Raw genomic sequence first — 1,061,497 nt, 5'->3', positions numbered from 1 at the left:
CGTGCGCCGGAGGGCGAGGAGCAGGAATGTGGTGACAGAGCCAAGGCAGCCCCGAGGTGCGAGTTAACCCCGTCCGTGCGCGCTGCGCTCTGCGGTGCCGCCGCGTTCCTCAGCGCGGTGCGGTTGTGCCCCGTGCAGGGCAGCGAGGGCTGCAGCTCGGCACAGCCAAAGTTTGAGGTTGGCACCTGCTCCTTCTGCCCTTTTGAGAGGCGGTGTGGGATGATGGAGCCGTGCAGCAAACACTGTGAGTTACCGTCAAACACAAGGTCACTTTCCGCTGTTATTAACAGGCGGCGTGATGCGTGTCTGACAGAGGTGTGTTACCCAAGAGAGCACCTTTTTCTCAAGCCTTTGTTATTTTACCGCATACAAGAAGGTAAAAACAGCTTCACAGTTTGCACCCCAGCGCAGGGAACACTTTCCCTGGCAGTGTCTCCTGTGCCCGACACCTGCCCCATCTGCCTCCCTGTGCAAGCCATTCCATCCATCAGCATCCAGAGCTGCAGGGCAGCTTTTCCTCCTGGCCCTCCCTTTGTATCTCCCAGGTTCATCTGTCTGCCAGATTCCCTCCTACGCCAGTCCCTGCTGCTTCTAGTATTCAACAGGTTATTAAGTTTTATGACATCTCTTCTCTGCACACCCTTTATCCCTCTGTGTGCCAGCTCGTTCCTGGGTTCAGTAAGTTGCTGTACTCAAATCCTCCTTATTGTGGCACCTTTTCCCGGTATGAGATACGAGCTGTATTCACCAGCCGCCTCTTCCTTGTGGTAAATAGAGTGAAAATAGCGGTTCTGTTGTGCCTCTCACGTCACACTTTCCTTTTTTTGTGCGTAGACCACATTAATAATTATCTACACATATCAGGACTCAGTGCTTATGATTTTCCCTGCAATACGTCCGTTTTGAGAACAATGCAAACTGAACCCAGATTGTGTTCAGAACTGACCTCAAGGAAGTAACAATCTGTTTGTAACTCCCATTGCACCATTAATAGTAGTTATTTCATTGCAGCATGAAAAAAAAAAAAAAAAACTTTTATTTAACCAGTAATTTTGGGTGGGACTGGTTTGGCTTAACTGGAAATGGAAAATACATTTAATTGTGTGTTGGGCAATTTTGCTTTGGTGTTTTTTTAAGCACTATTAACAAAGAAGCATGGGGCTGCTCATGGAAATTTCGGTTTAAGATTACAAGTTCAGTTTGGTATCTAAGAAACTCCTTGGTGCTTCCTCCTAAGTTCTAAGGGAGGCAGTTTGCAGTGATTATGATCGTGTTGTGAAAAGTGTGCTGAAAGAGTCACTGTCAGACTGTTGAAACCAAGGTGCTACAAAGGAGAAATGCTCATTTCTGTAACGTTGCTCAGTTTCAGTGGAAGTTTGTTTCACTTTGAAATTAACATGTTTTCCTTGTAGATCTTTAAATCTGTTCAGCATGCAAACCATGGGAAACCATGGGAAAGTAACCTAGTAAGGTCTTCATCATAAGTAATGTAGAACAATTACTATTTTTAATTCCTTGGATAGAAGGTATAGAGCTTGTTGGTAGCCCGAAAACAGTTCCATGGGTCATTTCTACACTTCCATTTTCCTTCACTCAAAGGCTTAAAGTGCAAAACTCAGGACAAGCAATTTTATTGACTACCACATGATAGTCCCAGAGGGTTTTTATATTGCCTTTCCTTTTCTCCCAGGAGGGACAGTGCTTTAGAAAACAATGACTTTGCAAGTAGAAAGTAACTTTCTTTCAAATGGGAATGTTTTTCAGCATATTAAATCAACCTGAATTCAATGAACTTTGGGGAGGGGGCTGAAATCTTCCCTAACAAGGGTGTATTCCTGAGGGACAGTAGCCAGCTGCTCTGCTTTTATCGAGTAAATATGCTTCTACATCAATAAAAAACATTGGAAGAGAAGGAAAAAAGTATCCCATTATATGCTGGAAGTCTCAGGGGATACATTAGGCAATGACTTCACCACACTTCTGGAAGCATCTCCCACAGCAAATGCTGTTGCAAGAACAAGAATAACTCCCATTAAATTTTACTGGGCTTAAATAACTTAATATGGTGTCAGTTTATAAAGCCCCCAAACAAACAGAATGACAAATTTTTGTTTTCTCCGTGTGGTTTGAATTTACATAAAAGAAATTAGAATTAGATTTATGTACCTCTTAGGTCTGATTTTAAATTCAGAAATGCAAGCAAATTCTGAGTTAAATTCCTTCACTTGCTGCTTAATACGATTGTGCTCAGGAGTGTGGGAACAGGCGAGGCGCAGTTCTAAGGCACAGCGGTAAAAGTTGAGGGCAGAATGAATATATTGAAATGTTTCATGGCTTTTATGAGCCTGAGAAGGATCCTGCTAGAGCTGTAGCACAGCTGTGTTTCTGCTCAAATACAGTTAAGCCGATGGAAGCAATGTCTGTGCCGTCAGGACAAGGGGCTAACGTGGTTTCTGAATTATCCCATCTCCTGTATTATTCCAAGGTAACGACAGGCTTTTCTCATTTAGCCATCAGAAGAAATTCACAATGACCCAGCCATGTTGCCCTGCTGTGTTCTATGGAGTAGAGAGTTAGCAAAGTAACATAAAGGATCAAGACAACAGGTTCTGCGTTTTTGAAATGTAGACGTTTGAAAACATTCTCAGAGCCTCCCAGAGGAAGTCTACAGGGACTCTAATGATTCTACTCCAGACAAGTTGGGCTAGAATGGAGGGAGAGATCTTCTCTTAAGAAGTCTGTGTCTTCAAACACCAGCGGGTCTGGCTGCCCAGCCATGGGTTGCTGGGATCGCCCTTTCATGATTCTGATGATGCCCCAGGCATGAGTGACCTGAGCACTTTGAGAACTGTCTGAAATTGCCCGTAAATACTGGGGCAGACTTTGGACAAAGACTAAATGTTTCACTTGAACTTAACCTTTGTACTTAGGAATGCCATCTTGGGGACTTCCTCAACTTTCTAGTTGATCAGGAAAAAATAAATGAAGCAGAATCTGAAACCATAAGTACATAAGAAATCTACTGAATTGCAGCTGAATATTACCAGTGAAATGCATTAATGCTTCAGCTTACACTTGATCACACTAGGCAGAAGACTTCCAGAGAATACACCAGATTGTAGGAAGTGCAGTGTTAGTTGTATTCCTTTTTCCCCCATCCCTTCTTCTTTCCTACAACTAAACCAAAACCCATTCACAACAGTAGAAAGTCCTGCTTCTGCAGGACATGTCTCAAGCAGGACATAAAATGTTAAACATTTTGAAATGAGATTATATTTCATGGGGTTATTTTCCATTTTCCAGTAACTTTTATATGAAAACTTCAATAAACAAAGAACCCCACAAAATCCTAAACTGAAGTCCTTGTACCCCATGCAAAATCCATCGTGATTTCTGTTTATTACAATTTTCTGAATTTCCTGATTAAGATGCTGTTATATGCCCATGGTTTCTCCCAGAGAGGATGCTAGTTTAGTCATTAGTGAACTGGTTATTGTCTTTCATATCCTTATTCACAAAGATATTACAAAGACCTAAATGACTTTCCTGAAGTCCCTGAACAGTGCAGAAAACTGTTTTTATCAAGGGTAAGGCTTATTTTCAGATGCAGTATAAACATCTTGTCTTAAGCAAGCAAAGTCGTCCATTGAACACTTTGTGATGGGATTCCATCATTACAGTGAAGAACTGTGTTAAATGTATACATGGATTTCATATTAAAAAAATACCATATTTTTGACATTCTGTAACTGAGAAGGGCAAAGTGCTAGATGTGATGAGTTAGTTCATTATTACAACCCTGCATTTTTCTGACTTGATTGACATGACTCAAGTAGAAAAGCCTTAAAAGCAAAATGCCAGTGTGATAAACAGGTAACAAGAAGGAGGATGGAAACAATTACCACAAGGACTTGAGCAGTCTCACTCACTAGAGGGGAGAAAACTGAACATCTCAGCCATGTTGCTGCAGCCATAGTCTACAATTTGCCTGTCACATAAAAATAAACAGGTCATGCAATGGCAAAGTGAGCTTTAAAGAATAAATAGAAGATATTTGCAGTGATTGGCCACCTTAGCTATAGATTACTTTTTCCTCCATAGGGCATGAATATATATATTGATAAGCAGTATTTTAAATTAGGATTCAAATCCAGAGGAATCTGCCACTATGGAGATTTCAGCAGATACTTTTCTGCCATAATGAGATCATGGCTTGTCTTTTAAGGACATTTTGGATTCATTAATCTTTTGCTCCTGAACACTTGTTTAGCTAAGAAGTTTCCAGATTTATTGATGACTGAAGTTGAGATGTCAGTTTTAGATCTTGTAACTCTGGTATACAAATATAAAAAAATGGACCAGACTGTTGGTTGAGGGAGATAAAGTAAGAGGGTTAATGTGAGTGAGCCACTGTGCCAGATGGTTTTTTACAAGTACTGCTATTTTGGCATAAAATTAATGTTGTTCCAAAATATTTTTCGCCAGATATCTGTGCAGAGATTCTGACCAGCAGGTTCTTGCATTTAGCAGCCAAAATAATTTATTTGTCACCACTGTTCTCCTTGGCTGCATCCTTGTGTACATCAGCTCAGCCCTTCTCTTGCCTGACTGTACTGGCATCTGCTTAGTGTTTCACAGCTTTTTCTAGACTGCTTCTTCTCAGTTCTGTGATTCTTCCTTTACTTATGAGGTTTTTTTCTCTTTTTAATACTTTTTTTTTTTTAAGATGATCAAAAGCAATTATAATATATCTTTGAATCTGTTCAAGATAGGACAAGAGTTCAGATTAGCACTGAAGAGCTTTCTTTTCCATAGGTCTCTTATCATGATTCTGCTAACAGAAATTAATTTTGTAGAAATCCAGGCTTGGGCACGGACAGTACATTTCACCATTCTTACAGCTTTAGCTCAAGGTTATTATTGCTGCTCTGTGCTCAGAAGGGAAGACTGCATACTAATTACAGACATTTTATCTTAATTTTCATAGCAATTAAATGTTATTTTAGAAGGCTAATCTGAAATATTTTCTAAGTGATCCACTTGGGTGACACCCTTGCACCATTTTTAGGAAAGTGATGAAAATGTATTTAAATGTGTGCTAAGGTCTTGAATCCAAATCTCACTTTCCACTATTACTTTTCATAATACAGACAATATGAAATGCATATTCCTTGGAAGAAAACACCCACAACAAAGGAGTTCACAGCCGTGATAAATTTAAACAGCAGCAGAATATCAGGATAGCTTTGACAGCATAGCTGATGTAAAGGAGAAATATTGGAGTAAAAATAAAGTAAAGCAATCTTTATCGAAGAAATTTATGTTTTAAAGGAAGTAGGAAAGCTTTGTGGTTATTTACATAGAAACCATTGATTTTTCTTAACTACTCTGTAATGCATCTATGCAGTAATTTAGAAAGCTTATACTTAAAACAGATGCCAGCATTATTCTTCAGAGAGTGAGTGTGAGACAGATGGATGCAGCAGAATCAATAGTTCAGAGAACTCCATCAGGTGCCTGCATTTCACATAGGTCAAGTTTGATGAAACCCCAGCTTCGTGAATCAACACTTCTCATGTAAATAATTCACAGGAATGGAAAAAAAAACCCCAGTATGCTTATATGGCATGAATATAAATACACTTTTAAAATAATTGTTAGTGAGCTATAATATGATCTAACACTCTTCTAGCTGGCTTATATATAAGTATGATGCTACTAATACAGAGTTTTAGTACAGCTAGAGATTGGAAATTTTTGATTCAGTAATGAGTTTAGTAAAATAAGGAAAACTAACTTTAAACTGAGTGGCATTTGCAATACAATAATGCTGCATCCTCTTTGCTCTTTAATGAATATACTGTAAAAAAATCTATAAATCTACAATTGGGATTTAAATCTGAACTCATTCCTTATTTTGTTTGTGTATCTTCAGGTTTTAAGTATTCCAAGATGACTCTAATATGAAATCCCTTTGGGAGCAGCTCCACTGGGCTCTCATAGGTCCAAGAGGAAACTCCAAAAGTCCAAAACTCCAGAGTGAGGTGACTCTGTAAAGCACTCGGTGATCAGAGCAGGACTCCTGTTGTCTTAACAGTGAAGTAAAGTAAAGCTCAGCTCAGTCTGGATCTCCCTAGAGATGGATCTTAATTCTGATCCAGCATATTTGTTCAACTGCTGCAGCCCTACACAATTTGGTGTCACCACTTCTGGGTTTTACTGGTAAGATGAAAAAAAACCAAGGAAATCATGTTATTATCTTTGTTTTGTTTTTTTTCCCCAGAACTGTAGTGGATTCCAGATCCTGTAGGATGAGCATAAGAGCTATTTTGTTTTGCTGAGAATATTTATCATTGCTTTTCCTGACAGTCTTATAGAAGAGCCTTTCAAGCCCCCTCACAAGGACAAAAATTAAGCAGAAATGGGTGAAACTTCAATATTGAGCTGTAACTTGGATTCATTCACACACAACTGAACTCAGTTATGAAATTTATAGCCTTAAAAGCCTAAATAAAAATAAAGATGGCTAAAGGAACTGATGGGTGGTGGTGTATTTTGTAGAGAAATAGCAATGTATTTTTTTTGCTACCCAAAATTGATGCCTTAAAAGAGTCACCAAGACAAATGCAAAATACCTTCAAATTTATAATGCTTAAGTAATACAAGTATTATTTTATTTTACATAGTGCCTGGATATGCCATGGATTCTTAAAACAGCTGCTGAACAAGTTCTGTGAACTGTCAGTGTCTCTTTAGCAATACAATTTCCAGAAGACTGGAAAGAAAACCCAGTGCTGTGTAAATATTTTAAAGTTAATGACGCCACGAGTAATCCCAGACATATTAATTGAAGATCAGTTCTTATGCACTTAACAGACTGCTTAAGATGGAAACAGTAGAAACAAAATTAACAATCAGTGCTGATTGATCTGTTTTTTATGTAAAACAGATATTGAACAGGAATGCTGGTGCTGTGGATGACATCACAGCCTTGACAGATAATCTCCCATTGCTTCATTTAATGTTCTTTGTTTAGCCATTATGTCTTGTCTGAATATGGTTTTAAAAACAAGTGGGTTGGTTATCTGATGTTCAGCCCATTAGATTGGAATGATAAACTGAAACAAACTTCAGAAAATAATCATCATGTTGAAAGGTGTGTGGAAGAAATGTTTGGGGGAACTTTGTCAGATCTATTTTTAGGCCTGATGTTATTTAGGATCCTTCCTGAAGAATGACATTCTGAGAAATCTTTCATCTGTCAGGAAAAGCATGCTTTGGGACATAAAAAAAGGTTCACAGTTGAAAAGTGATGCTAAATTATTTCAGACCACAAATAAGAGTAGAGGTTGTCAACAGTGAATTTGCATCTCTATGGTGACACTTAAAAAGCTCAGCTGAAGCAACTGAAAGTGTGAAATTAGAGAACATAAACTGAAGAATGATAAATCCCTTTGTGGATGCCATAATTCTTGAGTAATGTGAACTCTAGTGTGCTGGAGTTTGGAATTTAAGGGATTTTTAACATTTGAAATGAAATAATCACCATCAAGTTCAACTGGTTTTCAGCGTTCAGCAGCTTAGATTTCCTGATCCATCCATTCAGACCATTCCAGTTGGTAACTGGTCTTCACCTACACCTACACATGCAATGGCCTCTCTGTCTTAAGAAGATGTTTCTTATTTAGAAAATTATCTGTAAGTAGAATTTTTGCTATTCCCAAGTATATTTTTCTTAATGTTTAATATCACTTTCCAATAGAAATAATATTTATTCTAATATTCTAACTAAAAGAAAAATACGTTGGTGGACTTGATTTAACTTCAAAAATTATGGTGAGTTTGCAATATAAACAAATATTGCTCATCAAATCATAGAGAAGCAGCTGCCTCACAAGCTGGAGTGAAATTCTCACCTTATCTATGGAAGTCTCTTCAGTAGTTTCAGGGAGAAGACAGGGAAAGAAGTTGCTATTGCACAGGGGTTGATTGTTCTTGGTTTCACCTGAATCCAGTGATCTTTGTTGATCATAGTAGCAGCCAAAGAATTTCTTTAATGTGCAAGAAAGAAAACAAAAACACCAGAAAGTGTTCCAAATTCTGAGAGACTTGTCAAGAATGAAATGTGTTAGTTGCTTGGGTGACAAGAACAAAGCCAGCAAGAAAGAATATTTGCAATTAAATCCCTAAAAAAACTTTCCAATTACATTTATTTGTAAAATGCATGGCAAAAAAAAAGGAGTGAGTTTGGAGTCTCCATACTTTTTTTATGTGACAAGAAAAACTTTGCTTTGTGGCATTTATTGAACGATGTCACATCTTGCTTTTTCTTTCTCAACTCTTGACTCCAGCCTCTGAAAAGGAGATTTACACACTGTCTCAGACATCTTACATACATAGATTAACAAGAATTAAATTGGCCTTGGATGTTGGCAAATCTCAAAACCATATGTTCAGAGAGTTCTTTCTTTCAGTTGTAATTAATTTTTTACAAAATTAGTAGCTTTAATCAATTGGATACCTGGATGGAGTCTGAATCCTGCTCTGGGTGTTTGAAGTCTCAGGGAGTTGTAGTAGATCAAGCAAAGCTTTCATAGCTGTGGCCTTTCTCCTTTCACTATATACATCTGTGCTAAATAATACTGAGACTAATTCTGCCCTTTGTCATAATGATATAAATCCAAAATAAAGTCTTAATACTGCAAGGACTTAGTACATGTACTCCAGGCAAGGGACAAATCCTATCTATTACAGCAGTAATATATACATGCTTAACTTGCAGCAGATGAATATCTCTGCAGGATTTAATTTAAGCAGACACTTCTAGTTTCAGTGGATGTCACCTGGAGCAGAGCTTGGTGTGCTGGCTGGAGACATTGTGCCTTGCTTGCTGTTACTGCTTGATCTCTAATAAGTCCCAGGGACTTCCAGTCACTTAGCATTCATTATTTAGGCAAAAACTAATTTCAAGGCATCCTAAAATGCAGTAAATAGTCATTACAAAGCCTCTGAACAAAGAAAGAGCAATACATCTTAAATTGCTGCTTGAAATACCTCAGATGTAGAATTTTTCTGTTACAAAGCATTTTGAATTATTCTGGGTTTAGTTACTTTAAGGATATTTTTAAGTAATATCCATAAATTTGTCCCTAGAAAAATATCAAAAGGGTGAAAAAGAACCCTTGTTTTAGTTGTGCCTCGGTGCTGAATAGTCACACTTTGCATTGGCTCCCTGATAAACATTGCAGTGGAGACTAATTCTGAAAAAGAAAAATGGAAGAGCAGCTTTCCTTCCAGCACATTGCAGTATAACGTCTTATGACACAGCTAAGTATAGCTAATTTATTTGGAGCAAAGGGGTTATTAAGATGAAGATTAATGCACAAATAACTCTTTCCTGGAAGCTTACTGTGATGCATAAACTCACAAAATCTGTTGCATGAGAAGGTTTACAACTGTGCTCAGTGTGGCTGGGATCTTTTTATCAGTAACACTGAGGATGCTCTTCCAGAGGCCACTGCACAGCAGGGAAGAGGGGTCTGCACATTCCTTTTATCCCTACAAACATGTGAGTGTGTATACTGGAAGAGGAATAATTGTATATGGGGTTCAAGATCCATTATGATTCCAAGAGGAGTCAGTACCATGATTCCATGCTGATGGGGAGCCTGGAGAAGCCACTAAGCAACAAATGGGAATTGTTGGGGTTTTGTGGTAATTGTCTTTTATAAATTACTAGACCATCATGGACTGCTTTTGTTTTCTTTTGCCTTTCTTTGCAGAACTGGCTATTAGGTAGAAATAATACTGTGATTTTTAGTAGATCTGGGATCTTGCCCTGAGTCACCTCTCTATGTAACTTCCAACATGAATCTAATGTGTACCATATGTCTGGGGTAATAATTTGCAGGAATATGTCAGAATGTCCCTCTAGTAAGGTTAGGGGTAATAAAGTGTTGTTAGTAGTTCCAAGGTCAAACCTGAGTTCTTTCCATGGAAATAAAAGATAGCACTGCATTACCTTGTCAAGTTAATACAGTGTGATAGAGCAGCTCAGGCAGCACATCCTGGAAGACTGTAAATGTCTAATAGATTTAGGAAAACTGTACCTCAGGGAACATATTAGGAAGGATTCATCAATGGATCAAAACTGTCTTGGAGCCTTACTTATTGGGGACCAGCACAGTTTTAAATTATTGCTTTCTTAAGAAAAGCCTCAAGATAAATTGTATTTCTTAGATTAGCTTTACACCAGTGGTCAATAGTTTCTGTTGGAGAATTTCAAGAGTTTGTGGTGGGTTGTTTTTTTTTTAGCACTGGCATGAGCAATTTCAATAATTTGAACTCTGTAATTAAGTTTTGATTTTTTTTCCCAAATGATTTTCAAATTGCTTAATGTGCTGCTTATAGTCTGTCATTCTTTGCAGATGAAATTGGACATATTTGTGAAGTGTCTTAGCAGTGTGTCTCTAATGACAAAGAACTTTAATTATAAGATATGGGTTTGCAAGTTGTGCATTAATTAGACACAAAATTAACAAAGTGTGAAGTTTGTACACATGTTCACACACACACAGAACATCAGGAAGTTTTCATCCATAGATGTGCCCCAATGTATGTAAGCATTTGGAATCAATACTGGTTTAAGGGTAATAGCAATTAATAAGAATTCTGCTACTCTGTGTGTTTTGAATTGTTCTACAATGCATCTCTATGAAATCAGTTACTCAATTTTCAAATGTGACTGAAGTAGAAACTGGCCCATCTTTATTTTTCATGTATGATTGAATTTAAATCTCCCTGTTATGCTTATGCTGTTTAAAGTCATGATGGACTGTAACTCACAGCTTAAACAGGAAAATTCTATACCAAGGAGCAGATAAATAGGATTAAGTTAATAATTCTGCAGTTCTGGAGTAATTGCTATTTACAAAGCACAAACTGTGGTTTACTGATGACATCATTAGAGTCTTGCTTTAATTAAAGTCTATATTGCCTGTGTTTTACTATGACTGCCTCTTACTGTAAATTGATTTTATAGGGCACTAATTTGTAAACTGGATATTGCTGCAGAATAAGACTTGGTTATATTTTTGTGGCCTAAATGCTACTAGTATTTAAGAATGCATTTAAAGTTGTGTTCAGCAGTTTGGTGTAACTGCTGCTTCTTTTATTCCACTTCATGCAAATTCATGCCTCAAATAGGCATTCTAAGGATCTGATCCTTGTAATCTTATTGATGTTGAGTAATTGCTAGACTGTCATTTTGACATAGACTATTCCAATTTCTGAACAAGAAATAACAAATGCAGGTTATTTAGAAAGCTGTGTTCAAGCCTAGAATTAAAAATGTTATGACAGTATCACCCAGAAGAGGAAATAAGGTTTTAGATTTGTCTATTATCAAATATAAACCATAGTTTGCATCACATGGAAAGGAATGGATGCAGCTTCTTTATTGAGCACCTATTGATTTTTAGCATGGAGAAGAGTGACCAACGAAAATGAATTTGGAGAAAAATGGTGCTTTTTACTGATGCCTGCAATTGTTGGATGTCTGATTTTGTAGTTCCCATAACAACATCCAAATGACTGAGGACTCTGCACTGTGGCTGTCCATTGAACCTCCAGGATGTGGCTGCTATTGCTCCAGTTTCCTCATTTCTCTGAGAAAGGCAAGTGCTTTGGGAAACTGGCTCCATGTTTTGTTCCAGAAAACAAAACTTTACTGCTATTCATTGTCTATATTTTTCCATCTATAGAACCAGCAAAACCCAAGCACCTAGTATTGGGAAATTCTTGTATCCCACTTACAATTCATGTTTTGTTCTCCTTTGAGTGCCCAGAGAAATACAGTACAGCTGTATATTTGTTGTTGGTAAATTATAGCAACCAAGACATGAAAATATTCTCTTTGTAAGTTACATTTTATTTCCAGCTGAGTTGTATCAGCTTAGGCAGAACAATAGCAGAATCCAGCACCTTAAGAGGCTGAGAGACTATTTCTTTAAAATTACTTTAATCCTTTGGGATGCAAATGAATTAAGAACATGTAAATGCCCTACAATAAAAAAGTGCTATTTTTGTGACCTGCAATTTACACTTTGCTAAGTTAGATATTCATTTCACCAAAATTTTTTTTATTTACTTCAGGTAAACCTGAGGCTGCACTCAGATCTGTGTGCACAGAATGGTTTATTCCACCAAATTGACAGCACTCATACTCCACTACCATGTTGACAGTGCAAGTAGTTGATATGTCTTGAATTTGTTAGACTTAGACAGGAGAAGGATTTAAGGGCTGGGGAGCATTATTTTGTTTATCTTGTTGGTGATGAGATGAAACTAATACTCCAGATATCTGATGCCAACCTGCTATTTTAGAGATAAAAAATGCCTGAACTGCCAGTAAAAGAGGGAATAACCTTCTTTGCTAGTAGCCATAATCATTAATTTGTTTACTAAAGTTATTTTCATAGAATATATATGTTAAACCTGTCAGGTTGATTGCACTGGGGTCTTGCTCCAGGGCAGCTATTTGGATACATCATGAACACAGAATATCAACACAAAATAATTTTGCTAGAATAAAAAATCTGTCTATCTTGCTGTCCATTTTGACTGTCTCAAGTGCACAATTCAACAGTTTTGTAAAATTGAATAGTGTATGCTCCAGTTCTCTCTTGGAATGTCGTGATGTTAGGAAACTATTGTGTTTCTGTGCAGAAGGAGATGGATCTTTATTCCACAGCAAAGCCTTGCCTAGAGCATTATGATTTTTCCCTACCCATATGTTTAATGTATGCTCTTATATACAAATTGCTGTGAGGACAAACCTCTTCACAACCAGCTCTCAGCTATCCCTTGCAAACTCTCATTATGTTAATTAAGCAGTTTTTGTTACCCAAAAAGAAAATACGAAGCCTGGAAGAAAACAGTTATAAGAATGTGCTATTAGCACCCTTAAATACACACAAACAGAGGTATGTGTTTATGTCAGGAAAACGTAATAGCTATTCCAAACCCAAAAATTACCAAGCTAGAAAATTGCATTAGTATATTTGGGCTTAAATTGATCTTTGAGGCATGAGGCAGAATTGAGAGACTGAATGGTCTGTCAGCAATTCAGTGCCATTCAGGGAAACTTAAGAATGCCATCAGAGGGGAAAATATATGTAGAGCTCTTCAGGCTGCTTAAGATTGCTGCAGCAAAGAAACAACATCATCACTCTGGCAAAAATTAAAGTTAAGAACTTCTGCATTAAGTTTGTAATTACAATGAAAATATGTTTGTAACACTGATTTAGATGAACCTGAGTTGTAAGCACATTCTTCTTTATTTTATGAATATCATACATTCTCAGACTCTGCCTGAACAGCAGTAACTTGGTGTGCAGGAATTCCCATACAAGCTCTGAGCAACATCTGTGCCTGAAGTTACAAACAGTTCCCAGCAGCCAAGAGCTGTGGCTGCATTGGGAAGGGTTGGCTGGGATGTGCTCAGAGTGTCACTTGGACTAGACAATTGTTGTAGGTCCCTTGCTACTGAACTACTCTGTTCCCAGAGTGGATTGAATCTTTGCAGGCACTGGCAGCTGAAATCAAAGTCCCCATTGAGCTATACAAGCTCAGTTTTTTAGATTTACAGCATCTGAATTTGGGCATTTGCAGAAGAGTGGCAAAAGCTAAATCCCTGAGGTGAGTTATGGGTACCTGCCAGTATCTCAGCCTCATTCCTGGTCCATGAGCCTTAATGTTCATTCTGTCACTGCATTTCCCCTTATATTTTTGTTGTACTGTATATAAATTACTCAGTAATCCTTTCTTTGTCTTTTTAGATCCTTTGGTTTACTTTAAAAAAAATTAACAACCAAGCTCACATCCTGGAAAGAGCAACAAAATAAAAGCTTCAAATATAGAACTATTCTGAAGTTTTTCTAGCTGCAGCCTATTTGGAAAGTTCATTGACAAGTCTAGGTGAAGGAGCAGAGAGAGTGCACCTGACTCTTTTAGCTGACATTGGAATAATTAATTTTATGAAAATGACTTCTATTGGAGGTTAATTTATTTTGGCTGACAGTCACATACATTAATAGACATATCTAATGCTGCAGTCGGTCTGAACTTTATTTAGAATAGTTTATTTATATCTTTGGGTGATTTCATTGCAAAGAGATGGAAGACATTGAGGATCATCAAGCATGAACATTTTTTTCCAGTTTAAAAAAACACATAGAAACAAAACTCCCTAGAATTTTGTCTGCTTGAGTATTTTAGCCTTCTGATGGTTAAGCCTGAAATGGTTTGATTTCTTTCATAAGTGCAGCTTTAGCAGTTCCTTCAGATTACACAGTTGACTTCCTTGTATAGTAAGGAACACCAGGTATCTTTCCTCTAATCCTGCAGTTTGTGACTTCAGGAACAAGGAAATGCCTCACAAACTGAGTATATAAAATAGTGTTTGTGTGCAGCTCAGATGACTTGCCTGTTCTGTTACCATAATTTGATGCTTATAATTGTCTTACTTGTAAATAGCTTACACAAAATGGCCAAGAACAATAATCTCTCTATTTGAAATGGCTCAGATATTGTAGCATGGAATGAGTCCTTAATTTTAAAAGGACAGCAAACCTGAGAATATTTAGTGGGTTTATATACTATTCTATTCTGAAAAATCTAGATGTAGAAAAAAATCTACATGCCCATTTCAATTGCATTTTTGAAAGGGTAATTTCCCAAGAGGCAGTTATGCCTTCTGCTTTTTTATGTGTAAGGATGGAGTCTAATGCAATTTTTAAGGCTTAGTTTTATCCTACTTTATCTTCATGTTCCCACCGACCTCAGATAATCAAGGGAACTAAACTGGTGGATTCTGTATTTATATAATTAAGTCAGTGCTTGGCTTTCTAAGTGTGTATGAAAAGTGGGTTGATAGTATTTATAAAGAGAGAATATGCTTAGAAACATAGTTCTTATAAACTTAGAGACACGGATAAGTTGCCAGTTTCAACCATGTTGCCCAGTTTTCTCATGCACTGTAAACCTCCTGATAATCTGATGTCCTTTGCAAAATATGTTATCATGGGCACTGTGTAGAGTGGAAAACAATGACTCTCCCTACCCTGATATATGACATCTGCTGTATCATTCATTTTCATAACCCTTTTCCGTGGCTAGGGTCCAACTGTTGGATGAAATTTATTAATTTCAGTGACATCAACCTGTTACAGTGTCAGTGGTACAAAGTCAATCTTTGTATGCAAGCTGGATTGAATGATGTTTCCATTGTTCACTCTGCATCCTTGGGAAAGACATTTTGAGTCTAAAAATATTAAATCAGTAAAGGAGAAGCCAGAGAAAGAGCATTATTTAAAAGTGTTGTAGTCACCAGAGACTTAAAGAATCTTGTCTATATATTTCAAGAGAAGAACAGAAGAATTTTTGTACCAACAGAATCACAGGTTCAGAAAATTCCTTAAATTTTGGAAAACTTAAACTTATGCCTTTCTAGTTAGAACCCCAGATTTTATATTGAGGCCAAGTCACCTTTATGTTCTTGAGGAACGTGGAAATAGCAATGTTTGTTCAATTATCTTGGAGCTCTATTGTTAAGCATATATTGAAGTGTGTGCTTGTGGTCCCCAGGACTTCACTGCATGACCTCTGTTGATCCGAAGCACAGCAGAAGCCATCAGGAGGCTGGCTGACAGCCAGGCTGTGTGAAAACAGCTGGCATTAGATTGCAATGGGAGCAGTGGGGATTCACTCGTTTCTGCACATGCCTGGAAGGAAATAAAAATATTAGTTCACACAAAACCCAAACCAGGGCGATGAAACAGAGATAAGTGATGTCAGAGTTCAAGGAGCATCTGGATGCCACTCTTGGTTCATATGGTTTAGTTTGAGGTAGTCCTGTGAGGAGCAGAGAATGGAACTTTATGATCATTATGGGTCCCATACAACTTGAGATAATCCATGATTCTGTGATTGCCTTAGACATAAAGCTGAAAGATCTTTACTGTGTATTGATGAACCTGTGAAACGTGGCAATTTGTGTCATTGATATGTGCTAGGAGTAGGAGGTTTGCCTTATGAGCCTGCTTTGAAACAAGATTGATTTCAGTAAAGAAAGGTTTTCTCTGCCATGTTTCTATCTGCTCTGTATGTGTACGTGCATGTAAGTGAAGAAAATAAGAACTGCAGTGGGAATAGTATTTGCAGATGATAGTAACAACTGAACTAATTACCCAGTCATTGTTGCCTCTTGGTTTTGTAGTCATTCATGCCTGTGTAGAATAAATACATGTACTGAGAGGGAGAGATTCAGTAGGATTCAATGGAGTCCTGGTTTATTTTACAGTAGCAATTTTACAATCCTTTCTGAACCCATGTGGCAAGCAGAGAGTGAGGTCTAAGCTATACATAATCAGATTTATCTCAATTTAGGTACAAATGTATTCTATTTGTATGGAATACCCAAGATATTTAAATGCAGAATGTGTATCCTGACTCTCTTCAGATTTAGAACTAAATATGAGACCCTGAACAGATATCCCTACAGAAAATGAAGCAGAGATATGTATTTCCAATTACAATTCAGTAGGTCAAATGGTGGGTCAGCTGCTCAGTCCCCTCAAAGACAGGCAGGATGAATGGAGCTGTATAAAGTTTGAGTGATGCTTTTCCCTTCAGAGATATTTTATCTGGCACAAGGCTGTGCTTCCCATTGCTCCTGCCACAATGGTAGCCACATAGAGTTAACCTGATTTCTTTTTTTTTTTCTTTTTCTTTTTTTAAGTTATGCTTCATTTTCTCAATTGCAACAGTCACAATGCATCCGTTCATCATTCATTCTCCTTGGTTATTATTCTGAAGTATGAATCCGTTTATATTCAGGGACATTTTCTTTAAAACCCTGGGGATCACAGTTCTCAGTGTAGTCCCCCTTCTATAGATTTTTGCAGATTCTATCATAAGTGTCCAAGGTCACTGGGAAAGGGAGGGTGAGAGACAGACAATGCTAATTCTGCTGATGTTGAAGTGCTATGTTGAAATTGACCTGGAAAAAAATTCCCTGAAGAACAGTAGGGTGTCAGTGTGAACTCCAAAAGAAAGAAAACAGTGAAATTATTGAACTGTTCCAAGTGCCATCTATTTCACCTCCTCTGACTGTTAAAAGACCGAGTAGTGTCCATGAAGCAAGAACCTCTTAACTCCTCTCACTCGAGGTTCCTCATTAGAATGATTATTCTGGTAGTAGTCTAACAAACCTAGTGTTTACTGAAAAACCACAAAGTGTATAGAATCTGTAACAAGCCCATCACCCTCCTTCTGAAAGACTTTTGAAGTCCCCACCCTCCACAGTTGTGCTGTGGTGTCAGCTGGCAGTGCCAGGATATGTTTGGAAAGAGGCTGATGTTATAATACAGCCCATCACACCTGCTGGACTTTGGCTGTTGGAGGACCTATGGAGAAAAACATCCACAGCAGTGGAATTAAATGTTCTTTTTCTTCTTTCAGCTGCCTCCCCCTTTTCACTGTTTTTCTTCCTTATTGACCTAATTTTTCTCTAGGCTTTCCCTGAACTTGTGGGCATATGGGTTTCCAACTGTAATCTTATGTCGGATATGAAAATTGAATATGCCACATGAAAACTCGGCTTTGTGGAGACACAAGTGCTGCCTTACATTGCAGAGCCTGCCAGAATTCTGACACCCTTTTCTCCCAGTAAAACTATGAGGCCTTGCAAGAGCAAGAAGAGAAAGGTGACCTTTGATCCAAGCTAGTTTTTGTCTGGTTTCTGTTAGGTCGTAGAATTTAAGTATAAGGTAAGTGTACCTGCCTTTCAGGAAACAGGTCTCACCCTGCTGAACTGCATCAGCAGCTCTGACCAGCAAGAATATATTCCCCTTGGGTTAACATTTATGTGGACACTGCCTTATAGTCCTTGTACAGGTACAATAAAGCAAGTTTTATGTCTGAATCCCATTCTGCATTTCCAAAGAAGGTGTGATGCTGGCATCATAAAAGCCAGAGCAATTTATACATGGCAGCAGGAGCTTGTGATTGAATTACAGGGTTACTATTTAGCCATGAAACTCTATATTGTTATTGGCCATGTGTGTTAAGAGAATATCAGTAGTTAGCCCTCAGGGACTATAATTTATAATTTACTTTGCAGGTGGGAAAAGTTTATAGTTCAAGAAACTATGTGTGTGTGAAATCATGTTTGTGCCATTGTGTAAGGGGGAGGCAGAAAGAGAGAATCGAGGAACATTTTAGTTTAATGGAAAAATCTGTGAATTATATAAACATGAGGTAGAATGTTCCTCTTTTTTGCTTTTGTGTTTGCACATTACACTGTTGTCTGTGTAATTTTGGAGCCGTCATAGCATTATGCACGTTTGCAGAATAGTTCTTCGTCTGTAGTAAGGCAGTTTCATGCTTGAAAAGATGCAAAAAGGCTTCCTATAAATTTTTCACTCAGCGTTATTAAAATATACATGGGGCTCAAAAAATATACAGCACACTAAAGAACATGTGATGAATGCCATATAAAAAGTTTTGTGTGGTAACACAGTTATTACATTTTAGGAGCCAAGTGAAAGTGAATTAAGTGTGTTGCACACAACTGTTGTGCTCAATAATAAAAATTTAAATCAGGTTATAGATTGAATTATTAACATCATTGATGTTATTACACATTCATTTTAAACAAAAATATAATTACTGTGCTGCAACTTGATTCCAGTTGATTTGGACTTTCACAGAGAATATTGCAAAATCTCTTCTGCATTTTAAGATGGTAAGAATTACCATGGCAGATCAAAGTGCTTGTTCATTTAAGGCTGTATATCTATCAGACATCTGAAAGTATAAAATACATTGGTGATAGGTAGAAAAAAAGCCACCACGAGGAGTTAATCTCCCTGATAATTTTTTTCTCTTCATTGTAATTGTGGGTGTTTCTGTCTAAATGTCTGGTCCTTTATTTGAATTCAGCTGAAATTGTGGGCTAAGATTTAGTGTAGAGAGTTCATGCAGCCAGTGATTCACTGTAGCAATGATTTCCGTGTGTTGCCATTATAAGTCACAATAAGACTAATGAGGGGTTCACAACGTTTTATTGGGGAAGTGCTTTTTAAAAAATTAAAGGACTTTGTGGATTTTATGTGCATACTTATCCCAACAGAATGCATATGTAAAGGTAGCATATTCTAGGCAGTTAGATAAGCATTTAATTTATTTATGTGAGCAGAACACTTCATCATGGGGAGGAATCAACAAGTAGTTTGTGATAAGATAAACAGCATCCACTAGGTTGTAGCAAACTATTGCCCAACTGAAATTCCATTAAATGATTAAAACATGCTTATGTGTATGCCTTGCAGAATCCACAGTTTTAAAATAAGGCAGAAGGTTCAGTGATACACTGAAAGGCAAGGGTTACAATGTCATTTCAAACAGTAAATTATTCATGAGGATCAATTAGGCAATTTGTTCTGTTCTTTGGAAATGCAAAGCTGCATGGAAGTACCAATTCACAGTATTAGGCCATGAATTTTAGCTTTCTGAGGTCTATAAATTTGCATTCTTTCCTTTGTATGACATGATTTTCTATTATGTAGCTCGTTTTTTTAGTCTGTTTTCACAAATACATAGCCAGTGTTTGCTGTAATCGCTACAAGACAACACTGACAAGAAATAATAATACTTAAGTGACTTCTTGCTGTATGTTATAAGCAACCAAATCTCTATTTTCCATGCATTGCTGAGCTGTGTTTTTGCTCGGGAGCCAACATTTCCTGCAGGTGAAGTGGCATTGAATAGTCAGGTCGAGATAACTGTGTATTTGTTGTAGGAATTACAACACTGTGATACAGTACAGTTTGCCATGACACAGTGCAAGCCAGGAAAGTAGGAACACCCCCTCACTCCCCCCCAAACAGTTGTATGAATTTTAGCTGGGACACTGCTGTGGGTTAGGCTGCACAAATACACTATTTGTTCTTTTTTTCTCTGTGTTGTCATTTTAGAGTGGTGGTTGTGCAAAAGTTCAGCATCTAACAGAAAGCCAGGCAGGAGCATATCATCCCCTAAGATCCATGAAATGCAATCATTGTCCTGAAGGCTTGACTAACACAGTCATAAAACCCATTGATGTAACACCTCCATGCAGAAGCTAAGTTGGGAATATCTCAAGAGTACAACCTAGCCCACAGATTTGTTGACAGAAACGTTAAAAACTGAGCCAACCTCTCTTACTTAGGAAGATCATATTTTTAGCCCTTTGTTGTCCCAGATCACCCCTGCACTTATGAAATGACACCAGATGGCTCCTTGTGTTTGCACAGCTGCCAGCACCAGTGCTAAGAACAATGCTGCTCTTGCTTTTGTCCTCCCTTCCTTGTGACATCCCAGAAAGGTGTGGAGGTTGCTCTGTGGGTTTCTGCTCTCCTGGGGAGCATCCCTTGGGGACATAATTAACCAAAGATTCCCAGCAGGTTTTCTCCTTTTCTTCCCTCTGTGCCCAGGCACCAAGGTAGCCACCAGCTTCAGCTCTGCTTGGTATTTTTGGCTTGTTGTTGCCTGGCTGCTTTTTTGCTCTCACACAACCTTCTGATTGCTTTTTTGCAATGTTTTGATCGTAGCCTCTTTAGAGACCTCAGGATATATTAGATGCTGCTGAGATGGTTAGAGGGGTCGACAACAGTGAACAGGCTTATAATTGAAATTGGTGGTTTAACTGTGTCACTGTACTCCATGTAATATGTAGGCCTGGTTTATTATTTGCCACTGCAAAACAGAAAATGCAGGCTGGCAGATCCTTATAAGTTTGGGGGTTTAATGTTGAATGGGAGAACAGTTTCATTTAAAATGTTTTTGTGTGAGGATCTGTGTCTATACTGCAACTGAAAGCTTTGCTATGAGTTTGGTTTGGATTAACCTAGAACAACTTCATGGAATTTGCTAGGATCTTATTTGATCTGTAATACCGAGGTTTGATTATCATGTGATTTCCTTTCTTTCCATTGGCACTAACTGGACTGATTTAATATCTTTTCTGATCTTCCTCTTCTCCCTCTCCTTTTCACAAAAAAAGAAAGTAATTATTTTTGCTCCGAAATTCCCAGACCACTTATCAATTTGTGCATAATTTCCAGTATTAACAAAATTAGAATTTCATAAAAATCAACAAGAAATATTTCTGTCCCTCTGTGAAAAGAGTTTTACTAGTTCTAGTGAGGGATATTGGATGTTCAGAGAAAACTCCAGTGTCTGGCTTAAGAATAAACAAAAGCCTCTAAGCAGGCTTTTATGACACTCTGTAAATGAAAACATGTGGGAGAATGGGTTTTATCATCCACTTTCCTTTTTTCCTATTTGTTCCTCTCACATCCTTCTCAGTTGAATACATTTTCTCTTCAGTGGGCAGGGGACTGGAGTCTTGTTTTGCACAAGTCCAGCTCCAATTTCACTCAGCACTGTAAGCTGAGCATCCCCAGACTTGCTAATTGGACCTTTTCAAAAGAGGCATGCTTGCTTTCCCTAAAACACAATCCTGCTATCCCAGTGTGCAGAAAGCCTCCAAGAAAGAAGCTAAACCCTTTTCCTTCACAAAGAGCAGTTTCATTTTGTTTATTTAATAGGGTTGAAATTAATGCACCTTTATTTTAAAAGTTGTGCACTAAAGCTGTAATCCAACTGTTCTGATATATGAAAATGTTCTGAACAGATCAAATGTGCAGCAAAATCCAGAACCTACCTTTTGCTGAAGCCCCACTGGAAGGTTGTCATGCTGTTATTTCACTTTCTCACTGGCTCTGGGCCTCATAGACATATTTTATTTTTCAGCATTTCCTATCTATAAATAGATACATATAATTAATAAGCAACATCCTATGTACAGAAAGTTATGAAGTGGAAATGGCATAGCTAGCAAGCTAAAAGAGAAGTTATTTTCATTAAAAGTGCACATCCTTTAGTGCAGCTACAGTATCTGTCAATAAGAGGAAAGTGTGACACAGAAAAACAAAAATAGCACAAGGAGGAGGTTAAAGCAAAAGAACTCTGGTTGACAGAATTCCAATTGCCAGTATATAAAAGAGAATGGCACATAGATTCTTTGGAGAGCATGTGCTCTAGGTCCTATTAAAGAAGGAGTGGGTTTACAGAGCTCTTCAATATTCTGAGTTCTGGAGAAGATCCTTTAATAGATGTGTAACTCTTTTCATCCAAAGATCTCCAAGTGCTGTGCAGAGGGATGAACGAGGACTCACAGTAGTATTAATATTTACTCTCTAGCTGAGAAGGATTCTGTGATGCTTTAGTCATCAAGAGCATCCTACATCTATATTTAGACATGCAATGCCTTGATTTTCAAAATTGCTGAATACCCAGTATTTTTCAGACAGAAGTGATTTAGGAGTGTAGTACTTAATTCGAAAAATTTTGGACAATGCCTTATGAAGTCACATATTACAGAGCTATCTGCAAAAAATTGGCAGTTCAGGTTTCATTGGGATTTTTATACCAAGCAAGATTTGCACTTTAATGATTGAATTTACTCTCCAGAATGGTTCTGTTCAAATAAAAATTGAGTTTCCTAGGAATTTTTTTTTTTAAATAAAACTTTGCAAACTTTTGAAGAATAAATGCTTATTTAAAACAGTATTTGAAATATTCTCCTGCTTCATTGCCTTCTTTGTTTCCTGAGCTTCAGTGGTAGCAATTTCCACTGCAGTTATCCATACTTTGTCATGTCAGAGTTGTAGATTTGTAATCTGCATTGGAGCAATGCTAAAAAACTACTCTAAAATCTTAGCTAATGTAGAATCCTGCTGTATTGCTGTTTGGTAAAGCAAATTATCTTTGTTCTTTTTAGGTCTAATTGGCTTCCAGTTTGTTTCTGGGTGCACTTAATCTATACAGTAGCTGGAATGGTCTTAACACAGCCTGGAGAACATCTCTTTTAAGTCATATCTACTCAAGTAAAATAACCTTAGAAGCAAAAAGGTGTTTATCAGGAATCAGAGAGTAGAGCATTATCCATTGAGGGGCAATTAATTTATTTCCTTGGTCCATCAGAGCATAAGTGCATTAAGCTTCACAGCATCCAGTGAACCCCTACATTTTCCCAGGTGCTGGCTAAAAGGCACCACAATGAATGCCATGGATTTGACTGAGTGACTGGAGAGGCTCTGTGTTCAGTTTGTATAAAACACAGGCACTTCCAAACTGTTACAGATTACCAGGGAGTTAATCAGTAAATCTACTAAAAAGTAAGCACAAACTTTCTTGTCAGATGAAGAACTGAGATCCATTAAGTTGTTATGGAAATTCACACCATCCTTCCAGTTTCATGACAATAATTGCAAGCCAGTTTTCCATTGTGCAGTGGAGATTTAAGGGCTGTACCTGGGGTTTCACAAAACCTGAGTGAGAAACACATATCATAATGAACATGGGAAGCAGTTAAAATCAAACGTGATGAGTTTGTTCATTTATTTTTTTTCTTTAATCATTTTACAACTATGTTCTCTGGCATGAAAGCAGTTTGGCAGAAATTACAATACTGGAGGGGGAATGGAAAGCAGTAATCTACAGGATTCTAGATGACAGTCCTGGGCAGTGAAAAGCACACAAATGGTAATTACACAGAGAGCAGGCACAACTGCTGATCAGGATTTATTAGGGCCTTTTTTTGTGGACAAATGAATATTGGTGTGCCTGGAATTGTGCACACATGGGTCCTCTCAGGGTCATGGTATTTCTGGAATCACACTGATCTGTGCTTTGCATTGCACTCAGTTGCACTTCCAGAATTGAATGGACTTCTGCCCCATTTCCAGGGTTCTTTGTCTCTTTGTGTCCTCATGTTTTCTATCTATCTGTCACTTGTAGTGTTGTGATGCCTTTTTATGTTTCCAGAGTGTTTGAAAAGCAGTGATTGACAGATTTACAGGCAAAATTATAAGATGCACATGGAAGAAAAGAGCAGAAGTAACCACAGGTGTGTGTTCGTAAGGATTTCTATAATACATTCTAAATGCTCCTTGTTAAACTGGTCAAGTCAATCCAATGTGATTTCCCACTGGGAATGCTTATGAAATATTTGCAGTCATTCCACATTTCCTGACTTGATGGCAGTTTCTGGTAAAGCATGAATTAACCGAGCACATGTCAGCACTGATAGTAATGGGAGTTTGTCAGCTTTAAAATGTGCAAATCTTCCTTTTCTCAACTCCTTTAACAGATAGACTTCCATGACGTTATTTGTTCTCCACTAACTGAAACATTGCCACATTTGTTTTCAAAATGTGTAAAGTGGAAATTGCTGTCGGGCTAAAAAATTATATTACAAACATCTGCCTCCAGCAAATTTTCGTAAAGTTAAATTAAGCAAGACTTATAACTTTAACACTGATAGACTTTTTATTACAGCCACACCAATGTGTGAATCCCTAGTAGAAGTTTTTTTGAGATATTGCTGCAGCTGAAAGATTTGCTTCTGTCCAGTTTAGCTATTAGGAGCTGATCAGCTGTACAGCAAACCCAACTGGTTACTGGAATCTGTCTCTTGGCTGTGCCCACATCTGACATCGATCTCAGCAGTGATAATTCTCTGTTTCAAAGAGAGCTAAAACCAATCTCTGTATTTTCAAGCATTTACATTGCTTGGGAAAATTAAGAGATAGCAAACATAGACTCTTTCTTCCTTAATTAATCTTTACCAAAGAACTTTTGAAGACCCTTATAGGCAAATTTGCAGAGGTGCCAGGCAAGAACAGCTGACTGAGACAGACCTTTGCTTTCTAAAAGTCTGTCATAATTTTATCCAAATTTTAACCAAAGTGTTCGTGTGTCTCTAGCACAAGTTTTCCCATGTTGTTAGGGTTGGTGAAAGAGAGAGGTAGTACTCCATAACTTCACCAGACAAACACCTGCATTCTGTAGCAGTGGGAAATGCTGAAAACCCTCACACTTTGAATTACCATCCCTAGTTCTCCCTGACATTTACAGGAGCAAGGATATTACAATACTGGTGCACTTATATTTAAGATTTGGGGAACTATGCTTTGTACTTCTTTCAGATTATTGCAGTTAAATATTGAAAATCTCTAAAGTCTATTTGTAAGGGATCTTAGTGGTGTTTTGTTTGGGGTTTTCTTTTGTGTGGACATAGGGCAGAACTGTCCATGTCTGCTCAAAGTTCAAAACTGTTGATTTCCTTGTTCAGTTTGTTTGTGCAGAGAAGGCAACACAAAACACATCAGCTGTAAAATACCAGCTGTGAATGGATAGTGCTTTTTAATGAGTGTGTGGTTCAGATTCTGTGCTCCTCTTTCTGTTCCCCAAACCTACTTTTGTGAACCAATTAAAATTTGAGTGTTTTACAACAGTACAGGTCATCTTTGGTTAGTCAGATTTACAGGAAAAAGTCAAATAGTGTGAGGAGCATATTGTGCACAAATGAGCAACATAAAGATGTCCAGTGAGTGGGACTTTAATATGTACAGCTCACATAATTTTGTTTCTTAAGTAAGCACTGAAAAACAAGTCTATTATTTAAATTGAACACATGAAGCTGACCTCAAGTGCTTCTTTATGTCCACATCAGTTGTGCAATTGCTCCCTGCAACTTTTCTCTCCCAGTGCCTCAGCCACCCATATTAGCACTCTTTTATTGCAGTCATTGATAGTGTTGTTAGCTGTACACAGTGATTTATAAGAGGTTGACTAACAGATACAAAAGTAAATCCTTGCTGCAGGGGATTTGCAGATTAAAGACTTGAGCAGTGCCCATATTCTGAGTTTGTAAGAACCAGAACATAGAATAAGCACTATGTACTATCAAAACTCTTAGAGACTCACGTGTTCTGTGGGATTTCCATGGCTGGAATCAGTTCCTCAGTTTCTCCACTACATCCATTATCACCTTCCCTCTGCAGGGCACATTTGTGTCATGCCCTCCTTCTGCATGTAACTTTCACAACATTATTGTCCTGTGCACAGAGCCTTCTGCAGAACTTGGCCAGCTCCATCTTCTTCCTGGGAATCCTGGCTGAGAAGAATAATGATAATGAGATGAGAATATAGATATCACTTTGCTTTGAGTGACTGCATGGTGACCACTTCTGCCAAGAGCTGATATTGAGCACAGCTCTTGGTCTTTGCAGAGCAGGCTCAGTGATGGCTGACACAGTGAGATCGCTGCCAAGCACAAATTTTGTGAACTAAAACAATGATTATGTTACAATGGGCTGCAATTCTAATTGCAGCTAAATGCATGTTTTCTGAGCCCTCCTTCTGCTCTGTCCTCGCCTCTAATTCTTAAAGCAGTGCTCCATGTGCTGTTGATCCCTCTGAACTGTGCTGAGGGAGCAGCTGCCTATTGATGCGTTTAACTTCTTTGAATGAGTGATGCTTTATAATGAGGGAACAATCCTGGCTACCTTTAATCTCCTTTTGATATTCAGCATGTGAATTAGAGCATAGAGCATCATGGTCTATATGAAATGGAATATTGTGACCAACTTCATCACATTTGGGAGGGAAAAGCCAAGTGGTGGGATTAGAATGGCTGCATCCCAGAGGCTGGTTCAAACTGCCATGGTGTTGTGCTCTCTGTCCCTGATATGTGGTGTCTGGGTAGTGATTTTCATAATAGGCTAATCTTGGTGGAGAGAAAAACAGAATAATGCATTCAAATTGTAATAGGAAGTTATTCACACAGAGCAATTAGCTTTTTATTCTCCAACCCATAATACAGAACAACACAATTTTAGCTATAGCAAACTCTAAATGCAGTGGTCTAGGAGAGAAAAGTGGCCAACTGACAAGACAAACACAACATCATGAGAAAATATTAAAAGTGAACCAGTTTTCAGTGCATCTTCTGAAACTAATATCCATTTATTTCCCCAGTTGCTTTCAAAAAATAGGGATCAAATGCTAATTGATTTGATTTCCCCTCCATAAGGCTGCACCCTTTCCTTGAGGGAGTGTCCCTCACATATGTAGCTGAGAACTGGTGCAAGTCACTTTCCTTGTGTTCCATCCTTCCCTTCTAACATGGTAATGGACCATATTCTCTCTTGCTGAGTATATGAGGAAAACTGGTGTTTAATGTTGCATCTTCCTGTGCTTCTAATGTAACATGAGAGCAAGAGCCACTAAGAGCACCCATCTCTGTTCATTATTATTTTTTTCTTGGAGCTTGCTAATTAAATCATTAAAATTTTATCATCACTTAACCATGGATAAAGCCTTTTGAAACATTTAATTAGTATGCTGCAAGAGATACGTGTGAAACCAAAAGCATTTATATGGTGTGAATGACTAAGAAAGATAGATGGAGAAAAGGAATATATGAGAATGCATTTCCCTGCAACAAAGCTGCCCATGTTCCAAACAGGCTGTAGATAAAATTATACTGTTGTCAGTAGGTTCCAAGTGAGACAGAGGCACTCACAGGAAAATGCCAATAGCTAACTCATGGATTTAAGTACAACTATATTATAAATATGTTTTGCATTACAATGTGTCATGGTTTTCCTTAGTAGAATGGGTTTGTTGTCCAAGCTCATTTTAGGAGTGCCTTAGCTAAAGAAAGGAAATGTGATTTTGGTCATAGCATTTTACTGCCCTGTACAATAATTTTACCATCCATATCATGTCTGTTCTGCAATTCCTTCACCTGTTTTATAAGGAAAAAAAGCCTGGCAGTGCAGTTAGGCAGAAGGGAGGAATTGCAGTCTTTCAAAAACATTTTCAAGGCACTGAAAAGCCAGAACAGCCATTATCAAGGGCAGTGATGGGGTCGTGTCTGACACAGGGATCAAAGCTCATGCTTGAAACTGGAGTTAAATCTGAGTCTCGTAGATCTCCAGTGAGTATCACCAGTTGTGTGGGAGCTGCTGTCTTACACAGGAGAAATGTGGGAAATAGTGCCTAAGCAAGCATGTATTATATTGAAGGAAGCTTAGGGAGACACTGGATGGCAATTTTCAGTTCTGTTCTGAGTGCTGCAAGTTTGACTTCTTTAAGACATTTTTTTAAGTAAGGAGGAAAGATCAAGAAAGGCTTGTTAGTCTATACCTGCTTTTCCATCTCCTCTCAAAGGGGAGGGTTTTTTTATTTTCTTTTTTAACTGCACCTCTGTTCTTTCCATAAATAAATTTCTTTCTGGCTGTTTTGCTGACAGACTGGCCTCCTCCAGGCATTTCTCATGTGTCAGAAAAGTTGCAAGAGTTGTGCAGGAAACAACATTAAATTAGAATGAAGAAGAAAAACATTTTTGGTTTTGCCCTCTTTTTCCATATCTAACCTAAGCACTGCCTTTTCTGAAGTCTCCTAAGGTCTGCAAATATAAAAACATCTTGCAAAACATCACTGCTGTTATTGTGTGAGGTTACAGGACTGCTGTAATAGGGATGTGAGGCTGGCAGCTCAAACAATGCATAATGATGCAGTTCTCAATTTAGAAATGGCAATGACAGCTATTAACCTATTCTGTTTGTTACAGGATAATAGTGCCGAGTAATCCCTTGATTTTGGTTAAGCAACATGAGAGTTTAATGCTGCCCTGGAAGATAGAATCAGTGGATTCATTTAAAGGAAATTACAAAATATGTTTCACTTGCATCTTTGTTTTCAAACATCTGTACTCAGAATTATGATTTTGCAGTTTGGACCAAAATTCCAAAATTTTAATTCACTGGATAAAAAAAGGAGCCATACTTAGTTCCATTTGATCTGTAATTTTCAGTCCTCAGTTCAGACATTGCTTTTCCCTTCAGAAGAACTTGCTTATTCCTGGATTCTCTGCATCTTGCTTAAGCAGTGAAGCTGCAACTCTGACCTAGAAAGACTGTCTTGTCTGAGGCAAAAAAATGCCTACCTTTGTGGGTATTCTCATATTGATGTTAAAGAAGAGTTTCCAAGCAGATTCATTGTTCTTTCCAGTGATCTTGAAGGTAAATCATACATGTGCTAATGCAAACCAGGTAACCCTGAGTTTCCCCTTTCATTGTCTTTCCTTTCCAAAGCTCAGTGGAATGAATGTGAGACAGCTTGCCTTGGATTTTAAAAACCTTTTCCTGTGACAGGGATATCACAATGTAATGCTTTATCCCAATGTAAGGCAGCTTTTCCTTCTCTGACCCACTACAGGCAGGTTTGGGACCACAGATTTCTTCAGGCACAGGGAGCTGTGGCATCAGCTCTGCTCCTGCTCTGCCCTGGCACGGCACAGCCAGGCTGACTCTTCTCCTGGAAGGGCCAACAGGGCAAGAGCCTGGGAACCACAGAAACATCACCACCCCCTGCATGTCCCAGTGCCTCTGGATCACAGCTGGTTCGTTATGCAGCCAGACAAGAACAAAGGATGCTCAGCACACTATTATCTGCAGTTTAGACATGTCCTATATTTTCCCTTTCCATGTATAGAATTAGTTAACGATCCCAGTCAGTGTATGGGACTGAAGTGGAACTGTACCAGTCAGAATTACAAAGAGTGTACTCTGTTCCCATCAACCTGGAGAAGGAACATGGGACCCTATCTCCAGAAATTCCAGAAAAACTCTGCAGTATCCAAAATCTTATTTATAATGGTTTTATTTTGTTTCTGCCACAAACTTAACAACATCTGCTCTTCACAGACAGAATTTGTTACTGTGAGGTAAGTTTAACAATCCTGCAACAGGCTGCTTGAAAACCCAAACTCACAAATACCTAGATGGTATTTTCATGAGGTCTTTCTGTATTCCTCCTCCCAGAAAATCCTTTGTTCCAAATAAAGGAGATTGGAATGATTTAAAAAACCAGTCAAACAAGAAAATCTATTTGCAGTCCCCCTGAGGTTTACACTGCTTGTGAATTCTGTCATTGGTGTATTTATTCATATTGGAGTCAGAGGCTCACAATAGAGCAGCTAAATATCAGCTCAGCACAGCTGCAGACTCCAGCACATGATCATTTATAAATTGCCGATCAAATTCTACCCAGAGTTACATTTTTGCAATGCTATTGACGTAAATAGAGTTGTCTGGAAGTACTAAGGGCAGAATATGCCCCCTCAAATCTCTTATGATGTTAATGCAGTTACCCTTTGATGAATCAATTTACCTAAGTGTACCATGAAAGTATCAGAATCATGAAATCATGAAATGGTTTGGGTTGGAAGGCACCTTAAAGCTCATCTCATTCTGGGTGCAGGGACACCTTCCTGTAGACAAGGTTGCTCCAAGCTCCATCCCACCTGGACTTGGACATTTCCAGGGCTGGGGTAGCCACAGCTTCTGTGTGCCAGGACCTTTCCACCCTCACAGGGAAGTATTTTGTCCATATATCTAATCTAAATCTCATTTCAGTTTGAATCCACTTCCCCCTTTTCCTCTCACTCCATGCTGTTGTCGCATGTCTGTCTCTCTTTAGTCTCCCTTCAGGCACTGAAAAGCTGCAATTAGGGCACCCTGAAGCCATAAGTAAAACAGGACACTATTATACATTTTATTTTGGCACCTAGATAAAAATATTATGTTTATATATGTTTTGTGTTGTAGTTTACTAGAATCACATCAAGAGAACTGGTTGTCCTTTCCCTTGTTTTCCTTCACTAGAGTAAACTCTCAGGATGCATCAGGCTTTTATTTCTGAAAGAGGAACTTCCTGCTGACATCCCTCTGTTTGAAAACTATTCTCTTTCCTTTAATGATCATCCAGTAACAGCTTAATGTGCACAGCTGTGCTCAGATTTCATACCAGGGCTCTGCTGCAAGCAGCACTGAGAGTCACCCCCAGATTTCAATGCCTGGTTTATAGAGACCTGGACTCCTGGAAACCTTGTTCCAAAGCTAGAACAGGGCTGGCCAGGCTAGCTGCAGTGTCTTGGGAGCAGTCTGCATCCCAGGCTCTTCTCAGGACTTGCTGCCAAATATTTCTCCTGCTCCCCAGACACCATCTGCTATTGCTGGGCAAGGAGCTGTCCTAGCTGAGCAGTCACAGCATCCTGCAGCTGAGGGACCCCCACTCACCTGCTGTCTGTACCACAAAGGAGCTATGGGAAGGATGAGTTGAATAGAGGGATAGGAACCTTTAATGCTGGCAAATTGTTGCTGTCTTGGAAGAATTTCTAACACGACTACACATTTTATTGTATTCAGAAATCTCAGTAGGCTTTCCTCTGAACTGACAACGTTTGTACAAGTCAGTGGGGATGGGGCTTTTGCTCTTTACAAACAGTGGCTGCTGACAGAGCAGTGTAGGTGCCATGGGATGTGCACCCAGGCACTCTCATAATGAGAATGAGAAAGGGTTTTCACTTCTTTTTCTATTGGAAGGAAACTATCCAACTATTAACCTAAGATACTCAAGTGTCCTCCATCTGGAAGAATAGTCTTGAAAGGATCAGCAGGCTCAACAAGCACACGGTACAGGATTCACCCTAAAGTGCTGAGATCCTGCTTCTGGAAATGTTTTTTGAGCTTACAGATCACGTTGGGATAAATGATATTTACATTAAGTGTTGTTTACATTAAGAGTGATGTCAAAGTTTACAGCAGCATTCTGTAATTGCAAACTCTGTTCCACTGAGTTAAAACTGGATTATTCAGATAATAAGATTCTTTCTCACTTAAAAGATCTTTGGAGCATGGTATGCATGGAGGAAAATCTACTATTTGTTGTTGATAGGAAGAGCCTGGGCCATTCCCCTGCCTTGGCAGATATGTCAAATTTGAATTATTCACCTGGTTTAGTGACTTACTTTAACTCAGAGCCATCACTGTGCGAGTACCATTTCTTTTTTACATGCTGAAAAACCAATAGGTGAGTATTTGCACTCTGCTTTGCATCAGCCAACATTCTGACTCTGATAAGGAAATCAGATTCCAGCCTCTCCAGCAGTTTTATCTATCTGCAGGTTTTGCAATCCCCCCTCTCATCCCAGTGTGGCAGGAGGACTTGCTAACAACTCCCTACCTAGCTGAACAAAACAAAACAAAATTATACCTTGTGCAGGGCCCATACATATCTTTAGATCTTCTGTTTATTTAATTTTTTCATTTCTTGTTCAGAATGAGGATTTTGCTGGTGAATTATTTATATGACAAGAGGAAATGAGAGGGGGAGTGGTGTGAAAAATTTCCATAAAAACCTTATGTAGTTTGCAGTAGCGTTCAGTGAAAGCGTTGGGGGTTTTTTGTTTTCTTTGCAAGTTTCATTTATATTTCGTCACTAGAGAAAGCTGCCACTGATTTAATTTAAATATTTACACAGAATTACAGTCTTAAGCTATATGCACACATTAAGAGAGCCATACATTAAGGAAGTTTATCTCCACATAAAGTGGGAAAGGCTGTGTCTGCAAACATTCTTTGCTGATCACTGACACCTGCAATGGAGATAACTTTCCACCAAAAGTAAATCCTTTGGTCAGTGCTGGTTGTAAGGAGATATAATAAAAACATCTTCCATATACAAATTTCACAACACAGCAAATAAAGACAGGAATGGGATAGGAGGGATGTCTTGTAGGAAATACTAGAATTGCATGAGCAACAGCCATTCCCATTCCCAGCCATTCCATGTAGGCAGCCATGGAGCAGCCTCAGTTGTGACAAGCACCGTGTATGAACCACACCTTTCCTAAACTTCACTTCTTCAGAAATGCCATGGCCATGAATGCCTGTATTCTTCTTGGTTATTTTCTATATTCATTTTCCTTTTGCTGTGAGATAACATCCTCTCTGTCTGGCAGCCAGGCAGAGAAATGGGATCTGAAATGAAAAGAACCTTCCAGCTCCTGATGGGCAGGGTCAGCTGGCTCTGTGTGGGATTGTCCAAGCATGAATATAGAGAATTGAGGAAAAGAGAGGTAAAACCCCAACTACTTAGTTCTGCCATTTACTCTCACTCAGCTCCTTCTTGCCTCATCCCCCTACTCCTGCTGGTTTACACAACATGCAGAGTGTTCTACCAGCTTCAGCATTATGGCAAAAGAAATCAGAATTTTATAGGAAAAGAGAAAGAAATATTTTCTGTTGCACATCCTTACATCTCTTACCATGGTAGTAATTAGAGTGAAATGGAAAAAGTACACTTTGATTGAGAAATATCTTCAACTTTGATCTTAGAAAGACAGACAAGCCTGTAGGACCATCTCTTCCATTCACAAGGCTTTTTGCTTTGCTGAACATGTTCAGTTCTGTACAGTACAGGCAGTTCCCAGAAGGTTTCTGGAATGGGAATTAAAGCCCATAGAATAGAGGTGCTTCCATCACAATGGAAGGATTAGTTTCATGTTTGCTTGAACATTTGCTGGGAGGTTGCCTCAGGAATAGCATGCTTGGACTAAAGGATATAAATGCATCCTAAAATCCCCATTTTGATGGTTTCCTACATGCATTCCTTTAGTTCCCTTTTCCACTGGAGTTTGAAATCTCCACGTGGCTGGCACATCTTACCAGTAGTTAACAGGCAGCTATAAGCAAATTATAAACAAATCAGGTGACAGTTGCAGAAGTTTAGCTGTGTATTGCAGGGTTTCTAAATACCTCACTGCATAAGGTACCCTAGTTTTCCTTTCAGGCTCAAGCTATCTAAAACCTCTTATCCAATTGTAATGATATAATCTCTTTCCAGAACTGTAATATATTTGTTAGGATTTGTTGTGCTAAACAATGGCTGAAGTTCCCTTGCACCTTGGGTCATGGGTCTGTCAGGAGCCCACCACAGCACAAGCATTTCCTCATTGCTGTGCTTGTGCCACTGATACAGTCAAGACACTTGGTTCAGTAATTACTCCTCCTAAGGCACCAAGTTATGTATCACAGAGATATTCTGTATTGCTACAGCTCCGTAAAACTGATATAATTGTTCTTTATTACTGCTAACATTAGATAAAGAGAAAGCAATCTTGTGGTTTGGATGAATTTATCAGAATCAAAAGGCTCATATGGTTCATCCTGCCTAAAGCAAGCAAGGTGGTGAAGTAAAACTTGGAAAGGAAAGGCACAGAATTCAGGCATATTTGGAAACAAATGGGGTGTTATTATAAGTGATTTCAAAATACATAATGTAAACACTATCTTGGCAGACAGTTTTGTATCTGACAATATTTAGGTTTAGATTTTACATTATTAGTTAATAATAATGGAAAGAGGAAGCATTGAGTACATATGAAAATAATTTGAATGTCAAGGAGTGTTTTCCATCCCTTGTTCATCTGTTGGCACACCGTGTTTATAATAAATCATTAATCCCATGCAAATGTAAGCATTTTCTGAATCTTCTTTTCAAACAGCAGAAAACTGGGACTGACAGTAAGCAGTGTAAACGTAAATCCCAAGCCTCCTTCCTGGTGTTCCATTTCTGAGTATATAACCAAATCAGTAACTCATTTCCTTAATCTACACCCTCTGCCCCACGTTTGTAATGCTTTCTTTTGTAAATTATTACAAAGTAGCTATGCTTCCCTATAGGAAATGTTATATGAATTAATTGCATCTGTATTTCTTTTTTATTCCTTAAGAGTATTTTTAGGTGGGTAATATTTTTAAGAACTTTGCTTGACAACTTCATTAATGTGTGCTACTGTGGTATTTATTTTATAATGGAATTATATTCTCTTTGTATGTATCACCATTGCAAATGTTATTCCACAACTCCTCTATGTAATTTTTTTCCACTGGTACTTCTTAAAGCAAACACTTCTCTTGACTATGGACTGCATTTTAAGGAGATAATATCAGCTAAATTAAGTTTGCCCTCTATAGGCACTTCAACAGATAAATAACACATTCATTTAGCAGGCTGAATCCACTGCTGCCACTCACCACAACTTCACAGGAAATGCTGATCATTTAGCAGTGAGGCTTGGAGGCAGCCAGGCAATGTCCAAGTTTTTGTGCAGCTTACAGCCTGTGAGGTTAAACCTCATGCTCACATTCAAATGCTTATTTATCTCAGCATTCTGAAGTGCCTTAAAGCAATTATTTCATCCAACCTGCAGAATTGCTGGGGAAATGGGGTGGGTAGAGCCTACAGGAAAATAATGATGAAGCTCCACCTCAACAAGTGAAGCAATGCTTTGTTTAGATTTTATTGCTGAACTTGAGGAATCGGTGCATTCCTGACTCCGGGGCCATTAGGTGGCACACTTGGGCTGTGGGTTTGGCAGGGCATGAATTCAGGGGTGGAACCCAAAGTACAGCTGATTAATCACACGTCTTTTAATTTATAGGAGATGAAGCAGGAAGAATGTAATAAAATGACATTTAGGCATGAGACACTGTAATTATTCTGTCAGCTGGAAACCACTGAGCTTTCTGTATCTTTGGGTTTAGGGTAGTAGCAAGGAGGTGTTTTCAGGAGCCTTGTATGGATTTCATTGCTGATTTAATAGAATTCCCAAGTTGTTGTTGCTTAATCCCAGACAGCCCTTCAGCCACATCCCTGGTGGGATTGGAAGAGTAAAAATGAGAATTCATGAGTTAAGATAAAGCAGTTTAGTAGGTAAAGCAAAAGCCTCACACACAGGCAAAGCAACCCCAGGCATTCCTTCACCTCCTTGTAGATCTGCAGCCTCCTCACTGGTGGGCTGGGGTGGGCAGCAGAAAGGACCTTGATTCAGTGTAATTGCAGCACAAATCCCAAAACTGCCCAGATCAGCTCCAGTGAAGAAAATTAGCCTGGCCCAAACCAGCACACAGGTACTCAATGCACAACTTGCAGTGAAGCCAGTGTGAGTTACATAAACATATACTTGTGAAAGCCTCCAAATGCTTAGAAAAAGGCTGTGTTTATGTTCTTTAAAAAAGAAATGGACCAATAAGAAATTAATTTTTTCAGTTTTCTCCACTTAGAAAATATATTTTTGATACGGCTGTGCTGTAGGAGCTATGTAAAACTATGTAAAACTAGAAAAACTAAAATAACCACATACTTGGGATTACTTGTGTTATACAGGGCTGAGTGTTTCTGAAGGTTGTGGACTTTGAGTCAACCTATTTCTGGGGTGAAGAAACTGAGCAGCTGATACAGAATAATGCTTTACTTATGCCTATGAACATTTTGGGCAATCCCATCCCAGTAGATAATGATTTCCAGAGAAACAGCTCAATTTAAATTTCTCTTTCCTATTCTCCCAAGCATCCTTCAGTTGACTAGACAGATTTTTTTTATTCCATTTCCATGGGATGTAGTTGTCATGTGAAGTGCTAATTATAGGTAAATTAACTGTTGTTAATTTAAGACACCTGGGATTTCAAAAACAAGGATATTTTTATTCTCTAAGCATTGCAGCACTAGTAGGAAAGTAGAATGCTGGGATGACTTTGTTGGAGCTGGACTTTGTTTCCAGTTTTCATCAATAACAGAATGAGCTGAGGAAATGACATCTGAAGGATCCATTGTGTTGCTGGCTGTTGGCCTGGGGATGACTCCTAATGAAATCAAAGGAAGTGTATGTATTCCTGGAATGTCTACTGGAGCAAATGTCCCTGGAATGAGAAAGAAGCCCAAAAGCTTTAAGTTTGCTTTAAAAGCATGGAGAAGAAACTTTCCATAATGAGGGAAGTCAGCATGGGCACACAGAATTTTAATTTTTTTAAAATTTTGATCTTATGTCAGATTCACTTTAGCTTTCCTCTGGCTTAATGTTGAGCCAGATGGTCATGCAGCATCTAGAGCAGTGGGGTTGCACCCAGATGTGCCTGGAAATGTACTGTATTTTTAAAAAGTAAAATAAATAAATGAATAGTATTAGGCTTAACATATGAACATGACCAGGACTCTGAGTTTCCATTTTGTCTGGAGAAAGAAGCTGGAGTTACTGTGATTCCTCCATTTGGCCAAAGCTCTTTGTTTAAGCTTTTACATCACCTGAAATTCCACTTGGATATGATTGCACACATATTTTTACCTATCTGCATTCTGATGTGAGAATTAGGTGCTCTGCTTATGTGGATTTTGGGATATTTATTTACATTTAAAATTTCATGGGTTTGGGTGGATGTTTGTGCATGACCAGAAATGCACAAGTTACTTGATGAAGGCACAGTACAAGATTAGTTAGTATAGAAGTTGTATTGTCTTTTCAGATTCTTTTGGTAATAAAAATCAGTTTCCAGGGAATATCTTGATGCCTAGTGTAAACAAACAATAAGTACACAAATAACTCAGCATTGCTTTGCATTGGGAAGGGAAGATGTTTAATTTATGTTCAGGTTACAGCTCCTAATTTAAAGCTCTTAAAACATTTAGAATTAATCCCTTGAAATATTAAAATACTTGAAGAAATAAGCCTAGAAAGTGACTGTTTTACTAATCCACCATTCTGAGCCTCTCTGAGGTTTCTGCCCTCTTTAGAAAGGTGTTATTGGAACTGGGGGTACTGACTCAACTAAGGCAAGGATCAATAAGGACAAGAACAGTGTCTAAATGATAAAAGTTTCCATCTAGCTGCTCCTCTCTCCAATTTCCTTACTGCAAGTAGCCTCTTTAAGAGAGGTAACGGTCCAGCAGTGAGCTCTACTATAAACCTGAAAAAGATGAATGATTCGTGTAATTTCTACTATAAATCTGCTGTGCACAGAAACAGGGAGGAATTCAAGCTCTGTTTTAATGATGACCAAAGAGGGAATCTGCTGGAGTGCCACATGTTTGGGGTTTGCTGTGTTGACAGAGGACCTATGGCCTGAATAAGAGGAAAGCCACAAACATCATTCTCAGAATACACTGAAAAATATAGGAGTTATAAAGAAGCAGTGGGGAAGTGAAATAGGAGTAACTGTTCCAGAGCCAGAAAAAAACCCTTTGCTAAGCACATGGGTTTACTGGAAAGGTGAGTGGTGCAAGATACATTAGCTGAGTTGATGAAGCTGGGACTTAAATAAGTTTAAAATCAGGATTAGCAAGTTTTAGCAGAGCTCCTGAGGCCTAAACAAGTTTTCTAAAAATACAACACAAGTTATTGCATGAAAGACATTTGAAGCTTTCTATTCTAAAAGTGAGAAATGTTACCCTTTCCTCTATTTGTGTGAGAAAAGAAAGAACATTAACTAATTGGTATGCAAATAGGGATTGATCCTGACCCAGTTCTTCACTGTCACTTGTCATCCTCTCAGACAGTCGAGCCATTATTCCAGTTCACAGGGCTAATATTTACACAACCTGGGATGACAGCAGGAGGCAAGTTCACCAGTGAGCTCTTGCCCTCCCCCACCCCTTGCATTTGAGTTAAATGCCTGTTTACACTTCTCCACCTCTGCTTCCCAAAATTTTCCTGTAGGACTTTCTCCCTGCATATGGTCAGCAGGACACCTGATTTCATAGAATTACAGACTTACATGGGCAGGGGCACCTTCCACCATCCCAGGTTGCTCCAAGCCCTGTCCAAGCTGGCCTTTGATATGGACTCAGCATATGCTAAAAAACATGCAGCTTTCTAGGGAATAATAATTGTCACAAAGTGATGGTGTCTGGTGTGTTACAGGGCAGCACAGCTGAGGACACTGGATTTGGTTTCATCCTCTGAGAAGATAAGATTTCAGAGAGCCAGATATTAGGGAGAAGATGATTTATGCTGAATGAGCTTCATTACTTAATAATGCCCTAATTGTTTTGATCAGCCCCTGAGAGTGTCCCTAGCAGTATGAAGATACCTCAGTGCCAAAAGAAAGGTGACAGAAGGTGACAGATTTTTTTTTTTTTTTTTAGTCCTGCCAGAGGATATTTTAGTGGATATTGAGATAAAAGATGTTACACAGACAGAACCAACTGTGTTTTGGATGTGAGAGTTCTGCAATCCATGAGCTGGGAGCAGGGATGCACTTTGCCTGCCCTTCCTGAGAGGTGGCTCCCCTTGGTTCTGTGAGGCAGGAGCACTGCAGAGCTCTGCAAGGCACAGACAGCCAGAGCTGCCTGCTCTGAACATATGCAATTCTAAATATGAAATATTTGTTTCTCACTTTTTTTTCCCCCAGCATGTTAAGAAGGAGGCTTTGTTGATTGATTTCAGTGCTATATTCCTGTGGCATATGCCATGACATTGTTCCACAGATGCTATCACCAGCAGCATGGTATAAAAATACTCATTTTCAGAACTCTGTGACTGCTCACAAGAAGCCTGAACCTCTCATAACTATTCAAAGAGATCTGTAGAGGAAAACCATACTCTTATGCTATATTTGGAAGAAGTCACCATGTGCAACTTCAACTTGTAGTAATTTGATGCAGCAGTTCCTTCTGGTGTGGTTGTCTCTGGACGTGCTGTTGGTGAATTCTGCAGGTTTGTGTAGTGATGGCACAGCATTGCCTTGTCTTGTGTAGCAGCAATCTTCCAACAGGACAAGTTCTAGAAGTGCTTCCTGTCTTCTCTTTGTTCCATGTGTGCACACACATGAACACAAACCCCCTGCAATTTCCCCTTATTTGTACTTTACATGCTGTAGCTGTTCATATTGGGCATCTTAAGACATTTTTAACAGCAGTCTATTAAGGAATGAAACATGAGCAACCATATTTGTAACAACAAGTCTCTGCACAGCAATCCAGTACATAATATTCAAATAATGAATAAAAATGCCTCTGGTGGTATCCAGGAGTAGAGGTGGTGCTGCTTTTTCTGTGCTGTGTTGAAGTGGCAGAGGGCAAATGGTGATGAAGATAAGGATAAAGACTTGTGGCTGTGTGGCATTCCTGATGCACTGTTCCAGGGCTGATAACAGGCTTGGGTTCAGAATTAGTAAAGAGAGTTTATAAATCAGGCAAGTACTTGGAAATTCTGATCTTATGTGTTTGGTCTCTGGGATTTATTTTTGTTTGGTTGGTTTTTATTGATTTACACACAGCTAATGGCTTGCTGAAATTTACTCTTAGTCTGATGTGGGATGTAGGGATATTGGGTAAGGGAGATACCTCCTCCTTTCAAATCCCAGAGTTGCTGGAGGTTAAAACCTTGTAAAAAATGTGCAACAAAGAAGTGCTAGGAACAAATTGCCCTCTATTTTCTGATCCCAGTCACCTGACATAGATCCAGGTTATAAAAATTGAATGTCTTCTGTCACTTGGGGAGATTGTTATCTATGGACAGGAAGGATTGCTGTCACTGTCTGACCTGTGATTTCCTTTTCCAAACTGGCATCACTTTGCCTTAGCAAGTGAAAAGTAAGTGTTTATACTGAACAAAGGTATTTCTACCATGTGGTCCACATATTAATAGTGTGAATAAGCAAGAGACAACATCCACATTTGGAAATCTTATCTCCATTCTTTTTGCCTTTGGTCATTATGTGCCTTCTTAAGAAATGCACATTTTTATGTCTTCCTCTTTTCACTTCTGAGTCCTCTTGAAGTTCCAAAAAGGAAAGTGCTGAGATATGAGGTCGTTTTCTCTCCTGTTTTCAGATATTATTTTAAAGTAAACATCACACCTCATCAGAACAGAAATTCATTACATTCCTGCTAAAGGAAATGGGATTTAAGGATATACTAAAATTTTAAGAACTTGATTACATTTGTTCAGACACGACTTTAGTAAGTACCATCTATCCTTGAGTAAGACAGAAAGGTTGTATAATTAAAAACAGTAAATTATAGTTTTCAACAGTTTTTAAAACTGCATGCAGACTACATTCCTTGGAACTTCAGCGTAATAGGAGCATCTGATTCTCTTAGATACCTTTGAAACTGTGCTAGTGTGGATGAGGGGCAACACACACCTTGAGATGAATTGAGTATGCAAAGGCAACCTCAGCTGTGTCATTCTTGGGCTAGGAGGTGATTCGTTTTACAGCCATTGCTTATGCCAGCCTGGGGAGTGCAGCATTATTCATCACAGTGTTGTGCACACTGCAGTCCCAGAAAAAGCCCTCGTAATTCCTGGGTATGCCTGTGTGCACCTAAATCAGCATTCCTGCTGAAGTTGTGCTCATTGATTGCAAAATGTCGTGTGCAAGAATATCAGAACTCTTCAGAAACACTTGAAGAGGAGCGAGGCTCCGTGGAAATCAGCAGACGTGGGGATGTGGAGGGCACATTGCTGAGGAAGCAGCATAAACAGGAGAACTGAAAGGCTGGGAACTGCACAGCATTTGTACCAATGTTTGTCTGAAATACAAAGAAGATCAGGTTTGCAAAAATGTAATTTATGGTTTGGGTTCTGGTTGCACAATCCACTGGGTTCCCTCTCCCATTGTTTATGATGTCATAAAAAGCCCCAGTAGAATTAGGGTCCTGTAATTCTCAGCACCTTTAAATATGTATATAAACACACACTTTTTGTTTATACTTTGTATAAAATCATAAGTGAAATTAAGGCCCAATCTGAAATCTAATTAAATTCTTATGTGCATACTGGGTCTCACAAAGGCTGTTTTTATTAGCATTGGATTGTTTGGTGTTGGTTCAACCTAACACATACCTTGAGAACTGTGGCAGCTGTAAGTAAGTGACAGGGTCCTTGCTTGTAGTCTCAAATACAAAAATCAGGCACAAAACCCACTCCTTGATCCAAGCATGGGGAAGTGGCCTTTAGGTAGGGAAGGGGGAGATGGATCACTGCAGGTTTGGAGAGCATTGCCTCAGAGGGGAATGGCTCATCCAGCTGAGTGACTGCTGCCGTGGGAAGGTGTCAGTGGGATGTTTGTCAGTCCTGGGGTCAGGATAAAATGGAATAAAACAGCAGCAGTATCAGCCCAGTGCATCCAGCAAGTCAGAAACCCTGCTCTTGGTAGTTCTCAGTGGTTGTGGGGTGAGGTACAAGGAATTTGCTTGGTCATGTGGTGGCAGAAATACGGAAATGTGACCATGGGGTGTGCTGTCACCCAACCTGCCAGTGATCAGCACTCCCTTTGATTTTCACAGCTTTTGTCAGTCTGAAGTCACATTATATGTTATATTATGCTTTTACAGAGTTTTCTAGAAGTAATAGAATTATGGAGAAGAAATGATAGCATGTGTCACATAAACCTGGATATAAGTGGCACAATATTGCATTAATGGGACACCCAGCCTGCTGGGATACCTTTGTAAATGGAAATTGATTTTCTCCAGGATTCTTTACTGGGTGAAATAAATTAAATATGCATTTAGTTTTACCAGTTTAAAAAATGTCTTTGTTAAAATAAGAACGGTGATATAGAAACACATTCCAATAAATTAAAGTGAGATAAATTATATCCGGCAGCTTGCTGAATATCTCAACTTATGTTTTTCCTAAATATGAATAATACAACAGGGACCTCCCAGGAAAAAAAAAAAAAAAAAAGCCAATGAAGATCTCTGGAACACTTTGACTAGTTACAAATAATTTTAGCTTTGATGATGTAACCATGTGTCTAGGTTCTATTTTCCTCTTTCACTTCTTGCTTTTAATTTGATGCAATTCTTCTTGTGAATACTTGAGGTGGAGTCAGTATGGTTTAGGTCAATAGGCCAAGTATGACCTTAGAAATAAGACAGTCAACCTCCAAAAGCTCCACAATTTCTACTCAGACACTTAATAGGTTTTTAGGACACAAATGAAAGCATTGTAGTCATTTTGCTGGTATAATTTACTACATTAATGATCAAAAAAGTGAAAAAACAGAGTAAAAATGTTAATTTCAAGCACCATTACAGAAATACAATACAATAGAATATAAAAAAAAATCAGCTAAATGTTCATTTGCTATAAACTGATGGTTGTTAAGAGCCCATTGCCCTAAAGCAAGCTGTGTTTGGAGCAGCAGCAGACCGAGGTCACTGTCATTTGTGAAATGCAGATTACTTATTGGGGATTTTTGTTAATGTTTTAATAGAAAAAGGGGGTGATTAAAATGGTGTTTCTTCAATAATGAAGACTCATCATTGTTCTGGTGATGGTGTGAATATTCTCCTGCCTGTAGCTGTGGTGGCTCAGGCACCCTTGAACAGACATCCCAGCCTGAGTGCTCGGTGTGTCCTGTACCCAGCCCTGCTCCTGGCCATGACCTGCTGCTGGAGCTGCCCCCTCTGCCTGGCCAGTGTGGGCAGGCAGGGTCTGAGCTGGCCTGGAGGGCACCAGTAATCCCTGCCATGGCCATGGCTGGCTCACTGCCTGTCTGCTCTCCAGATGAAGAGGAAGAATCACATATTCTACTTTACTTGTTGCTGGTTGAAACGTCATAGCATCATTTAACTATCACAGTAACATAACTGTGTTTTCCCAGAACTGCAATCACTGACAAAGTTCATATGTATAAAAAAAATTACAGTGCTCAGGTGATCACTGTAGATCCTTCAGTAGCTGCTTTCCTCGGAGGAAAATTATGTTTAAGGTGGAAAGTGGGAGATACCAAATAGAAGGGGAATTCAGGTTTAAAACTGAGCAGCATTAGCTAAAACGTGGCTCCTTTGAGAAGATTTCAGTCTGCAGCATTATTCAATGCAAAATAGGTTTCAGAGCCATTCCCTTGGTGGGAACTGGGAAGCATCTGAACTGTTCACATTTGTTTAAAACTCAGGGCTGACAGGGCTGCTCAGGTTGAGGCTGTTGTGCATGTTGACATTGCAGTCTGGATCTGAGTCTTATTAATAATTTGGTTTGCTTTACTTATAAATATCTAAAAACCAATGAGTTTTTTTAACTAGTTGTTCAGTACTGAATGTATAGTTAGAGAAATTTAATTTGAAGTAAATATATATTTTAAATAAAAAAAAAACTTCTCCAGTGCTCTTTTGCATGCAAAACAGACCTAGTGACACTTCTGATATCCTTCATGCATTCTGACATTTTTACATTTTCAGCCAAAGAAGCATGCAGTACACAAGAGAAGTGATTGTATTAGCTTCTTACTTTCTGCACGGCCTATTTTATTAAATAATGGCTTAGAAATAAATCCAGCTCATGCAAAGAGGAATGGAGTAGAATAATCATGTGCATAAGTTCAACCCCTTAGTGTGGTTCTGGGAGAACTTGTGCCCATTGGGTGCCTGTTCCCATCCAACTGAACACGAGGGGATTTGTGTGTTTATTAGTGGTGTCTGTCCCAGTCCTCACACAGGATTCTCTTGTTGAAGGATTCAGGTAAGCTCAGCTGCTCATCCTCCAAGACTCTCCCAAAAGATGCTGTGCAGAAGCTCCTCTCTCACTATGAACCAGAGCTGAGGTTCTGCTTCCTCCCCTCATCTTGGACCTCAGCTCAGCAAACACTCAGCACCTCCTGGTGTAACCTGGCTCAGCAGGAGAGCCCCATCCCTGGGAGCACCTGGATTCCTGTCAGTGAGGAATACACTTCTCTCAAAGTCTTTTTAATGCCCAACTGAGCTCATTCTGGACTACAGAGTGTGGGTCTCTGGGAGCAGCACACTTGGACATGGTGGTTTGCCCAGGCTTCAGGAGCTGCTTGTGCTGGGAAACATCAGGAGTGATAGAAGGTTATTCTCAGGATGAAAGAGTACAACACCTAATTCTGCATCCTGTTCGTTTTTATAGGTGTTTTTGCTGTGAATAGGCAGCAAGATTAAATGCTGTAATTTCTGTGGTGCACTTGGAATGCAGGCAGGGATATTCTAGTTTCATGAATAGGGAAACTCCCAGAGAAGAGCAGTGACCTGAGGCTACAAATCTCTCCACTTCCAGTGTTGTGAAAAGCGTAGGAATGGAGCATAGGAATGAACAGCATAGAATAGAATAGTATAGAAAAGATCAGAATAGAAGCAAAACCTTTGATTTCTTACCTGTTCAAATGCATTTTAACTTCTGAGAATGTATTTCCTCTTTAAATGGCAAGAAAAAGTAGCCCAGAGAAGCACATGAAAACCTAAGGAAGGATCAAAAGCATTCCATCTGTGAAACTGTTTATGATTAAAATATTGACACCAAATCAATAAACCTATAAAATTTTACCGAAGATAACTCTGCAGTGGTTGCAAAATTGTGTGGGATAATTAATATTGGAATAGTATGAATTAATTTAAGCATAGTATTAACAATACTTTATTAGAATTGGATATATTTTTTGACATAATCATAAGAAAAGACACTTAATTGAGATAGGCATTCTGCTTTCTCTTGGTTCTCACATAAGTTTGTGCTCTCCAACTTCTTTGGGCATTCTTCCAGCAAAGAAAGCCCAAACAGCTTTTTCTTTTACAGAAGTTGCTCCTCTCAGGGACTGAGCCATAAAGACAAACCCAGGTTTGTGATAAAATGAATGGAATTGGAATTTGCTGCAGGTGCATGTATTTGTCCTGAAACAGCTTGAAGTTGTGGTTAAGCCCATTATAATTTTACTGGGGAATTGTTTCATTGTTTAATATAGGAATTTGTTTATAGATTTAAACATATTTCCACACAGAAGCTCTTTAAAAATAAGTTGGAGCCAAAAAAGTAGGGGTTTTTTATATTATGAGTTCATATTGCAGTAGATCTCAGATTATATGCTTATTTATCCTCTCCTGTGTGAGATCAAAGCTTTCTTTGTGAAATATATCCATGATACAGAAAATAAGAATAGCACAGCAATAAGGGAAGAATGTCTGATCCCCACTACTGTAATCTGGAACCCCAAAGAAATCCTCACCTTGTGAAACTGCAGCTTTAAATAGAAGCAATGTTATTTATGATACTCACAAACAAGCCCACTGGAAGTCAGGGAGCAGCCAACATAATATCAGTCTCTCACAGGGTAGATATTAGCCAGAGCTGTATTTAAAATTATTTCTAATTGGAGTGTGATTCTGCATATTTTGTACCCCAATGCAAATGCAGTGTGCAGATAAGGTTCTTAAAAAGAGATGTTCAGAGCAACAGACACTTGGAAAACACAGACTGTGAAATCCAGGAGCAGTTGGTTGATAATTTTCTGCATTTTGTATGGTTTTTATTGACCCACAATGATTTGATCCTTTATGAGAGAAGACACAACCTCACTAGCTTTCCCTACTGCGTGTGAAACCCACTCTGTGCGGACTGCTGGGTTTTGAGAATTAACAAATGAGCTAAATGAGTGCAATAAAGATAAATCAGGGATGGTGCATTGCAAAATGGGCTTTGTTCATTTATTTCTGACATGAATGGTTTAGTTTTAATTATTTATAATCCTTCACAGTGCATTGTTAAATGTTCTGCAACATATTTTGTAGAAGTAATGAAGTTTTTGAAGTAGCAGAGCACAGTGCAGCTCTCACACCAGCTGGGTCTGGTGGGGACTGAGCACTGCAGGGGGAAAGGGACAGGAAAGTGCTGTTTGCTCCTGTTTCCTTGTGATGTGGAAACAACTGCACTCCCAGACTCTGATCTGGACATCTGGGGTCTCCTGGCACTGTCAGGTGGAAGTGGCACATCAGGTGCAGATCTGACCTGAGCACTGTGAGCTGGCACCGTGCGAGTGTTGCGCTTAGGAGAGCAAAGCTGCTGCTCAACCTCCTGGCCAAACCTGGGAGTTCTCTGCACGACTGAATAAATCAGTGTCACACCTGCAGATGGCACAGGCACAAGTAACACCAAGGCAGCTGAGGGAGCTGCACTGCTGCTCCTGGGGAAGATAAACAGGGACAGCAAAGGCTGCGAGTGACTGAGCACATACGGGAAGGAGAAGTGGAAACTGCAACGTGTGCACATTCTCTGGTCCCACACTTTCACATCACTGCCTGCTCTCTCAAGTTGGCCCTGGCAGACAAATGAGGACCTGGGTTTGGAGGCAAAGATTTCTTAAATAACCACAGATGGCTTTCATAAGATTTTGCATGAGAACTAAGGGATGGAATTGTCTCTTTTCATGCAGGAACAAGGAAAAGAGTTGGGCACTTGGGGAGGAGAAAAAAAAGAAACAAGTGTGATAATTTCATCTACTGTAGATACAAAAGAAATGAGCTGAAGTATGTTTTAATCCATCTTTGAATTTGTACAGAGCCTTAAAGTTCACTTTTATTTCTGACTCTGCTACATCCTGTGAGTTTGTAAACCCTGAAACCATTCCCATCGAATTTTCTGCATTTTATCTTTAGTACTTTCAGTCTGGTTGAAGTCATTAGCTACCTGAATAAAAAACTGATGTATGAGATAACCCTCTCTGCATCTGTGTGGAGGTAATGGAAGATATCTGTTGGGGAGGGGAGTTTGATGCTTGAGGCAGTGAAAACAGTCACAGAAACTCACCATGGAAAGAATCTTTTTACCTTTCATGCAAAAACCACCTGAAACCCTCTCCTTAGCTCTGCATGTGTCATTGTGTTGATAATAACCTGGCTAATGTTTTACCCTTGATGGGATGAAAGGCTGGATTTCACAGCTGTTTATGACATACATTTCCTACTATTGATGGATTCAGCACTGGAAATAATGCAGAGAAATTAGTGTCTTCTTTTTTCCATTTTATGATAGCAAATGTATCAATACAAATGTGGAGATGCTATGCAAAAGCAATCAAATTTAGTCTGGCTTTATATGTATGTAAATGTTTTCTTTTTCTATAGCATTTGTAGCCCTTTGCTGCAGCAATCATAATCATAATCTGATGACTTTGGGGAAAACCAGAAATATTAATGAACAGCACAGCTTGTCTGGGTTCCAGGATCTTAGAATTTATGGAATATGCTTTGTAGTCTACTTTATTCTAATATGTCTCTCATGAAGCCCTTTTCCAGGATTAACACAGGATTGAAAATACAATCCTTGATTCTAATCCTGCAGAGACTTATTAATGGCCTTAATTTTAAGCACTGAAACTTCAGTAGGACTGTGCACAGTATGAAGAACCTACGTGAGACTTTGCAGAACTGAGATCCAAAACACTAACTTTGCCTTAGTCTTCTTCTTAATTATAACAGTGCACTATTTCCAGGGACAATTGCCAGCTGCCTCAATTACAGGGAGCTGCAGAGCAGCAGGTTGTGTTTGTGCATTGATCCTACAGTCTCTGTCTTCACAACCCTGGTACCATCCAGTCACTGAACCTTCAGACAATGAATATTCTGATTTTCTCTTACTCTCTTTTGCTCCATGACAGAATGAGTTACTTTTTGCTTCTGACCATTCCAGCAGCACAGCTGGCTGCTGCCTTCTCTTCCTCTGCTTTTCCATCCACAGGAGTGCTGAGTATTCATTAGAAAAAAGAGCAATACTATCATATCCATAGCTGTCTCCTCCTTCAGAAACCTCACAGTGGGTTAATCTAAATTCTGTAACCAAAAAGAAGCAGTTGGGCTTTGTAGTGCCCCTTTCTCTGCTCTTAGGGTTGTGCCAGAGAGAATCTGATTTACTGCATCACCTTCACCCCCTCACAGCATGTGGAGACATTCTGAATTCAACTGAAAAGGATGTAACATGTCTTATTCTAGAAACAAGATGTGCCCAGTGTCTATACCCTGTGCACATTCCACTGCAGCTCCTGATAGTTCTCCCTATCATCCCTCTTCTCTTCAAGGACAGTGAGTTCCTAGAAGATCTCCTGTCATGATCTTGCTTTCCTCTGGGCTTGCCAGAGCAGACATTGTGTTCCTGCTCCCCTGTTGTAAAGCTGCTGAGAGTTACATAAACAAACAGCCCTGCCTGGTGCACTGCTTCACCCAAGTGATGTGAAGCTGAAGCGTTGCAGATGAGCCTGCAGTGTTTTTGTGGGGGTACCATGTAATGAGCCCATAAACCACACAGTTACTGCCTCCTCACATGGCACTTACTTTCTCCAGGGCAGGGAAAGCCAATCCAGGCTGGGCTGTAATGGTCTCCAGCAACGATAAAAGCAAAATGAAAAGTGACACTTTTCAACTCAGCAAAATACAAAAGTGAGCTCTTCTGCTCCACTCCTCTGAATACTTGAGCTTTTGCTCCCAGCCAGGCCTGTCAGTTTAGACTAGACTCAGCAAAGTGAAAGCCTCTGCTGAAAGCATCGTATCATCATCTGAATCTTTCTCCTCACTTCTTCTTGCTTGTAAATTCCTCTTTTATTAGGGCTTTTGGTACTCACTATCATACTTGTTTCTTATACCTCAGGCATCCACAATGGTTTCCCATATGGAAGAAAGGTTGGACCTCAATTTTAACATAATAAAGATCAAGTTGTGCTAAGTCTTATGAGGCCACTTCTTGTTTGCCTCTGGTGAGAGTGTCTGTGTCTGTGCTGGAAAATTTCAAGTCCTGTTTTTTTCTGCATACATAGGTCAATATTACTGAGCTGCTTCCTTTGGGAGAGATAGTGACTGCTGAGAAGCCAAGATGAAGGTATTGCAGCAGTGTATACTACCATTGATACTGCTATTGATAACATGTGTCTGTTTTGTAGCTGTTACTGAAAGCAGAACACTACTACAATCTTTAGAAATGTAAACTAATTCCTGCTCTGTTTTAAGAAATGAGGACAAAAGCTCCCCTTTCTCTGTTTATCTGTGCTTTCAGCATTACTGATCCTTCCACACCTGCTCAGCAGCCTCTTCCACCAACACTCCATATCCAAGGTCTGTTTTTCCCTTCCGTCCTTTCACTTTCATCATCTCCAGTGCAATATTCATGTATGATTTTTTATTCCCTTCAGATTCAAGCTGTTGTATTCCCTTCAAATTTCAAGCTTTCTATTCTTCCTTGCTGTCATCTCTATTCTTCTCTCTGAAACCATCAGAGTATTTCCCAGGAAGATCTTAGGCCAGTAACTGATGTATAGATTTTGGATCAGAACAGTGTTCTGTGTGTATGAAATCACTTTTGAGACAATTTCATTACCCTTCCATTTCCATTAGGGTTTTATTGCTTCTTTGTCCATACAGAACTGTGGAGAGCTGCAGCTTTTGGCCAGCAGATCTTCACCTGTGGGCCACTAGCAGCTTTTGTACTTTTGTCTTTGTAATAGGTTTTTTACTTTACTTTTTAGGTCTTTGCAATAGTTAAGTCTTCTGAAACTTATGTGTCCATCTTCACTGCCCCTCTCTCATCTTCAAACCCTGTTTGCCTAATTACTTGGATTACATCATGACTTAGTTATTTTGATTTTATTTCCAGACACAGGCTGTGTCCAAATGAAAACACTTTCTAGATCTTCTGTATTAAAAAATAAATTAAATGGGAAAAAATCAGATTCTCTGTTTCAACTTCTCTGACATTTTGTGAGCATCTTGCCTTTAGCACTGACCACTTAGGTTCTGTAATAACAGAATAGGACCAAGATTTCAGAGAATGTTTATAGGAAACCCCTTCCCTGCTGTGTCAGTGGAAGACTGATGGTTTTCCAAGCAGCTCTCAGCCTTCATGACCACCTGCTGTCGATGTGTTCAATCTCTTAAGACCTTCTTGTTCAAACACCTGACTTTTCCCCTGGGAATCTTGCAGGGCCAGAAATGGATTGCTGACCATTCCTGAATGAAGTGTCCTGTCTTGTTCATTAAGTGGGTAATGCTAAAAAACCTTGAATCACCTATTAATGAGTGGTGAAATACAGTGAGAACAGATAGACTCAGTGCATGCTTTCATTTCTCATGCTCAGAGAAACACAACAACCCAGGGTACAAGGCAGGCATGACTTCTGCTCAGGAAAAAGGCAGGCCAGGCCCTAAAAACAGAGAGGTAATTAGCAAAAGGCTGGCTGGTGGTATATTTGGAGAAAGAATTCTTTTGTTGTGGATAAATTTTCAGGATTAGTGTGAGTAGCTGTTAAATTCCTCAGTTATATTGGTGGAGAGAGAGAGCTCAATAGATCCATGATAGAATAGAAAATTTAGTTTGTTTCATGGTGTAAGGGTAAGAATTGGATACAGGAGTTGCAAGGGGAATATATAATTCCCTAAATTCTGATATAAAATGGTAGTTCCCTCTTTCTGTCAATACTTTTAAGATTATTGCTTCTTTGTCTCACTGAAAGTCCAATTTAGGAGTCACTGGGGTTTCTTAAAATTTACAGGTTTCACTCACTGGAATTTTAAGCCTACAAGTTTATAAGCATTTTTTCATATTTTGGTGAGCCAAAAGAGGATAAATGCATAATTTCATATCTTTTCTGAAACAGGCAATATGGTTTCTTTGTTCTCTCCAAAACTTTTTAGACTCTTAAATAAGTCAAAAGCATTATGCAGTGCTGTAAATTTTAGATTTTTTTTCAGTTTTATATGAAAGGATCATGCCTCTCTGTCCCTTCTCTCCTTTATACAAAATATAGTGTAGGCATATTTCTATGAATGAATGGGGGTCAGTAAAGTCAGCAGTGGTCTGGTATGTTTTACACAAGAATCAGTGATTAACACATCAGACCAGGTAATTAGTGCAATGTCTCATAAAATCAGACTTCAGTTTTATTAGATATCATTATCTATTAATGTAATAAATTTAAGAAGTTGTTAAAATTGTGGCAATTTAGATCTACAGATAAAAGCCTAGACTTATGTGTGCTTGAATTAATTTCATTTCCATTACTTATTTTGAGATGGGTTATCTGCATTCTACTACATCAGGTGCATCAGAAGAAACTCCATGAATAAGTGAATTAATATTTGTCACAAATTTCATGGCCTGTAATGAGTGTGGGTATGTGGGCATTGGGGTGAAGTGAAAATCCTATCGATGTAAAAGTATTAAATATTCTAACACAGTGTTGTCATGCAGTGAGAAAACACAGCTTCCAGAAACCTACACTATTGTTTCAAAGAGAAATATTAAAAATTCCAACCCAGCTATTCATTTATGGATCAATAAATAGCAGTCATATAGTTTTATGGCTATGTTTAATCCCACATATGTAAAATGTGCTGTGATATATGACCACTATTTATATGCCTCCTAAGAACTCTTCTACAGGAATGCTCAGAGTCCTTCCCTTGGGAACTACACAGTCAAAAAGAAAAGGAACATGAAATCTTGGGAGAACAAATACACCCAAAGATGAAATAATAATTTATAAGTTGGAAGTCATAGAGAAATCCCACATACTGATCAAGTGGGACATCAAGATTTCTGTCAGTTCAGCCACAGGGGCAGTTCCATCTCACAGGCTGTTTAAAACCTCTGAAGAGCTCTCCACTACCTGCTGCTTCTGCCCTCTTTCTATTGCTTGGAAAACACTCTTGTTCCTAGCCTGCCTCACAATCCTCTGCTTTCAGAAATGATCACTGCTGTTTTGGCAGAATAACTCTGAATGTGATGTTGGCTAAAGCTTGTTCTATTTAAGGGAAACAATAAGGAGAAATAAGGCATAACATGGTAATATCTCACTCTGACCTCTGGGATCTGATAACTTTTCCATCAAATTACTAACTTAGCCCAAGTTGCTCTTGGCAAATTCCTGTTTCATAAGCTTATCTCTGTTCTCCTCTGTAGTGAACCAGCTCCTGTCCCTGCAGTAGAGCCACATTTGTGTAAGGATGGCGTCAGTTCCAGCTTTGGGACCCTGAGCTGCCGTGGTCTGGCAGAGATGGATCTTTGGTGTGACTCAATACAGGAATTCTTGCTTTTCTAAGGTGTACTGATGATGTGCTCACATGGAGTTTCATACTCTAGTTTTGACACATTTATGTAACAGTTTTAAGTTCAAAGGTGCTGTGGTTCTCTTTACAGAGAAGGAGGGAGAAGCACTGGTGGATTCTGTGAATCATGGCAGATGCAGAAGGTCTGTAGTGAAAGGTAAAAATCCTTAACTTCCAGGTCTGTGTTGCATTCTCTGGATATTTAAACTATGGAAAATGTCCCTTGCCATTCAAACTATGTGGGTTAATATTTAACTCTTGGTTTAGAAATTGCATTGTTCATATTATTAATTAACCCTAACTTTGTTATTTCTGTGTGGTGTCTTAGTGCTCTCAGCACAAGTGTTCCTCCTTCTGACCTTTTGAAGAATCTGTATAGATTTTAAAAGATTAGATGTTGAAGAATGTGAGCCATTAAAACTCTCCAGTTGCTTTCAATTTGTCTCTATTAAAATATTCACACTTTTAATTGGAATAAATACTGACCTATAAAGAAGACAAGAAACATCTCCAAATTAAAACAAACAAACAAACAAAAATAAGTAACTCACCTCTCCTGGCATCTACTAAATTTCAAGTTTGATAGATTATCCTTCAGATTCCAGATATGTTAAATCCTTCAGTCTAATATTCAGAATAGATATTGACAGTGCTATTATCACATAAATGGGGAAAGATTACTTTCTGTTTTAAGCAAAAGGTGAGATCTGGGACTGATTAATTTATTTAGTAAAAAATTTTAACAGAAGTTGTTGAACTAATTTTTTTTCCAGTATTTGTTCTGGTGGCAGGGATCTGAATTCTATAAATGCTTTTTTTCTTGTCCCTCTTTATTTAAAAAAAAAAAATATTGTTTTAGAAGTGTCTGCCTTGATCTCTTAACTTTTTCCAGTTGTTGTGGTGGTGGCTTGGTTTTTTTTTTTTAATAGACCAAAATATTGAACTGTATGAAAAAAGTATTTTTGCCACTTATAAGGGAGAGGAAATATTCCTTTTTTACCTCTGCAATACTTTCTCTCATCATCCATTGAGGATGGATATGGATATATTACTCATTGGTTGCTGTGAAAATAAATAATTTGTCTAGAAGGTTTAAAGGTGCTTGGATTTTAAGCCCTATGGACATGGAATTAAGAACACACGGCAGAGCATTAGCACCTGAGCTATGGCTCAAGCCCAGTTTGATGAATCTTGTAAGTGTAAGGAAAAGAGAATAGTTGGAATAACAACTAAATTAACTCTGACTTTTCTGGAGTGACCATCACAGAGTCTGGAGTTTCCCTCCCTTTGGCTTCAAGAAGGGGCAGAATTGGTCATAGAATCTCAGAACTGTAGAGTCCCAGACTGCTTTGGGTTGGAGGGGACCTTAAAGCCCAACTTGTTCCACCTCTTGCCATGGGCAGGGACATCTCCCACTATCCCAGATGGCTCCAAGCCCTGCCCAGTGTGGTCTGGAACAATTCCAGGCATGGGGCAGCCACAGCTTCTCTGGAGGACTGTGCCAGGGCCTCACCACTCTCACAGAGAGGAATTTTTTCCCAGTATCCCATCTAAATCCACCCTCTTTCAGCTTAAAGCTGTTTTTTGTTTTCATATCAAAACCCCAGGTCTGGGTTCTTTGCTTCAGTGGAGAGCTGGTCTTCCATACCATGGATTGTGAATTCAGATCCCAGAATGGATTTGGACCCAAATTTTCCACAATGGCTGAGTGTGCTAACAGGTGACTGGGATAAATCCCATAATACTGTCAAACTTGACACAGACTGTACATTTTGTGCAAAACCACCTAAGCCCCACCACTGTCAAATGAAAGAGGGAATTTTATGCTCTCTCTTCCCCTCTGATATATGTTTGGCTGTCATCTTATTTCATAGTTGAGGCAATTGAAACACTGTTTAAATGTGTATCATAAACCTATAGATGAGAACATTTCCCTGCTGGATTTAAACCATTACCCCCAAAGGTGTTCAAGAAACCACGCTGTGTGTCACTTTTTAAGATCAAGGGGCATTTTTGATGTTAATGCCTAGAAAAGGCAGATGAACACTAACAGCTGCTTATGCACAGGCTGGTGAATTGAATAGGGAAATACTTCTGTTCTGGAAGTCAGATCTCCAGAGAAAAATGATAAATTTTGAGCATCCTTAAGTAAGAGTGATAGTCTCTAAGGATAGTTGAGCAAGGCTGATAATATAAAATATGTAAAATGGGGAAAATATTTAATACTTCTGTTTCTCTGCTCTAAGGAGTTGGAAGGGTTGTGTTAACAATATATACGGCACTGCTGTGCTCAGGCATGCAGGAGAAATGCAATATATTAGTTCTCAAATCAGTAGTTTGTGAAATGCCTTTCTGGTATCCAGGGATTTTCAGGACTGTTACTCTGATAAGGAGTCAAGGGCAGTCTCCTCATGGGCTGGGATGGCTGTCTTGGGAGAAGGGAACAGAAGAAAAAGGAGTAGCAGATTAAGAGCTGGACATCTTAGTGTTTCTTTACTTCCAAATGCTGGTTTTGTTGTTGGTTTTTTGTTTGGTTTTTTGTTTTTTGGTTTTTGTTTTTTTTTTTTTTATTTTGACTCTTCAGTTTGCAATTATTTAAAGCTCTGCAGCAGCTTCAGTTCTGGCTTAGAGATGATGAATCACCTCTTTTAAAAAGCCTTCTGTAGGAAGTAGTGGTGTACAAGGAGAACCTTACACTGAGGGAAGTTTATTCCCATAAGAATTATGTGTGATTCCTGTGGGATGGGCAGAAGGAGAAAGGAGAGAAACTTTCCCTGTGGTCCCCAATAACAATGTTCTGGTCTGAAAGTCACCCATGGGAGAAATGTGTAGGAGGCCAGCAAAAATGGGAGGAATATCTAGGGTTCCAAATCTTCTCCACTGGTTGATCACCTAATAGAATAACCTTGACATTTTACTAGCTTTTTTATGCAAGGAACCCAAAGTAAAAGCCTGGAGGAAGGGAAAGTACAGCACCACCCAAGGATTTAAATGCAGCCTTATTCAGGTTGCACCAGCAAGGCTTAGATCCTGCAGAATTAGACCAATTGGAAGGAACTAAATATATCCTTTTCTTCTGAAGTCTCTGGGAAAGAGGGAGACAGCAAACATACCAGGTGTGTCCTTCCAGATGGGACTTTCAGGTGAGAGGAGTTCCTGTGAAAGCAGAGGTACAATTTATTGTTTCCTGCATCAAGTTTAATGAAAGAAATCTGAGAAGCCATAACCAACACCAATACCAAAAAAAACATATTGTTTATTGTTACCCCTTAACTGGACACCTTGTTACACTGAAAGTTCCCGTGGAATTTTTTTAAATTATCATTATTATAAAAAAGGAAACAGAGGACAGAGATAGGCAATTCCGTTTTCTCACACCCCCCAAAAAAAAAAAAAAAAAAAAAAAATTTAAAAAGGAATATTTCTTGCTTAGAACTCTACCAGTCAGACTTCTAGACCCTGCATTTGGACCAAGAAAGCCCCTGGTTCAAACTGCAGCTTTTTGCTGTATTTTAGGTGATGCATCTAAAATTTTTCATGTTTTCTGGTTGCCTAATAGAATATAATTATTTTCTACACTTATATTGTGTGAAACATAACTTCCGTCTGCCAGCCTCAAGGAACTGCAGCCTCACCATAACAATTCTTCTTATAGCTTGAGAGAATTTTTTACACCTGAAAACTGGGATTAAGACTGTAAATTCTTTTAAAAGAGAGTTGATACTCAGTTACATGTGGCTTTGTGATTGATGACTGTCTCCTGCTCAGCTAATCTCAGTTTGCCAGTAAACCCTTTATGACTATGAGAATTTTAGGTTCTTTGATTTCTATGATAAATTCCTTAAAGCTGCTCAGGCTTTGCTGGATAATTGCTTCATCTCTATGGTGTCACTTTAAACCCAGGGAAATGTGGCATCTTCTTTAAAACAGTTACTGTATTTTTTGATCTGTTTGTAATCTACAGCATTAAACAAAGCAAAAGCAGGAACAGGAACAAATGATACCTAACCCCTTGCTTGGCTCTGTAAGGCAGTTTCAGAGTGTGCTGGCTGATACCCTGTTTAATGAAGAAATCAAGGACAGAAGGAGAAAGATATAATGAGACTTGGTGAGTTTTGATTTTAATTTTTAGCATGTTTTTCCTTGCAGGTTAGGAACCATGTGTAGAAGATCTGTGATTTTAAAATTGAAGTGAAGCCACGAAACCTCCTGCCAGCAGAGTTAGTTTCTCTGGTTGTGCTTAAAATGGTTCCTCTGTTGCATGCACAAATCAGCTTCCTCTGTGAAAGCAGCAGAAAGCTCAAGTCAAAAGTAACTTGTATTGGTTTTGATGGAAGAATTGTAGGCCATGATTCTTACAGCTCTGTTTCACAGTTTTTCCCCAAAGTTTCACTGACTTTCCCCTGGTCAGAAACTTCAGAATATCACCTGTGCAGTTGTTTGCATGGAGAGATTTTTGGCTGCTCAAAGCAGGAGATTTTTTTGCACCTTGTCACATGGAGCTCCAAGTTTTTTCAGCAGTGGATTGTGGTAAAGTTGCACAAGAATACAAGTAACACATCACTGTATAGTCCTCACTGGAAAAAAAATTGGTAGGAGTGAAGCAAGTTCTACTATTACTTTGCAGGAGACAGGAATTCCTGCCTTCCTTAATCTTTGAGCACTTGATATAGAAAACTGGAATGACTTCCAGAATCCCTCTCAGAATAATTCTAATGGATAAACATAGACCCTCACCAGTCCAGGTACAGTTGCAAACATGTGAAATAAGAGAAGAAATAAGAAAGGATTGGAGCAAAACTGCCCATCAAGTTTTGCTGCCTGGAATATATTCTGCACCCTTACAATTTTTGCAGGCTTCAGATTTTCAGTTTGGTAAGAACACTTTATGTGTTATTATAGCAAGACTTTGAGCCATGTGTTTTATTTTCTTTACATTTCTTCTTTTCTCTGTATCACCTCACTTCCTCTATTCTGCTCTTTGACGCTGCTCTATCCTTTGATAGTTTTTCCACTGTCCTTTTGTACTTTCCATTTGTTGTGTTTTTCTTTATTCTCTACTGAATACTTTTTCCTTTCTTATTCTCTCCCTCCACTACTGTCATGCTTTCCCCCTACACACATTCCTAAATTATCTATCATAGCTTTCTTATGCTTTTTTTTTCTAGTGTTTCTGATTTTATTTCTGTTATCTTCTCTCAGGAAATAAACACATGCCCATGCCCATATATACATAGTTGTTTTTTTTTCTAGTCTCCCTCAAAGAAAAACTGAACCTTGCAAAGATTATGAGGGAGCAGAAGGTATTCCAGGCAGCAAAACCTGTGGGTGGCTCTGCTCAAATTCCCCGTTATTGTTCCTGTAATTTGATGTGTTTGCACTTGTAGCTGGACTGGTGATCAGCCTTGCACACTGACATCCTTATTACACTCATCCTTTCTTTAAGGGCTCTTCTCTCTGTCCCTCACACATCCAGGACGTGACTCCAGTGAGGCTTCACCTGTGCACACCTGCCCAGTGCAAAGGTAAAACCTCACGAGTGATGGGGAGTAGAGCTGTGCCTGTGCCTTGTGCCAGAACACCATGCAAAGGGTTCAGTCTCAGGATCCCTCAGCAGGGTGGCAGCAGCACTGAAGGACATTTCTAGAAGTGATGGTGACTCCTGGTCCTGCAAGACCCAGAGAACAGCAAGGGTAGGAACTGACTTCGCTCTGGTGGGTTTGGCTGTAGGAGGCTCGTGGTTGCAGCCTAGAGGTAAATGTCCTCTGTGAGACCCACCAGGGCTGGGTTTGAATGTTGACCTTAAGCCTGGAATCCAGCATTGAAGCAATACAAGGTACTGGAACTTCTTTGTGTCAGCAAAGACTGCCTCTGAAAAACATATTGTTTAAAGCATCCTTCAACTGTAAAGTAATCTGATACATAAAGCAAACCTTGTTGACTACCTTTTTAGCAAAAGAAGCTATTAATAAAATAGATGCTTTCATGAAAAACCTTTGAAACCTTGGGAAAACCCAGAACTCCTTCTGCCTGGAACTGTTGTTCTTGAAACTCTGTTTTCTTCGGTTCATTCTTTTATCTCTCCCACCTGTTTTCTACCAGCAAGTGCCCTGAGACACCCGGGCTGCTGCGCTGTGCTGGGAGAGGCACAGCACCAGCCAGGCTGGCATTCAGCACATCCCCTTGTGCCCGAGGAAAACATGCCCTGGAGGTGTGTGGAGCTGGAAATGAGGCAGTGGAGACAAGCTGCTCTTTGTGCCTGAGCTGGGCGTTTGTGTTTGGGTCTCCACCTCTGCCCACTGCTCCTCCTGGGGAAGGGGCAGCGGTGCCTCCTGATTTGCTTGCCTGGTGCGACAGGGCTCTGCTGTCACCTGCCTGCAGAGTCATTTGCAAACAGGCCCTACCGCTGGGGAGCAGAAATGTGTTTTTTTCAACCCGAAGCAGATTTATAGTCTGGTTTCCTGTCAGATCTTTGCATTTTCCTTCTCCGCCCCTCCCAGTTTCTGACACACTTTTTCTTAGTTTCTGTGTGGCTCTTTGCTCGTTCTGCTACCAGTGCTTCAGCCTCTTTCATTCCTGATTCTCCTGAAACTTTTGTGGTTTGGGGGCCTCATTTTTCCTTTACTTTTTCAATAGCTGCAGAGCACAGATAACCTCTCCAAGACTCCTGGAGAGACACTGCCAATTGCATGGAGGAGACGTAGAGAGTGCAGCGTGCAGCAGCTGCAGCGAGCCCGCCGGTCACTCATGAGCACCCAAGGTAAGGAGAGCAGCTGGCAGAGCAGCTCCACCTCCCTGCTGGCTACCACAGCACTTGCCTCTCATCACTGAAAGTTCCACTTTCACACTTTGTGCGTTCATAGTCAAAAGTTTCTTTGAAAATGGTTCTATTGGTGCTTCCCCTGCCCTCAGCAGCTCTGGTACTTGGCGTGTGCTGATCCTTGGAGCCCAGGGCTCAGGGAGGCAGGAGGCTGCAGCTGGAACTGCAAGTGTGCACTGGGAAAGAGAGTTAATATGGGAGTCTAGAGAGGGGAGATGAAGGACAGATCATCAGCACTGGTCTCTAGGGAATTTCTGGTTCTGCCCATAGTATGTTGTGCTCTAGCCCTCTTTTTAAATCTCTTCACTGAGATTTATGCTTTCTGTTAACTACTAAACTGCTATTTTGTTTTCTTCCTCTTTTTATTTGTTTCTTCTCGCTTCCTTTTTTATATTCTCAACCCTCTCTATTTCTTATTATCTTTTTCACCATCTCTTTCTGCCTTTTTATGCCATCAAGGGTATTTTCTGTGTGACAAATATTTCCCTTCTTCATTCTTTTCCTTTGCCTCTGCCTTCTTTCATGCCTGTGCAATAGACTGTACATCCTCCCTCAAGTTCTCAATCTCTCCTTCCCCTCTGTCAGTTCCTTCTTGCTCTTGTGTTCCCCTTTCCCGTTGTTCCTTCAGCTTTGCACATGCACTTCTACTTCCTGCTCCATTGCCTCTCCTGCTGTGTTTGCTGCCCTGACAAGATCCTTGTGTGTGAGCTGCTGCCTCCCCCCGGGCTGTCCTTGCACACACGTGTCTTTCCCATCATGGACATGTGCAGAATTTGCATATTTACAGTTTTGGGGATGCATCCCAAAATAGGAGACTTTCACACTTGCACAGCTTCCTTGCAGTGCCCAGACTCACATTTAGTCATTCACAGCAAATAACCACTGCCATCCTGTCTCTGTTTCTGTCTCACAAACAGCATTTTCTAACACCTGTAACCCCCTTTGTTTTTCTCTCCACTCTCAAACAGAGCCTACCCTGACTATGTGTATTCTATCCCTTCTCTTTCTGCCATCCCACTCCTTCCTACCTCCTTACCACAACTCTCCACCAGGTTTCTCTATCTGTTTTTATCTTTATATTGCATTCAAACTGGGAGGAACTGCTGATTCAGCTGGGCTTGCACTGCTGCCTTACAATCCCTGCTGCCAGCCTGCAGGGGAACCAGAGGAAGTATTGCAATCTCTCAGCTCCTCTTTCCTCTGCAGAATGTGCAACCTGAGCAGAGGAAGAGCTTAGTGATGGGACTCGGGGTAGATAAAAAAATGGGAGAGCACAATGCAAAATCCCTTTGTAAAACTGTAAAAAAAATAGTTCTTGTTGTTTATAAATCTTTTTACTAAACTTAATAAACTTCTGGAATTCCTGCCTCACAGCAGAATTTCTGATTTGACACTGGCATAGTTTTTGTCCTTTTGATTCCTATGGGATTCCAAGTCCCAGAAGTAAAAGTTCTCAACTCCAATGCTGTGGTGGCAGTTACTTTGCTCCCAGGATGTGGAAAGAGCTCATGTCTTTTATACCACACATATTGGTGAGTCACCAGGATCAGACATGGTTAAAAACTGCATCCAAAGACAATATCTGGGATTATTCCTTGCTTAAATTTGTATGCTTTGAATCAGATATTACAAATAAGTGCATTTCTTTGATGAAGCTTTTAGCCTCACCTTCTTAAGTAGGACTATTGAGACAGAAGATTTATTTCTATGGATGTTCTGGTGTGGTCTTTTGGGAACTGAATAAGGTTCACTTATTAAACTCAGCTGAATTAATAAGAGAATTATGTGAGAGAATTCTCATAGCAATCTGTCTGGTTCTCAAATTGTCCATCTCCTTATGAGTGAAAGGAGCTTAAATTTTTATGTTTGCAATTATAAGATATCCTTTCTGATTCAGAGCTAGAAAACTGTGGCCTTTGAGCTGTGAGCATTCTCTTCTGAATACAGAAATAGGTACATTAAAATATCTTTGCCTTTTGGAACTTGCAAGAAGTCCAGAAGCCTTGAACAATAAAATAAGAGATGCTCATTTTATACATTCAGGTCTAATATGACTCTTCCTTACTCTGTTGCAGCTCATCTTGTGATAGGAACAGCATTTTTATTCCTTTGAGGCATTCTACAAAACTTTTGGATTTTGTGCCTTGTTTTGTCAGTATTTTTTGCCCCTATTGCTCGTTCCTTTTGTAAAGGCTCCCATAAATAAATTGGCTGAGACAACATCTCTTCTCTCTCCCTCTCTCTCTCTCCCTCCCTCCTTTTTCCTTCATCATATAGTTTGTTTGTGTTGAGTTTAAAATGGACATTGTCAAAGGTGTGTTGAGGTATTTGCAAGTGGACCTGGAGACAGAAATTTCATTTTTGTGTCTGTCTGTGTCCAGTTTCTTAAATCGTGTCTGGCAGAGTAGAAATTTCGGCAGGAAAGAACCTGGAAACTTTCTATCCTCCTCAGCAAATTGCTGTATCAAGAGAGCCAAGCCCAGAACAGAAACTCAGAATCACATTTGACTCCCTGTTCCTATGCAAATAGTTACTTCTAATTAGATTTAACTCTTAATTAGAAGTTAAATAAGCTTTAGTACTAAGCTTAGTAAATTTTCAGTGTGGGGGAAAGAAAGAACTGTCTGACTACACATATCTATTACAATTAAAGACAATTTAGACCTTCTCTATAAGGATGAATCCCAAATAACTGGAATATGCTGAAGATACCAGAATGCCATATACAAATGACCTTGGTTTCTATACAGTTGCTTGGTGAAAGTTTTCATCAGATAGATATATGGGATGATTGCTCACAGAGGATGAAATTTATAGAGATCCTTAGCTACCCACTTGTTAGCAGATGGCTCAAGTCTCTCTTTGATATTGAAATACATCTTTCATGAAATACGAATCTTTCACTTAGATATGGTCATTAAGTTGTGTAACTGATGGTGGAGTTTGACCTATGGCAGCTTTCTTTGGCAGTAGCCTCCATAGCAATCTAAACTTGAAAAGAAATATGGAAGTATGCCTTGTGATTTTCTAACTGAAGGGTAAAACCATCAACCCCACCAAGTTTGGTCAAGTTTTGCCACTGATATGCGAGAAAAATTCTTTGTCTCATGTCTATTTTGCCAGTGCTGTCTGTAAGATTTGCATTCGCAGAACACTGTCTGCTTTGCTGTGAATCCAGCATCTGCAGTGAATCTGCAATTTCTTTTTCAGAACAAATGATGGGGTTTTACAGGTCTACAATAATAAGATTCTCCATTTCTACCCTTCCTCCGGATTTTCTCTTAAGTGCTGCCTTCACCCTCTAGTTTGGGTCACTTATTCAATGGCAATGAACATTTTCAGGAAGGTAACCTTTCTGCTTGTGATTTGTTCAAGGACTCTGGAATTATAATGGTTGCTGTCAAATGTATATAATTGGTGTCTGTGGCACACATCCAATGAGTGATAAAAGCTTCGTTGTCTCTGCTGCTTTAGTCTGTATTCTCTCCCTATATCACCCTCTCACTTCTGCTCCTCTCAGGCAAGAGGAGAATGCAGTGCCAGGCTTAAAGATAAAATAGCAGCTCTGCCAGATTCCCTCTCAAGGAGTGTCCCAGCTCTGGGCAGTGGATTCCCTTGGCTGAGGTTTGCACACTGACTTAAGCACAGTCTCCTCTGAACTTTGATTTCAAACACTTCATGACTTCATAACCTTTTGCCAGATATTTGGGCTCTAGGAAGGGTGATAGTTTGTGAGTACCAAGAACTCACAAGCTTAATGATCTACATGTAACATTTTGCCAGGGGGTAAGAACTTTTTACTTTCATATTCAAAAACCAAACACACATTACTAATAGCACCCAAAACTGGCAACATGTTGTTCACTGTCTGTTCCCAGTGCTGAACATGTGGTGAGGAGAATATTCCTGTTATGTTAGTCCTGCAAAACCTGTTTTATCTTCAGGGCTGGATGGGGCATTACTTCCTAATGCTGTCTACTTCAGTGAATCTGTTTAGCAGCTCAAAAGGAAAGAGAAATTTGTCAAATCTCACTGGAAATCTATCAGAAATGTCAAGTGAAATGCTGTAACATTCTGCTTTTGTCAAAAGGATAAATATATATACAGCTGTGTGTGTGATACTATTTGTAATAATTGTTGCCTCAGTGAATTTCTCTGTGTGAAGTAACTCGGTTGTATTAAGGGATGTGTTTGTTCTGGTCCCTGAGGCCAGCTTGGCCTTACACACAGGTACTTGGTATTTACCCAAGTCAGCCCTGGTGTTTGGAGTTCAGGGGAGGAATCAGCTTCAGTGTAGGCAAGGAAAAGATTCCCACTGGCCCTCTGACCACTGGGTGTTTGCTGGAAATTTTTCCTCTTGTTGTAATTGAGATGCTGAGGACTAAATAAGCATAAAGTTTCTGTTTAAAGTGGAATAAGGATTTTTTTTCCATCTGCATGCAGAAGAAGCTATATGGTAGCAGTACATATATGGTTGCCATTAGCAGCTGAAGAATTGTTACAATTTCATTTTTATAGCTCTAAATGTGTAGAAACATCTCCAATCTGGCTGAAATCAGTCTGAGTGTACTTAATCGGTTGTTACATACATTTAATACATTTGAGCACAAAAATAAGTTCCTCCATGATTTGAAATACTAATAAAGACAGCTATCAAATATTTCCCTCTGGAGATTCTGAATCCTGATGAAACTGGGAAAACACCCAAAAGTTGTTTCAAGTCTTTTTACACCAAGCACATTTCCAAACTACAGTGAAAATGTGATTGAAACTTTTCTCTTTGATCATGAACTGAAAAATTACCACATTTGTAAGATCATTTGAAGGCTTTTGGCTTTTAGCAGCTCAATTCAAATACCAGTGACCTACACTGCTCACTGACCAAACTGGTCCATTGCCTGCAATCTGTGTTTAAAAGAACCTTTCCTCCCTGGCTGCAGTTTTGTGTGGATCCTCTCCAAAGTCTACTGGTGCATCCCAGTCTTTTACAAGAACAAGTCACAGTGTCTACCCAGCATCTGCTTCCTGCATTTCATTGCTTGGCTTTTTCTGAATCACAGAGTTATTTAGGTTGGAAAAGACCTTTAAGGTCATTGAGTCCAACTGTTAACCCAGCACTGCCAAGTCCAGCACTAAATCATGAGCACCATGTGAAGGTAGTTTACATTCCATATGGTTTTTGTAGTTTATTATGAGGTAGTTAGTGAGATCATCAAACTCTTTTCACTAATGATTTGCAATGACTGAAAATAGAAAATTCCATCCATTTTTCCTACCTTCTTTACTATTGCTGAGCTGATTTTTTCCTGAGGAAAAAAATACAAGCTTAAGGTATGATTCTGCCCTGCTGCTAAAATGCTAGTCTTCCTTCACAGTTCCTGCCAAAGCAAGTCATAATAAGTCTCAAGATTTAATTGCTTAAGAATCTTTTGTGTGTGCTTCATCCTTCCAGCAACATATTCATGTATTTCCAGTATTTTTCAGAAAGACCCAAGACTAACACATTTTATTTTACAACATTTAATTCCCTTCTGTCTTTTATTCTCTTTTTTTTTTTTTTTCAATTTATGCCATGAAATATATCAATTTATTATGAAACAAAAAATGTTTAAACTTTTGTGTTTGGACTATAAATAATGTGTTTTGCTTTTGCTTGAGTTGTTCAAAAAATTGAAGGAGTTTTACATTTCCCGAAAGGCTGGAAAGGCTGAATCTGTTGGGTTTTTTAATCTGCAAGTCTGTGGCCTGAAGGAAATGTGATACTTGAATATTTTCATATGGAGTGTTACACTGCAGAATGGTGTTTTTGTGACTCATCCATATCCATCCTGAGAGCAGCATCCAGGCAGTTTTGCTGGATTAAACACTATTGACAGCAGCACCTTCACTGAATCACTGCCCAGCAAGGCTGCACACCTGGGAGAGCAGGGCTGGCTCCATATTGGCCTTAGAAGCTATGTGAAAATACAATATCAGGAAGAATATTCCACCTGCAAGGAACAACTGGAAAATGCTTGGTCTGAGGCAGAAGTGATCAGAATTTGAATGCCTCTTTGAAGGCTGTGGGTTCAGTGACAAGCTCCTGATACCTTGTAGTATGTGCTGCAATGCAGAAAAATGTAAACTCATTGCAACTGCATCATTGCAACATATGAATAGTGCAGAAATACAAAGCTACTTGAGCAGGATAGTATTAGAAATCTTGAGTGCATTTAGAAATTTTGACTATTAAATAACCAATGCCATCAGCACTTCAAGTAGAGTCTCTGCACAAAGGAACTGAACAGAAATTATTTGAACATTCAAATATTGTGAGGAAAGAACATGAGGAAAGGCAGAGGGTGGTTTGTTGCTGCTCCTTAGGTTCTCAGAGAACATCCTAAGTCCTCCCTCCCTTCAGCCTGACCAGTTTGTCTGACTCCCCTCACCTGTCTGGTCTCCTTTTCTCCTCCTCCACTCTGATTCTGATTCCCAGCCCATACATGGGAGTCCAGTTGAGTGAGAGAAGGCATCTGGCAAACTCCTCTCTGTCCAGCAGACTTCAGAGCTGAAAGCATCCCTCACCTGCAGTTTGTGACAGAGGGAGGTGAAGCAATGCACAAAGCACAGCAAGTGAAAAACCTGCCTAAAAATGGAGACAGGCCATTGTGTTTTAGCAAGCTCTAAACAAAGTCAGATTTTCATTTGGGATATTCTTGCAGTTCTTTTCTCTTGTGGAGAATGCTTCACACATGCTGTAGTAATGCAGTCTGTTCAAGTTGCTGTGCTGGGTTTCAGCTCAGAGCATCAGTTGTGGGCTGGGCAATGCCACATCCTGGTGTTCTGTATTATGTTGTCTGTGTCTGGAAGTGGCTCCTGCCCACCTCTCCTCTCCCCCCACGTGGAGGCAGCGAACTCTGTAACCTCAGACCAGAAATTTGCTCTACCTTGAATTTGGCCTCACACAAGCCGAAGAGAAACTGAACAGCTTCTGTTGCCCAAATCAACAATCATTATTTCTTCCAGGGAAAAACCAGTGGGTGGTTGAATGTGGATTCTGAGCCACCAGCTGCACCATTCTGTCCTGAAAAGGAACAGCAACATTTTTGGCTAAGTGCTAAAAGTTTGCATATAAGAATCCAAAAGGAGCATATGGCCATTGCCTTAAACTTGCCTTGTTCTTTAAAAATATGCTTTACCAGAATTATCCATTTCATACCCTCTAACTGTGGAGTGAGAAAGTTTAATTCCCTCTTTTTTTCCTTGCTAGGATAAGTGGGCATCATAAATACCAGAAAGAAACAGAGTTATTTCAGGAAATTGTACTGGGTTAAGTCTCGTTTACAGAGACTTCCATCATCACTCCACTGACAATAGCTGGGACTGTGCATCAGTTGTTTGAAGGAAGCTGTTGGTCCTTGTTCAGTTCACCTCAACTCCACCATTCAGCTCAGCAGCAGCTGCTGATAAAATGGGCAGTGTTACCCCAGTCAGCCTTGGTGATAACATGTCTGGGTGTGGCTATTTGCTATTGCAAGTGACTGATTGTATAACAGTGGTATGAAACTGTCCTGACATATATAAATAACCAGGATCACCGCTAATACACTGCTTTTGAACCCAGAGAATGTTGTCATTGAGAGCACCCAGGGGCTTGCCCACTCACAGAGTTACTGCCAAAGCTCTTGTGGCAATCCAGGAGTTATTAATGATTAGTCGCTCTCAGGAAAGGTCCTGTAAACACTTCCTCCCACACTGATTGCTGTGAACAATTTCAGTGTGAGTGTGGGGAGAAAGCACACACAACCTTGTGGTTGCTGCAGTTCCCCAGCCCTTGCAGAGCTGTCCCACAACACTTGCACCCAGTCCCTGTGCTGTGATGCTCTGTGCTCACCGAGGCAGCGACTGGGGCACCAGGAGAGCAGCTGTCCCTGCTCCAGCTCAGGTGACTGTGCTCTGTGCAGGGAACTCATTTGGGAGGGTGAAGCCAGAGCAAGAGCTCCCAGCCTCTCAAGAGCTCAGGGAAAAGGGGACAGAGGATGCTCCCAGCTGACAGAATTCCACCCAGTAATGCCAACCTCAGTGCTGATGTCAGCCTGGGTGGGACACAGCTTGTAAAATTGCTAATAGTGAAAAGACTGGACACATTCCTATTTGAAGAGACTCTTTAAATTCTCCCTATGCTTAGTTTAAAAAAATTCTTTTAATCTTTCTGATGTTTGCAGTACCCTGGAGAATAATGAGAGTTCTTTTCTCATTTGGTGAGTCTATTGCTTTTACAGGATTTGAAACACTTGCTGACCTGAGTAGCTTATGACAAAACAGGATTTTGAGTGCAGAATCCAACTTGCTCTGCCTTGCTTCTTTTTCGAATCCAGAGTGAACCTTATCTGTTGTTATTTCATCTTTCACATGATGGGGTATCATGATAGAGTAATTACTGCCACAGAGAGGATAGAAGGAACTTGCTCTCAGAGAAGGAAACCTGTGAAAACTGCCCATCATTCCCAAAAAATCTGAAACATGAGTGGAGAAAAGCAGGAGTTAAACTGGCTCCTGCATAACAGTTGCTTTGTCTTATGCTTGATGTTCCATCCCTGCACCTAATTCCTCAGTCTTGTCTTCCATGGTGACTTCGTTAGCAATGAGATGCTAATTAAATTTCATATTTATGATTAGAAAATAAAATCATTGGACCTTTTTTAAATAGATTTTTATGAGTTTTGGCTCAGTTAGCTGAGTCAGCAGCATGGATTCTGCAAGGCTGAACTCACCGGCTTTGAAAAAAAAAGATAAATAGAGCAACTAATGATGAAAGGAGAGTCTAATCTAAAACCTCATACAGTTTCTACACTGTATTAGCTTTTGAGCATAAGAAAAATAAGTTTTGTTTTGGTTCCTCATATAAAGTCATGTAGAAAGAACCCTTCTTTTTATGTCTCAGAGGGTTCAAAGCCTAAAATTTCGTTTAATTCTTAAAATCTCAGTTGTGGCAGGAGACAATATGCTGAAAAGAGATTGATGCATCTGCAGTGTTTGTCATCACCTGTTAGCTAGCAAAATATTTATTTCACAGCTTAGAATTAACACAGGTAAACACTAGCACACAGCATCTGCCCTCTTCCCTATAGAATGTGCACTGCTACAGAGTTTATATAACACTAGAGAACCAGAACTACTTAAATACTGCTGCCAGCCAGATTTATAGGTGCTATAGACAGCAGTTCCCTATTCATGTAAAAATTAGCACCTCACAAAGCTTTAAAGGCACATTTTTCCAATACCTGGAATTTGAAGAACATTCCAGTTGTGAGAAGATTTTTGAAAGTGCTCAACTTTAATTTAAGTGTGTACAGAAGCCCTGATTTTAAAAAGTGCTTAACATTCAGCAGCCCTATGATTCATAGCACCACCTAATCCCACACTCCAAGGCAAGGCTGGCAAAAATCTGGCCATTTATTTTGGTGCCTAAATACCACCTGTGCTCTTAGAAAATTTGACCCTAATTACAAGCTGTGCCCTAGAACAGGAATGAGAAATTGGGGAAATCAATCCTCACACGTGGGAGCTGTTTGCTTGTGCTCATCTTGTGTGTAACCTCACCCCAGCCACAAATGCAGCATTGCATTTAAAACAAAGGCTTTTCTGCACATTCTGCAAATTATTTTGTTGTCAGCTTGTGCTAAGGAATTGTGCTTCAAGGCATAAGTTAGAAAAATAAAACCAACTTCCCCTGATTTTGAGTTGGTTACCACCCTTTGAGCTGTTAAACATCTGAAAATCAGGATTTGGGTGCAAATAATCCTGCAAATCTTGGTTTTATAGTAGTTTTTGTAGATGTTGTTTTAATAGCAGTTGCCCATCCTTAAAGGCTGGGGTGCTCACAGGTGGAATGTAATTCTGGCATCACTTTATAGTTGTTATTTTCACAAATATTTATTTCCACAGTCAGCAGAGAATTCAATACAATTCTCATCCTTCTTCTTACTTTGACTCATGGTTAAGAACCACACCAGGTGAAGACAAATAGTCAGATTTATTGCTATTTTAGTACTTTGTTTCTTTGGTCTTTCAAAAAAAAAAAAATACACATTAACCATGAACTGAACCGGACAGAGTTTCCTGATGAGACCAGAGTTTAGTCTCTTCCCATGGTTAGTTAATTCTTTGGGGATGAATTTTCCACATGAAAGCTTTACAGTATTTTATTCCCTATCATCAGAGCAATGGGCTTAGTTATGGAGAGAGCAACAGAAGATGCTTAATTCCTCCTTGCAATGCTTTGAACATAGAAAATATAGAATTGCCAAGCATTTGGCATTATCTCTTCCCCAAGACAGCAGGACAAGGTCAGGGAAACATTATCACTACAGAAATAATGGACAGACAATGTACAAACAGACCATTTTTCCTTTAGATTACTACAAAAGTGACTCACAGGAGCCCTTCTGCAAGACAGAGAGCAAATTCTCTCTCTGTTTTCCAGAGATTGCTTTCCTGCTCTTAATTGCAGGCCTTTGGTGACAGGGGATGGCTAAGGAAACCCAGCTGGGTTCTCTGCAGGAAAAAAATGATGTTTTGAGGTCCTCCTCAGACCCTTGCTGCTCCATCCAGAGCCCCCAGCTCCCCATGGCTGTGGGAGCACTTCCTCTAAGACTTCCCTCAGCAGCAGTGTCACATTTGAAAGTTCTGCCCAGAAGAAAAGGGAAGTAAGGCAGCCCCCAGCACCTTTCTGGCTGCTATTTATAGACTGCAAGTCTGAGAGGGAGGGTGGCGGGCGGAGGTTTCCGGAGCTGCGTGTCACAGTCCCACAACACTGGTGAAAAAGGAGAGGGCACAGAGCAAGAAGAGGAGGTGACCAGAAGGCACAAGAGGGGAGGATCTATTAATAAAACAACCACAACCATTTCCATGTGCAAGGAGTAAAATATCAAGCTCCTCCTGATTCCTGGTGAGGCTTGCCCTTCCTAGAGCAAGTGATTTACTGGAGGCTTTTTCTCATCTAATGGCATGCAGTTGTCCTCTGTGTGTGTTGTGAGCTGCTGGCTGAGATGTTCCTGCAGCTCTGAGCAAGGTGCAAGGATTTGGCCAATGAGCAGAGCACCCAGGACTGTGGCAGGCTGTGGCTGGGAGTGGAGCTCATCTCTTCCAGTGAGGTGTTGGTAGTGTAAGGTATGTATGACTTTGTTCCAGGTACAGTGGGGCTACAGGAGAGCAGCCTGCTCTTTAAAATTAGAGTCTATTTGAAAGTAATGGTTACAAAGAGGTCACAAAAAGTAATAAGGTGTAGATAGGTGTTCTATCTAGATAACGTATGCATTTATTACAATGAGCAAAATGTATGTGTGAACCATGGGAGTCATCACCTCTAGGAGGCTGGCCATGTTTGATCCAAGAGGATATATTGTTGGAAACGAGAAGCTAAACACAAATGTATAAGTTTTCACAGAGCTGGATGGCAGCTATTGTACCTTTGCAGAGTATTTAAGATACTTAAGTAAATCATATTCTCATAACAATCAGTGCAAGCTGTTCTTGTAATAATTAAACAGTTTGCATGGTGGTTGTTTCTCATGTGTTTGGAGCAGTTTGTTAAGGTTGATCTTTAAAGGAGGGTAATCAGAGTTGGTTTCTTATTTATTCCTTCTTTGTATTTTGTGTGTTTTTACTAACTGTGGGATTCTTTAACTGCTGGAGCTGTGTCAGTGGAGGTTTAGGTTGGATATCAGGAAAAGGTTCTTCCCCCAGAGGGTGCTGGGCACTGCCCAGGCTCCCCAGGGAATGGGCACGACCCTGAGGCTGCCAGAGCTCCAGGAGCATTTGGATAACACTCCCAGGGGTGCACAGGTAGGATTGTTGGGGTGTCTGTGCAGGGCCAGGAACCAGAGTGGCTGACCCTTGTGGGTTCCTTCCAATTCAGAAGATTCCACAGTTCTATGATTCTCCATATAGGTTTATGTCTTATTTTCCCACCATGTTATAAAGCCTGATATATGAAATATTATTTTCAAACTTTCCTGGTCTATGGTGAATTACAGTGAGATTATCTGACAGTATTCAAGATTGAAGTGTGACCTTTTCTGTTTTAAGAATGGCCTACACATTTACTGTCAGTTGTTTCCAAATCTGGAGATTGTTTAAGTGAGTGCAGTCCTCTCCTCGAATGCGTTCTGTGTTACCCTTTGACTGGAGATGAGAGTATCACCTAGAGAGGGTCATTATCTGACTAGATGGAAAGTGTTCTTCTCTCTGTTATTTTTTTTAAACTTCTGTAATGTAAGAGTTTGTAGAAAGTGACAATTTTTTCAAGAAACAGACTAAGTAGGAGTTTTGCTTGGCAGAGCTACAATTCTTTCTCTCTTCCTGATGTGAACTTGTATTAATAGAAGTGAAATGTTAACACTGATAAGAATCAGGCTGTCTGTGCCAGGGTTGTGCGGGTTTCATATGTGCCAGTTAATGAACCCTTGTCCTTACCAGGTTCTTGTGTAGCTCATTCTGTGGAGATTGCTAACAAACACTGAATCTCTGTGCCAAATAATGTTCTGGATTTTGTAATTCGAGCACACATTTACTGGGACCTGACCTACTGTCATCAAACCATTTGCATCTTTGAGCAACTTGAATTTTTAATTCAAGACTCCTCCTAAACACACAGGACTTGCCCTCAGCTGTGCCTCCACCTCCTCCTGAGCTGGCAAGAATCTCATTATTAGTTGCAAAAACAAAGTGAGTGAGTCTAAAGAAAAAATTAACCTGGGACCCAGTAATGAGGTCCATTCTCATGAGCCTCATCAGCCTGAGGATGACAGCTTCTTCCTTAGATCTTGGCTTTTAGCACACATTGGTTGAAAGGAAATGCTTGTGTCAGTAGCTGATGCTCCAGAAGAGAAGGGCAACTATATAAACATATTTGTTCTATGTTAGCTCAGAGATTTCTGCTGCCCTCTTCATCACCGTGAGGAACAGGACAGAGCAAGTGTAGATTAAAGCATTTATTAAATGTCAGGCACTCAGCTCTCCACTGCTACTTTGCAAATCCTTTAAAATAGATGCACTGAAATCCTGTGGTAAATTATTTATTTTAATTACTGTGCCATTATCTTGATTTGCATGCTCAGAAGTAATGCTGATTCCTAATGTTTTGGGGTCTGTGGCAGGTCCTTCCCTATTTATTCCCACATTCCTTGCCTTTACCTTTAGTAATGCCTTTCCTGTTCTCATCTCTGTCTCATGAAAGTGTTCCTCACTTTCATTCTGTTGAGTTCCTCTTTCTCTAACTTTCTTTTTCTTTTCTTGTTCCCTATTTAATATTTCCTTTTGCCCTAACTTCATCGTTTTTCACCTTCAAATTTCATCTTTTTCTCCCCCTTCACTTTTTTTTCTGCATCTCTCATTGTTCATATCTCTCATTTCTCATTTACTTTTACACATATTAGCATTTAATAATGGCAGCATGACAGTTTCTGAAACCTGGGTATCAGATTCTCAAACAATATGTGAAAACAGAATAATGCCCATCAAATCACCAGTGTGGATATTGGCATGAGGAGGACAAACCTCTCTCCATGGACCCCAGAGGGAACCCAAGTGATTTGGGGTGGCTGGAAACCAATCTTTGGAGATCATTCCAAGGTGGAAATATAAAATAGTGGAATGAAGAATTTTGAACAGAGTGTTTTCCATTCACTAGAGAGGAACTGGATTCTAAATTAATGCCTAAATCAAAATGGTGAGATGAATCCACCCCCAAAATTTGCTCCTCTCTCAGAAGTGCTTAAACTGTTACTGCCAGAGCTGGAAGCAGCCTAATTGTTTGTAGGAAATAGTGACACACAGAGAAATGACAGTTGTCAAAACATCACTTCAGCTATTTGCAGAGGAGGATTTTTCCATTGTCATTGTTTATTATCAATAATGTGTGTGCTACAACCAAAGCTGATTGGATGCTGCCTGTTGCATGTTGGAGGCAGCACAACCTGCTCTCAGTTGGTCATTGTGCAAAATGAGTCATTTCCTTCCTGTGAGATCAGGTGATGGGAGCTCAGAGGCTCTAAAGCTGCCAGACTTGAGGAAGAGGTAGAGCAGATATTGCCAGCAGGTGGGGTAGAAATGGAAAAGCACCAATCTCAGCCTTTTCTCAAACAGAAATAATTGCAGGATCCTAAGGAATATTGATGCACTGATTGGGGTCTTTGTAACAATATTGCATTGGGCAAAACAAGGTTCTTAATGTGGAAATAGTATTTTCCTCCAGAAAACAATAGGAATTATATAGAATTTCATTTGCAATTTCAAAAGACACAAAAGCTCAAAGTAGTAAGTGTGGAATTCAGTTCATTCATTGTTCAACTCTTAGGCAATATTATCCTGCATCATTGAAAACTTTATAGCACACAATGTTTTCTGGTTTAGCTGGTTCTAAGCAAACTGTTGGGTGTCCTGACTGACAACACCAGTAATTGATCTGTGCTTTATGCTTGAGTCACCCTTCTTTTTTCTGAGATGGGGCTTTATATGGATCTGTTCTTAGGAAAGTAAATAAAGACAAAGAAAGCGATAATTAAAGGGAGTTCCAAGGGTAGTAATTCTTCTGACCCTCTTCTGTTAGGACTGGAATAGTGATTAGATATAAATCTCTGATTTCTTCAATTGCTTGGTTTGTTTGTTTTGTTTTGTTTTTTCAGAAGGGAGAAGTCCTGAGTGAGAGTAACATGATAGACTCCTCCCTTTCTTTTTCTCTCATTTGGTTGTTGAAGTTACAGTTATGAAAATGAAGGGAATTTTCTTTCTCTCTTCTGAAGCCAGATGAAGATGCCTCCAGAACTCTCTGAACCAATTATGGAGTTTGGTTTGCTTCTTCTCCCACTCTTCTGTTCAGAAAATGGGAGTACTACTCATGTTAGCTACTGCAGCCTTGCAGATCTGCTGGTGTTTGGAGTTTCTTTTGTAGGCTGTGGGGAACAGGCAGATTGACTCAATGGAATTGAATAAGACATTCTTGTGCAAAAATAATCCTATTTTGTGTTTAAAGCTTCTTGCTCTTCTATTACTTTGGTATCTCTTATTCTATTTTTTTTTTCTTTTATATTTTGTTGAAATAAGTAAGCTGGTTGAATCTCTTGTATAAAGAAGGAGTTCTGAGATACACAGAATGGTTCTTTTCATGTGCATCACTATGACCCAAAACAGAAACACAACCTAGTCCAGTCAGCAGGGCTGCTGCCTTCAGAAAGTGTTCTGAAGTCTGCAGAGTCTGAAGTAATAAAGCTGCACTAATAATATCTTTATATCTTTCTGGGGGTTTTCCATCTCACTGGTTCTGTGTGCATTGCAGTCACTAATTAACAAATCCTACCTTGTCACAAACATACTCATTGCCAACCTTGTTTTCAGGTGGGGACACTGAGGTAGAAAGAAAGGATATAAAGTGCAGATTCTTAAAGGCAGATGCCTCATCTCCTTTGGGAGTCTGGATTTAACATCTGTATCAAAAAAAATTGCAAGGATAGGTAAGCAAATTTAGTAGTCTTTATCAATGTTTAAACCTTTTAAAAGTGGTTTTCAGTACCACAGAACATCCAGAGAGCAGCCAACATAATTGAAAACTGCTGGTATTCAGCATTTCAGAAAGCCTGGAAGGCACACAGAGCTCTCCTGTCCTTAAGCAAAGGAATATAATTTCCTTATCACACTTTAAACTGTGACTTTCCTCTAAAAGTAAAAATAGCGCTAAATCCCTTTGTGGTTTTGTGGTTCTCTGATATTGCAAATCTGCACATATCCACACAAGCAGCTTTTGAGAAAATCACCCAGTTGTTAGACTTTGTCATGTGAGGTGCTGTACAAACTGCAGGGAGAAAAGATATTGCCCCACGGACTCTGGAGGTGTGCAGAGAAAGAGGATGTAGAACACCCTCAAAATGCTGAGGATAATTAGATGCACAATTTTAGAGTGTTGTTTCCATCTTTATTTTTGGTTTAAAGTATGATGATTTGTATGTAATTCTTTCATACTCAGAATTTAACATAAAATTCTGTTCTTATTAACATATAATATGCAAAACATTTAGTGTGCTGTGGTTTCTTTTTAAATACTGCCAGTCTGCAAACATCTGTGACAAATGCAGAAATCCAAATCATAACAATAGATTACCTCTTCCAAAATAAACTTTCTTCTGCTACTCAGTAGGGAGAGAAAACCCTTTTTTCATATTTCACAAAGGGAATATCAGGAAATCTAAAACCTGAGCTGAAAGCTGCATTTGCACTCAGCTTCATGATAATTCCTGAGTATTGACAGGCTGGCAGGAATTGAGAGCATGGGGATGCAAATAATTAAACAGCTGAAGGGTTAATTTCTGCACCATCATCAAACAAAGCACAAAAAACAAAAATGAAGCTTTAGATGTGACCTGATGATGAACACTTTATAGAACCCCTGGGTCTGAAGCCTGCAGGCTTTATTCCCTTGATCAGTGGAGAGTGTCACTGACATATGAGAGTGCAGAGTCTGACTGAGAACAGAGAGCAGCTTTAACTGCAAGGTGATTTGTTCAGCTGAAAAATACACCACAAAAAAAAAACAGCAAACACCCAGAACGATTCATTTGTGTGTAACAGCCAGCAGAAGGATAGTCCCTGAGAGAGAAAAGGAGACAAGGGGAGCAGAGTGTTCCTTTTAATGTAAAAAGGAATCCTCTCTTTTATTTGTCTGCATCTACAGAGACCTTTGAAATAGATGGACCTAGCTGAGATTATTACTGGATTAAGCTCTCCTGCAGTTAAAAGCTATTTTGTATACTAACTACTGAAAGGAGCAGCAGGAGAGCAATTTTTTAACTGCTGTGGTGATTTCTGATTTCTTTTTGCTTAATGTTTGTTGAAGTCAGTCCAAGTCTGTGAGTTCACACCTGTGATTTGTAACGGATGCCATAGTATTCCTATGACATATCACAACTCATGGATGTGTTAGTTTACAGCTCAAGAGGTGTTGGAATCACAAATTAGATAATGGTAATAAAAATCAGATTAAATAAGTGATTACACATTTGAAGTAATTTTAAATCTGTCATTTTTAATTTTATAAATGAAAACAACTTTTCTGCAATATCATCATAGGAAGGACAGAAGCAGAGAATAAGGGCTATAAAATGCCTAGAAAATGCATGTACTGCTAAAAAACTTCTAAAATTAAAGCCAGTAGTACAAGACCTTTATTGGTTTCCCACTGAGTTTCAGTTGTTACATCTAGGTTTTTGACCAGCACACCAAAATTTCACCCAATGGCAAGCATTTCGTTTCCTATTCAACAGTATATTAAATACTAAATCAAAGAATTATTTCCTCAGTAGGAGTGGTTCTGCACTAATATCATCTCTTCATTGCTATTTTTTTTGGAACAGCTCCACAGGACACTGGAGCTCCATGGGGGTTGTGCTCTCAGATCAGCCTGGCCAAAGGCTCACACCAAAGGCAGCACCTCAAGCTCCAGGAAGGGGAGGAGTGATACCTGTGGCACATTCTGGGAGCTGCTGGGCAGCACAGGCTGTTAGAACAGAGCTGAGCTGGGATTCTGGCAAGGCATTTCCAAGGTGGAATTCCAAAGAAAGAAGCAAAAGGGAGTCTGACATTCCTACCTGGCAGTGAAAGACCACTGCACTAGATGTTAATTTCTCAGAGCTTGCTCTCCTTATTTAGCAGGAGTTTGCTACCAGAAATCTTTTAAAATTCTTAGCCACTCATCCAATATACTTATTACTTTCCCATTAAACATTCTGTCCCCAAAATAACAGTATGGATGTATTATGCCCATACACAAGGGACTATTTGATAAAGATTTTTTTTTTAATGTCAGGTAAAAAAAAAAAAAAAAAAAAAAAGTGTATTCATGTTGAGAATTACGCTGATGAGTGAACTCTTCTTTGAATCATTTAGTGGAGAAATCCCTTACTAATGTCCTGAGGGAACTGCTGACAGTGTGCAATAATTTCTGGTTCAGTGCAGCAGATTGCAAGATATCTTGCATTTTATGAAATTCAGGCAAGTGCTTCTTTTGCACTCTGAGGTTCATCCGTGAGCTCCCTGGTACGCTCCCAGAAATTAAAGGGCCTGTGACTCTCCTTTTTTCAGCTGCAGTGGGTGGCTGTGGCTGTGAGCTGACTGAGGTACTGTGTGACCTTCTGCATCTCTGCCTTCCACTCCCCAAAGTCCAGCTTCTCCAATTATGTAGCGTTTGTTAAATTCACCTTTGAAGTGAAATACAGTGACTTCCAGAGTAATGGTGGAGAGTAAAATACATGAGAATGTGTGAGGACTTCAGATGAAGCTCTTTCACCTTTAGCATTCCTCCCACTGCAACCTGCTTTGTAAGGCTTACTCTCTATTGTTTTACCTTTATTCTGCTCATCGCTTCAGTGTCATTTTTGTCACACATAAATACTGGCATTCTGTAAGAATTTCACCCAGTCAGTGTGGAGTTCATAAGATCAGGGAGATTTTTCCCCTAACTACAGCCTTGCCCCATGATTCTGCATCCCATTGAAGTGCTCTGGTCTTCCTGGCCCTCTGGGGACTGCTGTCTCTCCCAGAATATATAATAGCAGTCAGTGGAATAATGAATCCCCATGCGAGCATCAAAGCAAATATGGAATAAGTGGCTCCTAGGATTTTCTCCTACAAAGAAAAGAACTGCTGGAGTACAGGAGATGAACAAAGCCCCTGCCAATGCTCCCTTTACTTGTCCATAGTGTGAAAAAACAGCCAAATTTTTCTCATAGAGATATTGAAAGCCAGACTAGGATTTTTGACAAATTGGGAAAGCTTTTAAAAGCATCAGAGAGCATGCATTGTTTCTGTAGGAATATTCTGCATTTCATTATGTGAGAACACTGACAAACACATTATTTAGCAGATTAGCACTTTTGGCTTTGGTTTTCAAAATGAGGAATTAATAGCCCTTGGCTATGCAGTTCATGAGCTGGTTTTGCTCAGGAATGCTCGGTGTAACACAGGCTGCTCCCCAGTTGCTAAAACTGGAAGCTGAGAAAAACAACATGTTGCTTTTGAGGTCTTTAGTTACTGATTACCAGCAAAGCCTCATAAAGCAGAGCTCTCATCTCATATGCTCCAGGAACTGCATATTCTGCTTCCACCAGGGTCTCTGAACTTGAAATAGAAGCTTATGTTCCACGTGCCACCTGGATCACAAGGTTTAGAATGCAAAAATAGTACCAGTTGAAAGGTTAATATTTATCACAAAATAAAGAAGGAAAGATTTTTTTTTTTTTACAAAGTTTCTTTAGTTTTAACTTCAGTATAAGTTTTCTTGCCTCACTGTAGCCTGCCATGTAACCTTTTCTAATGAGGTGGGTACAAATTAGGAACTGGCAGGAAATTGCTTCGCAAGCACTCAGAAACCGTGTGACAACATTTGCATGAGTCAAGAACATTTTCAGTCTGCAGTGACACAATGCTGTTACCTGCCCCCTCCTGCCAGGAAAGGCAAGGTCTGAGCTCCCAGGTACCTGCACTCCCACCCCTCAGTGCCAGCTGCACACACAGACCTGCCTTAACTATTCTTGTGTGCTGCCACTTACAGGTGCTGCCTCATCACATCTGTGCAGGTTCACATCAGTACAGCCTGGAGGAGCAAAGGAGGTGAAGATGAAAGCCTTCATTGCCTGCAGCCAGTATTTGTCTTTGCTCTGAGCTCTGCAGGTTCATTCCCTTCTTGCCTTGCACTGTGCCCTTTGCCATTGCCTCTCTCGAGCAGAGGCATCCTCTGACTTGTAGAGAGCTTGGTGGAGTTGGCTGAGTGCAGATTCATCACTGGAGAGCAATGAGCAGTAGTTCAGAGGCTCAAGATAGCATTTATGTGAACTCTCATTTCCCAGATGAGCTGAGGACAGGCTGCACTTCAAACAGCTTCAATATTGGGCAAATTCAGCATTAGTCAGAAGTGGTTCTGAGCTCATCCCATATGACATGGAAGCACAAAAAAAAATACCAGGATTGCAGCTGTCCTGCTTGGTGTTCATTTGCCAATTGTGTCCTTTGTTCAGGGGCAGAGCCAGAGATGGATGACTGCCTGGAGACACTGAAAGATGAAGAGGAGGCTTTGTGGGAGAACGTGGAGTGCAACCGGCACATGCTGAGCCGCTACATCAACCCAGCCAAACTGACCCCCTACCTACGGCAGTGCAAGGTCATCGATGAGCAGGATGAGGATGAGGTGCTCAACTCACTCATGCTGCCCTCCAAAATTAACAGAGCAGGTAATTATCTGCTCTGCTCCACCTGCATCTCTGAATAGCTTTGCTCTGCTAAGTCTGGAGAGAGCCTGAATCAAGTTACAGATTATCAGATGAAAACTCTTTTATCTTATTTACAGGAGGTTTGATGTACCGGGAGATTCTGCTGCTATTTTGATAACAAAGACTCTTTCCAGTGCTGTGCAGACTGGAGCTTGTGGGGTTCAAATTCCCATCAAAGCCTTGGCAAATATTTCAGTTAACACAAGCAGCAGTTAGTGCCATTCCAGGAGTAGCTTTTCAGCTGTCTGGCAGTACTTTGTGATTTGTCACTGGAAGATCTGCCATCCCTGCCTGGTAAAGGCCGCACTGAATAACTTATCCTTTGAAATTTCTGTTCCAAAGACCAATTTGCCCACACTCCTGCAGAATAACGATCAGCACAAACATATAGAATTTGTGGCATTACTTTATGGGTTCAGCTGAACTCAGTTAATCAGCTGGATTTTGCACAGCTCATTGCAGAGATGAACATCAGGGATGTGGTATTTGCTCATGCTGCTCGTGGGGCTGATGTGTCCCTCTCTGCTGTCTGTACCCAGGCCGACTGCTGGACATCCTGCACACCAAGGGCCAGAGGGGCTACGTGGTGTTCTTAGAGAGCCTGGAGTTTTACTACCCTGAACTCTACAAACTGGTGACAGGAAAAGAACCTACACGGAGATTTTCCACTATTGTTGGTGAGTAGAATCAATCACAAAAGAGCCTGTCAAAGTAAGGACTCTCTGGAAGACTGGCTTGTTTTTTTTTTCAGGCAAGAAGTGGAAATAAAAGCTAATCTTGGTGTAGAATGTTTTTCAGTCCCCTTCAAAGCAAAATGTGGTAGGTAATGTATAAAGCAAAGGGACTGTCTGAATGAATGTCCCAGCTGTCTGAATGCAACTGAAGAGCTTCAAATAGAGTGATAGGCATTTCCAGAATTCTCAAGAGAAGCTATGTTGGAACAGTGGACTAAATTACTGTTATGGATGACTTACACATGTACAGCATATTTGAAGCATTCAGATTCATTGTACTTGTAGAGATTCCTTTTACAAAGGTTGTGCTATTTCCACAGGCTCAGCTGAAACAAGACAAATGTAAAGGCTTCATCTTCTATCCAGACAAGCTGTACATGTGTATATTGTGATTCTAATACCAGTGTGCTTGTGTAATACTTGTACTGTTCCCAGTTAGGCATGCAGGTCTACAGGTGTGTGAATTTGTGTAAATTCGGCACCTCTGTACATATTCTGAGCTGTTTGTTCCTTACACAGTTCTGCTGATCCTACTAATTACCTTATTAATAAAGTAACTTAAATAAGTTACTTTACCAGACATTGATAAGCTGCTCAAACATTTTCAGTGGAGGAGGGACATGAAGGTCTTACCCATTTCCTAATGAATGAGATCATCAAGCTCCAGCAGCAAGTGAAGACAAAGGACGTGCAGCGCTGTGAGCTCCTGGCCAAGTCCCGCCAGCTGGAGGATGAGAGAAAGCAGCTAAAGCTGAACAAGATAGAGCTGCTGACCTTCCAGGAGAGATACAACAAGATGAAGGAGGAGAGGAATAACTACAACGATGAGCTGGTCAAGGTGAAAGATGAGAACTACAATCTGGCCATGAGATATGCCCAGCTGAGTGACGAGAAGAGCATGGCTGTGATAAGGAGCCGGGACCTGCAGCTGGAGGTGAGATAAATGCTCTGGGCAGCAATGGAGGGTGCCAGTGGCATCTGGGAAAATGAGACCTCCTCTGACAGCAGAAAGATGTGGGGCTCTCATTTGCTTTGCTCATCCAGATGATTGAAGGCAACGCTGTACAGAAATGCCAACTGTAGTGAGGTGTATTAATGGCAGATAATGAATTAACAGAATAGAATGCAAGTAAAAAAAAATTTGAAACAAACCTGCTTACTAAAAACATAATTTTAGCTTTTTTAGACTCAGTAATATTTTAGTACAGTTATCCAACAGCACTACTGCTGCTGGGGATTTATTCAGAAAGATATCCTGAATTTTCTCCTGTGTTTCCTGATCCAAATAGTCCTTGTGCTAAAAGCACAATGTGTGGTCAGCCTCTTAAGTGTTCATTCTATTTCATATCTATTTATTGGAGGATTGAGAATATTTTTGGTCCAGGTATTCTAAAATTTCACAACCAGCCTATATGAGTTGTAGCTGGCACCTAGCAGGTTTGTACTTGAGACTTCACCAGTTCAGTTGTGGACATTCAACTCCCAATTATTGACTTCTTGTTAGCATTCATGGTTTAAGCTACTTTTCCCCCCTGTGTTTTCCACCTGGAAGCAAGAATTTTTTCAGAGCACAAAATATCAGAGCTAGGAAGAATTCCCTTCCTCCTCTCTTTCTCCTTTTCACTGCTCCCTGGCTGCTTTAGATTGACCAGCTGAAGCATCGCTTGAACAAGGTGGAAGAGGAGTGCAAGCTGGAGAGGAACCAGTCTTTGAAGCTGAAAAATGATATTGAAAACCGACCCAAAAAGGAACAGGTTCTGGAGCTGGAGCGGGAAAATGAGATGATGAAGACAAAAATCCAGGAGTTACAGTCCATCATTCAGGTATAAAAGCAGCTTGCTGCCTTTAAAATCCAAACCCACACATTCTCCAGTTACAGTGCAGGAGGTGTTGGCTGAAACCTCTGCCTGCAAAGCTCCAACCAGCATAAGTGTAAAGTTTGGGCAAACAGAAGGCTGCTTGTACAGCTCCCAGCTGCCTGGAGTGCTCCCTGTACAGACACATGCATGAGGAGGAGTTCTACAAAAATAGACCTCTAAAAAAATCAACTGTACATGAGAAATTGGCTCTTCCAAGAGTGTAGTGTTTAATTGCTGAACATTGTACCAGCCTGTCACTACAAATCTGTGTTAAACAGCCAGCACAGAAATTTCTGACAGTGGCACTGTGTACTCCATGTTAGGCTGTTTCCATATCTTTGCCAAAAGGCTTTAATGAAGCAGAAGATGATAAAAATTCCTGTATTTGAGTGGTCACTAAGCACCAGGGTGCCCTACTGAACCCTGCTATAACCTGCTCAGGAAGCTTCACCAAACTGTGTTTGGGCAGGTAGGGAAAACTGTTGATGTACAGCACATTTAGGACTCCTCTGCGAGGAACTTAGCCAAATACTGGGATATATGTGAGATTACTAAGCACTTTGTTAGAAAAGGCTTGTGGCATTTTGAAATGACACCTAAAAATTATCAATAGAAGGCCTTTCAGAAATGGCTGTAGCCTCTAGCAGTGCCTAACGATTCTTAATTCTAACACAAATCCAATTCAAAGGTTGAGAAAGAGTGTAGGGTAGAAGATTCTGGAAGCTCTGGTTCATGTGAGTTTCTTATATTAATTGAAATGATCTTACAGCTCTTAAAGAAACAGTGAGATAGCTAAAAATAGGATTTAAATTCTCCTAAGTGAAAGTATAAATAAACTCAAACCAGTTTGGTTTAGAAATGCTTAGATATGCTTAGAAATATTGGATAACCCAAATGTCCCTGAAATCTCCATCTCAGCCTAGGTATTTTAAAAATAAATATACATATCTCTTGCTAGCATTTTATGCTTTTTTCATCTTTCATTTTGGATGGCAATTATGTGTTGGAACCTGCTTTGGTAATCTTGTTAATTTTAAATCTGAAATAAATTATATTCCTGGACAGTGTAGAAAAAGAACCTGTGGTACAGGGTACTCCAGGCATGTTTAATATTCTCTGAGCACAGTCCTGCAAAGCCTGTGCATGCCTTAAAAATTCTCCTGAATATTTTCTTAGGTCCTGCTCTTTGGAAAAGGGTGATTTTTGTGCTCAGTGAGATCTGATTAATAGAAAAGAGTTCTGAATACAGGGTTTGGAGTGAAGAATTGTCAGTGCATCCAAACCAGATCAAATTATAGCCAGTACAATAGACCAGTAAAACAGTTCCTTCATCAGACTGTTCTGACAGCAAGACAGATTTTATTCATCTTTTCTGACACTGCTTTAAAATATGAACAAATGTCCATCTCTTCTCCTACTTTCCCATTGCAGTACCTTGTTCATTTGCTATTCTTCTTACTTTTTACTGTCTCTGGCACTTCTCTCACTGCAAAACTATTTTCTGTTTCCCTGGCCTGGCTCTAAAAAATGTCTTTCCTCAGGCTGACAAGAGGGGTTTGCCAGATTCAGACAAAGCCATTTTGGATATTCTGGAACACGACCGTAAGGAGGCACTGGAGGATCGTCATGAGTTGGTCAACAAGATCTTTAATCTCCAAGAGGAGATCCGTCATGTGGAGGACTTGAGAGACAAGGTGAGGAATGGGAGGGTGGAGAGATGAAATCTCAGTGTGGTGCCCAAAATGCCTCTGAGAGCAGTGGTGGTTAACAGTGTGTCATTTTCAGTATCTTGAGGAGAAAGAAGATTTGGAGTTAAAGTGCTCAACACTAGGAAAAGACTGTGAGATGTACAAGCACCGCATGAACACTGTGATGATACAGCTGGAAGAGGTGGAAAAGGAGCGGGACCAGGTAGCTCACAGTTAAAGCAGGGGAAAATCAATAGCAAAAGCCTCTATCTGTTCTGTGTCACTTTGGGGAATTGTAGGTAATTGGCCCCAAAATACCATTATAAAATAAGCAGTTAAAAGAATTACTTGTTGGGATGTGCATTATGGTAATTAAACACAGGGTAATATTGGGTTGTTTCCACAGTGTAGCATCTGGCAGGCAGGACCAGGTTCTTTACAGCAGCTCCTGCAAGGCTTTATGTCAGTGTCAAGTCACCCCATTTGTACTCTGGGACACTTTACCCCATCCCAGAGGGAGCTGTAAATGAACCACCCTCATCATCATAATTTTTAATGGTGCTGCTGTGGCACATCCTGGTCCTGATTGCTGTGTTAATGGGTGCCTGGGTGCCACTTCTGCAGTCCCCATTGCCAACACCTCACAAACAAAAGCAGCAGGAGAGGTTCTGGTGCCCAGGTGCCAGAGAGGTTTCCTGCGCTCGCTGCAGGCGTTCCGCTCGCGCGACGAGGCTCAGACCCAGTACTCCCACTGCCTGATTGAGAAGGATAAATACAGGAAGCAGATCCGGGAGCTGGAGGAGAGGAACGACGAGCTCAGGATTGAGGTGGTGCGGAAGGAAGCGTGCATCGTCAACCTGGAGTGCAAACTCCGGCGCCTCTCCAAGGACAGCAACTTCCTCGACCAGGTACGCCTGAGCAAGACAGACATTGATCTTTGGTTAAGATTTGCTTTTGCAAACATTTTTATCTGGAAGGGAGAGGAGACTTTCTTAATTCCTTCCATCAATTAACTGAAAAAAAAAATCTCCTCCTACTAAATGTCTTGCCCAAGGACAGCAACTTCCTCGACCAGGTACGCCTGAGCAAGACAGACATTGGTTCTTTGGTGAAGATTTGCTTTTGCAAACGTTTTGGTCTGGAAGGGAGAGGAGACTTTTCTAATTCTTTCTATGAATTAACTAGAAAAAAAAAATCTCCTTCTACTAAATGTCCTGCCCAAGGACAGCAACTTCCTCAACCAGGTACGCCTGAGCAAGACAGACATCGGTTCTTTGGTTAAGATTTCTTTTGCAAACATTTTGGTCTGGAAGGGGGAGGAGACTTTCTTAATTCCTTCCATGAATTAACTGAAAAAAATAATCTCCTCCTACTAAATGTTGGCGTTGTGAATTCTTTGCTATAGTGTTTTTCAAGTTGTCTGTCATGAACATGGCTTCCCAAAGGCTGCTGTTCCACAGCTTGACTTGAAATGCAAGAGGAAAAATGCAGAAAAACAATTATTTTCTACAATGGGGTAGAAACTACAAATGTTTTTTAGGTACGTGAGTGAAAAAGAATTCAGTCTGTGACCAGAAATCCCCACAAATCTCAGCCCAAATTACTTATTGGGTCTGGAGCCACATTCTATGTGAGCTTCTGAAGCACTGAGTTACAATAAGTTCAATCAGATTACTCTAAAAAAAGGTTATGAGTTGTACCAAACTGGTGCCAGGAATAAAAGTGTTCCCTTGTGATCTTTAGAGTTTGCCACGGAATCTTCCCATTACCGTTATCTCCCAGGCCTTTGGGACTTCTGGCCCAAAAGCCAATGGTCAGGAAGCCGATGACTCCTCCACTTCTGAGGACTCTCCAGAAGACAACAAATTCTTCTTGCCTGATCAAGTTCGTCTCAAGAGAAGATTGAACCTAAAGGGGATCCAGGTGTGTCTGAATCTGAGGCTGGAATGACACAGAGCAGGGACTTTAAGAACTATCAGATATAACACATGTTGTGTTTGTGCCTCTGAAACTGCTGTAAAGATAAGAATAGATCTGTGTATGATAGTGAGCTGTCAGTTTTTGCCCTGTGGTGATTTGCATCTTGAGGAGCAGATCTAATCAGGCTTCATAGACTGTTTTCTGTCCCTTCCTTCTCCCCACTTTCTGTTTTCTTCTCGCTCGTGCTGTTCATTCGCATTCTTGGAGCGTTGTCAATAAATTGATTCTTTGCCTCCTTAACATTAGTGGGAAAAAAAAATGACATAATGCCTGAGGTCCAACACACACTGAAGGTGAAAAATGAAACGTTGGTAGAAAAGCTCTCAGCAGCTGGAAGGAAAAATAGAAAGAAATGGACACAATCTAGAGAAAAATTAACTATTTAATTTAGAATTAAGTTATGGCAATTTCCTTGCCCCTAACAGGAAGGGGTAGCATGAGTTGGGTTAATGTTTTCTCCAACTAGCAGCATTCACATGGTTATTATCTGATGCTGGACTCATGAACTGTAAAAAAAACCCACAAAAATCTAACATTTGGGGTTTTGAGGTTCTCTTTCCTTTCATCTGTGTTTGAATTCTCCCTGCCCTTCATAACCTTTCTGAGCTCTGACTGTCATTATTACTTATGGCAATAGAGCTGCATTTTTCACATTGCACACTCCAAAAGGATGCCTGTTGTACTAACAGCTGCCTGAAACCAGTCCCAAGGCCCCCACTTCACCTTTTGTCTCTTTGTTCCCTCAGCAGAATCTGGAAATTGCAATGTATTTGGGCCAGACATTCAAAAGGAGTCAGGTAGTTCACCCTCCATCACTGCTGTGGCATTTAGATACCTAAATATTTTCTAAATTTTGGGTCCTGTTGTTTAAAGAAGGGCAAGTATATTACAACATAACAGTAAAAAAAAAAAAAAAAGGTGATGAAAATATCTGGTTTACAGTGTGTGGCAAGTATTCTCCATTTGTACTGATTTTTGTCCCCTTTCTTTTAGATAAGTCCAAGAGCAAAATCCCCTGTCAGCATGAACAAAACATCAGAGTTTCAAGGTCAGAAAGAAGACCCATGTCCTTATTCCTTTTCCATTGCTTTGTCTCTTTCACTTAATCTCTCTAAGTTGTTTTAACAAATATGCCAACCAGGGAAATTCTTAACTAAGTCCATGTCAGTGAAAAAAACCCAGTTTCTCTCACAGTTACAAATATAATAATTTAAAGTAGTCAAGTGTTCTACTTCACTCTCCTCTCCCTCCAAAGATACCTCCCCAGGCACATTATGTGCATCCCACAGCTTACCTAAATTTTCTGTTTACTCAGTTTTCCATTTAGGTTACAAAAGTTGGAAAGTCATTTGTGTAGCATCTGTACTAAAAATCATTATATCATTCTCTTTTTGCTGTTGGAAAAATCATTCAAGCTGAAAAGGCCCTAATCTAGTGATTGTCTAATGAGTTCCTTTGTCCTTCAGCAAAAAGGAATTAATTTTAAATCTAAAGTATTGCAAAGGCTGGGAGAGGGGGATTGACCCATGCTCCAGCCAGCTGCCAAATTACCAGATTTGTTGCTGTACACTCATGTTTGAGCTACTCCTAATTCCTCTTGTCTGTAACACTACCCCTGAAACACCAAACACCATCAGAGGCAGCACTTCAGTAGTTGTGTGTGCCCCTGTTGGACAAAATATCCTGGGACACACAGCTCCTGCTCCCAGGTATTCCATGTTAAACAGCAGCTTTGCTGTCAGGCAATGTGCAACATCAGTACCAAGCAGAGATGCTGAGGAAGGGAAGGAGTCCACACTCACTCTGTGTTACCTGGGGCTGCTGAAGATTTCAGGCTTCTTGGTCCCTGTTGTAAAATTTTTATTGTAAGAAAGTATATTTCAATGAGGCAACCTTGCAGACCACCAGATTCAGGTGGTGAAATTAAACATAAATTCATGAAATAATCCCTCTAATTTGTCAAATAGCATTCACAGATCTGTTAAAACACCCAGGACAGAGCTGAGAGACAAAGTGGGCAGGAGGCTGTGCAGAGGGGTGGGAATTTCTGTGCTCTGTTGAGAATTGCTGGGAAGGAACAGGAGCCAGGGCTGCAGGCAGGAGCGTGCCCAGAGCCCCTGTCCAGTACAAGTCCAGCCAAAATGGACAGAGAGCAGAAGTGCAGTGGCACCTGTGGGAAAGGCTGTGCACTGGAAGTGCTCTGACATGCCTGTCTCTCTCTCTGTGTGTTTTCTCTGTTGTCTCCCCATGAGTGCAGCAGTCAGAGCACAGGATGAAGACGCGGCCGAGGGCAGCACTGGCCGCACGGACACGAGCTCCTCTGTGTCCATCACTAACTCCATCAGCAGCTGTGAAATCACCAAGATTGTAAGGATGCCCCTTGCCTGTCTAAAGACATCTCTCCTAATGTGGTTCAGAGCTTTCACAACTCAGTATTAGCACTTCCCCAGAGTCCCAGCTGTGATCCTATTCAAGGCTCTTGTCAGAAGCTCCCTTAATCCTTTTACCAGTATTTTGTTAGAACTATGTTATTAACCTTTCCCAAAATCACAGAATTGGTTTATGTTTATTTAAAGATATTTCAGAAGTATTTATGATCTCTTGCTGTCTCCTTATTCTATTTAACATTTACTGTTAGAACAAATAGATTTGCTTTAAAAGCTGCTTTATAACTTACTTGAGAAATTTTTAAGGGTTTTTTTGAGTTCTATAATGCTTTTCCTGTCTCTAAGTAATAGTGACTGAGGAAAGGGGTGCAGATCACAGTTGGAAACTTCTGCATACCATAGTCAAACTATTTCTTCCCTGCTTGCTGTATCCCCATAATCTTCCAAGGTAGATATTCCATTATACATATGTGAGCACTGACACAGCAGGACAGGCAGATAGAGAGAGTGCTCTTGCAGAGTGTTAATAACAAAGAACAAAACATCTTTCTAGAACACCGTGAAAAATACTGCCCCCAGGAAATTAAAATTATACTCAAGAATAGCCAGGAAAGAACTTGCTGCCACTCGTAATAAGCTTAGCTGGGTTAGGAATATTTTTTTGAATATCTGTTGGATGTTTAGATGACTTATCCTGTCCTCCCTTTAGTGCAATTCAGGGTTTAGTTTCCAGTGCACTGGAAGATTAATTATTTAATATATGGAGATGGGTATTTTTCTTCCTCATTCCAACTATATATATTTATATAAGTATACATACTGCTTTTCATCCCCCCCTCCTGTGTCAGCTGTGTCACACATACACCACACATCAAGGGTAAAGTTACAATGGCTCAGTAAATCAGGCAGTTATGTGGTCACAGGAGAAGGTGCAGTGGCAGCACACAAGCTGTGCATTGTGCTAAAAACTGGGATATATGAGTGCTCTTGGATTCTGCACAGCTAGAATCAACTCCTCTTCCTTTTCTGTGTGTGCTCCTCAGTGCAGAGTGCAGCCAGAGCAGAGCACCATTGTTAATGCTGCTGTGAGTTAGAAGTGAGAGCACATTTCAGCCAGATAACCTTTCTGACACCCCTTGGTTTCTCATTGCAAGCAAACCCTGCGAAATCGCAATGACAGCATCATGTCGACCACGCCGGAGCCTCCCGGGAACGACTCCATCGTGCGGCGCTGCAAGGAGGACACCCCTCACTGCAGGTGGGTCACACCTCCCGAGCACCACGACAAGGGAAAATGGCTCTACAGCGTCTGCCTCTGCTTGAGGAGCCTCTGTAAGGCACAGCATTAACCTAAACTTAAGGCTGCAGCTCTTCATCCCACATTTTGTCCAGACCACTCAGGGCTGTCTGAGTTCAGCTGGGATGAGTGACACCCTGCAGCACTGACTGTAATGGACAGAAACACCAGCAGGACTGGATGACTCGGCACTGATGCTGTTGGAGAGAGTGCTTTCTCTGCCTTTTACACTGATCCAGATTCAGTTCCTGCCCCTCATCTCCATGCTGCCCACGTGAACCTGTTCTTTCCCCTTCTCTCAAAGCCCCTCTTTTGCTTTGTAAGCTGCTGAAGTGGAGCAGAGCATCTTGCACGTCTGTGAAGAGTGGAGGGGAGAAGTGGAGGAGGGAGGTGATTTTTGTGAATCTCAGAGGCTGTTTCTCAGCAGAGAAGGGAGGGGAGAGAGGCTTTGCCCTTGGCTTCACCTTCTGCTGCAGCTTCCACTTCTGTCAGGTCAGGGCCCCATGGAGTTCCCCTGGCAGTGAAATCACATCAGCTGGTGAGTGGGAAGTTGGTGGCAGGAAGGAGAGAGACCTCTCCAGCCTCACAGTTCCCTAAAGGGCACTGACCCCTTTTCTAAGAGGCTTTCTGCAATGTGATACTCACACATGCTGTATTGGTGTGGTGTCAATAGCATCAGTGTCTGCATCAGAAATGTCAAGAGACACAAATACATTCCCTAAAGGTACCAAGTGGAAGGAGAAAAGAACAGAGCAGACCAATTTAGAAAAAAGCAATATATCTGGAGGGTTTAGATCTTTATTATATTTGTTTTTAATATCTAATATTTATTAGAACTTTATTCAGATTTTTATGTTTTTCAAAACAATCTGATCTTGGGCAGACTGCCACTTCTGCCTCTCTCTCTCTGGACAGCTTTTCAAGGCAGCTTTCCACTGAGGGCATCCTCAGCTGGTTCTCCCACATAATTTTCTAGGCTGCTGAGGATTTAAGCAGTGTTTATTTTAGTCTCCCTTAGCTTCTCCTTCATTGTCCTCCAAGTGCCTTTTTAAAGTGTGTTGTGTCAATTCAAGATGGAGAAAAGGGGTTTTTTATTAATGATTTGAATGTTTTGTGCTTCAGGTGCTTGAGAAACCTTTGGCACACCTGAACTTTTCAATATTTGCAGTATATTACAGAACACAGTAGAGATTACATGGATATTATTCATCTTGTGGAACTATTTCACTGTAACTCTGACTGTGTTCTGCTCCATGTGTTAAGGCATTGGAAGACTGAGTTGTACTGAAATCTGAATTTTTCCCTAATTTTAGATATTCTTCATGTGGAAATAAAAGGTACCCCCCTGAAACAAGGTCTGAATGTGGGCTTACTTTGTTGAGCTGATAATCACCAAAGTCAAGTGTCTCAAGAGCCTGCCCAAAAGTTCACTGTAGTTTATAACTTTATAATTAGCATGATAAATTTTTGGAATTTATTTGTGAACATAATCCAGAATAATTGCTGTTTCCAAGCCAAGTTGCAGGTTTCACAGTTCATCTCTTCTTAATTTGTGTGGAAAAAAAAGGTGAGATCATCATTTAATGTAGGAAAAGGTACATTATTTCCCTGCTTATGCATGATGTAAAAATAGCTGATTCTCTGCAGCCTGGCTGCAAAAATTCACCCTTCAGCTGAAGCCAAATATGAGGAATATCAGCTCCATAGGAGACCTACAAATCATTTTGAATGGAAAAAACAACAAGCTGTTATTTAAACAGCTTTGCAACCAAAGGACATGGTTTAATGAAGTCCTTCTAGTGAAGCTGACAGATCACTCACTTGGATGGACAGCCCCAATATCCCTGTAAGAGCAAAATTTCAGTGAATTTAGAGTGGTTTTAAGGCCAGCCAGCCTAGTCACCTTTGCAGGAATGTCTGTGTCCCTGGGAGCTGGGCTGGGATCAGCTGTGGCAGCTCCTGTGCCAAAGCCTGGAGCACTTTGCCATTCTGTACTGCAGGTACCTGAGTAGCCATGCAAGGTCCCCTGAAACTGCTATAAAATGCTTCAAGTACTTTAAATCAAGCAGATAAATGACTCCTCCTCTGCTGCACCTCAGTAACTTCCCTGGCATTCACTCTGTCCATCAGTGAACTTCTGGCTTTTTGCTCTGTTGTTGAAAACCCCCATAGTGCAGTGCATGCACTACAGACGTGCTTTTTCTCCATGCTGAGGCAAGTGTGGTGTGAGTCACACACCAGACCATCAGTCAGCAGCTTCCTTTTGTCCTCAGCAAAATCCTCATTCCCCCACTGCTGTTGGCAGTTCTTCCTTCTGAACCTTCTTGCTGCTTCACATGCTTCCCATGCTGGCTGACACGTTGTCTCCTGCCCTTTTCTGTATCTTCCCTGGACCCTCAAAGATATTACTTGCTTATTTTTTTTTGCAGCTGCACTATTGCTTGATGCAGCACCTTCAACATCTTCCTTTTTCACAGAAGTTCCTCCTTCAGAACTTAATGAAATCTACTGAAGCTGGAAATCTGCTGAAAGCTTGAAAGTGTTCATCTTTCTTTCTCTTCCATTTTCTCATGCTTTATTTTTTAATTCCAGCCTGGCTGAAGAGGACAATGACAGCTTTGGATGTGATGCTTTGGAGCTGGATGGTAAGCAAGAGGATATCATGTATAATAGAATTATGAGCTAGTATGTGATCAGCTCCCCAGCTACAGAGACTGTCAGATAACCAACCCTGCTCTAAGTAAATGGGACAGCCTGTGAATATTTCAAGAAAACAAAGGGTCAACCAGTGGTGAGAAGGGGAAAGCAGTCATTCCTGAAAAACTAAGTAGGAAAAGGGTTATTTTTGTTCCCATGAGGGTTGTCAAACACTGGAACAGGGTTGTCCAGAGAGTTTTAGTCTATCTCTTCATCCTTGGAGGTGTCAAAATACAGCTGGATAAAGTCCTGAGCAATCTCCTTGAGCTGACCTTGCACTGACCTTTGACTAGACAGTCTCCAGAGGTCCCTTCCATTTTCTGTTCTATGAGAATGGCATTCCTTGTGCCATATCCTGTGGATATGAATCATACCTCTGTATGAAGAATTTCCTACTTCAGCTTTCACTGGGATCAATCAAAATTCATTTCCCCCTTTTCCATCTTTGTCACTTTATCCAGAACTCATTATCATTCATGTTACTCTTTCCAGATGACAGTCATGACAGGCATTCACATGGAGCTCCTTCAGTGCACTCTTCTTCCTCTTCTCATCAGTCAGAAGGCCTGGATGCTTATGAGCTTGAGCATGTCAACTCCATATTTAGGAAGTTCTCTCTGGAAAGGTATTTGAGATGCCAGTTTACTTACCTGAGACATTGAGAGGAAAGGGTGCTGTAGTAGAAATTCTCTATTTATTTATTAGTTACTGAAGTTATAACAGCAGGAGTGATTATGGTGGCAGCAGTGTAACCTTATCTTGGGGCCCTTTCATGTCCTATAAACCTGTGAAGGTCATCCTAAAAATTCAAAAACTTCAAGGCAGACAAAATCTTCTAAAGGCTTCAATTTCTCCTTGTGATCTTGCTGTCTTGCTGAGCAAAGAACTGTTATACACTGAGTTTTCAGAGATGCACAGGAGCAATCCAGATGCTCTTCTCCAGAACTTCTGCAGTAAGGAGGCAGATTTTCTTTAGAGTCCGTAGATTGATAATGCTAGAAGTTTATTAGTGTATCTCTCATTTCTCATGCATGCATTGAACTCAGAGTGAGATAACCCTTTTTCCCTTCCTCTCCTGGACACAGACCCTTCCGTCCCTCCGTCACGTCCGTGGGCCGCGTCAGGAGCTCGTGTCCCACCATCCAGCGCGTGACACTCAACGGGGACAGCCTCAACTCGGAGATCACCCTGCTGGGGGGCAATGACAAAGGCAGCTTTGTCAGCTCTGTCAAGACAGGCTCCCCTGCAGAGAAGGCTGGCCTCCGAGAGGGACACCAGATCCTCCTGGTGAGCATGACACGGTCACCAGGCGGCACGGGGTGTCTGCCCCCACCCGTTTCTCTTTGTTTAGTTTTCCCTCCATTGCCAATATTCCCAAACCATTTTCCTGTTAAAATGCCTCCAAGGGGGAAAAACACTCCCCACAATTTATATTCCAGGGAAGCCTGGGATTGTCCAAATGCTGCAGTTCTGTTAACTGCTAGCATTCCTAATTTGAGGGAAAAAAAAATTATATAATTAGGACATAATCTACATCCTGCTAACAGAGTGTCTGCATTTTTTAATAAGAAAAATATCATGGCACTTTAAAAAAAATGGTTTAATTGACTCAGAGACTGAACCTGCACTGGAGAGTAATACTTCTTTCATATCTAGTTGGAGGGCTGCATTAAAGGGGAAAATCAAAGTGTTCCTTTGGATACTTGCACAAAGGAAGAAGTTCACTGGACAATTCAGAGGTGCAGTGGTCCAGTAACACTCCAGTATAAATCAAATCATGAAGGTAAGACCAAAAGTATTTCTTATCTCAAGTAATCCCAGGGCTTTTACAGCAACTTGTCTGGAAGAGAGTGACAAGACCAGCAAATCCTTTGTATTGGGATAAATCTGGAGCATACCACTGGTGTTAATTACAGCTCCTCTGTGGAACTGCTTCAGCTTTTCTTGTCAACAGGATTCTGAAAAATCTACATGGTGGTCAATAGTAACATGACTCATGAAACATGCTCAAGCTTATTTTTATGTACAGTTTTCTGCATACAATGTGGCGAGCTGAGTGATCTTTATTCAGCTGGTCGATTTAGCATTTACCTGATGGAGTTGCCCTGTTTATTACCTTTGTGGCTTTATCTTATCTCTTACAGCTGGAGTTCATGTGTGGCAAACAGAATTTGATCTTAGTGTTCAGGCTCTATAATGATAATTTCAGGTTATGAATCAAAAAATGCATTCCAAAATCCATTCTTTACTGGTGTGTATAAATGGGTGTTCACGTTCTTATGCTGATTAGAGAATTTCAGCTGCATAGATCATGCAGGAAGTGATGCCTTTGATTTTCTTTGATGTTTTCAATGGTAAGAAAGACTATTGCAATTTTTTGAGCATCACTTAACTGCAGATAAAGCATGTTATAGATTCTGGGAGTGCCAATTAGAGCTAATAATAAGAGAAATAGCTTGTCATTAAAATTGGTGGCAGAACTCACACAGTACTTAGAGGGCAGAGCTGTAGCTGTGCCTGTGTCTTTGCTGAGAAGTTCTGTTTCACAGCTCATATGGGGATTACTGAGAATGGAGTTTCCTAAAGGTAGCATTACAATGAGAATATTCTCACAGAGCTGACAGCAGCAGCATGAGCTGTCCCTGGGTCAGTGTCCCATCAGTGTCTCTGAGCTTGCTGGAGCTACTGCAAGCAGCACTCTGGAAGTACAAACCTCTCTGAGAGAAACTCAGTTCTTGCTGTGGCTGTCCCAGAGGGAATGCAGCAGGAGCAGAGTGTGAGACCCTGCCTCCCCCTTCCCTCCCTGCTGCAGGGTACCGCAAGCTGCTGTGGGAGCTGGAGGAGGGGCTCATCACCTCGGGGGACTCATTTCACATCCGCCTCAACCTGAACATCTCCAGCCAGCTGGACTGCTGCTCCCTGTCAGTGAAGTGCGATGAGATCGTGCACATTCTCGACACCATGTACCAGGGCAGGTGTGAGTGGCTGTGTGCCAGGGTGGATCCCTTCACTGACAGGGACCTGGAGATGGGGACCATCCCCAGCTACAGCAGGTGAGAGACACTGAGTGACCATTCCTGAGAGCAGGGATCTGAAACACAGAACTTGATTACTGCTTTAAGGAAAGAGGTGTCTATGTCTTAAATATTGAGATAAAGTCTGATGTTAAACTGTAGTATGAGCTATAAAACTTAAGAATGGAGATCACAAATGTTACCTGAAAAAATAAAGTGGGTCACTCAAAAAGTATCATATGCAAATATTCCATGGATATTCTTCAATCCTTAACTGCACTGCAGTTCTTCATATTGTTCTTTTCCTGCCTTTACTGCATGGTTCAGTCAGTCCTCACTGCTATTTCTGTTTCATCTTTTCTGTAGGCACAGACCCATTGCAATCCAGCTTTCTTCTGAGTGGTTTCAAAAATACCTTGATCTGTGTGATTTCACCCTTTCTTTCAGAGCCCAGCAGCTCCTTTTGGTGAAGCTGCAGCGGTTGATGAACAGAGGAAGCAAAGATGAGACAGAGAACTCCTACAACACCCTTCGGGCACTGCGGGTAAGTATCTACAACAAGCACCTCACACTCCCCTGCTACTGGTTTTTCATTTTTCATCATCATTTTACAGAAATTCCTGTTTACTCTCTCTGTAGGTTTTGATTGTGTCAGGCAATGGGCACCTTCTGTTTGCTTTAAATTATATTGTCCCTTTGAATGAACCCAGCTCTGATTCACTATTAACCCTTCCAGCTAGGAGGGACTACACTTTAAAAGTCCAAACTCTGTTCTGTGTTTTAGTTACCCTTCTCATGTTTCTCTGCCTGTAAACATTTAATGCATCTTCATGTACACATGAGGAAGAAGCTGTGTCCTTGCAGTTAATAATCAGAATTATTTCTCACCTATTGTGAATAAGCCTTTTAACCACAGAGTCTGTTGTCCCACTTCAGAAAGACCTGTCTCTTCCAGCCTGGATGCTGTGGAGAGAATTGGGATTATCAGGCCTTTGCACACAACAGCCCTTCTCATTTTTCCTTCTCCATCACTTAAAGCAGTTTAATTTGTCTCTCTTTATACCCTAAAATTCCATTTTTACACAATTAAAACTGCCTTCTTGGCGTATTAGTTACCATAAGTTATTTTTAGCATCTGGGATATATTCATGCTTCTAAGTTTTGCAGACAGGTAGACAGTGCTTGTGCTTGATTTCAGTCAAGGTTAAGTGTCAGACATTCCTTCTGTGCTCACGGCCCCACTGATCAAAGGGACAGAGATCACTGGCACAGGTGCTTGTGAAAGCAAAAGCTGTGCATGCTCTTTCTTGGTGCAGAAATTATCTCTTTCTCAGGTGTGGAGAACAGTCTGTGAACACAGGAATGTGAAGACCAGTGAAAAAGCAGTGTTTGCCACCACAGGCCATGCTATGTCCACTGTTTGCTTAGAACATTGTATTTGGGATAGGTATCAATCACTATCCCTTCCCTTGGAAATATAAAATATCTGATTTGGCTTCTTTTGTTTCTCAAATATTATGATTTTTAAAAAAATACAAACATAGAGTGGGAGGAAGAAAAGCTCTGTGTTATTTTTTGGTAGAATACATTGCAGCCAGAGGAGCCTGCCCTGCAGAACGACCCAAAAACCAGCCCTCGCCTATCCAGAGCAAGCTTTCTTTTGGGCCAGATTTTACAGGTAATAAAGTTCAAATCCACAGGGCAATGTCTGAAATAGTGGATCTGAGCAGTAGATATCCTCAAGCTATCCTAATTCACCCAGAAATCCCAGCCCAGGTCTAGAGGTTGTATCAGAATTTATTCCTATCAAAAAGAGATTTAATGCATGAAGGAGAAGGATGGGTTGTGTTTTCTGTTGTGATGTGGGGTGTTTGTTTTTAAGAGCATGGTTTCCATTACTTATGTGCCTTGAGGAATCCCCCACATATGCCATCAGAGGCTGAAATGTGCTTTCTTGGTACCACAAGGACATATCCAATGGGCTGGATCAAATCTCCAAGTCTCTAAGATCAGAAAACAGTCCTTTAATTGTGGGCCAGTGACTGTGAGTGTGACAGAGACTGTGGGGTGAAAGACAAAGCCTTGTGAAGGAAGGTGGTTGGGAAAGGTTAGCAAATACTGGAGGAGGAGTTAATGTTTGGATAGAGGAATAGGCTGGTGGATGAGGAAGGAAAGCATGAAGCCTATTTCTCATGTAAAATGACTGTAAAAAGATGCCATTTGGGAGTTTTTAAGTCTCTCTGGTAGAGCAAAGAAGAGGCAGTTTGGATATAGCCTGGGATACATTTGTGCATATACTCTGGGTATGATGTACACATGAGTGCTTGTACTGGTGATAGCAGGGAGTTCTGTGGAGGGAAAACATGCCTCTTAAGAGCAGAGAACAAAACAACAAATCCCAAATGGGATTAAAACAGGCTCTGAAACAGATCTATGATATTTAAAGAGTCTTAGAATTCAGTTCACAGATCCATGGAGTCCTGTGTTTGATAGACAAAAGTCATTCAGATCTTGTAGGTAACGAGTGTTGGCTGATGAATACATGGGAGGGTAAACAATGCAATAAATGAGGTTCAAAACTCTCTTCTTTTTGTTCACTTTTTAGTTTGTCAGTAGGTCTGAGAACAAATACAAACGAATGAACAGCAACGAGCGGGTCCGCATTGTCACAGGCTGGCCCTCGGGGCTGGCACTCAGCTCATCTGAAGGGAAGAAGCAGCTGCCTGATAAACTGGAAGGTACAAATCTAAAACAGCCTTTGCACACATGGCTCTGACACAAAGGCCTGCATAAACATCTACTGAACAGCATGGCTGCAAAATCTATCACAGGTCTTGCATTTGTGGTCCACTCTGCAAAAGTTCAACAGCAATTGTGACCAAAACTGATTTTGCTAAAAGTGCTTGGAGCATCAAGCCTTCACAGGCAGCTTTAGGACACTGAATTCCCCTGTTTGGCTGGCAGGTCTTCCTGGGTGCTTTCTTGCCTTTTGCTCCAAAACTTTAACTTGGAGTAAGTCAAGCTAACAAGCAGAGAGTCTCCAAGCAAATGTTGTGTTGAAGAGGTTAAGAAATAATCTCTTGAATGCCAGAGGCAGTTGAATTATTTAGTATTATGTTGGACATCATAGTGCTGTGAGTATAGTAAAAACAACCCCAGCAAAAGGCAAGGAGGACCAGTATGACTAACCATGTCATTTCATGTGTGTCTCCTTTTTTTTTCTCCAAATATTGATGGAGAGGAACCCAGAAGATAAATGTCTTGTTCTTTGCTCAGATTTGGATTCCGAGAGTGAGCTGGATAAGAAGCTCAGTCTGATCCCTTATAGCTTGGTGAGACCCATCCACTGCGAGCGCAGGCGCCCCGTGCTGTTCACCCCCACCATGCTGGCCAAGCCCTTGGTGCAGAAACTTCTCAACTCTGGAGGTGCCCTGGAATTCAACATATGCAAGCCAGGTAATGGGATAAGAGAGGGCTGTGACTGTCAGCCCTCAGTGTTGGAAATATGAACATATATATGCGTGCACACGTAGGGGAATGCACATGTGAGAGTTGCTTGAGGTACTTCAAGTCACATCAGAGTGATGTGTAGCTGTAAATCCTGCTTTTTGTGACTATCTGGGATATTTGAATGTTTTTGAGACAGCCAGTACACATGGTTATGAGATTCTGTGTCTATAAATATTATCCATGTGTATGCTGTGTGGTTGCTAGGCTGCCCCTCAGAGACTGAAATGCTGTGAGTGCTCTTTCTGTTTGCATACTGTTTGCATACTGCATATCTAGGCAATGTGAAATTTTGATTAATTTGTTTCTAGTATTTGCTATTATGAGGAATATCTTCCCTAGAGCGACTTTAGGTTTCTGTCTCATCCAAGCTGTGAAGATTGTGCATTTGATCTGCTGGAAAGACTGATTTTCTTCCATGCTAAGTATTTACTATTAAAGCAGTACGCAGTGCCGTGATGGCTGCAGGGCAGGATTGTATACAACCCAGCATTAAACAGAGCTGACGTTTCATTTTTACACTAATATTGAATACCCACAGCATAGTATGCAGCCTTACAGTCATCCAGACAGAGAAACTGAGAAGTTAAGTATTATAATAAATATCCCCTGTCTTGCAACATAAAACAAAAGCTTTGATGTAGAGCTGCAATTCACAAGGGGGCCGGTACCACACATTGCAACCTAAGCCAAATTTTTTTGAAACTTTAAACACAAATGTTGGAACACTAAATCCTTGCTTTAGCATCCTGTGCTGAGAGACCACCTTTTTTTAGCACTTCCCAGCATCTGCCATCCCTGAACTGTTACTATATAACATTAGGTGCTGGAATTGTATTTACTGTTTTAATTTAATGCCTTCACAGTGTTGTAGTAATTGCCCAAGGACTCATTGGTGCAGGATATAGCTGAGATGCTCAGATGTGATCAGATTAGGCTTTAATTGAATTCAATGGAAGAAATGAGGCAGCTGTTAAGACAATTCATTGCTCATCCTCCTTCCCTGAACCATTCTTACATCCCATGTAAAGTACTACTGAATACTTTTCTATGTGTTCTCCTGCTGTAAATTTGATTCTGTCCCCATCCATATCTCTTCCTAGATATTGTAACAAAGGAAGAGTTCTTAAAGAAGCAAAGGACTGAGACTGTCATCTTCAGCAGAGAAAAGAATCTGAACACATATGAATGTATTGTACCTGCCAACATCGAGGCTGTTGCTGCCAAGGTGCTCACAGAGCTGTGTGTCCCTTCTCTGGGCTCTCTGTGAATCTCTCTGCAATGTTTTGGATAACAAACTGACCAATTTACAGTTGCACAGTTCTCTCTCTTGCCCTCCTTCAATCTCAGATTTTTGTTTATTCCCCCAAATGATTTTTATTTGTGCTCTTACTTCTCCTTTTCTTTCCCATCTTCTGCTGTATCCTTTTATATTCTGCCTCATTCCCCGTGATGACCCACATAGATGCAGTTAAATATCCTTTCATTTTCTGTGCTCCATCCTTTATTCATTTACTTTTCATATCATAAGTATATATGAATAGACAAGAGAGTAAGAGATACAAGGACCTAGACAAAGGAAAGAGAAGCCTGAAACCCAGACACAGGTGTACAAAACAAAGACAACAATGCCCAAGACAGAGATCTTATGTCAAGCAGAGTAGATTTGATGTACAGCATGGAAAAAATTGAGAATTAAAGTGATGGGTTTTTGTCTCTCAAGTAGTTGCAGTAGATGTTCTTTCCAAACAAAAAGCAAGTCTGTGTGTTTGTGTCTATATGCAAAACTGGTATTTTATACTACTTTTCATCATTATAGCAATCCATTTCTGTTTCAAACCTTTTTAGAAAGCTGTTAAGCTCAACTGTTATTTGACTGACTAGTTTTAAACCAGTAGGAGGAGCTGGACTTTAAATGTCTATTTGATTAAAAGGTTTTAAATCAGTACAATGGTAAATAGAGAGCTTTCCAAATGACCCCATAAGGGATAGATATCATTATCTTGAGATTCCACAGCAGTAAATTTTCCTTTGTGACACTGTTATGACTTTGTTTTTAGAACAAGCATTGTCTCCTGGAAGCTGGAATAAGCTGCACGAAGGATTTAATCAAAGCCAAGATATATCCTATTGTTCTCTTTATAAGAGTCTCAGAGAAAAACATCAAGAGATTCAGGTAACATGTCAAACCTTTTGCATATTTGATGTTCTGTCTTATTCAGTGAATAATTCTTGAGTCCAATAATGTTCTCACTGAGAGAAATAAAGAACCTCATCCCTCTCCATCTGGTACTTCTATGTGCACTATTTCCTCCCATGACTCCTCCCTGAAATCTTACAACCAGAGAAAGCAGGAATTCCCCAAATCTGGCACTCTTTCACTGTCACTGGTGGCAATGAGCATTGTGGGAGGATGAGACCAAAGAAAATGTGGTTTTCTCCATGCTCAGCACTCCCACAGCATTTCTTTAGGTAATGCAAGCTGGAAGAGAAGAGCTTGTAAACACTTACACTCTCCCTCCATTCAATCCTCTTAAATTGTTTCCCCATAGCAAATATTTCTCCTTGGGGACAGCATGGAGGTAAAGGGATGGTAGACCTGGAGTAGTTGCATTCCTCACTGTTTTTATTGCTCGTAAGTAGTTAGGAGAAAATAAATTCGTGATGGGACAGCTGGGAGTACAGGATTAACTTAAGATGCAAGGCATTTATTTTTGGTCTGCTCATTTGATTCAGGAAACTGCTGCCTAAGCCAGAGACTGAGGATGAGTTTTTACGGATGTGCCGCCTGAAGGAGAAGGAGCTGGAAGCTCTGCCCTGCCTTTATGCCTCTGTGGAGGCAGAGACATGGAGCAGCATTGAGGATCTTATCCGCACAATAAAGGACAGGATTGGGGAAGAGCAGAGGAAAACCATCTGGATAGATGAAGATCAGCTATGAAAAGCCCTAAGTACCACGGAGCTCTTTGGTGAGGAAAGGACACATCCAGGTGGAGCAGGGGCTCACAGAATTCTCTGGTTAGGTGTTCAGAGCTCACTCCTGTTTCACCCTTGCTGGCTGGGCACTTGCTGCTGGCAGGATGCATGTCTGGAACAGGACTGGAGCTGTGTTGAAGAGTCAGAGTCTCAGATGCTGGGATCCAGGCTAAGGGGCCACCACCACTGGTATTTCATAAAGGACAGCATCTGTTTAACACATGAGGACAGAGATCTTGAGAGGGAGCTTGGGGTAATTTATTATGTTCCAAATATGGATATCTTTTGTCTCATTGAAAACTTCTGATGAGACCAAGTAAGTGGAATCTGAAAGGGATAAGGCATGGCGATTGGGCTTCAGGATGGGGAATTGAGCTGTACCTCACACCCCCCCCCCCCAGGTGAGATTCTGAACATTCCCAGCTGAGGAAGCTGGAGGCTGGTTGGGAGCAGCAGAAACACAACTGCTGATGGTCAAAGCAGCTCTGTAGGCCTCTTTGTCCACAGCCATTTTAATCAAAAGTGAAGAAAATAGCTATTCCTCCTGGCCTTAACTAAAATGAACACTTTCTCTTTCTTTTGAAACCCCAGTTTTATTTAACAGTTTTGCAGGTCTCCTTTGTAATCCAGGAAAACAGACTTCACTGTCCCAGTGGCACATCAGATCTTTCCAGATCTGCCAAGGTTTCATTTAGTTTATCCCTGCCTCTGCATCGTATTCATTTGTACATCTCTCAGTTTTTAACACTTTTTTACTCATGGAAAATACCACAGTGCCTTCTTTGGACAACAGGTTTCTCTGTTTCTTCTGAAATATTTCTCTACAACATCATTGTCTGCCAACATGCCTGCTCTCGACAGGAAGGACTATTCTGAGAAGAAAAAAAAAGAGAATTTCATAAGCCAGTAATTGCTGTGAACCACTCAGTCCTTGACCTGTGTGCCGTGAGTGACAGCGAGGAAACTGGCGGGCACCACGCTGTGCTGTGGCCAAGTGGGATAATGCTTCCAGAAGTGTGTGTAGGGCTGAGGAGACCATGTCCCATTTTCAAAAGCACTTAAATCCTCAGAGAGTTTAAGTTCCACTGCTCATGAGTGTGACTTAGACTGCTAAATCTCTTCAGTCTTTGAAATCTTTCCTTTCGACATTAGGCGCTGTACGGAGATTGCCAAATTGATCCAATAAAACTGACCTGATAATAATGACTCGTGCAATTGCTGATCTGAAATGCAATAAAAATTGACCTACAGATGAAGAGTGGTCCATCCCATTGTCCTTAGATCCTTCATTCCTTGCCATATCCCTCCCTTTTAAGATGCATTTAATAACAAATTTCCTTTCCTTCTGCATTCATCTGCAGTCCCCCATCTTGGTGCTGTGGGCTGATGTACAGCAGCAGGCAATAAAAAGCCAATCAGAATCTAAACAAAACATCTGGCCTGGTTGCCTTCACTAGATTAGCTGCTCCCTTGTCTTTGCAACAAACTTCTGCTCTGGGTGTCTCTCAGGTAGACTGGGTCAGCTCATGTTGGCTTGTGGGATTGTGCTTTTCCTTTATGCTCTTTTTTCCTTTATGCTCTTCTCTTTTATGCACATTATTTTTTAACTAATGCAATCTTCGAGAAGTAATTTATGTCACTTTACATCTAATTGCTGCTGCTGTGTTTCTCAAGTTATTAATGTTTGAAAGAATGTTCAGAGCTAGCACTTCTCAGAGAGTAGCTCTTTACCTGCCCAGTGCCATCTGCTTGGACTGTGCAAGCAGGGGGATACTTCCATGTGCAATCTCTTTACAAAAAGGACAGGCTGCACACACAATTTGCAACTCCCTCCAGGGCAAAGAATAACAACCAGTTGGGGTATATATAGAACAAATTGGATGATTCTTCAGAGATCCTCTGTAGCTCAAGCAGAAATAAGAAAGCATCATTTGGAAAAACTAAGCCTTCCAGGACCATTTTGCATTCATTCCTAATGCCCTGATAATGCAACCTTGTGTAACAGCTGCCTGTGGTTTGTTCCTACTCCTCCTGTGAAAGCTTTTGAGTCCACAGCTGAGCAATGGGAGGGACTGCAGGAACATTTCTCAGCTGCTTCAGCAAAAAGTTCAGCCAGGTCAGCATCAGATGCCTCCAGGAGCCAGCAGCTGACTGCTCACCGGCCAGCGCGCCGAGGACACGCGTGTGCCACTGGCTGTGCCACAGGGATCTCCACCATCTGCTGGAATGGCTGCAACAGATGGCAGCTGGGGCAGAGGGGATGCACTGTCTCAGAATGCCGTGGTTGTTTCTGCAGTGATCTCTTCTCCCCATAGCTTTGTGTCTTTTTGCGTGGACAAAGCTGCAGATGTGATTTGTCCCACTTCACTTTTGGCCAAAGCCTGGAGTGCAGTGAGCACAGGTACACCTCCAAAGAGTTCTGTCTCTGACTTACTGGAGATGGCTGTCTAAGGGTGAGATGAATTACCCTCTGAACTGTCTGGAGTTTTCATTGACTACAGCAAGAAATGAGAGAATTAGCCTGGCCTTTAGCATTTAGCACTTTGATCTGTAATTTAGGACAGCTAAACTACCTTATGGGGAAAGTGGAAGTAGAGATTGAAGCAGGGAACAAGAGATCTAATTATTTCTATGAAACAAGAGAGGAATGGATACCTGGAACAGACCTTTCTTCTTATATTCAGGTGCATCTGAATTGGAAGTGTTGTAAATATTCCCTGTAAATATTGCCACAATGGAATCAGATTCTCACCTGATCTTATCAAAGGGTTAAAATGAGACAAGTTTAATGTTGATTTATTCTTTGGTTGTTTCTGTATTTTAGACAGCACTTGGTAGGAGATTTGGGGTCAATAACTAGACTTGCAAGTACCACCAAAATTCAGATATATTCCCTAAATCAGTCTAGAGAGGGAAATTTAAGCTGCAGACCTGGAGCTGGAACTGAAAGATGTGCTTGGATGCAAAGCTCAGGCCCAGCTGCCATGTGTGGATCCCTACCTAAGGTAAGCAACATTCACAGCACAACCCATTTAAAAGTCACTCATGGTTTTTAATTGAAGTCTGGGAACATTTCTTATCAATTTCTATTTTAAGTTAGAAAGGAGGTAACAGAAAGCCCAGAAATTGCCCTCTGTTTGGTCTGCTGCTTTTACTGTAAGAGGTGTAAAACATAGAATAATAACTGCCTTTCAAAATGGATTATTTGAAAACTACTTCTTCTTGACTTTAAGAGCTCACAAGAGCTTGTTGGAAAATTTTTCACATGCAGATTGTTCTTTTGAAAATGTCATTGAAAAATTGCCCACTAGAAAATGCAATTGGAAATTTTTTCAATGGAATATTGTTCTGTTAGAAAATATGTTTTCATCTAAATCAAATGTCTATGGAAATTCTTCCATTCTAACATTTCATTTTTTAAAAATTTAAAGTATTTCAATAATACTGAGGCACTCATTTTCAATATTTCACGTACTTTCAATCTTTTATCTGAAAACATTTTTGGGATTAATTTTTAATTTTTATAGGTGTAATATTTTTTAAAGTCTACATTTAAATATTTGATTTTATTAAAACACTTGTTGTTTAACATATGTTTAACATATTTGATGTTTATATACTACAAAATAATGGAAATAATGGCTTACAGGTCTTACATGTGATATAATATCTGTGATCACAAGAGAAAAATCAAACTGAGTCTGGCTTTGCATTTTGTTTAACTCTGCTGCTGAAATGATGTATTGTATAAGTCAGTATCATGCAGTTCAGCACTTTGGGGAATTGTTGCAGGTAAAAATTTCATGCAAACTTTATTACACAGAATTGGATATTCCTTTGAACCAGAATTCTGGCTGGAGGCAAAGCTGTCAATCGGTCCGGCTGCAGCACAGACAGCTCTGGCAGCACAATTTGCAGGGGGGTAGGAACACACACAAAGCAGACTTGTGCCTACAAACTTGAAGTGGAGATAGATGCCAAAGCTGGAAAAATGCCTGTAAACCTGTTAGAGGTTTCTGTATTCTTTGTGCCAAGTTATTTTCATGGCCCAGGGTTGAAGAGCTCAGCTCGAGGCTGCAGTAGGGCACTGCTGAGCCCTGGAGCTGCCTGCAGCTTCTCCAGCCCTGCCTGGGCTGGGCTGTCTGAGCAGCACTTGTTAAACTGCTCCCTGGAGACTGGGAAAGCAAGACACAGGAGTTTAGGGCTTCTGGGAGAGCAACATTCTAGGGTTTTGCAGTTATTTGTATTGTGTATTCCAAGTCATTCAGCCTTAATCAGCTTAGACCGTGACAATGTGTTCCCCTTTGGTGCAGTTTCCATCTCCTTTGCTCTTGTTCAGCTCTGAGAATTGAACAGTACCTCACAAAGAGAAACACCATCTCAAACAGGAGATTGTGATTCACTGCTTGTAAGTCACTTTGTTTCCCCCCTTTCTCCTGCTTGCTTAGTTTCCAGAGTTGCTTGCTCTGCACCCTGTGTACCACAAGAGCTCATTTGGAGTGTGCAGCCCACCAGAGCACTACAAGGTTCAGGATTCAGGGTGTCAATTGGAACAGTCATTCCAGGAAAACCTTCTGCTTTTCCAGACTCATCTGTGGAAGAAAAATGAGGCTCTCCCGTGGGTCAAGGCCATGTGTCTTTTGGTTTGGAGACCAAATCCAGTGTGAATTTTGGTTCAGGCACAGTGAATAGGGGCTTTTGAGCACTGGCAGCTTGGGTGGCAGCACAGTCATTGCCTGGGACATTCGTGGCACAGCAGGGGTGACAGTGACCCTGCTGTGCCAGTCCTGCCCCCACAGTACCTGTAGCAGTTGGGCAACTGCAGCATTCTGCCCAACTCATTCCTGGGAAGAAAACTTAATCCAACCAAGGCAGTGCTGAAAAACTGTGGCATGAGATTTCATCCATATATATTTCAAGCACTGCAGAATTCTGCCATGCTCCCAGAAATCACACTTGATAGCTCTGTAAAACTCTGTCTAATCCTCAGGGACAATCTCAGACCCTAGCACCGAGGAATTTGTGCTGTTCTTATGGACTTTCAACTGATTCCTTGTAAATTTTGAGGCTGCAGAAGCACACAGAATGCTTGGCACCCCTGCAGATTTCACCTGTAGAACTGATGCTTCCTTAAGAAGAAGGTGCTGTCACTGTCTCTGCAGGGATGCAGGAGGTGCAGAGGGCTGAGGGCACCTGTCCACACTGAGTGGCACAGCCTGGCTCCCCCAGGGCTGCCCTGCTCTCTCTCAAGGCTCTGCTGGGGGGGTGATGCCATCTGGCAGCTGGATCAAGGGTTTGAGTGGGGCTTGCCTTAAGTGGTGAGATTTCTAGTTTGATTTGAGAACCTTACCAGAAAGCCAAGTTAGAACAACAGGAAACTCATCCACCCTCCCTCCCTCCCCCACCTCCTTTTTTCTGTTCCTCTGCTGCAGAAACTGTCTGATGTTCAGATCAGAGGCTCTCCGGGGTTAAATGCACCATTAGTCACTGGAAAAAAAGGGGAAAAAAGACCTTTTAAAAGCAGATGGTAGATGATAGAGAACCTGTTTGAGAGTAACTATCTACAACTGTGTGTCTGCTTCATCAGATATTAGCATCAAAAGCTGTCTGACAATTTAGCAACAAACAACAATATTGATTTTCTTCCAAAGTGCAGATGCAGAAAGACAAAGATGGAGAGGTGGCTTTTTCAAAGGATCCCCATCATGCCTGGGCAAAGACAAGGCAGGAAAGGACCTGCAGCCTCCAGTCCCATCAGCAGGGCAGGAGCAGCCTGCAGGTGAGAGGTTCTGGAGGGAAACACAGGAGAGATGCACTGCAGCCTTATCAGGAGCCTGTGCAGAATGCAGGGACACCAGCCCAGGGAGGAAGAACAGGGGCCAGAACCAGGCTGCTCCCACCAGGGAAAATGAGAAGTAAATCAAAGTAGTGGAGCTGGGATGAAATGTGGAAGAGACATGGGATGCAGTTTGCTTCCCTTGCTGTTTTCAGAGTTTATGTGAATTAATTGCTGCAAAGCAATCTGAGCAGTATCAGCTACCACTCCTTCTGTCTCTCCCTTGAATATAGCAGCCCTCCTGACTTTTCAGGGCACTGCCAAAATAGCCATTTTAACACCTTAGCATCTGAAAAAATTCCACTTTAGAACAAAGATTTCTCCTTATCCCTTGTCCTATTAATTTCTTTTTCACATATTGGTAGAAAATCCTCCTCGTGGTCAGCAGTTGGCTCTTGGAACCATTTCTTGGTGATGAGTGTTGGGTATATCCAGTTCTTTGGACAACAGCTCCCTACTTCTGATTTAAATTCCCTGCAACCAGTGGTCTCACATCAATTATGTACACTGCTCCTCGTCTCTGTGTCTGAAATGTCAGTGAATCTGATAATTTTTGCTCACAGAGGTGGGAAACTAACAAGGATCTCTGGCACAGCCTGCAGTGATAGCATCTACCAAGGCATTAGCAAAACAGCAAGGAGACAGAAAAAGGCACTGACACTTGCTAAAGTTCAACCCCCTGCTCAAACAGCAGCAGTCAAAGAAGTCCTAACAGAGTGCTTAGGGAGGCACCAGGGCACATCAGGACACTGCTCAGGAAGGGCTGCACGAGGCAATCTCCAACCACAGTCATGGAAACATTTGGAAAGAGCAGGAAAGAAATAAACACAGTAAGAAATAAAGAATAACTCATAATTAAACTGATTTACTCCTGGCAGAAATGAACACAATTCCATTAACTTTCAGTTCCATCTAAATACACATCAGAAAGAAACTAAGCTGGATATCAACTCTGACCTAGTTGGAGTTCTTTATACTAACATTACTGTATTGTTAAGATACTGTTTTAAGAGCCAGTTTTGGGCTGTTGCCTTCATTTTTGCACCCTAGAGGAAGCCAGTGGGGTAAACTTCTATTAAATGAATGTGAAAAATTGATGCCTGGTTCTAAGTGCACATTTATAAATATAACATCAAATTCAGTGGCTCACAACAGCTCCTGTCCCATAGAGCTCTGCCCTTGGAGCCTGCCCTGTGCTGGTGGTGGCTGACCCAGCCTCCTGGGCCATCCCAGCACCTTCCAAACACCCTGGGAATATTCAGCTTTGTCATTGTAGCCTGTCTGCAGCATTTGCTTCCCCATATCCTGGTGCTGAGGTGATTTGCTCATTATCAGATTGCTGTTTATTAATCAAAGTGGTAACAATGGGACGGAGGAGCTGGAATACAGCACAGACAGTGCTTCATTTGTTCCAATTGATTTTCCTATCACATTTTATTACTACTATTTACTTTGTATGCCTCAGGAAGATTGAACTGCACTGTGCAGAAGGGGTAGGGATTTGAATTTCTCTTCTCTTTAGCTCCTTCTATTTCTGTGGTGATAGTCAGAACAGAGGGTTCTTCCAGCAACTAAGCCATGACCTTCTCTGCCACAAAACAGCATATGGAGATTCTGTGATAATGAGACTCCACCAGTGTGAGAAGTCCTGCAGGTGGAGTCCTAGGGAAAATCGTGAGAATCATGGATATTGAGCACAAATTATCTCCAAGATGACACCTTACAAATGCTCAGCACTGGCCAGAACCTCTGCTGGAGCTGAAGCAGCTGGAAGGGGCAGACCTGCAGAACAGGCACCTGTGCTTAGGCTGGGAGGAGCAGGTTGTACCAGGGGGAGGTTTTGTCCTTCAGTGAAATTAATGGATCTGTTGGTGATGAGGGGTTTTTTCCCTGCTCCTTCCTCTCTTCTCTAATGTCTTAGGTCCCTGTTGGCAAGCTGGATCTTGCAGTGTCCAGCCAGCACATGCACCCATGAGGGCAGAGCAGATGATCCCTGTCAGCAGCTCCATGGTGCTTACAGAAGCTGACGTGTGGGTCAGCAGGAGAACCCAGGGTGGCACACACTGTAAAATCACATTAATCCTCCCCTTGCCACTAACAGGGCTCACTGAGAACCTAAAGCAACTTTAAAACTGACTGAAAAACTATCAAAATCTGTGGCAAAGCTCCTATTTTCAACACAGCAGGGATTTCACTCTAGAGATTTATAAGTGTTTGAACTATATTTACTCCGAAATTGCCCCATTCAGGGAGTACAACAGGAAACTCATGGTTGGCTGCAGCTGTAGGTGTCAAGTGCAGTTGTGTGGGGAGGTGATGAGAATATATGTTTAACCAAGGCTTTGTTTTCTACACTAATTTTAGAATAAGCCTAGTTGAGGAGTGAGGAGGCAGCTCTCAGGTGGTAGCAAGTGTCATTAATAAAGTTCAAAACACAAACCACAGACAGTCAGCTGAGCTGAAAGCTTCCATGGGCTCTTCAGTGTTACTGGAAATGTGAGAGTCCTTCGGACAGGAATTTCTTTCTTATCACGAGTTTAATCTTGCTGAGATGCTGTTTTGCAATGTAGGCAGAGTGGGTGGGTGTGTGCATGTGCAAACACATGCCTGTGTCATCCCCAGCAGAATGAGTCTATGCAGACATGTGCAACATCATCACATGCCACATGACATTGGGGAGAATTGCTCCTTTTTTCCTTTTTTTTTTTTCCTTTTTATTTCTAGCAGAACTCCTTCTTTTGTTCCACCAGCAGAAGCTTTGGGTTTTAGAGCTGAGCTGTGTGTCCTGGCCCCTCTCTGAAGTACATCCATGCACTTATCACTGGACTAATATTGTCTGAGTGACTTGGACCTTGCCTGATGGCTCCCTGTCCTCCTGCTGTCAATGACCTTGAATTGCACCAAATAATTTTTTTCTCCCTATTTTTTTTTGTTTGTTTTTTTTTTTTCAGCAGCAGTGGGGGTAATTGAATGATTGTGAAAGAGGCCACTGGGCCAGTAGGGGTTAAGTGAAAATGAAAACAATGCCATTGACAGGAACATTTTTGGTCACACTTAAGGTCACAGTGAGATAACGGGTTAGGAAATTTCAGCCTGAGAATTTACCATCACCAATGGCTCCTGCAAGCACAGCCTGGGAGTGAGAGGAGGGGACAAGGAAGGAAGGAGGGGAATGTACAGACACTGGTGGTGGATTTAACCAGGACTGAGTTCAGACACCTGGAGCAGACTCTCTTGAGCAGTATTGATCAGAGTGGAAACATTAAGCATCTCTCTTAATCTGGCACTGTTTCATTCGTGCTGCATTATTATTGTTATCAGAACCTGTGATTTACCGTGGCCAGCCTGGATCAAATTCAGCAGCTGTATTTCTCCAGATTATTTTGCACTCTTCCTTACTCAAATGCTGTCTGGCAGCAGAAGTTTTACAGCTCTTTGAAGGAATAAGGTCTCCCTCCAGTGGTGGCAGGAAACAGCTCTGACTCCCTAAATCAATGAGGGCATGTGAGGCTGGGTGAGTGTGCACCACCATAAACTCCAATGGAAAATAATGTTTTGAAGGATTTTTGAAGACCTTTCACTATTAGACACCTCTTCTTATAACATTGCCCCCAGTAGAACCCCCTGTGTCTTTGAAAATCTCCTCTTGTCTGAAAATCTCCTTTTTATATTACCCTTTTCAACAAAGTAGTTTAATATGGTCAAATAGAACTGAATTCCCACTCAATTTTCCTGTTTTACTATTGCAGTAGTAATAGTTCCTATTGCTGATTGCCAAGTTGCACATGAAATACTGGGTTGGATCCCATCACCCCATGGCATGAGGTGATACAGTTCTTTAGACATTTTGCAGAAAAAAATCCCTTTGGATTAAGCTGTTTTCAGTTCAGAAGAGACATGTCCGAGCCCTGGTCACCTTGTAACAGAAAGCCATATGACACAAGTGCACTGGGGTGAAGAGATATTGATTTACCTTCTGTAAAATGAATGTAAAGTCAAAAGTCTGAGCATTTTTCAGCACCTCTCTGTACTCTGCCTGATTGGTGTGACCCTGCTTGCAAGCCCCATATCTCAGACCTTCCCCTACACATCCCACACCCTCCCAATCATCCCCCAATTGCAGATTCATATCTTCAGTTGCAAAACTTGTGTGGTCTGTGTTATAAGCCACAAATGCTCCCTTATTCATTTATTTTGTGTTCCTCACTCAAGTTCTCTGTTTTTCCTCTCTCTCCTCACATTTCCATATCTGAAGCAAACTTCATAAACCACTTTTCTTAACCTCCCTAGGTCTTACTGTAGCATCAGCAGAAAAGGTGCAATATTAAAAAAGGTATTAAAATAGCAGAGTGATACCTCCAGAGTGATGGGAAGTGGCGAGAAACAGAATTTTATTGAAACCACTATTTAATGTTAATTATGTTTTCCTTTCCAGTAGTGAATAACCACTCAGTGCTGAGATTGGAAGACTTGCTCAGAAAGGGTTCCATGGGATTGATTGGAATATGTCAGTGGTGCTTATGGTTACCATTCTCCTGATTTCATGCCAACAGAATGGGCAGTGATAGCTTGAGAATCAGCTAAACAGTTCCCCTTCTTCTGAGCATCATAAATGGTTTAGAGAAAACACATCTGAGCATTTTCTTTCTTAGCTCTTTCATCATCAGAACTGTGATATAGAATAGCTTTATCCAGTCCTCACTTTATCACAACCATTTCCTTAAATATGAATTTACTTTTGAAGATAAAATTTTATCTTCTCTCTTCCAGAAGAATGCATTATACATCTGTATATTTTGGGTTTCTGTTTGTACTTTTGCCTTGTCACCCCCAAATATTCAGTGTATGTTTCTTTCTTCTTCTAGCCAAGGGTATAAATTAAAATTCAATTTCATTAAAGTTGTAAGTAATCACTCTCTGGCTCTCATTAGTAATGATTCGGTGCAGGGGGATCCCGGCTGCTCCCACAACTGTAATTCAGTTGGACTCATCAGCTCTTGTTCACAAATCGCTTGAGCTGCACTTTCTTCCCAAATTTATGGCATCAGCACTGTCCAGAGGTTGAATTACAGCTGCAGGTTTGATCAGGGACTGCATTATTCTGCATCTAATCCCTGCATTCTGACAGCAGTGGGGGGAGCACTGTTGTTTTACAGGAACTCTGCATTGTTCCTCTGCTTTATGTCAGGGGCTGAATTGCCTCTGGAATCAGGGAACTGTCAGCCCAAAGCTACAAGCAAACAACCAGCTCCAGATGACATGGTGTATAAATAACAAACATGGAGACACTCAGAAGCCAGCACTCCTTCTTCTGCACTCTCCTAAATTACCAGGATGGTGATTGACCACAGCCTGTGCTCCTGCATCAGCAGATGCAATCTGAATATATTGATGCTTTCTGAATATATTGTTGGAATGTGACTCCCAGCTTTTACCCAAAATGAGGAATGCTGATATTCACTGGTGGCACAAAGTCACTTCCACATTGATTAAATATTTCAGCCAGAAGCCATATTCATGCATTCATTCACATCCAAGCCTTTCCTCTTGAGCAGTGACCTGCAGCCCACGGCACTCCTGGCAAGAAGGGCTCTGCAATGGCAGGGAGCAGGCCCTGTGCCATTTTCCACAGAGGTCACTGTCACTCCTCAGCTGGCAGCCAGGACTTTGCCTCCTGCAGGGCAGCATGGCCTCAGACCTCTGGAACCCAGGGTTTAATCCCAGAGGGATACAGAAGCCTTTATCCCTCCTGGAACCACTGTCCTTCAGCTGACAGAAGGGGACTGGCAGCCAGAGTTTGGAGCTGCTCCTCGTTAGGAGCAGAGGAAATGCCCCAGGCACATCTAACCTCAGGTCAGGCCAGGGGGAAATGTTGCATTGTCTTTGGAAGCTTCTCCTGCTTTAGCATATCCATGTCCATGTGCTCCAACAACACAGGGCTTGCCACAGCCAGTATCTACCACTCATTTAATTGACCTTTGCTGTTAAATCATTAATGGAAATCACTGAACACAGGGCAATAAGGTGGTTTCAGCACTGTTCTGCTGCTTGTGGCTTCTGCAAATTTTCTGGTGTAGTTTTTGCTTGTTCTAATAGCAGAATCTGTCATCTTCTAGTTTCTCACAAATCCTGGGAGGCAAATTAAAAGAGATGTGGAGCAAATTCCTGTTGACTTTAACGAGGGGTTGTGGTTTTTAAAAACTACGTTAAGAAGAAAACGAAGATTCTTTTATTTCTTTATGCAACCTTGCCTTTTTTATACACTTTGTGGTTGGAAAGACTCTGACATGAGACAGGCTATGGGAAATGTCTGCTTTCATATAACAACTGAGAGCAGCAGCATTTGGCTGCTGGACTGCAGCTTTCAGAGAGCTGTCGGCATCACCTGTTGTGTCAGTCCCCTGTGGCTGCAGGATTCTCAGTCAGCCTCCCAGGTGGGTTCCAACATGTTTTCAGTGTATTTTAGTTCCTTCATTTGTCCATTTTTTTATTCCTTTTCAAACTGAAATATATTTTTTCCATTCCTAATTAACTCCCTGCCACCCTACTTGTGGTAAAACCTGATTTATTTCTCCTTCTCTGCACTGAGAGGACAGGATACTTAATCTCCTCTGGGTGGACGCTGAAACACTGTCTGAATAAAATGCTGATCACTCATCTGGTTAGCTCCTGCCAGCTCTTCTCTGCATTCCTGCCACCTGGGTTTTGCATCATTTGCTATCGTTTCTTTAAGTGACAGAGCCTATTCCTTCTCCATTTTTGGGAGAGCAGTAATTCCTAAATTAGCTGCTCGTCTCATTTAGGGTGTGGTGTGAGTGTTTATCTTCTGTATTAATTGTAAGACCATGGCTATTCACAGGCTAAAAAGGATTGTTTGAATAAATGCTTAGAAAGGGTATTAAACCAATGTCTACAATTTACTGCATTTGCTGTTCTTTTGGGACTTTTATTTTTTTGTGGATAGGGAGCAGCTTTTTCTACCAATGTCCACTTGGTAGCTGCAGAGGAATAAAGAAGGCTTGGGATCCTTCATTCAGGGAGCAATAAATAAATACATTGTAGAAACAAAGAAATATTAGCATTTTGAAAGGCTCTGTGTTTGACACTCATCTGCAAAGTAAAATATGAATTTCAGATATATGTGCATGCATGCATCCATGTTTGCAGGGGCAAACTCTTTCAGATGGCAAACACTCACTGTAAGTGCCAACATTTTTTGCACATCTTGGAAATATTTGTGTAAAACTGGAAAGAGCAAAGATTGCCCATCTGCAACGTGAGTGGGGAATGCTGCAGGCAGAGCCCACCTGTGCTCAGTGAAGGGAGCCAGAGGGAGGGGAAGAATCAAGGCTTCCCTTCCTCCTGCTGAAGATTTGAGAGGCCCATCCAGTGACATGTCTAATGACACCTTTCAGATGCACCATCCATCCCTTCTGCCTCACCTCTGAAAGCAGCCCAGGCTGAGGAACCTCTCTGTGGATTCAGCCAAGGGCTGGGAGCCTGGCTCTCCACCCTGCCAGTGATCTCAGGCAAATACTGGGAACTCTGTTCCATTTATTCATCCTGAAGTGGAGGTGTTAAGAAATATGAGGCTGGTAAATGGGTGACAGGCATCTGCAAGTGTCACCTCAGCAATTCAGGTTCACAGAGAGCCTTGGAGTAGGATTGCAAAAATTGCATCATTTGTAACCTTTTCAGCACCAGCCTTTTAAAAAACAAACTGTAACCAACAGCTTTCCTTCGGACATGAAGAGAATAACTAAAGAGAACATCTGTTTTCCCTTTAGATGTGAAACTGCAATAGCAAGCCATGCATAAATTTTATTAAGGCTTGCTAATTTCTGACGAGTTTGGGGAGATACATGCTACCCGTGGAGATATTTGGTTCTGCATCACCAGATGAAAAGTCATTTTAAAAACAATGCAGAAAAAATGGACATAGCTTGGCAGCAAATGTGTGAGGTTTTGCTCCCAGGGCTTTGGCTTTGTTTGTACAATTTATAGATTTGTGCCTTTTTTTTCCCCTCTTAATGTCACTCATCTTATTTTTTGATGACTTTTTATGACATAGATGACTCAACAAAATGCACTTGAACTGAGAAAGCTACTTATTGCTGGAGTCTTTTGTACTCAAAATCAGAGATCCAAATGCTTTCAGGACTTAGGTCTGCTTTTCAGTTGTTTCTGCAATGCCAAGTTATTCTGTACCCCAAAAGCACTTGGGCCAGCATGAGCCTATTCTGTCCCTGTGGCTGCAGCAATGTGACTCCAGATTTAGAACTCAAAATTTGGGAAAGCCCCACTCAGGTGCCACAGCCCCAGGTTCTGTGCCCTCTGAGGAAACATCTTGAAGCAGAAACTCAACTTCTGATCTTTCTTCACTCTCAGAACAAAGGTTCATCATCCTGGGGGGTAATCACAGTAGCTTGGGTTAGAAGGGACCTTAAAGACCATCGGGTTCCAACCCCCTGCCATGGGAAGGGACATCTTCCACTGTCCCAGATTGCTTCAAGCCCCATCCAACCTTGGATTATTCCAGGGATGGGGCAACCACAACTTCTCTGGGCATCCTGTGCCAGGGCCTCACAGGAAAGGATTTTTTCCTAATATCCAAGCTTCACTAAGAACTGCAGGATGCTTGGCAGGACATTCCTGGAATTACACAGATCATGCCTCATTGCATGAAATAAGTAGGAAAGTCACAGGCTGGGTTCAAAATATGCTTGTCTTCTCTCAATAATTAATTGTTTGTGGATTAACATGAGGTTTTGTGTTTTGAAAGTAAACTAATCCACTCACTGGCTGGTGTTTAATGAAGGAGAACAGGCTGCTGTCAAGCAGTCTGAAAATAGTGAAAATTAACTCCATGAAGTGTCACGACTCACATATTTTATGTGTATGAGTAATGTGTCTTCTGTGGGACAGAAGATGAAAATACCACATGGAAAAGAAAAAAATAGTGGCTGCCAATTAAATAAGGGAAGCTGGAGTAATTGCTTTGACATAATTTGGTGTTTTGGCTGTTTGGTGGCAGCTGGGCTGGGCCACTGCAAGAGAATCCACTGCAAGAGAACTCACAAACAGCATGAACCAAAAGTTCTGCAGCCTCTGTATTCACAGAGGGGAAAGAAAATATAATTAATTAATTAGTTAATTAATTATAATTAATTTTTCCTGTCCTTTCCATGTGATTCCTGGTAAAGAGGGAGTCTCCATCTTCTTTGTAGCCACTCTTTAAATACTGGAAGATGGTGATAAGGTCTCCCCTCAACCTTTTCTCATGGCTGAACAAACCCCATTCTCTCACACCTTCCAGTGGCATTAAAACGGACAAGGCAAATACCAAGATACAAATTCACTAATAAGTGGATTTTTTCTTGAGATGCCAAACTACTTCAGATTTCTTTGGCTTCACAAGTGTTAAGACTGACTGCAAGCACTTAAAAAAATTGGTATTTCTCAGAAAGAGAGTAGAATAGGGATCATAAAGCCTTGCAGATAACAACCAGCCAAGGGTTCAATACCTACAGCAAAAAACTAATACTTTAGTACCAGAAGGTTCCCATATACTTAATGATGTTGCTAGAAAATGGTTGATCTGTTTGAACTGCTCTTGTTCATTCCTGTGCAGGAGAATGTTATTCCCTTTGCCTCTCTGCACTTTTTCATTCTGCCATGGGGAGTGTGCAGAGAGAAGGCCATTGAAAAAGCCATATAAAACCTGGAGAATGCAATAAGCAGAACATGGCACTTTTAACACGACAAAACTACCAGCTTAGGTAAGGCTTGAAGTGCACATAAACTCCAGCACCTCCTCAGGCAAAGAGAGTCACAGTCTCAACAGAGAAGCAGCAAAAGGAGTTTAGATCATAAATGCTCTCCAGAACTACAAGCTTTGCTGCCTGAATGCACAATGAGCAATTCAAGGGCCCAGACATCTTCAAATCACCCAGGCTAAGCCAGGAGTGCACCTGCCCTGTGGGAGCCACAGTTCAATATCCTGACTCAGTTTGCTCACCCAGCACGGGGTGGGTGATTTATCACTTTGGGTGATTCCAGCACTGCACACCTTTCCTTGCTGTCCTGTCAATATCTTCAGTTTTGTGAGCTTTGATTGCATTTGCAGTAGCTCTGGCATTGCTGCAAGGTGCTACTGCTGCAGCAGGGGCAAATGCTCCTTGTGGTTTATTTCCTTCTCAGTTTCACTGAGCAAAATGCTCCTCATGGCAGTGCTGGTGTCTGGTGGCACTCAGGGAAACAGCAGCCATGTCCCAGCTGTGGGCAAACAGATTTTAGTACAGGGTCCATCAGCTGCACCCTCAGCTCGAGTGGCAGCAGCTCCTTCCCCCTGGGGCTCCTGCTGTCACTCCAGCTGCAGGCAGATCTTCATGCACAAGCAGCCCACTGCCTTCTCCAGCTGCCAGACACCTTCCCAGCTTTCCTCTGCAGATGTTCTCAGGACCAGAACTCCATTCCCCAGCCTTTCCCCCGAGAACCTCCCATCTTTCTGCTCATAATTCAGTTGCTTCGTAGCCTAGGAGGGAAATGGAAATAATGTTTTCCTAATTGGCCCTTTCTTTCCATCCTTCAGTTCTCTGTTCTCTTCCATCTTTTAGTGTTTTCCCTTTATGGGAGACTAAAGAAGAAGGAATAAAAGCAGCTGCAATCAACAGAAAGAGAACAAGTGTTATAGGAAGAAACAGAGATGAGAAAGAGAAAAACAGAATAGAAATAGAAATAGAAAAAAAAAGTTTAAAAAGGGAAACAGAGAAAGTAAAGAAATAGAAGGATGAAGTAATTGCTTTATTTTATGTTGTATCAATATAAGTTGTTTAAATTTCAGTCTAAGCCCAAAGAAGGGAGATGAACTAGGAATCCCGAAGCATGGAGCCAGACAAATAATAAGGGGAAAGGGAATTCTCTGAGGCTGAGAACAAACCTGTCTCATCAGGGTCACTTTCACCTCCTGCTTACACTCATGGCAAAGCCTCTGCAGGGCCATCAAAGGGGTTGTGACGTGTGGCTGTGAGCCCTGCCCGGCCCTGGGCACAGCACCAGCCCGGCTGCTGCAGGAACAAACAGAATTCTGCTTTGTGCTGCTCCAGAGCAGCATCCCAGGGGTCCCATGGGGAACCACAGTGCTGAGGGGGATGCAGGGAGGGAGGGCTGGACCTCTTCCTTCTGACAATTAGATGGGAGCTGCTGAAAGCTGCTTTCATGGATGAATGCATGGAGAACTAAGGATGTCTAGCAACTGATTTATTTGATTAGTTTATTGTACACCACAATTTCCCTCTCCCAGATGAAGCGGGTCTGTCACTGGAGTGGGACTTCACAGTTACTGAACTCTGCCAAAACCCCTGAGCACCTCAGAAGTCTGAAGAGGTCCTCAAGTAGGGCACAGACAAAGCCAGTGGAGCAGGAGAAACCCAGCAAATCAGAAAAAGCCAATCTGGGCACTCCACAGCTCCATGGGGGCTGATTTGCAGGCAGTTCAACATCTGTGGATTGCAGCGGGAGTCCTGAGTGCTCAGCTGCTGCGAAAAGCAGGGATGGGCTCGGGCTCGGGGTGTTTGCTCCATCCCAGCGGCGTGGCTGGGCTCTGGCAGGGCAATCGTGACATCCAGCGGGAATCTCCTGAACTGCAGCAGCACCTGGTGGGTGCAGGGAGCCGCTCCTGAGGCTCAAACCGCAGTCAAAGGGAGCTACAATGGAAGGGAAACTGTTGGAGAAAGCTTCTGTGCTGAATGGATCCGGAGTTAAGAGCTTTGTGCTGGTCTCCTGCAATCTTCAATATCCATATGTGTTTTGAAATGGCTCTTCTTGCTAGGGAGAAAAACACTTTGGGGAAGAAATGACAGCAACATCTCAGTGGGATTAATCCTCACAGAGGATTCTCACTTGCATGAAAGGTTTTCTTTAATTGATTTGTTTCAAATCTGTGATTCCTTGACCTTTAAGATGTCTCAATGCCTACAAGGAGACCGGAGAGGAACTTTTGACAGGGTGGTGACAGGACAAGGGGGAATGGGCTTATGATGAAGAGAGGTAGAGTTAAATTGAATATTGGGAAGAAATTGTTCCCTGTGAGGGTGAGCAGGCCCTGGTACAGGTTCCCAGAGAAGCTGTGGCTGCCCCATCTCTGGAAGTGTCCCAGGCCAGGATGGACAGGGCTTGGAGCAACCCGGCCTAGTGGAAGGTGCCCCTGCCATGACAGGGAGTGAAATAAGTTTTAAGGTCCTTTCCAACCCAAGCTATTCTGTGATTCTTAGCATCCTTAATATTTTATGAAATCCCACTCATTCCAGAAGTTTCCCTAAGCTCTCTATACTTTCCATGTTTGGAACAGAACCGGGGAGGATAAATTATCTGAAACTTAAACTGGAATAGATGTTTGTGGCATAAATAATTGGAAGCACAGACAGAAGTAAGGCAAAAAGGACAAATAATCTCATGGAGCTGAGGACATGTGCTTGTCTTTTATGATTTCATCTGCAGCCAGAAGGTCTGGGATCCCAGCCACCACTCAGTGATCACACACCAGCTGCTTCCCAAAATGTTTTTTTCCCTCCAGTACCTAATCACGAGGCTGAGGGGGATTTCTTTAAGCCTGTACTTTGATACTTTAATCCCCACCTCGCCATCAGCCCAGCTCTGGATTGCCTCAGCGTGTTTACAAAGAATTACACCCGATGTCATCAGGGGCTGAAGTGTCCCTGTCCCACGGCAGCGGGTTCCCCCCGGATGCTGGAATTTGGATGTCAAAGGAGAGGCTGCGTCCACCTGGGATCAGCTCCCGGGGGCAGCCGGGTCTGCACAGTTTAATCTGGCGAATAGGGATCTACGGCTGCTGCAGTGCTACGGACATGTGCTCCCCAATGACGTCAGCAATGACACAATACTTTATGTCACTGGCCACTGGATCGCTCTGGTGAGGACAAACCCCACACGCTACCAACACCGCCCGGTACCGCCGGCTCGGGACTCCAAGAACCCTCTCGGGCCCCACAGTCACGGCTCCCCTGACGACATCCCGGGCGCGCCGTGACGTCACGCCAACAACACGGGCACTGCGTGACGTCACGTCCCGGGCGGTGTTCCCGCCTTCTTCTTCCGCCTCTCAGCCCCCGCCCCGACAGCGAGGCCACGCCCTCTCAATGCTGATTGGTGCTCGTTCCTCTGTCCCCGCCCCCCTCCCGGCACTGCCCGCCCCGCCTTGCCCTGAGCCGCGTCGCTCGCCTGGCCCCGCCCGCGTGCCGGTTCCTCCAATTGAGGAACGGATTCCTTGAGCGACAGCGCTGCCGCCCAATGCGGGCGGCGCGGGCTCCTCCCCGCGCGGGCGGCGGCGCTCGCTGTGAGGGGCCGGGTCCGCGTGTCCCCCGCCCCGCCGCGGCACCGCCGCGACCCCGCGCCGAGGGTTCCGGGCGCCTCCCGCCGCCCCCGGCCCCGCGCAGCCCCGCGGAGCGGCCGCGCCCCCTCCCCGGGCAGGGCCTGCGGGCCGCGCCCTGCCGCCCCCACCCCTCCCCCGGCCGACCGCTCCCTCCCTCCGCCGAGCCGGAGCGAGGAATGGGCGGTCCCGGCCCGTAGCCCCCGGCTGCGGCTGCTTCTCCTCCCGGTCGCAGCGTCTCGGCGGCCTCCGCCCGATGCTGGCGGAGCTCGGGGTCTCGGCGGCGGCGTTGTGAGCGCTCCGGCCGGGCCGCCGCCGCCATGTCCGGCGTGGTGCGCACCCTGAGCCGCTGCCTGCTGCCGGCCGAGGCCGCGGGCCGCGCCGGGGAGCAGCCGCGGAGGGACGGCAAGGAGCGGAGCCGCGATGCCGAGCGGGAGGCGCGGCGGCGCAGCCGGGAGATCGACGCGATGCTGGCCCGGGAGCGGCGCGCCGTGCGCCGCCTCGTCAAGATCCTGCTGCTGGGCGCCGGCGAGAGCGGCAAGTCCACCTTCCTCAAGCAGATGCGGATCATCCACGGCCGCGAGTTCGACCAGAAGGCGCTGCTGGAGTTCCGGGCCACCATCTACGAGAACATCCTCAAGGTGAGGGGCGGCGGAGGGGGGGCGGAGGCCGGCACATCCCGCAGCGCCGGGAGCTCGGGCCGTGCCCGTCGGGAAAGGATGTGGGAGCTCGGGCGGGCCGCGGCTCCGGGAAGGGGTCTCGGTGCAGGTGCGGGGAGTTTTGTGCTGCGGGGGGCCCGGGAATGCGGGTTCCGGCCTTACCCGGCTCAAGGCTTGCGGGAAAAAGCCGCAAAGGAAATTTCCCTGCAAAGGGGACTGAGAAAAGCTTTGTGGAAACGCAGAGGAAAGAGGATATAGGTGTGGCCTGCCTTCTGGAAAAAACATTATGGGAGCATCCTCGAAGTCGGAATTGGAGAAACTTCAAGATTTGAAGAAATGAGGAGGAATTTCTCTGCTTTTGCAAAGTATCCCCAGTGTGTGCATTTCGAGATGGAACATGAAGGGGTTCCTCGTACAGATGTTATGGCAGCGAGTGGTTGTTACTTGGTGCATCTTTAGAAATGAGGGGAGTGTAGGCCCGCAGAGTTGGGCAGTGTGGGCTCTTATCAAACCTGCAGCTGAAGTGGAAATCACTTTGGTTGGGTGCCTTTGCAGGAAAGTTTTAGTTCAGTGTGTGCGGGTTTTATGGTGCTGGCAGTGTGTGTCTCTATTGAGTGGAGACTATAAAAGCTGCTGTGGTAGAGCCCTTGGTCTGCAGACTGGTATTTCCCTAACTGGGGAGAACCGACCCTGAGAAATACTGTTCCTGTAAGGGATACAAACATTGATGCCCCGTGCAGGTAGAAATAATCATATTTCAGAAAATACCTCAAGATGCATAAAAAGCTCACTCAGGATTGTTTCTTTCTTCATCGTCATAATCTTTCCCTAAAAGAAATGCTACTTTTCTGCCTATATTTTTCTGTAGGATTGTCTCCATTCTTTTGTGGGCATAAATTTGTGAGGCTCTGAGATTTCATAGAAAGTTAAAGGAAAGGGAACTGTGCAAGTTAAAGATAACGAGTTACTTTGAGTTTCCAGATTTGTGTTTAAATAGAAGCTTTATGTGCACTTAATAAGTGCACACATACAATGACTCTTGTTTTTAAGAATGCTGCTATTCCATAAAGGGCTTTCACTTCTGTTAATGATCAGGAAAATGGTTGTCTAATTTTCTTTTCCTTTTTTTTTTTTTTTTTTGTCCATTTTCAGGCTGGAGCCCATTAACTGCAAGAAAGTTGAAATTCAGAAGCTTCTCTCTGACTGTAGTTATGTGAGCAAAGAGAGTGTTATGATTTTTTTTGAAATCTATATGCCTAGAAATAAGGAGTTTTATTTTAGCTCTTAATGCTTATTGTGGTCCTGACAGTGATTTATTTTTCTTTTTTACTGCTACTAATTTCAAGTAGTAGTAGAAGCTTTTAGGGAAGTTTGTAAAAGTGGAAAAAATCTGAGACTCCTTCCTCTTTTAAGTTGTCTATGCAGTAGCAGTTATGGTAAAGTGATGTAATATTTTATGTATGCAGAAGGTGTAGAGCTTTCAGCAGTAGAACTTGGTGTGCTTTGGAAAGGAAAGTGTCTCCTTATAGTAGAGGAGACAGTCACACACTTGAAACACTTGTTTGCTGGATGGCTCCAGGTAGATTTGAGAATTCAAAGTAGAATCCTGGTCCTCAAGCAATCAGGTGTTCTGGTGCTTTACAGCTCTTCTTGGACTATGTCAGTTAAACTTTTTAAACTCTTCTAATCCTGAAAATAAAATTTGGAAGCAGCTTTAAAATGGGTTAATATGGTTCAGCAGATTGATTGCCCTTTTGGCCTTGCAGGTGATTTGGGAGTATTAATGTTAGGTTAGGGTTCTCCTTTAGTTATGTGCCACACCCTTCCTTCCCTTGCTTCTCCAGATAACACAGGTGGCTCTTGCATACAAAAATACAATTTATACTCCTCCCTCATAAGTTTTTGGGGAATGGCTTGGGAATAGTCACTGTGCAAAAAGTAGGCAGAAGGAGGAAGGGTAAACAAAGAGAAATGCAAGAAGAGTATTCTGGTGGGAAGGCAGTAGATGATTTGTTTGCATTTTTGCTCATCAGAGATAAACCTGATAACACCTTGATATTCTGCCATAATCATCAGGAAGAAATCAAATACCAAGACAGAATAACAGCTTTCAAAGCAGAGTGATTGTCAGTGCTTTTATTTTAGGGTAATTGTGTAATACTCTCTTGCATTAAACCTTGTTCTGTGGATAAACATCCAGTGTTTAAAGTAAACTTATTTAGCTTCTTTGACAATGTAAATTGTCAAGTGCACGTGATTGCTGCTCTTTCTGTAACAGTGTTTAGACTGCAGGTTCTTTTCACTTTTTCAGGAAGTTCAGTGATCACCCACTAAGACTTAATGAAGCCAAGATCACTGTGTGTTTAACCGACAACAAAAGGTCTCAGATGAATTTGTAGTACTAGATGTGGGCAATGTGAAGTGGAAATGATCCTATCAAAGATCATTTAAATCTGTGTGACACTGTCAAGTACAGCTGCAGCAACCTTAGCCCACACAGTCCTCAGCGTGGTCAGACAATGGTCCTGCTAAGCTCCTGCAACACTGAGATCTGAGTTAGAAATGCAGTGTAAATCTCTGGGATTGAATGGTTGATTTTCGTTTTCCAGCCATGACTAAACTCCTCTCTGAAGAAGGAGCATTCCTACTTTCTGAACAGTGCTGGATATTTCTGAAATGCTTATTGCAGTAGTGTTTAGGCAACTGTACAGCTTATGGAGAATGAAGAAACTGCTTCAGAGAACACAATGTGAAAACTCTTTGAAAATAACAGTGCTAAGTATGAATTGCCATTAGTGTCAGCTGCCACTTTGTGTTTTTCACCTCTTGTTTTTCTGATGTCTTGTTAGTGCTGAGTTCTTTGCTTACCCTGTTCTCTCTGGTTCTCATGTCCCATTTTGGGGAAACCCTAGTCAGAAACAAAATGCTGAAGCAAAATAAACCTATGATACAGGATTTACTTTTCCATTTAGTACAGGTGATGGTTCAGGGCCTTGCTAGCTTTTTCTGGCATTTGTGGGATGGTATTCAAATACAGGAGTTTTGCTTTGGTTTAAGGTAAATAGTCATCGGTTAACTCAGGTTTTGCTTGTTAATCGAGGCTAAGTTTCAAAGTAACTTTTTGGAACTTTTTGATGATGGAAGTGAAAAGCAGTAGTGTTAATGTTCTGGTATGAGTACACAGGCTTCAGGACTTCAGCACACCCACCTGGAAAAGGAAAGTGCACAGGACAGGGCTGTCTGACTACTGAGGCCTGAATTTTAAGGTGACTCCTGGCTATGCAGAAAAACTTGGAAAACTTTCATGTACCTTAAGTCTCAAATCTAAGCAATGTGTGGTGGTATTACAGAGTATTTTGATGCTTTTCAACTGTAGCTACAGGAATCTTTTGATACCTTCCATCCAAAACAGATGGGTTGGCCTTGATAATCTATTTGCTTCTTTTGATAAAAGTTCAAGAGCTCAGACATTCAGCGAGTCACAACTCTGATGTTCCTTGTCTAAATGTTTTTTTGTTTCAAGTATGTGAATATCATGCTGCTTAAAAAAACCCAGTTTAGTTGCATAAGAAAATAATTACAGCAATCTACAAGTGCCAGAGTGGTACTTGCACCAGCTTGTTGAGGAGATTTTGATCTGAAGAGAGAAAAAGTTCAGCTTTTAAAAGCCTGGAGTATAATCTGTTGAGCTCTTTTGGTAATGTTACTTTTCCTGTTGAGAACGGAAAGACCAGCTCAAAGTTTCAGTATATCCATGAGTGTTTTCTTGTTGTTTGTGGCCTGAAGTGTAATGATTGACTAAGGAATTGAAAAGCCTGCAATGACAGAGGGAAGGACTACAGAGGAAATTATGTGTAATTTCATTTGTGAGCTCTAAGTGGGGAAAAAAAACAAGGGAAGATTCTGAACATATAAAATCTTTGAGGAGCAGTCCTTTGGGACTTTTGAGTGCAGCTGCAGTACACGAGGGGATACCTGAGAGCATTTCTCCTTGACAGCAGGAATATGAGTGGCAGTAAAGCAAAATAAGTGGCTTGTGCTGAAGGCAGCTTTAAGAACTTTAGACTTCTGCAATTAATACTAAACCTGGACTGGGACTCTGTGTACCTGAATGTGCCTAAATTCTATTTATGGTAGCTGAAGTAAGTTGGTTTTACCTCCTGTCATCAACAAACGAACCAAGAAAACTCTTTTGCAACTTTCAAGTTTCAACCAGGTACAGATACAAACTCGAGGATGTGAAACAGATTTTTCCTCAATTTGTTTGGGAGCTACTCTTGCAAGTGACCAAGTTGCTGCTCATTTATAATGTAAGCATGTTTCTTCCAGTGCCTACAGACCCAGGGGAAATACATCAGGTAAACCCCAGTTACTCTTTAAATTGTCTTGACTCCACACTTCCCTGGGTTTACATGCAGATGAGTTTGGAGACCCATTAGGAGGTGATGATGGTCACACTCCATCTGTTGCTGCAGAGCTGGGATCCAGCTGTTTGAGTAGTTGGTCTCAGGACAGTGTCAATCTCCTTTCTGCTGAAAAAGCTTCTTTTCAGAGGAATGACAAGGAGAGTATAGGAACTGTGGTTAATTAGAATATTTTCCTTTAAATTTAATATAGAAGTGCTAAAGTTCTGTATTAGAACAGTTTTTAAATTCTGATTATCTTTTTTTGAGCTCTAGTTTATGCAGAAGAGATGGAAAATCCTGATGAGTCTTGTTGAAATTGTTGTTCCAGGAACATTTCATCAATGGATCTCTTACTGACTTCCAGTTGATATATTTTCTATGTCTTAAATGTAAATTCCATCAACTCTGGTGGTCTCTTTGCATTTTGGGTGTCTCTTCATCATGGCAGATACTGGAAGAGGAGTAATGGTCAGTATTAAATGATGAATATTCATAGCTGTTCCAAAATGGAGCTCACAATGCTCTTGTGATGTAGTCATTAGTATTGCAGAACATGACTTAGTCCCTGGAGACTGCAGGCACATACTTTGATGTCTTCCAGACAAAAGTTTAGTCACTGGAGTGACTAAATTTGGGAGCTTACATTATATTGACTTGGTTAACTATACATGTAGTTTTATAATTAGCTTGGAAAGTATTGGCAAAAAATTAGCAAATTGTCCTCTTAAAAATGTTTACAGGAAAACTTTAGAGCAAGCTCTAGTTTACATTGTCTGAAAAAGTTCAATGCAAATTCCAGCAAGGAAAGAGCTGAAAGGAGTAGGAGGCTGCAGAGTTTCCAAATGAGTTTCCACCACTTTGCCTGGGATTTTTCAGCCTAGTGCAAGTCAGGAGCAGGTCCCATCCTGGCATTGAAAATGCTGTCTGAGCACATGTGCTGGCTACTGAATCCATGAGGGCAGCATGGCAGGGATGCATTTGGAACTGCAGATGCTGTGTGTCCTGTATTGAAGGCATAACTAACTGTGAGCTGATATTGGTGGGGATGGTCTCAGGGCAAGGAGAAAGCTGCTCATACAAGTCTGGAAAGCATTAACTGGGATCTTTTTGTGAGGTCTTGCACCACTCATCATCTCTGAGGTCATCATCCCTACCCTGTTACCAGTAAAGTTTGCAGGGAGTATTTTCCTTCTGCTGCATTTATCGTCATTTTGCTGGGTTCACTCAAAGACAAGGACTCTTTTCAGAGTTTCCAGACAAGCAGACATCACTGCTGCTCCCAATCCAGAAACTCGGTGGCTAATCCAAAAGTTTTTTAATATTTGTGTTCCTGTGGACTAGGTAAATGACACTTCCCCTTTGTTTCCATTTTTTATTTGTGTGCTGGGCTGGAAGGTAGGTCATCTTTGCTGTTTACCCTGCTCTCACCTGGGTGGTACTGGAATATGTGAGTGGTGAAAGGACAGGCAGAGCTGGGAAGCCTTTGCCTTGTCTAACTGGGCCAACTGGTGCTGCTCCCACCACTACCCTTGTCTCACCTCACAGCAAACTAAATAGCCACTGGAAATCTCTTTTTATATGAGTGACCAGGTTTTTGGTGATGTTTGCTTGCTGGATTGTGGGCTCAGGCAAATGACAAACATCAAACAGAAGAGAGTGGAACTCCACTGCCAGGAAAGATGCCCCTTTGGATGGTACCTCCTTTGACTGTTCTGTAATGTGAAACCTTATCCTGAATGACATTGGGTTCTCCACTGCTGCTTGGCTGTAATGCTTCAAGGATATAGATCAGAGAAAAACTCTGTTAATGCTTTTATGATAGTGTGCTGCAAAAATCTGATTGTCTTGCTATCACTCTGTTTGTAGTAGGTCACCTTCTCTGCAGTGTTCCAGGCAGCAATTTACAACAGTGCATATGATTATATTTGCTAACACTGACAACATTATTTTTAAAAACTGTGTGATTTACCTGTGTTCCTGTGGCTGCATCACCTTGTATTGTTCCACTGGTTCCAAGGAGTAGCTATAGGCTGAGGTGGGAGCAATCCTGTGGGCAACAGCTCAGATTCATATTGGTCTCTGTGAGATGAGATCCCCAGACTTTTGCCAGTTCCTTGTCAACAGCAGTGAGGAAAAACACACAGTAGGAAACACGTTGGAATCTCCCTGTGCCTACAGTGTTGTGTTGGTTTGCAGCCCTAGGAGAAGACAGCAGTGCCTGCTGGCTGTGACCTGGAGTCCCCCAGGGAGTGCTCAGCAGTGATCAGCACTTCTCACAACAACATGGTCCAGAACTGATATGTAGATATTGGAGATTTCAGGCATTGCTGTGAGGTTAGAATGTATTAATGGTAAAAAGTGTAAAAAGTAGCTGCTCTAGTATTTCATGTGTGACAGTTACTCTCTTGTCTGTGATCTCAGCAGTAGTTCCCTAAAATTATTTTGAGAAAATGCACTGTAGGAGGCTCTTCTATTTGTATACAAACTCTGAGCAGGTTTGCAACAATTAATCAGGTTTTTTGCTTGCTTGACTGTTGTTATGTGCACGGAAAAACCTGGCCTTGCCTTTGAGCAAGTGTTCCCCAAACCTGTTTGGTGCTTAACTGAGGGGTGTTCACTTGGCCTCTGAGTTGGTCCATCTGGTGAAAGGTGTGAGGTTTTAGGGATAATGAATCCTTCAAGTACTGGAGCATATGAATAATTTAAAAAGTGAGTGTTGTGTTTTATGTAGCAGTGTAACTACACATGTAAGATGTGCTTAAATCACGCTGCTCTTTAAATACTGCAACACTTCTTGTCCTGTATTGGCAAACATCTCTGGCTTCAAGTGACATTAGCTCATTACAACCTTTCTAATAATTACCACAAATTCATTTAATCATTATTTAAAAATACAAAAAAACCTGGATTTTTTTCAAGGCTAGGATGCTTTCAAAAGTAAAGGAGAAAAAATACATTTGAGCCAGTCCTCGTAATGAACATTTGTGTAAATGCTCATAAAACCTTCCTGCTGGTGAGTTGCAAACATGCTCCAAACAGCTGTGCTGTGTCAGCCTGAGGAGCTTGGCCTTTGTCTGTGACATGAAAAAACAACCCACAACCAAAATGGGCTACAAGCACAGGGCAATGTGATCCTTTGGTGTGCTCTCCCAGTTATTGGCAGCCTTTGGTTTTGGAAACTTCTGGAGCCAGGATTTGCATCTGGAATGTAATCGAATAGTCCTCTCTGGACTTTGCTTCCATCTATTCTTCTTCATGGCTTTTAGAGTCCATTTATGCTTTTGGCCAACATCCTGTGTAAATGCATTTGTCTGGCTGGGGGTGTGTAGGTTTTGAGTTTGAGCTCTTTGATAACTTGTGTTTGTCTAGCAAGGGGAAAAAGAAAAATGGTCTTTGTCTATTCCCTTTCTGCAAGTCTTTTGTAATTTTTGTACATTTCATGTGTGTTATGCCTTTTTTGGTTGTCTTTTTTTTTTTTTTCAAATTTATGGATTTCTAGACTTAGCTTTTTCTTCTGTATAAGACATGGTGCTTCATGAGATAGACCTCATCATGCTCTTGTTACACCTTTTTCATCTTCTACCCTGATTCCATTCAGGTTTTGTGCATGCCAGGAATTTATACAGTGACTTGAATATATTTAAAGTTATTATGAAGGAATGGAGCAAAAAACTTCCTATTTTTACTCCCTAGCTGGTACTTCCACTATGCTGCTGTTTTTCTATTTTCTAATGCCTGACACTGTCCTTATCTGTGGATTTTAATTATTTCAATCCTTGCTTATTCTGGGTAGCAGAAAATCAGAAAAACTGTGAGGGAAGGGGTAGGAAAAGTGTCTTGCTTTTATTTCCAGTAAGAGGAAACCTTTTGTATGGTAACTTGCTCTGTAGATTAATGAGGCAGGGATTATCTAATGCTCAGTGAGGTTGCAAAATACAATGTTACCAGTAAGTCTGAGATGTGAGAATAGCTGTACATAGGATCTAAATTTAGTGAAGCCTCTGCTTCCCCTCATTTTTCTGACATCTGTTTGTAGCATTTATGGAACTGTTTTGTGGAGATGGAGAAATATTAAGTTTAGATTCACTTTACTGGGGGTTCTGCTGAGTCAGACTTAACTGCTAAGAGCTGAGAGGAAGAAGCATTGACTATTTATTCCTGATATGTTTTAGAGACACATCTTGAAGCAGATATGCTCTAAAATTTTTGGGAGGTTCTGTGGGTATGCATAGGACATTCCTGCTGACCTCTATGCTATATTTTTATTTTCTTCATGGAGTGTGCCTGTCAATGCTGGTGTCCTTCTGAATCACTTTGTCCTAGGTCGGGCTCTTCATGTGACTTGGTGGCAACATCTCTGTCTCTGGAGCAGTCAGAGGAAGGTGCTGATGCCACATGCTCCCCATGGGTGACCTTGCAGTGGTTAATCCACTCCCACAGGGTCTGTGGGACCTAAGTTTAGTTCCCTTTTGCTGCCTCAGGGAGGGTTTAAGCCTGCATTTCCATTGAGCAGCAGCCAGCAGATAAGTGACTGTTCTGGGACTGGAGCAGCCTCTATGCCCTTGGCTGAAACTGCTCTGTGGTTTTCTCCACACAAATAATGAAACTTTCCCTAACAACAAACAGCCTCTTGAGAACCTCTGTGTCTCCAGTGGGAGCAGAGAAATTCAGGACAGCAGTGTGGGGAAATGCACTTGGACTGAGCTCCCAGTGCACTTCTACCCAAGCAGGAATTGTGTGGACCTGCAGCCATTCCTGTGAGATGCTGGGCAGGGCTGTTGGGTAGAGAAGGGTTAAACCAGCCCCAGGGCTGGAGCTGAGCAGCCTGGGGAGATCCTGCAGGGCCCAGGCAGGGAAAGGTCAGAGCTGCGTGGGCTGGGAGCTCTGCAGGGCCAGGGCAGCAGGGGAGGTGGTGACCCACGGGGAGATGGTGAGCACTGTCCCCCACACAGTGCTGATTAACCATTTCATACACAGCATTTCTCACTGAGCAGAGACAAACCTGGCATGAAACACCTGGGAGTAACCCTGACCTGCTGGTCTCAGTCACCACAGTGCTCTGGAAAAATCTCCCAAGTTCTTGACTGGGCTGTGGGGAGCTGACCCTGTCTTTTAGTTGGAGATGGGGGTGTGTGCAGGGGATAGTTTGCAAAAGTGTCTGAAGCTGTGAGACATCATGGAGGCATCTGCAGTTCAGAGACAGAGCCTTATAAGTGGCTATTTCATGCTCCTGTTTGTTAGTGCTGTTCAAATAACCATCGAAAGACTTCTGTTAATAAAGGGATAAACTCTACAACTAGGAATGAGAGTTGGCTTTTGGTCTGTATGACAGAGTTACTGAATAGTTATGTCAGGAATTTGAAGCAGCAGTTAGTAAATATATTTGATTTTAGTGTTTTCATGGTATTGTGGAGATGCATTCTCTACTTTATGAAAAAAGTAACAATCAGTGGAGAATCATAAATATTTACATTTTTGGGAAGCTGCTCTTGAGTAGCACCGTTGGAAAGTGACAACCACGACACTTGGCTTTGAGTTCCTGTTCTGTGACACTCCACTAAGTTGCTTCTCACTTCCCTCCCTAATCTTGGTTGCTATTGGGAAGTTACTGTTGGTGTTTTGTGGTGCTGCTAAAGGACTAGAGAGCAGAAGGGTTCAAGTGTTAATAAAACATGCATGCAGTCTTGATAGCTTAAAGTATGCAGAAAAAGAGATCAGTCCAGTAATGTGGTGGCTCGTGGGTATCTGTGGAACCAGAACCTCACCTTTGGAGATTTTTTTATTTTATTTATTTTCATATCTCTAGAACCGAATACCAACATAATGAGAAAAGTAATCCAGGATAACCCACAGATTTTACTTGTGAATTTGATGATACTTGTGATGCTGAGTCATCATTAGCAGATCTATGCATTACTAAAATAGGGCTTGCTACTGAGAAATAAATATTGGCCATTGGAAGCTATTTACTGCAGGTGAAGTTGGAGTCAAGACTGAAGTTTCAAATCTCTTTAACCTCGTGTTTGGCTTGTTGCCATGAGTATAAAATTAGGTTTCTGTAAAAAGTTAAAAGAATCAGGTTAGTAATCCTGAATTGAATTGAAAACTAGATCACTTTGCTTCAGATTTCCAGTATTAGAGTAGTAAAACCTACCTGTCACACATTGCTTAGCAAATTGTGGCAGGTTCAAAAAGCTGATTCTGAGGGGAAACTGGATCTGCTTTCCCGATCCTGGTAGCTTGGATTCTATTCAGTGTCTTCAGTCCTATAATGCTCTTCTGATCTCCCTAATGCTTGAGAAAGCTGGGATGTCCTTTTTGGTGTCAGAAACCCAAATGCAAGGAAAGAAATTGAAGAATATGGTTTCAAGCATGGTGTTACTTTTAAAACTGCAGCTATGAGGATCACACATTAGTTCCCAGACACTTCCCTTAATTCCCAGACACTTTTCATACTCTCACTGATGTTTACTTTCATTATCTGTTGGTAGCACTGCTTGTTGCCATTAGCTGTTGCTACTAATACTTTTTCCACCTGGGGAAATATTTTGTGGCTAAGTTGCTTACAGAAACAGGCTCTATCTTATTTCTGTTGGAGATGTTGCAATAAACAATGTTTATGATTCCCTCCTGAGTTCAGTCTCACCAGAACAGTGTCAAAAAAATAATCTTCAACTACCTTCAAGTCCTTGTTCTTTTACACTTTAACCTTTATATCACTGACTTTCTTATCTGAATCATTCTTTAGGGCTGCAGGGTTCTGGTTGACGCACGGGACAAACTGGGGATCCCTTGGCAGTACACAGAGAATGAGAAGCATGGAATGTTTCTGATGGCCTTTGAAAACAAAGCTGGAATGCCCATCGAGCCTGCCACCTTCCAGCTCTATGTCCCTGCCCTGGGTGCACTCTGGAGGGATTCAGGAATCAAGGAAGCCTTCAGCCGTCGGAGCGAGTACCAGCTGGTGAGTACGGATGGGAGGAGAAAAGTGCTGCTCTATAAATCTCTCTTCAGCTGAAGGACAGCTTGCTACGTGCAAGATGGAGCCACCCTGTTAGCTGTTTGTAGGAGTGCTGTAAATCTGAGCACTCCAGCAGCAGAAACAAGTGGTAATTGGAGCCAAACTTGAAAAACTACATGGCAGTAAGAGGGAGTGGAAAAGTGCACATGACTGGATAAACTGGAAGAGCAAGAGGAACCAAAAAAGGCAGGAATTGGTTGAACTAAAAATATTTTAGCAGCTCAGTAGGTCTGTTCATAGTAGGTCACTGATGAAGGCACACTTAATTTGTAACTTTCCAGTCCTGCCAGCTTGCACTGTATTGATACTGGCAAACTCTTCCTGCATGCAGCTCTTTTGAAGTGAATGCAACACCCATTCCTGCTGCTGCTCCCTGACTGTTTCTTTTCATCCTGACGTCTGCAAGTGAAACTTGGATAAGCAACTGAAAGATGACAGTGAGCGTAAAAATGTGCTCTCTTCCCTGATTTCTTGTTGTTAGGTCTTCATGCTCTTGTGCCAAAATAGCTGCACTTCTGGTATGGGCTATGTTTCTGACAGCTGTTCATAATCCACTCCTTTTTCTTCATATGCACAAAATGGAGAGGATTTTATTTTCCTTCTCTTTTTCTTCCCTATTCCGTGGAGCAGTGTACTGATCCAGACAACCTGGTGCCATAATTGCAATGTTACCATTGTTTAATTAGTGGTGTTAAAGGACACTAACAAGGTTTTGCATAGTCTCCTTTAGATTCTTTTACAAAGGAAGTCAATACAGCTGAAGGAGAACTAGAGAAATTCAGTAGTGAAATTCTGATTGTTCCCTCATGCTGCTCCTCTGTGTGGGTTCTCTAGTGTCTGGTACTGTAGTTAAACTCATGCTGCAGCCCTTAGGTACTCATCTATCTCCACTAATAAGATGTCTCTTTGAGTCTTGTTGTTGCATATCTTTGAAATCTGTCTCTGAAGTATCATGAGACTGCTAAAGAGGTAAAGAATAAATGAAATGGCAAAGTAAAGCTGTCACAGGATGATTGGATAAACCTCACTTCCTTAGGCTAAAAATGAAACAATTTCCATGTTACAGCGCTGGGGGTGGGGGAAAGGATGTGCAGGGGGAGAGAGGATGGATTAATTGTTCTATTATTCCTAGCATCTGTAGACTTTGCTTTGCTGTTCTAAGCATTGTTCAAATGTGGAATGAAAAGATGGTTCGTGCCATGGGGAACTTGAATTTGCCATGAAACAACTGCTAAGAGAAACCAGTATAGTAAGCAATAGTTGCATCAGCAGCCTGTAAAGACTGTTTGTTTGTTTTTTCCCTGGGAAATGCTGTGCTCAAGCATGGATTTTGTTTGTAGAGGGAAATTCAGATGGGGATCATGTGGGAGGTTCATTCCTGTACTGGTTAGCAATAAAGTAATATCAAACTGGGGGGGGGGGGTGAGGGGAAAAGTCCCATTTGTTGAATAAATAGCGTTCCAAAAGTAGTAGGCCTACCTCTGCATTCCCTGGCTTGGAGAATTAAACAGGAAATACCAAAAAAATAAAAAAGCCTCACAGAAACAAAGCAGAGAGGCATGCAGTGCTCATTTGATATGCTGTCATATCCAGCATCGTGCTACAGTTCCACAGTGCATCCTTTAGGATGCCCTTGGTGTGACCTGTGTAATGTTACTGGGGCACCTGGAACTGCTGCAGGTGCCAGGGCTGTTCTCCTGTCAATGCTGCAGCCACAAAAACTCTGTAACTCTATCCCAGTCCTGCACCTGTGGCACTGACACCATGAAAATCTGGGTGTTGGTGTTTTATTCTGCAGGTTGTATCACCAGGGGATTAGGAAGTGCCTGGCTTATAACTAAAAAAATGCACTTGACTGCATAAAAGCTTTTTAAATGTAACACATTGGTCTCAAGGATACAAATGTTACTTCTGGATTAAAAAAATTATTAATACCTTAACACTTTGGAGAAGTTTCCATATCTTGCTTCTAAATTCAGCAGAAGTCTGATTCCCTGAGTATATGGGAAGAAGCAACTGTACAATTCCTTTAAAAAAATTTAAACTATGTTAACATTTTAAAGAAAGAGGTGGTTTAAGGAGATGCCTAATTTGTAATTGCATATGATATGTATAAACTCATACCTTCATTTAGTTGAAACCCTTGCTGGATATAGACTTGTGTAAATAAATAGAAGCCAGATATGGTGGACTCAGAAAATAAATCTTTTCTGAACTGATTTTAACTCAGGCTAAAGAAAACCTCTGCATCAGCACTCTCTTTCTTCCCTAGTATAAGTGAGCTATTAAATGGAATATGCTTGGTTTAAACTGAATTTATTATCTTTAAAATAGTTCTAAATCATCACCAAAATTTTGCAGCTTTACATTTCTGTGATCTTTCCGAATGTGCCTTGACACTTTGAAAAAACAACCCCACTCAGCACTGACAATTCCTTCACCCTCATCTTGCTGTCAACTGAACCACCAGTGCTTTTTTTAATCATTGTTATTATTTTGGCTTCAAAGCTGTAGGATTATTGGTCTGCTCTTGAATGCTCTGTTTCAAGTTGTGTGACTGCTAAAAAGGAAAACATGTTGGTTGGTTGACTAGAGCTGAAAATTGCAGTGTGCAGGTGCCTTGCTATGGTCTCAATGCCCAGCTCAGTGGCTGACTCAGCACTTACAAACTTACTGGAAGACAATGGCTCTGGCCATAACCCTGTGCAGTCTAAAAGCTGCTTCTCTGGCACCACAGAAGCTGCCTCTGGGCATTTGAGTGTTTTCTGCTTCATACTCAGTGCCTACAAGTGCTGGTTGTAAATCCCTGTCTGGGTCTTTGAGCCTTTCAGAAGTGAGTGGGTGGATTCTACAATAGGCTGCTTTTTTTGCTTTTGTCTTCCCAGCCTTTCTTAAAGCAGAGGAACCAATTTTGCTTTCTTTTCACAAACATCAGCTCTTCCCCTGCCCCAGCCAGTCCCCACCGACCCAAGTTCCTCTGTTCCTTGTATGGGAGCCAAGTAGTTTGGGGACAAAAGCTTCATTGTATGTTTGCTTCCATTGTCACGTCTGTCCTCGTTTTTTAACTACTGGAATAGGAATTCCTTTGTAATCAGAGTGGGATTCTTCTCCCTTCTCCCCTGCCCTCATTATTCCCCCCACCCCATTTTCTGTCTGTGTTAGAAAGGAATACATTGGAGTCTGGGAGGGTAGTTTGGGTAGGGGGCTGCAAATCCCCCAGTCCCAGCAGGGGGAGACAAATCCCACTGGGAATGGTTCCTGGGGAAGGGCAGTGGGATTTCCCAGCAGGATTTGGCTGCAAGGTGGGAGCTTCTTCAGTTTGAGCCTAGTGACAGGTGCTTGGGTGCATTTGGGAGTTGGGGTGTGTGCATCTGCAGGCTTTTTTTCACCCATATATGACATTTCCTTTTGTGCTATAAACTGTGGAGACCAAGGCCAAGATAGGAATTGCTTTGGTCATGTGGTTTCTGTTTTGTTTTGTAGTCTGTGGGTTATTTGGTTTTTTCCATTCTCTCAGGTCTCTACTATGAGAATGTGAGAATCTGTTCTCTTCTTTAATGTATCCAGAGCAAAAAATCTGACATAAGGTTAGATACTCTTTTGATTTCTTGCAGCTTGGCGTGCTTGATATCATTGTGGGTAAAGATGGGACAAATAGGGCTTGTCAAAGGGAAAAAATTAACATTTTTGTCACAGGCAAAACAGATGGATAGTTATGAGCAGATTTGCCAAGGCCATCATATGGCTTTATCAGTTCTTAGAGCAAAATTGACATTGTTGATATAAAGAATATGTTCATGATCCTTCACCAGAATATCAATTGAAATTGTTGTTACTGATGTATTAATATTACTACTGATGTTCCCTACACTGTTAAAAGACTTTCTGGTGTTTTAATAGCTCTTTTTGTAAAAGAAAAAATAAATGTCAGCATTAATGGGAAGTTGTGGTTCCTGAGAGGGAAGTAAGACTCTTGCAAATATAGACAAAAACCTTAGTACTGTGTCCATAGCTATTTTTAGATGTGTGCACAGGGAATTGTATGGAACACTTCCATTAATACTTCAAATACTGAGAGCCTCTGAAGCCCTGGATGTGGGAAGACTCTGGAAAATGTTTTAAAGACCCTAATTTTTATATTCATTCACCATTCTCTGGGCAAGAGGTGAGGGGGAATTGGGGGTTACTTGCAATAGGACATGGGTCAGTCCCCTGATAATTAACTATGGGGTTTGTTGTTTTTCCTTTAAGCAGACCCTGGTGTTGGTGAAATTCTGCTTGCCAGGACAGGCAGTGTGCTGGAACACTGCAGAGGGAACAACCTGCTCCTTGGGGTAGGAGAGCTTTGTTTCTGCATTCTCCCCATGCAAGGAGCTGATGGCTTCAAAGCCTCACAGGCAGTCAGATGTGTGTTCTGGCCAGTGTGCAGGGGAAGCACCAGTTATTCATACTGATTCTTGGTGCAGAGCTGACAAACTGTGGCTTAAATGTCTTTATTTTTGTACAGAAATGCTCAGTACTGCAGTGATGTAATTAGGAGTTGGGCTGTACATCAGCTCCTGAGGCACTAGGAGATTCCATGGCAGCATTTGGCTGAAGCCAAGTGAATTGAGAGATGGGGCAGCAGAAAACTGACTTAATGTGAGAAGTAGGTGACTTTTGAAATGACATATTCAATGGAATTTACAGCAATCGACTGGTTTTTGTTAGAATTCTTCAGTGCACTTTGAGATTTCCTGAATCCTGAAGTCCAAAGTTTCCAGCTGTTTATTTCTCTTTAAGATGCAATGACAGAGTAGAGCTAGCCCTAAAAGCATATTTCTAGGCAATTTGCTCTTTCAGCAGAAATGGCAGAGCCCTGAAATGCAGGGCTACTTGTGCCTGGCATTGCTGTAAAACACTTTACACTTGAGGAAATACAGAGTGTCAAATCAAGCCCAGCTTATACAATTGGCTGTAACACAAAAATGATCTCTTCTCTTTGCAAACTACTGTTTGAATATGAGCTTACACAAGAGACTCTGAATGTTGCCTATTCTGCAAGGGTGATTTTTTTTATTTTTTTTTCCCAGAGCTGTGAAACTCTCATATTTCACCAGTGAAATCCATTGAGGCTTGACCAATGCTGGTGAGATGTACAAAGGCAATAACCACACTGTTCAAAGTGCCAGCCTGGGAAATCTTGTTACCATTTAATGCATGTAATTGGGACTAGGCAGCAACTGCCAAATTACTTTTGAGCTCTGCATGGGTATTTCCTAGCTTGCAGAACTCCTGTGAAACTAAATTATTTCTGGGAAGTTACGTGGTTTTTTGTTTTCTTTTCTAGATCTGGATGGGACATACCACTCTAACCCACAAAATTTTTTACAAAACGAGGGATTGACAGTAGAGCTACAAAGCAGAAACTCATAGTTGCTGTTGCTGAGCCTTAATTTTTTGTATTTGCACACTATTTATGCTGAAAGTCAAGTACATCTGTATCTAACAATATTATATTATTTCTTTTTGAAGCTAATTGTGAAACTGTGGATGGTAAATTGGCTTGTCTGAATCATAGCTAGTACATGTAAGGAATGATAGTGCTGTAGTTTATGTATATAACACAATAATAGTCAATTAGTTTTTTTGTGTTAGAATTTTGAACACAAGATGTGTTATTAACCCAAAAGATAACTGACTTGCAGACTTTGACAAAAGATCACAGGCTTGCTCTGGGCTCTTATGGAAGGGAGACTTATGAAGATGTTTCTTAGTTAAATATCTGAGCAAAGTTTTGGGCCAGTGTCATGGCAATTAAGTGCCAGAGATCCAGATTCAAATTCTTAGTTCTAGTTTTGTTTCCAATCCCAAGACCTCCAAAGTTTATGGTCAGGTTATGAAGTCTGACTCATCTTTGTACAGCAGAAGTTAATTGCTTGTTTAAGTGTAACACTGCAGAGTGTGGTGGCTGCTCTGCAGCAGGAAGGATTAGCAGCTGGAGTCCCTGGCTTCTAATCCTGTCTCTATGACCAAATAGGAAAATTTTTTTCACAGCAAGCTCTCAAGTAAGAACCCTCAAACAGAAGTGGCATTTTATTAAAGGAGGTGAAAGTTAGTGAGCTGTAGTTTAGGTTGTATTAAAGATTAAAAGATAGCAAAGCAAAATGAAGCTGGAAACCTTCACACAAAATTCTGTGGGTACTGGCTAAGGCTGTAGAGTTTGTCAATTTGCATCTGCAGAAGTTCAGTCCTCAGTCTTATATTTGCAATATTCTAAAAATAAATGTTTCAAGGAGATATGTTAATGGGCCTGCTGCCACCAGAGAGCTCCTGGAGCAGTGTGGGGTTTGGCTGTGCTGGTTTGTCTTGACAGGGGTTCAGCCTGAGGACTGAGCTGGAGCAGGAGGCAGAGTTGGAGATGTTGCCTGTCACCCACAGCAAGGAATGCTGCACTTGGTGCTCTCAGTTTTTGCTTTAATTGCCTTTGAACAAGAGGTGAGAAGAACTTGCATTTAAAGTAGGCTGGAGTCACAACCATATAGGAAATCACTGCAAATCATTTTGAATTCTAGCAAAACCTGCTCTTGCCAAATCTTTTTTCAGTGATGAGCTGTTCTCTGAGGCAGAACCAACCTTAGAAAGCTGTGGTGGGTAAAACAGTTACTAGCCATTCTTAAATACTTTTTGCTATTGGAGAGAAATGAGAAGAACCAGTAAGGTCATGAATTATGTTCTAAGACAGTGCAAGTGGAAAAGTCTTGGAGAACATCAGTTTGGGACTGTACCTACCTGAAGCCTCAACCAAGCATTGAGTGCTAAATGCTCTGTGGAAAAATAGGATTCTTGCCATGAATTTCTCCTGACCTTAGGTTATGACAAAGTGCAACAGCTGGGTGAAATGTAGCCTGCATGGAATTGGGAGGATAAGTTGGAAAGTAATGAGCAGATCATACATAATAAATAAGTGGATAACAAGAAATTGATATGCCTACCATATGGGAGCTGAGATGGATCTGAATAAAAAGAACTGTGCTACTGGCTGTCCTGCTATTCTATATAGTGAATTCCCAGCACTCACACTTTTTAAATTTTTTACATTATTTAAAGATCAAAAACTTTGAGAAAAATCCAAAGTGTGTAAAATATGCAATTAATGCACTTCGTTAATGCTCTGCTCTCTGTGGGTACCAAAAGGCTGAAATTCAGACTTGGTGTGGACCTACCTTTAATTCTCAAAGGCAGATTAAAAAGTCTGGTACTATGTAAGGCTTCCTGTAGGAGCTTTTTGCTACTGGCCTTTGGAAGCCAATACATCTTGACTGTGTTTTTGCCTAAGATAAATGAGAGAAACAACTTCATATTTACAGCTCCCATGGTGAAAATTCATTGCAAGCATTTGCCTCTTGACTAATGATTGCCATTTTTCTGGTTGAAAGATTTCTCTTTCCTTATGTGTATTTTACTTACTACAGACATTTTTTGTCTTTACCTCTTAGTGACTGAGCCCCTTAGAGAATTGCCAGGGTGTCCCAAAACGTTTTTTACTCACCCTTACATCTCTGTGTGCATATGGAAGTGGTTATTGTTTGCTGTCTTATCTTCAAAAACAGCACTGAAACACTAAATCTAATGTTCTCAGGCTGGAAAGGTCCTTTTGGCTCTCAGCTCTTGAGAATAAATGCCACCTTGGTTCTGGAAAGAAGCTTTAGTTTTATTATGCATAAAATAATTAGAAAAAATACTCTGTATGTTTGTCTTAGCAGAATTGTTGTTCTAAGCCCTAATTAGTGCTACTCTAAATCTTGCAGGACTGTATTGAATATGAGGATTTGTTCAGAGCAAGTACAGCTGTAATTAATCTTTGCATTCCCATCAAGAAATGCTGGCACATGCTGTGAGAAACAAGGAAGGAAACTTTCAGTTCAGGCTGTCTGAGCCAGTACCCAACTGCAGCTACAAACCACTGGAGTAATCTCTTTATCCCTTTCTAGTGTGCAGGAAAGGTCTGGGCAGAGACAAATCCAGCCCAGTGAGCAGCCTTTAGCTTTGATTGTGCTGTTTAATTTCATACTCAGGAAGTTTCTAATGGACCTCTATCGTTCAGGAGACTTTAAAATTGGCAACTAGTATCACCTTAGAGAATCCCAGTAATGAAAATGTATTCCAGAAATCTGAGAGGTGCTCATTTAAAGGTGCACCTTTTGAATGACAAAGGGAGTCTAATGAAGAGTTCCTTCTGAAATTTAGTGGAAGCAGGAGAGAACTCACATATTCAGTAATGAGCATCTCTGTAAGTTAAAGCCATGGTAGCACAAGCACAACTTTTGAGTTGCTATAAAAATACTTCGTTATGCAGAGACATACATGTTAATGTTTATCTGTCTAAAAACAAAGAATATTGTTTCTGGTATGAGGGCTCCACTTGTCAGACTGGTTTCAGTCTCAAGGATACAATTGAAAATGAGACTTTTATATTTGTGTTCCCATGATATGTAGAGTTCAAAGTTTTTGGTGTATGAAAGCTATGTGCACTACTTGAATATCCAGCTAGGACTGGCTTAGCTGTGTGAAGGAAAAGAGAGAGCTCCTGCTACTTGCTGTGTGCTGTATTAGCAGTTTTCTGACCCTGTGGTTGGTTTTAGGAAACTGGAGGGGAAAAACAGGCACTGCCCAAGAAGAGGTGACTGGTTTTGTTAAGCCTGTCTCCCTGACATGGCTCTGTCTGCTCAGAGCAGCAGTGCTGACAGTGCATTTCAGAAAGTTACAGTTTTACAAGTCAGCCTTTTGTACCTCATTTATATATTCTTTGTAGTGATTCAGCTTTCTTTGGGTACCCATTCAGCTTTTTATTGGTACCAAACCTTGCACTTTTCACCTAGAACTGGGACAGTGAGCAAGAGTGTTTTCAGTGCCTTTAAAAATGTTCTAAAAGGTTCCCTTGAGAAAAAAACAGTAAGAGGTTAAGGCTTGGATTTTTCAAAGGGGCCACTGAATTTAATAGGATAATGGGTAATGAATGCTTTCAGGCTTTCCTGAATATCCTAGTTTATTGTAAGTTATGTAGGATCAAGAACAAGTAACGCAAACAGATGAACAAATAAGCAAAACATTAAAAACTAGGTCTGTTTTTGCAAGAAAGTCTTACTGGCATATGTTCTGCATTTTTATACTTAGCAGATACTTGAAGTTGTTCTTTATTTGTCACAATGGCAGTGAATGTATAATGTTCTTTGAAAGGTGAGACCTGACAGAAAGCTGAAAAAGACAATGCAGGTAGGATGGTTAGGCAGCATTAACCTGCTCAGGTGGTGGTGTTGTACCCTTGCTACCCATCCAAATTCTGACATTTTTACAATGACTTCTCAAAACTATTGTAATATCTTTAACCTACTTTTCTTCTGTTTCTCCCCCTGCTCCTGCTGACTCCCAGATAAGCTTGGTTTGCCTTGAAACATGGAGAGTTTCACTGAATGCAAACCACTCTTGGCTTCAGCTTCTTTTGGGTTGTAGCTCTGGTCAGAGTAATCCTGGTGAGCAATAGGAAGTGGTGGTTTGGGGAGTTCTGCTTTGCATTGTGCTCTTGCTTATCTTGGGTGAATCTTTTGGGAGCTGCTCTTAGAGAAGGGGCAGATGCAGCCTGGGGGTGACAGCACAGCTGGGGAAGGAACAAGCCATGGGCATCACAGGTGGGCACAAATTGCCTTAACCTAGTGTTTGCCAGGGAGTTACCTATCTGCTCCTTCTCCCAAGCAGTGACTCCTTTTCTGATGCTAAAATAAGATGCCTGTAGCCCTGTGCCTCAAAGAGTAGTTTTTGCAGTGTTTGTATTCTGAGTTACTGGAGTATCTGAAGGGTTCATAGACTGTTCAAATCCAGACTCTGTTTCACGGGTATTGAGTGTGGAGGAGGAGGTGGGCAGAGGAAGGGAGGAAACAAATGTTTGACTTCTGACTTCTGGGCTCATGTGCAGTGGTAGCTGTGCAGCAGGGAGGGTTCCATAGATCAGATGACTAAAGATGCATCTGAATGTGATGCTGTTCCAGGAAATATCTCAGTGCTCCAAAGTGCCACAAACCAACCAGTTGATAAGCAGACACTAGTGGGAGAGCAGAGCTGTTGAGTGCCCTTCCCAAAGGAGAAGGGTAAGGTTAGCTCAGTGTTTCACTTCTCCTTTCTCAGCTGCACTGCTGGAAAAGCCTCTGTCACAAAGGCAGAAGGCAGCATGGTCCCCACCTTCTCAGCAGTTTGCAGCTACACCTAAAGCAACTGAGGAATAAACCTGTTTGGCCCTATTATTGACTTAGGATTTGGGGGAGGGCAGGAAAACCTTCTTGGAAACATCATGCAAGATTTTCTGTTTGAGAGAGTGGAAAACATGTTGCTCTGAGAAGTAATTTATTGACACCTTTCAAATGTCTCCTCTGTATACAACACAGATTCCTGCAGTCAGACTGTGGCAGACTTGTGCTTCACTTGGCTTTCCTCCTGAACAAACTGTTGCTGTTTGTCCTTAGAAGGTCTGCTCTCCACCCTGCCCCCAAAGCTCTTAATTTGACTTGCTTCCCTTGATACTCGCTTAATTCTGCTTTGGAAAACTCAGTAGAATCTCAGACTGAAAAAGCCCTGGTGTATTGATGGAACTCTTTCCCATTTAATTCCACCTCTGAGCTCAAGACTTTGATCTGTGTGGTTTCAGTCTGGTCAGAGTACAGTAGTGAATCAGTAATGGTGTTAGATGTGGGCAGGAGACAAAAGAGCCACCTACTATATCCTCTTTTTCTGCCTTCCTTCTTCCAGCCCAGCACATGCATTCCTGGTTGCAGGGAGTTCAGCTGGCCATCCACGTGGCTGGACTGCTGCCCTCTCTCCAGTTCACTAGGATGTGACTGAGGCTTTAATTAGGATTTTTTTATAGGATAGTCTGCTCAACAGCTTGAAAAAGTTTGTTAAACTCACTTCATTTTCCACTGTGGCTTGATTAATTTCTATGTGTAGCTGAGGCCTTAAGGATAGAAGCTGTTGCCTATTTCTAATCACAGATTCCATCTTTAGATTTGTTTTCAGACCTGAAAGAGAACAAATTCTGAAATTAAATTAGAGGTGGTTTAGGTTGCATGAAATCGTCATATTGAAGTATCAATAGGGGGAAGGTTTAAGTGAAGATTTGGAGAATTCTTCCTCCTCATGCTAAAACAGGCATGAGGGAAAGGGAGAGAATATTTAGAATAGCTGATATGTTTTGATTGTGAATAGATAAAAACATTGCAAGGTAATGCCTATAAATACAGTCACAGAGAAAACTTGACTTGATTGTGAATGGAAACTGAAGTTTATTTCAGGTCACCAAAGGTCCTTGGGGGTTCATTCATCTGCTGGAGCTGACACACAGAGCTGTCAGTGGCACTGGAGCAGGAGAAATGAGGTTTTGGAGAGGGCAGTCAGTGCTTGGGTGAATTTAAAAATACCAAATTTTTATTAAAAAAGGACATTTTTTTTTCTGGGGCAATGCTGTTTGAGAATCAGATGTGAAGCTGCCTTGAGAAATCCCTCAGACTTGCAAACCTTGTGTTCTCTGTGGCTGAGCCTGCCAAGCACTGAGGTAATGGGCATGGGGCACAACTTCAGAGTAATGTAAGCAAGATGGAATTTCATTTCTTTCTGCACTCTATTCTCTACACACTTGTTTTATAGGAATCAAACTGTTAAGTAGCACACCTGAGTGCAGCTAAGACTTAGGTTGCATTTTACCTCTGTTGCCTAAAACCTTACATTTAGATACTGAGCAGCTTTCTGAGTTTTGCAAGACCATTGCAAAAACCTCATCTGTATACGTACTGACAAAATGAGAAAATCTTACTTAAAACAAAATTTAAAAAAAATATGCAAGATAAATAACTCCTTGCAATCCTTACAGTCACCATTTAACAACAGACAAATTTCAGTATGACATGTCTGAGCTGATATTTCCCCAGAAAGTGGAGCATTAGCACACTGCAGCAAATCTTTGGTGTGTAAGTGGAGCAGGAAGCATCGTTCTGCAAGATACTCAAGGTTATGCCTCTTGTAAGTGCATCCAAGTTGCTGAGCTTTCCAGCTGGCCACCTGCCATGGAAAAGTCCAAGCTCAACATTCTCTCATGGCTGGTGTTAGCTGCTTTTTCAGCCCACAAGATCTAAGATATTTATTTCCCATCCCTTGATCTGATAAGATTTGAAAGGGAAACTCACTGGTAAACTTGTGATTTAGTCTTGATCAGATAGTCAGTACTGCTGACTAGATTAATTCAGAAGGTACTTTTTTTTTTTTAATTTGGTCACTGTCTGTTTTAGTTCTGCAGATGTCTCCTGTAAACAAAGCAGGTTTCAGGTTTGCATTCTGACCTGCTGGGAACAAAGCATGGGCCTGGGGTCACTGAACAAGGGAATTGTGCATCATTCCAGGGGATGCAAAAAATCCAGTTACTTCTAAATTCTGCCATGTCAGTTGAAAATACCCATTTCTCTGTGGCAGCTGCCCACTGTGAATAAATGGGATAATTTGCTGGTGATGGGCCAGAATCTTGGATCCATCCCTCCTTCAGCTCAGGACTTTGCTCTGACTGTGGCTGTGGTGTTCCAGTTGCCTTTGGGCTGTGCCTGGAGTGAGAGGCTGAGCCTGGTGCACTCACTCAGCTCCAGGCAGAACCTCCAGAGTGGGAGATGAAAGGGCTCTGGCAGCACTTGCAGACAATGAATTCCCTTGGCCAGTTGGCAGGGAAACAGGAAGGAATCCTTCCATGGGATGCTTAGGGATAGGTCTGGCATCCACTCGTGCCAGGACTGAGCCAGCTCACTGCTGATGTTGGATGCAGTCACTGGACTATTTTTGTTGTTTAAACATGACTGTGATTCTTCCATGTGAACTTGGTCTGTGTCCCCTTGCATCCACTCCTCCATTCTTGCTATCAGCTCCTCAGTGAAGGGTAGGACATGCTGAATCACTGTGGCTGATGTACAGGTCTGTCTGCTTAAGGATTTTTCTAGGTTTATTTTTTTTTAAGCTAACATTTAGCATGTTTGTGTTACATTTTGTATTTTGTTTGTGGCCAGTGCTGTTTTCTCTGCTGTTTGCACCTGGTTTTTTTCCAGCCACTGCAAATCTGTGAAGCAGAAACAGCAGTGATTAAAACAGTAAGTATGAGTAAAATCAAAATTACAGAGATCTTTTGTTAATGTTTCTTGAAGCTTTTAGTGTAGGATGGAGCCTGCCTTAGTCTATTAACAGAAAATTCCTTTCTTCCTGGAGGCATTGCTGCTGGTGTGCATATTTGAGACAAATGGACAGAATTGTTAACCTAGTCCAAAAGTAATTTATCTCATCTACATCCTGTTGATGTAGAAATACCTAGAATTTCAGGAAAAAAATGTAACTTTAGTTTCCTCTTGCAGCACTTGGGAGAAAGGATTGCTGCCTTTGATTGCTGGAAAAAGATAACACATGTTAAGAGTTGCCCTTCAGCACAAGATCCCTGCTCCTGCATGAGTGTTTCTTAGCTGCAAGGCTGGAATTTCAGTCACAGGATTCCACAAATCTTAGTACTAATGTGGAAGGTCTGATTAGCATAAAGTTTTTCTGGAGAATTAAATAAATATTTATCACCTATTATTTTCCATATGCTGCAAAGCACAGTTAGGTCATATAGGATGAGTTAATATAAACCCACCCTGGCGTGTGCAAATTTTTCCACTGCCTGTTTAGAGTGAGCTGATAAATAATGAATATTTAAAATATTTTCTGACCTTAACATCTGATACCTACTGTGTGTGAGTAGGCAAGAGAAAGGAGAGGTAATTTTTAGAAGTATGGAACCATATGGTACTCTTTTTTTATAGTTGGTATGTTTGTAGGGTCCAGATAGCAGCAACTTGGATAAGCACTGGAGTTGCTGGATGGGAGCCAGGAGCTCAGTCTCTTGTTAAGGAGGAAGTTAAATAACACTGGAGAGATTTGATAGCTGGAATTCAGTACAGCTTAAATAAGGAGAAGTGGTTGGTCTCTGCATTGGAGCTGATGATTGAATGAAAAATTAATGTTTGTCTTGTGTCAATAAATTTCTATGCCCAGACAGGATGTAGAATATCTGTAGAACAGAATTGCAGTGTCCAATGGGCATCAGCATTTCAGGGCAATTTAGGTTACTTCAGCATCCTCTGGGGGAATTCTTAACAAGCACAGACTTGCTCACCTCCTTGGAAAATAATACTGAATTCATCAGCTGTCAGAGAGGGGAGAACACATTTCTGGCTGCAGTAAATCCATGCCCTGTTAGCTGTGAGGCTGAATAGAAGTGCAGAGTTAGAAGTAATCTCTTGAAGGAGCCTGCAGGCTTGGGGAGGGGGAGTTGTTTGTTTGTAGTTGTCCCTCAGGAGAATTTGAGCCCTTGGACAGAAGCAGGGTGCAGAGCCTGAGCCTGTTCACTTCCAAAGGGTTTGTGTTGTGGTGGCAGGGTGTCAGCCTGCTGCTTGTGTCCAGTCCCTCTCACTAAAGAAAGTATTTTCTGTATCACTTTTTGATGGTGAGGTTTTGGTTCTAATTTCAGTACCCAAAAACTTGGCTGATCTAACTCCCAGACATTTTCAAATACTGGTCTCCTGGTTATTTTGTAACCTTGTTCTTCCCCTGGTGCTCTTGCTTTTATAAACATCTGAAGTGGTGACATTCAGACCCCTAGCAGTCAAGAGGTGATTGACATGCCAGGAAACTTGGAAAAGAGGAGATCTCAGGGTTTGCAAATAAAGATGTTGCTTCCAGGTTTGCTTTTTGTTTGTACATATCTCCAGCAACCCTCATGGAATGGTTCCTTAAATAAAAGCCAGCTTTGGATGAAATTATGTCAATGCTTTAAGTCCATCCTATTTATGAATCCAAGATCTCAGAGCTGGGAGTATTTTTGGATTCTCCTGGATTTCTTCTGTGTTTCTCAGCCCTGCTGCTGAATGTTTCACAGCTCCTGAGCAGAGGGTGAGTGACCAACACCAGCAGATTCTGCTGCAGTTTGTGGCAATTATTTGCAATGTCTGTTTCTCTGGGTTTTTTGCTGTAATGTGGGAATTCTGTTAGATCTGTATTTTGTGTTTCTGTTAGATGTGTATTAGATGCTTCCTTGAAGTACAACATTTCCTTCCTCTGTGGTTTAATCCATCATCTGAAACCAGCTAAGACTGACAGGTCTACCTTAAATTGTGCACTCTAAATTTAGCAGCCAGAGACAGAATGATCAGGAAGGGCTAAATTAATATTATGTCCAAAAGGCCTTGGGACAAGGAAAGGAAAAAAGCCAATTTGGAACAGAGGGTCCCCTTTCAAGTCTTTTAGTTCAGAGCAGAATTTAGAGGAACTAAAAGTTTGAAATGAGCCAGTAGTTTAGGGAACTGGACAATGGGATGTTTCACTGTTCTTTATGGTCTGACCAAGGCTCACTCTGAATAACTGAGGGTTACAGTGACAGGTTGATAAATTCTAGCCTTCCAGAACATGTCTACTGAGTTTCTGGGGGTATTTTAAAGTAATCTGCATATTACTGCTGTGCATTTATTTTTGTGCAATAAATACTGCTTGGGAACTCTGCCCAAAGTGAGGCTATCAATGGCAGAGGAAATGATGCCAGCTTAGTTATAATATTTCTGTATTGAGATTTCCTATGTGCTCTGAACATAGCCTGAAGGGACAGGGATGTTGAATTCAATCAATTATTTTCATGGTGACTTATTTGGAACTCATGCTAAGATGGCATTCACATAGTACAAAGTATGTAGATAAAAAATTTCTTTATTTCATGACTTTAGCCCCTTGGGAATGCTGTGGTCAAAATAATCTAGCATATAAAAAGAGTTTTAAGAGGACTATTTCAGGAAGCAGGAGTATATGTTTACATTTCAACTTTCCTCCCTTTCTCCTCCACCAGTCAGTTTTTAAACAAATTGTACTATTTTCTCTGGTTTCACCAAACTTTATGCTGCAGATAGGCCAGTTTAAAAGAATAACAATTAAAAAAATAATAATCCACTAGTGATACTGCATTGTGGGCTCATTTAAGGCCTTCTGTTTGTGTTTCTTGATTCCCAGTTCCCAGATGTGCAGTGACTCATCCTCCTGAACAATGGGAACAGCATCTCTTATTCCTTCTCTTGGTCCCAATTGGCAAAAATGTTACTCAGAGGGTCTGGATTGCAGAGGGAGGAGAGATCAGCAGTGGCAGAATGAGTCAGCCCAGCTTTGTGGTCACTCCTGTGAGGGGAGCAAGGAATGGTCACTGCTGTGCTCTGGGGTGCTCAAAAAGAACCATCTGAGCTACATCAAATTCATAACTCAGGGTCACTGTTCCCTTCCCCCACAGCTGCCCTGTAAAACACAGTGTGGGTGCAGGAGACACCACTGAAACATCTTGATTTGTTATCAAGGAGGATGAAAATCCATACAAATAGCAAACTGGTTTGTAACTTCCCAATGTGAAATGTACTAATAGAGCACTAGATAAAAATAAAATCATTAAGAAATGTCAGTGTGTAACTGCTTCACTGGCAGGCTCTGCTGGGACTGTGACACAACAGGGCTTCCTATCTCAGTATTGTTCTGGTTGAAATTAAATAGTCTTTCATATTTTAAGAGCTTTATTTATGAATATTAGAATATTTTTAAAGGAAATAGTGTACTATTAGGACAGTGTAAGTTGTGAGCCTTTTTAAATCTGCAAGGCAGAAGCTCAACAACCTTCTATGGATGTCATTGATCTGAGGAAGTTTTTGGAGCTGCCACAGTTTTTCTTGCACCATCAGTCTGTAAAAGATCTGATCTGGATCTTTTTTGTTTGTTTTTTTAAGTGAACACACCACAATTTGATTATATTTAGGTAGCTACACGTAGTATAAATACACATAGAGGGTATAAATATACATATATTATAAATAACTTCAGCTTTCATTTCTACTTTTGCAAGCATAGCTTAAAATAGATTGTGATGTTAAAACAACCTTTTTTTTTCCAATAGAACCATTAAAATACTGAAATTGAAGTCATCAATCTGCATCAAGATATTTTTAGTATCTGATGAATCAATTGCAAATATTTGCTGACACTTTTATAGGAAGTCATGGTCATGGACCTGAAATAACTGCTTAAGATCTGGAGGAGGAGAGCACTTGAAGTGCTAAGGCAGCTTTGAATGGAGCTGAATGTCCAGATGGGTATTGGAGAAACAGTAAATACTTGCACTGAAAAAAACAAGCCAGCTTCTTTATGGCCAGTGTCTTGAAGAGAAAAAAAATAATTCAACACTAAAGGGGCAGCTGATACTTTATTTTGTAATTATTTGCTTTGAATGGTAAATCTACTTTAGTTTAGAAACTGTGTGTATATTTTTATGTAAATCCATTTATATACATAAGCAATTGTTTGTATGCATGTGTAATACCCAAAGCATTTAGACAGCTTTGCATAAATAATTTTTTATGGAATTCAAAAATCCATTGAAGTGCAGCTTGATAAAAAACTCAATAAATTTGACTTCTAGATATAATTAATATTGCTGTCTACTTTCTCTGAATGACTAGGAAAAATGCATATAGAAAGGAATTTTCAGTTAACATAATAGTTCTAATTAAAAACAGCAAGAGCAAGCAGTTGTGAAACCTGGAGTTTCCATATTTTCCTCATTTAAAAAGTTATATGTGTTACTCATCCAGTCAGTTAATGTCCAGTGCATGTGTGTGCTGCTGGCTGGAGGAACTGAATGTGCTTCCCAGAACATCCCAGTTTGCTGGAAATCTCACTAAAATGTAGAACAAGGTTATTCCAGAAGCCTTAGGAGCAGGAACTGAGTCCACACTTCCATAGAACCCAATACAGGAATCATTAATCAGGGAAGTTTTAAAGCAGGAGGCTTTGAGTGTGTGCACTGGGTTTGGGGTTATTACTCTGGAAGGTTTTTAGTAGGTGTTTTTCCTCCTTCAAGTTTGTGTGCTTTCATGTTTTGAGAGTTTTTAAACTTCAAACCCTCTGGAGCTTGTTGAGGATTTGTTGTTTTGGCTGGAAACAGATATTTTGACTTAAGTCCTGAATGCCTTTGGATTCTGTGGCAGAAGAGAATATTCAGATTCCTTCAGATCTGTCAGACCATGCATATGGTGCTCACACCTGTTCCAGCCACCTGACTTGGTTACCCAGCTCTCCCACAGCTTTGCCATTGCTGCTTAAAATTTCCCTGAACAAATTATGTGGCTTAATTGCAACATTAATAAGAGTGGGTAAGAATCTAGAGAAGTTGGTTTTCCCTAAATCAATGCAGAAATGAGCATGTATTTTTTCCCTTTAATCAGTTCATTTTCTTACCTCCCTATCAATGTGCAGAATGTCAGTGATGGATGTGTGGGGTGGGAATTAGGGGATGCAGAAGCTGTAAATCAGATGATGCTGCCTGTGTGTCCTGCATTTCACAGGCAAAGGGCTGTTCCTGCCAGACAGGCAGAGACTCTTCAAGAAACTGGGCAGAAAACTGGAAAATCCTCTATCAGAGATGGCCCCTTTGCAGTGTTTTTGCACATCTGAAGGCACTGTGTGGGATGGAGCACAACAGATAGAGAGAAGGGGTTTTTTGTAGCTTCAGTGTTCTTTTCTTTCTGGGCTCTCCCTTCTCCTGGACATGACTAATGCTGTACAGGAAGCCCTTTTCTCTTATTCATGCAGTCTGTGATATCTCTTCTGATCCACAGAGTGCCAAAAAATACAGGAAATTACTTTCACCTTATGAAAATTCATGATTGTAAGGAAGCTCTTAGAGCAATTGTTCTTTGGAAACTTCCCCTCTCCCCCACCCCACCCCCCCAAAAAAAGAAGTGTATTTTTTTATGCTAGCAATCCCATTGTAAATCTTCTGTTGATACATGGTAGTCTTTTGCAAATCCTTGTGTTCTCTCTCCTTTATGAAAAGACACTTCCAGTTTTAAATGTTAGGAAATAATAAGCTTCAGCTCCTTTTGTGTGTGCCTTATGCTGGGAGCATGTACTTGTCCAACACTGCATCCTCTGATCTCCAGAGTGATTCCTCACAATGAGCTGTTGTGTTCATCTCTTTAGAGTTGTACTGGGGGCAATAATTCTGCTCTGCTGTCTCAGGCCTAGGAGGATGTGTGGTTTGAGAATTTATATTGCAGCTGGAGTCCAGGGTAGTATGTGGAGGAAGTTCCATTCTGAATTAGTGACTTGGTGAGGGTACCTATTGTCATTTGCCCTGCTCTGTGATAAAGAATGGGTTTTCCTGCCTAAAATCACTCAAAGGCAGCAGGATTTTCCACTTTATCATTCTCATGTCATGGCTACAAGTACAAGACACATCCTGAACAATAAAGATTTACTGAATTTCTTCTTCATGAAGGGTGTTTCACTCCAGAGTAGTTTGCATCTGTGCAGGGCTTCTTGTCCCCACTTAATGCAAAAGGGACCCTTGATTTGAGTGGGACACACAGGCAAGTTCTTTCAAAAAAGACCAAATCCTCTTACACAAGAGTAAATTTCCACACAAGAATGAATTTCCCCTGTAAACATTCCTATTTTCTTCTCAATGTAACTGCTAAAGGACTTTGTTCAAGATGAGTAAATCTATTATTAAGTCTTGAGTCCACAAGGGAAGCTATCTATAGAAGAGCAAGTCCTTGAAAATGTTCCTTTTTTTGTTTGTTTGTGACAAGTAAGTCTAGCTTAAATCATCATAAATTGTGGAGGACTTAAATCTTTCACTTTTCTAAAGATATTCCAGCCAGTCTAGGATATGCTTTTGTTCACTGTTATGAATTTTAAACAAAATACACTGATTTCTTATAAATGTGTTTCATTTTTCACACCCACTCAGTGTCAGTTAACTGCATTATCTTACAAGGGGAAAAAAGCCAAATTCTTTTAAGTCAAAGAACTGACTTTAATAACACTTCTCTTTTATTGTAGAGATTTACTGGATAGATCTGAGCACTTGTTCAAATCTCTTCTCAACTTGGATTTTTCCATACCTGGTGATGTTACTCTGTTAGACCTCAGTGCATGTTGGGAAGAAGTCCTTGGTTCTGTTGGATTTGCTGTCCCAGAAACAAGCTCAGTTCCCATGTCTTTCCTTTTCCACAGGGTGAATCAGTGAAATATTTCCTGGATAACCTGGATCGGATCGGTCAGCTGGTAAGAAACCTCCTCCTTCTGCACCAGAGAGCTCCAGGAGACAAGGAAAGCCTGAGTGTGCTGTCATTAGTGGGGTTTGGTTGGGTTTTTTGTTGGTTTATTGAATCAACATTCAATAATTTCAATGTTCTTTCTCTAGAAGTAGTAAACTCCAGTTTTCTGAAACTGAAGCTTAGCATTTGTTTAATCTTTTTTGACAGACAACAAATGGAAATTGTATTTGTGCACATATTTTATCAGCCCTTCTGTGCAGTCTCTGGATGTCATTTGCATTTCCTGATGATCTGACAGCTGATGCTACTTAAGGTAGCAGAATGAAACCTTAGCAAAATAAAAACCATTCCTAGCACTTGTAGGATTCAAAATCTGTAATGAAAACATCTGTCAGAAGACTTGGAGGAGAAAAAAGGAAGATGATTTTCCTAAATAATAACAGTGATAAGGTTCTGAAGAATGAATTTCTTCACAGTTGTAGTAGATTGGGCCACAGCTTGTGGTAGAATCTGTTGCTGTGCTTGCTGGTCACAGAGTGTGAACATGGAACAAGAATTTCCACTGAATCTTTCAAGATGGTCCTTGTAAGAGTGAGGAACTGTGGAAAAGCTAGATTTAAAAAATAAAAATCTTTCAGTGATGATTTGATCTGTTTTATTGAACATTACCTAAGGGGCAAGTGACACTGTAGCTAAAAATTTCATTATTAAAAAATACACTTCAATCTTAAACTAAGAGGATGAAAGTGTGAGGAGTGAATTAGTGCTTGATTTTTGTTCTTATGTCTCAGACTCTTCTGTAGCTGTTTACCAAAGTGTTGAGCTAAATAAGTCAACAGGCCAGTGTTTAAAGTTGAGTATTCATTCTTCATGTGATAATTTTTAAATTTAAAAGCAGCTCCTGGTGATTTTACCCATCCCTTCTGTATTCAGACATTAGTCAGAATTTTTGAAGGACTTTTTTTGACAATTCCATCCTTTCTTTTGCAGAACTATTTCCCCAGCAAACAAGATATTTTGCTGGCCAGAAAAGCCACAAAGGGGATAGTAGAGCACGATTTCATCATTAAAAAAATTCCTTTCAAGATGGTGGATGTAGGGGGACAGAGATCTCAGCGTCAAAAGTGGTTCCAGTGCTTTGATGGAATAACTTCAATTTTGTTCATGGTCTCCTCCAGCGAATACGACCAGGTCCTGATGGAAGACAGGCGCACAAACAGACTCGTGGAGTCCATGAACATCTTTGAGACAATAGTCAATAACAAGCTTTTCTTCAACGTTTCCATCATCCTATTCCTCAACAAGATGGATCTTCTCGTGGAGAAGGTAAAGACTGTCAGCATTAAGAAGTATTTCTCGGACTTCAAGGGCGACCCTCACCGTCTGGAGGACGTGCAGCGTTACCTGGTGCAGTGCTTCGACAGGAAGCGGCGGAACCGCAGCAAGCCCCTCTTCCACCACTTCACCACGGCCATCGACACGGAGAACATCCGCTTCGTGTTCCACGCCGTCAAGGACACCATCCTGCAGGAGAACCTCAAGGATATCATGCTGCAGTGAAGGAGAGCAGCCCCTGCTCTGCTGAAATTCTGCTGGATGGTTCCAGCCAAGTTTTCATCCTTTCTTTATGGCCCTTGCCTGCGGCGTCGGACCCGTGCGAATTCCTTGGCTCAGGAATGCTGTACACTAGCCAGCCCAAACAGGAGCTCTAGGCCGGAGGAATCACGTTGATGTTAGCTACTGAACCATTTGGACTAAAACACTACTGAAAGCTGGCCGTGGTCGGTTCTGTACCGAGTTTGGAACGCCGAGTGACGCAACCACCGTCTGCCTTCTTCCAGAACAGAAATCTCTGACAAACCATGCATGGAGGACACCTTCCACATGAATGAGCTCGTTTTTCAGAGACACTCATTGTACAAACTGCCTTTTTTTCGTAGTTTGGAGGTGCTGAATCGATCAAACTAATCTAAACATGATGAGATTGGCAGCTGTATTGGAGAATGTTAATGGAAGTTCCATTCTTAACCCTTAGGAATATAACCAGGTCTTGTGTTTGTGTTCAGCTTTGCCGAGGGTCTAGATTCCACCTCCCAGGGTGGATGCACAGCTCTTGTCTGAAGGTTTTGCATGAGTCTCCTGAGGCAGAAGTCTAAAACTGTGTAAGGAAACTCACGTTGGAGTAAATGGGATGGGGACTTAAGGCCTCGCTGATCTGGAGAAGGGTTTATTTTGCACTATGCGTGGAGGGTGTTACATCATGGGAAAACTGATTTCCTTGGTGCAGCAGCCTGTGCTGGAGCACCCAGCCATGTATCTGCACAGTGGGTGCTCGAGGGAGATGTGCTCCATGGCCAGCCAGCACTGTCCTCACACCCACAGTGGGCAGCATTTGTGAAGGTTCAGTATCTCACGTGACAGGGCTTCATCTGTACTTAAAAGTTTAATTAAACTCTTCAAGCAAAGGTTTTGGTAGCACAGCAGCTGTTTGATTAGTTCCCAACAGCTGACCTTGTAGGAAGACTGAACACCCTGGAGATCCCAGCTTTCCAGCTGCACTGATGTATTTGGACAGCAAGACCTTGCTGTAAAATTAGCCTTTAATTTGTTATTAATGGGATCTTTAGCCTATAGTGATGCACATGGATCTTGGGGCACAGTCAGTTTGGAGTTGCCCCTTTTGGGCAGTGGTTTGTGTGTAAAATGGCAAGAGGCTGTGAACAGTTTGGAGCTCCAAATTTCCTTGTGCTCTCAATCTCTGCCAGGTGCCTTTTCTGTGTACAGACATTGAATCTTTTCTACTGCAGTGGGGTACATGGACAAACTGAAGATATTGTAGTGCTATCCTTTAGGTGACTCAAACATAGTTTACTGTGCAATTTTTGTCATAGTTTTTATCCAAGAATAAAACCTGAAGGGCTGTTTGTACCCATAAAAAGTCAGCAGATTCCCTGGAGTTCTTATCCCCTTTGAGCCTGTAATGGCATGTCAAAACAAGCAAAGTTTTACTTCAGCTGGTAATCCCATGGGAAATGTGGTCAAAGAAAAGTCCTGTTCCGTTGTCCTTTCATGTTAATTTGGATAAAATCTGGAATCTTTCTTCCCCTCTGAAGCTTGCAGATGTTCATATCAGTATTTTTTTTGTGTAGTTTCCTGATGTAGCAGCCTCCTGGCTTTCTTTGTGCAGGCTCCAGAGTGGAAAAGCTGTGGCTGTTTCAGTGCCTGTAACAGGCACAGGAGTGAGGTAAGAAGCAACTGAGAAGTTGCAGATGGGAAAATCTAACTTAAATTTCAGCAAATTTAAACAGGAATTAGCTTCCTTGTAACAAGTCTTATTTTGCCAGGACCAACTCTGTCTTTTAAATATTTATTAATTTTTAGCCTTGAAGGGGAAGAATGTTATGTGACTAATATTCAGATGGGGGAAAAAATCTTAAGATTATTACATTTGGAAAGGAAAATGCTTCACCACAATGCGATGCAAACCAGTTTACTCATCACATAAAGTTGGTTTCTCTGAGCCCATTTGTTTGGCTGAAGACAAAGGCTGCTTTCAAAGCTTTCAGATGTTTTCTGAGTCCTTGGTGGTGGTCTTCACTTCACACAAGATGCTGGGAAGGAGGAGGCAGTTGTGGGCTCACCTGACTTCTAGGTTGACTTTACTTTAGTTCTTAGTTTGCTGTGAGCTTTATTCTTTCATTGAATTTTCCAAATTAGTTGAACATTCCCTTTCAACTGTATTTTTTCTCAAGAATTACCTCAGTTTGGTGTCTGAATCTACTGTAGTTTTACCTGGGAGACATAGCATGGAATTTCCTGTTCTGTTTTTCTCTTGACACTCCTCCATGGTTTTTTATCCTTAGTCACCTTATGGATTTACCCTCAACAGAGCTAATGAATCAACTTATATTTTAAGTAACTTAAAGTCTGCACCTGGAAAATAAACAGCATGAGAGATCTCACACTGAGCTCTCAAGCTGCATTTTTTTTTTTTTTTTTTTTTTTTATGATATGGCAGTTTTGCACACTAAGTCAGTTTTAGGGAAGCAGTTTGCCCACCTTGGGCCCATTATTGCCTTTCTTGTTTTAATTGATGAAATGGGCCTGAGTGTGGGGCTGCAGCTGCAGGTTAAAATCAGTGGTTTGGCTCTGTGGGCTCAGAGTTCTGTCAGGTTTGGATAGTGATGGATCACACACCAGGAACCCCAGGGCAGGAAACTCTCCTTGCAAAAGTCAAGCACTTCCCAAGTTTGCAGAGGAGCTGGCCTTGTGAGTCAAAAGGATGTTGGGGGTGTTTTGTAAGTGTCAGTTTTCTCTGCAAAATACTCTTCTTGCCACAATTGAGAGGGCTTGGGGGTTTTTTCCAAGGTAAGTTGTAGTATAATAAAGCCAGAAAATCAGGTTATGGTTAATCAGTGAATTACTAAAGCAGAGTTTAGGTAGATGAGGTTGTTCACACATCTCAGGACAGGCCTGGTCTGTTGCTTAGTCCTTTCACCAGAAACAAATAGAAAACTTTATTTTAAGTGACATCCTGGAGAATTTTGCAGGTAAACACAGCTGTAGAGAACATCTTTTTTTGTTAGTTTTATAGGCTTATTGTTCATTTGGCTGGTCAGGAAATGGGTCACAGGCAGGATGATCATCAGATGGAGACCTTGAACAAGTACTTTTTTTTAAAAAAAGAAAAAAGCAGCTTTTTGCAGTCCCTCCTCTGGGGTCAGTGACAGAGTGTTGCAGAGGGGTTGTCTCTCCTGAGGACAAAGAGAGGAAGCTCTTGCAGCCTGTGCTTGGGGCAGAGATTTACATAATCCTGGAGTTCAAGTAGGAAAACTAAATGGGAGTCATTTATCCAACACTACTTGGTATTTGTTGTCCTCAAAGCAAGTGTTAAGCTAATGAAGAGTGTCTGTACCACTCCTGCAGATTGCAGTGCTGTAAGGCTCTGAACAATCCTCATGCATTGCAAGGAGTGGTTTTCTGGAAGTGACATATTCAATAGGCACTTGTCACTTTGAAGGAATGAAACACTTCTTAATGTTGAAAATTAGCTAATGGTGGTTATGGAATTGAAATTACTGGGCACTCAGTTTTACAATGCAAAGATGCTTTCAGTTTCATGCTGAGAATGGATCTTATTTAATAAGCAGAGTAGATTGACTTACTAACTTTATTTTTAATTGTTGCTGTGAAAAACCTAGAACTAGGCACATTACAAAAATGAAGTTCCTGAAGATGACACTTCCCAGGCCTTCTGAGGCAGGTAAAGCTGAGCAGCAGCCAAGCAGGCAGAGTGGAAAAAGTAATGGCCAATAAACTGTAGGGAAATGAAGTAGGTAGAGCTCATTTGTACCTGGCACTGGAGACAAGGACAGCTAAAGTGGCATTTGGAGTGTGTCCCCCCATCCCCATGGCCTCATTGCCTCTGGGAATTCACCCATCCTGGTTACTGTGATCTGCAGAGAAATATAGAATTAGTCAGAAGAACAGATGTGGTACCACTGAAGAAACCAGCAGCTTTCTCTAGTGACAGACAGCTGCCTTCCACAGAACAGCATTTTAGAAAACAGGTCCTCTGCTGCCTTACATGGCTGTCTTTGTATTAACTATGTTTTAACTTATATTAACTTACGTTTTGGAGTCTTTTCTATGTGTGTACTTCTTTATTTCTTGGGGGGAAAATCCTTCTGTGCATGGACCTAGAGGATTTCTCTTAAAGGCCCCTCTGATTTTCAAGCAGTGAGTTTTGATAGCTGATTCAGCTTGGCTTCTGTCACCAAATTTTCAGGAGTACCTGCTGCATTGATGGATGATTTGATGTGTGCCAGCTCGAGAGACAAACACAATATGCAACCTCCACACAGTGCAGTTTGTATGTAAACCAAACACTGATCTCATGGTGAGAACTGTAAGTTTAGCTGTACCCTCTTTTCTGTATTCTCTTTCTAGTATAAAATCACGTGGTGTAGTCAGGGGTTTAATATAGCACTGCCAACTCTTTACCTCATACTCTGTAATTCTGTAACACAAAGTGGTGGGTGGGGTGTTTCAGTAGCAACTATAAAACATCTGTGCCTACTTTTGTAAATGAGCTTTTAACAGTTTTTAGGAGCATCCATTATGGATCAGGAAGACTGGCGTGGTCTGGGCCAGACTTGGCCTGAATTAATGCTGACTCCACACAGTTCTAGGTGAGGACTGTCTAGCCTAGTGAGGGATAATTGGTAATGCAAGACCTAGTGCTTTTTAATAATACCTGTTTTGTAATTAGCTGGGGTGATCTCTGCTTTGTGCTGTGACGTGGGCACTTCTTTGTTTTAACACTAATCTTTCTTTACATAGATGGAAATGAGTAAAGCCAGGAGATTTGGAGCTGAAACTGCCTCTCTGCTATCCAGGTGATGCTGCCTCTTTGCTCATCTTGGTGGTTGGGCAGTTCAGCTCCATCCTAGACATTTTTATCTTTCTAATGGCATTTGGAAAGCAGTGTTGAAGTTTGTCTGTGTGTTGATATGCTTGTGTTCTTACTGGGTGGGGAGTGTGGAGGTTCTAGATTGTCAGTGCTGGTGGTTCTGTGCCTGGCTTGAGGAGCTGTCCCAGCCCAGCTCTTGGCCTGTCACTGAAGGTTGTATCTTCTGTCTGGTGTGAAAATACTCAGAGGGGGGAAAATGAGCAGCACTGACTTCCAAGGTGGGCATTCTGGTAAAAATAAAAAAAAAAAAAGCCAAAGTATGTTGGAGGGGAGCAGGAGAGGGGAGCTAGTTTCTAAACAGATCCCAAAAGCTGATGGTGCTTGAAGACTGTATTGAAATGCCATCTGCACTGACCCAAAAGCTTTGGGTGACTCCAGAGAGCCATTGACTGTGAATTAGGAGCAGCAGGCTGGCAATGCTGGCCCTGCCATTGGAAATCTCTCTATTCATCTGTTTATCACTGGCTGCTAAAACTCAGTTTTGATAAAATACAGTATGCAGATCTCTGGCCAGACAGTGCATCTTACTTCTTCCTGACACCTGCTTAAACTTTCTTCAAGATACCAGAGCACAAGAAGGTAAGAGGCTGTTTCTATTCTTTGAATAAAAACTACAACTGATGAAGAGCAACATTTTTTAATAAGTAGGACCTGAGAGAGCATCTTTTGAGGGAAGTGTCAGGTTTTGAGTAGCACAACTTTTCTGCTGTTACTTCCCATGGATCTCTTGTGCAGGTGGTTGGGCACAAAGGCTGAGAGGAGATAGCAGGGAGCGGTGGGATGTGCAGAGAAAGGATCTGTTGGGAGCTCAAGAGACTTGGGAAGGTGGTTGGTGGATTTAGGTTTGGAGAGGGGTGTTGAGAGTCCCTTTGCATTGAAGCCATGAACCCTCTGTAGGATAGGGAGTGTTCCTCCAGGTTGTGTTGTCTGGAATGTGGAATGGGATTGAATTGATGATATGGATTCAAAAGTATTTCTGGAGACTCCACTGAACAGCAGTGCTGGTGTTTCTCACTCTAGTGAGGAGTTGTTTTGTTTGTGGAATCAAAATGTACAAGATCAAACTGACAAAACACCAGGTTGTCTGTGACAGACCACATAGCTTAGGAAGCCAAGTGATGTTATCTTTTATGCTGCAATGTACTTGCTCTCTGGTGCCTATGCATTAACACACATACTATGCAATATCAGTCTTTTTTTAAACCAGTTCACTACATTGGGCAAGAAAGGCCTGAGTTTAGCCTTAATTTTCTTAACAATTCACAGGAACGTACTTTAAAAACAGTTACAAACTACAAGAAGGTGGAAAATGCAGAAAGTAAAAGCACAGTCCCAGACTGCTCACATAAGTGTCTTTCTAGCACCAAAACAGCATCTGTGATAGAAGCAGCTACTTGCTGTAATAGTTTCAACTTATGAAAACTGTGTACTAGATAAAATTATATTGTGATGTGTAAAAAGTGTATTTTATAGCTTTGGTGACTTAGTTTACTGTTTTGTATATATGAATTTTATAAATCTATTAAAACTTGACTTGTTATACTGTTCTTTATGGGTTTTATCTTTCAACAAAGTTTGAGGTGACTTTTTTCCTTTATTAAATTATTTTCTGTGAGAGTTTTTGAACAAACAACAGCATGGGCTGTATGGAAGTGCAGCTGTCATGCTGTGAAATCTCAGTCTGTAACCTTTAGGTATCTCCCTCTCCTCCACTCCTGGTTGGAATCATTCTTCCTGAGTGTGTCCAGGAGCTCAGGCTGGTGACACATGAACCTGTGTGAAACTTGGAAGTCGTTCATCTGTGGCATTCCTGGGGCTGGCTGGAACATTAGCACTGAGAAGTGGAAGGGAGGCACAGCTGGGCTTTGCTTCTGTGTTTTGAGCTCACCAAGGAAAGATAATTTGGCCTGTTGAGATGGGAGCACCTGTGGAGGATTGCTCAGTGCTGTGTAGGGTGTGATAATAAATATCCATGGGGACTGTGCCTGCTGCTTTCCCAATGCCAGGCCCCTGTCTGGGAGCACAGCAGAACCTTTGGAGGGCCACCAGTGTCCCTGTCACACACCTTTCTTCACATTCCCTCACTTCAAAAGGTCACATCTGGCAGATTTTTGTAGCAAAAATGTGAGTGTGATTGTTTCTTGGGTAAACTACTGGTGCCAAGTCAGTTCCACTTGAGGCACTTCATGGAGCATTTTTGGTCCTTTCTACTCCCAATTGGAAATGCAGCACTGCAGCTGCATCAGGTCTCTGGGAATGGCTGGCTCTGTCCCTGGAGTTGCTGGGTGTTTTCAGGTGAGATGTATTGCCAGTGTTCAGCATCTCTGCTGAGCAGCAATTGCAAATTCAGTGTGCTCCAGTAGAAGGTGCCCAGGTGTGATCACTATAATCTGAAAAGCTCTCAGCAGCTCTCTTGGGATCTCTTTGGTGACTGTGGAGCAAAGTGACCCTTTTGGGGCCCAGGTGTTCCTGTGAGGTGCCCCTTTCCTAACTCAGCTGTGCAGATGTTGCTCCATAGGAGCAGAGCTGCAGCAGTTGGTTCTGCAGGTGGGTTTATCTGTTCAGTGCCAGTGAGTGCTTGTGCCCCAGGGAGAGCCTAAACTCCATATATTAGCTTGGAATTACCTTCCCAGGAGCAGCACAACTCCCTGTTCAGAACCAGAGTATCTCCTGCAATTTCAGTAATTCAACACTGAAGATAAAAGGGAGAATATGTCTGTTTCCCCAGGGAGAGGCTGCTCTAAAATGCAAAGTATAGCTTGTATTTTTGCTCAAGTGTACAAGGTATAAGGTTTGGGATGGTTATTGTAATATTGAAGTATTCTTTAGAACACTTTGAGGAGAGAAATTAAATAAATCCTTGTGGTTTCTAGCTCTAGCCTGGTATCTCATTATCCTTACAGACCTGGGAGAAAGTTTACTCAGTTACTAATCCCAAGTTTCTTGCCACTCTTCCCAAGAGTGACTGGCTTCTTGGGAAGCTGTGTGGTGTTAAGGGAGGAAGAGTTAATTAGGACAAGCGTTCAGGGATTTTTAACAAAAGTAGCTTTCCCTTAAATCCTCAATTTTGCCCAGCAGAAGCAGACTTCAGTGAGAAGTGCCATTTTTAGGGCAGAGAGGTCACAGCCACTGTTAAATCACAAAGTGCTGGATCTTGCTAATGAAATGTCTGTGGAAGCTGCTGCTTTTTCCTCTCCCACCCTTGAAAGCTTCTGTAGGCAATTGCACCCCTAACTAGTAAAAAGCATGGTATTTTTTGTTATATTGGGTTTTTCTTTTTCCTCTGGGCAGTTGCTTTGTCTCCCCTCTCCCTGCAGCCACAGCAAGTCCCTGTTTTCAGAGTAGGAGTGGAATGTTCTGCCTGTTTATTCTTGGGAGAAGATATTTGTCTTTATGAGCTTGTAAAGCTATTAAAAGACTGTTTTTTACTATGTTCAGGATTAGACTTTAGAAGTTGCTTCAAAACAAGTGTCCTTGAGCTTAAGGCAGAAAGGGTGTGACTGAGCTGTTTTGGTGCTGCAGGGTGCTCCAGGTAGCCACAGGATGGTGTGGTTTGGGAGATGCTCTGAGCCAGAGGAGTCTAACATGAGTCTGTGTTGTTCTTTAGGGGTTATATGGAAAACAGCAGCAGCTGCAGGTTCTGCTGGGGGATCTCCTGAAGGTGGGTCATGTGCAGGATTCATGGTCTGCCTGCCACCACGAGGCAGAGGAGCACAAGCAGTGCCTTCCAGGGCAGCCAGGGAGCCTGGGGCTGGCACTGTGTCCCTCTGGGACCTGCTGTCCCTTCCCATCTGAGTGCCCTGTTCCTTCCCCTGCTGCCTTCTGCCAAGGGCTCTCCAGCCTGTGGCTGCACAGGGAGCAGCCAGGTCTCCTGCCCACTGCCTGCCACACAGAGAAACTGTTCCTGGGCCTTCTGCAGCCAGCCCCAATCTTGGCTGCTGCATTGCAAGTGACTTCTGCATATTGGGTTTAAATACTCCTTCTTGCTGATGGTTGATCCACAGCTTGACCTTCTAAAGTGACTCCTAATTATCTCACCTGTATTTCTGTTTCACAGCTTCCTCAGCAGCTTATTAGCTGCAAGTTGTGTTCCCACACCTTTCCAAGTAGAAGGCTCTCCCCTGGAACCTGCTGCTTAAAATGCAGGAAATCTTATTTAGGGGCTTACTTTCAATTTGGCCTACTGCTTATTCCTGTGTCAGCTGTTTTCTGCTCCCCTGCAACTCTGGTATATGCAGAGGAGTAGGAACTGTGCCTTTGTGCTTTACTTGTGGTTACAGCCTTCATTTTTGGTGTAGCCTTGGCCAGTGTTTTTGTTCCTCTGTGGCCCAGGCTGCCTCCAGTCCTTTTCTGGTGTGAACTGTGTAGGCTGGGGCAAAGAGCTGCTCACAGACCCTGTGCTTGTCCTGCTGCTGCAGCACTGGAAACCTTTGCTGGTGTGAAGAGGAGCCCCTCCACATGAATGTCTTCACATGACCAAGCCCTGCAGTGGAATATTGGACTTCCAAGTGTTTTCAGCCACTTTCTGCCTCTCACCACAAATCTGCCTCTTGCCTGTGGGCATTGCTGAGCTGCCCAGGTGAAGCTCTGAGTTGCCATCTCATTTATGTCTTACCTGGAGCACTTGTGGACAAGCTGAGCAGGTAAGTGGTGCTGCTGGCAGTGATGGTGTCAAAAATACCCATTTGCAGTGACAGGAGCTCTTCAGCAATTCCTGCTCGCAGCAGCACCAAGGTAAGCCAAGTGTCACAAGGAGTCTCCCATCTGTGACTTCTGCCAGCCCTTCTGTGCCACCCCACTCCTCTGTTGGCTTTGGAATTTTATGATGGGAAGCTGCTTCTGTTCCCTTAGGCAGGATTGTCATCCTGAGCCTCTTTCTGGAAAGTTTCTAAAGTTCAGCCTAATAACTCAGTACAGAATCAAGGCAGAGCAAACAAGGCTGAACAGAGAGTAATCTCTTGCTTAAAATAGTAAATGTGTTCAGGCAACAACCGAGCGCGTTCGGGGCAGGGCTCGGATTGGTAATTCAAGCAGGGTTTGTTGGGGAAGTTGTTGCTGCTGCTGGGAAAGTCTCGGATCAGGAGCCGTCACCTCTGCGGCTGCCAGGAGAGGGCGGCAGCAGCGGCTCCCCGCTCCCGGCGCGCAGCCTGCAAAATGTTTCCAGGAATTGCCGTCATCAGTCCCCAAGCCAAACTCCCTGTCTCTCCCGGTATGAATCATGCGGATGTGAAATGCTTGTGTTTCCGGAATCCAGCTGAATTTACTGCAAGCCCATCTTTGCTACTCACCTGGCAAAATCTCCGGCGTTTTTCCAGTGTCTTCCCTTTATCCTCTTGCTTCCACTGATGGGGTGGAGGGCTCAAAGTGCACAGAGCAAGCGCTCTGGGAAGCCAAAGTTGTTGCCTTCTCCTCGGGAAACATCCTGTCCCTTCTCCCAGCTGCACTGCATCTGATCCTACCTGCTGGTATTTTCAGACAGGAGCCATCTGGAGCTCAGCCATGGGCTGTGGGAGCCTTATCAGTGCTCAGGGAGCAGGGGATGGAGAGGGGTCAGCCTTCCCCTGGCAGAGCAAAGAACCCATCGGCCTCTTGAGCTCTGGCTATAAATAGCCCGGAGGAACAGAGAGGAACAGCATGCCCTGGCCATGGGAAGGGAGGCTGTGCTGCTCTGGGTGCCTTATGGAGCAGGGAAAAGGAAAGGGACAGGGTGGTGATTCCCCAGGCAGAAAGAGGAAAGCACATGAGGTTCCCTCTTTTAGATTAATAATCAATGAGTCTGTGAATGTTTCCAAAGGTTTCCTCTCCTGTGCCAACCTACAGAGCATGTGAGTTGTTCCAGCTCACGCTCCAAGCCTGGCTTTGTTTGAACTGCAGCTCTGGAGATCCTCTTGAGAATCTGCCAAGAGAATAGTCAGACTAATGCTGCTCTTTGGGCCAGCTGAGCTGCCAGGGGTCTTTCTTCTTTACTCTGTGCCCATCTCCTCCATCTATGAGAGTCCATCAGCTTGGATTGTGCTCCTGTGCTCTGCACAACCTCCAGCTGATGGGACAGTGAGAGAGCATGAGGAGAGGGAGAGGAGATCTCATCTGTGCCTGGGACTGAGGGGCTAAGCAGAGCTGTGTGGGGGATCTGCCCTGGTTTAATTTGCATCTGTTTGTTCAGATGGCCCAAGCTCCTGTATGAGCATGTTCAGTCTTTAGTGGGGACCTGGCTGACCTCTTCCTGGCCAGCTTCAGACCAAGAAAATTAAAGGACCTACTTGTGACTTGAGGTGAGCATGAAGTGGTGGTGTCATTTAGACCAGCACAGGGAAAACCCTTACAGAAGCACTAATCACATCAAAACCGTGTTAGCAATCTCAGAAAACAAAACATCTTTTATTCCTGGGGGAAGTTGCTGTTTCTCTGAGACAGCAACAGCTTGGGGTGAGGAAGGCTGGAAGCAAAGCTGGCCCAAGGCAGTCCCAGCCTAGTTGTCCTCCCACCGCCAGCGATGAGGGGACGATTCCCCTTTGGACAGTTTTCTGGAGCTCAGCTTCCTCCGCAAGGAGGAAAATTTATCTCCCAGAACTTTGCGTAGGCCGGTGCTGTCCCTGGAAAAGGGCAGGTCCTTCCTCATGGCAGGCAGCTGGCCCGTAAACATTTCCCACTTAGCCAGGGCATCCACTGCCTCGTCCACTTGAGCCAGTTCCTCCTCAGAGACGTTCCTCTCCAGGGCAGCAATGCACATCTCCAGCCACAGCTCGTAATCCCGGATGGTGTCGGTGTGTGCCGGGGGCCGGGGCTGGGGCTGGGGCTGGCCGGGAGCCTCGGGCAGCGAGCTCGGCTGCTCGTCCTGCTCCAGCTCCGGCCCCAGCGACACGCCCTGGCTGCAGGTGTCGGGGCTCAGCGGCTCCGACAGCGATGTCACCGCCTCGGAGTCGTTCTCGCAGCACATCCCGGAGTCGGAGCTGAGCGGGGGGATGTCCTCTGAGGCCGACAGCTCTGCTGCCTCCTGCCTTGGCCACGTGGACAGCACGGTCTGTGTCCAAGCATAGAGCTTCTGTGGTGAGAGAGAAAGGTTTTGTTGTGGAGCATGAGACACGCCAGCTACACATTTCCCAGTGCTTGCCAGGTAAACCTGTTTATCTTGGGTGGCTCAGCTGCAGCTGCCATGGTCCTCTCTGCCAGACAATGGGTTCAGACAGCTCCTGGTGACCCTACAGAGCAGGAGCTTTCTCTTGTCCCGTTTTCTTGGGCTGTGGCAGAGCTGCCTCCAGTCAGATGTGGGCTTTATCTGCCCTGTTATTGAAGGTGGTAGGAGAAAAGTGCACCAGATCACTCCCTGCTGTGTGAATGTGGTCTCCAGGAGAGGCAAACCAATGCCTCTGCAGAGGAAACTGTGTCATTATAAAAACTCCTGAGACAGTGGTAAAGAATTGTGTTTTATCATGTTAATGCCTGTGGTAACATGCATTTTATTCCCAAGCATTGCTCTTCCCGAGCTGAAATGAACAAGTGGGAAGGCTGGCTCTAGGAAAGAATAAATGAAAGGAAAATGTCTGAGACAATTTACTTTTTAAATATTAACTGCCACAATGAGGCATATAACAGGTTGCTCCTGGCACATTTGTTCCTTATGCTTTAGGGAATGAACCACAGTACTGCAGTCATCCCTGGGTAAAAGGTAATCTCATCTGCCTTGTTTCCAGTGCTGGGGATTTTGTGTGTGTTTTTTCAGTGTTTCACACTCCTGTGGCCTATATCTTCACCTTTACCTTCTGTAGCTCCCAGTGATCCATTTGCAGAGTTCCCAGTTGCTCAGCTGTGCCAGGATTAGCCTGGGCTGTCCCCATGGTGTGCCAGGCACAGAGCTGGATCTGTCCCTGCTCAGCTCAGGGGAGCTGCAGTGTTTGAGGAGCAGGCAGGAGATTCCCAGCCCTGTGGAGCTCTCTTCTCTCACAGCCCCCCACTGTTCCCTCCCCCTTCCCTCCTCTATTGCTCTCTCTTCAGGCAAGTGACAGAAAGGATAAAGAGCTCAAATTGAGTGGGTGGGAGAAATCAGCCCTGCTTCTCATTTCAGTCTGAGCATGGAGCCTGGGGGAAGAATTTTGTACAGGAATAAAATGGACTCTTTCAGTTTAGCTAATCCACCCTGCCCCCTCCCTCTGGGACAAGAAAAATTGTAAAGGGACAACTTTTCTCCTGCCTCGTCCCACCTCCAGTGGCCCTTCCCTCCCTCTGGGTTTATCCAACAAAGGCAGTGCCAGAAGCTGCAGTGGGAGCTGGGCTAGTGAACAGGACAGCAAAGCTACTGGAAAGCTGCAAGCAGCCGATGGTTTTGTAATGGCTCTAAATTCCCAATAATAGAAATCTGGGAAGGAACCCAATTGCTTCTTAGTCCAATTCCCAAGAAGAAAAAAGGCTGGGGAGATGTGGATTTTCCAGCAGTACATTTGGGTTATTGGAGGCAAAAAAAGGGGATGATCAACTCAGGATCATTACCTGAATTCCCAGAATCTCTTCAGTCTCTCTCATCCTTTGGGTGGTTTAGTCATTTGAACTTTGGGTGGGTTTGAAGGGCTGCAGCCTCTTATGTTCTCCTGTTTAACCAGGAAGGAATGAGCTCTGTGTGGGTTTTGTTTACCTGCAGGCAAGAACAGCTGAAGTGGATGTCCTTCCCAAGGATGTCACTAAGACCTGCTGTCTGTGTGTGTGTGGCCACTGCAAACTCATCCAGCCACCACATGAGGACAGCCTGGGATGCTGCATAAGCAGCAGGTGGAAATGTGGAAATGTTGATCGTGGTGGGGAAACACCAGGACAATTAACTTGCTTCCAGTTTTCAAGATGACTCATGCTGGAAAAAGCAGCTGGAATAAAAAATGGAGTGTGGTTCTGAGTGCAACTCAGATAAATGAGCTGAGGGGCTCTTTCTGCTGCATAAGGACTGATTTCCTGCCCCACGTGCTCCTCTGCCCCAAACCATGTCTCAGCTGCAGATCTGAGCAGTGTTACCTGCTGCTGCTGAGGCACAGCTTGGTTCTGGCATTTCCTGTGGTTGTTATGAGTGTCTGAAGCTGTTTTGTGGCAGGTGGGGATCTGTGATAGTTTTCCAAGAGGAAATGTGACTTCAGACTTGCACTTAACATGCTTGGCAAGTTAACTTTGCCCTCTGTTATTGTCCCTACTGCTTTCTGCTCTATTCTGTCAGGTTCCTTAACTATTTAATTCATCTTTTGTCTCCTCTCAACATTATGGCAAAGCCTCTTACAGACTTTGTCACAGCTCTCTTACACCAGCTTGTACTGTATCTCATTGAGCTTTGCCTTCTTGAGGAAGCAGATGTGACATTTGGCAAGTGCATCATTCCTTCAGGTTTGTGTTCCCTGTCACCAGAGGATGCTGAGCCAATTACAGTATTTGCTGCAGGTGCAAAGGCAAAAATGTTTCTAAAAAATATTAATGCAGTTGGCTTTTATCTTCTAGAAAGCAGTGGCTGGATGCTGACAGGCTGGGTGTTTAAATAAAGCAGAATTTATTCTTCTGGTAGTGACCAAACAGCCACAGAGTCAGAGAAGGGTTTGGCAGCACCACAGATAAGTAGGAAAACCACAAAAAATGTGTGTTTCCCCACACTCTTTGCCATGCTTCTGTGTATCTGATTTCTGTGTATCTGAATGAACTAGAGGCATTTCCTCTCTCATTCAGCTCCTATCTTGTTACAAATGCAACCCACAGACTTTAAAATAGGCAGCCATGGAAAATCCTGCCTCTGAATATGATATGTGTCAGACAGGAATCACAACCAGGGAGAAGATGGGTGCTGAGTGAGAACATTATTTCTATTCCCCCAACCATTTGCCTACTGAATCCTGCTTTTTAGACAGCAGAGGTAGAAAACCCTTTCAAGAGCTAAGGGTGTGTTAGCACTGTTCCTAATCTGTCTAAATGTGGTGTCAGTAATGATATGTGTGGGAGAGAAGAGGCAAAAGATGAGTCTGGGACCCTCCACATATCTGGGGTAAGAAGTTGGGTTCCTTTCTCATAAATTTAAACAGAGGAACTGCATCAAAGTACACACAGTTCCCAGCAGCCCCAGAGAGGCAAAAATCCACAGTGGCACAGGAAAGGGCATAGCTGTGGGAATCCCTGCACTCACTGCTGCTCCTGCTTGTGCAAAGTGCTTTGTTGCTCAGAGCAGGTATGGAACAGGTGTTCAGGTGTGAACTGCTGCCTCAGCACCTTGCAGTGAGGCTCCTGCCAGCTCCTGCCTTCACCACGCTGCTGCAGCACCTGCAGTGCTGGGCTTTGGGCTGAGCCACCCATCCCTGCCCTGCTCCAGGAGGGGCCTGGGGCTCACCCACCCTGTAGCGCTCGATGAGTTTGAAGCCCACGACGTGCTGCAGCTTCCTCAGGCAGATGGGGCAGGGCTCCAGCGGCCGCAGCAGCGCCTCCTCCAGGCTCAGGGCGCCCTGCATGATGCACTGCAGCCAGCGGCACCTCCCCAGCCCCATCAGCTGGCAGATCTCGTGGCAGGTCACCTTTCAGAGAAGCAAAGATCACAGCAGTGCGTGGTCATTCCTGTTTCTGCTGCCCCTCCTCTTCCTGCTCTGCTGTTGCACCTTCCCTGCTCCCTGGCAGTCTGAGCCAGCTCTTGCTCAGCAGTGGCACTCCTCCAGCCTGGGCTTTTCCAGGATGATAGGAGAGCCTGGCTGCCTCTTCCCAACTCCATGTTTTTGTTGTGGAGAAGGAGGGGTGGGTGTGGGTGACAGCAGTGCTGCTCCTCCCCAAGGACAATGTGGTCTTTGGAGATTTTTTGCTGCTTTAGAGTTTGTTTTTTTTTTTTTTTTTTAAGGAGGAAAACCAGTCCTAGTGGGGCCTGAAAAGAGCAACACAGCCTGTGTGAGAAATGTGCAAGAAGCTGTTGGCAATAACAGATCTGGGTCCTTCCAGAACAGACTCCATTAGCTTTTGTGCCAAAACAAAAAACTGAGATGGAATCAGCTGGCCAAGCATGACTGCCTTGGGAGCTGGCAACTGTGGAAAGGGTGAGGATGGAGGATTCCTCTCCTCCTCTCATTCCCACTTAATATCATTTGAACTTACTACAGGAAGAGACCTCAAACTAGAAAATCCTGAGCAAAGGCAAATGGCTTCAAAGATGCTGGTGTGACTGCTCTGTGTGGGCCAGCTTTGGGAGGAACAGTGCAAGCAGAGCTGGCACATGTTTGGATGAGGGAGGACAGCACTCATGAAGAAGATGTGTTGGAGGTGAGGGTGGTTTAAGGGCATCTGCATATAAATAGAAGTGCAGACTTGGCTGAGGTATTATTCTCATCCATTCATGCAACAGGTCTGGCACAGGGACCCCTCCCCTCACAGATGCCAATGTCTAAGGGGACAGTCACCCTTTGCAGCCATCCATTAGTTACACACACCTCCACCAGATATTCTGATTAACCTCCAAATACTGTATCAGCCCTGCTGGGCCTGACAAGAAAAATACTCAGGATTACCCAAGCAGGAGCCTTGGAGCTGGACAGGGTTTATATTTCAGGCCTGAAATATTTAACCCTGCAGAGGAGGAAACACAGGGTGCAGGAGGCTGCTGGTCCTACCTTACAACACTGGACCATCTCCTGGGCACTGAACTGCAAGGTCCGGTCTCTGCCCTCCTTGCTGACTTCACACAGCTCTTCCTTCTGCCTGGGTGGGGTCAAGCTGCTACAGCCAGCCTGGGGGAAATCCCCAGAAAACCTGGCAAAGCTGCAGACTCCCACTTCTGTGAATAGAGGGGAGTACAAGTCAGGCATCTGCTCTTTTGTAACTGTCTCTCACCTTGGGCAGCATGAAAATACAACTGTAGGAGCACAGTCCAGCTGAGCACACAGGGTGTGATGAGAGCCACTCCCAAAAGGTTTCTATCACCTCAGCTACCTCTGCCTGGATCAGGAGCCCTGATCCCCCTAAAACCTAGTTCCTCTTACCAGGATGTTAAGGATAAGACTTGGAGAAGGGCTTTTTTGTACAGTACTGCCTTATTCACACACTGTGCTAGATCACCATGGGACACCAATCCCACCTTGTCCTGGCAGGAATTTGCTGAATGTGAAGCTCCAGGTCTCACATGGGTAAAGGTCCAGCAGAGTAAGTCCAAGGACACACAGGGCATCCATGGGCTTGTTGTTCTTCAGGAAATTCAGGATCCCATCTGGACAAACACAAGAGAGATATTTATTTAAATGAAAAATCCCTGGAAGGCACAGAGCCAGAATTTCTGCTGCTGGTAGGGAGGAGGATGTAATCCAAGCCCACAGGCAGGCAGAGATGCTGGATTCATCATCTCAGGAGAAGAACCATGGCTGTGTAGCCCATCCCTGAAATCAGAGAAGACTTTGGAAGTGGTGCTGAGCAGAGAGTTAAAGCAAAGCAGAGATGCTGATGAATTCAGTACTAACCCATGGAAATGAGCACCTGGGAGCAGAATTTCCCTATAGACATTTCAGAACTGAGGTGGAGCAGCCCCAGGACTGCAGTGCTGGGTCTGTGCTGAGCATGTGCTGCCCATGGTACCTGCAAACATCTCATTCCAGGTGGATGTTTGTGCAGTGAGAGTTTGGCAGCTGGCAAACCCAGTGCCCTGGGGAACTGTGTGTCACTTGAACCCAAATTTCCTATCATGAAAGGCCTGCTCTACCCCTGCACCACCCAGGTCAGTAATTTACTTTGGCTCTGGACAGGGGATGGGAGAGCTCAGACTGCACCAAATCAACAGAGCCTTCCTGCAGAGCTGATCCAATCACTTTGCAGAGCTGCACTTAAACATAACAGCACCGAAAAATACAAACAGCAGAGGAAAATATGATGAAAGCCACTTTGTTTTTTATTCCTGTTTCCAGCCTCAAAGCTCTGGGCTTTCCATGGGAACAGGATTTCTGCCTTTTCACTCCCTTCCTCACCCCCTCCCAGCTCAGGCAATGCAGGGCTGTGTCAGGCATTTCCTAAGGGAGAGCTGGTGCCCGTGTGCCAGGCTGCTCCTGCTGGCAGCTCCTTCCTCACCTGCGTGCAGCTGCACCCTGTCCGAGTCCCGGCTGTGGCGGAAGCAGCAGTGGATGGAGGAGACAGGGATGGAGGGAAGGCACTTCACACGCAGACCCAGGAAGAAAGACTCCACACAGCTCTGGAGGGAGTCCAGCAGCGAGAGCCCGGCAGGCCCTTCCATTAAATCTGGGGAGAGAAGCTGTTACCAGTCCCTTAGGGCCAGGGTGAGCATTAGCTCTGAAGGGGTTTTGTGCACTGGCCACAACAACTGGGGAAGGGGCAGGCTGGTTTATTCTGGAGTTAACTGCTCACTCTGGGATGTGGTGGACACCTCTGGATGGTTATGGAAATACAGAAGAGAGGGTTTTCTTTCTGAAAGGTTGCTCAAGGCATTAGTTAGCTCTCATTAGCAGAGCAGATGTGCTGGAAGGTTGTCTCCTGTTTAAGTTGTGCAGAATGATTAACGTGGGAATGGATGGCTGTGTTTAATGAACCATCAGAGACAGACCTCCAGAAATGCTGGTTTTTCCAGCATTGTTCCATACTTTGATATACATATATGCATAAATTCATAGCAAGCCTCACCCAGGGGCACACATAACCATTTATATGGCAGGTCTGCCACCATGGCTTGTGGCTCTGGTCTGGGGGCATGTCAGAGCCTCGCCTGTTACACTTGTCTTTGCTATGGTCATTGCATTTGCAGGTGAGTCCTCAGGGAGGGGGTCAGCAGCCCTCAACACCACCCACCGCCCTGCTGTGTTTCTCCAGGCAGCCCAGGGAAGATCCCCCATTACCTATAGGCTGCAGGTAAATGTGCTTTCTGCAGAAGTTCTGCTTCCTCCTCAGCATGGCGTGGTAGAAGGTCTCAAAGTCCTCGGGGGCCTCGGGGTGGCTGAGCAGCCAGTCGAAGGCGGTGCGGATGAGCAGCGTGCAGAACAGCGTGCGCTGCGGGTTGTAGGCCTCGGACAGGAACAGCTTCTCCGCCCTGGAGAAGGCCTTGGCATAGAGCTCCTGCAGAGCGGGGTCCGTGGAGATGAGCGCGTCCTTCAGAGCGCGGGGCCCGAAGCTGAACTCCTGCGCCGGCTTGCACTGCAGCATGGCGGGGCTCCGGCCTGTGAGGGGACAGGGCCATCAACAACACTGCAGCATGGCGGGGCTCTGGCCTGTGGGGGAACATGGCCATGAGCAACACTGCAGCATGGCGGGGCTCCGGCCTGTGAGGGGACAGGGCCATCAACAACACTGCAGCATGGCGGGGCTTCAGCCTGTGGGGGAACACGGCCATGAACACACACTGCAGCATGGCGGGGAAACACGGCCATGAACACCCACTGCAGCATGGCGGGGCTCCGGCCTGTGGGGGAACATGGCCATGAGCAACACTGCAGCATGGCGGGGCTCTGGCCTGTGGGGGAACACGGCCATCAACAACACTGCAGCATGGCGGGGCTCCGTCCTGAGGGGGGACAGGGCCATGAGCAGCACTGCAGTGGGGTCACAGCCATCAGTCCCCAGCCTTGCCAGGCTCAGGGAGTTGCCTCAAGCTTGGCCCTCAGCAGTGTGTGCCAATATCCCGGCTGTAGGGTTTGTGGGGTGTTATAAACACTGCACACTGGATGGCTGTAGGGTTTGTGGGGTGCTATAAACACTGCACACTGGATGGCTGCAGGGTTTGTGGGGTGCTATAAACACTGCACACTGGATGGCTGTAGGGTTTGTGGGGTGTTATAAACACTGCACACTGGATGGCTGTAGGGTTTGTGGGGTGCCATAAACACTGCACACTGGATGGCTGTAGGGTTTGTGGGGTGCCATGAACACTGCACACTGGATGGCTGTAGGGTTAGTGGGGTGCCATGAACACTGCACACTGGATGGCTGTAGGGTTTGTGGGGTGCCATGAACACTGCACACTGGATGGCTGTAGGGTTTGTGGGGTGCCATGAACACTGCACACTGCACTGGCCTGGAGCCCTACACTTCATGTGGGAGTGGCTGTTATGGGTTCTCCACATCCCCGAGTGTCACTGGGTCAGGAACCCTGTGCCAGGAGATGGTGCTCAAGAATGCACAGCCCCAAAATGCTGCTGAGTGTCTGGAGTAAACCAGATGGCTTGACTGGCCTGGGGGTTTTTTGGTGCTCTATCCTGAGGCCTCAATAAGATGGGAAAGACCTCTGGGTGCTGTGTAACTGGTTGCTCTGGACCTTGAAGGATGTGAAAAGCTGGTGCTCCTATTTGCTTGGGATAAACCACAATCCTTGCAATAAGTCCATCTCAGGAACCAAAAGGTTGATATTGATCTTTATCTGTGTATCAGAAGCCTAAACTTCTGACTTACCTGACACCAGTGCAAGCAGCTGTTCTCTGGTGACAATTTCCTCAAACACCTTTTAATCCTGGGTATTATCCCAGGGCCTCTGCTGGCTCCTGGTGCTGTTGTCAGGCTGCAGGATTTGGGGAGCTTTGCCCAGCGAAGGTGGGATTTGCTGTGTGAGGCTCACATGTGCTGGTGGTGCCTCTCCAGCAGGACACACTCGGGCCCATTGCCAGCATGTCCCTTTGTGAACAGCTTCATGTCACACTGTGTTAGCATCAGCAGCTCTGGGGATGATGTCAAGTGGTAAATAAAGAGCAAATGAAAGCCCAAAGCACAAAGAAATGAATTTGGAGCATCCTGGAAATATCTTCTCCAGGGTCATTTCTAAGGCTGGCGTCCCCCAAAGTTGCAGAAGTCAAGCACCTATTTCCCAGTTTATGCACTTGGGGATGTGCCAGTGAACACCTTGGGGAGAGGGAAGAAAAAGAGGAAACAAAGCACAGTCTCCATGACTAATCCATGTCTGGGCTTTTCCTTTCTGTAAGGAGATCATGCCAAGCAGAACTGGAGCATTTTGGAGCAGTGCTTTGGGCTTTTTGCCTACCACAGGTAAGTGCTCCACCTGCTCACGGCAGAATGAGAAATTCAGGGGGTATATGAACAAAAGCCCTGGGTTTCTAGGAAAAAATTACCTTCTAGGCAAATTCATAGTAACTTAAAAGGAGTCAGAAAAGGTTTCTGGGTGGACATCAAATGCTTCAGCTTCTGACCATCACTGCTCTAGTAGCAGCATTCAATCACAGGGGAAAAAAAAGAGATTAAATATTTTAAGGAGGAACTGGTTAAGTCTATAATTTAAGTAGGTCTGCAGCCTAGTTCTGCCAGGTAAGTGGCACTCAGTGGCCCCTGAGGACAGCAATATGATTAAGAAAATTCAGTATTTAAAAAAAGTAGTACCAACATGAACCAAAGCCTCTCCTCAGTTATGCAGAGGTGGTTTGCACTGTAACAGGAATGTGGCAGCCCATTAAAATTAACACTGCATTGCTTCTCATCTAACCCTTGGGAAGAGCTGTGTATGTATTGGTAGTCCTTAAAAGGGCTCATGTAGTGTGATCTTTCTTGTCTCTAAGGGTGTGTAGCTTGGAGAGGGAGTGGATAAGCAGTTTTCTTTCATTTTTGCAAGCTTTGTATTTCGCTTGCATTAAAGACTGACAGCATGTGGCATGGGGTGATCTGAAGTGCTACAAGGACCCGAATCCAGTGAAAGTTTAGAAAAAAATCTGTGATACTTCCTCAGCTCTTCTTACTGACCAAAATTATCCAAATTGCTCCAGCTGGTTTTTACAGGGAGCAGCAAGAGTTTACGTGAGGTTGCTCTGCACTCGGCGACCTAAATCTCTACACTTCTGACTTGCTTCCAGATTTGGGAGGACAAAGTGAGAGCCTGACCCCAGCAGGTCATTAGGAGTTTTGCCTTGGATTAGGGTGAAGACTGGCATTTTCCTAATGGACAAGATTGCACTTGTTCTGCACAACCCTTAAATACAAGCATCCTTTTCCTGGCAATTGCAGAACTTTCACTGGGAAACTGAGCAATATTCAACTGCCTGAGGATGTGATGTTGAGAGCTGCTGCCTGCCTCAGAGTGCAAGTCAAGAAAGAGACTTTGCACTTGGTCCAGGTTGAGATTGATCATGTTAAAGGAGTTGAATTTAAAAATTTCTGGAAACATGAGCTGCCTTCATTAATGTTTCGGGCAACAAGTGGAGTGTTGGTCTGGGGAGGAGGAGCTGGTTAGAAAATGAATGGATTTTTCTCTGCTAAATGGGAAGCAGCAAAGAGTGGATGTATGTGAATGCAAATACAATGAGTGCACAGTCTCCTAGTAAGTGTTCCCCCCAGGGTCCCTCATGGAATATAGTGTGAGCTCAAAGCTATGGGATATACAATGTTTCTCTAAACTTCCTAAAAGGGGACATTCACCCAGCTCCAGACATTCCCAGCTGTGACCATGGGTGTTTTGTGATGCTCCCCATGCCCAAGGGTGCCCAAAAGGACTCTTTAGTGGTTCAAAAGCTCAGGCACAGGAATGCATTTGCAGGAATTCAGTCTGGAATGACATGTGCCTCTTTCTCCTGGAGGGTCTGGCTTTTCTTCCAACAAAACAGTAGCAACCCATTACACTCTCCAAATCCAAGACAATTACTTCTCTTTAGTAAGCTTTTCTAAAATACTTCATTGGAGAAAATTAATGTTTCTGAAAAATTTTATGGACCAACTACAATAGTTGAAAAAAGCAGCTCTTTTACCACATTAGCCGCAGTAGATGTTATTTGTCTTAGTCTAATACATGGATATGATGTTTCATTAACTGCAGCAGAGCAACAGGGCTTTATAATTTTTAGCTCTTGTGCTGAGGGTGCCTGGTGTAACTCCCTGAGGCAGTCCCTCCAGAGGGAGTTGTGCTTTGGCTTGGATAGTTTCTTTCCCAAGTCAGTTTTTAAGATGGGTGGGGATGAAGAAGTGGAAACACCAATGCATCTTTCTGCCCTTCAGGTGTTTTGGAAGTCCTGCCTTTAAAGAAGCTCATTTGGCCCCTTGTTCAATGACAAGCTGTAGGACCTGACCAGCAAGTCCCTGGGGAGGAGAAAGTAACTCCTTCTGTTTTAAAGGCCAATAATTTGTAGCTGCACTTAAGAAAATGCTTTAAGCAAAATAATAATGTAGAGATCTGCTACAAGTGGAGACACTCTCCACATCCACTCCAGTGCCACTCTTTACCATTAGGAAAACATCCTATCCCCAATACATATTTTTTTTGTTCCGTCTCACAATCATGTGCTAACATTTTAATTGTTCCTAAACCAGGAGCACCTGTGTTGGACCATAAGAAGTCCATGGAGGCTGGACCTGATGATCTGTGATGTCTTTTCCAGCCTCAGTGATTCTGTGATTTGAAGGAGCAATGTTCCTGTGTGCAGGATGGAACACCTGCCTGTGCTCTGGCACCTACAGGATCCAGGGGCAGGGAGGGAGGCTGTGCTGGGGATCTCATCCAGTCCATGGAGATCCTCCTCTTTTCTCTGTTATTTGCATATTTCATATCGTCCATCATCACCTCCACACAGTGCAGAGGAGACACAAAAACCCAAAGGTTTTGGCACCTGCTCTTTGTCTGCTCCTGGCTCCAGCTTTTTGCAGGATTAAGTTGCAGGACCCAGCTGAGTTTCTCCTTGTGGTGCTCCACAAGGCAAGAGCTTCAACATGCTCCCTGAGTCTGGCTTTCAGCACCACTCAGAGGTTTCAGATCAGATTGAGCACATTACACAAATCTGTTTACTATGGAATCTGACAGATTTTATTTTTGTGGTGAGTGTTTTCACAAGAAACGCCCCAAAATCCAGGCTAAGCACGTGACACCTGAGCAGCCTGTACACTCCCTTTCCCACAGTAACCTGTTAATGTGCCTCATGTGCAATTCAGGTTACTCATAAATAATTCTCTTTGCAAATCAGACATGTATAAATTATTCTCTGTAATTGAAAATTACCTATGAATTATTCTGTTTGTAATTCATAGATATGTCATTTATTCTCTAATTTATTGACATTGCTTTCTTGGATAGATATGCCTGGGGCTGACAGCAACAGGCCAAGGCAATATCATACAGTGTGAGTTCACTTGGGATATTCTGGCTAGACAGACATGGTCTTGTGTGCAGAAATTCTGTGTAAAGGTGCAGAAATTCTTTGTAAAGGTCCAGAAATGGCACTCAGTGCATTACAGATTTATTTGGTATTATATTGAATTTGACCCTAATGTTGCACAGATTATACTTTTTTAAGCTGGTCATTCTATAGTTATTTATTTTACAAGCCAACTTGTAAGTAATTTCTGACTCCCCCACAGGCACTGCAGTTATACAGAAGGAAATTCCCTCTGTTCCTTTCCCCTCTCAGCTCTTGTGAAGTATTTGGAGGCAAACTGACTTAACCCAGCTCTTTGGGCGTCAGAGGGACATTAGCAGGGTCTCTTAACACTGATTAATTACCTCTGCTAGGTGCTGTACTGTAAACAAGCAGTGATAGTGCAGAAAATTCATCGCCAGTCAACAGAAATGAAAAGCCCAGAGCAAACATAATGAGCAATAACTAATTATCAACACATGCTCCAGTTGCTTAATAGCTCTCTCCCTGAGACTTGCACTCAGTGTCTGCTACTGCTGCTCCAGGATCAGCCTCTCCTTCCCAGAATTGCACCAATGACAGCCTGAAAGCAATTTTCTCAATTTATTTGTTGACATGTATAGAAAGAGATTTTTCTTGACTGAGAATCTCTGCTCCAAATAAAATTCTCACTGGTCCAGCTCCATCCTTGAGGAGCTCAACACAGCCCCTCACATAGACCCAGGCTTTGCCTGCTGAGTAGGTTCATCTCCTGGGGTCACACCAAATCTGTTTGGCCAGGTTCAGACCTGGTTCTGAGATACTCAGCAGTTTTCAGAATCAATCCCCTCTGCTCACAGAGAAAATCCACTCTGGACCTTGTCAGCCCTCTATTTGCACATCCATGGAGCTCTGGCATCCTCTGTCCACTTGGCATTAAGTGGTCACAAAGCACTGAGTCAGATCTGTGTGTGTTCCAGCCCATAAACTCAGATAATGCCTTCTGGCCTCACGCAGCACCCAAAAATATTTGTGTGTAATGTCTGTAGAATATGTCTGTGGCTCAGAAACAGATGGTTCTTGAGAAGAGTCATTCCTGGTGCTGTGGAAACCTTCAGGGATTCACACATGCATTCACCAGGAGGAGAATCTGTCTGTCCTATTGGAACTGTGATTGATGTGTTACTGCTGCAAGACTCAATCCTGGAAGTTTGTCTTCCCAGGAATCTGCCTCATTAATTAACTTGGACTGCTGGGCAAGTTAGATGGACAGCTCAACAATATGCAAGAAAGGTTTGCAAGGTGAAAGACAAGATTTGTAAAGGTCATTAAACACTTAAGATGGAGGCAGAAACTACTATTTGTCCTTATTTAAATATTCTTATTTAAGTGTTCTTAAGTATTTAAGAACACATACACATCCACTTTGCCCTTGATTTTGTTTTATGTTAAAACCTGCTCTTTCAGTACACTGTGCTTCATTTCAATATGTACTGAGGACATACATTATTCCTTGTTTCAGCCTTCTCTTCTGCAGATTTTATTTATTCTATGCTCGTACAAAGCGCTACCCTATTTTTCAGCGCCTGCTATTTGAGGCTCTCTAAGTGTCACACAAACATTCATGAACTTCTCTGTGCTACCCTCCAGAAAGTAAGCTGGCAGAATGTGCCTTTCCCCCTCCTCCCCCTCATCACCCATCTATTCACCATTTTCAGAGTTTTCTCTGTTCATTTGAGTCTGGTTCCACTGCCTGTGATGCTTCTCCCGTGCACACATGTGATGAAGGGCTGGCTGTGTTCCTCCTTCCCTGGCTCTGACATGAAATAATCCTCCACAATCCATGTCTGCGTGCTGTGCACTTGCTAACCTGAGAGCCAAAAGCACCGAGCAGCATCTCTCAGAGCTGTATAACAAACGTAGCACTGCAGAGATACCCGAGCTCTAATCACTCACAGCTCCAGGCACTTTGCTCTTCATCATACTTGTCTAGACAGACTAAATGGTCTCTGCGCGACAACCCCGGTGCTAGCCAGGAAAGCGGCTGCGTTTTCCATATGGATGAACTCCCAAGCAGGTATGGCTCGGGGTGGGTATTCCCCGGAGCACGGGCGGTGGAAAAGTGCCTCATCCCCCGGTGAAAAGGCACCGGAACGCGGTGCCTCCTCCTCCCAGCACATCAAGTGCTGTTTAAATGGTGCCGCCAGGTCGGGGGTGTTTGTGGGCATTTCACTGCCCAGAAGGAAGGGGCTCCAAGCTATTGCTACAGCCAGCATGTCTGGGGGGGACAACGACGGACCCAAACCCAAGGTTTCGTAGGGGGCCGGCTGTACCCTGGGCACCAGCCAGCGCTGCCGGCCGGAGGCTGCTGCGTACGAGGCATGTTCTGGAAAGGCTGCAGAAGCAGGTGCTGCTCCTGGGACACCTGAACAGCCCCCGGCCCCGCTGATGGGCAAAAGGATGCTGGTCCCCGGTGCGGGAATAACACCGGTGGGTGTGTAGGGAGGGAACAAGTTCCCCAGCACTCTGGGACGATGCACCAAGCACGAACACCGAGCTCAGCCCCCGACACCGCAAACCCCCGGGAGTGTGCACCAGGAGTGCCCGGGCAGGACCCCTGGAGCCCGTGGGGATGATCCCCGGAGCGCAGTCCCTAATCCCCGGCGGAGATGCCCCGAGCGCGGTCACCAGCCCCCGGAGGGGATGCCCTAAAGCGTGACCCGCCGCCACCGCGGGAGGATGCCCCGAGCGCGCCCACCCTCACCCGCGGAGCGATGCCGGGGCCGGGGACGCGCTGCACATCACCCCGGGAGATCCCCGAGCGCGGTCATCCTCACCCCGGAGCGGTGCCCGTCACCCCGGGGGCGATGTCCATCACCCCGGGAGATGCCCCAGCCCCCGGGGCCGTCCGCACCCCCCTTCCCTCCTGACCGTGCCCTCCCACTTTGGGGAGACCCCGCGACCCCCGCGATGTGCCCGGGGGACAGGACGGGACTCACCGCCCGCCGGGCCGGGGCTGCGGAGCCGGGAGGAGCGGCAGGGCCGGGCACCGGCTCGGGCTGGCGAGGCGGAGCGGAGCCCGGCAGCGGCGGCGGCGGCGTCAGGAGGAGCAGCAGCAGCAGGAGGAGGAGGAGGAGGAAGAAAAGGGGGAGCAAAGGGGGGCTCGGCCCCGGCGCCGGGAGCCCGCGGGATTCGCCGAGCGGCCGCCGGAGCCGCCTCCTGCCGGGAGAGGGGCAACCCCCGGGGGGCGCCCGCGGGGAGAGGGCGGGCCCGGGGACACCGGGACAGGGAGGGGACTGGGACAGGGACAGGGCACGGGGTGCGGGAGGGACACGGAGACAGGGACGGGACACGGGGACAGGGATAGGGACAAGGGGCAGGGGGACGGGGACAGGGACCGGGACAGGGTTAAGGACAGGATACTGGGACGGAGACAGGGACGGGACACGATGCGGAGGGGATGCGGGATAGAGGGACAGGACACGGGGTGCAGGAGAGACACGGGGTGGAGGGACAGGAGATGGAGTGCGGGAAGGGCAGGGGGCGCGGCGGGACACGGGGACTGAGATGGGACACGGGTAGCGGGAGGGGACACGGGGCGCAGAGGGGACACGGGGTGCAGGTGGCAGACACGGGGCGCAGAGGGGACACGGGGTGCAGAGGGGACAGGAGGCGCAGAGGGGACACGGGGTGGGGGGCAGGACGGGCCAGGCAGCGGCGGTGGCAGCGGCGGGTCCCGCTCGGCTGCCGGAGCCCGGCAGCGCCCGCAGCCCCCGTTTGGGGAAGCGCGTTCCCGAAAGGGCCGGGGCTGAGCCGGCAGTGCCGGGGGTGCAAACCCTTTAATCTGTGCTCTTATGAGAGCTGGGCCAGGAGCGGCTGTCTGGGGACTGGTTGTGCCGGTGGCTGGTGCCATCCCCGCCCTGCCAGCCGTGTTTGCATTCGCCTTGATGCCTCGCTCCCACATGACCCGGATGCATCTCTGTGTCCCAGGATGTCCTTTAATTCGGGAATATTATCTGTTCTTGGAAAGGTTAATTACATGAAAGTAGTGGATCTCTGTTCCCATTTCTTCATGGGTTCATTTATCTGCCTTTCATGTTTTGATCCTCTTCGGTGCTTTGATCCCTCATTTCTGCCATCCCTGGATGGGAGGAAAAAGGAATACCCTGGCTGGGACCCAAGCATGTCCCTAAGTGACATAAACGGAAATTATAAAAAAAAAATGTATTTTACAGCCTCAGGAGCTGTAGCAGCGCTGGCAGCCCAAACACCATCTGCACACCCAGCACAACCATGGGCCCTGCAAGGGCCAGCAGAACTCCTGCTGGACCTGTGGTGGCCAAGTGAATGGGCAGATGACCTCATGCCATGCTGCAGGATTAGCAAGCACCAGGATGAGACCATCCCTGCTGCAGCCTGCGTGCCTGGGACCTGCATTGCTCTGAAGGCACTGGCAGCATCACTGGTGAAAAATTGCCCTAATTTGCTGCTCTCATAATCAGGCCAAGGCAAAGCAGCAGCTTCTCCTGGCAGCAGAGGCTGCTCATGAATCTTCCTTGTGGGAAACCTTGCTGAGATTCAGCCTGTGAGAAGGGCAGGAGGGAATCCTGAGGCCTTACAATAGCATCTTCTTCCACTTCAGTTGTAACCCAAAACACAGGAGATGCCCTCTGCGCTGTTTTAATTGGTTGCTGCTTGTAATGAGATTTTATTTGTATTAATTACTTAAATTATGTATTTATGAGTTGCTCTGAGTGCACCATCAACATGTTTAAAACCATAACAAGCCTCAAAGAGTCAGCTCCTACATGAGGGAAACTGTGAACTGGAAAACCAGACACACTGATACAGTCTGCTCCCAAAATGCTCTTTTTTTTTTTTTTTATAAACCTATTGTAAACTTAATAAGTAATAGTTGACTTAGCTGCCAGCCCACTGACTGACCAGCACAGGTAAACAGGACTGGTGTTGTTGTTAAATGTTCTCATAATGATGCTTTTATGCTGGGCAGGCACAGGAGCAGGTGGGCAGTCCTTGCCCAGAGCTGGCAGTGAGGGAGATGGAGGCAGGGACAGACAAGTGATGAGGAAGGAGGCAAGTGGTTTTATTAAGACAAGATCAGTAGAAAAGGAAGAGAAAAGGGAGCAGGAGGTGGTCAAAACTCAGATGAAAAGACAACCAGGAGTTGGAGAGAGCAGTAAATCAGAGGACTGGGGATTTGGGGCCATGGAGGGAGCAGGAGGGCACCGGGACAGCTGCACTCAGCAGCTGGTCACAGCACAGACGTGGTGCTCACCACAAGTGCCCTTTATCTGCAGTGATCAGCAGCAGCCACCACTCTGCTCTGAAATCAGCTGTTTGTGCAGAGCTGTGTTTCCTGGAGTGGCTACAACCCGTCTCCTCCAACAGGAGGATGTAAAATATGGGGGCACGTGCCTTGGGCAGGTGAGTGCTGGAAACTTCATGGGGAGCACATCCTCAGGGAGAAGCAGAATGGGAAAACTCCCAAAACTCCTGCCTGAGACTGGAATCTAGGCAACTGTAGCTATTTAGCTGAAGAAAGTTGTATTGATACACAAATAGCTCAATGGGGAGAAAAGGCAGGTACCCACGAGCTGTGCAAGCCAGAAAGAAGAGACAGCCCAAACCCACAGCTGCAGGCTGCAGCCAGACTAATTGAAATGAGAAAATAGGCATTAATTTTTTAAAGAATGAAGTTGATTAGCTGCTGGAACAAATTACTGAGCAAAGTGAAAGTCTTCCCATGTGATAGTATTTTCTATTCAAGATAAGATGCCTTTCCCCAAGTGGGCTTCAGCCAAGCACATGTTCCTGTGTTCAGCAGAGCAAGGATGGGGTGAAATGTGGTGGTCTCTGCTCTGAGAAGTGAAGAGGTGACTTTGTGGCCCTGCCTTGATTTTAGGAAATTAATTGAAGGCTGTGCTGTTGGCATGGATTTCTAAACCCCTCCTGGATGGTGCTCCTAATTTCAGTTTGTGCTGCTACCACAAAGCATAAATGGATACAAGCAAACTTTCTGAAGTTTGGACCTTAGAGCAGCCCAGACAGAGCAAAGTGGGTTCAGCTTGTGTTGTCTCTTTGCTGGTCAGTAAAAAAACCCTGACCTACATTTAGGCAGCACTATAGGACTAGCAGGAATTACTTTGATGTTGGTCCTAAAACGATTGCTGCCATATCTGTCTCACCTTCAGACTGCTGTGCACAAGAAGGAGAATTAGGGAATCCCTCACACACACAAAAAGAGTAGCTGCTCCTGTGGGAATGAGTAGAGTACAAAATTTGCTAGGAGGAACAGGCTCAAAACCAAAGGGTGGGATCTACATGTTAATGGTGATGGAGAGGAGAGAAGCAGGACTGACTGGTTTGCACAGGAGATTGAGAGTTCCCATCGGGGAGGTTCTGGGAGGATGTAACACTGACCTGTCTGGGGTCAGGTTTGCTGCCTTTGCAAGCTGAAGGTCTGGTGGTGTGGTTCTGGTAGAGGGTCTGAGGCAGGAGATGAGGAGAAATCCTCATTTTTCTGAATTTCCCTCTGGAAATCCTTATTAAAGTAGGGTTTCACCTGCACCTGGAGAGTCTGAGGGACCTCATCTGACAACACTATAGGAGGTTTTTGCTTCCTCACTGAATCAGTCGATCTGGCTTCCTTCCACATATCAGAGGGTGTGGAAGGGGGATGAAATGTTCCTTGTCTCCTCCACAGATACCATGAAAATGCAGTGCATTGTGCTGGTGCTGAGGAAAGGCCCCTCCTTTGCCCAGCTGCTGTCCTGCATTGGGCAGTGCCATCCCTGTGCCAGGACATGCCCTGTGATGCTGCCTAGTGCCCCATCCATCACCCTTCCCTAAAACCCCTATGGACAAACCTCATGGAGGTGTGGGTGAGCAGCCCTGAGTGTGGCACTCGTGGATTTCCAGGATTGCCTTGAGGCAGCTGGGATGGCAGCAGTGAAGGACAGCTTCCTTCCCTCTACAGGAGGTGGCAGAAGAGAAGCAGAGAGCAGCAGGAACCTTCTGGTAGGTGATGGAGTGGGAGCATCAATGTCCCTAAGGCAGAGCCAGACCAGCAAAACTGTCCCTCTCTGCTGTGTCCTGGCACAGTCCAGGCTCTGTTGGCAGCTCAGGGAGGAGCTTTAATGAAAACAAATGTTTGGCTGGTGTTACTGTAGTGCCACAGACTTCAAGGAGCAAACAGAGAGCCCAGCCCCTCTTTGATTAGTGAGTGCAATCTGCTGCTACAGCTGATGCTGGAGGAGAAGATAAGAGAGAGAAAAAGAAAACAGCTCTGCAGTGAAGATGAAAACACTGGACAGAAGATCTGTGGGTGGATGAAAGGAGCCATTTATTTGCAAATAAGTTGCTAGATCAGGCTTCATGTGCATCTGGGCAGCTTCTAATACTGTGGGCTTATTCAGAGCTGAGAGTTTTGACTGGAGTTGGAGACTCTTGAGACATCAGCCCACACGTGTAGCTGGTCCAAGTCTGTTTTGTGCCAATCTCAGGAAAATGTAAGGGTCTTCTTCACTTTTTGCCACTGATTTTGTGTCGCTCTGCAGGAAGTCAGTGTGGCTGCTCCATGATTCATTCCCATGGGGAAGCATGACTTCAGGTCCCCAGATGGCTGCAGAGGCAGAAGAGGGGGCAGATATATATTTTTATAGCCAGGAAAATGCAATTTCAGTTTACAAATTTGGCCTGGCTTAGAAGATTTGGGGAATATACAGAATGATTATTTATTTATTATATATTTATCTATTTTCACAATTGCCTTCCTCTTGGCTCCTGATTAGGCTTTAGGAATACTGAGGAAGGAGGAGGCTGCAGCCTGAGCAATCCATCCCAGGATTTAAACTCAGCCTGGTATTTGGTCTGTGTGTTCCCTGGGATTCAGCAGAGTCCACTTATTGAGTCCAGCAGAAATAGCTTTTTGCTTCCTGGTTTCAGAGGAGGTGTTAAGTAGGACATAGATAAATTTGGGAATATTAGTAAGGGAAGAAGGGCAGCTATTTCTTTTGAAATAAATCTTTGATAATAGATCTTTGGGCAGAGAACTGTGAAGAGCAGCCCTTTGTAGAGAGCTAGAGGATGAGACATTTGCAGATAGGAGATTTTCTGAGTCCAATAAATTATTGGGCAGAAATGGATGTTTGGGAGCATTTCAAGTTTCTTTATATGCAGCCCTGTCTGGCACTGGGTCCTGCAGTGTTTCAGCTCAGGGAGTGTCTAGCTGATGTCAACAGTTCAGGGCTGGGTCGTGTCCTGCATTGGCATCTCAGTCTACAGGAATTTGGGGACTGCTGTGTCACAATCAAGGTGGAGAGGTTTTTGGTGGCACACCAGTTTTAAGGTTTATCAGATTTTTCCCTGAGTTTTCCCTCAGATGTAGAGGCATCAAGTTTCACATGGTCAGTAACCTGAAAGAGTCTCTCCCCACAGAAGGAGAGAGGTCTGTGACTGAGAGGCAGAGCCCTGCAACGCTCTGTCTGCCTAATTAAAACACTGCAGTGAGATGAAACACGAGATGGAGAGCAGAGATAGTTGGAGGCACTGAGAAACTGAAGCATTTTCAAGTATTTTGCTGCAGAATTTACCTGATTTTCCCCCTTTGCCAGGTGGACACATCACTGCCCCGGAGTGCTCTGGCTGCCAGGACAGGTGTGGGCACCAAACCACAGGAGCAGAGGAGCACAGGGCTGCAGGGGCTGGAGCCAGAGCTCATCCCTGTGTCTCACTGGGCTGTGCAGGGCTGTGATTTTTGGCTCAGGAACTGACCACAGCCCAGTTTGCTCCGGGCTGGGTGAGGATCTGCTTGCTCCTGGTGATGCTCCAAAGGCAGCCAAAGGCCAAGAGCTGCCACTGGAACCCAAGTGTGAGTTAATACACAGGGTGTGATTCATGTGCTTTTTGAATGCATTCATGTCCTGTCGCACTGGCTGCTGCTCTTGTGTCACATTTGGTGTTCTCAGAACATTTATTAGCCTTACAGATCCCTTGATTATTGCTTTCTCTTTCATAATTAAGCCATGAAGCTCAGCATGGTGCAGCTTATGCAGTATTAATTCATGGCTGGCATATTCTGCCTGTGCCCCAGGATAAGGCTAAATGCTGGCAGCTGGATTGCTCTCTGCACAGTTGCTATTCTGAATTTTTTTAATATGATTATAAAAATCACATCCTGCTTGTATATGGGCAACTTGGGGCTCTGCTGTGCCTCAAGCAGTGGGGTGCAGTCTGACTTCCTCCAGAGCAGAATCTGTGCCCCCAGCAGTGCTGGGAGAAGGGGTTTCCTCCTGCCCCAGGTGCTGGCTGATGCTCTCCAGGTGGATGCTATTAGCTCTGCTCCAGTGCAAATGCAGCCCCACGTGCTCTCCACTCCCTGCCTACCCTTACTAGGACATGCTTGTGAAAACGTGAGTATTGTAAATGAGTTCTGTTTCACTCCTTTTTGTCCTCCTTTTCTTCACGTGAGAGTTAAGTAGAATTCAGGATTTCCTATGAGGCTGCAGCTCCACGGCCCCTTTCTGTCAGCAGCAGCTGCCATGGATGTCTGAATAGTTTTCCTCCTGGCTGGTTGCTCTTGCCCCCAGAACAACAGTTTAACAGTTTGTGTGGCCATGTGGTGAGCTGAAAAGGGAACAAAAATAGCATTAAACATGTCTGTTTTATTCAATTTTTTTTTTTTATTTTCCCTCTCCTGAGAACAAGTTATAGGAGTGACTGTGCTGGAGCAATTGGAGCTCAGAGCTACTGGAAGGGAAATCACCGGAATGACACAGACCCAGTGCCCCAGCCACTGCTGGCCCAGAGGCAGCAGTTTGAATGCAGAATTCATGAGCTCTTTGCTGGGCTGGGTGCTGGGCCACTTGCTGTTTCCTTTGGGTAAATCCAAGCAGCTTTGCAGCCGCCTCCTCTAAAACATGAGCTGCAGCATAGGGTGGGCAGTGATGGGCTCCAGCAGCTCTGGTCTCCTGGGAGTCCTACATATGGGGACAAAGTGCCAGCTACTGGAGAGCTGTCATGTCAGTGTCCCTCATGTGCTCTTCATGAGATTCCAGAGTGGAATGGCACTTCCACCCTGCTGTGTGTTTTGGTGACACACATACCCACACTGCTCAGGTTATTGATTATTGCTCATCAGACCATTTCTGGAGAGGCCTGGCTGCTGATCATACCAAAGCTTCTGTTTCAAACAAGCAGTGCCAAACCCTACGTGCAGGATGCAAAGGCTGTAGTGCAGAAACTCTTTGAGCTCACACGTTTCCATGGAGATGAATCTTTGATCTCGCTGGAATAAATAAAGGGCGGAGAAGATGCTCCCAAACTAGAGAGGAAGGCAAGGCTGATCCCTACGGGGCAGAAGTTCTCAACAGGAATTAGGGTGACAGGAGGCTTCTCTTTTCATGCCCTCCTGATGCCACGTCTGTGGTGGCAGGGAGGCTGAGCTGTGCCTGCCAGCACACGTGGAGAACGTGCCTTTCATGCAGCCAGCCACTCTGCACCTTGGAGCTGCCTGATTTAATGCTGCTGGAGAGAGGCAGAGCTTTGTCTGCACTGCAATATTCACCCTGTGCTGCAGGATTTGGAGAACAGAGACACAGGGGTTTAACACCGGGGCAAGGCACTCTTGTGTTCTTGAGTTGTGGTGAAGTGATGAGAACAGCCAGGAAAAGTGCTCAGTTTCCAGATAAAATATAGAGGGGAAAAATAAATCCCATTTTACTCTGGTGCAATGTGCAAAACAGAAGTGTTTACTATGCTGACATGGAGATAGTGACCAAAGGCAGCAGTCAGCTTGGCTTTATCCACATGGGTGAGCTTCGCTCTGGCAACTCGTGTGTTCTTGGAGCTGTGGCAGGATCTGTTACTGCTGGCACTGGAAATTGAGGCTTCCATGGATGGAGCAGAAGAGGATTAATTAGGGAAGGGCATGATTAGCAGAGTAGCCTCTGAGAGCCCAGCTCGGGGTGGCTGTGGTCAGGAGCTGTGGCCAGGGGCTTTGGGCACAGAGCTCAGCGCTGGCAGCAGGACCTGGGCAGGGTGTGCAGTGCCTGGTGTGCTGGCCCAGAGCTGCTTTTCCTCCTTTTTAACCTAAATAACCTGCATTCATCTGCCAGATGTACTAATTAGAGTCTCTGGGGGTTTTCACCCAGGTTAAATAGTGCTCAAGTGCCTTGCTCCCACCACTGCTTTCCCTGGAGCAAGTGACTCCTTTGTGCCTTGCTGGTTCTCAGACTCCTGAACCATCATTTCACATAATTTTAAATTTAGAGTTTAAATACTTTATTTATGAGGATAAATATTGTTTACAGCCCTGAAATCTTATAGTCTTTTCCAAATATTGCAGAAAGCTTCAGTGTTGAACAAAGCACACAAGTTCCCTTTAGAAGCCGACAAGGGGGAGTTTTTGTTGATTTTGTTGTTGTTGTTTCACATGACCTCCTTCACTGAAAATACTGTCACTGCTCTCTGTTTTCAGAAATGGGCCATTTATGTGAGAAAGCTGTGTTGTCTTATGCACTACTTCACTGGGAAGAAAATATGTTGAAGGAACATGCAATATTAAAGGTATTTTGAACCAAATTCACTTCAACTGCTTTCAGTGGAAGATTTAGCCTTGTTTTCACAGGGCTCTTTGTCAGAACATAAAGCACAAAATACTCTGTTGGGTCAAAGTTAAGATTACTAGACAGTAATGAAAACAGCATTTTTATCCTCAATGAGATGGACAAGATAGGATTGCTGTGCAGCCACAGCTGTTTGTCTCAGGGCTGTGATGGATGCTGTCACTTAGCAACCACTGCCATTTGTGTTTTAACTGGGGCTTTTTTGTGGTTGGCACATAATGAGAGTTGTAACCACGAGATCAGTCCCATCCAAGGTGTTTGTTATCAAGAGTGATGGGTTGTAGGACTCACCTGTGCCCCAGCCTATAAGGGCTAAATCAGATTTCATGTGTGGTGGCTGATGCAGCTTAATAAGGGCTTGTTCAGGAGCTGGTTTGGCTGGGCCAAGTCATGTTTCAAGATGTACAGCCTGCATTCACCATCTGCCAGAGCTGCACTGAGGCCAAAGCTCTGGGGCAGGAGGGAGGGACCAGCCTGGGCAAGCCTGGATGTCTCTGACACAGCAGCACCAGAGCCCTGCTCCCTCCTGCTGACCCAGCCTGAGAGCTCGGGCAGTAAGGGCTCAGTGGAGACTGGGAATGGGGAGTGAAGGACAATGAGATGGGAGAACTGTAGATTGAAGCTCTCTTAAGGGTAATTCCCACCTATCTTGCATTGACAATGAGAGAAATGGGTCAGACCTACAGTTCACACAGTAACACTCTACTGGTTAAGATGGTGGTTTAACCTGGTCTGATCTGATCTAACAAGAAATTAAAAAAGAGGTGGATGCACCCTCTGTGCTGGACAATTGGGTTCCTGCCTGGCATGGAAGTTAACAACCAGGCAAATGGGGAGTAACTTGGTTTGGATGGGTTTGTTTTGGAGACAGAGGTGTGAAAAGTATCTTTGCAGCCTGTTGTATTGTCATTATTATGTAAATAAACACTTTCAGCTGGTGTGCTCTGAACAGAGAGTGGGTACTGGTGCCACAGATAGAAACACTATTTTCTTCAATTTCTTCTAATGAAGTTGTTGTATAATTGCACCTGTAGCTCTGCAGGGACCCTTGGTGGGGGCTGCTCATCCCCCTTCCACTGGGGGGGATTTAGGAAAACCCCAGGATGTGTTTCCTTGCAGTTGCACACCCTCAGCTCTGCTCTGCCTTGTCCAGACGAACACACTGCTCCTCCAAATCTCATTTCTCTGTTTGCTGGCTCCAAGGTTAAAGGCAGGACCTGTTCTGCCTCTGGAGCAGCAGGGCTGAGCTCTGGCCCTGCTGAAGTGGTGCTTTGTCTCTCAGCAGCAGATAAAACTCACTGCTCCAAGGGGAAATGGCACAGACCACAGAGCTGCTGCTACTGGGACACCTTTCCACTGTAAATTGCTGAGATCTTCTGCAGTGAAGCTTTTTGACAAGTTCCTCTCTAATGCACACCAGTTTTTAGAAGCCTTGATGAATATGTATTGAAAGGTAGAGCAGATTTTATCAGAGGGGGACAGAAGGAATTGCATAGATGTGCACAAATTGATCTGTAATCACAGATCACGTATATCTAAGCTGAAGCAACAGCTCTAGACATTTATGGCTCATTTTTTACTAAGTTGTGCAATTAGTGTAATTAGGCAAAGAATATTCTTTGTATTGTAAATGTCTAGTGTATTAAACCAGAAAATTAACAGCCATTCCTTTGGCAGCTTTCATAAAGCCATTGCTAGTAGGGCTGAGCCAAAGATGCTTATTCTCTCCAGTGTCTGAGCCTGAGCAGTTAAAGGATAAATCCACTCTTCAGAGCTTTGTTGAAATGTGTTGAAAGCAACTCTAGGAACTTCCTACCTGAGTACAGATCAGACAGCACAACTTAACATTCCCCTGTGCAGCTAAAGAGCTAAAATGAGCTTTGAAATTTTCTTCTTTCACAGCACCACCCACCAGAGATACATTTTTTTTAAATCTGTGATTTTTTTTGTCAATACCACTTGTATTTTTCCTACAGGCTATTCACAGCCTGCTTAAAAACAAAGCTCATCCTGAGCCTGGTGTCCCCTTGCATTGAGGGCCATGTCTGCCCTCAGCCTCTGCCAGACTCAGCTCTGTGGTGCTGGAAATACTGGCAGTGGTGCCTGCCTCCTGCAGGAACCAAGCACAGCTACAGCTCTGGTGGGATGAACGCTGGAGTTCCCAGAGAAATCCATCCCAAAAATGTCCATAACAGCCGGCCAGGCACTCCCCTCCTTCTCTGCAGTGTGGCAGTGAGCTGGTGGCAGTTTCTGGAGGCACAGCTGCTGTTGTGCTGTGAAGTGGTGAAATGACAATGGCAATGCTGAAGGGAGTGCTCAGGATGCATCTGGGGGCAGCCAGAGCTGCTCAGGGCTGGTTCCTTGGGAGCCAAGCCTCCCCCCAGTGCAGCAGGACCACAGCTCCCTGGCAAGACTTGGCACTGAGTGCAATCCTTAACCCAGCAGGAAGCTCTGTGGCTGGGATGAGCATCTTGTGGAGGTGCAAAAAAAGCCTGGGTAGGTAAGAAGTGAGTTTAAATAAGTTGTGAGTGTAAGCAAGTGGGGTATGGCTTATATGAGTCCTCAAATGCGTGGAGATGGGATCATAGAGAGGATCCCATCCTAGAGAGGGTGTCCCAGCTCGAGGGGTGATCCACATCAGCAGCTGTTGGTGTGTTCATAAACCTGGGAGCTAAATTTCCAGCTCAAAAATTGTTTTCTGTAGAAAGAATTGTGGAGTTTTTTGGTTTTTAGTCCCACACATTGCTCAGATGTCCATGACCCTTCCAGTATCTCCCAGTTATCAGGTGCAGGGTGGCAGTGAGTGCCAGCACCACTGTCACTGGAGCAGCAGAGAAAAAAAAAGGCAAAGCAGGAAGCTCAGACAGGACAGAAACACAGAGTCAGCACTGTCCCAGACTTGCTGGAGGTAGAGACCTGTTTTTAATGAGAGAGGAACCAACTCCTTAATACCCCTTCTAAAGATAAGCTTGTTGTACATTTGTTTTTTAGTGTAAAAGTATATAAACACGATTTTGGACTGCAATTAGGCAAATGCTACAAACATATCACCCTCACCCCAGCTGATTAAAAAGAAAAGAGAGTTCCATAAAAAATTAATAGGTCTGGGAGTTGGGAGACCTTGGTAATAAGCAGTGAGTTTTCCTTCTGTAACAACTCACTTTTTCAATTTGCTGATATCTGAATAACTCCTTGGAGTCTCCTGAACTGCACAGCCCTGAAATGACAAGAATTCCAGTGCTGAACAGGAGGGAGGTGCTCACCCAGCAACCTGCTCCTCCTCTGCTGGAGCACAGCTGACCTACTGCCAACACACAATGCTGCTTTTGGAACTGCAGTGCCTTCCATAGACAGAGCTGCTGCAGCTCCACAAACACACCACACTTCTTTAAAAGCACATCCCTGCTCTCTCATTAACCCTTTCCATTTCTGACATGAACACAGTGGCAGGAAAAGGCCTGAATTTTTGTATTTTCTGTCTTTTGCCAGGTGTAGATCCAACTCAAGTAGAATTGTGTGTCAGCAGCAGAGCTATTCTCTCCTAAAAACAGCTGCTGGTACAAAACCCAAGGGCTCTGTCACACATAAAGCTGTGCACAGAGCAATAGCCAAGTGTGCTGCTTTCCTCAAAAGGCACAGAGGAAACCTTCAGCCTCAGCAGCAAGAGATCCAAACCACATCTCAGTCCATTGCACTGCTGCAGGGAGCAGACTGCACAACTCCTTTCACTGCTTTAGATGCTTCAGCCTCCACTGCCCTAAAATCAGTGTCATGTTCCTGCCTCTCTTTTATCCAGGAGGATAAAGGATGCTCAGTAACACCTCAGTGCTAGGAAATAACCCACCAGGTTTGATCTACTGCTAAAGGTGCTGTTTGGTTTGGGGCTTTTCCAAGGTTGCAAAGAGATTTTTTAGCAAGATACTGCAGCAAGTTGCAAACTGCACTCTTCCTCAAGTTTTTACAAAACTGGCCATTTTTTTCTCAGAAAATCATGTTGCCATTCACATTATGTCTGCTGGTTTCTAATTGTTACCAAAGCTAATGAAAGATCAAACTCATCTTGAAAAAGCTTTAAGTGTAAGTTTCTCTCAAAAGTTAGAAACTGTCTGAGCACTTCAGGAATGGAAAATAGCAGTACTTGAAAAAAAATCATCAAAATGGACTTGCTTCTGGCTTCAATTAAAACCAAAGTCAGCATGTTGGTGTCACTGCTGAGATCAAACAAGTCTGTGATCTATAGAGAAAATCTGTAATGCTAAGGATGATCAGCTTTTGATTCTTTAAATGCCACCTTCTGCTCTAGACCTCAAAATGCACAAGGGAAGCTGAGAGTTGTGTTTTTAGAATAAATACAGAAAGGTCAAAACAAGTGTCCCTTAAAACCAGTCTCCATCAGCTTTAGCTACTCTGGCTCTAAAAGGAGCCTGCAACAGCTTGTTTTCAGTCACTCTTTTGTTTTTTTAAAATGCTTCCTTATGTAGGCATGGTCTGCTGCTTTCTTAAAAGACAACAACATAAAAAAAAGAACAAATGCTATTCTTAATGTTTTTACTTTGAAAAAGCAATAATAGTTTATTGGAAATGACACTTTTTAACAAAAAAAATCATCAGTATTAAAGCAAAGATTTTCTGACCCATTTAACAGCTTACAAAACCATCCTTCTCCTCCAGAAGAAAGCTACTTAAGCACTGCTCCCTCAGAGCAAAAGCTGTACTCAGTAACAGTCAACTTCATTATCCTCTATGGTCCCCACAGTAGCAAGGATGTCCTGTAAGAGGGACTGAGGGCTTTCTTCCACATGGTCACTACTTTTATTTAGCTCATCATGCAGCTCCAGTAAGTCTATTGCACCCAAAGCTAACATCATGCTCTCTGGATCCTGGAAATCCACCCCACAACCACCATCTGTGGGGAAGTTCTGAGCCAGAGAACCCTGTCTTAGTGTCCTCTGTAACCAGGCAATGCCACGTCCTGCAGGTGAATCTTCAACCTCTTGTGGATTCTCCAAAGTACTCATGGGGTAGAAATGACCTCTCAAGCCAACCAGCACATCACAGGCTCTCTGTCCCACGGGTTTGTCACAGTCACACAAAGCTCCAAACAAAAACCCAAACACCTTTGCTCGACAAAACACCTGCAGCAGCTCCTTCTGAGGGGTGGAACTTGTGACTGCAGAGGAGACAGGAGCATAGGGACACTGGGCAAGCTGGCAAATGGTCTGACTACAGAAAACTTCAACCAGCTCCAAACCACCAAGTCTGACTTCCCAGTCTAAGTCGTGCTCCACAGTCTGGATGGCTCTAGAGACAAACTGCTCTGTATCTTCCAGCCGACCTGTGCAGCCTTCTCTCAGCCACTTGGTGAAGATGCTGATCACAGCCCTCCTTGGAAAGCCCTCTGAGTCTGCTGACAAGATTTCCTGAAGTTTTGCTACAATGCTCTAGGTGCAAAAAGACAAGAGAAAGCATGGTGAGGGGAGGAACACACAAAGAAACAAGAAGAGCAGAGGTGAAAAATCTTGCCATTGCAAGTTGAGCAATCTGCCTGCATGAGCAGATAACTTGTGAAGAAAGTTATTAAGCAGTACAGCAGTGAAGTGATGGGAATTCTGCTGGTGCAGGAAAGGTTATCCTACCTCTTTGTTGTACTGACTGCCTGTGGCAGGGCACTCTGGAGCAAAGCAAGTGATGAGGGCCAGGTGTCCCAGCGCGGTCACGGCGCTCGCTCGCACGTAACTCTCCGGGTCCTCCAGCAGGTTTTCTGTGAGCCTCAGCACCTCTGAGGACAGGAGACACTGCCTGAACTCATTCTGCTCTGTAAACAAGACAGCAATCCAAAGAAGTGGGAGTTTATTCCCTCTGAGCATGAAGTTGTTTCAATACAAACAGTCCTTTGCCTCATACAAGGATTGTCACTGCCTGCAGGGACAGTTCTGGAGAGAGAAGCCATGCAAGGACCAGGCAGATGTTCTGTGTCAGGCTCCCCCTCTCCCAGCAGCTTTTAGTCAAGCCCTGACAGACACTGGAACTTGGAAAATTGCACTTAGAGTTGCTTCAGCAGCAAGAAAAAACTTTCTGCGGGCAAGTGGGGACATGGTTCCAGCCTCATCAAATTCATGCCTTTGTTTAAAATAAGAAAAAATAGTCTTGCTTTCCTGTTGTTAGGCATATGACAGAGAAAACAAAAGTAACTGAAGCACTGAGAGGGGCTGCAGGGTAAAGTGCTAATGCAGCTGAGCGTGCTGGAAAAATCCTTTGTGACCTGGGGACAAGAGCAGCAGACAACATTCCCCTCCCTTCCAACACTGCAGAGCTACTGTAGGAAAATCAGCATTGCCTCAGTGCTACCTGCTGCAAAGCCTGAGCTATCAGTAAAGTAGAAAATCAGTAATTAATCCCAAGCATATAAAGCATGTCTAGGCTTTTAGGCCTCCTAAAGCCCAGCCCCCAGCCTGCTGAAAGAAACCAGACTCCAGTGCAGAGCAAACTGAAAAACAGAAAGTATTATTTGCCATCAAGCAGTGTCTCCTTGACAGATATGTCTCAACACTCCTCAGTTTAACTCACCAAAACTGCCATTAAGGCAGTTACAGCAATCTGAGTTCAACAGAAAAAGCAGGGTAAGTTTATTAATATTTTTGTCAGATTTTGATAATGATCTAAGAGCAAAATCTCAACACTTCTTTCTTTTCTCAGCCCTCCAGTTACAGGTCAGAAGATGCTTCACCAGCCTGAATCTCACAGCATCAAAACAAACACTCCTCAAATCTGAACTGGTAAATCTTTGCACCTACCTCTCAAGCACTTAACCATGGAGGTGAGGAACTCCAGGGAAGAATCTCTGACTTCCCAGCAAGGACTGCACAAACGTTTCTGCAGCACCAGAAACACATCTGTAAAAGGTAAGTGACAAACCTGAATGGACATGAAAGGCAACAAGCCTTACTGAAGCACTCACTGTACAACCTCTACATCATTTAATCTGATACAATCCCTTTTGCTGCTGCTCTGTGCTTCTCCCAGAGTTCTGCAAAGCACTATTTGGGCAACTAAACTTAAATTCAACATAATTTTGAACAAGTGAATCCAGTGTTTTGAGCAGGAAAGGTAGGCAGGAGCAGATTTCATGTGTGCCACTGTTTGTCCCAGTTGGAACAGCTTTGTTACCTTCCAAAATTTTCTCAGTTTGCTGCTGCTGACTGTTGGAGGAGGACAGTTCCTTCAAGTGCACCAACCACTTGGATGTAGCTTGAAAGGTTTTTTTTAGAACCTGAAACAATGTAAAGCAGATCGACTTTACTACAGGAGGAGACAGTGTTGCCTTTATGCCTTTAAAGGTAAAATGTATTTTAGCCTCAAATTTACTGAAAAATTCTGAGAGTAAACAAGTACATTTGCCTCCTTATTAAGAAGCCAGCCACAAATAAATGGAGCTTAAATATAATTTCTATCAAACACCTAGAAAACCCCTGTGTTCAGCTTAGTATTACTAAGTTCTAGTACCTTTAGCTTTGGATCTGCAGCAGCCATCAGAGTAATTCAAACAAAACACAGCAAAAAACCAAATCCCCATAATAAAAAGAATTCAGTGCTTCATGACCATGTCAAGTTAAGTATGACAGTGATGCTCTTAGACATGATGGCTCCTGTCTCCTCAAGAACTCAGTGTACTGGTCAGTTATTGCTCTTGACAATTTTAGTTATTTTCTGCAAGCCACTCAGAACAAGACAGTGTCATACATATTCTAACACAAAGTGTGCTAAGAAACAACTGCAGTCAGACCCTTTCTCAGAATCACACCCCACTGGGGTAAGCTAATAGCCTTGGATCTCTCCCTAGTTCTGTACTCACAGTAGGGCTGGTGTTTGGACTCTGCAGATATGCCAGAAGGACATCAAATAGACTTCCTGTGAGTGTGTCACAGTCTGAAACAGAAAAACAAACCCAGAGGACCAGTACTGAGAGATGGAGCAGCCAAATCCCTGCTGAAATACAGAAAGACACAGAACTGTAAAACTGTTTTGGATAAGAAAGCAAAGATTAAGTCACCTTTTTTCTCTGAGAGTGCTGCAAGGACATCAAGAGCTGACTTTTGCACTCTGAAGCAATTGATCAAATTCCGACTTATTGTGCTTCCCAGAGGAGAAGTTGGGCTCAGGAAGCCATTGCAGAATTGCAGTATTGTCATGAGAGAGTGCAGCAAAGACACACAGGGTAAATCCACTTTTAAATGTTTCTAATGGGTGAGAAAGAAAAGAGTTTCCAGCAACAGTCTCAAGTACAGAACAATTTTAGGTCAGAAGGCAGCATAAAGTGCAACTTTTAGTGGGTTCTTAGAGTACCACAATGTCAATAACTACAAATAAATTATCTTCCTCTCTTCCAACAGCTATTGCACAGATGGAAGGAGATTCTTCTCACTGCCTGGGAAAGCAGTTCAATTTGTGTTTCTTCTTAGGATCAATAATTGCACTACAAGTAAGTAACAAAGCTCATCAAGACAAATTCAAAACTTCAGTGCAGTCCCTCTTTAAGAGTCTCAGTATCTCTTTGTTTTCCTATTTAGAGACTATTGTGCTGAAGTTCCTTAAACTATGGAAACCCTCACTGCCAACTCCTCTCCACATTCAGTTATGTTCTACTGCAAAAGTCTGCCACCATCTCAATACTATCTTTCAAGGACCACTTTGATTCCCAGGCTTTCTTCCCCTCTCTGAATGTTACCAGAGAGAGCAGCTTCTCCAGGTGAGCAAGGGTCTGACACAGGAGACCAGCACAAGATGCCTTGGAGGAAAGAAGACTTTCAACAGCAACAGGATCACTGACAGACTCATCCAGCAAACCTAGAGGACCAAAGAAGGGAAGATCTCAAGTCAACAATGAATAGAAAAGGCTGTAATTTTTAAAGTTAGCAAAGATATTCAGGTGATGTCATATGAATATCCCTTCAAATACAACTGGCAGTAGGATTTATCACAAACACTCCTACTGTCCTTGACTTCTCCTACTCTTTTTCCTCCAGTTTTGTCTGCACCAGGCATGAAAAATACTGGCAAAAAGACTGGCCTCTAACTTTTCTGTCACAACTGTACCTGCACATTCCAGAGGCTGGGATGCTGCTCTCAAAATACAATCCATTGGCTGAAGCAGAACAGTCAGTGCCTGAATCCTGACATCTTGTGGGCTTCAAGGAGGAAACAGCAGTTACCAGCACAAGTAAACTTCAATTCCTTCCCAAATACCTGCCCCCAAATGCTGAGCAGAATAATGACTTTCATGCAGGCTTTTAAACAAACCAGCAATGACAGCAACAAAAGCAGTATCACAATCTGAGACATCTTCCAAGGTCCACTTGCTAACTGAAAGCAGAGGAGAAATGGCTCTGGAATTTAGAAGCAGCTTTATCAAGTTATGCAAATAGAGAGTGGGATCCTGTGTAAGGAGGCTGGGAGAGGGGCATATTTTGTCAAAAAGAGTGTCCTTCTATCTTAGAACAAGAATGTGAGCTTGTAAATTAGTATCTGCATATGCTGTATTCATCTGGTGATTTCCTGCTGCTTTTTCACTACCTAAAGGGGAATTATGGAGCAGAAACACCTGCCTAGTGCAGAAATTTCATTGCATTAAGTCCTACCATTTGCAGAGCTTCAAAAGTCCCACTGCCAGAGGACCTGCTTGTACTGGGGTTAAGTGTTCCAGAGCAGAAGTTACTAATGCCCAGAAGTTGCCTTCAGTGCCACAAAACACAGGGGACCTGAGAAGAGAGAAGTGTAAGTGTAAGCTAGCCCATGGTGGCAAACAGATCCAAGGTGCCAGAAGATCTTTACCGTGCCACGTTAAGCAGAAGATTGGACAGCACAGGCTGTGCTTGAACAGTCTCCTCCAGCAGAAAGGATTCTATCTGCTTTGCTATGCCTAACCAAAGGACTTCAGTCCATGCAGCATAACAACTGCCAAAACAACTGCCAAACAAACTGCTCAACAGCTTCAGTGACTGCTCGATGTGAGAGGCAGAGCTGGACTGCAGTGACTCTTGTATGTGCCTCACAATCATCTGGGCACATGCTGGCCAGTCACAGTCCTTGGCACTGAGAGCTTTTGATGTTTCAGACTCTAGGGAGAAGGTGAGCATGTGCACCAGGAGCTGGCTGGCAGCTGAAGCCACAAACAGGCTGGGATCCCCTTGCAGAGTGAAGATCACATCCATGGCTCCTGTGGGAAAACAAAACGAAGTCACTGGAGGAACAACCAACCATTTATGACTCTAATTCAGTTACCACACAGCTTTAAATGGTGCTAGTGGGGCTTGCTTATACTTTATTTCATAGTCTCTACTTGAAGTCAGTCAGTCCCTTAAGAACAAGCAAATTGAATAAGAAAATAAAATTGTTTTCAGATCCTCAAGGGTTTAGGAACACAAGATCAGACTTCAATATAACATCAGTAACATTAGGAGAGCTGACAGCACACTCAATGTGAATTTATGGACAGAGCCTGTACTATCTCTGGACATAACCCAAAGGAAAAACATCAACAGCAGTATCAATACCACTTTTCCATCACATGGACAACAGCATGTGCTGCACTTTAACACCAATCCAGTCTTTCAGACCCCTCTGTACATGGAATCTAAAGTTGGTGTTAACAGCAGAATTTACATATCTGCATATCAACAAGAGGACTGCACATGTGTGCAAGCACAAAGAGATAAACAAGCCTCTGCTTAGTCTTTCTGCACTAAAACCATGCTGAAAGGCACACTTTAGCAGGAGTTACAAATCAGAATACAGATAGCTCTTCATTTTATGAGGGCAATTTTATAGGATTCTTTCCCCTCTAAAAGAAGCACCACTTCAGTGCTAGGAATAAAAACCAAATGCATAACTAATTCAACAAAAGTTAACAAACTCAACCAACATTTTTCAATGACTTCGGTTGTTTGGCGTTTTTGACAAACGGCTTATTTTACTCTTAAATAAGCAAAGACTCCCACGTTGCTCACTTGGCCCCCGGAATGCCAGCAGGTGTGGGGAGGGGCAGCCCAGCAGCACTCACCCGAGGAGCAGAGGAAGAGCAGGGCAGGCTGGTGGTGCAGCATGCCGTGCACGCCCTTCAGCCAGGCGCTGCGCACCGCCGCCTCCTGCCACGCCGCGCCGCCCCGCGCGCCCTCCTGCCCAAACAGCCTCCCCAGCAGCTTCTCCTCCTGAGGCAGGGCACAACACAGAGCCAACAGTCAGCAAAGGGGCTGCTCTGGCCCTGTCAAGGGTGTCAGTGCTGTAGTGAAAGCTCCTCTTGATAGAAGCATCGCTAAAATGGGTAATCGTCAGAATCTCATGATTTAACGCAATATATGGGCAAACTGGAGTGTTCAAAACCAAAACTGCTTTGTTTTCAGGTGCTAAGGGACAATTTAAGTGTATCAGTTCCATCAGACTGCTTTGTACACCTATACACGTCTCTTCCCTGAGGTTTTGTACTTCCCTTTTAGGTTTTGTACTAAAATGTATCCTGTTGCAGAAAGCGCAGCTTTAAAAAGCTCCCTCATTTTCGCAGGGAATCAAAAATTTCCTGCCAAAATTATGGAGGGAAAATCACACCTCTTAGTCTGTCCTGGGATACAATACTGTGCAGCAACTGCTGTGAAGTAGTGTGACCCCATACATTCTTTTGAACTAAAAATGGGAAGCACTACACACGGTGAGAAGCAGCTTTACATGAGAACTGAACAGGAATGCTGTTTGTAGGTCTTTGTTGTGCATCACTTTTGCTGAGCTGTTCCATGTAAGCCACCAATGCATAAGCAGAATATGCACATTTTCAGGGGCTGTCCATACAGGAGGAGGCAGACACAGCAGAGTGGCTGGCTCACCTGCAGGTGCTGGAAGCGGCTCTCAGAAGAGGCGAGGATCCCGGCCAGCTGCAGGGTGAAGGACAGGATGCCGGGGCTGGGATCCGGCAGGGCCAGCACGGAGGTGATGAGCGCTGGCAGACACGGGTTGTCCTGCACCAGCTCCACAGTGGGATCTGCCAGGAGAGGCCAGCAAACAACAGTCACTGCCAGCACCTCCTGCTCATTACAGCGGTTCCCTGAGCTGAACTGCTAGAACAGATGAATTCGGGTTCACCCACAGCATTCCAGGTGTCACAGCACCGCAGGTAGTTGTGGAGACACTCACATCCCACCTGGACACCCGTTCCCGTGTCACCTGCTCCAGGTGAGCTTGCCTTGGCAGGGGTTGCACTGGACAGTCCCTTCCAACCCGAACCATTCAGCCATTCCGTGTTGGATCTCCGCTCCCCGCGGACCAGCCCCTGGCACTCACCGAACCACGTCAGGCTGCGGAACCAGTCCAGCAGCTTCTCCAGGCAGGTGTCGTCGAGGCCGGGCTGCCGCGGGTCGGCCAGCGCGGCGCACACGCCGGGCAGCAGCGCGGCGCACTCGCGGGTCATGGCGAAGCGGCGGCGGGCGCGGGCTACGAACCGGGACTGGGGGTCGCACATGGCCGGGGCACCGGCACCGGGACCGGGACCGACACCGACCGCGGGCCGGCCCGGCCGCACCGCGAGTGTCGCAAAGGGGGCGTGACCAGTGACACGTGGGGCGTGGTCAGAGGGCGTGGCCCGGGCACGCTCCAGGCGCGGGAAGGTGCCCGTGGAGCGCGCGGTGGCTTGAGCCCTGCCCGGAGTTGTCCCGGCGCTCTCGGGCAGAAGCTCCCGGCCCGGCAGTGGAGCAGAGCGCTCGCAGGGGCCGCTCCGCCGCCCGCCGGGGTTTCGCTCCCCGCGGGGCCGCTTGGTGTCACCCGCGCTCTGCGGCCATGCCGAGCCCGCTCCCCCAGCAGTGCGCATGCGCCACTACTCCGAGCCGCGGGGGGGCGCTGACGCCCCTCAGCGGTTGCCATGGTTACCGCGACCCGGAAGTGCCGCCGCGGCCATGGCCGCCCCCAGCCCCGAGCCCGCAGCCTCGGCCCGAGGGGGCCCCCGCGGCCCCGCCGCCCCGTGAGGCCTTCCCGCCGCTCTCCCAGTATGGCCCGGGGGGGTGGCGAGGCGGCCGCCGAGGGGGAGCTGGTAAGGAGCGAGCGGCGGGGAGGAGGAGAAGGCCCCATGTCCTGGCCTGCTTCGGCCCGGGCTCGGCTCGGGAGACGCTCCCGCGAGGCCGGGACAAAACCTTGGGGCAGCCCGGGCTGGCCAGGCCGGTGGCTCGGAGGGCAGCGCGATGGCTCCTGCTCTGTCCGTGCCGCCCTGACGGGCCCGCAGCTCGGCACGGAGGGGCAAAGGCTCAAGCCGTGCTAAGGAAGGTTTAGGTTGGACATTAGGAAGAATTTCTTCACGGAAACGGTGATTAGGTAGTGGAATGGGCTGCCAGAAAAGTGGCGGATTTGCCGTCCCTGGAGGTGTTTAAAGGAAGACTGGGGATGGCACTCGGGTCTGGTTGGCAGGGCGGTGCTGGGTCATGGTTGGACTCAGTGATCTTACAGGGCTTTTCCAACCCAAATAATCTAGTGATTCTGTGTTCGTTTCCCACTCTCTCAGCAGGCAAACAGAGGTTTTGAGCCCCTTTGGGAGCCCCCACCTGCTGTTGTTGCCAGCTGTAGGTGGCTCTGGTGGCAATAGTGGTGGGGTTGTTTTTGTGTGTTTGTATCCTGGTGAATGTTTCGTTGTTACCATTTATCAAGGCTGAGCATCCTCTATGTTCTCTGATTCCAAACATGATAGCTGCAGTTAGGGAGAGAGATACTCCAGAATGAAAAATAACCTTAAAATAACAGAATTAATCAGTGTGCTGCAGGGAGCATTGCCTCAGGAAATGAAAAACCGTATGATCTGGTGTGTGAGGAGCATCTTTAACCTGCTCTGTTGTCAATCCTTGCTCCTATTATGCCAAACAGAGTTTCCAAAAATACTTCATCCCCTCCCCTGCTTCTTACAGGCATCTTACAGACCAGCATCTGTCCAAAGGTTGGTGCTGAGTGCCACAGAGTCAGCAACAAGTGGATTCTTTCTGGACTCTCCCCTTTTCTGTGAAGGCAGTGTCCACATAATTTGAAAACTAAGTGGAAATTTTCCTTCAGCTTTGGATATGCTTGCATTTGAGAAGGAGGGAAAGTTGTCTTCTTCCTTATGTTTGTGGTTTTTCCCCTGGGCCTGAGCATTTCTCCATTTCAGTACAGGAAGTGAACAATTCCATAGCATAACAGGGTAGGACAGGCAATGGGGAAGGGAAGAGCTGAGTGAGTTGCAGCTTAAATGGTGGAGAAATTCATGCAGAGCCAGCTGAGGTTCAGCTGGTGTAATGCTGGGCACTGCAGTGCCAAGTCTCTGTGACTCAGCTGCAGAGTGTCCCTGCTCATGGCACAAGGGTTGAAACTGGATGATCTTTAAGGTCCCTTCCAACCCAAAGCATTCCATGATGGTTCATTTCTGAAGTGACTTTCACAATATCCCAAAACTGTTTGCATTGGAGCAGATGATGCTGGCTTTTGCAGCAAGAGCTCCACCATCTTTCAGTGGCTTTAGTGTTTTTGGAAAATGGCTTATTTTTATCTTAAACAATTGACATTTTAGCAATGCAATGGAAGAGAAACAAAGGCTTTGGTTCCAGTGTTTACTGTTTGGATTTATTGCACTCCAACTGTGTTGAATTGTAAAGGTTTTCTGGGTGTGTATTACATGCAGTTATTCAGTAGCAAATGTCCTGTCTGTGTTTCCCAGGGAGATGACAGCCTGTCTGTGATAACCTGGGAGTCAGACACAGCAATGGTGAGTTTTGATTAATGCCCCAAAAGGCCTCTGAGTTCCTGCTCCATCTGTGTGGTCCCTGTGCTCACCAAGCACCTCTCAGAGTGGGCTTGAGTCACAAGCCTCTAATTTCAGATGTAATTCTGGTTTCCAAATTCTCAGCACTGGGGCTGCAAATGATGTTTGGCTTTATTTTGCTGTTCTATCAAGTTGTGGGATTAAGTAGTCATTTTAGAGAGTTTTAATGGAATTTAATATCTCCTTTTGCTAAAGGGCTCTGCAGATCAGCCTCTACTCTGGGATCATCTTGAATTTGCTGCTTCTCATCTTTAATATTGATGGGAAAGATCTTATGTTCTGAGCAAGAATTGACAATTTATCTGTATAATCAAACTTCAGTTGGCACCACCTTAATTCTGGTGACCCTTGCTGTGCCCAAATCTACATATGCTTAATGCTACCATTTTCCTTTTCTATAGGAAAGGGTTTGTCTTATTAGAACAGAAGATCTTTATAGAAAATGGATATTGAAGGCAATTTTGAGATTATATGATGAAATCTCAAGAGCTGAGTATTCTCAATATATAAAAAACCCATTTCTCTTTCAGAAGTTAAAGAAGAAGATTATTCACAAGCCCCCAAAGTCACCAAGTAAGTGTTCCAATGATTTTTATTCTTCAATTGCAAAACTGGATACGTTTGTGGGATACAGGAACTGGGAGCTTTACTTGAGACAACATCTTGGTGTTCTTTTCAGAATTATTCACTGCTGTGTGCAGAGCACACCTGTTTGAGATCTCTTCTGTATCCTGTGAAGTCCAATTTGTACACACTAAAATGTTGACATTTATGGCTTGATTGTAATTCTTGATTCTCCAACATAAACTACTTGTTTCTCATGTTATGCTTCCAATGACAATCATTCTGAATTTGTTTTTCTCCTTGTCTCTTTGGAGAAATGCTGATCCTTGTAGTGTAGAGAGGCTCTGGAGCTCTCTACCATCCAGTCATAGGTATCTGTGTGTACATTTAGCAGTTCTCTGTTTCAGTTCTTGTGATGGTTTGTTGGGTTTTTTTCACAGTCAAATGTTATTAGATCTGCAGTTTTAATATTGGGTTTTTCCTTTTTTTGAGGAGGTTTATGTTTTTTTTGCTATACTTTTCCATTTACCTTGCTTCATAGGCTTCCAGTGAATGTTTTAAAGACTTTGCCTTAAAGTGTTGTTAATAACAACATTTAGATGTGCAGGTGTCTTAAGGATGCCTATCCAAACTGTACATGTAAATATTTCCACAAGTTTTGAATCATACTACTGTCACTCTTTTTCTAAGCCTCTTCATTTTTTGGAATTGTATTTTTTTCTTTATAGTGGAGTTTTTGGGGTTTTGGGTTGGTTTTTATGTGAGTGTCCATTGCTGTGTATAAGCCAGTATGAAATATTCTGTCCAATTCTATTTTTGCAAGTAATAGTATTAAGTCTGGAAACTTTGAAGAACAAGACAATAAGAATTTTAGTGACCTTGAGCTTTTGAAGGCAGCACTGAGATATTTTCTTTTTCTGTAGAGTCTCCCTACAGCTCAAGCACACAATTGTATCCCAAAAAAGCTGCAGCTTGGAGATCTCTGCAGGGAACGGGCAGTGCTTGTTTTGAGAATGCAGCTGTTAAAAATCCAAGGCAGATGTGGCTGGGATCTCTGAAACAAGGTATTGGTATAGAAATGTTTGCATTTATTAATAAAATTCATTGTTGTGGACAGCTTAACATATAAACTATTAAAAGGTAGATTTGTATTTGATTAAAGGCTACAGAGGAATTAATTTGGGTGGTTGGAATTATCTGATCTCGAACATTGGCATTTATAGAGGGAATAATTAACAGCATCTGGAGCTTTCCATGTTGCATTTGTTCAGAATAATTCCACAAATTTAATTCACAATTATCCCTGATTTTTGCATTTTTGTTCCACTTCTCTTGGCAGGATTGAGCCATGCTCTGAAATCAGATGGTGACACAGGGCATGTGCGAGCTAACATTTCCAGTAGCACTCCAGAGTATCTGAAGGAAGCTCTAGGAATGAAAAAGCCCAAACATTCTCGTTCTTCCACTAATGGTAAACTCAAATGCTGGGGTAGATAAAAGGGAATGATCTTTTTTCCCCTTTAAAAACACACACTGCTAAAGATCTTAGCTTCAGTAAAGCAAGAGCCATTTTAGTTTACTAAAATATATGTGTCAAAATATGATCCATGAGATACTTCTTGAGATTTCTAAATAGGTTAAGGCTGGGATTTCCAATTTTTTTGAGCAATGAATCACTATTAGCTTTCAGAACTTTTGCAAATTGCCATGCATTTGCAGCTGAAAACGTTGCAAATATAATATGGTTCAATGGGACAGCTGTAGACAATTTATTGTGACTTCAAAACATAGTTTAGGAACCATTGATAGAAACCATCTGCTTGTCTGAAATTCTATGTAATTGACTCCTTTTACTTCTTCTCTAGAAAGTGTTTTATCATGTGGTTGTGACATTAAAATCAAATGAGTTTTATGAGAAGAGCAAACTTTCAAAATTTTGTTCTGCTTTTCTTAAAGGAGAACTGTGATTTTTTAAAATTCCATTTCCATTTAAAATGACACCTATGCTTTTACTGGTGATACACAGTTCTTGGCAACTTTACAAGATTATATATTTATGCATGTTAAGCATAAATAGAAAAATGTGTTCTAGACATTTTTTAGAAACCTTTTGTAAATAATTAATTTATTGGGATGAGAAAGCTGCATTCTTCTGTGAAGTTTGTATCTTTCTTGAGATGGATAATTTAATATAGCACTAGAGAAGTAATTAGGAAAAAATTGGCTGCAAAATCTGGCAGAAGTTTCATACAGTAACACTTCTATTTCACCTCCAGTTTTAAATTTAATTTTCTTGCTGATTTTTCTTCTTCAAGGAAAGAAAAAAAACCTAGTTTCTACTTTGGTGCTGTTCTAGATATTTCTTTTTAACTGCAAGGTTTCTGGTTGGTTAAAAATACTTTTTTTGGATCTACTTATTTTACATACCCCTTTCTATAGGCTACATTCCTGGAACTCCTGACTACAAAGAGAAAGAAGATATGTATGATGAAATTATGGAACTGAAAAAGGTACAGTTTCTCTGATACCTACAGAAAAAGTCATGGCATTGCTCCATCCTGTACATGTCCTGGCCTTAATGATCCAGAATACTTTGATTTCTACAACTTGAGACATTCACCACATTTTTGCACTTGCAATGTAGGGCAAAACTAAAACTTGTGTCTGTCTAAGACAGTTTCCCTGAGGTTATAGGGTTAGAGTGGGTTTTCTGTAGAGCAGTGTATGAAGGATGAGGGCTGGGCTTGTTGAACTCTGGGATTACCTATAGACAAATACCATGGCTGTGGTTGATCATTTGTGTAGACCTTTGTTAGACCTTTTCCTTTTATCTTCCCTCTGTCTCCTCCCTAAACTGTCCTGTCCTGGTGTCTGCCCTGGCCCACTGGGATGGTTTTGTGTTTTGGCTGTTTTTTCCTCTTTTTCCATGCCATCTTTACCATCATAATTGGATTGGTTTTGACATCAAAATATGTTTCCATGTGAAAACCTTGCATTTTCCTATTTCTGAAATGTACTTTAATTTTTTTTCCCCCCTTTTTTAGACAATACAAGCTCAGAAGAATGAGGGAGACCGAATGAAAACAAAACTCCGTCGACTGGAAGAGGAGAACAATAGAAAGGTTAAACAGATTGAACAACTGCTGGATCCTTCCAGGGTGGGTATTTCTTGAGGGGATAAAAGTGGGGCAAAAGAGTAGGAGTTTGTAGTGTGGTGACTCCTAGGAGTGATGAGCTGGAATATGAGAGGTGGTGTGAATCTCTGCATTTCAGATCAGCAGTGCAGCTCAGTTCAAAGGAAGATGATGCCATGCACTACAGAAAAGTTCATTTAGCACAAATGCCTTTAATTTCTGAAGGTAAAATAAAAATGCTGTCTCATTGGGGCCCACTTTCTGAATATTTTACCTGAGAGTAGAAGGGAGTTAACCTCTTGCAGGATGATGGATTCATCAGTCCTGAGAGTTGGTCACTTGCTTTTTCTGTGTTACATTGCAGGGCTCTGAGCTGGCACGAGCTTTGTCAGAAAAGAAGACTGATAATGGATGGGTAAGAGTGTCTTAATGCTTTCATTTGTGCTTTTCCTCTGCTAGGTTGAAACACTACTAAAAATAAAATCAGGTCAGAAAGAATAATCAATTATGGAATCACATAACCTTTGTTAGCAGGTAAGGAGTCAGTAACAAAAATCTAGAATTCACACTATTTTGGGGAGCTTTCTTTGTCATTGTCTTAAGTCTGTTTAGGGAGTATTCTCCCCATTGTTTGCTGCTTTGATATTGGCAAGGTAATGGGCAATGTTTTTATTTTTTGGTTGTGTATCCATATTCTTAAGTTCATTATGAAATCAGGCATCTGATTTCATCAGTGTTCTCTTTTTTCACAGGGTAGCAGATGTGTATGATTTACTAAGTACTGAATTATATAGAAATAAGTATATCTGATTAGGTACAGTTTATAAAGACAGGGCAGACAGGAATAGACCTGTGAAGAGACAGATTATTCAAGGACTCAGGAGCTCTTTGTTCTTTCTGTAGGTGGTTACTGGATTAAAGCAGAAGATTGTCAAGCTTGAAGAGCAGTGCAAGGAGAAAGACAGCACTATTAAGTATGACTTTGAGGGGGCAGGAGGTAGAGGCTTGTATTGGATGAACTAATAAAGAGAACTGGAGATCCATGTTATTTTTCATATGTGTTCTATTCCTTAAAGCATTTTAATAAACTCCCAAGAACGTATTGGCAATTATAAACCAAAAAATGATGAACCACCAGGTTGCAGTGTCTTTGCTGATCTGACTGGATTATTTTTTGTATTATTCTATTTTCAGTGAATTCCAGGCAGACATGAAGACCAGTAATTTGGAAGAAGTGAGGTTAGCCATGGAAACCTACTATGAAGAGGTATGTCTGGCAGGTCCTTCAGTGTGCATGCAGGACAGGAAGCTGGTCAGTTGTTGAGTCAAAGTGTAAATGGAAGTTTAAGACAAATTTCTTGTACCTTAGCAGTACCTGCCATTGGTAGCAGGTTTTCATAGTTATTCTCATAGCTCCAGTTGTATGTACTGAATTTTCCATCAATAAATTGAGTGTGTTGATGAAAAAGGGCAAATAAAGAACCCACTGTACATCCATAAGTGCAATGTTGAGATGGAAGCACATATAACAGTAGCCTGATTTTCAGTGATGTCATCTTTAGCTCTGCCACTACCCAGAGAGTCTTGTGCTGATTTTCACCTAATGAACAAATGTTGCTGTGGAAGTTGACATTGCTAATACTCCTTTAATGGAATCTTCTTTCCCAGGTTCATCGCCTCCAACTGCTCCTGGCCAAGTCTGAGACTATGAGGAAAAAGTATGTTTGATTCTTTTGAGGCAAATGTTTGCATGCATGTCTTTGGCACAGCACTCAAGTCCTAGTTTACCTGGTGGAAGATGACTACCTGGGAACAGTTTTTGTCATTTAGATTGCTGGATTTGCTTTTTGGTGCTGCATTGGTTGGCTTCACAGTCTTGAAACGTGTCTTAGTCACATTTTTTTGCCTGCAGGAGATAATTTTGTGGATGTGGAAAAATACCAGAGCTATTTAAAAAGTACATGATAGATATGAAAATTTATCTCTGTTCCATCTTCCCTCATAATCACACCTATTCTGGCATCACTGGTAATTGAAACAAACTCCCTGGATGGTTGGCATTTCACACTTGAGTCAGTTCTGCATCTTCCTCTGGAGCATGTGCTGCTAAGAAAATTTTCTTGGAATAAACATTGTTTTCTTTTGGTACAGAAGCACAGAATAGTAAATTGGGTCAGAGAAGCTTGTACTGGTGCTTGTCACTGGTGTGGAAATGAGGACATGGTGGTGAAGATGAACAGTTTATAAAGGCAATAAAAGTCAAAGCACAAAAGCAGAAGACAAAGCTCCACTAAGAGCAAATTAAAAGCATTACTGCAAGTGAGTGTTATTTGAGCTGGAAAAGGGTAAGAATGTCTTGTAGGACAGTAAAATTTGTTACCACACCACTTCAAAATATACTTGACCTCCTAGTGTTAAGTACTGACAACTGTCTTAACATTGAGTGTAATTATTTAGATTGATAGAAACATGTGAGAATTCCTTAGGGTCATTATTTATACTGCTTGTGTTCCCTAATTCACTGTTGCTCATGGATTGAAAACTGCAATTTAGTTTGTCACTTTTTTAGAAAAATAAATCTTTTGGCTCAGGCCTGCAGTGACCAGCTTCTTGAGGCTCTAAGCCATCACACCTAATTTATTTAGAGGTGAAAATGAGTCATCAGGTCTCTTCCCTGTCCTCATTTATTCATAGCTTCAAAAAGTGGTGGTCAGGGCAGTCTCTCTCCATTACATGACTGTCAGTCTCTGCTGGAGAGGCTGAGCACTGAAATAATAAATCATGTTGAAGGTCAGGACTCTGGCATATTGAAAGAGTTGTTTGAGAGTATTTCTTTCATGATGCTTGTCTCCATTAGTTCTGGCTGGAGTGAATGGCATTTGGCTTCTCTTTTTCTGTGCTAATACTGCAGTGTGATTATTTATATGTGAAGCTGTAGTATTCAGTTGTAGCTAGAAATTAACTTTTCAAGTCCTCAAAATGGACTGAAATAGATTTTAAATTTAGATTTAGATGGGCCTAAAATGATGTCACTGAGTGGTATGATTATGATTTCTATTATTCCTGTCCCTAACCCATTTTGATGGTGTGTTATGTTTTGGTTTTTACTTCTTTTTTCCCCCTGCTGCTGGGGAAAGCTGTGTAGATAGCCATCCATGACATGTGGACAGCCTTATTTTGTTTGTTTGACCTCCTAAACAGGAGGTCAGCTGAAAATTCAGCCTTTCACTCTGATATGCTAACTGTAGGCTGTCTGCCCTTTTACCTTGTAATTATTCCAGTGGATGGGATGTAAGATTCCTTCATAAGGAATGAGGTTCTGTGGTTGTCACTGGCTGTGGCATTTGTGCAAAACTAAGTCTGTCAGTTACTTCAGGCCTTTATTTCCAGAAGTAAATTTTTAAGAATTTTCTCATAGTAATAAAGAAAAAATTCATCTCACTAAAAATCTGTTAAATCAGAGGTTCACAGAGTGCTGATAAAGCATTATAAGGTTGGTTAACAAAACAAACAGAAAATAAGATAAATAACATTCATACAACTGCTTTTGTTTGTGCATGAATGAAACAGAGTGAGGGAGGAAGTAACAGTAGTAAATGAATTTTCAATGTTTCAAAATACCTTTTTTATTTGACACAAAACTGTTGTGTAAGTGTTGAACAAGATGATCTTTGCATCCTTTTTCAGAAAAGAACAGGTAACTCCTCAAGTAAAAAAAAATTGAGAAATGTAATTAAGGGGGAATTGAGGCTGTCAGCTCAGCCATCTGACTTGAATAGTGAAGCTGCTTCACTCTTTTAATGCTGCTTCTTTGTTATCTGCTTTTAAGTTAACTTTCTGGTTTTGATCCCTTTTCCAAGTACAGAGGGCAGAGACACCCAAAAACGACTGAAGGCTCTGAATGCTGCTGTGCTGAGGCTGTCCAGGAACATGAAGGAATTGCAGGCTGAGAACAGGAGGCTGAAGGAAGATCTGGATCATGTGCTGAGCACTTCCCCTCCTCCCAGTAAAACAAAAAGTAGGTGCTAAAAAATCAATGAACATGGGCAGGGGATTTGGGTACATCTGGATGTGTGATAGCAGGACCCTATAAAGGTAGCAATAAGGGAGTTATTACAAAGGTGAAGATTCAGGAGTGGCACAATTGGAATGAGAACCTTCTTTCAGGAGTCTCTGATTTCTCCAGTCAGATCTGTGTTTTCTCTAGTATTGTCCCTGGGAATTCTAAACTGGAATTTGTGTAGGAAACCTTTTCAATAGCTGAAAACTGGTGACCATGAGTGGCTCATATTGATTTTGGAGCTAATTTGTTTAGCAGTCAGATATTTTAAGCCCATTCTCATTTTTTTCATTGGTAAATATTTAAAGCTGGCATTCAGAGATCTTTAAATGGTCTTTTGATATGGCCAGAAGTTTCAAAAAACAAGAACAATGTTGCCCCATGGATGTAGTTACATGTTTAAAGCTTTGTTATTGTATTTAGATTATAGTGAGTGGAGCAGACAGAGGCTGGTGAGGAAGATTTCAGATCTAGAAAAAGTAAGTGGTCATGGTTAAGTGGCTTTCTTACCTGTCTGGGAGCAGAAAATGCAGAACCACTGCCTTGTGCTCTTGGCATGTTGTCCTTCAATGTCTCAGCCTTTTGCCTTCTGCTTTATACACATAACCTACTGCCTGTAGCATGAGCCCTCCCTCCCTGTTTTCTTTTACCACACTTGTTAGATATAGATGCACATTTTAGAATCAACCTCCATTTGATCTTTTCTCATGGCCTAAATAACACAATTTCTTGCTCAAATTCATTCTTTTTTTGTTGTGTGTTTTCCATGTAAATTTACCCTGCTTAGAAAGTGTGTGCCATGGAGAGCAGCAGGGTGTCCTCAGCTGATAGTGAGGCATCACAAGTTCTTGCTGTGTCATCTTCATCTTCTGTGGGCCTGGATCCTCCAGCATCCCAACATTTAGACCATGGTGAGGAATGCTGTCGCCTCCAAAGGCTGGTGAAGAAACTGAAGAGTGATAAGAAGGCACTTCAGAATCTCCTGCTCAGTAAAGAGTAAGTGTGATTCTTGTCTGGAATGTTCTCTGTAGGTGTGAATTATTTCATCATTTCTGATCCTGTTATGAAATGGTGTAATAAGTATTTCACATCTTCAGCTAGAAAGTTAATTTTGAGAATCCCTTCAATTTTTATTTCAAAAGCTTCTTTCTAATCCTACTCGCTTCATAAAATTACATTGCAGAAAAAAAGCCAAAGAATGGAAAAGGGGAATTTCTGCTTGTTTCTAGCACATTTTTCAGGGTTTATTTTTCTGCCAACCACACTAAAAACCCTTTGAAGGGTTATATGTTTATGCAGCACTTCTTGCTCACTTTATACTGTAAAAATTTGTGTGGTTTTTTTTCCCCAACATGTTTTGTCCTGATCTCTCACTTTCTCCATTTAAAACTTCTGCCCTAGGATGCTCTGTGGCTTCTGTTTTGTCAGAATAGACAGATTTGCAGTTTGTATTGCCTGAACTGTGTGGTGTGTCAGGTTAATCTGAGCACTGTGTGCAGGGACATGCCCACAGGGAGCTGTGTTGGTGACACTCTGCCTCCTGTGTCACTTCTGAACAAAAATGCACAGTGAGCATGTGAGGAGGCTTTTTGCTCCTCAGAAATATGTTCTTGCACTTTGTTTTGTTTAAAGGGAAAATTTAAACATTTAGTAACTACAAATTTGAGAAAACCCAATTGATTTAGAAATTTAAAGAAAAAAAATAACTACTTTATGGAAGTATGAATGTCTTAGGTATCACTTAGATTTCCTTGTGCCTTTTGTAGATTAGATATCCAGCAGTTACTGCAGGCTAAGGCTGAAGTGGAGCTGGAGCTGCAGAAGTGGCAGAGTAAGATGGAAGAAAAGAGTACAAAAGAGCAGACTTTAAGGTAAAGCATTTTATATTAATAGATCCTTTTGGAACCCAAAGAAGAAAAAATCTCCTGGAGTATAATTCTCTTTTGAAGTGGCTTAGATTCAATAGGAGTTCATCTGAACTGCAAGAAGCTGGGGATTCTTTTAAGTAGAAGTGTTTGGAGGGATAGACTAAGTTACTAGGGGAAGAATTCTGTGGAGTGCTTTTAGAGGAAGAGGAAGACTAAGTAATATAGTAAAAATAAGATTTAAATTATAATAAAAATCGATAAAATAAATGGAAAAAGTTTTTATGTTGGGCTGGGCATTTTTTCTCTAGGAAAAGCTTGTACTCTCTTTACCTTAGCCTGTGTTTCTAGACCATTACCTCTTTGTCATTCCATTTACTCCTTGTATTCTGTATAACTCTGAGTGATAATCCTATGTAAGGGAGGCACAGAAAAAAAGTAATTTCAGTATTGTTTATTGAGAGAGGACTTTGACTGACAAATATAAAACTGTAGCAGATATAAATACATTATTAATAGTATCAAGGCTACCACAGTAAGCTTGAGTCTTCTTGCTTTTAACATAAGGTTATGCTATCACAGATTGAGAATTGGTGTTATCTGTTCTATGAAAACAGGTATCATCCTGAGCAGTTTCCCTCTTTGGCCTTAAAAAACAAACCCAAAGCAACCAAGTGTAATGAAAAAGGTTCAGTGCTTTTCATAAAATTTCTATAAGCTATAGATATCTTTGCTTTTCCAACCACAGTGAGGAAATTCAGAACCTGACCCAGAAAGTAGCAAAACTGGAGTTAAAACTGGAGGAAGAGAAAAGACAAATGACAGAAGATACAGTAGGAAAGCTTAATAAGGTACAGCCACATTTTTGTTTATGTTTTTCTTTTTTCCTTGTCCCTGATATAGATTTCAAATGGAGCTGGTAGTCTAAAGAGCTGCTAGTTGTGTTTTTTCAGAGATGCATTAGATGTTGTCATAGAGATAATGATGGTTAACTCCCAATAGTTGTTGGAAATAAGTTATTTCATTAATTAACACAGCAACTTGGGGAGTTTTTGAAGCTGTTCTGTTAGTGATCTTCTGCATTGCTGTTGCTTTTCCTCTTGTTCAGTGTAATGTTGCAAAAGACTTAGTTTCGGGCTTTTCCCAATACCTAAAAACCAAAAAAATTTGTGGTTACTTTTATCTTCTTACAGCATCTGAGACCATTGCCTAATTTCAGTCTGATTTTATTGGAGGTTTTGTAGGAGTTGACAGTTAGATAAAGGATGGAGACACAGGTAAATGTGCTCACTGACAGAATGACAAAGATAAAAATCCCTTTTCAATGTATTTTCTGCTGGCCAGGAGGTCACTTATGGTACAAGTGCTGTCCAGTCAGAAAATACTCACTTGCTTTTCTGTTAGGATGGAAGTGAGATATTTTTTCATGGGAAGATTTACAGGATGTAGAACTGGAGTTATCATGGAAACTGAGGGGATTTTAATTCTGCTGCTGCTGGAACATAATGTTTGAGTCAAGAATTAAGGAATATATCAGTACAATTAAATAAGTGAATTTCACTTTCAAGTGAAGTTTTCCTAGAGTTGAGGTATTCATAACCTCTCCTTTCTTTATTTCTAATACCTAATAAATGTATTTTTCCATCTCTTAATCCTGGACAGTCTTAAGTATGGCTCTGGAATCAGTCTGGGGTTTTGTAAAATATGTCTGAACTTGATATCTCTACAATCTTCTGTTCTTCTTCCAAGTGAGTAATTGGCCAGTAGAGATGGATGGACACTGCCAGAGCTGCTTTCAGAGGCACTGTGGCCATGTTAATCTCATTTCACTAAATACTACTTGGAAATTATTACTGGGGATTTTGATTTGCACTTAAAAATAAATAGACCCTGAAATGCAGGCAGTAAAAAATACTAATAAAGATGTCCAGTGGCTTAAGAGGGTTCTGGTTTCTGATATACTGTGCCATTCTGTAGATTCTTTTCTGTGTGTTACAGGCTCATGGATGCTAGGGGATGTTTTGAATACCAAATAACTGGAGTCTTTAAAAACAGCCAACAAACAGCTCCTTTTTCCCTCTGCAGACTATATATATTCTTGGCCAGTAACCATCCATTTATTGAAATGTTCCCATTATTTGTAATTATCACTAAGTTCCTACCAATTTCTCATTTTAATAGTAGGTTGTCATTTTTAATATGACATGATCCATTTGCTAAACTTAAACCTGGAACTCAGTGGTTTTAGGTTATAAATAAATTCTTCTCACAGAATCAAGAGTTTTTTTCAGAGTCTATAAAATCCCTTGTTCCTCTAGTTAAAATTTTACACCAACAAATTAAATTAGTCTTTTAAACTTACAGTTAGCTTTTGTTTGGCATATGAGATATAGAATAATTAGGGATCAAAAGGATCAAGTGGTGAGAAGTGGAATATGCAACCACACCTTGGGACAAATTGCTGGAAAAAATCTTGTTTTATTCTTGGTTTCTTCCTTTTTCCTCTAATTAACTTCATTAAGATAGAAGAGTAGTTTTATGCCAGTTTACACAAGCTTGGTGTCATACAATGGCCAGCTCTCAGTAAGCTTAAAGAACTGATTATGGGGCCACAGTTGCCAGGATGAGACATAAGAGACCTCCCTGGTTAATTAATGTTTGTCTTTCCTGGAGAAGGACAGCAAAATCAGATAACCTGATTTTTGTTCTCAGTCTGTTGATAAAATACAAATTATTTCTGAGCAACAAAGCAGTGGGTTAGCAGAGCCTTAGCAATGTACAGAGCAATAGGAGTTTGTGCAAATGGAAACTTTTCATTCCCATGCCCTGCTGAGGGCTGAAAGGGGGGACAGGGATGTGTTTCACTCTAAGAGTCATCTCCATGATGAGTTTGAACAAGAGCAGGGTTCAGAACTGAGAGTTTCCTCTTGAACTTCCTCCTGCCCTGCAGGCAAGATGGGCTCTGGAGCTGATTTTCCTGAGTCATTTGTAATCTGTTCCCTCACAGCTCTGAGTCTTCACTGTGCTAACTTAGAGATTCTCCTCTGCAGGCTCCACCAGTTACAGGCAAAGAAAATCACAGGAAAGATCAAGCAGCCAAAATTATCCAGAGATACTGGAAGATTTACAAAACCAAGGTGAGATTCTCTTATCAGGCAACAGCAAGGACATCCCCCTCTGAATCTTACTCTTGTTTTAGCATCTATCCACACATCTTGAAAGATTATGTTGTTTGAGTTTGGCAGGGGCTGGGACATGTGTTTTCTGTGTCTTTTAATTATTGGGAAAATTTGGCAAAACTTTATTAGCTAAAACTTGTATATATTTGTGGTATTAACATGAGCATCTTTCATTTCAGAAAGAAGAAATTGCTCTGGATGAGGTGAGTGTGTTTATGATACAAAACAGTGTAGCAGATTTAATTTGTATCAAAGGGCAAACAACCAAGAAAATACTTTTTCTTCAGGCTGGCTATAATCTTCATTCTGACATCCTGATTTTGTGTCATGTGTTTTGTCAGTGGTTTCGTATTTTTGGTCTCAAATTTTCCATAGTTGGTACCTTCTGCAAGGTGAAAGCATCTGAAAATTCTGAACAAAATCTGATACCAACAGACAAGAAAGTTTTTCTGAACGAGATAATTCTAATAATGATTTAATTTTCATAATGATGAATCTTCAGAAAGACTTGAAATAGGATTTAGAGCTTTTGCTAAGGAGAAATGTCTGTGAGAATCATGAAGATATTGACAAATTTGTCACACAAAGTCACTTCTTGATGAATGTGTTGCAAAAGGGTTTTAATTAAATTGGTTTTATTTCAAATAGCACAATGTAGCATCTTACCTTTCTTCCAGAACACTGAAAATCCCACTTTCAGAAATTATAGCTAATTCTAACCACATGGCACAAACATGCTGTACTGAATGCTTTTTGTTGATTATAACTCAGTAAAATCCCTGAGGGGGGGTGGAAGGCCTTGCATTCAGTGAAATCACCACAAGGTCTGCCTGGTTTCTGATTGTAGCACAGCATCTCAGAGCCCTCTGGGTACCAGACTCTGGTGTGGGAATGGAGCATGGTGCTGTGTTGGTGAAATGCAGGCTGCTGCTGGCAGCTAGAACTTCACTGCATTTGATAGGATCAGTCCTGAGCACCTCCCAGATGGAATTTAAACCCCAGAGCTGCCCCTGGAGGTGGAATGTCTGTGGGTTACCTTTCAGGGGAGCTAATGGCCTCTTCTCTCCATGGCAGGCAGTAGCTCTGCTGCAGGCAGCCTTCAGAGGACATTTATCTCGACAGAAAGTGCTGCTGGATGTTGGGGTGCCTGATGCAAAGTCTCACACTGAGGTAATTGTGGGGGCAGATGGATGTCCAGCATCTCTCTGTGTTTATCTTACAGTGTAAAGGGCTTTACTTCCAGGCTTGATTTGTTGAATCACCTGGTGATTGTTTTAATGTGCTGTTGGCAACACTACTGTAATTCTAGAGAGATACTGAGCTCCTTCTCTGGCTTCCCTTTTTTCTTTCTGTAGTTCACACTTTTTCTTAGAAGTAAAGCTGTAACTTCTCAGCCTTGTGGCCTCTAAGACTGTAACTAAGTCTTTTTTTTCCCTTTCTGTTTCTCCTGTCAGATAACATATCCTTTAACTTTTTAATTTGGAATGCTGTTCAAAACATTACCTGCTCTCGAGTTCACTACTCAATCACTGTAATAGATAAACTTTTTTCACCAAAGTTCAGCAGTTAGAATCTGGAAAACTTCTTTTATTGGATTGGAAAGTAAAGGAGTTTTGGTGAAGCATGCTCAGCCCAAGACTTGATGTCCTATATCATGTCCAGTTTGCTCCAGATTATTTACTTCTGAATATGAAAAAATGTACTTGCCAATTAAACATTCAGTTTCTGTAAATCATTTGCCAGGTTATGTAAATATCCTTTGGACCTTTAGCAGGCTATAGTTAATTTGTAATTCTCCATCCAGGTTGTCCATCTGATTGCACTTTCCATGTTTTTGATTGTGGTAAACTGGCTCAATGTAGGAGGACTGAATACTTGGCTTGATACAAGCAGAAAATAAATCCATTATGAAGGTTGTCTTACCTCCTTAATCTTCAAAAGGCTTCCTTCCTGGAAAATAAATGAACTTTCCTTGCAGGTGTCTGCTCTTTCATTAATTGAATGCTGATGCTTCAAAGCTTATATGATGATCAGATTTGCATTTCCTGCTGATTTAGTCTTACAAAACCTTAAAAACCTCAGACCAAAAGATGGAAATGTTTGTTCTACTGCCAGTTTCACAATCAAGAGTGAGATTGTGAAAGGTTCTGTCAAGCTTCTGTGCAATCTGTAAAATGTCAGTTTTCTTTAATCTGATTGCTTTGCAGAACTCCTGCTCTTCCATGTCAGACTCCTTGAGCTTTTCTTCTGATTGCAAGGAGAGAGATGAGATTGTCACATTCATCCAGTCCATTTTCAGGGCTCACTTAGCACGTACAGGACTGATTCAGGAGAGGTAAGCAAGGACTAGATGTTTCTGCAACATGCAACAGCAAAATCTTTTTTATTACCAGAGAGGAGTAATTTTTTAATAGAATTTTAGTGTGGGCTCCTTGGCAGAGAAGGAGAACAAGGCCATTGTTACAAAATAGACAAGGGAGAGCTTGTTCCTGAGAAGATTCAAAAGATGTGCAACTAAAAGGAGCTTTGTGGCAGCAGGAGTCTTCCCATATCCTGCTGCACATTCTTTTCCATAACAGTGAGTGAAAGTAAAGTGAAATAGTTGCTCTTTGGAACAGAGAGGTTACTGTTGTTATCACACAGATTGCTGATACATTTGCTTAATGTGTGAATCTGAAGCCCTGACATGTGCAGGTGAAGGGTTATGTGGAGGAAGAAGAAGGAGAAGCTAGAATGCCATCAAGTCATTTAACTCAGGCAGGGTGCAGGGGTTTGATTACTGCTTAGGTTTGTGGTGACTGTGTCTTGAAAAATATTTCCTTTCTCTCCAGGGTTTACTGCTCTGAAAGTTTTTAATGTTGGCTGCCATGGTTGCAAGGAGAGTTACATGGCTGTCACCTCTATTTAGTGTCTGGGTTCACTTCTGCAGGTGATAGAGTAGCAACACAAGAAACTTTTCAGCACAGCCTGTGGAGAGAGACTGCAAACACTGTTCTGTGCCTCATGCTCTGAGTGTGTCTCTTTGCAGGCTTTCTGTGCCCAGTGCAAAAGCAGATCCTGCAATTTACATCACAGAGAAGAAACCAGACTCAACAGCACTCCAGAGACCTTCAGTCCTCCCATCTCCTCTTCCTGGTAATCTCCTTCCCCTGTGTTCAAAAGTCTGGGTGTTTTGAGTGGGTGCATGCACAGTTTTATAGAGAACATCTGCACACACATGTGCATCCTTGTATTCTGTGTGTGTGGCTTCATTTGGTGACATGTTGCTTCTACTGGCACGTGCAGTTCCCTATATAAAAAATCAAAGCTTTGACAGTCTCAGCACCAGTTTCTTCAAAGTGCTTTGTCTGCTTGTCCCAGCTGTGGTTTGGAAGGTCTCTCTGGTGTAAGTGGTAATTATTGAGGGAACGTGGTGTTCCCCTTTATTGCCTCTCTGCTTCTCTTTCAGCCCTGTAGCTGAGAGCATTTTCACCACCCTGACTTAGTTTCTGTAGAAACTAAGACATCTGCTAAAAAGAGCCATCCTAGGCAGCCATGTGCATTTAGTCATGTTTTTTTCAGCAGTCTTCAGTTGCTGCAGTAGGGGGAAAAATGAAGTCCTGGATAACCTTGCCAGCAAGTACTACTGTAATACAAACTGAGAAAATCTCTTCTATGGCTTTTGTGCCATTTGGTTTTCTTTTTGGATTCTTTATTGCTGTCTGTGAGAAGATGGAGTTAAAGTCAAAGAGGCTTTTAGGAGGATGTTAGAAGTACTGAGTAAGAAAGTCAAAACAATGCTGCAGATAAAACATACAGCTTCAAAGGAGTTAAATTGAAAAGGGCTGGTTCTGTCCAGATGGGGTATTTTAGGCTTTTATGGACCAGTTGGGGAAAAAATGGAGCAACTTCGAGTGTGACCTGAGAAACACTGATTCAGTTTTTTTTTGTCAATGAAAAGCTGCCAGTCCCTGCAGGCTTGCTCAGAGACACAGAATGCTGCAAGCAGTGAGGCTGTTTCTCTAAGATAGGAGGTGGGGAGTAAGCCAGATTTTCAGGGCTTGTGAAAACAGAGGTAACACTTCAATAGATGAAAATGTGTTTAGGAAACTTCACTATGTTCCATATTCAGAAGCACATTCTGCTTTGTGAAGGAGTAGTAGTACTTGCTTCTGAAGATGTTTGAGTGACTTTAATTATATCTGGTGATAGTATCCAGGAGAAAAGTAGTGCTGCAGCACCCTGTTTTGCCTGAGCTCTACAGCAGTTGAGCATTATTGGTGTGCTCACTCTAAAGCCAGGGAAAATCAGCTGTGAAATTCTACTCAGAGAGAAAAGATCCTTTAAATGTTTAGTCCTTCTAAGACCCAAAGAGAGTGTAAGATGAGCAAGTCCAGTAAACACAGTCATATGAATACCAGCAGAGCACAGTCATTGTCTAGCTATGAAGTCTCCTAAGCTAAGTTTTATTGCAGATTATGATGACAAGTTGATGAGTGAAGAAGTTCTGGAATAGTTTATACTGGAAGAGAAGAGAGAGAGGAAACCATACTTTCAGACTTTTTTCATTGCAGTTCTTTTCTGTTGAATATCAAAAAGAAATGATTGGGAGCAGACCAAGTTTTGTTTGCTGCTGATTTTATGAATGTGGGAGATGTTTTCAAGCTCTGGGGTGAGGACAGAATGTATCCAGGTGCTTTGTGGAGAGGCACAGTGAGAATGTGCTTCTGTAACTGCACAGCTGCCCAAAGGACAGCCTGGCACTGAGGTGCATGAGAATGTTTAACCAAAATCTCCCAAAAGATGAATTCCTCCTAAAGGAAGGAGAGCATCCTGATGTAAATGCATCCCCTCAGTGTTCTGTTTGGTTTTTTGCCATGTGGATGTATGTAGCTTAAGATAAAATTAGCTAAAAGTCCATCCCTGCCATTCTGAGCTCATGACTGGTACAAAAATCCACTGGCAAAATTTGAGTCTGATGGTAAACTGGGATTTCATTGGTCATCCTGCAGCTTGGAAAGGATGAGAGACAAGGAGCTTGTTGAGCAGCTGAGTGGTTTAAAAGCACTCAAATTCTTATGGCTTTAAATCATGCAGCTGTTGAACAAGTTCTTTCTTCATTTGTCCCAAGTCCAAACTTACATTTCATGACCTCTAGGTCTTAAAATGATCTTAAACTTTCAGTCTATATCTGTATCCTAGTAAATCATTTAAATTCACTAGCCTTTTGGCATTATTTTAACAACAATGGGGAAGATGAAAATGTGTTTTAAAAAAAACCTTATACATCTGCTAGAATGAATGTATATAATCCTGGTGCAGCATTGCAGAACTTGTAATTCATTGTTTCCATCAGGTTAGATGTCTCTATTTTCTAGGAAAAGAAAACTTTTCAAAGTGTATTATTCAATACTGCTTTGTTTGTCTTCAGGACCTGGAGATTTTATAAAGCCATTTCTGCTGTTTCCCACAAAATGAAACAGATATTAACAATTCAGCCTGTGAAACTTAGTGTTGTGTTTTGTTTTGTTCTGTCAAGGGAGGGACAGGAAGGAAGAATATGTTCTGTACATGCACAGCAATCTTGATTAAGGGCAATGTTCCTCTTTGTATATTACTGACCACTCTGGCTGCAACTATTAACTTCATTTCAGGCTTTTTTTGGAATCATAATGAATTTACATGCATCCCTTAAGTCCCTTATCAGTGCTTACCCTCCACAAGCACCAAGATAAAGTTGATATCAAACTGAAAATGAGGAGAAGAAAATCTCATATGTCAACAGCAGGATATAATCAAGGGTGATTTGGATAATATTAAGCTATTTAATGTATAATATGTTTATTCTTAGAGTTGCTTCTTCTGGTTCTCATGCCTGGTTTTGGCAGTCCCCTTTGCTCCTCCATATTACCAGTGCTACTGTCTCATAAATCTCCCTGAAAAACACTGACATTATTTTTTGACTGGTACAGAGAAGATTATCACTTAATTAGAAAATCATGTGTTTCCTTGCTTTTTAGGCTGAGGGCAATGTAATGGCCTCCCTGCATCCCCCTTGCCATTCACAGGCTCTGTCAGTCACTCTTCTCCTATTCCTGGGCCAGTTGTGTTCCCTTTTCTTTATTCCATGTTCCACTTTCTGTTTTTGCCTGTTCTTCCATACCAGGATATTTTTTTCCTGTGTCAGGAATCTCTTATTTCTCTACAAGACCTAAGGCAGGTCTGTTCTCCCTGTTCTCTGTGTGCCTTCCAGTTCAGGTCAAAACCTCAGGCTGTGGCTTCTTGCCTGTTTCCTCTTTCTACCACAGGTTGTCTTGATTTGTTTTCTTCTCTGGGAGAGTCTTTTCAGAGAATTTATGTTTGAAACTGAAAAATAAGTGGAGCTGAGGGAAGAATATTGTGCTAGAAGGTATAAATAGCTGAGGGGAGGATATTGTGCTGGAAGGTATTAATAGCAGTCATCATTTGGTTCCTACATCTCTTGCACAGGGGTTATAAGCTGCTGGTTCTGCTCTTCTTGTGTCAGGGACTTTGTACATACTCATTTTATGCCTCTGATTCTCCAGTGTTTACTGGACTCATCAGGAATATCTGTTCACAACCTGAACACTTCTTCAAACATTGGAATGATTGAGATGCCTAGAAACACATTCAGGAAAATAGCAAAGGAACAAAATTAGAAATAAAGGGAAAAACCTAATGGTGTGGTCACTATTTTTATTGTCATTGCAGTAGAACAGCATGTGGATATTATTGTGGGTGTTTTACATGTATAAGGGTTAAAGAGAGTAACTGAGAGCTTCTGCCTGTCTTTGCATCTATTTCAGTTTGTTCCATCTAGATCTGAGTCAGGTTCTCATTGTGACCTCTCTGCATAGTTTAAGCTCAGGTCAGTTTTTCCTTTTCTGGCCATTTAATAAATATTTGCTTTTGACCTGCAATGGCTTCAGTATCAAATGGCTTTGCTTGATGTGTTTAACCTCTTGCAAAGATTTAAAGGCAATAAGAGAGCACATGCAAGGTCAGTGTGCCAGCTCAACACTGTGCACTCTGGTTCATTGAAGAGGAGCAGAAATAGCTTCACACACAAAAAGATCAGAGTTATCCATAGCTGAATGACTCCAGCTAAGGCTGGAAACTAAGAGGCTCAGAGAATACCACCCTTGGCACTTGGTCTGTTTGGTCAGTGTTTGTTGGTGACCCTGTTGCTGGATCATTTCAGGCAGGTGCTGCTCTGCCCCCTGTGTGCCCCTGGATGAGGCTCACTCCGACGACTCCGACGACGTTGTTGTCCCTCCCTTGCTGCAGGTGAAGAAAAGCTGCAGCCACTTCTGAGGTTTGGTAACAGGCTCTGGTGATCTTCAATGATTTGGTTCACCAACTAAACTATTTGTACCAAGAGCAAGCATATCAAAGATGAAACAAGGGGGGATATCACCCCTTTTTAATGGCAGTTCACATGATTTCTGCCACAAATGAATAATTCTTTGATATGTTGTCTCTGCAGACTTTAAGGCTAAAAGCATTGACTGACTGTTAACCTTACCCTCCTGGTACACAGGGTTTGGATTTAAAAACTCAACCAAAACAATTTAATGTTTTGCTTCACAATGAGGATTATAAATTCAGTTGTCAAATTTAAATGAAAGCAATAAAGCCTTAAGATACTTAATGCCAAACAAAGTTTTGTTCCAGGTCAACTAAAATAATTTGTTTAATCAGAAAGTAGTACGTGACATAACTCCAGTTTTTAGCCCATGTATGCAAAGGGGTACAACTGGTATTTATTATCTCTGCTTCACTATTCAAAAATTTTACTGTATAATATTTTAATACCTTTTTTGTTTATTTTTATATTGATCATTTACAGTCTGTGCAAACCTTGTAAAGGCTTTTAGAAAGCCATTTCTTTGTCATAGGGCTATTCTAGGCCCACTGTATCAGCTGGGTTGTCTTATTTATTGACCTTTTCCTTATGTATGTATGATGATAGTGTAGTACTGTTTTGTGTTGAAATGTCTGATGATATAATCAACTTTTGGGATTTGGAAGGGCAGGTGTGTAATTGCAGGAGTGTGTTGTAAAGGGATATCCTGGTGAGGGATATCCTGTCTTCTCTACTGACTGTTCATTTGACTGGATAGTTCCTACTGTTGCACCAACATCCTTCAAAGACATTGAAATGTGTGTGGGGTTTTTTAAGGTGAACTAGATAAATCATGATACTTTTTGGAAGGGGAAATTAATTTTACAAGCACGTGGTGAAGGTTTTCTGGAAACACTAATGGTTTCTTTGTCATCAAAGAGTAATAAAGTCTCCTGTAAACAGAAAGCACACTCTTAAATATAAGATTTTTATCACCTTTTCTAAATTAAAAATCAGTCACCAGTGTTTCTCAGAATACCAATAAGTCAGGGCTGTCTCAATTCTGTGATTTCAATGAAGCACTATCTGAGGCTTATCATAGTTTGTGCCAGTACTTGCAGCCAAAGAGGAAACTGGATGGCTGCAGCACAATGCAGCTGATTTCATTTAATCCCATCGGTGGAAATGCTGCCTGTGCTATTTCCAAAGGCAGTTTTGGGAGCTCTCCATACCCAAAGCAGTCTGAAGAATGTCATTTGCACTCCCACGGGGTAAATTTTTTCTGCTGGTGCTTTGGTCACATGGCTGTCATCTGCAGGAAGGAGAAAAAAATATATATAAAAGAAAAGGGACAGATCCTTCTGGTAGAAGCTGGGATCTATTTCCTTATTTTTCTGAAAGTCCTGTTAAGAAGGGTCATTTTGCTAAATGGAAGCAGTGCTGTACTGAGTTGTTGTGTATAATATTTCAGGTCTGTAACTGTGACTCTGTCATGGATCTCTCCAGAGAGTAACCAGAGATGAAGTCTGACACATTAAAGGGAGGCAGTGTAATGTGTCAGGACCAAGGCTGATACCAAATACCTGCCTGGCTGTCATCCTACAGGGAAATACTGGGGCAGCAAATGCAATAAGAAAAACATTCTTTTACTTTGCTGTAGTGAGCAATACACCAGTAGTAGGAAGTTGATGCAGAGCAGTAGGGTTTGTGTTTGAGCTGAACATGTGACCAGCAGCAGCCCTGTCAATAGACAAATTCTGGGATAAATGGGAGATAGGACCTTGGGATGACCCAGACACAGGCAGAAACCTGGGTAAAAAGGAGCAAGTGTTTTCTGGGGTGAATCAAAATGTGTCTAAAGCTTTCTAATTTTGGGGTTGCTATCTCCCAGCTATCAAAAATCTGATACCAACCTTGAGATGGCCTTCAGACTCATATCTTACTTTGGAAGATAATGATGTGTTCACTACACAGAAGTTTGATACAGTAGGAAGAGAAAGCTTCACAGTATTAACCTTATGTGTTGTTGTTGTACCCTGTGATGAAATGTGTTGGAGGGAGTAGTGATTGACACTAGGTTTGGTTCTGTGGTTGTCTATCTGAATGCCAGCACCCATAAATATGGCACAGAGAAGGAAGAAAAAGTTAATTTTCAAATAAATGGCATTTTTCCTTAACAGGGAGCTGAGAACAGTAAAAATCAGTGTGGCTGAAACCTGCCAAGATTGGCCCAATACAAGCACACTGTTTCTGAAAAACACTTCTGTAGGAAGTCCTGGGAAACTTGTGGGGGTATCAAGGTCTTGAATGAAAATTAAACTCCCTTGTACCCTGTGTAATCTAAAAGCACACTTTCCATTCTGTTGATATGCAATAATGTTTCTGCATTAAAACCTTCTGCAGTTTGCAGCAGTGTTGGTTAGAGATTGTGTGAGTGCAGAGATCTGACTTTAATGGGACGTTATCTCTCTTGATCTCTTTTTGCCCTTAAGTGCCTTTGCCTGTAAATCTTTACTGAGGCATCAAGACCTGAAAACTGTATTGTTTCCTGCATAGCTCTAAAAATAATCCCTACACAGGCAACTTCTAATGTAGTCAAAATGGAAAAGGATTAATCTTGGCATATGAAGCACCATCAATTTTTATGATCTTTTTTAATATTTAGAACTGTGCAAGTATTTTATATAATTTATTTTGAATCTTTGAAAAGGTAAAACAATTACAATGTATTTTGTTTGAACTCTTGAATTTTGAAATAAAGTTTATAACCAGATATTGATGTGTTTTGCTACTGCTGTATTTTCATTGCCCCTCTGGCCTCTGCTGCACACTCGTGTTTTCTCTTTGCTCCTGGGCTGACCTTTTATCCCTGATCTTTTGCATGGATAGTAACAGCAGAACTGAAACATGTAGGGTGTGAAATTTCTTCTTTCTTCTAGTGCAGGTTCAAGGTTGTCTTGTCAGGAATGAGCAGTGTTCCTGACCAAAGCCTGGTGGAACTGAAAGAGCTGGTAGGTTTTTGCTTTAAAAAAACAGCAGCTGACTAGAGCAGACCACATAGTTCAACAGTTTACTGATAGTGTATCCTTTCACCTGGGTTAGTGTTGCTGTTTGTGAAGCTCTGGAAGGAGCTAGGACATGTGAATTCATTTCCAGGTCCTCTGAAAAAGTCTTTAAGGACTCCCTTAAGAAGCCTTATGCTGGTTTATGAAAATAGAAGACCCTGTTAACTGCTGTGAAAACATGGGAATCCTACAGTCATCCTTCTGTCAGGCAGAGTCCTTGGTGTAGGACTACAACAGCTATGAGAGTACAAGATGAGACAATCTTTGTTGGATGATTATATTAATTAAATTTCACTTTTTAAAAATTCTTTCCCTTCAGCTCCACTGGCATATTCTCTGGCTTTCTTTTGAGAAACTTCAATTTTAAATCTTAAACACCAGAGGTAATCCATGAGGCATGAATGGAAAAATTTGGTATTATTTCTTGGAGCAGACTGGTCTTGAATTCAGTTGAAAGCAATTAAACATTCACACTTAGTTATATTAAGCCATATTTTGTCTGCAGCTGAAGTTGGAATGCCCTTGACTCTTGCAAGCTTTGCAGCATCTCTCTGTGGTAGGTTTGTCAGCTAATGAATTTTTTTTCATCATACAAACTTTCTAAGGAGAGGAAAAAAAGTTTCATTCAATGGGCATTATTAAGACCTGCAGAGAGCAAAATTTCCATGTTAGACTCCAGGTTTTTAGGGAAGGATTTTCAGGCATGGTTGGTGGTCAGGTGCTGCATCAGTTCCTCTGATGTTTCCTTCTGTTTGCTGAAGTGCTGCTCTGCTGCTGGAGGCAGTGCTGACATCCCCTTCCCAATGCTGCCCTGGTTTTGGTGTGTGTTCAGTAACCACTCCTGCTGTGCTCGAGGAACAGCCTTGAGCAGCCAGTGTTGCTGTGTTCTCAGGAATTACTCTCTGGTGTAGCCCACTGAGTTGCACCCTTGCCCCTCCCTGCCTGGCTCTCCCAGTGACCCTTTTCAAACCTGAGCATTTGGACTGCCCCTGCTCTCCAGGACAGTGTTTGTGTTGTTCCCCTCACCAGAGCTGTACCTGAGCCAATGTCCCAGCTCAAGATGTTGCTCAGGCTGTCCCAGCTCCCCTCTCTGGCAGGGTTTTGCCCCACAGACACGTTGCACTGGGTACCACAAAACCCCTCTAGGACTTCTATTGCTGGTAGTGTGAATAGAGGTGTCACAGAATCTTGATGATCAAAATGGTCTGGGCAGAAGCAGGAGGGATATCATGCCCATTGTCAAGGGCTGTCTTGTCTCCCTCATGATCAGCCAGACAATCCCACACCTGGATCTCATTCCTTTCCCCTGCTCAGCCCCTCAGCTCTGCAGAGCTGAGCCTCTGCCTCAGCAACGTGAAACAGCTTGAAAGTCTTTGCTGTAATATGACTTTAGGGATGAAATACTGTAAAATCTATCACTTGGTTACAGTGCTGCTGTAAAAAAAGCTGTGCTTGAATGGCCTCTAAGTATATGCATGGAAAATTAGAAGAGCTTTTAATAGGTGGGATTGACCATGAGTGCCTGTAGTACAAGTTACAACGTTCTGCACAAACATTGCATTGCCATTATCGAGCAATAATCCTTATTTGGAACTTATACAAATTGTGGCAGAACCTTCTATTTATCTAACCTGGAAATTTTTCCTGAACAGGCTCTCTATAATCTACCCAGAGAATTGGCAGTTTTCTTTCCTCTCTCGGCAGATATTTAATAGCCACGTATTGCATTTCCATGCTAGTAAACCTTCGTTATTATACAAAATGTACCAGAATGTTGTGAAGAAATACCTTAAATAATTAAATAGAAACGAAGAGTGACAAAACAAATGAACAAAGTGCAATTTGAGCTCTGTTATTCTTTCCTTTTTATGTTCACTTATTTGCTAATTTGCTGAACTTACTGGACTGCAGTGGGTCTTGCTGTGATTAGAGAGAGTTTGCCAAGTTCCTTTGTAATTGTTTCTTTGCAATTAACCAAATAATAGAATGTTCTCTGTGTGGCTCTCTGGGGAAAAGAGTGGGCAGGTGCTTTTGCAATAGGATTTCCACATCTTCCACCCATTTCCCTAGAACTCAGTTTGAAAAGACCAGTAAAACATGAGAGAGAGAGAGAATATTGCCTCGGGTCTGGAAATGAGAGCATTAACCTTTTATTATTATTTCTTTCAGTTGGCTGAAAGGTTTTTTTTTTGCTGGCCCTGGTAGTGGCTATTCTTTGTGTAAACCTGAAAGTCCCTGGCAGGACGTCAGAGGAAAATCATGAAAACCCACATGGATGTTCCTGCCTGCAGATGCTTTTACTGGAGGGAAGTCCCTCCAGGAGGAGAAGTCAGCTGGGAAGGCCCCTGGCAAAGTGGCTTTGCTGGAAGAGCAGAGCCCGGAGCCCCCATGGAGGGAGCAGCAAAGTCTGGGGCAGGCTGGAGAGCAGCCCTGGCTTTGTTATTTCCTTTGACTTTGAGCAGAAAATTACAGAGGAAGCCCTGGGAGGAGAGGAAGGGTAATTTTAATGGAGGCACAGTTTAGCTCAGCGGGAAGGAGGCACGGCTGGATGTAAGGGCAGAGTTTATGGAGCGGCAGAGTCGGAGGTGTGGCCCGGCAGTGGCAGCTGAGTGCCGAGACACGCTGGTCTCGCTGACCTCCCCCTGACCGTCCGGAATTTAGTCCCCGTCTCAAGAGGGTAACTCATCCATCTGCTGGCACTTGGAGTGCAAACTTGCTGCCTCTTTTTTTTTTTTTCCTCTGTATTGTTGGCTAAAACCTTTTGTAGCACATATTAGGTTTGACAGTCAGGGGAAGACTCCTTGCTCCACAGTATATTAAAAGCTGAATTATTTAATTTCATAGTGAATCAGAAAAGCCAGGGGTAGGAGATTGCTGTTTTAAAAGGTGCTCTCATTGCCAGTACCACTTCAGCAGTATCTGGAATCAGAATCTTGTGAAGAGTGAAAAATGCTGCATTTCTCTGAGGGTTTCTGCAGACTGCCTGGTGGTCTCAAGAGGATGGAGGACAGCACTGGCTGCCTTATTTTGGAGGTTTAAACTGGTCTTTTTATCTTTGCTGTCTGTAATGGGGAACATTTCTCATCTGCCTATTTTGTCCAGTGATTCTTTAGCAAAGCCACTGTCAGAGCAAGTTAGCAAACACTAATACAGCTCTTTGGGTTACTTTTCAGCAGGATTACCAGTGAACAAGCTGACATTTGCAGTTTGCTTTGCTTGACTGTAGAACTGCTTTCCATGCAAGGGTGATTTACTGTTAGATTTTATTCCTGGGATGGCACAACAGTGTCTTGTTTGTTAATTTGGCTTTGGCAAAACAGAGTGTATCTATTTGTGTGGGAAGCAAAAAAAAAAAAAGGCTGCTATATTCTAAACATGAGAGCCTTGATAACTATCTTGTCATTTAATCAAGAGTTACCTGAAAAGGATCAAATGAGAGATGCTAGACATCCAAGAATTGCAGATACTTCTATGATGCTGTACAACAAGCTGAAATGGCATGGAAAGGATGGCTAGTACTGGATCCTGTGGTTTGTCTCCTATTCCTCATTTGCTGAATCCATTCTGTTCTTCATTTTCCCGTATCATTATAAATAATTGTGGGGGAGAAATGAAAACTGTTGATGCCTCTGTTTCTCTGTAATCCCCAATCCTCCTTCTACTCTAATTTAATCCAGTTGTCTCAGCAGCAGGAGGCTGAGGGAAGCATGCACACCAGCCCTGCTGAGCTGCTCCCTTTCCCACTCACCCCAGCCCTGTGCGGTGCCTCAAACACCCAGCCCCATGGAACAGCATCCAGCTTTTCCTGTCATTTATTCCAAAACTTTTTGTGCAGTTTGATTTACATCAGCTCCATCTAAAAAGATCTCAGTGTGGCATCCTGGCTGCATCTTCTATCCCCTGTCCATCACATGCTGGCAGAGGTGCTTGGGCCTGCAGGGTGTTCTGTGTCCATCCAGGGGCCCATGGCTGCAGTTACATCTGCAGGACAGATTCCAGCCTTGAGCATTTTTTTTTAATTGCACAAACTGCATCACAAGGGGCTTACACAGTGATCTCTTGCTCCCAGTGAGGTCTCTCTGCTCCTTGTCTTTGAGTTGTTAAAACTAGAGTTGAAATATGTTAGACCATTGGCCCTTGAAATAATTTCTTCTTCATCCTCGCCAGCACTGTGAAAAAAAATGAAAATAATAAGCAAGAAAATAAAATTGGCTGATGTTCAAGCTGTCCTCCTGCAGAAAAAGAAAGCCTTCTCTTGGAGAAAGCTGGAGGGAGTTGAGGTCTTATATCTTGTACCCTTGTATATCTTGTACTTGTGCACACAGCACGTGGCTCTGAACCCTCTGACGTGCATCTTAATGCTATTTGTGAGTGATAAGATTTCTTTTTAGCTGTGTTGATAATACTCATATGAAAATCCTGTCCTAGTCAAAAGCTGTTGATGTTATATTTCAGAACATCAGCAGAAATATGTTTATTTGCTTTTAAGGTGTTAAATGGCCCATTTTAGCATTTTTGCTCTCCTTATTTATGAAATGCATCAATCAGGACAACACAAACCATTAAATCCTGGCTGCATTTGGGAAAAGAAATAAAATTATACTTGCAAAAAAGGTGTCTCTATAACATCTACTGATCTGCCATCCTTTAGTAGAAAAAAAATTGTTGGTGTTACCCTTTTTTTTTTGCCCTAGTGGGCTACAGAGCACTCCAATATTTTCTAAGTTTTCATGCGCCATCACAGTTTCTAATTCTAAACAGATGAGAGTTTCTCAAGCCTGCAAGACCTGGAAATCATTTGTCTGAAGTCTGTTAGAGGACTGGATGGTTCTTTTTTCCCTTTCCAACTCCAAATTATGTTGAGTGATATTTAAAAGATAATGCTTTGAGCAATCAGCCATGGATGAGGTGTGCTGCAGCAGGGCTGGGATGGGGACACGGGGATGGAGAAACTGGAGGTCTGGGAGGTTGTGTGAATAGACCAGCCAGTTTTAAGAGCTGCACTAATGCTGGGCCACACTGCATACTTACAGCAAGAATTAAATTATTCATTCTATTCCTTTTAAAAGAAAGCAGTGAATAAGTTTATACGTTTCCGTTGCAACAGGAGCAGTGCAATCTTTGTAATAAAGTGAATTAACTTGGGATTGCTGCTGCTTATCGTTATCTTTTCTATTTTCACTATCCTAGCATTATCCAGAATATTTATGTACGTTTTTCTGACATGATCGGTTTGAGAAGGTATACTAATCTTTTTTACCTTTTACCCAAAAATACTTTCTGTTTTGTTTAAAAAGAATTGAAAAGCCTTTCCCATTGTGTCAGAGTCATTCTGCCTCTATGAACTGTGAGTTCAGAAGGGCAAACTTGCTGCTTTTGGATCTTAAGACGGGCGTTGAGATGGACTCGAGAGGAACTAACAATAAATGACTTTATGACTGCATTGAGCACTTGCTGTAGCACAAATCGCTTTTACCGCGCTGCTTTTTAGGCTGAATCCAAAACGCACCTTCCGCTGCTAGAACTGCAGAGCCGTGTGAAATTGACAGGAAATTTACCAGAAAACAACCCAACGCCGCGGCACGGGCCGGGGGAGCCGTGAGGGACCGGGAAGGGACCCCCGATCCCGGGGAGCCGTGAGGAACCGGGCAATGACCCCCGATCCCGGGGAACCGTGAGGGGCCGGGCTGGGGGCCGGGCTGGGACCCCCGATCCCGGGGAGCCGTGAGGGGCCGGGCAATGACCCCCGATCCCGGGGAGCCGTGAGGGGCCGGGCAGCGACCCCCGATCCCGGGGAGCCGTGAGGGGCCGGGCAGCGACCCCCGATCCCGGGGAACCGTGAGGGGCCGGGCAGCGACCCCCGATCCCGGGGAGCCGTGAGGAGCCGGGCAATGACCCCCGATCCCGGGGAGCCGTGAGGGGCCGGGCTGGGGGCCGGGCTGGGACCCCCGATCCGGGAGAGCCGTGAGGGGCCGGGCCGAGGCGGGGCGGCGGCGGCGGCGCCAATGGGAGCGGGCGGGCGGCGCCGGGGCGGGCGGCGGAGCCTCTCGGCGAACAAAGAGGGAGCGGGAGCGGGCGGGGGCGCGGCGAGCGGCGGGGGGACACCCGGCCATGCGGGGCCGGCGGCCGCGGCGCGGGTGAGGCGCTCCATGGCCGGCGGCTCGGGGTGAGGCAGGCGCGGGCATGGCGGGCGTGAGCTACTCGCCGCCCTGGTGGGTGAGCCTGCTGCACCGCCTGCCGCACCTCAGCCTGCGCTGGGAGCTCACCGCCGCCGACTTCCGACCGCACGACGCCGAGTACCAGCAGGTGGGTCTGCGGGGGCTGTGCGGGTCTCGGCCCGCTGGAGGGCGGAGGAGGAGAAGGGGACGTGCGGCCCCGCCGTGGCTGCCCGGGTGGGTGTTCATGGTGTCCGTGGTGTCCGTGCTGCCGTGTGCTCCTGCCCCGGAGCTCCGTGGCCGCCGCACGAGGGGCAGGTGTCCCCGCAGGGTCGGGGTGCGGGGTGGGAGGTCACCACCCCCGGCGGGATGCGCAGCAACCCCGAGCTGCCCCCAGCCTGCCCGGAGCCCCAGCTCTTCTTGGGAGAAGGTGAAATTACAGACTGGTAAAATCACTGAGGCTGGAAAAGCCCTCCAAGATCAGGAAGCTCAACCTTCGACCAAGTCCCACCGTGCCCACTGACCCACATCGCCAAGTGAGCCCTGGCGCGGGGCAGGAGCCAGCCGTGCTGGCTGTCCCAGCGCTGCCCGGCCGAAGGCACCGGCCCGGCCCGGTGCCCCTGCCTGCCCGCAGCCCTCCCTGGGCCGGGACAATCCTCCATCGGCTGTCACAGTCCTGTGCAGGCTCCGCTGACCATCCCCATTGATGCCGCCAGCCCCGCAGCGAGGCCAGCAGTGCCTTTCCAAAACCGGCTGCCTGCCTGCTGGAAAACAGATGACTTAATGCACGAGAGTGGCGTTAGCATCAAGTGCACAGGAGGATGCTCGCTGAATACTTGTGTGCAGCCTTTTTTTTTTTTTTTTTTTTTTTTTTTTTTTTTTTTTAATGCTGCTTAGCCTGTATCCTGTGCTTGGTTGGCTAGGCATGTAATTAAAATGATTGTGGAGTGAATCTGTGTGCTCCAACATCTGTGTTCTCTGCTGTCATTTTGGAACAGAGCTGCAGTGACTCTGCTGCTTCATTTTGCCACGGTCTCTGATTTTGAAAACACCATTTTGGCTTTTCTGAACATACTTGCAGTGTCCTATATACACAGCCTGCTAGCATGCACACAGGCATGAAGGCTAAAGCATCTAAGCAGTTCTTGTTTATCCTAGAAGTAGAAGGTATTCGAAATACTTTAGGAAGCAGTGTGTTTTGGCTTTTTGTTCTAAACAGATGAGCAGATCTGAGGTCTGAAGCTAGAGTGAAATGTGCGAGATGTATTTAAAGAGCCATGGGTAGATGCAAAGGAACATCCTTATACCAGTAAATCAAAGGACTTTTGAGCTGACTTTGTATTTTGAGGCTTCAATTTGTTAATTTGTTTTAGTTCCCTTGGCTTAGCAGAGTTCAAGATGGCCACATGCAGATGTAACGCTGCACAGCAGCTGAACTGTATTTCCATGACCTCAGAGGGTAGCTGCCTTTAAAAGCAGGGATATGTGATCCTGGAGATCAGAAGTTAAGAGTTCATTGAAAGATCTTCTTGGGAATGTGTTATCATGAAATAAGCACTCGGTGACCTTTTGAATAGACAGCAGATGTACCAGTTTTCACTTGAATTGCTTGAAAGCATTCCTAGCAATAATCTGGGGTTGTGTTTGTTTGTCAGATAATTTTTCTACAGTAATCATATTCCCACTTAAAGCCTTCTGCTGTTCTCCTCCTGTGTGGCTGCCTCCCCTCCCTTGATAACATTAAGGACTTCTTGCACAGCAGTCAATGGCCTTTTAAGTCTTAACATCAGCTCACAAGAAAACATTTTATCAAATCCCAACTCAAATGTCTGGATTATTGAGGCATCTGTCATCAAGAGAATGATTTGAGCAGCAGCAGCTTTGCTGGTTTTGGTGTTGGTGAGGGGTAGGTAGCAAGCAGGCTCCAGCACTGCAGCCTGTGCTCTCGGTGTCGTGGTTATGTAACGACGCTGCTGTGGCTCTGCGAGTTGACTCTGGAGTTCGTGGGCACATAGATTAATTCTAATGCAGTGAAACAGGGAAACGTAATCCAGGACTGGGAACTGTAATGCTAAATGCTCTCTTGTGCTTTAAGTGCTTCTGAAGGCCTTTTGGTTTGAATTCTAGGTTTTTTTAATGAATTTGCGCCTCTTGCTCTGTTTGCAGCCTGTGCTGGCATTGTTTTCCCTTATCTTTAGAAATCTTTCATATTTAGCAGGTGAGGTCATATACATCCCCAAAATTAGGAAGTCCATTTTTAAATTATAACATTGCCTTATTTTTCTTTATTTTGTAGGTCTCACTGGTGCAAATTGTGTATGTTTTTGTTTTCTATTCCATTAGTGATTGATACTCTGATTCTTAAGTATGAACTGTTAAACTACACACTGCATTTGAATTCCCCAGGTGCTGAGGAGAGGTCAGTGGTGGGTTGCTAGATGAACTTTATGGGGACAGGTAAGGGCAGTAAGGAAGGATTATATTTGCTAAACTGTGTGACTCCATCAGGTGGCTGGACTGTTGTCGTAAATAGCCATACAGCTGGGTTTAGTGTCCAGTCCCATTCTGACGTGTTTTGAGGAAGGAAGCAATGTACCCTTCCTGATTCTTCACTGCTTCTCTAGAAAAGATTTCCCAACCCATGACCATGGGAAAGCAGCACTTTCCTTCTAAAACTCTTTACTTTAGTAACCTTTTAGTAAATACCCACCTGTTTCTTGTACTCATATTTTGATGACAGGCTTTGAGATTGTGCATCAACTGAACATTCCACTCCAGCCAGAAGTGGAATGCAGTGGCTTGGGTTTGCATGTTGTCCTGTCACTTGTTGCAGAGCCACGTGCTGCTGCAGGTGAGGAGGCTGCTGCCTGAAGAGGCTTTGCACCTCTACCTAGTGAGGATTAGTGTAATGCCAAGCCACTATTCCCCTGAAGCAGCAGCTGAGCGATTGTGCCCTGAAACCTCTCTGAAGGCAGGCAGATAAGCACATGCTGCCAGTCTTTGAAGTCTAGGTCTTTGTTAAGTCTTCTGGGACCCTGGGTGATGGGGAATGTCTTGCAGGATGTAGATCCAATGGCTGCTTCTGCTGTTCTGTCCTCACCAGTCCCTTGGCCAGAGCAGAAGGGATGCCTGCTGTGTGCTGGGCTGTCTCAAGGCGGCTGCAGCCATTGTGTACCAACCCACTGGGGCTTCCTCCTTTTGTCTGAGAGCATGAGAAATGCTCATGGCAGTGCTGCTGCCAAGGGCTGAGATCAGTGCAGCTGCAGGTTTTGGCTGCATACCTTCTTCACCTGAGTCTGGCTCTAAAGCACTCTCTCTTGGTATTGCTTTACTGTTTATCTTCTCCCACGGCGTATCTTGTTGCATTAGGTTAGACCAGTGTGTGTGTGTGGAGGAGCAGAACAGATCCCTCCCCTCTGGACTAGATTGTTTAAAAATGTATGTGTATCCTGATGTCCTTCACATGCTCTGCCTCTGCCACAACAAGCAGTACAACCAATTGTTTTCGTTTTCTGGGGGAATTGAGGTGAATTGCCCATGTGTAATGAGCTGGGGTTGTGATCCTTCTTCTGCAGAGGTTTGGCACACTGGTGAGTTCTATCAGAGCTGCCTTCATGTGCTGCTTGCAGGACTTGCTCCATCGTCCTCCCTACAGAGGATCTTATCAGACCAGTTCTTTTCCTAATCCTCCCATGAATCATTGGGGTTGAAAATATCTTGATATGAACAGCTTTGTTCTGGCTGTATTCTCATCTGAGTCATACTGCAGTGCTCTGCAAAGCCTTTTCATTGTGTAGTGAGTCACAAATTCTAGAGTGAAGGGAATGTAAAAATGGAGCAGAGCTCCTGTTCCTTCTGACAGCATCATGCTAATACCAGTTCTGGTGTCCTTGCCTTTTGCTGCTGTTCAAATCATGATGATCTGACCAGTACTGTCCACTTACTTTCCAGTTTAGTTGATTGGCCCAGTGGTATAGTCCTGAGACTGCTGCTGTCACTAGTTTAATTTATTTAGCAATGTAAGTACTCATACTTGTGACTGTCTTAACTGCATGGCAGTGCAGTTTCTTTCTTTCTCAGGATAGAGTTGGTTAAGAGCCTTGAGGTAGTGTGGAGGTCACATTCTGGAAAGAAAGAGAAAAGCTGAATAGCTTTGTAATACAGCACAACAACAGGTAATGGGATACCTGCTCCAGTCAGGGTGTCTGTGCACTGCCAGCAGACTACAGCACTTCAGCTCTGGAGTCTGACTGTGGGCTGAGAAGTGCACTGTGAACAGTGAGGGAGAGAAGAGGTTGGAAAAGCTGAGCCATGGAGCACTTTGGAGTTTCTGCTTTTTCTTCATTGCTGGAAACTGGCGATGTTGACACAAACCTATGTAAACGCATAGGTTGTGTGTGAGTCAGGCTGGAATAAAGAAAAATTCTCCAGTCTTTGAAACTCTACCCTTGCACTGCTTCGTGCCTTCTCAGTACGAGTCAGAACTGCAGATGCATGGTTAGTAGGTGTAATGGCAGCTGTTTGTGCTTTGGAAGATGACTGATGATTGATTCACACCAATTAAGATGCAGAATCGTGCTGAAGGAAGCAGTGATAAGAGCAGGGACATGCTCTAGTCCTTGGCTTTGAGATGCTCTCTTCAGTGTTGTCACCCAGGAGTTTCCTATCATACATCTGTCAGTGCTTTCGTGTCATAATGTTCTTTTTCTCCTTCTGTACGTGTGCTGAGAAGGGATCCAGCAGGGAAAGGTGCTGTGTAAGCCCAACCATCCTTTCCTTTTTTTGGCTTGCAGATCTATCCAAGGCATGTGTGTTTGAACCCATAGCCAAAGGTTCAGCAAAGAATTAATTCTGTCAGGTACTTTCTGGCTCTGTGAGGCTGTTTCCCTACACATAACAGCTAATGTCGACTTTGGACGTATTTCTTGGCTGAAGAAACACGATGGAGCCCAAACTGCCAAAAAACTTGGATTATAGAGATTGTTTTAGAACTTCCTCTACTGTACTGGCATCTTATTTCAATTTTGAAACCAAGAGTCTTTCTGTAAATTGGAAACATGTGTATTAGTCAAGTTGGATGACGTGTTTTTGTCTAGTTGGCTCAAAGTCAGAGGGTAATGTGCCTTTCTTAAAGGGGTTGGGCTGAAGGTTTCTTTCTTTCAAGAGTAGATGGACTTCTTCCAAGATCTGATCAGCTATCCTGCTGTAACACCAGTTTGCTCATATTTCCAGAAAGGTTAAGTGACCCCTGTTAGTAGAATCCAATGTTTTCTGGTGAAATTGAAGTTGTTTTTATTTGTTGAAGAACTGCTATTAAATTGCCTCTTGCCTTTATTCATCAGTGTTGGCTGCATGAGTAAACATGCAGTAATGCCTCCTATCAGCAAACTGGTGCTGTGCTCTGACTCTTGTGTCTTTGATCTGGAAGAGCCTTTACTGACGAGCTGCATCACAATGAATAACCAAAAATGTAGAACCAAGGCAATTTTTGATGGCTGATTTTTACCAAAGTTAGACATAAATGTTGACCATTCATCCAGTTATGCAGCAGCATATGGTATGCAGAGAGGAAAAAAGTGCACCTTTGCCAGCTTTCTGTCTGCAGCCTTGCTTTGTTTTGCTGACCCATGCTGCGCTGCCACGTTTTCAGATGGTCTCCTGAGAACTGCCAGTTTCTGGAAATGCTGCCTGTAGATTACCTTATTCTAGTCAAAAAAAGTGACTGTTCTAAACATATGGTTTTAGCAGAGTACACGGGGTAAAAGGTGTCTTGGAGAAAGGTGAAACACTTTGTGGTGCATGGAGGAAAGGAGATGCAGGTGAGTATGCAAAGATGTAAACCATGATTGCTTCCTCTGGGTAGGATCCTGAAAGTATTCTGCACAGAGAAGATTCTGGTGCCCACTCTGGTGAGTTTCTCAGTCTTAAGACACATTTATGGAGCATGTGGTGCCCTGGAGGTACCATGCTGGTCTCAGCTGGAAGGGTAGAACCAGAGTTTAAAATGTTGTGGTGCTAACCACTGGCACCCTGGTGCTTCTGCACCTACACAACATTTGTCTTCCTGAGAATGCTCCATTTTTATCCACATGAGTGTAACACCATATGACTCCTGGTCTGCAAAACCTGATCTCTAGCAGTCTGGAGAAGGGGGTAAGCAAATTCAGTTCAGCCTTACTGTGTCTTGTCTTTTTGTTCTTTTCCCCTTCATGCCTTTTTGGAGCAGAGGAACATCTGTGGTCTCCAGGTTAACAAAATGCCTGTGTTTAAATGTTGATCCAATACAGCAAGCAGTGTTTAAAGCAGATTTTGTGTGGATTTTTAGTGTTCTTTATTTTTCATTATTAGGGAAAGTGAGAAATTCTCACCCAGAAGAAGATATCCCATTAGGCATGACTCTGGAGATTAAGGGTAGGGAAGTCAGGTGCTTTCTCTGACTTAATCCCAAGGCTCTGAATGTGGATTAAAGGGCTGTGCCACAAGTCTTCTTGATCTCTTACTTGTATTTTGGGATTATATTTATTTTGGAAGCTGTAAACAAAAACCTGTCCATTGAGTATGAGAGAGAGGAGAGTTATGGGCCTTTGTCTCATCAGGTTTCTTGCCTTGTGTCTTCAGAGCAGACAGCTGGAGGATCATGCACCCTCCAATACCTTGGAATCTCTAGCTATTTTCTGTTCTTTCTGTTTTGTTTGGTTTGTTTTTTTCCTCTTCCTTTCTCCTAGGACAAGGCTAATTTTATACCTCTTCTCCTGCTCCCCTTCCCCCACCAGCACTTACTGATGGAAAGGGTGAAGTCCAGAGTTGATGATGTTTGCAGAGCTTGCATGGTCACCCCGGTGTGACCCCTGCAGGGTACACTCCTGTCCCTCTGAGGATGGGTGTGCTGAAGGCCCAGGTGATGGCCAAAACTCCTGAAGTCATCCTTTCACAGTCTTTGATGTCAAGTGAATTTGCTGGGGTGGTTGCAAGCAAGCAGTGAGTAAGGTGGTGCTCACTCTTAATTTTCTTAGGGTGGAAGGGAGTCAGCACCTCGTTTCCATTAACCTCTTGGTGACTGTCAGTTCTCTTCTTGTTTCTGTTTTAACTTTCAGTAGTAACTTTTCCACCAGTTATAGTGAGATTTCCCATTCCCCTGAGTGAGTAGGAGAACTTGGCTTGTTTTCAGCTGAATGTGATTCCCATAGCTGGGGGAAGGGATGTGATGTCTGGGAATTTATTTGCTCTAAGTTTCAGATGAGACCTGAGTAACTTTGGAATATATCAGCATTACTGCCTGTACTGAACCTCAATTCTCACTTTTGAGACATAAATAAGAGTAACAATACTCAGAGACTTATTGATGTATGCTGAGGAAATAATAACAATAATAATAATATAATCTTCCAGCCCGGTGACTTTACTCCTCTCTTGGCAAGACTGTCTGCACTTTCTGGGTATGTCATCCTACCAGTTTTGTTTTTAGCTGATGACAATGATTAACAAAATAGATGAGCAAAAATCAAAGAGGATAAAGTTCATACAAGACTTCTAGTCCTGGGGATGCATTCATATGACAGTCTGAAAAAACAAAAAAAAAGTCATCAATGTTAGAAATCCTCTCCTTTCCGCCACTTCAAGGGGTGACTGAAGTTGTGTTGCCGTGATGAAAAACTGGGAATTGGTTGCATTTGTTTACAAACCAGAAATTATTTTTGCTACATGGCAAAAGGGTCTCCAGTTGTCTAGTGAATAGTGGCTGTGAGGCAGAGCCATGCTGATGCTATTTCTTTTGTTTTCTATATTAGATAAACTAGAAAAGAGCAAAACACAGAGCACTTTCATGTTGGAAAATCATTTCAAACTTTCTTTTTTTTCTTTTTTTTTTAGATTTCTGCGTAATGAGCCACTTATAGTTTTTGAGTCTGATCTTGTAATTGTGGGCTTTAGGGTTTGGTAAGCTGCAAATGTGCACTCCTTTTTTTTAAAGTAGTCATTTGTGTGCTAAGGCTGCAAGGCTATTCTCTTGCAAGAAAAAAGAAAAGTAGGTTAGCGTGCAATCCATGGCCACAGCAGTTGGTGTAACTCAGAATACTTGTGCCATTCCCTTCTCCAGGCACTGGGATATGAGGGTAACATTTGCAATAATGTGTGCTTTCAAATGCTTATCAGGTTGCTTGCTTCAGCAGATGTAATGTGTGCCAGCCCTCTTTTAAGTTATTATTTTAACAAATAGGCGGTTTTTGGTCAATGGTAAGAGCAGCATTGAAACCATCCAGGGAAAGGGCTGACACTCCCCTTCACCTTCACTTAAACTGGAGCTGCACCCTCGGATTGTGATTTCCTCGGTCACTCCTAAATGCTTTTTCTGGCTGATAAGGCTCAGAATGGTGCCACACGTGCATATGCATGAAAGCCCTTTGTAGTGTGAAATTAGGGATGAAAGATATTGCTAATCAGCCCTAACAATGCGGGACTTATTCCTGGACAAGGGGAAAAGGGAATGTGGGGAATGGATGTTTCACAAATGTATAACACATTCAGGCGCGTTGTTATGCCAGTGTTGGTGTCTGTGCACGGACGCCCTTTTCAGGCTGTAAAATGCTGCTGTTCATGCAGGGAATTTAAACAAGCCTTCTATTCAACGCCGAAATTCAAAATAACGCCAAAATCCAAATGGAGGCACTTCAGTTGCATAATAGTGTCTGTTACAAGGAGGCCTTGGTGCAGTAGATGATGTAATGCTCCTTAAGATAAGGCCCAAGCTGGGGTTGGGGAAGAAGAGAAGATGGTGTCAGTGACAGAGCCATTAAAAGTATTGCTAATGATATCAAAGCTATCTATAGGGTGTTAATTAGCACGCCTGAATAATTCCAAAGTTGATTGTGTTACAACTGTACATGTGGAAAAACTGCTCGGTGCTACCTGTTTTCGTTGATTATAATCGCTTTTTCCCTGGGGTGAGCTTTCTTGAAGTTCAACAGTGTGCTCAAGTTCCTGTACCTGATAAATTGGTAATTTTGACACTTGCCATAGGAGCTAAAGCTGCCTCAATCTGCCAAAGAGAAGCTTCTGCTGCTTGCTGAAATTGTAATGCTTCTCATTGGGGCTGTGCCTGTAGCTGTTACTGTTCCGAAGCCTCCGGCAGTTTGTTACTTTATTTCCTCCTTGAGTTTGTGGTTGATATATACTTACTTTCTTTAGTTTAGGAATAGTCTTTGTTGCATCCTCGCTGCGAGTGCCTCCGGTCTGTTTTTGGGCTGGCGTGGTCGAAGGGGTAGCACAGGATCGCTGCCTTACCTATGGCCCGCCCCATCCCCTTTCTCCCTGGTCCTACAGTATTCACTCCAGGAAATGCTGAGAAAGTCGGGAGTAATGGAATTCATGAAATTCAAGCTGTGCTTCAATGAAAACGTGTTTTCAATTTCTGCCTCCTTGGGAGCCTGAGACTGAACTGTAATTGTCGGCGCTGGGTGGGGGCTGGGGCCGGGATGAATGGAAGTGCCGGAGTCAGCGCTCTGCGGAGCCTCTCGCCCGCATCTCGCCGCTCTCCGCATTCAAAGGCTGCTGAGCGCTTTGTGGCAGCTTCAGGAAGCGTTTTTGTATTCAGCTCTCCAAAAAACCCGGCCTTTTTCCTGCTGGGTTTGATCTGGCTGTCGGGGTCTGAATGACAGTGACATGTTGGAGAGGAACGTGATGGGGGAAGCATCAGCTGGGGGTGGTTTATCCCCCCTCTCTGCTCTTGATCCTGCTCACGGTGTCCTCTGAGTGTCCTGCAGCCGATTAAGGGTGAGAATTATAATGGTGACTCAAAAGCCTTTGGTAAAACTCATTAATTCATTCCTCCTTTAATTAGACACCCAGCCATGGGCTTATAATTATCAGAGCCCAGGAACGTTTGCAGCTGTAATAAGCTGTGCTGCATCAATTGCAGAAATCATGGATTTTTGGCAAATGCAGATATGGTGGACTCTTCTCAGGTCTGGTTTTTGGTGAGGAGCATGCAAGGGCATAGAAATGAAAGAAGCAGCTGAATGTGTGTTGTGACTGACCTCTGGCTGAATCTTGCCTTGTGCTGTTGAACTGAGAGGAAAGGGTGGAGTTGTCCTGCTTATAAATATTATTTTTTCCTTGGGAGGTGTAATAGTGCAACTTTCAATGAGAGAAAAGAGGAAGGATAATCTAATGAAAGTATTATCTTAATATGGAACATTGTAATAAACTTTTAGCACCTGAGGGACTTGCTCTTTTGGAATAAGTGTAACAAGAAGAGCTGCAGCCATTGTTGCACAGTACCCATTTTGCTTTTTGGAAGTCAAGGAATAGTTGTGTGTTCTACAATGAAAAGTACCGGGTACTTTTTTTGAGTCTTCTGAGGGAAGAAAATCAATAGTGAACTTCTATTATTTTGTAATCTCTTCTTGTTTCTGAAATGGGAAGCAAGGTAATTTCCAGAACTAATTTTTGCAGCTTACTCCCAGCAACAGATGATTGGGGTCTTCTGAGAGAAGCTTGTGCTGCTTCTGCTACCTTTGAAATGCTCATGGGTCTTTTTCTTTTGCAGAAGAAGAACTAGAGGGGAGGCTGAAAGGATTTCAGGAAAGGACTTGTTATTTCTACCCTATTGCATCTCTGCTTGTAGTTCTGATCCTTGTGAACACCATGGTAGACCCAGATAATATGATCTCCTTTTAGCATTGGACTGACAGGCTGTCAAGTGCAAGCAATCCAGAGAAAGGCACAGAGCTAGGAAAAGGCTGGGGATGGAGATAGCTGGCTGCCACTGGGCTTAGACAGAGATGATTGAAGAGATAGGTTTTCCTTTTTTAATATTTTTCCTCAGGATTTTTAACTTGAGTAATGTTAGAATGAACACTTTGGATTTGAAAAAATGGGAGCTATTGCACAATGATCCGAGGTACTGTTAGGCAATGGCAAGCATTAATGTTCATGTTCCCTTGAGAGGGAAACTGTTTCAATTGGAGTAGGTGGCAAGAGAAAATGGATCAGCTGTGTTTTGGGTCTTTTTCTGTCTGGATTTAGTGGAAAGCACAGATAGTACATCCAGTGAGGATGGAATGATTTGTTTGACACTTCTGTAGCTAAACAGAAGTCTTTACTTCTGATGAGGATGCTATTTTAAAACCACTGTACAACACTTCTTGTGTGCCTTTTTGCATTACAATATGTGGCTGCTGTCTTCAGTTTGTCCTTCCCCTCCCCTCCCCACACAGTCTGAAATTATTGTTGGTTTATGAGACTGAGTAGTACCTGGAACTCATTTGGTACTGGGCTTCATCCCTGGCCTCTGAGGTCAGAAATGCTGGGTCTGCTGGCCTTTCCTTGTTCCTGTATATATTTAGAATTCCTACAGGTTAGACAACAAATATTGGATCAACTTGAGTAGACAAATTAGCTGGAGCAGCAAATTGACAAGATTAAAATTGCCTTTCAATCTCATAGGTACAGTTTTCGGTAGATATCCTACTGAGGTTCTTGGCCAGTCTTGGAGAATATGTTCTGGGGTAGGTTTTGTACTCTAGCAGTGAACCTCTTGATCACTGCAGAGGTTGGTTTTCTGGGGTTGTTTTTTTGAGCTTTTTCAGCCTGACCTGCTGCAAACAAAAAAATCTCTTCAAACACAAGCTCTTCAACATTTTAAATGCTCCAGTATTAAATGGCAAGCTGGAGCTGATGAATATGAAATAGGTCAGATGCTGTTGACAGAATTCTCCGTGTGCACAAGTGGTGCTCTGGGAGGTGCTTCCAAGGTCCCTGTGTTAGCAGGCAGCTCTTGGAGGAGCTGTGGAAATGCTCGTGGATGCTGGGAGCGTTCTGCTGAGGTGTAAATAACAGGGTTGGACAGTTTACTCTGGCTCTGCTATTTTCATTAGTGCAGCTTTGCTTTCGCCTTGGGTGATGTGGAGGTTATGGGAGAAGGAGGAAGGAACAAGCTGTGAACTTGCCTCCTCTCCCAGCAGAGGATGATGAGGTATGGGGATCTGGTTACCCTAATCCTCCCTTGGCATGTTAATTCTTCTTGTCTCTGTACTTGTATCTTATGTCTGAAATTCTTTCTGAGGCAACTGCTTGCTGGGTCACGTGTGCCTCACTGCAATGCCCTTTCAACCTTTTTTGTGTGGTTTTTGTTGCAGCTCTTAAAATTCAGTTGCCTGCTGTAGTATTTCATTGCTGTTAATTGTGTTCTCAAGAAAATTGCTCTGAGAAATGGCTGCTTGTCTTATTCCTGTCCTAAATACATTTGCTACCAATTTGCTACATATGATGACATCTTCTGCCTGTGGTTGACCCACCTCTTAATGTCCTCTGCAGATCCAAGTTCATTTTTGTGGATAGATCTGTATCACCTTCTGCTGATGGGAGGAGATGTACCTCTTGGACCACAGCAGTGACAAATGCCATTGGTGAAATGTTGTTCTGCAGGTGTAACCTATGGGTTGGACTCTCATCACTAACTTAATTATTAGATTTGGTTTACATGTGGTGGCTCCAGCAAGGGTGGTCTTGATTATGTGATGCTGTAAATTAAACACAAGCTTCCAAAGAAAGAACCAGTTTCCAGGACAGGCTTAGAATGCTCATCAAGGTTCAAGTTCAAACCAGGTGTGTCTTTTTTCTCTGCCAAAGTGAAATTTGCTGCTTTGCTACATTTGAGCTTCCTTTCTAACATCTGTGCCTTCAGCTGGGACTCACCAGCAGTTTAGCTCTTTACTTCCTACTCACAAACACATCCATCAGCATCTCTTTGATACTAAAGCTAGTCCTACAAGGCTGTCATCCTTGAGGATGTGATCGACTAGGCTTTTATCCTTGAGTTTATGTTCAACTAGCCTTTGACATGCTATTGCCTTCCAACAAGTCACTGGTCATGTCTCCTGGGGAAATAGAGATCCTGTGTATTTTCTGTCTAGCTACACTCAGACCTTGGTCAGTGTGGGTTGTGGCCTTGTGCTATGAATATTGGTAGCTGTAAACAGGGCTGAGAGCTTCTGGAAACTGCTGTTGTCTTCAGCTTTATTCTCAGTGGGGGATATTTTTTTCCTGTTAAGAGCAGGGCACGTGTGAAATGCAACCGCAGGTGTTCTAACGCTGCAGTAAGGAAGTAATATGTGGTGAAAAGTTGGCTGTTAAATGCTAGTCTTTTTTTTTTTTTAGTCAAAACATTACTGGGATAGAAATCTCGTTCTTGATACACCAGTGGTTTGGCCTCTGTGGCTCTTTGTCAGTATTGCTGCTGCTGTAGATGAGTGAGCTGATGGCTGGAGGAGGAATTCATGTGTCTGCACATAACAGAGGGGGAACGGTGCTGGCCACTGCATGTGGCCATCAATGCTGCCCTTGGGGTGCTGGTTCTTGCACAATCCTGGCTGCAAAGAACTGAAGCTCTTCCAGTGCTGCTGAGTGGGGTCTCAGTAGGTAGGAAAGCATCTCCTGTGGTTCCCAGCTGCTCACAAGGAACAGGGTCTTTAGGCTGTTTACATTACACACTGTGCTGTCATGTATTTACCATCCAGGCAGCAGCCAGATAACCCCCCAAGTTTGTGCCCCTGGAAAAATGGCTTCCAAGGGGGGGTTCCACATTCCAGGCACGTCCTGGCTCAAGCTGAGTTAGTCATGCATCTCACCAAGCGTGTCAAATCTGAGACGATCTGTCTCTCTTGCTTCTGCTCTCTAAATCCATGCACTGTAAAAGACAGTAATCAACAAAAGGACAGTTGGAGTTGTGGAGCCTGGTTACATGATCTTGTCACTTCTTTCACCCTGATCTCCAGAGACAGTGTTTTGAATGCAGAAGTATTTTCAGGAGTCTGGGAAAGTGGCTGGGACTGCACTGTTCAGCTGTAGGGTGCTGTCTCTAATTAAATAGTGGCAGTCAATTATAGGAAAATAAAAAAATCTAATTTTTTAGGAGAAAACCAAATGAAAACTTAATGCCATGCTATTGCTCATGATCATATTCTGTGTCTGGAAGCTACTGCTAAAGCTCCAAGTCATTACGTGTGGGATTGCACTATCACGTCTTTATATGTATGCAAAAACCTGTTCATGTGCCTTCCCTTACATGTTTTCCACCTGAGGGCATAATCTAGTGACAATACAATCACTTCCATGGCAACCAGCACGTGATAAACAGGATTATGGCACCTAGACAGGATGGAGGCACAAAGAATTCAGAAAGGAAGTGCCCCTCATGTAAATACCCTCATTATCATGCAGGGTAAATAGTGAGGTGTGTGTGGCACCCAGGGGCTGTGTCACCAGGGAACAGGGGAGGAGGAAGGGCACAAGTTCACGTGTGTGGTGTGTCCTTAAGCTCATGTGACAAAGCCTTAAGAAGGTGAATCTGTGTCGTTGGCAAGGCAAGGTAAAGCCTACAGAGAGCCTGTTACTGATCTCAAGGTGCAAGTGCACCAGCCTGCACTGTCTCAGCTAATGAGATTAAACCCCTGAAGGCACCAGGGACATATTCTTGCCATCTCTTGCCTTCCTTTTTCCCACTTCCCAGTCATGGACACTCCATCCTCTGGTCTGTAGAGGATAAGGTTTGTCTGCTATAAAATACTGCATTTTCCCCACCAATACTGTCCGCAGAGTTAAATTAAAATACTTTCTCAATGCACATTCAAGCCTGTGCTCCCTTTTAGTACAAACTTGAGCTGTTTTATTATCAAAGATGATGGGAAGAACCAGCAAAATCAAAAGCTTCTCTTTAGCTCCTTCTGCAGAAAAGACAAACAGTGTCATGTAATGTTCTAATGCAGACTCATAAAGGAAAGAGAGCTACTTTACTTGCACACAGTTACTACCAGTGGTATTGTAGCTGCTTTTATGCTGCATACATTTAAGTGAGAACTGTTACAGAGTGCTTTATAAGAGTGTTTGAGCAGCTGCTCTGCTCTACTTTGTTCTGCAGTTTATGCACCACTTGCTTTCGTTCAACAAAAGGCAGCATGAAAACACGGGAGTTATTGCAGATATTTGGTCTGTGGCTTCAGGGTATCTTATCATGGGGCTGGTCAAAACTTCTTTCTAGTGAATTGCTCTCACTCTTTGCAGCATTTGGGTGATGTAAGGAATGACTCGATTGCTTCAGTCAGTCAAAAGCACTGCTTGGCTCTCTCCCAGGAGCTTTAACACCTGCTAAAAGGGTGAAGAATTCTGGGCAACTGCTGCCAGCCCTTAAATGCTGTGAAAAGTCTCTTGTCAAAGATCCAGCTTTCTGTCCAGGTTGGGAGTCAAGATAATGTTCCCCACTAATCTAATGGCCTTGGTCAGAGCAGCTCTACCTCTCTTGTTTTTAGAGAGCTGAGTTTGTGGAAAGGGATCCTGATCACTAGTGGTGATACAAAACTGCTGAGGAGGACATGACTTTTTATTGTATTTTTACTGCTGGTCCTGCAATCAGTGAGGTCTGACAGCCTCACCTGATTAGAAAATAAGCTTCAGTAGGAAGTACTGTGAGTCCTCCACTGGGGCAAGTAGGGTATTTTGTTCTTGATTAGGATGCTCATCCAAAATATATTCACAAATGAGGCTTAAAACACCTGTCTATAAAGAATAGGAAGAAAAATTCCCTGTAGAGAAGGGAGGATCTCAATGCTGAGATATTTCAAGTGCAAGTTGAATGTATGGCTTAAAAATATGTATAAAACTACTCATGCAAAGTGATACACCTGGCTCCCTTTTGTGGCAACCTTTATGGGAAAGTTCATACATAGTCTGGGGTTTTTCTGCTTTACACACTGGTGAATCCCACTTTGGGATAATGTTCCAAACAGGCAAATTGCTTATCTGCACATGTAACAAGGTTCTTGGTGCCTTAGAAAAGCTGTTTGTGAATGCAAAGTTAGCCATGAAGGTAACTGTAGGTATTAGTGCTGAAGATTGCTATATAAAGCTGAGGAATGTGGTTCACTGGTCAAGATAAAGTGGCTGAAAGTCCATCCAGCTGCAGCAGTGAACTGAAAGACACTGAAATAAAAGTAAACATATCAGGCAAATAGCAAATAAGTAACTAAGCACCAGTTTCTGGTGTAGATTTGATGAAAATGTGTTCCAGGAAGCACAGCAGCAAGAAAAGATGGTATCATGTGTTTCTTCATTTGTTATTCTGGAACCTCTCACTGAGAATGCTATGGCATTAACAACTGTTTTTAAGTAGTCAGATTTAATTTTATAATTTGTCTAAGTACTCCCTGCAGGACTGATAAATGCTCTTTGTGTTGTTAGTGGATGTGGCCAGCCTTGGTGATGTTGCAAACATACAAAAGTCATTTTAAGGTCCCACAAGGTGGGTGTTGAATGATAGGCCAAAAGTCAGAGCAACCACAGGGATGGCTCACAGCAGGAATGACCCATTGCTCAGCTGTCAATGGGTCTTGAATGCTGTATGGGAGGCTGGATTAAATAATCCTTCCCAAGAATTTTCAGGCCAGATCTCTCTCCTGACTATGTGTTGCTTCAAAGAGCTGCAGTAGATGGATGCAGAGTAGTAAGTGGAGGAGGCAGCTGGCTGTTGTCCATTGGATTTCTTCTTCCTTTGCTGGATCCTTCCTCGTACTTCAATGTTTCAGTGTTGTGGGCTGTGTTTCCAACCTGAGATGTGAGGCTTAAAACAGCAGACTGAAGAGTCTGTGCTCCTGGGTTTTCATTCTGAAAGGCATTACAACCCAAAGTCTGCCAGTCAGTAGTTGTGAACACATTAGAGAAAGAAAAAGGGTTTGTGGGTTAGAAGTGCAAGTCCCTCCCAAGGCCAGGTGAGGATCTGGTGAGCAGGAGCACTGGAGCCTGTTCCTGCAGGTGCTGGTGCATCCTCCTCTGGTGGCTGCCCTTTTGCAGAGCTGTGACCACAGCAGCTCTTTTGACTGAAGGAGCCTTTCCTTTGAGGTTTGTTGGGTGGTGCTGCCTGTCAAGCTCTTCTGCTGCAGCACTTCTGTCTAGCTGTGATTCTTCATGCATAGAAAGCACTGGTTATTAATCCAAAGGTAGCAGTAAGACACAGAAATACACAATGGATGCAGTAATCCCAGTTTACCTAGGTAGAGACAAGAGAAAAAGGAGTTGGTGGGAAGAATAGCTCAGGGTTGCTTTGTGAGGTGGGGGGAACTATCAGCCGGTTTGGGATGTGAAAGAAAATGTGCTTCCTCCTTTTCCTTCTTTATAGTTTTGGCCTCAGTGAGTAGTGTGGTGGCCTCTCTGAAGGAGGGTTTCGGTGTGTTTAGGGATTTCAAGGCCAAAGGCCCAGGGCTGCTGACTGCTGGGGCAGTCTGTTGGTGGGAGGACATGATGCTTTCAGAAGGCAGAACTGTAGTTGTGAGATGAATTGTCTTTTAGTGGGTGGAGAAGTGGAGAAAGTCTCCATCATCAACAGCAAGTGTCCAAAGTGGCTTAAATTTCCCAGTGAAATACACAGTGAAAAGTTGAAAAGGCTAAGTTTATCACAAGTAGAGAAATCAAATTGCACACAGTACCTTCTATAAAAAGCACAATTTTTGCTTTTAGATTGTGAAGCTCACTTTTTTTCCTAGACAAAAGGTGTTTAGTGCACCTCCCAGCATTATGTAAGGCTTTTCTCCCTGGTCATCAGGTGGGACAGGAACAGGGGAGCTGCCTCTGTGCTAACTCTGGTACCCCAGGCCAGACTGGAGCAGCAGTCCCAAGCAATGGAATCTGCTCAGGAGCTGTGTCCAAGTGACACTCAGCTCTGTGCTGCACTTATTCACAAGGTGTGGGTCTGTGAAGCTCTCAGCAGCTAAAGCTTCCACAGGGCATGTGGACTTTGCATTTCTGCATCTCAAACTGATTCAAGCAGTGTTCTGCTGAGAGGTAGAAGCTTTGCAATAATTTCTTCTCCAGATGTAGCTGCTATGAAAACAAATGTTGAAGGACTGTTTTCTCACAATGGTCCTCTATCAAGGGTGCTTCAGCGTTCACAAGTTACTGGATTAGCATAACAAGGGTGGTTTGAAGCAATGCTGATAAGAGCAGAGTGTTTCCTGCTAGAAGTATGATCCAGCAACTTATAATTCTGCTGTCTTGCACTTTTTTCAATCCTGGACTTAAAAGGAAAGCTTTGGCTGCCTGAAGTGTTACCACTTCCTCTTCTGCATCTGTAAGGATGGAGGATTTGGTGCTGTCCAAGTCTGCAGTGCACAGGCTGGGGCTGGTGCTAGAAGAGGTCACTCTTCTGGGAACTGTGGAGCATTGCAAAAATATTTCCTCCCTTGAGCTGTGTTTGGAAAGATTGTTTTTTCTAATAACCCAGATAAACTGCGTGTTCTCAAGTCCTGTGTGGTTTGAATGTTTTGTTCTTGCTGGTGATTTTATTTGGATTCTTTTTGCAACATGCAGGTGCTTAGATATACTCGAAGAGCCCAGGAGAAAACTTAGTGTTGTTACTTTCTTTACAAGTTAGACTAGACTTTTGAAGTTGTTTTTAAAACCCCCATACAATCAAAGCCAAACATCTTTGTTGTAGAAATCCATGCAAACAAATTGACTCTAGGTTTGTCTGTGTGTACACTGAAACCCCAGGAAATCCCATGGCTGTATGGAGCCCAAACTTTGCTGCAAGGTTTGCACTTGTGATCTGAATCTTGGAAAAATGGGTCTGCTTCTCTAAAGAGTTGCAAATCTCTTTTTTTTTTTTTCTTTTTTTTTTTTTTTTTTTTTATATGGGAAGAGAGATTCTGACCAGCACTTTCTGGCATCGTCTGTAACTGTGTGCTCAAAGTCTCCTTTACTTTTTAATGACAATTAAGACTTTTTTGGTCCTGATTTCCTGTGGAATGGCACTGCTGTATCAGTGCTGCAGTGCCAAGACCTGTGTGTGTTGGTGAAACTGCACCCATTTGGAATAAATGCATTTATATTGCTTGTTGAACAAGTTAAAGTACTGTATTCTGGCACAGTGAGCATGATTTAAAATTAGATTTGGGCTATAAACATGGATGTTTGTCTGTGATAGGCACCTACAGGCTGGACCTCAGCAGAGAAATAGTGAAAAACTGTGGTTTCAACTCTGTGTCTGTGTAAATGGCACCTAAATCTGAGATCCTGCGTGGGGAATTCTAACACTGATGTGACTCTTCCATCCCTAATAAAATTTGCAGCTTTAGACCTTTTAATCACACCTGTGTGAAGTGGAAGTTTGTGGCTCCTGAGGTCATGGTCCAGGAGGGTGGCTGGAACATTTTGCACTCTGGGGCTGCTCAGTGATTAAATCAAGGCACTGGCCAGGCTGGAAACAGGTTTTCACACCAGCTCAGAGGTAGGTCTGGTTCCAGTTATAGTATAACTGGGCACAGGAGCAGCCCTGATAGCCAGGGGCCAGCGTGTTTGAGCAGCTGCCCATTGAACCAGACTGAACATCTGATCCAGGCATGAAACACTGGATATTCATGGGAGATTAATTGTTATAACCCTGGCCTGGCAGAAACCTGGCAGAGAAACAAAGTCCCTGTGCCTTCATAGTGCTTCAGCACAAAGAGTTGGGTGGGAAAGTGTGGGACATGACTTTGTGAAGAATCTCCCCTTTGGAATATCTTGGAGTGCTCAATCAAGAAGCAGAAATCAGGAACCAAATAAAAGGTTATTGGCTGACTTTTGTGTCTTCACAGGCTTTCCTAAACCATAGCTTTTTTTAAACCATCATGGAAAAAAACACACTTCTGGTTTTGGCCTATAGATGAGCTGTTTCCTGCCCTTTATGTATTCTTTCTGGTTTGGAGTTAGAAGCAATGCTGAGAGCAAATAGAGCAACCCACTGTACTGCTGGTGAAAGGATCTGTAATAGCATTTTATTTCTGGTTAATTTGTGACCTGTAGAATTGTAGCTGAGCAGAGAATATTCTTCTTAAAGTGCTAACATCAACCCATCCTTTCCAGAGCTTATTCTTTGTTTTTCTCTGCCCTTAAGACCACACTCTCCATCACTTTAACACTCTTGAGCAGTTCTTGTTGCCACCTGAGCAGGTGATCAATTTTTCCTTTTTATAGCAGTAAATTATTCGTGGTGTGATGCTCTCCTTGGTGGTGTGTGTACATCTGCTCCTCACCAAAGTGCATGAAAGCTCTGGATGTGACCTGTGAAATGGGATGTGGCTGTTCTGTGTGACAGAGTGAGGTGGGGATGTAATGCCACTCCACAGCTGGACAGGCAGTGGCACAGATGACTCTTCTCCAGAGCCCTGGAGCTCAGCTGGTGTCTGTAACACAGCTCCAGTCTCCACCTTCCCTGCAAGCTCCTCTCTTGTAAGTCCATCTGCATTTTTGAAGGCCTCTTCAGAGTTGTACCTCTTTAGAAGAGTAATGAGGTTGAAATCGAGATACAGGGCTGTGTAACCAGACCCATCCATTTTTCAGGGAAATGGTTTTCCACTGCTGCATTCCAATAGGAAGTGTCAAGCCTGATAAATAGGCTCGAGCTTCCTTACTTCTTCATTTTCCCTAGAGCTTAGTTTCTAGAAAGGCATATTGTTATGTAAAATTTGGGAGATGGTCCCTGGTGACTAACCTGGATTAGAGACAGGGCAGAAATATTTTAATTTTGAAGCTGGCTGGATAAACAGTTAAACAAACACTTTTTTATTTTATAGAGACTTTAAAAAAAAAAGAAAGGAAGGGAACCAAGATTGATACACTGAAGTGTCTGGGAGGGAACATCCTTTCAGATGTTTGGTGTGTTGGAGATAAAGGCAGCCTCCCTTTAATCAGTGGCCTTTTTTCCAAGTGCTTTTTTAATGCACTGCAGCCAGTGAGTCTGGGTTTCTGAGTTTCTTATTTCTGGGCACTGGCTGAAATAGCTCTTCCTGCTGAAATCAAAGTCGGAAATGACCTGAGCTACACATTCTGAACAAGAGGAAGAAGGGGAGTGCCTTGCTGGCTGGAAACTTGGTACTTCTGTTTATCTGTTCAGTGGCTGGGAAATAATTATTTTTCAAGTGTTCAGAATTTGGCTAGTGGGGCCATTCATTGTCTTGTTGTCCATGGAAGTATGATGATGGGAAAGGTGGTGTTCTCCTCTCAAGATCTTAGTTATAATAAAGTTTCTGACTAATATTGTTGTGAAAGCATTTTTTTCTTCAACACCACTTTCATAGTGGAATTTGCATCAGATCTATTAGTCTGCATAAGGATTTTTAGGTGCTTGGAGAACAGAAGGAAGGCACTCAGGTGACAGCCACAAGTGGGATATGGCTGGACAGCTTTAATTCTGGTCACATTGGTTTGCAATGGCACACTGGTCATGGAGGTATTTAAGTGTTATCCAGTGATTCCTGAGCTCCATGGATAAAATTTAAAGTTAACTTAAGAACAAAGAGCCACATGAATAATTTCTTTATTACCATATTAACATGCATTCAAAAGAGTTAAGAACTTTATTTTCAAGATCATAAGTTATGTTCATGCTTTTCTATCTTTTAGTCTGGATTGAATAATTATAAAAGGGCTTCTTCTCTCATTTAATTTTTGTGGGAGTAAATTTTTCCTAGTGCCTGTTTGCTGGTGAGTAGCCAAAGAATCTAAATCTTGACTATAGCTTTAATTTGTTTTTTCATTTGAGGGGAAAAGGAAAAGGGTGTCTCCAGAGGGCAGACTGAAGTGACCAGCATGTCTTAGAGGTGAATGATGAGGTCTTCCTCAATGCTTTTATATTTGCTTTGGAATGGTCAGTATCTCCAGACTAGCAGTAGTTCTCAGGGATGCTGATGTTTTCCAGAGGGACAAACTTCAGTTGAAGAACAATTATAATAATGAAGTTTTGTGAATAGCTGTTCTTTCCTGTACCTGTGAGAACCACTTTTGTGCCTGGAGAAATCACTGGGGATTTGAGCAAAAAAGACTGAAGACTAAACCCAGCTTTTCTAGAGATCAAATGCTCCACTAGAGTGAGTATTAAAAATAGTTTGGGGAGCTAAAATGATCTTTGGTGCCTACAGCAATGAACTACATGAAATAATCCTGCTCAAGTCCTGGGACATCAGGGGCTTACTTTGAGCTGACCTCCTGTTAAAGGACTTGAAACGACAGCCCTTGCAATTCAGCTTGTCCAACTTGATTAGATTTTATCTGGAGCTTGATTGAATTTGTGAACAAGATTATAAAAAGCAACATGACTGTCAATGAGGTGAACAGTCTTTGAGGGGAAATTCTCTGGTATCCCAGAGGGTAGTGCTTTTAAGTTCAGTTATGAATATTAGAATTCCTTGATTAAGTTAGTTGCAGGTTTTAATAAGGCATTCTTGCTGCTGTGCATCTGTTTAACACAAAGCTTGTGTGGTGCTTGCTTCCATCTTCAGCATCCTGAAAAGGAAGGGTCTTCTTCCCATCTTAGCTGTTACCAAGCTGGCCTTGGAGACCCTGGGATCTTGTTATTTTAGGGAAAAGCTTTGATCAAGCACACAGCAGAAATAGCCTTGCTTGTTAGTGTGGAGCTGTGTCCTCTGTGCCTCACTGCTCCAGCAGGTCAGATGGGAGATGATGACCTCTGGACAGTTCACCTGAACAGCACATCTTGGTATTTGTGTAGTGGATGGCAAAGTCAGCCTCACTTGAGGATATAGGGATTTGCAGCCTTTTTGTGTAAGAGAAGAAAATAGAGGAAAACATGGCTATCTTCCCTTTGTGGATGGGGTAATGGCAGGTTTTGGAAGCAGCTGTGCTACCTACTGTTTCCTTTTCCTGGCTATTCTAGTAAGAATGGCATTGTCTCCAGCTCAGAGACCACACCAGTGATGTGGTGAGTGGTTGCTTGAGCCCAGGGAGAGTCATACTACCCATCACAAGCTCAATTGTCATGACTTTTCATGGTGGCTTTCTTGTTTTTCTTCTGTTGCTAAATGTTCAGCTGTGATGTTGGAGAAGAGAAAGTCTGACACCTTCATATACAGCAGCAGCTGTTAATGAGGAAAGTAGTGCTTTGTCAAAATTGGGGAGATCTCACTTATTAAAACTATGCTTTTTACCTCTTTTTTTCTTGTTGAAGTAAAAGTCGGTTGATTCAGAAATAACAGTAATTTATAAGCTTGAGAACTCTGCCCATATAAAAGATTACAGACCTTTTTGGCTACTGCCAAGTAATAAAGAAATCTAATATTTAGCTGTCTGCTTGTCAAATGTCTTTACAAGTAGTTTTGCTCAAAGCAACCAACAGTGGATGTGACAGATTTTCAAATGAATTTGTACACTTAGTCTCTAAAAACTTTTAAATTGTTTTAGTTCTTAGTACAGTGGCAAGTACTCTGACAAGAAAGTGTATGAAGGTCCTTATCCTTGTTTGAGACAACCATAGCAGCAATGGGTGTGTGTATGTTTGTGTGCAGGAAATTTGTGGGTTTTGTCTTTAAGATATTGAATCTGCTCTTTGTTCTATCCCAAACAGAGCTGGCAGCATGGATTGCTTCAGGGCCTCCCATTTCAGTGCAGAGTTGGGTTGTCAGGAGCCAAGCTTATCTATTTGACTTCATGCTAGTGCTGCTTATGTGCCTTGGTGCTGTTTGATCAGTTGAGGGGCAGGCAATTTAGGGCAGGCAGTGACACAGAACACAGTTGTTTCTGCAGTGGTTTGGCTTTTGGATTATAAATAGTGGGAAGCAGGTAGGTGTTCCTGGTTGCAGAAACAACTGCTGTAAGTACAGTTGTGCAATGGCAAAAAAGGGTGAGGTGCTGCTGCTTTCCCCTCCCCAAGTCACTGAGTGGGGCAAGCTGAGAGTGAGCAGTGTGGAACTTCACTGTCTGAGAAGTGAACCTGATCCATGGAGACTGCTCAGATGAGCTCCTGCACAGACTGGGAAACAGGGCAGAGGAGTTCATTCTTTTCTTAGCTTTAAGTGCTCCTGGAAGATAATGACTCAGGGTCTGGATAGAAAGAATTTAAGATGTTTCCTGTGCTAGACCCTACAAATCATTGCATTTGAGTTCTGTGTCCTAGATAAATTTTTGCTTGGATCTTTTGGGGATTTGTTTTAGGTTGTTGTGCAAGAGGGAAGCTGTAACAAGTTCTCCTGCTGTGAGCTGTGATGCTCAGGCACTAGAACAAGCTTTGCTCCTCCACATCCCTAGCAGGCTTCCTGCTCTGTGGCAGTGATGGTGGTAAGCCCAACAGCTGGATCAGCTGCATTCCCACATGATACCAGCTTCTGTGCTCTCTCTGCTTGTTCATTGAGAATTCTGTTTTTTTTATGGTAAACTTTGGTGTGGTCTGGAACCCTGGGATTGGAGCCCTTTCATAGGGAAGCTGAGGCTGGGTAGCTTTCTCTGTAAAGACCACTTCCTCCCTTGCTTTTCTAAATTAATGAACTGAAACACCTACAGAAGCAGCACTTGTGCTGTGCAGTGCTGTCTTTGAGGAGCATTAATCCCTTTTGGGTGTCAGCACTTCTCTGAGCTGTGTCAGGCACAAGCACAGCTGCACATCTTACCCCTTCCCCTCCACCCCTTACTTATTTCTGCAGTTCTGCCTTCCCTCTTGTCAAGGAAAACCTGAGCTGTGGATAAAGATAGAGCATGTGATTATCCACTATTCCTGTTGTGATAACTTGATGTGGCTGCTCATTTGTTTAACCAAGGTCCTGTCTCCCTGACTGACCTCAGTTTGGGACAGGCAATCAATACTGGGATGAGCAGGGCAGGATGAGCAGGAGCAAGCACTGCTGGGGATGCAGAGGAGGGGCTGAGCAGGATCTCTCATGCTCTGGGGATGCAGGGGAGGGGCTGAGCAGGATCTCTCATGCTCTGGGGATGCAGGGGAGGGGCTGAGCAGGATCTCTCATGCTCTGGGGATGCAGAGGAGGGGCTGAGCAGGATCTCTCATGCTGTGGGGATGCAGAGGAGGGGCTGAGCAGGATCTCTCATGGTCTGGGGATGCAGGGGAGGGGCTGAGCAGGATCTCTCATGCTCTGGGGATGCAGAGGAGGGGCTGAGCAGGATCTCTCATGCTCTAGGGATGCAGGGGAGGGGCTGAGCAGGATCTCTCATGCTCTGGGGATGCAGAGGAGGGGCTGAGCAGGATCTCTCATGCTCTGGGGATGCAGAGGAGGGGCTGAGCAGGATCTCTCATGCTCTGGGGATGCAGAGGAGGGGCTGAGCAGGATCTCATGTGAGCTGGCAGCCTCCCACCTCCCGGGCTCGTTGCTGTGCAGCTCTGCAAGCAGCAGCCAATGGCCTGCAGGAGCATCGTTTAATAACTCCCGGGGTGCTTTGTTTTCAGTCTGAAGATCTAACTTTTCTATTGCTGCTTTTTCCCTTTTCCTACCTTTCCTCTTCTCTCCCCTCAGCTGTCTCATTGTACAGTTTTGAGCAATAGCATACCTGCTGTTGAGTGTTTCTCAGACTCTGATGGTACTTGCTGTGTTTCTCACACCTGCAGAGCCCTGCCCAGTGTGGGGGAAATCTGTCACCTCTTGGTGACCATATTAGATGAGGTGGGTCATACAGCTGGAGGCAAACCTGAGCTCTGAAGGCCTGTGCTTTGCCCAGCCCTAAAATTGGGTCACCAGCCATTTCACATGCATGGACTCTATTCGAGTTTTGTGCCAGCATAAATGTGTATTAAACAGCCTGGTGGCATGGATGCCCTGGTGCAGGAGAGGTGCTGATGAGCTGGATCATGTGTAGGGGAAGGCCAGAGATGCTCAGAGCCTGACCTGTGAAGGGAGGCTGGGAGACTTGGCACCCTTCAGCCTGGAGAGAAGGAGAAATGACAGATCTGTAAGCACCCTTTGCATACCTGAAGGAGGGACTTGGAGATGATGTTTCCAGGCTCTTCTCAGAGGTGCCCAGCAAAAGGACAAGTGACAACAACCTCGAGCTACAATGGGAAATGAAACATGGGTGCAGTCACTCAGGAGCATTTTTCTTTATAGTGCTGGAGCTGGGTTGTGGGAAACTTTGGAGCATTAGAGACACTCAAAACTTGCCCAGGCAAGATTCTGAGCAACCCCATCTATTAAATTACCCCTACTTTAAGCAGCAGGTTGCACTACAGTGACCTCCAGAGGTCTTTTCCAGCCTATTGTTTTCTGCTATTGTGTGGAATGTGTGAAATTGAGAATTTTCTCTGAAATCTCAATAACATGTCACAGCAGCAGTGACATGTTGACATAGTGGAGTGAATGCTGTAAAGCTGGAGCTTTAAATGTGGACATTTAACATTTATGGGAATTAACCTTTCAGGACTCTGTGGTGCCTATTTTTGAGTTCCTGGGAGAGGGGGTGAAATAACCATGAATGCTGCTTTCCCCCTTCTCTGTGGGGTGCTGAGTTAGGGCTGAATGGTGCTTTGTTTTCCCAGGTACCCCCTCCTGCCCTGTTAGCGTGATCTCTATTTTAAAAATATGCTTCACATTCATGTATTGTCCATACAGTCCTTTCAGAAGAGTCAAGGCTAATATTAAAGACATTCTTATTTTCTCTTTAATAAGGTCCAGTGGTGTGTGAGTGGGTTACAATCTAACTGCAATGAAAAGCTAATCACCAGCCTTCTCTACCCTCTGGGATCCCAGGAGGTTACTGGAACAGCACACTGCCCCAGTTTCTCTTCCTCATGTGTGTGATGATTGCATTTTGTAGTTTTGATTGGTGTTTCAAGCAGGATTCTTGATAAGCTAGGTTGATAGCTGGCTGCTATGTCTAGGACCAGCATTTCACAGATGACTTCAGAGGGGGAAAGCAACTTAAGTAGCTTAATAGGATTTAGTTCTGTCTACACTGTCCTGCCAGAGCATGTTATAAACCACTTTAGTGGGATTCCTTCTTTAAATATAGCCATGACATAAGTACAGGCAGAACCTCTAAGAGAACTCTGGGAACTTTCCTGAAAAATCAATCTCTGTGGTTCAGAAGAATTGCTGAATGAATGAATATCAGTACAGGAACTCGAGGAATCCCACCAGCACTGATCTCATGAGCAGGATAAAAGTATCTCTGAAGGCAGGCTGTGTGTGCATTAAATTACCTATAAAATGTATTGATTTCTAGTGGATATGATGTGTATGTCATGGGAAAGCAAGGCAGCTAATGAAAAATCCTATTAGGACACAGTGGGGCAAACACCTGCTCCTTTTAACTGATGTAACCTCTATTACAGCCAAATAGCCCTGTGTCTTACATATTCCCAAGCTTGGTGGTAAAGGAAGCTAAAAGTGAGGAGCATTTGTCTTTAAATAGTTGATATAAACCAAGTACTTTAAATTTTTTAGGCCAGTAGCCCATGACAACTTTCAGCTTTGCAGGCAAACCCTAAGAGAGTTAAACAGCTTTGAAACAGTTGAAAGGAGACAGATTCCCCTCTTCCCCCAACCCTGTGGGGAAATGAAGAAACTGCAAGAAGAGCCACAGAGTGAGATTGATGCCCTCTGTGAATATGTGTGGGGCATTAGATTTGCCTTGTAATTGCAAGTGTTTTCATCTATAACTGCATCTGCTGTTAGCTGTGCCTCTGTTCACTCAGGAATGGCATTCAGGAGGTGGATTTAAGAAATATGTGCTCCCCCTTTATCAGGATCTGGTGGGCAGCAGCAGCAGAGGGGTGAGGCAGTGACCACTCCCCAGAACGCTGCTCTTGAGGGGGAATTGACTGTGGGTGTGAGAGGAGCATCCAGCTCTGCACTGCTGGGGGAAGAGCTGCAAAGAAAACTCCCTATTCAGATTGCACTTCCCTTCAGGGCAGCAGCCTGAGGAGGCTCTAATCCCTTCTCACACTTGGCCAGGAGCCTGCAGGAGGCCTTTCTTAGCTCCCTGGCCTCCCTTGCACAGGCTGAGGAGAAGTGGTTAATGACGCTCCCAGTGTTGTCAGTGGTGCAGAAACACAGGCTCCAGCTGTGACTGTGGTGGGTCTTGGCTAGCTTGGATAGGTTTCTTTTGATCTGCTTCCTCTGTTAGTCCCTCTATGGCTTTTTTTTTTTTTTTTTTTTTTTTTTTTTTCCATGGGTTTGAAGGTTCTCAATAGTGAATATTGGTAGTCTTTGTCCCTGAGGGGTTTTTTGAGAGCTTTTTTTCTCCTTTAAAGAAAAGGAAAAAAGGCAACTCAACCCAAAATAAAACTAAAGCAGAGTTGATATTGAAGTGTTTCCTGCACATGAAGGAGCCTCTTTTGTGAGAAGGAAAGGTACAGTTTTAAGTTGAAGGAAGAAATTTCCTCCCTTTCTTTCCCCTGTTTTGTTTTTTTTTAAATTATTTCTGTTTTTGAACTCTGGCTGTAGTGGTCTCCGAGGAGGCAGTTTGGAGTGAATTTATGGTGAGAAGTGTGGCACCTGTTTGTCTGTGGCAGTTCAATGGCACGTTTGCATTGTTTGTGCAAGGAGGTCAGTGCAGGTCCAGAGTCAATAGCTGGGTCAGAGGTCTCTGTTCTGCCTTCCCCAAGTTACAGAAGCTCCCTATGGGATATTGCCCCTTCCCAGCCTCTCCACATGACTGACAGACTGCATTGAAGCTGACTTCAAATACTAATTATTTTAAGGAAGATGTCATGTGCTCTGCTGCTGTAGCTCAGTGGGCTGTGACTTTCTGAAGATGTAGGGCAGTGTGCCTTTGATTTTGTCCTTTGTCCCCTCTCAGAGGTCAGTCCTGGGGGCAGCCAGACCCTGTGCTTAGCTAATGTCATCAGGAGTGCTGTTTCTCTCCCCCACAGTAGGCTTGTGGTGTATTATGAACTGCATGGAGTTTTTGCTGTGTAAACACCCTTTTGACCTGCTTTCACTTGTGTAGACAAATGCCAGTGAATCTGGATAGGGTAAATATTATGGGAACTCAGTGCTCTGTTGTTTGCCTGTTGGTTATTTTCACGTTATTCCAAAACTTTTCGCTCATTATTCTGAAGATTGACACCAGGTTGCAAATTGAGCACAAACTGGATGTGGATCTCCCTGTCAAAGACACCTGAGTACACTAAAATGACCAGTTGCCATCACTGACACATAAATGCAGAAGCCCAATTATTGCTGCTTACCTTCCTGTCCATTCAGTGCTAATGAAAGCAGTTTATGAAGCTATTTGCAGTGGATTTGTAATCTTGGATAGAAAGTCCCTTTTTTCCTTCTAATTATTTTTTTTTTTTTTAACTCTGGTGTCTTCAAATGCCAGAGTGTGTGCTAGAGCTTCTCAGTTAGACATTTTCCTAATAGCTGCAGTTTAGAAAAAGACCTCTTCATTGTGCTAATGATATGGAACAAGTTGTATACATTAAAAGAAGGCAACATTAAGTTGCCTTTCAAGTCTAACATTAGTAACAATTTGATGTTAAGAGTTTCCATTCCAATTTGGATTCTCCCTCTGTTATTCTGTATAACTTTTGTGGTTCAGTGCAGCAAATATTATACTCGAGTTTATAGCATGCAGCTGTAGATGCTCAGTGCCAAAACTCTCGAGACATAAATGGGATTAAAATGGTTCCTGAAGACAAACCAGCAAGTTCAAAATAATGCAAAATAATGGCAGAAGGGAGCAGAACCATGTTATCTGCAGTGGTCATGCTCATGGAAACACTGTCATTCCTGTTGATGGGATGGGCTGTTGACAGGTTGGGGAAAGTTTCCACAGCTGGGACAAGGATTTGTTTTCTGTTCCACTTTGGGGTGGCTCTGCTCATTTTCGTGCTCTTTCCACTCCCTCCCTAGTGCCTTGTTTATCCTCTCCCCAGTAGAAATGGCAAAATATTGGTGACTGGTGTGTGCAGCTTGCAGTGACATCCCTGCCAGGACATCAGAGCTGAGGATTGGGCTCAGTGTCTTCAAACTCTGTAGTGGCCGATCAGTTCAGATTTGGTTGTCTGGGTTAAGAGGAGATGATTAAGAAGATCAAGAACTTGTTGTGAGCCTAAATACTGCATTTAATCTGAACTAGTGCCATGTCTCCTGGAAAGGGCAGGGTTTGGGTTCTGCAGAAGAAAGGGAGATTTGTAGATGATGCATGTAATTAGCTGTACTGGAAGGCCAAGTCTTTGTGGAGAATTCTTAAAATTCACAGGGGTAGGATGAACACTTGGGTTTGAAACCCAAATCTAATAAGGAACAGCAATAGCTGAAGAACAGCTAACGTGGAGTAAAGCACAGACTCTGTACAGCTGGGGTCTTGGAAGAAAATCCTTGAGGCTGCTGTCTGTGCCAGAGCATGAATGGCCATCATAGATTTAAAAAAAAGCAGTGTCCCAGCACTTGGCTTGATAGAGTGTAAGGACAGGCAGTTAGGAGAGATCATGTTTTTCCCCTCTAAATGAAGTGTATTGTCTCTGAGAGTGCACATTGTAGGAGGGGGAAGGGAAAAAAGGATGGAAATTGGATTAAATCACTGGGCTTCAGGCCTAAGCATTTCCTGCCTTTTTTTTTTTTTTTTTTTTTTTTTTTTTTTTTTCCCTAAACCACACCAGTGCTGCCTCACTCACGTGCTGGGCTCTGCAACTGTGCCCAGGTCCCTGCCTGCAGGCAGTGCCACGTCTTTCCTTCAGGGAGTTCCAGCCTGCAGGAGCATAGCTGAGCTCCTGCTGGAGCTCTGGGGATGGGGAATTGTCTTGGCCTGGGAATTTATACAGCACTTGAGCACCAGCCAGGTAGTGCAGGCAGTGCTTGCTTAGCCCTGAGTTGTAGGAGCACCAAACTCATACTTCCTTTATAGCATGGGGTTTCTTTCCATTATCCAGTTTGCTGGAAAATTACCTTGTGAGGAGGCTGTGTTTTAAAGTGTTAATGGATGATATAGTTTTCTAACCAAGGAAATGAAGTGGCTTCTAAAAGATCATGAATCGAGCTGCTTTGGGTGGGAATGTGTGAGCTAATCTGCTGTGGGAAAGGAATGTCTGCTGGAATTGTGTGGATCTGCCATGGCTGAGCTGGGCAAGCTGAGTGTGGATGTGAGTGGTGCAGGTGCTGCCAAATTCCTCCAGCTATCCTTTTGGTGCCCTTCACCTTAATATCCCAAATAATTATCTGATTATTGCCTTTTAACAAAAGTAACTAATGGATGTAGCTTTATCTAGCTGGGAATACTAGGAAGAAATAACCTTCTAAAGCTGTAGGCCTGTTCCCATGAGGATTCTTTACACGTTTTGCTGTTCTGGGATTTGGGGCAGAGACCTGCATGAACACTGATGCATCCTTGGTGTTGGGTTTTTTGAGAGTCCTGCAAGGGAATTTGCAGAATCCCCAGAAAGGAAATCCGCCTTTTCAGCGAGAATGCTCATTTGACAAGCTGCCAGTTCTGAGCTAAGCCTCATTTAATAAAGATTTAGTCTGTGGGGACCTGTCAGTAGAAACTGAGTTTGGTAAGAGTGTCTCATTCTTTTCATCACTGTAGTGCAGAGAGGCTTTCAGCCAGCACTATGGAGAAACTAGGGATAAGAACATCCAATTTAGAGGACCCCCTTACCTCTGGGAATGTTTCCTTGCTGTGTGAGATGGAGATTGCTGAGTTGGTAACAACTAAAGGAATAAATGGATTGTTATTTGACTTCAACCCAATAGGACTCCAGTGTTCACTGCTGATTAGCACAGCTTAGATCTGCATTCATGGGCAGACAAAAATATCCAACCCAATTGTTAAGCAAATCCTTTCTACTCTGTGCTTTCCTTCTCTCTTTGGTGTGTGATATGAGCTGCTCTGATGAATTCTAGCACCTGCCCCATGTAATGTGTGGAAGCTGAGGTGTACAGACATACCTGAGCTATATATTATTCAACCACAGCTCTCAAAACTCTAGCAGTGATTATACTGAGTTGGTTGCTACAATAAGCTGAGAATCAGAAAGTTGTCTTTTTGGCTTCCACACTGCTGGCTTCTATGAATTGGACCAAATATAAAGGCAGAGTTGAAAATCTTTTAATTAAGAAATAAGGGGTCACAATGTTAGTATGGAGGAAATTATATGAATCTTTAATCAACCTAGCCTTGTTCTTAGTTGTTGCTTACACTTGAGAAATTAATCTGAATTAACTGGAGGAATAAATTCAAAATAGATTAGTTAAACCACTTTAAATGCACTAAAGTGAATTAAACTAAACTGAATTAAGGCCATTCTAGTTGAACTACATTAAAACCCTGTGTGAACACTCATTTGTAATTAACGTGGCTTTAGTTCATAGCTCTAATACCAATTAACTATATAATGCCCATGCCTATGGAGAGAGCCTTGCAGTGTTGGGGAAACTGGCCTGCTCATTTAACCAACTTGGTAAATGGAACTGAGCAATGGAGTCATGTTAAGACAGGGTTCAGCTGCAGATCTGTTTCTATTCTAATGTCTGCTGTATTCTCTTAAGGTGCTTTTTTGAAAAAAAAAATCAGAAAAAAAAAAGCATGACACAATCCTTGGCATTTCCTGCTTTCTGGAAAGGAAAGCCAATAGCCAAAAAAAGCTGAAGGCAAAGTGTTGGCCTATATTGCTTGCTCCAGTGTGGACTTGCCCTAAATATATCTGTGACTCTTACAGAGAAGTGTCCTTGCTCTGGGAGATGTCTGTAGAAGGGGATGAGACAGTGGAACCTGTGCTCTGTTTCCATGGTGCTCTTCCCTGTTGAGAGGGATCCCTCATGGAAGGGGAGCTCATCTCAGTACCGTGGGAAAAGCCTCTTCCACAGCACATTTCCTGCACAGTGCTGAGCACAGTAATTGCCTGGGAAGGCCAGTGAGGAGATGGGGATGCTTTAGTGCTGACATCAGCAGTGCTTTCCACATCCTCCCCACCTTGCACTGGTCACTCCATGGTTGGCTGTGTTCCCCACCCTCCTGGAGGGGCTGTGGGATGAGTGACATCCCAAGACACTCTGCTGTCTCAACAAACACCTTGTACTGCATTTTGTAACTGAAAATCAAGTCTCTGAACTCACAGTACATTCAGAACAAGCTGATCAGGAGGTCAGAGTGTTCCTTGTGTTGCCAGCATTAAAAAACAAAATAAATTAGATTGGTAGAACATAGCTGCTTATCATCTGTGAGTACATAAGCTTTTTAGAAAGATGTCCTGAAGTCTGGAAGGAAAAAAAAAAAAAAGTGGTGTAGGAAGTAGTGTAGGCATGACACTATCCCACAGCAGTTTCTTTTCTTGCTAAGATGACTTCCGTCCTTCATGGAATAAATAGAGATGAGTGCTCCTTTGGCAGCAGCCCAGGTTGCTTCATTTGTTCTTCTGGGTGAAGGTTTTTCTCTTCCCACACTCCTTTAACCTCTTCTCTCTGTGTTTTTAATCGCTATCTCAAGTTGCTGCATGGAAATGCAGAAAGAATTCTAGCTGCAGATTCAATGGAAAGCTTTCTTTTGGCAAAAGTGAACTTTAAGGTAAACTATTCTCAATCTGGCAATGATTAAGACAGCTGTGTTCTTGAGGTGCTCAAAAGCTGTAGATCTTTTTGTTCTGTAGGCTGAAATAACAAAATTTTAAGGCAAAATAACTTTAAAATCACTAATGGAAAATGAAAAATGAAACTGCAGTGCTTCTCAGGAACCACCTGAAGGCTTCAGTTTTGCTCTCAGGTTTCTTAAGGAGTTTTGGTAGACTTTCCAACTAGTAGTAAAATAGCAATCATCTATTCCATGTGAAGAGGTTCTCACTATTCTGTGGTTTAAAGAATGTGGTAATTGGAAGTTGGATAAATTGAGATTGATAAACACCTGGATTGTTCTGAGCCCTTGTGTATTCTTAAATCTATTCTGCTGCCAGGGCATTTTGTGCCAAAAAATCTTCCTGGCAGAGGGGACATGGTGGTGTGAAGAGTCACTAAGCCAACACTTTCCTGTAAAGTCAGGTGATGAGCAAACAACATTTAATGCAGTGGTAAACCTTGACATTTAACATGGATGCAAGCCAGTGCTCACATCCTGCTCTGTGGTGCCTAGTGGCTTTATTTAGGCTTTCCCCCTGTCTATGGAAATGCATACATCTTTTATATCTCTTTTCTTGTGTTCTTATGTAAATTCCTTCTCTGTGATTTCATCTGTTGGATGGGATGAAATATACCTCCCTTAAGTGCAGTTTCAGCAGCTAAAATCAGCCTTCCAGGACCATAGTCCACAGATATATTCTGTGGATATATTCTAGGATAACTAGCAGTGTGGATTGCCCTTTGGAATTTGCAAGCTGAAAGTGGCTGTTTCATATGGGGATTTTTCATCCAGCAAACATGGCTGTATCTTGGTTTATTTGATCCCCAGTAACATCAGGCAGGGTTTTGGACAGCAGGGATTGAGCAAACTGAAGGCTGATCTGCATACAAATCCTTAGGAATGGTATCAACACCATAACACATGGAAGAGCTGACCAGCCCCTGGGTCTCTTTGTGAGGGATGTTTTGGCTGTGCTCTGTGTTTCCCCTCACTCTACATGAGACTCTAGATGTTTTCTGCCCTTTTTTTGGCTTCATGCTCCCATAGAGGTGGGGAGTTCCACAAATCCTGGCAACCACACTGGAGCTGGGAAACTGTTGGCATTGCAACATCCCTGCACAACACCAAGTGCTTTCAGGTTCCACGGTGCCTCTCCAAGCCAGCAATGCTCCTGTGGTTTCTTGCCTATGTGCAGCTTTTATTTTGAAATGCTTCCTGACACTGGAGCATGTCTCCTGCCAGTCTGGCAAATACCACTTGGATTTACTCTCATTTTCAGGGACTGCTCTGTCTCCACTTCTGCCATTAGTGTCAGTGCAGTGGTAAAATGCTGTTCCTCCAAGTTGTCTCCATTTTCCTGTAAGGGCAGTTCATGCATCATTTGCTATAAAGGTTCTGATAGCTCAGCAAATGTTTGAAGACAAATTGATGCTCTTTTGTGGCAAAAGGCCCAGTGCATAATTTTACATTTACTTGGGATAATGTGGCCTTGGATAACCGAGTCCCAGATTTACTGGTGCAGGATAGAGTGTCTAAGGGTTTATCCAGCCTCAACCCCCCTTTTTTAAATACTGTCATTTAATCCTGACAAGCAGGCAGAGGAATATCTTTGGTTGTGACCAGGTTTTCACTGCCAGCCAGTCCCTGGGTCCTAAACTGACTCATCAGTCAGAAAGATTAATAACTGCTCTGCTGGATGATTTCACTTGTCATGGCACATATCCATTATTGGAAAACAAATATTCTCTGGAAAATGAAATGCAGATTGTGGTATAGTGGCCAGCCAAGTCCTTTTGGCCAGATGCAAATTTAAAGCATGTATTAAGTGTCCCTTCAAAGCAAGGACTTCAGGTTGCTTGCTGGTTGGCAGTCTAATATCCATTTTTCTTTTTTTTTTTTTTTTTTTTTTTTTAATTTCCTTATATTTCCTTTCAATGGGGGTGGTTCCCCTACATCTGGAGCTGCAGTGTGGATTTTTTGCTGATAGAAGAGTTGCTGGGAGGATGTTTTCAGCTGAGTTTGTCTTTCCAGCAGTAATGCCTTTTAGCATGTGCAAGAGGGTTGAGGGTGTGAAGAAAGAAGTGCAGGCGAGCAGGGCAAAGGAAAGCTGTGCCTTACAGCAGCCTGACATGTTTAAAAAATAAAGAATATCCCTGAGGAGCTTTGGTATGCCAAATGTGTTAGTTAAATTAGCATTGAGTGCTTGTTCATGGCAAGGCTTCAGAAATGGGGGAATGCAGGGCTCCATGTGCAGCTCCCCTCTCGGAGGCCCCTTTCTGCTCAGGAGCTCCAGCAGTGCTCACACCATCTGGAGAAAGCATGGGAAAGGGGGATTGGGCTTTTTCCCTTCCACCCCCACTCCTCTGCTAGAGATCCCAGGGCTCACTTTGCACAATGGGGCTGAGTTTCTGCTCCTTAGTTTGGGGGAGCAGCACCTGTGAGCTCTCCCCATCCCAGGGCTCTCCATGGACTTTGGGAGGGTTTTTAAGGCTGGGAAAGCCAAGAGCAAGGGCTGGAGAATCTGTGGTGCAGCACTTGGGTTTAACTGGTGTGCACCTCCTTATGTGTGGCTGATGTTTCTTGGCTGGGAAGGACCTTGTGTGGCTCATTTGCCAGGATAATCAGCAGGGAGCACCTATGGAGCAGAGAGGGGGGAAAGAAAAGCCTACAAAGAGCAAGATCCTACCAGACCCTGTTAGAAACAGCCACTACTTGGGAAAGTTCTTTACTTTAATCTCAGCATTCTTTGTTGTGTTCTTTTTGATCAGAAGGAAGTTATTGTTTCAATCAGGAGGAAGCATATAAATGTTCTTTAAGGAATTTCTGTATGGGGAGGAAAAGAGATACTGGATTGAAAATCCAAGCCTTTGTTCTAGGTTAGCTGATACAGATCTATGTCTGCATTCCCAATATTGGGGCAGCAGCAAGTGACTTGGACTTTTTCCAGATATTTAAATAATTTCTAGTAAGTTGGCATTTGTCACCACTAACAAGGATTCAGCAAAAAAAGAATGTTATGGATAAAATTGTGTCCTTTTACTTGATTCATGCAGGTGGGAAAATATGGCTAAATATGTGTTGGAATGGGTTTATTTTTTTAAATTTTCTTTTATTTAACAAAATTGGTTTGCGTTTTTGGTTTTTCAGCAGGATTTTTCAAATAAAAATAAATTGTGAGGGAGTTAAACTCTTACAACTTCCTTTTCCTCCCAGGAACATGACTAGAAATAGGTATAACTCGCACTCAACTTGTGACTGCTTCAAGAGTGTCTGTAGCATCCATGTTTATTGTACCTATATATGTGGATGGTATTTGGAGGGGGTTTGCATTTATTCTAGGTCTACCTTGAACAGAAGCATTGCATGGAGATTAAGTTTTTAAAAAATCAATCTCCATGCATGTATAATAAATTCCACCCCCTTTCAAACCCACTCATGCACTTGGATTTCTAATTAATAAGTCTGCATATTTATTCATGAAGATTAAAAAACTGTACAGATAGAGGCAGCTGGCTGAACTTTTTTTTAATATTATTTTTGTTCTCTAAATCTGCTGACCTGTGATCAGTAGTAAAGAGGAAACCCTGTGATTAACTTAGGCTGTTTGCAGACTGAGACAAAATGGCTCAGCTATTTACTGCTGAGGGACAGAATGTGGTTTTGTCGAGTGGGATGGAGAGAGGGGAGGAAGCGAGGCAGCAAAAAAAAATTATATTTTAAAAATGTGTCAAACACACAAAATGACTCGTTTTCAAGGCATGCCATGCAGAGCCCTGGCTGGCCTCCCTGCCATGGGCAGGTGTGACACCCTGTCTGTTCCTGCAGGCCCTGCTGCTGCTGGGTGGCATCGCTCTGTCCTGCCTGGCTCTGGACCTGCTCTTCCTCCTGTTCTACTCCTTCTGGCTGTGCTGCCGCCACCGCAAGAGCGAGGAGCACCTCAATGCTGACTGCTGCTGCACAGCCTGGTGTGTCATCATCGCCACCCTCGTCTGCAGGTACGAGGGGACCTCCCCCTCCTTCCCTGTGTCCTGTCTCACACCCCCACTCTCCAAATGCTCAGCCTCTGCTGGGTGAATCTGGCAATAATCCCTCTCTCTGTCTGATGTCCGTGTGTTTTGAAATGCCTGTGATATATTGCCTTCCTTTCTGCTGCTCGAAGAGCTGCCTGGTGGGTTGAGCAATGTGAAAAGGAATAGTTAATGTCCTGCTCTTTGATACTTTTCAAGTGATAAATCAAGGACCCTCTGTCCTTGGGAGCTTATCGCTTAAACAGGATGGATACAGCTGAAATATTTATCAGCTCTAAACGCAGATTTCTCAGGGCCTGGTGTCCAGAAAGGATCACTTTGTGTGGGAGAGTAGATTAGGAAGAAAGAGTCGCAGATGATTCTTTTGGGTTTGGAAGGATTGGTGTTCAATTGAGGGGATGTTCAGATTTTGTAGCTTGGGTAAGACACTGCTGCATTTTGTTATGTGCACTAATGTACCATCTCCAAGGACTGCTAGTAATGATGCCAGGGTCAGCAGTGTTTCCTGTTATGACTGAACAATAGAAGCTTTTGGAGATGAGGTAGAAAAGAAGGATTACTGAAAACCAAGAAAAAAATCAGTAATTAATGGAGAATGGGTGCAGGAGAATTTAAAAGATCATTTCCTAGAAAGTGAATGATTGGATGTCTGAAAGCAGGGACCTGTTTGCAGATATGAAAGGAAGGAGCCTCTGATCTCGTTTTGGCTTAGGCAGAACGAGTCCTCTGGATATGTGCCCTATATTGAGCACTTTCCAATTTGCATTTCTTTCCAATTCCAAGCATCATCTACTCTTGCCCAAGACTCCGGGTGGTCTCAGCTGCCCCTCTGTGGGTCTGGCAGGTCTGGGAGCAGTCCCTTAGTCAGTGATGAGATGATTGCACTTGGCAGTGCCCTGTGGTTCCCTTTTTGCCTTAGCCTGCTGCTAGGTGCTGATGTGCTGTGGGATCCCTCTGGAGCTGAGGTGTTCCTTGAAGGCTGCTCAGGAGCCAGACTGTGCTGCTGATGCATTTGTGTTTGCTCTTTTGAGGCACTCACTTAGGAGAACAGCAAAGCCTTGGAGTGTTAGAATAAGCAGTGCAGAGCAGACATTCTGTGGTGAGTTTAGCAGCTGGGGGTGGATTTGCCTGTAGAAGCAGGAGGAGACCTTGTGTACCAGCCAGCATTGCTGTGATTGCAAGGAGCTCTTCCATGTTTTGCTGATTGCAAATAGGTGCCTGGGGTGGGAAGGCAAACCACAGAACAACTTGTAAAGAAGAAATCTCAGCCTCATTCACCTTTATTTTAGTGATCTTAAGAGCTTCAGCTGCATCCATTCCAATCCACTGAGAGATCTGTGGTCCTAACCCTTTCTTACAGAAGCTCTGGCTGGTGCTATTTATAGTTGTGCTGCTGCTACAGGCCCTTGTTAGCTATTGTTATGCAGCAAATGTGACCCAGGCAGCTGCTGCTGTGTGGTAGTTGTGTTTGTTTTTGATTGTAGAAAGGGTGAGAAGGAGGTATTCTGCACTTCTCCAGAGCTTGTGGGAGAATTTAAAATTGGAAGGGTAGCATATAAATTCTGGTAAACTTGATGTGACTCTGTCAAATCCACAAGCTGGAAAGCTGCTTAGGCTTCCTCAAAATCTGAACAACTGGTTCTCATTCTTGGTGTACAATTTGTTTCTGCAAGTATTAAATGTAGAACCTTAAAACTAAGCTTCATAACATAAGGTTCTATCTGAACCTACAGTGACATTGGATGATCATTTTTCTTGACTTTTTAAATTAATTGTTTAATTTCCTCTCTGAAATCAGTGTGCTTGAGCAAGAGCAGGTTGGTATCATCATGGTGAAGAAGGTGCTGTCCTAGTGCTGCTGTTCTCCTACAGGGCTGAGGTTGGTTTTCTGCCTCTCTGCAGCAGCTGGATGCCACAGTGCCCTCAAGGCTGTCTCTTGGCACTCTATGCTCAGTCTGTGCCTGGGAATGCAGATACAGCTCCCAACAAGCTGACCTCCAACTGCTGGTATCCACCTGAGGCTTCTGCTAGCACTGGTTAAAGATTAGCCCACAGGATATATTCCTATCCACCAATTCAATCCCAGCTGTGTGTCACACAAAGCAGAAGAGCCAGACCAGCTGTCCTAATGGGGTATAAGGCTCTTCTGACCCTCTGCCTGACAGCAGCCTGACCTGGGAGGCAATTTGGAACTTTGGTTGCTGAAGCAGCCAGAGCTTCCTACCAGCAGCAGGTCTGGTCTGTCAGAGTACTTGGAAGGATTCTATTGTGCTCCTAGCTGAGAACTGGTTAACTCTGGCTAGGTCCAGCTGTGCCTAGAATGCTTCCCTAGGTTCCCCAGTCCCAGGGGGCTCTTTGTGCTGTGTGCTCAGCATCACTGTTTCCTAATGACTCACAACAGGGAGAATGCTGAGCTAGCAGAGGCATAACTGGTTAACAGGAGCTCTCCAACAAAATGTCACTAATGAGTCTTCCCAGTTGCTCTAGCCACAAAGCTGCAGGGATGCTTAGCCTAGATTTTTCCATTAATACTTCAGTTCTAGTCTGTACCAATTTTGATTGGTTTCTGTGTATGGGGAGTTGTCCTATAAACCATCTCACCCACTGATTAGGTGACCCTGATTTTCCCAGAAGGGACCTCAGCTCCAAAGGTGGGGAGAAAGCTTTGTGGAGGGGGCATCAGAAAGAAATGGGTGCAAATAAATGGTAAAATCTTGCTTTATCAAGTGCCAGTAATAGCACTTTCCCCTGGTGAGAAAGTGCAAGGTGGTAATTAGGCAGACAAATTAACATTCCTCCTGAGAGCCTGAAGTCTAAAAAGGGTTCTTCTTATGAAGTTCCTGTAATTAAAGATGACTTGGTGTAGTTAGATTATTCATTTCTAAGGATGTGATGTGAATGGCTAGTGCTCATCTTTCCAGACTGATGTCTGGGTTCCCAGAGGGTCACAGTGTGTGTGTGGGTATTAGTGCAGGAGAATCTCATCACTAGAAAGCACTTCTATCCTCTCTGTGTCAGTTTAATGCTCTGATGTTCAGCATGTGTAAATGCAGAAAACTTTGGTTTTTTGCAGGTCACGTTGCAAGCAAATTCAGAATTGCACTTGATTGGTGTTTCTGGTTCTTTACCTAGGTGTCCAAAGCACACCTGATTTTTGTACACTAGCCATGGGAAAGCTGCTCTCCAGACTTGAATTTCTCCAGTCTTGCTGAAAAGTGATACTGAAGTGTGTGTACAACCTGCAGGAGTTTAGATCACACTGCTGTATCTGTAGGGATAGACAGAAATCCTGGTGTGCACCTTTTCCATTTCACTTGTTCAATTCTTTGAAGAGCCTGTGGAGTTGTGTGTCCCTTGTGTGTGTCTGTGGGTGTGCACTGCTGGTGATAGCTTTAAGCTCAAAGTGCAATGTTTTCTTCACTTATTTAAGTGGGTTTCTTAAAACTTAGCAAAACTATTGAGTAGCCAAGTGACTTTTTAAGTGCAGTATTGAATAGCAGAAACGACTTTTTAGACGGCCTGTAAGACCATGATAGATTTTTTTTTTTTAACTATTTTATTCAAAAACATCAGTGAGAGGGAAAGCAGAGGAGTGGTGGTGGTAGTGAAAGTGACAGGAGGCTGACAAAGGTAGGTTTGGGAGGAGGAATTGAGGATGGAACCATGTGGATTTAGGGGGAGAGAGGGGTGTGTGCACTCGAAGGGGATTGCAACAGAAGTAAGAGTGGCAGAAATAGACATGACTTTCCTATAGAAGCACTGAAAATGTGTTGGAGTATCTTCCAGAGGGTGCTAGGGTGGAAAAGAGCTGTGTCTTTCAAGAATGCTGTTCTTGTATCCAGGCTGTGTGACAGAAATACATCCATTGGGTGATGATTTTGTCATCCTGTACTGAGAGATGGATCTGCTCTATCTTAGGCTACTGTGCCTTCCGGGGTTCGTGCAAGAAGCCTTGTGATTTATCATGACCTCAAGGACTTATGCTGTTGGGTTAACATGAGTTGATCTATTTTTATTTTAAAAGAATGCTCCTAAATAGAAGGAGCCCCTGTGTTTCCCTTTAATCATATAAAAGGTAGTTAAAAACTAGTGTAAATCCTTAAATCTGCTTTGAACAATAGCAACTCATATCGGTGTGTGTGGGCAGGGATTTGAAACAACTGTTGGATTTAGATGAAGCCAAATGCTAACAAAGCTAAGCAGCAGCAGTTCCCCCCTGCCTGCCCTTCAGCTCTGCCCCCTCCTCAGGCACAGCTGCCCCCAGCCCGAGTTTGTGGGATGGGTTCCTTCCCCCTCTGCCCTGATTGAAAGGGGAAGAGCCACAACACTGCATGGCTTGCTTCTAGGGGAAGGACTGGCTGTGTCAGTGCCCTTTGCTAGCACGGGGTGGGAATGCAGGGTAGGAATGGAATAATTAACACTTCATGTGTAATTTGCAGTGAATGTGTGAGTCTCTTGTCTAGAGGAGTTTATTACTTGGATTGAATGTCTTTTATCCCAATTGTTGTGCTCTGGTGCTTGCTTTCAGAAGTAGTGACTGTGCCTAGAGGGTCAGGGCAGTGGGAGCTGTGGTTTGTACTGGGCAGGATGGGAAGCCTATGGAAAACTGCCAGGGTAGATCTGCCTCCAACAGGGCAACCAGTTTAAAGTCACTTGTTTGTATTGCCAGCACTTCATGGCTGGTACCTGTGAGTAAACTGGCTGGTCTGTGCAGCATCCCCAAGGACAAGGTGTCTGCTGCTACTTCAGAGTGCTGTTTCTGAGTCTTTCCCACCAAAACTGTGCTGCTGTGCTGGGAATACTGAGAGCCAAGCAGCAGAATTTGGGCACTTACCAAGACTTTGCTGAAAGAATAGGCTTCTAGTAGCTGTAAACAGGCTGAATAGAAATTGCTCGCTAATTAAAGGGGTCAGATCTGCCTATTCAATGTCAAGAATGTTCTGGAATTTATTTGGTGCCTATGGTAGAAACAACTGCTAACATTTTCTGCAGCTCAGGAGGCTGAAAGGGTCTGTGTGAATTTCTTTGCTCTGATAAGACAAGGAGAAATTCAAGCCATGGTTTTGTAATTTCTGTGATGGGGTGCTGAGTTGCTTTATCCTGGGCATAGCTCTGCATCTGTAATCTCTCTGCTTCAGGGGGAGGGGGAGTGTGTCTTTTTTATCCCTTCCACCCCCGTGCACCCCAGGCATGTGTTATCAACCTCTGATAATAGCTGCAACCAGGGAGGAATGCAGAGGGCTTTTCTCTCCTTAGTTATCAGCATAATTTGCATTAGGAAAATGTTTGAGGAATGGTGTTCCTGAAGAAAAAGGCCCGTTTATTTTATTAATGCTAAATATTTAGTTGCATAGCTGCTGCTTCTCTCTCTGTATATGAAGGCTGCCTCTTGTCCCTAGAAGACTCCTCAGCTGAGGTTTTTAAGGGCCAAGCTCTCTATAATTTATGGAGATTCAATTGCTGGAAAAAGCATGAGGCTGACACAGATTTTCCTAGTGGATCTGCTTCCAGATCATGATCTTTGCTTCTATTTCTTGTCACGTGTGAGGAGAAATGTGACCAGGTGAACTACATTGTTCTGCTCACTCTTTTGAAGCAGAGCCCAGGAAAGGAGGAATGGATGTGTCTTCCTGCAGGAGAGGAGCAGTACACAAAATTTCTGAGAAGGAACTAAATGTTTCATCCAGAATAAGTTTAGATTTACAACAGGATCATCACCACCACCTTCCTTTGCACTGCCACAAACACAACCTTGGTGTCTTGAGAACCTTCCTAGAAAAGGTCCTAAATATAACATGGGAACAGAAAAACTGTGTCTTGATAAGATTTGTTTGCCCTGAGTTGAGTTGTGTGATCCTTTCACAAGTTCTTTCCTCCTCTATTATTAGGAAATACAGGCTTGGGAAGAGGAACTGTGAGTTCCTGCAGTGATCTCTTAATAGAAGAGGTATTGCTGACTTGCATGAGATAATCCTCTGGTTGCAACTCATTTACAGGATCTTCCTCCTTTAAGTGAGGCTTAAGCTAATATGGTTTACTTCATAATTGGGGCAGACTGATATGTGTGGACAATTATAGAAAATCAGCTGATAGGTGGTAATTTGCTAAGCAGCTGGAGTTGAATTGTGTCTACAAGCTTGAAATTTGCTTGCTTTAAAAATAAATAAGCCTTTTGTCCCAGTAAGTTATTAAGCCTCCCTTCCCAGTACTCTAAATCAGTGTGGCACAAATGTTTCTAATGGGAAGATAAATCAAGATAATGTTCATAGATATTTCACAGGGTAGAGAAGGGGGCATGGAAAATGTATCTGGAGGAGCCACCACCATGGGCAAGCAGTCAAAGCAAGTTCTTTGTGTCCTGCTTTAAAAAAATGTAACAAAATAATCTGTATTTCATGTCCAGAGAAGGCATGTGTCCCCCAGCACAGCAATGGCAGCTCTCACAGGAGCCACAGCAGAGCTGCCTGGCTGGACTTCTGGTCATCCAGTTGTTGTTGTTTAGGGTTTTAGTGGAAAAATTTTAATGTGGGTTATTAGGTAGAGAGGGTTTATAGTTTGGTTGTATTTAGGAATGTGTATTTTTTAAAAGTTTATGGTATTTAAGAAAGTTTGTGGGGTTTTTTTGTTGCTTGGTGAAGATATTTTGGTTATTTTGTTGATGATATTAGTGGGAATTTGATGTTGTTTGTTTTATTTTTAAGAATTTTATTTTTAAGATTTGCATTTTTTTGTTAGTTTTTTTTTTTATTTTGGGTTTTTTTTTTTTAATGATAAAATTAGCTTTCAGGAGAATTTGGATGGTTTTGGTCCAGCTCAGCTCAAGCTGGACCTGAGCTCTCAAACAGTTCCCTAAGAGATTTTCATTATTTTACCATAAATGAAATAGGCTTGTTGCATTCTGCTTTTGGCCATGTGGATGCTCTATGGAGAGCTGCTGGCTGTGAATGTTTGCAGGGGTATGAATTGAGCAGCAGCAGCATGACCTCGGCTCTTTTTGGGAGGGAGTGCACTTTCCCTTTTTTGTGGAAAGTGCTGGTGTGGCTACCCAGTGCTCTTGTCCTGGTTTGAAAGACAAGGGTCTGCTAAGAAAGGCAGGAACCTCTCTTTGAAATGGAGAATGTAAACCCCCTCCCTCTAAATCATTGTAACTTTGAAATTAATGGGCTCTCAGGAAAAGATATGGAAAATAGGAATAACAGTTCTTTACTAGGAAAACTAAAATAGAAATAGAGTATTACAAATGGCAAACCCAAATCACTGACAGTCAGAAAACATCCTGGCACCCCATGGGTGCAGTACCCATGGGGTACTCCCCATGGGTAGCAGTCCCATTCAATGGTGGCTGCATCCTCCTGCAGTGACAGATGTGGTTCAGCTGAAGCAGTACCCCTGTAGAAGGTGCAGTTTTCCTCCAAAGGTCCAGTGATGGACCTGGAAAGGTCCAATTTTCCTCTGGCTGGAGCATCTCCCAATGGGATGATAAAATTATATCACTCATACAGTGGGACTGAATGGCCCATTAACAGATGATATCTTCCTGGAGAAAGGATGGGTTGTGGAAAAGATAAAGATGACTGCCCTACCTAGTTTTAAAGATGGCCCGTTAGCAGAGAATATCCCCCATGGAGATAGGAATCACTGCCCCACCTGGTTTCAGCAGATAGTGATAGAATACACACTTTTGGTCACATCCTGTATTGCAACAGCACTGTAGCCATCAGCCCTGTGTTACACACTTGCCTTTCAGCTTTACCTCTGCCCTTTGCTGCTTTTCTCTCTCTGCAGTGCTGGAATTGCTGTGGGATTCTACGGGAATGGGGAGACCAGTGACGGCATCCACCGGCTGACGTACTCGCTGCGCCACGCCAACCGCACCGTGGCCGGCGTCCAGGACCGGGTGAGCCCCCCAAAAACGGGGCTGTGGCAGCCTCACTCAGCACCTCCCCTCCTGAATCTGGCTGTGCCCAAGTCTCTTCCTGTGTTCTCTTCCTATCTGGGCTTGGAGATGTGTTAAAATTTCCATTAGTGGCGGGGTGATTTCTTCCGCTCTTCTAAAAATAACAAAGCGAGCACAGCTTGTTAAGTGAAGTTTTCTCTTTGCTGGGTTTAAAAACAGCTTGTGATCAGCTCTCTGTTCCACACCCGGAAGAGGAGGCAGGCCAAAGCAGACAAATCTTAGTAAAATGTAGCATTTTAGTACCATTGGTTTTTTCTGTGCTCTAATTTCATGGGATCACACTGCAATCTTGATGGCTGCAAAATGTGTGCATGTGTTAAGGCTCAGCTGAGGTGCCATCATTGGACTACTTGCAAACTATCTCCTGTATAGATGCGTGTAAGTTCCTTTTGAAAGGTAAGCAGTCTGAGCATCTTAAGACAGAGGACTGGTAATCTGGAAGCTGTCCATGACTTGGTAGTAAGAACCCTTCTACTTCCTTGGCTTCCTGTACTTTATTTTTTTAAAAATTTGTTTATCCCCCTTTTTCTTTCCCGTACTATAGGTACTGGACACTGCAGTGGCCCTGAACCAAACAGTGGAACCAAACTTGCTCGTCCTGGAAGAGATGTTCAAGAAGCAGACAGACTACCTGCATATTGTCCAGAAACTGCAAAGTCTCTTGGATGATCTGGTCAGGCAAACAACTGAGATCCCCTTTTGGAAGAATGACGAGCTGTCTCTGGAGGAGCTGGCAATTCAAATTGACCTCTATGACTGGTACAGGTGTGTAGCATGCTGTAGTGTATTGGTTTAGCATCTGCTTTGGCCTATTTTGCAAAAATTATGTGCATGTTGTGGGTGGCTGAGCCAAAGGCTCTGTATATTGCTGCAGGTGCTCTTGGCCCACAGCACTGATTTGTTTCTTACAGCAGGACTGCCTTCAGTTTAAATCAAAATGCACAGCTTTTTTTCCCTAAGTGTTTTTATTACCAACTGATGAGAAATTTATTCTCAACATACAAAATCTGTAGTTTGTGTTCTAGCACAGGCAAAAAAAGCAGCCTCAGATACAGTTTCTGCTCTGTCCTAATAAGTGCATAAAGAATACATTAAATAGAGTAGAAAATGGCGCTATTTCTGTAAGTTAATACCACAGCCTAACATTCCTTTTTATTAAATATATTTAATAAGATATTGCATCAGTTTTATTCCACAAAAGAAAACCTCTATCCAAACATGTGGAGTAAATAACCAAAGCATTTCCTAACAAGTATCTAGGAAGCTCAAGAAACTGCAATGCCTTTTCTTCCTCTGATGATGACCAGTGTATGTAACATCCCAGTAGAAAACTAGAAAGCAGTCTCATTTCTCAACTGTTTGTGCTGAGGGTGTTGTGTTAATGATTTTACCTGCCTCAGCTTCCAATCCCACAAATACCCAGAGATGAAGATTAGTCTTTGGAAGTGCTTTTGGAGAAGAGAAGGACTGTTTTTTTCCCCAGAAGTCACAAATAGCTTATTGATCTGTGCTTTTTATACACCAGTTTTCCTTTGCAGACCATGTTTTTGTTTGCTGCAGGTGGCTGGGATACCTGGGCCTGCTCCTGTTTAATGTCCTGATATGTTTGCTGGTGCTGTTTGGGCTCATTAGAAACTCCAGGGCCATTCTTATGGGGTAAGTCTTGACCCAGTGACAGGGTATGAGGAAAGTCAGCTGAATGCAAATGCCTGCTAGAGGGAACCTCTACCTGTTGTCAACTGATATCAAGGACCTCTGAAACTGGGCATCTTACCTTTGCTTTTGAGTGGAGAGACACTGTAGAGTGTAGCTCTGTGGAACCAGTTAGGGCTTCATACAAGAGTTATTCACAGGAAGGTTCTAGAGCTATAAAATGCAATGCTGCTGGTGTTCATTGCCTTCTCATTAGAGGTGAGAAACTCATCCTGGCTGGAAATGGAAGCTTCCATTTGCTGGGAGATAATAATGTGAACATCCTTGAAATGACATGCCTTAAAAATCTTTCATTCTCTGCAGTTGGGAAGGCATTTGTTAATTGATGATAAGCATTGCATGTGTCTACACAACCTGCAGCATTGCCTTCTGTGTCACTGTCTGCTCTTGTTACCTGGGGCTGTCACACCTGAGGAAACCTTAAACTGAGAACAAGCAATGGTTTGCACAGTTATGAGAAGGAGTCTTGTTGCCATGGTATTGCAATGTTAATGCATGACTGTTTCTCAAAACTACTGAAAATGCCCCATTAGTGGAAAAAACCCTTCCTTTTCCTATCTTGTATCTTGGCATATTTGGCAAAGGTCCTGGTGTCATAAACACAGTGACAATTTGATAACTGACATGGCCAAGGGTTTACCCTGGTTTGTCTTGGTGCCATTAATAATTAGAATGTGTATCCAGATTTATTATTTACCAGATGATTTCATACCTGGCAGGTTATACAGACAAAAGTCCAAGTGTATGCACAGATGGCAAACCCAGGGTTTAAATTAGAATCTCATTCCCTGTTAGCCAGAAGTTCATATTAAGGCATTCCCTAAAGGGAGCACATGGCATAAAGAAACAAGTGTATCACAGCCAGGCAAGATGGTGAAATGCCAGTTTTAGATCTTTTAGCCAAGCAATCAGTTACTGACCCAGTCATCTTCATTTAAAGTAAAACAACAAATGTGTCTTATTGATTAACATGCTCAGCTGGAGGCAGCAAGCTGTGTTGTCCTTATGTCATAAACCCACAGAACCTTGCTGATCCATGGCTGATATTTTTTGCATCCATTTGGAAAAGGCATAATAATGTCTTTAGTGTCTCATTTCAGAGTGCAGCACAGATGTCAGTCTGGTGAAACTCCCTTACTTCTGCAAGATGAGGCATAGATCCATTCACAGAATAGGGATTATTTGGAATTAAAATAAGTTAGTAAACTGAAGGAATAGGGATTTTTTTTTTTTAATGGAGGTTTATTTTTTAAAGCTCTAGTATTCAGTGAGACAAATGTAGCAGAAAGAAGATATGTCCCTTCCTCACAGAGATAGTTGTACTAGGTTTGAATAAAGAATGTCTTGGTTATGAACAGGTTTTTGTATTGTTCAGGGTGTGGGTGGGAAGGGATCTACTTGTATTTCAAAGCTTGAGGGAAAAAGCATCCCTAAGAGAGCAAGCCAGTGTCTCTTTACTTTGAAGATAGAAACAGATAAAATGAAACTGCTTATTAGTCTGCAGCCCTGTACCTGAGGGAGTTGAGGAGCATTGTAGCCTAAATATCTCTACCACTCATACTGACAGCAAGGGTGAAAAGCTAATGTGCTGGTTGGAAAGTGCAAAAGCCTTTTCCATGAGTGTGTGCTCCTGGGTGTCACTGAGAACACTTCTCTGTCACCTCTCTGCCTTGTGTCTGCTGTCAAGCAGACACATCCTACTATTTCTGTCAGTAATGAGGTCCAGCTGTCAGAACAGAACTTTAAATCTGTGCAGAGATGGACTCACTGCAGTGGTGGGCAGCTTGTAGTTCCAAGCTGTTTGCCTGCAGGTGACTGTCTGTCTCCTGGAGCTGTGTGGGATGCTTGGGTGCTGTTCAGGTGCACCAGCTTGGAACCAAGGTATCCTAGCAGGGGCTGTGTTCCCTCCCACCATCTGTCACCATATAGTGCTTACACCCAGCAGCCTCATTTATTGTAGATACAGGAGAGATTTCTCCAGTTTTAGATCAGTATGGTTTTGTGGAGTTTTCTTTATTTAGCATATTTTTCTTTGGGTGTTTTTGGGCCTGGAAAATGAAGTCCAGAATGGGAACAGTGAAAGTGGTGGGATTGTAGTCAACCTCCTGCCAGTCTGCCTCCCCTACAATCACCTCTGTGTCTTTGTGCCTTTGGTTTCCCTGCTAGAAGCAGGATAATACTTGGCTTCCCTACTCCCTTCCCCTGTAGCTCTAGGTAACCAACAGCTGGGTATGAGCTGCTGTGCATGACATCTAAAATAGGATTGTTTATCTGAGCATGCAGTCAGTGGTTGATAATTTTTTGGGTTTTGTGGTTGCTTTGGACTCCAAATAGTACATCTTGTGAAAGGAATGGCTTGAAATGAGAGCTGCTCCATCTGCCATCTGTCTGTCTCCCACAGGGTGTGCTTGCTTGGGGTGTTTGCCCTGATTGTCAGCTGGGGATCCCTGGGCCTGGAGCTGGCTGTCGCTGTGGTAAGTGGCTCACATCCAAATCCCATTCACCCTTTGCTGCAGGTTTGGCAGACACCAGATTAATGCTGTGCTGTTTGTTTTACAGCATACCCTGATCTAAGTAACTGTCCTAGCAATTTCCTTCTAGGAAAAGTCCAGAGCTGCTCCTTCTCCATGGTGTGGTGTGATAGCTTATACTCCAGCACTGCTGTGGTTGTGTAAAGCAGTGCTGCTGGGGTGGTGATGAGAGACTTCAGCATCTGAAACACCCCTAGAATAGAAGGTTCCCTGATGTTAACCTGGCTCAACTGCTCTTTGATGCTGGTGTGCTTTGATATTCCTTTTGCCTTTTGTCTTCCATCTATCCAGGGCTCCAGTGACTTCTGTATCAATCCTGATGCTTATGTCTCCAAAGTGGTTGAAGAGAATGCAGTGCTCAGTGCTGGTGAGTGCTGGGACTGGCTTTGGCACAGGGTTCTGCAGCTCCAGCTGTCACACAGGAGCATGCCAGGGACTGAGAATTTGAGGCTGTGTTTGAAACAGAGGAGCTGGCATATAGTTGGAAACAAAATTGTGTAACATTCTGTTCAGAAGTGTTCATGTATGCATCAGAACCATCTTCAGAACCTTTCTCCTGCATTGACCCTTAGGTGGAAATAGCTGATAAAATTGAACAACAGAAGTTATTGCATTATTGGATCATTTTTGCTTTAAATGTAGCACCCTTGAGTCTTGTTCTCCTCCCTGACAGAAGGATAAGTGAATGGAAATAGCCACAGAGAAGTATGGATTTCCCTTTCCATTATAAATGCAGTATTGTGACCATTTTGTGTATCCTGCTCTACTTAAACCATGTGTCTACATCTCAGTGGCTTCCACTGAAGCACTGATATATTTGGGGTTTATTGCTCCTAATTTAGACTCAAGTGGTTGGTGAGGTGAGAGATGCTTCCAATTTGAACCTCAGAGAGGCAAAAATGTCATTCAAAGGCATGGCTTGGCAAAAAGGTAGTTGGGTGTCTGCCAGCAGAGATACAATAAGTGCTGAAAAGGATAAGTATTTTTAGGACTGAGTTTGCTGCTTGGTTTACAAAGTTAACTTTTTCCCCTGCCTTCTCTCCCCCAATAGTTCCTTTATGTAGTTCTGTGTATGGTAAAACACAAATAGGCAATGACACTCATTTGTAAAAGGAGTGACTTGTGTTTTTTATGGTTCTGTTTGGTGGAACCAGAGAACTTTTGCTGTGTGTGCAGAAGGTCTGTGCATAGCCAAATGCTGTCTGTCACTGTGCAACTGGTTGAAAATTAGGTGTGTAGCTGTGGCTGAGGATGCAGAGAGGTGGAAACAACAAAAAACATAAATGTCTTGAAGCAGAATGTAGTATAAAAGAATATGCACAGGTTGATATTGCAAACTTACATCTCATTTTTGGAGTGCCTTATTTATTGATTTCGTGGGAAGGAGATGATAGAGCCAGACAGCTCTCTTGGCAACAAAAAAATGTAGTGAGGGAAGAGAGTGAGTGTTTGGCATAAGATGAAAACCTTCTCTTGGCTGTGAAGGTGACAAAGATGTGGCTTCAGGTGCCTAGCTGGGTTCATGGCTCTTCAAGGAGGCAAGTGGGTCAGTGAGGCCAAGGGGAAATACGTGATGCTACTGCCAGCTGTGAGCTGTGATAATTTGGTAACCCAGATTAGCTCTGGAGTGTGTTTGGTAACAATTAGATTGACCCTGGGAAATGAGAGAAAGGCCCCTTTGTGCTGCTTCTCCATTTCTGTTGTCCTGGTCTGGTGGCTCCTGTGGTTGTCCATTGATCAGGAATGATCCTTTGGAGGCTGACAGGGAGTGCAGGGCTGACATTCCAGCCCTCCTCCTTCATTCCCCAGCAGGAACAGTTGGCTCCCCCCAGGGAAAACAGGCTCTGCTCCTGCAGCACCACCATGTAACAGTTGTTAAAGCTCCATAAATAACAGTGAATGGGTCTAAGGAAAATGGTGAAGAAGAGGAAGAGCAGGTGCTGCCACAAGCCTGGGTTGGATGGGTGGCCCCTCCATGGATGCTGAGTGTGTCAGCTCCTGCTGCCAGGCACCCTGGAGCATTGGTGAGCACCTTTTCCTCTCTCCAGAAGGAAATCTGTCCAACTTCTGAGTCTGCCATTGCACCAGGCAGCTGGTTGGGATTGAATCTTGTGTTTTCCCATGTGGGTTTTCACTGCTGTCATAGTTTATGATCAGGAAGTTATGGAAATAGCTCTTGGTCCCCAAAGTTGAGATCTTCCCATGCATGAGGACTGCAGTGTGGCAATTACACTTTAATCCCAATAAAACCTCTTTAAAAGTCTGGAGTAAGTGTTAGTATCCCTTGGCTGCAAACTGTAGCAGCTGCTTTGTGATCAGCTGAGCCTTATGTACAAGAGTGATGTCCCAGGAGACAGGGACAGCCAGCTGGGAGCCAGCATCAATGTTCCTCTCAGAGGAAGAGGCCTTGCTTGAAAGCCCCTGGCTCTAGTGCTTTATGCTCTCTGGGTTGCTGTCTCTGCTTTCTGAATGATGTTCTCCAGCTTTAACAGCAGCATAGACACACTAAAAGAGTGTGAGTGGCTGGAGGGACTCAGGTAGATCATGGAAGAAGAATCCATGGGGAGTTTTCACACATATAGGAATCACATTTGCTGTGAGAATCACTTCAGCTGAAGCTGGGCTGAAAGTCTTGCTGAGGTGTCTGCTTCTGAGACTGGGGTCTGGCATGCTGGGCTGGGTGCTGCCATCTAATTTTAAGAATCAACAAGTAATCCTAAGAAGCTTTGTAGTGCTGGGTCAATTTTTCTCTTTAATCACTATTTTTGGTTCCTGTTGTTACCTACAATGTCTTGTAAGGTTCTCTATGCTCTGACATTCAGACTGGAACTGAGTCATCAGTGTGTTTTTGCTGCTGGTGGTTGTAGTTTTCACAGAAAAATAACCGAGTTTAATACTCTGCAACTAGTATGTTAATTTTCTTGTTTATGTATTAATTGCTGTTTTCAAGTCTAAATTGAATTAATGAAGCTGAGAATAATCTGATTAAGTGCATTATTACTGTCATGTTTTTAGCTAGAGAAGAGATGTTCTTGCTTTGCAGATAAAATGTGCTGCATTAAAAAAATGATGGGGGAGAAAAGGGAGGCAAAGAACTTCAATGCAGGTTTCTGGGAGAAGGAAATACTTAAATAATTTTGCAGTAGAGGCTGATGTATATGCCTAACTCACCCTGTATTCATTAACTGAGATAAAGCCAATGGAATTGAACAGTGCCTGTATAATCAGCTCCTGCTGCTAGTAAAAGAACTTGGTGCAGCCAAGATGTTTATTTTCAAAGCAGGAGGCCATCTTCTAGTCCCATTCTTTTTCACTGATATTATGTTACTATCAGATGACTTGTTGCATAAAATTAAATAAAAAGGCACAATATGTCTAAACAACAGGAAGAGCTTTCTTCAGATTCTCTTACCAGAAATGTGCATGGGGAACAGCCACTTTGTTCATCCATTCAGAGGGAGCTGTGAACTCAGGGGATGGATAATGGAGCCTCTTAGCCAAGTGCTCAGGCTGGGTGCTGGGGCTGAGCTGCTCAGATATAAGCAGGAAGGGTTCATGTCATGCTCAGCCTGCTAACTGACCTCCCATTGATGCAATCTCATCTTAGAAATCCAGAGCTGAACCAGCCAAAGGACTGACACCATTCACCAGCTCTGTTTCCTCTCTAGAAGTAAGATCAAGACAAAAGCTCAGGTGGGGCAGTGGAGTCTGCACAGTTATACCTGATCTCAGAGTACCCTGCAGGAAGGAGTTTGCCCAAAGAAGTTCTCTTGAGAATCCTGCTGAGCTGATGTGGGCATTGAGAAGCTGTTTTCCTGCCTGGTGTTGTTGGATTGCTGATTAGCAGAAAGCTTTGAGTGAAGGGCAAATGGGACAAGCTCTTTGCTTTTACCAAAACAAGAATAGGTTGTATCAGAGAAATTAAAAATTATGCAGATACCTCCATTTGCTGTCAGACTGGTGCCTTAGGGAAACAAAACTCCTGCTGGAGAACATTACCTGGGCAAGAAACTCCAGCCTAAAGAGTTTCTTTGACTTCTTTTGACATCACAGATGCTTTCTCTGATGATTGAACCCACAGAGACAGCCTCATCTGGGTGTATAGGTAAAATGAGCACTGCTAAGAGAATGTTCAATTAGAGATGAAGAAGAGTTGGGAAAAGCTGTTCTAGGTGTGAGAATTTTTTTTTTAGCTAGGATCTTTTTCTCATTGCTCTCTACAGCCCTCACTGCCTTTTGGCAGGTGCATAATACCATTTCTGCATTTTGGCTGGGCTTTGAAGTGAGTAGTAGGTCTCCATGGTTGCAGAAGCAGTAAGTAGTTCTAGCAGCTGAAGCTGTCTTTAATAGGAAGCTCTGCTTTCCTTTCTAGGAAAAACAGACTGCAAAAATAAAGCATTTTAGGTAGTTCCCTTCCTTGCCTTCTGCTCCCACAATGCCTGTGCACCAAGAGTGAGTTTGCTGCTTTGTCAGGAGGATTGCTGCTAGCAACAGCAGGCATGGGCAGCTGCAGATGTGACCCTGCCTAACCTTCTGCTATGAACTGGATTGCCTAAAGGCCAGCTTCAAAAATCAGATCAACCTTTAGGAATTTTCCTTGAGAGGAAAATGCACCAGAAAGATAATTATAGAAAGAAATTGCCTGAAGCTGTTAGCAAAGTGCAGAGGATGGATTAGTGCAGCTGTTTTCTGGTCAGAAATATGAGATTTGGTGATGAACAGGATGGCTTCCACCAGATTTAAAACAGGTGAAGGAGCCTCCTGCTCCTTCATCTTTTCCTGATGGCATGGAGGCAGGGGACATGGTCCTCTTAATTTCCAGGTTTTGCAGTACAGAATCACCTGAAGGCAGCTTCAGTGCCTGTTGTAGTCATGGATTTAAAGCACCACAGCTCGGGTTCAGTGCAGGGGAAAGCTGCTCCTGATGGCTGTGCCATTTTGGGAAGCATATTTTATGTGGAGTGTCACACTTGTCAGCAGCAAAGCCAGCACTACCACAGTGAATCCTTGTTGATCCTGCCTTCCAGGGTGAAGTAAGGCAAGTACTTATTTCACTGTACTGCTTTTTGCTTCACTTGTAACCAGCAATCTTTATCCTGAGCTTACAAGCTGCAGACTATGATATCAGGCACTCTCATCTCTAATCTGCCCACCAGGGATGATCCAGAAGGCCCTCAAGATGCATTTCTAGAGCTCTGCATTAGCAGTGTGTCATGCAATTTATTGCACTTAAAAAGGTGATGTAAACTTGATACCACTGTGGGAGCTTCAGAGAAACTTTTAGTGGTCTGTTGGTTTAAAATAAATAGACGACAAGATCACAGCTCCTTGGGGTCACCATGTGTGATGCTGTGAGTTGCTGTTGCTGCTCTCTCAGTGCAGGTGTGTTTTAATCCATTTTCACACAGCCATTGTGTTTGATTTATGAGCCAGGGAGGAGCAGCCCTTTCCTTGGCTCAGTACTTGTGGACAGCCACTTCTGTGGTCTGCCCAAAGTGAGCACAAAGCAGTTCTTGCTGCCCTCCTGTCTGCCCAGAATTTGCTAATTGCTGTTTAGAGGCTTGGCTGGGGAGATGTAAGTTGTCCCAGAGAAAGAGTCGGTGGGAGGGAGATGGAGCAGCTGGCAGGAGCTGCCCCAGAGTAGGCTAATGAATTATAAATAACAGCTGTCAGCTTGCATTGCCAGCACACAGGGGCTGACAGGCTGTGCTGCAGCACTCGGTCTCCAGCGAGCTGCCTTGCCCAAAGGTGCATTCAATATTTATGGGAAGTATGGCAGAGTCAGGATACAGCCAGGTCTGCCTCCTTCACAGCTCTGCTTGCTTCTGCTTGTGCCTTTTGCTGATTTCTGAGTTGGAACTCATCAGAATAGCTGTGCAGCCTGGAATATGCATTACTGAAAGTCACAGACAGAAGATTAAAAAGAAAGGAGGAAAATATGCTGATGGAGGGGGGAATGCAGAGAGTTTGTGTGTTTTAGGACTTTTGTTGTCTTTACCATGCCAACATCACCCTTGATTTTGCTGAGCTGGCATGCTCATATTCATCTAAAGAGCAACTGTAAATGTTTGAGGAATAATCTAAAGGTATTTGGATGATCAAGTCTTTCAGAGCTTCCTTCCTTGATAACATTATTGAGGATGACAGGGGAAAGCCTGGTGTTTTTAATTTGTGTGTGCTGGCAGTTGATGCAGTGTTGTAGAGGGCTCACGAGGGCACCAGGCTGGTTTGAATGGAGAGGAACACAGCTGTGTCTTCCAGCCTGGAAACAAATGATGTTGTTAGCAGAACACAGTAACAATCTTATCTGGAAGTTTATAAGTATGTTTTCACAAGTTGAACTTGTCATAGACTGATGTCTTTTCTTAGGTTTATGTGATGGATAGTGCCAACTTCTGAATAAAACTTTTTCTGTGTTCCATCTATTAAATGGAACAGACCCATACTGCAAGGAATGATGTACCTGGCCTGACTTTCTTCTCTTGTGTCTTCACAGAGACTCTCCGCTATTACATGACCTGTAGTCCTGGCTACCCCAACCCTTTCCAGCAGGTGAGTGTAAGCACCTTAACTCCTTCCAGCCCTGGGTCTCCTCACCCTGCAGGGTGCAGGTGAGGTGCTCTTGGTGCCAGCATGCAGCCAGTACAGGGTGTTTGCTTTAGGGAGCTCTCTGGATGTTGGGAAAGCTTTGGCAGCTGCTTCCCAGCTGTGCAGGAGGTGGCACTGTGACTTAGTGAGGAGTTTTTTTCCAACTTTATCATTACCTGTACAGTTTCAGGTCTGGGACACCCCCTTAGAAGGGCCTGTGTGTAATGTGGTGAGAGCCATGGCTTTGTTAGTGGTACCTCTGTTTACAAGGCACTTGTCTAAAGAGCAGCAATGTGGAGACACAGCACCACAACTAATGCCAGGTTGGGAAACCCTGTAATTGCTGCTTTGAATTTCTTCTTGAAGTTTCTTTTGGGTTGAACAGTGATAACACTCCACTCCCAAAATGCAGTTGCTTCTGTGGGTGAAGGAGTGTTTTTCACAGATGCTTCTTACAAACCTTTGAACAACCAAGGGGTTTATTCTGAAGTATAAATGTGAGTCATTATTCTTTTCTGTGGGGGCAGAAGAACAGCACCTGGGCCCATTCCAAACTTTGCTGTATGCATCAGAGGCCAGATCAGGCCCACACCACCCACCATTTGGCAGACACCAGCTGCTTCACCTTTTATACTTAGGATTTTTTTTTTTTAAATCTTGTCTTCTTCCGTTTTAAAGGGTGGGGTAAGAACACTTCAGGCTGTGGTTGATGTACCTCTGCCATCTGTTGCATTTCTGGTTTCTCCATGTACTCCCTGACATGCTATTGCATGTGAAATTCCCATGGTGCTTTAAAGGGATGTGAAGGTTGCACGCTAATACAAACAATTTCTACTGTTAGCATTATGTCTTTTTCATCCATCTGATTCAGTAAAAAATTCCAGCTGTGTTCTGTGGTGAGAACTTGAGTGCTTTGGGCCTTTTCTTTCTCCTTCCCTTCTGTCCTAGAGCCAGCCCCAGCTGTGTGTACATTTTTTTTTGTGTATGTATTTTGTTCTTTCTGGGTTTGTGTTTTTTGGTTTTGGGGTTTTTTTGGTTGTTTTTTTTTTTTTGTTCTTCCCTTCTCTTTTCTCTGTCTGTACTTCTTCCAGTTTGCTAAAAGTCAAACTTAACCCTACTGCAGCTGCACTCATGTCAGTTGGGACATCTTTAACTAGTACCATTCATATAGATGATGTTTCAGTATTTGGGAAAAAAGATTTCTCCTTTTCCGAGAAGATCTGTTGGTCCATGTGGCCTGAACTGCTGAAACATTGCATGTTTTGTGTTGAGCAGAAGCTGTCTGGAAGTCACAAGGCTTTGGTAGAAATGCAGGATGATGTGTCGGAGCTCATGAGGTCAGCAAGCAAAGAGCACCCCACCTCCAAGGTAACTCTCCTCAAGTTTGCTCTCCCTGTTCTTTGGGGCTTCCTTCAACTTTGTACAGAACCCAGGATCTGCTCCTGCTAAGCATTCCCTTGCACTAATCACTGGCTTTTTGTTTGCAGGAGTATCTTACTAGGATCCAGGAGGTTTTGAATTCAACAGAGATCAACTTGCAGCAGCTGACAGCTTTAGTAGACTGTCGGAGTCTGCACTTGGTGAGTTCTTGGTAACTGGGCTTCAGCTAAGAAACAACAGAGAGGGTGTAGAGCCTCTGTTGGTTTGGAGTTCCAAATCTCTGGTGGAAGTTTACAACAGCTTTTTACTTACTGATTCTAGCAGAAAGGGGAATGAGAATTTGAATCAAGTTAGCTTTGAGTTTAAAGATCAGCATAGGAAGCTAGATAAAACACCTTCATAAATCTACAAGCTTCAGGTTTGGGTTTTTTTGTGTATAGCAAGTAACTTGCTGCCTTTGCCATGGAGTGCAGTGCCTTAGAGCACTTAGAGCAGTGTAACATGGCCTTGCTGTTGTCCTCACTACCTCTCTAAAGGCAGAGACACAGACAATTCATGCTTCTGTTCTTGGGCAATGTGAGGGAGTTGAAAGGCTTAATGAAAAATGTTGTATCTTCAGTTGGGTGGATAAGTTTGCCTTGGCTGTTTATTTTTGCTCCTCTTAAAGTCTTATTGTGGGTGGCTGAAAATATTTCTGTGTCTAAATCCAAGCTGGTCTTTGTGACGGGAAACAAGGGTAAGATCATTTATGAAAAACACTTGAGTGCCTGAAATTAAAATAGAAATATGCTCTAGAAGAGGGAGTGTGATGTCTCTAAATTGTTTCAGAGAGTGTAGTCTGGAGAAGGGCTTTTGAGTTAGAGCTCAGTGTTAACTCTGCAGTGATCAGGAAACTCTGCTCCTTTCCCTCTGCAGGATTACATCCAGGCTCTGACAGGCTTCTGCTATGATGGAGTGGAAGGCCTCATCTACCTGGTTCTCTTCTCCTTTGTCACAGCCCTCATGTTCAGCTCCATTGTCTGCAGCGTCCCACACACTTGGCAGCAGAAGAGGTACAGAGAGAGTTTAGATCCTGTAGCATTGTAGAGCTCTTTCCCAGTGAAGATTGGCTGTTGGATTTGTGCCTGTGAGCATATGGAGCTCATTCCCACAGGATCCCAGGAGTGTGAGGGATGAGGCTTTATAAGCACAGGTCTAACAGAAAAAAAAAAGGTTGTGTTTTGCTCTGGCTGTGGTTGATACTAACATCCAAAACCTTATTGCACTGCAATACTCTGTGTGCAGAGAATTCAGTACACTGTAGGACTGAGAGTCAAGTCAGATGAATGATTATAGCTGTAATATAGAGGTAATGCTTGAACTATTGCTCTCTCTGTAAAATTCTCGTTCTCTTACATTGTCTTGAGGCATTTGTTCTACTATGGGGAAGAGAATTGGAATAAGAAGCAGTTTACACTTGCCTTTGTAGCTTTGCTCATGCTGAGGTGACTGACTTGCATTGATAATGGAAAGCAGGAACTGTCCAGTTGTCAACAACATGGGCAGGTGAGACACTTGCACATTGGAGGTATTAGTGATAATACCCAGATAAATCAGTAAGTCTTTAGCAAACCTTAGCTTTACTGACTGGCTGCTGCACCACAGGCAGCTGCTCAAATGGCATTGAGTTCTCTACCCTTGCAGAAGAGCAATAGACTGCAGCAAATTCTCCTTTGTGGTCCTTATTTTTGTGCTAAAATAGAATGCCTTGAACAACAGCAGGAAGCCTGAGCTGACCCAGCCTGCAGTGCCCACAGAGAAGTGGCCTTAGGAAGTGTCAGAGTAGTCCCTGAGAAAATGGCTGGTTCCTCACCTCTTCCACAGGCTGCTGCAGAGACCTTACCACAAAGAGCAGTCTGCCTGTTGGGAGGAGAAAGGTTTTCCCAGTGGCATCTCTTGTCTGCCCTGCCAAATCCAGCAGGGTTCTGAAAGGTTCCCTCTTGCATTCTGTGGAGCACCATTTCTCCCCCAGCCTCCCTCTGGGAAGTGGAGGATGTCACAGTTTATTGCCTGGAAGAGACTGCAGGCTGCAATTCCCCGATCTTCAGTGCCACCGTGTGGTGCAGAAGCTGCAGATGATGTTTGGGAGGTTCTGGTGATGTCCATGCTGTGTAGAACCTTTCACTAGCTTTAAGCACAGGTTGAATATATTTCAGACCATTGTGCTGCACTCTCTAATTAGGGAGATGAAATAGTAGTGTATATTATATAGGAGGGGCAAGAGAATACTATGGGAATGCAGAGGGAAACAGCTGGCAAATAGTTCTGCTCTCCATTGGTTTAAAATCCTGGCATTTTTGAGAAGATAAAGCCTTTAGACACAAATTTTGCAGCTTAGTCTCTGTAAAGACTTTTGTGATTTGGCTAGAAGCTGGAGCAGACCTTTTGCAACCAGAATGGGACTTCAGAGAAACCTACAGAGGCTTATCCATAAGAGCTCTTTGGATGTGTCCACAAGAAATGGAAGGACACAGATTGCAGTTTTGAAGGATGTTTCTGTGGGGTGCATGGCACTACATCCCCATTGCCTCTCTTTTTTTTGTTGTTTGTGGGGGTTTTTAGCTCTGTATTTTGGGATGTGTATCCATCCTTTGGTTGTACAGCTGGGCAGTTGCAGACCAGTGCTGTGTGCCAGCCCTGAGAGAAGCTGTAGGGAGGCTGGAGGGGATCACTCAGCGTGCACCTCCAGATGGGATCTGTGGGAGGTCTGAGTCACTGTGGTGTGGGCTGTGTTTCACACTGCCACCCTGAGGCATCCCAAATGGGTACAAACCTGGAGGTGTGGAAGATGACTGGGAGGTTCCTAGGATTGCCATGGTTTCCTGCAAACCCCACATGTGGGGTCACTGTAGGGTTCTAGGAGGAACTTTTTCTCCTTCTTGCAGAGGCTCAGATGATGATGGGGAAGAAGAATCAGCTGCTCAAGGGAGTAGACAGACACATGATAATCTGTACAGAGTGCACATGCCCAGCCTGTACAGCTGTGGCAGTAGTTATGGCAGTGAGACCAGCATCCCAGCAGCTGCACACACAGTCAGCAATGCTCCTGTCACCGAGTACATGTGAGTATCCCCACACCAAGCTTCTCCACATTGCCTCCTCCTCATTTCTGATGGCTCAAGTGCTGCCAGGTTGGCACTTCTGGCCAAGTGGTATAAAGCAGTGAAGGATTTTGGTTTTTCATTGGCATCAAATGGGAGAAGGAGTAGCTTGGAAGTGCTGCACTAGGACGAGTTTTGTTAGACAGCATGCTCCAAACTGTGAATAACTTTGTGCTGCAGGACTCAGGAAAATGGCTAAGGAAAAGAAGTAGGAAAGTATTGTCTGGGCTTCTTACTACACAATGATTCTGTTCTCCAGAAGACTTAATTCTTCAGACAAACCAGGCTTGCCAGAAGCCTCCCAAAAGACTAAGAGCCAAGAAAAAACCTGGGAGCTCTCTTCCTACAGTATTTGCAGTCAGCTCTGACATCTGTTGTAATTTGGAGCTACCTAGACCAGGTGGGATCTTCAGAGCTTTTTCCAGAAGAGCCTAACCCTGATTACATTTGGACTATCATCAGGGCTCATCTTTTTTTGGGCTGCCACATCATTTTGTTTATCCCCTTAGGCGTTGTCCTCATTTTATCTCCACTTCTGCCACTTGGCAGTTCTCATGCTGCAGGGAGGCAGATTTTCACAAGAACCTATTTTTAAATCACTTGATGTGATTCATTGTGGGCCCTTCTGAGTAAAGATATAAAAATAGTGCTCAATCTGAGGAAAATTATGATAGTTTTATTCCCTTGTCTGAAAAAGAGGATCCACCTGGCTTGAAAGAAAAGCTTTGAAGGAGATTGACCTGATACAGTAGTTCTGGGGGTGAGGATGCTCTGTCCTGTGTCCCCAGAGACCTTCCCCAGAGAAGCATGGCACGTGCCCCGTTACCATGTGTGTCTTCCTTTCCTAGGAGCCAGAATGCAAATTTCCAGAACCCCCGTTGCGAGAATACCCCGCTCATTGGCCGGGAGTCCCCACCTCCCTCAGTAAGTCTCTCTTTACTGCTCTTCTCTGCTTCAGCAACTTTGGGGAATACACATTTGCCACTCCTGTGTACTCCCAAGGGAGCTGATTGTGCAGCCAAACACAGGATCTGGCCCATAAATGGCAGCAGCTTGAATAGACAAGCTGTATCTCACCTGCCATAGAGAATAAAACCATGCTATGCTACTTTGGACATTGCACAAGAAAAGACTAAATAAAACTCAATCAATTAACACTGATAATCCTATGGGCCCAGTCCTGCCACCACTGAAGTGCATGAGTAGTACCTTGATGGGTGACTTCAGCAGGATGATTCACTTGCATGCAGTGTATTTGCTATCTGTGCCATTGGTTCCTCAAGTTTAAACTAAGAAACTTGTTCAAACTGTAAATTCAGAGTTATTGCTGAACCTCTCTCCTTAATCTGCCCTAAAGAGATGGTAGGATGAAACCTGTATTTATTTTTTTGTTGAGATTTTTTTTTTTTTAAATCTTTCTTTCACAACTGTTTTACTTTCTTTGAAATCTATTTTTGTATTTAATTTCCTATGGAGGAAAAAAAGAAACTTTCATGGAAGGTTTTGCTATTTGGAGTGGCCTGGTAGCCATTTCTGTATGCTGGGTAAAGCATGGGCTGGTCTTCATGTCTGGGTAAGAACTAAATTAATCTTGCCCTCTCTTGCTGGATCCTGTAAGCCAGATTTACAGCAGAACCTGGAGAACATGCCATCCCAGTGCTCACTAACTTGGTGGTGTGATTACAGAGGATGAGTAGTAAAATCTCTAATGACCAGCCAGTCTTCAGGTATAGGTAAAGAAAATACACTCTGTGGTGCCTGGTTCAAATTGATGGGAAGGGGAGGAAAAGGAGGTTGGTGGACAAAGGAGTAGGAATTGTGGTGGAAATGAGGGCATCACATTCATGGTTTTACTTCAAGGGGACCAGCTCATCTTGTAGAGGAAGTGGAAATGTGCAGAGTTGATCCTTGTCTCTGTCCTTCCACCCTTCCCAAAGAGGTTTCCTGACCCGGTGCTCTGGTCGCGAGCTCTGGTCGCTTTATCCGCTCTCAGCAGAATCCCTGACCTGCTGCTCTGCTGGTGTTTCCTGGGGCACAAGGGCACTGTCCCTCTGCTACTGCCAGGGCACATGTTCCTTCCATGTCCTTCTTCCCCTTGCCCTACAGCTCTTCTGCTTCAGAGAAAGCACATTTCCTTCCACAGGGCTGCAGTGAGGGAAGGAGTTCCCTGGTTCTTCAGTAGCTGTTTGTGCTAATACCCTGAGTCCTGGTGCCCTGGGGTTTGGGAGTATATAAAGAGTGATTTCAGAGTAACTTGTTGGCAGCCATCAGTGTGGGCTATGGGAAAGTGCAGGGGTTGGGGAGGATGAGGGAGCAGCACTGCACCCATAGAAAAGAGCTTCTCCCCAGATGAGAGAAGGAACTAGGGTAAATGTGTTTCCTGGAGGGATGTAGTAGACAGGCAGTGGAGAGAAGAAAAATGCTGTCTATTCTCATATTGGCAGGCAACAGGGAAAGGCTTTTCTGGCACTTCTGTATTTACAGCTCTCTGTAGCAGGTGGCTGAGGCCATACTGAGGCAGAAGAAATGGTAACTTTTCATAGCAAATTGTCTGTGGGAGGAGAGAGATGAGAAGGGAATACCAATGCACACATCCCTGCCTCATTTTGGGAGAGAGAAGAGGGAGATAACCATCCAAGTAGGTTATGTCCAGTGGGTAGACAGAGCTGACCTGTTCCATTGTGAAAACTAAGATGTGATGATCCTGCCTCATTGTTTGTCCGTTACTTTTCCTGGCTTTTTGTTCGTTTGTTTGTGTTTTTCCTTCTCTCATTCCTTCTGTTTTCTCCTTCTTGCCACAGGGATATTCCCTTAGGGTGATAGAGCCCACCTTGTCGCTGACACACACCACGGTTTCACTTGCTTGCACTGTGTTTTTCATGCACGTTGAGGCTGCACTCTCTTTTTCTCTCTCTTTCTTGCGTCATCACAGTTGTATTTGGCTGCCATGGACAGTAGCAGCCATATGAGCTGGCAGCTTAAGCCCTCGGACAGTGCACGGACATACTGGTAACAGCGCCCGCAAATGGAACAGGTACTGCAAAAAAAGGTCCTTGCTCAACCCCTTCTCCACTCCCAACCGCTCCCTTCATCCCTGCACTCTTTATCCCAGGCCAGTGCCTTTTATTTCTTCACATTCCTTCCCTCGGCACCTCCCACCCCATTCCCCCCTGCCAAGGGTTAAAATGAAAATCCGTTTTGGCTCTGGTGCAGACTCGAGGAGCAGTATCAACCTTCTAGAGGCTTCTGGTGTATGTTGTGAGGGTTACAGGTGCCCATGCCTCACAAAAGTTACCTCACAGCAGCTTCAGCTTGGATTCCACACTTCAGAGCAACTTGAGCACCAAGTGCTGAGTGCTGCTCAAATGTAGAAATAATCTTGCACTTCAAAAGCAACGTAGAAGTTCTCCCATCACAAGAAGCCATTCTCTAGAAGTAAAGAGAACTAATCTATCACTTCAGTCAGGAAGGGTTGTTTTAATTCAGCTTTTGGCTCTCCTTGAGCCCTGCTGCTGTTTTGCTTGTCCTTAGTAGTCATAACACCCAAAACCATCAATACCAACGTGCCACAAGCTTTTAGCTCATTTTTAATTTTTAATTTTTAATTTTAAGCTGTCCTGAAGAGTTACTTAATTGCCTGTCAGATCCGTGTGAAGCTTTTCCTTTTATCTTTACATTTAAGGTCAGAAAGGAGCATATTTTTTAAGAAAAGCTTCCCTAAGGGTCCAGATATAATCACTAAGATCTGTTTCATTCTGTTTCAAAACCTTTTGCTGTTTTGTTTGTTCTGTGTGTGTCCAAATCATCCCATCCATGTCCCGCAGACACTGTGAGCAGGGCCCTCCTAGTTCCATTTCACTGTCAGAATTCCTCATGGGCTGTAGTTGCTGGTGTTCTCCAAGACAGCCAATGTTTCCTCCCTCATGACAAAGCCAGAAAGAGGAGGTGGTCTGCATTTTTGGGGTTATTAGCTTGGGTAAATGCAAGGGTATGGTTAGGTCTCAGGTGGTGTGCAGGACAGTGCTCCTTCAAGGGAGCTGCAGCCACACAGTGACAGGAAGGTGCTGGCTCCAGTGGGAGCAGGAGCCCATTGCTTTTGGCTCACACAGTCATATCTTGCATTCTCTTCCCAGAAAAACATGTCCATAAAGCTGCTGCTGTTCCTTCTTCTCTGCTTCTTCTTGTTGGCACTTTTCTCAGCCTTGCACTGGATTCCTTTCTGTTCTGTTGGTGCTTGGTCTGCATCCCTGCTGCTCCTTGCTGTCTGCCTGCCTGGGAAGGGTCTGGATGGGGTGTCTTGATGCCTCTGCCGTGGTGCATGAATGCAAACAACCTTGTCTGGAAGCATGGTGCCAGCACCCTTGAAAGGCTCACAGCTTTCTCCAGTCTTAAGTCCTGTTAAGACTGCTCTTGGGCCTCAGCTTGTGGTGGGTTTTGTGCTTTGTTGTTCCTGTAGGTGGTATAGATGGATCTGTTCCATGAAATAAAATATTGGTGAGGGTGGGGAAGTTTTGGGCCTTTCAATCTAGATTTGAAATCCCTGGGCTGGAACATGACCTGATCCCAGTCTGCACTGTCTTCTGTTTATCTATGGTCCCACCCCTGCTTAATGTGGCTGTCTGAAGGGCTATGGAAAAGGCACTGCATTCTTTCCAAGGCTTTAAAAACAAACAAAACCAACAGAAGCTCTGTTCTTTTGACTTGAAAGACTTAAGTCCCTTTGAATTCATAACCCACTGGCTGGAATTAGCTGTTTCCCTGCATCTTGTACCTCCCATACATAATAACACCAAACCCTCTGTGTTTACTGTGCTCTAGCTGTTTGAGATCAGCCTTTCAGAACTTGAATCCAGAAGCTTTATTGCATTACCTGAACAGCTCTGGCAGGAAATCAAAGTCAGGGTAGCTCAAGAGAAATTCACGTGGGTTTTTAACCACAAATAGTAAATGGCTTGTACTCAGTCATGGTTTCATATGGTAAGTGATCTTTCAGCATAGCTTAGTTAGCTGTGAAGTACTCATGGATTTCACAGAAGTCAGTAGAATTTATGGCCTCTAAAATTAACTGATTACTCCCTTAATTTTTTTTTTTTTTTTTTTTTTTTTTTTTTTTTTTTTTTTTGCAACCAATGATTCCTTTGTGCCCAGGCTATGTGTGTTAAGTGCCTAACCAGTATGTGCTGGCAAATCACACCTATGAAAGTTTATACCCTCAACAAGGTGAATGTGAAGGAGAGGCTTTTATTTTCTTTGGAGAAACACAGAAATAAACCTGTGTGCAATCAGCTGTGTTTGTCAGAGCTGGCTGGTAAGTGACTGAGGCTGTGCTGAATAGCACAGGCCATCAGCAGGATTGGTAACAAAAACTCTTTCAGGTGCCCTTCTTGAGGAAGCTGGCAGTGAGCTGGAGGTATGGGGTGAAATTTGTCCTCTGTGCTGTTTTTGAAAGGTTCAATGGGGGTGTATAGGCACATGGGTACTTCCAGTGAGCATGCTGGAAGAATGACTGAATTGTGTGTGTTCTTTAACCTTCTATGAAAGCTCCTCTTTAAAGGAAACTAAATGCAACTGTGAACCTGACAGCTGTGGGCCTCAGAGTGGAGTCCAAGACCTCCTTGGTCTGAATTGTGCTCAGGCTTTCTGCCTTTAAAATCAGTTTTTAAATGAGTTAAAGACATCGTGATTTTTTTTTTTTTTTTTTTTAAGCAACTGAGGGTTTGATTATTTTAACTCTGGACAATATAGTTTGGTTTCATATCCAAAGTGGCAAGTGTCTGCTGATACATCTTCAACTGCTGGCCTGTTCAGATGTTGGGACCTGTGTGTTCCACAGCATCTTTCCTCTGCTTCCCAGCAGAGGATGCAGAGAAGGACTTGGAGGAAGGACTGGTACCTGGAGGGTGATGCTGTGACTGAGATCCAGAGCAGGCTGATGGAGCTGTGCTGGTGAGAGCTGCACAGTGAAGTGTTGGCTCTCTACTGCCAGGTTTCAGTCATACTTACCATGGTCATTCAAAATACACTTAGAAGGAGTAACTGGTTCAGTTGAACTGGGAAAAGGTACAAAGGTACAAAAATCCTGAGTTAAGGAGAGAACATCAGCCCTAACTCTGACTACTTTGAGTCTTGATTTGTTCCTTGTGGTGGATTTACAGGTAGGTTTGAATGTAAAATACTCTCTGTTTGACTCTCCAGATCTTGTGTTCCTTGTTACTTTGTTTGAGTGACACTTAAACAACTGGTTTTTTTTTTTATTTTTGGAGTAAGGAAGGAATTCATTTCAGTTTCTCACACCATTATAGGTGTACTTTGTGCATCTTTGAAATGCAATTCATTAAGTGTTCCTCTTGATTTTAATGCTTTAAAGAAAGTTTGTTGCATGTTGTGTACTGAACCTATAAGACTTGTCAAGAAAGCTGCACAATAATATTCCATTATCTGAGATATTTCCCCCCCTAAGTACTTCTTACAAAACTTTAGTACCTGGAAAACTTCTCTGTTCATACTCATCTCCTACCACATGTCACCACAGAGAATGCAAATGGGAAATGAGCACTCAATGTGTTTTTCTAAGTTGCTCTTCTTAGCATGAGGCTTGGCTGGTAATTTCAGGATTGCACTACCTGAAATGTGCCCTACTTACACTATGAGAAAGTTCTTTGACTTCTAAACCTCTCTGAGCCTGTTGGGTTATTCTCCTATGCATTAATAATGCCCTCAACTTTATTTCTGAAACAGTAATCACATTTAATAAACTGTATAGATTATTGTCCTTAAAGTATCTCAGCTTGCTATTTTCTATTTTGCCCTTTCACTGACAAAAAATACATCTTAGAAAGAACAGATATACCCTTTGTCTTCTAAATATAGATGCCAGTTCTGGGCCAGAGTTTTATATTAAGATCCATATTCTGAAAAAAGTTTTCCAATTTTGGAAGACACTAAAAGCTGAGTGTGCAAATAAGCCACAGGTGTCTTCATCTTGTGCTGATGGGATCAGCTCTGCCAGAGGAGCGGTTTCTCTCTTCTATTGTGCAGAGGTTCAACCCAGGTCAGTCTTTGAAGGAAAACTGATAAAATACTGTTAATTCTCTGAAAACCCCCATGGACAGCTGAGCTTTTGAGTGCTTAAAGATGCCTCATAATGTTCTTTCCCAGTGGGCATGATAAATCATACCTCCTGGAGTGGAACTGCCTTTCAGTTGTCTCTTTGGCAGCTTAACTGGCTATTTTATGTGGTTCAGTTTAAGAGGTGATAAAAAGCCAGTATGCTGCAGAGTGCTCTTGGGGAGTAAGCTGTGGATATTATAGAATTATTCAAGCTCCAGAGTGGATGAAAAGAGGAATGAAATGTCTGTCCTCATTGCTTGGTTGTTAATACTGTGATAGCAGAACCCAGAAGACATCAAGCACATTGGCATAAAAAGGCAAAGTTCTGCTCTTACTGCTGGATGTTATTTACATGTTTTCAGCTCATTATTCAAAGCTGAATGACACATTACCTCAGTAGCCTCTGGAGCTGTTTTGGATTGCCTTGCTTAGAATAAAAAAGGGAAGAACAGCACCACCACCTTCAGATCAAACTAACCATCATCTTTCTGACTTACTCTTCTCACCCCCACGCTGGAGTTTCATCTGCTGCTGCACAGTGCACAGCTTGGATCCCAAACCACAGTGGGCTATCACCCACCTGATAACTTGCTAATATCATCCTGTTTAAAAGCAGCCTGTTTCCAGCCTGCTGGGGTCTGTTCTTTCTCTGGCATAAATCATTTTGTTATTCCTCACTTTTCTTTCAAGCTGCCCATCCATGGCACATGCAGTCTTCTGATGCCCCCATTGCTATAAAATGCAATGTGAAAATGCAGTGAGCACCCACTTTCTTTTCAACCTCCTTTTCTGGCATGGTTGAAAGCAGCCATGACTAAAAGAGCATAGAAGTGTGGAGTGGGTTTTTACATCTGCATCATTTCCATTTCCTTCTCTTCTCCCAAGCAACATATGTCATGTTTTGACTTAGTGACTACTGGATTTCCTTCTCTAGAGAGCTTGGATAAATCAGCAGCACATCTGCACTGACCTGGCCAGCAGCCTTGCAGCAGACTGGCAGAATGTTACTCAGAGTGAACTACTTGTCAAACTTTCCTCTTATGACTGAGTCAGCAGCTCCTTGAGATGCTTGCTCTAGATACACACCATGTTATGCTGAGAAGTGGTAGAAATCTGTATTCCATCGTGACATTAGTCATTCTGACTTAACTTTCTGTTTGTTTGTTTTGTTTTTTTGTCTTGTCTTTTCTTTCTCCAGTACACCTCCAGCATGAGAGCCAAATACCTCGCCACCAACCAACCTCGTCCAGATGCTGGCAGTGTGCATTAAAATGAAAAAGCAAAAGCAAAAAAAGAAAAACAAAAAAAACAAAATCCACACGTGCAGTCAGACTAAACAGTGTGCCAACTGCTGTGCCCCTGTGCTGTCCTTGTAGAACAATCCTGCTCTTCTGCCCAAAATCTAGTGCAGCTCCTTCTGTTTCTCCAGTCCAGACCACCCTTCCAACCTGGTACCTGCCCACTGAGTGGAAGCTCCTTTTGAATTTAAGCCTTCACCTTGTAGTTCCTGGTGTGCAAGAGAGCAAACCTGTGCAGGCCAGCAGCTGACAGCACCTGGGCAGGAACCTGAGCCCCCCAGCCCATGGGCCAGCTTGCCAGAGCACCTGTCCAAAACAGGGGCTGAATATCTTCTGCCCCCTTCTTGCCCCGTTCTGTTCAAGAGGGACTTGGTGAAAGATGGTGGTAGATCTTCTTCATTTCTGCAGTGGGACCAGCAGCCTGTCAGACACTGAAGAAGCAGGACTGGGTGCCTGTGGCTGGTGTGCAGCAAGGGAGTGCTGAGGGAATGCACAGCAGAGCCTCTCCTGGGACTCCTCTGGTGCACTGGCCTGGGTGAGGGAGGAAGGAGCTCCTGCCTCTTGGTGTCACTGCATATCCACTGGAATTTGCTCTAGAAGAGCAAACTCTTTCACTACCCTGGTTAACTTTTTTTTTTTTTTTTTTAATACCCATTAAGAAAATGCCTTTTTTTGTTCCCTCTATATCTATCATGTGAATTCTTGAGGAGGAGCAGGGAGGCCCAGCACCAGTCAATTACCCTGTCCACTGCTCTGGCCCTGCCCTCTCTGCTCCATCAGGGAAGCCCAGGTATTTGCAGATGGCATTCTGGGTGCTGTCTTTCCTAGGCTGGCACAGATCAAACAGGAGCCAGCCACTCACTTGGTGCCAAATTTTTCTGGGGAAAGACTTCTAAGACTTCATGGGGAGGTATTTTTTGCACTGAAGAGTTTTGGCTCTCTGATGCTAGATCTTATGGGACAGTCAGCTTGCAAAAGCAAGAGAAACTGGAAGCATCGATGGATTTATAGCAAATGCAAGCTCTCCCTGCAGGATTTACCTGTGAACTCTGCTGGACTTTCTTTTTTTCCTTTTTTATAAATCATAATCTACAGCACAGGGTTGCTGAAATGGCATTGAAGGAGGTTTTTGGAGCCTCAGTCCTAACAAACTCACAAGATTGTCAGTCTATCTTCTGTGTTCTAGAGTCCAAAACCTTTGACAACATTGTGTCAGAACAGATTTGTATTTTATTCTATTTTGTTTAGTTTCTGAAGGCACATTGCTAACCACTATCTGACCATACTAATGCACATGTAAGGCATTTTCTAGACATGAGGCAGAACAAGGCTTGCAAAGGGGCAGCTGGATGCCTGCAGAGGGCAACATCCTTCACTGGTGCTGTACTTCCCACTGAAGAGCAGTGCTCCAAAGGGCACTGACAGCTTCCTGCTGGAAGAGGAGACTGCCTCTTGGGAGGTACTGTCAACTACTGCCCTTTCAGTAGGGTAACTATGATATTCCTTTTTGTCTTTTTACCTCTTAGTAAGAGCATATTAGCAGAACTGCTGAGCATTATATTAAATAACTGGCAGAGGAAATTGAGTGGGAAACATCTCAAACTGGAGTGGAGCCTTGGGCAGAGGCAGTTCATCATCACCTCATCAATGTTCAGACAGTGTCTGTTTACCCCAGGTTTGCAGTTTGGGGCACAGAATTACTAACCTGCCTTTACTCAAGTCAGTTGCCTTCTTGCAGTGAGGTGGGAACTGCTCCTGGCAGGCAGCTAAACAAGCTCAAGGGATCTGCTGGGAAATAGTACCAGCTCTGTGGCAGAGCAAGCTTTGAGACTCCTCTTAAGACAGAAACCACTACTAAACTGCAAGGCCAGCTGTTACCATTCAAAGGAGTGAGAGGGAGGAGGCATCACCACACAGACAGGAAGAGAAGGGTTTGGAATAAACTTCACACTTCACCATGAATCTCTGGAAGCAGGATGTTCTTGCTCAGGACTGAGTATGCCCTTTCAGACACATTGGATGGGCTTCACACTGAAACATACCTCTTTTATTGAATAACAAGGGCAGGGAAATGTGGTCACAGGTGGTATGGAGGGACACTGTGGCTCATGAGCCCCAGGGTTTCCATCCTGTCTTAGAGCCTACCAGGAGCTGTGGGTGTGCAGGGTGTGGTGATTGTGCAGGGCCCCAAGCACACAACTGCTCTCTGGGGGGAGCCCCAACCTTCCCCTCACTTAGAAGAAAGAATCAAGAGCCATATAATCCTTATCAAGACTGAGTTGTTCTGCCATCATCCCTCCCTGCAAGGATGTGCTCCAATTGCTACTCGCATTATCCATTTTAGGGGAGCTGCCCTGAAATCTGTGGCCCAGCCCTACTGGTGGAAGGCAAGTTTTGGAGAGTGTGGGGAACCCTGTGAAGACAAGTGCTTCTGTGTACCAACTTCTTTGTGCACAGAATGCATCCTGAACCTGCGTGTGACTGCTCTTTGGGCTGGGTCTGTTCTCACCATGGCATTGTCTGTGCCACACAGTAACAGGAGTGAGCCAATGCCTTTGCTTGCAGCATCTGATGGAGCAGCCACCTCGACCTGCTTCCTTCCAAGGTCTGGCATAGCCACTTCCAACACCCAGAACAACTTCTGACGGTGTTTGGGGCTCGCAGCAAGGCACAGCTGTGGAGATACATGCTCTGTGACTTCAACATATAACTGGAAAGAATGTTATGGAGATAACATTTTGCTCTCTGGGGGCCAGCACAACGTGACTGCGGTGTGAGTGGTGTACCTGTGTCCAGCCAGCACTTCCTTTACTTGACATGGATATTGCACTTTTGTAAAGCATCCTGGAACTCTGCTGCCCCGCTGCATGCTGTGCAGAGCGCTGGATAGGAAACACAGACAAATGGGTTTCTTTTAGTTTATTATTATTATTATTACTACTACTTTTTTTTTTTTTTTTCCTTTTTTAATTTTTCTCAAACCTTGAGCAACAGTGTGGCATTTCTGCAGGCTGGTCTGAATAGATCTGCTGAAGAACAGATGGCCTTTGCCTATTCTTATGGCTGCGACATAATCAGTCTCATCCATATGGTCACATTTTGTCTGAGGAGGGGACTTTGAAAAGACAAGATCTCCCAGACTCTGTGCCTCCCTCTGGGGTGAACAGCAGGTGCTATCTGGCAAAGACTCATCTGTTCTGGATGGCATTCATGGTTGAGGGAGTCCAAACTCTTCAAGCTGCAGGAGGTAAAGCTGTAGAGACTTCTCTCTCTTCCATCGTGTCTCTCTGTTTTTAATGTGACAAAATGCCAAGGCCATATCACTTGATGTGTCCCAGCTGACCTTATTGGACATTTCTCATGTTGCTGGTTGCTAGAAAAAGGGTCCAGAAGTCAGGGGAGCTGAGATTGGCCTCTGGACACCTTGCTGACTGCAGAGTGGACAGCAGCTTGTCTGGTTGAAGGTGATGCATCGATGAAGACACTTCATGTTACTTTTTCAGAAGCACAAATGTGGTCATTGGCTTGTCTGGTTGGCTTGGTTTATTTCCACTGCATCATCATGTGTGAATGACACTTTCTTTTGGAACTGAGAACTCTTCCAAGCACACAAACATCTCCACAATGTGAAATGTAAATAGCATGTTGGACTCTTGTGTCCAGTGTTCAAGACTGCATTGTAATTGTAAAGGAAATCAAATCAAGACTTGGCTGTGAATTTCTTGTGCTGTCTTGGGAATTATAACTGTAGTGTTTGTATCCTGTATGTATTATTAAACTGAGTTCATTTTGTGTGCTGATAAAAGGGTTCAAGCTAAGATTTTTAGCGTGCATCCATGTATCCAAATGTGAAGGATGGAGTGCTCCCTTCCCCTCCTGTCCTTTTTAAGTTTTCTCCATTTGATAGGTGTTGATTTTCCGTGTACAGTCATCTCAGCCAAGATGCAAGGGATGTTCATTCGAGTGCTTTGAGGGGGACACAGTGCATGGGGTTTTAAGTGATCCTAAGTCAGGATTTCCATAGCAGTTCCCTGAACCTACATGAAAAGTTTGGCCTTTCTGAGAGTTAAACCGTTTCTCAGGGAGCTGCTCAACCATTGCTCACAAGAGCTTTGGGTGCTGCAGGGTGATGGGAGACAGGAGGGGGTGGGTGCCCCCAGAGCAAGGTCCAGGTATTTGTGGGAGCAAACCCAGGCTTCTCTTCTGGTGCCCCTTTCTTTTCCTCCCAGCAGCCACTGAACTACCATTCTGAGCCCTTTGGAGAAGAGAGAAGTGTCTTGGCTCATTGATCGCCCCCAGTTCCAGAGGAGATGAGGTGGGTGGGTTCCCCTTGGCTCGGGACAGGAGCTGTCTTTGAAGTGTTTCCTACCTGGGATCCAAGGAGAAGCCAGAGTCTTGTCAGTGCCACTCAGTGAACATCTCTGGGTGGGAGGGGAAAAACCCTCCAGGGAGATACTGAGGAGCAGATCTCATACCTTGAGACAGACAAGGCTTGGTCTGTACCTCCTTCCATCACAGCCTGCTCCCTTTTCCAGAAATTGTGTGCATGCTAAGGATGGCTTCCCTAGGCAGGCCAGGAGGCCCAGCAGAAGTGTGGGATGTTTGTAGCAGTTCCTAGATGGCTGACAAGTGCTTAGTGCTTTCAGGGGGGTGTGGGGTGTCTGCCAAGCCGTGATGGTGAGTGTGCTGCCCAGCTGGGAGACAAGGGATGGGTCACTGGTGGCTTGGGGCTCCCAGGTGCTCACCCAGCCCCTGTGGCCGCATGAACAAAGTGGAACATAAATTGATGTACAACCAGAAAGTTCAAAATGCTCCTTTCCTAAAGAGGAAAACTGTAGCATGAAGCTCTTAGGTGCTCTGCATATTTGATACCACATTGCTCCTCACTATGCAATTCCCAACTCCTTCCTTCCTGTTCCTCTAATCTCACACCAAGACTTCTCCAGTGGCCTCTGCCCAGGAGGCTGCTGAAGTCCCAGAAAAGCCTCATTTCTTCCATGTCCTCTGCACTGGGTGCAGCTGCCCAGCGTCACGTCGTGTGCCTCAGGTCCCTTGGTAATGGGAGGCCCCCCCAGTTTTATTCACATCATTCAGAGGGAAGTTTATTTTCTTGGACACTGTGCACAGAAACCTAATGGTGAACATGTACCTGGCCTTTTTGTAACTTCTCTGTTTTGTTTTCTTTTTCTTTTTTTTTTTTTTGTTTTTTTCTTCTTAACCATAATGGTTGTATATCATACCACTTTATATACATATATAATATATAAATATATATAATTTTTTTTTAAACTTCGGACCTGCTAGTTTCTTTCAAGTGTTCCTGCACTTACCCAAAATGTTTTTAAATTGTGAGGATTAAAGAGGATTGAGCCCATTTTTGTATCTTTACTTTTAATTCTGTAGTTCTATTGATTGTAACGTAGCTATTTTTTACTGTAACTTTTTGGTTTGCAAATACTAAACAAAAAAACCTAAATGTAATTTCTGTGGTTTCTATTCAGCTTGGGTTTCATGTTTTAAAAATAAACGATTTAAAACCACTGTTCCTGCTTATTGATCTGTGTTTTCTCCCCAAGGGGATGTGGGGCTGTGCAGGGATGTGCTTGTACTTGGGGCACAAGATGCTGGAGCAGCCATGGGGCACATCACCTGGGAGATGTTCTCCTGTGCCTGCTATGTTTTAACCCCTTGAGCCCCCTCTGCTGCTTTGATTATCCCCATTGGAGCAGCAATAAACACAAATTATTCGTTTCAACCAACACAAGTACAAGAAGTGTGGAAAAACAGCCTGGGATGGAGGCCCAGCAGCTCAGCCCTGTGCAGGCATTGCTTTTTAGAGAAGATGAAACTCAGCATGGCTCACCTTGCTCAGTGCTGCCCCAGGGCTTTCTTTTCAGTTCTGTTTGTGCAGTTCTCTGATCACAGGCCCACCACCACATCACTATCACATAGTGAACTGAAACCTTTCCCTTCCTCCAATTTTCCTGATCTGTTTTCTGCCAGGTCCTGCCAAAGGAGGCATTGGGCTCCTGCCCCCATCCTGTGCTATTCCTGCCCTGACCTCAGCCCTTCCCTTCCTAGGTGTGGGAATAAGCAATAATTCAACTCTGTCTTTGTAATGCTATGTATTTTTTAAATGCTGTGAGTATGGCTGAAACCACACCTATGCTCTCAAGTCCTTCCCACGAGTCCAGTTCAGAACCACAGAGGGCTCCTTGTGACTTACCCTCATGGCTGTGAATCTCAACAGACACCAGTTTTCCTCTCTTCACTAATAATTGACAGATGTGTCTCTCCCCAATTTTTTTATTCCTGTCTAAAGGAGGAACCCACATTTTCCATCTTCATCCCTGACCTGAGATGATTAAACCTGCTCTTTAAAGCTCTAAAAAAGGCTTGAAGCAGTCAAAAGAATCTCATGGCGTGAAGAAAAATAAAGCCTAGGTCAGAGTCATCAGTGTAAATATTTTACCAGGTTTATGGACTCTACCAGGGATGGGAACATGCAAAGGCCACCTTCCTGCTGACCTCTCCCAGTGTTCTCCAGGAGAACAGCTTTGCTCCCCTCTGCACTGCTCCCAGTCCCAGTGAGAGCAGGGCAGAGCTCTCCACTGAGCCGTTCAGGGCTTGGAGAAAACCGAGGGAAGGGTGAAGTATGCGTTTGAATAAACCTCGCCTTCAGATCAGCCCTCAGTAGTGGTCCCTTAGATCTCAGTGCTGGAGATAAGGCAGGGAGGGGTGCCCCGGGGAGATGCTTTAAAGCTGTTTGCGCTGTGCTCTGCTGAGCTGTGCTAACACGAGCGGTGCCTCCGGGGCTCCCGTGGGTCGGCGGATGGAAAACCAGCAGGCAGAGCTGGTGGCTGTGGAACACGGGTACTGACTGATTGTCCCCATCTGCTGTCACCTCCTGGGGTGGGAAATGCCCAAATTATGGGTCATGTTTTCTGCTGAGCGTGGCGCTGTGCAGGCAGCACCTGCTGCTGATGCTAGAGCCGGCTCTGCCCTGCTCCTTCCATCGGGTGCGTTTAAGAGCTGGGTTTGTGGTTCTTTGGGAGGGTCCCGTGGAGTTTTGTCCTCTCCATGTGTCCAGGAAGGCAGCGGGCAGCTGAAATTGCAGCTCATCTTCTCTAATCGCTCCTGAAGCCCCCTCATGCTGAGGAATGACCCCATATCTCCAACCCACTCCGTGGTGCCTTCAGGAGGTCGTGTCCTCTCCTTGCACAGAGCTGAGTGTCCGCTGGCTCATCCCCTGGAAAGAAAACCCCATCAGGGAGGCTCCGATCGGTCTGACCACACGGGGATGCTGGAGCCCCGCGCTTGGCACTCGGGAGGGTTTGTGAGCAGAGGAATGCTCCATCCAGGGCTCTCCTCAGCCCGTGTCTCCAGCCCAGCCTGCACCAGCTTGCTTTGTCCCGGCACTCCAGCATCTCCCGGCTCTTTGGGAGTGGCCAGGCAGGGACGCAGGGTGGCCTGGCTGTGGTGAAGCAGTGTGGTGACACTGCTGTACCTTCGTGCTGCTGCGTGGCCGAGAGGGGATGTGGTGGCAGGAGCTGAGGACTTTTCCTCCTGCAGCTCCATTCCTGCTGGGACTGTTTGTCTCGGCTCCGCAGGCGAAGAAAGCTTTGCCTGGACCAGGCGATGTTTCTCACCATTACCGCAGCAAAAAATCCCTGCTCAGGGATTTTTTAATCCCTCGCAGTCCGTGGAGGGAAGTGGGAGGAAGCACAGCTCCCTGCTCACTGCGAGGTGCTGCAGATGCTGCTGCTTCTCCCACCCGTTTCCTCTTCCCACCAGCAAACCTCACGGAACCTGGCGCTTGCACCCCATCAATCACCCGGCCACTCACGGTCTGTTCCAAACACATCAGCTCTGGGGCCTGTGCATGGGCTGCTCATCAGGGAGCCAAAACGGCCCCTGCTCCCTAAAGGCTTTCTGACTCAACTGCCCACCCTAAAAACAGGGGGCTCACCAGGCTGGTGAGGACATGGCTGGAGCATCACCCAGCGCTGGCACTGCTGTGCTGTGTCCTTTTTCCCTGTCCTCAGGGTGGACAAGCACAAACCCAGCTCTGTTTCCCTGGTGAAAGCACCGTGGTTTGGTGGGGGCTGGAGGGGGACACATGCACTGAGGAGGTGGAAAGAGGGGCTGGGAGTGGGACTGTTCTGTGATGCTGCAGCTTCGCAGATCTCATCTGGCAGCGCCGTGGGAAGTGTTTCCAGATGCTTTTAAGATGCTCAATTTATCTCCTCCTCCACTCTTGGCTTGCCAAATGGCTACAGCAGCAGAACTGGCCCCATTGGGCAGCTGAGTCAGAACAGAAACAGCATTTGCTGGGAGCTCTGGGGCAAGGGGGATTGGTTTTGATAGATTCAAGGCTGGTCTTAAAAGTCAGGAAGGGAAAAATAAACTTTGTAGGGCTTTGAGGTTATTTATTTTAACCACCTGCATGTTATGCAGGGGTGGGAAACAGTAGAAGGGTGAAAAAAATAAAGGGGCAGTGTTTGAGAGCTGCTGTGCACATCCCAGTGCTGAGTCTTGGCCATCCTACAGCCATCACTCTCTGCTGCAGAACTTTGCAGCCCCTCACTCCAAGGCAGACAGGGCTGGTGGTGGATTAAGTCAGCTCCAGCTGCACAGAGGTGGTGGGATGTAGATTATGCCCCCATGGGGGTCCCAACACTCTCCCACCCAGCACTGGGACAGGCGACTCCCAAAGCTGCAGCTGCATGCACCACTCAGGCCCTAGGATTCGGATCCTTTTATGTTCATTTCCCACAAATATTCCAGTTTTCTGGGCCAAAGCAGCTGGAAGTGGTTCTTGGAGCCAATTCACACAAGTTTTGTTGTCTCCCAACACTGCCCTCCCACCCCAAGCCTCAAGTGCCTCTCGCTGCTGTCAGTACCACGATGGGTGTTTGTCCCATCACCATGCACATTCCCTGCTGAAAGTCCCCACAGCCAGGCTGGGAACATGGTGACTCACATGGAGTCTGGGACTGCAAGTGTCCCAACTGCAAATTAAACAGAAAAAAAAAAAAAAAAAAAAAAAAAAAAAAAAAAAAAAAAAAGGAGGTGGGATACACCAAAAAGGACTAAATCACTGTGTTACACTCTGCCCTCGATGTTGCAACCACCCAGGGATGGGGAAAGCCTTTGGCCAGGCACAGTGCTGGAGCATCCCTTGGGCACAGTGCTGTCAACAGCAGAGGTCCCTCCACAGTGCCAGTGTCCCCAGCAAGCCAGGCTGTCCCCACCCCATCCCCACACACCAGACTCTCCAAAAGGTACAGCTGCCTTATCAGCTGCCTGGAGCAGGCGAGAGTAAACAGGACGTCCCACAGCAGCGCCGGGGTGCAGATGAAAGCAGCCTGGCCTGTGCACTCTGCCAAGTATGCGAGAGCAGCAGGCTTTGCTTTTGTTTTCCTTTTGTTTATTAATGCTTGTATTTATTTACTTTTCAGCCCACGAGTAGTAAGGAGGAGGAGAGGCTGGGAGCCTGGTGGGAGACAAACTGGAAGGCTGGTGAACTGCCTGCCCCCACTCCTGAAGACTCAGAGGGATATTTTATTTTATTTTATTTTATTTTATTTTATTTTATTTTATTTTATTTTATTTTATTTTATATCTTATTACTTTGTTTTAAAATTTGTATTTATTTTACTGGAGGTTGCACCATGCCCAGCATCCCCCCAGCCTTTACCCCTGCCAGGAGCTCCTTGCAGCAGCATCCCAACCCCAAGCCACAGCCCCTGGCTGCCCAGTGCCTCTACAGGCACTCATCCCACACCTCCCCTTGCTGTCTGGGGTGCAGGGGAGGGTCAGGCTCGGTGAGGGTGACAGCACTGCTGCTGGGAAGTGCCCACGCTGCCGAAACCGCAGCCTGTGAGCAATAGGAAAACTGCTGGGGGAGCAGACAGGGCTCAGTGTCACAGCTTCCTGTGCCTGACACAGGTCCCTTCGTTGACCCTGCACCAGGGGAGGGCTGTGGGGCACCAGATCCTGCACCCAGCTCACCCTCCCTGTCCTGGACAGCTGGGGGAAGGCAGCACTGCTGTCCATCCATCCATCCATCCATCCATCCATCCATCCATCCATCCATCCATCCATCCATCCATCCATCCATCCATCCATCCATCCCTGCCTCCCTTCCTCCCGGGCTCAGGGCATTGCTGCTGCTCTGAGGTGACACACTCAGGCACAGCCCCAGCTCACCAAGGGCTGCAGAGGTTGGGGGACTTTTGATTTTTGTGGCTGGCTGAAGGGTGAGCTGGCCCTGGGAGGAGGGGTGGCTGCTTCAGCACACACCGACTTCCTGCCAGGCTGTATTTTTAGCAGGGCCAACCCTTGATAACCCAGAGATTCAAGCGAAACTGTGAAGTAAGTGTGCCTCGAAAAGAAAAAAAAGGGTGCTGGCTCTGGAGGAAGGGGGGAGGAGGGGATGGCACAGGTGGGAGCTGGTACCAGTGGCACAAACAGGACTGGTTTGGGGAATGGGGGTGGGTGGGGGGCAGATCTTAGGCTATGGCCACAGCCCATGAAAGATGGGGCTTGTTTCTGGCAGGTGGATGCTCAGTGCTGGCTGAAACTGTGGTGGAGAGGAGAGGGGAGGGCTGGGAGGGAAGGGGCTCCTCCCCCGCAGCCCCCAAGCTTCCCACGCACACGCCTGGCCGCCGGCTGTTAACAACACCCTGCTAACAACCGGCTCTCACCTCATCCCCACCGCCTCCCTCCCACCCCTGAGCCTGGGAAAAACCAGCCCTGAGGTGCCAAACCCCTCCCGAGCCTTTTGGGAAGGGGAAGGAGGAGAGGACCCTCACACCCTGGGATGCAAATGGCCAGCAGGATCCCAGTACCCGTGGGAAAAAAAGGGATGGAGGCACAGCCCCTCCTCAGGGCATCCCTGAGAGGTGAGAACATCTGCGGGGGATCAAGGGGTGTTGGGAGCAGCACGCCCATAAAGAGACGCCGGAGCCAGGACCAGGTGACTGTGGTCAGCAAAAAAGCCGCTTTATTGGTGACTGCTCCCACGGGAACCCCGTGGCAGCAATCGGGTTCAGGTCCCTGAGAACACACTGTCCATGCTGGTTCCCCTTCCCACACCTATTGCTTTAACACATCCTAGTTACAAAAAGCACAGAGTGATGTTCCAGATACTGGAACATATAAATTAAGTGATAGTTACAAGACATCGCAATTTTTTTTTTTTTTTTCTTAAACAGATTATCAAAGGTCGGGGATTTTTCTTTTTCTGATCCACAGAAAATGTATAAAAAGCATTTTAAACTCTACATATTTCTCAATGTGGTTTTTTTTTTTCCTTAAAAAAAAGGCACAGTAAAAAAAATACTGGCTCAATAACATATTTACAACACACCCATTATGGGCTATTTTCACTCAGCTTCAAGTTGGAAATGTTCAGCTCTGGCTTGGCCCAGCTGGTGTTGGCAGGCAGGGAAGCTCTCAGAGGATGCAGGGTCCCTCTCCCTCTCTGGATAAACCTCTCTCCATCAGGGAGAGCACGGTGGGAGGGTTGGGAGATGCTGCCTGTGGCAGGTGCCTCCTGGGCAGCACCCAGAGCCAGGGCAAGGCTGGAGGATGCTCTGCCCACAGGGGACGGTCACACAGCCCCGGGCAGAGGTGTTCCTGGGCAGAGCTGCTGGGCTGCCTGAGCTGGAGGGAGACCCTGGACAAACACGGTGCCCACCCCACTGTGGCAGCTCTGGAAAAGCCCTCCCCCCACACCCATATTCATAGAAAGTCTTTACAGCAGTCTATAAATGGTTCACCCACCGATGCTGCCCGCAACACTTCACCCACATGGGGAGAGCTCTGGGAAATGGAGTTAACACCAACACCAGCTCTGTCCCCACTGCCTCCCTCCAGTGAGGCTGTCGAGCACCCAGCAGCTTTGCAGGACTCTGGAGCAACCATTGCCATAGCCATAGGCTTCCCCTGCCCACCTCTGCCTGCTAAGCCAGGGAGCAGAACTCCCAGGGACTCCTCATCCAAACTGGGAGCCAGAGCTTTGCTGCTGAGATTTTGGGACTGGAAGACAGGATGGGGTGGGTGAGGGGTTACGGTAGGGGGCTGGGGGGTAGATGCAAAGAAGAGAAGAACACACCAAAAAAAACTTAACATTTGAAAGAAACAAAAAAAAAAAAAAAAAAAAAAGAAGGAGAAGCAAGCCTGGGGTGGGGCAGGGCCCCGCGCTGCGGCCGCTCCCCACGCATGGCGTGGGGCCGCCAGCCGCGGGGTGCCCAGTGGTTAAGTGCTCAGTTCCCGTCCCTCTCCACCATCCCAGGCAGGGCCGGGCTCAGGGGGCCGCACAGCAGCCTTCAGTACACACACACTGTGCAATACCACAGCAACGACGTCCGTCCGTCCGTCCGTCCGTCCGCCCGGCGGCGGCGGGGCCGGACCGACACACCCGCACGCAGGTCCCGCACGCCCGTCGGATACCGGGGAGACTCGGGACGAGGCTGGAGGGCACCTGCACCTCCTAGTAAACCATGTTGGTGGGGCACCACGGCGTGTCGGGGTACAGCAGGCAGTGCACGGAGCGGAACCTGCGGGGAGAGCGGCAGAGCTGAGCACGGGGCGCTGGCGGCCCCGCCGCAGCCCGGAGTGGGGGGACAGGGACCCCATCTCACCTGGATGGGTCCTCCTCGACAGAGAAGGCTCCCTTCATGTGGATGGAGTTGCGCTTGTTCTCGAACATGCCATAGCTCAGTGTCACCTGGGGGGTAAGCACAGAGGGGTGAAGTGGCCGACGTGGCCATAGGGATCCAGCAGAGGAAAGGGGAGCTGCAAATTTCACCCCATTTCCCAAAGCCTTCAGTGACATTGCACCATCCCACAGAGATGGGCTGATGGCCTTTCCCCCTCTGCTGTTTCGGTCACGTGTCAATCAATATCTTAGCTGTGATGCCCAATTTTTAGGTGACAACTTGGGGTACCTGTTTGTGGATCTCCGACTTGGGCACCTGGTGGAGGTTCTCCAGGTGGGAGTGGAAGAGGTTGCTGCGGATGAGCTTCACGCCCAGCACGGACTCGATGATGTAGCCGATGGTGCAGTCATCAGGCAGGCGGATCTTCTCTGCAGTGCTCATGAAGTGACCCCCACTGCGGGGAGACAGAGAGGGGCTGCAGAGGAGCAGAGCCCAGGGGATGTGGCCACCCTGCAGCATTCTGGGGTTGGCCAGTGGGTGCCCAGCTCTGATTAGTTTGGGGGGACTGAAGCCCTTCCCAGCTTGTTTCCAAGCTCCCTGCAGACACCCCCAGAAAGGCAAAGAGAGAAAGGTTGTGGGACAGGATCCAGCACCCATCCCCAAAAATGTCACCTCTCTGTGCCCTGGGGACCATGAGGAGTCCCCATGGGAAAGCAATGCTCTTACCTGGCCCAAGGGCTCATCTTCAGTGCCAGCCCCCGGCTGATACAGAACCCTGCTCCACCTGTGGCAAACCAGAAATGCACAGGATGCTGCAAGAGAGGGGAACCAAGGCAGTGAGACAACAGCTCCTTCTCCACCCAGCCCAAATTAAACCAGCTCCAAACTCTGCCCACACTCACCATCTTGTTCTCACTGATCCTCTCTGTAGCCTGGATGGGCCGGTCCAGGCTGGGCTTCCCAATGTAGATGTCCTGTGTGTGGGGGTAGCTGGAGAGCAGCTTCACCAGCATCCGCACGTTCACGTAGTTGTCATCGTCCACGTGGCAGAACCACCTGCAGTGACAGCAGTGTCACACCCAGCCAGGGCTCTCCCCAGTGCCCACACTGAGATACAGCCCCAAAAACACAGATGGTCTCTGTTTGCACCATCCTGCCCCCCTTCAGCCATCCTGGGCACTGCTTACTTTCTGCCAGACTCGATGAACTTGTCGTACTCCACGGCCATCTTGCAGGACAGGGCCTGGCGGCTGTGGGCAGCTGAGCAGTTGGTGTTGATGACATTTCCTGCAGGGAAAAAAGAGGGCTCAAAACCCAGCACTGGTGTACCCCACACCTCCCCACACACTCAAACAGTGACATTTCACCACCCATGTCCTGGGTGTGCCAGGGGGATGGAAACTCATGGATGATCCTGATGCTCAGTGACCCAAATGCTATGCTGTTTTGGGCAAATGATGAATTTTGGGGGGATGTCTTTTGTGGCCATGTGAGAGAAGGGAAGGGATGAATAAGGAATGTGGATGCACCATAGATCAACCCTATCCATGTTTTAAACATGATGCCACCCCACATCACCTTGCCCAGAGTGCACCAGCCACCCTGGGGGTGAAGGGGTGTCAGTGAGCCCTGAGCTTCTCCAGGACATGGTAGCAAAAAAGTCCTGCCCTATTTTGCTTGCCCAGTTCAAAGGCAATCACTTCCCAGCCTGAAAAGGAGTAATTTGCATGGGGAGAATAGACCCCAGCCTGGAAAATGCTCCCATGAAACCCTGTCCATGTTGCCATCAATCCCAGCTCACCCCAGGGACAAAGTGATGCAAAGGAACCCCACCCTGTTACTGTGATCCCCAGCAGCATCATGCAGGGGATGGGCTGGGCTGACTTGGAAGTAAACCTGACCCCAGATGGGGCTCCTGGGCAGAGGGTGCTTTAAGCATTATCACTGAAACAAATTGTATTATTCTCTAGCCAGGTTCCCGTGGCGAGGGTGTTTTCAGAGTTTCCAGGACAGGCCCCAAGCCAACCATGGTCCACAGGTGGGAGTTTTTTAGAGGACCTGGCTGGTCACACACACAAAGGGACAAGAGCCACAGACTCACGTGCTTGCTTCTTCAGCTCCTCATCCTCCCCGTCAGTGAAGATGAAGGTCTGAAAGACAAGACGAGGCACCTCTGAGGACCGAGGGGCTGAGACTGTGTGGCTCTGGGTATGACACAGCCCCCCTGGGCAGCACCTGGGATCAGCTCCTCCAGGTGGTGATTTCATCCCACTTGTTAAAGCTCAAGTGGCACTGGAGAGTGTTCCCACAGCACACACCCAGCTGCAGAGCAGACGGGAAGGGAGCAAACCCCAGCCCCCGCAGGGGCATCCCCATCCTCTTGCCTTTTGCATGGGGCAGCAGCTGGCAGGGAGATTTTGGGGGCCGCAGGGGCTGTCCCCAGCACGAGAGGAGGAGGGGGCACGGAGGGGAGCAGGTGCAGAGGGCGGCCTGATCTGAGCAGGGATTTCAGGCTGGAGCCGGCGCGTGGCCGGGACGCAGAGCAGGTGTGTTTGCCCATGGCGCCGGCGCCCAGCCGCGTCCCCACCTGTGTCAACAGCACGTGGCTGTCCTTGGCCACTTGCACAACCCCTCCATGACTCCTCTCTGCTCCTGTGTCCTACCCAGGGGGCTGAGGCGGTGCCAGTGAGTGCCACTTGCCAGCCCCCAGGAGGAGATGGTCCCCACTGCCCCATCCCAGCACAGTCCCACGGTGCCAGGCAGCACCCCACCTCCTCCCCCGGCCCTGAGCTGCCTGCCTGGCTGCACTCCTCTATTTACACAGCTAATTCCTGGCATATGTCACCCAGGGAGCAGGACTGGAGGGGCTGCTCCAGGCCTGGGATTTGGGGAAGGACGAGAAGCAGGAGGAGAGAGCAGGGGGTGGGAAAGGCATCGCCATCAATCAGCGGGCAGCAAACAAAGCTGGAGGAGAGAAACCACAACCAGCTGCCAAGCGCTATTAAAAACCAGACGTGCACAAAAGGGCAAAGGAAAAAAGACAAAAGGGCTGGGGGGGAAGGCAGGAGGCAGCAGAGGGGGGACGATGGAGCGCTGGGGATGATGAATTACAAGTGAGCTGGAAATTGGGTGCCACCCCTCAGCCGGCCCCGGGAACGCGCTGGGGTTTTGTGGCTTGTTTGAGGAGCTGGGTACAATAGTGGGGTTGACTTTACTCAGTGAGGAGAGTTAAGCGGGCAGCAGTCATTAGCATACAGCTGCACTGGTTAACCCAGCCCTGTTTGCTCAGGTCCCCAGCCAGGGCTGGTGGGAAGAGCCCAGAACTGCAGTGAGCCTCAATGGGAAGGGACGGGGCTACAAGTGACCTTTGGGACTTGAAAAGGAGAAAAGAAAAAGTGGGGGGAAAAAAAAAATGATGGAGGAGGTGGGAAGGCAAGTTCTCACAAATGCACAGCCTGCCATGCAGCCTGGCTTGTGGGGAGGGACAGAGGTCAGGGAGGCTCTGAGCAAAGGGGATGGGAAGAGCTGGTGAGGAGGGGACAGCTGGGGGACAGGGACCCATCAGCTGCAGGGCCAGAGATGGCCGAGGTTGCTGTGTCTACATGGACACATCACTGCTGGGGTGGGACAAGTGCTGTGTGCACAGGACGGGGTGTCACCCCCAAAAACTCGGAGAACAGCTGCTGGGCCCCCTTTTCCCCACGTGCTCAGGGAGGGGTCAGGCAACTGCTTGGGGTACAAACTGAATGAGGGCAGCAGGACAGCATCCAAGGATGCCCGAGACAGCCCCATCTCACAGTGGGGTTGGCACCCTAGCCCAGGTTCCAGCCTCCCTGCAGGGGCCAGGGAACACACAGCCTGCACACAGGCGAGACAGAAAATGTTTGCTTGATTAGCTCAGAAGCGCCGTCCAGCAACTGCCTTCAGCTGCTCCAAAAATAACCCCACAACTAATCCTGCACTCAGCCTCTATAAATAGAGCACAGGGACAATTGTTTGTTACTCGCCTGCACTGAAATGTTTCATCCCACCGAGGCATCTCCTCTCAGCCTCTCCCCACACACACCCCTGTGATATTCCTGGTGCAGGTGGACCAGGTGGCACCTCAGGGACTGGGACAGGGGCACACAGCTGCAAGTCACCCCATGTGGGCACCTACTGGGGCCTCAGAGATTTCCTACATCCCTCCCACTCTCACCATGACATTCAATTAAAACTAAAACAATTAAAGGCTTAATTTTTAAAGCTAATTTTGTAATTAATTTGTGTTTCCAGAAGGGGAGATGCACCCTGCCTGCGTGGCCCTTCACTTGGCGCTGCAAGGGGAGAGGAGCAAAGGTAACAGCCAAGCCTGGGAGGGGACAGGCCAGGAAAGGATGACAAGTAAAAAACATGAATCCACCTTTGACATCTCCCATGTGGGATGGCAGACTTGAGGGCAGTGTCCAGTTTATAGTGGTGCAAGTGGACACTGCAGCCAGTATCCCTGGGCTGTCACCTATAAACCACAGAGCCAGAGAGCACTCCCAGCCTTACACCCACCTCTGTCCAGCTTGGTCCCTGTGCCAGCCTCAACACCGAGGGCTGCAAGGACCTCTTGGACCCCCCCGCGGTAACTTTTCCTGCAGGGTGCAAGAAAGGAAGGGCTCGCTGCCCTCCCCCCCCTTCAACCCCTGCAGGAAACCTCATTGTTCTCAGAACTGCAGCTTCAAGAAACACAGGATGCCAAATCCCTGCCGAACAATAGCTGCCAGCGCTGCTCGCAGCCCCGCACAATGCACGGCCCCGCGGCCGGGACTGAGCGGCACCCGGGATCCCGCGGCCAGCGCGGGGTCAGCCCCAGGAGCCAGGCAGCCGCCGCAGCCCCCACTGCCTCCTTTCGCCCTTGTGGAACCTTTTTTTTTTTTTTTTTGCCTCCCCTTCATTTCTCCTTTCAGGGTGACTCATTTCCCCTCCGCTGGTGGTGCTCATGGCTGGGTGCTGCACAAGGAGCCTCACCAGCCAGGGCCACCCTGAGGTCATGGTGGGTGCTCTGTGCTGCCTGGCCGAGTGGTTCTGTGATTTCCCAGGGTGACACACTCTCAGCATAGCCCATGCCTGCCACCATCCCAGCAGCACACCCACCAAAAGGGGAACCTCAGCCAGGCAGGCACCCCGTGACCCTGCAGAGCACAAACCCTGACCCTGTGCCACATCTCACTTCCCCATGCTGGGAGAGGATGGAGCACTCCAGAAACCCTTTTCACAGCCACTCCACTTGGGTGCAGAGGAAAGGAGGCAGTGAAGAAGTGCTGGCTGGGGGTCCTCAGTCTCCAGCTGGGCGAGGGGCTCTGGAGCAGGTCAGGATGCTGCCAGAGCTGCCCAGCTTTGTGCTCCCCACTGCAAATATTCTTCTTTTCCCTCCAGCCTCGAGGTTTAGGGGGGAAAATCCCCACCCCTCTTCAACAAGTGGGGAGCAGTGTGATGGCCATGTCCCAGCCATGGCAGCGTGCCACAATGGCAGCAGCCCCAATCCATGGCTTTCCCCAGGACCGGGGGCAGGTCTGTGCTGGCAGAGGATCCCAGGGCTGGGGCCTGCAGAGGCGGGGAAGGGGCTTGCAGGGCCGCGGGCCCTTCCTCCCGCTGCTCCTTCCAGCGAGAGGAAGAATCCTCCACTGTAATTTTAAATGCTATAATTTTTTAATAACCTCCTCGCAAACAATGAGCTCATTGTGTGGCGAGGGTCCCCCACCCTCCCGCCTGGTGCTCCACGCGCCGCTCACCGGCTCCAGGGCTTTTATGGGCAAGGACAGCAGCATCGTTTGGGACCGGCAATTAAGGGGCCCCCACCCCTTAAACCCACACAGGCTTCCCCTGGGGACGGCAGGGAGGGACCCTCACACACGGTCCGAGCTCAGAGCGCTCAGCAGGCCCTGGCACACGGCCCGGGGCTGGGGGAGGCTGCGGAGCCGCTTCGGGATGAGCGGTCCCTGCTCCGGTGGGAGCGCGAGTGAGGCTCGCATGCCAGCACACTGCAGCGTGTGGGTGGGGACCCTGGCCAAGGTGCTAGAGAAATTTGGGAGCCGCCATCAGAGGAGCGTGCTCTCTGGAAGGCAAACGCGCTGCCTTTGCCCCGAGAGCAGGAATTTTTCAAAGGCTGCAATTACCGCCTCGCCGAGCGGGAGCAGCCAGCGGATCCCACGCTGCCGGGACGGCGGCCCGGGCTGGAGCCTCGCGGGCTGCGAGGCGTGTGCCGAGCTGCCTGCATGCCTTGGGGTGCCCCAGGGACACCCAGCCGCCTCCAGGGGAGCCCCAGGGGCAGCAGAGGTGTCCTTGGCAGCTCTGCAGCCGCAAATCACCCGACTCGGCAAGATTTGGACTTGCTCCTGTCCAGGATTTCTGTTTAATGGCCATTATCCTCCCCCCTCTCTTTTCTTTCAAGTACAAAGTTTCTTCAGCCCAGCATCCTATGGATACGGACACAGCTGGAAACTCTCCCCAAATAAAGGAGGGGAAAAGCCATAACTCTCCTCCAAAATCAGCTTGTCTGGCCTGGATTGTGCAACCCAAAGAGGAGATTTAGAAGAGAATAGGGATGTGCTCTCCCTGTGCAGAGAAGCAGGAAGGAGAAGGGGGTGCCCTTTGCAGTGTCTTGGAGGTGACAGAGGGCAGGAAACAGGGACTATTGTGGGCAGAACAAAGAACAGCCAAGGAAGGACACAATGGCTGTTCCCCCTATCTGCCAGGGTCCAGGCAGGAGCTACCTGCTGGATTTAACCCCTTCAAGCCAGTGTCTGCATCACTCCTGTGTGGCTAATGAACAGCCAGAGGCAGGCTGGGGGTTGAGAGAGAGGAGATCAGGAGAAAGAGAGGCAGCATCAGGCGAGGGAGATTGTCAGCCCTGGGCAGGAGCTTCCCCACGCTGGTGAGGCAGCTCACACGCCTGAGCACCGTTAGTGAAACCAGAGAGAGGATGAGCAGAGACAGGCCTGACTCAGACCAAGAGAGACGTTCGAGCAAAGGCAATGCCCCGTTGCCACCAAATCACCCTCCCGGGATGGAAACCAGGGGCCAGGCAAGGAAGAGATGCAGGAACTGCAGGGAAGCAAGAGAGAGGAGTCCCATAGCACCAACCCCACACTCCGCAGGCAAAAATCCCCAAGCTGATGCTAAGTTTGGGGAAGCCCTGGGTGCCTCAGAGCTTCCCAGAGTGGCTGGGTCATTGTGGAAGGAGTGGAGCCGATCACCTCCAGCAGTGCGGGTTCATCCCCTCTGCCTCACATCCCCACAGCCCTGCTTTGCTCCGCAGGAGCCGGTGCTGCCTCCAGCTCTCTCGGCAGCTCCTTGTCCTCAAGTGCTGTACAAGAGCCGTCACTCAGCGGCTTGGCTTGTCAGGCAGGCACCTCTGCGTGCTGCGGCCCCCCTGGCTTCATGGCCCTCATCTCTAGGCAACCTGACCTGGACACGGCCGGCTCCGGCTCCCTCGTTCCCATGGAAAGTGCCACACAAGAGGCTGCGAAGCCTTTTCTCTGCGCCAGGAGAAAAGGGGCTTTGTTAGCTTGCCCAGGGGGACAGCGTGAGAGCCGAGCCTTGGGGCTCTGGGAATCCAAACGGACAAACGAAGCACAACAACAAAAAAAAAAAAAAACTAGAAGAAAGCGGAGCTCACAAGAGGGAGGAGAAAAAAAAAGAGCAGCCATTCCCAGGATCATCTGTAGGTGCTCAAAGAGCGTTTCACTCCACCAGCACTCACCACCCCCTCGCAGTGACAGCAGAGCACAAAAGAGGTTTCCATTAAATAACTGGACCAAGGAGAAGTGGCAGATCCACTGCCAAGCCCAGGAAACCCGAGCAAAAAAACCAAACCAAAGCAAAAAACCCAAAAAAACCCAACACTATTCACAGGGAAAATAAGTAGCAAGATAATTCTTGGGGTGCAGTGCAGGAGCCAAGACCCGACAGGGTCCCCCAGACTTGGGTGAGGAGGGCAGGGGCAGGTCGATCCTTCACCCATGGCCACCACCCTCAGCCACTCCAGATTTCCAAGCAAGAAACTGAGTTCCATGCCAGGAGGAAACACGTGAAGACAGTAGGAAGAAAAGGTTAGGACCAGACATAACTTACTTTCGGGAAGCTGTCTAAGGGTAGAAAAAGTGTCTTAAGAGCAAATGGCAAAGCACATTTCCTAAGGAAACAGCTTTTTTGTTTCCTCTTTTTTTTTTTTTTTTTTTTTTTTTCCTTTTGAATTTTGCTTCAGTACTTGAAGGACAGAGTAAGGGACTGCCAGGACTCTGGGCAGGACATCAGTAAGGTCAGAAACCAGACTCGCTGGAATTGCCCCGGTGTGGATGAGCGGGTGCAGACCCACAAGAGCTCCCAGTCACTCCAGTCCTGCCCAGTCCCTTGCAAGGAAATAGAGCTTCAGCATGAAGTGCTGTCCCGGCACTCTCCCAGCCCTGGGCTGATAAACTGGGTGTCATTTGAGCAGCACAACTGCAGGGTCCTGAGCCGGACTGTGGCACCCACGGGCTGGGCTGCACTTCTACACCGTGCCTCAGTTTCACCATCGGAAAGCTCAGACCAGCTCTGCAATGGGAGGTGCTCAGCGGAAAGGACCCCAGAGCAGAGTTTGGCGAGGATTCTGAGTGCGTGGAGCCAAGGTCGGGCTCTCTCCATCACTCATCCTGCAACGTTGCATTTCACCCTCCCGAAAGCACAGGCTGCAGAACAGCCCAGCCAGCCTCGGAATACCACCCGGCTCAGCCGTACGGGGGAAAAGGGACGGGGAGGTGGTATTTGCTGGGTCACGGCAGAACCCAGATCCCACAGAACGAAGGGCCAGGACCGCGGCGGAGAAGTGCGGGCTCCAGCCCGTCCCGAGCGGCTCCATCCCGGCCAGCGGTGGGGACCAGCCCCGTCTGCATCCCTGTCCCCATCCCTTACCATGTCGCGGTTGCGGGAGATCCAGGTGTCGAGCAGCAGCTCTAGCCGCGCCTTGTGAAACTTCTTGGTGGTTTTGACGGCGATGAAGACATCGCGGGGGGAGATGTCCTCGGCCGGCGGCCGCGGGGGGCTCGGCGGGGCCGGGGGCAGCTCCCGCCGCGCTCGGCTCAGCCGCCCGAAGTAATCGGCGAAGCTGCGGAGCCCGGGCGGCCCCTGCGCCGCCGGGGGGGCCACGGCCGCCGCCGCCCCCAGGCTCTGCAGCGCCCGCTGCGCCCCGCCGGCCTCCCCCCGGGCCAGCCCCGGCCTCCCCGGCGGCTCCACCATGAGCACCAGCAGGCAGGTGAACATGGAGCCCACGAGGGACAGGAGCAGCTTCCTCCCGCAGCTCTTCAGCATCCTTCCTTCCCTCCGCTCCTCGCCTCTCCGCGCCGCCGCCACCGCCGGCCCCCGCCGCGCCGCCGCCTTTAAAGCGCGCCCGCCCCGCCCGGGGAGGGACAGAGCCGGGGCCGCCCCACGCGGGGCGTGGGCACCGCCCGGCCCTGCCCGCGGACCGCCCGCGGCCCTCCGGCCCCCGCGCCCTCCCCGCCAGCCCCTACACGCGTCCCGGCTCCGCCGCGCCCGGCCCCGGGCTCTGCCCCGCGCATCTCTGTGCCCGCGGCCGGGAGCGCACGGCTGGGTGCGGGCAGGGTGCCGGCGCTGCCTCCTCCTCCTCCCTCTCCCTTGATACCCGGGGATGGGGACACTCTGGTCCCCTGTAGCCCCCGGCACGCTGGGAGCATCGTTCGCTGCTCTGTCTGTTCCCCGTCCTGACCTGTCGTTTCCCAAAGCTCTCCACCGAGATGTTCTCACAGCCCTGTCCAAGCGGTTTACAGAAAGCTGACCAGCCTGACCAAATTCTGGGCATTGTCCCATCAGTCCCCTCTGAGGCAAAGCATCATTGAAAACAAACACACCAACCCCCCAAAACCACAGCACTCCTCTCACTTCCACCAAGCTCCATTCTGGTGGGTAAATCTGGGGACAGAGAGCCAGGAGTGTTTGTTCTCATCCCTTCTTCAGGGAGATCTGGAGAGGCTTCCAGACTTGACCAACCTCATCCCGGGCACAGCACTGTGCTTAGAAGCTGATGGAGAGTTCAAAAGTGATGGGATATCTGAAAATAAACGTTACATACGTACCAAACAGCCCCCTCTCCCCACCCCCAGTGATCATTTATCATGATAAAAATCACTAGTTAAATGAGACACTATTTTTCCAGCCAGATAGTGGGAGAAGTGGTGGCTAAAAGAGAAAACTGGGTTGAAATCTAGTCCTGGATGTGCCACCAACTTGATATTTTCCTGGTGCCAAATTCCTGGGCCTCTTTCCCCCCTTATCCTCAGTCTCTGCAAGCAGGGAGCTCTTGGGGTTTTCTTTCCCAGGGAGTGTGCTGCTACAGGGAGGCGGATTTGGGTTTGGGCCTGGGCTGCAATGTAATGCCATAATCAGAGGCTGCTGCATTTTTGGGCAGGGACCTTATCCAACTTGCATTTTTCCTGCTGTCACGTGCTCCATTCATCTCTGGCACTGGATAAACAATACCATAATACCAGGCAGGATGAAGCAGAGAAACTGCTTCCTCAGGCAAGCCCCAGCATTTGCCTCCTCTTGATTTCAGGCTATGCATTCTCCTGGTCAGCACCTGAACCATGATCCCAGGCTAGAAATGCTCAGGGAGGCTTGGGGTTTGGTGTTGCAGGGCATTGCCCACATCTGGAGACAGACCTGGGTTGCCAAAGTAGCCTCCCATAATAAAAGAAAAAAAAAAGGCAGCTAGACCATACAAACACAGGAACCGAATCCCACACTCCCCACTTCCCGCTATTGCTGCCCAGCCTTCCAGTCTCAATTAGTTTGTTTTTTTTTTTTTTTCGGGCGCCCTTTGTGTCCAACCCGATGGCACAGCAACCGCGGCTCGAGAGGCAGCTGAAAAGCCCGAGCAGCAAAACCCTGAATGAAGAAAGAGCCCCTTTCTGCAGGAGCCAAAAGGAGAGGAAAGACACTTTTCCCCCGACCAGCTGCTCTGCCACTCCCGCAGCCTCGGCGCTGGCTGGGGACACGCGCTGTGGCCAGATGTTGGGGTCCCAGGCGGGACAAGTGACAATGCGGGCTCTGTGTGAGCCGGGCTCCGTGTGCGCCGGCCCCCAGAGATGCAGGGGCTCGAGGAGCCGCTGTGCTGCCACCACCGCCGGCACCAAGGGCTGTCCCGGCCTCCCAGCACCGCCGGCAATGCAGCCCGGGTCCGCCGCTCGCCCAGCCCGGGTCCGCCGCTCGCCCAGCCCGGGTCCGCCGCTCGCCCAGCCCGGCTGCCCAGGGCCCGCGGCGAGGGGAAGCTGTTCTTCCAGCAGCATTGTCCTGCCAGAACAAGGCTCCCACGGGATTGTCCAGCCGCTGGCCGCATCCCTACAGACTTCCTCTCCAGGCGCCTCTCCTCCTGGCTCGGGCCTCACCTGCCACGTGGATGGCGGCAGCGAGGCACTGCCTCCCCCGGGGAGTCACCCTGCTCACCCCGCAGTGGGCACAGGGTGGTACCTGAGGGACAGAGAGCAGGACGTGGGCATGGGGAGGATGTGCCAGGAACGTCTGGAACCTGGTTCACTGGAATTCCAATAATTTTTTGCTTGCAAAAAGCCTAACAGGGGTGACTCCAGGACCAGACAAATTCGGGTGCCCCACGAATACAAGGGGGAGGGGAGATGGGTTATGTCACAGCTACTCTGCAGAAGGGATGCCAAGGCTGGACCGGGAGGAGCATCTCACTCCTTCTCCCAAAAAGTATCCCATTTTGGACAGTCCATAACTCCCCCTACTGAGATGAGAGGTGATGCTCGCTATGATTGCTGGGTGCTTGACTCCACAAGGGTGATTCCAAGACACAACATTCTTCTCAACCCCCCCAAATCTCAAGAGTATGCTCACTCCCACTTCAGATTAATTTCACTGAAACTCCAGACTAACTTTCCACTGCAGATAGCTGGATTGAGCCCCGCACCAAACCCAGGGCTGGGGCTGCACGTGGGGCAGAATCTCCCTTTCAACCACACCACGGTATTAGGTCGGTTTAAATTGGTTTAAACTCTCCGCATCGCCCCTGCTCGCAGCCTGACCCCGGCACTCAATAGGTGGTCCCTAAGAGGCTCCCAGGTTCTCAGGGCTGCTAAAAATGGTTAATAAATCCCCAGTAATAAAGTGTTCGGGTCATCCGAGAGAAATGCCGCGCTCGAGCTGCAAAGCTGCATTGTCTGCCCGCAGCGATTTACGCGCTCCGTCGGACAGGGGTTAAAAGCTCTGTCAGGCGCCGACTTCGCCGCTCTCGTATTGTCGGGGGTATTTAACGGGGTTCGGCCCCGACGTGCGGCCACTGCTCCAACCGTGCAGCTCGGGTTTGGGAGGGAGATGTCGGAGGAGGGCGGCCCAGGAGCTGGATTCTGCCCGTGGTCTGCCTCTCACCCCCTGCTTTTTCTTTCTGGGATTTTCTGAGAGCACAAAAGAGACTTTGCATCAATTACTGGTAGGAAAACGGCAGCGCCCCGCGGCAGAACTCTGCGCTCCCGTTCCGGGCTTGGTTAACTTCCCATTGTCTGATAGGCTCCGCTATTCAGGGCCGGGGCAAGGGCTCCGCTTTTTCCTCTATCGCGGCTTTTTAAACCACCTTTGGAACAGAAAACCTTCCTGCTCTTGTAGTAGAGGGTCTGGCAGTGCCTCTGAAGGGTGGAGTCAGCATCCCCCTACCCAGCGCGCAAATCTCTTACAATGAGTGCCTATGATGCATCTCCGATGCTGAACTGTCCCCATGTCCCCATCCCCGATGTGCTCCAGCGCTGGCACCACCGGGTCCTGCTGCAAGCCCCCTCTACCCACCGTGGCCTCAGACCCTACATCGCTTTTCCCCTGCACCTCTGCGGACTGCAGGCGGGGCGGGAGGACACGATTCGATCCGTACGGGGCACTGTGAGATCCCACGGGGCCGGGGGCTATACAAATGCAAAGCGTCATTATTTTCCCGGGGCTGAAGCAGAGGCCTGAGAAAGGTTGAGTGAGAGAGGCAGCGAGCAGGGAACAGCGGGGGATTTAGCTCCTGAAAAGGAGCCAGGGAGAAAAGCTGGCGAGGAGTTTCATTGTGCGCTGGGCAGAGGGGGTCACGAGCAAGTTAAACTGGTTAATGTATTGGAGCAGCTTCCTCTGAGCTGCTGGGAGCAAGCAAAGCCCTGCAACAAAAGGCCGAGGGAGCATTCTTGCGGAGAAAGTGGGCTCTCTTTAAAAGGATTTGATTTCTTTTCTGTCAGTTGAATGGAATTTGGTGGTGACTCCTCCAGGTCTAAGAATTTGGGGCTTTGGCGATGGTGGTAGCGGGAAGGGACGGTCCCTGTCTCCCCCTCCCAACCCGTGCATTTTTCTCCATCTCCAGGCTGGCTGCCTCCAGATTACAGCTCCCGGTGCCGCGGGGGGAGAGGAGCTGGGGGAGCACCAGCGGCCCCAGAGATGCTCTGATCCTGAAAGAAAGCGAGGGGCACGGGGCCGTCCCTGCCCAGCCTGGTTTCTCATGCTCCCTATTCAGCCCAGGGGAGGGCAGATAGAGGTGGGGAGAGGGGAGACTGGTGGGGTGTCCTGTTGATTTAAAGCCTCTCCCAGCTCTTCACGGTATGGTTGATCTCAGGGGAGTTTTGGCAGTGTAAGGTGTGCAAGGGGAGCTTTCCACTCCTTCCTTTAGGGCATGGAATTTTGATGTTAAAACCATGGAGTGAAAGTTTAAAAAAAACATTAATTAGCAAAATCAACTGAATGCAACCCCTCTGTGAGGACTATCCTCACAGACCTGGCTTTGTCACCCCCCAAATCCCTGGGGTGGTGGGCAGGAGCACTTCCTCTTCATGGGTGCAGCTGCTGGGGGGTCACACAGCCAGGGATGCTGGGCTGGATGCAGCAGCCTCTGGCTGCAAGTGCCTCATTTGGTGCTGATCCTGAGAGCAAAGCAGGGAGATTTAGAGTTGCCTTAGGTTGGAGATTTGCTGTTACACACTGCTTAGACTAACTGGCAGTGTGAGTTTGGGGTGCAAAAAGACAATAATTAAATTAGCAGTGACTGTGACTGGTAATATCACTTCATGATATTATTATAGAGCCAGAGCCTTCAGCAGGTCAGGCAGCTGGACAGACAGACAGAGATTAGTGAGGCAGCAGCTTTCCACTGGCTGAGCTCAGCTTACCATGCCTCAGTTTCCCAAGAGGTGACATTGGCAGAGACCTTGTGGTCCCTGTCCCCTGGGCTGGTGCCTGTTTGGGAGATTTCCTTGTGGGATGTGCATGGAGTCTGTGTGTGTCCATCTGTACAGGCAGAGCAGGAGCACAACAAGCTGAGATCACAGTTTGTTTTAGATGATGGCCAGCCTGTCCCAAGCTCCTTCCAGAGGTGTGGTCAGCAGAGTTTGCAGCTCCTGGCCTTTAATTTTTGGCCTCTCATGCTATGTGGCCACAAATTTTCTCATGTTCCTGCTGTGAGCTGTCCCACTCCGCATTCCCACTCTGAAAAGGAGCCAGAAGCTGATGTCAGGGGAAGTGTTTGATGATTACCCCAAGGAGAAGGCAGGAATCAAATCTCATACTGGGCTGGACTGGATGGACAGGCCCAGCAAACCCCATGTCCAGCCTCCAGCAACAGAAGAACTGTCATATATAGTATTATCTTTTTTTTTTGTTTGTTTGTTTTGTATATGTATAAGGAACAGCAACTGAAGGTAAGCTGCTCCCAAAGCCCATCCCAGCCAAACCCTGCACTGTGCTCCCCTCCAGACCTGCACCTGCCTTAATAATTCTTTGAATCTCAGGGTTTTGCCCACATCTGATGCAGTGGCTGGTCCCATTCCATGATAGGACACTGGCCACTCTTTTCCTGGCCACAGCTACCTACAAAACCTCCAAACCTCCTGGGGAAAGAGAGCCAGGCAGAAGGATCAAGGATGCATTTGAACTCCCTGCTCAGACCTGAGCATCTCAGGGCCTGCAGCTGGCCCTGGAGCAGTGGTAGGTCCCACAGCCTGCTGTGCACACCCTCTGCATCCGACCCACATCAGATATGTGTGTCACTTGAAATGCTCCTCCAAAGGCTGTTTCAAAATGGTGATGGCTTCTCTCTGAGCCCCCACAGCTTCTTGGCTTCTTCCTTGCCCTTGGGGTGTCCCGATTTAGTTGTTGAGGGGTTTTTCAAAGGTAGAAGAATGAGTCAATATTCACCCACCACTTCCCCCAGCTTGCCTTGGCTCTTCCAAAAGTCCACCCCTTCCAATTTCCCCACTGCACCCCTGGGAAATTTGTTTGCTCCCTTCCCATCGCCGCTGCAAAAGGGATTAAAAGCAACAGTTCATTTTTCATGTGATGCGAGTTTAAATAGGAATTTCGCTGCTCTGGCTTTGCCTGGTTTCCGGGAGCCAAAGCTGAGAGGGGATGGAATTAGCGCTGTGCAAGGCAGGGAGGAGGAGGAGGGAGGTGGGAGCTGAAAGGGGGGGAAGGCGGGGGGACGTGCGGGGGTGAAGATGGGATTAAAACATCCCATTAGAATTTCTGTTTTTGGAAAGCTCACAAAAATGTTGACATGTAGCATGACTAACATAGTGCAAATGTCAGCCCGGCTCTGCGAACGGGGGCCCTCGCTCCCCTCCCAACACGCTGGCCCCCTTTTAAGGCAAAAATATACAATGAGCAGCACAATGGCCGAATTCCAGAGAGCCGCGCTAATTGTTCCTCGCTCACGTAGGGCTAATTGCTTTGCTGAAACCATTCGTGCCTGGCCTGGATCCCACGTGTTTTTACCATTTAATTAGGACAGAAAAGCTGGGGCCAGGAAATTGGATGAGATAAAGAGTGGCAGAGATGGAGGATAGGTCTGGTGCCCTAACCTGGAGAGGAGAGGTGCTGTGTGTGCTTGGGTTGGGGAACAGATCCTGCTCCACACCAGCCTCCAGCGGGATCAAAGCTGTGCAGGCTCTGGGGATGGGACTGGAAGGCTGTGACAGCTCTTGAGGATGGTGAGGCCAACTGTGAGACAGAGAAATGCTGCCAGCCACGAACATCTGCAAGAAACACCTTCATCCAGCTGCTCAGGGACTGCTCTGACACAAAACACGTGCACAGCTCTTCACCTGCTGCTATGATTAGAGAGTCTGTCCATTCTCAGACCATGTGCAAAGCATGGTCAGACTCAGGGAGGGAAACAATAGATGGGCAGGAAATGCCTTTTGAGAGCTGCTTATTGTCTTCCACCTTCTGGGGGAACTAGAAGTTTAACTACAGTCTTCCTCTTTCAGGTATTCCTGTAAAGCTTTGTCCTCCTCCGAGGATGCTCCTGGACCACAGCATCATCTGGCACTGGGCTCCATTGTGCTCAGGAATTGTGCTCAGGAATGTGCATGTGTTTTTCCCCTTGAATAGCTCCTCTGAGACTGCAGCGACCCAGAAATGCTGCAGTGCCCCAGAGCCTCCCCTCTGGGAGAGAAGGGTTTGTTAGAGGTGCCACTGTCTCCCCAAGGCACAGCACAGCAGCTCTGCTGCCTCTCGTGCTGCAGGTCATGTCAACCTGCCTGCTGTAAACAGGGCTGGGTGCACAGAGCTCAATATTAACTCTCCCCATTCTCCCCAACACCTTACAGAGCTCTGCCTGCTCTACAGCATCCTCTGGGGAGCCTTCATCCAGGCCGTGGAGTTTTCTAGGCACGGAAAGCCATTTAATACATATGATCTGGCTCTGAAGTACAGCACCCTCCAGGCTGGACCCTGATGGAGCTGATCTGTAACTTCTGGAGGTGTCCCAATTCCCTGTGAATACAAACATCTGGGGGTTCCTCCACTGTCCATCTACACATCTTCCTCTGGTGACAGCATCCAGCAAGAAGCCACCAGCCTTCCTTGCTCCCCAGCCTGTGCCACCCCTTATCCCCTGCAGGAGCTCCTAGAGTCACTGCAATGCAATTTGCACTTGGCAAGTTTAATTGCTCTGTGGCCTCTGTCACAGATCAGCTCTTGGCCTTATAAATAGTATTATGAGCAGTACCCTGGTGGGTCTGGGCACTCAGAACTTTCATTTCAGGTCAGTGTGAAGAGATTGTCACACAGTTCAAAGCACAAATCTCAAAGTGAACCTGGCTTCAGCCTCCACTGGCTGCAGAACAGCCCCAGGAGCTCTGCTGCTGCTGGGTTGTCACTCCCATGTGGGCAGAGGAGCTGAGACATCTGTGGCTGCAGTAATTTTCTTCCAGCTGTACCAGAGGTGAGGGATGTGGTTGGACTCTGCCTCCCTCCCAACCCAAGGCTCTTGTCTTTCAGGTCTCTTGAGAACAGGAATAATTTTGCCCAACTGCAGATGAAGGAGGAATTAGTCACACAGAGCTCAACCATAAGCATATAAGGTAACCACTGAAAACAGAAAATACAAACTTGAAAAATTCTCCAGAAAAAAATGGTAATTCTTTGTATAAAAGCGGTGATCTTCTCTTTGTGTTTCCATGAAAGCCTGAAAAGCACACCCATACCCTGAGGACAAGGATGTTAACAAACAGTGGAATTTACAGCAGCAATTTATTCAGGAGGAAGGCTGCAGGTGAAAAGGACCGGTACTCAGCTAGAGAGAAGAATTCTTCATAGATGCAAATGCAATACTCGTGAGTCAATATTTGCTCTTGCAATATTGGCACACGCAGCAACGGTTTTCCAACATGAATAGGTTTCAGCCCAGCTGCTCCAGGATCACGTTGTTCAGAAGCATTCAGATCCAATTCTTAAACTTCATTTAAAATGTGGTTTTTAAAAGCCTTTGGGGAGCTTGGAGTCTTTTATGACAAGTCCTTCTAGCCATTGAAACCCACCAGTGCTGTGGGGTGGCCTCATGGTAGCTAACCAAGAACAGATGATCCTTTTGGGAAGAGAATATTTAAAACCCTAAAATAGACAAGATAGAACAAATCCTCAACAAGAGAATTGGGAACATTTCTCCTCAGATCAGGCAGTCACAGAGAAACTCTCAGATGATAATTCAGTCTGGGACTAGCCCCCAGCCCATGCACATTTCCAGCTCCATCCATGTGCTGGAATATCACACCGAGATACTCAGTGCTGGTCACTCCTTGAGGTTTTGAGCAGTTCCCTGGAAGTTACTGTCACATGAGCATGAGCAGGGGAGCCCAGGTGACATTAGGACACGCTGGCCAGGACAAGCCAGTGTCCCTGCCCCAGTCCCTTGTGCCAGTCTCATGCACAGAGCCCAGGGAGAGATCCCCAGCCAAGGGAGCTGGAAAGATGTTCACAGCACCCAAAGAGGCCAAGAGCCTTTCTTCAGAACTTCACTTACATAGAGAAGTCAATGGGAAATTAATTTTTCTGTCTGGAAGGGAAGAAAATAACCAGTTTTAGCCCTGCACTCAGTGCTCTGGGAGCAGCTGCCCCAGTTTGTGAGGTACAGCCTGTGTCACTTGTTACCCTGCTGTAACAAGAGGAGCCAAGAAGCAAGCAAGTGATCTGTAGGCTGGGAAACCAAGATGTGGCAGAGAACTGAGCAGTATTCCTGCATACCACTGGGAAAAAAGCTTAAGTTAGTGATCATCATCAAAATCTGGGAGCAAAAAATAAGGAAACTCCTTATTCCTGTTCCCCATGGCTCATAAAGTTTTACATCAGGAAGGGTGGAGGCAACACGTTTTGTACTCTTGGAAGGAACTACACGTCCTCAACAGACTGACTGCTCCTCTTGTTGTTGCAGAACAGCTGCTGTCTTTTGTCCCAAAGGGTCCCCTTCATGCCCCATTCCCTGGCCTTGAAGGACCACAGCTAAGGAGCTGGTCAAGGGGATTTCTTTTGGGTTTATTTCAAGCGTTGCCCAATTAGCCAATTAAAAGCAATCTCCACCTAGGAATAGCATCCTAGATGTGTGTTGCCCACTCAGGTGGACAAAGTCCATCATTAAGCAGCTATCCTGTTTTCCACACTCAGAATGACATGGCTTTTATCCTGGGCTGAGCTGGCTGTTGGCTGCTGCTCTGGAACAGGGCACAGGGAGCGTGCCAAGCCCGCAGAGAGGACACAGCCACCTGCCCCATAGGAAACGGGCCAGCAGCCAGGAGAGGTTTGCACTCACCACAGGACAGGCAGCAGCAGCAGCAGTAGCTCCACCACCGACCTGGGCTGGAGTCAAGCTGGCAGCTGAGAGGGAAGAGGAAACCATATTCTATCGTTATCTCTCACCTTGCTTCCCTTTCGTAACAACCCCTCTGCAAAACAGAAAAACACACCAGGGCTTGCCAGGGGCTCCTGGAGCCCAGCTCTGAGCCAGGCCAGCCAGGGCTGCAGCTTCCCTAGCCAGGGCTGTGCACACACAAGCTGTCATTTCCCCAAACTGGGTCAAATGCAAAAGAGGGGAGCTCAGGGAACAGCAAGACTTTGTTTCCAGCTCCATCCCAGCCTCTGCAGGGTGGGATGCTGCTGCAGAGGCTTTTCTTCAGGAGGCAGGATTGTGCTCCTGCTGGTGCTCTGTCCCCAGCCTTGAGACCCTGCAGTGACACCTCCCTGTTTTTACCAGGAGTGTGTGTGAGTGCTCAGGGGTATAAATCAGAAATGTGTGGGCAAAGAAAGCTGAACTCCCAAGACTGTTGTCATCATCCTCTCCCCTTGCACTGTGTCACCATCCCTTTTCAGTTTAAGCTCCTGGTACCCCAGTCCTTGGTCTTGCACAGTGCCTGTCTGTCAGCTCTGCCCACCCTGATCCCCCCATGTGGCTCCTACAAAGGCTCTCAGGAGTGACAGAGGCCATTTCTCTGTTTTTCACATGAGCTGGTTTCACATTTGTTTTTCTTTCAAACTCGAGGCTTTGCAGATATTAAAATATAATCCAGGAAGAGTTTGCTTTGTGAGGGGAGAGGGGTCACTGGGGGAGTGTTGGGAGGTGGGGGTGACAAAGCAATTTTCAATTCCCTTCTGTGTCCCATTGGGATTGAAGTTTTTACTTCCCTGCAAACAATAGTGGCCAGTATGGGACAAGTCAGGGACTTTTGGAGACCCCAGGCTCCCCCAGGATGGGAATTTCTGTTTGTAGCAGAAATTTTATACATTTTCTATAGAGAGGGGAGAAGAAAAGCCCTTGGTAGGTGGAAAGGCCTGGAGAAGATGGCTGAGACCATGGAGAACTGAGTACAAAGGAGAGAAGAAAACATCCCTCCTGGTACTGAGTTGTTGTTTTGCATTTTGAAAAAGGCAAACAAATCCCATTTGTGTCATAGGTAAACAGAGGAACTGGGCAGGCAGGACAGGAAAGCAGGGCCTCATCAGAGCCAGCCATGCAGGGAGATAAACAAGAATCCTAGAAATGTGGAGAGAGGCTTAAGGTGATTGCTCAACACGTGAGGAAATACGGAGCAAAAGCCAGATATCAGGGAGAGGAAGCTGGAACAGGGCAGGCTGGCAGGAGCCATGAGGTCAGCACAGCAGAGAACAGTGTGGGAAGGTTTCCCAGAGGCAGTGAGTCCACAGAGCACACTGCTGATCCTCCCGCCTGAGCTGCGCAGGTGGCCAGGGATCACCCGCCTGATATTGGGTTAAAATTGCTCAGTGGTGGTGACTTCAATCCACCAAAGGCTCCTTAGCTACAAATCCACTCACAGCACCAGCAGCTGAGCTCTATTTCCAGGGAACCCCTTCCCCACTGACGGTGCTCCATTGGCAAAACCCCGCTGAGCTGCCCCAGCTGAGACCATCACCCAAAAATCACCAGGAAGGAGCGGCTGCACCCGCTCAGCCAGGCCGTTTTTCTTGAATGAGCACAGAGCTGGCCCTGTGTGGCTGTCAGAGCCCTGTGGGACACACAGGCTGCTCTCCCAGGGCTTTGCTCTCCGGGCTGAGCGCGTGGTGAGCTGATCGCGGCCGGGGCGCGAGGCACAGCCTGGGAGAGCTGCCAGCTGCCCTAAGGCCCTGTGAGCACTGCCAGCTGCCCTAGGGCCCTGTGAGCACTGGCAGCACGGGCTGTTTGGGTTCCTCACATGCCAGGGGTCTCAGGGCTTGTTTGGAGTTCAGCTCAGCTCGGCAGTTTTGATGGATTCTGCCTTTCTGCTCTGGTCACAAGCAGTTGGATGTTCACGCTAAGACAAACAGCATCCATAAATCTCTGCTTGAAGCCAAGGAAATTTTGAGTTTCATTACTCTGTGTTGTCCCCTCAGCCCTTTGAACCCCTTGCATGGAAAACTTAATCGAAGTCCTATCAAAAGGAGCAGAATAAATCTTGTTATCTTGTGAGGTAAGGTCAGGCTTGCTGTGTGGCCATCTGGCAACAGACAGGGCTGCCCCTTGGGTTGCCTTCTCCTTGCAGGAAGTCTTCCATCAACTCTTGCAAAGCATGAACCCCTGTGTCCCCCCCAAAATGTGGTTTCAGCAGTTGTCCCTGCTGTGGTTTGCTCAGTGGGTCACTGCTCAACCAGAGGAGTCCCCATTATGATCCTTCCTACCAATCCAATGTTTCCAGCCTTGCTCCCAGGAGCTCACAAGGGATTTTCCATTAGGATCCTACACACTGTTGAGTCATTTCTCCAATTTCATAGAAATATATCTGTTTTTTTCTGTTACCTACAGAATGAGGAGTCTTGGAGCATTACAGTCCCTTATGCTTGTCCAGGTTTGTTTCTCTGCCTTTGCTCCTGCTGCTCTGCCTCCTCCCATGTTGCCAGTGATTCGTTAGAAGTTTGTACCAAAGCCTGATAAAAACTGTCTCTAACATCAATGAGTTTGGGTCAGAGCTTGAATTCCTAGAAAAACACCTTTTCCTGCCCCATTTCCCTGGCTGGACCTGCTGCTGAGGTCAGTGTCCCTTGGCTGCCAGGGACAAGGACAGCCATGCTGACATAAACAGGCTTTTTTAGCTGATTTTCCCTTCCAGCCTCAGGCAGGGAAGAGAATGGGGATGTCCTGTGGCTGCTTGAGGAGGATGCACAGTGAACAGTGACTGCATCTGTGACAGTGTTTGTTTGCCTTTCCAGCAAGCCTTTGATAAAGCCTGGCTCCTGCCTGTGCTGCCCAGGCTCCAGGGACCATGGGAATGCTGGGATGACCATCTCCCCATCTGGGACAGGACACAGGACAAGCAGTGAGCAGTCCTGGCCCAGCAGCACACTCAGCTGGACACACATCCCCTCCAAGGGACAAAGGGACTCACTGAGAGAGGAAGAATCCATGTGTGGCCTACAGGAAAGAGGGGGCTGAAGAGGACTTGACTTCAGCAGCAGCAGGGAGGGAAGATAAGGATGGAAAATCAGATTGTTTCCAGCTCGTGTCTGAGCAGTCCATGGGGAAGAGGCTACTAGATCCATGTGCAGTAGGAAGAATCTGGGAGCTGGGCAGACTTGGAAAATCCTGAAGGAGACCCTATGGAGCTTCTTTGTCCCCATGAAGGTGGTGTCTCTTGCCATGGTGGCAGCAACATGAGGAGGGTCTGAGTGTGGCAGTGAAGCCAACTCCACCATCGCTCACTGCCCTCCAATCTCTGCTGCATCTCATTGTGGCTGCCCTTCTCTGAGTCCAGGAAGGGTTTTATGGGAGTATCCCAGCACCTCACTCACTATATGAAGCAGTGCACTGTAGCTGGGGGGACAGGCATAGGTGGTCCCATATTTCCCCTTCTCCTCAGCTCCCTCCAGCCCTGTCTGCTCAGGAGGCACCAGCAAGGAGCCACTGTGCAGAGGCATCTGCTCATCCTCCCTGGGAACAGGGACCCTTTTCTGCCTGTCACGCTATAGCCATGACCCAGTTTCACCAAGGCACTTCTCACCCCCCGGCTTTTTCCTTTTTGTCTCTGCTCTCACCATTCCCCTCCCTCCCCTTCACCGCTGGCATCTGATATTTACTTTCAGACTGGGAGGGACAGAGGAGGCTTTTCCTTGCATTGCCCCCACATTGTTCCCCGCAGGTATTTGGGAACAAGTGTGACATTCAGGGGAGCCAGAGCGGACAAAGCCTGCCTGCAGGTAATCATTCCTCAGGCGGGCAGATCGGGTGTCCCCGGACACAGGGCATCCAGGAGCTTTTGACTGTGTCTTTTTTAGGAAGAGCTTTCTCAGCGCCGGTATCTCTCAGATTAGGTTTTGTCCCCAGAGGAGCCTGTTGTGCCTCCATTGTGATGCAGCTGTGGGAACCCGCGGCCCGGCACGGCACCGGAGCGGGGACAATGCCCAAAATGCTCCCGACCTGTCCCTCCCGTGCTCCGGGGGGACTCGGGTCTCTAATGAGGAGGCTGTGCCGACATCTGCTGCCCGGGGCTTTCTGCTCTGTGCTCGGATGTCCACAAAGGAGCAGGGATGGATGGAAGCCCTGTGCTCTTGGCAAGCATCCCCGACCCCCGGAGAGGGGACACACACACTACACAGGACAGGTACACCAGGTACAAAGCTGGGTTGGTGCCTTGGATGTGCAAGGAGGAGGCAACACAAGCATGACAACACTTGGCATCCCTTGCTCTGTGCTGCAGGAGTAGCAACAACCTCAAAAACTCAGTGGAATGTGGAAAAGTGTAGAGGAAAGCCCAGGATATTCTCCATTCACTTCCATGCCCCCTTTGGAGCTGGTCCTGAATGCAAAGCACCTACAACCCCCAAAAAGTGGGAGATGCTTACCCATCTCTGACTCTCCTCTGCACCTAATGATTTTCAGGGATGCTAAATGCTTCCTAGAGACACAGGAAAGAATATTGATCCTCAGCCTCTGCTGCTGCACAAGTTCATACAACTGAGAATGTCCAGCCCTGTCCAACACAGACAGAGCCTGGCTGCTGCATGACCCTGCCTGTCCTGGGATGGGACATTTAGAGCTCTGACAAGTCCAAGGAGAGTGTAGTGTCTTTTTTCTTCAAAGAAGTCAGCACTGGCCCCTCCCTGATCCCATTAAAATGCCTGATTAAGCAGACACTGACTGCATTTAGTCCATGCAGAGCCACTTCTGGCTCCTCATGCTGAGGAGCTGCGTGAAGCCTCACTGATATAAACCAGTCCCTGACTGATCCCTTATCTCCAGCCTTCTCGTGCTGACTGATTGGTTCCTCCCTCTTTCTCAGCCGAGCCCCTGCTCTGGATTCACACAGACTTTTCAACACTTTTAAAATCCTGGCCCAATAAAACATTAAAGCACTTGAACATGAATGTGACTGTTTACTTGCTTAAACCTAAACATGGGATGTAGTTGGGTCAAGACCTTTCTCTTCCTGCCCAATGCCTGCTCCTCCAGTGTCCTGGCTGCTCTCCTCAGCATGGTCTGTGGTTTCTCTGCATTACAGTGCAATGTCATGGAGAATTTGCAGTTTCCCATTTGTGACACTCTGGTTTTGCCCAAGGTGACAAATGACCTTCTCCCATGGTGATAAACCAATTTTCTCATCCCAAGCTGCATCTGCTGGTTCATCATGGCCTGCCCACCTAGCCAAGGCTTTTGGTTCTGCTCAGCATCTGCACCACAGCTGTTTGCCATTGACTTTCCCCTGTTGTATTTCTGATTCAGCCACTCACTTCCTATTACACTTCAGCTTGTTCTGTTTCCTTTTATTAATCTCTGTTCCCTAAACCAGCCTGGCTCCTGGCTACCTCTTCTGGGAAGAGCAATCCACTGCCAGCCCATGAAGCAGCCTCTGCAGCTCCACGTGGTTGAGCTCGCTGAGTTGGGTGGGGAGTCATGAGCAGATGATGGGACCTGTTGCCACATCCCTGGATGGGGAGGGACATTCTTAGATGGGTAGAAAGGCCCATGAAGCAGCTGGGGAGGTGGCAGTGAGGCCGGGGCAGGGCTGGCTGGTGTCCCCAGCGCTGGGTGGGGACAGCTGCTGGGCTGTGCCGCGTGCAGGAGCGTGCAGCCCGTCGGACACGGCCCCACTGAGGTGTTTGGGAGCAGGTCCAGGCTCATGCGAGCTGGGCTGGCTGCCCAGCATCCTCCACGTGAGGAAAAGATGCCTTAGCAGGGATACAAACACATGATGGGCAGGTCCTCGGATAAAGAAACTGCTCTCCAGCACATCTGGAAAATCACTCCTGTCCTTTAGTAAACAGGCTTCCAGAGGAAGGTCTGTGCTAGTGCTGTCCTCCCTTTGGGACACAGTGGAGCCAAGGTAGGAAAACCCAGCAGGATGGAGAATATAAACTCCCCTGGAATAACTTACAGCTGTCCTGGAAGCTCAGAGACTCAGAGGGCTGAGGAGAGTGTGGGCAAAGCCACTGATTTAATCAATTCTGTTTATTCTTGGCAAAGAGCCCATGGAAGATCCAGTTTCCACAGGAAAGCAGGGATGATGGAGGTTCACCTGGTGTCCCTATAGAGTTCAGCTTTACTTCCACCTCCATACACCCAGAGGAGCAGGAGCACAGGTGGGTTTCTAGGCTGGGCTCAGGAGAAAGCCTAGAGGAGTCAGAACAGATGATATTCCTCCTCCTCCTGAACAGAGGAGGTCACAAAAACTCACAACATCCAGCATCACTGATGATAGGTTATGGTTTTCAGAGGCTGGTGAGAAGACAAAAGAAACAGTGCCACAGTATGAAGTCATCTCAGGAAGGGGAAAGATCCAGGAGAAGCATTGCAGGTCCTTAGACCTGGAACAGAAATTTGGAAGGGGCTGTCTCAGAGATCCTATTCCAGCACAAGGAGAAGTGATGAGAAAGTGCTGTAATCCTTGGATAGCAAAAGGGAGGGAGGGTTTGCTTAAATATCTGGTAATAATAATAATGTCACAGCTGTGAGGACATGGCTCAAAGCTGTTTTGTTAGAGATTGTAAGCCCAGATACGGATAAATCAGGAAAATCAGCTCTCTCTTCAGAGGGGCATAAGCCAGGAGGTTATTCTCCAGTGTAGATGGATGTGAAGGCCTGAGTTCCCTCCAGACATCACAGAGAGATGTCACATATGAAAGGAAGTAAACCACTGGCATGGTTCACATTTGGTAAATGGAATATAATGCTGGATCCTGCTCCATGACCTTGCTTCAGCCTTGTCCAGCAGACCCAAGCACAGAAACCTGCTGTGTATGGAATGAGAACCCTCTTAGGAAACCAGGAACATGCTAAGTTCAGCTCTGATTACATCCTTAAACCACCATGCCACAAATCTTTCCTGCAGCACCCTTGACAAGGGTGTTCTCCACCAAACACCTTGCTCAGCAGCATAGACAATGAACATAGCTGCTGGTTTGGGGCTCTAACTCTACTGTGGGCAGGGCATCCCCAACCTACTGCCTGAGGGGGTGACAGAAGATGTGACTTTTCTCCCCAAGGCCTCTCCCAGTAGGAACTGCCAGCCTTTCCCCGCTGAGCCTCCTTGGGCAGTGTGACAAGGCAGACAGAGCTGGACATGTGGCTTTGAATGTGCCAAATCTCCTTCCAGCAAGACAACGTGCCCAGGCAGGCTGACCAAAGCCAGGCTCTCCTCCCCACTCTGATGCCAGTGTCCTCAACAGAGTGAGTGCCAAGAAGTCCCAGGGCCACACTGGATAGAAGTGAGCTGGAGCTGGGCACAGCTAAAGATGGGGGTTCTGTGCTGAGGACTCAGCACTGAGCTCTGGAGGCTTTTTACATTAGAAAAAACACCTAGAGGAGCCTGTTCAGACTGAGAGTTTCAGAAGTCTCCCAGGCACCTCTTTCCTGTATCTCTCCCTCCCCCCCATCCCGCTCAGCCTCATCTCCTGCGAAATCTCCGAGTGACAAAAGGCTCTGTGGGGCTCAGCATCAGCCTGGCCGCACGGATGGAGGACAGGACCATCTGCTCCAGGGCAAATGAACCCCAGGGCCAGATGCTCTGCTTTGCTAGGGAGGCTGTATAAGCCTTGGACCCGGTTCATGGGAACCGCTTCCCTCTCCCCCGCCTCCTCCTCCCACACGCATTAACCTCTTTACTGCCACTGATGCCTTTATGGCGACATCTGAGGGAGGAGCAGGAGGTGGGTGAGAAGGCACGGGGGTGGAGGGGCAGGATGCTGCAGAGGTGTCCTGGGAGCCTGCCTGACACGCTGGTGTGAAGTTTGCCGTGCTTCCTCCGCGCCCTGGGAAGCGGGGCGGTGAGAGCCGCTGCCGGCGGGGGTCTGCGGGCAGCACGGGAGCGGTGCGGGGGTGGGAGGAGGAGGTGGCAGGATTGGCACTCGCTTTGGAAGTGTCCCCGCAGGGGTCTGCTCTCCGCTGCAGCCGATTCCCACGAGCCAGCCCAGCTCCATCCCCCAGAGCCTGTCTCAAGGTTTCCGTGAGATGGTCCCCGTACCTGGGGCATCAGTCCAGGCAGCCCGTGCTTGTTCCAGGTGCTTCTGCATGGGTGGAGGGGCCAGGAAGGACCGTGTCTGCCCGCAGCCCATCCCTGCAGACCCCCCCACAGCCCCTGCTGGCAGGGGGACACACAGAGCTGGGCCAGGCCTGGGTCTGCCCTCCTGCTCACTGCCTGTACAATGCTGCTCTCAATTCCATCCGTTTACAACAGCTTATGACATACATTTTCCCCAAACAACATGGTTTTAGGGGAGGGAGGGAGCCAGAAGTCCTGCCTGGTAGTCCCTGCCGTGCTGCTAATTGGGAAGAAGCCACATAACCTCTGCATTATTGTCCATATTGCCCCCAGTAACAGAAAGGAGGTATCAGTCCCACCTGGCAGGGTGTTCCCTAGAAGGACCCTAGTTTTGGGCAGAGCTGGCAAGATCAGGACTGTGGGGATGCACCCACCTGCATGCTGTTATGAAGCCCATATGTTATGAAGCAGGTGAACAACTGCTGCTCCAGTCTGCATCCAGCTCTCCTGCCTGGGGAAGGAGGGTTTCAATATATTAACAGGCACATGGTGATGCCACTTCCACTGAGGTGAGGCATCTCCCTTTCCCCTCCCTCCCCACATGTTTTCCGCCCCTCTAAATTAATTTCCAGTCACCCAGGCCACCAAGGGTTAACACTGCTCCGCTCCGGTGGGCTTTTGGGGGGCGTGTGGTGTGTGCCATGAGCTGGGGACATCACAGGTGGGATGCGAGCTTGCAAGGCACAGCGGCCTGCTGGAAAAGACCTTGACTATTGAACCCTGAAAAATCTCCTCCTTTCGAGCAGAGCCGTTCTCGCCCTGGTTCCCACAGCGCTCCTCCGCCGCCCGCACCTCCGGAAAGGTCACACGCCGCTGCTGTATCTCGCCCGGCTCGGTGGGAATCCGATTAACAACCGGCCCCCGGCTCTGGGATTGGGCCACGATGGGCGAGAGAAGGGCCCCGAGCCCAGGGAAGAGCTTTCCCACACTCCGTCCCCCCTCGCCGGCGACGGCGGAGGAAATCGTCCATATCTAAATGTGTCCTGATAGCTGCGCTAATCTAGGGCTGAATGTGCAGCTCGGGGTGGGCTCACCGGCAGCATTAGCGCAACACATGGCCCGCATTCAGCTCGCACAAAGGGCCGAATTCTTCCTCGCCCGCTTGGGCTTCGCATGCTCCAGTGGAAAAGCAGAGCGGTGCGGGAAGGTGGGAGACGGTTGGGATGGAGCAGCTGGCTCCCCTCGGGGACGCGGGGACACTTCTGACCCCGGCCAGAATCGGCTCTTCACCCATGTGTTTCCTCAGCAGGCAGAGAGACTGAACGATGCTGCTCTCACAGCCCTGAAATTTTGGCAGAGAACGGGAGAAACTGGGTTATTTAAAGCAGCAGAGGGGTATTTCGGGGTGGCTGCATGGCAGGCTCCATCCCTGGTTGGCAGGGGTGCTCTGCAGGATGGGGTTTCTCTGCTTGTTGGCTGAGCCAAAAAAGTACCAAGTGGAAAAAAGCGGGCAAAATGTCAAAAAAAAGTTGTTCCAGCCCAGACTGAAACATCCCTCCAACCAAATCCACAATGTTTCCTTCCCTTTGCACCTTTCTAACCTTTCTTCTCCTTTTGGCTTGCAGCACTGTTCAAATAGGAAAAGCTGTTTTAAAATAAAGAAGATTTAAAAAAGCAGACTTCGTTCTGAAAAAAAATGTTGAAACAAGATGTTTCGACATCTTCCAAATGATCTCCCTCCCTTGTTTTGGCTGAAGCCCTGCATTTGCATTTGTCCTGGATTTGCACATTGTTGGTTCCCCACAAAAGGGCACATTTTTTAGTGAACTCAGCCCTGTTCACCAGAGGCAGCTCAGCTTCTGAGCCAAGCTTCTGTAAGCAGAAATTTTCAAAACGGTGTAATTGGTTGGTCTGGATAAAGGTGAAGATCCTCTTCCCCAAAGAACCTTAAAATATGCCTTTTCACCCCATAAAGTTCCCCTTTTCTGTTCCCTTTTTTCCTCCACTGTCTCTTCTCCTTTTTCCTCCATGCTTAGTCCAACCTCTCACCTAAACCTCTTGTTTCCGCAAACTCCCCTTTTTTGGGGTAATTTAGTGAATAAATACTGCTGCCAGGCTTGGATGCAAATTCTTAGAACCTCAGATAGTCCAGAAAACCAAAAAACTCATCACTAAGATGAGCAATCTACCCTTGGGGATCTTCTTGGCCACTGGATACTCTCCAGCTCAAGATATGGGAAAAATTTCCCCCTGGGGAAAGAGGTGCCCCAGCCCTGCCCCTGTTCCCGAGCCCTGGGGGTACCCAGGAGGGAGGGAGCACTCTCAGGGATGCAGGGCTGTGAGCAGCCTTTGCCTAACCAGCCTTCAGCTCACATTAGCAGCAAGTCCCCACCCTTGCTTGGAGCCCTGTTGTGTAGATCTCATCACTTCCCCACCCGCCACCAGTGTGACAAATTTCCTCCTTGCCAGGGACCAGCTTGCTGGCACTGGGTTTGTGGGTGCTGGTGGGGGAGAAAACCCCCATGCTGGAAGCTGGGAAAGCAGAAGCCTTCCCGATTTCCACTTGGAGAAAGGAGAGGCAGCCCTTCCATGCCTGGCAGATCCTCCACAACCCTCTTTCTGGGCCCTGTCGAAATCTGCCTGTTTTAACTTGTCTGAATGTCTCACTGGGGAGATGGACTGGAAAACACAAGGCGGATCCAAGCAGCTTTCTCCATGGGGAAAACTTCCAGCACATAATAGTCTGGGGCTTGTTTGATGCCTGGTGTAAGATGCAGCTGAATAAAACCACGTAGAAGGAACTTGAATAGCAAAGGGCATCTTGAGAAACAAGCAGCCTTTTCTTCCCTCTGCCGCTGCAGAAACTGCCCCGGAGCTGCTGTGTGTGCGGGAGAGGGGCTGGTTCCCATTTAATCTCAGGATGAAGGCTGCCACTATAAATAAAAGCAAATATATAATTCCTCCTATTCCTGCCCGGTTGCTGTGGAAACTGCAGTTTAATTAACCACAGTGCTGATGCCCTGCATGCCACAGAGCTGCCCGGGAAAATATTATGGATGTCTCTGTACGTCAGTCCCGCGTTTTACTCACTTCCAGAACTTGCCAAAAGTGCCTGATGGGCATGTGGAACAACTTGGCAGCGTCATTCAAGCTATGTTCATGGATGGATGGGTTCAAGATGGACTGGGAAGGGAAGGCAGCAGCTAGCAAAATTGGATTCCATGTCATGATGTGCAGGCTGGATGGAAAAACCCATACACATAGGGAATTTCCAGAGAAGAAAGGGGAGAGATCAATACTATTTAGTCTTCCCAGGAGTTTACTTGGGAAACCCACGGAGATACAGCTCGTGTGACTCCAGCTACTTCTGTTTAGTGGATTGTGGATTGTGGCTTGGCAGCAGGCAGTGGAGTGGGTGCAGGAGGCGCTGCACATCTCGCCTGTGTGATGTTAGATCCCTAGACTGCCTCCAGGTGAGCCCCCAAGGAACCTTTGGAAGAGGTTTTACCTTCCTGCTGGAGACCTGCTGGAGTGTTTCCACCCACTCAATCTCTGCTTGAGGGCTAAAGCTGCTGCTCGCTGCAGTCCATCCCCACCAGGGAGCACTGGGGTGAAAGCCACCTGTGCAATGGGGGGTTTGCAGACCCCTCACTGCACCCCGGGCCTCTCCAGCTCCCCATCTCCAGGGGAGCAGCGGCCCCAGGAGCTGCACAGACCTTAGGGAGAGACCTGCGTCAGGGAGCTGGCGCAGGCACAGGAAATCCAGCTGTCAAGAAGACTCCAGCGTGCTTGCCCATCCCTGCCCTCCGGCTCCTTTTTCTGGTGCGCGTTCGCGTTTCAGACAGCGCTGATCCTGCGGGCCAGCCCTTACCTGCCAGCAGCTGTCAGACACCGCAGCCAGGAGCAGCCCCAAGGCACGAACCGCCCGCCACCGGCCGCACCTCCACCCACCCATCCACCCATCCATCCATCCACCCATCCATCCACCCATCCATCCACCCACCCATCCACCCATCCATCCATCCACCCATCCATCCACCCACCCATCCACCCATCCATCCATCCACCCATCCATCCACCCATCCATCCACCCATCCATCCACCGCCGTGATGCAACCCGTGCGCGCAGCTGCTCCTCTCGCTGCCAACAGCCCCCGCGGCCCCGGCGGGAGCGGGTCGCCGAAGCAGCAGCTTTGGCACCTCCCCAGCTGCTTGCTCAGCCCCAGTCTTGAAAGGGAGACTCAACAAAAAGTCAGCAAAAACCTTTCTGGGTAGAGAAATCCAGGGGTGAAGTCTTGACTAGGTCAGTCCAGAGGAGGGGTGACCAATATGAAAGGCATGTCCCCGTGTCCTCACAGCTGCTGTCACCGTGTGAGCTGTGGAGAGAGGGAAATTCATTTCAGCTTCTGTCAGCAGGATGAGAGCCAAGATTGGACAGGCACCTCCTGCTGCCACAGGAACCCTGGTGGGTGGGCACCATGGTGGGCAGCCAAGCTGTGCCCTTGGCTTGTGGGGTGACACCACAGGGCTTGGAGGAAATGTGATCAGCTGTGCCACTGAGCTGTGCTGTGTGTGACAACAGATGCCAGTTCATAAATAAAAATAGGGCAACAGGATCTTTATGGGGGTCAGATCTATCCAGCCAGGTCCTGGTAAGAGCTGGTGCAGGATAGCTGTGCCATTATCCCTGCATTAGAATCCACACGGGCTGCACTGGCATTACCACAGGCTTCCACCTGGATCCCTGGAGCAGCATTAGTACAGAAACTAGCACAGGAGCTCAAAACTCAGCTGCAGGTGTGGGAGACACAAACCCAGGTATCAAAAAGACAAAGGTGGGGGGTTGCAGAGAAGGACAAGTTGTTTGGTAGCCCCAAAATTTCCAGTTATCTTGACCTAATCTAGAGGGACTCACTTCCCAGGTTCATCAGGAGAGTTTATTTTTCCTGCTGGAAAATTTAGACCCTCATTCCCATTCCTGAGCTCCCCAGGGTACTGGAGGAGTCCTTCACTGTTTTTACAGTTTGCATTGCTTCCCCTTGCCCTCTGTTTTCCTTTTCCTCTTCTCCATGTCATGAAGCTTAACTAAACTCTGGGGAGGGGAGAGGAGAGGGGAGAACAGATGCTGCCTGTGGCTCAGCAGTTCTGTCAGATCCCAGAGATACGGGCACAGATTTCAGTGTCCTGCACTCACATGGGGAGCTGGGGGATCACCTTTTGGGCCAGCCAGAGCTGCAGGAGTAATTCACAACGTTCCTTCACCCTTTTCATGGGACTTTCCATTCTTCTTATCTGGGCTCAGATCTGACCACATGTGGCAGCCAGGATGGCTTGGAAGGATATGTTTTTCTGGGATGATTGCACTTGCACTTTCTCAGTACAAGAGGCTGGTATCAGTAGAGTTTCTGCCTTTTCTGCTCTCTCAGGTAAGATATTAGTAAAGCAGGGGGTTTTTATTGCTGAAGAAGCCCATAGGATCCTCCCAGTGAACTGCAGCCTGGCAGTCAGGAGCCTGTTCACAGCTTGCCAGGCTGGCACCTCACAGGGATGCTGACACCACTTTGGCCCATGTGGTGGGAATGAAGCTGAGGATCTCCAAACCACAGGATAGCTTTGAAAAGCTGTTTAGCAGGGGGCTGTCATCATGGCTCTGATCCCTGTGGGACATACAACATGCAGAGCAGTGGGCATTCCTTCAGTCTGGGTTTGGCTGCTGTTTTGGAGCAGGTATTGCACTGCCAAAACACAGTTGGTGCCTCTTGGTGGTTTGTCAGTTTGGGGACAAGGGTGACAGCTCTCTTGGGAACGGCCCTGGGCTGAGCACCATAAATCACAGCCAGTGGGAAGAACAAAGGCCCCTCCTTGGTTGGGGTGTGGGGCAAGAGGCATAGCTCGGGGTTGCCTGAATTTATGGCTCCCTCTGGCTCCTTTAGCAAAGGATGCTTTCGACATAGGACCCAAAGCAACAGCCTTAGAGAGGGAGATAAAAGCCCGGGAGAAAAGAAAGGCTCATCTTTTTTCTTCTCTTTCATTTTTTTTTTTAAGTCAGCAGAGAGAGAGAAGGCACCATGGCAACATCAGTCTCCTCAGGGGGCGTGCTCAGTGCTGGGGACCCCATACTAAATCACCCTTCTCCAACAGCCCTCTGCAAACCCCACTGCAAGGCCATCCCTGTGTCTGATGAATCCCATCACCAGCATCACCTGGCTGGCAGGAAAATCCATCCCTGAGCGTGGATCAGCTGCTGCGTCCTCGGTGCAGAGTGGAGGCAGCAGGGAGGGGTGTGAGGAGGAGCTCGGTGCTGTTAACAAACCAGGCTAAACAGGCTGCTTGGGGCTGTGCGGGCAGAGCCTCATTGATATTGAAATCAGTGCAATCCATCACCGGAGAACAGGCTCCTTCCATGGGGAGCTGAAAAGAGCCACTCTCAAAGGGAGGGGGAAATACTTGTCCAGGGGAAGGGCGAACCAAAGCGTGGCAGGTGTGGTATGGAGAGGGATGCTGTCCGTGCCAGACAGTGATTCATGGCCCAGCCTGCCGTGCCATTGCCAGGGTGCACAGTGCAGGCAACAGAGGTCCCTGAGTGACAGAAGGATTGTGGGCCTGGGGAGGTGTTTTTTAGGATCTGGTCCCCCCAACACTTGCATCACAGAGTGACAAGAGCTCTGATTTTTAGCCCAGTGTGAGGAAGTCCCTGATGGAGCAGTCAGCATGACCAGGGTGGGCAGCTCGTGGATGTTTGGGAAGGAGGCAGCATCGGGATGTGGCTCTTGGGCCACCCTGACCCCTTCCACCTGAGCACCCTCCCCAGTGAGTGAAAATGAAACTTTGCACTTTCACCCGTGGCCTTTGTGGGTCCTCATGGGATCCCATGGGGCAGAATAAAGCTACCACGAAGGATGAGCTCCGATGAGCCTTGATGAGCCTTTTCACTCCTCATCTCAATCAGCATCCCTTCAGCTCTGGGACTGCCCAGGGCAACACTGAGACTCCCCAGGGTATTGCCCAAGCAGGGATGACAACCAGACTGCAAAGGCCCTTGAACGTGGGCTGACCTCAGACCTGTAGATCTAGCTCAACATTGAAAAAAGTAAAACAAAACAAAACAAAACCCAAAAAACCCAAACAAAAACACCAAACTGAAGTGAAACGAACTTTGGTTTCCTGTGTCTCAAGCCAAGTTTCCACCAAGACTGAGTGAGGGCTTTGGTGCAGCCTGAGGTGATGGGGACGGTCCTGGGGAGAGGGATGTGACAGCTGGGTAAATGAGAGGAGAGGGAGCTGAGGCTGGGGACCAGCCTTGTGAACTCCCCAAAAACTGCCTCTCCTGCTGCAGACAGCCCCAGGACTTGAAGCACGGTCGCTCTCACCCCAAGGGTCTTGTCTTTCAGTGCTGAGGGTCAGCCCTGAGTCATCCCATCACTGTTCAAACTGAACGGTGCCAAATCTGCCACAGCATCTCAGCGCTCAGCCTCCGGCCCCGGCTCCCCACACCTGGATGCAATCACAGCTCCGGTCAGAGAATGGGAAAAAGCCTCAGACCCAGTTCACCGACAGCTGCTGTTTATTTACCGGGAATCCTTCCTACCGAGGAGAGATGGAGCGGGGGACGAAGCGCTTCCCAGCGCCCGGGGCGGTGCGGGATGCGGGGGATGCCCCAGCGGGGTGGCGATGTTCTTGCCAGAGCTGTGAAAGGACCGTGGCAGGTTCGGCCTTTCCCAGCGCAGCCCGGGGGCCCGGGGGAAGCCCACATCTGTGTGCGGGGGCTGCGGGCAGCGCCGGCTCCTGCGGGGGCGGCCGGCGGAAGCAGCCGTGGGGCTGCGGGTCCGTGCGCGCCCGCGGAGGCGGGGGGCCCTTGCAAAAATGTTTGCAAAAATGGTGTTCTCTGATTTCTCTCTCTCTTTTTTTAATTTTTTTTTTTTTTTAAGCCCAAAAGAAAAAAAAAATCATACAAACTCTGTAGTTAATTAAGCAAAAGACAGAAAGGCTGGGAAGCGCTTGGAGCAGCTATGAAAGCAATTCTGCTCCGAGGGCAGAGCGGGTTTGCCTCTTGGCGGCTTTCCCCTCCCAATGTCGTGCTTAGCACTGGCCGTGGGATGCTCTGTGCCCCCCTGGCATCCCCAGGCTGCCTTTGACAATCATCCCTGACGATGTGAGAGGGGCTGAGCTCTGCTTCAGTGCTGCCATCGGGTCTGTCACTGCAGCAGAGTGACTTGCAGCCTCTGTCCCCTCCTTGATAGCAGACTTGGGCATGTCCTGTCCCTGCTTTGAGCTTTAGTTTTGTCTCTGATTTTGTCTGCTGTATAGAAACCAAGCATTTCTTCTGCAGAGCAGCTCTGTACACCGCTAGTGAGATTTACAGTATTTCTGTTTTTAACAGTGAATGAAAAGGCACAGGAGGCAGGAGCCCACCAGGGGAATCTTCTCTTCTTGCCCTGGGATTTATCCCATTTATTCCAGGATCTGGGCTCTGCCGCACCAGAGCAAGCAGGCATCCCTCAAGGGAGGGAGAAACATCCGAGGCTGCGTTTCTGCCATTGTGCTCCACTCAATGAAGGGAAGGAGAGCACAGGGTAAAATTCAGCTTGCACCCTGAGTCTGGAGATAAGTTTCCCCTGATTGTTGCAGGAAAAATTAAAAATCATTGGCCACCGTTCCTTTTCTTCTTGTCACAACCTACTTGCTGTATTTGATTCCCCAACCTCCATCTGATAATTACAGATCACAGTGTGTTTCTATGATCCTGAAAATTCCCTGTGACCACGAGCAATTTCTCATTGCCACCCTCACTTGTCATCTGCCTTTTGCCTGAGCAAGGTTCCTCATCACCCAGGCCTGGGCTGAGAGCCAGGACGTGTCCCCATGGACCAGTATGGCACTGACAGACACCCACATTGTCCTAAATGGCTGAACGCTGGTGTGAAGGGGACAAAGCTACTCCCAGCCACTTTCTGAGCCACTTCCATGCTATCCTAGGCTCGCTGAGGAGCAGAGCAATTATCCTGGATGGGTTATTCCTGCCTTATTCCTTCCTATGTTGCTGCACCTGGGTTTCACTGGCTTCTGCCTTGACCTATAGAGATCCCATCAGAAAAATGTGGTGAGAGCTGCTGTCCAGGGAAAGCAGCTGGGGGTCAGCAGTGTGACCCAGGAGAGCTGGAGCATGGCTGGGATGGAGCTGCCACCCGAGCCGGGCCAGCCCTTTGGGCCACTTAGACAAACAAAGGCAGAGCCCGGGGCCAGCAGAGGTGTGACTGTGACCTGTCCCCCGAGGCTGCCATCTGCTGCCCCAGGGCTCCCCAAGGGGATGGGAATGGTGGGACAGGGGTGAGGAAGAGGAGGAAAAGGGAAGACTGCTCTTGGCAGCTTTGGGAATGGGGCTGGAGAGAGGTCATACACTGGAGAAGACATTCTGGCAGAATAATAGTGAAAATAAACCTCACTAGACTTATTTTTAGCCCTGATAATAATGCTGGGACTATTTAGGGCTGGCTGACACTGTGGTCTGGGGCTCTTTGACAAGCCTCAGTTATCTTGTGTTTTGTTCTTCGATCATAAAATTTGGTGGGAAAAAGAATATTTTCTGTGAGTTGGTCAAGGACCCCATGCCTAGCATGCCTGGGGCCTTTGGTGTAGCAAATAATAAACACAAATAATAATTGACAAGGAATTTACTACGTCTGATGCAAGCTACCCAGCTGGTCAAACAGAGAGAAGGAAATCTGCAGGATGGCTTTGGTCAGTCTAACAGTGAGATGGATGCAGAATTGTGCAGGGAACTCAGCAGATCACAAGGCAGAAGTTTCAAGTCTTTTTCAAATCCACATCAAAAATGTCAATGGGAAAAAAGAAAACCTTTGTGGAGATGATATAAAGGTCAAAAAAAGTAAAAAAGGCAGTAGGGTCTTGCTATGCGCACATTGGCAAGGGAGATGGGGTAGCTGGGTTTGAGTGACAATGGGCAGCTCTTTAAATCACACACACTCAGGGATGAGTCCTAGATCTGCTGTGTGGGGTCAGGAGCCAGCCTGACACACAGCAAACCAGCAGCTCATGCACTTCAGTCTGCACAGAGAAACAACTTCTAGGGAAACTTACACAAACTGCTTTTTTGATGCCTCTAAACCCTCTCAGCAAGACAGTTTGACAGGGTAAACACATGCAGACCCATAAATTAGCTGTAATAGCTGAAGCCCCATTGTGTAGGCAATGGCTCACAGCAAACAGCAGCTACTCCTGCCCAACAATGTGAGGAAAGTCGCCCTGCACATTTTTTATTCTTTGACACAAAGTGCAGCTGCAGAAATACCTCAAGCAGGATTTTACTAAAAGACAATCATGTTCTTGCAGCTCTGCACATTTGAGAATGAACCCGTGGAGATAACGGGCCCAGGCTCACAGTGATAAACATGTCAAGATAATTAAAATTATGTTTTTCTTCTAATAGAAAGTGCAAGATCCTAATCTGATGTAAGATGCTGTAGCTCTGTGTGGTCAATGAAGTCTCTCCTGCTCACCCACTGACGACTGAGCCCATGGAATTGGCAGCAGTGAATGGAGATCCAGCAGCCAGGCTCTGCAAATGCAGCCTGGTCAGAGGGGTCACAGTTTGGTTGTGTGTGCCAAATTCTCATCCTTCCCCATCCAAAATAAATCTGGCATTTTTGTATGTGTGTGCAGATGTCACTTAAGAGCTAAGCTGAAGGCAGACAAGCTGCCTTTGCAATTTAGGAGTCAGCTTTCAGGGGGGAAAAGGTCTGGGTGCTAAGCAAAGGAATCAAGTGAATTTTCAAAGTGGGAATTAGTCCAAATTTGGATGGGAGGTTGTTGCAGGGATCAGGAGCAGCAGAGTCACACACATGTTTGGGAAGGGCTGGGGGCAGATTTCACTGTGATGAGGAACAACAAAATCCACAAGACAGGCTGGACCAGGTTCTTGGAGGACTTTCAAGCAGGGAGAAGTGCTGGAAAAATAGCAGCCTGAAGGAGAAAGTCTGGAGGAGCCTCTGGCAGCAGGAGGGGAGAGCAAGCAGGCAGGATTGCCCTGCAGAGGAGGAGAGGGAGCATGCACAGGGCTGGTGTTGGGGCTTGTCTGCACAGAGCAGCAGAGCAAAGCTGCTATTGTGGAATAAAATATGCTGGAATGTGGACACGCCTATTCCAGAATAAAGCTGCTTTTTCCTAATTTAACTTAATCCACTATTTGTTTTTATTATTTTTATCATCATCAGATGCAGCTAATTTGGAAAAGCTGTTCCAATTAATTTCCCTGCATAGACAAGCAGCTACATGCTGGAAAGCCTTTGTCTGTTCAGTGGCAGCCTGACCAGCAGCTTCTATTCATTTCAGAACCAGCTGCTTTCTTCTCCCCTCTGACCATTTTTCCTACTTTGTCTCATCAGACCATGAAGGGAACAGGAGTGGGAATTTCTCCCAGGAGTGTAAAGCCTGGTAGTCCTGTTAATGGGAGGTAGAGCAGGGAAAAAAGTGTTATTTAAAGCAAGGGAATAAAGAACCTTAGGACAACAAAAGTCCAGGGCAATGGTCAAGAAGGCCATGGTGACTTCATGGAAAACCATGAGGTTATAACTACTTAACATGAAGTACTGTCTGCCATCATTATCTTCAAACTATTTAAGCCAGGGGTAGTGCACAGCCTGAGACATCAGCAGGGGTACAGGGGGCTGGGGCAGGGTTGTCCATGTTGGAGAGACCCAAAGCTTGAGTCAGGCTCAGAACAAGAGCTGTTGGTGGCTCCAAGTCCAGGCTCAGGTTCCAGCAGGTCCCTTGGGTGCATCCACAGCACTGGACAATGTGAGCACCCCTTGCCTGGAAGGACTATGGTGGCTGTGCTGCTCCCAGAGATCCAGGGCTGGCTCTTGCCGAGCCCAGATGTTGCAGAGGAAGCTGCTGAAGAATGATCCATCCTTTCCTTTGGCTCAGAGATGAAAGCAGCTCACAGGAGCTCGGGGCTATGAACAAGTAACTCATTAACCAGCACTCAGCCACTGCCCTACTGGTTTTGAACAGTTCCTTCACCAGCCCCCCTTCAGCTTTCACCCAGAGCAAGATAACTTGGGGGAAGCCTGCACATAGGGAAAAACCAAGACACAAACCCCTGACCCAAACTGATTTTCTCCTTCTGATTCTATAGTCTGTCTCTTTTCCTATTTTTCTTCTTCCACCCTTTTTCTTGGAGACTCCACCATCTCCTCACTCCATCCCAGTATTGTTCTCTGGTACTTCAGATATTTGGCTCATCCTCCTGCTGACTGACAAATGTTGGGAGGCCACAGCTACACATTCATCTCCAAAAGCAACCTGAAAACAGTCCAGTCCATCATTCCCTGTGCTCTGGGCAGTGAAGGCCTTGCCAGCAGGAAGAGTGAAGCGTATCCACTGCTTGTGTGGCAGGGAGCTTGCTGGAGAGACATTGGGGAGAAGGATGGAAGCTAAAACCCAAACTTTTCTCCCAGATATTGGATGCACATGAAGAGATGGCAGCAGCTGGAAAGAAGCACTGCCAACTTTTCTCCCTTCCAGGCAATTCCTACATTTTTGTAGAGTCCCTTTCCCTCCCAAAGCTTGGTCTTGAGAGACAAAATCAATGCCTTAAAATGTTTGTGCAGGACTGTTGTGAGCTATTGCAGCACAAAATCAGGTTCTCCTCTGGCTCAGTGCCTTTCATTTCCTCTCCCTCTTTGTACCTTCCAGAAGGCTGGGTTTAGGCCAGGCTCAAGGCTGAACTCCCCATGCCCAGCCTCTCACAAGTCAAAAACTGAAGTCTTCTGCTCTACCAATATTTTTGACCCCTCTCACCCAGTATTTGCTGAGCTGTACCTCCCTGCCAGTGAAGCCTGGCACACAGTAGGGGCTGGCTCACACAAAAACAACAGCTTCAGCAAACGGGATGTGCTGCCAGCCCCCTCCCTCCTCCCGTGAGGGTTTGTATGGTCCTGATTTCCGCACAGAGACTCTGATCTGCAAGTTTTATTCATGACCATAAAACAGAGATTAGCTCTTATCTCTGGCACGCAGCAACATCAGGCACCAGCCCTTGCTCCAGAGCATTGGCAGCCGAGGATCAGAGCAGCACACGAAGAGGAACTTCTTGGAAGAGGAGGAGGAGGAGGTGAACAACATGGGGAAAACCAGTTGTGTGAGGTGAACACGAAGGATGGGCTGATGCCAACCTGCCCTGGGCTGCCAGGGAGCGCTGAGAGGAGGGCAGGAAGCGGAGATTAGGCAGCAGCATCTGCAATCAGGGGCAGGAAGCGCTCGCCGCTCTTACGGTGCGCGATAAACGCTGCGCGCCCCGAGCCTGAGGCACCAGCCCTTCCGAGCCCCCAGCCCTGCCCAGCACCCCGAGAGCTGCTCCTTGATGCACAGCCACTGGGAATGTTCCCCTTGGCTCCCAGTGCCACCAATCTCCAGGGCTCCTACAGAAATCCCTGTTGGTTTATAGGGTGGTTTGTCCAGCAGGGAAGGGTTCCCACACCAATTCTTGCTTTTCCTGGCTGTGGGGTACCTGGATGGAGGAGCTGCTTAGATAGGCAGAGACCCAGGGCTGGTTTGGAGTCTTACTCACAGCAAGGCAAACACAGTTCTGCTTACACAGGGGTTTGGATTGATTCAGCACTGGGGTGTGGGGGATCAGACTCTGGTCATCAGCTGGCTGCAGGAGAGAAAGAGTGAGAGGCAGAGGGAGAGAGGATAGGTGAGGAATTAAAAAAAAAGACAAAGAAAGCAAACAAAAAGACAAAGAATAGAAAGGAAGGAAGAAGAAAAGAGAAAAAGAAAAGAAAAGAAAAGAAAAGAAAAGAAAAGAAAAGAAAAGAAAAGAAAAGAAAAGAAAAGAAAAGAAAAGAAAAGAAAAGAAAAGAAAAGAAAAGAATAGAAAAGAAAAGAAAAGAAAAGAAAAGAAAAGAAAAGAAAAGAAAAGAAAAGAAAAGAAAAGAAAAGAAAAGAAAAGAAAAGAAAAGAAAAGAAAAGAAAAGAAAAGAAAAGAAAAGAGAAAAAACGAGAGAGAACCGCTTTTGAAAGCCCTAAACCTGCCTCTTTATCTCCCTAATCTGTATTTTCCCCCCAGAGCCTCTTTCTGTACAGGATGAAAGCAGATTTCTCCTCTTTATTTTCGTTTTCTGTGTCCTTTAGGAAGGCATTTGCTCGAGACTAATTGAATTTTCTGCCCGTGAAGAGAAAGACACGACACAGAGTGAGTTAAAGTCCGACACCAGGACAGGGCGCAGGAGCCGTGTTAACTGGTGTGGGGGACAGCCCCTCACTTAACAAAAGTGTTTAATTCTGTCCCCTCTTGTTAAGAAGGGGCGGAAGGAGGGGATATTTATTCTGTTCTTTTCTCAAGGTTTTTCCTTTCGGGTCACAAAGTGCCCCCCACGCTCCTGGCCCCCCTCCTCTCCCCGCTTTTGTGGCAGCAGCAGCTGGTGGGTTGCAAAGGGGACAGGCTTTGTCTTCTGACACACTTGAACATTTCTGCACAGAGCTGGGGAAACCTTTCCCTTCCCACCTCTCGCCTTTACGGGCAAGGAGGAGGGATCGAGGGGCAAGTGGTGGAGGAGTTATGGCCGGGGGGATAAAATGGCACAAAGGGCTGTGGAGCCGTGGTGGATGAGGGCTCGGGGCTGGGCTGTGCGGGGCTGTGCTGAGCAGATGGTGATGGGCCATGGGGAGGGGCTGTGGGATGGCCCTGCATGCCAGGGAGGCTTGTGCCGAGCAACCTGTTGAAGGGAGAGGGGAAGAAAGCAAAGCAAGAGGCGGCAACTCCACAAAGGAGAGTGCAGTGGCTGCCTCTTCCCAAATCCAACAAAGGAACCTCTCTGTCCCTTTGTTGTCCTCCTGGAGTTGAGCCCCAGTTAATCTTCTGGCCATGACACGTGGAGGATTCGCTTGGTTTGTGCTACAAGTCCATAAACCAGCTCCTTTTTCTGCCAGCAGCACCCTTGATTCCTCCACAAAGGTTGTGCAGACCCCTTGGTCTCTCCACACGCCCTCCAGGGATGGGAGAATACAGCTGATCCTCAGGAATGGGTGAGATGCAGTGGTGGTGAATGGGTGTTTGGCAGCAGGGCAGGAGGAATGTCCTGGTGCAGCCCTGAGGCACTGGCCTGGGACTGGAATGAGATCAGGCTCCTGCTAGGCATCAGCAGGAAATTGGGGCTTGACCCCTGCTCTGACCCCACAGCAGTCAGTGTAACCTGCCTGCATCCACCCTGCACAGTAGGGGTTTGCAGGCTGGGAATGGCCCCAGCACCTTCTCTGTCCTGGGCAAAGCTGAAAGTAGGAATATTAAAATGAGCTTAAAGTAGGAAACTAAAACCCATCTCTCTCATGAGCTCACAGCTTGATTTGGAGACTACATCCCTCCACTGTTCTCACCATACCCAAGATCCTCATATAAGACCCTCAGAGCTGTTCCTGAGACAGCAACACTTTTTTTTTTTTTTTTTTTTTCTGCAACAAAAACCAAGCCCTCACAGCCTGATTGCTGTTCACCTACAGTGCTGCCCAACAGCCTGCACAGGGAGATGCACCTGTGGACACTGGAGCCCCCTAAATTGCAGCCAGTGGCCTGATTAAAACCTTTCCAGCTCTCCCTGATACTGGTGCAAGCTGGCAGCTTCAGTGTGTGGACACTGGGGCAGAACCAGTATGAGGTGGGCTGCAACAGAGATGTGAATTTTAACCTTTGGGCAGCCCTGTACAGACACACAAAGCTTTGGGAAGCGCCTGTTTCCGCAGGAGCTTGCAGGAGAGCCCTTATGAATGGAAAATAAATAGATACATTCATTATCCAAATTGTCTTATTTTTGTGGTGCCTCTTGAGTAAACCCACTTCTGAGGCTGTCCTAATTGCTTTGCAATAGAGCAGAGATAAATATTTATCAAACAGCTGCATCAGGAAACCACAGTTCAGAGAACCAGTATCGGGCGATGTGTCTCAGGAAGGATGAGTCTGAGGAGTTTTAGCTTTGCTGACCTGTCAGGCTTCCTCCCTTACACAAGACAGAGCTTCACCCAAGTCCAGACCCACATGGCACCACACCAATCCCTTAGCATCACTTGGAACTGGTCACACAGAGCCTTTGGAGGACTCTTCTCAATGCTGGAGTGCCCCTGGTGCCCCATTCCATTGACCTGGTGTTTCTTGACACCTTTTCTTCCTTTGACTTCATGGCCTCTCTTGCTTTCTATTAAAAACCCCAGAAACGTGGCCCATATTCCTCTGGGAGACCCAGTGCTAAAAGAAGCCCACATGCAAATATTTAGCTGCACTAATATTAGCACAGAAACATCCGACCAGATGGCAGCATTTCTAGGTCTCACTGTGCAAAACTGGCTCTTCAAAATAAAACAGGCTGTGACAGAGCTCTGTGACCACTTGCCAGTTCCTGAAATCCCAGACCACGTACTGAGGCAGCTGGATACACAGGACAAGGCTTTCTAGCATCTTGCACATGTGGGATATCCCCTCAGCCAGTGGTGCTTCAACTATAAAGAGAGGAAATGATGATGAAAACTAAATTTTGAAGTTCAGAGTGTTAGAGTAGAGAGCTGGCTTGCAAGGCTGTGCAGGTTTCCTCTTGCTCCAGGCATTCCTGATCCCTCAGTAGAGAGGTGGCATTTTGCAATTTTCAGAATCAATATGTGCCATCCACAGCTGGAGAGGGCAAAAATTCCTCCGTGACTGTTGATTGTATTGAGCAGCCTTAAGAGCAAAGAACAGCAGAATTTCCTCTTTTGCACAACTTGTGCCCATCCTTTAAAAGACTTGTCCTCCCAGAAATGTTCTCTCAAGCTGGAAATGCCCAAAGAGATGATCACAATGCTGAGCACGAGCCAGCTGAAGTGCTGCTCTGCACCTCAGATGGATGTTCCTGTTAATTGGGAGCGGGTGTTTCTTGACTCATGCAAAGGGCATGCTATTTTTATAATGGTCTGATTCCAGATCACAGCCTCCCTGTCTTAGGCTCTGCACATACATGTAATGAAAGCCAGGTCCTGCCTAGAAGCCCATACAATGTGCTCAGAGCTGGGAAGAGCTCTCCAAAGCCTCTCACCCAGGGGCTTTGTGAGGTTGCCCGCCAAGGTCTGTTTTTTCCATCCTCACTCATGTCAGAGAAGTTAAATATTTACTGGAGCTATTAAATATTTATGCTAAGTTGGTCCTCCCGTGGGGAGGCATCCTATGGCTGGCTCCTGGGGGTCTGTGGCCAATTCACTCACGTGTCTGTGCTAAGCTCAGCCCTGCTCTGGACTGCAAACACATGGGGACTTAAGGGAAATCCGTGGTTTTGGCAACAATAATCCTACTAGGTGATGGACTTGATGGCTCTTTGCATGTCTTCCTTAAAGATAAGCCCCTTATGGAAGTGTGGGCTGCTCTTTGCTGTCCTTCCACCCCATGGTTTGCAATACCACCTCACCTCTCTTGTGTGGGAAGCTGAGTGAAAACATCCAGACCCATCTCCAGCTCCATTTATTATTCCAGCATGTCACCACAGCTCCAGAAAGCTGCAGGACTCGAGGCAGAGGGTTCCTATTCAACAGCACCCAAGGAGACCCACGGTCAACACGGTAAGAGTAGGAAATGTGCTGACAGTGCCAAAGCACAGGCCAGATGGGACAAGCCCCATTCCATCCCTGGGGAGCCAGCACCAATCCTGGGACAAGCTCCCCACTCCCACCCAGCCAGCGTGGGTTAATGCTGCTACAGCTCCCTGCTGGAACGGGGCCAGAGGAAAAAGGCTCCACCATTTCCTGGTCAGGCTGGAAAGCAGGCCAGCTGCTCTCTCCAGCAGCAGAAGGTTGTTTATCCTGGGCCAGATCCAACTCCCGTTGTGCCCCCAGCCCACGGTGAGGCTGGAGGGCACAGCCTGCCTGGGGGAGCTGGGCACTGTCCCACCTGCTGTGCCCCCTCCCCAGGTGCCACTCTGCCCTTTCTGTCCCCATCCCTTTCCTTTCCTTTCCTGGTGTGGCCCCAGGCTGGGCTGGGGACGCCCTTTCCTGCCTGGCACCCGGCTGGCCCGGCACAGCCACGGGGCTGCCAAGCAGCACTCACTGCTTCCCCTCCACAGCCCCACCTCTGCTGTGCTATCAACATGAGAAACGTGCCTGGAAGAAGGGAAGATGACAGAAAGGAGGAAGGAAGGAAGAAAGAAAGCAACTTTTGGGCCAGGGGTGCCAAGGGGAGCACAAGCACATCCAGTCCTGGCTCCCTTTCTCCCCAGCTCTTCACCCAGCAGAGTGATAACAGACAGGGTGAGTACAATTGCAAGCAGAGCAGCTCCCAGAGCCCAACCAGCTCTGGGCTGCCATAGCCCAGGGACACTGAGTGCTCCACAGGGACATAGCTCCAAAATAAAGTCATTCTGGGGCTCCTCCAGCCCCAGCAGCCACCCAACAGCTCACCACAGAGCATGGCTGCCACCCCCACAGCCAAAACAAAGCTGAGAGGAGCCTGACCCAGCAGAGATGAGGCTGAGTGCTCCCCAGGCAGCCCCCCTCCAGCCACAGCAGCTCTCAGTGTGAAGAGCAGCACGTGGGCTTGGCTGGATGCACACACAGCCCCACAGCCTTCCCAGCGTGGCCTCTGCCCTGCCTCCTCTTCCTCCCCTCCTCTCCATCTCCCACTTCTACCCCAGCATTGCTGCTTTCTTTACCATCCCCACACCTGTGATGGGACACAGTCTGTGCACCAGCCTGGTTTGCTTGCTGCAAACTGAGCTTGGCTGATCCTGAACACAGGTGGATGTTTGGAGGCCAAAATATGGATGATGCTGCTGAAGGGCAGATGAGAGGAGCAATTTGAGCCTGTTCCTCACCCTGCCTGCTGCAGAAGGGGTGCTGTGGACTTTGGTTGCTGCAGGACACTTTTGAGCACACAAACTGTGGGTATGATGTGCCAGTTGTTTTGGGAGAGGGGATCCACAGGAACTCCACGGCTGAAAATTAAAGCTAGGAGAGGTTTAAAGTCATCCCAGGAGATGGAGTGGTGAAACCCAGATGCAGAGCCTTCAGGGTCCCACTTGCTTACCTCAACCTGGCCAGTGCCTTCCCTGCTCCAGCCCCACAATCAGGTGCCAAAGTCCTTCTCCTTTTCTCAGCAGCCCCACAATTAATGTCCTCCACATCCACACACGTGGACAAAGAGCAAACCCTGTCCATCTGCTCTCCCATGGGACCACATTCATTTAACACTAGTCTAGAGGCTCTAGAAGTGGATCAGATCCTGAGAACATCATCCATCCCACCCATGGTAGATCGTTCCAGAAGGTGACAGCCCCAGACCTGAGATCTTCACAGAACAGCCTCTGAAATCCAGAGGCCCCACAAGGTTTGCCTACCTCAGTCTCCAGCACAGCCTGTAAATGTCACAGCATACACATCTAGGTCACCCTGACTGTCCCCAGCCCTTCCTCTTAGTCACCTCTTCCTTACTGTAATTATTTAAAAATCAGATGGGCATTACTACACTGATAGCCATTCTCATAATCCTCTCATCAGCATTTAATTAGCACCCCTGACACTGCACTGGAGTTGGCACCAGCAGGGCTGAGACAAGCAGCAATAACAAAAGGAAATCAATTCTCCATGGGAATGGCCAGCTCTGGGTGTCCTGGCAGGAAGGGCATGGCAGGGCTGTCCCACCACAGAGCCCATCTCCCCAGGGTTTCCATACTAGTGATGCCCAGCATGCATAAAGGACCTCAGCAAGCTGGGGACCAACAACTGGCATCATCTGGGTGGACCTGGGAGGCTGTGCCCATCCATGGTGCAAAGGGGGTGTAGCAGAGACCCCAAATGCCATTAGAGGAGGTTGGGACTAACCAAAGCTACTGATTTCCCTACTGTAAACACTGCTCCATGATGGGGAGCCAGGGATGTCTGTGCCTGAAAACCTCATCTGAAATAGCTGTGGATGCCTCATCACCATGGCCCATCCCCAGCTGATGTGAGCAGGGGTTGGCTTGAACCAACAGCAAAGGTCTCAGTGATGTTTTGATGCTCCTTGCTGGAAGGAGCTGTGAGGGGGGTCATCCACCTCACTCTTTCCACACCTTCCTGGAAAATGGGCAGGAAAGGAAAAGCTGCATCAGTTGGAGATGGTGTCAGCCCAGCTCAGGGTCTGGATGGAGCAGTCCTTGGGGCAGACACTCCCCACTCCCTGGAGAGAGGTGCAGAGAGGTGGGGCACACCCCCTTGGGAGGGGTTCCTGTTTTGAGGGAAGAAGAAAAGGACACGGACGTGGCAGTCAGGGATGTACTGTTGGCCCTGCTAATAGAAACCCTCTGTATAAACAGGGAGAGGATCCAACAGAGATCAGAGATGGTTTTTCTTTCAAGAAAATTAAACATTTAAAACATTTGAGAACACACGCCCTCACCCCCCGGACAGTAATTAACTTCTTCCTGTGCAGAGCATGGAGCACTTTCCAAAAACAGAGCTAGATGGATTATTTTTCAAAGGAAATGTTGTTGAAAGGATCTTCTGTTATGTCCTAAAGTGGGAAAACAGTCACAGTGGCTGAGGAAGGGCTTGCTCCATGCATGTGCCACACTGTGGCTGCCTGAGGAGGTGGTGCCACCCCAGATGATGCTGGTTTGGGGGCCACGTGGTGGTTGAGCAGCAGTCATGATGTTTGAAGGAAACAAGTCCTTCTTTGGTCATTATAGGACCCTAAAAATCAATATAAAGTAAACCAGTGACCAACAGCAGAAACAGAATCCCAAACTCAACCTGTGGGGGATGCATTGTTCTCCCCCAACGTGACAAGGCAGGGGGATCTTGCAGTGTGAGAGAGGAGAGAAAATCAGATGCAGATGCAAATATATGCAGTGTTCAAGGGGATTTACATCCCAGGTCCCCAAATGAGCCCATCTTCCTGTGAACTTGGGAAGAGCTCAGCCCTCGTTCTCAGACCAGTAGCATGAAAAGAGGCAGCTGGTATGTGAGTTAAACAAGCACAGTGTGAATGACATCCCAGCAATAAAAGGACTCCACGCCAGCCAAGGTGTTTGGTGGGAACAAAATAACTTCCCAGGCTGATCCCACCACTCTCCCTGAGCCTGCAGAGAGGCAGGAGCAGCACAGGGAGGCAGGGCTGGATAGAAATGGGTAAGAGCTGGTTTGAGAGACAATTGTGCTTTATAGCAAAGCTTGAGGTTTGGATGTTTGTTTTCAGTGCAGCGTTGGGAGGAAAATAAAACCCAACATTTTTTTGCGACACAGGCTTGTGGGGAAACAGCCTTTCTCTGGTTGAAAAGGTCAGGCTTGCTTTCCATATCTCCCTCACATCAAAAATGTCCTGCAATCCCTGGAGCTCTGCAGAAAATTTCCTCTTGCAAAGTTAAGTGAGGGCAGGCCTGCAGGGAGAGCTCATTTCTTTTTCTAGTCCAGATTGAGCCAGTTGGAAGGAATGAGTCTGGGTTCGAGCCCCCAAATGGCCTTTGAGGTCTGGAGCAAAGTCACCACAAAGCCAGGCTGCTCAGCAGGGCCTGCCTGGCAGCCCAGGGCATCCCACCCAGGGATGTTGACTCAGAGCCCTGCCCTGGAGCAGGGGACAGCAGGAGCTGTCAGCACCCAGGGCTGCATGTGGCCTGTGCCAGGGCAGCCCTTGTGCCTCTCCCTGGGGACAGAATCCACAAGTCTCACATGGCCCCACAGAGCTGGGGCACTGTGCCACATTTGGTATGAGAAATCATTTGCTAGGGGTGAGAAGTCTTTTGGCTCTGCTCCTGTAATTTTTCTTCATCCCTTTTATAATCCTAAAATCATCCCAAAGTTTCCTAATTCCCTTCGGGCATCTCTCCACTCTGACTTCATTCTGCAGTCTTCCCTTGGCTGAGGTTTAGCTTTTAGCATCTTCACTCCAGTAAGGATCCCTCTGCGTCAGCACTGCGAGGAGTTTTGGCACCCTGACCAGAATCTCCCTCCTAATGAGACATCCAGTGCTCAGCCTGGGAGGATGGCAAATGCACACAAAGAAAATATAATTCAAAGCGACAAGACAAAGGGATCTGTTGGATGGGGACCAGTGCATCTGGAGAAACATCTTTGTTTTAGAGGGAGAAGAGAGCAAAAGCAAGAAAAAGAAAGAAAGGAAAAAGGCATCCGGGGGGGAATTGTTCCTGGCCTGCAGGTGTGTGTGTAGGGAAGGCAGGAAAGCCCTGTGCACTGAAAGCTTTCATTGCAGGCTGGCCACCTTTGGCTGCTCCCTCCTGGGGTGTTGTGTTCCTGTGCCCACAGGCAGTGTGCTCTGTCTTTTTCTCTTTTCCCCACCATCTGCCATTGTAAATTCCCCCGAGCATCTCCCACCCCGGCGTAGAGTTTCAGCACTGTGTAGAAAACAAGAGGGAGAGAAACCCAAACCCAACCTGTAACAGCATGAGGAGGGACAGGACCCAGCTGTGCCTGATGCCCATCTCTGTCCTCTGGCCTCTGCCATCAGGTGCTTTGGGGGCCACTGGATGGTGCTGGGGGCTGCCTGTCCCAGCCTGGGGCAGGGGGAGGGTGGGGAATGGGCTGTGCAGGCAGTGGGATCCTCTTTCCTTGTATGGCTGGGGCTGCTGGCAGCACAGTCCCCCCCAACCCCCTTGTTTCAAATTACAAAGCTGCCCGATCCCACTGAGGCACCTCAGATCCGAGGAAAGAGCTGGCAGCTGCTTTGAAACCCAGGCTGGAGTGTCTCCAGCAGACAGTGCCCTAAACAACAGCTGGGCTCCCTCCTCGTGGGGCACAGCACCCAGCCCTGGGTACCAGGGAGGGCATTTGGAGCTAGCACTCTTCTCTGACCTTTGCCATGGGGTAAGGGACATTCGGACCTGGAGCAAGGCTCCCACAGCCCCCAGAGCAATCAGCACCCTCCTGTATCTTGTGTGGCCATTGCACATCTCTTTTAATGACCTGCAGAAGTCTCTGGGTCCTGCTAAGTGATGCACAGGATGCATTTTGCATCCCCAAGCAACCTGGTCCATTTTCCATTGCACATGCCAGTTGCTATGTCAGACCTCTCCTGCAGCGTGTGTCCAGCTCCATAGAAAACAATCATAGGAAAAGGTCTGGAATCTATGCCAAGCTTATTCTCCTAAATTTGGTTTAAACCCTTCTGTGCCCATCAGTGCCTGCAGCACTCTCTCCTGGGTCTTGGGCCACTCAGTCCTGAACTTGAGACACTCTGTGGCATGGGAGGGTGTGAGTGGGGCACTGGGCTGGCTGTCTCATGGGCTGATCCAATTCTTCATGCATAGTTAACTCTTGCTTGGATGGTCAGGAAGGAGAGCACAAGGCCATCACTGGGACAAACTTGGTCATGCTCAGCCACATTCCTGCCTTCAAAAGGGTCCAGGGTGCCTGGGCCCCTGTGGACAAGGGCCCTGGGAGATCACATTACTCGGGGCTTTTGTAGCCTTAACAGCTGTGACAGGGCAGCAAAAACTATTAGTGTGCAGGGCTGTGTGTGAGAGAGGGCTGGGGCTGGCCTCCCCAGCTCAGCCTGGCATTAATCCCCCAAACAGATTAATGATGCTTAGTGCTTTGAAGAGGAGAAAAGGAGATGGGAGACTAATTGGGGAGATCAGCAAAGACAAAAGCCCCAGACCATGGTTGGAAAATCAGCTTCTCCCTCAGAGAGCTGCATGGGGAGCTCAGCCCCCTCCCCAGAGACCCAGGGGAAGGAAAAAGGCCTTGTGGAGGCTGTTGGGCAAAGAGAAGAGGATTTACCAGTACAAACCAGTGAATCCACTGTGGGAGTGCATTGCTGCCCGTGGGATGTACCTACCCACACTGACGGGGCTGCAGGAGCAGCATCATCCCTAAAAGCTGTCACCCATCCTTCCAGCTGCTCCAGCCTCTTCACAGTGTGGTGCCTCTCTCTCCATCAGCACCACACCAAGCTGTCACCTTCCTGCAGCTGCTGATGCCCAGCCAGGCTCTGGAAGGGATGTGAACTGAGGGTTTCCCTGGGTTTTGGGCTGAGATTGGAGAGTGTGCTATGCTCTGGCTCAAGGGTGTCAGCAGGGTGCTCTGAGGGCTGCCATGGATCCTTACTTCACTAATTAGAAACATGCAGCCACCAATAAGTTACCTGCTCTCCCCTGCATGAGAGAGAACCTTTCTCTAAGCCCAGCTTTGATCAAGCACCACCCTGAAAACACTTGGTGGGAAAAGGGTCTCTCCCTCTCTCCAAGGACCCAGCCATGGGCATTTGTATTTGCATTCACCATCTTGGCCATGATTAATGCTGCAGGGACTGTTGGTATTTCCTCCATGCTTTCCAGTAGCCCTTTGCAAAGGGCTGGCACCAGGAGAGCAGGCTGAAAGACCTCCGGAGCTAAAAAGCACATGTCTCTACATCATGTACTCTGGGGCCAGGTTCCCAAGCTGGGACAACAGCAGACCTAAGTCTCTGGGTCATTGATGTCAATGAAACATCCTTCTCCTGAAAGCCCCAGCCCCCCTCCCTGCCTGACTTGCAGCATCCCAACCTTCTCAGCCCATTCCTCTTCCCAAAGAGGTAGAAAAGCTCCCAGGACCAATTTACCTCATGTGGGCAGCAGGGAAAGCATTTAAGGCTTGGAGGTGTATCAGGGCCACTGCAAGCAGGGAAGAAAAATAAACAGGCACAGGATCTCTCAGCAAACCAGCAGCCCTGGGAAGAGAATCCACAATCCCCCAGTGCTGGGTGCGTTTGTTCAGCTCTGAGCATCCTTTTCTCTTAGCTGACACAGGTACAGCTCCAGCCTCCATGCTGGGTACACAAACCCATCCAAAACCTGCACCTCAGCTGTCACACCTCCTAACTCATTTTTCTCCAAACTTGTCCTACCCCCTAGTCAGTGGGTGACAGGCTTTGCCACTGCCTCAGCCAATAAATGCCTCCCAGGCAGTTTGGGTCAGGGATGCCTTTCCTAATCTGCTCTCCCCACTCATCTGATTGCTTCCCACTTCTCACTGAGAGGCTCAAACCATCTGCAGAGATGCTCTGGATGTGAAGGGGCATTTACAGCCCAACTGACTTCTGCAAAACCCTCCTCTTTGCACCATCTGTAGCACAATCCCTGTGGGAACCTTGTCCCTTCATCCCACAGCGCCTCAGTTCCCCATCCATGCTTTGGGAATGTTTTTCCCAGGGGAACGGGAAGAGCCTTTGTGGACTTTCCCTTCCTGCCCTGATGCTCTGGTGCTTCATTTTTACCTGACTCCCTTCTGTCTGCCCTGTTTGGATATAACTGTGCCCATCCCTTCCCCACTGAGCTGATGGAAGAGCCCCCTGCTCCCCCGTCACCCTCTGATGCTCCATCACAGTGAGCCCCTGTTCTGCAGAACTCGGCATTCGAGCGACTGCTGATGTTTTTCAGGCTCATCTAATGATTTCCAGGGCCTTAATTTAATTTAATTACCATCCCCTTCTTATCTTAGTCATCCTGCCTGTGTTTATAAACAAAACACCGACTCCCTGCCCCACGGCTGCAACCTGAGCGCGGCACCTCCCATCTGCACAGCTCATTACATTCCTCCCCGGCTCATCTGCCAGATGTCCGCAAGGAAGCCGCTGCAAGCCGCGACTGGAAAGGAGCTCGGAGGAGACGCTGCTTTAAGCACCGAGCTTTCATCCCCCAGCCCAGATTCCCCCGGAACGCCTCCCCTGCTCCCTGCCCGGGGTGAGGTATTTGGGTTGAGGTTACTGAGCCCATTCCCTGCTCTTCTGCTGGGGGTGGTGGTTCCATCTGCTGCCAGCTCAGCCTCAGCCCTTCACTCGGGGTGTGTGCTCCAAGCAGAAGGCCTGGCTGGTTGGTTTTGGGGAAAACTGGGATGCTGTGAGCAGCCAGGGTGGTGTCTGTAAACTGCAAATGTTCAGCGGGGAACACACGAGCCCAGGGATCCTGGCAGTGCCATGCTGCTGCCAGCAAGTGAGGTGCCATGGCCAGAGCTGTCACAGTGCTGACACAGTTCTGAAATGAGCCCAGAAGGGGAGGAACAGTCACTCTCTGCTCCTGGGAATGTTGTGGAACGCTGCCACCCATTTTGAGCACTTTTTGCTTTGCCATGGATGTGGGGTGAGTGATGGTGTAGCTGATTCCATCCCTACCCTGTGTACTTCAAGGACCTGTTTTTGAGGTTCTCCCCGTTTCCTCTAAAGAATGTCTCTCCTCAAAATATGTCTCTTCCCCTCTAGGGAATCTTGATAATCTCAGCCCCAGCTGAAGAGAGAGCTGGAAACCTTCCAGTAAAGCTGTTGTTCGGTGTCTCTCATGACGTTGACTTTCTGTTCCTTCTAGAGCCCAGATTCCTTTGATTTTCAGTTCTTCAAGAGCCCAGATTCTTGCCAGTCTGGACAAACACTGCTGAGATAACCCGACTGTAATAAAGGTGAGGTGAGCTCCTGCTAACCAGAGAGACTCTCGTAAACACTCGAACAAGGGACTTGGCTCGAATCAGGCGTAAAAACAAACTTTGGCTTTGACTTCAAAAGCCTCAGAGCTTAAAAAGCAGTTATGATGCAACCTCCTTTGTATGTGAGCAGGGATGGCAGTGCTGGGTTCTGCAGGAGGGCAGGATGGGCTGGCTGGCCCAGGGGGGCACTTGCAGGAAGTGCTGCAAGCCCAGGGTGACTCAGAGGTGGCAGGTCCAGGGGAAAGGGCAGCCTACTCCCAATGCTTGCCTTCTGCCTCCTCCAGTATTAATGAAGCTTCTGAAGGGATGCCCCAGGAGTGAAGGTATGGGGGAGGAAAGAAAATATCTTGCTCTGTTTTCTCTCTCCACTGCAATACTTGAGTTGCTCCCTGAAATTTCCTCTGCAGCATGCCCTGGCTGGCTGCAGGGTGGCAGAAGTGCAGAGCATTTGCTCAGCCAAGATGTGGTGGGGCTGGGATAAGCCACCAGTTTAAAGCCCTGTGCTGGGAAGAAGTCTCAACCAAAATGTAAAAATCAGCCCTTTCCCCATCACTTGGCTTCCTGACAGATTTACATCCACAGGGCAGGCTCTCTGTCTGGCCACAGTTTGTATCTGTTGGCCCAGAATTCCTGAAATAATCAGTCCTTTCTTGCAGAGACAGCAGCAGTAACTTTGGGCTGCTTTGTTTTTGTGACCTGCTGTCCTCACAGCACATCCCAGGTCCCAGAAGTCCCTAATTCATTTCCATGGTGGTGGGTCCAGGACAGTCACACATCCCTGGGACCAAGGGATGCCAACAGCACAGTCACAGCCAGTGTCTGACAATATCTGTCCTGAAGATGTTTATGACCTGCAATTCAGCCTGCAGCCAGGGGAATGTCCTGCTATCAAAAGAAAAGACAATCTGGAAAGGTTCTGGTGTGCTTGGTTGGGAAAGAGCAAACTGAAGTTTATAAGAAGGTAATTCTTCTGTGAGACTGATGGATAAATCAGGAAGACCAGGATCCCTGGCAGTGCTGTGGGGTTTTCTGTGCTGGAGGTCAAGTCACAGCATGGATTTAGGAGAAGCTTGGTTCAAGTCATTGCAAACAAATCCTTTCCCAAGAACTGCAGTCTCCACATCACCCTGTCCTTGGATGGAGCACCATCCCCATGAGCTGGGGCAGGTTAAACCACCAGCTCCTGGAAGAGAACAGAATGGTGAGAGTCCCCTGCAGCACCTATGGAACAGCCACTCCTGCTGGGAGCAGACACATGGGACCACAAACAGCTTGAAGAGACCACACACAACCCTCTTTGTGTCTGGCAGTACATTCCCTGTGCGTTCATTGGGGTAAAAGAGATCAGAAAACCCTCAAATGTGGCCACAGTGCTGTGCTCTGCACAGGAGCAGGGGCAGAGCACTCACAGAGAGCTGTTCCCCGTGCTGGTCAGTGGCAGGAAGGACACAGGTTTTTCCTATTATAGCTTAGTCATGGGACTAATAAAGCCTCTTTAATCATTGTTTGTCACTTGTACACACAGCACACAAAGGCACACTCAGGACTGAAGTGCAGGAGGAGTCAGCACCTGGCAAAGTCATTACTGGCCACTTCAATTTATTTCTAATCTGATGCTAAGGAAGAGAAAAAGTTAAATGCAAATTGCTGCCAAGAGAAGAACTTGGCCCGTGTTGGAGGGAAGGCTGTGATGGAGGAGTGTGGAGTGGAGAGGGAAACTGAGGCAGAAGAGGGTGCAAGTAGTTTTGTACCTGGTGAGATGGCCTAGTGAGGAGCAGTGGGGAGCCCTCACAGTTCTGGGGTTCTGAGGGGCTCCTGAGGTGTGTTAGAGGGCCAAGGTGTGGACAGGACACTGCAGATACCACATCCCTGTGGCTGCCCCTCTTGCCAGGGGATGGAAATAAGTATTTCAATGAAACTGCAGCTACCCTGGAGCTCTCTGACAAAGACCTTCCAAGATATGCCTGAGCTGGGCTCAAAACTGCCTGGGTTTTACCTAAAACCTGTGTCCAGACTGCTGAGTTTAGTGGAAACTGGAGCTGCCTGGACCCCGTGTGCTCAGCTCCCCACCTCTGTATTTCAGACATCCATCCACAAGTCTGGCTGCAATAAAACCTTATCAACCCATAAAACTCACCCTCCCAAGCACATATTCTGGTGGCAGGGCTGTGATAAAGGGTTCAAACACAGGAAACCACAGAGGGAGCTCAACAGCAAAGGGCCTGGAGGGAGGTCCCACACAAACAATGTCCTGTCTGTGCCCTGAGCCAGTGCCCATCCCTGTGCAGCATTCCTGTGTGCCTGTGGGCTGGGGTCTCATGGTGCTGTGCCAGGCATGCTGTGCCATGGGTCACCACCCCTTTTGGAGCTTTGGATGCCACAGGGATTCCATCCAGGCGTGCTGGGACAAGTGCAGCCAGCGGTGACAGCAGCTGCTGAGCCTGGGGTGAGCACTGAGGTCACCTGAGGGAATCACATCTGGCAGAGTCCCATAAAACCTTTTCCCTTCCCTTTTTTTTTTTTTTAAGTTTTTTTTGTTTCTTCTGGAATAACACATAAAGTTCAGCAAATATTATTCAAATATTTGTGAAGTCAAGGCTGGTATCCTCATGTCTGACAGCAGCTTCCTTGTGTCCCTTTCTCTGAGCTCAGAAAGATCAACCCATCTGAAAGGAAAATACCTCAGTGACATGTTTACTTTTTTCACAGCTTGTTTTCTTGCCTGGATAGGAAAGCCTGAGGCCATCAGTGTTTAAATCTGGGTTTAAAACCCGCCAGCCTGTTGTGGGCTGGCAGGTGGAGGCACAGCCACAGCATGCAAGAATCCCTCACCCTGAACTCTCAAATATTCTCTGCAGAAGTTAGTCAGTGCAGGGGGATGGGATGTTCCACACTACATTTAGATTTTTCAGATGATCTTAGGTTCATTCCAGCCCAAAGTTATACTCTTTTGTATTCATCCATTTATCCTGTTTTTCTATTGGCCCAGGAAATCCTCTCCCTTCTCAATCTTGATATTTAGGGATATCATCATCCACCAACCAAAACTTTTCAATATACAAAAAGTAATACAAAATAAACTGAGCTTCTCCATTCTGTCTACATAGAACAACATTTCCAGGCCCTGAATCACTTCTGGGGCACTTTTCCTGGACACTCCCAATGTGCCACCCTCCTCTTGGCAAGGGGACACCAGAGCTGGGGACATGGGGACATGTCACAGTCACAGGAAATACACCCTCCATCCTCACCCCACCACAGCCAAGGACACAGTCAGAGTTACTGCAGATCTTTGAAATCACAAACCTGAGGACTGGTCCTAGGAGCCTGGATTACCCCAAGTGACCACAGAAACATTTTTAGGGGTTGTTTGTCCCACTAAAATAAGGCTAAACGTCATGGTTCTGCCATGGCATACTTTCCTTTCCAAGAAAGAGGTTGTCCCATCCTATAAATCACACCTTCCCTTTTCCTAGAATCTCCTTGTGGTTGTGCTAAAATAGGCAATTCTGGCTTGCACCAAGCTGACTGATCTGGATTACATTTTAGCAGCTGCTTAAAAATGTTACTGGAAGGGTTTTATTCTTTCACTTCACAGGTAAGACTGGGGAGGCTCAAGAACCAACCAATTTGCAACCTCACTGTGAACCCCACACACCTCCCCAGGGCAGCTGCACATCCCAGCCCATTTGTTCTCCCAGCAGGTGAGCTGTGATGGCTTTGCATTGTTAGAATTTATCCATTTACCAGAGCAGCAGACTCCACTCTATCTGTACCACGGCCTGATGCCAAGTCAAACCACACAACCAAGGCTGTGGCATTGACAAGATCCTCTTTATCAGTCCAAATCCTAGCCCTGTAGAAATGAAGAGCAGAGGTCTATTTTCATCATTTTCTGGGATTGGCATCAGTTACACCCCTCTTTTAATTAGCTACATCTTGCTTTGTGTTCAAAGCCATCTCAGTATTTCAGCAGTGGTGGATGCCAAGCTGGCAGCCTCCAAATAACCCAAGGGGCCTCATTGCCCTTTGCAAAATCCTGGCTTCTTCCTAGAGCTCCTCCCACAGCCTGGATTTAGGAGCAGGGCTTGGGACACCAAAACACCCACTCAGAGCACTGTGCCACATCCCTGTGCTGAGGTTGGTGGGCTCTGGTGGGCACTGGGGGGTCCTCCCCAGGCATGGCCCCTGGGAGCAGACCCAGAGGCACGTGGTGGTGTGGGCAGGGTCTCACTGCTCTTTGCCAGCTGTTTTCCTTTGTCAGTGGGGTGAGGGTTTGAACTCAGCCTGTCCCAAGTGTCGCTCCCAAACATTAATCTAACAGGGTGCCTCTGTTTCCATGACCCTATTTCCACCCTCAGCGTTACACTCCACTCCAGCTCCATGAGCTGTTCCAGATGTTTTGGAAAACCCCTTGTAGTTTGGTAAAAGCTCCAAAAAACAAGATAATTTCTCCCATCAGACAGATGTAAAGGAGGAGGAGGAGAGCAGCAGAGGATGTGAGGAGCAGAGTCACGGTTGGATAACATCTCCCCAGGCTATGATCCACATCAAGTGCAAAACAGGATTGATGAGGTGCTGAGGCAGGTCAGAGCTACCACAGATCTCTCTTGAAGATGGAGGCCAAACCCCTGCAGTCCTTGTCCTTTTCCATCAGTGGGAGTTTTGCCCCTGACTGCAGCAAATGGCATTTCCCTCTGAGCCTGCTCCACAGCCCTGAGGGGTTGGAAACCCACCACCAGCCATGGCAGGAGATGGATGCAGCACGTCCTGGAGCTGCAGCTCTCTCCTCAGCTCCTGAGCATGCCTTGGCTTCTCCTGAGCTGCTACTGAGATGCAGATGGGATTCAACCTCAATTCCCAGAGCTGCTCTATGAGGAAGAAAACTGCAGCCAAAGCGTGGGTGGGTCTGGGTGGAGTCTTCTGTGGATTAAACCCCCTGCTGGACCCCTCCATCCCTCCACACCATGCTCCTCCTGCCAGTTTGTGTCCCTTCCTCTTGCTGAAATCTTGCACTAACAAATGCTTCATTCACAAAACATCCCTTCACCTCCTGTGCTGGAATTCTCACACTTTACTTAGTTCTATCCATAACTATATAGAATCAAATTATGTATAAACCCAGCACCAGAAATAGAGAGGGACTAAATCAACATCCTGGATTCAGGCTCACCCAAACCAGGAGTCACTGGAAGCTGGAGCTGCCTCCAGACTTTGTGGCTGGAGCCCATCTGCAAGTCTAAAAGTCAAAATGAAAATAGAGAAGAAACCAAATAACATGGCATCTCCACAGCTTGACCACAGGCTCCCTGGGGCAGGGGCTGTCTGTTTGCTTGTCTCAAGAAGAACAATTTCACTGTCTGTGAATGAGGAGCTGGAGCAGGGTCAGAGTCTTGCTGTGGGAAGGGGCAGAGAGGAGCAGAACTCATGGTGGGGGTGGGCTTGCTGCTCAGCAGGATGGGCAGCAGCAGACATGGCTATAGGGAAGGCCATGATTCCTCATCTTCATTCCCCAGCACTACTGTGAGCCCCAAAATCTCCAAAAAAATGTGGTACCATTGGGTGCCACCTCCTTGTCTCCTGCCTGGCTTTGGGGTGTGGCAGAGAGGCAGCTGCTCCTGGGCAGTGGCTGGGGGAGAGGATGGAGGGGAGCCAGGCAAAGGAGAGAGGGCTGGGCAAAAGCACCTCCCAGCCCCTGGGCAGCTCAGGGACTCAGGGGCTGGAGGGGCTCTGGTCCTGTCCAGAGTCCCACCTGTCCCACCCTGGGAGCTGCCACTCCAAAACTTGAATGTGTGCCTCTCCTGTGTCTCTCACTTTGAGCTATCCTGGTCACATCAGGAAACAAATGCACTTGGTTCCTTAAATGGGGGAAGGTTTTTTTGTCATCGTCGTCATTTTTCTAGTTTCGGTCTTTGTTAGCAGCCCTTCCTCTTCCTCCCTGCTCTCCAAAATAGCAAAAAGCTGCATCCTCCTCCCCAGCTGCCTCTTGTAGGTTGCTGCAACACCCAGTGCTTCTCCTCAGCCACCAGTAGCAAAGGTCAGAGCCCACATGATGAGGACCAGCACTCCAAGCTCCAGGGTTTGTTGACAGGGTGGCCTGAAGCAGATGTGTGTGGGGTCTTGCTGGTACTGGTACCTCTGGATGTGTGCCAGGCCCTGCCAGGCTGAAAATGTCCTTCCTAGCACTCACCCCTGTGTCATCCCACCTTCTCCCAGAGCCTGGGTTGGGGAGTGGGCCCTATATCCCTTCTTCTCTCTGATGCAGCAGGGCAGATGATGAGTGTTGCTTCAGTGCAACAGGATCAAGAGAAGGGAGCAGTGGTGGTGCAAGGAGAGGGTCAGATACTCAGAGGTGGAGGAAGGACATGGTCTGGCTCCCAGAGCTGCAATCCTCTCAGCCCCTAAACCCTTTTCATTGACCAAACCCAGAGTTCCTCCCTGACAAATGCCTCCAAATCCCCTCTGAGCTCCCTGGTGGTCACCTTGGGGTGGAGTTCATGCTTCTCTCAGCAGCTCTAGGAGCCTGGCATGATGCCATCTATTGTGTCCCAGCACTGACCACCACTGCTCTGCCTGGAGTAAAAACTGCTCATCCTGGTTGGAGGCAGCACCATCTCTGCCACCCTGATGGACAGTGGCTCTTGGACAGAGCTCCCTGGCTGGCTGCCTGCTGGGAAGGGGCTGTGCTGACTCTGGCCTTGGCACATCTTCCTCCTGGGTAAGTATCATTTGCACTTCTCTGTGCCTGGGAAAGGTCACTGAGGGCTGGGCTGAGCAACTGGCTGGAGGAGGCTGAAATATTTGTGATACTGATGGTCTCATTGTTTTCTTCTTCTTCGAGTTGTTCTGCCTCCTTTGGTGCCAATCAGCATCTGCCCCTAACTGGATCTTCTCTAGGACTCAGCCTACAGGGCAACTGTTTTCAGGTGTGATGAGGATATAAAACAAGGTCATGGAAAAGTTTTTATGATGTCAGAACCTGACAACGACTGCTTATGTTAATAAATCTCAGTAGAAACAGTGAAAAAGCAGGGCTACACAAATTCCGATGTTCCCCAGTCCTCATGAAACCTGCCAATAGCCTGAAGGGCTCCAGCACACAGACACACCTGTGACTGGCTGCTCCCTGAACCCCAGAGCATCCCCTAAACCTCACAGGTTGCCTCCCTCCCTCTTTCCACCGCTCCAGGCTTCCCTCTCCCGTGCGTGCTCTCCGCGCCCAGCTGCGGGCGCACGGCTGCGGCTGCAGCCCACGCACTGCTCCGGGCAGGAGTGCAGCCTTTGGCAGGAGCTGTGCCGTGCCCAGGCCTGTTGGCACGTGGCTGCCTGGCCAAGGGGCTGGCACAGAGCTTGCAGGGGGAGCATCAGCAGGAGATGGTCGTGCTCTTACTTGTAGGCGCAGCCGAGCGCGGGAGCGGAGCGCGCGGCCAAGCTGCAGCCCCTCCAGTGATGTGCTCGTCCTCCCCCTCTGCTTTGGGGCAGTAAATTGTTCAGCGTGGAATAAGAGCTGCTCAAACTGAGGAAGTATGGCTCCCAGAGACAAAGCTCACCTGGGAAGCCGCTGGGAAGCACTTCTGAATTGGCAAGAGTTAGCAATGGGGAATGAAGGGGGATTTGACAATGCTGACGCTGCTCCTGAGGAACCAGACACTCGACATAAAAGTGAGCAGGGAAAGTTCATACATAACCTCCCTCTCCCTGAGGATCTGTCATTGCTGTAGCTCTGAGCCAAAGACCACCATGGAGGGACAAGCAGTACACCCACAAGCCAACTCTGAGGAGCACGACAGGGCCAAGTGCCAGCTCTCCTCCTTCCCCATCAATCACCAGGAAGAGGGAGACAGATGTTTCCCCGAGGAGTTTGGAAGGTATCATCAAGGAGCAGGATAAATCAGGTCCCTGCATATACAACAGGGCAATCATTTACAGATCATCAAATATTGGCTCTAAAATCCCCAGGCATTAAACAACAGCCTGTGCCAGGTTGTGTGTTTACCTTCTGCTTGCACCTCGTGGAGCAAAAACAATGGGTGATGATCAGCCCCAAACCACAAACCCACCACTCTAAAAAGTCAGCTAAAGTCACTGGTGAGGGCAAAGGGGGCTACTCTGACTTGGTTTATCACCTTGTCCCCAGGGAATTGAGCAGGAAAGGACAGTCATGGTTCACCAAGCCTGGCAGCGTAACAGTGCAGCAGGTGTGGATATGGACCTGCTGGGATGTGCTGGCTGCAGGGATGTTGTGTCATGGCACATGTGGCTGCCCCAAGCCAAAGAAAGAGGGGTAGGTACAGCCTGCTCTCAGTCACTCTCTGCCTCAAGGGTCTCTGGAAGACCTTGGTTCAGTTTCTGGCTGAGCCTGGCCATCCCCTGACAGGACCAGCAGCAAGGTGGCAGCAGGAAACGCCTGGTGGGATGCCCTTATAAGAGCAAACTCGAGCTCCCGATCATAAACGAAACCCTCCTCTTTCATTTACTCATCTGACCTGGCAGAGCTGGGACTGATAATGCTGGTTTCCTTTTAAGCAGAGGCCAGTCATAAATAAAATAAACCAGGCATGCTTTGTGTTTCCACTGCCTTGCCTTTCATCCCTGCTCCTCAAAGCCACAGAAGGGAAGTCCTGAGCTGTGCTGGGGACAGCAGCGGCTCCAGCCTTGGCCTCAGCTGCACTTGTGTGGGCTCATGGCCCTGTCGAGGGCTGGGATCACCTCCCCCTTTCCACCAGCGTGGGGAAAGAGCAATGAGAGACTTCACTTGCAATGAGTTCCATTCACAGCACTGTCCAGGACAGAACCAAGGGAGAGAACATGCCCTTCCCTTCCCCAACACCAGTGTTTAACTGGGAGGATGATGTGACATGCTAACAGGAGGCCAAAGAATGGAAAATCTGACCATCTCCCAGGAGCTGCCAGCACTGAGGCTGCGCTCATTAGCAGGGCTGACCAGCAGTGAGGGGCAGGAGGCTCCAGCAGCGTGTGCTGGGGTGTCAGCTTCCCCTGTTGCTCTTGCCACCTTACAGGGTGTGATGTTTTCCTTTGGTGCTCTCTGATGAGCTGCCTTGGGCTGCCTGGGCTGAGCAGCTGCAAGGGGCTCCTGCCAGAGAGCCTGGAGCCTCCTTACAGCAGGGATGAGAGCCACAGGCTGCAGCACTGACTCCTGTCCCAGAGCAGCAGCAGGTGTTGCATCAGCCTCTTCCAGAGTTAGAGTTAGAACCATGTGTGAATTTTGTTATAACTATAACTTATCTCAGGGATTTGCCTGCACTCTCCAGCCCTCTCCTGGCCAGTTCCATAAAGCACAGCAGAGTGAGATCACAGAAATAGAGATACCACTGGCTGCGGCACCCAAGTTTATCACAAAGATTTTGTAATTATTTTCTAAGCCTAGAGGAGCATTCACACCATCCAGCCCTGGCATAGCACTGACATGGCCAGTCCCATGTGAACAGCAGTGCTGGAGAGACATTCCAAGTTATTGCAGAGCCAAAGATCTGAGGGAAAAGGATTGGGGAAGAGCCAGCAAAGCAACATCCCAAACTCTTCCTGGAGTAATACATTTCTAAAGCAGTATGGCTGGAGCACAGGGATGACCCCTGCTTGCACAGGGGAGTTTTAGAAATTCCCTCATGATTATGAAATGCCTGCAGAGGAGGATGAATACTGCCAGGCAGCAGATAAGCAAATCTTACCCAGTTGTGTGCACTGGGGAAATCATAGCTCCTGATTTGGTCTGGTGGGAAAAGGCTCTGGGAGGCCTGTCTGGATTTGGGGTCACCCACACTCCCCCTTTGAGAAGGAGCTGAGCCTGCCTGAACACGACCTGCTCTGCAGTGCCCAAGCCTTACCGTCTTCCACTGATACCATTAACACAATTATTACAAACTTGGCATACTTATTTAGCTTGCAGACCCCTCCTTTCCTACACACAGGACATCTGTTCTGCTTGGTTCTGCCCAGCATCACTCTGAGTAGCTCAAAACCAGCCCTTTCTCCCTGCAGCCCCTTGCAGGCAGCAGAAACGAGCAGGGAGTGATGATTTGGGGGCTGAAAACACAATATTGGGTTCAGGTCATAAGAAGGGGACAGATGCAGCCCGACAGAATGGAGACACCAGTGTCCATCATCCTTCAGGAACCCAAGCAGTGACAGGTGGGGTGTCCTGTCCCTGTCCTTCCACCACCGCCTCTGCTGCTGGCTCGGGGCTCCCTTGCACGTCCCAATGCTGCCACCTGTAGCACAGAGCGCGGCTCCTGCTCCTCAGACAGCGCCCGGAGAGCCGCGGGCAGAGCCAGACCCGGGCCCAGCTCAGCTTCACAAAGCTCGGTTTTGTGAGAGTCCAAATGGGAAAATCCTGGCCTGGGATTCGGCTTTGTCAGTCCCAAGAGAAGCTGTTGGCTTCTATGTCTGCTGAATTGCATTTTTAGTTGTCCGCCGAGGGCGGCAGAACTTGGAATAGTGGTTATCATTCTGCTTATCTGCCGGAAATAAAATAAACATTAAATAATACCAGCGCTGTGGCCCATACACTAAGGGGGTTTTAATCCATGAAAGCCATGGATTCCTGCAGGACCAGCCAAGGGCCATCACAGCCTCCCATGCATACAGGGATGGGGATAGCATTTCATGTTTTTAAGGCATTTACACTGTGGGAAGGGGGAGGATGCACAACCATCCCTCCCTTCCCTCCCAGCAGCACATGCTGACTGCCAGCATGAAAACACCTCATCACTGAAATTCATTTCAACGCTGCTCATTTCTTGGTGCATTTCCATGTCAGGAAATACTGGACAAAGGCTCGCTCACCCTGCTCCCAAATCCCTGTATTGTCCCCTCAGGGAAGGGAAATGCAGAACCGGGCGTGCTGAGCTCAGCACAGCAGCATCCCGAGCCTGGCCGGCCCCGGGGCGCCACGACAGGGAAAAGGGGCTCTGACAAAGCTGGCATCAGCTCATTTCAGGCCAGGCTGTGAGTCACAAAGAGAGAAAAAAGAAAACAGGGAGAAAAAGCCATCTCCGACGGTCAGGGTGAAGCTGAGCCCCTGTCGGACGCACCATTTCTCCTCTGCTCCTTCTCTTCTCTCCGGACCTTGAGGTGGATGTGACTCCTGCTATTCCCCTCAGCTTTGGGAGTCCCCATCTTTCCTTCATGCCTTAGACACATCGGAGCCCTCTGGATCACACCCATCCCGTCGGAGCGGGGCTGGATGTGGATTAGCCTCGCACGCCTGACCGGGCTGACCCCGCGGGCTCAGCGGGATCTGCTGCTGCCATCCCCGCAGCGCCGGCTCTGTCAGGAGACCTCATCCCGCTGGCCATGCCCATCCCTGCACACGAGGGCTCCAGCATCTATAAAAGCCCGTCTGCCCTTGCTGCTCTGCGGGCTGAGAGCGATGGCACTGCGGGTAAGCGCTGGGACAGCGTGTGGCACCGCCCGGGCTGTGCGGGGTGACAGCACGGGGCTGGCACTGGATAAAGGGGAGTGGAAGAGAAGGGCCAGACAGGTAGAAATCCTGAATAACACAGGGGTGCTTCTTTCAATGCTGTTCCTCTATGCCCGTCTGGTCCAGGATGCTGCAAATCTGAGTTTCATGGTGCTCAGGAATAGGCAACAGGACAGATTTTCATCGTGGTTATATCAGGGATGGTCTGGGGTAGCGCTGCCCTAATGGCAGCAATTCTCACTGTTTTCACACTCCGGCAGGAGGGCTTTAGCTGGGACCTGTGTGTGTCCCTCCATCTCTGCTGGGACAGCCAGCAGCAGAGGGAACAGCTCTTTTCTGTGTGGTGTCTCTTGCTGGAATTGGTGTAATGATGGCAAACTAAGGGTCAAGGCAAGGTGAACCTGGGTGCTGCCATCACCATTTGCTCCTTGAACCCAGACTCAGTCAGCCCCAGCAGCTGCCTGTGCCTCCCAGGGGTGAACACAGCTCAGAGCTTTTCAGTGGGAATGTGTGGGGTCCCAAAGCTGCCACACTAAAGTAACCAGGCACAAGGTTGGTCATCACCAAATCCTGCCCAAATATCTCAGCTCTTTCTTTTTTCCAAAAAAGCATTGGAAATAGGAACTCATGACAGAGAAAGATAGAGGGGAGTTGAAATCCTGACCTATAGGAAAGCATGTAATGGGCAGTGAAGATGGCAAGGCTGGGGAAATTTTCCTTATGTGAGCAGTAAGTTTGTGATAGAGAATGCTTAGAAATACAAGACCATTAGAGTGCTAAAACAAAAAAATAAAAAAAAAAAAAAAAGGGGGGCAGGTGAAATGGAAAGAACTTATTATTAAAATGAGTTATTTAATAAAACTATGAATTATTCAAAAAAGAACATTTTCCAGCTCATTTTATGCAAGTTTAACCTTGGAGATGGGAAGAGCACGTGAAACTGGGGATCAGGCAAGAACTTGGGGGAAAAATCAGTCATGTAATGCTGGATGAGCTCAGACTGGATGTCACTTTGCACCTGTTCCTCTGCTTCGAAGCATCACAAAGTTTTCTTCTTCAGATTTTGTATTGCTCAGGTGCAGAGAGAAGTAGAATATCTTTGTGTCCTGACAACAATGAAGGCATTCAAGCTCTTTAATTTTTTTCTTTCTGATCCTGCTCAGCTCTTTACAAAAGACCTCAGGGACAGCAAATCCCACCTCATCAACTGGATGTCATAGAGACTTGATTTCTTATCAGTTTAGAGTCCCTGAGATTATTTAGGAGTGAGAAAAAGACAGGGATAGAGTGTGTGCCTGTGTGGGGAGGGGGGGGGGGGGGAGAAAGAAGATTACAGTGAAAATGTGAGAAAGAAGTGTAAGGACTGAGTGGGGCAGTGCATCTCTGCCAGCTGGCTGTGTCCTCCTCCTTGTCTGCAGTTTGAAGCCCAGCACCCAGAGGGAATCTGTCCTGGATGGAGCATCATGGTCAAGGGTGAGACCAATTCCAGTTCAAGCATGTAAGGACATGCCCTGCTCCCAGCTCTTCTGGATCACCAGGGCCAGAAGCATCGTTTATAGCTTCCATCCCTTTTCTCTCACTGTTTTAGGTTTGAAATTAATTTGATGTGTGATCCTGGAGATCAAATTGCTCTCCACTTCAACCCTCGTTTCTCCAGCTCCAGAATTGTCTGCAACTCCTTCCTCAACAGCCACTGGGGGCAGGAAGAGGTGAACAGCACCTTCCCCTTCAAAGCAAAGGAGCCCTTCCAGGTAACCCTGTGTCACCTCACAGGTCTCCTCAGGTGTAACAGGAACAACCCAGCCAATGCTGGGGTGCTCCCCATTGCCTTTCCTGCCAATACTCAGCAATGTCCCCCCTCTGGCTTTGTCTCCTGTTAGTAATTCTGTTATAACCTGGTGATTTATAACCAACTCTGGCACAGACATGCAGAGCTCTAGCAATAATCCCTGGATGCTGTATTTGTTTTCAATTTAGGCTTCGCATTACCACCAGATTTTTTTATCATGAAATAAAAATTTTAGTTATTACCTCTTTTTGCCCAGAGTGGGGGTGAGCAGTGTGTGTGTGTGTGCTCTGACAGAGTTTGAAGTGGGTGGACAGATCCAGAAGTTCCCTGACATGATGGAAGAAAGGTGCTGTAAGGCCACATGAGCATAACACAATCTCTCTTTCAGGTCGAAATCTACTCTGACCAGGACTATTTCCATGTTTTCATCAATGACAACAAAGTCCTGCAGTACAAGCATCGACAGAAGAATCTCTCATCCATCACCAAGCTGCAGATTCTCGATGATATTGACATTTCTTCAGTGGAAATCACCAGACGAGGTCTGTACTAGAGACAAGAGTTGGGACTCTCTCACAGACCATTCCCCCTAAAGCTTCTGATTCAGCCAAGGACCATTTCCTCCCCATTTCCACCACCCACCAGGGAGATAGCCATGAGTCCTCATAGTAGGAGGGATGGTCATTCCCATCACAAGCCACTGAGACATCACCCAGCCACATTGCTGACCACAGCCCAGCCCATCAAGGACCTCCTGCCCCTGCACCTTAGGGGGCACAACAAGCTTTGGAGGTCTGATCATCTTTGCTGCACATCAAAATCTTTCTTGAGTAGCCTGGACACCTGAATGTTACCTTAGAAATTGTGTTTGCCCAGGAGCAGGGTGTGAATGAGCACCAGCCCTCAGCTGGGCACACGGGAAATGTGGGTGTCAGGGGTGGAAAGGGATGTTTCTTTCCAGGAGCTGGCTAAGAGTGATACCAGATTTGCCAATAAAATCAACCAAGGAAATCCCTGCTGGGACATCCCTCCCTGGGCAGATCAATCTCATCATCCATTCCCTGCCAGTCCAGGCACCTGGCATGAGCTGGTGACCAGGCAGAGGGACACTGTTGAGTCTGTGTGATTTTGGCACTGGGAAAATACTGCATTTTTATTTTGAGGGCTTATGCAAGGTGAAGGTCCCTGGTATTCAGAACAGTGTGAGAAGATTCATCTTGCCAGGTGTTGCCAGGAATTCCTTTCACCAGCTGAGAGATGTTTGCTCAGCTCTACTCCTGCCAACTCCAGGCTTCCCAGGCAGACCCCCAGGGTGATGCAGTGTGTCAGAGAAGGACAAGAGCTTGAGGAGACACATAAAAGCACATGGTTACTTCACCATGCACCAGAAATGCAGCTGGACTCCAAGCAAAAGGAACTGAGTAAACCAGGGTCTAGAAATTTTGATAAACTTGGAATGAACAGAGTGCCTGGGGATATGCATGGACAGCCTCTGGCTTTTCTCTGCTTTATTGTTTTATTTTCTCCTTCTTTTTAGTTGTCTTTCAAAACAATCCACTTATCCCTTGCACCCTCTTCCCTTTTCCAACCTCTTCCTTGGAGAACACCATATCTCAGACTCCTTGACCAGGCCAGAACACAGTAAAATATGTTATTTTTACTTTGTTTTAATTACACGCATCATAAACAGCATAATGTCACGGTATTAAATCTGAACAGGAACTTATTCCAAAAATGCAATTACAGCTGCCCCCTAATCACTCCTTTGCTCCTCAGATATAAGACAGAACACATTCCTGATGGAAAAGGCAAATATGATCCTGCCTTACCTGTCCTTTTCACTGAGGAGAAATCACTGAACAGTCAGTCCTGATCCATCCTTGCCTTTGGATGAGATCTCTGAAGGTTGCAGCTTTGCTCCAGCCTTTTCTCAGTGCTCAAATGGGCCATTCCCAACACTTCCTTCTATTTACAGTTTCAAGGTCTTCTGAGGCAGAGGTGGGTGTAGAAAACCACGACACATGATGCCATAAGCCTGATATTCATGAGTCTATTAAGAAGTTTGCAGTGTTTTTTCAGACTGCCAAGAACACTAATGGGAAACCATCCTGTTCTGGTAGCAAAGGGTTCATTGGGGACACAAAACATTGCCAAGGGTACCTTTTCCCTCCAAAAAGAACAGAAAACATGTTTTGGAAATAGCAATGGTCTTGATGGCAAGTCAGGAAAGCTGGAGATGGTGAGACTTCCTCTGGTCTGGAATAAATCCATCACCACTGTGACTAGAGAGTCAACTCAAATTCTGGTTGTCATGATATAACCCAAGGCTTCAACAAACTGCTCTCATGGCCATGCCTTCAGCAAAACCAGGCACAAACCCAGACAAAGCCAGGCCTGCTGGGGCCTCTGTGTCATCCATCTGATAATGCTGAGCAGCATTTGAAAGAAATTGTCCTTTCTATTTCTGGTTTTTTTTTGGGGACTGATAAAGGCAGATCATTTTTCACGGAGGAAAAATGACGAAATGATTTATAAGGGTAATACTTTGTACTTATATGGCCACCAGCTGCATCCATAGCCAGTGCTGCAGAAGCACCCCACAATTTCATTGTTCCTCAGAAATGAGCACAAAGGACCACAGACAAGCAGGGCAAAAACATTTCAAGTACAAATAAATAAAGAGATGCCACAAAAATCAGGCAGAGACAGAGATTATGACTCCTGGACACATCCCCCCAGCTCCTGCCAGCAGCTGATCTCACTCCATTGCCATCTGCACCAAGAGAGCCCAATCTCTCCTGACATATCCTCAGCTCTGCTGCTGCCTTCAGGGTTTTATCTTCTGCCTCCTCCAGCCAAAACACAGCCAAGGGTGGAGGGGGCAGAAGAGCAAGAGAGGTCTGGGAATCTACAGAGCACTGCTGGAAGCAAAACTTCAGGGCTGGCTGTTTATAGTTGTTTTGCAGAGTTTTATGGGGAAAGAGATGCCCTCCAAATCTGTGACCCTCATCTGTCCCTTAAGGAAAATCTCAAGAAAAAAAACATAAGCCCTGCAATTACAATGGTCAATTAAACTCTCTGGAGCAGGCCTGGCACATCAGACTTGCAGAGAGGCTTCATGTGCTGGTATTGAGGGGATCAAAGGGAACAAATTAATCCTTCTTCCAAATTTCAATCAGCCTTCATGTTTATGACCTGGGAGTTGAAGCTGGGGGGAGAAGTGATAAAGACAAGCTCCTGCCCAGGGTATTTTTGAAGAGTGGAGGCCTTTTGAAGAGGAAGGGGCTGCAGCACTGGAGGATCCCACCAGAATTTCACTGCCCAACCTCAAGGTCAAGCTTCGCACTTTTGCAGTTCTGCAAAGTTCTGCAGAGGACCTGCTGGAATGTTCCAGAGAGAACATTGCTGTGGGGTGGGATAGGGACTGTCCTAGTCAGGATCTGCAGGTAAAGCAGCAGTTGCTGCCTGTAAGGCTCACACAAAGCAGGAAGGGATACCTGAGGAAGAGAGATGTCTCTCAGGAGGCACAACTGACAGAAGTGATGACCTCCCACATGGGCTCTCCCTTTCCCACAGTTCTCCCCATTTGGATTGGATCTGCAGAGTTCAGGAGCCCTCTGGTTCATCCCCAGACCAACAGGGGAAAGTCAGGCTCATAATCCTTCGTGCTTGAGCTGTGCCAGAACTCCAAGGCAGTTTCACAGATCTCCTGTGGAGCATCTGCTGATGCTTGATCAGAGCTGCTCTCAGTGTCACTGACAGCACTGGCAGCCACCACACAGCCAGCAGCAAACTCCAGCAATTTCCTCATGGCTGCTGAGCAAACAGCTCCCTCAGCAGCCACAGTCACATCTCACCAGCCCAGCACAGCCTGGGGACATCAGGCTGACTGACTGACACCACGGTGCCAGCCTTAGCAAGCCACAGTTGAATATCAGCCTGGGTCCTGTTGTCAATGCAGTGACAAAAACTTCTAGGAAAGTTTTTAAAAATAAGAAAGTCAGACAGGCTGCATCTGCCCCATACTCACTTTGCAACTTTTTCTTTCAATGTGACCCTCAATCCTGTACAAAAAAACCCCAAACATACCAAATATGATGCCGAGTGTAGAGCTACTTTCAAAGTGCTAGAAGGTATCTCCAGTGGAGAAAGGCAGGAGGAGAGCATGTGTCAAACATTTAACTAAAAATTCTCTTTCTCCCCCCATTTTGATGCCCCCCTGAGCACCTCCTGGTGCTGGGTAGCAGCTGAGATCTGCACTCACACTGATCAGCTGTGTTGGGGTAGCTCAGTGACCCTGGCCCCTTGTCTATGGCATCTCTAATTTCCCCCCATCCCCGAGGGTGTTTTCCCAGCACAGGAACACACATCAGAATGCAGACCTTATCAGCAGTGACTTTCTGCATTGCATCCCTGAGTCCTTATTCAAGAGGCTGTTTATTCAACCCCAGTGTGCTCTCAAACTCCTGAAATGCTCAGGAGCCACAGGTGTTTGCTGGCAGAACTGAGGAACACAGAGGGCAAATGTTCAGCCTTTTTCTGAAGAGTGAGGAAAATAAAGCAAGAGGAAAAGAGTAGTGCCTCTCAATTCTGGTGGGGAAGAGGAATTTCTCAAGCTACAGCCAGCCCCAGAATGCAGCTAGAAAAGAGTCTCTGCTGGAAAGCAGGGGGATGATTCTTTCATTGCAATTAGAGAGGTTTGTAAAGCCTCTTAATTTTAACTCACAGCATCTCCATCCAGAGCCAGCTCAGACTGGAAAACACACCTCCCAACCCTGATTTTGTATGCATGGTGCCAGGTACCAGCTCCAGACATGAAAGGCTGGAGAGGGATTATTTTGTGAAAGAAAGGCTCTGGTCTGGAAGTTGAAGAATTGGAAGCTGATGGTATCACTTTATTTGGCAGCTGAGTTATTGTGCATCAATACTGCCTGAGGAAAGGGTGACAGAAATTAGCCTGATGCCCAGATTTCCTGGCCCTCCAGTCCCACAGGCTGTCCAAGACCCTCTTGCCAAAGCTAGATGCAATTTATCATGTTATTTCTTCAAGCTATATGGACATCAGTAGCCAAATCTCTGCTTTTAGCAGAGCACAAGACAACAGCCTATGGAGATCTGGATGTGTTCTCTGCACCATCACATAACTGTAAGACTTCTGGGATCTTTAAAAGCACTTACAAAGATCCAAGTAAACTATAAAAAGAACAGTCATAACACCCTTGTGCAGGTGAGGAAACCAAGACACTTGCAGGAAATGAGAGCAGAAAAGGAAGGAGGGAACAAGATGGTTTTGTCTCCAGCCTGGTGCTCTCACCCTGCAGCTCTTGACCTGACCTGGAGCCTATGGGTAGGTTGGGCTTTTCATCATCTCTCAGGTGTTAAGGTGTAATCCTTAATGAGCCAACAGGCCCCATGATGGATGAATCCCTCCAGGCTGCACAGCTGAGCCAGCCCCTTGTCCCCAGTGGGGCCCAGGGCTGCTGAGCAGCTCACCAGCCCATCCACCTGCACACAGACACCATCACTCTGCTCTCCCATACTGACCAGCACTTTTCTAGCTTGTTTTATGCTCCAGCCCACAAAATTATGAAAGAGCCACCAACAAACCCTTCATTTACCTCCCCTTTCTTGGTACATCGTTTTTCCAAAGGCTTAGCAACTGCTGTGTGATCTATGGCATGAAAATGTTTCTGATTTCAAAAATTGGGAGTAAAACTGAGATGCAGCTATTTCACCTTGTCACCTCCTCCTCCTTTACACTGAGCTGCAGCTATTGTCAGCTTTCATTTCCTGAACTTACTCTGAGCTGTGAACACACACTGGAAGCAGAAAGACAGACACAGTCAGTGGTGATGAGAGGGCAGTGACTGTACTTCCAGTAAATTGCCTGAGCCTTTCCACATGAGTCACTGCACAGAGAGAGGTGAGGCATTAGGAAGAAAAAAGTTTGCAATTGATCCCAACAAGAGTTTAACAGTCCCTCAAAGCCTCTGCCTGCCTGGTTTTCTTTGTGGGGATTCCTTCTAAAAGGCTGCTGAAAATAAATAACAACTCACAGATTATCCTACACTGTCAAAACATGGGAGAACATTCAGAACTAGAATCTCATCTCTCCCTGCTTTCAAGCTAATCCTCACTTGAATCCAGAAATGCAAATCCTAAGAATTTCCTGACTGCAATTATAAAACATAGGAAAGCTGATTTTTAAACACATAACACTTGACTGATCACTAAGCCCTTGTTGGAAATGTGTTCAAGTTCCAATTCTTATTGCAACCTGATCTGCGAGGTATCTGCTTTGTGACAGCTACTGGCAAAGTGTTACCAAAGCTGAGAGTAAGTTATTTCAGTCAGAAAGACAAACTCCCTCTTATTGTATTCTCTAAAATCTTTATCTCCTCTCTGATACTAGCAGATCTGGGTCCTAAGTGTTATTTTTCTGCAGAGCCTTTCCTTCCTGCCTCGCCGCATTTCGCCTCTGCAAGCCTCTGCAGCTGGGAAAAGGCAAAACAGTGGCAAATTTAAAGCCTTTGTCAGACTTCCCCAGATGGCAATCAGCTGATAAAACCCAGGAAGATTTGTCATCTAAAAAGCCCTTTATTAGCCTGTTGCACCTGGGTATAGAGCACCGGAAGATGTATTGATATTCAAATGCAGAGCGTGCAGGTAGAAGGATGGAGGGAGGATTTAACAGCCCCTGCTCACAATGTTTCACCTGGCAGTACCACTCCCTGGCAGCATCAGTGGCAAACTGCTTGGAGTGATAGCAGGATGAAATGAAGCCCCACAAAGCCAGGAATCAGACCAAAAGATTCCCTCAGTTACCAAATCTGTTTGTTTTGGGCTTTGCTTTCAGCCTGGTTCTAAATATCTCTCCCCAGGGTTTGTGGTGCCTGTATTGAGCAAGAGGGTGAGAGCACCACACAAAACATGGGAATGGAGGAAATCCTGTTATTGCTTCAGAGGATCCTAGATCCCAGCTTCAGGGAGAGAAGGGCTGAATGAATGCAGGCAGTGTTAAAGGGCTGCTTTGCATGTCAGCTGCCTCCTCTGCCAAGTCCTGGCACTCTTAACTTCTCAAAGGCTTGACCCGATGCTCATTATCACTTCAAAATCTTCTCTGTAAGCGTGTGCAGTGATTTAGGGATCCACAGCACTGATTTCTCCTTAAAGCACTTGCTTTGTTACTCATTACACATCCACTCAGGACCCTCCATTTAATGAGAGGGGGTCAAGTTCACTTGCTGTGGCCCTGGGTTTAAACAGGGGCTCTGCAAGAACAGGCTTAGCCCTGCATTCCCAGCCTGCTGCTTGCTGAGTTTGTGCAAAAACCACAAGCAAAGGCATCTGAACGACAGAAATTTCAATCACTCCAATGCCAGAATGGTGTTTCATTGTTCTTGAGCCGGTGAACATTGTATTAGACAAATTCTTCTGTGCAAAATTATCTTTTTCTTTCAGCCACTACATTTCCGGAGCACTCAATCTAAAAGGCATCCAATAAAAAGGAAAGAAGATATGGAATTTGGCACATATCTGCTTATGAAAACAGACCAGTGAATATTCTCAGACATAAAAATGCACACATTATCCATTTAAAATCCTCCAAAGGACACTGGAGATAGTTTAAATGTTTCATTCTTTGATTGAGGGAAGACTAGTGGGAGAACAAAGATTTTCACTCTCATGGAAGTAATTACAAACAACAAACATCAATTCCCAGATGTTTTTTATTTGCTTCGCTATTTTAAAGAATCTGAAGAGCACTTGGCACCTCCTCTGTATTGCCTTTGATTGTGAGCAGCGTCGGCCTCTTATCTCCTCCAGGATTCACAGCAGCATCGAAGCGCTGACATCTGTGAATGTCACACGGGAGCTGCGATGGGGACCTGGACCAGGGGGCCAGAAATAGCTCGTGTGGCCCCAAAATTGCGGTGCCAGAGCAGCGCTGGCCCGGGACGGAGCAGCCACCAGCAGGGGGAGCGGCAAAGCCAGCTCAGAGATCCCGGAGCCACGGCACACAGGATTTGGGGAGGTTTATTGCTGGGTTAGAGATTTATATGAAAATGTCCCAGACAAGTGTAGATTTATTTTTTTTTTTTTAATCCAATGTGACTTTACAGTGATGTTGTTACTCTCTCCTGGTGGCAAGAGAGCCAGGTTTCAGTATTACTCGTGGTTATGTCAGTGTTAGAAATGCTCACACGCAACTTCCCAACAGGGAGGGGGAAGGAGTGTGCACAGATGTGAGGGCTGGGGGTCTCCCTTACCCCAGGTCCTCCTGTGTCCTTGCCATCGGTCAAAAAGTGTGAGAGGCAGAAGGGATGAGTGGCAATGAAGTTGGGTTTTACCCAGTGCTTTCCAAGAGCAATCTAAACACCCTCTCCCAGCAAAATCAAATGGAAACAATTTCACCAGTGCCAGCACTCACCCCACACCCTGGAATGTGCTCCTAGCTCACCTAACACAAGCAGCACCATTGGCAATCTGTCCCAGTAGCACCAATCCAGCCCTGCATGACTGAAACAAGCCCTGATTTTGTTTCACCTCTGTGAAGTGGGGAAACCCCATCCCATCTACCTGCTGGGCAAGCACAGGAGGAGAGAACAGCTATATCCTCACAATGGGCCTTTCCCCCAAACTGTGCCAGCTGGGACACATCAGGCACGTTGGAATGTGCACTGGGAGAAAGCCAAGAGAGCCAAGAGCCCTTTGGTGCAGTGCCAGCCATCACACAGAGGTCAGGGACGAAGATGCATTGGGGACCACGCAGGGCTGTGTATCCCCCAAATCCTGGCAGGGAGCCTGGATAGCAGGTGGGAAGCTTAGAGTAGGGAGAACACATGAGCTACTGCAAGTAGATGCACTACTGGAGGATTTGCCCTGGCTTCACACTCTCAAGGTCCAGCACAAGCTGGAAAATCCTCAAGGTTTCCTGAGTTTGCAGCCATTGTTGGGACAGGCAGAGCATCGCTGTGGCTCTGTGTGACACCCAGCTGCTGCTGCAGTGGGAGCAGGGAGGCTGTGCTGAGGCAGCAAAGCTAAATTTACCCTGGCCCAGGACTCTGATGCACAGTGGGCAGGGCAAGTTTGGGCACATGTAGCTGGCATGGGAAATGTGAGGGTTTTTGAGATTCTGGCAAAGCCCCAAAGTGGCTGACTCACTCCTCTCAGGTCAGTTGTTCACAGCTGTAACTCCAGTGAGACCAGTGGGTTATTTCTGATGTGTTTTGCTCTATGATCACATTGCCCTTGCTGCTGAAGGATGGCTCCTGTCTCCAGTGGACTTTATTTAGCTTCCACTTCAAAGCTGTTCTGTAAGAGGCAAACCAAAGTGGAAAGGGTATGGCACTTCTTTTATTTGGAGATTTCCCGTCTTGAGTTATCTGGTGACTTTGAACTTGTTAGAATCAATGAACTCGTTATAATCAATGCCCTGTGCTCTCTGTCAGCTGCACACAGTGTATGGATTCGTCATTTGCTGCTAGAGATGACTTGGCACTTGTGAGTTGTGTCAATGGATGCAAAAGCAGATTCATTCTAATTATATTGAACCATTGATTAACTTAGTAATTTAGTCTTGAAGTCCTGAAGGTTCCTCAGCAGTAAATCATGCAAGTTACAAATAAAGTGCACCGAGGAGAAAAAAAAAAAAAAAAAAAAAAAAGAAGTTAAATGCATTTATTAACTTGAACATTTGGAAGGCAAATACCTGAACAAAACAAGCCCTGACACTTTTCTGCACTCTTTTCTCTTGTATTCTGTTAATACCCTACTAAAAATGTTGACTTAAACACCTCCATCCTGTGTTTTCTGTGTGTAATGGCAGGTCTGCTGTAGGTAGGCTGTCAGAGGCTGGCAAGGGCTCGGGTGCATGGAGATTTCCAATTGCCAGATCCAAGACTGGTCTCTGTAGCTGCCTCATTGCAGCAGATCTATTTGCTTATGGAGCAGCTGTGAAACTGCAGAAGATTTTAGGTATCCATGGGAGTATCCATGCATTTCACTGTGTGGAATAACGTGTACCTTGTGCTCTGGGCAACACTCTGCAATTAGTTTGTGGAAGTTGTTTGTCTCTGAAGGCCTATAAATACACATACACAAAACTGTGGGAGAATGAGCAGTTATATGCTTAGAGCAGATGCATTCTCACACAGGAGAGGTTTGCAGGCTGATCACATTCTCCTGCCATCCCCCTCCCCACCCCCGCCCAGTGTAGCTCCACCACTGATCTTTCTTTCATTACACATAAGACTGACCAAAATATTTACTTTATACTTTCACATGCATAGAATAAAAAGGATGGGGGGAATTTCCCAGTGAAATCAAGGGCATTCACTATTCAGTGACAAACAGCTTCCACTGGGCTGCAATCGTTACTTTGCTCTCCCTCAGAGAAGGCAAAGAAAGAAAATAAAAACTAAACATTTCAGGCAAAGGCATTCCTCTCATCAAACGTTTTCCCCTGTGATACACTGGCTTCCTCTGAGCACCTCCAGTCAAAAGCTCAATTTTACAAACCAGCCTTGCTCCCCAAACAAGCACTTCAACATTTCAAGGAACTTTCCCCATAAACGTTCCTTTTCCCTATTCCTTCAATTTAATAGAAAACACCAGAAGTTTGGTTTCTTTGTGCAGCACCTCTGATTCGGGTGAGTTCCCATCACACCTGTGGTGTTGTTAACCCTTGGCGTCCCGGAATCCGCCGGAAACTCAGGGGATGTAAGAGTAGAAGTGGAGCTTCCCGGGCTCCTCCCTGCTCTGCTACAGCTGAACCCAGAGACTCCAGGAGAGGAGGAGGAGGAGGCGACCATCAGGAATAGCCCCCGGCCGCTGTCTGTTCCGTGCCCGGTCCCTGCCCGGAGCTGTCCCTTCAGCACCACGGCCGGCCCGGGCTCAGGGGTCCCGGCGGGAGCGGCGGCTGGCACGGCTCGGCCCGGCTCAGTTTATCCCGGGTCGGGCAGGGGCACAGCTCGGCTCGGCTCGGCCAACTTGGCTATCCCAGGCCGGGCTCGGCCGCAGCCAGCGCTGGGGACAGTGGGGTGTTTATGTGTGTTCTTGGGGTGCCAAGGGGCTGCGGGGCTTGAGCAGCACCTGCGGGTGCGGGGAGGGGTGCAGGGAAGGGTCTGGGGGTGCAAAGCGTGCGGGGACACGCAGAGATGCGGGGCTGAGGAGGGAGCGGGGCTGTGGATGCTCAGGGCACCTGCAGGAAGGTGCGCGCAGCCGAGTGTGTGTGCACAGGGAGTGTGCACAGTGTGCGGGTCTGCAGACGTGCTGCGGGCTGTGTGTAGGGTCTGACGGGTGCGTGTGTGTGCGTGAGCGGGGTCGCGGGACAGGATTCTGTGCGTGTGGCTTTGTCTGTGGCGTGCAAGGTGTGCGGGGCTGTGTGCGAGGTGTGCAGCGTGTGCGGGGCTGTGTACAGGTCTGTGTGCGGGGTGTGCGAGGTGTGCAATGTGTGCGGACTATGTGCGGTGTGTGCAGGTCTGTGTGCGAGTCTGTGTGCAGGGCAGTGTGCGGGGCTGTGTACAATGGATACGGGGTGTGCGGGGTGTGAGGGGTGTGAGGGGTGTGCGGGGTGTGCCGGTCTGTGTGCAGGGCTGTGTGCGGGTCTGTGTGCAGGGCTGTGTGCGGGTCTGTGTGCGGGGCTGTGTACAGTGTATGCGGGGTGTGCGGGGTGTGAGGGGTGTGCAGTGTGTGCAGCGTGTGCGGAGTGTGCGGGGTGTGCAGTGTGTGCAGTGTGTGCGGGGTGTGCGGAGTGTGCGGGGTGTGCGGGATGTGCGGTGTGTGCAGTGTGTGCGGGGTGTGCGGGGTGTGCGCGCCGCGGGGTGTGCAGTGTGTGCAGGGTGTGCGGGGCTGTGTGCGGGGCTGTGTGCGGGGCTGTGTGCGGGGTGTGCAGTGTGTGCAGTGTGTGCAGTGTGTGCAGGGTGTGCGGGGTTGTGTGCGGGGCTGTGTGCGGGGCTGTGTGCGGGGTGTGCAGTGTGTGCAGTGTGTGCAGTGTGTGCAGGGTGTGCGGGGCTGTGTGCGGGGCTGTGTGCAGTGTGTGCAGTGTGTGCAGTGTGTGCAGTGTGTGCAGGGTGTGCGGGGCTGTGTGCGGGGCTGTGTGCGGGGTGTGCAGGGTGTGCAGTGTGTGCAGGGTGTGCAGGGTGTGCAGGGTGTGCGGGGCTGTGTGCGGGGCTGTGTGTGTGTGCGGGGTGTGCGGGGTGTGCAGTGTGTGCAGGGTGTGCAGGGTGTGCAGGGTGTGCGGGGCTGTGTGTGTGTGCGGGGTGTGCGGGGTGTGCAGTGTGTGCAGGGTGTGCAGGGTGTGCGGGGCTGTGTGCGGGGCTGTGTGCAGTGTGTGCAGTGTGTGCAGGGTGTGCAGGGTGTGCAGGGTGTGCGGGGCTGTGTGCAGTGTGTGCAGTGTGTGCAGTGTGTGCAGGGTGTGCAGTGTGTGCAGGGTGTGCGGGGCTGTGTGCGGGGCTGTGTGCAGTGTGTGCAGTGTGTGCAGTGTGTGCAGTGTGTGCAGGGTGTGCGGGGCTGTGTGCGGGGCTGTGTGCAGTGTGTGCAGTGTGTGCAGTGTGTGCAGTGTGTGCAGGGTGTGCAGGGTGTGCGGGGCTGTGTGCGGGGCTGTGTGTGTGTGCGGGGTGTGCGCGCCGCGGGGTGTGCGCGGGGCTGGCGGTGCGGTGGGTGCGTGGGTGCGAGCACGCGCGTGTGGCAGCGGGTCGGGCGCTGCCGCCGCACACACGCACGGACGGACACGGGGACACGGGGACACGCGGACACACACACGGACACACGCACACATCCACGGCAGAGCTGCCGGCGGGAGGAGCCCGGCCGGCGCTGCCCGCCCTCCGCCCGGTGAGTGCCGCCGCGCCGCGGGACCGCGGGAGAGACGGAGAACCTGGGGGAACCGGGGGGAACCGGGGGGAACCGGGGGAACGGGGGTAACCGGGGAGAGCAGAGGACCTGGGGGAGGCGGGGCAGGGGTCCAGCAGAGCGGCCGCGGGACCGCAACTTTCCGGGGAAGGAGAGAGGGACGGAGGGAGCGGGGGAGTGGCTGCGGACCGGGGCCGGGGCTGATCTTCGGGGTGCGGGGGGACCGGGGCTCCTTCTCCGTCCTCCCAGCGGAGACTCCGTCTCTCCGCGGCCGGGCAGGAGCTCCCGCCGGTCCCGCCGCTGCTGCCGGACCGGTGCCGGTGTCGGTACCGATGCCCGTGTCGGTGCCGCGCTGCCCAGCCCGGCCGCCCCGCGCTACGGCCGCTTCTCAACTAAGTTGCGGATTAGCCACTGCTGGCCCGGCAGCTCCCCGTGAAGGGCGATCGCTGCCCCGATCCTCGCTGATCCCCTTCTCAACACTCTCTCTTGCAGGCAGCGCTGATCCCGGCTCGCCATGTCCGGAGCACTGGAAGCAGCACGGAAGGCTCTGCCCCGTTAGCCCAGGCTGCCCGGGGGGGACTCAGCCATGGATTCGTCCCCCCCAGAACCCAGGGCCCCCCCTGACCCTCTGCAGCTCTGGCAGGAGGAGAACCAGACCCAAGGCGGGCTCTGGAATGGCAGCCAGGAGCTGGGTTGGGAAGAGCTGGAGAAGATGCTGTTTCTCTTTGCAAAGGAGCCTGTCACCATCAGCCTCACAGTGATGTACTTGGTGTCCTTTGTGGTGGGCTTCGTGGGCAACATCATGTCCATCAGGGTGCTGACCCGCAAGCGCCGCAGCCGCGTGTCCAGCCTGAGCGCCACCCGCAGCCTCCTCATCAACCTGGCGGTGTGCGACCTCATGGTGGTGTGCATCTGCATGCCCATCACCGTGGGCAACCTCATCTACAAAGCCTGGGTGTACGGGGACTTCCTGTGCCGGGCAGTGCCCTTCATCCAGGCTGTTTCAGTCTCGGCCAGCGTGCTCAGCCTGACCGTCATCAGCGTGAACCGCTACTACAGCGTGCACAACCCGCTCAACGCCCGCTCCTTCTTCACCCAGAGGAGGATCCTCAGCACCATCCTGGTGGTGTGGTTGCTGTCCTCAGGGATATGCATGCCCCTCATCTTCATGAACAAACGGGATGAGATCGGGGTGGTGGAGGGCTTGCCCCTGGTGTTCTCCATCTGCAGGGAGATTTGGCCTCAGGAGAGGCTCAAGCAAGCCTACAACTTTCTGCTCTTCTGCGCCCTGTACTGCCTGCCCGTGCTGTTCAACATGGTGATCTGCTTCCTGACGGTGCGGCGGCTGTGGAGCCGCAGCAGCCAGCTGAAGGAGAGCTCTGCCCTGCACCGCTCCCTGCCGGCCTCCAGGCTGAAGATCCGCAGGAAGGTGGCACAGATGGTGGTGGCCCTGGTCCTGCTGTTCGCCATCTCCTGGCTGCCCGTCTACCTGATGGACATCTGGATTGATTTCAACATCCCTAAATCTTTGCAGGATGTGACTCCTTCTCCTTGGATCCTGCAGCTCAGACCTTTTGCCCAGTGGCTCGGCCTCACCAATTCCAGCCTCAATCCTATTTGCTATTGCTTCGTGGGGAACCTCTATAGATCGGCCAAGGAAATGAAGAGCAAATACCACCAAAGGATGGTCTCTCTCTTTAACTTCTCTCTGACTGAAGGGACAACTCATTCCTCAGCCCCAGAGCTGCTCACTTACCGGAGTTCAGTGGAGCCTGCAAGGAAAGGACCCCCCACCACCCCCTCCATGGACAGGAGATGTCAGGGAAGTCATGGCCATAAGAACAAGTGTGGACACTTGAACTCTTGCCAGCCTCCACCTCTGAATACTGTCTCCAGTGAGAACACTTCCTTGTAATTCTGATCAGGAAGTGCTACTCATACCCTCATCTGCATTTAAGGACTCTAGAGATCTTTCTGAACCCAGTGTTTAATGATGGAAAAGAGCTTTCTTCTAATAACTCCCGATACCAGTTCAGAAATGCTGTGGCAGGGAAAGAAACAGATAATAAGATAAAAAGATGATGTATTTTATCCCAGATGAAATTTTAAGACAAACTATTTTTGCTGGGGACAACTGGATGTGCAGCCCGTTGCCCAGTCAACAGTCACATAATTAGACAGATCAAGTTCCCAACGAGTGAGCTCTCCCTGCAGCTCCATCCCTGGATGCAGAGATGCTGTTTGGATACAGCAACGATTTGACTGCTTGCTGCTGCTCACACTTGCTGATGAAGAGCAGTGATAAGAGGCACTCTGTGCTCCAAATCCATCAGTTGTAGTTGCAAGCAGTGAAGAAAAGCTGGAAACAGCATCATAAAAAGTGATAGTAAATGGAGAATTTCACACACTTTACCACTTGCTATTTCGTTGTCTGCTTGCACTGTTTCACTCCTCCACGCAAATAAATTCTCCTTATGTGAAGAGACCATGCCAGAAGTACTAAAGCAACCATCACTATTCCACATTTGGGAATTCAGAATGCATAATGTGGCCTCAGAGGTGATGTAGGAAATGAAACAGGAAAATATTTTTTTGGTTATCAGCCCTCTTTCTTACAGCAGTCCTCCTGTGTGTGGAGTGGAATGAACTGGGCATCTATTAACATGATTTGCACTTGAAAAACCAGCCTTGTTCAGCTGTGTCTGTACCAAACAAAGTCAATGGCATGTGAAAATAAAAATAGAAAGTGGTTTATAGCTAATAAAATCAGAAACAACTAATGCAATGCTGTTTGTCTGGGAAGGAGCGAATCAAAGTGTTTGCTTTTCCTGAGCATCACAAGTAGGTTAAAACCTATTTCGTCCATCTTCTCCTTTAGAGGAGACTTTGATAAATAAATTGTATACTTTTATTCTGTTAGCATTGAAAGACTTCAGTGAAGCTTGAGCATTCTGTTGTTCTGAGCACTGGATCTGATGCACAAAGGAGACCTTTCTCTCCAGGATCTAAGAGAAAACACATCAGACCAGGCAACAGGTAGAAGGCAAAAAATGTACAATAAAGATCCAAAAGGCTGGAATGATACCAGAGATGAGCCCCTTCCCTGCCCAATGCCAGGGGAGAGGGGATGTGCACCATCTCCTGGTGCCAGAAGAGCCCATGCCCAGCTACTTGTGCCCCAGCACCTGGCACAACAGGTTTATCCTCTTAGCAAAGCCAGATTGAGCACAGCACTGTCCCTGCAAGAGGATTTGGAATTTAAAGGAACTCAGGCTTCTGACGACTGGGGGCTTTTTTTTTATTATTACAGAACAAGAGAAGGAAGTTTAAGGAAATCCAAGTTTCATATAATATCCTGCTGCCTTCCAGGGCACCTTTTGTTGGCATAAAAAATAGAGACAAGAAAATAGCCATTCATCCTAACCCTTGTAATGATCACTCAATAGTATTTAATGTTAACAATGATCTGCCTGGGAAGTGAAAGATTCCTCCCTACCAGGCAGTGCCATCCACAATTTGTATTCACTTTATATGAATGAACAAGACATTATGACTACTTGGATTTATGGCTTTTTTGTGTGCTAGAAATGAGAACATCTGCATTTTTGCAGGTGATATAAGAGTGTATCTACTGCCTGATCTTTTAGTAGCTGTGGAGAAATGCCTGTAGAGATTTTATTTTCTCTTTCAAGGCATATTTTTAGGGCTGGCAAAATGTGTCAGACTGAGGAGCATCAAAAGCTGACTCTGAATGCCCACTGATTCCATGTCTGTAAAAAGATGTTCTCCATCCCCAGACCAAATATAACACAATATTGTAACCCCTATGTTGCCCTGACCTGTGTATTAAATCCTGCCCTGAATAAACTACAATGAAAGGACCATGGAGGTGCCAGACCAGCTCCATTCCCTGTGGTGGCCTGGCTCTGAAAAATGACAGGATCAAGTGATCAGTCAAAGTTGCAAGATATCTATATTTTAAAATATCCCAGAGGAGATTTTTTTTTTCTCTGAATTCATGAGCTGATGCCTGGTCCTGCCTGGAAGTCTCTGTACCCTCCATGGAGGCAGAAATACCAGGGACTGTGTTCTCCTGAGTGTACCTGGGCTTTCCCCTCCTGATGCAGGTGCCTGTGCCTTCCTCCACCCCACAGCACTCCTGACCACTGAGATTCACAGTGGCAAATGTCACGTCCACTAGGCAAGGTTATATCCTCTTCACACTTCTAAATGTATTTTCCAGTTTTGTTCAGTGTCCCTGTTTTCCTATAATAAAGTCAAATTGCTCACTTAACTCTTCTCTGTCTCCTTGGCTGCTTCTTCTCATTCCCCCACACTCCAACCACTTCTCCACTGCCTCTACAGTGAACTCTCCCCCTGCTTTTCCCTGTTATCACTCCCTGCCTGTGAATTCCCCTCACTCTAATGACCCATTCATGTCTTCACTCCCCTGATGAAAAATCCCTTTGTGCCCTGCTATCTGAATGGCTCCTTTTGTGCTGCAGACACCTGTTTGCTGTGCAGATGCTGATTTATTTTGCAGGGCTTTGCCCAGTGGCTGCCAGGTGGTAATGGATTTTGGTCACTCTCACCCAAGGGTAAATGAGAAGCAGTGACGTCAATGTGGAAGCCACACAGCATCCTGTGAGCTGCCTGGGCTCTGGCAGTGATTTTATTAACCTGAACAGGTCTGTGGAACTCAGCAGTGCCTGGCTGACTCATCCTGGATCCCAGAGAGGTGAAACCTCAGCATTCAGGGAGGTGGCTTCTTCCCTCTCCTATCTGATAAAAGATTTCTTTGATTTAGGGCTGACAAGACCTCTGAGTGTCCTCCAGGCCACACAAGGTTCTTGTTTCAGATGGCAAGTGCTTTGATGGGTGTTCAAGGCACTCCTGGTCCTTCGAGGAGCAGAGAGCAGCCCTGGCTGCTGAACACGGATGGTTTCTCACAGCAGCTCCAGCTGAATGTCTTGTACCTGGTGTGTGGCTGAGGAAATGGGTTTCTCTCTGAATGTGCCCAGGCAGACTAGAAATGTGAATTTTTGGTATCTCAAGGACAGTGTTTTCCCACAGCAATGGTGCTAATGCATCTCAGTCCCACTCTTCTCCCATGGGTCTTTCTTCTCTGCTTTGCTGTTTAAATCAATACAGGCATTTTACCACGTTACTGAAATAGGATGTTTAGAACAGCCTTTCTTAGAATCACTGAATCATTTAGGTTGGAAAGGACCTGTAGGATCATGGAGTCCAACCATTAACTCAGCACTGCCAAGCCCCCTCCAAACCATGTTCCCAAGTGCCACATCTTTAAAATCCCTCCAGGGATGGGGACTCCACCACTGCCCTGGGCAGCTGTGCCAGTGCTTGAATCCATTTGCTGTGGTGAGGACTTACAGGCAGCTGCTGCTCAGTAACCCTCTCAGGCATATTCCATGATCTGCTCTTGTGCTGCCAGTACTGCCTCAAAGATGTGACAGGTTTATTTTCTGAGAACCACCAGGGAGATGGAAAAGAGACAATCTTTCATACCAAGTATCACTGAGGTACATGACTGCTACACAGCTTTTGTATGGAGATTGATGAATCACTGTTCCTTATAACAAAATACTGGGGGAAACCAGTGAAAGGATTGTACAGGATGTGTGAGGGCAAGCAGCACCTCTTCTCACACCATGGCAGCTGCTGGGCTCACAGGCAGAAGAAGTGCTGAGGGCTGAAAGCAATAAAAAGTGTCCAAGAGGACCCTTCACAGCAGAAAAATCCATCAGCAGCTCTTTAAAACAGTGATGAAACTTCTGAGCTGGAGTACACTGGGTATATAACCTGCAACTTCCACTCTTGCTCCTTCCCAGGATGTGCCACCAGCCATCACTGGCTGCTGGGCTGAGCATGGTTTATCTATTCAGTATCCTTGTTTTTATACCCTTATGAAAAATCCATCCACATTAAAGAGCAAGGCAAGAGCAGAGGATGATTTCAGACCTGGAATAATTTGATCAAACTTTGCAAGGCACAGTCACCTGGAGGTAGGGCACGTTGATGCTGACACAGCACAGCTGAGAAATGCTCACTCAGGCACTTCCAGAACAAGAGCTGAGGAGCCCCAGGGGATGGTGCATGGTGCCCCCTCCAGTGCAACACAACAAAATCCACAGATCTAACCCTCTTCTAATATTCATCAGCCCTCTCAAGGGGTCAGCACTTTCACTGCAACATCCCAGAAAGAAGAATGCCCTCCAAAGGGAAACTCCTGCCTGCTGGTATCTTACACATCATTCTTCCAGATCCTAGCACTCAGAATAGGATGGAAGCTGGCTGGCAAGTTATCCACAGCACCAGCAGCCCCATCACAATTCCTCCTGCACTCCCTCCAGCACAGCACATCCCACACACAGCAACACCTGAGCTCTTCTGAAATGCCTGGAAGAACAGGGAGGCTGCAGCACTTGCCTGGGTTTCCAGAGTTTTGTGATGCCCTTGCAAAGAATGAGAGAAGCATCACTGTGAATCTTCTAGGAAAAACCAGTGCACCTCAGTTTACATTTTGGATTATATTTGTCATGCAAATAAATCCCTGGCAGCTGCTAGAAGAGCAAATAAAAGAGCAGGTACAACCAAAGAGATTGGTGGAGCCCTCTGGGAAACTGAGCCTCCAGGAAAGTACTGCTTGCCTGGCACGTACAGGGATCAAATAAGACCTTCCCAAAATTTCTGGAGATGAATGACTCCTGGTTAGGTCAGCTCAGGGGCACAGGAACTGCAGCAGTTGCTTTCTCTGCCTGCTAAACATCTTTGGGCCAAGTCCTCAGACTCAGAGCTGACACAACAGAGCTGCAAAGTCAATGCAGCCTCATGGGGGTGAGTGGCACCCCAGGCTCCTCTGCCACACCCTGAGGGGGCTCCTGGCTGCCCTGAGCTAGGGATTTTTTTTCTTCCTTTGCTTGAAACAACCAGGAAATATTTTAAAATATTTCAGCACAAAAGATGGATGCAGCACTGGCAGAGAACTTTTTTCCTAGTGAGGGATCTACACCAGAGTGTTCCTGTTTGGTGTCTCTTGCTGATTGCAAGACAGCCCCAGAAGAAATCAATGCCTGGAGTGCACTGGGGAGGAGCTGGCTCAGGACTGCCTGAGCAGGGGGCACTGATTACCTGGTGATTATCCTCACCCCATGGGGAGAAAGGGAAGTCTCATGGAGCTGCAATGTGACCTTTGATTTTAAACATTTTCTATGCTCAACCTTTTCCTTCTTAACTCGTTGTAATCTAAGACAATTGGTTTATGTTGCACACTGGGGGGTGGGTAAATTATCCAAGGATAATTTATTTTAAAAAGTACACATGAAGTATTTATGCACATGAAAGGTCTGAGAATTAACAATTTGTCCCCACGTGCCTTACCCTTGTCCCTGTGAGGTTTTATGGCACTGAGGAGCACAAAACACTCTGTGCACTGTAGGATAAAATCACCAAACCTAAATCATTCCCTTACCTGGCAGGCATTTCCCATCCACAGCCCTCTGCCAGGTGCCCTCCAAACAGAAGCAGCAGCACCCCTGGGTGTGCAGGCTGCAGCCCCAGGTTCTGCACAGTCTCTGCCTTTCTTTATTTTCCACTTGAGGTGTTTTCAGTCAACCCCCACTTTCCTGTCCTCAGCCATTCACCACAAGAATGGAGCTGCTGGATTAAAGGGCTTTATGAATGAGTCTTCAGGCAGATGTATCCCATTACCCAGTGCTCACAAGTCATGAGCTGCTATTTCTCAGTGTGAGGAAGGAAAATGTGGCAAAACATTCAGGAAATAAGCTAAAAGATAAAAAGGGGAAGGAGAGAAAGCCCAGACAGTGAAATAAAACCATCTTAAGGCAATTACTGGGGGAGAAATAGATCTGCCAAGGATATTAAAGCTCTAATCCACCTGCTAATCTCTTCTGATAAAGGTCTCACTGGCTAAACTAATAACACTATTAAATCTGCTGTAATCAGTAGCAGAGGCAGCCCAAGGATCTCACAAAGTCACATGCCTGAGGGAGACCTTTTCCAGCATGACTGGGCACAACCAGCAGCAGGTAAAGAGTGCCTGCACCTGAGCTGCAGCACTCACTGCTGAGGGACTGTGACTCAGTCACCTCCTGGAATTCCTAAGGCTGCATTCAGCCCTTCTGCTTTGTCAGACTGTTCTTCTGGGCTCTGGTAGCACAGGAGCAAACAATAAGTCCCTGCAATGGCTCTCAGTACACACTGGTGTTTGGAGTGGGCTGACTCACAAAGCTTCCACAAAGGTGGGATGTTCTCCTGCAGGAGCAAACAACCAGCACAGCCCCTGGCAGAAATGCATCAAGGAAAGGATATAAAATGGCAAAAGTTCCAAAAATCCTCCTAAATGCTCACAGCAGGGGCAAGGCTGCACTCTTCTCCTCTGGGAGATGGGACAAGCAGCCCTGCAAGGTCCCTGTGGTGAGCTGGGACATCAGGGAGGAGGTGCAGAGGTGTGTCCACACAGCAGCACCAGACAGTCACCAAGAGTTTGTGCAAAAGCATTTTTGATGTCAGCTCTGCAGCACGGCTCTGACGGCCAGAGAGGCAGAGATGCTGCTCCTCTGTGGCAGGAGAGTGTGCTCAGGCTCCTTGCTCCCCAAAAACATAAAGATCTGCTTCTCTTTCATTCCCTCTCCACCTCTGTTGGCTTCAGCAGAGTTTCTTCTGGTTCATACCCGCAGGAGATTAGAGCGAAGCACACAGTGAATGAAATACTGCCAAGGTGAGGCTGCTGTCACATCAGCTGCTGTAATTTCATAGCCTTAATGGATCTACTCCTAATTTACAAGTGAGAGCTGGACCTGGCACTACAGGCTGAGTAAAAAAGGTGTCATTTTTATACAGTCAAATTTATATCTGAAATAAATACCACGTTAGATCTTTCCAAGAGGTCTGAGCTGCAATGTATTCTTTTCTCTCCCTGGGGAAAGGTGAAATTCTTGCTAATACTTTCATTATCCTCAGGTCTCAAGGCTGGATATGCTTTGGCCATCTGCTTGCTCCACACAGACTGTCAGGGGCCAAAATGGGAAACTGTGTCCTCCAGCAATTTGGTGTGAGAGATTTTAAGCCCCTTCCTTGAGGCTGTCTTTTGCAGGGAATGACACAGTCCTGATGCTGTGCAGCTTCTTACAGCAAACATTGAGATAATAAAGAATAAATAGTTTTCCACCTGTATGGGTTTTTCTTGTGGACTTCAGAAATAAGGAATGCATACATACAAATATACTTGCAATTACAATGTAAGCATATCAAATTGAAAACATCCTGATCCCTCCAAAAGTTGGTGAATATCTGTGTGATCACAGGCTGTGAATGGAAATTTGTGGTTTAACCAAGACCATGTCACACAGCACCAACTGTGTGGATTCAAATGGATCTACAGACACACGTCCTGGAAGGAAAACACCTACAGCAGCCATGTATCTGCATCTGCAAGCACAGCGTGGGAAGACTGAGTAGGATGGGAAAATCTTTGCTCTCAAATAACAAAATGCTCTTTTTGATCTCATCTCCTTAATTCTCTTCCTGAAGTCCAGGCATGACAGCCTAGAAGCCAGAAAGCTGCCAAATTTGTCATGGAAACAGCAGAGCTTTTCTGCAAGGCTCAGAGCCAGAACTGGAAGCCAGAACTCCTAGAAACAGCAAACAACTCTTTCCCAGTCTTTTGCTTCATCAAGCAAAAAGCAAAACTTGGTAAAAGGAGAGGGGCAGTGATGGATGTGGGGTCTGAAGGTGGTAATGGAGCAGCTGCCCTTTGTCCATACCTACTGCCAGGGGAGCCAAGGAGGCACTGCCAGGACACGTGGAAATCTCCTCATTCCAGGCTGGCTTGGCTGCAAAGGTACAACACAACCAGACAGCAAAACCTTAAATTTCTTATCTGCAGACTTGAAGCTGCCAAACCAGAGGCAATCTTTGCTGCCTGCTCTTGTACAGAGAAATAAGGGTCATAACCCATGGGCTCCTCTCATGCTGGCTATTAGAAGTAGCTGGAGGAAAGTCCCAGGGCACAGCACTTTGTGATGAAGGTGTGTATCCTGCCCCGTGGGAGCAGAGATGTGAAGTACTGCTGGGGGAACTGAGAAGGAGTGGGAAAGGGAAAAGCAGTGTTTCATTTGTGCTGATAAGCTTCAGCATGTTTGGTCCAGCAGCCTTTGCCCATGGGAAATGTTTTGATAGATTATTGTTGTGGGGTTTGTTGCGGCTTTTTTTTTTTTTTTTTCCCAAGTCTCTTTCTCAACTGTAAGAAAAACTAAGAATTTAAATTTTTGCTCCTTGACATGCTGCGCTGGATAAGAGAAATCTGCAAACAAAGGGGTGAGATGATGGAGTGCAACCCTGAACCAACCAAGAGCTGGACACAGACAGAGTTGAAAACAATAAACAAAATTGTGAAATGACAAGAAGGTACCTAAACAAAGTAACCGCAGGTGAGCACTTCTGCTAGGAGGAGCTGCTTGAGAACCAAACAACCAACACAGGGACTACATAAATTTGTTTTATTTTATATGTCTCTCCTCTTACTGTGGGATGGTCTGCTGTCCACACAGGAGATGGGGAGCACCACTGCCCCTGCCAGTGCCTGCTGTCCCTTCCATTGTCTCTGAAATGGAAAATGGTCCCCATGCCTCCCTTGTTCCCTGCCATCCTCGAGGAGGTGCCAGGAGCCTGGTACCACAATTCCACAGCCCATGGCTTCTGTCCAGGAAAGAGGGGGCTGGAGCCACACAGGCTCCACTGCATGGACTGGACCTTGCAAGGGAATAGGATCTGCATGGGTTTGAAAGCATGGCTATTTAATTGGTCCTTTCTTTGCTCCTATTTTTATTGCTGGCCATTTAAATTATACAAATGAGGTTTTCTCTTGTTTCATCCCCAGAGAGACAATGAATTAAACAGAACATTAAAATATAATCATGGAAATTCTCTCATATATATTTATAATGCCAGAATTGCTGGCATTAATGCAGAAGTGGTTTCTTCACGCTTATCTCTTCTCACTGTTTCTATATCTAAAATATACAGCACACAGAAGATAAACACATTAAACTGCCCAGCCATTAACGTATCTGCCATCCAGAAACAAATGCAAGGAACAAATTTACAAGGAAAAGCCAGTGAAGGAGACAAACACAATTACAGTGATGTGTCTCCACCACTGTCTGATCATTAAGGATGATGACAAGAGAAGTGTCATTCCAAAGACTCTAGAATTTGGGAGCTGTTTCCAATGTGAAAAGCACCAAGAACAGAAAATAAATAAGGTGGAAAACCCACAGTGGTCCAAAGCAAATGGACTGGTTTGCTACCTGTGCAGGAACCCCCTCAAAATACTGGGGGACAACAGGTACAGAAGGCAGGACTTAGCCCATATTTTCAATAGTTACATCCAAAATACTTCTCATTTTAGAGAGAATCAAGACACCAAGGGCAGCCCTCAAGCACATATTCCAGGAGAGGGGTGTAGGAAAGGGTGAGGGTGCTCAGAGCTTCTCAGCACCAGGACAGAACAGCCACCTCTGTCACTCAATTTCCTAAAGAAATGCTCAGCCCCATCTCAGCCAGTTTGGTGTTGCTTTCCCAGACCAAGCTCTGCCCTGGAAAGTGCCACAGCCAGGATGTGTCCCCAAGGGCTGTGAGGTGGTGGCAGAGGGTGTCACAGCCACCAGCAGCCATGAATTCTGTGGGGTCTCTATTGAAATGATCACTAAAGTGATGAAAATCAACCTCTGCTTTCCTAGAGACTCACTCCCTTCTCATATTCCCCTGGCCTGACTGCTTTTCCAGGGGAGGGATTACTGCAGCTTTATCCCAGGCTGGGAAGAGTCCAGCCTGGTGTATCTAATCAAGGAGCCAGTCTTTCCTTGTGCTCCAAGAACCAAAACACAGACACAAACCCTCTGGCACGCACTGCTCAGCTGGGGCATCCCTGCACCCCCAGGAGCAGCCCCAAACCTGCACAGCTTTCCTTCTGAGCCCCTGGAATTCTAAGGCAGGAGCTGCTCTCCAGCACACCAGCACAATAATCTGCCTTATTAAGAATCCCTCAGCCTCCAGATCCCATTTTGGACTGATGCTTTACTCCTGTTTGTAGGTGGCCAATGTCTGCTTGATTTGTGAGTACCCCTGAACCGCTCACAAACTCAATCAAGTGTCCTTGTGGGAATCCCTCCCACAGTCACACCAAACCAGAGGGAGGTTGCAGGGAATGACCAGCCACAAAGAGTTGACCTTCTGCATCAATAGCTGGTGCTGCTAAAGCTGACTCCTTGGACATTAGTGAGATTGACTGCTGCTCCCCACCAGATGCATTGATGCCAAGTGCACCTTGAGTGTGTATTAGCAGTAAGTTACTGTTGGTACCTCTTAGCTTCTTCCATCAAAAAGCAATCACCCTCCTCCCTTTCCCCATGGCAACCAGGGTTTAGTAATCACCTCATCACCTATTCCAAACTGAGGCTGTAATACATGTTCTCAAAGAGTGAAACTCCAGTCTTTATTAAATTGCAAGTATTTGTTACTCACTCAGACAAAGCATCTTGCAGGCTGCATGTGGATAAATGTTCCCTTCTCTGGTTTGAAGTATGGTGGGATGAGAAGGGCAGACAAAGTAAATATTTAAACAGCCTGCAAAAGGAAAGCCATGCTTTGAGACACAGGAAACCAAATGCTCCACAGGTGAAACTTCCAAGAAAAACACAAAGGACTAGGAATTAAGTATTGTGTTTTACCCACAGGGGAGACTTCTCTCATATCTCTTTTTCTGGCTTTTGCAGACAAGCTGACAGCCTGAATTATCAAAACATTTGTGCTACACAGGAGGGAATCTCATTTGGGGGCTGGTGCAGCAGAAGACATCTAAGATGGAAATGGAGCTCACCATTTGTTCCTTTGCTGCCAGCTCTGATTACAAGAAATGAGTTCCTAAAACCTGCAGCCTGGCCAGGAACAGAGCCATCAGTGGATCTCTCACTTGCAAATATGCTGCTAAGGGAGTAGAAAATAAAGAGCAAAGATTCTCAAGACGTGACTGAAGGTGCTGAGCACTCACTCTCTTCTAACATTTCTTATCCAAAACCACTTGTTTCACAGGAATTTTCTAACTATAGATTCTGTCTCAATAAAAAATTTGAGCACCGAATTTTACTCAAAAAACTTGAAAAGCTGGCAAAATTATATAAATTAAAAAATGAATGATCACAGTTTAGGCTTTTTTTTTTTTCTAAAGATTTGTACGGTAGAAATGATGCTAATTAGATTATATGATGGAAATAGGGAAAAATTAAAGTATACATGTTTTCTGTGACAATACCCAAAGCCTGGGGGAAAAACTCTTTGTAGTGGTGGAAGGAAGGAATTATGCTGAATCCTAAGACATGTGCAGTGATTGAAGCAAACTTAAAATGCCTCCGACAAGAAACTGCTCATGAAAATGTCCTACTTGGTGGCACCATCTACTGGGTGTCACAGAAACAGCTGAGACACGGGGGAACTGGAGTCAGAGCCATTTGCTGTGCCCAGCAGAGAGACAGAGAGCTGAACAAGGTCAGGGCATGGGACTCTCAGGGTATAGGATGTGCAAAATCCTGCAAAATCCAGAAGTAATGTTTTCCAGACTCTCTTTTCCTGTAGTCTTCAAAGAAAATAGCAAAGTAGGGTATTGTCATTCTGGTGAGAGCACATGAATCCCATGCTGGAGTCCAACTAGGAAATTCTATGTGCACAGTTCTCCTCCCTCTTCCAAGACATATAAACCTAAGAGAACTTGCAAAGAGAAACGTTAAGTAACTGGTTTTGAACTGTCAATCTCTTTCAAAACAGAGAGGACAGGATGTGGAGCCAACTCAGAAGAAAGGTTTGGATCCAAGCCTACACAATGCCTTCACAAAGAATGAAGGCACTTCACAGAAGCCTCTTCCAGACTCGCCCTCAGCTGGTGGTGACCCATCCCTGGGCTTTTGGTGGCCCATCTTAGGCACACCTGGCAGCACCCAGCCCCTCCACCATGCCAGGGGCTGGCCTGCCCTGCCCTGCTGCCCCACATCCCCATCCCAGCTTGGATTCCCAATAAAACTCCTCCTCCCAAGCCGTGATCTCCCAGGCATTCATGGAATTCACCTCTGCTCTCTTCAAAGCGCCTTCCATCAACAGGAACAGACCTCACAGCATCCAAATAAAGAATTCACATTCTTAATATTTTCCTTCCAATTTTCATAGATTCCCAAACACTCACATCTTGTTCCTAGAGAATTACATGCTGTGCTAGTCACTGAGTAAGATAAAGTCATGAGCAATTGTAAGAAGATGATGCCAATTTGGCATGGCCCTCTGGTAAATTGCTTAACACTAATCCAAGTTTTTCACAAGACTGTTTTCAGATAAGTGCCCAAAACACATGGTTACCTGGATCCATCACAGATTCTGCAGCTCTTGGAGGAATAATGCACTTCTCCACATAACAGCTGGCCCAGAGATCCTTAAGATGATATAAAATTAATAGAATCATGTTTTTTCCTGTGTCTGCTGCTAGAATGTGGTATCTCATCAGACCTACTGAAAGCTATTAGTACTTCCATGCCCCAGGTTTTGTTGACAGCTAGGTGTGTTATTGTGCACTGGAGACGCTCCAGTTACATGAGAGTGGGCTCTGGAATATCTGAAATGGTGGTTCATTGGGTTTTGGCTTGTTGCAGCTCTGTAGGAAGCAGCCCAGGATTCCTAGCCCTTACCTGAATTGCACCATTCCGTAAGCAAACCCATTTAAAGATAATGACAAATTAAAAACCAGCTTGAAAATAACCCAGCATTAAAATTATTGGCTCTCTGGACTCTATAAAGACCATTTAATGCAATTCCCTTGCTTCCTTAACATAGCCCAGACACAGGCAAATTGAGAGGTTTGTTTTTTTTTTAGGATGAAGCTTTGAAGCCTGGCTGATGGCTCAGCAGAATCAGTGCCCTGCATCTCACGCCTGCTCACATCAAGACTTCAGCACCATGTCTCAAGGACAAAAAAAGGGGATTTCCACAGGGAATTGTGATGTAACAGAATATATAAAAGAATAGAAGCTGTTGATTGCCTTTATGATGACCTGGTGAGATACTGGAATGTTCATTCCATAGAAATGGAACTTAAATTATTTATAGACGAGCTCCTTCAACCACCAATTTTTGCGAGGCATGAGGGAATTCTAAATTTCACCACTTTTTCCCAGCTGCAGATAAAAACAATCTGGAAAAGATTTTCTGATGACTTCATGGTGATTGGGAACTGCAGTTTCTTCCTCATGCACCAGTTTGGAGTCTGTCACAGGTCAGAGACACGGATATTGTTACTTACATCAACTTTCACTTATGGTGAGAAAGGCCTTAGCTCTGCCCTGACCAAGGCTCCTCTGACACTTGAGCTTTTAAAGCAAACAGCAAAACTGGATTTTGATGACCTTTAAACTTGAACAGTACTTTTTTTGAAAAGCATGTAGCAATGGTTCTATATTTGTAGCAGACATTGATGATGACCGTGTTTTGTGATGATTTATTTCTATTTTTAAGCCCATCAGAAGGATATTATTAGAGAGGATTTGTGTATCTTCTGCAGTGATTCTTTGGTACTTTGTTCTTAAGATAAATAGATAGGAGTAAGCTGAACTCCACAGAGCTGCATTTCACAAACTAGGGGAATATCAAAAAATCAACTTGTGAGAACACTTGCTGAAGATGCTGTTTATCAGTTGCTGCAGAACCACAACAGAACATGGTTTAGTAATACATGCTTTATAATACCAATCGATAAAGTCATTGAAATATTGAAGGCATTTCTTTCATGTTTTTCTTTCCATTAGAAATTCATATTAGACATCAGACACATTCTTTCAAAACACTTGAGAGTTGCAGCTTTTTAAAAAAATGATACAAAGCCTTTTCCCTCTCCTGTCTTATCTCAGCCCCTTTGTATGTGTCGGGTTCTTAGAGCATAGAGCACTTAGAAGCCATTAGTCACCTATTGGCATATTTGGGAGGCTGATAGCTTTGAAAATCTGATCCTTGTGTGCTCAAAGTGCTTGGTCACATCGGGTGCAACGCCACACCAGATGACTTGGCAGCACAAATGCAAAGTGACAGAAGGATGTGGACACAACTGCCTGTCCTTGCTGCTGAACCAGCCGTGGTGCTCAGTACCATGACAATGCTGGCTGAAGTCAGAGTTGGGCAGACTGGCCCCTGAGATGGCAAAACACCACCTGGGTGTCTGCCTCTCCAGGAGCATCCTCCAGACACAGCCAGGACGCTGGTGATAGGATTCTTCAGCACAGGACTTTCTCTCCTAATCAGCTCCTGGCTACAAAAAGCCCCAAGTCATTGCCCAGGCACTGCATGTTTGTCCTCCTCAGTTTCCAAGTGCTGTTAAGGCTGTCCCTCACAGCAGCAGGAGCTCTCCCCTGACAGTGGCTTTCCAGTCTCCCTTTCCCAGTGAGATCTGGTGATGGTGAGAAATGCCAAATGCCCATGTCAGAAGTTGCTGGAAGTGCTGCTCATCCCCTGTCTACAGGGCATCTGGCAGGTGAGAGCTGGCACAGTGACTGTAAATCAGATGCTCTGGAGGCTTTGCTTACCTGGGATTCTTCAGCTCCATCTCTGCCTTCTGCCTTCTCACCCTTCTCCCCCAAACTGGCATTTCTCCATCATCAGCAACCTCTCATAGCAATGAGAAATAGAGTGGGAGAGAGAGACAGAGAATCCATGGTGGATCTGGCTTCCCAGCTGATGTTATTTGGCCTCCTGGCAGGCAGGGAGTTAGCTCTGGGCTCGGGTCTGTCTGGGTCAGTAGTGTCAATATTCCCTTGTTATCTGACAAACCTCCAGCCCACTATGCACAGACTTGTCCTGTCCATCTCCAGCATCTCCTGAGCAGAGGAACAGCAGTGAGATGTGCTCTCAGCCAGCTGGAAACAAGGCAGAGGTGCTTCTTCTTCTTCAGATCTCCACCAGCAGCTCCAAATCTACAAAACACCTAGACAGCAGGAGCCAGCTGCTCTCTGAAGGATGAGAGAACCAAGACAGACCCAAAGAGCAGCTCTTTGCTCCTATCCTTTCTTCACTCTTTCCAGCATCACCTTTTCAGAGGTGCAACAGGAATGATAGCAGTGGAACAATTCTATTGTCAGAAATGAGATACCAATGTGCTCTGTTGCCTGACTCTCCAAAACGCCTAAATCTAGGCTCCTGTGTCACTTTGTCCTCCTGAAATATTTATGGTCTCCCAAATACGTGCTGGTGCTTTTTGCCTCCCCAAGGTGCAGACGGATGAGATTTCCCAGCCGGGCACTAGGTGGCAAAACATCCCGAGAAAGGGAATTTCCCACCACGACTCTTTAGGAAGGGGCTGAGGGATTTTTGGAGAGTGTTTCAAGCGCAGCTGAATATGCAGAAGTTGCAAATGCGAGCGCACAGAGCCCAGCGAGAGACAGAGAGAGAGGAGGTGATTTGTATTCCTGTCCTACCTTTGGGCACAAATCTTTGCGTACGAGCGTCTGAGGCTGTTTCCTCCTCTGCTGCTCCCCGCTGACAGATTGTGGCCGTAGAGCTTCAAATATGCAAACCCCGGCCCCGTTGAGGACACAGCCACTTTTTTTGTGTGTGTTTGCAGAGATGCGCTGGCTCCTTGTGACAGGCAGGGGCCAAGCAAACGTGCAGGGATGTCTGCATCCTTCAGCCCTGGCAGCACTGCCATCCTCCCCTCTGGCAGCTCCAAAACAGAGAACTGGCCATTTCATAGATTCATAGACTGGTTTGGGTCAGAAAGGACCTTAAATATCGTCTAGTTCCAACCCCATGCCATGGGGAGGGGGCCACATGCTAGATCATGTTGCTCAGAGCATCTGTCCTCAAACATTCCCAGGGATGGGCATCCACAGCCTCTCTGGGCACCCTCTGCCAAACATTTTGGCACTGTGGCTCCCCCACACCTTTCCATGCTGTGTGACTTCCCTCCTCCTCCTCTCACGTGCCCTTTGTGGTGGAAAAGGTGCAGATGTTGCATTCACTGAGGGGCTCCAATCCTGTGTCCTTTACTCGCCAGGTTCTGCCCTCCATCATTCACTGCTTTGCCCAGATGCAGAGTTCAGAGCAGACAGATAAAAGCCCCTTGGCCTGAAAAGAGGTCCTCAGCTTCTTGCCCTCATGGTTCCCTGCTGGCAATCTTTTGCCATCTTTTTAACCATCTTTTTACTCCACAGGGATCAGCCCCTTGATGGGATGTAAGGACCAAGAGATCAGTTGCAAAGTGCTGTCACTCATTTTGGCCTTCCCTGCCCACAGCTCTCCTTCCCCAGCTGTAAAACATCCTGCACTGGCCTCTGTGGCAGGTGGGATCTGGAAGGAATGGACAGACACTTGACCTCAAAAAGCTGCTTTTTCCTCTCCTTGCAGCTCTTGAATTCCCACAGGGACCTCTCCTGACTCTGCTCTTCCACAGCCCTTTTGCTCAAAAGCCCTGCAGCAATTTGAGGTGCTGATTTTGCAGATCACAGGGGCAATATTGGCCAAAATGAGTGACACCAAGCAGGATCCATCTCTCCAAACCTTGATGTTCTGCATTTCTGGTAACAGGTATGGATACAGACATCCCTGCTACCTTGCTCTAGGGAAACTGGACTGGAAGAAAAAAGTGACTGAGACCATCATCAAGGAGGAGATGTGGGGGGATTTGGGGGCTCAGGGGGCCTGAGCTGTGTCAGAGCAGTGGGCACCCTCAGCCTGGTGGAACACTTTAATCCTGGGTGAAGGTATCAGAAAGGGATGCTTTGCCAACTCCACAGGCTGGCAAACAGGAGGGGAAAATGTGCTGAAAGCTACGACTTCCTGAGCATGTTCTCTGTCTGGAATCTGCCTGCAAAACAACTCAAATTTCTCAAAGGGGTTCATTATTCAAAACTATTTGCTGAATAATTTCTCTGAGTAATTGCAGGTCTGAAGCTTGTCAGCAAACAATTCATTGTGAGCATCTGGGCAGGCAGCAATAACCATGCTCAGGCTCTGGTCTGTGGGTGGATAACCCCAGAGCTGGGTAGGAAGGGCAAATAAACATGTTTGCAAAATCAGGATCTTGACAGGGGAAAAAAGAAATAGAAATTGTGTCACTTTAAAATAAGCTTCTTCCACCATGTTTTCTGGATATAACTGATTAAAATAATCTGCAGAGAGAGTTGGGCATTGGGGACCAGCCCTGGGCTGCCACATCCCTGCACTTGGTGTGTGGCTCTGTCCTCCAGCCTCCCTTTGTCCCTGAGGGAGCAGGAGTTGGGGAAGGAGGAGCTGCCTCATCCTTGCAGGGCTCTGAGCATCAGCTGCATGCTGGAGGACCCACTGTCACCAAGCAGCACTGACAATTCACACTCACACTTGGAGAAGGAGCAGAGACCCACTGGAAGCATTTCCACAATTCAGGGCTCAGCAAGTGGACAGTAGCACTGGGCTGGGTACCAAAGTCATCACTCAGGCTATGTTTCCTGCTGAAATCATGAAATAATAGATGTCCAATTCACTGGCAAAGCAAGATGCAAAGAGAAATATTGCTTGCAGAGAGCTGGCATATTGCCCATGGAGTTATAATAAGAATATTTTATTTGCCTGGGCTGTAGATAACCTATTTCTCCTCTCTCTCTTGTTGCCTCTGGGGTTCCTGAGAGTATATGGGTTTTCTTGGAATAGCTTTTCTTTTTCAGCAATCTCTAAAGTCCTCTCACATTCCCACCAGCTCAAATTTATTTCAAATACTGCTAGACTAAACACAGCCCTAATAGCTAGTGTTAGAGACTGGAGTATCTGACACACTCAAACTGCACAGATTGCAAATTTGAGGCTGTGGGGCTTTTCAAAATGTGCCTGTGTGGGAATAGGAAGGAGAAGAGGGACTAACTTACTTCAGCCTTTAGAATAGGCAGAGCAGGCAAAGTTAGAGCAGAAATAGGAAAAGGAAAAGGAACAAAATAACCCAACAACACCAGAGGAACAAAAGATTAATTGGCAGGAAAAAAGCCTGTTTCACATTGCAGATTCCTAAGTCAAAAGTAAAACCATGGAGGTGCCAATAGGACTGGGCAGATGTCAGCTCACCATCAAGCTGTCCAATAAGTTATTAGAATCCAGAGACCTTTGCATGCAGAAACTCTTGTGCCCTGGAGCCAATACAAGGCACGTACTGCACATCCCTGAAAAGCTGCACAGGAAAGGCTCCAAGTGCAGCATGCCAGCCTATCAACTGCACGTGATCAGATTAAGGAGAACCAGCACAAACCAAAGCCTCTGAACAAGGTGTCCAGCAAAATGAGATTTTTAATGGGTCAGTCCCTCCCTGCAGCAGCTGAGCTGTTTGTTTAACCTGACATGTAACCACAGCCCCAGGCAGGGAAGAGCTGATTCCATCCAATTGTTGCAGCCATTAACCTCAAACGAGTTCTCTGGAATTCTCTGTATCTGTTTGGCCCAGGAGTGCTTCCAAATTCTTAGAAACAAGTCAGCAGTTGTAACCTCGGTAAAACTGGAGGCATCAAGCAGGTAAGTGACTCACTGAAGGGTAGAGCATTTGCAGAACTAAGAATGGAAAATGCTTTGCCTTGTGTCATGGGTTGGATTCCTGGTGGTCTCTGATCTCGGGGAAGGCAATGCAAAGGCAGTTCCAACACACACACAGGAATTTATTTGAATTAAACTGATATTGAAAAGTCCAGAAACATGACCTGTGAATTCCGTTTCCTTCTTTCTTCCCTTCCAATTCTTAATTTCTTTTCTTCTCAAGCCTTTCATTCACAAAAGTCTTTTATTCTTCCTTTCTTGTTTTGTATTCTTGAACTTCTTGTTTTGCAGTATTTCTCTTTATTTGCAGAGAGGAGAAAAACAAGAGGTACATCCCTAATGGGAAAAGAGCCCTTAAAATCTCCTGCCAGTTAATCCCTTTGCTGCTGGTGGCTGCCACTTTCCCATCCTGACACAGCCAGGAGCACAGGGATGGATGGCTGTGGAAATGTGCAACGTGAGCTCGGGGTTTTGCTCTGTGAAGTGATGACAGAGTGAGAAGGAAAACACAGGATGCGACTGGAGAGTGGAAGATGTTTCCTCTGCGTTCTGGGAGCCCAGCAAAGCCCCAGTTCTCACCAGTGGAAGTCTGGTGCAGGTGCAAAAAAGCAATCAAGTAACCAAAAAACACAATGAGACAGCCTTTTCCTGCCACTTCTTGACCTCATCCTTTCTCAAACCAAACACTGCTGTTCTTTCAGGGGGAAAAAAATCCCCTGTTGCTTTTGACCAAACAAGAAAAGAAGAAAAACAAATCTCAGTGCAGCTCCTGCTGTCTGTGGGTGACTGTGTGAGCAGGGCTGAGCCTCAGCTCCACCTATCCAGCCTTGCAGCTGTGGGCAGAGAGCAGCAGTAGCACAATGGCCCCAGAAATGCCTTGCCAGGGTCGTGTAATTTCCCCATTTTTATTTGGAAGGCAGCACATGAGATCCTGGAGGCAAATATATAGAGCCTAGTAACTCCCAGAAGGGAGAATCACAGAGTCATTTTTGTTGGAAAGGACGTCCAAGGTCAGTGGGTCCCATTTTTGATCCAAGATCAGAAGATGAGAGAGAATCCAGGTTCCCTCCAAGGCCCTGCCCATATGTTGGTCCCTAATTAACCCCATCCTGGTGGAATTCCTCCTGCCACTGCACTCCACTCCCAGTAAACACACATCTCTGGAAGGATCAAAAAAGGATCCCACAGAAAGACCTTGCTTGTGCATCACCATCTCCACAGTGTGGGAACAGGCCTGTCCAAAGCAAATACCAGCAAAAAAAAAAAAAACCCAACAAAAATAATGGAAAGATCAAACCCAGAGTTATGAAGGAGGCAGCCAATTGCTGTGTGTTCCTGCACTAAGTGGCATCCCTGCAAGGAGCAAGTCAGAATATTTTAACTAAAATATTCCAGCAAAGAATCCATTTCTGGCAACTAAGCTGTATTGGAAATTTCCTTCCAATCAGCATGGCCAAAAAAAAAAAAAAAAGCCAACCAGCTAACACTTACAGCAGCAGCCTAATCTATACTGAAAGCTTTTTTCCTGAATATTGGAGGAAAAAACAAACACAGAGAGAAAAAATAACACAAACCCACCCCACCCCCAAAAAACTTGTTCTTCATTGTTTTTTAGCCTAAAATAATAACAGCTAAATTTTCACTGGTGTCTGAATTCCAAAGGAAAGCTTTGCAAGCAGGCAGTTTTCTTATTGAAAATAAAGTGAAAGGCACTGATCCCAAACCTGCAGACTTTCCAATAGCCAGGAACTGTGTCCAAGCACACTGACCTTTTGCTAAGCTCTAAAAAATGTAATACATGCAAAGTGCAACAGCATCTGGAACCTGCCCTGACATCTTGAATTCACATTCTCACTTTCTGATGAAAGATGCTTTGCTTCTCCTTTTAAACAGGTTTGCTCCCAAAAATCTTGCTGTAGCCTGGAGTCACAGCTGTGCTGAGGGCCTGGTCCCAACCTGACCCAATTTTGGCACATGAGGGGCACTGACCACACAGCAGCTTCATCCTGCTGCTCTGCCTGTACCTGGTGCTGTGGTGGAAGAGAAATGCAGTTTGTCCCAGTCTTACAAAGAGCTTTTGTTTTCAGGCTGCTCCCAGCACCCTCTCTTCCCCAGGAGAATCTGTGTGTGGTGCCAAATCAACCCAAGAATTGCTGTGTCTGGGAGTACCTGTGGAATAACAGTGAATTTTACTGCCACCATGAGCTGTACTCTCTCTCCTGTTGCAGCTGGCAGGGCTTTGAAGGAAACCTGGTGCTATTTTGAGAATCCAAGAAATCCAGGAAGCTCAGACTTGAGGCATCTAAAGGAGAAGAGGGAAACCCAACACAACCCCAATTCCATCATTTTGGGATTGACTCCCAGCCCCATTAATTGCAGTGGAAACCAGGGGGTGCAGCTGTGCCTGGGTTCACTCTGTGGCAGCTGAGGGCAGCTGGAACAGGGACAGCACACAGGGATGGACAGACAGAGGGACAGAGGGACATCCACAGCCACAAGCAGAGCTTGACTGCCCCACAACAGCAGCCTGGGGGCTGCACAGCACAAACCCCCCCAGGACACAACGGGGCTGCCCAGAACTAACAAGCAAACTGGGTTAATCAAGAGAAATGTCCTAGAATGGACAATCCATTGCAACCACAGAAATGACCCTCTGCTGACAGAAAATAGAATTCCATCACTTACATGTATTTCACTCCATCCAAATTGTGTTTAAGCATTTCACTTGTGTTCACCTGCCCAGAACTGTGGATTGGTTCTGACACCTGGCTTCACATACACTACATTCACACTCACAATACATAAAATACAAGGGAAGATAATCAAGAAACACAAATCTAGGTCACCCTGACCTGAAGCAAGAGCCTTTATTCAGAAGACCTGCATGTCCAGACTACTACTGGGTAGTTGTATCATGCCAAGGTGGGCTCCCCACTGTGCACAGCAACACTCAGCACTTGGGAAATGCTTATATACACTCAGTTCACTGATTTATCATTAGCTAAAGGTCACCAAAGGCTTTGTAAAAAGCTTTATCCTCTCAGCATGATCATTCTAGGTGACAAATACTTCTGATTTACCCAAGACAAAATATAGAGAGTCAGAAATCAATAAAGCATGCAAAGGTTGAGGGAAAGAAAAACTGGAGACAGACAGAAGTGCCCAATAACATGTGAAAGGTCACTGGCACCATCCCTCCAGTACTTCCACCCCCCATGGACATTGCCCTGCTTGCAGAGACTGACAACTGGTAGAGCTGCAAGATTTCTTCCCTTAGGACAGGCAAACAGAACCTTAGACCACCACTCTTCTTAGTGCTCTAAATAATTGTTTGGTCCAAGGCCACAATGCTCAGCACCACTCATGAAGACACAGGACTTTCAGATAATCTGTCCCCACATCCTGTATCAGAACCCCTTGGATTTTGCCTGCTGCATTATGATAAGTTTTCACCACCTAGTTTTTCAATGATTTATTTTCCCATCTTCTTTGGCCCCTGGAAGAGCAGACAGGACAGGTTTCCATGCTGCAGCAGATGACACCTGGTTTCTCTGCAGCCCCTCAGCATTCACCCACTCCACAGAATCCCCATTTTGTTTAGAGATGCCCTCCACTCCCCCCACCCTTTTTGTCCTTCAGAAACACATGCCCAGCCCTGCTCCACTCCCTGCTGACCATTCTTTTGGCCACCACTGCCTTTTTAACACATCTCCTTAGCTCTTCTCTGTCCCCTGTACTCCTCCCATGTTTTCCACAGAGACCTGTGTCGTGTCCAAACAAAACAAGAGTCAGTCCCAATGGCATTTTGTTCCATCCATTTTGAATTCCTACAATGACAGAGAAATAAACACTGAAACTGCAGCTTCTCTGCCACAAAATGTGGCTCTGCCAAAGCTGTGTGTGATCCATCTGCCTGGGGGATAAAACATGGAATTCATGAAGGCACTGCTTGGTGGGTCAGGAAAAGTCTCTCATTTGTTGAACACATGGTTTGGGCAAGAGTGGGAGTATTTTGGTACTGACACAGTCTGAGGATGAGAATCTGAGACAAAATTACAAACCCCTTCATCAGGTGAAAAGTGCCAGCCCTGCTAATGGCATCTCAGCTGGCTGAGCACACTCTGCTCAAGAATGCCCAGCATTTCCCTAGATGAAGAAAAACATTTTGTTCAGATTGATGGTACTCTCTGTGCCTCCTCTTTCTCTGGAAGCCAGCCAGGAGCAGAGCAGGATGGTGAGCTGGGCCCTCAGTATTTCTGTGGCAGAGTTTTGCTCACAGACCCATATGAGCCCTTGAGCTGCCCAAAGCATAAGTACTTCTAGAATCAATACAGCTCTCATGCCAACAGCTTCCAGATCAACCCCATGGTGAAACATGCCTGGAATGAGGCAGTTTTGCATGGCTTTCACTGCCAGCATTCTATCCCAACACTCCCACCCAGGTCACTGCTCCTCCTGGAGAGCTCCAGACTTCCTGTGGACCCAGAAAACTGGTGGCTACCTCTCCCCCTTTATGAAGGACAAACAGGAGGCATCTTGAGAAACAGTGAGAAAAGACTGATGAACAGCCACATTTACTTTCCCTGCTTCCCCTCTGGGCAAGTCTGCTAAAATTACTGCAGCATTCTCCATTAGCACCCCTGGTGTGACTCTTGGGGATCTCCTGGGCAGGGCTAAGAGTTGGACTCAATGATCCTTGCAGGCTTCTTCCAACTCAGGATGGACTATGATTCTGTGTTTTTTTTTTAAATCACCTACTTCTGTGAGGTTTTCCAGAGCCTTGAGTATTCAGTGGCAGCAACGAATTTTCCAGCCTCAGAGACAGACTCACCTGCAGCACAAAAAAAGCTCCAGCATCCCTCCCACCCCAGCACAGGGCTCTACAGCATCCCTTCCATCCCAGCACAGGGCTCTCCAGAATCCCTTCAGTCCCAGCACAGGGCTCTCCAGCATCCCTCCTATCCCAGCACAGGGCTCTCCAGCATCCCTTCCATCCCAGCACAGGGCTCTCCAGCATCCCTTCCATCCCAGCACAGGGCTCTCCAGAATCCCTTCCATCCCAGCACAGGGCTCTCCAGCATCCCTCCTATCCCAGCACAGGGCTCTCCAGAATCCCTTCCATCCCAGCACAGGGCTCTCCAGAATCCCTTCCATCCCAGCACAGGGCTCTCCAGCATCCCTCCTATCCCAGCACAGGGCTCTCCAGCATCCCTTCCATCCCAGCACAGGGCTCTCCAGAATCCCTTCAGTCCCAGCACAGGGCTCTCCAGCATCCCTTCAGTCCCAGCACAGGGCTCTCCAGAATCCCTTCCACCCCAGCACAGGGCTCTCCAGAATCCCTTCAGTCCCAGCACAGGGCTCTCCAGCATCCCTTCCACCCCAGCACAGGGCTCTCCAGCATCCCTCCTATCCCAGCACAGGGCTCTCCAGCATCCCTTCCACCCCAGCACAGGGCTCTCCAGCATCCCTCCTATCCCAGCACAGGGCTCTCCCTCACCACTCCAGCATGGCTTGGCACTCTGCCACAGCCCCCAGGGCAAATGCTCCCCAATTCCTGCACAGTCTGAGCTCGATCCCCAATTTGATTGAATCAAGGACAGAGAAGAGCTGCACTGTGCCAGCACCACCCATCCTCCCCATCTCTTTCCCAAACAGCCAGGTATCAATGGCTTTATTAAATCCTGCTTTATTTATCCCTCTCACCCTTGACTAGAGGGTTTATGAACAAGACCAGCGTGGGCAAGCCCTTAAATTCAAGCAACACGAGTTTCTTTTGAGGCACCACACCCCAGAGCCTGGCTGGCAGTGCTGTGCACCACAGCCCTCAGTGCCCTGCCAAGTCACCGGCTTTCCCCCGCGGGCGCTGCGAAGCTCCAGCTTACGTAAGAAGGAACAAACTGGCTTTTCTTCACCACCCTTTCAATGCTGCCATTCATCCCCTGCCCTCCATCCTCCCCGTGCCACCTTGAAGGATGTAAAACACACAGCCAAAACATTTCATCTCACACGTTGTCCCGGGGTGAATGTTGTCAGTGGGTGATGATTTTGTCGCCCTAGACATCAGTGAATTAAAGGGTTAAGGCAAAAAAAATACTGAGATGCAAAGGTACCTATGTGTTAAAGACACTCCTACCCTGACAAAGTCATGTCACTGCTCATAAAACAAAGAGTTCTGACCTGACAGTCCTTTCCTGGAGGACACAGGGGCTGCAAAGCCAGGTCACATGCATCCCACTCCGCCAGAGAATCCAGCATCAAACAGAGAACAAATCTGTTCAATGGTTGTGTAAAGATTTTGGCTCTGATGCTGAGCAAGCACTAAAGCTGGTTTTAGTTCTACCCAGCTGGAAACATCTTGGTCAAACCCCAGGTTATTTTTGCATCTGCACATCAGTTCTGCCTCGTTAGAGACTCCGTGCTGTCTTTGGCCAAGTGGTCAACCCCAGGGAAAAGCAAGCCAAGAGGGGAACAGGACACAACTTTGCAGGCTGAGCATGAAACGACAAAGCCAGGTTTATTCAGACACAAATAGTCTGCTTCAAAGCATTTTCCACCCCTCATGAAACTGATACTAGCATCACAGCCATCTACATTCCAGGATTTTTAGCCCTCTTCTAACTTCAGGCCAGCATGGATGCATTCTGCCTGTCATTATTTGTCAAATATCAAATTCCAACTCCTTTACAAAACCAGGAGGGAAGGAAGCATGGCTGGTTGAACTCTTTGTTCTTCTCCCCCCCCCCACATACACACTTTCACATCATGAGAACAGAGCAAGAAACCCACAAAAAATGCACATTTCCAAAGCCAGAGGCTACATCCCAGTTTTGGCAACCCAGTGGTCTTACCACAAAGCTCAGAACTGCCTGGATCCCCTTAGACTTCTTAACAATACATTCACAGTGGTGGCAGGGTGGGGAAGAAGGGCTTCAAAAGGGAGGAGCAGCAAGGAACAAGTTATTTTGAATCCAGAAGCCAACCACTGCAACATGAACACTCCCCATCGGAGTTTTACTGCTCCTCCAGGAACCAGCTTTGAAGCGTGGCAATGGAAAATGAGGAGAGAGCCAACAGCACCCAGCACACTGGTTTGGGACAGTTCTGCAAGCATTAAAATGTTTAAGAGATCAATAAAGCCTGGACTTGGTGAGGTGAAGGAGGAAAGAGTAGAGGAGACAGTGGTCTCATGCCATCCATACATTGTCCTGCCTGCAGCTCCCAGGGAGGCTGATGAAGCCATTGGGATGCAGGCAGCTTGCTCAGCCTCACACATGGGGTGTTTTGGATCTCAGCGTGATGCAGCACATAAAGCTGGAATTTACTCATTTCATCCAGCTTTGGATGTGGAAAGAGAAATCAATGTGTTCCAAGTCTCCCCTGTCTAGCCAGTGTCAGCAAGGGAAGGGAGCCTTGGAAAAACCTTTTTCTTCCATGGCTGTTAAAACACAAGGCAGCCACATGGAGAGGATACACTCACAACACACGGAGCAGCTGCTGGGCAGGTCTTGCAGGCATTTTGCACCTTTTCTGCCCATTGCACAACCAGGACCTCACTGCAAAAATGGTAACACTCTACAGCCATTCCTCCCCAGCCCTGGATGACTGCCAGCCAGTGACCTTGAGAAGATGCTCCTGGGACAGGCTGTGGCCATGAATCACAGGACAAGTGTGGCTGGGGAGGCAGCAGCTGCTTTGCAGGGTGGCACTGGGATCCAGCAGCCAAGCACTGCCCAGAGGGGCAGGAAGGAGAGGACCAGACCAGGAGGTGCAGGGGAAGCAGCTGGTGGGAAGCTCACACGGCATCTGTGCTGCAGCCTCAACCCCCCATGCCTGCACATACTAAATATCAATTACATGGAAATTAAAAGAGGAAAAAATAAACACTTTGAAAAGACAAGGGATGCAAACATCCACGCTGTGTTTTTTGAAGAGCGGGATGAACCCACCCTGAAGAAATGTAAATGCAGCAGGAATCAAGAGACTCCTGGGATTACTCATTATAGGAGACGAGACTCTACATCTTTCTGTTTTGCAGCAATTAACTGTTAACTGGGGCAAAAAAAAAATGAATAGATCAACACTTTTCTATTATTAGTTTTAAATAATGACTCAGAAACAGGCACTTCCTTTTTCCCCAAGCTATGAGGAGCAAAGCACCAAGACCCTGACGACAGCTTCAGGCTCATTTAAACTGCAAATATATCTGCAGAAATCATGGGAGAGTGGTGTGAATAAAAGCAGAAACAAACTCTTTGTTCTGAGTCTATCTACCAGCAATTACCTCTCATTTATAGGTTAAAAAGCTTGATACAGCGTATTTGTTAGGCAGAGCATGGAGTGCCTAGATGTACTTGTGCAGAAATTGGGGAAGTGAGGGGAGAGAGAGAGGAAATGAAAGTTATGCTGCTGGTAGCCTTGGAGAGGAACTGAGTACAAGGCCAATGCAAAGAAGTCTCCCCAAAACACAGAGCTGTCTCCTGAGGCCTGACCCTGGACCTTAATCACCAGTACCATCCACAGTCCAGGGAAATAATGAAGCATTTCAGCTCTAAAAGAGCTGTCTGTCTAATCTGCTAAGCAAACAGTTTTTGCAGAGCAATTCAGAGAGAGAAAGAGAAGCAGATTCAGCTGATGAGACACAAAAAGTCTCTAAAGGCATTAATTTCCTTTGGGAAACAGCCCACATGCTCCCAGCACAGTGGGAACCATCACTCCTGCAGCAGGTCCCAGCAAGGCAGATGATCAAATCTGCATCAGGCAGTTGGAATAAGCAGAAAGGCAGCAGATGAGGACGTGGTGTCACAAGCAGTAGCTGGAATGCTGAAAACAGAAAAACTTTGAGTTCACCTTGACATCTGCTTATTGAGGGAAACCTTTTGGATTTCTTCTCCCAGGGATAAGCATCTGCATCCCTGCCACATTCCCTTAGAGCAGTGCCCAGGACATGGAGCAGCACACCACCAGGGCCTGGCCAGCTGGCCCATCCAGGAGCACACTGCCCACCCTGGCTGGCCACAAACCCCAAGAACTTCAGCACCCTCCTGGAATGGGACAAGTCACATGAATGCTGGCAAGGTATAGGGCTGAACCTCAGCTTTGAGGACAGCAGAGTCCCACAGTACTTTGCTGAAAGGTCAGGCAGTGCAGAAGTGCTGTGTTGGCCACCTGCATGTCCCAAAACACCCCACAGGACTTGCTGTCACTACTCCCAGTACCATTTCCTTCCTGTGACTCTGGTGTCACACTCCACACCTGTGAGCAGTGTGAGTCACCAGAGTCCTTCCAGGTGTTCTTCCAGGCCTGTCTGGCAGAGTCAGGCACGGATCCATCCCACTGCCTCAAACCCATGTTGGAGTGACCACCAGCAATGTGGCACCATCAACATCCCAGTCCCCAGAGACACCCAAGTGCTCTGCAAACCTTGAACCTCTGAAACACCAGAGACAACACACACAGACAGGTACATAATTTCTTCGGGTTTTCTTTTACCTTTTTTTTTTTTTATTCCTTCCCTTCCTTTGCCACGACATACGCTTTGTTTTAAATATCTTAAATATATTAATTTTTAAAAAGTATTAATAAAAAGCTACTGAAGGACATGATTGGCAGAGTGACCAAGGGCAGCGACCCACTGCAAAGTATGGGGACATTTTAAAAAACAGAAAACAAACAATAACCCCAAAAAAAGGCATTTTTTGCATATGCACAGCTGGCTGGAATACCCTGGACTCTGGCATTATTGCAAAATGGAAGGGGAAGCAGTAGAAAAAATATATTCCATTATACCAACTTGCACTGGGCAAAAACAAGGAGGATTTAAACATTTTTGGTATTTCAGATGTTCCCTCCCACACCCACTGCCCAATCACTTTCAGTCTTTAAGCAAATTTTCTGGCTTGGGGTAGCCAAAGAGTACAAAATCTGCTTCATAAAGTTTGTAGAGCTGCTGCCTCCAAGCCAGTGGGATTTTGGCAAACCAGTTATCTTCCCAGCTGCTGGCAGTCCTGTTGCGGTAGCTGGGTGGGAAGCGAAGCAGCCTGTCCACTTTGAGGAGCTGCAATAAATAAGCAGCATCCTCATCCAGCGTCTCCAGCTTCCCAATGAAATCATAGTCTATCTGGCACGGGTGGCACAGACGGTAAACCTGCCTCCAGTGCTCATTGAAAGGGGCCATCTTCTCTGTCCTGGGATCCAGTAAATACTGGATGAAGTCAGAAAAGGAGACTTTGAGGCCTGCCCCAAAGGCCTCGCTAACGGAGGTGGGGAGGTTGGTGTGGTTGGAGTAGAGCTTTAGCATGGGGATGGCGAAACGCCGGTAGAAGTCCTCGTTCTCCAGCTCGAATTTGCTGCGGAAGGCGGAGATGAGGCGCACAAAGGGGTCTCGGACAAAGAGGAACTTGGTGTATTTCTTCAGCTTGATCTTCATCAGGTGCCGGGAGAACTTCCCGTAGCGGCGCCAGAATTTGTTGAAGGTCAGGTGGGTGCTGGTGTTATGGACGTGCTCCCGGGGGATGTCCAGAGGGTTCCTGTAGGGCACGCCCTGGTCCAGCAGGCTCTCGCTCAGCACGATCATCACGCGCTTCCAGTTGGTGCAGGCCACCTTGGGCACGTAGCAGTAGATGACGCCGTGGCGGTCGTCCACAATCAGGTGGTTGAGCTCGTAGTTTGGAATGTCATCGAAGGAGCGCTCCTTGGTGGGGAAGGTGAAGCTGGAATTGGCACAAAACTCCCGCAACGTTCTCTGCCTCTCCACTTGCAGCTTCTCTTGGTCCAAGCTGTTCCTGTCCTTGTGTGTAGACCAGTCATAGCCCCGCACGTTCTCCTCCAAGTTACTCAGGGCAGGCTTGTTGGAGCCCTGGACGAGGAGCTGCTCTGTCTTTCGAGGGATAGAGCTGTTCTGTTTCAGGCTCGAACTAAGCAGCTTTGCCAAAAATTCATCTACATCTGGCAAGGCTTCCCAGTCCTCACCTGCTGCGATGGCTCCTGGGGAGCGGGGTCTGGAGAAGGATGTGTGCAGGTAGAAGTGAGCAGTGCCCACGTTGTCCCAGTACACAATGATCAGGAGGATCATGAAGATGGAGACCAGCACCACAGACAGACGGAGGAGCCGTGCTTTGGTCATCCTGACACCTACTGTGGTAGCTGGCTTTCACCTGGATTCACCTCTGGCTTGCAGAGTGAGGCTTGGGATCCAGCATGGTGCTGCAGAGCAGGAGCCTGGAAAGGAACGAGGAAAGAAAAGTTAGTTGAACCTTTAATCCTTCTGGTTTGCAGAGAATGGCCTGGCACAATCAAAACTTGTCGTGGGGCTGACCATTCCCATCTCCTATGGGGAGAGCTGTGAGAGTCAGAGGTATCCATCTCTGTGCAAAAGAGCTGGCTGGCTAAAAGCAGACAATGTGTGGCAATTTTATCTGTTTCATAAAAGTCATGGCTTTTTATCAATCCCAAGCTTCTGGAGTTAGGTGATTTCAAGAGAAGCTCTGTTTAAATTTTGCAAAATTTGCAAAGTATAATTATTTCAGGCCTAGATCTTACAGAGGCAAGTTTGAGAGTATTAAAATAAACAGCATACACAGAAAGTATGCAGAGCCAATTACCTTTCAGATTGCCTTGATTCTTATACTATCTAACACACAAGAAGAAAGAAGCCTCAATCCATGATTTCAGCTTTTGGTTTCACAGAGTGGTCTCACCTCTGCATGAACATGCTCTGTGCTAAAAACAAATTCCTTACTGGAGTTACTCATACAGGGCTGAAGGTGCACTGGCTCAGTGGCTAAAGCAAGTCCTGCTGAGAGAACATCACTGACCTGAACATGTTATCTTATCTACTCTGTATGAAGGCACCCAGTGTTATCTCCATGACCTTTCTTGGCAGCTATTTCATTTTTCCAGGAAAAAAGATTATACAAACAGTTCTCCTAAAACCTCTCCACAATGGGATACAGTCTTGATAAGAGTCACACATCAATAAAAATCTAATAGAGAGATTACTTTTAACTGAATGATTTTGGAGATTAAAGATGATCAGTGAAATCTGTGTTCATGCCCAGATACTGTTGAGTCAGGACCTCTTTTCCTGCTTCAATGCAATTTATATTTCTATCACACTCAACACTAACAACTCTTGATCATCAAAGACAGATGAGAAATCACAGTTTAGGGGGCAGCTCAGATCATCTGTCCTGAGGGGTTCAGCAGATTTGGGTTTTTTGCTTCAACCAGACCAATCTTTTCACTTCTGTCTGCTCTCCATAACTCCCAGTCCCCTTCTTCCCACAAGATCCTCAGGGAACACCCATGTCCCACCCTCCTGCATGTTTTCTGATCCAAGGCTCTGTGCAGAGGCAGGCTGGCAAACCAGCCTTCATCTCTCCCCAAGCCAGAAAGGAGCCAGTGCCTGCAGCCAGGGAAGAGCAACACAGCAACCTGAGGAGCTATAAGTAGTTACTGCCATGTTCTCCACCCCTCCAAGCATAGCCCAGGCTCTGATTATAAACACAGAGCAGCACCTACAGATAAAAAACAAGAGCTGTCCTTTCCACAGACATTCCAAGTCTTTCCAATGACTTCAGAACAAACCCTGCAAACACCAGCTTTGAAAACAAAGCCACTTCAGGGCAAGCTGCCCTGAAAAGTTTTTTAAAATGAAGGCTGGGTGTCTCTTCTTCCCAAAACACAGAAGTTGCTCCCCAGCCAATTCACACCACCCTTGAACAGCATCAACCCCACCCTTCACAGAGATGCAGAAGAACTCGAGTCCAGATATGAAAAAGTGTTGAGCTCTGTCATTCCCAGAGAAAAGGTGCTCAGCACCTCTGAAGTTCACTTGCATTGAATGACTTGGTAAAAAGTCCCCTACACGGCTGTGCTTGTGTCTTGGGGTGAGGGGTTTTAACAATCAAAGTCCCGGGTTCAAACATTAGACATGAATTTAGCAACAAAGAGGAACAATACCAGATACTGTTACATGTCAAAGTATTAGGTCAGCTTGTCCCAAGACACAGAACACACATCCAAAGGCTTATGGTTTCTCCACCCTGGTGTACTTATTTACAATTTGGAAGTTGGGAGAGAAATTCAGCAGAGCTGTAGCCTAAGACAAGGCTTTGCACCACAACACCACGAAGTGCCCTTTCCTGAAGCCAGGTTCTCATTCTGCCTGTGAAGGAGAGCTGGAGGAACTGCAGACATAACGTTTTACACTCTGCAGAGCAAGAAGCAGGTATTACTCAGCAGTAATTCTCCGTGTTTAGCTAGTCAAGATTGAGGATGGAGCAGATCTGAGAAGAAAGACCCAGAGAGATCAGCAGAGAGCTAAAGAAGGGGCAAATTACATATGTGCGTCAGCACTTCAGACCAAGCATCGAGTCCAGCAGCAGAAGATAATGGAGGGACACTGCCAAGCCTCCTGCTTGGCACAATCCTGGGTTTGAGTTTTGCCCAAATCTGTTCTTGCTTTTGATCCCTTTTAGCTGCTCAGGGCAGGGACTGCTTCCCATTCTGGAAGAATAGGGTGCCCACTGCGCACAGAATCCCAGCACGCTGTGCTTGCAGCGCTGCCTCAGACCTCAGGGCTGCCTGGAATGCAGCAGGCCTGGAAAGCTGCACGGAGCATCCTTTTCTGCTGTCCCCATCCCCAGCAGCTTCCACAGCCCTGGGCAGCACAGCAGCCTCCCAGCATTCCTGCACAGCTGTCCCAGCCAGGCATGGACAGATCACTCTCCTGGCAGCAGTGGCAGGGGCAGACTGGACACTGTGTGTGGCACTCACATTCCTGGGGCAAATGGAAAGAGGGATCCTCACCAAAGGCACCCCACAATGCAGCTTTACCAAGTGCACCCCAAGGGCTCCAGCCTGCTTTCCAGGACACGGCACGCAGGCCTGCCAGAGAGTTTGGCTTTTCCAAGACACACACACAGCAATGAGCAGCACAGAATCAAAAAGACTCCACTTCCATTAACTCTACCAGTGCCAGAGAGGAACCCTGGAAAAGTGCAGCAAGACAGCTTAATTCTCCCACAGAAGGAAAACACTGCAGAGAACAAGAGCTGCTCTATTGATTATGACCCATCCCCTTCCTGAGCATTTCATAAAGGATGCCAGAATGAAAGCACAAATTAGAGGTCTCTGTGCACATTAGAGGGAACGTGCCTCTGTCATCCCCTTGCCAGAATCAAAAGGAAAAGCTTCCAGAAAGAGCCAAGAATTTACATTCAAGTTCAACCCAAAGTCACTAGCCAACAGGAACGTGCACCAGGATCCACACAAAGCTGCCTCTGTGACACGGAGCTGGCAAACTGGAAAGTGGACCAAGTGCTATAATCATCCTACAGAGTCCCTGAGCAGTCATTCCATGACCATCTCCAACCTGAACCAAAAACTTTTCTCCACATCCCAGGCCAGAGAAAGACACTGAGATCTGAGGTCACTGGTCCCATGACATGTCAAACCCTCTGCTATGTCAAACGAGCACCTCTCAAACTCTCATTTAACACCAGAAAGGGGGATTGTGTCCCAGCACTCTTATTGCAAAATCTATTGCACATGCAACTCCTCTGAGGTTTGGAAACTTTATTTCCACTTCACAGCCCGATTGTAACTGTTTGTTCTTAGGACAGATAAAAACTTAAGTAATTTGTGTTCTTTATTCCTCTCCTCTTGGCTTTATGCAACAACTACATTCTCTTCCAGCCTTCTGCAAAAGAAAGTAAGGCCTGCTCACTTAGAGGAGCAGTAAGGCTGCAGAAAATAAAGCAGCTTACAGAAAGGCAGGTGCCAGACACAGGGGACAGTAAGCCCTCTGTAGGAATGGCAGTGGTTTTGAAAGAAATGTGCCTCCAAAGGCTTGGGTGCATATCCCCTCTGTTCTTGCTTTGGGTTTCCCCAGCACTAAACACCACCTCAACTCCTCCAGTGCCCACTTGATCCAATATGAGAAGATACAGGAATTCAGGCAGCTTACTTGGATTTGTCTGCTTAGAATGACAGAAAGAAGTGGAGTAAGAACTTTTAAAAACAGAACCCCCCCACCAAATTCAAATGGATACTTTCCCTTGGGGCACTTCACCAGGGATCACTGGACTCATGCAGCCTTCTGTACTCACATATCATGGTACATAATAGTTACAGTTAAGGAATCAGCAACCTCTAGAAAAGTGGAACCAATTTAATCTCCTAAAGGTGCAGGAGAACGAGCTCCCACCAAGTCAAAGCAGACCATACCAAGAAACAAATTTCATGCACTTGGCTATAACTCAACACATTATTTCTGCCCAGCCTTCCAAAAGTCTAGCACCCTTCACAGAGCAAGGAAGTTTTAATTCATCGAATTACATTAACACTTACATTAGTATAAGAGTACACCATAAGCAAAAAACGGAGCTGCTTTGCATGTTGCACCACAACTCAGCCCATATATGTTAGAGACCAGCAGAAGAACATCTTCATCTACAGTTTGCCAGCACCTCGCCTGCCATTGCTGCCAAAAAGCCTGGTTTGTACAGGTTTGGAAGCCCTTGTCACCTCCTTTTTAATATCCTAACTTGGAAGCTGTCACAGTTTCCTAAATTTTAGGAGGAAACTCCCAAAACACAGCACATCCTGTTCATCCATTACTTTTGTCACAAACTTGCAGCACATGCACTGGAAAAATCCCTGGCTTTACAATCGCAGGAAGCACCTCAGGCAGTCCGGGCCAACATCACCCGGGGACATTCGCTGTGTGTAATCCCCGACACCCGCACCGGCTGTGGTCACCTTACAAACACCTGGCTCGGGCAGTTTTCAGCCCGAGCTCTGCAGTGAAGTTTTCCACGTGGAGATGAGGCTGGAAGAAGAGAGTTTTTGGCCGGATCCCCGCGGAGCAGCGCTGTGTGCCGGGCTGTGCCGTCGGGAGGCGGCTGCATCCCGGCATCGCTCCCGGCAGGGCTGCACCAGCCTCGGGCCCAGCACCGGGGCTGCAGGGAGTCACAGAATCGTTAAGGTTGGAAAAGATCTCTAGGATGGAGTCCCACGATCAGCCTAACGCTGTCAGCTCCACCAGCAAACCGTGACCTCAAGTGCCACATCTACATCTACCTACAAGGCACGGTGACACCAGCACCTCTCCGAGAAGCTCGCTCCCTGGCTCAGCTTGAGGCTGTTTCCTCTCATTCTGTCTTTGCTGTCTGGGAAAAAATACCGACACCCACCTGTCTACAACCTCCTTCCAGGTAGGGAGCGATGAGGTCCCCCCGGCCCGCCTTCAACCTTAAACCTCTCCAGCTCCCTGGGGAGCGTCCAGCCGGGAAGGTGCTGCGTGTGTGGAGAAGGGGAGCTGCCCCACAGAGCCCCCGCGTCCCGCCGGAGCCGAGCCCCACCTGGGGAGAGCGGAGGGACAGGCGTGCTCATAACCGGGAGCTGGCCCGGCCCCGGGGCGGCACCGCCTCAGCGAGCCCCGCCCGGCCCCTCGGACAACCCCCGAGCCCTGCCCTACCCGGCCCCGCGCTCACCTCCCTCCCGGGCACCGCAGCCTTCGCCTTCTTCCCCTGCCCTTCTCCTTCCTTCCCTCCTCCTCCTCCTCCTCCTCCTCCCGCCGCGCTCCCGGCGCCGCCTCTCGCGAGACGCCGCGCGCGGGGGTCCCCGCGGGGCCGCGCAGGCGCCGCTCCGCCCGCCAGGGGGCGGCCCCGGCCGCGCGCCCGCCTGGCCTGAGGGGGCGCCGGGCTGGCGGGAGCGGGGCGGCTCCTGAGGGCGGGACGGAGCGCTGCGCCCGCCCGGCGTCAGGGGAAACAGCCCCTTGTTATAAACAGCAGCTTGTTACAAATGAGAAACGAAAGTCTCGATATTCGGCAAGATTTAGATTGCTTTATTTTATATAGACAGAGCAAGCAGCGCGCTGAGGATAAATGGGGGCCACTGCCCACTCCGTGCTCCACCGAACTTTGGTTTGCAGCTCCCTTTTGTAGCATGGGTTCCTTGTAGTCATCAATAATTGTTTTTTTTTTTTTTTTGTTTTGTTGTCATGATTTTGCCAGGTAAACAGTAGCAGTCCTTGGGATCGCTGGACGATGTGAGTCTCTAGACGATTTGTCAAGTCCCACAGATACTCATCCAGTCTTGGCAGATAAGGAATGGCAGAAGTCAGGCAGTCTGGTCTCAGAGATAGGCTGCGATTATCACACAAAGGCAGGAAACCTGATTTTGCAGAATCTGTCGGGCTGTGTGAGAGCCTTGTTTTGCAAGCTGTCAGTAGATACAACTTATTTATAAACATAATATTCATAATTCAGGGGAATTAAAATTCAAAATTCAGGGGGATTTAAACCAAAATTATTTAATCATATATTTTCCTTTCTTTAGTGTCATGCTTCATTTCAGACCTAAGTATGCTGGTTTATACAAACCCCAACACTTTTTATGATTAACACGAATCTTTTATCAATTATCACAAACTGGAGCACAAGATTCAGGAAAGAGCTGCTTCCCATCAATGTGGCCATGGATGATGCAGAGTCTGGAGATATCCCAAACCCACCTGGACACCTTCCTGTGTCACCTGCTGTAGGTGACCCCTCCGTGCCAGGGAACTTGACTAGGTGATCCTCCCAACCCTGAAAATTCTGTGATTCTGTAAATATTTAACATAAATCTCACTTTTAAATTAATTACAGGTTACCACACCATAACGCTGTTTGGGTGTTTAATGTCCCCGAAGCTTGTGTGGCCAACAGTCATTATAAGGAGCAAAATCTAAATAACTGGACACAGTAAGACTAGAAAATGCTGCTGAAAAATCCCAGCACAGTTTAAGCTCCTTTTGCATCTCTAGTTGTTTGTGATTGGTAAGAATTGAATAAAAAAAACATTAGCCCAGCACTGAAAAGTTCCACTTTGCACAAGACATGGGCTGCAGCCTCACATCCAGCAATAATCAAACCTACAAGTGATAATTTACAGATCCCACCTCCAAGACTTCAATTCTCAGTTTTTACATAAATTAACAGAGTTAAAATGAAGATTTTACAAACAGGAACATGCGCGTCACGTGGCTCTGAAATCTTCACAACAATTATGAAAATTACCAATTTCTTTGTCACATGAATTTTCCTCTGGAGATGCAGCCTCAGACTGAGGCATTTGGCTCTATTCAGCTCACTTGAAATGGCACCAAACACTGCAACTATTTCATGGTGATTCAGCCCAAAGGTATTTAGCAAAGATGTATATGCTTAGAAAGCTCAGTTCTCCCTCAGTTTTGGTCCTACACTGTTTGCAGGTCACATGAGGTCTTGTAAATACAGTCCTGGCACAGGTTTGTCTTACACACACTCTTATTTTGTCTTATTTGATCTGTGTGTCCTTTTTTTATATCTTTGTTAATCTAAAAGAGCCAGCTCTGGGGACAAGTGTTCCTGACCTTCCACTTCCCTGTCACACTTTTTTCCTGCTTCTTTCTGTTTCATAAGGAAAATTGGCTGCTTGCTACACCCACTCACACCCTTGCATTGATTGCATCCCCACTTCAGGGGCTTAAGGCATTTATAAAGACAAGTAATTCATCTTCCTCATCCCTGGAGTGAACTATCCCTCATCTTCCTGACAGCGAAGCAAGAAGCACAGAGAAATAGGAGCATGTACAGTGTCACCCAGTGAGAAGCAGAATACAGGAGAATTCTTTGCAAGTGCTGCATCTGTAAAAAAGATTATTTGTCCATTTGAAAAAAAAATCCCCAAACCTACCTGAGACTATGACATTAGAGGAAGGAAGCCACTTCTGCTTGGGTCAAGGAGTCACCATTCCATGGAATTTTCAGAACCATTATATTTGCAGCATATTTTAAAAGCCCCTTAATGGAGAAGGCTGCCAGCTGAAGACATTAGTACCAAAAAGAAAAACACATTCCCACGGTTTACCTCCAAGCTAGTAATTCTTATCAGGGTCTTCACCTATCACCACTGCTGCCTCTGTCTGCAGGTCTGAAATGCTCTGTAGATGGAAGGGAGCTGAGAGCAATCTCTGGCTGCTCTCACAGCCAAGCATCTGCTCACCCCAACAGCATTCCAGATGTGCAGTACACCTCCCAGCTTCACAGCAACACGCAGGGAAGGAACAGGGAAACTATTTCTCAGGCATTTACATTTGGTTTGAATAGTCAGGGAGCCTTTTGGATGCATGGGTGGCATCCAGACTTTTGCCCTGAGAAAAAATGTGGCTTGGGCTCCATGCTGACATCTACTGGGAGACAGACACTGCTGGGGAAATGAGGTTTTCCTCTTCTCTTGAGCTATGTTAACACCCTACTTATTTTAGACTGAAACTACCAGCTAGAGCACACAGTACAGAGAAAGACTTGAAGCAGGGATATAGAACAGGAAATATACAGTGTGTAAGCTTCCTCTTCTCCCTGCTCACCTTCCCTCTGCTCTTCAGCAGCATTACACAGAAGCTTACATACATTTTAGGACACACATCTGAATCTGCATCCTCAACTTCCAGCAATCTTGAAATTGCAATCTTTTTGGGCCAAAGAGAGTCCTGTTCACAGGTGACCTGTATTTAGTCGTGGGCTGGCTCCCCTGACAGGCGACTGCCTGTGGTGTTTGCCGACTGCTGGCACCATCTGCAGGCCCTGCAAAAGAGGGAAGAAGAAGAACTCAGTTAAGTTTCTCACACCTTGATTTGAGTCTCTTTGCCAGTCAAAATGGGGAAGAGACAGATTGGTACAGGCTGTGGAGGGGTGAGTTTGGCACAAGCCAAGGATCTGCATGTTGCTGCCTCAAGAAGATCCCAAGGTGACATCTTCAGTGGAAGCAGTATGTTAGCATGTGGCTAACTCAGATTAAACTCTGTGCTTGACATATGGATTAGACTGGGGTCATGAACACCTCTGAAAACATTATTTCTCTTCCTAAGAGATTATTTTTGGCTAAGAGGGAGATGGAGTGTAACAACTCCCTCTGGAACACTGCCCGTGTCATCTGTTGCAAAGAAAAAAGGCTGAAAACTTGGCTATAAAACCTCTACCCATGTGACTGCTTTCACAACTGGACTATTTGTGTTGTATTTACAGCTCTTTTGGTTCAGATTGCACCAGAGCAAGTGCTGAAGAGTGGCACAGTTCCTCCTGAGCCAGACAATGTGATGTTTCATGCACTCACTTGTTTCTGTAGGTCCCATCCTTTGATGTGACCAGTGTTGCTGTGCTGGGTGGTGCTTGCAGGAGTGTTGCCTTTTGGCAATACCTTGAGTGGAGTCCCCTCTGTTGGAAGCAGGGAGAGATTTGCTATAAACAGTGGGAACAGAGCACAGTTCAAAAGTATTTTGCAATGTATGAGTTGCTAATATCTAGCCAAAATAAACTAGAGCATTGTAAATCAAAAGTTAACCATTTTTTGTGATAAAAACTAAGAAAAACTTATGAAGATCAGTAAACATCTCTAGCCAGAACTGTGAAGGATTCTGGCAACATTTCAATAGGATTTGTGTCCAGTTCCCCATAGCTCCTCCTGGTCTTGTGTGCCTTCCCAAAAGCAAAACAACTGAAGCTGGCAGATGGTCAGTGCAGCCTATCATTGGTGTCCTTGTTGAGGCTTAGCTTGGATATGAAACAAAGACTAAACTGAGAACAACAACTTGCTGCACATGAACTCAGCTGAACATTAGTGCTTCCCCATAGGTTACAGAGGCACAGGTGAGGCAGTTGTCTACAAAGGATGTGGTACCCATCGAAAGCTATTCAGACCATATTAAAAATATGATTGTCTTACTGATAGTTCTGATCATTAGTGTTTACCCTGACTTATTTCTAACATAACAATTCATATTCTCCAGCAGAACTGATGCAGAATGTCCCCATCTGTCAGATGTGATGTCAGACACAGAGAAATCTCTTTGGCCCCTACCTGAATGGTGGCTGACAAGAGCCCTGACCTTTGTGGCAATGGATCTGCTGCTTGCAGCTTTGGACAGATGGAAGAGGCTGGCTTGGTGCAGGTGGCTCTCACAAACTTTGTCTGTACTGGAGCTTGGGGGAGTCCAGGGCTTATCTTTTGAGATCTGAAAAACATCAAGGTGAGTTAAACCCTCTGACCTCCATTGTCCACATTGCACCAAAAATATTCCCTGCTCTTCCCACCTGACCAGCTCAGCTTGCTCTTTAGGCAGGAGGTCAGGTGCATCACAGAAGAATAAAGATATTTAACTTATTTCCTCATGCTATGTTTCTCTTACTGTATTTAAAACCCACCTGCTCCCCTGGATCTATGCCTTCTGCTCAGCCCATCCCCTGTAGAAAATACACAAAGATAAATTTGTGTTCCCATCCTGTAAATGTTTGGTTCTTTGGTTCTTTGTTTCTTTGGCAATTTCCTCCAGGATCTCTGGATTCAGTAGAAGAGCAGCAATGTCTATAGGAGGCTTTTCCCCATGGAAAACCTCCCATACACTAGGTTTAGCTGCTCTGCATGTTGTGCCCTCACAAGAGCAGGATGCTTTCCACAGCAAATGTGCCTTGAATTCAGTTGCTGCTATACTGACCTGCTGAACTGAGCTTTCTGGCAAACCAGAGAAAGTTGTGCTGAGCTGGGTATCCAGAGACCATACTTCCTACAGAGTGTCATTGCAGATGATCTGTAACTGCCACTGTGAACAGAATATGCCAAGAGGTTAAGAGATGAAAACACAGACTCCTTATCGACAGGGAGAGATGAAACATGTCTAGCTGAGTGCTGTCAAGCTGTGGGGAAAGCCAGAAAGCTGGTAAACATAGTGATAAAGAAAACAGCAAGGAGTATTTAGAAATCATTTTTGTCCCCTGATCCTCCCTATCTTGGCTACTTCATCTGGTTTAAAAGCCTGGCAACAGAAGAGAATTATGTCCCATGACATAAGCTATGTCCTATAGCCCTCTCTGCAGACAGGGCTCCTGCTGAGACAGAGCTGAGGGCACCTTCCCCTCCCAGCTTCAGGGCCACCATCCTGCACTGTTCTGCCAGCAGCAGGTTGATCTCTCACTGCTCTAACTTCCTCAGGTTCATGTGAATCCAAGACATCCCCATCCTCCTCCTCAGTGTTTCCTCCTTTCTCCTCCTTTGATGGCATATCATCCTTGCATGACCCCTGAGCCTTCTCTGGTTCCCAGCTGCCAGAAAAAAAAAGGAACTTCTGGGACACAGTGACATAGCTCTAGTGATTCATACCCCTTCATTGTGTCTGTTCAGTCTCTTCTTCCATGACAACAGCAGAGTTAATTAGTCCAGGCTGCTCTGGAGCTGAACAAACCACACAAAAGAACACCTTCCTCCCTTTGCCTCCTCTGTGATCTTTCCATGGAAAGAACACTCCAACACAAATTACTGCCTATTCACAGGTGCTTGTTAAATACCTTTAATGTCCTCAAGATTGTTTTAACCATAAACGACCCAAATCCTAAGAAACTGAACTTTCAGTACTCAAAGAGAGTCTACATGAAAGATGGAAAGAAACTTTTTACAAGAGCACATAATGGCAGGACAAGGGTGAACAGCTTCAAAGTGACAGAAGCAAGGTTAGATTAGATGTTAGGAAGAAATTCCTTACTGGGAGGGTGGTGAGGCACTAGTGAGGGTTGCTCAGAGAACCTGTAGATGTCCCATCCCTGGAAGTGTTCAAGGCTGGGTTGGATCAGGCTTAGAGCAACCTGGTCCAGTGGAAGATGTCCCTACCCATGGCAGGGGAATTGGAATGAGATGATCTTTAAGGTCACTTCCAACCCAAACCATTCTATGATTCTATAAAATTTACTGAGGCATTAGGTGGCTGTGTCTGATAGGGAACTGTCACCTATTTACAAGTTTATCCAGAAGAAAAGGAAGCTGCTGCTTTTTCTGGCACGGGATGATACTTAGAGGTGTCCTCATGCAGCTCAGTGTTATTTTCCAGCTCCATCAGGCTGTGACACATCTCCATTTGCTCCCTGAAAGCCTCCATCAGCTGTGCCCTCAAGGTGCTCATTACTTGGCCGTCGTGTGCCTCAGGCCCTTGGTGTCTCTGCTGCAGGGGAAGATGTTTCTGATCTGATATCAGGCCAGGTGAAATTCTGTGAAATTCCCCCTCTGTGACCAGACCACATGTTACAAGAAACTCTTTTATAGGACTCTGCTTCTTTCTGCAGTCTTGTGAAGTTCATCATGTGCTGAAGAAATCAGACACAGTTTTATGATTGCTTTATTAGCAATAACTAGGGTTCATTGCTATGCTTTTGTGAATATAAAGGGGAAACCGCATTGCAGGGAGATCTCTTCTGCCTTTGCACTCACCGAAATGAAAAAGGTATCTGTTTTCTGTGCTTGTTATCTAGAAATAACCTTGGCTTTGGTAGCAGAGGCCTATTATATCTCATGTATAGTCTGTCAGAGAACTTGACTATTTTTATTTCATTTCTTGCCAGATTCACTGACAAAAGGAACAATCCCTGGGGCAGAACAATCAGTATTTTAAAATCTTCACCCTGCCCATCTCTCCATTTTTTTCCTTTTTTCTAATTACATTCAATGGACCATAGAGCAGAGCTGGGTGTCCTGACACAGCCTCAGAGCCTGTGGTGACACAGGCTACAAACTCGGCCACCTCTCTGTGAGAGATAGGGCTCCCCACAGCAAATGGGGATGTCAGCTCTCTTTCCAAGGTCAGTTTGTGACATTTAGCACATTTGAAGGCTGAGGAAGATGCTGAGAAGGGCAGAACCCAGAGTCACACAGAGAGGCTTATGTAGAGAAACAACTTCAGCTCGCCTGCCTGCACAGCCCATCAGACTGTGCTTCCCAGTGCTCCTCTACAAGCATTTCTGAGCCATGAGAGACCCACCAAGCATCTCCCAACCCCCCATCCAGCCCCTCTCCCACTCTCTTCCCTCCATTCTAGCTCCTGGCTCTACCTTGCAGAACCCTGAGGTTGGTGCTGACTGCACTTTTCTCCTCCTGGTTCTCAACTCTCTCCCTCATCTCTCCCCACATCCATACCTGGCACATCATCCTCTGTCTCTCCATTATTCTGCCTCATTTCTTTCACCTTCATATTTCTCTTCTCATCTACAACTCCCACAATTTGCTTTCCATTGTTCCCTTCATCTGCATTTCCTCTCTCACTCACACCTCTATACTAACCTGCACTGCCCACTCCTGAGCTTTGTTATTTCTTCATCCACTGCATCTCACCACCCTCACCAAATCTCCAAGGTTCACCTCCTTGGGAATTGTTTGCTCTGGTACCTGTGTCTTGCTGTTTTTGGCTCAATAGGCAGAGACCAAGGTTATTTGAGATTCTTCAAAGGAGGCATTGGCTGGGCTGATGTGTGCAGTCATAACAGTTCTCTTGTTGACCCCTAAGGGGTCCTGTAGAGATGCCATGTTGATGTGGTAAATGTGGATGTGACAGGGTTTTATTGCTCAGGGGCAATCACCGTGGCTGAGTACCCTGCAGTTCATTGAGATTCTGGTGGAGAATCCCAATTAGAAGTGAAGGAAGTGCTGGTAAAAGACCTTTCATTAAGCCCTCTCTCCATCAACAGTAGAATCAATAAGTAATTAACTTGCTAGAAAAGTAGAATTTTTGCAAGAAAATCACAATTTACACAAATGCACTGCAGAGTCTCTATTCTGCTCATGAAAGGAGCCTGCCTTTCCCTCCCTGTCTCCTCCTCCCCACTATCCTCCAGAAAACACATCTGTCATGCAGCAGGGAGAGCTCAGCACCAAGGCTTGAGGTGAGGTTCATAAATGAGGTTGTAAAGTATCCATAAAATAACCAGTGTGGCAAAGAGCGTGTCTGCAACCTTTCTGATTTCCTAAGGGAGAGACAACTTATGACAGCACACAGTCACTCTCAGTCCTTCTTCCTCCTGCCCCAAAAAATTTATTGTCCAATTTCAGCCAAATCTTATAGAAGGCATGAAACATTCAATGGCATTAAGTTAATTTAAAAACTCACTGGTCACCTGCAAGCTTAGAGATTTACAACCCACATCTGCAGTATTTCTTTAACCCTATAGAAGCTCCTTCCTTAATCCTCTGAGTGACAAAATGAACAGATCTTTCCTGTTCCTGCTAAACACACAGAGAGCAGCAGCAAAGCTCAACTGCCATGTGAGCAAGTTTCCCAAAAAAAGATGCTTGGCTTCCTGTTGGTTTTGTCCTTCAGCCCATAATTTCCTCCAGTTACTGCAGTCTCTCACCCCACAGTGACAGTGCCTGAGGAGAGAGGCAGTGTGTGCCATCCAAAAAGGGTGACAAGAGGACAGGCAGATGGGCAGACAGGCAGGTTAACTGCTCTCCTAGGTGTTCAGAGCTAGAGCTGCAGTGTATAAATGCTTTCTACAGCTACATCTATTCTCCCAAGATCAGCCTCCAGCACTGCACAGATGCCCTTATCACCTCCTCCTTTTTAATGGGAAGATTTGTCTCTACTGAATTCTACCTCAATTAAGTGACTTTTCTAACATAGCAGCTTCACTGTTACTTTAGAATTTAAGTGAAGTCCATGCTTCCAATGAGAATGGTATTTTAATTCTTCACCCTTGTCCTCACAGTAAGCACTTAATTGGCTCTATATTTGTGGTTTTCATGACTATATTTTATTCCTCTGGAGCAGAACAGCTACAGGGACTACTTTACCTGTTGGAGCATGAGCAAAATTGGTTGCACTGAAGCCAGAAATGACTCCTTCTATCCAACTCTTTGTTGTGAACATACATATTTCCTCCTAATTCAGTCCAAAAAAGCACAAACTTTTGGGCAGGCACAACAGCTGTCTGAATGATCTACACCTAATTACATTCCCTGTGATTTTCTCACTATGTTTTAGAAATTTCCTGGGCTTTGGAAGGACTCGCAAGCTGTTTGAATTCTGATACATCATCAGAATGAACAGAAAAGCACAGAGCTTTATTGGATTTTCTAAAGGCAGGCAAGATGCAGGAGCTTACTGAAAGAAATATCCTTCAATATCATTATTTTATTGGACTCTGAACATGAGATGATTTGGGTTTTTTGTGCCTGCTGAAGAAAGGAGTAAATTCACTCCCTGACCTTTACTGAGTAATGCCACTGGGCTTCCAAAAATGCCTTAGGTAGCATACAAGGGTGAAGTTTGATGTGAAACAGAGCACTGGTGCCTAAACTGCCTGCGAGAAGCAAGGCTGCAGTCACATCACCCTTTTGTGGTGGTCACAAAATGCAGGCACTGATTAAACCCTCCCAGTGAACCTTCCCCCAGTCTGCAAAACACAGCTCAGCAAGGGCACCAGAGCTCCCTTGACGAGCCTGGAAAACCACAGAGCACAGGGAGAGCTGTGTGAGCAACAGAACCAACAATGTGACAGTGACCTCATGCACCAGAGACCTCGGGAGAGCTCCTCAAAGCTCTTCACCCCTGCTCAGGTGGGTTGCACCTGCCAGAGGGGGAGGGAGAGGCAGAACAAACACCACATCTCCCCCACGTCTCTGACAAAAGGAAAATCCTCACAGCCCTGTCACCTTCAGCACTGTCACCTTGTGACAAGTGGCCTCTGGGCTGTGCAGTTCTGTTCACCTGCCAAAAACATTTATCTAAGCAGGGAAAACAATTCTAATCTGAAGCCTTTAGAAAATAGGAAGGTTGTTGCCTGGGTTGTTGTGTCATCAAAAACCTTGTCAAATACAATTTTTTCCCAGGGATCTGTTATCTCATGAGATGCCATCTGGGTCTGGGCTTGGATCCATCAGGAGCACCCTCTGTGATGGGATAAGGTCAGAGGGAGAACCGCTAGGTCTGGGTTTGGGTAACAGCCAGGGGGGATTCCTCACAGCACCATCCCTTGGCCAGAGGAATGCTGCACCACAGCTTTGCTGGAGAACACAGGGCTGAGGCTGACAGGCTGGGTTTTGCAAGTGATGTAGCAACTTTTGCAATCTGGAGAGCTGCAAAGTCCTTGGAAGGGCCGTTGAGCAGCAGAACAGTCTCTGGTGTTGGGTAAGAGCAGAGCCTGCAGGGACACAGCAGACCCTGGGCAGGCAGGCAGGAAGGGACAGCACCTCTTACCTCAATTTTCAGCTAAGATTCAGACACAGGAGCTGGGAAAGAAAATAGTCAGGTTCCTCAGCAGCAAAATTGCCAGAAGCCTTTTGTGCAGAAGGATTGAGAGAAATATCTGCATTGCTCAAGGACAGAAACTTCATTCCGTGTCTGGCTTTTATTAAAGCAAAAAGCAAAGTTGAGAAAGGAGCTGCAGCAGGTTACAGAATGGTTCTGTTTCTTCTCAGTCCGTTAGGACTTATTTCAGTAGATGATTATCACAGTGTACAATTACTGTGGAGAATGGGGTTCTTTCTGATCCATCGAGAGGGCTCACAAGGAGATGCTCAAGGGAAGGACAGAGAACCCTGTCCTTCCTTCTTCAGTGCAGCTGCAATGCTCCCTCAGGTAAACAGGTTGTTAGATAAGCAATTAGAGCACAGAATAACCCACTGGTGCCCCAGGAGAGGGACAAGTGCCCAGGAGAGGTGCCCATGGGGTTCAGAAAACCTCAGAACTTCGGGGTTTCTTTTTCTTTTGCATTTCCCACTAAATTCCAAGTCTTTAACATGTATCTCTTAGATCTGCAAGTTTTCAATTACCAGAATTACTTTGTTGTTGTTGGTTTTTTTAATTCTTTCATTTTCACTGCTCCAGCTCAGGCTTTAAAACCTGAAGCACCACAAGAACAAACTGCAAAGGGAGCTGCTGACTTGTCCTTGGTGGCAGCATCTGCCTGCACAAGACAGACTGACAGGTAATGATGTGCACAGGCAAGTGTGACAGGAGAGCAGAGCCTGGAGAAGGAGGTCAGCCTGTTTCCTTGAGAAGTTTGTCCTGTAACACTTTCAGGCCCCTTTTACTGAGCTCATGTAACAGCTAAATTTTGTTCACACAGTGTATCCTTGCATCCTTTTCCAACCTGGGACTAATGCCTTGTCTAACTAGCAGCATTCTAAAAGCACAAATCTTCTGCTGTTTCATGGAGGCATTAAAAAATAACAAGCCACAAGCAGAGTCAATTTTGAGTCAGGATTAATAAGCAGACAGAAGCAGTTCTAAGTGAATTCAACTGGGAGTAAAAATAGCAGGGAACATGAATGCAAATCAAAATGCACCAGGAAATTTAAGTACTTTGACTGCCCAGTCAATTAATTTGCTTCCATAATTACAGTTATTTGCATTATTAAGAGAAAAGCATTCTCATAGACAGAAGTTACTCAGACTAATGTAATGCACATTTCCTTCCCAGATTTCCATTAGAGAAAATAGATCTTGGGGAAGATGATGCAAGTCTGAATAAGGTGTATAAAAATAAAGCAGATATCCTTGTGAGATTAATGGCTGCTTTAAAATAGAAAACAGAAAAAAAAAAAAAAAAGGATATTTCACAAGTAAGGTGCTAAACAAAAATTGCATTTGTAATCCATAAAGGGGAAAGAGAGATTCATGTTCTCTTTGCTTCTGAGGGCTGCTACCATGTGATTATTGTGTAAAGATATATTAGACAAGACAGAATTAGTGTCTGTTCAGGAAGGGTTCAGAGAGAGATCAGCTGAAGCACAATAAAAATAATGAGATTTACATTGAAAATGAAGGTAAATAACAAGGGCACAATAAAAATATGTAAATAGATGCAGCGATGTAGGAGAGGTACGTGGGAGCCTTCTGCAATTCCTGCCTCTTATAGAGGTGAGCAAGAGGTGGAAGATGCAGAAGTGGAAAATAAGAAGTGCCACTGCATGGGGAGCTGTGTCCCTGCTGTGTCTCAGGAAAGGCAGGAGTTTGGCAGGATCTGAAAGCAAGTGCTTGCACAGGAACCAGGAGAGCCAGAGGCTCGTGGAATGCCTGGTGTCCATTATGGGGGCTCTTCTGCTCCCAGGCACAGCCCCAGCTCACCTGTACCCAGGTACAGCCCCAGCTCACCTGTACCAGGCACAGCCCCAGCTCACCTGTGCCTAGGCACAGCCCCAGAGCTCACCTGTACCCAGGTACAGCCCCAGCTCACCTGTGCCTAGGCACAGCCCCAGCTCACCTGTGCCTAGGCACAGCCCCAGAGCTCACCTGTACCAGGCACAGCCCCAGCTCACCTGTACCAGACACAGCCCCAGCTCACCTGTACCAGACACAGCCCCAGAGCTCACCTGTACCCAGGTACAGCCCCAGAGCTCACCTGTACCCAGACACAGCCCCAGAGCTCACCTGTGCCCAGGCACAGCCCCAGCTCACCTGTACCCAGGCACAGCCCCAGAGCTCACCTGTACCCAGGTACAGCCCCAGAGCTCACCTGTACCAGGTACAGCCCCAGAGCTCACCTGTACCCAGGCACAGCCCCAGCTCACCTGTAACCAGGTACAGCCCCAGAGTTCACCTGTACCCAGGCACAGTCCCAGCTCACCTGTACCCAGGTACAGCCCCAGCTCACCTGTACCAGGTACAGCCCCAGCTCACCTGTACCCAGGCACAGCCCCAGAGCTCACCTGTACCAGACACAGCCCCAGCTCACCTGTACCCAGGCACAGCCCCAGAGCTCACCTGTGCCCAGGTACAGCCCCAGAGCTCACCTGTACCCAGGTACAGCCCCAGCTCACCTGTACCCAGGCACAGCCCCAGAGCTCACCTGTACCCAGGTACAGCCCCAGAGCTCACCTGTACCCAGGCACAGCCCCAGCTCACCTGTACCCAGGTACAGCCCCAGAGCTCACCTGTGCCCAGGTACAGCCCCAGAGCTCACCTGTACCAGGCACAGCCCCAGCTCACCTGTACCCAGGCACAGCCCCAGCTCACCTGTACCCAGGCACAGCCCCAGCTCACCTGTACCCAGGTACAGCCCCAGAGCTCACCTGTACCCAGGTACAGCCCCAGAGCTCACCTGTACCAGGCACAGCCCCAGCTCACCTGTACCCAGGCACAGCCCCAGAGCTCACCTGTACCAGACACAGCCCCAGCTCACCTGTACCCAGGTACAGCCCCAGAGCTCACCTGTACCTGCTGCCCTGCTCTCCCACTCTGCCAGCAGTGAGTGCAGCTCCCTCCTCCACCTCAGCACCTCTGGGGGCAAAGGGCCACCTGCACACACAGGCACAAGTGGCTTCTGTGTGCTGAGGCCACCCAGAGCTCCCTGCATCAGGGCTCAGCTCTGGGCAAACACCAGCCACAGTCACAGCTTCTTGCTGCATCTCTCTGTTCATCAAACTCAAAACATTAGAGCTTTAAAGCCTAGAGAGTTTAATGGAGTTTATGAAGTTTAAGTCAGTTCGTTCTCCCATGATTTGCACTTTTGTCTTGACAAATTCCTCCTCCCTCTGCCTCTGTTTCTGTCTCCAGCACAGCAGGACTCTGGCTGATTGACAGGGAAGGTGGCAGAGTGAACTCAGCTGTGTCATTGCTGCAGCCAGCAGGAACCTTTGGAGGGCTGGGAGCATGGTACCCACAGCTGTAGAGCTGAGCACAATTACAGATTGCCCTGGTGCTCCCTAAACACGGGTTAAAGTTATCCATGACAAAGAAAGGGAATTGCATTTCACTAAGTACCCATTTTGTTTAATCCCAGGTAACAGTCATTATGAGCCTGTTCAACCAGATCTGAGCAAGTTGGCCCTGATCTGTGCAGGTCCCACAGGGCTCCTCGGGAGCTGGAATTCATCTGGAATTCATTGCAGGACTGGAGTGATTATAAAGTAGCAATTAAGTGCCAGTGCCTCGTGCCACAACTCAGTCAGAAACACCCTGCTCTGCTTGAAACACAGACATAACTTGACTGGAAGATTTGAAACACAAGGGCACAACCTATTTCCCTATTAATAACAGACAAGAGCACGTGTATTCGAGCCTGTTTAAAGTACAGGTGAAGCCTCAGAGGAAATGCTGCTGTGGGGTAAATGGGGCACCTGCAGCTGGGATCCTGCTCTGGCCTTCACTCACTGTGGGTGAGTGGCACAGTCCCAAAGATCTCTGCCTGGCAGAGGGTCTGTTTGAAATTCCACCCAAGAACTGCCTCTGGGATCACAGATAATAACAGAGATTTGAAAAATTCTATTTTCACCTTTGCATGGTTGTTTTTGCTCTCATAAAACACAGTGACATCCCCTTAGCAGCTCCTGGCAGAAGAGCTGATGCTGTTAAAGCATTTCATAGGAATGATGCTGTGCCCAGTGAGCACTTATCAAAACAGAGCTGTTCTACAGCCTCACCAGTCACAAGCAACTAGTTTCTATAGGAACCAGATTTAATTCCACAATAATGAGCCATGTACCAATTAAATGAGGGTTTCATCAACAGCTCCTAGTCTCAAGCACTGTAATAGACAATTTTGGGTAGTTACAGCCACAGTAAAGGAATATTTCTTAGCTGTGAACATCTCAGAGTACCAGGTGAACTCCCTAGCTTTAGACAGCTTTTAATATTCACAAGAATAAGTTAATGGCAGTTTCATCAGCTCTCTAAACAGGGCTGAGGGATACTGCTATGAGCAGCTCATTCCCACATCTCTTAAAAGCATTTAAAAATATTATCCTGTACACCATAATCCCAAATGCTACAGGAGGTGGAAGGGATCGTGCAAGTCTCTTGGACAGATTTAAACTCCAGAATGGTCCAGTTAATCACTGCATCTGGGAGCCCCAGCCACAGAGGGTAAGAAAACAAACCCAAAGAGCAGCATGTGGAGCCAGGTCACACCGAGTACTAAGGCTTTTCCTTGCATTAGAGAGGAATGCAAGGTATTCCACATTTTATTGACTTTATTTTAAGCGATTCCAGTTCGAGCAGAGGTTTCTGTGTCTGCCCCAATCCTGTTTCAGCACACTGTGAGAGCAGTGCTTCAGTTTCACTGAGAGGCATGGGGTTGAAGGTTAAAACTTGGGAGAGGATTACATTTTCAAAGCATTCCTCTTCCTGGGATCAGCACAGGGATGCTGAGGCCCTGCAGGAATTGTGAGGACTCCGGCAGGACTTTAATCCCAGCTGCTTTTGGCTGCTTGTTGTGAATCTGTCACTCAGGTCCCAAAGAGAAGGGGACAATGAGGATCATTGTGACACCACCACAACCAGCCTCACTCACCCTACTGCACAATTTTCCCTGCAGATTACTTACACACAACTTCTGCTTTAAATATGCAGATAGTGAAAGTCTCATTTTTTTCCCCCTGCTTGCATCAGGGAGCCCAGGACCACCAGGAGTCCATGCACTACAACAACCCATGAAAAAAACTCACAAGATCCCCTTTTGTATTCATTGACGGTAAAAGAGTCAGAGCTCATAAAAGTTACAGTAAGGTTTAATTAAAAAAATAGTAGAATTTAAGAAGTTAAAACTTCATAGAGCAAGTGACCAAAATTTGTTCTGTGAAGTTGTATTAAGGGCTGTAGATGGTTAAAAGGTCATGAGAATATTTATTAGAAATCCAAAATAAAGACAGAGTGAAGACTAGCCCAGGATTATACAAATTGGTCCAGTTAATCCTGCTATTTAAGAGCAATCATTAAAAATACTTAATACAATACTTAAACAAAACCAAGGAAAGATACTATCTTAATGCTTAAGATTTGTTTTATTTCCCACCCAAATTCCAGACCCTTAAGGGCACTCAGTGGAAGTACAAGTGCTGTGGGAAGCCTTTTTTCCCATCACACACAGCTTTAGACAGTAGCTACAAACCTGCTTCTGCTTTGGCCATCCTTCTGAAGCCCTCCAAAGGCACAGGCTGAGGAGCAGTGGCAGGGAGCTCACAGCTCCAGAGATGGATTCAATCCCACAGGACCCTCCTCCCTACTCCACCTCCCACTGCTATTCCCAGATATGGCAAAGAGGATAATTTACCAAGTACATTCCCATAAAGCAATTTCAGCAGCACATAATTTGCAAAAAGCATGTGAAGCACGAAGCACAAGAGAAAGGATAAAGTAATTGAAGGGAGTGATGTCAGAAATGGTGTTAGATGAGAAAAGGCCTGAACTGCAGGTCAGTGCAAGATCTCATCAGCTTCCAAAGCTGCTGCAGGAACAATTCTGGATGCAATTTTTGTGTTGTTTTTTCCTCCACTGATGATCCACGCTTCAGAGAAGCATCTTAGAAGGGAACTCAATTCATTCAACACTGGCATTAAATTTAATTACTTAGGAAACAGCCAGGAATAAAACACAGTAGCCTATTAAACCTTCATTGCATGAAGACGGGGAAAAACCTTCCAGCTCCATTTGTGATTCAAAAAGTGGTTGAGAAGTCAGTTCTTCACAAGAAAAGGGTCATAAAAATGATTCCAGCTTTAACATCCTTTCCAACCCAAACCATTCCATGTTAGTTGTGCTCTAAGTTCTTTTGCACTGTTTTTTTAGAAAGTATTTACTTCCAGTTGAGAAATAGGCTAGGAAAAACTGTATCTCTCTATATGCAGAAAACTGGAAATTAATGCAGACTTTTGGAAAAACAACACGTGGTGATTAAAGAGTGAGTTGTTGAAACTAAGTCAGTACCATTTATGGTAAAATAATTTTGAAAACTTCCTGGTGAAGAGGACACAGGAATTAATTGAGGCATTTGTGCATTGGCCATCACAGCAGAATTACCTGATGACAAAGTGCTGAGAACATCCCTGTGCTTTGGCCACCTGCAGCTGTCCTGTGCCCAGAGGAACTCCCATTCCAGAGCTGTCCCACCCTGCTGAATAAGTGAGCCCTGGGCTTAGGAAAACCATCCAAGAGTGCTCACCTTGGCAATTTCCCTGCCCAGCCCAGGAAACAGCAACATCTTCACTCTCCAAGGGCAAGGAACAGGCCAGCCTCTCCTACTGCTCTGACAATACCAGTTCTACTCACAAATATAAATACAGAGAAGCTGCTGCACCAGCTCTGAGTAGAGCTCTCCATCCTGAGCTTGGAGGGCTTTGGAAATGGAACCAGGTACTGTAAGAAGGAACAAAAAGCATGTGCACAGGGCAGTGCTCTGGAAGTCTGCAGTTTTCACTAGTAAGATACACTAACCCAGTAATTGAGGCTTTTATCAGTTTGCAAATGGTTTAAGAATCCAGTCATTTTCTAGTCACTCTACCACCAGAAGCAGGTCAATGTGACAGATTAATGAGCTGTACCATATTGTAAAAAACCAAGCAACCACAACACAAAGCCAGAAGGACCATGAGGAACTGAGATTTGAAAAAAATCCAAAGGAACCATCAGGCAATACAGCAAACACACTCTCATTACTGGGTAATGTTTGACTTTGATCATTCAGGGAATAATTCCCTACAAACAACACACAGCCAGCCTGCTTTTAGTATAGGTCTGCTTTTATTTCCATATTCAGCTCTTTGAGGGAGACATCCTTTCACAATCTGAAAGGAGGAGGGTATAGCCCGCTGTAGTGCTGCTTCAGCACACTAAAACACATCATACAAGAAATGGTTCTGGTGACTTTTCCCCAACCCAAACCAACACCTGTCCATGCCCTGGGGACACAGAGAGAGTCCTGGAACCCAAACATTGTGTGTGTGAGACAGGGGTGCACTGGTGAATCTCACCTCACTGGCAAGAGGCAAAAATTGCCAGCTGGTAAGGACTGCACGGGAGTCAGGAAGTAAATACTGGTAGTAGTGGATTTAAAAAGAAAAAAAAAACAAAATCAAATCCTAGAAAAAAAATTATATAAATTTAAAAGCAGCGCCTTTCCAGTATCTCACTGCAGCAGGCAGCAAGACTTAAAGGCACTACAATGTGTCAGAATGGAGAAAATCTGGTGCATCCACCCTTCCAGAGTGCAAGAATATGGATTAAGAATTCCAAAGTTGATATAGGCTTTCGGAAAACAAACTTCTTTTCAGCACAAGATCTGGTGGAGCTGCAGAAAAACAAACAAACAAAAAAAAAGAGGTGAGTTAGTTACTGTGCTTTTACACAAACACCTCAACCTCAGAAGCTGAGCTGGTGAAAGGCCACAGCAGCTTGTGTTTCACCTCTTCCTAAACTCATGTGGTTTAAATCTATACACTAAGCAGCTTCTCGCCCTCTTCCTTCAATAAAAAGATCTCCCACATATGGAACACATAAGCCAGACTCCAACATAGTCAAAGGTATCAAGGCTATTATTTTTCTACAGCTCCAAAAGGCACATGTTGCACCTGAGCTCTTTAGATGTATCTGGAGGCTGAAAAACTACAGGGTGACTTGCAGCTGCATATTTCCAGTCTGCCCTTCCACTTCCTTAAGTGAATCCTAAATATGACACAGCAGGAACCCACTGGAAATTTAAAATTCTGTCAGTGTCTGTGAAAGTATTTTTCCTCCTCAATACAATGTCAAGCTCACTAAAGAACATTTCCTACAACAGGGGCTGGAAGTAGCCTCCATTGCCAACATAAAATATATAAATTCATAGGAAGGAGCTAGGAAAAACACTGAATTAAATACAAGATTTCCCAACAAGTCACGCCAGTCAGTACACAAAAATCTGCTACCACGTGAACTCTATCCAACTTTTCTAGAAAATAATAACTGAGTTCATGCAGATATTTAAACATCATCTCAAAATTTTATCAGCCCAATCTTTAATACACTATTTAAACTCTGTCCAGTCTTGGACTAGCATGCAAATCTTCCAAAAGGCAAAATTCCTATCTCATAACAACTACAATTCCTCCTGCTGACAGAACTTACAGGTCTGCAACACTGTGTTCATAAGCTGACCCTGGCTCTGTTGTGGGTTTGATCTCTCTAGCAAGACGAGATGGACAAAGTATTCTGTTCAGTACAACTCACAAATGTGACTGTCTGAAATTACTTTTTTAAAAACCTTGTCTTTCCAGCCACAAAAAAAACATAAACTAACTCAGAGAACAACACATTCACCAGTGCAACAGACAGACATAACTCCCTGAAGTGAATTATCAACTCTATATCAATAGCTGAAAGAGAGCTTCTCTCAGAGTTAACTTACCACAGTTTTATTAATTACTCTGGTTCTGCGAGGGTAATAATTTCTTCATTGATAAAAAATTCCACAGTCTCCTCCTCCCAGTCATCGACATTGCTGTCCAGCTCATCTGTGTCTACCCCTGCAACGGAGAAAACATCAATACTGAACACAAACAAGGCAGCAATGGAATGATTTGCTGCTCTTGGCAGAAACAGCCCTTAGACAGCAGTGAAACAAGAGGCAAAGGGGTATTTGGTGATTTGAATCATAACAAGCACACGTGAAATGTACTCAGAGACAACCAAGGCATCACCCCCTCCTACTACAGTTTTCCCCCAAGGTCAAGCCAATCCCTTTTCCCCTAAATCCTGCCAGGATTGAGGATGCAAAGGCAGAAGCCCCAGGGGCAGGGTCCGGGGCTCACCCCCGCGCAGCTCCAGGCGCTCGCTGCGCTGCTCCAGGTACAGCTCCTGCGCCATCTGGCGGTACTTGCGGAACTCCTCCATCATGGTGCGCCGCCGCTCCACCAGCTCCTGCGGGGACACGGCTGTCAACACCCTGCCAGCAGCCCAGCCACGGGGCTCGCACCAGCACCTCCTCTGACCACAGGGCTCTTCTGCTCAGGAGCTCTTCTTCATTTAAACACTAATGCAGCAACATGCTAAGAACTTCGAAATTTACCACCATCACTTCCTCCGCAGACTCTACAGTAGCACCTCTCTGAACCACCCATTGGACTAATTCTAATCATCTGGATCAAACAAATAGTGATACAGGAAATGTAACTTACATATCCCCAGTACAAACTAAGGACAGGCTGAGAGAGTTTAATCTGCATTATATTTTAAAAGTGTCTTGCCTTTGAAGCTTTGGACTGGCTCAGGCGATCCTTCTGCTCAAATATCTTGGAGTATTTCTTCAGATCCTTCTTAATTTGCTGTGGAACAGAAAATTTTATTTCAACTGGAGTATCAGACTAGCAATTACAACCATCATCTTCTCTAAGAACTCCCTTGGTAGGCCTAAGCAGGCTCTGTCCTTCTGAAAAACATCTCTCTGCCAGACAATTCCACTTCACTATAATTTTGTGCCTCCTGGCTTATAGATCATGTAAGTGCTTCTGTACACAAACAACTAGCCAAGTCTGAAGAGCAAAATTCAATTTACTCTTCTTTATACCCTTTCATCATACCCTAACTGTAAGAACAACTGGTAACCACTTCTATTTTGAGCTTATAATAGTTAATATCTGCAGACATTCCCAGAAATGAGGTCCCACACAGCAATGTGTTTATTCACACACTCAGGGCAAAAAGCAGTTGTGTAACAAACCTCATCCTGAAGAAGAGAGAGTACATTGAGTATGCTTTATACACCAAATCCATGTCAGCACAACATCCCTGGCATACCCCACCTTTATCTGATCCTCGCTGAGCAGGGTAGCTGGTCGTGGTCTCCAGAGCAGCTGACAGAACCTGTCTTTGTTGTTTTTCTGAAGCAGACGGCCTTGGAAGGTCCATAACCAATATGCATTGTCCACCTGGAAGAGCAGTGCAGCAGCTCAGCCAACATAAGCTTTAACTTAATACTGGAGTGCTCAGAAATTAACATTTAAAACTGTGGTGGAGGTTAATTCATTTGACCAGTGACAGGTGCTCATTTCCTCTTCCTAATCAACAGCCCTTTCCAATATCACTGCACCAGCAAGCAGGAGTGGAGAAAAGAGGTGCATCAGTACCTTGTGGCTCCACCAGGACACAGAGGTGACAATGTATCTGCCCGTGGGGTCCCACTCCACATCCGAGGCCGTGTAGTGCTCTGCGATGTTCATCATGGTGCAGTCAGATGTGTCAACAAATGCTAAGGCACCGTTCATGCTGCACAGGCAAAACAAGACATGGCTTTACACACCAGCACAGCCTGGGCTTTAAAAACATTTCACAAGCTGCACCTCTACAGCTCCTCATTACAAACAAAGCCTCACAGCAGCCAAGAGACAGGTTTGTACCAGTCTTTGTGGCTGGAAAGGAATGTGGTGGGTAAAAAAAAAAATGCCACCTAAGAACAACACTTCTGTTTCTATATTTAGGGACCCTGAAAAATAGAAATAAAATGGGTAAAAGTCACAGTAAAAGCACACTCTGGGCAAGCTACAGCTGAAGTATAACAATCATAGTAGTGAAGAAGAGATTAAATAAAAGATTTCTAAGATGAACAGCAATGCTGTTAGACAGCACATGAAAGCAAATATTACTTGACTGTAAACAACAATAATTTACACTTGCTCTAAAGTGAAGCTTTCTTGCTATTTCTTTCACAAAGCAGCACTGTCATTAACAGGTATTGCCTGTGAAAGGGCTCAGGGTGATGAAAACAAATGCATCACAAAAACCCTAAGCATGTCCAAACTGGATTGGCTCAGAGACAATATTTAATTTAAACAGCTGGAAGGTGTTTTTAAATATCCATTTTTTTGTTGAAAAATGCATTCTTTATTTGGTGTGGCAAAAATAGGAAGCAAAAGCTGCAAAGCCACTAAGATACATCAGAAAGTTGCATCTCTGCTCTGCACAGCTCTATCAGGATTACAGCAATCAACATTGACAGGGACACCAAACACTTCTTGGTGAGATACTGTACTTCTCTTCCTCTTTTAAAATCAATGTGGTGGTGTTCAGCAACCTGTGCAACACTCACCTTCTGAGGCCAGCCAATACTACAAACTGCCCCTGGGGACTCCAGAATATCGTGTTTGCCTGCTGTTTGTCAAATGTTTCTGAAAAGAAACAAAGTAAATTCAGAAAAAGATCTCAATCTAATGCCGTCAATTACAAGCACCAACCCCACTAATATCTCACAAAAATCACTAAGATTGAGATTATTGCATCTATTACCATGCAAAATGTTTAGTATCTGCACTTCTCACTTGTTTTTCACTTACTTATGAGTTCTATTTTCCCATTGTTTTTAACATGGTAAAAGGAAACTGAAATTCGTGGAGTTTCTCCATGCAACACAGCAAACTTGCTTCCATTTGGTTCCCAAGCAAAGGCTATGATGCTTTCTGTAATAAGAAGAGTCACAACTCAGTTAAAGGACAATACAAACCTCTGATTACAAGTAGTTACCAAAGAGGGAACTCATCAGTTATAGACTTTCTTTTAAAATGCAGCTTGATAAGGCAATTGCAGGGAGTTAGCTTACAGTTCTAAGTATTCCATCATCTACAAAATACATTGATATTATCAGCCCTACCATTTTTATGAATAACACATTTCCAGCTCTGTCATTTTTCAAGTCAGTCACAAGCATGAACAGCAATAGAAGTTTTGATTTCTCATTTTTACGTGAGATATTCTCCAACATTAAAATCCAGCTCTTTCCCAAAGGGTAAATTCCTAATTATGTCATGTGTTGACAAGAATTTATAAAACATAAGCATCCCTACAGAAAAGTTCAAGCTCAAAAGTAAGGAAATACTTGGCATTACCTTTCATTTCCACCACATCCACTGGCACCTGTTTCTCTCTCATGCGGAATATTTCAAAGTTGGTCACTACTCCCTGTAAAGGGCAAAACCAGCTCATTACCCAGCACAAAAACAGCAGAGTAAACAATGTTATCACTAGGCATAGAAGGAAACTCCACAATTAGCCTGTTAGGACACAGGATGAGAGTGAGTCAAGGTTTATTTCTTTAATGAGAGCAGATAAATACAATATGCCTCCTTACTAAAAACATTCCATATTTGTTCTGATAAAGAATAATATCAGAATTGTAAAAAAGCATTTAATTTTTTTTTCAGACTGTTATAAAATTTAATTAAGACAGATGAGTACGTGGCACATTATGCAGGTTGACCTACATGATGTTCAACAGCTGCTTAATGCTGAGCAGAAGAGGTGAGGCACAGACCTCTCAGAGACCAGGGGGCCAGTAAAGTCAAAGCAAATCCTGGATGCAAACATTACATACATTCTGCTTTCTACATGCTTCAAATTCAAATGGAAAAAAACTAAAAAATTTACACTGCCTTTATTTAAAGACAGTACTGTAAGAAAAGGAAGCATGAGGCAGAACCAAATTTTCCCAATAAAATCAGAATCCATGTACCTGTGTGCCTTTGGGAGTCCTGTCCACCTTCACACACAGGTAGTCCCCATTCTTCTGCCAGTGCAGTTTGCAATCTACTACGTTGAACAAATTCCGCACGCGGATTTCTTGTCGGGAAGGCAGCTGCATCAAAGTCACTCTTGCTGGGATGTCTTTGTCCTCAGGCACCCAGAAAGCAATTATGTTACCACCTGGAGACCATGAGAAGTCTCTATAGGAACAAAGTTAAAAACATGCCATTTCAATTTCAGTTAGAAATACTACAAGCAGAAAGCACTTTCCTCATTGTATCTGAATGTTGCACAAAGATCAACTCCATAATAAAGACAGGCACAGATACATAACTAAGAGGCACTTAATAATGATACCTAAAGAGTATATATAAATTTACTATATCACCAATGTTGTCTCATCAGTACATCTTACCAGAAAGCAGGGGATATACACAGAATAACTGCCAAAGATCTAGAAACAAATGGGCCAAAATAAACCCTATTAAATTACCATAGAGACCATCTTCCTGCACCTGGGTACACTTAATTTTCCTGTTGCTTTACAGAGATGTACTTTAAAAATTCTCAGAGGAGTCAATGTGTCTTGTGCAGACACAGCACACAGCTCTAAGCCAGCACAACCACCTTGTTAGGGAGATATTCCCCAACAAACTGCATTCCAGCCTGTTTTGTAGACAAGGAACAGAACTCTCAAGCTAGACCCTGGATTAAGTGATACCACAAAGATGAATTCAAAGTACAGAATCTATCAAGTGTGCTCCATCAAGTAGAGAATTTTCCAATTCTTTTTGCCACTTTGTCTAATTTGACCACCTCAACAGTAAAGCTCTTTGCTCCAGGATTCCAGCTAAGGAACAGTTATGATTACAAGGGAACAGACTCACCTTATTCCATTGATTTTCAAGCTCTTTTTGTCCAACAAACCCATAGACTAAAAGATGAGAAAAGGAAGAATTTTCAAGTTAATAACATTCTTATATTTACACATGCACTTTCTACTCTCATCATTATGCAAAAAGACAAGAACTTACAGGTGTTTCATAGATGCTGAGGGTATCTGAAGTCATTCGAGCAAAGAATTTACCATCGTGACTCCATCTAAGCAAGAAAGAAAAAAATAATAAATTGGAACTGCCTTTTTATTAAATGAAGTCTGGGACCACAACTCTCTACTCCAATTCTGTTTCTCAACCTACTTAAAAATAGGCCAGTGAGCTGAGTTTTCACAGTGGAAGCCTCTCTTCTTTTGGCCAGTCAGAATATCCCAGATGATGATAGCTTGAGGGTCATCCTGTGTGTCCATCAGAGGGCTGAAGGTCACTAAATACCTACAAAAGAAATAATCCAATTCATTATTGAAACCTCATCTAACATGTCAATACCAGCAGGCTTTCATCCAAGTAGTATTTAAATACCAGGCACTTTAAAACAGCAGTAGATCTAATGGTATTTTTCACAGGAGGGAAAAATAAGAACAGGATGATAAAGGAGGAGAAAGTTTCCCTGGCATCCCTCTGGCTGAAAAGGTTCCAGATTTGCATGCAAGTCTTTCCATATTGATGTTACAAGGGAGGAGAACTCACCAATTACACTGTTACTTATTACATAGTTTAGACATGAGACTAAGGCTGGTTTCAAACCAAAGATCAGTGACCTTATCCAACCCAAATTACAGGGATGCTGGGCTTCTGCACTGAAAAGCAAATAATCTCTTTAATACAAAAAAGCATAAAACCCAACTGCTTCCAAATGTGTTACTCGAAAACTCAAATGAAAATACATCTCAGACCTGGAATTATTTTATCCTTCTATCCAGAGCTCTTAAATGTTTCAAAAAAAAAAAAAAAATCTTAAGCAATTAATTTCAGCACTCCAGATTTGGAGGATGCTGCTGATGCCTCATGTTTTTGTCCCCTCAGCCCAAAGCAGTATCATGCTCTGTACCTTTCACAGGGTGAAAAGTCAATAAGCTGCACTCCTTGGTGACTGAACCTTTGAATCTGCTTGAACTTCTCTCCACCCCACAGAGCAATGCCCCTCTGGTGGAATGTAGCCAGGTAGGTGCCTTTGGGAGACCAACGGACATAGGTCTCTGTCCACCTCTGGATTTGAGAAAAAAAAAACAAAAAAAACCACACAAAAGTTTAATTTCATGCTGTGTCCCTAAAAGGGAAAGAATTCATGCATGGCTTGTAGCAGTACAATTTTGTAAATCCCTTTACTAAGTGAAGATCTCAGGATTTGTGGTAATTGGGGAGATTTATTCTGTGCACATAATGTACAGTGCATATTCTTCAGGTTGAAAATTGTCAATTGAGACCATTTCAATTTACAGATCACCAAAGATGTTTTTCAGGTACAGTGACATTCTCTGTGTAATAGCAATTAAACCCACCTAACACCCTGGATTTCCTTCTTTCAGCCTTGATAATAACATACTGTTGTCAGAAGTAAGGGTAAGTATTTCAAATTTCTAAACAACACAGCTCTGGACCTTCAGCTAAGTTAGAGAAATCTCAGCAATACAGACCACAGCTGCAGACCATGGTATGAGCAAATATTCTCACCATCCCAGAGCCAGCTTCCTCCTACTGTAATGCAAAATGGTTATTAAGGAAAATGCTCCTGGGTCCTAACAGTTCCCAGCAAGTCCAGTGCCTGCAGCAGACAGGCAGACTAACTCCCTTTTTTATGCCATTACCAAACCAGCTATTCCTCTTTAACACCTCTGTGGTCAGCACAAAAGCAAGGAGTCATCTGAAGCAGCAAACATAAGCACATATTCAGCTCGAATGAATAGTGCTCCTCAAACTCTGACTTTGCATTCTCAGGTCTTTCTGAATCACCTATAACAGAGAGATGAAGGAAACTAATGGGCATCATAGACCAGTTACCAAAAAAAAAACCCCAAAAAAACCACCACCATAAACTTTTAAAAGTTCACAGTTTTCTTACCTAAGCAGCTAAGTCTAATTCTAAAGGATGTGATTTCACCACTCTTCACAAGGGAGAAAAAATAATTTCAGAAATGGAAAAGAGCCCTTTTTTTTTTTTAATTAAAAAGCTGCAATGTCATAAAATGAAGGAGACTGGCAGTGTATCTGCACTCTCCAGCACTTCCAGGACACTCACTGCTCTATCTTCAATTTGAACAGGTTCCTTGATGTCATTCCAAAAAATGGATGTCCGGTCTCCTGACTCAAAGATCACACTGTACTGATCCCTGCAATCAGGGTCTTCCAACCAGTACCTGAGATTCCCCTGAGAAAAACAAAGCAAAAGATTATTAGTGAGTCAGAGGCTAAGTCAACAAGTTCCACAAATTACTGTCTACCTGGCAGGTGGAAGCTGATTTTACAGAGAGTGCAACTTTGGGGTCTAACAACTGCAAAAAAGTTTTTGAATTAAAAAATTCCAACTACTGCATGCTGGAGGCTGAGAACACACCATAAACAGGTGGACCTTCAAGGTTTTTGATAATGTTTAATACTTATTTTAAACAAGAAGTCATTGGTATTTGGTTTTTAAAGAAAAAACTAACTATTCTTTCTTTCATCACACTATTTACAAAGCAACTGTAACAAACACCAAAGTTTGCCTCAAACAGTTAAGAATATAAAGATGCTTCTGAAAATCTATTTTTAAATGACTTGTACAAAATTATTATTCACTCATAAATAATAAGAGCAAATTGAGCTTTACACTATGTGTAACTATTAAGCAGAAGCACTGAGTTCCTCCCATCACTGCCTGATGGTGAGCATGAAGGAGCATGTGATCAGCACTGCTATTTACAACACCATTAACACATCATTTCTATTTTCATATGGACACTGCAGCAGTGAAGTAACCAGTTAAAATTAAGCTGAATATTCTTTCCACTTCTCAAAAATTCCTTACCAAATCCTTAAATGGCTGTTTCTCAGGGATTTCCCACTCATCACTGATTGTCATGTACCTGAAAGAGCAATTTGGTTGGTTACACTCCATGCAGGCACTCAGGATTAGAGTCCCCAAATGTACAAATAACACACAATTGCTGCACTCACTTATCAAAGTCTGTGAAGAGGTTGACTCTGAAAGTGTGCTGCTTATCCAGTTTGTATCCATCTGCATTCTTCACAGCATCCACAGCATGGGAAGGAGACATGTACTCCAGGAAGATGTACCTGCAAGGAAGGAAAGCCAAAGTCAACAAGACATTGTTGGCTATACAACAGCCTGAAATAAAGAACCAACAATGGGGATGAATTAAGAATTCAGTGCAGAGCATCTACAAAATAACTTCTTATCTTGTCCCTAACCAAATAATCTCCATTCTGACCACAGATTTGCACATATTTTTTAGCTGTCTAGGCCTGACCTCAATTAATCTGATATCCTTTCTGGAATGGGTCAGTCACAGCAGTGAATGCAAGCTCAACACAAAACACAACAGGACAGCAGGGAGAGACAGGAACATGCAGGTTATACCCACAGCTCTTCCCAGCTGACTAACAGGTCATGTTTAGGAATTGTACCCTGCTGTCACAGGCAGCTCAAAGCATCACCATTGTTTTTCCACTACAGAACTCAGCTTCCTTCTGGCCACCCAATCCAGCCCAGCCTGGAGCCCAGCAGACTAAAGCTAATGGATCCTGAACACCAGCAGTGTCTCAGAGGTATGAGCACAGAGACAGAATAATTTTCATGTTGATATTAGAATCAACAATCCCTCCACTCCAGAAAACTCTTTTTATGCCTTCTAAAGTATGGATTGCTCCAATACTCAGAATATATGCTGCAGATAATGACAACCTATTTTGCAACAAACAGTCCAGCCATTGCTACTAAGTTTTTAGCTCAAGGGAACCTTTAACTTCTGCCATGGCAGAAAACTAAGAAAAAACTCCTGGTGCAGCACAGAAATTTGTCTCCAAACCCAGCCAAACTGTTTCCAGAATTAATTTCCACCACTCTCCACTATGGAGCCTAATGAGCTTTTAAGCTTCTCAGTTCCCTCAGGAACTTGTTTGTCACTGAGACTGATGTCAGGACAGCATAGGCTGAGTAAGAAGAAGATGATGATAACAACTATGAAGTCACCATAAAAACTGGCCACAAAGTATTGACACTAATAATCAAAGATAAGCCAGAGCTGTGTTTCAGTCCTTTTTCCAGTTGGAGTTATCATGACTTACCCCTTTGTTTTTCCATCTGCTTCTGGATAAAATTCATTGATAATTTTACCAAACTTGGAAAATATTTTGTGGATGACATTCTTCAGTTTCTCCAGTCGGTCTGGTCCAACCTGGGGCACATTATCCACAACAATCACTGAGTCTATTCCATCTGCCTCCTGTGGCTGATCTTTCAGGATGTCACCAAGCAGCTCTGCAAAGACAGCACAGACAGGAAACTAAGGCACTGCTCTCATCATGAAGGAGGGAGGACAAAGATGAAAAGAACAGTAAGAGTAATAACACAGAGAGACTTCAAATTTCAAGAAATTTCAAGAATCATTTAAGAAGCTTGGTAGTGAAGGAAGGTTCTGTCAGAAAAACAACTGATGTGAATGCACAACACCCCAGCAGCACATTCTGACTGACAAGATTATGTGGTTTCATGGCTAACTTTAAGCAACCAATTCTTGAAGTCTTTCTTAAAAACACACTTTACACACTGAGGTTGTCAACACTTGCACTGTTAGTTTTTTTCAGGAGATGGAAGTGGCTCACAAAGTCCTCAAAGCTGACAACAGCACAGACAAATCCATGATTTACTACCTGACCTCTGACCAGCCCTCTTGCTCAAATTATAACCAGATGACTTTGATAAAAATAAATGCAACCTGTGCCTCCCTCCCAAATTACACAAGTTTTAGCATAATTCAAAACTATCCATCCTGGAAGCCCTGAATGTCTCTGCATCACTATAATTAAGAACTCACACTCCATCTAAACCTTTAATTAAGCAAAAAAAGGAAGGTCTAAGGCAAGACACTGAAAGCCCTATTGAAGCTTTGTGAAGACAAGCACACATCTTTTCACATTGGATATTCTTCCAATATATTAATTTCTGAATATTTGCAGTAAGTTTTAAGATTATGTGAAGATCACTATAAAATACAAGACTACACAGAAAATAAATTCACCTCATCATACTTTTGAATTAGATAAAATTTGGAGAGTCTGACTATTTATAGCATGCAAACTAGGAAAAAAAAATTCAAACACACAGAGAAAGACTTAAAATATGAGAACAAACTAAAAAAGATGTTGTATGTGGTGATATTTTGAAGACATTAGATTTTTGATGGTTTTGTAATTCAAGACTTTTTTCTGCCCAGAAACATCACTGTAAAGATCTCCAGCAATGAAGAAATATGAGAAACATGCTTACTTGGAATTTCAAACTACTAAAAAGTTGCTTTCTACAGCTTTAAGCTTCAACAGGTTATTACACATGAAGCTTCCCATTGATCTGGCACAACAAAAATCACAAATATTTAGCCCATTACCACCAAGATTATGTAGCATCCACAGAATGTTGCTGTTTGTAATATTTATCACTCAAAAAGATCATCTCCAAGTGCATGTAGGAACTACAAATAAAAATATAAAAGATATAAAATGAAAGCATCCCCATAAGGACACTTCCACAGGAGTCTACAAGCCACAGGAGAAAACCAAAGTAAAACACAAAAGGGTAATTTTTAAGGCTCCTTTAGCCTTTTTTTTTTTCATAGCCACTTCTCACAAAAAGACTTTGTAGGCCAAAGAATGCATGTTCAGATTCCTGAGCAGGAATGCAACACCCTATATTGAATCAAAACTGCAACAGACTGAAGACAAATTCCCACACTGTGCCCTTAAATTCAAAATTGTGAACAAAGGAATCTTCAAAGAGCAAGAAGCTGGTTCAGCCTGCTCCTGCTGCAGCCAGGAGGGAAGCAGGGTGTGGTGGGTACAGGGCTATCTTCTGCTAGCAGCATTTTAAGGACCACTGTCATTATCTGAACTAAAGCTTCTCTGGTACCTAAGTGGTTGTCCAACATCCCTTCTGCTTTAACTTGGATCAGCTGCTCTCCTCTGCCAACCCCACTCTGGGGAAAAGAGTTAGTAAAGGATCTGAGATGTTCCAGTGCTGCACCTGGCCCATCTCACAGGTGCTCCTGAAGATCTGTGTTATCATGAGCACTGAAAGAGCCTTGGCTGGGTCACACTGGGCTGCTTTTCTCCTTGGGGAGACACCAGAATAATGGGAAAGGAATTAGGAAGCTCAAGGAGCAATATACACAGGTGGAAAGCCAGACCAGCAAGAGTGACTAAACTTAAACGCTGCAATTCAGCCACCAACACTGGATTTCACACAGCTGAGAAATTAACAACAAAATAGGTGGGGATGGAAAATACACCCAGCTCCCAAGAAGGAGCTGAAATGACAATCCCAGATGGACACAAAGTGTATTAAGCAAGCACTTAACAAAAAGAGTCCAGCTCCAAGGCAATTTTCCAAAGTGTCTTTAAGAAACAAAGTAAAAGTTCGAAGATCTGTTATACAGACTGCTAAACTGAGAACAGCAAACACTTCCTTAATCTAGGATATTTGGCTGCTGTTTTATTAAACTAAACACAGGCCTGGAACACAAGAATGCACCTGTACCACCTGTATTCCACTGCCAGGTGAGATAACTGGCTGATTCACAATCCTGTGCTTTAGAAACATCTTTTCACTTTTCATACCTGTAACTGACCCTGTAACAGATAGAATGCACTCACAGAAGACCCTAAAACAGCACAAATGCTGAACAAATAAGGGGGAAACAAGTACTTTTACTATTCAGAAACTAAGAAAATTTATCTGGAAAGAACCATCTGAAAAACACTGAATTAGAGTTCTAACTTCTGCATGACAAGCCCATGTATAAGCACTTATTGTCTGTGCTGTTACACAACACCTTGGCCATTAAGGCAGTCAATATCCATTACTTTTAAAAGAGCCTGGGCTGACATTTTTAACTGTAGAAACGATTTTTCCCTATTTTCTTGTCACAGAGTACCTACATCACATCTTCACGAGCACTAACTCTCCTCAAACCCTATTTACCTACGGATTTCATTCTGGGTGCATGGGAAAAGCAAGAACGACGAAACACAGTTTGCAACGACCACATCAACCATTTCAAACTTCTGTTTCTACAGCTGAGTTTAACCAGCGGAGACAAAAGGAAGGGAGACTTGCTGACGATTCCACTCCGAGGGCAGCCCACAAGTGAGGTGTAACAGCGATTTTAGAACCACTAGCAGTAGGATTTAGGACAGCAGAGCTGTGCGGTGCAGACATAACTCAGAAAGAAGATAATTTAAGAAGCACAGCTGCGATGCAGACGCGCACAGAGGATGTGGAGGTGCCCAGCAGCGGGGCGGGTGCCCGGCCTGGCCCCGGCTCCCCCGGCTCCTCCCGCCCGCACCTTCGTCGCTGATGTCGTCCACGAAGTCCTCGGGGTCGCTGAAGGAAATCTCATCCTCGGGCTCGGCCGGGGCGGCGGGCGCGGCCTCCCCGTTCTCCTGCGCCGCGCCGGGCTCGGCCTCGGCCGGCGGCTCGGACTTGGGCTCGGCCGCGGGCTCAGAGCCGGGCTCGGGCTCGGCCTTGGCGGGGCTCTGCCGGCCGGCCGGCGGCTGCTCGGGCTCCTGGGCGGCGGGCGGCGGCTCGGGGGGCCCCGGCGGCGCCTCGGACTCGCCTGCTCCTTCCTGCTCCTCATCCTCCTTCTCGTCCTCCTCCCGCTCCTGCTGCTGCGGCGGCTCCGCGGGCGGCGGGGGCGCGTCCGTGTGCTCGGGCTCCTCGGCGGGGCCCTGCGCGCCGGGCGGCGCGGCGGCCGCGGGGCTCTCCTCGGTGTCCTGCATGGGCCGGGTGCGGTGCCCGGGTGCGGGTGCGCGGTGCCCGGTGCTCGCTGCGGGCTCTCGGTGCCGGTGCCGGTCCCGTCCGGAGCGCGGCGCGGAAAGGCGGGGGAGGGGCGGGGCGGCTCCTACGGCCGGGCCATGTGCGCCAGGCCCAGCGGCCCGCGCGCGCCGGCACCTACCAACGCGCGCAGGGCCAGAGGGGGATCCCTGTCCCCGCCGCCGCTCCCGCTCTCCGCCGCCCTCTCTCCCCTCCGGACACAGACGATTCCGGCGCTTTTTCCAGCCCCGTCTCTCTCAGCCAGCGGCGGCTTCTTCGCCTTCTCACTCCACTGCACGCCAGGAACCCCTATTTCCTGACTGCCGTGGTTGAGGCCAAGATGGCGTCGCTGTCCATTCTACTGAGGTGGGGTCCGGCCGAACCATTTTTTGGGGGTCACCGTTACATTTAACTCCCTGCGTGTGCGGCCGCTCAGCACATGCCGCTGCGCAGCTCTAGGCAGCCGGTGACAGCACAATGCCATGGTGACAGGACAGCCCACTGGCTCGAAACGCGCCCTATCGTCCCCCTACAATCTTTCACCATGGCTTCGCCCGAAGGCAGTCGGCGCGCGCGCGGGCGCTACCAAGCTGGTGTAGAGGGGAGGCGCGCGGTGCTTCGTCGACATCGAGGCGGTTGTGCCGGGGCGCGGCGAGGGCGGCGGGTCAGCGCACCCCCCGCGGCGGCGGGGCCGTGTGGTACAGCCCGGCGGTAGCGCCACATCAGCCGGGCGGGATGGCGGCACCGAGGGCTGAGGAGGCGGCGGCGGTGGCCGGGGCTCGGCGGGTTCCGAGCGCCACCATGACCTTTGTGGGTTTTAAATAACATTTTTCTTGAGGTATAAGATGACGGTGGCCATTCCGCGGCATCTCTGCCTGCCCCGCGAGAAGCCTTAAAGGTCCGGTTGCTTCCCGGTGCAGGACGGTGATCTGAGGGGTCACCTGCACAGTCCTGGCGCCTTAGCGTGATTTTTAAATGGTTGAACTGGTGAAGTTCCCCCTTTCTCATGTTGGCCACAGACATGACTGACCTGAGAGACATGAGCCCACCTTATCGATTAAAGCACTGTATTAAAGTCCCGGGCACCTCAGGGTGGTGAAAAATACGTGAAGTGTGACTTTATTAACACACTGTTACCATGTATGTTTATATATATCTATACATACACACACATTATATTCAGAGTGGCTCAGAGAGCTTGGAATTTGCCTGGGATACCATCTTGAAGTGACAATTTTAGAGGAAAAAGTTCTCGAGAAATGGCTCGTCTGTTCAAACTTAAGAGACGAGCACATGCATTTTGGATAGGATTTCTTTTTTCTTTTTAATCCCGATGCTTTCAGTCAATCATCAAAACAATGCCAGCATTAAAAAAAAATAAAAAATAGGCAGAGTGGGTACTGTACGTGGCATTTAAAAATTAGAGCTTGTCTTATATTGCAGTACCTTCCGTGTTTTGACAAACTCTTGAGGGTGTTTCAGAAGCTGAGGCAGTTGTGTAATTTTTCAGGGAGTCACACGATGGCATCCCAGCTCCGCTGCAATCCCGCTGGCCGTGCCCGTTCCCCGCTGCAGGCAGCTCCAATCAATGCAAACCATGACTGGCACTTTGTGCAGCAATTCTTTCCCCTCGTTCTATCGTGGTTGCTGACCAGTCCCTGACTGCCCGGTAAGCACCAGCACTGACGCTAAAGGGAACACAAAATGCTGTTTTCTGCCATCACAACCATGGATTCTTTCCAAATGTTAGGCAGAACGTGGTTGCTGTTCAATTCGTGGTCCCAACTGGGTGCTCAATATTCCATGGCTCTTCCAGGGGTCTGGATGAGGTTTGTGTTGCTTTTGTTTCACCACTCCCACAGTTGTCTGTATTGCCGGAATGTGCAATTTCTGCAGTTGCCCTTCTTCCTGTTTGCACTTTTCCAGTCACTTTGGTTAAACAGTGGATCTAAGCATTGGTTTCTCCTTTCCCTGACATTGCACAGGCTGGACTTTGCACTTTCCTGTACTTTTCAGCAACTTTTGATTTATCTGCTCTTCCTTCCTTCCCCCCTTTCCTTTCTCTGTTGAAATTTCCCCTCGGTCCCTGTCCTATCTCACTGCTAATTCTTTTCTCTTCTAGCCCTTACTCAGCAGCCTGAGGTAGAGCAGAACAACTTTCAAAACCAGAGATTTTGGCACTGGCAGCTGAAGCCTGTTCCTTTAAGTACTCCACATGCAAAACTCCTAATCAATGGGAAATTTGGGAGAGAAAACGTTGCAGAAATGGCTTTTTATAACACAGCTCTCCAAACAGCAGTGCCTCATGAATTTTATTGTGTGCAGGTGATCTGAGAATAGTGGAGCTGACAGCTCTGTTTCCTAAACTGAATTCTGAAGGAGTAAGCAAGTTCTTGTATGAAATTTCATCTAATCCTGACAGGACGTGCCTGGAATGACAGGCTGTGAGGCAGGGCCTGGGGTAGGGAGCTGTTTCTGCATTGCTTTTGTCACCTGGAACCTGCTGGCTCAGCCCCTCTGCTCTGCTCTGGTCCCAGCACAGGAAGGACATGGAGCTCTTGGAACAAGTCCAGAGGAGGCACTGAGATGATCAGAGGGATGGAGCAGCTCTCCTAAGGAAAGGCTGAGGGAATTGGGATTGTTCAGCCTGGAGGAGAGAAGGTTTTGGGGTGACCTGACTGTGGCCTTTCAGTACCTGAAGGGACCTGCAAAAAAAATGGAGAGAGACTATTTACAAGGAGGACTGGCTTTAAATTGAAAGAGAATCGGTTTCTATTAGATATTGGGAAAAAACCTCTTCCCTGTGTGGGTGCTGAGGCCCTGCTCAGGTTGCCCAGGGAATCTGTGGCTGTCCCATCCCTGGCAGTGTCCAAGGCCAGGTTGGACAGGGCTTGGAGCAGCCTGGGATAGTGGAAAGGTGTCTCTGCCCACAGAATGGGGCTGTAACAAGATGATCTTTAAGGTCCCTTCCAACCCAAACCATTCTGTGATTCTCTGATATGTGCCTTTATCTTTTTTTTTTTTTTTTAAGTGTTTATTGTTTCTTTCTGCTCAAGGTTTTCCAGAAGCTTTTGCTACAGTTACAGCAAATACAGAAGTGTTCAATAACTTAACTCAAGCAGATTCTTTCTGGCCCCGTTGAAAAATTATTTCTGCAACTGAATTATTTTCCACAGTATTTTTCTTCAAGACTCCAAAGCAATCTTTGGTTAAGAGAATATCTTATTTATACCAAATAAATAGTTATGCTATTAGCTTAAGTACAGACCAATCAAAAATCTATAGCTAAATGAGAACATGTTGATTCCTCCATTCATTTTCTCCAAAAATGCTTTATAGGCAAAAAATCCTGTGGTGTTCAGAAGTGATGAGCAGGCAAAACTCTGCTCTGCTGCTGTACAAACATGATTTCAAGGGCCTCTCAGTTTAAATAATGCCATGCTTTTTTAATTTTATACACAGCTTTGGTCTGCACCCACACTGGTGGGGACTGAGCTGAAATAGCACTGAGGGAGCAGGAAAAGGAGAATCACTCCACTCATTCACATCTTTGTAGCAGCACAAAAACTTTCAAAGGGAAGCACTGTGGTCACAGTTACTCCTGAAATAATTTTCACTTCACAATTGTCTGCTTTAGTTCTCTCTGCATATAGTGGATGTGACTATTTAGCTTTGCATGATTAAAAAATATCAGGAATTCCATATTAATTAGGGAACACATCCAATTCCTTGGACATTGAAAACATAAAGCATTATGGATTGTAGCATCTCAATCTGGGGGTCCAAAATCTATAAAGATTTTTTTCATGTCTGATGGTGTTTTCAGGAAAATCACTGTACAAAACATATTCCTCTTTTTCACCACTGTCACCCATATCATTCCTGACTAATAAAGTACAGGAAGCGGGAAAAAAATCACTAATAAAATGAGAGGTGCTCATACATGCAGTTCTTGTTTTTATGCAGTTTTGGAAAGTGTATTTGCATTTCAAATGCTCATATTTATGTGCTTTTCTGAATAGCTTAGTGTTGCTTTCTACTAAATTTACCAAAAATCCAGATGCATGCAAAATATATATAAAAAAAAAATACCGAGCATATAATTGCCTAGATGGCAGCAGAAATGCTATGGGGAAAGGAACTCAGTTAAAGAAAAGATACCAAATTGACTTGGGGTAATTAATGTGATGAGAGGACACTCTCAAGCTGTGCCAGAGGAGGTTGAGGCTGGACAGCAGGAGGGATTTCTTCACAGAAAGGGTGATCAGACAATGGAATGGGTTGTGCAGGGAGCTGGGGCAGGCACCGGTCCCGGAGGTCTTTCAGGATAGAGTGGACGTGGCTCAGTGCCGTGGTCTGGGTGACAAGGTTGGTGTTCGATCATGGGTTGGATTCGACGGCTTCAAACTCTTTCCCAACCCAACAGATTGAGAGATTGTGTGACTGGAGACCCAAAGTACAGCCTCAACAGTTCGTCTACTTTCCTAGCGCAAAGCCTCCCTGAAGTTCACAACAACCATCCTTTTTAGATATAAAAAAATAAAGCAGTTATTAAGGTATTAAGCCCACGAGCCGATCACGTTTTACACGCTTCAAGGTACTGGAGAGATGCGTTATTAATCCCGGAGCGGCTCAGAGGCGCTCGGAGCGATCCCGCCAGCGGCGGGCACGGCTCGCCGCCGCTGCCCGAGCCCGTCCGAGCGGGGCCGCGGGGCGCAGACCGGGATGTGACACGGAGCAGCGCCCGGGCGGGGCCCGGCGCCGCGGGCACCGCGCCCCTCGCCCCCGGCCCCGCGGGAGGCGGCTCTGCCCGCCCGCCCCGCCCTGCGGAGGAAGGGGAGGCGGCCGCCCCGGCCTCACATGACCGCGGCCGCGATGGACGGCGAGCCGCCCGCGGGCACGGGCACGGGCACCGGCACGGCCGCAGGTACGGGGGGTGCGGGTGGCGGGGCCGAGCTGTCAGCCGCGCCCGCCCGGGGAGCGGACGGGACTCGGGGCCGCGCTCCCGCCGAAACCTGCGGGCAGCGCCGCCGCCTTCCCTCCTCCGCCCGGGGCGGCGGGACCCCGCCGGTCCCGGCCCGGCCGCAGCGGTGCCGCTCGGGTCCTCCCCGTGCCGAGCTGCGGGGGAAGCAGCGGCAGCGCCGGGGCCGCCGGGGTTACCTGCCCGCCGGTGGCCCCGCCGGCCGCGGCGCTCGGCTGCCCGCAGCCCGTGTGCGGGCGCGGTCCGGACCGGCTCCCGTGCGGACCCCGCGGCCGAGCGCTCCGCTCGGTGCTGCGCTGGGCTCGCTCCGCTCGGGCTCTCCGCTCCCGCTCCCGCAGCGGCTCGGGCGGTCCCTGTGCCACCCAGCCCAGCCGAGCCAGCCGCGCTTCAGCGGGGAGAGCTCCGGCTCCGAGCGCTGCAGTTTCGCTCGGTCCGGGATGAAGAAACTCGTCGCCAAATACTGCCGGCGCTTGTTGCGAAATGGGAGATGGAGGGAGCTCCTGGGTGAATTGAGGGAATAACACGTTAGACTCCTTTAGCAGTTAAACTGAACGAAACTTTCCGAGAGCTCTGTAAAGTTTTCTTTGAAGTGGCCGAAGTTTTGTGTCTGTTCTGCGCATACTATTTTTTTTTCCCCTCTCAGTTTGGAAAGAAAAATGAGTACGTAAGCTTAATGCATGGAGAAATGGTTCGATTGGTTATATTTAGGATCCACAGTGAGTTTGCTCTTGTTAGGCCTGTGATGCTCCTGATGCAGATAATGCTTATGAATAAATTATTTTGGAATATTTCTGTCCAGGACTGATGTAACATATTGAACAGCAGCCTTTGTGCAACAAAGTGTCCTACTGTACCAAAGAGAGAGCTTGCTCAGGTATGTCTCCACCTGCTTCAGGAGCCTTATAGAGATAAAACAGTCATCTCCAAGTAGAGTATTCTTGAACTTAATTAGTCCTGGTGGTGGTGCTTCTCAACCTTTCTGATCTACTCAGCCTTCTTTAGAAAACTTCGTTTTCTTTGGCAAAGATTTTATGATGAGCACTGCGAGAGGGTTTATAATGATTTTGGCTAAAGAAAAATAATGCTGTGAATGCAGCAATGTTTTTTTATTTCTAGCATTGTGATGCACGTTCAGAGATCTTTGAAAGTTTCACACCCATATGTAATTTTTTTGGAGACCAGCAACTTGTCAAGGAGTGTTTTGGGAAGATTTAAATATCTAGAGTAATGAGAGTCCTGAGAGGTATCATTGATACCCCATGAGAGCACATAAAAATGCTGTCTTTTTGATTTAGCAGAGCTGGAAGTATTTTGATACAATCAAAGTGAAAAAAAAGGATTATGTCCAGCATGTAGAAGTCAATTTGCAGAGTGCCTTTTATTGACTTTTTTTCATTTTGCTTCCATGTGAGTCTGTTTTGCAGTGATTGCAGGGAGCCACTTCAGGTGTGCTGGCTGTGTAGGGAGTGAGGTGTCTCTTTTTCTTTTGATGGAAAACCTTTATCTGAGTGTTCAGCCCATGGGAGCTGAACTTACAGCTTACAGACAGTAATAATTTGCACTTGACCACTGATTTCCTCCACAGTCTTCAAGTTTTAGGGGTTGGTGCAAATTGATGGAGAAAAATTTACCAGTCCTAGACACGTGGAATTGGTACAGAAGGAGAAGAACTTTAATAATTACTTTTCTGCAGGATTTGGGATAAGAATGAGCTTGTTCTCACTATGGAATGTGTGAAAAAAACCGTGTGGAGGTTGCAGTGTTTGGAGTGGCAATACCATTTTTAATGCTTAAATGCTAGCATTGAGTTTTTCCCCAGCATAATCAGGAGGGTGAGAAGGGAGATGAGAAACAAAACAAAGATAAACTGTTTCTTTTCATGGGATATTATTGACCTCTATCAGGACAATTGGTTGTGGAAACTTGTCAGTTTTGTAGTCAGGCTAAAATGTCCTTGTGAAAGTTTCCTGGAGTAGTTGTTTGGGTTATTGCTTGCTGGCTTACATTTTTGGGTGTGAATTTTTACACTCCCAACCTCTTTGTGAAAAAAATGATATTTAGAAGTTATCCACTGAGTGCTGGGAACCAGCCCTAGTGAGCATTTGACTTTTTGTCCCTGTAATCTTAGGGCACATTCCTCGATGGATTTTTCTCTGCTAATCCTGTTATTTCTTCAAAGTAGCTGCATCTCACTTGATTGTGTTTGCTCCAGCTGGGGTCTGTGGCTCATGGCTGACTGGTGAATGGAATGTGGCCCTTGTATTCCCAGACTTGGGAAATCAGATGAATCAGTTGATGATCTAACAGCTTAGTTAAAAGAGCAGGGCAATAGGCTTAAGGTTGGTTCTTTACACACAGTAAATCTGTGTGACAAGTTGGTGTTGGGGTTTTTTTTTCTGCTGGAGTATGGGACTGTGGTAGTTTGAGAAGCAGCAAGAGGCCTACAGCTTTAGGGGACTGCAGAAATTCAGGTGCTTTTCTAATACTACTAAATTAGGTTTAACTAGTCTAAGCTATTCTTGAGTTGTGGCATAACTTCTCCATTTCATCTTTAGGAGCACCAAGTGCTGAGTAACTATCTTAAACTTACTTGGAAAAAAACCCCAAATAACCACCAAAAAACCCTCTCCAAACCAAAACCAAACTACCCATAACACCACCAGAAAAAAAAAAAAAAAAAAAAGGGAAATAGAAAAACCTAACCAAGGAAAAAAAAGCCCAGAAAACTCAGACTAACTAGTGCAGGGTACATACTTGACATCTGTGGTGGTGGTGTTTTGGGGTTTTTTTAAGGAGAAAAACAAAATGTTGGAGTCTGTTTCCAGCATCTAATTTTATGACTGTTGTGCTATTTTATCTTGTTTTGGCATTGGGTAGCTTGTATGTACAAGGGAATTGCTGGGAAGAAGAAGGAAGGAGACTCTTAATTAGTGTGAAGCTAAATAGAATAACTTTCCTTGTGCCCACTGAGAAACACAGACCTGCCTTCCATGTTGAACACACAGCTGTGTGGCACTTAGCTTTGTTAGACTGATTATTTGGCTTTTCTCCTTTTGAAATAAGAATTGCATGGTTTTAAATTTTTCAAAAATATATAAACTCTTTAATAAGAAAGAAGTTTTGTATGGTTTTTTGGTGGGACTTCTGTTGTTTTTTTTCTTTAGGGCACTTCAAATTATGTAATATTTTAATAAATGAAACCTAAGATGGGGATCTGTTTGAATTTGTAGTTGAAATCTGCACCAGCATTCAGGGAGGCTGATGTGGATGCTGGATTCTGCAATTATGAAGGAATGTGTTTGACACAGTAAGGGGGAAAGGCATTTCCATAATTCCTGGAGCTTCTCATAAGAAGACAAGAAAGGAAAGGGAAATGCTGATGAATGATTCCTGCTTTGGTGTTCCTGGCTCTGGAGTTGGTAGTGGAGTCCTCATTTTTTCCAGGGAGAAATCTGAGTTATCTGTGTACAAAGCCAGTCAGTTTTCATGTTCCCTTGCATTTCCTGTGAGTTGGTTCCCCTCTGCTCTGCACAGCTGTGACCTGTGATATTGGAGGAGAGATCTGAGCTTTTTCCTGAAGGTTTTCTTCCTTACAAACTCCTTTCTCCTTCTAGTAAATATGCTACTAATATAACCAGTAATTCTTTGGCACTAGCTACTTAAGCATGTCTAATAAATTTACCTGATTAGCACCTGTTGTAATAAAGAGTTGGTAGCATCAGCCATCTGTAAAATGGAGATAAGGCCTCCAAATTTGATTGACAGAGCTTAAACAGGGAAGGGAGATCAATGTTGTGATTTAGCACCTGTGCTTCCAGCCCTGGCATCTCTCCTGTATGTGCTTACTCACATGTGAAAACTCTGCAGCTATCCAGGTGCTTGGAATTTTGCCCTGGCTTTCATAAATGTGTGATTTTTGGAAATTTGGGTGGAGGAAACTGGTAACTCCATGGAGGGCAGATTGCTGCCCAGTTGTATCAGTGGAGTAATTAATGTTGAGCACTAAAGCATGAAGCACATGGTATGAAGTAGAGAAATTTTCATTGCAGTTGTTCTCTGGGTAAGTTTCTCAACTCCCTTCAGTCCAAAGGCTATCTGACTTGTTACCAAAAAAAAAAAAAAAAAAGAATTATGCAGTGTTTTCATAGCTGTTTTGTTTTACAACCAAACAAAAACTGGGCCATCCTTTGAATGCTTCTTCAAACTTTTAGTTCTTGTCATCTTGCTGTCTTCTTGTTTGCATATGCATGTTTATATGTATTATTTTTAACTTTTATATCAACTTGTTTTCAGTTGTATCAGGTCACTTCCTGATGTCTTATTGACAACAGATTGAGAAACTGCTTTAGCAAAAGCCTAGCTTGTAGGAAAAAGCTGATTTTTATTTTGTCTGCTTCCCAGTGTTCCAGGGGACCATTCCATACCTCATTCCTATATCCACTTGCTGCTCTCTCTATATAAACTTTACTAGATAATGATCTGCTGAAACCAAAGGGAATGTTTTCAAAATTAGCTGTTCTCCAGCAGAGAGTTCGTGATGGGAAGCTTTAAGTGTTCTGTTACAATGCATGTAAATTCTTTTACTGGCTGAACACAGGAGCTCATACCAATGAGTTCCCACTATTTATCCACCATTCCTGGCCAGGGCTCTTGAGGCTGTTCCCAAATAGGCTCTTTAGTAAGTAGAATGAAAAATGAGCTGAAGGATATATTGCTCTGTAGGGTTAGTGTTAATGCCATGATAAGCATTTCTTAAAGCAGGTTAACAGCTGTTCCCAAGTCATTTTATTGTGTTCTCAGACCAGCGTTTGTGGGTGTGGATTCACCCTGAGTAACTGTCTTGTTGATAGCAGACATGCTGAGCTTATTAATTAAACAGTAATTATTCAAACTTGTTTGCATGGTTGTCTGGTTTATGTGATTTCACACATTTAGACAAGGTTGAGATGTAAAGAAGCTACAGAATATTTCAGGGAGAGCCAGGAGTGTGAACTGCTGATAAAGAGAAGGCATGTCCTGCAGGTGATTTTTAGAAAGCAAATTTTGAGAAAAACTTGGTAAAAACTGGGGAAGAATTACCAAGAAAAGAGCAACATGGCTGAATTGTTAAAGGACTGTGGAGTTTTGCCTGCTGGGGCATCACTCTGAGGATGTCTAACTGGGTAATGGGGTTCAGAGCTCTGATGAACCTGAGAGTCCTCAGCATCAGTTTGGTTCTGGGACCTAAAGATGAGACAGTGAGGGTTTCATGGTTCACCCTGTTCATTTTTTCTCCTCATACCTATCTCCTGCCTTTGGGGTATCAGGAGTTTACCAGGCAATGCAGAGCCCAGTTCAGTTTTGTGCTGTTGGCTGTCCAGCAGAAGGATGGGGAGCAGAGACAGTGATTCAATGGGCAGGGGGAGATGCTGTGTTAGCACAGGCTGGCACTGCTTGGGGGATTAGTTGGGGTGCATTTTGAGCAGCCCCCTTTGGGGAGGCCTCTGCAACATCAGCCAGTGGCTGAGCATCACAGAAGGCTCTGGAATTCTCTGCAGGGATGTGTGAGTGCACTGGAAGAGTAACAACATCTGCTGTTGTGTGTTGTGTTTCATTGGTGTGTCTTGAGCAGTTAAACCCAAGAATTACCAGGGTGGACCCCCAGAGAACTGCTGCTCTGGATATCCAGGATGCCTTGTGCTCTACATTATCACTTAATCCAGCAGTATCCCATGTCAACACTGAATTAACCTGTATTATTTTACTGAAAGTTTCTGGCAGGTAGCTGGAAGTTTTTAGGAGCTGCTACATAGGTGGGGTTAACAGGTGATATGTCTATTAAAGCAGAGGTGTTAAGACTTGCTTCTCTGAGTCACATTAGCAGGAATCTGAAGCCTGATGAGGCATGTGGGATAAGGTCATTTGTCCTGGATTTGGTTTGGTTTCATTGAGCTATTTTATGGAACAAATAGCAAAGTGTCTGTTATGAAGTCATAAATCTGAGGAATTAAAGATTTGCTTGTTTTCCCCACTTATCAGGGCCTAGGGCACATGAAAGAGCAGGTGGGAAATCCTTATCAGGAGGAGATCAGGGGTTTCAAGTTAAGGATATGACTTCTTATCTTCCTTGAGTTAATCTGTTACCCAGTTAACAACTTTTTGAGCTATGTATCAAAGCTTAAAGAAATGCTTCTTGCTTCTGCGCTGTTGCAGTCTGTGTTCTCAAAACTGCAGATATATTTAACAACTTCTGCACAATGGCAAGGAAGGAAGGGGTAATGAATCCTACCTGGCTTCTCTAGGTACCTTTCATCAGTGGATTTGCTTTAAAAAAGAGCTTGTTTCCAATATGCCTCTTACAGAAAGAAAGCAACCCTCCTGCTCCAGGCTGGAGAGCAGAGCTCAGGTATGGGCTGAACAGAGTCCAGGGTCATACCCTCATTTTTCACACTGTTTGCTATATGTGGAGTGGGTAGAAAAGAAAGGATGGCTTTGAAAAACAGTGTAAGTCACATAATAGATGTAGTTATGAAGTCAGGTTGAGATAAGAGGCTGCAGTCAGTCACTTGATAAGAGAACACTCTGAGTCATCAGCTTTGCCCCTCCTTTGATGTCATTTGTCCTCTGGGGACACATTCTTAAGACCCATCTTTTTTCACTTCTGCATCTGTCTGAGAGTAAGCTACTGTCCAAAGCTTCCCAGTTATGGTGAAATTCACTGTTAAAAGCTGTTTTCTAGCTACAAGCAGTGGAAGAGAATAGTAATGTTGGATAGATTTTGCCACAGTTTGCTGTGACTGAGGAACTGTCAGCTTGGTAGCTCTTATTAGGAACCTCTTCTTTGGAATTTAACTATGTTGACATAGTAAATGATTGTAATTCATACTCACTGTAGCACACTGTCATAGAGCTTAATAAAATGTCAAATGAAGTGTCTCCTTCCTTTGTAATGATGTGCAAAATTAATGGATTAAATTTCTACAGCTCAGTAAAATGACCCATTTTGCTTTCCTTCCATGAGTTGTTCTAGGCAGGATCCAAAAGTGCTGAGCAAGGGTTTCATTCACTTTGGCAGATCCTGCTGTGGTGGGAGCTGGACAGACAGGAAATGCAGGCCTCTTAGCTGATTCACAGAACAAATTTGGCCTGTGATTCTTTGCTTAGTGGAGATGTTTCTCTGACTCGATATAATTGGTGGTGCCCTGGGTGCTGTGAGCAGGGAGGCACCAGCGATGTGAACGTGTGTGAAGCAGCATCACCTCCCAGGGGAGTGGCCTGGCTGGGCTTCTGCTTGTGTTGCACCACTCTGGGAGCACCAAGCAAAGGAACAGAGTATTTTAAGGCTACTACTTTTACTATTTTATCTTATCAGGTCTATTGTTTTTTTCCCTTTTTGTCTTCTAGATTTGGCAAAGCCTCCAGTAAATGAACCAAGGGAACCGGAACAGTTTCTAATGCAGACGCCCCAGGGAAATCCACTGCTGCTTTCCCACACCCTACAAGAGCTATTGAGCAAGGATAGTGTGCAGGTGGAGCTTATCCCTGAGAAGAAGGGCCTTTTTCTGAAACATGTGGAATATGAGGTTTCCAGCAAGGTAATATGAACAAGCTTTGGGCTTGGTGAGAATGTATCTTCCCATGAATGTCTGTGCAGTTTCTGCTGGCAAAGTCCTGAGTGATTTAGATGTGCTGGGTGATGCTGATTTTAAGTAGATCAGTTATGTGAGCTGACTTTTATTGCAGTAGCACTGGGTCTTCCTGGCTTGGGCCTCTGCACCATGGAACATCTAACTGAGCTGTGAAGGGTGGGCTGCAAGTTGACTTACTTGAAAACTGAGCTCTGTAAAAAAAGCAGGCGGGTGACAATGGAAAACAAAACGGTTTTGTAACAAATCAGCACAGGTAGCTGGATATATCCAACTGTTTTGAGCTAGTGAAGAAGCTGGTATTGGCAGTGCAAAAAAACCAAAGTTGTGTGAGCTGTGCATTGATTTGCCCCCGTTCCCTGCAGCGGTTCAAGTGCTCCGTGTACCGGCGCTACAACGACTTCGTGGTGTTCCACGAGATGCTGCTGCACAAGTTCCCCTATCGGATGGTGCCAGCACTGCCCCCAAAGAGGATGCTGGGAGGTAAAACTGCTGCTGCATTTTGGGCTGGAGGGGTTCTGCTTCAAGGTGATACTGTTGAAAAGAAGTGTTTAAAATATCGGAACTCTTGGCTTCTGCTTGCCTCAGACAGCAGCTTTGAGGTTATAATACATAATTTGGAGGTGTGAATTATTGGCCTGCTGGAAATTCCTATAGGGGAGATATGAATGTAAAAATTTCAGTGGGGTTTCTTCCTGTAGAATTTCAGTGTCTAATGATTGTAATTCTACGTGAGAGCATGGCAGAATTACAGGTGTTTCTTCTTAGAAAAACAGGTTGTGGTGATCATTGTTGAGTGGTGGACTTGGCTGTGTTAGTTTAACAGCTGGATTCAGTGATCTTAAAAGTTCTTTTCCACCCTAAATGGAATCAGTGTCATTTCATTCAAGTATACTTTAGCAGTTAGACTAGAAACCAAGAAGTAACCCAAGACAAGAAGAGTATCAGAGCTCCTTCAGGAGCAATTTTTTCATTAATCTCAAATATTGACACTGCTTTTAAGCATCTATTATTTCAAAAGTTGTTTTACTGTATAAAATCCATCTTGTTTAATACTTTATCTGTGAAGGAATAAGCTTTTCAGTGTCTTCTCTCCTGCCCATGGTGCTAAGCTCACTGAGTTTCAACAAATAATTGATCCTGATTGAGGAGTCCAAGTATTGCTCCAGTAAAGCAGAATTGGAGAACAGTGAGCAGAGCAGGGTGTATAGTGAACTGGAGCAAAGCAAAATCACACCCCTGAAAAGCTCCAATGGTCATATATTCTTATGATAGAATGTGAGTTGTGAGGGTGTTTCTGGGGGGTTGTGAAACCCATGTGTGAATTTAACCTGAGGCAGTGTTCTCAGCCATAATTTCCACTTCATGCAACACCTTGTGAGAAAGAGACCTTCTCTGATGGATCTCAGTGGACTGAAGATGCTTGACAAGCCCCAAGTATCTGTCACTTGTCAGGGACTGTTATTTCCTTGCATTGCTGGTGTGTTGGTATTTCCCTGCATTCACTGGTGCATTTCTTCCCACACATATCATAACTTTAGGAAAAAACCTGATAGGACTAGTTCCCAAACTGCTGGGAGAACAGTTCTAATACACTGCAGAGCTGTGAGGAGGCAGGGAATGCTGATAGCCTTTAGTGCAGTGACTGCATATAGAAGAGCTGTGGAAGTGGCTTAATGGAAACTGCAAACAGGAAAAAGGAAAGGGAACTGGTAGTTCTTGTTTCTGATTAATGGACTGACAAATGGTGTTGCAGGACACAGGTTTTGTTGGATTAGTATAGATGTGTGACTCTTGGAGCCTCCAAGTCCCAGAGCTGGATGGACAAAGCTCTGTGCTTTGTCTTTGATGTGCTCCTCTGCTGAGTTACACAGATCCCAGTGGGGATCTGCTCCCCTCCACCTGCCAGATGGAGATGGGTGACCTGCTCTGCTCCTTTAAAGGACAGCAACCCTCTGAGGTATATCCTGTGGGAAGTGTGTACAAAACTTGAGAAATGTCCATGTGGGTTAAGTGTGAGCAAAGCAAAATTGAGATCTGCAACCCCAATGGCAGAAAAATGAATTATTGGGCAATGCTGTACTGAGGATCACCTGTGAGAGTCCTTCATTATATGAGAGTATTATCATGGATACGAGAATTCCTTTAATTTCTTTCTATGCTGCTTTCTTTTCTTTTAATCTTTGGTTTTATTTCTTATTGTTCCTGGAAAACTCCAGGAACTTTGATTTACTTCCTTTTTGCAGTTATTACCAGATTTTCAATCTTCCTGTATCAGCAAGAGGGGTAGAATTTTTTTAGTTTAGTTTGACTCTGGGTGGATGTACTGCAGATTGCTGTGCAAGTCTTCCAAAATACTTTTTGGCACCTTGCATGAAAAGGATGGATGCTGATCCTAGGAGTCCCAAACAGGCTGGGATATCCTCTGTGGAATTGATTCAGAGGAAGAAGCATCTCTATAGGCCCATAGTTTGTAAGTGGAGGTTTCAGGCCTTAGACTTGGCTGTTTGTCCTTCTTCCCTGACCTACCCTGTGGAAACAATGTGCAGCTATGTATGCTGGATTTTGGTAAAGAATGCTTGATGGAATATTTGTTCAGGTGCTCAGTCTGAAAGGTCTGGTTTTGGGAGCTGACATAGACTATAGGTAACCATTCTTTAGTTTTTGTTGCAATGCTTTTTTTCTCTCTGAGATGTGAGGGGCATGGATTGAAATCTCCTGTTTGTCCCTGCAGCTGATCGGGAGTTCATAGAATCGAGGAGGAGAGCGCTGAAGCGATTTATAAACCTGGTGGCTCGACACCCCCCTTTCTCAGAAGATGTGCTCTTGAAACTCTTTCTGTCCTTCAGTGGCTCAGTGAGTGTTTCTCAGCAATAGTCCTGAGTTTGCAGGTCTTGCTGTAACTGCCTTGCTGGGCTCAGTGTTCAGAATTGCTGTTAACCTACATGGGTTTGCTCCCTGGGCTGAAGAGAATTTTCTCTCAGTAGGTGTTTCCACAGTGGAAAGTGGAAGGTAATTTCACTCAATGCCAGGAGTATAGCATTTTGAAAATTATAACTCTTCTTAGGGGAGCAGAGATTATGTTTTCCTTAAATTAAACCTAACCTGGTAAAGCTGTATCTGCTGAGTTGTACCTTGCTGCTGCAATTTATCTGAGACCTGCATGAACTGCCTGTGTTTTCTCATAGTTCTTTCCTGCTCATTTGGTTCTATATTTTCTGCAGGATGTACAGAATAAGCTAAGGGAGTTGGTCCAGGGAGTAGGAGATGAATTTGTGACTTGCAGATTAGCTACCCAGGCCAAGGTATGTATATGAATTTCTTGCAACATGTTATTCTCATTTATATGGCTTTATTCTCAAAGTGCTTCAGTTATGGCATTTATGCAGTGTTGGAGACCTTAGGTAGGAGAAATTGTTTCTAGAGTTTGAAGGACTTATAATTTTATTGAAAAGATCAAATAAACTTATGACTCTTAAGGGCCTGATATTTCTAGCTAAATTCTGTCTCATGAATATGATATAGATTAAACAATGAATCCTGCTCAGAACATGTTTCTCTGTAATTACTTGTGCTTGCATAACAAACAAATGCACAAATTGCACAATTTAATGTCTAGATTGATGTCTTTCCCTTGTGCTCATGCCCTCATTCTGTCTGTTGTGCTCTTTTTGTGGGAGAGCAATTTGGACTGTTATGGAAAAGTTAGTTACAAGTTCTCCATATATCTGTTTATCCCGGTGATTAAGTACACATCCACTGTGTTCATTGAGCAATTTCAAAGCTAGTTGTTGTTCAGGTTCCTTCAATTCTTGCAAAAGATTTTGCAACTTAGAGCTTAATTCAGGTTTTTACCAGTGATAAACTGGTCAAAAAAAAGCATGAACTTTCAGTTCATGCTTGACTTTACTGGCTGGGAGTTACCAGTAGGATCAGATCAGAACTTGTGAGATTGCCATTCTACTGGTAGTTAGAAGAAGGTTTGTGAGGTTTCAGATTTTGCCAATTCTGTCTACACTGGATATTTGAACCTCTTTCTGCCTCTGAAAATTAGGGCTATTTGTGAGACATGTGACTTGGACACCTAAATGGGAAACTGGTCTCTGCAGAGCTGTTAGAGCACAGTGGGAGACAGTGAGCACAGGAGGGAAGCCTGTCCCTCCCTGCAGACTGTGCTGTGCCTCTGATTTATCCACCAGTAATCCCTCTGTACTCCTTCAGGACTTCCTCCCAGCTGACATCCAGGCCCAGTTTGCTGCCAGCAGGGAGCTGATCAGGAATATCTATAACAGCTTTTACAAGCTGCGGGACCGTGCGGAGAGGATCGCTGCCCGCGCCATCGATAACGCCTCCGACCTGCTCATGTTTGGGAAGGAGCTGAGGTGGGTGTGCAGGAACAGGGTTTGCTGATGGCAACATTTCCTCTGCTGGCTTACAACTCAAAGCTGTTGCAAGGTTTGCCTGCAAATGGTCTGGTAAAAATGAGGATTTCAGTGTATGCTGCAGGACATAATCAATTTTCCCTGTATAAAAGAAGGAGATGCACACTTTCCACTAGGGCTGCATCCCCTAGAGTGTGAGGAAAGAACTAGGGTTGCATCCCCTAGAGTGTGAGGAAAGAAAACAAATACCTTCATATTCAGGGACTTGTGTTATTGTCTCTCTCCCCAGTATGTACACAGTTAACTCTGCATTTGTGATGGGACAGTAGTAGCTCAGCACTGTGAGCTATTTAGACAGATTTGGAACTGCTGTCTGCAAATATCTTGATCTCCTCAGTGGAATTTGTCTCCTAGATGTGACCATTGCTTATCTCCTTCCAGTGCTTTGGGCTCAGACACTACCCCACTTCCTTCCTGGGCTGCTTTGAATAACAACACATGGGGCACTCTGAAACAAGCCTTGAAGGGTCTGTCTGTTGAATTTGCACTTCTGGCAGATAAAGCTGCGCAGCAGGTGAGTCCTTTACTTTTGTCCTTTTTTTTTTTTTAACATGAACGAGGTACACTGCTGTCCTAAATTTCATCTTGAGTCATGAGCTCTGTGGACATAACTCTTCAAGAGTTGAGGGAGATTGCAGTCCAAACTCATCCTTAACTAACGGCCTGCTTGTTCAAGCTTGTGTGAAGTACTTGGACTGTGTTTAAATGGGGAAAAAATGTAGCAGACAAGGGAAAGGGAGGAAAAACCTGCTTTTTTTTCTTACTTTTAAATGGTTACTGCACACATTAAGTACTAGGGTGAGCTGTCCAAAAATGCTGTGTTCCATTTTATTAATCTGCTACAAAGAACCCAGAATAGCTTACTTCTGAATCAAATTTTCACATTCATGTACTTAAACATTACATAAGAATCATTCAGACAGAAGCACAACATTCTGCTCTAAGTGTACAAGGTGGTAATGACTGTCAGAATGATGTGAGAACACGACAGGCTGGGAAGGAAAAGTAATAGTTTTGTCTTCAGTGCTCTTCATCTCATTGTGTTAAAACACTCAGTGGCTTTTGTAGATCAGTCAGGCCAGGTCTCTTCTCTGGAGTTTACACTCCAGTGAGCTTTACTGATACAGGAAGAAAAGAGTGTTTTGTTTAATAAAAACACTGGTAGTGAAATTTGTCTTGGTGTCTCATCTCTGCCTTCTGATGCATGAACTATTACAGGGAACATGCAGGTGTTCAGAGTTTTAATGGATTAGTTATCTTGTAGAAAGGGAAGATGAAAGATTGGAGGAATCTGCAAGAGCAAGGAATTCCAGGCAGAGTGTGTTGAAAGGACTGACACAGGCCTGTGAAACCAACTCCTCTTGTTCTAATGATCAGTCAGATGGAAAAGCTGTTCCTGCCTCAGTCAGGTCTTTGTTCTGCACACTGAAGACTAAACACTCCAGTGCCATGGGAGAGATTTTTAATGCAGTTGTGTAAGCACTGATGTGCCCTGGAGAGAGCAGTGAGAGCCTGCATGGTGTGGGGGTGAAGGGCTGGGATGCCAGGCTTACGTAAAATGTACTTTTTCCTTGTTTTCTAGGGTAAACAGGAAGAGAATGATGTGGTGGAGAAGTTGAACCTTTTCTTGGATTTACTCCAGTCCTATAAAGTGAGCTTTGCTGTTCTGCCAGCAAGAAAGTTGTTTAGAGCAAGCTTGTGCTCTTTAGAGGGTGTAACGCCAACTGGATGGAAAAGTGTCTGTGAGGCCAGTTCAGAGGCAAACTGGGCATCTGGCAGAGGGAGGGCAGTGGCTCTTGGCCACAAGGAGCTCTGTAGCCTTCCTCATCAGCTCATCTGGTGATGAGTACTTGCCAAAGAGCAAACTGCAAGAAATTTAAAAATATGACTGCTTAAACTGTATGGGTATGGATCAGCTAACTTCTTGTTTTTAGATTTGGCTGCTTTTGAATCAAAGCAGTGAACTAGATTGCTGCTGATTTGCTCATGGAGACATGAGTTCAGTTATGAATGAAAGGATTTTGCTAATACTAATCTTCTGTTCAGCTGTATGTGTTAGTCTCTCTTGACATTCCCAGGCCAGGACTGAATTTGCAGGATTTGAGCCAGCACTTTAATTAATTGCCAGCACTTAATACTGAGAAGGTCAGAAAAGATAAGAGGCCTGATAAGATCCAAAATGTTGGTAGAAATGATGCTCCAGGTTGCCTCTTAAACTCACTGGTCTGGGTTCAAGCAGTTTTGTTTCTTAAATTCTTAGCTACTGTCATCTTTTGACCCCCTTGAAAACAAAGGAGCAAAAATCTGCAGCGTAGAAATGACACAAAATGTGACCACAAGTGTGTGTTCCTGATGTACTTGGCTGTGTTTGCTGACTCTTGGCTCCCACTGTGGACCTGCTGTTTTGCTTTCCCATGAAGGACCTGTGTGAAAGGCACGAGAAGGGGGTGTTGCACAAGCACCAGCGAGCGTTGCACAAGTACAGCATGATGAAGAGGCAGATGATGAGTGCCACTGTGCAGAACAAAGAGCCAGAATCTGTGGAGCAGCTGGAGTCCAGGATTGTGGAGGTGGGGCAGGCACCTGGGAGAGGAAAGGGTGGGACTGGGCTCTGTAATGGTGCTGCTGTGTAGCTGAGACATTTGCAGAAAGGTTTTGGGCTGAAAGGGGTAGCCTGTACTTTGGGAAGTCTGGCTTTCCTCAGCACTTGTTGCTGGCAATGTGTCATGTGGGAAGCAGCGTGATGGAAAGGGCAATTCCTGTTGTATCAAATGAGTCCAGGAACTGCCTTTTTTACATTTTTGGTATGTGTTTGAATTGCTGCTGTGGGGAGGAATGCTGTTGTCTCCTGTTTCTCCTTTCTCCCACCCTCTTCCTGGTCACAGAGTTGCTCTTCTTTCAGCAAGAAAACGCCATCATAACCATGGAGCTGCGGAATTACTTCTCCCTGTACTGCCTGCACCAGGAGACACAGCTCATCCACATCTACCTGCCTCTCACATCTCACATTCTGGGGGCCTTTGTCAACTCCCAGATTCAGGGTCACAAAGAGGTGAGTTCTAGACTGTTCTTTTTCACAAAATATGAAGGAGAATGTGAATGGATTTGTTTTCACCCACTGGCCTTCATGCTCTAATCAGCTGTGCAGTTGGGCTCTCTCCTAACTTACAATGTTATCTGAGGTTTTTTCAGTTTGGGGTGAGGATCAAGGTTGACCTCTAACACTCTAAAACATGGTATCTTCTTGCAACAAGTTTTTTTTTATTTTTCTCATCTGTAGCTGGTAGGCCTTGTGAGTAGTTGAAAGAGATCCAACCATTAAATCTCTACTCTGTAAGGAATGATGTATGTTTGCTAGACTGATCTGGTTTTTTGTTGAGCTACACAGAAATTGTAAGACAAGAAAACTTTCTAAAATTTAGAAGCTTCCTTTTGTTAAACCTGAAATATGGCCTTTAATATTCCTCATATACAGACTTTCTTGCTTTGGTTATATTAGAAAAGTCTTTTCTCCTTCAGCTCCCTTCCATCCCTTCAGTGAAGGAATTTGAAGAAGGGAAAACTCCCTTCCATACAGGCTCAGGAAAATGTTAATGGAGCTGCACATAGCACTGGTCTAACAGGAACAGTCTGGGTCCACTGAATTTCCTGAAAATACTTCAGCAATTTTGTGTTGTGCTTCTGAGTGCCTGAGATTGCTGCTGAAATTCCATGTGGTGAGATTGTTGCCTGCTGTGTGGTCATGTCTGCTTTCTCTCCTTCTCCACTCACAGATGAGTAAAGTTTGGAATGAATTGAAGCCGAAGTTGAGCTGCCTTTTTGTGGGATCCAGCAGTATGCCAACTCCACCACTGTCACCTCCAGAAGGAAACTTCTTTTCCAGTTAATGTTCCCAGCATCCCACATGGAGCAAGAAGGGCAATCAACGAAGGGGTGGGACCTCTACCTCCAATGAATCCTCCAAACAGCTTTTTTTTTTTTTTTTTTTAATATTGCTGCTTTGAGCTGCTCTCTGATTTAGACTGGATATGGGGCAGAACATATGGATATAGAGACAATTTTGTAATTTTGCAATGCCCTGGGGCAGAGCTGATGTTCATTTTCCTGCAGACAGCCCTCAGGGGTTGGGATGTGGCTGGCACAGCGAGTGCTGCAGTGTTGTTGCTGAGGCCTCTGCATCTTGTACTAACAGTCCTCCAATCATGTTTATCTGCAGCTGTGCTGACACATCTCTGCACGTCTCTGAAGTGCTGAGATGAACAGGATAGCTGAAGCACTTGCTTGTAGTGGAGATAAATTGCTTTTTATGCCTTGGAGGGCCTGTGTTAGGGATGTGTGTGCATAGGGAAAGCTGAAAGCCACCCCCCATCCCATTGTAGGTGTCTGGATTTGATTTCTTACTGCTAGACCTTAGCACAAAATGAATGAAGTGGTTGGATTTTGTAACCCAGCTGGGCAGGGGTCAGTGCTGTGTGTGACAGGGATTTTCCTGCTGGGGACTCTGTCAGTGTGTTTCCCTTCACGGTTGCAGGGCAGCCTGGGGACTTGCTCATGTTTTTCAGTTTGGGGCCAAAGACAGCTGGGTTCAGGAACTCAGAGGAGTTTGCCTGGCATAAATGGGAAAATAATGGATTAAAACACTCCTAAATTGTGAATCACTTGTACTACAGGAGCAGAGCAGCTACAAGGTAGCTTGTTTCTGCCCTCCATCTGGTGAGTAGCTGTTCAGATCTGTTGGAGAGCTGCTGGTGTTTTCTTTGGTGTAATATCTGAAGTATCCTGTTGCACCAGCAGTGCTGATAAAGTTCATTAGCCAAAATTCAGTATTATCAGGATGTCACTGCCATTCTTCCTGGCTGTGGGTAGCATTGCAGTGTGTTTGTTTGTGAAGGAGAGTAGACAATTAAGTGAAAGTTCTCATCTCTGAAAACACCACAGCCCTTGGCAATGGGGTTTTCAAAACGGTTTGTGGTTGTGATGAAGGGACTGAACATTCTCCACTTTGCATCTCCAGTGGCTTTCCCTGGGAGGCAAAGGGGGAGAATGTGCATGTTGTTACCTCAGGGGAAATGGTGCACATCCTCCAGAGGAACTGATAATCAAACTGCAAACGTCTGCAGCAAAACTGTGTGAGCAGCACTCCCTGAACCTGACTTCTCTGGGGCCAAAATAGTTTCCAAAGGGGAATTTGTGACTTGGCTTCTTGGCATTTTCCTTGAATGGGTAAAAATGGAAGCACATTAACAAGGATGAGTGCTTGCTGTTAAATTGGGACCATTACAGTATTTTCTTACTGGGGAACTCCCCCATTGTCAGGAAGTGTATTTAAATCCTCCAATCACAAAAGCTTTTTTGGTTTTTTTTTTGTTTTTGTTTTTTGTTAATTTCAGAATTTCAGTGCAACATGAAACTCTTCCTAGCCCAGGTGGAAATACTGGATTAGTTTCCTCAGCTAGGAGCAAGACAAGTTGTTTTCCTAGATTCAGGAGACTGAATAACAATTACTCACATTCCTCAGAATGGAGTAAATACACTGCTGTCAGTGAATTCTTTGAGTGCTGAGCCTTAAACAGTGTGTAGCCAACCTTGCACAGAATGGACTAAGAGCTTTTTCCAACAATTCAAATGTTAACTCACTTTCCTCCTGCACATGGGCTTGTCCAGTGAGACAGATGAACTGCAAATGGCTGTGACAGATTTGGTTCTCTCTTGGAGATTTCCTAAGTGATGCAGAAGAAATTCTGCTCACAAGCTGGAGCAAACTGTCAGGGGAAGGAAATGTTTCTACAGTCCAGTTACAGAGAAGATATAATCTCAGGCATGGCACAACAGGTTTTTCTGCTTGACCTTGTCTTGATTAGGAAGATGGTTTGTGGTTCAAGTGTGGAAAGTGTGTTACCAGACTTTTCCATGCTCTTCACTCCTGCCATTATCAGAAGGTGCTGGTTGGTTATAGCTGGCTTAGTCTCAGCACCCATCCTCCCTCATTTATCTTTGTTTGCCTGATGTGGTGAACAGTGAAATGGAGAAAATACTGAATGTTTTGGGGTAAGATCTGATAATTTATGATGGGTCTTATATGTTGCTTGTTTGACTGGGAGGTGTTCTATAGGAGTGCTTGCAAAGAACTAGCCTGAATGGAACTTTGCAGTTCTCACTCTTAGAAAAAAATTACAATTTTGAACTTGATTAAAAAACAAAAAAAAACCCCCCAAAAATCGATCATCAGAGTTAGGGCTTTAGACTAATTCCTCTTTCCTGTTCACCTCCAAGGCCAAATGGTACAGTCCTAGTGCAGAGACTGTAACAGTGATAGAGACACCATAGGACCTATAAAGAAACTGAAATTATATTTTGAGAAACACCCCATTCCTCCATTGTCAGCCCTTGTGTCTTTGAGGAGATTTTTGGGGGTGGGCTTTTCTTGTTTTGGTTATACTCTTCACCAGGTATTTGAGAACTGAGGCCCAGTGTTCTCAAAGCTGATCCAGCTGCAGGCACTTTCAGAGTTTATTTCATACTGGACTGTCAAGCTTCTGTCTCATTCCTAAACACATGCAGACACTATTACATACATGCCTTAGTTTGCAAACCTTTCTTCTGGGAGGCTGCTCAGTGTGCAAATAGCACTGTTTGTTTACCTCAATGTGTGAGGGATTTCCTTACTGTCTTTGTTATGTTCAGCTTATGGATCTGTCAGATTTGGAGGGCAGCACCAAGCACAGCTTCCTTCCTCCAGAGGGAAGCAGCAGAGACTCCAAGGATCCATCAAGCTGACTTCATCTGTCTGTCTGCCCTAGCCAATGTGGGAAAACAGTTGTATTTACCTCCATGCTCTTGCCTTCTGCAGTAAACACTAACCAAGCCAGACAAACTGAGGAGTGTGTGTTGCCTATCTAAGATGCAGTGCCAAAGTGTTAATGTGATTTTCTGAATGGAAATTTCTGTGTGTGCTGGAGGTCAGGGGACCTTCATGTGCTCAAAGGAGTGATGGTAGAAAAGCCTTCAGTGTCTGTCAGAGCAGTCCTGGAGGTGCCAGGGTAGTCAACACCTGAGACCCTGAAAGGATGCCTGAAAATTGTTCTCTGAAAAGGGCTCTATGTTTTGTCACTCCTGAGGGCTTCTCCACTTCCAGCTGTGAAGTGGGAATATACAGGCTTTTTGTCAGTATGTTGTTGAAAAGCTCAAAACTCTATTTACAATACCTTAAATCTTTGATCCTTCTTTCCCTGTCCTTTCATCTTCCTGGTAAGTTGCTCCTCCTAAGTGTAACATGTTCAGTGGTGCCTTGCTACATTCCAGTGCTTTTAATTCTCCTTTAACCATGCAAGGGTGTAATTCCTGGAATTTGTAACAGGCTAATTTACACTTCACTTTGTGCTGTTTACTAAAAGACAGATATCAGCTGGGCACAGAATTTACTTAAACCATGTCAGTCTCAGGGCAGCAGGACCAGTAACATCCCAACTCTTTGACATGAGCTGAAAATTGGGGCTGGGGAAAGCACCTTTCTGAAAGGACTCACCTGACTGCACACAGGGGATAGCAGAGGAGTGCAGCCTGAGCCATGCTTGTTCTTTTCCTACCCAAACTCCTGGAGGAACAGAAAGTAATTCTGTGTGATTGTCACGTGCTGTCTCTCACCCAGCAATTTAGTTTCCACCAGGAAATAAACCAAGGTATTTAACAGGTATTGGCTGCCAGTCATTCCCTTTCCTACCATGCAGTAAGGTCCTACTCTGTAAAAGCTGCCTGTCCTTTTAAGGGGTGCTAATTCTATTTGCCCCAAGCAATTCTGTCTGTTAGAGCAGCCAGGAGCCCTCACTGCCAAGTCAGAAGCAGGGGTGGGTATCAAAACCTCTGTAAGTAAGTGTGCAGCACAAAAGGAAGAGTAAGGTTTTAAAATGTCAATTCATCCTTCTAATTCTGAGCTGTGGCTTGCTGAGCAGATGAAGGATGTTTTTGAGCAGTATAAAATTTTCCAAACTGCTGGAAGGAGACAAGAAACAATCATAGTTCAGAGGGTGTGAATTTTGCCTGCCTGGAATATCCTGTATCTTTGCTTTGCTCAAATAGCCTTATGTATGAAGCACTTTATCCAAATGCAGGAATTAAAGAACTATTACTACAGCTGGTAGACTGGAAATGTTTACAGATCCTACATTACATTCCAAGATTCTATCTGTAAGTGTTATATGTCTGTAAAAGTGTTTGAAAAAAGAGGAAAAAAAAAAAGCAAACCAACAACCCACCACCTTGTGTCAGAAGTTACATATGTGATGTGTTATTTCTGGCATGTTGGATTAAACTTTTGCTGCCCACCATGCTGGGTTGGGCTGACATCAGTGCTGAACCATCACCTGCTCCTGCCCAGGGACAAAACCTGCAGCCCTAGGGAATGGTACTTTGCTAGAAGTTGAATTTGTTCAGCATATTTTTTACCTGAAATGCTCACATAGTTTGACTTTACAGCAGGAGCTGCAACAGTGAAAGCTGGGCTGAGGCAGGACTGTACATCTACCTCTGGTTTATGTTCTCTTAACTCCCATAACCTCACCCTGCCTTCAGCTGGAGGGTCCTGAAGAAATCTCTGGTTTGACCTTTTCAAAAGGCTTTCACATCACCACTACAACAAAATAACACATGCTTTTACTAAAAAAATATTTTTAATAATAATAATAATTTAAAAAAATCCACCCAGGAGGAAAAAGCTTAAGCCACTAAAAAGGGTTTATATGTAAGTTTTTAATAGCTGTGATCACATAACCACTAAAGACTACCACAGACAGGGACTTTACAGCATGGAAAATCTTGTTATTTTTATTTCTTCTCTTAGAAACCCCCTTACTTTCCTTGCTTTGCAGTGACCTGGAAAAAAGCCTCGTTTTCTGCAGAGCTGAGCAAGGAGATGCTCATAAGTCACACTCAGGGTGCTGTAGCCCAATGTGGGCAGTAGCACGTGGGCTGAGTGCTTCTGCTTTCTTAAACTTCCTCCACTTCTTTCAGACTGTGCTCCAGGATGGTGTCTTGTCCCTGGAACTTAAAATAGCCACGAAACAACTTTCTCTGCAGCACCAGGGGAAACCAATAGCTGTCATCTGGCCACATGCAATGGAAGGGCACCTCGTCCAGCTGGAACCACTGGGGCCGCATTTCTGGTGGCAGGAAACAAAAGAACTTTACATGGGATTTTCTCATGGATTTCTGCTGCCTGCATTGTGAATATTGGTCAACAAGCACCTTCCCTCTACTGGCCTGCTGCCTTCCTTCTGGGAGGCATTTTAGCATGCATAGTTCTCCATTTCATAAGGGCAATGCTGTCTCAGAAGAGCATGCACATCCTTCCTTTGCCCACATCAGCCACCTACCCTCACTTTCTGTTGGCTCTCCATGAAAGTGATCTGCTCGGAAAATGTGAACATCCATGAGTTCAGAGTTGCCCACAAATTCAAATGTGATCTGACCCATCTTCTGCAAGGTGTCCACAGTCAGTCCACTCTCTTCCAGGAGCTCCCTGCACAAGAAAAAGACTTCTTACATGAAAGTGAGCTTTGGGAGGACAAAAATGCAGTCATCAACTTTACTCACACATTCAAAAACCTTCCAGTCAAGAGAAGGTGAAAGCTCTTATACACATCAGGGCTCTAACCTGCACCAAGCCACACCACCACAGTGGAGCCAGGTCTTGTGGGATTGTTATTTCAGGCTCCTGAGCCTGGCAGAAAAACAGTCTGTGTTGGAAGGGAAAGATTCAGGAAAATTGATCATTTAATATAATTTAGTCCTTGCAACATGCAGATGGTCTCAGAGGTAGGAGAAAAGGGGGTGAAGTCATGTGACTGTAGTGACTTCAGAAGATAGTTTCATTTAGACAGGTAAACAGTTTTGCCAACTTTGAGCTAAGGAGAAGCAGGTCATGAACACCAGAAAGAACATCTATACCTGCTACACACTCAGCTACTTCTGAAGCAAACTAAGCTTACTTAAATTACCCACTCCATAACACCATTTGCACACAGAAGGCTGGGAATTCCAATTCCCATTCAAATGCAGTGTAAAAAACACAAAGCAATTGTGCAAACTTTGCCTTTCTGCTCCTTGGAAGTACATTGAGCATAACGAGAGACCACAAGGCAAGACTTGTAAGAGCACTTGGAGAGCTGTGCCAGCTTTTTCCAAGCACAACCATGCACAGCTTCTTGGAGCACATTCAATTATTTTCTCTCTTTATGGTGTGTACTCAGGGTTTTTTTTATTTTACCTCACTCTAACAGAAGCAGCATGACTTGCTTGTAGTTAGTAATGGTTTTTCTAATGTACAAAAATAAGGAATATTCTGAAACTGTGTGCCTTTAGTTATAGTTAATAATTAATGTAGTTGCCTATTTGGCAGTAACAACAATTTTAAAATGTAATGGAAGTGATTTTAAGGCTCCAGCTTTCTTTGGCATGAATTTCATGGACCTCATTGTTCAAAATTATACTTAACTTAATGTCTTGGCTAATTTTAGTTTATCTTCTGAGAAGCTATCTATGTCTGAAATAGAGGCAGTTTTCCAGCAATGACTCTAAAAGCCTCCTTTTACAGGCACTGATAATTGAACAACAAAGCACAACATTGCTAAGTTCTCCAGGCAGTTTATCCATCAACTGCTTGGCTCTGTCTGTAGCAAGTGGAAACATTACAGGTGGCAAACTAGAAATAACTCATTCACTAAATGCTCCCCTTACAAGATGTGCCAGTGAGGAGCTGCCCAGGTGCTTGTGGGAATGTGCTGTACCCAGCAGAAGATGGAAATCTTACTGGTACTGGGAACTTTTGTTCATGTTTTGGCTTAATATTTAACTACTTGTGCAGAGAGGACACTTCACACCTGCCTCTGCCAACCCAGCTGAGACAGAGCAACGTGGAACCACAACCTCAGACCTCAGGGCCCAGTGCAGAGTGGAAGTGGTACAAGGGGAGTTTGGTTTGGACTGTGATGCTTTGAAGTGTGATGCTTCCTGCAGCAGAGCTGTGCTCCAGCCAGCAAGGTGGCCAGTGTGTCCAGCTGCTCCTGGCTCTGGGGACAGCTTCCTGCCCAGCTGACCTCAGCAGGAACTGCTTGTGTCACTGTGGAATAAATGCAGGCAAAGGGAAGGGGACAGTCCCCAGCAGCAGGTGCTGACTGTGCTGGGGCACATTGCATTTGGATTTTGGAAAATTTTAGCACTTGGCATCCTGTGTGAACAGAAGTTCTGGTGTCAAACTCGGGGCCAGCACAGCTAAACACACCAAGCAAATCAAATGCTGCATGAAACCATTAGATTTACCCCACAGCCAGTGGCAGGTAAGTCTAGCAAATGTTAAGTGAGAAGACTTAAGTCCCTGCCTCCACTCAGAGATGCTAAATGACACGAAAAGCCATGCTGAAGTGTCAGGTACAGTAAGGCCATGTGCTCTTGGAGCACATCTGCACAGAGACCCTTCTGTCCCTGGGCCCAGCTCACCACAGAGCCCGGGTGGTGGTGCTGGCACAGCTGAGGAGGCTGTAGAGGGCAGAACTGTTGGGAACCAGCTGAGCACACCGTGACTGATCTTCCTGCAGGTGCAAGGGCAGCTTTGGGCATGTGTCACAAACTGAGGAGATGGCAAAGCATGGTTTTTGTGTCTGCAACATTCATGTAAAGAACAAGGTACCTAGCTTTTAGAGGAGTCTAGCAATTCAGCTGTGATCTGCAACTTCATTTTAATGACCAGACAGATGAAGGAACTACAAGAAATCAGTACTAAAGGGGTCAAAAATTACATTGTGCCTTTTTACTGATGAAATTAATTTCTGCAATTCAGCATTAGCACTTAAAAATGTCACCATACAATCAAATAATAAGCAGTTTGGCTAATTATTTAAATTAAATTAGCTGTAATTCTGCTATATAGCCAAAATTAAACCCTGCACCTCTCTGAAGAGTGGAAGAACCTCCACTGAGCACTCGGACTCATTCTCAGTTTAGATCAGAGATGGGAGGGAGGACACAGAAATTCCAGTTGCTCACAGACTATATGACACTTTAAGATTTACAAATAACAAAGGGGGAGCAATCCTGTTTCTCTGCACATGTGGATGCTCCCTCATCACCTGTGGAGCAGGTGGCTCACGACTGTGCTGGTAACACGAGGGCATCACTGACCAGAAGAGCCGTGGTACCTCTGCCTGCAGCCCATGCCGACGGTCCAACACCTCCACCTGTGCCCCAGCCGCGTCCCTCACCTGCGGGCAGCCTCCTCGATGCTCTCCCCGGGCTGCACCTTGCCCCCGAAGCCGTTCCACAGCCCCGCGCCGAACCCGCGCTTCTTCATGCCCAGCAGGACGCGGGACGGCTGCACCACCAGGACGAGGGTGAAGAGTCTGGAGGTGTGCATGGCTCCTGCAGAGGGACGAGGCGGGCAAGGGAGCCGGGGGTGCCCAGAGCCCCTCACCCCAAACACCCAGCACCCAACCCCTGGTCCCCGGTACCTGCTTCTCTAACGCTGCCACTGACCCTTGCTCTCCTGCCACCCTGTAAATTCTGATCCTCCCTTCCCAAACCCTTTTTTCCCCCAAACCCCCGTCCCGAATCCTGACCACCCTTAACACCCCTTCCCAGGATCTCTGACTCCCAGCACCGTTCCCCAAATCTTTGATCCCCTCCGCAAATCCCTGTCCCCCCAGATTCTCCGACCACCCTCAACACCCCTCACCCTCAACCACCCCGACTCCTTGAGCCCCCGAAAACCCCATCCCAAATCCCCGATCCGCTCTCCCTCAATCCCTGCTCCTCCTAAACTCCCTCCCTGCATCCCTTATCACCCTCAACATCCCCTCCCCGAATCCTTGACCCCAAACACTCCTTCCCTAAATCCCTGATCCCCCATCCCACTCCCTGATCCCCCTGTCCCCGCGCACCTCACCCCACACTCGCAGCTTTCCCGCCCGCCTTCCTGTCCCCTTCACCCGCGGCCGTCCCCGCTCTTCCCGCGCCGCCGCCGCCCCGCCCGCGGCCGCCGTGAGGGAGGCGGGACGGGGCGGGCGGAGGCGGCCATGAGGCGGGACGGGGCGGGCGGAGGCGGCCATGAGGTGGGACGGGGCGGGCTGAGGCGGCCATGAGGCGGGACGGGGCGGGCTGAGGCGGCCATGGCGGGTGCGCCCGTTCCCGGGGGCAGGTGCGTGGCGGGGCGGCTGAGGCGATCCCGGCGCCCATGCGGGGCACGGTGCGGTGTCGTTAGTGCCGGCGCCTGGAGCTTCCCTCGGGAATGGGTTCATGTGCGTCTGGGGTTTTAGGTTAATGCCGTGCGTTGGTTCCGCCCGGGTTGTGCCTCTTGGTTGCTCTGCCAGGAGCTTGCAGGAGTTTGGGGATCGCTCCGTTGCTCCGAGGGGCTCACGGAGGCCACCAGCCCCGCTGAGGCTGCACAGACCGTGCTGGGATCACTCTGCCGTGTCGTGTCCTTAAAACACCAGAGCAGAAGCTGGAGTGGGATCTCTTTCCCCCCTTAGCTCAGGAAAACACGTGAGGCCTCACCCAAAATCTGGCCCTGCTGTTGTGATAGGACCTGATAAGTAAAGGTGCCAAAAATCTCAAATTTGGGGGCTTCTTTTTAGAATCACAGAGTGGTTTGGGTTGGAAGGGACCTCTGGAGACCATCTAGCCCAATGACCCGCCAAGGGAGGGTCACTGGAGCAGGTGACATGGACATGTCCAGCTGTGTTTCAAATGTCTCCCAACAGTGAGAGCCCACTCCTTCCCTGGTGTAATTAATTAGAGCCTGTAGTGGCTGGAATTAATTACCACAGAGACTCCTGAAACACAGAGTGGTTATGTACTAACTGGTTGACTTTCTCTCTTCCTGGCAGTTGTTGGCTGTGGATGAGCAGATGCCTGCACACCACGGTGAAGTTTCTGAGGAAAACTGGAGCTGAGCAGAGGTGGCTGGATCGGCACTTGAGGGATCCCTTTGTCAAGGCATCCAAGCAGCAGCATTACCGCTGCCGAAGTGCCTTCAAGTTGCTGGAAATTGATGACAAGTTCTGTGTTCTCCGTCCAGGGTTTTCTGTTCTGGACTGTGGAGCAGCACCTGGTGCTTGGAGCCAGGTTGCTGTAGAGAGGGTCAATGCCTTAGGTGCTGGTAAGTGCAGTTTTTTGGCAGGCAAGATGAGGATGATGCACCTTTTGAAGTATGTGAGAGATATGTGAAATACTCTGGAATCTAAATTGAAATACTGTGAAATCAAGGAAATATTATGATGGCAACAGTATGGGGAGGGGACACGGGTACTGGCAAATGCCAGAGTCATTGATAAAAACATGAAGAGGTGAGCCTAGTAAATCCTCACACAGAGAAATTTTGTTTATGAAATAAAACCATGTCATGGTAGTGATCTGATTAGCTATTGTAGAGAGATCCCTTCATCCACTTCTGAAATTGGTGTAACCTCCAGCAATTACCTTGGCTTATTTGAAATATTATTTCCCTTCTCAAAAAATGGAAGCAACTGCTGTGCATGATTTGTGTAGGTGAAGCCATTGATATTTACAAAACGAGGTGCTAACATCTGCACCATTATCCAGGATTTCTGGACTGTCAGTCTTGAAAAAGCAGCAGAAAACCAAGAAAAATCCTCCTTGCTTGTCCAAAGTTTTTATGTCTTGAGTGGATGAGCTTATGGCAAACCCTCCATGCAGATGCACCCAGCAAACTGCCAAGGGACAGGAAGGCAGCTGTGGCAGGTGGTGGGTGTTTTGTCTGTTGACTGCCACAGAGTTGTGCACATGCAGGTTCTTGCAGCCACTCTGAGTGTTCCCTGTGTCATCCATCCTTCCAGATCCTGCTGTCCCCACTGGCTTTGTGCTTGGTGTTGACCTGCTGCGGGTTTCTCCTCTGGAAGGAGCAGTTTTCCTGTCGCAGGCTGACATCACCCAGCCCAGCACGCTGAGCATGATCCAGAGGCAGCTGCCCTTAGGGAAGGCAGATGTCATCCTGAGTGACATGGCACCCAACGCCACAGGCATCAAAGAACTCGATCATCAGAAGCTGATCAGGCTGTGTTTAAGCCTCTTGGATATATCCCAAAGTATTTTAAAGCCAAAAGGAACGATGCTCTGTAAATTCTGGGATGGATCTGAGACCCGAGTTCTGCAGAGCAGACTGAAGGAGCACTTCCAGGATGTGAGAACTATAAAGCCTCAGGCCAGCAGGAAGGACTCTGCAGAATCTTATTACTTGGCAAGGCTGTACAGAGGGAAATGAAAGTCCAGAACTGCAGATTCTCTGACATTGACTGGAAATCTCAGTTTGGTGGGAGTTTAAAGGAAAATCCTACCATTTAAGACCTTGGGAAGATTCTGCTCTTCTTTAAGTCCATCAGGCTTTTCAAATACTTGTGGACAAATGGTTGGGAATGGAGAGGAATAATCTGAAAGGCAACCTCTGGGGCTGGAGTAATGGAAATGACAATAAAAGGCTGATTATATGAGTTTTTAATTTGTGCCTGAAAATCATTGCACTGTGAATGCTGTCATACATGAGACTGACCATAAAGGTGATTGTTAAAATGTGAGGGAGCAGCAAAGGGGAGTTTGAGTCAATCTAATGCCTTTTAGAAGCTAGTGTGATTTATTTGCACAGGTAAAAATAGAAAATGTTTCTGTGCATACCAGATTCTGCATCCTCATGTGGGATGTGTAACATAGCTGTGAGAGGCACAGCTGGCTGGGAATGTTCAGCCCCATGGCTCTGCTGCCTCTCCTCCAGACACAGGAGATATTTAGTTTATATTTAGGACTTGCTGCTTCCTGGCACTCATAAATCCCGTCAATGGCAGTAGGACAGGGTCATGGCTGTGCAGATCCTCTATCCTCTCCCCGGTGCTTTTTAGGTGTGACCAATGGTGTTTCTCAGGCAAAAAGACAAGATGTTCCTAAGATCCCAGTAGGGAGAATGGCTGAATTGCCGGAAATCTGTTTGCACAAATAAATTTAGCTGCTACCTTATCTGAAAGTGACAAAACTTTATATTAAATAGTGCTTTTATCAGGCTGACTGTGGCGTGAGTTATATGAGAGGCTGTTTAAGCCTCCCAGGCCTTTTTCATCATCACCAGCACATCTGGGGCTCCTGACAGGATCGCTGCCGGGGCAGGAGGGCGCGGGGCGGTTTTTGGGGGGCAGCCGAGCTGTAAAGCTCATCCCACCTTGTCGGGGCATTACGGTAGCGCGCGGAGTGCTGCGCGCACAGTGCCGCCATTACGGCTGCCGGCCCCGCCGTTCTCGCGAGAGGCGGGCGCGGAGTTCCCGCGAGATCCCGTGGCCGGGGCGAGGAGGGAGATCCAAGCGGGGCTGCGGCGGTGAGCGCTGAGGGAGCGGCGGGGAAGGGGCAGGGATGGGGGAAAGGGGAGGGAAGGCAAGGGGCGCTCCGACCGCGCCCGTCCCACCCCGCTCTTTTCCTGGGGAGTCGTGCGGGAGAACCCCTCGGTGCCCGGGGCTGCCCCGTGCCCGCCGCGGCCGCTCTCGGTGTTCACTGCCCTCCGCGGGTCCCTGCGTACCCCGAGGGAGCTTTCTGAACCGGAGCGAGTCACCACCTACGTGTCTCCTCAATTGTTAATAGGTTTGAGTGCGGGCTTGCTGGAACTACCGGTGTGCTCGGTACTCCAGTGCTCAGTTTGGGTTTTGGCAGAGCTGTTGCTCCTGCGCCGCTCTTGCGCCTCTTCCCTGCTGCTGTAAATACAAACGGTGGCTGCTCTGCAACCTGGGAGCGCAGCAGCCTCTGGCTGTGGCTCAAGCCATGTGGATCTTGTGGCTCCTTTCCTGATCCTGCACCTTTTCTGGTGTTTCTGGAGTGTGCAGTCTTTGGAGGGCTCACCTAAGGCTTCCTGGGAAGCCTTGCAGGTTTTGCTGAGCTCCAGGCTTGATTTATCTTTGGCCTTTTAGTTAGCGCCCCTCTGAATTGGAAGGAGGAGCGCATCTCATTCAGTTTCACTTACACAAGTGATCAGCGGACTTGGGAAAACTTCTTGTTGGAAATTAGAGTTCAAAGTGCTTCTGGGAAACCAGAAACAAGTTGTGTAGCAGGAAGGGTTTGCTGCTACTGTGAAGTCAGTTCTGTTCCCATCAGCTTCAGAAATTAGGGGAAAGAACAATGAATTTGGTTTGGTTAGAAAAGAAAAGGCTGTTGTGGATCCCAGCAGTGAGTTGCAGATTGGTTTTACCCTGTAGATTGGAGCACCTTGTGTTTAGTGTTTCTTTAGGGCAGTGATGGATCCCTCTTCAACCAGAGCAGCTTGCTTTGAGTGTTTTGCTGATGCTTTTCTCTCCATTTCCAGACCATGGAGGACTTGGAAAATAATACCACTGTCTTCTCCACCCTGAGATCTCTCAACAACTTCATTTCACATCGTATGGAGGGAGTGTCTGGGCTGACTACACCAGGATCATCTCAAAGCTCCTTACAGATGCAGTACCAGCAGAGGATGCAGGTGAGAAGTCCTCCTCTTGATGATTCCTGCATTATCACTTCAGTGTGCTTGTGTGCTCCTTTTGATTCCAGGAGCTGGGAATTTCATTCAGATCTGACCGTTCTTTCTGAAATTGATGTTCTGAAATCAACACAAACTCAATAAAGGAAGCTTGCTGTCACCATTCCAGAATCTCTTCCAGAATATATTTAATTTTTTTTACAGTGTCAGACATTATTTCTGTTTCTTAAAAGTTTAAGAAAGGTCCTTTGAATTTATTCCCTCCTAGTTATGTCTGTGTACAAGCTCAGGAAATTAAATTGTGGTTTGTTTTCATATTGCTGAACAAAGGAACTTTATATCTTAACATTTTTCTAGTAAGACACTTTGTTATTTTTTTTCAGGGTTTAAAGGCTCCTTTGCCTGAGTACATCCAAGAAGCTTGCATTGAGCTGTGGCTTTGATATGCAAAGTTGTGCTTTCTTATCCAGCTCTGTTTGTATCCACCTGGGTTATTTACTTTTTTTTTTTCTGTTAGCTGCTTCAGGCTCATAAAGCATAAAGTAAATTGACATCTTGGATCCCAGGGACTGTTTATTAGGCTACAATGAAGTTTCTCTATTCTGTATCTTACTGTAATTTCTATTTCAGCCTCTGAGTACAAAATAAGTTTGCCTTTTTAATGTAAATCTGCTTTGCTTTTGGAATGTTGACAAAAATTTAAGCTTTCTCTGTCTATGCTACATCTCTGGTGGCAGCAGTAGTTGCAGAAGGCTCTCTCTGGTTAGAGTCTCCATTGGCTGTGTTGGATGTACATCACCAGGGTAGGAGCAATTCTGTTAGTATTGCTTTGCTCTTAGGCAATTTGAATGAAAAAAAGAAGTATGATGTTGTAGAGGTCATTGAAAAATGTGTTATTTTGCTCAGCAGTTATGCTTTATTGGGAGCATGATCTGTGCTCCTTAGGCTGATAATTAATTTATAATTAGCTTTTTTTTTTTAGATAGAGAAGTAGGTTTTGTCAGACTACAACTAGAGATTGAGAAATCCTGACTTAAGAACCAGGAATTAATTTCTTTCCAATTCACCTTGGTTTGGTGTGGGTTTCTGAGCGTGGTGTTGAACTCTCAGTTTCCCCATTTGCAGCTGGTGTGAGAGGTACCACAAATGTGGTGATAGTTTGTAAAATGGCAAGCTACTGTCAGCTGAGCAGTACAGGGCATGGTGATACTGTTGTGCTGTTAATGGTGTGCAATGTCCCTTTTCACACATGAACTGGCCAGCTGGAGGAACAAGCTGGGCAGATCCACTCCAAATCCCAGCTGCTGCAGGTGGAACGGGAGAAGATGCAGATGGAGCTGAGCCACAAACGAGCTCGCATCGAGCTGGAGAAGGCAGCTAACACCAATGCCAGGAACTATGAGGTGAGTGGGATGTCTGCACCTGGCCTGGGCCAGAGCACATGGAGAGCATTTACATCAGTGGGTTGGTTTGGTTCAGGGATGTGCTTTGTTTTGCAGTGGTATGTTCAGAATTGTTGTAATCCGATATACCAGAGGTATAAGGAAGGTCTTACCTGTTCCCTCCTGTCCCTATCCTATTGGCAGACAGCCAAAAATCCCCTCCCTGACCCTTTCCTAGAAAAAGCCAAGACCTGAGTTCCTCTGTCTCTTTGCCCTGGCACACCATGAAATAAAGAAAGGCAAGGAGCCACTCTTTTGAACCTCGTGCTTATCTCTATGCTAAGCCTAGCTCCTTCTTATGGATACATAGGAAGAAGTTACAGTTTGTAGCACAGAATGTGTGTAGTTATTCTTTTTTTGGAGTGAAACTAAAGTGAAAGGTGCACTCCCAGATCAAGCCTGGTGTTCACTGTCTTCAGAGCAGGACTTCAGTGACTCTGGAATGCATTTACTGTGTGTGCATTTACTGCAGGTGTGGGTGTCAAGTTGCCAGCACCAAGACATCTAGAGAACTGCTCTGCAGGTCCCCTCTCAGCACACTGCACTAACTTGCTAATGTGCACAGGAGTGTGAACTTGAAGCCTCGTTAGGTTCACAGACTGATGCTCTCATCACTGGATTCTGTTAGCTTAGCACTGAAGTTGTCATGGGTAGCAGTAACAAAAGGGATTTGTTATTTGTTTTTCCCAGAAGCATTTAATAATTTTTCTCCTAGAGGAGTTTAAACTTCTGCTGGCACATTTGCAAGCATTTGGTTTGTGTGACTATAATTAATTGGAATGGCAGCAGTGCCAGCCATGCAGTGTCACACCAGAGAGCCTGCACTGATAAAACAGTGAGCCTCTCTCAGGGACTAATAGCTTTTATTGGGTTCTGCTTTTCTGCCCACATATGTTTGCTTAACGACGTTACTGAAATAAGCTGTGGATCAGTGGCTTTTGTAGCATAATAAAAGTCTTCTGTGTGGGTGATTATTGAAAAAGAAATCTGTAAAAAATAATAAGTATGTTTTGTTGTATTTTATGAGGGTGACAGATTTAGTGTGTGGTTGTGAAATAGGGAGTCAATGACTAAATTCCTCCTTCCTCTGAAGTCAGGTGATGTGGGATTAAGCCAGGAAGAGTTCAAACTGGAATGTAGCTGAGTCAGTCACAGAAAACCTTGAAATACTGGTACAAAAAAAGGGAGCAACATTAATCCAGCACTGTGGTAATTACCCTGCTCAGATTCTGTGTTTTTCTGAGTCATGTGGATAAAGGTTTTAGGAACCTCACATTGCTTTGCATAATCCTTGCTTGCTATGCAAATCCATGTCTCTAGTTGGTTTGATTAGCAAAGCAATTTACTATGCATTTTTTTTCAATAAGTATCAATCAATTTGTGGTAGGAATCAACTGAAATGGTATATGAAAGGTTGTTGGACTGCAAAAATATTTATTATATTTATTTCTTTTAAATGCCTCAAGTTGTGGAGAGAAGTTTGTCTCATTAACCCAACTGTTGAGGTCTGAGCTTCTGAAAGTCAATTTGTTGTGCATTAGTCAACTTTAAATTGGAGATGGAATGTTTTCATCTTTGATCTGCAGGAGAGTGTGCAGTGGAATCTGTGAAGCCACATCTGAATTCTCACAGTTGTGTCTTAGTGTAAGAGATTTGGAAGACATAGTCTCTCAATTTTCCAGCTCCCATTTCCCTGGGTAATTCCTTGGGTAATTCCATTGAGTTGCTGCTGATAAGGATTTTGCCCTTGCTAGGTTAAAGCTGTAGTCTGAGTAACGTTGCTTCATGATGAATCAATTACCATGGGTGACCATGGTAATGAGAAATGAGGACAAAAGAAGGAAAAATGCCTTCAACTTTCTGCTGCTTTCTTCTTAAGTCTCTTCATGGTTTTTTTCCCTTGGCCAGCGAGAGGCCGACCGAAACCAGGAGCTGCTCACACGCATAAAACAGTACCAGGAAAGAGAAGCAGAGGCTGAAAATAAACTGAAAGAGCAAATGGAGATGAACAAATCCTACAAGAAGAGCATGGAGACAATGAGTAAAAAGATGCAAGAGAAGGAGAGCAAATTAGCTGAAGCTAATGAAGTAAGAACAGAGTAATTTTTAATCCATCCATAGCTTCAGGTGACTTTGTGGTTCTTGTGACTTGAAAATGCTCTTTTTGATTAAAAAACCCCTTAAACTAAATAACTGGAACATTGTGCTCATGACCTGGAAATGAATAAGCCCTGGTGATACATGTCTTTTCTGTCAGAGTTTAGAACCAAACCAAGCCCAGACACAAGTGACCAGGTCAGAAGGAGAAGAGATTTGTTAGCAAGCTGATATGGAGAAGGAGAAAAAAAGTGTGAGGCAACATCCAACATCTGGGTTCAGAAGTGTGAAGAAGAGGACAGTGATGGAGGAGATATTATGGGAAAGTGTTGAGGGAAGTCAGGAGAACAGTAGAGTGGATGAGAGCAGCATTATGAGCCAAGTGTCTTTTCCTGAAGTGTCTTAGATGCCTGTGCATTCTACTGCAGAATGGATGTTTGGGTAACAGTTTCAGTATATTTGGATGCCCAGACCATCTTCTTAACCCTCAACCTTCTCACATATTATTATAGTTAAATTCAGCTATTGAATTTGTAGCTTTCCTGTTTAATTTGGTTTCCTGCACCAGTTGTTGATTAGCAATCACAAAGTCCTTAAGCCCTGGTCCTGCCTAGGTGTCACTGGAAATGTAGCTGTGTGATAAAGCAGGTCAACAGATTTAATGTTCCAGTTACCAGTGATGAAAACCAGGGGGACAGTGATGGTACATAAGAGAAACTAAACCCCCCTGAAAGATTTGTGCTGCAGTTCTGTGTCTGTGTACTTTTATTTCTATCAGTGTCAAGATGAGAACCCTACCTGTCCCTCTGTCTAGAAGACACACTACATATGTAATGGCTTGAGATATTTCTTTCTTTCTCTGTTACAGGGAGCTGAGTAATGGCAATTGGAAACAAACCTGTGAGCTTTTCTTTAGAGTTAATATATTTAGAAAAATACATAATCTAAACTTTAGAGTTTGATATTTTTCATGCCAGTTTTAGGTCACCCATTTAAGAGATAATGTAAATGACAGTTTGGATGGCAAATGAAAGTGCAAAATTATTTTCTCTTGCATAAGTTTGAGGTAGGCTTGCAGGTCTGAAGCTTTGCAGGAATGTGGGATTGTTTCTAAGATTGTGTTAGTACTTTTTAGTTGGAAATTATTTCTATCACCATTCACAATATCTGGTTTGGAGAGTCACAGCCTTGTATGTTTATGCTTTCTTTTTTCCCCCACACCCTTTATTCAGACAATCACTGTATTAAAAGGAAAAATATCAGAGCTACAATGGAATATAATGAACCAAGAGATGCAGATGACAAGCCAAGACTCTGAGAAGCAGGAACTGATGGAGCAGCTGGATATTGAAAAAAAGTAAGCAAGGGATGAATGACTGTAGGGAGAAAAAGGCAAACAGAACTTGAGTCTTGTGCAGCTGTCATCACTCAGAAAACTTTCAACAGGGTTTGATTTCTGCTCTTCAAAGGGCTTCTTTGATCTGGGTGTGCAGGTTATAACTGTTGTTTGAAACCAATTCTGAGGTGCAATTTTAATTGTACCTTGAGGAAAAAACCCCACCAACCTGAGCTTTAAATCTCAGTGATGTTTCGTGTTCCTGGAATAGAAGGCACGTGGGTGGAAAGGCTGATGTGAACTTTATGAACTGAACAGGACAGAAATATCAAACCTTATAGTGGAGGGGTAATTGAAAATTACAAGTATGTTTTTCCTTGCTTGCTACAGCTCTTCAGTTTCAAAGTTGTGAAGTTTTGTTTGAGTGTATATTTGTTCTTAGAGTTGGCTTGATTTTTTTTGTATTTTTTCTCAATATTCTTATTTTTATTAAAATGAATGGATATTTTTTCTCTCTAAATTAGAGGGAGCTGATGGGAGTGTGAGACTGAAAGAGAAAATCTTATATAAGAATAACATGTACTTTGTTAGTGCTGTTTGACTCTGTTGGTCAGAGACTTCTGAAGGTGAGTTATTTCTGGGTGCTCAAGTGCTTCTTGTGTCTTCATCCCACAGGAAATGGCAGGAGGCAAGTCAGCAAATCCAGACACTGCAAGCAAGCCAGTCCTTACTAGCAGAATATGAACAGAAGATTAAGGTAAGAAACTTTGTGACCTATATAAAGCTTTAGATTTTAATTCCTTCAGTGGAAGAACAGAGTGCTGCTTTTTAAAAAATTGACTGTTGCAAAAGTAAAAGGTTACTTTGTCATGTAATTACCTGAGTTGTTTGCAAGCTAGAGTTGAGCTTGGGTGGACCAGGCTATGTACACTTAGCTACAACATGACACTTTGCCTTTGTTGTATCCATTGATTGAAAAGAGCATACTTTATAGAAAGGTGATTTGCATCCTTATGCAGTGCTCTGGAGGAATGCTCTGCTTGGTCTTGTGCCACAGCACAAATTTGCTCTGCTTCTAGAGTGATCTTTTTTTGAATGGTGTGTGATGAGCCCAGCAGCTCCAGTAACTGCTTCCCAAAACATCCTTCTTCTGTATTTGTGTTTAGAAGGTCCAATTACTTGTAAAGCTTTCAAAACTACACTAACTTAAGTGTCAGTATAGAGATGCTTTTTGTGCTTCCAAATGAGCACATAGGTTGGTTGTAGTGTATCTTTTTCATTTGTCTTGTCTTCCTGGCAGAGGTAGATGTGGGGAGTTACTTTGGTTGAGCAGTGCTGACAGTGGCATTGCCTTGCTGTAAAACCAACCTGATTGCCAGCAAGAGGAAACTTTCTCCATTGAAATTAAAAGATAGAAAATGGGATATGTCTGCAGCACAACCCTAAATAATTTGGTTTTTTAGTGGAAAACCCCCCAGCATTTACCATAATGTTGAAATGCACATTTGTGTTTCTTTCTGTACCTAATTTTTGCAGGCCACTCAAATGCTTCCCTCTGCACTTCATTGATAGAATACAAGAAAAACACAGATTTGGTTTGGTTGATAGAAGATAATTTTAATGAATAACTGAGGGGTTTTTTGTTATGAACTTGGGGTAAGCCTGTGTAGAGAAGAGACCAGCTCAGATATTACAAGTGCAGCAAGAGTCATCCCTGCTTTGAGCATGGATTGGGCCACATGAGCTCCCTTCCAACTTCATTCAGGTCCTCGATGACAGCTTAAAAGCTACCATGCAGAAATAACTCTTACAAATTCCAACTTACTCATTGCTGTCCTCTTCTCATCCCATGTTTTCCAGGACCTGGAGCAGAAGTTGTCCCAGCAGGAACATGATGCTCTAATTGTCAAGAACATGAAGGCAGAACTGGCTCGTTTCCCAAAAATGGAGCGTGAATTGCGCCAGCTCAAGGAGGAAAATGCCTATTTCAGGTGAAGGGAGGGCTCACTTGTTGAGGGTTCTGTTCTTCATGCTGCAGCTGCACTGTCTGCACTTTTACATCCCTCTTTAAGGTTTCCACATGGGAAAAGCTCAGAAGGAAGTATTTCATATAAATACTGCTAATGAATTGAGCAGTGTTGTGGTGCTTACAAGGTGAGAGGATCTGACAAGATCTGAGAATCTTCTTGAACTCAGGAGCCTCACAGAATGTGCATTCATTTGTTCTGAGTGGTGATTTTGGTTTGTTAGAATGAAATTGAAAGTTTTAAAGTAGTGATGAGCTCCATATAGCTTGGGGAAAGAATTTCCTGTAAGGAAAAGAGGCAGCTGAACATTTCTTTATTAACTGATTTTGCTTAGCTATTGTTACCACTGTTTTAAAGGCCTGTTGTTCCAGCATAATGTTTAGCAAGTGTCTTGTTTAAATTTCTAAAGAACTGTGATATAGCCATTGGTAGAGTAGGCTTTCCAGATTGTCAAAGTGACAATCAATTCAGAAAATTAAATTAAATGTAATGTGAAATAAATTGCCTTAAAGTGTTGGATGTTTTTTTGTTGTTGCTTGTCTTTTTATTAAATTGCATGAATCATCCTGCCAGCTTTTCCTTTTTTCCAAATTAAGTAATTTTCCTAGGTTTTGGTCTTGTAATTATTTCATTATAATTTTAAGTTGTTTATCTTGGAATTTTTTCTCATGTTTGTTTTTCTACACTGAAACATACCAAGAGATTAAAGGTCATTTGTTTTCATACAGTTTTATTTCACCCTTGTGAAATAAACCATTTACTCTGTTGAAATAAAACCAAGCAGTGCTCCAAAGCCCAGGTCTGTACTGCCAAACTGAAAAGGAGATTCAGAGTCTTGTTACTCTTGCTTTGACAAATAGTAAAGCAGACACAAAGCTTCAGCTTGTTCAGGCATAATTAGGATAGTTTTTAGAGTAGCAAAAAATAATTTCAATAAAGCTGTAATTTTTTTTGTAGAAGTGGCTTTACAGTGAAGGTTATAGAAATGTGTCAGCTAAATGTCATGATTCCCTTGGGATTGCTCTATATCTGAAAGTTTGTGAAGGGGAATTGAGTTGCATGAATCTGTAGTGATTGTCTCTCTCTTCACCACAGGGAAATGAAAGAAAACAATGGTTTGCTTAAGGAGGAAGTGGAAGGTCTCCAAAGAAAACTGGAACGCTATGAGAAAGTCCAAGCACAGCTAGTGACTGTGGAATTGGAAAATGAGGTGAGGAGCTGGGAACATCTGGTGGATGAGCAGGAGTTTCCTTTATTGCCTGGCCTGACTTTTAGGCTCTTCCTGTATTGTGTTACTTAAGATATGATACCTCCTTTAATTAGTGGACACAAACCAGACATTCCCAATGTGGAAGGTCAGTAATGAGGGTGGTTGTAGCAAGGAAGGTGTAAAAGGCAAAAGGATATCTATTGTTCAGCTGGAGATTTTATGTAAAGAATAATCTCATAGAGTCTGTTTTATCCTTGATGTTTCTCTTTTACCTTTCTTTTGCTGGAAAAGCTTTTTCTGGTGTCAAACTCTGTTCAGACATGGTGGTGTCCAACAGGTGTGAGGTAAGAACTTTGATACCCAGGACTGCAGAATGACAAACTAAAAGTGCTGGATTAGATCAGGAAATCCACAGGAGGAGAAGAAATGAAACTGACTTGCATTGAGGAATATGAGAAAACTCTGCAAAGTGAGCTGTTAGAACATACATTTATGTCTAACTTGACTTTTAATCTTTACTTTAGAAACTTCTGGGAAAATTACAAAGCTGGGAGAAGCTGGACCAGAGCACTGGCTTAAATATCAGGTATGTGCTCACAGCTCTGGATGGAAGCAAGACTTTGAAACCCTTTCCTCTTAATCTTCTGACTGATCTCTTAATTGTGGTTGTCATGTTTTCTTTCTGTCCCTTCATGTGGAAGCCACTATAGTAAATTTTATTATATATGAGAAGAAAATAAGATGCACATTTTTTAAAGTAACTTTGGGAACTAAGTAATGTTTTTCACCAAGTCACTTTGAGTAATATCTTTGGGGCTGGTGATCAGTTTTGAATTTTTGAAACTTTTTGTGTATAGTTGCATTTTTGTTTAGTTAGATTCCACTTGCTTAATAAATGAATTGCTAAGAATTTTACATGTCCAGAGAAGAGAATGTGTGCTACTTGTGGCAAACTATTGTAAACATATTTCCTTTGAAATCTGGATATCAAAATCAGCTGCTAGATCATGTTTTGATCATTTTCTTCAGTGGCTGAAGAAATGTTATTTTAGTTATTTTGTCAAACCCACTCCCAAGTTGTGTTTTGAAACACCAGCTGGTCTGTGTGCTAGTTCTCAACAGCTCCTCCTGACATCTGGAGCAGTGAACCAGATTTTTTAAGGTCTCTGTGTATGTGTTATAAAAAAGAGCTGGAAATACTGGGATTTCTGATCACTTTCTTCTGCAGAAGGTGCTCTGTGTATATATGAATCTTTTGTGTGCCATGTTTCAACACTGCTTTATTTTCTCTAAATATTTACAGTGTTATTACACGAAAAAAGGAGATGATTCTTTGTAAATAATTGGTAGGAGCATTGTCACCTTTCACTCTGGGTCAAAGCTGAAACATGAGCAGCAGAACCTCATCTTGCCACTTGTTTCTCCATTCCATTCATTCCACATACCAGCCACAGAGCTGTGTCTGCACACTGCTGGGATTGTTTGGAAATGCACATATGGTTTGGACACATCACTGCTTCATGTAAAAGATACTGTGTTCCAACTTGGGAAAGCTCCCTTAACTTTCTCCGTGTTTTCTGTTTAATGAGGATAACAAACCTTTTCCAGAGGCCTGCTGGTAGGTAGCATGCTTGAGTTTTTCTCCTGCATCTGCTGAGGATCCATACATTTAGATGAAGATGGAATTATGTTAAGTCTCCTATGGTAAGGTATGGACAGAAATTGTGGGAATCGTTTTCACAAAACCTTTTGGAGTAAAAGCTTTTTACTTACCTCAAGCTGCTAAAGGTTTAACGAGGTAATTTCACAGTGGGAGAGAAATGGAACCAAGTGATTCTGCCTGTTGAAGTCTAATAACTCCTTCATTTAAAATCAGAATATTCACTGTGAAGTGCTAGTTTTGTGATTGGGCTGTATTCTTTAGTGCTATTAATGGCACCTTCTACAGAAAGGGGAATTGCTCTTGAGAAAGATTATCTTTTCATGCAGTTGGAGCAAGTGGGACTGGATGATTTCCCCCTCCCTCCCTTATTGTTCTTTTTCTTTTTTTTTTTTCTTGCTCACAGCAAGAATTACACATTACAAAGACTTCTCACAGAATGAATTGCATTAATTTTTGGTGAGGGTGATGAAGATAGTGAGAGAGCTTTGTCCTGCTTGGATCCTGGAGAATGCTGTTGGTGAAAGTTTGAGAAGAGTTAATTGCCCATCTCATAGTAGAAAAGAAACAGGAACAAGTTGACTGATTGTCCCAAAGAGCCAGAGCAATGTTCTGTTTGCTAATAACTAGATAAGAAAGGGAAAAGGGAATAAATTAGGATTTCTCATCTTTTCTTATCAGGCTCTTCATTGGTAAGAGGATGTAAGGGAAGTGCATGCAGCGTGTGGTGTTTTAGGAGAGGATGATTTTTCATTTCCCCCAGCACTTCCACAGGGCTTGCTCAGTGTCTGCTCTCAGTGGTTTCTGTTCACTGATTGCCTGCTCCCAGCAGGCTTTTTGTCAGATTGGCTTATGATCAGCCCTTGCAGTGTAATTTTATGTAATAATACTTGGGAAGGAGGTGCAGCTTTCAGGAGTGTGGTGGTAATCCAACTGTTTTTAGGACTGGTCTCTTTTTAGTGACAATGGAAAGAGTTTATAATGCTTCACCTTGTGGGGGTAAAACAAGTTCATTAACTGTTGACTCTGGCTAATCTTCTCTTTCCTCGTTCTGGATTCTACTTTTAAGCTCCTGGGCTTTTCTCTCTTCATAAACAGTGGAAACAAAGACTGCTGTAGCTCTACAGCAAAATATTCCTGTGCTGCACAGTAGCTAGATAATAAAAATAGGACTCATCATATGTGCTATATATGGTTCATATGTTAAACATACGTTCACATTATAAATCTCTGTCATTTTTCTTGTGCTCAGTTATATGTCCTTTGGATTCCCTGAGCTTTTTTACTGCCTTCCTTGCAGTAGAGTTGGCTCTGGTTTTTATTGTGGATCTAGGTCTTTTTTGTGTGTGTTACTGTTATGCAGCCAGTGATTTTCATACATTTGCCATGTGTTGCTCTGACTTGGTATTTCTGCTCTAGAATTGGTTTCAGCTGTAAAGGGGAAAATCCACAAAATGTTAAATTCTTGTTCTGTGAGTAGAAAGTCTTATTTTGCAGTGTACTGTTCTATAGAAGGATATTTATACATGGCTTTTTAGGACTGTTATTAGGAAAGGATTGTGTTGAGAAAACAAGCTTCTTGTACTCTGTTTCTCCAGGATGTGCTGATGTAGATTCTATTTCTTCAAAATCCAGGGTTTGAGTAATGGAGTTGCTGACCATCCTCACTGACCAACCATGTTAATCGTGACACACTCAGTTGTTTTTTCAGCATTGGACTTTTAGCTTACAGATATTTTCCAGGCAGTTCCTCTACTGCCATGAAACAGGTAATGTATTTGAACAGAAAGATATTTGGAGCAGGTTTTGGGTGCCGCTGGCGGGTTTATTTGGGTGACAAGGCACAGAACTCCCACGAGATGGCGCCCGCTGTCCTGCAGGGGAAGGCAGGGACGGGCTCGCTCCGCCGGGAATCCAGCCGGGTGTGAATCCATGGCAAGGGGAAAACTCAGCATCGCTGCCGGCAGAACTGTTAAACTCCCTTTGTGCTGCCTGCATGCAGGCACCGTCTCCTTGCCCAGTACTCCGGGCTGCAACTCGGTATGAAAATGGTTTGTGCAGGTTTCTCTAATGGAATATGAAAACAGTGTTTTTCTCACTTAGTAAACTTCATGTTTACACCAGGTATTCTTAAATTGTCGTGTTTAATAGGAGTTCTTCACAGCCTGGTTCTTTTCTCCCCACCCCAAGCCTTAGGATTGCATTCTTAGAGCTGCACTGCTGTTGTTCTGCCTTTCCCTCTGCAGCATGCAGAAGATGCCCAAATAAAAAATGAGGGTGCTTGTTCTGTGAGCTATCAATCTAAATAAGCCTCTTTTGCTGCTATTTGTCTGTGTTGGGTTGATACTGTTTTTGCCCTCTAATGAATTAGGCAAGTGATTTGCTATCTGTAAATAGATATACCCTGGAGTACTGGGTGATGCAAAAAGATGTACATCAGGTATTTGTTAAAGCTGAGGCAGTAACTCAGATACTGAAGGTACTGATAGCCATTGATAGCAGCTGACAAGGTTTAATGCTAAATTTGTCTTTGTGTTATTCCATAAGTGGCAAATAATTGCAAGTTTTGAGAGGCTGGAGTTTGACTGAAGAGTTACAGATGGGGGTGAAGACTGCCAGGTGGGCCACAAACAACAGAGGAGTTTTAGTCCAAGCTTTTTTCTTTTTTGAGGTAATAAATAGTAATGTGTGATACAGGATTTGTTTTTCTTTGTTTTTTATTTTGCTTGGAATTTTTTATTAATGGAAGTAATGAGTAAAAGGTTTTGACAGATTCACCTGCTAGGCTCAAAGATCTTTGTCTACACAGCAGAATTATTTTATATTGGTGATCAGGTATAATGATCGTGGCCTATTTAAGTCAGTCTTTCCTTTTTGGAGCACTGTCAGCTCAGGCTTGGTGTTTATGTGTGGGGAAGAGCCAAAAGATTTTGTTCATGCAGCTTTTCAGCATCATTTCAGTTTTTCCCATGGGGCAAAGTGGAGATCTGAGCTGTGTTTTTCTGAAGGGCCATGGAATACAGTGTGGGAATTAGAGTGAGGCTGATGTGTCAGAGAGGAGAGAAGTTTGCTTGGACTCCTGTGTGGAGCTCAGAGACTCTGGTCATGGGCTTGGATGTTGTGAGTCGTGTCCCACTGCAGTTCTGGTGTGAGGCAGATCTTGGCCCCTGTGCTGCTGGTGTGAGGCTGAGCCAGAGGCACCTGGGGTTCACTGGGTTGGGGTTTGGGGAGTGCCCAGAGCCCTCCAGGGTGAATGCAGGTGGCTGCAGCAGTGGGATCTCCTGGAGCTGCTGTGGCTGTTTGGGGAGCTGGCTGGCCAGGCCAGCCCTGCCAGGGGCAGTGCAGGGGCAGTGTTTGGCAGGAATTTGGGCCAATGCTGAGGGACCATTTTCCTCAGTGGAGCTGCCAGCTGCAGAGAGCAAACACTGATCTGCTGCCCTGTCTCCTCCAGCCAAAGAAGTGAACCTGGGAATGCTGACCTGGTTTTCTTTCTGAAACATCTGTGGGCTGGCTGGCTGACAAATCTTGGGGACTAACTTCCTGCAGTGTCTGAGACCAATTAAGAAGAGAAGATAGTGTGAATGTGTATGCATTTCCTCTCTAAGAAAGGGTTTAATTAAGTGGCAAGCATCTCTATTTAGTACAGTGGTTTGCACAGTTGTAATTCCTAATTACCCAGGTGCTACACTCAGTACGGGAAGTCCTTCTATGCACATTCTGCTTTTGGAGCTGGGGGAAGGGAGGGGAGAGGGAGGGAAAGGGGAATCGGATTTCTTGATTCTGCATTTAGTGGTGGATTAGTGCTCTTTTTTTTCAGTGAATAGAAGAAAAAGAAGAATATTGGAGTTCTCTACTTTCCTTTTTGAATCTTGATTAACTATGCTTAGCTACTGTGCACTCTCTTCCATCCAAGGCATTGAATATCTTTGCAGTAGTGAATGAAGCTCATAATCTTTTCCTTTCTCACATGGTAGTAATTTGTCTTTCTCTGAATGTCCATTATGAGTAAGTGGTTACTGGTTTAAAAAAAAAATAAAAAATCTGTTGACAGATATACAAAGTAGTGCATGTTGAAATAATTTGAATTACTCATGTTACTCTGGGTACTTAATTAACTGCAACCAATCAAGACAGGACTGGGGGTTATTGTTGCTGCTTCAAGTTATGCCATAATTCTTACATGATCATTCCATAGTGGAGCAAATATTTTTATGGGATAGCCCATTGTAGCCCTGTGGTCTTCTGTCACCAAGCAAGAAATCAGTCTAATTAAAAGCATCTGGTGCTGGCTCCCCTCTGTAACTGTCCCATTGCTAATTTCTTTGTTGGGGAGGGTGAGGAGTTTGGTTTGTCTGTGTTGGCCACTGGTACCCCCCAATTTTAGAGCTGTATCCTTAATTGGAGGAGAAAATTAGGATTACACAGTATGAGGATATTGAAGCTTCATGTTCTATGTCTTCAGTTTTTCATAAGTAATATCATAATTTATGATCTGTGAACAGACTGAAATTTGCATGACTGCTGTTTACAAGATTCCCAGTAACAAACTGTCTCCTCACAGTGGGAATTCCAGGACACCCAATAGGGAGATAAATGTTGTGTAGGGAGAACAAGTAATTAAAAACCACCATAAACAAGCACCAAAAACCAAAACAGCAACCAGACAGCACTGAGCTTGTTAGAGAAACTTTTACTGTTATGAGATCTCAGCTTACCTCATGGATGGATTATCTGCTGTTGTCTTGTACGTGCACAGTACTTCATTTTACTGTTACTTTTTTGCCTTCTACTGAAGGCAGATTTTTACATAAAGTCTTGGAGGAAGCTGTCACCTGTTGAATGTGACATGCAGCATATGCTGGAGTACTGCTCTAAGCTCTTTTGTTATTCATATTCTGTTCTCTTGTTTTAAAATGGACATTATTCTTCACTTTTCACACTGCCTTAGGTTTTAGCTTTCCTTGACAGAGCACTTGCTGTGCCTCATGGGGAGAAAATGCTCCTTTGTAATCTCAAATTCTGAAGCTCCAGGCTTCAGAGCAGTCAGATGCAGTTTGGGGAGACTTCACTCCCTGTTTGGGTGCTGGGAGTAATGCATTTAAATCTGATCCTTGCAAGTACAATGACAAATCTGTGCTTTAACCAGAGTTCAGTCTTCTTCCATTCTCTTGGGATTTATCCACTTAGTTTTAATAAAGCAAACACATTTCATAGATATCTTTAAGTGTTGCAGGTCTGTCTTTTACATTTCATCACTGAAATGCTGAGCAAAACTTCCTGCCAGCCTTTCCTATCTGATAGTAATTTTCTCCAAAGAACAGTGTACTTATCTCTGATGTTAAAAAATATTAGTGTTCTTTCTCCTTTGCCATTAATGCTTTTATTTCTATTTGAATATATCAGAGTAATAAGTCTGGAGGCTAAAGGAAGAGTGTAAAATAAAGCAGATGAGCACCTGACATTGAGGCAGAGCAAGGCTGCAATGTATAATCAGATAATCAGAGTGAGAAGTAAGCAAGCTCAGATCAAAAATATATCTGTCCTTGCTTTGCATTTCAAAGCTCTGGGAACAGTTCAAGAGAATGCCAGATCTGTGATCCTGGGAAGACATTCTGGAGACTGAAAAAGCTGTGAAGCAATAGCTTAGCACAGTGTCCATCTTTGGTGAAGGATGATTTGAGGAACTTGAGTAGTTTGAGTACAAGAACTGTGTGGAGAATATTTAGAAATATGTGCTGGGGTTGTCTGCTCCATAGCTCACCAGTCAGACACTTCATTTTGAGCTGCTGCTGCATTTCTTGCCAGTATTGTTTGACACTGTTGGAAAACAGTTGGGTAGAAGTTGCTTGGCTTCTTGCAGCATGTAGTGACCCATGTTATGTGTAAATGGTTTGAACTTCACTGCTCACTCTTCTGTGAAGGAGAAGCTTTCAAAACTACAGACACTTATAAAGAGCCACTTTCATTGCATTAGGCAGCCCTGTTTGCCTTAAAGTGAAATTATCATTTAAATAGCAGAGACTAATCAGCAAGGGGATGGCTTGCTCCTGTCAGACAGCTCAAATGCTTGTGCTTGATTTTCATTCAGCCTATCATTTGAGCGTTTCCAAAAACCCAATAACCACTATAATCTCTAGCTCAGTTTTAATTTTACCTTTCCATTTTAGCATCTTTCAGTATTTCAACTCTAAATTTTAAGCTGGGGCTGTTGACATGCTCTGCTTCCCCTCTCCCTTACATGTGCAGTGCATTATCCATCACTTACTCCCAAAGTTTAGCTTTTGCAGGGAAACTTTTAAACAAAAATGCACATCACATACATTCATATTGGGAATGGTTTTGTTTTAGCATAGCAATGTCTTTTTCAAAACTATTCTCTAAATGCAGAGGCTTTTTTTGAACAGAAGCAAAACAAGGATTTAAACTCTTGTATGCTGCTCCCCTCTACTCCTGGGCATGGCCTTTAGCTAGAGGGCAAGGATTCTCCCTTCTTCATTGGATCAAGGAATACCAAGATGGATTGTGCCAGAATGATGTAACAGCTTTCTTTGTCTAGAGAATTGATTATCTTATCAAATAAATCACAATAAATCTTATTTCTTTGAACTTCACTGAAATAGAAACCACTTGGGAAAGTATAAACCATGGGGGGAGAAGATAGAAATTAATAGAATTGTAGGATGTATAGGAATTGTATAAGCAGGGATAGATTCAGTATTGTTGAAAGGAAAATGCAAGGATAAGTAGAATTCCTCAAAGATTAGCCTTAGGATCTGCTTCATTTAGTATTTCTATTAATGGTTTTGGTGCAAAAATTTGGTGTGTGCTGATAAAACTTGGCTAATGATGCCAAGTTCAGAGGATTCATAAATACATAAAGGCTGGATATGCAGAACTGAATGACCCTAAGGATTAGAGTGCAGAAATGGGACAAAATTCAATGAAACAAAGCACAGTGCTCCATGGAATTGGGAGCTGAATGCAAACTTCTTTTGGAAAATGTAGCTCATGCAGTGGAAAGGACCAGAGGGGCTCTGTGCTTGTTACAATGGCTGTTCATTCTCACACAGGGGATGCAGCAGGAGAAAGATTGCCATGGAGGTTCAAGTGGCTTGGGAGATGCTTCTCAAGAGTTCTGGTCAGCCAGTGTGGAGGAAGGTGGTTGGGGATGCTGGAAGGAGCCTGGGAGCCCACTGAGTGTGGAATGGAACAGCCTCTGGCAGACTCTGGTGGGAGATGTGATTGCTACCAGGAATTTCATGGATAGAAGGGAGGAAAAGCAAGGGGGATCCATAATGGTGAGGAAAAGAACCAGCTATTCTTAAGATTTGGATTGGCATTTATAGCCCTGCCATGAATGCAGTTACAAGGAGGTTGTTACTTTTCAGAAGACTAAAGTTTTGAATGCAGCTTCCAGTGGAGTCAAAAGTATCCAAATTGCTGCTCCACAGGGTTATGGAAGAGATGAGTTCATAAGAGCAAAGGACTCGACAGGACCTAAAGTAGAAGGTGGTTTTCAGTCCTGTTTTCATCTGAATATGAATGTTCCAATCTATAAACAAGGGGATGTACTCAAAAGTTGGAAGAGGGAACAGTACATTTTAGTTTGGAATTGCAGGCTTTATTTAATACCAGGGTTCTGAAAACTGGAGGTGGGGAAGAGGAGAGTGAGGGTTAGTGAGTAAAAGCAGATCATGTCCATCTTTCTGCCCATGCAGAGCAAAACCTATGGACAGGGACATGAGGTGTGAGAGCAGCTGACCTTTGTTCATGTTGAGAAATAAGCAGTTTGCTGAAAAATGCACTGAACTATTAAGAAGAGCTTATCTGGCAGTGCTGATAAGAGCAAAATATGATTTGTATGGTCAGAGAAGGTTTTCTGAGTGTGTTTGGTGCAGGTTATCTTGATGGTGTTTTGAGAATGACTCACTCCTGGTTAGTGCTTAACCTCATCAGTGCCTAGAGCACAGATTCCTGCTTCTGAGGGAAGCTGGGAAGGGGCTGCTTTAATCATCTGTCTTTGGTTTGTCATCAGTGCAGTGAGGAGTTCTGTGCTGGATTGGCCAGGAAAGGTCTAATTTTCAGTTTTAATTGTACCTAACAGCCAGCATAGTGACATCAACATGGGGCAGGAGGAAATTGGAAATGTACAAACATTACAGTACTGCAGCTTTTTAGCATTGTTAAAATGCTCCTGCTCTGACAAGCTTGCTTACATGCCCTGTGAAGATATTATGTAAGCTTTGTCCTGAAGTTCCAATCTGTCCTCCCTTGGGACTGCTTTCCCAGTGAATATTTTTGATGAAAACTTATCTTTACCTAGGTTATGGTCTCTTTCCACACAAGCTACTTTATTAAAGGGAATATTCTTGCAAATATACCTTTGTCCATTGCTTGGAGAGAAAAATTCATGTGGCTTGGAGTAGCAAAAGCACAGCACAATATTTTCAAACATTTCTTAAAGGACACAGTGAACTTGAAATGTTAGTGAGTTTAAAGATTAATGTGATAAGTGCCTCAAGGTTCTCTTGAACTAGCTGTGATTATGTAAGTGTTGTTTGTTATTTTAAAATAACTCATAGCATGGAAATTAGCATGGTGGATTGGATTATTTACTTATCCATTTCTGGTCAGTGCCAGTGCTATCTTGGGCTAGATAGAAAAATCCAGAGTAACATGCAAGACCTGAAGCAGATTTTTTTTTTTTTAGAATGAAAGCTTAACGCTCATCAATATGAATTTTAAATAAACGTAAAGATTTCTTTTAAGAAGCAAAGTCACTTGCAGTTTGGAGCTCTTATGTATCATATGCATAGAATCAATAGAAAAATGTTTTGCTTTCAGCTATAATCTTTCTTATTTGAAACAATATTCAACAAAGTTGTAAGGTATTAGAAGTGAACTTCCTAAATTGTTGCTGTTTTTATAAGTGATGCCTTTTTCTGTTTGAGACAAAATGAAAAGTGTTTTTTGTCTTAACCTACAAAACCCACAGCCTGAATGAGAGGAAACACTGCATTGGGCTGGCAGGAGCACTGGATCTGGGATAATTGGAAAGATTCCCATTTTGGAAGCAAAGATGGGTCCCTGTGTCTAGTGAACACCCAGAATCAGAGTCTGGGAGTTATTTCCAAAATGCTGACCTGCATACCTGAAATAAGAGCTCAGGGCTCCTGCTCAAATGCAGCTCTTGGTGGGGTTGGAGCAGCTTGCAGGAAATGGAGCCTGCTCAGCAGAAAAGAGATAAAACATTCCAACTCTCCCACTCAGCCATGGCAGGTGAGAGGTGGAGCTGCATGGGATCTCCTCTCCCTCCCTTCCACTGATGTGCAATTCTAGGAGTGCATTGGCAAAGCTTGTTTTTTCAAATAGATGTTCTGCATATGTTTTGGACATCACCTTGCAGCAAAATGTTTTTTTTTTTTTTCTAATGAAGTCATGTCCTGCAGAGTGGTGTTCTTGTAAGAGCATGATCCATTTTGAACAGTGTGGCAGAAACCTCAGCAGCTGTGAAGCTGCTCTCAGCTTTTGTTGCCTCTTGCTATAATAAGGAGCAGATCTGTCACAGAGCCTAACCTTCCAATACAGGCAGAGTTTTGGCTTTTCTAGAAATGTATTGATTCAGATTTCAAGCATCTCTTCTCTGCTGTTTTAGTACCTCTTGGACTCAATCCTTACTCACTCCCTTTCTCTGCATTATTCTCAACTCTCTTGTCAGCAGAGTTAACAATTTCTGTGTCTCTACAGGGAGTAATGGGCAGCTATTGCAAGAACCATTTTCTGGCACAAGTTGTTCTTGTTGTAATTGCTTTTGAATTCTTATTACTTGTTTAAACTGTCTTCCAGAGATACTCTGATATGAGCAGTGTAGTAAAAGAGAAGATAAATCTTTTGGGTAGGAAGAAAAATGAAAATCTGGATTTATTTGAGTTATTCCCTGCTGACCAAGTTGATTTATTTTCTGTTTTAATGAAACAGTCATCCTCTTGCTGTGATACACATCAAGTTCTCCAGTGATGGCTTGAAATCCTGCTAACTTTTCTAAGGAGGGCAGAAATGGGGTATCAGTTTTTGACAGAGAATATGTTCAATATCTGCATCCTCAGGTTGAGAAGTCAGCTGTTCATCCAGTTATCTGGGACAGCTCTTGGGAATACTTCACAGCTCTGCTCTTGGCTCCATCAGAGGATGATGCTTTAACCTAGTTATGAGGTTTTTGTACTCAGTTTTGCTACTGTGTTTGCAAATGACATTTGACTCTGTGCTCTCTGTAATCCCAGAGATAAAGCTTTGTGGCTTCAGGTGGTTTTCTGCAAATGTAGCAGCCAAGGTTGATGGCATCAAGCCTATTTTGTGACAAGCCTTTCATTTAGGCCTGATGGTTTCCAGTGTGACTTTGGCAAAGGCATCACCTGCCTTCTGGAGAGCTGGCCCACTTGTCAAGGTCACACAACACCTTTTGGCTCACCTGTCTGCAAGTACCTGGCAAGGGGAAATGCAATTGGCACTTAGTAATAAGTGATATATTTGCAAGGCTGGTAGAGAGGAAGAGTGAAAAAATGCTCTGATTTATTTATTTATTTATTTCTAATTGAGCAGACATAGGTCTTGGAAATGCACATGCTCCTGGATGGCTTGTGACAGCTGCTAAAGATAAACATGCTCTTTCTCAATGTCATTTGACTGTAGTTAGATAGTTAAAATAGCTTTTTCTTTTCCAGAAATATCTGTCTGGTTTTTGTATTCTGTTCTTTAAAGTGGTGGTGATATTCAGATTTGTAGAATACCAGGTTGGAAGGGACCTTGAGGTTCAGCCTTTCCTGACAAAAGCATGGTGTGGACAAGATGGCCCAACACTGGGTCCAACTGAACCTTAAAAGTGTCCAGTGTTGGAGGACAGTTTAGGTAAATCCTTAACCAATATACACCATGGAAACCTAAACCAGAACGTTGGAATCTACAGCACAGTTGAGTTTTTACCAGAAATGACTTTTATACTCTGATACCCATGTGATGTTAATAACTGTCAGAGACATCTGATACACAATGTAAAAAGAACTGCATTTTTGTGTCTAAGGTAGTAAGGGCTGCAAAGTTAATATTTGGCTCTTCAGAATTCAAACATCAGGACAGTTACCAAAGTTTCAGCATTTGTATCAGTTCCTGATTTTTGTCAGGGAGGATGGGATGCTTTTGGTGTTAAGTTGGGATTCAGTTCTGTGGTGTGACTAAATCATTACATGGAATTTGATGGCACCATATCTGGCAAGAATCTTGCTGACAGCCTCAAGTTTGTACGTGGGTTTTTATAGTTTAAAGGAACTGTCTCTCACTAGGTTGTTTCTTATAATTTTCTGTGCTTAGTAATTTGGAATTGTTAGGTTTGTATATGCTGTCCCCTGCATTTTCCCTCCTTGCTGTGCCAGGGGAGTGGGGACCTAGCTGAAACAAGAGGTAAATAACCACCTTCTCCTCCTCCACACACTGCTGCATTTGTCAGAGGCAGCTCAAGGGCTCAGGTTGTCCTGCTGTTGTGGAGGAGCTGCAGTTCTCTTCAGTCTGAACAATAAGCTTTGTATCTGTTTGTACAGTAATGAACCACTTTTGTTTCCTTCAGGAACCTGCTCTGCTGTCTGGAGCGTTTCCATTTGCAGACAACCCTTGCCAAATTAATTTTATTTAATTATCTCCCAGGGCTAAGCTTGAATACATTTTGTGTTAAATTCACCGTTTCTCCCTCTTCTGAACGAAATGGACTTAATATCCTTGTTAAAATCTGATTAAAACTAAAATTGAGTTTTTTGAAGTCTGATTATCCCATGAAATGGAATTTTTAAACCTAATTATGAATGGATTTGCATACATTCTTAGTGCCATTGAAAAGAAAGTTGAAATAAATTTATTAATGAAATCTTCCTCTGCTGTCTCTTTGGGCCATGGCGATTGCAGGAGAATGAGGGAGAAGGAATGCAGTGAGAATGAAAACTCCCTCTCTTTTGAAATATACCCTCTCCCCTCCCAATTAATTCCAGAGCTGTTTTGACCCTGTCTCATTTTTATTCCTCCCTGCCACACAGCCCAATTTAGGTAATTGAGGGCCTTTCAGAGGGTAACTACACAGTTGAGCTGGTTTCATGCATTTAAAGCCTTTGTGCTTTCTGAAGGGAGGATGTAGTGGGCAACTTTTGTTTCCACTATTATGTTCTTCCTCTCTTTCCTGAGGTAGCCTTGACACCTAATCAATAGGCATCTCTCATTTCTCCTTGCTGAGGAGCTGCACATTGGAGCATTTCTTTTAAACCTGCTAAAAAATGGATAGTTTGACAGACTCTGGTGAATGTACACATGGAAATTGGGATTGTTTATGTAGTTCCCTGGGTTTGCAGCAAGAAGGTTTCTTTGTAGGAGACAATTGAATCTCTCAGTACAGTAATTGTGCCCATCCCTTCAGGATTTTTTCTCTCTGGGAAAAGGTGTGTCATGAAGGATGTGTTTGCTTGTCTGACTGGTGCAGAGGGCAGCAGGATGCCTCTGCAGGGTGGTGTTGGTTTCATGTGGAGGCTCCCATTTGTTGAACCTTTCTGTATGTTTCTTGCAGTGGCTGAAGAGTTCATCTCCTTACATGAAAGGTACAACTGGAAGGTGTGGCTTTTTTATTTTTCAGCCAGTCATCCTCTTACCCAGACTTACAAAAAGCTCTTTGCTTGTTTAAGCATTAATTACATTTTTAACAGTGTCTTCTCTCTGCCATGTGCTGTGTGCAGATTTTTTTTTCTTGTTAAAAGAATATAGTAAATGTGGCAGAAAAAGGGTGTTGTGGCAATTCAGAAATCCTGGTCTTGATACATGATTCTCCAAAGAGTAAATGCTCAGCATGTGGCCAAGTGTTCTGTAAGCATTTGCATTTGCAAAGTTGCTTTCAAGTACAGAGGGACTTGTTTTCTATATGCCTTTGTGCTTTCATTTTAATCCTGTCTTTGCACAGGTTTGGTACTAAACTTAGTGATGGTATCAAGTTCTACAAGAATTATGGATTTCTGGCAGTTTCTTTGGGGTGCTTCTGAAGTGGGGAGTTCTGTTAGAGAAACTGTGGCTCAGCAGAGGAAGGAGAGTTGAGCTGAGATTTGAGAATATTTTCAGCTGACATGTGCTCAGCTTATAAACCAGCATGGTTGAAGTAAATTAAAAATTTTCTTGGTGATATAACAGGAAAACTTAAGAATTCAGACAAGCTTTGGAGGAAAGCAGCTGGCTGCTGAGGGAGCTCTGCCTCAGTGACTTAAAATTATTTTGTAGTTTAATGGCTGCAGCTTTCATTTGTGCTTCCTGAAACTGTTGTCTAAAGACAGATTTAGCATCTCAGGTATATAATACTTGCTGTATAAATATAACTCCCTTGCAGTATATTCCCAACCAAATTCCAGTGACATCTGAGGAGCTGGGAATATCTGATGCACCTTTTCCTCAATTGTGGAGCTGTTGTCCAAAGCTGCAGTCACACCAGCAGTGAGCAGGATCTGGAAGCTGAAGGTCCCAGAGAAGCCAGGAGGACATCTCCAGGAGGGTGGATGTTTTAAAGGCTTTGCAAAGCCTGTTTAATTCTTTTATTCTTGCCTGGTTAGTTCTGTAGCATCCATTCACTAAAAAAGGAAGAGTAACTGTTTTGTGAGTAGTCCTGCATGATGAAGCAAGATCTAGAAGGTAAATGTGAATAAAAGGAAGGATGTGAAAGTGGTGTGAAAAACAGGTGTTTGTTTTTTTTTAGTAGAGAGAATAGGAGCTTTCTCTTCTGTGGGTACATTTCAAATTTTGCCAGTGTTTATCATCTAATCTTACTAGTGCCTCCCCCAGCAGCTTCAGGCATTGAAAGTGTTCAAAGCTCGATGATAGCAACAAGCCAAGATGATGTCCAAGTGACTCCAGTGCAGTCCTTCCCTGAATCCCAATCCCAGGAGCTGTGGCAGACACAGGGAAGCCACAATTACTTTTGGCTGCTCTGAACCCTGTGCTGGATGGAGGTACCTGAGCTGAGTGAAGGTTTCTGAGAGCAAGATGGCAAAAGGAGAAGAGTAATTGTGGAAATGCCACTGTTTACATCTGTAATGCAATTACACTTGAGCAGTTCCACTTTCTGTGAACAAGTCTTAAGTCTGCTTCTGTTTCCTTTTGCCATGAATTATTCATTCCTTATGGATGAGGGTGATTGAGGTTTGGCTTTCACAGGCAGGTTTATTATGCCCACTTAGCTCCAACTGCTTTGGCATGCTCCAAGCCTCAGTTATTTTCCCAGCATTTGTTCTTAGTATTCATTGTTCTTGATGTTAAAACTTTTGGACTATGTAATTCAGCTCTGGTTTGGGGAATGAGAGTCTGAGGGGATGGAGAGTGTTGATTTCTTTCTTTTGATTTTCTTTGAAGCAAGCATAGGAAGAGCTTTTTATTTAAATCTGTGCTAATTGCCATGTGTGAGGGCAACTGTTGTGTTATTGCCATGTGTCAAAGAACTTGGATGTGAGACACTTTGTATGTGTGGCTTGGGAGCTTTGGATGTTAAGGAAATAAAGCAGAATTGCAAAATGAGGTGGGATAGATGTGCTCTGCTCTTCAGGGAGAGTGGTTCTGAGGGCTGGTGGCATTGGGATATCATAACACAAAGGTGTCACCACCTCTGCAGCAGCAGTGACACTCTGGGTCCTTCTGTTCTGCCAGCCTGTGCTCTCTGCTTTGTGCTGGGACTGCAGCACTCAGGTCTTGGTGTGTCTCATGTTGGTGATGCCTAGAGCTGATGTGCTAATGGGCTTCCATAAAACTTTCCATTTTAAATGTTATTTGTCCTTCACTTTGAATATTAAATTTTTAGAAACTTAAAAAAAAAAAAAAAAAAAAGAAAGTACGAGAGAGAATTACTGCATTTGTTTAAAGTTCTGAAAGCTTTTTTTAGCTAAACAGTTCAAAGAGCGCATCTCACTAATCAGAGGAATATTTTTGCATCCCCGGGGTGGTCACAGTGTTTTAATTGGAACTCAGGCTTCTTTGAAGTCCTTTTTAATCCTCCCTGAGCTGGGGGAGAGGGTTTGAAGACAGCACTGTAAATCTGAAATTTCTTTGGTTTATTTACATGTGTCTGGGGATGCTGTAATTCATTTTCCTGGATGAAGTCCGTGGACAGCTGAGTGGGAAATGTTCCTCCTTGAGTGGGGAGGCCTGAGCCAAAGGTGGGGGTTCTGCTCAGTGAGCTCACGTGCTCCTGAGTTTGTTAAAACCAGGAACTGAGCAACAGGCTCTGAAATGAACTCGGTGGGAAACGATGTGGTAGCTAAACATGAGGCTGGGCTAAGCAAAAAGCTGGGATTTAAAATCATGTTTTAGGATTAACTGATTAGTATGGCTCACAAAAATGGTGTTGCATACTGTTATTTGACTTCAATCAATTAGGAAACAAAAGATTTAGGAGGCAATGCTTATGGATGGCTTTAATCATCTATCAAATCAGTGTGGGGTTTCATTTTTCTACGTTGAACTAGAGATTTTTGGGTGTCCCTAATGATGTTGCTTAGTCTTTGTGCCTCAGTTTCTGCAATTCAGGCCTTGCTTTGTTCTGGTTTCCAGGAATATCTAGTCCTAGCTCAGATGTTTCATGCACTTGATGTAACTGCCACAAGCAGAGCTTCAGTGGCAGCTGATGGGTTTTTTGCCATTGTCATACAAATGCTCTATGGCTCCTGACACCACAAGCATTTTCCTTAGGCATTGTCTGATTTTGTTGTTCTGCTATTGATTTCATGATAAATATAATAATTTATCAGCTGTGTTTTCTGCACTTCAGTAAGGCTTTTAACCTCTCACATTTGCTGAAGCTTGGATGTTTTATGTTCTGCTTCTGGCAGAGGTGAGACATAATCTTATACTGAATTTGGGTAGTTTTTAATTAATCAAAGCAACAGGCTTAACCTCAATTTTCTATCTGAAAGAATAACTTAGAATTCCAGCTGAACATACAAGCAGTATGCTTTTCATTCTTTCTAAAATTGTTACCATAAATTTACCTGTGACTGTTATTGTATTGATATTAAAAAAACCCCAGTTAAAATAACTTTTACTGTAGCTTCAAGTTGCAGTTTAAAGTGGCTGTTCCTGCCATGAGATTGAGTAGGTATGTGATTATAATCAGAAGTAAATAAGAATAATATATGGGATGTCAAATCACTTGATATAAAAGCAGTTGAAAATATGGTCTAGACTCTCCCAAGGATCTGTCTCCAGCCATTATTATTATTTCCTCTTGCTCAAGGTTAGGGGCTTTGTGTTACTGCTGGCTAATATTTTCAGCTGATAAGACTCTGGGTAAACAACAGGATCAATAAAGATGTTGAAAACAATACAAGGACTTAGGTAAATTAATATTCTGCAAGGATTATCTCAGACAGCTGTCAAAAGAACAAGACCATCAATTCAGTGCAATCTGTAAAATAGTCAAATGTACATAAATTGTCAGTAGCCAGCCTTGGCTGCAGCAGGAGCTCTCCTGTCAGACAGGAGCCCTGGCTATCTGGAAAAATGATGTCTCTGTGTTGGTAATTTCCATGGGGGTAGAAATTATGCCAGAAGAGTGTGTTGGATACATGCAAATTATTTTTTTTTTTTCAGGTTTTGGAGGATTTTTGTGTCTTGTCCCTATGTCCCACTCCTCCTTCCCTGAGAAGAAGCTGATGTCTATTTTTTGGCTGGTCCAGGTCTCTTTTCAAGTGTCTTGAGAGTGACCTTGCAGAATGGAACCAGCAGAGTTTAGGTAGAATTGTCTGTTTATTTACACAGATATTCTTGCCTAATTTGAAAGCTAAGGGGTTAAATATTTTTATTTCAGATCCTTCTGAAATAACAGCCCTCCCTCCTGGCCCTCAGCTTGGTGAGGGGAATTTTTGAGCTTTTATTCATTGACATGGAAGTTAGAAAGAGAAGCTTCTGCCTGATCTTCTGGAAGTTTCATTTATTGCCTTGATTTTTTTAGCTGTCAGGGTTCTTTCCCAGTTTTGTATAAACCTGGTAATTGGCCTGGAATGGTTTTCAGGGTTTCTAATGACCCATTGTTGAATGATATCTCTGTGAAAGATACAACATCTGTCTGTTTGGAGTTTGTTTCCAATGAACATATCTTTGCATTTCAGTCTGGTTTTCAGATATTAATTTTTTGTTTATTGCTATTTATTCTACAACTATCCAAATGCCTTGAAAATCTAAGGATTCTAACCCACATTCTGCTGTCATTCTGTTCTTTAGATGAGTTTGATTTGCCCCCCACCTTCCTCATGAAGTCTCTTGGCTCCCCCTTAGTCACACTGTCCTCTCAGCCCAACCTCAGCTTGCCAAAAGGATTGTTCCAACTCCAGTGACAAACAGCAACTATAGGAAAAACAACCCTACTTATGACTCCCTAAAAGGAGTTTTTATTCGGTTCACGACATTAAATTTCCCTTCAGCTGTTGCTTTTTTCTTAAATTAAGTTTGTGATTAGGAGAAAGACTTAAAATGTCTTCTGCAGTAAAATGAAACATTACATTATTAAGTGTGTTTACATTTTGTGCTTGAAGTCTTAAGGGCAGTAGGTATGAAATTGTGTGCCACCATAATTTCCTTTCAACATAGTCATTAATATATAATTGCATTCACTAAATTGTAATTTGAGAAAATACATTTGCTTCTCTAATTGTGAAGATTGTGCTGATATCTCTGTTAGCATGAGAGCAGTAACAGCCATTTTTAAAATCCCTTTTGGTCATTTCCAAACTCTCTACTTTTGTGCTACTGCTGGTGAATACCTGACAGGTGCTTTAGAATTTTGTGTGGTTTTTTTTCTTTCTCTTCAGTGTCCAATCTATTTGGTGTAAGACCTTGAGAGCTCTTGATTTCCTTGTATAGGAAAAGCATAGGACAAAGAATATTTCCCAGCTTTGCAGATACAATCCCTGTGTCTTGAGATGTATGTTAAATGCCTTATTGGTGCTGAAATTGTTTCATTTAATAAAGCTCTCTTGATGACTCTGTCAAATTTTTGTTTCACCATGACCTCTAAAAGCTTTGAATTATGTCATGTGACTGAGCATGCAGTGGCAAACCTCAAAGCTGAGTATCTTTATCTTCCAGATCTGCAGTCTTGGTCCTGCTGTGTGTACATTCCCTCTGCTTGAGGTCCCTGAGAGCTTTTCACTTGTGAGGTTCCATTCCACTGTGCAATGTGTGTCTCTTACTCCTTTTCTGTGGATTGTTCTATGATTGCTTTTAGAGCAGTAGTAGGGATGAAAAAGAAGTTTGGACTGTTAAAATGCCAGCCCAATTTTTTTTTTTTCCAAATTAAAATTAATTTTATCTTGTTGAGCCCTTACCTATATCTTTAAAGTAGAAATGAACCTTGAACAATGCATTGCTATGATGCCATGGCTATGGGAGGAAAAAAGCTTTCTTCATTAAAATCCAGATAAGTTATTAACTGGAATTTAAGATAGATTTCTTCCCTTTTTTTCACTCCCCTCTTCAAATTATGGCTTGATTGGATTAATTGCTAATTTTGCAATTGCTTCAGAAGAGACATATCAATTGTCTTTAGAATTGTCAAGACACTTATAAACACTTAAAATGTTTTCTTACAAGTCAGTTGTTCTTCTGCTTCAAGTGGTTAATGGGGACATTTGCTTTCGTAAAGAGCAATTGGATTTGTTGATTTTATCACACAAATAAGAGTTCTCTAAATGAGGGGAACCTCGGAGGCTGAGATTGCTTATTGCTTTCACTTCCACTTCAGATTTCCTCCATTTGCTTTGTACATAAAATATTAAGCAGTCACTTTGTTGGAGAAACAGTCTCAGGTATACCTTAGTTTTGTGGGTTTGACAGCTCTTAGCACCTTCATTTGAATGAGTAAAGATTTGTGACTGCTTTTCAAAACATTTTAATCAAAGTGCTACAAAGCACTAAATGTGCCCTAATTGCCTGGAAACATTGAGGATTTGTTTTTGTGACTAATGTGTGTGGGAGATTACAGCCCATGTGGGTTGGTTAATGGAGTCAGGAATAGGAAGGGAGGATGTAGGCATGGAGATGTGAACAGGCAGGATCCTGGACTAGAGCTTGAAGGGGCTTTTCTGCAGGAGAAGTGCTGTTGTGAAAGTTAACTCTCAGAACTTCCAGCTCTGGACACCAGGTTTTAGTGGCAATATTTGCCTCTTGTCTGGTGAAGGGGAGCTAAGGAGTCCTCACAAGGAGGTGATGCAGATTTTGAAGAGAAAGGGATATGAAGCAATTTATAGATTTCTCATAACAAACACAGAGCTAATATGACCAAATTAAACTTAAAACTAAACTTCTGTATCCCAGAAGTCTGGATGAGCTGCTGTGATTGTTGTTATGTGCTGAACTTTCCTGCAGGGTGAGTCCTTCCAGGAACTGAGCTGCTTTTGGACTTGGTGAAGCTTCAGAGACAGAGGAGTCCTGTAAACCAGAGATAGAGGAGTTGAAGCAGTTAAGGAGATCAAATATACAAAGAGGATGTTTAAGATTCACTTCCAACATACAGGACAAGACTGTTACAGGCATTCCATGGCCTTTCTAATCACACAGGAATATTTAAAACAACTCAACTGCCTTTCCAGAAACCTTCTCTTGTTGTCATGTTATTGTTCTGTTTGTTCTTCAGATACTATTGTTTTCTTGCCTAGAAAGAAAATTAAATTATTTTTATAAAAGTAGAAAAGGTTCTTCTTGTGAAGAGGAGAATTTCAGAATCTTGTTACATTTCCTTGTACATAATACAAAAAAAAAGATAACGAACAAAATGAATATTTTGTACTTCTGGAAGATTACCTTAAAAAAAAACCCAACAAGGCAATAAACCAAACACTAAAACCCACAAAAACATCTGGAAATTGTTTTTCATAGAAGAGAATTAAGCAGATGTGGACTCCCTTTCTGTGCCTTATTTTCTTGACAAATACTTTAATAAGAACATTGGTCTCTGGGCTTTGTCAATTAATGATGTTTAAATGTAAAACTGAAAATACTGTGTCAAAAATCTGGTAATGTTCCATTTCAATTTAACATGACTTAGTTGAGGCAACCAAACCTGCCACTGTATATTCCTACTGAGTTAAATCTGTGAAGAGAAATATTAATTCAGCAGACTTCCAAAATAAGTAATTCTTAGTAATTTACTGTTATAAAGGTGGTATGACTTTGGTAGTTTGAATCAAATTTAATTAAACAAAAAGCAGTGAAGAACTCAGTCCTCCAGCCATAATTGATGAAGTGCCTGTTTTTCTCTTTAGTTTTACTTTTGTCTTGCACTTCCATATTTAAAATTTAATGTCTGATCTGCAGGTATGATCAAACCTCTTCCTTTGCTGTGCATTTTGAAACATTTTATAGAAGTAATAAGAAGTTGACATTCTGATAAATTATAAATTAAAAAATTTTTCTTTAACATGTTCATCTCCTTACAGTCTTGGTTTAATGTTCCTTCAACAGCTAATTCTCAGTGTGTAACTGTCACAGTTTATACTGAAATGGTGATAGATCCTTAACTAAGAACAGAGCCTTCCTCCAAATCCTGGGAAATGTCAGTTGTGTGCATTAAAAAAAAAAAGGCATACAAAATAGCATAAGCTGTTTTCCTCAAAAGTTTAAAAAATGTGACAGTGGGCACTAAAATTCATTGTATGACTTGGTTGGACATCCCATTAAGTTAATTTTTCACTTCATTTGAAAGGTTTAATGTTTTCATCACTCTTAAATATATCATTTTCAAATTACCTGTGCTTCAAAGGAAGGCAAAGAGCTTTGGTTACCAACAGCTTTGTCCCCCTCCTGCCTTGCTGTGCTGTAAACTGCTGGACTCATTTGCTTGTTTAGGGCAAAAGTAAACCTCATCCAAATTAGGCTTTAGTTCAACAAAAACAATTAAATTGTTTTTATAAATTTTTCTTAAGGAAGGGGGTCTCAGGAGGAAGGTGGGACAGAGGAAGAATGTTCAAGCTTTTAGCTTCTTGTGCCTTAGGAGAAGGAAACTGAAGGCAGTGATTTGCTCCTGCATTTTGCAAGTCCATTTTCCATTTGTTCATGTGAACTTTATTATTACAAAGCACATTAATGAATTTAGATAACACACTGCCCTGAATTGGACCATTCTGGGTCCCATTACAGGTTTTTGCATGGCAGGTGCACATGAAGTGTGAGGTTTTTGGTGGTTCCATGGGCTGTGTTAGTCCATGGGGAGAGAAGCTTCTTGCAGGTTTGCAGAGCAAACAGTGACAGTGCTCAGCTTTTCAGAAAGGGAGTTCTGGCTCTCTTTGGGTCAGGACAAAAACCTGAAGTTTTTTTTTTGTTTTTTTTTTTTTTTTTTTGAAACTTCCTCAACAAGCCATGGTGATTCCAGTATTGTTGGAGAGCTGTGTTGTCACAAAGATCCTTTTAAAACAGATTCCTTGCCTTTCCAATGCTGGCTTTGATATCAGCTGTTCCACAGGGAATGGACAGAGCTAAGCAAAAATTATAGACATCAAACATGTTGCTGTGTGTTGGATGCTGACAGATTCCTCTCTTTCCATGGCATCATTTGCAGAAAGTTGTGCAATGAGAGGGCTGGTTTCAGCTGGTTCTGTTTGCAGTGCTTTGGGACTCGACCAATTCTCTTCAAATTAAAAGCTTTGATTTAATTTTATTGTGCATGCAGTGCCATTCCTCTGCTTGGATCTGTGGAGATTTGGCTTTTGCCAAACTGCTGATGCTCAGGATAGGGTGTAAATCTCAGAACCAGGCTTTGAAACCTCTTAGGGTGCATGCAAAGGTGTCTTTGGCTCTGATCACCTGACATGATTTAGTGTTACAGAAAGTGAACTTTTCTTTACAGGAGATTAATACCCATGGACTTAGTTTTCTGTTACATATCTAAGCTACTCCACTTAGAAATTAATAAAAGCTATTTAATGCCAATAAAACATTGTCCAGAACTAAGTGTAAACCTGAAGCTGCCAATTGCTGGAACTGAGATTGGAAGCTGATTGTTGGTTTGAATGGCTGAACAGATGAGGATGATTGTTGTTTATTGGAAATCAGTCAGGAGCTGTCATTACTAGAAATCTGTGTCTTTTATAGCACTCTCTCTTTTTACTACTACATTAATTTCAGTTTCTGATCTCAGTCCTAATAGATTATGGTATGAATTTCTGGAAAAAAAAAAAAAAAAAAAACCAAAAAAAAAAACCAAGGAAAAAAAAAAATCAAGGCAGATACACATTTTTTGTACATTGGAAAAAGAATCTGTAAAATTATTTCAACCCAACACTTATACTGGGGTCTGGCACTCAACATAACCAGAGAGCTGCCTGATACTAACTATGCTTATGATAAATCTGCTGTATTTGGGTGATTTATTAGAAGCTTAGAACTGCATTTTTCAGAGCCTTATTGACTTGGCATTACACTGCACAAAGATTTTTCCTGTGGAAATCACTGTGTCTGCCTACAGCTTCTTTTTGCCAAACAAACTAAGTGTGCCCAGACCATTTCCCTGGTGTTCCCTCTGATGCCCAACCATTGGTACTCCTCAGTAAAGAGCTGGTGAACTGCTCGAGCTAAGGATCCCTTCAGGCTCAGCTACAAAACTATAAAATGTTATTTAATGCTGCAACACATTTGAAAATCCAGGTGCATGTTGGCTTAAAATTGACTTGTCTCTGCTAACAGAATTTTGTTTTTAGCCAAGCTATCTCCAGGTCATGACTTGGTTTCTTCTCATCATTCCCTTGGCTAGTGAGTGTGATGTCCTGTCCTGACTAATTTCTTTGCTGCAATCTGTGCCTCCATTATCTGATGGGAGAACACTTCCATCTGTTTAATTGTATATTGACTATGAAGACTTGGATGTAACACAAGTGGTATTAGAAGCCTCAAAATTTTCTGCTGAGGAGGGATAAAGGTTTGTAATTCTGGAAGTGAAATGCAGGAATCTTTCAGCTGGGATTGCCAGAATTGAATCCTATCTGCACCAGCTCAGCATTTAACTAATTTTCACTCAACTGGAAGTGACAGATAATTAAAGAGAAAAAGTGGTGCCTTTTTTTTTTTTTGATGTGAGCAGTTGGCTGAAAAATATTTTCAGAGAAAGGGCTCCTCTAGTCCTAGATCCAGTCAGAATCCAATGATCCTGTTCAGTTTCTGGAATAGCAGCCTCATTCCTGTGCTATATTTCAATACTGTACACTCTGACCAGGCCTAGTTTCATCTGCCAGCAGTAGTGGAACCTTGACTTGCTTGTTGGGGGACATGATAAATTGTGTTTCTGCAGATTTCAGTGCTGCAAAACTTATTTCCCACTTGTTCCCTATGAAAAGCCCTTTCAAGGTCTGGGTTACTTTCCCCCTTTGTGGGGGGTGCATCTTGGTGGAGCAAAGGGATGTATGTACCCAGTTCATACATGGATTCCCTTTCCAGTTTCCTTTCCTTTGGCACATGTGATAGAGATGCTTCTATTTTAGGGTGGGAAAACCTTTCTGATGGCTCAAGACAATTTTTTATTTTTATGACTTAAAGAGAGGCCTCTGAAAGAACAGTTTTCTCCTACAGAGGCTGTTGATGTGGTCTCTGGAACTGCCAGACTGGAGTTATCTTGATTCCATTCCATTACCTTTAAGCATTTGTCATTGGATTTGATGAAAAAATAAACCTATTTCTGACAACTGTGGTGTCGTTGCTAGCAGGTCTGTAGAAATCTCTGATCTCTTTGACAAGAAAAGGTTATCAGTGACATCTGAAGTTCTACCCAGAGCTGAGGGATTTTGGTTTTTGCTCCTGTGCCTCTGGAGTCATGGTGTGTGTGAAGGACTCTGAAATCTGCACACTGGCAACTCTGTGGGAGCACTGCTTTGAGTCACCTATGATGTACCTGAACATCTACACTCTCAGAGGGTGTTCAGCAGTAGCCAGAGTTGTTGAATTGTACAGTCTGCAGTTAGAGTTATTTTCTCCTTTTCTTACCCTCTTACTACTAATCCTGTGCTCATACTGTGATGGGTTTGGATTTTATGTGAGCTGGACAGGCTGCAGCTCTTTGTTGTTCTAAGGGACTGCAAAAGGTTTGGCCCCAGGAAATTGGCTTCTTTTGGTGAGACCTGTTCTATGGCTCTGCATGGAATATAGATTTGTAACCAATGATTTGTTAAAAGTTTTTATTTTGTTTTAATTGTGTAGGACACCTGATGATCTCTCAAGACAGATTGTGGCCCTGCAGCAGCGGGAGCTTGCCCTGAAAGAGCAGAATTCCACCTTCATGAACAGGTGAGTGACTCCAGGAGGGGATGCTGGTAGCAAGACCCTGCTATGTTCAAGCACAGAGAAAGGAAACAAGGACTGCAAACAGACAACTGCTCTTTATATTTCCTTGATGTTCCATGGAACCTTCTGTGCCACCTTCTGTTCTTTCCCATGTTGATAAAGGGCTTTCTGCTTACTGAGATCCTTGCAGGAAGAAAAAGATGAGTAACTGTGGATGATGCAGTGAAGAGTTAATCAAGCTTTGTTATGAGCTACAGTGTTTGCAGAGGGAAATGAATTGCTTTCCCCAGACCATTTCATCTGGAAAGGAAATGTCACAAAGCAAAATGTGCCAAATATCCATCTAGGTATGGGAATGGGAGTAGGAGCTCTGAGGACTGTGATTTGACTGCTACAAGGACCAGGTTGTAGAGGTGATGAAGGAAAAGGATGTTTGCAATTTTGGTGGCAAAGTACTGCCAGGCTTTGAGAGGAGCAGTCTGTTTATGGAGTGAGATGCATGTTTGAAACATGAGGGTGTTTAAACCATTGCCCTCCTGTGGGAGTGAATATGTAATGGGGAAATGAATTTGCCAGAGCTAAACTTTCCAGACTGTACTGGTTCCACAGCCTTTCTGAACACAGTTCCACAGCATGCCAGACAGTGCCTCTCACACTCATCTTCTTGCTTCCCTCCCTGTTAATTCCACACCTTAGGAGCCCTCTGTTAAAGCCATTCTTGTGAAAAGCAATACCTCTGTCTTTCAAAAAGACCCTGCACTGTTTGCACTGCAGGGTTGTATCTGCCTTGGCTGAGCAAAGGAGTGTGGAGAATCTCAGCCTTTGGTGTAAAAATGCTGAATGTAAAGCAGTCAGTAGAGCTGAGCTCTGATGGGCACACTTAGCTTGTGGTGGGCAGCATTTCCTGATGTGCCTCCTGAGGCAGGTGCTGCATTTTGGTTCAAGAGATGATGTGGCTTGGGCTCCACCTTCCTAATGATGGGCAGGATTCAAGCAGGGTGTAAAAAACTTTGGCTGTGCTGCTGCTGTTAATGAAACTGTTTAGTCACTTGTAAAAGGGATAGCTAAGTGTCAATTCCCAGGAGTGAGCCAGCCAAATTGTTGTGTGGTTTTTGCTGTGAAGTTTACAGGGGAAGGAAAAAAAAAGTCACCAATATGAAAAAGACATTCTGTATATTAAAAATAAATCAACCAAACTGTTAAATCCACAACTGATTAAATGATCAAATAAAAGAATGATGGTAGTGATTGAGCTACAGATTTGGGGTGGGTTTATTTTTTTTTTTTTTAGGCTGCTTCACAGCCTCTCAGAGAAGTTATTTTTCTAAATTTATTAATGGCCAAGGGGAATCGTCTGTTGAAAAAGCAGCCTTTTGGTAGTGCCTGTTCATCTAGATATAATTGTGCCAATTTAGTTTAAAAATAAAAACATGATTAAAATTACTTTCTGATTTCAAGTTAAATGGGCTGTAAAGGTGCTCAAATTAAAATTCTAACATTTTCCTGATGCAATGCTGTGTGTCATTTCTGAAACGGATAATTTTGACTTTCTTCTATCACATACCTTATTCTGTCTTAAAAAGAAGGCAATAAGATAAAATTTTAAAAACCTTTCATTACAGGTGATTTAAAAGTTCCCAGCAGAAGGTTTTGAGTTTTTGGAAATAAAACCTTGTTAAGGAAGCAAACCTAATTTTCTTCTTTCCATAAATCTTTTCCAGATTTAGCTGATGTTCTTCTTTTATTTGTTTCATAATGGTATTCAGAATTGTCTTGTATTAGAGTAACTTAATATGTGATCATGCCTCCCTCTAGTGATGGAGCCCAGCACTTATTCAGCTTTCTATTGTTTTTCTCTTTCAGCCACAGGTTCTTTTTCCTTTAGTTGAAATATGTTGTCTTTGGTGCTGATTGTGCAATGTGTGATCTATAAAATCAGTGGTTATGTGTGTATAGAGCAATGTGCAGTACAAACATCATAAAATTTGTGTCTACCCTAAGAATTTTGAGTTTTCTTGACTAAAATTAATGAATTGGCAGTTGCTTAAGAAAACATCATCACAAATTGACACCTGAATTTATTTTTATGACAATGAAGGAGAGAATCACAGATAGTCCAGGCTCACCTGTTGCAACAGTGCAAAACTGTGTTTGGTAGAAGAGATTTTTGAGCGTCATGGTAAAGAACATTATATGGTCACCTTGCTTACCTGGCAGCTGTTGGGTCTTTGTGCAGTGGATGTGTGTGTGCCCATCACCAAGCTTTTGAACACAGGCAGGAGTGCAGCTTTGCAAGCTGATTTCTTTCTCTCTGTCTTTACACTGCAATCATCTTGGTTTGTATTCCCAGTGATGCTTTCCCACATTGTTCAGTGGCTGGGGTAGACACTTGCCAGCTGCTATTTCTGCTTCCAGTGTCCTGTAGTTGATCTAGAATGGGGACTTATGGTTGATAAACACCTTTTCTGAATGGTTTCACCAAACAGAAAATTTACTTCTTCTCATTTTTGCATTCTTGACTTGCTTTCCATTTATTGCTGTGCATTTTGTAGAGCCAGTGTTTGTGTAATTAAGAAGGCAGTAGAGATGATCCCACCACAAAGAGACAACATCACTACAAACTCACCTTTGCAGTGGTATTTCCCTGTGTGGGGATCTGCACTGCAATCTGTGTTTTGTGTGCCTGTGCAATTGCCAGTGTCTCCAGACCTCCCAGAGACCAAATGATGATGCATATCCTATTTGCTCCATCACTCACATTGGATGCTTTTAGACACAGAACCACAGGACTGAATTTCCTGAGCAGTAGGTTGAAATCAATTTCTATTAACAGTGATTGTTTACACATCTGAGATGTGTAGACTCCCTTGGAGCTTGCTATTTTTACTAAGGGGAGAAAAACCTTCCTGTGGTGCCAGCATGGGGCAAGAGGAGAGGGTCACTTTAGCACTGAACACATGGGCAGCAACTCACTTCACTTGGCAGCTTCAGGATGGCTGAGTAATGTAGCTGAAAGTGCCATTAATCCTGCCTGATGGACTCTCAGTGCTGCTTTGGAGTGTGTTGCTAGAAGTCATATAAATAGAGTAAATTACACTTTCAGCAGCAGGAAGGGTCGTGGAGCTTTTTAACTGCAGAGCAAAGATAACAATGCAAAGGTTTCAAAAGCTCAAAAGAAGATTGCTCAGGGCCACTTTGATGGCAAGAATTGTACCTGTTCTGCTGTTTAGGAAAAGGTGATGGAAGGGAGGTGTTTAATTAGTGGATCAGTTTAACCATGCAGCCACTATTAGTTAAAGCCCATTTTCCCCCCAGCTGTGACTGCTGTAGGTGTGGTACACTGAAATGTGTTGGTGGTTGTAGTTTGGAATATAGAAAGTCAGCCCAGTGGTTCATAAGCTTTTCTCTCATGGAGAAATGATGTAGCAGTTATACTATTTTTTGAAGTGAGAAAAGCTGTGTATTTATTGTGCCTGCTTCCCATCTGCATATTTGCTCTCTGTGGAGAGATTTCCCCAAACAATCCTGGCAAAGTGTTCTAGAATGTGAAATGTTGTCCTGTGAGATGGCTCATGTGAAGGAATGATGCTGCTTCATGGCTTGAACTTTGCTGCATTTCTGAAAGACAAACTATGAAAATGGTTACTTGTGGCTCCTCCCAAAGGGATCATTTCTACTTTTGCTCTTGTGGTCTAAGTGCACTATTGATTTTGGACCTTGAGATGTCTTGTGGAAAGTCAAAAACAAGGAAACACGTGGGTGAGGTTGGTTCTGGGCAGGATGAAGGACACAAGGGAAAATGGAAGAGCAGTAAATCCTTGGTTCTGGTGTTGAGATCCCAGAGCTGATGGCTTATTCCCATCACCTCATGTCAGAAACCCAGCCATGTGTTTTGACATATTGTTTCATATGGGAAAAGGGACACAGAGAATGTGTTTGGAAAAGGATTTTCCTACTGCAAGTGCTTACAGAGTTGTGTAAGAGACGTGGTTGTTTACCAACTTTATTCATATAAATCATGTAAAACTGATTTACCCAAACAACCTGCTGTGTGTGTTGTTGCTTAAAATGAAATAAAACCCCAAACCATTGAAAACCAGGGAATGTAGATTGCAAACTGAACAGAAAATGCTTTAGACTTGGGCAGCAGGGATTTTTTTTTAAATTAAAAAAAAAATGAATGAGTAATGGTAAGCCCAGAACTGTCCATCTTCATAAGTGCTGTTAGCTCAGAAGTGCTGTAAATCTATTGCCCAACCTCTCTTTTCCTTGGATGTCCCAATGAATGTCAGTCACAAAAACAAATAGAGCCTGTCAGACTTCTTCCCCTAATCTTCTGCAAAGTTGGACAGAAGTTTAATTACAGTGAAGTGTCTTTTATCTGACAGAGAAAGAAGTGCTAGCTTTTTAATAGGCTTTATGAGTTATTTTGTGATCAAAAGAAGCACTTAATGTCTAATATAGGACAAGGTAGGGAATTTTTTTCTTCCTTTGTTCATCTATATGGCACATTGCACCTTGATTTATACCTGGAGGTGTCTGTGTACCTAATATCAGACAAATGTTTATTCACAGTGCTTCAGGGCAATATTAACTGCTGGCAGGTTCTGCATTCATTTTACAGAGTGAGATGATGGAGAAATGACTGTAGATGCTGCTTTTCCTTTTCTCCAAAATGAATCTTTCCTGCACTTTTATACCAGTAGTGTCTCATTAAGTGACCAATCTACATATTCATATAGTAAGCAACATCTGATTATTCATTGCTCTAATTAGGTAAATACAAAGCTTTTTTATTTTTTTCTATCATATAGTTAGCAGAAAATAGGAAGGCAAAAAAATAATTTAATGAAGACATTGACTTATGCTTCCAATTTGAAAAACATGGGATTTTGCCCAGACCTTTGCTTTTCACGATTGTGCCATTTTTAGTCTGATTTCCTGAGGAAGTGAGGCTTATTACTGTGCTTTGTGTGTGTATGTAGATGAGATTTGTCTGTGCCTACCCTACACTTTTGAACTCGAAGTTGTGTTCTGTCAAGCTTGGCAGATGGTGGAGGTCTCAACAATAATGAATTGCAGCAAGTTTAAGGCAGGCAGATCTCCAGCTGCAGATCTCCATCCTCAGGCCATGCCCTGAGGTCATGTCAGGGTTCAGAGCCCTACAAGCAAACAGATTTGGGAATGTCCCATTGTCAGGGGGGCTCCTTTGGAGATCAGGCCTCACACCTGGCAGCACCACAGTCCATCATTTTTGCTCTTCCATGCCTTCCAAAGGCTCATGGCATTTGAGAGTACCATGGAAATGTTGCTGGCATCATTTTTGTGCTTTTCATGCTGCATGTCATTTTGGTATGAGAAAAAAAGGTCTGCTTGAGTCAGGAGTCACCTTTTGAGAGAGAAATCCATAGGAAAGCAGACAACTTTGGTTCTGGAGCTCATGGGACATTCTCTTTGTGTTTAGAAAGAAAATGTGTAGAAAAAGCCAAAGAAGCAGCCTGGAGGGGATAGACAAAGCTGTGATGATACCATAGTCTCAGCCTGGAGCTCTGTGGAGACTGGAGTGCAGAACCAGTGCAAATATTAGCACTTGGTTTCTTACCTTTCATTTGACTGTGCTTCTGGGACAACATTCAAGAATAATCTGAGAGAGCATTCTGTTCAGTGCTCTGATCACTTCTAATTGTTAAAAAAAAAAAATTGTAGAAACTATTTAACTCTGTTCTTAACAGTTCTTCTTGTTCCAGGGTCGTGATTGACCCTGGGTGTTCCTAGCAGCATCCCTGATGTCTGTGCATCTCTTTATTCCTGGAATGAACAATAGCTTTCATCTGTTAGTGCTCATCTGGAGATGCTGATTCAGCATTCCCTTGGTAGCAGTGGGCATTATTGACCAGAAAAATGTATAAAAATAACCAGCTAATTTGGTAGGAAGCACAGGCTGTTCTTGGTAGTGTGTGGTACAGCAGACACCGTGTTTGGAACTGCACTGTAAAAGTTAGGGAAGGAGAAATCTGTCTTCCATCTCTCCTGTGCATGAGTCACATCTACACTATAAATCTTTCCCTTCTGTGAGATTAAAATTCCTAAAAATTCTAGATGAAATAGATGTATCTTTATACTAGTCCAGAGTTCTCAGAAACCAGAATGAATATTTAGATATTGAAGTAATTAGAAGTCAAACCTTATTATCTATTTTCATTATTCTTATTCTTTCCTTCTTAGCAGAGGGATGCTGTGATCAAATTAATGATTTACAGGAGGCTGATGGGCAAAGGAAGAGTGCCTCACATCCATGCTATATTTGTGGTATGAATACAAAAAGAGGAATTGTAATCTCAGCTGTGCAGTAGGCAGCAGTACAGAAATATTCTACTTTGAAACCAGTAGTATTATGTAAAACCATATATTCAGACTGCTGCCAAGCTTTATATAGAGCTCTGGGAATTGTAGTGCTTTAAGTTTTTCAGTTCTTAGGGATTTGTCTTTTATTTCCTCTGCAACGTGGCAGTATGCCTTGAAAAATTGATGTGAGTTGGAAAGAGTAGGGCCTATCAGTTTGATAGTATCTTTGGAATCAGAGTTGAAGTCCAGGGTGGTCCCATAAATGAGGAAGATGAATGGAGCCCAAGAAGTCTGGACTCAGTTTCTGGAGTGTTTTCTTGGGTGCTGAGTCACTTCATCCAGTGACACGAGTTTCTCACCTCATGAATGAAAACAAACATTACATCCTGCCTACTCTGCACATCCCTATTTTTAAGGAAAATAAAACACATTAATTGCTATCTACCCATCCCTATTAAGAATTTTTTGTTCCTTTCTCTCCCAAATACAAATTTGTTTCTTCCCATACAGTATTTTGAAATGACAGTAATGACTGTGGCTCCTGAACTGTGTGTTTCATGAGAAGAACATCAGCAGTCAAACAGGGCTGTGTTTAACAATTTTGTCTCTTAATTTGTAATGCTAGAACTGCAATACAGCTTTCCTGAGCAGTCATGGGAAACCAGAGGAAGATTGGTGGCAGAATGCAGAATGAATTTTCTGTCTTTTTATACTCATTTATTTGAACACCTACTGTAGTTGCTGTAATAACAGGAGTTTCGAAGACTATGGATTTTTCTAAAGTATTTTATGGTACTGTTGATATTGTTTATTTTGAGCAGATTGATGAGGACAGCCAGAATACACTGAGACATTTTACCAAGGTAAATGTGAATTCTATAGGATTTTTTAACCTGCTGTAAAATGGTGTCAGTTCAAGTACTGCACAGAATATGGTTATGTCTGAAAAATAGATTGTCTGGCCTGGGATGTCTCAATCAGTTGATGATATCTGCATATACACTTTGTTCAGCTCCATAACTAACTGCTTCTTGAACAATTTCTCATCTGGATCACATCCTCTCTACTGCTGTTATTGGTATTTTCATTATGTGTTTAATATTCCTTGTGGCTGCTTTTATGCACATATGAATGTATAGAGCAAAACGCTGAAGGTTTATCACTGGTGCTGGTGGTAAGGCATTTTTAATTAGTCATGAATATTCTCCTACTGTCAAAGTTTTATCATCTGTACAAAAGACATACTGCTTGGAAAGTTTATTCAAGAAGTGAGCTGCTTGTCTTTTTTAGCTGTGTAAGGCAAAAAAAACCCCAAACTTGTCATGAATTGCAGTCAACCCCCCTCCCAAAAAGCAGCTTTCTCTTGCTGCTCTGAAAGTTAAATGACTAATGTGCATAATTTATTTGAGCATCTGTGCTAAAAACTTGCATACCAAGTTCTAGTTCAATGTGATCAACAATGGCGAAAATTAGGATTTCTCATGGAAATGCTGAGGGATGTGAACATGTGTAGGCTAAACCGGTGCCTGACAAACCTTCTTATTGTGCAGTGCTAATGGTGAAACACAATTTTTTTTCTGCTGTAATTGCATTTCCCCCCCTCGGCTGCTTAATTTGCTCCTTTTCAAAATTCGGGTGGTTTTAGCTGCACTTCATATTTGGATTCCTGCTTTTTCTGGAGTCTGCATAAAAACTCCTAAGTTGTCTTGTGATATTTCTAAGGGTAAGATACCCTGAGCTGCCTGAGCTGAGCATCAGCATCCCGAGCTGGGGCTGGGCTTTGCAGTAACTGGCTGAGGACAGGAGATGGTGCCGGCAGCCTTGGCAGCTGCTCTGCCTTCCCTCCCCTCCTCCTCCACCTCCTCTGCCTTGCACAGCCAGGCTGCTGTCACCAGCATTATAAATTCTGCAGCCAATTAGCTAAAAAATGTTACAAGTGAAAGGAAAGAGAAGAAGCTGTAGAACATCTTGATGTGAATATGCCTGTTTCAGAAATTCTTCCTGTGCAGAGCTTGAATCACAGAATGGTTTGGGTTGGAAGGGACCTTAAAAATCATGTTTCCAACCCAGTGCCATGGGCAGGGATGCCACTCACTAGACCAGGTTGCTCAGGGTCTCATTCAACCTGGCCTTGAACACTTCCAGGGATGGCACATCCATTGCCTCTCTGGGCAGCCTGTTCCTGTGCTTTACCACCCTCTGAGTAAAGAATTTCATCCTAATGCTTGATCTAAACCTGCCCTCTGTCAGTTTGAAACCATTGCCCCAGGTCTTACCACTTTCTACCTGTACAAAAGGTCCCTCTCCCTCCCTTTCATAAACCTTTAGGCACCTGGGGGCCACAATAAGGTCTCCCCAGAGCCTTCTCTCCTCCAGGCTGAACAACTCCAGCTCTCTCAGCTTGGCTTTATAGGAGAGATGCTCCAAGCCTTGAGGCATCTTCCTGACCCAGCTGTACCTTCTGCTGCAGCTCTGGTGCAGCTTTTGGCACTTGGTTAAGGAAGAAGAAGCTGGTTTGGAGGAGTCAAGGCAAGGCCTTCTTAGGAAATTGTGCTGCTAAAGTCTTATGTTAGATATTGGAAAGATCCTGGCTGTGTTCATGCCTTGCTGGTGCTTCCTCCTTTCTCCAGCCTTGTCCACAAGATTTGTTGTTGAAGGAAATTCATTGAAAAAAAATAAGTCAGACCAATTTCTTAGTTCTTGCATGGGTATCACAGAAGGCAAATGTGTTTATAGTTAGTTCTTCTCTGTCTCTCTTTGAAAGAGTATTTGATGTGTTTTCAGGCAGCAGTGGCTCAGCCATGCCCTGTTCAGGAGAAATGCTGACAATTTCTCAGTGCAGTCATTCTGTTGCAGGAATGTGTCCCTCCTTAGGAAGGACAGGGGTTAGAGTTAGAGATGAGTTAAGAAGGGATGATGCATCCTACTGGTCCAGTTATTTGGTTGCTGGTAACTTCTTTTTGTTTGTTTTTCCCTTAAACTGTGGTGGGATTCATTCAGAAGGCCTGTTGGGGCTGGATGTGTGGTCAGAAAGAAGGCTGGGGCTTGGTGCTCTGCCAGAGTTCAGAACAGTTTTCCAGCAAAATGTAATTTCCTTGTCATATTTTATGTATGGGCTGCATTGCATATTTTCAATATTTAAAACAATGTCCCTATTCATAACTTTTAAAATATATTCTCACTGTTAAGAGATGGAAATCGGTAACAAAAAACACACACACAAAAAAATCCCATCAAAACTCTACAACAAACCCCCCAAGCTTTCCTTTTATTCAAGCAACAACAATCAAATTCTTGTGACTGGAATAACTACTGAAGAGGCTCTCTGTTTCTCAGCCAGAGAAAGCTTTTGAAATATTTATGGAAATAAACCAAAATGTGTCCCTTTCTGACTGTACAAATAAGAGATTATCAGATCTAGCCTATGGCAGTTGCAGTACACAGAGTCCAAAGCATCGACAAGTAATAAAATAGAGCGTATGCTTTAGAAAAAGCTGTGAGGTTTTTTTATGGGACTCTACTGACAAAGCAAATTTCCATGGATTATCCTAATGAAAAAGTCCCTCTGTGCATTTTGCTTTGGAGGTAAAAATTGTTATCGAGACAATATATTAATTGACCTTTTAAAACTGAAAGTATCATTTATGTTGATGCATCTTTATCTACTTCAAGAGCAGGACTGAAGTCACTTTGTAGCTCTTTCTGTGGTAGCTGGGAGTGTGGAGCAGGGCTGCTCCCATCCCTCCTGTCGAATCCTGTGCCACCAGGGACAGAATTGCAGCACAGGTTGTCTGGCTGTGTCACACTCCCAATTTACTGAGTTGAACTTGCTCATCTGGGTCTTACACCTTGCTTTTCATTGTACAAATCTTGCTCTGGTGTGAGAATTGGAGCTTGTTGAAGTCAGAGTGCATTTTGATGAATCACAGAAGAATCAGCAGAGCCAGGTTTGTGAGGAGAAGTGATACCTTTTATTAGCCCCAGTGATAGGATTAGCAGACAGACATGGTGTGGGCACACAGCCAGTGCTCACATCTGATGGAGAGGGAAAAGCCTTCCAGCTCAGTGCAGGCTGAGAACTATTGCTCTGAGTTTAACTTGATTAATCAATTGAGAGAGAAGGTGGTGGGCACACTTGGGACAGGAATCAGGAGATGGAAGGGCTGTTAGCACCCATGAGAAGGAGACTGTCCACTCTGTTCTGACAGCAGGCTTTGGGTACTTGGAGAAGACAAACAATCAGAAGAATGAACTTTCTCCTTATAGAAGGAACTTGAAAGCAAATAGTATGTGTCAAGTTTTTGTTGGTGCCACATCCCAGTAAATCCTGTGCTTCACTGACTCAGCACTGGGGTGTCAGCCTTGCAGTTAAGGGACTAGAACTTCAATTTTATATTAGCCAAAAATACTATTTTCTAAACTGTCAATAAAATAATTTTGCTCTATTGTTTGACTTATCTCCTCTGGGCACTCGGGTGCAGCAGCAAGTCTGAACTGCCAATACAGTGACTGCTGAATGAGTTTTGCTTTGTTTGTCCAAACACTTTCTAGGATCAAGTCATTGTTCCCTGAGCCCTGCTGCGAGTGCTGTGGGCTCTGCTGACTCTGGGAAAGGCCATCTGCAGATACCTACTATCTGTTGGTGCTCATGGCAAAATCTGTTGTCAATTTTGGACTTACCAGCAGCATAATTAACTTGTTTATTTTTTAAATTGTGTCCTGTTAATACAAGTACACCTGCTGCTGTGTTACCTTGAATCGTGATGTGCAGTTGATGCACAGCCATGGGTGGTAAGTCTCCAGCTCACCTATTTGAGAGTAACATGATGTCTTTTAACAGTGTATTTGTCAGATTTTTTCTTTCCTGATTATGTCCAAAAGGGGGGGAAAATGCTGATAATAACTGTGATTATAAAAACCCAAGTAACAGTAAGATTACCTGAGGCAGAGTAGTGCCTAAAAATACTTGCTGTTTGTAAGCTAATTACATTTTATATTGCCAGTGACCTTTTGGAAACCTTTCATTTGCATGGATTGCTGATGCCTCCAAGGAAATGCCTTTATGCAGGGAGAAAATGCATTCCAGTCATCTCCTCAAAGCAGAAAGCAGGTCTGCTGTCTGTAGAATGTGCTCTTTCTCAGAAGGACTTCATAACAGGCTTGTTCTGAACTGCAGGGAGAGCTTTTCCTGGTGGAGAAGATGAGCACCCAGACTGTGTCATCTCACCAAGCTGCTGCTTGAAGGTGAGGGCTCTGTGGATAAACAAGGATGGGGACATTCTTGAACTTACAGAAATATTCATTAATACTTAAAGGCAGAGGAGACTTGAAATTCATCCTGGCAAACTTAGGAATGATGAACTGTGGGCCTTTTTTCATACTTAAAAGCCACATATAAGGCAGAAATTCCTCAGTTTTTGCCAGCTTTTAATTTGGATTTTTTAATGTGTTGAAGTAATTACTTCACATCTTCCCTGAGTGAATGGTGAAAGTCTTGAACTGAACATAGGAAATGAGACTGGATGAAGTTTTAGTAGTTTCTCCTTTCCCATCCTCTGGAGATGTCTGATTCCTGAGTGAGAAGAGCAGATTTGTTGCAGTTCCCAAGGATAATGTAGCTGTCATTGAGGCTGACAGAAGTTCCTCTGTCCTTCTTGCAAACCCAGCAGTCCTGGTCAGACAGCCTCAGACTTCATTGGTTTTGATGTTTTAAAAGTAAAGTGAGTGGCATCTTTTGTTAATGTGTGCAGACTTTGAAGAAGTTCCTCTTGTCCTTAAAGAAGTGAATCAAACCAAGGACTAGGTGTAGATGGCACCATGTTTGATCAGTCAAGCTAATTTTTAATTAATTTTTTTTCACAGCACTTTTAAAGCATAAGTTCCTTCTCTAGTTACCTTGCTTCAAAAAAGTAGAGCACCAACATTGTCTGTGCTGCAAGATATTGAAGCACATTCTTGAAACATGGGAGAACTGAACATATAAAATCCATGAGACTTGTCTAATTGTTACCAATATAGAACAATGTACATATTCCCATATTGGGATTTATGCCATTGAGTACTCATCACTGTGTCAGGAGAGGCTTGTGTGGAGGTCAGCTGAAGTGCAGAAAATTTGGGACCAACAGAAGTCCTCCAGCAGAGATGAGCCAGGGCTTGTAAAAATGCTTTTCTTAGAAGGAGGCTGATGGTGTAAGCAATGTGTGTCTGCTGTGTTTTTACACCTGACCTAGAGTGGAGCCTCTCTGAAGTACAGTAAATGTTATTTATATTCTCCCCAAGAGTGTGCAAGGATATGTGTTTCTGCTTGTGGTCAATGATGTGGTGCTTTTTAATGTGTTAAAACTGCTCCAGGTAAAGAGGATGAGGGAGAGGCTGGATGGAAATTGAGAGACCTCTATAAGACAGGACTACAGAAACATTCAAAACTCAGTGGACCTTTGGAAGCAATTTTGTTCTGGGCTCTGATTTTGACCCAAGACTTGTGTGTAATGTTAAGCAAGTCAGCACAATCTGTCCTCTGGCTGGTGGGAGTTAACAAACCTTGTGACAGAATTTACCAGAGCATGTCTGTCACTGCTTGGGCAGGGCTTTCTCAAAGAGCAATTCATGTCACTTGCAAATAATGAAGCTTTTGCCTATGCCCCAAACAGATTTTCTTGAATACTTCCAAATATAAATGTGAGAGAAAGCAGGTAAATTTTGTTTTGCTTCAATCAGCTTTGTATCCCATTCATCAAATAGCATCCTATTAAGAAAACAGTGGGAACTCTCCTAAGGAGGAGAAGGAGCTGGCAATATTCCATGGTCCTGGAATAGACCACTATGCAAAGAGATGCTGCCTTAGTGCCCTGTGCAGTCCATGCTTGAACTGTTGGAGTGACAGGCAGAGTTGTGAGAACAGCTTTGTTTTGGCACTGCAGCAGGGATTTGTTATGACACTTTGGTATGGATTTTCTGGTTTGCCTTACACATCTGAAAGGTATATAGTGAGGAAAAAATAAAGAGCAACCTGTGAAGATGGAGGAGAAGCCATTCAAGGAGTGGCTGAGGTCTCTTGGTTTATTCAGCTGGAGGAGACTGAGGGCTGCAGCTCCTCCTGAGGGACATCTCCAATCCCTGTGAGCAGGGACAGGACCCAGGGAATGGCTGGAACTGTGTCAAGGGAGCTTTAGGGTGGATATCAAAAAAAGATTTCTCCCCCAGAGGGTGCTGGGGCACTGCCCAGGCTCCCCAGGGAATGGTCACAGCCCCAAGGCTGCCAGAGCTCCAGGAATGTTTGAGCAGCACTCTCAGGGATGCACAGGGGGGGATTGTTGCCTGTGCAGGGCCAGGAGTTGCAATGCTCCTTATTAGTCCCTTCCAACTCAGGATATTCTGTGATTTAGAAATTACATGTTCCAACTCCAGCTTCTGCAGAAAAAGGGTGGAGAGTGAAGAGAAAAAGTGTGTCATTACTGCCAAACCAGCTGCAGCTGAGCAGAGCCATGTGTGAGAGTAAATCATCAATATTTCAGATCACCACTTTGATAAACAAATTTCAGAAAGTGAGAATGAAAACCTGAGGAAACAATGCAGAAGAGTGAGTCTGTGTATGTTAATGTCCCTTGAGCCCCTAGCAGGCAGGAGAAAAGGTTGTTAGAATTCTAATTTGAATTCAAATTCCTTTTGATTTTGTAGCCCATGCCAATTCTGTGTGTATTGTTGCTGGAAAGCGAGCAGAGGATGCTTAAGACTCCCTTACCTTTATGCTTGGCTAATTTTATGGCCCTCCCATATTTTGTAGCTGTAAATGTTGCAGACTTTATTACATTTAAACTGGTTTTAATATAGTAGGTCATAAAAATTAAGAAACGAGTGGTAGTGTCCACTGTGGTGATGTATTTAGTTCAGGGAGGATGCTTGCAAGTCACTGAAAGGCTTAAACTGCAACTCCAGGATCATCTGCTTAGTGAAGCCAGTGCAGAAATAAAAAACCCAACCTGTCACAGCTGAGAATGAGTTCCATTGTTAAAAATTTCCTCCTTTTCCTTTCATCTGAGGAGCTGGTTTATGCTTTGAGGCATCCATCCAAATGTGAGGAGAGGAGGGAGGCTGTTTCTTTCTTTTCATAAAAAGGTTCAGTAAGTTCTGTACACTGTATAGCTGTACACATATATATATATATAATATATATTAAATAGATATATGTGCAATATAGTGTAGCTGGGAAACTTTCTAGCTGACTGCTGAGGGACAGCTCTAGTTTATCTGTTAATTGCAATTATTCTACCTGCAACCCATAAGTCTTTATGATTTCATACATCTGCTTCCAGGAGGTTAATTACTCCTGCTGCATTGAAAGCTAAAAAAGCCTGGGAAGGTAGGCAGTTACTGGGGGATGGTTCCATGGATGTGTTTGACATTTCTTAACTGTTGAGCATTTGGCTTTGAAACTTCCTTCAGAGAGTGGCAGGGCTGGTGTCTGATCTCCACATGGGTCACAGCTTCATTTAATACCTTTTGACATTAAAACTGTTTGAGAACTGATGCCTGTGGTTTTGTCTGTTCTGATTTCATCATGGCTTAACAGTTGGTAAATGTTCCTGTAAAATGTTTATGATGGTTTCTCCAAGTGACAGCTTCAGTTCCCACATCCTGAACTTGTATCTCAGCAGCTGCTTTACACCAACCTTCACATTGAGCACACTGGGAGCCACACAGGAGCCAGAGGCTGAGCTTGCATCCTGCTTGGATCCTTTATACCATGGAACAACTGGCACAATTTGTTTTGCTGCTTCCATTTAAAAGAACCAAACAAAAAGCCCCTTAATCCATCAGAATTGTTAGACCTGTTTGTCTAAGATGTCACAGAAGCAGAATGAGTTGGGACATGGTGTCCATGTGAGGCACAGTTGGCACATTGGAGTCCTCTGCCCACTAACCTGAAACCTCAGAGTAAACTGGAACCACTTTACAGGCTGGCAGTAATGGCTGTGATAAATCAGTCTGCTTTTTGTCTGTGCAAATGATCTAATGGTCAGAGAATGTGGACACAGAACCACATTAAATAAATTTATTATAATAATTCCTTTATAGCATCCATTTAATCATTCTAGGAGCCAGCACAGATTTATTTTGGAGTGCTCAAAACAAGTATCCTATCACTCATTCAGCTTTGTCTGCATCCAAACAAATATCTGGACAGCTAACCTTTTTTTTTTTTTTTTTTAATCTGCATTACTTTCCCACTGCTTTTTCATTTCTACAGCAGGAAAAGAAGAAATAAAAAATAATTAGAAAGCTGTGCCTCTTGTCCCTGTTCAAGGTGGGCTCTGCTCAGCACAGAATAGCATGAATTGGAGAGGAGGCACAAGGCTCTTCATATAGAAATCAATCCAGCATTTGGAATTTTACCTTTTTCTCTTCCTGGCACCCCCAATATTGTCCACTGGAAAGGAGAAATGAGGCTTGGAAATTGAGAGACCTCAATTGAGTGCAGTCCAGGTCTGTGTAAAAGGTACTAAAATAGTATCTTTTGCAGCAAGTATTTTGGCCAAGATGAGTTAATGTGTTTTACTGTTCCACAGTGGAAGTCACAGATTTCACCAGAGCTCTTTCCATCTGTCTTTAAATTGTGTTCACAATTTCATTTTTTCTGTTTTTCATTTCTTTCTTTTTGTCTCTTAGTTCTTTCAGCCCTTCATGGGTCCCATGTAACTTAAAGGTCTGCAATACTTTATCCAGACTCTTTGAAATAAACTCTCTCACGTAGAAATTGCCAGCAGGGAGACCATTGGCCGTGATGCAGCATTCATTTCTCTGCTGCATTGGGTAATGATTTCCTGGTTCCAGGAGCAAGAGATTAAAATTCTGGTGAGAGGATTTGCCCCCTTCCTCACTCAGCAAGGCCCCTGTGCCAGAGCTCAATCACTCCCTCTGCAGCAGCAGGAGCAGAGGGAATGTGATACTGTGGTCATTCAATCAGAGGCAGAAATGCTTTAATCTCTGCTATTCTGTCTGATAAATGCTTTCTTCTTTGTTCTGAATTCAGATCTCTAGTGTTCCTATTGTTGCAGGGATTGGCGGAGAAAAGAGATCATCCTGTCCAGTTAAGTGTTCAGTGATGATGCCTTTCTTTATTCCCAGAGGTACTTTGTGATTTAGCACAAGAAATGCAATTGCAAGAAGGGTAGAAAAAGCATAGGGAAGAAGTGGGACTATGGCAAATCCCACCACAGCTTGTAATTTCTCTAAAACAAGGACAGCATGCCTTGTGAGAGACTTTTATTTGCAAAAGCACAGTGGAGATGGAGCAGCTTCTGCTTCAGCATGTTGTCTTTGCTCCGAATATTATTTGGGGTGCTCCATATTAATTGGGCAGGTTAATTTCTGACCTGTGCAGCCACTTCCTTTGTCATGTGTTCCTTTTCACTGCAGCAGCTGCACAAAAATGTGATGGATGGGTATTGACTTTGCTGCTTTCTTTTGCTCCCTTTGCTGTATTGACATGAGTTAATAGGGCAGAAGTGGAAGACAGACTCAGTACAAAGTGGAGAGAGATTTTATGTCAATAGGGTTTGTAAGATAAGAAATACAGCATTAAGGGTGAACACACAGGAGAGTTAATAGCTAACAAACCACTCGATGTGTTGACAGCAGAAAGACACTGACCAGGAGCCATAGACTCTTTTTGATGAAAATGTGTTCTTGTTTGGTGTGATGTGTTATTAGTAATTAGTTTTTCTCAGTGCTGTCAAATGCTGAAAGATGGGTTGTTGTCTTTTATAATGCTGTTATAATGTTTCATTATGTTGGCTTGACGAGTTTTGGTTTGATTAGTTGATCACACCATTAGAGGAGAGTGCCTCCATTTTTATTAATAGTACTATATCCATATGCTCCCTTGATTTGGCCATATTAAAAGTGGAAATGAGTGTGTTGAGTGAAATTTAAGCTTGAAGGTGATTGGAAATGGAAGGCAGAACAAGTTCTGACTGAGCAATAATAGTTCACCCAGCCTCAAAAGGCTGTAGATCGTTTAAGCTACTTAACAAATGGAGTGTGCATTCTAGAATTTTAAACCATTTGTTAGTAAGGAGCCCACTGGAAGGATACTCTGGCTGTACATCCAAATGAAGAAAAGACATTTCAGATGTTCTTATGTTCAGTGGTTCAAAAAACCTCTGCTGGTACTTAGCAGTAGTTTGAAAGGCTGAAGAAACACTTTCACTAGTACCAGAAAACAAGTTGAACATCTTAAAATAAGCTCTGTGCTAGCACTGAACAGGACGTTGTTGGATCCCTAGAATGTTACTGAATTACAGAAAGGAGATTGCCAGGGGCAAGAAGCAGCCCTGGATAACAAATTGCAGCAGGTATTTGGAAACCAGCTAAATACATGTTCACTGGAAGATGAAAGGAAACTCTTCATATCTCTTATAATTATGAAAGAGATGAGCTGTGCTGCTGGCAAAGTTCTTTAGATGGGTTGACAATTGAAAAATGAGTAGTTTAGTTAAATACTGGAAAGCTAGAACTGAATGAGAGTGCTTAGACCAAGTTAATTAAACATGGATATGTGCTGTAGGTGTGGGGGGAAAATGGAAAAGGGTATTTACTTGGCAAGGGCCAAGTTTTCAGTTCATGTTTTGTTTGGGAGCTCTTTTTAATGAGAAGGATGTTCAGTAATTTTCATCTGATTAATGTTCGTGGCATTTTAATGTTCTTTTAAAATGGGCATCCATATGCATTTCTGAAGGGGCCCTGCCTGGTTTGGCTCATGAAGTTCTGCTTTTGTGCTGGACTTGGGTAGAACTGGAAGAAGAAAAAGTGTAATTTAGTGCACTGCAGGCCAAAATCTTAAACCCATCCTAGAGACAAATAATGGCATAAGCTGAAGAGTTCTCTAGAAATAACCTTTCCTTTTTGATCTTCTTAGGAGAAAGGAAGGAGAAGGGGCCAGATCTTTTAAAGCCAGGGAGTTTTGTGCAAAGGAAGGAGCAAGGATATGGCTTTCACTCCAGCCAAATGCAGAGACAGCTGGTTTGCTGTGTTTAGTTTGACAGTGGCAAGAGGGAGGGGTGTGTTCTGTAGCCCACACGTTCAAAAGGAACAGAATTTGGAGAGAAAGTGTGGGGAAGGGAGGGGAGAGGAAATGTGGGCAATGTAGGGCTGATGAGGGTGATGTGGGAGGACATTTGATTTATTACTGTATGGGAGGAATTAGATGTACAACCACAGTCCAGAGGAAATTGAGCTTTGCTAGTTAGGTGGTTTTGTGGATTACAGAAGTATCTGATGCTGTGTGTGTGCATAAAGTAATTTAACATGGTCAGAGGAGGCTGCCTGCAAGGGGACTTGCTCAATAACAGCTGTTTAAAAAGACTTGTATTTTTCTCCTGACATGCATTCTGTGACTGAGCAGGTTAAGACCATAATTGATTTTCTTAAACCCTCTTTTTCTTAATGACTATGGAGCTAAAGAGAGACATTTCAGTATGGAGAATTTCACTTTGTGTCTTCCAAAGTTGAATCCATTGATTTTTCTGAGGATTAACATGCTTGGTGTTGTGCTAATTATAAAGAACTTTGCAGCAGAAAATTGCAGAAGGCTATTGCAGTGGGTGGACTCAATTTACTCTGTATTTTTGAAGTGAATTCCTTTGGCTTTAACTCATATCTTTAATGTTCCTTTTTCTTTGGCTCTAAATGACCATTTCATCCATGTCTGCTTCACCACATCAGGGTTGTGGCTGCAGCAGAGATATTTGACATCTGCTTTCTGTTCCAAGTAAGAGCATTAGAAATGTCACCAAGGGACTGATACATGGACAGAAGCAAGAGAGGAAAAGTTCAGGCACTGCAGAAAATAAGGTTTGATCCTTCAGAGAGCCCTGTGATTGCGATTGACTGAGTTGGATTTCAAATTAATAACTAAAATCTTGCAGTGCCTCTTGCTCATTTATAATTTCTGGTAAATACTCCCACTTCTGTGGCCTCCTTCCCTTTTGCATCCCTTGTGTTTGTCTTGTTTCTCTGGGGCAATCCCAGAGTTTCTTTTTTCTTCCCTGGTGGTCTCAGTGCTGCCTCTGCCACTGGGATCCACCTGCTTCGTGTGGCAGAATGGGGAGCTGAAGTGACAAGAAGCTAGAGCTGAGCTAAGTGCCAGCAACCAAAAATAACCTCCATTTTTCACTGCTGACTTTTAAAAAAATCAGTCTGTTCCCTTAAAAATGTGCTGAATACTGCCAAGTATTGCCATAACATATATGGCTTTGTTAATGTCAGATACAATCCTGTTGTTTAAAACAGAAAAGGGCTATAGAGCTCTTGTAGTAGCTCTTGAATGTGCTCACCTGTTGGAGATTGAAATGTTACCTTTGAAGTGAACTTTTACTGTTTTATGGGGGGGAGAAAAATACTTTGGGAAGCCATAAAGTGCTGTTCTGTTTATTCTAAATGTTCTGTTGGAAAACTTCTGGAGGAGGATACTTACAAGTGTATCTATTAATCACTTCTACCCAGAAAAGCAATTTGTGAAATGTAAGAAGCAATTAAATTAGATGAATCTCCAAAACAATAAGATGTATTTCCTGAAGTGGTGCCTAGGGCAAACACAGAATCCTTGGGAACCAGCAAGTAAAACGTGATCTGTGCAGATGTTCTTTTTATTTACCTGAAGATGCTCAGGTCCATGTGTGCAGACCTTTCTCACTTGGATCTAAGAAGATTTTCTAATTCAATAGACTTTTTGTTGGAAAGCAGACCTATGAAAGCATTTTTGTGTGAAGATGTTCCCCTGTTGAGTCACTGCAGTGGGAGGCTGTACGATGGACATTCAAACAGCACTCTCACTACTGAGCTGGATTTTCTTTGCCCTCATCTAATTATTCACATCTAATTTGCTTCAGAAAAGTGGGAGTAGAATGAGTGTGTTTTGCTCAAGCTGTTTAACCAAAGGAGTCAAGTACTTCTCTGTTCCTCCTCAAAGCTGCTGGTGCCTCAATATTGTGGCTGTACTCAGTGCTGAAGATCTCTGCAAGGCAAGGAAAATGAGACTTTTCTGGTTTTCTGCTTGAGAGCTTCCTGAGGTGATGCTGGGTGCATCACATGTCTTGGAAGACTTGTGTCTGCCTTGATCCCCCTTCAATGTCACTGGAAAAAGAATTGGTCCCACAAAAATGAGGGAAGGTCCTGTACATCACACAGCTGCACCCTGGCTCTCTTCTGTATTAGTTTTCCTCAATATTGTGTTGTATATCTAAAGACATTAAATGTTATCTCAGAGGTAGTTTTGTTACTGTTTGGCTCCTTATTACCATGAGTCCATCAGAGACAAGAGCTATTGTGTTGTTTCAGTTGCAAAACAAATCCACAAAGGAATTATTATCTTAATTAGTTTGAAATGTAATTTCATTCAAGCTGTAACAAACAAGTAGGTACAAAAAAAAAGCAGGTAGTAGGGGAAAACAGGAAGGAATAATAAGCCTTGCTGAGTGGACTCTGGTTAGTACAGCTTGATGGTTGTTAGTTGTTTAACTGTTTTGAGTGCTGAAATCCCATATCTGGCAAAAGTTCTCTTATAAATGAGACAGATGAGACAGAGTTTAAATATTTTAAATAAGCTGACCAAGCAGTACAAGTTCATTTTGCATCACAAGATCATACAGTTCTTCAGGTGCTGGGTGAACATTGGCATATTTATTGTATTGCTCTCTGTTTCCCTTAGGTTGAGAGGGTGATGGATAGTAATAGTAGCACTGGCTAAATTCAGACTCACTTGTTCTTCTCTGGAGAGTTGTTGCTTTCTATCTTCTGCTTTGTAAGAGACTTTTTCTTATGCTGATGTTTGGGGCTGAGTTTGTTTGCACCTCTTGTGAGCTCCAAACTCAACTCCCAAGAGACTGTTGGATTTCACTAATCCTGTATAGTTAATTCAGGTTATTTTTATTCCTTTTAAATCTCTCTCACAGGACTGGAGAAGTCCAGAACTGACTCCTCACCAAATGATTCCAAAGCTTGTTTATGATAAAAACAGCAATTTGGTATTTCTTCTTTCTTTTCCATTCAAAGGTTGTACCTTTCCTTGCCAGAGGTGAAGGCCTTGTATAAAATTAAGCCTCTATTTCTGTTTTTGGGTAAAAGGAACAATACAGAAGGTCTGTACTTGATGGCTTTGTGTATTCCCTGGATGATTGCAGTAGCTCAGCTGCATCTAAAGCTGGCATTTAGCAGACCAAGTCCAGAGTGGATTGGTTCAATGCAGTGCAAAATTAAGTCAGTGGAGTTGTATATTTTATTATATATAACTATATTACTCCCTCCATAACAATTAAATGATTTTTTTTTCTGAAGATCCAGATTGTAACTATCTTTAAATACACAGTGTTTCATACAGACAGATCAGGTCTCCAGTTCATCTGTTGTTCAGTGCCTGAACAGCTTGATGCTAGTTAGCTTTTATACAGTGAGGAACTAATTTCAGTCAAACCTTTCTCATGTCAGATGCACATTATTGCTCTGCCTGTGTCCAACTTGCCTTTGAGAAATGCCTGTTTATATCAGATATTTCCTTGTTTGTGCATTGCTGCTGCACCCAGAGCTCAGACTCTCCCTTGGTTTCTTCTTTTAATGGAGAGCAACTGCTGCAATTGGTGTTTCACTCCTCTGCTCTTTATTCCGTGCACTGAGGAAAACTTTGGGTGTTAACTAGTGTTGAGTTTCATTTATTTATTTGTTCCAGGATTGTAAACAGATTTGCTTCCTGTGTGGGAGTAGAGCCAGGCACTTGGTTGATTTGTTACTTGCAGTGACACAGGAGCAGGGGGATCTGTGGACTCCCTGCAGGCAGCTGAACCCAGTCTGGAATATTCTTAATTGCTCTTTCACAGACTCCTCTTTGCCCAGAATAACTTCAGAAAGAATGCTCTGAGTTTGCAGCAGTACTTAAGATGTGGGTGTTGTAGCAAACTTACTGCTGTTTTTAACTATTTCATAGAGGAAATGGTTACTAATGATGTGCTGGGTGCTCATGTCATTCATTTGTCCATCTGATATTCCTGTCTTTAGATCCCAGACTGGCCTTTTCTCCTGAACTGCACCATTTCTCCTGCTCTGACACCTTCTGACTCAGCTGCTGTTTGTTCTCAATCTTTGATATAATTTTATGTGTGTGTGGTGTGTCTGCTACAGATTTCACTATTTTTATCAAGTTGCTTTTGCCAAAGTGCCAGATTTGTAGTCTCCATTTTTCTCCAGTGTTGTTGGTGATATTTGGGATTCTCTCTTCTTTCCTGGCTTTATGGAGATTTAAGGTACCTCCTATGGAAACTCATTAGGTCTAATTTATGTAAGCACTCAGTGTATATAGGCTTTGATCTTTGTTTTTCCAGTCCTAGGATTTTGCTTAATGATGAGCTGGAAAGACTGGAAAGAAATATATTTGTGCATTACCTTGTGAAAGGTGTGTCAATAATGTCTAAAGAATGGTAACTTTTCAGCTGCTTCACTGACAGCCCTCACCCCCCACTCTACCCTAAATTTAAACATGATGTTTCTGGGTTTTGTGAAGAAGAACTTCACTGTGATAAATGATTATAAGGCTGAAGGAATATTGAATGTTTACCAAAACTAAGAGCATTGTTTTGCATGTTTGCTTCCTGCCAGAGTGAAATAATTAGCACAGGAACTGTATGATAAACTTGTAGTGACTCAGTCATCTGATAATTTAAAAATGTTATTAAGAGATGACTGTTCAGAGGAATTGCTTAAAGCCTTGTGGAGTCTGATGACTTGTTCAGTGCTTGTGGAGTTCAGTTCTCTGCCTTGCTGCCTCACCTCTGGCATGCTGCCATCCTATGGGATGCCCATGGTGATCCTGTTCCTGTGGGGCTGCCACTGACTTCAGGGCTGTGGCCTCAATTTCTATTATGCCATGTCACAATTTCACTTCTTGCTAGTTTGCAAACCTTCCCTGGTAGCAAAGATCTGCTTCTAAGGTAAAAACTAAACCCATCCAAGTTCACATTTTTTTAAAACAATCTCAAAAAATGCTATTGTCAGCTGTAAGTTTTTCCTCTTTTTTTTTTCAGCATTCTCCTGGTATTATTTCCCGTTTTCAAGACACCTTTAGACAAGCACAGAAGGGACTGTTATGATTGATTGGAACTATGGGCTGCTGCTCCTTTCTCCTACCCCCAGTTCCAGTGTGATCCAGGGCTGTATTATCACAATTCTTGATTGTCTGCATCCTTTGTGCTACTGCTAGCTGATGGAAAGAATAAAATAGTTTGTTAGAGAAAATTCCAACTTTTTACCTGCCAAACTCAACCCAGCCTTGGGCATTTTGGATAAAATAGTTTGAAAACCAGGAAGATACATGCTGGGTTTTTTCCCCTCTCTCTGAGAGACTTCTGCTGAGGTTTGTAGAAGGGCATTCTAACAATAGTCAGTTCTGTAGGAGGTGAATTTGTGTTATGCCATCTATATTTTAGTAGGGAAGGACAGGATTGAATAGTCATACGACTAAAATGCATCTTAGAAAGATCCATTAGTTAGAAATGGCCTCTGGAGCACACAGCATCTGCCATGGAGACTCTGGTAGGAGCCAGTGAAGAGCTTCAGCTCCTCACCCATTTATTTTCATGTGGAAACACAGAGATTTGGAAACATCTGATTCCTTTTACCTGGAAAATTGACAATTTCTGCCAGCATCCCAACCCCCCTGGATGTGCTGCAATCCCTTCCTGATGCTTCCCACTTGAAATGCAGTCCTGCAGGACAAGAATTTCTTAGCAGTAAATGAATTTTCTAATGAGCTTTCCTTCCAAAACAGCGAGGAGATGCCAAGTGACACGTTGGGAAGTGCCAGGCAGGAGGGAAATGGCTCTTGTGTGCTGACTGTCATAAACAGGATGTGGTTTGTTTACAGTCCTCACTTGCTCTCTACAGTTCCCTGTCAGGGCTGTGCAGGAATGAGCCTCCCCACAATGGCCTGGAGAAATCTGAGGTTTCTGAGCCAATATCAAATATTGTGTCAGAGGAGGAAGTAGCTCCAGGCAAAGGAGCAAACAAAATTAAGCATTGTATCTTGGATTCTTCTGTGCTTTTCTGGGGCATTTATCATTCTGACTGTGCTGCTGGGATGCACTTGACTGCAGAGCAGAGGGAATTTAATAAAGTGGGAGGGTAACTGTTGGGTGACTGGTTTTAAGAGGAGATGCCTTAAAACCTTTGTAGTGGGGACAAGGGTTTGTCAAGAGGTACATTGCAAGAAAACAGTCTTGAAAGTTGTAAGAATAAAATGGAGTAGTTCAGTTGGAATTGACCTGCAGTGATCATCTAGTCCAACCTCCAAGTAAACAACTTAAGGTTTTTTTTTTCCTATCACCCCAAAAAATCCACATAAAACCCTTGGCATTGGTTGGAGCTCTTCACACAGAGCTGAGGGGGTTCTGCTGACACCATCTCACAGCTCAGTTGCAGCAGAGTTGGAGTTACAAACATTGTCAGAGCTCTGTGAGGAAAACCCAGAGACCTGGGACTGTTGGTACTTTTGCCATTAAAGATTGCTGAGCTCACGTGCCATGAAATGCTCCATGTACAGGAACGTGGTGATGATCCACTGTGGTGTAGTGAAACTTCCCTTGGAGTGACAGCAAATACACCAAGGTGCTGTGGCTGTGGGGTATGGCACGTGCTGCTCCTGGAGGAAAGGGAACAATCTAATTAGGCCAAGTTTCATTCTCTGAGGTTTCACTGCCAATAAAAGCTCCTCGCTTAGGAAAATGAAATTGAGCTATAGCCCAGAGTAATGTGATTTGCATTAGAGCAGATTGTGAACATAAGGTAAATTTTTAAGTATCAAAGTAATTTAGAGACTGAAGTTTTACAGAAATTCTGTGATGCTTAAACATTTTTTGACTCTCTGATAGTTTTCTAAGAAAAGGCTCTGATGCTTGGGAGTTGACATTCTCTGTTTTCCTACATACATGGATCTCTTCCTGTACATACTCTTATACAACATGAATAATTCAGTGCTTGTAAATAGACAGGAAGACGTGTTGAGCTGGAAAATCAGGGGTTTCTTTGTTGATAGTTATGTATTTTAGTTGTTGTGTGAAGAAGGCAAAGAAAAGAAGTTAAAGTAACACTGTTTACATCACCCCAGGAGTGTTTGTGCTCCTGTTTATCTGCTCCTCTCAAGTATTTTGTTGCTCTTTTAAATTAGTTCCATGATTCCTTGGCACTAATTTCCCAGCTCAAGTTGATCTGAAGGGACATGTAGGCTGCCTTTCCTTTTTTGAGGCTGCAAAGACAGCCAACATTCCCTACAAGCACTTGGATGTTCAGCCAGCCTGCTGCTGCTCTGGCAGAGCATTTTGGTGATGCCTCAGTGTTGTGAGTTTTCCATTTGCCACCCTGGATGCTGACAACTGAAAAGGCTAATTGGGATAAGGTGTAGGGAGGAAGAGAAGATCTCAGACAATAAAGAGAATGAATTTGGTTGGTGCACAAGTAGTTTCTGTACCTTCTCTCATGCTGGAACAAGGAACAACTTGCTGTCAGAAGAGGAAGAAATAATTTGTACTGAGTTTATCTAAACTCCCAGTGGCTGCTAACTTGTCTTTAAAGGTTTGTGCAGGGATTTAGTGCTCTGTCAGACTGAGAAAATGAGAGCTGATGACTGCAAGCTGCCATCCATTGGTGTGGATGGCTTTTTGTTTTTAAGTCACTGCTCCTTATTGAGGAAAATAGGGTGAGGGTCACTGCTTGTATAATTTGCAGAATTAAAAATCAAATGTCATTTACAAACTGAGGCTACAATGCAGGATGGATGAATATTTCAGGAAGCAAAGTCATGACAGCGTTAACAAACACTGAGCATTTCCAGTATAAACTAAAAGGGCCTCTGTAGCAATCCAGCACTTCCTAATCTTACAAACACAAATAGGTGTTGTGTTTAACCTTTAAATCTTTGAGTCTGAAATATTTGTGTTTACCTTGTTATTGTGCTTCCCTCTCCTCACCTGGAGGAAATAAAGGTGGTTTGGTAAGAGAAGAGTTACTACAAAATAATACCCTCCAGAAGTGAAAGCATCAGCCCAGCATGGAGCAATTGTTCTTTACACAAATACCATTTAGCCATAAGAAATACAGAGTTCATCTTTTTGCACACAAGATATATGTGTTTGCAATCTGCAGAGGGGAATATGAATCCAGCTGTTTGTGTTATGATTATTATTTCTTTTTGATTATAGGCTGTTTGTGCCTAAGGAGAACAGCCAAGCTGAGGAATGAGTGTGCATTGTGCTGGCAAATCCAGTTTGGTACTTTGTCCCAGGTGAAAGGAGGGTGACAGAAATGCTGATGGAAAAAAAGGAAAAAAACCTTAAAGGAATGAGAACTGTTTTCTTAACAGCATCCATAAAGCTGGGACTTGATGGTGTGTTCTTGAAATATCTTTTTCTAGCACACTAAAATTTTCAAGGGCTTCTTGTTATTTAATTTTTAAGATGCTGTATTTATAACATGTGAGGTATAAAAGCCCTTGCTGATCAGAGGGTGTTGGGAGATTTGGGAACTCTGGTGTCATCAATATATTCTGTAAATAAGTCCCATTGATTTATTAATAAACCAAATGTGGGAGAATGTGGGAGGTGTCTCTGCAATAAAAGTGGTGTGTTCTGCAGCTCCTCAGAGGCAGCATGGCAGCCTGGTCCTGTCTCCCTTTCCCCAGAGAGCTGCTTTGGATGCAGGCAGTGAGCTGGAGGAATTGTTGCAGATGTGGCATCTTGCTTTCCAGCCTTCCTTCCCATTGTGGTTTGTTCCTGGAATGTGTTTTCCTGTTAGATGAAGGTGGAGCAGCCTGTTAGGAAAGGGGAGTATCTGCTGCTCTCAGGAGATCTCATCCTGCCCAAGCTCCATCACAGGAGACATGGGATGATGGAGGATTTGTCTGGGCAGATTTAGTATCTCCTAAGGGGATGCTAGCACAGGGATGGGGAATATGGAGGTACAAACTTCCATGACCTAGCTGCAATTCCTTGGAACACATGCCCTGAAAATGTGCATTTCACAAAATTGTTGAAATATATTACTTTAGTCACCATTGGCAGTGGAGACCAATAGATGCAGCTCTCCTCTCCACTGGGTTAATTGTGATTTGTATCTCACAAGGATTAATCAGTCTCTGCCCTGTCTTGGCTTGAAATGAAATGATTTCTGCCCCAAGGTCATGAGAATTTTAGCATTGTCAGAGGTGACATCACACCCTGGGAGCATCAGAGATCCTGTGGCCTGGGTGAAAAGTGAGTGTTCTGAAAGGCCTCACAGAGAGCACTGGAAAGGTTTTGGCACTGGTGAATGCCTCAAAGCTTTGAGAAAAATACCCCACAGCAGTGTTTACTCCATCATCTGTTCTAGGCACAGGACTTGGCTCAAGGTTGGTACAACAAGGAGCATCTTTCACAAGAACAGTTCAGAGAACACTGAGGTGATCCCTGAGAGGAGAAGATGTCACCTGAAAACTGGCTCTCCCCAGACACCTCAACACTAGACAGTAAAAGCAGTTCTGGAAATTAATATTTTAACTCTAATATAGAAGTGAGGCCATTCCTTCATGGCACTCCAGCTGTTGAGTTGCCTGGAAAATGGCCAGGCAGAAAGTCAGTGGATGGTGTAACAGCTGGGCTAAGATTTGTGCAATTTTTTATATTGTGAGAATGTATCTATTGAAGCTTGTCAGATTTTCTGTTTCTACAGCACTTCCAGTTTGGGTTTTATTTGTTAATGTTCTGTTAGATTGTGTTTTTGCATGGTTTTACACTGATAGGTTGGGATTTTTTTTTAGTGTTGTATTTTCACTTTTGAGAAAATAAATACTAGTTTTGTGGAACTGTCTTTGATACATTTTTCATGATGACTTAATAATAGAACTACCATGAAAGCCTGCTTCCCAACAATGTACTGTGATTTCCATATGAGGAGGGGGGGGAATCCCAAACATTTTGATGTTCCATTAAAATTTAAAGAAATATTATATTCAATTCTCTCTGGCATTTCTAAAAAAGATTCCTTAAATTTTTTCTGGCATAGTACAGATGGCATTTAAAAAAAAAAAAAAAACTTTATAAATCATTAGCCTGCTGCTTGTCTCAGCAGGAGCTGCACAAGACACCAGGGGAGGCCTGACTGAGCATTCCCAAGGGATTAGCACGTGGATGCTCTCTGTACATTGCATTCTCACCAGGGTTTTCCATTTCCTGGAATAATACTTCCCCTTTCAGCAGCTGGGGTTTTGCAGTTTTCCATGACTGTCATGGAAATGAAAAGCCTGGCAAGGACCTCTTGCATTCTAGATCAGATCCCAGGTCTGCAGGGATCATTCCATATCCTTTTAATTGATTTGTTGAGGTTTTTGAATGCAGTATTTCTTGCTCTGATCTGTAGTTGAGGGAATGGCCAGTATGGCTGTGTCACAATCCATGACATATTTAACTTTTGATATATCCCTAAGTGACTCCAGGTACATTTTTTGCAGAGCAGAACAGTTGGTCTATTGTTGATTTAATTTTGTTACCTATAATGAAAGCTTCAGTAAAATATTTAGAAGTTATAAACACAGAATTGTAGCCAAGAACTGACTTACAGAACAGCTTCTGCCAGTTCCTTGAATTTTTATCCTAGGAAGTATTAACACAAATTCTGTTTAGTCATAGAATTTTCTCTCAGTTCTGCTACTTATGATTTACTTCAATGTCATCTCCTGCCAACTTCTGCTAAAAATATCTGATGCCAAAATATTTTGCTTTATAATTTAATGATGCCTTAGTTTCTTTTTTTTTTTTTTTTTTGTCCTGCTTCTCATATTTTCTGCTGCTGTACCTGAAACTGAGCTGAATTTTAGAGCTTTTTGGAAATTTTAGGAAACACTTATTCCATTTCCTGTCCTGTGTAAGGGGCTGCAGTGGGATTGCTTTGAATAGCAGTAGTTGGAATTACTGAGGTGTAATTCTCTGTTTGCTTCCAGCCCACCCAACTTGCCCAGTATCTTTTCTGTTGCCTATTCAATACCCAGCTCCACCTCCTGATGTTGTTGGAAAATTGATTGCTCACACAGGTGGTATTCCAGTTTATCTTCCTCAGAGACAAGGAGATTACTCTGTGCCTTGATAAAGAAGCATTTTTCTCATCTCTGGTAAAATTATCATTTTATACACAGCTGTTTGTTTTCTGCTGCCTCTGCGTGCTCTCAGTGTTTTCTGAAGATAACTGTTGATCTTTTTTCCTTCTTTGACTGCACTCACTGGTGTTCCCAGAGCATTTCTATTTGCTCCATTTGTTTTAAGCAGGCTTTCAGGTACTGCTGTTCCTTACCTGCTTCCCTCTTTTCATTGTTTTATGGTGCCAGTTTAGTATGTTTGATTTTACAGGGAAGCAGACTGGTTTGGAGCCTTCCCAGCTGTGTGTTAGAAACTTTTTGTGCACTTTTATTTACATTACCCTAGACAAGTTGACTTTTAAGAGAGATTTAAAGAGCAAGCTCAGAATTCTTATTTGAATTATATTTGCATTACTTGTCTATTTTCTGTGCATACCTGTGTATTCTCTTACCTAAATCTTACAGCAAGTTCATTAATTTTTCAGCAGCTGAACTGCATGGCTTTTGATTTTCACAGGAATCAGCTTTCTTTAAAATGAATGGTTCCCTTTGCACTTGGGACCTGTATGTGGCATTTAGGATGTTCAGCTGATGCTGTTTTCTTCTTGATGAACTTCCAGACAAGGGCAGGAGTGAATTACAAACCATTTGAACTATTTCACTGTTTGAACCATTGCAGCTTTTCCCCTGGTTTCAGACTGGTTTGGGCTGGAAGGGAGCTTAAAGATGAGCTTGTTCCAACCCCCTTCCACCAGACCAGCTTGGTCCAGGCCCCTCCAGCCTGGCTTTAACACTCCCAGGGATGTAATGCTAGACCCTGGTAAAAAGCACAGTCACAGAAGATAATAAAATATGCAATTGGCATTGAGGATCATTTCAAGTTTATGGCAGCTGTTATTTGAATGAAGACAGTGATGTAAGATAAGGTCTTGCTTTTTCTGAGGTCTGAGATTTGCAATTATCATTTTCATGACATTATGTTGCTGGTTTTCTTATAGCTGTGGTTTTATTTCATAGCATATGCTGACTTTGATTATGTGTGTGAGAGAAAACCACATGTTTTTAGATGACCTGGACGACTTTGATATGAAGATATTTAATTATGGAAAATAACTCTTGCAACAGCAGGTGGCTTTAAAACTGCTCATATTCAAACTGTACTGTATGGTCATAAATGCAATATTGTAGTAAAAACACAGATCAGATTTTGGACTTGTTTTCAAGCCCAGAGGGTCGTATGTTGTTTATAAGTTTTGAATACTAAACATAATGGTATTGCTGGAGATAATTTCCAGCTCCCAAGTTACAGTAGCAGGGAATAAACAGACTTTTATTGCTGGCAATCAGTGAGTACATTTTGGTTTATATTAAGTCTGGCTTCATTGAAAATAAACTTGATTTTTTTTCCTTGATCAGCTTCTCCTGCTTTAATGCTTCTTTCTGTGTACATCAGTAGAGAAAGGAAGAGAGGATGTGGACTCCCCATCCCTGGAAGTGCCCAGGGTCAGGTTGGATGGAGTTTGGAGCAACCTGGACAGTGGAAGGTGTCCCTGCTCATGGCAGGAAATGATTTTTAAGGTCCTTTCCAACCCAAACCATTCTGTGGTTTCATGATCAGTGATGGGCAGTGTGGGCTCAGTCCAGAGCAGAGCTGGACCACACCTGTGTTTGTGTTTGCACTGCAGGAGATGATGGAACCTCCGTGTCTCACCTGGGGACCTGAGGTGTCCCATTCCTCTGGGGAAAGTATTTCCAGTGTTTCAAATACTGAGCAGACCTTTTAGCAGCTTTTATCAGAATGACCAAACAAACATTTTCATGAACAATGAAACAGCTTTAATTTCCTGTGGGTTTCTCTGTCTTGGTTAATTAGCTTTCTCTAAACTGAATTGAGCTCAATTTTTCTGTTGATTCTTCATTAGCCTGAAAAATAACCATCCTTTTCTCCCTGTTGCTCTTTTCCTACAGAGTATTTTGGATAGCAGCATGTGTGCTGCTGTATTCAACACCACCAATTAGATCAGGGACTAGAGAAATTAAGGGTGAATTTGTGAATTCCAAATTTTCTACTCACCAGCTGCTTATTTTCACAAAACTTGTAGGAAGAGAGAGTTATCCTTGAGATGTCTACACTCTATTCTATGGAGATGACTTTTGTAAATAGGTGTTGTAGAGGAGGAAGAAAGATGCACAGTATGTCTAACCTTGATTTTAAATAATAATGATTAAAAAAGCCTAAAAGTATGGATTTTGCACCTGGAGGTGAGTATAGTTATTTTAATTTTTTTATATGAGAGTAACTTAGGACTCTTTGCATACAAAGTGATGCAATAGCATTTAATATTTTTTTCCTTTAAGATGATAAAGGCACAGTGTTGTGTGTTAGTACTTGCTAGGAGGAATTTTCATTGAGATTTCCAAATCCATGTCATATTTTGATAAAGCAGCATTAACTGCTATTACTCTATTAAAAAAACCATCAGAATTTCTTATGAATACTGTCAGTGCTTTTCTTAAAGATTTTCCATCACACTAATTTTGACCAGAGCCTTTACACCATTTTTAAAAATAACAATTTATCAGTGAATTACTCAGGGTACATTTGGATATCTCACTCCAGTCACCTGTTATGTGTGAATTAAGAGCCACCACTGAGGTGCTTCTGCTGCTGCTTTGATTGGATGCACCTTTGATTCAGTCATCATCATTATGCATTCTGAATAATAAATCTTAATTCCCTAATTACTCGTTTACCTACTATTCTAAATTGTCACATATTTACCTGATGCTGTGTAATTAGGTAATTACAGAATTTATACAATAGATTATGTATTTTTCATGTTTCATAGCTGGAAAAATACAATAGGAAATGAATTGGGAGGTATGTTTAAATATCCAAAGTACTTCCAGCTGTAATCACTTAAGTATAAATCTCTTTATTAAGATTAGTAAGCATTCTTAGACATTTACTTCCTCACAAGGACCATGAAATGGGAAGTACAGCACTAACAAAATAAACATTGAAGTTTGGGCAGGTACTTGAGCTTTCCCACTGAGCCTTTTGTTTAATGTTCAATAATATTTGGTTAAGAATTCATATCAAATTACTGACAACCTATATATTAATTAAAATGGCATATCTTTTGCATAATAATCCTTTTGTCTGGGAACTATCAGAGAACCTGTCTGATCACAAAACTCAGCACTGGTTGATTCATTGAACAGTTTAAATACAATTCCCATTAGTTACGATTTTAATTAAGGTGGGTTTGTGTCTGCAACTGGGGAAGGAGAGGAAAAAGGATGGAAAATGGCCATTTGGAAAATCCTCTTCTCTCTTCCCTTATTTACCTTGACTACAGGAAGCCCATGCAATTAGCAAGACATTTGTTGCTTTTGTTGTTTGACATCTGAGAAGTGATGCAATTTTTTTTCCTTTATAAGAGAACCTAGAGCAAAACCACCCCAAGATTACTTTGGAAGCCAGGCCTTTCCTGGTAATCAAGTGTTTACAGAAAGATGCTTTGTTCAAACCTTTTCTGGAGCTCTGTATGCTTAAACAAAGGGCTTTTAGACTTAAACACAGCTGTTCATTTGAAAATGAAAAATCAAATTAAGCAGAACCAGCTTTTGAAAGTGAATGTTGTATAGCCACGGAAACAAAGGAAGAAAATACTGTGTTTTACGTTTCTCTTAAATAACTTTTTTTACCAGAAAGTTTTCAGAAGTGTGGTTTCAAAGCTGCTCATCTCTTGCTGTATCCTGCAATGGAACATCTGCGTTCATTCTGACGCCGATGAATGACATGAATTAAACTAAAACTGTTGAAGTGCTCTTTTTAACATAATTACACCTTGTTCATTTTGGAGACACAATGCAGGGATGAAATGCCAATTAAGCCTGGTATGTTAATGAGATTGAGGCTGAATAGGGGATTAGAGAGGACACAAATCCCAGCAGAATTGATTTGATATAATCCCTCAAGTTTGTGCTGTTTTCAAATGTACAATAACGTTTCTATTAAAATTTCCAGGCACAGAATAAAAACAACAAAAAGAAAAATCTCCAAACATGCTCAGTTTGGGGATAAGGTTAAAGAAGCTGTCATGGGGTCTAAGCTTGGTAGTCTTAGTTTTATTGTCTTTGCTTGTGTCAGGTTGAAGGAAAACTTTGGAAATGTTTGATGACTTTGTCAGCACAGAGTTCTCTTGCACATTCATTCCATGTGCACGTCATGGAGTTCTACAGTGTAGAAATATGACTTTACTACAGATCCCCCAGGCCTGTGAGATCAAGAACTGGGATTCATGATGTGAATATACATAAGTGTATACATGTAAGTGTATTTATGTATAAAATACACAGTATATTATTTCATTATATAATGTAGTGGTTTGAAAAAAAGAACCAGACCAACACCATGAAACACAAACCAAAACAAGTGGCTGGTTTCCTCTTATAAAGATTGATTCTACCATCTAATACCATCATTTTTATATTTTATTTTTGGCATGGTCATCCAAAGCAGTGTGTTGGCAGGAGAGTGGGTGGTTGCTGGATATTTTGTGCAGGACAGAGTGTGACTCCACAGCTGGTGAGCAGCAACAGGAGATAAAGTGAAGATGCCTCTTGCTTGTAGTGGTTAGGTTGATAAGCTGTACCTATGAGTGAGAAATACAACTATATTTAGAAATAGAATTATTTTAATCACCTGCATTAAAAAAGAACCCAAACTGACAAAAGATGGGTAATCCAAATTTTTCATGGTTGTAAAGACATAATTCCATTTCCTAGAAAACTCAGTTTATCTACTAGAACATCTCAAGGCAAATGATTCTGTTTCAGATGGATCTCAGTGCAGATCAATCTGGCTTCAGGAGCACGATCAAACCATCCTTTCAGGTTCAGATCAGATTTATGATGAAATGCCATGTCAATACCTGTGATTGATTGTTGAGTTTCTGTTAGATGAGAAGAACTCCTGTTCTTCACAGGTGTGTGGAGGACAGGCAGCTTCTTAGCCAGGCTCTGGATCAGAGACACTTTGAGAAAGAGCACTTCAAGTCAATTTAAATCCTAATTAGAAGCTCCCCTAAAAGGCTGCCCAGTGGTGCTTGGTGTGTGCTCAGGCTCAGAATGAAAAGCCATTGCCTGGTTTCTTTAGTTTGCCAGTGGTGTGTCCAGCCCAATGTCTGATTGATTTTGTCTGTCACACAAGTGTAAGTTTTTTGTCTGTGTGACTGAGGACTTAGCACAATGTCAGTCACCCAGGGTAGTTTTATAAAGGGTAGGTTCAGAGACCTACTAGAAAAGAAAGGAGAAAATTATTTTCTATTTTTCCTGTACAATTTAATTTGTTCTTGTATTACTCATAGGTGGAAGCCTTTGGGGCTTTTTTATTTGTCCTATATTAAAAAATGTATTAAACTCTTGAGTCCTCTTTGTGGCAGGGAGTCCAGTTGTTTAAACAAGTATAATTCTTGTCTTTTTGAGAGTGTTCATAGCTTTTTAAATAGAGTTTTTGAAATGTTAAACTATTACTCTGTCCTGTCACCTTTTGATGAGCTGGCCTCTCAATCAGAACAGCTATATGCAGAAAAAGAACTGCTTGAATTAATCAAAAGCCTGTGTTTTAGTAGTGGATTCATCCCCCCAGAGAATGAGTTATCTTCATTAAGTGTGTTTTTCTTTTGCTATATTTGTTGCTTTTTGGTAGCACCATTTGTCTTCAGCCTGTCTCCATATTTGCCTCAAAGCAACTCTCGGGTTAACAGCTAGTGTTAAAATGAATTATTAATATTGCTGGAGAGACTGCTGGCTTGCAGACTAAAGTGTTACAGAAGAGTCTGGAGCTACAGTACAGCTTCCTGTGCATGTCAGGGCTGCTTTACACCTACAGCAATTTTCCTGCTCTGTTCCTTAAGACAAATCCTTGGTAGTTCTGTCCTCCTCTGTGTTGTGATCAGCTGGATGCAGCCTGTCCTCATTCTGTAATTTCTTGCCTGAGCTGGAATTTACAGCAATGCTCTGAAGTGTGTGTCTGCCCTGGGATTACAAACCACAGCAGTTTCAGGCTCCTCACCATGGTCTGTGGCACAAAGATCAAATCTACTGATAAATTTTTGTACTCACCTCCCAGAGAACCCAAGGTCTCCATGGCTTTCCTTCACTGCTCTAATTATCCCTGTCTGGGATATTGAAAAGACTGCTTGTAATGACATGCTAGCTCTCCATCTAGGACAGAATCTTAAATTTTCTTTGGGTTGTTAAAGAAAATCTCTCACTGGGTATAAACCCAACTCCCCCTTTCTCAGCTGAGCATCTATTTTGATATTGTCCTCCTCATTAAAAATAACTTCACCAATCCTGTTTCTAATAGTTTAAGAACTAAGTGATGAATTAGAAGTGGTTGCTGCTTTGGGGATGGGAAGAAGGGAAGACCCAGAAATGGTGCCATATGTCAGAGCTGCTGTGGTGATGGTGAGAGAACCCAAGTGGAATATGTTGTAGAGGAAGGAATCATCTCTGTTACTCAAAACTCCATGCACTGCTGCAAAATTTTCTGGCCTGTGTGTTGTGTTGGATTTAATTCAAAGCAGGATTAATCTTTTAACTTAGAAGATGCTGGTGTTTTGACTTCATTTCTTACAGATTTAACCTAATCTTTTACTGTGTGGATAGAAAAGCATCGAAGTGTTGCAGCCCATGGCTTCTGCTGGTGCCTGTGACTGGGATAAGGGAGGAGTCCCACTTGGGATGCTGATTCTCTGTAAAGCTCCAGGAGCTGGGACCTTCCAGCATCCCCATCACATTAAAAAGCAAAAGACAAAATGACCAAAGAACAAACCCACAAGCAACCAAACAAAAAACCCCTCAAACAGCCCAGCCCCACCTAAAACCTGATAGGTTTGGCTGCTTAGAGGTGTAGCCATCCAGATTTGGATTCAGCTGGTTTCTGAGATCTGTAAATTGTCTTTTATGTTAAATGTATTGGGAATGCTAGAATTAGATGTATAAGAATAAAGTAATGACATTTTTAAGTTGAAAACTTACCCAATTACGAAGTCAATTATTGAAACAGTTGATTTAACAGAACTGACTGTAAAGTATACAACTGAAGCTTTATTCCTGATGTGCATTTAATTATTTATTATAAAGCTTCTTCAAGAGTTAAATTATGGCTGAAATTATTCTGAATGCCACTATAGCTGTTTGGATTGTCCTGTCCTCTGGAATCACATCTCTTAGTGAGGATTGCTAGTTGACTTTGTGTCTGTGTTTGTTTGGCTGCTCACACCTGGGCTATCCTGCCCAGCCTTGTGTTACTCCTCTTCTTACTCTCTACTTACTTTTCCCAGCATTGTTTTGAGGTAAATCATGCTGTTTATTTTTAAACAGATGATGAAAACAAATGGTATTTTTTGGCATGTAGAATCTTTCCAGGATTTGCTTGTTTCTCTCGTCCATCAGACACAGAATTCACAAACAGAGCTGGAGCCTGGCCCTGCTGGGCTGGGTGAAATCCCTGAGCTCTGCAGTGCTCACACTCCTTTATTCTTTTTGGTGCTCTTCCCACGTTCCTTTCAAATGGGGGATGATCCATATGTGTTCAATACAGCTTTCCTGTAATAACAGATACTGCCTGTCATGCAGCTGGGCAGTGAAACTCTGATCATTACTTATCTGAGCACGATGTTTTGCCCCAGGCAGCTGATTAGATAAATTCCTATCTTTATCTTTTTTCTAGATATAAGCAGCATACTCCTTTCCCTGTGATACTTCTCTTGGAAGGTTTTGCTCTGAAGATTGTCTGTAGTGGTTTCTTAATCTTGTGTGGTATCAGTGCAGGGATCTAAAGGGATCTGCAATTTCAGTTTAGATGAATCCTGCAGTTACTGCTGCACCTTCCTGCTGTATGAGTGAGGTGCTGTCAGTATTTCCAGTTTGTGAGGCCAAACAGGAGTGACATCAAAGCCAGCAGTGCCCTTTGCCTCTTGGCATCTTTTCTCCTGGGCACAGTGGAATTTCTCACTTTCAGAGGCACTAAAAGCCATTTGGGTAGTGGGTTTCTTTTATTAATAATTTCCATCCAGACAGCTGCTTAAGGTGCCCATTATAGGTATGAATGCTGGAATGTGTAATTACATTAACTAGCTGCTTTTACCTATGACATGTCCCAATTTATTCAGTCTGGGGAGGGTTAGTTGCCTTCAACTTGGCAGAATAACTCCAGGAGGGCGGTGAGGTGCAAAACCATGTGCATGTGCAGATTTATGAAAATCAGGTGTTCTGAAAGTACTAAATAACTGCAGCAGGGCAAATGATATTCCACAGTGACTGGAATATTTGCTGTTAACTTCTGCTCTGGTTGGAGCAGTAGAAGTTTTGGGAGACATTCATCCCCCAGTGGTGTTATTTTGCTGCATTATGGTTGTGTGGCATCACAGCACCAACCTGCTCATAAATGTATAATTTAACATTCTGAGACAGTAAGCTAACAACAAAATGCAGTTTTAAAAGTTCCCTCATCTTACAAATAAAACTATAGTTGGCAAAATAAAAAGGTAAAGTTTCTGCCTAGCCTAAGAAAATTAAACACTTTTTCTTATAATTTTATTCTCATTGCCAGAACGTAACAAAAATGTGTTTGTTTACTTGTTTGCTCTAATCATATTCTTTTGGTTTTGTCATTAATAATGTATTGTGAATATCAATTAAAAGCTAATCAGAAATTCAGACTTTTCTCAGATCCAATTGAAAATGAAACATTGTTTCAAAGGAATATTTTTCTAATTTAAGAGGAAAAAAAGCCAAATAATTCAAAGTTGGTGTGTGAGAAATCTTGGTAATTAGAAAATGATTCTTCCAGCTTGCAGCTGACAGGAGATGGTAAATCACATATATAAAAAGAAAGAAGAGAAAGGAGTGGAAAGCAAATTGTTAGCCCTGTTCCATAACTGATGGGAAAACCAGGTAATTAGGTGATTTCTTTCATTTTCTGACGTGTGTAAATGAGAATCCATTAATAAGAGATCTGTAATATAAATGATAAGAATGAAAGCAACAACAACAAAAATCAGCCTGAGTGAGGTAAGGTGTTTGTGTCAGTGCTGTGAGCTGAATCTCTGAGCCAGCCTGGCTTGAAGGGCACTTGAGCAGTGGCAGGGCAGGGATGTCACTGAAGTGACAGCACAGAAGGAGCCAGCTCCTCCTGGAGGGGATGGCTCACTCTTGGGGCAGTGGGGCTGTGCCCAAATTCTCTTGTCTTTGAGTAGAAAAGGAGCCCTGTCACTGCTGGACTCTGCTCAGAGCTCCTTTTGGCTGTTCCTGGCATTTGTTAGTGAGCAAAAAAGGATTCATGGCTGCCTCCCTTAAGCACCTGATTTGTTTTCCTTAGCAAACAGGAAAGAAGTTGATGTATTTTGGTGGCCACCACCCCAGTCCTCACTGTAATCCCTCCCTTGGCCCTTCTCCCCAGTTCTGTCTGGATTTCTCAGGACTGTGGGTCCCTGCAGAGCTCCTGCTCCTCCCAGCTCAGCCCTGCCTTGTTTCCATAGCAGGGGGATTGGGGATGGGTGGGTTTTAATCAGGCCTTTCCTTTTCCTGTTTGCACTCTGCTCCATTTTCTTATTAAATGGTGATTGCACATTGTTGAAGGAGGCAATCAAGTGTAAATTTCATTTTTTGCTTCAGCTAATGTTGCTGTTAGAGGTGGCTTTGCACATCTGTGAATATTCCCTGAAGGAGGAGGAGGAAAATCAATAGATATTCCAAAAAAGCAAAACAAAAAGAAAGCAGTGGGAGAAATTTGGAGGTAGAGGGAGAGGAAACTTTGTGGTTCCATCTGCCTCCGATCACTTTCTCTGAGTTTTCTTAGAGCAGACAGAGATGATTTGTGTTTTTTCTTTCCTGGATTCAGAGATGGAAGGCAGTAGAAGACATTTTCTATTGAATTAAGTGGGGATGAAACCTTCCTTTGTGTCTTTTATTTGGATTGTTATCTAAACAAGTGAGAGGGTGTGCATTCAGTTTGGGGTGAGGGTTTCCTATGCTGCTTCTCTCCCAGGTCCTGTTAATTCTCAGTGCACAAAGCTTTGTGCTGGGACTTCAATGCCCCAATGTCAGCACATTCTATTCATGCAAGGCTGTTCCCTGTTGTAAATTCTTGAGTTTCCTTTCCTAACTTTGCAGACTAAACTCTGTTCCCCTGTTTTCAGTACTCCCTTAATCTGGGGGAATGTTTTTAGGAAGCAGGAAGTACCAGGTAAGCTTTTCCATCTCTTTGGGGGTCACTCTGAGAGCACGTCCCTCTAAATCTTGTGAGTTCAGAGTGATTTTATTATCCAGAGGGATTTTTGTACCTTCTTCAGTGCAGCATTTCTTGTCTGGTGCTCAAATTTCAGTACCAACTGTGGTTCATTTTTTGCATACATTTCACTGGTGGCTAGTCCCCTTTTATTATCACCTTTTCATTTGTTCTAAAGTCTGAGCTGCTCTTAGTGCTGAGCTGCTTCTTTCCTTCTGTTTTTCCCATCTTTTTACACACAGACATTTTATTCATGTAGTCCCTTCTGTTTGCTATTTGTCTTCCTTGCTTAAAATCCAAGTGCTGGTTAGTTTTTGGATGCATTATAGCTGCAGCCCCCAACCTGCCTTTTAAGCTGTAAGCATGACTAAGGACAACAAGACAGTATTTATTTTCCCTGTTGCTTCCATTGTGTTTATATTCATTTATTATCCTGTCTTTTAAATGAAAGGTGTTCTGTGCAGCTGCTGACTCTCTCCTCTGTCTCATAAAACTTCTCAGATACTTGGGGCTATAAAAACCTAGTTGTAATCTGGTTTGGGATTTTCTTCAGAGATTTGTTATCTGTGTGCTACACATAAAAAATGTGTTAAAATAATTTAATTTATTGTGTTCATTTCTCTGCAGCAGTTCCTGCAGCCAGGTAAGATGTCTGCTTAGTGAAGAATTGCCAATCTCTTCACTGTGTGGATGTGCATTTTTATCAACTCAACTTTCTTTGTGTATTCTCTCATTGCTGTCTTTTTGTGTTCAGGAAACACAGTTTTTTCTAAAGTTGAGGGTCTGTCTGTGCTACAGGAATTGGAGACCAGCAAATAAAATCTGCAGGTGTAAAACAGCACATCATGATGTGTAGGATTGAATTTTGGGATATCATGCACTAGGATGGCAGCAAAGTTCAAAAAGGGAGTGAGAACAATAAAGGAAGAAAAATACATTTTGGTTTATTATTACAAAGGTACCACATTTTATTCAAAAAGAATCTGAGATAAAAGTTGCTGGAAAGATGGAGAATAGTCTGCAAAAGTTTTGATATGCCTTTGTCCTGCTCTTGTATTTTGCAAAGACATTTGCCTTGGCTGCTGTTGAGGATGGAGTGCTGGGCTAGATTAGATTTGGTCTGACCCAGAGTGACTGCTGAGAATTGTTTTTTTTTGAGGAATAGAAACACTGTTTATAAAATGGAATATTTGTGTACTCACTGCAAAGTGTGGTGATGTACAAATGTTAACAATGTAGATGGGTGTTCAGGAAATCCATCTTCTGCATGGCAAGCCAGTTAAGTTTCTGTACACCAGGAATATTCAAATGCATTGCAAATTATCAACAGAGCAAATTCACTGTGCTTCAGAACCTGCTGGGTAAGTCACCTTACCATGCACAACATAACGTGGGTTTAATTCACCCACTGGTTAAATATGACATTCTTCAGAAGGCAGCCTCAGCACTCAAACCTTTGGTGCATGTTAAATTTTAATGGAACATCTTCGATTAGAATGAAGCTTTTGGAGCTCACACTGTTCATATGCAAAAAATGGTTATCGTCATAAAAATCCCAGGAGGGGAGCAGAAAAATGCAATAAAATTTCACACTGTTTAATGTTCATCACCCTCGGGTATCCAGTAGATTTCCACTAACTAAATGTGAATTCCATTTGCTTTAGTAGCTGAATCTGTTTTCTCAGGCAGCTTGCTTGTGCTGCTGCCCATGGAGAATCTTCTTTTGCAATGCCTTTGTATTTCCTCAGATTTCTCTCTTTGAGAAATGCAGCTCAGTTAAGTGAGGTGGTTTATTTCCAGTGGCATGTCTGAGCATCTTCCAGGGGTTGGTTTGATCAGTTCTTGGCTGCCTTTCCTCCTTAGCTCTGCACAGAAGTTGCTTTGTGGCAGGGCTTTAAGGAAGCAGAAGTGCAGTTCTTTGCTCTGCATTCCCTCCTCATCCCTACTAGATTGGTAAATCACAGCCATTTATTGGGAAATCTAATATATGGCTCAGCCCCATAAGGTTAATCTGTTTTATCTGATGAAATACACTGTGTGCTATTACCTGCCAACCTTGACCACAGGTTACTGAAAGTGCTAAGGTTATCAGAAAACTGCTGATTATTTTTGAGTTTCTTATCTGGATTCAAAATCCCCCCCTCTTCTGTGTCCTGGGCTCCTCTGCCTGGACTTGGATCCAGATTTCCTTTTGCAAAGTTGATGCATCAGGGTGGGTGGAAAAAACAAAAAGCTTCTCCTGAAGAAACTTGCTCTGCTGTCACTCACCAGCACCACCTGATTGCCACCTTGGCTTCCCTGTGGAAACCACAGGCTCTGTGTGCTGTCTCCAGCACTGCTCCTTCTCTCAAGGCAGGGAATAACTGATTTCCCCATCCATAACACAGGAGCAGAACCAATTGGTTTTGTCTTGTCTCATTTCTCTTTTGTTGTCTGAAATTAAGGTGATTTTTCCCTCTGAGCTGGCTTTTCTGCAGACCTTTATCTCTCATTTATTGTACTCTTGCACTGAGGCTACTGATACTGAGAGAAAAGTTTGCTCTGTCTTCTTTCTGACAGTTCTTTTATGACAATTCTTGGGCTTTTGGGAGATGTGGTTCTTTTTACTCTCTTTTTGAGAGAAAATACTGTTTGTGCCTGAAGGTTCTGTTGAGAAATATCTGGGTTTTCAGTCTTGTGTCAATAGGTACCCACATAGATCCTAGTGCCAGATTTTTTTTGCATGTTTATCATATAAACAGTGTACATAAGAAGGATTGTGCTATTCTTATTAAATACAATGTTGTACAGATGAGTAATAGAGGTACAGAGGAGGTTAAATGAATTGCCTGAGGTTAAGCTGAAAGCCTGAGGCTCAGTGTGGCTTTGAACTTAGATCTGCTGAATCCCAGATAAGAGCTCTAACCTGTTATTTTTTTTTCTTAGATCTGTTGCTGCTGCAATTAATTTATAACTGTATAATCAAATGCAAAATATTTCAATGGCTAAACAGAAAAGAGTTGTTTTATCAGTTTTAGATGGAATTTTCTTTTAAGAACCGGACAACCACAAAATAAATATTTTCAAAGTATGGAAAATGGAAAAGATACCACTTTTAAGTCTTAAGTCTGTCTTCAGGCTAAAGCTATCCCTGATTCTGACTGTGCACACCCAGTTTTCTGGGAGATATTATATCCTGTTTTGATTCCTTGAGTTGAAGGTGAGCACCTGGCAGAGACCCCTCTCCCATGGTGACTGTGGTGAAAGCCTGTGTGTCCTCTGGACAAGCACATGCAGTGATAGAACAAGGCAGGATGGCTTTGAGTTGAAGGATAGCAGGTTTGGATTAGATATTGGGAAGAAATTGTTCCCTGGGAGGAAAGGGAGGCCATGGCACAGATTCCCAGGGAAGCTGTGGCTGCCTCTGGAAGTGTCCAGGCCAGGTTGGACAGGGCTTGGAGCAATCTGGGATAGTGGAAGGTGTCCCTGCCCATGGCAGGGATGGATGGGTGTGCTGCATGGAGCTGGATGAGCTTTAAGATCCCTTCCAATCCAAACTGTTCCATAATTACATGATCCACTGGATTGTTTGATCAAAGTAAGGATAAATCTTCCTAAGATGGACTAAACTGCTAACCCTGTTGTTCAGCACTTTAGTTTTCCAAACTAATTTTCCCTTTGAATCTTTTTTTTTTTGTTTGTTTCTTTTTTTTTCTTTATTTTTAAAGAATAAATTTCTTTGCTTCCACAGTGTAACTTTGCTGTTACTTGCTTATCTCCTGAAGCTTCAACAGGTACTTGGCTGAGACATGACTGTGGCAGCCCACAGCTCAGTGTGTTCTGAAGTGGCTCCTCACAGATTGTATTTTAAAAATTATATATTTTAAAGCAAGTCACCTTTGCTGGTATGTGGGACATTTGAATAGGAAATGGTGGATGTATTTGTGGTGTTTTTTTAAGGAAACCAAGCTTTTGCCTGTGCTTCAAGATGTCCAGAGCCCATTTAGTACTGCTGGGAGATTCCTTAACACACTTTGTTTCTCAGAAGAGCATGACCCCCTAGATTCAGTATGGCAACAGTCATTGTGGAAATTTTCAGCTCAGACTTCAGGGAAATATCTGTTTGTCTGCCTTCAAAACACTATAGAATTCCCTGTGTTTTGCAATATTGGGAGTTTTGATATGAGTTTTCACTGCTCAGAATGAAATTATGTAATAGATGCTCAAGGCTTAAATTTCTTAATTGTCCCTATGCATCAACTTACTTTTATAATTACTGTCTGTGTGTCAAAAATGCATTACTGGAAATAGAGTATCAAAGATCCTTTTCCCATTTGAATAAGCATTGCTAGCAGCTGTCATATATGGTATAAAAACTATAGAGGTAATTTAGCTTGGCCCAGCATTTTAGTTCTATATCAAAGTCTGCCATTTCGGCCTCATTTTCCTTGCAATGGGATTATGTATTTTATTACTTTCTTCGGGTAGAGGGTGAAATTCTTCAGCCTTTGTTCAATCCGTGGAGCTTCCAAGGTGTCATGGTCTGAAGCAAGAGATTTGCAGCTGGGTTTAGTTAGAAATGACTCCTGGTTGCTCAGTCACCATAATGACTCTGCTTGGATTTTAATGCCCTTGCACCTCAGCTCCCTGCATGGAAATAATGTGCTGTTTCACAAAGATGAAAGGGGAAGAAAATGGTTTTGTAATGTTTCTGCAAGAGATTCTCCTTGAAAAATGAGATGAGGAATTTGTGAATATGAAGGGCTCTTAGCATTTTGGCATAGAATGGCTTTTTGTCTCATTTTAATGGAGGGGCTGCTCTGCACTGTCTGACCATGAGAGATATAAAAAAGAGAATTCAGAATCTGTGTATTATAAAGCTTTAATTCAAATCTGGTTCTGTGTTCATTTGGAAAGTAAGTACATTGGATCTGGATTGTTTCTCACAAGTTTACTATGACATGGCAAGAACCTAACAAATATGGAGCTTTTTTACCTTCAGTTTCAATCATTTAATAATTTTTTCCATTTACAGAAAAGCAAAATGAGGGGAAAAAATTAAGGAAAAAGGGGCAAAACCATAAAGTTCTGTGAATAAGTCATTAGGGTTGAACTGAGGGTCATGGATCTTGAGTCTCACTGTCCTGGTCCTTATGAGCTCTGCAAGCTGAATGTTGTGGCTGGGAGCTGGGAGCAGACTGTTCATGGGAGAGCATCACTTCACACCCTTTTCCCCCAAAAAGCTCCCTTTTCAGTTTCCTGGATTGGTACAGAAATACAGGGGATTAGCTCTGTTTTGCCAGCTCAGGTTAAGCCCTTGGCCAGGAGCCACAGAGCTTTGAAATGGATCCCTAAAAATTGTGCTAGAAACCACTGGATCTGAATCCTGCTGGGTTACCTGTGCAGGAAAAGCTCTGTCAGGGAGAAACTGCCACAGGGCACATCCAGAGAGAGCCCAAAATGATGGGAACAGCCGCAGCAGCAGCCAGGCCAGGAGAGCTCTGCTGGGCTGTAACACAAGGTACACAAATATTTCCCTTTTTACTCTAATTTCCCCCACATCTGAGCAATGTCCTGGGTTGGATTCAAAGGGTCACTCACTGTCTGATTCCCTTAATTGCTGTGATTCAGAGGCAGTTTTGGAAATGTCTTCTCTAGTTAGCACACTGTGGTGCCTGCCTTTGCTTTTCAGGCTTAATGTGCCTTGGATGCAAGCAAAGCAAATATTATTTCTTTGTGTGTTAACACAAATAATGTTGTTTTTGGTGTTTGCACACAAATGGGTGAGGCTGAGTGCTGTCATGGGGCTCCATGTGTGAAGTGAATTTGTTTAAATGAGTGTTACTGCAAGCTTTCAGCTGATTGAAAACTTCAGTTTCCTCTTTTCTGAGCTGCACTGTTACCCATAGATGTAATATTTTAAAATATGACTTTATGTGCATATGTGCATACATGCAGACTTCAGATTAGAGAGCAAAATGTATAATTAAACTAACATTCAATGTTTAAGCCACTCAGTCAACAGCCTTCTGGTTATGAATGTATTTCTAAGTTGGACAGGTCAGCAGATGGAACAGCTACTACAATTTTTGTAGGAGTTTTTGTCACCAATCAAGCTCTCCACTGCACAGGGTTAGGGAATGAATACATTTGGGGAGTATTCAGAATGGAGAGAAAATGCCAAGTTCTAGTCTCAATTCCAGGCACAAACCAGTTTCAGGACAGCTGGAAGTTTCCACTGAAATTATCCATTATGAAATAAATTTCCATCTCTCTGGTTAATTAGCACTGCTATCCACAGCAAACACATGAAGCGAGTAGGAAATTTTCACTCTTGTTCCTGAGCCGTGTCTGCAGGCAGTGTAAAACTGCACGTGTGTGTCAGGGGACCCTCCCAAGCATATGAGCTCTGAATTTAATGGGTTTTAAAAGACTTGAAGAAGAGATGTGTCTGGATGAGAAATGTCAGTGTCTCCTGCAAACCAGTTTGGGCTGAATCTTCATCTGAATTGTTGTGAGGAAAGGCAACCCACCCCAGCACATCTCCTGTACACAGCACAAAAAGAGTGGGAAAAGCCTGTTTGGGATACAACCTTTGCTTGAAGATTGGAATAGAAACTAATCTGCTCAGCTGTTCTTTAAGAGCAGACTAAGCTTTGCATTAATTCAGTCACAGTTGATGGGACACAGAGGAAAGCAAAAGGAGACTGAGAGCCTACCTTTGAAACAGTAAATTAGATGTTCCTAAAGGCAAGACATTTACAGCTATTATAGGCTCATATTTATTTGCAGTCTTATTTTCCTTGCACTTGCAGTTAGATCTACTGCTATGCTATTAAATGTGATATTAGGGGTTTTGCTCTGGTTTTGAAGGCACTGGGTTTGCAGATTGTTTTTTAACAGGTCGAGCAGCAGAACCTTGTGTTTGATGACACTAAATATCTCTGATTTTTTTTTTTTTTAATTAATGCACACTGAATCTTGTGCAAAACCATACTGATTTCTTCTAATGAAATTGTAAGGCTGATACCTATACTCTTCTCAGCAATCCAGGTTTTACCTTTTGGAGGCAGAACATTCTTGCACACAGCACTGACAACTTGTACTGCCTAGGATTTCTGTCTGGCCCTCACTTGGAAAGATGGTGAGAATAACCACAATTAGTTGATGTCAAATTGATCCATGTTTTCAGTATTCAGCAGGGGATCTCATGAAGGCAAGCAAAGATTGTCCAGGCATCTGCAGGGTTAGTTTTTCCTCTCTTCAGGGTCTCTCCTGGTTGCAAGATTTGTCTTGGGATGTCAGTGGAGACAGGCACTGCAATTATCTTTATAGAAATAAATTTGATGTTATTTAACACAATTGCTTATGATGTTTTTATATAAGCTTGAGGACAAAGGGGAATAAGTACTGGAAGTTGTTTGAATATTCAAAGATTGGTACTCTGCCTTTTGGTATTTTTCATGGAGTGAGCCCAGTGCCTCTGCTCATGTCACTGCCCTGCTCTGCACCAGCTCAAACCTGCCAAGTGCTAAATGCAGGATTTTCTCCTTAACAGCCTGGTGTAACACCTCATAGGAAGCTTATATTTGCTTGTTGAAATCCAATTGCCAGCAGTTTTCTTAGGGAATTAAAAAGAATTTTCAAAAAAGCCCAACCAATATGAAAATTAAAATCCAGGAACGTGCCAATCTAGGCCATGCAGGCTGAAGCCCTGCCCCACATTTCAAATAAATGCTGAGAGCCTGGTTACATTTAATCCTCAGTGTGGGCAAAACTGAAGTTATTTCTCTTATGTGCCTTAGGTTAAAGCAGTTGTATTTTCTGTTACAGCTCTGGGGTAAATAAACACTGGGCACCAAAATCAGTCTATGTGCTCAGAGAGGTGAGGTGCCTCATAACCAAATGAAAATTCCATACTTTTGGTATTGTACAAGTGTTTCCTGAATTACTGAATGTCACAAGACATTCTTGCATTGTATCTCAAAGCCAGGCATCACTCTGTGTATTCAGTCATGGTTGTTACTGCTGCCTCTGACAGTTTCACTGGAATTCTGGTTGTCATGTGCTTAACTGGACAAAGGATATGTTTTAGTTTCAGATGCAATCTTATATTTTAGTTTAATACTTTAATTCAGCCTTAAAAAAAAAAACCCTCTGAGGACCTGACAGACAATATCATTTTGCTCAGCCTTTGTTTTGTGGATGGTGGTGTTAGAAAATCAAATGCAAGTTTTTTCTCTGGTTTGGAAATGTCCCACATAATCTTTGTAAGTGTTCTCTGTGCTGTAGTTAACAGTGGTGGTTTGAAAGTTCAATGCAATGCAAATGTTGGATTGTGCCTGCATTCTCTTTAATTCCAAAGCTTTTATCCCATGTACTGCACCACAAATGGATGAACTATTTCACAAATCCAATTAAAAAAAAGAAAGAGGAACTCATGAAACTGGTTTTATTCTGTAAACACTACTGGTAAAATACAAACATTAATTCTTCTTAAAAGGATTCTTTAATCGATAGAAATGTCTCTATACATTTTTTATAAAACTATTAAAATAGTCATTTCCCTAGACTGTCCTGCCTTAATAGAAACACAAATATTGGAACATCAAGGTCCTTAAAATGAGAACATGAACAGCCTTGGAATGAATTGGTTATTGTTGTCTAGAGCTAGAGAAGGATCAGAAAAATACAGATGGAATCAGCTAGATTAGGGTTTTAAAATATTCCTGTATGAAGTTTGTCTTCAGTAATTACAGGCTTATGGATTTTCAAATCATTCTCAGGTTGTTAAATGTATAAATGCTATCAGTATCTAATAGTTGGAGCTATGGAATCAATTTTCTCTAAATGGATTAATGAATTCAGCTAAAATGGATTGACTATTTGTTCGATTGATTTAAGTGATTCCAAGTAGACTTGTCAATATATACTAATTTTGAGATACTAAGAATGTAATAAAATTAGCTAAAGACCAGAAAATATTTACTCATTTGGGCATGCATGATCCTCTACAGTATAGAATATTTGGATACTTTAATAGGTTTCAGGGTTTGCTGTTTACTGTTTTTATTCAATTTGAGAATAACTTTGAGAATAACAGCCACAACATAAAAAAAAAAAAACCCTCTCCCAGGTTAGCAGTCTGTCAGTTCAGCCAGTGTACATACACAAAATAATTCTGTAAAATCCTGGTGATTTTGTGTGTCTTTACTATACTCTCCTATTATTTTTCCTTGTCTGGCTTACTTGCTTGAGTTTTTTAAATTATTATTTCTATTTTATTTGTTTTTTTTTTTTCATTGATTAAAATAATAAATAATGAAGGCCATATAGAGTTGCTGTGCAAATTATCTTTTATGTATAACCTTATGTATCTGTGGCAATTTAGAAAGCTGGGAAGCACTTGCTGGCTGTTCCTGGCTGACACCTGCATACAAAGGAGCCCCTGCAAATATTCCTTGGTTTGGAGCATCACCTGTAGCTGGTACAGCTGCTCTGTGCAAAGCATCACCAAATCACAGTCAACCCACAAGGAACTCTGCTGCCATTCAAGGGTGACACAGATATTTTCTGTATTCTTACAGGCTTCTTGGAAATGTGCAATAAAATTACCAGTTTTCTGCTTGAGTTCCATTTTAAAACTTTTAGAAAAAGCCTTTCTTTTTCCCCTCACTGTGTTGATGAATTTGGTGAGAGGGTTTGCTTAAGGGATTTGTGCAAAGTTGACAAGAATTTTAACAAGTGCAAATTAGTTTTTGCACTGCTTTCTGTTCATGAATCCACCTAGACTAACAGTCCAGTGGTTTGTCATGAGTCAAAGTCCTTATGGTAGCAATGGATTCCTCATTTCCAGCAACAATCTTGCCTTGCTTTGCCTTATGCTGCTAAAAGCTGGTTTACACAACCTGCTAGTAAGATAATTTATGTCTTGTCTGTTGATGTTTCTTCATCCTTCAGTAAACTTTGTTTTCTGTACTGTTGAGTGAAACCTGGGGAAAAGTTCCACCCTTTCTTCTGGGCCACTGGGTACATTTCTGCTGAAATACCTGGAGGAACCAGAGCAGCTGTGACTTGTAAATCCTCCTGCCTCAGAGGGAATTAAATGACAAAGGAAAGAGCAGCCAAACATGGATTCTTGATCGTTGCTTTCTTCTTTAGAAAGAGTGGTGAGGACAGAAAAATTTCCCTGACTGAAGCTGATCCCTGCTGGAAGTTAGATCTGGGAACACACGTGTTGGGAGTGTTTGAGCAAGCAGTGACAGAACTCAGGAGTCTCAGATTTTACTCACACCAACACCTTCTTCTCTCTTTGTTGTCATTGCAAAGATCTAACAGACTCTTGAATAAAGGGTACAAAATTGTTTCTTCTTTCACATTTAGTTCTTCATCCTTCTTGCTTCATTTAAAGCTGTTTTTCTGATCTGCATTCGTGTTACCATTTGTTCCCATGGGAGTGATTAGATGGTGCCAAATCACAGAGAGCAGAGTTCTTGAAGCAGCTGAGTGGGGAAGACACTTTACTGTGAGAAAAGTGCCCTGGGACATGAATTGCTTTAATTAAAACCTTCAGGCAAAAGTTACAAGTCTCAAAGTACATCTCATGTAAATCAGATGGCAGTTCCTTACTGTTTTTAAATGTTGTTTGATGTGTATTACAGTTGAGCAAATCTGTTTTTGCAGCAGTTATACACCTACAGTATAAATCTATATTTTCATATTGCCCTAAAGATGTTAAGAAGCCTTTTTATGCACCAGAGTCAGAGCCCCAAAAGCAGCATTCTGTGTGTGTGAGAGCAACAGTTGGAGGCTAAACACTGTTAAATTGACTGTTAAAAGAAGTGATTGTGCAGTAACTTTGGAAGTGGGAATCTCTCTAATGGATTGCAGAAGTAAACAGGTTTCTCCAAGACCTCCTGTGATTATACACACAGGAAAAGCCCCATCAGAGAAATCAGACAGCATTTAAAATGTGAAAGAAATTAATGTTTGCAACTCTTGCAATGCTACAGAGGATAAAATAGTAGAGATATTATTTAATATGCATTGGTAGGTACTGTGTTCTTGTCTCTATGTGTGTGTATATAAATCTATACACTGCACATACAACTGTATATATATATTTCAGGTGCAGGAATTTTCTAAATCTCTGCCAGCAGGGAGATGCCAAGCTCTTATCTGAGTTTCTACTCAATATCCCACTGTGGTTCCTTGTCATGCCTCCAGTTGCACTGGAGAGCAAAACACCCCTCTCCTCTCCCCTTGCCAAAGCATCTGATACTAAACCTTAGGAATAATGACAAAAATGATTCATTATTAATAAGTTAACCTAGACTATATAAGGCTTGACTTCTTCTGTCTGCCCTGCTGAGTTTGATGTGTATTTCCCTTCCAGAGAAGAAGAAAATCCTGCACAGAATAGCCATGGGGTTCTCTTTTTAAGATGTCTGCTTCTGCTTAAGTGGGCTGATGGTAGATTGGAAGCATTTCATTGCTGCTGATGGCAAAATGATACTTCATACTTGACTGGAGATTTCTGAAATCCATCAGTCCTTTACTGCTTGCAGTCAGCATGGCTTAGCAGTTGAAGATCAAGGCTAGAAATAAAATAAATTAAAAAAAAAAAAAGGCAAAATTTCAGCTGTGCCTCTGAGGAGTTTCTCTGCCTGGCAGTGGAAGGTTTGCTCACCTTCTGCATTAATATTTTGCTGTTACTAAAATGGCTACATCTGCCTTCCTTAGAGAGTGAGAAACAGGTGAATACTCTTACACTGTTTGGATAAATGAAGTATCATTTGGAGATCTTAGTTTAATGTGCAGGTGTCATGCCCATCAGCAGGGCACTTTGTATTTTCAGATACTGTACCAGTAAATGTCATTATTTGCACACAGGCAAACAAAACTTATTTGTCCCCAGTGTATTCCCATCCCTATTAACATCCCCAATATTTGCTTTGTGAATTTCTTTTATCAAAACTAGGTTGTCCTTTGCTGCCACAAAATCCTTCAGTTGCCTTTCTGTGGACATCTGGTGGTATTAATTGTGTGGTGGACCTCAGACAAGAATATTCTGCTCAGTTACATGTCTGGCTACTGGTGTGGCAGCAAGTATTATTAGCAGTCATTGCTGAGTATTGATTTGTGTTTTCCAGCTGCCTCTCATCGAAGACCATTAATGAACCATGTAGTAATTGGTTTCTTTTTCAGCAGCTTCAGTAGAGATTTGTGTAAGCAAACTCAGCCATCAGGGAGATGTCCCAAAACAGCAGTGCTGGTGTCTTGCTCTGTGTCCCACTGGCAGCAGGACTCTCTAGCTGCTCTGTGGTTGGGGCTGGTGGCTCTGTTGAATTTTGCTTGTGCCTGCTCTGCTTCCTTGTGATGGAAGATCAGGTGTCTCCAGGGTGTGAATATTGGTGTAGTCTCTGTCCTGGGTGTGTATAAGGTCACTGATTCATGGTTGTTGAGGCTCTTCCCCTCTTGTTGTAGACAAGCTGGGTCAGCAGGTCCCACATCCTCCAGTTCTGTGGATCCTCTGGCTGATGGAACACGGTGTTGTTCTTGCCTCTGGTGAGAGAGGGGAGTTTGTACAGGAGATTTGCTCAGTACCTTGCTGTGCTGTGTAAGCAAAGAATCCTTCTATCAATTCATACAAGAACTCACCCTGCCTTTTTAAAGGTCATTTCTGTCTCAGTCAGCTCTTAAAGTTCAAGAGGAAATAAACTGCTTAGAGTTGGCATTTTTCGAGTCAAGTGTCAACTTTTCAAGCCCCCGAGCCAGTGAATGCGGAGGAAGGAGAGATTAATAAGTGAGCTGCTTGCTTGATACAGTGATTGTGCAGAAACATTCCCTTTTTTCTTTCCTTTTTTGGGGCTTAGGAACGAACATCATTGAAATATCTTGCTTTCTCCTTTTCACTTTGCAATGCAAAAGTACCCAGAGCTCTTTAGAAGTGCTTCTTTTCTCATTAGTCTGGTGACAGCGAGTGGAGAGTTTGTCAGCTCCACTGAAGTAGGACACAAGGAACATTTTATGACATTGCCAATACCTAAAAGCTCCTTTAACCAGAGATTCTTATTATCCAGTGGGAACAAAACTCTCTCTCAGAAAGCAGCTGAAGGCTGAAGTCTCCAAGCAGGTGCCTGCCCTTAACTGCATTGACGCCTTTTCCCATGCAGGGGATGGATCAATAAGGAAATAACCAGGAGGAATGGGCTGCATTAATCAGCCACAATGGAGGCAGCAGGGGAGATGATGAGGGAGGACAGGTGGCAATCGAAGGATGTGCTGAGCACAGCCCATCAATTGGCTGCCAAAGTGCCTCTATTGAGCGTGGGGGACGTGGGCTGGGGGGGACCAGCTCTAATTGTGCTGATGGGCAGCTCCAGAGACAGAGAGCTGCACCTCCCACTTACTGCCTTGGGCTTTTAGCTTTGGTCTTGGCAATTTTGTCTTGTCAATTTGTTTTGCTGTCCCACCTAAACTCCCATTGAAGGTTTTCTTCTTTATTTCCTGAAGGAGTTTGCAGAATAAGCATAAGTAGCATTGTCTTGTCGTGTTTTGTTTTAAATAATGCGTCATGGTAAGAACAGTTTTTGAAAGTGACAGATAAATCAGCCTTGCCAGGTATCTCTCCCTATCCCTGGAGGTGTTCAAGCCAGGCTGGATGGGGTTCTGACAGCCTGGTCTAGTGGAAAGTGTCCTTGCTGATGGCAGGAAGGTTGGAATGGCGTGATCTTTAAGGTCCTTTTGACCCAAACCATCCCATGATTCTCTGATATTCCAGACTATGATGTCCTGCTCTGCTGGGGTTAAACCAATTGATGAATTGAGGTGCCACAGTGCTGAGGGCAGAAACTTTTCCCTACACCTGTTGAATTCATGCTGGACTATCATCCTGCCCCTCCAACATGGACCTGGTTGATGCAGGATTTGTGATGCCAACTGGCTGATGTCAAATTATTTTGAACAGAACATTTCTTTCATGAGTGATGCAGAGACAAAATTACTTGGTTGCCACATCTTTAAATTAATTTCCTTGTCACAGCTTCACCACAAAATAAGGGATCTGATTTGTCTGAGAACATAGTGATTTTGAAACCTGAAACTGCTGTATAAAGACTATTTACATGCCCACCTAACTGGTTTCTCTATAAGTATTCATGACAAAAAGATTGCATTGCATGTAGTATTGTTTTATTAAACACTTAAAAATATCGATGCAGAAGAATTGATGTAATAGGGCTATAAATGCAGTTGTTCTGGCAGTTCTCCTTCCATGGTGACAGCTTTATTCCCCTTGTCTTGTATTGGTTTATGGGTTCTTTGACCTAATTTGAGGGATTAAAATTAGAGGAAGATAGGTCTCTGTGCCCTGCATGTAAATCCTAATAATGTCAGCAGTCCAGTGAAAGATTGAAATAGTGCTCTGGATTTCGAGGTGGAACAGGGAAAACAAGAATCCACAGGTTAGCAGGACTTTATTGTAAGTCTGATCTGGGCATATCATTTTCATGGGGAAAAATTTACAGCTTGGAAACAGGATCTGAGGAAGGTTTTGGCTGTGCTCAGCTGCCCAGACACAGCAGATATTTAGATATTCCCTGGGTGTGCAAGGAGAGGGGCTGCACAGCCACTGCAGGAGGAATGGTGACACTCCTGGTGGGACAGTCGAGCTTGGGAACATCCCAGTTTCTTTATCTCTTTCTGGGACCCCAGATGGCTGGAGACCAGCTCTTCTCTGCTTTGTGGGTCTGCCTGTGCTTATGTACATGGCCAAAAGGGATGTGTATGAGAATGTAAAATAATATAATTGGGATGAAGCTTACCCCACAGTGGATGTTTTTGGGGCAGTTTCAGCTAACTCTACTTTCTTGCCTCGTTCTTAGATATATGGTTTTGCTTTTATGTTTTGGGTTATGTCGGATTTTATTTGTAATAAAATATTTTAAGTACTGTTTTCCCCATGAGGAAAATATGTACTTGAAAGGCAAGATCAGGGCTGCTAGGTGAAGCTCTCAGGGGGTAGGAAATCCCAAATGGAAGTCACTTGACACCTCCTTAGTCTTGTTTGCTGTAGCATGCAGCATTATTGTTTCATTTGGCAGTGATGGTGGATTATGTTGACTTAATGAGCAACTTTTAGTGCTTTTCTACAGAAAAATTTAATAATTTATTAGTTACTTTTTATGCTAGTTCTGTTATACCAGATGTAAACCGAGGAGAAAGTGTGGCCTTATTTTTGGAGATGCCAATATGGAATATTTAGAACATGTTTTTTCAAAACACTTACCCACTTTATGGCCTGAGTAGCTGCTACTGATTTCAGCACAGTGTCAGTGCCCAGCACTGGAGCTCAGCACCAAGGGCTGCTTTGAAAAGGTCATGGTATCACCAGGAGCTTTGGCAGAGGCAAGAATTGGAACCAGATTTTTTGGGAGACTTTCAGTTGCCTTAATGTGAGACCATTCTCTTCAGGCAATTTCTGTGCTTCATTAATCTTCCAAATTCTGTAGCAAATGAGGCAGAGATCCTGCAGAAAACAGATGCAATTAGCAGTGAATCCTGATTTGTTGTTAGAGCATGGTAGAAAAGATCCTACACTACCATGACATGTTGTTTGTGCTCAAAGACATGGTGGCAGCTGGAAAATCCGTGGTTACAGGTCAGGTTATTTGGTCATGGAAATTGAGGAGTTAAAATGCATCCATATAGAGGACTGAAGGATTAGCAGGTCTGTTACAATGCTGTGCTTAATATGGCTTGGATCCTGGCAGACTGCTTTGACATGAGCTGAGTCAAAGCAGGTGGGAGGCAGAGAGGAGATGGAGTTAAATTGGTGCTTGTGAGAAGGAAAAGCCAAGAGCAGCAGTCTGGCAGAGTGCTTGTCACAGATAGCTGAGTGTCTTTGCAGTCATTCCTTTGCTTTTGTCTGTGCCAGTGTCCCATGGGTAAATGCTGGGGGGTAGCACTTAATTGTTTGGGGTTTTTTGTTGTCAACAAGTAACACTACTAATTCACTTCTGAGTCCCCAGTGAAAACTGAGACAAGTTTTCGTCACATAACTGGAGGGGTTTTCACTGACAAAAGCCTGATGCTGAAATACTGAGCCATAGCTTTGGATTTTAGTCAGAGTTATGGTGAGGGTCCATCACTGAATTGTACTGCAAAAAATGCTTTAGACAATTGTGTTTCTGTAAATTTGTTCAGGTAGTTTTAGGTTCAGATATTAAAAAAAAAAAAGTGACTGAGCAGTAATATACAATCCTCATTTCAATCCTCATTTCACTGTGGAGTACTGTAATGCACACTGGAAATGAGGTCTCATTGGAAAAGGTAATTTGAAACAGATCCGCAGAACCTTCACAAAGCTGTAATGAGTCACCAGTCTGGGAGGACTCACTATATTGCAGTGGAGGGTTTAATGTTTTGTTTTTCTCATCCAAACACTTTGACCCTTCTTATTTTATTAAGATAAGCCATTATCTAACTGTCAAGAGCCTAGAATTTCAGCAGATTTGTTTGCTGACAAGTTGGTTCAGCACGACCATTCTCCTACTCATTTCTTTCACCACTTCAAGCACATTTTCCTTTTTTTCACTACTCTTTATCAGTTCTTTATTCTTTAGAGCTCCTCAGCTCTCATGCTATTCCCAGATGACTTTCCTACCCTCTTGATAAGTGTTGGTTGGAGTGTATAACAGAAATTGGAAATATTCTTAGTCACTGGTGGTGTTCATGTTACCAGTTGCCTGTGTGGTGTGGCTGAGCTGGGGAGTTGTCCCAGTGACTTGACAGCTTTCTGGGAGAAAAGAGTTATTATGTGCACTTTATAAAGCAAATAGTACTGGATTGGGTTGAGAAAACTGTGCAATGCCTTCACTTGTGACTGTGCTGCCAGCTGAAATCCTTGGGGTGTGTATTTGGGGCTGATGGTGGGCAAGGACAGAGGTAGGGACTTAATCCCTAGAGTGAGGGAGCAGCAGAAAATACCAGTACAAGAAAGAGTGAGAAGTTTTGACTTTCTTCATCATGTTTAGGCACAGCCATAAGTTCCTCCAGCCCACAAGTGTGATTATAGATTGGTAACTTGTGGGGCCAACTGCATTATTCATTCTGGTTCAGACTGAAATGAAATAATCGAGGGCGATTTTCTGTGTCATACTTCAAGGTCAGATGAGAGTATTTATTATTCCTTCTCTGTTTATCTGTGAATGCAAATTGAATTTAGTGATTCAAATTGATGAAATGTTAGAAATATAAAACTCATCAGAGCCGACACGAAGAGAAATTGCTGGGTAGAGCTGGCCAGTGACTTCACCAGCCCATGTACAGGCCTCTGTTTTGATTAGTAATTATTTCAGTCTTTGAGTTTTCTCATTCAGAGGTTTGTTTCGGTTGTTGTCATTTTTGTTTTCAAAGAAAAAAAGTGTAATAACACTTTGAAGCATTTAGAATTTGAATTAGAGGATGTAAATTAAGTCAGCTGCAGAGAGTGTGCTCGGATCCTGGCTGGAGAAAAGGTTTCCTTTCAAGATTCTTCCTTGGGGTTGTTCTTTGGGGACTTTTTTGTTTTGTTTTCCTGTCTCCTTTGACAGTTCCCTTTCTCCAAGATTTTGCTCCCTTGTGCTGGATGCTCAAATCTGGGTGAGGAGTGATGGGGAAGGGAGCAGACATTTGGCATCTTCTGGTGCTGAAGCTCCATGTGTTCCCTTGCTGACAGCAGCATCCTCTGGCTGACCTTCCTCACTAACCAGGGTTGTTGGGAGAGCCAAAATGAGGAGCTGCAAAGGCAACCAAATGAACACAACTCCTGATGAAGTGATGGGAGTGGAGATGTTCCCTTCCCAGATCCCTGTAACACATTCTGAACAATTCAGTGAACATCCTGGCTTGGTGTGGTGTCTATGGTCACAGGGCATCTGTGGGCATTCTGTTCTCTGCAGTAGGAAAGGCACCTTAAACTTGTTCTTATCTCAGAATAGGAATGGAAAATCCTTTTCAGTGAATGCCCTTTTAAAATAGTCCATTCTCCATAATTGCCAAATGCCACATGCAACTGGTGATGCAGGCAGAGATGACACATGCTGTACTGGCTATGTGCTGTGTTAATCATCATAGAGGATTCTTGGTTTTAACTCTTGTTTCTTAATTACTTACATTTTATTGAGAACATTTAGTATTTGCTTCTCTCCAAGCACTGCAAAGGGAATCCATTTGCTCAGGGTGTAACTGATGTCTGACTTGTTGATTCAGAACAAGAGCCATGAGCATCTGCCCATACCAAAGGCCCTTAAAGATTTGTCTGCATAAGCTAATATTAATCACTTTGTTTATTCAGCTGTCAGAATAATTTCTCCTGCAGCAGTTGCAGTGAAGGCAGCAGCATTTTCAAGTGCAGTAAGTGCACAGCCTGCAGTGTGGGCTCAGTGGTTTTTAAATACCAGTAGAAGTTTTATTTGCCAAATGCCTTTAGTAGAAGCTTTGGCCTTATGAACACTTCAGGTTTAGAAGCTTAGAAAAAGGACATTTATGCCTGCAGTTATCTCTCCCTTGAAATATTTTTCATTCCAGAATTCAGTGATGGATGTTGAAACTAATGATGTTTCCACATAAAACCAAAACAAACCACAGACATTCCTCATTTGCTAAGTCACTGCTTTCATTCTCATTTTGGTGGTGCTGTGGAAGGCATGTCTAGGGCTGTCACAGTGATTCTCACCTGATGAGAATCTGGCTGATTCAGGGGGAGCCCCTGGCAGCATTCCTGGGCTGGGTCCTTTGGGTCACTGCTCTCAGCACAGCCCTGTGTTGGAAGAAGCTCTGGGTGCCTGATGTGAATTCATTTTAGTGAATCTTAACTCCTGCCAGTCAATTATGGCTACTGTACTGGGGCTGGGGCAGAAAATGTGTGTAATTTCTTTTGTCTAACTGTTCACTTTGGTGAAACTGCATTTCTGAGCCTGATAGTTATGCTGCTGGTTAAGGAGTAAAATTAAATGCTGTGTCACAGATAAAACACTGTCAGTGTACCAATAAAGCTCCAAATGTCTGTCAGCTTCTTACCCATTTCATCTGGCTGCACTAGCACAATAATTCTCTTTATGTTGTTCTGTCATTATAAATTCAAGATGATTTGAGTCTTCCTTGTGTGTCTAGCAGCAAGATCATCTATGATCTGTTTACTTTTGAATGATTTGTCATTTATGGAAGCCTGATGCTGGTGAGTTAGAAAGATCTTCTAGAAAGTAGCAGGTGTGAACCAAGAGAAAGTTTGCAGATGTTTGAAGACTTGGGAGAAATAAATAGCAAGAAGAAAGAGTGTTTTCCCACCAACTCTCTGTAGAGTGTTTCATGTAGTATTTTGTGTAACAGTATTTCATATGGCTCTCTGTGAGGCACACTTAAAGCTTTAAATAAAATATAGCCCCTGTGATAACTTCTACTAAAGATATTCATATTTTGTATCATTTCTCTTTCTGATGTAGTGAAATAAGTAACACAAACCTGTTGGCTCCCACAGTCCCAGGGCAGGATTTGAGGGTAGGGAGGGTGGTAATGCTTGTCTATAGCCACAATTCTCTCTGTGAAGAAGAAGGGAAGCAGAAGGAGATGCCAGTCTTACTGTAGTAAAAGTTAGCACCCAAACCTCTGAATTTTGAGCTGAAATACTTGTAGCACTGAAGTCTTCTCCTCCTTCTTGATGGTGGTTTTTCTAGTTTACCTGCCCTAAATGTTAAACTAGCTCCATCTGTAGCTGTGTTCTCAGAGCTCCAGTCAGTCTTTTCAGCAGCATTTTGTAATGGATCAGTTTTTCTCCTTTTTAACATATGATGGATATTTTTCTGTTTTGCCAAACCTCACCTTCTCTTTCCTGTATCCTGTCCCTTTTTAAGTCAGACTGTTTTAATCTTCTCCCTTCTGTTTTTCCTTTTTAATTCCCATCCTGGATGGTGCTGAGGCAGGTTAGGCAGAGGCTGAGGGTGGAAGTTTTCTGTGTCAGAAACTGGAGGTTGGAAGAATCCTTGAGGGAGGGCACAGGCAGGGATGTCCTGCTGCTATCCACTGGAAAATAAAAGACATGCTGGAGTTACCCTGGTTTTGCTTATGCCTTTGTGTTTGCTCAGAAAACCTGTGGGGGAGGAACTGGAATGAAAAATAACATTTTGTTCATCGCTCTGTTTATCAGTTTCCGGCGTGGTTTATGCGTGTACGTGTGGATTCATTGAGATGCCTGCAAGTTGTCAAGTTTCAGGAATGGGTGTTCTTCATCCAAATGTCTTGCTACAAAACAATTTCCCCTGCTCCTTTTTGGCTCATTAGCTGCTGCATTAACCCTTTTTTTGGGCTCTGACACGAGGCTGTTGGTGGCTGCAGCTCGTTTCGTGTGCCGTGGCACTGTCACCGTGTTTTCCCTCTGTGCTCCCTCTGCTCTTCCCATCACACTCAGCTTTTCTCTTTGATTTTTCTCTTTTTTCTCTTTTTCTCTTTGTCCCCCTGACAGCTGGCCTGGTAGCTACACGTGTCTCATCTTCTCCCAAGCTACAACATGACCCAGACAGTGTTGCTCTTCTAATTGTCACTGTGGACCCCTTGTTTTCTTCTCAGGTTCAAATGCAGACTAGTTCTGGCATCCTGTTTGCTTTCCCTGTTTTATTTTATTTTATTTTTAGTAACTCTGAGGTGGTAACTTGGCTACTGAAAGGATGGAATGATTAAAATAATGTTTTATGGATCACTGGGGGGGCGGGGGGAAGCTGTCGGCTGCTTTTGTCATTTTTGAAGGAGATTATTAAAATGTATCTTATAGCTTCAGTATTCACTGTGTGCCCTCATTGTTCTCAGTCTTTCAAAGAATATTCTGGAAAATGAAGTTTTATCGTGAAGATTGCATTAAAGTGGATTACAGAAGGGAAGAGCAAAATATGAAGTCTCAAACAGCTCAGAACAGAAAGATGCTGGCATCTCATTCACTGGGATGTGGGACAAGAAACATTAATAGGCTGATAAACAGAAATGACTTTTTCTCTTTTAGGCTTAAAAGGTTTACTTTGAACTTGCAAAGATTTTTTAAAATGCCACTTCCCCAAGCTTATGTTGAAAGGAGAACTTCGTGCCTCTTTTATTTTATTTTTTAATGCTCATACTGAGTGAGTAATTACTTCTGAAAAGCCATAGGTGTCATCAGGGTGGAAGAAGAGTGCACAAGTCTGACCTTAAAGGCTTTTGCTTCTGATCACCTACTTGCAAATCCTGTTTTGTGTCAATAAGAAATAGCACTTTCCTTTTGGGTTTTTCATTATAGAAGCAGCTCATGTTGTATTTGGTGCAGTTTCTGGAAGAATTATCAATCTGTCCAAAGAGAGGAAGAAAGCATCTCAGTAATGTACTTTGGCATGGTGTGGAGAGTTGAGAGGAAGTTGAATTTCACATCTCCCATAGCAAGGGAACCTATGGTAACAGTTGGTTCAGAGAGTCTGAGGATTGTCCTCGCTTTCAGACATCTCTGGCATTTGAATTTTGGGTACATTAACATCACATTTCTGCTGAGGCTGAAATATAAACAGATGAAGGTGTTATTTCCATGCAGTGGCTGAGGAAATTGCCTATTTGTCTCTCTTTGCTCAACTCCTCTCGTGTTTTAAAACAGTTGCTTTCCAGCCTAGCTTGAGAGTTTAGTGTGTGGTTGAATGTGTGTACTCTCCATGAGATGTGAATCTCAAATATTTTTCATTATATTGGGAAGGAAACTTTGCACATATCTCAGTTTTCTTGGTGAATGTCAAATCAATCATCATTTGTTGGTCCACTTAACATTTATAGAAATAAGTCATAATGTTGGGGGATTAAGAAAAAAGATTGCTCCATTGCCTTATCAAAATGTTTTGCAATAATAATATGTGAGATTTTTGCTGTTTCAGGTTAATTAATCTTATGTTTGCATTTTTTTCTTTTGTTCTGACTTTAATCAGGACAGAGGTTCTTTGATAATGAAAAAAGTATTTGCAGTAAGGTTTCTGTAGTGTGATTTTAATTGTTATAACACATACATCACTGTTAATGAGGGCTTTGTACTTAGATTTGCCCTATGCATAAAAAGGAATATTATTGAACAAACTGTAATAAATGTTAAGGCAGAAATTGAGGTTAGCAGGAATTGCCCATCCTTTCTGGCCTGTTTTGAGGACTGCCCTGCAGCTTTGACAGGCTGACCCACAGGCATGTTCCATCACCAGAGATGGTACCCTTGGCACAGGAGCTCTTCTTAACTGATTAATTAATACAGGTCCAAGGAAGTATGGTGCCCTGGTAATGCAATTATCCAGTTTCAAATGCAGATGAACCTTCCCACCTGAATACAGCAATGAAGAGACTATTTCATATTTTCCAATTATTAAATTGTTGTGTGAATGGTTCCTAATTGAACTGGAGCTTGAAACTGGTTTCCAATTCATCCATGGCTTTAAAAAAATACTTTTTTCAAAGAGAAGAATTTTGAGGTAGAGAGACAGCTGCTTTGGAATCCATGTGAATTCCTACATGTATTTCCCAAGAAATACAGTTTGGTGACCTGGCAGTGCAGGTTGTACTTGATTTATGCTAGAAGTGTTCTTTAGGTATTCCCCTTTGGATTATCTAAATACTACCTTAACAATAGTGCTATTTTATTTAAAAGCATTCTTATTTATTTTCTTTGAAATATAATGATGAATAAGACCTCTTGGAAGCCCTTATAAATTTTCCAGTGTTGTTTCTAGCATTAGAGAAACAAGGTTCTTCTGTTCCTGACTAAGCTGCAGATGTTGAGTTTGATCTTTCTTGCTTGAGGGTTTTTGACTTGTGTGCAATACTTTTATTTCATGTCCTGCTCACTCATTAAATACTTAGTGCAGTCTTGGATAAACTCATCATATTTAAATCATGAACTGGCTCTTAATCACAGGAGTGATTCCACTTTTATTTTGTTATTGATCAAGAGCTTTGCCAGCAGTTGATGTGTGATGAGCTGCTGGATGTGAGCCTTGGAGCAGCTGCCTGTCCCAGCAGCAGAGTGGGGCTGAAGGGCACATGTGGAAAGCTTGCAGGGGACACAGATAATTGTGCATCATCACAGTGTGCAGCACAGAGAGCTGAGAAGAAGAGAGGGCCCAGGCTGTTCTGCTTTAATTGAGAATCATGTCCCCATCTCAAAAGAAGTGCTAATCACCTGCCCTAAGACATTTCTCTTCCAGCAGAGGTTGCTGGCAAGAGCAATGTGCAGGTAGTGGCTTTAATTACTTGCTGAGCACTAACTGTCAGTCAAAGCAGATAATATGAAACCCACTTTTTCTTCTGCTTTGCTAGAAAAGTAAGAAAAGATCCTGCAGAACCCGAGATCGTGCAATGTTTGTTGGAAACAAGGCACGTTCTCAAAGGCAAACATTGATTTTGAAACAGATGTGCAAGTATTTAAATGTTTCATACATGTGAGGTTCCAGTAGCTGTCTTGTGCTGCACACTAAGGCTGTCCCTGGGGTGGTTCTTCCCTCTTATCTTTTTCTGCCCACAGCTGATAATGAGACTGCAGCTGCCCAGTTCCCACGGTCCTGGTGGTGCTTCTCCTCTGAGCCTGTCCTGCTCTCTGTGATGACTGGGAGCAGCCCCCAGCAGCTCACAGCTCTGTCTTGTCTCCCTTAGTGCCAGGATGCTGGAGAAGGCCCGGCAGCAGCTGCAGGAGGAAATGCTGAGTGTGCAGAGCCAGCTCTTGGATGAGAAGAAGAAGCGGGAGCAGCAGGAAGCGCTGGTCAGGCGGCTGCAGAAACGCGTGGTGCTCCTCACCAAGGTGAGCTCTTTGGAAAAGCACGTGCCCTCATTTCTTTCTGCCAGGTGCAGCCCTTCCTATTCCTGCTTTGTTCACTTCTATAGTTACAAAGCTGTTCTGGGGTCTTTGCATAATGGGTGCTGTGGCAGATAGGAAACCTGTCTTTAGGGTTTCACTGGAATGGAGGTACCAGTGAAGCTGTGCCCATGTTCCCCCAGCTGGGCTCATGCTGTGTGAGGAAACGTGACTTTGTCTGAGCCTTGGCTTCGGTGTGAGGGCAGAGAATTGAATCATGTTGTTGCTGGAGTGTTTTGAGCCACTGAAGGGAATTTATAATGGCTTTGGCTGCATTGCCTCCTTTCCTAAAGAGAACGAGGTGGCAGCACCTTGTCAACTGTTCCTGTGGAAAAACAATTTACAGAGAGTAAGAGATTTGCCTTCCTCTTACGCTGGAAGTCTGTTCAAATGTAATGGCAAGCACTAGACCAGTAAATTGAAAACAGGTTTAAAGATTCTTTCTATAGAATATATCAAAGGGGTCTGCATCATCTTATATCAGGTGTGCTCTCATGGTGAAATTCTATACAATAATTCTGAAGTCTGCAGAGCATTGAAAATTTTATATTAAATTCTGAGAGCTCTCCTTCCACAAAGGGAATAATAATTTGCTGTAGCCAGAATGAGAGTTACTTCACTTTCCAAGAATACTCCTTGCAAAACTTCCCCCATCTGACCAATCTCCCTGGTGTTATGAAGCTGCTCACGTAAATGAGCTTATGTGTGTGCAGAAGGTCAGACTCCAATAGTCAGAGCTCATGAGAGGGAGCCAAGCACATCACCACGTGGGGAGGCAGGAGGGAAAAGAGCTGCTGTGGTGCCTGAGCTTTAGGGTTTGATTTTCAGAGTCAACTAAAGGGTGTTGATCGATATTAATTGCGCTGCACCCGATTTTGTGCAATTCCCATGTCACTGCTGAGCCAAAGAAGCTGTGATGTAGGGTGCAGCAAGCAGGGCTCTTGAAGCATGAAGCAGCCACTTTACAAGAGAATATCCCATCAGATCTGACTGCAGAGTTTGGTGCCATGGAGAGCCACAGAAGTGCAAAGAGAAAAATGACAGCAGTTCTTTCAGCCTCACACTGGGGCAGGCACTTCAGTCAGGGTGGATGGACCAAACTCTCTCCATGGAAACAGAAAAAGCATCTCCTCCTCAGCCTTCCCCTGCCCCCAGCAGCAGGCAGCTCTCCACAGTGTTCTAGTTTGGGACTGCCATGGCTGGGTAAGACAAAGGTGTAAGACACAGGTGTGTACTGAGCCCAGTAAAAAACCTGTCTTTATAACCTTTTCAGCTGTCTAACATTGTGCTGGACTGCTCAGCCCTGAAGGAAGTTTCTCAGGTGGTTTCTAAAATGTTCCCTTTTTTAACTTATTTCCAGCGCTCAGCAGAAACAGTTTTTGTCATAGAACACAAAAATATCATTACTTTTCTTTAAGTACAAAACCACAACACTACTTTGTCACGTGTACCCTGATTTATATGGAAAAACAAACCTTTGCTTTGTTTGCTGTGCTTCCCCTGAAGAGGAGCATAGGAAAAGTTGGAAGTGTTCTTCATCAGACCATGGCAAATAGATTTGTGTTTTGACAGGGGAGGTTTTCAGTGTGTTCAGTGATTCCTCAACTGACCTGTTTTGAAGGAATAAAGACTTTGCTGTTCTCTGAAAATTTATATTCCATCCAGAAAATGCTGGGGTCCTTTGTGAAGAAGTACATGCATTATGATACTTGGACAATCTATCCTCAGCACTGTTTCTCCTGCAGGTTGCTCTTCTCATGCAAAATCAGAAGAAAGACTTTCATTTAATTAAAAAAAGTATGATATTGTGATTTAAAATGAGATTGAGCAAATACATTTCCTGTCAAAAATAATTACTTTACATTGAAAGCATATCACCTAGAATGGTATTTAATCATCTAATTAGTGGCATCAGTAGTGTAGCATGCTTTTATGTAATTTGAGAATGGAAAAGATGAGTTCTCTCTATTCAATCTTTGTCTTGTTAAATAGGACTGTGAAAATCTAATTTGGGGAAAAGTATTATATATGTGATTGAAATGCTATTGCTTTTGATTGTGTGACTCCTGCATTTGTGTATGTTTGACCCTCTGCTGGGGCAGTGAATCAGTTCCTGTGTGCTGAGCAAGCAAGGCCTGAAAGGCATCAGAGGTGTTCAACAGTGCAAGTTTAATGCTCCTTTCTTTGGGCTCAGGCTGGAACATGGAAGTCTCAGTCCTAGAATATGCTTTAAAATATGAATAGTAAGTTGGTTTTGTTTTGTTTTGTTTTGGTTTTTTTTTTTGATAACAGCAGTACCAATATTTCAGTAGTAAATGTACTCTCTTCAGGGGGTACTTGCTTTGCTTCTCACTTCTATGGCTACTGATTTTTTTTGCCCAGGATTGAAGCAATATTTTGTGGCTCTTACAGACTGCCTGTCTCACTTGTCAGTCGTGGTCAGTTGCTACCTGCCACAGTCTGTCTCTCTTGGTTGCTCTCATATTTCCATTTCAGTGCATTTAACCTCTCTGTCCATTGCTTCCTTCCTCACCTCATTTCCTTCTTTTGGGCTTTCTTGATCTTACTTGGGCCTTTCCAGTTGGTTTACTGCTTGGAAGTGTCACAGATGTCAGTCTGGGACACTTCAGTGCATCCCTACAAATCTCCCTTCCCTGGCAGACAGGAGCAGCATTCTCCACTCTCTGCATGTCACTGCAGTGGTCCTGCCCCACTGATTCCATTGCTGGTGTAGGAGCTGCATCCTGATGATTCCTGCTCACAAACTGCTCTTTAGAACATGTTGGTTGATCATTTTGTCCCCTGTGTCCTTGTAAATCAAGGCAGGATGGATGTTTTCTGATTTACATGTTTCAGTGAAACATTAGACTAGATTAGGGCACCACTGAGGCTCTCAGACATTGATGGCTGGAAGGTTCCTCCTGGAGTGTCAGTCCCTTCACTTAAGGTGATGAAACAGAAATTGGTGTTTGAAGGGATGGATTCATTCTCTCTCTGAGATCTGCCTGCCTGGGTTTGCTGTCTTTCATGCTTTTTGCTTTCCCTTAGCTCACAGTTTTGGGAAAATCTTTCATCTTGGCTTTAGTACCTGAGGAAGGTGTGATGCAGCAGTACTGAAATGCTGGGAAAACACCTAATCCACCTCTGCCCTTCTGCCTATTTGATTTACTGCTGCATTTGCCTTGAATGCCATGTTTACTCACACAGTTTTGTATTTGACTTTTGTGTTGTCTTTAAGCTTTTGAGTGTTTCTCTTATTCTGAGAGCTTTGCACACAACTCCTGGGCTTTGTTTATGAAGTGGGCATGTTAAAAACAGTCAATTCTGCTACTGAACAACTAAAATTGGAATTTCTTAGGAAATTTTATATGACATAGAGGCCTCCCAAAATGAAAATCCTTATCTGAGGGTAAGCAGCTGATTGAGTCATTATTTCATGGAAAGCCAGCTCTGGTTATTTATTTCAGGAGGGCAGCTTCCAGAGGGCACAGCTGGGCCTTGTGCAGATGTGTTGATGGAGAGCAGAAATGAATTCACTGCAGAGCTCCCAAAGCCTCTGATGTGGAGGGCCAAAGGCTTTCTGTCATCTCCTCCTCTCCTTGATTTTACCTGGTTGTGATCAGCCCTTCCTGTGTTCCCCAGCTGCTGCCAGGGTTCAGCTCAGTGACTCCTGAGATCCCTTCTGTGCCCAGAAGGAAATTCTGCAAGGTGTAGAGTGCATGGGATCAGCCCAAAGCACTGCAGCTTTGACCAGAGACAAAATCCCTCCTTTCTATATCCAGGGTGTGATCCTGTGCAGGAAGCTCAAAACAGGAAGCCAAATTTCAGTTACTTTTTGTAACTTATTCCAAATGAGGCCAATTTTTCCCTGAAATTGTAGGCTTTATGAATGCACACTGCCATAATTGCAGCCCTTGCTCTCCTATAAGGCATAACACAAGGATTGAACTAATCTGCTTGTGTTGGATGTTGTTGTTTTACTGTGTTTAGTTCCTGTCTGTGCACTTTCCTGCTTTTGGGTACTCTGCTGCCCAGAGAAGAGACTGAAAAATTCCCTTTTGTTTCGTGGGCTCTGAACCAGATCATGTGATAAGATAGGAAATCTGTTTCTATTGAGACATAATTTAGGCCATCACCATAAAAGTTAGAGATTAAACAAGTATTGATTAACCAACTCCAGCTGACTGCTGATACCACATGTTCCTGGAGATATCAGTCAGTGTGAAGTATATTAGTGACTCCCAGAGCTGAGAATGGCAAAAATGCATCAGAAATGGGACTAGCTAATTAAACTGTTCATTAAGCATGGCAGATGCAGAGTTCATGACTTGATTTGCCATCTGCTTTGTTTTGTAATCAGTAAAGATTTAAAATAATGCTGTTGGCTTCTCTGTCATGTTGGGTCCTGCATGATGGTTTTTTTTTGAGGAGGAGGTAGATAATTTTAAAGCACAAGGAAAGATCTTAAAGTTCTGGGTGTGCAGCAAAGAAGGTGAATTAACCCTTTTCCTGGGATATGTAAAAAATTATCTGTAAAATCTTTCTCCTCTGCTCACTGTGTCTCCCCTTTGCAGGTTTTTATAAACTCAGGGAAGTTACCTTCCTTTTTATGACTGGCAAATAAATACATTTTCAGGAGATTCCACATCTCCTCTTCAGCAGTTAAGCAAGGCAGGTTTTGTGAGTGCTTCCTTAGACCATCCTGCATCCTTGAGAAAGGGAGACAAGACACTCTGTGTTTGAAGGAGACTCAGCAGCCTTTTAGATTGAGCACAGGTCTGTCTAATTTCAACTTGATTATATTAATCAGTTAAATAATTTCAGAGAAAAGGTGGTTGGTAGTTAGAGGTGGAGGAGGATAATAGCAGAAGGAGACAGAAGATTATTAACAGGTGTGGGAAAGAGGCAAGGAGAAGATTGCTGCCTCTGGAGTGCACAGCTCAGAACAGGTCACAGCAGAATTTTAATTTTTAGTAACCAGTTGCATCATCAATTTTAATTCCCAGACCCCTCTTGTAGGGTGCCTTTTATAAAGAATGAAGACCAATAGGTCAGGGATGAGCTAGGTGCTTTTATGAATAATTCTCTGCCCTGTAAGGTGGTGTTAAAATGCTCCTGAGTTCAGTGTGATGCAGGGTGGGTGCTGGGTTAGTGATTTCCACAGGAGTGTCTGGGTTGCTGGATAAAGGCTGCTGAGTTTTGTGAGGAGAAAGCAGGATTTGGGAGTTTGGTGACTGCTTCCATAGGCATTTTGTGTGGGAGTTAGGGAAATATCACACTTTGCTTTTGTTGCCCTCTGGCTGCCTTATCTGTAAGGTAGAAAGTGCTCCATGGAAATGGAGCTCTCTGAGGAGTTATTTTAACACAGATTTTTGTTTGGTTTGTTTGTTTAGGGTTTTTTCCCCCCCTATAAAACCCGAATTTGTTGTGAGTTTTTTGGCTTTCTTGGTTGGTCTTTTTTTTTTTTTTTTTTTTTTTTTTTTTTTTTTAATAACTTCTTCTAGTTACTTGCTGTGTCATGTTTTAGTCCTGATTCACTCAACCACCTCCTGGAGCTCAGGCAGCTGCCTCTCCAAATGTTGGAGGTAACTTGTTTCCCTCTTTGCCTGGAATAGATGCCCTGCAAGATAACTCTACAAATATGTGTTCTGTTTAATTTTTAATGTTTTTTTTTAATTTTATGTGTTTCCTGTTTAATTTTTTTTTTTTTTCATGTGTGTCACTGGTGTGTTTTACCTTCCTTATTCATCTTGTAGCCTGCACTGCAAGGACCTTTAAACCATGCTCTCACCTTCCATACCCAACAGCCTGCTAGGATCCTTGACCTGACTTCAGCTATCTCTAGATCTCAGTCTGAGAGTGTTTTTTTTTTTTTCCCTCTCTGTCTGTACCCTCTGATTTGTTCTGCTTCTGAGTTTTATTTAGCTTTTAATGGAATGCTCTAACTCCAGTTTTCAAGGAAGTTGCTACAGGGAATACAAAAGAACAAATACAAATGTTTTCAGCCTCAACTCTTCCCCAGGTCACTCAGCCCTGCCCTTAGAGAAGCTCTGCAGTGTTGATGCTTCCCCTTGGCTTTGCCATGAACCAGCCACAGTATTTATTGAAATGGTTTCATCTGCAGCACTGCCCTTGCTGTAGCTTTCTGAGCACAATCCCACAATACTCCAACAGCAATTCTCACAGGCACTTGTACAGTGACAAACTCACTCTGTGCTGATTTATACTTGGTGCTTCCTTATATTCATTACAAGATCCTATTTGCATGCTTGACATTTTAAAATAGTGTGTTTGGAATGTGTTATTTATTTTGAGACCTTTATTAAGCAACCTCAATCTAAGGGTTTAATTGTTACTGATAGCTAAGAGTATAATTACCTCAGTAAAATATCATGGCTATATTAAGCAAATGGCAATTGTCTTCCAGAATAAAATGAGTACAAGCTATTTTCCTTTGAAACAGGTTGTTTCACGAGGCCTGCTAATATCATTTACTGAGACAATTGCAGAATCTTTCTGAAAAGAATGAATAAGGAAAGCTGAGATCAATGTGTTTGTAGAAGGGGTTGAAGCAGTGCACAAAGACCATTTGGGAGGAGGAAGTATCTTTAAATTAAACCAGAAAATATTATTGTTTCTCGAGTGAGATCTGCAGATTTTGGAAGGTCAGAAGAATGTGGTTTTGCTGGTATGGGCCCCCAGAGCAGTGCCTGCTTTACTTCCACTGGGTTTTCTTTTTTACCATTGTTCCTTACTTTACCTAACTTGGTCATGAGCTTACTGCTCACTTTTGTCACAGTGCAGAAAACAGCAGAGCTGTTGAGTTCCCACTTCCTTATCCTGCTCCACAATAACTTTTCAAAGCCTGAGAGTTGCTTTAGTCTGACTTGTCTCTTGTCATCTGTCTCCAGTGAGAGCTCTCCAGCTGTTGTCCTCATTCCTCACAGCTAGTGGATAAATTTGCCTTTTCCCTGACTTTGCTTATTGTTCTTTGAGTACCTGTGGGTACCTGGAGGAGTTTGTCCCACTCACCAGGAAGGTGATGTGCTTTGTTAGAGTTGGTTTCATCACCTGAGGGCTCTGGAAATGAGGAGGGTGAGTTCAAATGGCCAGCCTGGAGGCAGAAGATGAATTGGCCCCTCGCTTCCCTTTCCCTTGTAGAAGAATAAAAGAGCTTGGTAAAAACTATCTTCACAATTTTCTGGGAATCAGTTTTGTGTAATTCTTTCCCTTGCCTTATTATGTATCTGGTAAACCTTGCAATGATAAAAATATGGAGTTCATTATTATCTTTATATCTGATGTTTTTGAGGTGGAGGCACAAGGACAGCCTCTGTATTCTTATTGATGTTATCTCTGACATAACTTCTATTTAAGCAGCGAGTTTAGAGGGTTTTTTAAAATTTTATAACAATTCAGAGTATGCAGCAAAGTTAAAAGTTATGTATTATTTTATGAGGTATTTGTGAAGAACAATAGAAATGTGATCTTTTTTTTTTCCCAGAATACTGACTGGATTCTGCTTTGTTCTGCCCCCACTAGATATTAATGCTCACTGCTAAGAGGTTAGATTATGAAAATTAGAAATATACCCATAAAAGAATTTATATGACCTTCAGTTCTCATATTTCTCTGAGAGAAAGGGCTGTAGGACTTCTAAAGGTAAAATATTCAATAAAAAGAAATTAGGTTAATCCAATGTTATGGCTGAGAATTTAAACTCACCCAGGTCAGGTAATTCAAAGTTATAGTTCCCTTGATGCGTGTGCTGTAACATTTATTCCTTAGCTCCTCAGCTCTGAATTATGAAGGATGGTTGAGCAGGCCTGGCAGGGAAGATGGATGGGTGGAATGAGGGAGTGATTGTTGGGGGAAGTCAGGCAGAACAAACCTGACTGCTGGGCAGGGGCTTGGGCAGCACCCAGGGACTGGGAAGGGGCTTAGGATTTCTGAACAGCTCTGAAATACCAGCAAGACCAAACTGCTCAGAAAGGGTGGTGGTTTTATTTTATTTTTGTAAAATTCTTTGTTCCTCAGATACTTAGGGTTTGAAGGCATTAATCTTGCTTGCTCTTAGACTGGTGGTATTGCCACAGGAACTGCAGCTTTGAATCTCTGATTTCTCTCTGTTTTAATTCTCAGCCATTAAACTGGATTAACTGGGTTTGCTTCAAGTTGAATTGCAGTGGATTTTTTTTTTTAAGGGTAGGAGAGAGAGAGAGATAATTAAGTAATTGCACAGTAGCTTATTTCAACATGTGATGGGAGCCTCTGGTAAGAACAGCTGCACTACTCAGACACCAGTCAGAGCATCCTTTCAAATGAAGACCCAAAATCTTTATAAAACTGAAGGACTGTCAGGAGAACTGAGGAGTTTTGGATTGCTCCTGGCACAGTATCCTGCAGTACTGACTGTTTTGTTCAATGTGTGTTCACAACATCTCAGGTCAAGCATTGCTTAAATTGATGAATATATTAGAAGTCAAATGAGGTTTTACAAAGCATCTTGCAAATGGTCTCTGACCCATGATTTGTTGCATTGAGGAGAAATGTGCTGTTCCCTCTTTTATGAGCACATTTGTTTAGGTGGTATTTCAGATAGAGTCAACAACTGTTTAATAGAAGCTACAGAAAATGTGAAGAATTGGTGTAGTTTCAGTTAATTAATTTTGATTGATGTCATTAAATGATTATATTACCAGAATAATGTACACAACAGCTGTTGGGGTTTTTTTTGTGTTATGTGGGGCAGGACCTGTGGAGAATCATTAATTGTAAACTTGCCTGTTCAGGTGGAACCAGTTTGGGACAGTGGGGGAGCTGAGGCTTTGTTTTCTGTCAGTATGAATCCTGAGCTTCATGATTTCCCTAGAAAGATCTCTGCCTTTTTGAAGTCAAGAGTTTTAAAAAGAAATCTACAGGTAAAGTGTGAGCATGAGACAGGAAAAGAGGATATGCTTTTCATACATCAAGATGTTGTTGGACTTGCTTTCTGTCAGGATGAGGAGATCTTTTCTCACAAGAGTCTTCTCATTTGTAGAGGTTATTTTAGGAAGGCCCCATAACCTTGTGGGACATCCAAGCTGCTTTTTAAGCATAGGGAGGCATGGCCACAGTCATGTTTAAATTGTCCATGTCTGCATCTCCTTTCCTTTGGCAGTAAATCCAAGGATTCCAGCAGATGTGTTCCTTTGCATGGTGTTGGGTGTGTTCAAACTGCCATGGGTTTATTTCAATGTTGTAAATCCCAGGTTCTTGCTCCTGGAGCAACACTGTGGAATATGGAAACCCCACCCTACTTGGTCTTTTAGTCAATGTTATTTTGGGTGCCACAAGTCTGTGGGCAAGGAATTGAGATTGGGTGGGTAAAGTGAAAGATGCTGAAAGGATGGAGCATTTTACACCCATCACTTTCCTTCAAGTGTTTGAGGAGTTTTGTGCTGATCTCGTGCCTGGGAGCTTCAGGCACCTGAGGGGGTGGCTTTGACATCAGTGGCAAATATTTTTCAGAGCTTTGACCTACTGGACTGCAGAGTTGGAAAGTTTGGAGTGGGGTGTGCCTGAAGCCCCATGGGCTCAGTGTCCATGGGACAGAGCCAAGAACTCATTGCCCCTTCAGGCAGGGGAGATGCTCTTACTCCCTCTGAGCAGCCAAGTCTTCTCTTCAGTGGAAGAAGCAGCTGGAAGAGTCCCTGCTCCAACACCCATTTTTTTTCCTGCCTTATTGCTGCATGGATGGGAGAGGAGCTGGGAAGGCTCACTCTGTGCATTGAGCTTGATTAAATTAAAGATAAACATGGATGTGGAGTAATGCTTCTTTCAGGATGTGCACAGAGCCCTGTGCTTCTACAGGACATTTGCAAAAGGAATGTGCAGCTCCCAAAATGATCTTGTGTCTGAATTAGAAATGTGAGCAATTGAACTCCTCTCCTCAGTTGCTGCTTTTTCTGGCACATATATAAGCTGCAGAAGTTTTATGTTTTATGCTTGTAACAGGAATTCTGCTCTGTAAATAGTATTTTCAGCTTTGCAGATAAGGAAACACTTTCTGGCTTTAATAAATTAATTTTCTGTTGATAACATACTACCTTTGGAGACCAACTTTTCAGGTTGACATTTCTATTATATTAATTACAAAGAGAGGAGAAGCTGTGCTTGTTTTGTCATTGGGAAATGCCATCTGCAAAGTTATTGGTAAGCTGACCTTGTCAGAAGTGTTATTGCATTATCCCTCAGTGAGGGCCACCACAACTGAATGACAAGAAAAAAAACGCAGAAAGAAAAAAGCAATTTCAGGAGATATAATGAAATCAAAACAAAATGCCTTTTATCCCTCTCCAACATGAAGATATTTATTAAGATAGTGTATGTAAGAGTTTGGTGCTGGGAAAAAAAAAGTGCTTGTGAACCATTTGGAGTTGTTTTTTAAAAATGAAAATCACCATACAAGAGAATTCTTGACCTTTTGCATGAAGTGAACACGAACAAGAGGCAGTGCTTACTCTGGTGACTCTCTCCCACTCCATTTCTCCCTGTTTTCACTACGTATCCCTGTCCATTATCCTTTTTCCCTCTTGCTCATTCTGCACATGAGGCTGAAGGGGCTCAGCCTTTGGGGACCAAAGCTCCCACCCAAGGGCTGGGGGTGTCCTTTGCCACCTCTGCTTGGACACTCACCCTAGAATGACTTTTTTTCCCATCTCTGCTTCACTCTGCCAGTCCTTTAAGTAAATCTCAGCTCTTCTGTTTGCTTCTAGTAAAATGCCAAGCAAATCCTGTGTTTGTTTTTTGCTTTCCCTCCCAGTTTAAATCCACAGAGCTGTTAGTTTTCTCAGAGCCATTCCTTGTTCTCCCTGAACACTGAGGAAAGCAAGAGCTGCACATTCCTACTCTCCCTCAGTCCCATCCAGGCACAGCTCTGCTGCAAGCCTTCTCCAAGGAGCTGTCTGCTTTCATTTGCCTCTCAACAATCCTGTGCAGGGATGTACCTCTCAGCTTAGTGGCTATTTCATCTTTGAACATGTGGGGTGCAGCAGGACAGACTGAGTGTCTCATTCTGCTCATCCCTCTGCTTTCTCCCTGTGCTGGAATTGTGACAGAAGTGCAGGTCATGGGTAGCTCAGTGAGTGGTTCATAATGGAGCATAGTCATCACATTTTAAAAACCTTAAATGAAATCTTTTCCACCAAAGAAGTTACTAAAAAAGCCCCAAAAAGCTATTTAACCTACCCCCTTCCTCCTGTGTGAGGCAACGTGTTCCTTATGTAATATCTATGCACATGAATTTGTCATGTGTGGTGTTAACCTGAGGCTATGTTTGTAGCCCTTGCATTCCAATATTGACTTTTTCCTTACATAAAGGGGAAGAAAAAAGCCCTGCTGAATTCCTTGAAAATGTCCTAAATGGGATGCTGAGGAGCTGTAAATAATGTCCAGGTTTGTAGTTTAACTCTGTAGGGGCATGTGCAAGCTCAAGGGTGTGAAATGTTCTGGATCTGATGTTTTCCTTCAGATAACACAAGGAAACCAGAAACACAGAAGTAATTAAACATGCAACCTTCTCTGCCTAGCTTTCCTCTCTGCCTGCACATGGATTTGTGAGTTCTGAGGTTCTGAAGCTCCTTCTGCTGCAGCTGTTGGTGCATTTTCTGCTTTGAGCTGTGTCCTCTGTTGGGCTTCACTCCCTAACATTAGGAATTTTTTGATTCCTCCAAGCAACCAGCTCAAGCTGACTCATCTGTATCTGTCTCCTACCAAAATGCTGTGACATTGTGAGTTCTTGTTGAACTTCACCTAGCTAGGCTGAGGTTGGGGTGCTCTTTTGTCAATATTTATGTTCTCACTACTTCTCCCTCTGCAAGAGATAGGTTTTTTTTTCTACCTAGTTTTCCTTTAAGAGGAGGGAACAGGGATGTGGAATTGTTGCCCCTCATCAGCCAGCAGTTACACAGGTTTAGTTTTAGTGCCAAACTGCTCCACTGAAGGAATGGATCTCTGAACTGCAGCCAGAGCATCCAAGCAGGTGCACCCAGCTGAATTAGTAATAAGAACTGATAAAGAACTTCCTGCCAAGCCTGACTGGTGGGCAGGGGGTCACACTTTGGCTTCATGGAGAGTTCCCTGTGTTTTGGATGTTCTTCAGCTGGCAGAAGCTGAGCTGCTGCTCCTCAGTGCCAGATCATGGCTCTGCCTCCACGCGGATGAATGGGTGCCTAACGATCTACATCAAAAGTTTTGATTTGTAATTAACTTTCAATATGCTAAAAGGATGGCTAATAACATTAAATGCAAATTACAGAGTTCACATTCTTCATGCAAATACAACTTAAGAAAAAGGGTATCTTCTCATTTTGCTGCATTGTTCAGATGTAACAAGCACGATTGCTGCTCTCCCCAGGGACAGCTTTGGCACTTAAAAGGTTTATTCATCCAGACCAATGAGTTCTTTTTCCGGCCAATATTTTCCCCCAAGAAGTGGTGATAAGAAACTCTGAGGGGGGGGGGAAACCTTCTTGATACATTGCCTGTCCTTTCTCTTTTTTGTCCTGGGACTTAGTCTGGAGTTAAATGTGTTATAAATATCTGAGCCTCAATGCTTGGTAGACTTATGAGAGCTCTTAGCAACTAATGAAGGTTAAATGCTGTCTATTTTGGGAACCTGGATGACACTGTCATTCACATTTTAGCAGTACTCAATGTCTAGAGCTGCTTTTTTCCTTCTGTCATTCCTGTGAGGTGGGGAAGCATTGCTATCTCAGTTATAAAAGAGCATGGAGAACAGAGGTGCTGGGGTGAAATAACTGAAGACCTGAGCCCAAGTCAAACAGGAGTGCTGTGGAAGAGCTGTGAAATCTTTATTGTATCTCCTTCTGAGAATGTTTGTTTTTTTATGAAGTCCCCCAGTGCAGACTGCAGTTTTCTGTGCCTTACCTCTGTGACAATGACCTTCCTTCAGGTGGCAAATCCTTTACTGCAGCACATGTGCATGTATTCCCTGGCACTGCCATGTTAGTATCAGCATTTCACTGATTTTCTACACCTTTTAAGTCTTGTCATATCCTGGAAGCAGCTGGTATTGTCGTGGTGAGCCTGTGTTAGTACAAGGATCTGATTTTTTTCCTGGAGCTGTGTTGCTGAAGTGATTTTGTTTGTGGAGGTTATTGCTGAAGTCCCTTCCCTCTCTGTAGGCTCTGGCTGGCATGTCCCTAGGGATGTCATAGCTTCCAAGGGTGTCAAAATCAAATCCCCAGGAGATTGTGGTGTAAAAGCTGCTTGTGTGCACACTGTGTGAAATCTAAACTTTTTTCCTTCCCCTCTGCATTAACTTACATTCGTGAGTGATTTTGCTCAGCCTATCAGCCTTTGCTTGTCCATCATTATTGATATTTTAGGTGCTCTGGAATGCCTCACCCTTGTCTCTAGACTCTGCTGACATGAATATTTTATGTTGTCAGCTCACATCTTGCTGCTTGCCCCTGTTCCACTACACTAATAATGATCCTGAAGGAAACTTCTGGCTGTAATCCTCAGTGCAGCCTCCTGCTAATTGCTTTGCATGGCAGGGAGGGGTGGTGTGCTCCTGCATCAGCCAGCTCCTACCAGCAGTATTGGACTCTCACAGAATGATTAAAACCTTGATGCTTGGTCATTTAAAGAGACTTTCAACCCCTGTGTTCACTGGTTCTCTCTCCTGTGAGTTCTCTCAAAGAATTGTTAACTGGTTCAGTTTAAATTACTTTCACAAAAGCTCGTGCTTATCTATCTCTGTTTTATCTTGTTACACTCAACTCAAAGAGATGCTTTGAATTCTGAACCTTCTTAACTAATTTTCCTAGTGTTCAGGTGAAACTTCCTTGCCAATGACTCTAATTTCCCAGAACAACCTTATCTCTGCTTTCAAAACAGAGGAGGATGTCTGCAGTCTGCTATCTCCAATAGGATAGCCATTTTTAATGATAAATCATTTTATTCCTTTTGTCTGTTAACACCTTTGTTATTTTTTGGTCTTGGGTGAATATTCAGCTTTGAGATTATTATTATTATTATATCTTCTTAGTGCAGTTTAATTTCTTGAAGCATTTAGCTGCCTTTATCACAGTTCTCTGGATAAAATAGAGCAGAGGAGCTGTGATGATTCTTTTTGGAGCCTGGATCTTTGCTGGGTCACTGTGCAGCTACAGCCACTTGTGCCTCTCATAGTCTCAGAGGATTGTCCTGTATGTGGAGCTGCCCATTTCAGCTTTGTTTGGGGCTTTATGTTTTCATGGTGTTGAAATTTGTCTGCCTTTAAAATACAGATTAATAATATTGCTGTGGCTTGTATTTACTTGATATTCTCCATTATGTTTTACATTTGCATGACCTTTTCTTGCTTAATGCAAACATTGTGTCTTTCAGTGTTTTGCTATTTGTATTTGTTTGCATCTTTATGAAACTGGTAGTGTAAAAAAAAAATCTATTTTATTTCAAATTTTGTTAAAGATGTGAGATACTCTTGCAAGTTCACGTATTGCAAGAAGCAATTTCTGAGCTGCTCATTCTCTTCTCCCTGTACAAGTGTCTGAATATCCCATGAGATTTAACAGTGTTCAGTGAGTAAACAAATCACTGCATTCCCAGAAAAGTGTGACTGGATCACAGCTGCTGTCACTCCTGTCTGTCTGGAAGATGAATCAGCCTCTGAGATGTGCAGCTGTGGGCAGTACATGGAGCTGGGTGGTCCTGTTCTCTAGGATGAGATGGAAATTTCAATGTTTTACCTCATTTGGGGTATTACTTTGTGGATTTTTCCCCCTTTCTTGCTCCTTTAAAATTTATAATTAAATTTATTTATTTAATTTTATTATTTTATGAAACAGCCTGCTTGGTGGCTGCATATTTATTTAAAGGGAGACAATCAGCTGCCAGATAAACTGAGAGGCCATAGTTAGGTATTATCTGTATCAGGTACTGTTCCACATGGCCAAAGAGCAATCTTCTAACTAGTCCTGGATGTAATTATGATGTTTTTATGAACTTATTCCAATTTCACCTTTTATTTGGTCTTCACAGCTCTTAAGGACACTTTTAATGGTGTTTCTCTAGTCTGTAATATTTAGATCAGATTTAGAATTTAGATAACTTCTCAGAGCTGCAGGAAGTAGAGCATAGTTTAAAGAGGATTAGTGATCAGTGTGTATAAGGACTAGTTTGTGTAAGGTAAATCTTAGAAGGAGCACCTTCATCTTAAGTAATTTATGTGTCTGTAGAGATTTTCTTCTTTCTTCAGCTGGACTCTGTGTTAAAGGTCATTTTATTGAAATTCATGCTCACATATTCATAAAAGAATGCATTCTGAGCATTATCAGTCACCAAGTTTTTGAAGTTGCCATGCTGGATCTTTTCTGTATGTTTTAGCCCTGGAATCAGATGAATTAAGTGAGATGTCTGCTCATGATACTACATCATTAATAATATTGAGGGGGGAATTGTGAAGACATGCAGTCTTTGTACTTAGTGTGGTTCAACTGGCAGGAGAATATGAATTAATAGGAATGGGACTGTTAGGCCATTTCAGAGCTAAATCTAACCTGCAGGTAGGAGTTCTTTGACAATCCTGGGTTACCAAAAGCTGTGCCACTGCACCTCCTTCCACTTATCCTTAGATTTTTTTTTTTCTTCCCCACACCAAAATTTGGAATTTCCTTGGAATAGAGGATTATAAATAACCCTTGTCACATTTGGAAGCTGTGAGCCATTGAGGAACAATTTCAGCTCACTCCTTTCCAGTCTGCCAGCCTTTGTGCTGCTCCAGATTAAAGGGCTGGGTACTGTGTAGAGCTGATGAATCAAATCTCCTAACAAGGGAACTTCTTTGCCCCTCAGCCTGGAGGATGCTGTGTTAGGGGTGGGCTGAGAAAAGGTGCACAGAGGGCAGGCTGGGGGCTGTCAGGAGCTGCAGCAGGCTGCTCCATGCCTGTCCCACTGATGGGAAGAGTGCTCAGCCTTGCTCGTGGCATCCCTTTGTTTCCCTGCAGAGCCAGGCTAATGACAGCTCTGATAATGCCAGATGGCAGTCACCAGTCATCATTTAATAGCAGAAAAATGCCTAAATGTTGTCTCCAGAACTGGTTTGTTCGTTCTTCCTCCTTGTTCCAGCCTGGCAGAGATCCTCAGGCAGCACTTAGGGACCTCCTAAGAAGATCTTGTGTAGAAAACTGTCAGAACAGATTGCTGTATGGATTTTCAGAGGATTAAAGTTAATTAAAGAGCTATTCCTTGCTTTCATTTCCTCATATCTGCCAGCTATTTACATGCTAATGTATGGTCTTCCAGGGAGAATAGGACAAGTGTCAGCATTGGGCATGTTATCACACATGGAGACAGTAGAAAATAATGAGATGAGCAATATATATATATATATATGTATGTACGTGTGTGTAGCTTGACAACTGAAAGCCAGCAGCAGAGCTTTTTGCATATTTTCAGTAATGTGTGATCCTACTGAATATAATTCACTCCATTACATCTCACACTGCATAATTTAATACTTCATTCACTATAGTATCTTTACATAAGGAGTTTTATAAACAGGCAGATTTAACGTGGTGGGGGGGTTTTTTTCTGTCTTGTTCTAAAGAAGAAAGTTATTCCCTGCAGAAGTAGTGGGGAGTTTTACTAGGAGTACAAACATGGGAGCAGAGAATTTGATGGGGACTGGCATCTACTGTTGCCTCCTCTTAGAAAAATTAGGATAAGGAGGTGCTCAGCATGGAAGCAAACTGAGAGTGGATGTAATCATTTTCTGCTCCAGTTGCATTATTATTTGCCCATTCCATTTTCACATTATTTCAGAGGATTATTTTCTTCTGTAATTTTTCAATATCTTTCATTTTAACACTTTATTAAAACTGCTACATGACAGATGAAATAAAATTGATCTCAGGTTACACTTCAAGAGGGAGTTTAATGCTTTAGGAAAATTAGAAACCTCACTGTCTGCATTTTTAAACAAAACTATCAAAACCATCTGTACTGTTGAGCACAGGTAAAGAGTTGAGGTTGCTGAGGTTAGTCCAGATAGTTTGAGGGTGCTGAAGGTAATTAAGCTTTTAAGGACCAAGGGCAGTTAAAGACAGATTTGTTTTCTGTAGTTTTTTGTTCCCCAGTGTGCAGGTGGCATACAGAGTGAGTGGCTAAGCAAACTCCAGGTGCCTTTACCAGAGGCTGGAGTCCCTGTGCTCCATGTGACCTTTGTGAAACAGCTCTTTGGCATTAGCCTTTCTCTTCATTTTATCCTTTTGTGGTTTTCCTAGTGGAAAACATGATGCTCTTACTCTCAGATGTCAGGTAGCTGTTCTTCAGCCTTGAAAATCAATGTGGCATTTTGTGAAAGAGTTAAAAAGATGAGGGAAAGGGGAAAAACCTTTTTTTGGAGACTCATTTGGGGGCAGGTGGGGGGAGAAGGTCACCCACACTAAAAAGTCATGACTGATCCCCTGCTTGCTCCTGCCTTGGTAGCACAGCTTCCTTAAAAGATGCTCTGAAAGGGATGTCAGGCCAGAGATACTCTGGGATTTGGGTGTTTGAGGTTTTCTCTTGTGTTTGATGTCCCAGATCCTTTCTTTAGCCAGACTGGTGGGCTGACCAAGATGAAATGCTGCTGTGCAATAAGCCTCAGGCTGAATTTCTCCCTGTTGTGGCTCTGAATGTCACCTGAGCTACACCAGGGAAAAGCTGTCCCTGATGTCTGGGGAGATGCTGCCAAAGGTTTGTTACCCACACCACTCAGAATAATTCAGAGAATAACTTGTTCCTGGCTCCCCATGCCAGAGGAAACCCGTGTTGTTTCAGCATCTCTGCTGCCTAAATCCTGGTGCTGTGTGGTTGGGAGAATTTGAGATGGGTGCTCAGAAAAGACAGTGAGCACTCAGAATTTCCTGAAGGTGGGGCACACATGGGGCAGATGCCTTGTCCTTTACTGGGCTGACTGTCCCAGCCAACACCAACATTGTTTGCAGGAGCTCTGACAAGGGGAAATGACAACCAGTGCTTACAACAGAAAGCATTTTAATTTGTGATGCTCATCTCTGTTACATGAATGGTAAGACTCCTGATTTTTATGTGTTCAATATTGGTTTTGGGCAAAAAAAAAAGATAACTACTCTGAAGCTTTTCCTATCAATGATATGTGTATGCACTTTTTTTGCCATTCCTCTATGTTGTACTTTGTGTGAGGGAGGTTTCTATTTTGTCTATCAAGTGGAATCTTCAATTTGATCTTGCCACATGCTCAAAGGAAATATCACTTTGGAAAGAGATCCATACTCTTCTTTTGCTGTCTCAGAAATGTCTGTTTATTCAGTCAGAACAGTTGGTTTGTTTTGAGACTATAGTGGAGCCACAGGAGCACTTCAGCCATAAAGGACATTTAACAGGTTCCATGTGCTGAGGATTTGAATATTTTCAGTGGTGACAATTAAGGCTGAACATTTTTTTCACATTTTTACTAGAAAAGAATTGAGGAAGTCTTTTTCAGGCATTGCATGTAGATTTTGCTACTTTATGCCATACCCCTTTTCTGGGACCTATAAACATGTGGATTTCTAAGATATTTAGCTCAATGTAATTGTTTCTTGCTGCTGGGAAGAGAACATGAATCTTTTCTGGGAGCTAAAGTTCCAGTGTCCATCTGTGTCTGATTTGTGGGTCACAATCCCTTCATTCTGCATCCTCACCTTCAGACTTTGTGGTTCTTGGTGATGGATGTGGGTATTGGGAACAGAAGATAATTTTAAAGGTATAGATGAAAAGAGTTTCAAATAATGAGGTAAGAATTTGATGTCAGTGCAGTGGCTTTTATTTTTAATCAAAATTTTATGTTATTTTGATTTCTGGAGCTTAAATAGAGCACGGCAAGGATCCTATCACCAAAATTAGATTTTTGGCTTTAATTTATTGGGTGTCATCCCTCAAGATATAAAGTAAAGTAGCAACTTAGAGCAGCAAACAACATGAATAATTCAGAAGCACCATCTTCTCTATATGCTGCCATCTGTTGATGACCTATGCATAGGGAAGGATTAATTTCCCAAAGTCAAAGGTTTGATTTCTCAATGAGATGTCCCAAGACAGCTGTGAAATACAAGGTAAATTCTGATGGTTGAGAAAGCTCTCCAACATTATTTTTCTTTCCTCTTGGAAACTTCTGTGGACTGGTTGACTGCAGGTGCTGACAAGAGTAGTTCTGTGGGGGAAGAAGTGATGCACAGTACTTAGAGTGTTATATGCATATAAATAAAAATTAGCAAATGAAAGAACTAAAGAAGTCTGGTTTGTTAACACTGTTTATTGAGCTTTAGCTTTTTGAATGGTTCTGATGATGGAAAAGAGACCATAAGTTGTCCTTGAATCTGTGAACTCAGATACTCACAGCAGCATTTCCATTAATGCATTTTCCTGTCTTCAGCCCAAATGACCCCCAGATATCAGATAGCTCTTAAAGCATTTTGAAACTCTCTCCCATGATTAACTTCTGATGGACAGAAACAAGGCTGTGGGGGTTAGAGATTTGCAGAGAGAATGCTCAACAGGTTTTGAAAACAGTGTGTAGAAGTCCTTCTGCCATTCACATGATTAAGCTTAATTATTTTGAATTGATGATAGGGCCTTGAGTACTGATATGTAACGAGCTGTTTGTTGTCCCTCCACAACAGCACCTTTCTAAAGCCCTCTCAGTCAGATCCCAGCCAAGCCCAGTGTTCCTCTTTCCTGCTGGTTTGCCAGCCTGGCTTGTGCCAAGCAGCCTCTGCCAGGTTTGCAGCAGAGCAGCTCCATCCTGGCACCAGAGGAAGCCTGATGACACTCCAGCCTCTTGCTCAGTCCAGATGCTGCTGTTATGGCACCAGCTCAGCCTTTCCAACCCTGGGAAGTTTAAACAAAATCTGCCTGCTCTTCCCACCCTCTCCATTACCACCAGCCTTCCCACATCATAGAACCACAGAATTGAGTTGGAAGAAACCTTAAAACTCCATAAAACTCTTTCCAACCCCCTTCCATGGGCAGAGACACCTTCCACTGGACCAGGCTGCTCAATGCCCCATCCAGCCTGGCCTTGAGCACTTCCAGAGATGTCACTGGGGGTGTCTTTGTCACTGATGTGCAGCACAGAGCTCATGGTGATGATGGTGCTTGTCTGTAGCACGTGAGAGGCACAGGTTGGGCTGTTAATTAATAATTCCAGCCCTGCACAATGACTAGTCTAATGATATGTCTCTGCAAAAAAAGTCTTGGTAGCCTTTGAAGCAAGCATGCAGAAATATCCTATTTTCAGCTGTACATATTTTTTTCCCAGAATTACTTCACCATGGCACTGCTCTAAATATGTCTTGTGAGATAAGCTTTAAATCCTACTTGGGCAAAGTTTATTAAAAATTAACATTTGCATGGGGAGTTATAAAAAAGAATAGGACCTTCATTAGCTTAAAATCATCCAAAGTACAAAATAATATTGAATGGCTCTCCACTGGCCCAGACCAGGCAGACTCTTACTGCCTGCCACATCTTGAAGCCCAGAGAAGTCAGCATCAATAATATCCAAAAAGCCACACTGGAAGCTGCACCTCTATTCCCAGAGGTCCAAGGAAATGAGCTGCTACCACAGGATAAGCAGCCTGAACTCATTGGAATGGGATGTTAGCTGCAGTTCCTCTCAGTGGGGAGAGCTGCAATGTTCCTCTGGCAGCTCACCATGCTTGGGAGGGAACAGTCCATGCAGGGAATGTAGTTTCAAGCAGTTTTGCTTTATGGGAGTTCACACTTGGACCAACACAACTCCTGGGCCAGGTAGTGCTGGTTTATCCTGACTGAGGATTGAGTGACAGGGATTCTGATCCAGCCTTTACAGGAGTTCCAGGGAAATGGAAAAAAACAACAAAGACACTTAAAAACAAGTGGAATGAGAAAGAGTCTGTACAATGGATGTTTGTAGAACACCAGTTTTCATTTTCATTTTGTTTTCTAGGACAGATGAGGAGCACATTCTTTGCCCTATCCCTTTCCTCTTGGGACTGCATGTCACTTGCCTCTACCTTGCAGCATTTAATCTGTTGTGATTGCCTTAAATGTCTGCATCTCCACAATATTCACCTTCCCTTGGGCTGCAAGTCAGCAGCATGTGTGTCTTTGTGTTAATTTGTCCCAGTTCAGAGGCACAGCATCATTAGTGAGCAGCCACCACGGTAATTACTGTGGGATTTGGGTGCAGCTCATGCTCATGCACCTTCTCTTTAATCTACACAGGCCATCTGCTTCCTTTCTTAACTAAAAGTTGTTTTGTTTCTGCTTTGGAAGAGTGACTCTGTTGCTCCTAATCTTCTCTGTTAAAGTAACCATTGGAGCTGGGATAAATTAGATCCTTTTGATAGCTCGTGCTCTCTTTTGAAAGGTTTCTTGCAGGTCGTGCCCTCGTGGTTTTGCTGTGCACAGATTTTTGCTTTCCTCTGTGGCTGCAGGGACAGGGCAGAATTTTGGTAGAACCACTCTGTGATCTTGGGAGCACTTGTAAGTCTGACCACAGTCCTGCTGTTGGCTTCTAGCAAAGATTTCCCTATACAAATATAAATATACAATAACAAAAATATTACTGGGTGCTTATCCCATGACAACCCTGTGAGTAACAACATTTTAAACCCTCATCCAAATAAGCATCGTGTCTTGGGTGGCAAAGCACTTTGGCTTCTAAGAGGTCTGTTGTGTCTTTTGCCACTGCTTATCTGATCAAAAATAGTGAATTGTTGGACTGATCAGGTCAAAGACCTGAGTAACTCCAAATCTGTCTTCTCTTCTCTTGCCTTTCTTTCCCCAGGACTTCTCCAGGATTAAATGGATCAGTTTTTTGTTAAGAGCTGCTTTCCTAAGCTTGGGCAGTCCTCAGGCATCACAGTAGATTGTTTAAGTGGATGGAACATTGATACTGCTGTTAGGGAAAGCTTGCTTTTATTTCCTAGAAAAACCTGTTCATTAGATGGTGATTTTGAGGGATACTCTGTGGTGTAGTCAAAATGTTTTAGAGGCATTAAAATAAGTGCATCTAACAGCATATGTCACTTTTTTAGTCTTTTGGAAGAATTTATAGCCCAGTTTTACCCATAAAGTGGGCTTTGTTTGTTGCCTTTTAAAGATGTTCCTGTTGTTGATAAATAAGGTGAGGGCTACAGTGATCCACGCCTCAAAAAAATATAAAATGAGAAAAATCTTCCTTAGGTCTATTGACAATTTATTCTTCTTGTAATGGGAACATTATTTCTGCATGAGCCTCTCTCTCCCTGTCACTAGAAGATGGTGCCTGCAGTTCTGAGACAATGAAATAGCAGCATCAAATCAGGCAGTTTGCATTTTGGTTTTGTGAAAAGAATAAAAAAAAATAACATTATTCCTCCGAAGACGTTTTGGAGTAGGGCAATCATTTAGAAAATGAAAAGATTCTTTGTCTAGGAGGCTCTTCTGTTTCAGTCTTTAATCTAAGCAGCTGTCTTTCTCCTTCCCCATGGGAAGTTGTGGTGGGTAAATAACATGGAAATTCATTTGATGATGGAGATATTAGAGGTTGGCATGGACAATTAATTTGTTATTAAACAGAATTAATTTATTTGATCCTTACATGGTTGTGTTGCTGCATATAAATTCAGCAGCTCAGTGGGTTATCCAGTGAATGCAGCCCTGGTTTTGCTGAAGGCTGGGGCTTTTGGTGGCTCTGACATCAGGAGTGGTTTCTCCTCCTCACCTGTGTGTGAAATGGAGATGCAGGGAATCTTTTGGATTTGTGCTGCTGGAGGTCATTGTGGTGTTTGTGACCTAAAACCTTCCCAATCTAAATGCTCTGGTCCTTTGCTCAGAACTGGTTTGAAAATGTTTCTGAAGCTCCATCAGCAGAAAGCTGACTCGAGAAGAAAATGAGCAACTTTCCTTTTGAATTCTATTGCTCACATGAGGGGTAGGATGAAGTATCAGTGGCTCCAGGTAGAATTGTTAATTTTCATCTCCAGGGGGATGGGGATGAGGGGATGATCTCCTCATAGTGAGACAAAGCAGCACCTTTGGATTTCCCCTTTTACTCCTAGAATTCAAAGCCACATTTTGTTTGATTCATTTGGTTGATCATTTCTTCTGCAAAAACAGAAAAGAATTAGATCTCCTGATGTCTTTCATGACTTATGAATGTCAAGAATTTGGAGCATGTGCAACAGGAATGTTTTGGGAATGTTCATACTTGTCACTATCTCTGCCTCTTTTTACTGCTTCCTTCTGGTTTCACCCTTATCTCTGTGACTTCAGGAGAGGCAGCACCTCAGAAGTGGCTGCACAGGGCCAGTGATCTTTTCCTACACACAGCTGGTGCACATTTTGGTGTTTTGCTTTGGTAAGAATGACCTAATCACTGAGCAGATCCCCAGAGACCTCAGAGGTCTTGTGTTTTCCCCAGTTCTAAACTGGTGAATGACCACAATCACTTCATTTGGGGACACCAGTTTCTTCTCCTAGGAGATGGAGATGGTGATGCTGGACTCCTGCTTTAGGATTAACTGCTAAAAAGTGCAGCATAAAAACCTAAAGGTAGCCCTGCACTTGTGCACTGCTAAGTGCAGAGTTTCATGAGCAAGTTCCTTATAACAGTGTCTTCATAAGGCATCTGCATTTGCATATATTATACTGCATTTTCCCTTCTGCTTCTATCCTGCCTTAATTGTCTGTGCTCCAGTTTTCCCCAGACTGGAGAGTCTCTTGCTTGTGCTAGATTGGTGAACTAAAGATAAAAGTTTTTTGAAAATGAGACCAAGGACAAAAGCAGGGAGGATGTTCGACTTGGATCTGTAAAGGAATATGTGAGTGTGTTGAGAAGGATACCAAATTCCATTATTTTTGTTAACTGCTGAGATCAGAAGAGGAATCAATTATATCATGCAGGTATCTCTCTTTGTGAGCTGCATGGTGATAACTTCAATTGCATTTGCTTTTTAAAGTTGACGTGCCAGGAGACAGCATTGTTTTAGTAGGAATGAGCAAGGAAGAGGCTAATGTCATGTGTAAATGGCAGGAAAATACAAAACTTACACATCTTGACAGTAATCTCTTCTGTTTAAAAAGCAAATAAGTGAAAAAGCAGGAGAAACTAAGGGATAAAATCACACCTCTTGAAGAAATACAGGGCCGGGCTTGGCGTGCATTGTTGGAGATGATTTAGCAGTAATTAAATTGGTTCCAACATAGCAGGTAAGACTGAAGATGAGAAGAGGGAGAAAAAACCAATTCCTTACTATCCATTAGCATTCCAGACTGTTAGCAAGCTTGCTAGAGGAGTGGTGTGTAAGTAAGCATTAGTGATGAGGAGCTGCCCTTCCCTTTCAGTCTGCACTGAGCAAGTGCTCCACGCTGGTGTTAACACAGCCAGGCTGGCATTTCTGGGGCTGCTCAGAGTGCACAGAAATTTCCTGAATGTTGAGTGCAGAATTCAGCCCAGCTCCTGCTTGTTTCCCATCTCTTTCACTCTCTTAGGATGCCCTCCAGGCACCTGCCAGGCTCCAGAGCCCCTGGCAGGGATCACCCAGTGCCCCAACCTGTGCAAACTTTCCATCAAACCCTTCCCCACAGCCAGCTTGCCATGGGATGCTGTGCCTCTGGGGCTGCTCTGGTGTGCAGAACAACATGCTGCTTATAAATAACACTGGCTTATTTATAACACACTCCTATGGTGCTGCAAATAACAGCCATATCCATCACATGCTGCTCATTGAAACATAAGAGTTTAAAACCACTTCAGAGACCCCCTGTTTCTTCATGTGGAGAGTGAAAAAGCAATTGCTGCTTGGAGCATGGGAGGAGTTGCCTTTGTGTGTCTCTTTGCTGTTGGTATCAGTGGGGTAAATTGTCTAATAACTTCAATTCTAAGCTTTTGAAGTATTTTTGTTGTAAAAAGTGTTCTTTAAGAATGAAATATATATGTTTGAAGTGCATGAATGTTGAATTTCGAGAAGAATGATTGTGTTCAGCTCAATTCAGTGGGTGATATTAAAGAGGCAATTACACATGATTTGTGAAATAAAGAGCAACCTCTGCAGAGTGTGGTACCTGCAGGGTTTAACAGCACCCTCTGATCTGAGCTAATAAGAGCAGTGTCTAATATTAGAGTTTGCCTTGTCAGAAAACCCATTAGTGTGCCAGTGTGAGGATGGGGTGTGTGAGGCAGAGTGAGCAGCTGTTTGCCTTTTGGTGCCACAGGAGGAGGCAGGGAGAAACTCTCTCTAAAAGAAACTTCATTTGTCATGCTGCTGGTTTGCTGTTTATAGTATTAAATTGTTGATTAAGGAAAAGATGATTGAATAGGTACCTTCTTTTAGAAGCACGCAGACTTCAGCTGGAGATTAATTCCTTCGTTTGCTTGTGTTCCTCAGAAGTTTTAAAAATTTCGTGTAAAGATGTTTGTTTTTTTTTTCCTTTTGAGATGAAAACTTCACAGCTCTCTAGTTTTCAGCCTATTTATTCTTTTCATGTCATCCTCCTTCATACACATTGAACTGACAGTATTTTTTCCTGCCTTTCTCACACATCCAAAACCTAAATACAATTACAGTTTCCATTCTGTGCTCTCTGGAGGAACAGGTCTTTGTGAAAGCTGCACCACAGGCTTGATGAGGAAGGGTTTTTGATTAGTACCACATTTGTTTTTCAATTCAAAGATTTTAGAGATTTGTGTTAAAATCAGGTGTATGGGGTAACCTGTTGGATGTGCAAATACAGAATATTAATCAAAGACCACAGACATCTCTTCTCTGCTTTGATTTTTAGTGTGGCTCTGTGAGTATTCTGCATTTTGCTTGGTGGCTTGCCCTGAGTTTTCAATTACAAAGTGATTTCTTGCCCTTATTCCCCATCTCATTTATTCCTGGCTCTCCTTCCAGTCAGCTCTGGATAACTGAGAGATATGCTAGAATGGTTCTTCTCAGTTGTTGGAGAGAAATTGATATTTATTAACCATCTACTGAAATGGTAAAAAGCAAAAGGAAAAAGTGAATACTGCAGAGAAGCATATCTTCAAATATGTACAAGACTGCTCTGGAGGAAGAGGTGATAAATTTTTGCCAAGAATTGGCTCATAGCTGTAGGGACCATTTCTGGCAGGTATTTTGTGTTCTGTTCATGCTTCCAAGGCACTGCCCCAGCAGCTCTGAGCACAGACAGGATGGATGGACTGTGCTTTGTCCTTTCCTTCCTCCCTGGGCTGGGGGGAATCCAAGTGGCAGAGCCTGTGAGCCAGCCTGGTCTGTCAGGCAGCCTGAGGTGGATGGGATCAGCATCTCCCTGAGCTCTGGAGGTGATCAGGGAGATCCAAAAACCTTTGTGAGGCTCCAGGTGCTGAGAGCATCAGAAGATCCATCATCAGAAGGTACATCTGTGCTTCACTGGTACATCACCTGCTTGTGCCTTCTTCCTGGGGTCACAGGAATGCCACTAGAGGATCTTAACATGGTGATCACACTCTTTTAACAGCCTGTTCAGAAACTGAAGAGTTCTAAAGATACAGCAGTAGTATTTTCTTTCATTATGTATATCTGGAGCTGGTGTGATTTGATATGATAGCTTTTCCCCTAATTTTCTTCTTGACTTAAGTGAGTATTAATCATAAACTGTTTCATTAGTAACTAAGAAAAAGAGTTAAAGAGATTTGACATCTGCTGTAAAGTTTGTACTACTCCCATGGACTTGAGGCAGGTAGTTGGCACAGAGATTGTTTTGCATAACCCTGCTTGTTGATTTTGTTTGTGTGTGCATTTAGCATCCTTGATGTGCACAAGGAGACAGGCAGAAACTTATCACTTGCTGCTTTTTGGGTGCTTCTTTACCCTCAACAAGCTGAAGAGAGTTAACAACCCTGGGCAGCATCTCTGGTATTGCACTGACAAAAACAATGCAGCTGTCCTGCTTGTCTTTGAACATGGTAAAGCTCACAAATATTGTTATTGGAGGTGAAATAATAAGGACAAGTCTAAAAAGTAATAGTTCCAAGTGAAATAGGAACAGCTTTTTGGAATAAGTGGAGAGAGAGGGAATGTAAGAAATTCCAGCTGTGTGATTTGTTCCTGTTACCTTTTGCCTTCTCTTCATCACCCAACCAACCCTTTTTCTGCTTGTGAATTCAAGTGATTTCATGTTGATTGTGGAGGGTTTTTAAACAGCCTAAGGTGGATGTTAAGGATGCTGTTAAATAATTGGAAATGACTCCTGAGAGAGGGAAACGAGGCCAATGGCAGGATCACAGCCTTGGTCTTCTGGAGAGAGGAATCTGATCTGTTCATCAACCTGCCTGGAAGAATCCCATGGAATATGCTCCTGGAGAGAAGGGGAAACCAGGAGAGCTGGGGAGGTTGGGGAGGACAATACCTTGAGCAGCTTTCAAACCTCAACTGTTGTGCAAGTCTGAGTCTGCCTAGTGCTGATAATAGACTCCATTGAACATGGCATCATCTCCTACAGCACTGGCTGGTAAGATAAAGGTGTATTTGAGGAAGATTGTACAAAGTCAGGAGTGTGCCAGGTTTATTGAAAGGCATTTTATTAAATAATAGAATGGTGTTTTCCAAATGCAAGCAGAAGAACCAAATATAGCAACAGATATGTGACTTTATTTTAAACTTTTAACTTACTTTAGAATAACAAAAATTGTTCTGGTAGTATTTCCTGACACATCACAATGGACTTTTTTTTCCAGAGATGGGACAAATTTAGCAATGAGTGTTGTGGGCTTAGATATTGCAGTACAAAAGGGTCTGTTCTCATCTTTTTGTTTTCTTGAAGACTTGATGGCAAACTCAAAATTCTGCAATTCTGCCTGTGGTGGGTTGGGCATCCTTTGGATTGTCTTCCTGTTAGGTGGAACACAGCAAAGGTGAGAATTCAACTAAAGTCCCTTAAAATTGTTCAGAAAGTTCTGTGTGGATGTGTGGAAGCAGAATAATAATTATTAACTCTTTGCTATTGACCAGCTTTTGCCATGGTGTTACGTGGCAGGGACTTTTCCCCTCTATCTTTTGTTTGCCAGTTTTTTTCTGTAATTGTTCCATACTCTGTACACTTTGAAGTTGTGCCCAGAAGTAGAAAAGCTGATGGTGTGTTTCATTCTCCAAAACGTGGCAGTTTGTTACTATGAAAACAAACCAAAGGGTTTAGTTTGCAACAAAGGAGTTTTTTTGATACTGTTTCTGTTCTTTCTTGAAATGTGGTTTTGTTAAAAATGCAAATATTGTGGTCAGATATTAAAAGGATGATGAATGTTTGTCTCATACATTTAATCATAATTGCTTTTCAGATGTGTGTAATGAATATCTTTCCTAAATAATGTTTTCCTTTTTTCTAAACTGATTTTTCCACTTGTTTTTTAATGAAGCACGACTTCAGTGCTTCACATTTTGTCTAATGGTGTGAGCATAACATACTTGATGTCAATGCAGTTTTGAGGAAAGATTTTGTTGACTTAATATTGCAGAGACAGTGTAGAGAGAGAAAAGAAAGCAATGCCATTTTGTCTGTGAATTAATTTTTCAGTGTCTAGTTGTACTAAAGGGAAGGTGTTCACTGAGTGGCAGCTAGTGTTAAAATCAGCTTTACTAACTAGTAGCCTATTTTAAAGTAATAATTTCAGTTTTGAAATGTTTAAATTTGAGGAAATTTGTACATGTGTGCTGTTACCACAAGAACTGGAGATTCAGGTGTAGAGGTACATCCTCTTCTCTGGTGTTCTCTGTGATTGAGGGAGGTTACTGAGATTACTTTTTTTTGTCATCCCCTGTCTCAGCAGCTTTTGGGAGAACATCTTGTCCTGTTGCTCTGAGCATGCAGGAGTGGGTGAAGATGTACCTGTTACTCACAGAGAGGTGGGGAAAGCACCCAGGACTTTGTGTCTTCACTGCTTTTCATCTATTCCTCATCAACCCAGCTCAGGCAAAGCTGGTGCAGAATGAGAGCAGCAGGCAGACATGGGTGATGAGGGTGAAAGATTGGGAAAGCAGTTATGCTGGAAAACTGATGATTGGACTTGCTGACCTTAAAAAGCAGCTGAAGAAGAGGTGACAGTTTGAAAGCACAGAATCTAATGAATGAATGGTTTAGAGATGTTGTTTGGGAGTTGTTTTCCCTGTCTATGCAAGGCAACAACAAAGATGTTCAATGGAGCAGATAGGTGGCAAATTAAAACCTGATAAAAAAAATTGCATTTTCAAGCAGTGAAAAAAAGTAATGGGATTAATTTCCACCAGAAAACTGGCGAATTCAGGAGTTTCTCAGTGTTCAGAAAGACTGGATATTTATATGATCAATAAAAGTATCCAGAGGAGTTGTCAATGAGTGTTTGTTTTTCAAGTGGTTTTTTTAGATGTCATTTTTCTGGAGTTGGGAAGCTAAAGGTGAAGGTGCAACTAGAATTTCAGATAAGTACCTGCCTGAAGAGGTCTTTGTAGCTGTTTCTTAAACATCCAGTTTTGTTCTTCACCATGTCAGGGTCTCAAGAGGAGCAGGATCCCAGGCACAGAGGGTGGGTTATGGGCTCCTCTGCCAGCCTGCCCTGAGGTTTATATGGGATTCAAGAGCCAGCATATGGCAAAACTCTGTTCACTGAAGTCCCAAGCACTGAGGTGGCACATTTTCCTTTTCAAATACAGAAAACTCTGTCAGAAGTGCAGGTCACAAGGTTAAATATCAGCCCAGCCTCATGGTGCTCACTTGCTGCAGAGCCAGCTCTGAAGGTGACTCCTGATTAAGCTAATGAGGCACATTCTGTGGGTGTTGGCTGAGCTGTGCTCTGGCTGAGAGAACAAACTGATCCTAAAAACAGCCAAGGAGGTGTTGCTTGGTGCACTTTCCATCTTTTATAAGACAGAAATATTAAAATCATCTTTCATATTTTCAAAGGGTACAAGTTCAAGCATTGAACACTCATTGTGTAGGTAATGTGAAACATGTATGATGTTAAATTAGTATTTTGACCTCATGCAAGGAAAGCACAGAATTTTAGTTCAATGTAAAGGCTTATCATTGCTTTGCCCTGGATAAATCTCTGGCTGTGATTATTTAATTTGGCCCAGACTTATTGTTGGGAGCATGGTTTGGGTGTGAAATGGCACTTTATGGTTCTTGTTATTTCAAGAAGAATAGACTTGGGCATTTTTTTGCTTTGTATTGGTTTATGTAGTATGGAAAGTGTACCTTGGGCCAGATTTCAGTCTCAGTCCAGTCTTTTCTCCTTGGTGTCCCCTCTGAAGGAGGAGCTGCTGGGCTGCAAGGGCCAAGAGCTGTGTCCCCTCTGCCCTGAGAATCCTTCAGAAAGATAATGCAGATATGCTATGGGTGACCTGGGAGATAAATTGATGTATAGTTTGTGAAACTGGAGCCTGGTTGGTGGGGCCATTCCTCTTTTCCTCCTCCTTCACTCTTGCACTGGCTTTGAGCACAGCTTAGTTTACTTTTCTCCCAAGTTAATGATATTTAGGTGGTTAAAACTGCAGGAAACTGGCTGTTAAGGGCTTTAGAGGCCAGTGTCTGGGTTACTTAGACAGACAGGAGGAAAAAGAAATCTTAGTGTAAGGAATATGAACATAGGGGTGAATTTTTATAAACTGCAGATATTGGCAGCATAAAAATCTCATGTACCATAACAAAACCTTTTTATAAATTTTTTTTTTAATAGATGAGTAGCATTAGTTTTGTATTGCCAGTAAGGATGAGTCCATTCCCTTGTCAGCTGTATGCTTTCCCTCTAGCAGTGATGGTAATCTAGTGGCTAGATTGAGAAAGGCACATTAAGGATTTTTTGGATGTTTTTTTAAAAAAGAAATCACTGTTTTTCACCTGTGAGCAGTGCATGTGGTGTCAGATACCAGTGTCAGATGGGGAGTGACCCTGTGCTGAGGCAGGTGAATAAGACAGCTCCACACACAAGATTGCCACTGCCTGAGCAGTGAGAAATGATGGGAAGAAGAGGGATTTTTTGGAATGGAGAGATGCCAGCCACACTGAGAGAGAAGAGTAGGCTCACTCTGGAGACAGGCAGGGGTGAATGTTCCAGTAGAGGGGAGCTGAGCAAAGAAAAAAAATCCTACAATTATTACCCAGCAGCAGGAGACTAAAAAACATAACTAAACATGTTAAACTCACTGTGAAGCGAGAGGACCCCAGGGGTATTTTAGTCAGATAATATTTAATTTGTTGCAGTGTCAGTTGTATGATTGCTTGTCAGCTGGCATATGGATGTGCTATAAGCAAAATGGGGCTTTCAGAGAGCATGCACAATTTTCCAGAAGATAGTAAAGCAGGAGATTTATCAGAGGCAGATTAAAAGAGTTACAGTGGATTTATTTGCTCTGGTCCATTGCCAGGATATAAGGCAAGCTGAGCTCTCTGCAGAGAAGTGTTGGAGGAGAGGGACAAGAGCTAGAAAGGGAGGACTATAAATCAGGAGGAAAACCTAGGGAATACAAGAGCATGTGAGTTGTACACAGGTATTTGTAGGAGTGTGTTCAAAGCTGCCAGCTGAACGTTGGCCAGAAGAGCAATTGGATTGCAGAGTTTCTCCAGAATTTAAGAATGGGTGGTTGAGAAGCCAGAAGAGTCTCTGAATGCCTTGTTCTGGCACCTAAAATGAGTCTTTGATCATCTCTCTCATGCTCTCTGCCTTGTGTCCTCTTCCCATCAGTTTCCCTGGCTTGCTTTCTCCAGACTTCCAGCCTCAGGAGGAAAGTTGCTTTTCGGCCTGAGTGATAACCTGACTTTCCTAGCAAGAAAATGGCTCTGTTTTAAGAGTGTTAGAAAACAGATGAGAACCATTCCTTGCAGAGAGATGATGGGACAGACAGGGATTCCTGTTTGCTGTGTGTCTATGATTATGTACATCAGCCTTTCTGACCTCTCCCCACCTGTTCCTGCTAGGCATGGATGGAGGTACTTGGACTTCAAAAAAAGGAGTATTTTATTTTCCTTGGAGAAGCCTTAGTTGTAAGGCAGAGCACATCTGAAAGGCTTCTTTCTATGTTAAATCCATCTTTAGATTCCTGCAGTAGCTTTATATTGGCTTGAGGGGCAAAGACACAAGCAGAGGGTTGATATATAGACAGTCACATTCGAGAATTAAGGATATTTTAAAAAATGTTTCCTAATGGTCTTGTCAGTGCAAGGATAGTGAAATCTGCTGGATGTTTTTTATTTTTATGAAGTTAACGGGCTTTTTTTTGTAAATGGTGTTTTAATTGAGGTCTTGAGTGGAAAGTCAATGGTGTGTGTATACATATGTGTCTGCAGTCAGTTCTGATTTGCAAAGTAATGTGAAAATAGGTCAACCACGGAGAGAAGTGTTGGGAAATGGCTGCAGCTGAGAAGGAAGCTATTTGTAGGCTTGGGAGTAGAAAATTTTGGCTTAAAGATGATTTGTACAGAAGATGAGAGTGGTAAGAGGAAGGGGAACCATTTGCCTTCTGGAGATCATAGATGTTGCTGAAGGCAAGGAGGGTTGAGAAGTTTCTGGTCATTTAACTTCTGCTGGGTTTGCTTGGCTGAGAGCTCTTGGGGTTTTTGTTCTGGGAGAGTCCATTAGCTCCTGTGCTAATTAATGCTCCAGGAGGGAGCTGAGGGATGTGGCTCCCATAGGAGCAAAGTCTGACCTAATGTGTCCTTAGCCCCAGCTGTCCCTGCAGGTCTGGTGCTTCCTGGGTCTTGCTGCTTTTTTCCCCTGCACTTTCCATAAAGCAGTAGGATTTGAACACAGCTTTACTCCCAAAATAAGGCTTAACAGCCCTCAGACTGGGGCAGAACCTGTTCATTTTCAGCATCCCTGCTCCCATGTTCTGGTTCTGCTTTTCAGAGCAGATCCCCACTGATGCTGGTGCCTGTGGCTCTGCACAGCACTCAGGGCTTTGTTTCCATGAGTTTCATCACCCTGCTGCAAACTCATCCCTCCAAATTACAGAGACGCTGTTGAATTGTAATTCTCCTCTTTGATAAACACAGCACTGCAGTTAAGATTTATCACATTTATTATTTGCCTTTATTCAGTAGACAATTTACCTGTCAAAGAAGGAAATTAGACTGTTTTCATATTATTCATATTAAGGCTCAGTTGATTGTTTCTTGTCCCTAATTCTTCTCTAGCTGCTTGCAATTCAATTGTTAATGTTTTTTTCAAGTATTTTATGAGATACCAAAATATTGAAGTGATTTATAATTGCCAGAATCTGTATCTTCTCATCCATCCTTCTCTTAAAAGGTTGGATCTGTTCCTCTCTCCTGTTTTTAGTTGCTGCCTTGCCATTTGTGAGTTCCTCAAAGGTAGTTGCTCATGAACCAGAGATTAATGTGATTAATTTTATCAAATAACCTAAGAATGCATTTTGTCAGTAGGTCCTGACACAGTCTAATCTAATTAAGCATTCTTCAGTTATTTCTAGTAATATTTTGGCTTGTGTTTCTCTGCCTCTCACTGCTAATTTTACTGATGTCAAACATCTGGTCAAGCCTCACTTACCATCTCCCTTCTGTATAGGAGTTTAAAGCAAGGAAGCCCAGACCTCTTATACAGTCATCTCTCTTTTATATTTGTGTTTTTATGAGAAATAGTTAGCTAAATTATACCTGATTGCAAATAGCATCTGTTTGATGTCGAAGCTCTATATCTTTCTTCAGTCTTGAAATTTTCCCTTATTACAACTAATTTGGATTTAGGAGTCTGAAGATGAAGAGGAGGGGGAAGAAAGCTTGCCACTGATTTCTGATAATGAAGCAGCCTGTTAACATTCCTCAAAAATTATCATTAATTAAACAAAAAGCTGATGTAATACTTGGAATATTTCTGTACCATCAAAAAAGCACCAAGTGGGAAATATAATTCTGATTCCACTGCACAGAGTCTGTCTCCTCTGCCAGGCTCTAACCCGTGCACAAGTGAGAGAGCAAGTGAGCTGTGCTGTTGGGTTGGGGATTAATAGTCAGAGTTCACTCATGTGGAAATAAAGCAGATTTTACTGTGACTAGAATCTGTCATTAAAAAGCCATTATTGGAACTGACCAGCACAATTCCTGCTCTCTCATTGCTAATGACAAAGCAATCTGTTCTTTAAAAAACAACAACCCTATATTTTCTTGCAGAGAACGATGCAGGAGACTCACCAGAACAGAAGCAGGGTGAAGAGAGGCAGTTGAAAGATTTATTGATCAATAAACCAGACAATTACAGCTTGTTTATAAAAGGAAAAAAATAAAAAAAAAGCCACCTCAAACCTCAGGCCTGCGAGCAACACTGAGACTCTAATAATGATAACTCTGGCATCCAGCTTGAAACGATAAAAGTCAATAGGAAGATATAGGATTTCAATAAAATTATGACACTAGATAAACTTTACCCCAGGAACACATTTTCCCTGGGTGTGTGACTGGCTTCAGTTAGATTTGTAACTTTAATTTCTTTCTTATTGATTTTCCTTTTCTTCAACTAATTAGAAAGTCTGTGGTGAATGGGGGGTGTGTGTGTTTGAAGAGGGGGTAACGAGCAGCAGCAGCAGAAGGGCCTGAACTTATATGTATGTATATAGGGTCAGACACCTTTTTATGGTTCTCTGGCTGTGTTTTACTCTTCAGCAGCTTCCCATGCTCAGGCTGGAGTGGCTCTGGTGCTCTTCAGTGTGCAGCTCTCTGTGGGCTGCTCCAGTGCTGCAGTGACTGGGGGGTGATGGTTGAAGTGATGATGGTGATGGTGCTTATGTGAACCCTTCTCAGGTTTTGCCCTAAAATTAACCCAGAAGTCCAGGAGGACCCCACCTGTGCTCCTTTCTAAGCCACTCTGGGGATGTGAATGCTACAGAAAGGGATTTTCTTTGAACTTTAAGCTACTTGTCAGCCAGGTCAAATTTTGGTTTTACACAGAGAGAGTCGAGCTGGTGGGAGGACTTGGGGAAGCTTCATCTTAGGGGTGGCATTTTGCAGGATATGCCATCCTGTTCTTTCCCATAGCACATCTTCAAAGGATTAGCTCTAGTTTCTGGTTAAAATAATAAAATGTGTTTTCTTCTTAGTTACTTATGCAATAGTGGGAGGAATATTTATTTGATGAATGGGCTGGTGCTCGCAGAAGGAAGGGAAATGTTCAACCTTTGAAAAAATCACTATCCTTCCTCTTTTTCAAACCTACATCCCCTCAAACACAGCTGCAAGCTGCAGCACCAGGGTTTGCTGCAGGACATTAATTTCCTAGATTTATAATGAACATCAAAATTATTATTATTCTGCATTTAGGGCATGTTTGGAAGGAGCTGCATTTCTATTCAGGTGTTGATTTTAAAGTGGCTAAGGTAAAGATCACCTGGAATTGTGCCAGGTAGGGCCACGGTGAGTTAGCAGAGATTTACCCTGTGCTGGGTAAACTTTGGAAATTCCCAGAGGAATTGCTTTTTAGTAATTCTGATGAATACTCTCCAGATAGGCAGCAGCAAAGCAGCTGTATTAGAATAAGGTTAGAAAGGGCATCTGTAAGTGCCTGGGGAGGATTTTGATGGGTCGTGAAGAATGAGGAAATACTGCAGCAATTACTAAATTACGATTACATTTTAGAGAATCTTTTTAGACAGAGGACTTCTCAACAAGAACTTGTGTTTCCTGCCAAACTAACAAGATCTTTAGGAGGGAGGGAAAAGCTTTCAGTAAGTGCTCTTGATGGGGAGAAATTTAAAAAAATGGAGCTGGGGACCACTTGTTGGAAGCTGAGAATTGATTTCACTCACAGTATTAATATTTAGAAATAATTAGAGGATAAGTAAACTCCAGGATCAAGTATTTAATTGTGTCACCCTTTGGTTCAGCTTTTCAGAACTTTTTTTTTTTTTCCCCAGTACAGCTTTGCAGTGTTTACCATGTGTGATTATTTTTTGAGAAGTTTATTCTTTGTTTTAGAGAGTTGATTTGAAGGGCAAGGACTGCAGTGGATTTTAGTGGATTTTAGGGCCTGTAGGGCTGGTCATGCTCTCATGCACTTTTCCCCTGCACACATGAAAGTTGGAGTTTGTCCCCCTTGTAGCCTGACAGCCCAGGGAGTTGCCAGGGGTCCTGTTTGCTTTTGAAACAACACCAAGGATTTTGAGACTGCCCCTGCTGCAATGGAGATAACATACCAGTGGTAAATTATCACATAGATGAAAAATGCTTAGGAGAGAATCAGGACAGCAGAGTAGCTCAGAGTGCAGAGAAGGAGAGAGGATGCTGTAATTGCAAATCTAATTGCAACAACATGCAAAGCTCAAACCAATACCTTCACTAAATGCTGTCATTATGTTTTCCTCTGTGCTCTAGAAAGTGATTTGGCTGTAAATGGGGAATGGAATTCATCTCTTGAACAAAAGCAGTTTGCCTTATGGAGAGTGCACTGGGCAGACTGGGTGATGTCTGTGGCTGCTGGAGGGGGAAGAGGAGGATGGAGAGATCCTGTCCTCTCTGTTAAACAAAAAAAAAAATTCATTACAAGGCAGGTGTGACTGCATTTGGGTTTTCTTCTTTTTCAGTAACATGCAAGTATTTCCCTTCCACATGTCTGTCAAATGAACAATTCTTAACTATTTCCCTGGAAAAATATTTCTCTTCAGTCAAATCTGAGCTAGGAGCTGGTAATAGCTGCTGGTACTGTTTATATTAAACTTGTTTTTCTTTATAATTTTATTAACTCAGTTCCTGTAGCCCCAGGCTGTCCTTCAGTCTTGGGGTCCTTTTACCTGCTGACCAGCTCAACTATCTTGGCTGACCTTTCAGTCCATGACATGCTCTGAACACACTCTACCTCTGGCAGTGCCCCCAGTCTTGTTGTCACACCTCCAATTTGAATGTTCCTTCCCTTCCCACATGGACATTTGCTACCCACATTCAGTCTGACCTTTAGATTTGGAAGGAGGAGATAACCTTTGTATCCAGGCTGAACTGGTGGTTAGTGGTCACCTTCACTATCTGAAATACAGCCTTTTGCATTTAGAGGTGTGGGGAAAATAACCTTTTTTCCTGCTCCAATAATTCCTGATTTCCCCAAGTGAAACTTTCCAGTGCAGCTGAGCTGGGTTTATGAAGTGCTGCACTGGCCTGGGCTGGATGTGAACTGCACAGCTGGACAGCCCAGTGATCTTCTGATCTCACTTGGTCTGTGAGGGCAGAATTCCCAGCAAGGAGCTGGTTTCTCCGGAGTTCTCCTGCCTTTGTGTAGCAGGGGAAGCAGCAAAATTCTGCAGGGAAAGGGGGGCAGCACTACCAGGTGTCCTCAGAGTTTTGGCTCTTTGGGTTTATGCCAAGGGCCTGTGCTGCTTTGCCCCTGTTCTGTAGCCTCAGAAACATCAAGGTCCTTCCCTGGAGTCGAAAGATTAAACTCTTCATCAGCTGCTAATTGCATATTGCAGTGTGACCAGTCACCTCCTTAAACATACCTGACTTCTTCAAATTTTCCTTTTGTTCCCATTCTTCTCCATCAGTGCCTTGAAGAGAGGCACTAGGTGCCTCTGAAGCTGGGAATGCATTAGGAATATTTCAGCCAGGAGCCCACACAGAAAGTTTTATGTTTAGCTCTGAGCCCAAGCCTTATAATTAGGGAGCTGCTCTCAGGGACAGGAGAAGCATCCTTCTGTTTGTCTTTCTCTGTAAATGCCTGGTTATAATTGCCAGTAGATAGAGAAGTGAGCCAAACACTGTCTGCCAAACATTAACCTCTGAAAAAATGTTTGTTACAAGCACTGAGTGTTGCAGTGTCTAACAAGTGATAAGTCACACACCATTTTCAGAATATTTGCTCTCAGCCACTTTGTTCGATGTCAAATCTGTTTCATTTCTGTTGTGACAATTCTGTTCTTTCTTTGCTGAGGTTCTGGCAGGAAAAATGTCAAGTACAACACTAAATATTTTGCTGAGGAAACCCATTCAGCCATGTTGAATTAGAAGAGTGTCTTGGGGAGGAAGGCAGGCTCTGTTTTCAGTTGCCATCTGCTTGTTAGACTTGTTTGCATGTTGCTTTCCTGCAAAGCATGTGGGGTTTTATAGACACAAGACAGTCTAATTTTTCAGCATTTATTTAATTGGAAGATTGTGTTCATGTGTGCTTTGATGCTGATGTGAAGGTGATGAGTGTGCATCCATCAGAGGTGAGTTTGGCATAAGGGAACGATGGGCAAAGCTGCAGCCGGCTCTCGGAGCGCGGTCTGGGAAAGTCTTTGCTGTGGTTCCTGTCAGGGTGAGCAGCCAGGGGCTTTATCCCTGCACTCTTTGCTGCTGTTCCAGGCAGGCTGTGTGTCCGGGTGTCTGATCCCTGGTGTTGTGTGCTCCCTGCAGGAGCGGGACGGGATGCGGGCGATCCTGGAGTCGTACGACAGCGAGCTGAGCCCGGCCGAGCACTCGCCGCAGCTGAGCCGCCGCATGCGCGAGGCCGAGGACATGCTGCAGAAACTGCACGCCCACAACGCCGAGCTGGAGGTAACAGAGCACATCCTGCCCTAACCCTGGGGCTGGAGGAGCTGAGATCACCTAGATTGAGGTGCCAGGGGACAGGAGCTGCTCTTGCAGGAGCCAGATTCGCGATGTTCGCGCTCCGAAATTCCAGGATCAACAGAGCCGGGAGTTATTGCTAAGCCAAGAATAATCATCCTTGGGTGTGCTGAGTGTGTGCTGTGAGGGGCAGCAGGTGTGGGATCTGCTCTGTGGTGTAGATTCACTCCATCACAGGTGGAATCAAGGCTCTGCTGTACACAGTGTGAGCAACTTGTGTTTACTTCTTCATCCCTTAAGTAAAGCTGTTGTAAAGTACGTGTCTGCTGTAAATTCTTCACTTCTTGGCACTGGGCCTGAAAAACCCCAGAATACTGGTGACTGTTAAATGCTTTTTACTGGGTTTTCTCTAAGAAAGAAAACATTCTGTCCAAAGATAAAAGTATTTCTTAAAGGAATTCCTATATTCTCCTTAGTTCTCTTTTTGAAAATTTGAAATCTGAAATGTGATTGTGGTGAGCTAAATGTTAACCTGCATGGGCTGAATTGTTCCTCTCTTCTGTTGTGCTTGGTGGAATGGGCTTTGTGGTCATGAGATGAAATATTTGGAATTTATCTGTGATCTTAAAGCTTGGCAGTTTTATTACATCAGGCTTTACAATAGTCATAAGTATATGTGTTTTTCTTCATGTCTAATTCCATCATCATGTAGATTCAGATGCTATAACTCAAATAGAGTAGACTGGTAGAAATTGCTCCTTGGGTTCATGCTCAAGCCATAGAGTGAACTGTCTCTGCACAGAACTGTTGTTTTTGGCATCTTTAAAAATGCTTTTTCCTTGTGTTGGGAGATGGGGACTTACTCCAGGCAGTGCTGGCTCCAGTGATCTTTAAATCTTTAGAACAGCACAATGTGGTGTAGATGAGTGTCCTGGTATAGATCAATTTCTGTTTCTCTCAAAGTGAATTCTGCAAAGTTTTGGGCAAGCTGATAGAGAAGTTAGCTGGTAACACCAGATAAAATGGAAATGTGCCTGAATTCATCTGCCTCAGAATGTTTCTCTGTTTTGTCTTTTGAGCACTGTATTGCTTCCCAGCAGACAGAGCAGGATTCACTGATATAAAGGGATGGGTGCCTATTTTATCCTGCTTCCTTAGTTGTTCCCAACAGTGGCTCTAGGTTGTTGCTGGGAGATTTTCTGAATTGTTCCCTTGAATGTGTCAGGTGTGCTGTGTTGTCTTCAGGCAATAGCAAATTTTATCTTTTCTTCTTCAGATGAAAGCATGGAAGAGTGTAGGAACCATTTGGTTCTACCCCTTTAAATATTTATAGGGAACAAATTCTAAGTTTATTTTCATGGATATGGATTAAGTGATACATGGAAAATTTCAGAAAGGAGCTGTATTCTCTGGAGGTTTGTTGTGTATGATGTCAACCTCTAAGCCTTTCAAAGACTTTGCTAGAAGCAGGGTTCCAAGACCTGATATTTTCCTCCCAAAATAAAATTTTATGCTTCAGCTTGATTGTGTTTACCTTTCTGACTGCAGTGTTGGCTGCTGAATCCCATCTGTTTTGAAATTTTTGGGGGGAAAGTGTTTTGTTCCAGTAAAAATCAGAAAACTGGAAAGGGAAGTGGAGGTACAGGCAGGACCCCTGGTGCTTCATCATCAGGAGCAGCAGCTGCAATCAGCTGCCAGTAGATCAAAGCTGCTGAGATGGTCGATGGCAGCTATTAATAACTCCTGCCCTGGTGCTCTGCACCCTCCCAGCTCTGCTGAGCCTCCCCATGAGGTTTGGAAATGTTGACACCTGCATGACTCAGCTCACAAACAGAGGAGACTGCTGGGATGAGGCACCTTGGAGCCTCAGGTGTTTGAGATGTGGGAGAAACAGCCTCTTTAGGGAAGGAAAAGGGAACTTGAACATGTTTAAATGAGTGTGGCAGAAGGGCTGGAGCATCCTGGGAGCCTGTGGTGTGGATGGGCTGGGGAGGAGCACAGGACAACCAGGGGGACTCCTGACAGCAAAGCCACCAGTGCACAGCTATTCCAGACACATCCAGGGGAGGCCTGCAGAGGGACAGTGATGGGTTTGATCTGAAAAGGCCTGGCTGACACTTTTTGGAAAGCTGGCATGGTTGAAGTGTGGAAAACAACCAAGATCACCAGTTAGCAGGGGATGTGCTGCTGTGGGTGCCCAGAGGGTCTCTGGCCCCAGCAGACAGTGGGACACAGTCCCTGGGTGCTCCATCTCTGCTGGGGAGGCTCCAGATATTGCTGTGGTCCAGGAGCTTCTGGAGTTTAACAAAGCCCTTGAAGACTCTGAGGTAAATGCAGCCTCCTGCATGACACTCTGTGTGTTCTGCCCTTCAGCTTTGTCCATAAATCTTAACACTTGCACTATGAACCATGTCTGTATTCTCTGGCTTTTTATCACAGTGTTTTCCCCTTTTTAAAAATTTTTGCTACACAGTACTTAATTTAACAAAATCTTTCTGTGCTCTGTAGAAAAGAGCCCCTTAATAGTTTATTTTTTCTCTTTTATTCTGCTTGCCCAGAAACACCACTTCTGACAAAAGAGGAGTTAAAAAGGGATGTTCTTAACAGGGCTTTTCCTTACTCTGGAAAGGGGGATTTCCCCATCCATTTCAGCAGCAGTCAGGAAGCTCTGGTGAAGTGGAGTGATAGAGATAATAGTTAGAGAGAGGAAGAAGCTGTGAGGAATTGGGAAGATTTTGGGCTGAGGCAACAGCTTTTAACTCATTAAAGAGTTGAGGTCTCTGGTAGATCCTTTGCTGGGTGTGCAAGGGGAAGCTGCTTAAAAGAGGAGAGTGCAAGCCCTGGAGGGGTTCAAGGAATCATTTTACAGAGTGTTCAATGTAAAGCATGGATGCAAAGATGCAAAGAAAAATGTCATCTGAAATGGCTGGAAAAGCAAGCAGGCTGTGTCAGCCCATTTCACGTGGTTAATGAAGTGTCACTCACCATCTTTTTAAAAGTGTGTTTTGGAACTGGAGAGGGAATGAGTTTGTCCCTGGCCAGCCTGTTATAAATACTTTAACATAAATGTAGCTGTATTTTTATGGCAGAGTGAGTTTTTGTTTTGATACTGGCCAATCTTGGTTAACTTTTACCACCTTAGTTCTCATTACTTGTAAGCTGAATACTTTTTCAAGCTGAATATGTCAAAACAAAAAGCTTCTGCACATGCAGCAGCCACTGTGAAAAAGCTTTGATGTGGAGTTTAGTGTTTGAAAAGTTAAATCCAGCTGCACAAAAGGGAAATAATCATAAATATAACTGCATTAATAGTCATTTTTATTACAACACTCCTGGCTCCATACGAAACTTTAATGAAGAGAGATTTGCAAGGAAGGCTCATGCTGACACCTTCAATGGTCTCCAGCATCTTTTACATTGAGAGATTTCCCCTGTCTGTGAGCACCATATGCACTCTAATCAGTTAATTGTGATTCTGACAGTTTCAGCACATGAAATGCCATATGTTCTGTGGTTTTGTTCCATTACTGCTGACCTCAAAACTCACTGACCAAATATTGTCACATTATCTGCCCCTGATAACTGCAATGCATCTGCTGATGGTGAAACCTGGACCTTGCTGATTTTGTGGTGTTAAGTCACCAATCTGCTCCTTTTGAAAGGGGTTTACTCAGCAGCCACCCCAGTGCTTAAATTTTACACTGAATGCATTAAAATGTTAATTTGAGCAGCTCACAGTTCTTCCTTGTCTTTCACCCAGCTTCCCCCATCAGCACTTTTCCATCTTTTTCCCTTCTTTTTCTCCCCCCTTTGATCCACACTTTGTGTTTATCTTGCTCCTTTGCCATATTTCCTCTCCCCCTCAAAGGTAGGTTGCTCCTTTACACAGCAGAAGGGGCTTCTGTGGTGGTGGGAATGTTACAGAGACGTTTCCTCCCATCTGTGTAAGGTACAGAGGAGTTTGTTTTCATTTTCATGTTTCTCCTACCTGCTTTCTCTACCTCTCTGCTGCCATCCAACCTTTTTTTCCTCAGTGACAACATTTAAGAAGCAGTGAGATGATTACTGTGCTCGCTCTGGATGCCCATAAGGAGCAAATCAGAATCACTAGAGCTTTCCTGCCACTCCAGAATGTTTCAGTTGCCCAGACTCCTGCTGTCACTGTGGCATCTGATCTGTGGCTGGTGGGAGAAAACAGTTCTCTCTCTAGAGATGGTGCTGAGATTCTCCACGCATCAGCTCCCACTGATTGCTGGAGCAGTCACAGAGCTGAACATCATCTCCTGACAAAGCAAACACCTTGTTGAGGTAGCACTTGGAACCCAAATGCTTTGGCATCTCTTGGCAGACTCTAGCCTTCCCAGGAACCACTGAGGTCCTCTGCACTTGTTTTGTTTTGCTAAAGGAGAGCAGGTCAGGCCTGTGTTCTCTGCAGTCCTGCTAAATGGATTATCTTGGCTTCTCTGTTATTTCATGTGTTTCATCTTCCTTCAGACCTGAGTGACCTTATCGAGCCAGTGAGTCATTAGTTTCTTCTTTTCCCTTTCACACCTGCCACTGGCTGTGTTTTGGGAGAACACCTGGCAAATAATCATCATATAAATGAGGAAGTCAAGAAACCAGGAGGTTTAATGATTTATTAAAGGTGACAGTCCCTGCCCTGTGGAAGGACAGTGATTCTTAAAACTAATTGATGCTGCAGCAGATCCTGTCTCTGTGTATCTGAGACTTCTGGTTTGGTCAAACTAGATTTTTAAAACTCAGTTGCTCTTAATTTTTTTGAGGAGATTCCTCATTTTGGATCTCTCCTGAAAGTCAGTAATTGATCAAGAGAAGCAGTCCATGGCATTTCCTTACACTGGAGATATTCTGCACAAGCCAGCATTGTTTTCACTACAGGGAGATTTTTTTTTTTTTGCAGTTATTTTTAGTGTGGATGCTTTGACAGTTTAAGAATGGCTTTAAGTCAGCAGTTTCCAGGGACCACAGCTAACTGGAAGCAACCTCCATCATTCTCAGGGATGAGAATGTCCTGTCACCAACTTGCATAGGGTGAATCATTAACTAAGGCAACTTCTCAGCCTAGGAAAAGCTGCCTTGTGGACAAGCCCCCAGAAAAATACCCCCAGCTGCAAACCCACCAGCAGCCTCAAGGACACTTTTACCTCTTGGCTGTGCAGGGGACAGAAAAGTGTTTCCTGCTCTGCAGTTCTTATGTGCTTCAAGTGCAGTAAGGACAGGGATAGACAATTGTAATTGCTGTCACCTCTTGCTGAAAGTCACACTCCTGGTGCAGATGCAGTCAGTGACATCCTGCCCCTTGTTCTCTTGTTGGGTCATGTCTTGACTCTCTCATGTAAAGATGTGCAGTAATGATAAATATAACTTGTGTTAGCAGTGCAGGGAGTTCAGAGTGGACTCTGGCTGAGTGCTTCAAGCCTGCAGGAAGTACAGCCCTCCTAGGTGAGACTGTGCTGGTATCACTGTCCTGCTGTCCAGGTTTGATGTTCAGAGGATCTGGGAATGCTCCTGTGCTCAGGCTGTAAGTACTCACTTCTGCCCTGGCAGATTGATAGATGTCAGCAACAGAAAGATCTTCCCTTTTTCCCAACAATGCTCTACTTAAAATGCTCCTGGTATGAACAAATCCTCCTTAGCCTCTTCTGGTGATGTTATGAATAACCAAGCACAAAAGAGGCTTGACCTAAGGAATTTGGATTAGCTTCAGATGTCCCTGGCTATAGGAAACAGAGAAACAGATGAACTGTGTCTAAATTCCTACAGAAGATTTAAAATTGGGTTCTTTCTCAGTGCTGTATTGGAAAGGGATGATAACTGAGGTGCAGTTATGAGTCACATTCACCACAATAGAACAGGGGAGAGCATTTCATGGATGCTGAGAGCTTGAAAATGCTTTACACTGGAGAGGCTGCATGCCTGTGCTGAGAGATACAGGCTCTGCAATTAGATGTCTTTAGGTAGAGGAGGAGGAAGCAGGAATACATTTGAAGTGGGAGCAGTGGCTTCATCCACAGCAAAAGCATTGCATAAAAGAGCTCCTTGTGTGCAGTGGGGTGCAAATCCCCTCCTGCAGCTGGGGAGCAGGGCTGAACTGGGGCACAGGCAGAGCAGTGGTGACATGTCTCTTCCCTCTGAGGCAGTAGACAGAAAAAGGCAAATTAAGTATCTTTGGGGAATGAATTAGGAATGGATAGCTTCCAGCCTTTCAGAGGGAAGGCTTTGAAAGAGGAGAAGCATGTTCTTATGTTGGTGTCCATCACTTGCTGCTGCAGGCAGTGTGGAGGGATGAATGGGAGGCAGTAGAGAGGTTGCTCAGCAAATTCTTCTAGAACTTGCACCATTTGCCTGGTTACTTTCCAAATTGCAGAATTGTTTGGTTTTCTGTGATGTTAGAGAAACATTCAACATTAGGACTACTGCTTTCTGTGTTTGGTTTGGAGATTTAACCTCTAGGAATCTCTTCCAAGCTGGAAAGTGTGGTGATTTGAGAGAGCACTGGTCTGACCCACGGGCATTGTGCAGCAGCAGCCCATGGCATTGGTTTACCTCTGGTTTACATATGGTTTACCTTGGGCAGGAAAGGTTCAAGTTTGCAAACAGCTTCCAAAGTGTGTGGTGCCTTTCTGGAATGAGGTGATGGGATCTCCTGGGAGGCAGTGCCACATCCTCCAGCCCAGAGTTTCCTGGAGTGGGTGATATGTGTTCATGTGGCTCATCCACCAGATAAATATTTTGGTTCCTGACCCTTTAGGAAAGGGAGAATTTGGGGAAATGGGAGAATTGGCCAGGACTGACCAGTTTCTCTCCAGTCCAGAAGCTGGGCTTGTCTTGTGTTTCCCAGAGGGGCTCTCAGGCCAGTGCTTCTCCTCTCTTGAGCTCTATCAGTGAATCAATCAGGCTCAGGCCAATAATGTCTCCTGTTTGTTAGAACTGCTGCTGTAAAGGTTTCATTGATGTGAAAACTTTACCAGCCCATGGAAACCAAGCAATTTTGGAGAGAAAGGAAATAAATATCTCCTGAAAAAAGTAAAAGCTGTGATTACACACTGGGATAATGTTTTACACAGAAATTTTACCTGTTCCCCAGCTTTGAGTTGTATTAATGAGATTAAACAGCTCTTTTCTGGGAGTCTTGAGATGTTCTGAACTTGTTGATTTTTATAATCATTGGATTTGAATTCTATGATTTGTAGTGCTTCATTTCAGAATAACTGCCTAATCACTGCATAATTTAAGATTTAAAGTATGTAGTTGTAAATGTTTCCATGTCATCTTTTAATTCATGATGATGGTGACCTGCAAGAGCGAATTATATTTTTAATTATTATTTTCTGTTTGAAAACATCCTGTAAAGATTCCAAGGGTTTCCTGTTCCACATAGGCTCAGCACAGTTGTGCCCACTGCATTTCTGTGGGGTCCAGCTACAGAGTTTTGTTGAAATCCTGTTACTGAATAATTACAACATATAAACAGAAAAAATTCTTTGAGGAAACAGCACCAACACAAGCTTGTTCCCGTGCTCTTATGGATCCAAACACTCCTGCTCTTTGCAGTTTGCAAGGATTATAAGATCCACTTTAACATGCTTAATACTTTGGTTATTGTGGCAATTAGAACAACAGTAGTTGCTGTCTTGATTTTCTTTTTGAAGTCCATTGATTCTTTATTTTGGCCTTAATTACAAGTAGTGGAAGAGGTGTTTCTTCAGGGAACTAATTAGTCTTAAAAGCCTGGTTCAGGTAGAACCTGAGCAGTTTGTCCAATGGGGCCTAAATGCAAGTGCCAATTGCAGTTGTTTTGTTTCAGAACATCCATAATTGTTCACCCCCAGTACTTTTCCACATTACAAGTTCTGTTTGCTCCCATCTGTTCACCCAGCATTTCACCCTGGCCTGGGCTGTCCAGAGGCTGCAGCATCTCCATTTCCTCAGCCTGGTTTGGGTTAAGGTTGTGAATTTGAGCATGGCACCATTGCCAGTCAAAACTTGAACAGCATTCAAAAGAAGGTGCCTGGATTTCTCTCTTTATTTTTCTCTTTTTCTTTTTCACTTCAGTGTGACCAGCCTACTAATATTTGGATAAGGCTGGGAGCAGAGTAAGTGAAAAACCCAGCTGATAGCAGTTCTCACCATGCTGTGAATAAAAACTAAGCTGTTGATATAGATCTCCTCTGTCCAGGGGTGGTCCAGGTAAATTGTAAGGAACAATTCTTCTCTCTCTGAGTCTCTGCAATTTATCTATTTGCTTTAATCAGTGTTAATGTCAAATGTGCTTTGATGGTGCTAAAAGCTTTTCAGCAAAACAAACTGAAAGTCCAGAGTTGTGGAGAAAGCCGTGTTCTTCCTGTGATACAAGCTGTAACATTTTTCTTTTGGAATTTTATTTATGCAGTTTAATAAAACAGGCAGTGCTGCAGAACACACGTGCCATGAATCCAGCTGTGGTGACAGTGCTGTGGCTATGAAATGCATGGCACATCGATCTGACATATTGATGTGATTTATGTTTTCAATTTGTTTAAACGCCTCTAATGGCTGCAGCTTTGACAGATGTACACTCAGATTTCTAGTTCTGTTCAAGCCCACATTAAAAACACAACTGATTCCTGGCTTAAGACATTGATTTTTATCTGTTCTGTGTTCCTGTGCCTGCATCCCACATGTCAGGCTCCCAAACCAGAGTTTTTGTGGCATCAACTTCACTTCTTTTTGTAAAATTGCAGAGACAGTTCATTTTCATTGGAAAGCTGATTCTTGGAAGAGTTGCTAAACCTAAGTATTTTTTGATTTTTAAAGGAAATCAACAAGAAGCCTGAAAGATTATGTTATGGTATTAATGGTGTATAAAAGCCCAATGAGATACTCAGAAACCATGAATGTGAACAGAGTAATTACTTTGTAGAGGTTATTTTAAGTAAATATCATGTGTGATGGCAGAGGGTTTGAGGCTCCTTTGTATAAAGGTTACCACTGTGCATTATTTATATACACAAAGAAATGATGAGTGTCTGTATCTGTATTAATTATTGAAGTATTTCTTGAGAGCCTGCAAACTCTGAATTTTTCATAAAATCTAGCTTGTGCAGTGCAGTTGGGAATTGACCTGATGTTTGAGACCCTACACCAGTGATTTTTGTGGCAGATATTATTGCAAAGCCAGTTTCTATCAGCCCTACCTTTGACAACTGTATTATGAGTATTCCTAATTTTATTAACATATAGAGGCAAAGTTCTTCACTTTCTGGTTTATTCCCTTTTAGAAGAGGTAATTTCATGAGTGAAAATGCAGCCCTGGGATAGATCAGCCCCCTGGTATCTCACATACTCATTTCAAATGTGCTTCTTTGACCTCCATGGGTCTAGTTCCACCTTAGCAAAATCAGGTGCTGTTTCTCAAATGTTCTGTGAGCTTTGGCATGAAGGAAGGTGGGAGGGATAGCAGGAGTGATGTCTGCAGTGACACCCCCATCTCCCCTGGGTGGGAACACCCAGCAGTGACTCATATTCATTAGTTATTTGCCTTGCACACCTGTGGGTGTGAAGGGGAGGAGCCCCCCACCTGCAGAGTGCTGAATGAGACCCTTCCTCAAAGAGCCTGGGGGTACCTGGAGGAACCTGGAGGAACCTGGTACCATCCCCAGCTCTGCTGCTGCTCAGAGGGGATGGATGCTGCCCTTCCTGCTCCAGGGAATTGCTCTGTGCCCTGTGCTTAAAGATCATCTGAGTGTTCTTAATTGTCTCCCAGCTGCAGCATGGTAGCCTGCAGAGCTGCTGAAAGGAGAGGAGTTGTTGGCATTATGGATGGTATTTATTTAGAGCTGCTCATTGTGCTTGGCAGAGGCTGCCTGGGGGAGGGGGGGGCTGTGATGAGTGCAAAACTACCTATGCAGATAGATTTAATTCCTGGGAATGTGTACAGCTGTATAGAATACATGGTGAGTCTCAAATTCTTTTGATATACATGGTACCAAACACACCCAAGCTTGTTTGAAAGTGTCAGTTAATTATTTTCATGTATTATTACTCTCAAAAGGCACAATGTAAATACACATGTACACATATATAAGTGTTCCCAGGAAAGCATGTCTAAAGAGCTCTAGATGAATGATTTTGCACTCTCAAAACAATAATGTCCCAGGCTAATTCTAATACAGGCTTTTATTGCTTTGCTGTTTAGATCCATTTTTGAAGACAGTAGGTGAGACCATCACAGCTGTATAGAGAAATGACATTTATCTTGCCAGTGCAGTGTGACCTTATCATTCATAAGTGTCATTTCCTTTCAGGATAATGAGCACCTTTTTATTTAGGCCAGTGATATCCACAGTCATGTATCCAATTCCTACAGCCCATCCACACTGTACACATTACTGCAATTATTGTGGAGATTATTTTCTGTTACATTCCACTTGCTCTTTGGATTATGCTTTTTTTCTGACCAGCAAAGGGGACTGAGGAAAGGAAAGGTCACACTCAAGTCTTCATGAATATCTGGAGGCTGCTGCATGGCACAAATACCACTTCTGCAGCAAATGTACATTTATATATCCTTCCTCTGTGGTGTCTTGCATTTAAAGTGAGTCATTATTTTGGCATGTATCAGTCTGGGACAAACCAGCTGGCATTGCCCTGGGGTCAGGCACTTTTAAGCACAAGTAAATCTGTGTAGCTATTTATCTGCTAGGTTAAGAAGAAAGAAAATTGAAACATGAAAAGAAGCTAAAAAAAAGAGCAAGTGTTGACAATTCTTACTCCTAAGCATTTATGTGAGGGAGCTCTCTGTCATGCTCCATGGTGCTTTGCCTCTGGAGCAGAGCTCCCAGCCCTGAGCATCCCACTGTGCCTTGGGGAGCAGTTCAACACAGCCTCTACCTGTGTGGCAGGAGCCAATAACTGAGATTTTCCTGGCTGGCTAATGCCTGATTTCTTCCCTTCCCCTGCCAAATGGAGATCTTTCATGTTTCTATAGCACATTTTTGCTCAACAGGCACTCAGGAGCAAGGAAACCCAAAGGTTTCTAATGGGACCATCAGGCACTTTCACCTTTTGCCTTGTCAGGCTGCATTTGCTGGAGCAAGAAGCAACTGTGAGTTGCTGGATTGCTTTCCTGAAATGAGTTGCTGTTTGGTTCACTCAGAGAAGATAAACACCCATACCTCAGAAATATCATCCTGTCTGGCATCTCTGGCAGTCTCAGCAGAAGGGCCAAGGGAAACAAATGGGCCATGTGCAAGATAAAATTGCAGTGCTCCCTCTGGAGTTAATTCTTTCAGCCCAAAAGTGAGCAGCACTGCTGGGGCAGCATATGGAAACATTCCCCTGGGTCCCTGCTCAGTTCTGTGGATAAACAAAAGGCTTCAGCCATGGCTTGATTAACCCTGCACTTTGCCCTCTCCTGCAGCATCTTACAGTGAGAATTAAACTGATGGTTGGCAAACACAGATTATTTCCCAGGCTTGTGCAGTGCAAGGATGTTCTTTACTTGCTCTGATCCTGTCTCTGCAGGGTTGTTTGTTTTTTTTTTTCACCCCTTGCATACCCTTTCCAAGGTTTTCCTTTTGTTTTAAGTAGGGTAAGATATTAACTGATGTTTAAAAATTTGGATTTCTGGCCATTTTGATAGCTTTCTCCTCCTTCCTACAGGAGGAAACAATTAATTTTGAAAAAGCTATAAATCTGTGCAGAGCTGATGTGGGACCAGCCTCCATCCCCATGGAGGAGAAGGCTCTGAGGAGGTCCTGGCTGCTCACTGCCAGGATATTGCAAGGAAATACTTTGCAGGAGTGGAGAAGGTCTTTAAAGCTAGTCAGACTCCTTGGGAAGGGAAACCAGAAGCTTTTCTGCACCCTGGATTTTGTGAGAGCCTCCTTCAGGCTTGAAAGAAGGAGCATAAGATTAAGAGGAGTAATTAAAAATGGTGCCAGAAATCTGGAGCCTGGGGATGCTGTGGGCAGTCAGACTAGCTGTGGGAGAGAGGAGGAGAGTGAGCAGACAGTTGGAACTAGAGCTGTGAAATAAGCTCCAGCTATTTTGAGCAGTGATTATTCAATATTTAAAAAGTAGTTTATTAGAAATTTCCCTGCAAATGCTTTTCAGAAACTGGATCCTCTCTGGGTGTGACTCAGATTCCTCCAGCTCTGGTGTTCATTGACACAAGTATTTTCAGTTCTTTCACTTTATGATGTGGATGGCTGCTTAACTTTAATAGTTTTGAGGCCACTCCTGTTTTGGATGGCTCTTGGCACAAGAGAGCTGCAAAAACACTTCCAGTGCTTTTCTTTGACACTGCACTTCATATGTTCAATCTGGTATGTAGGAAAAACTAGAAATTAGTCCAAGGTGGCCCACAGAAGCTTGACTTTGCAGTTACTGATAACATAAAAGCCTTCTTCAGGTTGTGGGTGTGAGGGGACTTTGGGGGCATCCCTAGCTCCAAGAACCAGAGGCACAAAGGTATTTGCACATTTCATACATTTGAATGTCTTCATATCTCCTTATCCCTCCTTCCCACACCCCATCTTATTCTGTTTCTTTATATTTTTACCACATTTCTTCTACCTCAACAGCCACCTCCTTCCCAACAGACCATTAAGCAATAACAAGAGAAAACAAAAAAAAAAAACCCTTGCTGTTCCCTTCAAGTGCTTGCCTTGCATTTGCTGCCTATTTATAGCTGATTCATTTAAACCACAGTGGCAGTCAATCAGAAATGTGGTGAATCCTTCTTTCAAGAGCATGCCAAGAAAGGATCTTTTTTAGTTTGCTTGCTTTATTTATGATTTTTGCTGGAGCCTCTACAGTGTGCCTAAATTCCATTGGGATTTATTTATTTTGAATAAATTCTCAGATAAGAGTACAAGAGTTTTGTTCCTCTTCTTAGAAGTTACAGGAGCATGACCATGGTGTGCAGGGATGTATGATTTTATTTGAGGGTATTTTATCCCTTTTTTTTCTTCCAGTTGGAATCTTGGAGGAATTTTTACTTTTTCAGTGTAAGGATAATCTTTGGATAGAGAGGCTGTTCTCTTCTGGGGTTTTTTTTTTTTTTTTTTCCTTCCAGCTTTTTTCAGGCAAATTCTGCCTCTAATCTGTAATACAAACAGAACCTGATGGGGTAAAATATTGTAACTGGAAATAATGACTGTCCATGTGCCTTGCAAAGTTCATGTGATCTTTGGTTTCTCCTTTTATTGAACAGCTTGGTGCTGATCTGCTTCAGCCACTGTGGGGTTTTCACTGGTGTATCCCAAACAATGAGGAGCTGTGGGTGGGACACTTGTACACCACAGGTGAGAGGCTGCACAAAACCCACATTAATAAACTGAGCTGGATTCTGCTGGCTCTGTGGGTCATTCTGAGGTGTGGAGCACTGCCAGGGCTTCCCAAGTGTCTGCAGGAGGGTTGGGAGCCACTGATTTATGCACATGGAAGTGCTGCACTCCTTCCAGGGGAGGAGATCTTAAGATGTTTGCTGTGGGGATGTCTGAGTTGGGAAAAGGTACTTAGCAATTTCCTTTTAATATTGCAAATCACTCATAAAGATGTTTTTGGAAATTTTGAAAGTACTGTTCAAAATGGGTCTCTGCATTTGCCACAGCCTCTGCAAAAAGATTTTAGCAGCAGCACCTGTTCTGGTTTGGGGTTTTCCTCCTTTTTTGTTCTTCCCTTACTGCCCTTTATTTTATGCCATGATACCCTGGCAGGACAAGCAGGATGAGGCAGGGTCATCTGGAGAGCTGACTCAGGAAACAGATATAAAATTCCAGAAGAAATTCCTGCTTGGCCTCAAACATGAATATACCTTCTGTGTCAAAGAGTCTCTGCTAACCTTGCCTTGGTGCAAATGGTACAGAAACATGAAGGTACAGGCTGAAGAAGGACAATTATCCTGTTTGTTTTTCCATCTCGCTGCCCATGATAGGATGTGATTCTGTGCTCTGCACCCTCCTAGGTCAGTTGTGTTTAGAGCAGCCAGCACAGATCAGCTGTGCTAAGCACACTGACATTTGGAAATCCCTGTCTGGAAGGGGAATTGAGCAATGAGCTTCTGCTAATTATAATAGCTATGTTTAAAATGGGATGTTTGCTTTATTCAGCAAAAGCCAACTCTGCACCCAGACTGGAGGCTGGAAATGCTCTGGCAGCAGAGGAGACAGGTCCTCAACACACACATTGCCAGGGTGGAAGCAAGGGCAAGGCAAGCACTGCTTTGTCAGAGCAAACATTGCACAATCTTGTCCTGGGGGTGGATGTTGTTACTTAGCAACTTCCAACAGTTTGAAATTTGCTGGAGACCCTCAGAGGCTTAGGCACTCTCCCCACTGTTCTGCTGGATGCCAAAACCATGCTGGCTGTAATTTCCCAGGCCAAGGGTAGTGCTGGCTGAGACTCCTCCTTGACCTTTATTTGAGCTGGGACAACCTATGCACTAGTGCTGGGAGCTAGAACACAAACCAAACTTGATTTAACAGTAAAAGTTTGATTCAAACACAGGTCTTCTCTTCCCAATGGTGTTTTCTGGCTGGCTCACTACAGTTGCACAGGGAGGTGTGTGCCCACCTGCCTGAGGGCTCCTGTTGGGAGTGTTTGTGGGATAACAGATATCCTTAGGGACAGAGCTCACAGCACCATCACCAACAGCCTTGGGCAGCTTGAGGGAAGGCACTGGCCCACTCAGGGGAGTGAGCTCAGTGTGAGTTGTTCAGGAGCCTTGTTTTAGCAGTTAAAAGGTTATCAAAAGTGACTCTGATATTGAATAAGAAAACTATAGCTGTGCCACTGATTAACTTATGATGGTATTTGTTTCATCCAGCTATGACCACAGATCATCTTTTTGGGCTCTCATGCATATCTCACACCCTCTTCCTCACTTTCCTTTGGGGCAGAGGCTTTCCATGCATACTGCTTTTGTCTGAATTTTTATTCAGGTTCTAACTCTAAGCCTTTTTTAAAGTCTCCCAAGTACTAGAGTTCCTCTCCAAAGACACTGGCCATCCACTCCTCTCTTCAGAAGCACTGGCACCCTAAGGCTATGGGCTGTAGAGCCCTCTCTTTTCTTGGCAAACAGGAATATTTTCCAGGTATTCAGCTGTCAGCTCAGTGGAAAGAAAATGTTGCTTTATGGTTGGTAGACTGACAATAACTCTTTATCCCTTTAAATTAAAAGTGACACACTCACATAAATCATTATAACAGTGCTGTGTGCAAACACAGTGCCTGGGTCCAGAGGAGTTATGAGATGACAGTGAATTGGGGTGAATACCCTTATTCTTGACTTTGAGAAGTGCAGTGACAATGAATCACTCCTGGTGATGAGATGCAGCAGTGCTGACTCACTGGGCTGAAATTAGAAGGGCTTTTTTAGGTAGGGATGTAATTCCACCATTTTTTTCTGATGAATGGATAAGAGTGAACATTTTTGATGGCTAATTTACAGATTTCATGAATCAAATGCTGTTTCTTTCCCTCCAGCTATCAAATCTAGTTGGAGGTAACTTGATGGGGAGAACTTAGATCCAGGGAAGTTGTCCTGACAAAAATACACAGAAAGGAGTTGACAGTTTGGTAGATGCTGTGTCACATTGCCACCACTTCTAGTTTTTGAGATTTCCTTTTTCTGGATCTGGTGAGTACTGATGTTTGCTTTTATCAAGAGAAGGCTTTGGAGCCTGAATTCATTCTGCTAAGAACCTAAAGGATGGGAAAAAAATGTCAATCAATGAGCAGGGCTTAAAATTGTGCCAGAAAATTAAACAAATGCACAAGCATTTGTTCCCCCCTCCTTCAACCATCTTCTTTATTACATCTAATGGCAGGGGATTCTGTTCCCATTAGCTGCTCTGTCTTCTGTTTGTCTCTAGCTCTGCTTCCCAGTTCCACGAGTGTTAATACAACACTGAGGAAAACATTGTGCTCACCAAATCCCAGAATTGCATACAGTACCTGTTTTCCCATCACCTAAACAGTGATGAATTTCCAGATTCCCAGATGTTTTTCATGTGTTTCAGGATCAGGAACTGGTATCCCTTCATTTCACCTTTAGAGATTTGACCAACAGCACAGTGAAATTAATTCTCTTGAGTGTTCTCCTCCAAATACTTTGTATTTCTCTACCTATTTGCTATTGCCATGTGCAGTGGGCTGGTACTCTCCTAATGGTTTTGAGTTGCACTAATATATTAATAATCTGTTTTACTCCTGGCAAGAGATTTGCAGCTGACCCTCAATACATAGATTTTATCTTTCTGCTGTTGGGTTAAAACTTTTGCTGGGGATCAACAAAAGAGAAGGGGCTTCCTGCTACATCTTCACATTCAGCTGCCTCTCTGAGGCAGGGCTATTTCTGTGGCCACAAAGAGAATTTCAGTGTCAGAGGCTTCTGTGATGGGTGTTCCAGTGATGGGGCATGACTCCTTTGGAGAGTCCATCAGCATCCCACAGTCACTTGTGTGTCCTGGAGATGCTGTGCTGGCTGACTGCATCATGCTGGAAGCAATTGGCTTGGCAGAGTTTCATCAGTCAGGCTGCCCTTTGCTGTTGAGGAAGCAGCTGCAAACTCACATTTTTTGTTTGGCACTGTATTCTCTCCCCAGGGGACTGCAGCACCATTTGATTAGGAGGGGGGGAAGGAGACCTATTACAAAAGTAGATTGTTCCCAGCAGAGCTGTGCTAATCTTTTGGTCTCTGTGCTCCTTCTTAACAAGGTGCTGAATAAAAACATCAAGAGAAAACAGGGGGAGAGAGGAATCTCTGGGGTGTTGACCCTCAGCCTCACCTCAGCGGCAGCTCAGGGACTAAAACAACAAATGAATGTTCTTCTTTTGAGACGTTTTTGCAAAACTAAGGTGGTTTTGTTACCTGAGCCCACTATTTTCCTGCCTACCTGCCTCATTTTTAACTGTTTCAGCCTGGCACAAGGCTGTCCAATCTCTAGGGACTCATCCTTTCCTGGATAGAAGGTTCTGCATTTTTCCATCTCCCATTTGCTTCTCCTCCTTCCCTGGCAGCATCTGCCTGAGAGATTGTGTTGATGGAGTAGATTTAGAGAAGTTAATGGTCTTTCTTCAAGTTTTACATTTTATTGCAGCTGTGAAGGTCACCTTTGCTTTGAGGATCAGGGAGTTGAGGTTGCTGCCACCTCTGAACGTGTTGGTGCTGGACTTCTGCACTTCTTATGGTGCTTAATCCTTTTAGTGCTGTGGCCCATCAGGTTTGGTTTGTGTCAACACTGGCACCTTGTGCTCAGAGATTATCCTTTTTCAAAGGTTTTGGAAGGGTTTTACAGAGTATTATCTTTAGGTTAGAGAAGGAGAGAAAAGGAGGAGTTTCAGAGTTTAGTGCTTCACTCCATGCCTCAGTTGTTAGGCAGAGTGGGAACAAAATTCAGGTTTCTGCTGCAGGGCTGTGCTGCTTACTTTAAGCTAGGTCAAGTAGTTTGCCAGGAATAAATATGTGGACAAGTTTATGCTTGGAATCCTGACTTCATCTCCTATCAGTTGTTCCACAGTCACTTTGTTAACACCCTTTTCTCATAGTCTAACCAGGCAGAGTTTGGGGTTATTTCATTATAATAAGCTTATTGTCAAGAATTCTTGACATTACAAGTGACTGTGTCTCTTAAACAGAAGAAGAGAGATTGGTCTATCCTTGACACTCAAGAGCTAGAGAAAGGTGTGATATCATCCCTTGCCCAGTAAATCTTGATAAGAGTGTTGAGAGGAGCCCGTATCTTTACTAGGGGAGATGTTTTACTCTGTCTCCAGTAATTATAACAATGATTTTGGCGATTTTTCAACTTGCAGATTAATTTTTTTTTGTTTAGTGCCCAAGAGCTTTGCTTTATTCCTCCCTGATTTTGGTAACCAGCTGCTTTTTGTCTCTCACTGGGGGGCGGCATTTCCCTGCACAAATCCAGTACAAAACTGGTTTTCAGAAAAGGAGCAGCTCTTGTATTTTTGGTGGAAAACACTCTCACTGCTCTGGACAGAGCAGTGTTCTTCAGTCTCTGGGTGTTGTGGTTTGCTGTGATGCCCAGGAACACAAGTCCCTGGAGGTGTGGGACATCTGGCTTACAGGCATTCTTGTTTCCTGTGCTTCCTGTCCTTGCTTGGGGTAAAATTAAGATCTAAATTACATGGAAAACTAATTAGCTGTGGCCTGAGACACATGCTTTTCATTGAGCTGCAAGCCTATCCTCATAAATTATGTCAGTAAGAAATGGTCTCTGCTTTGCCTATTGCAGCTTTTCTGCTAGTCAGAGCGAGTGTGGTTTCACTGAATTTAAATTTCTGAAACGTTCAAAAGTTGTTGAGGAATTTTCCTCTTCACTTTTGCATCAGACTGAGCCCCCTGCCACCTCCAATCCAGCTCCTGTGAGATAACATGGTGCTCAGGATGCTTTTGAGACAGCAGCAGAGTTTATTTGTAGCTGTTCTTTCCTGCTTTATAAAGGATGTGCATTTGATTTTATAACCAGGAGAACTTTCTTGACAACAGCAGAAAGGAGCCTGTAAAGCAGCAAGGAAATTATTTAGCAATGGCTGGTACTAAACTATCTTCCTGATTGTGATCTCAACTGGTGCAATTTTGTGAAAGATTGGCAATTTCAACTATAAAGCATCAAAATATGTTAAATTAGAAATGGCTAGTTAGTTAAGAGTAATTCTGTAGTGCAGTTCAGAGGTTGCAGAAACAATCCTGCCCTTGGGCAATAATGGTGTGCAATGGGTTGAAGGCCATGAGTGTTGGCTGGCATGGGATAAATGGATATCTGACTTTAAAGTAAACAGGGAAATGCCTGCATGAACTGTGGAAAGCTGAATCCCACGGGTGAGATTCCAGATTGAACACTAATGAAAATTTAATTTCAGTTCTCACAGTATTTTAATATGCAGGATCACAATATGCAAATAAAGTGTAGTCTGCCAGCAAGTGGCTGATGAGTTAGTTCTGCTCAGAATCTGCCACCCCCAGAAGGAATCTGTCTGTGGCTTTTGTGAAATCAAAGTTTCCCTTCTGTTTTCCCCACAAGCCAGAGCCTCATTCTTTGCTGAGAGGTAATTAGTGACTGCAAAGTTCTCTTCAAATTGTTCTCATCCTATTCCTGTGTTGTTCCATGTAACTCATCAGTGTGGTGCTTCTGTTTCTACATTGGATTGAATTCTAATTGTTGCAGTCAGTGCTTTCCTTTATCAGAACTGTCCTGGGAGTGCTGCCATGTTTTCAAGTTTCCTTCTGTATTTCAGCTGCAGCTTCAATGCACTTTTTGCTTTGTATCTCCTGAATCTGACAGAAAAAGGTGATATTGTCCTTTTTTTTTTTTTCCTTTTCTTGCTTCTTCCCCAGCCTATGGCACCAGATAAGATGTTTTGGTTTGGACATTGTAGAGGTTACATCACATTTTAGCCCCACACTCAACCCATCCAGCTTGAGCAAAGAGGCTTCAGCTCTGTCTTCTTTTGTGAGTGATCAGAGAAATAAGCAACTGTGAAATTACCCAGGGAATGGGGAGCAGGCAGCACAAGGAAACTGGAGTGATTTGGCATGTTAGAACATACAAGATTCCCTATTTCTGTGATCAGCAGCTGATATATCCTTGTAAATTTAAATTGTGTGTTAACTTTCTCAAAGAGGAGAAGCAAGAATTTATCTTAGAAGTTAATTAATTTGAAATAGCTATTAATTAACATTATACCTAAATTTGCCAATTATCACACTTGACTTGGATTTGCATACAACTGTTGCATATAAAATGCTTCTAAGGGTATCTTGGGCTTCAGTGAGCTGTAAAAATGCCATTTTTGCAGCTGTGTTCCAACTCTGCCAGGCAAAACCTTTTCCTGCTCTCCTTCTCTGCCAAGGTGCTGCCCTTCCAATGAGTGGCCTTCCTTCTGGGAACTCACACTTGGGATTTCTAGCTGTGAAAGCACAACCCTGGAATAGGCAGCTGTGTATGTTCTCAAGTATTTCCCCTGATGAGAAAGAAAAAAAATTGCTCTTTCTAATTTGAGGTAGTGAACGTGCTGCTTGTTTCTCTCCTTTGTAGAGTACTGACGTTGTATTAACGTGACAGTTACAATAATCATGTTTTTTTGATGAAAGCATAAGACTAAAATGATGTTTCCAAATGAAGGTTGTTTTGATTTATTCCCTGTATGCAGCACACCTAATTTTGCTTCCTGAAATCTTTGAAGCAAGCTTTTATTTTATGGTGCTGGCTGTTGCCACTGCTGTGCTGTACCTGTGAGCTATTTAATGTGCCACATCGAGGAGCAAATTAATGCAGGTCCACAAAGTGAACACTTCGATTTGCTAATTGCTTGTAGAGCAGAGGGTATTGTTGTGTAGAGAAAGACTGTTCATTAGAGACTGAGTAGTTAATTTTTCCCTACAAACAGGGCTCACATTTGAGCTGCTTGCCCATCATTCAGGGCAGCCATCAGCTCCTGGAGGGGAGTGGGGGGCTCTGGATGCAATCAGTTTAACAGTGGCATTGTCACCACCAGATTGCTTCAGTTTCCTTCATTAAACCCTCCCTGACCAGCCTCCTCCAGTGCTGTCAGTGAAGGCTGACTTGTGCAAGGTACAGAAGACAAATTATTGATGCAGGGAAGCAAGTTAAACAATTCAGAAATGTCTCCTTGGGGCTGAGTTGGTTCCTCTCCTTGGAAACTGTTCCTGCTCCTCTTTCAGCCCAAGCTGCAGATTCCCACTGAGGCTGGAGCACAGGTTCTTCTCTTCCTGCCATCCTCTTTTGAGGATAACAATCTACTGATAGTAGATTAGACTTTTTACTATTACATGTTGTCATGTAAGATGAACATTTTGAATTGACAAACCCTTTTTTGAAAGCTTAAAGTAATTGACTGAGTACTCGAGAGTATTTCTTTCCCCTGCCTTGCTACTTGATTTTCCCTTACCTGGTTGTGCTGCCTTCAGTGGGTGGATTGCACTGTATTTGTATATCTGATTCATAATATTTGTTTGCATATCAGATTTCTTAATGCTTGAGCTTGGTGATCTGTGGGAATTGAACACATGTCTTAAGTAATGAGAATTTCCTTGGAGCTTTAAATTAACTTTTGTGCGTAGCCTGAAAATCCAACAGAGAAGTCTGTCCTACTGAGAGATTCCTGAGGTGCCAAGGTGGATTTTGAAAGGACCCTAACACAGAGCTGAGCTACCCAGAGAATCATGGAATGGTTGGGTTGGAAGGGACCTTCACAATCACCTTTGTGTGGTCAGGGACATCTGGGATGAGGTTTCTGAGAGATCCACCCAGCCTGAGCTGGACACTCCAGGGATGGGGCAGCCACAACTTCCCTGGGCACCCTCACTGGGAAGATTGTTTTCCTAATATCTGATCAAAGCCTGCTCTTTCCCAGCTTGAAGCCAGCCCCCTTGTCCTGTCATACCCACATGGCTTTCCCAGAGCAGAATTCTGGGCTGGGACTGGCAAACTGCTGCAGCATCTCTGGCCCCTGTGCCTTCCCAGCAGCCTGGCCAACCCTTTCCTGGGCTGGATGTGCCCAGAGATGTGCACCCACAAACCCAGCATCCATTCCTCACAAGAGACATTCCAAGGAACAACATAACACTGTTTTTTTCAGGTCTTTTGTGGCAAATGCCTGGGGAATGGGAGCAGGGGCTGAGCAGCCAGCCTGGCACCAGCCCAGGGCTCTCTGCAGCTCCTCCCCAGCACTCTGATTAAGTGACACGTGGGGATAAGTTCAGAGCCTAATTTCTCCTTCCCAATTAAGAATGTGTGCATCTGTCATGCTGCTGGTGATTAGTTTGTATTTTCTTGTGGCCTAGAAGGAATATGGCAGTGAATCACTTTGCCAGCAGCTGTCCTCCAACAGCTGAGGGAGGTTCAATATTTGATTTAGGCTAATAAAAAGTCTGGGATAGGGCTGATGTTTACAAACTGGACATGATAAAGCATTCAGATCAGCAGAACCACAGCCTGGCAAGTGCAGACACTGGGGACCCTGCTGAAAATTTGGGTTTTGTCTTGTGCTTCCCCAGCTGTCTGAGTAGGAGGGCAGGGACCCCACTCTGGGTGAGTGCATCCAAGAGCATCAGTGAGCTGGGGAAGCCTCCTTCTTCCCAGCTTTGTCATTGTAACAGCCCTCAGTGCATTAAATATGTCCCTTTTGCTCTTCTGTGAGAGTTGCAGTCAAACCATATGTTTAAAAATCTTTTAATCTTCATAAATCATTTCTTCCAGCAGTCTAGTAAGTTTTGTAGCTGCTCTCTGAATTCCCACTAGTTGCTGACTCTTTCCCTTTGAGATGAGCTGCCTAGAAATGAATGCAATGAAGAAAACCTACTTTGTGATTTAGTTCTTATCTGATTGCTTCTCCAAATCTTATTGATCTGCTGTTGTTATGCTGCTGGCTTGGACTTGCTGTCCAGGTTTCTCTGTGTGCCTCTGTTGGCACAGCACCTTGAAATGGTTATTTTCCCCAAGTCATATCATATCTTAGATAAATTATGGCATATTTCCTGCTTGTATTTTCAATTTCCCACATCCCTTTGTATTACTTCTCTCTTGCCTAAAACAGTTTTCCAGCCTTTTCCTGAAGTAAAATGTGTTGGAGTCTTTGCTATTCTTTGCATTTCTTTTGGCTTTTATGGAGGTATTATATTGTAAAATGCTCTTATACCCATCTGGTTAAACAGGCTCCTAAGGTACTGTTGTCTTGGTGTTTAAATATTTATATGTAAATATTTATTTATTTTACATAAATATTTACAGTGTGAGGGTACCCACCAAAACCACAGGGGATTGAGCTTTGAGGGGATTCCCACTCTTTAAGTGTGGGTTACTCTGTGATTCCATAGGAGGCTGAACAGAGACTTGACCCTCAAATTCAGGACTGATAGCTACTCTAAGAAAATACATGATTTTTAATATAATTTTTAATTAAGTAATTCTTATATCTGGTTTAGAATAGACTATTGGTTCCCATCTAAAGGTCATCTTCATGTAGAGAAAGCTAATAAATATACAGAACAGTTGGGATAGTCTGTAATCAAAAATATTCAATCAGTCTTGGGGTGTTTTGCAGAGTTTATGCCAGCACCTCTCCTAAATAACCTCTCTAAGGTTATGTTTTCTAATTCTTCCCCAAGCAGCTCCTGTCTCAGCCTGCTGCTGTCACTATATCTGCTTCAGCAGCAGTAGGGAAAAGTCTTTCCCAAGTCTGCAAATTTGCAGTTCCCTGATGTTTCCACATCAAGCTTGGTGATCATTTCATTTTTTCCCTTCCCTTGCTTGTCCAGGCACTCCAGTTTTGGTTGGGGCTGGCATCTCCTGCAGTGTTTAATGAGGGTGTTTCATTCTCCTGTGCCAGGTCCCAGGCTGGCATTAAAACCCTTTTCATCTTATTTCAGTGTCTCTTCCTTAAATAATGTCACATCATCCCCAGCCCTGCATAGCAAGAAGCTGAAACTTTTTCAGTTTCCACTGAGCTGGGGCCAGCCAGTTCCCTTGGGCCAGGGAAATTTTGAACTGTTTGCTTGTTTGTTTGCAAAAAGGAACTTCTGCTGTGCTGAACACTTGGACTGTATTTTTTTAAATTTATTTGTTCACTTGCATTTCAGTGCAGTTAGTCTCCAAAGCTGGATGTTTTGCTTTTCATTGTAATAAACTCTTGTTTGTCTCTGGTTTGGATGTGGCACTCAAAAGACTCATTTCATGTGGTGAGAAGTTGAGAGACTCCAGAGGGTTTTAATGAATATTTGCTTAAAATGACACAAATCAGTTTGTTGGAAAGTTGTTTTTATTTCTTTTCTTTGTTTACATTGTATAAATTATCTGTCATCAGTGACTATTTTTGGGGGGCTTTCTGCTAAGCAGAGAAAGGCTGATTGCAGCCTAGCAGTGTGTTAGAAAATCAAGGCTGTGGGAAGTAATAGCACTCATGTATTATGTGTGGCTTCTCTTAACCATCTCCTAAATACCCATTTGGTTTAAAATCCTTTTTCATAAACAAAAGTCTGTAAAAGATCCTTTTCTGAGTCAGGTTCCTGTTTCCACTCAAATGATGCCAGGATAACCAAAGGTATTTCTACTCTGGTTTCAGATTCTTTACATTTCAAATTTCCTTTTAAAAAAAGAAAAAAAATGCTGCACTACAATTCAGAAATTCACAAAAATTCAGGAGGTTTATGTTACAGAACAGATTTTCTTGATGTTTTACCACAGCATTTTGGAAGGCTTCCAAACCCAACCCTGGGCTCCAGAAATTGAACAGAACATTTTCTATGAAGTCAGCTTGGAACACACACTCCTTTCAGGAGCTATGGAGCTAAACCTGCTCTTCTTCAAAGTTAAGCTGGGCAAAACTGGGTGGGTTTTAGACCACTCTTTGTGCAGCTTCACAGAAATGGAGTGGAGGGACAGTCCTGGCTGGAGCATGGCATTGAAATTTGGGCTGGCTCTTCTAGTGGCATTCTCTGCAATAAACCTGGTTTTTCTTGTGCCTTCAGGCTCTTTGGGACAGGACTGTCTCATGGCATGGGATGCTGACAGGACAGGACAAGACCAACACTTAGAATTCTTTCTCAATGTCATGAAAATCATGGTGCCATATGTGATTTTTTCCTTTTTGGGGGAGAGAGGTCAGGGAGGGGCACAGAATCTTAATAAATTCCCAAAATTGCATCCTAGACTTAATTTCTTTTTTGTTTTTCTGTGTCTTGAAGGCTCAGCTGTCTCAGGTTCTGGAAGAAGTGGGAAGCCACAAGCAAAGAGCAGAGATGGTAAGTGTTCAATTTCTGACTTTTTATCTTCCCCCTGGTTGTTTTATAGAGCAGTGACATGCAAAGTTCAGTTCATTTAAACAGTGGATCAGTTCCAGATATTCAGAAATGAACAGCAAATAAACATTGCAGAAGTTGTGTTGCTGCTGCCAGTCTTGGCACTTCATGTCTCCATACTCACCTGGAAAAAGTGTTGGATGAGATCTAGGGGTCTGCCTTCCTTTTTTTTGGCAATTCCTTCTCTCCTTAACAGTTCTAGATCAGAAGCAAGCATTGAATTCAATCCTGAATTAACTCCTTTCTTTAGGGGCCTTTGATTCAGTCTCAAGTGTTCAAAGGACAGGCAGATGAGAATTACCACAAACTATATTTTTATAATATCTGTTAATTTTCTGCTGGGTTCATCTATTTTATTGGCACTTCCCTCAAGGACCAGAAATAATAAAAGGACACAAAACCAGGTAGCAGGGAGGTTTATGTGCAGTTTCATGACTTGAATATTATGTTTTTATATCTAGAAATAAATGAGGTGTCAGTATTAAGCCATTTCATGAACTGATGTTTTTGCTAATGGATGAACTGTGGGATTCCTGCAACTTTTTCTAGTCACAAGGAAAACCTGAGCAGTATCCAAGATGCAGAGACTCATTCTGTAGATGTGATTAATTTTATTACTAATATAAAAACAGGCCTGCAGCATTGGCTAGGAAGAAGGTGCTAAACAGACATCTGTTCTAAAATCCAAATCATAAACTAGAGTGCCAACACAGGTCTTTTTAGACTTGTGCTGAGCTCTAGTAGGGCACTGAAGGGCAGGATGAGGTGCCCCTACTGTGCTATTAATGGGTTCCATACATCTGTTAGGGTGGTTGTTTTTTTTTAATTTGTGCCTCTTGCTGTTTCAACATCAGATTTTCCATCAGGAGAGCTTTAATTGATTCTGGTTCTGGGGTGGTCTCACATTGTGGGCAAACATTTTTGTATGCCCAGCTGCTTTCTGTGGTGACACAGGCCACAACTGATACTTCCAAAGAAAACTGAATTAATCCTATTTACCATCTGATCTCATTATGTGCTGCCTTGTAACAGTTTCAAATTCTGTAAAGTCAATTTTGCCTTGTGCTTACTGGATGCATCAGAGGAAAAATTTGCTGTTATGTTTTAAATATTCTGATATTCTGGGTTGTTTTCTTTTTAACATTTCAAAGTTTTTCTTTTGGGCTCATTAAGCCTGGTTTTTGAGTTGTTTGCCTTCAAAAATTTGTGGTATTAAGTGGGCTAGCAGAGGGCTGGAGAAGCTGGAACTTCCAGTGTTAAAGCATTAATTGGTGTTGTGCATCATCCATCAGCAGAGGATAAAGCAACAGCCAGTGTTCAGTGCCTGTTCCCAAGAGTTTCTCAGTGGAAAACTGCTGGTCTTGTGATCTTCCAGTAACTCTTAGATCAACCTCCTATGAACAGTCTGTTTTCAGTGGTGCTTTAAACCATGCATTGCAGATTGTGAGGTGTGGGCTTTATTCAGCAGCTTGAATTTATTCAGTAAACACAGGAGAATTGATTAATAAAGAGGAAAAGAATTTTTCTTTTTTTTTTCCCCCCATCTTTTCCCCTTTTGAGGAAAGATCTGACAGTATAGCTCCTTCTTTTCACTGGTGGTATGTGTTTCTTCTGCATGCCCCATCAAAAGCTCCCTGGCAGGGAGAGTTGTTGTCCCTTTGTGTTTTCTGCAGTGTTGATGGTGGCTGAGCTCTGTCCCCTGGCTCCTGTCCCACAGCCTCCTGTGGATGTGCCACCAGCCCCACTCTCATCCCTGCCATCCAGAAAAATGCTCTTTAGGTGTTTTTTTCCCCCCACTCTCCAGATCAGTGTCTCACCTGGATTGCCTGATTTTTAGACTCCTTGCAATTTGACACTTCAGCAGAATTACTTGCCTGGTTTGGATTGCTGGCCTCTCTCCTTCCTTTTCATCCTTTCACCCATGAGCCTCCAGTCTCATTTGATGTTGAGCTGGGAATGCTGAAGGGCTTGTCCTGCTCTGGGTGCTGACAGGTGTGGATATTGCCTTTCATCAGCTCTCCTGATGAAAAAGCACTCCTTTGGCTCTGAGTGAAATGGAGCAAACACCTGTCAGGTGCTCTCATGCAGGCTGATGAATCCTTTGGGCTGCTCTGGGGACAAACCTCTGTGCAGATGACATCTGTGTGCCACCCCAAAGAGCTCTGAGGCTCTGCCACCCTCCCTGGGCCACTGGAAATGAAGAGCTGGGCTCTGCTCCACTCTGGCTGATGGCTCCTCACTGAGGAGAGCCAAGACTTCTTCCTGTCAGTGGGAGCATCTCTGTGCCCTGGTAAATGAGTCATTCTTTACATAGCAATATTTAACAGCACAATTCTTGTGGGGTAAGTCTTGTGGCCTCAATACATCAGTATCTGCACATGCAGAGCCCTCTCCTCCAAGGAAAAGCTCAGGGAATTGTGTCCCCAGGGACAATGGCAGATAAAGGGTGGTGTGTGTGATAGGGGACCCTGTGGCAGGCCAGAGCACAAGGTCCTGCTGGAGGAAAATGGGATGCCAGTGTTATGGAATGGCTCTTCTGGCTGCTCCAGTGCAGGGATTCTTTGCTTGTCAACTCAAAGTGAGCGTGCTGCTGAAGGAGCAACAAAAAAGGAAATTTAAATGTCTTCAGTTAATTGCAGTTGACAAGACAAAGGCAGTTTGACTTTCCAGTATTAATTAGTAAACCCATACTAATTAGCTTGTATAAGCACAATTCATGCCTCTTTCCCTAAATGCAATTAATATTGCAACTGAAGACATCTCTGGGCTGTGCCTCTGTATCATTAACATACTTTGCCCTAATTAGACATGGCCAGTAGTGGCTGGAGAAATGAGTTTGTGATTACAACCATAAAAAACCCTCTAATATCTTATATCCTTCAGGGAACTTGAACCTAGAGTTTATTTTTTGATTTAAGAAAAATCACCCTTATCATTGTGCTGTGTAATTAACAATGAAACTTTGATTTTCCTCTCCCTCTAACCCTTCAATTATTTATTTTTCTTTATTCACAGTTTAAGCATGTTCATACTGTAAGGAAACAGTGTCTGCCCATAAGACACTAAAGAGTCACCACCCTTGATAGGTCACTAGCTGCCCCACAGATCAATGGGGTTTTTCTGTCTTTTATTTGCTGAATGTTTGTCTTTTCCAATTTTTTTTTTGTATGAATGTGTGTTTTTCTGACAATTTGATCATCACTGGAAGTTTTCTTTATTGAGGCTGGTGCTGCAGGGTCTTTATTTCCAGGATGTGCAAGGAGGTTGCTCAGAGTTCACCCAACTCCCTGATCTGTGGTCCCAGGATCTTGTTTCTCATGGTATGTTAGTTTAGTGCTCTACTGGCCTAAAGCTGAGAGAGAGCTTCACTCACACCAAAATATTATTTGTGGAAAATGCCTTCTTGTTTGTTATATTATTTTTCTTTCCCTCCCTCAGGGAGGGAAAGAGAAGAACATGTTTGTTTTTGTAATTTTCGTTTGCCTTTTTCATATCCCTTTATAGGCACGAGGAGATTGTTTGGCTCAAGCTTCCCATCCAAGCAACAGCTCTGATCTCTGATCTTATGCTTTCTGCCAGTCTGGTTCTGTAGCAGGGGGCATTCATGTCAAGATTTTTTGTTCTCCATCATTAATCCCTGAGGGAAGTCAGCTTGGTATTAAAAAAGCATCACCTGTATTTTCATTACCCTGAGGTGCTGTGGGTATCTTTTGGCTTTCATCTTCAAAAGACAGCTTGGCCCATGTGGGCTCTGAAATCTATAGACTGCTCTTTGGAACAAATTAAATTTCACCCTCCAGCAGATTAAAAAGGATGGATGTAAGAATCTGAAGAATTGCTTAGCAGGGTGGGAGGTAAAGAAGATTTAAAGTCCAAGAATGCAGCCATCACCAAATGAATGGCATAAATTGACTGTCCTTACAGAGGGAATAAAGGCACCTTAAAATTAATATAATCAATGCCCTTGCCTCGAGGAAAAGTGTTGGTTAACCCTTTGCAGAGAAGAGGAGACCTTTATTTAAGAGCAGCAGGTCAGCAATAGTTAAACAGCCCATCATGTGCTCAGTCTGATGAAATCATAATGTTTAGGATTAACTTAAATGTCAGTGACTGCCTACACTGATGGTTATCAGGAGCAGAAATGGAGACAGAAAGGAGAGGACATGAAGGAAATAAACTCAGAACACTGAGCTTGATGTAGGTGGGAATTAGCTCTTAACTGGCAGGCAACATGGAAAAGTTATTACTAAATATTTTTAATTTATAGATAACAGCAATAATAGTAGGAAAAAATATAAACTTCAGTATAGAAAGACCTGCCCTGGATTACTGGCCAATAGAGCTCATTTAATTCTTGTTTAAGAGTTACTGAACAGAAAGCAAGAAATATAACAGAACAAGAACAAAAGTGGTGTTCATTAGTGGAAATGTAAATTCTCTGTAGTATCTGTAATAGGAATGCAATTAAATGTGGGATTAGAGAGCTGAACCACAGTAGTTATAAATATAAATGAAGCTTTGCTGGAACACCTTTAGAACCAACAGGTTGGGAGGGGCAGGAGACAACTGGCTGGTGCAGGAAGTCTCCATCTATCAAAATTGTATTACATAATTTCTGAATTGATTTAGCAGGTGACAGCAAATCTCCTTCCCATGTGACAGATTTTATCCTGACACTTTATGTGAGGCCAGCAAAGCCAAGACAGATGAGCAGTGTGGCACTCAACTGAGCAGCAGGGTGAATAGTTTTACTAAGGCAATCTTAGAGAAATATCCACTTCTCAAATCAGATTGAAAAGCATGAACCTGGTTATAAAGATACAGCAAAAGAAGCTAATCCAGAATGAAATGATATAGTAACAGAAGACTGGAAGAGGACTTTTAGATCATAAAGTCCAGTCCTTCAGTAACTGAGGCAAATGCAGCATATATCTCAGTTCATAAATTTATCAAGCTTGTCTTGAAACTGCTTTGGTTGTTTGTACCATTACTGTCATGGAGAGACTGCTGTGATAGCTGAAATCTTCCCAGTTCCAACTGAAAATATATGTGCAGTTAATATCCATTTTTTTCTTGTGCTAATATTCTCCTTAAACTACAGTGACTGTTCTTCCTCCCTCATATTTATGCTGTGACATATTTATAGAGAACAATTGTTCTCTCCCAGCCTTTCATTTGTCTAGGTTAAACAAATCAAGCTCTTGCAGCCTTCTCTTAAAACAGACTCTTCAGTTTCCTCATGAATCTTGCAGCTTTCTTTAAATCTCTTCTTCTTTCTGTCTCTCCTTTGAAGATGTGAGTGGTCACATCATTCCAGGTGATGTTCCAGCAAAATCTGTCTTCCTCAGGATCATGGAGTACAGGCAGGAATCTCTTCCACTTCTGTGGTGGAGGAGCTGAGCTGTATCATCATTACCCATCTCCAGTGCCACACAGTGCTGATGCTCACCCTGGGATCAGTTCCTCTGCCATACTCTGTCCTCCTCTCGAGTTTCTGGCTGAGGAAGGCTCAGTTTGTAGGAGGGGTTCCAGCTGTTTTGGCGACTTGCACTCTGACATTTCAATTCTCTGCTGTTCCTTCAGTTTTCATGTAGCTTCTTCTTTCTGATCAGTTTATGTCCCTCTGTGGTAAAGCCTCTGTGCTATCAGTAATTGTGTTTGTGCGTTTGTATTTTTAGATCCAAGGTTTTCATTGAATTTTTTTTCGAATGTGTCATCTTTTTTCTCTATTAGTACTTCTAGTCTTAGTTCAGAAGAGCCATTTGTTGCTTGTTTACTTCACACTGTTTATATCATTCTTCACTTTATCATGTGATCCTGTAAATTCTGAATTATAAGTTGTTAGAAGAGGGAGGATGATTTTGCAGGAATCATTGATACCCTATTTTAACTGTGGAGTTCTGGTTCTGAAGGTGAAGTTTAGGATAGAGGGATGGGAGTACACTTGTCCTTTCCTTTTCCCTGGCTGAGAGCTCTCAGTTCCTGTTGTAAACAACTACATTAAAACTGGTCCCTGCTTTTCCCCACGGGGTAGGAATACAGTGAGCTCTGAGGTACACAGACAAGGTTATTTTTTTTCTCCCTCTCTGAGCCTGGGGAATGATGAACAGCCTCAGTTGGTGTGTTGCACCTGCTGCGTGTTCCCTCTTGGAAAATTCATGTTCAAACACAAAACCAAGGCACCATCAGGAGCATCTGCTGCACTGTGGAGGAAGCCTTGGCATCCTGTTGGATGAGGGCTGTAGGCTGGAGAGGTGATCAGCACCTTACTATCTCAATGCTGTTTTAATTAGGTGAGAAGGAGAGACTTAGTGAGTCAATTCTCGTGGTTTATCTCTGTTTTAAAAATCTAGCCGGGCACATGGGATCAAATAGCACATTCCCTTCAAATTAAAAAGAAATAAACGGTCTGTTTAAAAGTCCCATTACACAAATGAACCTGCTGTTGGATCCATTAACATGGAAGTTTTATGGCACATGGCAGCACCGTTTGGTTTCAGCAGGACTGTTTTCATTTGCTCTTCCAAGGCAATGAGAGCTAACATGGGGTTAGCACTGTCAGGAGGAAGAAATGTGCAGAGCTGCCTTCCTGCTGCCCTTCCCTGTGGGACAGGTGCTGCCAGGCTGGAGGAAATGGTCAGACCCAGACCTGAAGGGCAATTCCAGCTCAGATGGCACTCATGGGCATTGCCCTAATTCCCAGCCCATCATTTGGGGTGGCCTCCATGCCACAGGTGTGCCCCTAAAACCTGAGATGAACAGACAGACATGATGATAACAGGAACAAGGACTGGAGAGGGGGAAGTGGGGAAGGTTTTTTTCCTTTGTTGAAAAGTTTTCTCTGTTGAATAGTTATCCTGTTCATGAGGTGCTGCAGCTGGAGTGGTCCATGTGAGTGTTGTCACTAAAATCTGAGTTACACTGAGTTACTTGGTGAACTGAGAACAGGATAGGGATATTATCAGAGGCTTTATGATGGTAGGCACAGCCTAGATTCACAAAAGGCCTATTTAGTAGACATCCAAGAATTGTGCTTTTCTGGGCTTCATTCATCTCCACAGAGCCTGTAAGAAATTTATGGTCTACCTCAGACTCACCTGGTTCAATTTAGCTGAGCTAAAATTTCCTGGAGAATGCAAGGGCTCTACATTATGTTCAGCACTTTGAGAAAACCAGGTGAGAGGTCCAGGATATCTCTACAATTCTGTCATTTCTACTCCTTTATTCTGCCTTCCTGAAAGGCAGCCTGGAGAAGCTGTAGATGAAGTTCCAGTGCCTGTCTAGGGAGGGAAAGGAAGACTTAGGGCTGTTGAACAATCATGTTGGGATGGGATAAAGTAATAATTGATTTACAGCTTCCTTGTGGCAAGGATGGAGAGCAGTTTCCTCCTGCTGTCACAGCTCTGGAAAGCTGTGCCTGCATCTGAAGAGGACCATCCTGAGAGCTCTGATGCAAGAGATACAATTCTGTAAGCACAGCTTGTTCTGAACATGCAGGGGGGATGTGAAGCTCTCCAGCTATGGGATCTGGGGGAGCATGGAGGGCATGTTCAGAGGATGTGCCTGCAGATCAAAGGTTGCTGGATACTTCTCTTCTTGCCTGGGGCTGGCTTTGTATATACAGAAAGGGAGATAAAGGCTTAAAAAAAAAAAAAGTTTAAGTTTCAAGACTTAGCCCGTACACTGACAGCCTAATCAGCTTGTTACATCATTTGTTTTCAGACTTTTTGTGTCTCAATGTCCTTAGAAGAGCTTGTTCCCACTGTTTCTTGCCTTTGGCTGATGGATGCTGGGGGTAGGTAGTAGCTGTGACAGGCTGGGGTCTATCAGGGCAGCAGAGTCCTCCAGCAGGAGCTGTAAAACCCAATTTATCCACAGAGACAAGGAGATCATAGAGCAGAATTTTTCCTATGACCTCTTGGTAAATAATGAATGGCAAAGCCCTGCCTCTTTGGAATCGCTTAATTGAGGCTGACAACTCTTTGTTGTATTACAGGATCTGGCTTGTCAGGAGAATTTTAACTTATTTATGAATATTTCATTAACCTCTAAAGACTAGCTGTATAAAATGGAGCTCCTGCCAGGCCCTGTCCTGTTGATGCTGTGTTCAGTGCTAATGTCATCACTGCACATCCAGTACACCTTTCCTCTGAGCTGGGCCTCAGAGTTTATTGTTGGTGGCAGCAAGAACATGCTCACCAAAGGTTAAAATGCCAGGTTTGTGCTTTGGCACCAGAGTTGAACATATGGTATTTGAGAGGGAATTGCTGTTTGCCTTTCTCTGTGATTGCTGCTAGCAACTGAAGGGCCCTGCAGGGATCATCCCAAGAGGCTGAAATGGGCAGAGAAGTCTTGGCAGGGCCGTGTGACCTTTGGATTTTGGCACCAGGAGAGAGATTTCTCACTTTTTATACATTAAAAGCCCGCTGCTTTTTGTCACAGGCTAATCTCAGGATGGGTAATTTAGCTAGAAAAGATTCACCCTGCTGTACTTAACCTGTTCATTGGGCAGGGTTTGGGGAGCAAGGCTCCTTCAAGGCTCTGCAGATTCCTTTAAAAGCAGCTGGGAGGCCCTGTCAGAGCTGCTGCTTTCCCATAGCTGGGCTCCTTGCCCCATCCTCTCATTTCCCATCTCTGGGAGTTCAGAGAGCAGCTTTAGCTGCTGGCCCTGCCAAGATGTGCCAGCAAACAGTGCTCCCAGCTGTAGTGAACTGCAAAATTGGTCTGGAGCTGCAGCAGGAGCACAGGCTGTGTGTTATTCCATGTGAGCAAGAGAAAGAAGATTAAGTTCAAGCACTCAGTGAAGGCTCCTTTGCTCTCTTTACAGTATTAAGCAGGATTGATTCCACTGAATTTATGTTAGAAAACAAAGAAACAAAAATGGATGTTGGATTCCTCTTTCCCCTTTGATCTTCCTAGGTGCTTGGTAACTGCATAGATTCTTCTCTGACTGTTTATTATGTGATGATTTTTCAATGAGAAAACTGATGCAGGGAGTGAGAGGTGGGATTACAAGCTCCTGTTTGATGAGAATTGTTGACTGAATGCTCCAGAAACTCCTCGAGGCTATATTTTCAGGAAAACAAACTGTATTCAAACTCTGTCTGGAGGAGGTATGACATCTTTGCAGATTTATTTGTTGCTTTGCCTGTAAATTACAGCTGCTAGAAGACTTGATTCTAGCAAAATATGCCTATTCCTGCATGAAAGAAGTGATCTGTGTGATGCTCTTCTCAAGAGCAGACAACTCCTTTGTGCCAGCACCACAACACACGGGGCAGGGATGTGGCACATCCAGTCTGGCACCTTGACAGCTTCCCTAAACAGGCTCTTCTTCTGTGTTTTGCTGTTCTAACCAGGAGTAATGGGTAGGAGGTGTCAGCCAGTTAGGGCTAATTACTCCAGAGTTGCCTTCTCTCGGTGGACAGCAGCTGTTTTGTTCTCCCTGGCTGGGAGGAGCTTTCGGTAGTAATTAAAGGAAACAGTCATCTACAGCCTGGTGGAGGTGGTGGAGCGAGGCTGATAACAGCACAGGGCTCTGAGCTGAATGAACATGGAAATGAGGTGATCCTTCTTCAGAATGAGCTGTTAGAGCAAGGAGAGGGTTTTGGACATGGAGCTGTCAAAGTGTTTTGCTGTCAAGCAGTGGCAGTGAGGTCTCATAGCAGTGCCTGCGAGCGTGGGCAGGACAGGCTGAGAGGAAGAGATTCCTTGTCTGCTCCTTTCTTGGAGTGAGCATTGAAATGTGTAATTATGCTTGAATAAACTCATGGGTTTAAATTAACATCTTCAGTTCCCTTGCTCAGCGTGTCTCTTGTACAAGATGTTTGCTCTTCTTCCCCATGAACTTTCCAGGTTTGTTAATTTTGAGCTCTGAACCAGCCTCCATCCATCTGAAGTGTCTAGTAGTGCTTATTTCCAAAGGCACATCCTGCACCCATCCCAGATTACTAAAAAGACACAAATGCAGCACCAAGGAGGGTGGGGATGGTTGGCACCTGGTGTTGGGATGTGAGAAGACACTTTAGATGGGTGGGAGGCCAAATCATGGAACAAAGGTGTGTTGTAGGTATTTGGGGAAGAGTTGCAGGAGGAGCTTGGGGCTTTGGGGGTGTGATGTGATGGTGATTCCTTCTTCACTTGCTTGCAGCTGGGCAGGCAGCTCAGGTTTGGGCCATTTTGGGGCCCATGTGGCATTGGCCTTATTTTGCAGAACAAACTGTTTCCTGCCATACCCTGTCCCACTGTGATTATGTCTGGGAACCATAGGGTGGCTGGTTTAAATAGGGTGCCTGTGCATTTGTCCTCTTTGCAGCAGGGCTGGGTTTGGCTCGCTGAGCCTGTCTGGAGTTTGCCCAAGTTGTGCTGGTGGCACAGTGTGGAGGGGAGGTGTTGGAAGGAAAGCTGCAGGCTGCCTGCAGATTGGGAATCAGGGGGGACAGAGGTGAATGCTCGTTAAGGCTCCCTTGGGGTAGATGAATTAGTTAATGACTATGCTGTGCTTTGAAAATGCAAATGCTGTGTCAGAGCTAAGTCTGATTATAATAATCAATCTTCCTTTGGAGAGGGTGCTGGGTATGAGGAAGGGGGAGAGTGATGAGACTGGGGCTGAATTTTCAAATCCCAGATCTGCATTTCTCTGCTGCTGTGAAGGAACTGATGCTCTGCCTGAGAGGTCAGCAGAGTGAGGAGGGGCAAAAGGTGCCTTTGGGAGGGAGGAATCATCCTGGCAAGCACCAGTGGGCCTTGGCTGGCTGAACCTTATTTTGTAATTTTGTCCCTTATGATTGCCCTGCCTGGAAAGGGAGAGGGCAATCTGCTCCAGTGTGTGAGCTACCCCTGCTAATGGGAAAAGATAGAAACTGCCTGATAAGCAGGGTCCTCCAGGGATGGGGAGGGGGAAGGTTGGCTGCTGCAGACGTCCAGTCCTGACAGCTCCTTCTCCCTTGGCACTCCATTCGTTTGTAGCAAGCGTTCCTAGTAATTACACCTCTTAATTTAGGAGAGCGAGTGGGAGAAAGGAATATAAATTTGTGTATTAACTTTAGAGATTGGAAATAGGGCAAGCGAACCTTCTCTCTGGGAGATTATATTTGGAAATGAAATAGAATGACATTTGGTATAAACTTGAAAAATTGCTCTCTTTTTACTGCAACAGGAGGAGAAAAGCCACAATGCAGACTGTATTGGAGAGAAGCAGAAGTCAGCATATGTCCATTTCCCAGTGTGTGTGTATCTACAATAATATATATGCATGAGTACATTTTTAGGAAAGTGTTTGCTGGGAGGTTGCTCCTAGCCCTGACTTCTCAGTGATAAAAGCACAGCAAGTTTGTTACAGATGGTGGAACCCCTAGAGACTGGTGACTCTGATCCAGCCAGCCTTCATCTACCAAGAGCAAAAAAAAAAACAACATATTTTTTGCTTCAGCCAAGTGGGAGACGGGTAATTCCAAACCACTTTTTGTTGAATATCTGATTTTCTTTGGCTTTATTGCTTTTGTTTCACAATGGCATTGAGGATTAATTTTCTCAAGAAAATATGAACCAACTAATCCTGGGCTGCTTATCCTGCTTCTAAATGGCAGGCAATGCTTTGTTTTACAAGTACTGCCCTACTTTTTGAAGAAGAGTAAAGTTCAGTGGGAAATGTGGTGAGGTTTAGTTGTCCCTGTGTGTGCTTTGAGGGAGCAGCCCTTTGGAATGCCAGTGGGATGGGCATATGGAAGAGGTGGTGCTGCTTTTGCTGAGCAGAATCATCTCTAAGTGCTCAGCATGGACACCCAAATTAAACCCACTGGTGTTTCATGTCTATTGGATTTGTGATACCAGACTTAGAAGCTTGTAGACAACACCAAGCTTTCTTTGCTGCCTTGTGGGAAGAGGCAGAGAAGCTCCTTGTCTCTCTGCATGCAGTGGAGAGAAGCACAAATGGCATCACTGTCATATCAAGGTCCTGGTTTGCCAGTTTTCAGACCTCAGTGTCTGGGTCATACTCAGGGTCTCATTTCTCTGTTCTTGTCTATTTTAGCACACACTCTTCCTTTCCAAGTCTGCTTGGTGTTCACACATTTTAAATATTTATGTACTGAAATAGCTCCTTGGATTGTGTTGAGACTTGTAGTCCAACACAACTCCTCAATTCACCTTTCCATGCTGCCTCTGTGCAATTCAGTTCCCATTTATTGCTGCTGTTCAAAATCAGCTCTTTTGCTGAGGAAGGCCTTTCAAAGGATGTTGCATCAGCCCATTGTTAAATAAACCTTTAGACATTTATAATGGATTCAGCATTTCCTGCTTTTTACAGTTCCAGAAATGCTGAATGACGTGCAGACACACTTCATCAGGATAAGATTGCTGTATCAGCCCCTCACTAAAATGCACTCATTATTCAAATAATAACTGTATGTCTCCAGCATGTGTTCTGTGAAATGTGTGTACATGATGTGGGCGAGTAAACCAGTCCCCCTTTATTTTTTATTTTATTTTTTTTTTAACATGCAAATCCTACTTTGGCAGTGAGTTGAAATACTTCAGATTTTGAGTCCTTTATTGCCCAAAATGAGTCACCTGAACAGAGTTTTGGTCACTGTTTTGGGCAATGCTTTAAAATTTTCAGAAGTTTGTAAATGTGGTTTTCAAGGCTGGCTGATCTGACCTGTGCTAAGCCTCACTCTGCAGATGGAGTGTGGACAGCAGTGGTCAGTGGGAGGCTTTGAGAAAACTTTTCTCTGTCCATGTTAAAACCTGCTGGAGTTGAGTGTGAGGAACAGCAGGTCCATGGCATTGCAGGGACTCAGGGTGCTTGCTTGGAGAGGACAAATATGGGTCAGAACTGACAAATGCCAGAAATACACCAAGAAAATCAGCTGTATCTAAAGTTCTGTTTCTGCTAGCTGTCAGGGGATTAATTTATAATTTGGTTTCTCCTATCATCTCATATGTCTTTAAATAATTGCTACAGAAGAGAGAGGAGCAGTGAGGAACATTTTTCTTACCCTGCTGTGGGTGTTTGCTATGTCATTAACACTTGGAGGAGAACCACCTTCAGGGATCTTGTCCAGGCAGGTTGAAAAGCAAGGCTGAAAAAAGAATGCTATTTCATATAATTAAATATTAGATGAAAATGCATCCATGTTCTTCCTTCCTCTCTTTCTCCTTTGATAAATAATGATGGCAGTACTTATTTTGGAAAAGTTATTTCATCTTTTGGGGCACTTGCATGTTTTTGACAATGGACATTCTAAAATTAGTCTATATCCTGTATGTGTCCTGATCACTTTTTATTGATAGTAATAAAGTTGTGCTTGAGAACTTGAAAGAGATAAAAAAAGTTCAGGGTAAATGGGATCACTTTAGGTTGAGGACAAGAAACCCCAGTATATTTTGAGAAGAGAACAACACATCCTCAAAATATTAAGTACCTGTTCATGTATTTTATTCATTCATGGGCTGTAATATTACTCATTATTCTGCCTCATCATAAAAACCTCAGATAACTTAAGAAAACTATTAAAATAACAGCTTGATTTTTTTTTTTTTAAGTTGCTAATGTGTTCTGGAGGTTAGGAGTATCACTGGGGGTCTGATCCTGGGTGATATAATCCCTGAAGCTCCTGCAGATGATGTAGGTCCTGAGGTCCCTCTTGTGCAGCTTTCAGGACTAGAAATGCAATGCTGTATTTCACAACAATGTTCCCTGTCTGCTCTCAGTGCCAGTGAAAAGATCAAGGCTGACCTGGGTCATTTGGTATGGAATGGGGGAATACAGCAGTGAGCTGTAATTTGAGCAGCCCTTTCCCCTCTCTGTTTGGTAATGACTTCTACTAGTTTAATGTATTCAAAGCAATAAAAGTTTAACTCAGCCAGTCACAGAAAATTATTGATAAAAATTGGAAGAGTTTAGCTAGGAATAGTGAGTTGGTTCAAAAATCATAAAATGCTTACTGAAAGGGGCATCTGGTGAACAAGAGAGACCAGGACTGGAAATTAATGTAGGAAAAGGGGTGGGATGGGAATTAGGCAGAGAAAGCAGCAGGAGGGGTTTGGCTCTTCCTTTCCTTTACCCCTTTTTAAGTCTGTTCTTTGGCACAGGTACTGAGGGGACAAGTGGAGAGGAGGGACAAACTTCCCCTGTGGTGAATTATTTCATGCTCATCACCCATTCCCAGAGCTGTCCTGAGGCTGTGTCAAAGGGAATGGCCTTGGAAAGCTCCTCACCTCTTGGGCTTTATCAGCACATTCCTTATTTTTAGCCATTCTCTTCATTCTTGTTTTGTGTCTTGCTGCTTGCACTGTGTTGCCCTCAGAAAAGCAGACTTGGGTCCCAAGAGTAAGCCACTCCATCTCATCTCAACTATTTCTTTACTGGAAAAGACATTAATAACGTTAATTAAGATAATAATAGTAAATAGCATTTTTAATATCTTAATATTTTAATATCTGTGGTGAGATTGGCAGTAAGGGATGTTTCCTAACAATTGCTAGGGATGAAACCTGGGAACAACACATTTTTGAATTAATTATTTAATACCTTAATTGTTTTACTTTCTTATTTCATAAACAATTAGTGACTCTGAATGGCAATAATTTCCTGTGGCACAAAATTGTGTATTGACATGGACTCCAGTAGTTTTAATCCTAGTTTTAGGAAGCAGGTCTGTGTCAACATCTCACTCCTTGAGCCAGTTTCATCTGCAGTGATATCACTGTGTCCTCCTCTCCCTTCTCACCTGGGCACATCAGATTTTCAGTCCAGGGAATCTTGGTGCTTGCAGATTGAGAGGACATAAAAATGAGCTGAAATACCCTTACAGCCCATGTGCCCTTCCCTCCTCATTCTCCTTCAGCAGCTTATTCTTTAGAAACCCACAGAATCTCATCCTGCTGCTGCTGAGTGTACCTGGCATTGATCTGTCACCTGTTTCGAGTGAGATCCTTCTCTCAAGCTCATGTGCATTCACTCTCCCATCTCCTTTTCCTGTTACACACTCTGGTTTTTTCCCTCTCTGTGCAGCCACCACAAGAGACCCCAGATCACAGCAGCAGATTCCTCACCTGTCTGTGTCCCCCTTGTCCCTCGAGAAGGTGGCAGTGTTTTATCTGTGCGTGTCAGCAGCTGCCACGTGGACTTGAGGCTGAGCCCTCTGAGCCAGTGGTAAATTACTCACCAGCCCTTCCATCTTCAAATGCTGCCCTCACTCATCCCAGGAAGCATCTCAAACTCCTCACAGCAAACATCCAAGCTTCAGCAGACAGGGGAAACAGGAGGCATAATGAGTGTTTTCCTGCTAGAAGTAGGTTGGAATTGAAGCCTGCTCCTCATCCCAGTACCTTTTATTCACATTCCTGGAATTATCTGGTGTGCTTGCTTTATCCCCAGCCATCTGTGATGGGCTGAGCTGGGAGAGATAAGCTCAGTAATCAGAAAATTGAGGGAAGCATTTCTGGCTGTGATAATCTTATCAGGCAGCTAATATGCATTAACATTTGTACAGCCTGATGATGCAGGTGGGCCTTTGCTTATTTTTTATTCCTGGATGTTTCTTGACAGGCAGGGGGAGAATGCAGGGCTTTCTGGGGTGTCAGGGGGAATTAAGTTAAAACATTTTTCGGTGCTGTCTTTCTTCTGCTCTGTTCCTTTGGTGTCAGAAAAGGGTGGGAGCATAATCCAGCCATCCATTTTCTGCCCTTTCCTGCCAACAGCACTGCCATGCTCTGCCTGTCTTTTCTGGTAAGCACGGAAGGGTAAAGAGGCAGCATGTCAAAACTTCAGTTCTGTCTGAGCAATATGACTGTCTGTGACAAGATGCTCCTTTTTCTTGTAAGATTGGAGAGTTTCTGCAAAAAGCTTGCAGAAGTTTGCCATTGCAATGTGATTTTGCTCTGCAAGTCTAATCTATGCTGTTGCAGGGAATGGTGTATTAATGGATTATTTCCCTGATGCTGAGCGCTGAACTCTCTGTGGTCATAAGTTTTGCATCTATAATTAAGGCTAGGTTGCTTGTGATTTTCCTCCTGGGTGAAAAAATATTGTTTCCATCAACAGATTTATTAGGGGAATTAGCTGACAGGTGGTAAAAAGACAGATGACAAAAAGAAGTCCAGAATCTCAAGGATGAGTGTGTGAAGAAGCTCTAAACTGGGAGAAGGTGTTGGAACAGAAGTTTGAGTATCCTCTAGGTAGTTTGTCTCTACTTATTCTTCATAATAAATCATTTTCTGAGGGGTTTAGAAACAAGTAACATATGGAGTTTATCAATCTGTGCATTGTCTTGATCTCTGAATTAGGGATCCAAACTGCTACAAGTCAGGGAGCCTGGGAATTGTAGAGTCTGGGTAAGTTCTCATGTCTGTAGAGTTTTGAGATACTTTCTTGTGAGTTCCTACCCAAACAAAGCCAGAGGCAGAAAATATTCTTAATTGTTTGTTTGTTCATCCAGAGCTACCTGAGCAGCTAGAGCTAGAAGTTATATTGGAAAGTGCTGGAAATATTCCCCAGTCCTTTGGATTCAATGTGTGTGTCTCAGAGCTGTCATGGACAAGATGCTGCAATCCTCCGGTTAATTTCTTCTGGGGGAGGAATTAAGTGAGGTTGAACTACCAGTACTAAACCTCGGGTCTCTGATGCCTCACAGAGTCTTCTGCATCCCATTATCCATGGGGAAAAATAGGGGAAGTGTCTGAAAGAGAAGCAGAAGTGTTGCTAGTAACGTTCAACTTCCTGTGCCTCATCTACTGTGGAGAAAAAGCCAGGAAAAGCAAAAGAAATTGCAAAGGGAAGGAGGGTTAAGTGAAGTTTTGACATTCACCAAGGGAAGTTGTGCTTCACATCTGTGTCATGAGGAGTCTGACCTGTGCAGGAACTAACCCCTTTTGTCTCCTGCAGCTGGAGGTGGAGATGAAGGTCCTGAAGTCTCAGCAGTGCACGGCTGAGCAGAGCACTGTGGTCACCAAGGAGGAGGTGGACTCATTCAGGTAGGCAGAGCAAGGGGGAGGCTGAGCAGATTCTCTACTCCTTTTGGTGGAACTAATGAGAAGGGAAATGCCTGGGGTAGTTTCATTGCCTGCTGTGGTTATTGTCATCTCCTGGTGGAGCAGCAGGTACAGGATTTCACCATGCTATGAAGAAGAAGTTTATCTGCTGTTCAGGAATGGGTGATGATCAGAACATCTTTTCCTTTTATCCCTGAAGGAGAATGTTCTTTTCCTGAGCACGTTTTACTTTTTCCACCAGCTTTTATGGATGTGAGAACCCCATGAAGCACTAGCAGAAACACTCAGCCCATGATCTGTCCTGAATTTAGATACTTTATAAGCTTGCTGTCTTTTGGGAGGCTCAGGCTCTTTTCTTTTGATATTTGGGGTCTTTTGCTGTCAGTTAATTCATGAGCCTGGCTCCTGCATCACTATTCCCCCTGTTGACTTTCTTTCCTGTGGAAATGGAATTGCTGTTTATTTGTTGTTTTGACCAAATCTCAACTGTAAATACAGGATCTGTTGGCATGTGTGTGAAGAGGTTTAGAATCCAGCTTTTGTACTGCTGATGCATGTGTAGCACTGGAGATAAAAGAGGGATGTTTCCCCTTGTGCATTGCTGGAGATGGCAGAGGGGTACCTGTTGTGATTCAGTGAAAGAGAAGTTACAAAACAGCATTTCAGCAGAGGATACATGAGCATTTACAAAAGCTACAGAGAAGCTAAACAACCTTTCCATGTATTTATTAAAGCATTTATAGCTTCCATTGCAAAGCAGGTGACACAATAAACACCGAGCACAGAAAAGTTAATCTGTTTCTGAATGTTTAATAAAGTTCCTTTTATTTAAGTTGGGCAAATCAGGTCCTCACAGGCTCAGTATTTTATTCTCAGCTGATGTAAGACTTTGGCTGGGCATGCACGTCTTAATTCTTTTATATTTTCAGCTCCATCACAATAAAGTTTGACTGCCTCATAGGACTGAAAGCAAGGTTTTGCAGCAAGCAGAATCCTGCAAAAAGCAGAAATTACTGGCCTGTATGTTATGGCTTTGCTCTTGTGCTTTTCCTCTGGAGCTTGTTTTATGTCTTTGAAAGCCCAGTTCCATAGCAGGAGGAAGGTGTTTGAAAATAACACATGTTCAGCTAAGCTATTCCAATACATTTTAGGGCTATGCACCTAATCTTGGGGACTTGCTCCTATAGTTCCCTCAAGGTGCTCTAATAGTTCTGGAGGCCCAAGGCATACATCTCCTTTTTTTTTATTCTATCATATGTTTGAGTTTTGCTAAAGGAGAGAATGCTATGACTTCCCTTTTTCAGGGAGATAAACCTGTCTTCATCAACTTTTGCCTTTTGTTTTTTTTTTGGTGTTTTTTTTTTTTTTTTTTTTTTTTTTTTTTTTTTTTTGGCTCATTCAGGCTTTTCCTTTATTAAGGCACACTGGACCCTCTGAAACCTGAGATTTCCACTGCTGCAGGAGTATTCAGTACCTCCTTGGCAGCATTTAACCTGTCACTCCTGATTAATAATCAGTGTGGATCAGAAAAGCCAGCAGCCTGTTTGCTGTCTTCTGGGACCTGCAGGTTTGCAGAGTTTTTCTACAGTGCCTCCCCAGTCTCTCCCTCCCTGGTTGGAGTTGCTGCAGCACCCTTTCATCTGGGAGATGTTCAGGCTCTTTGTTTTCCCATCCAAGACTTGTTATTTGGTGTTTATTTTCCCTGAACAGCATTTGCCATCTATTACCTGAGCAGTTTCAGGGTCAGTGTGTGTAGGGGCTGAGCTGCCACATACTCCAGACCACTCCACAGTGTGACAGGCTCTTGGCAGTGGGGATGGAGATGTCTGGCTCTGCCCTGAATGAAAATCTATTACCTGCTTGTTTATGGGATTGTGGTGTTTGATTCAGCTCAACAGTAGCCCTCAAGCTCCTACATAATGTCTTTCCCTCTTTGTTTTTAAGGAATTTCTTTGACTACTAATCTCACTCTCTCTTCCTTCCATGAAATGGTGCCAAACCTTTCACACAAAGCATGTCCCAAGCCCAGGCCAATTCCCAGTGTGGTGGTTGATGGTGCAGAGCTGTTTTCCAGTGATGGGCCATATTCTGAAGGTTGTTTCAGCAGAGGTCAGGCTTTTGCAGTTGTTTCATGTTGGTGTTTTGGTTTTTCATCTCTCTTGCTCCTGAAGCTGTGGGTGCATAGCAGCCACAGTTCCACATTTTAATTCCAGGCTGTTTTTTTATGTAATTTTTTACTGAACCACTTTTTGTTGTCATGGCTGATTTAAATACTTGTCCCAGGCCCTGATGCTGGTTATTTAGTTGTTCCACAAAACATGGATTTGTTTGATTTAGATCACCCTTTTCACTGCTCAATTCTAGCAGTGAATGACTTGGTGCAAGCCATTCTCTTTCTGCTGGAGCACTGTAAGCCTGTCCCTGCTCTTTTTTCCTTACTGTTGGCTTCTATTACTGCTTCAGACATCTTGCACTCTCAGACACTCCACATCTGCGTGGAGAGGAATTTCAGAATTGACTCCATAAAGGTTTATTTTTATGCTTTTAGACTTAAGCAGTCAATGGATATGGTTGGACTTTATTTTGCATTTTCTGTGTTGTTCAAGAAACTGGGCCAAGTTTTTTCTTCACAGAAGAGGCTCCTTCTCAAAGGAACACAGAATAAATCACTATATTCCCTCAGTCCTTTGGGGCTCAGGAAGAATGTGCTGTGATCCACATCAGAACACTCCTCATGGCTCAGCTGGATGTGTCCTCTCTGTACAGCAATGAACTGGGTGGGTGTGATTGAAGAACAGAAGGGGTTTGGAGGAGAAAAGGGATCAGAATGGGAAGGGTTTAAGTCTGCTGTGCTCATCCTCCTCCTGTGGGCCTCAGCAGCACCAGTTTAGTCCATTTTATGTAGCTGCTAAGGAGAGCAATACAAACTCCACTGTTGTTCCTTCCTTCTAAACACCACTGCCAGAAACTAATTCTGGGAGAAAGCAAGGGGAAGAGCACAAACTTCCAAATTGGAAAGTGAGGAAAGAGATACCACAGCTTATGAGGGAGTTATTTCCATTTCTGTAGCTCATTGTATCTTTGAAATCCTGTAACCTGCAGGATGACGTGTCTGCTCCTCTGGGCTGAGCCCAGCCTCTCCTGTTAGCTGCTGTCATGAAGGAATGTGAGAAATAGGAGGAACCACTGAAGCCAGGAACAGGAATGGACTGCTGAGCCTCCAGGCATTTCCATATAGACCTCGTGGTTAGAAGCTCACTTCTGAAAACAAGAGCAGGGGAGACATAAATGAGAGAAAAAAAAAAATCCATATTAATCCTTTGAATCTGTATTCGCCTCCTGTGAGTGAATGAGAGCTTTTAAGAAAAATACCTTTTGTCTCATTTTTCTTTAGTATGGAAAGTAAATTTTCAGCCAGAAACTTTAAAGACTTTATCAGTTTTTCCTCCTTCTCTTGAGAACAAAGTGCTATTTCGTCAGACCTTTTATAACTTTAAATGTGAAACTCTCTCCCAGCATCATCGTTTTTGGAGAGACAATAAAAGCAGTGCTAATGCTGTCATTTCTCACACTTTTTGCTGCTCCCTCTGAAATAATATTTGTTTATATTCTGCAGATCCTATGAAAAGAAACAGTGGTCAACCCATTGAGTTCCTGCACTGTAGGGTACAGCATTTGGGCATTAGCACCTTTTAGAGGGAAGGTGATAACTGTGCAGAAACTGGTATTTCACAATCTATAAATAAAAGGAATATATTTAAAAAGAGCTTCACTAAAGACTTAAGTGGCAACAGCTGAAGGACCTTTTCATCTGGAACAAATCTGAACTTTTTCTTTCTGCTGTCACACTGCAACCCCAGTAAATCCTAAATGTTTTCTGTGGATTTAGTGGCTGGGTAGAGTTACAGTAATTCAAAAGAAATTCATGTCCTTGCCAATGCCCATTAGTCACACTTGCTGGAATTCTGTCTGCTCTGCTCCTAACACCATCTCAATACCATCTGGGTCTCTTAATAGCATCTTCCCAACACATGCATTTTCTGCTCCATTCAGTGTTTTCCTGTTCAGCAATAGCTTTTCCACATGCCCCCTTTGCAGATGGGGCCTCTGTGAGACATGTCCTCATCCATGCTATCCACAGGCAGCACAGCTGAGAACATTAAAAACCAATAAAACAAAGATGAAAGAGTGATGGTGAGGGCAGTTTTCACTGGTTAATTCCACTGAAAAGCTCTGGGCTCAGGCAGACTTTGGGAGTGCCTGGATGCTGTTGAAAATCCAACAGATTGCCCCTTTTTGCCTTTCTGAAGTAGGAGCAGCCTTGTCTCACGATCTGAGGTTTTTAGACAGACTGAACACACACAGTGGGATGTCTCCTGATTCTCACAAGTGTCATTTCAGGAGACCTGAGGCTGTAGGTGGGTTTTTTTTTTTTTTCCCCCTCATTCTCTCTTCTGATTTGAAATAATGAAACATGCAGTAGAGGCAATATGAAGCTCCATTTTTAAAAGAGGGGAAATCCATGAGGCTGAGCAAATGCCAGTGAATCTGTATTCTTGCACTAAATTTGATCTTATGAAAGGTTGTGGAGGTGGCATCAATTTACCTTATGCCTGTGGAGCCTTCGCTCTTGGTTGAGCTGTCTGATACAGGAAAATCTTCTAGACAGGTGAAGAGATCCTTGCCAGAGATATTTTCATGTTTTCAAACCTCTGTATGGAGAAGTTCATAAATTCTCTAGAATTAATTCAAATGGTTTCTTCCTGTGTCACAAAACTTGACAATGGTGTTGATATTTTAGAAAGTAACTGATGTTTTCTTCCTTGTGGCACAAGGCTGTATTTAAAATAGACACCAGCTTTTAAGATCAGGTGTGATGGGGTTTGGAGGAACCTGGTTTAGTGGAAGGTCCCTTTTAACCCAGACCATTCTGGGCCAAAAATTGAGCTGGTAGATAATTGTGCTGTACCCAGGTGTTTCTGTACCCTGCTTTTTGTGGTACTCACACAGATTTGTCTTGGGTTTTTCTCCCTATCTGAAGATAACTCCAATATGTAACACGTGGAGGATTGCAAATTGGGGATTAAATAGCATCACCTCTCTTGAGCAGGTGTCCCTGGAGAGAAAAAGCACAAGGGGTGTGTTCCAAGGCTGCCTTTGTGGATGCTGCTGCATCCCAAAACAGCACACAATCATCCCTATGCTTGAACTCACTGAAAAAAATGTGTGAATGAAAAAAATCCAAGTGCCAAGCCAGTAAATATTTTTCAATATTTGACTTCCATATTTTAACCACCAGCTGCACATGCTTTGCTGTGTTTATATATAGATAGGATTTCCCTTGCCTCTCTCTCTTTGCCATTGGGAAGAGTTCCCCAGGGGGGTTGGAAGCAAAGCTGCAATAGCACAAACTGTTTGCTAATGGTTCTGAATGCTTTCCCACTGGAGATCCAGGACACTTAGCAGTGTTAAAAACAAGACTGGGGAGGGATAAATGGTGAAAGCTCTAGTCAGTCCCAAAATTCTCTTGGCACAAAGTTATCCTGGTTTGAAACACCAGGGGAGGCTCTGGCACAGGTTGCCTTGAGCCCCATCCCTGGAAATGTCCAAGGCCAGGCTGGATGGGGCTTGGTGCAGTCTGGAATAGGGGAAAGTGTCCCTGCCCATGGCAGAGTGGGGAACTAAATGATTTTTTGCTGTCCCTTGCACCACAAACCATTTCAGGACTGTGATATCTGCTGCCTGACTGGGAGTGCCCCAGGCTTTAAATCACCACTTGCTCAGCAGCGAGGCACAAAGGGCACAAACAGATTGTTGAATCCTAAAATTGCAGGTGAAATAGCACAAAAATCTAATGGCTTGAATCTCCCCTCATTATAGCTGTGTCTCAGGTCTTTGGGAAGTGTTTTCTGGCTGCTGCTATGAGTGATTTTCAAAGGGCAACTGAGAGGCCTGATCTTAAACCTCCCCAGGGAGACAAGTTCTGCAGGCAGATAACAGCAGCAGCAGATTATTTGTGAAGCTGGATGGGGAGAAATTTGTTCCCAATTAAAATTCAGCATGTCAAGGATGGAGAAAGTACTGATGAGAGTCCTGTGTCTGGCTCTGACCTTTCAGGAGCTGTTGTGCTGTTGTTCCTCAGAGAAGAGTGTTGCTCTCCTCACAGCCTGCTCTGCAATCCATTTAGAAATGCACCACTAAAAGCATTAATTCCACTTTGAATTTCCATTTTTCCTGACCTTTTCTGTGTCCTGCTTCAGCATCCTCCATCCCTACTAGCTTTGTGCCTCTTCTGAAAGTTATTGATGATATTTTTTAATGGCTTGGACAGTGCTAAAACTGTTCCTCAACATTTTAGAGGCTTCCAAGAGCAGAAAAATATGAGACTTTATAATATTTGAAAATTGCCAGCAGGGGTCAGGCTTACAAATAATTTAAGCAATCCAAGCTGAATATTTATAAAGGAGAAATTTCTGTGCTGAACATGATGTAGCTCAACCTGCTTCTATGGAAAAGATTGGAACTGTTGCCAAATGAATAGGAGAGATGACTTCTTCCTTGTACCTGAAATTGCTGTTGCATAATTTTGGGATATTGGCAGATGCTGCATTCTTTATTGTACAGTGCAAGGATTTGCAACTTAATTTAGATAATTTAAAAATATTATTAAGCAGGATAATTAATTTTTAAATAATATTCTAAGAAAAGGATCCTGAGAAAATTGAATCCAAAGATCAGTGTTATTCTGTGTTAGTTGCACAATTAATTTCAAGAAGTTAACATGTACTCTGTACTTAAATGCAAGCAAAACTTTTGTATCCAATATTTTATACATATATCTCCTGCTTAACAAGTTTGATAGAGTTCTCTGAAGGATTCACCAGTCATTTTCTAAGACTGGTAGGGTTGATCTAATGTATTTGACCTTTCAAAAAGCTTTGAGCCAAAGGTCAAATACATAAAGAAACTTTGATGGAATTAAAAAAGGATTTAATTTTTTTATTGGATTGGTAAGAATATATAAACCCTGGAGGTCTGGTTGTGCCAGTGCACTGTCTGTGGTGGTGCCCATGTGAACAGGACACAACATCTGGGGACCTTGCCAGGAGCCTCTCCTGGCTTCTCTGTGCCTTGTCACCAGCATTTCCTGAGCCAGAGATAATACAATATATTTTTACTTTGTAAAACTTCATGCATTTTTAATCCGTTAATTTGCTGATATAATATAAAGTTAAAATTTTGAAAATTGAAGAATAAATGTTTTCACAATGCCAGGGGTTTTTCCACCAGGTTCTAGAATGGTTTTGAGGGAATTGGGAACTTGACCAACACAAAAAAGGGTCTGTGAATAGTGAGGTGGCAGAGTTTGAGATAATATGAAATTATTCAGCCTATCAGAGCATTCAGAATTTAAGAAATCTTAGGATGCTGCTTGAGATGGGAGATGAAGTTGCATGTCAATAATTGCCAAACCCATGCACATAAGAAAAAACACCCTTACTTTTACTCCCACAACAGAGAGCTCTAAATGAGCTGTTGTCACTCAAGAGAGAGATCTTAAATTATTGTGAACAGCTTTCTGAAAATATCAGGTAGGTGCTCCATAGTTAAAAATACAAATAGAACACTAGAAGCTGTTGGAAAGGAAGTTGAGAATAAAGCAGAAATCCTCATTGTACCACTGAATGTATCTGAATGCTCTTTGTAGTTACAGCTTATTTCATGTCAAAAAGTCTATATAAAACTTGAGGGAATAAGGAAGAACAATAAAAATATGGAAAATCCTTGGTGTGAAAGAAGACTAAACTGAGATTCTTCAGGAAATAATTGAGGAGGTTGTACTGTGGTGTGGAGAGGAGAGTGTGGTGCAATTATTCACAACTTTCCATAGAACTAACGGGCACTCAGTGAAATAATCACATGTGAAGTATAAAACAAACTGAACTAATTTTTCATACAGCACATAATTAAATTGTGGAACTTACTGCCAAGGAGTGTTGTGAAGGCCAAAAGTATAAATCAGATCAAAAAGAGATTCGATGCCTTGTGGAGGTTTTAGCTGCTGGTGGTTATTAAACATGATGGTCTAGACTCAGTCTGTGGGTCAAAAGGTATCCAAGCTGAACTTGCTTTATATTCAAATTGTATATTTTTAATACACTTTTACAAATTATATTCTCATCATGTAAACATGTCACTTTTAACCATATGGTTTAGCTCCTTCAGTAGTGCAGTTTTGTGGTACTGAATGCAGGAATAATCTGATACTGTTTCTGGTTTCATGCTTTAGTTGATTATTTGTGGTGGGACTGTGCAGGGACACCCAAAGTCCATTAATTTTCCCTTCTTCTCCAGGTTGAAAATTGAGGAGCTGGAAGCTGAACGCAGCAGGCTGGCAGAGGAGAACAGATCTCTGGAAATGAAGCTGGAGAAGTTCACTCTGCAGGTAGGAGGGTGGAGGTGCAGAGCAGCTGCAGAGCCTGGCAGGGTCCTTGGGCTGTGGCTGTTGTGACAGATGTGCCCTGTGCTGCTGACCCTGTCACACCTGTGCCCCTGTTACACCTGTGCATCTGACCCTGCCACACCTGTGCTGCTGACCCTGTCACACCTGTGCTTCTGCCCCTGTCACACCTGTGCTCCTGTCACACCTGTGCATCTGACCCTGCCACACCTGTGCTCCTAACCCTGTCACACCTGTGTCCCTGTCACACCTGTGCTCCTGCCCCTGCCACACCTGTGCTCCTGTCACACCTGTGCCCCTGTCACACCTGTGCCCCTGTCCCTGTCACACCTGTGCTCCTGACCCTGCCACACCTGTGCTCCTGACCCTGCCACACCTGTGCTCCTGACCCTGCCATCAGACAGGTTTGGTGTCAGATGGAATCACACACTTGTCCTGTTGGATAACTCTTTAGGAGTTCTCTTCTTGGAGCCTTAGAAATTGGTCCATGTGAAGTAGCTCCACCACTAGAAGTTGTCTGTCCCCAAGTTTATTCATGACAAAGTAGGAGCATAGACAAGGCTGAACAGCATGGAGTGGATAGGAAATTTTGGAAAATTTTTGTGGTGTTTCTTGTTTGAAAGATGCTGGAGCAAACAAGAACCTGGCCTGTTGGTTCAATCAAAGCTCACCCTTCTATGGAGTGTTATCTCTTCCTTCTTTTCTCTCTGATGTGCTGAACAATTTGTCATTGTAGCATTCTATTATCTTAATTTTTCCTTCTTTTTATCTTTATTTTTCCCTTTTTTTTTTGCAAATTGTTTCATGCTAGAAAACCTGCAGGTTTGAAATTACTCAGATTTCAGCCAGACCATTGATGTTATGTTGACACCTCTTAGATGTGAATCAAATTTTTTTTTATTTTTATAACCCGTTCCTGGAGACAGGGAAAGTGACAGCTTTGATAAAGCAGGGAGCTAAGAGCTGCTGAGCATCTCTGCTGAGCATGTTTAGTGTGAAACCTGTCACCCTGCACTCCTTTAATTGGGTTTCAGTCATCAGAAGGAGATGAAAGCTTTGGGCTGGTGTTTGGATGCTTAGGTCTCCAACAAACACAGGAGCAGCTTTGGTTTCAGAGCAGATTACAACTCAGGCCATGGTTAATCTGCCTACATGGTCTTTACAGTGGTTGCTGGCTTTCCAAGGAGGTTTGACCAGAGGAATTCACTATTTTATTTCTGGTATCTCAAAATATCACAGATATCTGCTGTGTTTGTTCATACAAAGTTGAACCAAGTGACTTGAGATGGCAAGCCTTGAGTCTAGGAAAGAGAAATCTTTGAGTTAACAAATTCAGGTAATGATGCTCTTCCTTTGCCAAGGCTGAGGACATGGCTTTAACTCCTTATTTAACAGGAGGTAGCTCCCCCTGTCCCTAAAGTCTCACTTTGCTTATGTTTTAGAGGATTTGATGTCTAAAGTAGTTTTTTGAAAGAGAAGGAGCAGAGAGGAAAGCTCAAGTACAGGAATGTGCCAGCTGAATGCTAAAGTGTCAGTATTGATCAGTGTGTGCCCACCTGAATGGCCAAGAACTCCTCAGAGGCAAAACCATCAGCCTTCCCAAATTTTATTGACCTTGTGAATCAAATATCTTGACAGGCCAAGCTTAAAATTAGTCTTTTTATAAACACATTGAAGGAAGGTTTGTTAGAGTGAGAACCTACAAAGTTAAGGATAAGCTTAGAAATTCCCCTCTTCTATCAGTGCTGAGCAGATATGCTGAAAATGAAATTATACACTCAGATAAGGTCACTGAAGTGTTGGTAGTTTGACATGTTATTTATTCCCACCTCTGAAAAAAACTATTGGAAAATGATGGGTTAAAAATGAGTCTGTGTCATGAAGGGAAAAAAAGGAAGACAAACTACATGCAGAAGTCACAAGGAGGTTTGACTGAAGAGGAAGATGACTAAAGCTACAAACATGGGAAAAGCATGGCTTCAAATCAAATAAAGGTGTAAGAGAAGGGGCTGACATTAAACCAGGTAGAATGAAGGTGATTTCTGACAAATCTTTATCTGCAGTTCCTTCTTGTAAAATAAAACCTCTGACTCCTGGAATTGAATCTATTAAAGCAAAGATATGTAGAAGGGACTTAACAATTAGGAATTTGGAAGAGACAGGTTGTAGAATTAAGGCTCTGAGTGCTTTACACTGCACTGAATCTGTAGAGTTCACAAAGTTGTGTTTGATGCATGAAATCATCATGCAGTTACAGCTAATAATTTGTAATTAAAAATCTCAGTTTGAATGTGTTGAGGTGTGGAAAGGAGTAGAGTTTCAAAGATGTTTGTCTCCAAATCACAGAATCATTTAGGTTGAAAAAGACCTCAGATCATTGAATCCAACCTATGGCCCAGCAGCACCAGACCATGGCACTGAGTGCTGTGTCAGATCTCTCCTGGAATGGCACCTCCAGGAATGGCAAATCCTCCACTTCCTGGGCAGCCCATTCCAATGTCTAATCCTCATTTCAGTGTAGAAATTCCTCCTCTCACATCCTTTTGCACCTGGATATTGGCACAGGAGTTTTGCTGATTTCTGCACACCTTGTGAGCAAGGGGACCCTGATGGACTGGGCAGAGGGCATCCCTGGAAAGTGCTTTTGGTGTGGGACTCACACTCCTTGAGCTCAGTATTAGCAAGTGAACTGAGGTGCTGATAGCTCTCCACAGCCTGGTGTATAACATCTGACATCTTTTTGTATTCTGTGCTTGTGTGGGGACTGCTTGAATTATGCCTGAAGGCATTTTCCACCTCCACACACCCCATCTTCCAAAACCCCTTGCCTCTTGACACCTAGCTACAGGCTGCATTGATTTTCCTTCACTGGTATAAAGACTTTAGCTTGGATATCACTCACTGGCCAGGTCTTTACTGCTAATGAAAACCTCAGATTACAAAAACACAGGAGATGTAGAGCTGTAGAGCAATGACACCAGGTTGAGACTGCCTCCCTGGTGCCCAGGATATTAGCTTAAGGTAAACATTGGAAACTGTGGCTCAGGAGAGGGATTCAAATAATATGAAAAGAGTGGGTTTAAACACATAATTTTGTCTCATATCTTCTAGCCTTCTTCCTTTTGATGCAGCAAAAAAAACATTTCCAGGAAACTTGAGCTGCTACTGCTTGTCCCATGGTGGGCAGGCTGAGATTTCAGAGAAATCTCAGGTTTGTTTAAGTTATCTGAAATTATCTGGACCATCTTCCAGAGGTACTGGTGGAGAAGTGCAGCTTGCTGCCAGGAACAAAAGAGACTGATCAAATCAGTGCTTTTTGGCTAAAGTGGGAGGAAAGAGTTGTGAGGAGTGTTCAATTAGCATTTCTTACTGCTAGGAGCCCTGTTTACAGGCAACCAAGCAGATGTGAAGTGTTCCTTATGCAAATACTACTCTCCTGCTTTTCCTGCTCTCCTCTACTCTTCCAGCTGAAGAAGAGATTCTTCAAGGTTGGCTGCTTCAAGGAAGATTGATTAAAATCAGCTGCAGTTTGACTTAATTGGATCCATATGCTTGGAGAGGGAGCAGGACTAGTTAAAGTCCTCGTAATTAGTTCACAGCTGATTGGTGAGAAAAATGAAACTCCAGTTAGAGTTCAGATAAGTGGATCTGTATGGATAAAAGGCAAGTAGGTGTGGGTTGTTTTTTTTTTTACACTGAGATGTGTTTGGGCTTGAAAATCACCTCTAGTCCCAAAGCCAAGCTGGCAGCCTAATCCCTTTGAGCGTGTGCATGTGTATTTATGAGAAAGAAATATAAATGGAAAGAGTCTGTATTTTTCTGGCTTCTTTCTGAATAAAAAAGAATCACCTGTGGATGTTGGCAGTCAAGAAAACCTGATAGAAAACTGGGAGAGGATCTCAGGAGCAGACAAAACCCATCAAGGGCAGTTTGTGAGAAAGGGTCATAACTTGGCACAGGCTCTGGACTGCCCAACTTTGATTGCCTTGTCCCTGCTCACAGTAGTAACTGGTTGTGTTTAGCCTCTCTGCCTGTCAGTAATAAGACAACAACACTCTCAAAAATGCAGTGTTATTCATACATATTGAAATGATTGATTTTTGCCTGTTTCAAAGCTCAGAAAGAGCTGACTAACTACACAGTGTGGGGACACTCATCAGAAAGCTTACCCCAGACAGAAGCTGGAATTTATGTTAAATTTTCTGATAGAATGGTGGGTTTAGTTCTCCAGGAATGAGATGTCCATGAATGATAGAAGTGCTGGATACCCAGAGTGTTTCTCTTTCCCCTTTTCTCTGCAACCTTTGTGGTGAGCTGGCCTCCTCTTTCTTCTAGAGCTGCATTTTGAGGGAATAACAAAGGAATTTTGAAGGAATAACAAAACATCTGGGAGCTGTACCCTAGGGGAAGGTGGACAGAGAGTGTTTCTCCTCTTTAAGCATTAATGACTCATTTTATGGTTAGGGCTTTGGCAGCCAGGCAGTGACTAGCTTAGAGTTGAGAACCCAAGGCAAAGCTGAGGTCATTTAACAGCCTAACTGTTCATTTTGTGACCAGTGAAGAATGATGAATGAATCGTTTACACTGTTATAAAACTTAAAAGGACATAGTCAACCTTTCAAGGTTCTCTAATTGCCTTCTCAAATGCTCTCAAGTCTTCCTGGATTATCTCCATGCCTTCCCTTTTCACAAACTTTCTGTCCTGTTTTCTTCACCTGTGCATGCTGAGGTCTGTGTTAGCCTCTGTGGCAAGCTGGTCCCTGTTGGAAACCTCACCTAGGTAGTTCAGCTTTTTTTAATTTTTTTTTTTTTTTTTAAGAAAGCTTCATTAGATGGTTCTGGACAATCACTTGGCATCTCTTCAGTCAGGTACTGCTTTTGGCAAGGTGTAGGAACAAATTTGCTTTTACTCCAGAGGGACTTAATTATGAGACAGAATAACTAAGAGCATACAGCAGGAGACCCAGTAAAGAGAAGATGAAGAGAAGTGCAGGTGCAGGACTGCAGAAGGTTGGATCATATTGTGCTGCCCCACTCATCCAGTACATTACGTGTGTGGGAATGGATGGGGAACAGAATGATTTGTGACCTGCTCCACAGGCTCCTGGATTTGATCTGCAGTAAACTCACCTTTTACAGACAAAGATAATCTTCTAAATTTCACAGGCAGCAGCAGGTCTGCACTGACCTAAGGAAGTGTATCTGCTCAAATATATATAGACAGAGACCACTCTGGGGATCACTCCACAGTTTTGCTCAAAACAGCAAAGAAAAATGTGATAAACAGACATCATGGGTATTAATTTATGACAGATCAGAGGTGTGTAATGCTTGAATAAAACAGGAGAGAATATCCACACAGGAATCTGGCTTTGAGGAGTGGAGATAGAATGGGATGCAGGGGCAGAGAAGCACCATGGAGCCCCCAGCATGTCCTGGTGGTTGGCCTGAGCAGCCCCTGGGCTCTTACACCACCTCACTTCAATTATCTCTTGAGCTGGGTAGGAGAAACTGCTGAGCAGCTCTGCTGTGTGGGTGTCCCTGGTGCTCACAGGGAACTGCTAAGGGGATGGGCTAAAGTGGAACCCAAATGAATGGGAGGGAAAAAGAGCTTCCCCTATAATGTGCCCATAAATTGTGCAGAAAGGATTATACATGTTATTTGAGCAAAAACATTGTGTATCTTGTGCCATGTGGATGAGGTACTGCAGGAAATGCTAGAACTGGTGTAACATGGAAGGAGTGTAGCACCTGCTGTGATCCAGCCCCTGGGGATTTCGTGACACTGAATTAGCTGGGGCTATGCAAATATTTGTACGTGTTAATTCCAAGTACATTGCTGTTATTAGAATTAACAGAAATTAGAAACATTCCACGGGAGCAGAGAGGAGAAGCATAAACATGTCATTTACTTGCAGGTTTGTCATCAGGTGGTTCAAGGAGAAGCTGTTTGATGGCCTTGGTGGCTCCAGTAAATGTGATGTGCAAGGTGGATGTCAAATGAATCAGGGACACACACAGAACAGACTTGCTAATGTTTGTTAACATCAGGGACCACGAGGGCATGGATTCACATTTGTGCAGGAAAATTTTATCAACATGCCCTTTAAAAAAATTTTTTTTAAAGGAATTCGTACATTGAATATTAAACACCTGAAGCTCTCTAAATTCTACTGCCAGAGCTGCCACTGTATTGTTTATTTCATGCAACACCTTTCTCAGAGCTCTGCAGAAACTGATTAACATTTGCATAATACATTTAACACGAAAATCCAGAATAAATTCATTAATGTTCTTCTGCCACTACCCTTGAAAATATCAGCAGCTGTGTGGCATCACAAAGCTCATTAGACGAGCAGAGGGGGAGGGAGGGCAAGCTCTGGATTTCCTGAGCAGCTCTGAAACAGGAAAGGTCAGTGCACTGAGTGTCAGCACTTGAGCAGCAGCACCAGGAGCTCAGAGCAGGCAGGGAGAGCTGGGCCATGGGAAATGTCCTGCAGGAAAAGGTCACTGTTCCACTACACAGGAAACATGAACTTCAGGAGGTGCCATCCGTGCTGGAATAGAAAAATGGAGCATAAATGCAGATGAGGATGCTGCTACACTAAGGGGGAATGTGTGTTCTGCAGAGGCAAGCAGCAGGAAATTGTTCCAGTCCTTCTGTGGTATAAGAAAGCTGGCTTGGAAAAAACTTTGGTTTTCTGAGCAGATGCTGCAGAATAAATGGTGATGTTTTAAGAGTTGTGCAAAGTATGGTTGCATGGCACCAGACCACTAAATATGGGGTGTGTACACTGCCTTCATGGGAGTGTGGGGACAGAGACACAACTTTTGTATGGCAAAAAGAGCAACAGTCTACAAAAATTAGTAATTTCAGCTACACCTGCACATTCAGACTCAGTGTGTTTAAATTCCCATCCAAAAACTTAGAATGCATGCCAGTGAAGTAGTTGTAAGTAGCAGCTCCAGAAGACTTCTGTGTGTTTCACTGATCCCCAGAATCACCCTGTGGGTGAAAGCCAAAACTGATGAGACAAAAGCAACCATTTAAAAATGAGACTTCACTTTTAAACTTCTCTAATCTTACTTATCTTACAAAGAAAAAGCAAAGTTTCAGGAAGCTGTAAGAGTGGCTGTCCCTTTATAGTTTTCTTGTTTTTCTCTGTAGTCATTCAGTGGCACAAATTAGTTTTCAATTGTTCTTTCTTCATTTTCTATTATTTTTCTGCTGCTTTGAATTCTGCTTCCATGTCACAGGAACAAAACAAAAATGTCATTTAGACCTGTATAACGCAAATAACGCTTGGCAAGGTTTGTTTACTGAAGCTTTGTGTTTTCTCTCAGACTTTTATGAGTACCATGTCCATGAGTTGCAGCTCTCTCCACGTTAGGCTTTTAGCTTTTCATTACTCATACTTTGGTTGATGACCCAATTATTTCTGAGTTTTGGATTAAACAAAGTAATAGGTCACAGTTTCATGCTGCCCTTGTCTTTGCCATTTCTGTTGTGGTCTGGCTTTTTTTTTTTAAGTAATATTCTTCAGCATTTTTATTCTTTTGATAAAGATACTCTGGTTATGGTGCCATATCTTTGCTGCTTGGTACATGTACTTGACACCATCTCTAGCAGACAAAAGGCCAGGATGTGTCACCCAGATTATGGAAAAGAAATAAGTCAGAATTTAATAATGTTTTCTCTGAGTGTGTGATGAGGGGAAGAGGAAAAAACTGCCTGTTTCTTGTCACAGTGGAGAGTGAGCAGTGTTTGTAATGATGTTAAGAGATACATGAGGAAATGGGGAGGTGCTCTGAGGCACTGGTGGGGTGGCAGTGTGCATCAGAGAAACACATTTTTGTGTGACTTTTGTCAGGGGGATTCAGGCATGTGAGATGTTGGTATGTTATCTTACATGTGCCAGAACTCTTCCCTTTGATCAGACTGACCTAACACCTCTGTGACACTTGGGGGCAGAGATTTACATTTTAAAAAAATGGGTTTTCTCTGAAGAATTTCTTGGAATAGTAGGAAGGAAACTCAACATGCTTCTATCACTCAGCTGTGTGGTATTGAGCATTCATCTGGCAGTGCAGGCTGGAGAGAAAGTGGGGAGAAATAACACCCCAATAACAGAGCACACCCTGAACACAGATCATGATTCAGGCCCTTCCTAGCCCAAATTCTGCTCAATTTCCACTTGCTGTTGTTTGATAAGACTTTAAAAAGACATGGATCCAGACAAGTGAGAATAAAGTAATTGTTTTTGACAGCTTTCCTGGCTAGATTTGAAAGACAGGCAACAGTGGAATGGAAGAATGGAAGATGATGCCTAATTTAGGTGGAAAGGCTGTTCTGTTTAAAAGGGGATGGGCAGTTGGAGTGGCAGGGTAAGTGAAGTGCTGTGAGAATCTTTTTTTAAAAGATGAGCAGCATGCCATGAGGAGGTTCTGTGTGTTCAGCAGGGGAGGTGTCTGGAAAGCCCAGCTGTGTTTCCATCCCAGCCTGCTCACCCAGCTCCAGCAGGGACTCTGCTGCTTCCTCTGAGCCCCATTCAAACCCTGCATTTCCTAAACGATGCAGCAGCTCTTGTGCCTCCTCTTTGCATTTTTGGCAGGGCATTTAAAACAGAATAAAAACTCCCTGAAAGCTGTTGTGCGTGTTGGACATGACAGAAGATGCTCAGTTGAGATTGTGACCTTTCAGAACAAAGACACTGCTTTTGAAAAGGAGCTTCATTGTGCTTCTGGCTCTAGTAAGATGAAAAACTTGAAAAACCAGTAACATGAAGGCTGTGCAGCAAGGATGAGCTCTCCAGAGGTTCTCTTGTGTATTTTTGGTTGTCTTCCAGTAGATACATTCTTTCTCTCTGTGCAGTGCTACCACAATCAGTAGTAATTACAGAAATTTTCTCATTTTTATGAGTAGAGGGATGTGAAAAGCTGTTGACAACAGACTGCAAGGGAGCTCAGCTGTGGAGCTGCTTTTCCTCTAGATCCATCACAGCCAGAGTTGCTGACTTTAAGGTTATTTCCCAAGGAGTCAGGGCTTGCTCAGAGGTCATTCTGTTCAGTGTGCAAGGAAAAGTGTGATTGGATATGTGTGAGTCCTTATGATTAATATTAACATGGTGGAGCTGCCTGAACATTTAAATAGAACACTAAGGAATTTAATTTTTTATATATTTATATATATGTTTGCAGACAATTATTAGAATGCATGTCAATGTATTTAAATGTAGACATGACTTGATAAAGATGGGTGTAAAATAAGAATAACACCTACAGTGGCTCAACAAAATCCAAATGCCAATGGCTGTGCCATGGTGGCACACAGGCAGGAACTGCTGTAGCCAAACAGAGGATTGAATGTCAGTGTATTCTGACTTTCCTGCTTTTTGAAGGTCTCTGACATCTTCTCAGTGTGATGCTTCTGTTGACATTGCTTAGAAGACAGATCTATGTCTGTATTTTGAGATTTTTGTGTGGTCCATTCTCTCAAGCATCTAGAGAAAAAAAAAACACTGGCCATGCTGCAAAGCAGAGCTGTTGGTCAATTCACAAGTGTATTCCTCCTGAGCCTGCCCTTTCATCCTTCCCATTTTAGTGCCTTGGCTGTTTCGTTCAGCTTAATGCTCTTTACTGATGTTTCCTGCTTCCAGGGGATCAAAAAGATAGTCTGAGTCCTTTAGGAATGTGTGAAAGTTAGAGATGATGCCCTTCTACTGATTTACTCAATGATAACTTGAAAACTTGTATCTGGGCAAGGCTGCTTCTGAAGTGAATTTATGTCTTCAGGCAGGCAGCTCAGGATAATGTTGAATTTGCTGGTTGGAGCAGTTAACTCAAAGCTGTTCAGAATCCAATAGATTGCCCCATAGCCATTCCTCTTATTGTTTCAGTTTATCCACAAATCTCTCTTACTCTTGTAAAATTGAAATGAAGATGAGACGACTGTCCCCATCTGAAAAGATTTCAGTGCTGCTTGAAGTCTCCTTGCACTGGCAGAAAAAACAATTGAGCTTTGAGCTTGAACTGAGAGACAGATAAGATCACCAGGAGATTTCCACAGCAAATGCAGAATATATTCTTCTCTAATGGATTCTTAGTGCTGTCTGGCAAGTAATTAAATTGCTTGGATAGGGAGAGGGGAATGGCTTGGGGTTTTTTAGTGTTTGGTGGGTTTTTTTAAAGCTCTCAACTTTTGTGAAGGTAGGAAGTAAACCCTGGTTTCTCTGCATGACACAGGATGTCTGTCAGACATGGGGGAAGCTAATTAAAATGTCACAATATGTACATGAGGGTGATGAGGCAGAAAAGACCAATCACTTCCTTCGTTCTAGGAATTTGTCTGTGTCCCTGCTTCTGTCTCCTCACTGAGAAATCTGCAAGTAATTCATGCTCTGGGGGTAGGAATGAGGCCACTGGGTAAATCTGTCCTCTCTCTCTCACTGGAGTAAAGCAGAAAATAAATTCAATCCATTCTTGCTCTGCTGCAATTACTAAGGCAGTCTCACTCCAGCTGGGCAATAGCAAAGTGCTGGTTCCTGCTGTCCCATCATAGCCAGCACTGGCACACTCTGCCAGAGGACCAGTGCTAGCAGAGGTTAGCACTGGGGCAACTGGGAGGGTTCCACATCCAATCTCTTTCAGTGCACAGGATGTGAGGGGACAGAAGCAAAGCCTCTTTCCCATCCTTTTGTTCAGAAGTATGAAGTATGTCCTGGAAAACCAAGGGAATGGTGGAGAGAGATAATAACACACCCTTTGGTGTATTCTTTGGAAACACTCACATGGCCAAGAGGTGGTCCAAACCTTACAGCCTGCATCATTGAAAACCTCTGAACAACAGCAAAATGAAAAAAAAAAGAAAAAAAAAAGAATGATCATCAGGGAAATTGCAGATAATTAGAACGTGGAATGATTAACATTAGCCAGTGTGCTGCATTGGCAAGGACTGTGCAAGTTGACATGATGGGCCTCTTCCATATCAAGCATGCAGTTTGTCAGCATTCAGTTTAACACTTTCATGTGACTTTAAAAAGAGTTCACAGCTGAAACAAGCATTTGGTGCTCATGTAACATGCACAGCTTTCCTTTCCTTTCCTTTCCTTTCCTTTCCTTTCCTTTCCTTTCCTTTCCTTTCCTTTCCTTTCCTTTCCTTTCCTTTTCCTTTCCTTTCCTTTCCTTTCCTTTCCTTTCCTTTCCTTTCCTTTCCTTCCTTTCCTTTCCTTTCCTTTCCTTTCCTTTCCTTTCCTTTCCTTTCCCTTCCGTCCCTTCCCTTCCCTTCCCTTCCCTTCCCTTCCCTTCCCTTCCCTTCCCTTCCCTTCCCTTCCCTTCCCTTCCCTTCCCTTCCCTTCCCTTCCCTTCCCTTCCCTTCCCTTCCCTTCCTTCCCTTCCCTTCCCTTCCCTTCCCTTCCCTTCCTTCCCTTCCCTTCCCTTCCCTTCCTTCCCTTCCCTTCCCTTCCCTTCCCTTCCCTTCCTTCCCTTCCCTTCCCTTCCCTTCCCTTCCCTTCCCTTCCCTTCCCTTCCCTTCCCTTCCCTTCCCTTCCCTTCCCTTCCCTTCCCTTCCCTTCCCTTCCCTTCCCTTCCCTTCCCTTCCCTTCCCTTCCCTTCCCTTCCCTTCCCTTCCCTTCCCTTCCCTTCCCTTCCCTTCCCCTTCCTCCCTCCCCTTCCCCTTCCCCTTCCCCTTCCCCTTCCCTTCCCTTCCCTTCCCTTCCCTTCCCTTCCCTTCCCTTCCCTTCCCTTCCCTTCCCTTCCCTTCCCTTCCCTTTTGTGCCTACTGATACTGGATAAAAGCCACTCTAATCATGGAATTCTTCTACATTGTTTTGAGTGACAGCTAGACATGAATTCCTGGGCATTTTCTTCCTGTTGTGCCTGATGGAAATGAACTTCCTTAGGAAAAAAGTCTCTGAAATTTCAGAAAACAGGGTTGTCTTCTTCTCAAGGAGAAAATACAGGGACTTAGGATATCACATAGTGATATTAAAAACAAATACTTTTATAAAGTCTACTTTATAGTAAGGTCAGAAAACCCTCTCTGTTTATCATATTTAATGTTTGCAGATTCTTCCTGCCAGCCCTTGTGTATGGGCCCTTGGATTTGCCAAAACTAATCTGGTACAAGAAAATGAGATTTAACACCACATTTAACAACTGGTTTTGTAGCCTGATGGAGTTTGGAGTAAAATTTGGAATGCAGAATTACCCCAGTGGTCCCCATCTCTACCCATCTTTGCAGACCAGTAAACATTTGTTCTTCTTTGATTACTGCCAACCCTGCTGGCTCATGTATGGACCTGGGCATTAGACCTGATTTTTTCTCCCTCCATTTTCCCAGGATCTGCAGTGACTTTCTGCTTGCTATGCTTAGACATGGCTGGTGCCTGGTGTTTGTGCTGGGGCACATCTGGACACCCCAAGCTTTCCCCCACCTCTGCACATACTGAGATCAGGCACATCCTTCTTTGCAGCTGATAAAACCTGCTGGTGTGCTGTGGCAAAAAAAAAAAAAAAAAAAAAAAAATCCCTTGATCTCAGTAGTGCTTTTCTCTTTTCTTGTACCCCTTTACTATGTAAATAAAACATCTTTTTTTCTGTAAGATGTTGGAGAGCACAATGCCCAAGCCCCCCTCAGAAAGGGATTGCAGTCACGCAGGTGTGCAGTGAATATGGAGAGGGTGCTTGGTGTGGTTTGTATTTTGTGGATTATTTGCTGGCTCCTTCTGACCCTACCTCAAATGAAATTCCTGCACTTCATCCTTCCTCTGGGCTGGGCAATCAGCAGCTGCAATCGAGGGCTGTAAGGAGGCAGTGGTTGGGCATACAAAGCAGTTGTATTAGGGCTGAGCAACCAGGACTAATGGGGAGCAAGGCTGGGAGCAGAGACAGAAATATGGCAGAGTAAGATTCATTAGGGATCAGATTCAATAACTGTAAAATGATGAGAAGTTTATGATCAAAGGCTTACTTCGAGCATTTTAATGACATAGTCATTTAATCCGTTTAAAGCAGATAGATAAGGAGTTAAGTGAAATCTACAGCAGCTGCCTTTCTGAGCTGTTTATGAACCTGTTCCAGGCTACAGATCACTGTGAAAGGCACAGGATGGATGCTTGCTGTAGTAATTGTACAGTATATAACGGGCTACCAGGCTTTACAGGCTGATTTACATATGAGGTCTGTAAAACTTAATGCAAGCACTTGTGGTTTGTGTTATTAGTGTGTGTGGTTCCTCAGCTATTTTTAATGTGCATGCTACTAGCAAGAGTAGAGAATGAAGGAAAGAGCAGAGTTATTTAAAAACCTTTCTGTGCCAGGGTATTTAATTCCCAGTGGGTGTATCTCCTCTGGAAGTAACATCAGTATAGGCTGTTGTGGTGACAAGATTCAGATGGGCTCTGACACTCAAACCACCAGGTCATCAGCCATAGGAATTATGCATCTGAAAAAGCCCAGGAGTGTTAAGGGATCATACAAATTCTTTCCCATCCTTTCCTTCTACTGTTGCACTTTTGCCACCCTTTGTCTCTCTCTCAGGGCCCCTCCTTGGTTGGTTAAATTCCTTCTCAGCTTTTCTTGACAAGCACTTATAAAATCTCATGGGACAGTTGGTGACATTTTGCTGCCTGTGCCTACAGAGTACAGCTCAGCTCAGTCCCTCATTCTCACAAGCTTTTAACCTCCTGGACACCACAAATTACAGCTGGAGTGCTGCATATACCTGTGCACTGCACCTTTTTCTGTTTCTCAGGTATTCATTCAGTTTTGAATGTTTCAAAACTCTCCCAACGCACACACAGCTTTATAACAGCACTTACAGCTCCTACATCCCACCTGCTCCTTCCCTGGTTAAACCCTTGGTCCTGTGCACACACTGCTGTGCAGAAGCAAGCAGAGGGGGCTCTTTCTCTACTCTCAGCTCAAGGCTTGTTGAGCTGCTGGAAGTAAAATAGCTGCTGCTGCTGCATTGTTTGAGGCCATGCTACAGCCCTGGCTGTGCGTGCTGCAGGCACAAGATCAGAGCTGCTGGGCAGCAGGGAGAATTTCCCAGGGCTCCAGGCCATCTTGTTTCCTACTTACACAGAAAGTTTCTCTCCTGCAGTGGTATTGATTAGTTTTAAAATAGGGAGGTGATAAATGGAGATTTCAGGTGGTTGTGGTCAATGTGACTGCAAGGGATGGAGTCATTTAAATCGAGTCTGGAATATCTTACCTTGCCTCCTGCTGGTTTTCCTTGGAGGGATCTGCTTATGGCTAAGAGGAACAGTGTGTTCCCATGGAGGGGCCTTCTCAGCTCCCTTCACTTGTGCTTTGCACAGGAACCACCTGCATCCTCTTCCTCCAGCTCTTCTCCCCACACCAGCTCCCTTTCTGCTGTGTTTGGGATGCCTGTCACAGCTGCTCAAAGGCTGCTGCATGTCTGAGAGACCAGCCAAGGCTGAAGGTTACAAATCCCTTGCAGCATCCCCTGGCAGCCAGGTTATAGATCAGGGTTTAAGCAACCTTGGGACCACTGTCAATCTGCATGTTCCCATTTCCTGAAAGAGAATTGGAAAATATTTGTCTGCTTTGAAAATAAGTAAAATTTGTCTTTTGCAATGCTGGCACTAGCAGACAAATCTCTCATTGCTCCACTCCCCTGTTGCTCCCTTGTGTCCCCGTGTTTTTTCAGCTACTGTTCTTTCTCAAGAGCTTAGAGACTGAGCACTTGAGAGTTCACTTGGTAGACAGTAATATACAAAAAACTGGATTTGAATTCATCTTCTGCCTTCAAGTACCTTGTTCTTTGAGGGTGCCTGTTGCACTCTATTTACACATGACTAATTCAGTGGTGATAATGCTTTGAACTAGCAGCAGCTGCCCAGATGAGAACTGGCAGTGCAGCACAGCACAAGCCCACAATAAGAGTAGTTGTCCACCCCTAACCCTGTGTCAGGAGCACTGGAACAAGTTTTTAATCTCTTGAATGCAAAGGTTGTCTGTGGTAGCACAAAACTCATCCCTGACAGAACTCAAATTAGCAATAAGGTTGTTGTAAGCAAGAAACTCAGGCTCTCCTCTTCAGTTATTTATAAATATTTGGTCAAGTAAGCTTATGTCTCAAAAAGCAAAACCTCCCTGTAAATGATCATGAGGGGGAGAGGCAGGAGACAAAGCCCAGCAGCAGCAAGAGGAGGAAAGTGCCAAAGCAGGGCTGGGGATGTGGCTGGGTTAGTGGCACTGCACAGGTCTGGCAGGCAGGAGGTGATGCCACTTCCAGCTCTTGTGGGTGTGACTGAGTGTAAGTGGAATCTGTAGATAATATCCCTGAAATGTGGGCACTTGTGCTGTGAAGATGCTCAGGCCCTTGGCCACAGCAGTCCCTGTTGGCACAGTGTTGTTTGGAGATCACAGAGGGAGGAAAACAATTCTGAAAGAAAAAGGTTTTGCAGTAAAACATTTCCTTTGAGCATCTATTAGACCTGTCCAAATCTATCAGGTTTGATCCATTGTCAGATTCTGGCACAGTTAAGTTTGCCTGGAGCAGCTCTGGACTTCTTTGGGCACAGCTGGCTGATCTTCACAGAGGTTACATGGACTTCCCAGCTGGTAACCCAAAATTTGCTGACCATCTCACCTGGCAGAGCAGCACTCCTTGCTCCTTACGTGTCAGAATTCCATTTTTTTTTCCAGAGGAGACTATTTCATTTAGCAGCTTTTGAGAGAGGCAAACACATTTGTGTGTGGTTTAACTTAATATACAGGCTGCAGAGCTGAAGTGAAGGCACTGATCAGTTCTTACAGTTGAGATAACATTCAGAAAACAAATTAGGGTTTGCAGTTGGTATAGATCCAGGCAGAATTCATAAAATTGAATAGTATTTTCAACTTGAATGTAGACAAACTTATTATGGATCCAGAGAAACCAGGCATGTACTGAGGAGCTAGAGACAGTTATGATTTTTTTTTTTCTTATTAGTATAGAGTCACCCGTGTTATGGTCTCCTGTAGGGCATTTGTGATGTGGGTTAGAATTACTGGCAGTGGCAGGAGGTGGCTGGGGGGACAAAGCCTGAGGGCAGTGGATTGGCTTTTATCTGTTGCAGAAGACCAGCCTGGTGAAGCTGGAGCTGGCTTTGCCAGTGTGGCAGCTCATGATATTCCAGGTCTTTCCTTAGGGCAGAACCATGAATTTTTATCTGTCTGGAACTGTGCTGGAGGCACATCAAGAACTACAGTCATAGTGTTGTTACAGTCATAGTGTTGTTAATGTGAGTGGTGCATGCTGGAGCAGAAATAACATGGGATTGCAGGGGGAAATTGTGTTTTTTCAAGGTGTTTGCTTTTCTGCCTTCCTTCCACTCTGCAATCCTTCAGCCTCCCCAGAAGTGCTCAAGACTTGATGCCCTCCCTTCAGAGAGCAGCTGTGGGAGACTGGTGGAAACGTGAGAAATAGTTTGTTAAACTTTGGCTTTACTGAAGATGAACACGTGTGCAGAATGGTTATTTTCCAAAGAATGTGTGCACATGGCCAGGGGTGCTGCAGATTGAGGTGTGTTTGTGTTTTGTGGTTTGTAGAGCTTTCACATCTCAGTCCATCTTTGTTTCTCTCTTCATCATCTCTCAGAAAAGTGATTCTTAAATTGACTTTACTCCCTTTAAATCAGGATGGAGAGTCCCTAGTGTGAAGGCTGGGGATCAAGAAAGATGGCAGCTGACAAATCTGTTTCCATTCTCTGATTTTTTGCACTCTTAATTACCAAATAACCCTTGTAATTTTCCAATGAGCTGGATTACATCTGTATGGATGAGCATCCCCATGCTCAAGTTGTTGTTACCATTCTGAGAAAGACATTTCCTTCAGGGGAAAAAAGCACAATCTCACTGGCTGGGTCTTAAGTATCATTCTGATTTTCCATCACCTGAGGATTTGAGCAGCCTTGCCACTCTGGAATATTGAAATGAACATAGATTTGAAAGTATTTTTATATTTGGAGGCATTGATTCTAATATAATTTCTCTACAAATTAAAACTCTTCTTGAAAAAGATTAAACTGTCAGTGATAACATCTAAGTTCTTGTTATGTCTAAGAGGAATAAATGCTGAAGTTACAGAATTGTCTGGAGGCTTATAAAGTAAGAGAGGGAATTAATGATATGAGAGAGAATGGATATAAGTATTGGATAACACTTTTTTTTTTTGAATTAGAGGAAGTGGAATGAGTTGAATTAAGAGGTTTATGGCCAAAAAGAATACCCATTACTCTGATATAACACAAAAATACAGTTTTAAGAGAAATCTGCCCAGTGACTTGTGGTTGCTCCATAGACTCTTTTTAATAAGGTATCAAGTATTGATTTAAAGACACTAAGTAACAGACAATGTATTGGTTTCCCTGGTTAGCCATCCCTATTAAAAATATATATTATTTCCATTTCATTGGCTTCACCATGAAGTGAAGCTATCAGGTTTTCTCTGTGCTTTTGTTTGCTACATTAAAAAACCATTTAGTGTCAGATTTCCACTGAAAACCCAGATCAAATTGCCTCTGCCCTCACCATAGCAAATGAAATAGTTTGATTTCCATTAACTTCTCAGTGGAAGATGTGTTTTTTTCAGACCATGAGTCGTTCATGGAAATCTTCTCACCACTTTCCTTAATTTTCAACAGCACCCTCACAGCTGCACATCTCACCTGGGTGTGATATCACTGTGGGGGTCTCATCAGTGCTGCCTTCAGGGACAGACTGTATTGTTTCTTTAGTCCTTCCTGCTCACTGATACATCAAAATCCTGGCTGTTCCTTGTCTTTTTTTCCTCCCCAGAGCATTAAATTGGAGGTAACCCTTAGTTATTAAGTGTGGCCTCCTGACAGACACTCTCTTCCAGAGATCAGCTGCTGTGCTGTGTACCTGAGGCTGTCCTGCTCTCTGGGATCTCTCACAGTGCATTTGAATTCATAGGGAATGATTGTGCCTATGCACAATCAGATTTCTAGGCTCTCTTTGTGGGTTTTATTGTTTGCTACAGTTCTGCCTTCTCGTTATCTGCATATTTTAGTAAGGTTTTATTATTTTCTTATATATCTTAGAGAATGTGTGCTGTATACAATCAGCCAAAGAAGCAATTTTTTCGGGAAAATAACAGGGAAATGTCACTATTAGTTCATCAGCTTTTGGGCCATTTAAAAACTGCCACAGTCTGATTTTATATCATGCTGGTTTTAAAAGAAAATGCGATTTTGATACCGTGGCAAATATATTACAGAATTTCTATTCTGTAATGTCAACACAGTTATCTTAGTTAACTAGACTTGAAATCTCTTCAAGTCTGTTTGACAAGACCTGTTTTCCATGAAATTGTGTTACTTGCTTTTTCTGATCTTTTCTTCTAATGGAGTTATGTATCAGCCCTGTCTTTGGAGTTAAGGAGATTCAGTTTGCTGCATTCTGGAAGCTTCATGAAAAGTGAACAAGGCAGCAGATAACTCGATGTGTATGAGGCGAGCTGGTTAATCTCATTTTTCAGTCCTCACAGTCTATTCACCAGCCTGTGCTGTCTCATTCTGACTGCAGTAAAACGTGCAGATCAATACTGCCAATGGGTGATTAGCAATTTGCAAACTCCAGTAAGTGAATGCATCCCAGTCAGGGTTTGAAGTTGGAGAAGAGAGTGGAGGAGGAGTGATTGAGTGGGCTGAAATAATGAAAACAGATATTTCCTCTCAAGTGAAATGTAAGCATTGTTGAGCTCTGTTAAGCAAGATGATGGCAGAGATTTGTACTCCTTTCACAGTGATTACAGAAAATAATATTTTTTCTGAAATCACTAACATCAAATGTGCTTTTCCCTTATCACCCCTCTTGATCTTTTTTTCCTCTGCTGTTGACCTGCTGGAGGATAAAAATGTCTAAATTTATGCAAGTGAGATGTTTATCTTTGTTCTTGAGGCCACATTTTGCTTGTTCAGTCAGATGAATTCCAAGGTGCTTGTCTACTGCTCAGTTTCAGGCAGCAGAAGATGCCTGGTTTCTGTCAGTATATTCCATACCAAAGGCAATTTTGGGGTTCTGCTCACAAAAATAGCTCAATAAATACCTTTGGCTCCCTTGGAGACCCTGTGTGCTGCCAAAGAGTGCAGCTGAAGTAGCAGTAATTTCAAGGAACTAAAACTGCATTAAAAACAAAACAGTAACTGAAATATGGGAAAGGACCAGGTAGTTCCTACAAGGAAGGAAAATTGCATTCTCCCTAGCAAATGTGGTCTGACCCCTGAAATCCAGGGTGATTGTGTGCTTAAAGATGCCATCTGAAAATCTGTGCTTAGAGAAGCACAGGAAGGCTCTCTCAGGTTTGCTCAAGTAGAAAAGATGCCTTCTCAACTGCAGCCAGGCTGTTCCCAAGTTATGCATGTGCTGTCTAATTAAAACTTAATGGGAAAGAAGTAACTACCACAGTGCAGGAGGATGTTGTGGTAGCTGGAGTGTAAGGCTGAGCTGTGCTCTCCTCCCTGGGTTGTTACACAAAGGCTGGAGAGATGATTTCTCACTGGAAAACACCAGAAAAGTAGAATTTCCCCTCATCCACCGTTTTCTTTCATAAGCACATGAAGAAAGTGATGACAAAAATCAAAGCCTGAGTTTTGTACAACAGGGAGTACTGTGTTTTGGAGGAGGTTTTGTAGAGTCTTAACAGTTTAGAGTTTGACCTGGCAGTCATAATTCTGGAAAAACCTGGCAGTGAATTTTTAAATCATTGCCCCCTCACATGTCTGTGCAAAATGTGCTGGTTGCTCTCCAGTCCATTAGCACAGTGACGTAAAACTGGTGAAATAAAATCAAACTGGAGGCAGGACAGTTGTATTTCAGACCATTAAGTCATGCACTGTTGTTAGGACAGTTTTGTGTCTACCAAATATATTTCAAGGTAGATTCAAATTGGGTTTGGCTCAACTTTGCAGCAGTCTAAATCTGAATAAGGAAAATATGTTGTTGGGGATGAAGTGATGTAAGTCAAGTTTAGCATGTTTGACAGAGACATTTTGCTAATGGGTTGGTGATCCCAGGGTGACTTTTTAAAGCATTCTCCCATATCTTTGGTTCAAATTGCATTTACTTGGAAAGACATGAATAGTAATTGAAGCTTTGCAGGCAAGCAAGAAGTATTTTCCCCCAGGGAAAGCCAAGGAGGGATGTTTAAGCAGATGGCTGTGCTGATGAAGCCCCCATGTGAACAGTCTGACCCAGAACATGGGGTGTGAAATGTTGGGGGATGTAGTTTATGTCACCTACAGAGACTCAGCTGAAATTGTGAAACCTGTTCTCTTGCCAGAGGTGGTTTTCTCTTTGTCACAGGAATAGAAGAGTTTAAACTGAAATTTTGCTCGTTGCCAAGACTCAGGTGAATTCCTTGTGCCATCTGCTCCTTCTCTCCCCTCTGCTTCATCTTACCCTGTGATGTTGCAGCTTGAAATTCCCCTTCAGATCCCAGGAATTTACTCCTGTGTGAAGAGTTTCTTGTCTTGTCAGTACAATGGGTAAAGCACAACCAAGTTACCAGCTCTTGCTTTCTCAGGCCATACATATCTAGTGAGGGTATTGATTTAGTTTTGATGTGATGTAGTTTATAAATATGCATGAGGATTTTGGGTTATTTAACTGCTTTTTAATTCTCCTTGCATTGCTGACTCTTCTAGTTGAGGGTTTCTTTGTATGCACAGCAACCTCTTCCATGACAGCCCTGTTCTCACTGCCTGGGACATCTCTAATGTTTGTTAATCCCAAGTCTGTAGAAACTTTTAATATTCAAGGAATAAAAGGAGACAAAGTGATGCCCTTCTGCACAGGGACCAAGGGAGAAGAGTCCAGCTCTCCAAGGAGCTGGATGAGAAAAAGTGGGGCAAAAAGGTCATCAGCACAAAGTGAGGAGAAGGAAGGAGATAGAGGAGACCTTTTTCATGCTCCTAGAGAAGGGGGAAAGAGCTCTTTTCATCAGGGATCCTACAACTTGCTTAAATTTAAAAAATAATTAACCTGATTGAATGGTGAAAAGGGAGGGAAAACCAAACATTTGTCTACTTGCCCTGAGGAGATAGAAGAGAATGTACCATCTGAATTGATATTTGGATGTTTGAGACACTCAGGTCTCTTAGTTGAGCAAGAGCAGAGCAAACAGAAGAGGGTTCTGACAGCTCAACTCAACTGAGGGAACCTGAGTGACTCCTGATGGTGAGCAGTGTGGGTGACTGCATGGAGAGAAGGATGGTAAAACATGCAAACATGTTTTTCTGGGATATTGGAAGCTTTCTCACTTCTCCCTCTACCCAGTTATCCATTACTAGAGGAATTCCCACCTGTACCTGGTAGGACCCTGAGGTGATATTGGGGAAGGTGAGTTCTCCCCAGGGGCAAGGCAGCCACCACATCCCTGTGAAGTGACTGTGAAAAAATGAATAAAACTTGGCAGTTGTGCTGTGCTGCTCTTCCCCTTGTTGTGTTGCAGGGACATGTTTTGTTTTCCTCCCTTCCCTGTCTGCTTGGCCACAGCAGAAGGTGTGTGGGAGGTGATAACCCCTGGCAGGGAGAGGCTGCACTGGAGCTTGTTTAACCTGCAACACATTTGCTGTAAATCCCACTCAGACACTGCCCAGCTGCTCGAGGAGACTGTCAGGGATGAGTCCTCTGAGCCACTTGAGTCTGTCATGGTTTCTGTGTGACAGGAAAGGGAGCTTGGCTTGCTCTTTGAGTGGAAATGCTTCCAGCTTGAGGCAGGAATCTGGTGATGGGGGTGGGTTAGCTCAGGGGGCAGCCAGGGCTGAGGGTGCTCATTCATTTCCTCAAACACAGTGGGTTTGTTTTCTACCCTGCCAGCTTGGAATTAGATGTGCAAGGACATATAACAGTACTTTTATATGCATTAAATTACAGGATCAAAGTGTCCTGGTGCACTTAAAGCCTTTAGGAGATTCAGCATTGCTGTTGTGGTTGACCTCAGCATCCAGCCCTGTGCCATGTGTTTGTTGTACAAATACACCATGTGATTGACAGCACTTCTTGTCACTTGTTTGTCAGGCTTTTGTATGCTCAGATGAACTTTGATGCTTCCATGAAGGCTTTTACATAATTCTAAATTATGCATCTTTCTTTTTATACCAGATAGTATCTGAAAAAAAATACCCGTAGAGGTTTTGCTTTTTGCTAATGAGATCCATTAACTGGAAAATCCTATTACATTGCAGCATTACTTTGCTTTATAAAGTCTTAAAAGCAAGACCTCTGCTGTCATACTTCATTCTGACTCTTCCCTTCTTATCTGGATACTGGGTCCTGGTCTAGCACAGCCAGTTTGTGTTGCTTCTCTTCTCTGGGATTGCTCCTTGAAGTGCCATTCCAAAGCAGAGCTTTACCAGGAAACACAGAATTATGGAAGAATTAAAGTAAGATTTATAGAGCATTTTCAGGAAGGAAAGCTTTGAGTGGCTGAATATCTGGATTGGAGTGAATACTACAGAAAAAAGTTCAAGTGTCTCCTGTCTTTCTGGTTTACTGAACAGTAACTGTATGTGCATGTTGCAGAATAAAAAAGAGAGTGGCAAATAAATAGTTAAACTTTTTGGTGTACTTCTCTTGAAAACCTAGATTTGGTCTGACACCTCTCAACAATATTCTCAACCAAAGTTACTTCATTTGTATGGGAAAGTTGATAGAATGTTTTTTTGAAATTCAGATCTGTGAGAGCCAGCATTTCTCACCATATAAAGTTAAGACTTATCTCTGAAAAGGAATTTTTATAACTCACACTATAAGCTCTTTGGGGATGTTTTCAGAACCTATGTGCTTTTTATTTTCAGTGTCTTTATCAGAGGTTTTTTTGAACCAGCACAGGTCTCCTCTGCACACTACTAGACTGTAAATAATAGCAACTTTTTGTGGACTTTGTTCTCAGGAAAGACAGGAATCCTTGACTTGAAAAAAGTAGTGTAGAAACCCTGGAATTCAAGTGCCTAGGTGGTAACAAATCATCCCAGAGCAGACTATGATTTTCTTCCATTTCAATAAAAGGAAGAGCAGCAGTTGAAAAGCACAGTGAACATTTTGGATGAATTTTTTCTTTTAGATTATCCCAGCTTCATGTCATTCCCTGTCTCTCTGTCCTGACTCTTAACCTTCTTGTCACGTTTGTTTGCATCCCAGACCTCATCTGAATGCCTCACTCAATGCAAATTACAGTCTTGCATCCTCCAGGGAACAACACATTTGAAAGAGGTATAGAAAACAGATCTCCTTTTAAAACTGTACCTGAAGGGCTTCCACACCACTGCTAAGACATTTTATTATTTTACTCCCATTATAGCAGTGTCCAAAATGTGTTACATGTTGTACCCAAAGATATGTTCTGGTGTTAGAACAGTGTGATTAGGGTGATTAGAGCTTTTTTGTCTGTGATACAGCCTAACTCCAACCACCTCCCTGTCTCATTGCTAATTTTCTGTAGATGCTGTGGTGAAAGAGGCCATAGGGAGGAATATCAATGAGTATGGATGGTGTGGAAGATGTGCACAGGAAGAGAAAAACCCCTGTAGAAGGGTTTGTGGAGGAGCAGCTGCTGCAGGTGGCATTGCTGATGGGGTGGGGAAGGTGTTGTGGGGTTCCTCATTGCTCCTGGGAGCAAGGATGTGCTGTTGGGCTGGTGGAGGAGTCACTGGGGATGAAGAGCCATAGCTCAGGCTAACAGAGCCTTCACTGTTCTGGAAATGACATGGGCATTCAGGAGCCCAGAGGTGACAGGCTGCCTGAATCAAGGTGTACAAATGAGAGGTTCCATCACCTGGGCAAGGAGAAAGATCTTCCTGATTTGCAGAAGAAGTAGCAGGTGTTGTACTGAGAACTGGCTAAGATAAGGATGGAAAGGTTGCCCCAGTGAATTTCTGCTGCCAGGTTTCAGTGTTGTGTGTGTGCAGATGCACATACAAAAAAACCCCAACAAAATGATGGAGAGAGAGAAAAAGGATAGGGAAGTGTCTTGAGACCTGGTGGGAACAAATGAGCCTTTCCCCAACATCCAGCACCTTCTGTTTTTCTTTTTTCTCCCCCCCCCAACTGTTTCTGATGTCAAGCATGCACACACTGGCAAAGCTACAAGGAGCAGGTGGTGGTTGTTGCTTATTTGTTAGTTTGCTTTGTCTCATCTTTGCAATCCCTTTTTGTTAATACAGCTCCTGTTCCACAGGCTTTAAAGATCCCTTGGTGTGGTTATCTTGTGTGACAGAGGGAGCTGGGGCTGGTGAGCATGCTGTGCTTTGTGCCCTGGGTACAGAGGGAATTCTTTGGGATGCAGTTTACTTTGGGTATTACTCTAATCACTTTAACAAGCCTGAGCAAAGAAACAAAAAGAACAAAACCAAGAAACAATTTCCATTAAAATGGCATTTCCTGAGGTAAGATTAAGCTTTCTGAGGCTGCCTTGTATTGGGTACAGAAATGCTTCCAATAGCCTTTTGTATGAGAGAGTTGAGCAACCAATTATATATTTTTTTAAGCTGTTAAAGTTCATATAATATTTAGGTAGATCAGGAGAAGCTGCCCACCTGAATAGCCAGGCAGATTCTAGTTAATAAGCTACTACAGCAAGAGCTGTAGTTTTTGGGGACCTTGCATGTGTCTTTCAGGTGATAAATTCCAATTTTGCCTTCCTGCTGAGTTTTTTTTTTTCTCCATTTTTGAGTGAAATTTCTGATGGGTATTGATGCAGGACTAACAGCAGACAATTCCTGACATAAATGCTGAGCCATTAACTGTAAGCTGAAGATAAACACGTTCAAAGATGACTTCTAATGATATGTGACTTGCCTGCTTTCATAACTCAGTGGAAGCAACAGGGTGTTCATTAGCTGTGTGCAAAGCCTGTGTGGCTGTGTTTACCCACAAATACCACATGTTTGCAGTGAAGCCAGACAGTCATTCCAGAATCCCCAAGCCTTGGGAAAGGCATGCTTGAGCTGTGTAAAGGATCCCTGCTCAGGAGGAGGCACTGAATCCCAGGAATAAACCCAAAACACATCAGCTCTTCTAGTATCAGAAACCTGAATTTTGCAAGAATTCAGTAGCTGGAGCCTGACACAGTGAAAGACCAGCCAGACACCTTGAGTAATGTTTTGTCACACTTTGTCCTGTATTTGGGGATTGAAGATGTGCCACCTCTGGTTTACTCCAGGATTTCCCAAAGGATTTCCCAGGATGTGCCAGCAGTGAAGGACCATCCTCTGCTCAAGAGTTCAAAAGTTCAGTTTTGGACATTGACCACCTGCATATACTCAATTACCTGCTGTGTGTTAGTGTTTACAATTTAAGCTACTCTTTTGCCTACATGAGGTAGTAAATGGAAGCAAGAGCATTTCCTGGCCAGTTGGATGCTTTCCAAACACATCTCTTCCACCATCCCCCCAACTGATGCTTTATGTTTTATATCTGTACATAAGAAACTTTCCCATCTGTCTCCTACAGCTAGATGCACTCTTTATTTCAACAATCCTTCCAAGGTAACTACTGACCCATTTAAAGCTGATGTAATCTACTAAGCTCCTTAAATCATTTCTATTTAAGTTCTTCAGTACTGAATAATGTGTCCTAGTCCAGAAACCTTGGAGATTCCTCTCTTAAGAAGCCAGCATGGGAAGAAATTCCTCAGCTCAGGAGGCAGCAGTGTTTGGGTGGCTCTCACCATGCACAAGAGTCCCATGAAGAGGAAATGGTCCTTTCCTTGAAGAGCTTCCAATTGCCAGCCTTTTCTCAGCAGGGCCAAGCACAAGCTGTTGCATTGCCAGCCAGCAGTGATTAAGCTCAGCTGTCCATATGCTCCACCAGAATTTATTGTGCTGCTCAGAAATCACAATCTTTTCAGGCTGATAGATACCAAGACTGAAAAAATTATGTGCTTAAGTGTGTGTCAGCCCCATCTATGGGTTTGGATGATTTTACTTGCCAAGACATTAAACAGAAGGAGCCTGTGAAGATGTGAAGTCAGCTGAAAATCCTTCACAGTGCCTGCTGACAATGTACCCTGACAGTCCCTGCCTTTTTTTGGGATATATGGACTTCTTTAATTTCATTAGTGATGTTAGATAAACATATTCACACCAGTGGAGACTATTCCCTTTGCTACCATCTCTACCTTCTGATCAGAAATACCTGTAGCAGATGAATAGACCTTAAATGGAGTTGTTAAGCACTCAATGTTTCATCAAATGTAATGTGGTCCACATGGTTTAAGTACTTTATTCTTACCTGTGTGCCTGTGAAAGTGAGTGGAGTAGAGAGAAAAGCTTTTATAGCTCCTGGAGAAAGACATCTCTGAATTGGGACTGTGCAGTTTTCAAACAACCAGGAGGAGAGATGCCAAAATAAGTTCATCCCTTTTCAAGGTGCTGTCACTGGCAGCTTTCATTGTTCTTCTAAACAACTCCTCTTCTGAAGGAAAAGTTTCTGTTTCTCAGAGATTAAAGCAGTCCTGTCTTCATTCATTGCTTTGGCACTTGACTGATTCTTCCCTAATGGGCAGATTACTTAGGAAGTTTTTGAGCTGTAATTTCAACACGTAGACCAACATGCTGACTGTTTGACAATAATACAGTTTTAAAAAATGACATATAGCATCAGCACAATTATCTCCCTGGGGTGGCTTTTTTTCAAGCTGGAAGATGGAAGTGAGAGGGGTGGCAGCAGCATCTGACTTGAGCTTGTACCTTGGTTCTAGATGACAAATTGGCCCTGTTACAAATTCTTTTTTTCCATAGTCTTTTGTCAGAAAGTTTATTGATAGCCAGAGTCTTACTAAATAGTTCTGCCAGAGTGTGCTTGGAACATATTGCATTAAGCCAATATTTGTGTGTGGCATCTGCAGTGTTTGTCTCACGTGGTGACTCCACAGTTGGGACAGCAGCACTGGGATGGATCATGAGAGAGTTTCCCTTGTGGATACCCTGGGGCATATGTCTGGAAGGCTGAGGATAATGCATCAAAACAACATTATTTCACAAATTCTGGAGTGTATTAACATGGAATCAACAAATCATCTCTATAAAATGTCTGGTGCACTTCTGAGAGCCAAAAAAAAAAAAAAAAAAAAAAAAAAGTTTTTCCTGCTTTAAACACCAAATCAGTTAACTAACATCTTGCTTTCCAGGAATGAGTAATTCACTTTTTTAAGTGCCTGCCAGGTTTGGTTGCCATCAATCAAGGTATTTATTGCTTCCCCCTAAATTGAAGCTCTGTGTACATTTTTCTGACAAATCTGAATTATTTGTTCAATGTTATTCCTGAGAAGAAGAATCAATGAATTCCAGCAGTTCTCTCTAGTCCAAGTAATTTTCTCTTCAGAATCTCTACAATTTCTGGTTTTTAAGGTCTTGGGGAAAACAGGGGTAAAGAGGGAATGCTGCTGAGAAACTGGCAGTGATGTGTTATCCTTGCTGAGACACTGGCCATGATGTGCTGGTGAGCAGAACAAGCTACCAAGTCACTGCTGAAGGAGCCAGGGATGGGATGGCTTTCCAGCAGAGCTCTGCAGGTCATACACTGACTCCATCACCCAAATGTCCCACATTCCCATAGAAAGGCACCATCAGCTTAAGTGGATTTGGCCAAACCTCACATTCAGGCCAAGCTTCCAAACCTGCAGCACGATTTTCACGCTTCTTGGAGAAACCAGGGATACATTACCATTTGTTACAAGATGCTTTTTAACTCTGCTAAGCAATATCTCCTTGCATGTGTTGGTTCAGCACAGAAGCAGCATCTGGAGCTGTGCCTGGGCAGCTGTTTGGGGAGTCCCAGCTCCTGTTCAAGAACGTGGCTGTCTCTTCTGTCTCTTCTGTCTCTGCCTTTCAAATGCCACTGTTTGGTCTTCCTCTTCAGTCACCCAAGATTAGAAATTATTTTCTAAATGGGCAAATCTGTTTTAGGTCTTCTCTCCCAGTGCCTGAAGCGATTTTCCAGGTTTGTGCTGCACAACTGAAAGGACAAAATTATGATCAGTAAGACTAATTTATTGTAGGTGGAAGTGCAGTTGACAGAGAAAAGCAGCAATTTACATTTTCCAGAATGAAAGGGATTCAAGGAGGATGTTGTTTGTTTTCTTCAGTCTCTGGTTTCCTACAAGCATTAGGGTTTCATGTCTATCAAATGCTAGTGAGATTTTAATTCTGCTTTGATGTCTCTTAAATTTAGCAGTTTCCAGCCATGAGTCTTCATAGAGCCAACCCTAAACCACTCATATTTTCACGATGCAAAGTCACCCCCAACCTTCAGAAATTTGGAGAAAACACTCTAAATGTCCCAAGGTGTGATACTGTTTTGGCTTTGTAGATTGCCTACATATGAGACCCATCCCTTTCATCAGACACTGCCTCTGGTCTGCAGCACTTCCATGGAAAGCTTCCTGCATTTATTTGGAACTCCAGACAGTGCCAGTAAATTTCCTGGAGACTTCAGTAACACTCTGCTTGGTACAACTGTGAGGTGGCAGCATGGTCTGGTGGTGAGGAGCAGCTCTGAAGATGTGGTTTCTTTTCTGCAAAGCTGCTGAGGAACCTGGAACCAGAGACTGCATCTTTCCACACCTGCACTCCCCTCACTTATTTCATCTTTGTTGTCTGCTTTTTTGGCTTCAGGGGATATTTCCCTGTGGGGTTTGTACAGAACCTGGCATGCTGGGATCTGTGTCTCACTTGGTTTCTTCTAGGCATTGCTGTAATATAAACCAGCTGCACTAATATTTTAGCTGTAGGGAGAAATGTACTGGTTTGATGTGTGCTGTGTACAAGAAAGAGAAAGCTACTGCCCCTAGCCCAGAAATGTGAGTAGCATAGCAAACATGTTAGTGATCTCCCAGAAATGTTAAATGAGATGAATTCTGCCACTGCCTTCGTTACACTGTGGGCTTTTAAAAGATTCTCTTGTCTCAGTGAAGCTTCAGACTGATGTGCTGAGGAGAACCCTGAAAACAAGGCTGAGTCCTGGTGATGAGTTTTAGAATAAGATTTTTCAAGGGGGACCATGTTATAAAAGGAGAGAATGAATGGTCTGAAAGATCTCTAAGAGCCAAAGCACTGCAGCTTCATGGCAGAGCTTTATAGAAAGGCCAGATAGATGATGGAAAAGAATAAATAACCTGCAGCACAAACAGACTGGTGCAGGGGGTTACAGCAGGCCTAGCAGGGAGGTGGGAGCAGTTATGGAGGTGTTCTCCTTGAATTTGTCAAACCCATTTTTGATGCCATTTTGTGTCTGTTGCCAGGCTCTGGGACAATGAGTTTCAGCAGTTCACTGCCTGATGAGGAGCTTCACAGTATGTGAATGGAGAGTGTTTTCAATAAAAGATGTTTGGTAGTGGGATCTTGTGGGGTCTCTTACCAGCAATGACCAGCAATGCAGGATGAAGTTGCTCGGTCTCTGCTCTGGTTTGCATGGAAAAAAACACCACATAAAGTTCTATCACGTCTTTAATGGAAATGAAATGATAAAATTGGGATAATACCTACCTCATGCTGCTCTTGAGGGTTAATTAATGTTTACAAAATCACTTTAGGTCCCGAGATTTAATTGAAGGAAAAATATTACCATATAAAATAGCTTTTTATGCAGGCACTGCTATAGGGTTTCAGCTGGGCAGAGTGCCATGGCAGCCAGCATTAGCACATGTTTTACTACATTTATGGTTGTGAGGCTTCCTGTAGTTTATATGAAAATTGTCTCTCTGAAATCACAAATGAAACATCAGTGTTTTCCTCTCACTTTGAAAGAATATTAATTTGCCATCTTAGGGCTTGACTGACTATTTAAACTGCTGTAAATACAATTCTCCTTTGAGGAAAAAAAGGAATGGAATATCTGTTCCCTTGCTTTGGGGTGAGCTGATACAACTTGCTAATGACTCCACCTTTGGATGCCATGGATGTTGCTGGCTCGTATGAGCAATAAATCAGGCTGGCACTGGGTGTACTGCTGTAGTTTCAGGGTGTGATTGGGTGTTCATTATAATCTCCTGCTATCAAGAGATTTTAAATACAGCTATAAAACTTCATTTCTGGAGTTAAATTTGACTGTGGAAGTGTCAGCCAGGGGGGCAAGTTCTGTTAAGTGGGGTGCTTCTGTGGGGTTTTTCTGGTTTGGTTATTTGTTGTTTGTTTGTTGTTTCTTTGACTTGTTTAAGGGATTTTTTAAAGATGGAGTAGCAGGAGAAGGAGAAACACTGAGTTTCCTGCCTTCAACTTGTCACTGCGTGGATGTCACCTTATTTTCCACTGTAACATTTTTCTATTTCACAGAGTACTACAGGACTTAGAGGTCAGATTGGTCACTCAATGTGCTTTTGCTGTTTTTTTTTCTGGCCCCCAGGGTGACTATGACCCCAGCAGAACCAAAGTTCTCCATTTGAGCATGAACCCCACCAGCCTGGCCAAGCAGCAGCGCAAGGAGGAGCAGCAGCAGCTGCAGGAGGAGTGCGAGCGGCTGCGCGAGCTCGTCAGGGTGCTCAAGGGGGGTGGCTCCCTCTCTGGGGATCTGGAAGGAGTTGGGGCTTTTCAGTCCCCACAAGAAGTTGCAGGTAGGCTGCTGGCTTGTGCTCCTGGGGATGCATTTATTCATCTGGGTTGCCAGAGGAACTGAGTGCAGAAGCAGATGGAGGCATTGCAGATGTGCTTGATGGAATGGTTATGTGGGAAATGGAAAAAGCTGGGTTGATGCAGGAGGGAGTGAATGTGTGGTGGCAATCCCGTGGCAGTGTGGTAGAGGGTGGGTGGTAAGGCTAAATAATAATAATTCATATCATTTGCTCATGATAAATGAAATACCAATACAACAGCCTTCAAAGGCTGGTGCTGCCGACAGAATGAAAGGAAATATTTCCTTCCTTTCAGGGCTGGTTTAGTCCTTGAGGTAGTACAGACAGTAGGAAATAACTTTCATAGCTGCAGGGAAGCAAGTGGTTGAAATCTTTTCAGACCTGGCTTAAAACAAATTAATATTGTTTATCAGTGTATATGTGCCCCATTAATCACAGCTACATTCAATACTCCATGAAAGCAGAGTACATCTTTCACTGAGCTAAATACATTTCACAGATTCTGTGGCACTCCAGTACAGTCTGTCTTCCTTTCACATACCTGAGTGAGACTTCTTAGTACAGTAACCCCAAAAATCATCACCTCCAGACATGCTCTCAGACTCTGAAAATCAGGGTAAGGATATCAGTAAAACCTAACCCATCATCTATAATGCTGTGAGGGACCAGGCAGAACTGAGTTATGCTGAAGAGCCCAGAAGAAGTTACTGCTGTAACTCCCTCATGGCCTCAAAACAATTTGTTAGAGAAGAGAAAAAGGAAAGAGAACAGAAGGTCTGTGTAGAGCAAAACTGGTGTGTCCCAACTGCACACACATAGTCAGTGTCTGGAGATCAGGATCCTTTCTCAGGTGAGACTGAGAGAGCAGAGCTTTTCCCAAAGGTGACAAGTGCTGGAGACTTCAGACCCACAAAAGGACAGAGCCCTGGTTTAAAGAAAATGCACAGAATGAAACATCTTTCTCTGTTATGAAACTTAAATTCTCAGAAAGTAGGTTGTCTGTCTTCCCATCACTCAAACAATGGCACTTTATTACTGCTGAGAATGTGTTTGTTCCAGCATCTCATAGTGGATTATGGTACTATATAGCCTTAAAAATATGATGGTGAGAAGTGCAGATGGGGTGGTTTATAAAGTGAAGAGCTCACTGCATGTTACAAGTAAGTGACAGTTCTGTCACTCCTGTTAGCGAATGCTCTAACAGATGCATAAGCATGAAACATTTGGCAAACATTTTAAAACACTATTGTCTGTAGGAGCTTCCAGTCTCAGACCCCCCATGGGCAGTTCTTGGGGACAGCTCTTGCATTGCAATTTGGGTTTGAAATGCACAATTTGGGTTGTGGGGGTTTAAATTGCAGAAGGTGCTGCTACCCAGTGCCCTTGCCTGTCCTTGTGCCCTGGGTACCAGGCACAGCTGAGGCTGCACAGGTGGGGTCAGCCCCATGTCTGTCACTGAGGAATGAACCTCTGGGGTGTCTCCTGCAGTAATTAGACCATCACTTCTGGGGGAATGTGTTCCTCATGTGTGCCTCCTGTGATGTGTTAGAATTACTATTCTGCTGCCTTGCCATGCAGCTGCTTTTAGCTGTTTGTGAGGTGCCTCTGTGCTGGGATGTTACCAGGTTTGTTGTTAGCTCAGAAGGGATGCATTTTTAAAGCTGTTTTCTCTTCTGCCTTTGATTCCAACAGGAAAACAAACAGCTTGCTGGGTATCAGGGCATTTCCAGCCTCACGTATGTGAGGCTTTTTTTTTTGCCTTTTACCCCAGTCCCAAGCTACATCATTCTGACTTCTGATGACCAGCTCAGATGGAAGAGAGCATCAGGCTCAGAACTTAGAAGGGTGGGAAGTACTTCAGTGTCATTTACCAAAGTCACAGGAGGGCCCTTTGTATTCTCAGAGTGCCTATAAGTGCATCTGGAAGTGGTTCTTGTAAACAAAATAGGAAAAAGCTGTTGAAGAATGGAGCAGCCCTGTGGATGACTGTTTTTGAGGATGAAGTTATAGCAGGGAAGATTATGTGGAAAGATCTTGGGCATTTTTTCTTTTATTTCATGTGCTTGTGTGCATCACTGTCATGCACAGGTCACAGTGCCATAAATACACCTAAACTCTCATTTCTGCTCTGTGGGAGCATTCAGCAGCATGGTCAGAGCATGGGAACTGCAAATGCTGGGATGTGAAGAGGTGCTGAGGGTGTTACAGTGCTGACCCCAAGGTTACTGGGTTACTCTGAGCTGGCTTTAAATTAGCCAGGTGAATGCTGGATTTTGCCTCCTTGCTAAAGCAGGGAGAGCTCCTGGTGGGTTTGGGGACAGCTGATCAAGTGTGCTGTGCAAACTGCATCCATTTCTGCACTGATCCCATCCTGCAGCTGCAGTGTGGCTACAGCAGCTGCTCAGCAGTGGCTCAACAGCAGGGATTCCAGTGGCCAGAAAACTCAGTCTCCCTCTGGATAAGACATGGAAGATCCAGCTTTAGCTGTTTTCTTAGCTCTGCCCACAGGAACAGCTGCCACATGCCTTCTGCTTCAGTGTATTTTCAAGGTGTGAAGTGGGGAGTGTGTGGCAGAAACTCCCTCTGCTTTGTTTGTCACTGTCCAATTGGCTCCCCCAGGGAGGGAGGATTGCTGTGCATGATAAAGGAGTGGATTTCTGTGAGTTTTGTGAAGCTGTTTCTGTGCAAAAATAACAAGAATTGGAGTTTTTCTTGCACCCCTTTCTGTCAGCTGCAGTCCCCATCTGTCTGTTTATCCAGCTCATTCGTGTGACACACCAAGAGGCAAATTCAGTTCTCTGAGCTGTTGAGGTGGGAAGTCCCTGGTGTCAGAGTAGAATGAGATGAAGAGAGAGCAAGGACAGAGTAGGAAGAGTGTGGATAAAAGCTAGGAGGACAACAAAGGTCACATATAAGTTAGCATTTTGCTTTTAGACAGATAGAGGTAAATGTAAGATTTTATTATCCTGTTCTGCCATCTAAGCTGACTGGCTGCTTGGAGAGGTGAGGGCTTTGGGTGGCCTCCAGCCAGGTTTGATGTGTTCAGCAAGCTTATGTGGTATGCAACAGCTATGCTTATGGCCCACAGAATTATAATTATACCAACCAAAAAAAGGCATTAAGGACAATGATGTTGATGGTTTTGATAATAATGTATTGTTAAATCCCTTCATTGGACTGGAGTGCAGCACATTTCTTCTGATCGTATTTCCGGCTCCTGCGTAGGTAATAAGAAAATTATTACTGTGGACGTTAAAGCTCATTAAATGTGACTCTATTAAAAATCAAGGTTATGCTGGACTTTAAATCTCTTTGAGCAGAACTGCTGGAGGCTGCAGCACAGCCTGGCAACTTGCCACGTGGTTCAGTGGCCCTTTCCTCTCATTTGTACCACAATAGTCTCTGTTCAGATGGGGACCTATGGAGAGCTGTAACAATATCCTGTCCTTTTCCAAAATACAGATGGGCACTGCAGGCTGGTGGGGTGTTAGTGTGGCAGGGCTGTGGGCTGGAGTCTGTCAGTGCTGTGTTCTCTGCCTGGGGAGCACCAAGGTCAGACAGCCATCTGGGAGAGTGCTCCTGCCTGGGAAACAGGGCTGCAGATTGTGACAGCTTTGGAAAGGTGGCACAGGGCATTGCTGCACAGAAATCTGTTCCAGTTCTGCATTTCCCTTTCCCATGCATTTCACACCTTCCCTCCACTGCCCCTTCTGTATTTCAGTTTTCTACTTTTTTTTCTTCCATCTCCATAGCTTTTCCTGTTTTTTTCTCATTTCTCTCCAAGTCATTTCTATTTAGATCTTTCTTTTTTTTTCCCTGTGGGGTCTTGGTAGACCTCTTTATTTCTGCTAGAGATGGGTTTGGGTCTTAGTTGCAAGCAAGTATATAGGTGGCAGCTAATGGGGAGCTGAGAGAAGTAATGATTTGTAACAAAGCATAGGTAGAAATGAGAATGGTTCAGGTGCTCCTTATCTCCATTTGTGTTCCTATCTTCAAGGTAATGTATCTGAAGGTAGGAATGGGTGTTCCATGGAAGCTGGTTCCTGACTAAAAGAATGCAGTACTGCAAATTTTCCATGAGCTCTCATGATTTATTGCTATCCCGTAGCCACACTGGAGTGTTCCCTTCTTCATGCAGCTTCTCCCTGTGAGAAAGAGGAAAAGTGCTTTTAATGTTCTTTCTGATGAGAAAGAGGCTGGCACCCCTACCAGGAGGGAAGATGGGCAAATCAACTCTGATTTCAACCATCTGTGGAGAACTTTGGAACTATTTTCCTGAGCATAATCCCACCAAAAAGAAAAGCTTTTCATCCATCTCAACAGTTTCAGTGTCCTTTTCCCCTTGTTAGGGACAAAGTGGGAAAAGGGAGTCCTTGATGAAGGATTGGGAGTCTCACTCTGAGGCAGGTGTTTGGCCCTAACACAGATGCTGCACCTGGTGTTCAGCAGGGGCTGTCCCCAGCATCACAGCCATGCCAAGGCCTTGCAAAATGTATTTAATTGGATTTAAATTGGGTGATGAATTAATATTAAAATAATCTAATCTTGTTGAAGTGACAAGCCAGAGACGGTGAAATTTGTCACTGTCCCAGTGTGCCTGTGCTTCTGATGAATGTGTTTCTGAATACAGAAGGTGACAAGAAAGGAGCAGATGGAATTTAGAAGTTGCCATTCTCCAACCACAGTTGGCTGAGCTGTTGGTGCTTGGAAGCCTTGGTGCTTCCTGCCATCTGTGTAGGGAATCCACACTGATGAGGGCTGAACCTGTGAATGAGACCAGGTCCACCTGGTGGAGGATTCTTCCATGGCCTCAGCTGCTGCTGGGGGCACATGTGGAAGTGCAGCCTCCACTCCAGTCTCATCCTGCCTCTTCCTGAAGCACAGGAAAAATTCATTAGGTGACCCTTCTGTCACTAATGTTTGACCTGCTATTTCCCCTTCACTTGTACTGAAGGAATTGCCTTTGTTCTAAAGAGAGACAAAGGTCCAGGGCATTTACTGCCTCAAATGTTAAGGGACTTTTGCTAAAAGCAGGATGTTAGCCTTTGTGCCCTGCTTGTATCTGAGTAAATTGCTTTCTGCATATCCCAATTTCATCTGAAGTTAATAAAGAGCTTGACTTTGCCTGTGGTGCTTTGCTGTGCACTGCTGAAGGTCTGTCCTCTCTCACTCCAGAGATGGCCACATATCCTTGATAGGGGAAGAAATCATCCCCTACTGCTGCCTGCATCCGAGATGCTGCATGGCATCAGTGTGCAAACCACAAATGATCTGGAAAGCAGCACAAGGGGTGAGAGGAATTAGCAGCAGTCCTGACCCACTGGGTGCTGCCTGTCCTCCCCTGCTGACTCCACAGCCTCTCTGGGGTAATCCCTCCAGCTCTCAGCTAATTCTCGTTATTATTGTTTTTATGATGCTACCTTCTCTTCTGCAAGACATTTAGACCAGTCTGGGACCTGAATTGTATATTAAGACTGGGAATAAGATGATAGTTTAAATAGAGCTAGCTTTGATTCCCCTCATTATTATCAATATCTCTTTGTCTCAGCCCAGCACTAGGGATAGCCAGGTGCTGCTGCTAAATATCTGTTTTCATAAAAATCTCTAGCAGGGTTGTGATCTCCTGTACTTCATACTGACAGGTTGCAGTGGTCAGGGGACAGTCCCTAAATGGTGTCTATGGATTTGGTCAGTGCAGCCATAAGGGGAAAATACCTTGAAGCTTTTGTATGTTCTGATTCAGCAACAGTGCCTTTGATGGTAAATGTTCTGCACTACTGAAGGCACTACAAGCACCTGTAAAGATCCTGGCTTGAATGAAAGTCCAGTATCTCAAGAGAGCTGCAAGAGATGTTTTCTGGTCTTTAAAAAAAAAATTGCTTTAATCATATGTAGTACTCATCATCCAGAAAGATTCCCAAGGGGTTTTTTTTTGGAGATAATACAGATATGAAGTCATGCAGCACTGAGGATAGTGCAAGCAGTGTGTCCTGCCTGTGGCAAGATGCCACGAGTCTGTTGAGCAGCCAGAGACTTGCCCTGAGCTCAGTGTGATCTGTGTGCTGCACCAGGACCAAAGGTTCTGACCCAACAAACCCCCCAGGATGCCTGAAGCCTGCAGCTTCTTGTGAAGCTGGGATGGGAGCTGCCACTGAGACATTGCTGCAGCTTTCAGGCTCTGTCTGCTCTCTGTCCAGGGAGCCAGAGGTTTGTAATAAATTCTGTGAAGTAGTTCTGTTGTAGCTGGCAAATGTGTAAAACTTGGTGTCAGTCAAAGGTTACTATCCAGACTATACTTAGCCTTCACAAAGAGCAAAAAAAAAGCTGCAGGATTTCTTCCTGTCCTCCTTTTCTACCAACTTCACACGTGAAGTTTTTGGAGAACTCAATATTTTTGTTTTCCTAAGAGGCAGCTGTGAACCTACATAATACTTTCAGCTCCAGCAAGTTCTACAAGGGTTTTTTTCAAGCATCTTCTAGGCACTGTGTAGAAATGGATTACAAAATATTTAGTAGAAGTATTTTGTTCCGTAGAAAAACAAAGCCATTTTTGCGAAGAAAAAATAGTAAAATAAGTTGTGAGAGAAGGAAATGGAAAAGAAAATAAAAATGTATATGTGATGAGCACCAAATTTAAACACAACAGCAACAACATCTGCAATGGTTTGTGTGGTAATATGTGGAATGAGGCTCCCAAGGGAAGGTTCTCTGGGCTTATTGATCCTGACTTGAGTCTGGGTGTAATGGAAATCAGTAACACTGCAAAAAAATACAGCTGAGGAGAAGGCTGCTGGTTTCCTGGGCAAATGCATTTTCCTTCCTCAGTCCTGACACAGTAAAGGTGTGGTGTCACACCTGGGGAGGAAGAGGTTGCCTTTGCTGAGGTAGGTGGGAAGGTTAAAGGTAGCAAAAACTGTTGCAGATGGGCAGAGGGCAAGGTTAGAGGTGACTTCAGGGGGCAGATAAATCAAGAGAAAATGTGTAGAGAAACCTGGCCTGACAGGGAATATTCTGTCTCCTTCTGTATGTGCTGTGAAGGAAAAACTGGTAATAGAAACAGTATTTTTAAGCCTGATTACTTGGGATTCCAGTTCTCAGTCCATCAGTAGCTGAAATACAAAGTGAGCATGTGGAAGAGTTGTTCTCAGCACCAGAAGTAGCTGTACTCCTTCATTTCTCCTCAGAGCCTTTGCAAGGAGAAATGTCTACGAGCTGCAGAAGCATCCAAAACCCTTCTCTCTGTGTTTTAACTCCTTCCCACCCCCACAAACCCTGTAAAACACCACCAAATTTGTACTGTACAGAAACAGCCCCAGGAGAGGTAACACCCTTTGTGGCCACAGCTGCTCTACATCCCTCAGGTTGCTCAATATCCCTCTGTGCTGCTGGTTCCAGAGACAAGCCAGCAGCTTGTTGAGCTTTGTTGTTGGTAAATTTTGGCATTTGTGTTTTCCTGCCTGGGATATTTTAGTCATTGCTTGGTTGTGGCCTCCTTGGTGGCAGGGATGCTCCTGCTGGATCTCCCCAGTGCTGAAAGGGAGGAAATGCAGTATTATCTGCAGCTGCCCTTTGGCTCCTGCAGGGCTGTGCTAGGAGCTGCCTCTGACAGCACTTTGCATCATGGAGCAGCTTTTGATTAGTCCTGATGTGCCACAAGGCCTCTGGATGAACACAATTGAAAATGCTCTTTCATTCATCAGCAGGATTGAGAAGAAAGGCTTGTGCTGATGTCTCAAATTCAGGCTGACACGATTTCCCTGAGATCAGAAAAACCAGCCTGCCAGCGTGGCAGAGCACTCCAGCAGCACAGAGCCTCAGATCTCTGCTCTGCATCTTGTCAATGTGTTGTTTCTCCTGGAAATTAAAGCCTGATGCCTCTGAGAGCCAGTGGAGTGGTAGAAATCCAGTGGAGGAACTTTGCAAGTGGGAAATCTCAAAAAGCCTTGTGCTGGCAAGGTGAACACCCCCTTGGCTGGAGTTGTTTGTTGGATTCAGGAAAGATTACAGGAATGGGAAAATACTGAATTTATTTATCTTTTCCTGCTCCGTACTGTCCAAGATAGTTTTCTTATTGTGATCAGGTCATAATAGGAAAAAAGTGCCTGTGTTTGCTGGTTTTCTCTGGAGGCCTCATATCAATTTGCAGGTAACTGTATGTGGCCAGGAGCTGACACCTGACTGTCTTCACAGGATAAATCAGGGTTCCTTAACACTGAATCCCTGATGAGGTGGGGTGAATGTGTGGAGACTGAGAAATAACATTTGTCTCCTTGTACCACGTTTTAAAGGGGCAACATGCGACCAAAATTTGGAAGCCAAAGGATAACTTTTGCTATGGACTGTTTTTCTGGTTCATCTCCCTGCCTGTGTAAAGTTGTTTTTTTTTCTGAGAAATACTGTTGTGCAGTTGAATTTCCTGTTTTTCCTTTCACTTGTGCTGATTATTTAGGAGCTGTAAATGAAGTAAAATAAGGTTCAGTATTTTAGAGCGGCAGCTCTATTTAAGAAGTTTATATTTGATGAGTAAGTTGATGACATTGCATTATGTGAATTTGATGTGCAAGTTGTCACTAGAGTGTAAAGATAGTGGCAGCAGGACCAGCAATTCCCAGCCTAATCAAGTAAGCAGAGTCACACATTCTTTGAGCTATAGCGTAATAGAGACTGATTTACATATTAAAATGAGAGAAGCTACACAGATCCAACAATTAAGTTGATATTTTAATTGCCTAAAAGTCAGGAAATTCAAAGTTATGTTGCCTGCATCAGTTAATTTGTCACCCACATCTATTTGTGGTATTTTCAATGTCTTTATTTGGTACAAAACTAATGTGGATTTAAATACATTAAATGTTAGCTGTGGATGAAAGGAGAGCTTTGGATTTGCTGGTTTAGAAAGCAGACTAGGAGAATTGAGGATTCAATTCTTGGTCTGTTTAAAAGTAGTACAGACAAATTTCAGGTAATTTCTTTCTTAATATTCTAGTAGACATGTTGGGAGGGAGGGAGAGGGAGCTATATTCAAATGCAATGAAAAAAAAAATTCTCATTGATCTCAATAGACCTTGAACTGTATCCTTAACTTCTTGTTTTCTTTGTAAGGAATAAGCTTTATTTAATTGCAAATTCACACAAATGCACTAGTAGCACTAAGAATTACATCAATATATGGATTCTGTCCTTGATGTTTATGCTGGTTTCACAGGGCTGATCTTGCATTCAGATAAGCTCTCAGTATACAGCTCCCTTATCTCCCCATGCTGATGTTCTGATATATGAATGCTTGTTCCCTGTGCTCACAAAAAGCTATTCACATGCCGAGTCTGACGATTTCCTTATAATCCTCCTTTGAATTAGGCTACAAAAAGAATGTGTTTGAAAAGGTTAACTAATGGATACATTTTTCTCCCTGATGAGGAAAAGAAAAATGGTGAAGTGCTGAAAAATGGTCAAGCAGAGTTTTGATCAGGCTTTTCTAATCAAATACATTCTAGGTGGTGAACAAGTAGGAGAAATGTTAATCCATAGTGGATTTATTTGGAATGGAGAACATCTATTTGGAAAGCAATCAGCATACAAAAGCAGACACTTGTAATTACTTTGCTGTCTTAATCATGGCACTGACATCCATACCATGATGTGCTAGAGCTGGGATATCCTTTAGGATGTGGTGCTGACATCAGGATGTCAGCAGGAGGGGAGAAAAGCCTGTCTTGGCCTCTTCACCCCTATCAACCTGGCTTGCTAACACCCAGGTGTTGGGTCAGTAAGATGCAATGCTCTCTGTGCTGCTGGCTGGGGTCTGGGAGCCTCATGGTGCTGGAGTGGTTTTGTGCTGGGAACCAAAGGCATTGTTAAATCATAGTGAGTCCTAAAATGCAGGAAACTCATGTCCATCATGCATCTGGGAACAGCCCATTCTTTACAGTGAACTAAGGCTACCGGGTGTGGTTTGTGTGTCACAGCACTGATGCATCTTCCCTCACTATTGCAGTGTTTCCATGCTTTCTCCATTTCAGTGCCAGCTTCTCTGGCATCTCCACTTAGGGAAGAGCAATTCAATCCAGCTTCCATTAGGGAACAGCATATTCATTCTTACACACAACCAGCTCCAGCTCAATGGATGAAAATCAAACAGATGAAAAGCTGAAGATGAGATCAGATTCACAAATTGCCTTTTCACTCCCTGGCTCTCTGAGTGTATTTCTGTCTCTGTGGAACAGAAGAGTCTCAATGGGTCCTGTAGGAGAACTGTGGCATGGTGGGTTGTTGGGCAAAGTTACCTTCTGCCATGATCAGACACCATCATAGGTGTGCAGCAAAAGTACCTAAATTAAATAGATCAGAAGCTTCTGTAAGGAAGGGCTGGAGGCAGCAGCAGCAGCAGCACCTTCGCTGGGGACTGCAGATGTGTCATCAGAAATCTCTCCTCTGGTGGCATCAAAGAGACCGTGCACATCTGAGAGATTCAGCAAAGGCTTTCTGAACAGGCTGCTAATGACAATGGTGTGTGATTCCCCTTTTAGCCTGCCATGCCTTCCCTGAAATGAGGCAGGATTGAGGGAAGTTTCTGTCTCGTTTTAGAAAAATGATAAAAATAAACCCGAGTTCGAGCCGGTGATGTTGGAGCTGCCTAGCAGATGTGGGCTAAAGGCATTTCCTCATCAGCCACCATGGGGAGGAACTGCAGGTCAGGTTGTTTCCACCATGAGTCCCTTCCTCACTAGGTGGGCAGGGTGCTGATGCATCTGCAGCTCCCTGCAGAACGTGTTTGGACTCCCATGGTACTAGAAGGAGTAGCAGAGATTACTCTTCACTCCCATTTCAAAGCACTTCTTTCTACTACCGGCTCCTTCACATTTTACAATGAATAAAAAACTTTTATTCCAGAGTCCCTGGGAAGTTTTTGGTGAAGAGGGAAATTTTGAGCAGAATGTTCTCCCATATGCAAAGGTTTCATCTGCAAGGTGATGTCCTAAGCCAAATGGAGAGGCTGCTTGCAGCACTTGGGAACAGATTTAGAGCTAATGGCATCTTAGTTCCGCCTCAGGTAGCTTAGAGTCCTCAGCTGCTAACCCCAACAGAAATAAATAAGGATAAAAATTAGAACCAGGCATATCACACCTCCTGCAGCATGTTAAAATGCTGTTCTCTGTCAAAGCTGGAGTGAGCCAAGCTCTTCCATACAACCAGGGCAAATAAGCAATTAGCAAGAAGCACAGAAATAGTGTTTAGGAAGGTATAAAGTTGCTCTGAGAGCTATTAAACACCTCTCTTTGTTTTGCTCATTGTTTAGAGTGGGAATGTTTGACACTTAACAAAAGGTGACTAATGCTTTGGGTTTTTTTCCTTTTAATGACTGGAATTCAGGGGAGGGCTGACTGTGACAGGCAGGAGAAAGAATTGCCATGCAAGTGAAGCCCTTTTTAATTAGAAAGCCCCTTGGATGATTTAGTTTGCAGTGATTTGAGTGCTGGCTGGTTTGAATGTGTCAGTGGTGCTGACCAGCAGGATGCAGTCCTGTTCTGCAGGCTCTGGTTTGCTCTTCAAGCATCAAGAAGGGAAGCTGCTCCAACAAGGAGAGTCTGTGATGAGGGAAATTATAACCAAAGCCAGCCATGCTCACAACTTCACCATCTGCTGGGAAATGTTTCCCTTGGCTGCCAGCACTGGTGGGAGCAGGCATAATGATGATAATATTTTCCACTTCTGTAGCACCCTCTGTCCAAAGGTCTCTGACTATGCCAGAGATACTAATTAAGCACTCATGGGAGGTGGGCAGGAGTCTCCACTCAAGCTTTTTTTTTGCTTGCAGAGTCTAAAAAGATTGTGGCACTAATCTTTGGGCAGCAATTCCTTCCATCAGGCAGCTTTGGAAGACCTAAAAACCTGTCATAGTGTTGCTGGTTTGAATCAAAGCTGTGTTAGGAAAGCAGTCTGGCTTTGTCCTGGACTGAGCTTATGCTCCTGAGAGGTCTTGGAGGAGCAGCAGGAGTTGGGTCTGCTGTAGCTGGTTCAGAGTTTCTTGTAGGATAAGACTTGGAATAGATCTTAAAACATGTCATGTCCTTAACACATGGTCTTCTGAGGAAACTGTGCTCTCAAGATCAGATGGAAATCTCAGTGCAATGCTCTACATGAGAAGAATCATGGAATCATATTCTTGTTTGGGTTGGAAGAGACCCTTAAAGGTCATCTAGCCTAATTCCCTGCAATAAACAGGGGCATCTTCCACTAGGTCAGGTTGCTCAGAGCCCTGTCCAGCCTGTTCATCCTCCACCTCTTTTGGGCAACCTGTGCCAGTGTTTCACCATCCTCATTGTAAAAAACTTCTTCCTTATATCTAGTCTGAATCGACCCTCTTTTAGTTTAAAATCAATTGCAGAAGCCCTGCTGGAAGGTCTCTCCATGTCTTTCTTATAAACCACTTTTAAGAACTAAAAGGCAGCAATAAGGTCTCCCTGGAGCTTTATTTTAGGTAACTCAATCTTTCTTTTTCATAACCTGCATTTCCACAGACTTCAGGAGATACATGAATAGCACTGAATGGTCCATCAGGAAAGAACAAGCATGTGAAAAAGGGAAAAATTTGACCACAAATCTTTAATGCTGATGCAAACAGTCCTGGATTGAAAAGTATGTTCCCATGAAGATCCATTTAACATGCTCTTCAGTCAGATACAGGTGTCACAATGAAGCTTTTCCTTCCCCTTGAGTGCAAGGTATAAAATGAAATCTCCCGACTAAGAGCAAAGATACACCTACTAACCAGCATCTTTACGAGGGAAAATACTGTTTCAAGTATCCATTATATGGTGTGTAAGTGTATTTGAGGCTATTAAAGACAGTTATCCTCAGGAATTTATATGTAACAGGTTAGAACGGGGGAGGGTGGGGGAACAAACCCTTGCTGTGTTTAATTATTGCTGGGTGCTGCATGCACTTTTCTCCATTATTTACTTAATCTTAAATGCCAGATGCTAAAGGGCACCAGCATCAATTAACTGCTTAATTAGACTTGCAAAGAAATCATGTAATTTAGTTATAGGCAAATAAAAAACCCAAAAACTCACAGAACAGAAGCTCAGGGCTCTCTTTGCAATCATTTTTAAAGCTCCCTGCATACAATGTTTGCTTTCATTGCTCACTGGAAACTCTTTGGAGCACTCTCTGTGCCTCTTGCCCTGTAGGGAGCCAAATGTCTGGATGCAGCATCTTCTGAGTGGATTTAGCCACAGCTTCCTGTGTTGCTCTCCAAATTCTTCTAATAGAGGTTTGGATGAAGGATTTATGTGGTGCCTCATCCTGATGCAGAGCAGAATCTGGTCCTTGCCCTTTCTGTGCTCTGCATCCCCTGTGCTGCTTGCTTTGGGTGCCCAGTCAGGGGAAGATCTTGTGCTGCTCCTTGTTCCTGCTAGGATGACGTTTTTGTGTTTTGCAGTGTATTTTAGTATTTTAGCATGCAACCCAAAAGCACCCTAACTTTAACAAAAAAAACCCTGCTTCCCTCACCTCAAAATAATAAGCAGCCAGATACTTTTATTCCATTAGTTCCCACTCTTATTCATAAGAGTGTTCACAGCAGTAGAATACATTTTGTTTTCTCAAGGCCTACAACTCTGAGTCTTTATGTTGCAAATTGCTATGAGAGGGTAATAATAGTGCCCTGGGCTTGAGTGTCAGCAAAGTTTTCCTTCAGGAGAGCTGCTGCTGCCCCTGTGACTCTGGTGCCACTGCTGTCACTTTGCTATCAGCAGCACTGTCATTGCACTGCCTCTGCAGCATCCCCTGTTTCACAACTTCTGTTTCTTACTGCCTGGATGTTGGAAGCTGCTGACATATTTTTTCTCAAATGTCCTGAAATCTTTCTGAAAACAAGGTGGTGTTCAGCTTTTGAGAGCTTTGTTCTCCCTCTGTGCCTGTGCTGTCTCAACACTGCTCTTTTCCTCTCTGAAAATATGACCCAGCCCTTACAGAGTTCCTTATTTCTTCAAAGCACTGTATAAACATTATCTAATTAAGTATATATAACATGCCCTAAAGTATTTTAAGGGAAAACTGCAGCACAGTATTGAAGTTTCCAGCCACTTGATCCAGTGTAAAATCTGATTGAATCACTAATTATTTTTCAAAATGCTGTGCCTAATGACATGTATCAAGACAGTAAGATCAGAGCTGCAGACAGAAGCACTGGGAGCCAAGGAGAGAGGGGCTGTCAGGTAAGTTCTGTATTAGTTCTGAAGCTGGTTTGGATCTGCACACTGAGGTAATAAACAAAACAACAACAAAAAAAAGAGTTGCTGCAGCATTCAGATCTTTCCTGTTTGGATATATATAATCAGCTCTACATTTCCTGTTGAAATGTTCATTAAAATTGCAGCCCCTGTGATTATGCAGCTGCCTAATTCAAATCAATGGGGCTCCTGAAACAATTTTGGATATTTTTAATACTGCTGTAGAACTTCCTTGTTTACAATGTTGTGATTAAGTGACTTTTTTTTTCTAAGTCATCTAAAGCATTAATAAAAATCTCTTTGGGTTTTTCTATTTTTTTTTTAATATTTGTTAGATTGTTGGGGTTTTTTTTTTTTGATTCGCTTTTTTTTTTTTCCAATCTGAGCAGCTGGAAGTAATGCAAACCTTGCTTTATGGTTTTATATTTTACTTCTTACTACAGAATGTCTCTTTAGATTGATAACTAAATCAGAAGCCCAATTACACAAGTTGTTTGTAATTTTTTTTTGTTTTGGAATCCAAATACAAGTAAATAAAATTAACAGAGCAGCAGAATAAACCTCACTGAGAGTCCTGTAGCTGGTGAGAGGGAGTGAACAAGTGGCTGTGTGGCACTTAGTTGCTGGCTGGGGTTAAACCATGACAAACAGTTGTGCTGGGCTTCCAGCTCACCACCTTCTGAAGCAACTGCTGATAATGCTGCCAAGAAGATTATAATGCCCAAAGGGTCAAGTACTTCAATAGGTCTCATGCTGAAAGGGAGGTAATTTCAGTTTTTACTGGAAAGATGCATTCAAGGTAATTTCAGTTCAGGAGATTCTGCACTGGAATGCTTCAGAGTGATGCCAGGGCTCTTGTCAGTTTGTTTTATTGGCTTTGGGTTTATTAGCTTTTCACTTTTCTAATACCTTCAGTCCCTTTTACTGTTTGTTACTGAAACCTTGGCACAATTCTGATGTGTTTAAGTTGCAGACATTACAGGAAAATACCTAAATCAAAACATTGTGGGAGAGAGACAGCATGAACAAGCAGATGTTTACAGTTTCTGACTTCTGTGGTTGAGGAAAAGCAAACATGCTGCTATAAAAACTCAACGTGGTAAAAGCATTTTAGTTGCCTGTAGTTACATGCTTCACCTGCTTGCAAAGGTATTTTTCTAGTTGTCTTTTGCTTTTATTACCCCTCTCCAGCTGTACTTATTAACTCTTTTGTTTAACTGCACTTGCTCATGGTCCCTCTGGGGCTCAGGAGCAGGGCAGGAGGCAGAGCTGGCACTGCATCTCTTGGTCACATCCCTGCTGGCTGATCACATCTGCTGGATGGAGCTGGTGCTGCCAGCTCAGGAGTGGGGGTGGCCAGATGTGAACTCTGCAGATGTTTTAGTGTGATTGGGCCCTGATGGTCTGATACCAACCTGCCAGTGCTGCTGCCACTGTTACATCCCTGATCACAGCAAGGGGGACAGTACTGTGGAAACTCTGCAGGCCAAAATTGCTCTGTGCTGGCTGAAATTGCCAACTGTCTCCTTATTGGGTTGAGAAATTAATGAAGATTGTAAATGAACCATTGTTCTGAGGTGCTGGAGAAGTAGGATGCAGCCTGTAGGATTGAGAAGTGAGAACTGTTTTTTAGTATCATCCTTTGTGTCCTCTTGGTATTCAGAACCTATTCACCTATTGAATTTACTATGGAAAATTGGAGGTAAATACTTTGGCTGTGGACACGGGAAGTGAATGAGATGGAAGGGGACAGGAGACACCAAAGCTTTTTCTTCTTTTTACAGAGAATAGATTGAATGTGATTTGGCCACTGCACCTTAATGGGTAATCCCCACTCTGAGCCTCAGATGAAAAGAAGAAATCTATAAGTCTAGAGATAATGCAGGAGGATTTTTGCAGACTTTTCTCAGATGTAAAGTGAGCTACTGAATAGCACAGCCTTTAAGGATAAGTTTTTCTTCGAGCACAGAGCTAATTCACTGATTTAGCCAAGTTGGGTAAATCTGTTTCTTGTTGCTTGCACATCTCAAGTATACAGATCTGTTCTGTGCTCCATTTTTTCCTTTCCTCACTTCCTCAACATACACTTTTCCTGAGACTCTTGACCTGTTTTGGCAGAGCTGCTCATGCCAGCAGCATGGTCTCCATGGCACTTGGTGTCATTGACCTCAGTGGAAGAGTCCCAGCAGCAGCAGTGAGTAAAATGTTCTCTAAACCTAAACCTGAAGTGAATCCTTCCTGTGGGAGGCTGCAGTGCCAGAGATCAGGATTCTCTGTGCACTTGCTCCCTGGTGTGGGGTGGATCATTGGAAACCAGGAGTCAAGGTTACCTCAGTACTTTGCTTTTTTTCTATACCAAAATAATCTCTGTGGTGACTAAGCATGGGAGATCTGGATGTTTTGAGTGATCTTGTTCCAAACAGGATAGTCCTGCACTAAGCCAGTGTTTGGTGCAGAGTTCTCAGGAGACAGAGAGATGGAAGAGTTCAAGCAGTGTCAGAAAGCAAGAGGATCTTCCCAACAAGTAGGGCAGGAAGAAGGGATGTAGAGGCTGTGCAGGGGGAATTCAAGATGAAGTTGGAAAAGAAAAATAGTGAAATTCTGGAGTAGGCTGTTCTTTGAGCCTGCTACTACCACTGGTGTGGTGGAGCCTGCTGCAGTGAGTGTGCTGCCTCTCAGGATTCCCAAAGTGCTCTGCAAACTTCCCAGCTAAAGGAAATCTGCAGAGGGATTGCTTCATCCACACTAACATGCATCCATGGCTAGTGTGAAGTACAGCAGCTGCTTAGTGCCACACAGGCACTGTCCCAATGGCAGAGAGTGAGAAGAGTCTTTTTTTAACTTGGAAGTGGAGGCAGAAGGTGGTTACCAAATGGCATTTGCACAGGACTGATGCCACAGTCCTGGGTCGTGCCCTTGGCCCCAAAATTTTTCCTCTGCCAGGAAAAATGTTTTAGCTCTTCTGTAACATTCCAGGTGTGAGTCTGTTCTCTTCTCTCTGAAAAATAGTGCATCCAGAGCACAGCATGCTCCCTGCCATAGCCTTTAGCTCATTGCTGATTCAGGAAGAGAGTGCCAGCTATTGGATCACAGGGCTGGGACCCAGCTAAAGGTTGGGACTGTGTCTACGTACATGAAATCAAGCACAACCTCCTCTTCCCAAAAGCACTAATATGTGGAAATGTAAAAGTTCTTGTCTGAATTCTGCAGCATTCCAATCAGGCTTGGAAGCAAATAGGCAGGTAGGAAAAGGCAGCTTCCCAGCTGGGGAGAATCACATCAAGGGACTGATGGAGCTTAGGAGATGAGGGCACAAACAAACAGCCATTGTTATTCTCCAGGGTGGAAGAAAATGTTTCTGCCAGCAAATGTAGGCAGTACCTGGAAGCAATTTGAAAAGCCAGGCTAACTCCCATGGCTTGCTGGCCTCCAAGATAACACTTTTACCTGTGTCCTGAATCCCACTGCAAAGGTTTCCTGCTGCTGTGTTTTCCAGCTCATGCTTAGTTTCCACAGTCTCTGCCTCCAGCAGCTTTTGAGCTAACTTTGCTCTTAAAACTTCTTGCCTTTTGTAGTTTGAGTTGTGTGATAGAGGATTGAATGCCTTGCATCTGTAGGGAAAGGCAGTCTCTCCTTAAAGACATACATGGACTGAAAAATCTCTGCTGCATGTTAAATTGAAGGATTTTGCCTCTGTTACTTGGGATTTCTCAGTTGTTAAAACATTTCAATACCTGTCATTAGCAAAGGGACATTGGGCTGACAGAACCCATTTCTCAATCTCCCACATTTACTCACCTGCATCAGTTCTGCTGAGCTTAATTTTCATTATAATCCACTGGGTCACCTGTGCTCCATCAGACTGTTCTCTCTAAGGTTTTGTTTCATTAGAACTTTATTATGGAGCTAATTTTATTTTTAAAAGCCATCGAATTGAAGGCTGAGCAATGAATTTTCCTGTAAAACAGGAAGATATCCCAGGTCTGTGCTGTGATTCAGCAGATTCTGTGTTCTCAGGGCTGTCACCAGATCTGTGCTGTTGAATTAAGAAGTATCCTTGACTTTCCTTCCCTTAGCTCTTCTCTCTGTGAAATGGAGACAGTGCTAATCTCTCATTTGTGTGACTCCATAAGATTTGTCCAGCACTTCAAAGATTCCAAAGACAACAAAACTGCCAAGCCTCCTTTCAGTAACAGGATTGATGATTTACACCCAAAATGCTCATTTTTGTGCTAAAACAAGATCACCTGAAAGATACTGCAGTTGGAAACAACCCAAGGAAGGGGGAGGAGGAGGAAACCATCTGTTACACAACAGCAGAAATGGTTCAGGGCACTCGCCTGGGAAGCTCTGGGTGACAAGTTTGGAATATGAAGGCTTATTTATATGGATGGAGCTAATTTTCTCTAAGTTATTCATTTTTCACTTAGGGAATTACCTAATCTTACAAGAGATTTCCTTCAGGAGGAAAGATTCATTTATTCTCTGTCTCATTCAGCCCCAGGCAAGCCTGAAGATGCTCTGCCTCTTCCAGCTCTGCTTTTTAAACTGATTCTATTAATGGAGCTTAAAGATTTTCTTCTTCTGGATGAAAAGGGTTAATCTTTCTTGTTCCCACTCACCCTTCTCCTCCTCTTTTTCTGGAGAGTTCTTTTTTTGGTGGCTCTGGCTGTTTCTATCATCTACTCCCCCTAATCTGCCACTATCTGAAGAATTCATTACATTTCAAATCAGAGGCCTTGCTGCATACATTAGCAGGTTTTAATAGACTTGCCACGACTCAAAAAGGAGGAAAAAAAGAGAGAAGATTTAAAACTCTTGTCTTGCCGAAAGCAGACAGATTGACTCAAAAATGACTCAGTCAATAAAAGATGAGTTTTGAAAAGGCTTCCCTCTGCTCAAAGGGAGCTCGTATTCCAGAGAATTAGGTTTTTCTAAGCCCACTGTCAGAAATTAATAATACATACAGCATGTAAAATGGATTTAGCCCTCTACAGCCTTATACAAACATATCTTTGACTTGCTAAATGTGACACGACTACCAGGATTTTCCAGCCTTTATCCCAGGAGTTTGTCATCTCTCCAGAATGGTGACCTCGGTGGAATTTTTAAGCACATTAAAAAAAATAAAATTGCTAAATGAGATTTTAATTAAGAGTATGTTTCTACTTCCCTCACCCTTTTTCTCCACCCAAACCCCTGCTGTCAGAGTGCTTTATTATTATTTGCAGTCAAAATTAACCCAAAAGCTCTGGTTTAAACTCTCAAGCTATCAAGTCTCTTTGCTTGACTTTTTCAGTTGCCTTCCTTTGAAGAAAGATGCTGAGACTTCTGCAGAATCTTTGATATGGGTGTGGGGCTTTTTCTGCTGCCACAAAAAGGCTTCTAGGCCAATAAAATGTCTTTCTTAGGAAAAAAAGACAGGGCTTCTCTCTTATTAGGTCTATCCACAAGTATTCTTGTGTGATTGGAGCTCTTCCCAGATGGTCCTGCTCACCTTGCTCAAGGTAACTCAAATGTGCAGGTGTGAAATCATTCACCACCACTCTTTATTCCTCCATCACACTCCCACAGCTGATAAGAATTGATAGTGGTGTTAATTTCATCCTGCTGATGATTTGGCTTGATCCTTAATTCAAACTGGCCTTGTTGAACCACAGGAGGTGTTGTCTTGAGCAGGTAGGTCCATACAGCTTTCTGCATGGCTGTGGGCTGACTGCCTTTGTCCATCTCTGTTTTCTCATTCTTCTAAACCCCATATTTAATTATTTTAATGATTTTTCTTTTAGATTTCACACTGGTTGACTCAGTCTTGAAATCTTTTCCACATTCTCTCTCAGAAAATTTTTCATCCACCTTTTTTTTTTAAATTACTTATTATGAATTACCCTTTAAGCTAACTTTGAGAAGTTGCTGCATGTGTTATCTCCTCATGGATCTATTCTGTCCTCAGCTGTATTATTCTACATATTGCCTGTGGGCTTGTGGAATGTTCTGTGTGAATGTGTTGCAGCAACATGAAGTCTGACTCTGGACAGTATCTCCTAGATGATGCAGAGAAACTTTTAAAAACATCAGTGAAGAAACAAACACACTAAAGTGCTCCATTTTGGACCATTATGTGCTCTATGGATATTGCTTGGGCTTGAAACAAGCAGAGCTCATGATTTTTTTAATATGTTTATAGGTTCTATGAGAAGAGTGAGCTTAGAGTTGTTGACAATATGCACCCAAAAGTGCAGCAATAGTGTGTTCTTCTTTCCCACCATCAAGCAGGAGACTTCCTCAGATTTTTTTGTACATCTCTGGCTCCAAAGAGATCTCTAATCATGAGTGTTGGTGTTTAGAAGAATTTCCATCAAAGTAACAAGAGGTCTTTTTCACAGAGCTGAAGGTAATGAGGTGGTTCAGCACTAGCAAAAGTATTTCACTGGGTAAGAGATTCCCACTTTTATCTCAGACTTGCTTTTTTCACCAGTGGTGGTTTGTTTTTGGGTTTTTGTATATAAATATGACATCCCAAGGTTACAATCCCAGGGTTTCTTGGGTGTGTTTTCTGGTCAGAATGTGGAATTAGCTGCTGCTGGAACATCACTTAATGGGATTTAATTCCCCCTAATTCCCCTGGGCCAGGCTGGATGAGCCTCTGAGCAACCTGATCCAGTGAGTGGCCTCCCTGTGTGGAGCAAGATGATCTTTAAGGTCCCTCAGAGTCCCAACCATTCTGTGATTCTGTGTAACTGGAAATGGCCTCAAAGGACACCCAGCAGAACACCAATACTGATTTCCCTGAAGGAATTTGTGTGTCTGAATCTCTTGGTCTTTCTTGCACAGGCAGGGTCCCTACTTACTCCTTTCTGTGAAGAGCCATGAGTAATTGCTTCCTTGGAATTCCACAGGACTTCTATTCTTTGCTTCACTTCATTCATGAACATTAGCCAAGCAAATGCTGGTTTTTGGGTTGTAATAACCAGGAGTTATGCAACAATCCCAGGAAGAGAACACTTGGCTCTTTTGCATTTGTCAAGTCCTTGGTGTTTAAAATTCTTGGAAACCCCAAATATACAAGATCTAAAAATCAGCTGGATAATTGGAACTAGTGCTGGAGTCTTCTTCTGAGTCTTTTATTATAAAACACCAAGCTTCTTCACAGGATAAGACTCCAGAGTTAATGTCCTGTTATGTCATAATGAGGAGAATTTTAGTTTTCTTTTGAAGATGTGTTCCTAATGTTGGTATAGAGATGAACAAAACTGAAGGGAACAAGCATGACTTTACCTCCAGTTTTGTGTTTGTTTCCAATGAGTTCATTTTTTAAATCCATGCTCTGTTGACTTGAGAAAGTAGTTTTCCTGGTGAATATTATGTCTCTTGAGCTTCCAGCTGCTTTGCTGGGACACAGCCACCTAATAATCTCCTTGGGAATAATTGCTGGTGTCTTTTCAGATAATTTTTGTGAAAGGTGACAAACTGCTAGCCACAGTGAGATGTTAATAACACAGAGATGCCCTTTGTTTGAAAGCTGGTGCAGAAATTGCCCCATGCAGTTGTTGGAAAGTCAGACTTTTGATGGTAAGAAGTGAGGAATGGATCCATTCATTTGCATATAATTCCAGGCCTTTTGTGTCATCTTTTGTGTAAACCATACAATTTCCATCCCAGTGGGGAATGAGTGCTTATAATACAGAGGGACAGGAACATGGGATTGCTCTCAGCAGGAATCAGGGTTAAGGACATGTCATCTACTAAAAGGAGGAAAACATGGTCTGCAGGAGCTACATGGTGAGAAACAGCCATGGAAAATTAATGAATCCACATTATTAAACCAGCTCAACTCATGCCTCCTGATGTCCCCTCTGAGCAGGCATCAGAAAAAGGGAGGAATCTGGGTCCTTCCAGGGGTGTATTGAGCTGAACTGTCCCTGCATCTGCCCCAAATCCCAACCAAGACTTCCTGTATATTTTTCTTGTAATCAGAGGCTCCATTTACCAGCCAGATCCACTGCAGCTGTCTGAGGTGGACATCTTTCTCTGTAGCACTGAAATTAAACAACTCTCAAAAACTTTAGACTGCAGCTGACTAGCATGTTCCCAGTGTAAGTTTGTCATCCTTTTCATAAAGAGGTGATATATTTTTGAAAACAAATGGCATAGGTAGGCATAGGGATCTCTTGTGATCTAGAGTCAGAGAGCTCCATAAATACTTGATTTAGCTTTTCTATTCCTCTTTTTCTCTTTCTAGGTAGCCAGAAGGTCTCTCTGAGTTGGTCCCAATGATGAACTTTACAATTAGAGCCTTAGTGCCCATCTTCCAAAATTTCTAATAAAATTGCATGAATATTTAATACCCAATTATTAAATATTTAAAAATTGAAAACGGAACTGGCTTGGAAGTTAGCACATGATGAATAATTCAGGATCAGAAGAGGAGACTTGGCATTTGGGCTGAGACAGATGTTACCTTTCCTGTCTCCCTGCTCAGAGATGATTTTGGTGTCCTCCAGCCTTGGCATAGTTTGTGGACATTGCTTGGAGACATCATTACCTCTTGTCCAAGAGTACCAGCACAAGGTTAAGGGAAATGACCCTTCTTTATCCATAGTAACATTTCCGACTCCTGCAATAGAAATAAAAGCTCCAGAGGCTGGAATAATATGATTGAAAGCCTGGTTATCCAGGAGATGGCTCTGTTTCTAAACATCTTTCATGCTCCAGGGAAATAATTTTGCTTGTTCTTTACATCTGTGTCACAATCCTGCAGTTCTGTTGTTTGAAAGTCCTTTTTCCCCCTCTTGCTCTGCTGCTGCTCCACGCTGAACCAGTGCTCTGTTCTGCTCCAGCAGGAACATCCTTAAAGGATTGTTTTCATAAAGTGGACACCAGGCAATGAAGTAGAACATGAAAAATATGCCAATAAAAACAGGGCAGAACCTGCTATCCCGTGAGAGGAAGTCTGGGGCAACCAGAAGAGTGCTCAGAGGAAACATCTGATGTGATTCTTGAGCAGAGTGCCTTTGGGTCCTGCTGCAGGAGCACAAAGAGCAGGGAGAAGGGTTTGGGGAAGGTTTGACTAGTTGGCATCCAGAGAGCTTTCAGGGCAAGAGCAATACATTTGCAGAGCCAACATTTCAAAACACTATTAAGGGGATAAACAGGGGAGAAAAAAAGGATTGAATAGAAGGAGCAAGTGGAGGCTTTTTAGAGCTTAATTTCCTTTGGAACAAAAGCCCTAAAACAAACTCCACAATCTTCTGCCATTAAAAACACCAGTAAGGTGGCTGCTGCAGAGCCTTGGCTTTCACTGTTGCAGTGCCATTGTGTTCTCCTCCCAGCTGGCCCAAGCCTGTGCATTTTCCTGGCTGTGCCCTGCAGGCTGTGCTCAGTGCCCATGGGGCCATTGGCTGACCTTTCTGAGCTACCCCAGCTCGGGGCAGGGTACAGTGGCACAAAAAAGAGAGTTCTGGAGATGGGAATGGGGTTATCATGACTGTGAGGATGGGCAGAAGGGCTTGATGACAGCCACACTCCCAAAGAGTCAGGGAGTCTGCAGGGTTTAGAGTTTGGTCTGTGCATCAGAACTAAAGGGTAGCTGCATGATGCCCTGCCCCATCTCAGCTTGTGCTTCACACCACAGTGACTTCAGACATGGGAGGAACTAAAGAGGCATTTTTTAGTTCTGTATTTTGATTGCCTGCTTGCAAAGCTACAACCTCTTTGTGTTGTGAGCACAGACTTTGCAGTGCAGGGAGCAGAGGGAGACAAGAAACTGCAAGTAACATAACACTGGACACTTCCACCGAGTCAAAATAGCTTTTCCATGAGTCTCAGCATCTGAATTTGACAATAAAAAGCTCCAAGAGTAAGAGCAGAATGGCTTTGCTCCTGGGAAGGCTTGAAATCATCTCTTGCCAGTGCTGGAAATCTCCTGTTCACAGCTTCGATGAGCATCATCAGCTAATAAACTGTGAAGCACTCTCTAATGCATGATTGAATATTGTCCACCCTGTGCTGTGAATTACTAAAACTCCTGCAAAAAGTCTTCACTGTGAGAAAGAACAAATAGCTATTTCTGGAGCTGTTTTTCTCATTTGGTTTAATAGCAGATGTTGGGTGCTGTTTCAGAGGTTTAAATGCATCCAGTGTTTTGGGGTAGTGATGTGCCAATGGAAACAAAATAATGGGCAGAGTGCAGGGGAAGTGATGGGGGATAAATTAATCTGTTAGATGCTTCTGCAGACCACCCTGTCTAATTAACAATGCATATTATATATGTTAATTATATAGTTCTTAGGAGTAATCTTTTCATTAGACACTTGAGTGGTTTCAAAGCACTCTTTTTTCTTGGAAGAACTTAGTGGAGAAGTGATTCTCCTTCATCTGACAAGTGATACAAGTTATGCCCCTGTTTTCTGCTACCTGACTTCCCTGAACTACAGCCCATGAAAAGTCCCACTGACTTTTTTTTTTTTTTGCACTCCAAAATAGATTACCTGGAAAACATATAGTCTGGAAGACTTATGCCTGAGATTTGCTGGCTAGTTCCAGAAGCAGAAGTTAAGTACTTTCCTGTAAACTGAAGTGACACAGTATATTTGTGTTTTTAAGGTGAGGCTATTTTTTGCATCCGAAGTTAATGACTTGCTGCAGCTCTGGCTGACATCACTTTGTTCTGAGAAGTGCTGTTGGGCTGTAATTGCCATATGGAAGGGAAATGTGGCTGGCAGACTTTAATCATTGTTTGGGATGTGGAGGGAGATGTTTTCCTGCTTGGGTCACAATTTATGACCAGTGTGACCACCCTAATTTCCAAACTGTTTGTGCCACATCATGCTAATTGATGAAGTCCATCTTGGGCAGTAAATAGTTCTCCTGAGGTTAATTTCTCCTGTGTCTGGGATGTGTGTTGCCCTCCCCACTGAGTTCTGAATTGCTGCAAGCAGGCTGCTCACATCATTACAGCCACAGATTTTAGCAGTACCCAGGGTCTCTTCACACAACACTGTGCTGCCTCCTCTGAGAACAGCTGCAGGGGTGGCTGAGGAACTGAGCTCAGCTTCCAAAGGCCCACTTGCTTTTTGCCTTCCTCTAAAACAGCTCTGAAAAGAAGGAGAAAGCTCCAAGCAGTGCCCAGACTGGGATGCCCTGAGAGAACCTTTTGCTCAGTGGTGGTTCATTGGCCAGCTCCAGGTGTGCTTGTGAGTTTTTGTGAATTTGGTGTTGTAATCTCAGGCTTAGCAAAAGGAAGAAAAGGAAATCATGCTTTAATTGGTCCTGATCCATATTCTATGTGTGTGCAGAGGCTGCATGAGAGAGTTCATGCTTTTCCATGGCTTCCTCCCTTTGGTCCTCAGTGTCCTGCTGCTCTCACCTTACCCCAGTGTCCTCTGCTGCTTTCTGCAAGTTATCAGATGATAATTAATTATAGATTGCTTTCCAAGAAGGGGTACCTTTATAAAGGTACATAGGTTGCCTGAAATGGAGCCTTCAGCCAACCATCTTCAGTAAAGAGAAACATCTGGGAATTTTTTTATTTAGTGGAGAGTTCTTGGGCAATGCAAGAGCTGCAGCTGGTCATGGTGGTGGAGACCTTTATTTGTGCTGTGCTGCCTTTGAAAACTCTCCCCAGAGCTGCTGGAAGGGCAAGCTGGTGGCTGGAGGAGGGGGCTGGGAGTGCATTGAACCATATGGTACATACAGGGTTTAAAAATAAACCAATGTTGACTGATCAAATAAATACCACTTAGGTCTCAAATTGAACAGCCTGTGCAGTCTGTTGAATATAAAACTGTTTTTACCTTCAAGAAAAGTTATAATTCATGGCTGTAATGTCACAAATTTCAAGTTTTGCAGGGAGCAGTGTGAGGCTGCCAGACTGTAAGGTCGAGTAGGGGTGGTGTGGGGCTGCGTGGTCCCACTCCCCCAGGGCATAAAACATGCCTATAAAATCTAGCAAAGCGAATTTTATTTCTCAAAAGCAATGGTCATAAACTTGCCTACATCAGAAAATGTTCAGCTCTTCTCCTATTAGCCTTTATTTAACACGATACAATTTATTTTTATGTTGTGCCCTTCACAGAATATCTCAGAACTCTTTTCAGATGCTGCTCCTCATAAACTGAGGCTGGCAAAGAAAATTTTAGCTCGGGGTTTGAGCAGGGGAATGTCTGGAAGGGTCCCAGGTGCAGAAGGACAAGACCCTTGGGCAGGACACACCTGCAATGGATGGAGTAATTCAGCATCAGTTTGGGGGTGTAGGGGGTGATTAAGGATGGCAGCAGCTCCTGGAGATGGGGGAGAATAAAGGTAATTGTGCCTTGCTGCTTGGAGCTGAGAAAACACTGTTTCCTCTTCCCATTATGGACCTGGTGTGACCAAGGTGGTTCTGGCATCCCTTCTGTGAGCTGGAAACAAAATTTAAGCAATGTCTTGTGTAAGTGGAGCAGGGTTGGTGAAAGTGCAGCATCCTCCATAGCCCTGTTGGGTGGCATCTGTCTGGAGGCATCTGGCAGGGTCAGCAGGGACAGGAACTGATGTGTAAATACTTCATCCTCTGTGTGGTGGAGTGAGTGACCCCCAAACATGTCAGTGAGGGAAAGTAACCTTTAATGGAGAGTTAGAAAGGACTGCAGGCTTTTTTGAGAGGCATCTCTATTAGCTGGGACTGCAGCTGAATTAATGCAGCTACATGGCTTGTGGCATCTTTGAGGATGGGCAGAACAAATTTGTATTTTCCTGGAAAAGACTAGTGATACATTTAATTTCATGCCACTTTTGGCATGCTCAGAGTCACATTGTTTCCTCCTTTTTCCCTGGGGAAAAGGCTAAGCATGAATTTGGTTTTCTTTGGTGTAGAGACTGCCATTGTTACTGATTGAACTGGCTGAACTTGGAGCAAGAGCCAAAGCTGTGGCATTTCCAGGCTGCTCTGAACACTTTCAGATGTAAGGAGTGCCAAAGCAATGGAATAAAAATCAGTGACATTTCCAATATGAGACCAAAAAAGCCCAACTCATATTTTATTTATTTATCCAAAATAGTTTGAATTATTCATTAAAGTCAATGTAAGTGTGTGAAAATACAAGGTGTTTCAAGAAGCAGTATCATTAGGAGGAATTAATCATCTGGCAATATTAATTTTCTAACAGATTAATGATTTTTTTTTTTTCCAGTGAGGATATTTTTTCCACATCAAACTCTTCAGGACAGGCAACTTTTTGTACATACTCTCAGCCTGAATATAAAGGAGATAGGACAGTATTTCTATATATTTTCCTGTTCTCTCTCTTCTCCTTTTCTTCTTTTCCTCAGGCCAGTCATTACCCCCAGCCAAGGCATGGCCTGCATAACCTCATGCTTATTTTCTCAGTTCTTTTTTTTTTTTTTTTTTTTCATAAAATTGGAGATGCTTTGGCATCCCTTCTTTGGGCTGAAGGGTGTTTGTGGTGTGACTTTCCCCATCCATGGCCTCTGCAACTTCTCTCACCTGTGTTGTGCAAGTGGAACATGATCAAATACAGGAACTCAAACAGCTTCTCTAAATACACAGATTCTAGTTTTCAAGATGTCTTTTAAAGGTGTAATTAAGCTTAATTCTTCAGACACTGAGGAAGATCTGAGGGGATGAAGCTGTTCCATTTTCTGTAGGTGGTGGATAAAAGGGGGCACATCAGTGCTGTCACTGGAGCCCTGCTCTGTGCTGCACCTGGCCCATCCCAAAAGCATCTCCCTCTGTGCCTTGGACACTGCTCTGGAACAGCTGAGTTGCACTCTGTGACTTTTAAATCAATTTTTCCTGACTGTGCTAGAAATTTGGCGGGAATTAGTGGTATTAGGTGAGGCTTAAGAATTAGCATTTTCACAGCTTTGGATTCAGAGCAGAGCAAACAATGAGCTGCCTTTTAGCTTAACATCTTCACTTCATGGGGAACATGTTAAAAAGATTAATTACTGTCCCCAAATCTGTACATATACTGCTGTCCTGCTGCCTGGGTGCCAGGTCTGTACTTGGACAGACTCATGGTGCAGAGGGGCTCCATAGCTACCCTAAAATTAAACATTCTTTGCCATTTTAGACACCCCAGTGTGTCTGAGACATTGTCTGGGGATGGCTGGTGTCACACAGAGCCTGCAGGATGCTTCTTCCCTGCAGAAGTGTGGTGGAAAGGTGTGAGATATCCTGGGACATCTCAAGGGGATTTGTTTCAGCAGTGGCATCCCATCTGTCATCTCTCAAGTCTCAGTTTTCCTTCCTCTGAAGTTACTCTCCCACGGATCCTGCTTGCTTGGTTGTGGCAGCAGATCCCTCAGTGGAAAGCAGGGGAGCAGTCCCAGTGTCCTGAGTTAAACCAGGAGCCCTGCTGGGCAGGGAATGGAGTCAGGGAAGGGAAGAGAAGGCTTTATCCAGCCCTGGCTGGCACTGGAACATTCAGCTGCATCTCCATCAGCAGTTGGAGTTCAGCACCTTGTGCCAGTGGCTCCAAGGAGCAGAGAGGTTTCTCATGCAGATGAATTCCTGCAGCCAGGACAGCAGCAGTGCTGCAGGCTCTGCAGAGGGGCCAGCAGGAGCAGCAGGGAGGTGGCAAGGGCACACAGCCAGGGGTGAAGGCTCCCTGGTACTTCAGTTACAATGGAAAGCCCCAGATTTCTTGCATAAAAGACTGATTGTAGTCAAAGTTTTTCCTTTCTCACCCTGAGGGTAGTGGAGGGAAGCAGCTGCCATCACTGAGTTGCTATTGCAGAGTCAGAGTTGTTTAACTAGGCCAGCACTGTTGGGTGGGGGTGAGGATGCTCGTGGTGGCCCTGGAGGACCAAGTCTGAGACAAAGCAGTGGAAAAGGCACTAACTCTTCATGAATAACGAAAGCTGTTCAAGGAGTTAATGAATTAGGGTGCCATCCACCTCCAAGGTTATAAAAGTTGGGAAAGGCAACCTCTGAGATGCAGTAGGAAGAGGCAGATTTACTTTTCCAAGGCTAGGCTGCATTTATTAGGGAAAAATATATTGCTGTTGGACATGGGCAATATATTAAAGGCAGGGCTGTCTCTGACAGTGACGAAATGTTATTTACCACTGCAGTGTGGTCACTGAATTTTTACTTTCATATATAGGATTTTGTCCTTAACAGTTGCATAGCTAAATGAAAGCTGAGAATATCCAGAGCCACCCATTAACCTCCCAATTTCAGAGGCTGATTACTTGATTAATCAAAGACCAGTCCTGGCTGAGATGATAGGAAAAGGATAGTAATATAATCCAGAGAAGGGCTGAGTTAATCACACATTGATGAGTTGCTGTGAGTGGGAAGGTGGGTGGTCAGAAAAGAGCCTTTTTGAGCTCTTGAGAAGTGGCTGTGTGTAAGACACAATCCTTTGGGCCATTAAGGGTGCTTTGGATATTCTTTACTTACTTTACATGCCTCTACAATTGGGGGGTTCCCTGAATAGCAGGGTTTTAATGAACCAACTGGTGATGCTCCCCTCCACTGGTTTGCTCTCCAAAAAGCAAGATACAGTCAGGGGGATGCCCAGAGTAAAGACAACCATTGCTTGTACATCACCACCAGAAGCTGCTCAGGAAGGTGGAGCTGGATGAGCTGAAGGTGAGGAGCTGGCCAGTGTTAATTCTCCCTGTGTGGATGCTCTCACTCAGAAGTAAAGGGACATGTAGTTCTCTTTAACCATTAAAGAGTTCCTGTCCTTGCCTGGGGATTAAACTGAGTTGGATTAAGGCCAAAGTACTTCTGAGCAGGGGCATCCTCAGTGGCATTTAAGGCACTTTAACTTAACACATTGAATTATCCTTCCACCCACAGTGCCTAACCAAAGCAGTACAGGAGATGAGAGGTGACTGGCATTCTCCTGGTGTGCCTGCAGCTGCTCAGAGGTGAATGTCACTGGCAAGTCCATGGCCTTGCAGTTTCCATCCTGCATCCTCCCTGCACTGTGCCTGGGAGGCCAATGGAAACACTTTCCAGCAAGTACTCAAGCAAAAAAATTTCCAGCTCACTTGGGAAGCGATAATGTTTTAGTGTGGGCTCTATAAACCCAGCCAAAAACATTCCTCATATTCCAGCAGTCACCTTGCTCTGAAGTTCCTGCTGTCCTGCTGCTGGACCTGAAGCTGAACTAAAGACATATGGGTTACAAATGCTGCAATTATGTCTCTGATCACAGCACAAAGCATTAAACCTCAGAATGACAAAGAGGTATGCGACTGAGGGAGTCTATTTGTTTGCTGTTAGAAAGAGTCAGGATTTTTCCTAACCCTGGACTGCAGTGTTGATAAAACAGCCTGACTTGGAACACATCTCTAGTGTATATTAAAGTAAAGCCAATCTCTGTAATTAATGGGATGATAAATTGAGGTTTAATTACTCAGAAGGCACCTTGGGTGAAAGATTCATGGTAATCGTTGTGTATCCTCTTGAAGGATTCACAGTGCTGGCAGCTCCCTTTGTAGCAATAAAACACAGGGTGAGTGGCAGGGATTCTCCCAGGACCTCTCTGATAGGGACTAGTCCAGTTGAGGTAGCAAATGCAAAGAGGCAGAAGTGCTCTCCAGGCTTTTTATCACAATAAAAGCCCCTTCCCAAACCTTGAGGGATTCCTAAGCAGTGTGTCAATTTGAGATCAAAGCACTTACCTCGAATCTGCTCCATTGGAGGGGATTTCCCTTGCAGGCAGCTTCCTCCTGATGCAGCCATACAGAGATGCATTTTGGACCCTTTCTCCACTTTACTGCTTCGTGGAGAGGAGCACCCTTCTCTTGGGTTCTGTGTGGAAAACAGGACGTGTGCATGTGGGGAAATGGATGCTAGAGCTTGGAGTTTTTTTAGTGTGTTGTTAAAAAACTGGCTGAGCAAAAGAAAAATCCATCCCACTGAGATATGTGTGTTTTCCTTACTCCCCAGTTTACTATCTTTTGGTCTGCTGGGGCCAGGAAGAGAAGCATCCAGCTTGCTTGTTTCTTTATTCTGCCTGCTTAATTCACTTTTTAATTAACCTTTTCAATTCACTCAGTTTGGCTAGCACTGTAAGTACAGCACAAGGACTCTGTACTGGCAACATATAAGACAGTCCCCATTTCCTTCCCTTCCCCAGAGCTGAAGAAGCAAGTGGAAAGTGCAGAACTGAAGAACCAACGTCTGAAAGAAGTTTTCCAGACCAAGATCCAGGAATTCCGCAAGGTGTGCTACACACTCACCGGGTACCAGATCGACATCACCACGGAGAACCAGTACAGGCTCAGCTCCATCTATGCTGAGCACCAGGGGGACTGCCTGCTTTTCAAGGTAGGTCTGTGCACCCCTGGCTGCACCTGCTTCTTTGCATTCGTGGTTTTCAATGTGCCAGGGTGTGTTTGTTCTTTCTCAGTGATTAAACTGGAAGATCACTGCCCCCCTGCTACGTGGAAGTGTTCCCTGGGAGGGAAGTAAAGATCCTTTCTCCTGTTAAAAAGTAGGTTGTTTGACATCTGGTCTTCCACTTATATATCAAAGTCTGGAGTGAAGAGGAGAGACTATATATGCATAATACCTCAGGCATCTGGCTTGGCACTTCACCTTTTTATATTATCAGTTATATGCCGCAGTAATAAAACCTTATGTAACCATCAAGGCTCATCATTACTTCACTATGAGATATATGTCCCTATGTTTTTTTACCATCCTCCAGCTTGTCTGCGTGTCATCATCTTGTCTTTATGTAAATTGGAATCCCTTTTGAGCAGCAGCTCATCCTGGTGTGTGTGAAGTGCCATTTCTGTGAACAGCACAGATGAGTAGCAATAACAGTCTGTCTTCTGGTCTGGCTGGGTGGGCTGTGAGGTTGGGGCTTGATGGAGGGGCTGTTTTTCTGCTGGGTTGCCTTCCAGCTGGCAAACCTGGGCTGATGCCTTAGAGAGCTGAGGTGTGACATTAGAAGTCACCAAGATGTTAAATCCTGTCTTTAGGTTGGTTCAAGTGCCAACAGCCCAAGTTTACAGGTCAGTGGGAGAACTTTATTCTTCTCTTTGGTAAACACAACAGCACTTAAAATAGTACCTGCCTCCTACTGATTCTCCCTAGAGCAAATCTCCTTTATGAATGGGGTTTGGAGGTGTTCAGCACAGGAGGGAACTCTGTAGCAGGAAGTGGGAAAGTTCTGTTTCTGTGGATGGTTGCCAGATTGTTTGTCTACATAATAGGACAAACATTTTCCTGTTCTGCAACTTTAGTGCCTCAGGAAAAAAAAACCAACAAAAACAACCTAACAGATAAAGCAGATCAGGGTGTGTATAAGACAGCACCTAGGATCTTTAGTAAAACTAGGAAATTATCCCCAGAACAGTCATACTGATTTGCCTTAGGAGAGTTCTGGACGACCTGAAGCACATGGCAGCAAAAGAAAGCTCAGTGCTCAGGGAAGAGAATAATTTTACTGGTTTTAAGGTGCTGCCATTTAATCCTGAAACCAGTTCTCTGTTGAGATGGTGAAATGCTGCTCTAACACCTCCAGAGACCTATACTCACACCTGTAGTGTTAAATATTTAATGGATGAAACTTCAGCAGGATCCTGGAGATGTGTGTTGGATGCCATGGCTGGACAGTACAAGTTGCAGTTTTTTCTGCACCATAGGAGAGATGGCATGCTTGGAGAAAATTGATAAAATGTATGCTGGCCACAAGAATGAGAACTGGCTGGCAGCTCAGGAGCTTGTTGCTGGTAGAAGGAAACTCTCCTTGGTGAAATGGCAATATAAATAATTTATATGCAGGAGAGAGGATGCTAAAGTACAGATTTCTCTCTCTACACATTCTTCTTGCTTTCTCTCCTTCACTTGAGTATTTATTCCCAAGGATGTCCCAAGGATGGAGGTGAGTGTCACCTGGTAAAGAAGATCTCACATTTCTTAGACCCAAGGGTGGGTCATTTATTGATTCTGGGAATTCCTCAGCCTCTCTTACCACTTCTCTGGACAAGAGGAGCAGATTTGCTAATTACAACATGAACAAGAAAATTTCAGATTCTTTCTCCCTGTTCAGTAAATCGCAGACAATTCCCACCGACTACAGCTTTGAATAGTAGTAGAATATAAACAACAAATTATTTCCTTGCTGAGTCCAGGCAGCTGGTTCTCATATGTGTATGAAGGCTTGAATCCTGACTACAGCTTCCAGCAGGGTTGTGTGTTTATGCTGTGGAATTTCTGAGCCATAGCAGACTGTGGGTGTTTGTATGCATTTCATTAACCCAGAGAGGTCACAAAGCATGGATGCTATTTGTATTTATTTTATTCAAGCAGTTTATGGAACAGGGTCTATATAATTAAACCAGAGAAATCCCTTGGCACTTTACAAGCTTCTGTAGTTCGGTTGTAAACTTTAAAAACATAATTCAGTAGCACTGCTGGTGGCATTTAATTTTAAGTGAAAGATTCAGTAGGAACTCCTGTAATGTAACCCCTTCAAAGCTAAATGGAGATGAAAGATTTGCTTGGTTTTCCTGTGCTGTTACTGTAGTGGAGCTTATTATCTACCTGCACTATGTGTCCAGCCAGTTTGCATTAATTGGGATTACAGCTCCAGTGAAAGGGTTAATCACAGTGCTGTGCTGGGAATGTCAATGACTGCATCTATAAATGAGCACTGATTCCAGTGAAACCATACCAGTATTTATTGGTGATCCCTATCAGTGCAACAGATGAGCTCATCAGCTTGAAGGATGTCCCAGTGATTTTCAGCCCCTGTGTGAGTGCGTGGGCACATCTCAGGCTTCGCAGCTCCCGCTTGTTTGTGCTTTTTATTGTTTCAATTAAACACTGTGGAAAGGCTGTTACAGTTTCCTCACCAGGAGTTTAGATTCTGATGATTTTTTTTGTGGGCTGTAATGCATTGTAGCTCCTGGGGCACTTGACAGTTTGGTATTCCATTCCTGTTGCTGCTCCATTAGATGTGTCCAGGCACAGACTTTGTGTTCAGCGTGATGCTTCACTGGTGTGTCTAGACCAGCCCACCCATCAGATATCCAGGAACTGCCTTTGTAACAAGCCATTAAAGATATCTGTTCAAACAAGCAAACATTGCAGGGGAGCCTCTGGATCAGCAGAATGAGGAGGTGGCAAATCAGGCTGTCACTGCCTGGCCACATTGTGCTGTTTATCCTTGTCTCTGCCTGGGTCCTGAATGGGAGTAAGGAAATGAGGTCTTTAGAAAGGCAATGACAATTGTTTCAGACAAAGAAAGTCCTTCAGTAAACAGAAAGACTGGTCAAATTTGAAGAGGAGATGATTTGGAGACACTTGTACAAATGAACAAACAGTGGAAAGGAATTAAATTGTGGCTTTTTTTCTTTTTGTGTGCCTAAGGACACAGTCCCAGCCAAAGCATTTGAATTCAATCAATTTAAAGGAAACAGAGTAGAAATCTTTTTATTTGATAGACCCTATGGCTTCAAGGAACTGCTGAGAGCAGGACGCCATTGCATTTTCTAAAATGTTAGGATATCTTTATGGGCAAATAATAATATCATTTTACATTAAATATGTACATTTGCCTGAAGTAGGGACATTCAGAACTCTGTTTGGAGGTGTAAAGGCACCTCCCTACTATAGAGGTTAGGAAGAGAATTCCCCTTTATGCTGCTTGTTTTTTGGCTTGGGTATACAAGTGATTTTGCTGCTTCTGTACTTGGCAACATTCCAAGTCCATCCTCTGGAAATGGGAATAAAGACTTGAATGAGGAAGAGGGAGCAATCTCTTCTTGATTATTCTCAGTGCTGCAGGTAAACTGTTTCCAGTGTTGCAGCATGAATGTGGGGCATTCTTTGAAAAGATCCTGGGCTGAACAGGTCATCAGTCTGATCCTGTGCAATTGTTAATGTTTGAAGTCTTTCTAGTGTCAGATTCCTCTACTTTCTTAGAAGGGAGTGCTCAGATTTTTTGATAATTTATGCCTAAATTATTTGAGTCTAAATTGGTTGGGAAGATAAACCTGACAAACTCTTTCCAGTGTCACAGTGGTGTTATGTGTCTGAACTCATCAATAATCATGGCCACAAGGCTGCCTTTAGACAGATATTTTCTATATCCTCACAGCTTAGTCTTGCAGAGCACAGAATTCTCTCTGCTTCCAGGTCTCACCCTGTTGTTATTTTCTGTCAAAATTATCAAACAAAACCCCAAACACCAGCAGTACTTTATTGAAGAGCATCCCCAAGTTGATAGGCTGTATTCCTTGAGAGAGAATACCCAAGATACCAGACAGCAAACAAAACCAGAAGCATTTTGGCATAGCTTGACAATGTGGCCTGCTCCAGGGCTGGCACTTTTTACTGCAAAATAAAACCTTTATTGGTGTTGTGTTGGATTAGTAGTATAGTCATAAAATCAAATAAAATCAACAGCTTTTCTACAACCTGGTAAATTAAAAAGCTGTGCAAGGTAGTATGGTCACACTGTCTTTGCACACCTCTTTAATTAGTTAAATACAGAATTAGTTGGCAGATCTCTAAGGGGAACTGTAATTATCAAACTTCAGGCTGCCTGAAAAGTGAACACTTGCTTCTGATGTGGATCACGCTGGGTGCAGGGGCTGGGTTAAGGGTGTAAAAAAGATATGGGATATTTCTTTCCTTTGAGTGGAAGAAGGGCATGGTGGAAGCACAGACTCCACCTTGAACTGCCCAGTCCTCCTTAGCTTGCCCCATTGTTTGGGTTCCTCACTGTCCTCTTGCTCCTGTATTGACCAGGAGTGCAGAACACAACAGGGCAGCAGTGTGCACAAGATGCAATAGTTTAATTCTCTTGTCTTCACGAGGGAAAGGAGCCTGGACTGAACAAAAAAGAACTTGGAGGCTCTTTTTCAAATACCAAGTGATGCTGACAAGCTGCTGGCTGAAAGGGGGAGGCAAAACTCGTGTGGTTAAACATGCAGAGAGAGTCTGGTCTGCTGAGATTCCAGCACAGTCTGAGCACCAGTCTGGCCAGGGCAGGCTGGTGAATGATGTACAGCTCAGAATAAGCAGGATGGTTAATGCAGGGATTGCTTTTATTCTCCTGAGTGCTCTTGTTTCATCTTGAAGCTGACAGCACTGTTGAGAGCTGTGATTCTTGAGTCCACATCCTTGGCGTTCCTGCAGGTTCAGTTATTCCTCCTCAAACCTCTTGGAGAAGCTTGTTCTAGCTGTTTGTTTCTTTTTGCATCTCTATCTTCTCCCCTTCTCTTCACCCTTGATGAGTCTCGAGGGGAGAGGGAAATCACAGTTTTGATGGAGAGCTATTCTTCCTCACACTCCTGCACACACAATCAAAACTAACAATGGGGCTCATCGGTGGAGCAGGCCAGGCAGCAAGAGATTGATTAGGGACTGTAGGCTCTCTCTTAACTCCTCATTCTAGTTAATTGCAAGTTATTTCGTTTCCATGCTTTGTTTTCAGTTTGCCCGTGTGATTTCAGCTCGGCTCCAGAGCACCGTGCCCTCCTGCTGGATGATTGCTGGGATTCCTGGAGGGGTCAGCAAATGCCCATCCTGGGCTGCACTAATCAGCAGCCTCCAAAAGGAGCTGCTCAGCAATCTGTGGTGTTACAGCATCAAATCCTGTGTTTAAACTTCCCACGTGTAATTTTCTTTCAGATAGTGTAGCAGCATGTTTTGTGTTAGGACCTAACTTTAATTCTTGCTACTGTCTTCAAATTTCTCTTCCTCATGCTTTTTTTTTCTTCCTTACACAATTTCTCTCTTACTGCACATGCTTCCCTGAACAACTGCCTATTCCCTAGTGCACATTAGGGCTTTTTCTTTTTCTGTTTTTGATGAAGCCAGTCATCTCAAGTATGCTGGAGAAATCTAACAGAAGGTTTTCCTTTTGACTGCAGAATTTCTGAGCAAAGAGGCTTCTCAGAAGAGGCTGGGCTGAAGCCTTCTTCCAGCTGAACAAATGTTCTTTGTCTGCCTCTCTTCCCCACCTGTACAAGGTGGGTGATGCTCCTGCCAATGTCACTGGGCTGTTGTGAGGGTCAATGGATGGATGGTGCTGGTGGGAGCACAGAGCACCTTTGTTCTGGGGAATATCCTCCCCTGCCACCTGCCAGTCTGGCACACCCATTTCCATTGGCACCACTTGTCCCCTTCCTGCCATGCCTGTGAGTGTGCCAAGGTAGACCCAGGCATGAGGAGGTAATGAATGGTGATGATATTGGAGCATTATTCCAGTGACAGAGTCTTTCCTGACTAGCAGGAGAATGGGATGGGTGAGGCTTTGTGAAAGGTCAGAGATTCTTGTCTTGTTCTCAGCTGCCATCTGAATTTCAGGCTGTCTCTCTGCAATTCTGTTTGTTTTACAGTCATCAGTTGCTGACCACCAAGTTGCTTTTTCACTTTCCCTTCCCTTTGCTCCTTCATTGCCCAAGGACAGGGCAGTGTCCTGTGATATTCCCAGGTTCCCCTCCCCACAGCACTCTCCTTGTGCTGCCATGAGCTCTGCCTCTGTCTGCACTTCCTTTGGCAAAGGAGGAGGGCACTGACAAAAGGCAGCTTTTGAGTTATCCATGCAAATTCTTCACCTGACTTCAGCCTCCATCACTGTCAGAACTGCTGATAGCTTCATCCCAGCTGTGACAGGCATCAGCCATCCCAGCTGAAGGACCACAGCATCTTTCCTGGGCTTCTGGTGGCCTTGGCAGCACTAGATTTACAGCTGGACTCAGTGATCATAAAGGTATTTTCCAACTTAAATGATTCTATGATTCTGCAATAAGAACAAGTAACAAAATCACTGGAATGCACCTATTTTAAAATAAATTTGCAGTTTGTCTCCCTCTGAATCCCCTTCATTGAAATATCTCTTATTTAATGAAACAGGAGTGACAGCCCGTGCTTCCTGAGGTGAGTCACGTGCACCATCAAGGATCACAGGTCACTGATAAGAATTTAATTAAACCAGAGCATCCAGCCTGGTGTGGCAGCATGTGTGGCCCTGGAGGGACATGGGGCAGGAGCCTGTGCCTCCATCCTGGTGTCATGGGGCAGAGCCAGGCTCCTTTATCAGAGCCTGGCTGCCTTCCCTGCTCTGAGAAAACCTTCTCCCTCTTCTCTGCCCCCCAGCATGTCCCCAGCAGCCTCGTGATTGCAGTTTGCTGAAGAAGAGTGGTTCTTGTGGCTGGCTGTGCCCGCTGTCCCTGTGGGATGTCTCAGGAGAGGAGGATGTCTGTGTCTGCCTGCTGCTGTGTTTGAACAGCTTACAAAGGACTCTGTGGGCTGGCAGGAATGTGTTTACGCAATGTGAGATGAAGACAGTGTTAAAAAAGGGATAAAGCAGAGGGGACATAAGCAAAACCCCTCCTGGATTCCTGTTCCTGTCTTTGCTGCTTAATCACCATGTGGCTCTGCTCTAGGTCAGTCAGCTCCTGCTTTTCTCTGTCCTTCTCACCTGGTTGCAGGATATTACAATTGGTGCACTCTCAGGGGTTTGAGAAGCTTTTCAAAATGTCCTGTGGTGGGGAAGCTGCATGTGGATGGGTTGGAGGTGTAACCAGGGCAGGTGTCTTTTTCTTGCACAGCAATGGATGCAGGAAATTGTCCCTCAGGTACATGGTGCATCCTGAGAGGGCTGGGGGCTTGGGGCACCACTGGTGCTCTTTTCTTTTTCTGTGCGTGCCCACCAAATTCAGCTGGCATTAAAAATTTTCAAACTATTTATTTATTTGAGTCTCTGATAGTTTCACAAGATTTTCCACTTAAAAGTTGTGTGATCAGTGCTGTTGAAGGAAGAGGCAGTGCCTTGGAGCCTGGGTGCTGGGGGAATTCCAAGCACACATGAAATGGGTGTTTTGCAAAGCAGCTTTTGATGCATGCTTGTTCCTGTCCCTGGCTGCTCTCCTGTGGTTCTGCAGGACATGTGTCAGCAAGGCACAACCCACTGGTCACTTGCTTATGGTTCTGTTCAAAGCTGCACATGAAAAGGAGCAGAAATTGCAAAAATTGCTGGAGGTTTTTATCCTCTTGAGGGGGAAAAGCCTGGAGTTTCTGGGTACCTGCATCTCAGCCATCTTCCCTGGCTGCTCCATGGTCTCTGTTTGCTGTGCTGGGACATGAGGTGGGGTCAGCTTTGTGCTTTGGGTGTGTTCTGGGCCTCTGTTGATCTGCTCCAAGGCAGCACGTTCAGCCAGAGCAGGACTGTCACAGCATCACTCCTGTGCCATCCCTGTGTGACCTGTGCTGTCAGGGACCTCAGCAATCCCTGTGCACCTTTCCTCCACTTGTGATTCCACATGAACACCCTGAAGCCTCTCTTCAGCTGGCTGCTGTCACAGAGAGCAGCCAGAGCATTGCCAAGGGACTTCAGGGTGGCTGTTGTACCACTCCATCACCCTTCCCCTGTATGTTCCAGGAACAGGATTGTGAGAAGACCTCCAGGAAAAGCAGTTAGTTCCAGGTAACAGCTCTGAGGTGCAGCTGGGAACATCCAGCAAAGCACCCAGCAGGATGTGAGTGCCCAGGTCATGGCAGCACAAAGGCACCAGTGGCAGTGGGTGGCAGTCACTGCCTCTCTTCTGTCTTGAGTAAGCAGCACGTTGTTTAAATACAAATGTAATTAGGACTTATCTCTTCTTTTGGGAGTTATAGCTGCTAGCTGTGCTTGACTGGGGCAGAAGATTTTCTAACCTTCAGAGAGGGAAGAGGATGTGTGTTTGTGTGTACAAAAATTGCTCACAAGTATGGAAACACATCAAATATTCCCATGCTGGTATGGCCCTGGAACATCTATTGCCTCTGTCTGAAAGGTGTGTCTGGGCTCATATAAAGGTCTTCTCCTTTATTTGTTGTGAATATAAATGCTTGTGTTGTGCCTTCATGTAGGATTTCAGTTGAAAATTTTCAGCCTAAATTCAGTTTGGGTGGTGAGGTGGATGGGTCTTTCTCACCACGTTTGGCAGGTGTGGGGAAGGATGGAGTGAGGGACTAGTGAGAAGCAGAGAGTGGGGTGTCATGGTCACAGGTCCCCTTTGGCAGACAAAGGGGGTGTCTGACTCATCAGGAGTGAGACAGGAGCCAGCATCTCACAGCCTTACAATTCCTCTACCTCCCTTGTATTTCTTCCACACTTCACAGTCTAAAAGCTCAATTCTTACATGGTTCTTAACCATGAAGTTGGCACAGCATAAACCAGTTAATGTGCTTTCTCTCAAACTGGCTTGCCAGCTTAAGATAAGAGCTTTATAGGCAGCTCTCCTTCATGGGATCCCAGTCTGTACCATGTTTGGGTTTTCACCAAGACCCTCATCTAAACAGAGACCTTTTTTTAATGAAATCACTTGTAGAAAAGCAAAAATAATAAATGCTGTGAGTGTACCTTCTGCTTTGCTCTGAGGCATCCTACCACTTGGAGGGGGCAGTTACTGCTGGGGAGGGCTGGAAGTACATCAGGAATCAGCTGTGGCATTTACTGAGAGTTTGCTGCTCTTCACAGCATCAGGGAGTCTTCAGCACGATGTGCCCCACGGGCTCTCCACATCATAACATGTCCCATCAGTGGTGCTCTGTCAATCCATTAATATTGCTGTGTCCACAGAGCAGTGGCAGAATGTGTCAGTGCCCTGAAAACCCTTCTGGAGAGTTTTGTGCAAGGACTGACTGCTGGGATTCTGGTGGATTTCTACCTGACACTACAGAGCAACAGTGCTTGCAGCTCAGCTCTTTACATTGTGTACTAATTAATACTTCACATGGATACAACTCTAACAATTCAATATTAAGGATCTAATAAAGCATCAAGTGTCTTCATTCACATTCATGGAAATGCTAGAAAAACCTCTCCTGTTTTCACATTTGCTTCAAATAGGCAAGTCCATGAATCATTGGAACTCCACACAAAACCCATTCCTGCTGCCCCATGTGGGTGATCATGCTTTGAGCAGGTAACTTAGTACTGGTTTAGGCCTTTGTATCTAATGTATTTTCTATTTTGCCAATTTCATGAGAATGTCCTTTGAGGAAGAAGTTCCAAAAAGTATTTTATGTCAAATCTGTCTTATAAGGATTTGTAGCTAAATCACATTGGGAGGGAAGCAGGGAATTTGAGAGCTGAGGATGACCTCCAGCTTAGGTAACTCTCAAGATTATCTTTTGATGGCATTTTTTGCTTCCAGAAGAAAACAAACCAGTCTTCCTGGATCTTGTATCAAACTGAGGCTTGAAATTTTTAATTTGTGCCTAATCTGTTTCAGCTAAAGCAGGTAGCTGGTAACAGTAGATCCATCTCAGCCATGTTCTGAGGAGCTGTCACAAATTTAAATCTTTAAGCAAAGGGTTTGTCTGTCTTAATGGAAGGCTCTGGGGAGTGTTCCATGTGCTGGCTGTCACTTTGCATTTCTGGGACTATCCAGCCCTGGAGAGGGAACTGTGTGCAGATGATTTTTCTCTGAAGCAGAGAGTGGAGAGCAGCACAGGGTGGGGTTTATAATTGTGCTGGTGCCTTTGGTGGCTGCTCCATGCCATGTAGCTGTGATGAATCTGCAGCAAGGGTTGCCATCAGCTGTCAGTGTGCTGGTCCCTGAGCAGCCTCCTGTGTTTGTGGGTGTTGAAAAGGCCCAGCTGACAGTTTCAGGGAGGCCCAGAGGTTTTGGGCATGTGTGTGAACAGCTGTCTCCTGCTGTGCTGCTCAGGAGGGTGTCAGACATCTGTGCATGTCTCTGTCAGGCAGGAATCTCACTGCCTTGTCCTGGGGAAGCACAGGAGTTGTCCTTGGCTTTTTGGCAGTCACTGCAGCCTAAAGTTGTTTTTCTTCATAGGATTCCATTAGAGTGATGACAGTTTCAAGTTGGAACAGAAAAAGACCTGATGAAAGGACCACTTTGTAAGTAGGGAAGATAGACAGAGTGGGAGCAGTAACTAGCAAGGTAATAGATGGTGATGGATCTATAATCTCTGAGGCTGCTGTGTGCAGTAAATTCCTAAATAGTGTCCTTTCAGCCCTAACCTATTTATTTGCAAAGTGCTAAATTTAATTTTCCTTAGTCTGCAGGAAAGCAGCATCCCAGGAATAAACCTTTAGCCCAGCCAAGAAGCTGTGCCAAAGTGCTTGTCCCAGCATTTCCATTTCCTCTTTGCTCTGTGCAGAGCACCAGGGCTGTGCCCCCAGCACTTTCACACTCAGCTTGGGATGGATCCTGCTCAGGAGCCTCTTCAAAAGGGAAAATTTAATAGCTGCAGTAAAACCACCTGGACTCTTAAGAGCAAGATGAATGAACCTGTGCTGAGGAGGGAAGGCTGGTGCATGAAATCCTGTGAGGGAGCTCATCCTGCATGTCCTGGCACTCTGTCTGCCCTGTACATGCAGGGCTGAGTGCTAAAGGCTCAGCTCAGAATAACTTCAAGAGTTGAACACAAAAGCCCACGTATTCAGAGATCTCCACAAAGCTGCATCTTGAGGAAGAAAAGCAGCGAGTTTCTCAAGCAGCTCTGCACGTTCACCAGGCAAAGTTTCAGCAAATGTGGTGAAAAATAGATTTCTGGGCATTGCTTTTTGTTCCTAGCACTGTGCAGGTGATACGCACAGCATGTGTTCTTCTGGAGCTACCAAAGACATTTGGTCTTCCCCCCAAAATTCACAATTCAGTAGAATTTTAGAAACTTTGATAAAATATTCCAGGAGAAGCCATAGAGTGTCTGAATCTGCTTTGAGTCAGCCCTCAGTGTTCCTTCAGTTATCCTGACCCCAGTGAAGTGCAACGTGGGCTGTCACTAATCCTGTTGCTTCAGAGAAAATCAGATCTCAGCTTCACAGCTTTGCTATTTTCCTGCCCACAGAGGATTTTGGCAGAGCTTCCTGTTCCTCTTTGTCCATTTCTTTTCCCCATGATGGCAGCACAAGCAGTGCTGCTTTGGCTGGGGGGGGATGTCCTGCTAGTGCTGCCCTGAGATTCCACTGTATTCCCAAGATGTTGCTTCCCCAGGACTCTGTTCACTTTAATTGTCTTTATCCTACTGGGAAAAAAATCCAACTAAGCCTTGAAGCATAATGCCATTGAAAAGGGAAGGGGGAGTTTGTGTATATTTGCTCTATTTTGCTTTTTTTAGCACCTTAGGAATGAAATTGGGATGTGTAAGTTGAAATCCAGCCCTTCCCTGTCCTTCTCTAATCTCAGTCTGGAGAAGGTTCTGAGCTTCTCAGCTCCCTGTGCTGCTCAGAGCTCTGACATCCCTCTCACATTTATTTTAAAATAAATAAAAATAACAGTGCTGGAAGTTGAGGGTGGAGAATTATGCAGGTCTTTTGCCCACTTTTTGCTTTGACATGGAGCTGGTGGGAAGGGTAGCTCTGCTGCAGGCTGGGAAAGGACCTTCCTTGAGCTGACACTGAATTTGCTGTGGGAGTCTCTGTTTTTCTGGAATGAGGTGAAATTGCCATCCAGGGGCGGGTGCTGTGTCACCTGCCCTTTCCTCAGCAGTTAACAGGTTCCTTCAGTCTTGCTGATAGTGTGGGTACAGATGAGAAAATAGATATTTTATGTGAGTTGAGATGATGTCTTTCTCCAAGAAGCTTTCTCTGCTATTCTTTCATTTTAAGCACAGTGTCACAGAAAATGTCATTAGCCACACCAAAAGTCTCTGAGCCTGCAATCAGCCTGTCAGTGAGTGATAGATGTTCAGAACTAATTAATATTTACATTCTTTGGAGATTTTCCCTTCCCCAAGGGGTGATGTGGAAAGCCATGAAAGTGCTTGAGCTTTGGAAGAACTTGGGGTTCACTCTCTGCAGTGAATACCAAATTGGTAGAGTATTAAACTGAAATGGCTTCTCCACAAAACCAGAAGTTAATCATCTTAAAACCACATTTTCCTACCATATTTTCCCCCTGCAGCCAGGTCTACAGGGAGGCTTCTCTTGCAGGGGGTAAGTGGGCAGCACACCAAAGGCCTTCAGACTGCAAAGGGGCTTGTCCAGCCTGCCTGAGCTGCTTTCATTACTCAGGGACTGAAATTTTAATCATTGAATTAATTTTTCAGAAACTGAAGTGCAAATCTGTACCCCCAGTAGCATTAATAATGAATACAGGGAAGAGAGACATTAGGAAAAAGAAGGGATAGGAAATTTGGGATTGGGGAAGGAATTTTGGGGGGGTTATTAATTTGAAAAAATAATGTCTGGGTTGTATTTCTTTCTCCTTTCTTCCTCCTTGCCCACGCTGTGTCCAACAGAGTCTGCTTCACTTCTATCCAAGGTATTTTTCCAGTACTTTTCTTTCCTGCTTCTCTTTCACCTGGATTTTCTTCTCAGGGGTAGAGAGCCAGCTCTGCACACCCAGGGTCCCACTGCTCATCTGCAGAGCAGCCCCTGAAGCTTTGAGGGGCTCTGGTCACATCATGGCAAGGGAAGGAGCTGGGGCTCACCTGCTCCTCAGCTTTGAGGAAGACAAGGACTGAATCATAGCCAAGATCCAGAGCTTTCTGCTTTGCTTTCAGCTCCTTCCTTCCTCTCTCAAAGAGCACACAGGATTTTTTTTTTCCCCGTCCTAATTAAAAGTATTATATACCAGAAGATTAATTAGAAATGAAAGTGATTTTTTTTCCCCCTCCCTTTTCTGCCAGTGGAAAAGGCCTGTGCCAGGCAACTGCCAGAGGGAGCTGGGATTTCTCCCTTTAATGGATTCCAGGCAATTTGCCTCTGGACAGCTATCTTATAAATAATGAAGGTTTGCACAGATTCTCCCAATTCTCTGTCAGCACAGGTGGTCTTCACTTCCACCATCCCAAACAGCTCTGGAAACCACAGGCTGCTCCCAGCCTTGGTTACCACAGCAAAGGGGCAATTCCTCACAATTCCCCTCCCTCCTCCTTCCAGGCAGCATGAAGACCTCCTATGGTTATGGATTTGTGTCCTTATTTTTCTGCAATCCCATTGAGCCATCACAGCCACACTCTGCCCTTCCTCCAGCAGTGGTGGGCACATTTCTCCCCATGCTCTGATGGGCTGACACTCTCAAAAGCCTGTAGGAATGTTGCCAGCAGGTGCACACTGCATGATTGCAGGGCATTCCCAAAGCCTTTATGCTCCCTTTCCAAGGCTCTCACAGTAAGAGGATGATTCTTTGAATTGTTGTAGTAATCTTTAGAAATGAGGATTTGGTTCAATGGGTGCTCTGCAGAGACCAGCCCAGAGCAGAAATCCTCTCCCAGAAGGAAAGCTCTTCTTGAGCTAAAAGCCCCCCAGAGTGTTTTATGCAGAGGGGCTTGAAGGTGATGAATTCCAGCCCCAAGGAGCACAGCCTGGCCTGAGGGTTTCTCTTCACACAGTGCCACTTGCCCTGTTTATTTCCATTCCATTCAAATGGGAATGGTGCCTGCAGGCAGATGAAGGTGAAGGTCCCCAGCTGCAGAGAGCTCCTGTGGTCAGCAGCCACCTGGTTCAGAGGGAAGCTGGGGATTGCTCCAAGAACCTTTTCTGTGCCTCTAAATACAGCAACTAATGACACCTTCCACTCAGCAGGAAGAAAACAGAATTACTAAACTTGCAATTTGGCACAGTGGGAGTGTGAGTTTGTCCTGCCAGTTTCTTGTTGCTATATATTTCCAAGACTTTTTTATTTTGCTTCTTTTTTTTTTACTTCTTCTCTGAGGCAGGTGGATTCTACATCAAGGGGTTCACTTTAAGGACTCAAATTATGGGTAGGGAAGGCACAGCCCCAAAAGGAAAAGACTGATGGCTGCTTATAAGTCATCCAGCATAAAAAGGAGATTGTGCATATTCCCTGGGAAATGCCACATGTCTTGGCCTTATGAGTAATGTGTAGTGATGTCCCATTAGAAGCCACATTCCCAGTTTAGTGTTGAAGGAGAGATATAAATTTCCATATAATTTAAATCATTTTGATTTATGGTTTAGGTTTGTGCTAGGCAGGCTCCACAGAGGTTCCAGGAGAATACTGTTTGAGATGGCTTTGGGGGCAAAAGAAAGAAGACAACTGGAGGCAAGGTTAGAAATAAGTGAACATTTCCAGTTGAGCAAGTTTTACGGTCATGCACTGTGGTAATTGAAGGTTTGCTGTTAAATGCTACAAATCTGTGCTGGAGAAGAAAAGCTGGCCCCAGTTTGAGATTTGCTGCAGTGTGAGGTGGGAGAACTCTCAGGGCAAGAGGTGCTGTTTGTAAGGAAATGCAGGGAGCAATAATGACAGGTTAGCAAGGCCCAGTTCTTTGGGGCGTTTTGCAGAGGAGACCATCATCTCCAGGGGTTGTGAGGTTCATCCTGAAGATGCATGAAAATTCAGATTAATTTCTCCAGCAGTGCCTGCAATGGACCTGTCGAGCTGAGCTTGTCCTGGTGCTGTTTGGGGATTGTGGGGTGGAATAAGTGAATACTGTGGAGGTAAAAGTCTGCCTTTCTAATTCCTCTTGTGCATGCTTGTTGCCAAGTCTGTGTTTGAGCTGGGGGACAGACAATCATCACCAGCTCTGACTAGAGAGATGTGCTCAAAGCTTATTTCTGCAGCCAGCCCTGGAGCACTTGGAGGAAGCAAATGCCTGGTTTCTGGAGCAGGGACTTGCTTTAATGTTCTTATCAACTGTTTTGCAGTCTTTGTTAAAAGAGGTCAAGGCTCATTCCCCTGGGTGGGGACTTCTTGAGCACAGTACTTATTATTAGGGCAGTACCATATCTTGTAATTAGGGATGTAATTCCCATCTCTGTAGAGAGCCAGCCTGTAGCCTGGGTACCATTTAAGAGTTTCATGAGATGAATTAAGTGAGGATGGACTGAGCAATGCAATGAATTTCAGCAGAGATCACTTGCCTGAAGTCCTGCAAGTGTTTCAGACAAGATATGAAAGGTAAATACCTCCCCTCATATTTCTTCCTTTTCTTTTTTATAGTAGGCAAGGAGAAGGCATTGTTTTGGGGCCATGCAGTAGTGACCTCCTGACAATTTGCAGCCTGGTTGTTTAAAAGGTTACATCATTCCTTAGTCCCTGCTGGAGCAGCTGGAAGAACCTCTATTTCTTTTTCTGTCTGACAGGAAGGATTTTTACCTGCAAAGGACCTGTGTCTTAGAAAATTGCTGTTGCAGTACATCTGAAGAGTCAGATTTGGCAGGCTTTAAAGTGTGATGTAAGAGATTCTTACTTAATTTAGCATTTTGTTAACTTTACTTTTTTTTTTTCTCCTTACCTACATGGGTAACAGTGCTTTTGTTGTTCTGCAGGGAGTTCTACACTTTATAGGCCTTGTATAAAATAATTTACGTAAGTGCAGAATAAATCAATCAAACTTGGAAAAAAAAAGGAAAGAAAGCAATCAGCTTTGGGCTTGAACTAAGGAGTAGGTGAAAGGCTGAAAGAAAAGAAGGACAAAGAAGATGAATTGTGAAGAAAAATAGAAACTAAATTGTGTACCAGCAGTAAGACAGAAAAAGCAAGGGAAGACCAGACATACAAGTTAATGCAATGTATTTCCCCCTGTAATTATATTCATTTGATGTAGATTTGTGCCAGGCACTTTACAGCAGTGTTAATGAGATGAAGGAAGAGCTGATATCCATAGCAGTTTCAGAGATAGGACTTGAAGATGTTCTCAGTGGGAATGGCTATATTTAGCCATATTTAGCACACTGGGTAGAGGATGCCATTACATCTTACACGAAGGATTCTGAAGGAAGATCTCAAAGCACATTGCATCAGTTCCCAAGTTCTGTTTCCCAAAATGTTGAGAGCTACTGTTGCCAGTTGTTGCTGTGTCTGTGTTCATATTTTTGTGCAGCAGGTGCCAACATGGAATTGGAGTCAGATGTCCACTGGTGATTCTAATCTTGCTGTCCTTGTGGAATTCTTGTTGTCTTCAGGAAAGGGTTTTGCTACCCTGGGGTTGTCTTCAGGAATCTCCACAGTGTCTCAGGGGAAAGGAAACACTAATTCACCTCTTGAATGAAGCACAGTTCCTCTGAAAATTTGCTTTTACCTTCCTTGCTTTCACACATCATCCTCCAGAGGGATGAGAGCTTGCCCTCAGCCCCCCATAATCCTGTTAATAACCTTGCTCTAATGATGCACAGAGTGCTAAAGAGTCATGTACTGCACTTGTGGTTTGTCTGCAGCTTGCACCCCTTCATCCTGAAAAACAACAGTATAGATTTTACTGGGGAAAGGGAAAAGAAGAGGATATTCCCTGGGATTACCAAAAATTTCCCTTCCCATATGTATGGCTCAAAGAAGCATAAAGCTCCTGTGCTCATAGACAGTTGTGTTAACCACAGGCAGGAAAATGCTCTGGAATTATTCACACAGGCTCCTGGCAGGAGCTCAGAGTTTCGTGGGTTATCCACCAAGGCAGAGATGAGGTGAACAATAGGGGTTTAATTTAGGGGATGTTTTCCCTGCCTTCAACACATCTCTCCAGCTCCCATCTCTGTTCCCTGATTGCAGTGTAATCTCACTCATTACTCTGTGACCATAACCTCCTCTCCCTGTTTCAGCAGTGAAGAACCAGCAGCCAATTTGTGTCCAGAATTAAGGTTGTGACCCTCTCTGCTTCCCTCTGCACTAGGCAGCTGTGGAAGGAGGCACACAAAGGCTCTCTACTAATTGTTACAAAAGAAGAATTTCAGACCTTGAATTGTTTGCTGAGATTTTCTCTCGTTTATTTTGCTCCGTTCAGCAACAGTTTTCAACTAAAGTAGAGGATTGATTGCTCCTGGAGATTATTGTGTCTGCTTTAAAGGAAGCTGAAAGGGGTGTCAGATGGGAGATAGCTGGTCACTCTCACAATGACAGTGTCCTCAGTGCACTTCACCTGCTCTTTGGGCAGCAAACATCACACCTAGAGCTGTTTGTGACACTGCCTTTGCTCTGCTGCTGGTGCTTCAGGTGAGTTGCTTGTTAGGGAAGGCAAAACGGTAGATTACTTTTTGGAAAAAAGAATGGGATTATTCCCCCAGCTGAATAAAGCTGCAAGGTTGGGGCACAATTGACCCATTTGTGCTCACAAATGTACAACAGCTTTGTAGGTGGTAATGACTTCTGTCAAATTCTTTCATTTGTCACTTTGAACTATCAGATTATAGAAGAACCATAAAGACTCCTTGTTTGGTAGAAAGAAGCTGGCTTGAAGTTGCTGAATCATTACAAGCATCTTAATGCAGAAGCAACTACTCTTTTCATCCTGTGCTAGCTTTGGGCTCTGCTTTCCCCTAGGACCTGGATGTTGTAGAGAACAAGAAAATTAGTGCTAAAAAGATTATTTGCCTGTATGTGAAGTGATCATCTGTGCTGCCCACATTTCAGAAGGCTGCTGCTTGCTGTGCTGAAATGTTGCAGTAGGGACAGCACAGGTAAGATCTGGAGGAGCACCCAAGATGCTCACAAGGACACAAAGAGCACTTTCTTTTGCTTTACATTTACTGGAATGTGTTGTATGTAGTGTTCAAAACCATGGGTAATTACATTTTGCTAAGATATCTATGAACATCTGTTCTTCTCCCTTTCTGTGCCAAGTCCCAGCCTTTGAGAATCATGTTGTCTCCACAACAGTTAGATAGCACATTTGCCCCCTAAACTAAGTAGAGGTTGCAAGGCAGGAGAAGAAACCTCTCAAGAAAAGCATTTTTCTTTTAAAATTTCCATCAGCTGCTGTGCAGGGAAGTGAAGAGAGAGGGAGACATGGTGGAAAGAGTAGGAAACAGATCCACTGTGGTGCCCACTCTGAGCAATGCCCAGTGATGAGAGGCATTCATGAATTAACAGCAGAGTTGGGTGTGTGCCTGCTGGGAGGTGCATCACTGAGTGTCTCAATCAAAAAAAAAAAAAACAAAACAAAAAAGTTTTTCATGCCTTCTGTTTTAGCAGAAGTTTGGAAATCTGGTAGAATCCTCTGCTGTAAATATTTATCTTCTAGCTCCCTTTTCACCCCCCTCACTGGGAGAGCTCTTGGGTGATGGCAGAGGTCCCACAGTAAGTGCAGCTTTTCCTCTCTTAGCAATGACAGTGGCATAGCAGTGATGGTTGGCATGTTGCAGGGAAGAAGGATGTACTCCATCTAGGCCAGACTTGCAAAGAGTAAATTGGAGCAGATATAGATGAAATCTTTCCATAGTTCAATGGCAAAAGTAAATCACCCATCATTTGCCTTCTATCTCCCAGATGCATGAAAATGTGGGAAATGCTCCATCTCCAAACTCTTCATTTCTTGACAAGCTTTATTCACTCTTTCTTCTCTGATGTTTTTATTAATTTATTCTCTAAGGCAGTTCCTGCTGTGCCAACTGCTTTGACTGCATGGTGCAGGGAGTTGTTGCTGGGTCTTGCAGAAGGAACACTGGATTCTGAACTCGGGTTTGATGGATATTCTATAACTCCTTCATGTTTCTTTTTCTGCCTTTTGCTTTGGGCTTTTGCAATATCCTTTAAAAGAGAACAGCAGAAACAAAAAATGAAGGGTTTGAAGAGTTACTAATCTTCTCTGTGCCTTTTGTCCCACATGATAAAGTCCCAAGAAAAGCAGGTGAAAAGGTTAAAAGCAAGGATGAGTGTACAGTGAAAGGCTTGGAATCCTGATGGTTAGTGATAGAACAAGATGTTCAGGATAGGGCGAGTCCTGGTGTCTCACAGCTTGGACCTTGGGATTAAGCAATTTTAAAGATACCTCCTTTGGAGGCTCTGACCTTGTCCTTCCATTTTCAGGCTTCAACTTTATTGCTCTCCCAAGGAACTGAGACAGTTGATTAACTCGTAACTCACTAGTTCTTGACACATTAAGCAGCAAATTTGACTCTAATTAACAGCTTTTATTAACCCAGGTTCCCTCTTCCCTCCTCCCTTTCACTCCAGAGATTCCTCAAGCCTTTACAGGTTTTAAAGTAATTTCTAATTTTTTTTACCTTTTTTTTTAATCAGAAGTGAATATGTGCAGACATTGGAATGCACAGCTCAGGGGGAGGACATGTGTCTGTCAAAGGAACATTTGGAAAGCAAATGTGGTCATCTGGAGGGAAGCAAGGGGTTGGATTGTGGATGGAGCTGGTGGCTGGCCACAGGCTTGGCTTGACACTGAAGAGGAAACCATGAAGGGCAGGCTTTCCTCAGCCCCCACCTCCTGCTCTGCACAGTTGGTTCCCAGCTGACAGCAGCCAGGCTCAGCCTCAGTGATCCACCTTGGTGAGCAACCTGCCCTGAGAGTGAGAGCATTGCTGAGCTCCTGGCCAGACTGGATGAGCTGCCAGCAAGATCTGCATGGAAATCACCCTGCAGGGAGCTGAGAGGATGGGCTTTGGGACATTATCCTGTTCAGTGTCCACAGTTATCCCACCCATACCCAGTGCTGGTGCTGAGGAGTTCTCTGCAGTGGGAATCCAGGGTGGGATGGGATGGGTGAGGGGCTGAGAGCAGCTCAGCACGTGCCTCTTCTTCCCCACTGGGGCTCTCTGTGCTTGTTTGGTCAGCAGATTCAGCAGCTTGTTAGTGAGCACACAGCCAAAAAACCCAGTGATCCCCAACTAATCCAGCACTGCCACTGTGTCTCACTCTGTCCCATTCCCCATCTGTGACTTGGAGCAGCAATGGCTCTGCCAGTTTGTCCAGGTGCTCCAGTTCTGGTGTGCAGGTTCCTAGTGAAGTGTTAATTTTTATAGCTTGCAAGGGAGAGGGAGGTTTTTCACCCTCATTGAAACAGAGAGAGACAGTTTGTTTTCAGATTTCAAAACACATGGTGCTGTAAACCTACCCGTGAAACTACTGTGGTGTCTTTATAAAATATGTTTTTCATAAGCTTTGGTAAATGTGTTTAACCACTATTGCTCTGAATGCATCTAATTCAGTTTTTGGACTTTCTGAACTCTTGATCTGCAAGAGAGAGCCTGTGACAGTGAGCTCCAGAGGTCAATGCAGGACTTGAGAAAAGAAGGAGTTTTATATCTGTTTAAAATTGCCATTCTGTTCCTCTGGGTATCATTTCCCTAGCATCTTGCAAGAAAAGAGTAAATATCTTCATTATTCTGTGCTTTCTCAGGTTTCTCCTTAACTGCTAAACAGCTGTGTTTTTATATTTTCTGTAAGTAAAGTGAGTGAAGCCCTCCCAAGACAGCCTGCAGTGAAGATGAAGTGTTTCAGTGCTCCTGAGAGGCAGAGCAGCCAAGGTCAGCTCAATGCCCCCCAAACCAATCGTGTCATATGCAGTCTCACCACATCCCAGCTCACTCTCCTATGCAAATAGCTGAAGAATCTGTTAGACAAAACTGGTCCTCAGGGAACAGCTGCTGTAATCTTTCACTATGTTGAATATTGATCGTGTGTTATACCTCCTTTTTTAATTTAGTTCAGTTAGTTTCTGGATTTGTAATAGCACTTTATCCCTTGCTCCGTTGCTCAGACAGTTTTCCTGTAGCCTTCTTGGTGGTATTTTGTCACAGAGGCTTTGGAAATCCAAATAATTAAACCTAATCCTCAGGGTTTCTTTCTATTTTTTTTTTTAATTCTTAAGAATTTTAGGGAATTGTCCTAGATAGGAAGGGAATGGTTTTATTTATTTATTAGCATAATTTTTGCCTGGTGATTTATTATTTTTGTTTAGTTTTATTTGATACAGAAAGAAGTTTTAAGGCCTGATATACTCTGGATTGTTTTTGAAAACCTGGAGTCAGGCTACAATATTTCTCCTTTCCTGCCTGCTGGTATATGCATCTGATTTTAAGGCTAATTTATTTTTTAACAATTTCAATACTTTTAAGTCCTCAAATATTATCCTACCTTGGTGATTCATGATCCTCTGAGGATAAGAGATGTGGTATGGGAGCTTGCAGATGATTTTGTGAGTTGAGTAAACTTTCCAAGTCACAGGGAGAGCTATATGCAGAAATGACACCCAGGATGGCTTTGACAGCCAGCAGGCAAATGTGTGTCCCCATCATGGGTCACCTGTGGAATCCATCAGGGAAAGACTGACCTCCCTTCAGCATGCCCCTTTGCTAATTTCAAAAAGGAGAATGAAATTAGGCTTCATTTTAATGTTTCAATTTATTATGTTGGCAAGATTCAGTTTGAGTAGAGACAGACCAGAGGTCTTTTTTTCCTTTGGACTGTGCAGAAGATAAATCAGGTGTGATCCTTGCATTATGGCTCTGTGATGCTCACAAAGAACAGTGATGGATAGTTGTCTTTGTCACTTCTTCTCTGCCAAGAAGAATAAGAAAAATAAGGCTTCCCTTTTGCAATCCAAACAACTCCCAGTCTGTGCATTAAGCAGAAGGCAAGGCTAGGAAGGAAGTTACCTCGAGGGGTTCCCTCCAGATCTGACAAACCAGGTAGGAGGAAATTCATTAGAGGTACTTTGGTGAGTGGGTGTAGTGAGCACACAACTCCCAGGATGTGTTTTCAAAGGGTCTGTCTGAGGTTAATGCTGCACTACATCTCCTCTGTGCTAAATTAGGCTAATATTTAAACAATCTTCTTATTAATTTCTCTGATAATTCCAGTGTTTATCATCTACCAGTGACGTGTCTACATCTCTGTGTGTTTTATTCTTGGAGTTTCTCTGGTAGAGGGCTGGCAATGTTCCTGTGCCATCATGTGTCTCAGCATAACCTCTGTGCATGCTGTTGAACCCTAGAGATGAACATAAGGATTAAGATCTCGAGAGGTTAAACAGAATAGGTAATCCTCTGTTCCTCCTTCTCTTATCCCCAGTTCCTTTTTCCAGCCTTTTCTCTGAGGTTGCCTTCTCCTGTTGAGATCTTGGATGGTGCTGCTTTGTTTGGACAGCTGTGTTCTAGACTGTCTCACTTTGTTGTCTCTTCAATATTTCCCATCTCTTCAGGATCTGTTTGTTTCTCCATCTACTTTCCCCACCAGGTTCCACAGGTTTCCACAAAGCAGCTCCAGCAATTGAGAGGAATTTAAACAGACCTGCACTTAACAGTGATGCTGCCAGCACTCGCTTTGATCCCTGCATCCAGTGGCATTATTTTTATTTTCATGGTATTCTTATCATGACTTAACTCTAAAATAAGCACTTGTAGGGCAGGAGGGGATGCCTTGCTCCACTGCACTGCTTGGGGTAGAAGGTAAGGCCTTCAGAGTGCAAGTGTGCAGGACTACAATGTTTTATTCTCTTAAGGTTCCATGTTGGTTTCCAAAGTAAGGTAATTTCTAAGAGCTTCTATTTTTTTTATTTTTTTTTATTAACAGCTTTAAATAGAAGTCATTAGACACTGTTGTTCAAACTTAATTAACTGTTCTCCTTACTGAATTACAGCACAGCAAAGAGTGACGGCACTGTAGGATGGAGAAACATCTTACTAGATTTAAAAAAAAAAAAAAAAACCCAAAAAACTCCAAACTGGATTTAACACTTAATTAGAACACAGACCTTTGGCAGCCCAGGTATCAGGTTGCCTTCTGGGAGATCAGGGGGGAGAGATGTTTCACTTCCCAGATTTCTGCATTAAACCTGGTGTGCTTCAGGCATCACTGGAGCACACACCCTTCTTTTGTTCACAGGGGTGGGCTCCTGTCCCCCAGCAAAGGCCAAATGCCACTGCAAGATGTGCAGTTTCCTTCATGTTCAGTCTCACAGGTGCCTGTAGCAGTGAATGAGGCAGTGGTCAGGGTTGCTGCCAGCCCAGTGCAGGCTGTGGTTGCTGGACAGCCCTTCTGTGGTTGCAGGACAAGTTACCATCACCCTGAGCATCCCCACCAGGAGGAAAGGCAGCTCAGGATCAGGTCAAGCCTTGGAGGGAGAGCTCTTTTCTGTGCCTGAGCAGAGGCTCTCAGCTGTCTGCACAAGGAGGTGATGTAAAACCATGCCTGTTTTTAACAGGAGCAGCAGGCAGTGTTGATGTTCTAGAGTGTAGTTGTAGTTAGATATAATTTCATAGAGTCACAGGTTGGTTTGGTCCTTACAGACCATCCAGTTCCACCCCCTGCCATGGGCAGGGACACCTTCCACCAGACCAGGTTCTTCCAAACCTCATCCAACCTGGCCTTGGACACTTGCAGGGCTGGGGCAGCCTGTGCCAGAGCCCCACCATTCTCACAGGAAAGAATTCCATCTTTATATCCAATCTATAGACAGCAGAGAAAATAACGTGATCAGAATATGGATTTAGAAGTTGTTGACCTGCACAGTTTCCTAGAATTGGTTTTTAGGCCATGTGAAGTTGCCTGAAGGCCTTTGCAGGATTAAATCAGGCATATACTGTATTTGACTTTTGATATTTAGAACAAAACTTCTGGAAGCAGCTAAACCTTCCCATCACATCCAAAAGGCTGGTGATGTTTGACACTTAATGCCTTGTAGCACCTTGTGAGGCCTCATTGAAGTGTGGAGGAGCAGCTTGGAGAGACTGTATGACCAGGTCCCACTGGGAAAAGGCTTTTTTTAAAAGTGCTTGCAGAGATGTCTGATGTGTCTCCATCCTGCTGAGAGGCTGGAGGAAATACAGCAGGGTGAACATCTCTGCAAAAAACAGGATAGAGTCACATTAATGTCAGCTGTTGGCAGTGCCAGCAACACTCACTTTTGCCATGTACTGGATCCATCTCTCCTTCCTCCTGTGCCTTTGTCTGACCATCACAAAACAATTTGGTTCCTTTAGCTTGGTTATGGAGCTACAGCAAGAGCTTACTACAGCTCTTTGGAGTAATTTTCACCTCCATTCCAGCCAACTAGATTAGACTGCAGATAATGCTAGGAGTGAATAAGAGCTGCAGCTCCAAGGGAGCTCCAAGAGAGCTGGAACATAATTACAGTAGATGAAGGGTACTCTCCTCAGCTCCTCCAAGAGTGCTGAGATTAGGCTGTAATCATTGTTTGTAAGCAGACAGGAATGAGGGGTAATCAGCCAGCCAGCCCTTGTGTGTTATTCCAGGAATTAATATTAGCTTCCTGAAGTAGCTCATCAATTCACACTTATCTGAAACCACAGAAATCAACAGGTCTTGTCTTCCCACCCTGGGAGCTGCAGAGCAGGCTGGGCCCTGTGAGGCTCAGGTTTGGGGTTCTGTAGGGTGGGCAGAGAGGCTGGCATGGCTGTGCAAGAGGGAATTGGTGTTCCTGGGAAGGACTGCAGGTCTCAGCTCCATGGGGAGAGGGACTACAAAGAGATTGGGTAATGCAGGACCAGCAGAGCTCAGGAGCTGCAGCCTGGTGCTGCTGCCCCTGGTGCACTGTGCTGAGCAGGGGAGGGCACAGCTTTTTTCCTCAGTAATCTCCTTTAGCCTGCAGAGCTGTGGTAGGAGGGAGGGACAGCACTGGGAAGGAGTGGGGAAGTTTGGGTTTGAAGAAAAGCTTTGCAGGTGTGCTTGGTGCTGCTTGAATCCCCCCTAATTATGAAGCCTGCAGGTCCCAGTGAGCACAGTGAGAACATCATGTACAGACACGAAGTTAACACTAGGCAGCAAAAGTCTTGACATCCCTCTGATGTGAAATAAGAAGAGAAGGAAAAAAAATAGCTTGCAAATCCAGGCAGAAATTATTAGGAGAGTGAGTCCACAGACCAGAAAGGGTCATTTGAGTCTCAAAAAACACACGTACTGCTTTCATCAGAACTTGCTACTGCAAGCCAGGTGGTGGGACCATTTCAGTGTGAGTGTTAGCCTGCCCAGCTTCCCTCCCTTCAGCAGTTCTCACTGCCAAGCTCTTTGCTTCCATCACTTCTGGAATAAATCACCAACCAACCAAATGATTATCTCTTGCAGTGCTTTACATACATTAGTTATGTGCTCGGGCTTTTTAATGATGCTGCTGCTCTGACAGCTCACTAAATATGACACAGCTTTATGGGTGGCATTGCTGATACTTTAGCAGCCAAAGGTTAGCTGCTAATATTAACCACATTAGTACTGGCTCTTGTAGGAAAAATAAGTGGAGATAGATGCTTTCTCCAGAAAGCTCACAGCCTGAAAGCCAAACCTGAAGGAGCATCAGAGGAAGGAGCAGCCCATGAGCAAATGAGCTGGTGGTGGCTGGCACAGTGTCATGAGTTTACTCTTGTGTCTGTTGGTTCATTTGGTCTGTTAATTGGGATAGAGGTGGGTCAAAGGGCACAGCAGGAGCCTGGCAGCCAGCAAGGGGAAGAGGGACAGAGCCAGAGCATCACCTGCCCATCCTGACCCACTGCCAGAGCTCTGGAGCTCTCTCTGCAGGAGGACGTCTGGGAAAACTTGCCAGAGGAATGTGTTCATGTCTGCATGGATTGCTCCCAAAAGTCTCTTCCAGGCTCCTTTTTTTAGCATGGGGAAAAGCATGGAAGGGCACATGGGTGAAACTGAAGTTTCAAAGCTGCAAACCTTCCTTGGCAGAGCAAGGTGTGTGCGTGGCTGCCAGGAGCACCTGTGTTAGGGAAGGGCCATGTGATGGAGAGCTGGGATGGTGAAGAGAAATGAGTGAGTTGGACACCTGGAAAGGTGGGTGAGGAGAGAGAGGAGCCTCTGGAAAAGGATCTTGAAGTTATTGGGTAAAATGAGCTGTGTTGAGGATGCACAGCCATGAGTTCATGTGACGTGGGCATAATTACTGCAGCCCAGATCTGAGAGGAGGAGCTGTCTAAACTCATTTCTTTTTGCTGCATTTCTCATTTCTCATTTAGATATGTTTTTTTATCTAATGGATCTTTGTGCAGTCGAGCTGGGGAATGAGAAAGGCCCTGTTTGCTGTGGTGGAGCAGGGAGCAGAGCAGAGGTGGGGTTTGCTGATGGATATCAGCTCCTAGAAACAAATTGTTTTTCTTGCTCCTGCTGCTGCTTTGCTGAGGGTTGGGGGCATAGATCTCATTTGAGAAATCTCACAGTGTAACTGTTGTGTTTCTTAGAAAGGACTGTAGGGAGGATAAACCCGTGGCATGGAGGGGGATGATGTCTGGGGGTGACACTCTGGTTGTGTTTCTGTCCTGTGCTCATCACCAGCCCCATCACACTGAGATGTTCTGCCTTGGCTGCCTGCAGATCACTGTCAGTGCCTCCTCTGATGGACTATTAATGCTCCCAAAGCCCTAGAAGCCTATCTAATAAAAGCCATGAGTGCCTTGGTGCCTTGCTGCATGACTAGGAGATTTATTGCTACAAGCAGCAGAAAAGCATCTGGGGAGGCAGAGGGGTTGGTTGCTTAAAGAAATTTTAATATCACAGGTTCCCACATTCCAGTTCATCTTTACCAAAGGAGTTATCAAGTTAGAAGGTCCAGTGGGAACAGAGAGAACATGTTATCAATGCTGTAATAGTGAAGGCTGTGCCAGCATTCATGAAAACCTTCTGTTTTCAAATGGCTATAAATAGTTGGTTAAATGCACATAAATAGATCCTACCTGGGGGTAAATACTTGACTTTGAAGTGAGCAGACAGCTGCTTCTCACTTTTAACCTACATAAAATGAGGGACAGCAGTGTTGCCAAATATGAGTGTGGAAAATTGTAAATGCAATGTAAAAAATAACAATATGCTTTGAGATAATTTTATTTGCCATCTGGTTTTGAGCTGTCAGTTATACTTGCATCATGTTTTCTCTGCAAGTGCAAAGTTTCTTTATTTTGAAACAAAAACAAAGATTGCCATCTACTACCTTGACTTCAGGATATCGAAATTGAAGAAAGTTTTTAATCAAATCAAGTCTTGCAAAGCTTTTCAGAAAGGGAAGAATGCTGGCAATGGTAGGGCATTTAGGGAAGTTTATTAATCTCTTTTAGTTTTGTGTAAAAGCAGATTAACCAAACAGACATAATGAATGCATCAGACATCTCCATGCATTCACAATGAATGTTTGCAGGTAGGCATTTGGAAATTAGAAAGCATTAAGTTAAAACACGTATTTTCCCTCTATGGTTGTACCCTAAAGAATTAACTTTCCACACCCTTATAGGCATTTGCTACACTCTTACAGCCACATGTAGCCAAAATAATCTGTGGGTTTGTGATTAAAGCTTTTTTAATATTTATATTCCTTGGGGTTTTAATTTTTGATATTCTTGTCTCTGTCTTGTTTCTATGGAAAAAAAAAAATGCAAACAGAAGATGACATGTACAAGAGTGCTGCCATTGTGAACTGGCATAAAGACCAAAGCTCTTTTTTTTTTTTTTTTTTTTTTTTTACTGCAGCTTGTGGACATGCAGTAGAAGTAGGTTTGTATGGTCTTTGGAGATGTGAAGCAGCTGTATGAACCATTTTAATTTGGGATAAAATGGTTACCTGGCTTTATAAAAATGTCTGGAGTGCAGGTCACATTCCCCACTAGATAGATGTGGCACTTGGGAACATGGTTTAGTGGTGGAGTTGGCAGTGCTGGCTTCATTGTTGGGCTGAAATGATCCTGAAGGTGTTTCCAGCCAAAATGATTTTGTGATTCTGTGTCTGGAGTGGGGTCCCACCACAGAAGGAGGAGAGGTGTTTAGAGCTGAACCTCTTTGAAATTGTTTCCCAGATCAGACAGGAGTTATTGCCCTTGAATGGCTGCAGGGCATCACTCTGCAGACTGAAGGCAGATGGGAGAAAATTGTCATTTTTCACTGGGCTGAGTTATCCTGCTCCTCTGGTTTTATTTAAATTAAATTTGGTCAAGAGGTATTTTGGGGAGAGTTGAAGACCTTCAGCTGAGCACACCTGGGCACACTCAGCCATGGCAGGCAGGGATTTTGGAGGGACTTACCAACCATGGGGGCTGAACTGTGTTGTGCAGGGAGGCTGCAGAGCCTGGCTGTGACCAAGAGCTGCTCTGGCAGGTGAGTGTGCCCTGCACTGGGCACTGTGCAGGTGTGTGCTGTGCACTGGGCAATGTGCAGGTGTGTGTGCCCTGCACTGTGCAGGTGTGTGTGCCCTGAATTGGGCACTGTGCAGGTGTGTGCTGTGCACTGTGCACTGTGCAGGTGTGTGTGCCCTGCCGTGGGCAGTGTGCAGGTGTGTGTGCCCTGCACTGTGCACTGTGCAGGTGTGTGCCCTGCACTGGGCAGTGTGCAGGTGTGTGTGCCCTGAACTGGGCACTGTGCAGGTGTGTGCCCTGAACTGTGCAGGTGTGTGTGCCCTGCACTGTGCAGGTGTGTGTGCCCTGCACTGGGCACTGTGCAGGTGTGTGCCCTGAACTGTGCAGGTGTGTGTGCCCTGCACTGTGCAGGTGTGTGTGCCCTGCACTGGGCACTGTGCAGGTGTGTGCTGTGCACTGGGCACTGTGCAGGTGTGTGCCCTGCACTGTGCAGGTGTGTGTGCCCTGCACTGGGCACTGTGCAGGTGTGTGCCCTGCACTGTGCAGGTGTGTGTGCCCTGCACTGGGCAGTGTGCAGGTGTGTGTGCCCTGCACTGTGCAGGTGTGTGTGCCCTGCACTGGGCAGTGTGCAGGTGTGTGCCCTGAACTGTGCAGGTGTGTGTGCCCTGCACTGTGCAGGTGTGTGTGCCCTGCACTGGGCACTGTGCAGGTGTGTGCCCTGCACTGTGCAGGTGTGTGTGCCCTGCACTGGGCAGTGTGCAGGTGTGTGTGCCCTGCACTGTGCAGGTGTGTGCCCTGCAGTGGGCACTGTGCAGGTGTGTGCCCTGCACTGGGCAGGTGTGTGTGCCCTGCACTGGGCAGTGTGCAGGTGTGTGTGCCCTGCACTGGGCAGTGTGCAGGTGTGTGCCCTGCACTGTGCAGGTGTGTGCCCTGCACTGGGCAGTGTGCAGGTGTGTGCCCTGCACTGTGCAGGTGTGTGCCCTGCAGTGGGTGTCTTTTCCAGATCCCAGTGCCAGCTCTGCCAGGCACTGTATGTGCAGCTCTTGCCCACGCAGTGCCTGCTTTGGGTTATTCATCTCCTGCAGCAGGCTCTGCTGCCTCCTCCCACCCCAAGCTAATCTCTTTGCAAAGCTTCCAAGGTACACCAACTTTGTGTGGCAGCTAACAAGCTTAGCTGATGAGTTCTGCCATCATCCTTCTCCAGAGCTAATCAGCTTACCAGTGCTCCAGAGCTAATGGGCCTGTGGGTCACAGCAGCACCATGAACTCACACACACATTTCCCACATCCATCTTTAATTGCATGGCTGCTGCTTTAATGGAGTTTCCTCCTGCATATGCTTCGCCTTTTTTTCCAATGGTTATCACTTGTTATTTTGCAGCCAATTCTTTTTTTTCCCTCTGATGCACAGTTCATTAAAGACTATTTTCATGCTATGGTTGAGATTTCAAATATCAGCTGCTTCCCAGTCATCCCACCCAGACTGGGAGGTGGCCAAAATTTATTTACAAACGGAAAATTACACTTGGGGTAGCACATCTCATGAGCACTGTGTGCTTTTTACCCGTGCATCCCTGAAAAAAATCAGTTCAGCAGAGAAAATAATTGAGTGATGTCAGCTCTCAGAAGTCAGGATTTCACAGAGTTGGGAGTGGAAGGGCTGAGAGCTGCTGCAGTGGAGGTTCTGCAGCCCAAGAGCAACACTGCCAGCTTGCAGCCCCAGCATCCCCAAGAGCAGCAGCTGAGAGCTGCACCTGTGCCTGCATCCCTCCCCTCATTTGAAGTGGCTTCACAATCATTTTGCTAGAAAAGGTATTTTATCCTTTTCACTCACTACGTGAAAGCAAGTGGAGAAAAGCAACTGGCAAAGAAATGCTGATGGTGATGTAGAAAAAATGCCGACTCTGCATTGGCGAGCAGCCCAACGATATAAAGAATATTTTCCCCCTTTTATTTTCCAGTTTTTATAATGGCAGGGGATGGGAGCAGGTAAAAATCTGCCTGCAAGTTTGTGTGAAGTTGCAGCATGTGTCTGGCTTGGCAGTGTCCCAGGCTGGGCTGTGGTGGGAAGGGTTTGATGCTGAAGTTAAACACTGAGCACAGTTCCACATTTCCAGCTGTGCTCCATCCCATGCAGCAGGGACAGGACACCCATCCTGGTCCTCACCTGCCCCTAAAGCAGAGCAGGGGCAGAGCAGGCAGGACCTTTTCCAGGAAGAGTCACTCAGAAGGGTTTTGCCATCTGAGCTCCCAGCTCTGAGAGTGCCACAGAAGCTCCTCCTGAGTTAGGAAACATAATTAAATGTTGCTCAGTGACTGCATTGTTAATAACATCATTAAAAGGAGGTTCCTCTTGACCATATCCCATTCTTGAGAGCAAAATGGAAATGGCAGAATTACCATTTAGAAAGTGGGATGTTGTTGTCTGTTCTAATTTTCACTAAGTTCTGTGCTTCTGCTCTCCTACAACTGTGGTTGCACAGGTTAATTAACACATGTTGTATGAAAATTAAAGTGCTCACATTGTATTTTTTTCAGCTGAGTTCTCTCCTGTTCTTCTCTTCAGAATGAAGAGCAGTGCTCTTTTGTCCCTTATTATAATCTTGGTATTTTGTAGACCTCTTTTATGAGCCTGGGGTTTTGTCCCTTCATACAGTTTTCCCAGAATTTCTGAGGGATTTATAAAAACCTCTTTCTCTGTTTTCCCTGGTGCTTTTCACTACTCTCCTGGGCCTATCTTAAAGAAAGTACATGATGTTTCAGACAAGTATAAGCCACCAGTTAAAAAGTTGCATTATTGTATAATCCAGACTCTTCCCTATTTTCTGTTCATTACTGTCCAGTACTTTATCCATGTTTTGCTAACTCTTGGAAAAAGCACTACCAGAACAGAGGCATGGTTGTCCTCTGCCCTGAGCTACATTAAATTCTTTCTCTTCCCATAATATACTACCACAGAGGATTTGCATATAGTTGTATTAATTTTTCCTTGCTCATTTTGCTGGCATGGTATGATGGTTTGCCAGTCCAAATTGGTAAATTCCTTCCCAAACCTTTATTTAAAAACTAGGTTTGACAAGAACCCAGTGTTTTGCCTTGCCTGAGAATTTTTTGTTTTCCAGGCAAATTCCACACCCATAGGAAGGAGTTCTTCATGACACCTGACAAAATTAATTGAGGGAAAAAAGAACCTTGGGATACTTTTAATCACTTCAGATGGAGTTTCTGTGGAACCTCAGTGAATGTGTTTGAGGAAGGGAGAGACAAATCATGTTGCTCTTAGGACCCTGTCCCAGACCATGGAACCCAGAGTGTGATGTTTCTTTTCTCTCTTAGGAATCTGACCTAGCTTCTGCTTCCCCATAGGAATGTGCCAGAATTGGGGTGTCCCAGCTGGGGAATATTGGGAACAGCTGTTCCTCCTGCTTGCTCTGAGGTCTGGAAATCCAGATTTCTTCTGAGTGGAGACCAAGAGAGGGATCCTGACCACCCTGATGGAGGAGATACAAAGGGCTTGCTTTCTTTTTGTCCTATTCATAATAACTGTTGCACAAAACACATTATATGTATATAAAAGCAAATACAAATTTGTATAGAACACCTCACTGGGAGCAACAAGAGCTGAGCAGCTCTTAGAAGGGTTTGGTTCAGGGGCAGGTGAGCCTGGCTGCCAGAGGGGATGGCACACACAGCATCCAGGGTGGAGTCTGTCTGTTCTGCACAGAGAGGGGAGGAAGTGGGCTGGCTCTCAGCCACAGCAACAGATTGCTCCTCTTCTGCAGACTGAAGTCATGTCTGAAATGAATACATGCACTCACTGCTGTGCATCCTGCACGGAGCAGTGGAGGAGCTGAGCAGAAATGAGTGGTTTTGGCTGGAAAAATCTTACACTGTTGTGTAGAGGTGGGTTTAAAGCTCCGGGGTAAATTCTTCTTCCATGAGAGCATCATTAGTGACTACAGCCTCTCATGTAGCCTCTCACCATCAAGTGAGAATGTTTTAATAAATCCAGCCCTATAGCTGGCATCCTTCTGGACTTAGAATACATCCATTTACTCATGTTTTGTGTCTTGCCATACCTGAGTGTGTGTCAGATGTTCACAGGTGGTGAGAAAGAACAGAGCCCAGTTTCTCTTCTGGCTGTGCACTTTTCTCTCTGATTCAGCCCTGAGCTCTTTGCTTAGGGTTTGACACCTCTCCCACATCAAAGGTTCCATCTCCCAGGTCTGTTAGCCACTGATTGCTGGTGAGGAGCACTCCTGGAGATGTTTGCCAGGCTCAGTGTGGAGGGTCCCTGGTGCTGATGTTCCTTTTTCTGCACAGCCAGCAGTGAAAGGCTGGGGCTGGTGGTGCCCTGCATAGTGTGTGAGTGTAATTAAGAAGATCAATTGTGCCAGTTTTCTGACTCCCCTCTGCTCGTGTGAGGAACAATAGAGCTAAATGATGATTGTAATTCATTACAAATGCACCCTAATTAAATTACCCATCAGTGGCTGCAAGATTAATGATACCAACCCAAGTTAAAACATGATTAAAGTTAGGCTTGTCACATTTTTCAGTTATTACATGCAAGTTCACAGGAGGAAGGGATGGGGCAGAGTGCAAGGTGTGACTGGATGATGCTGTGGAACACAGCTGGAGCAGCCAAAGGCTGTGGCTGATGGTGCTCCTTTGAGCTTTGCTGGGGACAAACCCTCTGAAAGCTTCTCAGGTCTCTCAGGAGGGCTGTGGGGCTGTGCCCTTGTCAGGAAATGTTGTTAATCTCTTTGTATGATGGGCAGGAGGGTCCTGTAGGGAGTCTGGTATCAAGGAACTGAGCCTGGATTTCTCAAACTTAGGCTTAACTCTCTGAGTTTAGCTTGCTGAGTTGTCTTGCATTTCTTCTGTTTTATTTTTGTATTTCTGCATGCTGAATATGATCCAGTCTTTCTTGAAAATACCTGTAAAAGTAGCAAGGAAGCACCATGGACAACATAAGGAATAGAATCAAATACACCAGAGCATCAGCCTTTCTCCCCTTCCTTAGAGAAGTTTTACATTGCAAATGGTTCTCAATAGCAAATATTTACAAGGAGAAGACAGAAGACAACAACACAACTTTGCCAAAAGTGCAAAATTCAGGACATTTGATAAAAAGAGACAAAAATAAGGCACCTGATCATGCAGCATTGGGAATTTTGCTGCCTCTGCACTGCTGGAGAAGCCTCTGGAGGCATTCCCAGGCTCAAATGAGGGGGAGGAACAATGTGTGGGATGTGTTTAGGTGGATGAGAAGGAAAAGAAAGATGTCTCGGCATAAGGACTGTCTCTGAACACCCTAGCACAGATTGGCTGGTTTTGGCACTGCTTCTGTCATTAGCTGGCAAATAAGCAAGGAGGAATCTCTTCAAAGTAATTTCATTTTCCAGTATTGTACATCCTGTCCTTAAATGCCTTTGCTGATTGGATTGATGGTGCCAGTCCAGAAATGGACATTGTTTACCAGTCGGGGCTGGACTCTTAATAGATCTTCTCAAACTCCTTGAGAGGCAGCTCTTGGATGCTCCAAGCAGAAATAAATTGAGCAGTGTGGTCAATGTGCCCTTTATATCAGAGGAAAGGAACTCATTAGAACATTGTACATAACTGCTTAGGGCTGGAGCAGCAGAGACAAGTGGAGTTCCTGGAAATGAGAGTAAACCAGGGCTTGAATGAGAAAGCTGCATGTGTCAGAGAGGAGGCAGCTTTGTTTCTGCATGGTGCCCTGTTGAGTTGTTCCTTTGCTGGATGCTGGGACAGCCTGGGGCTTGTGAAACACAGGAGGATGCAGAAGGGGTGCTGGAACAGCAGTGCTGTGGGGTGACAGCCCATCCTCTGCCATCCCATGGACTCTCCAGTGCTGTGGTGGCAGGCAGATGGCACTTACCAGCTGTGCAAGCCTAATTAATTCACATCAAAGATACTGGAAGACATTTCTCTGGGGAATGGTTACCAGCAGGTTCAAACCCTGCTTGGAGATGCTAATATTGAATATCATCATCTCTGGGTTTGGATGACCCTGCTTCTGTTGACAAAATGAGGCATTTTCCAGGTTTTTTTTGCATGTTCTCTTCAGCAGTGCTGTTGCTCATAATATTGAAATGATTTCCCTTGAGGAGGATAGGGATGAATAACCTCAAAGACTTTTCCTCCATAAAATAATCTGCAAAAGCCATCTCTCACCACACCAGATTTGTCAGTGCAAGTTTTAGAAGCAGAGGTAAATTTTTATCTTTAATGTAAGGGTGCTGAGGCCCTGGCCCAGGGAAGTTGTGGCTGCCCCATCCCTGGCAGTGCCCAGGGCTGGACAGGGCTTGGAGCAACTGGGATAGTGGAAGGTGTCCCTGCCCATGGCAGGGGGCTGGAACTAAATGATCTTTAAGATCCTATGCCTTGGCATCACTGGATCCAAGAGGGAGCAGACTGGGGGTTGCTGTTCTCCAGATTTCCAGATCTTGCACACATCTTGCAGGGATGGCAGCCAGATGTTGGCTGTTGGAGCAGTGGGTGTCTCTGTCACAGACCTAACCTGGTCTGTGAGTTCTGGGGAGGTGGAGGCGTCACCTGCAGCTCTTGGCATCCTGGTCTCATCTCATCTTGTGTTGGAGAGTTCAGAGCTGCTTCCACAGCCCATCAGCATGTGGCTAAATACCTGTCAAAGGAGAGCTGCCAGCTGGCTCAGCCATCAGAGGGGCCTCCCCCACAAATTTTGGGTAATGCAGCAGATTTAGCAGCTAATATCAGAGTTTCGTGGCCTACTTCTTTCTCTCTGGAGAGTTGTCTGACCTGGCTATGTAGCCTTGAAGCTACATATTGCTCTGCTTGTTATTGCCTTACAAAGCTAAATGGGTTTTTTCCTCTTTGCTTTTTTTTTTTTTTCCCCAAGTGTTTGGACTTGTTTTTATTTAGGACACAAGCCTTTTTGTCTTTCTGGTTTTGCCTTTTCCAACCATCTCCTACAGACAAGATTGTTGGGATTCAGAGAAATAGCTGACTCACATGTGCAGATGTTGAGATTTTCCTTTGTGATTGAGCCTGTGAAAGGGGAATTTTCCTGCAGGCACAGCAGAGGGAGGGTTCTGCTGGCTCTGACAGGTGCCAGGGGAGTGGTGGGGGAAGGAGATGGAGTTTCAATGGTGCCATAGATCGGTGGTTTAGATCCAGCTGGATAGAGAAGTTCATTCCATGCTGCTCTCTAGAGCAGTGACCTATGTGAGATGAGTTTGGGTTTAGTCCAGTTCTCTGCAGATCAGCTGTTTGCAGAAAGCAATCAATGTGTCTGGCATGGACAGAGCCCAACCAGCCCCTCAGCACAGGCCAAGGATGCAGAGGTGTCCTGGAGGCCAAGATGCAGTTGCAGAGTCTGCCTTGGGGCTTTTGCTTCATCTGCTGCCTTGGTGCATCTTGTACCTTCTCCATGGTGGATGTTCACCTTATCAGCTCCCAAGCTTCTGGCTGGTGCTTTGGTGCACCCACAAATTAGAAGGGACAAAAGCTGAAGGGTTTTGGGTCCTTGGTGTCATGCTGAGCTTGCCTTTGTGGTGAAAGGAAATGCACTTTAACAGGGATTGTGTCTCTTGAGGTCATGTCCCCTTACTGCCCCAGGGGTGCCTCCCTGTACCCCACCAATGGCTCTGGGCACTGCTCACACCTTTCTCAAGGGCAGAAGAAGCTGAGGCAGGGCACAATCTCCATCCCCTGGAGCTCTCTCCTTGACCTCTGCTCAGCCAGGCTCCACACCCTCACAGAGTTCCTGCTTCTGTCAAACACTGCAGCATGAGAGCAGAACAAGTCTGGAGCCTTCCAAGAGCTGAAAAATGCCTTGTGAGGATTGAGTCTCTGCAGCATGGAGATGTTTCTTTTAGAAGGAATTGCTCTCTGATTCAGAAGACACATATGCCAGGCTGGTGAGTGATCTGAGGCAGCAGCAGCACATGGCCCTTGCAGTTTCCAGTCACATCCCTCCAGGACAGGGCAAAAGAGCAGAGCTGGAGGAGCTGCAGAGTGTGAGTGTGTGGATGCTGCTCCCTCCCCATGTCCCCATGTCCATGCCTGTGGTCCTGCCAGCTCCTGGGCAGTGTCCTGCCTCTGTAGCCTGTGATCAGTGGTCAGCAGATGGGCCCCAAGTTCAGCCTGATTAGTCCTGTTCAATCAGCAAGGCCAAGGCAAAGTTGCTGCCTGTCTCAGCCCATATGGTGGCTCCTGCTGTCACTGTTCTTGTGGGAAAAGCTCTGAGCAGCCTCCTGGTCTCGAGTCCAGCCCTGTTTTCCCCTCACCAAGCAGGAGAGAGCACTGGAAGCCCCAGTGCTTGTGTCAGGCATGGCTGCACGAGTGGTGCTGTTTGCTCCCAGGGCTGTGAGAGCTGGAGCTGGCACTGCTGGTCCCACTGGATGCTCCCCTGTCACTTGGCAGGGACAGGATCCCAGTGGGAACTGCTCCAACACCCTGCAGATGTCCAGGGCCCGTGCCCTGCCTCAGATCTGTGAGCACAAAGGTGAAACAGATTGATGAAAATTAATTCTGAACAGATTCCTGAGCTGTCATTCAGTGGCTGAGGAAAGAATGGAGAGACTAAACTGAGGGAATTTGGGTAGTTCCAACTCACTCTTCATGTGTTCTGTTGGAAACTGTCACTTGGAGTTAATCCTTTCAATGGATTCTTAAAATTTTTTTCAACTACAGCAACAAGCTGAGGAGCTTGCTTTGTAAAATTGTAGGTGTAGGGTGCCAACAACACAGCTGGCTCCCAGGGAAGTTCAGAAGAGTGCCTGGAGTTGGTCTGTCCCTTCCTGTGGACATATGGAGAGAAGGAATGTAAAATTGAAGGGCTCTAGACCCAGGACTTGTGTAATGAGAGGCTGTGATCCAAATGGGTAATGCACACAAAGCTTCTAAACATCATCCCTTTAACATCTTTTATCCTGAGAATGTCCTAAACATCTTCTGATATAGCCAGCCCTCAGAGCTTGTGCCAGCCTCACAATCTTCATCTTTTCAGGGTTGTTCTCTCCAGTTCCCACACTGGGTATCTCCTCATGTCCTCTTATAATGTTCTGGTATTCTGAAATGGAGAAGGTCTTCTGGTGATGCTCAAGTGCTCCAATTAATCACCTGTGGCAGTTTGTGTCTCTTAGGAGCTTGGAAATTCAGAGGAATGCCAAGGGGTTGGCACAATCTGTTAGGTGGAGCTTGTCTGAGTCTGCCCAAGAGGAGCTGGCTCAACCAAAGCTGGTTTTGTCTTCACAGTTGTTACCACACTTTTTCTGTGATCACAAAACTGAGATCTGAGTAGATCCAATTACAGTTTTTTTCCCCTCCCCTTATTATTCTGGGCTTATTAGCCCTGACAGTTATTTATTTGTCCTTAGTTGTAGGCTAAGGCAGCTTTATGGATATTGTGGGAAGCATGTCTTTTCTAATTAGACCACAGTCTGTTGTCTGTCTGCCTCATGGGCAGGACACAGCATGCTGGTTTGCTGAGTTTATAATAGCAGGAAGCTCCTGGATGCAGGAGGTCATGTTGGGCTTTTTTTTTTTTTTGCAGACATTTTAGAGCAACAACTCACAACATCAGTGTTCCTGAGACTAAGCAGGAAACAAAACCTATGGAATATATTCTCCTCTCACTTCCCACAGTGAACTATTTAAATTACATAGGGGCATGGTGAGGTACAATAGGAACTGAGAGCAGCACACCATGCCCAGCCAGACCACAAGCTGGGTTTGCAGGAACTTATTCCAACTTATTTTCTGTGTCTCCTAGCAAGGTGCCAGCACACGTGTTGCATCCCAGCTCTGGCAGGAGTTGTTCTCAGAAGTGTTGCAGCAACTAATGAGGAACATTGGCTTCATGGAAGCTCACACCTTTTCTTTTCCCAGCATGATCACCTGTAGAATGTGTATTATGTCACCATTATGAGACTGGCAGCTTTATATAGTGTCCTATCTTGTATAAAAAGTCAAAGTTGCTGTGTCTTGCTCTTTGAATTCAGTGGCCCGTAGCAGGGGGGTTGGAACTAGATGATCTTTAAGGTTCCTTCCAACCCAAACCATTCTGGGACTGTATGAATAATTTTCTTGTATCTTTCTTGACAGCAGCTCCTGGTTCTTTGGGGGCAATGAGGGAGTGAAGTTTGTTCTGAGGCCACATTGGGAAGCTGGGATGGAGGGACAGCTGTCAGCATTTCACCAGTTCCTGCTCCAAGTCTGACTGAGGATTGAGTGCTCAGCAGAGCACTCATCCACACCTTTTTCATTTGCCCCTGATTTCAGCAAAGGGGACAGTAGCAAGTTGTGCTCATTACCACACCTTGCAATTCAAGAAAACTCTTAAAATAGCAACTTTCCTTGTTCTTCAGCTGCTGGCTCACCGCCCAGGGAAAATAGTGGGTTTAGAATATGAGGCAACAACTTTTCTTTTTCCAGTAATAGTGCTTTCAAACTATATGTCTGTTTAGGAACATTAATCATTGTAACTACAGGGTAAAAATCTTCTGCCTGTCTTTAATCTTACCTGTGCAATGAGATGGCAACACTGAGCTCTTGCTTCCTGTGGATGATTAAGAAGGGCCAAGCTTCCAATAGTTGACTATATCTTTTTCTCAATTTGCTTTTCTGTCAGTTTAAATTAGAGATGGTCTTAGCCATTCTGGTGCAAACTCTCCTTGTCCTGTGATCTTCTCTGCTGTTGCAAACTATGCAGGGCTGGTCTGGGTTAGCCCTGCTTTGGAAAACCTGCAGTAAAGGTTTGTCAGAAGGTTTTGCAGTAAAAAAAAAAAAAAAACAAACTTGTCTAAGGCAGCCATGGGCACAGCATGCAGTCAAGAGATGTTGCATTGCCTAAGGGTCTGCCCTGCAGGAGAAATACAGGGCTGCTTGTAGGTCTTGATTTCTTGTGGCACTTTTATGAGATTAAGAGTAGATCTTGACAAATATTGATGTATTTGCAGTGTAATTACAAAGCTTGGTTGGTATTTATATGTCCTTTCCTGCCTGTGCTAGCATTGGTAGATGGTGTTAAAGAGGTGCTGCATGATTAGTAGCATTAAGTGATACTTCAAAGCATTTTCCAGACAATAACTAACTAATCCAGTTTGTGCCTGTGAGGGGGAAGAGATCCCAAGGTATTACTTGTAGCATTTCATGTTTGTAAATCCCTACAGAATCTCCAAGAGGCAAAAGAAATTCCACACACGTGATAAATGAATGCTATAAAATGGTACAAGATGACAGCCAAGCTCCCCACATGGCTTGGATGGCTCTTGCATGGTGTGCTCCTGTCAGGCTGATGTTCTCATCAAGGACTGTGGGCTGCAGGGCTGGAGGCTCCTGCTGCTCCTGGGCTGTTCTTTGGCCAGAGCCCTCACTGCATCCCCTGGGGCACTGAGAGCACCTGGCCCTGCCTTCACAGGCAGGGTTGCATGGATGGCTGGGCAAACACAAACATGCTGCTGCATGAACATTCCCACAGGCTGGACACCCTGAGGTGAGATCCTCAGACATGGGTGTGTTTGTGTTGTTCCTTGGTGCAGCTGGGGATGTGCCCAAATTCCTACTGAAGGGACAGTAGGGCTGAGCAGCATGTGTTGTCTTTGTTAAAATCTGACTGTTCCTTATGTCCGTTTTTGCAGAATCTGCTTCTTTATCCCTTCCCTTTGAAAGCTGCTATGGGTGAGAGTTTCTGAGGTGTCAGCCCTTATGGTAGGATGGCTGCTCTGTATCTCACCATCTTCTGATAGACCTTCCTTTGGCTTTCCTTTACTGCTGGCTCCAACCTGCAGGTGCTGTAGAGAAACACCAGAAGCACTCTGTCCCTCTCCCATCTCCTCTGCAAAAGCTTTTAGCTGGCAGAAAGCTTGGGATAAAACCCCAGGTGTGAGTGACAGCGGCCAAGCAGTGCAACAAGTGAGAGGCTGGGAAGTAAACCCACTGATTAAAGAAAATGGATTTCAGAGAAGTGGAGAGGAAGGCAGAGTGAGCACGTAGAGGAGGAGGAGAACTGAAAGCCCATAGCAGGAGCTGGGCAGAACAGCCAGGCTGAATAAACAACCAGCCAGCACGTTCCACCAGGATGGCTGATTTGTTCCTCTCTTTTAGCTGAGACCTGCAATTTGAAAATAAACTTTCCTTTTGTTTTTTAAACACTTCAGTGCCTAGGAGAGCATCAAGCAGGTTTCAAATGAGAAGGAGCCTATGGTGGTTGTGTTGTCACTGCTCTGCTGCTCTGGTCCTGGGGAGGAGGATGCTCTTTGGGGATCCAGCCCAGCCAGGCTCGTTGCTATGGCAAAGTCTCTGCTGATGCCTGCTCTCTGCCTCTAATTGCTATTCTGCAGCTGTTTCCAGGGGTTGTCTGGAGGAACTCGCACAAGTTATGGACGTGAAAATCCCTCCCTGTCTGTTGGCCTTTGCTGGAACCGAGCTTGGACAAGAGAGATGCATTAGCTTCCAAACTCACAAGTAATTAGGTTGGTTTGAGTGTACTTCGCTGAAAGTTAAGGCTTTGGGGCTGGGAAAGGAGAGTGGAGGGGAGGAAGTGGCAACTTTAAAATCAATATTGCAAATGCAATGCAAAAGAGTGTAATTAGCATGTTTTGCAGGGCCTATTAATTCCTCTGAAATGCTGTTTATTAGGCAGAAGAACTTTGGGAGCCCATCAGTGGATTAAACAGGTTCTGTAATGAAATGTAAATGGTGTAATTGGGCTTGTTCTGAAAGTATTTATTCTTCACCTGTGACCCGCTTGATTGCGGTTTGACAACACGAAGGAGTGTGCATCTCCTGGTTAATGACAGCTAATTCCCTGGAGCTAATGGAGTGGGACGCCCGGCGGGTCACGCCTGGAGCTCCCCCGTGATTGGCACCAATCCGAGCACAATGTAACTTTAATTACAGTCATTCCGAATCTAAAGCAAGCGTTTAAGCTGCTGGAGAGAGCCTCTTAATTTTGCAAATAGGTGCGGTATAGTGGGCTGACCTTTTATTAGGTAAATGTTGGGATGGGTGGGAGTGCTGTCCTCCAAGTTAAAGGTAACAGGTTGGCTCCCATTAGCTCCGTGAAAATCCAAGTTGCAGGTGTAGTAAATGATAAAATACTCGTGTTAATCATAAAAGTATTGGGGTTTTAAACCAGAATACTAAGGTCTGAAGTGAAACGTGGACACTAGATAGAGGAAAATATATTATTAAATCATTCTGTTTTAAATCCCCCTGTTATGAATATTGTGTTTTCTAAATAAGTTGTATCTACCAACAGTTTGCAAATCCGACTTTCCAATAGTTGGATAGATTTTGCAAAATCTGACTTCCTGCCTTTGTTTGATCAATGCTGCCTATTTACAAAGACCAAACTTCCTGATTTTTGCCAGTTTTTATCTACCAAGACCAGATGGTTATCTATGAGACTGACCATCACCCAGGGACTTTATGGATGTTTATTCGACCACCACTGCTTACCTGGCAAAATTATGACAGAAAAAGACCCCAAAAATGTATTGATAACAACCAGAGACCATACTATAAGAAGAGGCTGCAAACCAAGGTTCAGTGGAACATGGAGTGGGCAGTGACCCCTCACATTCCCCAGCACTGCTTGCTCTGTCTGTGTAAAATAAAACAATCTGAATTTTGCTGAATATCAAGACTTTTTTGTTTCTCATTTGTAACACAGGTAACACTGTTGGTTCCTATTTGCTCCATGAAAATCACAGGGATGTGTTCTCCCTCCCAGGTTAACCACACGGATTTCCTTCAACAAGCAACATTGTGGAGCAGGGGGAAATGTGGTGCTCTGTGTTATTTAAATGCAGTCTTTCCATCAGGGCATGAAAATCTTCTGCTGCTCTTCTGCCTTCTGTGTGCCTTTTTGTCAGTGTAAAACAACTGGGATTTCTGTTGTTTTCCCTTTTTACAAACACTCTACCCATACATGCAGTGCTAAATATCTCCAGGCACACAGGAAAGGTCATGCAGCTCTCTTGGAGAGCTAAACACTCAGTTTTGCCTGGAATTATGGTGTCCTCAGTTAAGTGCTACCATTGGTGCTGGTCCTGCTCACTTGAGAGGTTGAGAGGTGCATGCCCAGCCCCAGCTTCCCTTCTCTCATGCTGGAGAAGCTTTTCAAAGAGAGACTGGGAGCAGAGGGTGCTGTGCTGGTCAAGAGGACCAGGGGGACTAACAATCCCCAGCTCTTCCCAAATCCATTAAGGCCTGCAGCCTCCAGCCTTGCCTTCTGTTAGCTCAGTCTCTCTCTTAAGAAATGGACTTGTTAGAATTGAAATGAACCCAGGCAGGGAAGCTTTTATCCAGGAAATGTCCAGGTCTGTGTTGCAAGGATTTGGAGTCTGTCCCCAGGGGAGTGCTGTAGGCTGTTGTATTTAATGTTTGGAGCAGAAGCAATACAATTTCTGCAAGCAATGCTTTTCTTTTCTATTTCATTATTCTTCCTCCTCTGCCTCTTTCCATCTGCAGGGTGAGAGGTGGCAGTGGCAGCATGGTCACAGATCTCTGTACATCATTGATCTTGGATTTGTCCCCAGAGTCAGGGCAGGGTGGGAGGCAGCTGTACACAGAGTGAAGGACAGCACAGCCAGTAGATATTTGGCAGCCTGAACAAATGAAGGAATGAGCATCACTGGGCAGGGGACTGGCAGTGATGGGGTGTTGATGCTCCTGTGGAGCAGCAGCCAGTGTGAGGCAGCTGCCTGAAACCAGCCCAGCAGTGATGAGAGCAGTGGCAAAGAGCATCCAGGCACATGCTCCTTCCCAGCAGATGGCTTTCCATGCACCATTCCTAATGCCAGCAGAAGTTACACCTTCTCTGGATGAGCTCATGGTCCTGCTTGTGTACAACAAAATCTCTTTGTGGTGGATTGTGCTTTATGGAGAGTCAGTGCACTGGCACACACCCAGAGCAGACTCTGGCTCCAGTGAGGCTGCAGTGAGCAGGTTCTCTTGGTGTCAGAGTGTCCCATTCCCTCCAGCTTCTCATCTGGAAGATGCAGCTGTGATGGGAATCTTGCTGGGAAGTGATATATGGGAGGACCAGGTTAACATTGCAAAAAAAGGAGTAATAATTCTGATCACTGTCAAGTCAAAAACCTTCAGGCTTACCTACCTGTATTCCCTTGCCTTTGGTAACCTTCCACATCACATCCTAATTATGTGCTCTTGCTCCTTCCTTAAATCTTTATACACTCGTTGTTGATCTACAGATTGAAGACAGTCACCCCATATTAAATAAAGATACTCAGGAATTTCTTCTGAAGGACTTTTCACCACATAAATCTAAAAGTCTTGAGAGCTTCAAACTAAGGCCCTCTTTTCATGGAGTCTAAAAGCATGGGTTGCTCTCTGGGGAAGTCTGTGCCAGGTCAATAGTTTTTGGGCTGGTCTTCCCTGATATTTTATCTTTGAGATAATGGGAGAGAGAGATAGATAACATGGCTTCACAGAAGCAGGATAAAAGCCTGCAAATGATTGTATCAAACAGTCCAACATGAAATACAGCAGCAGGATGGGCTTTTCATGGGGAGCTTTGGATCCAGAGGACAATTGGACATTGTTAATATGGCCAAGTGCCTCAAGGAGAGTCTGGAAGAGGCTTCAGGCTCTTTATCCTTCCCATCTCTCCACCTATTTGTTCTCTTTGGAGTCCATACAGCCACTTGTTCCTTTTTTCCCTTCATTTCCCCATTTTCCATCCAAATAAAGGAGCCATCCCATTGCATGTGTTCCATGCATATAGAAAGTTATATAAAAAAAGCTGTATAAAATAGCTTTGTGAGAATGAATAGTGAGGAGCAATTGAGTACTTTATCTCTTAAGCCCATTCTTGTCCATTCAGCCCCATTCATCTTCTTTTAGGGTTTTTCTCTTTATCAGCCTGAAGGCTTTTCAAGGAATGGACTCCGTCATGTTGCCACAAAGACCTGTTGTGTTTTGGGCACTAAATAAATAATAAATATTGGGTACTAAATAAATAATAAAAACTGCCTGTAGTGAAAAGCCATCCTCCAGATTAATGGTGCTGCTGTAAACAAACCAGGCTTTGAGCTGGGGAGAGCTGCAGGTTCTTTGGGTGGTCTGAGCACGGGATGAGTGGCAGCTCCTGGTCATTAATACAGGACTTTGATCTCTGGGATGAGAGGCTATTCCCCCATGGCCCTTTGGCATGAGGAACTGGTGATAGACTGGCAGCAGTAAAACATGGCCATTTGAGAGGCTCCTGCAGCATTTTAGAGAGATGAGATCTCCAGAAGGGGCTGTTAGAGAGGAAGGAATGATGAAGCGGCCAGTAATGTGACCGCTGTGACTCATTAATATATCAAAATTTATGTCCAGAGTGCCCTCACAACTGCTCCAAACCGACTCTTAGGAGCTGGTTTCTCTCTTCTCCCTGTGCTGCTATTGCCTAAAGGTCTCAGTGGGAGATGTGCTGACTCTTTTAACAGCCTCCTGTATTTAGTCTGGATCCAGGAGTTGTTGACACACTGGGGCCTTGGCTGTGCCACCAGCACAGACTTCAAGTTTGTTCTGCACCTGGGACAGTCTCTGTCTTTTCAGCTGCCTTTCCAAGTGCCACAACAGCCAGTTACAAACTGTGGTGACACTGGGAGCCTCCTGCCTCACTGGGGCTGGGCTTTGGGTGTCTTCTCAGGTTGTCTTTGTGAAATTAGCAGAGCAGCAAGACAATTGCTGGGAGGTGATGATGGGAGAGCTCATTATTGAATTTCAACCCCTGTACTAATAAATCACAGCCTCAATTGGTGGGAAAAGTTGTCTTTTGCCAGTGGGCAGAAGACCACTAGACAGCATTCATTGCCAGAATACAAGTCAATTGAGACCTGACTTTTTCACCCAGAGGTCCTCAGGCCAGACTTTGTCACCCAGAGTTCTGGCAAGAAGTGACAGAAAATCATTGACACTGAGCAGTAGTTCTTCTCAACAGGAAGGGTTTTGTCTCTTTATCTAGTTCCTATTAAAGAGCAGATCCATGAACAACACAGAAACCATCCCAGCTTTGTGTCCTGCTGCCAGCAGCCCAGGATTCACCATGCTAATCTTTGTTCTGAGGAGGAGAGGACTTGAGTCTTCCCTGGCTAGGGGACACTGGGGCATGTCACCCCTCATGGTATGGCTGAGCCCAGCTCTCCTGTCTCACCACGCTTCTCCTGGGATGGCTCATTTCATTCTTGCTGCTTGCCATTAGTTCCTTCCCACCTCAGTAAATTAACTTCTAATTAAACCACTTGAGCAGATCAGGAGGAAGCAGTGTGTTGGGGCTGGTACTGTTTGTAGGGAGAGAAAACCTTGAAGAGTACCCTGGGATCTTGCCCCATTGATGAGCTGAGCAGTGTTTGAATCCCACCATTTCCTGATTATGGCCTTAGACATTGTTTTGCAGGAGAAGATGCTAAAGACAGTAGAGAAGATAAAGGGCAGGAATTATGTTTTCTGCATTCTTCCTCTATTGTCTGCTGATAATTTTTCCTCAATTTTCCCCTACTTTTCTTTACACCGAGATGGCCCCAACCTTTTTTCCCAAGTCTGCCTTGTTCCCACAAATCAGATTGAGATAACGGGAAGAGTGTGAGCTCCTTACAACTCCCTCAGCTTAATTGCTGACTCCCTCCTGTTTTCTCCTTTTGTGTGGCAAGGTGCATCCTCCTCTCCACTTAGCTGTCATTCATGGGGACACAATGCTGTTTAATGACCTGACACCTCTTGGTCTGTAGTTCCAGTTTTAGATCTGTTAGTGGATTTCTATCCCTGCTTGCCCCCAGATATCCACCATGGTGCTCACTGCTCTCCCACCAGCTCTCCTCCATGGCACTGTGCTCCCTCACCACTGCTGTTCAGCACTAACAGGAGCATAATGAAACCCCCATCACCACTCAATTTAAAGCAAATCAAAATGCATCTGCAGCAGCACTCTGCTTCTCAGAGAGGAGACAATCAATGATGAATGAAGTCAGCCAGTGGTTAGCATAAGTCAGAATGAGATACTTCTTGAGGAGGAATATTTCTGTGACTGTGAAGCAGGGTGGGGATGGAGAATGAATCTCGAGGCAGCAGCACAGCTGCTCCCATCTTCCTTTCCCAGCAAGTGAGTCACAGAAAGATGATGTTTTTTGGAGATCCTACTGGTAGCAAAGCAGTTTTGCCCTGGAGTGTTGGTGCTTACAGTGATGCTCAGAGGGCAGCAAGAAGCACAGCAGGGCTGAGCAGTTGGACAGGAGTCTTGCAAAGGGCTGGAAAGGAGAAGAGGGTTTGGTGTGCCTGGGTTTGGAGTATTTCACATAGGAGCTGTGCTCAGAACCAAAAAAGCTTCATTGAGGGAACAGAGAAGCAGCTCCTGTTCAGAGCAGGATTTGAGAAGAGGGATTGTATGGATGCAGAGCAGAGCACCAGCCCTGTGAGTCCTCCCACAGAGAAGATGTGAAGCAAAAGGAGGAAGGGAAAGGAGAAAGCACTCTCTGAGGCAGTTTGGCAAAGAAGACAGTGAAGAGAAGAAAACTTGTGTGAGAGAAGTAGGAGGAGAGGGGAGAAGTAGTCCAAGAGTTCCCATTGGCATTGGGGGAAGAGATGAGTGTATAGGTCGTTTGCCAGGCAGGCAGGAGAGAGCATAGCAGCCTTGAAAGAGAGAAAAGCTGCTAAAGGCCCTTCAGAGATGACAGGGACCAACTTAGCAAGCATCCTGTCATGAAAAAGCAGAGTGCTTCCTTTGGGTGTTCAGCAGAATCTCCTGGCATCTCAGTCTTTGCTTCCCTCGATTTCTGTCTCCTTTGAGGTGGGGTCAGTGTTTTTCAACATGTGCAAATTCAGCCTGAAATCAGCTTCCAGCATCACCTCCTGCATCAACCTCCACCAGGACAAGAGGAGGCAGGAAAGGTGACATGGAGATGGGATGGACAGCATAAAGCACATAATACATGGGCCTCTATTTTATCAAGACATTATCTTTACCTGTTTTCTCCAAAAATAGGGGAAATCCTTGGTGGGCAGTCTCTATTTCTTCTGCCTCACCTCAAGATCTAAAACCAGTGAGAGGCTGGAGAATTTCCTTCTAATTAACTTAACAAAGGCTAGGTTAATAAGCATCTTGATCATAGTCTGGATTTCTATATGGGAAGGAGATTGTGGCTAGTGAAGAGCTCTTTAATCTATCGGACAAAAACATAACAAGATCAAATGCTGGAAGTAGAAACCAGAAAAGATTAGAAATAAGGAAATGCTTTTGTTACAACAGGGGTAATTAGCCATTGGAACTATTTATCTCAGTACGTAGGGGATTTGCCATCACTTTGAAGTGTCTAAATGAAGATGGGATATTCTTGTACAAGAAATGTTCTAAGTCAGCTGGTAATTACCAGCCTGATGCAGGAACTGCTTTGCTTAATTCACCAGCTTATGCCTTTCATCAGTTTTTAGATTGGCTGATTCTTAAGTTTCTTTTGAGTTCCACAATTTGGGAACCTATGAGAAATCAGGGATAGTGCTGATGAGCAGAGCACCTGAGAGCACAGATACTGGCACTGTGAAGTAGCAGAATAGTGCAAAAGGCTCTTCTTTTGAATCAGAAAAGAGAAATCTGTGGCAACATTTACTAACAACTTGGTAATTCTGCTGGACAGAAAATGTGTTCCTGTGTTTCTGTAGGGATCAGGCTGCAAACCCACCTCAGGCTGGTTTTTCCAGAGGCAGCTGGAGATGTTGTCACCTCATCAGACTCATCATGCCATGTGGGTTCTGTCACAGGACTGACAGTGCAGTGGCTTTCTTTGTCCCAGCTCATAGCATGCATCTTTCAAGCAATTCCCAAACATAATTTATCCATTCCCTGGCATACCTTTCTGGCTTCTCGTTATCCTTGCTCAATTTATGGGTAAGGACAGTTGGGGTGGGATGCAGGTTTCATTCAGACAATTAGGGAAAGGAGCTGTCAGAGCTGAGTTTAATACTCAGGGCTCCAGAGCCACCATCTCATTTTAAAATTACTAATGAAGTGCTAGGAAACGTATGTGTGCTGTTGGCCTGAATTTGATCTTCATTTCTTAAATAAGAATAATAAAAGAGGGAAGGGGCTGGAGGAATGCTGCAGTGCAGAGTGGGCTCCTTTGGGAGCTGGGTAGGGAGTGCCAAAGGCTTCAGTGCCTGTTTGTGTCTCTGGCAGCCTGACCCTGCCGTGAGGATAATCAAGTTTAAAATTAAATCAAATTTCAAATGTTAAACCAGCCAATTAAAAACGCAATCACATCAAAACATGCATTTTAAAAAAGTTTTTGTTTACTCTGTCATAATTAATTTATTTAGCAAGAAAACTTTAGTTGGTACAAAATACTTGTTAAATTGGTCATGAGCACTGAGGGAGCAAATATACAGTGACACAGAGACATAGCAGGACAACAGTTACCCAAAAACTCACCTGAAAATCCCTGAAGAGCTGGCTGAATTAATTCTATGGGGAAGATCTTTTTCTACCACAAACCAACTATGATGTATCTATTTTTCTGACTGCATGACTGGAGGCATGATTGCTGTTTGTTGCCTGTCCATTAACCTTAAAAGTGTCTTTGATCAAATAAGTTACCATCCCTTGCCTTTGATTTCCCTTGATGTCTCCCTTCAGAAGACTGAATAGCTGGTGAGTTCCTTGGAAGTTATGCTTTACCTGTGTGTTTGTAGCATCAGTCCATAGCATGTGAATTATGTTCTTTTGTTTCCTGCAGCTCAGCATCCCTGAATTTCAGGATCTTTCCTCTATCTTTAGGCAGGTTGGTGTTTATTTCGCCTGTAGCCTGTTGCATAGGCTGGCATATTTTGGAAGAAATTTTTTTCTTTCTTGACATTCCTCATGAAATGTTGTTGTTTGAACCTTGGTGAACACCTTTCAGCAGTGAGAACAGGTGGATTTCAGGTGTGTCTTTCCTTTCACATTCTATCATATGAGCTGAGGGTTGCAAGGTTCCATGTATCAGGATGTTCCTGAATTCTTGCTTCCTACTTGTTTTGACCTCTTAGTTTGCCCTTGATTATTTCCTGGTGTTGAGACTCCATGCAAGGAATGACACATGCAGATTTCTAATACTAAGGCAGTGAGGAGGGAGTGACTGCTGATGGAACCTCTCAAAACTATGAATTTTACACTAGAATTTTACACAGAGGAGGATGGGCACCAGTGGATCAGCACCTGAGAGAGGAAATGCAGAGCCAGGGTCCCCCAGCCCCAGGTGGGTGACCTGCTTTGTTTTGGCTGTGGTTTATAGATCTCCTGGATGGCAGTGGCCAGGGGACAGTGACACTGTGGGCCCAGGGATGACCCAGTGATGCTGACCTGGAGAACCACTTGTTCACACTTTTTCATTCACGTGGTATCTGGTATCTGGATCCAGAGATTTTCAAGAGAGTTTGGAAAGTGCTGAGGTGAAGTCTTCAGAGATAGAGCTTGCCTTTCATCATCCAGCAGTGGTTAATTTGAGAGGAAAGGAGGAAATTTGACATTCAAAGGCTTGGATTCCTGGTGCTTTTTCCATCCCCCAGCCTTCTTTCTGTTCAGGAGTAGACAGGGGCTGGAAGCAGTCGCTGCAAGTTTGCAGTCGCCTGAACTTTTCCTAATTAATTAATCCCATCTTTATTCACACAGCACTCTCTGCCTCAGACCGTGGGTAATAAACATGGATCAAGCAAGCAGAGATGATAAATTATCTATTTAATAATTAACAAATTAGTCCTAACAGATGGAACCAAAACAAATTTGTCTGTATGTGCACACAGCACACGGCTTGCCTTCCTCTGTTTGTCACACTGGGACACGACCCAGAGATTTTGGCATTTCTCCACTGACAGTCACCCCCATGTGCCACTTGGGCTGGTCATGAGTTTATTTCTGGGTCTGCTGTGACCCTAGATGTCACATTCTCCATGTGGATGAAGGATGCAAAGCATGTTGTCATAGAGGAAGAGCATAATGGAGAAGAGAGGAGGATTCCAGCATTTTAGTGTTAGTTAAGATGCAGGAGCATCCCTGCAGAAATATCAGCTGTCCATTGTGATCTGTTATGTTGAATTAATAGAAATTATAGTCCCTGTAATTCTTTCTCTTATTATCTAGCAGAGAATAAAAAGTCAATGCACTGCTGAGTTAAATAAACATGAGGCACTACAGTCATATGAACATAGTATCCTGTGAGCTAACTGTGCATATATTATTCATCTCCAGTTATTATTCATGACCTTTCCCTCACACCGTCATGGCTCCATCACTTGTGAATTTATAACTTCATTAATAATGAGTGTCAATTAATAATGTATTTTTGTTATATTCATTGGGTGTATTTACAGCATTCATAATGCATTCAAATAACTGATCTGAGGTGTAAAAATAAAACCACTGCTCTTCCATGGGCCCTTACCTTTTTGATTTTGAAGAGTCACTATTTCTGTGGATAATCCTGCTCACATTGCTGTGTGGCCATGCTGTGTAATAACCTGCCATCTGCCACCATCACTCTTAAAAGGGTTGAATCAAAGCAGGAAACATCGTTGTTGTGTAAGATTAGAAGAAGATGATCCACAAATTCATCACTATTGAAAGCAACACTGGAATGGTGAGAGGTGGGAAAGGTTTGAAGTTCAGCTGTTTCCTTCTCCTCTCCCCCACCAGTTGCATTTGGTTGAAACTGAGGAGCCCATTGAGGTGGAAAGAGGCAGCTTGGGTTCAGGCAGGCTGCAGGAAGCTCTGTATGGTGCTGGGAGCACAGAGATTTGCAGGGGGTGTTGCTGGATGTGTACCTGGCACAAACACACCCTAGCAGGTCACACTGTTGTGCTCTATTTTAATTGAAAGACGCCTACCTCATTTCCTTCCTCATCTGCAGCACTTTAATCCTCAGGTTTTTTAGAACATGAACGTTTTTGCAAGCTCTCCTTTTTTGTTTTCTTTTTTTTTTTTTTTTTCCTCACAAAGAAAACTCTAAAATACTTTGGTTTTTCACAGATATCTCTTCCCTGTCTCTGCCAGGGAAGTGCTGGTGTGCAGATCATTAGCTGGCTTTGGACAACACAGTCTAAACATTGGAGACTCAGGGACAGATAAGGAGTTAACATAACTAATCCTCTTCCAGTTCCACTTCTTTCCTCTTTGAGTATGCTGATAATTCTTATTTTATTTTGTCAGTAGTACTTAGAGTTGCATTTCTTGGTTTTTTTTCAGTGTTCATAGCCCTATGGTAACACTCAACCAGTAAATAAAATTCACCTTTTATCTGTTTCCCATTATAGGCATAGGCTGTGTGCTTTTAAACATCTTCAGGAATACTGAGTGCAGTGAAGGTACCATCTTCAAAGCACATACTTGATATTCAGACAGGACAGGAAAAGCTGTCTCTAACCCCATGGAATTAGAACCACTTAATAGAAGAGCCAGTTGGATATCAGTAAGAATTTGTGTTATTTTCTCTTCTAACTAATAGAATTTTTAAATGAAGCTAAAGCTGATACATGTGTCTGAGTCCCTGCCCTTTGTGAGAGTTGCAGCTTCACCAAATGACAAAGGGCTGAGCAATGTGAATCCTGAGTAGCCTGTGCAAAAAACTGCAAGGAGGTGTAAAGAGGGAGGCAGGAGAAGAAAACCATGAGCAAGGGACAGCAAGTGAGCTCCTTTGTATCAGTTTTAATCAAAACCTAATGAGGAAAGCTAAAGCATGAAGCAAAGGAGGGATTTTGCTTTGTCAGCCTAGAGGAGGGAGCTGTTAATTTCTCTCTATCTTTTTGCATTCCTTTCTAGAGCACTTACTAATCCATCTTCCCCAGCCAAACACTTCTCTCTGCCTATCATCGTTCATTCTTTTGGATTTAAATTATGAGTCTCTATTAATTGAAGTATCACTTTTTGCTTCTTGTTTTTGTGTTTGCCTATTGAACCCATTTTGGGCCCCCAGAAGAAGTTTCATGCTCCACTTAAGCAGCCCAAGTTAGCTGGGAGCCTGTGCAGACACTTTTTCCTTTGGACAGCATTGTCAGAACAAGCCAACCAGTGACTGATGTGATCTGGAGCCAGCGAGGGTGTACAGTGGATAAATGTGCCTGACTCTTTGTGATAGAGCTGGTAATTACATTTCACAGTGAGTGGTATTAATAGTGAAAGGAGGCTCTGGCAATGCTGCATGAGAATTGGTAACAGGAGAGGCTGTAGGGAGAAGAGGGAGCCATTTATTAACCTGAGGAATTACAGCAAAGTGGACTTTTCCTCAGAATGCAGAGGAACTTTCCTAGCACGAGGCCTTTGAGATAACTCAGGGCTGTGGGTGACACTGATGATACTGAAACATCTTTTCTTTCTTTTTACCTCACCTCAGACTCTTGAGACTTCCATCTCCCTGCTCTTGCTCAATTACTATGTCACTTGGACTTCCACTGCATAGAGATGCTGCTTGGCTAGGAATTTATAGGTCTTGAGGTCTGAATTGAAAAGTTTTAGAAGATTTTTGAACTCATAGAAGAAAAGGTGATGAACTCTGAAGAGTCATCTGTTAGGTCAGATGATTATGAGGCTTATGGGACAAATGTCCTGCAAAAGAGGATTCTCCATCAACATGGTCTTGGGGAAGGATCTCTGCCTAGGAGGGAGAAATGCCCATGCTGGGAGACTTCCCAAGAAGCAATAGGATCTGTTGTACCTCAGTATTCCCTGGGCAATTTTACAATTACATTTTCCACATAAAATGTCTTTGAGGGACAAAAATAGTCTCTCCCAAGCTCTATCAATTTATGAAATGTCTTTTCCTATGGATCCTCCTGCTTACTCCTCACACTCCAGCCACTCTCCTGATTCTCCTGAGTTTTACCAGCAGCTGCCACATGCCCAGTGCTGGTGCAGGCTGTTTCCCTTCCATCCCCAGCCATGTGAGAGGGATGGTGCCAGCCCAGCCTGTCCCTCAGTGCCCAGCAGGGATCTGGTGCCTTCCAGCCAAGGTGCACGAGGCTCTGCCTGCTGGGCTCTGCCTCTCTCTCCTGGGGTTCTTAAAAGGAAAAACTTGCCAGCTCTGGGAAGGAGGACAGCACAACGATGGAAACAAGCCTGAGCTGGAGAGAATTGCCAGGATTTTAAGGTATTTGAAGTGCTCCAGAACCAGAATGATGTAACGGTGTGATTACTTCTTAATGCAACACGCAGAAGGTTTTTTATTAGATTTCCCCCTGCCCCATTCATTCCTTCTAAGTGCTGTGGAAACAGGCAGCTTGAAATAAACACCTGGGGCTGTTATACTATATCACTCAGTTTAATTAACTTTTAAATCATATGATGTCACCTGGATATCTTTTGAAATTCTACAAGCCCATGAGACAGCAATAGCTGCAGTTCTATTCCATTCCCACCTTTGGTAAAATCACCTTCTGGAGGCTGCAGGGTTCCCCTCTGCCCTTTCCTTCCTTACAGATGTTCTCTCCTTCAAAGAGCATAGGCTGGAGCCAAATGACTCGTATCTTAAGGGCTTGAAAGTATGTGCTGTTAAGTTATTGTTGGGTGGTGTCTTCATGAGTTTGGGTCAGTGAAGCAGCTCTCTGGTGTCCAGGATAACTTCACACTGATGGTTTCACAGGCTCTGTATCCACACAGCAGTTCATGCTCTTGGCCCTGTGATGGTCTTACCCAGCAAGTGACAGACAGGGGAATGCATTAGGGAGAGACAGAATGTGTCCCGTGGTGCTTAAAGCTGCTTGGCAGAGAAAATCTTATATTTGCTCTTTTTTGATATAAATTGCCTTTGCACTGGTGATTCTCCTACCCTAAGAAGGTGCCAGCTGTGCATTTTCCCAGTGTCAGACCCATCAAATGCTTATGATTCCATCCATCCATCCATCCATCCATCCATCCATCCATCCATCCATCCATCCATCCATCCATCATTTTGTAGGCATTTAGAGCAGAATGACAGGGGTAAGAGCTAAAACAAAGGATTGCCTGGTCCCTTTGTCTCACAGCCAGGCTGTTTGCACTGAGCTTAGTCCATCCTGTGCACAGCAAGCTGAATCTCAGAGAAGTCATAAATTAACTGTTAGGACTAATCCTTTAGGATGTTCATTATTCCAGGAGAAAAAGCCCAAACCAAATAATGAAGTTTTTAGTACCGATAGAGAAGAAGAACACAGAATGATTAGGAAGCAAAAGGATGAAGATGCTGAGGTTTTCTGAGCACTTCCAAGTTCAAATTACCTGAAAAGCTCTGAGTCCACATTTAAGGAAATGATTGAGATATACCTTTGAGATGTATAAGCAGGAAAGCCAAGAGATAAAACAGATGAGGTGAGAAGTAAACCTGGCAATTCAGAAATTATGATGGCTGAGTGTGAGAAAGGGGGAAATGAAAGAAGACCAAGGACTGGCCCCAGCATAGAGGTGACCAGGAGGGTTTGTGGAGCAAGAAACAGAGAGGTCAGCATTGAGTTAAAGTGTGCATGGACATAATAAATGGGAGGAGAGAATGAGAAGTTTTAAGGGTTAATAGACCATATATGAGTGTGAAAAGACTTGCTGGTGAGAAATGGAAGGGTTGGAAAAGGCCACTGGAAAGGTCTCTCTCTCTCTCAGGTGACCCCTGAGGTGGAGGTGGAATTGATTGGCCATGCAACAATGTCACTGCATCCGCTTCATCTTTATTTAAAGTTGCTCCTTTTGTGTGTGAGCTCTCTGCTCAGCCTCAGCAGTGTGAGTGAGCTGGGCTGCTGTCAGCTCTGAACCTTCCTGCTGTGCTCTGCCCCTCCTTGGATGGCACGTCCCCGATATTTCCCTCCAGCTCATCTGATTTGCAGAAGCCAAGTGATTCTTAAGCTTTTTTGCCTTTGGTTTTTATGGGGTTTTTTTTCCCTTCCTTTTTCTTCCTGTGCTCTGCTCAGAATGCATTAAACATGGGAAGGCTACATAAATGCAAGTCAAACCAAAGATTCCTGAGACCACTGGTGTGTAGTGCCAGCCTCATCCTTGCAGGAGTATGTGGGATGGTCATTAGAAGGCCCTTCCTTGGCAGCTCAAGTGAGGATGAATTTGCAGGATACCATTAAGCTGCCAGGATTTCTGTCTGCCAGTCAATGTGCAAGTTAAAAAGCTCCACCATTTCCATAAAATAGGGAAGGAGGTGGGTTGGGGCACGGCAAACACTTGGAGTGAGCTGTGCTTCAGATGCACCAGCAGCTCTGAGCAAAGGAGGAGCTGCTAACTTCAAATGCTGTGTTTTGATCTCTTTCCTCTGCAGCCTTTCTGACCAAGTTTTCCATTTTTTTCCTGTCTGTCTGTGAAATGGGAGTGAGCTGAAGTGGCCGTTTCATATTCTGCGTGGCTGAGAGTCTCCTGACATTGGGGCTTTGTCTCCTCCTGGGGAAGGTCAAACGTGGTGCTGGGGGAGCAGCCAGCAGGAGCTCCCAGGAAATAATCAATAGAGGGAAGCAAGCAGGGCTGAGAGATAGCATCTAACCCATGTTTAATAAGAAGGGGAGAGAGAGGTGCAGAGCCAGGAAGCGGGGGAATGCATTAGGAGAGCCAAGACCCGGTGAGAAACTGCATGATAATGAGGCACAGGTGATAGCACAATGATAAGTCAGCAGAGCTGGCCGGGGTGGTAATGTCCAGCTTTTCAATTCCAGGCAGGTACTGCTGCGTTTGCAGGAGCTGTGGCTCCTCAGGAGCAGCAGGCATGCGCCTGTCAGTGAGAACTGGGCAGGAGGGAGCTGGGAACCAACCTGCTCCAGAGATCAGGGTGCAGGGAGGAGCAGGATGCTCACAGGACCCTGAGCAAGAGGCAGGCAGGGAGGGAGGGAAGGGAGATGTGCTGCTGTGGTCCTGTCAGGCTGAGGGGCCCATGGAGCAGAGCTGTTGCCCCTGGCACAGTGTTCTGCTGCATTATGATGGTGCACAGGGAGCTCAGAGGTCCTGATGCAGCTGACCTTCCTTTTGAAGGACACGGCTGATGGTGTCACAAGGGCTCTGCAGGCTGGTTATGAATGGGCCTGTGATAGACCTGTGCACACAGCCAAAAATTAATAACCTCCAAGAAAGCTGAGTGGGATAAGTGCACCTACTGTAAGGCCACTGGAGCAAGGAAGGGACAGTATACACCAACAGAAGCTGGTATATTTTTATTTCACGTTCAGGAGTGCACAGCCCCTGAAGCCAAATCTGCTGATAAAGGCTGTAATCTGCTGATAAAAGCCTAGTTTAATTCCAGGTTTCCTGTAAGTACCAATGGCACAAAATGCTGTTTCACCAGGAGCTGTGTCTCTGCCCTTAACTGGTTCCAGCAGGAAGCCATGGGAATGGCAGGGAATGAATCCATTCCGTGTTTGCCAGTTGTATGAACTCCACACAGTGCAGGTGGAGCTGTGGGTGTGGCTGTGTTTATCCACATGCCAGAGTCACACCCATCCCAGGGTAAATACATTGAAACACCTGGTTTTGCCAGAGATAGCTGGAACACGCCTGAGAATCCAGAGGGGTTGAGTGTTGTGTCTGTTGAAAAATACAGTGTCTCTACCTGAGGATTTTCCCCATAGTCTCATGTTAATACCCTGGCTGCTTCAGCCATGGCATGAAGATAACACTTTAAAAAGAAAAATTACCCTTCTTAACATATTTTGCCTCATCCCTGCCTCCAGCTTTGGCCCCCAAAATAATTTTGACTGTGTAAGTCTCAAAATAGACAATCCTACTGTTTTAGGCTGACTTTAAATCTTCCCTTTAGTGTCAAGTGGTCAGGAAACAGATACTCATCCAGTTGGGAAAAGATGCATTGCTTTCCAGAGGCCACAGAACTTGCATCTAGCCTAGAAAGTCCTCAACTTAATGCACTGCAGTTTAGTGACATGTTTATCCACACAAACTCTACTTGCTCATGGTCTCTAAAGGGCTCTGGACTTAAGTTAGGAAGGGGAACTTGACATGGCAAGCATATATATATATATATTCTATATTTCTATGTATATATGGATGTGGAATAAAAATTGTCCAATGTTAATAGCATTTGTAAGCAGCTCAGGTTCTGGAATATGCAGTCTCTTACTGATTTTTCACACTCTGAAGAGGAGGGAGCCTGGCTCAAGGTGGACTTGCTGTGCAAACAGATTGCATCAGGCAATGCTGCCATGGGTCACCAGCCCTTTCCTTCCCCACCCAGTAAATCCTCCCAGTACAGAGCTGAGACATTGCCAGGCAAGGGGGCAGGCAAGGCTGGCATGAGCCCCATTTTTTGGTATTTCATTATCACAGTTAGCATAGCTACATATGTGAGTTCACGAACAAGCAGAATGTCCCATTTCTTAGTCCAAGGTTTTCTGTCTCTTGGTGCTGGAAGGCAGCATCTCTCAAACTGTCTTTTTTTTTTTTTCAGAACAAGCTGTTTAATATTAACGCTGATTACCCAATTGCTCATTTCAGGGAGAGCAGTGGCAACTTTCAGATCTTTGGGGACTTAATTTTCTTCTGGATTTATGGGCAGCCACCCAGATAGATCTTCCAGCATGGTTTCTTTTCTCCATCATCTGGTTTTTTGGGTTTTTTTTTTTCAGACAACACTCATAAGATATTCAAGTATAAGCTAGTTCACACAAATCCTTGGCTTTCCCCATGTTTTCTGTTTCCTTCTTAAGTATAACAGTGTGTTTATGATATTTTTAACATTTTTGCAGAAGATCAAGCCAGTCAGGATACAGCTACAATACCCTGGAAAGACAGATGTGTTTGACATACTTGACTGTGAACTGTCAGCATCTAGGGGGTGATAGTGGATAAGGTAAGGAAGAGTTGCCTGAAGAACATTTAGAAAGAGAAAATGAGAGAAAGCTCAGTTCTTCCAAGGCATTGCCTGAGGAGGATCTACTGCAAATTACCAGCACCCAGCATTATACCAGTTCTGAACCATAAGTTGCTTTTGTTTAAGTTTGAACCTACATATGGAGGTCACTGTGCTGAAGTCCCTGCACCCTTTAGTGCAGGCATTCCCCTGGTACTGTGAGCTCTGTGCAGAAATTGAGTCTGCATTCACAGCAAGTGTTGTGGTGTCTCATTAAACTGTCAGTGCTTGCAGAAAGTGCTAAACCCTGATGGGTTTTCCACAAGCATCTGCCTGGGAAGAGGGAGAGGTGTCACAAAGTGACATGTCAACAGAGGCCATGTAGTTTGTGCTCCTCACACTGCACATCATTTCTTACCCTTACATACTCTCCTCCTGCAGGATGAGAAACATATGAATCAGTCCTGCTGCCTGCTCTGTGTCCTATAAATTAGAGAAAGATGCAGCTGGTTTGTCTTTTCATTTTCTGTGCTCTTTAATTGCCTCTTCACTATATCATCCAGTGTCCCTTTCTCCAGCCTCTTTCATATCCATCTTTGAGAATGATGAGCAGTTGAGTGTGACATGCCCTGAAGGTGACTGTCAAAACATGCTGAATTATGCAGTGGTCCAGTATTCCTTTTCTTCTCTCTCCTTCTCCTTTAAGTATTGCTGGAAGAAGAGTTGTGGTGATCGATTGGGAGGTCAGGATTTCCTTTCAGATTGGGTGGGACACTTTGGATTTTGTATGATTTAAAATGTAAACCTTGGCAAATCTTTTGGTGTGTTGAGGCTGTCCAGAGTGTTGATATGAAGCATTGTGGAGTCTCCTTCTCTGGAGACATTTGGAAGCTGTCTGATACACAGTTCAGAGTGCAGTGCTCTGAGGAACCTGCTTGAGCAGGGAGGTTGGACCAGGTGACCCACTGAGATCCATTCCAACCTTACCCATTCTGGGACAGAATCCTGGGTTTCTGTGGATCCCACAGTGATCACATCCCACCGTGAGCTCCTGCTCGTTCCCCACTTTGTATTCTAAGTTTTTTTAGTTTCAAATTACTGACTTAATTGGCTTTCTGATGGCCAGATACTTCTGTGTAATGACATCTTCCCAGGGATTAATCTGGTTTTTTTCCTCCTTAATTTAAGAAGGAAATGTCTGGGACTTTGTCTGGGACTAGTGTTGTGCTGGTTTGTGCAGTTCCCATCTCTCCCTGTCTATCACTACCACAAAGCTGTGGTTAAAGAAACCTTTTCTGCCTTAAGGCAGAACAGGAGGAGCTGCATGTAGGCTGTGCTGACATTATCTTTGCTAGCTGTGCTGGAGCTTGGCAGCAGCTCCCAGGGCCAGGTGGCTCCATCCAGCTGTCCCCATCCCCAGTGGAAGCAGCTCTCCATGAGCCAACACTCCCATATGGCTGAGCAGCCCTGCCTGGGGACCCTGTGACGTGGGGCAGGCTGGGGACAGCATCAGAGCCACCTCTGCAGCCCCACGGGGGGGCAGACAGGCAGGGCAGGGGGATCTTGAGCCAGGGGTGTCCCCAGGCTGGGACTGAGCCAGGCTGGGTCCCTCCTGCCAGCCCTGAGCACTGGGCTGTGCTGCTGGGGAGGAGGAGCAGGCTCCCCAGGGACGTGCCTTTTAAAGCATTGCAGTCACAAAATTTAATTGACACATTTCAGAGTCTTAAACCTGAAGTGCAGCCTCGGGAAGAGGGAATGCCTTTTAGGCTTCTTTAAAGGATCCAGGATTTTATGTAATAATAACAACAACAACAACAGCAATAATAATAATAACAACAACTACTTAGCTAGGACCTACACAAAATCATTGGTGTTTGCCTTTGCCATCAGCTTAATGTGCATTTTGCTGATGCACAACTCCTGGTTGATACTGTTGCATAAATAAAATAAGCCCTGTTAATTTTAAACTACTTGAGAAATGTATACATGCAAAAATGTAAAGCTTACAGAAAAAGGGCAAAATCAGCAGGAAAAGAGAGGGATTATTTTCAACAGTGCCCTTTTAATTAGAGCAATAATTAATTCTTTTCCCTGACATGCACATACAGATTACTCTTTTAAAATATTCCAGCTTGAAATAAAATGACTTAAAGCTACATAGCAGAAGAACAGATCATAAATCTGAAGGAGAAAAATCAGGACTGTGTGTATTTTGAGCATTCCTTTGGAATCCAAAATGGTCACTGGAATGCATGCTGTAAAACCTAATGGCAAGGTGAACAAAATACTCCTCCAGCCATGAGTGCTGAGAACAGGCAGAGGCTTCGTGCAGGCACCGGGGCCGATGAAGTGGAAAATGGAGTTAATATTTTGCACAAATACACAAATCAAACCAACTGTGCTCCCTTCCGGGGGATAAAATGCTTCCCACTGTTGGTCTAGATGCACTATTTATTGGCATAACTTTTTCTGGCCTTATGGGCTTTGAAGGCTGCTCAGGGAGGAATCTTGCTTGCAAAGTGGAAGCAGGAGGTCACTTTAGGAGGGGTGGGGGAAAGGCAGAAGCAGGCACAGGTGGGAGGAGGAGGTGGAAAGCCAGTGATGGTGCAGCACCAGAGCTGGGCTGGACATGGACCAGCTGTCCTGCCCCATGTCTGAGCTCATGAAGAGTTTGGATGTTGCTCTCAGGTGAATTCCTGGGGTTGGGCTGTGCAGGGCCAGGAGCTGGACTCCCCATGGGTCCATTCCAGTTCAGGATATTCTGTGATTCCTCAGCCAGGGGAGATGTCAGTGAGCCTCTGGGGGCCTGTTTCTTTTGGTGTGGTGTGTTTCTTTGGGCTGTGGAACATGGATGTCTCACTGGAGGCAAGTGGGCTTGTTGTAAGGGTCTGATTGTGTTGATGGAGAAGTGACAGAAAAAAGTGGAGAAAAAACAGGGCAACACATCAAAGGCTGGTGGAGAGGCCAAAGGTGATGAGAGGGGAGAAAAGAGATGTGTTTGTGGAGGAATGCAGCATCCATATGATTTCTTATGATATCATCACACAATTCCCTTTACAGCACCCCAGCTGTGCCAGAGGAAGCTGCAGTGTGGCAGCCAAACCCCAGCCTGCAACCAATTGCTCCCAACCAACATCTCTGTGAGGCAGCACCAGCACCTGCAGCTCAGGCTCTCAGCACCCTGGAAAGCCTCTGAAAAGCTTTGGGCACAGCAGGGAAGCATCTCACTGCCTTCCCTGTAATTAGACTTGTGAAAATGCCTCCATGGAGGAGAAAAGCCTGAAGAGCTTGCTCCTGGGTGGGAGATTTCTCCCGAGGCTGATCCTGCAGGCAGGTAGTGCCAGCCCAGCTCAGGATTGCATTGCTGAGTTGTGCTGCCCAGCCAGGGTTTAATTTCTTATGGTGGTGATTAAGACTACTCATTTAGGGACATAAAAGGAGTTGGCCCTCTAATTGCATGTACAGATGTTTGCAGACATAAAGCAAAATGATGCAGGGAGGCTGTAGCATCCTGTTCACTGTTCTGTACAGGGAGACCAGTGCCAAAATGAGGAATTGGAAGGACAGCATGAAAAATAAATGTAAGGAGCTTTTGTTCACCTGTAAAGGAGTTCATAGTGGAATGGTCATCAAAGGAGAGGTGGGAAGAGAATGTGTGTGTGGGAGAATGGAGTTCCTGTTGTCCATGCTGGGTTGTTTTGCTGTACCCAGGGCAGGCTTGGGGCCACAGAGTCACAATCAGCAGTGCAGCCACCAAGACCTCACCAGCCCAATCTCCAGTGGTGCTAATTAAGAGAAAAGAGTTTCTTCCATTTCCTTTTTGACAAACTGATTTCCACACATCATTTCATTCGGGTACTTTCCTCCAGAGACTGGCAGGGCAGGGAAATGCTGTTCCCTTTGTCGTTGCTGTTAATTAAGGCAGGGCTGAGGCACCCTGGTGAACCTCAGGTACCTCTCAATTTGCTGAGGGCTTTGCAGCACTGAGATGAGCTGAAGGGCTGGGGATGTGTCACCAGGAGCCCCAGAGATCCACAAAACCCATGATTACAGGATGGATGTCTGGTTCATCCAAACTCTGGAGGTACAAAGGAGTTGCAATGCTGTATTTTCAACTTATAGAGTGGTCTAAAAATTACTTTTTTTTTTTGCTTCTAGTGAACCTCCAGTCTTGTCTTGTTCAGCTGAATGCAAAGGGGACATGGTGTAGTAGGGGACCTCAGGGATGCTTTCTGGGAGCTCCACACCACATCTGCTCCTTTGCCTTTTGCCTTGGGCATGTGCTGCTGCTCCCCCCTGCCTCTCCTGGTTTGCATGAATTCCCACATGGCTGAAGAACCTGTCTGCAATCCTCCTCTCTGCAGTGGCCTCATCTCCTTTGCAGAAAAGTGAGGGGTTTGCTCCTACCCTTCTGTGTCTATGTGACCTCTCAGCCAACTCTTTGGTGGATTAAAAGGAACATTTTCTTTCCCTACCCATCTTCTCTGTAGCTTGATTCATGATCTGAGGAGAGATGTGGGCATGTACCAGATTTCCTGGGTTGGCTGGGATTTGCCTTTCATGTGTGTGCAGGCAGGTGCAGCCTTGTCCACATTTCAGCTGAGTGCCAGTGCTTCTCCAGGGGCCAGTGGCTGCAGTTTTCTGTGGTGAGACACACCCTGCATAAGCACCTTTATTCTTCTGTTTAGCAGTTTCAGTTTCATTTCTTGCTTGCCCTTGATGAGCACTTGGCACTGACTTTAGTCTGGAGAGGTTGTATAAGTAAAGGCAGTCACAGCATGTGTCATTTGGGGTGATAAATGGTTAAATGTCTCAGGTTCAGCCCATAGCACTGATATCTTGGCTCTTTTCTTTGTTTGTTTCAGGGCACATCCAAGTTTTGAGGACAGCTAAAGGTGATGGAGATGACTCCTTAATTGAAAGGGGTCAGAGTGCTGCATATTTTTCTTGCATTAACATTCTGTGCATTTTCCTTTTTAAACCCAAAGGTTCTGTCCACTGTTCCTTGCTGGCCTTCAGAAAGTGAACTCCTGGTAAAGGGCTTAAAAGACAATATTAAAAGGGGAGAAAAAAAAACTGAAAAGGGGATTACAAATCCAATAAAAATTGCTCTCAAGAGTAGACAGTATCTGCTGGACAGGAAATATATTTGAGTTTCTGACTAGCTGCAAAATACCTCAGCCACAGAAAGTCCTGAGCAGAGGGTGAGCCTGGTGCTCAGTTAATCATCAAAGACAAGCAGAGGACACTCAGCTTGCACAGGGATCAAGTCTGAAGCCACCTCATGCATATTGCAGTGGCTCTGCCTGCACGGGTGCTGGGGCTGATGGAGCAGCAGCTGCTGCAGAGGAATTTGCTGATGTCTCTTGGTGTGTGCAGGCTGTGCTGGTGGGGATGGATTGCCTGGCCCTGGGAGGTGACAGCCAGCCCACTTAGTTCACCAGCTGCTTGGGGTAGGTGGTTGTCACGTGGAGATCTTGCTGGGCTGGGGTATGGAGAGTTCTGAAATAGGCAGTTCTGTGCTTTTGCCCAGTGCCTTGGTCTCAGCTTTCTTCTGGAGGGGAGGTGAGTCATTTGGGCATTCAGGTGTCAACAGCAGATGCTGCTTCTCAATCTCTCTGCTTTGTGAGGGATTATTGGCTGTTGCACTCATCCTATGCATCCTATCAATTATCACATGGATAATTGAAGAATTTTCATCTCCCTATTCTGGATCTCCAGAGGTGAAAGTGCTTTCAGCCCCACCAGCAGAGAGTGGAGCTCCAATTCTGGAGCTGGAGACAGGCAGCTCCAATTCTGCCTGTGCTCCATTCCCTGAAGGCTTTAGTGCTGCAGGCTGGCAGTGTTGGTCCCTTCTTTCAGTGGATGCTCTTTATGCCAAGGGAGCAGGGCTGGGACAGGCAGGATGCTGGCACAGCCCCCTCTCTGTGCAGGGCACGTGCAGTGACTCCTGCAGACTTTGTTGGAGTCTTTCTAAGAGCATCTGCCTCCAGTTGGGGTAATTAGTACTCTCAAGCTGTAGTAGTGAGTATCTCGTTGATGGAATATGAAAGTGAGCAAAATGTCAGTTCAGCACTGTGTGGAGGCCTCACTGACACACAGGCTGCTTCTGAAATTGCTGGCTTTTTTTTCAGTTAATTGCCTTTTTAATCATAGTGAAATCGCTCCTATTTGCATGAATATTCCAACAGCAGGATCAGTTTGCTCTTGTCACAGATACTCACTACATATCACATTCAGTTTTGCTTAATATGCCTCATATTTAGAGGATCAACCTTTTTCCCTCAGTTTTATTCTTTTGTTTCCTTTTGGCTGCCACAGGATGGGCAAGTATTTTTTGTTTATTTCAAAAGATGTCTTGAAATAAATAAAATGTGTGGAGAAGAGAAGGCTCTAGGGAGACCTTGTAACAGACTTGCAGTGCCTAACAGGGAATTACAGGAGAGCAGGAGAGGGGCTTGCAAGAGCATGGGGTGATAGGATAAGGGCTTCAAACTGACAGGAGGCAGGGTTAGATTGGATGTAAGGAAGAAATTCTTCCTGGGGAGGGTGGTGAGGCCCTGGCACAGGTTGTCCAGGGAAGCTGTGGCTGCCCCATCCCTGGAAGTGTCCAAGGCCAGGTTGGATGGGGCTGGGAGAGTGGAAGGTGTCCCTACCCATGGTAGGGTTGGAACTGGATAATCTTTAAGGTCCCTTACAACACAAACCATTCTATTTTTGTCATTATCTATTCTCCTCTGCCCCTTAACATCTGTTCAACCCCCTGAAGGCTCCCTCAGATAAAAAAGCAAAATTCCTGGGAGTGATTCCTGGAGTGGTACTGCTGTTCACCCTGCCAGCATCAGTATGAAGTGCTCCTGTTTTGGTGTAAAAATGTAAAACCACTTGCACCTTGTGTGCCAGCACCACTCAGGTCTGGTGTAGCTGCTGGGCATGGGAGTCTGTGGTGTTGGAGACTCTCCTGTTGATAAGGATGTCTCAGCTCCCTCAGCTGGCTGTTGGTAGGGGGCAGTGAAAACATTGCTCAGAGTTAGCAGCACACGAAGATGGACCCAGTAAAGCAGTAGGAAACAGGCTGGGCAATCAGTCATCTCCAACTGTCAACTTTTAAGCAGAAAACATTGATTTTAATGGTAATTTCTGCATAAAAATTAATGGCACTATAAAATCTTAATTTGGAGTTTCGGAACAAATAATGTAATAGTAAAAGGCAGCATCCTGGAGTAATTTGAAAATGAATTAGGCCAGTGGAATGAAACTCTCCCCACTGAGACTCCTTTAATTAATCATCTCTGTAAGAGCTAGTTTACAAACACATCATGGGAGCCCTTGCTGCCCTGGCACCTTCCAGGCAGCACATCCAGCATCAGTATGGAAACCAGTGCATCCCTCCATGCTCCTTCTGGGTCCCAGTGAGGGTATGATGGGGAGGAAATAAATCAAGCACAGTCATGTGGTCGGTACAACATGAGTCTTTGAGGTTTGAACAGAGGGAAAACACTCTCCCACAAGTAGCAGAAACCACAAATCTAAAATTAGCCAAGCCCTTCAGATTGGCAATAGGCAAGTGGTGAATCCCTGTGGATGCTGTGTGCTGACAGCACTATTAATACATCAGCCAAGGGCTTGGGTGTGTGTGCATTGGGAGTAATATGTTTTCAACATCTGGTCTTATTCATTGGAGCAATACCAGGGGCTGAGCTGTGATACAGGGCAGGAATGCTAGAGACTTTGTCTGAAATGTAAAAAAAAAAAAAAAAAAAAAAAAAATTGCTGCTTCTTATTTAATTACAGTCATGCCAATTGCTATGTTGAAATGCTGCTTTAAAAGCCTTTGTGAGTAATTAGTGTCAAAAATATAAGATCTACAAAGCCATAAACTCACAGCATGGTAATATTACCAAGTACTAATTAAAAAAAGAAAAAAGAAAAGTCTCTCTTTCATGATAAGATTTCCAGCATAGCAAAAGATAAAAATGATGCAATTTGCAGATGATAGGAGAGGAAAAAAGGGAAACCTGAGAGAAGGATTGAGGAGAGAAGAAAGTCAATATCAACAAGGCTGTAGATCTCTGAGTGATTTGGCAATGGCAAAAGTAAGGGAAGTGAAATATTGGAGTCTTAAGACAGAAATATAGTCAGGAATATATCCTGGGAGCCTCTTCTGCTGTGCAACAGAAATAAGGTTGAACATCAGGTGCTATGGACAAGAGGGCTAAAAATACTGCTGTATTTGGGACTAAACCTGGCATGGCTCTCAGGAGAGTTGGGTGTGGCAGGAATGTCCTAAGTGGCAGAAAAATTAGAGATATCTCATGCAAATCTGCAAGTGTTTCGTGGCACCTTGTGAGGGGTATGTGCCATCCCACCCATATTCCTCCTGAGCAGTCTGGACTGGTGCTACAGAAGAGGCAAACCAGGCTCACACACAGCAGCTGAGAGAGTTTGGTTATACTGAGATGAGGTGTTTATCCTTTGGAAAAAAAAAAGATTTAGAAGAGACCTCATTAAGGTATAAAGAATACCCTGCTGGGAATAAAAGATCAAGGCTATTTGGGTTATTGTCAAATACATGTGTCAAGGGACATAAAGCTAGTCTGAAGAACGACCTGAATTCTACGAAACATAAGCTGATTTTTTTTTAACAGCACTTAATAATGCAATTATAATAACAACTTGTGCTTTCTCCTGCCTTCCAATTTAAGATCTGAAAGCACTTCACAAACATGAATTAAGCCTTCCAGGACTGTTGTGAGGTACAGCAAATATTCCTCTATTTTACAAACTGAAAAACCGAGGAGCAGCGTGAGTACAAGGCACACAGCATGTGGAGGAGTGTGTCTTTATTTTAATCAGCTTGGGCATTGCCTCAGGGCTTTGCTTGCTCACCAGGGGCAGTCCTGTGGCTCTGCAGAACCTGTCTGTCTGTCCAGAATCTGTCTCCTGTGGAGTTTTTCATTTGGCACCTTCCTCTCTCTGATCCCTCAGCCTTTATGGAAATGGTCATTTGTAAAATAGGCAGGAGAGCTCTAGAATGTGGCCACACAGCCCCTGATGGCTCAGCTGATCCCAGCTGAGACCCCAGGTGTCCTCAACAGCAGTGGATTGAGTTTTGTTGCCTCCTTAGTGTTTCAGTGTGTGCCAGCAGCAGATATGAACCCAGGGCAGAGGGGCTCCTGAGCCTTTTGCATCCAGTGTGGTTTGTAAATCCCTGTGTTCAGAGTGTCCTTGTGTTTAAGGTTTCTGTTCTCACTTCCAACACAACAGAAGTCTCTGCAGGCAGGTGGGCATTTGGGACTGGGAGCTGGGCTGTTTGGTTGTACCAGCCATGAGAAGGAAGCTGCCAATGGTCTGTTTGCACATCACAGGCTGTTTTGAGTCTGGAATTGTGGACACTCCTTTCACCTTGGCAGTGCTCTTGTGGTGGGACCATTAGTATGGGTGGCAAGTCATCAGGAAATAAAATTGTCCTGCCTTTAACAAGCTGGCCTCACCTGACCTTGAAGACATTATTTTGTTTCCTGGATGTTTTAAATTAAGTGGCATTTCAGCTAAGGTAGTTACATATAAATTGGTTAGGATAATGCTTGCTTGAGCTGAACATGCCCAGTAAGTGCCTTTTAACTCCCTGGTTCTACATCCATTTCTGCTTCTCTGCTTTGTTCATCAACACAGGCTCCTTTAGATATCATAGATATCTGGATGTGTGCGTTTGCTCCTTGTTTTTCCTCACTCTCCCCTCTTTGTAGGATGAGAATACAGAGCACAGCACAGAGCTGGAGTCTTGGTTTTAGTGTGCTCTGATGGCACTGGGTGAGAGGATCTGGGGTGGCAGCAACAGGAGGTAGCTGTGCTTAGGAGGAGGCTCTGCACAAATCCATGTTGTTTGTTTCCATACCTCGAGTTCATCCTCCAGCTGAGATCATACCCAGGAATTTTTCTTCAGCTTGCAGGATGAACTGTTTCATGGTTTCTCCTCATCATCCAGAGGACCAAATATTCCTTGGATTTTTCTAAAGGCTGCTTTGAAGGAAAGTGTTCCTAGAAAAATTAATCTACCTCATTGTTATTCAGGCCTCAGTGTTGGGGGAATCTTACTTTTCTTCCACCATGCAGCTAATCACTGCATGGGGCTGTGCTTGAGCTTCAGCAGCTCACTGTTGTTCGGTGAAGATTAAAAAATAACAATTGGTGGTGTCATCAAATCAGTGCAGCCAGTGAAATCAAAGCCTCCAACACCATCAAAGGTCTGCATGTCTCACAGAGCAAAAAAGCCACAAGAGCAGCAGAATGGCTGTGCTGCCACTGCTGCTTTGATCCCACTGGTGATGTTGGGGAGGAAATCAGATTGCAGCATTCCTCCGGTTTGCCTTCCACACTGAGAGATCCTGAGTGCATCAATAAGCAGCAGAAAACAAGGAGGGCGTGTGTTCAGGAGCACTTCAGGCTTTGGGATAAGTGTTTCTGGAGAGTTTGCTGGGAACAGAAATCTAACTGCAATCAATGGCAGTGTATCTGCTGTTTAATGACATGCCAATACGAGGCAGCACTGGAGGACAGCGTGTTCTCACCTGCCTCTGTGCTAAGTGGACAAGCTGTGTGAGCTGGTCCAGCTGGGAAGTGTGAATTACACCTCTGGAAGAGAGGCTGGGATCCCAGAGCTGAGGCTGTGTCAGAGTGGAAAGGCTGTGACCTCAGAGCAGCCGCTGGCCAGAGCAGCAGGAGGGATTTCAGAGCCACTGCTGCTGTGGATCAGTAGCAGACATGTGTGCAGAAGGAAATAAGGGTTATTTATCTCCTGGATTGATATGGCACTTCAATGGAAGAGGGGTTGAATTTTCCAGCAGCATCTCTGCAGTGTCTGTCCCGAGCTGGAGGCAGCTCTTTGTCATCCATGCTCTTACCTTTCCCCAGTGCTCAGAGCCTGAGTGATGGCTCTGCTCATCCTTAATGCAGATATAGGGCTGGGTGTCAATGCACCACTGAGAGTGAGTTGTGGGAATCTCCAGACTCTGTTGGTCTGGCATTAGTGCTGTATTAGAAGGGAGAAACAGGGTGAAAATCTGCAGCAGCCTTGGTAGAAGGAGCAATTATCCATCGCAATGTTTGTTATCAGTCTGAGCATGGAGTCAGATTAATGCCATTTGGATCATTGCTGCCAGGGATGGAGGCTTTAAAAGACACTTCTCAGTAAAAAAGAAATAAAACAGACTGGAGGTTTGGGGAGATAGGACTGCTTCTGCAGCAGCAAGTCCATTTAGTGGCTGAGGGTCAGCACTCAGCACTGGGGACACATGGAGAAGGTTCAGGTATCTGAATGAGCATCCAAGTCAGTTTGAGGTGCAGCTGATGCTTTCAGGACATCTGCTTGCACAGCTGAGCCAAATTCTGGGAAGATGGGCATCATGTTTGCCACCAGCGCAGACAAACCCTGCTTTGAACCTTGAAAAATTGTCAAGGATTTGGGTTTTTTCCTCTGTAGTGCATGCTGTCAAGCTGTGGCAGAAGAAGATGCTTGACTGCAAGCTGAACTGAACTCTGGATGAATCCATGCTTTGATTTGCCATCCTGTCTCATTTCAGCCTTTGAGCTTTTGCACATCCCAGGGCCAGGTGAAGGGCCATTTGCAGTGGGGGTGAGGGATAAGCCAGAACACCATGGACCCTCTCATGGAGCACCTACTCATTCCTTACAACCAGGAGCTCTTTTTTGGCAGCTCTCTTTGCAGCCTGGCTGTCATGGCTCTCTGCTCATTTTGAAATGCCCTTACAATAGTCCTGCACTTTTCTGGGAGAAATTTCCCATATTTCTCCCCTCACTCAACAGGAGTGTCAGCATCCACAGGATTTCTTATAGCTCTGAGAATGCCTTCCACCAGGAACCTGCCTGCTCCAAAGCACCTGGCACAGTTTGAGCTGCAGTTTTGTCTGATCCTTTTAAGAGTTGGGAATGGCTGTTTTGATGTTCTGATATCTGCAAACATGAAAGGCTCCTTTCCTTCTAACTGTGCACTGGGCAGGGCAATGCCTGTCTCTCCTAATCACAAATGTAATCAAAGATCTCACTTCTCATTAAAAAAAATATATTAAGAAAAAGGAGAAGCAACGCAGCAGATTTCTATTGGCTTCACTACTAGTTTGCTCTGGTTTCTACTTCTGTGCTTCTCTCTCCTGCCTTTCACAAAAGAACTCCCACCTCAACTTTCCCCATGTCTTGACATGTTTAATTGCAAAACATTGAGCTTTGAAAACAAAACAAACAAAAAAATCATTGCATTTGATTCAAACGAAATATTGATTGTCCTTGAGTTCCCATACCACAGATATTGGAAACATTTTGTCAGCACCAGGAATGAATAGAGGGATCACAGCAAGAAAACAAATTTTTCAAGTGGAAGGAAAAGAAGCTGAGCCAGGAAAAAGAGCTGTGCCCCATCACTCCCTGTCCCACAGCTGCATCTTAATAAATGGTCTGCTGACCTGATGTCAACATTTCCAGTTTACAGTAAGCAGCATTTCCCTTAAACAGGATACTGATGAAGTAGAGCAAGGGAATAGAGGGGGTGGAAAAGAAATTTGCAAAACATGCTGGAGTGAGAAAGTCGGAACATACCGTGTGTGTCTTGGGAGTGAGAACATGTTTCAGTGTGTGAATAAATATATAATGTATAGACATATGCTCTCTCTTCTCAGAAAATCTCCAAGATTTTGCTGCTTTCAGTAGCATGGCAAAGCAAAAGGCAGGGGGAAGGTGGAGCTGGTGACTGAGGGTTGTGGGATGATGGTTTCTCACTTTCTGAGAAGGAGACTGGTCACAAAGAGGGTCCCAGGCATCACCTGAGAGAGTCTGTGAGGAGCAAGTGGTCTGTCTGGAGAGACACAGTGCACTCCGGTTTGCTCATTTTCATCTTGCAGACAAAGGCTAATGGAGATCAGATTCCACTCAAATTCAGCTGAGGGGAAAAAGAGAATGGGAAGAAGAATGAGGAAAGTGTTAGCACAAAGTTATTTGTTAAATGGATTTTTTTTATTGTTTTCCATGAAGTCTGCACAGAGCTGTTGTCCTCTTTTAAATTCCTCTTCTGGCATTTGTTCCCCTTTTCACTGCCTCCACAATTCTCTCATTCAAGTCAAAAAAACTACCTCTGAAAGACCAGTGTCACATTAGGAGAAATTACTAGCAGCAGTGATTTCAATATTCAAATGGACAATATATTTAGTAATAGACTGGGAGTTGCATAAATAGAGTATGAATGCCTGGTAATGAATCATATCAATAATTTTCACATACAGACTGTGCCTTACATTCCTCAAAGGCCTTTACAAATACCAATTGATTCTCACAGCAGGCCTGCTCGGTGGAGGAGTTGTTATTAGTTTTAGTGGAGGGTGAGGATATTGAGATGCAGAGAAACGATGCTGCTTGTGTAGTTCATGCTGGGACCCAAAGTGAGGAATAAACTTGGAAGCTCCTGACTCACAGCTTTTAATCATGGGACTGCATAGCTCTGAGTGATTTTTTTTGGCTTGGCTGGAAGTGGAAAGAGGTTTGTGTCAGACCCCAGAGTCTGGGGCTGATGGGGTGTGGACAAAGGCAGGAATAATTAATTCACAGTGGATGGCAGAGCTGCTTTAGGCTTACAGTCAGGATTAGCACCCCTGCCCCACACAGGTCAGGACTGGAGGGTTTTTGACCTATGGAAATGTGGTTTTCCATGAAGAAAAATGGCAGCTAATGCAGCCAAACTCCATGAAGAGAAAGGGGCATCTTGGATCCAGCTGCACTTTGTAACTCCCACCCACATCAGTGAGGGAGGGTGATGGCTGAAGAGTACCTGAAATCCTGGAAGTCTCTTTTCTAATGTAACATCTGACCCAGCATTCACCACCCTGCCCATCCTCTGTTTACTGTTGCCCGTCTTAATTCTGCAGTAAATTGTTGCAGCCCTTAATGTTTCTCCCAGTGACCCCAGGGTGCAGTCAGTGATGAGAAGAAAGGCAGGTTAAACAGCACATGCCTCAAACAAGGAAAACCTAATTTATCTTTTGCCCTCATGTTGTACTGAGCTCACCAAGGCAGACTTGCTTCTCAGAAAAAAAGGACATGGTCTCAATTTGTATAAAACCATGACATGATACTCCCAGCCATATTTTCAAATACATTTTATTCTAACATTTTACTTGATGTTTTGAGTGACACTGTACACTGAGAAACTGTCTAGAAGCTGGGCACGGTGGCATTTGGCTTTTTATTTTTCTGAGAGGTTACATCATTTCCAGCATATCAGCTTGTTAATAGTCCTTTAAATTGGCAGAACAGCATGTGCTGCATGTTGCACTTGTCTGTATCCAAAGCTATGGCATTGTCCAGTGACCCAAATTTCACAGATCCTGGTGGTCCCTCACAGGTCCCCACATTCCTAAGACAAGTCATTTTGCCATCTCACAGGGGGTTTGAGCTCTAAATCATCAGTCACTGGGCTGAAACTATCAATTCTTGTGATCCTGTTACCAACTCTGCTCCACAGTCCTCCACTAAGGATAGAAGAATTATCCAAGTTCCTCAGGAGCTGAGAGACAAAGAAGGAATGGCAACCCCAAATTGTCTTTTCAGACTTAATTGTGAGCCCCAGCCCCAGTCTGGCAAGCTCTGTCACACAGTGACCAGAGGCAGAAGGTGACACTTGGGACCCACAACCCCAAACTAAATTTTCCACTTGCAGCCTTTGGAAAGAGCATTTGTATTTCTCAAGGCTGTCCCACAGAGACAAACTTTAGCTTTCAAGCTTTAAGAAATGTTTCAACAAACTTATTGAGCAACTTCATTGTCTTATCTTCTAGATGAAACTTGGCCACATATACTCTTTTAAATCTATTTTTCCCCTCTACCTCCTTATCAGCCTATTCAGCATGGATTTTTACCTTTCCCTAACAATTTTCTAGCTATATTAATACTCTTTTTTAGTGATCTTTACCTGATGTAAATTATATTTGTAGTTTCATTAATTCTTTCTGAGAAGAATCTATAGTTTCATTAACTCATTCAGAGAAGAGTCTGTATATTAGCATCAGAAAGGCTTTTTTCTACACTATGATGCTCTTTCAGATTATGTTATATTCCTCTAGGCTCTACCCTCAGGTATTTTGTTCCATGAACTGAGTCTAGCATGTTTAGGGAATAGAGTTTTTTTTTTTTCTTTCCCCTTCTTAAGAAAAAGAAGGAAAAAGGAAAACATAGCAACGACAGCATGGCAACAGCAGCTGCAGCACAAAGGAAAAATAGGCAAACAGACTTCTGAAACATGTATTCACTGGTAAGCTATTTTTACTGGTTGGGGAATGAGTATGTGGGGGGATTATAACAAAATAAGTGAGAAAATAGCTTACAAATAATTCATAAGTAACTTTAAATGAGAGCACATCTTAATGGCTTCATCCTCCCAGCTAGCCCTCGTGCTGTAGGAATCTCCACATGCACAAATTTAAAGGTCACCTCTGTTCTGTGCTATTTATACATTGCAGATTTGTACACAGACACATATATAGCATTCCATAGAAAAAAAAAATAATGTCAGTGGATCATTAAGGTTAAATAACAGGGCACTAAAAAGTAAAGAATTGTGCCTCCCTGCATAGCAGCTTGAGGATAAATCCATGTCATTATATCTGTGTCTGCAGAGATTTCCACAGCCTGGGTGCTTTGTGGGGTCTGGCAGGATCTGTCCATGCTCCTGCCTCTGCTGATGACCTGCCTTGTGACCCTGGGCACTTTGCTTTGCTTCTCTGGGGATCCTTCCCCCATTCCCCTTTTGTCTGGAGCACACAGGCAGCAACCTCCAGCACAGAAATATTTGTATCTTTGGGCAGAGCTCAGCTACATTTGGGACTATGTGTGTACTGAAAAGTGACAAAATTATAATTCCTTCACCAGCCTGATGCAGTGGGCAGCATCCCACTTGAGTTGGAATTAGATTATATAATAGTTAGAATCAGATATCTTCAAGGTCCCTTCCAGCCCAAATTATTCTGTGATTCAGTGAAATCTGCTTCACCATCCTCTCCCCAAAATGCCCCACTGCAGGTCAATAAACTGTGGGAAGTCTTTCACTAAATTAAAAAAAAAAATCATTGAGAGCTTGAGAGAAACAGCCTCCAAAGTGTTGAACTCCTTTACAGTTACAGCCTGATCTGTTGTGCTGTGTGAGCCCTTTTTTTCTGTTCAGTCATGATCCATGGGAGACTGAATGTAAACACAGTCTCTTAAGTCTCCTCCACAACCCTGATGCTTTTACTGGCACAGAGAGGAGCCCAGCTCAGCCCTCTGCAGCCAAAACTAGCCTTGTTTGTCTTTAGAAACAACACAAATCTGTTTTCCTGGTTAAATAAAGTCATTTGCAGGGTTCTGTTGTGGGAAGGATGTGTCAGCTCGTTGTGAAAGGAGCAGTCATGGGGATGAATGGGCTGGTTGTTGTGCTGGAGCAGCCCTGTGCACACTGAAGGACCCTTCCCCAGGCAGAATGAGCCCTGGGATTGTGCCCAGGCCATGCTGCAGGTGCCTGGGCATCACTGCTGGCTTTATTGTGGGCATTCCCTCCCTGCACTGTGCCACTAGTTTGGGATGATTATTGGAGAGTTGAATCCCACATCTCACACGTTCCCCGTGTTTTGGGAAAGGAGCGCCGAGTCCTCTGTGGTGCCCTGCTGGTGTAGGAAGCCCATTTCTTCTTGTTTGCACTCTCAGGCTGTGCTGGTGTTTCCCTGCCCTTCAGAGGTGCAATAGACAATGACTACTCACTGTTTTTCAATTCTTCTCACTGCTGTAGAGTTACTTGTTGTAAAAATTTTGGTGTGTAGCTGGTAGGAAAAAAAGGTTGGTGATGTTCTCCAGAGGACGTCAGGAATAAGGAAGCAGCAGCTAAAGTGGTTTGGTTCCCTCTGAGGTTTTTTTTTCAAATGTAGTTGAAAACAAGCAAGTGAAATGAGATGCTTAGAAGCACTGTGTTTGTGAGGTTCTTTCTTCTGGTTTTAAATTACTTCATTTAAACATCTTTGTCCGTGAAACCTCTGAGGGAGCTCACCCGCTCGTGTTCTCATCTGCATCTTCTGCTTTCTGTCTGGTTCTTGCACAAGAGAGAATGCCAAGTATCTCATGTACATCTATACATACAGAAATAAATGTAATCGAGTTGTAAAACAGTCTGGTTGAGCAGGACAAGGTCAGTGATCTCGTATAATCCTTAGTCAGGACTGCTCTGTATTGCAGCTCAGTGTTTGCTGAGGTCTTTTCCTGGGGCCTTCTGTAACATCTGAATATATATTAGTGCTTTTCTACAATATATTTAAAGCACAGCCTAGATCTGAGGCATTTGAAGAAATACTTCTTGACTCTTTTGCCGTTTTGGTTGGTTTTTTTGCTTGTGAAAACAATTCTCAAGAGCATTGTTAGGTGGGTCATAGCAGGAACACCTCTGGGCTCGCTGGGGAATGTGTGAAAGCAGTTTTGGAGGGCTTTTATTTTCACACTGTGTTTCAGCTCTGTAGTGATAAATGTTTTTCTGGAGTACAAACCTGAAGTCCCTCCCCTTGCAGGTCTCACTCATTGAAATGTAGAAAGAGGTTTTTTTTAATTCCAGGGTTTTCTTAGCAGTCAGGTTGTCACTCTTAGCAGTGACAGGTCTGATCAGCAGCATGGCAAGTAGCACAAAGTGGGAACTGCTGTTTGTTTCAGCAGCTGATGACACTAGACAGGTAGGATTAGTGCTGGACATATGGCAGAGAGGAAAGGTAATGGCACAGCATGGGAAAAAATGAGGGAGGAACAGATCTTTTAGGCAAACCTGTATTGGCAATTGACCTACAATTCCAAACAAGCCCAACATACACTGCCAGAATTTTGATCATACCCTCTGGGCCGTGTGCTGGGTAATTCCCATGTCCTTCAGCAGTGGGGCAAATGCTGCTGAGTGTAAACATCTGGGAAAGAAACACTTGGAGCCTCCTGAAAATCATCTTAATTCAGGACAATATTTTAACCTTGCAGGTGTGGGGAGAGAAAAAATGTGTTTCCTTTTCTTGCAGGCAGAACCAGCCCCTGCACACACACCTGGATCTAAAACCCCAACTAGTCTGTGCTCCTTTCAGCCAGACCCACAGCATCCTGTGGGATGAAGGGATGACACAGTTGCTGCAGCCTTGTAACCACAAACAGCCCAATTACTTAAAATGAGCCTCAGCCAGTTCATTCATATTTGATTAAGAACTTTTTGAAAGATAGGCATGTAGAGCTAAGAACTGGCTCCAGCTTTAGTTATTTACATCAGGATGGGGGTGATAAAATCTTTTATTAGTGTCAGTGTTTAAATATTTTGGCTCTCTATTCCAATATTGTGGCAAGAAGGAGCCATATGTGTTCCTAGAAAGAGAGCCTAGTGCAGACGTTAATCAGGAGAGGATCTATTAATGTATTAACATTCAGAATAATGAGCAAAACCAGCATGCACTGCTAACACATATCTTTAGTCTGCACTTTTGAAATATTTGGAAAATGTTGTGTTCCTCCGTCTTTCTAAAACTGGTGTTCTGCCAAGAGAAGTTCTCTTCCATTGTTAATTTTAGAAAGGTTAAATCTATTTACAAAAGCAAACATAGCATGGAGTGCTGAAAACCAGGAGCATGTGGGCACTAACAGGCTCCCAGGCTTTAGAGTTCACAGCAGGAGCTGACTTGGCAGGGAAACTTGTAGGCTTGTTCTTTCCTTCCCTTAATGCTATGCTGAGTAGGGGACAAGGTATGAAGTCCAAGCTCCACACCAGCTCCCTATCACTTCCTTTTCTCCAGAAAGCACTGGACAATGTGTGTGTATCTCTGCAGATCACTACTGGGCTGTAGGGAAGCTTGCCTAAAGATTTGGCACAGGAAAAGGGCAAATTTTAAAGAGCTCTGGAGTGGGAGGGATTGCTGGTTGAGCAGCTTGCTTGCCTCGAGGTCATTGCTAATGAGCAGTATCTCGCCTAAAGAAGTGAACATTTCATTTTTGTGCTGCTATGAAAAGCAGTTGTACTGTCTCCCCTTTGCATCCCACACTGCTGCCTGCTTTGCTGTGGCATCTGGAGCAGGCTGCACCAGGAAGGGAAGGAAGCTCTCTTAAAGGGTGTGGAAGGATGCTGAAGTGGTAGCAGAGCTCAGATGAGAGAAGCTGGAGCATGACAGCTGTTACCAGATCATGCAAAAAGCCTGCCAGCAAAAATGCATCAGTTTGTGTGATATCCGGGTGTCTTGTCTTCTGTTTTCATAATTGCATACATGGTGTCTGCATAAATCTTTCCCCCCCCCTGCACTTGCAGCACAAGGAGCTGACTGGAGGCTGGCAGCACATCAGTGGGAGAACACCAGCAGGAAGAGACAACCAGTCAGATGTATGTCAGATGGGGAGGCCCGGGGCCCCAGGCACATTCCTCAGAGGTTGCTCGAACACGGTGCACTCACTAAACACAAAACTTCTCCTTTTCCCTTCAGGGAGAGGAGCATGCTCATCCAGACATGAGCACCAGCAGTGCTGTCTTGCCATGTTCTTCAGGAGGTTAGTGCCAATTGACAGCACAGGCAGCAGCAGGAGCTTTCAGCAAATGTTCCATAGCCCAAAGGGCTCAGTGTCCCCTCAAGGGATACAGGAGAATTTCTCCTGCTGTTTCAGTGAATACTGAAATCTTCCTATTTATTCACTCCTTAGCTGCAACCTCTGTCTCTTGAGCCGTGGGCTTTCTTCTTATGGTGAGATCAGACCTGCTCAAGCAGAGAGGAGTCATACATGTCTTTGTTTCACATTGGATTTTGCCATTAAAAGTCCATTTCAAAAAAGCTGGATATACCCAACCTGCACAGGCCAGTTGACTGGTTTCCCTACTATCTTGTTCTTCAAGGTTTGCTACCTGTGGACTACAAGTCTGGTTGAGTAACTCCACAAATAGAATAAAATAATAAAAATAATAACATCTTCTTCTCACTATAAACTTCCAGTTGTGGCTATAGATGCAATCTGAGAAAAGTGCTTCCCCACAACAGAGAGCTGCTAAGGGTTAAAACTGATTCTTGAGGACACCAAGGAAATAATTTTGCACGTTCAGAATCAACTTCCTTCTTTGGCTTGCGGGGTACTGACAGCTCAGGCTTGCTTTGGTCCTGCTGACAGTCGTGCTGATGACAGCGATTTCAAATGAAGAAAAAGGAAGAAAATGTGAGCCAGCAAAAAAGCAAGAGCAGGAAAAGCACCTTCCTCAACTCACGCTAACATCGTGACATTTGGTTGTTGATGTTGCAATGGCAGCTAATGTTGTTCCCAGAGCCAACACTTAATTCCACTTTGGTAGATGGTAACTGTAAGCCAGTCACAGGGTCCCACAAGAAGGGGCAATTATTGGCCAATTCTTCTTGCTCTTAGATGAGCAGTGGCTTTGGTTTGTGCTGGCTCTGTGCAGAGGTGACTAATATGTCACCAATTGCCTTGATGTAAGGCTTGAACCTGCATTTTAGCCCAGGGTGCCAGACTCTGACAAACAAGAGCTAGAAGAGGGTAATGAATAAACATGGTGAGAATTTCAGCTGTAATCTGCCATCAGGTCCATCTGTTATCCTTTCCCCACAAGCCTTGCAAGCTCAATGAGCCAGGAACAGGCATGCTCCATATACTGTCCCATCCTGAGCCACACAGCTAAGGTCCAATTGTCTGCTTGTCAGTAAGTTTATCACTTACAGTCCCTTGAGCCATTACTGGTCACAGGATCTTGTTCAGTTTTTTAGCCTTCCATCCAACCCACTTGTGGCAAGACTTGCAGAAGGACACCATTTTTAGTGATGAGGATAAATGTGTTAATCACATGATGGCATCTGCAGCATGGCAGAGTAGCAGTCACTCCAGATGTGCCTCCCAAGCATGTGTCCTCTGCTCTTTTAGCCATTCCCAGCCCCAGGCACTCTCCCTCCATCTCATGCAAGGTGAGATACCCAGCTCTTAAACCAGGGGTTCATTTCCAGCTGGCATCTGGTGAGTCCTGCAGTCTGTGTGACCTATTTTCACTCTCTGTCATATGCAGGCACTTCAGAAAAGAGTCTTGGATTTTCTGCTGATTTGCTCTAATCCAGAGACAGGAAAACAGAGGCTTCTGAGTAGGACCATGATGCAGGAGCAGCCAAGGAGTGGAACAGTGTGTGCCTGGTGTGACTCAGTGAGGGATGAAGGCTCCAGCATGCTCTGCCTCTTGAGGAGCAGTGGTTTGCTTTGGGGAAGGGGTGCCTATCTCCCAGGCAATGCTGCAGCCTCAAAAGTTGCTGTCAGAACTCTCCATGGTTCCAGATGTCTTTCACTGATGCAGGGTTTGGCAAACTTTGCTGTTCTCCTACAGACCTCATGCCCCCAGCTGCAGTTCACAGGGGGAGTATCTCCCTGCCTTGGAAACAGACAGTCTTAATTACAGCCCACACAGATTTTTTTTTTTTTTTTTTTTTTTTTTTGCATTTCTCCCATAGGTGCTCGTGTTCCAGAAACTCCACGTTCTTGGTTTACTGCTCCTCTGTTCCTTCCAGCTCAGAGAGCTTCCAGCAAGGGAGATGCAGAGGAATGTGATAAGCAGCTTGGCTGGTTAATGAGCTCCCTCTCTAACTGAGGGATTCTTGTATGCTGGGTTCACTTGCCAGTCCCTGCTATCTCCCTCAAGTTCTCTGCCTTCTTCTGGCTCTCCTGGGGGAGCGGTTTGGAACCTGCTTTGAGTTGCAGCTACTTTTACTTTGTCCCAAACCATGTTCACCAGGGTCAGGTGCAGACCAGAAACTGCCTCTGGATGGCAGGGCTGGAGAGCTACATAGCCTGAGATTTGGCTGGGAAAACAGAACTTAAAAAACACCCAGTGCCTTGCATTCCCAGCGACAACTGCAGAGTCACTGCAGAGAAAGTAACGGGAGATTTCTCTCTCCCTAATTTATGTCTCTCCTGCATATGGCTTCTACAGAGTCACTGATGTTACAGACAGATGGGTTGGCATTTTCCTAGACAGAACACATGGGCTAGATGTTGTTAATGCTTGTTAGCTACTCACTCTGCAGCTTGACCAGTCCAACACGGTCACCTCGCAGATGGTCGGGAAGCTGGAGCCGTCCAGCCCTGCCACGCGTGGTGTGACAGCAGTTGGGAGAACACGTGTTTGGCTGCTCTTTGCAAAGGGATTTGTTTAGGTCAGAGATAGCCATGGCTGGGGGATCAGCACAACTTCCTTTTGTAACAGGGAGAGAGTCTGATTTTTAAAGATCTTGAGATTTTATGGAGGTATTGGCTTTAATGGCTTAGCGCCATAATTTGGATTTTTATAGGGAAAGGGGTTGGAAAAACTCTGTGAGCTCTGTGCCTTGTTCCCATCTCTACCCCTCATGTTTGGTGTTTATAAGCATATTTGGCTGATGAACACTATTTAGCAGATCTGAAGTCTGTTAAGAACTGGTACTTCATGAGCTCAAGCTCTGACTACGGCCAGCTGCCAGTGTTAGTTTAGAGTGACATCCCATGTGATTTTCCATCCTCTGTGATGTGAGCATCTCTGCTGTGATTTACTCTCACCAGCCTTCCACAACCTTGGATCCATTTTTAGTTATCACCCCAGCAAACCTCCACAGGGTGAGTCTCCTTGGGGGCTGGTTTGGACATCCCATCACAATCTGGATGCAAAAGTAGATGCTATGGGTGAATCACTCACGTTGCCATCTTCCCTCTTTGACAATGCTCAATTTGCAGCATAATGATGGGAGCCTGAATGAATCCTACAGATGAGACAGGGAATTTTAGTTTCAGCACTTGTTCTCTGAAAACTCAAAGCACTTTTGGAAAATGCATGGGTATTAATCCACACTGAGCAGTAGTTCTTCAATCCTATGATTTAAATTGGATATATTTGTCTCTGTCTGTCCTGAAGTGTTCAATAACGTTAATGCACCCTGATAATAGCTGTCACATTTTACCCCGGGGGTTGTTCCTCAGTGATAGGTGAATTCACAGCAGTTCAAAGACCTGTCTTCCAGGATGAAAAGCTCTATAGGAATATTCAGATATAAAATAGTAATAGTATGAATCAAAAAATACACTTCCCTTATTTTAAAGCCTTTGATCTTATTTTTATGGCATCGCATTTGACAGTCTAAAGGGCATTAACCTGTAGGAGAAACCTTTTGAAAGAAGGTGCTGACTCTCCCTGTGCTGCACAGAGCACTGTCCCCAAGGATTAACACCAGCAGGTTTCCCCCATGGAGAGGGGTGCAGCCCTTCAGCACACATCCCTGCTCTTTTTTATGTTTCATTTTTGACATGAGGTGGGGGAGAGCTCTCCTAGATCAAAACAGGGAGCTGTGGGGAGAAGCTGGTGCAGCACATCCCACTCTGTTCTGCTGCTGCTGAGCTGGTGCAGCATCCAGGACCCCATCACTGCTGCCCCTGGTGCACACAGTGTCTGGCTCGTGCTTCTGATGAAGATGGAAGGATACGAGCTGACCTCTTGTTCCAAAGACATTCTGGGGTTGTGGTTCATCTCAGTGTTGAATAATAAGAAAGAGAAAGGAAATGTTTGCTATAAATCTCAGTGCACACAGGGCTGTTTCTCACTTACCCCATCCCAGCATTCAATTTTGTTCTTGGCATTGCCAGGCATTTGCTTTTCTTTGCTCAGCAGCTAAAAGCAGCTTTTTCATTACATTTCCTGGAAGGCTCTTTACAGGCATCCATCCCTGTCTGCCTCATAAATTCACTTTATATACCAAGCTGGTGACACAGAGGTCAGAGGTCTTGGCAAGGAACAATTATTATAAAGAAGTGCTCTTCTTCCTTGGGTTACAATGAGGATATTAAAGGGTGGGGGGAGGGTGGAATTTTGCTGCAGACAAGGAATGGTCATTTGTGAGAGGGAGGTGACCTGATTGATTAAGTGCTGCACATCCTGCAGGAGCCACCATGGGCAGGCATCCTGTCAGGCCAGCTGGAACCTGCCAGTTACCATGAAAAAAGAAGAAAACAGTAAACAGTTTGCTAAATAACCTCATAAATATTTCCAGCCATAAGCACATCTTGTGGTTCAATTTTGTGTTGTTTTTTTTTTTCTCCTTTCCTTAATATTTCCCTAATTTTAAATGAACGGCCTGTAATTAAAGTGATTTAGAGGCTACCTGGGGACCTGGTATTTGAGCAGTGCATGATGCTTAGGAGAGATTGATTGGTGAGGCATAACTCAATTGGGGTATTTTGATAATGATATCATCACCCGAGAGAGCCAAGTTTGAGCAATTAAATCTCCAAACCTCGTGTTTGGGTTGCTGTAACTTCAGCAGGCAGTTTCTGCATGTGCACCCACACACACACACACACAGAGATATTTTCCTTGGTTTTTTTCCTGAGCACTCCAGTTTTTTGTCTGCCCTGAGTCTGTCTGGGGTGATCTGAAGAGGTGATTTATCAGCTGTGCAGACCCAGAGAGAGGGTGCCAGCCCACCCAGCATCCCTGCTGCCCCCCTCGACATCTGCACCTGGACAAGGTGCCCTTTGACATTTAGAAAAATCTTGGCATCTGAAGCAAGAGGCAGAAACAAAAGGATTTTTCTCATTTAAAGGTCAGAGCCAGCAGCTTCTTAAAGGAAATTTTCAAACAGGTTTGTTGGACGGTGGCAGGGTGTGTGTTAGTGGGTGCCATGGGGAAGGTGTCAGGGAGCTGAGGGGTTTCAGGAGCAGCACACACAGCAAAGAGCTGGGCAGCTTTTGGGAGGTGATGGGGTGGAACAGCCAGCCCTGAGGGCTTTGGGAAGAGGGGGTGAGTGCCCCACATGAAGAGGAGGGCTGAGGGATTGTGTCAGGAAGGCAAATTGCCAAAGGGGAGATGTGCATAACCCACAATGGTGTGGATGGCACAGCACTTTTTGGGGCAGGATGGGGAGCAGAACAAGGAGAAGGGAAAGGGGCAGTGAGGATCAGGCACAGAGGGCACAGGGTGACCATGGGGCTGGAGCAGCCTGTGGAGCTGCACAGGGCAGGGAGGAGCAGTGGGGTGCTGTGTGAATCCATGGTGCCCCTTCCCTCAGCACACACAGGCTGGTGTGTGCTCAGAGCCATGGGGACACTGCACAGACAGTGATTTATGGAAGGAGCAGAGCAGATGAGATGGGGCCTTCCAGATACATTCACTGGGTAAATGTCACCAGGCAGTGATTCACTTGCTCCTTCTGACCCCTCATACATCTTAGCCCTGAGTCTGCCATAGAGCGTGGCACCTGCACAGCCCAGGATTGTCACCATGCCAAGGGGTGGCTCTGGCAGCCCTGCCACAGCCCTGGCCTTCATCCTTCTGCCCCCTGTGGAGGTGTTTGAACCTCCTTTGTTCCCAAGCTGAGACACAACTGTCTTGCCTGCTGTGCCTGGTACAAAGCTCCACCATCCCTGCTGTCAGCTTGCCAAAACCCATTCAGGAACTCCACCTGCGACCCTGCAGGCGTGTGGTTGAAGCTGCAGGAACACATGTCCTGCATGGATTGCATCCCCAAAGGCAGTTGTGCTTTCTCAGTGTGGAAATCAGAGGCAGAAAATCCTCACTTCATTTTGAAATCTCAATTGTAGAGAATGCTGAAGCCCTCTTTTCCCTGTTTCTGCTGCATGCTACTCCATACTTTCTCCTGATATCAAGTCCCCATGTCAGCTCTCTCTTTGGGGATCCTCTTTTCTGTCTTATTCCAATGTCTGAAGGTCCTCAAGTCTTAATTTTTCAATTAAGAAAACCCTCAACCCTTACTTTCCAAGAAGCATCCTTTGTGTGATTAAAGTCACGCTGCATGCCGGTTTATAGCCGATGGCACTTTTAGAAACATTGGTTTTAGCTACCAAAATATGTCAGAGAGAAGAGGGAACAGGTGTACAAGAAACTAAAACCTGAATGTATCTAGGTGAGAGTGCACTTCTGAACCATGTGGTAGCTTGTGAGTGACTAAAGGAGACACTGTCAGACTTTTCACCCACTCACAGACTTTTCACTTTTCCCCCTTGTCTGCTGGAAGAAGCAGAGAAGGAAATGCTGGGTCTTGGCTTTCAGGGAAGGCTTGTGTGCAACAGCAGCACAGGTGAAAAGAGCCATCTCAGCAGGACAGACAAGTCCTGGACATGTTACACTGCAGTGGCAGTAATTAGGAGAGCCTGTAGCAGTCCAGATGTTGCAGTTTTACGAGCCCAGTTCATCCAGCTGCAGGTCCATCCCCCACCAGGGACACTGGGGATGCCTATTGCTCCTCCACATCATCTACATGGTCTGCTCCTTGCTGAGATGGAGAGAAGAACCTGCTTTTCTACCCCGTGGGTGGTTACTGGAGAGATTTTTACATGTATATCTAAACTATAAAGCCTTGGATAATTTACTGGTTTCCAGGGTTAAGAGGAAGAGTTATGATGTTTCCTTGTGGCAGGCAGCTGCTGATCTTGATTGCCCTGAAGAAACAGTTGTGCTAACAGCTCCTTTCTCAGAGCACCTACTCCAAGTTCATGTTCTGTGCTAAATAGACCAGTGTTGATGTGCTTTACAATACAGAGAGCTCTGCCCCCTGATCTGGTTGCTGTGGGGTAGCACAGCCTGCAAGGAGACAAACAGGCTGTCACCCTTTAAATCTACAACCAGAGTGTCATCCCACCCACCCCAGCAGAACACTGGCCAAAGAGTGATTTCCTTTGCTTTTCCAGAAAAGGTCCCCATAGTCTGTAAATCAGATTAAACTGGCAACAGAGCTTAGCAAAAGCTGAAATCTTTCCCATTGCAAGTATTTGAGATCTGAATAAAACATAACAGAGACCTGAATCTCAGTAGTTTAGTGAGCCAGACAGACTTTTCCCATGAATTAGAAGAAACCAATATAGGCCTATGTACAGAGTACCTGAGAGATGGTATTCTCATAGTGATTAGCTGCTGCTCTGTGCTCAGGAAACTGAGGTTTAGGAGGGAATATTTATATCTCTAGTGGAGCACTGTGCTCTGGTCTCTCTGACCCCATTCCCACTCATGGACTGTCCCCATGGATCAGTGGCCCTTTATGCTCCTCTCAGCTTTGCATTTTATTCCTAGATGGGCTGGGGTGGCTTTTGGCTTTGTCTAAACTTAGAATTTTAGGGAATGCATCAGCAGAGTGAATGGTGATTGTGTTACATGAGCTGATCTGAGCTGGCACCTGCAAGTTCTTGTCAGCAGGAGTTGTGTCCAGGAGTTTGCCTTTGAGGGTTGACATTTTTTATAAATGAAAAGAAATTGATTAAAAATGGGTGGAGGGAATCCTAGCTATGTGGAGAGTGTCCTTGCAGATTTGAACTGCTGCAAAAATCTCATATTTCTGGAACCACAGGCATGCTCTGCATTGATCCAGAATGGTGTGGAGCACCAGACCCTGCAGCATTCACTCAGCAGAGCATCCTCCCCATGTCCTCCCACTCAGTTCCTGCACACCCTGTGCATCCCCCTGCCTTGCTCTGATCCCCTGCTCGCTCCTGTTCCTGCCTTGGGCACTTCCCTCTCTGCCAGCAAGTGCACCAGGCAGGGTGCAGGCTGCCTTTTGAAAAGAAATCCTGTGAATTAATGGGAACATATTGCCATTATTTCATATAATCACTTTATTTGTAAAGCACAGGCTGCAGAGGTACTCCTGCTGTTGAAGCCAAAGCAGCAAATCTATCTATATATCCCAGTCTATACTGCATTATGAACAGATGGGTGAAGAAAAAAAGCAATAAAAACAAATAATAAGAAAAGTAACAATGATAGCAATTTTAAAACACTCCTAGGGGAAGGAAAAAAAAGAAGTCTCTCCATTTTTTTAATGCAGTGTGAGATTGAATGAGCTGCACTGCAAGTGCATCCATCCTCTAAGTTCACATGTAAACATCTCCTGGCAGAGGAAGAATTGCTTTTTTTCCAAGTGGCTGCCTTCTCACCTTGTGCTTGTTACAGAAGCAATCATAAGAAACCTGGGTGAGATGTCTGGGGTTTGGAAGCATTTGGGTGTTTTCTTTGATTTTTTGGAGTTCCTGGAGATACAGAGGCCGTGGGGGTGAGAGGGAGGATGGTGCCTCCCTTGGCAGCTGAGAAAACTCAATGGGAAATAGGAATCTTCTCAGAAGCACGTATTTGTTCACATAACTTTCTCTGAACATCATTCTTCTGCCTCTGCTGCAGGAGAAAACTTTGGTTATGAAGGATAGTAGAGAGAAACTACCATTAATCTCATAAAAAAAGAGAATATATTCAAATGCAGCCTTCACCCACGACACCAGTGAGCTCAAAGTAGAGGAAATTTAAAACATTTATGTTGCTCTGCTTCTGAGGTCATGAAATACAAGCAAATGGTCTGGCAGTGGATGCTAAATTTCTTAAGGAATTTAATTAATTAAACTAGTAAACCAATTAATGAATTTGCTTATAAATTCTTAGAAAATTAATTTTGTGCCCAAGGAGTGTTTTAAATCTGGAGGGAGGCTGTGTATTTCATACAGAGCTTGAATTCCCATTTCAGATGAATCTGAATGAGGGAGTTGGAGACACAAGTGATGAATTCATAATGCTCGGACCTTCCTCCAGAACTGGCTCTCCCCATCAGCTGGATCTGGGCAGGATTTGCAAAATCAAACCTGTGCTGCTGCCACAGCACCCAGCTGATGTGCTGGTTGCTCTGCTCTGACACTCTGCCTTTGGAATTTTCATCCTTCCTGATGCCTCCAACTGGCTCCTTCATCTGCCAGTGCTTCTTCCCTCTTTGATCTGGTCCAGGGGTTCCTCAGGTGCACAGGAGGCATCAGGTAGCTCCAGTAAGCAGCAGATCAAAGCACAGGGTTTGCTGAAAAACAACTCAGCCAAAACAAAGATCTAAACACAAGCTAGTCCACTTTTCCACATTTGGATTCCCTGCCTGGCTCAGGGATGACAGGGGCACCCCCTGCACCTTGCACTCCTCACAATCCAATGACCCAAACATGGAAAGTTCATAATCAGATGTCTCCAGGCTCCTGAGAAGATGAAATCAGAAGGAATCAGGTTTCCTGGGGCTCTCAGAGGCAAAGCCATGTCCTCACATGGCAATCCTCCCATCAGATCTGGGCATCCTTTGATTGAGGAGGGGGCTGCCAGCCATGCCTGGCACCACCCATGCTGTCCCACCTCGGCTCCAAGAGGAAGCAGAGCTGCAAAGCAATTAGGAATGGAAGTATTTTGAAGAGGAAAACGGCAGGGGAAAAAAAATTAGCATTTGCACTGTGATGTTTTTGGTGTTTATTAATAAACAAGCTGCTTTTGTGCCTCTGGGGGTAGGAGAGGCTTGAAGCATTCCTTATTTCTCTTGCTTCCAGCTTTTTTTTTGCTTGTTTTATATGTTACAGGAGATTTGTAGTGTCTTCCCACATGTTGAGTTTCCTTATTTTCTTGAGAGCATCTCTGGAATAATTCCTCTGGAGGTTTTGGCTGTGTGCTGCCAGGCTGATTTAAACACTTTAGGGATGCAGGGTGGATCAGTCCTCATTGGGAATGAGTTATGTTAATTAGGAACAGGTCTGCTCCCTCCTGCTGAAGTGGTGTGACTTCAGGGATAAAAACCCCTGTACAGAGCTCCTGCCACCCTGGGTGGTGTTGGTGACAGTGACCCTGATGTGGCCACCACTGTTCTGTGCTGGCAGCACAAGCTCTTTCCAGAATGGTCAAACCCCTCATGTCCCCAACACCACATTTGTCAGCAGGGAAGGCTCACAGGGGTCCTGCATGGGGACATTGGGGTGCAGGACTCAGGAATGTGCCAGACAGAGATGTCCTTGGTGACAGGCAGATCCGTGCAAAGGAGGCTCCAGGGTGACACTGCTGCTGTGTCACAGCAGGTGAATTAAAACCCTCAGGTATTCATGGCCTCATTCTTCTTTCCCTTTAGGCCTCCAGCTCCTCTGGTGGGAAGATGCAGCTCCTGGAGACGGAGTTCTCCCGCACCATCGGGGAGCTGATCGAGCTGCACCTGCTGCGCCAGGACAGCATCCCTGCCTTCCTCAGCGCCCTCACCCTCGACCTCTTCAGCCGCCAGACCATGGCCTAGAGTGCCTGCCAGCCAGCCCTGCCCCTGCTGGCCAGCACTCTGCAGGTACAAGGGAAAATTCTCACGTCCACCACCCCTAATTGGTGATATTGGGTTGCTTTTGTTTTGCAGGGAATTCCTTCTTCCCCCTTCTTTCATGCAAATCTCAGCAGTTCCTCTGAAAAGCATAATTTTCCTCCTGTGGGAGAGTGAGGCTAACTCCTTCCCAGGCTCTCCTGTGCCAGGATCCAATTCCTGCCTTTGAACTGGGCCATGTGTTCATCACTACCCAGAATCCCAGGATCTGTCTGGGAATATGTGAACTGTTGATTTGAGGAGCCCCAGGATCACCATTCACAGCTTTTCCCAAAGGATTCCCTAAATCTGGGCCCTAACAGAGAGAAATCTGCATGAGGCTGGTGCTTCCTGCTGCATGGTTGTCCTCTTCTAATATGAGCCAAGGGCTTGGTCCCTGAGGACAGAGACCCAGGGAGAGTCTCTTGCTCTTGCAAACATCTCATCACCCAGCAAGGTTGAAATTATTTTAAAGATATCAGTGGCCTGAGTCTGCCATCACTCAGCAGACAAGCACAAGCATAAATGGCCATTAGAAGCCCCTGTACCTGTGTTGGCACCTCTGTGGCTCAGTCACTGCCATGCTTTTGGTTTCTCACCAAGACTTCAGGGCTCTTGGTTATCTCAGGACTGTAGAAAGTGGAAAGGAACAGTTTGGGCTGTGTTCTATGACTGACTTTAGCCTGCCACCACCCTGTGGGTATCTGTTTTGGGAAGTCTCCTTCCTCCTCCCCTCCATGGAGGGTAGAGCATCCCCAGAAGTCTGATATTTTGTGTTATATTGCATGTAGCTCTTCTGTGATAATAATAAAGTGTCACTTCTCAGACTGGGTGTATGACTCTTATTTGGGATGCACTCTGAGCCTTGCTGTGCTCTCCCACATGTAGAGGATGAGCACATCAGTGGTCTGATGTACTTGGCAAAGGGAGGACATCATTATCTCTCTTTTTCCAGGCAAGTCCCATTCATAGAATTATAGAATCATCAATGGTTTGGGTTGGAAGAGACCTTAGAGATCATCTAGTCCTAACCCCTGCTACCTTAAATCAAATCAATTTCTTACAAACTTCTGTGTATATTGATTTCCCCCTGATTTCAGCAGGAACACACTCCCTAGGCTTAGAGAAGAGGTAGCAGTGAGCAGTCTAGAAAGTTAGCTGAGATCCTTGCAGTGACTGCAGGATTGGCCAGGCTTGCTGGAGTCACTGGGAGACCTGTTGATGTGTCTAGAAGTATGGAAGACATCTGCTGTTGACCCCATCAGCTGTTGATCAGAGGTGAAGGCCAAGCATGAGCTCTGGGGAGGCTGCAGCCCCCATTCCCCAGCTCCTCTCTGCGGGGGAAGCGCCATAACAAAACTTTGTCATTTTCTCTTCTGCCTGAAGAAGTCCCAGTGGAAGATGAATTGCTGGGCATGCTGTGCCAGGGGAAGGCAGCCTGATTCATATGCACGGCGTGGCACGGAGAGTCTCCTTCCCCAGCCATGGGGAAAATGAATCATGACGTCGGCCGCATTCACTCCGCCGCCACACAATAGCGATCCTGCCGCCGCCGAGCAGCTCTGCCGGCTCCTTGCAGCAGAAATGAAGTAATTAATAAGTTCACAATAAACCCTCTATCTTAGCAAAACACAGGTGAGGCGAGAAGCGATGCTGGAGAGCGACAAGGGAAAACACGTTCTGCCCGTTGGAAAGTTGCCTCCTGAGAGTGAAGGGATAATGAGTTGGGAGAGAACACGCAGCCGGCTCTCCGCTGGGGAGGAGACGTGAGCGACTGCTCTGCTCCCTCTGCTCCCAGCAGGACTGATTTGCTAAGTTTAACACCCAGCATGGCTGGGAGAGGTGTGTGGTGAGGATGGGTGCTTGGCTGGATGTGCTGCAGCTCCGTCCATGGCTTGGGGAACTGCTGCTGACTGTCCTGCTTTGGCCAGCAGCATCCCTGCCCTGCTCATGGCATGAAACTTCTGGAAAGTTTGACTTTGGAGTTGTTCATATGGAGGTGTGAACATTGCAAAGCCACTTGGGCCACCTGTGGCCCATGGTGGAAAGGAGCTGAGAGTCCCCAGTTTCTAGTTCTACCACTGATTTCAGGATGTAGCCACAAACCTATGGGTGTACCTGATCCCATGGCAGCTCCCATCTCTGCCACTGTCATTATCCTGCTTGTAGGAGCCATGAGGGAGCTGCAAGGAATAGCTGACACTGAATTTCACAGTGACTGCCCCTTCCTGTATGAGCTGCATTGGCTCAGCAGCCCACCAAAGGTGCTGCCACCCTCTGCATCCCCCCACCATGAGTCCCCTGGGGGAGTGCAAAGAGATCCCAGGTGCTGAGGGCACAAGTCCCATCTGGGTTTGGCTCATCACTTGCAAAGCTCCAGCCCTGTTTGTGGAAAATCCTTTTAGGAAATCTTGGGAGCTGGGTAATAAATTTGCAGTTGGTTGGAGGGGAGAGGCTCACAAGCGTGCGTGTGCTCGCTGGGTTCCTGTGCATGCTAGCTGGGTTTGTGTGCTGCAGGCTGTGAAATGTGATTTACTGGTGCATGGCTGCAGGATTGTGTGTGGGTGTGTGGGTGTGTGTGTGTGTGTGAAACACCATCTTGTTTGCAGTGTTGCCTGAAGCTTCCCTTCACTCAAACTGCTCATGAGTCCCTGCTCTGCTGCAGATCAGCCCTGTCCATCTGTGTGCATACACAAACACCAAACAGGCACAGAGCTGTTGGCTTCTGCCATACAACTGAGAAAGCAGCAGAGCTCTGGGCTAAGGCAGGTTTTGCCAGATTTGTGCCTCTCCCAAGGGCACATCTCTGATCCTGGAGCCTTTTGCTCCTGCTTTGTGTCTCCTGGCTCTTGGTATCATGTGTTGTTTGTATTGTCCTGGAAGTGTCCAATGCCTGAGAAGGAACCAGAGAAACCCTTTTGGGATGTGCCATGAGAAGTTTGAAGTTTGTTGATGTTAGTTTTGGATCTTCTCCATGTAACACTGTAGGAGCAAGGTAAGGAGAATGGAGAAGAGCATTGGAGCCATGGGGGAGGTGGGTGCCTAGAGAGTGAAGGGCAAGAGCAGAGCAGGGAATGGGTGGAAGAAACAGGGCATGGATGGAAGAAGCCACATCCATTTCTGAACAGCTGCAGCACCTGCCCTTTTCATTTCCCAGCCCAGCAGTGGGCTCAGAGGCAGCTGAGAGTGGTGTGAGTTGGGCTGATGGGCAGGGGTGACAGGCAAGAGCCTTCCTCAGACATCACTGAGCTGATGCCAGACCCATTGGGCTCTGCTCAGGGTGGGAGAGGGCACAGCCAGGGCAGGACTGGCTCTGCTGGAGCTTTTAGCTATTCAGAGACCTTGGGAAAACAATGGTGGTGCCTGATGCCAGGTGATTGTAGCTAAGGACAGGAGCTGGGGATGACAGAACAGGCACTCTGTGCTGGTGTGAATCACATTCCTGCTGCCTGCTGTGACAGCAGATTCAGATTTAATAGCAGCGTTGCTGAAACTTGCATGATATTTGAAAGCTACAAAATGCACCCACTCTGATCAGGGGAGGGGTATTAAATAAATAAATAAATAAATAAAGAATCAGCAAAGCTTTTTTTCACAAAGTCTTTTTTAAATATTAAAATCCCATCCTTCCCAACAGGAAAGCTTTTTCAGGCTAAGAGGAAAGAATGAACGGCATCTGATGATATCGCATTGACACAAGTGTCTAGAAAAATAGGGTAGGAATGTATGATCTGTTCTGAAAAAGGAACCATAGCTAATAGGAAATATGCTGATGCTACTTTTAATTTCATGACTCAGGTTTGCTGCAAAATTGATGGAAATCTGTGTTGGAGCTTGGTTACATTAAAACAGTTCTTGGCTGCTTGGGGGTTTTCCAGTTCTTGTTTCTGTTTTGGGGGATTATTATTGTAAAATCTTTTGGTATTCTGGGAGTTTGCAGATGTTATTTGAAAGGACAGGGGAACAATCTTTTATCCAAAAGATCCAGAAAGATCACTGGCCAAAGCCCACCCCTGGACAGGCCATTCCAGCAGCCCCTCCTGTTCCTTCCACCCATGTGTCTCCAGCCTTCCTTCTCTGTGTGTTTTCTCTCAGAGCAAGTACAAGGAACAAAGCAGAAGAAAAATACACTTTAAAGAAAATACTGCCATGTAATTTAAGGAGCACAAAGGCAGCTTCTTGCTGCTGGAGGTCTCAGAAGCAGCCCATGTCTTTGGTCTCCACCCAAACCACATTCCTCCACCAAAGCACATTTCCTTGGGTTGTGTCAGTTTTCTTCTGCTTCCCCAACATGGGATCAGACCTCTACCAACCCCTTCATCTTCCCTGTGCTGTTTCCTGGCCCAAGCTCCAGTGCTGATGAGTTTATTAGTGTTGCTAATTTTGCCTGATGCTGCTTCCTTCTCTTCATGACAGGTTGTTTTTTTTTGAACTCTCCAGCTGATTGATTGAGTTCTCTTTAATATTCCCCATTTCACTTTAAATTCTCTTTGTTGACTGTTGCTTGTTGTGGTTCTGTTTTTTGTTTTTTTTTTTTTTCTTTAATCCTCCCACTGTCTCTTTTTCCTTCCTGGTCCTTCTAATGCTTCTTCAGCCTGGAGCAAAGCCAGAGACCATGGGGAGGTCATTGAAACACAGACGGCTGTAGGATTTAAATAAGGACTGGATAATTTTATGACCATTAACAAGGCTCACTGCTATGCAAGCCAAAGTAATAAGGGCAATCATATCTCATGGTTCGGGGAGCAAGCTGATTGCCTGCAGGGACTGAGAAGGTAATTCTGCATCCCTGACTCCCCCAAAATATGATACAGTGGACAAGATGCACCAGGCAGGTTGAAGGGCTTGCCTGGAGGGTGAGAGCATTTCCCTTATCATCTCTGTTGTCACACTCCATTGATGTGATCAGAAACTTCTGGTATCAGCATGGTGGGAAATGTTCTCCAGGCAGAGGAAAGGCTCTGAAGTTTGGCAGGTGAACCTTTCCTGTTAAGGAGCATCTGCTGAGTGACCTGTGTGCTGTGTGGTGGCAGGTACTTCACTTTGCTGGCAGTGCTGGTTCATCTGCCAGGCTGCTCCATAACCCTGCCAAGGAGTGGCCTTCCTGAAGGGAATTCAGACCCTGTCACTTGGATCCTTCATTTTGGAGGTGCCTCCCACTCCCCACTGACTGTGCACAGCCTTGTACACAATGGGGTGATGGCAAAGCAATGTCCCCCCTTCACCTTCTCTGCAGCTTGGCTCTCTTGGCTCCTCCATGTGCCTGTGCCTTTCCTCAGCTCATTTTGGGCTCTCTTGGCTCCTCCATGTGCCTGTGCCTTTCCTCAGCTCATTTTGGGCTCTCTTGGCTTCTCCATGTCCCTGTGCCTTTCCTCAGCTCTTTCTGGGCTCTCCCAGCTCCTCCATGTGCCTGTGCCTTTCCTCAGCTCATTTTGGGCTCTCCCAACTCCTGTGCCTTTCCTCAGCTCATTCTGGGCTCTCCCATCTCCTGTGTCTTTCTTCAGCTCGTTTTGCAGTCACACTGCAGCCCCTGGGTGTGTACACAGAGGGCTCCTGCTCCTGCTGCTGTTGCAAGGCAGAGCTGCCCATGAATGGTGTGCTCTGAAGTGACAGCTCCTCTTGCCCTGAATCTTGGCAGGGGAAGGAACAGCCCTGGAGAGGAGAGGATGGCAAGGAATGAACCAAATCCATGGGGAGCCGAGCTCCTCGTCCTGGCAGCTGTGCTGAGATGAGGAGGAGAGAGAAAAGCTCCCCAGATAACACAAACCCCTGGGTGGGTCTGTCCTGCCAGTGTTGGATGACTTTGGGTAAGTCTGTAGGTGATGCCATCATTCTGGTTCAGTTGGAGTGTCCTGCTCTGGTATCCTGGGCACTGAGCCCTGGCCTCCTGTGGGCAGAGCATCTCCTGTGTGATATGTGCCACCCCAGCCATGGGAGTCCTCACCTGGGCCCACCAGGCTGTGCTGCCAGCCCAAGGTGAGGGTTACAGCTCTAGTAATGCACAAAATAACTTTGCAAACTCACTAGGAAGCACCAAGTGCAGAATAGATGCTGGGTATTCTAAGGATTGATTTTAAGAGGTCACTGCGGTGGTAAAACACAATTAACAGCCTATAGCACTGTTTGTTTCTTTTAAATAACATGCAGGCAAAGCCTGGAGGCACAGGCTGGTGGACGGACAAGTTGAGAAGGACCAGGACTGACTGCCCAGCTCTGATGGGTGACACAGGGGAGGTTTGGGTGGTGTGGGCTGAGCTGGTTGGACTGGCATCTCCCAGCATGTGCTGGCCACAGGCATGAGCAATAGGGGGTCACACCCTGGTCAGCATTTGCTCCCTGTTATGGCTGTGGAGCAGCAGCTTGTAGATCTCTGCAGACTCTTGTTGTGGCTCTTCCCTGATGGCTTTGCCAGTGCAAAGGGAGCTGTCAGCAAACCTCCCCTCTGCACCCCACACTCAGAGAAAGTGCTCAGGGAAGATGGAAATCTCACCTGCACAGGATGCTCAGCTCTGGCAGATAAGGTGGGTTACAGGTGAAACTCCAAGCATGTTCCTGTTCCTTGCAGAGACCCCACACCAACAGGACACCTCCAGCCTGGATGCACCTCCTCTTCCTTGCTTCTGTCCTTAACAGCAGGAGGAGAATTGCTGATGGGACTGAAGCAGGTTTGTTCCCAAGGTAAGGAAAGCACCAGGCCCCCCAGAAGCCACAGGCTCCTCACACACACCCTGTTGATATCACCACTGTTTCCTGGCTTCACAGTTAACTCAGGACAGTCCCCAGGTCCTGTAACCAGTGTTAAATGTAATGAATGATCTTGTCCTCCTTGTTTGTCTCCTCTTTAGTGTAACACTGTAATTAGCTTAATTACCAGCAGATTTTTTTTTTTTTTGTAACTTAAAATGGAAATTAAATTTTGCACCAGGTTTTACAGGCTGTTAACGGGAATCGAATAATCAAGCCTGACTCCAAGTCCTTGAAAATGAGTATTAAAAAAGGTCTGAATTTGCATATTCATGTTTTTAATAGGGTTCAGAAGGTATATTTGCAACTGATGAAAAGGATTAATTAAGCTTAATTTGCATAGGAAGAACAGTTTAACCCCTTGCATCCTAACAAGGCAGATCCTGACAATTTGAATTCCACGGTTTGATGCTGGAGAGGCTGAGAGCAGTGCCCTGCAAAGCACCTTCCTTCCACTGCAGGAGGTCAGAACTAGGAGAATGCAGGATCCCAGCATCACCCTGGCACAGCTGGTCCCCTGTGCCCACAGCCACCTCCAGGTCTGGTCTCCATCTCTCAGCCATAGTGGTTTGTGACCTGGATCTCCCACGGCAGTGCCACCACATCAGGCTTTGAGCTGAACATCCTGTTCCTGCTGTGAGCTGGGCTGGGCAGCTCTGACAGATTAAAGAAATCATTGCAGTGCAGCCAGCTCTGTCCCCTGAGCTATTCCCAGCCTGTAGCCAGCACAGGGTGGGTGCTCCATGGCTGGTAGGGGCACCAAAACCTTTGACTCCTGATCGCATTTCCAATTTCCTTTTCTCTCGGTGAGACCGATCCCACCCGGGGGTTAAAGGTTCTTTGGGAATGTCAGACCAGGGTGAGACTCAGTCCTGTCCTGCTCCCAGCTGGTGACAGCATCCCAGAAGTCTGGGACTGGTGCATCTTCAGAGAAAGGGTCATAGAGCTGCCCTGACTAGGGTGTGTTGTGAGGTCACACCCTAATCCCAGCTGGGCCCTCTGGCATGGAGAAACCAGCAGGGTCTTGCACAGCACTGTCCATTTGTGACGTAAGAAAAACACAAGCCCTGCCTGTCCATGGTGGGGGGGTTGGAACTAGCTGATATTTGAGATTCCTTACAACCCAAACCTTCCCATGGTTCTGTATAACCCTCCCAAATCAATCTCTTCTCAGACTGGAAAGCCGAGTGGGAACGTTCCGCTTCCTGGGGCCCTACAAAGAACAGAGCACAGCTTTGAGTCAGCGCCTGAAAATTGCTAAAAAGTGGAAAAAATAAATAAATCAGGCATTCATTTTGCTTCAGCAGGTGGTGTGCTGCACTCCCCTTGTAACGCTTTGGTGGCGTGTGCTGCTAATTATTTTTGGGGTGGAATTTGCTGCCGGGGTTCATTAGACAGAGATGGCTTTGAAGCAGCATTCAGAATTAATGCTGGCATATGTAAATGTTTCTTGTGCCACAGAAAAGCTGGCTGTAAATGATGCGTGAGGTCCAGTGAGAGAGATGCCTGCTTTGTTTACACACAGCCTTTGGGTCTTGTTATGGCAGGAGCAGCAGGGCAGGATCAGAGCTGCACGGAGCTGAGCTGTGCTGAGCCTTAGCAGAGCCTTAGCAGGGCATCCTTAGAGCAGCACATCCCAAAGTGCCTCCCTCAGAAAGGTGTGTGAGCAGCCCACCCACCCTGCTGCTGTCTGTGTGCTCAGTGCTTTCCCCCAGGTGGTGAGGAGGACACGTCCTGCACTGGAATTCATCCCAATGCCTCCCTCAAAACCTGCCTCAGGGCAGAGAGACTGAGAGTAACCCTGGGGTGGGGAGTCCCTGCTCACCTCCTCCTGCTCTCTCCTGGCTCAGCCTCTCAGCACATAGAGCTGTGCTCACAGCAGAGTTGGGAATGTGTCACTTAAGAGGAAGAGAAGGTAAGGAAGGTAAACAAATACAAAATACTTTCCTCTTCATTGCTGTCCAAAAGGCTGCCTGGTTCCCTCAGCCTCTGTGCTTGCCACAGGTGGGGTCTCTCTGAGCCCCAATCCCACATCCACACACAGGCAAGTGCCCTGCAGATTCCAGATCCCTGCTCATGTGGGCATGAGCACAGGGGTGTTGCTGGAATTGTTGGAAGCCTGGCCCCATCCATGGCATGGTCCCCAGCCAGCCCTCCAGACAAACTCCCTGTCCCAGCTCTGCTCTGGACAGACTCAAGGTGAGGAAAGAAGGAGCTGAGTATGAAGCTGTGACCAAGTGCTGAGAGGATTTTGTATTTTCCTACTTCCAACTTTACTGTTTATTTACCAACATGCTGGTTGGATGGATTACCATCACTTCCTCATGCCTTATTGAGAAGCTCAGCTGTGAAATAACTAAATGAACCATCCCTTTTTATTAGCCTTTGGACTGAGCAGAGGAGCAATCAGTTAATGGCTGACCAGTTTTTGAAGATTCTAAGCACATTACAAGTGCTAAGTATTATTATTTTCCCTGCAATGCTTTATTTTTCCCTCTGAATACTCAGTTTAAATAACCCTTTCAATTACATTATCTGGTTTCATGCATTCTGCTCAAATTAAACGTGGTGCCACTTAGAATTCACCCACCTCATTGACTTCCAGGTCTCTGCAAGTCTTGTCCTAACCTTTGCCTCTCAAGCTTGGGTAGAAACAGCCTTTTTTCTGGGTCCAGAATCTGCCCCAGCTCTGGTTTGGCTTCTTAAACTCGAATGAATCCACATCACTTTGTGTCAGGCACTGCAACCTCTTGCATGCTGTTTATCTTTAATAGGGGAACATCTCACATCCTTTCCTTCCAGCTAAATTAGCTCCCTGGATAAGCTGTCTCCTCCCACTTGCTGGCATCTTGTGATGTTTTGTTTTCTTCTTCTTCTTTTGAGGGCTTTGTGCTGTGCTTCCAATGGTGTCTCTAATCAGACCTGGGCTCTCCACCTGTGTTCATTTGTGGCTTTGCAGAAAAGTGGGACTGGCTCAGAGTTCACACCAGTGGGTGAATCCCACTCCTGGCAGCCTCAGAGCACTGATGGGTGGAGCAGTTCTTCACAGCACAGGTGGGCTCTTCTGGATGTGCTGTTCTCCAAATCCACCCTGGGGCAGGGGCTTCTCAGTCACCTCAGCCAGGAGTTTCACAGCTCTATCCAAAATTGTTTCACCAGCTCAGGTGGATTCTGGAGCTCCCAGTTCTGCTCCAGCACCTCCATCTCTGCTTCTCCACTCCTGACAGCTCTGCTGGGACACATCTGCTCTTCAGGACCCAAGTGTGAGATGGTGAGAGATCAGAAGCCCAGTGTCCTCCCTGGCTGCAAACTCTGCCAGGGAAATAAATACCTTTGGAGTGGCCACACGAGGCCCCTGCCCTGCCCAGGCTCCTGGCAGGTCATACCCACAGCCCTGTGTCTGTCTTGTAGGAGCTGTGACCACCCTGCAGGGCTGGAGGCAGCTTGGAGCAGCTCAGGGCTTCTCAGCTGCCAGCTGATGAAGGGTTTATTGTTCTTGGGACTGCCTGGGATTTCCTAGGCAGGGGTGAGTGTGTGTGCAACCTCTGTGATGGGTGGGAGTGTTGTTACAGCCAGAATGAGCTGAGGATGTAACTGAGTTAAGGTTTGTATGGAAAGGTAATAAATTGCAGCACCTGAGCTGGCTGGGGAAAAAAACCAAAGCACAGCTGGTTTTGTGCACAGAATCTCTTTGTCAGCCAAAGCTGAGCTGGACACGTCAGGGATGTTTCAGCTGGATGGTGGCAGATGGTTTGTGCCCATGGCCACTTTTCCAGGGGGTTGTTGGCTCTGCCAGCCCCTTGGAGCTACTCCCAAGAGCTGCTCTGCTGCCACTCTTCCAATCTCACTCCAACACAAATCCCAGGTGGGGCAGGAGACACTTTTGGGACAAGCAGACTTTAAGCTCCAGCTTTAGGGAATGGAAACCTTTGTGTCTTGGCTCCAAATGTGGTGGAACAAGATTAATTAATTTAGCTGCATCACATGAAGAGTGCCAGTGTTTACTTGTGGGACCACAGAGGAGCTTTTTCAGTACCCAGAGAGGCCTCCTGTGTCTGGATGGGCTGGGAGCTCTTGATTGCCAGGCAGGAGATGCCCAAAGAGAGCTCTGCAGCATAAAAGCAATGCTGAGAGAGAGAAACAGATTTAGGAGGCTCCCAAGAGAGACAAGCTGCAGGCACCACACACAAACTGAGGCATTCCATCATGTTTCTGCATATCAGGTCAAGCCAGCCAGGGGCTTCTGCAAGGATGGAGGAGTCTGTCAAGGCTGGATGCTGTGGTGGGATGAGCCAGACTGGAGGGCTGCTAGGAAAGCAAGGGAGGTGGGAGGAAATGTGGATGTTGTGTGTGGGGCTGTTTGCTTCCTTTCAGAGCTGAAAACACTGAGGAATATGATAGACCCAGAGCAGAGCCCAGGAGATGAGCAAGACAATGCAGGGGACAAGTCTCAGAGATCCTCATGGATGAGACAGACCAGGAGAGAACAGCTCATTAGAAAAGGGCATTGCATGGTGAAGAGAGGACAGGATGTAAGCCGTGTGAAAGCTGATAAAAGACAGAAATGGAAATCTTCTCCCAAAGAAAGCAAGGATGGAGTGCATTAATGAGCTCTTTAATGGCAAGGCAAGTAAAGGTGAGCAGCAAATGGCTATTGCCAGACAGCTGAGCTGAGTGTGAAAAAACAGATGTTGGTGGATGTGAGAAGTGATCGAGCTCGTACAGGAACAACAGCACAAGCCTGTGATTAACATTCCCACTGAATTATTGAAAAGGCACACACACAAACTTGGAGACTTGGCAGGCTCCTCTGGTTACTCTGCAGGGACAGGGAGGTGTCAGAGGGATGGATACAGGCATGCTCACATCCAACCTGAACCCAAAGGAAGGGCAGCAGAACTAAAGTAAAAACAGGCATCCTGCTTGGCTGCTCCCCACATGATGAAAATCCACATCCCTGGTACTTGTGTGTCTTCTCATCTCTTGCACAGAGGAAACTGAGCCCAGAAAACTGGCTTCACCCTGGATCAGATGGTTTCCCTCCATTAAGTTCTGGGTTGGGGGGGAAGATGGGAATGAGCCAAACTCTCAATGCAGCATTTGTATAATCTCTCCCACCCTTCTGGTGGTGCTGGTGAGCTGGCTGAGAGGGTGAAACAGAAGCTGTGACACAGAGGAGATATGGAAAATTGGAGCCTAAATTAATTCATGTGAAGCCAAAATCTGCTCCAAGACAAGGAGTTGGGCTGGGTTTCTCCAGCAGCACTGGCCATGCTCACCAGCACCTTCACCACCTTCAGTGCCTTGGGCACTGGGGGGTTGGAAGTGAAGGAAATGAACTGTGCTTTATTCCTCCCTCTGGAGAACAATTTAGTCAGAACACTTACCCAGAAAAACTGACCTAGGGCCCGGGGTGGAAAGCCTGAGGTGAGGAAAAAGGGAGAGAGGAGCTGGAGGAGAGGCTGGGGCACCTCTGAAGTCCTCACCTGTGTGGCCATGGCAGTGTTGGAGCCACAAGACCTGTTCACACCCCAGTGCATTTAAGGCAGGATCAGTGCTTTTCTAAAATAAACCCTTCATCCCCTCTTGGAGCCAATGAGTTGGACTCTAAACCAAAACTTAGCATGGACTTTGATGTCTGTGACTGTGCCTTTTGAGACTGATGTGCTTCTGCAATAAATAACCTTTTAGCAACTACTAGCTGCTTTGCTCATTTTAAAAGATAACCCAACAAAGTTGGTGCCTAGAGCTCCAGAGGTCACAGCCTCACACATCCCCTCCCTCCCCTCTGCTCTGTCCCCAGCTGTGTCCATGTGCATCCACGTGCTCACAGCCCCAGGCTTTGGGGAGGAGGGGGTGACACTGTCCCCAAAGGGCACTGCAGAGGAGAGGGACACTGAGGAGGAGCTGAAGCCTGGCTGAACAGGTCCCACAAAGCACAGCAGGGCACTGCTGCACCCACTCTTCCCCCAGATGAGCACTCACAGATGCAAATAAATTCTGACTTGGGCTCCCAAATTCCTGCTCTGCTGGCTGTGCTAAGAACAGCTGAGCACAGTGGTGCTGGCTCTGATCACCCCATCGATCTGCTGGGTCTGGACCAGTGCAGCCCATCCCTCCTCACCCCAAGGATTTGTGCCATGAGGCACTTCCAGCCACTGCCCTCCACCCCTGCTGGCCCCTTCTCCTGCAGAAGAGGTGATTTATTGCTCCACAGCCATCAGGCAGCCAGGGGGGTGAGTGGTGGCTCTGATTTCTGCAGAGCCACATCCAGCACCATGATGAGTTTGGGGCTCTTGGTTCACCAAAACCCAGCGCTGATTCAGGGTTCTGACAATGGGCAGAGGGAGCACTTGGAGGGGAGTTGGCTGAGGTTGCTGGAGTGAGGGAGCATGGCTGGGATGCTGGAGCCCAGGGCTCAGCTCTGGCTCTCCAGGGGCTCAGGGCATCACCCAGGTGTTGATGGCTGATACAAAAGCATCAGTGGGGTTGGGAGAGGGACAGCTCTGGCAGCCCCAGGAAAGATGCCAGCACCCAGGAAGCCCTGCAGGACACAGGCTGGATTTGAGCACAGCCAGTGCAGTCTGGCTGTTGTCTGGTCAGGATGGTGCATGGGAACACCTTCACTTCTTAGGGCCCTGTGCATCCTCCCAGGCCCCTTCCCATGGGATCTGCACCTGGTTTCATGTCAAACTCAGCTGAAGCCATCAGGAGGCTCAAATGCTGGGCAGGGGGTGTAGCAGCTCACACCTGAAGCTCTAAAGGAGGCAGCCCCCAGCTCTCCTCTCAAGTGCTTTGCTGTACCAGGGAGGTGGCTGGGCAGGCACCACTGCCACCCTGTGCTGCTCCACAATTCTGTCTGTGAACGTGGCCCTGCCACAGCCATGGTTTGGAACAGATGGACACACCTGGTGTGCACACCAGGGCTGGCAGGTGCCCCCAGGAACCCTGGGCTGAAACGGTGCACGTCTATAAAAGGGATGTTTCTGTCCTAATTTCCAGGTTTTTGAATAATATCCAGGCTCTAGATGCCAGACAGGCTTTGTAACATGGCAGGGTCCTTTGCTGGCTCTCTCATGGGTGATGTGGGCTTGGATTTACTCTCCAGCTAGAAGCTGTCCTTGCTGGGGAAGGGATCAGAGGAAGGATTTTTACTGCTGCCTTGGTTTTGCCTTTGAAGACAGGTTGTTGAGACAGCAGCAGTTGTGTGGGCACAGAAAGGGCACCAGCAGAATGCATTTCCACATGGCCCCAGGGCTATGATGTACTGCAGGGAACTGTGACTCTTTTTCCTTAGAATCCCCTCCTCTCCACTCCAACACACTTCTCCTGTCTGCTTGGTGGGGACCCCTCTTCCTTTGGATGAGTTTGGGGCAGCAGCAGCAGCAGCCTGGCTGGACAAGGCAACACTTCTCTTTGAAAGCTTTGGTGGTTGAACAGGAGATAAAACAAAGAACAAAAACACCCAGCAGGTCACAGGTGATGAAATCCCCCTCTGTCCTTGAGGGGTCTGTGAATCAGCTGCCCTGGAGGGATGGAAGATGCTGTGGACAGAGCTCTCCAGGCCCTGGAGCTCAGCCATGGAGAGGTGGCCCTGGGAACAATGGAGGGTGGGGTCTGGAAGGGGCTCAGCAGCCCCGGAGCCACCTGGAGACCTGTGGTACCACCAACAATGGGGTACTGGTGATGCCTTAGAGGTACCTTGAGGATACAGGGGCCTAGACTTCCTAATTCTCCTTTATTCCAGTTGCAGACAGTTTGCATGTGGGAAGTGTTTAATTTAGAAAGGCCAGCACTTCTGTATCACATTCCTGTGTCAGTCTCTGTTGGTTTATGACCAGTGAAATCCTGGTGTGAAAACAGAATCAGGCTTTGATTTCATCTGCCCCTGCTGTTTTACACCACTAACAGCTTTGCATTTCGATAGCAGCTTTTATTCTAGGAGCTAAATGGGCTTCACAGACAGCCAATTAATTAACTGAGCCTCCCCAGCCAGCCTGTGCCCTCAGTGGCTCAAGGAAGCATTTGCAGAGGAGGAAACAGAGGCAGAGGAGTAAAAGGAGTGGCCCCAGTTGAAGAGCTGAGCTGGCTGGGCCATTGCTTCCAGCCTGTGGAGATGGTTCTGATGCCATTTCCACACTGGGGTGGGAATGGTCTCAATGCAGACATCAGCTGAGGAAGTTCTTTGGGTATCTATCAGTGGCTGTCAACACTGGAGCACCTGAACCCAATTAACTCATGAGCTGCCATCACTTTGAAGCACCCCAGCCTCTGGACAAGGAATGCTGTGAGACCATGGCACAGTGTCTCTCTACTGTTTCCATCATCCACCCTTGCTGACCAGCTCATTTCTCATGGATGGGCCCTTGAGCAGCCTGGTTTAGTGGGTGGCATCCCCACCCATGGCCAGGGAGTTGGAAATGAATAATGATGACTTTTTATTTTATAATCTTAGATGATTTTGAAGGTCCCTTCCCACCCAAACCATTCCTGTGAGGAGGCACTCAGGGTTTGCAAGGAAAGGCTGTTTCAGCTGAAGGGTTTGCTTTGGTCCAGGTGCTAGAGCTGGGATATGGGGACTAAACAAGACAGGGGTGACCCTCATCTCCTTCCTCCAGGTCCTGCTCACTGCCTGGTGAGCAAGACACAGCCCTGGGAAGCTGTGTGCTGTGTGCAGGACCTGGGGAACCTGGAGGAGGTGCAGGAATGTGCCTTTGCTCAGGCAGAGCGAATGCATTCCTGGAGAAATTACCTGCCTTTTATTATGAAATCCTGCTAATGGTTTGTTGTCTACACAAATAACCACGGGCAATGAACTCATGCACTTCCCAGCCTGCTCTGTGTCTTCCTGGCTCAGCTCCTTTCTGAACAAACATAACCTTTTGCAAGAATACCTGTCAGAATCGCTTCGAAATATTGAAATAACAGGATGGGATATGGTTTGCTCCTGGGCCCTAGTGCTCATCCATCAGGACTTAGGATGTCCATCCAAAGCGACTTGTGAGCAGGATGCAAGGGAAAAAACTCTGGCAAGCAGCAGTGCCTCACAGGGCTGCATTTGGGCAGCTTAGCACCTCACCTCCTGTGCTGGCTGCCTGCACCCCCACACTCACCTGGGAGCAGGGCAGCTCTCAGAGCCTCATGAAACCCTCACTTTTGTTGGTCATGGGGTGGTGAGGCACAGGAGGAGCTGATCAGGACAGAATAGTGTCCTTTGGCCAGCAGTGTGGTCAGGGAGAGGCTTCATGGTCTCAACACCTCCCTTCTCACCCTGTGTGAGTATTTTAGAGATGGGGCAAAAAGCTGTGGAGTCTTGGAACAGTGCTGGACAGCAATGGTTGAGGGGCACTGGCTGCCTGGGTGGGTCCATGGGCACAGAACCATCCCCTTCCCTTCCAAGGGCTGGCCAGGGGCTCCTCAGGGTGTCTCAGTATGGGCAAGCTGTAAATGCTGAGTGTCAGCAGCAAAAACACCCCTCCATTCCCTCCTTCTCTGCAGTGCTCTAACTCATCACCAGCTCCCCACCCCAGTGGGGGGATAATCCACCCCTCAGTGGCTGGTCCCCAGGGCCACCACTGCCCAGACACATCTGTTTAGGGGTAGAGACCAATTAATGCCTTTAGATTTGCAAGAGATATCCCACTGCATGGTGGCACCTGCTCAGCCAAGAGCCCTTCACTTCTCAGCCCCTTCCCAGCTCCTGGGGGTTTCCCACCTGGAATAAGGTGAGGGATTCTATTTTCCTGGGTATGAGACTTTTTTTCTTCAATGCACTTGGAAGTGATGAGAACTTGGACACAGACAATTGATGGAAGAAATCAAAACAAAATACTCAGAAATCCAAATGCTTCCCCCCTCCAAAGCATATCCCATCAACCAACCAACCAACAAAAAAGTCCTTCAAATAAAACTCCATCTCTTTCTCTAAAATCCATGATTAAAACCTGGTACAAACAGGTGAATATAGATATATATATATATTTTTTAGTAGATGTAGTATTTTTTTTTCTCCTCTCTCTTTCTCATTATACAGCAAACATTGCAAATATAGAAATTTTCTCTGTACAATTAACGACTTCGGTTTACAATGCAATGTGTGGTAAAACCTCTTAGTGAGTGAAAATGTGAACGGGCCTTCAACCGGGTAAAAGTCTAAACTGGAAGACTCCGTTTGCAAAAACAGCCCAAAAGATGGAGCTCCTTCTGGTCTCTTTTTGGTTTTTGTTGCTGTTTTTGTCGCTGTTGATTTTGGAAGGGAAGGAAGGAAGAACACAAACTGTTCACAAAGAATCCACAAAATCACGGAATAGGGACTCATGCAATGCAGTATTGGAAAACGCCAGACCTCAGCTCTCTGCCCACTCTTTCATTTTCATTTTATATTCAATTTTTTCTTTTTTCTTATATTTTTTTAAAAAATCAAAATGAAACAAAACTTTTTTTTTTTTTTTTTCCCACTCCACAGTTTGTTTGTTCTGCAAAGTTTGTGTTCAAATTTGGTGCGTGTCTCACCAACGTGAGGACATTTTAATATCTCACTTTATATATTATATAGAATATTTATAGATTTTTTTTTCATTATTTGTTCTCTCTTTTATTTTTTTTATTGACTCTTTTTTTTTTTTTTTTTTTCATTTTTATTTTGTTTCAAAGACAGTCTGAATAAAAATAGCTGCTGCGGATTTCTTTTGGTCCAGTTAGTGTGTTAAGTCACGAGTTGTGTGTGAGGACTCAGGACTTTTGCTGGGCAGAGACGCCCTTCCAGTAGTCCAGGATGTCGTGAAGATCCTCGTCTTTGGCAAACTGGACCTTTTTGCGCAGGGCATGGCCGGCTGCCATGTACTCCTCCTCGTCTTTGTGCCGCTTGCGGTTGAGTTTGAAGCGCTCCCAGATGCTGTGCGAGGGTTTGCAGGTGTACTCCGGGCTGGAGGTGTAGCTCAGGTTGTGGTACTGGGGCGAGAGCTGGGAGTAGGCCAGGTCCCTGGGGCGAGGGCGGGTCAGGGGCTCCAGGATGGAGGGTTTCCTGCCGCCCATGCTGTCGTGCTGCTCCCCCGGGTGCGAGCTGGGGTACGAGTGCCGGTGCTCGCTGTACTGGCGGATCTTCTCCGCCTCCGCCCGCAGGATGGCGGCGGCCGGCGTCACAGTGAGGATGGTGTCGGTGGTGGGGGATGTCTTCTCGATGTATTTGGCTTCGGATTTGTGGCCCGATCCCTCGGAGCGGTAGGACCTGGGGCTCCGTATGGAGCCGCTGGAAGAGGTGCTGGAGCGTTTGGGGGCCGCCTCCATGCTGTGGTGTCGCTGGAGAGGGTGGTTGTAGCTTTCCTTGTAGACGGGGGAAAGGAACCCGTGCTTGCTGGGGATCTGCTCTGACAAGAGCACCAGCTGAGGCTCCACCGTGGAGACTGCCCCCGACTTCACCCCTTGGAAGGAGGTGGACTCGGATTTCAAGGCATCGATGCAGTTGTTGATGATCTGGTTCACCTTGTCCACCTCCTTGGCGATGGTGGAGATCTCAGCCACTGAGCCCTGGGTGTCTGGTGGCAGGGACAGCTCACAGTCTCGCCTCTCGGGCTGCTCGCCCGTCCTCACCTCCATGTAGTTGCCCTTGGTGGCCTTGGGGGTCTCGCTGCTCTCAATCAGCTTGTACTGCTCGACCTCGCCAGCTGAAGGTAGGTAGGGGATGCGGGTCACAGTGTCCCCCCCCAGTATCTGTCCCTGGGACAGCTGGGTGATGCTGGTGGTCTCCATTTCTGGCCCGTACTTTAGCTCGATGATGGTTTTCTTCATGCTGCCGGCAGCCTTTTTGTGCTTCTCCTCCTGCTGGCGCCGCTTCCGGAGGCAGTAATACACCACGCCCAGGACAATCACCATGCCAAAGAGGCAGCCCAGGATTGTCATGATATAATGGGTGGCAGTGGAAGGGGTGGGCACCGGCTCCTTGCGGTTGGGTCTGGTGGGGGTGATGGTGACACAGGTGTGGTTGTACTTGGAGTACTGGTGAACAGAGACCACACAGTAGGTGTAATCTCTCTGTGCTACTAGGTTGCTCACGGTGATGTTCTCCTCCTTCTTCCTGAGCTTGGTGATCATGGAGGAGAAGCCGTTTTCGAACTGGGAGAGGATGTACATCTTGCTGAAGGGGTAGGGGATCTGCACGGTGAGCACGGCCGAGTTGTGGTTGAGGTGCTTCACCTGGATGTTGGGGCGCACCTCCGTCTCACCGATGGGCGTGAACAGGGAGAACTGCGGCGTGGTGCCGTCGCCGGAGGAGCACTCCTCCTCGGAGCAGGGGCTTTCGGAGGGCACCGTGGTCACCTGGTACCTGGGAGGGATGAAACGAGGGATCACAGTGTAGGAGCCACCGGTGCAAAGGGAAGAGAGCATGCTGAGAGCATTGCGGTAGCCAGTCCGGCCTTGCCCTAACAGGTAGTAGCCCATGTAGTCGGGCGGGGAGTCGCACTGCATCCGGTCGTAGGTGCGTGTCATGTTGGTGAAAGCCTCCAGCCATTGCAGGAAGCCCAGGAGCTCGCAGGAGCAGTAGAAGGGGTTACTGTAGAGTTCACAGACAGAGAGCTTGCTTAGGCCCCGGAAAGTGTTGCTGTCCAGTCTCTGGATCCTGTTCATGGACAGGTCAATGTTCACTATGTTGGGGCACTCCCAGAAGGCATTGGGCGTGACGGTCTCGATGAGGTTGGCCTGGAGATAGAGGTACTCCAGCTTCCCCAGGCCCCGGAGGATGCCCTCGGTGAGGTTCCTCAGCCGGTTGTAACCCAGCTGCAGCACCTGGAGGTTGAACTGTCCTGAAAAGGCACCGTCCTCGATGTAGGAGATCTCGTTCTTCGTCAGGTTGAGGTATGTCAGGTTGCCGAAGCGGCTGAGCGAGGCGTACTGCACGCTCTTGATCTTGTTGTCGTTCAGCCGCAAGTCCACGATGGTGCTGTTGATCTGCTGGGGGATGGACTCGTAGGGGGGCTGGTTCTGGCTGCAGATGGCCAACCAGACGAAGCCCTTGTCCCCCTCGATGAGCCAGCAGTCTGCCCGCGCCCCGCTGGCGTGCAGGAGAGACACGGCCGCCACGCACATGCAGAGCGCTGATGTCGCGGCCCACCGGCGACCTGCCATCTGGAAGGGCAGCCTGGACAAGGGGTTCCTGGTCTGCTGGAAGCGGGGAGCAGGACAGGGGCCAGGAAGGTGTGGGCTAGTGCTCCTCCGGCAGCTTTGCTCGCCTCTCCCTTCTCCTCATGGCTCGGAGACGGGAGGGAAGCGTCGCTGGAGAAAGCGGAGCTCGGTGCCCGCGGTACTCGGCAGCCAGCAGCCAGGGGCTGCTACCAAGGTCTTGGTGCCTGAGGCTGGCCCCGCATCACCAAGCCTCTGGCATCTCGAGGAGGGAGTCATGAAGTTAAGCGCCCGTGCAGAGTTGTTCAGGCTCAGAGACAAGCCTTCCTCTCATTTTTTACAGTACTTCTCCTCGTTTTCTTTCTGCTGCACATCGTGGCGCCGGTCCCCATCTCCCTGTGCCTCCGAGTGCTCGGCTGTCCCCGCTCGGTCCCTCGGCTCACCTGCTCAGAACACAACACAAGCACAAACTGAGCACAAAGGAAGGACAGTGGGCAGGCAGAGGTGTTGGAGATGCATCCTACTCCCCTCTTAGTTAGGCACTCGCCTTCTCATTCTGGCAACCAGCTTTCAAGGAGCCTTTGGTTTACTTGGCTGCCACCAGCACAGTCTGGCAGCACAAGGGGAGGTGGTCACTGACCACTGGGGTCACCCTCTGAGCCCTCGTCCAGCATCACTTACTTGGCAGTTGAGAGACCAACACACATCCAGTGCACTGCTCGTCTGACCTATTTAGGTGTCTACCTGAGGAGGAGAGGAGTGATGCCCCAGAAGTGTCTGTTCCTCTCTGCTGAGAGCAGATGAAGTCTAGACAACTGGCTCTGATGTAGATTTGATGCTGCAGCGTTTTGCTGAGGGGAATCCTGGCTGTCTCGTGTGCTGGTGTGCACAGCAGCAGTGCCCACAGTGCCTGCACTGCCGTGTGGCATCTGGGGTACAGCCCAGCACCAAACCCTTCTCCTGCTTCTGGCAACCTGAGCAGTCCTTTCAGGGCACTCTGCAAAACCCACTGCTGTGACTGTGAACCACCCAGTGTCCTTGTCCCTGGCTGGGGCTTGCTGCCTTTCTCCCTTGCAGGGGAAATGATGCAGAGGTGTGGAAACCAGCAAACGTTCAGTGGCATAACAAAAGCATTGGCAGAGGATGGAACAAGACCTTCCTTCCCCAGCCAGAAACAGCTGGTTCAAGACTACAGAAAGTCTTCATTAGACACAAGCCTGTGGGACTGCCAGCAGCCTCACTGCCCATAGAGAAACTCATTTCTGGCTCACATTTTCCATTTTTTGACTAAGCATAAATTTCCATGAACAGCTCTTACTTCTTTTTCTGGTTTCTTAGGGAAACAGGAAGGCAAAAATGGAGAGGTAGGAAATTCACGAGCACCAGCATCTCCTGGGTCATGCTTTTCCACAAGATATTGAAAACATCACCTCTGGATATCTGTACTGCCAAATGGAACTCTGGGCTGGTAGGATGGATGCAGTGAGATGTTGTGGCAGAGACAGAATTGCCCACAAATTGGAGAGAAATCATCATGGCCTATCTAGAAAAATCTTTGAACTTTTTTTTGGGGAACATGAACACTGTCTCCCTTGTCTTGGAAACATAGCTGGTAAGAACTGGAGGTTTCTTGGGAAGCTGGGAAGGAGATAGAGCCACATCTTACATCCAAATTGTCTTTCATTAAATAGAAAAATTAGTACAAACCCAGAAACAGTTTTTCAAACCATTTCACAGTGCCCAGGCTGGACTATTCTTGGTGCTACATATCTGAAAATCGTGTGAGGCTGATTGCTTAGAGGCAGATGACCCTATACCTGACCCTTGTCTCAAAGAAAGCCAACCACAATACCAGGCAGGGAAGGAGGCCATATTTTACTGCAGAGATCCCTGTTCAGTTTATACCTTGGTAAACAGGCCAGTAATAATAAGCAGTAACACAGTTTACTTGGTTGGACTGTGAACAATGCTCCCTGGTGACAGTTAGGTTTCCATTACATGAATAACAAGATCTCTCACATCAGCTCTCTGCACGTGAGACTTTCCACCTTGTCCTGTGTGCTGTCACTGCCCTGGGATGCTCTGTGAGTACCTGGATGTCCATTCTGACACAGCTGAGTCCTTGGAGCCAGCAAGGAAGGGAAGAGGGACTGTGGTCCCTGGCAGATTGCAGGTGAGCTCCCCCCTTGCAGCGAGACACAGGCTGCAGTGCCAGACTGGAACACGTCTGCTGCTACATCCCCCTGGTGCTAGACAACTCAATTAACCTCTCTGCACTCCAGCCTCCTCTCTGGCACTGTGAGATAATGACAGCACTTCACAGGGTGGTGGGAGACTGAAGCAAAGTGCCCTGAGCTCCTCTTGCTGGGGTGAAAATCCCAGCACATGTATTGTGTTGCAGGTGGGGACTTTCTCTCTAGGTGTGCCAGCTCTCCTCTGCCACAGGGTGTCCACTCCTCCTGCATCCTGAGGGGATGTGTGCTGCCCCTAAGGGTGTGGGATGAGGGTGTTCCTAGCCTGCAGAGCCACAAGCAATGGCTTGTCCCAGTTGTACCTTCAGGTGGCACTTGATTCCAGCAGCTCGCTGTCCTTCTCCATGGATTTGTGGGTTCCTGCAGGCAAGGGAAGCCCTGCCAAACCCAGCATAGGCAGCAGGAAGGGATGCACTTGGCATATTCTCTTCAGCAAGCACTTATTCTATCTCCTCAATCTCACATTGTGACCCAACCACCCTGTCTGGGCAAACCTGTGTTTGGGAAAGCTCTGCAGAGCCAAACCAGCCTTTTCCTTGCAGAGGGATGCTCTTGTCACTCCTGCCTGAGGAAAGGCTGTGGGCAGAAGGCAGAAGGGACCATGAGCAAGGAGCAGAGACAGACTCCCCACAGGTCTTGCCAGGCTGATCCCCTACAGCCTTCCCCTGTATCACTTTTGTGCTTCCCTCATCTAACTGGATTGAATATCCCTCATCTAACTGTTGGGGATGAAGAAGAGCAGCAGTAAATGACTCAAACGTGTTCACTGTATGTTTTATCTTCTTTTCCATACATTGCCTATCAGCCAAGTCCTTCCCAACAACAGAAAGGAGAAATGGTATTTTATCAGCAGCCCTAGTTTAATTTCACCTCATTAAAGCAAGCAATTTGCTGGTTTATTTGCTTTACAAAGTGTGAATAAAATGACAGCATTAAGGAGATGTGAGAGAGGAAAGAGGGGCTAATCTCCCTTTTTATTAGATTCTCAGGACATGACTGGTGAGTGGAGAAGTGGGTCTTGTTGCTTTGCACAAAAAGGCATAATTGTTCATCTGGTTGGCTTCTGAGAGCCTCCATGCCAGCCTGTGGTGGGTGTGTGCCTGAGCAACCAGCACTGAGCATCCCCAAGGATCCAGAGGGTTAACTCTCCTGCCTGCCTGATTCATCTCTGCCCAGTTCTCCTGAGTTTATTCTCCTGGTAACACAACTGCTCATTGCTTTTTGCAGTACTCTGAACCCCTACAGAGCTGAGAAAACCTGGGAATACACCAGCAAAACTCTCACATGAAAAACAACCAGGAAAGTGGTGATTTGGGAGTCTCTTTTGCTGTTGGAGAACGAAGCGAAAGGAAGGAATGAAGACAGTGTGGAATAACAATAGAAATGCTTTGGAATGATGGATTTAATCTCAGTCAGAGATATACTGAGGTGTGGCACTGTGGTGCACTGGATGAGCAGCAGCATCCTTATCCTGGCTGAAAACCCATAGCAAGGGAGGTGGAAAGGAAAAGGCAAAGCTGGAGCTTCAAAAACCAGTGCAAGCTGGCTGGGAAGTTTTTGCTTCCATTTCCCAACTAATGGCGTCTTGGAAAATTAAACCAGAGCAGCAGCTGCAAGGAAGCAAACAAAGCAGCCATGGGGGCTGGGAAGGGAGCTGGCACTCAGTTCCTAATTTTGTTATTCTACTGAATGAGTTATTTCAAACTGTGGATTACATTTACTGAGGGAACACAAGATTACGCATGCGAGTGCCTGTGTATACACACAGCACTGCTCCTCTCCTTGCCATTTCTGCATCTCCACAACTTCCTTTTCCCTAGCTGCTCCATCTCCAGCTTCTCTTAGATCCCCCTTCACAGCCACTTGGGCTGTTTTATCAAAAAATTATCCCCACTACAAAGAGAGCCAGCGGAAAATGGCAGTGGTGCATTACAAACATTGAGTGTTTGGTCACCCAGACAGCAGGGGAAGGAAAATTTGGCTAACCAGATTTTAAAGTGAACATTGGTTCTTCATTTGTGTAAAACAGTCTGGAGAGGCAGCTCCAAGATGGCAGATAAAACCTTCCATAGTGATGAAATCACCTGTGAATAGCTAATGTCCATCCTGTGTATATCAGGTGGGAAAAGGAGGTTTCCAGGCAGGTTTTCCCCTCATTCATACTCCTGGTCTTTGCTCCATGATTCCTGCTGGGTGCTGTTGGTCAGAATCACAATCTCCCTGGACAATAAAGATGCTCAGGCCTGTAAAATTCGAGTTAATTTTATATCCAGACATCCTGGTCTTAATATCCTTCACTGACAGGGTTTAGCAGCATTTTGTGCATCCCAACCTTATTCCCAAATGCCTCACAGTGTTAGATAATAGAGTTCTCCAGTCAATTCTACTCTCTCTCCTGCTATTATTTATTATTTAAGAAAAACAGGCAAGGGAGAAGAGATATATTTTCCACTGAGGTTTGAGGGGAGATTAAGAAGGAATGAAGCAGAGAGGTGAAGGGGAGATTGAGAGAGAAGTGCCCAGCATTGCATCCAGGACAGCTTTTGCTGGGACTCTGGCAGGTCACAGACTGTATGACAAGTACCCAAGTGGGAGGGATGGCAAAGACATAACTTTTCTGGGAGACACTGGGAGAAACAAAGAGAAATTACACTTGGTCTCTATACATGGACATTAATATTACCAGTATGTCAACACTCATGGGCTCTGAATGGTGCTGGGGCCAATCTCTCCTTGGCTTGTTCCAATTTTAACCTTGACTGGAAAAGTTATGATCTTTACTGGAAACTGATATTCAATCCCATTTAATTTAGCAGTAAACCTGGGTGCTGTAGTGTCTGTGGGGAGCCCTGGTTCAAAGCCACTGTGCCTCCAAAAGCCAGCATGAGGCCAGAGCTGCAGCCTGGCCATGGCCAGACCTGTCTGCACAAACAGTTCTAAGAACATTTTTAACTATGGCAAGATAAATTCTGGTTCAAAATGATGATATTTTCAAGACAAACTGTTGGGATTTCAGAAAATAAGACTATTCTGCTGTTACTCAGCTGCAGTCTGGAGTAATTTCCATCCATCTCATGCTGCTTGGTTTCCAGGGTCTGTTGAGATGACAACCCTATCTCATGCTGCTGTGGGCTGCTGAGCAGAAGCCTCTGCTGAGTTTAAGTAAATGCATAAATGATCTTCTTGGTGAGCAACCTCTTAAGCCCAGCTGGGGTACCTGTGCATTAAACCAGCCTTCCAAGACATCAGCACGAGCAGCACTGGAACACCAGCTCCAGCCCCTGCCAGGGCAGAGCCCTCAAGGAGCTGAGAAATGGGAGGAGAGGGACAGAGTTAGGGGAAGGTGAAGAGGAAAAAGGTTTTAGGGGTTGTAAAGAAGAGCTCTGATCAGGTATGACTCTAGCAATAAGAAAGGTGTGTTTCCATGGGAGAAAGCCTCTCTAATACTTTCTTGATGGGATTTTTCCTTAGAAATAATCAGTCTGAATCACAGCTTCATTATGGGATGGTTATGCTGATGGTAGGCTGGGGAAAAGCAGAGGTCTGGTGTGGAAGCCAGTCCCATTTTCCCCTGTAAATAGAGCTGAAGATCAAAGGATGTTTTTCCAGCTGCTGGTGTTCCCCAGCAGTGACAATCTGAGCTGAGCCTTGTCCCCCCTGCACTGTCATTCTTGCTCAGTCTTCACTGCTGTTTGGAAAAGGGATTTACTGCTTTCATTCATTAATTTATTTTTGTAGGAAGCCTGCATTACCCTTTGCCTCCCAGATGGGAAAACTTTTACACAGGGGAAAATCTGCTGATGGATCTGTGAAATGGTGAGTTGTTAGAAATTATTTTTAGAGGTGCAAGTGTCTTTTTCTCTCTGAGTTTATATGGTTGTATTTGCAGTTCCTCCTCTGTCCTGCCCTTCCCTGTGAAGGGTATCTGGCCAGGCAACATCACAGTTTCTAGGCAGGCTGTAATGCTGAGTGTTCAGAGATGGACAAGAAAATGCACAGCTCATATGAGTTCATGGCAGTGATCTGTGATCCCTGGGTAGGCAGAACAAAATTCCCTTTTCCATCAGCATGTGTCCTGCACAGAGGAATTGTTGTGTCTGTGCTGTAAGCAAACACTTCTGCTAATCTCTCATTGACTCACTCACTTGGAAGCTGGTCCTGCTTTTCTGGATGGAGACTTTCAGATGTCTCTTCCAGTCCAGCTTGGCTTTAATGATGTAGATCTTGTCTTCTGGAGCTGAGAAGCCCAGCTTAAGGCTGGACCCTCTGGCTATCCCCTTTCTGGAGGGGGTTTCTGCCCAGATATTGCTGTATCTGGCAAGCCCCAGTGCCCTACAAGCCTAATTTTAGCTCAGTGCTGCAGGCTGGCTTCTTGTCATGGGCCAGGAGAAGGTTAATGACCATCTGGGCAGCCCTCCAAAACCAATCTAATGTTTATTCAGGATAACAGCATTGCAGAGGAAACCAAGCATGACCACCTTCCACGTACAGCTCACCCATCACAGCCCTGCTCCTGCAGGTGGCTCTGCTGGAGCAGCTCATGTTTGTCCCCTCTTGGGGGAGACCCTTCCCTAGGCCAACTCAGGTCCTCATCAACATTTCCAACCCTGCCCTCTTAACCCAAACAGATGCTGTGTTTCTACAGAAAAACAGTTTACCAGGCTGTGGGTCTGTTGTTTCAGCAGTGGAAATACACCCTCTCCTTTTTTCTTTTTTTTTTTTTTAATTTTTTTAATAGGGCACTCTTCATGGGTCAGATACCCAAACTGCAAACAAATATCCATTTATTTGGATATTTGGGAGGTGGCTCAGTGGTCTCAGCCTGGAGGTGATGCCTGGATGTTGCAGGTCTGTGCTCCAGCTGGGTCTGGGATGGAAGGGAGAGGATGAAGGGCTGGTGCAGATCAGCACATGAGGAGGCACAGGGATGTGAGACAGCAGTGCCTGCACCCTCTGGAAGAGGGCAGAGCCCACAAGATGGTTGTGTGCAGTTATTCACCTCAGCTGCTCTTTAATAGCTCAATCTCAGCCATTAATTGCAGCCTTTTCTTCCCCCAGCACAGCCCCTGCAGTTACTCCATCATGCCTTTGACACAACTGAAGGGATGTGCAACAGATTCAGCCCAAGAACACCTGCACCTGTAGGAAGGTGAGTGCACTGCTTTCCTGGGGCTCCCTTTGGGCCCCTCAGGACTTCATGAAGACATTGGATATAAGCTGTAAAACCTGAGATGTGCTGTGCTGTGGGAAAGATTTTCTTCCAGCAATAAGTACTCACAGACATACCTGACCCAGGAGAGCTCTTGATGCTTCCTTCAGGGTGCAGGAAAAATTGTACTGACAGCTGCAGGTATGAGGGACTACTGGGTTTCCTTGATGGTGCCAGCCTAAAGCTCAACCAAACAACCTTCTACCCAAAACCATGTGGCCAGATGCAGAGAAGCTTGTGAAAAATGGATTGTGCACATGCTAGGCTCCAGGAGAAACTGGTTTGTCTGGGCACATGGTGAGTGCCAAGCTGAGGGTGCAAAGCAGCAGCAGGGGCTAGTGGCCACTCTCTGGGCCTCTGTTTCACTGCTTGTCCAGAAGATTTGGAGAGTGGAAGGGAACTCTGGAGTCCAAGACAGCAGGAGCAGGGAGCTGTGCCAGTGTTTGGACTGCCTGTCCTTTCCATAAACATTTCCTGTGGAGGTTACCCAAGCTGAAAAAGCAAGTGAACCCAAAACACCTACCCTCTTTGGAGGATTGGAGTTTATTGTTAATAATCTACTGCTAAAAGGGTAACATCTGTTTTGGACAAACTGTAATGAGATTTAAACCCCAGGTGGAGGAAGGACTTCACAGTAATAAATGACTTTCTGTATGTCTAAATAGTTTTAATTTTTTTTCTGGCAGAAATAGCTGCTTTTCACCTCAGGCTTCTTTTTGCCAGCTCTTTTTGTTTAATGATTGCTATTAATTTCCAGGGTGGCAGATGGATTCTAGGATGGTGTAGTCTGAAATGAGGAAAAACAGCCCATGAAGGTGTGAGCTTGCAGTGAGTGTGTGCACAGGTCACACATGCTGGTGAGATGCCATGAGTGGGAGTTTGCTTCCCAGGGGAACAATTGCTTCTAGGTACCTGTTCCTCTCCCCTGGGATGTTTCAGCATCTCTCAGTCATAAAGGAAGATAAATTAACATTTCTGGTCACTGCTCATAGCTCTGCCTCTTTAGACTTTTATTTAATAAAGCTGCTGATTTCAGCAAGGGTTCAGGTGGAATTCAAACCAGCATCAAGTGCTTTGCTAAATCCAAGCTGAAGTGAGCTGGAGAGCAGCACCTGTCTCCAGAACATGGAAAAGAGCTCCCTGCCCATGGCTGGATGCTGCCAGGTGATGGGGTTCCTCCTTGGGCATGAAACAGACAATTTTCAGTGCTTTCCTGTGCTATTTGTATATTTTTTTAATATACAATAATATATTCTCCACCCTCCAGCTGTGACAGTAAATGCCTGCTGTTGGACCCAGCACACCCTGCCAGGCTCCTAGTGCCCAAAGAAGAACTTTCTTTATCCTCTCTGCTACCATCTCTTCCTCAGGAAATTTACAGAACTAATCCCAATTAGTGCTGCATGTGCTGGGGTGCCCTCCTTTGTCTTCCCCTCCTGTGGAGCATCTCTGGGCTTGGCTCAGGAGGCAGGACACATGGAAGGACACTCAGGAAGCAAGGCTGATGATGGACCACCACATGGCAGCACCCTGTGGACAGACAGCTGCCACAAGAGTGTGGCAGAGGACATGGGAAGGAGGGAAGGGTTTATTTGCCTGGGGCTGGGTGAGCCCCTAGGCATGGAGGAAAGGGGGTAGAGATAGAAAGTGCAGCATCTCAGGTGATGCAGCTAATCTCCTTTAATCTCCTGCTCAAAATAACCCAAAGTCAAGTAAAGGAGGGATTACAGGGCCTAAGCCACTGTTATTGCCAGGATGGAACAGACTTAGGTTGCCTCTGAAGGGCTCCTGAGAAGGAAGAGGAGCTGCAGCAAATGCCAGCCTGCTGGAAATGCCTCTGGTGAGGGTGACTGGGTGAGCTGGGGACCCTGCTGAGGCAGCCCAAGGGCAGCTGGAGCTGCAGGGACAGCAGCTGCTGGCAGCTTTAGGAGCCTACACAGGCACCTGGTCCCAGGGAGAGAGTCTTAGATGCCCACCTGTCACCTTGCTGATGGGTTTATTCTTAGTGCAGGATCCAAAGTGCTTTATAGCCATTAATTATCCTAATGGGGAAGCAGTGCCTATGAAACCCATCTCACAGATGGGAAACAGAGCCCAGGAGCAGGTAAATGACCTCTCAGGTGCTGGGGAGGGCTAGAGTGAGGTGGCCAGACCCTGGCCCCCCATCTCCCTCCAATTTTAAGGGGCTTTTCCTTGGATGTGAGTTCCCATAGCTGTGAGGCTGAAGGCATCTCCTGCCCTTTGCTGTAGAGCTCAGCTGCTGTGCTGCTGCCAGGGAAGGCTGAGCTGCAGAGCCCTATTCATCAGCTCCTGGTGATGTCTCCGAGATAGCAGCAGCACAGGGACTGTGAGAGGCAGGATTGCACTGGGAGGGAGCAGAGCATGTTCATTTTAATGAGCCTGTCCCTGCCTAAAGGAGAAAGAAAGCGAGAGGCCAACCTGGTTTAATAAACTCTAGCATGCGGATTTAATCAGATGGATCATTGTTCCCCAGCACAGGGATGAATATATTAAAAAAATGATTCAAACTTTTCCCCTTTGTTTTTCATTTGTATTATGTGCTGTGGTGTGATAAAACATCCTGGGGCCAACTTGCAAGGCAATAAAAGAGAGGGTGGAGGAGAGGAAGACATTGATCCATGGGAGCGAGCACAGGGAAGGGAGGCTGCTGGCAGGCAGGGCTGGAGGAGAGGGGCTGCAGCATCCTCTGCCCCCACCAAAGCCCCAGGGGGGATGTGGTTATGAGCCCTGACCTGCTGTCAGCTCCTTTTCAGAGATCTGAGATGGTTAATAGCAGTTTAAGGGCTAAAAGCAGCCCTTGGTAAAGCATGAGATCTCCATCTCACTGCAGAAAGATCTGAGCACAGGAACAGCCCCACAGCCCTGCCCCACGGGGAAGGAGGGACAGTCCCCACCTTCCCACAGGGACACCAGCCCGTGGGTTGTGCTGGTGGTGTTCTTTGGGGTTAGGTGGCACTGTCCTTCCAGGGAATGGTTCAACAGGACAAACTTCCCTCTGGAATCTCCCTTTCTTACCAGGAGTCGTTTCATCACTGCACCAGTGCCAGGCAGGGAGGAGTGGGAATCTGGGTGCTGCTTATTAATTTAGAGAGCTAAATAGCTGTGGTGGCAGAGCTGCAAACTGCACAGCAGGAAGGCAAGGGCTGTACTATGGGGTTTTGCCACTGCTCCCTGTGTAAATGCCACACTTCTGCGCCTCTGACTGTCCCTGGGGACAGCAGGCATCACTTGGAGGCACAGGAAGGTCTGGATCCAGCAAACTGGAGCTGCAGACAGCCCAGGTGGGATAGTGTCAGTGCCTGGCTCTGGCCTTGCAAGGCTCTTGCTACGTGGGTGGCAATAAAGCCAGCTTAGACAAAATAGTCTTTTGTACTAAATCCTGCACAGACCACCTGGAGCTGTGGGCAAGGACAGAGCTCAGGGGCCTCAAGGTGCCTCCATGGAATTTACCTCCTCTGCCCTGCCCAGGCTCATTGCCCTCAGCTCAGGCTTAAACTACCCCCAGCCCTTGCTCTGCTCCCCTTCCTCTGGCTGTTTCCACCCTGGGACACAAAGAACTGGCTCTGCAAGCATGGCACAGGGCACTCAGATGACTTTTTCACTCAGGCCAGAGCTGTCCAGTGCAGCAGGTGACAGATGGGCTTTTGGCTGAAGGCAGCCCAGAGGTGTTTTTGTTGGGGGGCTGCAGGTGCCCCTGCCACAGAGCAAAGCTGTACCTGGCAGGTTGGACTGGCCCTAGGGCAGAGATGGGGTTTGTGGTGAGACCCCTGTTCTACATCTTTCCTCCAGGAGCACCTCCACCAGCAGCTGCAGGGCCATGGTAATGCTTAAAGAAGGGGGAAGGCATCTCCTTCTTTGGAAAAGATTTCTCTGCATTGTGCCATTGAACTGAAGAGTCACTTATGGCCACTTGGTGTTAGGTATCACCAACTTTGGCTTCTAACACACCACCGTGCTACTGCTTCATTACTTTATTCATTACTGCCCATAAACACTAATAAATAATCCTATTTTCATTCCCCCATAGTTTAAGTGGTCATTAATTGTAGTTTATATGCTGTCTTTGTGTATTTGTGTACGATAGCTTCTTCATGATTCCTTGATTAACTGTGATTGATTGTGTATTTTAAAATCAATTAAAAGTTTCAACACTAAAAGGTAGAGTCTTTAGCAGTAATTCTCCAAGACATTGCCACTTATAATGGAGCTATTGTAGTGCTGGGTTCCATTAGTGTGGCATGCCATGATCTTTATTTTCCAGGTTTATGCCCATAAATTAGTGTGAGTGTGCACGTGGCTGTGTCTGGTGTGGAAGTTATATGGTGGGAAGAGGATGTGAGAAAGAATCAGCTTCTCACAGGGTTGCTGGCTTTTGTGGGTGACCAGGCATCACCCACTCCTTCCTTAAAACACTAATGCAAGGGCTGAGCCCCAGCACCCCATGATTTCCTTGCAGTGTGTATTAATTTTCTAATTGTAAAGATGTGCTGATACCCTCAGCTGAAGGCACAAAAAGTGGGATGTGTGTCCTTCAAAGCTGTTTTAGTGACTGCCCCTGTGCCTTGGTGGGAGTACATGGGGATGGCTCTGAAGTTTGTGGTGGTGCTGATATGATGCTGGTGTGATGTTGGAGGAGGAGGGTGGCCACTATCTGGGTGTCAGGGCATGTGCTGGAGCACAAATCTCTGCTCTTTATAGCATCCTGCCTGTATTATATCAATTTATTGTATGTATTTTATGTATTTTATGTATTATAGCTCTTCATATTGCTGTTGTGCTGGGAAAATGTGTGTGTCCAGCACCAGAGCTGGAGGAAATTGGGTTTAACACTGTGCTCTCATGCTGCCTTGCCCTGTAAACCTGAATCCCAAGTGCTTATGCCTCTGTGCACTCTGTGACTCCAGGGCAGCTCTGCCCAAACAGAGAATTTGGGGTGGGGAAACCACACAGGAGATTGTGTGTAGGTGTTCCAAGGTGGGGGAGCAGATCCCAAGGGACCAGGGGGAAATCAGCCCCCTTTAATGGATCCCCTACTTGTCCCCCATCCTCCTGGATTCTGCCTGCTGCCAGGAGCAGGGCCCTCCCAGCCATCTGCCAGCTCAGGCAGAGGATTCCTGAGCATTAATCTGCTCACAGACATTTGTCACCCACCCTTCTCCCAGCTGCACAATGCAAAGAATGCCCCAGTGCACTGGGAGCACCTGTAGGGGAAATCACCAACCCTGTTAAATGATGGGGGGAGCATTTTTGTGCAAGCCCTGGAATGGGATCACTCTGTTGTATTAACTTGCCTGCTTGCATTGATGTTAATGAAATAAAGAAATATAATGGTTCCAGACTTTTAAACTTCTTATAGCTCAATTTGCATAATGGCCACCGCTACCCTGAACAGGAACTGATCTGTCAGAAAATATTGTTCCAGTGCTCTATCATTCAGCTCAATAGGAGGTGCAGATTGGCCCACAGGAGCTGTTTTTGCTGATGGAGTGCAGTTTGCCTAGTGCCAACCATAAAAAGCTAATATTAGCACGCAATCCAATATTGTAAAAAAGAAATTGGTTAAAAGTTATAGATCAATAACTGTTATGGTGGCTCTGTTTTTCAGACAGATCATGTTTGCTGCTGCCTGCTGATGGGGAGGCAGGCTCCCTCCCTCTGGCTGAAGCAGCTCCAGGGTTCCTCCTTGGAGGAGCCTGGGGCTGCTGGTTGAGGCTCAGCTGAACAACCCTGGGAGCTTATGATGCTGCAAGTGTTTCTTGTGGAAGTTTCTTCCCCTCTGCCCTGGACTATGAGCTGCTGGTCAGGGCTGGACATTAGCCCTGTGTCCCAGGTCCCCTCTCCTCCATGTCCTACAGCAACCCCACTTCACACCTTAGATTGTTCCTCCTTGATTACCCAGACCCCTTCTTCTCCCTGCCCTAGATCACTGCTCCTTGATTATCCACATCTCTGCTCTTTGATGCCCCAGATCTCTGCTCCTTGATTACCTACATCTCTGCTCCTCCATGCCCTAGATCTCTTCTCCTTGATTATCCCAATCTCTGCTCTTTGATGCCCTAGATTTCCTCTCATCAGTGCCCCAGATCTCTGCCTGCTGCCAAGACAGTGCCTCTCCTGGCTGACAACTCCTGCAGTGCTTCCAGCTCTTCCAGAGCAACTGCATACTCCTGCCCCTGTGGGGAGAAGGGCCTTGGGCTTGGCATTCCCCTCCCTAAAGTGAGGTGAGCATCCCTCCTCTCTGCCCTGTGGATTTAAAGCACGCTGCCCAGGGGCAGGGACTGTCTCTCCACACCACACTGTGCTTAGGAAGTGCAGACTCAAATCCTCAGCCCCAGTGATGGGGACAGGAGTGTGCAGGGGCAGGGAACCAGCTGAGCATCACAAGCCAGAGTGACAATGGCCCTTTTGCCCCCACTGCCCTTGGGCTTGACTCTGATAGCTCATTACAGCCTGCCTTTGATCACTCTCCTCTTCCCTGCTCTTTACTTGGACATGCTGGAGAGCTTTCCTGACCAATATCATCAAAAAGGACATTTTTACTTCCAAAATATACAACTTAATTAGAACTGTGAAGGGAGAGAGCAGCCAGTCCATAAAAAACACCCAGTCTGTGACAATCTCTGTGCTGACTCTGTGGGAACTGGGCACAAGAGACACCTGGTTTCCAGTGGTAGTTTCCCAAATGTTAGAAATACCACTCAGGTCCTGGACAAAAAGGGGTTCTTCCACTGCAAGAGAAGGGTTTGGTGTGGAAATGCCCTCACCTGCAATCAAACATGCTTTGCTGAATTGGGACTCACTGGAAGCAGGGACAGCAGCAGAGAGACCCTCATCTAAATCATCACCCTGCAAACACACCTTTTGTTTGAATGCTTGAGTACCCACTGTCACCCACAGACCAGCTCACTGAACTGGGACCATTTCCAGCCTCCCAGGGCAGAGCGTGGCACAGGAGGAGTGTGTTTGCCTCCAGCTGCCAGCTGTGGGCAGGACCTGCTTAGCAAACGAGGTCCAGTCTGCCCCATGAAACAGCTGACACCTTAAAAATTGATGGGGTTCATTTCCTGCCTCCCTGCACTTACTTGGAGCAGCAGCTCTGCCATTACCAGCAGTGTCCACATTAATTACTATCACAGCCCAAGTACCTTGGCACGCTCCCTGCCTGTCCCAGCAGTGACCTGCATTTCCCTCCCCTGGGGACCTTGGCATGCCTGGGATTCCAGAGCTGCCTGGGGAGGAGCACAGGCAGCTCTGCTGGCAGGTGGGCTCTGCTCCAGGCTCACCTGCAGCACGGGGATCCCTCCCTCCTTCACCTTTTCCTCACTGAGCAGCAGCATCAGTGCTGCCCCATCTCTGGGGCATGGGCTTTTCCACATGGCATAAACGATTTAAATGTTCATTGGAGACTGACTCCATGGCTGGATGGTGGGAGCACTTCTCCTGGGATCATCTGGAGTCCTTGCACTGAGTCCCTTTAGGTTTGAGCCCCAGGGACCAGCCTCATCCTTCCACTACAGAGCCCTTCTGAACAGAAACCTCCAGTTTCTAAGGAAAAAAGGCAAGCCATGGAAAAAAGCTCAGCCAAAAACAGCTCCTGAGGGATGGAGACAGGCTTTTCAATGCTCTGTTGGCTGCAGAGAATTGAAAATCTCGTATTTTCTGCATAAAATGCTGATTAACCAGTGCTAAACACAAGCATGTCTTAGACAGTAAAAGGACATGCACAAAGAGACAAAACACTAGAAATTATGAGGTAATAGGAATCAGCAACTGAAATGCAGCTTCTTCATCATGGACAGGGTTACATCTAACCCCAGGTATCACACAGCCTAGTCAAAAGTCTGACCAAAAGTGTGCTTGAACACACCAAAATGAGGACTTGCAAGAGACTGACAAACACAAGAGATCAGAACATTCATTTGAGATGCTTCATTCCTGCCCTTTGCTGTTCACCTCAAAACCTCATGGGAAACACCAAGGCCACAAGCAACAGCTCCCCAGGAAAAGGTCTGTGAATTATCCTGGGTCACAGGCTGAACATGAATTATCTGTGTCACATCAAGAGGCAGACACAGCCCTGGGATGCAGGAGCTGCAGTGTGGCCTGGGAGTCTCACAGAATCATTTCTTATCTCTTCAGGCCTGCTGAGGTCTACACTGGAGTAGATTCTGGTATTGGCAGCTCACATCAGGAAGGAGGTGGTGCTGCTGTAGGCAGCACAGAGCAAACAGGATGATCAGAGGTCTGTGAGACATGACCTACAAAGGAAGATTGAAAGAACTGGGTTATTTTGCCTAAAAGAGATGATGGAAGAAGAGATGTGATAACAGTTTTCAAGTGCTTAAAAGGCTGCTGCAAAGGGGAAGAGAATAATCTGTTCTTTATGTCCATGGTGGACAGGACAAGAAATAATCAGCTTAAATTACAGCAAGAGAAATCAGGTTAGACTTGGGGACAAAAAAGGCTCGTGGAGCAAGGCAGTGGTTACCTGGAAGGTGGAGGGGCTCTGGCACTGTGAACACAAATGCTGTTTGGGGACAGGCTGGCAAACATCCATGGGGAGAGGGGGCTGCACCTCTCCATGCTCCTGAGGTGCCTTCAGGGTGAGTCTGGAGCTCCTGGACTGTCCAAAGGAAGATTATACTGCAGCAATCACTTCAGCTGGATGGACAAATCCCAGACATTTTGGCTTGTGGGAAGATTCAAGATAGCAAAACTTGATTTGGTAGCAGACTGGGGGGCACAAGTCAACGTTCTGGGTTATTTTTCTTGCAGTAAAGAAATATTTCAAAATTGATTTTCCTTTTCCCTCTCATCTCTTTCAGTCACTCAATTGTAACACAAACGAAGCGGAGCATCCCAGCCACGCCACACAGTCAAGCTGAAATGACACCATCCAAATGAAACCTGTTTGATAATGTCCTTGCTGAAAACAACAATGAAACCAATCTCTCTCCTCCAGACAATCGGGTGGGTTTGAATCACCAGTTCTGAGCGCACAGACTTGCCTGGAGATGTTTTTCAGCCAGCTCACAGGATTGTTGCTACCAGAGAGACAAAAAGAAAATAAAAACAGGGCTCCTTCCAACCCAGCTGTGGCCCCAGTGAGCAGCAGCCACTGTGCCAGTGGCCAGGATGAAGGATCCACCAGGAGCATCTCCATCCCTTTCCACTCTGTGCTGCTGAACATGCACCTTGGGGCTGCTCATTAAGAGATTCTGTGCTCCCCTGAGGAATTATTATTACCCCTGGGTTCCAAGAGCAATCCTTTATTTTAAAAACCTGCCTCCAAATTAATTTTATATTTATTTACCCACAGAATCTTGGCTGGCATTTCTGATAGTTGCGGGTTTTTGGAAAGGCCAAGTTTTAAATGGAGCTGACTCAGCAGAAGCTAACTTGATTGAAACAGTGCCTGTTTGAGTTTAATCCATGCCTGGGCAGCATTGGAAACAAAGCAGCAGAAAATGGGCTCTTCCCAGCTTTGTTTTCTCCACAGGCTCTTGGCTGTGTGCAGCAAATGTTGTTGGTGACCCACAGGGCTGGGACTGAAGGGGAGGAGAGCAGAAGAGAGCTGGCAGAATCTCTGCTGTATATCCCATATTCTATTGATTTAAAGTTTAATACAGTTGAGATGAGAATCAAATAAAAAGAAGAAAAAGGAAGAAATAATGAAAAAAATTAAAACTCTGTAAGCAATTAATTTTCAGCCTCACTGCCCAGCATCATTTCAAGAAGGGGACTGGGGATGCAGCTAATACTTAGATTATTAAAATATCTCTCCAGGATGTTGTGGTATAGGCAAGCCCTGCCATAGGGAACACTGTGCCAGTTCTTTTCTGCACTACAACAGCAGCAAACTGGGACTTGGAGCCATTTTAGCATGGCACATGGAGCCAAACCTGCCTCTGCTTTCCTTTTCCCATGCTGTGAATCCTTAGCTGTGCCAGTCTGACTTCTGGACACAATGGCAGAACACCTTGCCTGCTGATGCTTGTGGAGCAGTGCTGTCCCAAGCAGGTCTTGCCTGGGAGATGAGTGTCCCCTCCACAGCCTGGCCTTTTCCTCAGGCTCTCCTCCTTCAAGAGCTGGAGATGGAAGATGGATTACAGAGGATGGCCAAGCTGCCATGCCAATGTAGCACTGGGGACTGCAGTTGGATCCTGTCCCAGGTAAACCAAGATTCCTTCAAGGAAAAATTCACTTTAGGCTCAAGAGAAAAATACAAAAGTGCTGAAAGTCGACCATCTTCTCATACCTGGGAGAGTGCCTGCTTCTGATGTCCTCACTGTTATGAGGGGCCTGAGTGACAGCCAGGCTATGAAATACAGCCAAGGGTTTTTGAATTGACAGCTCATTCCACATACAAGCAAAGCCTGAAAGACAGTCCAGAGCTGCTTAGCAAGAGCAGGCTAATAGCTAAGTACACAGCAGAGACCTAATGAGAACTCCAGTATCTCCTAACTCCAGCTTCATTCACAAAGCCAAGAAATGGAAGTTGTCACTTAGTGTCCAATGGCCATGACGAATGTGCCAGTGGAGGTGCCCAGAAAGAATAATACCATAAATTGGCAAGGTGGCAGCTGCATTCATCAGCTCAAACAAGAGCTGGTCATCCATAAAATCCGTCAGGATCAAAGACCAGTTCTTCAACTCCAATGTTATTTCCACCTTTAGAGTGTGGGTGGAAATATGCTTGAAATTTGCCAGCAGCACCAACAGATGTGTCACTTCTGCTGAGAGCAAATGCTGGATGGTGATCCAGGCTATGAAATGCTATTAATTTATTACAGCAAATGCTGGGAATCATCAGGGGATTCAGACCTGAACCCCCTTCTCCTCTGGGAGAAGCCAGTGAGTGAGTGCAGTGTTATCTGCTGTGTTTGGCAGGCAGTGACCTGTGCAGGGAGATAACTTCCCTCCAGGACCCAGGATCCCCTCCTGCCATCCCCTGGGCAAAGGGGGGGCACTCCCACTGACACTTTTGATATCCTTCCCCTGGGGAATTGCTGGTGCAGGGGGTGGTTTGCTCACCCCAAGGTGTTTCATGATGCTGGGAGGGGAACAAGTCCCTGTGAGGAGTTGCTGAGTGGTTTTTTTTTTCCCTTTGCAGGGGAATACAGGTGATTTGAAGCCCCTGGGCCACCAAGAGTTGTGCAGTGCTATCCATGCAACCGCTAATGCAGATCACTCAATCCATAAAGATTTTAAGTCAAGGGTTTGATGTTAATTATGGACCAAAACATTTAATAGCCCGTTTTACTTCCACAAGGCATTTTTTTAATTAAAAAATGATATATTGCACAAAAGAGGGGAAAAAAGGAGAGAAATAATTGAAGATTATTTTATTCCAGAACAACCTGAGGCAGGAAAGGCAGTAAAGAGACAATGTGTTAGGGAGTGTGATGGCACCACAAGCCATGAACTGATGGCACAGGAAGCCAGGGAGAGAATAGTGTCATCACACTGGGAGAAGATGCCCAGGGAAGGGGAGAACAGCCAGACACAGTTAGGTGGAAATCCAGGTCAATCTTTTGGCCAACACATTGGATTGCCCTTACCTGTTGAATCTTTAGTTTGTGCTGCTGAAGACTTGGCTTCAAATCCCTCTGACTCTCTGTCAGCTGTGTCGCAAGAAAAACAGCTAAACCCTCAGGGTGGAAATTAGTCAGGAATAGGTCAGGGATGAAGAAACTCAGACATGTCTGGCTCTGATGATACTCTGGTTTTCATTCAATATTTAAAGATGGGTTTGAGCAGGGGCTGGTCTGAGAAGCATTCAAATAGTCTGAGCAAAGGGAAAGTCTTGAGCAGAGCAAACCAACATTTCCCCTGCCTTGGGCAGTGCCCATCAGCTGGTGGTGCACAGGGCAGCAGGAGGGAGCAGCTCCAGCTGGGAGGCTGCTATTGGAATAACTCAAGGAAGGAGGAAGAGAAGTGGGATGGAAATGTGGCCTGGGCCTGACTATGAAAACTTAGTGTGACTGCATAAAACTGGAAGTAGCAGGAGTGTGACACCAAAGTCCCTGGCCAGGGATGGACTCAGGTCTCCAGCTCTGAGCCTTGCTGCTGTTCTCTTCCTTCAACTCTACAAGGGGAATAATATTATTCCCTCCTCACAGGGTTTTGAGATGCTCAGTTACTATGGTGATAGGGCCATAAAAGTACCAAAGATAGCAAGAACAATAATAATATCAGACATGGTAGGAGCCAAATAATTGCATTTAGGGCATGCACACAACACAAAAGGGAGAGCCACCTCCATTCACCACGGCTCTCAAACCCCAAAGACAAAACTTCTGTTGTACCAATGGGCTCTCAGCCTGCTTAAAGGGCTAATTCCCAATTCCTGCAGTATCAGTGGTCACCAATGCCTGCAGCTCTGCCTCTGCACAGCCCCAGCCAGGAAGAAGGGGCAGCAGGGCTGGACAGCCTCTGCCAGTGGAAAAATCCAATGTTCCTCACACCACCTCTGTAACACAAAGTCCCACAGGTGTTTGGCCACTGCACTGTGTCACCAGCTAAGCATTTTTTGCCCAGAGTGGCAAGTGTGCCCAGCACAATGCCATTGACAGCTTGTTCCTTTGTCTCTGCTGAGCACAACACCTGCCTCATCATGTTTTTTTAATTTATGTGGTTTTAATTAAAAAAATTGCATAACATCTGTGACTGCTTCATAACACCTGTGTGCAACAAGAATGATTTTCAGCAGTGATTGTCACAGCATTCTCATCTGGGCAGTGCTGAGTCAGTGCTGTGTGGCCTCCCCTGAACTGCTCAGACAAGAGCAATCTTTGGAGGGCACGTAATTAACATGTGATGGAAAACAAGGTGCTGAGGAAAAAACATGAGATGTCCCTTCTAAAAGGGAAAAGCTTGGGATGAGCAGGAGTTTGCAGTGGTTCAGCTGAACAAATGCTGCTGGCACTCAGATGGAGAGCTGGGCTGCCAACCCAGCTCTGGTGTTATGGTAAGAGGAGGTGGCAGAGAGGATTTGGCCTTTCCATCAGCATTTTGGGCAGTGTTTACAGCCCAGTTCTTGCTGGGTATCCACCTTGTGGTTGCCCCCAGCTCCCTGAGGGGCAAGGCTGTGTAAGAGCAGCAGGGACTGCAGTGGGATTTGCTGAGTCCCTGGCAGCAGGAGTACAAACTGCCCTTCTGCCATTTACACAGCTGCTGTGGGACCTGCCCTGCTCGTTCCTGCTCTGACAAGCATTTGCATCTTTGCAGCACCCCAGATGTGGCAGGGAAATGTCACCACCCGTGCTGTGGCACCCGGAGCTGCTGCATCCCTGGCCTGGCCAGCTTGGACAGGGAACCCAGAAGGCAGCACACACCCCCAGAAGGCTGAAAGCCCACATCCTTCTCCTTCACCCTTAGCTCTGGAGGCCCAGCATGGCCCAGGCAGGTTTTATCACGAGTAAAAAGATCCTGAAGCTCACTGCTGCTGTTGCCACCCAAATCCTCATGATTTTGACAGATTTGAGTGCTGCCTACCAAAAGCTGCCTCCTTGCAGCCTCTCCCAGGGCTTGCTGTGCAGGTGCTGGCTGTAACATTTTGGCTGTTCAGGAAGCACAGAACAGCCTGGGAGGCTTACAGGTGCCTCTTACATTTCTACATGCTCATGACAAAGCTGCTTGGTAGCAAGAGTGAGCGAGGAGCAGCAGGGACACAGCTCTGGCTGTGCACAGGCTGAGGTTTCTTCCTTGCAGGAGCCTCCCTGTACAAAGCTGGAGGAGGTTTTATCCACTTCTCACAGCTCTGGGAAGCTCAGGCTGCCCTGAAATCCCTCTTCCCACTGTGACTTGGTAAATAAATAGAGCCCTGTTCCCTGCTGAGCTTGGTAATGGCAGCAGGGCTGCCAGGGCAGCAGATAACCAGGGCTGGCAGGTAGAAAGCAGGGCCAGCTGAGAGGTTTGGGCAGGGAATAAAGGAGCAGCAGTGCAAACACTTCCATTCCTGCCCTTTGTCAGTGTAACAGGGCTTGGGGGGCAGATTCCCCCTTGCACATTCTGGAGCAGCCCCTCTGCTCTCCCCACAGCATCAGTGTCACACCCCCTCCTCCCTCAACTGCTCAAGCTGAGAATTCCCCTCATCTCTCAGAGCACATTAAAAAAAAATCAATGTAATTACACAGCAAACATTAATTATGATCAGAAAATGCAACTGAGAGGGATTGATCTGGAGGAGGGTGGCAGCTGGCCACCAAATTACCAAACACTAAATCAGTGGGGTTGGTCCAGACAGCAAAGCATCCTTAGTGACACGTGGCTTGACCCTCTCAGTCTCTGGTTTCTTTCATTGGCTCTTCCAGTTTGTGGTGGAAGGCAAACTGAGAAGTGGATAAATGTAGTTTGTTTGTAGATTTATCTAGGTGCCCCTGGTATAGCTGCTAAAAGGACATGAGACAAGAGAAAGCAAATTGCTTGTCTCAACCTGGTTATCCCAAGGACGTGGCTAATCCTGCTTGGGGTGAAAGTCCATCCCTGCTGTGGAGGTGACCTCCATGCAGATGCTTCCTCAGTTGGTTGCTGAAGCTCTCCTGGGGACAGGACTCCCACACACCCCCTTTGCAGCCTGAACAAGCTCTCAGCCTTGTCCTTAGGAAGCTTTTCCTGAGCATCTAACCCAAGACCTCTTGGCTGCAGTCTAAGCCTATTACAGCTTGTCCAACCCTTGACCAATTGATCAGCATCATTTTTATAACTGCTTTGTTCCACGCTGATGAATGTTACACATCCTACCTCCAGTTGTCTCAGTCCTGGAGCACAAACTAACTCTCAGTCCATCTTCCCTTGGGGCATGTTTTCAAAACTCTGTGAACTCACTCAATTTGTCAGAATCTTTCTTAGAGCTGTGATGCCAAAGCCTGGAGATATAAGTCTCCAGCTGATGCATCACTTGCCCTAAACAGAGCCAAATAAATTACCTTGCTGCCTTCTATCTGAAACTATTAATACATCTGTGGGAAAGATGTGCCTTTGCTCTCCCTTTCTCATGCACCAGGTTATTGACTGCTGCTCAGTTTGAGGGCTGCTCCATTGCTTGAGCCACTCTCCTGCTGGATTACCAGTCCTTCCCCAGCTTATATCTGCAATTTTGATATTACCTTCCTAAGTGCAACACTTTGCACTTGACTTTATTCAATTTCACTGTATTGATTTCAGGCCATTTCTCCAATTTATCAAGATCATTTTGCTCTGAGGAATCTGGCAGCAGCTTGTCTTATATCTGCTCTGTTGACAAAAGGTCTTTAGACCTCAGGGCTATCAAGCCAGAGCTTTGCATTAGTCCTGAAAATAGTCAGAAAGAACCACATGGGAGGCATGGGGACAGTGGCGGGTGGAAATGACAGATTGGCTCACACAGAAACAGCCCCACGCTGCCATCTCAGCCAGGCAAGGAGCAGAAGCAAGAGCAGGAGACAGAAGAGGCAAGATGGAAATGCTAATGGGTCCCCAAGGGTGAGAGCAGGATGGCTGCTGAGATGTGCTGGGACCCTGCTGCAGCCCTGGGGACAGCCCTGGAGCAGGAGGATGCAGGGGAGATGAGCACTGGGATTTAATGGTCCCTCTTTCCTCTCAGGTCAGCGTGTGGTGAGATGCCCTGCTGCCACCTGAGGGCTTGTCAGCAGAGCAGGAGCAGCCCTGCAGCATCAGGCACTAATGGCACCAACTGGGGACAGAAAAACTGGAGTAAGATGGAGACAGAAGTCCACCCTGGAGTGCACAAATCGGGTCAGATGGTTTTATTGTTGTTGTCTAATTCTTTATTATTATTATTACTCAGAGCTAAGAGGTTGGAGTGCTCTGCTCTTCAATGCAGAGAAAGAGTCTTGGGAAGCTGCTGCTTGTCCTGGGTTGGAAGGAGCAGCTCCCAACCCTTCTGCTTGGCACACTGCAGGAGCACAAGGTTTGGACCATCATTATAGATACACAACAGCATCCACCTTCCCACCACACTCTCCTCTCTCTACTTCTCCCACCAGCCTGCCAACAGCCCCTTCCTCTGCCTCCTACTCCTGCCCCACAGGAGGGCTGCAGTTCAGTCAACAATTACTCACACACTGGGAGGAATTTCCTAGAAAACTCTGCAGAAAACCCCCTCCTGCAGAGCTGCTTCCTGCCAAGTCCCCGTTCTCCTGTGCAGGGCAGGTGAAACAGCTGCTGGCACAGTGGGAAGGCTGGGAAAGCATCGGGGAGAGCTGCCAGCAGCCTGGGGAGGGGGCAGAGCAGAGGAGGGATGGAGGGGCTGGAACAGCCTGGGAGAGGGCAGGGGAATGGCTCCCGTGGAAAAGGCTGGCAAGCCTCGACTGGAAAAAGGACAGCAAGGAGGAGCTAGCAGAGCACAGGGGTCATGAGAAGAGAAGATGAGCAAGGTTTGGGTGAAGCCCTGGCAGCCACAGGAGCTCACCTTGGCTCTATGGGCATGGTGCAGACACAGATGTGTGATAAGCCCTTCTCTGCACACGCTTTAAAATCTAAGTACCTTATGAATAAGTAATAATCCCTTATTCCCAGAGCCATAATCTATATTTAATTAAGAAAATAACTAAACGGTGGCAGTAAAAGGGGCTGTGTGGGGAAATGGAGAGAGGAACGTGTCAGATAAGCAGCATAAGAAAGGGAACAAACATCCTCAGCATGGCAGAGGCAGCAGAGCCATGGCCTTCAGCTTGGCTGCAAACAGGCTAAGCTGGCCTTCAGAACTCCTGTCTGCAGCCAAGGCTGCCTCAAGAAACTTCTTGGGTCAACAGGTGGCCAAGAGCGACTCAGTCACTCACATGCAAATGTGAAATTTCCTGCTGCTCAGTGATGCTGGACTGTGCACAGAGAGCAAGGCTCAGAGGAGCCAAAGCACCCCCACATCCTGTATGGGACCCTTCAACAAATGCCTTCAGTGCTACAACAAAACTGCCCCACAGCATGTCTGTGCTCAGGGTCCCCTGTCCCCTCATGTCTGGCCATTCCAAGCCAGCTGAGCAGCACACAGGGCTGTGAGCTGCTGGCCTGGAAGGGGCCATGCTGGGCCAATGCCCAGAGCATGTTCATACAATGTCTGCAGGAGTTGTCAGCCCAGGCAGAGCCCACAGCAGGGCTCTGCTGGATCCCTCCATGCACCCCTGGGACCACCATCCTTCCCAGTACCACCCCAGCACCCACAGGCATTGACTGCTTTCCAGGGGTCTTTGCCAGCTTGGAGCCAGTGCCAGGCTAAGACTGGAGCTTGGCTTTTCTCCTGGTGTCTGTGCTGGGATGGTGCTAATGTGAGCACAAAAGAGAACAAGATGGACAGCAGTATGGCCACAGATAGTCCAAATACCCAGCACAGTGTCCAGAGCCCTTCCAATCCCACCAAAAACACACCCCAGGTACATCCCCAGACCTTTCCCTCCTGCACCTTTCACCCAAAGCATCACTGCAGCCCTGCTTTGTTAACTGTGTTTTACTTATCATTCCACCCATGGGGTCTGCAGGTGACAGATCCCCCTCTGCTTCCTTGGCTTGTACTAGTGGAAATGACAGCACGTTTTAAAGGCTGGGTAAAAGAGAAGAAAAAAAAATCTCAGTCCACATACTATACATTATAAATAGACCGTCTGGTTTTTAAATTGAAAAACAGCAATAATCACTGCTAAGAGCCTGCTGAACAAAACCAGCCTTATTACCACTGGGACAAATTCATATTTAGCAAAAGAACACAAGTATTTTTAAGCTGCTCTTGAGCTCCCTAAGTTGCTAATGTCTTGCTGCTTCCCCTGACAGGGATCCCTGGGAGGGGTGACACAGCCACAGCAGGGAGGCGTGGGCAGTGCAAAGTGGGGGCAATCCCTCCACAGGAAGGTGATTTGGAGCAGGCTCAGCTATGCCAGGCTGCAAAGAGAGATGCCATCAGCTTCTTTTAGCTGCACTCTTTTCCTCTAGCTGTTGTTTGATGGTAGGGAGACAGAGGTCTGGAGAAACCTGGGGGGAGATGAGGGGCAGGCATGGGACAGGCTGTGCTTCAAGGGGCACAGCCTTTCAGGCAAGCCTGTCTTTCCATTCCTTTAAGGAACAGAGGAAAGCACAACTCTTATGGGACATGGTGTGCACAGAGCACAGGGCAGCTGTCCCTGTGCAGGCACTGCTGAGGTGAAGGAATAGGCCAGGATAGCTGGGTAGGCAGGGGTAGGGGCTGCAGGGACTTCTGGTTTGGATTATAAAGGGGGATAACAGAGATAACTACCTGACTTTCCATCACAGCTGTCACACTGCTGATAGCAAGGTCAGGACATGGGCAATAAATGCACTGAAGGAAGTGCAAGGATGGGATCCCCAAATGTACCTGCCCTCCACTTCTTTACCAGAACAAGTGCCCAGGGCAGGGAGTTGGGCCTGCAGAAGCTGCCATGGGCAGCTGGGTGCATCTCAGAGGGATGAAGGGCATTGCTGCCAGGCCCTCCTGAGGGTGCAGAGCAGGCTGAGCTCTCACACAGCACAGACACAGGGAAATTAAAGCAGCCCCATGCCATGGTCTGAGATCTTCCTTTCCTCTCTTCCCAGGCCATAGTACAGTGAGATCACTAAAAGCTGGCTGCTAAATCTGATCTGTCCTGTACTTTGGGAACAGCAAGGTACCCCAGAAGTCATCAAAGCTGCAAAGGTGGCTGCCAACCCAGAGCCAGGAGCATGGCTTGAGCAGGTGGGGGGTAATACTCTTTCATCTGGGTTTTGGCCACTGAATCCAAGGGCTGGACAGCATTAGCCACCACTGGTCTGGAGCCAGCATCTGAATGACTGCAGAAGAAACTCACCCTGCTGGAGCCCAGCCTGGGCACTGTTTCAGGCACAGCTGCCAGCAGGCTCATGCAGTTGGCCTGTCCTGTGTAATGATCAGCACAAGTGATGTGGGATTGAGCATTGCACAGCCCTGGCCACAGCAGCAGCTTCTGCAGCAGCCAGACTGGGAGATGGGGATAACTGGGTCTTGTCTCTGCTGCAGCCTGCTGAGGAAGCACAGACTTGTAAGGCTGATCTACCAAGCCATGCTGACTGCTCCATGCTGCATGTTGTCTCCCAGTGCAGCTTGCAGGTTCAAATGTTACAGAGAAATTAGAAAGGTGTAGCCTGGGAAGGTGGAAAAAGGAAAGGAACAATTTAATAATGAATATATTATGTAGAGATATCATGCCTCTTGCCTGCTGGCATGGATTAATATCCATAAATCAAAGAGGAAGGAACTGTTTTTAATGCTGGAGATGGATGCTGGTCCTCAGAAAATTGCTAAGGGGGCATTAATGAGGAGACACATCTGGGAATGGTTCCAGGTGCATTGGCTGCATGCACAGGAAATGCTGCAGTACTGCTGTCAGCTAAAAATTATCCCTGTGCTGTGGACACGTGTGGTCCATGAGGAACCACAGACCCTCATGTGGAGCTGTTGGTGACACTTGGGAGGAAGGAGGACAATCCCTTGGTTCTCTGCTCCACGAGGCAGCTCCTTCCCTCCTCTTGCACACCAGGAGCACTGGCCCCATCTTTGACTTTGCTCAGCAAGGTCCACACAGTCTAAGGGAAGGGACAGTCTCAGCTGTGGAAGGCAGGAGCCTTATTTCAAATGAACACTCAGCTCCTTCAAGGTTCACCTCCTGTGGCAAAGCAGCCCCAACTTGTGACAGCAGAGAAGAAACAGCTGCTGTCTCAGGGTCCCAGCAGAAGGATGGAAACCCCAAGCATGAGATCCTGAGAGCTGCTACAAGCAAATCCATGTGGCAACAGCAGAAAGCCACGCTGGGGCCGAGCTCACAGGCAGACGAGCTTAGCCCTCAGAGAGCAGGGAATTGCTATCTGTCTGTGTCTCCCTCTGTTTTCACTGATTTTATTGTGTTTTGTTTAATTGAATCACACACACACATGCACATAAAGCCCCAACTCGTGGTGTAAAGCCTGTAAGGAAATGAGCAGCACATTAAGGTTCCAGGAGGAGAGATGCTGAGCAGACACGACACTGCATGAGCTGAGAGCAGGAATGAGGCAGCAGGAGGAGACAGGAAAACTGGCAGACAGGGAAGAGGGAGTGCAAAAAGGATCTTCCTAGGGGAGTTGGATCCTAAAGAAAGCAGAACAAGGGAAGGAGGAGAACCTGAAAGGAGAAGTGAGAGGACAGCACAGGTGATGCTGGTGGTTCCTGTGGTCACTGTGTCCAAACTCTCACTGACCCCTGCGTGGAGCAGCTCAGAGCACAGGGAGAGAAAGCTCACACTGCTTGTGGCCAGGGAGTGGCTGGGCTCAAGGGACATGGCTCAAACTCCATCACTGCTCCAGGGCTCTCCTGCTCAAATATGAGCCAAACACTCCTCTGGACCCAGTATCCAAGTCCACCAGGGCCACCAGCATGACCAGCTCAGCCTCTCCCTTCTGGTGTGGCCATCACATCCCTCCCTCAGCTCTCAGCTCAGCCAGACCCCCACTCCTCTTCCTCTTGTCCCATCTGGTGTACCTGCAGCTCCACACAAGATGCTCATCCTCAGGAAAATACTGGATACTGAGGAATGATGGACATGATATGCTGGGGCATGTGCACTCCCCACAGAGCTGCACCCCAATGGCACCACCCAAACCCACAGCAGGCTGTGACCCCAGTGCAGAGGGCAGGGACACACAGGGGAAGGAGCATCTCCAGGCCAGAGGGCTGTCTGTGCAGACAGGCAGCTCTCCTGCCCCTCCTCACCCCCAGCTCTCCAGGAGGCAGCACAGCACCGATCAGCCACTCCACAAGGTGAGCTGCTCTTCAGTACCAAGAGCTGCAGGGTTAAAGGATTCTGATTATCCTGCCCAGGCTCACTGTGACAGGCCTCACATGTGTTCAGTCACATCCAGATATGAAGCCACTCTGGAAACCAAGACATTTATTCAAAGGAGCAGCAGCACTGCACACACATCTGCCTGTGTAAAGCACAACTTCAAAAGGGCTGACAGTCACAGAGCCCAGCAGTAACCTTTGCCTAATTAGCTGTCTTGATTTTCTTGCAGTTTATTTTTATACTTCTTGGGCTCTGAAAAGCATTTATTGTAATGTCAGAAAGGCCGTGGTAAATATAAAGCTTTCTAGCAATAAGTATATCCACCCCACTGAGCTTTTGGGACTGACAGCCCCAGTTTGGTGTGGGCCAGGTGGAGTGACAACACTTTGCTGAGGTTTTTGTCTTGCACAGGATTTACTGAGACTGTGCTGGTGGAAATGATAAAGGCACCTGGGGAAAAGCAGGTATGGGCATGGAGCACAATGAGCACAGAGCAGAGGGCACCTGTAATGGTGCTTTCCTGAGGTCAAATCACAAATGAGCAGAAAAGACAGAGGGGTGAGGAAGTCTGCAGGATGCAAAGCCACGAGCCAGCTTGCCAAGGAGAGGTGAGGTCATGAAAAGCAGACAACCAGAAAGGTGGGAGTGATGCTGAACCTGCAGAGAAAAGCAGGTGGGACTAACATTAAGGAAATCATCAGTGGGAGCTGCCCTGCTCAGAGAGCCTGTAGAAGCCACTGAGCCTTCCTGCTCCTGGACAGAGGAGAAAAAAGCCTGGAAAGAAGCTTTGGTGATACCTCAGTCAAGGATTTTCAAGTCCCACTGGGGTGGAAGATAACAGTGCCTGTTGAAGCAGGTCAGGCCAGCCTGCTCCCACCCCAGCTGTGAGTCTGTGCTCCATGAGTGACTGCACAGTGCCACAGACACCCTGTGACCCCTGTGGCTCTCACTGGCACCCCAGGGCTTCCCTAGCAAAGCCAACCCCTCCATTCCTGGCTGGTACCCCTCCATCCCAGCAGCTCCTGCTCTCCACAGACCCTGCATGTCAGCACTGCTGAATCCCACTGGGCCGAGGTGCTGGGTGAAGGTGAGGGTGTGCACAGCCTGAGATTCTCCTGCTGGTCTCTGCAGGGACATGCAGCCCACTCTGGCAGAGCATCTGCCTCCTGCAGGCTCCTGCCTGGGACCAGGGGAGCCACACTGGGAGGAAGCACAAAACAGCCTCCTTATCTCCAGCACAAACCACTCAACATGTGGCTCTCCCTGGCCTGTGCACTGAGGAGATCAGTGGAAAGAAAACAGAGAAGAGACCAATGCATTAATGATCAGAAAGGAAGCTCCTCTGCCCCCAGATCTAGCAAGGAGAGCTGTGAGTCCCTGCAGATGGGTGGCAGGCACCCAGCACCTCAAACAGCCTCCCCCTCTGCTGCTGCCCTGCCTGGCTGGGTGTCAGTCTCAGGACTGCCCTGGGTACCAGCTGGGAGAACTCTGTGCCAAATAAAAACCAGACTCTTGTATCCTTTGAACTGCAGAAAAACAAAACCCATGAATTCAAACTTGGCATTTTTTTCCCCACAAATGATGTCAGGAGTTGAGGAGACAGAACAGTGTTAAGTGCAATTGCTGTTGAAAGGTGCTGGATGTTTCAGTGTGCTTCTTGAACTCCACCAGCACAGCTGTGCTGCAGTTGGTAACTGCAAATCTCTAATTTTAAGGGTCAAATCATTATAGACTCACTCAGGGGAGTTAATAGGAAGTTTACCTGTGACTCAGCTATGTAAAAATCAACAAGAAATTTCCAACTGATCATAGTGATACTGTTCCATCTCCAACTTCAAGCATCCCTTGCTACAAAGTCAAACTCATATTTCCATTTTTAAACCCATTCTTACACTTAGAGTTTGTGCTGCCTGATCAGAACCAAAATGTCTCAGATGGATTTTGAGACTGACTTCAGCCAGCACTCAAATCTGAGTCTCCTCACTTCTGCTGAGGTTCAGGTGCTTCAGGGCTGAGCTCTCTGCTGGGACAATGCATGGCTCTGTTCAGGCCCTGACTGCTCCTGAAATTCCCTTTGGCCTCACCCAAGCACCTTAAAAGCCCTTTGTACCAACAACCTGCACCTGGGTTGCTTTATGTGATGAATACCATGGGGGCAGTTTCAAAGCATCTTAAACATCACCAGGTTTGTGAGCAGAGCAAGGCACAGCCCTAAAACTGCCCACAGGGTGATGGTGAGCAGCAAGCACTGAAGGTTTCAGTGACAGGGAAGGAGTTGTTGCTCAAGCAGAACAGGGGAGACATGCAGCACCCAAGCCCTCACTCCTATCAGCCCTTCTGTTGCCCATTACCTGGCACAGGTGTGTGATGCCTGTGCAATCCCAGCCCCCTGGCATGGCCAGAGCCAGGGCATGGAGCAGGGATCTTTCCCAGGAGTTGGGACCATCCAGGCAGGGTCCTGAGCTGGTAGGGCATGCACATATACCTGCACACACATTATTAATGCCCTCCACATGACACTGCTGGCTGCACCTACAGACTCTCTCCACTGGTGCATCTCTCTGAGTCACAGCTGCATAAAGATCCTTGACAGACATGGAGGATGAGAGATGTGGTAAAATCCCAAACATGAGTATTGCATCAAAGGTTCTATGGTTATCAGAGCACAAATAACATCTCCCTCAATTTCAGGGGTGGGAGTAGTGCAAGGGCTGTCTAACCCCTCCTGGAGGCCAGGGTCCATAGCCAGGTGCCAGTGTGTCAGGGCCAGCCCCAGGTGCTCCATGCAGTGCAGGGAGGTGGTCTGGCACAGGAGCTGGCACAGGAGCTGGGGAATTCAGCAAGGAGCTGGTGGGTGGACTTGAGTGGGATTTCTCCTGCATGGAGAGCTCAGCAGTCCTCCAGGCATGCCTGGCTATGTCAGTCACTCTTGCTTTAGCTGACACCCAGGAGAGCTTCTTGTGAGGCTTTCAGAGGATGCTGCACACCAAAATGGTGGGAGACTGCCCCACATGCCTTCATGGAGGGGCAGAACCCAAGGCACCATGCAGAGGGATGGCTGGGACAGCCTCCCTTTTCCTAATGATCTTTCTTTTTTCATTACCGCCTCTCTTATTCTCCCAGGCCTTTCACCTGCTCTGAAGCTGCTGCTGCCTCAGCCACCCAGGATGAGTGAAGGATATGTGAGCATCCTGATGGACACAACAGCCACTTCCAGCAGCAGGTACCTTGCACTGCCACGGGCACTCATTTACAGACACTATTCCAAACAATCCTCAAGACTGGGCAGGTTTCCCACCCATATTTGCTGGAGCTCTGCTCTGGGGACAGCTGTGGTCCTGGGGATTCAGCACTGGGCTCCAAGGCAGGGGGATCTGCATGGGAAAAATCCCACTCTAGAACAGAACAAGAAGCAAGATATCAGGGAGGATCACTGCTTCCACAGTGGGTTTATTAGCAGGGAGAACTCTGCTCCTTCTAACTCCATCTCTCTGCAGAGTCAGTGACTCCTCCACCATGTATTACATTTTATTCTATAAGTGCAAAGCAATTTCCATTGAGGGTAGGGACAGTGAAGCACAGAGAAAGAGGAGAATAATATCTCATCTTTCTTTAATCCCCACCATCCCAAAGGATCCTGGTGGCGTTTGCTTTACTTTCTATATGTATGCACAGTTAATTAGCATTACCACAGAACTGCAGGTATTCTCAGACTTAGTGGAGGGAATATCTTGTAATAGAAGGGTAAGCAAATTGTTTCTGCTGTTTCCATTATAGCCAACTTTGATTATCCAGGGTAATGGGATAACAGGGACAAAGCAAAAACATGGATAACATGAGACCTATGCAAATTAAGCTGGGGGAAAAAAAAAGTGATGCTGAGAGTAATGGAGGAAAGAAAGGTCAGTGATGCTGATTAAGGAACATGGAGATCTCTGTGTTAGCTCTGCCTTAAGCTCACAAATCCATACACAATGGTACCTGGGCACAGTAGTTATGGAGCAAATCTATAGGGCTGTCACTGTGAGAGGGAAGCAGAGACATCCCCTGCACAGCAAAGCCAAGCTGCAGCAGAGGGAGGCGAATTGCATTAATGCCTAGCATTTCAAAGCCTCTCTGTGAGGGATTTGTCATTAAAATGAATAAGATTTGGGCACTCAACCCACCTCCTCCCTACATGAGCAGGAAGAAGCCCAATTTAAAGGTCAGCATCTTAATGGTTTTTGCTGTGTATATACCAGGATAATTCCTCTCCAAACAGAAATCCAGCACCTCCTTGGTGAGCCACAGCCACTGTTTGAAGGAGCACAAGAGCATCCCTAGCTGAGGAGGTACAGGACTACACACAGGTAGAGATTCTATGTTAAAAGAGAGTGGGAAGAGGCTCCAACTTCCTCTCCTTGCAATACAGCCCAAGATGAGGAAAAGGAACAGCACTGGAGTTCCAGATTCACTCCACTCTGTCAAAGGGGATGTTCAAATCCTTGGCACCAATATCGTGGAGGCAGCTCTGAAAAATCTCTGATGGTGGGTGGATAAAAAGGGCACCAGTGGAGATGAGACAGAAAGAAGAGAGGGAGGAATCTTAGAGGAAAAAGAACCTTCTTAATAGATTTTATTGATTTAACCCAGAGAGAGAACAGTAGGGGGAAATATATGCCATTTAAATGTAAACCAGCAATAAAAATAATCATTAGAGTCATAATCTCAATCTGTTAGCATTTTATGTAGAAAAGATCTTAGTGGGAAATATCTTCTGAGTAAACTATTTGCATTTACTTAATATGGAGGAGCCTCTTAAATATAACTCAATCATTATCAGGGACTTTTTTGCAGAAGTTTTTATCAGTACTCAGTTCTTGCAAGTGCCTGATGATTTCAGAGCCCCTGTAGAGCCTGACTTGGAGAAGCTGTTGGCCCCATTTGGGATCTCCTGTCCATGTCCCTGTGGATGTTCCTGTTTCCATACTGGAAATACCTGTGGATTTCAATGGCAGCTAGAAATCACCACTGTCCACCCAAATGCTGATGTGACTTTGTGACTGGCCAAGAATCCTGCATCACTTGCTCAGATCCTGTGAGCTCTAACTGAGGAAAAGTCACTTCAGAGCATGTTTCCAGGCCCTGCATATCCCAGAAGATATGAGAACCACCCACCTGACCATCCCTTTTAGCTTCCCTTCTTGTAAAAGAGGAAAATGAGGGTTTTTCCCTTTGTGGAGGAGCTTCAGGGCTGGCAGTGAAGGGCAGGGAGCTCTTTCCTGGTGCAGGAGGGGAGATTGGATATGTCCATCTGTATCTCAGAAGGAGCTTTTCTGGTCAGTCTTGTCCCCAGGATCAGCCCCCATGGGGAGACAGCTCTGCCCACGTGCAGGTGCTCAGGGGAGGTCACTGTCCCTGTGACTCCCATGCCATGTGCACCTCAGCCACAAAGAAAGGGATAAATACCCTCTTCTGCCTGGGGACACCTTTTAATCTTCTTGCTAGATTTCCATACACTAGTCCGGACTCCCAGCTGGGCCAGCCATGATCTCATTTAGCATCCCATGCACAGAGGCACCTAAACAAGGCTGCTAAATGATGCCATGCACTGGCAGGGGTGGGGATGCTCTCACTGATGGCACTGGGGGTTCTCACCACCCTGCAGCAGCCACACCTTACCCCAGAGGGGAGAACATCCCATGGAGACACCTGGACCAGCATCCCAGTGCTGGGAAGCTCATCAGCCCCTTGCAGAGCTGCTGGTGGCAGGACATTTGTGTTAGCAGGTGCCAGAGCAGCATTTCTCCAGAGGGCAGGCAACAGCCAGGGCTGCACACCAGTGCAGAAGCCACTGCAGCTCCTGGAGGGGGTCTGGCCCTGTGTCCACAGCCTGGGGGCTGGTCTGGCCCCTGCTGCCCTGCTCATCACCAGATCTCCAAACTCAGTGCCCCTCACGCTGTGTGGGTAATTCAGGTTCACAAGGGGGTTATTAAAATCCATTCAAAGCTAATGTCAGCCACTTTGGTGCTAATGTCAGTGGCTGAGAGGCACAGCAGGAGTGGGTGGAGAAGGGCTTTGATTTCCCCACTCAGATTTCCAGGCAGGGTGGGCTTGGCAGGCAGGGATGGGGACAGTGGCAGGTGGGAGTGTGCAGTGCCACATGCACACACAGACAGGTGGGACTCACAGTTTAATCCCAAACATTTCACTCCATGTTCAGCATCTCTCCCTTGCTGGCCATTTCAGAGTATGTTATCTGCCAGGATCCCAGCAGGTGACTCTGCCTGAGCAGTCAGCTCTGCACAGAGGCTGGGAAGGGGCTGTTGGTGCTGCTCCATGTGGGATTCCATCATCAGGGATTTCAGGTACTCAGGCACTTCCCACCAAGTGCATTTGGAGGTTCAAACCATGTTCCCCAACTTCAGCCCCTCAAACCTGCTAGGGTTGAAAGCAGGGCTGCAGTTTGCTCACAGTGAGTGCAAGCCATCCCCTGGATTTTGAAAAAATCCGGGTAATTTCAGGATATGGCCAGCATCATGCAGGCTAAGATAAGAGTAATCAGAGCTCGGGGCCCTAAGCTGATTCCTTGCATATGACAGGAAGGAATTAGCCCTGTCTCTCCACCCCCTGCTGCAGTTTCTACACATGGGCACACACCTGGCAGGGGCTGAGCCACACGTGTGTCCCCATGCTTGCCAGGGACAGGGTGACAAGAGTCCTGTGCAGGCACTGCACAAGTCCCAAGGGGAGAAGAAGGGGCACAGACAGCTGAGGAAATCTGCTCCAACCATCATTCCCAGGGCAGGTATTGCCACCCCACCTCCCTGCAGTGCTGGGAACCCCCAGGTCTCCTTCCCATGAGGTCCTGCCCTGGTTCAGCATCTGTTTGCAGCAGGGATTCCTCCAGGTTGGCTGAGAAATGCTTTGCAGTCTCTTAATAGCTCATCCTGCCTGGAAGCTTTTCCTCATGTGTAAATACAATGTGTATAACAGTGGCCTCATTTCCCTCTATAGGAGTGCATCAGATGCAGCTAAAGGTACTGAGGATGGCTTAAAAGATCCAAGTTTAACATTTGGTTATGTAGGCAGAATATTTCAGCGAGATTTTAGGTTAGAAGTTGCTGTAAATGGAGCCTGACCTCCTAGACAGTGATTTTACCCAGGGATTTAAATCAAGTCTGACCATTAAGTTTCATCCTTCTGACAGACAAAAATGAGTCTGGTTCATAAGCAAGGGAAACAGCTGCTGAAGGCAGACTGGTGACAAGCCACGAGATCAAAGTGTTGAACAACATCTCTGAAGGGCAGCAGGTCCTGCCTGATGATACGGCCACAAACCAGGTTATTTTGCTTTAGCTAGTCTGGTTTGTGAAATGAGGGTAACAAGCACTTCTGAGGTCAAAGCCAGTGTTCAAAAGCAATATTTGGTGTTGCTGTTTTCACCTAGAAAATAGCTGCTGTTCTAAAATCAACAGTATTAGAGAAAAGTGAAACTGGTGGTTGCCAGCAATCAGCCAGATGGGGCAATGAGGTGGTTTAGGGTGGCAGGAGAATGGAGATGTGTGGCACTACAGACCCAAGTCCCATCCTGTGTCCCTGGGGAGAGGGGCCAGGGGGGTGACAGAGCTGCATGTCCCTGCAGCTGGCACCTCGTGGCAGGTTACCAAGCAGCCGAGAGTGGGAGATGATTTCTTCTGCCAGTTTTCTAATTTATCTAATGAGCAAGAAAATAAATCAAGCTGACAGTCACCCAGGTGGTTTTGAGCCTCAGCTCCTCGCAGTCCCCTTGTTCTCCCAGCCCATTTTATAACAGGGTCACAACCTGAGGACACAGCACTAACTCCTGCTATAATCTTTTCTTTACCAACGTCACTTAGCAGATGGAGTCATTTAGATGTGCTCACGTTTAAATGAGTGGCTTGCCCTGAAAGGGACAGAGCTGGGGCTGCTGGCAAGGTTTTCAGGATGGTTAGCCTAGAAAATGCTTAGCAGGGGAAGGAGTTGGCAGGCAGATTTCACGGACATGGCACCGCTGTCCTCTGCCAGCAAAATTACAAGGCTCAAATCCTGGAGCTGCACGGGGCCAAACCGTTCACAGCAAACAATTTAATTGATGAATGAAGTGGATTGCCCAGGAGATGGGCTTGAGTCATCTGCTCACTGCAGGAAGCTGCTTGGAGAAGGGTTTGCACAGTTGGGTGTTGCCTGGGATGGGCTGGCTGGGGCTCCCCATGGTGGGAACCCTCACCAGAGCCCCCTGGCACCCCCTCTCTGGCAGAGCAACCCGGGGCTGCCAGCCTGGCTACCTCCAGGCTTGCCACTCCAAGGTTCTTACAGTTGTTACTGCTCCTAAGCCTTCGTGGCTGGACCAGTGATGGGACCACACAGAAGATCCCAGCACTCAGTGCAGGGAGGAACAGCACCAATCTAAACAGCAAAAGCTACTTTTCAGCTCCTGCCAGAAATTCCACAGCAGTCTCAGAGGTCTCTCCTCTCTAGACCCCCTGACAAGGCTACCTCCATAAACTCATTTCATTCAAATAAAGTAAATTAGTTCTCCAGCTCTTCCAAGGAGAATAGGCATAAAAATGTACATTGAGATGAATGCCTACAACCCTTGAAAATACCTCTTGCTTGTGAAAAGCCTTCTGAGGAATGAATAGAAGGGACAATGATGACCAAAAAAGGAGGAAATATTGTTCATGCTGCCTGGGCAGCATTTGACCCAGCCCTTGCAAAGGCTGGGGAGAAAAAGGAGGAAGAAGGCAGGGAGCTGAGACACTAATGGCAATCATTGCTCTGTTGGGAGCAATAGCTCACAGTGTCCATGGAGATCAATCGCAGATTATTCAGCCTAATAGTTCTCAAAACAAACTCCTATTCTGCTCCTTTGTGGCAGGCATGAAGCTTTCTCTGCAAGGCCCATTTTACATCTTAGGTAACTCAGTGCAGGATGGTGTAACACTCCATTGTGAAATCCCTGCAGGAGCCTTTGATGCCTGGCATCTTCCAGACGAGATGCAGAGCTTATCAGCTCAAATAACACAACTGTCTTTTATCCTTTGTGTCCCAAGCCTGCTGTTTTGGCACTTATATTTGTAATTCATTGCCTGGCTCTGGGTCTGGATCCATCTGGACAGGCAAACTGTCTATCTGTCTGCATTGCTGAGATATTTGTGTCTGCCCCAAGGGACCTGAGCACCTAAGCTCTGCTTATCTTCATTGATGCTTAGGATCCTAATTGGTTAAAAGTCATTTTGGAAAGGTGGTTTTAAGGGCTTGTAGATGCTTTCAAGATGCTTTCCCCCAGGCCAGGCTGTCCATCTTTCCCTGGGACTGCATCCCTGCTCTGGCTTCCAGAGATGCCCTTGCCCCTCCAGCTCTGCTGTCACCCCCTTCCAGATCAGTGCCAGCCCACAGACCTGCCTGCCTTTCACCAGCACTGCATTTCCTTCAAAAAAGGACAAATGAGGTGGAAGAAGAAAAGGTGAAAACATGATAATAGCTGTGGGGAAAGGCCGCTGCTAAAGATTTGACAATGCTGGAAATAGAGGCTCAGAGAAAAGTTTTTCTCCAAAAAATTATTCTTTTCAATCTCAACAGCACACTGAAGAGAAGTTAAGGCACACTTTTTAGCACCTTTTGTACTCAAATTCAAAATTCACCTGTCTAACCAAGCAATAACAGAAGTAATCTTTTTTTTATCCAGCTGCACATTTTGCCACAGAAATTTGTTTCCATTAAGCTATTCCCTTTTGTACTCTTAGAAAGCATATTTTAAATAATAACAGTGTAAAAAAAAATTACACACTACCCAAAAAACTCAACCCTGTCAACCGTGCACTTTTATACAAAAGTTATCTCCTTTTTCAATGGATTAATGAAAACCCTTTTCATAATGTCAAGGTGGAGATGAGGAAGAGGGAGAAAATTTCAAAGTGCCCAGCACAGCTAATCATTTGAAAAGGGAACATGGGGCAAAATCTGTTCTTAGAAAATTGAGCTACAGCTCCAACATGAACCTGATGTTATTTTTCTGCTTTGTAAAACAGAATTTTGTAGAAGTTGGGATGGAGGCACGTACTGCACTTCTCATCTGCAGGGTGGAATTAATGTGCTTTTTCTTTATTCCCTAAATCTCAAAAGAATAATGTAAATTCATCCTTTAAGAAAATATAAGTTAAATATACAACCATGATAGGTTCCACTGGTAGCTTTCAGGAGTGCAGCAGTTCAGGGATTCCCCAGGAAGGTCAGCACTCAGAGAAGAATCCCACCAGGAACCACCCCATGATCAGCAATGTGAGAAACACAGCCCTGGCTCCCTGACTGTGTCTGCATCTCACCTTTTTCCTGCTGGGAATGAATTCCACGAGGCTCCCCTTGACCATCCACTCCTGGGGAGGATTCCCCAGCACTCCACCCTCCCCACAAAGATTGCCCCATCCCTGCTGCCACCAGCTGCTCCTCCCACTGCAGGATGCCATGGAGTGCAGCCCTCACCTCTGAGCAGTGTGCCACTGCTGGGTCCAGCACAGTCCTGACAGGCTCCTAGCTGCTGTCCTCAGGGGCTGGGAGGCACACTGGGCACGGCATCAGGGATCCCACGGGGTCACCAAGACCAGTATTTAAACTGCAAAGATAAAACAGAAAGCATAAGAGGGAGTTTCAACAAAGGGGATAAAAGATTGATTGATGGCTTGATTAATAGCAAGCCATCCCGGGGACAGAACAGCTGCTAAAGCCATGGATCAAACACAGAGACACAGGGACCAGAGGTAAAGGGGAAGAAGACCACAGGGAGGTCCAAATGAGAGGAGCTGCTCAACAGAGTAACTGAAAGGGAAAAGAAATCCACTTGCCAGTGGATTTGGGATGCTGATAAATGCTGGAAGGGGACCTGGTCCTGAAGTAGAAAGAATGGGACAAATGCCAGACAAGGATGGAAAAAGATGCAAGGAAGATGGACAGCTCTGGGTATGCCCAGGGCAGATGGTACAGAACATCAATGCAGAGCTCCTGGAGGAGTGAGAGGCCACTGCCACCACCAGCACCAGCCACCCAGCATGTGCAGGTTTTAATAAGTTAAATAACCCTTGTTATACCTGAAGATTGGTCCCATAAATGTCCTTTTAAATCTTAAGTGTGATTTTATTGCTCTCAGTGGTCAGTTCCCACTCCTTCATTGTTTTTCTATTACTTTTGGATGCCTGGCTGGGCAGGGCTCTCTGTGCTTCCCACTGCTGTCAGTTCCTGCTCACCTGTGATGCCAAACAACCAGTAGGAAGAAGAAGTGACACTGAGTGTAACAATACTCATCTTTGTGATATTCAATGTCTTGTTTTATTATCATCTACACAGGAACAATAATAGCAATATTAGTGACAACCATTTTGTTACTCTTCCTGCTAGTAATATTCAGACATGACCTAAGAGGTATTTCAGAAAGACAACACAAATCCAGTGCAAGATCCAGGAGAATGGGGCAGTTAATTAAATGTCAGAGTGATGGACAGAGCTGGGACAAGCCTGGAACAATATCAGAGAGCTGGACAACCTCTGACAAGCACAGGGAGATGGATGGAACTGGGACACGTCCCAGACCTTCCCCCAGCAGACACAGAACCCTCCTACCCACACACATCTTTAAACACAACATTGCTCCCTCTCTGTCACTGCTGCCTTCACTTTTGCAGGTGAGGAAATTTGCTGGGGAAAGCTGCTTTCCAAGCCATGTCACTGATCACAGCCTGGTCTAGTGACATTTTTATACCTCCAAATGGTGCAAAGGAAATAAAGAGCCCCATTGAAAATGACAGTGCCTTAGAAGTGTGTTTTACCAGCAAATGTGTGAACTCACAGCGGGTAGGGGTTTATTTTGCAAAAGATTTCTTCTCCTTTTTTCCAAACTAGACATTCATAAGAGAGGCAGGTGGTGGCCAGGGAATATGGAGAGAGAATGGCAGCCGGAGGGTGTTCCAAAACTCCAAGAATATTAGAGAACAAAAGGAAGCCTGTGACAGATACTGGGCAATCTGTAAGTCATCAGGAAGAGAGCAGAGCATAATAGACTAATCAATCAGGCAGACAAGGGTGAAGTGTCATGGGGAGGCAATAGGTAGTTGGAGGTCAGTTATGAAATATAATCTCTAAATTGGAAGGAGAAAGGCAGTAGCACAAGAACAATGACAAGTGTTTGAATGCAGGTATGTGAGCATTGGATTGGTGATTTCCAGGAGAGTAAATGTTGGATGGGAATATTATGGGGGTAAGGAAAAATAACCTGGTATTTTAGAGACAGGCACATATTCTGTGAAGTGAAAGGCTGAGCTGGCGAGACTTTAAAGTGTTGTTCCATTTCAGAAAATGCTGCTGGAAGACAGACGGTGGGGCTCCCTGGTGCTTGTTCCTCTGGGTTTCCAGACAAAGTTTGTCAGGTTAGAAGCAAAACAACAACAACAAAAAAAAGATGTTTTTCCTAAGCTGAAGTCCTGCAAATAACAGCTGGGATGTGAAAGCCAAGCCAGACCTTTTCTAGCTGGTGCTTTCTCATCAGCATGCGTAATCTCTAATCTAGTTAGCTGAGATGCAGGGAAGTTGCACACTGCCACGCATGAGAAGATGGGGATTCTGCAGGTGAATTTAATTACTCCTTCCACAGAGAAAGTGGGAGTCAATAAGGCACCACTCACACTCCATTAGCTAACTGGGCTGCACAGGCCCAACAAGAAACCAGCCACTATCATTTACTGCCTTTTCTAAGGTAAGGAATAGCCACCTTACACCTAAAGAAAAGCTTGACTTAACATGAAGTCATTTCTACCAACACTTTTCTGACTTTCACTGTGTATTACAAAGGTGTCACACAGTCCTTCTAAGAACAGTCAGACCAAAGCAATTAGAGCTGAATGAACAATTCCTAATGAATAATCGTTTGGCAAACTTCGCCTCATTTTACGCTCACCAAACATTCACACACAGATTGCAAAGCCTGCACGTTTCTTTGTCCATGGATAAAACTTGCTGGTTTTTTCCTCTGAGCAAATAGCAACGTACCAATTCATTGAAACATCTACATTCAAGCACAGGCTGGGTGGAGGGGTTATGCCTGACACATGGGGCTGTTCCTCCAGTTCTTCCATGGGGGGAGGGATCAGAGAGGCTCCAAAAAATGCAAATCAGGACTGTTACCACTCTTGTCTGAAATTCCCTTTTGCCAGACCTGTCAGTGCTGGAGCACACTGACTGCACTGAGCTGTGGATATGGGCAATGAGAGAAAAAGAACCAGCTGTGGTCCCTCTGTAACTGATGGAGAGGGCCAGGTATTGTCAAAGCCATTGGAGAGAGACATCAAGGACACACTGGAGAACCAGGAGACCTTAAGATGATGACCCTGACTCCCTCAAACCATTAAAATCACCTGCTTAACTCTCCATGCCCAGTGCAGGCCAGGGCTATGGAGAAAGAGGCACAGTGAGCAGCTGGTCCATGGCTGGCAGCCTGTGGACACTGCTGGAGGCTTGTGGAAAATTTTTTCCAGGCTGTTGTCTTTCTCAGCTTCAGCTGGGACTTTTCCCAGGCTGGGGATCTTCCTCAGAGAAAAAAAAACAAGGGAAGGAAGAAAGAATAACACAGATAAAGACCTGGTGTTGACCACCAAGCTGTGTATCTTGTGATATTTTGCAGAAAGCATGTTTTCCACGAGGTGTTACCTTCTTTGACCAATGAGTCTTTTCTACTTTGATTTTTGCTATCTATCCTATATATATATTTATGCCATGGCTTTTCAATAAATTGTCTTTTCTTGGTGCTTGGAAGAGGAGTTGTGTTGCTGTGTTCTTTCACCACTTCCTAGCCTTACAGCAACAGCAGCTGACCTGCTGGTGGCTGAAGAAGCTGAGAACAACAAGTGCTCTAACACCCAGGGGGATAAGGGAGTGTGGGGCAATAAATCAGACTGTCAAAGCACAGCATATCAGGAGATCAATGGGACAGACATTAGACCAAAGGAGTGAACTCCAGAGAGACAGGAGCAATTCTTTTCCTCCTCCTTCTCCCTGGTTGCTAAGGATTTTTTCTTTAATAAGGATTTTTTTTCTTTAATATCATCCTCATTGTTTTTAAACGAACAGCAAAGCCGGTGGGTTCCACGTGGCATTAGCAATGTGTTTGTGAAAGGGAAAACGAGCAGCTCCTAGCAGGATTTGATAAAAGCCTCTCCAAGTTCTGAGTGATTTACAGCTGGAGAAAACAAACACGGACTGATACAAATGCAGAGAGAGGCAGAGCCGGCACCGACATCCAGGTACACTCAATTACCAATTCATCAGCCCAAGTGAACTTGAAGGGCTTTTCAAACTCTACATGGCTCTAAATTAAAGGAAATATTTAGATGGATAACGTTCTGCAGTGGGGGAGAAGAAGATTAATTTGTTGATCTTCAGCTCAGGAGCCCTGGCCTGTCATGGGCAAAGGGCCACAGGAGAGGGGTGCAGGTGCTGCTCCCCCTCCCCACATGGCACCAGGGATGGACCAAACACCAGGATGATGATCACACACTCTTCACACATTATTGCAAAGCACACAGCTCTCTCTCTCCTCACTGTGCCAGTCCCTGTCTCTACTAAAAACTTTGCTTTTACCTGCCCTGAAAGCAATCATGGCAAAGCTGTGAAAATAACCAATTTTTTTGGTTCATTGGCTGAACTAAAAAATAAAATAAAAAATAAAAAAAAAGAGAGGGAAAAAAATTCACTGCACAATGACCCCAAATTGGAATTGTCCAGGCTTTCCACAGCAAAAGATTATATACAAATATATAAAAGATATATATCTATGGCCAAACAATGGTTTAATTTAATCTGAAACTAACTCATGGGGAATGTCATTTTCTCCCTCCACCCCCTGCCCAGAAACCCATTTTTTCACAAGAAGAGATGATTTACAGCTCCACGCTCCAGCAGCACTGACACAGGCACAGTGTTTGATATCCCCCCTGTTCCATGGAGCTCCTCCATGCAGGGCACAGGGCCCTTCAGTGCCATTCTGACACAAACTCTGAGGCAGCTGGGGGTAGAACAGAGGGAGTCTGGCTGCTGAGAGACTGCAGGGAACCCTCTGTTAGTTGTTGATGCAGAAAGTGTTTTGATTTCAGTGTCTAATTGATATCTTGGGGAAATCTTTGCAAAAGGCAGTGCATCCTCCCCAGACCCCACCTGTGTGTGCTCAGCTGAGGGGCCCCAGGGCTGTGGGGCTGTCCCTGTTCCCCTGCTCCACATCCCCATCCCACAGGTTTGGAGAGCTGAACCAGCATCAGAGCCCTGGGGCAGCTGGAAGGGTGGGTGCTGAGCTCCACTGCTGCTCAAATTTTTGGCAGGGAGGAGACTTTGGAGAGCTCTGTGCCATGATGTCTGTTCATCAGCAAGGAGAGCTGTGTCAGCCTCCAGCCTCCCTCAGGAGCAGGGACTGCCTGCATCCCTCTGGAAGCTGCCAGCATCACCCCTGCTCCTGCCAGCAGCACCACCAAGCCCTGAATTTCCCACTGGATATCAGCCCTCCTCTTTGCTCTGGCCTCCTCCAAAGCCAGCAGCCATCTCTCTCACACGCAGCTCCAAGGCTGGCTCTGAACTATTTAAAAGCACAGCAGGTATTTTAATTATTCACCTCGAGCTTGCCTTGCTTGCTAACGACTCTCTGAAGCTGTCAGAGCTGCATGGGGTGGAGCAGAGCCCTGCCAGCAGCTTCCCACAGCCTGGCCTTGGGGCAAAGCCTGGCTCTGCACAACAGCCATGCCCCAGTGCTGCCCTGAGGGCAGAGGTGGCATGGGGACATCTGGGGGAGCCCTTCACTGTCCAGTGCCAGCCCATGGTCCAGCCTCCTGCCTGGGCCCTTGCACCCTCCAGGCCAGGGGTATCAGCAAATGCTTTGCTCTTCCTGTGAGCTGCTGTGCCCCACACTGACAGATTAGCTCTTGTCGTGTTCTCAGGGCACTGGAATTACCAAAATGCAGCAAACAGAGGGGTACTTGTGCAGCACAGCTGGGTGGCTGGATGAAGGCACTGGAGGGGATGACACACTTCCTTGCTGCCTTGAGCTGCTCCCAGGGTTTGGTGCAAGGAGCTGCTTTGCAAAACAAGCCCTTGCCACCCTACAGCAATGTCTTTATCTGCTTCTTCCTTCCCAGCACCATCAAAAATATTTGCTGCAATAACATCACTCTTCTTAGGGACATTAGGGAAAGGTTCTTTACCCAGAGGGTGTTTGGGCACTGGAGCAAGCTCCCCAGGGAAGTGATGGCAGCACCAAGCCTACCAGAGTTCAAGAAAAGCTTGGATGGCTCTCAGGTGCCTGGTGTCATTCTTGGGGTTGGTTGTCTTGTGCAGGGCCAGGAGCTGGACTCAGTGACCATTCTGGACCCATTCCAACTCAGGATATTCTGTCATTCTGTGACTCTGACCCACATCCCTCCTTGGCAGAACAAGCTCAGCTCTCCTGAAGTGAAATGTGTGCAGAAAGAAGGATGGTGTCCCACCCCCATGGCTGGAAGGAAGATAGCTTGTGTTGGAGGGAGCCAGGCTCACCCCAGGCTCACAGAGCCTTTTCTCAGCTCTGGACTGCAGGTGAGGAGCAGAGACAGGTAACCCAACTGCAGAAGCATCAGGCCAGTGGGCTCCTTCATTTTTACCCCACTGAGTCTCAGTTAAAGGCAAGCTTCCTTTAGGGACCTCAAGATTTCTATCTGAGGTTGATCTATTTTCTTGGAGGTTCCTCTCAGTTATTTCTCTTATTTCTGCTAATTAAGCAGCTCCTCTTCCCCACCCTTCCTTACCATTACCTCAAGGTAAATGTGGAGGATTTCCTAGAATATTCAGGACCTACTTTCCCCCACTTCAAGATGAGCAAGAGCCTCATCATGGTAACCCTGAGCTCCAGGGCTCTTCTCTAGCAGCAACTCCCTGTGGGCAAAGCCTGAGAGCAGAGAGGCCCCCACAACAGCACATCCCCTGGATGAAGAGCCAAGCTCTTCAACCCTCCTGGACCATCAGAGCCAGCCCCTCTCTTTTTAACCTGCATGTTTTTTAATGCTAATTCCCACCACACGCCCAATCCGAAGCTGTAATAATGAACAACTGCTTTCTTCCTTTCCTTCTGATTTCATATTCATGAGTCAGGGTTTCCTGGCACTAAACACAAACGCTGAACGGAAATCGCTGCACAGTGCCACGTCTGTGTAGCTTCACTGTCCATTTATTTGCCTTTTCAAAGAGCTGCTGTGTTAAGCAAACATCTCTGGCTGGATGCTATCTGGAGGAGTTTGTGTGGTACGGCACGGTGCCTGCCGGGGCGGGGGGAGCAGCTCGCTGTGCCACTGTCTCACGGCTCTGCTTTTGCTCCAGGGTACTTCTTGTACAATGCTTTGAGCTCGGTGAATATCTCAACCTTTTCTGGAATGTTTTGCTTGAGTCTTGGCAGGATGTGTTCAGCTGTGACACAGCGAGGGATGGAGCAGGGGACTCCCTGAGAGAAACACATCCGCCGCTGCCTGGGCTGCACTGGGGGTTCTGCAGGCAGCACTGGGCAGGTGTCTTGGCAGGGGAAGCAAAGAGGCACCTGCAACATCGCTGGGCAAATCCTTTTTTCTGGCAACTAGAAAGTTCACACACACATGCAAACAACAAAAAACAAAACAAAACAAACAAACAAAAAATCCCGAACATTTCAGGCTTCGTGCCAACTCCCTGCCATCTTCCAAAACAGAGAGACAAAAGATATCTTGAAAAAAAGGAATGTTTTCCTTTAACCATATTGGTCAATATGTTTTCCAAGTATTTTCATTGAGGACTGCACATCCATGTTGAATTGAACTTTTAAAACAGCAAGGGCAAAAAATAATCTAAAAGTGAAAGTAAAAGGATTTAATCTTTACATATTTCAAGGTGAGATGTTCTTCTCTGCAGAGATGCCAAAGCTCTGTAGTTTCCAAACCTTTTAACCTGTCTGGATGGAAGCTTTAGGATCACAGACTGGCACCCTGAAGTCTCCTCTCCACCAGTTTGCTCTGTCCATGGAGTGGCACATCTGTCCCCCTCTGCCAGGCAACTCTTCATCCCCTTGGGGACATCCTCATCCTCACTATCTGCTGTGCAATCAATAGGAACAGCATTGTCCTGAGGGCAAGGACAGGCAGGGCTGGAGCTGGGCTGTGCTGGCCCTGCTGCCTGCTCTCTTCATGGGAACACCACTGAAGGTGCTTTGCTCTAAGGGGTGGGCTGGACAGGGCAGCAGCCAATATCCAAAACCCTGGATTGCTCTGCCAGCTTTGCTCCAGCTCTTTGGTTGTCCAGGGCTGGAGGCTTTCCCTCCTCTCAGCTGTCTCCACTGTGGTTTCCTTTCCAGGGCTCTGTGGATGCTCCTCAGGATCTTGTGCTCTGCTGCCTTCTGCAGTCATCCATTGCCTTTCCCTGTCTGCCTTTCCCCAAATACTTTAACAAATGAGCTCATAGGAAGGGAAGAGAGAAGATGAGAGATGAATTTCAGACCACGAGGAATGAACTCACAAATGAGAAGTATCTGCAAGCACCATCTGAAGAGCTGTGCTCCTGCTCATGGAGAACATCCTGTGTGGCATGTGTTCAATCACAGTAATCAATGGGGACCAAATTTTGAATATTATCTACATGCAACAGACTCCTTGGGAGGAAATTATGCAGCAATATTTAATGGTGGCAATGATTCAGCAAGTAATAGAAAGAAATATTCCTCAAAACACCATCAACTTCTCATGGATAACTCCCAGATGGGACTGAGGGTAAAAAACCCTTTCATTAAAAAGCTATTCAGTTATGGTAAAACTGCCATATGTGGCTCGCTGAGATTCTGACTGTCAGTGACTTCATCTTGAAAGCTGCTGTGAAATCAGAAAACTACTTCCCATTTGAGCAGGGGGGTGGAAATTGGTCCTCAGAGACCTGCAAGCACAGCTCCATCTCAGGCAGCTGAAGGTGTCTTACAGCTGGATGTCTAGGTTAAGGCAATTGTCTAGACTTCTTTTATCATCAGTGAACAGAGAGACGTGCACCAACCCCCAGAGAGTGATTCATTCTTCCTGTCTTAAACATCTATTTTTGGATGGGATGAATTACACTCTGGAGGTGTTCAACTTTCTCCACTGACTGTGGAGTCTGGATGATGAACTTGGCCTAGACACTTCACCTTTCCAGAGCTGAAACAGGGAGTGCTCCACCAGAGAAGACAACTCAAGATGTGCCAACAATGGTGGTAGGTTGGGAGAACTTGGCCAACACCTCCAGTGAGCAGACACAAGAGAAGCAGCTCCCTCAGCAGAGAGGAGATGGAGGAGGGGAAATCCTCATAATCACACCCTGGAGCAATCTCAGTGTTTAAAAAAGACCTGGGGACACGCTGGTGCCTGATTATCTCATCCAGCTCTTTTATGTCATGCAAAAGGTACAGATTACATCCAATTGCTTTCTAAGTGTGACCTGAAAGTTGTAATTTTGCAGTCCTAGGAGGAAAGCAGTCACTGATCTCTCAACTGAGTGCAGCCTTCCTAAAAGACCAAGCCTTTAATTGAGCTTGGGTTTTCCTGACATTAGCAATTCCAAGCTTCTACAAACCCCCAGCTTATTTCTGAGACACCACCTGTACTCTTCTGCCCATCTTCCCAGCCTTGAACAGCCATGTCTTGCAATTTAAAGGTTTGGTTACAACCCTGAGAACTATTTTGCAGACAGAAGGTTTCATGCCTCTGTTTTGCCATAGTCCAGGGTCAATGCTAATAACCCACACTGCAAAAATAATCCTACTGTGTTCTAGGAGGCTTCTTGCTATAAGTCTTCCATAAATAAATGAGATTTTTACCTTCCATGACTTCAGTGGGAGCCAGTTTTAGTTCTCTCAGAAGACCAAGTTCTTAGTGCCAGCTCAGGTTTTAGATCTCAGAGTCATCTAAACCATCACTTAGAGCCATCCTGCCAAAACCTCTCCAGATTCCACTCCTGCTCTGTAACATGGGACAGGTTACTTGTGCAAAACCCAGGACTCAGGATTCAGGAACTCTACAGGAAAACCAGACACTGCCATTTCAAAGATCAACATGAGAAAATGGAATAGGGAACTAGATGACAGGAGAAGTCACCAGAGGAAGGTCAGGCTGCCATCCATATACAGCTTTCCAAAGGAAATATTTGCAACCTGCTCTGAGCAGGGCACACAAATGGCAAAAAAAAGTACTTCAGAACCCTTCTCCAACAAATGTGGAGGAAAAGTGGGGATAAAATTAATGAGACAGACTTGTGAGTGCTAATTCACCAGGAGAGAGATTTGTGCTCTTTCCTGGGGCGTGCTTCTGCCAGGAACAGGATGCAGCTGATGACAAAAAGCCCATGGCTGGAAGCCAGAGGATTCCTTGGGGGCCAGGGAAAAGCCTTGGAGACTTCAGTTCTCTGCACCAATTGGCTTACACCTGTCGAAAAAAAAAATTCCCAGTATTTTTTTCCTGACTCATCTGGAAAATCAAGATGGATCATCCATATTTAAGCAGTGCTCATGGGAGTGTGCTCAAGACAAGGCAGAGCAAGACCTTCAGTTCACAGTGTGACACCAAAATAACACAGACATGTGAAGGGAGCATCCATCTGTCTATCCAGAAACATGCAACACACAGGATTCTTAGAGCCTGAGTGATATAAATTACCCTCCTGGGAATTGAACAGATTCACTTAATATGACAGTTCAGCAGCACAGAGAACTGTGCTTGGTTTCTCCTTTTCAACTTGCTTGCCTTTTCCTTCCTGCTCCAACCACTGGGACAAATTTCTACATCTCTGCCTCAATTTTTCTCTATTTAAAAAGAGATTAGAATGATAGGGAAGTGTTGGAGATCTCTTAAGGAAAGCCACAGCATGAGAGATTTTTCTATTTTAAATTGTGAAAAGTGCTAGCCAAATGCTAGTTCTTAAATACAGCTGGTGAATACATAAGGAAAATTGATTTTTGAAGAAGACTACATCATTTAAGTGAAAAGTCAATAATCATATTTCATACCAGCATTTAAATATCTGAGCAAAAACACTCAAATAATGATATCTTCTGGGTTCAGACTGTGCACTGGAAAGAAGGGAACACACAGTATTAGACTCAATACTATGCTGACAGAGAACACAAATGTCAGTTTGACCATCTAAGAAAAGACATTTTCAAAGATATTAAATTAAATGACTCAGGATTACTCATGATAAAATCTTGTACTAAGCAGTGAAAACTCTTATTTCAGGACAATTTTTGGGATTGCTAACAATGTAAAGAAAATGCATTTATGAAAAAGCTGCCTCCCTTGATAAACACAGAGACAACAAGCTCCAAAAATGAACAAAACCTAAAAGCAGGACAGAATGCTAAAGAGTCTAACAGAAATCTCAGCACATAATCAAGGGAAAAGGCAAAATCACAAATGAAAGTGGCCAAAGGAGACTTCCATGAAAGGGGCAGCAAGATAAAAGGGTTTGCTTTGCCTTATTACAAGGGAATTTATATAAAGTACAAATTATGGAAATTTTTCAGAACAAATGTAAAATTATTTTAATAAGGATATGTAGCTCAGTTTGAAAAAAAACAAAATCAAAAAAGCCCAATGTTACAGCATCATACCAATGGTCAAAGGGTTAATATCCATGCAATTTCTGGCAAAGGAATTAAATGTGACCAGCAGGCTCTACTGCCAGGCAGCTCTGGTCACGTACTAGTCCATTTTCCCAGCAGAAAGTTGCATTTCAACAAAGCTGAAATTTCTCATGACATGAATTAGTTCTGGTAAAATCACATTTTAAAAGAATTAGGAATGTTTTGATAAATTCAAACATTTAATTTTCAAGACTCCAGGAGAATTTTTCATTTCTATTTTTATCTCATAACAAAATCTTTAAACATTCATGTCTAAATTACATTAAAATTAACCTGAGGTATATTTTAATAATAACTTAATATTCTATTCAGAATGCAACCAAGTGTCAAAATCTTGTATTTTCCTGCAAGGTACAAATGTTTCTATTATCTCATTGCTAAATTTTTTAGCCTTTCCAGCTATTTATTTCAGAACCTGTACTGTAACATAAGAAAAAGGCAGACTCTTGAAACCCTTAGGTATGTTGTTGCTATTCTAATGTGAAACAAAAGGAAATCTATAAGCAAACATATCTGCAGACCAAAATATGAGCATCAGGACTGTAAATCTGCTAAACACCCTCAGAGCTCAGTGAATGCATTCACTCAGCTCAGGTGAAGAAATAGGAGTTTAAAAATACTTTTGGGTACAGGAACAGCACCTGACTTTGTAGAGTGGCCATTCTGTGTGAACCTTCCTCTTTCTTACCTCACTTTGGTTTATATTTAGAAGTGCTATAAATATCACCCGTTTAATCAAATGGAAAAAAAAAAAAAAGATTTTGATAGATCATTCACTCATTTATTCTCCCCAAAAGAAAAGCTGCCGATAAGACTGTCTGTTTTCACTGCATCTGTTCACTTGGCAGGAAAAAATAATTTCAATGGAAACATTGCAAAAACCTACCCTTTCTACCCAGATGCTCTATTTCCATATTTCTGATGCCATCCTGCCTGCAACCACTTCTTTAGATTTACATGAATTAACTAGTGTAGGACAGATAGCAGACTACAAAGTGCTCACGAAGTAACGATGGCTTTTGATGATGACTTTGGGAGTTCAATGGAAAAGCTGTAATCTCTTGTCCATGTACAAAAATAAACATTATGGGATGGGTTTAATACACCTAAAAGTTTCATCCCATACGGTGCTTTTAAGTAAGTTTCAGAATGAAACTGCAAAGTAGAACAAAGTACACGGGTTCCAACGAGGCAGCATTTGTATGAACTTCTGCCTTCACCACTTTCCCTCATTCTTAGAGTTATTCTGCAGCTATTCAAGATTTCTTTGGCACTTTAAAAAAAAGTGTAACCATAGCTATATAGGCCTTTTTTAATGATAAAACTTACTGAGTTAAAAATCAACCTCGTAACTCTTTTTACAGAAAACCAATATTAATCTTCAAGTTAAAGTATGAACCAGAAGAACAACAGACATTTGGGAGGTAAATTAGGAATAATTTGTATCTAACCCAACCTCTTTAGGTCTGTCCACAACCAAGCTGAAAGGTTCAACCAACAAGAAAAATCTGCAGTCTAAATCTGCAGCCCTGTTCTGGCTCTCCAGAGTTAATTGTACTGGTTCAAAGTTTGTACAAGGCATAGAGCATGGGGAAATTAACCATTTTGATCTCAGGGAATTGGCAAAAGATGCAACAAAATGCAATTTTCCACAATTACAATCCTTCTATTTTCTCCTACAGCACAGTACTAGGAGCACAGCCTTGAAGATTACACAAAGCACTCAGGATTTGTAAGATAATGATGATTATATGGTGAGGCAGGGAGTAGGATTTTACCTATTATTACCAAGCTTAAAAGAGAGGTTCTAACTCTGCAGAAGTTTGATGGTAAATTCACAGTCTTCTGGAGCATAGTGACAGGCAGGAGAGCAAAAAAAAATCATATTTGTCACAGTTTCTAGCCTGTTTTACAGCATCAAGTTCTAACTGCTGTCAAAATTTTTATAGACGTCAAGGAACAGATAGTAAAAGACAAAAAGAAAATCAGAAAAACAATGAAAATGAACTACAGTGAGAGGGTTCTTTTTGTCAATACCCCTTATCATGCAACTGTGCACTAACAGTCATATTCTACTAAACCAGGAGAATTCCACAGCCATTAGACAAAAAACTCTTGATACAATCCCTGCAAGGTCTGAATTAAAAAATAAGCCATCAATATAAAAGCAATTGCTTCACAAATGGCCAGGCAAAAATGGATTGATATAACATGATCAAGTAGCTATTGCATGTAATTTGATGGCAAGTCTGTATAAAACTTAATATAGCTTCTATTTTGCCTCTTCTAGATTATGGTCGTGATGTAACTGGCTTGTGAGTAGTGCTGGAGAATCTGCAGTGAGGAAAGGCACTTCCAACATGTAATTTGGTTTTGTCCTAAAATACAGACATATTGTCAGGAAATAGTAACTGTTACCAAAAATACTGCTGGAATGAAAAATCCTGTGTTTTTTCCAGTGGAAATAATCTTAGGAGAAGAAAATACCAAAATAGCCCACACTAAAACAAAGTCCCAGCAAGAAGAACGTGCCCTGATTCAGCAAAGCAGGTAAGAATGTGTTCATGCCTAGGGAGCTCTGCCCAGTGGAAATAATTTGTGTGTGACAATTTTAAGTATGGCTGCGTCCCCTTGCAGTCAGCTGGGTGCATAATGCTCCTCTACATTGGGTGGTAGTGAGGAACTTTCCCCCTTCCATGGGAATTTTGGAGTTATGGCATCAAGTACTGGGAAAATAAAGACCTGAGAACTTCGTTCATCTGGAAAAAAAAAAAAAAACAAGTGGAAAAAGTAAAAGTAAAAGCAAAAGTAAAAGTAAATCTCTGCAACACCTTTTCTCTGCATAATTCACAGCAAGAGAGGAGCAGAGGAACAGATTATTTAAAATGGATCTACCCACTTGCAGATGTTGATAACCCATGGGATGTTTTGGGGTTTCACCTTGTCCTGGTCCCAGCAGAGGTGACCAGAACCTCTTTGGACCCTCCTAGATGAAGAAAACTGAAGTGTAGGGACAGAATTTAAAGAATCAGTTCTACTCCAGCTCATGGTCATGGATAGCCTTGACAGGGTTTGGGGGTCCCACACTTGGTGTCATTCAGACCTGAAATTCCACCAGGCCACAGTGTGAGATATGAAGAGCCTTGGCTGCAGTTTGTGACCCTTCCTCAAACAAAAGCACAACTGCTCTCACTTCAGACAGGTCCTTAAATATTTACCTCAGAATCTGGATTTTCATCTTTGGCTCTTTGATCTTTTTTTTTTCTTTTTTTTTTTTTTTTTTTTTTGTCTTTACTCATTCTAGAGTATTTAGTCCCATCCCACAGCTCCTGAGTGGATGTGTTAAGAACAAAATAACAACAAGGGGTGGGATTTTCCAAAGCACTCAGCATCAGCCTGACTCTATTCTCTTTGAAGTCAGCAGGAGTTTTATTATCAACTTCAATGGGAGCAGTTAAGCCAATGCTACACATTGTCAACCTGCATATTCATGAAGCAAGCAGGATTTGCTAATGGAACATGGATTCAAACAGCTGATTAGATTTTAGTGGAAAAACTACTTGAAAAAAAAAAAAAAAACCAAGTAATTCCATGAGCAGCAGAACTATGAAATCCTGCTTTCTTTGAGCTTGATTGACTTGTGCACGAGAAGGGGCATGTGCTGATTGAAGTCCTTCCTGTGGGTGGGGTGCTGAGATTTGTGCTCTCTCCCAAATGGATTCCCTGGCATCAAATAAAGGCTCAGCACAACATGGCAGCTTTTTCCTCAGTAGAAGTAGGGCATCTCTCTTCTACCTCTGCCTGTCTGCTCAAACCTTGAGGGAACTTGCTATTTTTGAGAATGCTACCCTCTATCAAATTCGGCTGGAGTTGGATAATGCACTTAAAAGTTGTGAGGCATATACACACAGGTATAAACACACTCCATGTGAGCATGAAATCCACGTTTTTGCAGGATCTGCAGGAAGGCAGATGTTCAGACTGCTCAGAATCAAGTTTTGAGGCAATGAAGAAGATGAGTTCAGAGCAGCTGAACAGCAAACAGCCTCACATGGATGAGCCACAACCCTCTGAGAATCTCAGCTATGGAGAAGGTGCTAAGAAAAGGGCAATCCTTGAGGAAAGAAGAAGACAACAATATGGTCCTTCAGAGGAATTAGAAAAATGGTTGCTGAGATAAAAGTATGTTCCAGATAAGAAACTGACATATATAAATGTGACAAATTGCTCAAAGTACTCAAAATATCTAAAAAAAAAATACAGGACTTGAAAGAGTGCAGGATTTTTGAGCAACAGAGGCACTACACTTCTGGAAAGCCAGGGCATTTCCATTTCTGCAAAGCCAAAGCATCTCTGGCTGCACCTCTGGCTGCACAAAGAAAATGAAAGGAAGCAGCAACACTGACTGGTCCCTTTGGCATCTGGGCTAAAGCAACCCAAGAGGAAGACAGAGAGAGTTGGATACAGTCCCCAAACTCCTTTCATATGGGAATCCAGAGTCCCAGGAACAAAGGCTGGCAATGGACCTTCCCTGCCAAGAGCAGCCCATTGCCAGCCCAGGTGCTCACATGCACTGTCACTGCCTCTGGCACCAGGGATGTCCAAAGAAGAGGATCAATTCTCTCTCCACCCCACAATTTCCACACCACTGACAACTCAGAAAACAATTCAAGAGGGAATTCAAAGGATCTGTTGAAATTTCAACGAGGAAATCTGAGTGAGTGAGCATATGTAAATAGAAAGAATGAGTAGCACATAATTACATCAAATTGTTACTTAGCAAGGGAAGTAAATAACCCAAAATATGCAGAGCAAAAAATGGCAATGAATTAGAACTAATTACTTAAGGCTAATTAAAATAAGAATGGCTTGAATTGAAATATGTTAATAGCATTGAACCTGCCTTCTACCAGGGAATTTCAATAAAAGTGATAATGTCACTTCAACCTTCACCTGACAGGGGGAGGAAAGTTGGGATTTGGAGCTCATGGCTGCTTGGGGGTACTGACCATGGCAATGCATTATTTATGATGGAATGGACTGGATTTTTCTGGCAGGTGCAGGTCTCCTGGTCATGGGTAGAAAGAGGGTTTTTTGGATAATGGATGTGAAGTGGAGAAAATACTTCATCAGGCAAAAGCTAAATCCCTCGAAGACGAACAGATCCTGAGGTACCTCTCCATGCTATGGTCAAAAGAGAGAAAAGGAGAAAGGCATGGAGATAATGAGATCACAGAGAAGGAAAGAGAAAGATGGAACAAGAGAGACTGAGGGAGCGAGGAAGGAAATAGATAGGGAAAGCTTAGAGCCATGACAAATCATCACCAGCTTCAATTACACGAGCCTGCTGGGCTATGAAATCTGCCAAAGGTCACTGGATTCCTGTCTTTGCAACTAAAAACCAAGAGGCTCTGCTGGTTCCACCCCACGGCCTGACTGCCTGGTGGAGTGCCCAGGGACCAGCAGCACTGCTGATGGCTGGTGCCTGCTCAGGCTGCAGGGCACTAACAAGCTGCTCCAGGGAGCACAGACAGCCCCAGTGAGGAGATGAACGTGCCAGAGCCATGCACCAACCCACAGCACTCTGCCAGCACGCCAAAAAACTTCTGTGCCAGCAACTGGAGCCTGCCAGAGAGCAGGGGCAAAGCTGCAGCAGCAGCAAAGCTGGTTCAGCATCTTCTGGCCATGCCACAGAGCCCAGCTTGTGCTCCAGCAGCACCCTGTGCAGGCTCATGCCCCAACACAGCCTCAGCCACAGGCACTACACCCAGCAGGACTGGATCCCTGCTGGGCACAGGCACAGCTGGTTCATGGAGAAATCCTGATCTGCCACAAGCAGAGAGTGCACCACGCTCTGGGGCCACCCTTTGAGCTGGGCTCAAAGCTCTCCCTGCTCCTCCAGGAGCTGAGCTGTTAGTTGTGTTTACTGCCTCATGCTTTCCAGTTCCTCTGGTTCACACTGGAGGTGAAAACCTCTTAACCCTCTCACAGCTCTGGGATTCCCATAAAAACCATGAGCTCCACATCCCAGCATGAAGAGGGGGCACAGAGAGGATGGAGGGTGGGATATGGCAGCTCTGCAGCCTTTCCACTTTCACTCCATCTCCTGAGCTGGCTTTTGAGCCAACTGAAGGAAAAGCTGGTGCCAGGCTTGTTGCCAGCTGATGAATCCAACTGGATTCATCTTGGAGCTGTGCATCTGAGAAGGCTCTAAAGCCAAAGCATGGCTGGGTTCTGCCCAGCAGGTATGGGATGCTGTGGAATATCAGAGAGGTGCTGCAGCCCCAGAGCACTGCTCTGCCCGGGACAGCCTTCCCAGCACGGACCAGCTGCTGGGACTGGACTGCAAACCAGCCAGGAGCAGGAGTACAGACTGAGCTGAGGCAATGGTAACCAGCCTTGGATTGATTGCTGAACTACAGGCTGTGAGCTACTGATGAGCTGCATTTGTACTGAATGCAGCCAGGACGGGTGATGGTGGGACACACCCTTGGGAATCGTCACTGCACTGAGCACCAGGGCTCTACTTTGAGCATGCTGGTGGCTGTAATGTTATATCTGTTTCTCCTTCAGAAGGAAAAGCATTCTTAGAAAACCAGGGTTCAGACTTGCTGCTCCTCCTGCCCATGGAGGAGCTGTGGCAGGCCAGGAACAGGCTCCTGTGAGCCTGCTGCCAAAATCCTGCCACGACTGTCACCGCCCTGCCTGACCCTCTGCCTTCCAGGGAGGGAAGCCCTGGCACTGGGGAGGATGCAGACACAAGCAGTCAGCTGAAAGACATTTCCTCTTTGTTTCTCTGCTCGGTGTAATGAATCCTGCCTCCCACTCAGCTCTGCTAAGTAAGAGGAGTTACTGTGAGTAATCCCCACTTCGGCGTCTTCGGCTGTAATCGCAGAGAAATCACATTAGCTTTTTTTTCTAGGACAAGGAGAAATTCATCAAATTGCAGTCCAGGGAGAGCACACACAAGAGAGAGAAAGCCAACAACACACACATACCCTGCAAAAAAATCCCAAAGTTGACATTTACATTTCAAACACTTATAACAGCTAAACAAATAACAGTAATTATACTATTTGCATACTTTGTTAAATAATTGTCTGCTAGGTAAAGGCAGCCTGTGTGTGTGTGTATCTGTGTGTATGTGCAAGGAGCAGATGCCTGAAACCCCAGGAAGCAGAACAGCTGCTGCTTCCCTTCCCAGGTGACCTGTTTGCTTTACAAAACGGTGACAAGTGACCCAAAGCAGTGGCTGGGGGGTGTTGGATGTGCTGCTATATGGGACACAGAGACATGGGGCAGGAAGGATGAGGAGGATGAGGACCATGAGCTGTAATCCTGCTGCTCAGCACCCACAGCACCCTCCTGGGCACAGGGACAAGCTGAGTGCTCCAGACATGAGCACCAGCACTTGACAAGGTGAAGCTCCAACGCTCTGAGCACGAACTGAGGGTTGCAGAAACACTGCCAAGAAGGAGAGCTGTGGAAGAAAGCAGGGGAAGGCACAAAAGTTGGACAGAGGGAGGCTCCCCACCTTGCAATAGGAGATGCTGAGCACCCCTCTGAGGATGATGCCTGACTCAGAGCCCACAAAACATCTCCTGGCTGGTGATTTCCCTCTGCTCCTGCAAAAGCATCTCAGCTTTCATCCCTTTCTGCTCAGCTCCTTGGGCAGACAGCTAATTGAAGGGTTTTTCTTTCATTTCTAGTACAGAAAACCCAGTAAATGCCTTTTAGTCAGCCCAGCTTTCCCCATGATTGGTTCTGTCTATCCGCTCACAACTCCTATCCTGTTTTTGTTTCTTTTTTTAATAGGCTTGAATGATGCAAACTGGTGGAGAGAGGAGAAGCCTTCTGCCTCTCCTCACATGGTCAGGAAAGGTGGAGTGGAGCCAGAGCCACTGTATCTTTTCACACCTGGATGGAACCAGGTCAGGCAGCTAATGCATTTCTCAGGCTCAGTGGCTACTTGTTGGAGACACACAAATGCTGCTTGAGTGCTGGAGGCTGGGAGAAAAAATTCCAGCAAGAGACATATGTGTCAGGATGCTGAGAGGGATGTGGTGCCAGGAAAGAGAAAAGTGATGCACACACGGAGAGCTCAGCTCTGTGCAACAGGAAGAGATGCAGGTTGAATAAAAGGCTCCATGACTTTGAAACTGCCCCTCACAGCATCAGTACAGAGTGGAGGGGTCATTAGCCACAAGAGCCAGTGCTCCTGCCCTGTTCAGGGATGAAATCCCAGCTCCAAGGGTTAAAACTGCCCCTTAGTCTGGGAGCAAAGCCCTGCTCACTCTGACCCCCCCACCAGACAGTTTTTCCCCCCAAGCAACAGCAGGAAAGCCACAGTCCCAAGGAGGAGCCCAGACATTCACTGGCTCTGATCTGTGCAGCTCAGATTTTTAAGTGTACAACTAAGGGCATCCCATGGGGCTGGGGAAGAGAAATGCTCCAAAATAACCATTCTCCCCTCAGAACATTTTCACTGGAAACGTTTATATTTACCCTTCAGAAAAAATTTTTTTCCTGATTTTTTTCTTTAAGTTGAAAGAATATTTTCCAGTTCAACTCTTGTTCTTTCAAGTAGAAATGTTCAGTTTTCTTTAATGACTCCTTTCTCCCCCACTACTCTGCTTTTTACTTAGAGTTTAAAAAAGAGGAGATGAGGAAAGGAAAACTAACAAAACCAGAATTAAAATTTTTACATAAGTTTCAAATAACTTGGAAAAAAAATTAAGCTTTATGAGTGATTTTGAAGGATGCAAGAGCTTTAAGCAAACTTTTTTTATGTAGGTCAAAAAAACTTCTTCCCAGTATTAAAAAAAAAGCCTAAACAAAAACCCTTATTGTGGGTGAATGAATGTGGACCAACTCTATATAAAAGCTTTCCCACAACTGCCTGTGCAAAAAAAAACCCCATAGAATTATAAAATCATAGAAGAGTTTGGGTTGGAAGGGACTTTTAAAGGTCTCCTGGTCCAAACCCCCTGTGATGGGCAGGGACACCTTCCACTGTCCCAGGCTGCTCCAAGCCCCATCCAGCCTGGCCTTGGACTCTTCCAACAGTGGGGCAGCCACAGCTGCTCTGAGCAACCTGTGCCAGTGTTTCACCACCCTCTTTCTAAAAAACTTCTCTTTATCTAATCCAAATTGACACTCTTTTAGTTGAAAGCCATCACCTCTTGTTCTATCTCTACTGACCCTGCTAAAAGATTTTTTTGTTGTTCACACAGTGTAGGGGGAATGTGTCAGCCAGGGCAGAGTAGGGAGCCTTGGGAAGTGTGCTTGGTTTAGGACAAAATGGCAAAAAATCAGAGAGAAAAGAAGCGTGATTCCTGCCTCCCTTTAAGTAATAATTGCAAAAAAGAGCCCATGGAAATGGACACATTTTCCTTCAAAAGATATTTAACACTTCATTTTGCTTCGTCCTTTTTTGAATACTTCTTACAAAACACAAAGGCTTTAAACAAAAGGTCATTAAGAGATAAAGAATTGAAGCTCTTCTTGCAAGAATGAAAGGAGAAGGCATCTTGACATTTTTAATGGGTTCCCCCCCCTCCCCTTTTCCAACCTGAAAATTAATCAACATTGATTTGATTTCACACGCATAAGCCTGTTTTGTGGAAGTGGCATTTGCTGACAGAGAGCAAAAGAAGAAAATTCCAGCCAGAGGAGCACACAGTATGCTGCACACCATTAGGGCACAGGAGCTGCAAGGACACTGGTCTCCCAGGGTTCATAATAAATCCTATCCTTTTTCTGGGTCAAGAAACTCGTAGCTGTCTGGAGGTTATGCTAACATGCCAGGGTTTGGGGACTGATGTTGAGATCTGAGGAATTCCTGTTGCCTGGAATAGAAACAATGAAATTGTTCCAAGGCACCATTTATTCCCAGGTGCCTGCAAGCTGTCATTTCTGGGGAAGATGAACAATTTGAGAAGATCTAATGTCTTCAGAAATAATTCAGGAAGACAGAGCTCATTCAGGTGCCCAGGTCAATAATGAATGGGACTCGTGTGAGTCAGAGGAGGACAGAGGGGACCTGGCCAGCAGCTCTCCAAAAACCAGGTGAGTTTGTGCAGCCATGCAAGGAGCACTGAAAAAGGCTTTGAGCAGCTGGGGCTGGAGGCCACACGTGCTGCAGAGGGGCTGGGTGGGAGCAGGGAGCAGCAAGGGATGCAGGAGCCCTGGCAGGAACAGGCCAACAGCAGGAGGATGCTCTGCAGCATCAACAGAGTCTTGAGCCTTGTGCTACTCCAGCAGCCCAGCTCCCTTCAGTAAATGCCTGGTTTTTTCTTGCCTCTTTTCACCTGCCACTCAGTTCTAGTCCAAGGACTAGACAGGAATTCTCTAATTGGGAACAAACAAGCAATGCCATGAACAGTGGGGTATTGCCCCTCAGGTTTTTGACACCCTGAATGTGCCACAGCCTCTACCTGCAACAAAGGGTCAGAGGTGGGATGAGGAAGAAACAGCATGGAAAAAAATATCACAGGATGATTAAGGTTGGAAAAGACCACCATGAGCACTAGAGAACATCACAAAGAAGATACCCACTTCCCCCTGTGACACATTAAACCAGTCCTGCTTCCCTGCAGCACTGCCCTGCATCCTGTCCTGGCTGGCATTCACTTCCCTGCTGGCACTCCACTGCTTTGGAATGCTGTGGGTCCCTGTATCTATGTCAGGGAGCAGAGAAAATGGCAAGGGAAAAGCAAACAAAGTGAATGAGAAAAGCATAACAAACCCAGCAGAAAAGTCTTCCCACGCCACTCTGTGCTTTCAAGTAAATGAGGCTAATTAACTAATTGCCTAAATTATTAGGGCTATTTTTACCCTTGTATGAAGGCTTGGCTTTATTGCCAATTTCTTAAGACTCAGCACTGAACTCTCAACTTATCAGGAAGTTAATGAAGCCAAGCCCCTGGAGAGGGGACCCTCAGGGCAGAGCAGCTGCCAGGCCAGGGCTGGGTCAGGGCTCAGGTGGGCACCTCTGCAGCAGGGAGGGAGCATCAGCACCAAAACCACCCCCTGGCTGATGCTCTTTAACACAGAAGTTCAGAGCTGTTTGCTGAAATCTCCCCTGCTCCTGAATGTGCCTCCAGTAAAGGATTCCTGCCCACTGCAGCCAAGACGACAGAGGCTGATTGGAAGGAAGATTTGGGTGAGAGATGGGGAAGGCTGGTGGCTGCATGCCAGTCCTGCTCTGTGGAAGCCCAGCACATCCCTGGGCACCCTCCAGAGAAGGGAAGGGCTGGGCCAGCTGCTGTAACTCGAGTGACCCCACTCACTGCCCAGACATGCAGCCTGCAGGCAGGAATCACACAAGGCAGGAGCTCCCTCCTTCTGCTTCCAGAAAATACTGTTTTCTTGGGGTTTGAGGGATTTTCTCCACCAAGAAATCGAGATGTTTTCTCCTCTTCAGCTAAATGCCAATGTCTGAGCTCCCTGGTGGCAACCTCAGTTAACTCCATTACAATCCCCCAGTCATTCTGGCTGAAGAGCTTGTCCCCTCAGGAGCCAGAAGACTGATAGCTTTCCTTTTCTGTAACAAATCTCACCTATCAGCCCTAATGAGGTGACATTTCAAGCCTGGCTCTTCTCTCAGCACACAAGTACACAACAGTTTGGGATGGCAGGTCTCTTCCAGGCATGTCACTGAGGAGAAGGGCAGGTGACAGTCAGCTGTCCTTTGGGTGCAGAGTGAACTCCATCCTGAGATCTCCAAGATTATCTTCAATGCTGGACCAGCCATGCCTTGGTGTGGCTGAGTCCTGGAGGCCTCCAAGGATGGAGATCTCACAGTATTTTCTGGCCATCTGTTGTGGAGCTGTGCCACTTCCTCAGTTCCCATCTCCTTCCTAGTGCCCAGCCTGAGCCTCCCAAGCTCTTGGGAAGGGCTCTTGCTGCTCTTGGGAAGGGTTTGGCTCCACCACCTCTGAAAGCTCTGTCCAAGCAGCTGCAGGTGTTTAATGCTGCCCCTCCAGCCTGGATCCTGCTGTCTGGCAGGATGAGGAGTCTGTGATGCCCTGCAGTGTTGCTCTGCTGAAGGGAACCAGCAGTTCACATCCAACCATATCAAGTAAGCCCCAGATTTCAGTGGGTCAGCCCCACCCAGGCACCTGTGCCTCCAAACAGGCTCCTGGCCCATCACAGCTGTTTTGGTGAGGGTCAGTAAGGTGAGGAGGGAGCACCGCATGGCACCACAGCTCTGCTCAGCAATGCAGGGCATCTCACAGCTCTGTTATCAAGGAAATATGACTCACCACAATTCTTTGGTATCAGGTCTTTCTACCTGCAGGCCCTCTCCCCAAACTCTGGTCACCTTGCTTGCTGACAATCCCATTTTGGTTGGAGCTAACCAGCTTTTGCTATTGAAAAATACCATGTTTGACAAATCCTGAGTGGAACCTCTGTTAGATCAGGTTCTTTTATCTTAAAAAAAGATGAATATTTTCTCCTCTTTTGTCATTGAAACACAGAGAGCCATTGTTCCAAAGTTTAGTAAATATAAAACAGAGAATTTGGTCCCTGGGGTGACTTGGCAGGAAACCTCACCATTTTCAAGGGCCTTCTGTGTGTGAAATGGAAAGAGCAATGCTGCCCTGTAGCTCCCTCTTTGCAATGTACTTAGAAATTCTTGAATATCTGGCACAAAACATGCTGTATTATCTCCTCCCTCATCTCCTGTGTATAAAGCTGGCAGCCTGGTCAGGGGAATTATCCCAGATTTGTGCTGTCCAGAAAACAGCCTGACAGGAAGATTTGCAAGTCACATCTCCCTCCTCAGTGCCATCTCCTGCACCATTGCCCAGGAACCCACTGGAGATGATGAAATTTGGGCTCTCCACCTGGGAGAGGGCTGGCAGTCCCAAACCTGGAGCTGGCAGGCAGTTCTCAGTGCCTGCTGCCAGCTCCAAGGGCTGCTCACTGCCTGTTCCCATCACCCTCAATGTTCCCACCACCTCAGCCACCACTGCAGAGAAAGCAAATGCTGCCCTTTCCACCCACACCTGGGGACCAGCAGGGAAACTGGATGGCACTGGGGAGCCCAGGAGAGGCCAGTCCTGCTGCAGTATTTACCAGGAAAACACCCTGGTTTCTTCATTACCCCCAAGCCATGTAACAGTGGAGATGGAGAGGATGTAAGGACACAGTTATTTCCCTGCTGCTCTAAGGCAGGTCCTGCTGGAGCTGCTGGGACAAAAGGTGTAAAAGTCTGATTTCAATTTACCAAGTGCCTCTTCCAGCATATTTGCAAGTCAGATTAAATTTCCCAGGTTTGCTTTCTGCATACTTTATCCACTAACATATTTGCATAGATTTAAATACAATACAAAGCTGCAGACAGCATCAAAGGAGGCTGGAGAGGAAAGGACAGGAGAAGCTTGTCCTTTTTCTTTAGGCTTGTGGAAGATTGTGTTCTCAGAGGTCAGAGAAGAGGCATTGCCAGGCTGGAGCTGTGCCAGTCCCTCACCTGGGCAAGCACTGCAGGCAGGAGCCAGGGAGACTTCAGCAGGTGGGCTCAGGGCAGGGACTGGCACTGGTGGTGCTGGGACAGAGCATTCAGTAACCTCAACCCCCATCACCTGAGAGAGCAGCATGTCAGCTCAGAAATCACTCCAGAAAGTGGAAAAATCCCTTGGACAATGCAGAGCTTTCATGGGAATGCCCCACTGGTGCATTCTCCAGGAGGTCTCTGCACAGGTGCAGGTAAATCACAGCTTAAACACACACTGGACAAAGAGAAGTACCATGTTAGATGACTAAATCCCCCATGTACCTGCAGGAAGTGGAAAATAGATCCTGCTCACCAGAGCTGTGAAACGTATTCACCTGTTGCAGGAATTAATCCTTTTTTTTTTTTTTTTTTTTTTTTTTTTTGCTAACAGAGACTGGCAGAGCTGTGCACACAGAAATCCTGTCTGAAATGAATCCCTGATAAAGAGGAAGCCAAGTTAAAAGGTGAGTTTTACTACCTGCCAAGGCTTTGGGTTTTTAAAGGGTCTCTTGTGGAATTACTGTATTAGCAGGCTATTACAGGTATAGATATCAAACTGCTATGCACAGCAAGAAAAATCATGAAAGTTTTGAGATGGGAAGGAAACACACAGAAAAAAATGAGGCAGAAGAGGGCAAAAGGGGGAGAGAGAAGAAGCAGTGATGTGCAGAGGGGAGGGAGGCTGGTAAATGATGGAGGAGATAGTGGAAAGGGGGTGAAGAAGAGAGCAATGAGCAGTAGTGTTGGAAGAATAGAGAAAGATAAAAAGAGGAGGAGAAAGGAAAAAAGAGATAAATGAGGGCAAAGACCAACTCATCATTTTGCAATTCCACCCCGGTGGAGAGGAAAATTGATGTCTGGAGCTTTTTTATGGCCAACCTCCTGGGCATGGGACAAAAGACAAGTTATTACCCAACCCCAGGTCAGGTCTGTAGCCTGCCAGCTGCCTAGACACATTCAGAGAGCCCAGGAGAGCTGTAAATCAAGGGGGCCAAAGAGATCAGTGGGACCAGGCACAGCAGTGAGCTCAGCAGAGGCAATGCAACCACAGGAGAGAGCCCAGGAGCAACATGGGCACACAAGGAGTGCCCAGCTCAGGGGGCTTTGCTCATCTCTCCTTCATGCCTTCCTGAGGACAGCACTCCCCCAGAGATGCAAGTCCCCCTGCATTTCCTCCTGATTTCTCTTCCTATTGATTTCCAAGCCCTGAATACCATTTATTTTTGCTTGCTTGATTCACTCATTCATTGAATAAAGGCTTCATCACTATTATTATTATTATCCCCATCATTGGGCTCCTCGTCACACATTATATTATTTGCATTGCAGAGCTGGAAGATTTCAGGTTGAGGCAGGAAATTTGTGTGAGTTGTTATTACTGCAATCAGATGGAGTGAGAATTGGATCGGTGGAGGCTGCCAGAGCACAGCTCTCCCAGCAGGACACCCAGCCTCTGCCCAATCAGGGGAAGCTGCTGTCTCAATGTGCAGGTCCCACCTGCAATTTTGGACCTGCCTTTGGTGTCCCACCTCTCCCTCCCATCCCACCTCCCAGCCCCACCAGCTGCCAAGCAGAGAACAGAGAAATGCATCAATACAGGAGGGCGAGGAATCAGAAAGGACTTGGCGAGATTGCACATTTTCTGCCTTGCTAATGGTATTTATTAGACAACAGAAAATAGCTATTTTACCATCTGCCTTGTAAAAAAAAAAAAAAAAATCCTCATTAAATTAATGGAATGTGCAGCTGCTGAACAGAGTGTTCCTCTTGTGGCCGCCTCCCCATTAGCCCAGCACTTGCTGGAGCAGGGAATCGAGCTGCCAAAGGAGCTGTGGCTAACTCTGGCTGCTGAGGAGGGAGAGGATGGACAGACAGACAGCCCTCTGCTCCTCCCAGCCCCGAGGCCATGCCAGGGGACCTGCACATGCCCTGCTGCTGCAGACAAAGTGTAAGTGCTGCCTTGCTCATGGTGTGATGGAGCAGAGGGTGCATCCCCCTTCCTGCACACATCCTCGGCCTGTGAAGGGAGCCAGAGGGATCAGCTCAGTGAAGAAAGTGCCTCCTTTTGCCCAAGCAGAGCGTGGTCCAAACTCCAGCTTGATGAGGTCAATGTTGCCCAATGTCATTTGTTGAGCATGGCAAGGTTTGCAGACAAGTGGAGTCCCAGTTTCCTGGCCTCTGCCACCTCAACCTAGTCCATCCATCCCAATCATCCATCTCTCCATCTCTCCATCTCCCCATCATCTGATGTTTGCCCTGAGGTGTTCAGCAGGGATCACCAAACCAAGGGAGCCCCAAGCCTGGCTGACTGCACAGTCCAGAGGTTCCCTACACATAAGCCTTTGTTTTGACTGAGGGGAGACCAAAAATAATGAACCCAATCCTTTCCCAATCCCAGCAAGCCAGGTGCACCATAAACCCAAGGTCCTGAATGATTTTAATGATGCTGAAGGAGAGAACAGCAGCCAGATTTACCCATTCATTTCTACTAAACAGCACTGAAGGGGTGTATGTGAACCTTTTCTTCTGATACTTGGTGAAGCCTGGGCAGTTTTAATGGTGATGTCCAAAATCCCATATTACATGGGGCTTTGAGGAGTAGATCCACCAGTTTGCATTGCCAAATTCTCCAGGAGGTACCAGATACCAAAACACACTGCCTTGCCTCACTGCCTCACCTCTTCACCACAAGCAGCTCCTGAAGAGTTTTATCTACAACTGCCTTGGGCCCAGCAGTTCTTCTCCTAAGGAAATAAAGTCCTTTGTTAGTTGCCTCAGCACTGCTGATGTTTCGGGATCGCTGCAGCATAATCCACATTTAATCCTCAATTGTGTTTTCTGCTGCTAACCCCTCTGCTAATACTGGGGAGCTCCCAGTGCCTGCACTGCTCCTCTGAAGCTGCAATCCCTTCCCTGCTGCCCTCTCCTCCTCTTTCTAGGAGGGTTTTCTACGTAGATGTGAGTTTTCACCCGTCCTTCACAGAGAATTTGTTCCCTTCAACTTGCTCCTTCAGCATTTATGAAGCAACTGGGGGAATGTTGACCTTGGGAGACAGGTCCAGCTGCAAAGAGGTTGCACATTGAGTCTGTGGTGGGAGCAGGGGATGGGCCCTTTCAGCATGCAAAGGGAAGTTGCAGAACTGCAGCATGTCGAATCACCTCACACCGAAATAAATCCTGACATAATCAGCCCTAATACCACTAAAGAATCTATTACAGTCAGTTACAAAAATAATCCACATTGAAAATCGGTGAAAATACCTCTCCCCAGTGGAAAGACATGGCTCTGGAGGATCAGTTCCAGTCAAAGATGATCGTTTTGTGTTTACCCAACAGATGAGGGCAGCTCCAAAAGTCAAATGTTTGTTGCCAAAAAAGCTCTGCCTAAGTGAGATTTTGCCACCTCTCATCAAAGAGTTGCTTTTAAAAGCGATGAGCAAGTACAAAAGGGAAGACCATGAAAGGCAGAGATCAAATCAAAGTCCAGAAGGCTGCTCTGACTCTCCTACACCACTGCCTTCATTCCTATCAATCCAATCAATTTGCAGCAGCAAGGGCAGAACAAACACCAACCTGATTGCTTCTTTAGCAGAAATTTTCAGGTTTGCAGAGGCTAATGGCAAAATTTCTCCTAGCCTTTGCCTGTGTTGCTGCTGATCTCTGGGATTTTAAGGCAGAGCCCTGCCTGCAAGTTGATTTTATCTACAGCATCAGTGTGTTTTCAGGGCTGTAGGTGTCTTGGCAGGTGTGGATCTGGCCAGGGGTGTGTACATGCTGCCTTGGGCAGTCATGGCAGTGCTACCCTCTCAGAGGAACCTGTAACACAGGACCACCAGGCTGCTAAAATTCCTCCTGCAGAGGCTCACAGGTTGGTCTAAAAAACAGATTAGCCAGAAAGACATGGCAGAGTAGCAAAATACCAGGGGCTGTCATTTTTCACTTGGAAAAACATTTTCTTTCTAAGGAAATAAAAAAAGCAAAACAACCAATTTCATGGAAACAAACAAACAAACAAACATACACCCCCAAGTTCCTTTAATTAAAACTTGAAGCCTGTCACAGGGAATTTTGGTAAAAACGTTGACATTTTGCAAAGTCGCCCTTGGACAAATCGTGAGCACTGAGAGCTCTGAGACAGGGACACTGTGGAGAGCGACTGCGCATGCCAGAGCTTTGGGAAGGACATTCATCTTCTGCAGTCAGGTGTGGTGGCAATTCCGTGATGTTCCTCATGTGTTTGTCCTTCCCATGCCCACGTGCAACCTGCATTGCATGGGGCTGTGGCAGGACTGTGAGAAGGTCGTGTGGTTGCACACAGGAAAATGCAGGGCTGAGCACTCGGGGCTCTGCAGGCTCCAGGGGATGCTGGAAAGGAGGGACTGTGTCTCTGCTGCTGGAACAGGAGCTGCATCTCTCCACAGAGCCCAGCACTCCTTTTCACAGTGTCCCAGGGACAGGGAGAGGTGAAGCACAGCTCTGAGATTTCGGGTTTTCCATTTGTCCTGTGGGATTGGTGGAGCAGCAGGTTGATGCAGGTCTCCAGGACACCTCCAGTGCTCAGGATTCTCCCCACTCATGAGTCAGAAATGCTGGTGCTGAGGCTCTCTCCTGCTCAGGAACATTCTGATACAGCACCCCTGGCTCAGGCTCAGCTGCAGCAGCACACACAGACCCACAGCCACCTCAATCACCCATGGAGAAAAACCAGAATACACAGACTCTGTGTGGGCATCACAGGTCTGCCCTGGGGCTGCATGTGAGGAGCTGCTTTTGAGTACCACAAGTCTCATCTCAGCATCATCTCCCCTTGCTCCATCCCCGTGTTTCTCCCGTGCTTATGGGAGCACTCAGTTCTCACCAACAGATCTGAGCTCCCCGCATGATTAAAGGAAGCGTTGCCTTTTAAATCGCTCTGATTGGGGTTGACGGCTGTGTGGAATTGGACACTTGGCTCTAATGATGTGTGAAAATCTCCCTGCTGTGACCCGTCGTTCCAGCTGTGGAAAATAAGGAGAAAGGCGGAGGAGGGGCATAAAAAAAACCCTACAGTGGGAGTCCCAGATCAGACAGAGGTTTGTCACTCAGGACAGTCCCTATGGGGCTCTGCTCAGTGCCTCTGTGTAGCTGGGAGAGATGGCCCTGCTTCACAGGATTTATGGGGATGTGTGTAAATGTGGCACTGGTGGCAGCAGATTACCTGGGAACCTGGTCTAGTGCAGGTCTGCATGACTAAAACATCTGAGCCACACTGGAAGCCCATTCCCAGGCAAGGAATGCCTGCCAGTTTCATGGGTGGGCTCCATCCTGGCTCTGGCTGGTGCCACCACATTCCCATGCTGGTGTTGGGGGGATTATCTGAGACTGAGGTGCTGCTGGTGTGTGCAGGCTGTGAAGCATTGCTCTGTGACTCTTCTGGATGAGGCTGTGGTGAGCTGGATCCAGCCCCAGGGGCAGGCAGGCATGACCAGCCTGCAGCACAGGCAGGTGACTTCTGTGGGGTCCCACAAGCACAGTAAGAATGTCTCAGTGAGCAATCCACGCTGTCCCTGACACACAGGGGACACAGCTGACACCTCCTGGGCTCAGCCTCCATCACTGCTGCTGCCAGGGGATCAGCAGATCTCTGCACCAAGGCAATGTCAGCCCAGCCTGTTCAGTGCCTGCCATCCCACCACCTTCCCCTGTTCTTAAATCCCCGATGACACCCTAATTCAAAGCAAATCTGGCCACACACAGTCTAATCCTTCCTCTCTGGACAAATTGGCTTCTTAGAGGCCCTCAGATTCACAATTCTGTGGCAGAGGGGAATGCCCCACTGGGCTCTGAAACAAAGGATGAGTTTCCTCAGGCTCAGATGGGGCTAAACAGAGGCATGGGGAGCTGGGCACCGGCCGGAGTCCTGCAGCGAGTGACCCTCAATGTGACATTGATGGCTCTTAATTCCTAAGCCTGCTTTGGAAGGATTTCAGTAGATCCAATTTAATCACTGCAGCCTCTTCATCTCCCCTGTCTCAGCTCCGGGTAGTGTTATGCATTCTCCTCCACCTGTTTTCTCCAAGAACTGGCCACCCTCCTCTCCCTCCGGGGATCCCCAGTGTGATCCCCGAGCCCTTCACCTGCTGCACGGCATGGGGCTGCCAAAGCCACAGCTGCCCTTGGCCTGGTTACTGCCACACAGCTCAAACAGCTTTTGCTTAATTTCCTGTGCCTGTGGGAGGACTGGCTGTCGTGCTAACGAGGGGCACAGCTCCCTGCAGGTGCACCCACCACCTCCCCACGGCTGGGCTGCGCCGCGCGTGGCATTAAACATTTAAGCGCTTGTCAAAATGTTGTAACTATTTTTTTGTCTTGTTCCATTAGCTCCATTTCCAAAGGCCACCACCAGAACTACTGAACATTTATTTCTATTGAATCCAGCTTAGAAGTTATGATCTGAGGAAGCTGGAGACAGGACAGTATGTTCTGTGGCTCCAGCTTTTCCCCACCACCACTCAGCTGAGACACGCTGGCCTTTGAAATATCATTTTTATTCCTACCCAAGAAAAACTAAAATAAAGAGATTGACTCTTCCATCTGCTTGATTTGCTTCTGCTGTTTAAATAAGGTACATAAATATCAGTCAGGTGGCTGCCCTGTGTAAGTTTTGGGGCTGTGTGTTTAAACACCCTGAACAGATTGTGGTACTGGCCACGGGAGCTGAATTTCCTCCCCAGGTACAAAATAAAGTGTGATTATTACATGACTTTCCTGTTGCTAGAGAAGCACACACATGAATCTTCCTCCCTCACTGTCTGTGTATGAACAGTGTCTTCTTATGGAAATACTAAGAGTATTAAACAAAAAGCACAGAAGGAAGCCAGTGGAGCCAGCAGTTTAGATGGAGTGAAGCATGGGCAGGGTGAGCTGTGGGAATCAGTGGTCTTCAGATTTGCTTTATCAGCAAGAAGTGCAGAGCAAGAGGAAGTTGCATGGGGCTGGGGACACCTGCAGCCCCCAGGGACATTGGGGAGATGCCCAACACATCATCCCTTGGCCACAGAATCCTGCAGCAGGGTCACTGCAGGGCTGAGCTCCCCCAGTCACACCCCATGTTCACATGAGGGAGCTGGGCTGGCTGCAGGACAAGGGGATAGGACTGCTGCTGGCAGCCCTGCATTCAGCAGCCTCCTCTCCTTCAGCGTGAAAAAAAAGGAAATCTAAAGCCTTCTTAAAGACTTCCCCGAGTTTTAGTTCCTTGCTATTTAAAGACCTGTGAGAGCCCAAGAGTTCCAGCCTGGCTGCCTGTGCCTGATGCTTTGGGAAGTTGTAATCCCCGCTAGTGACATCACAGGCTGTTGCCATGGGGATGTCACAAACTCAGAGCTGTGACTTCATCACAGCAGAGATGGGCAGCGAGGGAGGCAGTGCTTCCCAGCCACCAGTGCCTCTGGTAATTAGCAAACTGGCATGGAAAATGAGGATGAAGCACACAGGATAGGGACGTAAAACCATTTTGCAAGAATGATCTATTGGGAAGCACTCCCTCGCGAGAAAGCGCCTCCTTAATGCATCCTGAGCTCTTAAATAACCCGCAAAAGGCAGGGAATAAAATAGAAATTATAGTGATTTGTTTTATTGGGCATTTCATTGAGTAATTAAGAGGATAATTATGAGAAGGAGCATTAAAAGGCGTTACACTCAGCCTTTATCCTGCATTAGAGGAGCATCCTCCTACTGAATGTGCAGCATCATCCAACATTGTCCCGTGCCAGCACGGGTGTCCCTGCAGGGAGGAAGGCATGCATGGATGTGGGAAGGGGTGAAAAACATCTCCTCCATGGCCTGACAGGATGCCAGAGCTCTCCCAAGAAATGCAGGGTGGGAACAGTGTGCAAACCCCACCTTCATGGTGTCTCCTGGCTCGTGGTGTCAGGCCTTTGTGCGTTGTGTGTCACGCAGGGGAGGCTAAAGGAAAAACTGAGGACAGATCAGTGTGGTGCAAAATACTGACAGAGCACCACAGCAAGGCAGAAGTGGCAGAAAGCTGGAAATCCAGCTGAAAGCTCAGCACAATGGTCAGCCTGCATCAAGAGGGCAGCTCTCATCCACCCCCCTTCTAACACCTATCCCCCTTTTTGTCTCCTCACCATTGGAAAATTCATACAGAACTACCTGCTTAACTAATCCAGATCCTCACAGGACCAGCACCACTCCAAGAGCCCTGAGCAGCCACAGCTCAATCTAAGCTGCCTCTCTAACACTGCCAGTATTTCCCACAGAGGAGGAAGCCTTGGTGCTGGCCAACACATCCATGAAACACACCAATGAAACAAAGATCTGCTCAAGTCCCAAAATCTGCAGGTCCTTTTTGACCCCAGCACATCTCACTCCACCACATTACCCATCAGCACAGACACATTCCAACAGAAATGTCAGGACATCAGGTCACACCACAGGCTTCCTCTGGAGATGACACATTCTGGGGACCCCAATGCTCACAATGCTGCCACCTTCTAAGAGCCCCCAGGTGAAAGCCAACCCCAGTGACAGCAATTTTTTAACTTCAAGTCCCCAGTGTTCACTGGAGAGAGCAAATGTGATGGTAAGGGAAGTGCAAACAGGAGTGATGGACATGATGAAGAGAAAGAGATTTACTAGAAACAGCAACTCCCACTGGACAGGCATCTATAAACACTCTATTTCCTCAAACCACTTGCACAAGTATCAAAACAAGCAACCAACCCACCCAGATAAATTAGAAACCTCAACTTGCAACATGACAGTGCTGACCAGTTGCCAAGATTTAAGCAGCCCTTAGGTCCTTACTTTGCTACAAAACATATATTTAGGAAAGCATGTTGGGAAAGGTTGGCTTGTTTTAAACTGCCCTCTGTGGCTGGGAACCCCTTTTTTCTCCCTAGGGAGATGGATGTGACAGCTATAATCCAGTTGCTATGCTGGATTTCAGGGACAGTGGCTTGTCCACGTTGAGGCTAAAGCATCAGAGAACTGACAAAAAAATCCACGCTCAGAAAGTCACCAACCCTCCCTTTTCTTGTCCTGGGAACCACAACTCCTCTCTGCACTCCCCTGCTCAGGGAGAGCAATTTCCATCCTCTTCAAAAAGGAGTCAAACCAGCTTTGTGGCTTCTGGCTGGCCCTTGCAGGCACGAGAGCAGCTTGCTGGAGACTCGAGTGCTCAACACAGCCCTAAAACAAGGCTCCTGTTTGAAGTGCATGGATTGAGGCTGGATTAAGAAAACCCAGGAGGAGTGCTTAGCTCTGCTCCTGCTCTAAAAAGGCAGCTCAGCAGCAGCAGCTAATGCAGCTCCATCCTGCCATCCCTTCCCAGTGCCAGGGAAACGGAGATTCCTTAGGTGATTCAGGAGCAGGGAATGGCAGGGCATGGGCTCAGCTTCCTGATGTGCAGGAGCACCCAGAGCAGAGCTGATCCTCCTGGGATGCTGTGGGAGCACCCAGACAGGAGCTGATCTGGTTTTCAACAAGGGGAACAGGATAAAAACCTCCACAGGGGCAGGGAAAGAACAACAGCAAATACAGGACAAAATGCAGAATGCCACCATTTACCCCCAATACAGCCTGAAGAGCCTTGCACTGCTTGGGTGCAGAGCAGGTCCCAGGCTGACACTTATCTCTGCCTTGAGACAAGTTCAGAGAATCCCTTCTGAAGTTTCCCTCTTGCAAACACCTCATTTCCCCCCCCTCTAATCAATGCAACGAGCAAGCTTAGTGCAACACAAATAGGGAACAGAGGATGAAACAATTTTCCAGCCCATACCTGAAGGTGCATCCTTCTTTTCTCACCAAGCAGCAGGGAGGACGTCGCTGTCTCTCGGTAATTTTCCAACATCCTGTGTTGCAGGTAGATTTATGCACTGATCATAGTTGAAGCTGTTAATAAAAAAGTGCAAAGAAAACGGATTTTACTGTGAAGTATAGGGCTGCTTTTCTCCCAGCTTTGCATTATCATGACTTCCTCCTTTTTTAATCTTTTTTCCTATGATTGACCATGTTTGGGGTTCAAAGCTTCGAAAATAAATCGCGGATCGTCTTTCATCTACTATGCATGAGAGAGTCAGAATCATTACATGGTTTAAATGGATATTTTGGGAGCAACTCTGGACCAAGCAGTTCCTGCTTTAACTGGGAGCCAGAGGGATGAAGCTAATTTGCAAATAATGTTACATGCTGGTTTTGCTTGAACTCAGGCAAAAGCTGCAGTGGCTACTTGTCATTCTTTGTGAGAAATTGAACAAAATGGAAATCAGTTCACTAGTTAAAAAAAGAAATATATATATTTAAAAAAATCTGCAGCAGACCAATTTTTCCCGCATCAGGGGAACATCCCAGGACTGCAATTAAGCTGTGGCTCAGCACGAACCCTACTGCTGCCTGAGCACTGAGGACAAACACACCCACCCTCCTTTTCCTCAGAGCAGAATTTTAACTCGCTGAGCTGCGAGCTTTTCCACAGCTCCACTTCAGCCACTTCTTCCTCAGGCAGTTCACAAGTCAACTTTCCCCTTTAGCATCACTCAACCTTCCCCCAGGAGCAGGGAGCTCGGGATCCTGCAGCACTGCACCTTCACAGGGAATCACCTCTCGATGACTTTGTGGCTAATGTATACAAGGGGAAGCAAAGGAGCTAATATAATGTAATTTTCCATGTTTACTGCATTATTACAGTGGTTGAATCTGCTGATTAGTTCCTTTATTTTTTTTCCATCTCGTCCTAAGCATCCCTTTTATTTTTGCCCTGCTTATCTGCATAGAGTCATTTATTCACAGGGCTGCTGTAACAGCAAGCAGGGCCAAAGCTATCATTTCTCCTCCCTTTCACATTTTAATCTTGCAGACCTCAATCTCTGTGATACTGCTATTACTTTGTCCATATCTGATCTAATGGGAACCTGCCATTATTTTTATTTTTTTGCCTTAAAAAGAGAAAACTAATCTGAGCAAAAGATCATGGTGGCTGTGGCACTAATGATCCCTGGCACACCTCCTTGCAATGAATCCAGTGCTAGAACAGAGAATGTTTGTTTCCCTTCTCTTTACAGAACTGCAGGACTGACCCCTCATGCACAGGCAGCTCCCACAAATAAACAACATTTCCCCCATCTCCCGGGGGATTCACTTCTCTGCCAACTATCTCAGCAGCTCTTCTTATTGTCTTATTTATCCAAACAGTGGAAAAACAACTCAAGTGGAGCCATTCTTCAACAACATGGCTGTTACTGGTTTATTCAGATTTGCTCCCCTACGAGCTAGGAAAGTCTCTTGCCCCAGTGGTTATTAACTGAAAAGAGAATGGGGAAATTTCCTGCAATGTGAACAATAACAGAAAAAAACTCTCTTCCTTCCTGTTCTTTGAAGATCATGGCAAGGCATTTTGCCCCCTGGGCTCCCTAATGCTTCCCCCCTCCCAGCTCTGAGCTATCACCCCAATTGGAGATCATCCACTGAAGCTCCAAGCCAAGATGCTCTGCATATGCCAACCACATCAGCCAGAGAGGATTTACTTGGGAGGTAAGAAGACAAAATGAGGAATCCCTCTACTCCCTTCTCCTGCACCCAGAGGTTTTTCAAACAGCAGTTCCTCACTCAGCATTCTTATTTCATGTCCACAATCTGCACCCTCACTGTGGCTGTACCTTACCTAGGCCATGCTCTCCACCTCTGCTTGCAGCCCAGAGGCTCCACGTGCCCCCCCCCTGCTCCCTGGAATGTTCTAAATAAACCAGGGGCCACGTTCAGCTCCTGCTCTGTGATGCAAACAGGGATGTGGAACTGCTTCAAAGACACACAGCACTGGCAGGGCACAGGGTTTTGCCTATCCCCTGTCCAGGATTTGCACAGATGAGACTTCTGGAAATCAAAGTGAGCCCTTCCTCACATCCTCTGCTGATTTGGACAATCCCTTGCTCACAGAACTCACAGCTGCCCAAGCTGTAGCACTGCAGGAACCTGAGCATTTCTTGCTCTGCATGCACCCCAGTGTGTATTGTATCCACTGCTAATGAAAGATTAAATGTTCTAAAGAGCAATATTAATTTAAAAGCTACTAATAATCATCAGCTGTCCCTCACTTCATCTCACAAGCCTGAGAGTTGTAACAAAAGAGCAAATTTCAGCCCAGAGCATCTGTAAGTTGTGATCCACAGCCCAGTTCTGCAGCTCAATGTCCCACAGGCATTTTCTGCAAGTAGTGAGGACCTTCAAAGATCTAATGTGAGCAACCATGAAAAAACAGAAATGGCAAAAAAAAAGCCTCTGTTTTTCTTTTCTTTGAGAGTCAGGACTAAAACAAGCCTCCCAGCTCTACAGCACCCATCTGACTTCTCTTGGGCTAATCTGCACCCCTGTGATCACCCCAGGTTTGCTCAGCAGCAGATGGTGAAAACCCATCTTAGTTCCAAGAGACAGTCTGCATTCCCAAAGGTGTCCCTTGCCCTCCTCCTCCTTGGGAAAATGCAGCTCCTTGCAGGAGCAAGAGCCCAACAAAAGTCAGCACAGACCTATCCCTAATCAGTTCTCATGGGACAGGACTGTCCATCTGATCACATAACGCCCACCTCACCTCCCCAGAGTGGCATTTGCTCCCATCAGAGGTGCTCCATCAGCACCAGGAGCAGGGTCATTCCTGCCCTGCATCCCCCAGCTGCTCAGCAGGACATGCAGAGCAGGAAGCCACCAGCCCCAGCAGGGAATCTGTGTGTCAGAAGGGCACATGTGCAGGGACAAAGCATCCTTTGCACACCAGCAGCTCTCCTGCTGCCTTGGCATAGCAGCACTGGTGGTGAATCACATCTCCTTTGTGTTTCACTTGGAGGAACGGGGAGAAAGACGTATTTCACAGAAGAGAGTCACAAAGAGGCCCACCTAGGAAAACAGGCTATTTTTGGCACTATAATCCCTTTCCTGTGAGGAAGAGAGGGAGGCCCAAGAGACTGAAGGAGCTGCTGAAACCCAGAGAGGAATCTGATAGCAGAACCTGGGGCATAATTCAGATATCAGGGACCAACAATTCAGGACTAAAAGTCATGTTTAAACCCTGTAGCAGCCTCAGGACTGAGACCTGTGCTTCACCACCTGCCTGCCCACCAACCTGCTGTGAGCCATGCCAGTGTGGGATGCTGCAGAGCAAGAAGGTGACAAGGAGCACTCTGCTTGCTTCCACAGACCTTTCCCAATCATGCAAAGACCTGGCTCTTCATTTGAGTGCTAATTCTCACTCTCTTTCAATCCCAGTTTTTTGCAGCTTTTCCACAAATCCAGAATACATTTGAGTGATCAGCACAATGTTCAGTGAGAAAATCGTATGGCACATTTCCGCTTGGCATGATTTTGAAATGGTTAAGCTGTTAAGCCCTGAAAGGGAAGTTTTAAGAATACCGTGAATAAAAGAAGCCAAAAACAAAAATAAACCAACAGCAGCAAAATTAGAGCATGACATAAAGGAGCCATTTGGATGGATCCTTTTTTCCCAGAGAAATGGTGCATGCTGGCTGCTCCAATGTCAGGATCTCTGCAGTTGTGCAGCACTTGGACTTTCATTACAATGGCAAAGAAATAAATGGAAAGTAGTCACTAGCACACAGGAGAGGGAGGAAGTTTTCCTAAGCTGTGATCAAATCCCTTATAAACTTGTCTAAACCATGGCCACATTGGCCCCTTTGCCCCAATCTGTCCCTGCAAGGGAGATGCTATCAGAGCAGGAAGGGGCAGCTGGACACACAGATAAGGGCAGGTAATGGCCCAGGCTGGGGTACTCCAGGAGGAACCCTAGAAATGCTTATATACCCACTTTTTCCAGATAAAGGAAAATTCTCCTTTCTTCCAAGGAGAAGCAAATCCTGCCCCAATGTGTGTCTCACACAACACAACCCCAGGGATGCTGGTCTAAGGACAGCATGTCCTGCCCAGAGAGTTCAGGGGACGGGGGACTCCCCAACTTAATTCACAGTGCAGTGACAGCTGGGTGTCCTGTCTGTCCCCTTTGTCACCCAGAGGTCCCTCCTGAATTATGCATTCATTGCTTTGCTGCTGTGCACACTGACCCAGTGGCTTGTGCAGCCAGTTACTGGGCTGAAGGACACAGCTCCAACCACAATCATTTTACACTGATTTTTGTCATAAAATGTGACACAATTCTGGATCAAAAGACCTCCCAGAATCCATACATGTGACAATATCCCACTCCAGCTGTGATATAAAGCATTAAGGTAATGACAGTTGCATTCATACCTGCTACTTTTAGGTCCACCCAGCCCAGAGCAGCTGAGAGGAACAAGGGCTCTCCCTCCCACTCCAGCCTCCCCTGAGCCACTGTGAAGTGTTTGCCAGTCAAAGAGCTCCTGCCAGAGAGCTCTCTCACCTGGGAGGGCCTGGATCAGAGACATCAGGTCAGGTCATCTACAAAGGTAATGGTGGGGAAAACATCATTCCCAAGCACATTCATGTCTGTGCACATCTGTGCAGAGGTCAGGCATGCTCTGGGTAAGGGCATCTCCTGTCCTCTTCTGTGCCCTGACCCAGCTTCAGCTGGGGGTGATAAAGAAGATGAACAAACAGCCAAAGCCAGCCTTTTCTCCACCCCTTACAGCTTCTCCAGCTCAGGTCCTCCCCTGTCTTTCTGGTGTGCCAAAGGATCTCACACTGGGTCTGCACAACCACAGGATGAAACCCACGACCTGTAGCCCCAAAAAACTCTGCTCCCCCAGAAGGCAGGAACCTGACCCCTCAACCCACCACCTACATCCACCCTGAGAGTAGTTCTAAGACTTATCTGGACAAAGTCAACACCAGCCTGACTCACCACTTGGAAAAGTCCTGCTTCAAAAAAGAAACTGAGCTGCAGAGTCCCAGAGGTCCCTTGTGCCAGCATTTCTCAGCCCCACCTTGTGACCTCCCCTCCTGGCTCTCCCTCCTCCACAATGCTGAAACTGCAGCTCCTCTGGAAAGCTGTCTCCACAAGCAGAAACTCACATATAAGAAGTTCTGACAACTGAGATTTCATTTTTATTGGAAAAACAAAGCCCCCTCTGCACATGCCCCCTCCCTGCTAACAAACAGCTTCTCTTGAAGCTGTTGATTACTCCTGAAGCACAGCACACACAGAACAGCCCATGAGACAGGGCACAGCACACAGTGACCTGCAGAGGACTTGGGCTGAGAAAACAGCACAATAAATGCTTTATTGCAAGTCAAGGGCCAGCACATCTACAAGGAGAAGAATTTTACTCTGCACTGATTTTTACATCACAAACTGCTTTTATGGTGTGGTCTCAAGGAGCCCTTGCTTCTCCTCACTCTGGGAGGCAGCCAGGACTGCTTACACCCCAGGCAGAGGGAATGACTCCTCTGGATAAGGTGGGGAACAGCACAGTGCTGCTCGTGCTCAGGGATGCACTCACCTCCCACCAACCACCATGCATGTGGGCTCCAAGTTACCTTTTCTTATTTCAAACTTCCTCCATCCCACTTCCAGGTCAGCTAGTGGGATTCACAGGAGGCTGGAGCTGGATCTTCATTTGTCTTACAGAATAATACCTAAACAAGTACACAGCTCTTTCTTCCCCCATATGAAGTGTCAAGTTATCACATGCTAAAATTCTTTAAAGAAATTACTGGGCAAGTGTTGCTACTATTGCAGCACTAAAGATCAGAGTGCACAGGGCAAAAGTAAATCAGTGTGGAGGAGGACTCCTGTCCATGGGTATTTGGGTATTTCTGCACACTGGCAGCCTGGTGAGAAGATGCTAAGAAGGTGCTGGTGAAGAAGGGAAACTGGTTTTCCCTCCCCTCTGTTTTACAAATGCTTCTGCTGGCACTGGCTCCTGAAAATCATTTCACCATGCCCAGCTGAGCACATTAACACAGAAGCACAGACCCAGGCACTGCTGCCTGTGATCAGCTGGGTGATGAGGAAAAGGTTTGTTTGCATTGCTGGCATTTGGCATTTGCAGCAGAGCACAGGGCAGCCACAGGAGTTAACCTTCCCACCACACTTTCCAGAATGCAACATCCTCCTACCAGCCCTCTGTGCCATCCCAGGGTGGCAGGGCAAGGTGACAGCACCCAGCTCTGCCCCCAAAGCAGGCAAGGTTCCTGTGACACTGCTGAAGCCACCACAGGCTGAAGCAGCCCTGGGGCTCCACTCAAACACATCAAGTATTCAGTGCTCAGCTAGGAGCTGGGAAACACCAGGAGAGCCTGGAAGACAAGCAGTTGTGTTATCAGGCATTCATCATCAGGAATGAGAGCACACAACTCAACACGAGTGTCCTCCACTGCCTTCAAGGGCACACACGCATTGAAATTCCCAGCAGATTCAGGGCTCTTGTTTGCACTTCCATCACAGCCACGGCCAGAAGCTCTGAAGGCTTTCCAGGCAAACCCAGGAGTTCCACTAGGACTGGCAGCCTTGGTTTGCATCTGTGCAGTGCTTTGTGAATGCTCCTGGGAGAGTGACAGAGGGATTTTTGCTATTTATTAATTAGAAGAGTGGTTTACGTATTTTAAATGAAAAGGTAGAGGAGATTTTGCTTTTTTTTTTTTTTCCCTTCATTTATTTCTAAATTGTTTGAATCATCAGAACTTCTTGCCACAATGAACTACTAGACAGTTGTCATGTTACCTCAGATGTATCATGGCAGGCAGCTAATCCTGTTGGTCATAAATCATGTCCCTTTCAATCTCCATTATGAAGCCAGAGCAAATTTGTTATGATGCATGTGTCATTACACACCAATGCCTTTCCATTATCATATAACTGGATACCCCCAAGGTTTGTAATTTGCAGTATAATAGTAATTTTTAAAGAACCATTGGTAATCAATAGCTCTCAGCATCACTGTCAGGATCATTTGCAAAACAAATAACAACACTGATCTCAACCAACTTTACAGGAGGGATATTTAATCCCCATGAACTGCATTATATGATGGATAAGTGAGGAATCCTAGACTATGTATCATGTATTTTCCTTGGATTAAATATCACTTCAATCAATGCTGCTCCCAGCTGTACAATACCGTCTGTGTTTTCACTGGGTAATGCTGAAGTATTATTTTACAAATTGACATCAGCTACGTGCTGGGCAACAAAACCCCAGGGTGGGCTGTGAGGAGGGGGCACGGGCAGGGGCAAGGCTGCTGTGATGCTCAGGGCAGCAGCCTGGAACAGCCAGGCTGGGGGCACAGGGGGCTGGAGGCACCCCAAAGGTGGAGGTGGTGCAGTGCTCAGCCCTGTGCCAACAGAGCTGAGTTTAACCAAGTCACCCTGAAACTCTACAAAAGTATCATCTAAGAGGTTCAGCCATTGCCTCACCATCTAACAGGGCAACAAACAGATTTTACTCACTGCTTTTCCTTCTCCTTCAGCACGCACAGGCAGAGGATGGAATTTGGAACTGTATCCCAACCACCCTGCCTTGGCTGAGCTCAGTCTGTCCATCTCTATCCCAGGCTCTCACAATCTGCAATGCACATTTTCAATTAAAAATGGGACAGAAGCAGCTGATCCAGCCAGACCCCAGGCACACAGGGCATGGAGAGCATTCACAGAGACATCACCAACTCCCTAATGAACATCTCCCCAGTCAGATTACACCATGCCTGTGCTTCAGCAGCCTCACCATCAGCCCCAGTGACCTGTTGCATGGCCAAGAGCCAGCCAGCACCTGCACCTTCCCTCACAGATGCTTTTCTCAGGCATTAAATCCACATTTAAATTTCCTGCTCGGTTCTGCCTCTTCGGAACTCTCCAGCGGAGCCGTATCTCGCTCCTTGCAGCTGGAGACACCTTTAGCAAAATCTCCAGCTCCTACTGATGTGGAAAAATTCATGCATTTCTCTCCTAGTGTAAGCACAGGGCTGGCATTCACGGCACTTCCCAGAGATAAGCCCCGAATCGCTCATCGCTGGAAACTCCGCACTTGGGTGAGGATGGACAGAGCTGGCATAAAAAAACCACCCTTGGACCCTAACTAAACACTTCAGCTGCTGGAGATTACAAAATCCTATTTAGTTCTACCAGAGGAGATTTTTCATAGAGGAAATATCATCAACCCAGCTCTAGAAAGCCAGTGAAATTAAAAATTCTGGAAGGAAGAAGAAATCCAGCTTGGTTTGGTTCGTTTTTAGAGACAAATGTGGTTTAGAAATGGGATTAACTGGGGTGTCCTGGCACCCCTTCCCATTCAGCAGCACCTCAACTGGGCTGTGCATTCCTGTAACTCTTGGCTGCCCCCAGGAAAATGCCATTAAAGAAAACACAGCTATTTTTAAAGCTAGAAGGACAAATTCTCCTCCCAGTTACACCAGTGACCTCGTGACTCTCCCCAAGGTTGGGCAGGCACAGCTCTGATTTGGGGCTATTTTGAGCATCCTCCAGAGTCACCAGGCACCCAGCAGGCAGAAAGCACCAAGGAGCAGGATAAGGCCCTTGTCTTCAGATAGTCAGACCCAACCTGTTAAGATAGCGAAAACTTTCACCCACAAAAGAATAAAATATGAATTCTCTTTTTAAATAAAACCAACTTTTACCAACACAGCCACTTCCCCACATGGGCCTGAGCAGGGCTGATGCCATCCCCATTCATTCATCACACAGGCACATGTAGTACAAACTCATTCAGGGCTCTTCTGCAGATGAAATATTTAAATTGTTTATAATTTGCCATCCTTTTTTAAATAAGATGGAATCACCATAAACAAACTTGGGCTGACTTGCTCTCTCCACCACCTTTTTTTTCCTTTTAATATTGTCTCTGCAGTTTCTTCAGGCTGCATCCAGGTTGATTCAGGAGTTTCTTGGGCACAATCCATGCTGGTAAATGGATGGAGACCCCTTGGGTGCTGCAGATATTGCAGTGGGATGAGGATGCAGTTTGTGCTCTTGTGAGCAAGCACATGGGCCACGGTGTGACTGAGGTGATGTCACACAAGAAGAGAGAAGCAGAGCCTGGACTTTGACCAGCTGGGATGAACACAGCCTGCCCAGCATCTGACCCAGCCTGTTTGTGCTGCCCTTCCCAGGAGCTGCTGCTCCCACCCCAAGGCAGCAGCCACATTTTGGCTGCTGGTGGCACAGGCAAAAACAAAATCCTGGGCAAGCTGGCAGACAAGACATGGCCAACATGCAGTGTTGTGCTGATGTGCTGACACACCACCCAAAACCTCCAAGAGCATCAGGCTTGGAGGAATTTCCCAGCTTGTGTGATCCAAGGAAGATGTAACCATGACACAGAAGCTTTCCCCTCACTGCCATGCCCAGCTCCCAAGTGTCCCAGGAGGCTGCACACACACACAGGAATGCTGATGGACAATGACTGAGCCAAGAACCAGCAATTCCACCCAAATTCACCCCCATCTTCTCACATGGACACCCAGCACTGCTGCCCCTGGTGCAAGGGGAGAGGGGACACACCCATGGGCAGGGAGGGAAGATCTCTCCCTTCCAGCAGAAGCCTGGAGATGGAAAACACTTCCAGCTGTGTCCACATCCATATGCATAAGAGAACAGGCCCTGATCCAGCACACGCTTACGTCAATCTGCCGTCACCAAGATTTGGGAGAACATTTAAAATTAAACAAAAATTTCCTTGCGCTGCAAAACTAAGGACAAAGGAAGCGAGGAAGTCTTGTGGGTAGTGCAGAAGCAGGTGTTGAAGGACCTGGTCCCAGCAAGGCTGTGGTACTGACACCCCAGATAACCCTGGGCATGTCACTTCACTTCCAGGTTTACCCACTGCCTGCAGCTGCTTGACCTCTGGCTATCACTCTGATGGCAGATAAGGGCTCTCAGATGGTCACAGAAAGCCTGACCAGCTCAGGAGGTTATTTCCCATCTGGTACCCATGCCTAGCTCCTTGCACACTGTGTGCAGGACAGGTTACCTGTAATTCAGCACCTCCAAGGACCCCACAAGCCCTGGCTCTGAAGAGCTGCTTGCAATCTAAGCCACAGAAGGAAGGCAGCATTTGCCAACACTTCAGATTTCACCTGCTGAAAATAAAGACAACACCTTTTCAAAATAAATAGGGAGAAAAAGCAAGATCAATAAGTGACACACTTAATAACACACTGAATTCCCAAGCCAGCCTCATTAAAATGAAGTGTGTTATTCTGTTTACCCCCACAAATAAGAGTTCCAGTGGAAAAGAGAGTGTGCTGTCCTAAGGGCTATACAAGCTGGTGCTGTTTTATGGCTGTTTTGTTAAGATTGGGACTGGAATGGACCAAAAAAAAAAAAAAAAACCAAAAAAAAAAAAAAAAAAAAAAAAAAACCATAGCCTGAATCATCCATTCTTTATTGACAAAGCAGGGAAAAAAAGCATGCAGAAAGTTTGGGACTTTTTCTTCAAGCCAATGTGGTATTAGAGAACCTACAAGCTAGTTCACAACTGGAAAGGATTTTAATATAGAAGGGGACTTTTCTGCAAAACTGTTGGAGAATCATAGAATCATTTATATTGGAAAATACCTCCAAGATCATCAAGTCCATTAGTGAAGCTCAAGACTAACAAACTGACCCACACAGCAAACAATGAGACAAACTTCTCTGAACTTGGATGTGGCTCTGATGTTCACTTTGTTTGTAAGCAATATGGCTGGACTTTGTCTTTTAGGATATTTTCCAACCTAAACGGCTATATGGTTTTTAATGAAGCTTTAAGAATCTCATCCCACAGATTTATTTCCCCTTTTTTTTCTTTATATATGAAGCAGTTACAGAAACTCCACAGCCTGATTTCTGATCCTTTGTGAACTGGGACAGAGGTTGAAATGTGTTGATTTATTGAAGTTTTCCCCTTACTCCTCTGTGGCAGATGTTTTCCAGAAGCAGTTGCATTATTCCTGTGCTCAGGCTTCAGCATTTACACGGAAAATGTGAAAAAAAAAGAGCCAGGACGGGTGAGCAACACCAGAGGAGCTCAGCGAGGTGTGAATCCCCATCCACCCTGTGTGCACCCCTCATTTCCAGCCCTGCTCAGCAGAGCTGGGCAGAGGCAGAGCTCCCCTCCATCCCCCGAGTGTCCTGCTGTGCTGCACAGCTGGCACAGCACAGCTGGCACAGCACAGCCTGTTCCAGCACGGGCCAGGTCCCTGCAGACAAAGGCTGAGACCCAGGCACACAGCACACAACTCCAGTGGAGCCGGGAAACACAACGCCCAGATTTTAAACACAAATTGATTTCCAGCAGCTCTCCATCCCCCTTGGGCGGCACACCAGACTTTGCAATTCATTGTTCAGCACCTTCCCCAGGAGACAGCGGCTGGGAGTGACATTTGTGCAGTGCCTCCCTCCAGCCCCAGGAGTCACCAGCAGTCCCATCCCTGTCCCACTGGTCCCCGTGGATGCCACTGTCACACTCCTGATGTCTGCCCACAAGGATCTTTGTACCTGCTTCACCCTGAGCAGCCGCAGACCACGAGGGTTACAGGGTTTGCTTACCAGCCCCACCCTTAGCCAGGAGTAAAGCACCAACAGATATTTTTACACTCCAAATCAGATGTTTAATAACTTTTTTTTATCGTCGCCTTTTTTGCATTGCTTTAACAAATCCACCCTTTTTTGAGGGGGCAGTGAGAGCTCAGAAGGGTGAGTGGGAAGTGCCCAACATGCTGCTCCACACACCTCTGCTTCTACTCCAGGCCAGGCACAAATTGTTCAGCACAGTGATGAAAAGAAACTACTTCAACTTTTCAAGTGTCACAGGCTTTTTCCTGGTAAGGAGACTGACCAACTGTTTATCCTGGAGAGGGAAAGGTTAATTAATAATGCCACAAGATGAGCCCCTGGGCCACAGAACTACTATCTCCTGCTTGGTGAACCACCAGCATCAAAGGAACCAGCACTGAGCTGAAGTTAAGACATTTATCCTTTGACAATACTCCATTGCAACAACTTTATTTTGATGATACAGGATGATTAATGCTTACAGCCACTGTCATTTCCTTTGATAGATTTTTGGGGCTGTGGAGTGACATTTGCTCAATGCACCATTCCTGAAAAGCTGCACTCATCGTGGCACGGAGGAGAGGGATGCTCCATGCATCAACCATCAGTAACCTGCCTCTGCCAGCTGCAGGTGGCCAGGAGAGAGACTGTGAGGAATTGGGGGATGCTTACAGAAAGCCTTGACTGGTAAGGGCTGTGGAGAGAGAGGAAGGTGTGTTAAACAGCCAACACTGTAAGAAATACAGTGAGAGTTTGTCTTTCTCAGTAGAAAGAAAGGAGACTGTTGGTTGCAAACACCACAGCCAAGAGCTGCAGCAGACTTTGTGTTTTGCCACAAACACGCTGGAAGATCAGATCCTGAGAGACATTCTCCGGGGCTGAGTCGCAGCCACAGCAAGCTCTCACAACTGCTGTTTGCCTGTTTTTGAAGGCAAAACACACCTAAAAAATCAGATCAGTCCGTAAAACAAGACAGACAAATTGCCTTCACTAATGGCAAAAGAACCCAACCCAACTTGGAAACCTTAACCTGTGCACCTCTGAGTTCCCCCCACCTGTAACATGAGGACAAGAATCATTTCCCTCACCCGGCTGCTGCAAGGTTCTCCTAATCAATCAGCTCATTAATTCATGCAAAGCATTAGACAGGCAGCAGATGGATGGCTTTACACAACAGTGTTTTCTACAGTGAAATATTTCTACTTAATTCTCCAGCAGCAGCTGCCTGCCCGGTCTCATCACAGCAGCACAGAGCGCTCCAGGCTCACACAGGGACACCCGCGGGGTCCAGAGCAGCAGAGCCTCCTCTGGATCCAAACAGCACCCAGTGCCACGCGGAATTCCCTGGCTGGAGCCACCCTTTGCACAAGGCTCCTGAACAGACCTGACTTTGCCCATATTTAAGGGCGTCTCGGGAGCGGCGCGATTGTGAATTCACCGCGCGGCGCAGTCAATCAATGGAGCGGCGATGAATGGGGCTCCGGGGGCTGCACCTCCCTCCCAGCCACAGCACAGCGTGGGCACGGGCTGGAGGAGAGCACAGCCAGCAGCAAAATCTGAAAGGAAGAAATGGGGCAGGGGTGGGAAAGCCCGAACTGCTCTCTGCGAAGTTGGGACAGGGTTGGTCTGGAGGGAGCAGCCTTGGCTTGTGTTACCATCCCATACCCTGAACAAACCAGGCAACACGTTTGTTTTAAGCAATGCTGAGCCCAAGCCTGGCTGGTGACGAGGACCAGAGCCCTGGCAGCAGCACCCACCCTGCACATGTGCCACTGACCCAGCTCTGCTTTCCAGGAGCTGCCAGGGAACAAAGCCCAGGAGCAGCTCTGGGAGCACATCCTCCCTGCAGACAGAGCAGGGAAGGGAGCAGGAGCAGAGATGTTCCACCTCACCCTTTCCCATGCAGAAGCAGGCACACAGCTCCCTGTGCCTCTCCATCCCTGCACAGCACCAGGTGCTTGGAGGAGCAGGCCTGTGTGTCACATTCACCCCACAGTGAGTGCACCCATTCCTACACCCATTCCTATAAGTCCCATGAGTTTCCAGAGAGGAAAAAATCAAATAATCCCATTTGGGGCAGCTCAAAGTGCCTAATCCTGCCCCAGCACGATGCAGGTCGCCCTGCTCTACGGAGAACAGATGCTGCTCAGCATTCAAAAGGAGCTGCTTCAGATCTGGGCTCTTTTTCTCCCTCTTCCTCCTATTACGGGGTCAGGTCAGTGCTGTGCAGCCTGTCAGCATAAAAAAAAATATAAAAAAAAAAAATCATGATACAGAAAACTGGCATTCCCAAAGAAGCTGCAGCTTGTGGCATGAGCATCACAGCTGAGTGCTACGAGTCTCACAAAACAGAGAGGGGAAAGAGTCAAAAATGAAACTCACCACACTAGCAAAATACAAATGTGACGCAGTAAATTAATGATGTTGCTCCAATTTGAGAAAACACTAATTAAGAATGTGTAATTAAATTAATGCATTATTTAGAAACCCCAGCAAATCCTGACTGGGAATATAAATATGTTATAGGGTTCCTTTGACATCAAGTCTCTCTCATACCTCACTACCCACAGTTTATTTTAATGTCACCAGAATCTCCAGATTTATTTATGTCCTTGCCATTGACCACTGCTTTACATTTATCCCACATATCAATATCCTCTCCCCTCAATTCCACACACTCAAGTGCTCCATATGAGGTGGTGATGACCATTTGATAAGTCATAAGTAAGTGTAATTAATTAGCTCAGCTCATCAACCACTTCCCCTCCCGATGCCCTGCAGTCACAGATCTGGGCCTAATTTGTTTAGAGCCTGGAAAAACATCAAATACCTCATTAGAAAATAAATTCATCTCCTAGAAATGCATTTTTTCTACAGCTTCAAGTGTTGGTTTGCTCGATGTTACACTGGGAAAGGCCCTGCACCAGCAGGATCAAAACCCAGCCCAGAATAGGTCAAGAAACTGATATCATCATATTATGAAAATAAAAGAAAATAGTATCTCAGGAGAAAGGGGGGGGAAAGTCAGTCCCTCAAAGGTATCACAGCAGATGTTTGACTTGTTAAAGGTCCTGAGATTGTGCATTTGCAGCTGGGATGGTTTAGGAGTGCTTTGGGTATCTAGCAAGAGGCTTTACAAACATCATTCTTCCCTCATTTTGAGCCCTTCACAGCAAGGGTTAGGGGATTTTTTTTTCCATTTCTAGGAAGAGATACAAATACACCAAAAAAGAAAGAAAGAAATCCAGTTAAATTGTTTAGAACTGCTAAAGACTCTTTTAAGGAAGCAGCAAGAGAAAATAATGCAGGCAAATCCAAGTTCACATACATACATATAGCTCTGGGAAAGGGAAAAAAGAAGCAGCACTAAAGTGCTTTGTGTGAGGTATGAGCATACACTGTAGCAAAATATGCATGCTGTTTATAAAACATATTGGAAGACTTTTCCCTAAAAGATGCCATAGAGAGTATGAAATTTTATGATCTCTGCCTGTCCATTTTACAAAGATATACACAAACAAGTAGCCAAATCTGCCTGCAGTTTAACTCCATTAAATCCAATGAATGAGTTTGGCCCACGAAAACTCTGCACTTACTGTAATAAAGTTAAAAGCTGATAGCAGCTGATACAGTAAAACACATACATTTCCATACACTTATTCCTGCAGATTTAAAAATACAAATGAGCTTCAGAGATTGCCCTTGTTCAGCTCATAAAGAAATGCTGGAATAGGAAAGAAAAAAAAGCCCAGATCTTGGAGATTTTCCCACTGATTCCCTCTAAGCACAAAGGAGAGAGGGGTAGGGGAAGCCAGAAGAGTTTGGTCATTTGGCTTTTCTGAGAGCCCTGAACTCATACAATGTGTGAATTAGAACAAACCCCTGATGGTTTGGTCCCCAAGTGGGGCAGGATATCCCCCAGCAGGAACAGAGGTCACAGCTCAGGGACCCCACTTCTCCCTGACAGTCCCCAGAGAGGACAGCCAGCTCTCAGGGCACAGATGTGGGATGCTCTGCTCCCTGAGGGAGCTGTCCTCACTTCCATTAGCAGAGGGCTTTTCTCATGAGCAGTGGTTCTAGAGCCACTTCCAGGACATTTTTAACTGTGCCTGGAACCTCACACTGCACAGGGGAGCAGACCAGTCCAAGCCCAAACAACAGATTTAAGCCTGCCCAGATTGAGAGGTGTTTGGGGTTTGTTTGTTGAGGTGTTTTCTTTAAACAGATGCTGTTTTCTCACGGGCTGCTGCCATAACCACACCAACTCCCATCTCCACATCCCCAGCTTCCTGCTGTGTCCCCCCAGCTTCCCTGCCCCATAAACCCCCTGCACCCTCAGTGTCACCTCCCCCAGACCCTCCTGCCCCTGCCCTCATGGTGCATGGAGGCTCCAGGTCCCCCTCACCTGGAGCCAACTCTCACAATTCCTTTCTTTTATATTTATTATTATTTTCTGCTGTTACAGGGATGTCTCAGGGTCTGAGATAACCTTGTGCTGGGTGCATACACCCCCCACTCCAGCAGCCAAATAACACCACACAAATCATTTCATGCTCTTTCTCCTCTTTTTCCCCACTGAACCCCTGGCACTGCTCTGCTGGGTGCTAAGCAGACATGGCACCAAGGCTCAGGGTCTCCAGTCCCTTCACCCCAAAGTCCTCACAAACCTAATGCTTCCACAGCTCTGCCTCCCTCCTCACCCACGTTTTGGGCAGTGTAGGACTCCATAGCTGTCCCATCGAGCTCCACACAGCTCCTCTCCTCCCCACCAGCCTCCTCTGGGCCCAGTTTGCTGCTGGCCATCAGATCTCCATCTCCCCACACCCAGATACTCCACCCAATGCTGTCCTGACATCAGGCTCACTCAGATCCTCCCCAAGCCCTGGGTTTGCAACACGGAGAAAATCCAGCAGCTGCACGAAATCATGCCAAGCATTGCTCAAGGCTGTGCTCCTTGCTCATCCCCCCTTTACAGCTCCCACAGCAGCTTCCCTTCTCCTCACCCCACAGCCTTGTTGGTGACTCCACAGCTGCCTCCCCACTGCCCAGAACAGCACAGCTTACCTGCAGCAAGTCCCCAGCCCCACATCCTCTCCTCCTCAAGCTCCTCACTGCCCTGCCACTGCTCCTTCACAAGTCCCTCTGCTCCACCAGAGTTCCACTAGACTTCCCTTTGCTGGAAAATCACATAATCCCAGATTTTTGCTTCACCTGGAGCTAACACCGATTCACAGCGAGTGTTGGCAGCTGGGATGCTGCAGGTGATGCTGTGCTGCTGTGGCTTTTCTCAGCATGAAATCCTGGCCCTGGAGCAGTCAGCAGGGCTGGGATGCTCCTGGGTGCTGCTTGCTGTGTCCCTCTGGAACACAGGGCTTCACTGACATAACCCACTCACTCACCCCCAGCACACACATGGAGAAACAAGTTTTGGAAAAAATTGCCCAGGGATGGGGCTGAGACTTGACAAACAGATGGGACAGTTCTGGGCTCTCCAGGGCATGGACCTCATGTACTGTCCACATCCCAGTTCCTCCAACCTCAGTGTTACATCCAGAGCTCAACTCTAAACCTCAGAAGCACTGACCACGTCCTTCTCTTTGCATGCATCGTGCATTCCTGTGCTGAGCATACCACGGGAGAACTGGAATGCATAATCCACAGCTCACAGAAACAAACCTTGCACCTAGAACAAGCCAAAAGTCTGACCTTTCACAGTTCAGCATCCTGGTGAGAGGTTAGATCTTGTGTTTTCTGATCATCAAACATGGAAGTATTAGCCAGACAGGGAGAACAAGCTCTTATTGAGACCTGATTTCTCTCCCCTCCAGGGGATCCTGTAGGATATTTCAGTTCTCTCTCACTCACTGTATGATTCTTCCCTCCCCCAGCAGCTTGAAATCAGCCAAATTCACAATCTAATCTGGCCAGGAGTCAAAGGGGAGAAAAATCAAGTCCTAATGCAGTGACTACTTTGAATGGGGAACTGAAGCCAATCAGAAAGGCATTATTGATCCCCGCTTGGAGCACCTCGGTCAGGGAGGGGGAAGCTGCGGGCAGCCGCAGAGCACAGCCAGCCAGGGCTGCCCTGCCAGGCCTGCAGCGTTCCCAGCAGATTCCAGCGCCTGCCTGGGCTGGGAGCCGGCCCCGTGCGGGACCAGGAGAGCACTGACCACCCCGTGCTGCCCCGGCGAGCACCAGCCCCTGGCCAGCAGCAGCCCACGTGTGCGGAGAGCATGACCCGCATGCTGCCCGCAGCGCTGGGTTTGTGTGCGAACACTTGCAGTGTGCATCGCCCTGGCGTGGGCCCGTCTGCGGGAGCCGGGCTGCTCCACGGGACGGGCGGTGCGCTCCAAGGGCTGCGCGCATCCAGCGGCGTTATGCGGGCAGCTCTGCGGGACAGCCAAGGGCAGGGCAGGGTGTGTGTGTCTGTGTGTGTGTGGTGTGTGTGTAGGGGCACCTGAGCCGCACAGTCCCCGCAGCAAGCAGGGACAGCAGCGGGTGGTTCAGAGCGGGCAGCGGGGCTGGAGCCAGCGAGGATGGGGAGCAGGCGGACAAGGCTGAGCTCAGCTCTGGGCATCCCTGGGTGCGATCCCGATGATCCGACCCGCGTCAGCGCTGGCTACGGGCTCCTCTGCCTTATGTAACCACGGCAGGGACGGAGCGCCGAAAGGGGATGGAGAGCGGAGGGAGAGGAGCTCCCCGCTGATCCCGAAAGGAAAGGGGCCGCGGCAGAAGCTGGGTACCCCCGGTAACTCTGGCTCTGGCACCGCGCAGGCTGGCCCGGCTCGGGGCCGCCCCGCTGCGGAGCAGCTCCAGCCGCCGGGGCCGGTCCCCCCGCCGGGTGCTGCCGCCGGAACCCTTTAAAGCCGGCTCGGGGCAGCAGTACAGGGAGAGGAAAGGAGTCTTAGGAAGTTTAGGCACTTCACATTTTGCAAGGAGTCAGGAAGCAAACATGCTTCATAAAAAAAATAAAAACAACCCAAAGCCATGCAGGGTCCCGGTAGCTCCTGTCCCCCTTTGGCTGTGCCCCCCAGCCTGCCATCCCGGAGGCACCGGCACCTCTTACCTGCCGGCGTCACGTCTGCTGCTGCCTGCCCTGCTCCTGCTCTTCCTCCTCCTCTCCTTCCTCCTCCTCTCTCCTTCTCCCTGCTGCTTGGGGCTCTTTATGGAGATTCATTCATTCATGCCTTCCCATCGGTCCCTCAGCCTTTCCCTGCCTCCCGGAGGCAGAGCGTGTGACGCCTCGCCCCTTTCCAGCCGCTTTCTGTTGTCACAGAGCGGCGCTGCCCCAGCCCGGAGCGGCGGCCGGGCTGGGACACGCGTGGGCAGCGCCGGGCCGGGGGCGCGTCCCCCTGCGCGGGGTGAGGGGCGTGGGCACGGCACCGACCCTCCCTGGAGGGGTACAGACTGTCTCTGGCACCTTAGCAGGGGCGTCGAGGCTGCCCCAGGGCTTTCCGCTGTGCCCTGCGCTTTCCCCATCCCCACGCCAAGCCGCTGCCCATCGCCGCTGGCTCTCACCGAGCAGCGGCTCTGCGGAGAGGGCACGGGTGGGCCCGCATCCCCGGCCGCTGCCCGGGCAACCCTCGCCTTTCTTTCCCTCTCAGCTCGCCCCTCCATCCAATTCCAGCCCATCTTTCCTCCCCTTCTCCCGCTGCCTCCGTACCCGCGCCAGGAGCGCATCCCGCTCCGCCGAGCGCTGCCCCATCCCCGCCGCTGGCAGAAGCGCTGCTCAAGCTCGGAGCGGGGCGGCGGAGCCCGGCGTGGGGACCAGGGCTCACCGACCACCCCGCCAGCCCCGAGTCCTTTCCATCCCACCGGGCGGAGGCCGCCCCGACCCCGGGAGCCGCTCGCTCCTGCAGGTCATCATCACACTTCATTCCTGCTCCAGCCTTCCCCAGGACAGGGGTCCCCCCAGCTGCCCAGCGCTGCACTTCGAGGAGCTGGGGACACGCTCCCGGTCCCTACCGACAGCACCCCGCTGCCCATTGCCCCCCGCTACCAGGGCAAACCCGGAGGGTCTGGGGGACTGTGAACCCTGCACGGCGGGAGCTGCTGACGGGGGATTTTAGGTGCTCATTTCGAGCGGACTGCCTCGTCTCTGTGAAGGCACGGGGTTATTCTTTCCAGGCAGGCAGGGCGGAAAAAAACCATGCTTTTTAAAGACATCGTCGGAAATGTGAAGAGCAGCTCTCGGATTTTGGCGCTGCCACAGCATTCGGAGCGATAAACCCCCAACTTGGAGTGAAACCCCTTAAAAACCCTCCCAGGAGCGCCCCGCCCGCTCCCCTTGAGCCGCGCCGTTTCTGCCGCCGGTGCCACCCCCCTTGCATCGGTGCCATCAATTTCGATTAACGATCGCTTTATTCACCGCTGCAAACTTCTAAATATTTAATCCAGCGCGAACCGGCGGCGGAACGCGCGAAGCTGACGGGAGGAGGCGAGTCCCCGGCCGGGGAGGCGGGAGCGGCGGCTCTGCCCCGGGGGAGCCTGGTGATGCCAGTCCCCCCCACGCCCCCTCCCTCCGCGGGGCTTTCCCGGGGCTGCAAATCACAGCCTGGACGTGGGCAGCACCGCAGGTCCCCCCCGCCCGAGCCGGAAAGGCAGGGATGAGCGGAGGTGCCGAGGATTCTGTCCAGGGAGAGCTGGAGGAGGAAGGGGCTGCGGGAAGGGGATCCCGACATCGCCCCAGCACCGGGCGCGGCTGCCCTCGGGTCCCGGGACGAGCATCCACGCTCCACGTGGAGCGGGACGAGGGTTTGGGCTGGTTGGAGGGGTCCTGCCCAGGGAGAGGGGGCTGTCCCCACCTCCCTGGCACCCCCGGGTTTCACGCACCGCCCCGAGCACCCCCAGACCCGGCCGAGCCTCATTTAAAACGCAACTAAGAAAATTCTCTGGCGACTGCGCTGCGCTGACGGGCGAGTGCCGGTCCGACGGGCGAGTACCCCGGTCCGACGGGCGAGTTTGCCGGTGCTTCGTGCTCTGCCTGTATTCAGGGACCGAGACGGAACTTTACGACAACATCTGTCATTATAATTAAAACTGCAACACAGCCTCCGGGAAGGAACACGTTCCCGCATCGTCGTGTGTCCGTACCACACCCCCCCACCACCGCCGCCCTTTTCTAAAAAAATAAAAAAATAAAAAAAAAAACCAAGAAAACAACCAACCAAGTGAAAGCGGCTCAAACTCTCAGGCGGGCACCTGCCCCCCGCCTCCCCCGAGCCATCAGCGACAGCACCCGGCGAGGTCCCGGCGACTGTCCCCTCCCCGGAGCACGGACACCCCCCGTCCTCCTCCACTAATTTTCTTTAATTAAAGCTCTATGTGCGGCGCGCTTGGCGAGGACAGAAATAGCCGCTGAAGGAGCGCGTGTGGGGGGAGGCAGGTCCCAACTGCCGGCGTGGGAATGCAGAAGGGATTGGGGGGCGGGGGGGAGCAGAGCGGAGAGCGGCTCTGCCACAGCTCCCGGCCCAAGGATCGCAGCCTCCAGGGTTATTTGGGGTGAGGGCGGCGGTGTTCCCTGTCCGAGCGCTCCGTGCGGACCCGGGTGGAAGCCCCCTGCCCCCGGGGCGATGCTACTGCCCGCGGCACCGGCTCTTCTCCCGGAGCACCGGGGCTTCCCGCAGGCAACTGTTGCCGGGGCTCCCCCGGGGGATGCTCGGCTCGGGGCGCACCCCGCCGGCGGAGGGAGACCCCGAAGCGGGGATCCCCCATGGGCGGGGGCGGGAACACGGGCCGAGCGGCCGGAGCGGTTCCCGGCTCCGCGGGGGGCTGCTCCGGTGCCGATCTCCCGCTCGCCGTGGGGATGAGGACAGCGGGAGCAGCCCCGGCCGATCCCGGGGACTCCCCGCCCGCGGACAGGAGGGTGCCCGCTCCCCGCGCCGCGGTCCCCTCCCGCCGGAGCCCCAGCCTGGGCTGCAGTCGCTAAAAGTTTGGCGACACGGAACGGCCACCGGGGGCTGCGCGGGCGCCGCGGCGGGGCGGCACCGGGCGCGGGGCCGGAGCGGAACGGAGCGGCGGGCTCCGCTCGGGGTCGGGGGCGGCAGCGGGGGGGGCCCGGGCGGGCTGCGGCGGGGGATGCAGGGGATGCGGGGGATGCGGGCGCTCCTACCTGCTCCGGAGGCGGCTCCCGGCGCTCGGCGGCGCGCCCAGCCCCGGAGCGCGGTGATGGGCGGCGGACGCACCCGCGGCTGCGGCTCCCCGCGCCCTTCCAGGCGGGCGGGCCGGGGGCAGGAGGCGGGCAGGGAAACGCAGCCGGAGCCGAGCAAATCCCAGCGCTGGAGCCCGGCCTCCGACAAGAGAAGGGCTGCAGCTCCTCACTGCGTCAGGCGGAGAGCCCTGCCCGTGCAGGCGGCGCCGGGCAGCGCTGCCAGGCCCGGGGGGCTCCAGCGGCACGGCTCGGCACGGCTCGGCTCGGGTGGGATGGGATGGGCACGGCGCGGTTCGGCTCGGTTCCGGCCGGGTGCGGGGGTGCGGTGGGGCGCGGCACGGTTCGGCTCGGCACGGCCTAGCACGGTCCGGTTCGGCTCGGTGCCGGCTTGGCACGGCACGGCACGGCACGGCACGGTTCGGTAGAGCTGTCCTGGGCTCGGGGACGGCCCGGAGCGATAAACAGCTTGGCCGGCAGGGTCGGGCTAGCACTGGAGGTGGGGGCTGTGTGTGGGTGGCACTGTGAGTGTGACACGGGGTGTGTGACACCGTGACACTGGGAGTGTGACACTGCGCGGTGCCGTGTGTGCACGACACTCCGATTGTGACCTGGCATGTGTGTGACACTGCCTGTGTGTGTGACACCTTGTGAGAGTCCGGTTGCGAGTGTACAGGGCTTGTGAAGGTGTGAGTGTCCGTGTCGGGGACGTCTGTCTTTGTGTGTGGGTGTGCCACTGTGTTTGTTGTGTGTGTGTGGTGACACCCTGAGGGGATGCAGGGATGATCGGGCTGGGGTGTGTGTCTGTCTGTTGGGGTGTATCTGTGCGGTGGGAGGGTGCAAGGTCCCGGGTGTTTCTGTGTGTCTGTGTGTCTGTGTGTCTGTGTGTCTGTGTGTCTGTATTTACACACACGGGTCTCTGTGTGAACATCTCTGTGTGTCCCCATGTGTGCATGACAGCCACCCCGCCCCTCAACCAAATCTGAACTTCCACGGGCCAAACTGGGCAGCACCAAGACTGGGACTGGCTGTGACACTGATGGGGCTGGACCACAGTCTCCACTCACAGCCCCCAGGGGTCCCCAGACTCTGTGCTCAGCCCTTCCCAGGCATCTCCTGCCTCAGACCTCCCTTCACCTGTCCCTGAGACTGCCGTCCTGCCTCCCCATTTTGGTCAGGTTTGTTATGCTGTTTTAGCAACACAACACACCTTTAATCAGCATGATTAAAGTGTGGCTGGCACTGAGCCGGCTCTTGGAACAGAAGTGCTCTTCTCTCTCCCCAGGCACTGTCATTTGAGGTAAGGACTGGCCCATGTATTTTTTTGTGATGGTTTGAGGTGTCTCAAACCATCTCTGAAACCACCTCCCAGCCAGCAATTTCCTTTTGCAGCCCTGCAAGACAATGACAGGGGAGAGAGAAAAGGATGGGTGCAGGAGAGAAATTTTACTCTTTTCAATTTAATAGCAACAACACCAACACCACCACAGCCAAAAAAAACCTGAAGCATGGAGTAATAGAGCTGGGAGACAGCCTGGGAACAGGCAAGCAATGGCCCCTCTCCAAATGGCAGCTGGAAACCTGGCACAGCACTCAGCTGCATTAGACACACAGTCCAGGGAAAGAGCCCACGGGAATGCAGGAGATACCCTGCATGATGGAGAGGATGGGCATGGAGAATGGATCCAGAATCCTCTCTTCCACAGCTGTGACCCAGTCCCCAGGGTCTTGGTCTCTTGGGTGAGTAGGTTGATCTGAGGTTCTTCCATTCTCCTTTGCCATCACCACCTGTGCTCATGCCCTTGAAGCATGAAGACCCCTCATTCCCTGAAGCAGGGATATCCCATTCTCCCATGTCTCTAAATGTGAGGAATTTCCATTGAAATTGCTTTTAGGCAATGACATGAAATAGCAGGGGCCACCATGAGGGTGGCTCTGGGATCAAACATCTTCCTGGGGACATGACAGGTAAGAGATCCCATCCCTCCTCTGCCTTTGCAGGAGAAGGAACAGCCTGGTTTCCCTGGGCAGGGAACAGACACTGCCAGCTCCCTCCTGGCGCCAGGAACAGGGTGTTCTAGGGTTCAGCCCCCACATCTGTGCCACACAAACCCTGGGCCAGCCACAAACATGGCTCATGCCAGCTCTGGAACTGCAACTGACACCAGGCAGCTGGAAGAAGAATCACCCAGAGGGGACATGGATGCCACTGGCACTCCATTAGAGATCTTCACCCAAGCAGATCAGCAGTGAGGAGAGGGAAGGTTTGCCAAAGGCCTGTTGCAAATTTGCTGCCTGCTGGTACACTGTTCCTGCTCCTCAGGGCTGCTTTGGGAGAGGCAGCCATAAAAACCTCAAACCTCACCCATGGATCAAGGACAGGCTTTAAGCAGCATCATTTCATCCAGCTGCCAGGTCAACAGGGGGTGGAAAGACTTGGTACAATCAAACAACTTTGCAAACCAAGATAAATTAATAAAAGGAGTCAGTACTTCTGAGCAAGCTGTTCCAGTTCTTCTGGGAGGAAGTGACGCCAGTCCAGACTCTGGCCCCTATATTTAGTAAAAATCTAAACCAGACATTGATAATATTATTAAAGACAGGAAGGAGTAAAAGAAGACGTAGCCATGCTGGGATGACTGATCTATTTATGCGAGATGGCGGGAGGAGTGCTGTGAGAAAGGTGTCTGGGGTCAGCAGAGCTCCTGTGAGCCCTTCCCCTCCACCAGCAGAAGATGTCTAACACAGCAGGCTCAAGCAGCCCTAACCCAGTTTAACAGGCAGTTCAGGAGGGAGAGGTGGTTAATAAAACACTGGCTGCTTCCCACAAGGGTGTGGAGGGGGTGTGGAATGAGAGCTCTTCTGCTGCCTCTCTGAGCATCACCTGGGAAGAAATGCTGGCCAAAGGACAGAGTGTTGGCTGGGCACTGCTCCATTTGCCCAAGCAGAACGGGGAGGCGTTGAGTAAGACAAAGAAACAAAGTGTGACTTTGGGTAGGTGATGTCTCTTTCTGTCCTTGCTCAGGGCAGGGACTGTGCTGTTCCCCTGCAGTGCCCACAGCTGCAGGGCTTGACTCTGGATTCTCCTTGTGTCACAGTGAGTGTCACAGCCTGCTGTCCCTGTAGAGAGGGGAGTCTGGAGGGAAGGGTGACAATGTGACACCGTGAGACTGTCTCTGTGCAGAGCCTGGGGGAGAGCCACAACACCCAGCACACCTCCACAGGACCCCGTGTGGGCCAGGGATGGAGGTCTGGAGTTCTCTGCTTGGTTATCCTGTTCATCTCCCCCCAAAAGCAGTGCTTTCAACTGCCTTAAAAATCCCAAGCACCTGAATCCCCAACAGCAATGACCCACCTTCCACAGAGGGTGAAAACCCAACCAGCCTCAGACCCCAACGAGGGCTCTGCCTCCAGCTCCCCTCTCTGCTGTGGGCAGCTGAAAAATGCACCCCAACAGGGAGCTCTCACCAGAGAAAAGGGAGGATGATGCTTGCAGGAAGGGTGTGATGACCCCCCTCACATCCCTACAAGACTGGCTGGTGTCCCCTGGCTGTCCCCTGTCACCTGGAGGGTGAGTAGAGCTGCCCAACCATGAGTCACCATCCAGCAGGATGAGGGGATGAGGGGATGCTGCTCTGCAGTACCCAGTGAGGCACCAGCTTGGCTGTGGGTGACTTGACATCCAAAGGATAATTTTTTTCAGCCTGAAATACTTTTCCACTGTTGTTGTCAAATCCTATCTAAAAATCATCAGATTAATTAGAAAACAAAAAATGACATTTTATGGGCTGTTAGTGCTGTAAGTGGACTACGGCCTTATGGTATTTAGAGAATGTTTGGAAAACAACTGCAATATTTACATCTGGGAAAGTTACCAGGCCCAGGCAGAAGCTGCATTTCAAAACATTTTTGTTTAACATACTCAGCCTTGGTGATGACAAATATTACTGCACATCATTACTCCAATTTTTCAGGGCATTAATACCTCATCCATTGCAAATCACATCTGCTGTAGACTTGGCAGCTCAGATGTGTTTTTATAGATCCCCATTTGTTCTGAGTTTCTCTCTCAGTTTGACTTTGAAACTCTCAAGAAGTCAGTGAAAGTCGGTGGGAGGTGACAGCAGTGGGAGCAGGGGGCTCCTGCCAGCCCAGAGCCCAGGTGAGGAGTGATTGTGCATCATGATTGCTCTGCTCAGTTGCAATGTGGGGACATCCAGGATTGGCTTGGTCCCTGATTTTACCTTTACTTGCTGGGCCTGGCAGCTGAGGGGATGTCCATGAGGATGGTGCAGCTCCCATGTAGATATTGCTGCTCACCCACCTCCCAAAGCAGAGACACTTCCCTGTCCTGTGTGCTGCCTGTATTGACCACTAAGCCTGAAAATGGGTTTCATTTGGCCCTCTTCATCCTTGTTGGTGCTGATCACTGTCTCCCTGCTGTGCCTGCATCCCTGTGGAGCCTACATCTGCAGCTCTGGATTCAGTGCAGCAGGGTTGGATGTCCTTCCCCAAGGCCCCAGGGGACTCATCCCACTGTTGATGGGTTTTTTTTGGACCTTCTGGATACCTTGACATGCTATTGTAATGCAGATTGCACACCATCTTCCTCCTGGGGACTCCAAGAAAGAAGACAGAGTAAATAATTCAAAATGAGCAAATTCTTTAAAGATATTTTGTCCTTCCTCTGTCATACACATATTGTCCACAAAGAAAAGGAGAAATTCTCCAGTGCACTTGTTAGGTGCTATTCATAAGTCTCTCGGGAGAATAACTCTCGACTTGTGGGTGCTTTCAAACCAAGGAGTTTGTCACCAAATCTTCAAGTTGCAATTCGATCATGGCCCAGGAAAACACATATTTCAAACCATGCATCCCAGGGCAATGCCCAAAATCCACCCTGCATGCTTAGCCATGTCCAAACACCAGTGTATGGAGAGGGAAGCCTTGTCTCTGCCCTGCTGAGATCTTGGATCTCAGCACAGATCCAAGCACAGACACCATGAACCCCATTTTTACAAGTGATCACTGATTTGGAAGCTTCATTCAAGACATCAAAGCCATGCCATGGGTACCTGAGGTTCAGTCTCCTTTGGGGTGGCAGTGGAGGAAAGCCAGCCTGAGTCTGAAGGTCTTCACAGCAAAACCTTCCCTTTGTTGCTGTGCATTTGGTTCTCCCACACTCCTGATGTGTCCATGAGGATTCCTCCAGTGACCCTTTGCTGGAGGAGTCTCACCTTGTCATGCATGAGGGGCACCATCTGTTCCTCAAAAGGCAGAGTCAGTTCAAGTCTTGTCAGTGGCATTGGCCAAACCAAGTGATGCTGCTCCAGGGCTGTCATTAAAATGAAGCTGTTCAGTTTTGCCAGAGCCATCCCCAAAGCTGATTCCAGCAAGAAAGGTTGACAGGGAGCACACGCCTGCCTTGGAGACATGTAGATGCAGCATGGCTTTCTTTTTATTTACAGAGCATCAGATTGCACATTCCCTAAGAGCTCTGATTCATCCCTCTCAAACCCTAGAACAAATATTCCAAAATCAGTCTAGGCATGGGGACAGGCTTTGTTCAGTGCTTTGAAAGAGAGCAGGTAAAGTCATTACCCTCACTTTGCATAGCAAAAAATGATATGCATAAAGCTGCATAGAGCAGCCCTGCAAAGCTCAAAGGAAACAAATGGGCGACTTGCACCGTGAATTTCAATGGGACTTTGTGCCGCCAGGATAATAGCCAGGGAGACAGTGAAATATTGCATGGAGAGACAGTGGGCAGTAAAACATGTTGGACTTGCTAATGCAGTGGAATATCCTGCAATATCACACGGGGAAGATGGCAGAGCAATTGTGTGGGGACACATGGATCAGCCTGGGAGATGATGGAGCACACGGGCCCAGGACAGGAATCATTTGGGATGGTAATTGCAGGGATCTTTTAAACACAGGGAATCGCCCCGTGGCTTCTCTCTGGAGCTGCTCCTCTGGCTTGAAGAGCTATTTATCCTGATTGCCTTGGAGGCAGAACCTGGTTTGCACGGAGTCTCCAGCCAATTTTTCACATGGGTTAACTACAGCCCTTGGAGCACCTGACCTGGGATGGAGATCTGTAGCCAAGTTTCTTATTATTATTCCCAGCAATTGCTTTCACCCTGATCCCTGGCTACAAAACACAGCCTTCCTCAGGTTCCCCTCTTTTTGTGCTCCCAAGCAGGAGAGACAAAGCAGAGTTTCAGAAGGGGCTGGCCCCAGGGAGCCCCAGCATGGGCTACAGCATCCCAGCAACATTCCAGCTCCATGGGGAGGGTATCCCAAAGCATCTCTGCCTTCTGTGAGCTCCCTGCTTCCCCAGTTGTCCTTGTGGGATGCCCTATGGGCCATGGGCTCAGCAAAGTCTCTAAATATAGCCTGCAGAAAATCATCCTCCTATTTGACACCCTGAGAAAAGGAGGTTTGCACATAGCTGGATAACTCACCCGAGGATGGAGTGGAGTGAATTAGCATCCTTTAAATTAAAGAGCTTTAAACAGCATCTTCTCCCCAAATTGCCACTATATCCATTTCAATAGTTATAGCAAACACTTTGCAAGTACACCCAGAGGAAGAGGAAGGAGGAGGGACAAGCCAAGAAAGAGAGGATGGGCAATGCTGACGGGGTGGGGAGGGGGCTGGGAGAAACCCATTTGCACTGGGAGCAGCTGCTCTGTTACCAAGGAAAAGATGCTAAAGCCAGGAATTCCCTAAGGCACCCTAAACTTCTGCAGATTGCTGATGGTGAAAGCAGTAAATGAAAGGACACCTCTGAGTGAGCACTCATGTATTAAGCAGACTTGGAGGTTGTCCCTGTGCAAAACAGAATGTGCCTTTCAAAACTGTGCAACTCCACAGTGGATGCAACAGGTGAGGGGTGCAAAATCCAGACAGGGAAACCTCATCAGAACCTTCAAGCTGCATTTGCAAGATGTCCATGGCAAGGGGAAATGGCAGTACCATGGCTGACTGCCACCATGGAGGCTGGCTACTGGTTCCTGTGTGTGGCCACCTGCACTGTTTAAGGCTGTTTAAAGGTCATTTGTATTTTGGGCCAAAGTGAGATGGGGAGAAAGGAGAGAATAGTTGAGATGTGTAGGTGAAGATAAACACAGAACTGGTTATGGCTCAGCTGTGAACATTTAGACTTTGGCTCTGAAGAGCAGAAAAAAATTAAGATGGCTGAAAGCAACGAACAAATTAGAAATTCAGATGGGAATCCAGCTATTCAATCCACCAAATCTGGGATTAATGACACCATCTCAGCTTCTTCTCCTATTTTAAGGCTGACTGGAGATGCAGGAGAAGGAAGAGAATAGAAATGGGCTCAGAATGAGTCATGGGGTGCATCTCCTTTCCCCAGGATTCCAGGAGCAGAGACCTTCAAACCCATCACCTCTTCAGCTGGGCCCAGGCAGGCTGAGTGCAGCCTTGAAGTGAGAGTGTGGGGAGCAATTCTCCTCCATCCACACCAAGCCAGCACAGGACTCTGCAGGCAGTGCTCTGGTAACATCCCTTTTATTGATACACCATTCAAAATAGGGCAGCTGGGGCTGCTGACTCAGAGGTCCCCAGGTAAGGAGGGAGCTGCTGGAAAGGCTCCAAAGCTGTGAGCAGATCCCACAACAAGCCCTGGCCATGCAGTGACTACAGCCATCCAAAATAGCATTTGTCTCCACTGAGACTCACAGGGCCCTTGGGAAGGGAAGGACCAGCTATTCAGCAGTGCAATCAGATCCCAGGGGAATGTTTTGCTCAGAGAATGGGAGTTTGGAGCTTTTCTGCAGCTTCCCCTCCCAGTCTCAATTTACCTCACCAAATTAAAAGCAGTGTGGGCTGGAAACGACGTTAAAAGGCAAAAAGACGACAGAAAAATCACACTGAGAGTATTGTTCTGGATAAATAAGACACAGGCGTGTTGTGGAAGGTAGCTAAACCCAGCCCACAAATGGTCTTCTCCTGCCAGGAAGATGTGACAAAAATAATTACTTGGGCTATACATAATTATTGTGCTGCTTTGAGCAGCTGCCTGCCCTTGGCACAGTTAAGGGAGCCTTCCCCTGATACTGATTAGTGACATTAACCACCAGCCCATTAAAGTCCTGACCTGCTGAAGGGGCTGAGATGTCCCCAGTGATGGTGCTGGGTGCCCACCTGTGTGTCTGTGTGCAGGAGAAATGCTCCCAGTTGCACCAGTGCCTGGAGGTTGGAGGCCAGTGCAATGCTGGGACAGGATCTCCACTCAGGAGATGCTGGTTGCCACTGGCAGGGCCAGGTTGGCACCACAGATGCCAGCAATGGTTTGTGGTACTCAATACTAGAAAACACAGAATTGGTTTGATGATTAAAAAAAAAAAAAGAAGAGAAAAGGTAACGAAATCACTTTTTTTTCTCCCATGGGTGAAGAAAGCTCCAAATCCCTCCAGATTTGGTCCAGCTGCCAGTAAGAGACCTGCTCCATGGGTCACTTGGGGAAACCTCCATGGAATAAATTAAATGCTCTTCATTTAATTCTCTCGAAGGAGGAAATAGGAGTTTTACAACCAGCTGTCATATGCTCGGCAGCTAAAATATCAACAAAGAATGACAGATGCAAGACTGAAAAAGCCTCTGAGGTTTCCTTTTATTGACTGGGAAGTCTCTGGTTTCTATCTTATTATCTTTCAAGCTAAACTGATATGAGCCGAACAATCAGGAAATTGAATAGCATCATTGGCAAAGACCATCCTCTCCCAAAATAGCTGACAGTGATGAATACCTGAGAAGATGGGGTGGGATCTAACAAAACAATGCTTGATCTTATCCCATCCAACCATTTGGCTAGAGGTGATGGAGCACCAAACGTCCTGAATCTCCTTTATCTGGGAATAATCTAACTCCTGGGTCACATGGAGCCGGGCTGCAGATTGATAATCGCATACTTGAAGATCACAGGCTATGAAAATGATTGCTGTGCTGGCTGGAATAAATTATGCAAAGCAATGCGTTATCTGGGAGGCTGCAACGCACAGGCACACGCACACTTGGGTGATCTATCGCTCTCCATGCAGATGTTCTGCTGCAAAGACATTTTAATTAATACATTGAAAATACGTTTCCTGCCTTGTCTGAGCCGGAGATGAGCAGGGAAGTGATGCTGAGTGGGGTAAAGCCCCCAGTGCAAAAGAAATGGAGAAGGGAAACGCGGTGATTTAGGAGCAGTCAGAAGGAAGAGGGGTCTGAGCTGGGGCCCAGTGCATCCAGCAGGTGTTGGCAGGAGCTGCAGGAACTGAAGATGCTCCCCTGAAGGCACTGAGGGGCTGCAGCTGTAGCACAACTCAATCTTTACTATCCCTTCTCCTGCTGAGGACATCCCTTCAGCCACTCTTCATCCCTGGCATCCCCTCTGCCTCCGTGTGCATCACCAGGGATGACCCAGGTTAAGGCTCAGTGAGTCACTGCTCAAACCTAGTGCATGGAAACGTGGCTCTTCCAGAAGCACCATTGAAATGAAAAGGACTAGTCAAGACACCAACCACACCAGCAACATCTGCATACAAATATCTTTCCAGACAGAGAAATAATCTGAAAAAGCAATTTCCATCCCTCAGTACAAAGTGAGAGGGTGGGACATCTGCCCTAGTTATGTATTTTTGCCTTTCATGCTCTTCTTCTTTTCTGTTTTATTTTTACTGACTCTCCTGCCTCACCTCTGAGACTCTCCCACTCAGAGCAGCCAAGGACTGCCGTGGCAGCAATAAAAAAGGGAGAAATTTGCCCAGCTGTCCCCATTTCCCCCCCTGGGTGGCAGATTCACAGGGACACAACTCAGCAAGCTCGTCCTGCCCAGCTCACAGCTGGTTTGGCCTCAGTGGGGGTGACACAACCATGTGACATGTTCTACTCCATCATATTCCATCAGAACTGAAGAAATCACCAAAACCCCTGTCTGAATCTAATCAGCATGGAGGGCTCCTGCCTCAAGCAGGGAGAGCCCCACATGTACTCCCTGAAGAAAAAGATGTGAAATTAGCCTTGCCAGGCTAGGGAGTGCTTTTAAATTGCAACAGAAGTGTTTGAGAGATAGCTCTGCTCTCCACAGGAGCTTCTCCCTATCCTTGGGATTTAAGCCTGTTAATAGTGGAGTATGATGATATTATCTGTTTGTATTGCACTTTTTATCATAAACAGTCCCCAAAGTGATTTGCTATCATTTCCTTTGAAAGCTGCTGAAACACAGGCCCTGGTGGGAAGAGGCAGCAACAGCAAAGCAGCCACCACCCTGTTATAGGGGAGAGGAAGGGGGAATTTTGACCAAGAAAATAACATCCTTGATTCCTCAGACCCTCACAAACCAGCAGGGATGTGAGATTTTTGGTTCTACCCCAAAGATCTGTGTACTAGACAGTTCACTCTGTCTATGTGAAGATAGTGAGATGACAGAGAAAACTCTGACCTTGGCCAGGCTGGGCCACTGCTCCTGGGAAAAGGAGTGGCTCCAGCCCCAAGCTCAACCCATGCCTTGCTGCTCCACACTGGACACAAGTTCCCAGTGCCTCACCTGGCTCATGTCCTATTAATTAAACCAGGGGAGGTGAGAATTAGTGGGATTAAACCTGGGGGTGATGAGGAGCAGGGAAGCACTATGCAAAGGGCTGACCAAGTTTCTCAAGGGCAGGTTTCAGGAATGCCAATGTTTTCATCATTTAATGTTTTAATTAATGACCTTGGTATAAAAATTAGTCTTATGCTAATGAGATGCTCTAGAGATGCAATGCTGTGAAATACCCTCAATACAGAGACACATAATGTCATACCAGAAGACCTGGGTGATCTCAACATGAGCAGAAGTGATTAAATCTAAGAGTGCCAGCAGTGCAAGGTCGCTCACATAAGGGCAGATGAGGAGAACTTCTGCTACCAGCTGGGAACTGAGCAGCAGCTCAGGAAAAATGCCTGAGTCACGTAGTTAATGGTGGGTGACCACACTGCAGAGATGCAACCCAGCCCCAGGACGGGCCTGTTGTGTCCATCTCAGCATCACTGCAAAGTGTGGATGGAAGTCAAATAAAGGAGGAGCATTCCCAGGTGCTGTGTGGCCCCATGGCACACAGGGGCACCAGCAGGAGCTGTACCAGCCTCTGTGCATCCACTGCCATCACAATTCATGGTGACAGTGATGGAAGGACCTGTGTTCCCATTACTGACTGTTAATATTTCACCACCTCTTTTGTACCCGTTTTCATTTTGATTCCAGGATAATTTGTATCAGTTTATGAGATGTGGCCTTTCTTTCATTGCAGAGGAACACAAACACAACTAGGATGTCTAGTTATTATTGACTTAAGGCATGTATAGGCGTGTGTTTTATTTGATCACCTTCATTTTTCTAATTTTCCCCTTCCCATATTCTTTCTCCTTTTTATTACATTGCTGGCTGTTGGAGGCCCTTAAATATAAATTAACTTCCTAGGTAATATTTCTTAATAAAAAACATCATTTATTATTGTATTCCCTACAAGCAAATGCTCAGCTCCTTCTCTCATTGTTATAAGTCTAGATTAACATCTTTTGTGGCAAGGCTGGGATAGATACCTGAATATGGCTGCAGCTGTACCCAGTTGTAGGTGTGCTAACAGAGGTCAGATCTCAGCCACTGTGTGTCACACCTGGCAATTCCTTGCTGCCACAGCTGCACACTGAGTATGGGAGAGATTTTGTTTCAGGCTCCTGCATTTACCCTGTAGTGCTGAGAGGTGAGAGGCTCCTGCACCACTTGTTATCCTCAAGTCAAGGTGCTGCTTGTTGAATCTCAGCTCAGATGCTTCCCCTCCTGCTTGCCTCAACAGTTCATCAGAATTTAGGGTAGAGGCATCTCTGGAAGACACCTGAGCTGTTGTTTACTGTATTGCCATTTCAAGGAAAAGCCTTTTGTGTAAAAGACACTAAAATAACTAATGGCATTAATATAAACATATACTTTAACTACCGTTTAAGGCTGTCACTGGGTTAAAATAATCCCTGGTGCTGCATCCCAAGTGCACAGTAATTATGTGGTGAATCTCTTTATTACAGGGTGTCAATCAAGCCACGAGGTAGCTGCGAGTGAAATCTCTTTGTGGCTCCACTGATATTCCCAGCACGGAGCTGCATGCTCCACGATGCTGCTGGAGCTCTGCCTGTGCCCAGCATGTCTCATTAAAACGTGGCTCTAGGAAGGAGAGCTGGGCACAGCAACTGTGCTTGGCTTTTGGGCAAGGAAATGCTTCTGCAAAGTGTCTGTCCAGCTCCCTGTCAAAGCAAAGCACACAGAAATGCTTGTTCTAATTGTGTGCATCCCCAGGTGATGCTCACAGCCCACTGCACTGCAGTCTCCAGCCTGGATGGCCAGGTGGTTGGGCAGAAGCTGGTCCTGCCTCTGCTGGCCCTGGCAGGTGTGGATACTGGTGAGAATCAGGGGAAAACACAGCTTGAGTTTTCCCAAGCTACTCAAAGGAAAACAGAAGGAAAAGAATTAATAACAAAGATTAGCACCTGGTGTTGTGAACAGCAGAGTGCATGAGGAATGTGACGTTTTGGTAAAGGCATGTTTACAAGAGGTGTTGCCTTCCTTGGACCAATGAGCTTGATTCTGAGCTTGGTTCTGAGAACCAGTCTGTAAAATTGTGTTTAATTCTGCAATAAAGTGTTTCTGCTTTATGGAGGAAGCCTGTGTTGCTGTGTTCTTTCACCCCTTCCTAGCCTTGCAGGCACTGAGCTGTACATGCAGCCCCCTCCCCACAGCCCCAGCTGGAGCCTGGCTGGTGCTCCCAGATCTGCACCACAGGCTGGGCTGTGCAGCCTCCCCCGTGCTTGCTCTGGGGGTTCTGGGACCATCTCTTGCCATTCCCCTTGCTGGGACAAATGCTCAGTGGCCAGAGACAGTGACAAGGCACTGAGATCTGCCAGACCTTCAGTGCAGCTGGCCAGTGGCTCCTGGCAGCCCCACACAAGGGCCAGGGCAGCCAGGTTAATCCTGCAGCCAGGCTGTGAAACTGCCCAGAAAGCCAATTTTGGGGTAAGGATGGAATAAAGGACACAGCTTTGGGAGGAGATGGGTCTGCAGCCACACTTGCAAAGGTGACCCAACCCTGCAAGCCTTGTCTCAGGGAGGAGGGGACCACCTCAGGGGCTCTTAGGGACAGACTGAGGCCCTCTGCAGTCACAGTGACACCTGATGCTGGTCACTGCCTTCTCAGGAGGTGGAAGCAACGTGGGGATTTAATGGCCTGAATCTGAATCACCCCAAAACCCCCCTCTTTGCATACATCCTCCCAGTGATGCCTACACTCCTCAGCCTGCTCCTGGAGCACCACAAACCTGTCCCAGCATATCTTTCCATGGAACAGAGCAGCCTCACAGCATCACCACATCCCACAGGGATGCCACTGTTAGCACTCACTGCATGTGGATCACCAAAGTTACTCTGTGTGTGAAAAACCAGGAGGCCTGCAGAGAGGACACTGAAGTGCAAGGGACAAGAGGGAAGGTCCCAATGGATGGAGGATGCCACAGTATCCACAAGGAGCCACTCCAAAGCTCAGACAATGGGAAGGTCAGTGCACATGTCCTCGTGGCCCAAAGACTTTTTAACTCTTTTCTCCAGCTGAGTGGCAGGCAAGAAGTAACCTCAGTGATTGCATTTCTTTGTATGACCCCATCTAAAACTTTCTGCATCAGATAAACAACTCCCAAGGGTCAATTAACATGTCTTGAGATGATTAGAGTCTGACACTGATGAAACCCAGCAGTAATTAGCAAATTAAAAAAAAAAAACAACCCTTTTGATTAGTACTCAGCATAATTCCCTCCAATTATTCAAAGTTCATGACTACAGGGGGTGGAATATCTCCAGGAATATTTATTTATATCCCTATTTTTTTCCAATCAACTTTGTGAATCTAGTTAATCATCAGCACTTGAACTTGTTAACTTGGAGAGTTTCAGAGCTGTCACTCTGTCTGATTGTTGAAGACAGCCCGGGGAAGAGTTTGGGGAGCACAGAGAATCCAAATACCTGTCTCAGGAAAAAAAAAAAAAAAAAAAAAAAAAACCAAGAAGAAAGAAAAAAACTCAAACTGAGTGCAGCAGCAGAGAAAATAAAAATACTGTGTTTTCCCTCTCTTTGTTTTGAGTCACAGCTTGGTGCTGGCATGTTTTGCATTAGCCTGTCAGACGGTGCTTTGCACAGGCAATACATTTCCCTCTGCACATGGACAAAATCCTCTCCAAAGGGATGCTCCTGCCTGCCTGCAAAGCCCAAATATCTGGGCAGGAGCAGCCCAGGCAGCCAAGCTCCCCTGAAAATGTGCTCCACGGTAATGCAGGCAAAGAATGGCCTTAAGCTATGAAGCTCCTTGTCTGCAGGTGCAGTGAATCAGCTCCCAGCCAGCCCCTGCTGCGGCTGGGGCAGGGCTGACCTGCCCACCATTCACGGGAAGGGCAAGCCACAAAAAAGCTGGAATTGCTCTGGAAGTCGCTGTTGCCTGCAGGGAAGCTTTGCTAAAGCATTTCATGCCTGTCTTCAGATGGTATGAGAACAGTTTTCCTGCCCTAAATCCTCCCACATCCTTTCCAGCGGGAGGGAAGGGGTTGGGAGCCATGAAACCACTCCTTCCCTATCCCTGCCCAAAGGGACCAGGGCTCCTGGCTGAATGTGGGACTGCTGTCAGAGGGGGATGTGTGATCCACCCCACAGCCCCATCAGCTCCAGAGCTGTGCTGTGTCCCTGCTCTCAGAGATAGGAGATGTTCAAGATGCTCTCCAGACCCATGGGAGAGGCAGATGAAGAGGGAGGTGGAGATGCCAGCACTTCAAAGCATCACAGTGGTCAGAGCACCACGAGGCCTTATTGGGAAACTGCTCCAGTGGAGTCAGATAAAAGCCACACTTTGCAGAGAGGACAGGCACTCTCTCATCTCCTGGCACAGGCTCTCAGCATCCCCATCTCTGCTGGCCCTTGCCTCCCACCAGCCACACAGTTTGGGCAGACACACTGCCCACCCTGGTGGCCTTCAGGGACTGCCCTTATTGATCCACATGGGCAAGGGGAAGTGGCCACATAGAAAGTGGCTTGTCAGGCCCTGAGCTGCAACTCCTCCACCCTCTGATTCATTAAAAACTTCTTCTCTGCCTGACTGAGCCCTGAGGGATGGAGAAGGCTAGTCCTAGATAGGAAGACATACACTTAAACCTTTCAAAGCCATTTTTCATTGGACTTTTCTATATTCATCACTGCAGACTAACAGAGATTTTCTCTCTAGTTTAGATGATTTTTTTTTTTAATTTAATCCTATCCAGAGAGAGCCCTCTAGGGAGCTCCTAACCCTGCTTTAATAACATGCTCATTAGTGAGGTTATTCAGGGAGTGGTTTCTATTTGACACTCCAGCATCTTTCCAATTAATGTTGCTTTAAAACAAGCAAACCTTAAAAAAGAGAGAATATCAAACAGCTCAGAGTCAGCACTGCAGGAAGCCAGCAATTTCCTCTGGATTTTCATCTCCCTCCTCTCCAAAACTTGGTTCTTAGTCGCAGCCATTTGATGAGACAGAAGTAAATTAAAATACTACAATGCCCTACCATCTGTAGCTCAGGGATGTCAAACCAGAACCCACAACACCAAGTGGGACAATAAGGGTGGTTTTGTTCAGCTGGATTAGGTCCAGCATGATGCATTCTCTGGGCCATGCAAATGCAAGGTTGTACCAATGCACACAGGCACTCTCATGGGCCAGGGGACAGCTGGGTGACATTTCCTGCCATCTCTGCAACTGGAAATCCCTCCATCAGCTCAACATCTCCCAGCACAGATCTCTCCCTGGGTCTCTCACTTGAGGCTGCCACAGGGAGGTCACTGCCCAAGTGACCAGTGCTCCTGGAAGGTGGGACCAGCATCCCCACACTGCTGGGATGGGGGAATGTGTGACCCCATCCCACAGCTCCAGCTGCTCCAGGTGCTGCAGGAGGTGAAGCACTGCACTATCAGGACATGAGCTATTGAAAACCATTTCCAAACATGCTCAATTTGCCCAAGATAAGTAGGACCGAAGCACTTCCCACTGCCCACCACTTCCCCTGCTGCAGTAACAGGACCTATTAATTTCATTTCAGGTGGAGGAAATTGAAATCTGGGTCGGAAGGGTGGAAAGCAGAGGCACAGAAGGTACACAGCCACTGGCAAGTCAGCAGCTACAAAGAGCAAGACAGGGACAAATTCTGCACTGTTAGAGGGCCAGCACCAGTCCAGTGGCCAAAGAGAACTGCAGCAATTTGTACCCAGCTGAGCTTGACCCCAGGGGACTGAGAGCCAGGAATGAAATCAAAGTGGTGAAACAGCAAGAGAAAAAAGTGTTCAGAGCCTGTGAGTTCCTAGAGCTGGTAACAATACTGAGACTTGTCACCCTTGGTGTTGTCCTCATTCCCTACAACTTGGACTGCAGGAAGTGCATAACTGTGTTGCCTACCTCAGCTCCCCTTGCACACCTTGCTGCCTGTGATGCAGGGAATGTTACCTGGCTGTGGGAACAGATAAATTCTGAGTAAGTCCTGGCATCCTCCCCTCTCTATTATCACAAGTCCCCCTCAGGCTCTTATCTTTGCCTTCCCCAGTCTTACACAGAGTTTTGGCTCTTTCCTTGTTAATTAAATGACAACTGTCTGCAGCCAGAGATTGAATTACACCTGCCTAAAGCGATCAGCAGTGATTGGAATTGTCATATCATTTTGATTGCAAAGATTCCCACATAAGTCAAAACAAGCAGGGAGTGCAGGCATATGCTGAGAGCTCCTATGAGGCTGAGACAACTTCCCTTCAGCTCACACACACCCAAGGCCTGTCCCAAGCTCTTCTCTGCAAGAGTTCAAGAGCAAGGCTGAGCAGAGTGCTTTATTTTTTTTTTCCCTTGGGTTGCAGCTCCTTGCAATGGTTTGCAGGGGGAGCAGATGATGCTGCTGCTGGCCAGAGCTGTTTGTGGGACCCAAGGTAGTGCTAGAGATGAGGCACAGCCCACGTTCATCCTGCTCTGCTGTTTCAGGATTATTCCTTCACATCAGGCTTGCAGTAGTTGATGTTTCTCTGGCTTGTTTTACAGCTGTGGTGGAAGAAGAAAAGCCAATGAAAGGGATATAACTGAAATAGGGCAACTTAGAAGCAGACACATAAAGATGAAAGAGCACAGATCAGTGAGGCTCTATGGAAGCTCTCCCCAGCAAGCCTTGTGCCAGGATTTCCCCAGGGATTGTCCACTCCTCTCTGAACTGCACTGCAGTGCAAACACCAGCCCTCCTCTACAGTTCTTCTCTACTCCCCCATAAAGTCTTTTCCATACACACACAAATGGGACACCCAAGACTTCCCAGTACATCAGAAAAGTCATTCCCAGAGCTCATGGGAGGCTGTGATGGCACAGTTACACTGGAAGTGCTGGGAGAGGACTTGTGAGTAGTTTGGGGATAGGAGGGTCAGGCATCAATTAACCCCTGATCCCCTCCTTCCATCAGCTCTCACAATGAACCTGGCACATGTAAAATGTTTTCAGTAAATATCAAACCAGCCAGGAAATGGACAATCCAAGAATTCAAAACTGTTGGTGAAATCAGGCTGAATTTGGGAAAACTGCAATGAAAATCCCTGGGGGAAGAAGGAAGACAAAAGATGTTGGCCTCTATAAATGTAATTTCTAACTGTGGTTTCAAAGGACAATTTTCTTTAAGATCAGACCTCATTTTAAAGTGAAGCAGGGAGAAGGCAGGAAAAGTGTGTGTCAGGTCAAATAACCTAAAGCAAAACATTCCAATTCAGGTCTAGCGAGACAGCTGGGGTCCCCAGCTGAAAGAGGAAGCAGGGGGAAACTGAACCAAATATTTTCCCCCTGATTTATTGGATCAGATACCAGCCAAAAGCCCTTTGACTTGCCAGCCCTGCTCTCCAGCCCAGGGGCAGGGGCAGGGGCACCCAGTGGGGCAGGACAGTGCTGGGGGAACATCAGTCCTGCTCAGGAATTGTGATTCCCCTTTCTGCTGCTGCAGAAACAGCCGTGATGCCATCCCGCAGATGGGGAGGGAGCAGGAGCTCCCAGGAAGGGCACAGAGGTCACCCAGGACTGTCCTCCCTGTGCCAAACCCCAGGCACTCTGTCCCCAGGCATGCAAAGGTGTGCTGGGGAGCACGAGAGCTGCAGGAGAAGAGGTGAACAGATTTGTGTCCTCGGGAAGCACATTTTAAGCATTTTAAGCACTGAAAACTCACATTTTTTTTTTTGGAAGTCTGGAATATATTCTTCAATGTATTGATTTGGAGCAATAATGACATCCAGTGGCTGGTTAGCTTAGCTCTCAAGGGGAATTGTGCATGAGCATCCCCCACGCTGTTGCTGCTCAGGGGTGTTAGAGAGGGAGAGGCTGGAGCAGACAGGGCTGTTTCAGGTCACCCCACGCTCCTCTTGCACCTGGAAGGAGCAGCACTAGGATGAGCACTCCAGCAGCTAAAGACCCTGCTCCCAGGACATGCACCTGCTGCATCCTCCACAGCAAACCCCTGCCTCTTTTGAAGGGGAGTCTCTTGGTTTCAGGAGAGAGCAGAATGAGAACCAAGAACTCCAGGCTTGCTGGAGAAGCACATAGGGTGAGCACCAAGCATGGGCACTGAGCACTGACATGGTTTGTGGAATTAAGTGACATGAGATGAGACATCTGAGGCCAAGCTGAGCAATTTCCATGCCCAGGGATACCAGTGAACCCTGAAACACCAGGACACCACAAAAGGTTACATGGGTCAGAGGAGGCCAACACAGAGCAACTGCATTGGATGTCACTGTGCCCACGCCAAGGGTGACACTGAGAGGGGTTCCCCAGGGACCATGGTGAAGGGGCCAAGGCCTGGGACACATCACAACCTTTGCATAGGAGAAACACTTCTGTCAGCATGATGAGCAGGAGCACATGTCCTTGGTGCCAGGCAGATGGTCTGCAGTCAGTGTCCCTTCCCAGCCCTGCTGTCCCTCCTGCAGTCCCAGCCAGGCTGCGTGTGTGGCATTTGCAGAGGCAGTGGCTGGAGAGCCTCCTGGCAGACCTCCTCCTGCAAGGTCAGGCTCCCAAGCAGGAACAAAGCCAACCTTAAAAAACCAAGCAGCATCTCAGGGCATTCAGCAAGATGCAGAGTTGTGTCCCTGTTGCCCAAAGCAGGGACAGGGACAGCACAATTTGGGGATCTGAGGAATACAATATTAGCAGATTCACATGGGATTAAATGAGACTCAGCACCTGGGGGGTGGCTTCATCACAACCTCTAATGACAGCAAAGGCAGGAGAATGATTTATTTGAAGCCAGAGTTTCATTGGGTTTTTAAGGTCTCTGAATGCTTCCCTTGCAGAAAGCCAGGTTGGCAAAGCCTGTCAGGAGTGGTTTCTCTGCTCATCCCTGCCAATGATTAGTGGGTCAGGCAGAAGTTTCACTCTGGAGCTGATGGCTTTACATGCATGGATGTTCCCAGTTCCCCTCCAGGCTGCAGCAGCAAACACAGCTCAGCTCACGTGCACCTGCCCAGACCCCAACCAAGGCACTGAGATGTGAAGGATGCAGTTATGCAAGCAGAGAGTGAGCCCCAGTGCCTCTGCCCCTGCAGCTCAAATGGGCTGAGCTGGCACAGGGGCTGGCACAGCATCCCCCCACATCCCTGCCAGGGCTGACAGGATGGCTGGGATCAATGCAGGGGCAGGCCATGGCCATGGCACAGTCCCAGGAGCCTTAAAGCTCTCCCTCACATCTGCTAAGAGTGTGAGGTTTGCCCCACATCTGCTTCTCATCTGTAATCTCAGGGAGAGCCACCTTTGTCCTGGATGAGCAGATGGAGCCATTCAGCTCTGAGGAACCTGGGAGAATGCTAAAGTCAGTTAAGCCAGGGTACTAATTGCAGAGGGTCAACAGGCATCTCTCACCACCCTGGAAGATGTGCCAAGACCCATGAACAATCAGGAACACAGAAGATGAGTTGATTTGGGGAATCATCTCTTCACAAAATCACTTTGACAGCAAGGCCATCACCTTACAGAATGATCTGTAGGTTTCTCAAGCAAGGAGCAGAAGAAAGAGATGGTTGCACAAATCCTGGAAAACTCCTCAAATGTTTGGTAGGGATTTTTTCTGAGGGAGAGCCAGCCTTTGGGAGAGAAGGGAAACAAAACACAGGTCTGGCTTCCCTGTTTCCATTTCAGAATCATAGAAATGATGGAGTTGGAAAGAACTCACAAGGATCATTGAGTCCAGCTCCTAAGGGAATAGCCCACACAGGGATCAAACCCATAACCTTGGTGTTATTAGCACCATGCTCTGACTATTGGAGATAATTTCATTGCTCTTGTTCATTTCTGGTCTGGAGTGAAAGGAAAAAAGGGGAAAGAAATAGAAAAGAAGGGTGAAAAGGGAAAAAATAAAGAAAATAAAGAAAAAGGAAAGGGAAAGGGTAAAAGAAAAGAAAAAGAGAAGAAAAAGAGAAGCCATTCCAAACCCAAAGGACCCTTCCAGGCCAACATTTGATAGGTTTTCTCCTGTTATATTAGCACTAGACAATCAAACTGTTCAGCACAAGGTTATTTCCCTCAAGGATAAGGCAGTGACCTGGTGAATGCTTAAGAAGATCTAACAGACATGTTATTGTGTTCCTGAAGGCTGAGGGATCACCAACAGCTCATGCTGGTCTCTGATGGCCTCGTGCTGCTGGGTGTGATGGGTTTGCTGTGAGACAAACTGGATGTCTCAGCTGAGGGAAGTCATCCCCAGCTCTGCCTTTTGTCCCAGGGAGGAAGGGACCCCATTCCCTGGAGAGTCCCAGACATGTGGCAGGTCTGACGGGGTTTCAGTTATGTCAATGGATTTATTTTTTTCCTCTTGCAGCTCATGGCCACAAGGTACAGTTCTGTCAGGCAGTAATTAAGCAAAATCATGTATCTCTTTCCTTCAGGCAGGGCTCCTTACACCCTTATATCTTAGCCCAAATATCCCCTATTTTCCTCTACAGATTAGATTTCCTTAATCTTTTGTCTTGTAACTCCTCCCTGCAAATTCCCATGTTGGTCCCTTATTGACATTCCCCAGTCTGGAATTCCTCTGTGGCATCCCCTGTGCTGGACAATGCAAACAAACAAAACCTCCAAGTGGTACATCACCTGCCACAGGATCTTTTCCTCCTTCTCTTCTCTTCTCTTCTCTTCTCTTCTCTTCTCTTCTCTTCTCTTCTCTTCTCTTCTCTTCTCTTCTCTTCTCTTCTCTTCTCTTCTCTTCTCTTCTCTTCTCTTCTCTTCTCTTCTCTTCTCTTCTCTTCTCTTCTCTTCTCTTCTCTTCTCTTCTCTTCTCTTTTCTCCCTCATATCTCATTTCCTTTGAGTGTTCTGATTTCAACCCACACTCATCATTTCTGTCATATTCCCTCTCATTACATCTCATTTTAGGCCTCTAGTTTACCAGGATCTGGTCCTATTACAAAGATGAGAAATGTCCATGTAGTTAAAGCTCTGGGGCTCAGAGGCAGGGATTTAACTCCCCTCCCTGACACATTCTGTTTGTACAGCAAGGTGCTTGGATATGACAGCAGTGAGACCCATAGAAAATCCCTCTGAGGCTCATTGATGGAGGATGGTAAAGTGCATTTGAACATCCAGTCCCTACAGGTGCAGAGTTGCTCAATCTCACTTTTCCCAGTCCATGTGACTTCTGTGGAGTTTAGAAACATCAATATCTCCCCAGCCTAGCACTGCTCTGTTGCTAGCATAAATCCCAGCTCCCCCGTGCTGCAGCAAGCCCTTTAGAGCTCTTTTAAATGACATTACCTTTTCTTTGTATATTTTTGATCCAAAGCACAGGAGAAAGCTAACAGAGGGAAATCAGCATTTTAACTTGGTGATGGGGCATTTCATAAGCAAGTCAGCTTATACATGGGTTTGGATGATACAAAAATTGGCTAGTGGGAAGAATATTTACAGGAGTCTTTTCCCAGCTTTGGAATTAGAGAAAATAATCCTACTAAATTAAACAAAAGTGATATAATATAAGAGAGTGCTTCTTAGACAACAGCATCCTTCCTTGCCAGCAACACAGAACTCAATGTTTTCAACACATGTATAATGCATTTTTAATGTAAACTGCATGAGGCAAAATTCCAGCATAGGATGTGAAATAGAAAGAGAAAATGTTCAGGAAGTGAGCTGGGGAAATTGCTAACGTTGCACACAGAATGAAACTTTCTCTAAATCCTAAGCTCTGTCTATGGGGCATTACAGCATCAATACCATTATCACTGCACACCATGGGCCGCTTATTGCTTTTAATTATGTTAGCAAAATAAAGGATCCTTTCTGGCCAGACTGGATGGACAATGTTAAGCCATGCTGGCAAAGCTGGATAAAGCTCATTAAGGAGAATTTGGCACTGGGAGAGATAAGGCTGCACGCTCACTGAGTTGAGGATACTTCAAAGGGAAAAATGGCTTTGGATAATGGATTTCTTGGGAGTCACAACATGACTGGGCACCTTATTCATCCTGCAGCCAACTGCTGCAGAGGAGGGGAGGTCTCCCTGGGGAAGGGCCCTCTGCTTGCCTTGCCACCTCCACAGCCACTTGATGTAATGGTGCTGCACCACAACCAAGCTGTGGGGTGACAAGGCTCTGCCCCATTGTTTTAGTGCCCCTGAAATCAGCAGTGAAAGGACTGTGGCCCCAGGCATGCACAAAATGGGATGGCAGATCCCTGCAGATATGCTGCATCCAGTGGCTCCCAAACTGTATGGACAGCTGGGCTGCACGTTCTCCTCTGCTTGCTCCACTTTGTTTGCATGGAAGACACAGTGAGGGTGAAGGAGCAGGGTTATTATACATGCAGACAAGAGTGATTGGGGAGGGGTGGCAAGGACACTTTGGGGACAAAGTTAGAATTCAAAAGGATTTAGACAAGTTGGATGAAACGGCCTCAAACGCTGAGGTGAAATGCAAATGGGGACAACAGTCAGGCACTGCATTTCAGCAGGAGGCACAAACTGCTCACATGCAGGGTGGGAATGAACAGAGGCATGGCTTTTCTTCCAGAAAGGAGCTGGGATAATGGCAGTTACAGGGTAATGGTCTCTCCTGCAGCTCCAAATGAGGAATGGCTCCTCTCCTTGCATAGCTTAACAAGTAGCAGAGAAGAGATGTTAACCTTGTCTCCCTCTCAGCTAAACTATTCAGTCCTTAAGGCCTTTAAAAGATAACCTTCTGAGGAAGGGAACAGTCTGTCCTTCACAACTGCAGCACACAGGACAAGATGACACAGGTTTAAATTGCAGTGAGAGCAAATCAGGTTAGACACGGAGGATGTTTACAGGCTCTGGAGGAGATAACTTTGGGATGCTGGGGAGGATCCATGTAGAGCTGTAAACTTTTCTTTCCTGTTAGTCTACAGGTCTTTTCTCCCTTCTGTGATGTCTAAAATGCTATCTGTGTGGCAAAGGAATTAGAGAATTTTACCTATCCCTTGAGGAGAGAAGCTTGTCTGGGTTCCCCTGAAGCATCTTCCCTAGCACAGGGGAGGGAAGGCCAGCTCATCATCCTATGTACTAACACTGCCCTGAATATTGGGAAAAGATAGAAGTGATGCTATTTTTGAAGGCAATATTGAATATAAATAGACATGGCAAGGTGCCAGCTTCAAAACAGAACTGTTTCCAATAGAGCTGGGCGAGGCACTCAAAGAGTCTTTTGAAAAATCCATTAAGGCTCCATCAAAACAGGGAGCTTTTCAGGATGACAGACACATAGGTGCCTCCTTCAGCTCATCCTCTGAAACAGAAAAATCAGGCATGTTTTCTCCTTCTTTCCTTTCATTCAGATTCAGCCCCTTCAGAGGAGAAAAAAAGTAAATTGAAGTTTCTGTTGCAGAGAAGGCAGCACCATTTCAAGTTTTAACAGATCTTCAATTGATCAGGCTTAAAGCAGATCTTAAATTGGCTGTGCTCTGCCTTCAGTCGAGCTCTGGGCTCTGCTGCACTGCTGCTGACATGGAAAGGACTTAGCAGGCAAGCAAAGCTCTCCCAGCTCTGCAACCCTCATCTGGTGCTCAAAGCTTCAAAATGCAGAAGCTTTCAGTACTGAAAAGCCCAGGCTTTTGCCTTTCCACCAGTAGGTCTTTGAACACCTCTGGGTCTTTGTAATAGCAGCATCTGCTTCATCATTTCAATTTCTGCATGAGTCACAGTTCCCCTCATGTACTACTTTTCCCTTCCCACTTTGCCTCAGAGATAAGAATTCACTGTCCCAGAGCAGAGATTTGAGAAACCTCAGGCAATGGATTCATGTCCAGAAAAAAAAAGAATCTTATCTATGACAAAGAGGGAAAAGGAAGGGGGCGAAATGTGTTTGTAGTAAAATTGTTAAGAGACCAAATCTGTGCTTCCTTAGGAAGTTCCTGGGTTGTAAAGCACCAATTAACGTGCACATGATGTGAAATATGAATAGGCCAGGGCTTTGACTCATCCCCCAGTGCAAACCAAGTGAAGAGCTGGAGTCGGCAACACAAGCAGCAATTTCAAGAGGGAAAAGGGAAGCCTTTCATTTGAACTGGATGTGCCTCCAGCCACAGCAGAGGGGAGAGGAAGCAATGCAAGTTAGGAAGTGCCAAGACATGGAGATGTGAGAAAAGGGTGCCTGTGGTCTGCCCTGGCCACATGCCAGGTGACAGCCCTGGGTCCTTGCAATTATTTCCATCATGAATCAAACAACCACTGCAGATTTGCAGACATAAGCAAAGACCTCAGATTCCAAAGGAACAATACACACTTCTTTGGATCCCCACGCACTGGGTCGTGCTGATCAACCAACCCCCTCAGTGCCTCTGGCAGCAGAGTATTTTTACAATACTTTAGGAGACAGGACAAGGATCAAATTGTTGAGAAAGCCACCAGAACTGATCTTTTGATTCTTTAGAAAATGTTTGTTCTACATGACTGCAGCTGAATGCTGGGGACATAAGGAGATAGATGGGTGATATGTCCTTGGTTGTGACCCCTCCACTGTCCCAGGCAAGACAGCATCAGAGCCCCTGTCCTGCCTGGTTGATAGATATTTGGGACCCAGCAGAGTTGGTGCCCAGATGCTGAGGACAAACCAAAGCCATTTTTGGTGCACTCTATTTACAGCTGCAGCACAACCAAATCCATCAAACGGGAAGAAGAGTTCAGTTGTCACTGTCACATCCCAGAAGAAGACTGGGCTGACTCAATTAGAAGACATACATGAGTATTGATTATTGCCAAGTACAAATTCTCTCTCCCTCTCAGCTATGTGGTATACTGTTAGTTTATTTGCCTCCTCCAGGTTATTCTTAATTTCAAAATAACATGATTGTTGTTGTTCCCAATGTGCAATACAAATTGACAATATAATGTAGCTTGTATTACCACAATCCCTACTGGCCTCTGAGGAGATAGTAATTCAACCATTTGATTTTTTTTTCCCTTTTCACTTGTGGATTCCTAGTGCTCTGAAAATGTATTTCTTGTTTATGTTCAAAGCAAAGCCCCCTCACATCTTAGGATGTCTGAAAGATCTTTCTTGCCCTTCGACTCTACTATAGAGGGGGTTGGATCTGTTCCAAAGATCTCATCCTGGAATTGCAGCCATCAGTCACTTATTCCCAGGGAAACTTATTTCCAGGGCATCAAAGTGAGGTGAGGGCACATTCCTGGGAGCCAACCCTCTCTGTATTCTGGGACAACTATTTTGGAGGGGACAGCAGAGGCTGTGAGCTCCCTTCCTCAGCTACAGGCTGGGACTAAGCAAGGAATGGATGTAGAAAGCTCCAGTGTCCCAGGGTAAATGAAGTGTTAGATCCCACCAAATACATCTGCCTAGACCTGTTTATTCAAGTGGGAATCCATTATCCCTACATCTGGAAATAAAGCTATTAGAGTCCCTTGCTAAAAACTCATGAGCCTTATAAAGAGCCTCCCTCATCTGAAAATAGAGATCTCATGGTCCTGCAGAGAGCAAACAGAAAAGTCCAAATTTTTAAAAAAGCGTCATCACTCTCCTGCCCTTGCAGGGGAGTTTGGGAGCCCAACTTCTCCCACACCTGCAGTTTCCTGCATGGAACTGGCAGAATGCACTGCCTGCACTGAATAAGCCTAGAGACCCAGAGGTCCCATGATCTCACCAGGAGATATTAAAATTCTTCATCTTCCTCTCGCCTGATGAAAGAGGGATGAACTGTGCTCAAGCCAGTTAGAAATTAAACTATTTCCAGTGTATAACATCTATTGCTCTCCTTGGGGATGACTCAGGGTGTGAGCTACACATTTCTGGTGGAATGGTACTGGGGAGGACAGCAGGGCCAGCACTTCAGTTATGTATTTATGGATATCATCAGAAAAGTTTTATTGGATACATATTTTGCACCCCTCTCTCTGGAGGATCTTGCTTACTTTCCAAGTAGTTTTGTTCTCCTGCTTTCAGTAACTGATTTTATACATGTATGTATACACAGGAGATTTGGGTAAGAATTCCTCAAAGTATGAGAAACACCAGGTGTTTCCTGCTTTATAAAGGGAAGGAGCATGGAACTCCAGCCTTGACTGGAAGTCCAAAGGGGCTGGAGTGGATCTAACCCTTCTACCTGTCACCACATTTCCCTCCTCTGAAGGAGGACTGCCATGCACCTGTTTTGCACAAAGGCCACCTGCCAAGGCTGTTTGTTCTCCACAGAAAGACATGCTGCTTTCTCCATTTAAGTCACCCATAAAGGGCAGCCGAGCACCCTCCCTGAGGGCTAATCCCACCTGTGATCCCCAAGGAGCCCTGGGTTGTGTTTCAGAGGGTGTAAGTCTGCAGCCCATGTTCCCAAAAGCCTTCCTGCCAAGCACTGAGCTCAGCTTTCCCCAGGGACAGGGCTCACTCACATGGTGGCACGACTGAAACATGAGATCACTCTGTAGATAAATACAAAACCCATCCATCTGCATTCAGATGCACCAGACAGTGATTCAGTACCAGTCCTGGTTTAGCACCTTGGTCTAGGTACCACATGCCCTCATCACCGTGTGTTGTCCTTTCTCCAAAATGTGAGACATCCTAAGATTTTTCACTCAGACAGGGAAAAAGGAAGAAATATTTTAAAGGTTTTCACAAAAACAGCATGTGCTGCAGATAGTTTGGGTCAATCAAATGTTTTCTTTTGCTCACTTTTCCCATGTAAGATAAAGTGTGGATAAAAAAATCGACATGAAGTGAAATGACTGCAACTTTGTTTGAAAAATCATCAAAGCAGTACACTGTAACCTAAAAGCTACTTTTGAAAAGGGAGTGATCAAAACAATATGGCCTGATGTGTCGAAATAACATTTCCAACAAAAATTCCTTTAACAACATTTTCTCAAAAGCTCTTCATTGCACTATTCCCAAAAGGATCATTCCTGGTGATAACATGAAGAGATCACCGAGGAATTTTCTCCTCTTGTGCTTCCTTCTAAGGCAGTGGTGACGTGCATTGGACTCTCCTTCTCTCTTCATGTGCTGTCTTTGAGACTTTCAGTCTTTTGTACCAAGTCTTGTTATTAATGCTGGGCATGGGGAGCAGGTGTGTGAGATGCACAGCACCCTGCACAGCTGAATCACATTTGCCTGCAGTAACAGGGACTCCTTGGACTGACACTGATGTCCCCAAGACAGGAGGGATCTTCCAAAAGGAAAGGCAGCCCCACATGAAGGTCACACAACACATTTTGCCCCATTCATACTGGTAAGTCCAATGTGTTGCTGTTTGCTGCTGTTAGATAAGAGGGGGTGTGCTCATGCACTTGTCAGCAGAGCATTGAGGTGTCCAGCATGTTGTAGAAATAAATATAAGAAATGCATGATTGTGTGGTCCCTCTGCCCAATACAGCACATGCTGAACTCTGCCCACACCAGTAGGCTGGTACAGACCTGAACAGAGCAGAATGAATGCCCTCTTCACCATGCAGGTGTCACTTCTCCTGACTCAGATTCAATTACACTCGTGGAGCTGATTGCAGATTTCAGCCTACTCTTGCACAGCAAGCACATATTCGATGTTCCAGGGACTCAGTGAAATAAAAAGTCAGCACATGATCTTCCTTACAGCCCCTGAGGCTTGTTCATCCCTGGTGGAGCCACACCAAGAATGAGTGTGGCCTGTTTTGTCAGCTGCAGGGATATCTGTGGGATGGTATGTTCAATCCTTTATGTCATCTATCTCTTCTCAGCAAAATGTATCTGTGATTACTTCTCTATTTTCTATTTTTTTTAATGCAGAATTATACAATAATCCTCAAACTGATGGAGAGGGGAATAAAAATGTTTAATTTAAAAGTTTAACTAGTCAAAACAAAGTCAGGAAAAGCACTGACTATCTCAGGTGCTGGTTAACCTATAAATGAAAAATAATGAAGGCTGGAAAAAGGAATATTAAATTAAGTCTATTCTTAGAGGAATCATATCTTGGCTCATATACAAGTCCTCAGTGCTGCAGGAAAGAATGGGAAGATTGAGCTGGAGGAAAAGGGAAAATCAATGTCTTCTCATGGAAAACAAGGGAAAACATCAGTGGAGCTTGGGTAGAATAGAAAATAGCTCCACTTAAAAAAGTTGGAAAAAAATGAGAGAAATACAAGGAATTTTGCCAGCCCAAGCCATAACATGTATTAGAGGACTGACAGTAGAAACAACATTCACCTATCTCACCATGGAATGTCTTTATACAAGTCTGACTTGGACTCTTCACTGTGGCTTACTGCATAACTTCAGTTCTGTGTGCTAAACTTAAGCACCAGAGAGGAGAACAAAATAAGAATTGGGCAAATGATGGTCTCACTTGCTCAGGAACAACTCCATGGCATAAATGGCTACTCCACATTTATGTGGCTGCAGAAACTCAGTTTGTCCCAGTGCCTTCTCAACACTGAACATTTGTCCTGCCTAGCAAGTCTCCTGACAAATTCCTGTTTGTCCTGCTTGTTTGATATACCAGGAACTATCTCCAAAAAGAAACATCAGTCCATGGCATGGAATTCTCTCTGGGAAATAATCTGCTGTGCTGCAGGCTATGTAGGAGAGATCTGTTACCATTTAAGAGCTGTCCCACACCAAAACTGCTGAAGCAAAGAGTAAAAATTCTCTGAGTCAACCCTGAACCAAAGTCACAGTCAACATCAGGGAGCCCTTTTCTGTTAAAGAGCCTCTTTTCAGTTGAGACTTTCATCCAAGGTTATCTGAACACTTGCAATCAAATGGCATTTTGTGCTAACATTAATCCTGGTGTCCTGGCCACATTCCAGTTCGAGTAACAACATTCTGCCAACTTAAATTCCTCCAGAGGTTTCAGTGGGATGGAATTTTCTTCTTCCTTTTTGTCTTTCATTTCTGGGTAGTTGATTCTGGACAGTGCAAAAGACTGACCACCTTCCAATCCACGACTGGCAGTACCTCTATCAGGAGGAAAGTGGACCTTGAAATGAGAAGGACCAAAATCCTTCACAAAACCACATTATTAATAATAAATGGATTTTAAAACACTTAGGTGCTTTTCTTTGAATTCTGGTATCAGTTGAAAATGTAGAGCTGGAGTGCTACTGACATCTCTGAGAAAGTTTATCAGCAATCCCAGCTATCAGAACAGAGAGGTGCCTTTTAAGTTGTAATCAATACACTTGAGACACAAATGAAAGGGAGATGTTACATAAGGAGTTTTTTCCACTGGAGAGAGCCCTGACAGGCAGTTATTGCTCTGAGGAAAGGAAGTCACCCAGATGGACTCTCAGTCACACTAATGAAGCCATCTCATAACTGTAACAGAGACCTCATGTATCTGCTGTGACACTTAGCAAATCCAGGCATGAATAAATAACCAAAGTCCAATTGAATTAACCTCCAGCTGATCAGGCCTACTAAACAAATTATCCTAAACTCTGAACAAGATTAGAAGGACTGGCACAGGCCAGAATCATGTGGCAGAAGTGTTAATTCAGTTTAACAAGTTTAAACCTAATCCTCCAGTGTTCTCAGATCTCAGGGTTTCAGGGCAAACTAGTTCCAAAATGCTCTTGGAAGGGTTAGAAAAGGAGGCTCACATGAAGCTGAGAACATGAGCTCAGCCTAGAGTCACCTCAAGATCCAGAAGACAAATTGTAAATGCAGAGCAAAGAAGGATTTAGGCAGAGCATTTCTTACTGAGAGCAGGAAAATTACATTGATTTCCTCATGGAATATTCCAACCTCATTTCCAGGATGAAACTTAAAAGTTTGATAGTATATCTGCCTTTCTTAATTATCATGTTTCTTGTGCAGAAACAGGAGATAAGCACCTATGAAATAAGGGACAATATTCCATTTTAATGCCATTTTCTCTGGTATATAATTGTATTTTCTTCTAAGAGTACATTTGTACAGTCCATCAAAGGCACAATTAAATCATCACAAACTTCAGTTCATTACTTAGAATGGCACTAACAAACAATTTCAGTACTTCTTTATTTTTATGTTGATTCATAAAAGAATTTATGTGGTCAGTTAAAATTAACTTTGAACTTCAACTTGAACAGACTCAATATTTTGCAGGGATTTGAAATATTAAATCTGCTTCCAAGAGGAAATATTTATTTGATTATTCTCTAGACACATGAGATGCAGTAAACTCTACAAGTTTTCTGAAATGGAGATAACCAGGATTAGAAACTCTTCTAAAAGCAAATTCCTGCAGTACATGCACATGCCTCACAAAATCTTTCAAATCACATAGAATAGGTATAGAAATGATAGCAAGTTTTGATTCAGAAGGAAAGAATTGCTGAGCCAGTTTTACTGGGTAACTAAGAAGGCAAAGAGCAAGTGAGTTGGAATGGGCTTTTATGACTTAGAGCAAAGGATAAATCCATCTCAAACAAAATGTGGTTTTACCAAGCAAAAAGATTTTCACAGACAAACAAAAATGCCATGTTGCAAATAGAGGAAAGATCATATAATAAAATAAACAGCATTTTAAAGAGCCCGCCTGGAGTTCCACATCCATCATTTTAGGCTCTTTCAGATGGCAAACAAATTTAATGTATCATGAAAGAGACATTCAGACACCAGGCATTTCCACCATCTTCAATACCTTAGACACCTAAAAAGAACTTAAAAATCAGATGAGGCCAATCTTCACCTGATATTCAGAAGTAATTAATAATACCCAGAAATCGTTTTGGTATTGTTTCATTGGCAACATATTGTTTCCCATTTTGTTGAGAATTGCCTGAATGCTTCCACATATTTGAGTGTTGCAAAATGAATACCTCCTGTAATTCTGAAACTTTTGTTACACAACCCTCAAAATGGAATCATGACTTGTCTACTGTGTACTTTGCTGTTATTTATGCAGTATATAAATGCAAGGTAAATATTTATTCTCATTTTCCACTGTGTGCACTGACTGATATTTCCAAAAGTTAACAGCAGCATTATGAACTGCAAATGATGACACATTGTCAAAGTTGAAACCATTTGATTAGATGCCTCTTACATTTTCAAATATTCCAAATGTAATTTCATAACTGTCTTGAACATAATGAGGCAATGGATTTTTCCTCTTTCAACTGTGTAACAATGAAGAACTATTAGAACCACTTTATTATTTCCAGAGTTTGAGGGATCAGTGGCCACAGAGAAAGTATGCCCTTTTCAACCACGTTTTTAATTGTTTTCTCACTTGAAAGAGGAGCTAATTTATTACTGGCAGCACAGAAAGCATTTGTCTCATCAAGATATATCATTTTACCTGTGGGTGAATTCTAGACAACACCACTATTTAATTTGCTGTCACAATTAAGTGATTTATAGGACTGGCTATACTATGAGCATCATACTAACACTATGACATTCTCGTTACTTCTGCAAGAGCCATGGAGTTATTTTCTGTGCTTTCATACTTCCCAGGAACAGAGGGATATGAGTTTTACTCTGAGAAGCTATGCCACAGTAATTTTTACAATCCACCCCATTTGCATATTGTCTTCCATCTGACAGACCACCACGAGCACCTGAAAATCTCCTCCATAAACTATAGTGAGCTTTAAGGCAATTACTGCTGTCTTTACTGACCCATGGAAATAATTCCTTTGGCCATTGCAGCAATACAAAGCTTCTGCTGCTCCCAGAGTAGATCTGCTGATGGATGATACCATCCACAGGAGCTGTCATGGTTGTGATCTATGAAGGACTGTTATTTGACAAATGAAAATTATGTAAACAGTACTCAAACTCAATCTTGCCTCATGATGACTCTGTCTGTTCCATACCCCCTGCCTACAGTGCCCAGAACAGCCAGCTGTTATTTCATGATAAATATCAAGGATAAAATTATCATCAGACAGCACCAGGTTGACTGCATGATGTAATCCTGACTCTTTTAGGTAGCTGGAGCTCTTTTAGCTCTCTTAGGTAGTCTGGAGTGTTTCTGGAGGTGTATCTCACACATTTCCAGACTGTCATTTTCATTTCAGTGGTTGTTGAAATAATCTCTGGATAGATTTTTGCAAAGAAATGTATCATGTTCTGGTTTTAAGGGTACTGAATATATGAAAACTACTGCTGCTTGAGAAGCACCCCAGAAACTGTTTTCAGCAAAGTCCTTCTGCAGGTGTGACTTGCTCCACTTGCCAGGCTGTGCAATCTCAGCATGAGCCCCTACCCAAAATTGTCCCCCAGCACCAAGGTTGTTCCTTTCTCCTCCTTGCCCCACGGATCTTTAATTCTCCTCCCCCAGCCTGCAGAGCAGCTCAGAAAACACCAATGACACAGCATAAAAAAGTCCTACAGGGGCTGGAGTACTCCTCTATTTATAGGTCGCTAAATCTGACTAAAAAAAAACTTCCACAGAGCACCAGTCAAATTGCTACCTAGATGTTTCCAGGCCCAGCCAGGGCATGCTGGCTCATTGCCATGTTTTTAAATCCTACCCTGTGCATTGAGCTTTCTCAGGAAAATCTGCTAGTGCTCATATGTGGGCTGTTACTATTGACACAAACATTAATGAACATTCCCATATTGCTTCCTTACTAAGCTGCAAGTACAAGAAACCAAAACAATGGCATGACCTGACAGTCTCAGGCATGTAAGTAAGCACATCCAGCACTTCAATTTCAGACGAGTAGCTGAGTGCAGCTCACTCAGAAAGGGAAATTTTGGGTTTAAATGTTATGTTTGTTTTTTTTCTTCAAAGACTATGTTTTTGGCTGGCTGAATTATACACTGGGAAAAAAAAAAAAAAAAACATTTCATCAACAACAAAACAGTTTGGAGTGGTTCTGCAATGCCTGATGGATAGGCTGAGCCTTCCTCTCACACAATCAATGAATTAAGAGATGTTCCATACAATAAGAGCCATGGGGACAACTTCAGAACAAAGCAAACCTCTTAGAATTGTCTCTCAGAATAAGAACTGATAACATTTTTATCCTAGAGAGCACAGAAAAGGGTGCAACGCACAGAACAACCAGAATCCCTCATCTTCCTTCAAAATATGAGGATGTAAACTGAGAGCCTCAGAGCTTTAACTCTGAGATGCTGCTCAGGTATCACTTAATCCTGGACCCATCTGAACTCCTCCCTGGCTCATACTCCAGCCTCAGGCTCCCCTGAACACCTGATGTCCCATTTTGTGCAGAAGCAGCTGGGCTGTGGTCATGTTTGGCAGGCTCATACCTGTATCAGGAGGAGCTCTAGAAATCCAGAATAAACCAACCAATTTCAGGCACAGCAGGGGTGACTCCTGACTGCAGACAGTGGGGTTCAAAGCTGTGTTTGCACTAAAGGCCAAAACCTCTCTCTGCTGGGAAACCTGACTGCTGGGGGTAAACACCCCAGGTGTGCTCCTCTCCCTGCCTCCCCCAGGGCCTCGATTCACTATTATTTTCTGAACACAATCTTCCCGAGAGTGGGGACTGCAGTGGAGAAATCCAGGAGGTGAATTTTTGACATTCCTTCTACTCCTTTTTATAATGGCCCCATAAAGAGAGCCCTCACACAACCCTGCACCACCCACACCCCCGACCTTGCTGTGACAGTAACAAGGGGAAGAGGAGCGTTCTGATACCGTCTGGCACGAGGAATGTACTCACAGGCAGCTCCACTTCACGTCCCTGATTTATAACAAGGGTCAGAATAATTCCCAAGCAGCTCCTGCATCAGGGAGCAAACTAATTCCTTTCCTCTCTCCTTGGCTGCTCAGCGCAGAGTCCAGCTGCACCGGAGGTTCCAGCTCACAGTCTATATTCTGCATCATAAAAGGTACAAGAGAGAAATCTAAACTAGAGAAGTAATAACCTGTAAACTAATAAACCAACCCAGCACTTTGATAGTGAGGCGCTCCCCAGAGCAGGGATTATTAATGGGAGTCCTGAAACACTGTGTGTCTGTGTTTGAGAGTAGTGGGAAATATTTCTGATGCTCTGTGGATTTTACACATTCATTCTTATAAAATCAGTTCAGATAAATGCAAAGACTAATATAAAAGCAGTCTCCTTCCAGTCTACACACACAGAGGAACTTAAGCAGCTTAGTAAGAAAAGCAGTACAAAACTGCTCAAATAAATAATAATAAAGGTGTTAAGCTGCAATATTAGGAGTAGTTTTGCTTGTCAAAGAATGGGGCTGCACAGTCATTGATTTTCTCTTATAATTGAGATGGTGACATGCATGACTTATGTTTCTTTGGCAGTGAGTGCATGGGAATGGAAGAAGGGATCTTGAAATCCTGTGAAATCTCCAGCTGAGGATTTGATGGTTCTGAAACTGCTGTTGGTCTCGATTCTTTATTTCAAACCATAAAATGGGTTATATTAACAGTCTGTTATGATGAAAGACAGTTTATGAAGCTAAAGGTAATAATGTTTGCAATGTGATCAGGGATCTATGGAGGAAAAGTGTTATAGAAACGAGGAGTGTGAATGTGGATACAGATCCTTCTCAGCCAGAAATACTGGGAAGCAAACGACAGGCAGACCCCCCAAAGAAAGCTCCATTACCTTTGGGGTGTATTCTCAAACCCCCATCCCCTGTCCCAGTCACACAGACAACAGGAGTCTTCTTAATCCATTTTTTTAATGTATTCACTTCCAGTGGTGAGGATTCAGTGCTCAGTTACTTCAGTTTACTATATCCCACCTCAGCTATATGCCAATATGAGATATCCAATTGACTGAAACTGTGAGAGACAACTTTTTTTGGTCCCAAACTAATGCAAAACAGCAAAGAATGGTATTTCCACATAAATCTGAACTACAGTGGACTCCCTTTGTTCTCCTCTCACATAAAAAATAAAACTAAGTCTGGCAAGGATGGCAGGAAGAATCCAGTCCTTTGTGTCCTGAAGAAAAGTTACTCTCTGGAGAAGGCAAAGCAGGAATAAACTTCTTTAAGAGTCAGGAGGTTTTACTGACAATAGCTGCTATTATCTCTGTCAAACAGGCAAAGCCTCGAGTGATTGTGGTAAGGAGAAAGAAAGAGGAATGCTGTTTATTCAGTTCTGGAAAACAGACTATTTGCCAGACTGCAAAGAGTACCAAAAAGGTATTGAGCCTCTCTGTTTGAATTAACCACAAAAATAACCTGCAAAATTAAAAGCTTTTCCATGGACCTCTGCTGCTCTCTAACGGTGCCTTAAAGGATTCTCAGCACAAAGTCTGTAATCAAATTTTGGTAAAACTTTTAATGTAAAACAAACAAAACTAAGTACTCATGAGGTCCTTCAGAAATGTTACCTGAAGATATGATAACACACAGGTCAGATAGCTATTGCTGTACCCTTGACCAGGACATTTGGGATGTGGTGAAGATGCTGGTAAGGGAGAGCTAAAACATGGGAATGCAGGTTTCAACTGTATTTTAAGTGCTGCAATTGCAGGAGTCTGGGAGGTTGCAAACTTCTGGGAAATGCCAATTTTCAGGACAGGGACACCTTCCACTATCCCAGTTGCTCCAAGCCCTGTCCAGCCTTGGGCACTGCCAGGGATGGGGCAGCCACAGCTTCCCTGGGCCAGGGCCTCAGCACCCTCACAGGGAAGTTCTTCCTAACAGCAAACCTAAATGTGTTCCTTTTAAAAGCATTCACTTTGTCCTACCTCTGTCTGCCTGTGTAAAAAGTTGCCTCCTTAACAAGTCACTTTTATTTAAAGAGGAAAGCACGCTCTTGCAGTGTGGCCTGCCACCACTCAGCAGTGGGAGCGATCGCATCCCATGGGGAAATGGAGGGAAAAAAGAACCCAAATATTCACCTCCTAGGGCCGCCAGGGTCCCCTGTCCCCTCACAGCCACCCCCCCATGGCGCAGGGGGTCCTGCTCCGACTCCCCCCCACCTGCCGGCGTCAAACGGGGAGAAACCGGGCGTGGGACCGGACCGGGGGAAGGGGATCACCCCCGGGGAAGGGGTTCATCCCCGGGGAAGGGGATCACCCCCGGGAAAACGGATCACCCCCGGGGGAGGGGATCACCCCCGGGGAAGGGGATCATCACCAGGGAAGGGGTTCATCCCCGGGGAAGGGGATCATCACCAGGGAAGGGGGTCACCCCCGGGAGAAGGGGATCATCACCAGGGAAGGGGGTCACCCCCGGGAGAAGGGGATCATCACCAGGGAAGGGGATCATCACCAGGGAAGGGATTCATCCCCGAGGAAGGGGTTCATCCCCAGAAAAGGGGTCCATCTCCAGAGAAGGGGATCATCCCCAGGGGAAGCCGTTCATCCTCAAAGAAGCGGTTCATCCCCGGAGAAGGGGCTCATCCCCAGAGAAGGGGTTCATCCCCAGAAAAGGGGTTCATCTCCACAGAAGGGGTTCATCACCAGGGAAGGGGTTCATCCCCAGAAAAGGGGATCATCCCGGGAGAAGGGGTTCATCCCCAGAGAAGCGGTTCATCCCCGGAGAAGGGAGCGGGTGCGGCAGCTCCGCCCGGGCCGCCGCGGGCCCGTGAGGGGAGCGCGCGGAGCCCGGAGATGGCGCCTTGCGGCGCGCGAGCGCAGCGGGTAATGGCGGCGGCGCTGAGGGAAGGGGAGGGGACAGGCCGTGAGGGCAGCGGCTGCCCCGCGCCATCGCCCCCCGCCGGCTGCGGGAGGGAGGGAGGAGGGAAGGGAAAGGAAAGGAAAAGAAAGGCGCCGCTTCCGCCACGGCGGGGCGGGCCTGGGCGGAGAGCGGCGGCGCGGCGGGGCTGGCGCGGGTAGGGGCGGTGAGGGCCGCGGCCCGGCGGGTGGGGGCTGGCAGTGTCCCTGTCCCCCTGTCTCCATGTCTCTCTCGGGAAGAGCCTGGTGGAGCCGGCGGGGGAAGCAGGGCTCGAGGTTTCCCCTCGGTACCAGCTGCCCTCGTTAGCGGCGCCCCTGTCACAGGCAGCGGGGCCATGCGGGGGCACTGATGCCATCGCTGCGGGGCTGCGAAGTCCCCCCTATTCAGGGATGCGGGTTTGCACTGGAATTAACTTAACCGTGGGTATTTCCGATTATGGGAATGATTCGGCCTTTTTGCAGCCCGTAGCGCTTATTTTTAATGGAATGTTGTTCTAACGTTGTCGTCGTTTTGTTCTTTTTCGGAAGCGATGGAAGCGGGTCCCATCGTGACGTCCAAGCAGCGGGAGGAGGTGGTGCACGGGGTGCCGACGGAGGTGGTGTGCACGGCCTTCTCCAACTCGGTCCTCGTGGTGGTCACACAGTACGGCAAGATGGGCACCATCGTCTACGTGGACCCCAACACCATCGGCGACAACGTGGGCAGGCCCTCGCTCACCACCAAGGTGCTGCTGGGCAAGGATGAGGTGAGGTGAGGGCGGATGCGAAGCGCGGAGGCAGCGGGGATAAGGGGGAAATGTGGTAGGTGGGGCTGTGCAAGTTGCCAGGGAGTTGATGAATCACAGCAGTTAAGCAGTGTTTGAACAGTGATAAGATTAATTTTAAAATGAGGAAAGAGGGGCTCATCAGAAAAGTATGTGCGCTCGTCTGCTCTTGGACATAAAAGTTTAACTAGCCGTGAGTGGTTTGGCGATCTGCTGTTTTGTGTCCCACAGGATATAGATTGCTTCTGCATGTTTATGGAAAGTTTGATAAAGCTCTGTTGATTTAAGGGTTGCGAGATTAAATATGCAGCCATTGATAACCTTTTTGGGTTTCTGTTCCAGTGAGTTTGTTTTCCTTTTCAGGTCAGTTATCCCACCCCCATCCTCCCCCATCTATGCCAGTCCCATAATGGACTTTAGTTGCCCACTCCCAAGTGTGCCTGCCAGCACCTTCCCTTGATAAAGTTTAATTTGTTTAACTTCAACAAAATCAGGTTTTTAATCGACCATTTCACACAGCTAGAGAGAAAGCAGAAGCAAATGTGTTTCACAAGGCAACAACTGGTCAAACATTAAAACAGAAAGTTACAGAGCTACAAGATTATGAGGCTTTCCACCAGGGTTGAAGCTATCATATATTACTTGCCAGCTTTAACTAGAAAAGCTGTAGCAAGACAAGTTCCTGATTCTATCCATGACTTCCCCTTGTAGATTTCTTTCTCTTGAGCAATAGCCTTCCCTTTTTGGATAGGAGATATTTTGCTTCCTCTGCTTTGGTATCTGCTAATGCTGACTACCTCCACACCCAAGCTTATATTGTGTTTTATTTGGAAATGAGAAGTGCTATGTTTACTTTGTTCCATTCTATTTTTAAATAATTTTAACTAACTTAGCTGATCTAAACTTCAAGAAAGGACTTTCACTAGTTTGCTGCTTTCCTGCTTACTGTCACTGTTAACATCCTTCTTTGGGATGTTGCACATTTCCAAACAGCAGCTAAAATCAAGCAAACTCATCCTTCTGACAGATACATAACTGTGGGTGTAAATAAAACCTAGACAAGCTGGGTGGTTTGAAGCTGTGCTGGGTGAAGTTGAGACTGGACATTAGAAAACACCTCTTCACCAAGAGGGTGTGAGACACTGGAACAGGCTTGAGGTGGTTGATGCTCAGAGCCTGTCAGTGTTTAAAAGCCATTTGGACAATCCCCTGGATAATGTTTTAACCTGGTTAGCTCTGAGTTGATCAGGCAGCTGGACTAGATGTTATTGTAGGTGCCTTCCAAGTGAAATAGTCAATGCTGTTCTGATCTATTCTTGTTAGAGAAATCTCATGTAAAAGGTTATATCCTTTTTTTTTTTTATTGCCTCCTTCAGCCTCACTACTTATTTCTGGTTTTCATTATTCTATTAAAATAAAAAGCAACATGTCTGTAACACCAAGCGTACAAAATTGTGTATATAACACCATTTGGGGGTCTCTAGGAATTACAAAAATAAAAATATTTTTTGCAGAGCTTGTCAGTGGAACATCACCTCTTCTTGATTGGAACATCAAGCTTTTAAACAAAAAACTGTATTGCAGACTTCTTTAGAAACCTGGCTGTGAAGGAAATAGACTTTTGGATCCACAGCATTTCATATAATTTAACACTAGTGCCATAGTTCAGGTGGGAGGATTATGGAAGGAAACTTTCTCTGTACTGTTTCCAAGATTTCCAGACAGCGCTGAACTGAAATCAAGTGCAGCTCCAGTAAAGTTGTTTCAGGGTGATGTGGGTGGCTGGCACACTCATGGGACCAAACTCTTCTCTTTTAATCTGATTGAGAAAGTGCTTTCTAAAGTTCCCTGTCCCATGGCTTGCCTTTGCTGACCGTGGTGGAACAGCTCAGCAAACACCAAGCTCAGTCTGATCCAGGACCAAGATGTTCTCTGTGTCATTCTGGGACTCTTGCTCTCTTCACTCCTGAGGGAGGGCTCACCCATCTGTAGGAATGTACATCTGTATCCCTTTGCTTTTCAGCCCCTCGTTCATGTTTGTGCCAAAAACCTGGTGGCATTCGTGTCGCAGGAAGCTGGGAACAAACCTGTTCTCCTCGCCATGGCTTTGAAGGACAAAACCATGGAAGGAATACAGGCTCTCCGAGAAGTGATCCGAAGTTGCCAAGTGTGGTGAAGTTGTGCCATCTGGATTCAAGGAAATGATCTTGAGTCCCTGACTCATCACCACCTATTTAAAAGGACTAGAAATGAAAATGTTGGAATGTCTTTGTGGTGGTTTTGGACGTCCTGAGGAATTTCATGAATTTTTCTCTACTGTGTAGAACATTTGTGGGTTTTGTTGTTGGGACAGGTTTGCAAGTCCATATAGACAGTGGTGAGACAAGCAATTTGCCTCAGCATAGGAGAGAAGTGCTACTTTTATCTTGTTGGGTCATTTATTTGGGAAAGAGCTCGGCCTGCACTTGTGTCCTGAGGAGCAGCAGATGCCAAGCTCTGTAGCTGCACCCTACTGCAAAGGGGGAACACCCAGTGCAGAGGGAATAAAATAAACATTGTCAAATCCAATTTTACCTGTTTTCTTTTTTGCTCTGTGAGAATCACTTCAATTGAAATACAGGTCTTGGTAAAAAAATTAACAGCTGTATAATGGGAAACATTTTCTTGCTTTTTTTAAGGAACTGAGTCCTAAATGGCTGCTTTTGTCCTTATGTCCATTCCTTTCTGGATGTAGTCTGAATTCATTTTCTACTTTGACTCTGATTTTAAACAGAGGCAGATAATGATGCTCTGCACATTTCATGAAAGCTGATGTCAGGGTGGAAGACAGAAACCTAAAACAGTGGTAAGAAATTAATCTCTGCCAATGGATTACGTGCTACCAACTCATCAGAGAAACAGAACATCCATAGGCTGATCACCTGCAGTGAGCATCTGTCTTAGGAGACGTGGGGACAGAGAGTTTGAGGGGTTACACAGGGTTGTTTCTGCCAAGTCATTTACAGAAGGTGTCAGATGAAGTTGTATGAGCTGATATAAAGATTAATAGCCAAACTTTTGCCTTTTGCTTGGAAAGCACATTTGTTTCTACCTCTTGTAATAAACAACAACAAGTAGTAAATTTTTAAGTGAGCTGTTAACACACTTTTGTCACTTATGAACTTGACAGCACAGAAGAGGCCACCTCTTGGATTCTGGGCAGGGAGGAATTGTGCTAAGACCAGTTGGTACAGGAGAATCAGCACAGAGCCTATGCCTGCCCCATGGTGATCCAGCTGCCAGGCCATTTCTGTTGCTAAAAAATCCCCTAGAAGTAGAAAAGCAGAAAATGGATTTCGAAAGGACTCTTTTCTCTGAAGTAAGGGTTATTTACAGCATTTAAAGGGATTCTGAGAATTGAAACTCTTTTTTAAAAATACATTTAAACACTGCAAGGCTTCCAGCTGCCCTTGACAAGAAACTTCATCTAAAAATAATTTTCCAAACTGTGCTTCCAAGAATCAAAGATTCACATCTGTCAGAACTATGAATTTTTCCTCTTTTACACTTCCTTTTCTTTGTCTAGGAAGGCTGAAAGAGGGATGTGGAATTAGCTATTGTTAATCTTGGTTTGCTAGGAGGGATTCTCTCCTGACACAAAACTGATGTCAGTAAAGAACTGGCGTCCATAGCTCGAGAGCTTGAGGAGAACACATGTGAATTAGCAAATGGGATGGAAATTGCATCTTCCACTGTGGTGGTACAGTGGCATACCACTGCTCTGCCCCAAAGAGCTGTTACTACCTAAAAGCCAGGCACAAGGTAAGCACCTTCATTTCCTGGCTGTGTGTTTGCCACCAGCTCTGCACAGGGCAGCAGAGGAAAGGATGTGGATGAGGGAAGCATGTGGAAACCTCAGATTTGATGCTTGGAGCCAGAACAGACTTACCTTGCTGCCTTTCCATGTGTGATAAATTGGAGTACGAGCAATTGGTCCTTCGACTTTGCTCCTCTCTGCTGCACAGTAAACCAAGGGGAAGGCCTGTCCAAACAACAGGCACAAGGTGCCACCAGCTGCCTGCCTTTTAGTCACCGCTCTGCTCCAGGCAGGGATTAATTCCCCATTGCTGGGAAAGCTGTCCCTGCCACCCAGGCAGAGCTCTCGCCCTCGGCCGCAGGACGTGTGCCGGGTGGGGGGCAGCAGCGTCGGGCCGCACCGCTGCTTTCCATCCGTGTTTGCTTTCCGGGCGTGGGTGCCGAGCGCGGCGGACTGGAAAGGTAAGTTAGGTAGCTTTTCTGCGGGAGACAAAGCCCGACCTGCTGCTCCAGCTCCCGCGGGGCCCGGGGCGCAGGGAGGGCGCTGGCAGGGTGAGCCGGGCACAGCGAGGCGGTGCTGTAAGGTAAGCGGGGCGCCGGCGGGGCTCGGGGCACGGCAAGGGACGGGGGGCTGGCGGGGAGAGGGGGGACCCGGGGGGCAGCGAGGGCCAGTGGGGGCTGCAGGGAGAGTGGGGCGCTGGTGGGAGCCGGGGCGCAGCGAGGTAAGTGGGGCAGTGGCAGGGCCGCGGGCAGCGCTGGGAGGGTGTCCGGAGGAGGAGTCTCCAGCGGTGCAGGTGGAGGAGGGCACGGGGGATGCAGAGGCAGATGCACGGCAGCCGGACTCCCTCCCGGAGGAGCCCCAAAGGGTGAGTGGGGCCCTGGGGGGTGCGCAGCAGCTGGGAGAAACCCCACAAGTAAGGGTTGACCCAGCCATTGGTTCTGAGCACCTGTGGGAGTCTCTGGGAGGGCTGAGCCTCCTCTAAGAACCCAGTGCCTGCGTCATCCACTCCTCCAGATAGGCTTGAAGGAGGGCTCGATGCTGCCCTGCCGCGATTTGTAGCTGTGTGCTGTAGGTCCTTCCTCCTGAGTGGCCTGACGGTGGTGTGGAGAGGCTGGTCCGGTCAATAACCCGAGTGTCCTGGCTTTATCTGAAAGCAATCAGCAGAAAAGGCATGTCTCCTGCTCTGGTGGGGCTAAGCCTGGATGCTCCCCTCCCCAGGATGTGGGTCAGGGATCTCAGAGGCACTGCGGGGGGGCTGCGAGGGCTCACCTTTCCCTGCTGACTTGCTTCACCCCATAGGGGGCTGCCGCTGAGATGGGGATTTGTCCTGGGTGCTGCAGGACACAGGGAGGGATGTGAGCTTCGAGTCTGGGCTCTGGCAGCCGGCAGATGGAGGGGAATGCCTGGCAAGGGGAAAAGCCCCATTTACAGGTGGCCTGCTTGAACGCAAGCTTCACTGCTCGGTTTATCTTCTCAGTTCTCACTTAGCATCTCTAATATCCCAGGGAGTGTGTGTAACAGGTAGACACTGTATGGCAGGTACCTGCAAGGTGTCTGAAAACAGACAGATTGGATATGGCTTAGTCCCATCGAGGAGCTGAATTTGGCAGCTGGTATTATTCCCGGTGTCTCCTTGCTGCCTTTGTTTTGGAAGCAAATGGCTCTCTAACTGCATTGAATTGCCTGCCTACCTTGCACGGCCAGGATCTAATTACCCGTGGATCTGGGAGCCTTGTCTCCGACCGGCACCGAGGCTTTTGCTTTTAATGACTTGCTCTGCTATATTCAGAGTGTGACAACGTCGGGGAGGCAGCCAGGACTGGCTGTTGGTGCCACCGTGCTCACGTTAATAGGAGATGGAATGTCTTGGGTCAGGCATCTGTGGCACAGCACTGGGTTGAAAACAAAATAAATGGATCTAGTGAAAAACGCAACTCTCCGCCATGTCTTGGAGAGTAAACTAGATCACTAGAAAAGTGACCAGAAAAACACAGCTGGAAAGAGTGAGCTTTCACCCTGCTCAGTCATGATGCTCTGGCAGAGGCAAATCGTGGCCAAATTCAGCCATTTAACCCTGGCCAGCAGCAGGGCAGCCCCCAGAAAGAGTGAAGAGTGATAGGAAACGGGGCAGAGCCGGACTCTCATCTCCCTGCCCGTGCCACGAGCTATCTCCGTCCTCCTGTTAATGTTTACAGCACAGGTCCGACAGCATCCAAGTCTGTCCAAAGACCAGATCCGGCCCCGGCTTTCCCGGGATCCTTTTCCCGGCTGGCGGGGCAGAGCGCAGGCCGGTGGCAGGGAGGGCGAGCGCGGCTCGCTGCTGCCCGTGTAACACTATCGGCCCCGCTCCCCGCTCCCCGCTCCCCGCGCGGCTTCTCGGGGTGAGCTGCTGGGGCCGCGCCAGCTGCCCGGCCATCTCCGCTTACACACAGCTCCTGCCAGCCGCAGCCGCGCAAAGGTATTTTTAGGGCTGTTGATCTGACACCAGCTTAGTTTCCTCTCCGATGAGGTTGGGGTTCGGTGAGAGGGCAGAACAGGGAGCCGCAGGGTCAGCTCTTGCTTTGGTTTGTTTTCAGTGTTGAATTGGACCGAGGTCATTCCCTACCACTCTTTTTCATGGCAGATATTTTTATGCTTCTCCCCGGTTCATGCTTACAGTTTTACCCCAGGCAATAGTTACCCAGCAGCTAAAATATTTCTTTATTAACAATGCACTGGGAAGCATCTATATTGTTAGAGTTCAGCTTGCAGGCTGTTGGTTTTTTAAACTGCTATTGTTACACTTGGGGAAAAAGCAGCTTTCCATAGATTAGCAGAAAGAGAACCCAAACATGGCAGTTTATGTATCTGTTGGCCTTGAGATATGAAGCTGCCCTATAAATAATTGCTTATTATTAGGTTGGTCCTTGCTGTCTGGAGCTGCAGGGTACACGGTGTCCGTATGGCCAGCCACCCTCTGCACCAGGAATGCTCAGTGCCTTGGGGCAGCTGCTTCCAGGGGCACACACTGAGCAGGGATATGCCACAGCATCCAGCATCCCCAAAGAGCAGCAGCTCTGCCTCTGGCATGGCAGGCTTGCTGCCTTGTGCTTAACTTGGGTGCAGGAGGAACTGCTGGCTGTCCTTTAGGTCTTGGGGTTGGTACTCTTGGCACACTGACACCCCCACAATCCTGAAATAGCCGGGTGAAGAATGTGGGTGACACCAAATGTCTGGTTTCTTGGGCAGCCCCAGGCTTTGCCCCCAGCAGGCCACACAGGATGAAAGGAGCCAAATTTGCTGGGGGGACCTGGGAAGCTTCCAAGGAAGATGACACAAGTGTTCTGATGGCTTGTTGGTAAGGGACTCTTTATTATCCTGGATTAAAGAGTTGGTTTAACCCCTAAGTCTCTGATTTCTGATGGAAAAGGGTCCTGAGCCACAAGTGTGAACTCACAGGGGTGCAAATATGCACAGATCATTCCCTTTCAAGTGGGAGTGATTCCTGAGAAAGCAAGGAGCAAAGCTGGAAAGGAGAAATGTGCCTTTTGGGAGACATGGGAACTGCATAGACCTCCTCAGGGAACAGAGGGTCTGCTGTTGAAGGATATTTGCGTTTTCCTGCTGGGAGAAGCAGACACAATCCTGGCAAAAGGGCTTGGGTGAGGGACACCCTGGAAAATACCCTGGGGAGGAGATAAACCTCACAGGAAGTTGGTACATGGGAAATCTGCTGGGACCTTCCCTGTCACCAGCTTACCTTGCTCTTGCCTTCCTGCACCACTCCCCTTCCCTCTCCCTCTCTGCAGATGAGTAATGCCACACATGCTGTGTCCTCTCCCATGGCACCTGGCACCCCAGGGCCTGGCACAGCAGCCAGGCTGGCCTCAGCCCCATCATTCTCAGCTGTTGCCCTGCTTACGGCTGCCCACAACAACTCCCAGGATGGCCAGCAGCTTTTCCTGACCACGACAGCGGCGCAGGTCATCTCTGGCATCTTCGTGTGGTCAGCACTCACTGTCACCTTCCACCAGGTATGGGCTGCAGCAGAGATGGGGCTCAGCACAGGGGTTGACATGAGAGCAAAACTATTGATTGCCCCAAGTCCTTTGCAAATCACTCAGCTCTGGATATTTCTTCCTGTTGCTGCCCAGAGGTGATATCCCTGCTGTCAGGAGCCTGGTGCTGGCAGCTCCTAAGGATGGACTTTGCCCACACTCTCCCCAGGTGGTTGCCAGAGCCAGGAGAGGCTACAGGGCATTGGCACTGCCCAGAGGCAACACCCAGTGGGGCATTTGGGGTGTTTGGGGTGCACAGAGCCAGCTGCCTTGAGGCTTACCCCAAGTGGGCATGGTTTAGGGGGCTGTGCAGGTTCATGCTGCTGAAGGCAGCCCTGGGGCAAGCTGCTGTCTCCAACCCTGGGATGAGGCTGCACAGAGTAGGGCGCACTCCTCACACAGCCCAGGGAAGGAACCTGATTTCCACGTTTTTGTGCAAAGGATTGGCCCAGGGACTAGGATGAAGCCTGTTGTGTGCATTCACTGCGATGGGTCTGTGGTGGAAAGCTGGCAGAGCTCTCACCCCAGAGAGGAGGGTTACCACAGCACCCCTGCAGGCTTGGGGGCACCTCCAGTTCCTATCCTGACCTGTGGCAGCCACAACTCTGCATGCTGGGCACTTTGCAGATCTACACCCACCTGAGGAATTACACCACCCCCAAGGAGCAGCGCTACATCATCCGCATCCTCTTCATCGTGCCTGTCTATGCCTTTGACTCCTGGCTCAGCCTCCTCCTCCTCGGCAGCCACCAGTACTACGTCTACTTCGACTCAGTGCGGGACTGCTATGAGGGTGAGCACAGCATCTGCTCAGCAGGGAGGCTGAGGGCATGGTGGGGCTCTCACCCTGCTGACCTGTCTCTAGAGCGTCTTGGATTGTGGTGACAAATCTCCACTTTCATTTCCACTTCCCACTCTCCCTTCCTTCATGCAGAAGTTTTCCCCTTCCTTCTCTGTCAGCAGCAGAGAGGGGATGCCCCACAGACAAACACAAGCTGGTGCCTTTCAGACACAGGCTTGGAGGGACCCCAGCACCACAGTCCTGGGAAAGAGGTATTCTGGCTGCCTGTGGGGTAGAAGTGCAGCTTTTCTAAAACACAAGGCAGATGTAGCCAAAAAACTGGGGAGTTGGGGTGTGTTGAAGTGCAAGGGAAACTTGTCAGGATTAAGGCTGTTTTTCTACCTTGTTCCTCTCTTCCTCAGGAACTAGATTGTGTGGACATTTGCATTAATTCAGGTTTGGAGGATATGAAAAATAAGTGCTGGGAATGTCCAAGAAAACTATTCAGGACCTGCTCCTTGCCAGGCACCAGGCATTTGTGTAGCCCCTTAGCAATTCAGAGGTACTTCCATGCATAGTCCCTGGACAGACTGTGTGTGCCCAGAGGAGCTGCTGTGTCTGTAATGAACTCTGTGCACATAGTGCAATGTGTCTGACACTACTTGGAAGTTGGATGGATTTGACCTGCTGCTCCTCTCACTTGGCTCCCACCCACCAGTATCCCAAATCTTGATGCAGAACCAGGTTGGATGAGGAAACACCTGAGCAGGAGGGAATGTGAGGTGAAACAACCCCCTCCAGGACTTCCATCCGTCCTGCTGATCATGTGTGTCCTTGCCTTGGCAGCTTTTGTGATTTACAGCTTCCTGAGCCTGTGCTTCGAGTACCTTGGAGGGGAGAGCACCATCATGACAGAGATCCGAGGGAAGCCCATTGCGTAAGTCCCAGCATCCTGGGAGTTTCTTCTCCACCCACTTTCCCCTCTCAGCACCCCCAACAGCATCCCCTCACCTTCTGCTTCCAGATCCAGCTGCTTTTATGGGACCTGCTGCCTTCAGGGTATGTCCTACTCCATCGGGTTCCTGCGCTTCTGCAAGCAGGTGGGTACTGATGGGGAGCATTGACTCCACTGCCCTCAGCTGAGGGCTCCTGGGTAGCAGGTTCCTTCCCCACTGCCCTGCCAATGGGGCTGAGCTTCACTATTCTCTTTCGATGCTGGATTTGGAGGCTGTTTTCCTCTGAGGGAGGCAGGTCACCAGCTCACTGGCACCTGGCCAGCAGCAAGGCTGCTCAATGTCCTTGCCTCTGACTCACTGCTGAGTCAGGGTCTCCTCCCACTGCAGAGCTCAGATTGCCATCTCTGTCCAGTCCCAGGTTAGCTTGAATGCTGTCTCACTCTCCAGGACTGCACTGTGGGCTGAATCCTGTCACCTGTCTCTCCCCAAGCCCTCTGGTCCCCCACCTGGGACTGGCTATGCTGCCTCTCAGGAGCTGCCTTTTGGAAGCCCCACTCCCTTACATCTGCAAACCTTGTGCTGCTTCATATTTCACCCCACAGCACTGCTCTCTCCTCTGTGTGTGTATCCCTAGAGCAGGGGGTGGGATGTGGGGAGTGGGATGTCCTGCTGCCTGTGGTACTCTGTGTCTCTCCCCTGTGCAGGCCACTCTGCAGTTCTGCATTGTGAAACCCCTCATGGCAATCGTCACCATCATCCTGCAGGCGTTTGGGAAGTACCACGATGGAGACTTCAAGTGAGAATGCTGGGTGGGGCTGGGGGGGTGAATGGGAGAGGATGGATCTCTGCTCCATCACCAGTGTGTCCTGCCAGTCTTCCCAGGAAGCTGCTCCATGGATAGTGAGAGCACTGTGAGCCCAAAGTGCTGGGGAACAGAGACTCACTGCCCCCAAACTATAAAGGAACAAAACACCTGTGAGCCATAATAAATAATAAAGAGGTCCCACCAACAGAGGAGAAGATGTTACCTCTGCCCTTCTCCCCTCCTGGGCTGTGCTCTCCCCTGCAGCAAAGCTATGCACCCTTCCCTTCCCCATTTTTCTTTGCCCCCAGTTACACTTGCTTTGCTCCCCACAGCCCAGGGCAGCAACACTCTCTCTCTCTCTCTCTCTCTGCCTGCAGTGTCCACAGTGGATACCTCTACATCACCATCATCTACAACTTCTCTGTCAGCCTGGCCCTTTATGCCCTTTTCCTCTTCTACTTTGCCACCATGGACCTGCTGCGCCCGTTTAAGCCAGTCCTCAAGTTCATCACCATCAAGGCTGTCATCTTCCTCTCCTTCTGGCAAGGTGGGTCCCACCATGGATGCCCAGCACTTCTCCCATCGCCCCACCTGGATCAGGGTTGCAGAAGAACTGATCTCCCTCCCTTCCCCTGCACAGGAACACTGCTGGCAATCCTGGAGAAATGTGGAGTGATCCCTGAAGTTCAGATCATTGATGGGAAGGAAGTGGGAGCTGGGACAGTGGCTGCTGGCTACCAGAACTTCATCATCTGTATTGAAATGTTCTTTGCTTCCATTGCCCTGCGCTATGCATTCACCTGCCAGGTGTACAGGGAGAAGAAAGAAAACTCAACAGGTAACTCTTCCTCACTTCTTCCTTTCTTCAATGACTAATGAAAGAGGAAATCTCCCTTATTTTATTAGTATCCCATTACCAATGGGATGCTAAAAGCTACAAGAGGAATCTCTTTATCTTGTGCTCCATACATTTCTTCTCCCTCTTCCCTCATGATACCCACAAGCTGAAACAAGGGGGGGCAGGTAAGGAGACCTTGGTATGGCTGGGCAGGATTAGGGGATGGTGGAAAGGATCCATCCTCTTTGGAACATGGAGCTGGATTGCCTTCCTTCTCCTTGGAAGTTGGAGCTGGAGGCTGACATGGCCCACAGTGAGCCCCCAGTCTTGAACTTCTAAGGAAAAGTGTCCTGGATCACTTGAGCTCATTGACTGTCTGCTGTCCCATCACCCTCCTGCTCTCCCTGTTTTGCAGCAAACCTCGCCCCAATGCAGAGCATCTCGAGTGGGCTGAAGGAGACCATCAGCCCCCAGGACATCGTGCAGGATGCCATCCACAACTTCTCACCCACGTACCAGCAGTACACCCAGCAGGCCATGCAGGAGGCAGAGCACAAAGTGCCGGGGGAGAACGGGCACGTGGCCTCCAAGATAGATGGACAGAGCAGCAGGAAGAGCAAAAAAAACATTGAAAAGAGAATGCTCATCCTGTCAGATGAGGAGTTGTAGGAGGTATCAGAAAAGACACTGACGCTGAAGAGGTTTTAACCCCTGCAAAGGGGAGGTGTCTTGAGGCTGAGACAGCCTGGGCTAATCAGAGTACTGGGAAGCCAGGAACTCTATCCAAAAAGCCAGTCTCTCCAAGGGAAGATGCAATAACCCAGAAAAGGTTAAGTCAAATAGTGCCAGCTTCTGCTGTCATGGATGGAGCCATGCTGCCCTGCTGCTGTCTCTGCCAGCCCTGTGCCAATGCTGGGGGATGCCAGGCAGGGAGGGGAGCCGGGGTGCAGGAGACACCAGCTGCCCTCGCCCTCCTCTTACCTCTAAGCAATGCTGAGGCCTGAGAGAAATGCTTTTCTCAGCACACTTCTGCTCTAGTTTCTCCCAATTTGAGTAAAAAATTATCTCCAAGGGCTCTGTGGAGAAAACCAGCCCAGGAAGGTGACTTCACTTCACCTCAAAACCCGCTAAAGATTGAAAGACGTCATTCCTTATTTTTACATCTTTCCCCTCTCCTTCTCATAGCAGAGCTTATAGAGATGTGCAAAAGACCTTTACCATAGAGAAAGTCATCCTCTTCTCCCTCCAGATGTGAATGCAGCTGTCCAAGTAACTCCCCCAGGAGTGTGCAGGACCCCACTGGGACTAACCAGAGGTCTGCAGCTGCATTTCTGAGAGCTGCCAGTGACATAAGTGCTTGTTTATGTCCAAACTATCTTATCTCTGAACGGATCAGAAGTTAAAAGGGATTCCAGCTTCCTTATCAGAATCTTTATTAGGGAACCAGACTGTGACTGGTGGTGGTAGGAATTCACTTACTGAGAACTGTCTGTTCCTCCTAACCCTTCATTATTCCCCATCCCTGGGCTTTGCCTGACCTGTGAGAAGGCAAGCAGGAGCTGAGCCCAGCTGGGTGACCATGGCAAGGATAGAGAGGTGCTGAGGGATGTTGCCATGCAGGGCAAGACCACAGACAAGGGAAGACTATGTACAGAGGGATGCTCCTCATACCACTGATGGCGAGCTCACATCCTTCTGTAAAGACTTCTTTTCCTTTCTTCCCCAATTTTTAGTCTTAATTCCTGTTCTCCTGATAATGAGATGATCCCTGGGAATTAACTTAGGCACTGGTTGGGCTGTTGTCTGGGAAGATAGCTGGCTAGTGGAGGGATGAAGGTAAATCTACAGCCTCAGATTTGCAGTGTGGCAAACAAACCAATGGATAAGGCTTGGAGCCCTTTTGAACACAACTCATATAACTTGGATCTTTTTTTCCCTGCTCTTAGCTGCAAAATGTAAATCACAACACAAAATTATTTATTTTTTTTCTAATAAACAGCAATTTCTAGCACAGAGCAAGCAAGCATTTTCACTGAGCTCAGCAAGCAAAGCCCACGATCTGCCTGTTCCTGCTATAGTGCTGATGCTCTTAAGCTTAACGTCCTCCCTGCCCCTCAATGCTGGCCCAGCAGAAATACCTGCACACGCAGCATCCTGCACATTTTGGCATTCCTACAGGATTTGTGCTCATCTTTTTCACTCCACAAAGAACGTGCGTGTCTCCCGCTTCCTCTCCTTGCACAGCACCTCCTTCAACCCTTGCCTAAGCTGTGGATGCTGTAGTTCAGAGGTGCTGGAACTGTTTTAGCTAAGCTTGACTCCAGCACCAACAAGACAAGCTCTGATTAATATTATTGGAGGAATCTTACCCTGCTATAGCCCAGACTCTACATGAGCAACCTATAGTTCAGCCAGTCCTGCAAGTCCCTCTGGTCCAAAGGAGCACTGCTCATACCTGCTCAGCCGGTGAGACTGCTGCCACCTTTCCTGCAATAAGGTTCATAAACAAGAGCCAGATGCTCTGCACATCCAGGCATTCATCCAGGATCCTGCACATCCTGAGAGCAAGACTGTCCTGCATAGGAAGTGCTGCCTCAGTACTCAGGGGCAAGGCTGCTTGGCTTTGTAATGCAGCCAGCACGGGAGCAGGGACATCTCAGCTGAACATCTTGGTCTTCACCCCTCTGGGAGAGGACAGCCACAGCTGCAGGAACAGAGGCTGCTCTGGCTCCTGGGGCGAGCACAGACTGCAAAGGTGATGATGGCACATCTGCTGGAGCACTCGCAGCCGCTGAGATAAAGACTTGCACAAGAACACAGCAAGAACCGTGGTTGTACTTCATTGCACAAATGATCGACTCCGGTGCATAATGGGCTGCCTCCATTGCTCTGCCAGCAGGTGCAATTCCCACTGCAGACAATAACATTTGCCTATTTATGTCAAGCCCTGATTACTGTATTATATGTAAAACAGATCTTTCTTGCAAGCCAAACAAGGGGGGGAAGGAAAAAAAAAAAAAGTCAGCTGTGACTCATGCAAGTCAGCAGTGTGATACCAGCCTGAAGGAGCTGTGCTGGGCTGGACACCAGCTGGCTGCCACGACGGCAGCAGCAGGCACCCTCCCTGCTCCAGCCGGGCCTCCTGCTTGTCCTTCTTCTTGGAGGGGGAGAGAGGCAAGAGCTGATGGCTCAGCCTGGGCACTGTCACAGCCCTCAAACCCTTATGCTGTCAAAAGGCATCCGTGGGGAGCAGAAATGCCAATGGTGTATAGGCTGGACGTGCTCTCCTGTGCTAATGCGTCTCCTCCAGCTCCTCAGCAAGGACACGGGGAGAGCTGGCAGTGAGCACACGGTGACCTACACAGAGCCTGCTGTGCCTGGAGCCAGGCCAGCAGGCAGCCCGGGAGGAACAGGCGTCGCTCACTGCCAGCAGCAGCCGCCGGTGGTCGGCAGATTTGTTTTCCCGTTGTCGCTTGTCCTCAGGATTTCCCCAAGGACAAGGCTGAGCTGCAGCTCTTGGATCTCCTGGTGGTTTTTGGGTTTGGATCAGGCAGGTTTATGCCTCACTCATGTCAGGGATGATTGTCACAAGGTACACCCTGCCACACTACACCTGCAGGAGCTCGGGCTGACCTCCCTAAAAGCAGAGGGGAAGGAAGGCAGCTGCTGGCACCACAGCAGAAGCAGCTCTCACGCACGGCTGCTCGCTGCACAGCACCCAGTCAGAGACAGACACTTCTTTTTTTGGGTGCTAGCACTCACCAACAAGTCCCTGGGCCCAGCTGCTGACAGGCAGACAGACTGCCAGACCTGCACCAGAGAGCGGGATTTGTGCTTTTACCACCCTATTCACAGAGACCTTCTATGCTCCTCCCCTATGCATGGTCAACATCAAGTTTCACTTCTGAGCCTCCACCTGGCCCTCTCCTGATGCCCCTTTTCCTCCTGAACTAATGCTCCTCCATCCCTCCAAGTCACAATTGGTCCACCTCCCTGTCCCCTCCATTGTCACCAGCTCCCCGCTGCAGTGACTCCAGGCAGGAGCCAAAGCAGCTGATGATGCTTTTTTTGCTCAGCACGGACTGCCATCACCCCCAGGCTTTACCCACGTGGCTGCTCAGCCAAGCCTGCCTGGCCCCACCTAATGACCATTACCTGCTGACACACAAAGCCTTTCAGCCCTGCTCCTCTCCACTTTGCCCTACCTCTTAATTCCAGCTTTGGCCAACACACCCATCTGTCTTCAACCTACTTGGTAAAACACCAAGTGTTTTACCCCCTCCAGCCGTTCCCTCAAGAAACTCAACTACTTGAAATAGGGAATTAAAGCCAACACAACCCCTCAAAGCTCACTGGCACAAGGTACCACCTTTTTAAAAGCCCCAAGAGGGAAAAGCAAAAAGATGAAGTATTGATGTAAGCAGTTTATTCACAACCAGTCACATCGGGAAACCGTGAAGGGATATTTCATAACCCAAAGGAAGAGAGAGGAGTGTCTCTCCAGCACTTCAAGATCGCAGTCACAGTGTCTCCAAGCCACAAGTGGCTTTGCTCAGCATCACGACTGCAGGCAGGTGCCTGCTGAGCTGTCAGTCCTGCTTGTGCTAACACAGCCACACACTGATTGTGCACAAAGACAGAGCCCCTGGGTCAGGAACAGACACATGGTCTGAGCACGGGCTGGACCTGACAAACAGCTCGGACAAGAGCTATCCCTGGAGCACATTCCAAGTGTCCCAAGAAAGCACCACAGCAAGGCTGAGATGGGCTCCAGGAGGCTGGCTCAGAGGATTGCAAAAGCCCAAGCTGCCATCCCACTCGCCTTAGCCCAGCCTGCCTCCAAAAAACACATGGCTCACCGCAGTGCCACAGCCAGCCGGGCGCTGCACTGGGGACAGGCAGCAAAAAACCCAAGGAAAACACTCCACTGAAGATCAACTCAGGCTCCAAAACGCTGACCATAGACCAGGGCAAGTCTGAAACCAGAAAATGCTTTATTGGAAAGGTACAAAAAAACCAGTCACTGCAGCTAAATTTACAGCAATAAATTACGTTGTGGCTGTCAAGAGAAGTAATGGACACATACACAGGGCTATTCGCCTTACAAACAGGAACCCACATTGCTTGGTATATCAATAATTTATTTTATAATAAAAAAGCAGCACAAAAATAAATATTGAAATGAAATTACTGAGTAACCACAGAGGATAGAATGAGCTGGTGATAAAAAACAACTTAAAACAGAAGACTTCTATCATTAAAAAAATGAAAGCAAGTATCCACCATCTACAGAAACACCCCAGCAGACTGAAATACAGACGAAGGAAAACAAATCCACATTACAAAAGTTTTTCGGTTTTGTTTTGTTTTTTTTTCTTTTCCTTTTTTTTTTTACCTTTTTTTCTTTTTTTTTTTTTTTTTTTTTTAAATAAAAACAATCATGACAATGAAGTTTAAATGATTCGAGAGAGAAAAAACTGCCACCTTCTCCTCCTCCCCGGGTCTGAGCCATCCCGTGGCACAGCTCGCCTCGTCCCAGAGCTGCTGTGGCACCCAGGTCTCTGCACTTTGTGGTCTCCTCCTGGCAGAAGTAGAGTTGGGCAGGAGCAGAGACACTGCCTTGTTTCAAAGGGATCTGGAGCTGCCCTGGAGGGAAAGGTTCCCCCCTCCCAACAGAGAGCATCAAACACACCTATGAGAACAGAGGTGTTTCCCTTCTGCCACGCTTTCGTCTTCTCCTGCCTCCCACCAGCCCTTGGTAACCACATCACACAGAAAGGCCAGGCCTAGGGGAGAGGATCCCAGCACCCAAAAATCAGAGCCCCCGCTCCTCCTCAGCAGGGTCGGGGGGACAAACTAAGAGGGGCAGAGAAGGGAGCCCCAGCATCCAAAGTACTGCAGCAGAGAGACGCTCGCCCTGGGTGTCAGGCTGGCAAGTGCAGGACGGAGAGAAAAAAAACAAAACAAAACAAAAATAAAATAAAACACAACAGAAACAAACCGAACCCCAGAGGAATGCAACGCGACAACCCCAAGCTGGAGGGCCCTCCAGGGAGGAGGGTGGAGGAGCTGGGTCTCCAACGCGATCAACAGCTTTCGGGTCATTCCTCCCTCCACGTTACCTTGCAATTCTGATCCCTCTGTGGAAGTTTAGCCAGGACATTTCATTCCCCTCCAGGTCACCACCCAGGGAGCCCTGGACTGGCAATTTCTTTTAATAAAGATTTACAGTATCAAACTTGGAAAAAAAATTATTTTTTTTTTCTTTTTTACGAAAAATCTGTACGATAAAATGTATATAATTATATATTTATATATATATTTCTCTCTCTTTAAATATTTCCACGTGGTCCTTATGGATATCCAATATGGATTACCTACCATGGCTATGGTATCAACAGCTTTAACAACACCCAGGCCTCTTGTTCTTTATCGAGTGACCAGAGATTTAAGTGCCTACCAGCACTAAACTAGCAATCACTTGGACAAGCCTTTGGCACCCTTCCAAGAACTGGAAAAAAAAGAAATACTTGGCCACAAGGGAAGTGCCACATAAAGATATGTTTCTCAACTCATTCCAACAGCAAGAAGACCCCAGGAGCAAAGTTCGACCTCCGTCCCCTTCAGTGAGGCAGGTCTGATTTCCCCGGAGGGGTGTCAAGGGCAGCCAGAGGGTGTTCCTATCTAGCCAGGAATGTTACGGAGCTCTGGAGCTGTTTTAAAGACTGGAAGCATTTGGGCATTTTCAAGTCAACTGGCCTTTATCATTAAAGTTTTCATTTAAAGCCCCAACAGTACCAGGAGTCTCCATTTTGCCTGTTTTTGGAGGCACCTGTAAGGTCTGGGAAAGTGTCCAATGTCTGTGAGCTGGAGAACATGAGAGGACCAGGAAATGACCGTAACATCTTTCTCTTCCTCAGCTTCTGCTGTGGGAGTCAGTAACTGGTACTGATACACAGGACATCGATCTGCCTGTTTGGAGATAGGGAGGGAATGGAGGAGAAATGAGGTAACACTAAGTGCCATCCAAACTCTACGTGTTGGAAAATCACTTGAAGGAAACTCCCTGCTCCCCTCCAAAACACGTGGATCTGGCAGGGGGAACGAGCCTTCAGGAAGCATTTCACTGACACCCTTTCTGGCTCAGTAAGGTCACGGATGTCGATGCTGGGGACTGAATGAGAACCAAGTCTGAGGTTTCTCTTTTCATTAACCTATTTCACAAAGGATCCTCCTGGGAAATCCAGAGACTCCAATGACAAGGTGAAAAAAAAGAAAAAGCAAGCTAACAACTTCTTCCAATGACAAGTAGGGCTTCACTAAATTTCTACCAACTTGCTGCCATTCAAGGCAAGACAAAGCCTCAAACAACAAATTATACTGGGTGTCAGATGCCAGTTCACTGTCTTCTTTCCAACAATGGTAGCACTTGATTATTCTCTTTCAGTCCAAACCACTTATGAATTCTCCGTGATCTTTGTTTTCTGTTCTGGAGCCCAAATTCTCTAAGCTCTTCTCCTCATCTTAAACCTCAGCAATCTCATTCTCTTCTCACCTGCATGACAACAGGCATCGTCCATTCCACAAGTCTCTGACTTGCCCTACAAAACACACAGTCCCTTTTCTTTCCTACTTCAAGAAGAAAAAAAAAACAACAACAAAACACACAAACACCAACATAGCTATTTTTTTTTTTTTTACAGTGACCTGGAAACATTCATCATTTCATCACTGCTGTGCGACAGCAGAATCTCTCCTTTCAGCTTCCTAAATCCTGCCCACTGCCAAGCCAGAAATCCCTCTCCCAAACCACTGCTCAGAGCCAAACAAACGACTTCTCCATCCCAATTCTTCTGTCCTCTACACACACACTGATTTTCCATCCTGCCCTCCGTGCACCTCTCGGGATAACTCTCCCACTTGCAAGAGAAAGCATCAAGTTTCAGGGTCACATTCACACAGGTTGTCTGAACACTGAGGGTTGTTCACTGTACTCTTTGGATCCCAAATTCAGCATCTGATGTGCTATGGAGAGGGAAAGACTCTTCCAAGCTCCCATCTGACCTCCCCACAGCCCTTCTCTGATCACCAAGGACTGGTGAGCACAGCTCTCCAGCTAAGGATGCTCATTGCTAACATACTAACACTTTTGTCAAAGAGGAGACTATAAACTTCTCTCCTCCTGGCTGAATGCTATTGCCCTCTAGTTACACTTCAGTGCTTTAAAAACATCCTTCTGAAATCCTCTGCACAAACCCCTTCTCGTAGTGCTGATCCCAGCAGAACTGTCCCACCTTCTCTCACAGACAATTCTGCCTCCACCACTAATACATGCAGCATTTTTTTCTCCTCATCTCCCCTTCTCCTCCACAGTGCACTGCTCTTCACAGCATTTACTGTGCCTCCCTCCCTTCAGCTTCAGGTAACCCAGGAAAAAAAAGCTGCTACTTCAAGACTGCGGATCATCTGGAAGAAATAAACTGCATAAATATATCCAATTCACAGGCACACCTTTGGGAAGGAGCTATCAGGAAACTTGGGCTTGGAATAAAGGAGGCTGCAATGTAGTTTTTTTACAGGCCACACAGGTAATGGGGCATATTAAAATATGTAAAATATATATTTTTCCATATTTTAACAGCATGGATTGAAAACAAAAGGTTATTCTTAATGGGTGTGGTCAGACCCAAGCATTTATCTCCATCATCCTCCCACTCCCATCCACTCTTAGCAGGATGAAATCAAACCCAAGAAGCCTATATTCCTGCCCTCATAATATCAGATGGAAGTGGGGAAGGTAGGGGAGACCCTTCTTACAAGGAGTAGGAGGCCACTAAAGGAAACTCTTTTTCCCATACATTCATCTCACATGATGATTTCTACGGTCCGTATGTTTCCTGGCTCTTGAGCATCATTCACGAGGACTCCGGAGGCTCCTCAGGTATCCTCTCCCAGCTGGAAAGCTGCCCACAGCTGAGAGGGGTTTGTGGAGGCAGAGGGAAGGAGGAAACAGATCTTGCAATTGGTACTGCATACAGAGCTCAATCCTGGACACGAGAGGTTGATGGAGCCACTGAGTCCAGACAGAAGCAGCCAGTTAAGTTCCCTTTGGTAGGGACCCTTTGGATTTGTTTTTCTCTTTTTTTTTTTATTTTCTTCTGTTTTTTGCACTTTTGGAAGAGACTTCTTAAAATGCCAATTCTTGACGTGACCAAGGACTCCGGAACAATGCATAAGAGCCTTATCCCCTCCCCTCTGAAAGGCTGCTAGTTCCCCCCACCGAGGGCACTAGGAGGCTGCTGAAAAGGGCACAGAACTGGATGAGATTTCGGCTGATTTCACGATGGTGATGACACTGGTGGTGGCAACTTTGGTCGGGGTAATGGGCCCTCGCGCCACAGTACGAGCAAAGGTCTGGAGTGCTTCGTACTTGGAGCGCAAGGCATCCAGCTCTAGCTTCATGCTGCTGTTTTCTCTGGCCAGCTTCTCCACCTCTTGCTGCAGCTCAACCCGCTGCCTCTCGAGCTCCTCTTTCTGAGTCACGCGCTTGATGCGGCAGCTGGCAGCGTAGCCCCGGTTCTTCAGCGTGCGCCTCCGCTGCTTCAGACGGATGACCTCCTCTTTGGTGAGACCCCTCAGGTGCTGGTTCAGCTCCCGTACGGACATTGACACGAGTTCATCATCACTCAGCACTGGGGCATTCTCTCCTGACTCCTCCTTTACCTGCAAATACCAACAGCACAGGGGTAGCAGCAAGCCGAGGTGAGCGGATGCTCTGGGCAGCAGAAGGACAAAAGGGCACTCCTCAGCAAGGTGACATCTCTACCTGGAAAACACCCCTGATGTGCTGTGGAGAGCACAAGCACCACTAAAACATCTGGGTTAAACGTGGCAGAGATCTGAGCACTGTAGCTGTTTGGGTTTGGGTCACCCTCTTAGGTCATAGCAAGCAGTGAGATTTACACACCCAGTGTGAACCCAACAGCAAGGGGATAAATGTAAAGTCAGCTGAAGTTTTTTTTTGTGAAGTCCTTTGTCAGGACCTGGAATTCATAATGAAAACTAAAGGTGACACCTTTCCCCAGCATTATGCTGGGACATCAGTGCAGAATCTCAAAAGCAGAATTGCTGCTTCTGTGCAGGGCTTAATTCAGCATTTTGTGGTTTTTCATTGAAGATTGCTCATTTAAGTAGCAAACAAAACCAACCATGCTTGGCTTCTAGGACAGCCTGATTTGGTTTTGCTGAGGCACAGCATGTAGTAACTGAAGTTACATGAGGAAACCACCAAGGCCTTGCCCCTTCCTCAAGCACATTTGCCACCACCATTCAGAATCACAGAACTGTATAAGCTGAAAAAGACCTTCAGTATCACTGAACACAGAGCTTTTAAGATACCATCCTTTCATCTTTCCAGAGACTGCAGGACATAGGGAATGAAGAGCCTCCCCAGCCACCCAGCACCACCCACCCAGCTTCTTCCCTACCTTTAATGCCTTGTTCGGTTTGGGATTAGTCGTCATAACCTGAGCACAGTCTTCCAGACAAAACTGCTCAGAAATTGCAACTGGAAAAACAAAACAAGGTTTCCAGGTTAATCTCGGACACGAGGGCAGGAAGAAGATTCCCAACACGTGACCCAAAACCCCAAATGAACCACTATTAAAAGAAATAAGCACACAGTTGTTTGAAGCACAAGGATGGATTCAGGTATCATTTACCCTAGTCAGACAAGAGAAAGAGAAATTTGTGTTGACAAGTGCATTGCTTTTAACACCAAGACCCTGTATTTTGCTGTTAACCACACTAAGATCCAGCAGAGAAGACACGGCAGGCAGGAAAGAAGGACACCCACATTCATCTGTAAACAAGAGTCACACCAAGCATCACACACCACCTTGCCATGTGCCACCCCTACCCAAGGGGAGAAGGGAGCGTGGCCTCCAAGGCCCTGTCACTGGCTCACCTCCCTCTGGAGGCATCCCAGACGCTCCAAATGGCTTATTAGGGACTGAATTAAGAGTTACCTCCGCTCATAAAAGGCACTGAAAAGCCACAAGACAACAACTCCCTTCATTCTCATTTTGATGATTATTAGCTCAGCTCAGAATTGAGCCAGCAACCCAGAGAGAATCTGCCTGGTTTGTAACCTGCTTCCAGCGCTGTCCCCACCCCGAAGGAGACGCTACCAGAAAACCCAAACAACAGAAACAAAAGCCCCCGACAACAAAGCCAGGAATGAGTTCACCTCTCCCAACACACCAAGACTGTTGCTGCCCAATCCTCCAGCCCCAGCCTGCGAGAGCAGACCTGGTTGATATTTCCAGTGACGTGAGGCATGTCCATCGACAGCCAGCCCGTCCCCTGCCGCGACTCTGCCCTTCAGCCTCACCTTAGCCAGCGACTGACTGCACCCCTCCGAGCAGGAAACCCACCTGCCCGCACCTCCTGCCGACCCCTTCACCCCGTGCTGACGGCAGCACCGTGGCACCTACCCTGGGAGAGGCACTGGCAGCTGTGCCACCATCACAGCCTCTGCTATGGCTCCCCAGCGGGGAGGGGGCCCCGACACAGGGCGGCTTCGAGGGCTGCACACACCGCAGAGCGCTGCCTGTCTGGCGGGAGTCCTCTCTCTGCCCCCACCTTCTCCAGCCCAGCCCAAACCCTCCCCATTTCCACGTCTGCATCGTGTCACACATCCTAATCATTCATGAAAAATCCAGCCAAAGCATCCCAAGCATGATTCCCTTCTGATAGTTGCCATGGTGACCTTGGGAAAGTAGCCAACCCGGAGACAGTCGCCATGGAAACAGAGAAGCCCAAAAGCAATAATGACTTCAGGTCATGTCTGTGCAAAGACATCACGAGGTCGTCGGAGAGTAAACAAACTCATTCATATCTGCAAACAGGGGTGGCGGGATTTGGGGGGGTGCAAAGGTGGGGCGTGGGGACCTGTGGGAGCCGGGTGGGTGAAGGTGCTGGCTCAGCCCGTGCTGCTGTCACTTGAATTTTATCAGTCAAGGCACCTCATCATCATCACACGACTTACATAAAAATCAAGATGAAGAGCAGGAGGGGAAAAAAAAAAAATCCTGTAATTGCAGAGCTGCAAGATACTATCCTAGATATTAGGGAGTGTATTTAGGCGCCTCCTCTATTTTTAAGCCCGAGACAGCACAGCTCTCCATGTCTGGAGGAGGGACAAGGACAGCCGCACAGCACACAAGCCAAGATGCTCTGTGATGAATGGACCACTTACAGCAACTGGTGTGCGCTGCATTTTCTAGAGCATCACCGAGTCCTTCCCTGCTCTCCTCCAGCACTGAGCCCCACCCCGGGCACACCTCCAGCCACAGCCCCTTGTCTCGCCAGGGCAGCAGGAGCGGGCAGGGCACGGGGCAGGGGGGCGAATCCCAGCCGCCTCCGACAGACAGGGACGTGCCCAGCCTCTGTCTGCGCGCTTTTCAGAGCGCAATCTCCTGCGAGCTCAGGCACCTCTTCCGACCCCAGCACTGCCCTTGCACCGTCCATCGCTTCCCCTCCGCACCAGGCACTCGCTGCCCACCCCTACCTCCCGGCACACAGCTGGCGGGAAGGAAAAAAGCTCCTTGTCTCCACCAGGTCTCGGAGCTGCGGAGCGCAGAGGCGCTGCCAGCGCTGGAGGAAAGGGCCGGCAGCCCCCTCCCTGCAGAGGCGCAGCCGGGCCGCAGGCAGTTGGTGCCATAGTTATGCAGTGAGTCACCAGCTGTTTACAGAGTTTGAGCGCTCACATTCCCACAGCATCAGAAACTCTTCCTTCCCTCGGCGGCATCCCCCCTCCCTCGCCGCCCCCGTCCCTACAAGGGAAGGGGCGCGCTGGGCGCGCTGGCCGCTCGCCGCGCTGCGAACGCCGGAAAAGGAAAGGCAAAAAGGAGGGGGAGGCCAACGACAGCCCCGTCACACCCACCCAACTGCACAAAAAAGCCTTTTGATCCTCACCCAGCCCCGTCTTCAAAGCGTTTTCTGCGCCAGCCGATGGAAAAACTGAACGCGGCCACTTGGCTGCGCGGAGATGGAAAGAAATGTAAAGTATCATGGAAAACAAGAGGCGAGGGGTGAGGTTGCCTCCAGCGGGGGTCAGCGTGAGGGCTCACCTGCCACCCTGAGCAATGCTCCAGCTCTGAGTGATGAAACCCTTCTGGTCACCTGTTGCTCCATGTCACCAAAGCAACAGCTCCTTACCCTGCACATTCCTCAGCGGACAGCACGGGCGCTCGGCTCAGGGTCTTCTGCTGTACAGCCTGTCTCCCCTCACACACCAAGGCACCCTGGATGGGCCAGCAACCTCAGAGATAGGCTGGGATCCACCCTACTGCACCAGGGGCCATGGGCCAGAGCTGCTGCTGACACAGATTAATGAGGAGGTTCAAGGCACCATCAGGAATTGTGATGCCAGACCCTCTTAAAACAAGAGTGGGACACCATGGGCTAGCCTGTCCCAAAGGGGGAGAATTCACAGAGCAAGTGGAAACACTCAGGATCAAGTCTCACACTCAGATATGAGTGCCAGGGAGAGTCTTATCTCTGCACTAGGTGAAGGTGCAGGTGTGGTCCGGGCTCCGCTCGAAACCGATACAACAACACTCGCAATCCTCACCAGCAGTCCTCCAGGCCTTGGGCCTCATCTCCTCATCCATCAAATCCTTCCCATCAGGACTATTTGGGACTATTCAGCTACCAGCAAGAAGACACTAAAAATCAGCATGTCATCTCCCACACTTACAAAGCAAAATCCCACAATGAAATCACAAACCACTCTGCAAACAAGTCATATTCAGCAGCATTCCCTAAACATGCTGCACAGGGGTCTTCTGGGACCCTGCCTGCGATTTGATTATTAGAACCCTTTTAGTCTTTACCCTACTCCTGCCCTTCTTTCCTTAATTGCATTTGCTGCATCACATCTAAAATTAGGAGCTCAGCTTTTTGGAACGAGGACCGCGCTACATCCCTGCGCTGTAAGCTGTACGACACACTTCGAATGCCACACCAATAAAGCAGCAAGTAGTATTACACCAACTGTGAAGGGAAAAAGCTTTTCCAGAGCAGCTCCACGCTCGTATTTACAGCAAGTGTTTTGACTGTGGGTTACATAAAGAGCCCTTGTAATTCTGCAATAAAGTTACCCATTGACAGCCTTGCCAACGCCCTCTCCCTCTCTCAGACAGCTCCTATGCCTCCCGCAGCATCTTCCCAAAAACCTGGAAGTCTCCAGCTGACATCCTAAGCCTGACAGTCTCAGAGCATCTAGAGATCTCAGTTCCTTCACTTTGAAAGGGAAAGGCAGCAGAAAGCCTGACTCAGGCAGAGGTAGGACACAGCTTTCCACACAAGGCTTGCAATTAAGGAAGACAACATGCCAGAGTGAGATTTCAGACTTTCCACGCTACAGGGCTTTCCAAGCGCATTACACACTAAGGAATTACTATAAAATCACGGCCGACACCCGACAACTGCAGATGAACTTTGAATTTCAAAACTCTTTCTACACTGAAAGACAACCCCGGCCACAACATGAGTGCCCTGCTGGTGTCCCTGCTAGCTCCCATCCTCACACACACACAGCACACTGAAAACATGCAACCCTCACCTTCCGCCAGAGCAGCGACGACTTCCCGAGGGCAGAAAAACAGCGCAAGGTTCAAGCAGCGACAGGGGTCTCTGCCATCACATCTCAATTCAGCACCAACAGCTACGCAGGGAACACTCTACTCATCCCCAAACACAGCCATTTAATTCCTAGGCAGACGTTTAAATTTCTCCTTTATCCGCAAGTTGTTCCCAGCTCCGGAGCGCTCGCCAAACGGATGTGCCTACCACGGGCAACATCTGAGCTGACAGGTGAAGGCAACTAGAGATGCTCAAATCCTCCTCGCCGTGCCTCTGCCGCTCGGAGGCACGACACGGATTTCCAGCACATTGCAGCATGGTAGGCAGAGCAGTCTCCCCATCATTCAAAAAGCCATTCTCCTGCTCTGACAACCTTCACACATCCTGTAAGGCAGACTGACGCTTGTCACTCATTTGTAATGAGAGCGGGGAGGGACGGGCTGGTGGTGTGAATCAGAGAGTAGAGAAGCATATGCGAGGCAATATATTTGACATGAAGAGAGAGAAGACACAAGGAGGGGGTGAGTCACTGTTTACTGTTCTAGAGGAGCTCCACGCAGCCCTCGCCCAGCTGGCCAGCTTTCCATTTCCCTTATGGATCGGAACCAGCATCCAGCAGCAAAGAGGGGATTCAGGCACCTTCAGAGCGCATTTGAGAGCTGCCAGGACACAGCTTTCTGAGGCACTCTCTGGGGAAGCCTGGACACGGATCAGACAGTCTTTGGTGGTTTGGTAAACAACCTAGTCAGAAGCTGCAGAGAGCCTGTGGTTAGGGAGCAGGGATATGGAGCACCAGGCGGGTACGCCTGTGTGTCACCTCTGAAACTTCATGGAAGAGGAGGCTGAAGGGGAAAGGTATGTGACAGCCAGCCCTGGTACTGACAAGCTTACAGCACTTTTTCCATCACGTGCTTGTAAAATGCGGTGACAGATATATACTGGAATTACACCTCAGCATCACCAGCCCAGAGATGCAGCTCCCCAGCCAGACAAGCTGAGCCACCAAGTAACAAATAACTTGCTCGGACGCACAGCTGGACCCTAGGGCAGAGCTGGGATTGAGATTCCTAACTTTGCTGCTCCTGAGTCCAAGTGCTAGCTATCAAGTCAGAAATCTTCACTAACTGCTAATAATGGAACATAGTAGCATTGCTATTTGGCATCCTGCAATATTGCAAAGCAGTGGGATCCACTATGCAGCCTGTCCCTCCACTCGGGAGCGCAGTGCCAGGGTAATTGCTCTCATTACTGCCTTCCCCCAGCCCTTGTGCTGATGGTCACACAGCACTGCATCGCTTGTGCTTTCTTCATGCTTGGAAGACTCTCTGCCCAAGTTTGAAGATAGCCTCAAACAATAGCTGAGACAGAAGTGGAAACTGCCTGTTCATCTCTACAGGGTGCTGAGCCTGAAACTTCCTGATAATTGAAAGTGCTAGCACTGCTCAAGTATTTCACAGCTGGATGTTTACAAAAATGATCAGTGAGCAAGCTTATCCCACAAACCCCGACTGCCGCAGGGGCCAGCGCTCCCAGCTGTCCTTTCTTCGCTTCCCAAACATCTCACACAGCTAGAGATTTTCAATACCAAGTCCTGCAGCACATTCCATGCCATTAATCATCTTCCAATGCTGATGGAAATCAGAGGGTATCAAGCTGATCTGTATTTTTCCCTTTCAGGAGGCACACAGCAGTACTGAACTCCATGCCGCAACAGATTGCTGAGACGGGCGACGGCGCAGAAATGACATAAAACATGACAAAGCACACTGTCCTTGACAGGCAAGCAGGGGAAAAAAAAAAAAAGCGCCAACAAATTTCTGCCTCTGGTTCAGAAACAGTTGTGAAAGCAAGGCAGGAACCTGGCGTAATACAGCCGGGAACATTGAACAGGGCTCTGTCAAGCTCAGAGCCTGCAGAAGCGGGCAGGGTGTCCTGACGGCGAGAGTCACCGTGTGCCCAACCTTGCGGCAAGCGCCCCGCCGCTGCTCGCTGCTGTCCGGCAGCCCCGGGAGTCCCCGGGGTCCGGCAGCCCCGGGTCCCGCAGCCCGGCCGGGCGGGAGCAGAGTTAACTCCGGAGCCCGCACCCTGCGCGCTGCCATTGGGCAGCAGCGGCGTCCATCAGCCCGAGGAAGTGACTGCACGGGCAAGGCTTGAGGAAGGGTTCTCCGCAGGCAGCACCGCGGACACACACGGAAGGACAGGGGGGAAAAAGCGGAGGGACGCCCGCTGCTTTCAGCAGTGAGAAAAAAAGGCACCAGGTAAACTCGTTCGCTGCTAAAAGCCCGACGACACGCACGGCACGGCGCGCTGGGCTGGGGCGCAGGGCTGCGTCCGCCACGGGGCTTACAAAAACTGAAAGTGCAAGAAAAAGGCGTGCGGCTTTTCAGGGAAACACTTTGCTCTCACTGGCTCCCTCCACCTTCCGCAGTCCCAGTTCAGCTTTTAGGCACGCTGGCAAAGGAAGGGGCGGCCAGGTGAAAGCGAAAATGGAGGCCTTTCCCATTTCTGTAACAACTTTGCCCAAAGGGGGCTCGTTCCTAATTTGAGACCTCATGGCCTGCTTTCAGCAGAATCTGTAAAATAAATCCTCCACGGAGGAACCCACGAGGGAGGGGACGGGCTCTCAGCCCGAGGAAGAGGAGGAGGAAGGAAACAGACCCTGACACCCTGAGAGAGTTTGGGGATCTCAGTTCCCGTCGCTGGTGGCCTGGATGTTTCCCCACCTTATGCCGCTGCCGTCACGGGGATGTTGAAGAGGTTCCCCCACCCACCTCCTCACTTCTGATTAAATCCCCAAACCGTCCCGCACCCACCAGACAGTCACGCGGCAGTGCCCGCTCCCGGAATGTCACCGTCCCCTTTCCTCCCACTGCCGGTCCCTGGGCGGCCGCAGAGCGCCCCGTTTGCAGGGCGGCCCCATGCACACGCATCCCTCCCTCCCCACAGGCTCCGGGACCAGCCCGAACACACCACGCACCTCTCCCTCTTTCGACCCAACCAGCAGCTGTGCTCAGCAGAGATAAGCCCCCCACCCGCCGCAGCCCTGACCCCCAGCCCTGGCATTTCCCGGCGGCGGCTGCTGCTGCCCGATAACCGGGGCGGACAGCGGATCACGAAGCCGCCACCACGCCCGGCCACGGCCGCGGCCACGCCGCCCGGCCCCGGCTGCGCCCCGGCTCCCTCCGTACTACAAAAGCTGCTATTTTTAGTCGGCGGAGCGCGCGGCGTCACAACAGGTTTCCTCACATGTATTTTAAGAGCCATTCAAAGGCAGAGGCAGGCAGCGCGCTCATCCTCGGGGGGAAGAAAAACATCAACAAGAGACAGGGAGAGCATCACCTCGGCAAACACCCAGGGGACCCCCAGCCCCATGTGCCCCCGAGAATGCGGGGGTGCTGCCAGCCGCGCTGCGCGGTGCCGGTTCCGCACCGGTGCGAGGTGACAGCGAGGATGTGCCGGCGGGGCCGTCGCGCCCCCGCCCCGCGGGGGCTCCGGGGGCCGCTGGGCGCGGGCGGGCGGCGCTCCCCGAGCCCCCTGCCGCTGCCCTCGGCGGGGCCGCCGCCCCCCGCCCGGCCCCACGTGCGCGCCCGGCCCGGCCCGGCCCGGTGCGAGGGGCGGCGGCACCACGTGCCCGGCGCGGTGGTGACTCAGCACTTTTACCTCCGCCGCCCCGCCCGCCCGCGCCCGACCGGACCCGACCGGACCGAGCGGGACGCGGGCCGGAGCCGGGCCGAGCCGCCCCCTTCCCCCGCCATCGAGCGGCAACAGCGCGGCCACCCCCCCTTTCCCGGCTCCCGACCCACCCCCCCCGCCCCCGCCCCCTGCGCGCCGCGCCCGGGCGGCTCCTCACCTGCGTGCCGGCGGGAGCGCCCCGTGGCGGGGGCGGCGGGGGCGGCGGCGGGAGCGCGGGGGCGGCGGCGGGGGCGCTGCGCGGCTCCCTCCTCCCTCCCTGCCAGCGAGTCCCGCGGACAACAACAAGCGCGGGGCGGCCGCCTCCCCCCCGCCGCGCCGCCGACCAACCAGCGCCCCCGCCGCTTCCGGCATGGCGCGTCACCGCTCGCGTCACCGCCGGCCCGCCCCGCCACCGCGTCACCGCCGGCACCGCCCGCCACCGCCGGCACCGCCCGCGCTTCATTCATGGGCACGGGCACGGGCGCGGGGCGGGCGGCGCTGCCGACAGCCGGCCGCTCATCCTCATCCTCATCCTCATCCCCATCCCCATCCCCATCCCCATCCCCATCCCCATCCCCATCCCCATCCCCATCCCCATCCTCATCCTCATCCTCATCCTCATCCTCATCCCCATCCCCGTCTCCGTCCCCATCCCCATCCCCATCCCCATCCCCATCCCCATCCCCATCCCCATCCCCATCCCCATTCTCATCCTCATCCTCATCCTCATCCTCATCCCCATCCCCATCCCCATCCTCATCCTCATCCTCATCCTCATCCCCATCCCCATCTCCGTCCCCATCTCCATCCCCATCCCCATCCCCATCCCCATCCCCATCCCCATCCCTATCCCCATCCCCATCCTCATCCTCATCCTCATCCCCATCCCCATCCCTCCTTCGTCTCTGTCTTCCTCCCCATCCTCACACCCGATCCTCATTCCTCTTTTATGCTCCGTTCATGCTCACCCTCATCCCCGTCTCCTCTACACCACGCCCCGCTGCGGGGCTCTCCCCTCTCCGACAGCTCGCTCCGTGCGGATCAGTCCCGCTGGCCGGAGGGTTTTGCACACTCACACACGGATGTGTTTGGTTAGGGAGGGACCTTAAAGCTCATCGGGCTTCAAGCCTCCTGCGATGGGCAGGGACACCTTCCACTAGACGAGATTGTTCCAAACCCCATCTAAACTGGCCTTGAACACCTCCACGGATGTGGTATTCACAGCTTCTCTCTGTAACTTGTGCCTCACCACCTTCATGGAAAAATGTTTTCCTGACGTCTAAACTATGCCTGCTCTTTGTCAGTTTAAAGCCATTACCCCTTATTCTGTCACCACAAGCCCTGGTCAAAAGTTCCTCTTTGGTTTTCTTGCAGGGTCCCTTCAGACAGGGAAAGATGGCAATAATGTCCTCCTCCACTGGCTGTGGACCAGCCTTTGCCCATCACTGCCTTTCCTGCAGCCCCCTGAGCATTTCAGCAGGGCCAAATCTTGCCCAGGGCTGGATCCTCAACTCATTCTTTGCACTTTCCTTGTGCAATTTTGAGAGCTGAAAAACACAGCATCCTGACCCCAACAGTGTGAGCAGTATTTAGGACCCTGAGGGCATCCAACAATTATGATAAGACATTAAAAAATGTAGTAACACAGGCAGTTGATTAACCAAACTGCCTCCATCTCCATTTGGCTTGTTTTGATTTCGTTGTGTCCCTAACAATGTTGGAAAGTCTGTGTCAGCCCCATGCAATTTATGCTTTCCCACCTTGGGGCCAAATACTGGAGCAGCTCTAAGGGCCATAACTGAGACTGTAAGATCCCATCTTTCCCTGCTCCCTTTGAACAGCAGAGCTGCAAAATACAGGGACCTCAAATCTGGCACAGCCTCATGGATCTGGGCAGCCAGAGCAAGGTTTAGGTGAATGCACCTCTCTGATGTTAAGAAATCCCTATTTGTCATTGGAACTGTGCTAATGAGGTTGGCTAAATGTGGTGGCATGAGGCTGCTGCCCAGTGTAGTGCAACACTGGCCTTAACCCCTCCCAGACCTGCAGACACTGGCTGAAATCCTGCACTGGGTGCTGGGACAGGGTGAGCTAAGGATTAGAGGGCAGATTTCAGCTGTCACTGTGGTCTCCACTGGTTCCTCTGAGGTTTGTCTCCAGATCTCTTTTCCATCCAGGAAGGTTCTAGTGGCTCAGAGAGCCAAGACAAGCAAGGAGAGGGATGCTGGTTGTGGGAGCCTTTGAGGCCTCTGATGTCCCCAACACAGCTACCTGTGCCTGTGTTCTGAGTGGTGATAAATCCAAGAGTGGCCAGAGCCATCCTAAATCATCCAGGGCTTATCCCTGGGACATCCATGAGATGGTGATTCTCGAGGGCAGGAGGGATGGGCTGTCTGCATCCTGGATGGGGGTTTCACCCTCTGTGGTGACAGCCCCACACACGGGGCTCACCAGAATTTAGATATTTCCCCGTTTTTGCAACAGTGTGGGGTTTGACAGATCACATATGGCAGGAGGGGAGCGGCTGTGTCACCTGAAATTCTGTTTTCTGGATAATTGCCCTGTTCACAACAGGTTACTTTTTGTTTTCATTCCCTGGGGAAAGTACCTCTGCTCCAAAGGTCTGTTTTCATTCGCTGCTGAACTTTAGACTGCGGTGGCCTTCAACAGTAAACAAGGAGCAGCTCTCCAGTCCCTTGAAAAGTGGGAAAGCCTGTGCAGTACACACACTTATTAAGCAAATGAAGAGGAGTGCATGGGAGACAGGACCTCTGGTGAAAACTAGGATGGAAAAAGGGTGGTGTTCTGGGATGTGTGGGGTTTTGTGAGTCTGAGTTCTCAAAACACACTCAGCATCACAATTCCCTGAAGCCACTGAGCAGGGATAAAAGTGCTACAAGGGGACACAGAAGGGTTCGTTCTCATGCGCGCATCGGCTGGAGAAAAAACCTAAAAAAACCGCCGATCTCCCATACTCTCCATTCAGAACAGCACCGAGCGCAGACAAAAATATCAAAAATAAAATTAAAAAAGCACACACAGCGCGGAGGAGGGGCGTGTGGGCATGCGCTGCTACTAGCGAGGCGCGGTAGGAGCGGCTGGTCGGGTGTTTACGGCGGAGCTGCAGCGCCGGGAGCTCTGCCCGTGTCCGTGCCCGTGTCCGTGCCCGCAGCCACAATGTCAAGAGGAGACACGTGTATGTAAGCGGGGCCTGCAGGCGGGCAGGGGCTCCCGGGGTCGCCCGGCTGTCGTGTGTCCCCTCCCGGGGACGAGCCCCCGGTGCGTGCGGAGGTGCCCGGGGATCGCGGAGCCGCCCGGGGATCGCGGAGCCGCCCGCCCCCGGGGAAGCGGTGGGAGGAGGGTGCATAAGGCGGAGGCGCTGCCGCTCGGGGAGGTTCGAGTTCAGGCCCCGGCCTGAGCTGGGGGAGCGCTGTTGGAGAATAAAGCTGTTTGTGGGGGATGGAGATGTTTTGTGGGCGTTTGCAGGGAGAGGAGTCTGAGTGAGAGTGAGGACATTGAGGCAAGAAAGTTGTGTCTCTTTTTTAAGATGCTGAGATTGTTCCCTGCTAACTTAACAGGAGCAAGGGGGTATCCTTTGCTTAGAGTTTGGGAGGTGTTTGCCTGAGAAGTTGTCAGAATCAGCTTTTATCAGTAGAAAGCAAGGACTAATAGTATATTCCCAGCCATCCCTTGCCCAGCCCTCCTCAGGTCTAAAACCCCTGAGTCAGGGCTTTGGACGATGATGACAGAGGATGCTCGGAGAGGATGCTCAGAGCAGAAAATGCTCCACACCTCCGAGCTGCAGCTCTCAGCATCACAGCTCTGTTCCCACAGGAAGAGCAAGCTCGGGTTTGCTTGCACCTTCCAGAAACACTGCAGCCCATTAATTCAGACCTGGGAAAAACTCCTTGAGGGGCCACCTCCCAAAACCCAAAACCAAATGGTGCTTTGTGCCTTGGGATCAGTGGACAGATGGGTGTCAGTGTCTCCCCACACTTAGCAGGGTCAGGACCATCTGACCTTGGCAGAGCCTTCCTTTGCCGAGTTTGCCAGGTACATCTTGGCTGAAGATGCAGATGTGATGCTGCAGGCTGCCGAGCCAAAACGCAGGCATCAGCAGAGGGGGAAGCTATCCTTGAGGCCTGGGCAAGCTCTTCCTTCACACCTGCCTCCATCTCCCCTCCCATGCAGCAGCAGGACAATGAAGTCGTACCAGAAGCTGAGGTCAGCACATGCAGCAGGATGCCGGCTGGAGGAGGAGGGGGCTGCCCCGCTGCCCCCCGCCCGGGGGAGGCTGGCCCCGTGCTGGGTGGGCAGTGGGCTGCTGGTGGCCGCTGTGCTGCTGAGCTCCATCACTGTCTGGGTGCTGCGCCAGGTGTCGGGGGGCTGGCTGGGGCCCACGCCCCCCCCCAAATGTCTCCTGGTGCCTGAGAGCCAGCGCTTCGACTGCTACCCGGAGCGGCGCGTGGTGGTGACGCAGCAGCTCTGTGAGAGCCGGGGCTGCTGCTTCATCCAGAGTCCCCCGCTGGCAGAGGGCGAGCAGGGGGTGCCCTGGTGCTTCTATCCCCCTGACTTCCCCAGCTACGCCCTGGAGAGCCTCAACCAGACAGCGCTGGGCGTGGTGGGGGTGCTGGTGCGAAGGGAGAAGGCCTATTACCCCCGGGACATCGAGAAGCTGAGGCTGGATGTGGAGTTTGAGACAGACACACGGCTGCACATCAAGGTGAGCTTCCTGCTGGCTGCCCTGTGTCCTGCTCCTGACCCTTGCACCTGCCGTCCCATAGGTGACCATCCCTTGCTTGGATCAAGTTTGGAATCTGCCGTGCTCCAGGCATGGCAGTGTGGGGCCAGTGAGCATCTCCAGCCATTTGCCCTCTCGCTTTGCTGATCTTTAAAGTGCTTTTTCTCCCTTTTGCAGATAACAGATGCAGCCAACCCACGCTATGAGGTTCCCCTTGATGTTCCCCGGGTGACAAAGAGAGCAGAAAACCCCATCTACAGTCTGAACTTCTCCTGGGACCCCTTTGGGGTGCTGCTGCAGCGCAAGGCAACAGGGGCAGTGCTGTAAGAACCCACCTCATGCTCACACTGTGGCAGGTGGAGAGAAGCTTATCCCACCCTAGGCAGGCTCCAGCATGCTCCCCAGAGGTTTTTCGTTAGGAAAACCTATGCTGTGAGATCTCCAGCCAATTATTACTCTTTGTCTTGCATCTTTTGTGCGGTGCTCACATGGGGATGTGGCAGCAGGTGGCTTCCTGGCCCCAGGGACTGGCCACATGCTTGCTCTGGCCAAAAAACTTCACAGTGCTCTGATTCCTCCCAGGGTCCTACAGAAGTCAAATATTGTGTAGATCCCAGCGCATCACCAATAAATGGTGGCTTAGGAAAAATGCCGAAGAATGGTTGTGGCTTTGCCCTCTCCCTATTCTTGGGTTTCTCTGACTGTCCAAGCTATCAGGTCACCCACAGCTTCAGGCTTTTTGTGGAAAAGGACTGTGGGTGACTTTGCTGTACAGCTTCTGTCACCTCCACAGCTTTGCCCACACTAAGTTGGTGGTGAGCACCAACAGCTGGACAGTGTCTGGTCAGGGTTTTTTGGGATCCCATCCTTTCCTCCTCTCCATTTGCTGGTGGCTGTGCTCCATCCTGTATTTGGGAGCTGCTTATCAGTGACAGCAGGCTAAGAAATCCCATGGCCTCAGTGGTTAATAATAACCTGGGTGGAAACTCCTGGTGTCAAAGGGAAGGCTGTGCTGTGCTGGGTCAGGCTGGCTTGGGCTATGCCTTGTGTCCAGCCAGACCTGAATTTGCTCCTGGGTCAAGGTGTTGGGGCTGCATGCAGGGTGGGAAGTGCTGCTAGGATGCCCCTTGAGATGCTTGGAGAGGGAAGAGATCAGTTATTAATTGGTAAATAAATCCTAATGAGAACCCTCTCTTGACCCTCTCTGTTGGTGTCATCCTGGCAGGTTAAATACCACCGTGGCCCCCTTGATCTTTGCTGACCAGTTTCTCCAGATATCCACATCACTCCCATCCAAGTTCCTCTATGGGCTGGGGGAGCACCGTGACAGCTTCCTGCACAGCCTGGACTGGAAGACCCTCACATTCTGGGCCCGTGACGTCTCTCCCACGGTACATCTGCCCTTTTTCTGTAAGGGTGCAGGGGTGAGGGCAGGAGTGCCACTCTCCTGTGCTTTGGGTAAACCCTGGGAAAGCATGGCAGGGGTGGGCAGCAGCACTGGGAGAGGCTGATGAGCAGGTATGTGCCAGGGAGGATTTCAGAGCAATTGCAAAATGCTCTTGGCACTCCAAGGGCACTGGGTGTTTCCGCTCCACCCTGCTCCTCGTGCAATGTGCTGTGGTGAGGCAGGAGGTTTCCCCCTCTCCCAGCCCAGCTCAGTAGCAGCCCCTGAGCTGGAGGAAGAAGCAGCCTCCCATGGCCTTAAGCTCCAAACCTATCCTCATTCCTTGCCTTATGCTTCAGAGGAGTGACAGGTGCCTGGTTAGGTGGTGGCAGCATATGCAGTTCAGGGTTGTTTATTCACCTGCAATGACATGGGGCTCTCCTGCTTTGCCCTTTGTTGTCTTACTGGGCACCTCTCCTTGCAGGAATCATTCAACCTGTACGGTGCCCACCCGTTCTACCTGCTGATGGAGGAGGGTGGAAATGCTCATGGTGTTTTCCTACTCAACAGCAATGCCATGGGTAGGTGTCCAGGGGACCCCAGGAGAGCCTGTCCACGGTGGAGGACCTGGCAGATTGGGACAGATGGGAGCTGCTGGAGTGGCCAGTTTGGGAACTGGGGGTGAGAGGAAGCCATAAAAGGGAAAGCTGTGGTTTGATGGCTCCGTTATTGAGCACAGCCATCTGTTTCCTGGCTACAGTGGGGCTCTTTAGCAACTGCTGAGCAGTTTAACCACACACCCGCTGCCGAGCTGAGCCAGGACAGCCAGTCCCTCACAAGCAGCTCCGTGCCCATTCCCCCTGCAAAGAAACACCCTCACCCTGCAGCAGGGCACGGCTGGGGCACAGCCAGCTGCCATCTGTCCCCTGGGCTCTTCCCAGCTGTGCTGTGCCCGTGTGTGCCAGCTGGGAGCAGCAGCTCCTGCAGCCTGCTGCTGTCTCAGGGCTGCAGCAGGACCACCCGTCCCTCCCAGCAGTGCCTCTTGCAGCCAGCTGGGATGGTGCTGCTCACACCGAGCCTCCAGCAGCTCCAGCTGTGCTCAGACTGTGATGCTGCCCAGGAGGAGCTGCTGTGAGATGCAGCCACCTGAGCTGAGGTGCAAAGGTTCCTCCATGTGAAGAGCCCTTTCCAGGAAAGGCCTGGCTCCCATGTGCTTGCTTGTACAAGTAGCTCTAGATTCACTCAGGAGGGGATTTCAGGGGAGGACATGAAGGAAAGCACCGCACTTAAGTGCTTAGTCTTGGTCCAGCAGTGGAAGCTGGCACAGATTTGAGCTGAAAGGGCAGATTTTCAAGATAGCATAAACCCATGATCTCTCTGGGCTATGATGATTTAAGCTTCCAGACACCCATTTAGCATCTGCTGAGTGCAAGGCAAGGATTTCTCTATTCCCCTGAGCATTGCCTGTGATGCTGCCTGGGCCCCATCAGGGGCTAAAGTCTAGGGGTTTCTCCCCAGTTGTCCCTACCTGTTTCTCTTCTCTTTCCCTTTCTACCTTCCCACTCAAAGAGGTGGCTCTGCAGCCTGCTCCAGGCCTGACCTGGAGGACCATTGGAGGGGTGCTGGATTTTTACATCTTCCTGGGGCCTGATCCCAACATGGTCATCCAACAGTACCAGCAGGTGATAGGTAAGTGCCCACACCCCAACACAGATATCTGCAGGCACCTTCTTCATGCCCACATCCCTGTCTCACCCCAGCTTCACCATCCTCTCAGCTGGGTTGGTATCAGCATCCCCCAGCCTATTGTGGTCAGTGATCACCTTTTATCCTCCCTCTCCCCTTATCATCCCATCCTTTTGAGATGCTGCTGTCATCTTAGGAAACCCCATTTGTGCTGCCACTGTCCCACTGCAGGTTTCCCAGCCATGCCACCCATCTGGGCTCTTGGCTTCCACCTCTGCCGCTGGGGCTACGGATCCAGCAATGAGACATGGCAGACTGTGAGAGCCATGAGGAACTACCAGATCCCCCAGGTAACCCCAGGCCTGTGGGGCAGGGGCTCCAGTCTGCATCAGCCCTTGCTGAGCCTCTTCCCTGCAGGATGCACAGTGGAATGACATCGATTACATGGATGGGTACCGGGACTTCACCTTGGATTCCCAGAAGTTCACCTCCCTCCCCTCCCTGGTGGAAGATCTCCACAAACATGGGCAGCACTACGTTATGATCTTGGTATTTCCCCTCCTCTCCCACTCTGCTGTCCTTGCTGCAGGAATGTCAGACAAGGTCATAATGGATGCTCTTGGTCCCAGCTGGTCATTCCTGGTGCTGGGGATTTTTGTAGGAGTGCTGGTCAGGCAGCTGTAAACTGTGACTGGAAATCCCCCTAATGCAAGGACCTTGGAGACACAGCCAGGTTCTTGTGCTGTGCTCTTCTCTTTCTGCAGATACAGGGATGGCCCTGACCCTTGTGAGAGAAGGAATGGAGGAACTGTGGGTCAGGCAGTTTGAGTTGTGGATGCTTAGTTCAGGTGCCCTCACAAGTGCTGGGATCTTGTGACCTGTCTGTGATGTCCCTTCTTCCCTCTGCAAGGAGTGGGGAACGGGTTCTGCTTACTGGAGGCCGTGGGGACCAGCAGGTCCTTGCAGGGGAAAGTTGGATTTCCTCCTCATTGAACTCTTCTTTAGTAGCCTCAGCCTGTTCATGACCTGACATTTCTTGCATAAGAGCAAAATTTGTATTTGTATTTGTATTTGTCCCCCCTCCACAAAACACTGTGACAGGTCCTGGGGACTTGCAGAAGTGGCATTTTAGAAAACATGCCTGGAAGTGTTGAAGCAAGTTTCTCTTCCCCTTGGAGGGAAACAGCCACTGTGTGTGGGCTCTGGCTGACCCTGTCTGGGTTCTGTCCTGTGAATCACACAGGTCTGGCTGGGGGAAGGAGCCATGGTTTGCCTGGAATGGCACTAACCCTCTGCTCCATCCCCAGGACCCTGGCATCAGCAGCACCAGCCCTCATGGCTCCTACTGGCCTTTTGATGAAGGCTTGAGAAGAGGCTTGTTCCTCAACACCACCAAAGGGCAGCCACTCATTGGGCAGGTGAGCAGCTCCAGAGGAACCCCCTGCAGTGGGATGTGCAATGCCAGGGTTGGGATTTCATCACAATAGAGGGAAACCAAGTGGTCAAGGGACTTCTCAGGGATAATTGCCTGAGCCTGGCTTGTCCTCCTTGTGTCACCTCCTGGTGTCTTCAGCAGCCAGGGAGTCAGCCCCTGCTCAGCAGAGCAGCCTGTGGGAGTCATATGAGCTTAACAGAGTCAGCAGTGCTGCCTAAGGCTGGTCATCTGATTTCTCTCCCTTCCTGTTTCTGGTGTGAGGAGAGATGGTTTGTGGTGGACAGTGTGCCTCCAGACCTGCTCTGCAGCTGTTCCCTCCCACTCTGACCCCTCTGGCTGTTTTCTCCCACTTGCTCTTTCTCACCATCTCCAAGGAGGGGGCTTTTGATGTAGCCTGAAAACATAGGGAAAAGTGAATCGGCTAAAATTCCTGGAATGAGGCAAAGCAGAGAGAAAGGGTGGCTCCCCACAAATCACCTGCTTGCTAAACCCATGGATTTATGGTGTCCCCACAGGTCTGGCCTGGTTTCACTGCCTTCCCAGACTTCTCCAACCCAGACACACACCAGTGGTGGCTGGAGAACCTGCAGCACTTCTATGCCCACGTGCCCTTTGATGGTGTCTGGATTGTAAGTCCTCCTTGCCCATGAGTTGCTCTCTGCCAGCAGCTCAGCTCATGCCCTGTGTGTGTCCTGGCAGGACTGTCCCTCAAATGCAGCTTTTCCAGGTCTGCCACTAATCCCAAAAACACACACCTAAAATTGCTGGGCAATTTTCTTTGCTTAGGACATGAATGAGCCGTCCAACTTCATGGATGGGTCTGAAGATGGCTGTCCCCCAGGAGAGCTGGATAACCCCCCCTACACTCCAGGTAAGGAGGGAGATGAGATACAGGGCTGTGCTGGTGGGTACTGTGTGCTTTGAGGTCGCTGCTAACTGAGTGTGCTGGAGGAAAACCATTTCTAAAAGACATGTCTCTTTTACACCCTGAATGCCTCCATCCCTACCTTCATGTGCCAGTATCCATGTCTAAGCCATGAACTCTCATTAGGGCCATGCCAAGGTGCAGGATGGGGCCATCTCTGTGAACTTTTGGCATGGGGTTGGCAGTGACAGCTGGCTGTGGGAGGGCTGACTCAGAGCCAGAAGGTGTGGGGAGTCCATATCCTCTGCACCCTGCAACCACTGGGTCCAGCTGGGCTCTCTCTCCTGGCAGCCGTGCTGGGCAATTCCCTCTCTGCAAAGACAGTGTGTGCCTCAGCAGAGCAGAAAGCCTCAGTGCACTACAACCTCCACAACCTCTACGGGCTGATGGAAGCCAAAGCCACAGCAAGGTACCTGAGCATCCTGCTTCCTGACAGCCTGGGGATGGGCTGGGACAAAATCGTTCTGAGAGCTGAGTAGGAAAAGGGTGGGAATTTGAGTGTGATCTAAAAGGGAGAAGCTCTGACTACTCACAGCCTCTGGGGTGGGAATAATCTGGGAGAAGAGGGGAGCTGACACTGCTCTGGGAGGTCCTGCTGGAAACCTTTGCCATACTGCTCAGACTGACTCTCCACCCCTGTGCCAGGGGCCTGGAATTTTCCTTCAGCTGTTGTGGGATAAGGCAAACACCTGGTGGGCTGCTCTCACCCTCTGCCCCAGCTCTCCTGTTGTTTTCCAGCGCCTTGGTCAGGATCCGGGGGAAGCGCCCGCTCGTCATCTCCCGCTCCACCTTCCCCAGCCAGGGCCGCTACTCGGGGCACTGGCTGGGAGATAACCGCAGCCAGTGGAAGGACATGTACTACTCAATTCCAGGTGGGTGGCACAGACCACTCCTAGCTGTCTCCAAAACTGTGCCCTGTTGACTGTCCCTGTCCTCAGGACTGCTGAGCTTCAGCCTCTTTGGCATCCCCCTGGTCGGGGCAGACATCTGCGGCTTCTCCGGCAGCACCTCGGAGGAGCTGTGCACCCGCTGGATGCAGCTCGGAGCCTTCTACCCCTTCTCTCGCAACCACAACACCCAGAACGAGCAGGTGGAGGGCACTGTGCCCAGGGGGAGGCATCCTAAGGGTGGGATGGGGTTTGCAGGAGGTGGGACTGCTGCTGATTGCCCATGTCTCCCCAGGCCCAGGACCCCACAGCGTTCAGCCCTGCAGCCAGGACAGCCATGAAGGATGTGCTGCTGACCCGTTATTCCCTCCTGCCCTTCCTCTACACCCTTTTCCACCGTGCCCACCTGCAAGGGGACACCGTGGCCAGGCCCTTGTTCTTTGAGTAAGGCCATGCCCGGCAGGAGCTGGGAGATGCTGGGCTGAGTGACGGCGGAGCGGCCGATCGAGCGGCGTCTCCTCCTGCAGGTTCCCTCGGGATGTGGCCACGTGGGAGCTGGACAGGCAGTTCCTGTGGGGCCAGAGCCTGCTGGTGACACCAGTGCTGGAGCCTGGGGTGGACTCAGTCACAGGTTACATCCCCCAAGGCACGTGGTACGACTTCTACACGGTGAGGAGCATCACGGCGTTTGGTGATCTCTGCTTGACCCTTTGGGGCTGTGGGTGGGAAGCCCTGGCTGAGCCCCTGAGCCCTAACAGGGGGAGGTTTGGGGATGGCTGCCCCTCAGACCCATGCCTGAGCCCTGATCCCTCACACCCATGTGTCTCACTGCCTGCCCAGGGCTCCTCGCTGAACAGCAGTGGGGAGATGTTGAAGATGTCAGCCCCTCTGGAGCACCTCAACCTGCACGTCCGGGGAGGTTCCATCCTGCCCACCCAGGTGAGTGCCCACCCATCACCTCCCTGGGTGCTGTCCCCCAGCACCTCAACTCCTGGACCCGCATCCCAGTGGTCATGGCCCTACAAAACTCATGTCTTTGACCCCCAGAAACCAGGAACCACCACAGGGGTGACCCGGGGGAACCCCCTGCGTCTCATTGTGGCCTTGTCCTTGCACGCCACTGCCTGGGGGGACCTTTTCTGGGACGATGGCGAGAGCCTGGACACCTTTGAGAAGGGCAACTACTCCTACGTGGTGTTCAATGTCACACAGGTGGGATGTGGTGGGGAGGGCAGGAGTGGGGGTCCGGTGGCCCCTGGTCACCTTGAGCTCATGCTGTTGCCTCCTGCAGAACACCTTCACCTCCACCGTCCTCCATGCCAGCACTGAGGCCACCAAGGTCACCATTGGCACACTGAGCATCTTTGGGGTGCAGAAGTCGCCCAGCAAGGTCCTCTTGAATGGCCAGGAGAAGCCCTTTTCCTACCTGGACAACCAGGTATGGCCCCGTTTCAGAGTGCCCTTTGCTGGGTGGGGGTCCCCATGCTGAGGGTCTCCACCCCTCCTCTTCCTCCAGGGTCACAGTGTGACCAAAGAGGGGGGTGAGGTCTCTGTGTGGCTCTCCTGCCATGCCAGGGTTTAGGGGAAAGAATTTTCCTCTTCCCTCCTGTCAAAGCTGTATCTCAAAATGTCTCCTTTCTCCCCACAGGTTCTCACCGTGAGTGACCTTGGCATGAGCCTCAGCCATGGCTTCTCCCTGCAGTGGCTGTGAACAGGGGATCACCCTCACCTCGCCAGGACACCCATCCCAGAGATGCTCAATGCTCAGCCCCTGGAGCCAGGATGGGGGAATCATCAGGGACTGTCACCTGCTGCTGCTTGTCCCCCTGCAGCACAGCTGGGGACAGGGGCTGTGGGACGGGGGCTTGGCTGCTGGTGCCCCCTGCATGGCCCTGGGTGCGGGTGTGGGTTCCTGCTGTTCCTGCTGCAATAAAGGCAAGTGGAGAACTTGTCCTGGGAGCATGATATGGAGACAGAAAGGGTGGCATGGGGGAGAGGGGGCAGGCAGGCAGTTGCCTTGGGACTCCCAGTTTTAGTCCTTGATCTTGGTTCTCCTGACACCATCACCCCGATTGCAGCTGCTCAATTTTAGCTCAAATCCAACACCCCCAGTTTCAACCCCACATTCCAGCCTCCAATCCCACCTCCTTGATTCCCCTCTTTGATTCAAGATCCCCGAATCACAGAATCATTTAGGCTGGAAAAGACCTCCAAGATCAAGTCCATCCTTGAACTAATCACTTTTTCAAATGCACCATGGCACTGTCACGTGCAGTCATTTCTTGCACGCCTCCAGGGACAGTGACTCCATCACCACCCTGGGCATCCCATTCCAATATGTAATCCCCCTTTCTGCGAGGAAATTCTGATTTCTGGAACATCCCCTAGTGCTGCTTGAGGCTATATCCTCATGTCCTGCTGCTAGTTGCCCGGGAGAAGAGACGCATCAAACATCAAAGAACTTTCTTCCTTAAGGAAACATTTACATATTCCACACAACATTAAAGAACATTATTTTTAAAAAAACCATTTACATGTTTCACATGCAGCAATCCCAATCTCTGCAGTTCCCCTCCCGCCCGCCAGACGGCGCTGTCCCGCGGGCCGGGCCGGGCGGTGCCGCTCCGGCGGTTCCGGTTCCGTGTGCCCGCGGCCGCCGCTCGGTCCCGGCTGTCGGTCCCTGTGTCTGTCCGTCCGTGCCGGCTGTCGCTCGGTCCGTCCCTGGGCCGGTGCTCGGCGGCGCCATGAACCGGCCGAAGGCGGCGGCCGTGCGGCGGCCCAGCGCCGTGCCCAAGCCGTCCGGTGAGTCCCGCGGGCCGGGCGGGCGCTGTCGCTCACTGTCGCTGTCCCTCACTGTCCCTCACTGTCGCTGTGTCTCCCCCCGCAGCGCACCCGCCGCCCGGAGATTTCATCGCGCTGGGCTCCAAGGGGCAGAGCGGCGAGGGCAAGGCCGCCGTGGCGCTGCTGAAGCCGGCGCCGCCCGGGCTGCCCTCGGAGCGCAAGCGGGACGCGGCCGCCGCCTTGGCGGGCCCGGCGGGGCTGCCCGGCCTCACCAAGCGCCCCAAGCTCTCCTCCACGCCGCCCCTCAGCGCCCTGGGACGCCTGGCGGAGGCGGCCGTGGCGGAGAAAAGAGCCATCTCGCCCTCCATCAAGGAGCCGTCCGTCATCCCCATCGAAGGTGAGGACTCGCTGCGCTCCTGCCGTCACACGGAGCCTCGGCGAAACTTCTGTCTCCAGTCTCATCCCAGGAGTTTTCCTTGAACTCTGCACAGCGATTATGTGCTGTCCTCGAGGGTTTCCTTCCCTGGGTATAGGGCTGGAGTCAAGGTTTTATCTTCTGTTGGCATTGGGTTGTGTTCATTCTCTCTGACAGCTTAGTAACCTTATGTGAAATACTCCCTTGAGGAAATCTCAAAATCTGGATCGTGATATTTTATTCACTTACTCCTTTAGCAAACTGGGTCTGGATGTTGCCTTTTGAATTGTCATTCTGTTTCTGATGTTGGATACATTTTCAGGGGAGTGTGCTATCATGGAAAAACAATGAAGGGGCATTGTCAGTTGTGAAACAGAACTTTTAATGGCAAGTGAGTAGGGAAAAGCTACTGCAGGGATGAGCTGGTCTAAAAGTGAGCTGGTCTGTGCTTTGCTGTCCCTTGTGACTGGTCCTGCAGGGTGGTTATTGGGCATGGGGGTGGATGCTGATGCCTGTGTGTTGGTGTTTGCAGTTGTCCCCACGGTGCTGCTGGATGAGATTGAGGCAGCAGAGGCAGAAGGCAACGATGACCGTATTGAGGGGGTGCTGTGTGGAGCTGTGAAGCAGCTGAAGATGAACAGAGCCAAACCTGACACCACTCTGTACCTGAGCCTCATGTACCTGGCAAAAATCAAACCCAACATATTTGCCACCGAAGGGGTTATCGAGGTGAGGACTCACAAAGTTACTGACGGGTCATTGCTGCCAAGATATGAGCAGAGTTGCACTTTCTCTCAGGCCAGAGTTGATCTGCATGGCTTTGTAAATACCAGGGCTCTGTGGCAAGCTGCTGCAATTTGTATTTCTCTTTCTGCAGCTTCTCTGCATGCTTTCTCAATAGATGACTTGTTTTTTTTTTTTTTTTGGTGGATGTTATTCCAGGCACTGTGCAGCCTACTCCGAAGAGATGCTTCCATCAATTTCAAAGCCAAAGGGAATAGTCTTGTGTCTGTCTTGGCATGCAACCTTCTCATGGCAGCTTATGAAGAGGATGAGAACTGGCCAGAGATCTTTGTCAAGGTTGGTGGGGGCTTCTGCTGGACTGAGGCAGTGGTGGGTAAGACTGGGTTGGGAAATGTGGATGTGTTGGAGTAGGAGAGCAGCATAGAATTTATTACAGCTGTAGGGAAGGGGGTGGTTAGTGTCCTCTTGTCCAGTGTGAGAATGCAGCTGGGGGAGGCAGAAATTTGAGTCTGGGCCTATCCTTTTAAAGAAGAATCTCAGTGAGTTTCTGGAATGTACACTCCATTGCCTCTTGTTGCCTTAACTCTGCTCTCTTCTGAGATGTCTTTGAGAATCTATATTGCTGTAAATGTTGCAGAGACTCCTTGCTTTATATTTGGTGTGTGGGGATTGAAACAGCCCATTAACTTAAAAAGGCTGAGCTGACCAGCTTCTATATTTTGATGGTAGTTGTTGTAGTCTTTTTTGAGAAGGTGCCCAGTGGAGCTTGGGATGTGATGGTGTGTATTATTGCTCTTGTATGATAATCTGGTTTTCATCCATGCACTGGTTATGCTAGTTTCCTACTCTGTATATTGGAAATCCATAAAACCTCACAAATACTCCTTTAATTAACCCTGTGAAAATGGATTGTGCTCCCTGCTGCAGGTGTACATTGAGGACTCCCTTGGGGAGCGCATCTGGGTGGACAGCCCTCACTGCAAGACCTTTGTGGATAACATCCAGACAGCTTTTAACACAAAGATGCCTCCTAAGACCATGCTCTTGCATGGGGAAGTTGGACGGAGTGGAGGAGACCTTAGTGCTGGTAAGAAGATATTTGGGAACAAGGAACAAAATTTTAGGGAGAGGATGGAGCCTCCACTGCTTATTGTCTTGTGAGAATAGTTTGGTACTGGATGGAGTCACATTGGCCAGGCTATGAGTTCCAGGCATTGCTTTTCTTCTTTATGGGGCTCTTTCATGTCCAGGGGATGTTTGAGGATAGTGAAAAATAGGCCTGTGTGGGAAGGCTGTGGTCTTGCTGAACAGGATCCCTGAAAGAAGCTGAACAAACCAGAGCACAAGTGATTGATCTCTAGAGAGAGGAGCTGTCTGATGGAGTATGCTGTGTCCTGATCTCTCTTAGGGAATAGCCCACACCCTTCCATGACAGAGGAGGAGGACAGCCAGAGTGAGCTGCTGATTGCAGAGGAGAAAATGAGCCCGGAGCAGGCAGGCCAGCTCATGCCCAGGTACAGTCCCTCTCCTAACACAGTTGTGTGCAGGTGTGTCTGTGCTCACTCACCCTGCAGAGCTGTGGCAGGAAGCTCCTGTGGCACCTGCTGGGGGATGTTGAGCATCAGACAAAACTGGTTCCAGGAGAAAAGAGCAAATTTCCTTGGTTTACAAGTCATACCACAAACAAGAAAGAGTGCTGATCTCTGGACTGGCTTTGTGGCAGTGAGTAAAGTTCCATTTGTGTGGCCCAGGTATGAAGACCTTGCAGAGAGTGTGGAGGAATATGTGCTGGACATGCTTCGGGACCAGCTCAACCGGCGGCAGCCCATGGACAATGTCTCCAGGAACCTCCTGCGGCTGCTGACAGCCACCTGTGGCTACAAAGAGGTGCGACAGATGGCTGTGCAGAGGCTGGAGATGTGGCTGCAGAACCCAAAGGTAAGAGAGGAGCTGTAGAAACACAGCCCTGCTCTGCAATCCAGCCAGGAAGGCTGCATACTGTGTGCCAGGTAGATTGCTGGTTTGTAATGGTGAGTGACTGGAGCCTTTCTGCTCTTTTTCTGCAGTTGACCAAGCCAGCTCAGGACTTGCTGATGTCAGTCTGTATGAACTGTAACACCCACAGCTCAGAGGATATGGAAGTTATCTCCAACCTGATCAAAATTCGTCTCAAGCCAAAAGTCCTTCTCAACCACTACATGCTGTGTGTCAGGTGAGTGACTAGGTCTGTGACAGGAAGGGAAAGCACTGTGGGAGATGTGCCCAGGGACTTGACAGTTTCAATGCCTGCACAGTGGTTTTAAATACCAGCTTGGGGCATGGAGTGCCTTGTGTTCATTTAAATGGATGCCATTGTCCTAGAAATCTTTCAGTAGTCCTTTGATATTGTCCTTTGATATGTGCTGTCCTATCCTTTTCACTCTTGTGTGCTAAATACTTCAAGGAGAAATGAAAAGAATGTGTCCAGCTGCAATGAAATGTCAGTTCATGTATCCTTGGTCTTCCCTTGCAGAGAGCTGCTGAATGCACACAGGGATAACCTGGGCACCACCATTAAGTTTGTTATTTTCAATGAACTATCAAATGCAAGAAATCCCAACAACATGCAGATCCTGTACACTGTGCTTCAGCACAGCTCAGAGCAAGCTCCAAAGGTAGGTACAGAGTCTTGGATGACTGATGGTAACCCCTGAGCCTCACCTGACAGATTTAGTTGTTTCAGAACTCAGATGAAGCTTTTCACAGACAGCTATCAGATCTGTATCATACTGTTTTGAAATGTTATAATTATTTTTGATAAGAAAATGGGCATTTTCTAAGTCCCACATTCTAGATAATAATGCAGTTTCATGAGAGAAACATAATTACAGACCCAGGGTCTGAAGGACAGGATACCTCCAGTGTGATTTCCTTGTGTCTCTTCATTTTGTGGATGCAGACCCATTACAGTGCACTGAAAGTTCTGTCTCTGTGTGCCCCCAGTACCTGGCAATGGTGTTCCAGGACCTGTTGACCACCAAGGATGATTACCTGCGAGCTTCACGGGCTCTGCTGAGAGAGATCATCAAACAGACAAAACATGAGATCAACTTCCAGGCCTTCTGTCTGGGTCTCATGCAGGAGAGGAAGGAGGCCCTGTATGCAGAGATGGAATTCAAGGTACCATTTCTGCCCTTTGTGCTGCTGGATGTGCCAGTGATATCCTGAGCTCTCTGTGTCTGCTTTACTGGCCATTCTTTCTTTTGCTCTCTGGTGACTGAATGAGTCATTATTTGTGTCTCTCATAGCAGCACTCCCATAGCTCATTTCCAAACATCCACGTTCATAATTTTTGATGACAAAACACTTCCAGAAGGCAGCTCTGGGTGTTGATATTCAACCTTTTTTTTTTTTTCTATTTTAAGGAGCGGTTTGTCATCCACATAACTGACCTGCTAGCTGTCTCCATGATGCTTGGTATCACAGCCCAGGTGAAGGAGGCTGGAATTGCTTGGGACAAAGGAGAGAAAAAGAGTAAGCAGAAGAACCTAGGTTCTCTCTGAGGATGGGCATCTTGGGAGATATCTGCCCCTGATGCTGGGAGTACATCAGCTAGAGCTGGGCGCCTGCTGTTGTCCTGGGGCTGACAGGGATAGAAGATGTGGCATTTGCATGGCTGGGTGCTTCTTGTGTCTATGGAAACAGTGGCTGAGAGGTTGGGGAAGGAGCTGTGGGTGAAGGGGCCTCAGGCCTGAAGGGGCAGCTGTAAGGATTAAGGGGCTGGGAAGACAGGCCTTTGGTGTGGCACTGACAGGACTGCCCAATGCCTTCTTCTCACAAAACTAATCCATCTGTGCTTTGTCTTGGGGACTTTGCTGCAGCACGTGTCAGAAAGCAAAGAACATGTGCTGTCAGAGCTGGGGGGCTCAAGTCTTTTCCATATACTCTGATTTCCCTTCACTAGAGGGTGTCCCTGCCTGTGGTGCAGGAATTGGAACAAGGTGATCTTTAAGGCTCCTTCCAACCCAAACCATTCTGTGATTTATCTGATCTGATGCTTCAGAGTCCTGGTTACTGTCTTGAAATTACCACATTTCTGATGGAGCTCATGTGTGTATTTTGTGACCTGACTGTTTTCCAGACCTGGAAGTGCTGCGCTCTTTCCAGAACCAAATTGCTGCTATCCAACGTGATGCTGTCTGGTGGCTGCATACAGTTGTTCCATCTATCAGCAAGCTGGCTCCAAAGGACTATGTGCACTGGTGAGAGTCAGCCTGGTCATGTCTGTGCATAACCAATCCCTTCCCCAACACTGTGATGTATTATGAAAAACCAGGTATACACCAGGTATACACCAGGGCTTGGTTATATTCCTCTCCCATTTTCAGACAGGGAGCAGAAAGTTTTAACAGGGTTCAGGCTGGTACTTTCTCCCTCTCTGAAATTCCCTCAGATGCATCCTCGTACCAGAAACATATGATAATGGAAAGTATTTTTGATTTATATTATTGGGGTCCACTCAGTAGGGGTTTTTTAGCTATCTCATCAAACAAACTCCCTGTGGATATGGCTGAGGGCTCCACAGATAGTTCTGTCTTGTGGAGGACAGATGATATCCTGGGGTCTTGACACAAGGCATTACTGAGGCAGTTTGAGCCAGAATAATAGTAAGCAAGATGAATTACTGAAAGTATAAATGCCCAGAGCCCATACTGTGTAGTCCTGTCTGTTCTGAATCATGTTGTTACTGTTGCTAGACTCACTTATCTGAGGGGGCTCCTTCTTGTGTAGGATGGGAAGCTTTAGCAGGATTTGGGGGAGACTGGACTGTTGTATGTGTTCTTAAGCCTCACAGATGATTTTTACTGTTCTCTTCATCTCTACAGCCTCCACAAGGTGCTCTTCACAGAACAGCCAGAAACCTACTACAAATGGGACAACTGGCCCCCTGAGAGTGACCGCAAGTGAGTGTGGCAGGTGCAGGTGGGGAGCTGCTCTAGCTGGAGACAGAGGAATGGGTGTTTTCTGGTGATCCTTATATAGCTCTGTGTTGGAAAGGCTTGAAACTGTGCTCAGATTTTCTTCATCTGTTACGCTGCCATAAAACTGGGAGGGTGTTGTTCCCCTCTCCATCTGTTCCTCTTCCTCCTTCATTCGTGTTCCCTGTGCCAAGCTGTTCTGTATCTTGATGCTGTAGTTGTAAGGAGGGCAGCTCCACTGTGTGTGGGTAACTGGGGTAAGGTTAGGGAGCTCAGACTCCAGGAGGCTGAAGCATAGAGGTAGAAGGCAATGCAAGTGATACTCAGATAATAATTTGTTTCAAATAGTTGCATTTGGAGCTGGAGGTCAGAGAAGGTGGTGTAAACTAAGCTGTGATCTATCTCCTGCTGCAGATGAGTTGTAGGGTCTGTGGAGGGTTGCAGAAGCCCTCACACTGCTGTCCAAAGGAGTGTGGTTGATGTCTGGTGTCTCCTGCAGCTTCTTCCTGCGCCTGTGCTCCGAGGTGCCCATCCTGGAGGACACCCTGATGCGCATCCTGGTGATCGGGCTGTCGCGGGACCTGCCCCTGGGCCCCGCTGACGCCATGGAGCTCGCCGACCACTTGGTGAAGAGAGCTGCAGCTGTGCAAGCAGATGGTGAGGCTGCACAGAGCTCCCACCAGCCAGTGCTGGCTTCTGTCTCCACTCCTGCTATTGCCACCCTGGGCTGAGACAGCTCCTACCACCTACCAAAGAGCCTTTGCATCACTTAAAGCGTATTTCAGTCGTGATGGCTAAGCATTTGGCTCAAAGCCAGACATGTACTGCTGTTGCTTTCTCGCTGGAGAAGCTTCTTCTTTTTTCTTACTGTTTCTCTCTGTTACTAATTTTGTATCATGGAGTGTTTGGGAAATTATTGGTTGTGTGGAGAAGGAAGGACTGTGAACAGTCACCCAGAGTTTTGAGTCAGCGGTTTTAAATTCAATTTAGTCCTTTGTACATACTGTAAAATGAAATTTATAGGCTATACAAAAATGGAAGGATTGGAAGTTGAATTAATTAGCCAATTGTGTGCTCTTCCCAAGTCCATTATTGGGACACTTACAGAATAGCAGTTACAAAAGCAATCTTTACTCTTAGCCTTTTTATGAATTCATTTAGCATTTGTGTAAATTCCTGCAGTGCTGGGAAATAAGCCCATTCAGCTGAGCTCTATGTGTTTGTAGCAGAATTGAGAGTGTTGTCAGAGTTTGATTCTAAAGTATCTTATATGCTTTTAGTGCTGACTGGTTAATGGCAGGGAGTGGTCTTGAAGTGCTCAATGCTTGTGGAAGGATCTAGACTTTGCTATTCAGTATCCTTTCAAAGTGTGTCCAGCCTCTCATATGGGATTTTAAATCCTGCACAGTGTTTTTTACTGGAAGACTCAGAATTAGAGTGAGTCTGAAAACTTGTGACAAAGTTGAAATGCATTTTTAGTTCCTCTGAGCCCCAGAAGTTCTGAGCAGATTCGTTGCTTACCTGAAGTAGTGTATCCAAGTTCTGAAAAAGTTATAAGTATCATATTGGATACATTTGGGAAAAAAAGTACCCTTAAGAATTTAAACCAGATTGCTGCTGGAAAGCACCATATCCTTATATATTGAGTTATAGGATTTTTTAAGTGTTGTTGCTCTTTAAATGTTGATTTTTTGTTTCTGTAATATCATGAGAGCAAGCCCACAATAACACAGTTGCTTGAAGTAAAATTTTTTTTATACTGTGATGCTTTTCTTGAAGGACTTTCAGGCAAGTAGACAGGTCAATAACTTGTTCAGCCTTTTCTTCTCCTCCAGATGTTGAGGTCCTGAGGGTAGAAAGAATCCAGTTGATCGATGCAGTCTTAAACCTGTGCACTTATCACCACCCAGAGAATATCCAGCTACCCCCAGGGTAAGACTTACCACATAGATAATCTTGCTGTGATCTAGCTCACTTTCATCTTGTGACTAACATTCCCAGCTCAAAGGTTTTAAAATGCTTTTCTCTATTAAAATTTGTACTAACAAAATGACAAGGAAGCCTTTTCAGGGTCATGTTCAGGTGGGTATTTCTCTGGAGCAAACAAGGCCTGAGTCATGGAATGTACTTTGATCTGCAAGCACTGACCTTTCTGCCCTAGAATTCTTCAGCTGAATCCTGCTGTCCCTCCTGAAAGGATTTTTGTGTGTGTATATGTGTGTCTCTGTTGGGAAAAGCACTGAACTGGCATGGCTGAATCTAAACAGTGCATGATTAAGGGGAAAAGCAGACTTGAGATGGGCTTAAGAAACCAAATTTGACCACTTCTCTCTATTGATGGTTTTTGCAGATATCAGCCTCCAAATCTAGCTATTTCTACTCTCTACTGGAAAGCCTGGCCTCTCTTGCTTGTAGTGGCTGCATTCAATCCTGAAAACATTGGTGAGTGTGGATGTTTCTTAGGATACCAGCTCTGCTGCAAAAATTGGCCAAGGTGCTTTCTGCAGGAGTCTGGTTGGTTGTGTGCAAGACCTGTGCTGGGTTGGTGAAGTAACTGCAGTTAAATAACTGTGTATCCCCTGTGGATAAAATTGCATGGAGGTGGGATTTGGACCTGCATGTGGCTGGAATCACCTTGTTTGTGTTCTGAGTGTTCTGAGCTGTTCTCAAGTGAGTTTGTGTCTCCCCAGTTTGGAATGTGTTAGAATATATAAAGGCTCTATTTTTTTCCTGTATTCCTTATTGTTCTTCTTTGCTGCAGGTCTGGCTGCATGGGAGGAGTACCCCTCTCTAAAGATGCTCATGGAAATGGTCATGACCAAGTTAGTATGCTTAAATCTTTACATATATCAAACAAACCACTGGAAACACATTTCTGAATTAAATTTGTGCCATGCGACTCCTTCCTTTCCAGTGGGACTTGTGTAAAATAAACTGGCATCAACACTGCAGTTGGAGTGGGAAAAATGCCTTCCCTTGACAGAAATATTATAAGCAAGGGAATAAAGCTGAGAAAAAGGGGATGAGGGATGACTGCTGTGCCTTGCTGAGAAAGTCTCACTCTCCTGGCTCCACTGAGAAACTACTTGGTTTTTTCTACATTGTCTCTCAGAGCTGAGATCCTGTGTTGTTACTGACTGTGGTTCATGAATTTTGAATAGAACAAGATAACCATTTCCTTTTTTTCAACTTACTTTCTCAGTAATTATTCCTATCCTCAATGTACCTTGACGGATGAGGAGACACGCACAGAGATGATTAATCGTGAACTTCAAATCTCCCAGAGAGAAAAACAGGAGATCCTTGCATTTGAGGGTCATCTGGCAGCTGCATCCACAAAACAAACAATTACAGAAAGCAGCAGCCTCTTGCTGTCCCAGCTGACAAGTCTGGACCCTCAGTAAGTAGCCTTCTACATTCTGGTACCATCATGAAATCCTAGTTAAGAACACTAGTCAGGAAACCCTGCTCTCCCACGGGGTGGTTGATGTGGGGATGAAGAACCCTGTGGTGTGGTAGCCCATGGGATCACACAATGGTTTTGGTTGGAAGATCATCTAGTTCCAGCCTGCCTGCTACCTTCCTATAAACCCTTCATGCACTACAGAACTGACTGATCCTCATCACATCAGAGTGAAAATCTGCCAGCCTGTAGGTAACTTGCTGTTTCTGTGGCAGGGGCCCCCCTCGCAGGCCTCCACCCCATGTCCTGGAGCAGGTGAAAAGCCTGAACCAGTCTCTGCGCTTGGGCCACCTGCTGTGTCGCAGTCGCCATCCAGACTTTCTGCTCAACATCATCCAAAGACAGGTGGGCTGTGGTGGGACTGGATCCCTCACCTCTGAAACTTGAGCAGAATGAGGGGCAGAAGGAAGCTAAGTGGGATTCAGGGGAAGGTGGTTTGCTGCTCAGGAATTAAATTATCAGTGTGCTGCATCTATGTTCTGCTGATCTTGTTACTCTCATCCTTCCCAGGCCTCATCACAGTCAATGCCATGGCTGGCAGACCTGGTTCAGTCCAGTGAGGGCTCCTTAGATGTCCTGCCTGTGCAGTGTCTTTGTGAGTTCCTGCTTCATGATGCTGCTGATGAATCTACCTCAGGTGAAGAGGAGGAGGAAGGTGAGAGTAAGGACCAGCGTGCCAAGAAACGCCAGGTGAGCAGTCTCTTGGGAATCCCTTCTGTTACCTACTTTCTGTGCATCACAGATTTGATTTCACTGAACAGCCCAACTTATCACTCCACAGAGACAGCAGAAACAAAGGCAGTTGCTTGGACGCTTGCAAGATTTGCTGTTGGGGCCCAAGGCAGATGAACAGACAACCTGCGAGGTGCTCGACTACTTCCTGCGGCGCCTGAGCTCCTCCCAGGTGGCTTCCCGGGTCCTGGCCATGAAGGTGAGCAGGATGAAAACCACCTTGACTAGGGTCTGTCTGAAGCCCAGGGCCAGCACAGTCACAATTGTTCCATGTCATCCTCCTTTAGTGACTTGTCTCAATCTCCAAACCCCATCAAATACACTTCTGCTCCCTGCTGCTCAGAAGTTATCATTCAACAGCTAAGTTGTACTTAAGACAAAGCTGGATTTTACTAGGTTTCCTGTGAAGATCAGGTGTAAACTCAGGAGATTGTGTGCCATGTGGAGTAATTGGCAGAGGCTGTTGTCTTTGAGGAGTGTGAGTGCCTGGTGCCCTGCAGCCTAGACAAGGCAAAGAGAATTGCAGGGAGCTCAGAAAGATCATGCTCTGACTGAAACTTCAAGCAGGATATCTGTCAACAAAACACATTATATGAGCTGAAACCTGTTGTGTGCTGCATTTGGATCATTCTGCGGTGTTTGAAACATGTTTCTGTTATATTCACCAGTATGAAACTTGCAGTCCAGCTGTGGCTTTGTATGCAACAGCTGTATCTGTGTGACTTGTGCAGGGCCTGTCCTTGGTGCTGTCAGAAGGAGGAATGCGTGATGGGGAGGAGAAGGATCACCCCATGGAGGAGGACTCGGGCGATTCCGAGCTGCTGCAGGGATATCAGTGGCTGCTGAGAGACCTCCCCAGGCTGCCACTCTTTGACAGTGTGAGAGCCACAACAGCTCTGGCCTTGCAGCAGGTGGGTGGAAGCAGCTGAAGGTAGGAGTGTCAAGCTTGTTCTTTTTCTACTAGTACTGAAACAGATCTAAGCAAAGTGGATCTGGCTGTGATATTAATATGTTTATGTGCTTGCAGGAGAGTTTTGCTTATGCTGGTTCTTGCTTTCATTAAATCCTGATTTCTAATGAAAGGAATTCTCATTGTAGGCCATCCACATGGAGACAGATCCCCAGACCATCAGTGCTTACCTGGTGTACCTCTCCCAGCATGCCCCAGTGGAGGAGCAGGGACAGCACAACGACCTTGCTCTGGTGAGAGGAGGGATTGTGTGGGGGACACCTGGCATGTCCCAGGACAGTGGTAGCCATGGGACTTGCTGTACCACCAGGATGAGTTTTGGGAGTGTATCACTCTGATAACTGCATGTTTGTGTCTCTGCCTGTGTTGAAAGGCAAACCTGTGTCTTTGGTTTATATAATGAAATGGTGAACAGAGCAATAACCTCCAGTGCAGCAACTCATCAGTTGAAATGGAGATTGAAAGAGTGGATAGTGGTTTGATGGAAATCCCACTAACTGGCAGTGTTTCATGTGTTTGGGGAGATAATGGGAAGTCAGGAACATTAGTGGTGGGATGTGTACTCCCCTGTAACCAAAACTAGATTTCTGGGTTTATTTGTTTGTGTGTGGTTTATTCTTTTTAGAAAAGCTTTTGGTGATTTTTGAAAATGATGTTTTTTACTTTTTTCTCCCTGGGTGCTTTTTCCTTGCTTTTAAGATTCATGCTCCACAAGCTGATCTCCAGAGTGCTGTGTGCTGGGCTGATGATGGGACTGGAGAGCATGTTGCAATGAAGCAGGGCTGTGTTGTGCAGTAAAGACCTCCTGGGTGTTTTTTCCCTGCAGGATGTGGCTCGGCTGATCGTGGAGCGCTCCACCATCATGTCCCACCTGTTCTCCAAGCTCTCCTACAGTGCTGAGTCAGATGCAGTGCTCGTGGCTCTGCTCTCCATCTTCTCCCGCTACATCAAGCGCATGCGGCAGAGCAAGGAGGGAGAGGAGGTGTACAGCTGGGTGAGTGCCTCCTGCCTTGCCCAGCAGCTCACAGGGACTGGCAGCTTAACAGAGCAGAAGCCCTTTATGGTTTACTCAATTTGAATAAACTAAGTCCAGCTCAAGAATTCCCTGATCTGAAAATAATTGAATTGTGACATAGTATCAGAGCCAAGCCTATGTGTTTGTAAAAAGGTTTTTAACTTTTCCCCAAGTATCTTTTGTGGCCACTGTTGGAAATATTGGGAACTATGGTCTGACTAAATTTGTCCATTCTCATGTTCTCCTTTCTCTCCCCACCTTTGCTCATCCTGTCTTTTCCTGCCTTTTTTCAGTCAGAGTCCCAGGATCAGGTGTTCCTTCGTTGGACTAGTGGGGAAACAGCCACCATGCACATCCTTGTGGTCCATGCCATGGTTATTCTCCTGACACTGGGGCCACCTCAAGGTTGGTGAAGTATGCTCATATGTTTTTTTAGAAGGTCATGGTCAATACAGGGTGGCTTTTCTCTCTCTGCTGTCTCCTAACAGGTCAGGCTGGTTTTAATCCTTCTACTCAGAGGCTTAACCCTTGGTGTGTGTGTTTGTAGCTGTAAGATTTATCAGAATATTGCTGCAGAGAGTGATTTTTTTGGTTTTTTTGGCCTTCTGCAGACAGCAGGAAATACCAAAACGATGGTGTGTTCTGGTGTATTGATAGAGAAGAGCAGAGCATTCTAGGTGCTTGTGAACATGGGAAATAATTTTTTATCCACTCTTAAGCAGGGGATGGTGACTTTTACACCTTGCTGGATATATGGTTCCCAGAGAAAAAGCCCCTTCCTACTGCTTTTCTGGTTGACACCTCTGAGGAGGCTCTGCTGCTCCCCGACTGGCTGAAGCTGCGGATGATCCGCTCCGAGGTGCCACGGCTCGTGGATGCAGGTGAGCCTGTGCTGTGTTTGTTGGTGTTTCAAACCCTGCTGGAAGGAAGGGGAGAGGCTTCCCTGCTCAAATGTGCCCAGCCATCCTATTTGGATGCCTTTGGATGGAGCCATCCATCAGTGTTACTTTTAAAGTAGGGGAGTGAGTCTGAATGGATATTCCCCTTTCTGTGTATTCTAAAGGAATGGGAGAATCTGAATTGAGGTCCCATCTCTTTTACAATAATTCAGATGGACCTAAGCTATGCAATCACCAGATAACATGCACAGCACTGTGCAAAACTGTGCCTAAAGGATGTAAGCTAAACCTCTGGTTGCTCTGTCCTCATATCACTTGTCAGTGCTCTCTTTCTTCTTGGTATTCAGAGCTTTCATCCCATTTTACTAATTAAATGACAGCTGTCTATAGCCAGTGATTGAATTATTCAATAATTCCTGCCTGCAGCCATCAAGAGATAGGGTGGAAGTTATTTTTTAATACGAATGATTGCATTACTGAGGTTCTAATAAAATTAAACAGAAGATCAGATTAGCCAGTGAGTGAATTAACTGGAAGATGCAATAAGGCAGCAATGATTTGCAGAGGAGAGAAAATATAGTAGGCAGCTGTCAGACTTCTGGCTTTAGGCTCTCTGCAGCCTTGTCATTAATGTGTCACTGTTGGTCCAGACAAAAGCATAAAGATCAGGTAATAAAGATGACCCTCCATGGGCAGTTCAGAGTCTGAGTACTCAGTGTTTGTCTATTTCAGCCCTGCAGGACCTGGAGCCGCAGCAGCTGCTTCTGTTTGTTCAGTCCTTTGGAATCCCAGTTTCCAGCATGAGCAAACTTCTGCAGTACCTGGATCAGGCAGTATCTCATGACCCACAGACACTGGAGCAGAATATCATGGACAAGAGTAAGAGCTATGGATGAGACTGACTAGGCATTTAATGTTTCTTGAACAGTTTCCATGAGTATCTCCTGTGACTTCCTTGGAAAAATCCAAGCTAGTTCAGCAAACTTTGTGCAGAGGCTGCTTTGGCAGCTTGTTGTCACTGTAGCCACCTGGGTGGCCCTTGGCTGTATTCCCCAAAATAGAGGAGGATTTTTTGGATTAAAATGTACAGAGTCAAAAAGTACTTTGGAAGGTACTTTGTAAAAGACATAAAGTTTTCAAGGCATCATGCTTGCAAAGTCTGTGGGAACTGCAGATTCTCTTGTCTGTGGGAGCTGTACAAACAGCCAATTCTGTCCTGCTTTACTGAAGAGGGCAAGATGATGATCTTATTTCCTCCTTTTTTTCAGACTACATGGCTCATCTTGTGGAGGTTCAACATGAGAGAGGAGCAACAGGAGGCCAGACTTTCCACTCCCTGCTTACTGCCTCCTTACCAGCCCGCCGAGGTACTGCCCGGGATTGCCTAAGTATCAAAGTGATCTTCTGAACTTCCCTCCTTTGTTGCTCTTGAGAGGCAGAGGTGTCTTAAAAAGCAATAAACTAGCAAGCTACAGTTAGACACCAGTCCTTGATAGAGTTTGGCAAAGAGAGAAATTCAAATACTTTTGGAGTTTATAAAAGTGTGTTTTTCTGAGTCATATGGAAAAGTAGGTCTTACTTGGAATTAAGAGAAAAACTGCTGAATTCTTCAGTAGTTGGAGACTGTTAAGCTGAAGGTGATCTGATGTTGGGGCTCCAGATGCTATCTACCATAACAGCATTTTCCTTTCTTTCCTTTTATTCCTCTTGCAGACAGTGCTGAGACTGCAAGGTCAAAAGCTAGTCCTGAGAGCTCTCAAAGTCAGAGCCGGATCCGGGCCTTGAGCCAGGTCCGTGTTCTGGGCCCAGAAGATGATTTGGCAGGCATCTTTCTGCAGGTACTGCTACAACCTCCAGCTGAGTAACTGCTTCCCTGCAGCAGCTTTACAAAATCCATTTCTCTTATACTTGCATCTTGTGACTCCGTATCTTGCAGTGTTTGCAGGCAATAAATATGAAAGCCCTGATGCAGAGGCTGTGCCATTACAGCCTGGTGCAGTTGATACTGGCAGGAATTTTTTCTTGCAGTTGGAACGTGATGTAGCTTTTGCTCATGCCTGGTACCTACTAGCATGTTGCTGTCTCTGCACCTTGTTTGTTCTGTGCATAGTGCCTTTCCTCTCAGCAGTGGATGCAGGATTTGTGAAATGCTCACAGGGCCCTGGCAGCAAAGCTGTGTGCAAACAGCATTTGTACTCTGGCTTGTCTGCTTACAGAGCTTCCCTCCCTCTATTGACTCCAGAAGGAGCCTACAGGGAATTAATTGGCCAAGATGGTTGTTGGTGTTTGGGTAGTAGGATTCCCCTGCAGTGTCAGTGTTGATAGTCATGTTGGGATTGTAGAGATGCTGCTTATGTTCATGTGCCAGGCACTAGAATATAGAAGAAGCTGTATCAGAAGGTTCCCATTAGCCTACAGTCAGTATAACTGTACAAGGTAAATGCTCTTCTGCCTCAGGGTGTTCATGGTGCAGCAATCCTTTCACTGTCTGTCATAAACATACTCCCTGTTGTATCCCCCAGCTTTTCCCACTGACCCCGGAGCCGCGGTGGCAGAACTCCAGCCTGCGGCCGCTGGCCCTGGCGCTGCAGCAGGCGCTGGGGCAGGAGCTGGCCAGCATCCGCCAAGGGGCCGAGGCCAGCGGGGCCACAGCAAGTGGGATCTCAGCAAGTGGGGCCACAGCAAGTGGGATCTCAGCAAGTGGGGCCACGGCAAGTGGGGCCATGGCGAGCGGGATCTCGCTGCGGCTGCTGCAGGCCGTGGCTGCGCTGCTCAGCTCGGCGCACAGCGGCGCCCTGGTCATGGCCATGCACCGCCAGCACTTCATCTCCTGCCCGCTCATGCGCCAGCTCTACCAGTACCACGTGAGTGCCTCGGGGGCCTTTCAGAAAGAGGGGAGAGGGAGAAATGGGAGATCTGCAGTGCACCTGCTCTGCTGTGCACACTTTGTAATGCTCGGCTCAGGTTGTCTGGCTATGGGCATTTGGATGCAGGCTGGCCGTATTAGCTTAGCACTGCTGAGATTACTTGCAGAGTTAGTGTACATTACCTAGCCAGGTAACTGTTTTTTGGATTTGCAGCTGTAGGTCTCTGCTGGTTTTGGGATCTCTAGTCCATGCTGTTCTGTAGCATTGGACATGTCTTGCAAGCCAGGGCATTTGCAGACAGTTTGACAGCTGAAATCTAATTCAGAGTCATAAAGTGGTTGGGTTGGAGGGGTCCTTAAAGATCACTGCCATGGGCAGGGGCACCTTTCACTAGATCAGGTTGCTCCAAGCTCATTCAACCTGGCCTTGAACACTTCCAGGGATGGGGAGTCCAGAATCTCTGGACAACCTCTGCCAATGCCTCACCACCCTGACTGTAAGAATTTCTTCCCAGCGCTCCATGCCACAGGACACTGCCTTCTCCTCACTCTTCTTCAAAGTGCTCATGCAGATGCTGCAGTGGTTGGAGAGCCCCGCAGTGGAGGATGGTCCCCTGCGAGCTCAGCTGAAGGCCTTTGCTGTGCAGTACTCCTCAAGGCACAGGATCAGTGATGGTACTGGCACTGGGCAGCTAATGGGACTTAAAGGGGACAAACTGGGCAGAAAGAGACAAACAAAACTGCACCTTAATCCCAGCAGGAAGTGTCAGGGCAGCGTTTTAGACAGGTGTCATAAGGAGTTACAGAAGTAGCACACTGTGCTGCAGGAACTCTTTGAGGCTGTGAGCAATGCCCTAGCTCTGGGGGCTTGCAGTAGATACATGGTAGCATCTCACCAAGCACAGCAGATCTCTTAGAGAAAACTTGTAATTTCTCAAGCCAGGAATTCTGTTTGGGCTGTTGTTTTGGTAGATGAGCATGCAGGAATGCCTCTAGAACAAGGTCACATTATGACTTGTAGAGTTGTTTATTATCTCCATCTCTTGGGAGCAGGAGTCTAATGAAGAGCTTGGGCAGGGAAATGGGTTTGTGGTTACAGAGCTTTCTTTTAGCTGCATGTCCCTGTAACACACAGGAGAGCTGTCAAGGCTTGTGGCCATAAATGGCAGTAGAATGTATGTTTGTGTGTTTGAGTAGTCGTGCCCTGGAGCCACATGGGGAATCTGTGGGAGGGAAGTGCTGTGGGGGCTGCCTTGTCCCTGTGATGCCAGTGCTGTGATTTCATTACAGTTCGAGGTGGCTTCTTGCACCTCACAGAAGCTCTTTCTTTCCGTCGTGACCCTGACTTGATCAGCTCCACAGTCTGTGCCATCATTGCAACCCTGAAATCAGGAGAGAAGTGTAATGTGGAGCCAGAGCTCATCAGCAAAGGTATGGATGTCCTTCTGCTCTCCTTTGCAGCAGCAGCAGCCTGAACTTCCAGCCCAGCAAGTCAGTGCCTACTGTGCAGGCTGTGGGAATCTATCTGCCTTTTCCCTGCATCAGAAAATGTGAACTCATCTTGTATCACCTCCTTTCCCCCACTGTGTGTGGGTTTATAAACTGTGATCTGGGGCTGGGATTAAGTCTGAGCAAACTGTTGGTTTCCAGTAACAAAAAGAAAAATGGAACTAATATCCCAGATAAAAATGGCTTCCCTCTTCCTCACTGAGCCTGGCTATCAGGAATAATGCTTGCAAGGTTCCATACCTTTCACCACATCCTGAAGTTAATGAGTGGCATCTTTCTCCCTCTGCTAGTCCTTCAAGGTCTGATTGAAACCCACTCTCCATACCTGGAGGAGCTCCTGACTGTCCTCTTCTCAGCTACTGTTGAGACCACTGCCAGGTGTCCTGCCATGAAACCAATTGCTGTGGTGTGCTCCTTGTTGCTCCAGGACAAAGAAGAAACACCAGTAAAGAAGGAGGTGGAGAGTTGCAGGTGAGCCAAGGCAATGATAGGAATTTGTGGGTAGGTTTGGGTGCATGGTATCACCAGTGACTGGCCTTGCTTTGTCCACAGTGCTGAATCAGCTTGGCCAGGACCTGCCTCTGGCCTTCTCAATGACTGGCTGGAGATGCTGGACCCAGAAGTCATCAGCAGCTGCCCTGATCTACAGCAGAAGCTACTGTTCTCCTGGAACAAAGTAAGAATTGTTGGGCAGAGGGCTGTGCTGAAATGACTTTCTGGGGTACTGACCTGCACCTGGAAACAGGGAAAGGGGTAGTTTTATGTTTTGCCACAGGTTACTGTGTGAGTTCCAAAGAAGTTCAGACTGACTAAGAGGACAGTTCTGTGCAAGGCTCACATTTCTCAGTGCAAGGCTTATGTTTCTTCTTATCTTTATATTTCCTCAGCTGTGTTCTTTTAAGGACTTCAGAGTGCTTTACAGACACAACATGGTCCCATAACAGCCCAGCCAGCTGTGGTTTTGTTGGTATTTTTGCAGACAGATCAATAGCTTTACTAAAATGCCATTCCAAAGACAAGGCTGAAACTGAATTTCACGTCTGATGCCATGTTCTGTCAGAAAGTGCTGCCCTAAATCCTCATGCTGTCTGTGCTGTCTGCCCTCGTGGCTTGTCATCCTTCTGCAATACACATGGCATCTCCTACAGCCACCTTGCCACCAGGATCTGTTCATCACCTCTCTTCCTCTCTCTGTGCTTCCAGGCAGGGTCCCAGGTGCCCTCCTTCCGCCCCTACCTCTTGGCTCTTCTGACTCACCAGTCCAGCTGGGCCACACTGCACCAGTGCATCAGGCTTCTGCTTGGCAGGAACAGGGAGCAAAGGTGAGTCTTGTTTGTCCTAGCCAAGGGATTGAGTTGGGCAACTCTGTCTGAGAGAATGCAAGGCCTGCCATGTTCATGATGTGTCTGCCAGGAGATGTAAATCAGCCAAAAATAGATTTGGTGAGAAGGATGCAGATTTCAGTCCTGCTGATTTGTGTACCTTGATATAAATATTACCTACTGTTTGATGGAAGCAGCACATAAAGATTTGGCTGCATTCTAAACAGGAAGTGATAATTGTGGGTAATCCATCTTGCATTGCCCTTGTTGATAATCTTTGTGAGTACAAGGTTTGCAGGGTGGCTTGGATAGCAAACTGAGGGCTGTCTCTGTACCTGGGCAAGCTCTGATGGATCTTCTGGTTGTACTAGACTCCATTTCCAGTCTTTCTCTAACTCTTTCATGCCCTCAGCCTCCCAGTTTTGATCTCTGCAGCAGCCCTAGCTCTCAGCTTCTATACACAGCTTTCAAATGCTGAAGTTCCAGTGCAGTAGTATTGTTACAGTTACGAACCAGGACATGCTAACATCTAATGACAGCAATACTTCTAAAACTGGTAGTTTATTATTTTGTTCTTAATTTCTTGCTCAAAATTACATTAATTTCTCAGTTCAAGGTCTGTGATAGGGACAGTGAGGTCATTGGTCTGATTATACTAACTGTTTTTGTTGATGATCAACACTTGGCCTTGGTGCAAGACTCCATGTAGCCCCCACACTTGCTGAATGCCATTTGTTCTGCTCTGTACCCTGTGCTGTGCTTATTGCAACAATATTTAGTCATAATCTGGGAACAGAACCAACCCCCTTCTTGGGACTTAATAGATCCTATTTTTACATTTGCAGATGTTTCTTTCTTCACAGCACTCATCATGTTTAGTGATGCTTCCATGTGTTTGTGTGCTGCCCGAGGGTTGTGTTGACTCTAATTGCAAATCTGTCTTCTTTTATCTTCTGGCAGGTTTGACCCAACTGCATCCTTGGATTTCCTGTGGGCCTGTATTCACATTCCTCGGATCTGGCAGGGAAGGGACCAGAGAACTCCTCAGGTATTGGTTCAGTTTTTCCAAGATTTCTATCTGGATGGATTGAGAGGCAATGTTTTCACAGTGCCTGATTTTTCCATGGCCAAGAGGTGGCTGGAGTGATTCAGGTGCAGTGTGCCAAGTTTGCTGCCTGTACCTCAGCTGGTTACTTAGCTGCTCTGCTGTTACACATTACAGTGGCAATTTAGAGTCCAAAAAGCTGATAGGAACACATAAAGTTTGCCCACTTGGCATTTCCCCTGCAGCAAGTGCCACAATGTCTGGTAAAGGCACAAGGCTAGAGTGGCAAGCAAGCTAAAACCCAGCATAGGATAATTGCCATTTTACAAAGAAAAGGAGGCTGTGTCTCTTCTCTACAGAATTTCTTTGGTTTGGTGACTGAATTGTCCTTTCTGACCCATCACACATGCTGAGATGGAAGTAAATGAAGAAGAGGAGGGGTAAAAAGGTTTTATGTGGGGGCTGTGATTCTTTCAGAGCTTTAGATATGGAGCCATTCTTAAGTCTGGTACCAAGATGTTCCATTCCAGTTGGACAAGGTGTGACTAGAAGGAACTAAAGGTCCTGGGATTTGGTGTGGAATCATTTGGGGTGTTCTCTTGCATTCCAGAAGCGCCGTGAGGAATTTGTGCTCCACCTGAAGGCATCAGAACTGATCAGCATGGTGGAGCTGATCCTGGCTGAAGCAGAGACCAGATACCAGAACACTGACGAGGCCTCCTGCACACTCATCCAGTCTCGACTGCCATTGTTGCTTAGTTGTTCTCATGGAGACCTTGAGAACATCAAAAAAGTAACAGAGTATTTGACCAGCTGCATCCAGCAGTGGGGAAGCAGGTGAGGCTGTAAATGAGGAGCATTGTCTGTCTGCTGGAATTGTAGTTCTTGGGCACAGTTAGGCAGGTAATGATGAGACTTGCCAGTATGTCTTCATTAGAAAAATCATGTTCAGAGCCTGTGTGAAAAGTGCACACAATCCTCCCTGAGATTTGGGGGAATAACAAGTGGTTTTAAGTAACCAGGAAGCTGACTTCAAAAGTGAAATTTAAGAGCCCCTTTGCTTTTAGGACTTCAGAATGAAATTCTTGACATGCTTGGGTATTTTTTCTTTCATTCTTTAAGGCAATGGTTATTTTTAATTACTAGTGTGGGATTTCTTGTCTACTCATCCCTTGAGTCACTGCTTGTAATACATCCTGCTTCTGACTTGCTTTCAAAGCTGAATGGAGACCAAATTATTTCCTAACAGCTATTTTAGGACTGTGGAAAGAACAGGAAGATGATGTTTTTGTGGCAGTGAAAGGAACTGACCTAATTCCAACCTTGCTTATAGTGATATTAGGAAAGATTCTGAGTAACTGTTGTTTTCTGCTGCCTCCCAGTACAGACTGTGTCAGGGATCTAAAGGGGTTTCAGGTGCATAGAGAACATGAACTCTGAATAGTTGTGGTTCTGACATCTTTTTCAATTGGGATGGGGCTGACTGTGAGCACCACATGCAGGAACTCTGCACTGCAGATGTAAGCAGAGCTTTCTTGTCCTATGCCCTTTGGAACTGCAATTTTCTAACTCCAAATGGCCTTGTGATGGATCCCCATAGACTATGGATGGATCTCTGTAGAAGGTGAATGATTTGAGTAGTTCAAAATAAGCAAAGAGCTAAAAAATACTGGTTGAGATTAGTGATGTCTGTGTTTTCACATGCTCTGTTTGCCACATGCAGGGAGGCTTTTACTAATCTGGTAGGTCTGTAATGTTTGCTGGTTGAACTAATGTAGTAGCCAGTGGTTGACCTCTCCCTTTTTCCTTTAGCTCTGTGGGAAAATGCTGCCAGGACCTTCTGTTGCAGATATACCTGCAACTACCTGAGCTCCTTGTGCCTATGCCTGAGATGCTTCTTACCAGTGAAGGAGCAAGAGACAGCAGCACTTGCAAGGTAAAGTTAGAGGCATAGGAAAGCCCCTTTCCAGTTGTGTATACAGAATGCATGCTACCTTGATGCCCAGTTTAGAAGGTGAGGACTGGCAAAAGCTTCCTGGGTGACTTTGGTTTCTTTATTTTGCTTTTCTGTTATCCCATCCCTGCCTGCACTCTCCAGAGCAGAGAGTTCTGGAGTGGTTTATTTTGCAGTGTCCTTCTATAAAATAATATAAGCTCCACAAGCTTTTGTGTGCCAAAGGCTTCTGTAAGGCACAAGTGTGCAGGCATCTGATCCTGCTTTGATGTCTGTAGGGACTGTGGACTTCAGATCCCATGCCAGCTGGAACACTGCATCTACTTACAGATTCTACCTGAAAATAATTTCTCTAAACCCCCCTGTGTAGCTGGAAAGGAATTGGGAAACACTGCTGGAGAGCCAGGGGCTGGTTTGCACATTAAACTTCTTAACATTTTGCTCATTATTTTCCTTGCAGCTTGATGCCCTGGTTCACAGATTCATTAACCTCCTCGCAGACACCAGTGACTCCAAGTCGTCCGAAAGCCGCGTGTGGGATGCCAATATGGCCTGCAGGAAGCTGGCTGTGGCTCATCCCATCCTCCTCCTTAGGTACCTCCCCCTGTCTGTGGCTGGGGCTTATTGAAAAGCACCCACCCTTGTCCTAGAAAGGGGACAAACTTGCAGCAATCACAGCGATGGTGAGAGAATTCACCTTCGTGTACAGAAATCAGGAGAAAAGGCAGAGAAGTTACATCTTTTACAACGAGGCAACACCTTGTGTCTGTCAGGAAATAATCTTGGAATTGGGGACTAGGGAACAGAATATGGGTGGGAAATGGGGCTTGCTGAGTCTATCAATACAGGGATCAAGACCAGAACTCTGAGAGAGGATAAGGGATTTTGCCTTCCAGGAACTGAGGTAACATGTAACTTTCTTGAAAGATCTAGGCCTAGATGTTCCTGTTTGGTGTTTCAGGCACTTGCCAATGATTGCAGCACTGCTGCATGGCCGCGTTCACCTCAATTTCCAGGAGTTCAGGCAGCAGAACCACTTGACCTTCTTCATCCATGTGCTGGGGATCCTGGAGCTGCTCCAGCCGCAGGTGTTCCAGAACGAGCACCAGGCGGCACTCTGGGACTGTCTGCTGTCCTTCATCCGGCTGCTGCTGGTAGGAAAAGCCCTGCTTCCCTCCCTGTGCCGCCTGCTGGCCACTAGGTGGGGATGCTCTTGTAACACAGGGTGCTTCTCAGTTCAAGGGAAAGCCTTCCTAAAAGCCTAAGAACAAAAAAATGCATTAAGCACCTTGGAGAGCTTGAAGAGGAGGCAGGAGATGAAGAAACTGCTTCCTGGTACCCAGAGGTGCAGGATGGGGCTGTGCATTGCTGCTTTTTTTGGTTAAACCTCTCCTTGATCTTTTCCCAGAACTACAGGAAATCCTCACGGCACCTGGCTGCCTTCATCAGCAAGTTTGTCCAGTTTATCCACAAGTACATCACATGCAATGCCCAGGCAGCTGTCTCCTTCTTGCAGAAGCACTCAGATCCACTCCAGTAAGCTTCCTTATGCCTGTTATCCCATGCACAGTCAGATTGCCAGGAGCTAATCAGACAGAAGACAGCAAGAGGATGTGACAGAGTAGCTGCTAATATGGCACTTTTTCTCCCTTGGCTTCCTTAGTCTCCATTGAAATGAGCAGCATATCTCTTCTTTATAGGTGAAAACTGAGCCCAGGGAAGTCACATAATGACTTTAACTCACATAATGGCCTAAATGTTATATTGAGGTATTATAGTGGCCTGCAGCTTTTCCAGAGAGGCAGCTGGAAATTCTTTCTCCAGAGCAGTGGCTGGAGGGTCCCACCTACAGATATAAGGGGAAAATGCATTTGAGTTCTAGTTATGAAGAAAGGAAAAAACTTGTTTCTGCTTCTGAGAAGCTCTTTGTTTCAGTGTACACATCTGTGCTCATGCCCTTATTGCTACTGAGAGCCAAACATGCCACCTCTTTTTTCCAGTGACTTGTCATCAGACAACAGTGACCTAGCAATGCTGAAGTCCCTCCTGGCTGGGCTGAGTCTGCCTAGTAAGAGTGGCATCTTGGACAGGGGCTCTGATGAAGAGAAGGATGGTGAGTCTGGGTGGGAGAAGAATTATTCCAACTGATGAACCTGCAGTCTGTTTTGCAGAATAGGTGTTTTTGTGGGTATAAGGTGTGCTTGTAACAGCTCAATGTGTTTAGAGAGGAGAATGGCACTTGTATGCTCAGCAGTTGGGAACCAGTATCTGGGATGGGTTAATTTGTTTTCCTGCCAGTGATGTCACTACTGAAGCAAAAAAAAGACCCCTTAACAGGGTTGAGTTTCCTGGTCATGAATTTTGCCCTTTTAATCCACACTTAAGGATTGACCTGTTAGGAGGACTCTAAGGATACATCCTCTGTTTACAGCTTGCACAGCTTGCATGGGAAAATTCTTCAGTATTAAAATAATTTGTGAAGCTTCCTCCTCAGTGTCAGCTGAGGGGGTTACAGGAGGTGCAGTGAAATTAGACAGTGAGAGAACCAGGAATTGTATCACACCATTGCTGGTGGCTTGTGACACACCACTGCACTGCTAGGGAATAGTGGCCAGTCCCCAGGCTGTCAGGAGTGCCCTGCTCTCTCTCTCTTTCCCCAGATGAAGCAGCTGCTGGCTCTCTGCCCCTGGTCAGCGTGTCCCTCTTCACTCCCCTCACTCCAGCTGAAATGGCTCCGTATATGAAGAGGCTCTCCAGAGGCCAAACAGTGGAGGGTGAGTGAGGACCAGAGCTGTGCACACACACAGGGCAAATGCAGACATTTGTCAACCTTGTGACTTATCTGGCAGCAGCAGCCTGGTTTCCTGTTTCAGTCTTGTGTTTGGAAGTCACCAGCAGTTAGGATGTTGTTCCATTTTTGGATGAAATTGTCTATAACCTCCTGTGATTCAGTGACAGAGGCTTCCTATGGTTCTGTTATCACTTAGCTCAGCAGTACTTCAATGGCCTCTACTTTGAGGGTCTTCAAGGATCTTTAAGCATTTTGGGAGATAATATGAGTAAATCAAGGAGTACTACAGTTCAAACTAGGTCTGAAGTTCTGATATAAATGAAATACCAAACTGATGAGAAGCAGGATTTGTTAGAAATCCCCAAATGGCCTTCATGGAAGAAAACCATGTTAACCTGGCATATGGCAACAATAATCTTCTCCAAAGGTCTTCTGAAATGATAGGTGTCCTGTATTCAAACCTAAATTGGAACAGTTTTCCTTCCAAGGTAGAATAGGACAAAAATGTCCTGCCTGTTCCTTGTTTTTTAAAATACAGTCTGTGAGGGTCTTCAGTTACAGAAGAAGGTGTTCTGGAACTGAAACCTCTCACCCCATTGCATTCCTTCCTCTGCCTGGGCAGGTTGGGATGTGTTGATCTGGCACATCCCTGATCTCCTCCTTTTCAAAGAACTGCCTGTATTACACTACCTCTGTGTGCAAGTGGGAAAACTTCATGGCTTGGGAGATTGGTTTTGTGGGGAAAAAGATTCTTTGTTAGATCACTGAATTTCAGTCACCTTTTCAACTGTGCCTTCTCCCAGACATCCTGGAGGTGCTGACAGACATTGATGAGATGTCCAGACGGAGGCCAGAGATTCTTGCCTTTTTTGCTGTGAGTATTGGTGTCTCAAACTGCCACTGGAAGGAAGAGATTCTTTTCACCAGAATCTGTTGCACAGCCACCTTAAGCACTACCCTTCTTCTGCTTTTTGAGTGGTTGTTGCAGCACCTTAGGAGAAAAGTGTCCTCAGTTAGCCCTGCTGAGGACAGACAGTGTTTCCCTCCATTGCATACTGGCTCAACCATCATCTGCTGTCAGAGGAGGAATTAAAGCTCTGTCCTCTTCCCAGGGCAAGGAGAGAACAGAACAGAACAGCTCTGTTGAATAAGCTGGAAACTAGGGAAAACTCAGCTGTCCCACATGAAATAAGATTACAGAAGGGTACTTTAAAGTATTAAAAACCAGGATAATCTGTTTTACAAAGTGGGATTTCTGGGGTCAGCCAGTACCTGCTGGTTTTGTGTTGGGCTGGATCCGTGTGGAGGAGGAGTAATGCCAATCTGAGGAGTTTGTGCTCCCTGAATGGCCCTGTGATCTACATTTGTCCATTTTTCAGACAAACCTACAGAAGCTGATGAGTTCATCAGAGGATTCCTGCCGAAACCTGGCCTTCAGCCTGGCCTTGCGCTCCATCCAGAACAACCCCAGGTGAGCCCCACTGGAGCTGAGGCTGTGCTGGCTCCTCTGGGCTGTGCTGGCTCCTCTGGGCTGTGCTGGCTCCTCTGGGCTGTGCTGACACTGTCATCTTTCACTCCCAGCATTGCTGCAGATTTCCTGCCCACCTACATGTACTGCCTCGGCAGCCGAGACTTCGAGGTGGTGCAGACAGCCCTGAGGAACCTGCCTGAATACACCCTCCTTTGCCAAGGTGAGTGGAGATCAGCCACCTTTGGGGCATATGGGGTGCTCTGCTGGGAACAGCTCCCCTGGGAAGTTGCCATGGATTGCTGTTGCTTAGACCTGGCTGTCAGTACCAGTAGTAGCTTTGGGCTGAGTTTTCCAAGAGGGATTTATCATAGAGACAAGGGGGGCCTCCTTGAAGTAGATTTGCTCCCTTACAGTTTTCTGAGTTGTGACCTCTCACATGATCACAAACCCACAGAACTGTTGGAGGGGGGATTGTTCCAAGTTCTTATGGAAGGAGAGATTTCTTGTGCAGCTGCAAATGCTCACCCAGTGGTTGTTGGTGGATTGCTGTGGCACATGGAGCCCTCAGGGCAGCCCTCACTCTGCCTTTCCCTTTCCCAGAGCACGCAGCAGTGCTGCTGCACAGAGCCTTCCTGGTGGGCATGTACGGCCAGATCGACACCAGCTCTCAGATCTCAGAGGCCTTGAAGATTCTGCACATGGAGGCCATGATATGAACATGTGGCTCTGGGAGTTCCACTGCCAGAGGACTTAATTTAATGGATTCAACAGCTGCATTACAGCCCTGTGAGAAGAAAAGTGTATTGCAAGCCATGTGCTGGAGGATCAAAGGGGTGATGTGGCAGGCCAGACTGCTGGAAAAGAAGAAGGTGCTGAATGAAGATCAGAAAGGTGCAAGGATCAATCTGGCTGGCTAAGATGCCATGATTGTGGGAGAAAAATCTCCTGAACATTGTGCCAAACAGGGACCACTTCCTTTATGGGATCTTGGAGCAGTGGCTGTCATTTTGCTGTTTGGGGTTTTTTGTCTCTCCAAGAAGGCAGAGCTGCTGGGAGAACAGAAGGGAGTGATGATGGTCCCTGCACTTGAAGTGTCTGCACTCTCTGTGTTGGAGAGAGCATGCACATTTGTGCAGGGGGAGAGACCACGTTGGTTTCTGGGGGTGGGTGTTTTTTTTATTTTATAATTAAAATTCTCTTTGTTTCCATTGTGCCTTTCTCTGCTCCCTTGGGCATAGCTTGACATCCCACTCCCCCTGTTCTTCAGTCTCCTGTTATTCTAGACAAAGCATCTCTGGAAGACCTGTCCTCATGGCCAAGTGCTGACAGAGCTGTCTTGGCCTTCTACAGGATATACAAGAAATGGAGCAGATTTGGAAAGGTCAGTGGAGTACCATGGATGAGTTGGGTCAGCACCAGCTGCTGACAGGACAACTTTTAAGAGGTCCCTTGGAAAACTTTTTAAAAACAAATAAACTACTTGGTACATCTGCAAGCATCCCAGCAGCTGGCCACTGTCACAGTGGAGGCTTTGAACAATCAGCTGGATTTCCCCTTTGGGATCTGCCAGTCCTCCCTGTGCCTCTTCTGACCACTGCTCTCTCACTTGCCTGCTGATAGGGGTGATAGTTATTTTGCCAGCTGTCATTTGAGGACAGGAAATCTTCCTTTCCCCTGCTCCAGAGAAATTACTGCTCCATGTACTTGTTCTCCATCCTCACTTAATTCTAACCACCAGTTTGTTCTCATGTCACTTATCTCTATTCCTCTGATGCTCCACTTGTTAGTAGAGAAACACTGCAATATAGTAAAGACAAACATCCTGGAGGAATTTTATCTATATCTCCTTGCTGGTGGCAGGGACAGTTGTGGCTTCATAGGTGGCTGGGTGGGGAAATATTGTCTGTTCTTGCACATGAGGAATACCACAGCTGAGCACTTTAGCTGGTGTGCCAAAATATGAATGAATGTCCAGCTGGCTTTGCAAAGAAATGGAGAAGAAAAAGGGGAGAACTGAACCTCCCATAAACTCCAAGTAGCCTTGTCTTTAAATAGAGATTAGAGCCATCAGTTATGGATGCAACATGGTCTTTTCCTCAGCAGCATCTGCTTCACATCCAGAGCCACTACTGTGGCAATTAGCTCCATATAAATTATGTGGAGGAGCAGCTGAAGGAG

At 45.4% G+C, this 1,061,497-nt stretch overlaps 21 protein-coding genes and 2 long non-coding RNA genes across 51 annotated transcripts; 14 read left to right on the top strand and 9 right to left on the bottom strand.

Moving 5' to 3' along the window:
* Window positions 1-57,915: 57,915 nt before the first annotated feature.
* CARD11 (caspase recruitment domain family member 11) lies at window positions 57,916-103,020 on the top strand. Of its 2 annotated transcripts, XM_079320566.1 has the most exons (25): window positions 57,916-57,932; window positions 59,044-59,167; window positions 79,270-79,482; window positions 80,061-80,198; window positions 80,864-81,189; window positions 81,899-82,078; window positions 83,656-83,808; window positions 83,900-84,025; window positions 84,513-84,710; window positions 85,546-85,725; window positions 86,776-86,830; window positions 88,040-88,149; window positions 89,324-89,427; window positions 92,059-92,111; window positions 92,656-92,788; window positions 93,249-93,450; window positions 93,820-93,946; window positions 94,976-95,216; window positions 95,625-95,721; window positions 96,760-96,855; window positions 97,783-97,915; window positions 98,454-98,633; window positions 99,788-99,912; window positions 100,745-100,860; window positions 101,421-103,020. In XM_079320566.1, the coding sequence occupies exons 2-25, from the start codon at window positions 59,155-59,157 to the stop codon at window positions 101,623-101,625; spliced, it is 3,504 nt and encodes a 1,167-aa protein (XP_079176692.1). In that variant the 5' UTR covers window positions 57,916-57,932; window positions 59,044-59,154; the 3' UTR covers window positions 101,626-103,020. The 2 variants fall into 2 exon arrangements, with proteins under 2 accessions (XP_079176692.1, XP_079176693.1); XM_079320567.1 differs by lacking the exons at window positions 57,916-57,932; window positions 99,788-99,912; window positions 100,745-100,860; window positions 101,421-103,020 and having other exon boundaries at window positions 58,723-59,167; window positions 98,419-98,627.
* A 17,826-nt stretch (window positions 103,021-120,846) lies between these two features.
* GNA12 (G protein subunit alpha 12) lies at window positions 120,847-156,085 on the top strand. Of its 2 annotated transcripts, XM_079320416.1 has the most exons (4): window positions 120,850-121,524; window positions 132,697-132,912; window positions 153,100-153,150; window positions 154,134-156,085. In XM_079320416.1, the coding sequence occupies exons 1-4, from the start codon at window positions 121,204-121,206 to the stop codon at window positions 154,701-154,703; spliced, it is 1,158 nt and encodes a 385-aa protein (XP_079176542.1). In that variant the 5' UTR covers window positions 120,850-121,203; the 3' UTR covers window positions 154,704-156,085. The 2 variants fall into 2 exon arrangements, with proteins under 2 accessions (XP_079176543.1, XP_079176542.1); XM_079320417.1 differs by lacking the exon at window positions 132,697-132,912 and having other exon boundaries at window positions 120,847-121,524.
* Window positions 156,086-165,965: 9,880 nt separating this feature from the next.
* On the bottom strand, window positions 165,966-181,838 carry AMZ1 (archaelysin family metallopeptidase 1). 2 transcript variants are annotated; one of them, XM_079320414.1, is made up of 7 exons: window positions 181,628-181,838; window positions 173,436-173,753; window positions 172,657-172,824; window positions 171,680-171,808; window positions 171,216-171,379; window positions 169,962-170,138; window positions 165,966-166,657 (listed from the first exon to the last, which is right to left on the bottom strand). In XM_079320414.1, the coding sequence occupies exons 2-7, from the start codon at window positions 173,737-173,739 to the stop codon at window positions 166,085-166,087; spliced, it is 1,515 nt and encodes a 504-aa protein (XP_079176540.1). In that variant the 5' UTR covers window positions 173,740-173,753; window positions 181,628-181,838; the 3' UTR covers window positions 165,966-166,084. The 2 variants fall into 2 exon arrangements, with proteins under 2 accessions (XP_079176540.1, XP_079176541.1); XM_079320415.1 differs by lacking the exon at window positions 181,628-181,838 and adding an exon at window positions 173,974-173,999.
* A 12,966-nt stretch (window positions 181,839-194,804) lies between these two features.
* On the bottom strand, window positions 194,805-202,870 carry BRAT1 (BRCA1 associated ATM activator 1). The gene is made up of 13 exons (XM_079320409.1): window positions 202,598-202,870; window positions 202,144-202,298; window positions 201,330-201,477; window positions 200,102-200,486; window positions 199,909-200,028; window positions 199,367-199,458; window positions 198,999-199,117; window positions 198,324-198,510; window positions 198,126-198,199; window positions 197,441-197,543; window positions 197,068-197,166; window positions 195,910-196,088; window positions 194,805-195,714 (listed from the first exon to the last, which is right to left on the bottom strand). The coding sequence occupies exons 1-13, from the start codon at window positions 202,773-202,775 to the stop codon at window positions 194,989-194,991; spliced, it is 2,565 nt and encodes an 854-aa protein (XP_079176535.1). The 5' UTR covers window positions 202,776-202,870; the 3' UTR covers window positions 194,805-194,988.
* A 281-nt stretch (window positions 202,871-203,151) lies between these two features.
* Window positions 203,152-225,536, top strand: IQCE (IQ motif containing E). Its single transcript, XM_079320410.1, has 22 exons — window positions 203,152-203,339; window positions 204,984-205,031; window positions 205,619-205,661; window positions 206,576-206,716; window positions 206,992-207,123; window positions 208,092-208,162; window positions 208,697-208,810; window positions 209,151-209,201; window positions 209,690-209,760; window positions 209,981-210,053; window positions 210,455-210,504; window positions 212,647-212,804; window positions 213,270-213,325; window positions 213,634-213,842; window positions 214,613-214,717; window positions 215,460-215,562; window positions 217,762-217,848; window positions 218,070-218,093; window positions 218,965-219,060; window positions 220,098-220,225; window positions 220,919-221,025; window positions 225,092-225,536. The coding sequence occupies exons 1-22, from the start codon at window positions 203,172-203,174 to the stop codon at window positions 225,202-225,204; spliced, it is 2,148 nt and encodes a 715-aa protein (XP_079176536.1). The 5' UTR covers window positions 203,152-203,171; the 3' UTR covers window positions 225,205-225,536.
* A 464-nt stretch (window positions 225,537-226,000) lies between these two features.
* Window positions 226,001-233,882, bottom strand: LOC306809174. Of its 3 annotated transcripts, XR_013776185.1 has the most exons (3): window positions 233,810-233,882; window positions 232,349-232,469; window positions 226,001-226,547 (listed from the first exon to the last, which is right to left on the bottom strand). It is a non-coding gene; the product is annotated as an uncharacterized lncRNA (long non-coding RNA). The 3 variants fall into 3 exon arrangements; XR_013776186.1 differs by lacking the exons at window positions 232,349-232,469; window positions 233,810-233,882 and adding an exon at window positions 229,327-229,458; XR_013776187.1 differs by lacking the exons at window positions 232,349-232,469; window positions 233,810-233,882 and adding an exon at window positions 229,271-229,392.
* A 464-nt stretch (window positions 233,883-234,346) lies between these two features.
* On the top strand, window positions 234,347-309,054 carry TTYH3 (tweety family member 3). Of its 3 annotated transcripts, XM_079320411.1 has the most exons (15): window positions 234,347-234,606; window positions 271,590-271,759; window positions 279,578-279,689; window positions 280,294-280,514; window positions 281,310-281,405; window positions 283,864-283,936; window positions 284,285-284,360; window positions 290,490-290,545; window positions 291,857-291,949; window positions 292,069-292,161; window positions 292,877-293,013; window positions 294,886-295,062; window positions 295,950-296,025; window positions 298,034-298,135; window positions 303,410-309,054. In XM_079320411.1, the coding sequence occupies exons 1-14, from the start codon at window positions 234,484-234,486 to the stop codon at window positions 298,112-298,114; spliced, it is 1,584 nt and encodes a 527-aa protein (XP_079176537.1). In that variant the 5' UTR covers window positions 234,347-234,483; the 3' UTR covers window positions 298,115-298,135; window positions 303,410-309,054. The 3 variants fall into 3 exon arrangements, with proteins under 3 accessions (XP_079176537.1, XP_079176538.1, XP_079176539.1); XM_079320412.1 differs by lacking the exon at window positions 298,034-298,135; XM_079320413.1 differs by lacking the exons at window positions 294,886-295,062; window positions 295,950-296,025; window positions 298,034-298,135.
* Window positions 309,055-314,495: 5,441 nt separating this feature from the next.
* LFNG (LFNG O-fucosylpeptide 3-beta-N-acetylglucosaminyltransferase) lies at window positions 314,496-325,551 on the bottom strand. The gene is made up of 8 exons (XM_079320578.1): window positions 325,100-325,551; window positions 318,279-318,327; window positions 317,365-317,464; window positions 317,080-317,233; window positions 316,904-316,989; window positions 316,466-316,631; window positions 316,160-316,245; window positions 314,496-316,075 (listed from the first exon to the last, which is right to left on the bottom strand). The coding sequence occupies exons 1-8, from the start codon at window positions 325,493-325,495 to the stop codon at window positions 316,009-316,011; spliced, it is 1,104 nt and encodes a 367-aa protein (XP_079176704.1). The 5' UTR covers window positions 325,496-325,551; the 3' UTR covers window positions 314,496-316,008.
* Window positions 325,552-381,205: 55,654 nt separating this feature from the next.
* On the top strand, window positions 381,206-383,598 carry GRIFIN (galectin-related inter-fiber protein; the record flags this gene model as incomplete). The annotated part of the gene is made up of 4 exons (XM_079320889.1): window positions 381,206-381,217; window positions 382,675-382,754; window positions 382,845-383,007; window positions 383,434-383,598. 4 exons carry the CDS (start codon window positions 381,206-381,208, stop codon window positions 383,596-383,598), a joined length of 420 nt encoding a protein of 139 aa, XP_079177015.1.
* A 12,226-nt stretch (window positions 383,599-395,824) lies between these two features.
* Window positions 395,825-400,190, top strand: LOC306809287 (galanin receptor type 1-like). Its single transcript, XM_079320636.1, has 2 exons — window positions 395,825-395,882; window positions 396,393-400,190. Exon 2 carries the CDS (start codon window positions 396,487-396,489, stop codon window positions 397,813-397,815), a length of 1,329 nt encoding a protein of 442 aa, XP_079176762.1. The 5' UTR covers window positions 395,825-395,882; window positions 396,393-396,486; the 3' UTR covers window positions 397,816-400,190.
* Window positions 400,191-425,981: 25,791 nt separating this feature from the next.
* CHST12 (carbohydrate sulfotransferase 12) lies at window positions 425,982-433,146 on the bottom strand. 3 transcript variants are annotated; one of them, XM_079320336.1, is made up of 3 exons: window positions 433,013-433,090; window positions 432,713-432,880; window positions 425,982-427,733 (listed from the first exon to the last, which is right to left on the bottom strand). In XM_079320336.1, exon 3 carries the CDS (start codon window positions 427,636-427,638, stop codon window positions 426,388-426,390), a length of 1,251 nt encoding a protein of 416 aa, XP_079176462.1. In that variant the 5' UTR covers window positions 427,639-427,733; window positions 432,713-432,880; window positions 433,013-433,090; the 3' UTR covers window positions 425,982-426,387. The 3 variants fall into 3 exon arrangements, with proteins under 3 accessions (XP_079176462.1, XP_079176463.1, XP_079176464.1); XM_079320337.1 differs by lacking the exon at window positions 432,713-432,880 and having other exon boundaries at window positions 433,013-433,146; XM_079320338.1 differs by lacking the exons at window positions 432,713-432,880; window positions 433,013-433,090 and adding an exon at window positions 428,117-428,182.
* A 17,645-nt stretch (window positions 433,147-450,791) lies between these two features.
* Window positions 450,792-465,582, bottom strand: EIF3B (eukaryotic translation initiation factor 3 subunit B). The gene is made up of 19 exons (XM_079320672.1): window positions 465,014-465,582; window positions 461,742-461,934; window positions 460,611-460,730; window positions 460,462-460,519; window positions 459,694-459,822; window positions 458,506-458,663; window positions 457,758-457,889; window positions 457,593-457,659; window positions 457,446-457,492; window positions 456,548-456,758; window positions 455,925-455,997; window positions 455,376-455,498; window positions 455,132-455,210; window positions 454,173-454,311; window positions 453,849-453,974; window positions 453,294-453,371; window positions 452,859-452,967; window positions 452,456-452,573; window positions 450,792-451,360 (listed from the first exon to the last, which is right to left on the bottom strand). The coding sequence occupies exons 1-18, from the start codon at window positions 465,444-465,446 to the stop codon at window positions 452,470-452,472; spliced, it is 2,379 nt and encodes a 792-aa protein (XP_079176798.1). The 5' UTR covers window positions 465,447-465,582; the 3' UTR covers window positions 450,792-451,360; window positions 452,456-452,469.
* Window positions 465,583-470,275: 4,693 nt separating this feature from the next.
* SNX8 (sorting nexin 8) lies at window positions 470,276-490,665 on the top strand. 2 transcript variants are annotated; one of them, XM_079320335.1, is made up of 12 exons: window positions 470,330-470,407; window positions 471,261-471,335; window positions 477,845-478,035; window positions 478,452-478,569; window positions 480,821-480,942; window positions 481,311-481,391; window positions 482,308-482,468; window positions 482,910-483,042; window positions 484,111-484,179; window positions 484,949-485,098; window positions 485,431-485,580; window positions 486,302-490,665. In XM_079320335.1, exons 3-12 carry the CDS (start codon window positions 477,895-477,897, stop codon window positions 486,413-486,415), a joined length of 1,239 nt encoding a protein of 412 aa, XP_079176461.1. In that variant the 5' UTR covers window positions 470,330-470,407; window positions 471,261-471,335; window positions 477,845-477,894; the 3' UTR covers window positions 486,416-490,665. The 2 variants fall into 2 exon arrangements, with proteins under 2 accessions (XP_079176460.1, XP_079176461.1); XM_079320334.1 differs by lacking the exon at window positions 471,261-471,335 and having other exon boundaries at window positions 470,276-470,407.
* A 593-nt stretch (window positions 490,666-491,258) lies between these two features.
* NUDT1 (nudix hydrolase 1) lies at window positions 491,259-494,952 on the bottom strand. Its single transcript, XM_079320339.1, has 3 exons — window positions 494,780-494,952; window positions 491,897-492,042; window positions 491,259-491,683 (listed from the first exon to the last, which is right to left on the bottom strand). Exons 1-3 carry the CDS (start codon window positions 494,929-494,931, stop codon window positions 491,511-491,513), a joined length of 471 nt encoding a protein of 156 aa, XP_079176465.1. The 5' UTR covers window positions 494,932-494,952; the 3' UTR covers window positions 491,259-491,510.
* Window positions 494,953-495,620: 668 nt separating this feature from the next.
* Window positions 495,621-498,027, top strand: MRM2 (mitochondrial rRNA methyltransferase 2). Of its 3 annotated transcripts, none has more exons than XM_079320870.1 (3): window positions 495,621-495,711; window positions 496,400-496,671; window positions 497,369-498,027. In XM_079320870.1, exons 1-3 carry the CDS (start codon window positions 495,683-495,685, stop codon window positions 497,791-497,793), a joined length of 726 nt encoding a protein of 241 aa, XP_079176996.1. In that variant the 5' UTR covers window positions 495,621-495,682; the 3' UTR covers window positions 497,794-498,027. The 3 variants fall into 3 exon arrangements, with proteins under 3 accessions (XP_079176996.1, XP_079176998.1, XP_079176997.1); XM_079320872.1 differs by having other exon boundaries at window positions 495,677-495,805; XM_079320871.1 differs by lacking the exon at window positions 495,621-495,711 and adding an exon at window positions 495,822-496,055.
* Window positions 498,028-498,836: 809 nt separating this feature from the next.
* MAD1L1 (mitotic arrest deficient 1 like 1) lies at window positions 498,837-917,773 on the top strand. 2 transcript variants are annotated; one of them, XM_079320917.1, is made up of 19 exons: window positions 498,837-498,888; window positions 499,864-500,016; window positions 501,279-501,419; window positions 503,367-503,546; window positions 504,788-504,912; window positions 505,567-505,648; window positions 506,752-506,882; window positions 508,014-508,128; window positions 508,653-508,714; window positions 534,023-534,109; window positions 597,553-597,697; window positions 636,110-636,250; window positions 660,996-661,052; window positions 677,998-678,086; window positions 686,460-686,550; window positions 716,938-717,145; window positions 748,497-748,687; window positions 836,791-836,950; window positions 917,757-917,773. In XM_079320917.1, exons 2-18 carry the CDS (start codon window positions 499,867-499,869, stop codon window positions 836,947-836,949), a joined length of 2,154 nt encoding a protein of 717 aa, XP_079177043.1. In that variant the 5' UTR covers window positions 498,837-498,888; window positions 499,864-499,866; the 3' UTR covers window position 836,950; window positions 917,757-917,773. The 2 variants fall into 2 exon arrangements, with proteins under 2 accessions (XP_079177043.1, XP_079177042.1); XM_079320916.1 differs by lacking the exon at window positions 917,757-917,773 and having other exon boundaries at window positions 836,791-837,828.
* Window positions 789,276-791,750, top strand: LOC306809426. The gene is made up of 3 exons (XR_013776225.1): window positions 789,276-789,523; window positions 790,786-790,912; window positions 791,526-791,750. It is a non-coding gene; the product is annotated as an uncharacterized lncRNA (long non-coding RNA).
* Window positions 853,647-952,228, bottom strand: ELFN1 (extracellular leucine rich repeat and fibronectin type III domain containing 1). 3 transcript variants are annotated; one of them, XM_079320915.1, is made up of 5 exons: window positions 951,891-952,056; window positions 930,093-930,205; window positions 922,993-923,058; window positions 895,614-895,743; window positions 853,647-857,306 (listed from the first exon to the last, which is right to left on the bottom strand). In XM_079320915.1, exon 5 carries the CDS (start codon window positions 856,867-856,869, stop codon window positions 854,479-854,481), a length of 2,391 nt encoding a protein of 796 aa, XP_079177041.1. In that variant the 5' UTR covers window positions 856,870-857,306; window positions 895,614-895,743; window positions 922,993-923,058; window positions 930,093-930,205; window positions 951,891-952,056; the 3' UTR covers window positions 853,647-854,478. The 3 variants fall into 3 exon arrangements, with proteins under 3 accessions (XP_079177041.1, XP_079177039.1, XP_079177040.1); XM_079320913.1 differs by lacking the exon at window positions 922,993-923,058 and having other exon boundaries at window positions 951,891-952,228; XM_079320914.1 differs by lacking the exons at window positions 922,993-923,058; window positions 951,891-952,056 and adding an exon at window positions 948,846-948,996.
* A 36,626-nt stretch (window positions 952,229-988,854) lies between these two features.
* On the top strand, window positions 988,855-992,360 carry PSMG3 (proteasome assembly chaperone 3). 4 transcript variants are annotated; one of them, XM_079320699.1, is made up of 3 exons: window positions 988,855-988,995; window positions 989,557-989,774; window positions 991,816-992,360. In XM_079320699.1, the coding sequence occupies exons 2-3, from the start codon at window positions 989,559-989,561 to the stop codon at window positions 991,966-991,968; spliced, it is 369 nt and encodes a 122-aa protein (XP_079176825.1). In that variant the 5' UTR covers window positions 988,855-988,995; window positions 989,557-989,558; the 3' UTR covers window positions 991,969-992,360. The 4 variants fall into 4 exon arrangements, with proteins under 4 accessions (XP_079176825.1, XP_079176824.1, XP_079176826.1 ...); XM_079320698.1 differs by lacking the exon at window positions 988,855-988,995 and adding an exon at window positions 989,045-989,186; XM_079320700.1 differs by lacking the exon at window positions 988,855-988,995 and adding an exon at window positions 989,194-989,452 and having other exon boundaries at window positions 989,557-989,779; window positions 991,816-991,953.
* A 1,411-nt stretch (window positions 992,361-993,771) lies between these two features.
* Window positions 993,772-1,006,424, top strand: TMEM184A (transmembrane protein 184A). Of its 4 annotated transcripts, none has more exons than XM_079320688.1 (9): window positions 993,772-994,049; window positions 997,377-997,601; window positions 998,253-998,418; window positions 999,253-999,343; window positions 999,431-999,506; window positions 1,000,067-1,000,158; window positions 1,000,545-1,000,714; window positions 1,000,808-1,001,005; window positions 1,001,421-1,006,424. In XM_079320688.1, the coding sequence occupies exons 2-9, from the start codon at window positions 997,377-997,379 to the stop codon at window positions 1,001,672-1,001,674; spliced, it is 1,272 nt and encodes a 423-aa protein (XP_079176814.1). In that variant the 5' UTR covers window positions 993,772-994,049; the 3' UTR covers window positions 1,001,675-1,006,424. The 4 variants fall into 4 exon arrangements, with proteins under 4 accessions (XP_079176814.1, XP_079176815.1, XP_079176817.1 ...); XM_079320689.1 differs by lacking the exon at window positions 993,772-994,049 and adding an exon at window positions 994,057-994,171; XM_079320691.1 differs by lacking the exon at window positions 993,772-994,049 and adding an exon at window positions 994,344-994,453.
* Window positions 1,005,983-1,019,649, bottom strand: MAFK (MAF bZIP transcription factor K). 5 transcript variants are annotated; one of them, XM_079320692.1, is made up of 3 exons: window positions 1,019,505-1,019,649; window positions 1,011,493-1,011,572; window positions 1,005,983-1,010,728 (listed from the first exon to the last, which is right to left on the bottom strand). In XM_079320692.1, the coding sequence occupies exons 2-3, from the start codon at window positions 1,011,526-1,011,528 to the stop codon at window positions 1,010,294-1,010,296; spliced, it is 471 nt and encodes a 156-aa protein (XP_079176818.1). In that variant the 5' UTR covers window positions 1,011,529-1,011,572; window positions 1,019,505-1,019,649; the 3' UTR covers window positions 1,005,983-1,010,293. The 5 variants fall into 5 exon arrangements, with proteins under 5 accessions (XP_079176818.1, XP_079176820.1, XP_079176821.1 ...); XM_079320694.1 differs by lacking the exon at window positions 1,019,505-1,019,649 and adding an exon at window positions 1,018,901-1,019,231; XM_079320695.1 differs by lacking the exon at window positions 1,019,505-1,019,649 and adding an exon at window positions 1,018,468-1,018,524.
* A 2,533-nt stretch (window positions 1,019,650-1,022,182) lies between these two features.
* Window positions 1,022,183-1,032,335, top strand: LOC306809316 (lysosomal alpha-glucosidase-like). 3 transcript variants are annotated; one of them, XM_079320687.1, is made up of 20 exons: window positions 1,022,183-1,022,526; window positions 1,023,518-1,024,049; window positions 1,024,245-1,024,390; window positions 1,025,293-1,025,458; window positions 1,025,936-1,026,032; window positions 1,027,021-1,027,140; window positions 1,027,369-1,027,487; window positions 1,027,555-1,027,686; window positions 1,028,445-1,028,555; window positions 1,029,088-1,029,201; window positions 1,029,359-1,029,443; window positions 1,029,789-1,029,906; window positions 1,030,236-1,030,369; window positions 1,030,436-1,030,587; window positions 1,030,680-1,030,828; window positions 1,030,912-1,031,053; window positions 1,031,225-1,031,323; window positions 1,031,432-1,031,596; window positions 1,031,676-1,031,822; window positions 1,032,033-1,032,335. In XM_079320687.1, the coding sequence occupies exons 1-20, from the start codon at window positions 1,022,504-1,022,506 to the stop codon at window positions 1,032,093-1,032,095; spliced, it is 2,814 nt and encodes a 937-aa protein (XP_079176813.1). In that variant the 5' UTR covers window positions 1,022,183-1,022,503; the 3' UTR covers window positions 1,032,096-1,032,335. The 3 variants fall into 3 exon arrangements, with proteins under 3 accessions (XP_079176813.1, XP_079176812.1, XP_079176811.1); XM_079320686.1 differs by having other exon boundaries at window positions 1,022,386-1,022,522; window positions 1,023,521-1,024,049; XM_079320685.1 differs by having other exon boundaries at window positions 1,022,391-1,022,522.
* Window positions 1,032,336-1,032,998: 663 nt separating this feature from the next.
* INTS1 (integrator complex subunit 1) lies at window positions 1,032,999-1,060,527 on the top strand. Of its 2 annotated transcripts, none has more exons than XM_079320671.1 (47): window positions 1,032,999-1,033,186; window positions 1,033,272-1,033,562; window positions 1,034,113-1,034,309; window positions 1,034,523-1,034,660; window positions 1,035,252-1,035,411; window positions 1,035,733-1,035,838; window positions 1,036,076-1,036,262; window positions 1,036,391-1,036,536; window positions 1,036,837-1,036,978; window positions 1,037,307-1,037,483; window positions 1,037,729-1,037,837; window positions 1,038,445-1,038,565; window positions 1,039,190-1,039,267; window positions 1,039,782-1,039,939; window positions 1,041,118-1,041,214; window positions 1,041,633-1,041,724; window positions 1,042,044-1,042,104; window positions 1,042,485-1,042,682; window positions 1,042,961-1,043,090; window positions 1,043,256-1,043,435; window positions 1,043,527-1,043,676; window positions 1,044,209-1,044,388; window positions 1,044,576-1,044,680; window positions 1,045,274-1,045,441; window positions 1,045,756-1,045,867; window positions 1,046,185-1,046,343; window positions 1,047,094-1,047,240; window positions 1,047,630-1,047,728; window positions 1,048,075-1,048,199; window positions 1,048,884-1,049,225; window positions 1,049,743-1,049,902; window positions 1,050,518-1,050,658; window positions 1,051,027-1,051,207; window positions 1,051,289-1,051,412; window positions 1,051,940-1,052,058; window positions 1,053,019-1,053,106; window positions 1,053,714-1,053,940; window positions 1,054,916-1,055,039; window positions 1,055,518-1,055,651; window positions 1,056,019-1,056,211; window positions 1,056,466-1,056,593; window positions 1,057,058-1,057,170; window positions 1,057,718-1,057,831; window positions 1,058,652-1,058,722; window positions 1,059,228-1,059,319; window positions 1,059,430-1,059,539; window positions 1,059,920-1,060,527. In XM_079320671.1, exons 1-47 carry the CDS (start codon window positions 1,033,129-1,033,131, stop codon window positions 1,060,033-1,060,035), a joined length of 6,648 nt encoding a protein of 2,215 aa, XP_079176797.1. In that variant the 5' UTR covers window positions 1,032,999-1,033,128; the 3' UTR covers window positions 1,060,036-1,060,527. The 2 variants fall into 2 exon arrangements, with proteins under 2 accessions (XP_079176797.1, XP_079176796.1); XM_079320670.1 differs by having other exon boundaries at window positions 1,046,182-1,046,343.
* Window positions 1,060,528-1,061,497: the final 970 nt, after the last annotated feature.

This window comes from Erithacus rubecula, assembly GCF_903797595.1.
Source record: "Erithacus rubecula genome assembly, chromosome: 17".
NCBI lineage: Eukaryota > Metazoa > Chordata > Aves > Passeriformes > Muscicapidae > Erithacus > Erithacus rubecula.
The sequence above is the reverse complement of the archived record's forward strand: the minus strand, read 5'-3'. Positions and strand labels throughout refer to the sequence as shown.

Excerpts from the sequence above, each read along its gene's own strand:
- INTS1 (XM_079320670.1), top strand. The coding sequence starts at position 1,033,129 with ATGAACCGGCCGAAGGCGGCGGCCGTGCGGCGGCCCAGCGCCGTGCCC. Across the intron at positions 1,034,661-1,035,251 it reads GGCCAGAGATCTTTGTCAAG|GTGTACATTGAGGACTCCCT; the intron begins GTTGGTGGGGGC and ends TCCCTGCTGCAG. Across the intron at positions 1,055,652-1,056,018 it reads CATCCCATCCTCCTCCTTAG|GCACTTGCCAATGATTGCAG; the intron begins GTACCTCCCCCT and ends TTGGTGTTTCAG.
- LOC306809287 (XM_079320636.1), top strand. The coding sequence starts at position 396,487 with ATGGATTCGTCCCCCCCAGAACCCAGGGCCCCCCCTGACCCTCTGCAG.
- CHST12 (XM_079320337.1), bottom strand. The coding sequence starts at position 427,638 with ATGACCAAAGCACGGCTCCTCCGTCTGTCTGTGGTGCTGGTCTCCATC.
- IQCE (XM_079320410.1), top strand. The coding sequence starts at position 203,172 with ATGGTTACCGCGACCCGGAAGTGCCGCCGCGGCCATGGCCGCCCCCAG. Across the intron at positions 203,340-204,983 it reads CGGCCGCCGAGGGGGAGCTG|GGAGATGACAGCCTGTCTGT; the intron begins GTAAGGAGCGAG and ends TGTGTTTCCCAG. Across the intron at positions 208,163-208,696 it reads AAATTATGGAACTGAAAAAG|ACAATACAAGCTCAGAAGAA; the intron begins GTACAGTTTCTC and ends CCCCTTTTTTAG.
- GNA12 (XM_079320416.1), top strand. The coding sequence starts at position 121,204 with ATGTCCGGCGTGGTGCGCACCCTGAGCCGCTGCCTGCTGCCGGCCGAG. Across the intron at positions 121,525-132,696 it reads TCTACGAGAACATCCTCAAG|GGCTGCAGGGTTCTGGTTGA; the intron begins GTGAGGGGCGGC and ends ATCATTCTTTAG. Across the intron at positions 153,151-154,133 it reads TGGATCGGATCGGTCAGCTG|AACTATTTCCCCAGCAAACA; the intron begins GTAAGAAACCTC and ends TTTCTTTTGCAG.
- CARD11 (XM_079320566.1), top strand. Across the intron at positions 88,150-89,323 it reads GCTGTGAAATCACCAAGATT|CAAACCCTGCGAAATCGCAA; the intron begins GTAAGGATGCCC and ends TCTCATTGCAAG. Across the intron at positions 95,217-95,624 it reads ACCATCCCCAGCTACAGCAG|AGCCCAGCAGCTCCTTTTGG; the intron begins GTGAGAGACACT and ends CCTTTCTTTCAG.
- TTYH3 (XM_079320411.1), top strand. The coding sequence starts at position 234,484 with ATGGCGGGCGTGAGCTACTCGCCGCCCTGGTGGGTGAGCCTGCTGCAC. Across the intron at positions 281,406-283,863 it reads TCCAGGGCCATTCTTATGGG|GGTGTGCTTGCTTGGGGTGT; the intron begins GTAAGTCTTGAC and ends TGTCTCCCACAG. Across the intron at positions 291,950-292,068 it reads AAGAGCACCCCACCTCCAAG|GAGTATCTTACTAGGATCCA; the intron begins GTAACTCTCCTC and ends TTTTGTTTGCAG.
- BRAT1 (XM_079320409.1), bottom strand. The coding sequence starts at position 202,775 with ATGTGCGACCCCCAGTCCCGGTTCGTAGCCCGCGCCCGCCGCCGCTTC. Across the intron at positions 198,511-198,998 it reads TGGAGAAGCTGCTCTCTCTG|AAACATTTAAAAGTGGATTT; the intron begins GTAACATTCAGA and ends CTCACCCATTAG. Across the intron at positions 196,089-197,067 it reads CATGGTTAAGTGCTTGAGAG|AGCAGAATGAGTTCAGGCAG; the intron begins GTAGGTGCAAAG and ends TCTTGTTTACAG.
- MRM2 (XM_079320870.1), top strand. The coding sequence starts at position 495,683 with ATGGCGGGTGCGCCCGTTCCCGGGGGCAG. Across the intron at positions 495,712-496,399 it reads GCGCCCGTTCCCGGGGGCAG|TTGTTGGCTGTGGATGAGCA; the intron begins GTGCGTGGCGGG and ends TCTTCCTGGCAG. Across the intron at positions 496,672-497,368 it reads GGTCAATGCCTTAGGTGCTG|ATCCTGCTGTCCCCACTGGC; the intron begins GTAAGTGCAGTT and ends CCATCCTTCCAG.
- ELFN1 (XM_079320913.1), bottom strand. The coding sequence starts at position 856,869 with ATGGCAGGTCGCCGGTGGGCCGCGACATCAGCGCTCTGCATGTGCGTG.
- NUDT1 (XM_079320339.1), bottom strand. The coding sequence starts at position 494,931 with ATGCACACCTCCAGACTCTTCACCCTCGTCCTGGTGGTGCAGCCGTCC. Across the intron at positions 492,043-494,779 it reads ATCGAGGAGGCTGCCCGCAG|GGAGCTCCTGGAAGAGAGTG; the intron begins GTGAGGGACGCG and ends TTTCTTGTGCAG. Across the intron at positions 491,684-491,896 it reads AGAGCCAACAGAAAGTGAGG|AAATGCGGCCCCAGTGGTTC; the intron begins GTAGGTGGCTGA and ends TCCTGCCACCAG.
- MAD1L1 (XM_079320917.1), top strand. The coding sequence starts at position 499,867 with ATGGAGGACTTGGAAAATAATACCACTGTCTTCTCCACCCTGAGATCT. Across the intron at positions 505,649-506,751 it reads AATATGAACAGAAGATTAAG|GACCTGGAGCAGAAGTTGTC; the intron begins GTAAGAAACTTT and ends CATGTTTTCCAG. Across the intron at positions 717,146-748,496 it reads GTCCCCACAAGAAGTTGCAG|AGCTGAAGAAGCAAGTGGAA; the intron begins GTAGGCTGCTGG and ends TCCCTTCCCCAG.
- EIF3B (XM_079320672.1), bottom strand. The coding sequence starts at position 465,446 with ATGCAGGACACCGAGGAGAGCCCCGCGGCCGCCGCGCCGCCCGGCGCG. Across the intron at positions 457,890-458,505 it reads GACTTTTCACCCTGTGAAAG|GTATTTAGTGACCTTCAGCC; the intron begins GTACAGAGCATG and ends TTTCTTTTGTAG. Across the intron at positions 457,493-457,592 it reads TCAGCATCTATGAAACACCT|TCTATGGGTTTGTTGGACAA; the intron begins GTAAGTTCTTGT and ends CTCATCTTTTAG.
- LFNG (XM_079320578.1), bottom strand. The coding sequence starts at position 325,495 with ATGCTGAAGAGCTGCGGGAGGAAGCTGCTCCTGTCCCTCGTGGGCTCC. Across the intron at positions 318,328-325,099 it reads TCTCCCGCAACCGCGACATG|ACCTTCATCTTCACTGACGG; the intron begins GTAAGGGATGGG and ends CTTGTCTTTCAG. Across the intron at positions 317,465-318,278 it reads GGAGCTGAAGAAGCAAGCAC|GAAATGTCATCAACACCAAC; the intron begins GTGAGTCTGTGG and ends TTTTCCCTGCAG.
- PSMG3 (XM_079320697.1), top strand. The coding sequence starts at position 989,419 with ATGCGGGTTTGCACTGGAATTAACTTAACCGTGG. Across the intron at positions 989,453-989,556 it reads TGGAATTAACTTAACCGTGG|CGATGGAAGCGGGTCCCATC; the intron begins GTATTTCCGATT and ends CTTTTTCGGAAG. Across the intron at positions 989,775-991,815 it reads TGCTGCTGGGCAAGGATGAG|CCCCTCGTTCATGTTTGTGC; the intron begins GTGAGGTGAGGG and ends TTTGCTTTTCAG.
- LOC306809316 (XM_079320687.1), top strand. The coding sequence starts at position 1,022,504 with ATGTCAAGAGGAGACACGTGTAT. Across the intron at positions 1,027,687-1,028,444 it reads AGCACTACGTTATGATCTTG|GACCCTGGCATCAGCAGCAC; the intron begins GTATTTCCCCTC and ends CTCCATCCCCAG. Across the intron at positions 1,030,829-1,030,911 it reads GCCAGGCCCTTGTTCTTTGA|GTTCCCTCGGGATGTGGCCA; the intron begins GTAAGGCCATGC and ends CTCCTCCTGCAG.
- SNX8 (XM_079320334.1), top strand. The coding sequence starts at position 470,341 with ATGACCGCGGCCGCGATGGACGGCGAGCCGCCCGCGGGCACGGGCACG. Across the intron at positions 470,408-477,844 it reads GGGCACCGGCACGGCCGCAG|ATTTGGCAAAGCCTCCAGTA; the intron begins GTACGGGGGGTG and ends TTTGTCTTCTAG. Across the intron at positions 482,469-482,909 it reads ATGTTTGGGAAGGAGCTGAG|TGCTTTGGGCTCAGACACTA; the intron begins GTGGGTGTGCAG and ends ATCTCCTTCCAG.
- MAFK (XM_079320692.1), bottom strand. The coding sequence starts at position 1,011,528 with ATGACGACTAATCCCAAACCGAACAAGGCATTAAAG. Across the intron at positions 1,010,729-1,011,492 it reads AACCGAACAAGGCATTAAAG|GTAAAGGAGGAGTCAGGAGA; the intron begins GTAGGGAAGAAG and ends TGGTATTTGCAG.
- AMZ1 (XM_079320414.1), bottom strand. The coding sequence starts at position 173,739 with ATGCTGCAGTGCAAGCCGGCGCAGGAGTTCAGCTTCGGGCCCCGCGCT. Across the intron at positions 171,380-171,679 it reads CAAATTCCTGCCAGGACAAG|AAGTGGGAGTCTGCAGCTTT; the intron begins GTGGGATTGGTG and ends CTCTATTCACAG. Across the intron at positions 170,139-171,215 it reads AGATGGTCCAGTGTTGTAAG|GTGACCTGCCACGAGATCTG; the intron begins GTAGGACCAGCA and ends CTTCTCTGAAAG.
- TMEM184A (XM_079320688.1), top strand. The coding sequence starts at position 997,377 with ATGAGTAATGCCACACATGCTGTGTCCTCTCCCATGGCACCTGGCACC. Across the intron at positions 999,507-1,000,066 it reads TCCTGCGCTTCTGCAAGCAG|GCCACTCTGCAGTTCTGCAT; the intron begins GTGGGTACTGAT and ends TCCCCTGTGCAG. Across the intron at positions 1,000,715-1,000,807 it reads CTTCCTCTCCTTCTGGCAAG|GAACACTGCTGGCAATCCTG; the intron begins GTGGGTCCCACC and ends TCCCCTGCACAG.